Genomic DNA, 1,015,980 nt, shown 5'->3' with positions numbered 1-1,015,980 from the left:
TGAGTGTGTGTATTACTGTATTATCATGACCTTCCTGTTTCATTGTAAGAAGATACTTGGATGAATAAAAATAAATAAAAGTGGCTTCCCACCCCCGATGGGTACCAAAAAAAGTGTGCACACAACATTAGCCAACAGCCAATTAAAGGGGAATGACAGGCTGACGGTTGAAAAAACTCAATTTTTTTTAAAAATTACAGAATTCTAAAGTATATACATTGAAGAATTATTCCCCAAAATATTAAGCGCGAATCCCAAGAAGTAACAATTCTGCGAGCGTTTGAAGCTGAGTGTGCACAGCATGCCTTGGCATTTTAAGAACCAGTTCCGCACTCACATTCCCTTCGTTGCCTCCGTGAGATGTTTAGGGCTGATTCGAATGGGGAAACACATAGTAGACTTTCACTTTTCTCATGCTGGTCCCCTGGAAGATGCTCAGTCAGCTGTTTTGTGGCTGAGTTAGCGTCAGACAGAGGTACTCAGAGATGAGTGTTTTTATTGTTCAGTGTAAAGTGAAAATCAGTTTTTTTCGTATTTTTTTTACATTTAAATTAGCAAAATTGGATCAGAAAGGCTCTCCAAGAACAGCAAAATCTAGGAGTGATGGTTTAAAAAACGTAAAGTAATGAATCATTACCAAATAGAAAATAACAACAGTGTTGTACATGCAGTGGAAAGGAATATTTGTGCATAGAGATTGGGACACACATCAAGATGTGTGACAACTGGTTACAGACTTTTCAATTTTATCACAGTTTTTGTCTATTTCAAATTATATCATATGCAAAGATAATAAAAGTGTAGTTAATTTTGAAGAGAGAAGCTGCTGGGGACAGGTTTCAAACTTGTGTTAATACACATGGCAAATGCCCTTTAAATCAAAATCGGCGATGAAATGCGCCAATTCTGTGAAGACAGACACCAGCAGCACTGTGCTCAGTGATGAAAAGGGCTTTGAAGATGAAAATGAGGGCTTATCAGGACAAAGTAGCAGAAAATGATCATCCACTAGCTGGGGCGATAATTATTATGAAGCAGGCATGATAATATCCTGTGAGTTTCAAGCTTTGTCCTTTTTTCATATAATAAATACTTGTCAAACATTAAACACATTTTTCTTAAAATCAAGTTTTTCGGTATGGTTTTTGTTGTCTGTGCTACAATTTTCATCCAAATTTAATGATTTTTTTTGTGTCTCTTGAAGCAAATTGAATTCTCTTCATTTCATTATAGCTGACCTTTTTTTGTTGATATTTGGTATTTTTTCAAATATCTAAAATCCATACAATGAACTAAAATTACGTCTGCAGGGATCAAGATAACATGTTAATTTCATGTTTCAGATAACTACAACCAGAGTTACAGTGACAAACATTGATGTACCTCCTTTCAGAGCTGCCTCGGGAAAATCCCAATTACATAGTGAAGATATTTATATTTTTCAATAAAAAATACCAATTAAAACTTCAATGCATGCTTTATTCATTGCAGTAAACCCCATTTGTCTACTAAATTCCATTAAGGAGGAAAAAGTCCTGAATTTGAGAAATATTTTTCTCTACCACACTGTCGTTCCCCCTTAAAAGTATAAGCAAATCAGGAGCTTAACACATTTTTCAAGAAAAATATTCTATGAGAAAGCAATATGGTTGGCAAATTTGTGAAATGTTAGCACAAGAAAACACAACAATGAATAGGGTTTAACATTCCGAAGACAATGAGATCAATAGACACTGAGCACAAGTGAGGATTGAAGAATCATGGGAAAAAGAACTGGGTATCATCTTTCAAAGAAGCAATCCTAGCATTTGCTTTAAGTGATCCAGAGAAATCCCAAAAACCGAAATCTAGACAGTTCAATGGGAATTTGAACTGCCATCCCCCAGAATTTGTAGTTGAGCTTACAGCCAAAAGCGTCAGTCTTAATGTTGTCTCTGTTACAACATTTTTTTCTAGTGTTCTATCTCCTATTCCTCACGTCATGTATCCCTTTTGATGCAAACAATTATGATGATGCAAGTTCCGCCAGAGTGTGACCAATGTACAGCCATTAACTTCGAGCGTGGCTTGCTATTGTCAATAGTGAGTGGCCATACATTGTCACTCTTTAGCCCAAAAACACAACTAATAATGTTAATAGGAGTGAGACATTAGAGAATAATTTAGTAAAAAATATATTGAGGTTGCATATGTTGGTTGAAACCCCATAGGATAACAACACTGCTCAAATAGATTGATTTTAGCTTTGATGTAAGTCTCTCTCTCTCTCTCTCTCTCTCTCTCTCTCTCTCTCCCACACACAAAATTTGAAACTGCTTTGTGCAGACAGAACATTTACACCCTGCAGAGTGCACTAAATAATAATGCGTAAGTCCCAGTACATGAAAACAACATTTGCAGCGTACATGCCGCCCATAACTTTTTCCAACTCCAGTCGAATCTATGACAAAAATACCTCACGAAAACTCCAGATGCAAGACAACAGGTGAAAGACCATGAGCTCTGCCCTGCACCCTTATTTAAAGATTCGGTCAGATGATCACTCCTTGACTCAGTGCAGGTACATTCATCCTGACCGCCATTTGTGATTTTCACAATAATCTCAGATAAATCCATAAGACAAAGTACGTAGAAATTTTTGCATTCATTTTGTAACCTCTTAATAAACTCATTTATATATTATTTCCTTAATTTTAAACAGATCTCAAACACATTAATCACCATATACGCACTTCAGTCAAAATTCTAATGCACTATTTTATACATCAAAATTATAATTAATACACATCGAAATTATTAGAAGAAGATCATTTGTGTCTCTGAGGAGGATAACAGTTATGGCACTATTTGTGCAATTAACTAAGTTGTTTATAACTTTTTTTATTTGCTTAGTTAAAAAAATAATCTGTTCATTATATTGCAGCCATTATCCTCTTCCATGTGGCATATCACAAGAGTGACTTTTGTGATGGGTTCAGCTGTTACAATTCATTACAAAGAATAGTGATAATAATGTTAATAACTATTTAACTATTGAAGCTCCATACATTCAATGAGTTCATCTCATTGTCGCAGTTTCAAAACTGTTATTGGTTTTTCTTTAGCAGATTTTTAATGAATTTTACATATTGTTCCTCAAAATTATGTTAGTCATGACAATCTAAGTCACAGGTCCCTCATCTTAGCTTGTCCTGCAACCATGTCGCCAAAACACACCCTTCTTTCTGCCCAGGAAAACCCTGATAACCTCTGGGCTTCGTGACTTGCTAGCTACCTTTACTTGCATTTAGATAAACTGTCAGCGTCCATCTGACAGCTAGCTGCTCCGACAAACATTCATGCTATCCCATAGCTGACCTGTCAGATTCAGTCCGTACTGTGGCAGTCAAACCAGCTACTTTTAACATTACACTGTCTGTGCCTCAACATTCGTCTATATGGTGGTTAGCAATCTATCCTTTTCATGACATCATTATTGTTCCATGAACAACTTGAACGTGCCTCACCTGCATATGGTTGCTTAATCACTGTCCATGTTTCACCAAGGGTCCCGAACTTAAAGTTCACTCCGCTTACAATCAACACCCATTATGTTACTGTAACTAATAAGCCTAAAACAGTATGTTGCTAAGCAAAGCACTGACACACATAGTGATTGTGTGGAAACATGGCCAAGGTCATTTCAAGGACACACACATACCACGTAACATAAAAACATTTGTTCCTTTTTTATTGCAAACTCAGAAATAAAAAATTTTTCCTGGAACTTTTCTGACAAAGGGAGTATAATGAACTACTGTCTGGAAAAAAGAGGTACTCCACAAGTATTACGTCAGATCTTGATTGGATTTCAAACTGGTACACAGATTGGCAATGCTCTTTGAATGTCCATAAATGTAAAATTGTGCTCTTCACAAAATACAAAAATGTAGCATCCTTTGACTACAACATAAGTGAACCATATTTGCACACAGACTGCCATAGATAAAACTAGTGGCAGACTTCAGTTCATTGGTAGGGTACTGGGAAAATTCAATGAATCAGCAAGGGCGACTGCTTACGAGCATTCTGGCTCCTTATCCCAGTACACTGCGGTACTGCTGAAGTGTGTAGGACCCATATCAAATAGGACTAATAGAGGATATTGAATGTGTACAGTGAAACACAAATGGTCACAGGTTTGTCTGACCCATAGGAGAGCAACACTGAGATGCTGGAAAACCTGAACTGGCACACATTTGAAGATAAGATGCCAACTATCACATGAAAGCCTACTTACAATGCAAAAAAACGATGATTAGTGAGGAATCTACACTATAGTACAACCCCCATCAACATACAGCTCCCACAATGACCACAGAGACAAGATTAGAATAACTGCAGCACAAAGTGCCATTTAAGCAATCATTCTTGTTGTGCTACATACATGAGTGGAACAGAAAAAAAAAGAAATTACTGTGAGAAGTAACCTCTGCCATGATTTTCACAGTTGTTTCCAGAGTACAGATAAAGCTGTACATTCTAACAATAGGTTGCATAATTTGCACTGTCAGAAATGTAGTGACAAAATGAGATTCCAATTTTAAGTTAATCCCATTGACAAAATCTGACATGACCTTTTTAAAGCTACTATAAGTTTTTGTAAAATGGAAACTTCAATTGAAATGATTGTTAAGGAGGAAGTGAAACAGAGACAAAGCAAGGTGAGTGACCCTGTCCCCTCCCTCCCTCCCCCCTTTTCATTTCCCCTCACTTTCCCATATTCTTTGTTAAGAAGGAACATATAATTTTGAAAGGTAAGAGTTTTAAGTACACCTATTGGAATACATTGTACACAAATAGTTAATAGTTAAAACGAAAAATGCTATTTTTTCCATTGACTTCAATTTAATCATTTGAAGCAAAATTTTTTAAGTTTCTCTCTTATTGTGTAATATCTGACGCGATCTAGTCCTAGATATCCATGAACTTTTAAAATACTCCCAGCTTGAAAAACCTAAGTGTGCTGTTATGATTTGCTTAGCTGAAAGGAAGTCATTTTGAAGACCCGTACTTCTCCATCTATCAGGGTGTACATACGGACAAGGAAAATAAATTCCCGGATTTTTCCCAGTTAAAAACACACCTTCTTCCAGGTGAAAACACACTTTTCCCATGTTAAGTGACAGTATATTTTCCCTCGGAACTTGTCAATCCTTTGAATGGTTATGGTTTTATACGCGGGCGTAGAATTTCCCGGCTGCCAGCAGCAAGTCGTATACTGTTAGCTCACTTACTTGTTACATAGTTTAATTCTTAATTTCTTTGCGTGTTTTTAGGTACTTGATTTGTTTAATTCATAAATTTCGGGTGTATTTTAGTATCTGAGAGTTTTAGCATTGCAATTTAGTGCCTGAATAGTGTAAAATCGTGTAGTCTCCTCCTGCCGCTGAGCAGTGTGTCAGCAGTGCGCAAGTAGCAGCATTACTGCATTTACTAGGCAATATTGTATTTTAATAACCGTTTAAATTTTGTGTCTAATTGTTTGTGCTCTCTGTAGATTAGTTCAGACATTCTTTGCACAACATAATTTAGCATGGATACGGACTGCAACTGCTGTGTTCGGATGCAGGCTGAGTTGGCATCCCTTCGCTCCCAGCTTCAGGCAGTGTTTGCTTCAGTCATACAGCTTGAGACTGTTGCCAATGGGCATCACTGTGGGGGTTCGGACAAGGGTTTGTCGGGGACGGCCAGCTCATCCCATGCATCCCCCGATCGGACTACGGCTGTGGCTGCCCGGGATACTGTCCACATTGAGGCTGACCCCTCACCTGTGGTAGAGTGGGAGGTCGTCTCGAGCTGTGGCAGGGGGCGAAAAACATTCTGGAGGGCTGAACAGAAGGCCTCTCCAGTTTGTCTGACGAACCGGTTTCAGGCTCTGTCTCCGGCTGATACTGATCTTCGGCCGGATATGGCTGCTTGCCCTGTTCCAGAGGTTGCCCCCCAGTCTGCAAGATTCAGGTGGTCGCAGAGGGTGGGCTTACTGGTAGTTGGGAGCTCCAATGTCAGGCGCGTAATGGGGCCCCTTAGGGATATGGCAGCAAGAGAGGGGAAGAAAACCAATGTGCACTCTGTGTGCATACTGGGGAGAGTCATTCCAGATGTGGAAAGCGTCCTTCCAGATGCCACGAAGGGTACAGGGTGCACCCATCTGCAGGTGATCGCTCATGTCGGCACCAATGATGTGCGTCACTATGGATAGGAGGAAATCCTCTCTGGCTTCCGGCAACTTTCTGATTTGGTGAAGACTGCCATCCAGATGCCACGGAGGGTACAGGGTGCACCCATCTGCAGGTGATCGCTCATGTCGGCACCAATGATGTGCGTCACTATGGATAGGAGGAAATCCTCTCTGGCTTCCGGCAACTTTCTGATTTGGTGAAGACTGCCAGTCTCGCTAGTGGGATGAAAGCAGAGCTCATCATCTGCAGCATCGTCGACACGACTGACTGCGGGCCTTTGGTACAGAGCCGAGTGGAGGGTCTGAATCAGAGGCTGAGACGGTTCTGCGACCGTGTGAGCTGCAGATTCCTCGACTTGCGCCATAGGGTGATGGGGTTTCGGGTTCCGCTGGATAGGTCAGGAGTCCACTACACGGAGCAGTTGGCTACATGGGTAGCAGGGGCTGTGTGGCGTGGACTGGACTTTTTTTTAGGTTAGATGGCCTCGGGCAAGAACAGAAAGGGCAACAGCCTCAAAGGGTGCGGGGCAAAGTTAGGACATGCGGGGACCAAGCAGCAATTGGTATTGTAATTGTAAACTGTCGAAGCTGCGTTGTTAAAGTACCGGAATTTCAAGGGCTGATAGGAAGCACCAAAGCTGAAATCGTTATAGGTACAGAAAGTTGGCTGAAGCTAGAGATAAATTCTGCCGAAATTTTTACAAAGGCACAGACGGTGTTTAGAAAGGATAGATTGCATGCAACCGGTGGTGGCGTGTTTCTTGCTGTTAGTAGTAGTTTATCTTTTAGTGAAATAGAAGTGGATACTGCCTGTGAATTATTATGGGTGGAGGTTATACTTGACAACCGAGCTAGATTAATAATTGGCTCGTTTTACCGACCTCCCTGCTCGGCAGCATTAGTGGCAGAACAACTGAGAGAAAATTTGAAATACATTTCACATAAATTTCCTCAGCATGTTATAGTATTAGGTAGAGATTTCAATTTACTAGATATAGACTGGGACACTCAGATGTTTAGGACGGGTGGTAGGGACAGAGCATCGAGTGACATTATACAGAGTGCACTACCCGAAAATTACCTCGAGCAATTAAACAGAGAACCGACTCGTGGAGATAACATCTTGGACCTACTGATAACAAACAGACCCGAACTTTTTGACTCTGTAAGCGCAGAACATGGGATCAGTGATCATAAGGCTGTTGCAGCATCTCTGAATATGGAAACAAACAGGAATATAAAAGAAGGGAGGAAGGTTTATCTGTTTAGCAAGAGTAATAGGAGGCAGATTTGACTACCTAACAGATCAAAACGAAAATTTCTGTTCCGACACTGACAATGTTGAGTGTTTATGGAAAAAGTTCAAGGCAATCGTAAAATGCATTTTAGACAGGTACGTGCCGAGTAAAACTGAGGGATGGGAAAAACCCACCGTGGTTCAACAACAAAGTTAGGAGACTACTGCGAAAGCAAAGAGAGCTTCACTGCAAGTTTAAATGCAGCCAAAACCTCTCAGACAAACAGAAGCTAAACGATGTCAAAGTTAGCGTAAGGAGGGCTATGTGTGAAGCGTTCAGTGAATTCGAAAGTAAAATTCTATGTACCAACTTGACAGAAAATCTTAGGAAGTTCTGGTCTTACGTTAAATCAGTAAGTGGCTCTAAACAGCATATCCAGACACTCTGGGATGATGATGGCATTGAAACAGAGGATGACACGCGTAAAGCTGAAATACTTAACACCTTTTTCCAAAGCTGTTTCACAGAGGAAGACCGCACTGCAGTTCCTTCTCTAAATCCTCGCACAAACGAAAAAATGGCTGACATCGAAATAAGTGTCCAAGGAATAGAAAAGCAACTGAAATCACTTAACAGAGGAAAGTCCACTGGACCTGACAGGATACCAATTCGATTCTACACAGAGTACACGAAAGAACTTGCCCCCCTTCTAACAGCCGTGCACCGCAAGTCTCTAGAGGAACAGAAGGTTCCAAATGACTGGGAAAGAGCACAGATAGTCCCAGTCTTCAAGAAGGGTCATCGAGCAGATGCGCAAAACAATAGGCCTGTATCTCTGACATCCATCTGTTGTAGAATTTTAGAACATGATTTTTGCTCGTGTATCATGTCATTTCTGGAAACCCAGAATCTACTCTGTAGGAATCAACATGTATTCCAGAAACAGTGATCATGTGAGACCCTACTCGCTTTATTTGTTTATGAGACCCAGAAAATACTAGATACAGGCTCCCAGGTAGATGCCATTTTCCTTGACTTCCGGATGGCGTTCGATACAGTTCCGCACAGTCGCCTGATAAAGTAAGAGCCTACAGAATATCAGACCAGCTGTGTGGCTGGATTGAAGAGCTTTTAGCAAACAGAACACAGCATGTTGTTCTCAATGGAGAGACGTCTACAGACAAAGTAAACTCTGGAGTACCACAGGGGAGTGTTATGGGACCATTGCTTTTCACAATATATGTAAATGACCTAGTAGATAGTGTCGGAAGTTCCATGCGGCTTTTCGTGGACGATGCTGTAGTATACAGAGAAGTTGCAGCATGATTATATAATAGCGGAACAAACACTGGTAGCAGTTACTTCTGTAAAATATCTGGGAGTATGCATACGGAACGATTTGAAGTTGAATGACCATATAAAATTAATTGTTGGTAAGGCGGGTGCCAGGTTGAGATTCATTGGGAGAGTCCTTAGAAAATGTAGTCCATCAACAAATGAGGTGTCTTACAAAACCCTCGTTCGACCTATACTTGAGTATTGCTCATCAGTGTGGGATCCGTAAAGGTCGGGTTGACAGAGGAGATCCAAAGAAGAGCGGCGCGTTCCGTCACATGGTTATTTGTTAAACGTGATAGCGTTACGGAGATGTTTAGCAAACTCAAGTGGCAGACTCTGCAAGAGAGGCGCTCTGCATCGTGGTGTAGCTTGCTGTCCAAGTTTTGAGATGGTGCGTTTCTGGATGAGGTATGTAATATATTGCTTCCCCCTACTTATACCTCCCGAGGAGATCATGGATGTAAAATTAGAGAGATTCAAGCGTGCACAGAGGCTTTGTGGGAGTCGTTCTTCCCGCAAACCATTCGTGAGTGGAACAGGAAAGGGAGGTAATGACAGTGGCACGTAAAGTGCCCTCCGCCACACACCGTTGGGTGGCTTGCGGAGTATAAATTTAGATGTAGATGTAGCACTTTAGAAAACGAAACTTAGGGAAAAAGACACTTTTGGAAATATCTTTGATGTGCAGCAACATGTACACTGCATATTTTTGTATTATGAAAGTGTACATTGGAATTCCACCAATCACCGCATGTTACTTTCCAAATTATTGAAATCGAGATTGCGATGTGCTTTTGTAAGCCAGTCTTAGCTCATGTAACGTGATCTCGCCAGCTGATGACAGCAGATGTTCAGAGCATACGACACGTGATGTAGTCAGCTTCCAGCAACATCACTGTTAACTAGCACGAACACACAAACAAAGAAAGTTAATAGTTTAAATTAATATACATAGTGTTGCTACAAGAAAAGCAATGCTTTCACATATAATATTGGTCTATAAGGTTAATAAGCTGCAATACAAGCTAAGATTTCGCATATAATAATGACCTTTCTCCGCGTGTTACTCTTAGAATATGCCACACAAATGTGCCAGTAAAATTTTTAATAATGACATAAATGTCTGATCTTCTGGGTTCGAAATTCTTCTAAATGACTCATCAAAGAGGTGTTTTTTAAATGAGAGTCAAATGCTCTGTGAATTAAGAAATTCATGGTACGTTCTCCCACATAGTTCAACTCCTGTGAAAGGATATTTACTTTGAAAGTAACGCTTTTCAAACCACCATTCGCAATATTTTCCTGCGACCTGTTAGAAATAGGTTTGTTCCAGCAGTTGCTAGAGTGTGCCCATAACAGGTGACACCACAGTTGCACAGCTACCATGACGCAGGAAACCCATATGTACAATGTGTAAAACATTGGAAGATCATACATTATATCATAAAAGAAACAAAACATCACAGGATACTCCAAGAGCATCGGAATTTCGTGAACCATACTAAAAATTTGCACATTTAAAGTGCACATTCATATGTCCAGATTCCCAATGAAGTAGACCTCGACCTGATATTAAGCTTTTCAGTGTGGTTTTTGGAATGTAAATTTTCTTGGAGCACCAGTACTGTATTATATCATGTTTGGTTCTTTATTATGGCATAATGCCATATTCGATAAAAGATGAAAACATGCACTTGAAATGCAGCAAACAGTTGAAACTAGCCAGTACTGTAGAATTAAACCTTTCGTTTCAAATACACTGACTGCCTTTTCAGAAAAGGTTAATAAAAGTCAAATTTATTTAGCAAACAGACAAAAATAACTTCATTGTTCTGCAAGGCGATTAATGCTCGAGTGTCAGAAAGGCGGAAATAAAATAAAATCTAAAACTAATAACATATTTTAGCCTTCCATAATCATGTCAACTTATTTTAATTCACTTGATAACTCCCGGCCACATATGACGTGAGAGTAAATGAAGGGGAAACAGCAAAATCACTAAATGTAAACACGGGTCACGTGGAGACTATCTACTATAACTCAGACTACTCTGCATCAGCCCCAGATCTACAATATTTGCTACCCGAACCAATGCTTAAAAAAAAAAGAGAGAGAGAGAGAAAAAAATAATTGAATTTTCAAAAATATTTTGGCACACATCTTTCTGAAAAGTCTGAAACATATGTCTTCGAGGAAATATAAAACATGTTATTTGGTCTTAAGTGTGCCAAAGTCTCTTCATATAGCATTCTTCTATCGTACATCACTGTATTTCCCTCTGTGGAATTGGAATGTGTATATTTTGTAAAATGATGCCATCAAACTATATTCTGGCAGTGGAAATTGGAACGTCATATGGTGCCTCTCCTGCTCCCAGTCTGCCGGTATGACAGCCTGCCGCCCCCCCCCCCCTTTTTTTTTTTTTTTTAAAAGAAAAACCCTCTCGCAATTAATAGCGAATGGGATTGTTTGTAATCAGAACAAGAGCTCTTCAGAAAATTTGTACTCTTTATTGCCTATTAGCTAATAACTTGCTGTTTTGTGTGACATAAAATTAAATACAGGATACATAAAACCAATCCAGACAAGAGACAAGCAAGAAAGTACACATTTCTTCAATCCTTAGCTCCTAGCATTTTTTTTTCTCTCTTTAATCTTGCTACAGCTTTACATGGCATGCTTTCCTTTCTGTGAAAGAATCTATTACCTCATCAAAGTTCGTCAAACGTTTTGCCACGAAAAATCGAAATGTCGCTACCTAATATTGAAAAAGCTGTTGATACAAATAATACCCAAGCCTGGTGTGGTTTCTCGATCTGATTACGTCTATTTTGTCACTGTCTGCTAGATAAAATAGGCCTTTCTAATACTGCAGCAATTGTAGCACGCACCAAATAAACGAGACTTTTGGCACAAATGGTCATTTTTATAACACAACAGAATATAATTCACAAAGTATCAATATCAAATGCCTATTATGCCTACTACAAGCAAAAAGCTTTACATTAGGGAATAGTTTCACATTTCATTCATACGCTCCAGTTTCTCAAGCATGGGATCGGAAAGTAGTATTACGAAATTTTCATATAAAATTGGAAATGTCTTATTCTTCCATAATTTGTGTGATGTCCCCATTTCTTCTCCTTTCACATTCTAACAAACAATCTTGTCATCACCAATTCCGTAGCTATTCCTGCCATTGTCAAAATTTGTTCATCGATTAACTTCACTAACCCTGTCAGAACCACAGGTTTAGTTTATTCACGGTTAGGTGTCGTTACATGTCCGTACAACATGTTTTCCGCGTCACTTCCAGAATAGAACTTAAGCGACTGGTTCTTACTAGTGTCACCATCTGGCCAAAAATTTTCTGTCAAAATTTCATTTTCTTGGATACACCGAGAAGATAATACGTAATATTTCTCACCTGTCATTCCTGTTAGTCATTTACTTCCAGTCTGGTGGTCTGAATCTATGGACTTCACTAGCAATTAGAACAACACTAATCATTCGCCAACCCAATCAACCTCATAATCAGACAGCGATTAGCATTGATCCGTTTGGCTTTACTCCGTTCAGCGTGTATAGCCCCGTCCCCTTTTGTCTGCGGAAAGTTTATTTCTATATGCGACGAGGATTCTCCTGACAGTGACATCACGTACACTATGCACACATTCAAAAATCAACTTAAGATTCATTCAGAAATCAACTTACAAATGTTCAAAAACCAACAGGGATGCACTTCTAAATCTTATGAATAATCAATTTGTGAAACAAGTCCCCCCCCCCCCCCTCCCGGTAGCGTCTAGCTGCTTGCTGCGACTGCTTGCACAGCCAACAGCCACACTCCTCTAGCCAGGAGTGGGAGAATCTACTACTAAAACACGCCTCAACTGCACATGAACCCACTCTTACCTGCTAAAACGAATCTAATGTAAACAGTTCTGACTGCACACTCAGCGGAGGCAATTTGTTGTTATGAAGCATTGCATGGTCCTCCTAAGGCCTTTGACACATTTTGCTGTTGGCAGACGCTTCCATGAGCACTGAGTGTCATTGTATATGGCGCATTTTCTTTGCAATTTAAGTTATTTTCATTTTTTTCTCTCGTTTTTGAACTATTATTCTGCAGTAGTATCGGTTCTTACCAGTCAAAATTACAAAAAATTAACAGAAAACTAAAACAATAAAAAATTCCTGGAATTCTAAAAAATTCCCGGCTTTTTCCTGGTTTTCTCCCGGATGAAAAAATTTCCGGGTTTTTCCCAAATCTACCGGTTGTCCCAGGTCATATACACCCTGTCTACAGTCTTCTACACTCCAGAAGAAATGTGCTGTCTGGAGACTAAACCAAGGGAATGGGATTCGCAAACAGAGTGTAAAAGTGAGAATGTCATGCCATTCCTCAAAGTTCTAATGTCTAGGCCTATTGAGTTTCAGCAGCTTTCATAAAACCATACCAGGATTTAGTCCAGTAAAGAGTCAAAGTTGCTTGTTATGCTACAGTTTTAAAGGGAAAGAAATCAATACATGTATGGTGTTCTGATGTATACTTTTATCCCTACAATTTTGGAATATGACTACAGAGTCCAGGAAAAATAATGGACTATCAGAACTGGGTTAGGAAATACAGAAAACAAGTGTTTAAACCTACAGTTTAAATTTTAACAAGTATGTTTACATTACATTAAGAAAAAACACACAAACTTACTTCTTCCACTGGATTCTTGAGTGACAGCTTCAATAATCTTATTTCTTCAAGTGCTGCTGCTAGCTCGATTCCCAAAATCTCTCTCTGCTTCTCTAACTCTAGATTTTTGCTGTTCAACATAGAGATTTGGAAAGTGAAATCACGTTTTGAATTTTTAAATTTTTCATCAAATTTGATTTGCATATCCATCATTTTTGCCTGTTTTTCTTCTGCAATTTTCCTAAGCTTCATATTTTCTCCTTCATACTCATTCAGTTTTTCCTTGAGTGCTTCCTGTGATAACAAATCAGACTCAAGCTTACGAATTTTTTCAAGAAATTGTTCATTTGTCTTGTGAAGATACTGAAGTTCTCTCTTATATGTTTCTTCAGAAGCTGAGTGTATTGTATTAGGTTCTCCCCCAGCACCATTCTTGTTGCTAGCACCTGGTTCCAATCTGGCGTAGGCACAGCTTTTCTGAAAGATAGAAATAAAAATTATTTCTCATATTCAAATAGTAACAAAACAAATGTCCCAATCAAAAGTTATTTCCCACTACTCTCTAACATACTACGATGGTGGTGGTGATGATAACAACAACAACAACGTTATCGTTATTTATGCTACAGCAAATGATTAGCGTAGGTCCAACGGCAGCAAATTTTAGTTTATTTCTTCTGATAGAAGTACATTATATTTTAAATATTAAGACACAGTAAGAGAAAGACATCTTTCTTAAAGTTCAGTGCGACATTCATTTCTTGCAAGATGATATAGTCTACCTGAAATTACAGTATTTTTCATGGGCAAAAAATTTCTGGTAAGTAGAGTTATTTTGTTATGCTGGTGTGGACTGATGTTGCAGACTGGCTGCAATGTTGTGAACAATAGAAATTCACTTAAAACACTCATTAATTAAAGTTAAAGTACCAGTTTTTGGGAGTAAACACCATCAAAACACTTTAGGTCAAGTCCCACAAATGATTTTCACAGTCTTTTCTACAGGACCAATAACATATATTGCATTTGCATTGAGTAGCTGCTTCCCACATTTCTATCCCATAAATAATGCTTGAGGAAAATAATGAATAATATGCAGTCTTTAGTGGAACAGTGTCTTTACAGTATTTGGCTAACCTATTTAGTGCAGATATATTCTTGGGTATTTCATTTGTTGAGGAGTCTACATCATGGTCCAATTTTAGGTTGTCACAAATGGTTATTTCCAAAAACTTTACATGAAATTCTGTTTTTACAATTTTGTTACCTATTTAGCTTCTACACCAGTATCACTTTGTCTATTTCTATTAATTCCATGTTGATTTTTGCTGGTGCTTACACTGAGATGGCTTCCTTCATAATACGGTGCTATTTTATTTAAACCATTGTTACAGCACATCTCTAATTTATAGTAGGATTTGTGTTTGTAAAGAACAGATGCATCATTTGCATACAGAGCTACTTCATTAGAGAGAGAATAGCCTTTAATTCATTAGCATATACAACCAAGAGTAGCAATAAAAGTAAAGAATCTTGAGGCATATGCTAAGTAATGCTAGTGATTTAGGACCTTCATACATGACTTGCTGTTTTTATAACTATCAACTGTTTCCAATTTGTTACCTTAAGATTTCATCAAGCCATAGACAATACCTCTAATTTCAATATTTTGTGATTTATCTGATAATATTGAAACAGTGACTGTCAAATAGTTTCTCGAGATCATGGGATATACACATTCCTTGTTTTCTAGACAACTTCTCACCTCTTCAAGAAACTGATCTGTTGATTTTGATTTCAAAAATTTAATTTTATTTGTTCACACAAGTTACGATTCTGTTGTAGATCACCTTTACTATTATCTTAAGGGACGACTGGCAAAACAGAAATTGGCCTTAAATTTCTATTCTTTGTCATCTTTCTTCCCAGAAGCATTTTTTTTTTTTTTTTTTTTTTTTTTTTTTTAGACTTTCTGTAAAGTCACCTATTTCAACGATGTTTCTCAATACTGTAGAAAAAGTTTTATCAATATGTTGATTAGTTCATCATGCCCTGCAGATATAAAATATTTTAATGAAAAATGAAGTTGCTCAATTCTCTCATCAGTGGGAGCTAGAAATAAGCTGTCCTTCGAGAGATTGCCCTTGAAACTGTACTGAAGATTTTTATATTTATGAGCGAAATAACTATTAACTAATGAGAATAGTCACTGAACATATTTACAATTTTGCATGGGTCATTTAAGACTCCTATTGTGATTAGTGGTGAATTCACTGTAGCATTTGCTATTAACTGTGTCCCATATGCCAAAAATTAAATTATTTGCATTTTTGTGCTTACTGGCAATGTAACTGCTTTTGGTTTCAGTTAAACCTTCTCAATATTCACAGCAATTGCTGATTTTTTTTTATTATTTATTTTTATATTGACCAATAAGGATCCAGTAACAACTTCAACTCATCATCTTTCCACGTTTTCTGTTTTTACAGTAGTACTCCAATCTTCCCCCATATTGTCCTTTCCTTTCTTCTGCTCATCTTGTTCCCAATTTCTTATCTCTTCTGCATTGGAAGCCTAAATTTAATATTTTATTCTTGAAAAGACTTCTGCCTTATTCCTGATTCTTATGGTGTTTCTTTCTAGAGCTTTCCTTATTTCTTTAATCCATTCTATTGCCGATTTCTTCTTCTAGAAGTACAGAAATATTTGTGTTGTGTGCCTGTTCTCATTCATTTGTTAGATACGTCCAAAAAAATATTAAGCTCCTTTTAGCTATTACTTCTGATATTTTCTCAAAGTTTTTGTAGATCTCCTCACTACTTCTTACTTTCCAGCCATCTGTAGTTTGTATTGCACTCATTGTTTTCTGTCTGTCTTTCAAGTATATCTATTCTGTCTAGCTTATAGTTCACTGTTAGGCACCCACACCCATATAAACATTATGGTCATACTAGTGTGGTCTAGCGTTTGGATTTTGTTTCTCTAGATACGCATTTTCTTGTTGTTAATATTCTTTGTCAAACCATATGCTCTTTCCCATTTGTTAACACTTACATCTAATGCAAATTTTTCTAGTTCATTCTGTTGTATAGTGTTTCCAAGATATTTGGATTTACTAACTCACTCTATTTTACCTATTTGTGTTTCTATGAATTTTGGTGACAATTTATGTTTGCCATTAATTTTCTTTTTTCAGCTGAAATTTTGAGACCTGTTCTACCTGCCATTTCTTCTAGATTTATTTGAATAACTGCGTGTGTCAGAGTTTCTGAAAGTACTGAAAAATCCTAGCAGTTTACCTTAATTCCATTTGGTTTCCTTCCTAGAATTATTGGTTAAACTCTGTGACTAACTCCAAATTCCAGATCCTCATATTTTTGTCTAGAATACAGTCAAACAGTAAAGATGATAAACCATCTCCTCCTTTAACCCCAGTTTTTATTTCAAATTGCTGAGGTAGTTCCTCCATAAATGTAAATTTAGACACGATCTTTGTTAGAGTTTCATGAATTATGTTAGCTAATTTGGCTTTATACCATCTCTAATGATTTTATCTGCTGTCTCTCTGTCTATCGAATCAAATGTTATCTTGATATCAATAAATAACACTATCACAAGTTTTGCTGGTTAACTTTGTGTGGCAAATCATTGACTTGAAGTAAAAAAATCTAATCCATTTTGAAAACCTTGTTTGTCTGAAGCTTCTGCACACTGTCCAGGAGAATTTTTGATAATATTATGTATGTCACTGACAGAAGTGGCACTCGTTTATAATTACTGACATTTTGTTTGTCTTTCTTTCTATGCAGTGGGTGGATTAATGCTATTTCCCACCCTTCTCGAATCTCTTCAGTTTTTCAAATGTTCTCAAAAAGCAGTTTTAGATTATTTGTAATCTTTGGTTCTGACCATTTCAATAATTCTGCTGTAATAGATTCTTCACCACTTCTGAGTGATTTGATAGCTTTATAAATTTCTCACTCTGTTGGTGGGAAATCTTACACCCGAGTTTGTGGAATTGCTGGAAACTCCAACTTAACCATTGAAACTGGAAAGTTTAAGAGTGTCAAAAAAATGTTGATGTTATTTTGTAATTTTCTTTGTTATTTAAGCCTATTTTGCTATTTTCATCTTTGAAACACATACTTGGTGCTTGATACCCTTTAAGGGAGGTAGGACGTCAAACGGGCCGTCTTGGAGCTGGGGACACACCACAGGACATTTTAATTTCCACTGTCTATACTTTTACGAATAAATTCATACAACTGTCAGTATGACCAGGAAGGATTCAGGATTCACTATCATAGCAGTGGAAGTTAAAAAATATAACAAAATAATTTTTTTTTACATGTGAAAGTTCATCATTTTTTCACTTCTATGGGTTGCGTTTGTTGCTATAGGTACACGTTTCTTCATAAGTAAGAGAGATTCTTCAATGAATTTTGCACAGCATACAAACAATACTTACAGGTGTATGAAACTCTAGAAATTATTTAATTCATGAAAACATGAATGTGCTGTTACATTTTAATCTTTATGTTTAGAAAAAAACTCAAATATTATAGTTCATTATCTCAATTTTTACTACAGTTTTTAATATATTTGGAAAATTCTAGAGTTTCATACATCTGTAAGTATGGTTTGTATGCTGTGAAAAATTAACCGAAGAATCTCCCTTACTTATGAAGAAAAGTGTACCTATAGCAACAAATGCAGCCAACAGTAAGTGAAAAAAATGTGAAACATAGACATAAAAATATAAATTATTTTCTTATATTTTTGAACTTCCACCACTATAAGTGTAAATCCTGAATCCTTTCTGGTCATTCTGACAAAGTTTTATGAATTTATTTTTAAAAGTATAGACAGTGGAAGTTAAAAATCCCTGTGGTGTCTCTCCTGCTCCAAGTCGTCCCGTTTGACGTCCTAACCCCCCTAAGTACATGTTCAAAAGTTTGGTAAAAATTTCTGGTATTACTTTTATTAATATTTTCTTGTATTTCCATAAGCAGAGTTTTTCAAAGGTACTTTTGATTTTTTGGATTACTTTTGGCACTTCTCTTCTGTGTTATCTGAATTCTTCTAAATAGTCTTTTTTTTTTAACATTTCCATTTTTGAGCTCTTCATTCTAGTGCTTCTTCACACTTCGTTACACCATGTTCTCTTTCTATTCCTGGTGAGTCCTAAAGTTTTCTCTGCTGCTTTAGTAATTATGTACAAGGAGATGATGCCAATTACCTTGTTTTGCTGTCAATTTTTTCCCTATATTTTTCTATTGTAATATTAGCTGCAGCGGAGTTGTATCTGATTACTTTCTTGGTGGTACTCTTTGTTTTAGATGAGAGAAATCTTATTTTAATCTTAGAGAGATGATGACCTGAATCAATTCATGCAAATGCAGCTCTCTCTCTCTCTCTCTCTCTCTCTCTCCCCTCCACTCACACACACACACACACACACACACACACACACACACACATGGTGAGTAGCAATCTGTCCTTTTCATAATATTTTCATTATTCCATTCCGGGTTTTCCATTGCTTGATTCTATTAACAGCTATTTTTAATAATTATTGCAATTATTTATAATAATGTAGTTATAATTTTCAGTCATCTATAACTTCAAAGGTTTTCGAACATTCTGGAAAAATCTACTTCTAAAGATACTTGGTACTTTCTAGAAAATTCTGAATACATCTGTCCCTCACTGACACATGAAACACCACTCAAAACATTTTAAACACTATTCATAAGCACAATGTGTGACAAAACAGTTTTTGCCACCCACACTCGCCCACTTCCACCCATCATAACCAAATTCCCTTACTAACAGCAGAAGACAAAGGGTTGTCTACCACCACAATCACAAGTGGGTGGTCATGGAGAAAAGAGTGCCTTGTTGGCCAAAAGCTCACTTCCAACAGTCTTTTCGTTGCACCTGCAACTCAGCATCTATGCTATATGGTGAGTGGCAACTATCCTTTCCATATTATTGTCACATTCCATCTTGGGTTTTCCATTGCTTGATTTTACAATGTAATAGAGCATGTTGAAAAAAAGAAAAAAGTAATTCACCATTGCATGTGGTGTAAAATATTTTCAGATGACAAAAGACAGAGTTTGAGCTAATGAAGCAATACAGAAAAAATGGAAGGTGTAACTGACATTAAGAACTGATATTGGAACGTGAGTCCCACATGACCCTAATGAAGAAAGGAGAATGGGTTCTAAGATGCTCTTCTGTTCTCTGCTGCAATCACTTTTCAGATTGCATTGCAATGGTTACACATTTTCTTTTGTCAGAGTACTTACTGCTTATGAGCTAATTACCGTAATTCCTAAGTTATGGATCAGGTGGCCTATGGATGTAGTTAAGAAACTATCAACTAGTGCTCCAGGTGACCTATATACACACACCAATGAATACTAAGCATATATTTTTCCATTTTGATTTTACTATTATTACTTCAGCTACTTATGAGGGACGTTTGAAAATTCCACGCAAAGTCTGAGAGATGGCACCACCGGTGCGTATCGAGGTCATGTTTAGTTAGTAGCATCTTTGGAAAGAATGCACACCAAGTTTCAGCCATATTTGTCTATTTATTTGTTTGACATTCATGTGAATCAAGGAAGTCGAGTGATTGTCAAAAAATGGACGAAAAAGAATTTCGTGTGGTGATTAAACATTACTTTATGAAAGGTGAAACATCTCAGGAGACTAAAGAGAAGCTTGATAAACATTACGGTGCCTCTGCACCTTCGATTAGAACAGTTTATAAGTGGTTTCCAAATTTTCGGAGTGGCCACATGGGCACAAGTGATGCTGAATGTTCTGGATGCCCTGTGGAGGTTACGACTCCAGAAATCATTGATAAAATCCATGATACGGTGATGGATGACAGAAGAGTTAAGGTGTGTGAGATTGCTAGTGCTGTGGTCATCTCGAATGAACAGGTACATAATATTTTGCAAAAACATTTGGACATGAGAAAGCTATCCACAAGATGGGTTCTGTGATTGCTATGCTTGACCAAAACCAGAATTGTGTGAAGTGTTGCAAGGATGGTTTGCAGCTGTTCAGGAAGAATCCACAGGACTTAAAGTGTTGCTATGTCACTGTGGATGAAACATGGATACATTACTATACTCCTGAGACCAAATGACAATCTAAACAATGGGTTACCAAGGGAGAATCTGCACCCCAAAAAAGGCGAAGACCAGTCCTTCGGCCACGAAGGTTATCGCGACTGTCTTTTGGGATTCACAAGGGATAATCCTCATCAACTATCTGGAAAAGGGTAAAACTACTACAGGTGCATATTATTCACCATTATTGGACCATTTGGAAACCGAGCTGCAGGAAAAACGCCTGAGATTGGACCGCAAAAAAGTCCTTTTCCATCACGACAATGCACCAGCACACACCTCAGCAGTTGTGGTCGCAAAATTATTGGAAATAGGATTCCAGCTCATTTCACATCCCCCCCTATTCTTCAGAATTGGCTCCCTCAAACTACTATTTGTTCGCCAATTTGAAGAAATGGCTGGTGGGACAAAGATTTTATTCAAATGAGGAAGTGACTGCAGCAACTAATAGCTATTTTGCAGACTTGGACAATTCCTATTATTCGGAAGGGATCAACAAATTAGAATAGCGTTGGACAAAGTGTATAAGTCTAAAAGGAGACTATGTCGAAAAACAAAAAAGGTTTACCCGAAACTCTTAAGTAGTTTTTACATTTTTGCACGGACTCTTCAAATGCCCCTCGTATATCTATGACATCAATATTTACCTACAACACGTTATGACTGATCACAAAATGCATGCACCCCACAAGAGCCACATCCCTTTTTACAGAGGGAGAGGCAATGTGTAGATCTGGCGAGATGGAGGGAGAGGAATGTTGAAATGGATCATTCATAATGTCAGTGCTTTATCTTTCCTTGCCCACTCTTTGTAAATTAGATAGGTCTAGTACAACTTCCTATGCTGGAATCACAGCTCGCAATTTTACCGTTTATGATGATCCACTGCATGAAATTCATATGTTAATTCTGTTTCTGACCATATGCCAGATTCTTAATGAAACTTGTTTGATATTTTTGTTTCTTAGGGCACATAAACTTTCCAGTGTTTCCTATGTAACAAGATGCAATAATTATACAAACTGAAAATCGAGGGGAGAGAAAGGAAAGGGAATGGAATGGAAGGGAAAAAGTGTTATCAGTCTCGTTCTACATCCTCCATGCTTGCTAATTCTAGATTTCCATCAGATGTCTGCCATTGTTGTAAATCCACACTGAAGGTTGTGGATTCACAGCCCATCGAGGTGAATTAATTATACGAATGCATGGTATCTTTTTCTTTCAGACGTGTCCAAAAGAACAGACACCAACACATTCATACAAGACACAATAAGTTGCACAGAATTTCTTTTTATAATGTCCTGAATAAATCAAATTGCACGATTAAACTGAAATTCGTGGCATTATTATAAGTCTAGATTTGTACAGAGCTAATAACCAGGTGCATTCATACTCCATTAATTAATAAAGTGAGAAAATATATCTTTCTTTTTAAAATCATGATGTGAAATAACTTCTCAAGCATTCAAAATGCTACTTTTAACAAAAAATATTTACAAATAAAAATGATGGTTGCTCTATCATCTGTATAGAAAATTATTGTTTGTGTGCCTTATACATGTTACTTCAAGAGTATTGAGGTCTGACTTACCACCACTCTTGTCTACAGAAGTTAACTCTACCAATTGTGGAGAATTACACTGTTTTCCCCTTATATGCTAAAGAGGCAAAGACCACAGTCTTCTAGATGTGGGTCATTTCCCTTCAATTAGTGACACTAAATGCAGTTGCTGTTACTAAAAGTATTTTACCTTCCAGATGTTGCCACTGAGCAGCATGAAGTGCACTGAAGGAATATGTCTGCTTCATCTGTTCTGGTCCCCTAATAACTGCATGTAACACTGAATATGTTTTGCATATTGGTGCAATGGATGCAATCAGAGAAGGCATCAGTGCCATTAGGTGTGTATTACACATTAACCCATTGCTGCACTTTACAGTAAAAGCACGAAGCTAGTTTGAAACGCAATTGGAAACGTTTTCAAAATGTAGACAAAGTAAAAGATTTGTCACAATGTTAAGACAATTTAATGTCAGTCTTTACAAAAGGAAAGGGCAGTGATGGCATCAATCTCGAAATCAAAATCTTATTTGGAATATCCATACATACAATGCACTATTATGATCTCATCTGAAAGATCTTGTTAATTTTGGGCAACTGAAGATGATAAATCAAGAATTAACTGGACTAATGTTTTTATATCACACTGGAATATCAGTATCAAAATCATAATTATCTTGTTTAATGCTGTCATCATACCAGAACATCATAATACCTTTCATTAAATAATGACACAGAAGTGGTAACCAGTACTTACGTTCTGTATACAAAAAATTATTTGCAACTGCCTTAACGTAGCACTATCCGTGTGGACGAGGTGGTTTGCGTGCTCTGCATCCGGAGGGCTATGCCGGCGGTAGCATAGCTACCAGCAGGGTCACCCATGCCATGCCGGACAGGTCAAAGGGGAGGAGCCAGACGAAGTGTGTCCCACAACGACCTATATTAGCCTGTCTCCTATCCTATCCTAAACCTCTCCTTTTCCTTACCATTACAAACCCTTGCCAGGGATACGGTGAAGTCCTTAACAGCAGCTACGGTGGATAAGAACATCCTTGGTACGGCGCAGCTAGCAGAGGAGTCACCCTTTCCCTCCTAAGGGCAAATTAGGAGTGGATCCACTGCCTTGTGGTGAAAAGGGATCTTCAAGGGCTGAGGAAGTTAACCCAGAAAGAACTTCCTCAGATGCGTTAGGCTTAGCAGGCCAGTAGATGAGAAAAAGTTATCATTGCTTTCAATCAAAGAACAAGCACCAGATTAAAAATACTTAATGTAGACAGCACTTCTTGTTCCCCTGGAACGGATGACAGCTCTTCACAGCCTGAAGAATAACCGAGGAATGCAAGAAGATACACTAAACAAGAACAGAAAACTAGAACCCAACAAAAAGACAAAAACAAGTTGAGAGTGGGAACATTAAATGTAATAACCTTGACAGGGGACACTAAAGAGGTTGCAGACATGATGGAAAGGAGAAAGATTCATATCCTTGGATTATGAGAGACCAAGTGGAAGGGAAAAAAACTCTAAATTGCTGAGAGGTGGGTACAAATTATACTGGCAGGGTCGCTGAGAGGTTGGTAGAAATTATACTGGCAGGGTTACAATAAAGAGGCAAAAAATGGAGTGGGGTTTGTGTTTCACAAAGACATTGACCCAGTTGCAGATGTGAGCTTTGTAAGTGAAAGGATAATTGGAGCAAGACTGACCATGGGAAAGAATAGTTTTCCTATACTCCAAGTGTACGCACCTCAGCAAGGGTGCAGTAGGAAATAAACTAAATTCCTTGAACAACTGGAAGACCAAGTAAAATAAGATAACATTACGATAGTTGGGCATCTGAATGCTCAGTTCGGCACAGATATGGAAGATATGGAAGACGAAATGTTGAGGGCGAAGAAATTCTATATCTGTGCATAAGGAATCATCTTTTAGCGAAGAATACATTCTTCAAGAAACAAGATAGCCATAAGATTACTAGATATGGCTGGGATGGCAAATCTAAGACAGTTATAGGCAAAAAACGTCATACCAACTGAGCACTTGGATAGCAACCACAGGTTACTAGTAGCTGATCTACATTATAAGATGAAAAGTTTGAATGCTATACAAAGAATGCCAAAAATTAAGGAGTGGAAGTTGAAAGAAGAAAAAAAATAAGAAAAGTTTCCAAAATCTAGTAGCACAAAAATTGCCAAAAACTCAAAGGGTAGTGTAGAGGAAGAGTGGAACCTATTTAAAACATCAATAGTTAACAGTGCTGTGTAGATATGCAGCAAAACAAAGGGTAAAGTGAAAGACAAAGAAACCAGTTGGTGAAATGATAGAGTAAAAAATGTAATATGGCAAAGAAAAACATGGAGTTTGAAAAAAGAAAACAAAACCAGGGGCTGGTACCAAAAGATGAACACAATGTGACAACACTAGAGAAGGAATACTGACAAAAGAAACTCCAGGCAAAGAGAATTGTGACAGAAGAAAAGGAGAAGAGAGGGGAATATTCACCCAGAAACTAGAGCAGGATAGCAAAGGGAACCAAAAACTGCTGTATGGGTTATTGAAATGTAAAAGATCTGATAGAGATTGAAACAGAGGATGGGGATATTATCAGGGACATTGAAGGTATCAGAAGAGATGAATTATTTTGAAATCTTACTGAATGGGGAAGGTGCACAAGAAAGTGACACCGAAGTCATTGAATTAGAGGAAGAGCAGGATCCAATCTCTTGGTTAGAAACTAAGAATTCCCTGAAACAGATGAAAAGTGGGAAGGCGGCTGGAGTAGATGAGCTAACAGCGGATATGATTATAGCCGCAGGAATCCACGGAATACAATGGTTACACCGAGTACTGGGGGTGACATGGAAAGAAAACAAAGAGCCAGATGAATGGAAAAAAGGAATTATAATACCACTGTACAAGAAAGGTAGTAGAAAGAAATGCACCAACTACCGAGGAGTCACACTGTTATCAAACTGCCTTAAGATAACAGAAAAGCTCATTACAAAAAGATAGCGGAAAATTCTAGAACACCAATTAGAGGAACGACAGCATGGGGTCAGAAGTAATAGGGGAACAAAAGATCTCATTTTCTCCCTCCATCAGTTAATCGAGAAATATTGGGAAAAAGGAAAGGACTTTATAGTCGTATTCGTGGATTTGAAAAAAGCATATGACAGTGTACCAAGGGATAAAATATGGGAATGCTTCAGAAAACAATGTTCCTGATTCATTAATTAAAAAAGTCCAGATGCTGTACTATGGTTGAGAGCAGTGTACATGTAGGAGGTGGAAGATCAAAATCGTTTAAGACAAAGAGAGGTGTTCAGCAAGACAGTTTGCTATCCCTTTTACTCTTCATTACACTTACGGACACAGTCATGAAAAAAATTAAGGAAGAAGAAAATGAAGGTCTCAATGCTTCTGATTTTGCTGATGACATCGCCATTTCGGGAGAGACCGAAATGGAGGTTCAGAGGAGACTAGATTAATGGAACACAAAATTTAAAAAATTCAAGTTAACTGTGAGAAAGAACAAGGCAGTGGCAAATGAAGATGAACAGTGCACCCACCCCTTGTCACATCATAGTGGGAGAAGGTTGAATGTGTGAAAAGCTTCAATTATCTGGGTAGCATCATATCATGCAATGGAAGTTCAAAACTAGAAGTCTTAAACAGAACAACAAAAGGATCTAGCTTCTTCCACCAACAACGAAATCTAACCTGGGGCAAGAAAGTCCCTCAAAGAGCCAAACAGATCACGTATAAAACTTATCTCCTGCCAATCATGATGTATAGTCTAGAGGCTTGTGTCATAAGAGAGTCAAATACAAGCACATGAAATGAAGTTCCTTAGGTCAGCTCTACAAAAAACTGAGGGGGGGGGAGTCAGAAATGAATATGTAAAGAGAGACCTGCAGGTGACATTGACTCCTGGAGATGGAGGTACCAGGAAGAAGACCAATTGGGTGGCCTAGAAAGAGATGGACACGCCAGATTAAGGAAGATCTCAAGAGGAGAGGAGTCACATGATATGTAGTGGAGAGGGAAAAGTTATACCAGGACAGAAACCAATGGAGGCATATCGTTCACTAAGTTCCTACCCGCCTCACTGGAAGGAAATCCTGACGATGAACATAAACCACGCAAAAGAGTTTCTTAGTTTTACAACAACTAGTTTCTATTTTCAGCAATCATTCTTCCTCTAAAAACATTTTTATCTCTCACCTTGTCATTCTTACCCCTGCCTCCACCACCACCACCACCACCACCACCACCACCACCACCACCACCACCACCACCGGACTGAAGCTGGGACTGCGCTTACCAATGTACTATCTTTGACCTCATGTTCTATGACACATCCCTTTCTCCATCTTTGTCTCATCTCGTCTTCATAATTGGTGAAACCGTCTCATCCTGTGGTCTACATGAACTGCCCTTCCTTTGTATGCATTCCCCATCTATCTCTCTCTCATCCCAGAGGAAGGAAATAATAGTTCTGAAAGGTAGGATAGGTCCGTTGAGTGTGACACATGTCTACTGGCAGGACTAAATTTTTCACTTTCTGAATACAGAACTTGGTCAGCAATTCTGTGTCTCAACTTTATAGTTCCCTCGACAATTTTTTGATACCATTGATTTCTTTCCCTTCATGTATTTCTTCTACAAGTATGAATGTGCACTAAATACGATACGCTGTGGCATTTCAGTAACCTCAATAATGCATTTCAAGTGTGTCAGTTGAACATAATCAAGGGCAAGGTTCTGAATGTATAGAGTGTGTTCCCACATAATGAAATACAGGTTTCAACATATTTTGAGGGAACGACTGACAATATTATCATGCAATCAGTTATGCACTAATCAAACACCTCCTGGTCACAGACTGATTCGTGGGTATTATTAGTTGGTCTTCACAGATCACACTGTACCGTAGTAAGCAGTGTTGAGTCTTTTCTCGAATAATTTTTGTATGGCTATATCGCTACTCACCATATGAACGAAGTGTTGTGCAGCATAAAAGTACATTTAGTAGAAAACTGTTGGATGTATTTCTAGCTATTGGACAAAGTTGTGTGCACTTTAAAGAGACTATGCATACGTATGATTTCAGTATCTTTTACCAATAAGTCTCGAATAGGGTCGCTAGAGTACTTAAGTGGTTTTGTGCAGGAATGTTGTCCGCACTTGCCTTGAGGTACGATGGGAACAAAAGAAGGTGTGTCAGCTGTTTGTTACACGGACAATGAGAGCTGCAGGCAGACCACGTGTTTTGAAGCAATACATTCAGAAGAAAGAGTGCCGTGTTGCTGTAAATGAGGATTATAAAATTAATTGTTCTTTGTTTGAGTCACAGCTGTTTACACTGTGCTACTATCTGAAAACCAAGGACAGTGTCGAAACCCCCAATACATTCGAAAGAGCACCAAAATATTTTTCTTCTCTGTCTTGCTATGCAAACTGTCTGCGAGAGCAGACCAAGAGAGTGGATAAATGTTTGTTAATTAAATCATGGGGAGATGTAGGTGTATCACTGATTATTAACATGTTGAACATGCCACAATCATATATAAACAATGATCCACCTGCCTTCTCCAATGAGTTAAGTAAAAACCACTGATCTATGTACTTCGTGTGCTCGCGCAGACTGACTGCATATTCATTTCACCACCACATTTGATACATTTCTCTGTCTCTGCAATTAATCCAGAGACACACATAATATCAGTTCACTTTATAGCACTCACTGCCATAATCTCAGAATATTTCTCTCAAAACTAGCTAATACACCGACGAACAAAGGCAATGTTTTCAATGTTCTACACGCTACTAAAAAAAAATCAAACAATTCCCTCCAGCATTTTTCAAATTTTGACAGTAATCCTTTGTAAAGGGATTAAAAGAACAGTCGGATTACTTGGAGTTAATTCTGATGTCATTTTTGTTCACTCAAGTCAGCAACCTTTTTAGTTCAAATTTTGAAAACTTCTGATTCTGTTTGAGTTTGAAATATGTAAAATATTTCACTAATTATTTTAATTAAACTCAACCTTTGGTTTGTCATCTCAGGATCATTGCTGGACAGAAGCTTTGAATACACACATCTCAATTAACATAGCGACATGGTCAACATAATGACTATGCCATAGTGCTTGGCAATAATCTAAATCAGCATAACCAGCATGAGGATCAAATTATTCATTCATTGTCTAGGTTTCTGTGTGCTTGTTATGATGTCACAGAAACAGAAAGTGCATTCTGTGTATGATAAACTAAAAATTATTCATTATGTGAAGAATGATGAAACTTTAGCAAGCTTATAAAGTGAGTTGGTATACCTGAAGGAACAATCAGCGGATGAGTGAAAGAAGACAAACTTACAAGTTCTTTAAATACTATTGAAGTGTGGGAATGAACAGAAGATTGCCTAAGAAAAGGCAAGTGAACTTGACAAATGCCATTAAAGGAAGTTTTTAATAAAGAGAAGTGAAGGTGAGAGCCATTTTGCGAGCCCAAGCTGAAAAATTTCAGCTTTGATTTACATGGCAACAAAGCTTTTATAGCTTTTGAGTGACGGATTTTAAGATTGAAATGTTACTATAAAAATTCGCCTAACAACCGCTGAATGAGAAGGAAGGTCTTTGAACAGTTAATCTGCTTGTTTCCTGAAATTCTACATAAAGCAATGGTAGACGAACATTTAAATGATCATCAAGTGTATAATTGTGATGGAACTGTGCTTTACTATTGATTGCTTCCAACCAGAACTGTGTGTGTGTGTGTGTGTGTGTGTGTGTGTGTGTGTGTGTGTGGAGGGGGGGGGGCAGGTTAGAAAATGAGTATACATAATAACCCTCCTCCTTGCCACAAATAAATTGGGCAGCAGTAAGCTGAAAAACAGGTGAAAGTAAGAGACCAAGGTAAGCAAGTAAACATGTCATCCTTACAATTCACTTACAGGCATTCAAAGAATACTTGGATGATGTGTGACAGTTTTACCAACTGGTTTCAAGAAGAGTTTGTTCCATCAGTGAGACAGCACCTACATTTACTCAAGCTCAGAGAAGCAGCTCTACTAATCCTTCATCACTGTCCAGCTCATCTACCTGCTGATGTGTTGCAATCAGAACATGGAAAAATAAAAGCTTTGTTTTTGCCAAAAACACATGACAGAATTAATTCAGCTGCTGGATCAGTGCATAATACGAGCATTTGAGACTCGTGATCGCAGTGAATTGCTTGCTTGAATAATAAATTCAGATGAGAAAATGTCCTAGAAATCTGTAAATTCTTAGTGTTGCACATTCAGTAGGCTTGGCATGGCAAAGCATTGGTCCAACCACTATTAGGAATTGCTGGAAAAAATGTTCCATTGAAGAAAATGAACAGATGAACACTGTATTGACATAGATTTCAATAGTGGCGACATCCAGTCTGCATGTGATGTTTTACAGCGCAATATTGATCTAGAAGACTTCAACCACTTGTTAGTCATCAATAATGAAGGACTAATTTTTGAGATCATAGATGACAATGAGATTATTGATGCTGTTTGAAATGAGATTAGTGAAGCAGTCAGTGATGGCGATGAAGAAGCTAAAAAAGAAAGTATAGATGATGATCCCAGTACACACAAAATATCGGATAATATAATCAAAGTGATAATGTGGATGGAGCAACAGAGTGAACCAAATCGAACTGAGTTGTTGCACAAGACGAGCACAAAACAATAGGCACTAAAGAAACTGTGTGAAATGACCTGCCAAAGAAAGTTAACTGACTTCTTTAAAGCAGCAGAATAATGACGTACTGTAGTTTGCAGGTAGCACTGTAAATTATCATACTGTAGGTGACAGTATACTTTATAAACCGTATTGAGACTTGTGTTACTGTTTGACATCTGAGCAAAGTTCGTCTAATTTCTGTACCCTTTTTGATAAATTTCTGAAATGTTTTACTTCTAATGTTCTTTAAATGTAAATACACTATTGTATAGCATATATAATATTGCATTGTGTGTTCTTCCTAATATTCCATGCATATTTTGTCATTACACAGTTCACTCTCAATATACCATCGGTATGATATAACGTGGAAGCATGTCCCCCAACAACTGCGTTATTTCGGGCTTCTGAAGTACTTTCTTGTTGTCGTGGCGCATTCATTCTTTAGAAACCTTTATGAATTTTAATATAAAATGGGAATGTATTATACATTAAGGACATTTATGAATTTTAAAAAAGGAATGGTGTACAAGTAAAATTGAAGTTTCAAAAAAGGAATGATCAGCAGCAAACTTAGTGCCCAAAACAGAACAAATTTACTTATCTCTTAACTATACCATTGAAGGGTATTTATTTAGTGTATATGGCCCTATTTCAAGGAGACTAGTGTTCAACTTGGGTGTGGTGTTGAGGTCATTAGCAATAAAGCATTACCTTACATTTGTCTAGGATGGGAAACTTGTCCTACACTAGTTTATTCGAGTTCTTTGTGGCTTAATTTTACCACTAAAGAGTAATTCTGTAACCATATTTAGAATGTGAATTAACACCAAACAAGGGATAGGGATATGAACGCAAAAGTTTTCTAAACCTAAAATCCTACCACCAAATGAGCTTGTGTGTTTATAAGCAAATAAACTAATTTATTCATCCACATATAAGAATATTCAAATGGTATCAATTTTTTGATGCAGTTACTGGATTTGCAACTGCTGCAAGGAAAGGAACCTACTTTATACACTAATTGTTAGCAGGAACACGTGTAAATTATGACCATATATTGCTTACCCTTTCATTGATTTGAGATAAATCTGCTGCTATGGATATATTGTGCTGTGTCTGGTTCAGTCTTGTTGCTTCAAGCTCCTCCTTCAGTTCTTTTATTTTATTTTTGCAGTCATTTAGTTGAAATTTATATTCATCACGATCCTGCAAGTAAAACACGCTAAAAATTATCAAGCTTTGCTTCTACAGAAAAAGATTTTTTCTGTGAAACTTACGGGCAGATTAAAACTGTGTGCCGGACCGAGACTAACTTGGGAACTTTGCCTTTCGCGGGCAAGTGCTCTACCATCTGAGCTATCCAAGCACGACTCACACCCCGTCCACACAGCTTTACTTCTGCCAGTACCTCATTTCCTACCTTCCAACATTCACAGAAGCTCTTCTGTAGGAGACGAGGTACTGACAGAATTAAAGCTGTGAGGACAGGGCGTGAGTCGTGCTTGGGTAGCTCAGATGGTATGGCATTTGCCTGCAAAAGGCAATGGTCCAGAGTTCGGGTCTCGGTCTGGCACACAGTTTTAATCTGCCAGGAAGTTTCACATCAGCACACACTCCGCTGTAGAGTGACAATCTCAATCAAGATTTTTTATATTTTCTTTTATGTGGTTGCTAAATGCTCCGCATTCCAAAAACTTATATTTGTTTTCCCAAACACCATCAATGCACATAGCGGTAAGTCAAATGTATAAGAAAGCTAATTAATAAATTTTAAGATTATCTTAATTTTTTTTAAGTTCATATTACGAAGTGACCTTACCATTCACACTACAGATGTCTCACATAAAAAACGAATATCACAATAATAATCTCCGCCACGACGTTATTTGAAGCACATCATCATAGTTTCGATCTATTAAAATTATACTCAAACTATAAACTATTGCAACACTGAATTAATGTCACTTTGTATACTGGTAAGCATTATCAGAACGTACATCTTATAGCACAATTTACAATGTAGGCTACCGACATCAATTTCAGGTAAAACATTTTTATAAAAATGTTATCTACTTCCCTAACATCTTTTTTGTAAGATTATAACTTAACTATGCAACGGAACACCCAAATCATCATCATAAACTGAATACCTAAAAGGCCAAGAAAAAGATGATATACAGCTCAACAGGATAAAGAGGTTTTATTGGCAAACTAAGCCTCACTAGGGAATTCTTTTCCACAAACACATTCTTGGAAATGTGCATTTCTTTTAACACACGGAAAAGACTCATTCAAGAACAACAAATGTTGCAAACAATATAATTTGACTGGAGAAGAAAGGGAAACAAAACTAGCAAACCAAGTGAAAGGAAATGCCCAGGGTCAATTTTGCAGCATGCCAAGGAAATTTAGAGTATTTGTGGCACATCAACTGCTTCTAGAAGCTTGCTCAAGATTGGTTCTGAACATAAGTAATGGCTATAAGTCTGGTCTCCGCCAGTTGGCACCTGGCCCATCTTCATACAACCTAACGTTCAGTAATTCAGAAATGCTGCCATCGTACATGCCCATGACCTTCTCATCAGCACACTGTCTATGACAGTGTTAAATTATTCGTAAAAATGGATGCTGAAATAATACAACTCCCACACTCCATGCTGACATATCGCACGGTAGCTGATGAGTGTGACCATAAAGGCATTTCCTATTTATACTCACTCCCATGAGCCACAATGCTGAGTTGCAGCTTGGACTGCACAAATAACAGAAATGCCAGAATATGTAAGTAACCAATTTTTTAAAAAATCAGATGTCTGGTCAAAAAGAAAACAAAATAACTAATTATTAACTGAACAGAAATTTGGATACAGCTTCCAACTACACATACATTCACAAATCTTAAGAGGAGAAAGACGAATTACAGAGAAACAATACAAAATTATGTAAAATTTAAACAAACTGAGAAACTCATTTTTCTAAAAGCTTTCTAATATTTATGATACTTAAAAAATTCCTTATTATTACAAGTAAATAATTTATTGACTCTGTAAATGAAGCCAAGGCAGACGTAAGCACAACACTTCTGAGTCTTTGCAAAATAAATGGCACTACAAGGAGAAGGTCTGAGTCTTGAACCGCACCAGTTGAGGCAGATGGCAAAATAACAAGCGCACTAAAACAGTAAGTGGGAGAGGGCATATCTTGGTTCAATGAAGCAAAGTTGTGTAGAAAAAGCATAAGGCCAATTAAGAGATATAGCATCATTTAATCACAAAAAAATTAAAAACTGATGGTTTGTATCAGTAATATCAGGGTATAACACCATGTATGAATGCATTATCTACTACATTTCAGCCAACTTTCTGATGTGTCAGAGGTATGGGCTTATTAAGTCAACACTTGGGATTAACCAAAACACTCTACCAATTCACAACCAAACTGTTACCATTCATTCAAACAAACCTAGACTTCAGGTTACCCTACAGATCAGTATTTCACCACACCTAAAAATTCATAGGCTTCACTAACTCTCAACCAAACTGTCACTTTCCAGCCAAACCCAGACTTTAGCCCATGCTATCACCACAACCTACACCCCAAAAACTAATGTTGCTGTAAAATAAGTATTCTTTGTTCTATTCTCTTCAAGTTTGCACACTTATGTCATGCAGATCATCATCAGTAAGTTACTGGACAGGGCATGCATCTGATATATGTAGGTTCAGTAGAACCAATCCTTGTACTTTAAGTCCAAAATACAACTTCACACGATTAAGAATGTCAATCAGGTGTTTAAGTATTGGAATGACAGTAGCAGAACCTACTTTCAGAACCAGCATAACCCAAGAATGACAGCACACTGTTAGTTAAGAGGGAAGGGGCTTTTTTTATCTTTCACTGGCCTACTGAGAGAGAGCGACAGGATTCTAATTATTATCTGTTCTTCAGTGAAATGAGTTTTTCGTTATAACAATTTAATCCTATTTAAAGTTGAATTAATTAAAGTGTGTTTATTCAGCAATGTGCCATGAGATGGCAACAGGTAAAACATTTTCAATGGCAAATATCTGAGGTTACAGCAGGCTGTGCATTTTCGCAACAATAGGAATTAAGAACAATAGGAATTAAGAATCACATTTTGCAGCTGCAGCCCAGAAGATCTGCACCACCCTGTCCATAAGTGGCCGTCACTTCTCCAGGTCGAAGAGGACAAGCGCATGGCATTCCTGAGGCAACTAATGAGGAAAGTTGTCAGTCTTTTGGGTCTTTCTTCAGTTCCTACTCCCTAAATGTATTATATTCTTACACCAGAGTCATTCCACGTCAAGAGAAACAGGGGCCCCCACTCGACCATCTCCAAATCTAATGAATTTTGGTGTGAAGGTTCTATATGGTCTTTGTTGGCTACATACCAAATTTCAGTTCAGTATCTTCAGTGGTTAAATTCTTAGGGGATTTTAAAGAGAGGCTACTCACCTCCATATCATGTACAATGGTGCAAATGTGCCAAGTTTGCTAGGCTTTTTTAAAAGTTCTAGCAAACATTTGCGTTAATATACATAGACAACTTTTCATGATGAATCACACTGTGGCAAAAATTAGGGATTTAGCCTTACCTAAATATAGATACAAGCCTCTAAAGTGGCTAAAAAATTCGTTGCGCTATTCTGAGAGCCATGGTTTGACCAACCACTGCTAATTTTCATATGGACCAATCACACCAAAACTTCAGAGGGTTATTCATATCTATGATGTCTATATATCGACCAGATTTAATTAACATTGGATACCCAGATAAAAAGATATGCACCTGCAAAGTTGGCCAAAATTTTCTAATTGATAACTTTAGGGTATTTTTGGGGGACAATATCTCAACTGTGTTTTCTTCAATACTCTTTCTTGCTACAGCTGGAAAAAGAATGCTTTACACTTTGAAAGAAATATTGTTTAATTCCTGGATCTTTCAGTTTGACGAGTAAGAATACATTTCAAAAGTTGTCATCTTAGCACTTCAAGAAGATTGAAAAGTCAAATATTTTGCTCATAAAGTCCCATGATTAATTATTTTTATTGAAGTGTATAAGTCAGTTTCAAACATTAGTTTAACACATGACATAAAAACAAATATAGTCAAAACACAGCAAATTTGCAGAACAAAAATACTAAAGAGTCAGTTCCACTTTTGGTTAAGCACTTCTATAAATTTGTCAATGACAGATCGTGGATAACTGTATTGTCTTCCTGGTGATGATGATGATGGGGCTTCTAAAGTCATGAAGATATGTTGCTCGGGAATCCAGCAAGTATTTTTAGCAGTCAACTAGTGGAATGAACAGGCATGACCATGTGGGTGCATAAAGGTGATGAGGACATGTTGTTCGTGGGTCATTCCATGTCAGTTCAACCAGGGGCTCCAGCTCATAGTCTCAGATTTGACTAAAATTCAGTACACTAATTCTACCATGTGTGGAACACTCGTGTACAAAGTATTAGTTTCCCTTGCCAATTAGTTCCAGAATTATGACTTGTGAAAGAAGGTGGCATGACCTGGAAATTGCAACCCGCATCTAGCAATCTATCTTCAGACCCAACTTCAGGTCTTAATAACTTTGGAACTATTCTACACAGTCCAGTGGTATTTTTACAACCCAGTAACATCCATTTAGAGAACACACTCCATGAATCAATCCATCAACAACATATTTCTGAGGGAAAATAAAAAATTCCAAAATGTGATTAAAAAATGTAATACGTTAAAAGGTACATATTGTAGGTGCCCTCTATGCCAAATATAATTCACTCAAAAAACGGTATAAATTTTTTGTGGTAAGCTTAATGTGGCCTAAACACACACAGAACTCATCATGCCCATATCAGTCACCAAAAATGAGTTACATGCACACGAAAATACAAAATTTGAAAAATTACCTGAAAAACGTGGATTTTCGAAGTGTGGTAGCACAAAAGGGACAAGTGGTATCCAAGCCAAATTTCACACACTGCATAAGTAGACCATAATGACATATATCTCGAAATTTTAGCATGTTATTGCAAGACATTTGTGTACAATGGAAGTTGACAGATGTATTTGGTGATGTGGCCATTGTTCCACAACACAATTTTGTAAAAACATATCGTAAACTGTTCTGCCTCTTCTTATCTTCTCCCACAACTGTTTCATCACTAAGCAACAACATATAGACAGATTAACACAACCTATCATTAATGTTTACTGCACCTTAACTGCTAAAAACCAGTTAATTGTGCTTCGAACAGAAATTCTCCCACACTTTAGCTACTGTACTCTGTACATTGAGTGGCAAATTGTACTGGCTTCATGACACTGTGGTAGGAACTGGAACTGTCATAAGAATATGTTCAAAAGGAATCCAACACCTGTCTGCCAAACGTGGCCAATTAAATGATCTTGCTGGTCCTGCTGGTGCCATGAAGTTCACAAATACATCACCTTCTGCTTCAAAGCACTCTGCAACACAGCCTAAGTACAATTTGTCATAATAAACAGCAATAAAATAGCAACCTGGTTGTATGTTGCTGCTTTTGCTTCTGAATCCTGAGTCAGACACACTGTGAAGACGCATGTTGTGCATGAACCTATAGTTATAACATCTACATCTACATCCATACTCCACAAGCCACCTGATGGTGTGTGGCGGAGGGTACCCTGAGTACCTCTATCGGTTCTCCCTTTATTCTAGTCTCATATTGTTCGTGGAAAGAAGGATTGTCGGTATGCTTCTGTGTGGGCTCTAATCTCTCTGATTTTATCCTCATGGTCTCTTCGCGAGATATACGTAGGAGGGAGCAATATACTGCTTGACTCTTCGGTGAAGGTATTTTCTCGAAACTTTATCAAAAGCCCGTACCGAGCTACTGAGCGTCTCTCCTGCAGAGTTTTCCACTGGAGTTTATCTATCATCTCCGTAACGTTTTTGTGATTACTAAATGCTCCTGTAACGAAGCGCACTGCTCTCCGTTGGATCTTCTCTATCTCTTCTATCAACCCCACCTGGTACGGACCCCACACTGCTGAGCAGTATTCAAGCAATGGGCGAACAAGCGTACTGTAACCTACTTCCTTTGTTTTCGGATTGCATTTCCTTAGGATTCTTCCAATGAATCTCAGTCTGGCATCTGCTTTACCGACGATCAACTTTATATGATCAGTCCATTTTAAATCACTCCCAATGCGTACTCCCAGATAATTTATGGAATTAACTGCTTCCAGTTGCTGACCTGCTATTTTGTAGCTAAATGATAAGGGATCTATCTTTCTATGTATTCGCAGCACATTACACTTGTCTACATTGAGATTCAATTGCCATTCCCTGCACCATGCGTCAATTCGCTGCAGATCCTCCTGCATTTCAGTACAATTTTCCATTGTTACAACCTCTTGATACACCACAGCATCATCTGCAAAAAGCCTCAGTGAACTTCCGATGTTATCCACCAGGTCATTTATGTATATTGTGAATAGCAACGGTCCTACGACACTCCCCTGCGGCACACCTGATATCACTCTTACTTAGGAAGACTTCTCTCCATTGAGAATGACATGCTGCGTTCTGTTATCTAGGAACTCTTCAATCCAATTACACAATTGGTCTGATAGTCCATATGCTCTTACTTTGTTCATTAAACGACTGTGGGGAACTGTATCGAACGCCTTGCGGAAGTAAAGAAACACGGCATCTACCTGTGAACCCGTGTCTATGGTCCTCTGAGTCTTGTGGACGAATAGCGCGAGCTGGGTTTCACACGATCGTCTTTTTCGGAACCCATGCTGATTCCCACAGAGTAGATTTCTAGTTTCCAGAAAAGTCATTATACTCGAACATAATACGTGTTCCAAAATTCTACAACTGATCGATGTTATAGTTCTGCACATCTGTTCGACGTCCCTTCTTGAAAACGGGGATGACCTGTGCCCTTTTCCAATCCTTTGGAACGCTACGCTCTTCTAGAGACCTACGGTACACCGCTGCAAGAAGGGGGGCACGTTCCTTCACGTACTCTGTGTAAAATCGAACTGGTATCCCATCAGGTCCAGCGGCCTTTCCTCTTTTGAGCGATTTTAATTGTTTCTCTATCCCTCTGTCGTCTATTTCGATATCTACCATTTTGTCATCTGTGCGACACTCTAGAGAAGGAACTACAGTGCAGTTTTCCTCTGTGAAACAGCTTTGGAAAAAGACATTTAGTATTTTGGCCTTTAGTCTGTCATACTCTGTTTTAGTACCATTTTGGTCACAGAGTGTCTGAACATTTTGTTTTGATCCACCTACTGCTTTGACATAAGACCAAAATTTCTAAGGATTTTCTGCCAAGTCAGTACATAGAACTTTACTTTCGAATTCATTGAACGCCTCTCGCATAGCCCCCCTCACACTACATTTCGCTTCGCGTAATTTTTGTTAGTCTGCAAGGCTTTGGCTATGTTTATGTTTGCTGTGAAGCTCCCTTTGCTTCCGCAGCAGTTTTCTAACTCTGTGGTTGTACCACGGAGGCTATTTTCCATCTCTTAAGATCTTTCTTGGCACATACTCGTCTAACGCATATTGTACGATGGTTTTGAACTTTGTCCACTGATCCTCAACACTATCTGTACTTGGGACAAAACTTCTGTGTTGAGCCATTAGGTACTCTGTAATCTGCTTTTTGTCACTTTTGCTAAACAGAAAAATCTTCCTACCTTTTTTAATATTTCTATTTATAGCTGAACTCATTGATGCCGTAACCGCTTTATGATAGCTGATTCCCTGTTCTGCATTAACTGTTTCAAATAGTTCACCTCTGTTTGTCACCAGAAGGTTTAATATGTTATCGCCACGAGTCGGTTCTCTGTTTAACTGCTCAAGGTAGTTTTCAGATAAAGCACTTAAAAAAATTTCACTGGATTCTTTGTCCCTGCCACCCGTCATGAACGTTTCAGTCTCCCAGTCTATATCTGGCAAATTAAAATCTCCACCCAGAACTATAACATGGTGGGGAAATCTACTCGAAATATTTTCCAAATTTTCCTTCAGGTGCTCTGCCACAACAGCTGCTGAGCCAGGGGGCCTATAGAGACATCCAATTACCATGTCTGAGCCTGCTTCAACCGTGACCTTCACCCAAATCATTTCACATTTCGGATCTCTGTCAATTTCCTTCGATACTACTGCACTTCTTATTGCTATAAACACGCCTCCCCCTTCACTGTCCAGCCTGTCTCTGCGGTATACATTCCAATCTGAGTTTAGGATTTCATTACTGTTTACATCTGGTTTCAGCCAACTTTCTGTCCCTAGTACTATATGGGCGTTGTGACCGTTTATTAATGAGAGCAGTTCTGGGACCTTTCTATAGATGCTCCTGCAGTTTACTATTAGCACATTAATATCGTTATTCCCTGTTGCATTTTGCCTACTCCTACCTTGCCGCATCTCAGGAGGCATCTTGTCGGGCCTAGGGAGGGAATTCTCTAACCTAAAAAACCCCCATGTGCACTCCACACGTACTCCGCTACCCTTGTAGCCGCTTCCGGCATGTAGTGCACGCCTGACCTATTCAGGGGGACCCTACATTTCTCCACCCGATAGCAGAGGTCGAGAAATTTGCACCCCAGATCTCCAAAGAATCGTCTGAGCCTCTGGTTAAACCTTCCACTCGACTCCAAACCAGAGGACCGTGATCGGTTCTGGGAATGATACTACAAATAGTTAGCTCTGATTCCAACCCGCGAGCGAGGCTCTCCGCCTTCACCAATTCCGCCAACCGCCTGTACGAACTGAAGATGACCTCTGAACCCAGATGGCAGGAGTCATTGGTGCCGACATGAGCAACAATTTGCAGTCGGGTGCACCCAGTGCTCTCTATCGCCGCCGGTAGGGCCTCCTCCATATCTCGGACGAGACCCCCCGGCAAGCAGACAGAGTGAACACTGGCCTTCTTCCCCGACCTTTCCGCTATTTCCCTAAGGGGCTCCATCACCTGCCTAACGTTGGAGCTCCCAATAACTAATAAACCCCTCCCCCCGTGTGCCTGCTCGGACCTTGCTGAAGGAGCAGCCACATGTCCAGTCACAGGCAGAGCGGGCGATGCCACATGGCCAGCCTCCACATTTACCCTCCGCCTCATGCGCCGTGAACGCCACTGAACCCGCCACTCCCCTTGGGGAGAGGGTGGCCCAACCGCGCCCAGTACCCGCGAAGATGTCTCGACAGCAGGGACAGTGGGTGAAGCATGTAACACCTGGGGTGTACAATGTGACCAGACAGTCTGCTCATCTGCACATCGTCAGAGTTCACTGGAGAGAAGTGATGATGGCTCCTTGTGCCTGCAACAGTTTTAACGTGTTCTAGTCTGCTTTTTAGCAACTCTTCGACTGATTTCACCTCATCTTTTGAAACATAGAATGATTGTATGCCAGAGATATTTTTCTGTACCCAGGTAAATAATTGAAGAGGTGTTAGAATGTGACCTCCTGTAGGGTGCTGCAGACTAGCTCGTGATGCCATACACTTAATGGTAGCACCAATACCATCACATACATTTTTACCATGACCTGTTGCGAAAAAATTCCATTCTGCGTGAATCCGAAAATCATGGTAATGCATGCATAAATTTTTGAGATTTTTACAGTTTATGTACTGACTAGCTGCCCCATCACTGAAGTATTTCGCAAAATGTATGTGAGGCAGCTTGTTTTTCACATATGCCATGACAGTGCGAATGTGGGCATGAACTGAAATGGCATCATGAATTAAACAGTCACTAAAAATGCACAGATTCATGACAGACACATCACCTGATTCACCTCTATAGTAAATCGCAAATGGCTGGAGAGTTGCTCGACTGTTGTCCCAAAAATGTCCTTGGATGGCACCTTGAACTATAAATGCATAATTTTCAGAAAAGTCTAGTATTACTATAATTTCATCTTGTTTCAAATTATCCTTACAAAACTGGAGATAAGCCGATTGTGCTGTTGCTGTGAAGCTGTGTGTGGTCAGATTGTCCATTTTTTGACAACACATTTCAACAAAATCTTCCACTGTACTTAGCTTTGTTTCAAGACTTGTGTGATCCATGTGCGTCCATTGTTAGTAAGAAACAAGTTCATCGTCATCCATAAGGAGTTCACCATACAGTTTGTTATTCATGTGTTCTACAAGATTTGCCTTACCAGGACACTTTTCACACCTGTGTATCATGCACTGGTAGGAACTGATGTCACACACTAGCAGCTTCATTGCACCTTTGTAATCCAGACCAGAATCCTTTATAGCAGCAAACATCAGCTTAGCATTTTGATGGGTCTCACATACACAAGCATTGTGCCCCTTGCAACAAGCATTGTGCCCCTTGCACTTACAGGCACAACCCATTTTGGCCGAAGATTGAAAAAAGATGATAAAACTACTTTGGTATTGGGATACTTTTCCTTGAATTCTACATATAGTTCTGATATGTTGCATAGCAACAGTTTTTTGCATCTGTACACGTACATTTCCCATTTTCACCATTACGTAGTCTTTTTTCCAGGCATTATTTGGCTGTAGTCATTATTTTCATAAAACTCCGACACTAGCATCTTTATTTCTGAACTCAACTGCTTACCCTGAGCCTGCTGAAGTTATGGAAGCACTCATTGGGTTGCTTTTACTTTCCTAGCTTGCTTTACCATATATGCAGAAACATTGAATTCCTTTGCAGTGTAGGTAAGAATAGCTACTTTTTTCTCGGATGTGGATATGGCACATTTTTCTTTCAAATCATGCACAATTTTGTCCAAATCAGAGCATTTCTAGCACGATTTCTGTTCCTTTGGAGCAGATAGTTCTTCCTCTTCCACCATTAGTGTGTCAGCTATTTTGTGTTTTAATTGCATTTGAGCTTCTTGTAGGTTTCTTCTACCATAGCTGGGCCTGTCTCTTTTCCAAACTTTGTGTGTCTTCATGGGAGACAAACCAAGAGCAGTCACAGAAGTATTTCATTGCTCATCTGCTGTGGTTGTAGGTGGCTGACACTCTGTGTAACACACCTGGAACATAACTTTTGTCCTGGTTTCATGTTAAGTCCCATGCACTGATTCACTTTCAATACTGATTTTATATCAATTTCTCTGAGGCTACACTTCACTTCACTGTCTGAAATGGATCAAAACAACTTCTTTGTAGGAAAGAATACTTATCCAGAAACACTTTCATATGATGATAACAAACACTAAAGTTTCCTGGAACCGTAATTCTTGTGCCCACAGGGTGTATCCCGGATCTCCATAGCAACAAATCTTGGTCCAATTCGTCCAGATAATACAGTACAAAGCAAATAGCACATTTTGTTCCATATGTTGTTTTATGACATTCAGATGCTTGTGCTCTACCAATACTGCAACTTGTTTGAACAAAAGCACCACTAGTACACTCTTCTGCCTCCATACTGACTTTCCACAACAGTACTGACCAGTCTGAACTACAATCTTAAAAACATGAGTAACCTGTAATTGTTGCTTGTTTCCTTTGTTGTTCCTGCAAGAAAACTACCATTGTTTAACTTTGTTACCTAATGGTTCCCAACAATTGCTGCAGCTTTATCTGAAACAAGCTGTCTGCATCATCACTATTACTTGCTAAATCGTGTTAAAAGAAACGTAACCAAATACATCTGTCAACTTTTATTGTACATAAATGCATTGCAATAACAAGTTGAAATTTTGCCACACATTATATTATGGTCTACTTATGCAGTGTTTGAAATTTGGCTAGGATATCACTTGTCCCTTTTGTGCTACCACACTTCAAAAAGCCACGTTTTTCAGGTAATTTTTCAAATTTTAGTATTTTCGTGTGCATGTAACTTTGTGTGACTGATATGGGCATGGTGAGTTCTGTGTGTGTTTAGGCCATATTAAGCTTACCACAAAAAATTTATACCTTTTTGAGTGAATTATATTTGGCATAGAGGGCACCTACAATATGTACCTTTTAACGTATTACATTTTTTAATCACATTTTGGAATTTTTTATTTTCCCTCAGAAATATGTTGTGCTGTTTTGATTCATAGAGTGTGTTCTCTAAGTGGATGTTACTGGGTTGTAAAAATGTCACTGGACTGTGTGGAATATTAAGACCTGAAGTTGGGTCTGAAGATATATTGCCAGATGCGGGTTGCAATTTCCGGGTCACGCCACCTTTTTTCACAAGCCATAATTCTGGAACTAATTGGCAGGGGAACATGAGTGTTCCACACTTGGTAGCATTGGTGTGCTAAATTTTAGCCAAATTTGAGACTATCAGCTGGAACATTTTCTCAAACTGGTTGAATTGACATGGAATGACCCTCATGTCAAACTTCATTGTGTTTCCAATCCACCAAAAATTGCCATACATAAAAGTAGCATACTGTCCTGGTTGTAAACTTTGAATTGAGACTGCTGGAATTTCTTCATCTGCTTCGAAGGCATTAACTGTGAATATTGTAGCATCATCGGAACTCTGCTTATTCTGAGCTGATCACAATTAATTGTTTTTCTCTCATTCCAGATACTGGATGTCCCGTGGTACACCTTGTTTTTGATCTGGGTGGATTTTTTCAATTTCTTCTTTTGCTTCATAAAAAGCTTTACACCTGGCATACTATCATCACAGAATTTGAATAAATCATATGGAGTCAATATTTGGTTATCTAAGGCCCTCTGCAGACTAGCACAGGCTGCAAGTCCTTTTGCTGTTCCCCCAATGCCGTCACAAGGCAATTTACCATGGCTTGTTCAAAAAAAAAATTCTATTTGGCAGTGATGCCAAAATCCTTTCCGTGCAGGCATAAATTGATGAAATTTTTGAAATTCTTATATTGAGCAACTGAATCATCAGTAAAGTAATAAATGTTCTTAATGTATTCAGTCTGTCTTTAAACATGTTATCAACTTTATTTGAAAAGCACGGACAGCAATGGTATCTTGACAGAACAGTCGCTGACCATACAAATGCTAATACTCTGACATTCTTTGCCATTGAAATAGACAACAGATGGATGAAATGTGGCCTGACTATTTCTCCCAATGGAATCCTTGCACAGTATCCTGAACATCAAATGAATAATTCTCAACAAACTCTATCAATATAATTAATTCATTTTCTGCAAGATTTTTTTTAGCTGCTTAAGATGTAAACAAGGGCGATGTACTTGAGGACAATATTATGGAAATGGACGGGGATGTAGATGAAGATGAAATGGGAGATACAATACTGCGTGAAAAGTTTGAAAGAGCACTCAAAGACCTGAGTTGAAACAAGGCCCCGGGAGTAAACAACATTCCATTAGAACTACTGACAGCCTTGGGAGAGCCAGTCCTAACAAAACTCTACCATCTGGTGAGCAAGATATATGAGACAGGCGAAATACCCTCAGACTTCAAGAAGAATATAATAATTCCAATCCCAAAGAAAGCAGGTGTTGACAGATGTGAAAACCGAACTATCAGTTTAATAAGTCACGGCTGCAACTCTCCCCGATGTTATTCAATCTGTATATTGGGCAAGCAGTGAAGGAAACAAAAGAAAAATTTGGAGTATGTATTAAGATCCATGGAGAAGAAATAAAAACTTTCAGGTTCGACGATGACATTGTAATTCTGTCAGAGACAGCAAAGGACTTGGAAGAGCAGCTGAACGGAATGGACAGTGTCTTGAAAGGAGGATATAAGATGAACATCAACAAAAGCAAAACGAGGATAATGGAATGTAGTCGAATTAAGTCAGGTGACGCTGAGGGAATTAGATTAGGAAATGAGACACTTAAAGTAGTAAAGGAGTTTTGCTATTTGGGGAGCAAGATAACTGATGATGGTCAAAGTAGAGAGGATATAAAATGTAGACTGGCAATGGCAAGGAAATCGTTTCTGAAGAAGAGAAATTTGTTAACATCGAGTATAGATTTAAGTGTCAGGAAGTCGTTTCTGAAAGTATTTGTATGGAGTGTAGCCATGTATGGAAGTGAAGCATGGACGATAAATAGTTTGGACAAGAAGAGAATAGAAGCTTTCAAAATGTGGTGCTACAGAAGAATGCTGAAGATTAGATGGGTAGATCACATAACTAATGAGGAGGTATTGAATAGGATTGGGGAGAAAAAAAGTTTGTGGCACAACCTGACTAGAAGAAGGGATTGGTTGGTAGGACATGTTCTGGGGCATCAAGGTTGGTTGGTTGGTTGTTTTGGGGAAGGAGACCAGACAGTGAGGTCATCGGTCTCATCGTATTAGGGAAGGACGGGGAAGGAAGTCGGCCGTGCCGTTTGAAAGGAACCATCCCGGCATTTGCCTGGAGCGATTTAGGGAAATCACGGAAAACCTAAATCAGGATGGCCGGACGCGGGATTGAACCGTCGTCCTCCCGAATGCGAGTCCAGTGTCTAACCACTGCGCCACCTCGCTTGGTGGGTGTCAAGGAATAACAAATTTAGTATTGGAGGGCAGCATGGAGGGTAAAAATCATAGAGGGAGACCAAGAGATGAATACACTAAGCAGATTCAGAAGGATGTAGGTTGCAGTAGTTACTGGGAGATGATGAAGCTTGCACAGGATAGAGTAGCATGGAGACCTGCATCGAACTAGTCTCAGGACTGAAGACCACAACAACAACAACAACAACAACAAGATGTAAAATTTGGTGTTCTGACACAAAGTGATGGCTTCTTAGACCAGTAATTTTCAAAAATCAATGCCTCCATGAAATCTTTAACAGTTCTCTGGCAAGTCTCCAATGTGTGTGTGTGCCAGCATGGGCCCACTGATTGTATTCTGTTGTTTCTTCACAGTCATGGTCTTTAAAAGAGTCTTCAAGAAAAGCATCTAGTCGCATTTTTTCTGGACATTTCTCACAAAGCTGGAGCATACAATTTTTTGGTTCCAAACTGCATACATTTTTTCATCAAATCTTTGTAGTCATCTTGAATGGATGTTGCTGAAGCCAACATTAATTTGAAATTTTGATGAATTGCACATACACTTTCTGAATGTGATCCCGAAGCACCAGCTGTACTACGTTTCAGCCTGAGCTCACAAAATTGAGAAGCTTAGTTCATTTCCATATTGCTTACAAAAGCAATGAACATTTCTTTAATGTTACAAAGGAGCAGGCATTTCCCCTTGTGAATCTTTCGCCATTTATTCTTCCTGCAACACAAGCCTTTTTGCCTGGACATAGACGAGAAAACTCATCTTCAAAGAAAGTGAGGACTTTTGTTTTATTTCATCAGTGAGCTTTTTTCCCCTTTTGGATTTGCAAGTGTTGCCAAAATCCCATCTTCCATCTTTAGTTACCTAGCCTTCTTCAACATCTTAGTTGAAACAGCAAATTCTTTACCCATTTTTTCAGTAGTGCAGCTATTTGTACCAGGGTCAAAATTTTAACTTTACTGCTATTGCTTGAAGTCTAAAGTTTAATCTTAAGCTGTGCGATTAAGATGTCCATACCTTTACATTTCTGGCACTCTTCCATTTGCAGCTGAGCAATAACTACTTGGCTCACAGCAGCAGCTGTGGCAATTACCTTAGTAATACTGCCTTGGGCTTTCAGATATTTGCACTTTGTGTGTCCCATTGAATCCCTTTTGCTGGTCTATTGAATCTTTAGTAGTGATTCTCCAAGTGATGATAATGTATTGTTAGTGGTAAAGCAAGAATTTCATGTCTACATTTGGTACAAATTTGCTGACCAAGTTTAAAAACTTGGTCAGTCAGTAACTTCAACCTATCAGACATCGCCGTGTTTACTGGTGTTCAAGCCTTCTTGGTTATATGTTTTTCTTTACCAAATGGGTTGCAGAAATTGAAATTTTGTCGTCAACAGGGCATTCTGGTATGAACAAATTTTGGGCATCTGCAGTAAAACCAAGGCCAGACCTACAGTGAAGAAGCTCCTTGTCAATTGGTGACATTTCCTTAACTGATTGTAGTTCCCTATTGCCTTGATAGAATGGTGATGACTTCAGACAAAATTCTGGAATACTCAGTGTTGCTTTTATATAAAAAATACGAATTACACTATCAAAACATTGTTTTAGTGCTTCCCTTCAGCTAAAACAATTATTACTTATTATTCAGAAACTCAACACTAAGATTGTACAGCACAAAAGACTGACACTGTGAAAATTGCCAATAATGAAAGTAGCAATTGAAAGTGGTGATTCAGCAATGTATGTCACTGCTGTGAGGATAGAGCCTTAAAAAACTATTGCTGCTTTAAAATACCAATGGAAACCGAGTGACAATGCACTGAAGGGTTAAAACCTTCTAAAGCAACATAGCATTCCATTATGATCTAGATTTTATAATCTTCAGGGCACTTTCTGAGGTTTTATTATATTTATATTCTACACTGAAAAATGATGTAAAAACACTTAGTAGCATAGTTACTTTCTCTGAACCATAGGAATATCTTATACTTTGAAAGACACTACAATTACACATCTTTTGATTTACAACTTCAAATTGTATTAATGTTTGTATTCATCAGTAATACATTTTCCCACTGTTGATACGTATTCTTACTCATCAATATGCAAGAACCAGAAATTAAACAAAATAGCTTTGAACGCTTGAAGGATGCTCTATCCAACTGTGGGGGGAGAGGAAGAGGATTAAAGACACAGCTGAGACATTGCCCCCCAAAAACACCATAAAATTTGCAAGTAGAAAATTTTGGGCAACTTTATAGATGCATATCTTTTCATCTGAGCATCCAGTACTACTTAAATTTGATTGATACATACAAATTGTAGGTAGGAATAGCCATCTGAAGTTTTGGCGTGATTGGCTGATACGAAAAGTAGCAGTGGTTGGTCAAACCATGGCTCTCCGAATAGTGCGACGAATTTTTTAGCCACTTTGGAGACTTTTATCTATATTTATGTATGGCTAAATCCGTAATTTTTGCCATAGTGTCATTCAGCATAAAAAGTTGAATATGTACATTAAAGCAAATGACCAAATGTTTCCTAGAGCTTTTAGAAAAGCCTAGCAAAGTTGGCACATTTGCACCTCTTCGTACATGATGAGGAGGTGAGTAGCCTCTCTTTAAAATCCCCTAAGAATTCAACCACTGAAGATACTGGTGGGTCAGGCCATGATATTGTATGCCACAAGTACTGAAATTCAAAAACCTTTTTAATCACCATAAAACTTTGTGCTATTTTGTTCAGAAAACTATGTAGTTTCATATGCTATAGTCATTTCCCTTTTTTAAAAAAATTATTAGTGTGATTTTTTTCTCACACATTAGAAAAAATAAAATATTTTCTGTTACGGGAGGATGTTTCATTTTATATTATTTGTATCACAAACATTAATGATCCTGTGACAAAATCTATGTAGGCACTTAAGTTAGCCTAACAGGAATACATTAGTATTAAAAGAAGGAATTTGGTATGTTTAACAAAGGCATAAAATTTCCCCCAAAATTGTTGATGTCCTTCCGTAACAAATTGTTGACGTAATTTCAATATAAAATATAATGAACAGTTAATATAAAATTCTCTTTTCCGTAACTTCAGTACCATAAATCTACATGAAACACAACTATTTAATAAATATTTATTTTGTAAATCTTGTTACAGAAGGACATTTGCTATAAATGTCTATTTGAGTTTCCCTCTAAAAATGAAACCAGCCACTCACAGCATGTCTTTACCTAGCTAGCCAATGAAACAATTCTGTCAGATGTTTTCTCTCAAGTTTTCCGTTCTCTCTCTCTCTCTCTCTCCATTGTTATATAGGTTTCAAGTGGCTGTTCATGTTGGAAGTGTAAATTTGCTGGTTATAAAGGTTATAAACAATTTGAAAGTAAGTATTAGTTAATGTAAACAAAGTTTGTTTATTTGTGCATAATTCTGAAATTTTTTTTCGAATAAGCCTGATTACTCTAAAAGCCTGAGTGAAGAATGTAGGCTATAATTCGATGTGCTATGTAAGCAAGAGTATCAAATATTTAAATGCTGAGGCATCTTGTTAATATTGTTAGCATTTATCTGACAACTTCCAAATATTTTTATAATTATTAACAGTGAAGGAATATCGTAGCCTACTCTGCAAAGACTAGGCGACATTGTTATGTGCAACACTTTTAAAAACACGTAAAAAGAATTTCTCAATTCTTTGGCTTTGTAATTTTTAATTTATACTCTAATCAAACATGGCATATCTCCTTTAAGCTGAGCATATGTTCACTCTTTGAGCTTGAAAATAAAATGTAATGTACATCAATGGCTTACTATGAATTTTTTGGAAATGTAATGTAAATTCATTTGCGTCTTTCGTTCAGTTATAGACTTAACAAGTTTCTTGAATATATGTGCAGGTGTGATGGCCAAAACTGGTGCCAAGCGTGATAAGGAATGCAAAAAACAAAAAATGAATGATCCAGGAACAGCAGAAGTGTATCATCAAAAAGATCGTGAGAGAAAGAAAGCAAAATGATAAGAAGTTAATAGCTGAGGGAAAGATAGGTCATTCACGAAAATATGAAAAAGAAAAGAAAAAGATGCAAGACGCCCTTGCTCGTCAAACCAGTGCAAATCCAACATTAAAAATGTCACCTACCACATTAGGTGAACTACCGCTAGGATCAAGAGATTTCTCCCAAAATCACCTTCCAAGCATCCCAAAGTTTTTTGAAAACTCATCAAATCCTTTTCACCTCAAAAACTTAATAATTTTTTTGAAGTTTCTGGCTTTACTGCTAGGAATGTAAAACCAAAACAATCAATATTTGAAAGAAAAAAAGAAGGGATTCTGTGCCAAATCAAACAATACAGAAGGTGATACAATTTTACGAAAGAGGTGATGCCTTGGTAGAATTTTATGAACTTTTCTGCAACGAGTATGGGGAGTTACCCATTGGACTGTCAAAATTTAAACAATTACGACCAAAGCATGTTGTACCTACAACACTAAGAGGGCAAGAAGTTTGTGTCTGCACTTACGAAAATGCTGCTATTTTATTAAGGTCTTTGAACAAGTCTGTGCTAAGCATACCAAAAAGTTTAGATGAAGTACTTGAGAAAACAGTTTGTGATTCCACCAGTATCAGCTGTATAGACAGGAGTTGTGAAGAGTGTGGCACTTGAATTCTTGACAGTTATTTTGAAGGGTTAGATTTAAACGTAAGAATAACTTTTTATAAATGGTGTCTAGAAGGAGGTCATGCAAAGAAACAATAAATGCAAACAAAGTTGTCAGAAGCAAAGGTACAACTTTATTTACAGTTACAGACTTTGATGGGCATGTTTACAATGCACGTAGGCAGCACTCCAAGTTGCTCAAGTTAAAACGTGTCCTTCCCGAAACAGACATTGTTGTACTAGAGGATTTCTCAGAAAACGTTTTGATAAAACATCAATCTTAGATCATGCAGGCTCACTGGTGTTCACCCAATGTGTGTAGTTTTACAGCCATTGTGTATTACAAGTGTCCTGAACTGAAGCATATAAACTACTGTGTTGTATCTGATTCTTTAGAACATAGTAAGGACAGTGTCCATGCTTTCAATCAGGCAATTTTAGCACATCTGAAAACAAAAGTTAGGTTTCCAATTTCACATGTCCATTACTTTAGTGATGGAGCTGCAAATCATTTCAAAAGCTGGTTCTCTGTTTGTGATGATCTTTTTCATGAAGATTTTGGTGAAACAGCTGATCGAAGTTACTTCGAAACAGCTCATGGAAAGAGTCCACATGATGGCATCGGAGGAGAATTTAAGAGAGCCATTTTTCGTTCCATACTCTAGAAAAAAAATAGTAGTTAATAATGCAGAAGAATTTGCAACAACTGCAAAAGATCTTGCCAAAAGTATTATTGTGATTTACATTCCAGAGTCAAGAACTGAAGCAGTAAAGAAAATGTTGGAAAGCTGATGAATTAACTGTTTGCCTATAAGTGGCTTTAGAAAATATCATTTTGCACAACCCTCTTCTGATTTAAAAAAAGTGTCACACTTTTGGAAAATTCTGTTTTTTCTGGGCAGCATAGTACTGGAAGGACCTACAAACTTATTCAGAGTGCAAATGTTTTCAAGCAGCAGCAGAACCAAGTAGTTCAAAGCAAGTTAACAAATGATTCAGTCTTGTCTAATGGGTCATTTTTACTTTGCAAAGTGTTTAGTGATATAGCTGTTGTATACAGGTATGCTACATGCATTATTCAGAAGTTTCATGCTGATACAGACATTTACAAAGTGATGGGAATGAAGTCAACAGACAATACTAAAAACAATTAAAATTTTCCAGAATGATGTCTTTAATGTTTCTCCTGCTGACATTTTTGTTAAGTGAACCACATATTAATGGTAGTTCTGAAAGACTTACTTATAAATCTTCAGATCCTGTTGATGTTTATGAACAATAACTAAATGAAAGTTTTTTTCCCTGGTACTTTCTTAAAAAACCAAAAAAGAAATATCTCAGAAACATTACTCATACTTTTTTTAAACAAGTAGTTATGCCTAAGTATATAATTTTTCAATTATTTTGAAGTTTATAAACCATTTTCCAGTGTTACTTTATTAAATGTAAAGGGTACTTTCTCAAAACAGTGTTTTAATTATGCATGTACAAAGTCTATATTTTACTAACGATAATTTCACTTTCCTATGCTACATAATTTTCATTTCAGTAATGAGCCATTCCGTGCCGAGTGGTCTAATATCGAGAATTGTTCCCACACGACCATCATGGATTTTGATGAAATTTTGTATGAACATTCACACATTCTCAATAAACACTGGTAAAACTTCAGTTTCAGAAATTCAATACTTGCAGCGATACAGTCACTTGTTTGAAACCATAGCACAGCTTTCTATAGTGCATCCTTGAATTTTCAGCAACTTTGAGATGAGATATCTCTAAGTATTTGCATGAAAGAAACAAAACTTGGCCATCTTGTACAACTTTTAGAGCTCTTTAAAGTAAAATATTAAGAAAAGGATTTCTGAGCAATTTTCATATAGATAATTTGAAGCAAAGTTGGGCGAAAAAATAGCTGTTAAAAAAAATCGAACTTTAGTTTTTTATATCTACAAAAGTAATTGTGGGATGTACATGAAACTTTGCACACCATAACTCACCAACACAAGGTCTTAGAATATAAAATATCATTCTCCTATTGCTTTCCATTAGTTCACAAATCTAGGGTGAAGTTGACGATTTTTCAAAATGTGCGCAAAATGGGTATTTTTAGTCAAATTTTTCAAAAAAGTGTTTTCTCCAAACTCTTCTAAACTATGGTCATTAGAAAGAGCATATTCTAAACCATCTAGAAAAGTGGATTTAGTTTTGCAATGCACGCATATAAGGCCCTAAAAAGTAGCATCATCAGAGGTGCACTGGAAGTTTGAACACACTTTTCTGGCACTCAAATTATACCCGAAACCTTTTATTATGCCTAATAAATGTGTATTAGTGCCTTGAATAAATAAAAAGATCTGGTAAATAGGCAATGAGACTGTCAGTAAAACTTGAAAACTATGAGAAGCAGCCCTTCTGCTTTTATCGTTCGTTTGTAAAAAAAAAAAAAAAAAAAAAAAAGGAAGAAGAAGAAGAAGAAGAAGAAGAAGAAGAAGAAGAAGGAGGAGGAGGAGGAGGAGGAGGGGGGGGGAGGAGAGAGAGAGCGAGAGAGAGAGAGAGGAGAGAGAGAGAGAGAGAGAGAGGAGAGAGAGAGGAGAGATCATAAATAATTCAATGAATAATAGCTTCATATTTTTTGTACTTCTCAAAATTGTGAATATTTACAAGTGGAATATGAAGACCTAATTTTTGGATTCAATTGTATAAAACATTTTTCCAAAAAAGAATCGGTTTGCTTCAATCATGTGTAAAGTGATGTAAATTTTCCAATCAATATTGCAGAGATTTTGATACCTAGGTGTTGTAACCTGTGAATTTTTGTCTTAAAGTTATTAGGGAAATATGTGAAATTGGTTGGTTAAACATCTAAAGAGTTTTAATTTTGTATTTAATCACACTTAAATGTAGCCTACTACCTTGGTAAATACATAATCACTAGTTTTACAGAAAAAATTCACAAGATTCACTGTTTATAGAAAATATAATGGCAACAATTACTTTAACAATCAGATTGTTTCATTATTGTGAGCCTTGTTTGAACAATCAGTATTTCAGTGGTGTGTTTGCAGCATAGTGAGTGGGTTCTCTTGACTGAATGTGGCTTGTTAAGTGATTCGAAAGACCATCAAAGTTTGTAATCTAATTTACAAAAAATTGTTTTGATTGTGTCTTTTATAGCATATATCTCTTATTAGATTTTTTCATTGGTATTATACATTGTGTATAATTCCATTCAGCAGCAATTTGTCTGAAATTTAAGCAGATTATAATTTGCACTTAGAGGCCAAATACATTATTTAGTTACTGATTAGAGATGGATGCAGAAGGAAACAGCATACCTTCCTGCTCAATTGGGCAAGGAGATAGTGGAACAAAGTGTCATGTCACTTTCTTTGCCAAAAAAACTGCTTCAAAATGGTTTGTGGATTTTAGTGATGAGGAAAAGAGTTGTTGGTCCGACGTTCTGAAGCAAAGCTGGACAATACCTCTCAAGTTTGCCTACACCATGAAGCCCTGTTATTGACACAATATGAGAGGTTTTTTTTTTTTTTTTTTTTTTTTTTTTTTAAAAGCTTCAATCCCTTTGGGAAGGTGAATCATAATGTTAAGGCAGGAATTCGCACTCTTGATACTGAAACAGCTAATAAGGCTTCTGATATGTTGAAGCAGCAGCTTGTTATTAACAAAGCCAGGTCAGAAAATTTGTCCGCCTTGCAGGACTACCTTAAATAAACACTTGCACGAAGCTTTATCAGCCTCATCATCACATTCTGATGAGGACTTTACACCAAATGAAGAATTAAATAGTAGCTTATTGTCTATCGGTATTTCCCCCCTGAAGAGAACAGTAAGCTACAGAGATAAGCCCCAATATGTGAAGAAGATAATTCAAAAGGCTAAAAATGTGATTAAAAACAGAATTGTAAATGCAATGGGAGTAAACTGACAATTTGAAGATGCTAGTGAAATTAAGGAATGTGGAAACTTTGCCAACTATGCACATTTGCTGACTGAACTGAAAGCCAAGATGCAGAATGCAATTCATAAAGAACAGATGCAACGTTTAACCTTGGCACCTGTAAGTTGGGCAGTCAGACAAACAGCAGCTCAGTTCGGCGTGTCCGAAAGAATGGTGAAGAATGCTTGGAAACTTAAGACGGAGAAGGGCATTCTGGCACTTCCTGAAAATAGGCAAAACAGGAAATTACCAGCAGAAGTTGCTAGTAGAGTGCGAAATTTTTTTGAAGATGAGTATAGTAGGGTGTGCCCTGGAAAAAAAAGATAGTATTTCAGTTTAGATAGAAAGACATACATGCAGAAAAGATGGTTACTTTGCAATTTACGAGAAATGTATGTTATCTATAAGAATATAAATGGTCCAGAAATAGGGTTCTCAAAGTTTTGTGAACTTAGACCCAAATGGTGTGTAACAGTAGGATCAGCTGGAATGCATGCTGTTTGCATCTGTGCAATTCACCAAAATGTTAAGCTTATGCTTAGCGCAGCTGGTATACGTGAAAATTGTAAAGAGATTCTCAGCAAGGCAGTTTGAACTCTAAACAGTGCATGCTACATCACTGTGAAAGGTGTCCTGGGCCCGAAGCTACAGCATCTGAAATTGGCAGCTGTTTCCTAGATCATGAGCCACAGGAAGTTACTGTGTTTAAGCAATGGATACATACTGATCGGGCCACGCTGGACACGAAGCAAATGGTAGTGGATGACTTTACTGAAGATGTAAAAAATAAAATATGGAGTCTGTCATGCCATCATTACATTGCCAAGCATCAAAGCTTGCATCTTAAAGGTCTTAAATGTCATCTGAAAGACGAAGAGCTTGTTGTCCTAATGGATTTTGCAGAAAAGTACTCTTCTATCATTCAGGATGCTGTGCAAGGCTTACACTGGGACAATAGTCAAGCAACAATTCATCCATTTGTTACCTACTTTCGTCAAAATGAGAAAGTAGAATCTTTAAGTTTTTACATTATCAGTGATTGTTTGCAGCATGACACTATTACAGTTCACGTTTTTATCAAGGAACTCATCAAATATATAAAAGCACGGTTTGCACAGATATCCCACATTCATTATTTCAGTGATGGCTCCAGTGCTCAATATAAAAATTTCAAGAATTTCCTAAATTTGTGCTATCATAAGAGTGATTTTGGGATGACAGCCGAATGGAATTTTTTTGCTACTAGTCACAGGAAATCACCTTGTGATGGGATTGGAGGTACAACAAAGCAGTTAGCAGCAAGAGCAAGCTTGCAACGGCCACTTAATGGACAAATTCTTACTCCCCTAGATCTGTTTCACTTCTGCTCTGAAAACATTAATGGAATTAAATTTGTTTTTGTCAGTAAAGATGTAATTGAAAAAAAAAATGTCACAAGAAGAGAGGTTTAAACTTGGACAAACTGTAGCAGGCACTAGAGAAAATCATCACTTTTTACCTATTGATGAAACAACAATTCAGGTCAGCAGAGTTGCAAATGATTGTTTATCTTTTCTAGCTAAAATGGGTCACAGTAATGAAGGAGGCATATTAATGTCTGCTCTCCAACCAGGACAATATGTTGCATGCATATATGAAAACGTGTGGTGGATTGGGAATATCTGAGAGACCTCCACAGAGCAAAGGGATGCATTAATAAACTTTATGCACCCACAAGGTCCAGCAAATTCATTTTATTGGCCACCAAGAAGTGACAAGTGCTGGGTTCCGGAACACCACATTATTACAGATATTCCAGCTCCATCACATTATTGCAGATATTCCAGCTCCATCAGTAAATTTGTCTGGCCGGCAATACACCATTCCTCTTGATATTCATCAGAAAATTAATGTAGGACATATCAAAAATTGAAATAGGTTAGAGGAAACAATCTAAGGAATCCAAGAGTGCCTTCTAATTTTACACAGGGCACTTAAATTATTTTACTATCAGGCTTGGGAACCTGAGTAAAGAAACCCTTTGCTTGGGTTCCTGTGGTAGAGAATCCCACCCGAGGCTGTTGTTGCTATCGGGTGTGACCCCTATGGCAATGGGAATGCTGGTTTTCTCAGGTTAAATGAAACTAGCAGTGGTTAAGCCACGATGTACCATAGCAACTCATTTATACAGAGAGAGAGGGAGGGTGAGGGAGAGAGGGAGGGTGAGGGAGAGAGGGAGGGTGAGGGAGAGAGGGAGGGTGAGGGAGAGAGGGGGAGAGAGGGGGGGAGAAAGGGGGAGAGAGGGGGGGAGAAAGGGGGAGAGAGGGGGGGAGAGGGGGAGAGGGAGGGGGAGAGGGATGGAGAGAGGGAGGGAGACAGAGGGGGGGAGGTGACAATTAAGAAATAACATTGTTTCTATTTGTATTCTTTTGCTATTCGGATTTAAGCTAGGTCCTATTCGTCAGGACTTCGTATTTCACTTATCCCAGACATTAATAAACATGTATAAGACAAAATAAAAGATTTCAGGTATAATTTGAGTGCCAGAAAAATGTGTTCAAACTTCCCGTGCGCATCTTTAATGATGCTACTTTTTAGGGCCTTATATGCTTGACAAACTGCCTATTGGCTTCTGTCTCGGGTTCTTCGGCCGACGTTCATCTAATGATTTTTCTGACGTTTCGCCAGCACGAGTGGCTGGCATTGTCACAGCTTCACCCTCCATTGCCGGTGGTGAACTGGAGCCGAGCTCGCGGGCGCAGACTATATGTACCTGGCGCGCCAACGTCCGAGGGCTTCTCCGCGGTCATTTCCGGTGAGGAGAACCGCACCGGAAATGACCGCGGAGAAGCCCTCGGACGTTGGCGCGCCAGGTACATATAGTCTGCGCCCGCGAGCTCGGCTCCAGTTCACCACCGGCAATGGAGGGTGAAGCTTTGACAATGCCAGCCACTCGTGCTGGCGAAACGTCAGAAAAATCATTAGATGAACGTCGGCCGAAGAACCCGAGACAGAAGCCAATAGGCAGTTTGTCAACAAGTGGCCACGAAAGCCTCAACAATTTTGTCTTATATGCTTGCATTGCAAAACCAAATCCACTTTTCTAGATAGTTTAGAATATGCTCTTTCTAATGACCATAGTTTAGAAGAGTTTGGAGAAAACACTTTTTTGAAAAATTTGACTAAAAATACCCATTTTTAGTACTTTTTGAAAAATCATCAAATTTACCCTAGATTTGTGAAATAATGGAAAGCAATAGGAGAATGAAATTTTATATTCTAAGACCTTGTGTTGGTGAGTTATGGTGTGCAAAGTTTCATGTACACCCACAATTACTTTTGGAGATATAAAAACTAAAGTTCGCATTTTTTTTAAACAGCTATTTTTTCGCCCAACTTGCTTCAAATTATCTATATGAAAATTGCTCAGAAATCCTTTTCTTAATATTTTACTTTAAAGAGCTCTAAAAGTTGTACAAGATGGCCAAGTTTTGTTTCTTTCATGCAAATACTTAGAGATATCTCATCTCAAAGTTGCTGAAAATTCAAGGATGCACTATAGAAAGCTGTGCTATGGTTTCAAACAAGTGACTATATCTATGCAAGTATTGAATTTCTGAAACTGAAGTTTCACCAGTGTTCATTGAGAACATGTGTGAATGTTCATACAAAATTTCATCAAAATCCATGAGGGTCATGTTAGAGCCTCTAGACTAGGCTACTTAGCATGGAATGACACTAATAAATTAGTAAGTAACCTGTAAGATGGCATTTATTGTTATACAATTCCTTAAATAACAATATATTTTATGTTAAAAATCAAATTTGTATGGCTGCGAAAAAATGTCCTTCCGTAACACTGCAGCTACTCACTTTCTTGGATACAGCATTTAATCTAAGAGCTAAAAAATCTATTATGCCCTCATTTGTATACTAAAAATATGCAGTTGATCAATTAAAAACTTTGCTAAGTGAAACAAACATCAGAGCAGGAATTAATCTTTATATTCAAGTCCTTAACGCTCAGTAACATAATTAATATTGAAAATATAGAAACATTATATTACTATTTAAATGCATAAAAAACTCCTGTTGCTTGTAATAGTTTGCAGAATATATGTTGTGCCCAAGTTTTCCATTTCTAATTAAAGTTTTTTACTACCCAGATTTCACAGAAAACAAAAAAAAAAAAAAAAAAAAAAAAAAAAAAATAGCACGGACTGACCATGGACTGAATTTGGTATACAACCACCAAAGCCATTTTACAACCTTCACACCAAATTTCATTAGATTTGGAGATGGTCGAGTGGGGGTACTTTTTAATATTGGTCCCTTTGACGTGGAATGACCCGCCAGTCAAAGATGTATACCTGAGAACCAGTGGCAGCAGCGTACACACATACTGAATTTATTAAAAGGTAAAAGTCACTGTTGGTTGGTTGATTTGGGGGAGGGTACCAAACAGCGAGGTCATGGGGAAGGAAGTAGGCCGTGCCCTTTCAAAGGAACCATCCCGGCATTTACCTGGAAGTCATTGTTGCCCTGGATATACCGAAGCAAGAGAAGTGAGCCATCATTATTTCTAGACATTACACTACTTCGCATTTTAAATAAACAGAAGAATAAATATATTTGAAAAATATTTCCTCGTAGAGATCAAAGCCTACAGCAAGCGTTTGTAGTCAATGCCACTTTGCCAGCCGGCATATCAAGTGACTAACATAATATTTTCATTGATGTTCTATCACTACCTGAAATTCAAATGGCCCTGAGCACTATGGGACTTAACTTCTGAGGTCATCAGTCCCCTAGAGCTTAGAACTACGTAACCGTAACTAACCTAAGGACATCACACACATCCATGCCCGTGACATGATTCGAACATGGGACCGTAGCGGTCGCGCGGTTCCAAACTAACGCTTAGAACCGCTCGGCCACACAAACCGGCCTACCTGAAATTAATTATATCATTATATACTTACCTCTCGAGCCTTTTGATAAGCATTCAGGATCTCCTCTTTATCTGGCCACCCTGTATTTCGAACATAATTCAGAGAATTTAGTCTGTCAATAACCCCTTTCACCACAACCTCATCGTCCTTCAACTCCTGTCGTCTCTTGATACACAAAACAGAAAAAAGATTAACAATTAATGCACTTTCATCGAGACTACATAATAATCGCACAAATTTGTTGTATTACAAACTGTAAAATTCGTTTACCTTACATAATATTCTTTCCGTGTGGTCACTTAATGCTGCTATTATCTCGCGTATATTATTTTTCTCTTCCATTCCGTAATTCGTTACAATATCACCCCATTCGAATACAACTTTGACAACCGCACAATTCAGTACAGCCAATGGAAAACTCTGGCACTTCAAAGATGCTCCTGCACAAAATGGAGCCACAAACTAGTGCATCTGCAAGTTTTCGATGCTTGTGTAAACTGAGCTTTAACAAACATTCAACTGCAGTAACATCACTTCAGTGGCGTCATCGAAAATGCATTGGGAAATAGGCACACTTCGGTCCCACCATTCGTTTAACGCCACCTCTGTTTAATTTTGTGCCTCCACTACCTTGCCCTACCATAGATTATGGTGTTTCGACTTCTGCTTCTGGGTGGATTCACGTGCATCTCGTGGACCCCGAGGTATCGCTTCAAGACGTCATCAGAAAGGCCGAAGACTTGACAGTGACAGAGCTGCCTCGTGACTAGACCTGTAAGCAGCTCTGCTGACATAAGTGAAGTCACCTGTTGGACAGCCTTTATACAGACTTGTCTTAAGCTGTCATTTTGGAACGTCAAGTCAATCCAGATTCTTTGGACGAATTTCCGTTAAAAAAATTAAATGTAAAAACATTTTCTTATGTGAGTAATGTCGATTATGGTGACATACTAATCCGCAGCGTAGTCAGAGTTATGATAAGAGTCTTACGTGATTGATTGAAGACAACTGATCACGGATTATTAGTAGAATGGCAGAGTGATTTATAGCGTAACACATATTAGGCATTCAGGACAATGACTCTAAATGTTTTTTAATGTATTAAGTGCAGCATACTAATGTAACTACCAATGAGACGTTTGCAGTACGAATTTGTCTTTGCCTCCATACCAGCAGTAAAAAATGCGGAAAATTGAATCAAATGTGGTTAAAGATACGTAGTGGAACGCCCCTTGAATTTTTCCAGTTTGTGTACGATATCTGTACGTAATATGCATCAAAAAATATGTTGGATGTTTGTACGTGGCCTAGTAATTTTAGTTTTTTCTTATGGAAAATGTATTAAGTATGGGAAAATACATTAAAAATATGTCGCAAACAAAATACTAGGCAAAGCCACATGTCTGTCTGTTACCACAACCTTTATTTCTCATGCGCTGAATTCCACAACTCTCAACAAAATTATCGCTTTTCGACTGGATGTGGACCTCAGATTATACCACAAATAAAGTTGCTACTCCAGCGAAAGTTTCTAGAGAACAGTGTGTGCGTGTGTGTGTGTGGGGGGGGGGGGGGGGGGTTACAGATATGCTTAAGGGGCTCCGGAAAGGCTCAAAATCATGAAAAGTTCAATTTTTACTTTTTTGCGTTTTCTGAATCTGCAGACTATTACCTTTTAATAGATATATAATTTACTCAATTCCGAAGACTACAACTATTTTTAATTTTTTTTTTTTTGAAATGTGTTCTACATGGGCGTGACCCACTGTGGCGCTGTTAACACGTTCACTGCCATCGGCGCACCAGCGCGTCCGGCCGATACTAGTGCATATGCCGTCGACGCGCCTGCGCGGCGAGACACTCAGCTGTTTCTCAGCGCCACAGTTTAGTCGGGCACAGCCATTCGGTGTGGTTCATTGCGCAGGCACTCTAAGAACGTATTGTTTTCAATTTTTGCGGGTGCGGTTCGTGTGTTTTCCCTACAGTTTTTCTCTGTTGTGGGACTGAAAATGGAAGACAATCGTGACACGGCGGGCCCTTCAGAACCTAAGAAACGTAAAACACAGGACACAAGAAACGTACAAAAACTAACGGATGCGGAATTATTACGAATATTAGAAGAAAGCGATTCGGAAACGGAACTGGCCAGTGAGGAGGACGGCGTGGAATCCAGTGAAGAGTCTGACGGAGCCGAGTTTGTTTTAGATGAGACTGTAGAAATGGCTGTGAATCCTAGCGACAGGGAAATGGCAGAAGGAGTGGTAACAAGAGATAACGCAGCTGATACAACTGTTGCGTGGGAAAGAGAGCCAGTTGGAATGATAAATTGCCCATTTATAAAAAATGAGGGACTGCTTATTCAACCGACGGAAAACACTCCCTTAGATTATTTTCGTCTTTTGCTGACGGACGAATTTCTATTGACAGTTGTAGAAGAAACAAATCGAAACGCGATTGAATTATTCCTTTCTGCGGGAACCAAAGGACAATCACGAATAAACTGTTGGAAAGATGTGACTGTTGGCGAATTGTTAGTGTTCTTGGGAGTTTTCCTGCACATGGGAAATGTAAAGATGAGGAATTTGCAGGACTATTGGAAAAAGGACGCTTTATTCAACGTGAAAGGAATTGCCGATAGTATTTCACGAAATCGTTTTCTGCTAATACTACGTGCATTACACTTTTCTGAAAATCCAAAACAGGGCAAACCAACACCATCCGACAGGTTGTATAAAATACGTCCCGTTATCAATTTTTTCAATGAAAGGATGTGCCAAGTTTACTACCCTGGACGGGAACTGTCTCTGGACGAATCAATGATCCTTTGGCGTGGACGATTACTTTTCCGCCAATACATCAAAAACAAAAAGCACAAATATGGCATAAAGCTATATATTTTGACAACTCCCACTGGAATGGTCCTAAAATTCGCGGTATACACTGGCATGCTGGACGATTTAGGAGGAAGAGGCCATGCGCAAAAAATTGTTCTTCATTTACTAGATGAAAAGTTGAATGCTGGTCACCATGTGTACATGGACAATTACTATAACAGCTTCGCATTGGCAAAGCTGCTCCTGGATAAGAAGACCCACTGCACGGGAACTCTGAGGGCGAATAGGAAGGATACACCCAAGGAAATACAGGAAGCAAAACTACGAAAAGGTGAAGCCGTTGCCAGATTTGCGGAAGGAGTTATGATAGGTAAGTGGCGTGATAAGAGGGAGGTTTGCTACATTTCTAATGCATTTACAAATGAAATGGTTGAGGTTGAAACCAAAAGAAAGGAGAAGAAATCTAAGCCCTTGGCCATTGTAAACTACAATAAATTTATGGCGGGAGTTGATCGGCACGATCAGATGTTATCATATTACCTCTCGGAACGCAAAACCATACGCTGGTACAAGAAACTTTTTATCCACGTTGTGGAAATGATACTGACAAACGCACATGCCCTACACAATAAATATTGTGGCACAAAAATGCCCCTCCAAGAATTTAGACTCAGTATTATAAGAGCACTATTGCCACGAAAGCAGGTAGAACGGCCAGTCAGAAATCCCCAACATGTTGTGGTAAAACGAGAATCAAATGGAAAATCAAAAACACCGCGAAAAAAGTGCAGATCATGCGCCAGCCGTGGACAACGAACAGACACGATTTACGAGTGCCTAGATTGCCCAAATAAAGCAGGATATTGTTTGAATTGTTGTGTTATTCACCACCTCTAAAGGCAGATAGCACTTTCGTTGCTCATTTATTTTTCGACAGTTATGTGTCGGTACTATTCTTAAACTTTGTATTTATTTTATTTGTTTGAGAGTAATGGATAAAGCTCTAGATTGTATTTTTCTTAGATTTGACATACATTTTATTTCAGAAGTTTCTTCGAGATCTTGTGTTTGTATTTGAATGTTTCTACTATATTTTTTGTCCAATAAATATGTCGTTTGTCAGTAGGATGTTTCGTTTCATTTATGAATATAAAATGAAATTGTAGTAACCTAAACTGTCACACTAACCAGGAACAATACACTAGACGCATTGGCGCGTCCACGGCCACCCGCTACAGAATATGGCCTGATATGCCACTGACGCCTTAGTGCGCCCCAAAACAACTTTGATTCACGAGAGTAAATTTGATTGTGTACTTATAAAATAAATACATGTTATATTACTTTTAGCAATATATTTTCAGATTCTATTAAGAAAAATATTGGTTACGTGGCAAAGCAAGGCCAATTACAGTGGCAGTGAACGTGTTAAACTGCTGTCAAATGGTGTTATTATTAACGTCAGTGTTCATCATGTACATTTTAGTGATGTGAGATAAAGTATGTGTTGTGGCTAACCTGTGATGGTTCAATATATATCTTTGGTGTCATTGTCGATTGTTTCATGTTTATTTACTCTGTCGTTATCTCGTAAATATTCGTAATTAATTCTGTTTCTTGAGTTTCTGTTTTGTTGAAGTATAATAATGAGTAAAAGTAAAGCTATTAGAAATCCTCTGAAGGCTTTTAAGAAAAGGAGAAATGTTGGAAAGCCAAAGGTATTTAGAAATATGGGAATGAAGATAGGTTCTAACATGGTACGAGCGATGCTTGCTTTAGACAAGGAACGCCTTCGGGCTGCAGACAGGGCTGTAAAGAGTCTAGAAATACAAGCAAGAGTAAACAGGAGGAGGAACAAGAGGAAGCTGGAGGAGGAGTTTGCAGAGGATGAAGATAATCCATCCTATGGACCTGGAATGCACTAAAAAGTTAATCCAATCTTTGTCGCTCGATTCCCAAAACTTTTATTTTCTCATACTAATTACATGTTTTCTAAGGATCTTCCAAACATATTTGTTTCAAACTTTCAGTAAATGTTACACAGTACCTTCTGCATAATTTAACACAGCCTTTTTCCAAAAAACTGTATATTTTTGAATATATAAATAAAAAATTGAAAAAAAATGTTGTGAATTTTCATTACAATTGAAAAAAAATCATCTTTAATAACTGATCTAAAATTTTGTAAAATCCCTGTGTTAAGTTGTAGCCCATATTCCAATAAATAATCTGTAAAAAGTTCAACTTCCTACCTCAAATACTTTGTGAGGAAAGATGTAACTTATAAGCGTTATTTTAACATTGCAAGTATAGGGCGTTCCGGAGCCCCTTAAATATTGATCATTGTTGTTCTCTAAACAAACAGCTAAATGCCAATCACATCTTCCTGTATGTAGTTTCTCAAAAATCCGATCTACTTTTATGTGATCTTTAGATAAAAAGAGCAGAATGAGGGATTATTAATAGAACTAAGCAATACTGAGAACTGCTAATTGTAAGACTGTTATAGACGAAAGTCACTGATTGTCTGTGTATCAGGTAGGGAAGAAGTAGGACAGTTTTATGCAGCCGTACAGACAAGGGATTTAGAGTGTAATAAAACTCCGTTTAGTTCAGGAAACTAGTTTAATACGTGTATTAGTGTGTTTTGCAAGCTTACTATTAAAGGTTTCATTTCTCTTTGCGTATTATTCTAGAAAAAGCGGAAGGAACATAAAGCAGGTTTATGATGGTATTCTTGCATACATTTTAGCCCAGTAAAACTTAAAGAATCTCATTTAATTGTACTGTTCCGTTCCAGCAAGTTAAGAAAAGCGTATCCCTTTGTTATTTAGCTCTTATTTTGCGAAACACAGCGTAAATTTTAAATTCAGGTATCTGGAAACATTGTACATACGGTAGTAGCTTTGTTTACATACAGTTGCGACTAGGCCTAATTTTTGTAAACGTGTTTTTCTTCGTCTTTTCGGTAATCTAACTTATTGCCACTAAAGTAAGTTTGTTTACATACGATTGAGACTAGACCTAATCTATCGTAAACGTATTTTCTTGTTTTTCTGTAATTTAATTTGACTTATTCTCACTAAAATAAGGTTTTTACCATGAGTGAAAAGTGCCTGATATGCTGTAGAATTGTTAGCTCCAGGGTTTGGTGTGATGGGTGCAGTATTTTTTTCCATTGGGGTGACTGTAGCGGCGTGGCAAATGGGGAAGTGGATCAGACTCATCAGTGTTTCTGTAGGATATGCAATAGAGATAGGAAAATAGTGGAACAGGAGGGGAAAATTGCTGCCCTTCAGGCACAGTTAGAGCAGGCTAGGGAAGATCTGAACAGGTTAAGGAGGGAGAAGGGTAAAGAGAGGTGGGAAGTGGCAACAGGTAACAGGGGTAACAGACCTAGAACTTTATCAGACAGCTTTGTGGTGAATGTGGAGAATAAGTTTGACCCGTTGCTTCAGTTGGAAGCTGATGAGCCTCAGACAGAGGTAGGTGTAGAGAGGGCACAACAAACTTTCTGTAGAAAATTGAATAAGAATTTAGGGAAGTCAGCAAAGAGAAAGAAAGTTTTGTTGTTAGGTAGTTCACATGCCAGAGGTGTAGGCCAACTTTTGCAGGACCAGTTAGGATCAGAATACCAGGTCACAATTTTTTTTTAAACAAAGTGGGTCAGGTAACAGAGGATTTAGATTCACTCTGTAAAGATTTCACCAAGGAAGACACTGTGATTATTTTGGGTGGGCCAGGCAATAGTATTGACAGAGATTCTGGGTACAATATAGAGTGTGACCTGGCAAAGATTGCATAAGCAACGAGAAATACCAGTGTCGAGTTTGTGTCTGTTCTGAGATGCCATGACCGACCACATTTACTCTTCTGTCGGGAGAGTTAATTTGGAGTTAAACGGCTGCTTGGGTTGGGTGCAGGGCCACATATGGGTTTGGTTCCTGTTGATTCTCTCAGTAGGTGGGATTATACGAGACATGACCTACACCTCAACAGGAAAGGGAAGGGTAAACTGGCTGGGCTAATAGCAGTAAATGTAAGGGGGGGGGGGTAATAAACCAGTGGTCATAGGAGTTGGAGCAGCATCTTTCTTAGGATAGGTAGGACAGAACGAAGTCAAGTTCTGAGAAAAGTAAAGATTGAAACAAACCTTCAGTTTGAGAAAGAAATCAAACAGCATAATCCTGGCACATTATATCAGCGAACACAGCTGTTGGTTACAAATTTACAGCAATCACCAGAAATTTTATTTCCACTCGATTTCATCTCAGTTAATGTGAAATGCCAACTATCTTTAGTGCATCAAAATATTCGATGGCTTAGAAGTAAAATTAACGAACTACTTATGTGCATTGATGAATTAGTCATCGAACCCAGTTGATATAATCTGTCTCTCTGAACATCATGTGACCACTGGTATAGATATGTTAAACCTTACAGAATTTAAGTTAGCCTCCTACTTCTGTAGACAAAAGATGGAGAAAGGAGGAGTTGCCACATTTGTTAAAAACAGTTTTAAATTAAAGAATACTGACAATAAAAAATTTTGCTTAGAGCAGCACTAAGAAGCATGTGCAACAGAGATATAATTTCATAACAGGTCCTTTATAATACTAGCCATATACAGAGAACCTTCAGGAAATTTCAACCTGTTTACAAACAGTCTTGAAGATTTATCTCATCTAAAATTAAAAAAAAAACAAAGAACTAGTGGTTGCTGGTGATTTTAATATAGATGTCCTGAAAAACACTGTCAGTGAACAGTTACTGAAATCAGTTACATTGTCATTCAATTTAATTTCTGCTGTAAATTTCCCAACTGGGGTATACAAATGTTCTAAGACTGCCATTGATAATATATTTATAGACAATTCTAGGCAATTAAGCCACATTACAAAACCAGTAGTAAATGGGCTATCTGACCATTACATGCAACACCTAACATTAAAGTTTGAAAATTGTCAGGGTAAAACATCTATCAGAACTGAGTACAGAAGGCCAATAAAACAGTCAAAAACTGAGATTTTTAGGAGAGTGCTCAAAGAAATTAATTGGATTGATGTTTGCAGCATCCAAGACACAAATGGAAAATACAAAACATTCATTAATAAAGTTAGCAACTTATTTGAAAATTGTTTTCCCCTGAAGGTAACTCAAATTAAGCAGAAGTCTAATAAGAAACCATGGATCACACAAGGGATAAAGATATCATGTGAGGCAAAAAGGAATCTCTATCTGATACATAGGGACACCTTTGATACTAGCATTACAGCTCATTACAAAAATTACTGCAAAATATTGAAGAATGTTATCCAGAAATCTAAACACCTGCATTATGAGAAGAAGATAAATACATCCAGCAATAAAATAAAAACAATATGGGATATAGTTAAGTCAGAGACAGGTAGGACCAGAAATAAGGAGGACCAAATAGCTCTAAAAAATAAATGAAACCCTGGTAACAAATGCATGTTGTGTTGCAAACCATTTAAACAAGTATTTTGTCTCTGTTACTGATGGCATGGGGTTTTCAGGTTCATTAAATAATGCAACGCAATATCTGAGACCCGTGCACACAAACAATCTCAGTAAAATGAAATTGACACTTACTTTGACCGAGCGAGGTAGCGCAGTGGTTAGACACTGGACTCGCATTCGGGAGGACGACGGTTCAATCCCGTGTCCGGCCATCCTGATGTAGGTTTTCCGTGATTTCCCTAAATCGCTCCAGGCAAATGCCGGGATGGTTCCATTCAAAGGGCACGGCCGACTTCCTGCCCTAATCCGATGAGACCGATGACCTCGCTGTCTGGTCTCCTTCCCCAAACCAACCAACCAACACTTACTTCACCCAAAGAAATAGAATCCATCATAAAGTCCTTGAAATCAAAGCATTCTAGTGGTTATGATAACATATCAACAAAGTATATAAAAGAGTGTTCATGTGAGCTTAGTCATATCTTAATTTATTTGTGTAATCAATCACTTGTCACAGGAACATTCCTGGACTGGTTTAAATATGCTGAAGTTATACCTCTCCACAAGAAAGGGGACAAAGAAATGCCATCAAATTACAGACTGATCTCACTTTTGCCAGTTTTTTCAAAAATCTTTGAAGAGGTTATGTTCAAGCGTCTACTTAAGCATCTTAGTGAAAATAACATACTATCAAAGTCAGAGTTTGGATTTCTTAAGGGTTCTGATATTGAGAAAGCTATTTACACTTACAGCGAAAATGTCCTTAATTGATTGGACAACAAATTAGAGGCAACTGGCATACTCTGTGACTTGGCAAAGGCTGTGAATCACAGAATTCTTTTAAGTAAATTAAAATATTATGGCGTCACTGGTAGTGTTGCAGAGTGGTTTCAGTCATATCTTACTAATAGAAAACAAAGGGTGTCATTACATAACACTTCAGCAGTAGGCAATCAGACATCATTTGACTGGGAAGAAATTACACGTGGTGTTCCCCAAGGTTCCATACTAGGTCCACAACTGTTTCTTGCATATAGTAATGACCTGTCATCTGTTACATTACCAGATGCCACGTTTGTCTTATTTGCAGATTATACAAACATTGTAATAAATAGTAATCAAATATAAATTTTTACTGACATTAATAAGTGGCTCATAGCCAATTCACTGTCATTAAACTTTGAAAAGACCCACTATATGCAGTTCAGAACTTCCAAGAGATTTCCTGCTGGTGTGTGTATAACATATGATGACATGGGAATAGGAGAAGTTGAGAGTGTAAAATTCTTGTGATTACAACTTGATAATAAATTCAGTTGGGAGCAACATACTAACGAACTGCTAAAGCGCCTAAACAAGTCTGTGTTTGCAATGCAAACGATGTCAGACATAGGAGATATAAATATAAAGAAACTGGCATATTTTGTTTATTTTCACTCCATTATGTCATATGGTATTATTTTTGGGGTAACTCCACAAACAGAGAAAAAAATTTTAGAGTATAGAAGCGTACAATAAGAGTAATGAGTAGTGTAAATCCAAGAACATCATGTCGAAACCTATTCAAAGAATTGGGCATATTAACTGCAACTTCTCAGTATATTTATTCCTTAATGAAGTATGTTGTAAATAATACATCTCTTTTTCCAACTAACTGCTTAGTACACAGTATCAATACTAGGAATAAGAACAATATACATAAAGATTTAAAATCACTTACTCTTGCCCTGGAAGGAGTCCAGTATTCAGCAAAGCATATTTTCAATAAGTTACCAGCAACCATGAAGAGTTTAGTTTCAGACTAGGGCACAATTTAAACATCATTTAAAAGAATTTTTGGTGGCCAACTCCTATTCCATCCACGAGTTTCTCAACAAGTGCAGTTGACCATTTTCATGATCATTTATTATACTTTAATTTTTGACAGTTCTTGGTTGTAACAGCCAAGTAACTACTTACTGTGTGAATGATGGATGTATGGAAAGCAGATATAAGTCTTAAGTCTGTAAATAGTGGAAGTTTAATTTTAAATCTTGTACATAATCTGACTGCTCTTAAGTGAGGATCACTGAAATGAATAATTTACTTTTGTATTTGACAATACTTGGTTGTGATAGTCAAGAAACTAGCAAATGTCTGAATGATGGATTTAATGAAAGCAGATGTAAGTATTAAACCTGTATATATTAGAAGTTTAAATTAAATTCATGTACATAATTTTACTGTTTATTGAATGAGGATCATTAAAATTAATGAAACTCAAGTTTTTATAATTACATTTTTGTAATGTGTTTATTGTACATGTTCCACACCCAGGAGGATTCCCTCTTTTGTGGGTCTATGGAATGAATAACTAATCTAATCTAAGTGGGAGGAATGGGACGGTTCAAATTTCCCGCCTATTTCGTTTGAATTGTTAGTTCAGTACGTCCTCAACAGATGGTGTTGGTCTGATGTAGTTCCTGTTCCATCTTGTTCAATGAATCTCATGTTGTTAGGTGAGGAGAGAACATTATCGATTTTCGCTCTTATAAGCTAAGAATTCGTCACAGAAAACAACTCAACTGTTTCTTAAATATTCATTATTTAGAGTGACTTGAATATGTGAATTCGAATGTCGGGTCATTCGTTATGTTCCAGAATCAGCAAATAAAATTTTGTAGTTTTTTAGGTTATGTTTTTGACTCTTACTTGTTAAAGTGCTCATAAGGGAAGACTGCGATATCGAGTCTAGGGAGGAGTGGAACAGTGTCCCATTCCTCCTACTATAATCATTGTGAGAGTTACTGTTCTTATACATTGTCTGTTTGATCTTACAGGACATAATGCCCCATAAGTGGATCAAGATGTTCCCTGACAGGATGGCTGCAGCTAGGAGTCTCATTTTGGAAGCTATAATGGAAGTCAACAAGGGTCATAGCTTAATACAAGTGGAAAAATCATTTGGGCTCTCCAGATCTGCACTTCAGCATCATCTTCAGAAATATTCCCAAGAGGACGGTAAGGAGAGCATTGTCTTTCAATGTTATTTGGTATGTGGCTTGGTATTTTCCAAAGATCGGGAGTCAGCACTAGTGGAGTATGTTTTGACTGCCAGTAGAATGCATTGTGGCTTGTCTCCAATTCAGGTGAGAATTCTTGGTTACCAGTATGCTTGTGCTTTACACTGCTAAATCCCTAAATCTTGGGCAGCAACAAAAATGGCAGGACATGATTGGTTCAAAGGCTTCATGGGACAACACAAGGAACTATCGTTGTGGACCCCAGAAGCAAAAAGTTTAGAGTGAGCAACCAGCTTTAACATACCAAATGTTGATCTCTTTTTAAATAATCTCAAGTCTGTTTATGAGAAATATGAACTTACACCAGATCGCATATTCAATTGTGATGAAACAGGAATATCTACAGTCAATACACCACCTAAGGTTGCTGCAAAGTGTGGGGAAAAACAAGTAAGTCAGGTAACATCTGCAGAAAGAGGGGAGCAAATTATGGCATTATTCACTGTAAATACTTTGCCTCCAGTTTTTATTTTTCCAAGAATTATGTATAAAATTTCTTTTTAAAGGGTGCTGCTCCAGGAAGTCTTGCACTAACTAGCAGGACAGGTTGGATGTCCAGTGTACTTTTCAAGCAGTGTTTAGAGCACATAACTGACCATACCGAGTGCAGCAAGGGTCAACCTATACTGCAAATTCTGGATAATCATGAGAGCCATGTAGCTGTATATATTGTCATTACAGCAAAGGAAAATGGAGTTGCTTTGTTAACTTTTCCACCACATTGTAGCCATCGACTCCAGCATCTTGAAGTGTCAGTGTTTACTCCATTTAAAAGTCATTACAACAGAATTCGTAATGAATGGTTACTAAATCACCCAGGAAAAGCTATTTCCATATATTGCATATCCTTTGCCTGTCACACAGAATACTATTCTTTCTGGCTTTAGAAAACCTGGCATATATCCCTATAACAGTGAGCCCTTCACTGAGGCAGAATTTTTGATATTTGATGTCTTCTGTAACTGATAGCCCTCTTCCATCTCTGCAAGTTTCCCTTGAATCAGATGGACAAGAACCTATTACATCTAAACAATCCATTCAGTCAAGTGTTTCTTCACAAGTTTCTTCTGTTGTAGTTGAAAAATAATGCACAGTGGGCAGTCCTTCAGTGATGCAAGCAACAAACCCTGAACAGGTTCATCGTGTTCCGAAATCAGAGCCACGAAAAGAAGCTAAAAGAGGAAGGAAGAGAACTAAAAGTTGGATTTTAACTAGCACTCCAAAAAAGGCAGAGGCAGAAAGATAAGCATGTGAACGGAAAACCAAGCAATCAGAAAAATCAAGTAGGCTTAGACCTAAAGTGGCTAAAGTTGTAAGAAATCTTTCAAAAAGTAAAGCACTTGATGACGATTCTGACTCATCAGAAGATGTCATATAGGAAGACACTGATGATGATCTTGACCTGTTCCTGAGCTCTGAGGAAGCTGAAATGGAAGAAATAGACTGGGAAGGCAATCTGATGAAGATTAAGGAAGAAGACTTTATTCATGTAAAGTTTTCTACAAAAAAGAATCTGGTTTATTACGCAGGGAGAATAATTAAGTGTGACCCAAATGAAGTAGTCGAAATTACATTTACGTGGAAAAAAGTAGAGTTTCCAAATTCTGTTTTCCAGTTGAAAAAGATGTGAGTGTTGTGGAAAAAACAGACATTTTAATGAAGTTACCAGACCCATTATGTTCTGGAAGCACTGAACATGTTTGTATACATTCTGGAAACACTGAACATCTTTGTATACATTTTCTGTAAATCTTTCAATGTATAATGTACAGTAGTGCTGTAGACCAATGAAGTTATGTCTTCAACAGAATCTTGACAAACTAGCTATGATATCGTCCCATACCTCCATAGTTCTGTCCCCTTCCTCCCTCAGGTATGGGACCTTTGTACTAACTTACAGCACACTTCATAAATCGTTGTTGAGGTGAACTATGCTGTACATTTTCGTGCATTTATGTTCATCAAAGATGGATGTAACATTATCTGTCATTAACTTTGTTGTAGAGTCTATTGGAAATGAATAAGAATGAATTATTTAAATAATCTCCCATTCCTCCCACTCTTCCCCTACAGATAAATGTGCAACAAAACATTTGAAATAAATCACAAAGTTTTAGGTTAGTTTCAACTAAGATTTTTTAATGAAGTAGGCAGTCACAATTTTCTTCCGTATTTTAATATGTAAACATGCTACACAAGCAACCAAATGATGCATGGTGGAGAGTACCTTGTATCACTACAAATCATTTTCTGTCCTGTTCCACTCGCAAATAGAGTGAGGGAGGAAAGGATATCTGTATGCCTCCATATGAGCCCTGATTTTTCATATCTTCTAAATTTTCTCAATAATGTTCTAAAAAAATAACAATTTCTTCCCCCCAGGGACTCCCATGTGAGTTTGCCAAGCATCTTGATAATACTCACACATTGTTTGAACCTACTGGTAACATGTCTAGCAGCCCATCTCTGAGTCGCTCCAATGTGTTGGTTTAATCTGACCTGGTCGGGATCTCAAACACTGGAGCAGTACTAATGAATGGGTCACACAAGTGTTCTACACAGGTGGTCTACGTGATCTTCCCCTCATTGTCAATCTTGAAAAACATATCCATCTTCCAGGAGGAAGGAACTAATAGTGCTGAAAGCTAGAAATAATTCTTTACTCGAGTGCTGTTTTACTCTCATACTTCATACAAAGCATTTCATAATTTTACAAAGAGTACTGTCAGCCTTACATATAATGCTAACATTGAGATTCTGTTTAATATGAACCTTAGTGTTAACCAGCATATGCATCCTTGAAACGAAACATTATGCGTAATTATAATTAATTATAAAAGGAGAGGCTAACCAAAATAATTTTTTATTTTATATTTTTTAATATATTAAGATTTCCAGTTTTCTTACTGATGCCTAGCAGCAACCTGTTAAAGACTTTCGAATCAGAATGTAAAATTCCATTCTGAATCATAGGCAGGGATACATAGTTTACATGGACATTATTTTTACTTCCACTATTTTGCAAGTTAATCTCACTGAACATAGTAAACTTACCCCTGCTATGAACAACAAATACTACAAGGGCCATTCAGAAAGTAACCTCCGGTTGATTTAAAAAAATACACCAAGTTAAATAAAAATATTTTAATATATACATCTTACAACTATATCTTTGCACTATTTTTCTACATAGTCTCCATAGCGATTGAGGCACTTATCGTATCTCTTCACAAGCTTTGAAATTTCTTCTGCATAAAAATCACCCGCTTGTGCCTGGAGCCAGCCTGTGACCGCATCTTTGAGCTCTTCGTCGTCATCAAACCGCTGTGACCCGAGCCATTTCTTCAAATGCATGAAGAGGTGATAATCACTTGGCGCCAGGTCTGGGCTGTAAGGTGGATGGTTGATAACGTCCCACTTGAAGGACTCAAGAAGGGCCGTTGTTCTGCGAGCAGAGTGAGGATGGGCGTTATCGTGCAAAAAAACGATACCGGAAGTCAGCATACCACGGCGTTTGTTCTGTATAGCCTGTCGTAACTTTTTTATTGTTTCACAGTACACGTCTTGATTAATGGTCGTACCACGTTCCATGAATTCAACCAACAACACCCCTTTGGCATCCCAAAACACCGTTGCCATCAGTTTTCTGGCAGAAAAATCTTGCGAGGCTTTTCTTGGTTTGGTAGGCGAATTTGAATGTGCCCACATCTTTGATTGTTCTTTTGTCTCAGGGTTCACGTACTTAATCCAGGTTTCGTCACCGGTCACGATTCTGTTTAACAATGGTTCTCCTTCGTCCTCATAACGTGACAGAAAGTCTAATGCAGAGGCCATTCTTTGAGTTTTGTGGTGGTCGGTAAGAATTTTGGGCACCCATCGTGCACAGAACTTACGGTAACCCAATCTTGCTGTCACTATCTCGTACAAGAGAGTCTTAGAAATCTGTGGAAAACCAGTAGACAACTCCGACATTGAGAAACGTCGATTTTCACGAACTTTTGCATCAACTGTCTGAACGAGTTCGTCAGTCACCAATGATGGTCTACCACTCCTCTCTTCATCATGAACGTTTTCTCGTCCACTTTTAAATAAACGTACCCATTCACGGACAACTCCTTCACTCATAACTCTGGGTCCGTACACGGCACAAAGCTCACGATGAATAGCTGCTGCAGAATATCCTTTGGCTGTAAAAAACCTTATGACAGCACGCAATTCACATTTGGCGGGGTTTTCTATTGCAGCACACATTTCAAACTGCCACAAAAACTAAACTAGCGCAGGTACGACGTTCACTCGACCACGGCTTGATGCCGACTGACCTGTTGAGTGCGTGAACGCACAGATGGCGTCGCTACTCCCCCCACAACCCGCACTGTGACCAATCGGAGGTTACTTTCTGAACCGCCCTCGTATTATGAAGTAAATATATTGACATGTAACAGTAAGACTCCCAAGGACCCTGAAGAGATTCTTGTTAGTTCCTTAGCAATCGGTTTTACACAATAATTTTACTCACATGGCTAAAAAGTTCTGTTAGCTTGCCACATCAAATTTGTATAAAATCTCAAGCTTTTCATAACAGCCTCCATCACCATCAGCAGGGACTAAGTCTGATTGTCATAAAACTGGTGAGGCTCACACTTTTATGCCCAGTGGACGGCACCTGATTGGCTAAACTACATCATGATGGCATCATGGAGATGGCATATGCTAAGGTGACATTCTCTGCGTTCATAGGTTATATTTGTGTTGCTGTCCAGCATGGTTTGCAGCACCATCACTCATATCGGATAATAAAAATGTAAATGTCGTGTGATTAGGGCCTCCCATCAGGTGGACTGTTCGCCAGGTGCGAGGCTTTGGATCTGACGCCACTTCGGCGACTTGTGCATCGATGGCAATGAAATGACGATGATTAGGACAACGCAACACCCAGTTCCTGAGCGGAGAAAATCTCCAACCCAGCCGGAAATCGAATCTGGGCCCTTAGCATTGACATTCTGTCACGCTGAGTACTCAGCTACTGGGGGCGGACTATCGTATAATGAATATCATACAGAATAAGTACCCAGATATATGAGTAGTTCAAAGACTTCTTAAGTAATAGAACCCAGTACATTTTCAACGATGGCAAGTATTCATCAGAGACAGGGGTATCATCAGGAGTGCCCAGATAAATGCGATAGGACTGCAGTTATTCTCTGTATATGTAAATGATCTGGCAGATAGGATGAGCAGCAAACTGCAGCTCTTTGTTGACGATGGCGTGGTGTATGGGAAGGTGTCCTTGTTGAGTGACCTTAGGAGGATACAAGTTGACTTGGACAAAGTTTCTAGTTTGTGTGATGAACGGCAGCTAGCTCTAATATAGAAAAATGTATGTAATGCGGAGGAGTAGGAAAAACGGTTGTGTAATGTTCGAAATACAGCATTACAGTTATGTTGTTTAAGGGGAGTCGTACCACCCTATCTTGACAATGTTAAATTGGCTGTATAAATGCCCCGTTTTCTCAGGAAGTGTTGAGTGTATAACTGTGGTGTTTTTATCACATGTTCTCCCATGTTTTGTGACTGTATTGCTCTTCAATAACTTTAAAATAACAACTGGAAAAAAAGATATGATTTTTTTCCTAAACATATAAATGTTTGGGTGTAAATTTTCACAATTTTAATTTCTTGAATTTTAACTATTACAGTAAATCTTACTAAAGTAGAGCTTCAACATCATGTTGTGTGGCAAATAATTCATTAATGTAGATCCAGAAGTTTCTAAGAAAAAGGGGCTTTTATACTGAAAAATGTCATTTTGACAAAATTGGGTTTAAAGAAAAAATTTTAGTACACTGGCAATTGATACATAAGAAATATGTTAGAATCCTCCTGGATGGTAGTCCTCATATCCTCCTTCATCTTCATCACCCATGCTGCCCTCCTTCTCTTGGATCTGGCTTCTTTTGACATATTGTTTGTTGCAATCTCTGCCTTCATGATTCGCAGTTGGTCCAAGTCCACCACAATTTTAGTGGTGTTGTAACCTTTATGAATACCAATATATTCCAAAACCTGTAGTCTTCCAGAACAGCTATCATTAAAAGAAAGCCGGCCACTGTGGCCGAGCAGTTCTAGGTGCTTCAGTCCGGAACCGCACTGCTGCTTCGGTCGCAGGTTCGAATCCCACCTTGGGCATGGACGTGTGTGATGTCCTTAGGTTAGTTAGGTCTAAGTAGTTATAAGTTCTATGGGACTGATGACCTCAGATGTTAAGTCTCATAGTGCTCAGAGCCATTTGAACCATTAAAAGTAAGGACAGCATCCAAAACACCAAGTCCAAAGACTGACCTTCCAACAAACTCATTGTTTGGTATCCTTGACCATAGAACATTGTTAAATGATTCATTTGCATATTGAGTTTTGTCCTTGAGACATTTCTTCAACAGCTCTGGTTGGGCAGATCCTGAAACACAGGTTTCATGGCAAGCATAACAGCATTTGGTATAGTAATTTTGTGTGAGAAAGTGTCTACTTTACCCTCCTCCTTTGCCTTCAAGTATTTACACCATTCAGTGGAACACAGGTTGTGTATTGGTTCAGCATCTGTAGACAGCTTGTGAAAATAAATTGCCCAAACAGTTCTCTTCATACCATCTAAATTATCTGTGTTACTTCTAATAGCCATACCATAATATTGTGTAATCTGATTAATTTGTTGATCAGTCAGTCGACATCTTATGCTTAGACCATCAGATAACTTGGTACTTCCCAACTGCTGTTTGAGTCTACGTAGTCTTGTGCCCATCCTCTTTTGCACATGATTAATGCACTCTAGTTTTGTAATTGATAAATCACCATAGGGTTTACTCACCACCAATGCCTTATACGATCGTCAGTCTCCATCCCCAAGAAAACTCATGTAGCGACCAGCACGGTCATGTTGAGAACGTTGGAATATTTTCACTGCAGAAGCAACCTGCATCCCTCCACTTGTTTCTTCATAGTTTCTCTGACAATTCATTTCATAATTAGTTTGCTTTTCAGTACCCTTGCCTGCTTGCCTACAACTCTGACAGTACATGGTCAACACATCAACATCCAACACTTTCCCATTGTGGATGCTGATAATAGATGCACATGAATTCTTTGACTGGAAACCTCTTTTTTGCCTTGATCCGTTGAATGATATTGCTATGTCAGAACTACCATTTTCTGCTACAGCCTGCTCTGCTGCTGTAGTCATTGACTCTGTAGCACACACCTTGACACTACTTCCTACTATGGAGTTGTATTTGATAGATTTTGTAGGGGGACTAGGGAGGTTCAGAAAGCCACAAAGAACCTTACCAGCGTAATGGCCTTTTCCTATGCATCTAAGTCCATACAAGTATCTTAGATTAGTGTCAAAAAGTCCATTCTTTACACTTACTTTTGAAGTCTTGAAAGTCTTTTCGCTTTTACAGTTCAAACACATTATTTATAAAGTGCACACCAGACCATTGTATTGAGATACCTTTTCAGAAATTTCAGTTTCCCCACCACATATACCACAACACACTGTTTCAAACAAAGCTGAAATAAGTATATGGAGATTAATAATGATATTGTAGTTTGTTTCACTGTCTGAAGCTGTGTTGTATTGTACATCATTACCCAGCAGTTTTTTCTTGGAAGCACTTGGGGGAGTAGAAGGACTGTCACCATTTACAACCAAATTATTACGCCCTTCGGCGCTAACCACTCTTTTTACTGCTGCTATATTTGTTCTGTAATATCTGTTTCCTTTGTTTCGTATTTTTTAAACACTCCTTTTCGTTTAGTCATGACGAAAACTATCACAGGAAACATAGAAACTAAAATGCGGCTAGTGGATAACTGTTGTTGTCAGACACAAACAAATGTACATTTCAAAGAGTTTACTGCGAAGTACCGCCAGTGTGGGCAACTTATGAAACAGACAGTTCTCTAGAAAACAAAAGAACCACAGCCTTCTAGACTATATAGTTCCAGAGAAAAATGCCAATATGCGAAATGATGGCAAACAAAATTCTCGGAAATGTCATTGCATGATTATTTTCATATGTTTATTTAAAATAGTAAATAATAGAATATTTCAATAAAACCAACACCAAATTAAGCATAAACAACCATATTTTCATAATTTGCATGAAAGTAAAAATTTCAAATTTTGTGATTTTGGGCAGTACAACTCCCCTTAAATATCCCAGCATAATGTAGCAAAGCGATATGAAATAGAACGGGCATGTAAGGCTAGTAATACATAAGGTATTAATGGTTGATTTTGGTTTATTGGGAGAGTTTTGGAAAAGTGTAGTTCATCTGTAAAGGACTCTGCACATAGGGCAGATTGTTTGGGATCCCCATCAGGATTAAAATAAGACTTCAAAAGAATTCAGAGATGGGCTGCTAGATTTATTACTGGTAGCTTCGAACAATGTGCAGCTATTATGGAGATGCTTTGAGAACTAAAATAGGAATTCCTGGTGGGAAAGCGATGCTATTTTGGAGGAACACTATTGAGAGAATTTGGAGAACCAGCATTTGAAGCTGACTGCAGAACGATTTTACTGCCACTAATGTACATTTCACATAAGGACCACAAAGATCATATGAGAAAAATTAGGTCTCATACGGATGCATATAGACAGTCATTTTCCTCTCTGTTTGTGAGTGGAACAGGAAAGGAAATGAATAAAATCGTTTCGGTTTTCAAGCTATGTCAATTCGAAAACTCCAAGGAAAGAAAATGACTTGTGGTGGTAGAAGATACCCTCAGCCCCACTCTACATGGTGGCTTGCAGAATATGTGTGTAGGTGAAAAATTATTTAAAGTTTTCCTCCGCATTTTTCTTTCTCAAGTGCTTGTTTCCATGCATTGATTTAGTTGTATTACGTAATTTGAAATTGTTTTAAAATATTGTGTTTTATGTTCATATGTATTAACTCATGTGCGACATTTGATCTGTTCTTGTATCTAGCTAAGACTAAAAACAATAGCAAATAAATAAGTAAACTGCTAAGTGCGTTACCAGTGTCTCTTGAAGTTGTGACCATACAGTTCTAATTCTATTGCTTCCCTCATCACTGACAGTTAGCACTGTGGGTCTGAATCCTTGTCAGTACAAACAAACTTGTGTTTATTCATTAGACTGTTCTTGGAAACTGCCGTTTTTAGTATTTCTGTAGTTAAGGTGGCAATGTTCAACACAACAATTGGCAACAGTCTGTAAAGAGTACCCTTCATAACAGATGCTGCTCTTACAACGAATATTATACATCCCCGGTACTCTGAGGCTGTGAGTATTTTTGACAGATCACATTTCTTTAATTCTCCTGGTTGGCCAGAAGAGTGCTCTGATTCTGTGGCCAGTTTAGGCTCTACTTACATTACTCATTGTTGCACCACAGAATGGGAAATGTTTTATTTGTTGGACACATGGCTCAGTAGAATGGTATCATGTCTTGGTTTCCTTGACAGATTTGACTTAAGAACACAGGCAGAATCTGCATTGGGGTGTAGGTGGAGGTAGGTTAGATTTTGCTTGAGTAATGTAAAATGGTTCAAATGGCTCTGAGCACTATGGGACTTAACATCTCAGGTCATCAGTCCCCTAGAACTTAGAACTACTTAAACCTAACTAACCTAAGGACATCACACACATCCATGCCTGAGGCAGGATTCGAACCTGTGACTGTAGCTGTCGCGCGGTTCCAGACTGAAGCGCCTAGAACCGCTTGGCCACAAGCGGCCGGCAGTGATGGAAAGATGAGCAGGCATGGGCAAGGGACGAACTATGCTAAATAGGAAATAAATGGGTGATTGTGAGGGCTTGAGGTGATGAGGTGTTCAAAGTTATAGGAGATTATATCATAACATTAAGATAAGACTGTGGGCCACACGTCCTACTACATAACTACAATTTTTATAGCATTGTACTACACGAATTAATAGCAACCCCAGTTTCATCTGGTAATTTGTTGGATAGCCAACACCTATATTACATAATATCTCAAAGAATGCAAACATTATATACAAGCAATTTCGTGCTTGGAAGAAAATGCAGACACACAGAACATTTCAGTAATATGCCATAAAGATAAAAAACAACGTGGGCAGAAGAAAGAAATCCTTCACCTGACTGCAAAAGTACAGGCCACACCAGACTGTATTATTGCACCCAGCACCTAATGGCTGTCAATACCAGTCATTATAATATTACATCTATATTTGTCTGTTAGTGTTAGCATTTGCAGTCACCAGTACCAGGAACAGTAAAATGGTGTCTGTCTGGCCTGTGGTTCCACAATCAAACGAAGGCACCATTGCATTCTACCCTTGTCTAATTTGCCTCATTGTTCCAACTCCCCCCCCCCCACCCTCTTTAATTTATTTTCTGTTTATGTGTTCCTTTGATCATACATGGTCACTTTCCATTTAATCAGGCACAATCAACTCCACCTTTTTTTTCTTGCTCCCCTTCCCTCACTTGTGCACCCCACAGGTAATTTTTTTTAATCAGTGATTTGTGTTTAACTGATAGAATAGATGTTTTCTTATTAGATATGAAAAACAGTACCGTAATTTTAATGCTATTCATGGTGTATTCAAATGCATGTCATGTTCTTCATGTTGGAATATATGATCGCCTCTAAGGTCTGGTGAACATTGTTGCTGCTCTTCATTGCATTTTTGGTGTTTGTAACTTTTAAGATACTTTATTGTCTTGTGATTTTGTTAGTGCAGTGGCATTATAAGTCAATAAAGCTAAATTTGCGAAATGCCCTATGCTCCCTCATCATGCTTCTGCCCATTCTAGTGCATATTCATCAATGCTTTTTACTATCCTGATTTACACATCGATTGTAAATAATATGATGGGGAATACATATGTGTATACAGTTGCAATAATTTAGTAACATGTTTATGCACTATGAAGAAATTTCACTTTTGCCTTATTATATGCTTTTGCAACACCTGATAGATCTACAGTAGGTCTCCCTTCCATATTTTAAATTTGCCAATGCTAGAGATTGCTGGCTGTCATTTATATAAGCTGAGATTATTTTGACCTCCTCCCACTGTGTCCCTCTTGTCGTCCTTCCCTTCCCATCCTATCATCCCTTGCTCATACCTCATGTATTAATGATGAACTTTTGTTTGAATGTGATGTTTGGCAGCTTTATGATTCTTAGTTTTCACAAAGGAAAAAACCCTTTACCATGGTTTACAGTTATGTTTGGGATTTATGGTTGATTTTGTTAACAACTGTCAATATAAATGTAACACTAGATCCCAATGCCCCAACAATCATGCTACTTAGTTGTATGTTACGATAACGAATAGCACTGTCAATTGAGCACCAGCATTACAATAGATAATGCTTGATATGATATTCAGAAATAAGGTTCTTTTATGGTATGAAAACTTGTTTGTTGATGAACCCACATGACAGCTCTTCATAATGTCATACATAATCCGTGCATGTATGACAGCTGCAATGCTTTTTGCTTAAAATGCATTACTAAGAAAATTTCAACTAAAAGTGGTCTCTTGTTAATAGCGATTTAAAATGGTAATAGGAACATGCTCAGGTACTCATATAATCATTGTGGGCCTCATGCGTGACTTCAGTTTGAAAATTTAACCAAACAGGGCCTAGAAACTTCAGTAACTTAACAATGTAATTAAATATCTTGTATATAAAAAGAGCTGCTGTGTTTCAGTTACAATATTTAGTTGTTATTTACATGTTATTGTTTGTTTAACATTTAGTCATATATCTGCAGTAGCGTTCTCACTTCCGAGCATGGGGTTCCGGGTTCAATTCCTGGTGGGGTCAGGGAATTTTTCCCTGCCTCGAGATGACTGGGTGTTGTGTCATCTTCATCATCATCATTCATCCCCATTATGGTCGGAGGAAGGCAATGGCAAACCACCTCCACTAGGATCTTGCCTTGTATGGGAGTGCGGGTCTCCTGTATCATTCCCTTATGCTCTGTCAAGGAGTATGGGACTTCATCATCATCATCATCATCATCATCATCTACACTAACGCTGGTGATTAAAATTTTACATTCCAACCCATTTCCTTATGAGTTTATTAAAAAAAGAAACAATTAAAAATACTCACAACTCAGAAATAATAGTACTTTTTTGTTGGAAAACCTGTCTTTATTTGATCTGTTTCATGACCCTGCCATTGTTTCAGTTTTTACCTTTTCTTTAACTGAATCATTTTACAATTTTTTGCTATCTTTAGTGTATTAAAAAAGGTATAGCAGATGATTCATGCAAGCCAATGACATAACAGAGGAGTTTAGTCACAGCTTTCCCAGAAATTCTATGGAACAAGTTAATATTGTGGTTAAGATCACTTTACAGAGAACTCTCAACACAATCATTTAAACTCTCATGTTGCAGTTTATCACTGTATTTGGTGAGATCAAGGACTTCTATAGGATTATGGCATCTAGAACATTTTTATTGAAAATGTATGTACAATATTATGCCAGTGTTTATTTAGGCAAATATGTTATTGACTTAACCTGAATGTTTAGCGGTTTCTAGAATACATGAGATTTGAAAATATATGCCAATTATTAGACAAAATTTATTTCCTGTATTTGGTTTTCAAGTGCATCTTTACTTCAATTATATTTAGTCTTTACTTTCGCTTGGTTTTTTATTTCACTGCCCCAATTCACTTCCATGTATTTTCTTGTTTTGACAAAAGCTTGCCAAGTCATCAGATCTAACCAATTTAACCTGTAACTAGAGTTAATGTCATGTAAGAAGGTGGCCCAATTTTCAGCCATTCTGTACATCTCCCTCCACTAGGCACTGGCAGCCAGTAATATTCATTCTCTTTCCAGGCGACTAGCAGAGAGTTGCAGCTAGAGAGCGAGAATCTCGCTGCTACATGCTTCACTGTTGCCATACTTAGCGACAACCGAATTATTCATTCAACTGTCAGTTTTTTTGTTTTCTTTTTTTTCTTGTAGCAGTATAGGTGTGATGTGTATCTGTAAACGTTTAAGTACGATTTTTAAAAAAGCCAGGTGACAGCAATAAATGTGAAAAGCTTCACAAGCAGGAGAATTGCAAACAAGAGTGTCAGAGCGGCAGGAACCACAGAAAGAATTGGTTTCGTGTTGCCTGGAAAGCATCGAAACCGCAAGGAACCTGTAACTCAAAGGGATGGTTTTAACAACGATATTTTGAAGTGCTTCATGTGAATGATAAATTCCCAACATCACAAAAACGTGTTACAGTTATGCAGCTTCGTCAGTGTAAACAATGTTGAAAGCCATTGGTTCCAGCTACCTTAAGAAGAGAGTTTTTAGTTCACAGAAGTGACACAGGTGCAGCATTAACTATTTCCCATATAAAGGTTCACGATACGAGTGAAGGAGGTAGTTCACCAATGTATTACCCCGATGAAACGTGAGTATTGGTACCAGGCCAGTTCTGGCGCAAAGTACAGTTTTCCAAGATGGCGGCGCTGACGTCATCCATGATGGCAGCAATGACGTCAACCAAAATAGCGGCCATGAAGTCAGCTGATGACACAAGTACCCTTATCCGAGATGGCGGCTGTTGGCGGGAAAGTGCCACACCCCTTCCCCTCCCCTCCCTCAGAAAAATGGCGGGAAGTTCAAATTCCAACAGGATAATGCATCACACCAACGTTATCTGTACTAACCTAAGAAAATCGTGAGAAGATAGGTCACTTTGGCTACCTCCACTAACCTAAGCCATCCGACCGCCACCTCTTCCTAGGAAATGGCAACAAGTTTGAATTTTGGCGGTAAAGAGAGGTCAATTCGTGTATCTCTATTAAGCTAAGAAAATGGCGCGAAAGAGAGATTACCTCCACTAACCTAAGTAACTCGGCCACCACCTCCTCCTAGGGATTCGCGGGAAAAGGACTCGACCAGCGTTGGACATAAGTCTTTATTTTGCATGCACCAGTCTTTATTCAAACAATTTCATTCAGTACAGCCATCCAGGTCCAGATTCCACCTGACCAAGTACACACCACCACCACCAGAGGTCGCTGTCGTCCAAGATGACAGACATGACGTCAGCTGATTATGCAAGTACCATTATCCAAGATGGTGGAAAAAAGTGTGTTCACCATGAAATCTGGACCTACTACACAGTACCACCACCAGAGAGCACTGTCGTCTGTTCTGTGATGTTCAAGAGGGTGGGGGGAAATGGTGGGAACCAATAGGAATCCTTAATCCAGTCACGTGCTCAACTTCAACCAATAGGACGGTAGTATCTGGTGACGTCACTGCAGGAGATACAGGCGAGGCTCAGCAGCTGTGGGGCCTCAGTCTTGTCCAGTCAGTCAGCAGCAGCAGCAGAAGAAGAATAAGAACAAAGAAGCACCAACAGCAGTCGCACTCCTGCACAGACATACAGAACAGGATTAAACAGAAAAGTAAGTATCCCTTATCACATCTTTCACTCTCTTGTTAGCATTAGTATTATTATTACTATTATTATACAAAGTTTTCACGTCTAGGTCCATGTCTAATGCTTCCTCTTCTTTGTTCAACAGGGTAAGAGCCAACATGCCAAGCTCTGCTGCCATGTCCAGACCTGTATGAACCTCGACTGCCAACTTGTCGAGACCTGCAGCAACAGCCTCCAGCACGTCTGAACCAGTAGTGGCCATATTGGATCCAGTAGTGTTCGTAGCCCACTTGATAAAGCAGGACAAGGAGTTGCTGTTACCCGTCCCAGTCATCGATTTGTGTGATGAGGACACGCGATCTGCCCCTGACACATCGAATGCTTTTTCTGGAGGTGTTAAACAAGAAGATGGAGGTCAGTACTGGTCACCAATATATGACCCATCCCACCCCTGTGATAGTGCAACCACAGAGTGCAGATACTGTGGATAAGAAGGCGTCGAGTGCACCTACGCTTTTCACCTCCACATACAATTTAACTCCCAGTGGATCGAAGCATGTGAACATTGCTATAAAAGCACATCATGTCTGGGGGTTGCATACGAGATTGGAGATTGAAAATGTATCCAAGTGTGTTAAAGTGCCAATTTCCGAATTCGACAAGGATGAAATATGCCATGCAGAGCGCTATATCAATCAGCAAATGACTAGAGTATAATCCAACTTGTTCTCCCCCAGACATTTGCCTTACTAGTGTGACACTTTCTATTACAACAGTGTATTATGACTGTGAATTATGTGTGAAATCGGGTGACAACTGTGTTTATCTTGAGAGGCACCCACATGCCTTGCTCATACTGTGGCATCAAGCAGTCAGGCGTGCAAGATGAGTGGTCTGCCAAGCGAGTGGATTCATTCTTATTTATCGAGTAACATGAACTCTAGTACTCACAATTAGGTTACAAGTTATCCTCCTATATGATTAATACGCAACGGAAACACGCTTCTGACCATCAGTAATTTACAGAACTCTGACTGTTCACTACGCACTGGCAATACCACATTTTCTTTTTGTCTTTTATTTAACGGCTTTTATCAACACGTGGCCACCGCACTGGATATGAATGGCGCACACATTATAAATTCGGGACATCATGACAACATACAATTCGAAGGAAAAGGCCACCAATATTTTTCTTTTCACTATCTTATTTATTCCGATAAATTCTATAACCTAAACACACAAATTCTATAACCTACAACAATAACACATGATAAATTCCGCCCAGTGGGCATGGCTTTACATTGGTGATTCTCTACCTTATGGTCTCGTAATTATTTAACGCTACAGTGCACTTTCTGGATAGGATGGTGGATCTTTTATTATATCTCACACTTCGACTCTCACAATCATCATCACGAACTTTCCTCCAGATCGAGCGGTACAGAAGGAACAAGCATAACCCACTAATCTTTTGAAACTATCTTGCTACTCTCCCATGCAAACCACACATACCCAAATTACATGACATACACCACACTACAACATGGAATACAATACAATAAATAGTCATAACACTATCACTTTCAGCTTTCCCACTTCAATTAGTATTTATCCCAGTTTCACACGACACTGCCCCACTTTGTAATTCTACTTTCCTACTATGAATTCTGGAGATATATGCACGTCTTCCTGTGCAATGCAAGCCAAGTGGCGTTGCTGGATAGACGGCCGACTCACCTTGCTTCTCTCTCAGAGTTTGAATTTAGCGTCACACGGAATCATATCACGCAAAGTAATATTAAGAACATATTCATCACACACGCGAGTCCTCAACTGATACCATGGACGAGTACTTCTCTTTATCCTTTGTCTCATACACAGATTGAGACTCACACAGTACTCACCACGTGGAAGTACTCGTCTCTAATTGCAAGTCCTGCACACGCCATTTCTTAAATACACTCCTGGAAATGGAAAAAAGAACACATTGACACCGGTGTGTCAGACCCACCATACTTGCTCCGGACACTGCGAGAGGGCTGTACAAGCAATGATCACACGCACGGCACAGCGGACACACCAGGAACCGCGGTGTTGGCCGTCGAATGGCGCTAGCTGCGCAGCATTTGTGCACCGCCGCCGCCAGTGTCAGCCAGTTTGCCGTGTCATACGGAGCTCCATCGCAGTCTTTAACACTGGGAGCATGCCGCGACAGCGTGGACGTGAACCGTATGTGCAGTTGACGGACTTTGAGCGAGGGCGTATAGTGGGCATGCGGGAGGCTGGGTGGACGTACCGCCGAATTGCTCAACACGTGGGGCGTGAGGTCTCCACAGTACATCGATGTTGTCGCCAGTGGTCGGCGGAAGGTGCACGTGCCCGTCGACCTGGGACCGGACCGCAGCGACGCACGGATGCACGCCAAGACCGTAGGATCCTACGCAGTGCCGTAGGGGACCGCACCGCCACTTCCCAGCAAATTAGGGACACTGTTGCTCCTGGGGTATCGGCGAGGACCATTCGCAACCGTCTCCATGAAGCTGGGCTACGGTCCCGCACACCGTTAGGCCGTCTTCTGCTCACGCCCCGACATCGTGCAGCCCGCCTCCAGTGGTGTCGCGACAGGCGTGAATGGAGGGACGAATGGAGACGTGTCGTCTTCAGCGATGAGAGTCGCTTCTGCCTTGGTGCCAATGATGGTCGTATGCGTGTTTGGCGCCGTGCAGGTGAGCGCCACAATCAGGACTGCATACAACCGAGGCACACAGGGCCAACACCCGGCATCATGGTGTGGGGAGCGATCTCCTACACTGGCCGTACACCACTGGTGATCGTCGAGGGGACACTGAATAGTGCACGGTACATCCAAACCGTCATCGAACCCATTGTTCTACCATTCCTAGACCGGCAAGGGAACTTGCTGTTCCAACAGGACAATGCACGTCCGCATGTATCCCGTGCCACCCAACGTGCTCTAGAAGGTGTAAGTCAACTACCCTGGCCAGCAAGATCTCCGGATCTGTCCCCCATTGAGCATGTTTGGGACTGGATGAAGCGTCGTCTCACGCGGTCTGCACGTCCAGCACGAACGCTGGTCCAACTGAGGCGCCAGGTGGAAATGGCATGGCAAGCCGTTCCACAGGACTACATCCAGCATCTCTACGATCGTCTCCATGGGAGAATAGCAGCCTGCATTGCTGCGAAAGGTGGATATACACTGTACTAGTGCCGACATTGTGCATGCTCTGTTGCCTGTGTCTATGTGCCTGTGGTTCTGTCAGTGTGATCATGTGATGTATCTGACCCCAGGAATGTGTCAATAAAGTTTCCCCTTCCTGGGACAATGAATTCACGGTGTTCTTATTTCAATTTCCAGGAGTGTATTTCAACTTATGGTACGCACGCTAGTTCTTAAATATTTCAACTTATTGTACACACGCTAGTAATTCAGCTTAACTTAAGCACACGGAAGTATTTCAACTTATTGCTACACGTGGTTTCATAGTGACCATTGGTCACTTCCGAAGATTACTACAATCCCATTAATATTACCTGCCTGACATTTTATTCTCCCCACAAAAGTTCCTGAAATAGAGAAATTATTATTTCAAACTACTCTTAAATATTCCACATGCATACCATATCTCCACTCTTTTGTCTTTACGGAGCACAACTAAGACAGGTCTTAACAACACAAGATCCAGCGGCAGAGTCCTGAAAACATAGCCGTTCTTCAGGTCCTCTTGCACCTCTGCTGAAGTGGGGGAGCACCTTGCTACCGTATTGGTCAGCCACATTTCAGGCGCTCAAAGCTCAGGTAAATTTAATCTCTTTGGTCCCACCAAATGTGGCCAAATGATCGTCTCAAAGATGATCATATATTCACATTCACTATCTGCGGTTAGCAGACGACCATACATTCATCCATTTCACAGATCTCACCAAACTGGATGTAGGGATTTACTTTCCCACACTGGTATCCGGCTTCGCTGTATTAATTGAAATTGAGTTATTTTACAAAAAAAGTGTGTTGTTCTGACAAAGATAATAGTATGTTGTACCTATTTTCAATGTCGGGCGGTACTGTACCCTTTCAATCTAAGAGATGCCTCAGTTATGAAGTTATCTGATCTGGAAATTGTCATACGTCTTGCATTGGACAGACTGAACCACTGGTTGCCTAGCATAGAATCTGCATTCAGTGATATTGTAAACTCCCTACGTGTGCATAGTGTACATGTTGACTATCTTAAGCAGCACCTTTGTTCGCACATGAACGCTAAACCTAAAGAGAAACAGACTAAATGTGTGTGTGAAAAACCTGAGTACTGTGAGGCACCTATTGGCTTGAGGGAGATATGCACAGAATTTATTGCATGTCAAAAAGCTCTATTTGGTAAATACTGTACAGGTGCGAAAAAGAAGAAGATACATACAGATTGTAACGATATTCCTGAAATACTACATCCCGTGTACGATATTTAAATAAATAATTTATGGATATGTAATCTCAAACTGTGTTTGTGTTTTGTTTCATACTTCTCTCATTACAGTCAAAGTATTACAATTATTAATTTTTTCAGTGCTATATGAGTTATTGAGATGATCATTGACCAAGCTACTCTTCATGGGTAAAATAGATAGCTGTTTCCTCTGTGTAGTCAATATGGCTCAGTCAGTTAAGTGATGGAACTATAGTGGTTACACATACAGTTATTGTCCTTTCAAGTGTATTTTCTGTATATGTCAACTACTTGTCTGTATCTGGCGTAGTTAGTACCATGGGAGGCTGGGTGAAGCACCCTCACCACAAGGACTTGGTTGTCGGTGACTGGTCCTGTGAAGATGCAAATGAAGACCTGAAGAAGAAGAACAAGAACAGAATGATCCTTCCTGATAGTATACAAGAAATTATTGCAGGTCCATCCTATTGTGGGAACACTAATGTCCTCATTAACCTTCCAACACATGTAGATGGGGGTCCGATTTGAACATGTTTGTGTATTCTCAAAATCACTGTTTCAACCCAAGTATCAGCTATTGCAGTGATATTGCATGGTATAGATGGCGTTACATACACAACATTCAGTGAAAGTGGTGATATCCCTCCACCTGAAAAGGCAAAGCCAAACACTGTCTTCATATCTGATGATGTTGCTGTGGAGAACCGAGACCAAATTCGAAAATACTTCTGTTTCGGTCGTCATATGGGTGCTGATGAATTTTATCTAAGTCAAACATATTCCAGAATCTCCAAACAGCTGGTTAGGGATAACGGAAACATCATTATAGCATTCAAACAAGACAACCTGAATTTAAAACACATTTACCAGGCACTTGTAGGAACAGACATATCGTTCAATGATTTTGTAAAGATATGTGCAGATGGGTTTCTCGTTATTGATAAAACAAGAAAACTGAGTGAGTGATGGTTGGTACAGGTGAAACTTTCAAACGTTTTTGCATATATAGCACGGTAAGAGAGATTGGTACATCAGTGTACACTACACCGTGGGCAAGTTGGTGCATATGTCTACCTCTCAACCCAAGAGGATGGGTGTACACAGACAGAACATTCGCTTGAACAAGGATGCGAAAATTCAGGCTAGTGCGCTAAGAGTTGCAGGTATGCGCAGGGAACTAGAGATGTATTACCAGACTGTTCTGAGAATGGTGAATATGTTAAATGAGCTAGTTAATCAAGTCATTAAGAAAGTAAAGGACTTAACTGAAAAGGTCGATGCTATTCAAGGGGAAATAGATGTAGACTTTCTTGTTGTTGAGAAGAGAGATCAGGATCATAGTAAGAGGAGGAAGAAAATGACCGGATATATAAAGCCGCATGCTGCAGAGATGTCTGATTAGTATACACCGAGATGTCAACAAAGCAGAAAGTGATTCAGGCACATGAAGCAGTTTGTGAGAAATTGCGGCTGCTTAGGTTAGTGCATATGGATTAACAGCAAACACTAAAACAGACCTTTAAGCCGGATACTGAATCTTTCTGGCAGCTCTCAGCAAAAACAAAAACACACGATAATGAGGGTGATTCCAGTGATGAATTCATTATTCGTCACACCGCCAGTCAGACAGATAGAACATGTGGTATTAGCAGGGGGAGACCGTACATGTTGGGTACGCATCCTATAACTGTAGCTGATGACACAATACAGATTGGTGATAGGTGGTTTAAGAGAACACCTGGCTTAATGAATCTTATTTTCTTAAGACCTACCAAAAACCTATAAATTATTCAGTTAATGGTTGGGGAACAACTGTGAAATACTGCACATTACTGGTGTACACAATATCATGAAAATCCTGAGAAACAAGAAATATAAAACCATTATAAAACCAACATTTGAAGGCGAAAACAATAGCAGCAGCAGCGGTGATGGTATTGATATTGAGCATAAAGCAGTGAACAATCGAATTCCAGAGTATATATATTATGACGACCCCAATGAGCTCATGGATCGACTACGGTTGCTCATGGCATCAGCTGCTACAGGTAATACAGCTCATTCGAAAAAGGTTGTTTCAATAATCTTAGAGAGAGGTAGCATCGAATAACTATGGAGACAGTAGTTTAAGAACTGCACAAACCAGCATGTAAAACATACCCTCGCAAGCATGTTATGATTAAAGGGTTGGATGACTTGTGGAAAGCTGATCTTGTAGGTATGAGGGAATATTCACATGAGAATAATGGTTTCAAATACATATTAATGGTTATTGATACATACTCCAAATTTGACTGGGCATTACCTGTCGAAACAAAACTGTGTCGAAATGTCACTGACGTTTTTGAGCGTTTGCTACAGACAGGAACGAATCGATGCCCAAACAACCTAAAAACCGATCATGGTGGGGAGTTCTACAACAGGTATTTCAAGATCGTGATGCTGCGGTATGGAATACATCACTACTCAACATTCACTCACCTGAAGGCAAGTATCGTGCAGCACCTGAATAGAACAATAAAAGGTCGAATGTGGATGCGTTTTAATCTACGTGGCTCATACAAATGAACAGATATCCTCCCAGAAATAGTTGCTCAGTATAATCAAACCAAACATAGCACAATAAAAATGAGACCAATCGATCTTCGTAATAATGGACTCATGGATATGGTGTACTATCACATGAAGATGCTGGATCTACACAAACAGAAATATAATGTAGGTAATTTGGTGTGTATCTAAAAACACAAGATGTTATTTGAGTAATCATACCTACCGAACTGGACAACTGAGATATTTACAAATTCAAAGGTGCAAAAAACGAATCTTTGAACTTACATATTGAAGGATAGTAAAGCTGAAGAAACTGCAGGCTTCTTCTACACTAAGGAGTTGCAGGAAGGCTCAGAACCGGATGTTTTTCTTGTGGAGAGAGTCATAAGACGCCAGGGAAATAAAGCACTAGTCAAATGGCTTAGTTTTCCTGCTACACAAAACAGCTGGATCGATGCTGACGATTTGCTATATAATGAGCGTGCATAGTCTAAAACCACCACAGTAGCATAACATGCATGCTAGGAGATGCATTAGAGGAGGTGGAATTACACATCCCTGGGTATAACTACTATGGACCTGGGACAAAGCTTCAGAAAGGCTTGGCGCGAGGTGATAAGGGAGTTAATCTGCTCGATGAAGCTTGTATGGAACACGACATTGCATATGCTGCAAATAAAGACCTATCAAGTCGCCACATTGCAGATAGGATTTTAGCTGATAAGGCTAAGGTGATACAGAGAAGAAAGGACACTGGTGTAGGTCAACGCATCACAGCATTTGCAGTTGATAAAACCATGCATGGAAAAATTAAGTTGGGTTTAGGAGTGATGAATTTCAAGCGAGTTATGAATGCTGCACATTGTGCACTAAACAAGAAGGAGAACAAGAAGGGCGGGAAGCAGGGCTGTTTGAAAAACTGTATCCTGACAGCGATGTATGCAGCAAAAAACGCACTGAAGCAGAAAGATGTGGGAAGAAGAAGAAGAAGAAAATCAGTTAAAGCACCTAGAGTTGTACAATTACCCAAGACATCTAGCGGTTTTATTCCATTTCTCATCCCGGCCCTCTCCATGCTCTCGGTGGTAGGTTCCCTCGCTGGTGGTGCTGCAGCTATTACTCGAACGGTCAAGAACTCGCAAAACTTCTAAGCACAGTTAAAAGAGGCAAGAAGACGTAACCACATGATGGAAGCCACAGCCATCGGAAGGGACTATACTTGAGACCATACAGGAAAGAGCTTGGTCTATTCATAAATAAAAAAAAGCCCATTGGCGGTCCTACCAGATCGACACCTCACAAATACTGATCTTTTTAAGATTGTTAGAAAAAAAATCAACATTCCAAGATTCCGTGGTGTGTTTATGCGTGATACATCACGGAAGACTATGTGTAAAACTGGTGAGTGTGGTATTGTGAATTTAGATGTTGCTGGAGGTTCCAGCACCCACTGGGTGTCATATGTTATGAAAAATGCAGGTACCGTCTACTATTTCGACTCATTTACTGACCTGCAATCACCAGAAGAATTACAACGAAACTTCACTCGCAGAAGACGTGTGTACTACAATTCTTGGCGCTATCAGGACTTTAATACACACCTCTTCGGACATCTACACATCATGTTTCTCTTGACTTTTATAAAGAAGAAGAAGAAGCAAAATATATAAGGAGGAGCTTTAAATATACCTTCATCAGTTGAAGTTCAGATGCAATGTAGTACACTTTGACTTTAAAAGAACGATCATCCGTATTATGTGCAAATTACTTCCTGCCAATTGATTTGGGCATTAATTAATGGAGTATTGCATTGATTGGACTAGAGACGTACAACAGCATCCCAAATATTACCAAGACTAACAACAAACTGCATCTGGATATTAACGTTGACATTATAGAAATAGAACCCGGTGCGTACGATATTGACGATTTAAACGAAGTCTTAAGACAGCACGAAAAAGGTAGTGAGCTTCGTGTAAACATCAATACACTTAAATCTGAAATGGACTGTAAATGCAACGATTGACTTTAACCAGAAAGTTTCAATAGGACGTCTGCTGGGTTTCACAAAAGGACAGATTTTGAAAAAGGATCCAAGTAAATTTTACAAGTCAGATCAGACAGTGGACATACTCCCCGTCAGCACAATCCATGTCGAGTGTAACACTGCTACGAACTCCTATCTCAACGATAGTCTGATTCACAGTATTTACTGATTCTTCCCCTCAGTTGCAACGGGGTATAAGATTGTTGAGACCCCTGCCAATGCAATATACCTTCCAGTGACAGCTCGGACATTGGACTATTCAGAGCTGCGTATTGTGGGCCAGAATAATGAACTTGTTGACTTTTGTGGTGAGGAAATCATTGCACGATTACATCTAAGGCAGGATGAGGGTACGGTATAAAACAAGTGCACACAATTCGAAAGTTTTTACATGTGCGAATTATGAGTTTCTTAAATTAGTTGGGCTGAAGCCGTACAATGACGTCCTCACTCAATATAACCAGTCCGGTAGAGTATGATGAGATAATTATATGGCAGGAATACTTCTCTCATAAACCTTACGCATCAACCATGTTCAAGAAGAATGATGAAATCTGGATTGTCATCCAGCACCAAGACGCATTCATGCTTCCTTGCAAGAGTTTCATATATCTAGAGAGGTCATTCAAGAAAACTGATGACAGCGCTACAGCGGGATCCAAGCTGACATGTAATGCTTTAGCATTCCTGTTCCAAGAGATACGCTATGAACTCAATGGATCTGAGACCGACCGTACATGCAGTGTTGGCATAACATCAACCCTCAAAACATACATCTCGGCATCACCAGCAGATCTGCATAATTTAGAAAATGCAGGATGGTTAATAGACGATCCAGACGATAGAACAGTTGCAGAGTACAACGATTTACAGCCTGCATACCTCTAAAAAGGCTTATGGGGTACTTTGAGGACATGAGACAGATTATTATGAACGCTAAACAGGAACTCATTCTAGTGCAGAGTGCGACAGACAATAACTTATACTTTCAAGGAACTCAAGAGGAGAATATGATCACAATCAGCAAGATAATATGGAAAATGCCTCACATCAGTGTATCAGACAAGGAGCGTTTGAAGCTTTTAAAAGTCCTGAATTCAGGTACATTTCTGTCACTGACATTTCATTAGTGGGAGATTTTCGAGTACCCATTGGTACAGACTGCAAGCAGACAAACATGGGCTCTTAAAACCTCCAGCCATCTAGAGACACCTAGATTCATCAACCTTGCGTTTCAGACAGATAGAAGAGGTAATGTAGCAAATGATTCCACCATGTTCAATAACTGCAATTTAACTAATGTCAAAGTCTACCTCAACTCAGAATTCTACCTATATGACAATCTGCATCTGCAGTGGAATCAAAATGTATACAGTCTAGCGTATGACATGTATGCAAGGTTTCGCGCTTCTTACTATGAAATTGCTGAAGGAGAAGAAGGTGGGTGTTTATTTGGGCTGCGTAAGTTCAAAGAGCTTTCACTGATAGGCTGTTCGAAACAGAATGATATAATTAAGTCTGGACCTATAGATGTGCGAATTGAATTTGAAACATCGACAAATTTCCCAGATCTCACTGCCGCATATGCTCTAGTTCTATATGACCGTGTGATCAACTACTGCCCGCTCACAGGTTTTTTGCAGTGAGCTGTATAAATGAATAGGTACTGCACCATACCTAGGGCATTTCACGATGACGTGTCATGGTATGAAGATCATTGCGGACACTCAGGGTTTCTATGACAGTGCCATGGAATTCACTGGGATGATCATGACATACCCTATAAAGATATGGTGACTGCACTTAAATTATTTGATCACATTGACACCATCGTCTACATGAAGGGGAAGGACAAGATCTCATGAATTTAAATTTGCCTCTATTCAAGACCTGGAATTCTACAGCTGTCCTTCTATCAATTGACTCTAGAACATTTATCAAAAAAGTGCTACTGTATCTGCTTATGAAAATGTAAAATTACTTTTAAGTTGGATGAGAAATAAATAATTTTTCTTCCCTAACAATCCGTGTATACTTTTTCTTTTTGACACCTGCGTCCCTAGCTTCTAAGTTTTAACCATGATACTATACCTGCATTCCACTGGAACTGTCTGACTCACTTACCACAGCCTTTGCACGCTGTCACCAGGGGAGTAGCGCTACCTGTGCTATTAAAAGGTGTGCTTTCACATTCCTCACTCCTCGCCTGCAGGGAAGTCTCTGAAAATGTGTGTGTTAAAGGCGTTACATCATGTAGCCATGTGTGCAATGCAGATGTAACTGCAGAATGTTCATAGACATATTTTAGCAAAAACATAATGATTAGCGTTTTTTAAAATAAGAACAATAATGTAAGGTAAAGATTTTTTTCCTTTATTGATTTCAATTTAGTTCTTGAGTTTACAATTTAGTTAGTGATGTGCAATATATATATATATATATATATATATATATATATATAGTTCTTGAGAAGCATTTCAGTTCAGTGCAGTGATACTCTTAACATATTGTTATTAGTAGAATCCAACACATGTTGGAGATTCATCGAAGGGAATGTCAGTTATAGAGCCATGCTTAAAACTAAAGCAGAGGTATTGATTAACTTACTTACACACTAAATACTATTACTAATGAAATTCCACCCAAACAGGCGGTATATATATATATATATATATATATATATATATATATATATATATATATATATATATATATATATATATATATATATATTTACACATTCACACATATTTTTACACCCCCACATATGCACACACACTCACCCCACACATCACACACACAACCAATAATTACACTATGATAAAAGAGCCATACTATTTGATGCATAAACCCCCTCACCCCATTCACATACTCATTCTCTCTCTACCTCTCAATCAGAGTCCCTGACCCCTACTTTTTCTTCAAGTAAATAGTGTGAGTATGGGAGGGTTTCCACCCCATCCTCACAAATGACTCTTTTATCATCATGAGGAGACAATCCGACTTTAGATAGCAGTACAATGTACACGTCATGCCTCACGATCGAATACTAGTTCGCCGAACAAAGTGTGGAGGAGCGCCTTGAACCTTGCAACCATACAGGCACTGCAAATAGTCTTCAACCGTGAGAGCTTGAGATGCTGCACATCTAACAGCCTTTGCCCACCTCTGGGTGCCCCTGTCTATTGTACGATATGCATAAATTTTGGACCTCAATCTCACAATCTCTACAATTGGTAAACCATTCGCCTCGTCTTTCATGAGACCAATAAGCTTCTTGTTCTTAGGAACAATACCGTGAGATTTATCGACCTCATAAGAAGACGTGTCGAATTCTTTACTGTGGCCCTTAATTACTTCGTATGGATCACAGTTCTTGATGCAGTACATAAAGCTGTCTGTATCTGTATAAAGCAACTTTGGTTCTACGAAATTAGGTCTCACAAACTTGTAGTGGAAATTGTACATGTAGAATTTGGAGATATCCAGTATGCACATCCCCAAATAAATAGGCTTCATAAACTCTACAGTAATCTTCGACATCTCCACAGCAACAAATTTTTCATTGAAGATGTTGGCACGCTTAAAATTTGGCCTGGCGATACACTTTCTCAAGCCATAACGCCCTTTCCATACGGCTCCAATCAAAATATCGCGTTCATTTCTTACATTCTGCGTAGTTTTCCCGAAAATGGAATTGTTCATTAATTTATAAAAATCTTTTTCAAAATAATTACTCACAACCACCCTATTTTCGGTATTTTCTTCAATATACTCCTTCAACCAGGGGATTACTTGAAGGAGATAGCGTGGGTGATTCTAACAAGCTTCATCCCTAAGCTGAGTCACTGCTGGAAGTTACGATAATGAATAATATACCTCGGCTTATCTCCAACAGTAACCAGCAGTTTAGGGATGGTGCTTCCTAGCAAAATTTGATGCTCTGGACATACTGGCAAGTCGCTTGTCTCTCCATGCAAATTATTAGGATATGTGATGTCTGCCTCAAGCACATACCCTACATCAGAATCGGCAGCAAGACCCATTATTTTTCCACCTAATCCCTTCAATTCGTTTTCGGGCACCTAATGAAACCCACCAACTGGCAGTGGCTGCATCATGGCATGCCCCTATAGGTCGTTCACATCTAAGTACATACTGTAACTCGAATCAAGGGACGCATTAAACCTGACACCCATCCATGGGTTATTTTCCTTGGCATGCCTGTGAACGCATTGAGAAAGTCCCCCACAGATCCCAACCTCAAAAAATAGAAGCATTGCAGCATCAGTCAAAGGTTCGATGCTGCTCCCTGGTTTTTTGAGCATAGCGTCCCAGGACAACCCAGGTGCCGTGTAATAAAAGGCGGGCTCCAGAGAGTACATGGCCATACATACACTCTGGAACATTTCGAAAACATCTGCAAGCAAATGCACGTCTGTGTCCATGTAGAGTCTTACCTATTCTCCCAAATTGGGGATGTTGAATTCCCGCCAGACATTCACGGCATGCTCATAATCTGCTGTAGTTACAGCACTGCCTGTGAGAGTACTGGTAAATGCAGATATGTCGTGAAGCCCGGTTTCATTGAGTTTTGCCATACAATCAACATACTCGTATGGGAAAACTCCTTTCCTAGTCGGAAGTTGGAACTTTTCCTCGTCAGCAAATACAGATCGAGTGATATGCATATCATTCAGAGGTTAATTTTCAACGAGTTTCTGGAGTGAAGTCTGCATAAAGCGTATAGAGTCAAGGAAAAAAAAACAGGTATGTGCCGTGTAACTTATACTTCAAATTGCATGCGTTATGAGCTGCACTGTGAAACTTCCCCATAAGATGGCAATGATCTCTACAGGGAGTTTCTGCTTTTCTGTCTAACGGTAGCCCACAAATGTGACAATTAACCGCCTTTTCATTCAAATCATTATCTTCCTTTGATCTGGTCATGGAAATGTTGGGCCTGTAGAGCTTATCAACTTCCCATGAAAGTTTTTCAAGCTCAGTGAGGAGCCAAACTGCAGGATTGTCCGCGACATAAGACTTGTAGTGGTTAAGTTTAGAATCATATCCACATACAACTTGGAAAGCTGACGCATAAGGTACTTACTTTTGTGTGAAGGTTCTATGTGAGGCTAAGGGGTTCCCTTCCCAGCGAGTAATAGGAGCCAGCAGGCATTCAAGATATTTTCCTCTGTGGGCATAACAACATGTACCAGGTCCTTGGAAGCACAGTCTAATAGATGTATCGCTAATAACTCTTCTGATGAAAAATAATTCAGACACCTTAAGCAAATATGTTGCTTATGATCATGTTTATTTAGTTGAGTGGAAAGGAGTCGGGACATGTCTTTGATCCAAACCATAGTGATAATTATCACATTCAGAGAAGAGCAGCATGTTTACATGCAGCTCTCGCTTACCCGCAAATTTTGAGAAATGGAAGGGGCCGACAATGGTGTGCTTGTCTTACTTATCTGACTTGTCGTTATTCTTCTCCAGACCATAAACATGAACCGATATGCCACTATTATGCGCCTCAAACTTAGGTATGTCCTGGATCTTGACAGGGAAGTCTATACCATCAAAGTTATAAGATGTCTTAATAGCACAGACTTTGTAACTGTTTGGACACTGAGGATCTTTCTTGTAATTTTTCTCACAAGCCAGGTTTGACCATGCAAAACAAGCATTATCATACTGATTTTCAACATTAATGCATGCCTTCTTGTTTGCTATATCTTTATGGAGCTTAATATAACTGAATCCTCCATTTACCGTATCACAGATATGTATATGGATGTCAAGGTATGGTATATGGCTGAGCACTTTAGCGGACTTGTGTACTTCCAACTCGGAAAATCAGGCCGTAATAGCGCTCAAGGTGGATTCATGATACCACTCAGCAATGGAAGTGCTCTGGGAAATAACGCCATTATCGACCCATAAATAGTGCAGAATTGTAGCCTCTGCATCACCCGGATGTTTAGGTGGGTTATTCAACTCGCAGCATAGTACTGCGTTGCATTTAATGGCGTTAAATCTCGGATCGTCTAGGACTTTGAGGAGCTCGGTCTCCAATACAGGGAGGCACACTTTCAAAAACCTGGCAGGATCGTGGTATCTCCCTCCCAGATTCTGTCTTTGTGAACGAGATGTGCTCCTCAAAAGCCCTGTAAACTGCTGAGTATTCTAGAGGGGTCATTATACCGTTTTTCTGATGTCCTTCACTATCAATATAACGGGGGAGAGCACTACCGCTAGCCATAGGATAATCGCTATTACTAGTACTACTACTACAACTAAGAGTCCATCCCGTCGATGACGGGGCTGGTGAGGGTGCGTCAGCTGTAGGGAGGGGTATGCGCATTGGTACACACACCTTTTGCTGACGGCGGGTGCGACCTGTCTGAGGAGCCGGAGGCAGTGATGCTTGGTGGGAACAACCAGGCTGTGGCGATGGCTCCCAGGGTTTGATGTCCCCGTTACCATCCGGTGAGGTGGGATACAGATGCCGTTGTTCGTCTTCTTCTGCTGGTTGAGTTGCCCATTGTCACCAAAGGGTTTGTGGCAGTGCGGGGACAGGTGCTGCCGCCGCCTCTTGCGCTGCTATGACTGGCGCTACACATGGCGCTGTGTGTCTGTGATGTGTGGATAATTCCCGCCCCTGCAACCACCACTCTAGATACATGATATACATAACATGATATGCCTGTAACATAAATAAGAAAAAATAAAATTAATAATCTAGATTTAAAACAATAAATAATAAGACTAAATGATGGTAATTGTTTGCTGTAATGATAAAGTTCAAAAAATATTCATCTTCTCCACTCTGGCTCCATGGCTTGAGCAACTCATCAGCACATTCAGTGAGGTCTCCCACCCACTCAGGTATATCCATCGTCTCATCTAAAAGGGCCATAAGCTTGCGCCTTTTAGATTTTTCTTCTTCATCCGCAGTGGCCACCATCTCATGAACCCAATCAGGGATTTCACCCCCGCCTTGCACGACACCCTTGACAACCCCCTCCCTATGCATAGAATCATCTAGAGAGAAAAGAAAAGAATATGTCTCAGACAGCTCAATCTAGGCAGTTGGGAAACCAATATATTCTACAGGAAAATATTTTATTTAAGAACTACATTTTACAAATGTACCTACATTTGTGCTGTGCTCCAACCCTCTTGACCACTAGCTGATGGGCTAGCTCAGCTAACATGCGAGGGATGAATTCTAGAAAGATGGAAAAGACTGAGTATAATATCCAGTATGGAAAAAAATTTCTGCAGCGCACAAGCACACACACACACACACACACACACACACACACACACACACACACACACACACACAAAATCTGTTAAAGGGCACAGCAGTCTGTGGACTGTGGCCCAAACTGATATTTGACAAACAGACACATAACACAGGCATAGAATATATTAAAGGACGCAGCAGTCTGTGTAGGCTGTGGTCCAAAACAGATGTAACACACACAATCTGTTAAAGGGCGCAGCAGTCTGTGTAGACTGCGCTCCAAAACAGATATAACACACACAATCCGTTAAAGGGCGTAGCAGTATTTGAACTGTGGCCATAACAGATATTTGATAAACACAGAAAATGCGTTACACAGACACAGAGTCCAGTAAAGGGCGAAGCAGTCTGTGGACTGTGACTCAGATGGATATTTGAACACCAAAAAAGTACTTACCAGGTAATTGATCTTCATCTCCTCAGTGGCACTTGCCGCTGCTCATGCTGCTGTCGCTGCTGGTATGCTTCATGATGATGATGAAATTACGATTGATCGCTGAGAAACTCGTGGAAGTACAGAAGCAGACTTAGGGCGAGTTTGGTTGTGGTTTGGTTTATATAGCTTCTATGATGTCGAATCATGTCACTGATGCAGTAGCCAATAGGAGCGCAGCATTCTAAGGGGGGGGGGGGTGCTATGTCATGAATGAATGATAACTGCACTCCTAGTGGGAAAACCTCAGACTTCTCATTTGATCATTGAATCTCCAAGTGATACATTCAGTTATAGAATATCATTAAAATTGGAATTAAGTACTTAGGTAATTCATATGTTAGATGCGGTGGTCTCGCGGTTCTAGGCGCGCAGTCCGGAACCGTGCGACTGCTACGGTCGCAGGTTCGAATCCTGCCTCGGGCATGGATGTGTGTGATGTCCTTAGGTTAGTTAGGTTTAAGTAGTTCTAAGTTCTAGGGGACTGATGACCACAGCAGTTGAGTCCCATAGTGCTCAGAGCCATTTGAACCATTTTTTTGTTAGATGCGCTTTGTGCCACATGTGTTTCGTTACAATCGTTAACATATTTCTAGAAGATTATCTGTGGCATCAGTATAAGCGTGCGGGCTAGAGGCCATGATGTCAGCATTAGCGTATTCGCAGGCTATACGCGTGGAGCATGCCCCGTCAGAAACTTATGAGAAGAAAGCATTGCAACATCTCTCTCTCAGCACTTGACTGCAGGTAGGGAGGGAGGGACAGGACTTTCACATACTGCAAATGACAATCTTGGATTATGCTACTTGAATCATCAGCTGGTGTCTTGTCCATCATCTTGGACGACAGTGCTCTCTGGCAGTGGTACTGTGTACTACACCACTCAGGCCTCGTGATGAACACACTGTTTGCTGCCATCTTGGATAACGATACTTGCGTCATCACCTGACGTCATGGCCGCCATCTTGGTTTACGTAACGGGATGGACGACAGCGCCCTCTGGTGCTGGTACTGTGTACTAGGTCAGTTTGAGTCCGGCCCTTGTTGTGAACACACTGGATGTCTGTACTGCATGAAACCGTTTAAATAAAGACTGGTGCGTGCAAAATAAAGACTTATGTCCAACACTGGTCGAGTCTTTTTCCTGTGAATCCCTAGGAGGAGGTGGCGGTTGAATGACTTAAGTTAGTGGAGGTAACCTTTCTTTCACACCATTTCCTTAGCTTAGTAGAGATATGTGAATTGACCTTTCTTTACCACCAAAATTCAAACTTGGCGCCAGTTCCTAGGAAGAGGGGTGGTCGAATGACTTAGGTTAATGGAGGTAGCCTAAGTGACCTATCTTCCTGCGATTGTCTTAGGTTATTAGAGATAACCTTGGTGTGATGCATTATCTGGTTGGAATTTGAACTTCCCGCCATTTTTCTGGGGGAGGGGAGGGGGGCGTTGCTCTTCCCCGCCAAAAGCCACCATCTTAGATAGCGGTACTTGCATCATCAGATGACATCATGACTCCTATCTTGGATGACGTCATCGCCGCCATCTTGGATAACGGTACCTTGCGCCACAACTGGCTTGGTAACAATACTAACGTGGGTCGATTACAATCATTCAAAGAAGATCTGCTGAAAAATGATTGATGGTACCGGCAGTTTCAAAGTTCTCATAGGAATAGGTCCTCAGATAATTATTCTGCATGCTGCCTCTTCTTGTGGTTTTGTTTCTGGGAATAAACTTGTTTTTACGTGCAAGAAAAACGGCAGTGATTACCATTCAGATATGAACACTGTCATTTTTGTGACGTGGTTCACAATTCTTGTCATACCTTGCTTCGAAGTCGGCCATTGCCACTTATAATTCAACTGTTATAGAGAAAACATCAAGTACAAACACCAGAAAAGCGGATATTTTTCCCAGCTTAAAAATAAAACCATATAAACCAGACTCGTGCAGATCTCCTGCAGCTCGTTAATTTATACGTCATGTGACAGAACGTACAAACTTGACTTCCATGCACGTGAATGGGGTCACACAGTTTTGCGTTTCCCCTGTGTCACTGTCAGTGCAGCCCCATAGAATTAATCTGGGAAAAGGGTTTTAAGGCTATGTGGGAAAAAAAAAAACATTTAAGACAACGTACAGTGAATCGCTTGTGCATGAGACAATAGACAGTGAGGCAAAGGCAACATTCCACCTGCAGCATGCTCACTGTCCATGCGGCATGCTGAAAAGCTTCAGAAAGAATAATTTGACAGGGAAGTGATGATGGATATAAGCCTTGAACCTATCATTGCAAATTTATAATCTGATTGTTCAGAAACAGACTCAAATAGAGGTAACGATGGTATTATGATATAGAGTTTGGAACAAAGTAATAATATTTCTTGGTTTTAAATAGTCGTTGTTTAAAAAATGTGTTTGTTAACATATCAATTGCATACATAATAATGAGAACTTCCTAGCCTTTTTGATTAGGACTTTGTATCCTTTTAGTTACGCAGACTATAATGTTCAAAACATTTCCCAAGGAGAAGTTAAGCTTCCCCCAACATGTTGTATGCTTTAATAACACGCGAGAAAGCAGCCGGAAAAATTCGTCAAAAGTCCGAAAAAATGGTTCAAATGGCTCTGAGCACTATGGAACTTAACTGCTAAGGTCATCAGTCCCATAGAACTTAGAACGACTCAAACCTAACTAACCTAAGGACTGCACACACATCCCTGCCCGAGGCAGATTCGAACCTGCGACTGTAGCGGTCGCGCGGTTCCAGACTGTAGCGCCTACAACCGCTCGGCCACCCCGGCCGGCAAAAATGCCGATATTTCCACGTGTAAACCTCTGTAATTTTTAAGGCATGAACTGTATAAGGCAATAAAATGACAGTAACAGGTACTTGACGAAATATCGGTGATTTTCGATGTTATCGGTCAGCAGTCCCTGGAGTTATTCACAGATGATGGTTACTTTTTTCCTTTTTCAATGGATTATAAATTATTATTATAATGACAAGAACTTTGTTCATCACCATATGAAACAAGGATCATTTTCATCAGGTTGCCCTCCATGGGGCATCATTTTGCTGCATTTGTCAGTTTATAACAAATGGCTACACATATGTACATTTTTTACAACAAACTGTGATAAAATAAGGAACTGGTCTACAGGTAATTTACTTGTAGGTGAGACTTGGTTTGAAGGAAGACAGCATTTCACCTTAGCAGCTAAGATCTGTATCAACAATGTAAAGAAAAGACAGGTTATTAGTCACTATAAATATGACACATTGAGTTACAAACAGGCCAGGCATAACGAAAAGACACTTTAAACCAAAGCCCTCTTTTAAAAAGACCTGCCCCCCCCCCCCCCCCACACACACACACATTGTGAGTTTTTTCATTTTCTGAATAAGGCTTTGGCAGAAAAGTAACTTTTAGTGTCTTTTTGTTGTGCCTGTCTGCAACACAATGTATCACCTTTATGGTGAGCAGCAATCTATCTTTTCCTTACATTGCTGATAATCCAACCTGGAGTTTCCATTGTTTAATTTCAACTAAGATCTATTCCAGGTTATTTAAGAAATAAGTTACAACTAAAACTGGGTGATAAATCGTTTGTATTAAATTATGCTAAATGTACATAACGAAGCCTACACAAAACTGCCGGTATTCTGTGCAAAACAGAGATACTCATTTAGTGGCTATTGTGGCTAATGCTACGAGCTGCAACGACGTAAGGTTTTTCAAGTAAGTTTTCGTCCGTCTAACTTTTTAAAACGAAATCCTCTACTTTTTAATACCATCTTAAGTGACGTTTTGCCGCCTGAGAAAAGTTCACTTTCTTTTAAAGAAATTAGCAACTTCGCTATTGCGGGGTATTCTTTCTTTCTATAACGTCTGTATATGTGCCGACGAATTGCATCGGATCAATACCTGTAACTGGACGGGGCTCCTATTTTTTCTTTCCCGGATTACTTAAAAACACACTCTTTTTCACACAGGGGCTTTGTTCCGCACTGTTTACTTCAGTATCTTGTAAGTCTTGAAGTAGCATACCATTCCTTATAATTGTGCTCTGACTGAGTCCTAGAGTTTTCGAGGTATTCTCTAAAACTTCATCGGCAGGAATCGAAGCATGCCCATGAACAGAAACAAATTCTTTTTCTTGCTCGTAAAACTCACGCGTCCTCAGAAGCAACTCCAAAGCCTGACTATTTAATGGCACTCCACGGCGCAACGGATTGTCGCTTGGTGAACGACGTCGCTCTAGTGACATTGTTTCATAAACAGAAACTATAGTCGAAGCGGTAACACAACACAACACAATACCAACACACGCGGTCGCGCACTAACATGTTTACACGGAAGCCGGCAACGTGGGAGCGTCGACACCGGAAGCGGCTTTTGTTGGGATGCTGTTATTGGTTCAGAAGACGCAGCTCCTCACGTTCCTCACTTGTTTGTCAGTTAAATTGACAGTTTTACGGAGCTTGGGGAGTGAACTTGAAGTAACAGGTTCCAGTGGCCCGGGTATAGGTGCTACTAAATACTGTTCATTCTACGGGGAATCCCCACATGCAGTTATAGAGTATGACGGTTCGTTTGATGTCACCGACTCTGATATCGCTCGCGCTCCGCCACCTACTGCTGAAACAGTAGAACAAGCGCTAAAAGACCTAACAGGCACCATCTTGCAGGCAGCGGAAGAAGCCACCCCTCCACAAAGGGATGGCCCACCGCCGCAAATACAGCTCCCGGAACACTTGCTAGCTCAAATTCGACATAAGAACAGAGTGGCAAAAGAGTGGAAGATCACCAGAAATCAGGCCACCAGGAGGCTGCTCAATCGTCTACAGAGAGAACTGAAGGTAGCGCTCAATGAGCACAGAAACCAGCAATGGCAAAACCGCCTCACAGCTCTCAAAGTAGACGATCATACACTATGGCAAGCGACCAAACAGTTTACAAAACGACGCGCTAGGATGCCGCCACTGCATGGTGAGCGGGGACTGGTCTACAGCCATGCTGGAAAGGCCAACGCCCTCGCCGACTCCTTCGAGAAGCAGTTCCAAGCGGCAGAACCCCAGGATGATGAGCATGAAAGAGTGGTCCGTCGTCAACTGGCCGTCTTCCTCAATGCTGAGGAGGACCCAGAAGACGAACCCACAGTTTTTTCCCCCGAGGACGTGGCAAGAGTAATCAGGTCCCTCCCTACAAAAAAGGCACCAGGGCACGACAGTGTCACTAATCAGTTAGTCAAAAAACTCCCACCCACAGCGATCACACACCTCGCGAACGTCCTCAACGAGATTACTCGTTCCCGTATTTTCCCAGCTTGCTGGAAACATGCGGAAGTGGTCGCGATACACAAACCAGGGAAAGACCCTCTATTCCCGCAGCACTACAGGCCGATTAGCCTCTTGCCAACTCTCAGCAAGATCTATGAGCGCCTCCTGCTAAGACCCATACAAGAACATATTACCAGAGAGCAAATTCTGCCGGATTTCCAATTCGGATTCCGGCAGAACCACTCTGCCCCACAACAGGTCATGAGAGTGGTTGAAGCAGCCACGGAGGGCTTCAACCACAGAGGCTACTGCGGGATAGTGCTACTAGACGTAGCCAAAGCCTTTGATTCAGTATGGCATAGAGGGCTACTCTACAAGTTGTGCACACAAGGGTTTCCCGGGAGTATAGTTCAGCTGATCAAGAGCTATCTCACCAATAGGACTTTCTCCGTCAAAGTAGAAACTGCCACCTCCACCAGAAGGCGTATTCGTGCTGGGGTGCCACAGGGATCGGTCCTGGGGCCCGTATTGTACAGTTTGTACACTGCGGACACTCCAACGGCCTCCCTGGTGCACACTGCACAGTACGCTGACGGTACAGGCTTCTACACGAGAAAAGCGAACAAGGATCTGGTCATCCGTAGGCTACAAAGGGTTTTAGATGACACAGAAACCTGGGCCCGTCGCTGGCGCATCACCATCAACTCGGAGAAGACACAGGCAATGCTGATTACCCGCAGGCTCGGAAGGCGCGAACCTCCTCAACGTCCGCCCCTCCACCTTCACCTAAATGGAACCCAACTCCCCTGGCGCAGAACCGCCAAGTACCTTGGTGTAACCTTGGACTCTCGTCTTACGTGGAAACCCCACATAGACGAGGTCCACAGGAAGGTCTGCGCCAGAATGTCCATCCTATACCCTATCCTGAACACAACCAGCTCCCTTCCTTGCCCAGTAGCAGTAAATGTATACCAGGCCCTGATCCGGCCGGTAATGGAGTATGCGTGCCCTGTCTGGGGATACGCGGCGAAGCAGCACCTGGACAAACTCCAGTGGCTGCAGAACCGCGCCCTCAGAAGGGCACTGCGTCTACCTTATGGATTCCCCACAGACGACCTGCACGCCGCAGCCGAAATCCCACTCCGGAGGGAGCGTTTTCAGGATCTGGCAAGGGCCTTCTATGAGGGTTCTTCCAGATCCGGAAATGCCCTCATCCACTCCCTAGGTCGGTATGACATGTCCCGCGATAAGCATAAGCGCCCTATGACGATCTTCGACGACTAAGTCGAAGAGAAAAATCCCAATATGCATTCCCAAATCCTGCTCCTACCCAAACTACTTCAATTATCTCGCCAAACCTCAGGCAAGTACTAGACTCACACAGAACAAACATCACATTTCACAGACACCAAAAAATACAGAAATAATCATACACACAAGTACACAGGGGAGTAAAAGCCGAAAGGCTACAAACTCCCCCTCACACTTCTCCAAAGAGGAGAAAGTATTAGATGTAAGCAGCAGCAAAAGTTGATGTCACATTGTAATGCATCAGTTTTTTCTCTGCAGTAAAAGTTAAATCCTCCTGAAACCAAATAAAGTAGAAATAACATATTTCGAAACATATAAATAGCTTGGTGATTGAGAGATAGCATTTTCGGTAACTAAGACTGGGAGACTCAAACGTTCAAAACGGGTGGCAGGGACAAAGAATCCAGTGAAATTTTTTAAAGTGCTTTATCTGAAAACTACCTTCAGCAGTTAAACAGAGAACCGACTCGTGGCGATAACATATTAGACCTTCTGGTGACAAACAGAGGTGAACTATTTGAAACAGTTTACGCAGAACAGGGAATCAGCGATCATAAAGCGGTTACTGCATCGATGATTTCAGCCGTAAATAGAAATATTGAAAAAGGTAGGAAGATTTTTCTGTTTAGCAAAAGTGACAAAAAGCAGATTTCAGAGTACCTGACGGCTCAACACAAAAGTTTTGTTTTAAGTACGGATAGTGTTGAGGATCAGTGAACAAAGTTCAAAACCATCGTACAATATGCGTTAGATGAGTATGTGCCAAGCAAGATCGTAAGAGATGGAAAAGAGCCACCGTGGTACAACAACCGCGTTAGAAAACTGCTGCGGAAGCAAAGGGAACTTCACAGCAAACATAAACATAGCCAACGCCTTGCAGACAAACAAAAATTACGCGAAGCGAAATGTGATGTGAGGAGGGCCATGCGAGAGGCGTTCAATGAATTCGAAAGTAAATTTCTATGTACTGACTTGGCAGAGAATCCTAAGAAATTTTGGTCTTATGTCAAAGCGGTAGGTGGCTTAAAACAAAATGTCCAGACACTCTGTGACCAAAATGGTACTGAAACAGAGGATGACAGACTAAAGGCCGAAATACTAAATGTCTATTTCCAAAGCTGTTTCACAGAGGAAGACTGCTCTGTAGTTCCTTCTATAGATTGTCGCACAGATGACAAAATGGTAGATATTGAAATAGACGACAGAGGGATAGAGAAACAATTAAAATCGCTCAAAAGAGGAAAGGCCGCTGGACCTGAAGGGATACCAGTTCGATTTTACACAGAGTACGCGAAGGAACTTGCCCCCCTTCTTGCAACGGTTTACCGTAGGTCTCTAGAAGAGCGTAGCGTTCCAAATGATTGGAAAAGGACACAGGTCATCCCCGTTTTCAAGAAGGGACGTCGAACAGATGTGCAGAAGTATAGACCTATATCTCTAACGTCGATCAGTTGTAGAATTTTGGAACACGTATTATGTTCGAGTATAATGACTTTTCTGGAAACTAGAAATCTACTCTGTGGGAATCAGCATGGGTTCCGAAAAAGACGATCGTGTGAAACCCAGCTCGCGCTATTCGTCCACAAGACTCAGAGGACCATAGACACGGGTTCACAGGTAGATGCCGTGTTTCTTTACTTCCGCAAGGCGTTCGATACAGTTCCCCACAGTCGTTTAATGAACAAAGTAAGAGCATATGGACTATCAGACCAATTGTGTAATTGGATTGAAGAGTTCCTAGATAACAGAACGCAGCATGTCATTCTCAATGGAGAGAAGTCTTCCTAAGTAAGAGTGATATCAGGTGTGCCGCAGGGGAGTGTCGTAGGACCGTTGCTATTCACAATATACATAAATGACCTTGTGGATGACATAGGAAGTTCACTGAGGCGTTTTGCGGATGATGCTGTGGTATATCGAGAGGTTTTAACAATGGAAAATTGTTCTGAAATGCAGGAGGATCTGCAGCGAATTGACGCATGGTGCAGGGAATGTCAATTGAATCTCAATATAGACAAGTGTAATGTGCTGCGAATACTAGAAAGAAAGATCCCATATGATTTAGCTACAATATAGCAGGTCAGCAATTGGAAGCAGTTAATTCCATAAATTGTATGGGAGAACGCATTAGGAGTGATTTAAAATGGAATGATCATATAAAGTTGATCGTCGGTAAAGCAGATGCCAGACTAGATTTCATTGGAAGAATCCTAAGGAAATGCAATCCGAAAACAAAGGAAGTAGGTTACAGTACGCTTGTTCGCCCACTGCTTGAATACTGCTCAGCAGTGTGGGGTCCGTACCAGGTGGGGTTGATAGAAGAGATAGAGAAGATCCAACGGACAGCAGTGCGCTTCGTTACAGGATCATTTAGTAATCGCGAAAGCGTTACGGAGATGATAGATAAACTCCAGTGGAAGACTCTGCAGGGAGACGGTCAGTAGCTCGGTACGAGCTTTTGTTGAAGTTTCGAGAACATGCCTTCACCGAGGAGTCAAGCAGTATATTGCTCCCTCCTACGTATATCTCGCGAAGAGACCATGTGGATAAAATCAGAGATATTAGAGCCCACACAGAGGCATACCGACAATCCTTCTTTCCACGAACAATACGAGACTGGAATAGAAGGGAGAACCGATAGAAGTACTCAAGGTACCCTCCGCCACACACCGTCAGGTGGCTTGCGGAGTATGGATGTAGATGTAGATCCTACTAAATCACTATAAAATCCACCAGCCACTAGAAGCAATATTTTGCCACCAAAGGGAGGGTAGAAACCACCAGTTTTAGTGGAAAATTCACTAAGTTGGCAACACTAATCACAACAAACAAGCCTGAGATAGTAGAGTACTGTGATACTAACTAAGAAGAAATTGATGCACTAGATGTGAAGTGCACAATTTACTCTACCCAGCTGTTGTTCCACAAGATGGCGTCGCACTGTTCTATACCATCACGAATATTTCTGTGGTAAATACATGAGTGACATATTCATCACTACAGAAAATTGAAGAATCGCATTTTTGCTTCAAGTTCCTAAAATGTCAGTTGATGAGACCGTATCTGAAGGGACAGCTATCAACCCACACTTTCCACAGGAGGTAGAACTACCAATTTCCAGAATTCTGAAATGTGTATCTTGTAAACCTAGTATTGATCTAGCAAAACAAGTAAGATGTGACATGTGTCCCAGGTTAAAGACGAGGAAACAAAAGATTGCTATATTAGTTATAGCATATAAATATGCAGTGACTAAAAAGTGTGTAATGACTGTTTTCAAAGCTCTGTACATTTGTTTAATTCCTGGTTTAAGTAAATTACATTATTTGATTGCTGTGGTGCCTACTGTTATCCATTAATATTACAATGTCAACAACTACTTTGTTACTTTGAAATTTTCAACATGTTTGCTGCGGCTGACACTTATAAGTGTCAACACGAGCCACTAACCCTGTGCTTTTAAGTGCCAGCCGCAGTAAATGTGCAAAACAAGAAAATTTTTGCAATTTATTTGAAAGTCCTAATTCAGCTTTTTTTTTCAGGTGTGTTTATTTTGAAATATTAAAACTGACGTAAAATTCATTTCTAGGCCCCTAATTTTGAAATCTGGATGACATCATCCCAGCACTGCAACAAAAAGTGCGCCATACACGGCAGGTTCAATGCAATCTCTCCTCTCCACAAATTTGCACTTCAGACGTGTTGGAATCACAGGAAACTGTACCCAATATGCCATTATAATACTACACTTCATTTTCCATATATCTGAGCAAAACCAGTTCTAGCCTGCCCAAGTTTATCTCATCTAAGCACTGAACCTTTCCGTTTAACTTTCGTGTGCTTTACAATAAAATTTGTATGGAAATTTTTCTGCGTAAATTACCTATTCTATACCTACAGCGAATGCTTGTATAAACCAATTATCAGGTTTGGTTCTAGAGTGTTTCTTGAAATACACACCCACATCAATTTTTAAGTGTCTATTCTCAGTTGGAAAATATATTATGCACTGCCAGCGCCATTTCAATGCAAACATTTTCAATCATGCTGGGGAATATACCAATAATGCTATATGCCTGGCCTGGCAGTGAAAAATCGGTCACTAGCCATGTCAGTAAACTTGTTAAATATAATCCAAATTACGGCGAAGAAAAGCAGCAAGATAAACTGTAATCTAAAAACGTAAAATTATAACTAAAAAGTCAGTTGCCAGTTATGTCTACCAAGCAAATTATTCTTTGATTCAGTGATTTCTTTTGCCACAACTGACTAGTAAACATGCATACCGAAGGACTGGTGAGTATTCATACTTTACCTGTGAAAAGCAGCAAAGCCATTAGAGATAGCTATGCACATAGTACAATAGTACAACTCTGTATTTCAATTAAATTTTGTCAACTATAGGCAATACGATAAAGGAATCAAAGAAGCAAATAATGAATTAACTTCTTTATTAACAACAATCGGATTTCTACATCGCCTTAGAGGTACCAAGCTTGAAGCGTTTTATTGGCGAGTTTCCCGAGTAGATCTATAAACCATGAAACACACAAAAGCTACTTCTCGCTGTCTTCTCTTCTTTGGACTTCCTCTTCCACTTCAGAAACTCTGAAACATCAGTTACAAAAACAGATTACACAACTCACCAATCTGTCACTGCAATTGATAGCTTTTTTACTGTAAAAAATACTGACTATGGTCACTGATGTAATTTTGAGCATTCAGAAGCTTTCAAATGTGCAGGAACCTGTTACTGAAATCAAATATTTGAGTGGGTGGCCTACTGAAGGATGAATACAGTTACTATACAGTTTCTGACCAACAAAAAGTTACGATGATTGCTACTTAAATACCGAAGCCATTTCTTATGAGAACACGTCGTTAATCCACATAGACGCACTGAAAGAAGCTTTACAGTGTAATATAGTGCATCAGAATACTGTAGGCACAAAGAACGAAGTTCTGTAAATTTACCAGACTCTTTACATTCCATGCGCATCATCGAATTATTATACGAAGTTACTTCCCGTACATTGTTTGGAATATAAACTTTCCTTTCTCCTCTGCAAACATGTGCTTTTGCAGCATGTGTTCTCATATATGCCAAGACGTTGAACGAAGAACTGTAGCCGTACTGCGGACACTTCACCTTACTACCTTCCGTATTTGGCTTTACATGCACACACCAGGAAAAGTGCATGATACAAACTTTTCCGAATTGAAATGCTTTATCGCACAAAAAACACAAAATACGCCATTATACATGCACCTACAAGGTATCAGCAAAGAATGGCTTGGTTCAAAGCATATCCGCGGTTCGAAAGCTATCAGCGATATTGGCTAGCGTGAGAGACGACGTCATGTCATGATTCCTTGGGGTCCGCGAGCCGCTTCTGGTGTGTGTGTGCGTGTGTGTGTTTCCGAAGGGTGACAAGAAAATTTCGTGAAAAGTGATTAGCCCAAAACAGGATAAAACTCAATCTGAAGCGGTCTGCTTAGTACAGTTATAAGAAGAACGGAATGTAGTTTTAGGAATGTTATTGTTGCTTTCTTTCTTTTGTGTGTACGATACTAAAAATTTATTAAAATACACGTGGCGTAGTTTGGCTGTATTACAGTTATACAAAACAATAGTTACATAGTAGTATCAACATTTAATATTGTTGGATAACATTCTATTATCTATGACAACAAAGTAGGATGTACGTCAACGACTGCATGGCACTTGAATTTTACTTTGATTCACAATTTTTCTGATGGTTACGAGTTTTTTCATTCCTATGATGAGCAAATAATAACTTTAGTTCGTGTTATTGGTTCATGAAAGTCTAAACGCCACATATATGTACTGCTGGGTACTTACAAGTAATCACGAAAGTGACGATTAAAGTTCTGTTTCTGTAACTTGCATAAATGTGACCGTTCAAAATTTGGCACAGGATAACTAGTAAGTCTCCGCCTTAACTAATGTGATCCCACGTGTTATTTTCGTGGTTGCTCTAATATGGACGGAATAGTTATGTTTCCTCAAATCAGTTCAGTTTCTTTAGCATCCTTGTATCTCACCACGTGCAAAGATAAAGGATTTGTCATGGATGAAATTACATCGATAATTGTACATGAAACAGTTTTACAATTATATGTTGCATAATAAAATATTCTTATGCACAAATGAAACTACACACCTAACAACAGTCAAAATACGCTAAATTAGAATAATAAACGGATTTTTATTATATCTGTGTGAATAAAATTAATTTTTCAAATAAGCACTTCGATTCACCATGATGAAGGAATACTTATTTTACTTTTCCGTGTCCGAAAACGAAATCATAGTATTTTGGCCTGGTATTGGGCCGCATCCAGAGCTTCCTTCTCGTCTAGCCACAAACGGTCGAGGTTGCATCTGAAGGGTCAGTCTGGACTGGACGCAAGGTGTTTCCTGTCTTGCACAGCACCACAGTAAGACTTTTCGTCACCCAAGTTACCATAACCTAACCTGATGGAGCCTGCACTGGTGTATAGTCATGTGGCGGTTCTTCAATGGCTGTGTTCAAGAACGTATCTCAGACATCCAGGCTCGGGTTCAGTGCTCAAGAGAGGATGTCGATCATTGTTAGTTTGTCTACACTGGTAAGATGTTCTTCAGGTATTGGGACTCACAAGCCCAGCAGCTGTGCAAAGTTTTGTTAGGAGAGTGGGTTTCATACACCCCATCATTATTTGATATGTTTCATTAAGGCTTATGTCCACTTTCTTCGTGAAGATTGATCTGGTCCATATTGGTCATATTTACGAGCTTCTGCATAATATTAATTCTATAGACCATCTTCTGATGGATCTTTACGCAGTAGTGGTTATGTGTCAGAGATCTATCCAACGTTACACCCAGATAGGTTCGGTTATCTGTGTGTTCTAATGTGATATTATCCCAGGAAACATTAAGCTTTCGCTTTGCCAAAGGAGATCGAATGTGGAAAGTGCTTATCTGGGTCTTCAAAGGATTTGGTTCAAGAGAGTTATTTTGCTAATATTCTGGCAAGTATTTGAATGTTTTCTCCAGCTGCTGCTCTACGTCTTCAGAAGTCCTCCCTTGAGCAATGATCGCCAGGTCATCTGCAAACAGGAAATATTTAGTATGGTTAGGTTTGGGCTGGCCATTAGTGTATAGGTTATAGAGGGAGGGGACCAGGACGTTTCCCTGGGCCAGTTGATTTCTTTGGTTTCTCCATAGACTCTTTTTTCCATCGAAAATGACGTGAAATCGTCTATTTTATAAGCTGAGGTCGACCAATGACAGCCCTAAGCTAATTTTTTTTATTTTCGTAGCCTTTTTCTGTATGTTATGCGAGTTACAGAATTTGTCTGATGTACAATTTGCCAGGTTTAAGACCAGCTTGTTGAGGAATAAATTTCAGATCGATAGGGTCTGCCATGTAGTTGAAAATTAAGTCTCTCATAGAGTTTGTGCAAGTGATAAAGAAGTGATATAGGTCAGTAAGTCTTTGGAGCGTTTGGTTCTTTTCCAGTCCTCAGCCGCGCCACTATCCTTGCCTTTATGTACGTCCCGGGGAGCTTATAAGTTTTGTAACAAGGGCTGAAGAGCTACAGTATCCACATTTCGATGCCCAGACCAAAATGTTTACGCTACTCCACGCACATATCATCAACCACAGCTGCTTTATCGTTTCTCATAGTACTGAGACCCTGATCGAGCACTTTTAATAGGAAAGGCGCTAGGAGTGTATAGGTTTCCGATCTTAGGACCCCATTGATTTTTACTTTTTGCTGTTTTCTATTTAACTTCCCATTGAAGAGGAGATGATGGGCCACTTGATTGGGTATTACTTCAGCAGGCTGTCTAGAGCCTTTTGGATCACTGTTATCCGACGCGCAAGTCACCCAATGTGGCGTCGAATGCAATAAGTACTTGGCCTAGGCGGCCGAACTTCCCCCGAATGGGGGACTCTCGTACCACAATGCCGTCCGCTCATTTCATTTTTGGATCACTGTTAAGATTTTTGATAAGATTCCAAGCTAATTTGATGCTGCATATCAAATCCATCCACTGCAAGCACTCAAACCCTTTATTTCGCCTCGCTTCGCTTAGCATTTCCATCATTGCTGTACTGCATGTTATGCCATAGTTTCTTGATTAAAAGGGTCTTTGTGACGTAGTTTCTCATATTTAGTGAAGAGTTCCTTAGATCTGTATGAGAGACATGGGATGAACTGCTATCTTCAGCCTCTTAGTACGTTTGATCTCGAGATTATTTGTAATATTTTTACAAATTTCTGGTAATTTTCAGGTATAGGGACGAGGTCCACAATGGCTTTGTAACAAGTTCCTTCTGAGAAGATGTCCATTTGGACTTCCTGAAGTTAAATATTCTGCAGAACGGCACCATAGTGGCCTTAACTGCAGCATACACCTGTGTCTCAATTGATCTGTGCAGGGTTCGAGGAATTGGCTGCTATACATTTTTAACACAGCAGTCTTGTATCTTAGATCCGATGATACAGTTATCGGGGCTATAGCCACATTTTCCTCATGACGGAGTAGGGAAGTTCTGGGTCATGAAGGACACAGGAACAACATGTGTCTGCCCACTCGCACATCAGGTGTCTGTTATCATTTGTTTCGTTGCATGAAACGATTTTATGGCGTTGATGACTAGGAGTCCCCGCCTGGATAAGTTTTGTCACTGAGTTGCAAGTGTTTTCAGTTGATGCCACATTGGTCGACTTGCATGTCAATGATGAAGTGATGATGAGAACGACACAAAACCCACTCCTCGAGCAGAGAAAATCTCTGGACTGGCTGTGAATCAAATCCAGGTCCATTACATGGCAGTCAGAATGCTGACCCCCCCCCCCCTAGGGGGCGGACATTTCGTTTTAAGCCCCAGTTGGTGCTGTGGCAATTGAAATTTCCTACTATGAATTTGATATTTTAGTGCTAAAATATTTTGACGGTGAAAAAAGGAAATTTTCTCCTGGACATTTCTACACAGAAGTGACTATGAAGTTTTCAGTTTTGATTGTTGATATTCAAATGCCATTATTTGTGTTTTTATCGACGGAGGTCTAGCGAATATGGCACTGCTGTATTTAGAGTACTGTGCTTCCACAGCTAGATACATTCCTTGTATTCTGACTGTTTTTCCTTCTACAGCTGTGTGTGTTCCTGAATGCATAATATGTCATTTATGTGTTTTTCATGTCACGTCCCATCAAAACATTCTACAATGGGTTTCAAATAGTGGCATCCACAAAGGCCACCCTGTCATGTTATACCATGTCACAGCACCATGAAGGGTTCTTGGGAAGAAAGTTTTAATGGCTGATGTAATCCATCCTTTGTGGGTCATGCGATCACCAAGCTCATTTCCTCCTGATACGTGGCCATGTGCACATCTCAATAATTTGTTTTGATTAGTTTTCATGGTTGATATCAGTGATTTGTTGTTGTTTTTTATTTTTGTTGAAATTGTTTTGTTATTTTATTTACTTAGATAAAATTTATAATTTTAGAATAAATGATGAGAGATTAGTTGAAGCAGTGAGGCATCAACCTGAATTGTACAAAATAAGTGTATAAGTGTACTAAATAACTTGGCTTCTAATACGTTGATAAAGTGGATTTTTATATATACCGGAACCACATTTAATACTTTACAATGAAATGGATTGCGACATGACTGCAACTTGGAAGTGCAAAAAATACTCTTAGCAGAATAAGATAGATCAGTAAGTGGACTTTATTTGTAAGCTGTCAGGAATTTGTAATGTTTCGTAAGAAAAGGACTGAAACCTTCAGTCGCTGCAACAGTAGCAAAATGCTTTCTTTGTGAAGTATGCATCAAGTAAGGTATTAGAGATGTTTATTTAAATATGGGTTTGTGGAAGCCTTGTATATTGTTAATTAGCTCTCTGGATTGTGTGCGAAATAGTTTTGCAAGCATCACCGATTAAGATTTATGTGGTTTCACTAACTACAAATAAAGCACTCAGAACTGTTAAAAGCCAAATGCAAGATCTGAAGAAAATCTATAAATCTTGGAGGGAGAGATATTGACGGAAATATGACTATTGCATAAAAATTTGCACACGACTGGTGACTAAATTTAGTATTAAACACACCAACGTTTCATGGGATGTGAAGGCAGCTCGTACCTTTGTTCCTTTTAGTAATTCTGGCTGCATTTTGGCATAACAGATGATAAAAACTGGTGCTTTGACTTTCTAAAATACTTATAAAATTCTTCGAGGTCATTGTAGAGTGTGACTTTTCAGACCCACACCTTTTTTTGCGTTATTTGCACTTCTGTCTTCCTTCTCTAATATACAAGCCGTTTCTGCAACCTGCAAACCATTTGATGCACAATAAATAAATGTGGCCTTCGACATCCACGCATATAAGCTGCCACAATGTGTATGTGCAAATCGCGCATAAAAACACTTGAAAATCATCTTGTGAAAATCTCAATTCCCGCAAAAAAAAAAAAAAAAAAAAAAAAAAAAGCTGAGGGAAATCTTGTGAGTTGAGATAATGTGACTTGAGTTGAAGTGTCATGAATTATGGACAGTGTGAATACATTTTTAATGACAGTCCAGTGAGGTAACAGTGCCGTGATGGCAAATGTAAATTGGCCTTAAATCTTCTCTCTCCGTATTCACCTCTGACCGCTGGATTTAATGTAACGTGTTATAAAGCTACTGTTTTTCGAGTTTAGTGTTAAAGTTTTTCCTGTTTTTTTTTCTGTTGATATTTACTGTTCATTTGCATTACCACCACAGTGTCAAAGATGCAATGTGTGCGTGTGCGTGTGCGTGTCCGCGTGTGCGTGTGTGCGCGCGTCAGTCTCACTGCTCTCCATCTAAAGGGACCTGCATAAATTCAATATTTCTTGGCAACACTAGTTGTCAAGACTTCAATAGATTGCAGCTACTCCACACTATCAATAACAGTGACAAAAATTGTCGGATGACAACGCGATTTTACAAGGTTAAGATGTCGAACACCCAAAGGAAAGTATGTGCTGCAATTACACTACTGGCCATTAAAATTGCTACACCACGAAGATGACGTGCTACAGACACGAAATTTAACCGGCAGGAAGAATATTCTGTGATATTCAAATTATTAGCTTTTCAGAGCATTCACACAAGGTTGGCGCCGGTAGCGACATCTACAACGTGCTGACGTGAAGAAAGTTTCCAACCGATTTCTCATACACAAACAGCAGTTGACCACCGTTGCCTAGTGAAACGTTGTTGATGCCTCATGTAAGGAGGAGAAATGCGTACCATCACGTTTCCGACTTTGATAAAGGTCGGATTGTAGCCTATCGCGATTGCGGTCTATTGTATCACGACATTGCTGCTCGCGCTGGTCGAGATCCCATGACTGTTAGCAGAATATGCAATCGGTGGGTTCAGGAGGGTAATAATACGGAACGCCGTGCTGGATCCCAACGGCCTCGTATCACTAGCAGTCGAAATTACAGGCATCTTATCCGCATGGCTGTAACGGATCGTGCAGCCACGTCTCGATCCCTGAGTCGACAGAGGGGGCCGTTTGCAAGACAACAGCCATCTGCACGAACAGTTCGACGACGTTTGCAGCAGCATGGACTATCAGCACGGAGACCATGGCTGCGGTTACCCTTGACGCTGCATCACAGACAGGAGCGCCTGCGATGGTATACTCAACGACGAACCTGGGTGCACAAATGGCAAAACATCATTTTTTCAGATGAATCCAGGTTCTGTTTACAGCATCATGATGGTCACATCCGTGTTTGGCGACATAGCGGCGAACGAACATAGGAAGCGTGTATTCGTCATCGCCATACTGGCGTATCACCCGGCGTGATGGTATGGGGTGCCATTGGTTACACGTATCGGGCACCTCTTGTTCGCATTGCCGGCACTTTGAACAGTGGACGTTACATTTCAGATGTGTTACGACCCGTGGCTCTACCCTTCATTCGATCCCTGCGAAACCCTACGTTTCAGCAGAATAATGGACGACCGCATGTTGCAGGTCCTGTACGGGCCTTTCTGGATACAGAAAAAGTTCGACTGCTGCCGTGGCCAGCATATTCTCCAGATCTCTCATCAATTGAAAACGGCTGGTCAATGGTGGCCGAGCAACTGGCTTATCACAATACGCCAGTCACTACTCTCGATGAAGTGTGGTGCCGTGTTGAAGCTGCATGGGCAGCTGTACCCGTACACGTCATCCAAGCTCTGTTTGACTCAATGCCCAGGCGCATCACGGCTGTTATTACGGCCAGAGGTGGTTGTTCTGGGTACTGATTTCTCAGGATCTATGCACCAAAATTGCGTGAAAACGTAATCACATGTCAGTTCTAGTATAATATATTTGTCCAATGAATACCCGTTTATCATTTGCATTTCATCTTGGTGTAGCAATTTTAATGGCCAGTAGTGTATGTTGACTACAACTTGCAAGCAACAGAAAACGACAAAAGAGGAAATGAGTCTGAGATTGGTTGGAAAAAGGGAGCGACAGGTCACATGTTAATATACTGACTGAAATCATAATCATGGAGCTGAAAGATTTCATAAATTATCTTCGAATGAGTTCTGCATGGTATGTCTCCCCAATTCTTTCAGTACCTACTCATTGGCCGTGTGATCGACCCATCTAATCTTCAGCATTCTTCTGTAGCACCATATTTTGAAAGCTTCTATTCGCTCTGGTCGCAGGTTCGAATCCTGCCTCGGGCATGGATGTGTGTGATGTCCTTAGGTTAGTTAGGTTTAAGTAGTTCTAAGTTCTAGGAACTGATGACCTCAGATGTTAAGTCCCATAGTGCTCAGAGCCATTTGAACCATTTGAACCAAAGCTTCTATTCTCTTTTTGATTAGTTGTTTATGGTCCATGCTTCACTTCCACACATGGCTACACTCCTGACAATTACCCTCATACTTAAATCTAGATTCGATGTTAGCAAATTTCTCTTCTTCAGAAATGCTTTTCTTGTCATTGCCAGTATACATTTTATAGTTTCTCTACTTCAGCCATCATCAGTTATTTTATTGGCCAAATAACAAAACTCATCTGCTACTTTAAGTGTCTCGTTTCCTAATCTAATTCCCTTAGCATCACTTAATTTAATTTGATTACATTCCACTATCCTTGTTTTGCTTTTGTTGATGTTCATCTTATATCATCCTTTCAAGACACTGTCCATACTGTTCACCTGCTCTCCCAAGCCCTTTTCTGTCTCCAACGGAATTACAATGTCATCTGCAAACCTCAAAGTTTTTATTTCTTCTTCTTGAACTTTAATTACTATACCAAATTTTTCTTTGGCCTCCTTTACTGCTTGTTCAGTGTGTGTATTGAATAACAAGGTGTGAGGCTACGACTCTATCTCTCCTTTTCAACCAATACTTCCCTTTCACGCCCCTTGACCCATAACTGCCGCCTGGTTTCTTTCCAAGTTGTAAGTAGCGTTTTGGTCCCTGTATTCTATCCCTGCTGCCTTCAGAATTTCAAAGAGGGTGTTCCAGACAACAGTGTCAAAAGCTTTCTCTACGTCCACAAATACGACGGGGAGTTGGAAAATAAGTTTCCCCTGTCGACTGTGGTCAGAGTTGTGTGTGGAAGGAAAAAAAAGAGAATGAGACATCAAAGATGAGACATATTTTTATTTTTCTACATAATTTCCAGGTACATTGAGGCATTTGTCATACCGCTTTATAAGATCTTGTGAGCTCGCTCAAGTCCGATTCCAAGTTCTGCCGCTACTCCATCGATGGTGATACGCCGGTTCGCTTTAATCATGTCATCCACCTTCCTGACATTTGCACCTGTAGTGGCCGTGCGCGTCTGTCCAGGTCTTGGTATGTCCTGCACTTGCTGACGTCCATCACTGAGTTGCTGGCACCATCTCTGCACCATTTGCCTTGACATCACACCTGACCCATACACCTCAACAAGGCCGTTATGAATTTCTGTGCCTGATGCTCCACATGCCCATTCATAGCGGATAACAGCTCTCACTTCCGCCTTTGACCACGACTCCAAAACGCACCTTCTCTCCATAGCTCTGGGAAAAGACTGAGCGACTGGCCTCCGCTTTGTGCAGGCAATGCAACAGCGCCATCTGCTTGATCGCGGTCGCCCTCTACCCAATGGTGTATCGGTGTCTTGCACGTGAGTGTTCACCTGGCGTGTCGTCTTTCACCCATATCACACAACTCTGCCCACAGTCGACAGGGGAAACGTATTTTCCAACTCCTCCTCGTACTATAAACGTAGGTTTGTCTTCCCTTAACCTATCTTCTAAGATGACTCGTACAGTCAGTATTGCCTTGCATGCTCCTACATTTCCCCAGAATCCAAACTGATCTTCGCCTATGTCTGCTTCTACCAGTTTTTCCATTCTTCTGAAAGAATTCGTGTTAGTATCTTGCAACCATGACTCATTAAACTGATTATTCGGCAATTTTTACACCTGTCAGTAACTGCTTTCTTTAGAATTGGAATTACTACATTCTTCTTGAGCCTGAGGTTATTTCGCTTGTCTCACACATCTTACACACCAGATAGAAGAATTTTGTGATGACTGGCTCTCCCAAGGCTACCAGTAGTTCTGACGGAATATCGTCTACCCTCGAGGCCTTGTTTCGACTTAAATCTTTCATAGCTCATCAAATTCTTCTCATACTATCATATCTTCCATCTCATCTTCATCTATGCCAATTCCCTCTCTATAACATTCATCTCCCTTGAATATAACCGCTTTACAGTCCTTCCACCTTTCAACTTTAACCTTCTTTGCCTAGGACTTGTTTACCATCTGAGCTCTTGATATTCACACAGCTGCTTCTCTTTTCCCCAACGCAATCTTCAATTTTCCTGTAGGCGGTATTTGTCTTTTCCCTAGTGAAATATGCTTCTGAATCCTTACATATGTCTTCTAGCCATTCCTACTTAGTAATTTTCTACTTCCTGTCAATCTCATTTTTTACACATTTATATTCCGTTTCGTCTGCTTCATTTGCTGCATTTTTAAATTTTCTCCTTTCAGCAATTTAAGTAAATATCTCTCATATTATCCAAGGACTCATACTTGGCCCTGTCTTTTTATCTATTTGATCCTCTGCTGCCATCACTATTTCATCTCTCAAAGCGAAGTGTGTGTGTGAAACTGTGAAACAGCTACTGCATCGGCCTTATATCCTACATCACGATATGTGACCGGAAATTAATTATTTATTAACTTTAGCACAATAACATGGAAGGTAAATGAGGAAGAAGAGGTTTGGAAAGCCACACATTGGACGAATATTGGGACAGAGACGACTACAATGGTTTGGCCACGTCTTACGAGCATACAGATCCCTTCTTGAGAGAGTCCTCCACTCTCAACCCAAGGGAAAACGCCCGAGAGGACGCCCAAGAACGTAATGGAAGGGTCGAGTGAAGGATGATGCAGTATTTCTGGGTCGATTCCCTGACAGGAATTTGTTTTGAATTGAAGATGTCTTTCGTGTGTGCTGGTATCTGACAGCATGGTTCATGCATACACACTACTTGAGAATGGTAGTTGTTGGCAGCAGGAAGTTTGTTTTTGTTATGGAAGGGTTTAGCCTGCTGCTACTTGTAGCAGCTGGCACAGACACCAATGGTTCCAAGGGCCTGGTGCATAAGCACCAGCGCGCTGCTACTTTTCAGTTTCTCGCCCTTGTGGTATGGACAAGCAGCCAATGCAGGCCCTGGGGTATGCAGCTGGGTCAGCCTGCATGGGTGGCAAGACGTGAGAAAGTTTTTCAGATAAGTTTAAGCGACCTGTGATGATTTAATTACGTGTGTTCTTACGCGATCGCAATGAAAAAAGTGCTGCAGTTTTTAAATATTCCACATATTGCAATCGATTTTCTCTTTTTAAATAAACTGTATTCCACACACCATCTTGTATCCCATAAATTTCTTAAATGAACAATATTCTACACATTAAACAATATTCCATAAATACAGTCGATCAATAAATATTTCCAAAAGGGGAAGGGAGGTAAGGAAAACTGAGGGATATTGATGTAATTAATAAGCCAATCAAACTAATACAGTGGGGGGGGGGGCTACTTGAATAACCTGAAGCAGCTCGTGAATACTGAAAGTGACACAATTGAGCTATTTCTCGCCAAGTTTTTCAATCAATTTAATTAAGTAGTCAATTAATTTGGTATTAGAAGTGGTGCTGGGTCTCTGAGAGGGTGTCAGGGTGACATGAAAAACCACTCAACCAAACAATGTATTAAGAATGGATTATCCCCAGGGGCTCACAATCTTCTTAGCAGAGCAATAGCTTAAGGACCTGTCAATCAAAAGAGAACAATAAATTTGCCCCTAAATGTTTTCTTGCCCCTGATAAAGACAACCTGCGCTAAGAAGTTGTGATCGTTCTCTCCTTGCCCCACTACTAAGCCAACTGGTGCCATGTTTGTACAGTACTGTTACTGACAGGAAGCACGTAAACTGACATAACAATTACCCATTGAAAGCAGCGATGTGTCCATCTACCCATACAAGCTGTATAAAGTAAACATGGTGTCATTAGCACCACATGTGACATAGCTCATTTGTCCCTGTACAACGGAAAACCGATGGAAAGCGTAGTGCACTTCGCTAGGCTGATTTCTGAAGAGAAACAGAAGAAAAGGAAACTTAAGACTATGGTATTAAGCTCATACACAAAATTATTCAGAGGGTTAAAAGGTAATTGCTCCTTTCTGCAGAATGAGAATGATTGCCACTTAACAACTAAGTGCAACTATCCTTCGCTAAAAAAATCATACAACCTATGCCATTCCATTCCAACATACCAAGAAAATGTAATCATATTACAATTGTCATCCTACAGGAAATCAAAATCTAATTAGTTATGTTTCAGCAGTCACTAACATTAACTCATCTTTCACTACCCAGTCTTGATTAATTCAGAGACTAAGGTCAAGGAAATATTACCGATGAACGTATGGGAAGAGGTTACATGTAGACTTCACAAAATACTACAGAAGGAGTTTATAAAGAAAAAAGAAAAACAAGATAAAAAACTTCGTAAATTAAATAATAACACGCGCGAAGACGAAAAAGATCAACAACAAAGCCTTTCGTCTTTAGACTTTTACCCACGGGTGGTTAACAAAACGGATATTGTATTTGATAATACAGAAGTAGAAATGTTAAATAAGGCATTAAAGTTTAATATTAAGCCGTCATTTAACAAGAAGGTCACGAAAGAAGTAATTGCCCTCACTAAAATGACAACAGAAATTATATTGTATTTGATAATACAGAAGTAGAAATGTTAAATAAGGCATTAAAGTTTAATATTAAGCCGTCATTTAACAAGAAGGTCACGAAAGAAGTAATTGCCCTCACTAAAATGACAACAGAAATTGCTAAATTAAATAATAATGAAACAGGCCATGTCGGTCATAAGCTACATAAAATAGTAAAAAATGAACTAAATAAGAGAAATAGTGTTAATCATAAGACTAGAGCAGACCGACTAACTGTCGATTCTATAAATAAAAAGCTTAATGAAGTGAAAGCTATTGCCACGAAAGCGGATAAGGGGAATACGGTCGTAATATTAAAAGAGGAGGAGTACGTTTAGAAGACCTTAGCGTTTTTTGTCGAAAATAGCATTACGGAAATTCCGAAAGACATAACAGCCAATTTCCAAATTAAACTAAAAAATGTTCTTAAACTCACGCACTTCCTGCTGACAGAAGCCGAAAAAAGGAGATGTGTTATCATGAATCCAACGGCCCCCAAATTAAGATCACAGGTGAAGATACATAAAGATCTGCATCCGGTTCGTCCGATTGTTAACGGTCGAAATAGTCCAGCATATAAAATAACGAAAATGTTGGACCAAATTCTGAAAAAGACTTACGTGTATAATAATAATCATTCGGCGCGTGGTAGGATGACCATGATAGGTGAAATTAAAGATACGCCAGTCACTGACACTTCCCGTTTGGTTTCGTTGGATGTTAAGAACTTATACTCCAGTGTTCCGGTTAACGAAACTATAGAAATCATTAAGAGAAATTTCCTGAAATACGGTAAAATTTCAACGCAAGAGACAATTGAATTTATTGAACTCCTACAGCTCATTACAAGTTTTAATTATTTTACGTTTAATAACAAATTTTATATTCAGGACGATGGGTTAGCCATGGGGTCCAGTATTTCAGGAACTATGGCGGACATTTTTATCAATGACCTTGAAGATAAAGTTCTAAATTCTGACGATAACATTATGGATAAAATTGTTTATTACAAACGTTATGTAGACGACACTCTGTTACTTGTCGATGGTTCCCGTGAGGACATTGAGGAAATAGTAAAAAAGTTCAACGACGCACATAATAAAATAAAATTCACCGTGGAGTATGAAACTGACAATTGTTTACAGTTCCTGGACCTGAATATAAAAAAGCAGGGCAACAAACATGCGTTCTCCGTTTATAGAAAACAAACTACGACTGATGCCGTGATCCCGAATGATTCATGCCATCCGCAGGCTTATAAAGAAGCTGCTTTCCGTAGTCTCGTGCATAGGGCAGTTAATATACCTATGAGTGAAAAAGATAGGGAGACTGAAATTAACACCGTTAAGAGAATAGCCATGAATAACGGTTACAGAATAGATATGGTTAAAAAACTGTTACGGAAAAGTAATAAGCGCAAAAAGAATAAACCTGATGGAGAGAAAGTGAAAATTATCACGATGCCATACTACGGAAAAGTCTCACAAAAGGTAGCAAATATTTTTAAGCCATACGATGTCAAAATAGCTTTTCAGACTAATAACCTAGTGAGGTATAGCCTTAAGCACGATATTGGCGAGAAGAGAAATAAGTTTGAAAGATCGGGAGTTTATAAGATTCAGTGCAGAACGTGTGATGCAAAATATATAGGGTAGACAGGAAGATCATTAGCGATCCGGTATAAAGAACATAAAGATGCGTTCAGGTTAGGAAATTATGACAAATCAGCTGTTGCGAACCATATATATGAAACAGGCCATCCCCTTAATAGCATAGAAGACAACGTAGAAATATTGCATGTAGAAAAGAAAGGGAGGAAACTTGATTTACTAGAGGAATTCGAGATAGCTATCCATGAAAAGAAACAAAGCAATATCCTAAATGTACAAGATAACTTTAAAGAAATGAGATTTTTTAGCGGGTTTTTAGAATTATTTCAGGGCAGGCATGCGACTTTAAACTTGTAGCATGTCAATGACGAAGTTGCGAGAGGCTAACGATGGCAGACCAATGCAATAAGGAAATGAGGCGCCCAATAGCATAGCGTTACCGTCAAGCACACGGCTGTAACCACGCCACAACACCTAGGCACGTCAGTCCACAACAGCTCCCGAGCCGGCGCAGTCGACAGCATATTTGGTAGCTATGGGACGGCCATTGACTTGTGTCAACAACTTCAATGTAAGACGAGGACCCACAGTCCAATATACTTTTAATTCTGTTTTACTCTATGGACTTCCCAACTATTGGTGATGGTATTTTGTCTTTTTAGTCCGTTTAATTTCATGACATAGATTTTACAACCTGATGATGAGAGCATTGTCTCTTGAAACGCGTTGTTAAAATATGTATAAGAATCGCGGTTGAATGCTAACAGTGATAACCAGTACCTCCTTGTTATATTACATGTACTAAAGTTATTTCAACCAGTATTTTCGCTGCAAATATGCAACAGCAAAAAATTATGTCGTTTAACTAAATTCTCTGTAAAACTCCATTGCACGCCAGTACCTGATATAGTAGGTATCACAGCAGAGTGGGGGAAGCAGCAAGACTTTGTTGTAAGTGACTGGAGCTGTGATGACATGCAGGAAGACCAGAAGAAGAATGGTGTACTCCTTCATGACAACATACAGGGTGTTTCAAAAATGACCGGTATATTTGAAACGGCAATAAAAACTAAACGAGCAGCGATAGAAATACACCGTTTGTTGCAATATGCTTGGGACAACAGTACATTTTCAGGCGGACAAATTTTCGAAATTACAGTAGTTACAATTTTGAACAACAGATGGCGCTGCAAGTGATGTGAAAGATATAGAAGACAACGCAGTCTGTGGGTGCGCCATTCTGTACGTCGTCTTTCTGCTGTAAGCGTGTGCTGTTCACAACGTGCAAGTGTGCTGTAGACAACATGGTTTATTCCTTAGAACAGAGGATTTTTCTGGTGTTGGAATTCCACCGCCTAGAACACAGTGTTGTTGCAACAAGACGAAGTTTTCAACGGAGGTTTAATGTAACCAAAGGACCGAAAAGCGATACAATAAAGGATCTGTTTGAAAAATTTCAACAGACTGGGAACGTGACGGATGAACGTGCTGGAAAGGTAGGGCGACCGCGTACGGCAACCACAGAGGGCAACGCGCAGCTAGTGCAGCAGGTGATCCAACAGCGGCCTCGGGTTTCCGTTCGCCGTGTTGCAGCTGCGGTCCAAATGACGCCAACGTCCACGTATCGTCTCATGTGCCAGAGTTTACACCTCCATCCATACAAAATTCAAACGCGGCAACCCCTCAGCGCCGCTACCATTGCTGCACGAGAGACATTCGCTAACGATATAGTGCACAGGATTGATGACGGCGATATGCATGTGGGCAGCATTTGGTTTACTGACGAAGCTTATTTTTACCTGGACAGCTTCGTCAATAAACAGAACTGGCGCATATGGGGAACCGAAAAGCCCCATGTTGCAGTCCCATCGTCCCTGCATCCTCAAAAAGTACTGGTCTGGGCCGCCATTTCTTCCAAAGGAATCATTGGCCCATTTTTCAGATCCGAAACGATTACTGCATCACGCTATCTGGACATTCTTCGTGAATTTGTGGCGGTACAAACTGTCTTAGACGACACTGCGAACACCTCGTGGTTTATGCAAGATGGTGCCCGGCCACATCGCACGGCCGACGTCTTTAATTTCCTGAATGAATATTTCGATGATCGTGTGATTGCTTTGGGCTATCCGAAACATACAGGAGGCGGCGTGGATTGGCCTCCCTATTCGCCAGACATGAACCCCTGTGACTTCCTTCTGTGGGGACACTTGAAAGACCAGGTGTACCGCCAGAATCCAGAAACAATTGAACAGCTGAAGCAGTACATCTCATCTGCATGTGAAGCCATTCCGCCAGACACGTTGTCAAATGTTTCAGGTAATTTCATTCAGAGACTACGCCATATTATTGCTACGCATGGTGGATATGTGGAAAATATCGTACTATAGAGTTTCCCAGACCGCAGCGCCATCTGTTGTTGAAAATTGTAACCACTGTAATTTCGAAAGTTTGTCTGCCTGAAAATGTACTGTTGTCCCAAGCATATTGCAACAAACGGTGTATTTCTATCGCTGCTCGTTTAGTTTTTATTGCCGTTTCAAATATACCGGTCATTTTTGAAACACCCTGTACATGCAGTAACTGTAGGTCTATCCAATTGCAGCACAACAAATATTCTCACGTCACTGCTAACACATCTGCATAAAGTCCGTTTTGAGCATGTATGTGTATTTTCAAAGTCACTGTTTCAGCCCAAATACCAGCTATTACAGGAGATATTGCAGAGTGTAGATGATGTGACGTACACGACATTGAGTGAGACCAGTGATGTCCCTCCATCGTAAAAAGCAAAGCCAAACACAGTGTTCATATTTGACAATGTTGCCGTGGAAAACCAAGTTAGAATTCGGCGATATTTCTGTTTTGTTCGCCATATGACTGTTGATGTATTTTATCGGAGCCAGATATATTCTAGAATCCCAAGATAGCTGGTGATTGATAATGCAAACCTAATTATAGCATTCAAACAGGACAATCTGAATTAAAAACATATTTACAAGGCTCATGTAGGAAGCGATACATTGCGACAGATGGGGGTGCAGTGCCCACTGGCATTATCGCTCACTGTTTGACATATTCACAGCTACGTTCCCGTACTAGGTACTGGCGTGTGGTGTGGGCTATCATGTTCCTTACGACGACTTTCCCTTTCTAAAGCGGAAGTGCGTTGCTGCATCCCACTTAGTTCAGGGTTTCAGTGCATGTTCGAGTCGTGGCTCTCACACTTAACACTTATATTTAATCTCTGCAACGCATTCGTTACTTCTTGTTCTATTTTTGTTTCTACACTGTCAGCTACGTGATCTAGATTTTTAGCTAGCGACATAAAAATTTTCTGGGTATGATAACACGTCATAACGTGCTGGACAAAAACCAACGTTTCGGACACGGCTGCAGCGGCTTTCTTCTGTGTCTAATGTGTCCAGCAGCAGTAGTTTTATTTATTATGACGCGGTACCATACCCAGAAAACTATTATCTCGGCTGACTCTGGCCGCGGAAGCCTATGCAATTATATTTTGGCTAGCGATTTCATCTGAGCCTCCAGTGCTCGTTCCACTCTGTCGAGTTCGGCTAACTCTCGTCAAATTTCTGGACTTTCCTTGGAATACCTTTGCTTTGTACTACCAACCTGAGACTTGTTCCCGCAGACCATCTGTTTCTCCCTTAAGATGTGAGACTATGACTTTATCTCATTCATCTAAGATCTGATTTAGTCGACCGACTAAACGTTCATCACGTTACACTTCTTTCCTTTCCCTTCCCAACCGTTATGCTTTTTCTCTTTCCTTCCTCTCTGTGTTCTGCTTTTTCTCTTTCCTCTCTTTCTAAGCGATCTGTGGTTACTATAATTTTAACCAATGTTCTCTCCACTTGAGCTATTAGAGACTTTTCTCTTTCGAGACGCTCCTCTTTTTCGCATTTCTCTCTTTCCCTTTCTCTCAACTCGAGATTTGCCAGCTAGGAATTCATTCGCCGATGCTGGCTGTGGTAGCACATCAGCTGTGTCTACAACTGATGTTGTTTTATTTGAGTCGTCACTTGAGCTGACGCCTGTCTGCTGTTCCAGCTGTCGACCACTAGCAGCAGGCACTATTTCCTCTACATTGCTCTGTTCAGTTTCCAAATTGTGGATTGCTGAAACAGATTCGTCATCGATGCCTGTTGAGTCGTTCATGCCTAATTTTCCCTCTTGCTGGTCTTAACTGTACTTGTAGTAACACTATTACCCCCAAAAGACACAAAAAATACAAAAATACGCCACTTAGTCTAACACAAACAAATACACTGTACACACAATAATACACTATATCCTAATCAACTCACACCGAAAAACTCAGTCGTAGCACCTTGGTAAGAAAAATTAAAATTACTCTTGAATGGAACCCTTGAACGACCTGTAGCCACACAGCTGATTGTGTAGCTTATCACACAAAATATCTACATCAATTGAAAGAATATGCCTATGCTTGAACTTTAGCACTATAATCAAACAAACACATTTTTTTATAATTATGTGGCCAGTTGCACTAATTAAAGTACTGAATATCAAACTTTATTTAACCAGTAAGCACTCTGCACGACCCCACAGTTACCTAATGATTCTGATACTGAACCTGGGAGCTTATGCAATCGCTTCCTTACCTTGGTAAGCAATCTCTGTTGCTCGTCGCCCCACATCAATGATGTGAAGTCTATTTTGTACAATAATAATATGGCAGATACAGTGTATCCCAATCCAGCAGCTTGGGTTGTTTATTTTCTGTACTCAGTAATGGATTGTAGTGGAACAGAACATTTACAGAATAACACACTGTAAAAATTGTTATTATACAAACATAAGCATAATCTGGTATTATTAATTTTTCAACAAACTGACCTGTAAGCTGCATACCGAACAGCAATATTTGTTTAGTTCGGGCCCCACAAGTTGGGCGCCATTTGTACCGCTAATGCCCAGGTCTGGACACCGTCTCAAGTATACTTATGGTGTCCTCAACGAAAGTTCCGAAAAGAGTGTAAGGAAATCTTAACGGCTAATTTTATTGATATTTACGCCCAGCAAGAGCATGAATAGAGTACTTATATGGCGGAGCAGACACAAGAAAGAATGATGGTAATATGGGGGACCGGAATCTATACTTTCATGAAATAGTTCTCTGAGCTCTGATCATTTAACAGCATGCGACTCACCGCCTTGTTAATATAGGATTCCATGAGGCACTTTTGGAATCTGTCTGCATGAAGCGTTTATAGGGACAAAAACTTAGACATAACCTCAGTGATTACATTTCGTGTTATCAAATCAAAAACTTGCTGCAGGATATCTTTACTGTAGCGCGAAATTAATTAAAAGAAACCCTTGAATTAAAGAAAGCATTTCCTTTTCAAACGAAATAATCTTTGTTTTGCCGGGAAGCAGCCAATGTCTAACCTGAACTGAAAGTTTTTAGTTTCTACTTTAATATGAAATAAATTAATTTATGCACTTTCTTTTCTTTACTAACTATGATTGAAATTCTTTTAAAGCGTCCGTTCATGACGGAACGCAATGAAATTATTCCTATGCAAGATGTCTGCCAAGAATGGTCGATTGTTCGGCCATTCTTGTTGTTTATGCAGCGAATGGAAACCTTGAAAAATAAACCTTATTTTTACTTCTGGATGAAGGTCACTATATACATGAAAGAAAAATGCGCAGTTAGCATAAATTACAATATATTATTTAAAATTCACAACTTACAATGCGAAATGGCCGCTGTAGAGGCTTCAAGGCTAGAACAGAGAGTGTGTGTAATAACGTTGATCTTTTTTGTTTCTTGCACCAGCGAGTAAAAGAACAATTACATTGCTACATACAATCTGCACAATTATTTTATAGAGTCTTTTGCTTCATTATTATTTCGTTTAATTACAAATTACCGTTCTGACAGTTAATTACACGCGCATTTTCAGAGTCCCGGGGTGATATTTTCAATAATTTGAAGTTTTACTATTTTCATTTTACTTCATTTTGTGTCCGACTTGTTGTTTAATATTTTGTCCCGCTTATCGGTACAATGTCGTTCAATGATTTTGTAAAGATATGTGCAGATTGCTGGAATCACTCACAATATTGGTTTCTCGTTATTGATAAAACAAGAAAACTGAATGATGGTATGTTTAGACGGAACTTACAGGAGTTCCTACATCAGTATACGCATCACTATGCTGATGTCACAACCCTTCTAGGAATTGGCGGGAAACTCAAAATGGGAGGTGCCCTTTCCAGGACTCCAACGCTGGACCTAATGGGCAAAGCCCAAGTACACTCTCCTACATAGGAAAACGGTCAAGTTGCAGGAGAGGAAGGTTAGGTTAGTGTACTTTATTTACATTGGGTGGAAAATTACAGTCCAAATCGGTTCTAATTACATAATAATAATAATAATAATAATTTGTTTTCATTACACCCCTATATGCATAGCGCTACACAACAAGTGCCTAAAATCGCAATACAGTTCAAAATTCACGACGTCATACAATTGGTGTTATCCTGCTGAATAAAAATTCACAATACCGCTTGAAACTAGTAGCTGTTGTACTCAAAATTAACACTGACTCTGTATAGGATGATCCTTTTACTTACAAGTCAAAATAAATCTATCTGCTCGTATTGTGAATGGGTGAGAAAAAGGCTGGAGTGAAAGGTACTATCTTTATTTTTGGCGAGAAATCTATTCAGCTGATGTGATGTTGGTGATGGACAGAGAGCAATTTAATAAGTAGATTACCTGTAAGCATACAGCTAAAGACTGTGTCTGTAGCCTACTGCACAAGCAATCGAAAGAGGTGGTAATGGATGAGTGTAGGGGGAATACTTTTCAGCAAGTAATGGTGATGCAGTAGGATGGACTAAACCTGCATTTTACAACTATAGAAACTATAGCCTGTGCTGGAGCTGTTCATGTTTCCACCGTGGCTGGTCATCCACACTGCAGGAGATGACTTCACATGCTCACCACCATCCCCCTTTACCAACTTCTTGTGTGCCTAGCTGTTTGAAATCAGAGTTCGCTACAGACACGTCCCACTGTGTTGCTGTATGCTGTACTTGACAAACACTCTGCAGCCCTGATTCTCAAAACTCAAATAAATGGTACTCTCTCTATTTCTCGACAACTTAATCCTATTCTACTTCCCCTGAGAGGTCACCATGGTATAGTTGCTTAGTAACTTGTATACTGATACATAGTAAGAAAGGATAGGGCAGCAATCCATCACTGAAGTGTAGGAAGGCCAATACCCGCTACGACAACTGATGGAAAATGCTTCACTGTTCTAATTACACATCAACAATGTCGTGAAAAGAAAACAGCATTCGTAAACAATGGGTCATAATGCAACACACATACTGAGAATTGAGAAGTATCATTATAATAGCACAACTACAGCAAAAGCCAAACCCCAAAGATTGCATTGGGGCAGCAGCTGTACATGTATTCATCTTGATTTGTGGTCAAGGACTAATCAGCTGAGAACTAGCCTTACCTTCCCTCCCACCACCCCGTATCCCTCCCTCTCCTCACAATAGGTAGGGATACAGACCTGTTCTATATTGTCACCGATGGCACACAGAGAGATCCATCTCACGGTAGTGATATACTGTCTCTGGGATGTGGAAATCAGTCACAGATCGACATAAGACTCGAGAAAAGTACGTTTCCTGCAAGCAATTAACCATTCTTCTCGGAAAGCCTGGCTCCCTCTTGAATAACAACAAAATTCCAGAAAACTCTACAGAATGCTTTTTCTAACCCTGGCTGGTTGGGAAACGGGTCGCTGGCGCCACCAGGCCGTCACCACACTGCCATATCTGCGAGCAGAATCTTTGGCCAGCCGCAGTCGAAGGCAGCTTCACTAGCTGAGCACGCAGCTTGGGAGGCCTATGCTATCGATGCAGGCAGAAGCTACTCATGCACAATAGGCCGTAATTCCAGTGGGCCACAGAAAAAAAGCGAGATAAAAATCTGCTTTCCTCCACAAAGATGACCGTGTGTTGTTTGTCTAAAAGTGCAGCTGAGGCCGCCTAGGAGAACCACACTCTATTAGCACTCGCCTTTACAAGGCCCCACCATTCTGAGAGAGAAAACATTTCAATGTAACAAGTGTATTTAACGTCTATGGTACTCTCATAAGCGAGCATCTATTAAAAAAAAACACAAGTGCAACGATAAAAAACAATCCTGTTTCCACAACAATAGACATAGTCCATTTTCTGTTAGTTTTATGAACAAGATTGGAATAATTTGAGAGCATTCCTCGTACATGAGGACATTACACTCATTTCAGATGATTGAATTATCAATACAGAATGGCACCTATTAGTGATTTTTATGTTCGACTGGAGGATATAATTCAAATCTCTCTCTTTCTCCACCTCCCATTATTCTGTCACATCCAATAACATTAAAAAAAATTTACAGCACTGCCGCCGATTACAGATGAGCAAATTATAGAGGTCAGAGGTCTATAGTGATACAGCTGATAAGTGATTTAACTGATCTCACATCCCCCATATATGTCCACCATGTGTAAAATCGAAAAAAAATTCCACTATTTTGCTGCAAAAACTACCGATCACTGCAGAATGTCCTTGTTATTTCGAAATTTTCAATGGATTAAAGAAAAAATGAGAGTTTAAACTCCGAAGAAAAAAAGACTTATAGTGTAACGAAACATCTACATTAACCAGTTTATTTCAGTTTGATGCACAAAATTACATGGTTTCAGAGTGTTCCTGGCATTAAAATGAGTGTCTGTAAACAAATGATCATGCGTATGTTTATTTCAGACATGTGAAATAACATTACAGAATACAGCCTTTCATGCTCTCTGTTCACACGTCGGAACATTGGTAAAACGTACAAGCCGTAGAATTCGAGACTTCGAGATTGATAATAAGCATGCAGAGTCTCTATGTGTATGTGTGTAGAGCTGTCAGTGATGGGTGGTTGTGCCGTCCGCGGTGGTCTAGCGGTTCTAGGCGCGCAGTCCGGAACCGCGCGACTGCTACGGTCGCAGGTTCGAATCCTGCCTCGGGCATGGATGTGTGTGATGTCCTTAGGTTGGTTAGGTTTAAGTAGTTCCAAGTTCTAGGGGACTGATGACCACAGATGTTAAGTCCCATAGTGCTCAGAACCATTTGAACCATTTTTGATGGGTGGTTGCAGTTTGGACCCCTAACGAGCTAACTGTTAATCTACATAGGACGCTGCCAGTGAGAATGACAGTGCCGGAAGATGCACTCTGTAGGTAGGGAGAAGGGAAACTGTTACAGCCCAGGACGCTAATTGCAGTCTACACACTGTCAACTAACAGATAACTAGGGTAATATATATATTATGCACCAGAAATCTACGAATTGTAGATGTTCTCACAGGATTATAGGTATGAATCAGAGTTGGATAGTATAATCACGAGACGTGAAGCTCATCTGGTAAGCAATAAGAGCATATGCTTCTGGGAAAAATATCTGAGCAGCAATAGAAGTCAGCTCTGTACACAAGTCAACTCCTTGTTCAAGATTCCTACACAATGGCGTGGAAGTGAAATGAACATGTAGAACTGTTTCGAGACTTTAAATTTTCAGTGGGTGCTCTCTACACAAGTCTGTAGACAAGTTCCCTGATGTGTCGTAGCAGTACACGGAATTGTTTCCAGACTTCGAGTTTCCAATGTATCCATAATCTGCGTCATTCATTAAACATCACCTAGGTACGAAGCGAGTGTTACTATACTTTTTATGAGTGTTATATCCGAAATGCAAGCATGTAGATCATCAGGATGGGCAGATGTCTTAAGATTTTTTAGCTGGCTAGTGTATAAGACACGCAAATATACTCATATAAAATCAAGCAACGCATGGGTACGTCAGTAATAAGACCAGATACATATGGAAAATTATCGACAAGTATGAAAATGATATGAAATCGATAAAATTCGATGAAAACCTGGTATAATTACAACAAATTGATGGGAAATACGTATAATTGAGGGAAATACGACGAAACAATTTAAAATCACGAAACTCTATCAAAATTACGTAAACTGACTGAAAATACATAAAATTAGGGAAAAAACCATGAAAGGCAGAGAAGTGAAGCAGGCTGGTAGTAACAAACGTTCAAGACCAAGAAAGGTTCAAAATTAGGCTCTGTCTGCATTCAGTTTTAATCCCCCCCCCCTCCCCTATAAACTACATGGGTGTTCGTAGCACATACTTCAACAAAGGCGAAACAAGTATTACAGAGAAGCGCAGTATTAAAGCAGGTAAAACAAGTGAAACCCAATACAGGGAAGTGTTTTCACACATGCAGTCGAGTATAGATATTACGGAAACAGTGTTGGTTCTCATAAGCAATGTTATTCCATAAGTATTAAGGAGAAGAATCGATTTGTTTAACACATTGACTGCCTCGTGAGCCAGTGTTGGCTCACAGTTACACCGGTTGTGACGCCACATGAGCCATATTTGGTTCACATATACATTGTACTGGGGGCCGCATGAGGCATAAATGGCTCACATGCAGAGTTGTGTTTAGAGGCCTTGTGAGCCTGTGAGCCTGTGAGCTTCAACTATGGGTTTAAAAGTGGTGGCTCCACTGAACTCTCTCATGTTCGTAGCACTCAATATTTTTGCAGTTGGTGGCCATGGTGATTCCTAACTGCAACCATCAGACATACATATAAACATAACGATGATATGGTGCCTGCAAAAAGTAAAAATGGCAAGGAAGTTTTGACACCCAAAGCAGTCATGGGCTACAATGCCCCCAAATCATTTATTGATGTACCCAGTCATATGAGCTCTTACTCAAAGACACTTTGGCGTACAGTTAAATGATACAGAAAGATCGTTTTTAAAATTGTTTTTGGAACATCAGTTGTAAATGCCCAAGTGCTGTACAACTTGGCAAACAAAGGATCCAAGTCTCGCATACAAATAATTTCTTTCAGTGAGCGCTTGACTCTACTGCTATTGAATGCCAAAGATCCATAACCATGAGCAACACTACAACAGTTCCACGAAGATAATAGCCATCACCTTGTGACGGTAGAGGGACCAAAGCAGAGCAGTCAAAGAAGATGTTTGGGCTGTTATAAGCGCCTGCGAAGAACAGAAGAAAGAAAGGATACTGTTAAGAAAGTGAAGAGGGTGTGCAATAAATGAGGCAGTTTTATGTGCAACGAGTGTTTTAGTGATATTCACAATGCTGTATTGAAGAAGTAGAATATTCTAAGATCTTTATTCATGAACATTATTGTCAGAACAAGTAAAAAAAAATGTAAATAATACAGTATTATATGTAGCTAATATTGTCAAATAAACTAAGTGTTTGAATCATTTCTTGAAAAAAGATGTTTTTTATACCTATTGTGGTTTTAAATAATGTGAACAACATGTGGCTCATGTGGCCACAGATTATAATTGTGTTAAAATGTTGTTGTTGGGCCACGTGAGCCATATATGACTGACGTCTGTTTATCTGTCTAGATCAGTCATAAATTGACATTTTATCAAGTAACTTGATTATACATGTTCAAAAGAAGATATCTGATGCACGAAATCAATTTGGCTTCAGAAGTAATATTTGTGATTTCAGTGTGGCATAGCAATGCATGGTCCAAATTTCATCATGGCAGTCAATGTGTTAACAGACTGAAGCCATTCCCTAGCGAGTTCTGTAGGAGGGTAGACTGAAGCCAAATATATCTGCCTTAACAGTGCGAGGGGGGAGTACTTTGGAGACACGATGTTAGGATGAAATTGCTATATTATCCTACATGTGAGAAAAAATAGCTAACAGCAGACCAGGAATTCTGCATGTAAGAGGAAGGCTACTAGGTCCGTGGTGATGCTACTGTAAACAGCAATAAGACTGTTACATCTTATTTGGCTACAGATCAAGGTTGTGTACTCCCTAATAAGAAGTCGCTGTTTCTTCAAGCGCATTTTGATGTTGCTGGGCGTGGGTGGTAGCTGAATGTATCAACTAACGAAAATATTTACGTCGTTTTTTATTGCTCAATTTCGTAGTGAGGCGTAGCCTCATCTGTCAAAAACGCTACTACTACCAACAAGCACGACTGGATACTTATGTATCGAGGATACGTATGTTTCTGACTTAAAAAATACGTGTAAAATCCGTCAATTTCTTAAGAGACAGACAGCAGTCTCCCGACTTTGTTCTAGTTGGTTTATAAGCAGTTCAAGCGACGCATATACACCGACGATACGTTTGTAGTGATGAACAGCTCGGCCACCAGAATAGTGTAGAAGGAAGTAGTTCTATCTTTAAGTTTGTCACTGTAGTGATTGGGGTAGAAAACTTGTAGGGTGGTTGTAAGTCAGTTGTTGGACGTATATGTCCTGCATTAGAGCATTAACAGTGCTGCATTCCGCACAACTAATACTTTGGAAACTATATGGCTTTGACATTACAGCGTTTTTAAGTGTACAACCGTGTTGTCTTAGGAGTGCACAAGTTTATGTTCTACGATCGTTTCTCTCTTGCCAGCACCTTCTTAGAACCGACTTCAGGCACTGGAATAATACTCCAGAATTTATAGCACAGTTGATTTACATAAAATGTTTCAAACCCCATATCTCTGGAGCTCCATCATGCATGTTTATTCTTAAATGTCTATTATATCACCACAACACTCTCATGTCTACTATACAACGACAAGGGGTGGTTACCTCCTCGACATGCATGCTTCTGGAGAGATCTTGTTCACTTGGACGGGTGCCGTGAATAAGATAGGTGTGGAAGGGTATTTGCTGAACAGCAACCATGAATTCAGCTCACTCTGTTCCTTCATGAGACATGGAACGCAGCATGTATAGTGCCCTTCTACTTCAGGTCAGTTGCAAATTAAATTGTCGACAGAGTCGCAGGGAGCGCTAGTCAAGGACAATGTGGGGAGATCTTTCAACCTCCGACTTTATCCTATGAATGCGAAAATACTCTGTGACTCTCACCCACGTAAGGGAAGATGGCCAGTCATAATCGAAAATTCCGCACTGTGATCGATGTGCTAGAAATATGTAGATAACCTAACTGCATCGCTATAGGACATTGTCTGGTATAGTTTGGTATATATGACTGAATGGACATACTGTTCAGTCATCTACATACATTTGCGGTCTAGTATATGATACTCGCAAAGCAGTGGAGGGGCGGTTTAACGATGTTACAGAAATTGAGAAGCATTCTGCTTGTAATGCATCTGTGCATTCCCTTCACGTGTTTATGCTAAGTATTACGCACATTTATGCGGTCGTGAATTCTCAGTAGCAGCCTGGCTACATGTACATCCGACAATTATGCGTCAGCAAGGAGCATTAACGATAATATCATAGGAGGCAATGTCGTGCAACCTTAGTAGGGACAATTCGGGAGTAGGATCTTACAATCTGAGACAGTGTTCTGAGACAAACTTCCGTCGCAATGTCCGCAAACGTGAAGACAAATCCGCCTGGCAACAGCGATCTAAACGCCCATTGGCTGAAAGTTTTGAGGTATATATGAGTAGGAGACGAGTGAGGTGACCCTACTGGCTGAGGGAGAAGGGTGGGGTCTCTCTTGTACGTTGGGAAGACAGGGCGAATTAGTAGCGAAGCGCCACTCAAAACGCACGGTCGAGTAACTGGGGACGGCTCCAAGATAACGGTTTCGAGTAGATATAAAGTTAAAGTGAAGGTATTAGTTATCAGTGAACGCCTCGTGTCGTGGGCAGTATCTATCACGAGTATGGAAAGTGATAAATGTGTTGAAAAGGGTTGAATATAATGGCGTAGCTAAGAGCCGCCATATTGGAAATTCTGTGACATGTGTTTCAAAGTCGCCTTCATGAAAACGAGTATATTACAAAACGTTGTTAACATTTAACAACTGTCATCCTGACACACCCCACTTCATCAGGACCACAAACCTACATTGAACCTGGCGCCTGAGCGCTACTACTATGCGATGAGGGAGTGCCGAAGCAGCAAGACACCAGGTTAGTAATACAGAAACCAGAGAAGTAAGGCAGAGTCGTCTCCTTCTCGCTACAATGCCACAGAGTGCATTGTATGCTGTGTCAGTGACTGGCGTTGAAATTAAGGAACAACTGGTAAAATTGCTAAAACTGACCACACTATCGACTTCGGTGCTTATTATAGCACATCATACCATATCAATGGTGTCTTTTCTGTCCCATCCATCTACTGGTAAGCTGTTGATTAACGCATAGTAACTGACTGACACCGCTTGTTTGAGATGCGGATAGCCTTTGTGGAACACTGGATGTCTGCTGCTTATCACTGAAAGCTGTTTGGAGATGTTCCTCAACGCTGCAGACTCGGTCCTGTTTCTGTATGCTGTGATGCCTCGATGCCTGGCACATCTTTTTTTTTATTTTTTTTTTTTTACCAGTAAGTAACGGTACTTCTCTTTTATTACCACTGCCCTCGTGTGTTGTGAGCAGCATCTTCTGTGGATGGCCAATACCGGAGTAGTGATCACATACATGTCTATAGTATGAGGAGGCAGTGTTGTTAGCCTCTTTAAAATGGAACACCTGAATATCTGTTACCTGTCACTGTAACACAAGAATCATCTACTACGAGTGATAGCCTGCATTATATGGTCTTCTTTCCTGCACAGGTGATAAAACTTTACACGCACATGTAGGCCCATGAAAGCATTTTGTGGAGCAAATACGGTCGATGTCAACATGCTGGCGGTATTTGGTTTTTGATATATCTGAAGAGAGATGCAGTAAATTGTTATAGGGTGACATTAGGAGGTTCATTGCAGAAATTGGAATGGCAGGTTATAGTTTCGATGCAGATCGTTCATAGTTTGTTATGTACTCCAGATGTTGCAAAATAGTGAAGAGGAATGTTCTTGAACATAATAAATGACTGCCTAGATACTAACCTGCATCGGTATTTCATATGCCTGAAATGAATGAAATGCCCACATGCATGATAATTTCAACAGGCACCGCAAATAGTCTTCGATAGAGAGGGCTGTCGATGCCATACGATGCACACCCTTACTGGCCTCTGGGTGACACCTTCCAATGTGTGATAGGCATATATTTTTGATCGCAGTCATACAAACTCCACAATCGGTAATTCATTACCCTCGTCCTTCATAAGACTGATAACCTTCTTGTTCTGTGGAACAATACCATAAGTATTGGCAGTGTACCAGGATGTGTTGAACACATTACCTTGGTATCTCATTACTTCATATGGATTGCAGTTCTTCACCCAATAGAGGAAGCTATGTGTATCCATATAATGTAATTTAGAATTTGCAAAATGAACTTTCGCAAATTCATAATGAAAGCGGTAGATGCTGAGTTTGATTAGGTATAGGATGCACAACCCCACATAAATAGGTTTCGTAAACTCTAGTGCAGTCTTCGTCATCTCCACAGCAACAAAGTTCTTATTGAACATGGTGACTCACTTAAAATTTGGTCTGTCAATGCATTTTCTTACGCCATAGTGCCCATCCCATTCGGTACTAACCAATATTTTACATCATCCGGTCAAATTCTCCATTGCTTTACCGAAAAATGAACTATTCATTAACTTGTAAAAATCTTTCTTGAAGTCACACATCATGGAAGCTCTCTGTCTCGTATTCAAATCAATATTCTCCATCAGCCAGGTGGACTGCTTGAAGGAGATAGCCCAGGTGATTCTAACCAACTCCATCCCCAAGCTGGAGATTATTATAATGAATAACTTATTTCCGCTTATTCCCCAGCGTTGTCAACAGTTTTGGGATGAAGCCTCCTCGCTGAACTAGTTGCTCTGGACACAGTGGCATATTGGCATGCGAGTCACGCAAACTAATAGGGTACCTGAGATATGTGCCCACCACCTGCCCTACATCAGAATCAGCTGCCATACCCCCCCCCCCCCTCTCCCTCATGATTTTTCCACCTAATCCTTTGCATTCGTCACCCATCGAAATTCATTAATTGGCTGTGATTGCTGCATGGCTTGCCCTTATAAGTTATTTACATCCAGGTACATTATGTAACTCGAATCAAGGGATGTGTTGAATCAGTAACCCACCGGTGGGCTATTTGCCTTCAAATGCCCATGGACACATTAGAAAAGTCCCCCATGGGACCCCCGCTCAAAGAAAAGAAGCATGTCAGCATCAGTCAATAATTCGATACTGCATTTCGTTTTTTTGAGCGTTGTGACCTAAGGCAAACCAGATGCCGCGTAATAAAAGGCGGGATCCAGAGAATATGTGGTCATACATAGACTACAGAATTTCTCGAAAATGTCTGTAAACAAGCACATGTCTGTGTCCATGTAAAGCTGTGCATACTCTACTAAAGTGGAGATGTTGAATTCCCGCCAGAAATTCATGGCATGCTCATAGTCTGCATCCATTACGGCATGGCCAGTATGGTTGCTGGAGAATACAGTTATGTTTGGTAGCCTGATTTCGTTGAGTTTTTATCATACTACTCACATACTTGTATAGGGAACCACCCCTTCCTAGCCACAAGTTTGATACTTTTCCTCATCAGGAAACGCAGCTTGAGTGATATGCATATCCCCGAGGTAGAGTTTCAACGAGTTTCTGGAGTGGCGCCTGCATAAAGCATTGTGTTTCAAGGAAGTGGAGCGTAATTCTTGGCATCATTCATTTGGAGAATGAAATGTGTTTGGACGCTCTCATGTAGGACAGGGACCTGATTTTTCCCCAAACAGAAATCAGCCAAGTGCTCACCTTGAAAGTGAGCATCATACCCAATTAAATTATGGAAGAAAACGGGTATGTGTCTTGGTAGCTAGCACTTCAAATAGCAGCTACGCGACTGAACTTCCCCATATAATGACATGAGTTCCACTTTTCTATCTAACGGCACCCCAAAAATATGGCAGTCAACCGAGTTAGTATACTAACCTACATTCTCCTTCGATTTGGTCATAGGAACGTTGCTGCTGTAAAGCTTATCAACCTCCTATCAAAGTTTTCTGAGCTCAGTGAGCAGCCAAACCGCAGGATTATCCCTGTCATACGATTTGTAGCTGTTAAGACTGTGACCATAGGATGATACAATTTGATGCGAGCATTGGGCCAAGGGGGGTTCTGGCCCAAAGTACCATTATCCAAGATGGCGACGATGACGTCATCAAAGATGGCAACAGTGCATGACGTCTTCCAATATTGTGGCCATGACATCATTCAAGATGGCGGCTTTTGACAGGAAGCTTGAATTTTGGTGGTAAGAAGGTCAGTTGGGTTACCTACACTAACCTAACCACCCCTTACCCTCCACTCCCCCAGAAAAGTGGTGGGAAGTTCTAATTCCAACAGGACAATGCAACATGCCTCTACTAACCTAAGAAAAACGAAGGAAGATAAGTCACTTGAGCTACCTCCACTAACCTAAGTCACCTGACCGCCACCTCGTCCTAGGAACTTGCGCCAAGTTTGAAGTTTGGCGGTAAAGAAAGATCACGTAGGGTTTCTCTACCAACCTAAGAAAATCGCAGGAAGATAGATCACTTGGAATACCTCCACTATCCTAAGTCACCCGACCGCCACCTCTTCCTAGGGATTGGTAGGAAAAGTACTCAGCTTGCACTGGGCTGGTGGAGAGAGGCATTTATTTTGAAGCATTTATTTAGGGATGGAATATATTTATCACAGTGATACATAACACACGCTCTGACATGCCACACAGCATACAGACCTGTAAACTACTCCTAAATAAATAAAGTACATTCCTTCCTTACTCTGTATAATGCTCTGCCCACGCTCATGCTAATTGTAAACTGTCAAAATAACGCATTGCACAGCCTACAGACTTGCAAACCACTCGTAAATAATGCAATACCTTTATGTCCAGAGAGCCAAACAATCCACAATTTGTCAAAATAATAATCCATCTAAAAGACTCTGCAAACATGCTTGCTAATCATCAACTGTCGAAATCATGCACCAGTCTTTATTTAAACAATTAGAGGCAGCACCACCATCCAGTGTGTTCGCCACGAGGTTCGGACTCCAACTGACCTAGTACACAGTACCAGCATCAGAGGGTGCTGTCGCCCATTCCGTGACATAACCAAGATGGTGGGGGGAAATGGCGAGAAAACGACAGTGCCTGTGCTGGACACTGTCATCCCTCCTGTGATGTAATCCAAGATTATGGTCTGGATGGGGAAAATGGCGCGAAAATGATTTAGCCTGCGCTGGGCTGCTGGAGAGAGTAAGGAAGGAATGTACTTTATTTATTTTGGAACAAGTTATTTATGGATGGAGTATATTTATCACACCGATACAAAACACATGCTTAGGGTCACGTCACCACTGACTAACTAGAAACTTGTCACGCCTGCGAAGACATTTACTCGGCAAATCGAAACACGTAGAGGAAACTGATATTTCCACTTACGAACACCGATGTCGTTTATATAGTAGATTCCAAATCGTCCCTATAATTTACAAGGTAAACTAAAGTGTTTCTCATGTCTGGAGAACTGGCAAACGTGTCATCCACCCACTAGAGGCCTTGGATCAGAGCGTCTTAATGTCAGTTTAGGACCTGACATAGACATCGAAGTTGTGGCAGGAAAACAAAATGTATGACAGTGTACAAATTTTGTTAGGGAACAATGTTTCAAACAACGACACAGGGTCACAGGGAGCGTCTCTTGCGACTTACAGTATAATCTCTGGAATACGGCCAACCTCCTATAGTACGGGTGATGAAACATTAAACTGCCCTCTGCAATGGATCAAATGCTGTACATTTAATAGGATCGTTCTGCATCGGCAACAGAAGCAGTTTGACAGGTAAATTCGATGATGGATAGGGTGTCCTGTTAGGAATGTTATTCTGGGAAGCTTTGCAACAACTCTCTCTCTGCGCTGGGCCCATATCACAGCTATGCGTCATCGCACTAGCAACGGCATCTAGGTGAGTTCTATATCGCGTGAAGTTAGTGGAACTTTTATAGTTCGTAATTTTTCTCTGTTGGATGGTACAGTATAACGATGATAGCATGTTGGGGAGATAGATGTGAATGGAAACGGATCTCCTTCAGACTGTAGTATCTGTATCTAGTTTGGAGGCACACCACAAAGCCCACATTTCCACCGAATGGTCAAAGAAAGCTCCTGTTGCACTAACTCAGGTCGTTCTGTTTCTACACGGGTTGCAGATGGTGGTGGATATGTCTTTCTCCGACTTCTTCTCAGTTCCGACTTACATTGGAACGATTACATGCGCAAAGCTGTAGAAATGGGAGCAGTTGCAAGATGCGTAGGGGGCTGACTAAAACAACATTGAAATTTTATTGTAGCAGACAGGTTCAAGAAAGGTGGCTCGTTTAGAGATATGAGAGTACCAGAAATATGATTCACTTTTGGGTGTGATCCAACATAGGTATGTGGTTGAATGGACAGACTTGATTCCAAATAATGGGCATCATTTCTAGCAGATAGTGTAACACTAGAGATCTGAAAAGCTAGTGTACATTTTCTTACGACCTCCATCAGCGATCATCTACACTGCTGGCCACCGTAAATGCAACACCAAGAAAGACAAGAGGTAGCACAACAAGATTTATTTTGTAGATAACATGTTGACCAAGTATCAAATGATTACGTTTACAGACGTCTGTGACATGTGGTTCCTGCCAGAATCAGTAGCCAGAGTAGCCGCCATTGTTGGAGATCACCGCTGCCACACGTCTCGGCATTGAGTCAAAGAGACGTTGGATGTGTTCCTGGGGTACAGCAGCCCAAGCAGCTTCCACACGTTGCCAAAGATCATCTGGTGTGGCAGCTGGGGATGTAATCTGGTCACTCGTTGAGCAACCATGAACCACATGTTTTCTATCGGCGAAAGATCCGGAGAGCGAGCCGGCCAGGGAAGAAATTCAATCTGGTTATTGACGAAGAACCTTTGGACAATGCGTGCCACGTGTGGTCGCGCATTATCCTGTTGAAATATGGCTGTGGCCGAGCCCTGAAGGTAAGGAAGGACAACTGGCTCCAGCACCTCGGGTATGTAGCGCCTGCTATTTAAAGTACTGGCAATGCGTACTAGAGGCGTGCGAGAGTAATATCCAATACCGCCCCATACCATAATACCCGGTGCAAGACCAGTGTGGCGGTGCATAATGCAGCTGTCCAGCATCCTCTTTCCTCGGTGTCTCGACACTCGAATCCGACCATCATGGTGCTGCAGACAGAAGCTTGCCTCGTCAGTAAAGACAACGTCATTCCATTCTGCCGTCCACATCCGTCTGTCATCACACCATTGGCGACGGAGACGTCTGTGGTTCTGCGTCAATGGTAGACGAAGCAATGGACGTCTTTCGGACAGACCACTCTGCTGTAAACGGCGTCGAATGGTACGCGCAGACACTGGATGATGCGTTACAGACGCAATGTGCTGTGCTGTGGTTCGGGATGTCACTGAGCGATCCGCCACTGCCATGCGCACAATTTGCCTATCAGCACGTGCAGTGGTGCACCGAGGTGAATGCGATCGACCACGTCGGTCCGTCGTACCCTCCTGCATCCAACGGTCACATATCCGCATTACAGTTGTTTGGTTTCGTTCAACACGACTAGCGATTTCTCTGTATGATAATCCACAATCTCGGTAAACCACTATCCTTCCTCTGTCGAACTCGGATACTTGATCAAACGATGTTCGCTGTTGTCTACGAGGCATAACTGATCGTCTTGTGAAACAACCACAAGGTAAACACACGTGCCGAACGTACACTCGTCGAAATCGCCAAGCCTTAAATGGCGCTATGAGGTGGCGCCACAGGCGCGCGTGATGTGCGTCTGCGCTGAAATTCTAATCAGTTGCATATCTCATCGCTGCAAACCCATGGTGTAAATTTCACTTGATTCGGATGCTTCCTTCAGGGTGTTGCATTTACGGTGGCCAGCAGTGTACTACTACTGTTTGTGTTCCTTCTCAATCAGTCATCGCCTATAACTCAGTGGATATATCGTAGAACCTCTGATATGGTATCAAGTCAGAATACGTTACATGTGCTGGGGCAGTGTGAGGGAGCCGCAAATACCGCTTACATACCACGTCCCTTATCCAAATCAATTTCAAAATTCAGCGATTTTTTAACGAGGTTTCATCATGGGCTACGTGTAACTGGAGTGCTGGTCTGATAATATACACTCCAGCGATCACCGTCTCGTTATTTGTCCAGATAGAAAAACCACCTCATTCAGAGGTAATGTCATGCCTCGATTTATAAAGCCAGTATAGCTTTTAACATGGATACATGTGTGCACCTGTAGAACCATGACCGCTTGTGACAGTAGCATACAGTAGTCACTGGCATCGAGTTTTTTTAATATCTGGCCAATTACGTCACTCTTTCTAGGACACAGTGGTAGCACTCGCAAGAAAAACTTATGAGGCATGTCCACCCATGGTAGATTTTCTCTCAGTATTATTTCGTATCACCAGCGATCAGTTATTCACGAAGAATTATACTTAGTAGTAGGGAGTGCGCGATATGTTCGCATTTGAGCATCATGTGTTTGTGTTCCGACAAAATGGTTCAAATGGCTCTGAGCACTATGGGACTCAACTGCTGTGGTCATCAGTCCCCTAGAACTTAGAACTACTTAAACCTAACTAACCTAAGGACATCACACACATCCATGCCCGAGGCAGGATTCGAACCTGCGACCGTAGCAGTCGCACGGTTCCGGACTGCGCGCCTAGAACCGCGAGACCACCGCGGCCGGCTGTGTTCCGACATGTGCAAAGGAAATGACTATGTCCAGTCATAAGGAAGGTATGGATTTGACGTGGAGTACTGTGATAGCATGGGAAGAGTATGTAACGTCATAAGAATGGTACTGATATTTCTATGTCCAGAGCCACAGCTGTCAAGAGAGTGTATTTCCGATACTTCACTCATTGTCGAACGTCGTTCAACTAAGACTGTGATCGTAACATTTAGTTGTATGTACAGGGATAAAACATACATGTGACCGATTTCTTAGGATAAACATTCTACCTGTGCATGCCCGACCTGCAGCGCCGGTGACCTGTGTGAGGAGGGATTCACGTTTCCCACCAGCAGTAGGAGCTGTCAGGCTGGAGATGGCTGTTGGAGTGTAGGAATGTAGATGAATTAACCTGTTGTCCTCTAGATGACCGAATAGCAAACTAGTATTTAGTATGTGTTGGATAGCTTTCGTGATTGCTTGGAGATTTGAGAAGATTGAATTTGGAGGTGCGTTTGCGCTGAATCGTTATTCCCTCCCATGTAATTTGTTCGGTTGACTTCTTCTGCACATTTCGCTCCTTTATTTAGTTGAGAGAAGATTGATTGTGGAGTGAGCATCTAGTGTTTGGATGACACGTTTGCCAGATCTCTAGACATGAGAAACACTTTAGTTGACCTTATAAATTATAGGGATGATTTGGAATCTACTACATCACCACCGTCGGTATTCGCGAGTGGAAATATCAGTTTCCTCTATTTGTTTAGAGTTGCCAAGTAAATGTCTTTGCAGACGTGACAAGTTTCTAGTTAGTGGTTTACAACATGCCACACCTAGCTTAAGTTTTGGGTTTGTAGAGAAATAATTTCCAGTTTGTATCTTGGGAATTATGTTGTGCTAGCGATCGGTAGGGTGCCGCCTAGTGCTTGATATCGAGAAGTACCGCGAAAATGGTGTAATATTATGGTGAACAATGCGAAAATACATGTGTTATTGTAATCCCTGAGTCTGGAGATGTTTGTAGAGAGGCGAGCAAGGAAGCAGGTTCGGAGCAGAAACAGTAACGTGTTTGTGCCAAGGGGAAACAAGCCCGAATTTGTAGAACATTTCTGAGAGCGACTTCAGTCCGCTGAGGGTGCTCTGGTCGCGCATTGTGGGTGGATGACTTGTGATCGTCGGTTGCGGGAAAATATCTAGTGCTGTGAGAAGTCTATGCGGTACTGTCTGTCTTCGCGGTATATGTACAAATGATGTAAAGGGGACGATTTTGTTTGGTGAAGGATACGAATTGTATGTTTACTACATCGACACGGTATGTGGTGATATATTGCTGGGTCAGATATCGGTTTCGCACACTAATATTCAAGCTCCTGTCCTTGATGGGAGAGCAGTGTAATTGAGTAGGAGTCTTCCCATATTTGACGTTATGTAGGGTACGTGGTGATATATTGATGGGTCACAGGTCAGTTTCAGGTTCTAATATTCAAACTCCTGTCCTCGGTGGGAGAGTAGTGTAAATGAGTAAGAGTCTTTCAGTATTTGACGATATGTATGGTAGTTTGTAAGATTTAATTGCCAGTGCAATATGGCGATCTGTGGAAAATAACCAATCAAAGTCTCATCTGTAGAAGGAAAAAAGGCCGATGGTGGCTCAATACCAGTGGCATCAGTAATTCGGGTGGGTAAATTCGAAAAGACCCAATCATAAAGCTCGATTCATTCACATTCCTTTTTGCTGGCGTATAAAAGCCTCTACATAGTGGAGGGGACATTTCTGTGTGTTGAAAGCAGGAAGGGTAACACGAGATGGATGGGGTACCACGCTAGGACCGCGAGGAAGACTGCATTTGACGTTATTCTGTGCTATTTTCGTAAACAGGTTCTGTTAGGGTAAGAATTTCCGTGCATACAAGCTGAGACATCAAGAAATTCTGGGACACTTTACAATTTCTGCGAAGTTAACTCGGTTCTTATTTTTTACATAGTCATGTGACATCAATACATGATTGAGAACCTTGTTAGATGCTATTGCGAAGATTTGTAGCTATGGGTGCACACTTCTCGGCATTGCATCAGTCACTCTGGGCAGTTAAGCACAGTTAGGCGCGTCTTTCATGTCATGCTAGGAACAATGCGCCCTGTGCTACTCTGTCATCAAAGGTAAAGACACGTGCTGCCTGGAGGTGTCTCGTATACGGGAGCTGCGTGAGCGCGCCTTGGAGTTCTGAGGCGTCAGTATAACACTGACTGTATACTCGAAAATAGAAACAACTTTCACCTACAGCGCTGGTGGCTCGTGTATGTGAGGGCACGTGGCTGTGATGGTGCAAGCGCCCCAGGACCGTCTGTGCTCCCACCCGGTCGCGTTGGCAATGGTGCCTAGGTGAACAAGTGTTTCGAGAGGAATTTCTCAGGTACCAAGTATGAAAGGGATGTTGCCGCCTCATGCTTGAGGGCATATGTGTGTGGTTTGACAGCTGATGGCTGAGTCACTTTTCAGCGCTGCAGGTAGCCTCCTGTGCGGTCTACTGGACAGGGGGTGGTGGACAGTGCTTTTGCGTGTTGATGGCATGTCTGTGGCATTATTTTGCGAGGAGGTCTGTAGGCTGTGCTATGCATTATTTGGACATTTTACGAGTACTGAGCATATCTACATATCAGTATACTGCATTATTTAGGAGGAGTCTGAGTGTCTGTACTGAAATTATTTCAGTAAATTAGGAATTGTTTGCAATTCTGCACAGCGTTATTTAGGAGTAGTTTACAGGTCTGTGGGCTGTGTGGCGTGACCCCATGCATGTGTTTGATATCAGTGTGATAAATATACTCCATCACTAAATAAATAGCTCCAAAATAAATAAAGTACACTCCTTCCTTACTCTCTCCAGCAGCCTAGAACAGGCTGAGTTATTTTCATGCCATTTTCCCCCTCCAGACCATCATCTTGGATTACATCATAGGAGGGATGACAGCATCCTCTGGTAGCACTCTTGTGTACTATGTCAGTTGCAGTCTAGATCTCATGGTGGTGACACTGTGCAACTGAACTTGGGCTCGTACACTACCTATTTCTCACGCGGCTCATCTGCAAAGGGGGTTGGTAGTGACTGGTTGCATTTGCGCCCCTATTATTGAGTCATATATTGGCTAGCTTTTGAACAGCAGTAAATTGAACTATACACGTTCAGATTGAAACTTATTTATTCAAAAGAAACAATTTAACTTTGTGGCTATGCATTTTTAAGTTCACAAATAAATTAGATCTGTACAAATTATAATCGGTGCAATTTGTACACTGTCTGTCTCACACCCACACACTTTCACATTGGCGTCCATGCTTGCAATCGCGGCACTTTGCCGCTCCCAACTTGCCACCACAACGGACAACGACCAAAGACCCGATTTTCCCACTCATATCCACAGTCCTGAGTTGGGTCACATGACACCACATTAGTCAAAATAATCCCTAAACATGGGCACAATTCGTTTACAATATTTTATAATACTGAAATACTTAAATCTAAATACATTATATAATTTTACACATTTATCACCACACTTTTATAATTCGTTCCAATTAACAGAAAATCAAAACACTATGCAACGGAAATACAATGCCCATCAAACACAAAACAAGTATTTTCCGGTCTGTTTTGCCCAGCATACTATCTCTGCTGCTGTGCTTTAAATTTAAATTATGAACTACTTGAAAGCTCCATATTATCCCCTGTTACCTTAAACTGCCTTCAAAATAAAAACTTATGTCCAGTCGTTTTCCTGCCATTCCCCCCCCCCCCCCCTCCCCGCACCATCTTGGATTACGTCAGGGAATAGACTACAGCACTCTCTGGTGGTGGTACTGTGTTCTAGGTCCAGACCTCATGGTGAACACACTGTTTGTCGCCATCTTGGATAACGGTATTTGCGTCATTAGCTGATGTCATGTGTGCCATCTTGGATTATGTCACGGAACAGACAACAGTACCCTCTGGTGGTGGTACTGTGTGATAGGTTAGTTGGAATCCGGACCTTGTTGTGGACACACTGGATGGTGGTACTGCCTCTAACTGTTTAAATAAAGACAGGTGCATGATTTGGACGATTAGCAAGCATGTTTGAAGAGTCTTTTAGATGGATTATTATTTTGACAATTTGTGGATTGTTTGGCTCTCTGGACATAAAGGTATTACATTATTAATGAGTGGTTTGCAGGTCTATAGGCTGTGCAATGCATTATTTTGACAGTTTACAATTAGCAAGAGCATCTGCAGAGCACTATACATGAGTTATTTAGGAGTAGTTTGCAGGTCTGTATGCTGTGTGGCATGTCAGACCGTGTGTTCTGTATCACTGTGATAAATATACTTCATCCCTAAATAAATTGTTTCAAAATAAATAAAGTACACTCCTTTCTTTCGCCACCAGCCCAGTGCAGGCTGACTACTTCCCCCACCAATACCTAGGAAGAGGTGACGGTCGGGTGACTTAGGTTAGTGGAAGTATTTCAAGTGACCTATCTTCCCACGATTTTCTTAGGTTGGTAGGTAAGCCCCAAGTGACCTTTCTTTACCGCCAAAATTCAAACTTGGTGCCAGTTCCTAGGATGAGGTGACAGTCAGGTGACTTAGGTTAGTGGAGGTAGCCCAAGTAAATTATCTTCACGCAGTTTTCTTAGGTTAGTAGAGGTGTGTTGCATTGTCCTGTTGGAATTTGAACTTCCTGCCATTTTTCGGGGGGGGAGGAGGGGGGATTAGGTTAGTGTAGGTAACCCAATTGATCTTCTTCCCGCCAAAATTCCAACTTCTCGGCAAAAGCTGCCATCTCGAAAGATGGCATGGACACCATCTTGTATGATGTCATGTGCTGTTGCCAAGTCTACACCCCACCAATTTGGTTGACGTCATCGCCGCCATCTTGGATAATGGTACTTTGTGCTAGAACTGCCTTGCCCCAATACTGGTATGCTGTTGCATATGGTATGTGCTCTTCGGTAAAGGTGGTGTGTGAGGTTGTGGGTCACCTTCACAGTGGGTCACAGGAGCGAGGAGGCATTCGAAGTCGGTGTAAACTAATAATGAGCATCACTTCTGGTGGTGAGCATTTTAAAACTTTATGAATTTGTTTTCATCAGTCAGCCATAATAACATGAACTGGCTCCTTGGAAGCACAATCTAGTAGATGTGCAGCTAATAACTTGTCTGAGGAAAAATAATTCCGGCACCTTAAAGAAATATTCTTTACACAATGATCAGCTGATAGTTGGGATGAAAGGAGTTGGGACATGTTTGATCTAAACATAGTGATAATTATAACCTTCAGAGAAGGGGAGCATGTTTACATGCAACTCACCTTACTGGCAAATTTTGGGAAATGGATGTAGCCGATGACAATATGCTTGTCCTGCTCATATGACTTGCTTTTCTTCTCTGGACCATAAATATCAACTGGTATTCTTGTATTCTGCACCTCAAATTTAGGTATGTCTTCGATCTTGACAGGGAACTCTATACCATAAAAACTATAATACGAATATTATCATCTACATGGTATGTACTGGGACACTCAGGGCGATCCCTACGATTGTAATTTCTCTTGCAAGCCTGGATTGACCATGCAAAACAAGCCTGATCCTTTCTATTTTCGACATTAATGCATGCATGCTTGTTAGTTACAGTTTATCCTTAGGGAGCTGAGCTTGATATAGCTAGAACTTCCATTTACCGGATCATTGACATGTGTATGGATGTCCAGTTGTAGTATTCGGCTGAGTGCTTTAGCTGACCGTGTCACCTCCATCCCGGAAAACCGGGCCAGTATAGCACTCAAGGTCGATTTACGAAATCACTCGGCGATTGGCGTGCTCCGTGTCATCTCGCCATGTTCCTCCCACAGACAATGAAGATGTATATCTTGGATGCGGGAAACAACTTTGCTGGGATGTGGCAATTCAATGCAGAGTACCGCACTGCATTTAATGGCGAGATACCGCGGATCATTGACTGCCTTCATTGACTACCTTGAGGAGCTCCTTTTCCATGACCGGAAGGCATGCCCTTAGAAAACCAACAGGGTTGCGGTATCCTCCTGTCAGATTCTCGATCCACATGAACGGGATTTGCTTCTCAAAGGCGACTGCAATCACTGAGTATTCTAACTGCGTTATGGTATCATTGAACTGATGTCCTTCACTAAAAGGACGGGAGACGGAACTGCCGCTACAGCGTACTCAGTATTATTCGACAGGTGTGCGGTAGTACGAGTTAACGGGCTGCAGTTGTCCATGTCGAATATGACGTTATTATTCGCGTGGTTTGGACATGCGGGGCTGTTGGATTTTTTGTGGTTATATGTTCCTTGCCAAAGTTGGCCACACCATTTCCCACCACTATCGGACACACTACTTTCTGTTTGTACAAGATTGTGCTGCACCAAATTTGGTCCGGTTCCTATCGTTCTCGCTGTTCTTACTCTAGCATCACCCTGGGTTTCCGTATTTTCTGAAATTTTGTATTGATACTTTATCTCTTGAACAAGTTGTTTCATTTCCCTTTTCATGCTTATTCGGAGTTGCTCTAATTCCTCATTAGGTACTTCATCCTGTTGTGAATTCCCGTCATGTTCTTTTTAATTTCGGTTTTCATACTAGTTTGGATTTTTGTCATGTTATTTTGCATTTTGTTTTTCATATTTTCCATTGCCTCATCTATCGCTTTTCTATCTTCTTTGAGAAACGCGAGTATATTTGCCCTTCCTGCCGCGGCAGCACCTTACACGTTATTTGACACAATTGGATCTGAACAAGCGCGGACATACCGGTATTGTGTTCTATCGATCTCTTCGTGTCTACTATAACTACTATAACCTGATGCGTTACTGCGTGCTGACGCATTCGATTGTGGTCGGTTGTAGTAATTACTGGAGCTTTTGTGCCCACGTGGCTAACTACACCGTTCTTTCTGATGTTTACTACTGCATCCACGTGTTCCCGAGTTTCTTCCTATCTATCAGATTCTCCTCTCCTGGCTTGCCTGATCTACCTTCCTCCAGAAATTCCCTGTGATCCGCGTTTATCTCTTCGCTTCCCTGCGCACCTAGCATTTTCAATTCTGTCTCGTCCTACAGATTTTCGTTATTTCTATGTGCTTCCGCCATTTCAGCATTAGTCCAGTCTACAGTATTTGTTCGTTTCTCTAAACGGGCTTTAGCTCTCGTTAGCATGAGAAGTAGGCTTACTCCATATTATCCCTCATGTGCAAATTTCCCTCACACCAATAATTACTAAGTTGTCACTAGCACACATAAAAGAAAATAATTTAATAATCACTTAATTTTCCTAAGACAGCGTCGTGATTGGAGTGATCTGTACAAACACATATATAAAACCCTCCTTAACGACTATAGCCAGCGAACAGACGCTCAAGCGCGGCAGTAACTCTTAGCAGATTGGTCTAAGACACTGAAGCCAGCGAGCAGACGTTCAGGCGCGGCAGCAGATGTAATCATTAATAAATTATCTATAATAAAACGCGTGACTCTACGCACGTGTGCATAAATTATTCAACCAAGCTGAAATCACAATTAATCTGCAAATATTTTATTCGCACTGAGATTTCAAATTGCTAAATCTACAAATTTTGCCGACTGTTTCTCAGTATTCACAGAAACTCACCCTTCCAGGGTCGGCCATATCTAACGTAACTCCACTTGTTCTACTGGCTATTGATGGCGGAGACTTGCCGTGAGTACGTACAAGTGATAATTTGCGCAATGGATATTTTAACGCTACTGAAGTGGCCCTGACACTTATATGTCCCCCAGTAGGAGCACGTTTTCTCATTAATTATGTAAATTGTCATGTGATAACCTACCCGTGTCCTAATCTTATCCTGTGGACACGATAGAATCTCAGGATAAGCCGACAAAATCCAACGAATAATTTATAAAATGTACACAAGAGCCAAGATTAAGTGGTACACGAAAATACTATGTAGTAAAGAATAAATGCCGTGATTTTAATACATTTACTCATCATAAAAGCAATTTAAAGAAACTAAGTAAGGATTACCAATCTCAGGTTCTCCCTGTATTAATACTGGACCTTAAACTGTCTGGCTCTGCCCTATAATGTAGTTCGATCTGTGATTAGGCGCAGAGAAACTGACATCCCCCGTGTACTAAATAGCAAGAAGGAACTACTATCTCAATGAGCAGTGTCAAAGCTCAGTGCAGAGCGCAGTACAACACGTGATTTACCAATGTAAATTCACTTTCCCGCCGCGAGGGATTAACCGAGCGGTCTGAGGCGCTGCAGCCATGTACTGTGCGGCTGGTCCCGGCGGAGGTTCGAGTCCTCCCTCCCTCGGGCATGGGTGTGTGTGTTTGTCCTTAGGATAATTTAGATTAAGTAGGGTGTAAGCTTAGGGACGATGACCTTAGCAGTTAAGTCCCATAAGATTTCACACACATTTTTCACTTTCCCACACGCTGGTGCATAAGCAAGACCACCATAATGATTGGAAGATATAACCACAGAACTTCACGCCTCAGCGAGATAATAGCAAAATTGTACTTCACCAAAATTACAGCCGAAGACGTCCGTCGACTGCCATGGACCTCCACGACGACTCTCCTGCTCCACGACCCCGCAATGACTCTCTCTTTCCTACTCTCCTCTTTTCGCTGCTCAAAATCTTTTCTCCCCTTTAAATTTGGGTGGCGCATCATCTTTCCAGAAGGCGCTCGTTTCTGAACGCCGACCAATCGCAGTTTAGAATCCAGATCGAAGTTTCTGGAAGTTATTTCTATGTTCGTAGAAAAGTACGCGAATATTTGCTGCCATGTGTTTTTGGCCGACCAGGCCGCCTTCTCACGCCTGCCTGCCGGACATCACGTGTTCCCGTTTCGCAGGTGGTCCAGCTCACAGGCTGGGCCCGGGATTAACGCCGGAAGCGGTTGTGCCGTCCTATTGTCCGAAGGAATGTGTGAGCTTCCTGTGTCCTTCCGTTCTACCACAAAATTCACAGCTCTGCTTGTTCCCCACTTCCCCAACATGCAGACATTATACAATAAATTAAGTGTACTAGACGATGTCAGACACGCACATGTTTTTAATGAACGAGCACAAACCTGTCTTTTCTATCATTGAAGGGGCTTACTTATGTCGTATTGGATGTAAACGCGGTTTGTGAGTTGTAAAATAACGGCACCTTACAAATGTATGCTTTTAATTGCACTGCACAGCCCAGTAAATGTTCGAAAACAATAGCCGCTATAAATTCCAAACTGAACTGAAGAAAAAGTTTGGTGACAATCAACAACAAGTCCTTTTAGTGGAAGAACAATTGAAGAATTGGCTCATCCTCATGGGAAATGATACCGTACTACATAAAGAATATTTTGGCCCTGTGACAGTGTGATCGCCGGCCGGATTGGCCGAGCGGTTAAAGGCGCTACAGTCTGGAACCGCACGACCGCTACGGTCGCAGGTTCGAATCCTGCCTCGGGCATGGATGTGTGTGATGTCCTTAGGTTAGTTAGGTTTAAGTAGTTCTAAGTTCTAGGGGACTTATGACCACAGCAGTTAAGTCCCATAGTGCTCAGAGCCATTTGAACCATTTGAACAGTGTGATCCGAATATGACAGAAGCTGACAAAATCTCACACTTGATAAAAGGATTTGTAGAAGACATTTAGCAAGCTCTTCTGGTAATGGATGTCACAACAACCGAGGAATTCATCAAGCGTTGCCAGTACATCGAAGGCATGCAACAGAAAAGATCGGACGAAAGAAGTGTGACCGACTCCTCAAGTCGATGCCTATGGCAGTTATGCAAGATCTCCACGACCTGGCCTCCGCAGCCATGAATCTCTATCCCATACGTCAGGAGGTACACAAAATGTTGAAGGAGAGGTGAATCAATATTTAGCACGTCTCAATCACCAGCCGAACTCGATCAACTCTTGCTTATGCTACAGCCATCGAACGACAACTCAACATTTGACCGGCGCTGATACAACCAACTCCTACGCCAAGTTTGACGCTCGGTGAAGGACAGAGGACAAAAAGTCGGACTACGACTGTGGCTGCCCGGGACACTGCCCACATTGAGGTTGATCCCTCACCTGTGGTAGAGTGGGAGGTCGTCTCGAGGTGTGGCAGGGGGCGAAAGACATTCCGGAGGGCTGAACGGAAGGCCTCTCCAGTTTGTCTGACGAACCGGTTTCAGGCTCTGTCTCGGGCTGATACTGATCTTCGGCCGGACATGGCTGCTTGTCCTGTTCCAGAGATTGCCCTCAGTCTGCAAGATCCGGGCGGTCGCAGAGGGTGGGCTTACTGGTAGTTGGGAGCTCCAACGTCAGGCGCGTAATGGGGCCCCTTAGGGATATGGCAGCAAGAGAGGGGAAGAAAACCAATGTGCACTCCGTGTGCATACCGGGGGGAGTCATTCCAGATGTGGAAAGGGTCGTTCCGGATGCCATGAAGGGTACAGGGTGCACCCATCTGCAGGTGGTCGCTCATGTCGGCAACAATGATGTGTGTCGCTATGGATCGGAGGAAATCCTCTCTGGCTTCCGGCGGCTACCTGATTTGGTGAAGACTGCCAGTCTCGCTAGCGGGATGAAAGCAGAGCTCACCATCTGCAGCGTCTTCGACAGGACTGACTGCGGACCTTTGGTACAGAGCCGAGTGGAGGGTCTGAATCAGAGGCTGAGACGGTTCTGCGGCCGTGTGGGCTGCAGATTCCTCGACTTGCGCCATAGGGTGGTGGGGTTTCGGGTTCCGCTGGATAGGTCAGGAGTCCACTACACGCAGAAAGCGGCTACACGGGTAGCAGGGGCTGTGTGGCGTGGACTGGGCGGTTTTTTAGGTTAGATGGCCTCGGGCAAGTACAGAAAGGGCAACAGCCTCAAAGGGTGCGGGACAAAGTCAGGACACGCGGGGTTCAAGCAGCAATCGGTATTGTAATTGTAAACTGTCGAAGCTGCATTGGTAAAGTACCGGAACTTCAAACGCTGATAACAAGCACCGAAGCTAAAATCGTTATAGGTACAGAAAGCTGGCTGAAGCCAGAGATAAATTCTGCCGAAATTTTTACAGAGGCACAGATGGTGTTTAGAAAGGATAGATTGCATGCAACCGGTGGTGGCGTGTTTGTCGCTGTTAGTAGTAGTTTATCCTGTAGTGAAGTAGAAGTGGATAGTTCCTGTGAATTATTATGGGTGGAGGTTACACTTAACAACCGAGCTAGGTTAATAGTTGGCTCCTTTTACCGACCTCCCGACTCAGCAGCATTAGTGGCAGAACAACTGAGAGAAAATTTGGAATACATTTCACATAAATTTTCTCAGCATGTTATAGTCTTAGGTGGAGATTTCAATTTACCAGATATAGACTGGGACACTCAGATCAAAACGAAAATTTCTGTTCTGACACTGACAATGTTGAGTGTTTATGGAAAAAGTTCAAGGCAATCGTAAAATGCGTTTTAGACAGGTACGTGCCGAGTAAAACTATGAGGGACGGGAAAAACCCACCGTGGTCCAACAACAAAGTTAGGAAACTACTGCGAAAGCAAAGAGAGCTTCACTCCAAGTGTAAACGCAGCCGAAACCTCTCAGACAAACAGAAGCTAAACGATGTCAAAGTTAGCGTAAGGAGGGCTATGTGTGAAGCGTTCAGTGAATTCGAAAGTAAAATTCTATGTACCGACTTGACAGAAAATCCTAGGAAGTTCTGGTCTTACGTTAAATCAGTAAGTGGCTCGAAACAGCGTATCCAGACACTCCGGGATGATGATGGCATTGAAACAGAGGATGACACGCGTAAAGCTGAAATACTAAACACTTTTCCAAAGCTGTTTCACAGAGGAAGACCGCACTGCAGTTCCTTCTCTAAATGCTCGCACAAACGAAAAAATGTCTGACATCGAAATAAGTGTCCAAGGAATAGAAAAGCAACTGGAATCACTCAACAGAGGAAAGTCCACTGGACCTGACGGGATACCAATTCGATTCTACACAGAGTACTCGAAAGAACTTGCCCCCCTTCTAACAGCCGTGTACCGCAAGTCTCTAGAGGAACGGAAGGTTCCAAATGATTGGAAAAGAGCACAGGTAGTCCCAGTCTTCAAGAAGGGTCGTCGAGCAGATGCGCAAAACTATGGACCTATATCTCTGACGTCGATCTGTTGTCGAATTTTAGAACATGTTTTTTGCTCGCGTATCATGTCTTTTTTGGAAACCCAGAATCTACTGTGTAGGAATCAACATGGATTCCGGAAACAGCGATCGTGTAGGACCCAACTCACTTTATTTGTTCATGAGACCCAGAAAATATTAGATACAGGCTCCCAGGTAGATGCCATTTTCCTTGACTTCCGGAAGGCGTTCGATACAGTTCCGCACAGTCGCCTGATAAAGTAAGAGCCTACGGAATATCAGACCAGCTGTGTGGCTGGATTGAAGAGTTTTTAGCAAACAGAACACAGCATGTTATTATCAATGGAGAGACGTCTACAGACGTTAAGGTAACCTCTGGCGTGCCACAGGGGAGTGTTATGGGACCATTGCTTTTCACAATATGTATAAATGATCTAGTAGATAGTGTCGGAAGTTCCATGCGGCTTTTCGCGGATGATGCTGTGGTATACAGAGAAGTTGGAGCATTAGAAAATTGTAGCGAAATGCAGGAAGATCTGCAGCGGATAGGCACTTGGTGCAAGGAGTGGTAACTGACCCTTAACATAGACGAATGTAATGTATTGCGAATACATAGAAAGAAGGATCCTTTATTGTATGATTATACGATAGCGGAACAAACACTGGTAGCAGTTACTTCTGTAAAATATTTGGGAATATGCGTGAGGAACGATTTGAAGTGGAATGATCATATAAAATTAATTGTTGGTAAGGCGGGTACCAGGTTGGGATTCACTGGGAGAGTCCTTAGAAAATGTAGTCCGTCAACAAAGGAGGTGGCTTACAAAACACTCGTTCGACCTATACTTGAGTATTGCTCATCAGTGTGGGATCCGTACCAGATCGGGTTGACGAAGGAGATAGAGAAGATCCAGAGAAGAGCGGCGCGTTTCGTCACAGGGTTATTTGGTAACCGTGATAGCGTTACGGAGATGTTTAGCAAACTCAAGTGGCAGACTCTGCAAGAGAGGCGCTCTGCATCGCGGTGTAGCTTGCTGTCCAGGTTTCGAGAGGGTGCGTTTCTGGATGAGGTATCGACTATATTGCTTCCCCTTACTTATACCTCCCGAGGAGATCACGAATATAAAATTAGAGAGATTCGAGCGCGCACGGAGGCTTTCAGACAGTCGTTCTTCCCGCGAACCATACGCGACTGGAACAGAAAAGGGAGTTAATGACAGTGGCACGTAAAGTGCCCTCCGCCACACACCATTGGGTGGCTTGCGGTGTATAAATGTAGATGTAAATGTAGATGTAGATGTCTGCTCCACTGTGGACGCCGTGGACATGTATGCAACTGCAGTGAAACAAGACGAGCTTTCGGCCACTGCTAAGGCGCCAGACGTAGCCATCACAACTGTTCTTTTTACACCAGTCAACTGCAGGCGATTGTAGTCGACCTGTGGAACGAAGACCGTCGCCGTGCGGGATCACTCTCAAACATGCCATAACTGTTCCCCGTCTCTGTACTGATTTGCCTATTGCTCTTCTAGCGGCCTAACTGAGGAAAACTAAGAGAGGCGTCCATTTACAGAGGTCAGGCTACCACAGGGGCAAATCCTCCATGGCCAATAGTCTTTAAGATGTCAGGAAATCTCATTGTCATCACCGAACGCCAATCTTTCTGGGCGCTAATCGACTCAGAGGATTCCTTCTCTCCAACGTCAGGTGCTTAGCGTCGTAACTAAAGAAACTATGTTTCGTGACGTGAAAGCTATCATGCTGAAACTCGGAAATGGGAAACACGGACAGCTAACAGGAACATCTATTGTAAGACTACGTATCAATGAACACAGCCATTCGAATTTTTCGTTTTAATGGAATGTAATCATAACGTTATTCTCGGATGGGGCTTCTTGCACGCAACACAAGACGCCGTAGACTGTGGAAGATCAGATCTCCAAATTGACGAAGTTATTCCAACAAGTACACATAACAACGATGGCTCTAAGTGTTTGTTTGTCGATGAAGACATTTTTATCCCACCGTCACTCATCGTCAACCGAGATGCAGTTAATGCAAAGCTTCTGTCCACTGCAAAAACTACTCAGACTCACGAAAATAATGTACATGCTAGCGACAATTATAAGTTGTTAAGGAGAAGTTTGGATCACTAACAATCATGGGTAGCAACACTTCGTTTGTGTGTAGGCATAACCGAATCAGCCCAAAAGGGCAACTTAATGAAATCGACGAAGAAACGAGCTCTGTTTCCAATGAAGACAATGCCGGGTAGAATGCTGCTGTCGAATTGTCAATAGGATCAGACTTGACCGAGGATCAACATTGGCGGGTGATAGCCATTTGCGTCAGTTTCTCGATGTTTTAAAATCCAGGGTGGAGAAAAGACAGATTAAGTGGTCCATAATAAAACACCGTATCAACACTGGGAATCATTTACCAATTAGCTAGCGCTCATGTAGAGAGTCGCTGGCTGAACGACGTATAATCCGAAAGGAAGTGGAGAAGATCTACAAAATGACATCACTGGACCTTCAGAGAGAGTTTGGTCCTGTCCTGTGATCCCAGTGAAGAAGAAAAATTGCTCGTAGTTTTCTACGTGGACTAACAACGAGAAAAACACTGATGACTCCTAAATTCCTTGAAAGGACCAAAGTATTTCTCAAATGTGGACATGCAGACCAGACAGGCTACCGACAAATCGATGTTGACGAAGATGACCAGGAGAAGACTCTCTTCATAACTCATGACGACCTCTATAAGTTTAAAGTTATGTGTTTTGGACTGTGTAATCCTCCAACAACTTCGAACGTATGATGGACAACCTGCTTCGTCACCTGAAATGGACGTCCTGTCTTTGCTGCCTGGATGACGTTGTCGTTTCTTTGAAGACGAATGAACAACATCTAAGCCACCTGACAACCGGGTTGAAATGAGTTCAGACTGGAGACCTTCACTGGACTCCGAAAAGGTGTGTCTTTGCTGTCTAATAAATTAAAGTCTTGGGTCATCTAGTGAAAGGCGATAGTCAGTCCCGGTCCAAAGAAAATAAGAGCAGTCACAATTTTTCAAGTTGTCGGGGCATTCATGATGTGAGAATTTTTTGCGGAATGTGCTCGTACAGCTAGTGATTCATAAAGGACTTCTGGACCAAGGCGCGTCTCTTGCAAGAACTACAGTAGGAGGATGCCAAATTTTCCCGTGGTGAGGAGCGAGACAGATCTTTTATTGTCCTTAAGGAGGCGCTAACATCTTCTCCAGTACTAGCATTGTGTGATGAGAATTCCGAGACAGAAATTCACACTGACGCTACCGGTTTTGAATACAAGCTGTTCTCTGTATGCCCATCTTTTCAGAGATAGTTGCGGGACTTGGCTGTTCGCTACAAGATGTCATATCAAACACCCTTCATCCGTTTAATTTCCAAACTTATTTTTTCTGTCGGCAGATGATGGTTGAATTGATCGCTATAGCAAGTAGAAATCTACAGATACCAGTATTTGAATGCTGGCCCCTATTTTGACCGGAAACGGGATAGAATCTTCCTATACGCCGGTCAGGTGCCGGAAGAAGGCGTAACAAATTACCGAAAGTGGTAGGCAAATGAAATAAGTTTGGAAATTAAATGGCTGAAATGTGTTTCATTTGACATCATGTGCAGTTCTAGTGAAAAACTAGAAAAGTGCTGAAAAGGTGATAGTTCATGCTTATGACAGTTTATGCTTCCAGACACTCTCCAAGTCCGAGACAAACTACTCTACAACTGAGAAAGAGTGTCTTGCAGTTTTTGGAAAACCATTCACTGTTGTGACAGAGCACCATCCGCTATGCTGGCTGAATAGCCTGAAGCATCCATCAGGTCAACATGTGAGATGGTCACTGAGGCTTCAGGAGCGCAACGTCGAAGAGATACACAAAAGTGAACTCAAATACAAGGATGCCGACTGCCTTTCAAGAATCCTTCGGCGGAACTCAGCAGTGCGGATGAAATCATAATCATTGCTTCATTAAATGACATTGCTGCTGAACAGAGAGAAGATCCACCAGTGCTGTAAACCACAGAAGTCTTGAAGAAGGAAAACCGACCACATGAGAATTCCAATTAATAAACGGAATATTGTATAAGAGGAACTATGATCCATTGGGGTGGAAATGATTTCTCGTCGTCCCACTTCATCGTGAAGTATTTCCATGCTCCAGCATCTGGTCACCTGAGAATCGAGAAGACCGTAGACAGAATAGAACGCAAGTATCACTGGCCAGGTCTCTACCGATCAATACTGATCCATTAGATAATATGTGAGCCTCTGTAAGAAATGCCAAGTACGGAAATACAAGACAAAGTTACCTCTACGCAACTGGAACCAATCCTGCCCGCAGCGGTGCCATTTCACCGAATTGGAATCGGCCCCTTGGATTGGTTCCCGAAATCGAAAAGCGCAAATAGACGAATATTCTGCACTGACTACATATCATCAACGCTGTGTCAACTGCTGAAGCTCCGGAAATGTTAAAGTTTCTTGTAGAAGTCACCATTTTGAATCACAGAGCTCCCCTTGTGATGATCTCTGATTGTGGAAAAAATGTTCAGTCGAGACCAGTATCAGAGATAATTTCACCTTGCGACATCACCCACAGGATGACAAGAGCCTACCATCTATGGACGAACGGCGTAACAGAGCACGAGACGATGACAGATACTCTCTCGATGTAAGTTGATGCCGAACAGAGAGATTGGTTTACGGTACTGCCTGTCGTGACATTCTCATACTACACAGCAAAGTAAGACACTACATTCACCACACCGTGCTTTCTTCTCCACAGTCGTGAGGCCGAAACGATAACGGGTACACTGTTCCTGTTTCATGCGAACAATACTCAGGATGACTACGTGAAAGACCTAATCACTAAAACCGAGGAAGCAAGGCAACTAGCTCGCATATGGACCCTGGACGCCCAGGAGAAAGACTGAGAGTTCTGTATCGACAAGAAGCGGTCTGTGAGATACAGCCCGGGACACTTGGTAAAGTAGGACTATCGGAAAAGTTACTAAAGCAGTACTTTGGGCCACTCGTATTCTTCGTCACTTGTCGGACATCTAAAATGAAGTCTAAGATTGTGACCATCAAAAAGACCAAAGCCCAGAGACGTCCGTGTACTCTGTGTGAAGACTTACTACAATCCAGAGGCACAGATCGACGATGAGATTTCAAGGAAACAGGACCCACTCGACAGTCGCGAAGGTTCGACGGGAGAGGATGCCTTCGATGATCATAGTAGTGAAGAGGTTAACAACATGAACAGGACGCGATGATCTGCCAGCGCCGCCATTCAGAGGACAAGATCGATATCCAGGGCGCTGTGGTCGGCCCCAATGAGAACTTCTGAAACAGCGTGTAGCTGTTTCTCCAGGAGAGTGAGCAGTGCCGCGAGCTGTGGTGTAAGCAGCTTTGCTTAGTGGGTAGCGCCAATGGGTGGTGTGCTGTGGGTCGCTGGTTGAAACCCGACCACCAGCAGTTATTTGGTTTCTTGTTTAGGCGCTGGTCAACAGCACGTACGAATTTTACAAAATGCATAACACTATGCTGTCTGTGATAGTGTTATTTATTCTGCTCCCAATTTCGGTCTTAAACCATCATCAACGGCAGCTGCACAACATACAAAAGTGCACAATGTGACAATGCGATACGAAATAAGATCAAAGTAGAAAAATCGTTAAATCGATCGAAATTCCCACAAAAATTATCGCAGATGTATCACATGTCATACATGCTTTGACATACGTTGCCACTGAAAACGTAACTGCCAATGAAAATGAAAAATTGTAGCAAGATTAAAATATGATGGCCCATTGACAAAAGAACATGTGATGTATAGAAATACAAGTCAAAAAACTTCATAGTCAAAGATTAGCCTTGACCAAATCCAAAGAAGTTGCCTTTAAACACTTCTGCGGTAATCAGATTAGAAAACTGAAGTATTAACAATGCTATACTTGATTGATATTACATAAAATCATTTATAAAATAAACAAAAAGTAAAAGAATAACAGAACTGATGACTGTAATAAAATACAATATTTTACAATCCATTCAAAAATGTAGGCATGTAAAATACAATTTACAGAGCAGTGGATGAAATTACAACTAGTAAAGCCATATCTGACGAAAATACACTTTAAAGTAAATATATATATTGTAAGAAAATACAATTTTTAGGAGTGAAGGAAAAAACAAAAGGAATGTAGAATATTTAACTGTAAAACATCTAAAACTTTATGCGTAGGCCACAATCCAACGAACTTATTTTTGTGATACACAGTAGTTAACTGACACACATTAGTTAGAAGACTATGTCATCTAACGTCTACACAATCAGAAAATGTAATTGAAATTCCATTTTTTATAATATCTTTATTAATTTTTATCTGCATGACAAATGGAATTACGATTACATTTTAATCTTGCTACAATTTTTATTTTTATTGGCAATTATGGTTTTCAGTGGTAATGTATGTCAAAGCATATACGACATGTGAGACATCTGCGATAATTTTTGTGAGAATTTCGATTGATTTAAAGATTTTTCCTATTTAGATCTTATTTCGTTTCGCATCGTCACATTGTCCACTTTTGTATGTTGTGCAGCTGGCGTTGATGATGGTTTAAGACCGAAACTGGCGCCCGCATCTCGTGGTCGTGCGGTAGCGTTCTCGCTTCCCACGCCCGGGTTCCCGGGTTCGATTCCCGGCGGGGTCAGGGATTTTCTCTGCCTCGTGATGGCTGGGTGTTGTGTGCTGTCCTTCGGTTAGTTAGGTTTAAGTAGTTCTAAGTTCTAGGGGACTTATGACCACAGCAGTTGAGTCCCATAGTGCTCAGAGCCATTTGAACCATTTGAACCCGAAACTGGCACCAGAATAAATAACATTATCACAGACAGCACAGTGTTACGCATTTTGTAAAATTATTTGTTACTTAGTATTTATAATTTCTGGAAGTTTCTAGAAATATCTTTTGTTTGTAATGTTTGTACGTTCTGGAATATTCGATGTATACATGATTAACAGCATTCTGTAATATTTAATGTTTATATAAATAATTGCACTCTCCGCCCAGGAGGTCAGTTCTGTTCTGACTGTACGTTGTTGTTCGTGACGTGCTTTCACTGCTAAGTATTGTACTTCATTGACGACACTGCTTTCGGATTTGGACCTGATTGTGGGGACTTCGTCCATGGTGCTACTATTTTCATGTTGTGCCACTGAAGTCGGATACAATCATACGAGTCATGACGCAGTCATCAAACAATACTGCATGATATATACACAGGGGCGTTACTGAATGAATGAATATTTGCAAGCGACAGCTGTAGCGGCACGCAAGGCTTGTATGCTTTACAGTCCTTTGATATAAAGAGTCTTTCGTGAGACGCTGTCTCAGAGAAGTCATTTATAATGGATCAGTTCTTGTTAGAAAAGGTACGTTTCGCTCTTAAACAAATTAATTAGCCACTCAATGTAAGTATATTACTTTGTTAGGCAGCGAGAAGATTTGTGACTGCATCCGATTACGGAAACCTCTACTATCGAGAACTTGCATAAATTCTCGAATTGTACCCGTCAATAACGTTTTAAAATGACTTACAATCCTTTATTACAGAGCAGTACACGCTATCAGTCACAGAAGCACGACTGACATTGCTTTAGAATGATACTGCGCGGTACTATTTGCAGTTGAGACTTCCCGCTAGTAGCCAGTTAACAGAGTTAGATTTGTATGTCATTTGCATCTAGAGTGTAATTTTTTGGTGGTAAATATAAAAAGCTAGATACTCATTAGTCCTAGATCACTTATAAGATTTTTTACCAAAATTCTGCCTAAGATTAGATTAATAAAAGAGGGGACAGAAAAGAAACCTAGTTTAGGAAGACGGTATAGCAGGATGGACTATTGGTAAGTTGTAAGTGGGATTATAAAAACAAAGTTTTGGATCTGTTTCCATGAGGTCTGTGTGGATAGTATTAAACAACACATTTATATCAATTCGTTAAGCAAGTGAGGACACAGTTTCAGTTAGTGAACATTTTCTTTCAGAACTAAAGTTCAGTAACTGATATTTCGAAAATGACGAAAAGATTTCGACAGTATATATATATGGAGTACAGAAAACATTTCTCGCTTCGTAGGACATTTATCTGGTAAGTGATGGCATTTTTCCCAAGCACTCCGGATTGACGACTGTTGGTGCGGCACACCACCCAGCCTAGGTGCAGTTTTTAAGCAGTTTCATACACCTATTTAAATACCGGTTTGATTCACCATCTCGGTGACAGTAATAAAACAACAAAATACAACACAAGAAGCTATATTAGAAACATGGAAACGAACAGGACAGAAATTACGCGATTTGCAGACGTAAACCGTTACTTACACATTTTGCTCATTAAATCAGAGAGACGTAGTTAGACCTGATTAGACAAGGTGCACGATTTCGTGAACAATACCTAGCAGATCCTTAAAAATGTGGAGTATGTCAGAAAACACAAACACGTAATACACTTTTACACAAGAGCTGATTTGGTAAGTTCCTTCCACAGATCCCAAGAGAAACGATCCACAATGTTACATGGATAAGTAAGTGAACCACCCAGAAGACATGGTAAATGTACACACCAGTAGTGGGTATGTAAATGGTTAAAGCTACAATTCTGTGTGACAAGTAGAACGACCACCAGAGTATATTAGTACTGTTCGTGTTCAGTATTGTTACCAAGCCTGGTGGGGATACAAGGGCGAGGACAGTGTCAGACCTTGAGTGGTCACTGTACAGGATATGGAGATGCCGCGTTCACGTGTGAGACAGCATATCAGTGTCTGATAGAAGTTGTACTGGACACCATTATGGATCTCCATTTGGCCATCTGGTTGAATAATTCAAAACCAGATTTTTGGCGCATTCAGACGTGTCAGTAACACCTGTTGGATTGCACGAGAACGTAAGGGCAGGTATACTTCTCAAGGTTCCCGTCGACCACGTCTGACCAAACACATTTTAATGCCTTCACGTCTGTGCCTGTCAACCGGTAATAGACGCCTTACAACTTTCTACGCTATGCCTCTCATTGGTCGGAGACTTGCAGCAAACAGACTAGAGAATTACCGTCTCATGCATAGGCTGCCATCAACACCACAACACAAACTTATGCATCTGGAGTGGTATTGTGACTGAGAAGCACGGACTGGTGATGAGAGGCGTCTCCCTGTGTTCAGCGATCAATCGCTGTTCTGCACTTCTCCAGATAACCGATGTGGGCGAGTATGGCAGCGACCTGTGGAGAGATCCCCATGCTTGCAATGTTTTGGAGAGGCACAGCAGTATCACTCTTGGCACCATGGTGCAGGGAGCCATCGGGTATGACTTCAGACCTTGAGATCACAACCGTAGGTCATGGACATCTTGCGTCCTCATGTATTAACTCTCATGATACAGTATCATGATGACAGTTTTCGACAAGACATTGGTCATTCACCCATGGCATATGACTCTATGAACTGTGTAGTTGATGTTGATGTATTACTGTACCCAGCAGTACCGCCAAATCTGCCTCTGGCAGAACATATGTGGAAATGTCGACTCATTCCCAGTGCCAATGTCCAGGTTAGTAAGGACCAGTTGCAGAAGCTGTGCACCAACTTGCCTCGTGATAAGATAAGGGGATTCAATGACTTTGAGATACCCTTCGTAACTGACTCAGTGCTTGCATCCCACAGAGGAGGTACAGCGTCATACTGATAAACGAAAAATTATTGAAGCACAGCAGGTTATGTGCACCAAAGTGAATAAGTCACTCATACCAATACAGGAAAGACATGATAACAAAATTAAATCTTTGTAGTTAGTAAATAATTGCACACATGACACACAGCAGGAAGATAAATATAAGTTTGAAGATAGAGTAACTTTTACTGAAGAAGAGTTGAAGCTACTTAATAAAGGTTTACAATATAATTTCCCAAAAAATTAGACAAAAACAGTATTAAAGGGATAATTGCAGAGCTAGAAATAGCAACAGAAATGACTAAAATGAATAATCCTAAAACAGCTATTATTGCTGCAAAGGTAGCTACAGCAATTAATACTGAAAGTAAAAATTTCCAGAATAGAAATACAGAAAAAAAGGTTTTAAAAACTATTAATAAATAGCTTCATGAAAATAAAATTTTTAGCAACCAAAGCAGACAAAAGCAACATGATTGTTTTGATTAGTGATGATGATTAAGTTAAAAATCAGAAGGATTCTTTTCAAGAAATAACATTGTAGAAATTTACAAAGATCGATCTATTAAGTTTTATACAATGCTTAAAAAGAAAACTGATAGCACATCTTTCCTTTTAACTGACAGGGAGAAAAGATACATGAAGGTAATTGAAGTGTTACTCCCTAAGTTAAGATCACAGGTTACAAAACACAAATTAAACAAAACGACCAGGCTGATTGTGAACAATATGACACCACCAAACTGTGAGTTAAATAAAGTACTGAATAAAAAATGAAAAGTGCAATGTCCTGCTAATGTGAAAAATAATTTCGAATTAATGCAAGTTTTGAACAGTATTAAAATTCATCATCAGTCATCTCATGCCTTTCTGGATGTTGCCAATTTATATACTAATCTTTGAATTGCAGAGACAGTTGAAATTATTAAGGAAAATCTTGTTAAGTGTAAGAAAGCGGCACCCAGGGAGATTATTTAATTAACTGAACTTCTACAAACGTCATTACAGTACTATTATTTTCAATTTAATAAGAAAATTTATCATCAAAAAGAAGGGTTATCTATGGATAACTGTCTAGCTGGAACACTTGCAGATATTTTTGTGAACCATGTTGAAAATGCCTTCTTTGAGCAACATAAAGAAATAGCATAGAAAATAGTGTACTGTAAAAGATTTGTAGATGATATTATAATTATGATAAATGGTACAGAATAAGACATGGTAAGTGTTAATGAGAGTATTAATAAAATGTACAAAAATATGCAGTTTACTTTAGTCAGAAAAAGGTAATTCTTTGAATTTTCTCGACATAACTATTAATAAAGTAGATGATTTCCATTCATACAGTATCTACAGGAAACTGGTGCAATTGTGAATGGAACATACTGTCACATTGAAAATGACAGAAGAAGCTTTTTTAACTCTATGACATACAGTTTATTAAGACCACCACCTCCAGAAGTAGAGATTAAAAAAGAATTGCAAGTATTGAGGCAGATTGCCAGTGATAATAGTTATGAAAGAGATTTTGTAGATAAAATATATAATAAAAATGAAGGGTTACTTGAAAGTAAAAAGAAAGAGGGGAATAAACAGAATAAAAAAAGAAAGTTCTTATGTTTCATTGACTTATAGAGGCAAGGCTTCTGAGAAAACTGATAGGCAGTTTAGAAAGCATAATATCAAAATAGCTTTTAAGACTGATAATTATTGAAACACAAGTTAAGACATAATACTAGGTCAGGAGTATTGGAATGTTCAGATTGCAATTCAGTGTCTATAGGTCAGACAGGTAGAGCAATCAAAACTAGATTTAGAGAGCATATGTATGGGCAAAACACCATTGCCTTTGGGTTGCATTTAAAAAGTACTAAACACACAGTGAGTGACATCAGGCACAATATGAGCATACTACACAGGGGAAAAAAGGGACATAGACTGGACTTTCTAGAGAATATTAATACATGCAGTTTCTAGAAAAACAGCCTGATAAAATTTTAAATGAACAGGTTGATTTCAAATATAAGAATCTTTTTTCCTTTTTTATGAACTTATATAGCAATATGTATTAACCACTAATTTGCTATAACTTAGGAAATGATTAATGAAATGTCCTTCAATTAGGGTAAATTAAAGAGGGTAAATAGTCTGAATTAAACAGTGTTTGTTACTGGACTAGTATTGAACACACATACACACACACACACACACACACACACACACACACACACATATATATATATATATATATATATATATATATATATATATATATATATATATATATGAGCCACCAATATATTTGAGGGCAGTAACAGTGGACAGCAACAGCATCTTAGTTACAGCAAAACTGAAACTACATTCTACACACTACAGTCCAGCAATCTTAATGATAAAAAACAACCTATGATAATAGGTACAGAGGGTGTACAAGATATTAACTAATACAACAGATACATGTAAAAGTAATTTATCGCATTGCTATCGACATACAATAGTCAATTGCTGCATCTAACATGGTAGGCTATACTATCTGCAATACATATATTGCAGATAGTGTATCCTACCATGTTAGATGCAGCGATATATATATATATATATATATATATATATATATATATATATATATATATATATATATATATATATATATATTGCAGATAGTATAGCCTACCATGTTAGATGCAGCGATTGACTATTGTATGTCGATAGCAATGCGATAAATTACTTTTACATGTATCTGTTGTATTAGTTAATATCTTGTACACACTCTGTACCTATTATCATAGGTTGTTTTTTATCATTAAGATTGCTGAACTGTAGTGTGTAGAATGTAGTTTCAGTTTTGCTGTAACTAAGATGCTGTTGCTGTCCACTGTTACTGCCCTCAAATATATTGGTGGCTCATATATATATATATATATATATATATATATATATATATAATTCTCTCCCCACCCCATTCTTACCTCCCCCCTTCAAATACACAACACATCCAGCCCTTTATGCTTGTGATGTATAGTGTTTTGACATGATACACAGTTATTACATCTAGTAAATAGGATTTTCATTTGTTTGTACAACAATATTTTTGTTATTATAAAACTATATTCAGACGCAACTTTGTTTCTTTGTTATCATACCTTATCGACTATGCTGTGCTATATAATTTTAAAGCTGCAAAGAATGTGTAGCGATGTTTTGGTTTGTATACCACTGTTCGGTTTTTGTTTATATGTCAACAGAGACTAGTTTCGTTAAGACTTGACAGTGGCGCCATGTAGCATCTGTAATTGTACATTATGTAGGTCCTGTTTTCTTTCTTGTGTTTCTGTACTTTGTCCTAGCTCTCTGATGACACAATGTGTTACCAGGCAAATGGAACAATGTTAGCAGTGTGTCAGTTCTACATGAGAGTACAGTGTGTTCTGAGATTCTTTTTGCGGAACATAGCAAAATTATGGAAGCTTGCTGTACTTGATACACTTACAGTCAGGTTATTATATGTGTTTATCTCATGGGAGTTTCAAATGGTTCAAATGGCTCTGAGCACTATGGGACTCAACTGCTGAGGTCATTAGTCCCCTAGAACTTAGAACTAGTTAAACCTAACTAACCTAAGGACATCACAAACATCCATGCCCGAGGCAGGATTCGAACCTGCGACCGTAGCGGTCTTGCGGTTCCAGACTGCAGCGCCTTTAACCGCACGGCCACTTCGGCCGGCTCATGGGAGTTTGATGATGATTAAATATACATATATGTGTTTAATTTTCAGACTTGTGAATTTATATCAGCCATACGATCATTGTGTCACAGCAGGACACATTGCAAGAGTTCTTGGCAATTTTTACCCTGACGTAGTTTTTAGCTATACTACATTACAGTACGTGAACGAACATTTGGGCAAGCATGGACATAACTTGTAGTGACTGTTGTGACACTATTGCCTCAGTTGCTTGGTCTCATTATTTCTCGTAATTGTTGTCAGATGTATGGTTGTAATTCCCATTATATATTCTCCAACTGATGTTTTACATTTGAAAGTGAGGACGTAGTTCATTGGAACCGGTAATGTAACCCCCCCCCCTTTTTTTAAGAAATAGTTTTATGTACTTTGACTATGGCTTCACTATTGTAGTGTGAAATAAACATTTAAGTTACAGTATGGTCACCCTCCTTACGACAAATATACATAAGAAGTGAGGTGCAATTCACTTTCTTATGTTATCTTCAAAATTACAACTCAATACATGATAAATGAATACAGCTACCAACTCGTATACAGCTTCTCTGTACTACGTGCATAATAGAACTGATATTCAATTTGATAATTAACAATTGCAATACATTTATTATCTTTGATATTTTGCGTTCTTAGATTTGATGGAGCTCTTTCCTCCGCACCGCTCGCTCTGTGGAACTCCTATCTGCAACTCGCCAGGTAGGGTCGTCTGACTGCTATCCACTTCTGTACAGTCACTGGATTGTTAGCTTTGGTATCAGCACCTACGATTTAAAACACCTCCCAGGACTAGGGTACTCGCTGCTTATCGACTACTCTGTCACGAACATCTTTTCTCTGACATACGTATTTCAGGACATGATACCTCTCATTCAAGGGACAGGATGTATCACTGCATGTTCCTCCATTAAAAGAAAAGATGTCGTGACTACACATTCAGCTTTTATTTTATACAAGTGTTACATGCAGGCTGATAATTGTTGAACTATACGAAATAAAATCGTCATAACTTCTGAACGGTTTGCGTTAGGACGTTCAAACTGCAAGGTTGGCCGCGGGGCATGACGGGAATTAGTATGCATCTGTATGGTTTGGTTTAGCGACGAAGCCCACTTTCATTTGGATGGGTTCGTCAATAAGCAAAATGGAGCATTTGGGGGACTGAAACCGCATTTCGCGACCGAGAAGTCTCTTCACCCTCAACGAGTGACTGTTTGGCGTGCAATGTCCAGTCACAGAATAATCGATCCTTGATGGCAAGCTGAGCACCGGACAGTACGTGAAGCTTTTGGAAGCTGATTTCAACTCCATCAGCCAAAGTGACCCTGATTTCGATAGGATGTGGTTCGTGCAAGACAGAGCTCGAGCCATCGAAGTAGGAGAGTGATGTCCTGGAGGAGCACTTCGGGGACTGCATTCTGTCTCTGGGGTACACAGAGGCCACTGACATAGGCCTCGATTGGCTGCCATATTCTCCGGATCTGAACACAGGCGACTGCTTTTTGTGGGGCTATATTAAAGACAAGGTGTACCGCAATAATCCCACAACCGTTGTTCAGGTGAAAACAACCATTCAGAAGGTTATCGACAGCATCGATGTTCCGACACTTCGGCGGGTCATGCAGAATTTTTCTATTCGTCTGCGCCTCATCATCGCCAATGATGGCAGGCATATTGAACATGTCAGAACCTAAATCCGGATATCTGTTGTGACGTTTACATCTATATCTACATGGTTACTCTGCAATTCACACTCAAGTGCCTGGCAGAGGGTTCATCGAACCATTTTCATACTACTTCTGTATCATTCCACTCTCGAATGGTGCATGGGAAAAAGGAACACCTAAATCCTTCCGTTAGAGATCTGATTTATTTTATTATGATGATCATTTCTCCCTACGTAGGAGGTGTCAACAAAATATTTTTGCATTCGGAAGAGAAAATTTGTGATTGAAATTTCGTAAATAGATCTCGCCGCAAAGAAAACCGTCTTTGTTTCAGTGACTGCCACCCCAACTCGCGTATCATATCAGTGACGCTGTCACCCGTATTGGCGATAACACGAAACGAGCTGTCCTTCTTTGCACTTTTTCGATATCCTCCGTCAATCCTACCTGGTAAGGATCCCACACCACGCAGCAGTATTCCAGCAGAGGACGGACAAGTGTAATGTAGGCTGTCTCTTTAGTGGGTTTGTCGCACCTTCTAAGTGTTCTCCCAACAAAGCGCAGTTTTTGTTTCACCTTCCCCACAATATTATCTGTGTGCTCTTTCCAATTTAAGTTGCTCGTAATTGTAATTCCTAGGTATTTAGTCGAATTGACAGCTCTTAGATTTGTGCGATTTATCGTATACCCAAAATTTATCGTATTTCTTTTAGTACCCATGTGGATGACCTCGCACTTTTCTTTGTTTAGTGCCAATTGACACTTTTCGCACCATACAGAAATTCTCTCTAGATCATTTTGTAATTGGAATTGATCGTCTGATGATTTTACTAGACGGTAAATTACAGCGTCATCTGCAAACAATCTAAGGGGGCTGCTCAGATTATCACCTAGATCATTTATGTAAATCAGGAACAGCAGAGGTCCTATGACACTACCTTGCGGAACGCCAGGTATCACTTCTGTTCTACTCGATGACTTACCATCTATCACTACTAACTGTGACCTCTCTGACAGGAAATCACGAATCCAATCACACAACTGAGACCATACTCCATATGCACGCAATTTCATTAACAGTCTCTTGTGAGGAACGGTATCAAAAGCCTTCTGGAAATCTAGGAATATGGAATCGATCTGAGATCCCTTGTCGACAACACTCAATACTTCATGGGAATAAAGATTGGGTTGGGTTGTGTGGGGAAGGAGACCAGACAGCGAGGTCACCGGTCTCGTCGGATTAGGGAAGGATGGGGAAGGAAGTCGGCCGTGCCCTTTCAAAGGAACCATCCCGGCATTTTCCTGGAGCGATTTAGGGAAATCACGGAAAACCTAAATCAGGATGGCCGGACGCGGGATTGAACCGTCGTCCTCCCGAATGCGAGTCCAGTATCGAACCACTGCGCCACGTCGCTCGGTGTTGCACAAGACCGATATTTTCTGAATCCGCGTTGGTTATGTATCAATAAGTCATTTTCTTCAAGGTGATTCCTAATATTCGAGTACGGTATATGCTCCAAAATCCTACTGCAAATTTGGGTCAGTGATATGGGTCTATAATTCAATGGGTTACTCCTATTTCCTTTCGTGAATATTGGTGTGACCTGTGATACTTTCCAGTCTTTAGGAACAGACCTTTCATCAAGTGAGCGGTTGTATATGATTTCTAAGAAAGGTGCTATTGTGTCTGCATACTCTGAAAGGAACCTGATTGGTATACCATCTGGACCGGAAGACTTGACTTTCTTCAGTGATTTGAGTTGTTTCGCAACACCTAAGATATTTACTTTTATGTCACTCATGCTAACAGCTGTTCTGGTTTCGAATTCTGGAATATTTAATTCGTCTTCTTCCGTGAAGTAATTACGGAAAACGGTATTTAGTAACTCCGCTTTAGTGGCACCATCATCGTATCATTTCCATCACTATCGCGCAGTGACGGTATTGACTGTTTTTTGCCACTGGCGTACTTTACATACTACCAGCATCTCTTTGGGTTTTCTACCATATTTTGAGACAATGTTTCATTGTGGAAACTATTACAAGCATCTCCCTTTGACGTCCGCACTAAATTTCGAGCTTCCGTGAAACTTAGCCAGTCTTGGGGATTTTCCGTTCTTCTGAATTTGGCATGTTTTTTCGTTGCTTCTGCAACAGTTTCTGACGTGTTTTGTGTACCATGGTGGATCAGTCCCGTCTCTTATTAACATATGCCTTTTGTATCTATCGCTATCGATACTGTATCTTTGAATTTGAGCCATATCTGGTCTACACTTAAATAATTAGCCTGGAAGGAATGGAGACTCTCTCTTAGGATGGCATCAAGCGAATTTTTATCTGCTGTTTGAAATAGATATATTTTGCGTTTATTTTTAGTGGTTTTGGTTGATATGGTTTTGAGCCTCGCTACAATGACCTTGTGTTCACTAATCCCTGTATCCATCATGACGTTGCTGTTTGAAATAGATATGTTTTGCGTTGATTTTTAGTGGTTTTGGTTGATATGGTTTTGAGCCTCGCTACAGTGACCTTGTGTTCACTAATCCCTGTATCCATCATGACGTTCGCTATTAGATCAGGATTATTTGTGGCTAAGAGGTCAAGTGCGTTTTCACAACTATTTATAATTCGTGTGGGATCATGAACTAATTGTTCAAAGTAATTCTCAGAGGAAGCATTTAGTACAATTTCGGAAGATGTTTACTGTCTACCACCGGCTTTGAACACGTATTTTCCCCAACAAATTGAGGGTAGATTGAAGTCTCCACTAATTATAACTGTATGAGTGGGTTCTACTTGTTTGTAATGAGGTTGAAGTTTTCTTTGCACCGTTCAGCTATTATATCATCTGAGTCGGGGTGTCGACAGAAGGAGCCAATTATTATTTTGGTACGGCTGTAGAGTATAACCTGTATCCATAGTAATTCGCAGGAACTATCTATTTCAACCCCAGTACAAGATGAACTACCAGCAACAGACATAAACACACCACCACCTACTTTATTTAATCTATCTTTTCTGAACACGATTTGCGCCTTTGTAAAACTTTCGGCAGAATTTATCTCCGGCTTTAGCCAGCTTTCTGCCTATAACGATTTCAGCTTCATTACTTTCTATCAGCGCTTGAAGCTCTGGTACTTTTCCAACACAGCTACGACAATTTACAACTGCAATACCGACTGTTGCTTCGTCGATTCTCGTCGTTTCTTTGCCCTGTACCCTTTGAGACTGGAGCCCTTTTTGATCTTTCCCGAGATTGTCAAACCTAAAAAACCACCCAGTCCACGCCACACAGCCCCTGCTACCCGTGTAGCTGTCTCTTGTGTGTAGTGGACACCTGACCTATTTAGCGGAACCCGAAACCCCACCACCCTATGGCGTAAGTCGAGGAATCTGCAGTCTACACGGTCCCAGAACCGTATGAGCCTCTGATTCAGACCCTCTACTCAGCTCTGTACCAAAGGTCCGCAATCGGTCCTGTCGACGATGCTGCAGATGGTGAACTCTGCCTTCATCTCGCTAGCAAGACCGGCAGTCTTCACCAACTCAGATAGCCGCCAGAGAGAATCTCTTCCGGTCCATAGCGACACACGTCATCAGTTACATGTTGACTAAAGTGTGTGCAAGTCGAAATGTATAACTAATTTACGTTTTTTTTCATGTAGTTCAATAATTGCGATACTGTAAACAGACACGATAGCTTCGCTATCAATTTCAGTTTTTCTTTAAGTTTATCATTGCAGTAAGTATATCTTTGTGTTTGTTTTCACCATTAACACATATTACATTATACTTTATCACGAAAATCTTTCTTTCTTTAAGAAGATAAATATCGTCTATAATTCTAGGATCAAACGTCAGAGCACCCTGGGATTACATTGTGTCCTCGGAAACAAGTAAATTACGTAGCTTTAATAATTTTCTTCAATTAGTCTCTAGGGAATGCTCCATGATCCACGGTTTCTACCTTTGTGCAAATAATATTACTCGTAAACATTTCTCATCACTGCCCTTCCATGGATTAATTACTCTTTCCTCTAACTTCGTACCCTAGCTAAAGTGATGTGCCTCCCTACCCATAAGCTGGCTGTGGTCCTCCCTTCCTTGGGTCCACTTGAACCTGGTATAAGGTCTCTTCTCTGGGGTAACTTATCCGTAAGCTACCATCAAGCGCATAACATAGCTTCTTCACTATTACATGACATAGCTTCTTCACTATTATTTTGAGTACTCCAGTACTTCGCCCTGCTGTTTTTCTTTCCCCGATGTCTCTATCTCCTACCAGACTCCTAATTTTCTACGGATATGATAACAAATTCAGACCAATTGGAACATACACTCACAGTAAAGGGTGCCCAAAGAGTCGCATCAATACGCAGTGTTCTCCCCTTTGGCGGCAACACAGGCGTATATTCTCTCATGCAGACGATCACAGAGGTACCGAATGGCATCCTACGATAGACTGTCCCAAAGATCTTGCGCCTTTACTTGCAAATCGGCTACGGTTCTTGCATGCCCTGGAGAACGTATAAATATCCGCTTCATCGTGTCCCAAACATGTTCAGCTACCGAAAGATGTGGTGACTTTATGACCGCACATATAACCTTCCTATCGAAGAAATGGCAGTAGCACGATAGTAACAGCCTGTGCAATATAGCGAGACTGGTTACTTTACCCTATACAAACACCGAAGTCAACTGCGAGCTGTAACTGATGCCCCCACCCCCATCCCACTCAATGAAGCCTCGGATGGGACCTACACACATCAAAAAAAGTTTGGCATCACCCGGTTACCAGAGCTCCTGAAGAGAGACGTTGACTGTGAATATTGTCTCACAGACACAGTCCCTTTCACTGTTCAGAGATGTCACTAAACCCGCCAGAAGTTGTAAACAACCAGGCATGAGTAGCTCCTATTAGACGGAGGGGGCCCGACAGCCGATCAGTTCCAGTCATTCCACCAGGATGGAGGTACACTGCTCGTGTTGTCAGTAGTTCAACCATGACTAGAAGGCCAATACCGCGGTTCGATCGCATCCGCATTGTTACTTTGTGCCAGGAAGGGCTCTCAACTAGGGAAGTGCCCAGCCGTCTCGCAGTGAACCAAAGCGATGTTGTTCAGACATGGAGGAGATAGAGACAGCAAATGTCGCTGACATGCCTCGCTCAGGCCGCCCAAGGGCTACTACTGCAATTGATGACCGCTACCTACAGATTATGGCTCGGAGGAAACCTGACAGCTATGCCACCATATTGAATAATGCTTTTCGGGCAGCCACAGGACGTCGTGTTACGACTCAAACTGTGAGCAATAGGTTGAATGATGCGCAACTTCACTCCCGACGTCTATGGCGAGGTCCATCTTTGCAACTACGACACCATGCAGCGCAGTACAGATGGGCCCAACAACATGCCGAATGGACCGCTCAGGATTGGCAACATGTTCTCTTCACCGATGAGTATTGCCTATGCCTTCAGCCAGAGAATCGTCGGAGACGTGCTTGGGGCCAACCCGGTCAGGCTGAACAGCTTAGACCCACTGTCCAGCGAGTGCGGGTAGGTAAAGGTTTCCTGATGTTTTGGGTGGCATTATGTGGGGCCGACTTACGATCATCATTCGCATACAGACAAAACTTTTCTAAAATGTCGAATCAAAACACCTTCAGCCGTCTAAATTTCCAAATGTTATTTTATCTGAGCAACCAGCTTCGGCATTATATTGCGTCATCTTCAGACCTTTGCGTAAGCAACAATGGTAACAGTGTGAAATACATAATATAAAGGGCGGTGTACGTATTATGTACAGCGGTGTATAACAATGCCAAACTGTACAGGGAGTAAGATCTAAGTTAAAGATAAATTAAGTAATTAAATAAGAGAATAGTAGCGTACTGTATTAATATACAGGGTGTTTCAAAAATTACCGGTATATTTGAAACGGTAATAAAAACTAAACGGGCAGCGATAGAAATACACCGTTTGTTGCAATATGCTTGGGACAACAGTACATTTTCAGGCAGACAAACTTTCGAAATTATAGTAGTTACAATTGTCAACAACAGATGGCGCTGCGGTCTGGGAAACTCTATAGTACGATATTTTCCACATATCCACCATGCGTAGCAATAATATGGCGTAGTCTCTGAATGAAATTACCCGAAACCTTTGACAACGTGTCTTGCGGAATGGCTTCACATGCAGATGAGATGTACTGCTTCAGCTGTTCAATTGTTTCTGGATTCTGGCGGTACACCTGGTCTTTCAAGTGTCCCCACAGAAAGAAGTCACAGGGGTTCATGTCTGGCGAATAGGGAGGCCAATCCACGCCGCCTCCTGTATGTTTCGGATAGCCCAAAGCAATCACACGATCATCGAAATATTCATTCAGGAAATTAAAGACGTCGGCCGTGCGATGTGGCCGGGCACCATCTTGCATAAACCACAAGGTGTTCGCAGTGTCGTCTAAGACAGTTTGTACCGCCACAAATTCACGAAGAATGTCCAGATAGCGTGATGCAGTAATCGTTTCGGATCTGAAAAATGGGCCAATGATTCCTTTGGAGGAAATGGCGGCCCAGACCAGTACTTTTTGAGGATGCAGGGACGATGGGACTGCAACATGGGGCTTTTCGGTTCCCCATATGCGCCAGTTCTGTTTATTGACGAAGCCGTCCAGGTAAAAATAAGCTTCGTCAGTAAACCAAATGCTGCCCACATGCATATCGCCGTCATCAATCCTGTGCACTATATCGGTAGCGAATGTCTCTCGTGCAGCAATGGTAGCCGCGCTGAGGGGTTGCCGCGTTTGAATTTTGTGTGGATAGCGGTGTAAACTCTGGCGCATGAGACGATACGTGGACGTTGGCGTCATTTGGACCGCAGCTGCAACACGGCGAACGGAAACCCGAGGCCGCTGTTGGATCACCTGCTGCACTAGCTGCGCGTTGCCCTCTGTGGTTGCCGTACGCGGTCGCCCTACCTTTCCAGCACGTTCATCCGTCACGTTCCCAGTCCGTTGAAATTTTTCAAACAGATCCTTTATTGTATCGCTTTTCGGTCCTTTGGTTATATTAAACCTCCGTTGAAAACTTCGTCTTGTTGCAACAACACTGTGTTCTAGGCGGTGGAATTCCAACACCAGAAAAATCCTCTGTTCTAAGGAATAAACCATGTTGTCCACAGCACACTTGCACGTTGTGAACAGCACACGCTTACAGCAAAAAGACGACGTACAGAATGGCGCACCCACAGACTGCGTTGTCTTCTATATCTTTCACATCACTTTCAGCGCCATCTGTTGTTGAAAATTGTAACTACTGTAATTTCGAAAGTTTGTCCGCCTGAAAATGTACTGTTGTCCCAAGCATATTGCAACAAACGGTGTATTTCTATCGCTGCTCGTTTAGTTTTTATTGCCGTTTCAAATATACCGGTCATTTTTGAAACACCCTGTAAATTAGGGAACAAAATATATATCCCATATAATAGTAAAAAAACCCTATTAAATGGAGGTCAAATGATTCAAATGGCTCCAAGCACTATGGGACTTAACATCTGAGGTCATCAGTCCCCTAGACTTAGAATTACTTAAACCTAACTAACCTAAGGACATCACACACATCCATGCCTGAGGCAAGATTGTAACCTGCGACTGAAGCGCTTAGAACCGCTCGGCCACAGCCGCCGATAAATGGAGGTCAATATTACATCTTTGGCGTAGATAATTACGGTGTAGTGCTAATATCAATGCCCGTGAAACATCTGGAGCAAAACAAAAATATTCTGATGAGTTCGAAGTGAAGGTAAAATATTTACTATATTCTGTCATATACAAGAAGAAACATAAACCACAACTAGGACAGCCCCTCAACTATATGTATCATGATGTTCCATACACTAATGATAACTGAAAAAAGATACACTGAAGCGCCAAAGAAACTAGTATCGGCATGCGTATTCAAATAACATAGATATGTAAACAGGCATAATACGGCGTTGCAGTCGGCAACGCCTATATTAGACAACAAGTGTCTGGTGCAGTTGTTAGATCGGTTACTGCTGTTACAATAGCAGGTTATCAAGATTTAAGTGAGTCTGAACGTGATGTTATAGTCAGCGCACTAGCGATGGGACGTAGGATCTCCGAGGTAGCGATGAAGTGGGGATTTTCCCGTACGACCAATTCACGAGTGTACCGTGAATATCAGGAGTCCGGTAAAACATCAAATCACCGACATCGCTGCGGCCGGAAAGAGATCCTGCAAGAATGGGACCAACGACGACTGAAGAGAATCGTTAAACGCGACAGAAGTGCAACCCTTCCGCAAATTACTGCAGATTTCAATGCTGGGCCATCAATAAGTGTTAGCGTGCGAACCATTCAACGAAACATCGATATGGGCTTTCGGAGCCGAACGTCCACTCGTGTACCCTTGATGAGCGCACGACACAAAGATTTACATCTCGCCTGACTCCGTCAACACCGATATTGGACTGTTAATAACTATAAACATTGCTACAGAGTGGCTCCAGAAATACTTTTCTGAGTTTAAACAATTCCGCTGGCCACCAAACTCCCCAAACATGGACATTATTGAGGATATCTGGAATGCCTTGCAACTTGCTGTTCAGAAGAGATCTCTAACCCCTCGTACTCTTACGAATTTATGGACAGCCTTGCAGGATTCATGGTATTAGTTTCCTGTAGCACTACTTCAGACATTAGTGGAGTCCATGCCACGTTTTGTCGGGCACTTCTGCGTGCGTGCTGGGCCCTACACGATATTAGGCAGGTGTACCAGTTTGTTTGGCTCTTCAGTGTATAAAGTTATATGAATGCAACCCTTTCAATCACAGATTCATAAAGTGCCACTTACTAAATAAAATATTTTTAAGGAACCAAACTGTGGATCTAATGTAATATACGGTAACGAATTCCCACTAAGCAGTAACTACCGAAATCTATGGAAAAGGTCATAACCAACGTTATCATGAAAGTGAAAAATCTGCTGGTAAGCAGGCGTGTGGCTGGGTGATATGGCAAACCATAAATTACGAAGTAAGTCTAAAGAAGAGTACAGCAATACAAATGCAATATGTTGGAAAGACATTTATTTCAATTACAACAACGAAACACACGAACGTCTATATGTCACGTTGCCTTCAAGCAGGGGAAGACAAAGGAAAGTTGACTACTACGGAAAAATAACAGAAAATATGTGTCAGGGTATATTATACAATGTGTAATATGTTAATTGGTACCTTCATGAGTAAGTGTTTCATTGTGAATATGGATGCCAACGAATATAATAAAACACTATGTCGGGTATTATTAACGCATTAGAGCTACAGGTGTGCAATCTGAACAACATACCCATGTCAACAAATAAAAGTTGTAGGCGCGTGAAAACGAACCCCAGCCATGTAACATCAACACAATGCATTGAGGGGAGAACTCACAACATTAGTACCATAATGTCAACAAATGTAGTGCAGCAGCCAACGTGAAGATAAGCAAGTGAGTAGGTCAAAGGCAACGTTAACTAGCGCCATATAGGACTTGTGAAAAAATTAGCAAGGTACTAAAACCTAAAAACATCAATGCTATCACACGAACAGAAATTGCACAATTGTAGTGCAGCCTAGAAAAATGACGTTACAAACCAAGTAAGAAATATCTGTAAAGAAATGTTCCTGTACATAGTGAAGACGAGTAAAACAACATCATGTGTAGTTACGCGACTAGTGCACGAAACTGCAAGCGAGAAGTACAACAATTACAATCTACAATTATGTATCCCTCGTAAAGTGATGTCCCGTATATGCAGTACACATGAAACCTTTTCAGCCAGCACTGAGTCATGACCGGAAAATTGTGTTAATGTATTCTAATATAAAGGCAATACAAATGTGGAATAGAACCCTATTGCATTATCAATGAATTAAGAGGTCAGATCTATAAAACTTCCAATCTGTCGTACATTGATCTACAACCATATTTGGGAAACCAAACATATGTGTTTCAACTAGATCAATCTTAAAAGAAAGAAGCATGTTCCACAAGTCATCAGCAGCGGTCGTAGTATAGAAACATCTTACGTGAATGAATGCTTAACAGACTGGCAAAAACTAAAGATGTGTGGAGGGGAGGGGGCGGAGGAGGGAGGAAGAACCAGAAAAAGAAAGTGCATCTCTATCAGATTGAGAACAGCACGTATAAGCATATAAACAGGATACCCGTATTAGAAACCACTAATAATAAATAAACCGTAGCAGTGTGAAAAGGTTAAAACAAAGTCGTTGAGCCTCATGTCATCAACACCTTAAGTGTTATAGATATCGCAGTGTTGTGTAGGCGAAAAATTCTAACTCAATGGCCGGGGGGTGGGGGGACACACACGAAATAAAACCTGACCTTATATTTGGGGTTACACAACAAAACTGAGGAACATCCAACGCAAGAAAACGAATCAAAATGCCGCTTGTCTTTATGGATTTTCCCTTGTCCAGCCCATATCTTCGCTAAGGTGATCCCCCGTCCGTGTCTGCTCCGCCTACATACATTGGTAATGCGTCACGCACAACGTCGCTCATCACAATGGATTTCCTCATTTGCAGTCCATATCTTCGCTAGGGTGATCCCCGTCCGTGCCTGCTCACCTTACATACTTTTGTTTCCGCGTCACGTGCCCGCAACGCCACAAGCCGCCATCGAACGTTGCGGTGGACAGTCGTCATAACGTTTTGGCTTGTCAGTGTATATGACAACATATAAAAAATGTTTTATCTCCAGTTTGCACACATCAGTATAAGATTGACTGTTTTGCTCCAGCTGTTTTACGGGCATTGACATTTGCATTACGCCGTGATGATAAATGCTTAACATTAGAGATGGGTTGTTCGCGAACGAGCGAGTGCAAAGGAACGGTTCACCAAGATGAACGAAAGGACCGAGGAACGAATTCCAAGGAACGATCGGTTCATAGTTCACTTCGGTCGCGGCGGTCTACTTATAGTTCCCGGGAACGAGAAACGATCGGTTCAAAGTTCACTTCGGTCGCGACGGTCTACTTATAGTTCCCAGGAACGAGGAACGATCGGTTCATAGTTCACTAGTTCACTTCGGTCGCGGCGGTCACTTCGGAAATTCTCGTTCCAGCCTCGATCGCGTGCTCGTCTCAGTCTCGGTCTCCCTCGGCCGCACTCGTCGTTCTTCGCATGACCACCTGTCTCAGTTCCACTTCCGACTGCTCCTAGGTAGTTCAGTATCCAGTTGTTCGTTTCGTTCACTGCGCTCGCCCATTTAACATGTGTTCCAAACTCTTCTTGCACTTGGCTCTGGCTATTCAGCGTCCACGACCGGTAATCAAAAATTATTTTTTAGTTACGTAAATTACATAAAATTACGTTGTATGTAATAGGTACGTCTTTTCAGGTAACAAAAGGACATATCATCTCACTTCATTATATCGATGAACAGCAGAAGTCATACTTATAACAAGGCCAGTTTTTTTGTTATTCATGTATTTTTTGGTTTCATCGACTTGATTTAGCAACTAACTTTCAATAATTTGCCTAATTTTTAGTGTAAGGAAATTCATATAAAACGATTTTCGTGTATCTTTCATACACAGAACATTACATTTAGGAAGGTTCTCATTATTTTTAAGTTTGGTTGTTTCCAATTTGCATTACCTGCTAGTTTGGTTTCTTTGAAAAAAAAAAGTGGATTGTGGGTCATTTTGGCTCAGTAGGAAAAGCGGTGCCTCTCCATTTGAAAAGACATAGATTGCCATAAAATCGTATTTACTTATTATCTCAAAAACATTTGTTCGGAAGGAGCTTTCAAACCAAAAACTTTATTACTGCTAACTTAATAATTATTATTACTGCTGCATTAACTAATTTTTACTAAGCGTGTGACGCAAGTATGATGAGAAAACCACATTTTATTTTATGCATCCATGAAGTCTTTACTTCGCCTACGAACTCAGAGACAACGTGAAGTATATATAGGGTGTAAACGATTGTTGTTTACAACGTAGCATAGCTATGTAGTGGAAGTCGAAACGAAGAATTTTATACAAGACACTTGTGGTCTATTAAGTTGGGAAACAGCCACCAACAGGTTTACAAGACTACATGAGCTATAGCCCATGCGCGTCGTGTGAGATTTTCATGTTCTCTTCTCCAGCTCTCTACACATCGCCATCGATTGTTTCGCAATTGTTGCTTGCATTAGCTTGTTATTTCTTCACTGCCTAATTATTACATGTTTGTCTGTTTATTGTATCTACTCGTAACAGGCAACACATCGTCCGTAACTGGCGAGCAGTCTGTACTCGGGGCCGGTTTTCCGTGCTCCACACTATATTATTTCCCTGCGATCAGCCACACAACGCTACAGTTGGCTAAACGAGAGGTTCTGCAGAATCACAGAAATTACTTCTAAAAGTGTGTAAGAATTCTGTAATGAATAAAAACTCTCTACTCCAGGGGGGAGGCAAGTGCCCCCTCTTGGTGCCCTCCATCCTTCAGTCGCGTACACTACTAGTTTTCAGTTTTTCATAAGAACCATATACCAAGCACAAATGAACGGTGAACGAGTAAAAATGAACGGTTCCCAAAAAAGAACGATCAGCAGTGAACTAGTTCCCAAGGATGAACGAGTTAACCCACCTCTACTTAACATGCAATATTGACCTCCGTTTAGTATGTTATTGTTTGCAGTTATAAGGTACATATATTTTGTTTCGTAGTTTATATTAATAGTGTGCAGCTGTTCTCTTATTTTATTCCTTAATTTATCATTAACTTTGATGTTACCCCGTACAGTTCGGTATTGTTAAATATTACTACATATTACCACTTAAATAATACTTACACCGACCTTTTTGTTATGTACACCACTTGGTTACCATTGTTGTCTGTACACAGGGGCCTGAAGATGCCGTAATGAGCGTCGCAACTGGCTGCTCAGAATAATAACTGGAAATCTAGATGGCTGTAGGTGGCTTGATTCGACATTTTGATTTGAACAACCGAGACCCCGCAACTGTCTGTATGAAGACGAGCTTACAGAGAACATACTTTGTAAACCTACTCCCTGGGCCGGCCGCGGTGGCCGTGCGGTTCTAGGCGCTCCAGTCCGGAGCCGCGCTGCTGCTACGGTCGCAGGTTCGAATCCTGCCTCGGGCATGGGTGTGTGTGATGTCCTTAGGTTAGTTAGGTTTAAGTAGTTCTAAGTTCTAGGGGACTGATGACCACAGCAGTTGAGTCCCATAGTGCTCAGAGCCATTTGAACCATTTTGAACCTACTCCCTGCACTGCAGGCAACAGAGCGCCATTCTACTTCCCTGTTAACCCTTTCACGACGCCAGAGTAATCGTGCTGGGCAGTGCCATTTTCAGCGGCAGCCTGGCCAGAGGCACACGTGATCTTAACCCTGCTGCAAAAGTCCATGATGGCAAACAGGTGCGACATGTGCCCGGATTTTGCCCCTGGATGTTGTCTGGTCGGCTACCGCTGTTCGCTCTTGACGTGCGCCTGTACTTCGCGGACGTCCAGAAACTGGTCTGCAAGTGTGGAAATTTTCAAATAACTTCCGGAATTCAGCCAGGTAACACTTTCAGCGACCACCGATATTTCGGCGGGAGAACACCCCGCCATTTTCAAGGCATACTGCAACGGACAGGCGGCGTACATGAAAATTTAAAACCTCGGTTCTCGGACTGAAGCAGGAAAGATAACACACACACTGAACACTAGTGCCACCAAAGATGACCAAAGTCAGAGCTATCTATAGTGAGACTATGAATTCGCAGGTGAGGTAGCATTGACTCAGTCCCTCTGTTTTTTGACAAGGGAGAGAGCCGGATTCCAAACAGAGTTTAAACAAACCTCCATCCCTGTTAACGAGGTTGCTCGCTAATTTAATCTCAGCTGCCTCTCTAATTACACTGTCCCAATAGCTGGACATGCATGCCAATATCTCGGTGTTATTATATAACATGGAGTGACCAGTATTCAAGCAATGTTCGGCAATAGCAGATCTATTTGGCTGCTGTAATCGTGTATGCCATTTATGCTCAGTACATCGGTCCTCCACGATCCTGATAGTTTGACCAATATATGCCAAGCCGCAGCTACAAGGAAGGTGGGTGTATATCGTATTCCTTGTAGCTGCGGCATGGCATATATTGGTCAAACTATCAGGACCGTGGAAGTCCGATGTACTGAGAATAAACGGCACACACGATTACAGCAGCCAAATAGATCTGCTATTGCCGAACATTGCTTGGATACTGGTCACCCCATGTTATATAATAAGATAGAGATATTGGCATGCACGTCCAGCTATTGGGACAGTGTTATTAAGGAGCCATTGAGATTAAATTAGCGAGCAACCTCGTTAACAGGGATGGAGGTTTGTTTAAACTCTGTTTAGAATCCGGCTCTCTCCCTTGTCAAAAAACAGAGGGACAGAGTCAATGCTACCTCACCTGCGAATTCATAGTCTCACTATCGATAGCTCTGACTTTGGTCATCTTTGGTGGCACTAGTGTTCAGTGTGTGTGTTATCTTTCCTGCTTCAGTCCGAGAACCGAGGTTTTAAATTTGCATATACGCCGCGTATCCGTGGCAGTTTGCCTTGAAAATGGCGGGGTGTTCCCCCGCCTAAATGTCGGCGGTCGCTGAAAGTGTTACTTGGCTGAATTCCCGGAAGTTATTTGAAAGTTGTATACGCCAGGAAAAACTCAGGTCTCACAAGTGTGGAAAATTTTCGACATATCATGTTGTAAGCAGCGACACGTCATCCATACATTATGCGCAACATATTCAGCAATCCATCAAAACGTCCAACCAGCTTCCCACAGACCCTCAGTGTGATCGCGTTCAAATGGCCGAAGCCGTGCAACAGGAGTATCTACTCGAAAGTGGGGCGTGGTTGTACTCTAGTATGGTTGTTACAAACACTGTTCACCTCTAAATTCAGCGCACGTACTGCCTGCAGAGTAGAAACTCTGGTTCACCGACAGACCTTCTGAGCGTCATCTCATGACCAATGACCGTGACAGATGAACCACTAACACTACAACACCTCAGTATGCACATGTAATACCTTGGCGCCACCACACACAATCCTTGAGGGTGTTTCAGAGTGTAACAGAGCTTTGAAAGCCTCTTGTTTAAACAAGGCGGAAGACGTAGATAACATTCCTTCGGAGTTCCTCAAGTCGTTGTAGAAAGTGTTAACAAAACGTACGTTCAAGTTAGTGCGTAGAATCCATGACACTGGAAGCACATCATCAGAGTTACAGAAACATATCCACTCAATCCCGAAGGTAGCAATGGCAGATAAGAGCGAAAACTAGCGCACAACCAGCTGAACCATTATCCATCAAAGTTACTAACGATAACAATATGCAGAAGAACTTAAAAGAAAAGTGTAGATTGTCGTATAAGATCAATTTGCCTTTAGGAAAAGGCTCTAGAAAGCTATTTCTGACGTCGAGCTTGAAAACAGAAACTATACTTAAGAATAATTAGGACATCTTCATAGGATTTGTAGACCTGGAAAACGCCTACGGCAATGTAAAATGGATGCAAAATGTTCGAAATTTCTGGAAAAACAGGTATACACTGTAAGGAAAGACGGGTAACGTGCAACATCTACAATAGCGAGAGGAAACTATACGAATGGAAGGCCAACAACAAAGAAGCAATTGCATAAGTAAAAGAAATGTTCAAGTGTGAGGTTAAAATTCATGTTGAAATGATATCACTGATAACTTTCGGTCATAACTTTTTGGCCCTCAGGGAAAGTGAAGAAGAATTACTGAACCAGTTAAATGGAGTGACTAGTCTTATGAGTACAGAATATGGATTGGGGGAAAACCAAAAGAAGACTTCAGTAACAAAGAGCAGCAGAAACGAGGATAGCGATAAACTTATCACACTTGAGGTCCAAGAAGTGAAAGAAGCAAAGTAACATATGATGGACAAAGCAATAAGGACACAAAACGTAGACTAGCACAGACCAAGATTGCTTTGCTGTCCAAAGGAATTCTACGAGTATCAAGTATCACCATGATTTGAGGAAGAAATTTTCGATGATGTATTTCTGGGGCACCGGAGAAAAGACTACACTGTTTAAAATTTGTTACTAAAGAAGGGTGTTGAAACGTAGTTGGACTTGAAAAGAAATGAGGCAGTTCTCCGCTGAATCGGTGTGGTTAGAGACATATGGAAAAAATTATGGGCAATAGGACATGTATTAAGACACTTGGGAATAACTTTGTTGTTACTAGAGGGAACTTGTTCAGGGTAAAAATTGAGAGAGGTGCCAGAGATTGGAAAACGTCCAACAGCTTATTGAGGATGTTGAGTGCAATTGCTGCTCTGAGTTGGAGAGGCTGGCACAGTAGCCAGACCAACAAGAGTTAATAATGATACGACATATAATTAATAACAAGTACATGGGGTAGTTCTGCAAAGAAATTCATCGATGGAATAGGAGTTGCCACCAATAAATCCTGTAGGCAACTCTTACTCGGTATATCAGTAGCTGGCAAGCTATTGAAAATAAGTGTTTTTAAACAATGGACACCTTTCTGGCAGAAGTGGTTTACCCACATACTTGTAGCACATGCTAAGGACCGTACAGTGTGCACTTAGCAGTATTTTCTAGAAAAATTAACCATTAGTAATTTTGATCTGAAAATAAAAGTATTGTTCAGATTAAATGCACATGATTGTGCAGCTTTCGAAATAATAGATCTCTTCGTGCATATGAGTATTCTCGAACATTTGAAAAATAAATTCAACTTAATTTTACTTGATTAAACCACATTTTACGTAATTCAGACTGACACAGTAGTGTTATTTCCATATTTTGTTCCACTCTGGTCTACTGTGCTGTAACCCACGCCTCTCATAGATTCGCAGCTTCGCAGCAATATAGCTAAGAATGGCTGGTTCCCGGACCACATGCGTCCACCAGAGGCACCAACACACCGGTCAGGGAACACTTCTGCGAACACTTCGCCCGACATAGCCGACCACAACATTAATGCGCCCGGTACTTCTCTATTGTATCGTCACGGCTACTTTTCATAACGGCAACGGGAGGCCAAGTGCAGTATTATCAGGGTCAGGCAGCACACACACCAGCATGGTGACAAGCTAGCCTACTGATGGATCCACTGAAACTAACAGCGTGTGCACCGCTGCAGTTGGCGCTGCAGTCGCAGAGCTACACCGAAGAGCTAAAGAAACTGGTATACCTGCCTAATATCGTGTAGGACCCCCACGAGCACGCACAAGTGCCGCAACAGGACGTGGCATGGACTCGACTAATGTTTGAAGTAGTACCGGAGGGAATTGACAGCCCTAATCCCGCAGGACTGTCCAGAAATCTGTAAGAGTACGAAGGGGTGGAGATCTCTTTTGAAAAGCACGTTGCAAAGCATCCCAGATATGCGCAGTAATGTTCATGTCTGGGGAGTTTGGTGGCAAGCGGAAGTGTTTAAACTCAGAAAAGTGTTCCTGGAGTCACTCTGTGGCAATTCTGAACGTGTGGGGTGTCACATTGTCCTGCTGGAATTGCTCAAGTCCGTCGGAATGCACAACGGACATGAATGGATGCAGGTGATCAGACAGTACGCTTAAGCGCGTGTCACCTGTCAAGAGTCGTATCTACACGTATCAAGGAACCCATATCGCACCGACTGCACACGACCCACACCATTACGGAGACTCCACCAGCTTGAACAGTCCCCTGCTGACATACAGGGTCCATGGATTCGTGAGGTTGTCTCCTTACCCACACACGTCCATCCGCTCGATACAATTTGAAACGAGAATCGCCTGACCAGGTAAGATGTTTCCAGTCATCGACAGTCCAATGTCGGTGTTGTCATGCCCAGGCGAAGCGTAAGGCTTTGTGTCATGCAGTCATCAAGGGTACACGAATGGGTCTTTGCACTGAAACGTGAAGCAATTTTTGAAAGGGTTGCACTTACGTTGAGCGAATCTCTTCAGTCGTCGTTGGTCCCGTTCTTGCAGTATCTTTTTCCGGCCGCAGCGATGTCGGAGATTTGATGTTTCACCGGATTCCTGATATTCACGGCAAACTCATGAAATGGTCGTACGGGAAAATCCCCACTTCATCGCTACCTCGGAGATAATGTGTCCCATCGCTCGTGCACTGACTATAACATCACGTTCAAACTCATTCAAATCTTGATAAGCTGTCATTGTAGCTGCTGTATCCGATCTAGCAACTGTACCAGACACTTGTTGTCTAATATAGACGTTGCCGACCGCAACACCGTATTATGCCTGTTTACGTATCTCTGTATTTGAATACGCATGCCGATACCAGTTTCTTTGGCGCTTCAGTGTATCTGCTTAATGTTCACCTGAGCGCGGAGGAAGTAACCATGCGCCCGGCCTGTTCAGAAGCGGACGCCGGTGGTTAGTGGGTCAGTTCCGTACACATAACCACACCTGGGACTACAATTCATAGTCTTCGAGCTACCAAGCCGCCGCCGTGTGCAGCCACCACTCACCACCGGTCAATGTCTTCTGAGACTCGTCGTTCATAAGAACATTTCAGAAGCGAATAAACAAAGGACAGGCAAACCCCGGCAATTCGAAGGAAACTGAGCCGCAAATACGTCTAGTAATACATCCCCTCGAATATGTATATATTTCAGAACACAGTAAATACAGGGAATTTGAATGAAGCTACATGCTAGTTATTCATATTTCATATCCACACTGAGGAACCTAAACATAGACCAGTCTTACGCTTTAAATTTTGTTGGTGTTAAGAAACGCAGTCCGTACAGTTCTTTATCAAGCAGCTTTTTCATCTGTTTAACCCTTTTACGCCCTTTTTTTATGTTGAGGATTCTTTGTATACGAGCTTATGAGTAAGACGTCAGGAAGACTAGCGAGAAACCCAATTCTATTTTTTTAAAATTATTCTTTATTATCAATGCTTAGCTGGTTCTTTTTTATCTACGGAAAAATACTTTTAGTACATCTCTACTAGTGTTCCAATTTTATTGATGATGTAAGAAAATACACATCTAATGCTTGAAAATTTACGTCCTTTTTGTGTTCCGAGTTTTATTTATTATGCATGTAAAAGCATAATAAAGAGAAAAATGAAAAACTGTGTTTTGCTATTTGCAGATGGGAAGTTGTAGATTGTGTAGCAGAATAGCTACCAAAATAAATATCCATTAGCATCATGTAAGGTAGGTAAACTATTGCATACATCGACTCTTTTGGCCAATTAAGCTATAAATAGAACTTCGACATAATGTTATATGGCTCTGAGCACTATGAGACTTAACATCTCTGGTCATCAGTCCCCTAGAACTTAGAACTACTTAAACCTAACTAACCTAAGGACACCACACTCATCCATGCCCGAGGCAGGATTCGAACCTGCGACCGTAGCAGCAGCGCGGTTCCGGACTGAAGCGCCTAGAACCGTTCGGCCTCCGCGGCCGGCCATAGTGTTATAAACAGCACACAGTCTACCAGGTCGTTAATACATATCTCAACCGTGAACTATGAAAAAAATTATGTATAATATTTTACAACAATTATTCATTCACAATTGTAAATATTATCTACCAAAAGTTTCGCTAAATGTTAATACGTAACAACAATTTTACAGTTAGAAAACAAAAAATGTCCCACTGAAGGTAGTACGAAAAATGTCTAGGTGAAACAAAACAGAAATGGTGTCTTGCATAAGACGGAATTCCTCGTCCTATTTTCGTAGCAAGCACGGACATAACAAGAGCTACAACACCACAAGACGATTATTAAAATAGTTTATTTATAAACTCTCTCATAAAACGACGAACGCCGCTAAATTAAACAGTCGGCAGTCATAATATTCCCAAAAACCGACAGCTGTTCGTATCAGTAAAGGTTAGTGATACTGTAGCCACTCTGTGATGTTTCTGCGATCCGGCTTTATTTTCCTCCCACTGATTTTAAATTCAGTCACGGTATGCTTTTACAGTGTGTTTGTCTATCATGTTTCGACTACTTTTCGTAAAATTACCTGCATTCTTTAATGCTCAACGCATTCAGAGACGTCAGTGTGTTCACCGCCTTTCGTCACATGTTGCAGTGTCCGGTTTCCAACATCCACAACGTACATCAGGCTTCGCCTATTGCTGTGTTGCGATGTGTTACTCTGTAGTACAGTCCGGCGCTGTGTTTCGCAAAATTTTGCTTTATCGTAGCTCTAAACTTAGTAAGCTATAACAATATGCATTTTGATTCTTAACTGGGGCCGTGATAATTTATTATCTGTTTCTGGACAGTCTTTACAACGGTGGAAAACTGTTAGTTGTAGTAATTCGAGTTATTTAAAAAACCTGCAACGGTGATTTCCTTATTCTTCCCAGTCAGTCAGGAACACCGTGGTCACTTGTTCATTTTCAGTGTATACACGACATGAGTAGGTACTAGTTGAAAAATTTTATTTCAGTTTCATGGAGGAGGGACTTATCACTCATAAATGAAGCTGAATAAACATTTAGTAGTTTTGAAAGTGCTACACGAGCTACAGACTATGAGCAGAAGCTGCGGTTCCTCTAAATATAAAGAAAAAAAAAAATGCTGTATGTCATAAATACAATGATCAGTGCTTTGTGTCGGATTTCTCTGTTTGCCGCGTGCTAGATTGTGAATCAGTGAAGTGAGTGCACTGAGACGAGCATTTGCAACCTAAGCCGTGAAGATCCACTAACCAGCCATTACATAAGTGATATGCCTTTTATCGTGACTGATGAAAACGCAGCCTATCGCTACGATACGCGTTTGGTTTCGGTAGTATACCGTTGGCAATCCACACGTTTCTTCAAACGGCAGCTGATCAGGATCTGCTGCTGCGGCTATCATACACAGTAACTGACAATACGAGTATATCCGGAGCGTTTCAAGAGAGAAAGAATGATCTTCCGCTTTCCACTTCGTTTACCTTAAATGCTGCGGAGAACTGTTTTAGTCGTTTGATAGAGGATTCCCTGTTCTGTTTATTTTTATTTAACGCTGGGAATGCAGATGGCAAAACTGCAGGATGTGCCTTAATGCTGGTAGCTTTCCTTAGTGGCAGAGGGTGCTTTCTTTGTAAAATGAAGTTCTACGACTTCTTGTGCTGCACTTCTGTTTCTTCTACAGGCAGCTGCTGTTACTCAAGCTGGTGTTGCCAGATCCAATTTGCAGAAAATCGCTGCTTAGGGACCGACGATTTAAAAAAAATCGGCGTGACAAGGACCTAAAACTCGGAACGCAAAAAAGGACGTAAATTTTCAAGCATTAGATGTGTATTTTCTTACATCATGAATAAAATTGGAACACTGGTAGAGATGTACTAAGAGTATTGTTCCGTAGATAAAAAAGAATCAGTTAAGCATTGATAATAAAAAATAATTTTCAAAAAATGCAATTGGGTTTCTCGCTAGTCTTCAAAATGGTTCAAATGGCTCTGAGCACTATGCGACTTAACTTCTGAGCTCATCAGTCGCCTAGAACTCAGAACTAATTAAACTTAACTAACCCAAAGACATCACACACATCCATGCCCTAGGCAGGATTCGAACCTGCGACCGTAGCGGTCACGCGGTTCCAAACTGAAGCGCCTAGAACCGCACGGCAACACCGGCCGGCGAGCTAGTCTTCCTGACATCTTACTCATAAGCTCGTTTAAAAAGAATCCTCAACACAAAAAAGGGCGTTAAAGGGTTAAACAGATGTGAAAGGCTGCTTGATAAAGAACTGTGCGACCTGCGTTTCTTAACACCAACAAAATTTAAGGCGTAAGGCTGGTCGATGTTTAGGCTTCTCAGTATGGATATGAAATATAAATAACTATCATGTACCTTCATTCAAATTCACTGCATTTACTGTGTTTCGAAATATATACATATTCCAGGGGCTATGTTACTAGTCGTATTTGCACTCGGTGAATGAAATGACGGGAATTGTGTGAACACCAAAAAGTCACCTGTCTCCTACGTTTTGTTTCTCACTGCAAACTGAGCGATGCGGCTCAGCTTCCTTCGAATTGCCGGGGTTCGTTTGTCCTTTGTTTGTTCGCTTCTGAGATGTTCTTGTTCTTTTTTTTATTGGTTTCTAGCATACAAACTTTTTAGCCATCACAAATATGTTCTTGTTCTGGTGGAGACGCTGGGCTCGCGGTGGCAGCTCGATTTCAGTGATGGTGGCCGCGAGAGGGTGACCGGCTGAACGGGCGGACGGAGTGATCGATGCAGGGCAGTCGTGTGGAGCGACTCTGGCCGGACGCAAGTGGCAGCGTCAGTTAGGAAGCGATCGCCAGAACGGACAGCTGGAGGTTGCATCGTTTTCCAGTACGAGAGGCCCACAGGTGTTGCGTTGGGTTGAAGGGGATCTTCGTTCGCTATGATCGTTTTCCCACTCTTTATTGACCTTCTTTAACTTCTGTTATTTGGTGAGATACCGTACACGAAAACTGATACTAGTTACAAACTCTGACTGATGACTTTGCTGTTTGCTTAAGTGTGTTCTTGAAAGAATGAGCCTGGACGGTGTGCCTAGGTGGGAGTTGTTTCATATTTCTTAAAATAATCTGAAAGTCCACACTGTGTTCTATTCTAGATATTTCATGACATCTTCGTAGTAATGGGTGTGTATCATCAAACCCCCCCATGAACTATGCAAGTTGCTGTCTTCTCCGGAGTTGACCTAAGTTGGGAGGCTGTTTCATTTAACCTTTGTGTCTGACGGACACCTCTTGAGCTGTTCTGGGCCTCCGTCACGTCTCTCTTGTGTTTTGGTTCGATACATCAGCGTGGGGTTGCGGGCCTCGGTTTCTGCCTATTCCCTTTTGAGCCCCTAGTAGTTCGTTGCTTTTACCGGGTGATCAAAAAGTCAGTATAAATTTGAAAACTAAGTAAATCGCGGAATAATGTATATACAGAGGTACAAATTGACACACATGCTTGGAATGACATGAGGGCTTATTAGAACCAAAAAAATACAAAAGTTCAAAAAATGTCCGACAGATGGCGCTTCATCTGATCAGAATAGCAATAATTAGCATAACAAAATAAGACAAAGTAAAGATAATGTTCTTTACAGGAAATGCTCAATATGTCCACCATCATTCCTCAACAATAGCTGTAGTCTAGGAATAATGTTGTGAACAGTACTGTAAAGCATGTCCGGAGTTATGGTGAGGCATTGGCGTCGGATGTTGTCTTTCAGCATCCCTAGAGATGTCGGTCGATCACGATACACTTGCGACTTCAGGTAACCTCAAAGCCAATAATCTCACGGACTGAAGTCTGGGGACCTGGGAGGCCAAGCATGACGAAAGTGGCGGCTGAGCACACGATCATCACCAAACGACGCACGCAAGAGATCTTTCACGCGTCTAGCAAAATGGGGTGGAGCGCCATCCTGCATAAACATCGTACGTTCCAGCAGGTGTTTATCAGCCAGGCTGGGGATGATGCGACTCTGTAACATATCGGCGTACCTCTGACCCGTCCGGTAGCAGTTTTGCTGTCCAGCGCCATCCGTCGGACATTTTTGAACTTTTTTTTGTTCTAATAAAACCCCATGTCCTTCCAAGCATGTGTGTCAATTTTTACCTATCTACATTATTCCGTGGTTTATTAAGTTTTCAAATTTATACTGACTTTTTGATCACCCGGTATATTGACTGCGGCTTCACAAAGACACTGTGCTATTTCGCACCGGACATATATTCACCTCTTGTGTGTGTTTATTGCGACTACTTATCGCCAAGTGGTATGGAACCGGACGTTAACGCAAGCCTTAGTGTGTTCTAGTTTTCCCAGCGCGAGAGCTACGCCTTGCAGAAGACGGCGGCGGTCTGACGGGATGGAAGGACGCCCGGACCAGCGACAATCGAGGGACGACGGCTCTGCAAACGACTGATCGAATCAAGAGTTATGAAAAGCAACTGATTTTTTTTTGGTCATCAGTCTTCTGACTGGTTTGATGCGGCCCGCCACGAATTTCTGCCAACCTCTTCATCCCAGAGTAGCACTTGCAACCTAAGTCCTCAAATATTTGCTGGATGTATTCCACTCTCTGTCTTCCTCTACAGTTACTGCCCACTGCAGCTCCCTATACTACCATGGAAGTCATTCCCTGATGTCTTAACAAATGTCCTATCATCCCTTCCCTTCTCTTTGTCACTGTTTTCCACATATTCCTTTCCTCTCCGATTCTGCGCTGAACCTTATCACATCCTTACCCTATCAGTCCACCTCATTTTCAAGGTTCTTCTGTAGTACCATATCTCAAACGCTTCGATTCTCTTCTGTTCCGGTTTTCCCACTGTTCATGACGTCCATTCTCACGAATTTTTTCCTGGACTAGTTGACTTCTCTTGGCCAGGAATGCCATTTTATTTTTGTCTTGGCCAGTGCTAGTCTGCTTTTGATGTCCTCCTCGCTCCGTCCGTCACTGGTTATTTCTCTGCCTAGGTAGGTAACTCGATCTACTTTGTGGTCATCAGTCTCGATATTTAGATTCTCGCTGTTCTCATTTGTGCTACTTCTCATTACTTTCGTCTTTCCTCGATTTACTGTCAATCCATATTCTGTACTCATTAGACTGTTCATTCCATTCTGCAGATCATGTAGTTCTTCTTCACTTTCACTCAGTATAGCAATGTCATCAGCGAATCGTATCACTGGCATCCTTTGACCTTGAATATTAATCCCACTCTTGAACCTTTCTTTTATTTCCAACATTGCTTCTTTGATGTACAGATTGAACAGTAGGGGCAAAAGACTACATCCCTGCCTTACGCCTTTTTTAATCCGAGCACTTCGTTCTTGGTCGTCCATTCTTATTACTCCCTGTCGGCTCTAGTACATATTGTGCATCACCCGTCTCTCCCAATAGATTGGCCCTATTTTTCTCAGAATTTCGAACACCTTACACCATTTTACATTGTCGAACGCTTTTTCCAGATCGACAAACCCTATGAACGCGTCTTGGGTTTCGTTAGTATTGCTTTCATTGATCATACAATGTAGGCTTTCACGGTCGGTATTGTCTTCATTTAAAACTTCCTGGCTGATAGGCCGTGGTCGAAGTACAAAACTCTCCCCAGACGTATCGTCTCCGACTGCGGGAGACATCCTCCGATGATTACCTCGGAGGATGTCTCCCGCAGTCGGAGACGATACGTCTGGAGAGAGTTTTGTACTTCGACCACGGTCTATCAGCCCGGAAGTTTTAAGTGAAGATTGCTGTTGTCATCAACCGCAACGTCAGAATTGCCCCTCTGGTGCCTTTACACTTTAAGCCAAACTGATCGTCATCTAACACATTCTCAATTTTATTTTCCAGTCTTCTGTATATTATTCTTGTAACCAACTTGGATGCATGAGTTGTTAAGCTAATTCTCGCACTTTTCAGCTCTTGCAGTCTTCGGAATACTGTGGATGATATTTTTCTGAAAGACAGATGGTATGTCGCCAGACTCATACATTCTACATCCCAAATTGAATAGTCGTTTTGTTGCCAGTTCCCCCAATGATTTTAGAAATTCTGACGGAATGTTATTTATCCCTTCTGCCTTATTCGAACGTAAGTCTTCAAAAGCTTCTTTTAGTTCTGATTTTACTACTGGATCCACTGTCTCATCTATACCGACTTCTGTTTCTTCACTCAAACCATTAGACTCCTGGAGGCCCTCAAGTACTTCTTTCACCTATCCGCTCTCTCCTCTGAATTTAGCAGCGGAATTCCCGTTGCAGTATTAGTGTTACAACCCCTGGTTTTAATTTCACCGAAGGTTGTTTTGACTTCCCTATATGCTGAGTCACTCCTTCCGACAGTCATTTCTTCTTCGATTTCTTCACATTTTTCATGCAGCCATTTCGTTTTAGCTTCCCTGCACTTTCTATTTATTTCATCCCTCAGCGACTTGTATTACTCTATTCTTGAATTTCCCTGAACATTTTTGATATTTCCTTCTTTTATCGATGAACTGAAGTATTTTTTTGTTATCCATGGTTTCTTCGCAGCTATCTTCTTTGCGGCTATGTTTTTCTTTCCAACTTCTGTGATAGTCCTATTTAGAGGCGTCCATCCCTCTTCAGCTGTACTGCCTACTGAGATATTCCTTATTGCATTAGAGAACTTCAAGAGTATCTCGTTCCTTAGTAGTCATTCCTCCCTCTTTGCATATTGATTCTTCCTGACTAATCTCTTAAACTTCAGCCTACTTCTCATTACTACTAATTTTTTAATGTTTCTGTATCTTCTCCTGGGTATGTCTTACAATCCAGTGTCTGATTTCGGGATCTTTGTCTGACCATGATGTAATTTAACCAAATTCTTCCCGAACCACCCGGCCTTTTCCAAGTATACCACTTCCTCTTGTGATTCTTCAAGAGAGTATTCGCTAATACTATTAGCCGAAATGTATTACAGAACTCAACTAGTTTTTCTCCCCTCTCATTCCATGTCCCAAGCCCAAATTCTCCTGTAACCCATTCTTCCCTACAACCGCATTCCAGTCCCCCATGACTATTAGATTTTCATCTCTGTTTTCGTACTGTATTACCATTCCAACATCCTCATATACTTTCTCTATCTGTTCATCTTCAAATTATGGTTCAAATGGCTCTGAGCACTATGGGACTTAACTACTGAGGTCATCAGTCCCCTAGAACTTAGAACTACTTAAACCTAACTAACCTAAGGACATCACACACATCCATGCCCGAGGCAGGATTCGAACCTGCGACCGTAGCGGTCACGCGGTTCCAAACTGAAGCGCTTAGAACCGCACGGCCACAGCGGCCGGCATCTTCAACTTGCTTCGTCGGTATGACGAACTATAGTTGTCGGTGTTGGTTTGCTGTCGATTCTGATAAGAACAACCCTATCACTGAGCTGTTCACAGTAACACACTCTCTGCCCATCTTCTTATTCATAACGAATTCTACTCCCGTTATACCATTTACTGCTGCTGTTGATATTATCCTATACTCATCTGACCAGAAATCCTTGTCTTCTTTCCACTTCACTTCGCTAACCTCCTCTGTGTCTAGACTGAGCCTTCGCATTTTTCTTTTCAGATTTTCTAGCTTCCCTACCACGTTCAAGCTTCTGACTTTCCACACCCGACTCGTAGAAAGTTATGCTTTCGTTGGTTATTCAATATTTTTCTCACGGTCACCTCGCCCTTGGCAGTCCCCTCCCGGAGATCAGAATTGGGGACTATTCCGGAATCAAGATGTCAAACGAAATGTCATGAGATGATGGTTGAAGTGATCGCTATAGCAAGCAGACATCTACTAATACCAGTATCGCTGGCCCCTGGTTTGACCAGAACCGAGGTGGAATCTTATTACACGTCGGTTAGGGGCCTGAAGATGGCGTAGTAAATCGCCGAAACTGGTAAATAAAATAAGTTTGGAAACTAGGCGGCTGAAAGGTGTTTCATTTGACGTCTTGTATCAAACAGCTAAGTCCCGCAGCCATCACTGAAAAGATGGGCATACAGAGACTATTCCAGAATATTTTTCAGTTACAGGTCATATGTCTTGTGGGTACACTTTATACGTGTTTAATGCAGTGGTTTCCATTGCCTTCTGCATCCTCATGCCGCTGATCATTGCTGATTCTTCTGACTTTAGGCTCAGTTCCGACCCCAAGGAGTAGAGAGTGCCCTGAACCTCTGTCCACTACTCCGCCTTCTTTGACGAGGCCGTTGGCAGAATGAGGGTGACTTCTTATGCCGGAAGTCTTCGGCCGCCAATGCTGATTATTAAAAAAAATTTAAGCGGTGGTGGGTTTTCGAGGCTGGAACGGAGGACTTTTTGATTACTAATCAAAGACGCTGCCCCTAGACTACGGGTGAAATTTACGCACGTTTGCAAAATAGTTTCTCAAATAGTCAATTTGCTTCTTAAGCGGTTTTTACCATAAGAATTTTCCTGTTTGTTCAATTTAAAGAGATTGTAAGATTCTATTAAGTGTGGTGGAATCGCAGACACTTTAATATTTTAAAGCAGTTATACATAATTGGATACCTGGTGGTGACCTTATGTGGTTGTTTATCTTAAATGGTTGACATCTTTCTTTAAAAAAAAAATCCTGTTGCTTGTTTATCGCTAAACAGTCTGGACTCATTGGGAATTTTATAGGATTTGAAATCACATTTTTGCGGAGTCTCTTAAATTGTTTTTTTTTCTCTTAAGTGGTTAACACTTCCTTTAAGAACTGTGCAATTGTAAACCTTTCTGAACCGCTTGAGTAGCCCTGTAATTTTCTCTACATGTTTTTTATTTAAATTTTTAAACTCTGTTACTATATTTATAAAAACGCTAGAAATGTTCCTTATAAAAAATGTTTGTGTCTTGTTTAAATACAGCGTGTAAACAAGGGTGAAAAATGTTTTCTCTGAACCTTGCCTAGCCATTCCACGTTCCCTGGGCCTTGTTTATAAAACTGGTTTTACGTTTTGATTGGCTGTCGAAAGTAGCATAGGGACCATCCGTACCAGAGACCATCGTTGCCACCATTGCCTGCAATGGAGGAACAGCTTCGCTGCTTAGACTCCTGCCCCATCGGACTCGATGTTCAGTCCGTGCTATAAGTGAGTGAGTGAGTGATTGGCAGTGTCACAATCGAAATCACAAAACGAGCAAATGAACGGACCCGAGGGGCGGTCACGAAATGGGAGGACTGAATGGCGCGCCAAGAGAAGACAATGGGCGAGAGGGGGAACAGCGGCATTGGCGGCAATAATGCACAGTCCAGTCACCTATCAAAAACATGAATAACCACGTTATGCAGCGTGGACCGCTGGAAGAGAGTCAGTGAAATTGTGGATGTTACCGACAGGGACAGGGCCAACTGCGCTGGGTTTCTCTCTTTAGGATCCATGGTGCAAACAGCCCCATCGACGTGGTCCCAACGATCCGGGAAGTTTGCTGGCTAGGGGAGTACGGGAAACTCATCCTGGTGTTCCTCGAACTTGACACGACACTACTATACGACAAGTTGCATCGTACTGCTCGAAGATGCTATCATGCCGAGGAACAACAAACTACATGTCGGGGTGGACATGGTCCCTATGGATAGAAGCATAACTGTGTTGTGCCTTCCAGAATCTACATCTAGATCTACATCTACACCTATACTCCGCAAGCCAGCTGACGGTGTGTGGCGGAGGGTACTTTGAGTACCTCTATCGGTTCTCCCTTCTATTCCAGTCTCGTATTGTTCGTGGAAAGAAGGATTGTCGGTATGCCTCTGTGTGGGCTCTAATCTCTCTGATTTTATCCTCATTGTCTCTTCGCGAGATATACGTTGGAGGGAGCAATATACTGCTTGACTCCTCGGTGAAGATATGTTCTCGAAACTTCAACAAAAGCCCGTACCGAGCTACTGAGCGTCTCTCCTGCAGAGTCTTCCACTGGAGTTTATCTATCATCTTCGTAATGCTTTCGCGATTACTAAATGATCCGTAACGAAGTGCGCTGCTCTCCGTTGGATCTTCTCTATCTCTTCTATCAACCCTATTTGGTACGGATCCCACACTGCTGACCAGTATTCAAACAGCGGGCGAACAAGCGTACTGTAACCTACTTCCTTTGTTTTCGGATTGCATTTCCTTAGGATTCTTCCAATGAATCTCAGTCTGGCATCTGCTTTACCAACGATCAACTTTATATGATCATTCCATTTTAAATCACTCCTAATGCGTACTCCCAGATAATTTATGGAATTAACTGCTTCCAGTTGCTGACCTGCTATATTGTAGCTAAATGATAAGGTATCCTTCATTCTATGTATTCGCAGCACATTACACTTGTCTACATTGAGATTGAATTGCCATTCCCTGCACCATGCGTCAATTCGCTGCAGATCCTCCTGCATTTCAGTACAATTTTCCATTGTTACAACCTCTCAATACACCACAGCATCATCTGCAAAAAGCCTCAGTGAACTTCCGATGTCATCCACAAGGTCATTTATGTATATTGTGAATAGCAACGGTCACTCTTGCTTCGGAAGACTTCTCTCCATTGAGAATGACATGCTGCATTCTGTTATCTAGGAACTCTTCAATCCAATCACACAATTGGTCTGATAGTCCAAATGCTCTTACTTTGTTCATTAAACGACTGTGGGGAACTGTATTGAACGCCTTGCGGAAGTCAAGAAACACGGCATCTACCTGTGAACCCGTGTCTATGGCCCTCTGAGTCTCGTGGGCGAATAGCGCGAGCTGGGTTTCACACGACCGTCTTTTTCGAAACCCATCCTGATTCCTACAAAGTAGATTTCTAGTCTCCAGAAAAGTCATTATACTCGAACATAATACGTGTTCCAAAATTCTACAACTGATCGATGTTGTAGTTCTGCACATCTGTTCGACGTCCCTTCTTGAAAACGGGGATGACCAGTGCCCTTTCCCAATTCTTTGGAACGCTACGCTCTTCTAGAGACCTACGGTACACCGCTGCAAGAAGGGGGGCAAGTTCCTTGGCGTACTCTGTGTAAAATCGAACTGGTATCCCATCAGTTCCAGCGGCCTTTCCTCTTTTGAGCGATTTTAATTGTTTCTCTATCCCTCTGTCGTCTATTTCGAATGATGGGATTAGCGATGGAATACCACGAAAACATTCCCCACGCCATAACGCTCCCTCCTGGTTGCAGTGTGTTTGCTTTCAGACGTTTCACGCCGTAGTTGCTAGCAGCCATGTGTCCGATGGAGCATAGAACATGATTAATCCGAAAAGCCACATGTCACCGCTCAGGAGACGTCCAGTTGTGGTAATGGCGTACGAATTCCAGCCTTCGTCGCCGATGAATAACAGTCAGCGTGGATGCTTGAAACAGGCGCCTGCAACGTTCGCTGAACCATTGTTGAAGACACACAGTTGGTAGCCCCTTGGTTCATTTGGGCGATCAGTTGCTCAGTAGTTACACACCAGTTCTCCAGTACACATGTCAGCATCAGTCCTTCACCCCTCGTGCATCAGTCCTTGGCCCCTCGTGCACCCACAGTTGCCTCAGCGTCAGTTCTGGTCGGCACCATTTTGCCATGCACCGCACACATGGGGCACGCGAGCATTTTACAAAGTTAGCCATTTCGGAAGTGCTTCCACCTTTCGTCCGAAAGCCAATGATCGTGCTCGTTTCGACTTCAGATAAATCGCTCCGTTTCCGCATTCCGAGAACGACTGCACTATCTAAAGAGAAATGCAACCATGATCACACTAATTATGTAACAGATTTTAAAAATGTTGAAAGTTTGCTAAAAATATGCACTGGTTTCTTGTGAATTTCTTTATTGTTTCTTGTCTTGACGCGTGTCGGGATCCTCTCATTACCTGATGACCTCATAAATAAATGTGATTTGTTTTTACATACGATAGGTTTTTGTTTCTTTATAGTTGTTTCATCCCCATCACCCCATAGTCGTAACCAGGAAAAGTGTTGTGTTTTTTTGTAGAGTACTTGTTTTATGTCGCTTGCTGTAGTTGATGTATCTAATTCTGTTTGTGGACGTTGTCCAAGAACTGTACGCTGGGAACCTAGGCTAAGAAAGCGGTATTTGGTCATCAAATGGAGACGATGTCAGATAGATATGATGCAAAATAATTAGCTTTATTCGGGTTGTCAGGTAAGAGGGATGTTATCGTGGAGAAACGGGTTGTGAGGTATGAGATTATTCCCAGTGAGCATATGGAATGCCATCCAGCACTTAGAAGAGTTAATGGAAATGTAGCGTTGAGTCTAGTGCATGTCTGGCGCCAGTCCCGGCGTTCTTCTTAATTTTTGCATTTAAGAAATTCCTGCTTTGTTTCTGTATTTGCCGGTGGCGTGTGAGTGTATCCCAGTCACGAGTCTACAAGAAGGAGTGGCACCTGCAACAGGATTCACGGAAAAGTAGTTAGGTTTGGATGTATGGTCTTCATATGAATGTGGATGGATATGGAGTCTGACAAGGTCTGCTGCAGGAAGAGTGTGGCATTCAGGATATCGTCAGGTTATTGGAAGAACAGGAGGTGGCGTCCAGGCTGGCTTTCTATGGATACCCGATAGGCGTTCTAGTTGGCGCGGGAGTAGTCTTTGATAACTCTTGGATGGAGATGTGGTGGACGTTAAGGAATCTCATAATGGTCCTTACAACAAAACACCAGTCAAGAGTGATGAAATGTAAACCTCCGACACATGCCACAGAATACATATGTACAACACTACTTCGACTTACCAGTCGTCTATTGTTATTTGAAATTTAAGCTTTCTCAGGTAAAAACTGAATACCAACGAGAAACCTAACCTGCACAAGACTAGAAATGTAACGTCAAGCCGAACTGTCGGCGCTGCAGACGAAGACAAGGTGCCCGCCAGAGGGCATTGGGACACAGATATGCGAGTCGAGCGCCATGATTTTGCGTGGCTTACATGGAATGTATTGATCAAATAAATAAACTAGAATACACTCATACAAGTACCTGAAATTACGCCATGGTTCACAATCCAGATAACTAGCACTTTTTGCAAGAAATTTAATGAGTTACAGAATCAAGTTCTGTACATTAAGGAAGGACGTTGATGAAATTGACCAAAAATGCCACTTTTAGATTTATTTTTTATTTGTTAGTGCAACTCATGGGCAATAAGTTCGCAAAGTTTCAATGTTGAAATCGCATCCGAAGTGCCTGAAAATTAATTAAAAAGTGTGACGCGGCCTCCCTGCAACGCCCACGTTTTGAAGCAGCACTTCAATACCAGCTCAGTGAACAACGATTCTGTGTATTACTTTCAACCAAACATGTGCGGGATGCATCTAGAACGCCGTGATACACACTCTTTGGTTTTATAGATCATCTTTGGCCGATCCTGCACTTCTCAAAAAGTGTATTCATGGCAAAACCAAAAATCCAAATGAGTCTCTAAATTCACTCATATGGAAATGATGCACTAAAAATACATTTGCATCTGCTACAGTTGTCAGCATTGTAACTTATGATGCAATTATTGTATTTAATGATGAGAACGTCGGGAAGATGAAGGTATTAGAAAGAATGGGCTTCACGATAGGAAATTTTACTCAAGACATCCTGAGAAAAATAGATTTACAGCGCGTCTCTGCAGCTGAAAAGTCAGTTGAAGACCTAGTAAAGAAAAGAAGACAGACAACAAGAAACCAGAAGAGAAGCCTTGAAGGGAAAGACGACCCAGAGTACAAATGTGGTGCGTTCTGAAGAAGTGACATAAGGAAAAAAGTTAGGTTGAACTTTAAATTCTAATCGCGTTTCCTGAAAAGTTTGTTTTTTAAAGTTTATGTAACTTTTCCTCAGATTCTATGAATGCTAGAATTATGAAATTTTGGACACATATTTCTGTAAACCTAATAAACGTTGCCTCAAGAGCAAATTTTGAAATTCTGATTGCAAGCTGAGATAGGGGGCAATTTTGCATGAATTTAAAATTGTAATTGTGGAATTATAATTGAAAAATTATGAAAATTCTCCTATTTGACCTATTACAAAAATTCATGAGAGAAGCTTACAACATACAATGAGATGAAACAGAGAAATTTTTGTAGAGATCTCTTGAATACTTTCTGAGAAAAAGGAACATACTTTATTTTTTGAAAATAAAACTTCAAATTTCATTTAAAAAAGTTGAATGTATATAATCAAAGGATTTTATATGTAAATGTGTTACTTTCATGTACAGCGTGGTACAAAATTTCATTGCCATACCTCCAAAACTGTGGATTTGGTGCATTTTTGAAATTGTTTTTCATCAACTTCCCCCCTTAATTATAAACGATTATAAAAGTAAAAGTTGTGAAAATCCTTTATGAAAATGCTTACAAATCAGGCGATAAGCTGTTTGTCTAACTTACAGATATGTATTGTAATATAAGACCAAAGAACGTATCAGTTCACACATAAAATTCCGTGGATTGGTTACTTTACGAAGTGAAGTACATTGCTCACGTCGGGTCGCTGTAGTTAATTATTCCCTGAAGTCTTCGTGGACTTCTGCTGGTTTCATTCGTCCCTCCAGCGATTCCTCTCCTGTGCCAACTTCTTCATCTCAGAGCAGCACTTTACAAACTATGTCCTCAATTATTTGCTGGATGTATTCCAATCGCTGTCTTCCTCTCCACAGTTCTCTGTAGTAGCGTGAAAGTAATTCCCTGATGTTTTAAAAGATTGTCTATCGTCCTGTCCCTTCTTCTTGTCACTGTTTTTCATATATTTCTTTCCTCGGCGAATCTGTGGAGAACAATGTCATTTCTTACCTTATCACTCCACCTAAGTTCCAACGTTCTTCTGTAGCACGACATGTCAAATTCTTAGATTCTCTTCTGCTCCGATTTCCCTCAGTCCACGTTTCACTATCACACGATGCTCTGCTCCAAAAGTACACTCTCAGAAATTTCTTCCTGTAATTTGATACTAGTAAACTTCTCTTGGCCAGGAATACCCTTTTTCCAGTGCTAGTCTGCTTGTTATGTCCTCCTTGCTTCGTTCGTCGTGGGTTACTTTGGGTCGAATCTAGCGGAATTCCTTAACTTCGTCTGTGTCGTCGTCTCCAACTTTAACTTTAGACCTATCATAAATCTCATTTATGATATTCCTCTTTACTTTCACATTACTTCGGTTTATTCTCAGTCCATATTCTGTATTCCTTAGACTATTCATACCATTCAACACATTCTGTAATTCTTCTTCAGTTTCGCCAAGGAGAGAAATGTCATCAGCGAATCTTGAATTTAAATCCCACCCTTGAACCCTTTTTTTCCGTCATTGCTTCTTCGATGTACAGGCTGAACAGTAGGGACCAAATACTACACCCCTGTCTCACACCCTTTTCCATCTGAGCACTCCGTTCTTGGTCTTCAAGCCTTATTGTTACCTCTTGGATATGTTAAATACTGTACATTACCCGTCTTTCCCTACAGCTGGCCCCTATTTCTCTCACAATTTCGAACATTGTCGAACGCTGTGTCTTGATTTTTCCTCAGTCGTGCTCCCATTATCAACCGAAACGTCAGAACTGCCTCTCTGCTGCCTTTACCTTTCCTGATCGGCATCCAACAGGTCATCAATTTTGTTTTCCGTTCTTCTGCATATTATTCTTATCAGCAACTTGTATGCATGAGCTGTTAAGCTGACTGTGCGGTAATTCCCGGGCTTGTCGGCACTTGCTATCTTCGGAATTGTGTGGATGATGTTTTTCTGAGAGTCAGATGGATATTCGCCAGACTTACTTTCTTCAAACCGACGCGAATAGTCGTTTTATTGCCACTTCTCCCAATGATTTTAGAAATCCTGACCTGTGCGATATTCATTTTAACTGGCTGTCCACGGCGCGTGTCTTTCCGCCTCTTCAGTGTAGGGGCAACCACGCCCTCTGTATGGCCCAGGTGGCGTCGCTAAACACAACCACAGGCAAATTAAAACTCACCAGCATCCGTCGGCTCCACTGGGACAGTGTCGTGTCCATTACGGCACACCATATCTGACGGACACCCACGTATCTCTGCACTGAATGGACGTAGTGCTCGTAGTGGACGTACTGTAGCATATCAAGCTAGATTGTCAAACTAATCCCCTTGATTTCGTTTTATGATGCCTCCAGAAATCTCCACTTTATGGCTAGGAGATTGGGAATATTATCAATTTGCTACGAATAGTACAACAAGTCTATAACAATATGTAAAGGGACGCAGGTATAATGAATCACATTCAACAATAATTTCAGTGAAGTTTGCACTACGCACCACGACAGTCATTTTGAACAAAGCCATTGTAAGAGGTCCATGACTAAGGAATTTATTGCTAGCGCACTTGAGTAGATGTAATTTCGATGGATTGCTCACGCGCTGCCTGCGATACGTAAGCTATAAGAGAATCTCAGGCCAAAGAGCAGTGTTGGCTGCAGTAGGAACTGTGTGGCAGTAGAAGTAAGTAGTAGCAAGCAGTCTGGTGTATCGAGTTCGCTGGGCCGGTCGTGGGGAGCGATGGCGGTGCCTGAGCTATGTAGGATAAGGTAAAAGCAACCTCGCGCGTATGTACTATTGTTATATCAAGTCCCATGTAAATGTTTTTAAAAAAATCTCTTAATAATAATCTTTCTTATAAAAATTAACTTTTGACAATCATTCATCTCAATTTAAAGAATTTACTAATTTCTCCAATCCATGGTCATCCCTATTATTGTAAAGAAAAATCAGTTGTTTCTTTTTATACATCACAAATCTATCGGCCAACGTTGCACTGGGTTGTGCCAGAAAAATTTCTGACAGGAGCAGATATACGCGCGCTATCCGGCGACCTTATTGAGGTAAGAAATTTGAATTTATTCAGTATGATCTTTCAGAGCCATGACGCAGCACTGCTGACTTCCAAATTTGCCAGTTTAGATCCACAGACAGTTAATTACTGAAAGGTTATATATGAGCCACAATTTTATTGAGAGGTTAGTCACGTTATTATTGTGAGGTTACGGAATAATAAACTGTTGCTAGATTACACTAAATGTCTATGCTATAATTATTTTTTACTGTTGGGAGGTTACACTGAATGTGAATTATATAATTATATTTTTTACTGTTGGGAGGTTACACTAGAATGTGAATGATTTTATATATATATATATATATATATATATATATATATATATATATATATATATATATATATATTTTACTGTCGGGAGGTTACACCATGCACTCGTATTTCTGAGCTACCTTCAGTTTCTTTCTTCTTTGGCTTAACTGAGACGTTAATCGGTACTAGCACTTTGCATTGTAAGTCTTTCTACGATTTCTTTGAAACACCAACGAAAATAAATACACTCAATACAGTGCCGGGTCTTCTGAATTTTCTTTGGCGTATCAACTACCATAGACACTGAAAGGGTCCTGTAGCCACCTTTCATTGCCAACTCTCGTAGTGGTCAGGTCGGCAAAGAGGTTTCCGCTACTTGTGAGAAATCCACCTGCGTTAGGTTGGTGGCGGAAATGGCATCCTGGGGTTTTCCGGTCCACGCGGAGCGTGGAAGAGGCTGGAGAAGCGGGAGGCAGTCTGCCGCCGGTACGGGAAGCGTACACAGCTGTGCTCCAGTCGAAGAAGGGTGAGTTGGACTGACCGCGTGGCGCGTTGTCACATAGAGAGGGGAGCTTTTAGCTTTTGGTCTCGAATTTCGTCTTATAAAGATTTATTTGCTGGGTTGCAGCAGGGAATGCAAGGCTTTTGTAGACTTTCAGTTTGATTCCCAATGCAGTCTTGACTTTGATCCGTGAGAGGAACGCAGCACAAAGGAGTTGCATATGTTAAAGTGCCCTCGGTTCAGTATGAATGTTTATGTACCTACAACTGTGTGTGTATGCTTCTAATCTTTTCCGGATCTTGGTAATTTTTGTGTATTTGTGAATTTTCTTTGTCTCATGTGATTAAAATTTGGCCATGGTCCATAGAAATTGTCTCCGCGGATCGAGTGGGCACGCGACTCTGTTATGAAACGTATAGTATTTCACAAGCAATTGTACATAGTTAGCATGCAACAGCAGTCTATAGATGCACTACATTAATGTTTTAAGGAATAAATAATTTTGCCTTCAATCTTATCTTGTGTACCGATGTTACGTCGCCGTTACCTTCGCCATTTTACCTTGTAGTTTTCCTTGTTGGCCCACCCTTAGCGTTTCCATGTGCACAGGTGTAGTGATTAGTGTCCCTTTTTTTATCTGAAATAAATGCTCTGGAATAGATCGTGTTTTCACGAATCTTGCTGCAGGCTGCACTTACGCATGGTGTTCACGCCCTATTTACTTTACTCAATATTTGATTCACGGGAAGAATGCCTGGATCATATTAATAACTACATCCCATTCTTTATCAATGACTTTACAATGAATGTTCTTTTGTGAGTTTTTCTTATTAATAAATTAAGTAATTTTCCGACTCAGTGCTACCTCTTCTTTGTCGTGTGGCTAGAGTTGGTGGCGACCCTATCTTTTATATTGATTTCAGTGTCAAATAGCATTTTCTCATTCAAAGTGCGCGTGGCTTGTTTAGCTATCAGGATACATTCAAAGGGCGCTTCATGCTTCTTGCACATAGCGTCCTTTTATTCACGCTACTTACACATGGCGACCCTGCCAGGTTTCGGTAAACCAGAGATCTTCTGATGCGCAGTGAGGATTAGTTATTATCGGTTGGATGTGCTAATTGGTATATTGTCTTTCTGTGATACAGAATTTACGTGAATTTATGATATAGGTGTGCATTTTCTTACATGTTTTATCTTGTATATGTATTACTGTATAGATATTGTGATTTAGTATTCAGTTGTGTTACAAGTGTGGGTCGACTCTTGTCCTGTGGCGTGTATCGGTGTCATATAGTAAATCTTGGGTGCTTTGTGGGGACTGTGAGTCCATTAGGAGACTTTGGCATTATTCTTGTTGTATTTTGGAGCACGGAGTAACTATCCTTATGATGGAGACGCGTAGCTGTTCAGGGAGCCGCGATCGGAAAAACCTGCCAGACAATAACCCTGAACAAGGACTAGGTCAAAACGTCGAGTCTGACCAGGAACGAAACGCGGAAAACGCAAGTACAAGTGTTGTCCATCCTGAGCCCGCCGTAGTGATTTCGAATCATTCGATAGATGCAAATTCATTACAGGCTATGCTACGACAATTACTAGACAGTAATAGGAGACATATCGAGGAAGTGAATAAAAAACAAGCTGAAGAAAATAGGAGGCATATCGAGGAAGCGAATAAAAGATTGACTAGTGAAATAGTACAGGGTGTTGGGGAGAAACTGGCGATCATTGACCAACGCATCTCCGCCTTAGAAGAGGGGCACCAAGTCATTAGCAAGCAGGTGATGGAGCAAGAAGAAAGGTTCGCTGGGAATATGCGTATACTAGCAGAACAATGCCAGAGTGAACAAGCGGCTCTTGAGTCAACGAGTAGGACGAAATTCCGCCAGGGATCTCTGCGCGTTAGCAGAACAATGCCAGAGTGACCACGCGGCTCTTGTGTCCCGAATAGAGGACACTGCGGCTAAGTGCCCGGTCCACCTTAGCGCGCAGGTAGAAACCCTCAGCCAGGCGATAATAGCTCTCGAGCGAGAGCAAGGGCTTACGCAAACAAAACAAGACATGGCCCACCGAGAGATGCGAGAAGAAATAGCCAGGATCTCAGACGCAGTGGCACGTAAGTCTGAAAATAACAGGGAAACGATTACCTCGTCATCAGCGGATGCAGACGAAATACGGTCGATAACGAAATGTCCGCGTGGACAGCGTGAAACAAAAATACAACAATGAGGGGTTACCGAGGGAATATGTGAGCGCATGGCCCATTTAGAACTTCACCTAAAAGGGTTAAAGGCCCATGAAGTTGAAAGAAATGAACGAAAGGGCCATTATTCCGACGATGATTCCGGGAACGATGGCGAATTTGATCATCGTCATGATCACGGATCTCGTACCAGGTGGGAACGGCGCGGATCTCCTCAGGAACGTTCGCCAAGGGAAACTCACGAATTTGACTTTAAACATTTTCTGACCGTGAGGAAGTTTGAAGTCTTCCGTAACTCGGCTACGGGGATTCACTCGCGGGCCTGGTTACAGCAGTTCGAGTTCTCCCTCCCTCCTACGTGGCCCAGTGCGCACAAAATAGAGTATATGTGCGGCTACTTCGAAGGTGAGCCAGCGGCGCGGATGAGGTCAATTGCACGCAATTGCTACACTGTTGGGGAGTTTCGTCAACACTTCCTGTCGATATATTGGTCAGTGGCAGCGCAAAGTCGTGTAAAACACGGACTCATTATGCTACCAGAGTTAAACAGGTCAAAATTCTCCAGCCCTGTGCAGATGTTCGAGCACATGCTGCAGGCGAATGAACATCTTGACGATCCTTGTGGACCTGCAGAAATTATTCGTATTTGCCTGGGAAAGTTTCCAATGCAGTTGCGGCACGTTATCCTTGCAGGACGGTGTAAGGATGACGTAGAGGGGTTTCGCAATTTCCTTTTAGAGCTTGAGTGCGATGCGAATGGCACCACGCAGAATTACGGTCAGAGCGCCTACGAGCAGCGGCCGCGCGAGCGAAGCCGCAGCCGTAGAGACAGGTGGCACTCCAGACGTAACAGGTCGCCTCAGAGTTACAGGGCGCGCGAGCGTTGGCAGCGTCGCGATTCCTCACGGAACGCGGGCAGAACGAACGATGCCAATCATCATCATTCGCCGAGAGTAAATCAAAGACACCCCCGGGAGTTTAGAAGATATGGTAATGAGCAGAGATATTGGAGTAATTATAGCGGACCTAGGAACGGTAGTCGTGACCGACCACAGAATAATTATCGAACAAGCAACAACAGGGGTGCTGTAAACAGTACGGGTGGTCCGCCATTGGGTGTTGAAATTCGTCCCGCAAACCCGCGTCACAATCCGCCACATGACACTAATCAAAGGGATCAATGACTAGCGGCTGACTCGGTTGGCGACAACTTAATGAGGACCAGTGATATTGATGTGCATTTGATAGAGGAAGACGATATTAGGGAAGATTTGTTGAGGGAGGACCACAGTATTGGTGTGCCCGCGGTAAACCCAGTCGTGTCTGTTTACATTCGGGGAGTCAGTCTTAGATGTGTACTCGATACAGGCAGCCCCTTTTCGCTGATTAGTGAGGCGGCGTTTCGGAAGTCTGAGGAAACGGGGAGTTGGCCAACTTTCCAGGTGAGACGAACTACAGTCAGGGGCGCGATATATGGAAAAAGTGTTAAAATTAAAGTTCAGACTCGAGTAAACTTCGTCTGTCAAGGACATGAGTTTGAATTCAATTTTTTTGTGATGCCGCTGATGAGCGTGGCGATGATATTGGGGACTGACTTCATGAATGCCCACCGCGCCGTAATCGACGTGGCTGGCGGTGTTATGACTATCATTGCCGGGAGCAGCCCTGTCAGTCTAATTTTCGAGGAATGTGTTTTGCGCAAGGAGTCTGAGGTGAGCTGTCTGAAATTTCACGTTAGGACTGAGTCGCGACCTGGGCAGGAGGTTTTGGTCAATCTGATTAGTGACCTAGATTCACAACCTAATGAGTATGGTAGGAACGATGTTTTCACGAGCGCGGTGAAAAGGTGTATTGCTGGTGCGGGAGCCTCGGAAGCGAATCGTATGGAACTGTGTCGCGTTCTGAGAAGCCATTCCCGAGTATTTTCGGATTCACCGGGGGCAATTGATGGATTTCTGTACCGCTTTACGGTGCGCGAGCATCTTCCTTTCTTTGTTAAGCCCTACCCCATCCCACTGGTGCACAAGAGCAGTGTGGAAGCCGAAATAAGTAGGATGCTGGAGCAGGGTATAATAGAGCGAGCTAGGAGTTCATACAACTCGCCATTACTCGTTGTGCCAAAGCGGGACAAGTCCGTGCGTTTGGTGTTGGACTCGCGGCAAATAAATACGGTAATCATGTCTGAGACAGATAGGCCAGAAGGATTGGAGGAACTGCTGCAAAGGTTTCATGGCGTGAAAGTTTTGTCTTCCGTTGACCTCCGAAACAGCTATTGGCAAATTATGCTCGATTCGTCTTGCAGGCAATACACTGCCTTCCTCTGCTATGGGAGCTGCTACCAGTTTAAACGTCTCCCTTTCGGGTTGAATGTTTCTTCAGCCGCCTTCATAAGAGGCCTGAATAGCATACTACCTGACGACCTAAGAGCGCGCGTAACTGTGTATGTGGACGACATTCTAATTGCAGAGAAATCATGGGAGGAACACAACCGGATTCTAAATCGATTGCCCGAAGTATTCGAGAAAGCGGGGGTGACCGTGAATCTGGACAAATGCCAGTTCGGGCGTGAAAGCATAAAGTTTCTGGGTCATATTGTGTCGGCGGATGGAATTCATCCGGATCCCGAAAAAATTTCAGCAATTGCGGAGTGCGCAACGCCCACGTCAAAGCGTCAGCTTGAAAGGGTACAGTACCGCCCAACATTGAAAATAGGTACGAAATACTTCATTATTTTTGTCAGAACAACACATTTTTTTTGTAAAGTAACTCAATTTCAATTAATACAGCGAAGCCGGATACCAGTGTGGGAAAGAATGACAATTTATTTATTTAATTGATCAGATGTGCACTCCCTCAAAATAAATCCCTACATCCAGTTTGGTGAGATCTGTGAAATGAATGAATGTATGGTCGTCTGCTAACCACAGATAGTGAATGGGAATATATGATCATCTTTGAGTCGATCCTTTGGCTACCTTTGGTGAGACCAAAGAGATGAAAATTTTACCAGAGCTTTGAGCGCCTGAAATGTAGCTGACCAATAAGGTAGCAAGGTGCTTCTCCCACTTCGACAGAGGTGCGAGAGAACCGGAATACGGCCAAGTTTCAGCACTCTGCCGCTGGACCTTCTGCTGTAAAGACCTGTTTTTGTTGTGCTCCGTAATGAAAGAGTGGAGGCATGGTATGGATGTGGAATATTTAAGAGTAGCTTGAATTAATAATTTCTCTATCTCAGGAACTTTTGTGGGGAGAATTAAATGTCAGGCAGGTAATTTTAAGGGGATTGTAGCGAACCAACGGTCACAATGAAACCAGGTGTAGTTATAAGTTGAGATACTTCCATGTGCTTAAGTTAAGCTGAATTACTAGCGTGTGTACAATAAGCTGAAATATTTAAGAAATAGCGTGTGTATCATAAGTTGAAATATTTAAGAAATATCATTCCGTGTGACGCTAGATTTAAACTCTGAGAGAGAATCAAGGTGAGTCGGCCGTCTATCCAGCAACGCCACTTGGCTTGCATTGCACAGGAAGACGTGCATTTATCTCCAGAGTTCACAGTAGGAAAGTAGAATTACAAAGTGGGGCAGTGTCGTGTGAAACTGGGATAAATATTGATTGAAGTGGGAAAGCAGAAAGTGATAATGTTGTAACCATTCTTTGTGTAGTATTTCATATTGTTGTGTGGTGTATGTCATGTAATTTGGGTATGTGTGGTTTGCATGGGGGAGTAGCAAGGTAGTTTCAAAAGATTTGTGGGTTATGCTTGTTCCTTCTGCATCGCTCGATCTGGAGGAAAGTTACGTGATGATTGTGAGAGTCGAAGTGTGAGGTATAATAAAAGATCCACCATCCTATCCAGAAAGTGCACTGTAGCGTTAAATAAATTACGAGACCATAATATAGAGATTCACTAGTGTAAAGCCATGCCCACTGGGCGGAATTTCTCATGTGATATTGTTGTAGGTTATAGGATTTGTGTGTTTAGGAATAAATAAGATAGTGAAAAGAAAGAGATTGGTGGCCTTTTTCATTAAATGGTATGTTGTCATAATGTTCCGAATTTATATAAAAGCCGTTAAATAAAAGACAAAAAGTAAATGTGGTATTGCCAGTGCGTAGTGTACAGTCAGAGTTCTATAAATCACTGATAGTCAGATGCGTGTTTCCGTTGCGTATTATTCATACAGGAGAGTAATTTGTAACTAAATAGTAAGATACGAGAATTCATGTTACTCGATAAATTAAGGAAGAATCCACTCGCTTGGCAAACCACTCACCTTGCAGGCCTGACTGCTTGATGCCACAGTATGAGAAAGGCAAGTAGGTGCCTCTCATAATTTCGACCCTGCCAGGATCTCTTTGTTAGGATATTTTGTTGTTAGGGTTTGCTGTTAAGATTTTTTTTTGATGGAATATATTGTGATAGCGCTAAGAAGTAAAATTTTTTCTGTTTGCAATATCTTTCTGGATTGGTGAGGATCTTTTATTTATTTTTTTTATGTAATTAATTGCTATATCGTCCAAGGCTGGAAGATCGTGGTATAATTTTTTTTGCGTAATGTCCGTAGTAACTAGGTCGCAGTCGAAAAACGTAGCCACAATGGAGAATAGCGATTCTGGCGTGAACGTAGCAGTGCAGCAGGAAGTAGCTGTTGACCATGGGTTAATGAGCAGGGACGGCAGACACTGAGAAGGGGCTGTATTGTTCAGTGGACCGCTGCAAGGGGATCCTTTATCCGGCGGGCTTTGTCCACAAACGCGGGCTTTTCCCGACGACGCGGGCGAGCCGGGACTAGGTCAGGTATGCAGTGAAAGTGCAGCTACCCTTAGCGAAGCTACGGTTTCTCAGGCGCACGAGGTGAGCGCGTCGACAGTAGGAAATAACGATGTGATACTGCAGTTTTTACAAGCGATGAATAGGGAGACTAACGAAAGATTACAAGCGATGAGTAGAGATATTAAAGCGATGAATAGGGAGACTAAGAAAGGATTGGAAGCAAATAACGAAAGATTAGAAGCGATGAATAGGGAGACTAAGAAAGGATTGGAAGGAAATAACGAAAGATTAGAAGCAATCAATAGAGAGAATAAGGAGAGAGATAGGGACAATAAGGAACGATTTGAAGCAACTAAGGAAAAATTGGAAGCAAATACGGAAAAATTGGAGGCAATGGATAAGGGAAATAAAGAGGCAATGAGGAAGCTACACGCAGTTATCGATGAGCGTCTGCCCGCAATTAATAATCGGTTAGATGAGGGGGAGAAGAATCTGGGTACGTTGAAGGAAGTATGTGACGCCGTGAAAGAAAAAGCTAATAATTTGGAGGTACAAGTATTTGCAATAGAGAGTGATACTACTGAGCGAAGGGACTTGTTGCCAGATGAGCGAATAAAAGAGGTAGTGGTCATAATGAATACGATTAGTGCAGATGCAGAAAAGATCAGTACAAGAGGCGAGACAGGTTCTGACAGTACGCAGCGAGAGGTTTATGCTGACCAGGAGGAGATACAATCACCATTACAGTTTAAAGAGGCACAATTAGAAATAAGTAGGAAACATAGTGAAGAACTAGCGCAGTTGCAATTAGCGTGCAGAAGTGAAGGTGAAACACCACCAGGTAGATTGCAGAGGGAGAGTGAGATAAATTCAGAAAACGAAAATAGGCAGAAAGAGGAAGACGAACTCGGAGAGTTGGAAGAACGGCTGTGTCGGATAAAACAGGTGGCAAACCCAACTGGGTATAGTCCAAGGCTGTCTCAATTTCAAAATTCATTACCTTCATCGAGGGGACTGCTCCTCAAAACGAAGTTTGTGTATAACTATTTGAGGGACGAGGCTAGAGCGAAAATGCAGGAAGACATTAAAGACTGTAGTAGCTATTTAAATGAATTCTGGTCGAAAAGTAAGCAGGACCAGGTTAAGCAAAGCATATTGATGATGCGAAATTGTAGCGAAGGTGGTATGAGAGATCCAGTGTCGTGCTATCAGGAAATGCTGAGACGAAATAGGTATTTGGACGTGCCATACGAACCTGGGGAGCTCTTTAGGATCCGTATAACGAAGTTGCCAGTGAAATTGCGCAGAGATATAGCGATAGCAGGCAGAGGCGTAGACGATTCTGCGTCATTTCAGCACTTGTTACAAGGATTGGGTAATGAGAGCAATATTGTGAACGGCGACACGACACATAGGTCAGATAGTGTCGAGGGTAGACACTATCAGAATGACAGGAGAGCGTGGAATCCTGGTATTTCTTTCTTGTCGTAATAGATTGAAGAATAGGAGAAACTAATCCAACATATCAGCCCTTAGCATCTTGCCTTAAAACACATGCAGCTGGCACTGAAAATTGTCTATGTAGCAGACAAACTCAACTAATATGTAGGAATGCAAATACCATACTTCTGATCAGAGAATAAAACGGCAGTAATGGAATCTGTTAGGCTGGTATCTCAGTAAAATTTGCAACTTTTTATTTCGAACAGTAAAGTAAAAGAGCGGTTTCTTCAAAGAATCCAGTTGCTAAAACGTTATGTAATAATGCCAATGAGTCCAGTTTAATTAGTGCGATTTGACTATGGCAGGTGCTAAACACGTAATGTAGGAGGTAAACATTGTGATCGAAGTTTTTAAATTAGATGCCATCTGATCTATAGTATGTCATTGTCGTGGTGACTGTTATAATGAAGTGCTGTGTATGGTTGTTCGGAATCTGGTGTTAGTGAAAGCACCTAAGTTTCTAACACTTGGGCTGCCCAATTCTCCCAGCTTGTATATTCTCTGCACACATTTAATTTTCAAGTAAGCACATATTCCTAACTAGGAAATTCTTTACTGTGTATAGTGGACCATTCAAAGTGAGGCGGATTGTCCGTGAAAATGCTGTACTGATTGAGACGATCAGGGGAAAACAATCTCGTGGGCTTCATCACATTTCTAACATCAAATTATGGAAAAGTTAAGGATAGATCTAAAGTAGGCAATTTATGGTAGATAGTCAGTGTATTTATTTGTGGTGTGTAACGTTGTGCAGGGTCAAATCGAACATAAGAATTTTCAGGCGGGATGTCAGGAAGTGTGACGGAATAGACTGGTCGAATGAGTCATGAACAGGAGTCGACAGAGTGGTGTATGTACGTATTTTTTGTCATATGAATAAGGATCAAACAGAAACGACGTGATGATTAATGAGTTGTTAAAGATGGTAGATAGAGAAGCGACGTGATAAATAGTAGTGGATAAAGGTGGTATATGAGGAGAAAAGCGACGTGAAGCAGTGTGATTAATAAAGAGAGATTCGACGTGATGAAACAGTGGTAAATAAAGGTGAGTAGAATTGAATAATGTGGAGATGTCTTAGATGTATGTTACAGAGAGGCCTGTGTATGCTGCAATAGAGATTGATGCCAATGGCGAAGGAAGACCAGGAAATGATGGAGTAATGGACGGACGGAGAGCCGAAATACGAATGAAGAGATGAGGACAACTGCACAATGTGAAAGGACATAAAGGGAGTATGAGATCCAGATGGTGAACGTTGTGGAATACTGACGTAAGATGTAATATAAGTGTAGATCTAATTCTTAGCATAACAATTGCGATTTGGCAAAAATAATATTTTTTGTTGTTGAAGCCTGGTACCAGTATAACTAATCAAAACGGTACCAAGAATGTGTACAGTTATTTTGGAGGTTGAATAATTTGTGTATTTTTTGTTCTTAGATGAAATGTCGCAATTCTAAGTTGGTGTTTAGCAGAATGATTAATGGGTAAAGCGAATGCGGAGATAAGCCGATGGAGAGAGGTGCCAGAGTGAAAGGACGAATTCGGAGACTGGAAAGCTATCTCCGAAGCAGCTTCATGTGTTATGTGGTTGAGTATAAGGGAGCAAAGGTATGGTATGTTGTCGTGAGTGTGGTGGTTTTAAGGTTATCTGACTTCTATACCTATTCTGTTAGTGTATTAATGGATTGAATGAGAAAGAAAATGTGATGTCTGGTGAGTGAGAGTCATAGAGTAGTGTGATCAATGCGCACACTCCTGTAAAGGGGATGCTACCGATCTGTAACTAAAACATTATTATGTATTGTTTGATTTGGATGAACCTCGATGGCAGGTCAGGATCTGACATCATGTGGATGGTTCATACGTGTCCTAGAAATGTTGTTATATATAATAAAATGTAAAATATGTAAAGAGATACTAATTTCAGTCTGTCACAAGCACAAAGGTGCATTGTATGATGCAGATTTAGAGTCATCAGTTTCTAAAATGTTTGTTGTGTTAGGATGTTAAAGTAGTTTACTATTTAATAACATGTGGTAGGTAATTGTGAGCTGTGTAGATTATTTTTTTTGTTAGATCACTTTCAAGGGGTATTAATTTTCAGTCTGTCACAAGCACAAAGGTTCACTGTATATTGTAGTTTAGAATAAACTGTTTCTAATATTTTCGCTGTGATAGAATGTTAGAGTAGCCTACTATTTGATATTGTAATTATGAGCTGTATAGATTGTTTATTATTCCTTTTGTTTTTTTTACACTTTCATGTTTTGTATGAGGGACAACAGGTACAATGAATAGCATGAGTGTGGGCTGTCTATAGAAAAGGGATGGATAAGTGTTGATGTTGTATGGGTAAAAAACTAGGGTGTATAATTTTATGTTTTTTAGAACAAAGATTCTTTTATTACCAATGTATCTAATAGATCATACATGTAATCAATGAGTATTTAAATAATGTGAGAATATCCTTTTGTCTGTAATGTTGCGAGATGCACGGAAGGCTCTGACTGATTGGGTGTCGTAACGCCCATACCGCTAGCGGGCCGAGCTGACGTTGCCATGGCGACGGGGGACAGAGCCGCGGCACTCCCCACCCCACTGTCGGTTGAGGTACACTCCACGCGCCCGCTACAGCAGGTCAACGGCCTGGGGCGACACGCACGTACCACTGGCCATTCATAAGTTCCGCCACCCTTACGACTGGGGAAAGTATCCCGTGGAGGCAACAGCGGGTGGTTTCCTCTGCTCAACAGGGCACGCAGCGGCGCCACGGCAGAATGGACGACGCGTGGCAGAGCCCGGCGGGCATTTTTTACCAGCAGCTATTAACTAGTACTGGACTGTGGAGCTGTGAAACAAGATGACTGCTCGTTACATCTCCGTAAGGTGGAAAGTGAAGGACTGGTGTTTCCACGTTGTGAGTGGTGGAAAAGATTTTGTCTTTAGCAGGCAGGACGATTGTTTTGTTTTGTCTTGACCACTGAATGGTGGGATCCATAAACTTTTGGCAGTGACTTGTTAAGTGTGCTTTGTGAACTGCATGTGGGACGCTTGGTATTCTTGAAGAGGACAGTTGTCGTTTGGTGACTAATTATTGTATGAACGCAAGAAACTAGAGTGGGACATTGACATTTGCACTTGTAATAGGAGACATTTCTTTAATTGGTGCGGGAATAAGTGCTGTTTGTTGGACCTTACGACTTTTAATTACACCATGAACTGAAAGGACAGAACCGTGGGCAATAGTAGTTGTAGGGCCATTTTTTTTGGACGAACAGATTCGTGTGGATGGTACTCTGAGAGTGACTATGACATTTGTGTTTAATGTGAGATACAGTTTACTGTTCAGTGCGTGTTCAAAATGCCGATTTGAGTGACTCAAAGACTTTCGTCCGGGTAACCATGGGAGAGCTTTGACACCGAGACAGTGTTTCTAGGAAAACTATCAGCAATTTTTTTGACCCCAAGAAAATCACAGAATGAAATGTTTCCGTGTGACTCGCAAGGTAGGGAATAATGTATTTGTAATTGTGTAAATGTTTTTTTTATATGTTTCATTCCTGAAGGGACAGCAAGTGTAATTGTATTTCATTAACATTTGTGTTTAGAATAGTTAGTGTTTGTTTTTTGGTTTGTTCTGGGTTATCAAGTTCACGTAGCATGTTTATTAGAAATGCTTTAATTATTAGCCAGTGGCGTAATACTAACGTAGCGGCTCTTGTAGCATTGATCAGTAAGGTTGTCACAGGGGAGAAGAGTTTGCATTGCACAACAAATATCGGAATTAATTGATGCATTTTGATGTCGTGCATAGTAATAATCTTGTTGGTGTTTTGACTGAAGCCACTTATTTTATTATCACAGTGGTGATATTTCACATTAAATTGTAACGAAGGCTAGTAAAAAAATGCAAGTTCTTGTCGTCTAAATGTGTGACAACAGAGAAATAAGCAGTAGAGTAAGATAAGAGAGCTACTGGTGGATTCAAGCACTTATTGCTAAACCATTTACTGCGTGTATTGATCAAAGTTGATCGACTGACTGGCTCAGCAGCAGGTATTTGTACTGGTGGATGAGGATAAGGTTAAACTCACTCTCGAGTAGTTGTGGCAATTGCTTAGGTGATGATAGTTAATAAGGTATGACATGATGTCTTAGACGAACTATAATACGTAACCAGTATGTAAGTTGTATATTTCATTGTTTTTCTTCTCAGTTTTATTTCTCCGTAGGTTTGAGGTATATTTTAGAGTAATGGTATGGAGCTTGACATTCTACGTGTAACTAGTGTACGAATTTTTTTCTTTTGTTGATTTTGTTTTGTAATTAGACATTGCCGTATAAAGATTATTACAACGCAATTTATGAATGTCAGATTACTTGTTCTGTGTTTGGACGGTCAGCTATTTAAAATTTCATGAGTACAATTAGTATTTTTTTATTTGTTTTAGAATTATTGAAATTTGGATTACTCATAAAAATAACGAAGATCCCAGTAACTAAAGCAAATTTTTATCTCAACATTATTTTTTTTATTTGTATGATATAATGTTTTATTTGTCATGTGGATTGTTGTAAATTTGTATGTGTACGTTACTCCGGATTGTGGAGAGTACAATAATGCAATAACTGTCAATAGTTTGGTCAAGTAACAACATTTGGTCGTCAATTTGAGGTCACCAGGGGCTAAGGTCTCCTCCTGGGTATTTTGATGAATTGCTACGTTTGTTTTAATACAGTTTTCTTAAAAAAATGTTCGGAACTACCCTCGCATTGCAAGGATAGTACCGTGCCATTTTTTTCTGCATGGGTAGCCGGTGGTGAAAGGGTACAGTACCGCCCAACATTGAAAATAGGTACGAAATACTTCATTATTTTTGTCAGAACAACACATTTTTTTTGTAAAGTAACTCAATTTCAATTAATACAGCGAAGCCGGATACCAGTGTGGGAAAGAATGACAATTTATTTATTTAATTGATCAGATGTGCACTCCCTCAAAATAAATCCCTACATCCAGTTTGGTGAGATCTGTGAAATGAATGAATGTATGGTCGTCTGCTAACCACAGATAGTGAATGGGAATATATGATCATCTTTGAGTCGATCCTTTGGCTACCTTTGGTGAGACCAAAGAGATGAAAATTTTACCAGAGCTTTGAGCGCCTGAAATGTAGCTGACCAATAAGGTAGCAAGGTGCTTCTCCCACTTCGACAGAGGTGCGAGAGAACCGGAATACGGCCAAGTTTCAGCACTCTGCCGCTGGACCTTCTGCTGTAAAGACCTGTTTTTGTTGTGCTCCGTAATGAAAGAGTGGAGGCATGGTATGGATGTGGAATATTTAAGAGTAGCTTGAATTAATAATTTCTCTATCTCAGGAACTTTTGTGGGGAGAATTAAATGTCAGGCAGGTAATTTTAAGGGGATTGTAGCGAACCAACGGTCACAATGAAACCAGGTGTAGTTATAAGTTGAGATACTTCCATGTGCTTAAGTTAAGCTGAATTACTAGCGTGTGTACAATAAGCTGAAATATTTAAGAAATAGCGTGTGTATCATAAGTTGAAATATTTAAGAAATATCATTCCGTGTGACGCTAGATTTAAACTCTGAGAGAGAATCAAGGTGAGTCGGCCGTCTATCCAGCAACGCCACTTGGCTTGCATTGCACAGGAAGACGTGCATTTATCTCCAGAGTTCACAGTAGGAAAGTAGAATTACAAAGTGGGGCAGTGTCGTGTGAAACTGGGATAAATATTGATTGAAGTGGGAAAGCAGAAAGTGATAATGTTGTAACCATTCTTTGTGTAGTATTTCATATTGTTGTGTGGTGTATGTCATGTAATTTGGGTATGTGTGGTTTGCATGGGGGAGTAGCAAGGTAGTTTCAAAAGATTTGTGGGTTATGCTTGTTCCTTCTGCATCGCTCGATCTGGAGGAAAGTTACGTGATGATTGTGAGAGTCGAAGTGTGAGGTATAATAAAAGATCCACCATCCTATCCAGAAAGTGCACTGTAGCGTTAAATAAATTACGAGACCATAATATAGAGATTCACTAGTGTAAAGCCATGCCCACTGGGCGGAATTTCTCATGTGATATTGTTGTAGGTTATAGGATTTGTGTGTTTAGGAATAAATAAGATAGTGAAAAGAAAGAGATTGGTGGCCTTTTTCATTAAATGGTATGTTGTCATAATGTTCCGAATTTATATAAAAGCCGTTAAATAAAAGACAAAAAGTAAATGTGGTATTGCCAGTGCGTAGTGTACAGTCAGAGTTCTATAAATCACTGATAGTCAGATGCGTGTTTCCGTTGCGTATTATTCATACAGGAGAGTAATTTGTAACTAAATAGTAAGATACGAGAATTCATGTTACTCGATAAATTAAGGAAGAATCCACTCGCTTGGCAAACCACTCACCTTGCAGGCCTGACTGCTTGATGCCACAGTATGAGAAAGGCAAGTAGGTGCCTCTCAAGCTCAGGGGTTATTTGGGGCTTTGCAATTTCTACAAGAGATTTATAAATCTCAATGTTTTGTCCACCCCTCGTTTATGTGCACTGACGGGTAAGAACACCGTTTGGATGTGGGACGAACAAGCACAGAGCGAATTTGACGAATTAAAGAATGCACTCGTTAACGCTCCATTGCTCGCCCATCCGGATTTGAATCAGGAGTTTTGCCTGATGACAGATAGTTCACTGACGGGGCTGGGAGCGGTGTTGTTCCAGACGGATGGTGGAAAGGACCCGTCCACCTGGAAAACTATCTCGTTCGCCAGCCGTGTGCTCTAGCGGAGTGAACGGAACTACTCTGTCACGGAGCTTGAAGCCCTGGCGATTGTCTGGGCATTCAAGAAATTCCGTTACTATTTGTTCGGGCACACGACCAGGGTGTACAGTGACCACCGAGCACTACAATTCCTAATGAGTGCCAAAATCAATCACGGTAGACTCGGACGGTGGACGGTGTTCCTCCAGGAATACCACTTCACGATAGAGTACATTCCGGGGCACAAGAACATCATTGCTGATGCTCTATCTCGGATGCCTATGGGGCTCACCCATGCTGAGGATAACGCTATTGATGAAAACAATTTCAGTGTGTTATACCTTCAAAATGTGGCATTCGAGAATTATGTCACTACGTCACTAGGCAATATCGGGGCGGAACAAGACAAGGACGAAGTCTTGCGTGACATCAAAGAGAAATGGCATGATAAATCCCACGCGGCCATCAGGCAGTATTATATTATCCGGAATGGCATCCTATTTAAGAGGCGAGCTCTGGATGACTCCAGGTGGCTGTTAGCGATTCCGGAGGAACTGGTGAACAAGCTCGTGTGGTACGTGCATTTGAGCTACGGTCACTTTGGTGCGAGGAAATGCTTGGAGAAGCTGCGGGAAACCTGTTACTTTAATAATATGCTTCGGCGTATACGTAAAGTAATTTGGGTATGCAAGCCCTGTCAGCAAGCCAAGCCGCCCACTGTGTCGTTTGCCGCACCAATACACCCGATCGTTCCCAATAAACTCAGGGATCTCGCAGCAGTAGATCTATTCGGTCCGCTAGTGCGTTCTAGGAACGGATTTGCGTACATTTTTGTGGCAGTAGAGCTGACGTCAAAATTCGTCTGCCTCACCCCGCTGCGTAGGGCCACCGGGAAGGCAGTAGCTGCCGCGTTCGCAAATCACTTCTTACGGGAGGTTGGCACTGTGAAGCGTGTGATTTCGGACAACGGGCCACAATTCAGGTCACGTCACTGGGAGCATATGCTTCGGAGAAAGCGAGTGAAACCGATCTTTATCTCCCTTTTCTGCCCTTCAGCAAATCCTTGTGAAAGGTGGATGAAGGAGATTGGAAAATTGTGTAGGTTATACTGCCACCGTGACCACCGGACGTGGGACACGAAACTAGCCGGTTTCCAGAACATACTAAATGAGTTGCCAAATTCCTCGACGACGTTGCCACCGATTCTGGTCCTGAAAAACAAGGAGCCTCCGAGTAAAATAAAAGAGGTGGTTCCCTGGCCAGTAGAACCCAGGTTACGAAGATCTGCAATTGTGGAGCTTGCCCTGAAAAATATAATGAGTGCCGCCGAGGCTCGGATAAGAACATACAAAAAGAAGGTGCGGAATATAACTTTTCATGTGGGCCAGAAAGTACTTGTACGCTCGCACAAGCTCTCTAATAAACGGGCTGGGTTGTCAAAGAAGTTCTTCTTCTTATTCAACGGGCCGTACAGAATCAAGCGGATTCCACATCCGAATGCGCTTGAAGTAGAAACACTCCGCTCTCGAAAGTCGAAGGGCATGCACCACATCTCCAACGTAAAACCTTACATTGAATAAGAAGCAGAAGATCTTGCCCCTCGGAGGTCGGAATGACGTATTGCCCATATGCTTTTTCGCACTCATTCTTTTGTGAGTAAAATTACAGTGCATATTTTCCAATGTTTTGATTCACACTGGTGTGATTAAAATTAAAGTGTATATTTTCTGTGTATTGTAAAGGGTCCCCCAATATGTGTGTAGTTATTTCTTCTTGTCAGCAGAAAGGAGTAGTGTTGTGCATTCTTCACGTAAAACTTCCGGGCTGATAGGCCGTGGTCGAAGTATAAAACTGTCTCCTAACGTTTCGTCTCCGACTGTGGGAGACATCTTCGGAGGTAAAGCGGCGAACTGCGAAGAGGACTCGAGGAGGCGCTGATTATATAGGCAGTACTGAGGGCGCCACTGTCGATCACGTGGCGTCGGCTATGAGATTGTCTCTGGTAATGCCAACATCCTCGATTGAAAGTAATCGATCGTCACGCTTGCGGTGCAACGCTGACATCCAAATTTTATCCAGTTTAACACCTTCGTCTTTCCTGTTAAAATTATTACGATGTTTATCAATCTCGATAGCCTCTCTATACAAGCGTGCATAATAATGCGAGGTTTTTGATATGACGCTCGTCTCGCTGAATTTTATTTCATGATCACCTTCCTGGTAAACATGTTCCGCTACGGCCGATTTATCCGTGTGACCTAGGCGGCAATTCCTCTTATGTTCGACAAGACGGGTGTTCACACTTCTCTTTGTAGTACCGATGTAAACCTGTCCACAACTACAAGGAATTTTATATACCCCCGGTGTAGCCAATGGGTGCCGTGCATCTTTTGCCGACCTTAAAAATTCTTTTATTTTCCTAGTAGGTCTGAAAATAGTTTCCACCCCATACTTGCCTAAAACTTTTCCAATGCGATCTGTGACCTTGCTAATGAACGGAAGAAAAACTTTGCCCATGGACGACTGTTGTTCGTCGTTACTCCTGATTCTCTGCCTAGAGCGAAGTGCTCGATCTATATCCTTGCTAGAAAAGCCATTCTTCACGAAAGCTGACCGTAGATGTTCAATCTCATCTTTTAAATAAACAGGTTCACAAAGTTTGTGCGTCCTGTCTACCAATGTTTTCATTACACCTCTTTTTTGTCTCGGGTGGTGGTTTGAATCTTTGTGTAGATAACGATGAGTATGTGTGTGCTTTCTATACACCATAAGGTGTCATATCAAAAACCTCGCATTATTATGCACGCTTGTATAGAGAGGCTATCGAGATTGATAAACATCGTAATAATTTTAACAGGAAAGACGAAGGTGTTAAAGGTGTTAAATTTGGATGTCAGCGTTGCACCGCAAGCGTGACGATCGATTACTTTCAATCGAGAATGTTGGCATTACCAGAGACAATCTCATAGCCGACGCCACGTGATCGACAGTGGCGCCCTCAGTACTGCCTATATAATCAGCGCCTCCTCGAGTCCTCTTCGCAGTTCGCCGCTTTACCTCCGAAGATGTCTCCCGCAGTCGGAGACGAAACGTTGGGAGACAGTTTTATACTTCGACCACGGCCTATCAGCCCGGAAGTTTTACGTGAAGACAATACTGGCCGTGAAAGTTTACAGTGTTGTGCAGTTTCAAAACATCTGAATGTGAATGATTATGAGGCTCATATGAAGCGTTTCCTATTACAGTAAGATGGCTTTCGTTCTTTGATGACTAAAAAGGTATTGGGTGTGTTGGCGTGGCGAGTCAATGGTCGTAAGGTAATTCTTGATGATAAATTACAGTTTTAGTGTTCTTATTCCCCTTAGGTGAGCATGATTCAGTGAGATTTTTCAAATGTACTGCGATGTTAATGAAGCAACTTGGTGACTTGTAGGTGAAGGACTTGTGTATGAAGGGAGATTAATAGTGTTTGATTTTCAGAGTTGCCATCTTATAAGATATTTGGAAAGTGTAACTTGCCGTCACATACTACTAGGTACGGTTGAGGACACCAGGGTGTGAAACCCCAGAAGATGTATATGGAAACAGCTTATAAACTCAAGCAGCTTGATATTTAATAGAGAATCAATGCGACTACCTCCAAGCTAAAATAACATGACGGTAGGTGAGGACCCCTGGGGACATGTGGTGAGTAAGTGTGTAATCATTAGGAGTATCTTATGATAGCAGTAAGTTGGGTACTCATGGCCCTGGACAATGGATTTCTTTTGACAGTATTTTTTATGTACTTATAGGACGAAGTGTTTATGTGTTTGCTAATAGGATAGGATGATTTTTATTTTCATTTTTATGCCCACTGACCTTTTGCATTAGTCTGATGAATAGATGTTGAAACATTTACCATTCCAGATGTGACTTGAATGAACCTTCTGTGTCTCATTAATCATAACTTTTATTATGCAATGTCCATAGAAAAGAAGTCTCGGAAATTTTTCACAGATCAGCAAACATGTTCTGCAAACCTTGGAGGAGCAGTCAATGAACAACGATATGGGTATTGGTGTTGAAAGGAATATTTTGTTTATATGTGGGAATTGTAGTCGGGCTATATGGTGATGGTGACTAGTACGAGCTGTGTAGATTGTGTGTGAGAGCGTAGTTAGGAGCAGGTAGAGTTTTGTGTCTGTAGCTAGCAGCGGCGCCAAATCCTATCCAAATCCTGACCAAACCTTGTACAAGATCTACCCTGAATGATTGACAGCAGATGTAATGCTGGAACTATATTTTATAAAAATGATTTTTTGTTTGTTTGAATATTGGTTATTTAATTTTCTTCATTTTTTTATTAGTAATGTTAAGAAGGCCCTTTTTGTCAAGTTAATTTTGGGCACTATTCCATGTATTGATCAGGAGTGAGAAACTCCGCAGATTTTGTGGTAATCTGTACACATGATATTTTGTAACGATCCCTGTGAGCGCAGTTCTTAAGTGGGTGCAAGGCCGCCTAGGGAGCCTCCGCATCAGAAAGCACAGGGCTTGGTCCACCGGCAGGCGTTGCCGAACCCTGGTATCAACGGCGAAGCAGTGATGCGGCGAGCGGTCACAGCTGTTTCCCCGTCAGAAGGGAGGGGATGCTGGTCTTCCCCCAGGCGCAGGCTCACACCGGAGCCCGCAGGCGTGTCACCACGGCAGCGCCAGCTGATGGCCGGCGTTCCACCCCATGCGCTAGTCATCTGACAAGCGAAAGGGAAAGTATGACGCACACCAGGCGAGGCCGCCGATCCCTGAGCGCCGCTAGTCCAGACGGCTGCTGCGGTGAGGTAACGCCCACTGCCCGGAGAGACGCGGGTCCCACCACTGACGCTTCAGCTGAGACGGTGCAAAGAGGTGATAAGCGGGTCTCAAGCCCGACACCCGCACGAGTTTATGTCGACCTCGATGCGACGCAGAAGAGCGCGTGTCTCCCCATCGACACGACAGGAGACGGGGGCGTGTGTCGGTAAAACACATTCCTCCACAACACACGGACGACGACCGCCAAACCGCCTTCTCGATGATGAGGCAGGGCCCACAAGTGGCGATGTCCTGCAAATCTGCAACGCCGAACCATCCCACAGTATGGACGCAGAGGGTGGAAACGGGCACGAGGCAACGTCGCGGGGTGCTGTCTAGGGTGAACAACCTGGGTTACAAAGGACGTTACAATCAACGCCGCTGCGAACTCCCCAGTTCAGTGTTGTGGTCCCCTAGTAGCTTATCCTCCAAGTCGCCTTTAGAAGAGACGCCCACCCCAGCACCTAAAGAGAATACCCAGTGAAACAACCATGTGGCGAAACTGAAAAATGACAGCGTGTCAACGAGTTGATTTCTGGATGTGTTTTTGTACTCATGTCTTATTTTCCATAGGTGATTATTTACCAGCTGTCATACCATTGGGTTCATTAATGATTTTGTATCACTGTATTTGTTGTGAATATTGTATTTTGCACTTTCACTTGCATGTTTTTATATATGTCAGCACCAGATGATACTGCTTTGGTTCGTGATAATGATTTTGCATCATTGTATTTGTTTATATATTTATATATATTATGTACCTGTTCACCTATGTCTCTATGTTAACTTTTGATAGTTGGTTAAAGCAATTTTAAAATAATATCTCATGGTTGTGGTCGTAGTAGGTCAGATGACATGTTGTTAGCGTAGTATATCACGCTTAATTTAATTTGTTCTGTTTGCTTTGCGGACCGCATGAGGTCACAATTATTGACTAAGGTCAGATAAAGCTCACTTGGATATAAGAGATTAATCAACTCCTTTGTGCTGCTGTTTACTGTTGCAGTTGTTACTCGTTAGGGTATGTTTGTTTCGAAGACTGTTGGCGAATCTCCTAGCATGGCGAGAAAATTCGCGGCACAGTCTTCTCCGGGACGTTTGGGGTGATGAAAGGGTCCTGTAGCCACCTTTCATTGCCAACTCTCGTAGTGGTCAGGTCGGCAAAGAGGTTTCCGCTACTTGTGAGAAATCCACCTGCGTTAGGTTGGTGGCGGAAATGGCATCCTGGGGTTTTCCGGTCCACGCGGAGCGTGGAAGAGGCTGGAGAAGCGGGAGGCAGTCTGCCGCCGGTACGGGAAGCGTACACAGCTGTGCTCCAGTCGAAGAAGGGTGAGTTGGACTGACCGCGTGGCGTGTTGTCACATAGAGAGGGGAGCTTTTAGCTTTTGGTCTCGAATTTCGTCTTATAAAGATTTATTTGCTGGGTTGCAGCAGGGAATGCAAGGCTTTTGTAGACTTTCAGTTTGATTCCCAATGCAGTCTTGACTTTGATCCGTGAGAGGAACGCAGCACAAAGGAGTTGCATATGTTGAAGTGCCCTCGGTTCAGTGTGAATGTTTATGTGCCTACAACTGTGTGTGTATGCTTCTAATCTTTTCCGGATCTTGGTAATTTTTGTGTATTTGTGAATTTTCTTTGTCTCATGTGATTAAAATTTGGCCATGGTCCATAGAAATTGTCTCCGCGGATCGAGTGGGCACGCGACTCTGTTATGAAACGTATAGTATTTCACAAGCAATTGTACATAGTTAGCATGCAACAGCAGTCTATAGATGCACTACATCAATGTTTTAAGGAATAAATAATTTTGCCTTCAATCTTATCTTGTGTACCGATGTTACGTCGCCGTTACCTTCGCCATTTTACCTTGTAGTTTTCCTTGTTGGCCCACCCTTAGCGTTTCCATGTGCACAGGTGTAGTGATTAGTGTCCCTTTTTTTATCTGAAATAAATGCTCTGGAATAGATCGTGTTTTCACGAATCTTGCTGCAGGCTGCACTTACGCATGGTGTTCACGCCCTATTTACTTTACTCAATATTTGATTCACGGGAAGAATGCCTGGATCATATTAATAACTACATCCCATTCTTTATCAATGACTTTACAATGAATGTTCTTTTGTGAGTTTTTCTTATTAATAAATTAAGTAATTTTCCGACTCAGTGCTACCTCTTCTTTGTCGTGTGGCTAGAGTTGGTGGCGACCCTATCTTTTATATTGATTTCAGTGTCAAATAGCATTGTCTTATTCAAAGTGCGCGTGGCTTTTTTAGCTATCAGGATACATTCAAAGGGCGCTTCATGCTTCTTGCACATAGCGTCCTTTTATTCACGCTACTTACAACACGTATTACCAACTGAAGAAAGAAAGAAAGAGAGACAGATGATGTAACTAGCATATAATCTCACGTAACATCGTATCGCCTGCACAACAGCCTGCAGTGTAGGCTACATACAATACACACAGGTTGTACAGGTTTGCCGCTCAAGACTTTTGTGGCGCACACGAATACTTGCTCGCAAAAACTCCTTCCTCATACAAATCTTTTAGCTCCCTTTATATTTCTCGATTTTATGAAATTCGTTTCTGCTGTTATTCACTTGATGCAGAGATACAAGGAAAATAAATTTCTGTCCGTAGGTCAATGTTTAAGACCATGTATAACCCACCTATGTATTCAAATGCTCGACTATACATTCTAACGACAACATAATTTCAAAATATGTATATTCTTGAGCGTTTTACAGATCTCTTCTTGCTAACAAAGGAATTCTCGTAGAGAAACAAAACAGTCGGTGAATATACTTTGGTTAATTCCCGACCACTAATGTTCTGCGATAACTCATCAAGAAGAAGAAGGAAGCGCGAAAGCCTACCGTAACAAAATAATTTACAATCACTCACAATGCTCTCATACACCAACTGTCGAAGGAGTCAGGTATTTTAAATATACTATCGTAGCACTTACTTCATCTCTCGAAGTTTGTTATGAATAATCCACTGCAGTTCTGATGGCGGAGCAATGTCCACAATTAACATTCTAAAAGAAAGAATAACCTTCATTACTTTAGTTCGAAATGATATGAAAAATAAAAAATCTTTGATCATTTATCTAATAATATACAATGCCTAACAGGTGGATGTTTAAATCTGGAAGCAAATCGAAGCAGTTTTTTATTTCAGAATTACTTCTATTTAGCAGAAAGATTTATGTTGAGAAACTTGTATTTTATGTAGCGTAGAGGGTTATGTTCTAGCTTTTGTTAGAAAACTATTTTTTTTGGTACATAGACTCATCAGTATATGTTCAGCATGCAGTACAAATTTAGTCAAATAGTGTGCAAATCAGCTAGTTTTACATCATAATGATGTGCAACATGTACCCGACTTACTAATTAGTTATCAACTAATTATAGTCAATGCCATAAAGTTATCCGATGTGCAAATACCTAATCATTACACGACATTTAATATAAATGCCTTAACAAGATAAGGCACACACTTCAACAACATTCGTCATCATTCGCAAAATAAGATGCTTCTGACCAGAAGTGAAGATCAATTTAAAAAAACGCCCTGAAGAGCCTATACAGCACAAAAAACTCGTTAACAATAAAAAAAGGCAGGACGACAATGGTAATGAGCAGTCGGAAGGAGAACAGGACTGCAGTTTAGCATATATAAATATTAGCTATCATGTGCGATGTTGAAGAAGTGAAAGACGTCTTGTTTCTCGTTAGCAAATCAGACGTGGTATACGATACAAGGACGAAGTTATAAATAGACTGGTGGAGCTGAAAGAAAGTTCTTCATGAAAAGATATTGTTTACCATTCAACACTGAGGCAAATGTTAAGGAATTATGAGGGGCAGTAAAATGAAAACCGAACACTCGTCGCAACCGGACCCTGGAATGGTTTCAGTCAAAAGTAATCAGCACACGCCTTAAGACATTTATCCCACTGGGAGACGAGATGATCAATTCTTGTTTCACAGAACGCTATCGGCCGCTGACGGATCCAAAACTTCACCAACTATTGCACTTCCTAACCGACGTCCAGTCACGTCTTTCTTCAGGTCGTACTTTGAAAAATCCGATCCGTAAAGAGGACGTTGCAGTGTTTCACAAATCGCTGAAGCGTAACCTTGGTCCGGTTGTGGTTCCACGCCCGGGGGAACTTGTTTCCTTGTGATCGCCGGACTCCGTGCAGCGAGCGGGCGGGGAATGCAGACTACGTCTGTTACGCAGCTGTCTGAAAGGTAGTCATGTCGTAGGTGTTAGCCGTACGATACTGTGACAGCTGGACGACCGCACTAGAGCAGTGCGCCAACAATGAAGGTAATAATCTAACAATTGCGTTCACCTGTAAAGTCGCGCTACACCTTATCACAGCGTAGACAGTATCGAAAAGTTACAGCAACGGGGCCACCTGCCATGCGGAAAGAGTGTTACGGCAGCTGTTCGGGTTGCATTTGGCGCCCCTTATAGTTCCTGAAATCGTACGTCTGCGTCACTGCATTATAATATGAAAGTGTAACATGCACGGTGAGAATACTGAGAAGAAACTGGGAACACGTGCGTGCAGTCTGGTGCTACAGGATGATGTGTGAGAAAAATAACTCGACAGATAACTTACGAAATAAAGACATAAAGGACCAGCTCCTTAAATAAGCAATGATAGGTTAGTTGGACATTCAGTATTAATTAGCTTGCAGCATTCTCGCAGGCGAAATTACTTTGACTGTTGTTACGACCATATTTACTCAGTAGAATTGTTACGAATGTGTTCAGAAAAAAAGCTGATATCATTGTTCTTAGCTGTACGTTAATGATTGACATTTTCTTGCCGGTAAGAAAGTCAAATGGCTCTGAGCACTATGGGACTCAACTCCTGTGGTCATAATTCCCCTAGAACTTAGAACTACTTAAACCTAACTAACCTAAGGATATCACACACATCCATGCCCGAGGCAGGATTCGAACCTGCGACCGTAGCGGTCGTGCGGTTCCAGACTGTAGCGCCTTTAACCGCTCGACCACTCCGGCCGGCTGGTAAGAAAGTCATTTACTCTATTGACAGCCAAATGAGGAGCTGCTTGAATAAAGGAGCAGCGGCATCATCAACATTCATCTACTGTCAATAACGGCTGGAGGAATTGACGACATGCCTATCACATCTCCTACGATCATAGATCGCTGCTCGTATAGCCTTGTAGGCACCAGTCGGTCAGTGGAAATTGGCCTAAGACCTAATCCCTGAATGGTGTTTACTTTTATGTTTAATCTACCGAAGTAAAGTAGCGCGAAAACATTAGTAAGAAAGTGAAATAATCGGTATATTTATACCTGTACTTTGTTCCACTATCTAATTTTAGTCGAACTGTGCGCAAGGACAACCACTGTGTGTGACAGTGCCGCATCAAAACAGACACAAACTTCGCACGATCTACACCATAAAGAGACAGACATGCATTAATTACGGAACCATCTACTGCGAGGAAAACTATATCAGTTTGCTTGGTAAAACGACTTATCGTGGTAGAAACATTTGTACAGCCATTTCCAGTTCGTTCAACAGAACTTCTGTATTACGTGATGAGAAAAGTGCTCCAGTCTGATACCACGGAAATATTGGCCTATCGATATCAACCATATGGTTTCACACATGATGTCATCAAAATGGTGACATACACCGCTCATCGAAATCCAGGCTGCTCATCGCTTCCGCCTCATCACCCGCCGGAATTCTGTTGTCTTTACCGTTCATGTCGCTAGGGGATGTCTCACATGTATTAGCGTGATGTGCTATGCTTGTATTTCAGGTCCAACCGAGTGATTTTCGTTAAGATTCTGTTCTGAGATCACTTTCCTCGATGTCTGCATTTCGACGTCCGTGCGACTATTGAAGAAGAAAGCGTATTGCGATATTCCGCATTGAAACTGTATAGGCAAACGGAATTCATTGTTTCGCCCTTCTTTCCATTATCTTAACTTTGTGTTACTATGGTCACGAGTGGCTAAACAGATGATTTGGATCCGTAAACCGACTTTGTTAAAGATTATAATTCCTTAGGATTTATTTCCAAATCAGGTAAATGTAACGATGCATTAATTTGAAAATTTAAAACAGTATTTGGATTAATAAACAGAAAATATAAAAAAACGAAATATTTTAAAGCTGTAGCCATACTTTTACTGAAGAAAGACGAATAAATATAAATAATGATGGTTCTTAAATACCAACATCAGAGAGAAGATTATTGAGCAGGGTGAAGACCTGTAGAAGGAAAGATGTATGAGGGGCAGTCAAATGAAAATCGACCACCCGCCACAACGGGAGCGTGCAGTGGTTCCATTTAAAAGTAATCACCACACGCGTCAAGGCATTTATCCCAATGGGAGACGAGACTATCAGTTTCTGTTTTGTAGAACGCGGTAGGCCGCTGACGTATCCACAAGCACAACCACTCTTGCACTTCCTCGTCCCACTGGAACCGACGTCTACGCGTGTCTTTCTTCAGGCACCTAGAGAAGTGAAAAATCACTCGGCGAAAGACCCGGGCTGTACGGAGGGTGTTGCAGCGTTTCCCAGCCACACCTCTGAAGTGCGGCCTTCATACGATTGGCGGTGTGGGCGCTGAGTGCTTTCGTGGGACAGTATGATTCTGTCCGACAGCACTCCTGGGCGCTTGGACTTTATGACGCGTCTCAGTTTCTGGAAAGTATCTATATAGCGTTTCGCACTGATTGTAATTACTAAGTCCAGGAACTCGGCCAGCACAAGACCCTGCAGTCGTAGAAGCGACCATGACCTTACGTGGCGTCAACAGTAGAAACTTCCACAGTTCCCCGCCAAAGAAATCCTAAGCTGTGTACACAAGTTGTTCGTCTTCAAAAGCAGGGGCCATCGTCGAATTCCTCGAGTGTGGAACCGCAATCATTGCGCACCACTAAGAATACACTTCTCAGCAACTCTAATGCGCCATAATGTCAAAACGCTTACGAATTCTGTCATACAGAATAATCTTGTTGCACGATTGCCAATTGAACGAAGGCTATGTTTCATCGTTTTGATTGGGAAACACTGCAACATCCGCCATACGGCCCGGATCTATCATCGTGAGATTTTCACTTCTTTGATGACCTGAAGAAAGTCATGCCTGGACGTAGGCTTCAGTCGGACGAAGAAGTGGATGTGGTTGTGGATCCGTCAGCGGTCGGCAGCGTTCTACGAAACAAGAATTGATCGTCTCGCCTCCCAGTAGTATAAATATCTTAAGGTGTATTGTGATTACCTTGGAATGGATACATTACGTGGTCCCGTTTTGGGGTGTTCGAGTTTTCATTTACTGCCGGCCGCAGTGGCCGAGCGGTTCTAGGCGCTACAGTCTGGAACCGCGCGACCGCTACGGTCGCAGGCTCGAATCCTGCCTCGGGCATGGATGTATGTGATGTCCTTAGGTTAGTTAGGTTTAAGTAGTTCTAAGTTCTAGGGGGCTGATGACCTCTGCAGTTAAGTTCCATAGTGCTCAGAGCCATTTGAACCATTTCATTTTACTGCTTCTTATAACATAATGAGAACATCACTAACGAGTCGAATACAAGAAAAACCAAAATAATACAAAGTTATCTGGAAACAAAGCTTGAACAGAATTAGAATGAATACTAAAAAAGAATGGAAATGAGCGTATGAAATTGTTGGTCGGGAGGTCCCATACGGGGAAGTTCTGCCGCCAAGTGAAAGTCTTATTTCAGTCGACGCCACATTGGACGACTTGCGCGCCGGTGATGATGAAATGATGATGAGGACGACAGAACACGCAGTCCTCGAGCGGAGAAAATCTCCAACCTGGCCGGGAATCGGACCCGGGCCCGCTTGCATGGGAGGCGAGCACGTTACCACCCAGCTAAGCAGGCGGAAAAAAAAGTATGCTAGCATACAAAAGGAAGGAAGACGTACCAGCAGTGGACATAATAAAGTCGGAACAGGCGGATGAGTAATCTCTGTCTACTAAAACTAAACTCCGTCTAAAAAGGCCTCGGAAGGCCCAACGTTACCAGCTGGCCGCCGTGTCGTCCTGAGCCGATAGGTGTCACTGGATGAGGCTATGGAGTGGCTCGTGGTCAGCTCACCGCTCTCCTGGCCGTTGTCACTTTTCAACACCGCAGCCCCTGCTTCTCCTTAAGTAACCCGTGGTCTATGAGTAGCGTCTTTGAATGGTAATCGAAACATACTCGTGCTTGGAATGTGTTTTATAACCAGCAATGGCGGCCGAAGACTTCCAACATTAGAAGTCACCCTCATTCAGTGTGGTGTGCGTACTGTTAGACCTTCGGTACACACACCATCAGATTATTTGACTTGTCGCTCTAACGAAGTAGGCGAGTGTCAGCAATATGTCTCGTGGTCTTATCGTGGTGTGTTTATCTTCTGCCGTTTGATCAGACGATAGAAATGCCACTTGCACGCTTAGAGTAGCAGATTGACGGTGACCAACTTTAAACAGAACTTGATTAATTTTCACACACATTTATTCAAATAATAAAAATCATAAACCTTACTTAACTTGATTCTGGATGCTATTTACAATTGACAATCTGAAGTTCCTTTGATCTTGGTACGTTAATCTTATTCTCACATATCTCTGATACATGACAAAGTGTCTATACATTTCTCTTCATGGCTATGTACAGGAATATGATAATCTTATTAGGCGCAGACTGAAACTTGACTATAGACTGGTACAGACAATTGCAGACTAATGCAGACTGACTAATCGGAGGTCTGTACACTCGTTATAATACCTCGAGCGTTCAGGTATCACTGCGCGAGTGTGATCCGCGAGGAGAAAAGGTTCTACGTTAGCAACAATCTCACTGGCTGCGTTACATATTAATACATGGATCGGCGGAAGCAGAATTTGGTCCGTCTCTAAGACAGCGCCATCTCGTAGTGCGGAGACGGACGAGTGCTGCGCCTGCGCTGTTGTGCTTAGCGGGGCGCGCTCTATTGGGAAAGTTGTGTACGCGCTGACTACACGGAACTGTGTACACAACATTCAGCCAACGGCCATGTCAAAGAGGGCGGGGGAGCGGAGAGATGTTGAGGCCACTCTCTGAAGGCAGAAGACTCAGCAACGATCAACGGCATGAGGATGCCGAAGGCAATGGCAACCATTGCATTAAACACACATAAAGTGATCCATAAGACAGATGGCCTGTAATGGAAAAGGTGTCGTGATGATCATTCACAAAAGACTACAGAGTAGCCCCCATTCGGATCTCCAGGAGAGGACTGCCAGGGGGGGGGGGGGAGGTGACCATGAGAGAAAGCATGAATACACAACGAAAGGATAACTTTCTATGAGTCGGGGCGTGGAATGCCAGAAGCTTGAATGAGGAAGGGAAACTAGAAAATCTGAAAAGAGAGCTACTAAGGCTTAATCTAGATACAGAGGAAGTTAGTGAAGTGAAATGGAAGGAAGAGAAGAAATTCTGGTCAGATGAATATAGGAAAATATCAACAGCAGCAGCAAATGGTATACGGGGAGAAGGAGTCTTTACGAATAGGAAGATAGGGCAGAGAGTGTGTTACTGTGAACAGTTCAGTGATAGGGCAGTGATAGGGCTGTTCAGAATCGACAGCAAACTAGCACCGACAACAATAATTCAGGTATACATGCCGACGTTGTAAGTTGAAGATGAAGAGATAGAGAAAGTAAACGAGTATGTTGAAATGTTAATATAGTACGTAAAGGGAGATGAAAATCTAATAGCCATTGGGGACAGGAATCCAGCTCTAGGGGAATGAGTAGAAGAAAAGATTACGGAAGAATATGGGTCTGCGACAAGGAGTGAGAGAGGAAAAAGACTAGTTGTGTTGTGTAATAAATTTCAGCTAGTAATAGCGAATACTCTGTTCAAGAATCACAATAGGAGAAAGTATACTTGGAAAAGGCCGGGTGATAAGGGAAGACTTCTATTAGATTACATAATGGTCAGGCAGAGATCCCGAAATCAGATACTGGATTGTAAGGCGTACCCAGGAGCAGAAACTGACTCGGATCACAACTTAATAGTGATGAAGAGTAGGCTGAAGTTTAAGGGATTAGTCAGGAAGAATCAATACGCAAAGAAGTGGGATACGGAAGTACTAAAGAAAGACAACATACGCTTGAAGCTCTCTAAGGCTATAATACAGAAATAAGGTACAGCTCAGTAGGCAGTACAGTTGACGAGGAATGGACATCTCAAAAAGGGCTATCACAGAAGTTGGAAAGAAAAACATTGGTACAAAGAAGGTAACGGTGAAGAAACCATGGGTAACAGAAGAAATACTTTTGTTGATCGATGAAAGAAGAAATACAAAAATGTTCAGGGAAATTCAGGAATAGAGAAATACAAGTCGCTGAGGCATGAAATAAATAGGAAGAGCAAGGAAGCTAAGACAAAATGGCTGCATGAAAAATGTGAAGAAATTGAAAAAGAATTGATAGTCGGGAGGACTGACTCAGCATATAGGAAAATCAAAACAACCTTTGGTGAAATTAAAAACAATAGTGGTAGCATTATTATTGCAATGGGAATTATACTGTTAAATTCAGAGGAGAGAGCGAACATGTGGAAATAACACATTGAAGGCCTCTATGAGGGGGAAGATTTGCCTGATGTGATAGAAGAAGAAACAAAATACGATTTAGAAGAGACAGGAGATCCACTATTAGAATCAGAATTTAAGAGAACTTTGGAGGAGTTAACATCAAATAAGACAAAAAAGATAGATAAAATACCATAAAAGTTTCTAACTCAATGGGGAAAGTGGCAACAAATCGACTATTCACGTTGGTGTTTAGAATGCGTAAGTCCGGCGACATAGCATCTGACTTCCGGAAAAATTTGATCCATATAATGCCGAAGGCTACAAGAGCTGATAACTGCGAGAATTATCGCGTGCCCGCATCTCGTGGTCGTGCGGTAGCGTTCTCGCTTCCCACGCCCGGGTTCCCGGGTTCGATTCCCGGCGGGGTCAGGGATTTTCTCTGCCTCGTGATGGCTGGGTGTTGTGTGCTGTCCTTAGGTTAGTTAGGTTTAAGTAGTTCTCAGTTCTAGGGGACTGATGACCATAGCTGTTAAGTCCCATAGTGCTCAGATCCATTTGAAATATCGCGTAATCAGCTTAACAGCTCATGAATCCAAGTTGCTGACAATAAGAAATACAGAAGAATGGAAAAGAAAATTGAGGATGTTGTAGATGACGATCAGTTTGGCTTTGTCAAATGTAAAGGCACCAGAGAGGCAATTCTGACGTTGCTCTTGATAACAGAAGCAAGACTAAAAAAGAATCAAGACACGTTCATAGGATTTGTCGACCTGGAAAAAGCGTTCGACAATGTAAAATGATGCAAGATGTTCGAAATTCTGAGAAAAATAGCGGTAAGCTATAGGGAGAGATCGGTAATATACAATATGTACAGAAGTCAAGAGGGAATAATAAGCGTGGGCGACCAAGAATGAAGTGCTCGGATTAAAAAGGGTGTAAGACAGGGATGTAGTCTTTTCCGCTACTGTTCAATCTGTACATCGAAGAAGCAAAGATGGAAATAAAAGAAAGGTTCAGGAGTGGAATTAAAATACAAGGTGAAAGGATATCAATGATACGATTCGCTGATGACATTGCTGTCCTGAGTGAAAGTGAAGGAGAATTAAATGATCTGCTGAATGGAATTAACAGTCTAATGAGTACACAGTATGGTTTGAGAGTAAATCGGAGAAAGACGAAGGTAATGAGAAGTAGTAGAAATGAGAACAGCGAGAAACTTAACATCAGGATTGATGGTCACGATGTAGATGAAAGGAATTCTGCTACCTAGGCAGCAAAATAACTAGTGACAGACGGAGCAAGGAAGACGTCACAAAGAGTACCGCTGGCAAAAATGGCAATCCTGACCAAGTCTACTAGTGTCAAACATAGACCTTAATTTGAGGAAGAAATTTTTGAGAACGTATGTTTGGAGCACAGCATTGTATGGTAGTGAAACACTGACTATGGAAAAACCGGAACACAAGAGAATCGAAGCATTTGAGATGTGGTGCTATGTTAAGACATCAGGGAATAACTTCCATGGGACTAGAGAGAGCTGTAGAGGGCAAAAACTGCAGAGGCAGCCAGAGATTGGAATACACCCAGCAAATAATTGAGGACGTAGGTTACAAGCGATACTCTGAGTGGAAGAGGTTGGCACAGGAGAAGAATTTGTGGAGTGTCGCATGAACCAGTCAGAAGACTGATGACTCAGAAAAAAAAGGGCTGAGTGCACCCCGCTTGCCAATAGCGCTCGATAGATCCGGACGGCCACCTGGCCAAGCCCGACAGAGCTTAACTTCGCTGATGTTGAAAGGGTACAGTACCGCCCGACATTGAAAATAGGTACAACATACTTCATTATTTTTGTCAGAACAACACATTTTTTTTTTGTAAAATAACTCAATTTCAATTAATACAGCGAAGCCGGATACCAGTGTGGGAAAGAATGACAATTTATTTATTTAATTGATCACATGTGCACTCCCACAAAGTAAATCCCTACATCCAGTTTGCTGAGATCTGTGAAATGAATGAATGTATGGTCGTCTGCTAACTGCAGATAGTGAATGTGAATATATGATCATCTTTGAGACGATCATTTGGCCACATTTGGTGGGACCAAAGAGATTAAATTTACCTGAGCTTTGAGCGCCTGAAATGTGGCTGACCAATACGGTAGCAAGGTGCTCCCCCACTTCAGCAGAGGTGCGAGAGGACCTGAAGAAAGGCCATGTTTTCAGCACTCTGCCGCTGGATCTTGTGCTGTTAAGACCTGTCTTAGTTGTGCTCCGTAAAGACAAAAGAGTGGAGACATGGTATGCATGTGGAATATTTAAGAGTAGTTTGAAATAATAATTTCTCTATTTCAGGAACTTTTGTGGGGAGAATTAAATGTCAGGCAGGTAATATTAATGGGATCGTAGTAATCTTCGGAAGTGACCAACGGTCACAATGAAACCACGTGTAGCAATAAGTTGAAATACTTCCGTGTGCTTAAGTTAAGCTGAATTACTAACGTGTGTACAATAAGTTGAAATATTTAAGAAATAGCGTGTGTACCATAAGTTGAAATGTTTAAGAAATGGCGTGTGCAGGACTTGAAATTAGAGACGAGTACCTCCACGTGGTGAGTACTGTGTGAGTCTCAATCTGTGTATGAGACAAAGGATAAAGAGAAGTACTCGTCCATGGTATCAGTTGAGGACTCGCGTGTGTGATGAATATGTTCTTAATATTACTTTGCGTGATATGATTCCGTGTGACGCTAGATTCAAACTCTGAGAGAGAAGCAAGGTGAGTCGGCCGCCTATCCAGCAACGCCACTTGGCTTGCATTGCACAGGAAGACGTGCATATATCTCCAGAGTTCATAGTAGGAAAGTAGAATTACAAAGTGGGGCAGTGTCGTGTGAAACTGGGATAAATACTAATTGAAGTGGGAAAGCTGAAAGTGATAGTGTTGTGACTATTTATTGTATTGTATTCCATGTTGTAGTGTGGTGTATGTCATGTAATTTGGGTATGTGTGGTTTGCAGGGGAGAGTAGCAAGGTAGTTTCAAAAGATTAGTGGGTTATGCTTGTTCCTTCTGTACCGCTCGATCTGGAGGAAAGTTTCGTGATGATGATTGTGAGAGTCGAAGTGTGAGATATAATAAAAGATCCACCATCCTATCCAGAAAGTGCACTGTAGCGTTAAATAATTACGAGACCATAAGGTAGAGAATCACCAATGTAAAGCCATGCCCACTGGGCGGAATTTCTCATGTGTTGTTGTTGTAGGTTATAGAATTTGTGTGTTTAGGTTATAGAATTTATCGGAATAAATAAAATAGTGAAAAGAAAAAGATTGGTGGACTTTTCCTTCGAATTGTATGTTGTCATGATGTCCCGAATTTATAATGTGTGCGCCATTCATATTTAGTGCGGTGGCCACGTGTTGATAAAAGCCGTTAAATAAAAGACAAAAAGAAAATGTGGTATTGCCAGTGCGTAGTGAACAGAGTTCTGTAAATCACTGATAGTCAGATGTGCCTTTCCGTTGCGCATTATTCATACGGGAGGATAATTTGTAACTTAATTGTGAGTACGAGAGTTCATGTTACTCGATAAATAAGAATGAATCCACTCGCTTGGGAGACCACTCATCTTGCAGGCCTGACTGCTTGATGCCACAGTATGAGCAAGGCATGTGGGTGCCTCTCAATGTTATCACTGCGGCAAGGCCATTGCCGGATCTCGGTCTGTATGATGGCTATTACGACCTGACTCTTTTCTGTTAGATATCCTCAAAACTTGATTAAAAGGAAGAAACTGTCTTGAGGCAAAGTTGTTAACTGTGCAGTAAACCACTGTTATGAAATATGAAATCATAAAGTAGTCATAGCACCAGCAATTTTTTTTATTACAGTTGATCGAACAGTGCAGTGTTCTCGTTTAGCCTACTGCTTTCAAACTGTTTTCGTGCCAGTTTTACGCATGGCTACTTATTATTTTTATGTTTGCCCGCCGTATGCTGGTGGCTGTGCACCTTGGTGGCATGTCGTTATGCACGACAGTAACCAGTTGACATTGGCAACATAGCAGAAATTGACCAACAGAGGAAAGTAAACAATAGTCACAGTCGATGGTGGAAATGTCATGATCATCTACATTTGTGGATTAGGTTCGAGAAAGCTGTTCCGGCTTCAGCTTCTTAGCTCCATCGTTTCCTGTATCGATATACCCCTCTGAGTCTATATTGCGATGTTTTTTTTTAAGGATATCTGCCTTGCATTCTCTTTCCATGTTGCTTCCATTTCTGCTTATATGTATAACTTCTTCTGGTATTTCAAATATTTTAGGGTCAGCTCTAGTACATTTGTTTCTTAATCCACCTTCTAGTTTACATCCTTTAACTGATCTAAAGAATTTCATTTTCGACGTCACTATTCGATTTCTGTCTTCCTTGTTTGCTGTCGAGACCTCAGATCTGTAAACTAACAGTGAAACAGCTAGTGTTTTATAGAATTTCAGTTGCGTTTCTTCACTTGTCTTTTGTTTTTTGGTGGCTTTATTGTGCCACAGACACCCTGAAATTTTTCTGTATTACTCTTTGCTCGTATCTTTATCATAATGAAAAAAAAGGTCGCAGCCCACATATTTAAAATTGCAATTTGCTCGATTATTTTGCTTTTTATCGCCATTTTTGATCGCACCTGTTATTTTCCTCGAAATACAATTAATTTTGAAATACTTATGGCCAGTTTGGTTTAATCTGAAAATATTTAGTTGTAATCATTCTTCTGAATTGACTACTGCAGTCTGGTCGTTAGCATACATTAATATTTCTATATAACGGTCCTTATCTAGTTTTATTCCTTTGTTTTTTGTTTTCTCTTTAGAAATAACGTTTCAGAAATTTTGTACTAATGAGGTACTTGTCTGAAGGCAGGTAGTAGCTATTAAGAATTTATTTATTTTAAGAAGCAGCTTTTAAGTATATGGTGGGTTTTACAACACTGAGAGGGAGGCCGATTTTTTCGGTATTTCGTAATCCTTATGGATTAGTCATTTGAAGAGTAGGTGCCCGATGTTGAGAACTGGATGGTTCGACGCTGTGACGGTGATGGAAGATGAAGAATCTGTCTGTGATACGGTTGTCGATTATGCTAGGAGATCAGATTCCTCCAAGGTGTCCTTTTGATCGCAACAGGCAGTATCGGGGGGAGGCAGGAAGGCGGTGCTTATTTAGAACAGGATTACATAAGAAGGACAACGGAATATTTCGAGTCAAAGGCGACAACAGGTTTTCTGGAGCGACCGGTTTGATTAAGACAGAATATTTACTGGAGATTTATGTACATTAAGGACAGAAGGTAGTTCTTAATTTTAATGATAGAGTTCTAGATTTCGCCCAGTAGCGATAAAATGATGGACTGTCCATAGTGGACTGGATCTGATGAGCGACCATGTGCTCTACGTAATTTTTTTTATTTAATTGTCTTGATAGCAAGGTTTAGGCTATACAATACCCACCTTCACAGTCTTCCATCTGCTACACTGCTACAAGCCGTGACCATGTAAAAATAATATGGTTAAAAACTGCTAATTTTGTTGCTTTTTGGAGTCCGTCTGAGCTGGGGGAGCAACGGTGCTTAGGCGTGCAATTATTCTTTTCTGACAAAATAGTGTGGTGGCGACTGTAGGACAGCGGGTGCTGAAGCTGATTGCTTCAATGCTGGTGGCGTCCGTGATGTCAATGGTGCTAAAGAACGTCCTTAAGCAGATGATCCGATCGGCACGGTTGCAGCGGTGGCGGCGATGTGGAGATGCTGGATATGGGATCTAAAAGCCCTAGAATCAACTCTTGGACGTGAGGAGAGGCCATAAAGGCAGCTTAGTGACAGGGGTGTCCACGACGATACGACAGTGGATAGATTGAAGCAGAGTACGATCTAACTGACGGAGGTAGAACGGACAGCGAGTGGCTGGTGAGCAGCAGGCTAAGATGAATTAAGGTCCGCGAAGAAAATAAAATCCCGACGGCATGAATCTAGGGTGTTAAAGAAAATAAAATCCTGTGGAGATATGAAGCAGCAGAGCTGAGCACCTCGGGAAGCGACGTACAGCGAAACGGCGAGAACGTCAGACGGCAAGGGGCGCAACAGAACTGTTGTAGTGCTGTGTGAATACGGCTCTTGCCATCTTGGGAGTGTTCATAGCCTGTCGTCGTCGTCGTTGTTGTTGTTTTTATGGTCTCCAGTCCGAAGAATGGTTTGATGCATCTCTACATGCTACTCGATCCTGTGGAAACCTCTCCATCTGCGAATAACTACTGCAACCTACATTCTTCTGGATCTGTTTACTGTATTTATCTCTAAGCCTCCTTCAATTTTTACCCCCACACTTCCCTTCTATATTAAACTAGTTATACCATGTCTCAGAACGTGTCCTATCAAGCGATCTCTTCTTCTAGTTAGGTTGTGCCACAAATCTCTGTTCACCCCAATTCTCTTCAATCCTTCCTCACTACTTACGTGATCTACCCACCCAGTCTTCAGCATTCTTCTGTAACACCAGATTTCAAATAACTCTATTCTCTTCTTGTCTAAATCGTTTGTCGTCCATAATTCACATCCATACATGGCTACATTTCACAGAAATACTTTCAGAAAAGTCTTACTATTTCTTAAATCTGCATTCGACGTTAGTAAAGTTTTCTTCAGAAGCGCTTTTCTTGACATTTCCAGTCTACATTTTATACTCCTGCAATTATCAGTTATTTTGCTCCCCAAATAGCAAAGCTCATCTATTACTTTAAGTGCCTCGTTTCCTAATCTATTTTCCTCAGCATCACCTGATTTAATTCGACCACATTCCATTATCCTTGTTTTGCTTTTGTTTATGTTCATCTTATATCCTCCTTTCAAGACACTGTCCATTCCGTTCAACTCCTCTTCTAAGTCCTTTGTTGTCTCTGACAGAATAACAATGTCATCGGCAAATTTCAAAGTTTTTGTTTCTTCTTCCTGGACTTTATAATTCCTTCTTCAATTTATTTATTTATTTATTTTTTTGCTTTTCTTTACTGCTTGTTCGTTGTACAGATTGAATAAAATTAGTGATAAGCTACAACCTCTTCTCACTCCCTTCTCAACCACTGTTTCTCTTTCATGCTCCTCGACTCTTATAACTGTCGTCTGGCTTGTAGATACTACGTAGGTTTTCCATTCCTTAACCTATTTTCTAAGATAAGTCGTAGGATCAGTGTTGCAGCGGTTCTAGGCGCTCAGTCCGGAACCGCGCGACTGCTACGGTCGCAGGTTCGAATCCTGCCTCGGGCATGGATGTGTGTGATGTCCTTAGGTTAGTCGGGTTTGACTAGTTCTAAGTTCTAGGGGACTGATGACCACAGATGTTAAGTCCCATAGTGCTCAGAGCCATTTCAGTGTTGCCCCACGTGTTCATACATTTCTCCGGAATCGTAACAGATTTTTCCCGAGGTCGGTTCTGCCAGTTTTTCCACCCTTCTGTAAAGAATTCGTGTTAGGCTTTTGCATCCACGACTTGTTAAACTGATAGTTCATAATATTCACACCTATGAGAACCTGCTTTCTTTGGAACTGTAATTATTATATTTTTCTTCAAGTCTGCGTGCATTTTGTCTGCCTCATAAATCTTGCTCACCAGATGTAATAGTTCTGTCATGGCTGCCTCTCCTATCAGCATTTCTGACGGAATACTCCTGGGGTCTTGTTTCAACTTAGGTCTTTCAGTGCTCTATCAAATTCTTCTCGGAGTATCATTTCGCCCACCTGATCTTCATCAATGCCCTCTTCCATTTCTATAATATTGCCTTCGAATATATCTGCCTTGTATAGACCTTCTATATATTCCATCTCTCAGCTTTCGTTTCTTTGCTTAGGACTGGTTTTCGAACTGAGCTCTTGATATTCATACAGCAGCTTTACTTTTCTCCAATGGCCTCCTTAATGTTACTGTACGCGGTGATAATATGCTTCTAAATGTCTACATTTGTCCTCTAGTAGTTTCTCCTTAGCCATATCGCTGTTCCTGTCATTTTCACGGTAGCCTGAATGAGTGAACAAAAGTCGTGATACGAACAAGACGCATAAACGTCACAGAAACACCTCCGGCCTGAGCTGCACCTTCCACACACAGTGGTTAAACGCGTCACGTCGCTGCTGTCGACGCCTTGCATCATTTGAAAAGAGCCAACATCAACAATCATCGGTCCAAAGTACATGTCTCCAGTCAGCTCCCGTCCAATTTCCATGTTGTACTGAAAAGGTGTGCCACTGTGAACAATAGCCTTTGCGAGATACTTAGCTCCTACTTGTAGTTGACTGACGTTTTTACACTTCCTTCCACGGATTCTGTTCTGATGGTTTATGGCAGTAATGCCTCTCTGATTGAATTATTCATATTGTGTAGTACTGGCAGCCTTGCTATGCGACTTTCGTTGGTTATTAGCCATCATGGTTATTTTTCCAATACTTAATTTGTCATGTTATTTCTAACACGTTTAGCGTTTCTTACAGTTTTATATTAAATATCTGGCGCTATTCTTAATATATATTCTACGTAGTAAAAAGAAAAAGAGAAAGAAAATAGAAGAAAATAGATCCTTGTCACTTATACCCTCACATATTTGTAGACAGTGAATGTATGGTACTAATGTTTGCATTACACTGACACTAATATTTTATTGTTATTTCTGTTAGGTGACTGATGTGCTTATTTTAATGATGCATACTGTGTTGTACGTTCATAGTGTCGTTTATTATAACCTGCATATTTTACTTCATAACTGGTTTCTTTCACATATATACATTAATATGTATCACTTGTTTCGTCTATGTTACACTATGTGTTACATCCTACGATGTGTTTATCTGTTGTCTTGAAGATGACGTGACTGGAACGTCGCACCTGGTTTCTTAATAAAACAATCCAAAATACAAGCTGATAGTAAGGTATTATTACATTTCATCGACCAGTAGCTGTACCACGTTCCTGAACCCAGGATGGAGTTACGTTTACTAGTTCCAAATGCAATTCTCTTCGCAATGTTTGCCGGGAAACTGGTTGAGATAGACCTGTATTGTCATTGACAAGGAGTGACTCATCTGGTCCCCGTCGGTGAGGACCTGTTTACCACCACTGCTCTCCTGGTTTGTTCCATGGTTGCCAGTATATACGTTGGACAGTCTACGAAGATACACCAAATCGGACCGTTATTCATGGTGCAGTCCTGTGCGTGGCCAAGACTATAGCTGCTTGCTGGCATTTTGTCACTTTTTCACGTCGACTCATCTTGCTGTCCGGATTACATACAATCGGCTGGCAGATACACACCGCTTTAGGGCAAAAACTTATGCCAGTAGTGTAGTGTCGCACCAATTCCGGACCATCAGCGGCGCACCAAAGCGCCCAGTATGCGCTTTTACGGAGGCGATCAGTATTTCGTCTGGTGAGCTTAAGTTATGTCACAGGCAAAGATATGCTACTCAGTGATTACGAGAAGGAACTCGCTGCCCTTCTAGCACCAGCTTATCGTAGATCACTGACACCCTGACTTCCAGATGTTAGGCACTCATATCGGTACCAAAAGTTGTATGTCGGTAGAGTATCAACCAAAGTACTTATTTAATTCGTGCTGCGTGCTCTCGTCCAGTAGAAGATGCGTAAAAGGTAATTAAAGTAACACCAGAACCACGGAGTTCAGGAAAAGCTTATCTGTGAGTAACTGTTTGAAGATATTCGCTGGTAAGTTTGTAGAGCGTGAGGTCATCGTACCAAAGATTCCACATTCAAACCTCACTGATGACAAAGTTTCTTTAACTGTTCACGTTTGAAACGGTTATATGGGAGTACATTTGCCTGCCACGTAATTTGTATAGATAGGTGCGGTGTTCTCTCACAGATAAGCTTTTCCTGCGCTCTGTAGTTCTGGTGTTACTTTTAATTTCAATTCACGTGTATTGTACTGGACGACAGCACATAGCACGAACTAAATCGGTGTGTTTGTTGATGCTCTATCCACATACAACGTTTGGTACCGATCTGAGTATCTGACATCTGGAGGTGCCAGTCAATCCAGTTTTCGAGAGGGATTGTTGACAGATATATGTATTTGTAGCACAATGTCGCACACGTCGTTTTGTTATGTTGCGGAAGACGTTTTATGCTCACACACGTACACTTTTATGTCGGAAAAAAATGTCCTCTATAGGAAAAATCTTGGAACCCGCAAATACAAATGTTGTGAAACTTAGTTTGCTCTGTTCGCCCATGAGATCCGCAACAGCGTCCAGGTAGAGGCTGCTTTCCTTGACTTCCGGATAGGGTACCGTACTGCCGGTTACTGAATAAAACATGAGCTTTCCGAGTACCGGATCAGCTTTGCGCCTTGATTTAGAACTTACTCGTGCATAGAACTCAGAAGTACTCGAGAAAGTGTGATAGGACCGTTATTATTATTCAGCTTCCTTTTCTTCCCAAGACCTCTTCACTGTATTTTTTCTTTCTTTCGTCTCTCCACTTTTCCCTGCTGTTTCTTGCGTCGAGACTTGTTCAAGTTTCTTGTTTTTGACTGTGCTTCTGAACTGTTTTCTGTCCTCCGTTTTTTCTGAATTTTTCGTTTATTTTAGGTCTTCTTGTGTTTCTTTTATCCAAGGGTCTTTAATATATTTGCATTAACGACGTCATAAATTTTCTTTGTGAGTCTGTTTTCAACCATTCTACATCGGTGTCACTAGAACTGTAGATGTCGTTTCCTAAATTTATCTATGATGTTGTCCGTGTGGTCATCGTGTTCCTTTGTAGGTCGTCTGACCCACGTCCTGTCTCGGAGCACAGCGCCTTAGATTTTTCTAAGAATTTTCGTTCTTGTTTCTCTATGTCGTGAATTTTTTATCATCCCTCTAATAACTGTGATTTCCACCGCATACAAGATGGAGCTCATGAGAGTGTAAGACTTACTGATATTCTTCACGGTTATGCAACCGGATCATGTCGTCGTCCAGACACAATATTTCCGTCGAACCAGCTGGCCGCCATCTTCAGGTGAGTTAATGCTCGTGCACTGCCTCGCCGGAACTGAATTCCAGCCACAACGACGGAAACCTTTATACACCAACGGACAGAGCACCGCACGGTCGCGAGATGATGGGCAGCGCCTCCTGGCGGCAAGTAGACACGCTGTGCGCTAATGGGCGAAGACGGCAGAAACGATAAATCGCAACAGCACTAGTTGGAAGAATCCAATGATCGCAAAGAAGACCGTTGTTGTTTAATGTGGGACAAAATCGGATTCCATATCTTACTTAGTGGAAAACCTTTGGCCCTGTTAATAATATTAGTTGATAATCCAATTTCAATGGATTCTTTAAGAACACATTCCCAATAGTGAGAAGCAGGAGAGATCAATTGTGTCTTGTCATACATCATCCTGTGTCCTTCGTTAAGGCAATGTTCCGCCACTGCCGACTTCTCAGGCTGGAACAACCGAGTGTGTCGATGTTCCACACACTGGTCCTGAATAGTTAGAATAGTTTGACCAATATACTTCTTTCCACAGTGACTCGGAATTTCATAAACCCCGGGCTTCCTCAAGCCCCAATTATCTTTAACTGAGTCAAGAAGGGCTCTAATCTTGGCCACCGGCGTAAAAAACATTTTTAATATCATATTTTCTTAAAATTCTTGAAATTTTGGATGATATGCTTCCCGCAAAGGGTAAATAAGCAACAGCTTCAAAAGTATCCTGTATTGGCTCGCGTGACCGACCAAACTGAAGAGCACAGCATATTTGTTGTTCCGTATATCCATTCTGTTTAAAAACAATCTTCAAAGGATCAAGTTCTTCTTTCAAATGTTCCTCGTCAGAAATGGCATAAGCTCTTATCACCAGAGTCCGAAAAACTCCACTACGTTGGTGTAATGTATGACAGCTGGTCGCATGAAAATAGCGGTCAGTGTGAGTAGGTTTCCGATATACACTGTGTCCAAAAGTCCCATCGTCCTTTCTTTGAACTAAAACATCAAGAAATGGAAGTTTACCATCACTTTCAATTTCCATAGTAATAAATCAGTGTAAGACTTAGTTGTTGAGATCAAGCCCTATGGCTAACTGCCGGCTCAACTAGGAGAACAAACGCTGACTAATACCCGCTGGATACCAAATCAGACGCTGATGGGTTTTATGACATAATCGGTGCGCCATTGGTATTTCATTCCCCCCCCCCCCCGCCCCCCCGTACCTCCCCTATCCGCCACTCGGGGAGGCGCCCGTTGGGGGATCTAACAACTCCACATTAATGGTCCAGTGGATAACATCGAAAGATCCATATAGTTGTTCGGTGACGTATACGTGGCTCTTGTATACGTATAATAAAGCTGCAACGCCTGAAGTGGAGTGGAACAAGTATCTAATATTCACCTGGCTAACGTTTCTGTAAGCAACATATCCATTTCTATTGCAATTTTTGAAAAATTTTCCCTTCTTCCACGAAGCTGGTATTTCACACTTTTGGCAGCACATGTTCATACAGATATCTGAGATGGTAGAAGGTAACTGCCTACTTGATTACCTCTATCTTTATTCCATCTATTCCTGCAGCTTAAAAAAATCTGCTAAATACTTTTCTTGACCGATAGACTTTCCTGGAATCCTTCTTATCGCATGTGACCCATGGAAAATCAGACTACGGAAAATATTCTCCAGTTCCACTGCAGAAAGGTGTGTCTGAAGTCCCAGTGGGCTCTCATACTTGAGAACATTCCAGCACAATATCAATTTTTCGTCAGAGATATTATATATTGGCAAGTGGCTTCTGTGAAGGGTTCTCCTCTTCACAAACGCGGGTGTTTCTGTTGGCGAATCGTCTTCTTCGCAGGCAGCAGATGAATTTTTCCCCTGCAAGTGACACAGAAAACGTAATTAGTCATTTGTAAAACTATAAAAGAACTTTTTAAATATGCTTTAAACATGGGAGTCTCACAATACCTGAAACAGAGTTTGGAATATGTCTGTAAACCATCAACTTTGTTCGACACAGCTAATTATGATTGGAATAGAGCGTTCAACGAGCCGTAATGACATACGGTAGACACAACGTGGCCCATTTTTCTTCTGTGCCCGTGAATGTCAGGATCTGACATAACGCAATAATGCTCTGAACCTGTCCTGCCTGCTGATGGCGACTTCCATCGTTCACATCAGTATTTTTACGCAGTTCTAACAAATACATAGTGCGCTCTTGTGTGTCAATAAGTTGACACATTTACTCCTGCGATAATTGGGCAAAAAATCTTAAGATACAAACACTGAGTTAACAAAAATCATGGAATAGCTATATGTACATAGACAGATAGCGGTAATGTCGCGTACACCAGGTACAAAAGTGTCGTGCACTGGCGGAGCTGTGATTTGTGCTCGTGTGATTCCTGTGAAAAGGCTTCCGTCGTGATTATGGCCGCACGACGGGAATTTACATTCTTTGAATGCGGAATGGTAGCTGGAGCTAGATGTATGGGACATTTCACTTCGGAAATCGTTAGGGAATTCAATATTCCGGGATCCACAGTGTCAAGAGTGTGCCGAGAAAACCAAATTTCAGCCATTACCTCTCACCATGGACAACGCAGCGAACGACTGCCATCGCTTAACGATCGAGAGCGGCTGCATTTGCGTAGAGTTGCCAGTGCTAACAGACAAGCAAAACAGCCTGAAATGACAGCAGAAATCAATGGGGAAATTACGACGAAAGTATCCGTTGGGACAGTGCATCGAAATTTTGCTTTAATGGGCTGCGGGAGCAGACGACAGAAGCGAGAGTCTTTTATTAGCAGTACGACCCCAACTGCAGCGCCTCTCTTGGGCTAGTGACAACATCGGTTGGACCCTAGACGACTGGAAAACTGTGGCCTGATCAGGTGAGTTCCAATTTCAGTTGGTAGGAGCTGATGGTAGGGTTCGAGTGTGGCGCAGACCCTACGAAGCCACTGACCCAAGTTGTCAACAAGGCTCTGTGCAAGCTGGTGGTGACTATATAATGGTGTGGGTCCTCTGGATGTTCGGCTACTTGGAGACTATTTGCAGCCATTCATGGGTTTCATGTTCTCAAATAACGAAGAAATTTTTATGGATGACAATATGCCATGCCACTGGGCGACAGCTGTCCGTGGTTGGTTTGAAGAACATTCTGGACAATTCGAGCGAACGGTTTGCTCACCCAGATCTCCCGACATGAATCCCATCGAACATTTATGGGACGTAATCGAGAGGTCAGTTTGTGCACAAAATACTGTACTGGCAACACTTTGGCAATTATGGACCGCTGTAGAGGCAGCATGGCTCAATATTTCTACAGAGGACTTCGAACGACTTGCTGAGTCAATGCCATGTCGAGTTGCTGCACTACACCAGACAAAAGGAGGTCCGACACGATATTAAGTGGCACCCCATGACTTTTGTCACCTCAGTGTATAGCAAGAAACGCAGTTAGCATGTAGAGAATGTTCATGACTGTTATGAGGAAAATGTATCGACTCCTCTACATGTCGATAGTGTTACAGTGTATCTCAGGTGATGTGTGCCTGAATGATTCATGATAAGTTCACGTTAAAGTTACGCGGCATTTCATTCTGCATAGGTGAACGCACGATCGGTATGACAGTACTGTCTTTTTGTGAAGTATTTGTTAACCACTAGCGTTTCAATTGTCCTAAATACCACTGTATCATTGAAGAGACAAAATTCACGTATCATATATGTTGTGCACAGGAGGAGTTCATAGACCACCGCAGTTGGGGGACAAGACCATCTTCGCACACATTGCGGGTTGCTTACATGAGGGGCGCGTATATATTCAGGGGCAAACCTATTGTTCTCTTTTAACTGACAGCTCCTTAACCTATTGTTCCCTCACCCCTCCACCTCCTCCTCCTCCTCCTCCTCCTCCACCTCCTCCTCCCCTATCCCTATGGGTCCCCCCCTCCCTGATACAAGCACACTTTTGATGCCATTTTGGTTGACTGATTAATTAAATCGATCAATTAACTAACCCCTCCCCTCTGGGAAACCCCCAGCTCACACCCTCACCTCCCCCACCTGGAAATTTGCGGGGGAAAACGCTCAGCTGATTGGCCATTTGACGGGAAAAAGATTCAATTGATTAGCCATTTGGCGGGAAATCGATTGCAGTATGTAGAACATTGTATAAACAATTTAGATAAAGTGTGGAATATTATATTTTTAAAAATTTATGGGATGTAAAACTGTGTATGAAAAGAGTTCATTTCTTTAAAGAATTGGGTAGGAAATCGATTGTATTGTATGGAATGTTGTTTAAACAATCAGAAAATGTGTGGCATATTGCTTATTTGAACAATTAACGGGATATAACGTGGTGTCTGGAATATAATTCATTTATTTAGTTAAAGAATTTGTCGGGAAAGTAACTGCAGTGTATTGAATACCGTTTACTTAAACAATTTACTGGATACAAGGTGGTGCATGGACATAGTTTATTTAAATAATTTGTCAGGAAATCGACTGCAGTATAAAATATTTAAGCAATTGCGCCGCTTTTTTATTCTGATTGCGGATGGAAACGCCGAGTTAGCTTATATTTTCTGCTGGAGTCAGGTATGTTAAGGCTCTTATTTTTTACTATCCTCACTTTTCGAATCACACTGGTGTTTAAGCACAAACGGGAAAATCGGAACAAGTACATATCTAAAAGGTCATGACATATTTCGAAACCCACGGCCACTTTCTGCAGACGAACGAATTACTAGAATCTTTTTTTGTACAGATCGAGGAATATACAGCAGTCATATTGGTTCAAATGGTTCAAATGGCTCTGAGCACTATGGGACTCAACTGCTGAGGTCATTAGTCCCCTAGAACTTAGAACTAGTTAAACCTAACTAACCTAAGGACATCACAAACATCCATGCCCGAGGCAGGATTCGAACCTGCGACCGTAGCGGTCTTGCGGTTCCAGACTGCAGCGCCTTTAACCGCACAGTCATATTGTACTGACAGTTAAACCCTCAATAGTGATCTACAGATCATGAATGGAATGAAGTGCGGTATAATAGCCACCGTTTGGGGTCTCCCGCAAAGGTGTCTATCGTAAGGGCGCTTCCACGAAGGTCAAAATCAACGAATGTACTAATTACAGATAACGCTACTAAATATCATCGACCACGGACCGCATATCGATCTCCTTTGATCTCGTGGACCCCAACCAAAGCATCAAGTGACGGCATTCTGTTGATCAGGAAATTCCAGACTCGCTTCTTGTCTCTGTCTTTTTCAGGAAGCCACTCCCTATTTGTCTGTGTGAATCAATGTCTCGAAATATCCGTATGGAGTTTTTTCATCCCTCCTAAGAATACAGTGTTCCTGGAGACGAAGGGAGAGCTGCCGCTATTTCAATATAAAAATAGAGTGAATGAATCCGTTTGCAATACCCTATAAAATTTATTTTTTAAAAAGATACAGGACTCAAATATATCGCTTGAAACACTCACCTCCACCTTACGATGATCCTTCTTCGTAATAAAACATATTTTCAACGTTTGAGTATCACACACAAACATTATGCAAATCATGTATTCAAATTTCCACCATAAATAGATCGTAGCACTAAATATATCCCAGGTCTTGTATGCATCAATGTTTGAGAGCACAAGCACCCTTCTCCACCACAGGCCATGCCAGCCTGTACTGAATGCATGCTGCACGCAATACAACTATAGGAAAAAATAAATTAATGTTAGAAATTTGACGTTGCGATTGTGTTTTTAAAGCACTATAGAATTCCTAAATTGGTTCTTTCCGCTATATTGGTTAGGAGGGAGGAGGGTTACACTGCCTGAGACAACAGCAAATACCACTGCAAGACAGAGTCCGCTGCCATATATAAGAAACACTAAACATGGTGCACTTAAACCATGATCCAGTCCGTAGCAACAAGTTGTCATGGCCAGATGTCGAAGATCGCCATCAATCGGTAATCTGATGTCGTGTTTGGATTTTTCAAGCGCTATAGATTACCTAAATTGCTTCTCTCTGCTACATTCGGAAACCACGATCCTATCTGTTGTTGTAGTTGTCATTACTAGATGTTGAAGATAGCCGAAAACACTCGCACATCCTGCACGCTCATGACCCGAGGTCCACACACAGTGCACCAGACCCGTCGTACACCATCAGTGCCGCCGCGGTCGCAGCCGCACTCGTGGAATCGCGTGTGTGCCAGACTGTACCACCCCCGGCCGTGGAGGTCATCCGGGGACGATTGGAGCGTAGGAATTCGTATGTTATCTATATATACAGTACAAACGTCCATCATTTTGAGTCTTCTCTCATGCAGCACACACTCGTCCACTTCTGTCGTGCTCATCCAGCACACTGGTCACTTCGCCGGCCGTTGTGACAGAGCGGTTCTAGGAGCTTCAGTCCGGAACCGCGCTGCTGCTGCGGTCGCAGGTTCGCATCCTGCCTCGGGCATGGATGTGTGTGATGTCCTTAGATTAGTTAGGTTTAAGTAGTTCTATGACTAGGGGACTGATGACCTCAGATGTTAAGTCCCCAAGTGCTAGAGCCATTTGAACCATTTGATCACTGATCACTTCGCCAGCCCTCGCTGCCGTCGGCAAGAGAAGACAGGCTGAGCTAATCCATTACTTCCATTTGCCGACTCCTCGTGACCGCCCTTGCAGACAGACGCCGTATTGCGAAACAAGCAGCTGCAGCTTCGACGTACACAGTACTTCTGGCATAGACTCACCTGTTTCATAAATCTACTTTACCCAATCCTTTGCAGCGTTGTTGTTGACCATAAAACTCGATTTTTTTACGCGAAATGTTGATTCCTTCAGTTTATCACCACCACATGTAGACTAATACATTTATATATGTCGGATCACAAGTCCAGGTGTGACCCTAAACTTATCGTCAAACACCATATATATTTTTATAAAGTGTCCTTAGCTAAAGAGCGCTGTATTACTGTCTTGGATGACTGCGACATGCAACTGCAGAATGGATCGCGTGTTTGATCCTGTGCAGGGCTGTTTAGATGTTTTAAACCCTAACAAACAATATTTAAAATTTTCTTCTCTGTACTCTCCGTCAATCACAACCTTGCGACGTCAGCTAACAGACAGTTGCTGTATGGAAACATTCTACTGTATGTCTATTGAGGTAATAATGATACATGCAAGATGACTGCCGTCTTTGTTGCGTTCCTGCACGAGAAAGCCATCTGCCTCTAAACCTACAATGATCTGTGTTAAAGGACGATAGGAAATAGATGAAGCGATCAGTTGAGAGGGAGAGAGGGAGATGTCGCTGCGGGTCATTTATCATGCATACTACCATTTTTTCCGATGTTCTCCCGGGGTACATCGGTTGTGTGGTATAATCTGTGATCGACTCGTATGCCACTGCGTGTTTTGTGTGCGACTTAGAACACTATCTACATGTAATCGTTAACAGCAAACCTTTCCAACCACTGTCATCAGAGGACTTCCAACTCATGTGTGATGAAACATGTTCATCGATGGAAAACCTGTTTTGGTACAAAGGTACAAAGGTGTAGGCGAAGAAGGTCATTTCTCTGCCACATCTTGGGTGTAAAAAGTGTCTTCAGTTTCACATAGGTACGAAACGACCGTTACCATACTTTTCTTATTCGTCCTATCCTAAATGCATGGGGAGAGGACAAGTCTTAGAACTTTTTAGTAGGTTGGTGTATAAAAAGCGCAAATGTTCTCGTAGAAAATCGAAGAGCACATTGATCATGTCTGCAACATGACCACTTATACATATGGAAAACAGTGGAAAACATATGGAAGATGACAGAACACCGGTAAAATTCGAGTAGAACCTGGCATAATCACAAAAAATTGATGTGAGATACGTAAAAATTGAGGGAAATACCATGAAATATGTAAAAGTATGAGGTTGATTGTATAGACTAGATTCCAAATCGCAGACAGAATTTCTACCAAAAAGCGTAGAGCTATCAGCGACTCTTGTGTGTTCCTGTAGAACCAAGACCACTTTTTAGGCAAGATGACTGTAACATAGTCGTTGCGATCGTATTTTTAACAGCGCGGTGCTCACGTGAAACGTATGTTGCCGGCGGTAGGGTCCTTCTGTGGTCAACTTCAAATGTCGGTTCTCAATAGTGTTCCTCGAAAAGAACATCGTCTTCTCTCCAGGGATTCCCATTTGAATTATCTGTTGAGTGTAATCCGACAACTCAGAAAGAAAAATTACTCGCCATGTAAAGTTGTAAGGTAGCAGATTTTGCACCTTACATGATGCTAAATCAGTACTAATACACCGAATAATAATTGATAATCGGCCCACCGGTAGGAGAGAATGGACACAGAAAAGGAAGTTGTGTGTGTCACGTCAGACTAACGAGATGGGCTCAGAGGCTGGAACACGGCCGGAACCCCTAAGGAAGGTGTTTATGTCATGTCAAACTAACGGGATGGCCGCGTCCCCTTTGTCGGCTGGCACTTCAGACCACCAAAGACGTTCGGAGAGGCTGGGCCATCACAACAAGAAGCGAGAAGGAGCTATATGCGAAAGAGAGAAAGACGATTTCGCACTTTGCCGAAGACCGTGACGGGATTGGCGCAGAGCGCGTAGAGATACGTGTTAAAAAGTTTGGCGGCAACAGTAACCGCGGGAGAAATCTGTGTCGTGGTTGGGTACAAACGCGCACGGATACATGGAAGTCTGTGTCGTGATTGGCTACCAACGCGCACGGATCCATGCGGCGAAGAACGGCCAGGTTTGCAAAAACTCTGGGGTCGGCAGTGGACTAGAGCAGTCTCGGTGTCTGGCTGCCCTGCTTGGAGAGCGTGGAGAGAAGTAGGTTGGAGAAATTACCGGCATTGAGTCCAGTGGTTACTCTCCAAGTCTGAATAATGTAGAGCATACGACTCCACACACGTAGCATTATCTGTTCCTCTAAGAAGAGAAACGGATTTGTGTTAACGTGTGGTGTTCATATGCAATCTGAAGTGTACCTTTGCTGTCGCGCACTTGAGTCGACCAACTACTGTTGGCATATGTGCAAGTAGCTTGAGCATTGACTAGTGACGGACTCCGCAATTGAACACCTGCGTACAGGAGTTTACGGACGCAAACCACGTCCACGTTGGAAATTAAAGCCAAGCTCGCTCACGGGAAAGACGGCATCACGACGTTGGCTGGGGCCGTCCGTCGTAATCATCACGGAGAATTACGGTGATATTAGCAATCATCAGCCAAAGTAGGGCACTGTAATTCTGAATGAGTTCGTGTTCCGCTAGCTTTTTGACTGGCGCTCTCTGAGTCTGTGTCCGTTCAGGCAGAATTTCAATAGAGTCACTTGTGGGTTCAGTGTTAACTAGTTAGGAAAAGAGGATGCATTGTGCCAATGATAGGCTAGTTAGGTTAGCGAGTGTATTGGATTGTCATGTTAGGCTAGAAATATTGCTGATCCTGTTTTCTGAATAAATCTTAATTTGGTATCATATGCTAATCACCGCATTATTGATTTCGTAGCTAGCATTCACCATATTTTTGTTTAATAATTAGAGTGTAATGGTAATTTCAATGCAAATTATACTGGGGGGGGGGCATAACCGCGCGTTTAAACAGAGCCAGATAGCAACTCATGGTGGACTAAGGCTACCAATAGATATTTTTCAATATTTCGATAATTTTACAATAAACCCTCCGTACGTTGCAAAGTGACTCTAATGATCAATTTAATTAATTAGCCTATCAATTTGAAATTAGCGACATGCCGCCTGGCGGGTGGTTCAAATGGTTCAAAAGGCTCTGAGCACTATGGGACTCAACTGCTGTGGTCATAAGTCCCCTAGAACTTAGAGCTACTTAAACCTAACTAACCTAAGGACATCACACACATCCATGCCCGAGGCAGGATTCGAACCTGCGACCGTAGCAGTCGCACGGTTCCTTACTGAGCGCCTAGAACCGCTAGACCACCGCGGCCGGCCCTGGCGGGTGGAATCGATGACTAGGGCACCACTCATATATTCTTGATATCGCGAGTTTTCGTTGCGACCATATTTTTTAACGACATTTTAATCTCTCACCTACACAGGGAGAGACGACCATCGTAATAAAATCAGATGTATTAACGAATTTATAAAGTGATACGTAGAATTAAACTTATAATTACAAATTCTCTGTGCTGTTGCCTTAAGAGAGGGTCTGAAAGTAAGAAGGCGTCCTGTGATTGTGGTAGATCTTTGCACTGCATCATGAGCCAAAAATGAGCTTTAAATTTTAGTGCTGTAATGCAGGACGTGACAGATAAGAAAAAATATTTTTCTGCCTTATGAAAGAATACTTAGAGGGAAGATAGCCTATGCCATAGCCCTGTACAGGATTTTCACAAGTAACGATACTTTAGAGACACAAAACCGTGTATTGTCCTACGTGAGCCGGCCGCGGTGGTCTCGCGGTTCTAGGCGCACAGTCCGGAACCGTGCGACTGCTACGGTCGCAGGTTCGAATCCTGCCTCGGGCATGGATGTGTGTGATGTCCTTAGGTTAGTTAGGTTTAAGTAGTTCTAAGTTCTAGGGGATTGATGACCATAGATGTTAAGTCCCATAGTGCTCAGAGCCATTTGAACCATTTTTTGTCCTACGTGACAGAAGCAGAATTGTGTGTGTGTGTGTCACATGAGAGAAGATTCAAAATGACGGACGTTTGCACTGGCCGTATTGATAACATCCAAATTCCTACACTCCAATCATCCCCGGATGCCCTCCACGGCCGAGGGTAGTGCTCCCTGGCATACACACACGTCCACGAGTGCTTCTGCGACCGCGGCGGTAATTTTCACCGTGCTCTTACGACAGCGCTAGTGATGTCCTCGGGGACAGGCGCGCGACGTATGGACCTCGGACATCAGCGCGCGGGATCTGCAAGTGTTTTCAGCTATCTCCGACATCTAGTCATGACAACTACTGCTACAGAATGGATCGTGGTTTAAATGTGTCGTGTTTAGTGCTTCTCAATACATTGCAGTGGACTCTGTCTTGCAGTGGTATTTGCTGTTGTCTCTATCCTAACATGTAGTAGGTCTTCCTCCTTCGAATTTAGCAGGGAGAACCAATTTAGAAAGACTATAGTGCTTGAAAAATCCAAAAATCCAATCGCGACGTGAAATTCCCGACTGATAGCGATCTCCGACCTATACCCATGACAATACTACTACTACTACTACTACTACAGCCTGGACTATGGTTTAAATGTGTTGTGTTCAGTGCTTCTCACTATATCGCAGTGGACTCTATCTTGCTGTGGCGTTTGCTGTTGTCTCTGTTCTATCCTTTAGTAGGCCTTCCTCCTGACGAATGCAGCAGAGAGTACCAATTTAGGAATCCTATAGTGCTTGAAAAACCCAATCGCGACATCACATTCCCGATTAATGGCGATCTTCGACATCTAGCCATGACAACTAGTTGCTACGGACTGGATCCTGCTTTAAGTGTGTCGTGTTTAGTGCTTCTTATACATCACAGTGAACATCGTCTTGCAGTGGTATTTGCTTTGTACCTTGCAGTTGAACCTTCTCCCTCCTTCCGAATAAGCGGAGAGAACCAACTTCGTAATTGTATAGTGCTTTAAAAACCCAATCGCAACGTCAAATTTCTGATTGATCAATTTATTGTTTCCGATAGTTGTATTGCGTGCAGCATGCGTTCGGTATGGGCGGGTATGGCCTGCACGGGTGTGAGTCTCTTTCCCGGCCGGTGCGGACGGGAGCTACAATGTAGACTGAGAACGGCGCGCGCCTCATGATCACTAGTTTGTGTGATCGGTAGGATATTTTTCCACCAGATATGTCTAGTGGAACATTGTGGTGGAGGAGGGTGCTTGTGCTCTCAAACATTGTTGCATACAAGACCTAGGATATATTTAGTGCTACGATCTATTTATGGTGGAAATTTGAATACATGATTAGCATAATGTTTGTGTGTGATACTCAGACGTTGAAAATATGTTTTATTACGATTTTAAGCGATATATTTGAGTACTGTAAATTGTTAAACAATTAATTTGTTAGGATATTGCAAACAGATTAATTCACTCTATTTTTATATCATCGAAATTGCGACAGCTCTCCCTTCGTCTCCAATAATACTGTATTCTCAGGAGGGATGAAATAACTCCGTCTGCATGTTTCGAGACGTTGAGTCACACAGACGAATAGGGAATGGCCTCTTGAGAAAGACAGGGATAGGATGCAACTGTAGAATTTCCCGATCAACAGAAAGCCATCACTTGATGCTTTGTTTGGGCGCCGTGAGATTAAAAGAGGTCCATAAGCTGTCCGTTGTCGTCGATGTTTAGTAACGTGATCTGTAGTTAGTACACTGGGCGGTTTTGACCTTCGTGGAAGCGCCCTAACGATAGACACAAGCGTAGGAGACCTCAAACGGTGGCTTTTGATCCTCACTTCATTCCATTCATGATCTGTATACCACAAGTGCAGGGTTTAACTGTCCGTGAAATATGAATGCTGTATGTTCCTCGATCTGTACAAAACAGAGATTCTAGTATTTTGTCCGTCTTGCACCACGTTCTGTCCTGTAAACAGTTTAATGAAACAGTATTCCATAGACTGCAGTCAGTTTCCCGACAAATTCTGTAACAAAATAAATAAACTATATTGCAAACACCGCCTTGTATACTGTAATTTGTTTAAATAAAAAATATTCCACACTTTGACTCAATTGTTTAAGCAATATTCCGTACACTGCAATCGATTTCCCACCAAATTCTTTAAATAAATAAATAAACTCTTCTCTTACAAAGTCTTGTATCCCATAAATTGTTTAAATAAACAGCATTCCACGCATTGTATAAATAGTTTAAACAATATTCCATATACCGCAATCGATTTCGTGCCAAATGACCAACAAACTGAAACTTTTTCCCGCCAATTTCGAAGTGAGGAGAGGTGAGAGGAAGGGCTGGGAGGTTTCCCAGAGGGGATGGCTTCATTAATCGATCAGTTTAATTAATTAGTCAATCAAATTGATATCAAAATGTGCTTATATTGGTGGGATGGGGGTTCCAGAAGGAGGGATGGAGGAGGAGGATATGGAGGGGGAGGAAGAGGGAAAGGGGTGGGTGAACAATAGACTAAGGTCCTATCAGTCAAAAGAAAGGAATATCCTCAGGGGGCCATAACCCTCTTAGCAGAACAATGGGTTAAGGACCTGTGAATCAAAAGAGAACAATAGATTTGCTCCTGAATGTATACTTGCAACTGATGCAGGCAACCTATAATGTGTTCTGAAATCGGCCTTGTCCCCCTACATAGGGCAGGTACTTAGAATTTTTGCTCGGCACCTGAATTCGTCAGATCTCTAAACGATTGAAGATTATTAGCGAAAACAGTCTTGCAGCAGCAACAACGTAAAAAACAGCAGAACATAATGAGTGTCTCAGTGGCGATATGCAGCTGACATTAATATACGAATGTTTTTTATGAATCCCTTTAGGCGGATCCTGTCAACGCAGCTGACATGGTATGTAGATAATATCGTCTGTGAGGACAGTCCCATATTTCACGGTGTTATGTATACGTGAATTGAATCTGGACGCATACTTTTTGTGATTTAGTACTTATATTGTACATGTCAGGAAACAGAATTTCCGCCCATTTTTCCGGAACTTCATGCCTCTTCAGCCTAGCACCGAGGCAGGTGGTGCAGTGGTAAGGCACTGGACTCTCATCCAGGTGAGTTTAGTCCCTATCTGGCATTAAAATGTACATTTTCTGTGCTTTCCCCAAATCGCTTGAGGTAAATGCCAGGACGGCTCAAAAATGGTTCAAATGGCTCTGAGCACTATGGGACTTAACTTCTGAGGTCATCAGTCCCCTAGAACTTAGAACTACTTAAACCTAACTAACCTAAGGACATCACACACGTCCATGTCCGAGGCAGGATTCAAACCTGCGACCGTTGCGGTCGCGCGGTTCCAGACTGTAGCGCCTAGAACCGCTCGGTCACTACGGCCGGCCAGGACGGTTCATTTGGAAAGGACTTGACAGCCGGCCACTAATCTCATCGGGCTCGCTTGATACTCGTCACATCGGTAGCTGCTCGGAAGTGGAGTACCGAGGAACTCGGGGCTCCGGTACACGTCTCACAAGCGAGGCAACTCGATCAAACCCGCAGCGGAAGGGGAATCGGTATAATGTGATACTGAATGGCCTACAATGAAAATTGACGCACAGTATGTACACGTTTAATGAATGCTTCCGAAGAGGCCTCGAAGGCCTAACGGTACGAACCAGCCGCCGTGTCATCCTCCGCTGTTAGGCGTCACCGGATTCGGATACGGAGGGGCATGTGGTCAGCATACCGCTCTCCCCGTCTTTGTCAGTTTTCGTGACCGGTGCCGCTACTTCTCAGTCAAGTAGCTCCTCAATTGGCCTCACAAGGGCTGAGTGCACCCCGCTTGCCCGCAGCACACGGTAGACCCGGACGGTGACCCATCTAAGTGACAGCCAGGCCCGACAGCGCTTAACTTGGTGATCTGACCGGAACCGGTGCGAATACTACGGCAAGCCGCTGGCTCGTTTAATGAACACGTTATTTCGTTATTATACCATTTTCATCTTCGCATTTCGTTCCCCTCTCCCTTACAAATATCTCAGTATTAGAAAATAGCCGCAGTTTTCGTTCGTAGAGCGTGTATCTTGCCTGCTATGATCTTCCGTGACTGTTAAGTAGAAGAAATTATATTCTTTAAGATCTGATATATTAGTGACGCTTCTCTTTGGCACTGAACGCAACCAATAGGATTACAAGTAATGCTTTCAGTCCGTACTTCCTGAAAGTAAAAAAAAAAAGTGTTAATAAACACTCCCTGTCTCATTCTCTTCCACCATCGAACTAATGAAGCAAATTTTTCGAAACAAGAAGGCAAGAATAGTGCAAAGACGAAAATGTTATACTGATTAACCATCAACAACCCAAGCTGAAACTTGGTGGACAGTTCTGATTTTCCGATGAAATGAAGGGAAAGTTTCTTATAAATGCATAAAAACTTATTTTACACCTGCTCGTGCAACGTTAACGCGCAGCACGCCTGCCTGCGAGACGGGATCGTGAGCCAGACACGGATCGGACCCGTGTGGCAGATAACGGCCGTGGCTGGTGCACCGGCCAGCCTGAGTGTGCTATTAGGCGGCTTCTCTGCTCGTACAGGCGAACAATGGGCTGGTCCCAAATTTGCGCTTCAGAAAATATGATACACAAACATTTAAAATACGAACACACACAGAAAAAAATTACACAATTGTCAGACAGATGCCGCAGAATACTACCTTCCTTTAGGTAACTGGCAACTACTTTCATATAGCGTACCCCACTCCAGACGGAATTAACGCTAAGTAAAATAAGAATATCAAATTATTTTTTAATTTTTGTTTAAGGCGGAGCTTGCCGATATTCTTGAACCTTCTGGAACCGAATGATCTTAAATGGAACGATGGCCGAAAGAAATGAAACAGCTTCTATAACTTCACTACGTTACTGCTCAGAAACCACGAGAAGTGTGAAGGTTAACTTACAGTTTGTTTTAAGCGTGAATAAGGCAAACTTCAGGAAAATCCAATGACATCTTACGCTAAATGACATAAATTCCTAACAACGTTAAAAAGAACTAGTAAGCGTAACTTGCAATTGCTTCAGCTGCAACTAAACCGGTTTATTCTGGGTCTGCAGTAGCAGCTGTCATCTCTGCGTTTAGTCGTAAAGTGATGTCAAGATGGCACCGTTTATCCTTGGTGCGGCATCTTTGATGAGAACGACAGACGTCTCTCAGTTAAGATCTGTAATTATTTTACAGCACTCTGAAACCAATTCTAAGTTAGAAAAGCGGCACGTCTGTGACCCAATTGTTCCAGTTGGTCGCAGAACCCAGAGACTGCCTGCACTGCAATGTCGCGTAGGGCCACGTCAGGCACTGGTTTGCATGGTATTGTGGTGCTCAGACAAGCCTGGTTAGAAAAAAAAAAAAAGTGTGTGAAATCTTATGGGAGTTAACTGCTAAGGTCATCAGTCCCTAAGCTTACTCACTACTTAACCTAAATTATCCTAAGGACAAACACACACAACCATGCCCGAGGGAGGACTCGAACCTTCGCCGGAACCAGCCGCACAGTCCATGACTGTAGCGCCCCAGACCGCTCGGCTAATACCGCGCGGCGAAGCCTGGTTAGAGTGTCTTCGAAGAGAGGTTTGATGCAACCACTGCCACCTGCATCCAATGGAATGTGATTACTATAGTCAAGCTGTAACGTTTCTATTATATTTTGAGATTAATTTTTTTTTTCAAAGTTATCTGATATTATTCATTACTGTTGAAGGGTACAAATATTGGCGTTTTCGAGTCTTTCACGCAGCGCACAAAGAAATAGTAGGGCGATGATCACTTAGGAAATTCAAACAAAGACATTTTATATATTATGTCTGTGTTAAATCTTATCGGTAGTAAACAAGAAAATAGGTTTAGCCTAAATACACTCCTGGAAATGGAAAAAAGAACACATTGACACCGGTGTGTCAGACCCACCATACTTGCTCCGGACACTGCGAGAGGGCTGTACAAGCAATGATCACACGCACGGCACAGCGGACACACCAGGAACCGCGGTGTTGGCCGTCGAATGGCGCTAGCTGCGCAGCATTTGTACACCGCCGCCGTCGGTGTCAGCCAGTTTGCCGTGGCATACGGAGCTCCATCGCAGTCTTTAACACTGGTAGCATGCCGCGACAGCGTGGACGTGAACCGTATGTGCAGTTGACGGACTTTGAGCGAGGGCGTATAGTGGGCATGCGGGAGGCCGGGTGGACGTACCGCCGAATTGCTCAACACGTGGGGCGTGAGGTCTCCACAGTACATCGATGTTGTCGCCAGTGGTCGGCGGAAGGTGCACGTGCCCGTCGACCTGGGACCGGACCGCAGCGACGCACGGATGCACGCCAAGACCGTAGGATCCTACGCAGTGCCGTAGGGGACCGCACCGCCACTTCCCAGCAAATTAGGGACACTGTTGCTCCTGGGGTATCGGCGAGGACCATTCGCAACCGTCTCCATGAAGCTGGGCTACGGTCCCGCACACCGTTAGGCCGTCTTCCGCTCACGCCCCAACATCGTGCAGCCCGCCTCCAGTGGTGTCGCGACAGGCGTGAATGGAGGGACGAATGGAGACGTGTCGTCTTCAGCGATGAGAGTCGCTTCTGCCTTGGTGCCAATGATGGTCGTATGCGTGTTTGGCGCCGTGCAGGTGAGCGCCACAATCAGGACTGCATACGACCGAGGCACACAGGGCCAACACCCGGCATCATGGTGTGGGGAGCGATCTCCTACACTGGCCGTACACCACTGGTGATCGTCGAGGGGACACTGAATAGTGCACGGTACATCCAAACCGTCATCGAACCCATCGTTCTACCATTCCTAGACCGGCAAGGGAACTTGCTGTTCCAACAGGACAATGCACGTCCGCATGTATCCCGTGCCACCCAACGTGCTCTAGAAGGTGTAAGTCAACTACCCTGGCCAGCAAGATCTCCGGATCTGTCCCCCATTGAGCATGTTTGGGACTGGATGAAGCGTCGTCTCACGCGGTCTGCACGTCCAGCACGAACGCTGGTCCAACTGAGGCGCCAGGTGGAAATGGCATGGCAAGCCGTTCCACAGGACTACATCCAGCATCTCTACGATCGTCTCCATGGGAGAATAGCAGCCTGCATTGCTGCGAAAGGTGGACATACACTGTACTAGTGCCGACATTGTGCATGCTCTGTTGCCTGTGTCTATGTGCCTGTGGTTCTGTCAGTGTGATCATGTGATGTATCTGACCCCAGGAATGTGTCAATAAAGTTTCCCCTTCCTGGGACAATGAATTCACGGTGTTCTTATTTCAATTTCCAGGAGTGTAGAATGGTCTCAATAATATTACTATTAATATTTACTATAAAATTATAAATTGGGCATAGGTTTAGTCTCTCTTTTACCATTTACTTTTCTATCTGACATGGAAAAAATATTTCACTAGCAAACTATTTCTCACTGTCCTCTGAATAACAGAAGTTACTCAAAATATCCATGGGTATACTGCCGGTCTACAGTGCCCGCATTTTGAAGAAACACCGGGTCGGAACTGTGTTTTGTCCTCCGAATAAAACTCGTGCACTGGTGGGGAGCGCCAAAGATGATCTCGGTTTGAGGAAGGCCGGCGTGTACCAGATTCCGTGTCAATGTGTCAGTCGTATATTGGTCAGACGATGCGTACCGTCGAGGATCGATGCCGTGAACACCAGAGGCACACTCGACTGATGTATCCGAGCAAGTCGGCGGTCGCTGAACATTGTTTGTCGGAAATTGAACGCACGAGGATTCTGGTACAGACGTCGAGATACTGGGACAGCGTTGTTAGAGAGGCCATCGAATTTCGCACTAATGACGACCTCATAAACCGAGACTGTGGCTATAATCTTAGCAAGGCTTGGGAACCAGCGATTGGGTTAATCAAGAGTAAATCGAGCAAACGTATAGTTGTGACGACCACGGCGGACAGAGCCATCACACCGACGTCATCTCAGACGCCGTCGCAATCTGTTCCACCGCGCGACCGTGGCGCGGGGTGCGGACGGCGGAGGGAGTGCGCCGCGGGCGGAGGGTATTTAAATCGGCCGCCGCCGCGACCGAACCCAGTTCCCCCTGAGCATCCATAGCGTACGGATCTCCGTACCGGCACGTTCACAGGAGCTCAGTCCGTCAGTTCACCTGATGATGGCGACATGTATGATCGCCGAAATATTGTGCTCGTTGGACACTGTAGACCGGCAGTACACCCGTGGATATTTTGATTATCAAATACGCCGGGAGAAACTCAAGAATCACAACAGAAGTTACTGTTTTCATAGATAGTGATCTTTCTGTTACTTGTTACCTAGCATAAGCACAACAGACAAACGGTGGATACTGTTACATTATTAATATGCACTTTCAATACACAAGAGACAAGCATTTAGCAAACATGAGTATATAACTTTCCACAAATGCAGTTCACGACTTTTACTACAGAGGGACACAATATTGACATATTTGTAAGGAACTGACTCACCTTTTACAATTTACAACAGGCAACACTATGATCATTAACCGAGCAAAACTTTATAAGCCTCAGTTTTAAGAACTTTTAATTTTTAAAAGTAACAGCAAATTGTTTACCAAGAAAAACACTTCAAGCCAAACTTTAGTAATATTTACTTTTGAAACTAACCTCAAGATGGTTTATTGCCAGTTTTTATTACCAAAGTCTTCAACTTTCAAGTCAATGATTAAATAGGTAACTTTGAAAGTCCACAAAACTTTAAATTTGGACCTTGTCAATCACTGAGAGGCTTTCACAAAGCTACATTTACTACCTCCCGCAATTTTATCAAATCCACAGTAAATCTGAATATTCAGTTCTTACCAAATATCAAACAACATTATTTAATTAACTGTTTGGCTTTGAGGCTTTCATTTTTTTTTTCACATCATCGTACAAACGGAGAGGAACCTGAGAGGTGTTGTGATAAGGAAAAAATCAAGGTAGGTACATACATTCAGTTATAAGTTACCTTATATTTGAGCACAATAAACATCCAATGAGCTGATCCTTCACTTTACATGTTTACAATTTCTTGGTTCCTTTTCAATGATTGCGCAACGTGGTGGCGAGTGCATGTCGGTGGGTGGATTTGCAGGCGGAAATACTGGACTGTCATTTCTTGGTGGCGATGATAGATATCAATTCCAACATAATTCCAGCTCTTTATCCATCCATCCGAGGCATTGGAAAGCGGCACGAAAAGCCTCTCTCGGCACCAGCACAATACACAACTTTTATATGAGCAGTTAACAGTTTGGTAGCTTGTCCCCGACTGACTCTTTGTTCCACCTTTCTATCCATGCCCACCACATTTTGCGCGCACTATACAGTTCCGTTCCCGAAGGGAACAACACCACCTTTTACATACAAAATAACTCAGAACGCTAAGTGAAGGTCAGCAGTTTACATAACAGCAACCAAACATATTAAATAAAACAAAACCTTTGCACCTATTGACATTTCTACAAAAAAAATTATTTAAACAAAATTATTCAACCTCAAAGATAACCAAAGAGATTATGTGAGAAAGAAAAAACATATCATTTGCTCATATTGTGCATATTACAGAGATTACACTTCATTACAGTATCGAATTAATCATACACTAATTACAGAAGTTCAACGATTGGATGTTGAACAGAACAGAAAGCTAAATGAATCAACAAAAGGTATGTAGTGTGTAAGCTATGGTGTTACAAGCAGTGTATCACCTATAACACACCAAACGTAAACTGGCCATATTACGTGAATTGAAGGTGGACAAGGCAGAAAGGAAAGGAATTATTGATGTCAGCTACATCGGTATTTTATGCGGAATCACAATCGATGTGTGAAAATGTGTGATAGACCGGGTTTAGGACCTGGGCTGTCTTGCTTGCTAGGTGATTGCAGTAATCACTGCGCTATCCGGACACAGTATTTGTCGCGACTGCACACACTGTATCGGCACGCCTTTAGACCGAGCCACAGTCCCAAGTAGCACCACCTGTCCGCAGTCCCCCGTACATGTTCTCTGTGATCGCTAATTTGAGATTGCCGCAGGAGATGGAACGTAATCGTGCATCCGCAATGAAGGTGATGGATTCATTGCCCGTCGAGGCGAATCAACTATATGAATGTGGGGTTTCAAAATGTGCCCGTGGATAATGTCAAGCTGCGATGTGGCACTATAAGATATGAAACAATCAATATGTTTTTTTACCGAATCGAATCACATAACCTGTTTAGCAGAGGACACGTGTGAATCAAAAAATAATTAGGTTTTAATTTTCATGCAAAAATGTAACAGCTTTACTGAGGCACTAAGTAGAGAGATGGGTGTAGCTAGGCCTCATTTACGTAAAACAATTGTTTTCGAGGCAAATTTGATGATCTGAAATTTAAATGATATGGTGCAGCTGCGTGGAGCAATCAGTAATCGCCGTTACACTGGGCAATGCAGTGGGGTCACGTGTTGGTGGTGTATCGCTGTCGTCCTAGTGTAAAACAGTTAAATCGCTTCAGTTACCTTTCTGTGGTTTCCACCAGTCTGGGTTGCTTCTGCATCGTATCTCAGGTTGCACTGTATATCGCACCACTTCACTGAGAAGCACTTCTTACTGAAAAGACGTTTTTATTAATGATTTCAATACCGAAGCGGTGGTTCCCAATTTCATTTACATAAGCTACTTTGTTTGGTAAGAATATATAACTGATAAAAGAAAGTTAAACCTGTGAATTATTATCTTTGCAGTTATTATAAATTACTGACTGTGTCCGCATTGTTAACTTCCTTCTGCGAAATTTAACAGGAAACGGTGTCAGAACAGGCAGGGAGATTGCTGGCGTCTTGTCGCTGAACTCAATGATACAAAGACATCACACGTAGGCGGTCTTTCCGACTACACAGAACTGCGACCAGCTCAATTTCATATACTAGATTAAGCTGCCTCAGTTACTTTTTGCTTGATAAGCCGCACGGGGTAGCCGTGCGGTTGAGGGCGCCTTGCCACGGTTCGCGGGGCTCTCCCCCGTCGGAGATTCGAGTCCTCCCGTCGGCATGGGTGTGTGTGTTGTCCTTAGCGTAGGTTAGTTTAAGTTAGATTAAATAGTGTGTAAGCCTAGGGACCGATGACTTCAGCAGTTTAGTCCCATAGAACTTTCCACAAATTTCCAATTTTTTGCTTGATTAACTCTTTCGAGTTTGGAAAACAGATAATTATTAACTGCTTCATTCATATCCGCCTAGAAAAAATAAAAACTGTTTTTATCATTTTTTCATTCTGTTCTATGGACAGATGTGGCGTGTAGGAAAATGAGAGTAAGAGCGAAGCAATATGGTTATTGGCCTGTGGGTGGCGACTGGGCTGCTGTTGAAGCAGAAATTTTGTTGACCTATGAGATGTCTGGTTTTTCGAAGAGGAACAAGCAGATGACGGGTAATGAAATGAGAAAATTCCAACACGCTACTCAATTAAACTTCGTGTCTGTGGAATCATAACAGTATTGAATTGTTGCGACCTGAATAAAAAGGTAAATATTCGAAGCATTAATGAATGTTGCAAAGCCCTGGTGTCACTCTAAAATTCCTACTTCCTCCCCCCCCCCCCCCAACACACACACACTTTTCTCAAAATCACGTTAACTATCAACCAATTCCTTCCTTCAGTCAAGATACGCCTGGAATTCCTTTTGCCCGTGTTCGATTCCGTATCTCTTCATCAGTCTAATCTAATCTTTATCATTCTGCTGCAGCTTCTATTCTGTTTAAATTTATATTAGACTAACCCAGGAGCCCGGCGTTGTCTGGGTATTTATTCATAGCTATCTCCGAGACTTCATATGCGAGTCATTTATTTTTGACTTATAAAGCTTCTTTGTGTACAATGTTGGAAGTACTACGATTGGGGAAATCAACAAAGAGCTTGTTTGCTTCACTAACGCGAGAGAGAACCATGTACAGCTGGCCGTGTGCAAGGTTAACTGAAACGTCTGGCCTTGTGCTTTGTTTATGGTCGTGGTATAACAAACTCACAGGGAATCGTACACGTCTAAAGCAAAGTGGTAAATTGTGAGCAGTACTCGGGATTCAGGGTATAAAAACTCGCTTGCCTGTGCCACTTCCCGTAAAAATTCCTGCTTCTATAATGTTTCATTGGAGAGAAGTAACTTTAAGGCTCTGTTAGTGAAGGGCTCTGAGCAGCCAGATAACGTATGATGCCCTCGATCAGAGGTACGCCGCAACTCATTTTTAGAAGGAGTTCCCAAAGAGCGAGTTAAAGCCTGATGTTTCGTGTCGTAGCAAGTTTCGCCTCACGATCTTCGTTGAATTCTTGACACTGCATAGTCCTCACTCCTTTAATGATTCTGGTGTGTTCAGAAAGACTTGACCGTTTTTTAGACGTTTTTATTCGTTAACTAATAGAAATCAAAATGTAATGGATAGGCCCGTAAATCGCTAAGCGACTTTAAGAAATTTATCTTTCTTAGCAAAGAAAATAAATAAAACTGTAATGTACCCAGATACCTTGGTTACTTTTTAAACACAGATTGAGTGATGATGGGTGGACAGCGTTACACAGAAAGTACAGTTTGAAACTTAGACAGATTCCTTTTTAGAACAAGTAAAGATCTTGGTCACAACGAATAGATAAGGCCTGCAACACACGTTTATGTTTAAAATTTACTTAAGCACATTTAAAGCTGAATTTGAATCAAATGGTTCAAATGGCTCTGAGCACTATGGGACTTAACTTCTACGGTCATCATTCCCCTAGAACTTAGAACTAATTAAACCTAACTAACCTAAGGACATCATACACATCCATGCCCGAGGCAGGATTCGAACCTGCGACCGTAGCGATCACGCGGTTCCAGACTGTAGCGCCTAGAACCGCTCGACCATCCCGGCCGGCCGAATTTGAATCACTGGCTGCAATAGTGGGAATTTGTACACACCAACAAACAATAAATAGCAACCGTCCGAATCATTAGTTCGCTGAGAACAACTATTATTCACATAACAATGCCCCATCGATTGCTCACACTAAAAAATGTCAGTACATCAAAGCGTAGGTATTCAACAGAAAGATGGCGTATTAGTACACTGACCAAATCTGCGGTTTGCACAGAACGGCGGTTATTCTGATATCGTGATCCACAGACTAGCAACACAAAAACTATATTCGAGGTATCACTGTCGCATGCAAGAGGCGACAGAGCACATATTAAAACAGCAAGAACCAAAATTTATACTCGTAGAAATTCCCCGGGCACAAGTACCTGCGAAATTACAGAGGAGAACATTAACTGAACAAGGAAACAGAGCCGGCCGGTGTGGCCGAGCGGTTCTAGGCGCTTCAGTCTGGAACCGCGCGACCACTACGGTCGCAGGTTCGAATCCTGCCTCGGGCATGGATGTGTGTGATGTCCTTAGGTTAGTTAGGTTTAAGTAGTTCTAAGTTCTAGGGGACTGATGACCTAAGATGTTAAGTCCCATGGTGCTCAGAGCCATTTGAATCATTTTGAAGAAAACAGATGGAACCAGAATCCGTTGGGTGACTCCCATATGAAACCAGTTCTTCGCTTGACACATTGGGTTTCACCGTTAGAAGAATAGCAATATCAGGCAGTTCAAATGGTTCAAATGGCTCTGAGCAATATGGGACTTAACATCTATGGTCATCAGTCCGCTAGAACTCAGAACTACTTAAACCCAACTAACCTAAGGACATCACACAACACCCAGTCATCACGAGGCAGAGAAAATCCCTGACCCCGCCGGGAATCGAACCCGGGAACCCGGGCGCGGGAAGCGAGAACGCTACCGCACGACCACGAGCTGCGGACGGGCAGTTCAACCGATCTTCCTTCCGTCGATGGTCTGATGTAATTATCACAGAGCTACCCCGAAAGCCAGCCGTTCAACATTCTTCAGAGCGCGGCCGCCGCGTTCGCAACAATGGTTGGCCCAACTCAGTGCTGACACATCACTCGAACCTTTCTGCAGCTCACCTTATGAATCATGTAAGGTGACCGCATTTCCGGAAACAGTCACACAATGTATGCAAATCCATACTGAAAGACCCATTTGATCGGAACATGACGATCGAGGTTTATGATAAACAGCAATATTAATGATTTTCCGTAACTGAGAAACGCAACCTTGCTCTTCTATTACTCTTGATTCGATTTTGCAAGCCTTGAAAAGTGAGAGAATGTTGAAAGAATTGTGAGCGGTGGAAAAAGCACATGGATCCCCAGCAACAGTAGAGTGAGTCGCCAACCCTAGAGTCGCTTTGCAAAAGGGCTGCCGGCTTTGTGGTGCCGGGACGAGACGTCCAGCTTTGTTCTGAATGAACGCAGAGGGATCTCCTGTGGTGCTAACTCCCGGCGAAAACAGTGGAGTGGGGGAGAGAGTTTCACATTTTAACAGAAGACACTACCGTGCCCAAATGTAGAAAGTTGAGTGTTTCTCCAGAAAACATCAGACACCAGAGATAACCATCTCGAACATCGACTTGTGTCCCACAGTGTAAGCCCTCTGAAAACGGGAGAAACCATTGAATGTACTGACTCTGCAAAAACAAAATGTTCATTCGTTTCTGTGTCTCGTCAGCATTTCCAAAAAATAGCAGCTGCGATATATTTGTCATTCCCTTCATAAACATCTTGTATTGTGCACGGGCTGTCCAGAAGGGGGCATACAAGTAGGTGGCTTGGATCTTCCTCTGCCCCGCAGTCGCAAGAGGTGTCTGCGCTCGCTGGAAGTATTCCCCTATTTCTTCAGCGTGGTCATGCACCGGGGACGCCCACTCTAAGGCGGTTGAAGGACCTCCATACATTTTATTGTAGGTTTGTGCCAGGAGCTAGTTCTTCTTTTGGTGAGACGTCTACGGGCAGTGAGCTGTTCCATGTTGCCAGACGAATTGCCTCTGGTGCTCCCTCCAGTGGCACAGTCCTCACAAAGAAACTCTTGCGGGATTTAAGGCGGGATCTTGCTGTCTGATGACCATGCGAAGGATGTTGGCGGTCATCTCTAGCAGTGTTCTCTCATTGTCTACAGCAGTGGTCCCCAGAATGTTGGGTGGGGCTATTCCAACAATCGGATACAATTTCTGCACTGGTGTTGGCTTCAAGCATCCTGAGATGATCCTTGCAGTATCGGGTTGGCTCCCCTGCTGTTGCCAGTCAGCTTCTTAAGTATGCCATTGCGAGAAATGACTTCCTGTTTCTCGTTTGGACTTTGCTGCATGTACGTTAGAGTCCTATCCAGTGTGATACCTAGGCAGACTGGTGTTGGGCAGTGTTTCAGTTGCTCTCCTCGTCATGTGATGTCCAGCTTTTGCTGCACTTCCCTTTTTCGTAAGTGGAAGGCGCTCACTTGAGTTTTATTGGAATTGGGCTGCAGGTGGTTGGCACCATAGTACCTGCAGAGTTCATCCATTGCTAGAGACAGTTTTCCCTCTACTTCTTTAAAGGTTGGCCCCTGAATGGCTACTGCTGAATCTTCGGCATAGATGACGACCCTAGTACTAGCTGGCATTGACTGATCATTTGTGTAGATATTGTACAGTGCTGGAGCAAGCACACTGCCTTGTGACAGACCGTTCTTCTGCGTTCGCCATCTACTCCTCTTACCCTGTGATGAAACTTGGAATCTTCTGTTCTGAAGGAAGAGGCTAATAAGGGATGTTAGTTGGTAGTCCTTAGTAAGGTCATATACTTTCTTTAACAGTTTCCTATGATCCACAGTGTCGTATGCAGCTGTTAGATCAACAAAAACGACTGCAGTAATCTCACCACGCCCAAAACCGTCCGCGATGTGCTGGGTTAGATTCAAGATCTGATTACAGCATGATCTGCCAATACGGAAATCTGCTTGTTATGAGATAAACTTCACTTCGAGGATGGCATTGATTCGGTTAAGTAACAGCCGTTCTAATATCTTGAGGTGAGGCATAATAAGGGAGATAGGTCGAAATTTTTTTGGATCTTTCTTAAAAGACATCATAGTCAACGTTGACTGTATGAAATGTTTATTACTACGATTGCAATTTCGGCCTTAGAGCAATTTTCAAGTAACACTGCAAAATTTACACTCTGTCAGAATATAAGACTATCTTTTTTTTTAACTTTTTGGATCGTTTGGTTCCTTCCCAGGATTGAGTATTGCAATGACTCGAGACTTCCGCCACATTTTGGGGATGTGTAGCTTGGTGACACATGTGTTCATTAGGCTTAGTTGCCACTCCAACGGTTTACAAATGGTTCAAATGGCTCTGAGCACTATGGGACTTAACAACTATGGTCATCAGTCCCCTAGAACTTAGAACTACTTAAACCTAACTAACCTAAGGACAGCACACAACACCCAGCCATCACGAGGCAGAGAAAATCCCTGACCCCGCCGGGAATCGAACCCGGGAACCCGGGCGTGGGAAGCGAGAACGCTACCGCACGACCACGAGATGCGGGCCCAACGGTTTACAGCCGAAGTTCTTTATCTGTTCAACTCTAAGGTCATCGACACGTGCAGCCTTATGCATCTTCAAACTGGAGAAGGGATCCCTAAGAAAATAATGTTCTGTTTCTGGGTCGCGCTGAAGAGCTTCTTTGGGCGTACTTCCTTTTATTTTGCCGTTCTGCAGGAGCTAGGTTGCCACTTTGTCAGGAGTCGCAGTCCGTAGCTCGTGGTCGTGCGGTAGCGTTCTCGCTTCCCCCGCCCGGGTTCCCGGGTTCGATTCCCGGCGGAGTCAGGGATTTTCTCTGCCTCGTGATGACTGGGTGTTGTGTGATGTCCTTAGGTTAGTTAGGTTTAAGTAGTTCTAAGTTCTAGGGGACTGATGACCATAGATGTTAAGTCCCATAGTGCTCAGAGCCATTTGAACCATCAGGAGTCGCACTCGTAAAATTGTCTTGTGATTTTTCAGGGTCACCACTCAGGTTTATAAGCAGTTTCCAGGCTTGTCTACTGCTCAGCTTCATGTCGAGGTTACTCCACTTGGTCTTGCGAGTTGCTGAAATGGCTTGCAGCAATATTTCACCAGCTTGAATCGTTTCTTCTGCAAATGGATCATCTTCATAGAGAGTTTGGTATCTTCCTAACAACAGTTTGTCGTCACTGGACATGCCTGGAACATACTGAGTTCTGCATCATCTCGGAATAGTTTTCCTCGAAACTTGTTGGGCGCATTTGATGAAGGTTTCGTACATTTCAGATTGGGGCGGGATGTTTATCACTTTTGAGTCAAGCTCATCACTGAACTTCTGCCAGTCAGCCTTCTTGAAGTTAAATATCCTCTTGAATGGTACCTCTTCAGGCGCTACTACAGGATTCACAGCGCATATGACAGGTCCATGTTGGGTACGGCGAATGAGATCTCCTACAGTCTTCATACATTGTACAGCTACCTTTGAAGAAACAAAGATGTTGTCTGGGTTGGACCCTCTTTTCCACCTGCCGCTGTTAACAGAAGGAGGGAGCTTCGGATCATGCGCCTCAGTCCATGTTTCTAGACTCGTTCCGTATGTGTCGGAATCTGCGTATCCCCATGATGTGCTTCTGCAATTGAAATCGCCTATGAAAAGTTCACGTCCTGATCGTTGAAGTTGGTTGGTGTTTTAATGCTGAAACTGACGTCGGGTGGTTTGTAGACCGATGTTACACAGAAGAATGGAGTTCGCACTGTGAAGAACTCGATGTTGTTGTCTGCAGTCAGTGAGGCTGATGTATATTCACGCTAGGTCTGGCAAAGATGGCACTTCCGTATTTGTCATGAGGCCTTTCCAGTATTAATTTCATACCAGAAATTCTTGGACGGTTTTTAGTACTTCCCCTGTGTGTTTCCTGTATTAACAGAATGTCACATGCATATTTTTCACATAAATTTGCTACTAAAACTTCTTTCTCTCGGTAAAATCCCTCGATGTTTATGGAAATAAAAAAAATGGTCTTGAGAAAGACCGGTCGGAATGCAGTGAAAGCATCTGCCGTCAACGCGCTTCGTAGCGTCTTCTGACGTTGCCCAGGGTACACCCGATTGCCACTCATTTCTTGTTCTTCTATTATTGCGAACTTCGTTGAGGTTCCTTTCATGTACCCCAAAAACAAAATGTTGACACGATGTAAGAAACGTCAGCATTGGCTAACGTAAATAAACTGCACGTTGGAGAGAGAAACACGATGGTGAAGATGAAGACCACCTCGTCGGTCATAGAAAGAAATAGAGAGAGGGTGAAGGATCTTTGTTCTGTGGAAGATGGAAGGACGAACACTACTGGTTAACAAGCTAGAGGAAGGCGACCAGTGTTTTCGAAGGAGCATTTTTATCGATCACCCCTGTTAAAATCTGGAGCCCAGCCAATCTGAATTTAATAAGGGACGCAAAACGCGGCAGCGTAAGGTTTCGTTTTGATTAACATTCGATCAGAAATCATTCGATCTTTTGGAGCCTCCGCCGCGAAAATTCTACGCTGAGAGCCGCCACCAACGCCGTCGGTCTGCTGCACCGCCTGAGGCGATGTGTTCGGGACTTTGAAACATTTCGGGTTGATTTACACTTAGCCGTTGGTGAGGGTCCTTGGTAACACCAATGATTCATTCTGCAGCCACTTCCGCCTTACCCTGCAATGCTACAGTGAGATCGAGCCGCAGCCGCGAAACAGTGTGTAAGGACATTAAAGTCATTGTACAGTCATTCAGCTACTTCAAGCTTCACTCTGAAGACCTGCATTTTAACATCAGTGAACAGTCAGTATTTAACTCCGAGCACAGATGTGACGTATTCTCTTCTGTAGTAATGTTTTCAACTAAAATCACATCAGTCTCTGGGCACTTCATGATTACAGCAGTTAATTCATTTTTGCAATTATTAGCACCCCCCCCCCCCCATGACACATGCGTTCATTAGCCTTAGTTGCCACTCCAACGGTTTACAGCCGAAGTTCAAAAGGGACGTTCATTAGAAACTCTTTGGATAAAGGTCAAGGCCTTATTATACTTATGTTGCCCTTGTTCGTCATTTGTTTGTCGCCAGTTTTATCGGAATAAATCAAAGTAATTGTGATTCATGTATCATTTCGCAGTCATATGTTTCCCCAGTTATTATTTTGGATGGCATCCTGATATTATTGCGAGACCTACTAGGCTTACCTTGCAGTTTAAGAAAACCAGGCCTCCTTGCATCCACTCACGATGCAGTATGCAGAGGTGCAATTTATCCAGCCCCTGCAATGCGGAAACTATTATTTCTAGATTTAAAAAATGAATAGGGTCGTTTTTTAGGAAATTTAATGTAGTTCAATTTTCTAGTGGGAAACATTTTCGTTAGAAGCCGCGGTTTTAGGAGATCGTCAAGAAAAAATAAAAAAGTGGTTTATGGATGCCTCCCAAACCCACGCTCACATCGCAACAATCGGAAGTTTTAGTATGTTGTTCATTACACTCCCCGCTATCACTATACAAAATTTGACACTACACAAATTTTCCCCAGGCGAATTTCTTGATAATTTGTTAACTGGGCTGTTGTTGTAGATAACCTTTCACTGCCTGCCAGAGGTTGAGACAACCGCTTCAGTTGTAAATTTCTTTTATTATCATACGACCGGTTTCGGGCTGCTATAAGCTCATCTTCAGGTGTCGTAACTGTGCTGTGGCCCCCGAACGCCGCGGTGTACGTGTACAAGGCGCGGTGTGCGCGTCTAGTACATGTCCACCCCGCTAAAGACTCCCAGAGACCAGAGAAAGCCAGAAGCTAAGGACTCACAGACGATAAAGACGTTAACAATATGTTCAATGTGTTTATATAGTAGTTATGGAACAAAAGGGACGTTCATTAGAAACTCTTTGGATAAAGGTCCTTGTTACTTCGCATATAATAGTCTATTCCAGTGGCTCTTATTATTATTTTATTTAATTTTCTCTGTTTTAAAACGGGAATTCGTGATTTTATATGAAATACTGAAATTGTTCATGGTCAACAATATGTTCAATGTGTTTATATAGTAGTTATGGAACAAAAGGGACGTTCATTAGAAACTCTTTGGATAAAGGTCCTTGTTACTTCGCATATAATAGTCTATTCCAGTGGCTCTTATTATTATTTTATTTAATTTTCTCTGTTTTAAAACGGGAATTCGTGATTTTATATGAAATACTGAAATTGTTCATGGTCAATTCGAATAGATTTTAGTTTCAAAAAAGACCAGATATATAACGGGGATTACACAGCCCCTCAACAATGACCACTTTATTTTAATCAAATTGTCATCGTTTAAAGTAATCGCGAGGTATGCTAAAAGTACGCCTATTCAAAATTTTTCCTTAGTTGTGTTCTTCATTAATTATGTTTGATTTTTGCTTACGATTCAAGTTTCTATTTTATGGACCAGGGTTTTGAATTTTTGCTTGGGGCCCTAGTTTTTCTTTTTCCTTCTTTCCTTTCTATGATCGAGCGACAATATGTTACACAAATATATGAGTGGTGATATGATATGGTTACAAAAATTGTGCTATAGATTGTTTACGTATTCCTTATATACTAGATTCTTCATTACGGCCTAACTTAGGTATTTCAAAGTATTATCTAAATCTCAAATATTTCCATTTTTCCTAACATTAATTTATTAGCTCATTTATTTAACAACTTAAATAGTCACTTTATGTCTGTTCATCAGTAGGTGATTTTTATTCTAATTACAGATTCCAATCTATGTATAGTCTTAAATATTTCAGTAACAATCTTGGGACTTCATTGTAGTCTTGTCTGTTGTGTTGCCCTGCGAGGTCTGGCCGTCCCTGTGCGGCTGCACAGAGTGAGCGTTTGGATTCTGCAGGCCATCTGTGCGGTTGTAACAGTGGAAGATACGGAATATGGGTAATCTACGCCATCTTTTGTCGTGCTGCCTCTTCGATGGCTAAGCAACACGACTTTTTTATTGTTTGACTCATGTTGTCTCTTCTTGTAGCTTGCAACATGGTTATATATATTGTCATCTCTTCAATGGCTGAACAGCACAACGTTTTCGTCATATGACCCATGTTCCCACTTCTTATAGTTCGCAACATGCCCATCATAACAATGGATCTTCTTCCACCCCCCCCCCCCCCACATTACCTAGTTTCTTGGATGATTACGTTATACGATGTTATTTCCATTCGCCGATTCTTCTTCTCTATTGTTAATCTTCTTAATGCGTTCTTTGGCCTTTCTGCAGCTGCCGATCTTCTTCGGTATGGTCTTCTTTTTCTTCAAATTCTTCATCTCATTTATACTGCTGCTGCTTATAGTCCTCCGTGATGTTCTTGACTAAACTGAAGATCGAATTTCCAATTGATATCAACGGACAGCTCGCTCCTTGTATAACGTCTTAGAGTATGAACTCCAGGCGAATCGTTCTTGTTTGCTCGATCTTGCCCCTCCTCTAGGAACGGGTGAGCTCCCGACGTCGACGACCTCCGCCTACGCCACGGAACGTCTCGTAGCTCGTAGTTAGCGTTTCTAGAGCAGTGCAGCCAAAAGATGACTCGCCCCATCAGATAACAGCAGCAGTCCCTCAGGTTGTTTGGGCTGCGGCCTCGGCGAAAGATAAGATGCCTCCACACATACTCCAGAATGACGAATATAGAACATAACACATGTAGACATGACGTATAAACATAATGTCCATTAATGTCACTCATTAAATGTTATCCCCAACAATCATTGTTCTTGTTCACTAAAGTATGAAGTCTTTTAGCCTTTCTAATAGTTCATAGCATTCATTTTCGGACTAGGGTCAGACACTAACTGTTCACATATGCGATATTTCATCGTTTCACAACTATCCTTAATGCTCAAATCACTTTCATTCCCGCAGGTTACGCCGAGATTCTGTCCTGTTGAGTTCCAGGTACAATCCTACCGAATTAATAATGACTCTGTTACATCAGATACAGTAGGTTAAGCGGAGAATCTGTCGTATTCAGTTCCGGGCACAACTCTATTGAAATAATTGACACTTAACTGGACAATTTAATATGCAAATATATTCGGTAAGTTATTGTGCTTGCTCTTAATCTAAGGCCTCTATTCACTAACAGTTGCACGTGAGGCAAAATTACAGAACCGAGTATTAACAAATTGTATTGCCGTTAACTACTACCCTATTAAAAAAAGAATGCATTTATATCCACTAAGATCAGAACATTATTAAAACGATAAATTGTAATAATACGAAACTACAAAAACTACTTAGGTGAAGCTTCTTATTCAGTGTTCCGTAAACTGTCATTAAAGGTTTCATCCATAAAATTTCTTGATTGAAGCAAATACCTTCCATAATTCGGAATGCGAATAATCCCGTAAGGTCCGCCGGCCGATGTGGCCGAGCGGTTCTAGGGCGCTACGGTCTGGAACTGTGCGACCGCTTCGGTCGCAGGTTCGAATCCTGCCTCGGACATGGATGTCTGTGATGTCCTTAGGTTAGTTAGGTTTAAGTAGTTCTACGATCTAGGAGACTGATAACCTCAACAGTTAAGTCCCATAGTGCTCAGAGCCATTTTAACGAGTCGTAAGGTCCGGCGTAAACATGTTACCATTTCTTGTTTAACCGCTTAGGAGCAAATGACTTAGGGTGTTTTCTTAATAAGGCTTTACCAACGATGGTATATGTTACATTTCTACCCAATTTACGATCGAATTTGGCCTTGCTCAGTCGCGCAGCTTGCCTTAGCGATTCACGCGCGTCGTTCAACAAAGACTTCCTATCTTTGTTTGGCTCAAACTTCGATCCACATATTAGATTCGGGCGTGAGCAGAATAGGCATCGATATGAGACAAAACCCTCAACATTTTGCGCAAAATATGACGCCTCCCTGAAACGAAATCTTTTTGGCCAAACGATGGTGAATACTTTTTGGCGGCTACTTTAATGTTGGCGACTTTATGGCGGCCGTCTAAACGGTAACTTTTGGCGACTTTTTGGCAAGCACGTTTTAACCGCCACTTTTTGCGCAAAAGATGAAGCCTTCCGGAAACCGCAACATTTTGCGTAAAAGATGACGACTCCCTGAAACCGCAACATTTTGGCCAAAAGATGGTGGTCCTTTTTCGCGGGCACTTTTTAGTGAAAAAGTAGCTGTCACCTAAACGGTAACTTTTAGGCAAAATGTTGGCGAATTGATGGCAGGGGCTTTTTTGCGGGCACATTTTGAGCAGTAGATGACGCCTACCTGAAACCGCATCTTTTTGGCCAAAAGATGGCGGTAACTTTGTGGCGGCCACTTTTTGGCAAAATGTTGGCGATTTTATGTCGGCAGCCTGAACGGTAACTTTTTTACAAAATGATGGCGGCTTTTTGGCGAGCACGTTTTGGCGGACACTTTTTTGGCGAAAAGGTGGCGGCCGCCTAAACGGCAACTTTTTGGCGGCCGCTTTTTTGCGGGCACATTTTTGCAAAATTTCGGCGACTTTTAGGCGGTCACTTTTAGGCCAAATGTTGGCGACTTTTTGACGGTCGTTTTTCCTTCAACGTCTTTTCGGCGGCTGCTTTTTCGTGAGCACTTTTTTGGCAGCCGGTTTTTCGATGCCATTTATACCCGCCACCGATCGGCAGCAGCAGGCCTTGACATATAGCAGTACTTATATATCACGTTTATTATTTTCTCGTTGATGAATGTTGTATTAATTATTTGTATATTGTCATCGAGTATGAGCTCTTACCAACGAGCAGGACCATCGATGTATTCTGTAATCACTGTTTCCATTTATATATACAAATGTTTTTCTTTAATAATCCTACGTAAGTCTATCAGTTATCCGTCTTTTTTCCTCCAGAATCATACGCTTTTCGTGGTTAAATTTAAAATCTTTTGCTATAAATTTATTCACCAGATTTTTCGTCTTCTTATCTCTCGTAATCATGTTACTGTTTGTGATAACTTATCTTCAGAGGTCCATATTAATTCGGTCATCGCCTACTTGCTGAGTTTTACGGAATTTTCGTAGTTTAGAGTAAAGCCTTTAATTCTGGTAGTCTGGTTGCATTTATATGTTTGATGAGCATTGCTTTTTGGCTCAGTGCTTCAATGCCAAAATCATCTTTGTCAAATTCATCTATCCATTCACGAAGCATGCAGCCTCTTTGCACTGTGTTTGTGCCACCACCAATGTAAACAATAGAGTCTGTGTTGCAGTATACAATTTTATCACCTAATTTATCGAGCATATCATACAACATTTTCGTTGGCCCTGTTGACCTCTATCGTTGTCCAAGTTCTTACAAATTCTCGCTCATTGTCACTATGGTTGCAACAACTATGAGGCTTTTCTTCTACACATAGAGAAAACAAAAACTTTTCCAGTTTATCTCGAAACACAGGATGATACAAGCCTCGAGGCGCAAGCACTTTGTATTTGACAAAACCAAACCATTCTTCGTCGTATTTTTCTTGTCTCAGTATCTGGACGGGACGACCAACAGGATAATCGCCGTAAAATATCACTGTTGGATATAGACTGCAGATGTCTATGTATCGTAGCTTCTTGCCTGAAACCTTCAATTAAGCAGCATTTGTTCTTCCAACGGAAAACGCGTCTCTAGGATTCAGTGGTTCTACGATATTTACTGCTTTATTTGCGTAATTAGAATTTTTCCACTTCCAACTCCACATATCGACAATGTTATAACCAGCATTCCTCAACGCTTGTGTTCGCTCTGCTGTCATTGAAAAAAGATCATTCATTGATTCATTGTTCACATTGTCGACAGTATCTGACGAATAACATTTAGGACAACCATGCCAAAAGCAACTTTTGCACAACATATTATATATTCCTCATCGTTTAATGCATGTTGTACATTAAGGAACGATTTTAAGCACGCTGTTGACTCTTTGCTGAACGTATCCTTCTTTTGATCTTTGACTGCAGCAGTCGTGTTATGCTCAAGGAATTTTGACCCGTAAATAGCCAAACATACAGCAGCGATTGTTGTCCACTGGAATGGATCAATATTGGCTATTTCCAGGAAATGTCGCCTAAATTCAAGATATCCACGGCGCAATGTGTCGACATCAGAATGGCAATATTCAGCGCGTTCCTTCTGGAAGTCAAGCACGTAGTTTTCCTTCACCTTCTGAGCGCGCCATTCTAATAACGCTTTTCTAGCTTCAGGTTTCGTAGTGTCAACACCGTAGTACTTGGTCGCTGGAATTTGCCTTACGTAATTTTGATTTAAGCTGTCAGTAACTCTGAGGTTTAGGGTAGGTATTTTTAACTCCATAAGCTTCGTCCCTTGGTAAATGATTTTGATCTTAATGGCGTTAATGACACAATACTGTAAAATGAAGTGTGCACTATAAGCTATGCCTTGTGTGTTATACAAGTATTCTCCCTATTAGAGTGATATCAACCATTCACAAAATTCATTGTCATTCTAAAGTCGTATCTGTTTCCTTTGAGGTTATGCATAGCGACAAAGTTTGGTATGTTTACTCCTGTATCTTGTTCTGCTTCGAAATCGAAAAAGTAGTACCTTTCTGTGTAAGTGCATTTTTTAAATCGTTTAGCGCCTCTTCCGTTACATATACAGTAATTCTCGCAGTAATCACCACGACTTTTTCTCCTTTGCATGTAGCATTCGTGCTCATCTATCTTTACAATTTCGGCATTCAGAGAAACCACAGTTGTGTCCGCTGATGCTGCTTTTGCATATATTTTAACAATTTTTGCACTTGTAAACTGCTTCACAAACTTGTTTGGTTATCCAAGCATTCCTTATCAAAACTAAATCACTTTTTACAATAAATCCTTGATCGCTTTCCTTCTGTATTATCATGCTTTGGCCTTAAGCACAAATTGCACGCATTTCCTTTATCATTTTGCAAGCCTGTTTGTCTTTGTGATCGAAGGGAACGTCACATTTCTTGCAGTAGTATATGCTACCACTAAAACCCTTCGTGTTCTTGATCGCATTATAGTGGTTGCTATTTAAGTACAAGTAAATCGTTTTCTCTCTTTCCGCGCCTGAAGAACGAATTACATTGTTAAATGCACCAGCAGAAACAACCTTAATCTGAACATTCAGAAATTCTGCTGCATCTTTGATATCGGACAGGGTGAACAATTCTTCATAATTTTTTCCCAGTTTATCGCACAACTCCTTTGCTAATTCTTCCAGAAGAGCTCTCCCTTTCCAAATATAGAGAACTTCATTATCCGTCAATTCCTTGCCCATTATGTGTCTAGTTTCGTAGGTTAGTGCTGTGATTATTGATCGGGGACCACACTGGTTGTCAGTGTTGGTTATTCTGTTTATGCTTCTCTTACTAATGATATCATTAGCAATATTCACTATTTTCTTACGATTTGCACCTTTTCCTCTAGGCATTTAGTAGACCTCAAAGTAAAAACTGGTATTGTTTATGTCTACATTTTCATTAGATGTCAATATTCTGTACAAGTAGCCGTGAAGCACTGACTTTTAAATTTCTTTTCGACGAAATTGCGTGATTAAAATGATTATTTTCACTAACTACCTTCATTTGATCGTCTTGCTTGTAATCAGTTAACGTTCTTATCTCTTTGATAGCTGCGTGTACAGCTTTCCTGATTGCTTTCATCTGTTCTATGGTTTTACCTTCAAAATCTTTGATTTTAGTAATATAAGCTAAACGTTATATTTTTTTAACTGTTCTCTACGATCACCAGGACGAATCTCGAACGGTAACTTCTTCTCTTTCAGTGACTTGAACAGTTTTTTCTTGAAGAGAAAAATATCGCCTTGTCTTTCTGTTTTTTTTCTTGACTTTATGCTTTGGCACTGCCTCGAATAAGTCTGGAGCAAATTGAAAGTGCCGAATTCTCTCCAAACGCTCCTTCTCTAAATTTATCACATTCAGTAGCTATTCCTTTGAACGTATCACAGAATATCCTTTGACCCTAGTTTCCCTTGCTATTTCTCTCAATCCACGAAAAGGTTTTTTTGGAAGAGTCGTCATAGTTTAACAATCTACTAACATTTGCTGAAGAATAAGCTCTTTCTACAGCTTCACCAAGTTCTGCTTTCTTCATTTTGTAAAAACCTTTGATCCTGAGCTCTTTTGCGAGAGCTTCTAATTCAGTAATCGTTGCGCCGTTGGGGCGCTTATTATTATTTTATTTCGTAGCCATTTATTTATTATACAAAATATTTTTTTTATATTTAAATTACGCAATTCAATTTTTTAAGGTACAGTCAGTGTTTAGCAGGGCAGCTTTTTATATTCGCCGTAGCTTGCATCTACCAAAAAAAGCATAAAAATTTCATGCAAAAATAATGTACCAACCACCCGTCGTACTTTCAATTTTTTTACCATTATTAGTATCTGCCCTTGATGAAGCAGCAATAACGTACTTGGACAACTTTGACTTCTTAGCTGCCCAAGAAGAAGATCAGCTTTCTAAATTGAGTGGAGAAGGGTTCAAAGAGGTTCTTACGTTATTCCAGCAGAAATATAATCTAGTAGCTAAAGGTGAACCGACTAACAGAAGTTTGCAATTAATGTAGAAACCAAGATGTGGCATGGAAGATAACGTTTTGAGCTTTACTACACACATCTACAAGTGGAACAAGAAGAATATAAATAGGTATGAACAATGTTCCAGACAGCTGTAGCAGCTTTTAAAATGTGGCAAGATCACACATATCTTACTTTTCAGAACAGCAACCAAAATCCTGATATTATCATTTCGAACAAGAGAGGAGCTCACAGGAGGCAAAATTCAGTCCTGGAATTCTGTCTACGAAGTTTTGATGGAAGAGGTCGCGTATTGTCACTTGCAGATTATCCTAATTTGTACAACGATCCTATTGAAATCCACGTTGATCAGGATGAATACTGGTAGATGGAAATGAACAATAACACGCCTTCTTCGCAAACAAACTTGTTCGCTGTCTTAGTTCACGAAACTGGCCACACGCTAGGTTTGGCGCAGTCAGATGTCACACAGTCAATGATGTACACATTTTACAACTACACTATCGTGCAGCTATCTGAAGACGATATAAGCGGTATTCAAAGTTTATAAGGGGAAACGTGCTGCGCTGCTTCAGCGCTTCTGAGCCTGCTCAACCACCAACGCCAGCAGTGCCTGAAAAAGAACGTGAATTGTGCGATGTCAAACAGTTTGGAAGTTCTGTTATTGTGGACGAATTATTGTACATTTTCCACGGAAGATGGATTTGGATGAATGCTCTTAATAATGACGAGCACGCTACTACTACTAAACCTCTGCTAATCACAGACTGTTTAAGGTTTGTACCTCAGAATTTCAAAAATATATCTGCTGTTTATCAGAATCCATCAGTTCAAGTCGTGTTGATTGTTAATAACATGATATATATGGTTCAAGTGCCGAGTTTAGCGCTAGAAGCTGGCCACCCGGCCGCCGGAAAAACTCTGTCATCCACGGAGCGTCAAACAATTACTCAGGCAGAACGTTTATTTTTTATGATGATGTATACTTTGCAGAAATAGACGAATGCAGCTTTAGGGCAAAGGCCTATGGCGTTATCAGTAAAAGTTTTCCTGGCGTGCCGTCGGCCTTAGACTCTGTGGTGGTGGTTAGTGTTTAACGTCCCGTCGACAACGAGGTCATTAGAGACGGAGCGCAGGCTCGGGGTAGGGAAGGATTGGGAAGGAAATCGGCCGTGCCCTTTCAAAGGAACCATCCCGGCATTTGCCTGAAACGATTTAGGGAAATCACGGAAAACCTAAATCAGGATGGCCGGAGACGGGATTGAACCGTCGTCCTCCCGAATGCGAGGCCAGTGTGCTAACCACTGCGCCACCTCGCTCGGTTTAGACTCTGTATTTAGATACATAAACGGCATGTTGTACTTCTTCAAGGACGGCATATTCTACGAATACAATGAATTCTCGAACGTTCTACTGAGAGCAGGTAAATCTGAACTGTCATTATTCGGCATAAATTGCCCAAAGAAATCTTCTTCATTCAAGGCAATAATGAAGACTTTAAAGAATACTGTGGCGCAACTAGAAGCGATAAATCCCTAAAAATATATATATTCCGCGTAATAAAATGGAACGAGATTAGTTGAAGACGAAACTCAATAACCTGAATACGCCAATGTGTTATAAAATGCTTAGAGACTTAGGAGAACGAATGGAACGAGATTAGTTGAAGACGAAACTCAATAACCTGAATACGCCAATGTGTTATAAAAGGCTTAGAGACTTAGGAGAAGGACGTTTATACAAAATTACAAACGCCAGCGGCGCAAATACAAGATATGGATATAAAATACCTCTGGAGTTCGATTGCGAGTGTAAGATTCTTTTACCAGATAGATGAAATGCCTGGGCTATCAGGACAGGGACCAATATGAGTTCCTGTCAGTTTCACTCAACATACAAACTTTATTTATCAACACACAGTATTACAACAAGGATTCAAACACTCAAAACTTTAATCGACCTCCTTTGATTAACTTTAGATCGGCTGAAGGCCACATTCCAAATCCAAGACACAAGGCTTAAGCAGAATTGAAGTACAAGGTTCTTCTGGAGGTTTCATCCGAGAATATTTTCTAAATCTTCAATCTAATCGGCTGACGGCCTTAGCAATTTAATTTTAATGGAACTAGGCTGGAGGTCACATATTAAGCAACAAGAGGAGTTTCAATCAAAAGGCAGAAGGCCTTATCTTCAAACATTTCATGCAAATTGGGCTGAAGGCCCCATTCAAAAACATAACGATCTTATGCCTTAAGGGGAAGAGAAGAAGATTAATTTAAGAGATATTAAAACTCGGTTGAAGGCCGCTCACCACCAAATAATTTAACAGCTTAAGCCCTGAAGAAGAGTTTCAATTTTAAAGGGCGGAAGACCGTATCTTAAAACATTTCATATAAAATAAGGAGTAACAATCTCATGCCCTAAGGGCAAGACAAGGACATTAATTTAAGAGATAGTAATACTCGGCTGAAGGCCACACATCAACCAAATAACTAAAATCCAAACAGGGAAATTACTACATAACACACAAGCAACGGCGCTGAGAAGTTTCCGAGGATCGTCCTGGGATTGTTAACACTAACTTCCATTTAGGTGTCCAACGACTTCTTAATCTGGAGTCAACCCAACTGACAGACAGCCGACCGACCAATCAACCAAATCAGTTCCGCACCACGCAACCAGCAAAACGAGCACCAGATTTCAATACACAACACACAGAATATTGGCGCCCACAACAACCAACAACACCTCAGCTGTCGAGCTACACGCCGTGCTGGACAGCAACAACATAACGAGGAAAATACACTGCCTAAAATTCGCTATGGTCGCAGGTTCGAATCCTGCCTCGGGCATGGATGTGTGTGATGTCCTTAGGTTAGTTAGGTTTAAGTACTTCTAAGATCTAGGGGCTGATGACCTCAGATGTTAAGTCCCATAGTGCTCAGAGCCATTTTTGAACTGCCTAAAATTACGTCAACGACCAGGGCAGGTACGCGGAACGTCAACGGCCACAAGGCAGAAGATACCGCTGGTGTACTTCCATAACAGGGAATAAATTAAGTTAGCTTAAATTTCACAGGAAGATGACCAGAATCTTAGCCGACTTAAATACACACATGTTGTTGCTTGAAGGAATGTCTCAAAAGCGACAACCAGGATCAAACGAAGAAATGTAAACAGTTGAGGCTCGATAGTAAGTTAAGTGAGGACTCAACTTTTATGTCCAAGATCGGTGGGCGACGAACTTCGAAGCACTCGCAAGCAGCACCTCACACTCCAGCTGCTCGTGCACGCCGCCAGTGGCTCCAGCCCGACGCTGCGCAACGGTGGTTTGTTTGCTGCTCCACGCAAACCGACCGACTGGACTCCTGGTCCGTCCGCCACTGCTGCTCCGTCGCGACTGCACTGCCAGTGCGTCTCCCACTCACTGACTACCCGACACATAATGACCTGGAAATACTGTCGGTCGCTCCAGAGATGGTACGACAGTGCGGTTATCGATACGCACTGCTGCTGCCGCTCACGGGCAAGTAAGGCAGGAAGTTAGTGACGCCAGCAAATGGAATAAGAAAACGAGGCGGCAGTACCGTAATAGAAGATGAAAAACCATAAATGGCATGAACACAAGCCGTGCACGGCTCAATAGATATAACAAAGAGCTGAATTACGAGGACTATGCAACGCTGACAGGCATCTTTATGGTATCATATTTTTAAATAAACTTATTTGTTGATGACGAACCGATCACGCCAAAGACGCGTAACAGACTTGAGCCTATGTTGCAGAAAATTGAGGAAGCAGAACAGGAGAAGATGAAGGGTGTTGCAGACTACTCAACAACAATTTATCTTGGACCGGAAGTATCAAAATACTTGAGTGTTCTCGGTGATACAGTATTTGGCTTAAAGTTTGACCATGGAAAGCACTACATAAGCATTTCGAAGTAACGTTTCACAATGGCACTGTTTTTGTTAAAGGTAATGCTTTCAGTGCCGACGATGGATTGATGAAACTGCTAACCCAAAAAAAACGTACCATTCGAAGACTACATGCCTGATGACTTTGAAGCATATACAACTATGCTGAAGGAAACGAATGCAATATTTCTCCACAATGATACAAATACGAATAAACCCAAGTGAAGCACCGGCGAAAAGTACAACAGCATCATTAAGGTGATATGGCAGTCATTAAGGAAAGTACAGAGTAATTCGATGTGAAAGTCACCAGGCAGCAAAGGAGGAATGGGTTTTGTAAAAAGATATACAGCAAAACCCGTAGAGTATGATTGGGTGAATGACGTCAGAGTTTTAATTGACAGGTTGATGGTGATTCACGGTGAAGAGAATGCAGGAAATAATAGTTATCATAACGAAAAAGTAAGCATAACGAAAATGCTTACGAGTAAATTGAACGACTTTATAGTGAAAAATACAAAGGGAATTCCGTACTAAATTCGCTTTCAGAATAATTTCCCTCACACGTTCTGGAAGTCAGGAAAGCATGGTAGAGACCTAGTCAATACACTTATTAATAAGTTTCCGTTCGAAATGCATCTTCCGGCTTTCGCTTTTGTAGGTGAAAGATTAGAGCGTGGGGATATAGGAATTAATCCTTTAGATGAAGCTGGCAAAAGACATGACATTGCATACAGAGACCATAAAGATCTGGAAAATAGGCATCAAGTAGATAAAGAATTGCAGAAGCCAACAAAAGAGAAAATTTTCAGCAAAGATGCATCGCTAGGCGAAATATTAGCTTCTACTGCTTTTGCGGGGATAATGTATGGAAAGAGAAAATTAGGCATGGATTTAGTAGATGATAAGGGCTGGACATTATAATTGTTTCTCATGTTAATAAATGAAAGGATTTAGTATTGATTTTAATACATCATCTAGCGGCAAGCCAAAAGCCAAAGCTATTAAGCTAAAATTCTCAACGACGAACTGAAAAGTCACGGCTTTCTTGATAATTTTATTATTGAAACACAGCTGAAACAGAAAGCCGGTAAAGTTAAAAAAGGTGGTAGTTTACTCTTAACGTTATCTATTCCTGTTGTGAAAAAATTACTTGAATATATTACAGCAATAAAAAAAGAAGGTAAACACGAAGGTGGATTCTTGCCGCTGATTCTAGCTGCACTGGGCGCAATTCGATCATTCGCCGGTGGTACTGCAGCAATTACGAGCGCTGTCCATAAAAAACAGAAGGAAGATGCTGAGCTGACAGAACAGAAGAGACATAACCTAGAAATGGAGAAAAGAAAAGCAGGGTAAAGTTAAAAATTAGTAAAGCAACTGAAAATCGTAAATTTTAGAGGCGCCTTTATGAGAAGCAGCAAAAGCTTAAGCAGGAATTGCTAACCTAGACACATCTGATCACGTAGGCGCTCACTGGATATGTTATTTCAAAAATGGCAGTGAAAAATTTGTGTTTGACTCGTTCGGTGGCGATATTCCACAAGCGTTAGTGAACTATCTAGGCCGAGATAAATTGCTTTACAACTCAGAGAAGATTCAAAATTTTGGTCAGTTTATATGTGGCCACCCATGTTTACTGGTCTTGAAGCTGTTTACAGATGGATGGTCGTTTGATAAAATTCTTGATGTAATAAATGGATATATTTGGGAACAAGATAAGGCAAAGAGAATTAGCTAAGCAGCTAGAATCGACTGCTAGTAAAGCTGACTTGGGAGAATTAGCTAAGCAACTAGATTCAACTGCTAGTAAAGCTGACTTGGAAGGTGAGAAAATACAATTTCGAAAGGAATTAAATAACGTTTTTAAAATAACGAAAGGTTATATTGACTTCAAGGGTAAGCGATTAGTAAACGGAAAAGAGGCTATAGATGGCCACAATGTTGTTACCGAAAAATATCTAGAAAAGAAATTAAAATGGACTTTGATTTTATCAGAAGGGATGATTTTTGGCAGCTGTGCTGCAACAGCGTTTACTGCGAACTCCACTGTTTGATTCTCCGTAAAATCCAGCAACCGCACAATACTGTGCTCTTGGAGTGTGCTCTGAATTTCGACTCTGTTGATCGTACTATTTGGCTTAATACTTAAATTATTAGCATTGAATGGCTGCTGACTATGTATATATTTCTCTAAATTATCTAGACTGTACTGGCCTGTGGGAATAGTCAACGTCTTAATGACAACGTCTTTCTCAAAGTGCAGTATGTTGTTTTCACTTGTAACGTTTGGAGTTAAAAATGTCGAGTAAAAAACAACCAGTTCCACTTTTGTAAACGCACTTCGTATAGGCACATTCCGTCTTTTTTCTAAAGTCTGCATTCAGAAATTCTGTTCAGTTATTATTATATTAAATGACGACTGATTGGAAGCCAAAAATCAGAATTTGTGAAAAGAAACAGAAAGGGAAACATGGTGAACTTTTCCTAATTCTATTCGATGTGCAATAATAGGCCCAAGTGGCTGTGGGAAAACAACGTTAATGAGTGACAATTATATCTTAGCGCCAATGGTTGAACTGGATTAAAATTAATCACCTCTATGTTTACCCTGGAAGTTTAGATTAGCCGAAATATCAAGAATTTATAAAAGCATGCGAAGAAATGGAAGATAAACATAAAAAAATTACTACTTTTATCAACAACACTGATGAAATTATTCCGCTAGATGAATGTGAAGATAACTCCGTTGTTGTTTTTCACGACTTCATTCTTGAAAATCAAGATATACTCTAAGAATACTTTACCAGAGAACGACATAAGAATATTGACTGCTTTTATTTAGCACAAACGTACTCAAAAATTCCCAAGCAATTAGTGAGAGATAACCTTAATTTTCTGAGCACTTTTAGGCAAGGTGAGACATATTTAAAGCACATCCACGTCGAATTTGTGGGTGAAGATTTAAAGTGGAACCACTTTAGAGAAATTTGGAGTAAATCTTGGAACGAGGATTTTGGCTTTATAACTATAGATATGACTTGGAAAGCGAATTCAGGCAAATACAGAGATAAAATTAAAACCTTGATCAAATTTTAATGGGTGCAAACATTTCGCCACTATTTTGCGGGTCCCACGTACCTGTCGATTCGATGGGTGGTAGGGACAACATTTTGTTTTCACAGAAAAAGCATAAACATTTAATGAAAAAAGAAAAACCTTCCCTTCAGATGTGAAGGGCAGCTTTTTGTATTCCCCATAGGTTGCATCTACCAAAAAAGCATGATGTAAAACATAATGTACGAACCACTCGTCGATTCGACGGGTAGATAGCACCCCTTCAAATATGCAACCACACACTGTTTTCGATGAAAAGGCATAATTTTAATGGATCAAGGTCCATTAAAAATCGCACTGCTTTTATTCACCCAATTATTGTGTGAACTATCAAAGCCCAGCCACTTCACATAAACTTTATCACCTTTCTTTTTCAGTTCTTTTTCCACGAGATAAACATCTCGGTATTTCGTCTTCTGTAATTCCTGTTCATAGAAGCTTCCTTTAATTTCGTTGCCACTCATATCCTTCAGCTTATAAGCGGACGGATTTGTGTTACTGAAATCAACGACTTCAAATAATTCAGTTGATCAATTTGTATAACCGTTCTCGAACAAACCCTTCATTTTGCTGATTCTCACTTTGTCACCTGGCGCGTATTTGGGTGATTCACCTCTGAGTTCCACTGCTTCTTGCCGTACCGAATCAGTTACATCTACAGGGCTCATACCTATTGAACTATGCACACTGTTATAATTGTGGATGAACTTTGGCAGTAGGTCGACCCACCTGTAATTACCTTGAAGTGCAAACTGTTTCCACATTTTTTTTCTTGAGTATTCTGTTAAACTGCTCGACGACTGACGCCTTAATCTCTGAAAAAGTAGAGTAGTGATTTATGTTTTCAAGCTTCATCAGCTCCCTAAAGTGTTTGTTGTAGAATTCTTTAGCGTAATATGTCCGCAAATTTTTATGCTTCCTTTCTGTCAATATATGTTTGAAAGCGCTAGTCACATTTTCACCTGATTTATCTTTAACAGGAATCGCCCAAGCAAATTTTGAAAACACGTCTATCACAATCAACAAATACCGCATTCTAAATACCGCATATTTTTATTGATTTTAAATATATTCTTTAGGTTACCAGAATCCATTTCAACCAAGTCAGCTTGCCACAAATCGTGTATACCAAATGCTGTGACTGTTTTCCTTGGGAAGTTCTTTCTCGCTGGTTGGTGCAGCTCGTTCACAATTTCTTCACGAATATTCACAGTCGACCACTTCACCTTCTTTCTTTCTTTCTTTCTTTCTTTTCTTTTTTCTTTTCTTTTCTTTTTTTTATGTACATACTTGTTCTTCTCACTCTACAAATATGCTTCTCGTCATTCGTTTACAATTAACGTTGCATCTTCCTCTCTAGCGCATCAATCCTAACAAGTGATTAACCATTGTTTTCATATAATTCATCTCTTTACTCGCATAATCATCGAAAAATTTCTCTAAGTAATTTTTGTTGTAGTATTCGTTAAAGTCAGCATTGCACACATAGTTACTCAATAGTGTTAGAATACTTGTGTATTCAGGCTTGGTAACACTCTTTGCGCAAAAGATGACACCTCCTGAAACTGCAACATTTTGCCCGAGGGATGACGCCTCCCTGAAACCGCAACATTTTAACCTAAAGTTGGCGGTAACTTTTTGCCGGGCACTTTTAGCACAAAAGATGACGCCTCCCTGAAACCGCAACATTTTGGCCAAAAGATGGTGGTCGCTTTTTTGTGAGCACTTTTTGGCAAAAACGTGGCGGTCACCTAAACGGCAACTTTTTGGCAAAATGTTGGCAGGGACATGGGAGGCACTTTTTTGGGGCACATTTTGCACAAAAGATGACGCCGCCCCGAAACCGCATCTTATTGGACAAAAGATGGCAGTAACTTTATGGCGCTCACTTTTTGGCAACATGTTGGCGACTTTACGTCGGCCGCCTAATCGGTAACTATATTGCAGAATGATGGCGGCTTTTTGGGGAGCACTTTTTGGCGGACACGTTTTTGGTGAAAAAGTGCGGCCGCCTAAACGGAAACGTTTAGGCGACTTTTTGTTCAAATGTGTGTGAAATCTTACGGGACTTAACTGCTAAGGTCATCAGTCCCTAAGCTTACACACTAGTTAACCTAAATTATCCTAAGGACAAACACACACACACCCATGACCGAGGGAGGACTCGAACCTCGGCCGGGACCAGCTGCACAGTCCATGACTAGCGCCCAAGACCGCTCGGCTAATCCCGCGCGGCGGCTCTGATGGAACTATTGGGTGTAGTGCTAAGTTAGTGTTGCAATTAGTAGGTTTTACGTTTTGATATATGGTGCACATCTTAACAATATTTTGTATTTTCCGATTCACATTACAAAAATCCACCATTGTTTGATTTAGCCTAATAACTTTAAAATGTCTCCAGGAGTAATGTGTATGCCATGCGAATTCGGAGATTACTTTTCAGGTATGCACACTTTCCAAATACCATTACTGATATTCGCTCGATGAAACAGGACTCCTGAATGTAATTTATAATTTAATAGTCGGTGATCCTTTGCACCTGTTTTCAAATCATTTATTATACGATTCCAGCTCTCCTCTTGTTCTTGTAAAACCGATAAATTTTTAAACATGTATTCGTAGTTCTTTCGGAATGGCACATTTTTCAATAGCATATCACTATAATTCTGGTTATTTTCAATTATATTGTCATCATCGGTTAGTCTTTGTGGTAATTGAGATAGTGCTTAGACTACTACATTATCCTTCCCTTTAATGTATCTAATATCGATATAACATTCCTGTAACAGCAGTGCCCACCTCATTAGCCTTGCAAGTAATTGTTTACCGGTCATTAAAAATATGACAGCCTTACGGTCACAACGTAAATGGTTCGTTTCCCATATACAAGATACCTGAATTTACGCAGCGTCCACAGAACTGTTAAGATTTCCCATTCCGTGGTCGTATGAGCACTCTTGCAGACGGATAAGGTGCAGCTAGAGAAAGAAATGATATTACTATTTTCGAGATTGTCAGGTTCTTTTGTTTGAAAAATCATCGCTCCAATCCCTGCAACCAACAAGTCGTTTACGATATAAAAGTCTTTTCCCACGTCCGAATGACTCAACAAGTCGGAATCGAGTAACATTTCTTTGATTTTATCGAAAACTGCGCTGTGCACAGCAGTCCAGTGCCAGGTTACATTCTTTCTTACCAAATTTACTGAACCATCGTTGTTTAATATTCCAATTTCCTCACCAGGTTCAAAACCATAATTCGCCCACCATTGGTTAGGATGCATATCCCTTTCAAGCGGTCAATTACTGCAGTTTTGTCCCTCAGAAAATCCCAACCGCAAATGCACATATACGAGAGAACCAGAGCCCCAAGCCCTAATAGAAAGCACAGAAGCTCAAATAGTTATAGGTACGGAAAACTGGCTAAAGCTGGAAATAAGTTCAGCCGAATTTTTTTCAAAAATTCATCAGAAGGATAGATTAAATACAGTTGGTGGTGAAGTATTTATTACTGTCAGAAGTAGTTTACCTTGTAGTGAAATTGAATTAGATAGTTCCTGTGAAATAGTATGGGTAGAGGTTATACTTAACAATCGGACTAAACTATTAATTGGATCGTCTTACCGACCCCCCGACTCAGAAGATACAGTTGCTGAAGAGTTCAAAGGAAGTTTGAGTCTCATTTCAAATAGGTACCCCACTCATACAATTACAGTCGGTGGCGACTTCAATCTACCCTCGACATGCTGGAAAATTTATACGTTTAAAGCCGGTGGCAGGCATAAAATGTCATCCGAAATTGTACTGACTGCTTTCTCAGAAAATTATTTTGAAGAGTTAGTTCATTAGCCCACTCGAAGAGTAAATGGTTGCGAAAGCATACTTAACCTCTTAGCAACAAATAATCCTGGACAAGTGGGGAATATCGTGACAAATACAGGGATTAGCGACCGCAAGGCAGTTGCTGCAAGGCTGAATACCATAACACCCGCAATCATAAAACAGAAACGCAAAGTATATCTATTTGAAAAAGCTGATAAAAGTGCTCTTAACGCATTTTTAAGAGACAGTCTCCCCTTCTTCCGATCTGATTGCGTAAGCGTAGAAAAGATGTGGAATGATTTCAAAGAGATAGTATCGACGGCAGTTGAGAGATATATATATCACATAAATTAATAAGTGATGGTACTAATCCCCCATGGTACACAAAACGGGTCAGATCGCTGTTGCGAAAAAAGCATGCCAAATTTAAAAGAATGCAAAATCCCCAAGATTGGTAAAGTTTTGCAGAAGTTCGAAATATGTATAGCGCGTACTTCAATGCGAGATACTTTTAATAATTGCCACAATGAAACTCTGTCTCGGAATCTGGCAGAAAACTCAAAGAGATTCTGGTCATATATAAAGCACACCAGTGGCAAGACGCAACCAATACCTCCTTCACCGCGCGATAACAACGGTGAAGTCCCTGATGACAGTGCCACTAAAGCAGAGTTATTAAGTACGGTTTTCCGAAATTCCTTCATCAAAGAAGACGAAGTACATATTCCTGAATTCCAATCAAGAACAACTGCCAAGATAACATGGAAGTAGATATCCTCGGTGTAGCAAAGAAGCTTAAATCACTTAATGAAGGCAAGGTTTCCGGTCCAGATAGTCAACCACTCAGGTTCCTCTCAGAGTATGCTGATACCATAGCTCCATATTTAGCAGTTATATACAAACGCTGGCTCACAGAAAGTTCCGTACCTAAAGACTGGAAAATTGCTCAAGTCACACCAATATCCAAAAAGGGATGTAGGAGTATTCAGTTGAATTACAGGCCCATATCACTAACGTCGATTTGCCGTAGGGTTTTGGAACATTTACTGTGTTCTAACATTATGAAGTACCTCGAAGAAAACGATTTATTGACATATAGCACGGATTCAGAAAATATCGTTCTTGCGAAACACAACTAGCTCTTTATACTCATGAAGCAATGAGTGCTATCGATAGGGGATATCAATTTCCTGAGGCTTTCGGCACCGTTCCTCACAGGCGTCTTATAAACAAAATGCGTGGCCATATAATATCGTCTCAGTTGTGCTACTGGATTCATGATTTTCTGCTAGAAAGGTCACAGTTCGTTGTAACAGACGGAAAGTCATCGAGTAAAACTGAAGTAATATCCGGCGCTCCACAAGGAAGTGTTATAGGCCCTCTATTGTTCCTGATTTATATTAACGACATAGGAGACAATCTGAGTAGCCGTTTTAGATTGTTTGCAGATGATGCTGTCATTTACCGTCTTATAAAGTTATCAGATGACTAAACGAATTGCAAAATGATTTAGGTAAGATATCGGTATGGTGTGAAAAGTGGAAATTGACCCTGAATAAAGAAAAGTGTGATGTTATTCACATGAGTACTAAAAGAAATCCGGTAAATTTCGATTACGCGATACGTCACATGCATCTGAAGGCTGTAAATTCAACTAAATACTTAGGGATTACAATTACAAATAACCCAAATTGGAACGATCACATAGGTAATGTTGTGGGTAGAGCAAACCAAAGACTGCGATTCAATGGCAGAACACTTAGAAGGTGCAACAGGTCTACTAAAGAGACGGCTGACACCACGCTTGTCCGCCCTATTCTAGAGTATTGCTGTGCGGTGTGAGGTCCGCATCAAGTGGGACTGACGGATGACATCGAAAAAGTTCAAAGAAGGGCAGCCTGTTTTGTATTATCACGAAATAGGGGAGATAATGCCACAGACATGATACGTGAATTGGCGTGGCAATCATTAAAACAAAGGCGTTTTTCGTTGCGACGGGATCTTCCCACGAAATTTCAATCACCAGTTTTCTCTTCCGATTGCGAAAACATTCTGTTGCCACACACCTACATAGGGAGAAATGATCATCACGATAAAATAAGAGAAATCAGGGCCCGCACAGAAAAATTTAAGTGCTCGTTTTTCCCGCGTGCCGTTGTAGAGTGGAAGGTCGGTAAAACGATCCAGACGATAGTTTAGTCCCATTTTCAAGTATATCCTCTACCCATACTATTTCGCAGGAACTATCTGCTTCAATTTCACTACAAGTTAAACTACTTCTGACAGTAATAAGTACTGCACCACCAACTGCCTTTAATCTATCCTTTTTGAACACTGCTAGATCGTTTGAAAAAATTCGACTGAATTTATTTCCGGCTTTAACCAGCTTTCTGTGCCTATAATTAGTTGAGCTTCAGTGCTTTCTATTCGGGCTTGGAGCTCTGGTTCTTTTCCAGCACAGCTATGACAACTTAGAACTACAATACCGATCGTTTCTACAACTACCTTACTGTGTTTTACCTGCTCGCTTTTAGACGGACGCCATTTCTGTGGTTTCCTGGGACCCTCTACCCTAAAATACTGTACAGTCCCTTCCGCACAGCCCCCGCTACCCGTGTACCCGCTTCCGGCGTGTAGTGGTATTACGGAAAGCAAAACATCAAAATATATCAGAACAAAAATTTAGTCTAAGCAAAGACATAAACAAATTGGTTGTATAGTATATAGAGTGAATAAAGAGAACAATAATATGAAAAATATCACAACATTATTTGAGTTCAAATGTTATCGTGATGATTATAAAAATATGAATAAGAAAGAAAACTCTTCATGGCGCCATTGTGCACTGTTACACAGTTCAACGTAGCACATTGTACATAAGAAATAATAGTAATGTAAAATATCACTTGAGAAAAATGTTTACATTGCAAATGTAATATATTATTGAAATGTTTCTCCATTGTCACGTTTTGTTAAATATGTTTGTGAGGCATTTCTTACTTGATGGTGCATAATAACAATAAAAAAAAAAACAGATTGAAAGCAAGTTTTAAGATATCTCTTGGCCATACACAAAATGTCAATAGATCAACAAACAAGGAAAACAGACATGTGCTTCGATGAGTCATTAAATTTGATGTCTATGTCTTCATCAATTTATCGAAAATTTGCACATAGGTTTTGTTTACGTCGCACAGAAATTAGCAACACTTACTTACGGATTGTTTTCACACTCAGTCGTCGCACTGTACTGAAGTCCGAAGCAAGAGGATCATGTCGTGCTGGCAGTTCATGACGTGTACACTCAGTTGCTACGTGCGATCTTGCTGATTCCGTCGCCTCCGTCATCAGTCATGCATCTCGTGGTCGCGTGGTGCACCGTCTCCTTGCGTCGTCAGTGGCATCGAAATGTAATCCGTCCTCGATCGTCTGTGGTATCTCTGTGCGAGGGAGACATGAACTGGCTCTCTGTTGCAGAGACGCCGATTGACATAAGCCACCGTTACCGGCACGCCTCCTTGGGCAGCCATTGGGACCAGCACAAACCTCCATGCGTCATCGGTGACGTCGAGTTGTGATGCGCGGTCGGTCGCCTATGATATCTCAGCAAAAGGGAGACACGAATTGGCTCTTCTGTGTGTCGCCCTCGGTAGCAGAGACATCGATCGAGGTGCAGTCACCCTATGACGTAAGCTGCCGTTGAGGAGCACACCCCCTTGGCACAGAGCGCGCCGAGTTGGATGGGAGTGTCTTCCAGTTGACATTTCCTCGTGCGGACACGGGCTCGGCCGTAGGTCTTGGCTCGGCAGGTTGCCGCCCCCTCTTGCTGGTCTGCTTTCCTGGCCACTGGACAGACCCGGCTTGCTGTTAGCGTACCTGGGAAATCCGTCGGTAGCTGAATTGCCGTGCTCTTAACTGCGGAACCTCCGGCAGATGCTGCTGGCTCGCGGAGCTCATTTCAAACTGCACTGACAAGGGAACCTCTCCATCGCACCCCCCTTAGATTTAGTTATAAGTTGGCACAGTGGATAGGCCTTGATAAACTGAACACGGATCAACTGAGAAAACAGGAAGAAGTTGTGTGAAACTGTGAAAAAATAAGCAAAATATACAAACTGAGTAGTCCATGGGTCACATAAGCAACATATTGGACAAAGTGACCGTAGGAGCGCCGTGGTCCCGTGGTAGCGCGAGCAGCTGCTGAATGAGAAGTTATTGGTTCAAGTCTCCCCTTGACTGAAAATTTTACTTTCTTTATTTTTGCATAGTTATTATCTGTCCGTTCGTTCATTGACATCTCTGTTCACTGTAATAAGTTTAGTGTCTGTGTTTTGCGACCGCATCGCAAAACCGTGCGATTAGTAGACGTAAGGACGTGCCTCTCCAATGGGAACAGAAAACATTTGATCGCAATGTCATAGATCAACCGATTCCTCCACAGGAAAACACATCTGATATATTCTATACGACACTGGTAACGGCATGTGCGTCACATGACGGGAATATGTTGTCGACCCACCTAACTTGTACACTTGGCGAATGGGTAAAAAGATTCTTCTACCTTGCCCGATTTAGGTTTTCTTGTGGATGTGATAATCACTCCAAAAAAAGTGATGAAAACATAAGAGTTTGTCACATAAACTGAAAATAAAAAATTAAACTTTTCACTCGATGGAAGATTTGAACCAAGGACCTTTCGTTCCGTAGCTGCTCACGTTACCACGAGACCACGGCGCTCCTGCGTTCCTATTGTCATTAATGTTACCTATCTTCCCTTGAACTACTCAGTTTGTATATTTTGCTTATTTTTTCACAGTTCCACACAACTTCTTCCTGTTTTCTCAATTGATCTGTGTTCAGTTTTTCAAGGCCTATCCACTGTGCCAACTTATAACTAAATCTGAGGAGGGTGCGATGGGGAGGTTCCCTTGTGAGGAACATCTCACGATAACATTATATAGGCATTACAGAATTTAGAAAGGAAATATCTGCTACGGAGTTAACACTAATACAAGAGGAACTGAACCAAAAATTGCTTCACAAAGTGAGCCTTCTTAATAAAATGAAGAGAAAGAAATAATAAAACTTAATCACTAAATTATCAAGCTTTAGAAAATATTTCAACGATAAAAAGAAATGAATTTACTTCTGAGAAGATTACTTGTATGATTAAAATGTTTACGAAATTCATATGCAATGTGAATTTTCCACCGTGTACGAACTCTAGGGATTGATCAGTGAGAGGATACAGAACAAAAAAGTTCTAATGAACTTATGTCCGAAAATGCATGGTTTCCGTGATAGAAACCATTTATTCAGTCGTACTTTGTTACAGGGACTGTGGTCTAATATATGCGCTGTACCATGCAGCCACAGTTATAACATGCACGCCTTCCTCCTAGAGGGTGGTACTGTTCCTCATACGTCATGCCCTAGCGCCCTCTCCGGCCATAGTAATCGGTAATGTTGTGTCCGATTCGCTGCTCTTACTGTAGTGGATGTGATACAGCGTTGAACACAACGGTTACATATTTGAATCGAGAGCTTAGCGACATAGTGTTTACTTACGGAAAGGCAAGCGGCAATGGGCGGCGGGCAGCACGGTAATATCAGGAGACCTATCCCCGCCGACAAGAACCACATCATTCAATGTTTGCAACAGTGTTTTGCCATTTGCCTGAGACAGGGTCGTTTCAGAAAGCAGGAAATCATTAAGGGCGTACCCGAAATGTTCGGACAGCAGACTTGAAGGAAAATGTGATTACCACTGTCGAAGGCGACCACCGTGTCAGGACCAAGCAGTTGGCCCACCAGTACAGGATAAGCCAGATGCCCGTGTGGAACGTTCTCCATGACAATGGTTACTACCCTTATCACTTACAGCGTGTGCAGGCCGTATTAGTGACAGATTTTCCACATCGGGAGCAATTTTGTCACTGGTTTCTTCACCAGGCAATCCCGATTCCGGGATTTGTGTCATCTATCCTATTCACTGATGAGGCCACCTTTACACGGAGTGGTATGTTCAACTTTCATAACAGTCATCTAGGGGATACTATGCAGAACACTCATGGTATGGTGACAGCGAATTATCGGCATCGGTGCAGCCGGAATGTGTGGGCCCCGATAATGGCGACCGTATTTTGGGTCCAGTCTTCCTTCTACGTCACCTAACAGGCCGGAACTATGGGCGTTTCTTGTGGGTGACTTTGCCTCCCCTGCTGGAAGAAGTGCCATTCATGATTTGAAGCGTTATGTGGCTGCTACATGATGGTGCTCCAGCCCAGATCGCCGTTAACGTCCGGACGAATCTCAGTCGTGTCTTCCCTCTTCGATGGATTGGACGAGAGAGTCCAGTTGCATGGCCTGCTCGTACATCGGACCTCAACCCGTGCGATTTTTCGTTATGGGGTCTTCTCAAAAGTATCGGGATAATTGCAGACTGGCCGATGTGAACGTGTGAGTCATACATGCTATGGCGCATACACGCACGCGTTGAGGCACATGGAAACCATTTTCAACACATAATGTAACTGCGGCTGCATGGTATATAGCACCTATTAGATCACAGTCCCTTTAACAATGTATGACTGAATAAATGACCTATAGGACCGAAACCACGCATTCCGGAGATAAGTTCATGAGATCTTTTTTGTTTCTCTCATCGATCAATCCCTGTAGTTCGTACACGGTGGAAAAAACCACCCTGTACAAGCTCTTTTAATATTCTTGAAGTGAGACTCAACATGTAGGCAATAAAGTGAATTCTTTCATAGTATAGATAAAACGTCTTATTTACATGGAGAAATTGGTTAGGATATATCTTGTACAAGATTTGGTAAGGACATTCAGTGGATTTGTTGTCGCTGCTATCTAAAAACACAGGGAGTTATTTACCACTACCTACATTCACATATACAACGATCTACAGAATTAGGACAATTTACTACAAAGAGATGTAACCACTATGATACGCACAAATAAACACACCGATGCTACTACGGTTTCTTTGACAATTCCTATGTTCAGATGGTTCAAATGGCTCTGAGCACTATGGGACTTAACATCTGAGGTCATCAGTCCCCTAGAACTTAGAATTAAACCTAACTAACCTAAGGACATCACACACATCCATGCCCGAGGCAGTATTCGAACCTGCGAACATAGCAGTCGCGCGGTTCCGTACTGAAGTGCCTAGAACCGCTCGGTCAACGCGGCCGGCAGTTCCTATGTTGTTTACACGTTTGCTGCTCTGCGGAAAAGAGTGCAGAAACCTTCCCTTGAAAAGTACTTCAACAAGTAAACGCTGATTATTCAGACAACAAAACAAACATAAAATTTTTTGCTCAGTATACCTAGAATAAAATAAGACTATTTAAAACGTCGCTCTTAGAGTAAATCGCAAAATATTAATGACGCTTCACTTCTAAAATTAATTCACAAGAACTGGCGAAGAAAAGAAAACTACCGGATACTGCGGACAAAATCCTAGTGTCACCCTGACATGCTCTGCGTCCATCGGCGCACTGCTCATTCAGTTAATAGTTACACATTCGAAATGTGATGCAGGCTTTTCGACCTTCGCATCCAGAGCGTGTAGAATGCGTTTCACGCGATACGGACCAATTCTTTCCGTACTCTCACGGCTTCTCTTCTATTCAGGCTCATTTTCTTCACATCTCCCACAAAATCAAGGAATAATTGATATCCAAATATCAAAAGAACATGCTCCCCATATTCTGGGCTCCGTAATAAATAGCTCGTGGTGTCAAACTTTCAATACTGTCAGCTTCAAATCGTTTCATATGTAGCGGAACTGAAAATCAAGTATTATTAGCCTTCTTTCACTCATAAGTGTATAAAATAAAATTATTCTTATAGTCTAAATAGAACAGACAGTTACTTCATCAAGGAGAGGTCACACATTTCCGACCCTGTTTTCCTAACGCTTCTCCAATGCATCTTGGATTAGTAATGTGAACAGGATACAACCTCATGAATACTGGACACGAACCTCATTTTTTTAGGTCGGCGACCAAAACCACCTAGACACTAACATAATTCATATAGGCACATTTTTCTCATTAATCACTGGCAAAAATTAATCGACTCAACTACAGTAACATCCGAGAGAAGCACCAGTCTTGTGTAATCCTTCATGTTAAATGAAACAAGTTTACTGCTACCAGTCATTGTTTATTTATCCCCTGCACGACGTTTCAAAGGTTTAAACCTCGATCATCAGGAGGATACACATTTGTTAGTATGTCATGTGTGTGTGTGTTTGTGTGTGTGTGTGTGTGTGAGTGTGTGTGTGTGGGTGGGTGTGTGTGTGTGGGTGGGTGTGTTTGTGTGTTGTGTTACGATTTTTTGGAGGAACTTGTGGCACAGTCCAGTGGAGAAGCAAAACACTATTTCAGAACATGGCTTTGGGTTTCTTTTGACCAAAAACTAAACGTATATCTAATAATAAAAATAAAATAAGTAAAATAGAGTATCTCCAGTGGTCACAGATTCCCTTCACCTCTGACCACTGGAGGTACTCTATTTTACTTATTTTGTTTTTACTACTAACGATACAACACATTTATTTGTCTTTATAGGGAAGTCATCAATCCACAATGCTTCAGGCCATCTCTTAAATAACGCAACAGATTCACGAAACTCATAATATCATCCTCACCTGGAGGGAATATACATACCACTTATCAGATTCACCTTAAACAGCCGAATTACGAATATTCCTTCGCTGTACTACTGTGACGACAGCAAAAACTCCTTTGCTGGAAAACACCACCACATCTGACATTCATAATCATTCCTTCCCTGTATAGAGTGCATGTCCGTTCGCTCTTGCCACGGACTCCTCCACTGTCTCGCCCTCAATATATGGTAATTACTGCTCAGTCCGAAGACTAGTGCTCGCCTGATTGTGTCTAGGATTTGGTGGCCTGATGTCCACTCCGAGAGGAAGATCTGGTACACCATCGTTCGTACGCCTTTCGTCCCGACATCAGCTACGGCTCTCGTGGCTACAACGTTCATTCCGGTTTCCGTGACTGTCATGGTTGCCGTAGTTTTCTCGGATCCCGTAATGCTGCCTGTTACATTTCTTTTGTCTGTTTAGCGTAATTTTGTTGATACCGTAACGATACCTATGTTCCCTGTTGTTATTACGCCAGCTCTGGTATGGCTGATGTGTTTCATTCTCGTATCGGTCTCGCTTCCGCGTGCTGCCGCCCTCATGTTTATAGCTGGCTCAATCTCCAAGTACCGACACATGTATTGAATCTTGTGCGCGTCCGGCTAGGCAGGAGGACGGGAATATTGGAACTGTTATAACCGAGCTCTGGGATGTATCCCGTTTGGAGCGTTCCGAATGGCTCTGTGCACTATGGGACTTAACATGTGAGGTCATCAGTCCCCTAGAACTTAGAACTACTTAAACCTAACTAACCCAAGGACATCACACACATCAATGCCAAAGGCAGGATTCGAACCTGCGACCGTAGCGGTCGCGCGGTTCCAGACTGAAGCGCCTAGAACCGCTCGGCTACACCGGCCGGCGGGAGCATTCCGAAACAAATAGAATTTTCTCACCGAGAGGAAATGTTTAAAATCAAATCAGTGCATTTCCTCCCGTGGAGATAACTCGCGAGCACTCCCATTTCGCTTACTTCTGCCCCAGTCCTCGTCCGAATCAGCACCGTGTCCAGAGTCCCGATCTGTACTCCTCCGTTTGTGTTTACAGACACGTTCGGCAGCCTCTGCACTATACCTAAGGTTCTCTAAGGGCGCTACCCGCTCTCACTGACCCCGTTGAGTTTTTAGTGGTGATCCCTTCCCTACCGTCTGAGCTACCCTGATCGGTGCATTCTTGTCGCAATTTTTGCCAATGAATAAGTCCCCAAACTTAATGGCCACTGTTGCGACCTCGACTTCCAATACCTGGGTCGTTTCGCTATTAGCGTCCACCCAGCCGCTGATGCGCTGTCGTTCCCGTGCCGCCGGACTTTCCGCAAGCGTCCGCAGCTCCGCGTGTTCGTGCCTGCACGACTCAGATAGCGCTCGGAAATCCCCGTAAGACACTCTTCCTGCAACTTAAGTTGTTCGCTAGGATACAGCTGTCCCTCTTCCAAAGTGAAAACACAGAAATTTGGACCTACTCCTTCAATTCCGCAACTCTATCGTTTTTCATCTTTACTGCGAAACCTCCAACTTGTGATCCATGTTCTCAGACTTTCCTCATATAAAATTTTATTACTGTCTTCTAACGCCTTACGATTCTCCTCAGACAATATCCTTACTAGCCCTCTCATATCAAATTGATAGTTTACTACACAGTTGACTGGGGACCCAGCTATACTTTCAATACTATTGTGTGTGTATTGAACCGGGGACCTACAAACGACGGAGAGGCTTCGTCCCCGTCGTAGCCCTCAGTGGTTCACAACCCCACAACAGGCTACAGCAGTCCACTCACCCCACCGTCGCCTCACACCGAACCCAGGGTTATTGTGCGGTTCGGTCTCCAGTATCATACCAGACGAGTGTAATCCAAAGTGGTAGAGTAATTACGGTGTATGCGTACGTGGAGACAGTGTTTGCGCAGCAATCGCCGACATAGTGTAGGTAACTGAGGCGGAATAAGGGGAACCAGCCCACATTCGCGGAGGCAGATGGAAAACCGTCTTAAAACCATCCACAGGCTGACTGGCACACAGGACCTCGACACTAATCCGCCGGGAGGATTCGTGCCGGGGACCAGCACGTCTTCCCCCTCCGGAAGCTATCCGGGCGGGCTTCAGTACTATTATTTTAAATCTTTCCTGCACTTTTCAATACGAAAGCGGATGCCTGGAATTGCTGCCACCGTTTCCAGTTGAAAATTATTTATTAACCTGCACTACATCAGAGGAGTATCCCACCTGTTGTATTTCCCCTTTGCTCGACCTCTGCAACTGAACCATTACTCTTTTCTATCGTGTCAACTTTTCCGGGCCTATTACTGCTTATGGTTCAGGTACGAGTCATCATATATGAAGCCTACTTCCGCAAAATATTACTATCGAAAACATACAGCCACAGAAAACTTAAAAATAATATAAGTCTGCTTTCCAATACAAGCAGTCAGAATATAAGTTTCACACGCTATCTAAATGCAAGTATGATACATAAACTGACACTTAGAATCGACATAAGTGATATATACCCACACACAATAAAACAGAAGAACTCCCAAACTTACAAAATCAGTACATACATGAAACAGAACACTGTAGCTCAAAAGTCAAGAACACCTCTCTATGTAACCATAAGCAGAAATCGTCTCCGAACGACGTGGAAGTTATTCGAGCGCTAAAGGAAAAAAAAATAGCAATTAATGCATCCTACCTACAGACTGTTTCTCTTAAGCTCCATTATATTCGCATGCAGGATCGCCATGTAAATGGTTATTAGTGGGTGAATGATGATTTGTAAAATGATTTGCAACCAGAAACTGGGGGAAGTTATGTGGAACTCTGCCGTCTTCTGTAAGTTTCAAGTGCCACAAAATTTTTCTGGGTCGCCACCTACTTCAATTAAAATTGGGAAAATTTAATACAAGACCTGAATTAATCTCTGAATTGCTAAGCATAACTAAGATGTTAATATCTATGAAAATGCCCAATTGAATATATGGAATGAGTATATGGGAACAAGTACAAACGTTAAATGAAATAATTCAGTGCAAGCAGGACCTTAAGCCTGAGCAAATAGAGAAATATAACCAGGCAAAAGTCTACAAATATAAGTCATGTCCTTGGCGCTTAAGAAACGCCAGGTGGGATTTATTAAAAATAATCTTACAAACGGGGAGGGGTTTGTCTGAGAAACAGTCATCACATTTTAACATAGTTTATTAGAATAAAACATCGTATTAAAATTCACACTATGTTCGGTCCTTGCCTGTTATTTAATTAATTAATTCAAAAAATGGTTTAAATGGCTCTGAGCACTATGGGACTTAACATCTGAGGTCATCAGTCCCCTAGAACTTAGAACTACTTAAACCTAACTAACCTAAGAACATCACACACATCCATGCCCGAGGCAGGATTCGAACCTGCGACAGTAGCGGTCGCGCGGTTTCGGACTGAAGTGCCTAGAATCGCTCGGCCAAACCGGCCGGCTAATTAATTCACTTACGTTATTGTTATATTGAGTCCTGAGGTACACTGCGGTGATAAATGAAAAGAAATCTTAGGCGCGCATGGGAAAAGTTCACACAAACATGGTCGATATACACACTCAGGAATAGAGATAAAAAGAATTTTACCATCACAATAAGTCAAAGGCTCAGAGGTTCATCCCTATCGCTAAGATTGAATTATTATGAATAAGAATACTGTAGAACTCTTTTCGACAAAGATATATATCTGCATCACCTTGCACATGAAACTAAGGTAAGCTGACGTGAAACACCGGAAAATGCAGTTGAATATTCAGGAACAAAGCAAATGTACTAAGACCTGTGAAAAGTGCAAAAACACAAATCTAAACCGTATGGACACAAACATCAATGAAATATCATGTGGAATTAAGAATAAAATATTTTCAAGATGTTACTGAAATTAAACTCTGTGAAATCATCACCACGTGGTATGAAAAAAGCTAAACAATATTAAAACTGAAACGAAATGAAAAGTAGAAGAAATAAAACATATACAGGGTGATTATAATTAAAGTTAAACTTTCAAACCGCTATAGAAATAACACGGCTGGTCAGAATGAGGTCAATTTGCAGCGCAATATCATCGGAGAAAGGGGAAAACGTATGGCAGAAGAAAAATAAATAGTTACAAAATGTAGCATTAGATGCCGCTGTATGCAACATAATTTAATAGTGATAGACTACAAGTGACAAGTAAATCATACAACAGTGCGTAAGGTGTACGTTTGACGTTAAACAAACTGTACTACTCAGCGTGCATGGGTATACAGGTGTGATACTGTTAGTTACATAAGCCCATCAATCATGGCAATGACATATCACATCGGATGGGAAAAATCGGTTTTTAATTGTCCTGTAGCCAAAACCGCATAAAAAGCATCAATCCCATCGGTTTTCAGTTGTCCTGAGGCCAAAAACCGCATAAAAAGCATGAATCAAAGTCATATCGGATTATTAATTTCTGTGTGACTGGCCCAAAACATGTTCAATATGCTGTCCACCATTTTCTGCAACAAGTTGAAATCGAGAAACAGCATGTTTCACAACTGATCGAAGTGTTTCCGGTGTCACGTTCAGAATGTGTTGCGCAATGCTTGCCTTCAGTGCAGCTAAGTTTGCAATCGGAACGCTGAACACATCTTTCAAATAGCCCGACAGCCAGAAGTCACACGGATTAAGGTCAGGTTATCGGGACGGCCAGGCTGTAGGGAAACGGTGGATGATAATTCTAGCATTTCCGAAATGTCGCTTCAGCAGCTGCTTAACTGGATTTGCAATGTGCGGAGGTGCGCCATCTTGCATAAAAATGATCCCATCCACAGATCCACGCTGCTGGAGAGCTGGAATGACGTGGTTGCGCAGAAGACACGCATATCGCTTACCAGTGACAGTATCCGTAACAGGATCGGAAGCACTTGTCTCTTCGAAAAAAATGTGGCCCTATGATAAATGATTAAACCCACAGCAGACAGCGACCTTTTCAGGATGAATTGGTATTGGTTGAATTGCGTGTGGATTTTCCATTGCCCATATTCGACAATTCTGTGTATTGACATATCCTGTCAAATGGAAGTGGGCTTCGTCTATTCACAAAATCTTCTACGGCCAACCATTGTCCACTTCCATGCGAGCAAGAAATTCTAAAGTAGGTAGCTGGAAGCAACCTTTCACATGGGTAATTTTGAATGGATAGCAAAGAAGGATGTTTCGTAGGATTTTACGCACCGTGCTCACGGGTATGTCCAATGTTCGGAGAATTCTCCGTGCACTACAAGTTTGCACACCACCACTCATCTCCGCCTGCATTGCTGTGGCCACTGCTTCCACTGACGTCGAATCAACTCGTTTCCTCACTCTACCAGGTTGCACACCAAAAGAACCCGTCTTTTCGAATTTCCGAGTCATTTTCTCCAGATCCACCGCAGTCATCAGAACAACGCCTTTTTTCAAACCCTTCAGTATCTGGAACTTCTGCAGAGCTACGTGTGCACAATCGTTATTCTTGTAATAAAGCTTTACAAGCAGGGCGCGATGCTGCATTGAGACAGTCACGGCGAATGTCGCAGTCGCGAAAGGAGGAAAAGCCGTGTAACTGGCGTGATTATACCAGCTGTAATGGGTCGCGCGCATTACAGGTGTTTTCATTTACGTATTCTGACACATCTAGCGCCATCTATTGATCAGTTTTCACACTATTTTTCTCTTCTGCCATAAGTTTCCCCCTTCTCCGATAATATTCCGTTGCAATTTGACGTCATTCTGACCAGTGGTGTTACTTCTGCAGCGTTTTGAAAGTTTATCTTTAATTACAATCACCCTATGTAGTCTTAGATATAAAAAATGTCCGCCGACCGGCCGCCACAGAGACAAAGTCCGAGTCGTTCACTTAAGTTGGCCGACAAAACCGACCGCCCCTGACTACGCTAAGTCCGACCATCTGCACAATCTGGCAACACTGTAAGATACGGAAGTGTCAGGAGGAAGTGTTGTCTACTTCTGAGATCTTTTCGTATACCGTGAGCCGGTGGTGTTGTGGTAGTCGTCGTGCATTCTAAACTTAAAGTCGCATGTTCGCGTCCAACCGTATTTTTCTTTTTTTACCTCATTTCGGCCCTTGACTTTGTTTCACATTCTACCCACCAGTAATAACAAATACTTTCAGAAACAACTACGCAGGACAGCTCGTGAGTGCGTCGCGATCAGAACGGCTTATGCTCGAGCGTTTCCTCGCGCTGCAGGGACTACCGGCCACCGGCCAGACGCCACACGCCGCCTGAAATCCGACGCCGCCCAGGTGAACGCGGCGCGACGCTGTCAGTGTATGTATCAACTGTCATTTTCGAATTTGAAATCCTAGTTATATCTTGCAGTTAAGCATTGGATTTTGCTTACTTGAAAATCATGAGCTGCGGTTAAGCGTTGTAAAATTGGATCGCAAGTGGAAATATTTACTTTTGGTATAATAAGGGGGTGATTGCAGAGGGGAGAACTCGAAAGATTTGAAATGTGTATTTAGCGAGCCCTTTTGGGAAAAATATGCCAGAAAAAGATATTCTTGTTTCAACAAAGATTGTTCTGACATGAATAGTTTTCCACATTATGGAAGTCTCGACTGCTGATATATGAGTGATGGATTATCATTTAACCATCGTGCGACATTTGAGTTCAACAGGCAAGGTTCAGAAGTCTGATGTAGGAGTACTGCATGCTCTAATTCGAAACAACAAAAATCAACGGAATGACTATTATGACAGTTTTGATTGAACGTCATCAGGTCGCCCATTGAGCAATCCTATGCAATACTGTTACTGGTGACGAGTGATGATGCTTATATCCTTAACTTCCTAAGAATAACTGAAAGGCTGAGCCCTACAAAAAGACGTAAACTCGAGCAAAGAGTAGCGTCAACATAGTATTTTCCATCTGATAGCTCCAAAAGTGTGTTTTGCACCACGAATTCTTCCCCAACAGTGTGTCCATCACAACTGGAATTTGTTGCCAACAGCTGAGACGCCTTTCGGTAACAGTGTAAGAAAATAGACTGGCAAAACTACATCACGTGTGTACTGCATGAGAAAGCACCCTGTTGATTTGCGAAACAAAACTATCCAGGAGATTGACAGGTAAGTCATCTCTCGGGCACCTGACCGTCTGGTCGTATTCTCGTAAACTTTTACCTTTCCCGCACTTGACGATCAACCGTGAAGGCAATTTACTTCTAGACGAAAATGGTCTTCAAATTACACTCGTTTAATGACATCGTTAGAACCAGTAGGTTTCTACAGGCGTAGAATTTGTAAACTACTTTAGCATTGTCAGATTGTTTTAGATATTGTGAAAGAATGTACTGTTGCTGATAAATTTCTCTTTGTTGATTACTGTTGTGTTCAATAAACTAATGGAAAACGCAAGTAAAATATTCACTGTTCTAATACAAATTGAATTCAACTTACTAAAGAAACATCAAGACGGCAGTCTTTCTTAATAAACCATCAAGTGTCTGTAAGACGATTGTGCCTATTTTAACACGAATTAGTACGATATTACCGACTTGTGACTTCTAAAAGATCTCTATTTACTTCATGTCCGGTATCATACTCAAGTATTATGAAAATGTGGCGGTTCATAGATAAAATTATGTATTCACGACAATAATAAAGATGTCGGCAGAAAAAGTGGCATTATGAATTTTGCACTACCATAAGGTTCTCGCTCTGGCACTAAGGGGTACTGAAAGTGGCAAGACGAATTTTGTTCGAGTATTGTCTTACGACTCCCTTACTGAGTTTCTATCTGCCTGCTTGTAGCTCTGCTACAAAAGAATCAAAAACATGCCTTTCAGCGAATCTCGAAAGGCGAACGGAAGCAGCTCGCACCTTATAGGCAAGCACGGTGCCTCGGAGCTAGCGGAGAGATGCGGCATATGTATCTTACTTATTGGTTCAGTAGGCAGATAAATCGCAGCATAAGAGACGAAAGTAGTTGTATTTCCCATGTGGAACGACTTACTTGGGCTCAAAAGCATTAACTGATATCCTTATATCACGTCTCGAGAGACAATGACTGACATTATTCAATTGAAAAGACACGATAATATCTAGTGAATTTAGCAGGACAGTTCTGTGCCATCAAGGAAGTAACTCGTCGGTCACAGAGTTGCCAAACATATTGTGCGTTGTTGCCAAGTTTCAGTTATACTACCAGGAAGGACACCACCTGATATGCTCTGTGAGTGACCTCGGAAGGGACTATGGCTTTGTCTCAAAGTTATGGTTGGTAAGGGCCGGAATATCCTCTTTATATGTCAATGAGTCTTATTTGCATTTCTGTAACTGGGTTTAGGGGGTAGAGTGTAATTATTTGTAATACATCGGTGCACTGATTGCAAACTAAACGTCATAAATTAATAACTGCGACAATTATTTGTGTTTTACTGTCTTAATGGGACCGAAACCTTGAAAGCGTATTTAGCAGATGCGATTCACAATTTTGGAGGTTCTCCAGTGGTTGAGTTGGCAACGTATCTTTGCTATACAATATTATTATTGAGATCACTGTCGTTGGCGCACCCGCCAGAAGACAGACATGACCTGGCTTCTTGTTGTCAGCTTTTCCGGCGGATATTATTCCGTTGCTCGAAACGTGAAGACTTAAGATTAATTCGAACATTCCATACGGCGAAAATCTGATGTTTCTATCCTTCCAGCTCTAACATTCAAAAAATAGTTACAATAAGCTGCAGAAAAGTGCATGCGAAAGAACAATTAATAATGCACTCATAATTAGTGGTATCTGACAAACTCCGTCTGTCATCTGATAGTTGTGATAAACTCTTTCATCTGCACAGCACCGCAGTATGAACTCAAGGGTTTCATAGGATTACTATACTTAATTACGTTCTGATCGTTTTCCATGACAGTAGAGGAGGAGCAAAACCATCTATCTTGAAATATACTTTTCCACTGGGATTTGAATCTTTGCCTACAGTTGGAGTAGCACATCCAATGACGTATCAAGAATGTGAGCATTCACTCATTGCTGTAGTATAGTCTAGGGCAGAAAGAAGCAGGTTTCCCACAAAGTAAACGATGAGAGACACTGTAATTAACGCATAAAGTAACCATACAGCAAACGTAAATTGTGTGTGTGTGTGTGTGTGTGTCTGTGTCTGTGTGTGTGGTATCGAAACAGACAACCTTGTTAATCAATTAAATATCTAAGGACAGATGCCCAGGCTGTCACAGGGCGTTAAAATACAGCTACGGCGGCAGATGAAAATTTGTGCCTGACCAGATTCGAAGCCGTATTCGTGGTGTCTTTTCTTTCACACCTATATGCATATAAAGGATGTTTCAGGAGGAATAGTAGATATTTTAGCAGGTGGCAGTATAGACGAACTGCTAAAAAAATTCCATATAAATGTGTCCACATTTTTTTAAATACAGAGGTGCGGCTGTTAAGTCCCATAGTGCTCAGAGCCATTTGAACCAGTTACGTACTACGTAACTGGTTCAAATGGCTCTGAGCACTATGGGAATTAACATCTGAGGTCATCAGTCCCCTAAAACTTAGAACTACTTAAACCTAACTAACCTAAGGACATCACATACGTCCATGCCCGAGGCAGGATTCGAACCTGCGACCTTAGCGGTCGCGCGGTTCCAGACTAAAGCGCCTAGAACCGTTCGGCCACAAAGTCTGGCAGTGCGTAACTCTAACAAACTCAAAGCAAAGGCAGATGAGGACGTTCAAAGTTGATTTTCAAGAATTTCCCCACCAAATTCAATGCACTTTGGACTTCTCTTGATAACACCACGTGTAGCTCTTCTGAGGTCGTCTTTGCGTTCTTTTATGAGCGCTGCGCTATTCATAAACCGAAAAATCCAATCGGTTCTTCGGCTTACCTTTTCTTTGTAGACTTCGCCTCTCAGCCATCCCCACAGGCAAAAGTCCAAAGGGATAAGGTCCGGGGCCTTGGTGGCCAAAAAAAGTGCCCACATCTACTTTTCCATCTCCGGGAAATGTTAGGTTTGGATGATGTGTCACCTGACGACTAGAACGTGTAGGAGCCCCGTCATGCTGGAGGAACGTACACATTCTTGTAGCCGTAGGAAACGCTTCCAATAATGCTGGAAGCTCATTTTCAAGGAAGTGTGGGGTCCTCTAAGGACCAACAAAAGAAACGAAAATGCATTGAACCCAGCTGTATGTACTCAATACAATTTAGACAGATGTTATATGACCTTATACTACCACCTCCTACAATATTTACTATTCCTCCTGAAACATCCTGTATAATTATTCAGGTCTCGACTGACCACCGAAAGTTTTCAGTGCTACACGCACGTCATCGCCCGAATCGTCGCGGGAATACAGTGTGGCTGCGAGCGAATGCATGGAAGGGGGAAGGGGGGGGGCTACCGCGTATGTGGGGCGCAAAGACGAGGGGCGTATGTAGACAGATCCTGCAGACAGGTTGACCTTTGTATCTCGATAATAGTGCAATGATCAAGTCGGCCTTTGGCTGTGGTGAGGCGCTCACGCCTTGCTTGCGTCTCGCCCGTTGCGCTGCTTGCGAGCGAGCACGCGTTTGTTTACGTCCGCATAGCGGCTTGTTTCAAGAGTTCGACTGCATTAACCATCAGGGCGTTGTCTTACCGCCACGCCACAATTAAATCAACTTTTTCATTAGATCATGAACGACCGAAGACGTATGAAGTTGTATATTTTATGAGGGATGAAATAGTCTCCCGCCACAAGACGTTCTCGGAATACATTTTTCAATCCTTAGTACTACTGTGTACATATAGCTCGCGAATGACGAGCTGTGCGCTGACGTTGTGCGGCGCCGCGCTAACAGTCTCAAATTTCGATACTCTGAGGGACGTATAGGGACTATAGTGGTTGATCACGTCGCTTTTGGCCTCCGAACTTTGCGGGTTTTCGAACTCCCGTTTGAAGTACCGTAGGACGCAGTGGTGGCCGCTTTTAAGCTTTACGACAATGTCGTCAGTCACGTGGCTGAAGCGCAGAATATGTTCGAAACGTACCGTGTCCGTCAGATAAAAACTGAACTACGGAATGAGCCATGCGTCGGCTCTCAACATATATCGCGCTGTAAAGATTGTTCTGAGTCCTTCCATTCCACAGTTAATTGATTCTTTCATATTTATCGTTATGCTGCGTACGATTCTTTTGAGATTCCCCTCTGCCGGCGTGTCTGATCTTATCGATCTTCGAGTCGTTTCTTCCTGTTAGCCTTGTGTAAGGGAATAAGATCTTTGGGGGGATGGCCGGTTGGTTGCCTAGCGGTGATGAGTCGGTCGGTCGGTTTTTAAAATCGGGAATGGGAGAATGTCGTACGATGAGACCGCGGCGTGGCGTGGCGGTGGAGAGTTGGCTGTTGTTCCGAGAAGCCGCGTGGTCTATCCTGGCGGTGCGATACGAGTGGGACGAGTTGACGGGAGAAGGCTGTAAGCTCTTGCTGTGAGCACCCGGGGGCCACGGCTGTGGTTCCGAGTCCCTACTTGGTGGGAGCGGCAACGGATGTCTTTAAATTTTCCGTCTGGAGGCGGGAATAATGGACTAGTGACTCGCCTAACCTGAGGAGTGGTATTTCGCCGCCGTGGGTGCGGAGAAGACGAGGGCTCCGATGACAGAGCGCGTGGCTGCGTCACTGTGCCCAGTTGGGTTCGCTGGCGACGTGGACGTGGTCGGGTGTGAGGAACCTTTGCATCGGAGTTCACCTGTTGTTTCTCTGATAAACTACAAGTTAAGTTGGCTAAAGGTTTAGATGTTAATTGAAGAATTTCGGTTTGTGCAACCAGCGTCTTTTCTGCCTTGTGGCCTCTTGCGTTCGGGTTTGCTGTCCCTGTCGTCGGTGTAATTATAGATAGTGATCTTTTGGCTTCTTATTAGTACTGCCTGGGAGGCAGTGTATTTTTGGGCAGGGATTATGGTTCCTGATTTGATTCGTCCTCCTCCCCTGGCCTCGCGTGAGGTCGATATGATTGCTGAATGTGAGGCGTTGTGGGTCTGTTAGCCCGCTTCTAGCCTGAGCATCCTTCGCAAACAATTGTGGCCGCCCTTCCAACCGGTCGGTTAATTATTTCTATCCCAGGACATTTTGGTGGCAGGACATTGTATTAAAGTTGTTAGTTATTGTAAAATGTTAATGGTTGTATTTTACTTTCATTGTTTTTGGCCACTGTTTAAAAAGGTTAAGTTTGCCTTTCATTGGTGGGTTTTTAAAATTACGTGGCTTTAAAATTGTTAGTTATTGTAAAAGGTGAATGACTGTATCTTTACTTTGATTGTTTTAATCTACTTGGCATCCTTTGAAAATGCTAGTTCTGCCTCCCTGTTAGCGAGGCCTTGTAATTTAATATCTTGTTGTACCAAAGTTTAAAAGAAGTTGGCTCCCTACATGTTCGGTAGCGAAATTGTATCCAAATTTGTGTTTTTTTTGTTTCATTACTTGGAAAGTTTTAATTTTGTTATTAAAGGCTTTATCAACGTCTGTTTTAAGTAAAATGGATTGGCTATTAACGGTGAAGTTTTTAATTTCCTTACTTGGAAAAATTTGATTTGTTGTCATGTGTTTTATCAAGGCCATGTTAAGTAAAATGGCTTGGCCGTTAACTGTAAAGTAAATTGTTTTGAAAAGGCACTCATGCCTACTAGCTTTTTTGGATCGGTTCCTGGTCAAGTGATAAAGAAATGACTTTTAATGGTTGAAGTAATCAATAAAGAAATTGTAAATTGCAACTCGACTGTAACCAACTAATTTTGGCCCCGTTTCCCAACTGGGGGTTTTCCTTGATTAATCGTAACACCCGTGTCAGGAAACACGCGCCTTCCTACTTGGTTATTGCCGGCTGCAGGGTATTGTCATGTACGATGTCCAGCCGTGCATTTGTTCAGGTTGTGACAAGGAAGGCCATGTCCGTTCTGAATGCCTGCGACGTAGACTGGCTGGTTCAGACGCCGATCGGAGACGTCGCTCCTCCTGCAGCGCCCACTGGGCTGCCTTTGTCGTACGCGTTTTCGGCGGTGCTGCCTGCTACACTCCCCTCTGAATCAGTCGGTACCCGTGTCGGCTTCTCTCGACGACGCGATGGACATTTCGCCTATCTCTCCTACACCCCTACCGGAGGCAGTACAAACGAACGACGACCGTCAGCAGGCACACACTGTCTATCCTGATCCCATGGTTAGGAAGAAACGGTCGCTGAGGAAACGGAAGAGACAACGCCGTACCCCTTCTCATGACTGCGCCCATCGGATGTCTGCACAGGACGACGACCCTGCAACTGATGGTGCGCTGTCCTCTGACGCCCTGCCGCCTTACGACGCTTCCATCTCGTCAGCGTCCACCTCCGGACACCGATCTTCCCCCTCCTGCGTCTGATGCGGTTGCCTCCCTTTCTGTGTCTGACGCTAACCGTGGGCGCACCTCTGATGATGTTCCACTGAACGGGCCCGGTGACACGTCTGTCTCCTGAGCGGACGACGTCGATGCTGAGGATGGAAATTCTGGAGGTGTACAGAACGATGACACCTGTTGGCAGCGTCGGCTCTCTCTCCGTCACAGTGATGTGCCCTTCCGTTGGGGCCTTACTGGGAGTTCCCTTTGCTTACCTCGTGTCTGAATCTCCTGTCCTCCTGGAGATGGCAGCTTTCCAGACTTATCGCATAGCCACAGTCAGTGTCAACACTATTCGCGTACGCCACAAACTGACTTTACTCCATGACATGCTGTACGCCGCGAACGTTGACGTAGCTCTGCTTCAGGAGGTTCATGTTGCAACTTTCTGTGCGCCCCATGGTTTTACAGCACATATCTCTCACGCTTCCCCTACTGGTAGCGATGTTTCGATACTCTTACGTGACAGTATCCTCACTGATGCAGTTACCTATCTCCCTGATGACAGAGGTATGGCTCTCATGTTTAGTGGCGTAAGGTCATCATTGTCTACGCGCCATCTGGTTCGGGTCGCCGCCGTGAGCATTCCACCTTCTTCTCAGAGACAGTCACGCCTCTCTGCCTGGGTTGACAGGATGCATAGATCATGAAAGGCGATCTCAACTGCACCCAGACACCCAAAGACCAACTACCAAGTCACTCTCCGTGCGCTGCGCTAGCGACAATTCTCCAGAACTTCAGACTAGTGGATTCTTGGGAACATGTTCATGGCGATCATCCGGGGTTTACACGTTTCCCTAGCCATTCTTCCAGCCGACTCGATCGTGTTTACATCCCCCGCGATATTGTCAGTGGGGTGCAGGCCGCTGAAGTATGGCGCACAGCGTTCTCTGACCATGACGCATATATCTGCGCCATCAATCTGTGGCGCCATATGGTGTGGCGCGGCCATAGACCATGGAAACTGAACACGGTCCACCATACTTCACCCGACCGCCGGCAACTCATCGAGACCACGTTGGCAGCTTGTCGTCGACGCCGTGATGCCTATCAGTCTGCCCTGTTATGGTGGGTGCTCTGTGCTCTCCGCAAGGCCTTGATTGGTTATGGAAGGCAGGTTGCAGCGCAGCGGCGACGGACTCAGGAATTATATTTCACCATTCTCTGGGAATGTACTATGATGCCATATTCGCTGTAGCGCCAAGCGCTCAGCTCACTCCCTCTCTCGCCGCCACCTTGAAGGAGCTATGGTCAGGGCGTGCACACACGACGGGTAAGTGCAAGAGCGTCCATCTATGTATTATGTCGTAGCGGAACGACGCCACCGTCGGAGGAATTTGATTAATGGTCTTACTACTGATGACGGGCAGCATTTTGATAACTAACGGAATATCCGGGCTGCCCTTCATGCACATTATGTTACCCTGTACTCTGAACAATGTCACCGTCCTGCCAACATTAAGGCGGTCTCCAGACTCTCCTTTGTCGCGGTTCCCTTGGATGCGACTATGGAACTGATTGCTAACGACGAAGTCCATGACGCTATCCAGACGTGTTCTACGAACAGGTCGCCAGGCCCTGACGGCCTTCCACTGGAGTTTTCAAAAATGGCTCTGAGCACTATGGGACTCAACTGCTGTGGTCATAAGTCCCCTAGAACTTAGAACTAATTAAACCTAACTAACCTAAGGACATCACACACATCCATGCCCGAGGCAGGATTCGAACCTGCGACCGTAGCAGTCGCACGGTTCCGGACTGCGCGCCTAGAACCGCGAGACCACCGCGGCCGGCCACTGGAGTTTTATCGGACATTTCGTCCCCTTTCTGGCGCCAGTGTGGACAGAAATTTGTCAGCCTTATGTCACCTATCGTACCTAATCCAGACGGTTTCCTCGATGGTTGCCTCATTCCCATCCAAAAGCCTCGGGGTACCTCGCAGATATGCAATTACCGCCCCTTGACGTACTCAACAGCGGTACAAAGATCTTCCGGCTGTTGGCTGCGCGGCTTAAGCGGACAGCTCGGTACTTGGTCTCCCCCGGTCAAACTTGTTTGGGACGTACCAATAACATTCGCATTGCCCTCTGCCGCTATCGGGACATAATCGCTCTTGCTCACGCACGTCGTACGCTTGGACTTTTGGCAGGCGTTCAATCGCGTCATCACGACTTTCTGGAAGGGATGCTCCGCATTATGGGCTACCCTGATGCTACTGTCGACGTCGTAATGCGTGTCCTTCTTGGAGCTACATCTCGTATACTCTACAATGGCCGTCTTACTCCTCTCATCTCGATCCGTCGATCAGTGCGTCAAGGCTGCCCGCTCCGTGCACTGTTGTGTGCATTCACCATGGAGCCACTGCTATGCGGCCTCCGTCTACGCCTTTCTGGGATGCTCTCAGCGACCATGTGTTCAGCTGCACTCCATATGCAGACGATCTCGTCATCGTTCTTCGTGGCGGTGCTGAGGTCAGGGACTCACTGGCATGGGTAGCTAGCTGCCTTAACGTCCACAAATCGAGCGCCATGGCTGTAGGTGCGGGACTTCCTGCAGACAGTGCTGCTTCTTTGCGTGTAACTGATACTCTCCGATGCTTAGGACTCAATTTCGCAAGTGATCTGCGGTGGACAATTTCTCTCAACTGCAGACGTCTACTTTCCCAACTACGAGCTGGGCTCTTAGATCACCGTTTACGAGCAATCGATCTTTTGCAACGCACACAATAAGTAAAGTATAAGTCCCCCACGTGCCACAGACACTCCATATTCCGCCATCCATGGCCCGCCGCATGCTACCAGCATTGCGTTCGTTTGTTTGCCACGGCTTGCTATTCAAGATAAGATACGAAACCCTCACCCTCTCGCGGTGCAGCGGCCGTTTAGGTCTGACAGAGCCACATGTCTAACAGAGCGGTAGCCCTTTTCATTGGCTCTCACACAAGGTTGTGGCGCCGTAGTCCTACGTGCCTTACCAGCCTATTGTAGGAGGCCCTTGCACCACACTCTCTCGCAGCACCTATCCAACTTTTGGAAGTTCCGCCGCCTTTCTTTTACTTCCGCCACTTTTTCCTTGAACTGTGAGCTACGTCCGTACTGTGGTACTGGCGGCGCAATTGACATCGACGGAGGCGATCTACGGCTTTCTTCAGCAGCACAGGCCACCGAATGTGGTTGAGGGAAGCTTCCCCACGTCGACTGGCGTGCCGTTTGGCGATCGGTGTGCGCTCCTTATCTTGACACTGACATCCAGGCTGCATGGTACCCTACTGTCAATGGGAAGCAAGTTTTCCGGTCACGCCTTCACAAGATTCACCTCGCAGACACCCTGCTGTGTATCGACTGTGATGTTATGGACACAGACGAGCGCCACTGTGCAGTTGTTCGCAAAACAATCCATAAAACAGGCAATTTTTCTCCAATTTCCTCTGCAGTGTCTTCCATAACTCACCCAAGAGCTGGGGTGTTCCTATCATGAAGAGTCAATCCCCGCCTTTTCCACACTTAGAACCGATGTATTCACTGGTAATCGGCATGTTCTTCTTAGTCTGACGTCTTGCTACGTCGTCCTCCTCGCGTGATGCTGCTTTCCTGATATTCTCGGTGGTATTAATGCCAAAACTAAATAAATAAAATTATATATATATATATATATATATATATATATATATATATATATATATATTGGAAAATAACGGTAAGAAAAATAAATAAATAAAGGATGTTCATTGTACCTCTGCTCCACGTTCCCTACGCTTTCGTTGGTTTCTGGAGGGAGGGACATCGTGGCCAGGCCTCGGGTTGCCCACTTTGGCCCCCACCTCCCGTTGGGGGCCGGGAAGGTTCCTTTCAAAAAAATTTAAAAAAAGCGGTCAGGCACAAATTTTACTTTGCCACCGTTGCTTCATTTCAGCGCCCTGTGACAGTGTCGACGTCTGTCCTTCGATATTTAAGATGCAATTATTTTTAGAGGCTATACAGGTGATTTGCGAACATTTGTCCTGCCATCGATGTAACTGGACTTCAACGGCATCCATTACTTAGTCATTGCTTCGTGATGGAGCTAACCCAGGTCATACACATGCGAATCAGAGTGTAGCGCATATTTAGTCAAATTACGAATGGTCAGTATAGAAGTATTTACGAACAGTAGAAGCAAGATTGCAGCGAGCTGATCACTCAACCAAGTGCAACATACAGTACGTATGTAGTGAGTCATTTCAGCTGTATAGAAATTCACTGCAGAATTAGGGCCTACGATAAGAATCTGGTGTCATTATGCTTCAGAACCCTAAACTGTTTATTTTTTCACTTCATACTAAAACAAAAGCTATGATATGAGAAGATACAATGACTTATATGCTGCTCAGAAACGTTAGTTTTTATTTTCTCACGTCATACTAAAACAAGAGCGTTGATATGAGAGGAGGAAATGAAGTATACGCTTCCAAGACATAATATTTCCTTGCGTGCCACTAGTGCGTGCATGAAAGCTCTGCATTTAATTTTTGTGTGTTGGATAAATTTTGATATCACCTCACATTACTTTGTGAGAAGGTTCCTATTTTCTTGGGATTCAAACAGAGTGGCCATTTCATCACTGTTTAATATAGAGACTCACGTTGGTTACTATAAGAACCTGCAGGAAGTGATGTAACCTAAGGACATCACACACATCCATGCCAGGGGCAGGATTCGAACCTGCGACCGTAGTAGTCGCGTGGTTCCGGACTGAGCGCCTAGAACCGCTAGACCACCGCGGCCGGCAGGCGGTGGGGCGAATGGACTGCTGTAGCCTGTTGTGGGATTGTGTACCACTACGGGCTACATCGGGGACGAGGCATCTCCGCCGCTTTTTAGGTCCCCAGTTCCATATATTACAATACAATACAACTGAATTCAAAGCAGATGGTTTAACTAAGCTAATCCATTACGGAACTTAAGAACCCGTGACTGTTTATCTAATGTAAATTCACAAAACTGTAACCATTCACTTTTCTGAAATAGTTACTTATTCATTACACAAACCGGTTTTCGAACCTTTTCAGGCTTATCTTCAGATGGTGTAAAGGACGTTATGTAGCTATTTCAGTCATAATGATTGGTGCAGGAACTGTGTAAGAAGATGGAACATGGTTTAGTGCATCACCATGAGTATTGTTTATCTGCCAAATTCGCTCCAAAGTTTAGCTTTGTACTTACTGCCGCGGTATTGGCGGCTTTTGTTGGTAGCAACTGGTCGTTACAATGGAAGCCAAAATTAAATGGCTCCGAACACTATGGGACTTAACATCTGAGGTCATCGGTCACCTAGAACTTAGAACTACTTAAGCCTAACTAACCTAAGGACATCACACACAGCCATGCCCGAGGCAGGATTCGAACCTGCGACCGTAGCAGTCGCGCGGTTCCGGACGGAAGCGCCTAGAACTGCTCGGCCACCGCGGCCGGCACAATGGAAGCCGGCAGACGGATATTAATTACGAAAGCAGCCTATACCGTCGCAGTAAGTACAAAACTAAATTTTGGAAGCAAAGTGGCACATAGACAATACTCATGAAGATTCACTAAAGCATGTTCCATCTTCCTGCGACAGAACTAGTACCCAGCACTATGACTCAAAAAGCTGTGTAACGTCCTGTATACTATCCGAATGTGAGTCTGTAAAGGTTCGAAAACCGGTTCATGGAATGAGTAAATATATCGTAAAAGTGACTGGTTGCAGTTTTTCGTGTTTACTAATGGTTTAGTAGCCCTAATGCTTTTATAATGCTTTACATTTCATGTGTACCACATCAAAAGGGCTGAAGAAGCTTTCGTACAGTGGGTAGGTCTTATATGCAATATTAAAGTATTTTATACTTTTCTGTTAATCTAAAATATTTTATTATGGAACTGACTGACTTAACCCTGAGCTGTCTGCGGCTCGCGTTGATGCCGTTCACAGCTTGGCCTCTTGTAATAGCGATAGTGGCGTCTCGTTTGCTTAGTGTGTTCACAGCCGCGACTACACTTGCTCACCTTGTCTGTCCGTGAGTAGCAGCACTAGCGCTTATCGATAACGCGTAGTGTGGTACCATCTTTGGAGCGGCCTCTAATATTTCTGGGTCGTCGTGTGTCGAGTGAGTGGAGTTGGGACGGAGCAGCAGTGGGGGCCGGACAGCCAGTATTCGCCCAACCGCTGGCGACACGCATGTACTGTCCGACGGAAGGATGTGGTCGCGAGAGTGCACGACCATGTCAAGGACCGGATTCAGCGAGTTTTGGTTGAATGGGCCGTGATATTTGAGTAGTGCAACTTTCACCTGTGTGTGGGTCTGCCCGTCGAAGTGCCCTCATGGCAATAAGTTTTCAGTCCCCGATTTATATTGGGATCTTTTCCGTGCCTGACTTGAGGGGGAACGAGCGTTGGTTGGTCGTTCGGTCGGTCGTCGCAACGGACGACGTGCGTTTGGTTTTCCGACCGCTTCTCTGTGTTTTTGCCGACTTATAATTCGTCCGTGTTGTTTCTCAGTGACTGGTTTTAGTATTGTTTGAGACATTGTGGAATTGTCTTCGCGGTTCCGTGTGTATCTTGTGTGGTTTTTAACATCCAGTTACTTAAATGCTGCGTACGTTCTGGTGTCGGTAGTCCGGCTTCGGATGGAGCAGCGAGGAGGCCCACAGCGCGAGGGCAGGCACTGTCGGACCAAGCGGCGTTTGAAGTTGAGTGAACCGTGTCCAGTACTGAAACCTCCACTGTTTGAGATCTCGCTGTTGTTTGAGTGTTGCTGCTCCCAGGGTCGGAGAGACCAACCGCAACAAGTGGAGTCTGTGAGGTTGGCGGAAGGTATTAGCCGCCTTCTACTTCTTGATGTTAGTTTGGATTTAGTATTATTCTTATTAGTGAAGTGCAACCAGCGGTATTTTCTGCCTTGTGGCCGCTAACGCCCCAGTTACCTGCCCTGGAGGTTAGCGTACTTTTCCGGCAGTGTACGTTTCCTCGTCGTGTTGATGCTGTCCGACACGGCGTGTAGTTAGACAGCCTCTTGAATTGTACTGTGCATATGTTTTTCGGAGGTCTACCTCGGTTCTAGTGTTTTCTTCGACCTTGGGTGTGTCTCTGAAGACGTGGAGCTGTCAGTCTCTTCGCCCTTGCCTAAAAATATACCATCGTTGTACCGCTGATCGAACGTTAAGCGGATTGGTTAGTCGGTCGGTCGGCGCTTAAGCTACCCCTAGTGTGAGTTGCCATCCTGTTACGTTAGTACAACTCTCGGCTGCCTGTCTCACCGATTACACAGCTGTAGTCACCTTCCTCAGGTCGATCCAGGGAGCACTGTCTGTGAATCACTCCGTCTTATTTGGGCAAGTTGTCATAACTGTTTAAATTTTACCCTCATGTTTTAACATGTTATTGTCTTCCTCACTTGTAATTCCGGCATTCAGCCGTTATTTGTTTGTAACATTGCCTGTGGCCTTCAGCCAACAATAACCTGCAATTTCTCTAATAAGGCTTTCAGCCGCCAGTGTAGTGAAGTCTTTTTAAAAATAGTTGTTGAGAGTTTTTTTTAAAAAAAATAAAGTGTGTGTGTTTTCTGTGCAATCAACGGTAACTGATTAGGCCCCTTCCACACCTTTCCTGCCTCCCCTAAGTCCCACGTTTCAAACCCTTACTCGGAATTCGTCGAGGAGGATCCACCTGCTTTACATGTGACATAAATTTGAAATCAGGAACCACAGAAGGTAAAGACAGTCTCAGAGTGCTTTCGCTGTGAAGTTGGTTCCTGGATTTATTTTTTACATACGTGTGACAAGGAAAAGCCTTTTCGCACATATATGTGGACAAGACAGGTAATAAACTTGTCACCGCTTTATGTTGTTGAATTGGGAACTGCATGTTATGGTTAACCAGAGACAGGACAAAGATTTATTTGTTGAGAGTAGCTGCTCGTTTCAATTCACACTTCATGTGAATGCCAAAATTATTGTCTTTTCCGAGCAATTGCGAATCCAGTTATTGTTACTAGATAGAGCAGAAAAGTCATGGTTGAAATTTTTTCCAAATCCCTTCAAATGTTCCTTAATTTTAGTCTTGACATTTTCGTCCGAAGTAAGAAGAATTTCTACTAAGAAATTGTGAAGGGTATCGAAGCACTCAGTTTGACAGGAATTTAGACAGATTTCCCAAACTGCAAGGCTTTTAAAGAAAGATTCGTGTGGTCTTGCACGTTATACGGGTTTGAGTTTGGTCCGTGAAGCAATAAATTTAAACAGTCGTTTTTTTAACAAAATTTCCGTCAAATATGCTACAGTCGGAAGCCAGACTTTGCCTAAGGAGAGGGTTACCTGGTGAGAAAAAGATAAACGTCATACAGTATGAGAACATTTTCGCTGTGATATAACCATCTTATATGTGTGCCAGTCAATAAAAACTTTAAAAAATACCTAGGTTATTACTGCAAATATTCGCTGATTAATAGGTTAACCATTAATACAATTAACTATTTTCACTGCATCGTAAGGTACAGGCGTTTTTCACATGTACCTAATCAATAAGTTGATTTAACCCTTTGGCTGCTGGGGGCGCACCATCTGCTTGGCGCGCTGCGGCCTGCGGCGTAATCCGGTCCCTCCGCCGAGTGCCGGTTCCTCGAGTCGCTGCCCCACCCACCCTGTGCTGAACGTTTCTGGAGTGACTGCGACTCCAGGCGCAGCACTGTGCCCTCTCACGGCTGATACAGAATAAATGCTCTCACTACATAGTTTCTCTGTAGATGAATTACGGCAGAATCAAACTGAATCATTAAAAATATTTTCCACCACGAAGAATTATATCTTGCTTGTAGCTTTTTTACACTATTTTTGTGGCTTATGCCGAAAGCGACTTGATTCGTTAGATTTACATCAATAGTTAACTGTTCTTTCTTGCATACCCGTTTATAACACCTGAATTTCTCTGTGGGTTCCTTACAGTACTAACTCAAGAACAAATGAAATAAGGAATAGATTAAAGATTAATGTACGTTGTTTTTGTTGTTCAGGACGTCGTATTACGTCGTTTAACGGAGAAAGCGACATACAGGTCATCTTTCATATAGCGCTACAATATCGGAATTTACTGTGAGCAACGGTAAGAACAATTTTTCTTCACTTCGTTAAACTTGTTTTGTGACATGTTTGGAAATTTCACATGTCCTACTCTGTGTTGCTCAGAATACAGCAAACTGAGTGCTTAGTCATCCGCAGTCAGATTCTTTACCTGTAATACATAGGCTACACTGTGTAAATTGTTCCGTCGAGACACAGATGCAGCCGTCCTTTGCACATGGTAATCAGTGCTGTTACAATTTGGAATCGCCGGAAATGATTGTCTGCTACAGATTTTTTTTCTTGTGCTGTGCTTTTCATTGTTGCACATAAATACTCAACAGATTTTCCAATATTTGAAAGCTGTGCAGTCTCTGACTTTTTGTTAGCACAGTAAATTCACTTATAGAGAAGATTCAAAGCCATAAACTGTAAATTCAGGAGTTCCTTTCACATTTTATGAATATACACTGAAGCGCCAAAGAAACTGGTATAGGTATGCGTATTCAAATACAGAGATATGTAAACAGGCAGAATACGGTGCTGCAGTCACCAACGCATATATAAGACAACAAGCGTCTGATGCAATTGTTAGATCAGTTATTGCTGCTACAATGGCAGGTCATCAAGACTTACGTGAGTTTGAAAGTGATGTTATATTCAGCGCACGAGCGATGGGAGACAGCATATCCGAGGCAGCTATGAAGTGGGGATTTTCCCGCACGACCATTTCACGAGTGTATTGTGAATATCAGGAATTCGGTAAAACATCAAATCTCCGACATCTGCGGCCGGAAAAAGATCCTGCAAGATCGAGACCAGCGATGACTGAAGAGAATCGTCTAACGTGACAGAAGTGCAATCCTTCCGCAAACTACTGCAGATTTCAATGCTGGGCTATCGACAATCGTCAGCGTGAGAACCATTCAACGAAACATCTATATCGGCCCTCAGGACACAAAGCTTTATGACTCGCCTGGGCCCGTCACCACCGACATTGGACTGTCGATGGCTGGAAACAAGTTGCCTGGTCGGGCGAGTCTCGTGTCAAATCATATCGAGCAGATGGACGTGTACGGATATGGAGGCAGCCTCGTGAATTCCTGGATGCTCCATGTCAGCAGGGGACTGTTCAAGCTGGTGGAGGCTCTGTGATGGTGTTAGGCGTGTGCAGTTGGTGTGATATGGGGGACCCCTGAAACTTCTAGGTACGACTCTGACAGCTGACCCGTGCGGAACGATCCCGTCTGATCACCTGCATCCATTCACGTCCGTTGTGCATTCCGACGGATTTGGCAATTCTAGCAAGACAATTCGACACCCCACACGTCTAAAATTGCTCCAACAATACTCTTTTGAGTTTAAACACTTCCGCTAGCCACCAACTCCCCAGACATGAACATTATTGAACATATCTGGGATGCCCTGCAACATGCTGTTGAGAGGAGATCTCCATCCCCTACTACTCTTACGGATTTATGGACGGCCCTGCAGGATTCATGGTCTCAGTTCCTTCCAGCATTACTTCAGGCATTAGTCCATACCACGTCGTGTTGCGGCGCTTCTGCCTGCTCGCGGGGGCCCAACACGATATTTGGCAGCTGTACCATTTTCTTATGCTCTTCAGTGTATTTTCCATCTTAATTTTTGATCCGAGGTTTGGACCGGTGCGACGTACGGGGGGTTTATTGTAAAATTATCGATATATTGAAAAATATCTATTGGTAGCGTTAGTCGACCTTAAGTTGCTATCTGACTTAAGTTGGCTCTGTTTAAACGCGCGTTTATGCCCCCAGTATCATTTGCATCGAAATTATCATTTCACTCTAATTATTAAACAAAAATATGGTGATTGCTAGCTACGAAATCAATAATGCGGTGATTAGCATATGATACCAAATTAAGATTTATTCAGAACAGGATGAGCAATATTTCTAGCCTAACATGACAATACAATACACTCGCTAACCTAACTAGCCTATCATTGGCACAATGCATCCTCTTTTCCTAACTACTGAAGTCAACACTGAACCCGCAAGTGACTCTATTGAAGTTCTGCCTGAACGGACACAGACTCAGAGAGCGCCAGTCAAAGAGCTAGCGGAACACGAACTCGTTTAGAATTACAGTGCCCTACTTTGGCTCATGATTGCTAATATCACCGTAAATCTCCGTGATGATTACGACGGACGGCTCCAGCCAACGTCGTGATGCCGTCTTTCCCGTGAGCGAGCTTGGCTTTAATCTCCAACGTGGACGTGGTTTGCGTCCGTAAACTCCTGTACGCAAGTGTTCAATTGCGGAGTCCGTCACTAGTCAATACTCAAGCTACTTGCACATATGCCAAGAATAGCTGGTCGACTCAAGTGCGCGGCAGCAAAGGTACACTTCAAATTGCATATGAACACCACAAGTTAGTACAAATCTGTTTCTCTCCTCAGAGGAGCAGATAATGCTACGTGTGTGGAGTCGTATGCTCCAAACTATTCAGTAACCACTGAACTCAATGCCGGTAACTCCCAACCTACTTCTCTCCATGCTCTCCAAGCAGGGCAGCCAGACACCGAGACTGCTCTAGTTTTTGCAAACCTGGCCGTTCTTCGCCGCATGGATCCGTGCGCGTTGGTAGCGAATCACGACACAGACTTCCATGTATCCGTGCGCGTTTGTACCCAACCACGACACAGAATTCTCCCGCGGTTAGTGTTGCCGCCAAACTTTTAACACGTATCTCTACGCACTCTGCTCCAATCCCGTCACAGTCTTCCACAGATTTTCCACTATGGCGCGAAATCGTCTTTCTCTCTTTCGCATATAGCTCCTTCTCGCTTCTTGTTGTGATGGCCCAGCCTCTCCGAACGTCTTTGGTGGTCTGAAGCGCCAGCTGACAAAGAGGTCCGGTCGCGGCCATCCCGTTAGTTTGACATGACATAAACACCTTCCTTAGGGGTTCCGGGCGTGTTCCAGCCTCTGAGCCCATCTCGTTAGTCTGACATGACACACACAACTCCCTTTTGTGTCCATTCTCTCCTACCGGTGGACCAATTATCAATTATTATTCGGTCTATTACTACTGATTTAGCATCATGTAAAGTGCAAAATCTGCTACCTTACACCGGCACTGGTGAAGTTAAAAGTATTTTTTTAATTTTGTTTTCTTACTTTTTGATAATTTCTTTTTAGTTTTCGAAGATTTTTTTCTTATAACATTGTTGTATTCATTCTGTGCTGCGATTAGTAATTCCCTTTTTTTAGTTAATTTTCAAGTACCTTGCATGTTTTATATTTGTACCTGTTTTCTCGACCCACTTTCTGTTTCCAGCAGACAATGCGTCTACGCGTTAGCGTACTATTCTTGAAATGCTCTCTTGTTATAATGTTTGGAAAATGCCTTCACACAAACCTTAGAGGATTATCATCAGAACACCTTTTCCTGATAGCTTTTTTGCTCTCTGATGCATTTTTTTCCGTATGTTCCCTTACCAGCGACAGATGAAACTCTGCTCGACATTTTACAACGTGTTGGTGACCTGTGTAGGACATGAGCGTTTAAAACACACAGATCGAGAGCTTGAAGAAAGAACTTCTCACACAACTTCATTGTTTTCCGTATACGTCCGACGGAGCTATGTAGCACATCAGAGCGGCCAACTGCTTCCATATACAAGTTATAGTCTACAATACTTTGCGGTTTGTTAATTTTCTCTCAAGTATTCCTGTCAGTCTTTCCTGTGTAAACTATTTTCGTGGAGCTACAAGTGCTCGACATCCACACTTCCATGTTGTCACACTACTTTACAGCAAGCATTATATTAGTAAACATAAACTGAATATCCCCTCGTTTCAGTTTCTTCTGAAGTTTCGCCATGTTGCATCTGCTTTTACGGACAGTACCACTTGCGTTCATCGCTTGAATGTGAATCCAGGAAAATAAGTCTGGGCTTGAGTACCAGTTATCGAGGTAGAGGTTATGTCCACGATCTAAACAGAGCTTTATACATGTAGTCACTACATTACTACTTTTCCCCAAATTGCTGAGCTCAGCTTCTTTTGATGTCCCTGTATAAACAATGAAGTCTAAGACTTAGCCAGTCTTAAAAACACGTAACACACATGTTTTTATTCCGAATCTACTCCGTTTCGATGGAATAAATTGTCTGAAAGATAAGCGTCCTTAGCAAAGTTTCACAAGTGCACAGTTTCTGATCTGGATTAAATGCTCAAAGAAAATCTGTACGACAATGTTCCTAATTTCGAAGAATCTGTCTCCTCCACTATTGGCAGAGTTGTCACTGGAATGTGACATTCTCGTAAGCAACAAAAAACGGTCTCTTGACATGAATTCACTAAACGTTGGAGAACATTTGTGGTCCAGCAGCCGCTAATTTTCAATTTCTTCACGCGAGGTATCAGAAGACAAAAAGCTATGAAACAATACATTTCTTCAAACCCAATATTTTTTCACTTTGGTATTCGAGAATGCTCTCATTCCGGAGTATTTTCCTTGGTGAATAAATAAAACCGATTCGTTTAGTCATCTACATAATTCATCAAGTCTTCCGAAAAGAATAATACGAAAACTGACAGGATACTTGGCTCATTCCCTATTTGAAACACATATCCCGATAGCGTATCATCAAATGCGTGATTAAATGGCCGAAAATCATTTTCTTTCCAGCCAGTTTTATCGCTAAGACGTGATTTCCTCGTAGGCGTTTCACTATCACTTTCTGATTCTTCAGATTCAGAACTACTTACATCTCTTGTAGAAACATTAGACAGTATTGACAGCCCTGATGACCTGGAATGTATATGACTACAGCTTTCCGATTCTGTCCAAGAGCTATCACTTTCGTCAAAATCAAATAATTCATTGTCGCTCCTCGTAAGAATCTTTGATTTCTCCCCCAGTGCACCTACGAAATCTTGCCATTTTCTTTGTAAAATACAGGACGCGAAGAACACTGCTGTAGATTCCGCGGAACAGTGAACTGTAGTGCGAAGCCTACGCTCACAACACACAAAGAATCGGACGACTTAGAGGCCAGAACTGCGAAAAGCTTCTGAGACATGTGGCGGGAGTCCGCCGTGCAACGTATGTCGTATTCAGCACTAAGGTAGCTGCGCGTCTATACTCATCAGCTGCATTCGGGAGGACGACGGTTCAATCCCATCTCCAGCCATCCTGATTTAGGTTTTCCGTGATTTCCCTAAATCCTTTCAGGCAAATGCCGGGATGGTTCCTTTGAAAGGGCACGGCCGATTTCCTTCCCCGTCGTTCCCTAACCCGAGCTTGCGCTCCGTCTCTAATGACCTCGTTATCGACGGGACGTTAAACACTAATCTCCTCCTCCTCCCTCCTCGTCATCAGCGCTCAGAGACCGGCAAACGGGTGCCACTTAGCTCGTCAACAGCGCTCAGGGTAAAACCGACGGACGCGACTAAACTCGTCATTAGCGCCCAGGAAGAGGCAGGCAGCATGACGAATAAACTCGTCAACAGCAATCAAAGGGTTAATAATTACAAGCAACAGTGGAGATTTAATAAACCATCTTGTTGTTGATGTTACAGTCTCAGTTACTTTAATATAAGACCGGAGGTGAAGTACTGCCTCGTTAATTACTGTGCGAGGTAAAAAGCTGCTTGCAAACGGGCCACAGAGCTTCCGTTTCACTCCCGAGACAGCGAGATGCCTGGCAGTTGGATGGGCGGACTCGGGTTCTGGCGGTCCAAAGCACTGCCCGGCGGGCCCCGCTGCGGCTCGACCAGCTGACCGGGCAGCGCGAGTCGAGGCTCGCCCGGCAGCCGAGGCTGCGGGCTCGGTGCACGCCTCTGTTCGTGACCACACTCTACAACATATAAGAATTCGACTACCGAACTAGCAGACCAAAGGTGTAGAATAGCTACACACCATCGCACTTTAACACACTCACCAGCGCCAAGTCGCTCGAAAGATATCTTCACTGACAAAAGATCCAGTCCCAAGTGCCGAAAGCGCGCTCTCCCTGCAATGAACTTCCCCCAGGTAGCCGGAAGAGACCAGGGGACCTTTCCGCCACCAACTTAACTACTGTCGGATGACTACCAAAAGGGTACAAATCTCTCTGCCTTGGCTGAGAGAGCCGGCCGCTGGTGGCCGAGCGGTTCTGGCGCTACAGTCTGGAACCGCGCGACCGCTACGGTCGCAGGTTCGAATCCTGCCTCGGGCATGGATGTGTGTGTTGTCCTTAGGTTAGTTAGGTTTAAGTAGTTCTAAGTTCTAGGGGACTTATGACCTCAGCAGTTGAGTCCCATAGTGCTCAGAGCCATTTGAACCATTTTGGCTGAGAGAGCTACGAAGGCTACACAGTTGTAGCAACTGCAGACACCCAGATGCTGTACTGTAACAATATAGAAGATGAATTGAACGTACACAATCACTCACTCATTCGTACAGATGGTAAAGAGGGAAAGGAAATTTGGAAGCACAAATTGTAGGTAATATACATAGGATAAGGTGCATCTTGGAAAAACTGATATTTTAATGTAGCTATGTACCACTTAATGGTGATAAACACCAAGTACAGAACTAAATTACAGCTGACTCAGCATGACAGCAAGAAACAGAAGTTAAATAGTATGAAACGAATTTAACAGAGACGTTTCAATATAACCATCTTGGGGTTGAAGCTCTTTTTTCCGTGTTTGCTTCAACAGTACATATGTTTTTGGATAGGGCCCACCTATAGCAAATCACAATTTTGTTTTTTAACTCAAACATGTTTCACTGTAGTTGCAGCATCTTCAGTGGGTTTTTATTTTATGTCTGTTAAAGATGAAGAATCTTCTTTACTGTTTGTATACATGTAACTATTAGTTTTTAAATTGTAATTACAGATGTTTGAAAAAACACATAAAATTATGAATTCATACCTTTTTACCACATGGAGTGGTTTTTCAGAGAAAGGCGGACCCTATCCAAAAACATATGTACGTTTCAATATGCTTGTCTTCAGCTGCTGTCATCACCACCCCTTGCAAGCACTGCATACTTGTAATCCAGGTTCACAATTTAATAAACCAAATATGGGACTTAACATCTGAGGTCATCAGTCGCCTAGACTTAGAACTACTTAAACCTAACTAACCTAAGGACATCACACACATCCATGCCCGAGGCAGGATTCGAACCTGCGATCGTAGCAGCCGCGTGGTTCCGGACTGAAGCGCCTAGAACCGCTCGGCCACAGCGGTCGGCTTTCGGTAATATACATTGCTATTCTCAGATCATAAGGAATCGAAGTATTAGAATGTTCTGAAAATGGCAATACATATTGTCGAAACTAGGAATCCAGTACTTGTGTTGGCAAAGCGATCTAGGTAAATGAATTGGTTCTCTGAAGAAGACTACAGTACAAAATTATAGATCGCCTCCTGCACTAAATAATCACATCACCTATGTATTTTACTATCTGATATTTCTCTTGCAGTTAATGAAAAACATGTCTTTAAGTAGGAGTAATAGAAAGTTAACTGAGACCCACTCGGGGTTCAGTACTCATAGCCCCATAGCTGACCGCTTTTTATCAAATTCCGTTGCATAACTTAGTTATGCAGCACTGGCTCCGAAGGAGTTATCTGTTTCCGCAGCTCTATCGGCCAGATCAGGCAGGTGTAAAACCAGATCGCTCATAGATGCTTGAATTTTTAATTACTGTTATCAGAAATTTGTACATATCAATATCTTTGTATTTATGTGACGTCTAACGCTCGTTTACGGTATTACTACAGGTGACGTTGCTTTTTCGATCACAAATAATTCTGGTATCGTACAAAAATTGTTTACCTGTTCAATGTGATACCGTAAGTGGGCGAATAGTCAAGCTTATGAAAACCAAAATTTATAAATCTAAATAAGATGAAATATTTAGAATTACGTTAGCGCCTTTTAGTGCGCAAAGAGTCTTCGTTTTGAGTAAGAAAGACAGCGAGTTGCCACTCGCTTTACACTATTCATCGCGAAACACATTTGGTGTGTAGTTGACAACTGTGTCAGAAGAGAAGGAAAGTTTACTCACTTTTGACAGAGAATTAGCTAGGTGCAAGTCTTATGCGCCGAACTAGCCCATATCTGAAGGGCTTATTTCAATATTGGTACAAGTCCATTATCTCCACTTTTCTGTCTATAATGAGCCAAACAAACAGATAGAAAGGTTCATCTCTAGCAAGAAGTCATATGCTTGAATATTTCTGGTATCTCAACTGCAGAATTTTCAGTGATCATTTAACTTTAGGACTCTGTATCTCAATATGAACAAAAATGGACTTGTACCACTATTGAAATAAGCCCTTCATTTGTTCATATGTTACTCGACACCTCACTGCCATTACACGCAGTCTTGGCAGTTAAATACTACACCTCTTAAGAACTGCAATTGTGAAAAATCAATAACGGAAAATCTTTCGAATTAGTGTACTGCAAGTTTTGCAGAAAAGCACATGAAGAAATGGGTCTTTTAAATAGTGAATTATTAACAGTTTATAGAACAGTTTTAGCTTTAACTGACGTTTGGGGTGCAATAGCCCTGAAGCTGCTCTTCCTTCCAATGAACAGAATTTCTGGTTGATACGAATAGGAAAATATGGGGACTGACGAAGAGAATGTTTCGCCAAATGGAATTCGAATGCAACTAACTTTGAGTTGTACCACGCCACTATAAAATCTCTTCAATACGGGATATACGTTTTCTGGTAATGAATTTATTTTATAGAGAGAAACTGTGAAAGTTTTGTTGGCCGGGAGACACTGTCCAGCCACATTAATGTGACGACCTTTCTAGAGCCTGAATGAGCACACTTTCCAGTACGGACCGCTGCGCGACTTGCAGCAAGAGTGTCAGTGAGATTCTGAAGGTACGAACAGCATGTGGAGCCATGCCGACTGCAGTGCCGTGGCCAGCTGCGCTACGTTTCTCAGTTGAGGATCCATGGCGCAAACAGCCCGATCGAGGTGGTCCTATAGATTCTCGATCGGGTTTAAATCAGGGGAGTTTGGTGGCCAAGGGGGTACTGTTAACTCAAATGGTTCAAATGGCTCTGAGCACTATGGGACTCAACTGCTGTGGTCATCAGTCCCCTAGAACTTAGAACTACTTAAACCTAACTAACCTAAGGACATCACACACATCCATGCCCGAGGCAGGATTCGAACCTGCGACCGTAGCGGTCGCCCGGTTCCAGACTGCAGCGCCTTGAACCGCACAGCCACTCCGGCCGGCGATCATTTGTGGAACATGCTGTTTCTCAATTTCAACTTGTTGCAGAAAACGGTGGACAGCATATTGAACTCGTTTTGCGCCAGTCACACGGAAATTAATAATCTGGTTTGATTTTGGTTTATTCTTTTTCTGCGGTTCTTGACACCAGGACAATTTAAAACCGATGTTATTGATGCTTTTTGTGCCGTTTTTTGGCCTCAGGACAATTAAAAACCGATTTTTTCCATTCGATGGATATGACCTTGCCGTGGTGGATGGGCTTACGTTAAATAACAGTATCACACCTGAACGCACATGCACACTGAGTAGTACAGTTTGTTTAGCGTCAAACGTACACCTTAGGCATTGTAGTATGATTCATTTGTCATTTGTAATCGACCACTATTAAATTATGATGCTTACAGTGCCATGTATTTCTACATTTTGTAACTACCTTATTTTTCTTCTGCGATACGTTTTCCCCCTTCTCCGATAATATTCCTTTGCATTTCACTTCATTGTGAGGAGTGGTGTTATTTCTACAGCGGTTTGAAAGTTTAATTACAATCACCATGTACATACTCTCTCGTGCTAGAGTCTGTGAGTGGTTATTGGACGTTGACGTCGAACACAGGCGATGGTCACATTAACTTGATTGGATCGTGTGTATTCTTCCCAATGAGGTTCAGCACTTCTGAACAACCTTTGCTGATGTCATTTCATTTCATTGACCTCATTCTCACAGTTTGCACTCATTTATTTTCAGTGGATTTAACCCTTTAACGCCAGTGATAGCCGGTGTGGCCTGACGTGCTGCGGAATCGCCCGCGCAAGATAGCTCCGCTGTAAGGCGTCAGTGGACGGTCACGCGACACAAGACTAGTCTGAGCAGCCGCCGTTCTAGGCAAGGTCGTGGTGGAAGTGGTTTGCCGTTGCCTTCCTTCTTCCTTCCCGACATTGTCAGTCGTGTATCTGTGCCGTAAGGATGATTGTGATTAGTGCTTGCAGTTGAAGGGAAGGGAGAAGTTGAAACCCGGTGCTGGCTCATAGCACCAACGCGGCAGCTGAACATAACATCTGACGAACGGAAAACCTCACTTCGTGACACAGTGGGGAGAGGTTTGGTATTTAATCTGTGACATTGGCGCAGATACAGGTGATCAGGAACTTCACACCACCAGTTCCCCTCCCCTAATGCTGGCAGTGAAAATCTTTCTCCATATGGATTGGAACAGGCGTACCTCCGCATTAAGCGCGTGTGTTAGCGATTCAGCTAAGGTGACGGGTACGCGACACCAAGTGCGATCAACTAAAGTACATCTTTATTTTGGATCGGTTCTTTGGACTGGCACTGGCTAAGTTAGAAGTTCCTATTTCTGTTTAGTGTTAAAATATAAATTATAACTTATAAATTATTGCATATTTTTACTTTTCACGTGGAATAGACAATTAATTTTACGTAACAGGGGCGTGTGTGTGTTACTGCATCTCTGTCTTGGCAAGAAACATCCGCCTATGCTCAGCTACAAAAAATGCTTTTCCCTTTTATCTACTATTTGGCTGAGTCATCATTTTCTCTGCACTGCTGTCCGTATGCATGTATGTGGTGTGTGTTATTTCGGACATGTCCGAAGCAACAGACACCAGTTTGATCCTGCAGTCACTATGAATCAAGACGCAAAGGACTTATTTACATTAGGTGCCAGTGGGCATTGATTTAAATTAATGGGGAAAGCTGATAATTTAAACTGGACCGGGATTCGAGTCCTCGTCTCCTGCTTGCTGGGCAGATGCACTGACCACTGCGCCACATGGACGTGTGTGCACACCACCCTCGAACTTTTACGGGATGCCACTAGTAATGACGATAATGGAAAGGGGCATTACACGAGTAGTGTGTGGAAAAGTCGAGATTTTGGGTCTGACAGGAAGCGTGCTAGGGTAGTCCGTGCAGTTGCAATGAGCCTTGTGTCTGGATGGTGCAGTCAGCGCATATGCCTCATAATCGGGAGACCTGGTTCATATCCAAGTGCAACTCAAGTTTTCGACTTTTCCCATTGATTTAAATGAGTGCCTACTAGCATCTAACGTTATTAATTCCTATGTGTCTATCTGTATACAGTTTCAGTATTTCACTGCTCTGTTGTGTGGTCCATTGCATCTATGACTTTATGATTTCGTTTCATTTAACAGTCGACAAGAAAAGAAAAAAGTAGTAGATATATAACCAGAATTGCTCATTTCAGTAACGGTATGTTTATATAATATTTCATTCAAACCATTCATAGGAAGAAGAATAACTGATGATGGAAGGTAGAAAGTGATCTTTAAAAGACCGCAGCTCGTGGTCGTGCGGTAGCGTTCTCGCTTCCCGCGGCCGGGTTCCCGGGTTTGATTCCCGGCGAGGTCAGGGATTTTCTCTGCCTCGTGATGACTGGGTGTTGTGTGATGTCCTTAGGTTGGTTAGGTTTAAGTAGTTCTAAGTTCTAGGGGACTGATGACCATAGATGTTAAGTCCCATAGTGCTCAGAGCCATTTGAACCATTTTGGGTTACAGTTTGTAAACTCAAGTTTTTGTTCCTCTCATAGTGAGGTCATACTTTCATTGGCCCGGTATTTGATGGGCCTCGATGCGAGGGCACGCTGTCATTGGTCCATCACATGTCGGATGTCGGTTTTGAAGGGTTAATTCAAGTGAGCATCTCATGTCTTTCTTTATTCTTATGTAAATCTTCATTACGTTACCAGCAGATCTTTCTGAATTATGAATTTTTCACTTTTTATGTGCATCTGAGCACTCACTCCCCCTCCCCCCCCCCAAAAAAAATTCTGCATTTGCATAGGTTTAATGGCCTTGTGCAAATTGAAACTTCTGCCAAAAATGTTTTCCCTTAGTGCGTGCAAACAACCAAGTATGTGTGCTACTGTGTTCTCTAAATGGGAAGAAATTAAATTTCCTTTACAAAGAAACCGATAAATAACGGGAACTGACTTTACATTTTCCCGGTGGGGAAAGATATGATGCGTGTCATTGCTACCAACCACTATCAGCACCTCGCCATGAAAAGAAAGTATCGTGTTTTCTTGATAACCGCAATCACACGATAAGCTTAAGGTGTCCATATCCGCAGCAATTAGGCAGGAATAAAACAGAACGAGATCGCAGCTTACTATTTATACGCCGTATCCCCTCATTTCTGTGGACAACCATCCGTACGGCGTTTGGCGCGGCAGTGCCGTGTGCCTCTGTAACGTTGGCAGCCGTGGCGGCTCGCGGCGGCCAAGTCGAGTGCTGGCGGGACGTGGCCAGTGTGTTCGCGTTCCCCAGTGAGTGCGCTTCACAGAGGTGCGCAGTGTGATTTGCCACTGTTTTATGTTTACGTCGCGTCCGCGCCAAGCGGGGGACTACTCCATCTCGTAGGTAAGTGCATAATATCGCTTGCTAGTATTCTGTCCAGCGATCCATTCATAATAAGTCGTTTGCAACTAAATTTGAGCTATTTTGAGCGAAGTTGAGTAGAGCACATCAATCTGGTATAAGCGATTTACGGGTTACAATCACGATAAAAACTGCTTTGCATTTGTGATGTGATGTTAAATTTTTTACTTATCAGTACAGACTATTCTCTTCACAAATAGTTTGAGATATTGTTCGGCAGTGCAAAATTTCGTTTCCAGACACCAAACGAATGTTACTGCTGTATTTGTCTTGATATGTGTACTTAAACATTGCGTAACAACTGTTTTCTCATCGTCTTGCCGATGCGCTATGTCATTTCGTTAGCAGACCTATGATATTGAGATTCGATAGTGATATAATATATTTTCGTTTCCTTATCCGCTTTTAACTGCAGAAAATCACGTCTTATTTATTACGTACTGTTTTTGGGTGCCTACACTGCTTAACACCGAAGAATAATTTTATGATCATTAATATTCTTCCAAATTCGCTTTTCTTTTTTTTTGTTTTTCAAATTACTCATCCGAGGCATCCTCACATGCTCAGGAACATTGATGTTATCAGAGCCCCGAGAATTGTGTTCCAATCATAACTGCGTTTCGCTGACACGATATTTCTCATTATTAGGTGGATGAAGAGAGGCATAGCCAGAAAAAGTAAAGCCCTCCCCAACCCGACACCGTAGTGATGTGGTATGTCCTCATCGTCCTTCAACCTTTGAATTGTCTTAACCATTTGGATATAGTTTGACGTGGACCTTAAACAACTAAGCATCCTACAAACCATCAAAGAAAGCTACTATAGATGTATAAAATTATACTTGTTGTTAATAGTAAGATAACCTGCTACGCAGCACGCAGGCAATTGTGTTTTTTGTCCGTGGAAATTTGGTTGGTGTTTCTTCTTTCTCGAGAGCTTGCACTTCGCTGATCGGTATTTTTATTTTTTCGGGTCTAATTCTTCTTTCTTCATCAAGTACGTTTAACGACTTCCATCGCTGAAGATTTGTGTTAAAGAAGATGGGAAGAACTTGTTATCGAAGTGTCACATCATGGAGACAGATGGTGAAGAACATTTGAAACAAAACGTTCTTTTCAGCAAATTCTATATCTTCGTGCAAGTGAATCTGACTCAATCAGATCTTACTTGAAAGTGAGACAGAAACACTCAGAACTGTGTGATTCTTGGACAGGGAAACATAGTGTCTTCTTTATGACGTGTGGGGACGGCGTTTACATTTGAAACATGTTAATGAGGAGAGAAAAAACAGCGAAAAATGTCCTTATAAAGCGTTCGTGGTCTTGGGACCGGCCAGCATCTGGCAATGAAAGGGCAGTAAATACCTTCTAGCGTAATTATATACTCTGAAGATGCTGGTTGCGAGCGGTATTCAGTACGAGCCAGTTGGTTTACTCTTGTCCCCAAATTCTTTTCTTACATCTTAATTACTGAAATAGTGTATTATTTGTGAACTGAAGCAGTTTTTTCTTTTTTTTTTTTTTCTTTGCTTCGAATTTGATAAGCAACCAGCAGATGGAAGAAGACACAAGATGTATGATGACCTTTTTATACCGGTCTACATGTTACAAATTAAAATATTTTACACAGATGTCTAAAGATGATAATAGACACGAAAGTGACTTTCGGAGAGTTAAGTATGGGTGACGAGACCGTTGCCGTCAGTATCAGGTCTTAACGATCTGTCAGACAGTATTAGTTGATTTTTAACGTATGGAATTCATCAGTTGTGAAGAAATCTTAAAGCTAAAGTGTCATCTACCTGAAGATTGGTGTTTGAACACCACATCGCTTTACTAGGTGTGCCACAACCTTCCTCCGATCTTTGAACTGACAACCAGCCAGTTGTAGGGGAAGAAACAGTTTAATGTGGCTCCTAATGATGGAGAAATTCGGCATTTTACTCGTTAATCAACATTTTCATGAATGAAAGAAGCGATAAATGACACATAAATATCCTAAATCTCGTCGGGAATCGACCGCAATATCTTTAATCCGTCGTATAGTACTGAGCCACTGTTCAACCGGGGCCAACCTTATGTGGATAAAATAGTCTAATGTACAATCGTATCTACATCATAACCGCAAGAGAATTAGTAGCTTGACGTGATAATTATAGCAAGCAACTAACTGTCATTTCCTCACAAACATAACGCTTAGAAAATCATGTTAAAGGCCAGAGCAGTTTCAGAAAGCTAGCAGGAAGTAGGAACAATATCTTTGGCTTTTTAATGTGGAGAACAGCGCCACTGCGACAAACGTATCGAATGAGTAGAGGAAAATCGGTCTCATAGTGAGCAAGTTCTTCTTCATAGGGTGTTACGTGACGAAATAACAGAAACAGCTACACAGTAGATATAACAAAGGTGTCGGATTTAGCGACTGCATGTTCCCAAATTTTGTAATAATGCAGCACGTAACACAGTTTCGACGGTTACTAAAAAGTATTGTGGTTTTACAGGGAGCCGCACAGTAGCTTGTGTAATATTTTGGCATTGATACGGCACAAATTAATGAAAGAAACCAGTACGCTTCCGCTGTCAACTCTCAGCTCACTCCATTTTTATAAGAGATACGACAATACAGTAATATGTACCACTTATAAATTCAATGAAAAAATCTGAATCGCCTCCATTGACATACAAGGACAGAATTGGAGCCAAAGCAGCTCAGTTTAACTGCACTAGAATTGTTTTCTCTCGGTGCTGTTGTTGCGAACCTCGACTGTCGATCTGCAAATCAAAGTAGAATTGTTACTATAGTTCACATACACAAATGTTGCAGTATTACAAATTAACCGTCCGCAGCTCGCGGTCGTGCGGTAGCGTTCTCGCTTCCCGCGCCCGGGTTCCCGGGTTCGATTCCCGGCGGGGTCAGGGATTTTCTCTGCCTCGTGATGACTGGGTGTTGTGTGATGTCCTTAGGTTAGTTAGGTTTAAGTGGTTCTAAGTTCTAGGGGACTGATGACCATAGATGTCAAGTCCCATAGTGCTCAAAGCCATTTGAACCATTTTTGAACAAATTAACCACAGGAGTCCGCACAGGAGGGCAATATTCTAAAACTGCTACTTTTTATATTATAACTCATACTGTTTGACAATGCATATTTCCCGAAGAACTAAATTTGACAAGAAATACATAATTTGTTGTATCTTAAACGATTAATAGATACCCATTCAATGTCTTTTAGGTGGAATACTTTGACAGCAAAAAAGGTAAACATATTTATTTGTATACGCAAGGTATATATCTCTATATATTAATGTGAATATAAAAGCCACCATTTTGTTTTAACGATCAGAAATTACTTATTTTTTATGATTAATTCCAGGGTTTTCAAGAAATATTTTCATTAATACATGAATAACGTTTTCACTGAAAATTAAAAATCTGAAATAGGTAAAACCCAGAAAGATGGAGAAAATAACGCGACACAGAAACAGGAATAATTGCCAAATTAATAAACTTTACAACAACTATGGTCTTTCCTATATGGAAAGTAGGCACGCAGAAAATCATCGCTAAAATTGCACGAGAATAAATATTTCATTGCTTACCATCGGTATGTAACATTTGGAGGTGGTGGATGACGTCTTAGGGAAAAAAAATTGTTAGACACAAAATTTTCGCTGACGCTTTCCAACGACGCTAGTCGTGCTTTAGTATTTGGAGGCTCTGATACGAGATTTAACCGAATTAGCGAGGTCTACAAACTAAATGTGCTGCATACTACCAATACCCACAAATTCATAGTGATTTTGAAGAAGAAAACCTTAAGAATTAATGTCTCTCAGTGGAGAAATATCTTTTAGAAGCAGTCAGGAACTTTAATTCTCCATTTCACATGGAGCAGATGACTGGATTATAGACAACACATAAGGCATATACACGCTGCAGAATGCCTATGTTCTGCTGTGTCCAGGGGACATGACCAGTACAAAAGGCTGCCTACCGTCGCAGGGGTGCGTCAGTTTACATTTTGTCTGTCAGAAGCATTGTTTCCCAGACGTGATCTATCGCCCCTAGACATCTGATACAAAAACTTTGAAACATCTTGCATACGTACCGGGTGTCCGTCATAAAAGTGGACAGGCACACGTTCACCGATGCTTCAGCAGATATTGATAATTTCATTCTTGCGATATGTAGCTGGAGTTAGCCCAAACTACTGCTCATCACGCCTTTGATGGACGGCAAGACGGAATGCGTCGGTTTACTTTCCACTGCAAGCAAAATGATTCTGAAAACGGAATTTTACGTGCCGATTCGATGAAGTGGTCCTGAATTTGTCTAGTGCGATACCTGTTTTACCGATATGTATTAAGAACGTTAGTAGAACAGGAAGAATAACCTGTACTCTAGCAGCGATTGAGCAACGCTGAGGAAAGGCGGTAGCGTTCAGCGCGGGCCAGGACCTGCTGTCGCTGCCGGAGAAATAGTTTTCCTTCGTGTTTTACTGACCCTGTTAACACATATCGATAAATCGAATGCAGCACTAAACTAATTCGGGACCGCTCTATCTAATAGCCAGTTAAAATTCCGCCTTAAAAATTATTTTGTTTGTAATGGGACACAAACCGACGCTTATCGACAATGGGTGTCGCTTGAAAGACGTGATGGGCAGTATTTATCAGGGTTGGCTTGGCTCACACTGCAAAAACGAAATTTCATATTAGTTCCGAAACATTAGAAAAAATGCACCTGACGACTCTTAGGAAGCCTCACAATTTTAGCAATGATTCCAGGAGGGTACAAGTGCAGCGCCTGTTGCTGAAGCCTATGAAATTAGCTGTACTGCATGCAGTAATTATCCTGTCATTATCATCTATCAGAAATTACCCAATGCGGTGAGAGATAAACTCATACATGCATAAATTACTGTGTGACGCTTAGTCGTTACGTGTGAATAAAAATAACGGTGGTAGTTAGTAAATTTTAAACTTGTTTTCCTTTTTTTTGCGACACGTTTCGGAGGCTTTATTCCATCATCAGGTACATTGCTAAACACCAGAACTGCCATATGATAGTGCAGCAAAGCCTTCGAAACTTAACATGAATAAAAGAAACCTAAAATATAGCAACTGGCTACGTCGTGCTTTTATTTATTTTATGTTATTTATTTATGTTTAAAATATAGTCACGGAAAATAGCTATCAGAAACGTGTAATGCTTAACAAATCTGAACTGATGTCATTTATTGACCACATCAAGTTTTGGAATTTATTGCGTACATTTTGGAATTCCTATCATTTGTTGGCTGTGCGCTGGGCGCGCGTGCGGAATATGGTGATATGAATTCGACCAACAGCAAAATTTTGCTAATGTAACTGGACAGTTAAACGTGTGATTCTTCGCTATTCTCCGAGAAAATCTTTTAATTTACATGGTCACACAGGGAGGGTTTTTTATGTTCTGGCATTGAGTTCTACTTTCCATTAACTTCAGTACGGTCAGGCCTGTTGAGTGGCACAAGCTATTCATCGACTTCTCGAATGTGCTGCGTATTCTGCGCAATTAGGGGGTATTCGTGAGCTCTGAATTGACTTACGTTGCAGTGCAGAGGCGCTAAAAGTGTACATTTACGTTCGTAGCTCCTTTGACTGCAGGAAGGATGTTTGGTCTGCCTTCAGTTTCCGCCCAAATTCGCTCCGACGTCTGTGGACTGATGGTAGTGATTGTCCAGCAAGCCACACTCTGAGGCGCTGGCGATTACGCATTACTGTGATATAAATGCGGACTTATTGTTCTCCTACAAGAAAAATTCGAGGGTCGCAATGTCTGGGACCGTGGTGGGCGCGTTGTCGTTGAAATGTTTCGTCAAAAGCGCTCCCCACTTCCAGACACACGATGCTCTATTGCACCGCTCTGTTAGGACCACAAGTGCTACTGCAGATGTGCGAGCAGTGACAAGCCATGTTCAATCGATACGCCCATTGTGATGATCTTCGCCTATTATCATCTCATGATTCTCTGCACACTTGGAGGTATTCCGCACGAGTTTCCGAACATTATATGGATACTTCGGTGTCTGCACTCGAACGATATACCTACTAAGTGTTCCCGAAATTTGAAATGTAGCATCTTAGAAATATTTCCCAGAATGATATTTTCATCAGTGGGATTCAACGCCGCATGCGAGATTGATCAGTTGGTAGCAGCTTCTGCTGGATTCATGGGCGTCCACAGAAATTTTTCCGGAGAGGGACTCTTTAAAAACTGTAACTTTTATGGAGATCTAAATAAATCGGTCAGTTTCGAGATACAGCATGCCATAAGAACTAAATTATATTAGTGACAGTGCATGGATCTTTTGCTATATCGAATTGGCATGTAAGAATTCCGCTTTAAAAATCATTTTGCTTGCTGTGCAAACAAACCGACGCATGATGCATTCCGTCCTGCCGTCCATCAAAGAGGTGCTGAGCAGTATTTGGGCTGACTCCAGCTACATATGACATTTACTTTATACAAATGTATGAATAATATGTTAACTCCGTACTCCAGATTCCAGTAGAGGGATGATGAGGAGGTGGGGGGGGGGGGGGAGCCCCACCTTGTCTTCCATCGTGGACGCCATGCCGGGATCTGGGGGGGGGGGGGGGGGGGGCAAACCGGGGTATCTGTCCCGGGCGGCAATTTCAGGGGGCGCCAAATTAATATTCTTGAAGAAAAAAACCTTGTTCCATAAATCACCTAGTATCCAGTGCGCGTTGGTCTGTCGATTATTCATGTGACTTTGAAACGCATCCCATTTAGTTTTTGAACATTTTTGAACACATTCGAAGTTGGTTTCTGAAGAATCATAAGTTGATTTTTGAATGCGTGCTTAGTGTACGGGATGTCTTTGCTCCGTCGCATCTAGAACTAAAAAAAATTCCCACAGGCAGCAGGGGACGAGGCTATCCGAGCTGAGCCGAATAAACCCGAACAGGTGACCGTCAGTCGCTGTTTATGTGGTTGACTGGGTGTGCGAATTATCAGCGTTGCTATAATTATTAATGAAATCCATAGATTCAGACTACCAGAGTGGAAATAAACGATTGACAGGAATAACAAGTAAGAGAGCTTACAGATTGTCTTCTCGGTGTATCCAGGAAAACGACATTTCACGGGAAATTTTTACCAGTTCGTTACACTACCTTTTGTATAGTACCCAGTTAGCAGCCGCATTAAGTTCTATTCTCGGAATAGCGCGGAAAACGTGTTGAACGAACACGTAATAGCGGCTAACCGGAGAATATACGCGCGATAACTGAACCTGTGATTCTGGCAGGGTCATTGAAGTTAACGGGAGATTAAATTTTGGCAGTGACAGGAATAGTTACAGAATTAGTGACGACAAGATTACTAGAAAGCGGAAGGAGAAGAAACTGGGACATCATACAAATTATGTGGAAATTTATGTTTCGTACTAGTTCTTTCGGATCTCATGCTTGAGAACCTGGAGCCTATGAATGAAATGTGAAACTATTTTCTAACATAAAACTTTTTGCTTGTAATAGGCCTAATAGGCATTTGATATTGGTACTTCGTGAATTATGTTCTGTCGTGTTAATTTTATAAATGAGGTGCATTAAAATGACCGTTTGTGCCAAAGCAGTCTAGCTTATTTGGGGTGTGTTACTCGTACAACTGCTGCAATATTAGAGAGCCCTATTTTGTTTTATCTAGCAGACAGTGGTAAATTAGACATAATCAAATCAAGAAACCACACGTCTTGGATACTATTCGTGTTAAGAGCTTTTTCAGAATTAGATAACGATATTTTGATTTTTTATGTAGCAAAACGTCTGACGAACTTTCGCAGAAAGGAAAGCACGCCCTGTAAAGCTGTAGCAAGATTAGAGAGAAAAAAATGTGCTGAGACCTAAGGGTTGAAGAAATGTGTACTGTCTTGCTTGTTCTTACCTTTTCTGGTTTTATGTTTCCTATATTTAATTTTTGTGTCACACAAAAGAGAAAGTTATTAGTTAATGAGCAATAAAGAGTGCGAATTTTATGAAGACTTCTTATTCTCCTGCTCACAAATAATCCCATCCAGTATTAATGGTGAGTCTTTTTAAGGGGATAGGATGTCAAACTGGCCGCCTAGGAGCAGGAGAGGCACCGCAGGACATTTTAACTTCCATTGTTCTGAATACAGGTTCCTTGATGTCTTCCAATAAAAATATACATGTTTGAATTCCACAGAGCGAAATATAGTGACGTGCGGAAGAAGAATGCTGTGTGAAGAGGCGTGGCACTGCACTTTGGCACACTTAAGACCAAATAACATTCTTACATTTCCTCGAACATATATGTTTTACATATCAAAAGATGTGTGTTACAAAATGAACGTATTTTTGAAAAATCGCGTATTTTTTAAATTTTTGACGCCGTTCCTCAAACGCTCGAGGGGTGCGGAGACACTATCAGGTTTTTGCCCCGATTCGGAAATATTGTAGATGCTGCGCTGACGGGCTCATATGGCTGGATCTGTACATTGTATGTATATTGCCTCGGCGCTTTTTGAGGACATACGCTGTTGTCCAGGGCACATAAATTCCCTGTGGAACATGTTGAATTGATTTTGCTGGGCGGCGCAAGTACTTTTAAGCCGCCTATCTCTGCCTGATTATGGATCTATCCTCCACCATAAATGTCATACTCGTTCCAGTCCCCAGAAAAAGGGCGCTCCGTCTTACAGGTCTCTGGTGCACACCTTTATTTCCTTCCGTTTATATGGATGGACGTTCGGCGAGAACAAAATGCCACATTCCGCCTGTGAAGAAGAAGTTGTTAGTACAGTCGGAAGCCTGACTGGACATAAGGCGCGGATTCAGAGTTCGATTCTGGGGTTGGGGGCGGGTCGCCAGTTTTAAAGCGTCTCCCTCCTCTCCCCCATAAATAAATTACCATCACTCCCACTTTTAACTTTCTACCTATGTGTGCAAATATTTAAATACAATAATAATAAATTTAATTAACATAAATTATTTAACTAAATAATAATAATTCTTTACACCAGTGCCTAGAACGCACTTCATCATTTTCCAAGAAATTTTAATTCAGGAAAATACTGTATTTGAGAACGTGAATAGATAAAACTGCAACCAGTTACTTTTTCCATGAACCAGTTTTCGAACCTTTTCAGGTTTGTCTTCAGATGGTTTTCCGGAAGTTAGATATCTATTTGCAGCATAATGCTGGGTGCTGGCTTGCGACAGTATGGGCGGCTCTCTGTTAATGTCCACCTGTCTGTTTCGATTGTGGTAGCCAATCGTCATCACTTCTCACACTTTTACACAATATGTATGCATTTACACTGTGATAGCGAAACTTTGCAAGCATCTAGCATGAACTATACATAGATAACCCAAGCGAATGAATTTCTGGAGGAAATCTAAAAAAGTACCTTTTGCAGATGACCTAGCTATATTCTGAGATAACGAAGCAACAGCACATTTCAGACATCTAGATGAAATATCTGAACCTACAGGTGGAGAGATTTACTCACAGAAGGCTCGACTACCAAAAATGAAGAGAGCTTACGGAAGACGCAGGACACAACCAATAAGAAATACGTGTCCATTCACACAAAGATCAAGCACTGCAAGACAGTAAAATCGCCGGCCGGAGTGGCCGAGCAGTTCTAGGCGCTACAGTCTGGATCCGCGCGACCGCTACGGTCGCAGGTTCGAATGCTGCCTCGGGCATGGATGTGTGCTGTTCTTAGGTTAGTTAGGTTTAAGTAGTTCTAAGTCTAGGGGACTTGTGACTTCAGATGCGGATGACTGCAAGTAATAACGCGGGGGGGGGGGGGATAGCAACAAACTTTACCACCTTTCCTGAACCAAATGCTGGATCTGCGGCATGTGTGTATTAGGTTTCGCATTGATTGGCGTTCTCGGAAGCCACTTGGAAGTTGGTACTGTGAAAGTGTTCTGCCAGTGGCGAAGTTTCGAGACCGGCAGAGACAGCGCCGGGACTCGAGCGCGACCCGGGTGAAAGCAGAGCCACCTGAAAATAACGCCGCTAACATGGCCGCGCTGCGCGGCGTTCCGGGTAAACACTGGCTGCCCGTGAACCGCGCGCCGCGAAGTAGGTCGCCCCACGTGGCTGGCCACTCGCTTCCGGACGCGGGACCACGTGCGCGCCCGCCACACGTACGCCCGGGACCTCGCCGCCCGCCGGCTCAGTCTTCAGGCACCGATACCGACGCCACACTTGGGCTCCGACATCGGAAGCTAGTAAATTCGTATTGAAATTTCAACTCTGGCTGCGGTGATTCTGAAACTGAGGTTTTACCGAACGTAAAGTTCAGACTTTAAAAACAAAACGTCAGACTGTAGCAACAACACTGGCTGCGGCATACCCCTGACGGGCGAAGGGGGTGTTGTCTACCGAGTTGCCTCGGCCCGCAACAAAGAAATGCTACTCATAACAAATCGTCTTAGAAATTAGTCTACCAAAATATTATTGTACTCGGGCGTGAGGGCTCTTCTGTCGGCTTATCGTGATATTTCACGAGGACACCCTGAATAAGCGCCGGCCGAAGTGGCCGTGCGGTTAAAGGCGCTGCAGTCTGGAACCGCAAGACCGCTGCGGTCGCAGGTTCGAATCCTGCCTCGGGCATGGATGTTTGTGATGTCCTTAGGTTAGTTAGGTTTAACTAGTTCTAAGTTCTAGGGGACTAATGACCTCAGCAGTTGAGTCCCATAGTGCTCAGAGCCATTTGAACCCTGAATAAGCAAACTGTGCTGAAGGCATTCACACTGCGAAGCGTTTTCCTTAATTCCCACTGCACTTGGGGAGTCAAGTGAAATAGTGGTTCAGAAGCATATCCACTGTGAGGAAGAGTAATGCAATTTCCTGAAGACGTGTGTCCACTAGCGAGTAAACTTCCGCAAGTCGCATGTACAAATTACTTCTGCAAGTCATTTGACGTGTAATCATCCCCAACAAATTAACTTCAGAAAATTTCGAGTTTCAGAAGTAGCGTCCGCAAGTGCAAACATCCCCAGCAAGTTAGCTTCAGCAAATTTCGACTTTCAGAAGTAGCTTCCGCAAGTTAATATTAACAGTTCTTTGCATCTTACCGCAATTACTTACCGAACTTGCCAGTTGCCGGAAGTTTTCTGTGTTCAATACCGATACGAGAATGTCAGTGTCAAAAAGATAAATACTTGTGGTCCAGTGAAAGAACGCAATCGTTAATTCAGAAAGTTGAGTGCTCTCCTCTTTTGCAGGGCACGAAACACACCGATTTTCAGAATAGGGTTATAAAGCAGGACGCAATAGAAAATATTGCGCTATATTTTGAGATAAGATACGCCGACATACACTAAAAAATTCACAAACTGCCCGCTCACTGAAGACAAGAAATTAATAAAGTATTTCTTGAAAAGTCATATTTGTTCGCCTCTATATCCATTTCTTCATCCGGATATTTTTTGTTTTTCTTAACCTTTTGTCTTCACGATTTTTGTTTAGTAATAATAATAATCATCATCATAATATTGCAATGATTGGGGCAGCTGCTATGGTTATTAAGTCCAATACTTAAAGCTTCTACTTGCCTATCTCAAGATGCACCACTATAGCGGAAACATCTCTCAAAGTACTTGCAGCACCTTCCTGAAATCAGTACGCCCAAGCCACACGAAGAAGTAAACTCGGGCAAGGTTTTGTTATAATGTAAACTCTTCGACAAATACTTGCAGATGTCACTTGCTAAGTTACTTGCGAATGGACACACTCCTAAGGATGCTTCTGCAACAGATAATTCGGGACAAGGAAAAGGAAACGTCTCAGAAACGGCTTTCATGTAAAGGCTGTCTGTAAAATTGGTGTTTAATTGTAGTCTTTCGTGTTCATTTCATTTACTCCAGTCTCCGTTTATGAGTGGGTCTTCAGCCTGAAAGTGATTTTACACAAGCCTAAGAGAAGTGTGATTTGGAATTACTTCGAGCTTGTCGATTCTTCAAAATGCACTCTGAGACACACTTATAAAAAAACGGCGCACCACGAAGAAATAACCGAATGGGACTTAAATCGATGGATGTGATACACATGTACAGACAAACAAATGATGTACAGACAAACAAATGACAACAAGTTAAAAATGGATGATTTATTCAAGGGAAAGAGCTTCACAAATTGAAGACAGTAAGGCGTTGGTCCACCTCTGGTCCTTATGCAAGCAATTATTCGGATTGGCATTGATTGATGGCGTTTTCGGATGTCTTCCTGAGAGATATTCCGTCCAATTGGCGCGTTAGATCATCAAATGCCGAGATGGTTGGAAGTCCCTGTCCATAATGCTCGAAATGTTCTCAGCTGGGGAAAGATACAGCTACCTCGCGGGCCAAGATACTGTATGGCAAGTACGAGGACAAGCAGTTGAAACTCGCCGTGTGTGAATGGTCATTATTATCTTGCTGAAATGTAAGCCCAGGGTGGCCTCCCAAGAACGACAACATAGCAGGGTGTAGAATATCGTCGACGTATCGCTGTGCTGTAAGGGCGTCATGGATGACAACCAAAGGGGTACTGCTATGGAAAGAGATCATACCCCAGAACATCACTCCTGGTTGGCGGGCGACAATCGGGTTGGCATCCCGTCGCTGTCCGGAGCATCTCCACGCACGTCTTCGCTGATTATCGGTGATCAGTTCGAAGCGGTAGGTACTCGTCACTGAAGATTGTTGCACCCCAATCAATGATATTCCAGATCGAAGACGTGTCTATAGACATATGTGGAGGATTCTACACTTCGGACCTATCCTTTGGACCTATTTTACAATGTTACACGGGGCTACTGCGGAAACTAATACTGAGCATTCGGAACGAGGTGGCGCAGTGGCTAGCACACTGGACTCGTATTCGGTAGGACGACGGTTCAATCCCGCGTCCGGCCATTGTGATTTCGGTTTTCCGTGATTTCCCTAAATCGCCCCAGGCAAATGCCGGGATGCTTCCTTTGAAAGGACACGGCCGACTTCCTTCCCCGTCCTTCCCTAATCCGCCAGTCCAATCCAATACTGAGCAGATTCTTGATGAGGATTGGACGCTTGTCACAGTTTGCTAAATAATCTTACCAGTATTCTTTCACTGTTTTGTTCCCCCCGTGAATTGGAGTGATTCGTTATGATACGGAGTATGCTTAACGAAAGCAAAGAAAACTAACCGTTGTGTCTACGTGCTGTAGTTGCTAGATGTAACCTTTGGAAATAGCCTTAATTGGCACCAAGCTGCATACGTTCTACAAAACTTAGGCTTCTCTCCTGTTTCTTGCCACAAAGATTATTGCACCGAAAGTGATTTGCAGTTTCTGGACTTTCGTAGCTATTAGTCGTGCGATTATTGGATAGAATTAAAACAATTGGGAAGTTAATGACGATCTTATACATCTTATTTTCACTGTAATATTTGTTCTGAAACTCGTCAGTTGATACTAAAAAATGGCTCTGAGCACTATGGGACTCAACATCTTAGGTCATAAGTCCCCTAGAACTTAGAACTACTTAAACCTAACTAACCTAAGGACATCACACACACCCATGCCCGAGGCAGGATTCGAACCTGCGACCGTAGCGTCAGTTGATACTTTCTTCTGTAATTTCCAGTACACAAACTAAATAACTCGTAGAATTAAAGATTAGTATAGGTAATGCGATTATAGAACTTGTGTGTCAGATAACTGAATCAGGCACCTGGTATTACTTGGTCGTACCTGGAACGCTAGCAAACATAGCCGAAGTCGGCGCCACGGTCTTATCCTGAAATAACGCGGCCTTCGATTCAGATCTATAAACAGTTTCCATTTCAAAGCATTCCACATTAAATCTGAATTTTCAAGTACATGCGTAAAACAAGGCTGTATTATACAGTAGGCAGCTCCCTAGCGTTCCATTCGATGTGTTCCTGGGCATTATCTCTGTTCAAGCACTGCACCTAGTTTCTTGGTGTAGAACGTAGCAGCGTAAAAATAAAATGTAAACAGAGTAGGCAGACAGCAGCTACAGACTGGTTCTGTGAAATATTTATTTTGGCAGCCATTTACGAAAGTGAGCGGTTGTGGGTATTGCAGCTTTTTTCGAGAAACCATTTTTTTTTCCTCCTGTTTATTTCTTAACTGAAGATCCACTTGTTGTTTACAGCTGTCCTAAGTATAAAAATTCGTCAGCTGTTTCTATATCTTCATTACTACTCTTTGATATTTATTTATGACCATGGTGACTGTACAGTTTCGAAGTCTGATTATAATTAACCTTCAGTCATACTGCCGTACATTCTGTGTTCAATTCCTCCATCCTTTGCTGAAGTTCTTCTGGATACGAAACTTTGAAAATACCATGTTCAAACTGAATGGGTTTGGGATAAGAGCTGTTTATGCGTATTCCTCCTTCATATCAGCTTAAAGAATTCGTGGACTCTTCCAGGATTGCAGGAAATAGTTTGGGGGAAATGGTATCGCGTTACCCACATGTTTTCTCAGTTTTGAACTTTTCGCTCTGTAGACGTAGTCTATGTATCCCTCAACAAACTGATGCAGTTAGTTATCTTGAGGTTGTGTCCACATTTTTTTTTTTTTAACTCTGACATGTTTCGCTGAAGTCACAGCTTCGTCAGGGGTTTGTATTTGCTTTCTTGTTAAACGTGTTGTTGTCTCTGTAATATTCTGTACTTTGCATACCACTATTCTTTTACTGTATATCATTTTTATAAGTTTCCATTGTATACTCACTGTGAAACTGCACTTGCACGTCGCTTTCTCTTTTTGTGAGTAGATTCATTTCCTCGGTTGTCAGCCGGCTGGAGTGGCCGTGCGGTTCTAGGCGCTACAGTCTGGAGCCGAGCGACCGCTACGGTCGCAGGTTCGAATCCTGCCTCGGGCATGGATGTGTGTGATGTCCTTAGGTTAGTTAGGTTTAATTAGGTCTAAGTTCTAGGCGACTGATGACCTCAGATGTTAAGTCGCATAGCGCTCAGAGCCTTGGTTGTCAGCTGTTGCCAGCTCAAATTTTATTGTGAGAAAATCGAACGCTAACTTAAAGTTCACAAACACTGTACAAAGTGCCGACTGATTTTCAGTTCTTCTTTCTATAGCTAGGTTGACAACCTGTAGATGCTCCGTTACGCCCTTTTCCGAAGTCAGCTTATTCTTTTTCCCTCGCTTCAGACGGGCAATAAAAAATCGGTTTTACAAAAAGTAATTGCAGATCTTCTCCGAGGATATTACGTTAGTTTTTGTCTCGTTAAAACCGTTTGTAGCACTGACAAAACACTAATGGGCCTGTAGTTCTTCACATTCTGTCAGCTCCCTTTCATGCGGATTACAATTTCAGCACTGTTGCTGATATAAACGTGTAATGTGTGATTATTATTAAAGTGCAGCTATTCACAGAGGTTCAGTGTGATCTGTAATTATTGTACGGAAGCGAAACGTTGGAAATATTCTAATGCATTAATGCGGGACCGATTCACGCTTAAAAAAGTAGTTCCAATTTTGGCCATCACATGCAAATCTGGCGCTGTGACTGCTAGAAAGACGTATAGAAATGTTTCCATATGTAATAGATTTGGAACGGAACGTAAGCGGGAAAGGCAAAACAAGTGAGAAAGGCATAATGTTGATTTTATTATTAGCCGCCACTTTCACAATTTGTTCATTTGCTGCTGTACAGCACCACATTTGCACCTGGTGGGCAGAATTTGAGTTAATTTTTTCTAGCGTGAATCGGTTCCACAGTGACGCATTACAATATCTGCCATGCTTCGCTACCTTATGATAGTTACAAGCCACGCTGGAGCGCTGTGACTAGCTATAATTATAGCCACACGGTATTAACGTGCGGACGATGATACTCACCTGCTACCCGATAGACGTGGATCTGGAGATGAGGGTGGCCCAAGTATGGAGACAGGAGTGTGGCGGCGGCTGGATGTGTGGGTCACCGGCACTGAGCAGGGAGCACTGCACGGTGGAGCAATATGGCACCCACCACCTGCAGGCCAACGGCTGGCCGACTGCAGCTGGCGCGGCAGCATCTGCTGGCTGGCAGCGCAGGTTCCTTACCTGCCGGCCGCCCCGCTGATTGTCTCCTGCATCCTGTGCTGTGCTTTCCGGAGGTCCCAGGAAGTTCATTAATATGCACCGCTCCCTTCGTCTACCCGCTCACACCCAGTCTGCGGTTGCGACCTCTGTGAAGATCCGAGGTGCGCGGACAGTTCGGGCAGATCGAGCCAATTATCCGACTCTCTCGCTTACTTTTCATTGAATGCTCCACCGCCAACGACAATACTACTGAAAACTTGAGACCACTTTGCTTGTACTCAGAACCTCTGTGACGTAGTGTATCCATTATTGAACACTTGCGTTTGAAAAACATCCAGTGTTCAGATATGAAGTATGACGCTACGAATAAAAAGAGTGCTCATATCACTTTCATTGGATATCAGAAATAAGCCAGAAAACTTACGCATTTACGAGATGAACTACGATGAAGGACCGTAGACATATGTTGTTGTTGTTGTTGTTGTGGTGGTCTTCAGTCCTGAGACTGGTTTGATGAAGCTCTCCATGCTACTCTATCCTGTGCAAGCTTCTTCATCACCTAGTACCTACAGCAGCCTACATCCTTCTGAATCTGCTTGGTGTATTCATCTCTTGGTCTCCCTCTACGATTTTTACCCTCCACGCTGCCCTCCAATACTAAATTGGTGATCCCTCGATGTCTCAGAACATGTCCTACCAACCGATCCCTTCTTCTCGTCAAATTGTGCCACAAGCTCCTCTTCTCCCCAATTCTATTCAATACCTCCTCATTAGTTAAGTGATCTACCCATCCAATCTTCAGCATTCTTCTGTAGCATCACATTTCGAAAGCTTCTATTCTCTTCTTGTCTAAACTATTTATCGTCCATGTTTCACTTCCAGACATATGTAGGCAGGGTAAATTCAGATGTTGTCAGGAGTATAATTTTCGTGCTTTGTCATCAAATGGACTGCTGTAACAATTTCTAAGCATAAGTTCTGCCTGCGGGAGGTTCACCCAGCATCTGTGAACAGTTGCGGTTTGCGCTTACGACATATTTTATATTTCTGAGGAACACTTTTCTGTTAATCCTTTGTCTATAATACATGACACAGCCACGATGTTCTTTTATCCAGTCCCGAGCGAAGAATGTCTCATGACCCTGGCCGAGAATCAAAGCCGGCGCCCTGCGACCTAGAACTGCCAACTTGTATGCCCGTTTACGCCTCAGCGGTCGACACGTGGATGACCTTTCGTCAGTAATCTCTCCAAAGTGCACGTTGGTCTACCCAAGACTTGAAGACAGCCTTTGTCACGCTTGAATCCGTATGTAGCGCTTAAAGTAATATCAGACATGTTTTGACACGAGGAGAAGACGACACCCATTGTCGTCCATCAGTGAGCTATGAAAATTGAACGAAGCAGTGGTCCTGCATTCCTCCATGTTTACATTTATATCTTCTCACGTAAAAGGTATATGCCCTACGCTTATGGACCACTTTACGTCGAAATAGTTGACGAACATTTCACGGTGCAAAAAAATATCGCTCGACAAAACTGGCTAGTTGATGACTACGTTCAATAGCAACCACTCCAATAAAACAAGTCGAGAGTAGTATGTTCGATCTTGTAACCTAAAGCTCGTAGACACTTGCCTGTCTACAAACAGTTTTGCAGTGGGAATGACATTCATGTCGTATGACTTATTGCGATTTTAGGCACCATAATTCGGCATCATATATAGGCATTAACATTACTAATGCTGTACCACTTCGACACATCTATTATGTAGAGCAAACAGCTTCGAAGTTGCCTGAAACTATGCATTGATGTTATTATACTGTGCTGGGTGATTTATTCTTTTGGTTAGTTTCATTCCTGTTGTCTGGTAACATTTTGAGGTATTACTGTTTTATTTTATTTTTAAACCAGTGGAAATAGGAATGGGTATCGAAGTTTGACTCATTCCTAACTTCAGTTTGGCTATATCGTTAAGCTGCGGTCGTAGAGGGAATGTGATCGGGGAATTAACGTGTGATCTTGTAAGCTTTGCTCCAGGTACTGTAGATTCTTGCTTTCGAAAAGGACAAATGCGCCTAGTATTCTTACGTTGAGTGTCTGAAACATCTGGCCGGTTAGGGTAGCTGCTAATCGGCCTACAGTCCCTCGTAAGCTGTGTGAAAGCCCTCCTCTTCTGGCAGCCAAAACATGTGCAGTCCGTCCACTAATCCGGGCACTTGGCATTTATCAGCACTGTGCATCCCGACTGGTTATTCTCCACAAGAAAATTGTGTCTTTGTTATTCGTGGAAAAGAGATTAGGAAACGGTAAGGAGTAATGGAAAGAGCGCAGTTGCAGTTTTGGGCAATATTTTTCTCCATGATCACATCTCGCAAATTCCTAGCGAGTAAGCACACTGACGAAGTTACGCTATACGCATTCTTGTTATTCCACCGCAAATTCCACTCCTCGGGTTGATAAATTGTAAACCACTTGACAAACGCGCAAGTGTTTCCTCGAATGTTTATCTGCGCGCCGAGCCACGTTTATCTGTGACACTCGGAGCGTAAAGTAAACAATCGACGGTCTCGCAATATTATCTTGGTTTTCTCAGCCGAACTTTGAATATGTGAGGAAATAAACTAATAGAATTGCAGCGTTGTTTGTCATTAACTTATTTCAGTCACTACCATCACCAGTTCTAACATTAAAATGTACAATATTATTCAAAAGTAAAAATTATTTTTCTGGGGGACGATAGTGATACCTTCTGGCAATTACATAAAAGACTGAGAATACTATCGCGAAGCATTAGGTCTCAGTAGGGGTTAATCCAGGCGACTCCACGATTCTAGTCGCTGCTTCACAATAGTGAGTGTTTCCTCGACAAGCGGCGGCTGCGGCGGCGACACGGGCCTGTAAACCATTGTTCTAGCGTTCTCACGGCATATATCACGGTCTACGGGGCACGTGATTTACTAGTGATCACAAATGCAATAAGAGCTGCCTTTACGTAAACGAGCTAGGTGTGTACCTTCTGAAAACGTGACAAGGGAATATCTAATAAGCATTCATCTACGCTGCATGCAAACTGATTGGTTTACTAAGAAATCACTGTCACTTAATTATCGCAATACATTTGTGATTATCCCTGGGAATAACTCGTAACTGTCGAGATTATTTTGACTGAAAAGGGGCGTATGGAGTAAATTTTGACGGAGACCAAGCCTTGAGTGCAAAAGGCAGGTAAAAATGGATATAGGTTCCAGTAGTAACGGAGAGATGAAGAGGCTTGCACAGGATAGACTGGCGTGGAAGATTGCATCAAACCAGTCTTCGGACTGAAGACCGTAACAATAATGAACGTAATTACTAGCCTTGGGACCTACCTGAATGCAATAAAAATATTCGACTGTGGTCCACACATCGCCAATAATCAGTTTTTAGCTGTTATCAGTCCACGAGACGTTACTGGTACACACAATCCAACATCGAAATAAGTTGACCCGGGCTCTGCTGAATATCTAATACTACGACGGAAAATAAATCGCAACAATGAAATTTTGGGAACACATTTGTCTAGATAACATATTTAACCATTTCAGACCTGAATTTTTTCTGGAGGAAGGAAAATTTTTTCTTTCTGCTCTAATACTCTTGGGTGACTTTTTAATGATTTTAGATGCAAGGTTTATTCACATACGTAATCGTCTTCAAAATATACTTTGCACACTTGTCTTCTTTTTTGGACTAAAATAATTAATTTTTAAATATTCACTGTTATAATAAATAAACTGATCATGCAGTAATTCCCATGCAAAATAACAATAATAATAATAATATTCATCTATGCAGTGGAATATAACTAACCAACCAGTTCCGTGTATTCTGACGTCTACAAGCTACTGCTGCATTCACTTGTTGATATCTTTATAGTTATGCCCAACAGGCGGCACCACTTGAGCATAGTGAAAAGACTGAACATTCACGAATGTGTATGCGAGTTTTCCATTTAGGAAAACTATTTCTGTTGCAGCTAATACACAGCAAATCCTTAATGTACACAATTGTAGCCAGAGGGTCTGGTACGGTTAAGTGATTGACATTGCAAGATTAAAGGTTAATGTAAGCGCGGGATAAGACGTTGAAAATCTGAAACGCTGGTACATTACCAACTGGCGTAGTCTCTAGAATGTTGAATGCAAGCATCCAAATGTGCATGCATTGTGTTGTACCGGTGCCGGATGTCGGTTTGTAGGATGATGTTCCGTGCCTGTTGCACTTGGTCGGTCAATGCAGGAGCGGTTAATGTGGCTGGCGCTCGAGTTGTTGTCCGATGATGTCCCATATTTGCTCGATTGAAGACAGATCTTGTGATCGAGAGGCCTAGGCAACATGTCGACACGCTCTAGAGCATGTTGCGTTAAAACAACGTTATGTGAGCGAGCTTTATCCTGTTGGAAAACATCACCCTGGAGTGCTGTTAATGAATGGCGACATGACAGGTCGAAACACGAGACTGTCGCATAGATTTGCAGTCAGGGTGCGTGGGATAAGCAAGAGAGTGTTCCTGCTGTCATTCGAAATACATTCCACACCGTAACTCCAGGTGTAGGTCCAGTGTGTCTAGCACGCAGACAGGTTGGTTGCAGGTCCTCAACTCGCCTCCTTTCAACCAAGACACGAGCATCACCAGCGTTCATCATAAAGCACAACAGACCTCCATCCTCTCCTCCAATGAGCTCTCGCTTGACGCAGCTGAAATCGCAAACGGTGGTGGTTTGTGGTCAGTGAAATGCACGCTTCAAGCCGTCTGGCTCGGAGCTGTCCTTGAAGTAAGCGATTTGTAACAGTTTGTTGTGTAACTGTGGGGTCATCTGCTACTCATATTACTTCTGCAGATGCAATACGATAAGCCAGATCGATACACCGAACACGATGGTCTTCCCTCTCTATTGTTCCAGAGCCAGGTCTTCTTGCAACCGTTCATTCTCGTCACCACCGCTGTAAGCAGTCATGTACAGTGGCTACATTCCTGCCAAGAGTGTCTGCAGTATCACAGAAGAAAGGAACAGCTTCTTGTAGCCCTAATACACGATATCTTTCAAACTCAGTGAGGTACTGATAATGGCGTCTTTGTCACCTTAAGGGCATTCTTGACTAACATCAACTCACCACGTCCAATCTCAAACATAACTGAAGCTCACGACCGTTACAGCGTGTATTTAAAGCAAACCACTTTCGCACCCCCATAGTGTAGCTACTAGCGCCACTCCTATGCGACAGGCGTGAAATTTAAACAGACATCACCTTTCAGGCGTAGGATCACGCCTACCAACTTTCGCTTATGTCACACAGCTCCTTCTTAGTGTTGAGATTTTTTTTTCCTCGGTGTATATAGCAAAATGGACTAATGGCATCAGAAATTTCTTCTATGAACAGTGGTTTTAATTTCTAACTCGCCGGCCAGTGTGGCCGAGCGGTTCTAGGCACTTCAGTCTGGAGCCGCGCGACCGCTACGGTCGCAGGTTCGAATGCTGCCTCGGGCATGGATGTGTGTGATGTCCTTAGGTTAGTTACGTTTAAGTAGTTCTAAGTTCTAGGGGACTGATGACCTCAGATGTTAAGTCCCATAGTGCTCAGAGCCATTTGAACCATTTTTTTTCTAACTCGTCTAGAAAGATGTTTTTAAGTCGAGCTACAGAAGAGAGAAGAGGAATGCTGGCGAACTATGAAGTAATCAAGCGGAACATTGTGTCGCTGCAAGCAGGGCAGTCCACAGATAAAACGGCTCGCAGTGCGTCGAACTGATGGCGCCAGATGATGCAGAATCAGGCGGAAGCCTACGACGCGGCAAGACTGCACGTGCAGTATTATAAGCGGGCAGCAATAAATAATAAGTTGAAGCGGTACTACACTTATACTACATTTAGTTTTGCGCCCTAAAACCATAACAAAAAAAACTTATACTACAATGCGAGCAACATGTTCGAACTGACGACGTGCCACGCATCTGCAAGACGAGAATTGGGTGCACCAGGCTAAGCGTCTTCAGGACGATAATGGGATTCATAATTCAGACGGAAAGCCCTTGACAAGACTATAGAAAATACTGATCAGCCTCTTCATGGCTGAACATGCACAGGAATTTTTTAAACGTAAAAAAAGTTTGCGTACCCTTAATTTATTCAGCGAACCAACTCGCAGAAAAGACAATAATATCATACACTCAGGTGAACTTTGATAATTATCTGAAAATAAAAAATTAAAATTTTCACCCGAGAGAAGATTTGAACCAAAGACCTGTCGTTCCAGAGCTGCTCACGCTAACCACGGGACCACGGCGCTCGTAAGCCAACGCTCTCCTAGATGTTGCCTACCTTGCGCATGGACTACTCAGTTTGTATATTTTGCTTATTTTTTTCATAGTTCCACACAACTTCTTCCTGTTTTCTCGATTGATCTGTGTTCAGTTTTTCAAGGCCTATCCCTGTGCCAACTTATAACTAAATCTGAGGGGGGTGCGATGGGGAGGTTCCCTTGTTAGTGATACGACGTGGGAGTTACGGAATCCCGAATTTTTTATTACAAATACTATTTCAGTTATCTGTAATTTGTGATAGAAAGGAGCGCTACTGTTTTTGCGAATTACAATTTATTATATCGACCGAATATATTGACAGAGAACAGTGTCTAACAGTAACTCACTCTTAGAATAATACCATGTTGGATTTGCATACTCGGCCACGAGAAACCTTCAGCCCACATAATTACAATACCGGGAGTTGTAGAAAAGTCACAAGACACGATATATCGATGTTGTCTCACCTGATCCTGCGTTTTTATATTCGAATTCATAAGTTGTTTAAACGTTTCTGTTCACAACTGTCTCGTCGTTCTACTATGTACTGTCTGATCAGCGTGAAACAAGAGTACTGCAGGAATTTATATCATTACGAAACCGCACTCCTTCCAAGAACAATTACTTGTTCTGTCCTTGATTATGCCATCATCATAAAACGTTAGCATTAGCTATCATATACCACAATTTCTGTTAAAAGTGTGACACCCACAGTATAACAGTTTTTGGGATTATACGTTCTTGGGAAAGTAATGCGCTGTTAAGAGCAGTAAAAACAAATAGAAGAAATAAGAGGAACTTTTTCGGAAGCTCAAGCTTAAAGCAAGTTGAGGGCTATTGAAGACCAGTTGCCCCGAGAGTACTTAACAACTTAGGTAAGTCTTATAGGAATAGTACTCGTGAGTACGGAGAGGGTATGAATCTGGATTAATGGTAGACCTACAATGTATGCACAAATGGCTGTGCAGATGTCACCCTAATGACAGCGTGTTGAAGAAATGCTGAATACGTAAATTTGCACGTACACGAAGGAAAACGCCTGTGATTTGAAAAATTCTGCTACCTGAAGTTCGGTACTCGGTGTTTAGTGAGTACTTAATGAATACCCTGTAGTTCAAAATGGCTCTGAGCACTATGGGACTCAACTGCTGAGGTCATTAGTCCCCTAGAACTTAGAACTAGTTAAACCTAACTAACCTAAGGACATCACAAACATCCATGCCCGAGGCAGGATTCGAACCTGCGACCGTAGCGGTCTTGCAGTTCCAGACTGCAGCGCCTTTAACCGCACGGCCAATACCCTGTAGTCACCTACATATCAGTCACATAGAGACTAAATTAATTTACGTATCTTCATGTACCTACTGGCTGGTCACATGGAGATTAGATTAATTGTAGCACGTATCTTAACAAGGTGTTTATTGTTGTCTAATGCCAGCAGTTCGTGTTGAGTAATGTGTAGAAACAAAAATAGAATTATCGTCTCTTTCGTGACTAGGCATGCGTATGGCTAATGGTCGACGCGGCATTTTGTTTGCTGTACACAGCGAGCAAATGTGCGAGCGTTGGCTACCGAGACCGTTGTTCAAATGGTTCTGAGCGCTATGGAACTTAACATCTATAGTCATCAGTCCCCTAGAACTTAGAACTACTTAAACCTAACTAACCTAAGGACATCACACAACACCCAGTCATCACGAGGCAGAGAAAATCCCTGACCCCGCCGGGAATCGAACCCGGGAACCCGAGCGTGGGAAGCGACAACGCTACCGCACGACCACGAGATGCGGACAGGCCGTTGTCATCTTCGATAAAAAATTTCCGGGTATGTGAGCGCGTGGTCGCGTTGTTATCGAGACTAAACTAACTTTCCGGCTACTTGGAACCGTGTAAATACTCCACCGTCATGAAAGCCACTTGCGATAGTCGCCTAAACGTTGCTCAATAAAACAACATGGCGTCGTGTTCGCATTTCTGGTAAATTCTTATCGACACGTTCTTCCAAATGTTGACCGGATACGTATGGCTCTGCGCAATTTGTAGGCGACAGTATTTTACTGTGAATCATGACCGGCTATGCAACTCTCATCTGCATGCGACTGCAACATTATTTGATTTGTTTCTTCTCTTGTTTACCCAGACTATGTTAGGACCGGAGGCCTCCCTTCCTTCTCCAGATGAAACAGCTTACAGTTCACGGTGTAAACTTTCTCACTTTTATCGACAAACTGCAGACAATATTTGACAGTATATAAATGGTTGACTTTATAATAGCTGTCTTACTTTTAATATAGAGACTGTAATATCATCAAACTTTTCAAAGAGAGGAAAACATAGAAAGAAAGAAGGAAGAAAAGGAGAGGTAAGGAACTAGCAAGTTTAAGAGACTGAGTAACAACTCCAAGAATGCAGATTTTATTGTGTATAGATTCAGTAAATAATAATAGGAGAGCTACCGTTGCTTCAGAATATACAAGCAATTGGTTTAGTTTTGGGATCGGAGTAATTTGTAACTTCGTTGATGATACAGATCAAGGTATTTCATAGTACGTACTTTGCAACATAGGAGTAGCTGCCATCTTTCATGGTTTCACGGGAAGAGAGCAAAATAAATACACTTAGTATTCGATGTTAGTGAAAGCAATATAGAATATATTGGTGTTGTAATTCTATAGCACTATTTTCGAATGTTATTATAAAAAGAGTCCGTTTAGTAAACTAAGCGTGCTTCAACTATACGTAGTATCAATGTGTAAGGATCTTTTGAAGAATAAGAATAAGGAATTTAAATTGCTTCAGAAATAAAGTACCTCAGTGCGAGAATTAGTTTCAGTGGTTCGATGTCTTCAAGTAGGAGCGTACAACATTACTGAAGATCCAACGTGGTTTTCTTACGTGGACTTGGCGTAACAGCAGCAGCAGAACATACAGAGGTGTCGCACAAATGGAGAAAAGACTGAAATATTAACAAAAAAAGTCATCTGTGTTGTGGACTTCATGAGGCAGCAAACATCAGTAACATCTGAGCCGATACTTCGTACATCACACCTTTTTTCTGTTACCATTCAACCAAAAGCTCGCACCCAGTAACCAACGCCTCTTCGTAATCCTCTTTAAGTGTTCATATCTACAGTTTTAAGTTAGCCATAATAGTAGATCAAATATTATAAAGAGAGATTAAAAGAACAGTCAGAATGTGGGGAAAAAAGCCTAAATTGTATACGTATGGATCTCAGAATAAATTTTGAAAATGGCATCTTTTGTGATAGCTTGTATCCAATCGGTCCTTTGTGTTGGCAAGGGCCTTGTAGTAAGTTTGAAAGAGTGGCAGTCTTTCTCAATGTGCAAATACATGTCCGTACATTCCTGTTGTTCCGCTGCGCGGGTTAGCCGCGTTGTCTGAGCCCCCCCTCCCCGCCCCTGCTCCCGCCCTCCCGTCGGAGGTCCGAGTCCTCCCTCGAGCATGGGTGTGTGTGTTGTCCTTAGCGTAAAATAGTTTAAGTTAGATTAAGTAGAGTGTAAGGCTAGGGACCGATGACCGTAGCAGTTTGGTCCCACACGAACTTCCCACAAATTTCCAAATTTCATGTTGTTCCGTGTCAAGTCTTCCTCTATGGACGTTAGCGAGATGTTATTGGTGAGCAGAAGGCTGTTAGAGTACACGGATATAAAAGAGTGAGTCATTGAGAAAGGAGTGAGACAGGGTTATAAAATATTTCTCGCTATATTCGGTCTGCGCGTGTAACCTAAGGATGAATCTGGAAAACGCAGATGAGCTTTGTCGAGGACGTTGTAAACTAATGGAAATAAGTTGAAACTGGTCATTGTGAATTATTTAGTTATATGCGATCAATGCGAACATTTATGAATAAACTGCCAATCATGATCGTGGATTCGTTTACAGGTTTCATGTCTTCAGTTGACAGAACAGCCTCGTACAGGACAGACAGTGGTGGAGAACAGTTTCAAACCAGTGTCCTTTCTGTAGATAAACATACTAGTCTGAAAAACACCTTACGTTGCATAGCGGTGGGTACGTTGCACCGTTGCTAGTCTCCTTTCCCGTTCCACTCGCAAATGGTGCGAAGTAAAAGCGTCCGTCTCTATTCCTCTGTTTTATTTTATTTATTTTTTTATGAGTCATCAGTCTTCTGACTGGTTTTGATGTGGCCCGCAACGAATTCCACTCCTGTTCCAACCTTTGCATTCTAAGTAGGAATTCCAACCTCGGCCTCCATTATAGTCTGAATGTACAGCCTCTGTCTTCCTGCACAGTTTTTACGTTCTATAGCCGCCTCTAGTACCATGATTTCTTAACAGGTGTCCTATCAACTGTCCCTTCCTCTTGTCAGTGTCTTCCATATATTCCTTTCCTCGCCGATTCTGTGGGGAAGCTCTTCATTTCTTACTTTATCAATCCACCTAATTTTCGACACTCTTCTGTAGCGCCACATTTTAAAAGCTAAGATTGCTTTCTGTTCCAGTATTTCTATAGTCCATGTTTCACTGTCATACAACGCTGTGCTGCGTATGAACCCTGATTTCTCTTGTTTTCGCGGCCCTTACATGACCGTTACGTTGGTGGTTGCAGAATCGTTCCGCAGGTCTGTCGCAAATGCCGGTACTCTAAATCATCTCAATAGGGTTTCTCGAAAAAAAAAAAAAAAAGGTTTTTTCTCATCAGGAATCCTCACTCCAGTTTAGGGAGCAATTCTGTAGTGCTTGTTGATCGGACCTACCGGCAACAAATCTGACAGTACGCCTCTGGTCGCTTCGACGTCTTCCCGTAATCCGATCTGGTGGGGTTCCCAAAACACTCGAGCAATACTCAATAGTGGGCGGCACAAGGGCAGCGTAGTAGGTTCTATCACTTAAGAACGAACTACCCACATAGTTGAGAATCTACTCCGTAGACTCGGACTTTCGATAACAATCTGCAGTGTCGCACTGTTCCAAACTTTCCGAAAATCTAGGAGGGAATCTACGTACTGAAGACTAGGAGAAAAAAAAAACGGTTTGCGTCAGTATCCGGACTGTAACGTCTTTTGACTTTTGAGCTCACAGAGTGTAAGACATTAAAGTGCGTGGAGTGAGTCGCTCGGCAGCCGCGGCTATCAGTGGAGTAGCCTTCTGTCGAAACTATAGTTCGGTAGTTTTGGTACAGTAGATTAATGACGTAGTAACTAGTGGGACTACCGGTGGTAGTATTGGTAGGGAAAGCTACATAAATAAATGTGTAGTACAGGAACAGGGAAACGACGACTCCTATTTTTTTGTTGTTGTTTTTGTTTGTTTTGGGAATAATTAGAACCGCGTTCGTCTATTGTGTATTTTATATCCTTCCAGAATATAAAGTGCATTTTATAAGTAACAAAAATTAGTTGATCGCGTAACTTCAGCGCTTTTATGTAAGCAAAACATTAACTTTTGATGTCAGTACAGTTTACATGCACAAACATAAGAAATCTATATATTTATTGTTATTATTTTGTACTCAACATAACATTTTTCATCATGATCAAAGTCGACAGTTTCCTGTTTCTGTCGATAAATTTGCAAATTGCTTATGAATAACAGAAACATGATTTATATAAGCTCGACGAAGTATTGAAGCGATGTTTCATATATTTTTGTTTTGCGGTTTTATCGTTTATCTTTTTTTTAGGAAATAGCATTTTCTAATTCTATGTGATAAATCTTCATTATTTTTTCAAATTTTTACTACAACATCCCTTTGTTTCACGTTGCAAATCAACAATTTTCATATAAAGCTTTGATTGAACAGTGAAAATTTCAGTTTCGCAATAAATACTGTTTATTTTTAAGTAACAGAGAGGAGAATAACTATGTAGGAAAATAAATGCTCCGTAGGTTTCGCGGCCCTTTACATACATCCTCTGTCAGTTTCTAGAGAGTTCTCCGCTTCCGGTTTCTCGGGAACTCTAGTAAGACACTGCTCGCATACGTCGAGAAAGCGATCGATAGGCGGTAAAGCTTGATTGGTATGCAACACACTTAACGTACAGATAATGTGGCTACTATGTTAACTGACTACTAGGAAAACTACCGTAGTCGATGCTCACCAATAACAGTCTACGGTAGCCCACGGTAGTTGAACAACTTTCGGTATCGGTGACTGAGGCGGCGCCGTCTCGTGGAAGAGGGGCATGTAGGACGCGGCGCGCCCCCTCGTTCTTTCCTCCCCTCCGGCTCGCGGCAGCTGCCCCGCACGGCGTGCCCGTGCGCACGTCAGCACGCGTGACGTCACGGCAACCGCGTGCTCAGAGCGAGGCCCGCCTTGTACTGGCTCCCTCCGCTCCGTCTGCGTCGCCGTCGCCGTCTTTTATCGGGCCCCACATCTGCGGCGTGATACGCACCGTGTAAACACAACGCCGCCGGAAGTGAGTCTGGCGCCTCTCGTACTCCAGCCTCCGAAAGACGGTATGCTGCGATAGCAAGCGGACAGGTACTATCTCCGGCAGTCGACTTTTTTATAAGCGCACACTCAAATGCTACCTTGCTCTCAACTGTCTCGCCGGGTCTGACTGGGACGATGTTTGTATACAGATAAAGAGCAGATAAGTGCGAAAACTATCACACAAGCAGCCGCTGACACAAATAATATACAGCCGGCCGGGGTGGCCGAGCGGCTCTAGGCGCTACAGTCTGGAACCGCGCGACCGCTACGGTCGCAGGTTCGAATCCTGCCTCGGGCATGGGTATGTGTGATGTTCTTAGGTAAGTTAGGTTTAAGTAGTTCTAAGTTCTAGGAGACTGATGACCTCACATGCTAAGTCCCATAGCGCTCAGAGCCATTTCAACCATTTGAATAATATGCATAAGAAAGGTAACGAAAATTGAGGATGTATTGGAGACAATGAGTTTGGCTTCAGGAAAGGTAAAGATACCCGAAAGGCAGTTCCGACGCTGCGGTTGGTAGCTGAAGCAAGACTGAAGAAAAAACACGTTCATAGGATTTCTCGATCTGGAAAAGCATTCGCGAGTGTAAAATGGTGCAAGATGTTCGAAATTCTGAGAAAATTAGGGGTAAGCAATAGGGAAAGGTGGATAATTTACTAGAGCTATTCGGAAAGTAAGGAAGGATTGCGCGAAATGGAAACCACAGTGATAGTCAAAACTGTTTTACTTGCAACAGTTAGCTACGCCTTTCAGCTATTTCTCTGCATAGTCGCCGCTCCTATTTAGACTTCTGTCGTAGCGTTGTACCAACTTCCAACAGCCTCATAATACACTACTGGCCATTAAAATTGCTGCACCAAGAAGAAATGCAGGTGATAAACGGGTATTCATTGGACAAATATATTATACTAGAACTGACATGTGATTACATTTTCACGCAATTTGGGTGCATAGATCCTGAGAAATCAATACCCACAACAACCACCTCTGGCCGTAATAACGGCCTTGATACGCCTGGGCATTGAGTCAAACGGAGCTTGGATGCCTTGTACAGGTAGAGCTGCACCACAGTTCATCAAGAGTAGTGCCTGGCGTATTGTGACGAGCCAGTTGCTCGGCCACTATTGACCAGACGTTTTCAATTGGTGAGAGGTCCGGAGAATGTGCTGGCCAGGGCAGCAGTCGAACATTTTCTGTATCCAGAAAGGCCCGTACAGGACCTGCAACACGCGGTCGTGCATTATACTGCTGAAATGTAGGGTTTCGCAGTGATCGAATGAAGGGTAGAGCCACAGGTCGTAACACATCTGAAATGTAACGTCCACTGTTCAAAGTGCCGTCAATGCGAAAAAGAGGTGACCGAGACGTGTGACCAATGGCACCCCATACCATCACTCCGGGTGATACGCCAGTATGACGATGACGAATACACGCTTCCAATGTGCGTTCACCGCGATGTCGCCAAACACGGATGCGACCATCACGATGCTGTAAACAGAACCTGAATTCATCGGAAAAAAATGACGTTTTGCCATTCGTGCACCCAGGTTCGTCGTTGAATACACCATCGCAGGCGCTCCTGTCTGTGATGCAGCGTCAAGGGTAACTGCAGCCATGGTCTCCGAGCTGACAGTCCATGCTGCTGCAAACGTCGTCGAACTGTTCGTGCAGATGATTGTTGTCCTGCAAACGTCCCCATCTGTCGACTCAGGGATCGAGACGTGGCTGCACGATCCGTTACAGCCATGCGGATAAGATGCCTGTCATCTCGACTGCTAGTGATACCAGGCAGTTGGGATCCAGCACGGCGTTCCGTATTACCCTCCTGAACCCACCGATTCCATATTCCGCTAACAGTCATTGGATCTCGCCAACTCGAGCAGCAATGTCGCGGTACGATAAATCGCAATCGCGATAGGCTACAATCCGACCTTTATCAAAGTCGGAAACGTGATGGTACGCATTTCTCCTCCTTACACGAGGCATCACAACAACGTTTCACCAGGCAACAGCTGTCAACAGCTGTATGTGTGTGAGAATCGGTTGGAAACTTTCCTAATGTCAGCACGTTGTAGGTGTCGTCACCGGCGCCAACCTTGTGTGAATGCTCTGAAAAGCTAATCATTTGCATATCAGAGCATCTTTTGCCTGTCGGTTAAATTTCGTGTCTGTAGCACGTCATCTTCGTGGTGTAGCAATTTTAGTGGCCAGCAGTGTAGAAGGCAGCCTCATGTGCTTTCCGACAATTTTCTACCCCGGACCACAGCTCACTGTCTGTGCCAAAATGTTGTTTTCATATCCAGCTGTTCATGTGATAAGAGATGAAGGTCAGAGGGATTCAAGTCCGGGCTGTATGCTGGGTGATCAAACATTTCCAATTGGAAAACGCTGTAGGGACGTCCTCATCGCCCGTGCAGTGTGCGGCCGAAATCTGTCATGAAGAAGGAACTGCATGACAGGAACGTCAGGTTGCATGAAATTGGGCAAAATGTCTCGGTAGAGGCCCATACTTGGCGGGAGACACTATTTTCTACTCAGTGTGCGCTGAGAACTAAGAAGAGTGACGGGACCCTATGTATGGCTTGGCTCTGAGCACTATGGGACTTAACATCTGAGGTCATCAGTCCCCTAGAACATAGAACTACTTAAACCTAACTAACCCAAGGATATCACACACATCCATGCCCGAGGCAGGATTCGTACCTGCGACCGTAGCGGACACGCGGTTCCAGACTGAAGCGCCTAGAACCGCACGGCCACAACGGCCGACCCCTATGTATGGGGGTAATAGAGACACTGCCCAATACGTCTGTACAAAGCTTCGTTGGATCTTCACTGTGGTTTCCGTTTAGTTACCGTTCGTTCCATACTTTCCGAATAACCCTCGTACAATAAGAAACCAAGAATGCAGTGTTCGGATTAAAAAGGGTGTAAGATAGGTATTTAGTCCTCCGCCCCACACTGTTCACTCTATACATCGATTGATAGAAATAAAACAAAGGTTTAACAGTGGAATTAATATTGGGAGTGACAGGATATCAATGATTAGATTTGTTAATGACATTGCTACCCTTAGTGAAAGTGAAGTATTACAGGATCTTTTGAAATGAATGAGTAAATCTAAGGAAGACGGAAGTAATGAGAAGTAGCAGAAAAGAGATCAGTGAGAAACTTAACATCATAATTTGAGATCATGAAGTAGACGAAATTAAGGAATTGTGCTACCTAGGCAGCAAAGTAACCAATGACAGACGGAGCAAGAAGGGCGTTAAAAACAGACTAGCGCTGGCAAAAATGATAGTATATATTTACTAAGATGGCATCTGTTCTTTCGGACATGTCCGAAAGAACAGATGCCATCTTAGTAAATATATAGTTAAGGCTCACCGGCCACTTGACCATCTTCTTCTTCCGTGCGAATGAACAAATAGTGCCCGAACTCTTACGGGAATCGGCAACGCGCCGCGAGTAATGAGTGTAATGGGCGGGGGCACTACGAATGTAGTGCGGGACAATACGTTGAGAATGTGGGTTTCGCGGGAGGCGTGCCAGAGATAAATCCCTGCAGTCGCGCTATCCTCTGTATCCTCGGTGGCTCAGATGGATAGAGCGTCTGCCATGTAAGCAGGAGATCCCGGGTTCGAGTCCCGGTCGGGGCACACATTTTCATCTGTCCCCGTTGACGTATGTTAACGCCTGTAAGCAGCTAAGGGTGTTCATTTCATTGTAAAAATGGTATTCGTGGCCAACAGACGCCTACTACTATCATACACAGGCCTTAACTTTAAGAAATTTGTGGGAATGCACGTTTGGAGCACGGCATTGGGTGGCAGTAAAAGATCAACTGTGGGAAAACGGGAGGAAGAGGCTACGGTCGCAGGTTCGAACCCTGCCTCGGGCATGGATGTGAGTGATGTCCTCAGATTAGTTAGGTTTAAGTAGTTCTAAGTTCTAGGCGACTGATGACGTAAGATGTTAAGTACCATAGAGCTCAGAACCATTTTTTTTTGGGAGGAAGAGAATCGAAGCATTTGAGATGTGGTACTACAAGGAATGTTGAAAATTAGACGAGCTGATAAGGTAAGGAATGAGGAGATTCTGCGCAGAATTAACGAGAAAAACAATATATAGAAAATACTAACAAGAAGAAGGGACAGGATGGTAGGGCATCTGTTACGACGTCAGGGAATAACTTCCATGGTACTAGAAGGAGCCGTAGAGGGTAAAAACTGTAGAGGAAGAGACTGCAATACATCGAGAAAATAACTGAGGACGTAGGCTGCAGTTGCTACTCTGGGATGAAAAGGCTGGCACAGGAGTGGAATTCCTTGCGGGACGCATAAAACCAGTCAGAGAACTGATAAAAAGAGGTTTTTCGTTACGGACCATCCAAAATAATTTTTTTGCCTGAAAGGAAAATAAAACAAATTCCTGCATGCGCAGGAACTTGACAAAATTTCTCAAGTCATTAGTATTGGAATCACCTTATAGCGTTTTGGCTCTTGCAATGGATCTCTCAGGTGGCAGTCCTGGGAGAACGATCATTCAATACATACTGAGATGACAAAAGTCACGGGATAGCGATATCCACATATACAGGTGGCGGTAGTATCGCGTAATCGAGGCAGCGCTTTGGCAGAGCTGTGGTTTGCTGTCGGCTGATTCTTGTATTCGTGTGAAAATGTGCCCGAAGTGATTATGGCGGCACGACGGAAATTATCAGACTTTGAATGCGGAATGTTAATTGGAATTAGTCACATGGGACATTCCTTTACGGAAATGGTAAGCAAATTCAACATTCCGAGATCCACAGTGTTAACAGTGTGCCGAGACTACCAAGTTTCAGACAGCGCCTCTCACCACGGACACAGCTGTGGCCGATGTGCTTCACTTAACGACGGAGAGCAGCAGCGTTTTGGTAGAGTTGTCAGTGCTAACACTATCCGTTAGCGAGCAGACTACTGACGGGAGTGTCTTTGTTAACAGAATGATATAGTCTGGAGCGCCTCTCCTGGGCTCGTGACAATATCGGTTGGAACCTAGACGACTGGAAAATCGTGGGCCTGGTGAGATGAGTCCCGATGTCAGTTCGTAAGAGCTGATGGTTCTGTTCAAGTGAGGCGCAGACACTGGGAAGCCATGGACCAAAGTTGTCCACAAGGGATATGCAAGCTGGTGGTGGTTTCATAGTGATGGGATGTGTTTACATGGAATGGGCTGAGTCCTCTGGTCCAGTTGATTCAATCACTGACTGGAAACAGTTATGTTCGTCTGCTCGGAGATCATTTGCAGCCTTTCGTGTTCCCAAACAACGGTGGAATTTTTTAATGGATGACAATGCGCCCCTTCACAGGGCCACAAACGTTTGCGATTGTTTTGAAGAATATTCTGTAGAGTTCGAGCGAATGACTTGGCCACCTAGATCGCCCGACATGAACCCCATCGAACATTTGTGTGACATAGTCTAGAGGTCGGTTCGAGGACGAGATCCTGGACCGGCAACACTTTCACAATTATGGACGGCTATAGAGGCAGTATTGCTCAATATTTCTGCAGAGGACTTCCAACGACTTGTTGAGTCCATGCTACAAAGAGTTACAATGCTACTCCGAGCAAAAGGAAGCCCGACACGATATCAGGAGGTATCCCACGACGTTTGTCACCTCAGTGCATCGTACCATGAAATAGTAATTTCTATAAAACTGTGCGATGCTTACTGTTTCAACGCTGTTGGAATAATGAGTGCAGAGCTGATACTTTCTTTTAATGCCAAACCCGCATTAGCAACGATACATTTTGGCGTTGAACATTAGTGGGATGCAATATTGTGCTCGACAATGATGGTGTTAACTTCTGGGTAATGGAATTTCAAACACTCCAAACCAGTATCCAGGGTGAACTACTAACGACTTCACTTAAGTACTTTTACGAAAAGTTTCGACGGAAGCATTTTCAAGCGTCACATCACAGTATCGTCTACACGCCCTTAAAAAACATATGATGATGATGATGATGATGTCCCATACTCAGAGGAGCGTAGGGGACGACGCGGGAAACCCGCCCCGCTGTACTAGGCAAGGTCCTAGTGGAGGTGGTTTGCCATTGCCTTCCTCCGACCGTAATGGGGATGAATGATGATGATGAAGACGACACAACAACACCCAGTCATCTCGAGGCAGGAAAAATTCCTGACCGCGCCGGGAATCGAACCCGGGACCCCGTGCGCAGGAAGCGAGAACGCTACCGCAAGACCACGAGGTGGGAACAAAAAAACAAATACTTTTCCATTTAAAAAAGGTAGTTACTTGATTATCTCGATTGTTGTAAGAGTTAAGAGTATTATCAAAATAACAGAATTACGTGCCACTGCCCTACTATCACTTGCCGAAAACCTCGTTCCGATGTCTTGTGCCGTTCAAAAAATAAAATGGGCATTTGTTGTAGATGAATCGCCCTGTACTGTATTGGATACTTGGAGTTTGAAAGGACTGATTGTAATTATCAAAGAAACGGAAACGGTTTGAGGTTGACTGAAGGAAATTTTTGACAGTCGGGTGTATGTTACTGAGCAGGAACGAGAGTCCACTGCCTATGGAAGTTCTCCTCCCACCCATGCCCGACATTCCGCCATCCTCCCCCCTCTCCCTCCACCCAAAATCTGCCTCCCAGGCTGGCACTCATTGTGGAAACCAGTGGACATGACGATGTTGAAGTCGTGGGGGGGGGGGGGAGAGGGGGTTCGTTGGGAAGTATTCTGAACAAAGCCGGGTCCCACCAGGTATATACACACAAGGAGAGCCGTCTTTTGTACACGGCGGCAGCGTGGGTGGATCGGAGACCTGTCTGCCGAAAGAAAGCCCCGCACAATGTATTCGTCAAGGCTGCACCGACGGAAATTTTTCACGCATCGTCTCCTGGCAAACAATTTTGCGATAACGAAGACCTTGCAAGAATAGCGTTTCTCACATCTTTAGCTCGAAAACAGCAGGGAGACTTTACTGGGAAACGATGGTGGGAACTGCACAGTAGTTCGCCGATTTCTTCAACCTACTTCATGAAAAACTCTGCCGCTGTTGCTGCTGAAATAAAGTACTTTCTACTCCGGAATGCGTAGGATCTCACTGCAGTTAGGCGTAGTGGCGGTTTCGCACTGTGTTATCAGCTCGTCTGTCTCTTTATGACGAATAAAACTGACGCAGTAGCGACAGTTCCCCTGCCTAAGTTGCCCATACCCATAATCTCTAATCATGTACGTATTGTTTGGTGTGACAATTTACGTTGGTCTTACAAGCCGCTTGTAGATACGAAAAAGGCTGACGAAAGACTGTCTGTAGGCATTTGTCACTCACTGTATCCGATAAGCGATGGATGAATGGACATAGCATTAACCACTCTTTTTTTTTAAAAAAAGAAAATCCGCTCTCTTCATTTTTAATGCAACCACAGAAAGAAATGCGACATTCTAGTGTCGAAACACTTCGTAGTAAGCGGCAGCAGCCTTCTGTAAAATGTTTGTCATAGGACGTTTCCTACGTTTTCATTAAATCATTTCCAAGAACACAGAGGGATCCTTCACATATCTTCAGAGAAAGAGTGCCCTTTGCTAAAGTACATACGTACATAAAAACGGACAATAAACCCCTCAAGGTACAGCTTGTGAAAGACGTAGATCCTCTTCCGGCAAACAGCAGTCAACTGCAAACCGTTTCTGGCTCAAAATGGTTCAAATGGCTCTGAGCACTATGGGACTCAACTGCTGAGGTCATTAGTCCCCTAGAACTTAGAACTAGTTAAACCTAACTAACCTAAGGACATCACAAACAGCCATGCCCGAGGCAGGATTCGAACCTGCGACCGTAGCGGTCTTGCGGTTCCAGACTGCAGCGCCTTTAACCGCACGGCCACTTCGGCCGGCAACCGTTTCTGTTTCTTTTTTGGGGTAATTACAGTCATCCTTTCCAAACTCCATGCATCCAAAAGAGGGCGACTCGAAAAGTGCCCCTTTTATTTTGTGAACGACGCAAGACATCGGTTTTCGGCAAGGGATAGTAGGGACAGTGGCACGTAATTCTGTTACTTTAGCAGTACTTTTAACACTTGTATGAACCGAGATCTGAAGCAAGTACGTTTTCTTAAATGGAACGTTGTATGTTTTTTAACGGTGTGTAGACGAGACTGTGATATGACTCTTATCAATGTTGCCGTCGAAACTTGATAAAAGTATTAGAGAACAGTCCTAAAGTTGAAAGGCAAGGCAGTGCAAATTAACTGTTCCATTGTAAAGTGGTGTTCTCCTGCCAGTGTCGGTGATGTGTAGCAAGAAGATAGTCCTCTAATACCAAGAAAAAAACATATTTCCTCTTGGTCCTGCTTTACACGAAATACCTCGTCAGTCCAAAAAGTTTCGAGACTGGAGTATAAAAAAACAGAGAAACGTTAAGATGGTGGCTTTATTTCTTTAGTTATTACGTCAGGGAACCTTGGCTGCGTGGAATAATTAATTATTGGTATTTTTTGCTACCAGTCGCTTTTGTTTGTTTTTATGTTTAATTTAATATACTGTAACGCGTTTCGAGCATGTTCTGCTTATCACCAGGCATTTATACATACAGGAGACTTTTTGTTTATTGTTCGCTGCTGGTGTAGCTATGGGGATATTTGGAGGGAGGGAGAGGGGGTGGGCAGTGGCAGGCCATTTGAGACGTCAAAATCGCTGTCGTGTCAGTCATAATAAACAACGAGACACAGTAGCACACCAGGACAAGGCATCACTGGACATCAATTTCTGGCCAACCACTGCCCTTCCAAATACCAGAACAGCGACACCAGTAGCGAACAATAAACAAAAAGCCTTATGTTAATTTAGTTTAAAATATTTTATTTCCAAGCAACAATTTTTCTACATGTATAAAAGCCTAAAGTTGAGTGGAACTTGCTCGAAAAGTTTTGCGTTATGTTAATTAATGCGTAAGGTTTTTTTCATAGTTTGCCCCCCTTCCAGCCCAATCGAGTATAACGCACAGAATGTTCATACAAGCTTATGGAACTGCCAGAAATATCCTTCTTCTAAATTTTCAACTCGCGCGCCACTTCGGCTTTAAAGCCGATTATGTCGTCAAAGGGTTGACAGAATGAATTTCTGCATTTTATCATTTTGTGGTACGTTCGTATTGACAACACTGTCTCCTCACCCGTGATGATTTTTTATACAAAAGAATTGTGCGCGATTTGCATTTCAATGAAGTCGTGAGAGGTGTCCACGAATCATTATTTTTTCCGGAGGTCAGCTGTGCGACCTTTCCTAGTTCTCAGAAACATTTTGCAGAATGTCTGACTTCGAGATGTTGCTCCCTTGCAATTTGTGCCGCAACAGCACTGACACTATACAGTCAGTTGTTCACAACAACTGTCGAATTCTCATATGTTGTTTACAATTTTTAGTTCAAGCTGCCATCGTATTTACTACACCGACGTCGCTTGTATTCCAGGAATAAAATGAATCTCGGAACGATTTGAATGGACTGTGTACACACGAGCTCAGCTACGATTGCACAGAACTATATGCTAAATTATAGCTTTCAGAATAATACTTCTAAACATCTTTTGTGTTCCGTAATATGACACAGTTCAGTGAAATGTTAAGCGCTGTTGGTCTTGGTTAAAGCTTGGATGGTTACCGTCCGGGTCTGCCGAGTGCTGTTGGCAAGCGGGGTGCACTCAGCCGACATGAGGCCAATTGAGGAGCTACTCGACTGAGATGTATCGACACCGGTCACGAGGAATAACAACGGCCGGGAGGGCACTGTGCTGACCACATGCCGCTCCGTATTCATCTGGTGATGCTTAAGGGCTGAGGATGACACTGCGGCCAGTCGGTGCTGTTGGACGTTAAAGGCCTGTTCGGACGGTGTTTGTTTTCAGAATGAGATTTTCACTCGGCAGCGGAATGTGCGCTGACATGAAACTTCCTGGCAGATTAAAACTGTGTGCCGGACCGAGACTCGAACTCTGGGCCTTTGCCTTTCGCGGGCAAGTGCTCTACCAACTGAGCTACCCAAGCACGACTCACGCCCCGTCCTCATAGCACTTGCCCGCGAAAGGCAAAGGTCCCGAGTTCGAGTCTCGGTCCGGCACAAAGTTTTAATCTGCCAGGAAGTTTCGGTGTTTGTTTTATCCCCGTAATAATACGCAGTTAACTGTCGTCTTTAGTTCCAGCAGCCAGAGTGCAGATCTGTTGACATTCTAAGCGCTTCTCCAGGTGTGTTCAGTCGATGATTTACTGTGTAACAGATTCAAGAACGTATAAGTAATTTATAAAAGTTTTCTGTGTTTGTAATTTTGTTTTCTAGTTTCCTACTGTCTTATGATTTTTTTCAACAATCATTAGAAAAAGTTATTAAGGCAGCGAAACTGGTCTCGATACTATTTGTGTGACCCCTAGGCTGAGAACACAAAAATATTATTTCTTTAGAAGACGGTCGCATCATTCCACTTTGGCAGTATGCCTAGCCTGTGATCAGTTATAGCTTTTTCTCAGTGTAACAATGGAAATCAGGGAAGCTTTTAGGAGGGGAAACGCAAAGTGGAACTCTGGGCATTGAGTGGGGTACGGCTCCGATGCCCGTCGTGTATAAAAGCATTTCCGAGCTGATTACAGTGTGCCACAAATGCGTAGGAGCGATTGCACAACATTACTGTAGCAGGAGGGTGGCACGACGCTCGCCCTACGATGACAGCTCAGGGGCCGTATTGACCCTCAAGTTTTTCTTTTCACGCCGGGCGGTCCACCGTCTTGGAGGCTGCGTCGAGGTCACCGGATTGGTGCGTACCTCGTAAGCCGCGGACCTACTTAGATAACTTTCGTAGTAAAGTAAGCAGGCTCCGCTTAAGCGCCTTCTTCCACTTGCCATCTTGCATTGAAAAGGATGTTATCTGTGTCACCATTGCTTGCAGAAATTAATGCTATGTTTTCTGTGCACGTTGCAGGTAGAAGAGGACTGCTGTGACGGCTAATTTCTTCTTTTACGAGACTGGGCTTCTTCACACCTGTACTTGCTTTCGACGAAGACAGTAACAGTAAGCATTTTGCGCTTGATATTCTAGAATACTTAAATTGTCTATTTCTTGTTGTTGTCAATCTACATTTTGTACCCTCTCCAAACATTCTAAATTATTTTTCCGCCCAAGTAGCGAATTTCGCCTAATAATTTAAAAGTATTATTCTGTAACACACGCGTTATATGCTGAACACGTGGGAGTTGCTGCACGGTGATGTCATGTACAAGGAGGTTATAAATAAACTTTGGCTAGTTGACCCAGTGTAGACGAAAACCTATTTACCTTATGGCTACCCAGTGTTATTGGAATGATGTTCAGACTGTGCGCTGCAGGATTTGTGTTAGTGGCATGCTTGCCGCTAGGCACCGGTACTGGTACTGCGACGCTGGGTTGAAACATAAGCAGCAGTGGGCTTCACAGCTGCAGACAGTCAACGTGGATCTGGACAAGATGGGCAGGGCCTTAATCGTATAACTGTCTAAAAATAAAAAAATAAAAAAAATAAACGGCAATGGTGCTGCTGCTCTTCGCGAATGTCGACGCATTAAAGGAGTACGGGGAGCTCCTCTTTGTTGAAAGCGTTCTTCAAGCAGTGGAGGAGCTGCGTCACGACACAACCTGTGATGTTTCGCCCAGCAGTTGAGAATCTCCTGTCGTGGCTGCAGATGGTCGTCACTGGAACGGTAACATGGTACGCAATTAACAAACGTTTCTTTCAGTGGTTATCCTTTGTCTCTTCCGCATCTCCTTGTAAATGTTTCGACCAAGTTTCATTGTCCTACGATCACTCGTTTTTCGTGGGGGCCCTCGCAGGTAGCGAACGTTTAATTATAAGCACGCTGTACGCAAGAAATTACAGCGTGCTAACAACGCAGTGAAGTCCTTACCGAAAAGGAAAAGCCCTGATGACGAAGCTGTGACTTCGAAATACATACTGGCGTAGTACGAACGAAAGTAAAGTCAGTTAACGGAATTTGTTATTAACTTGTCCATTTATTTCTTGTCCCTGAATTTTTAATTCCAAGTTTCCCCGTGGATTCATTAAGTGTTTGCTAATTGTGTGACCGAGAGAAAATACTGACACTTGTTGTCCCTCCTGTGGACCAGTGCTGTTGTGACCCTGTCTTAAGATATCCCATAACAGCAGCCATATTTCAGAGGGGAAAAACAAAGCTAGCTTTTTGAGAATATACCGACATTTATTGACGGGTCCATACGGTGAAAAACAGGTGCCTACGGATTACGAAAGACTTTAATGAAGTTCGTACTTCGTAAAATTATAATGTGTTCGGTATAGAATGTTCAATGTTTATTTCATTTCATTTCATTTTCACGTAGCAACAATGCACCATTATACGACACACTGCTTACAGTAAGTGGCGCAAGTGGTTTCCATTGCGGTGATATAATTTTGAATGATGAAGAACCAAGTGATTTTGTAGATGACCGGTAGGAGATGACAACCTATCCTACTTTTATCCGGAATATACGGTTTTAGTGGCCAATCCAAACCTTTTTCACACTAAGTCGGAGCAGTCTGCCCCCCTGGCTACCGGACGTACAATGCTGTTTCACCCGTGTGGTACCCCTGGCGGAAATAAAATCGCAACACCAAAAAATGATTAATTTAGAGTAAGGAAGTTTCGGGAATATATTTGTCAAGGTAACATATTTAAGTGATTAACTTTGCAAGCTCACAGATTAATGTAAGCGCGAGACAAGCCATCGCAAATGTGAAATGCTGGTACACTGATAACGGTGTAACCGCCGTATTGTTGAACACAACCATGCAAACATACATTTATTTTATTGTACAGGTGCCGGATGTAAGTTTGTGGGATGAAGTTCCACGTAGTTTGCACTTGGTCGGTCAATACAGGGACGGTTAATGCTGTTTGTGGATGATGGTGCAGTTTTCGTCCGATGATGTCCCATATGTGCTCTAGTGGAGACAGATCTCATAATCATGCAGATCAAGGAAACATGTCGACACTCTGTAGAGCACTTCGTGTTACAACAGCGGTATGTGGGCGAGTGTTATCCAGTTAGAAAACACCCCGTGGAAGCGGCCGGAGTGGCCGAGCGGTTCTAGGCGCTTCAGTCTGGAACCGCGCGACCGCTACGGTCGCAGGTTCGAATCCTGTCTCGGGCATGGATGTGTGTGATGTCCTTAGGTTGGTTAGGTTTAAGTAGTTCTAAGTTCTAGGGGACTGATGACCTCAGATGTTAAGTCCCATAGTGCTCAGAGCCATTTTTGAACCCCGTGGAATGCTGTGCATGAATGGCAGCACGATAGGTCGAATCACCAGATTGACGAACAGTTTTGCAGTCAGGGTGCTTGGGATAACCACGAGAATGCTCCTGCTGTCGTACGAAATCGCATCTCAGACTATAACTCCAGGTGTAGGTCCAGAGTGTCTAGCATGCAGACCGGTTGGTTGCAGACACTCAACTGACATCCTCCTAACCATCACGCGGCCATCACTGGCACCGAAGCAGATCCAGATTTCATCAGAAAACACAACAGACGTCCACTGTGCCCTCCAATGAGCTCTCGTTTGACACCACTGAAGGCGCAAATGGCGGTGGTTCGGGGTCAGTGGAATGAACGGTACAGGGCATCTGGCTTGGAGATGTCCTTGAAGTAGTCTATTTGTAACAGTTCGTCGTTTCCCCGTGGCGTCAACTGCTGCTCAGATTCCTGCTGCAGGTGCAGTTCAATGTGCCAAAGATGTACGCCGAACACGATGGTCTTCCGTCACGATAGCGCCACATGGCCGTCCGGAGCCCGGTGTTCTTGCGTCGTGAACACCGCTGCCAGCAATCATGTACGGTGGCTACATTCTTGCTAAGCCTTTCTGCAATACCGCAGAAGGAACATCCGGCTTCCCGTAGCCCTATTACACGACCTTCTTGAAATTCAGTGCGGTATTGATAATGGCATCTTTGCCGCCTTAAATACGTTCTTACTAACATCAACTCACCACGTCCAGTCTCAACTGTAATTAACGCTCACGACTGTTACAGCGTGTATACGATGCAAACTCATAGTAGCGCCACTCTTAAGCCGTCGGCACACGGACCGCGCATCCGAACGTTGAGCGTTGAGCGTGCCGAGTTTCTGACGTCATAGCGTGGAATAGCACGTTCGGGAGACTTTCCGAACGTGCAGAGCAATATCTGGCGATGTCAGATATTCTCAGCGTGCGTCTGAGCGTTGACCAATGAGATGGCACAACGGCACCTACGTCACACGCACGCCGTCTCCCTTCAGTACAGGATTGTGAGGCGCCATATTGGCATTCATTTCAAGCTTAAATGTATATATGCCGTTTCTGAGCACCAGCAAATTCAGAATCACTGGAAAACGCGTTGTTAACTGTGTGATTCGTTCCAATAAAATAAAGAGAAACATCATATTCATGGCAAAAGAATTATTGTAACTTGCGTATTATGAGAGTAGGCTATTTGAAGGCAGCGACACACGGAAGACCCGCCCCAAACGCATTGTTCGTGGTACAATTTGTTATAATTAAATATATAAGTATATAATATTTGATGTTATGTAAATAAAAGTTCACCTTTTTTTGAGGGGTGACTTTGTTCGATTGGCTTAATCTACAGGACAGCTTGCGCTACTTGTAGGATATTTTGCTCCTTTTTCTTTTACGCTTCGTAATTCCCAAGTTGCAAAGATTCTGCCACTGGGTAGGAACAGTGATTAAATACGACAGACCTTGGGGTTTACTAAAATGCGGGAATGATGAAATACTGTTTATCTTATGCGGAGAAGTATTCCAAATTTGTACCGCACTGTTTGTAATGGAACTTTTATATATCTCTGTCCTTATTGATTGCATATGGTGCTTTCCTTTTCGTGGACGATGGAGGAAATGTACGTTTTAATAGAGGCAACGTGGGAATTTTACGCGCGCCCGATGAGTAAACAGTGTGATTTACGAACTAGAAACATCCCTCCACTGCCGCTGGAGTGCGTTGCGATCGCATATATCACGTTGGGGCCCACGTACCGTATACACAAGTGGAATCATTCCTGAGCGTTCAGCAGCACTTTGAACTTGGCACGCTCAACGTTAACGTTCGACAGCCGACGGCTTTAGGCGACTGGCGCGAAATTGAAATAGACATCATCTGTCAGATATTGAAAACCGCGTACCATCTTTCGTTCATGTCGCACAATTCCTTCTTGGTGTTGAATTTTGTTTTCCTGTCAGTGTGGTTTGCGGATTGGCCAGGTACGGCGCGGCGCGTGCTGACGTAGCGCCCCGCCAGGCGTGCCTTGTAATCAGGAGCGACGCTCTGCTGTGTGGTGATGAGCTGCGCTACGCTGCGGACTCTATTAGGCGCATCCGGCCGTGGCCGGCTTCTAATTTTAGCGCCGCCTGCCGGGCACCTCTTAATTGTACGACGAGGTTTTAATCCTCGGCTCGCTGCAGAGGCAGGGAGCGAATGTCAAGGGAACGCGTGACCCGCGCCAAGGTTGCTAGAATCACCCCTCCCCCCTCCACTCACTCCGTCTCTCGCATTCCAGCAACCTGCACCACCTATTCACATAATGCGAGCGTTCCCCACCGTCAGTAATACGTGCCAGCTGAATAATTTACAGTATGCGTGGTTTCACAGTATTTGCCAGCCTTGTTTTGAACTGAAAATGTTTGCTGGATAATACATGCAGCAAAAGGAAAGAGCACCGCAGTATCCCAATTATTATTTATATTTTCCGTCTTAAGCGTAAGCCAAAGTTATTGCCCGTCGGATAACCTATGTTAAGCACCGTGGGGCTTGACCAGCACTTGGATGGGCCACCGTCCGGACCTGTCGAGCGCTTTTGGCAAACGGGGTGCACTCAGCCCTCGGGATCCGTGAATCTGGGGGAAGAGATACAGAAGGATCACCGTGTACATGACAGTGGCCAATTTGATTGTCAGCATTGCAATCCGTCTGGGCCTGAAATGAGATACTGCCAAGTGAGTCCCAATGTTGTGCAGGGACGTAGCGGCTCCAGCCACGAAAACTGACAACATCCAGGATACATCAGATCCGCATCCAGTGACGCCTGTCGGCTGAGGAGGAAACGACAGTCGGTCGGTACCATTGGGCTTCCAAGCCCTGTTCCGGCGGAGTTTTAGTTGTAATCTTAGGCGTACAGTAGGCTAAGAGTTTTCCACCAGAAACGTTTCGCTGTCAGCTACAAAGCATCACTGATCGTTCTGCAAGTATATGAGGCGTGTTTTTTAAGTAAATAATGTTTTGAAATAAAAGTCAAACGTGTAGACTTTTCATAGAAACTTTATTTTTACATGAAAACCGTACGTTGATCCACTTTTCTACGTAATTCCTACCAATACCAATACACTTATCGCATCGTACAACCATCCTCGTATAAATCTGCCACCTCAGCATAACTTTCGATACTGAAAACGTTCTGTAACAATTGCGTCAAGCACAGTTCTTGACACATATGAGTGATTCGACGGTATGGAAATGGGTAAGAACTTTTAAACATGGACTGCCGGGGTGGCCGCGTGGTTCTAGGCGCTACAGTCTGGAACCACGCGACCGCTACGGTCGCAGATTCGAATCCTGCCTTGGGCATGGGTGTGTGTGATGTCCTTAGGTTAGTTAGGTTTAAGTAGTTCTAAGTTCTAGGGGACTGATGACCTCAGAAGTTAAGTCCCATAGTGCTCAGAGCCATTTTTTGAACATGCCCATACGAATGTGGGCTCATGAGGAACGAAGTTGGCGACTTTCAGTCATTTGTGACGATTTCGTGCAGATACTTGATGGAAATGCCGTGTGGCTAGGGCCTCCTGTCTGGTAGACCATGCGCCTGGGGCAAATCTTTCGAGTTGACGCCACTTCGGCGACTTGCGTGTCGATGGGGATGAAATGATTATGATAAGGACAACACCCAGTCCCTGAGCGGGGAAAATCTCCGACCCAGCCGGGAATCGAACCCGAGGCATTAGGCATGACATTCAGTTGATGGAAACGTGAGAGAGAACAGAGCAGACGCTTTACGATTTCGACCTTATGTGATGAGCTTCCCCAAGCGTCAAGTGGAAATTCTCCGTAGAATCAATGAGCAAAAGAACACTGACGAGAAGAAGGAACAGAATGATAGGATGTGTGTTAAAACATCAGCGAATAACTTCCATAATGCTTAAGGGAGCTGTTAATGGTAAAAGTCGTATGAAAGGACTGGGACTGGAATATGGCCCGACTTGAGGCGTCGTGCTTGTGTGGTATGGAACGGCATGTGGTCAGAATACCACTCTAACGGGTGTTTTGCAGGCTTTCTAGACAGTGGGCCCTCAGTTGGCAGTACGAACCTGAGTACATCCCTTTACAGTTCCCCCGCAAAATCCTTGGCAGTACCGGGAATCGAAGCCAGGTCCTCCACACGGCAGCCATCTACGCTGACCAATCATTTAGGGGGACAGACCGGATTGGAATGCACTGAGAACGCTGGGTGCAAGTACTAGCGTGAGCTGAGCCGGTTCCACAGGAGAGGAATTCGTGGCGGGCAGCATCTAACCACAAAGAAGACAGATGATCCGAAAAGATACCCCGTTGGATATCAGATACAAATTCAGTTCCTCCGCTCCTCATCAGACCCTTATGTGGGGGATCCGGGTTCGATTCCTGGTACCGCCAGGCATTTTTCCTTAGAGGGAGCACCGGGCCAGGGTGCACTCAGCCTCGTGGTGCCAGTAGAGGAGCTACGTGATTGAGAGGTAGCGGCTTGAATGTCGAAAAGTCGACAGCGGCCGATAGTGCGGTGTACTAACACCATGCACCTCCACACCGCGTCCGACGATGAATAACTGTGGATGACACGGCGGTCGGTTGACTGTTGCATGATCTTCAGGCCCTGATAAGGATCACCTGACAAAAAATTAGTCAACCCAGAGTGCACGCACAGATGAAAAGGGGAGCCTTTACAGATGGTGCAGCGATTGAATCTCGTGCTCAACCGCGCGCGCACTGCCTCAGCGTGAGCATAAGGCAGCAGCGGTCAGTGAGACATTTATGTTTCAACTGGTCATTGTACGTAAACGTGGATAAATGTGAGGACGGGGCGTAAACATGGGTAAATGTGAGGACGTGACAAAGTGGCAATCGTGTTTTGCCGTGCCCATGGCCGTACGATGTGTGAAGTAGCTGGATTTGTTGGCGTTTCGTGGCGCACTGTTCAGCCTGTCAACAAGCACCGCCACGAAGCGCGGCATCAGAAGTTCGGGTGAGAAAAGATCCTGACAGGGATGTGCTTCAAGGCCTGTGCATTAAAATCGCTTCCAAACCCGGCAGGGATTGCTGCAGACAGTGAATGAAGGTCAGTCCATCCCAGTTTGTTAGCGAGAGAACATTGCTACGGGAAACGCATCCAATGAACATTTGGAGTCGGTTACATCGCAAGAGGCGATTGCTCACACAGGCACATAAAAATAATAGGAGAAAAGTTTATGGGGCAGGAAAAGTATGTCACCGGTTTATCGCCAGTGAGAACTTTTAAACATGGCCGGCCGCGGTGGTCTCGCGGTTCTAGGCGTGCAGTCCGGAACCGTGCGACTGCTACGGTCGCAGGTTCGAATCCTGCCTCGGGCATGGATGTGTGTGATGTCCTTAGGTTAGTTAGGTTTAAGTAGTTCTAAGTTCTAGGGGACTGATGACCACAGCAGTTGAGTCCAATAGTGCTCAGAGACATTTTTGGTTCCCGGGTTCGATTCCCGGCGGGGTCAGGGATTTTCTCTGCCTCGTGATGGCTGGGTGTTGTGTGCTGTCCTTAGGTTAGTTACGTTTAAGTAGTTCTAAGTTCTAGGGGACTGATGACCATAGGTGTTAAGTCCCATAGTGCTCAGAGCCATTTGAACCATTTTTTTGGTTACATCGCAAGAGGCGATTGCTCACACAGGCACATAAAAACAATAGGAGAAAAGTTTATGGGGCAGGAAAAGTATGTCACCGGTTTATCGCCAGTGAGAACTTTTAAACATGGCCGGCCGGGGTGGCCGAGCGGTTCTAGGCGCTACAGTCTGGAACCGCGCGACCACTACGGTCGCAGGTTCGAATCCTGCCTCGGGCATGGATGTGTGTGAGCATGGATGTGTGTGATGTCCTTAGGTTAGTTAGGTTTAAGTAGTTCTAAGTTCTAGGGGCTGATGACCTCAGATGTTAAGTCCCATAGTGCTCAGAGCCATTTGAACCATTTTTTGAACCGGTTTATCAGGACCCTATGACATCTCGATTGGCTTGTAAATTCATCTGAATTATACCCCACAGAAAATCTCTGGGACATGGAACAGCGTGTAAAACATAAAAAAAACACAATTTGGTGGAACTGCGCGATCAGATCCTCAGCGAGTGGCCTAACCTGGATGCGACGTGCCTGCACAACCTTGTGGACTCACTTCCTAACCGAATCCAGGCGATTATCGAGTGCATGGATGGAATCACGTGGCATTAAATGATGCTTGTTATGATTTCTGTAGTAGTGACTAAATTTTTGTCTGGGATGCTTATATGTGCAATAAGTAAAATTTCGTTAATTGCTATCGTTTTAATGGCTAGAACAGACGTACACCGACGTACCATGGGATAGGAGGCCACAGATGGCGCAGGCGTGCTGTAAGCGCACCACACTCCCCCCTCCTAGCTACATTTGTATAGGAGACGTTCTGAGAAGCGTTTGTGTAAGTGATTTGTGTAACATGCAACGTCATCGTAAGCTGATGACGTCGGAACGGGATATGGCGGTCGGTGCTCGACGGAAGGGAATTTCTATTTCGGCAGTGGTGCAGGAAATCGGCTTCAGTCGTTCAACCATGTCCAGGGTGTACTGTGAGCGGTTGAGTGAGGGTGTCGCAACAGACGAACTACCAGCCGCCTAGCCATCCTCGATGACCGTGGCCGGCGACATCTCAGACGGATCGTCAATAGTGATAGAAGGGCAACAGTGCAACAAATCACGGCTCAGTTCAACAGGGACGTGCCAGAGACGTCTCCCAGTGGCCAATCCATAGGAATATGGATTCCATGAGATGTGGGAGGCGGCGCCGCACGCCGATGCCACTGTTAACCCAACGTCTTGCATTTGTAGCCAATCACCAGGGATTGACTCAGGAACAATGTCGTTACGTGATGTGGTTGGGTGAAACACGGTTTCACTCCTCCATGCCTATGCCGTGTGTGGCGCAGACCACATGAACCAAGGTGTGGTCAAATGCGGTTGTGTCTCTGTTATGGACCGGGCTGCATTTTCCTGGTATGGAAAGGGCTACCTAGTTATTCTGGAAGCGACTTTAAACGATCTGCGGTATGTTGAGCTGCTCGGGAACCATCTACACCCATTTTTGATCTTCCAACACCGTGACGGTTTATCGGTGTTTCAAGATGATAATACGCCTCAACATCGCTCTCACGTCACCCGTGAGTGGTTCCAACAACATGCAGAGTAGGTCCAAAGACTGAGATGGTCGCCCTGGAACCCAGATTTGAATCCCGTCGAGCATATCGGCGACGTCATGGAACGCAAGTTCCGTGCGAGGAATCCTGCACCCGCGAACAGACCAGAATTGGCTGCTGACCTGCAAACGATTTGGTGTCAGCTGCTTCCAGAGTAGTACCAGGAACTTGTAGACTCACTTCCACGGCCTCGCACTGCAGTCCCCAGGACCAGAGGGGGCCCCACGAGGTATTAGGTAGCTATCCCAAGACATTTGCTAAGTCAGTAGTCATTATGGCGATGTAAGGGTGTTCGCCTAATTTAGTGCTCTCGTTCCTTGAAAATGTCAAGCGTTTTCACGGAGAGGAGCTCACCACCACAATAGCGACGATACTGGGATCCGCAGCGCTGTCACAGGGGTTCCTCGCAGACCGCTGCAGGATGCGCATGTTGTGACTGTAGCAGGCCCGGCGATTTGCTAGGCGGCCTGGTGTGCTGGGGAGCCGGAGCGGCCCGGCATCCTTGAACCCGGCGATAACGCGGTCAGCGCCGCCGCTGCCGGCACGCTCCAGACTTGTCGCCTAGCACAACCTCCCGCCTGGCTCTCGCGTTGTGGTGCCCTGCGCGACTACTACCAACGCTTGCTTCTTGTCATCAGTCTAGCACAGTTCTCGCAGTCTCGAGTCAAAAGGACTGACAAAGAAGAGTAACGGTACTGCTTCTTTACCCAATCTTGAACGAACTTGCGTGGTTGAAGCATGCTTGTGTTATAAGTGTCCCCGAAGTTATACCGTTTCTATGAGGAGGCGTTCAATAAGTAATGCAGGTTGGTTTTACTCAAGGTTCCATTATTCCATACTATTCTCCACTCTTTTGGCTACAAAATCCCTTTTTTCAACGTAATCTCCGTTCAGTGCTACGACCTTACACCCCCTTACTGGGAAGAACTGATGCTCGCATGGTACTAATCTAGTGATCGACGACAAAGCGGCGTCTTGCTGCATCAAATTCTCCATCCCGCAGAGTGCATCCTTCAGTAGGCTAAACAAATGGAAGTCGGAAGGTAGTGTACGGTGTATGAGGAAGAACAGTACAATGGAGTTCTGCGAACTCCTCTCGGGTGCGCAGACTTGTTTCAGGCCTTGCTTTGTCATGGAGAAGGAATTCATTTGCATTTCTTGGGCGACGAACACGCGAAAGTCGTTTCTTCAATTTCCTGAGCATAGCACAATACACTTGAGAGGTGATCATTGCACCATGAGGAATACCAATCGAACAGAAAAACCCCTTCAGAGTTCCAGGAGATCATAGCCACCACTTTAACGGCTAAGGAAATGGCTTGGAATAGTTCAAAAATGGTGCAAATGGCTCTGAGAACTATGGGACTTAACTTCTGAGGTCATCAGTCCCCTTGAACTTAGAACTACTTAAACCTAACTAACCTAAGGACATCACACACATCCATGCCCGAGGCAGGATTCGAACCTGCGACCGTAGCGGTCTCGCGGTTCCAGACTGCAGCGCCAGAACCGCTCGGCCACTCCGGCCGGCCTGGAATAGTTCTTCGGAGGATAAGTGGTGTAGCGGCACTCCCGGGATTGCCGTTTTGTTTCCGGTCCGAAGTGATGAACCCATGTCTCATCGCCTGTGACGATGTTTGACAAAAAATTGGTGCGATGAACCTCGTACCGCGCAATTGCGTTCGGCACAGGTGATCCTTTGTTGCTCTTTGTGATCTGTTAGGCGGCTAGGAACCCAGTTGGAACACACCTTTGAGTACCCCAACTGGTGGACGAGTATTTCTGCACTAACAACAAGAACGTGGAGTTGTGTAACGAGTTATTTCATTGTGATGCGCCAGTCACCTCGAATGAAAGTGTCCGCTCGTTCCAATAACGCAGGAGTCACAGATGTGTAAAGCTGGCCGGCACGCGGAGGTCGGAGAGGTTTGCGCGGCCTGGTTGCGATGATGACAGACGCCTCGTCCAACAACTCTCTGTGCTCTTATTCACTACCAGGTCTCCACAGACATTCTGCAATTGCCTGTCAATATCTGCGATACTCTGGTTTTCCTCCAAAAGAAGATTCAACGACAGCTCTCAGCTTGGAACGCGCCTCCGTCACAGACGCCATTTTGAAGGCTACGTATAGCACCGTCACCTATCGGAACTTGATGGAACTGTATGGGCTGAAGCAGGGATGTTCCAGGATGTACCGCAATGAATTCCGCATTTTTTCAACGGAAACTCACAGATAAAAGAAGTGTTACATTATTTATTCAATGCCCCTTGTAATTCTTATACAGGGGTAGAATACCCTCATAAACAACCAACACACTGTGCCGACAGGGGGCGACAATCTAGAATGGTGTGCCGTACGGGTACTCGGACCTATAGCGCTCAGGAAACTAGACTTGCACCCGGAACCTTTTATTTAAGTAATGTTGTCATCGACACGAAGGTGTGTTTGAATACCACAATGTTTGCTATGCATGGTCATGCTGAAGGTGGTATGTCATTGCTCTTTTACGTCCTGTGAATAGACGTACCTAGTCAGTTATAGGGCCAAAAGCCTTGCCGCAGTGGTAACACCAGTTCCCGTCAGATCACCGAAGTTAAAGCGCTGTCGGGCTGAGCTAGCACTTGCATGGGTGACCATCTGGTATACCGAGCGCTGTTGGCAAACGGGGTGCACTCAGCCCTTGTGAGGCAAACTGAGGAGCTGCTTGATTGAGAAGTAGCGGCTCCGCTCTCGTAAACTGACATACGGCCGGGAGAGCGGTGTGATGACCACATGCCCCTCCAAATCCACATCCAGTGACGCGCATGGGCTGAGGATAACACGGCGGCCGGTCGGTACCGTGGGCCATCCAAGGTCTGTTCGGACGGAGTTTAGTTTAGTTTAGTCAGTTGTAGGGGAAATGTACAGTTATGACGTGGATTCCGAACGACGGCGCAACTTGGCATTTTTCACATTAATAAACATTGCCGAAGGTGGACGAAGCGACATCGATTTTTTTTATCAGTCCTCTGGCTAGTTTGAGGCGGTCCGCCACCAATACACTCAACGTCCTCAATTATTTGTTGGGTATACTTCAGTGTTTCTTTCGGCAGTTTTTATCCTCTATAGCACGGGCAGGCAACCGCAGTTGGTTTCAGTCCGGTCCGTAGAAGAAATTCTCAAGGGGAGAGAGGGCTGCGGAATTTTGCAACAGAAGTTTTTAAGCAGCTATTTGAAAGTGTCGTAAGTATAGACACAATGCTTACGATGCGTAAATAAATGTAAACATCTGTAGAAGGGGTGAATGTAAAATAAACGTACTCTCAAAAACGCGTGTTTTGGTGCATTAATTGTTGGCGTGACGTGTTGGCAAAGGGGAGCAATTCATATCGGTTCAAAATTCAAATGGCTCTGAGCACTATGGGACTCAACTGCTGAGGTCATTAGTCCCCTAGAACTTAGAACTAGTTAAACCTAACTAACCTAAGGACATCACACACATCCATGCCCGAGGCAGGATTCGAACATGCGACCGTAGCGGTCTCGCGGTTCCAGACTGCAGCGCCAGAACCGCGCGGCCACTTCGGCCGGCTCATATCGGTTCGTTACCCCATAACATTAACGCCACGGACGCTGTCTGTGCAAAATGCTACCAAGGGAAAATTTTGGAAGTGATTCCACATTTTGTGGCGAAATTGTTTTATACTGTGTAACGATGAAAAATGTGGTTGTAAACGAAACAAATTGCATCGTGTACCACGTACCCAGCACCGCCAAGCGGTTTACTCCGGTTGGCTTCGGTTTAATGCAGTTGGCTTCCAAAAATTTTCGCTTGGTTCCAGTTTGCACTTGTCTCGTGACTGAGAATGTTGACGTGATACAGTGTATCTAATGAACAACTTTATATGACTGACATAACATTGGTAAGCTAGGACGCCATATTCGAGTGGTTGTACGTTGTCTCTTATCAATTGTGAAATGCATCATATTTTCATATCTTCTGACACGAGTTTTGTGTTGCCTTTTGTAGCCTTGGTCAGGACTAAGAAAAGTTATTAAAATGCATCCAAATAGCCGCTTCGTCTCACAGCATTTTCATGCAAATTGCAACCAGTCTCATTTCTCGAACTCCTCATTACTTTCATCGGGTTTCTCTCAACCCACGTTCTGTGCTCAGTAGACCGCTCACGCCATTCAATATGTACTCTGATTCTTCCTCCTTTCCACTGAGAATAGCATTGTCATCAGCCATTATTCTCGTCATTGATATCCTCACAACGTGAACTGAAATAATGAATCTGTTTTTTTTCTGACACTGCTTCTTCGATCTACAGATTGAATGTTAGCGGAAGAGAGTGCATCCCTGTAGTACAACCTTTCTAGTCCTTGCACTCCTTTCTTGGTCATCCATTCTTCTTATTCCTTCCTTGATCTTGTGCATAGTAGATATTACACGTCTTTTCCTAGAGCTTACACCATTTCTCTGAGAATTTCGTCCATCTTGCATTATTTTACTGATTATATTGTCGATCGCTTATTCCATGTCAAGAAATCCTATATGTATGCCTTGATTTTCGTTAAGTCTTGCTGCCATTATAAACAACAAATATCAGAACTGTCACTCTCATGTCTTTACCTTTCGTAAAGTCAAACTATCTTTACCAAAGAGGTCCTCAATTTAATTCTCCCTTATTCTGTTTATTTTCTTGCCAGCAGCAACTGTGACGCATAAACTGACTGTGCGATGATTCTCGCACTTATTACCTCCAGGATTGTGTGGATGACACTTTTCCGAAAGTCTGTCGACATGCTTTAGATTCTAAACCACAGATAAAAATCCTTACCGTCTGGGGGTACAACACTTCTGAGTTACTGACCCCCGCCACACAAATTTTGGTTTTCCGTGGTTCACTTGATACGACCAGTGGACTGATTCACCTCAAAAGGTCGCAACCGATCGCCTGACGAGCTTGTGCCCGGTGTTCCAACTCAACGTTGACGGAAAGTTAAACTAATCTCCCTCCCCTCTTAAGAGCCGAACGTACGCCTATCGAGGACAGCAAACTGCCAATGGCGCTAGCCCTAAACGCTCCACGAACTAAATTATAGATTCCGTCCCCGGCTTCTTTCCGTTTCCCTGTCACACTCGATGAAAATACGCTGCAGTCAGCAGGAAAGCGGAAAATTCCCACAGAAACAAAACCAAGGTCGCCAGGAAGCCAGATTCCCCCGCAGGTGCTGCTCGTTACATCTTTATGATAGCACTCCAGCGGAGTTTGGAAGGAACGGACAAAATCCTGTGGCAGGTTGTAGCTTCAATCCGTTCGTGAGACACGATCGTGCGACGTACAATTGATTGAGCGTTGTGCAGAAAAGGCAGGTATCCGGGTATGAGTCCTGGTCCAACACAGATTTAGCTTGCCACGTATTGTGAAAACGGTTTGATTGTGGTAACAGTATCCACTGTATGCGTCTTCCGTGGTGACTTCGCAAATGTGGGTAGTACATCGCAAGAGTGCTCATTTTTTTAAAATTTTTCACTTCATTAATATTAAAATAGTTCTGATCGCAACAGAACATTTGTAATAAACTTTCTATTGCGATCAAGACGGTTTTAATTTTAAAATATTCCACTGACATCGACGATTTATCTCCATAAAACTGATTTCAAACATTTCGTCGTCAGTACCAGCGAATTTCACAACCGATCCACCCCAAGACATTTTACAAAAAGGAGAAAATCTTTCATCTTACTCATAACTTCGTGCAATTTTCACCTCAGAAATCCGCATTTACAACGCCCCAGACGAATAAACGTGTGGAACAGCAGTGATAGACTAAAACACAAAAAATCTCCGAAGTTTCCATGAATTACGTAAGACAATGCTTAAGGCGAATTTAGACTGAATCTCTCACTGTGCTTCGTCCTTTCTGAACAGTCTGTATCTGATGACCTTGTTGTGAACGCTCGAAAAAGTTGGCAACATTCCCATGCTTCTCTGTTATTCTGCGAACAACATGCTGTACTTAGGAGAAAGCGTAAATAGCCACTACGAAAATAGATTTTAAAAGAACACGATTTGTCTTTTCTTGACGTATGGCTGCGTTAATATCTCAGTACGTTTATGTGTTCCGTTATACAATAGCAAGAAAATTTGGCCACATTCCGCGTCATAGCGCCGCACCTTCTTAGCCGTACCAAAACTAATTTTCAGGTAAACTGAGGTACATGCGTTGCGGAAAAATGCTGTAGAAATTTCTTAGAGTTTAATTCCATTGACCATCATCACTTTCATTTAGTCGTCAGTTTGAAAGTGAAACATGGTGTAAAATTTATCAAACTCATTCACTTACATTCACATAGGCTCGTACGTTCTTGTGAAAAGGAATTACTCAAAGAAAAAAGAGAATAGCGATTATAGCATCGGCTTCACTGCTCTAAGGTTCACACACATACATACAGAAATTGTTTTTATACCTTAATGACACCTCTGGAATTTTTTGTCGTTTCTTGTGTCGTATCGCGTGTAGGAAATACGGTTTTCAATATATTTGATATTGGTTTAATTCTCCTTTGCTTTTATGTTACAATGCTTGTTACTGTAGTAATTTTATTTATTAGTGCTCAAAATATGTCAGCGTGAATTCACAGCGTTGCAAAGCTGTACCACTACTATTGCATATAGCTTCAAGATGAGTCACAGATGTTCAACTTTTTGCCTCGCAGTTGATGACGGTGAGGCACGACATTGAAATGTTGTCGGCTTCTGCTGTTTCTCCGCAGCTCGATCCCTGAATATACATACAGTTTTCTCAAAGCTGAAAATGCATGTCTGCAAGTGTATTTGTGGAGCTAATGACAATAGGCTGCTGTCTGTGCTTCAATTAGCTGCATGTTACGGAACTGTCTGTGCCTTAGAGAAAGACAACGACATTTATTTTTAGTGGAGAGTTGACGCTGTGACCACTGGAACACAAATGTTATAGCAGCAGAGTGCGAGTAATAGGTTACACTGCCGCGGGGCTTCGTTTGAGTAGTAGTCGCTTAACCGCCTTGTCGGGGCGAATGTCATTAGGGTTCTTTCAAGTGAAACCGGCAAGCGCGAAGTATTAACTACGGGATCACATAAATCGTTCGGATACGTAAAGGTCTGTCGCCGACCTGTTCTCCGCTTGTTGGATGACGACGTTTCGTGCTTCAGGAAAATGTCACTTGCAGTTGACCTCTTGGATTTTGAACACGCTTTCTATCGTCTTGACAGCTAAATGAATAGCGCGCTCGGAACGTTAATCGAAACGCTTCTGTATAAAGTACGATATTATCAAAAAGTAATTAGGGCTGAACTGAGGAGAAACTTCCTGGACTTTTTCTTCGTGCATTGAATGTCAAAATGCATTAAAACTGACGTATAAAACGATAATGCGCCTAAACAGAGGAAATTGGATAACCACATTAGTTTCATCTCATCATGAATTGGAATGTCTGATGGATGAAATGAGCTCTTCTGGCTAACGGAGTGCTTAACAATGATTCTATAAATTTTTGAGTATTATTGTAATAAGTGATTTGCAACACGTTGTGAACCTAGAGAAATGACGTTGCTGGAATCATGATTCACTCGTCCTTCACACGAGAAGCTGAAAATGTTTCAAATGCGGCATCTTTAGGAGGCCAGAGTGGCGAAGCTAATCCCGGACGAGAATGTGTGGGAACTGTGCTTCCAACTCGCCTGTCTTCGGTGGGCTTCATTGGAAGCTCCACTGCGTTTTTTGAAGATAAATAGTTTTTTAATTCCATTAAGATGAATTGGGAGCAGGTTTTCCGTGGCGGTAATTTAGTCTTTCATGGCGTATATTCTGGAATAAAAGTTCTCTGTCGAACAACCTACACTCGTGGCAGACATGCACGAGAGGACGTATTCATACATTATTCTTATGTTATACGTGGTTGTTAGACACGCAGTCCTAGAAGGCAGTTCATGCCTATAGACAGCTTTCAAAGGCACATGTTCTAGCAAGCAGTGACCTTGCTAACCACCGATTCTTTCGACAGCAGTTTAACATCTGCGTAAGGTAACTGAAGAAAACATCGCAAACCAAGGTCACTAAAAAAAAAAAAAGCATTTGATTGATTACCGGTTTCGACAGAGTTATGCTGTCATCACCGGATCTAATGCTTTAAAATTTTTGCAACATATTGTCCAACAGTGCTGTAAAAATTTTAAAGTTTTGTTCAGTTATCATACATTGCAGATCGGCCTCAGACTGACCATACCAGGAATATAAGGTCGTAAGGGAGTAGGTAGAAGCTTTTAACTTTGCAGAAGAATGCTGCAGATCCAATAGTTGCAGCGGAGAGCTAGTGAAGAGTTTCTGTATCGAATCAGGGAGGAAGCAGCAGAATGCCACAAGTTGACTAACAGAAGGGCCGGTCAGACAGCGCATTCTGATGCATAGAAAAATAGATGATTTGGTAACGGAAGGAAGTGTGGGGAGTGTAGAGGGGAAATCAAAGCTTGACTACAATAAGCACCAACAGAGGGATGTACGTTGCAGCCGAGACGATGAGTCTTGCAGTGGTTATATTAGCGTGGTGAATTGCATCAAATTTGTTTTCAGAGTTAGCTGGTTGTGTATTCAGAAGCAGCTTGAACTGTCGTTGTCCTTGAAACGTCGTTGTCCGTAACCTAGTTGGTGTGATGGCACCTCGTAGTTTGCTGTGGTGTAGGCAACACATCACTCGTAGAAGTAAGTTCTCTTGGAGTTGGCAATCAGTAATTTGCTTGCTCGCCCAAGTTCCTCCCATCAGGTCTCCGGTGATTTTTTTTCTTTATTCTACTTGGAAAAGTAGCGTATATGCAACGTGACCCTACAATAGCGACTCTGGCAGCGTCACCCCCACTTGAAATTTTGCCAACACGGCTGTACAGGAAGAACTCAATGTACATATCAAACACGGATTAGGGACGGCGGTTATCCCTGAAACAACTGGTTTTCGGTTATATCTTTTTTTTCCCGAGTCAGTTTTGCCTGACTATTAATACCGCTCAAAATAGCTGGTTTCTGAAATAACCGTTTTCCATTTTTTTATTCATATTATTTCCTGTGATAAACGCGGAAATCGAAGAAATACTGAATAATTTTTATTCTCTCAGTTTCCAGATAGAATCAAAATATTAAATAAACAGGCAAATAAAAGAAACTTAGTCCGACTAACGTTCACTGTTTTTCTTTAAAAGTGATAAGTAGTTGGGTGCAAAAAAAAAAAGAAAAAAACTATCGCCAATATTCTCCTACTGATTCTAATTTTTCGAAAGTCTGCTTAAAAATCATGTTGTAATCGGTGATCATACCACTCTTCGGACATTACGAGTAGTCAGCACTGAAGGGTGAAACCTGAGGTTGAAGAACTATGATTTTCGTGCTAATTTGTCCGTCTTCAATGGCTAAAAGCAAATAGAGACACAAGCAGCAGATCAGTTACTTTTTGTTTTTATTGTGTACTATCAGTGAATTATTGTTAAGTTTTTAATTTATTACTTTTACCGTAATTTCATTCCTCTTTTATTATTTCGTAGAAATGGCAGACAAATCTTTACTGTTTTAAAGCAAATGAAGTGTTGCACTTCATTGCTGCGTAACTTCTTAAAAATATTTTCAGACTAGGGGTGGAGCCATTCTCAAGTACTACACGTGCAAGTATACCTTAAGCAATGATACATGGAGATAGGAACATTGTCTCAGCAGTGCTGTACCAGTCCTTATGCCACGGGTTTTTAGCTCGTTTCTGCCGGCACTGATATTACAATAGCACTGATCACTTTTCCAGTTTTCTACTTTAACGCAATATTTCAAACCAACGCAAATTAAGGAATAAAATTTGCTTCTTTTATAAGGAAAGGTTTATTTAAAAACGAAAACTTTTAGCATTGTTTCTATGGCTAATTAACGTTTCGGTTTTTTCACTCGTTTATTAGTAAAAGATAAGGAAACACCTGTTGCAACTGAGACCAAAAAACACCTTAAACTACCGATCATTCAGAACTAGAGTATCGGTATCGGTTTTAATCGGTCGGTTTACCATCCCCAGCAATGATACAGGATTGGGTACCATCGGGGTTGTAGACAGCGCAACCTAAACGTTTAGGTGGTGTTGTTGTTGGTGGGGGGGGGGGGGGGGGGGGGGAGCGGACAGTGAGTCATAGTTTCTTACTTCCCTCTCACCCAAAACGTGATTTGCTGTCAGTTTCACTTTTAGCGTACCGGGCATGGATGTGTGTGATGTCCTTAGGTTAGTTAGGTTTAAGTAGTTCTAAGTTCTAGGGGACTAATGACCACAGCAGTTGAGTCCCATAGTGCTCAGAGCCATTTGAACCATTTTTTTTAGCGTACCAAAAAGGCACAGGATTTAACAATAATAAGAGTAGCATCTATAAAATGTTTTAATGTAATAATAATAACTTGCGTACATTAACGCTTAGTGCGTCGCTTTAGCATAACAAGCATAATAATTTACACGAGATAAAATCGAAGTGCGCGCCCAACAGTATCAGCACTTACTTAGCGCTGCATGTCGTGGCTATCCCAGCGTGTAAATGGGAGGAATGCTGTTTTTTTTCAGCCACCTGAGCCCACGGCAGGAAATTCTGTGTTTCCGTTACTTTTTCCTTAGTGGAAAGCCTAATCCTTTCTGACTTGCCACATTCAACTTACAGTGGACTGCCAGTTCTCACGCAACGTGTCGGATTTGTTTTTGACAGCGGGCGGGGCCAGCCCGAGAGTGTGCACCGTTTCCTGGCTAGAACGTTCTCTACAGCCGATCACTCGGGCAAGCTGATCCGATCAACTAGAAAGTGGCCCGCAATAAACACAGCTTGTAATTTTCTAGAACTCCTTGCCATTTTTGTTGTTTTCGTACTACCTTGTTTTCCTTAAATTATCTGAGAAACTTGGAAATTGATATACATAAAAATAAAATGTTTTTTGGGGGAGAGACACCTCTCTCTGCCTCCCCCTCCCCTTTTCAGTCGACGCCTGGTACACACATTTTTCCCAGGGCGAAACAAATTTTCGTGCATGGCGGACAGCGCCCAGAAGCCCGCTATTCGTACGAAATCAGCACGACAGTGTAGCTCTGTATGAATACAACTATACTACGAGATAAAGTGGTGATAATCAGACAATGAGGTTGTCGCTCCTGAGCGCGATGTTTTTTTCGGGCGGACGTTTGTGGGAAACCTGGCGACGCGTCCGTTCCCTCTCAATGGCTGCGGACACCTCTGCTTCAGGCAAGCAGGCGGTGCTGGAGGTGAGCCCGCGCGGTCCTCCGTGACCGCCGCCAGCTACTGGGAATTCCCACCTTTTCAAGACACGATCCTTTGCGTTTCTCTCCGTCTTCTGCAAGATCGAGCTCGACAGCTGCCAACGGTTGGGTCTAAAGTAATTCCTGTGGGGCACCCGTCTATAAATTTCGTGTCGACCGTTCGCCGCGAGAAGTGATGTATTCAGATGATACATGCCGTTATCTCATTCGTAAGACGTTGATGTCTGTCCCATTTACTTATTTTTTTTTCTTGGAGGTACAGCTGCACCTTTTCTGTAACTCATTTTAGCTGAACATAAAATTGCTTATGCCTGCCGGCCGGTGTGGCCGAGCGGTTCTAGGCGCATCAGTCTTGAACCTCGCGACCGCTACGGTCGCAGGTTGGCATCCTGCCTCGGGCAGGGATGTGTGTGATGTCTTTAGGATAGTTAGGTTTAAGTAGTTCTAAGTTCTAGGGGACCGATGACCTCATATGTTAAGTCCCATAGAGCTCAGAACCATTTTTTTGCTTATGCCTTTTGAAATATGCAGCAGCAGAAACTCAAGATCGAAACTGCATTGCTTGTTTGGTCCGGAAACTAAGTATTACACTGCAGAAAAAGAAATATTACACCCTTTTAGAGGTTTCCAATTTACTCAAGATTCATTGTTGCAACTGTGGATATGTAGTTCATAAAATGATTACATATCAATAGCATAAGCGATTCTGAGATGCCAGGTATCGACCCATGCTCAAACACCCGTATTAGTACGCGCAGTAGCATAAGCGATACTGAGATGCAAGGTATCGACCCATGCTGAAACACCCGTATTAGTACGCGGCGTAGCCGTCACGGGCGATACTGCAGGCGCTGACTCGGGCATCCAGTCGATTGTACAGATGGCGAATATCCCTCTTGGATACCTTATGCCTCGCCTGTTCGACCTGTTCACGTAGTTCTATAAGAGTTGTAGTTGACGAATCGCACCAATCACTTCTCTTGCCACCATATCCCACACGTGCTCGATTGCACACAAAGGAGATCGTGCTGGCCAGGTAAGTTGCTACAGGTCTTGCAGAGCACGTTGAGTTTCACGGCAGTGTGTGGGTGAGCATTAGCCTGTCGGAACAACGTATCACCTTCCTGATGTAAGAACGGCATACGAAGGGGTCTAACAATGTTCTCCACATACTGAGTGCTGGTTAGTGTCTCCTCCAGAAACACCAAAGGTGAACGAGGGTTGTACCTTATCGCACCCCATACTAAATGGCCTGGGTTGGGGCCGGAGTATCTTGGACGAATGCACTCTACGGGACAGCGCTCATCAGGTCTGCGTCGTACGCGAAAACGACAATCACTTGCGAGTAGCCAGATTGTGCTCTCATAGCTGTACGCAACGCGCGTCATTCCATCTTCCAAGTGATCCTCTGACGGCACCAGTCGACCCGTGCATGTGGATGCTGTGGCGCGAGTGGAAGTTATTTATGTTAGACAAGTTGTTGTTGTACAAGCTCTTCCGTAACAGTCTACGTTAGCCTCACGTCTGGTGAAGTACAAGTCCGCTATGTACATTAGTCTGGTCGCTATGTGCTGCCTGAATCTGAGACCCTGATCCCGACTGCAGCTGTCTGCGACTGCAAGTGACTCGACTCGGTGACTCACTGGGTGACTGACTCGGCCCTCCGGTCCGGCGCGGCGTTCTAAATACTGACGCTCGAGAGGGCGTTGGCAGCGTGTTGCTTTCGAGTCTTTGCCCTCTCTCCTGATAGGCGCGTTGAATGCGCCTACTGTCGACCTTCTCGCAACCACTTTGCCTCCTGGTGTGCTGGCGACAGCTTACGCCAGCACATTCCCCCCCCCCCTCCTCCCCCCCCCCGAAAAGACGCACCGTTGTCGCGAAGTGTCGTGGGTCACCACCGGCATTGGAGGGTGAAGCTTTGACAATGCCAGCCACTCGTGCTGGTGAAACGTCAGTAAATAGATGAACGTGTGCCGAAGAACCCGATACACAAGCCAATAGGCAGTTTGTCAAACTGGCCACGAAAGCTTGAACAATTTTGTAGTAATTGTTGTACGGTCGTTAGTAGGGCAGCAAATTGTTGGTTCTGAAACTGAAAAGCTTGCTTTAAATTCATCACATCGGCCGTCTGCGGCGGAGGCGCGGGTGCAGGAGGTGGAGGGGACGTGGTAGCCATGGTTTACACAAATACGTTATAGCAAAAAGCAAGCAAAGCCTCTAAAAAGAGATATTTGATTAGTTCTGCGGCTCCCCTCCTTGTATACATGCAAGAACACAACAACAAATTAGCAAGGAGAAATGGTATCCTATTTCTATACCACAACTGCACGCATGTATTAACAGGGTTCTTTATTAATAAAAACAAGAGGTTACTTATTTTAGGTAAGTTGTTGTGGTACAAGTTCTTCAATAATAGTCCACGTTAGCCTCACTGCTGGTGAAGTACAGGTCCGCTATATACACTAATCTGGTCGCTATGTGCTGTCTGAGACTGAGACTCTGCATGCGACTGTCTGCGACTGCAAGTGACTCATCTCGGTGACTCACTGGATGACTGACTGGGCTCTCCAATCCGCGGCAGCGATTTAAACACTGGCGGTCGAGAGGGCGTTGGCGGTGCATTGCTTGCTGGTGTGTATTTGTCCTATAGGCGTTGCACGCCCCTTATGTCGGCAGTAACTGACTTTGAACCTCTTGGTGCTCGTATAGTGGCTGCTTCTGTAACCAAGGGAACCGAAGTGTTTGATGTTTCGAGAGGTCAGTACCAAACATTTATACCGGATACATGGAAAAAGCCAAAGCATCATCCACTGTCTCAACACTGGGGAAACGCTGACAGACGGTCATTGAAGAGGATTGCGACGAAAAATAAGAGATCGACAGCTGCAAAAGTCGCTGCAGAACGGAATGTCACATTTGCGAACACAGGCTGCACCAAAATAACATGGAGAGAGCTCCGTAAATAGGGAATTACAGGGCGGGCTAGAATTTGAAAACACTCATCAGTGATGCAAATGTCCGCAACAGGAAGACGTGGTACTGAAGCCGTAGCACTTGTACTTAGGAGCAATGGCAGAAACTCATTTGGCTGGATGAGTCTTGTTTCACATTGTCTCCAACTTCTGACTGAGTTTACGTCCTATGAGTGAAACATGGCGGGGATTCCGTCAAGATGATGATGATGATAATATTTGGTTTGTGGGGCGCTCAACTGCGTGGTCATCAGCGCCAATACAAACTCCGAATTTTTACACAGTCCAATTTTTTTACACAGTCGAATCTAGCCACTGTCACGGATAATGATGACGATGATGATGATGATGATGATGGTGGTGATGGTGATGAAATGATTAGGACAACACAAACACCCAGTCCCCTGGCAGAGAAAATCCCCAACCCGGCTGGGAATCGAACCTGGGACCCCATGATCCACAGGCAGCAACGATGGCCACGAGCTGCGAACTGGATTCGGTCAAGAGTTGGACAATCACGGCGTCGTATTTCATGGCCCCATGTTTGTTCTACAAAGTCGAATTAGAGACAAGAATTATCTAACCATTCCGGCTGATTAAGTCCATCCCATGGTTCAGTGTCTGTTCTCCACCGGCGATGCTGTGTTCCAAGTCGACAGCGCCCCTGTCCTCGCATCTCACATCGTCCAGAGCTGGTTTTGTGAGTGGAAATCTGAACTGTTGCATGTGCTCTGGCCACTAAAGTCACTAGATCTTTTTATTGTCCAGCCTTTGTGATCTACTTTGGAGAGAAGGGTGCGTGATCGCCATCCCGTCTTACCTAAACTTGCGACTATTTTGCAGAAAAATGGTATCAGATCCCTTTGGAAAACCGTACAGGACCATCCATTCTGAGACGACTGGAAGCTCATTTGAATGCCAGTGGGCTTCCTGCACCTTGTTAGGCTCGGTGATGTGTTGTGTTTTTGATTTTTCCGTAATTTTATGCACGCCTGTATGTATGACGTCCTGAGAAAACACAAGGCCCCATATCTGTCACTAAAAGAATAGAAAAACCTTGTATTATCTGAAACGGAATATGAAGGTTACAATTCCCTCGCAAGAAGTTGCTTGTGCCTTAGTTACACCTGCCTGTCTGTGATTGGAAGCAGAACAGGGAGCGGCTGGATTTTTCCGGTGCGCTGTGGGCCAGTCAGCGCCACGAAGCGGCGCACACGCTGCATGAATAAGGAAGCAGCTCCATCCTGATTCACAGTCCGGCTACAGCAGCTGATGCTGATCGCACTCTGCCTTCGACGGCGTCGGAACTTCTGCATCTGTGATGTTCTAAATAACACACCTTTAACGACTCCAGCACTGTTATCCAGCGAGGTGGCGCAGTGTTTAGCTCATTGGACTCTGGTTCGGGACTACGACGTTTCCAACTCGCGTCCAGCCATCCTAATTCACGTTTTCCGTGATTTCTCTAAATCACTTTAAGCAAATGCTGGGATGGTTCCTTTGAGAGGGTACTCCGATTTCCCTCCCCTAATCCGAGCTTGTGCTCCCTCTCTAATGACCTCGTTGTCGACGGACGTTAATCACCTCCTACTCCTCCTCCACTGTAACCCAAAGGAATTCCGGATTTTTTTTCCGTCGTGTTAAGATATCCTCGGAAAGTACAGGGTCGGTAAGGTACTGCAAGGTTGTCTTAACTTCCTGGGTGCCGTTTCTTGCATGGAGATCTCTAGCCTTAGTGAGTTGACACATGCTTTGACTCGGGTAATATATTCCGAAAAGATTGCCAATCCATCTTTTTTAAGTGAGGCTTTTGAGTGTGTGTTCGCCCTCGCACAGGGGAATGCTCATCTTCTCTGCGAATGCTGATCTTCTCTGCCCACAGACATACAACGTGTGTCTTTCAATACCTTCACAAAAAGATCAGGTTATTTCTCTCCCTTTTCTAATCTTTTTGTTCGTGCGTCCGAATTGTTCATTTTTCATTTCAAGTCGTTCGATACTCACTGATATACAACACTTAATTACTGTAACCCTCCAACCTCCCCGTTTCCAAAAAATAAGTCCTTTGAAAATATCATAAGTTAGTTTTCGAGATTATGGAGATACATGACCTCACAGAATTAGAAATTCCGTAGGTTAACACATATACAGAACGCGTGCAGAAAAGCAATGCAAACATGCGTTAAAATGCTTGGAAGCTCGTGGGCTTGAAGAGATTTTTCCAAAATAACCACGTTGCGGCCAACTTAGTATCCTGCAACAATTAATTATGTCTGATGCATCCAGCCGAATCCTAAGAGTGTAAGGACGTTTGTCATACTACAACAAAGCATCGCACAACATCGGTTATGTTCATGCTCCATAGCTGCATAGCAGCCGCTTATTGTGAAAACAAATTCATATTTCGATCTAGCTGCGCTCTGTCATAATTTATTCTTCTTTCACTCCACGGCTTTCTTTATTTGAATTTATTGCTCTTTAGCTTACACCACACAGCCAGCTCGCACTTACATAAAATACACTGGTATTGATAGAGAATTAATGCTAAAATGTTTGTTTGTTCGCCCGCACACACACGTTGTGCGCAGAACACACATAGTTACAGATAGGTCTACTCCGTACAATCAGTGTAAAATCAGATTTTATGGAGTACTTTTCCGCAGTCCACCGTCAGTTATACACTCCTGGAAATTGAAATAAGAACACCGTGAATTCATTGTCCCAGGAAGGGGAAACTTTATTGACACATTCCTGGGGTCAGATACATCACATGATCACACTGACAGAACCACAGGCACATAGGCACAGGCAACAGAGCATGCACAATGTCGGCACTAGTACAGTGTATATCCACCTTTCGCAGCAATGCAGGCTGCTATTCTCCCATGGAGACGATCGTAGAGATGCTGGATGTAGTCCTGTGGAACGGCTTGCCATGCCATTTCCACCTGGCGCCTCAGTTGGACCAGCGTTCGTGCTGGACGTGAAGACCGCGTGAGACGACGCTTCATCCAGTCCCAAACATGCTCAATGGGGGACAGATCCGGAGATCTTGCTGGCCAGGGTAGTTGACTTACACCTTCTAGAGCACGTTGGGTGGCACGGGATACATGCGGACGTGCATTGTCCTGTTGGAACAGCAAGTTCCCTTGCCGGTCTAGGAATGGTAGAACGATGAGTTCGATGACGGTTTGGATGTACCGTGCACTATTCAGTGTCCCCTCGACGATCACCAGTGGTGTACGGCCAGTGTAGGAGATCGCTCCCCACACCATGATGCGGGGTGTTGGCCCTGTGTGCCTCGGTCGTATGCAGTCCTGATTGTGGCGCTCACCTGCACGGCGCCAAACACGCATACGACCATCATTGGCACCAAGGCAGAAGCGACTCTCATCGCTGAAGACGACACGTCTCCATTCGTCCCTCCATTCACGCCCGTCGCGACACCACTGGAGGCGGGCTGCACGATGTTGGGGCGTGAGCGGAAGACGGCCTAACGGTGTGCGGGACCGTAGCCCAGCTTCATGGAGACGGTTGCGAATGGTCCTCGCCGATACCCCAGGAGCAACAGTGTCCCTAATTTGCTGGGAAATGGCGGTGCGGTCCCCTACGGCACTGCGTAGGATCCTACGGTCTTGGCGTGCATCCGTGCGTCGCTGCGGTCCGGTCCCAGGTCGACGGGCACGTGCACCTTCCGCCGACCACTGGCGACAACATCGATGTACTGTGGAGACCTCACGCCCCACGTGTTGAGCAATTCGGCGGTACGTCCACCCGGCCTCCCGCATGCCCACTATAAGCCCTCGCTCAAAGTCCGTCAACTGCACATACGGTTCACGTCCACGCTGTCGCGGCATGCTACCAGTGTTAAAGACTGCGATGGAGCTCCGTATGACACGGCAAACTGGCTGACACTGACGGCGGCGGTGCACAAATGCTGCGCAGCTAGCGCCATTCGACGGCCAACACCGCGGTTCCTGGTGTGTCCGCTGTGCCGTGCGTGTGATCATTGCTTGTACAGTCCTCTCACAGTGTCCGGAGCAAGTATGGTGGGTCTGACACACCGGTGTCAATGTGTTCTTTTTTCCATTTCCAGGAGTGTATGTTGGTCTTAGATGCGGAAACCTGCGGCAACGGTGAATCTGTACATCACGTGAAAAAGTCTATGAACCTATGTTGCTAAGAGAGCCGTAACGCAGGTTGGCAACGGATGATTAATCTTCAGAAGTTCTTGTAGAAGTATCATTGAAGCGATAGGAAGCTGGTTTCGAAGTGCAAGAACAATGTATTAAAAACTGTCATAATATTTACGATAGAAAAATACAACAACAATGGAATGACAAGAAACGAAAAATGTTTAAGTTAAAAAAATATGTTGTGGTACATCCTTGTCATCAAAGCGAAAGTCAAGAATAATAAAAAGAAAACAGCTTAATGTCAAATTACAAGTGTTTCCACGGTTGAGTACAAATGAGTTATAAATTAAGCCCAATTAAACCACAGTTACTCAATAGTGACTGTTAAATAGTTTGACAAATGTGGCAACTGCTAAATTGTCTTAAGCTCAAATTAAAGGTACGTTTCATTGACAAGACTATAAACTTTAAGTTATACGTAGGCGAAGTACAAGACAGTTAAGAAAGTAACAGTGCAAGGCAAAATCAAAATTTTTCTTAGCAAGTGCACCAACGGTTTATCACAATGAAGTAAGTGATGAAAGTGAGAATACTGAGAACAATTACAAATTAAAAAAGTAAATACAAAACTAAAATTACAGCCAGAATCAAATCTTAAAATTTCTCTTACAAGGAACTTTAACAGTGTCTTAAAAGAAAGACACGTATTGAATTAACGACAAGCGGCCTCTAAGCACGTTTACAATTTGCGAAGGCACCTCAAGGTTTGCCTGAAATTCCCCTAAAATCCAAGGAGTCCATTAGTGACCGAAATGAGATTAGCGCACAGTGCTCAAGCAAACAATAGGCGGAACTTATATTACCAGTGGCCGTTAAGCGGGATTTCTTTACTTATACATTTAAAAAAATACATAATCACATACAATGTAGATAATAGAAAAATTCAAGGGAGGTTAGCTGTTGCAATGTGGAAGCCAAGGATGATTGCAGATTAGGAACTTAATTATTGAAACTAAAATTATAGCCACAGCCAAATCTTAAGTTTTTTACCAGGAACTTGAACAATATTTTAAAAGAAAGATATGGACACAATTAACGGTCGGCTGCAATTTTATAATTGGCGAAGATGCCTTAGGATTTCCCCTCAAATGTGGTGAAAATACGAGATGTCTATAAGTAAGTGTATGACAGCTTCCTGCCGCCCAGTGGCCAAGCAGAACAGTAGCCTGAACTTACATTAAAGGGCGATGTTACTTAGATTTACCCAAAGGGTTAAGGACACTCGTTAAAACAAACTAGCTGCTCAAATATACAGGCAGGATAGGTATGAACCAATGGACAGCATGACAGAATAAACAGACAGAGGACTAGTTCAAAAAACGGCAAATGGGAAGTGATGTGGATTTTAATTTTATGAAAATAGTTCTATTCTGACAGACGTATTACAAAATCTGTTTGCTGACTGTACAGTGAGGATCGTGATAAATAAAGCGTTAAGTATACTCACAGACAGAATTAGACACTATTCAGTCTTACAACCAATGCGTAAAATAAGTTTAACAAGCACTGAAAGCACTAGTAAAATAAATTTAATTTTATAAAATGCAAGGCGCTAGGCAATATGTGAGGCAAGCAAATTACAGCTAATCTAAATAGTAAATGACTAACAAAATACCAAACGCCTTAAAAACAGTGACACAGAAGACAAAAGAACAGGGTACGTAATCTACAAAATAATTTAACGGAAAGCGCATCTTAACGCTCATCGCAAGACAGCCACGCTGCTCAATAATAAGGGGGATGGATTATAAATCTTTAAGTCAATGCACATTCGCCACAGTCAGTATCGAAACACCAAAGAGCGCCTTTAGCTCACAATACCCGACCGGGGTAAAGACACTAATACCAAGCAGGCGCAGAGGAAATCAGGATGCCGCAACACAGCACAAATTTAACGTCTGTTACAAAAGGTCTTGCCAGTCCACGATATGGGCAGGCAACAGTTCCATAAGCAGGCTCCCTTCCTTCAGTGGTCCGGTAGACGACACTGAAGTCTCCAACAGGCGTGGTGGCGCCGATAACACTCCTCAATCAACACGGATCTCCAACTGCCAGTGCTGCGAACTAGTCACCTACAGATTTTATTTTTTTATTTTAAAGGGTGGAGCCTCTCCACGCGCACATCACAAAAGATCTACTTCCGTTAGTTACTGTCGAGGACTACACAGATGTGGAGCTGTAATGTTATCTGTACGTCTGGGTAGAATTACCCATTAATACTCTCGCTTCGAGGAGACTTAGGAAGTCGGGATGAGGGGTACACTTAGCATGGAAAGTCAAGGTCCCCACTATGTCACTCCTTAACACAACAACTAGCAAATCAATAATTGACAATTTATTCAAAACACGCTTTTATAAAACAGATAAGAGGCAAACAACACGTGGCCGTGTTTAAGACAATATCAACATATACAGTCACATGACTTAAAAGATGAGCCACGGAGATTTCAATACTTAAGAAACACAAACTTCAATCTGAAGGTGATTTTAAATGGTGACACAGACAATTTTTTAATTTTTTGGCATTAATCTGCAGTATGAAAGTGTTTTAAGGGCACTCCAGTTCGTTACGAACCCAAATAACACAAGGAACACAACAAGTTAATTAATGCAATTGATTCACAAGCGAATTAAAAAAAAAACCTTTTTTATATACATGACACAGGTTAAACGGGCAGTGACGCCAGGCCGCCCTGGGCAGAAGGTGACTTAACTTAAAATGCCAGAAGCAGCAGACCAGCCGTCCAAAACAACACCTAAACGCTGGGGCCCAACGACACGTCACAGCTTCTGTGCACCGAAGTAGAACGTGACGCCGCTCCCACACACCCGAACTCGCAGAGAACTGGAACACAAACAGACCGCAGAAAACACGGTATACACCAAGCAAACATCAATTAATATAAGTTAAGAGATCAATAAACAATACAAATGAAGAACCAATAAATGTTTTTAATAAAAGTGACAAGTTTTACAGCAATATCAATGCTTCACAAGGACACTAGGTTTTGTGCACTTTAATTTGGTTGCATAGATCTGCAATGTAGCTGCCAATTGTGTAAGCTTGGAATGCAGAAAATTACAACTAGACTATGACCTAATATCTTCAATACCTTACAGTTACTACCTCATTTGGGAACACTGATTTTTAAAGGAAATAGTGACTGCTGTTCTCCATGCAGTCACACACATTGCCGGCTGCTCTTACTTCAGCAACACGCATGTTAGGGTAAGCAACCAACAAGTACCCTCGCTGCAGTGCAAATCGTTCAACGAAACTAAGGCACCAAAATCACTTACACCTTCGATGGAGAGCGTTGTTCGAGATGGTCTCGAGGGATGGGTCTCTCCGGGAAAACAGGCACCAAGGCAATGCGACGAGCAGCGCCCGGAGTTGACATCAGACAGGTCCACCACAAACTCGCGACCGCATACAAGGTAGACCGACCGCGCTGCTGCTGGCCGAGCCCGCGTGTTTTCCTCCTCCGTCCCCGCAAGCACGTCCTTCTGCCTCGTAGCGAGTACGACCCCAACTGCCACGACCGCAAAACAGCGCCCAGATCACAACAGGGGCAAAGATACAGCCGGGTAATCGATAGTGACGTGCCAAAGAGCTGGTGTGCCAGAAAAGGCGCACCACGGCTCAGAAAGTGGACGAAAAGCGAACGGAGAGTATCGGGTTTAAGGGTATGTGGGAGGGAGAGGGTGGGGGGGGGGGGGGGGGTGCCAAGGCAAACGCAATGGAGAAAAATCTCGGCGGTAGTCTGGACGGTTAATAAGAGCTGTAGCGGATTTGTTGCTGCCTGCGACAGATCACGAATGGGTAGGCTGTGTTAGTAGTAGGTATCATGCTTCGACACTGAATCAGAGCCGAAGGTCGTTCTAGTGAGAGAAATTCAAAAATGGCTCTGAGCACTATGGGACTTAACATCTGTGGTCATCAGTCCCCTATAACTTAGGACTACTTAAACCTAACTAACCTAAGGACATCACACACATCCATGCCCGAGGCAGGATTCGAACCTGCGACCGTAGCGGTCGCGCGGTTCCAGATTGAAGCGCCTACAACCGCACGGCCACTCCGGCCGGCTGAGAGAAATTCAGTGCAGCAGCGCAGTGCGCTGTTGTGAGCCTTCTGCTGCGCCGTGTCGGTGGTGACTGCCCCGGCATCAGGCCGAAGCTGAACGGCGGCAGCTCGCTGTTGTGCGACGACTCCTGTTTACGGCATGGCGCAGTTTGGTTGCAGCTGATCCTCGAGCAGGTCTGCTTGCTCCACAAACTGTGCTGTTGGTTCTTGGGAGAGCTGCAGGCCTTCCTCTAGCGCGTTGGCGATGAATGCTGCTTTCTTTTATTCTGCCTTGCCGCTAGTAACCCCCCATGGCTTTCGGCGACGCCGCCGTTGCCGTTGGGGCGACGGATGTCTTCGTCGCTGCTGGGGTGGTTGCAGGCTCAGGCACCCTTACAATCTTCTGGTTGTCGGCGAAGCTCCTCTGTGTGCGTGCAGGAGCGGTCGCCGGGATTTGCCCCCCTGCTGCTGATCGTAGGAAAAATTGGGTGAGGACTTCACTCACTTGCCTCAGGGCCACCTCCTCTCCGCAGCCAGGGCGGTTGCGAAGGCGGTCTTCTCTGCCGCCATGACGGCTTTAAGGGCCGTTGTCGCTTTCTTCACGACGTCGCGAAGGTCGCCACCGCTGCTCCCGTCGCAGACGAGTGCTGCGCCCCGACTGTCTGCCTTTGGACGATCGTCCCCACTGTTGACGGAGGGATGCCTACGTGCCGTCACTCTGCTGTGCCGGAACGGTCTTAGATCATCGTTGTCGGCGCCGTCTTATCCTCCAGTGCATCGGTGTGGCCGCGACCACCACGCAGCCTTTTGCCCGGCTTTGGTTTGCAAAAGCCGAACAGCCGCTCCGGCTGGCGACGTGTGGCCCGCCGCACCGAGCGCCGGTCGGCAGAGGTTCTGTGCCGCGGTCGCAGGTGCGGGTGTCGTGCTCGCCATCTCACTTGACACACCGCGCTGCGTTGCGGCAGTACTTCGATACGTGGCCCACACCCTGGCACTTGAAGTACTGGGGGTGAGGGCCTATGCCGGACGGGGGAGTTTCTGCCGTCACAGGGAAGCCCAGCAACTTCCTCAGTGCCAAGGCGTTGCTAGCGCCGTCGGTCTTTCGTCCTGGGTCGACAAACAGCGGTGGTCTCCTCTTGTTGGTTCGGGCAGGCAGCCCTACAGACCCATTACCGAACCCTGAGTGCAACAGCCCTTCTCGTTCTGCTGCCTCATCACAACATCGAGACAGACCTCATCACAACCTCATCACCAAATCGAAATTTACGGAATGGCCTTCTTCACACATCGATTCAAAACACTTCTATAAACCTGCATTGAGTGCCGTTTTCATTCGAACAGGTGCTAAAATTTTTGAGTACTGTCAGAGCAGATCAAGAGTCACTGAGTAGGAAGTATACAGGTGTCATCCGCGAGCAGAAACAAACGGCGTTTAGTATCGCAACAGGTTTCGTGGTCATCTTCGTTGCCTCTGCTGGTAATATCTGAATAGCCCACACTTTTGCAAACACGGTATGCAACACGCGCTTCCGACAGTCACTGGTTTCGGAGCCGTCAGTACAGACAAAATCTGGGTACTGTCTTAAAAAACTGCGCCGAAGTTTTATTCTTAATGTGAGCCTCATGGTCAAAAGCTACCTCAGTTTCAATTTTAATGGACTCTTAAAACTATTTACTCTGGGTGTCCTAATGATCTTCCTTGAAATCTCCATGGATCTGGACTTGGGGAGGAAGAGTTCTAGTGATCCAGAGCGTCCATCTCATTTAGAAATCTCACGAAAACAATGTTTCTGCTTCAGATTTGTTATGAGCTGCGAAAAGTACAGTGACGCAGATTCGTGTGGTACTGATGCGTGTATCCGGAACAGAAGCCGTGAGCAGAGAACGTGTTTACGACCTTCGCCGCGGAAAGAAAATTCTTAATGGTATCTCACGGCCGGACCGACTATCAACAACTGTAATAACACAGAATCAGTGAGACGAATTCCGGCACAGAATCATTGAGGATCTACGGAGTTGAGCATGGAGACACGAGGGATTAACAAGGGCAGTTGTCAGTCTGTCATTGTCTAGCGCAAGCGGGAGATTTTTCCGAGATTTGTGCCATAGAGATTATCTTAGGAGCAGAAGGAACATTGTTCCCAACTGGTGGAGATTCGAGTATCACGTGTGACAACAATCTTTTCTACAGACCATTATAAGGGATGATGAGACCTGTAGCTTCCATTTCGATTTGGTGTTGTTTAAATAATCATCAGTGTAGAACTGGCTCCATTACTGGCAATGACGTGTGAGATCAATGCTTTTTTCGGTTCTTATTAGCTCTGAAAACGATACGATTTTTTAAAAAATTGTGGTTAATGGAGATTACTATGAAAGCGAACAATATTATTTTGTTTGTAACTTCCGTTTCATTTGGTTCAGGATGCCATTCATTCAGATTCTTAAACGCTGCTTGTATCTATCGTAGGGGTGTGAGGGGAATGTATGTTTTTATTTACGAAAAAATGATACAAGTAAAAAAAAATCACCAAGCAGCTGATAATGGTTACATGCACACAATAAATCTACATGTACACAAACGAGTTCTGTATAGAAAATAATAGAAATTATTGTATTCATTTCTTCAAATCCACTTTCACCGTGGATGTCGACAAATCGTTATGCTTTAAGACTGTCTTTATTCTTTTCGAACTCTTGAAGGAGATTAGAACGGACATCTACCCTCCTCTGTGGATATAGTCTCAGTTGGCGGCTTTCCGATGAGCTGTGTGTGTGTGTGTGTGTGTGTGTGTGTGTGTGTGTGTCAAGCCCTGGCTTCCCCTCGGTAAGCTTCATCATCCACCTGGGTATATTATTGGTTTTGTCTACAACTCAGTGGCAGCATGTAGCATTTACTTGGAAACCATTATCACTCAAAAAAAAAAAAAAAAAATCTGAAACGGAGAATTGTCACATAAATTAAATGAGTAGTCTGAACGAGATAATCGAGATAATTTTGATCATCTCCAACGTTATGTGAGACTCTTAGATTTATTGAGTCGTGATTTTGGCAAAATAATTTTACGTATCGAAGAATGCTGGCAGTGTCACCTGATGACGCTCATTGAACGATACCGATTGTGACATAATAAATATACCTTAATGCAGCTGTGGTGGCCCTTTATTAATATTATTAAGTTGAAAGTGCTGTATTATGTGTTGGGCCAACAGTGAAATCCGGAGGAGATGGATTTGCGGTATGAATGTGTTTTTAGTGCTTATGGTGCGGTCCTCTTATTGCGCTTAAGAAAACGCAAAATGCGGAAGGATATGAACACATTGTACAGCTGTAGTTACATGACGGAAGCTATTATTTCACTTAATGTTGATTTTTTATTTTTTAAATTTTTTATTTGTGAAGATCGCAATAGAAAATTTGAAACTTCAGATTGAAGTATACACAGTAGTATATAAGAGAACACTTTGTCACTTGAGTTGCGTTGGTAACAACCAAGCTTAGGCGCTGCTGTGGATATTTTGACCTACAGATGACCGGTAACTGTCCGTACTAGTTACCAAATTTCCTGTATGCGATATTAACTAACAAAAATTTTACAAAAAAAATCAACATTAATTAACAGCATTGTGTTCTACGTACAGTAGAGGAACTGTTCGTAGACGATGATTGTATCAGCATGACCATTCACCCTGTTATAAAACAGAATCTGGGAGGAAATGGTTTATGGAAAATAACGTTACTCAAATGGACTTGAGCTGATCCCAATGGAGCACCTATGAGCCTAGTTGAAAGGTTGATTTCACTCCGGACGCCAGCGTCCAACATCAGTACTTTCTCTGGTTTCGGCTGTTGAGGAAAAATGGGCTGCCATTCCTCCACAGACATTCAGACACCTTCCCAGCAGAGTTCATGCCGTCATAAAGGCGGCGGAGACACAACATATCAATATTTGCTAATAGGTGTCCCGATACATCTGATCAGATAGTGTATGTGTTATAAATGGTAACGGTCCCGTCATATTTCATTGGGGTAATACTGAAATTTCCTTCAGATCTGCCGATTATGTACCATTGCCAGCGAAGTGTTGAGTCCTGTCTGCGAAGAAGTCCCGTATCAAGTCGCAAATGTAGTCCAATATCCGGTATGCTGACAACCGAGTAACAAAATCCAGTGCAAAAGTTCGCGTCGAACGAGTTATGGGGAAGTGGGACGCGAAAATTTTGCAAGTAAACAAATGCCGAGGAACCACCCTGTGAAGGCCGAGGACGGCTGCAGAGCACGTAAGACGAGAATGACATTTTGCACTCGAGTCGATATGGGGGACCCAGCACCTGCGTCCCTGTGCCAAACAGAATGTGTGCGCGCTGCGGCACGCGGGCACAAAAACACGGTCACGCTCTAGTAAGGGCCGGTCGCAGGTAATTTTAGAGTCGCGTGTCTGCCGAGGTGCGGCGAGGTGGTCCCGGCCGCTGGCGCGACGTACGCCTTGGCAACGCCGAAGTGAGCCGGTGGTTTCGCAGACAGGCGGTCGCTGCCACGGTTCACGGCCACCGTCGCCGTCCCAGGTGCGCCACCTCAGCATTCACAACGCCCTCCGCGATGGAAATGACCGTGGGCGGCATTTGCTCACCCGTCATTGAATGCATAACGCGAAAGAGCAGATGACTAGCTCCGCTGTTTGCCCTTATTGTGAAACGCGTAATTCTTGTTACATCACGGCAACCCATGTCGTCACAGCAGACCAGTTATAGACTCAGCACAGTTCATGAGACCATCTTACAAAAGAGCTCCCGAAACAGGAATATTTGTTCTTAACCTCTTCTGAAGTAATGCATAGCTACAGATATTTGGTCAGTTATACGAGTCGCATTAGGCGTAACAGCCGTTTATTTCGTGAACGGTTGAAGATATCGATGTTTTCAACATATGATGGGCACGTAACTTTGTTGTATCAACCGAGCTGCTGAAATTATTTATCCTATTTTAGTGGAACAATACAAAAAAAATGGCTCTGGGCACTACGGGACTTAACATCTGAGGTCATCGGTCCCCTAGAACTCAGAACTACTTAAACCTAACTAACGTAAGGACATCACACACATCCATGCCCGAGGCAGGATTCCAACCTGCGACCGTAACGGCTTCGCGGTTCCAGACTGAAGTGCGTAGAACCGCTCGGCCACACTGGCCGGCTGGAACGTTACACTTGTTTAATGGAGTTTGAAAGTTGTTGAAAAGACTAGTACAGCGACACAACGCTTTTGAATTATAATTAAAATCTTTCGCAAAAGTAGCCGAGATACGTCGTGAATTTGAAACTCCATTCCTTTCAACTGCTCTTCCAAATCTTTTGCTGTCTGTATTAAAATCTACTGTTGACCGATGCATCGTGTCTAATAGACTGTATTCTTAGAAGATAGTCAAAACTCAGTGGACTGCAGTGGGTATGCCTGGTATTAAAATGTATGCTTCACTTTTTGTTAGTACTATTATGATTTATAGATTCCTACAGAAACCGAAGCAAAAAGAATATGACTAAACGCCACAACGGCAACAGGTATTGCATATTTTATCTCAAAACCTCAGTATTAAATGGTTCAAATGGCTCTGAGCACTACGGGACTTAACTTCTGAGGTCATCAGTCCCCTAGAACTTAGAACTACTTAAACCTAACTAACCTAAGGACATCACACACATACATGCCCGAGGCAGGATTCGAAACTGCGACCGTCAGTATTAAAATGTATGCTTAACTTTTTTAGTGCTATCATAATTAATAGATTCCTACAGAAACCGAAGTAAATACATTATGACTAAATAACACAACGGCAACTGGTATTGCATATCTTATCTCAAAACGTCAGCCCGCCTGATTAGCTGGGTGCTAGCTTGCTTGCCTTCTATGCAAGCGGGCCGGGTTCGATTCCCGGCCCGGTTGGAGATTTTCCCCGCTCGTGGTTTGGGTGTTGTGTTGTCCTCGTCATCATTTCATCCTCATCACCGGCGCGCAAGTCGCCCAATGTGGCGTCGAATGAAATAAGACCTGCACTTGGCGGCCGAACTTCCCCGAATGGGGCCTGCCGGCCAACGATGCCATACACTCGTTTCATTTTTTTTTTTTCTCAAAACGTTGCCTCCACACAATAAGAGGTTAACAATTCACAGTTACCTGTTTTACTTCTGGGTTATGGTACAACCATATCCCTTGGTAGTTGTATCACCGTTGGTGCTACCTTATTACAAAGAAGCCTTTTCTTTTCCCCTCAGTTTTCTGACTGGCTTGATGCGGCTCCTACGAACATACGAATTACTTTGTAATGCCAACCTCCTCATACCAGAGTATCACATGGCAGCCTATGTCCTCAGTTACTTGTTGTCTGCGTTCCGGTCTCCGTCTTAAAGTCAAAATACGAAAGAAGGGGACCAGAGGATGACCATCGCGCAACAAACAGAGGGACGCGCCTGACGAGACGGCGGCGCCCAGCGGACCCCCCCCCCCCCCCAAAAGGAGAGAGGCGTGGCGACGAGTGGACGCCTCAGCGATCCCGTGCAGCGATAGCCTACTTGCAGGAATCGCCGGCATCGCGGCAGATCCGCTTCCAGCATGGGGCACAGGTAGGGCCGCCTCGTACCCTACCTGATTTTTTTTCTGACCACCTCCTTTCACCCGACGTTTTTTGCCTTTAAAAAAAGTGCAGGGTGTTTCACAGCGCGGATCCCAGTGTAGGAAGATAGAAAAAGAAAAATAAACTGCTACTTATCTCCTTTCCCTACCTGCTATTTATTAATAACTGCAGTACTGAAACGGCCATAAAGTGCAATCTTCCACACTGATCCACGTTTTAATGATAGCAGTGGCGACTGAGGTTAGCAATACCGTAGCAATTTTTTTGTCGTTGTCGAAACGTGGGGTCTCTTCTGTGCTCTAGGAAGTGAATTATTCCAGGTTTTTTTCTGTCCGTCCGTGGAAAGTATCTAAATTCTATGGAGGAAATCCTTTTGAAGAAACGATAGAGACTGACTCAGAACACACGTAGTGCTAAGTGTTATCAGCTACAACTCCAACCAACAGAAGGCAAAAAAGGACGTCTGCATTAAAAAGGGGTTTTCCTTATTGAATGAAAATGATTAAAGATACTGTTGTATACGAGGCGTGTTCAAAAAGTATGGAACATTTGGTTTGTTGATTTGGAGGCATAGCACACTAACCGCCACTATTGAAGCTTCTGGAACGCGTCATTTGGAACGATGATCAACGGTGTCAGGGTGTAAGGAGGCTGACTAACCTCAGGAATGTTGGGTTCGGCGAGCAATGTCTGATCCAGATGCACAGAATGAGCGAGATCGTTGTCATTATGGAGCTGCCAAATTTTTGCTGCCCACAGATCCGATCATTTGCGCCCAAAGCTTCAGGAGAGTGACGAAATACCTGGTAGCATTCCTTTGTGATGGTTTTTCCTTGCAGATTTTTCATGGAAGGTCTTTCGCCCTATCTTGTTTTATCCGACAAAGAAGAAGATTAAATATTTTTTGAACCACCTGATACTGTACAGCTGTATGTCCTCTGCTTTTGCAGAACACAAATACATCTTAACCTTAGTGCCCCAACATGTTGCAACACATAGGGCTATGTCTCACCACCAGTACGTCCTTATTTTTATATAATATCTTGATACCTTGTTTTTTTTTCTTTTTTTGATTTATAGGACACTCATCCATTTCGAATGGGTAGCCTTCGTTGAGAAGTATGGGAGCATGTTTAGGACCATTCTGTTCAGCACACATCGTTACATGGTTGAACATGACTCCGCAGCAGACGAATTCTCATAGTGACCAAATGACATCTTCATTTACGTTTTAGATTGGACCGTCGATCGATGAGACGCGTCCCTGGTCGGATGAATCAGGTTCCTTGTTACACCAGGTCGATGGTCGTCTCCGGATACGCCCTCATATAGGCGAAAGGCTGCTCTAAACATGAACCGTGCCAGGGCGCAGGGCGGTGGGGGCAATATTATGCTATGAGGGACACTTATCTGGGCTTTCGTGAGATCTGTGGTAGCACCGTGACAGCTATGGATTACGTGAATATTATTACGGTCCGCATACATACCTTCATGCTTTACGTCCTTTCTAACAGCAACGGCATCATTCAGCAGGATAAGTTCGTGTTAGACGGTCAGAATGGTATTAATGTGGCCCAGAGAGCATTACAGCGAATTCGCGTTGATGACTTCCACCAGATTGGCCTGACCTGAATCCGACTGAACACATATGAGACGCTGTAACCGACAGCGCCGCGGTCACAAACCACTGTGCATAAATACGTGGTGGCAAGGACTTGTGCAATCCACGCTACACAGAATCGAATGTGGTTGGAACACCACAGTGTTTTATAGCACATGAGCTGTTGCAAGTAGGCGTCGCTTTCGTCTGTTAAAAGACTTAACGCCACGCGGTCTAAGGCGTCTTGTCACGGTCCGTACAGCTCCCCCCGTCGGAGGTTCGGGCATGGGTGTGTGTGTTGTGCATAGCGTAAGTTGGTTAAAGTTAGATTAAGTAGTGTGTAGGCTTAGTGACCGATGACCTCTGCAGTTTGGTCCCGTAAGACCTTGCCACAAATTTCCAATTTTCCAAAAAAGACTTACCCAGTGCCTTTTGAGAGGGTCCACTGGTTACCGGCCTGATTCAAGCGTATGTACTTTACGCTTCTTCGGTGTCATGCATGTCAGCTTTGCTTCTTGTTTTAACAAGTGGCTACTCGTTTGGCCTCATTTGATTGAGCCGCATTTCAGACCTTTCTAGGATACAAATCGCTGAAGTAGCCACTGGGAATTGAATCCGTGCAAACCACTAGAACACCGAGGTGCCCTTTAGGCTAACATACGAACAGGAGACTCGAACCCACAGTGCAAACTGGTGTTACCCACATACTGGATTCGTGATTTCCTGTCAGGAAGGTCGCAGTTCGTAGTAATAGACGGCAAATCATCGAGTAAAATTGAAGTGATATCAGGTGTTCCCCAGGGAAGCGTCCTGGGACCTCTGCTGTTCCTGATCTATATAAATGACCTGGGTGACAATCTGAGCAGTTCTCTTATGTTGTTCGCAGATGATGCTGTAATTTACCGTCTAATAAGGTCATCCGAAGACCAGTATCAGTTGCAAAGCGATTTAGAAAAGATTGCTGTATGGTGTGGCAGGTGGCAGTTGACGCTAAATAACGAAAAGTGTGAGGTGATCCACATGAGTTCCAAAAGAAATCCGTTGGAATTCGATTACTCGATAAATAGTACAATTCTCGAGGCTGTCAATTCAACTAAGTACCTGGGTGTTAAAATTACGAACAACTTCAGTTGGAGAGACCACAGAGATAATATTGTGGGGAAGGTGAGCCAAAGGTTGCGTTTCATTGGCAGGACACTTAGAAGATGCATCAAGTCGACTAAACAGACAGCTTACACTATACTCGTTCGTCCTCTAAAAAAAAATGTGTGTGAAATCTTATGGGACTTAACTGCTAAGGTCATCAGTCCGTAAGCTTACACGCTACTTAACCTAAATTATCCTAAGGACAAACACACACATTCATGCCCGAGGGAGGACCCGAACCTCCGCCGGGACCATCGTTCGTCCTCTGTTAGAATATTGCTGCGCGGTGTGGGATCCTTACCAGGTGGGATTGACGGAGGACATCGAAAGGGTGCAAAAAAGGGCAGCTCGTTTTGTATTATCACGTAATAGGGGAGAGAGTGTGGCAGATATGATACGCGAGTTGGGATGGAAGTCATTAAAGCAAAGGCGTTTTTCGTCGCGGCGAGATCTATTTACGAAATTTCAGTCACCAACTTTCTCTTCCGAATGCGAAAATATTTTGTTGAGCCCAACCTACATAGGTAGGAATGATAATCAAAATAAAATAAGAGAAATCAGAGCTCGAACAGAAAGGTTTAGGTGTTCGTTTTTCCCGTGCGCTGTTCGGTAGTGGAATGGTAGAGAGATAGTATGATTGTGGTTCGATGAACCCTCTGCCAAGCACTTAAATGTGAATTGCGGGGTAATGATGTAGATGTAGATGTAGACACACAGTATTTTTCAAATCAATTCTAGAAGTGAAAGAAGCTATGCTAATGCCCCCAGAACAGGGCCAGCCACGGCATGCCAAACTCCACGCGCGCAGCGTGTGAAGGCCGTGGGCGGGGGAAGACCCGGCCTGACACTCGGCTTAGCTCGGTCCCAGTCGTAGGCGCCCGGCACTGCGCGACATTGCGTTTAGCATTGCGGTGCGGCATTTTTTTGGTTGGCACAACTCTGAGTTCGACAGAATCGTGGTGTCAGTGCTGTTCACCTTTCGCTATTTGTTCGTGTTATGAGGCACTTCACAGATAAAGTGGCTGTTGGCAGAACAAGAGGCTGTCTAGCGATCTATCGTCACAATGTTTTAAAATGGATCGCAGTGACAGAAGAGAGGGATGACAACTCTCAAGCCGCATAAGCGGCGAGTACTGCATATTTGCTATGAAATGACATTACGATACCGCGCAGAAGAACTGAAAGATTTAGTTCACAATGAATGACCAAAACGACCAATAGACGGGATTCATTGTTCAGTACACCAAGAAGCACTTTGTGCTAAGTTTGCAAGCATGGAGCACGTGATGAAACTGGTGGTACAGAAACAAAAAATTTTTGAAGTCATATGTATCATTTCACTGTCAGTTGCAACAGTTTTCAATGGAACTGAAATAAAGAGTATGGAGACTTCATATATTTGACCCGCCAGGGTAGCCGGGAGCGCTAATGCGCTGTTTCCTGGACACGTGTAGGCGCACCGGCACCGGATCGAACCCACCCGACGGATTAACTACGAGGGCCGGTATGCCGGCTAGCCTGGATGTGGTTTTCAGGCGGTTTTCCACATCCCGCGAGGTGAATGCCGGGCTAGTCCCCACATTCCGCCTCAGTTACACGACTCACAGACACGTTCGCACTATTTCATGGCTTACACTAGACACAGACAGTTGGGGTACACTGATTCCATTCCGGGGGGGTTCGGATTGGCGACAGAAAGGGCATCCGGTCATCCTCTGCAACTACCACCGCCAACTCCATAGTAACACGGCCGACCCCGCTTCGCAGTCGGACAAAGGCCCACAGAAAATGATGATGATGATACTTCATATATATTACTACAAAGTGCATTGGTTGAGTCAATGAGCATACCTGGAAGGATTTTTCGATTTAAAACTTGCTATTATTAAATCTATGAAGGAAAAAGAGTGCAGGAACGAAAAATAGGACATCCAGTACAGATTTCAGACTTTACATTTTAGGTGGACTTGACTGCACACCTGCTCACAGTAAGAAATTTCAAGGTAACTTTCTGATTTGATGGGGATGCATTTAAAAACAAAATCGATTTATGGATGGGACTCATTCCGGCATTGGTGTTGAAGAAAACGCAAGATTTGAAGAATTCATTGTGGCCTTGAAAAAATTACAAGGATAGTTTTACATAGGTTTTGAGGACACTGTCAACCTTACATCTGTTTTCGAGACCGTTTGCTGTTGCAACTGAAAGCGCTCCTGTCCATGTACAGATGTAACTGATTGATCTGCAAGGCAATACCAGTTTCACTGACAAATCTTTTTATTTTAAAACTGTCCAGAACATTTACATAGCTTTCCTCAGTTGAGGTTGCAAAAGCGCTACAATATTTCGATCGACATATTTGTGTGAAAAACCTTTTTTTAGATTATGAAACTAGATAAGTCACGATTTCATGGTGACTTGAATGCAGAATTCTGTGAAATTGTCTGCGTCTGTGCTAGGCAGTCAGTTTGTACCGAATAAATATTGTGTTCTGTCTGCAGTACGCCAAAAATAATTAAATAGTACTGAAAATTTGCTTTGCTTATGACCTATGTCGTTGGGAAATGTGATAAAACCAAGTCATAAGCAGTGCGATTGAAATACGGCACATTCCCAGTTATTCACTCTTCCCCCTCCTCACACAGCGTGGGATGGTGGTAGGGGAAATGTGCAGCAAGTCTGAGCACTTGCGCACTCGTGCCAGGACGTGGCCCGCGAGCCGAACTCTTGGCCATGCCTTTCCAAGAACATTTTTCTTTTTGGTTCCCAGTCTCCTTATAAGTTTGATGCGACCTGTCACGACTTCCTCTCCTACGCCAAATCCTTCATCTCATAGTTACACCAACGTCTTCAGTTATTTGTCGGATATATTCCAATGTCCATCTCCCCCTACAGCTATGTCTCTCTAGTGCCATGGGAGTTATTGGCTGATATAACACCTGTCCTGAAATCCTTTCACGCTCCTACTCACTGTTTTTCACATATTCTTCTCCTCATCAATTCTGCAGGGAACTTCCTCAGTTATTAGACCTTTCGTTTCTCTTTCTACCAGTTTTCTGCATTGTACGATTCACTTATTTTCAATGCTCTGCTCCAAACACAATTTTCAGAAATTTCTTTATCAAATTAAGGATTACACTTGGTACTACTAGCTGTATGATAGCAAGAAGTGCTCTCTTAGCCCTCGATATTCAGCTTCTTACACATTCCTTACTGCTTCCATCATGCGTAATCTTGCTTCCAAGGTAGGAGAATTCCTGCACTTTGTACACTCGGTGGTCAATATCAGTGTTACGGTGATCTTTAAGCACATTAGTACTGTTCCTCATTACTAGATCCTACCGATTTTTCAACAACGACGAGAAATTTTTTCGGGAACGCATAAGGATGGAATAACGATGCCGTGCAATCTCCACAGTGCTTTCTGCAGACACATGTTAAGCAAAATGAGACCTAGGAGTGTACAGCGGTTGAACAGTAACGAGTGTTGCAAGAGGTACCGTGGACAAGATGATTATGCAAGCGCGGTGGTCAGTAGTAGCCATCCTGCAGTCGGTGCATCTATCTGAGCAGTCATGAGGAGCAGCCGCGGGCGGAGAGTAGCGTGCAGCCGGGACCCGCGGCAAGGCCGACCGGTGGTTTGTTTACAGCGAGCGGCGGCGGCTGGGAGACCGCCAGCACACACACACACACACACAGAGGCGCGCGCGCTCGCCACAACTGGAGCACGCCGTCTGCTGCTCTCTGTCGCTGTGAAACGATACACTGCTGCCAGTTTCCAGTTTAGAACCTGCAATTCGATTACTTCATTCGAATAGGATCCATTGTTCGTGTAGAGGCTGTGACGTGCTGGCCTGTATATTCCAGTGAAATAAAAATGTTTCACTGTGTCAGTCCCTCGTTTCATTTATTTCACTGTGTCAGCCCCTCTTTACATTTCATGTCTTGCTTTTCGAGAACGATGCAGGTGGCTCGTAATAATGTTGATGTAGTCCCCAGCTCTCGATTATTACCACAGACCCCATGAGTGCCCTGATGAATGTTCCCCACAACATAATGCTATCCCACAGGCCTGCGTCAAAGGCGCGGTGCACACACTCGGCAGCATGGCAATTTCTCCGAATACGACCAATGATATGGTGTATGAAAATGTGATAAATCCAAACGGACGAGACGTTTCCATTTATCCATAGGCCAATATCGACGACCCCCGAAGCTACTGCAATCTTAACTGACGTCGTCATTTGGCCGATGAGGAAAGTCGTAAGGCGTCTGTTTCGAAAAGTGCTTGAAACAGCATTGTACTCTGTCGTCAGATCTGCTACAGGTCACCGTCTATCCTGTCGCACTAAGCGATTTTCCACATTTGATACACAACTGGCCATTAAAATTGCTACACCACGAAGATGACGTGCTACGGACGCGAAATTTAACCGACAGGAAGAAGATGCTGTGATATGCAAATGATTAGCTTTTCAGAGCATTCACACAAGGTTGGCGCCGGTGGCGACACCTACAACTTGCTGACGTGAAGAAAGTTTCCAACCGATTTCTCATACACAAACAGCAGTTGACCAGCGTTGCCTGGTGAAACGTTGTTGTGATGCCTCGTGTAAGGAGGAGAAATGCGTACTATCACGCTTCCGACTATGATAAAGGTCGGATTGCAGCCTGTCACGATTGCGGTTTATCGTATCGCGACATTGCTGCTCGCGTTGGTAGACATCCAATGACTGTTAGCAGAATATGGAATCGGTGGGGTCAGGAGGGTAATACGGAACGCCGTGCTGGATCCCCACGGCCTCGTATCACTAGCAGTCGAGATGACAGGAGTCTTATCCGCATGGGTGTAACGGATCGTGCAGCCACGTCTCGATCCCTGAGTTTGCAAGACAACAACCATCTGGACGAACAGTTCGACAACGTTTGCAGCAGCATGGACTATCAGCTCGGAGACCATGGCTGCGGTTACCCTTGACGTTTGCATCACAGACAGGAGCGCCTGCGATTTTTTCTGATGAATCCAGGTTCTGTTTACAGTATCCGTGTTTGGCGACATCGTGGTGAACGCACAATGGAAGCGTGTATTCGTCATCGCCATACTGCCGTATCACCCGACGTGATGCTATAACGTGCCATTGGTTGCACGTCTCGGTCACCTCTTGTTCGCATTGACGGCACTTTGAACAGTGGGCGTTGCATTTCAGATGTGTTACGACCCGTGGCTCTACCCTTCATTCGATCCCTGCGAAACCCTACATTTCAGGAGGATAATGCACGACCGCATGTGTCAGGTCCTGTACGGGCCATTCTGGTTACAGAAAATGTTCGACTGCTGCCCTGGCCAGCACATTCTCCAGATCTCTCACCAATTGTAAACGTCTGGTCAATGGTGGCAGAGCAACTGGCTCGTCACAATATGCCAGTCACTACTCTTGAGGAACTGTGGTATCGTGTTGAAGTTGCATGGGCGGCTGTACCTGTACACGCCATCCAAGCTCTGTTTGACTCAATGCCCAGGCGTATCAAGGCCGTTATTACGGCCAGAGGTGGTTGTTCTGGGTACTGATTTCTCAGGATCTATGCACCCAAATTGCGTGAAAATGTAATCACTTGTCAGTTCTAGAGAGGCAATTCTGACGTAGTGGTCGATAATTTCCAGGCCCATTGAAATCAAGTCTTCGAAGAAGCACTTGGGATGTGGTTTAGAATTCACGACTCCAGGAACACATACAAGGTCCAGTATGCCAATATCGTATATTTTTGAGAAATGCATATGGGGCCTGAAGATGGAATGCCGAAACTGGCAGTAAAAATAAAGTAAAATAACATCGCAACTGCACTGCTCTTGACGAATTTCATTGTTAAATATTACAGCTGTCTCCTAGCAATTCCTGCCTCTCAGTTCGACATCTCTTACTCTTCCAACCAATCAAATCGCTGCGACTGGCAGGCCAGTCTCCTCCAGAAGCAGGCAAGCGTTCCCCTCAGAAAGAGCCTGCAGCGGCACTGCGTTGCTCGCACGCTAGGAAAACGGCCTGCATGTTTACGTTGTCCGAGTGGGGAGCGCTGTCTCGCACGCACATTGCGGGACGTTCCCGCAGCTAGGAAAACGCAGCTTTGCAGGCATTCAAGTGTCCGACCTCCACGTTCTTCGACGAGGCGTACCCGTGACTCTCTCTCCCCTATTTCTCTATAATACGAGGGCCGTTCAGAAAGTAACCTCCGGTTGATTTAAAAAATTACACCAAGTTAAATAAAAATATTTTAATATATACATCTTACAACTACATCTTTGCACTATTTTTCTACATAGTCTCCATAGCGATTGAGGCACTTATCGTATCTCTTCACAAGCTTTGAAATTCCTTCTGCATAAAAATCACCCGCTTGTGCCTGGAGCCAGCCTGTGACCGCATCTTTGAGCTCTTCGTCGTCATCAAACCGCTGTGACCCGAGCCATTTCTTCAAATGCATGAAGAGGTGATAATCACTTGGCGCCAGGTCTGGGCTGTAAGGTGGATGGTTGATAACGTCCCACTTGAAGGACTCAAGAAGGGCCGTTGTTCTGCGAGCAGAGTGAGGACGGGCGTTATCGTGCAAAGAAACGATACCGGAAGTCAGCATACCTTACAGCCCCGACCTGGCGCCAAGTGATTATCACCTCTTCATGCATTTGAAGAAATGGCTCGGGTCACAGCGGTTTGATGACGACGAAGAGCTCAAAGATGCGGTCACAGGCTGGCTCCAGGCACAAGCGGGTGATTTTTATGCAGAAGGAATTTCAAAGCTTGTGAAGAGATACGATAAGTGCCTCAATCGCTATGGAGACTATGTAGAAAAATAGTGCAAAGATGTAGTTGTAAGATGTATTTATTAAAATATTTTTATTTAACTTGGTGTATTTTTTTAAATCAACCGGAGGTTACTTTCTGAACGGCCCTCGTACAAAACGTTGCTGCTCATCTTTGAACGTTCTCGATGTACTCCGTTAATCCTATATGGTAAGGATCCCTGACCGCGCAGCAGTACTCCAAAAGAGGTCGGACAAGGGCGGAGAGGAAGATCACCCCACTTCCCTGAGTCATGCATTAACATGTGTACTGATTAAGCTGTTTGGTTTTTATAGAAATTCTCTGTGAACGTTGTACCCTTTTTAAATAATTGTTCACTTTGTTACGCATAGTACTGTTCAGATCAATGTTATGTGTGAAGATCACGCGAAGTTTTACTCTGTCTTTCTGAATACATACTTCATTCTAAAATCGTTGGCTCTGAATATCATTTCATAGGAATAGTTACTCTCCCCATCTCACTGTTTAAAGAAGGTTTATCATTACGCATTACACATTGCAATGCGTGGTATGCAACAGTTTCAATATTGTTGAGAAATGAAATGTAAAAATACTATGAGTAATCTAGCGTAGCCACTACCTGCCTGCTGTTTGCTGTTGTGTTATCGAGAAATCTGCAACAAGATTGTCAAGTCGCGACGTAAGTGGAAATGTTGATTAGGACCAGATAATCCCCTTACTTTAGTTGTATTCAGGCAACGGCCTTGCCGCAGTGGATACACAGGTTCCCGTCAGATCACCGAAGTTAAGCCCTGTCGGGAGTGGCCGGCATTTGGATGGGTGACCCTCCGGGCTGCCATGCGCTGTTGCACTCAGCCTCTTGATGCCAATTGAGGAGCTACTCGACCGAATAGTAGCGGCCACAGTCAAAGAAACCCATCAAAACGACCGGGAGGGTGGTGTGTTGACCACACGCCCCTCCTATCCGCATCCTCAGCTGAGGATGACACGGCGGTCGTGGGCCCGATGGGCCAGTTGTGGCTTGAAGACGGCGTGTAAGTTGTATTCAGACCCGTTACAGTTCATTTGAAATTAGGTTCTGTTTAGTCAAAGGTTAGCATACGAGTTTAAAGTGGATAACAGTTCGTGGATACATAGTTTGGGTAATACGTAGACTTTTTATAGAGTGGGGGGTAAACATGGGCTAAATTTCATACAGAAACACATAGTGGGTAACATACAAATTGCGGGTATGTAGCGACCGTTTTTTATAACCATCTGTCACATTCACTGCCGCAAACTCGTTCCGAGCTGTTCAAAGACAGAACGAGAGAAAGTTGTTGCTAGGGAGTCCCCTGGAGGGTTGTTGAGTTCCCTTTGTAGGAAGGCTTTCGTCTCTTGCGTGCATTGAGACCTTAGTTTCACAAAGTGTGGGTGTTGTTGTGTAATGTATGTATTGAAATGTATGTGTATTGTACGTCGTGTAGAGTTTTAATGTCGATGAAATAAAATGAGGAGATGATGAAATCCGTGGCTGGTACATAGCCTACCCCAAGTGGGTAGCTGAGCTGCATGTTCCCGTACAGCAGAAAAATTGCCATCAACAATATCACATGCCTTCACTCCTTGAGACACTGCAGAGACATCAGTAGCGTCGAGAGGATGCCAACGCACATGCCCATGAACGCATTTTCTGTTATCGTTTACTTTGCTTAAGCGCACACTGCTTGCCAATGTGACTTCACTTTTCCACCTGACCAAGCTTAGTTCCTGGATCCCGTACTTGGCTCTAACGAGTAATTCATGTCTGTTTACATCCGTACAGCATAAGCAACGTTTCTTTGTGTGGTAGAGGGTACTTTGGATATATCTATACTTCTTCCCTTTCCTGTTACATTAGCGGAAGGTGCGCTGAAAGCCTGACTGCTGGTAAGCTTACGTATGACCTACAGTTTCTCAGCTTTCCTCATCGAAGCCATTTGCGAGAAGCTTGTGACAGGAAGTAGTTATGAATCATCTTGAAATTTACGCTCTCGAAACTGTAAAACTGGCTGTCTCTTGTACCTTCTAGTACTGGAGACGGACGAACGTTTTCGTGTTGGTATCGCCGTAATTAAGCGGACACATGTCGACCCCTTTGGAACTTCTCTATTTCCTGACCCGACAAGGACTATAAAAGAACCGAAAATTTTATAACACACATCTGTTGAGGCGGGTTACAATGAAATCCTGAATTTAACTAGTTTCATGTGGTTATTCCACTTCTGGTCGTTCCGGACGATTTGTTGCATCTCTTTCCACTGGTTGATCCCCATTTGTGTATATTTTATGCTTAAAGTATTACATTTATTTATGCCGAGGGCGAACGGCCACCCCACCAATGATCGATCTCCTGCTGCTCTTTATATCTTTTTGACGTTATAGGCCGGCCGAGGTGGCCGAGCGGTTCTAGGCGCTTCAGCCTGGAACCGCGCGACCTCTATGGTCGCAGGTACGAGTTCTGCCTCGGGCATGGATGTGTTTGATGTCCTTAGGTTAGTTAGGTTTAAGTAGTTCTAAGTTCTAGAGGACTGATGACCTCAGAAGTTAAGTCCCATAGTGCTCAGAGCCATTTTAACTTTTTTTTATGGTATAGCTTTCCAGGAGCACCGTTCGCTAACGGCCTCAAGCAGCTGTCGCCGTTATCCTGGCGATCCTTCTATCTTAAACAGTTCTTTATTTGCAGCATATTTACTTCGTCTTGCGCATAGAAGGGGAATGTCTGGTCTGCCAACGTCCTGTAAGAAAGTTGTGACATTTCTTTGCTTAGGAATTAAATAAGACGCGCATATGAACAATCCATAACGGTATTATGCTGCTGAACACGAACAAACATAGCTATAGCAACCGTGAGATTGTGGTTTAATGCAAAGGTATGTGATGCTCTTGGAGTGCACTCTAAAGTAGTAATCCCACCAAAAAAGAGGAAACAAGTATAGTGGCTGTCAAAGTAAAATATTTTCACTCGAATATATTGATTTCTCACTTCATGTTTCGCCACGTAGAGATCATTAGAAACGAACTTGTCTTAGAGATCGGACGCTAGGGAAAGGGACCAAGCTCTTTCAGCTGACTTCGTCTTCACACATTAGTTAGCTCCAATTTTATTTTTCTAAAAGGACAGATGTAGATATTGACATGAGCTTCCTTTTGTTTGTCACTATTTACCGAAATAACTATACTGATATCTTGAATTGAGTATGAAATGCCTGGGGTCCTTTGACTAACATAAGATGACTCTTTGCTGTGTATGTGACCGAGTACCTTAGCAAATGTTCCAGCGTTTCGCCTAGTATATCTTACCTGATCGTTAAATCGTAGTGCGATGTGTAGTCATGTGCAGATGAAGATAAGGGTTTATAAAACCAGTCTCATCTTCGACGTAGAGAAGCTGATGAATCGTAAATTACTTGGCTCCAGCAGCGATTGTATCATCGCATTCTCCTGAACTGCTTAGTTGTTGGAGCATTGCGCTTCCAGTTCTTCACGGAAGTGACGAAAGCCAACTCAAGGACGCCTGCAAACCAGACTCGTAAAGAAATCCTCACCCAAGCCGAGACGCCGAACAACAACTACGTCACTTATCTCGCCTCAGAAACAAGCTGTGTCATTGTCGTCTCGCTTCACGCAGCCGAATGCCGATCTGAAACCTGAGCAATGAGATATCGTGACTCTCAAGATTTTGACCACAGTTTCGGAACTTAGAAGCTTAGATTATCATTATTATCATCAGCTACAATATCTGAGCTTCTTACTAAGACAAAGAATCCATTCCCAAACAACGGCTCTTCTGGAACAAGATGTGAGAAATTAAAAGCCACCAGGCTGAATTCTTTATTTTATTTTAAGCCACAACCGATTTCGAACAATAACCAAATTACATTTAGCGTTTGCTTGTGTTTACCTTTATTTCACACTGCAGCAGTATCTCTTTCGTTAATTTCTTATGGCTGGCTGTGCGTTTGAAAGCACATCATTTGAAGAACGTATTAACTTTGCCAGAAAAGGATTGCCTGTGACACAACAGTCAGGATACAGGTGACCGCCCGTATTAATTTACGTTTTCCTAAATCACTTCACCTGCAGATCAGGACGGTTCCCTTAAAAAAAAAAACAGCGGTTCTCTACACGTTCAGCATTCTTTTGCATGTCCGGTCCAGTCGCTAAACGCTAATGGAAACAGCAAGTTGAAATGTAATTAAAAGAAACCAATCTTGCGGATTTGTAGCGTTAGATTATCTGGGAATTGTTATTCCTGACAGATTCGTTCTCCTTATTCACTTAATTTCTACACATTCAAATTTATAGCGCCTCGAACAAATAAAATTCTTTGAGTACTTGTATCTTCTGTCACGTTGCAAAATTAAAATCCTGCTATTTAAAAAAAAATGGTTCAAATGGCTCTGAGCACTATGCGACTTAACTTCTGAGGTCATCAGTCGCCTAGAACTTAGAACTACTTAAACCTAACTAACCTAAGGACATCATACACATCCATGACCGACTCAGGATTCGAACCTGCGACCGTAGCGGTCGCTCGGCTCCAGACTGAAGCGCCTAGAACCGTACGGCCACTCTGGCCGGCAGGCTATTTCCAGGAAAATACTATTGTAGTTTCGCTAAACTGTGGACTGATCTTCGATACTGCTGGAATTTGACATAATTAAACACCTTTCGAATTTTCAAAGCGAGATTCATTTGTACAGAAATATCCTTTTTCTCAATAAATGGGATGGAGTTGGTTCTATACAAATTTATACAAATCTTTGTTAAGAATGAGGACATGTTGACTTATAGCAGACAAACGTTTTGTGCTGGTAGTTCCTCAACAAGTGTCCCATTACAACCTGTCACAAGATACGCAGCGCTCACCTACACCCACGCTGGGAAAAGAGGACCACTTTTCTACCCAAGTACAGATAGTATGTGCTCCCTGTAAGCTAATTTACTGGAAGAGGAGCTTTGTCTTTCCAGAATAGTCACAATTAATTAGGTTCGGGCGAATTATTTAAAGGATGTTACTGACTGTAACAACTTATCACCTTTGCCTTATGCGTGTTAGCTTATATATGAAGAGAGCTCGTAGATGGAATGGTGATGGTGGTAAGTTCCTGTAGGACCAAGCTGCTGGGGGTCATCGTTAGACATATACACTACTTAATCTAACTTAGACCGCGTGGCTACCCCGCGCGGTTCCGTAGCCGGAGAGTCAGTCACTGATCACGAGAAGTCTGTCGGGAGGTCTACTTTGTTTTACGGGACAGCAACGTCCGCGTGCAATGTTAGAGAATTGGTGGCATCATCGAATGGGGAATGTACGCAGGGTACCAGAACAGGTATCAACAATAATTCTGTTCACCAGCTTATTCACTACACTCTACACAGGGCGGTACTGTTGTGTTACATTGTAACACTGATTATTATGGCAGAGCTTCCTTGTTAAACACATAGATCAGTAAGATATCTCGGCATCAGGGCAGATGTTATTTATGGGAATAATCGTGCGGAAATGTAACTCATCCACGAAATAACTGGTTTACAAAACACTCGTTCCACCACTTCTCGTTATTGCTCTTCAGTCTGGTTCTATTGCATAGGTTAAGATAGAGAAGATACAACGAACAGCGCGTTTCGTCACGGATACTTTTAGGAAGCCCTAGAGCATTACAGAGATGACCAGCGAAACTGGCCAAAATTATAATTTCAAAATCTCTGTAGAAAAGACAAAAGTAACTGCATTCCGAGGAAAATAAAAGGTGCAATCAAAAATAGTGATACAGAACAAAATCATCGAACAAGTAGGCCATTTTTACTCTCCGGGCTGAGACATTTCTTTTGATTACGATAAAGGTATAAAGAATAACAGCAAAATTTCAGCGTATCTGTGGAGCAATAAAGTGAACGTCAAACTAAACGACAATTAAAGAAGCGCAAGTGAAATTTTATAAATCCGTATTTCTTCAACTGCTACGTTGCGGATATGAGACGTGGATAGGAAACAAGGAAGACATAAATCGAATAGCGACATCAGAAATTAAATTCTTCAGATCAGTTAAAGGATATAAACTAGAAGATACAATAAGAAATGAAGATATTAGAAATGAGCTTAACTGTATGCTATAACAGAAAAAATCGACATTTATAAGCAGACATGGAAGCAACATGTAGACAGAATACGACAAGGCACATACCCTAAAAATACTTTTGCAATATATACCCAAGGATTAAGGAATGTAGTTCGACCCAGGAAACGATGGAGCTAAGACGTTGAATAGGGAACAGTTAACTCGAACGTAATTCGTGAACGTAGATGATGATTAACGATCTCTAGTGGAAGACGCTACAGTAGAGGCATTGTAGTTTTAAATGCGACCATGTTGGATTAGAATTTTACCGTGACTGTTATGGCATCAGCTGGAACAACGAATATGTTGCTACCAATCACAATTTATTTTAATTCGACTACACATTTCAGAATTCTAAACACTCATCGTCAGGTGGATTTATGTGGATTAAAATGACGTGTCTGTGTAACGTGTACGACTATGGGGTAACATGTGTCATTGCCACCAGCGGTCACAGGCCCCTTCCAGTCGTCTTACATCAGATGTATTTTGTACACACTGAAATTGGCACTCACTTAAGTGTACACATGTTGTGTGGAACGACAGAGAAAGAAGCCAACGACCACTCGAGATAACGCCACAGATTACCCCCAAGTCGTATACACGACACGGACATTAATCTGCCTGACGATGAAGGTTTAAATCTCTGAAACGCGTAGAAGAAATAAAATAACTTGTGACCGGTAACTGTGAACTCGTTGTTTCAATCGAGAGGCATTGTGTCAACATGAAGGAGTTTGAGGCCAAAATTCCGAGAGCATACGTTCGGGGACGAGTTGATCAACCGTTATTTCCTCGTACATATGTCTCGCGAAGCGACCACGACAATAAAATCAGAAAAAAATGAAATGATCGTGTGGCATTGATGGCCGAGAGGTCCCAACCGGGAAAGCTCGGCCGCCGAGTTGCAGGTCTTATTTCAGGTGACGCCACATTGGGTGACTTGTTTGTCGGTGCTGATGAAATGATAATGAGGACAACACAACACGCAATCCACGAGCGGAGGAAATCTCAAACCCGGCCAGGAATCGAAGCCGGGTCCGCTGCGTCTTAGGCAGACACTTACCACTCAACTAAGCAGGTGGACGCAAAAATCTGAGAAAATTATAGACAACCGTTCCTTCCAGGCACCATTTATATATGGGCCAAGGAAGGAGGAAAATGACAGCGATATCAGAGGCACCACAATGCACCTGACACACTCCCAGAATCACCAATAGAGTAATCACAACGCCAGCACAGGTACGAAAAGTGATCAGAAGCCTTGGTATAAATTCAGACCCAGGTCCTGACGGAATATCTAACGAGCAGTTCCAACACTTATCGAGGAAAACCGTCGTATTATTGACGAGAATATTCAACAGATGCTTCCTGAATGAGTATTGCCCTAATGCGTGGAAGAGATCAAGGGTGATACAGATTCCCAAACCGGAGAAAGACCCAAGACAGCCACTGAACCACAGACCTATCAGCCTCCTGCCAAAATACTATACAGATTAAGGAAGCCACTTGCGGAAAATAACATTGTAAGACCCGAACAGTTCGCATTCGAGACGCTCTAGCGTTCGGGGCTACAGCTACTGAGAGTGACAAAATACATATCCTATAGTATGAACCGTGCCTACTACACTGCATGAGTATTCCTTGATATGGAGAAGGCATATGGGAAAGTGTAGAAGGCCAAATTAAAATAAAAAATGGCAGTCCTTGGCGCAGTCCCAGATTACTTAATCAAACTGACAGACAGTTAACTTCCTGACGAAAGTTTATTTCGTGAAGATCGATACCGAAAGGTCAAGTATGAAATACCTTTATCAAAGAAATCGACAAGGCTCTGTCCTGTCGCCTAACCAGTTCATTTTATGTGTCGCTGAAGTGCCCACTCTGCCACGGTCGCACAGTTTGTGGACGACATTGCGCTGCGGACTGCGCGGCCCCTCCCACCGGAGGTTCGAGTCCTCCCTCGGGCATGGATGTGTGTGTGTTGTTCTTAGCATAAGTTAGTTTAAGTAGTGTGTAAGTGTAGGGACCGATGACCTCAGGAGTTTGGTCCCTTAGGAATTCACACACATTTGAGCATTTTTGGCACTGCGCTGCTCACCAGCAACTGCCGAGTAAACGCCGCTTTCAGAGGCAACTAACAGTCACAGAAAAGTGGGCAAAGTGTAACATGATACGGCCAAACACAAGCAAGACAAGCGCAGCCATGTTCACCAGAAAAGATCAGGTGTGTGAAGTGTCTAACTAGACAATAAACTTACATTCAAGTCACACAGACAAGCAAGGAAAGAGAAGATGCTCAGACTAATTCATGCCTTGTACCCCCTTACTATCAAGCGACACTATGAACGTCAACACAAAAGTAAGACGTTATAAAGCACTCATGATTCCAGCCATGATGTACGGAAGTTATTCCTTGGGCACAGCGTGCCAGACAAATATAAAAGTTCTTCAAGTGACTGAAAACACATGCTTGAAACTCATTTTAAACGCACGCCGATGGACTAGAACCAGAGACCTGCATAAGGAACATACTCATGATAGACGAGTCGATTAAACAACGTACCAAAGAAATTGCTTCAGAAAGTTGAAAATCTTACACCAAGTTCATAACGTCTGAAATATACGCGAACAGCCAATCCCAAACGAAGGCGCCGCATAAGAGTTCCACGAGAAACAAGAAAGAAGAGAAATAAGAAACAGCGAAAACAAAAAAAAAAGGTTCAAATGGCTCTGAGCACTATGGGACTTAACATCTATGGTCGTCAGTCCCCTAGAACTTAGAACTACTTAAACCTAACTAACCTAAGGACATCACAAACATCCATGCCCGAGGCAGGATTCGAACCTGCGACCGTAGCGGTCGCGCGGTTCCAGACTGAAAAGCCTAGAACCGCTCGGCCACTACGGCCGGCAGGGTGAAAACCACAACACGGTAACAGGGCTGGAGCCCAACATCCTGTTAACGTCCGACAAATGCTGAAATGATTATGAGACCTGAGAATGAGAAGTCCAGCCTTCAAAGGAGGCAGCACTTACGAGTAAAATAAGAGAAACCGGAGACACCTTCCGCGATACATTTTAAGGTGGTTTGCGTAGTATAGATAATGCCAATGCACACTTTTGTCGCATTGTACTAGTTAACAAAAGTTCATTGAAACTACCGGTCCAGTCTTGCAAAAAAAAAAAAAAAAAAAACGGTGTTTCTGAACTTACAAAGTAGGACGTCGGCGTTGATTTTCGCCCGTAGCGCCCGCGACCTTGGGAGAGAGGCGGCCTGACTCGCGTTGACAGCGGTCAGCGAGCTGGTGGGGGCGGTCCGCCGCTGACGTCGGACAGCCACTACACGCATCGCCGGGCCACGTGTCCGCCACGCCGGTCGTGTTTAGTGTTCGCGGTGACCTCCGCGAGAAGCCGCCAATTCTCTTGATTGCGAGCACAGAAAACCCACGGCCCTGGCCGGCTACTACTTTCTCTTATTGCAGGGGACCGACGCAATCGTACTGAAAACACCCGCGTGCTATCTTACGTCTGTCGCTGCGAAATTGCGTTTCGCCGTCACGGTAGAAATGACCTAGATAATTATTTGCTAGCAATGCGTCAGTTGGACCCGTTTTGGGTGGGTTTCGAACAACAATTAGAGTAAGTGACTAGTGTTCTTTAAATAGTCCCTAATGTTTGGCTCCTTGCTTTTGGACCTTGTTTGGCCTGTTAACAGGAAGAATTTGCTTTGAATATAGGCTCCAAAGTTTGATTTGTGTTTCATTGACTTTATAATAATGCCAGGTGAACCCCAAAATGACACAAGGCTGTACAATCCTTGTACACATTGCGCAGTTTCTCCCATTGTATTGTTTCGTTGTTTCTTGGAAAAAAAACCACACTGGTCTAATATTCTACAATATCTATTATTTTAGATACCTGTTTTCGGTCTATAATATTTATTATTTTACGATCCAGTTTTCGGGCTTCAATTTTTACTATTTTACAAACAGGTTTTCGGTCTACAACATTTGTTATTTTACTTTACATAATTGCAGTTTTTTTCACTTACCTATTTGTTGGATATATAAACGATATGACTGTCTTGTTCAGTGACCCCTATGGACATATCACCAATTTATACTATATGTTGTTTGAATTTTCTTCTCAGAAAAATTGTCGTAATTTGTGATATAGTTCGTTATTTAATGTCACGTATTTAACGAAGCTAAAAAGCTTTACATCGCATTTTACTAAAGTAATTTCTCTCGTTTTACTCCTAAATCAAACATTGTCATCTCTGAAAACCATCTGAGATGCTCTGTTAACGCATCTAGTGTAAAATGTTTGATCGCCCAAATATTTCGCAGCCACACATATTTATCTTTATATCTGACGATGGCGTAACAGTAGAAAACCGGTTGGTAAAGTATTGTAGAATACTTCTGTGTTTTTCGTTTTTCTATCATTGTATTACTAATGCAATTATTGAAAAGATAAGCTTTAAAAAAAGTCTATGATTTAACAAGCATTGTCTTACTCACATTTAACCGAGAGAGATTCTTTCACAATCAGAACGAAAGACCTAATAGTAGCATAGTAGCAGTGCCACCTACTGACAGCGCTGTTTTGAATCTGATAATAGTGGGAGGATTTTAAAGGGAGTGGCGCCTGTCCATCTTGGTAGGTGCACGGTCAGAACAGCAGAATCCTAACCGAGGGGTCCGGGTTCGATTCCCGACCGAGTCTGAGATTTTCTCCGCTCGAGGACTGGTTGTGGTGTGCCTATCTCATGAAGGCATAGTGTGATGTGGACGCAGATTCCCCTGTGATGTACGTGAGAGAGAGAGAGAGAGAGAGAGAGAGAGAGAGAGAGCGAGAGAAAATGGGAGGGACGGGAGGGGGGGGGGGGACCTTGTAGACGACGGCCGATGTCTGGTTCACTGCGATCTGCGATACTATAGTGGAGACATCCACCTGCAGCGAGGCAAACGCATGGCGTCTGTGTGAAATGAGACGTCAGCGAGACAACAGCTGCGGTTGCGGCAGAGTGAATACACCTGTGTGTATGAAACCTGGCACTGAGTGGATGTTGACAGGGAACAGGGACCCACGATTGCTACGCAGTACAGCATTGCGTGCTACCTTTCGCGTATTACGCAAAATGGTAATGGATTTGGGAAACGAAGTTGGCTCAAATGGCTCTGACAAGGGAACCTCCCCATCGCACCCCCCTCTGATTTAGTTATAAGTTGGCAAAGTGGATAGGCCTTAAAAAACTGAATACAGATCAATCGAGAAAACAGGAAGAAGTTATGTGGAACTATGAAAAAAATAAGCAAAATATACAAACTGAGTAGTCCATGTGCAGTATATGCAACATCACGGATAACATAAGCTAAAGAGCGCCGTGGTCCCGTGGTTAACGTGAGCAGCTGGGGAGTAAGAGGCCCGTGGTTCAAGTCTTCCCTTGGGAGAAAATTTTAATTTTTTTATTTTCAGACAATTATTATCTGTCCGTCCGTCCGCTATATTTGTTGTATTCATATTGCCCATGGAATACATCTCACGTATTTAATGCACTCTCGTCCAAAGTAGCGAACAGTCAACTGCCAGCCAGGGAGCCTCGTTAGGAGGAATACTCTCTCTTCCGTGCGTTGTAGTCGACTGACGTCGTGTGTTTCGAAGTTTGTTTAGGTGTAGCGGCCCCATACTACGGCGCAGTTACCTCACATAGGACGGACAGATAATAATTGTCTGAAAATAAAAAATTAAAATTTTCACTCGAGGGAGACTTGAACCAAAGACCTCTCATTCCGCAGCTGCTCAAGCTAACCACGGGACCACGGCACTCGTGAGATCACTTCCTCCTTGAAATTGCCTATGTTATGCATGAACTACTCAGTTCGTATATTTTGTTTATTTTTTTCATAGTTCCACACAACTTCTTCCTGTTTTCTCGATTGATCTGTGTTCAGTTTTTCAAGGCCTATCAGCTGTACCAACTTATAACTACATCTGAGGGGGGTGCGATGGGGAGGTTCCCTTGTGAGCACTATGGGACTTAATTTCTGAGGTCATCAGTCCCCCAGAACTTAGAACTACTTAAACCTAACTAACCTAAGGACTTCACACACATCCATGCCCGAGGCAGGATTCGAACCTGCGACCGCAGCAGTCGCGCGGTTCCAAACTGTAGCGCCTAGAACCGCTCGGCCACTCCGGCCGGCTGGATGGTACAAGACGGCCGAAACGAGTATGGCAGTAGGTACGTCGCAGAAGAAGAAAGAGAGACAGACCAGTAGGAACATGGAAAAACAAGAACTTGATGAAACTGCACTAAGCAGAGATCTACAGTATGGAGACTGGATGGGCAAGAAGCAACATTTACAGGCTGACTGAGCTGCCTCTACCCATGGGTTTTATGCAACGTGCAACACGTTCAAATAACATGCGCACGACTTTCATATTCTCCCGTTTGTTGGCAAAAACTATTAATCCTACGAAAAAACAATGAACTGGGATTTCTGTGGTTCAAATGGCTCTGAGCACTAACATCTGAAGTCATCAGTCCCCTAGAACTTAGAACTACTTAAACCTAACTAACCTAAGGACATCACACACATCCATGCCCGAGGAAGGATTCGAACTTGCGACCGTAGCGGTCGCGCGGTTCCAGACTGAGGCGCCTAGAATCGCTCGACCACACCGGCCGGCTGGATTTTTGTGGCTAATTTAAGTTAGTAATGGGATACATTTTCGCTAGAGGCCGTAGTTTTCGAATTAGCATTTTTCTTGAATCCCTCGAAAACTGGCTTCAGCAACAAGATATCTCAGTACAAAATGTAACTATATTACATTTCCTACAGAAAGGTCCTCTTCACTTTTTGTGTAGGAATAATAGTTTGCGCATAGCAAGCGAGAGAATATGAAAATCTTGCTCGTGGTTTTTGAAGGCATTGTGGGATGCATAATAGCTTTTGGTAGGGGCAGCTCAGTCACCCTGTATATTTGTTCTTTTCAGAGACAGCACAACCTCAGCTTGGTCTAGGATTGGGAAGGAAATCTGGCGTGTCCGATTCGACGGAACTATTGTGGTAAATACCTCAATTGATTTAGGGAAACCGTGGAAAACCTGCAAGGCGGAGTCGAGTAAGGTCGTCTTGAATAGTATTGTAGTGGTGTTATCTCTACGCAAATGCGCGTCGTAGGCATGCATTTCTTTTGTATAGATTTAGTGTAGTAGCAAAGTACTCAGTTCGTGTCACTCGACGTTGTTTTCACCCAACTGGGTTTTGTTACTTTTCGCTCTTTTCTGGAAAAGTGTCATGAGCTGTAGTACGATCAGTGTGGTACAAAGACTAGCGTGCTGCAGATACTCGGTTTCAACTCGACCATTAGCCATTATTCGTCACTTCACATTTATCAGTTATGGAAGGTTCATGAAACATCTTACGTTTGTAACGTTTGTATATCTCAAATACTCGATGGTTGTATAAAAATGAAATGAAATGTCGTGTGACGAGGGCCTCCCGTCGGGTAGACCGTTCGCCTGGTGCAAGTTTTCCGATTTGACGCCACTTCGGCGACTTGCGCGTCGATGGGGATGAAATGATGATGATTAGGACAACGGAACACCCAGTCCCTGAGCGGAGAAAATCTCCGACCCAGCCGGGAATCGAACCCGGGCCCTTTGGATTGACAGTCTGTCGCGCTGACCACTGAGCTACCGGGGGCGGACGGTGGTTGTGTAAGTACTTGGTTTCTGAAATATTCATTGTTGGTATTAATAACTTCACTCTCCACGTAGATCAGTCCTCGCTATACCACGGTGTCAGTGGTAAACCTGCTTCCAGTTGTATGTTTTGTACTTCATCGACAACCCTGCCTTCGGAATTAGACTGCAGTTTGGTTTCGACATGGCAATTCATTTTTTATTTTATTGGCTTTTGGGGCGTGTCCATACAGCCATCGCAATAGTGGAAAGTCAGTTACGACATTCGAACGTGAGGACAGCACAAACCCCAGTCCCCGAGCGGACAAAATCTCAGACACCGCCGGGAATCGAGTCCGGGCCCGGGCCCCTTCGGTTAACGGTCGGGGTGAGGGAGGGGGTAGAGGGGGAAGGAGAGTGGGAGGGAAGGCAACATTTATATCCATATTTGTGACAGACGTCGAACCCCACTACCTTTTGGCTATCGGTAATTTACCTCAAAAGCGCGGCTAACATAGCAAGCTATGGAAAGAAATCACTGCTTGCAATGTAGCAAGTAGTTACTGTCTGTTGCGAGATCCGGTGACCTAGTGCGGCTATCTGTACTGAGAACTGAACGAGCAGTGGCGCGGCGTGTGACTCGGGTGCCGTGGGCGGCAGCGGCCGAGGAATTCCGCGGCCATTGAGCTTCCGCACGCAGCCGCGACCGGCGAAAGCGCGGCATGCATACGGATGGTTGCTGGCCGCAGGCGAGGCGCCTCGCGTCATCACGGCCCGTGTTGTCGTCCCACGCCGCTGTTTACCTTACACACCGTATTCAGGCCGGTCGGCGCACACTTCCTGCCACGCCGTTGCGTGACTCGCACCTTCACTCTTCCTACCGGGGTAGTTTGTTTGCAGTGTTCTAGTTGGAGATCCTCTATTAGGCGTTCGTAATGTACAAACCATCGTCATGTGGATTTATATGACACTTACATGCCCTGTGTTACTTTAGAACAACCAGTGGAATTGATTTTTCTCTCCTTCTCCCCTCCCCCCCTTCCGCCTTCTCTCTCTCCCTCTCTCTCTTGTTTTGTCGCTGGTTTTCTGATCGGTTGGATGCGGTACGCCACTAATTCCTTTCTTGTACCAATCTCTTCAACTCAGAGTAGCACTTGTACCCTACGTCATCACTTATTTCTTGGATGTACTCCGAAAAGAGCGTTTCTGTAAAGGAAAAGACATCTAATAAAAATTCAAAGGTTAGAAAGTATTTTCTGGGTATTTGTCTGGAGTGTAGCCATGCATGTAAGAGACACATGGATGATAAGCAGTTTCAACAAGAAGAGAAGCTTCAGAAATGTGGTACTGTACAAGAATACTGAAGATTAGATGAGTAGATCGGGTAACGAAAGAGGAGGTACTGAATTAGGGAGAAAAGAAATTTTCGGCAAAAGTTGACTAAGAGGATTGATCGGTTGGTAGGACACATTCTGAAACATCAAGAGATCACCAATTTATTGTTGGAGGGAAGTGTGGGGAGTAAAAATTGTAGAGGAAGACCAAGAGATGAATACAGGAAGCATATTCCGAATGATGTAAGTTGCAGTAGTTATTGGGAGATAAAGCAGCTTGCGCGTGATAAAGTTGCAATTTCCGTCTTCCCCTTCAGTTTTTACATTCTACAGCCCCCTCTAGTACCATGGAAGCTATCCCCCGATCTTCTTAACACATGTCCTATAACCTTGCACCACTCAGTCTTTTCCAAATATTTCTGTCTTCGACGATTCTACGAAAAATCTCTTCATTCCTTACCTCGCTCGTCAGTCCACCTTAACTTCCCCATCCTTTCATAGCACCACGTCTCAACCGCTTCCTCTTTTTTTACAGTTTTCCCACAGTCCAAGATTCACAACCATACACGCCCGTATTCTAATTGTAAATTCTCACAGATTTGTCCCCCAAATTAGGCCGATGTTTGATCATAGTCTTAACCAGGAATGATCTCTTTGGCTGTGCTGATTTGCTTTTCATGTTTTCCTTGTTTCGTCGGTCATGTATTCTTATGATTCGAAAGAATCTACCTCTTGTTCTCCAATATTGGTGTTAAGTTTATCGCTGACTCATTTCTGCTGCTTTTCATTACTTTCATCTTTCTTTGGTTTACTGTCAGTCCATATTCTGTATCCATTAGACTGTCCGTTCCATTCGACAATTCCTGCAATCCTTTACTTTCACTGAGGACACCTAAGTCCTCAGCAGATATAATCATTCATATTCTTTCGAACTGAGTTTTAATTCCACTCGTAAATCTTTCTTCAATTTTCTTCATTCCTTCTTCGATGTATAGACAGAGCAGTAGGGGTGAAAGATGCAGCCTATTTGACGCTCTTTCTAATCCGAGCACTTCGCCCTTGGTCTTCCGTTCTTATTGTTCACAGTTTGTGTCTGAACGTATTGTATAGTATTGTGTTGTTAAATGAAATCATACCACTACCTGCTCTAAAAAACAAATATGCGTCGTGACTATTAATAAAACTGTGATTGACGCAAATTACTTACCTCACATCATTAAGAGTCACGGATTTCCAAACAGTCCTACTCAAATGGCTCTGAGCACTATGGGACTTAACTTCTCAGGTCATCAGTCCCCTAGAACATAGAACTACTTAAACCTAACTAACCTAAGGAGATCACACACATCCATGCCCAAGGCAGGATTCGAACCTGCGACTGTAGTGATCGCGCGGTTCCAGACTGTAGCGCCTAGAACAGTCCTACTCAGACGAAATAAGTTTAACTCAGCTACATTTCAAGTCATGTATGAATATAGTTCTACAGGGCAAAAGCTGGAATGTGATGGGTGACTTCGGGAGGTCATTTAGCTCTTTTCCTGACTGTTTCTGCGAAATGTGACCACTGACGTGCGTTATCGGCGGCACTGTCCACGAAGTCTCCTACACCGGTAATTCTTCGTTTTATTATAAATGTATTTTACCTGCTATGATATATAGACAGAAAAATCTACAAGCAATCGCTACATAGCTAAATACTTACCCATTTGCATATTGTCCCTGACGGATATTTCGATCCGTTTACAAAATAACAGGGTATACACTTGATGGTGGGGACGCCTTATGCCGGATGTCTGCCTAAGAGTCGTCAGGCGCACTTTCTCTCGTGTTTCGGCAAATGGTTGCAGTTGAGTTTTTGCGTTGTGTCACTGGAGAGAGCCGAAACAATTCCTGCTCGTCACGTTTTTCATGCGACGCCCATGGTCAACAGAAAGCGTCGGTTTGTTTCCCATTACAAACAAAATGATTTTTAAATCGTGACTTTGCACGTCTATTCGATAGAGCACTCCCAAATTAGTCTGGTCCGATATTCGTTTTATCGGTACGTATTAACAGGGACTGCACAACACGAACAATATACAGCAATCATGCAGCGACAGGGCAGCGGTGCTACTGCGTGGCGGCAGCAATCAGCGAGGGCTGGGCCAGTGCTGGCGCTGTTAGAGTGCTGATTATTCTCCGTGTTTTACTGTCCCTGTCAATACGGAGCGATAAACCGAATATTGTACTAGACTAATAGGAGACCGCGGTATCGAATGGACACGTAAAGCCGGGCGGAATGGCCGCGTGGTTTGAGGGGCCATGCCACGGATTGCGCGGTCCCTCATCCGGAGGTTGGAATCCTCCCTCGGGCTAAGTAGTGTGTAAGTCTAGGGATTGATGACCTCAGCAGTTTGGTCCCTTAGAAATTCACACACATTGGAACATTTTTTGGACACGTAAAATTCCATTTTAAAAATCGTTTTGTTTCTAACGGGAAACTAATGGGTGCTTTCTACGACACTGGCCGTCGATTGAAAGACTTGATGAGCACTATTTGTTTGGGCTGACTCCCGTTACACAATTCAAAAAACAAATGGCAAATATCTGCCGAAACCCTAGAGCAAATGCTCCTAGCGACTCTTAGGAGCCGGCCGGGGTGGCCGAGCGGTTCTAGGCGCTACAGTCTGGAACCACGCGACCGATACGGTCGCAGGTTCGAATCCTGCCTCGGGCATCGATGTTTGTGATGTCCGTAGGTTATTTAGGTTTAAGTAGTTCTAAGTTCTAGGGGACTGATGACCTCAGAAGTTAAGTCCCATAGTGCTCAGAGACATTTGAACCATTTTTGACTCTTAGGAGAGATAGCTTGATAACCATTCACGCAGGTGTACTTTATTCACACAATGTGAGGAGAAATAGTGTATATAAAGTTTATACTTAACCTTTTCCTCTAGGTAGATGGTTCAAATGGCTCTGAGCACTATGGGACTCAACTGCTGTGGTCATCAGTCCCCTAGAACTTAGACCTACTTAAACCAAACTAACCTAAGGACATCACACACATCCATGCCCGAGGCAGGATTCGAACCTGCGACCGTAGCGGTCGCACGGTTCCGGACTGCGCGCCTAGAACCGCGAGACCACCGCGGCCGGCACCTCTAGTTAGAGGTTGGCTTGTTTTTGTCCTCTCTTCACTCGGAATTCTCGCCGAATGAAAAGGTCCAATGTTAAGGTAATGTTATGCGCCGCCAAGGTGATAAGTTAACATCGAAAAGAGGTTTACAGCTTTGGTTATAATTCAAAATAGATTTCTTACGATGTGTGAGGTCGTCTGTGCGTTGTATATGAAGATCTTCACTGAGTTCTTGTGGCAGCCACCAGATGCGTGGCTTCCGATAAAATTTGGATTATTGTCGTCCTCGTTTCCCCGGTGCTTGTAACAAAGTCTTCATGATTTGGCATTCCACCAGATACTGAGCCGTTTACATCGCTAAACGGCGCTGTTTCTTGGCGAATTGGGGGCCTTTTCCCCGCCGGAGAACTGTACGCGGCGACGTTCCGGGTGTCGTGGCGGCCCGTTACGTCACGCAGTGTTCGGCCCGCCGCGCCGTTGTGAAACGCAGCCGTGGCTGCAGCAACAGGTTGACGTAAACACCGGGCACGGCGCCTCACCCCGGCCTCTTTCTCCTGCCTGCAATTCCGCTGCCCAATTTATTTCTTCTCAGCTAATTTACTTCCACTCTCCATGGCTAAGACGCGGGTCCAAAATACATCTTCGCAAAACCTGTGCTTCCTAAAATGTTTTCGCCTAATATTCGGCAGTGTTGATACCGTAGCTTTCAGTTGCGGGCGACGTTCTCGAACAGTCGTTCTCAAACTTGCTGTTTGTAAGCTTCCAAAGCACCATCATCAACATTAGTGCCTAACTAAGTTTCAGAATGAAAAAGAATTTTCCTTAAATAATTTTACTTTTAAGATGACGTAAGAGTAATGACATTTAGTTTTTGTCGGTGTTTTATTAGTCCACGAACTAATGCAGCCGTCACCAATCACAATGGAAGGTGATTTAATTTAACACACGATCTGTTTCGGCCTTGTGCCCACCTTCAGGTGGTTTACATTCATGTACATGTTTCCATACTCAGTGTTGGAGACCACTGTTTAAATTAAAAACAAATAATGTGATGATGACTAAATAGACACAAATGAAATTTTTGGAAATGGCTAAGCCAATGTGTATAAAATATTATAGTACTTACATCTAGCTGCTGTATACACATCATTTTCACACCACATCTATTACATTTTTTTTTTTTTTACAAAGATATTTCGTTTCTTATATGTTGACTTTATATTAGTCACCACGCTAATTATTGCTGCTTCCGTATTAAGTTTTTGATAAAGCAGTGCTACTTTAGGTGTTAGTAACTTCAAAAGCACATGTAATCACAACATACAACGTGTTTACATTCTATTGTGACTGGTAGCGGCTATTATTCTACACCATCGAGACAACTCGTACTGTTTATAACAACATTTTTTTTTATAGAATGCTGAAGCAATTCTCATGCATCGCGACTGTTACCTGCAACTACTTCTCATAAGAGATAGTGACACCTGTTACAAAATATGCTTCCCCTGCGCCATACCTCTCCACAGTGATCCTTGCTTTACCCACATCCTTATTTATCCACTTAAAATCAACCAAGTTAAAATGTGTGCACTACACTTACTATTTGCAAGCCACTTGATTACTAAATGCATTATTTCTGAAATGACAGAAATTGGAAGACTTCAGGGTGTCAATGATCTGTGTCTGGAGACTGTCACTAATAAAATAATAATAATAATAAAATACATAGGCCTCATAGTAATGTAGTAGCCATTACATAGTTATAGTAACTATTCCGTTAAATACTAGTACTTGGAGGGGACTGATGACCTCAGAAGTTAAGTCCCATAGTGCTCAGAGCCATTTGGAACTAGTACTTGGCAAAAATTTGTATAATTATTAGTATCTTGTGCAATCAGTATTACAGTCTTACGAAGTTGTGATAATAGTAACTATCTTTTAAAAATCATTTAGTTTTCTGACCGATACACAATAGAAATTTTTTTTACCTCTCAGAAAAATTCATTTTAGCCCTCAAGAAGTACCGTTGTAGAACTATCCTCTGCGTCGGTTATCGGCTACAGTTAGCAGGGAAGTTAGGTTACTGCTAAGTGAGTAGCAGAGTTTGTAGTTGCCTCTGGCGGAACAGGAGTATATGTCGCTGGATGCGGTCACAGAATGGGCAACAAACTACCCGTAGGATCCACGGAGGCTCGCTGACTGCGATTCGTCGAGCTTTGTGACTCGCTGCACCTCCCCCTCTCATTAACCTATTGGCTGCCTCGCTAACGACAAACTATTACGCAAACAACCAGCTACAGTACCCTCCACTCGGACTACGAAGTGAGATTGCTTCCTTTAGACCTGCTCCTAGCTCTTTTTACGTGATAGGTTGTGTACTCAACATTTTTTGATTAATTACAAAGTTGTGTCTCGGTATAATAATAATAATAATAGTAATAATAAAGTAATGACAGGTAGACATTCGTAAATACATTACGTATCAGTAACAATATTATTTGAGAGACTATATGCATATGTACTGGCTAAAAGTAGAGAAATGTAAACTTTAAAAGAAGAATGAAAACTACACTAACAGTCTCTACTCATCTTCTTCTATATATATAATCTAATAACAAAACTATAAAACCGTAATGTCTCTCCACGCTAGTCTCCAAAGATACTAGACGAATTTTCATGGAGTTTTTACAGGCAACTTGAGCTTAACTTGGGGCAACGAATAAGCTTCATTTTATCAAAATCGGAACACTGAAAGAAAGATATCTTAATTTAAAGTTTTATCCAAAATCTTCTGCTTAGCTTAGTGGGGTTGGGTTGTTTGGGGAAGGAGACCAGACAGCGAGGTCATCGGCCTCGTAGGATTAGGGAAGATTGGGTAAGGAAGTCGGCCGTGCCCTTTCAAATGAACCATCCCGGCATTTGCCTGGAGCGATTTAGGGAAATCACGGAAAACCTAAATCAGGATGGCCGGATGCGGGATTGAACCGTCGTTCTCCCGAATGGCTTAGCTTAGTGGTTCGGCTGCTTAATCCAAAGTTTTATCTGAAATCGTCTGCTCAGCTTAGTAGATCATGTGTTTAATCATCACTACGTGTCCGCCCCTGGTAGCTGCGTGGTCAGCGCGACGGGACGTCATACCTAACGGCCTGGGTTTGATTCCCGGTTGGGTCGGAGATTTTCTCCGCCCAGGGACTGGGTGTTGTGTTGTCCTTCTCATCACATTTCATCCCCATCAACACGCAAGTCGTCGAAGTGGCGTCAACTCGAAAGACTTGCACCAGGCGATCAGGTCTACCCGACGGGAGGCCTTAGCCACGCGGCATTTCCATCACTACGTAATATACCAAAGAACCAATAGATAGAGCCATTAGTTTCGTAGTACATCAGAGACCCAATAGAAGACGCAGATAGTGTTTTTTAACTCAGTGACAGCGGTGTGCTGACCACATGCTCCTCCATATCCACATCCAGTGACGCCTGTGGGCAGGGATGACACGGCGGCTGGTCGGTACCGTTGGGCCTTCCAAGGCCTGTTCGGGCGGAGTTTTAGTTTTAGACAAATGTATTTTCGGAAGTTTACATCAGTGACAGAATTAAGCGCCACAAACTCATCTTTATGAATATAAACTAAACCTGAATTTAAATAATATGACTCTGTATTAAAAATTTAACGACTTTGCTTTGCTTCTTCCGATGGGTTTTATTTACATTATTTGCTAAGATAAACGGATTTCTTAAGTTTGCTTTCTGATTTTGGTGCCTACTCATTACATTTTGATTTCGTTTTGTTTACGATTAAAAATGTCTCGAAAGCAGTCAAGTCTTTCTGAGTATACCAGAACGGCTAAAAGACTGAGGACTATGTGGTCTCAAGCACCCAATGAAGTTCGTGAGGTGAGACTTCCTGCGATGTGTGAACATCAGTCTTTAATTTGCTCTTTGGAAATTCCTTTCGAAAGCGAGCCGATATGTAACTCTGACCGAGAGTGTCATCCATTATCTCCCTGCTCAGATCTCTTCATTCACAGTGCATTAAAGTTACTACCCTCCTACATAACACCATAGAAGTGGAAATTTTGATGGGAAGCGGTGCAGGCAAACGAAGTTTTGTACCTCAAAACACGATCATTCCTATGAACATATCATTTCTCTTTAAACATGTACAAATTCTGGTGAGGTTAAGTTATGCCATGACCATCAACAAAGCACAAGGCCAGGTGCTGAGTGTTGCACGCCAACTGCTTTTCGCACGAAAGCTCTACGCGTATTTCTATCGTGTTAGTGAAGCAAACAAGCTCTTCGCTCATTTATCAAATCACACTACTCCAAACGTTGTATACAAAGAAGCTTCATAAGTAAAAATTAAGTTCCGCGCGTACGAAGAATAGGGCACAGCTGTAAATAAATACCCGGGCAGTGCCAGGTTTCTCAGCTTCTAACAAGGGAACCTCCTCATCGCACCCCCCTCAGATTTAGTTATAAGTTGGCACAGTGGACAGGCCTTGAAAAACTAAATACAGATCAATCGAGAAAACAGGAAGAAGTTGTGTGGAACTATGAAAAGAAAAGCAAAATATAGAAACTGAGTAGTCCATGCACTGGACAGGCAATACCAAGGCCAGCCTGAGCTCATGAGCGCGGTGGTCCCGTGGGTAGCCTGAGCAGCTGCCAAACGAGAGGTCCTTGGTTCAAGTCTTCCCTCGAGTGAAAAAATTTATTTTTTATTTTCGGACAATCATTATCTGTCCGTCCGATGCGATCACTTTTTTTGGGATTGATTATAACGTCCAAAAGAAAACCTAAATCGGGCAAGGTAGAAGAATCTTTTTACCCATTTGCCAAGTGTACAAGTTAGGTGGGTCGACAACATATTCCTGTCATGTGACGCACATGCCGTCACCAGTGTCGAATAGAATACATCAGACGTGTTTTCCTGTGGAGGAATCGGTTGACCTATGCCCTTGCGATAAAATGTTTTCGGTTCCCATTGGAGAGGCACGTCCTTTCGTCTACTAACCGTACGGTTTTGCGGTGCGGTCGCAAAAACCAGACACTAAACTTATTACAGTGAACAGAGACGTCAATGAACGAACGGACAGATCATAACTTTGCGAAAATAAAAAAAGTAAACTTTAACTCGAGAGAAGACTTGAACCAAGTACCTCTCGTTCCGCAGTTGCTCACGCTAACCACGAGACCACGGCACTCCTAAGCTCACATTAGGCTTGATGTTGTCTATCTTGCGCATGGACTACTCAGTTTGTATATTTTGCTTATTTTTTTCATAGTTTCACACAACTTCTTCCTGTTTTCTCGATTGATCTGTGTTCAGTTTTTTAAGATATATCCACTGTGCCAGCTTATAACTAAATCTGAGGGGGGTGCGATGGGGAGGTTCCCTTGTAAGACCAATTCCGCACTAACTATGAATAGGAGGGGTGCGGGCAGAGAGAAACTGAATATCATCACCTTACAATATTATGATTGCATTTATATATAAATGTGTATATGCTCTGTGGAAAATTGTCGGTCAGGTGCCTGAAACATTCCCCGCTCCCCAGCCCCCGTTATATGAAAATGTTTCTCACTAATGACTCTGCCAATAGCAGGCTTAGTGTTTTCTATCTTATTAATCGGTTCAGTCAATGATCTATACAACCAAATACAAAATTAAGGAAACATTTGAGATGATTAAATTGAAGCTAGCTACTATATAGGACATAATCACGCCAAAAAATATCAAATTTAGTATCTTTATACTTTCTTATCATGAATAAAAACAAAACGAATCTCGTGTGATTCAGAATTAATGAAATGAACGAGCGAGTCAGATAATAATTAAAATTAATATAGAAGTTACATGTACAGAGTCTAATGAATGGAGAACTGCATTTACAAGATTGATTGTTCAGCGAACTTAAAACTAACCAGCGAAAGAAATACTACATTGCTCCTTTCTAGGCTTGCACAGTGGATAATAAGCAGTCTCACTTAGCCCTCTACACCTTCTACCTGTTCATAACTACACATTTCATGGCACTGGCTATATTCTGACGAATACAGACCATCATCACCCTGTACTGGAAACTAGATTGTGTGAAGGCGAGAGAAAGGCGACTCGAGAAGTCACCTACAGAATCATTTGGGCCCCCTTGGGAACATGTCGTGTCTTCGGCAGGTGGCCGCTCTGACAATTCGTAGCCGAATTACTTTGTGTCACGATACCCGTAATGTGCTGCGTGCACTTGAGAAGGCACAGCCAAGCTTTCTGGGCACTTGCCAGCGGGTAGTAGAAACTCCCACAAAGAGTTGATAATTTATCAGCGCTTCTGCTGCGCAAATTTTCCTGTCCTACATTAGTCGAGAGGCAGAAATAACACAGTCCATTGTACTGCTACCACGGAAGACACAAAGTACCAACGAAGCAGTTATGTTTGTCTCACCGTCACGTAGGAAAATTATTTCACGCATTCTGGGAGTTAGCGCATAAAAGGAAACATACATCTTCATGGTATGTTAGGTATTAGTAGAGACTACGAAGCTTGTCAACATTTAGAGAATGTTTTACCCAAAACCTTCCTGGACAACGGAACCTTTCATTTGAATTCGAATGTACCTAGATCAGAAATGATTATACTCACAAAGCCTTACGGCAATAGGCCAGGGCGACGCTTTATTTTGGAAACGATATTCATGATTTTTTTAACAAAATAACAAAAAATTACAAGCTGACTTTAGACCTCTATTGTACACATTTAAGTTTGTTTTGTGTATCTATTTAAGTAAAAAACTTTCACACAGAGGACACTACACGCGGAGTGCGAGGGCGGTTAGCGGGAGCCCTGATCGCCAAAATTTTCAACCTAGAAGAAAATTTCAAAAACTGATTTGAAACTGCTGATATTGTCTAACGTAGTACGTAGGAATATTTTTTAAAAATGGTTTTGTAACAAAATGGTGGTACTCGGAAATAATTCGTTTTATCGACAAAAACATTGACATAAAAACTTGCATCCCAAATCGAAATTAAAATATGTCGCAAAAATCCTCCGTACTACGATTGAAAAAACACCGACTCACAATTTACAAAAAGGTATAATGTAGTTTATAGTTCATGAGTTATAGCTCCCCCCAACTTGAAAAATGATATTTTGAAAAAAACAAGCATTCGGAGTGTCAGATTGTCTTTTTCCATGCAAACCTTTAATCGGAAATGCAGCACCATACATTTGGCCTTTTCTCGTCGAAGTCGAAACATACTCATTTTGACGAAATTATATCGATTAACTGGCTCCAGTTTAGCAATCGAAGCGTTTTTGGACGATTGGTATTACTTTCCGAAAATTTTACGTCCATATAAATACGTTTGTTTGTCATTTTCAAGCACTCAAGCTTTACTCCGCATGAAAAACAAGCTGAACGGCAAATTAAGCAGAAGCGAGACGAGCACGTGCTTTCAGGTTGTTTACCATAATCGAATCATGTTATGCACAAATCTCGTTGAGAATAGCATTGTAGTTGATACTAATGCCCTCTGTGATACTATCCGAAACCATTCCGTCGGTAACTGTTATATTATTACGTCGGTTGCATTCGAGCGCTCGGATCCACCAGACCCCTCATACGGTAAATTACGTTTTTAACACATTTCAACATTTATGGCACACTTTATTTGACTGAATCTTAAGAACAGGCTCTGTTAAGACGATAAAAAATTATGCTAAAAAAATTTATACCCGCTTAATGCGTCGTCAGTCTTACCACACATCAGACCCTTGGAGAAACGTAAATGAACTCACCGCACCGCAAAGTACAATAGACACAAACATCACTTCTAATTTTTGTCCTTAAGAAATAAACCACAGCTATTCTATCTCTATCGTTCGCACTATTATCTAAACCAAGTGATTTGCCTCCACAAAATAGACATTCGTACAAACTCTGTAAGTTGGAATAATTCTTTTAGTTTGACGATACATTACCTCCATAGCAACAAAGTTCACATTTACTAGTATCTAAACACAATTATTTACGATTTAATTTAATTTTTAGCCATCTGTGCTATGTTCATCTACATCTACGTGATTACTCTGCTATTCACAATAAAGTGCCTGGCAGAGGGTTCAGTGAAACACCTTCAATCTGTCTCTGCGCCGTTTCACTATCAAACGGCGCGCGGGCAAAACGAGTACTTAAATTTTCCTTTACGAGCCCTGATTTCTGTTATTTTAGCCTGATGATCATTTCTCCCTACGTAGGTGGGTGCCAACAGAATTTTTTCGCAATCGGAGGAGAAAACTGGTTATTGAAATTTAGTGAGAAGATCCCGTCGCAATGAACAACGCCTTTGTTTTAATGATTGCCACTACAATTCACGTGTCATGTTTGCGGCACTATCTCCCCTATTTCGCGATAATACAAAACGAGCTGCCCTTCTTTGAACTTTTTCGATGTCATCCATCATTCCCACCTCATGCGGATCGCACACCGCACAGCAATACTCCAGAATATGGCGGACAAGCGCTACGTTAAATGTGTATCCTGCAAACGAGGTGTGGCTAGAAAAAAACCGGACTAGTACTGGTGAAACAATAAAACGAATGCAATAAGGCTGAAAGTCGCGTGGCCTGTCACGTGACTCGCTCCGCCTACTGCTCGAGTTTCATCTGCCTCCTGCACTCAGTCTGCCCGTGGCGTCTGTTTTAAGTAGTTGACGTTTTGTCTGTGTGTCGGAAAATGTTGAGTGTACAGAAAGAACAGCGTGTTAACATCAAATTTTGTTTCAAACTAGGAAAATCTGCAAGTGAAACGTTTGTAATGTTACAACAAGTGTACGGCGATGGTTCAAATGGCTCTGAGCACTATGGGACTCAACTGCTGAGGTCATTAGTCCCCTAGAACTTAGAACTAGTTAAACCTAACTAACCTAAGGACATCACAAACATCCATGCCCGAGGCAGGATTCGAACCTGCGACCGTAGCGGTCTTGCGGTTCCATACTGCAGCGGTACGGCGATGATTGTTTATCGCGAACACAAGTGTTTGAGTGGTTTAAACGATTTAAAGATGGCCGCGAAGACACCAGTGATGACACTCGCACTGGCAGACCATTGTCAGCAAAAACTGATGCAAACATTGAAAAAATCGGTAAACTTATTCGACAAGATCGCCGTTTAACAATCAGGGCAGTGTCTGAGTTAACAGGAGTTGACAAGGAAAGTGTCGAACAAGTTTACCGATTTTTTCAATGTTTGCATCAGTTTTTGCTGACAATGGTCTGCCAGTGCGAGTGTCATCACTGGTGTCTTCGCGGCCATCTTTAAATCGTTTAAACCACTCAAACACTTGTGTTCGCGATAAACAATCATTGAAAATTATGTTTCTTTCAAATCTCACTTTCCCCATCTGCGAAATGGTTTGACTCAGTGTACTTCAGCTGCCTGAATAACTGAAGGAAAGAGGTGACGGCTAGAACTTTAATTTTAATTTCAGTATGAGTGCTGTAGATAATTATATTAACTCATCTTGCTCGACGATGTCCGTTGTATTTTCCAGTGTCGTTGCAGCATTTTGAAGTAAATTACTCCTGAATAGTGCAAAACGGTGTTGAATTCATTATCGCCGAGGTGTTACTTGGAATGAAAAGTAGCAGATGTTTGTATAGATCTTTCAACAGTTTTATTTCCCAATTCCCAATGACAAAGTTCAAGAAAATTTCCTTAGTAAAAAAGCAAGACATGTAAACTGAAGAGCCAAAGAAGCTGGTACACCTAGCTAACTAACATCGTGTAGTGCCCCCGCGAGCACGGAGAAGTGCCTCAACACGACGTGGCATGAACTCAACTAATGTGTGAAGTAGCGCTGGAGTGAACTGACACCATGAATCCTGCAGGATTGTCCATAAATCCGAGGGGTTGGAGATCTTTTCTGAATAGCACGTTGCAAGGCATCCCAGATGTGCTCAATAATGTACATGTCTGGGGAGTTTGGTGATCAGCGGAAGTGTTAAACTCCGAAGAGTGTTCCTGGAGACACTCTGTTGCAATTCTGAAACTGTGGGGTGTCGCATTGTCCTGCTGGAATTGCCCAAGTCCGTCGGAATGCACAATGGACATGAATGGATGCAGGTGATCAGACAGGATGCTTACATACGTGATACATGACAGTCGTATCTAGATGTATCAGTGATCCCACATCACTCCAACTGCACACGACCCACACCATTACAGAACCTCCACCAGCCTGAATAGTCTCCTGCTGACATGCATGGTTCATGGATTCATGAGGTTCTCTCCATACCCACACACGTCTATCCGCTAGATACAATTTTAAACGAGACTCGTCCGACCAGGCAACATGTTTCCAATCATCAACAGTCCAATGTCGGTGTTGACGGACGCAGGCGAGGCGTAAAGCTTTGTGTCGTGCAGTCATCAAGGGTACACGAGTGGGCCTTCAGCTCCGAAAGCCCATATGGATGATGTTTCGTTGAATCGTTCGCACGCTGACACTTGTTGGAGGCCCAGCACTGAAATCTGCAGCAATTTGCGGAAGGGTTCCACTTCTGTCACTTTGAACGATTCTCTTCAGTCGTCGTTGATCTCGTTCTTGCAGGATCTTTTCCCGGCCGCAGCGATGTCGGAGATTTAATGTTTTCCCGGATTCCTTATATTCACGGTACACGCGTGAAATGGTCGCACGGGAAAATCCCCACTTCATCGCTACCTCGGAGCTGGTGTGTATCATCGCTCGTGCGCCGAGTGTAACCCCAACGTTCAGACTCACTTAAGTCTTGATGCGCTGTCATTGTAGCAGCAGTAACCGATCTAACAACTGCGCCAGACACATGATATCTTACATAGGCGTTGCCAACCGCAGCGCCGTATTCTGCCTGTTTACAGGCTGGGTCGGAGATTTTCTCCGCTCAGGGGACTGGGTATTGTGTTGTTCTAATCATCATCATTTCATCCTTATCGACGCGCAAGTCGCCGAAGTGGCGTCAAATCGAAAGACTTGCACCCAGCGAACGGTCTACCCGTCGGGAGGCCCCAGTCAGACGACATTTATTTACATATCTCTGTATTTGAATAGCCATGCGTGTACTAGTTTCTTTGGCACTTCAGTGCAATTTTCAATACACTACAAAAAGGAATGGCTTCCATAGCTCTCTTCCGCCAACTTGCGAGTAGATAAAACAGACATAGATAAAGCATATGTCAAAGAAAGTCTTTGATACAAGAAGCTAGTTTCTTACTTTCTGCTCATAATTAATAATTTCAGTGCCAATAAATTCTAGTGTAATTACGGCAGATAACATTTTTTCCATAACTTTCATACATCATCCAGATTTTTGAAAAAATAATAAATATTAGACTCCTGTATAGGTGGATGTCCTGTATATAAACACACGCAGCTATTTTATTTATGTCATTCAGACTGTAAGAAATGTGAAATCGCCAGTTTAGTTTTACTGGATCGTGTCTTGAAATTACGCTTGAATTGAGTTGTTCATTAAATATTGAAAGTTAATCATTGACCAGTTCCGATAGAAGTTACAGCGACTGCTGTGTGTTTATTGTAAAAGATAGTCTCAACCGGGTTTATTTAATAATGTTGATAGCACTTTCACTCAGTAGACGAACACTAGACAACATTTAGAGCCAGCTTTGCATGTGACTGATACCATTCGGTTTTATACCGAAACCCACATGGTCGCTGCCTTAAAAGTTGTATGATGATTGTCTACTCACCGATGGTGCCAACAACATTATTTTAAATAGAAGAGGCAATCAAATGAAAAAGAGACAGATGGAAAAATTAAATGTTTATTATTTGATAAGTAATCGCCATAACTATTAATATAGTCATTCCACCGTGAGAGAAGACGGTGAGCGACTTCATGAAATAAGTTTGCTGTTGCTTATAGAACCATGATTTTACCCAGTCGTGTACTTCTTCGTCCGAAGTAAATTCAAACAATTGAAACAACATTAGCAACACGTAGCCGGACATTGTCTTGCAACAGTATTATGTCGTTCGGCAACATTTCTAGGGGTTTGGATTTGATGCTGCGCTTAAATTTTTGCGTGTTATCCACTCCTCCATAGATTCCCAATCTCTCCCCTACGTGATTTCCATATTTTTGGAGTCCTGAAGGGAGAAATTTTTGGCCTTCGATTTGCTTCAGACAAAAATGTACACCCCTGGGAACAATATGGTTCCGTAGATAATCACAAACATTACGCTGTAGGAAATACTGCAAGCACCCCTAAGTTTTTTGAAATGATTTTATTGTACCATTACTAGTTTCGGATATGAGCCCATCCTCAGATGGTAGCATTGACTTCTTTGCAAGTTCTACACTTGTGTCTTCCTGAAAAGCCCTCCTTTATAAGACAGAGGTTTTATTTTCTTTTAAAGTTCATGCTGATCAATGAACTGAACTGAAAACAAGACGCCAGATACATTCGATTTAAATATTTGATGTAAGCAAATATATCCCCCATTTTGTTTTTAGTTCAGTTCATTCATCAGTATGGATTGTAAAAGAAAATCAAACCTCTGCCTTATAAAGGAAGGCTTTTCAGGAAGACACAAATGTAAATCTTGCAAAGAAGTCAACGCTGCCGTCTGAGGATGGTCAGGCCCGAAACTAGTAACAGTACAAGCAAATCATTTCAAAAAACTTGTGGCTGGTTGCAGTATTTCCTAGAGTGCACCTAATTTACGAAAACAGCAAACATTTTTCCATGAAGAAATTGACCCTCTTGTCTCACCGTGAGATGAATGTTTTAACAGTTATAGTGATTACATTTGAAATTATGAGTAGTTTACTTACTTTTTTCCATCTGTCCCGTTTTCCTTTGATTTCCCCATATAAAAGATATAAGCGACTGATTTGTACAATAACAATAATTCCACGTCGCTTCTCCTTGAGAAAAACTGTTACAATAGGCTCGCAAGTCAGCGGTTATAGCGCTAGTAAAATTTACCTTTAATTTCTATATTTTAACAGAAACAATTTTGGTACGCTTGAGAGTGGTGGCCTCTGTAGCCCTGGCGGAAAAGATATCCTCGTTGTAGCGTGTGCCATTCTGCAGACCTTGGGGTCGATGCGGGATCCCGCAGAAAAGCACGTGCATGAGTAACGGCATGTCTTTATCCAGGTCAGGTGCAGCAGTGCAAAATGCAACTAGGGCAGGTGGCCGAGATTCGATTCGCAGTTCTGTATTTCATCTGGGAGGTTCTCCATCTACTCCCGTCAAAATCTTGGAAAGGTGGGGGATATTGCTTGAAATGTCATTTTCAGGTTCCCTTATTAATGAATAATTAGTATAAGGTGGTGATATTGCGAGCGAGGTATTGATTCAACTGTTGGTTCGCTGACGTTATACGTGATGATAGATGACGATATGCAGACATCTCTCAAAATGAATAAGCTACGCTGACCTGATTCAATAAAATACGTACATGAAATTAAAACACACACACACACACACACACACACACACACATATATATATATATATATATATATATATATATATATATATATATATATAGATTGAAACAAAATTTCCTCTGTTTAATCTCTTGCATATAGTAAGTTTCTCTCGTGCTGTTTCTTGAACATATCGAATTGGAGAATTTTAATAATCTTTTAATTATAATGATGTAAGTACAATGTAAAATTCGTTCAGTATTCCAAGCACTTTACCACTTATCTCAGCTTACACTCAGAATTTCGTAATTTTCTCGTGGGACAACATTTATGTCGGTGTATAGAAATAAGTGTCCAAAATTTCTTATTTATAGCCTTCATAGATTCTGAGAAAAAGGCAGGCCTACGTAAACTCTCAGAAACATAATTTTCAGAGAATGCAATTTAAAGTTCAAAGTAATGTTTTTCTTATGTCACCTCTTCAGAGGGTCCCAGATTTGTATTCAGGGCCATCTTTCCCTTCAAGGCTTGTCTTCTGGTTTTTTGTTTTCTGTCTTCTTTCCGTTACCAGGTCTTCAACTGACTTCTCAGCTGCAGAGAGGCGCACAGAAATGTATTTTTCTCAAAACGTCTTGAGAGAAATTTCTGACAACTGTAGCAGATTGCAATGTGGTTTTAGGGCATCGTTTCCATACGCGTGAATTTATAGGCTCATTTGGATCCTAGGTTTTGCCTTGAATACACTTCTTTAGAAATTCAGGATCGGCCAGACACCTGTAAGTGGGCTTGATAACATCCAGGATACTTGTGAATGGAATCCAAGGAATCGGTGTTCACCGAACTAGTATTTAAGGATTGCTTCAAAAAGTGGGCATGGCAGGAAGGTCGCATCACACTTTTAATTATTTTTCAGGTACTTTGAATGTGATTGGATCATTGAAACTTTGGGAACTTGTCTTGTCCAAGAGTTCTACTAATATATAAAAAAATAAATTGAAAATTAACATTTTCAGTCAATTTCATAAACTTACCCCTCAAACGGCCGCTAAGCGGTCAAAAATATTGCGCAATACTTTGGTCGTGTAGGAGTGGGACTGAGAGGCTGCGCAATAATATTGAGAACCTCAAAAACTTTGGAAATACATTTCGTTCCCTGGAAATACTGTGCTGTCTGTCGGAGGTACAGAAAATATTCTTGACAGTCTCGCGTGTTACGCAGACCAAGGAGGTTACATATTGGTTTTTTTTGTGGAAAACCAATTCAAAACAAGACGAAAGGGCATTATTATTAGCGTGCATCAAAATGTGTAAATCATTTCCGGGATTGGGGGATGTTACAGCAGATACTACAAAAACAGAAGTGATAAGAATGACGAATCGTATCATTTGTTGCTCTGAAAATATAGGGAACGGTCAGGAAGGAAGAGGTTTAAAAAAATTAATTAATGAGAAGTTGTAAATAAAGGTATATATAGATATTTATCTCATTGTACACATTACGTAACTGAATATAATACTGTAGTGCACGTATTATTGCATGACATGTTTCCATAGGTATGCCCCTAATACTGAAGACGAAACTGCACTTATAAATTTCAAGTCTTGGAAAGAGTTGCCAGTAGTGAGGTAGCATATCGATTATTAAAGGCGGGCACGGAAATTTATCCGTGGAGGGGGAGGGGGGGGGAGGGCAGGTGCCTCGTATCCGCTAGTGTATGGGAAGAATCATTTCCAGTAATTACATCAACAACACACAAAAAGATATGATACTCTTTTTTCTTGTTCAACTTTAGTCCTCTTAACAAGTTTTCGTAAGTCATATTTGACACTCCTGGAATTAATTTTCATCCACCATTTCTTGCAACAAAATAGATCAATTATGAAAGCAGCAGCGTCTTTTTCATCCAGTATTCCGAACCACGGTATTACTCCAAAATATTATTGACAATATTGTTGGGCAGTCTTGAAACAACGTCAATAATGTTGCATAATATTATTGACCTTCCAGGGGCCGCATAACGTTAATGAATGTGTCATCAAACGGTTATCTTTTAAAAAGCAGTACGATAGTCTTATTCTCGTTGAAGACCGTGTCGGTAGTTTTTTATAGAGTTGATGGCGATAAAGGTAAAATGTAGACGTGAGTTTGTCAGGAAATGAAAGGTGTTTGATCAAGTTCGATAAACACTGATGCCTCCACACGATAATTATGTCGTACTTCGTAAAGACTTGAACTATGTCAGCAGCTTTCTCCTAGTCGCACTCCTCGCTCTACAGCGGGCCGACACTCGGTTCTAGTTGAGAAATTTCTATGTGATATTATTTGATCCAGACGTGCTACTCCCACATGTTAAGCTAAAGCCAGTCTGTGAAGTTTGGAAATTAGCGTTGGCACCTCTTTTAGAACTGTTAAATAATTTAGGGAAGATATTCATTTTTCAAGCCATTTTACGTATACTTAAAGAAAATAAATGTAGCTTCGAGTGTTAATTTGCGTAAAGTGTCATATTCGTCTAAGAATAAGCATACGGTGTGGTTTGATTCCTGTTTCACTAAATACTGTATGCTATTACACGACAATGATTCGTCCATTATCAATGCATTATCTTATTTGATCTGATCTTATACTAGTCTGTACAATTGCCGCCTTTGTTCTGACGAATGTAAGTGTAACTTTTGATTGAAATAATGTGATTCTTGAAGTTTTTCCGGCGTACTGAATATTCTATGATGTTTTCTAGATTGCAGCCGGATCATGTTGACTTCTTGCTACAATATTTCGGGGGACACTCACCTGAAGATGACTGGACAGTTGCCAGCCGAAATATTGTGGCAAGAAGTCAACATGAACCGGCCGCAATCCCGAAATCTCATTGAAATCATAATTATTGTAAAGATTCAGCAAACCTTCTTTATATCAGTTCCTGTCCTTTACTATCTGGCAATACCTGAAGTTAAATATATCCACTGTAATCGCACTAGCGGAAGTTGATTGGGTTGTTTTGGGGGAAGAGACCATACTACGAGATCATCGGTCTCATTGGATTAGGGAAGGAAGTCGGCCGTGCCCTTTCAATGGACCCATCACGGCATTTGCCTGGAGCGATTTAGGGAAATCACGGAAAACCTAAATCAGGATGGCCGGACGCGGGATTGAACCGTCGTCCTCCAGAATGCGAGTCCAGTGTGCTAACCACTGCGCCACCTCGCTCTGTGCACTAGCGGTATGAAGTTTTTCCCCGTTTTAATAGTCATTATTTGCATTTAATGGAACATGCACAGCGTTTACTAGTTTACGAAGTCAGATGTTTTATTAGGTTATGTGGTGTTGATCACTTTCAGTAAATATACACTGAAGGGGAAAAAAATCTAAACACCAACAAGGACATATAGGATAGTTGGGAGGAGTGTTCCTACATCTCAAAGATGATTTTCTGTTTAAACTTCGCGCCAGTCGCTAGTAGCAGCACTATGAGGATGTGAATCAGGTTTGCTTTAAATACAAGCTGTAACAGCCGTGAGCGTTAATTATCTTTGAGATTGTACATTCTGAGTTGATGTTAGTAAAAAATGCCTCGAAGGTGACAATGAAGCCATTATCAACACTGACTATGAACGAGGACGCGAAATAGGGCTACAGGAAGGGGGATGTTCCTTTTGGACATAACAGAAAGACTTGGCACGAAGCAGTGATTGTACATGACTGCTGGCAGTGGTGGTCACGAGAATGTACGGTCCCAAGAAAAGCGGGCTCAGAACGGCCACTACCAAAAGACCATCGTGTTCGCCGTATGGCTCTGGCGCATCGCATTGCATCTGCAGCAGCAATACGATCAGCAGTTGGCACCATAGTGAACAACGAACAGTTACAAAGTGATTGCAGCAAGGACAGCTCCGGCCCAGATACCATGTAAGGGTGCTTCCACTGATTCCAAACCACCGCCGTTTGTGAATTCAGTAGTGTCAACCGAGAGCTAATTGGAGGGCAGGGCGGAGGTCTGTTGTGTTTTATGATGATGGACGTACACCTGGAGTTATGGTCTGGAGTGCAGTTTTGAATGATAGCAGGAGTACTATCGTGGTTATCCCATGCTCCCTAACTGCAAATCTGTACGTCGGTCTGGTGATTCGATCTGCTGCTCTGCCATTCACGAACAGCATTTCAGGAAGTGTTTTCCAACAGACTCTACAGAGTGTCGAGATATTGCCTTGGCCTGCTCGATCACCAGATCTGCCTCCAGTCGAGCACTTACGCGACATCATTGGACAACTCCAGCGTCATCCACAACCAGCATTAACCGCTCCTGTACTGACCGACCAAGTGCAACAAGCATGGAACTCCATCCCAGAAACTGGCATCCGACACCTCTACGACACAATGCATGCAAGTTCGCATGCTTGCATTTAACTTCTTGGCCTTTACACCAGTTATTAATGTACCACATTTTACTTTTGCAATATCATATCTCGTGCTTATATCCTGCAATGTTGATACCAAAATGTGTTTCCTAGACAACTGCATTCTCAAAATTTCATTAATCCATATTAATTTTTTTGGTGTTGAGATTTTTTCCCCGTCGGTGCATGTTAAACACAACAACACTAGCCGAAGCCACTCAGAAACTTTGGCTTGAGCAGAAATTGATCTTTTTTTCTAAAAAGAGAAATCAATTAGGCCTAATATCAGTGAGGAACAGATTATTACGTGCCGTCTTCGCCCGTAATCCAAAGAAACGCGGAGATATTAACTGACTCACGTATCTCTCTGTTGCTGATGCTCAAGAAATATTAGTACAACCCAGAAGAGAAGGTTACATAATATCCTTGCTTCGAAAAAAATTTAAAGCATATTAGAAGTCAGTTATATTTGGAGCGGATACTGGCATGTTTGACGCTGTGAGGGTGAGCCGTGAACCCTGAACTATATTCACATATATAAGTACAAACATCATGACGTCCCGAGAGGAAAACAAGCTCGGTTTCAAGAAAAATCATTTTTGTGAAGCACAGCCTGCTTTATTCATACACAACATCTTGCAAACAGTAGATGCAGGTAAAACAGGTAGACTTCGTCTTCCCAGATTTGCCTAAGACATTCCACACTTCAAACATATCATCGACTACTAACCAAGATACGATCACAACAAAAAGAAAGTGAGAGATGTAGTTGCTTGTTTTGCGGGTATAAAACTGAATTTTCACATCGGGCACAATATAAGGGGCGTTCAAAAGAAAACGAGCCGGAGGCATAATTACAGAAACCAGTACCTGTATGTTAGAAGTATTGACCCTGGCTGTTGAGACACCTGCCCCACTGTGACACAAGGCGATGAATGGCTGTCTCATAAAATTCCCGCGGCTGCGATTTTAATCAGTTCCTCACGCACAGCTGGACGTCGTCGTCCGAGGTGGATCGTTTGCTCCTCAGAATCTTATAAGGGGACCGAGATAGCCCCCTTCTGACTCACTTCCTGCAGCGCGGGTCAACAGCGAATGCCCAGCGTTACTCGCAATCTCACTCGTGGGGTCATTCTCCACGACAATGCAAAGCCTCATACGGCCAACACAGTCGCGGCGCTCCTGCAGAAACTCAAATAGGAGGTTCTCGGCCACCCTCCATACAGTCCGGACCTCTCTCCCTGTGATGACACCAATTTTGCTCCCCCTTGAAAAGGCTCTGAGAGGTGAACGATTCACCTCGTACGACGACATCCAGCTGTAAGTGCGGAACTGGTTAACATCGCAGCCCCTGGAATTTTATGAGACAGCCATTCACCGCCTTGTGTCACAGTGGGGCAGGTGTCTCAACAGCCAGGGTCAATACTTCTAACATACAGGTTCTAGTTTCTGTAATTAGCACTCCAGCTCGTTTTTATACTTTAATATGCAGCGATGCAGATCAGACTCTTGCGGATATGGCGCTTGCGGGTACGGAACAGACGCTTATGGCATTCCTCTTATCCGCGCAGTCCTCTAGATGTAGGTAACTGTAGCCTTATAGGGGATCAGTTAACATTTAACTTACTGTTTTTCAGCTGAATGAGGAGTAACCAGAAGTGAAATCCACATTAACAATCAGAAAGAAAAGAGTGAGCGAATCGTAGTATACAGAGGTGGACAAAAGTTTGGAAATACCGCAGAAATGCCTGCCTGAGCATAAATGCAGATTCTAGTCAAGCCTGCATGATGATTTATACCGCACGCAGTGAAAGCTGAAAAACATCATCTGATAAGTCACAATGCGGACGAAAGTACTCGTTGAATGATCGTGGCAGATAGTCATTGAAGAAGATTGTGACAATGAGTAGGAGGACAACAACTGCAAAAGTCAATGCAGAGCTGAGTGTCGCACTCGCGAACCCTGTCAGCAACAAAACAACAAGAAGGGGGCTCCGTAAGCAGGCAAGTGCAGTGCCTGCTGGAATTCTAGAACCTCTCATCTGTTACGGTAAAGTCCGTAACGGGGAAACGTTGTGCCGAAGCAATAAAACCTGGACTGTCAAGCAATGGAAGACCGACGTTTGGTTGGATGAGTCTTGCTGCACATTGTTTCCTGCTTCTGAGCGGTACTACGTCTCAAGAGTAAAAGATGGCGGACATTCGCAAATGATTCTTGCAGGCATGTCGTGGTATTCCGTGGGTCCAATTGGTCGCATTACTGACAACAATGATGTGCTCATCACGTCGGCTGATAAGGTTCAAATGGCTCTAAGCACTATGGGACTTAACAGCTGAGGTCATCAGTCCCCTATACTTAGAACTACTTAAACCTAACTAACTTAAGGACATCACACACATCCACGCCCGAGGCAGGATTCGAACCTGCGACCGTAGCAGTCGCGCGGCTCCGGACTGAGCGCCTAGAACCGCTAGACCACCGCGGCCGGCGGCTGATAAGGTCCACTCCATGGTACAATGTTTGTTCCAAAATGGTGATGCTGTGTTGGAAGATGACAGCGACCCTGTTCACACAGTTTGCATCGTCCATGACTGGTTTCGTGAGCTTGCGCGTGAATTATCTCTCCTGGTCACCATATCTCAATATTAGTGAATCTTTATGCTCTACTTTCGAGAGGAAGTCACGGGACCGCTATCCACCAGCGTCGCCCTTACCTGAACTTGTTGCTATTTTGTAGGAAGAATGCTACAAGATTCCCTTGAAACCTATACGGGACCTGTATTTATCCATTTCGAGACGACTGGAAGCTGTTTTGAATGCCAACGGTTTTCCTACATCGTTGGCATGGTAGTGAGTTGTATTTTTCTTGTTTCCTATTTTTGTTCACCCCCCTGGACTTTGTACTAGACTGTGAATGTTCCACAAAAACCAGAGTAACATAGTATCTGCCCCAAGGAAATACCGGGTGATCAAAAGGTCAGTATAAATTTTGTAAACTGAATCAATCACAGAATAATGTAGATAGAGAGGTAAAAATTGACACACATGCTTGGAATGACATGGGGTTTTATTAGAACCAAAAAAATACAAAAGTTCAAAAAATGTCCGACAGATAGCGCTTCATCTGATCAGAAAAGCAATAATTAGCATAACAAAGTAAGACAAAGCAAAGATGATGTTCTTTACAGGAAATGCTCAATATATCCACCATCATTCCTCAACAATAGCTGTAGTCGAGGAATAATGTTATGAACAGCACTGTGAAGCATGCCCGGAGTTATGGTGAGGCATTGGTGTCGGATGTTGTCTTTCAGCATCCCTAGAGATGTCGGTCGATCACGATACACTTGCGACTTCAGGTAACCCCAAAGCCAATAATCGCACGGACTGAGGTATGGGGACCTGGGAGGCCAAGCATGACAAAAGTGGCGGCTGAGCACACGATCGCCGGCCGCGGTGGTCTCGCGGTTCTAGGCGCGCAGTCCGGAACCGTGCGACTGCTACGGTCGCAGGTTCGAATCCTGCTTCGGGCATGGATGTGTGTGATGTCCTTAGGTTAGTTCGGTTTAAGTAGTTCTAAGTTCTAGGGGACTGATAACCACAGCAGTTGAGTCCCATAGTGCTCAGAGCCATTTGAACCATTTTGAGCACACGATCATCACCAAACGACGCGCGCAAGAGATCTTTCACGCTTCTAGCAATATGGGGTGGAGCGCCATCCTGCAGAAACATCGTACGTCCCAGCAGGTGTTTATCAGCCAGGCTGGGGATGATGCGATTCTGTAACATATCGGCGTACCTCTCACCCGTCACGGTAGCAGTCACTGACGTTTTGCTGTCCAGCGCCATCTGTCGGACATTTTGTGAACTTTTTTTTGGTTCTAACACCAAAACCCCATGTCATTCCAAGCATGTGTGTCAATTTTTACCTCTCTATCTACATTATTCCGTGGTTTATTACGTTTTCAAATTTATACTGACTTTTTGATCACCCGGTATAATAGGACTTATTATGTTTTCAATATACGTAAACGCTTTATCATACCGGCTCAGAAGCACCGTAACATTATTCGTTGACGATGCTGTTGTAAGCGGGGAAATATCAGAGTGTACAGGGTGAATCATAATTAGTGGCGTAAACTCTTACAGTTGAAAGAAATAGCTCTGAGCACTATAGGACTTAACATCTGTGGTTATCAGTCCCCTAGAACTTAGAACTACTTAAACCGAACTAACCTAAGGATATCACACACATCCATGTCCGAGGCAGGATTCGAACCTGCGTCCGTAGCGGTCACGCGGTTCCACACTGAAGCGTCTAGAACCGCACGGCCACACCGGCCGGCTACAGTTGAAAGTACATTATACTAGAAGCAAGAATGTCTTAGTACACACGGAGTCTAAAGTGCATAACTGAAGATCTGCGGGCATCTCTTCGATACTGTGAAACAAAATTCTTCAACGGTAAGCTCATTTCCTTTCATATTTTGAGAGGTAGTGGTATGGACGAAAACAGGGGATAAAGTTCCATTAAATATGGACTCAAAAGTGCATACCTTAAGTGCCAGGAGCGTTTTTTCACTTGTGTTATTGTGAAAGACTTCCCTTCTACTGAACAACTGATCATAGTTTGAAGGTACGCACTTTGGAGCCCATGTTAAGCAGACTTTTTTTTATTGTTTTGATCCATTGTACCTCCTCCCAAAATGTAGAAAGCAAAGAGCTTGCAGTAGAAGAGATTTGTTTCATAGTATCGAAGGTGAAGAAGTGTTCGTAGTTCTTATGGTACGCCTTTTAGAGCCCTTGTTTACTGAGACTTTTTTTACCTCTAGTATCGCGTACTTTCAGCTGTATGCGTTTACGCCTTTAATTATAATACGTCCTGTATATGTAGATGTAAATATATCAGAATGGCTCAGTAAGAATACTGCCCGAGATATCCAAGGTTCCTCGTTAGTGTTCTTGTCCAGCACACAGCTTCAATCTGCCGAAAGTTTCAAAACAACGAACTCACCGTGCAAAGTAAAAGTTTCATTCTGGATATAGTCCAGTTGTTACTTGTAAAACATCTTGGCGCTGTATCCCGCACGGCATCGATGGCTATGTGTTGTCATTATACACCACGCAATCCACAGATAGTCTCTAATTCCTACCGTTTTGTCGTGTATAAAATAATTTCTCTTTCGCGCGTTTGCATATTGGCAACCAGCCCGTCACCTTTAGCATGGAAAATTCCCGGAAAACCGCACCCGCGCTGTCCAGTATATCAGATCAACTGTTGGCGCACGGTTTCGATCCGGTTCTGCCCACCGTCCTGGCTTGCGAGCTAGCGTTCCATGTGTGGCGCCGTGCTCTCTGGTCAGTTTGATACGTACTTTGCACTGCAACCGTGGACAGAGAACTGCTTTATTTGAGAGTACTATTTTCTGCTTTGTTGCAAATCATCTTGTGAGGTCACTGTAAACAGTCTGTTGTTAGTAACAAAACGAGATGTGTGTCGTTGCAGATTTAATTTTGTATTGCCCAAATATATTTGTGGAAGTTTCATAGTGACTTCGTGGTTTTAGTCTTTGTGGTGGAGTGTATTGTGTCATCCTATAATGGGAGTATTGTATATAGTTCCACCTCAGCTCAGCTGATTGGCAGTGGAAGCCTTGGCAGACGCTCATACTTTTTGTATTATGTTTAGTTTGGGTGAATCCTCTTAACCCTCAGGAAACTTTAGCGCCTTAACGAGCTTGTTACGAACATCAAATTGAAAGAAAGATAATTTAGAAATGCTGAAATTGTGACACATGATATGGAGTATTCAAACGTTCGTTCTGTGAAGCTAGAGAGCTTTTTCGTGCAGCAGTATAACAATTTATGTTCCAGATGCGTTCTGCCTTTTGTATTAAAGGCATCATCAGTTGATTTTTTTCTGGAATATTACAGTTTTGTTTTCACATGTAATACTTATAGATGTGAAACAGTTCAAATGGTTCAAATGGCTCTGAGCACTATGGGACTTAACATCTGAGGTCATCAGTCCCCCTAGACGTAGAACTACTTAAACCTAACTAACCTAAGGACATCACACACATCCATGCTCGAGGCAGGATTCGAACCTGCGACCGTAGCGGTCGTGCGGTTCCAGACTGAAGCGCCTAGAACCGCACGGACACAAGGGCCGGCTAAGAAGGACATGCAACAACTCTATCAGTCAATGCCACGCCGAATAACTGCTTGCAGAAGGGCCAGAGGTGGACCAACGCGTTATTGTCTTGCTCAATTTGTGAAGCTCTCTTTAATAAAACACATAATTTTTCTGAGACTGTAACTATTTGTTTGTCTATAAATGTGATGCACCGATTTCCGCACAATCGTTTGATTCCTTCGTGGTGCCAATTTCTTTTTTTTTGCTTACAGTGTATTTTTCGTAGGGTAACATTCTCCAATAGTGCTGGTAATTCATCGCACTGAAATCGCTGATGTACAGCACCTGTTAATGTCTTTGGTTAATTGTATAGGCCTATCAGTCTGTCATCGATAATGCCTGACCATATACTGAAACTGAAGAGTTCCAGTCACCTCATCTCCACGATTGCTGCAGGATTTGGATGTGGCCACTCGTGTGTATTGCGGTAATTTACTATGACATCTTTTGGAATCCTCCCTCATCACCCACAGGTAAACCGGCCCACATATCAACCGCTATTGGCTTCCTCACATGTAGTTATAGGAACTTTTCTTTCAATTAGTGCGGGTGCAAAGATATAAATGGTTTTAATAAAATATTGTTGGAGAACCGTCACGATCCACATGCAGGTCGCTCTCTTGGACCCTCGCCTGTTACATTTTTTTTTTTTTTTGGGGGGGGGGGAGGGTGCAACTGTTTTCGCTATGATTTAGTAATTTCGTTCCCAGAATGAGATTTTCTTTCTGCAGCGGAGTGTGCGCTGATATGAAACTTCCTGGCAGATTAAAACCGTGTGCCGGCCCGAGACTCGAACGCGGGACCTTTGCCTTTCGCGGGCAAGTGCTCTATCAACTGAGCTACCCACGCACGACTCACGTCCCGTCCTCACAGCTTTACTTCTGCCAGTACCTCGTCTCCTACCTTCCAAACTTTACAGAAGCTCTCCTGCGAACCTTGCAGAACTAGCACTCCTGAAAGAAAGAATATTGCGGAGACATGGCTTAGCCACAGCCTGGGGGATGCTTCCAGAATGAGATTTTCACTCTGCAGCGGAGTGTGCGCTGGTATGAAACTTACTGGCGGATTAAAACTGTGTGCCGGACCGGAGTTCGAGTCTCGGTCCGGCACACAGTTTTAATCTGCCAGGAAATTTCAGTGATTTCGTTGATTCGATTTGCATGGTACTACACTGGCCGTCGACTGTACTATTTATTCCAATTTCCACGATTGGAATTTCGACCTTAGGTCGTTTGCAAATGGTTAAAGGTGTTGACAACTGCTGTGTTTTCACGAAAAATGAAATGAAATGGCAACTTAGGCCTAGAGAGCCCTTCTGTGGGGTCCGGCCGCCTGGAGCATGCCGTTTTACCTGACGCCTCGGTGACTTGCGCGTCAGTGATGATAAAGACAACACACATACCCAGTCCCGAGCACAGAAAATCCCCATTTCGATTGGAGATCGAACATTTTTTTTTAAAAAAAAGCTTATATACACTTTTATCTAGATATTAACAATTACAATGGTAAAAACACTTTGTATAATTGACGTTTGAGAAAAATATTATTATTTTAGGTGTAATATCCACAGCTTTCGTTATCAGAGTCTGTTTCTTTTGCGGCTGTCCTCTAACTGAGTTTGTTGGTGCTTGCTCTTGAGATCTACTACATTACTTTAAATTCTTAGGAGAGAGGAACGTTACATTCTGACATGCAAAAGCATGGAGGAAGGACACACTGAAATGCAAGGAAAAGAGCAAAATTTTTTAAAAAATTGTTAGTCATGATTACGTTGAATAAGCGACATTTTATGGCGCGTATGTTTTATTTTTGCAGCATGCATACATGGAAGTAAACGCAATTTTTTTCTCTGATGTGGTATGGACGAATTTCTCTTCTTAGCATTGTTGTGATAAGGTTTGCTAGCGCTCGGATTCACTACATTTCCTGTTTGATATTAATGTTACTGTCAGTATGAGAATTTAAAATGGTCTGCTACAGGGTGGCGCAAGGGAACGGGAAATTTTGAACGTTACAGTTGGCAGCACTGTAGCGCCGGCAGATGTTCGAAACTTTGCACAATTGATGTGAACGCATTGCCCTTTAGTAATCATGGAGAATTGGACTGGTGCGGAACGAGCAGTAGCTGTGAGAGCGTTTTACAAAAATGGTGATAGTGCGACTGCCGCGCAGAGAACATTTCGACAGCATTACCAGCTTGGCCGTCATGGACGTGTCCCATCTGCGCATGCGATTACAACGTGGGTGCGTAATTTTGAAGAAACAGGATCTGCCTTGAAAAAGAAACCTCCAGGTGGCATTCCAATGGTACGTACCCCAGAGAACATTGCAGCTGCTAGAGCTGCAATCGAGAGAAGTCCTCGCCGCTCCGTTCTACAGCATGCATCTTCGCTAGGGATTAAGCGACGAAGCTTAGGAAGAATACTGCACGAATTAGACTTCCATCCCTATAAGTTGCAGATTGTGCAACACTTACATGAACGAGACCCAGCGTCACGTACGGAGTTTAGTAGCCAGATATTGGCTAAAATCAACGAGGACGCGAATTTCCTTGGTAACTTATGGATATCAGACGAAGCCCATTTCCACCTGAACGGATTCGTGAACAAACAGAATTTTCGTTATTGGGCACAGGACAATCCTTGTGAGTTTCACCAGCGACCACTACTTAGCGCCAAGGTCACAATATGGTGTGCTGTATCATGTCATGGTGTTATCGGCCCTTATTTTTTTGAACGTGAGGATGGTAGTGCAGTGACAGTAACATCCGCTCGATATGTTGAAATGCTTCTAACATTCTTTACACCGAGACTGTACGAGCTTAATCTTAACGTCGAAAACATGTGGTTTCAGCAGGACGGAGCCACGTCACACACTGCTCGATAGACTTGGCCACTGTTTCTATGTTTCGATACGGCGTATCAATACGTGCAACTGTTTCTGTGTTTCGAAACAGCTATGTTTCACTGTTTCGAAACAGTGGTGTCTCGTATACCGGGACCAGATTCGATCTCTTGCGAGACACAGAAACTGTATCGCTGTTTCAAAATAACAGTTTCAGTCCAGTTATGCTTGGAACGGACTAATTGTATCGAAACAGTGACTTTTCATTCGGCTCTGTTTCGGACGAGATTCGAGCACAGTACAGATACTAAAACACATATAACATCTCACTTCATGAAGCACTTTCAAATGTGTCCAAATCTTTTTGACCCACAACAGCACGAAGCTTAAGGTTTCCGAAAATAAAGATTCGTTTCTAATCGTCTGCCGTATTCCGAAATAGCGTAATATCTGCTTTATAAACACCAACAAACAATAAAATAACGCACACTATTCGCGTTCAAAGTAATAAAAGTGCGAAAAACATTCAATCAAATTACGCATCTCTTATAACATACACGTGCTGCAACTATAGTCGAGCTTGATAAATATATGAAGATACCACAGATACACAGATCACAAGGTCCATTGCCATGGTGGAAAGAAAATCATGTGTTGTTTCCTACGCTGTTTGAAATAAGGAAACGATGTCTCTGTGTTATGGCCACCTCTCTTCCATGTGGTCGCAAATTTTCCAAGCAGGGGCAAATATTAACAGACGATCACGTCTTTCAATCTAAAAAGTATCAGAAATCATATTTCTAAGCTACAACTTAGAATACGTATAGTAGATCTACTCAGAAATGAAACAGTGAAATTTCAGACGATTTTGTTCTTCTCTGGCCGATGTGCACTGAATTAGTATTTGACTGTATTTTGTTTAGTCCACTAAATCTTACATGTAGCTACCTTACAAGAACATCTTTCTCAGATTTGTTGCACACAGAAGATACGTTTTTGCTCACCATTCAGTGAGTTTAATTTTTTTGAGTATGTTTATTTATTTATGTGTTCGACAATAATTATCTGATTTACGTATGTATATGTGTGTGTGTTGTAAATGTGCTGTGTTTGGTTATTACACACTTGTGTATCATAGATAATTCTCAGGCAAATTAATAACGGTACTTTGATACTTTTGTTTTTGGCTTTCAGATACTATGATAAAAATTGCATTTCAGTAGCAATTTAACTTTATCTCTGATTTTCTGGGGAAGTTTCTAATAAAATGATAATATTATCTGCTTGCTGTGGGTACTTGAGGGAACTCCACATACCTGTACATCAGACAAACTTTCTTAACAAGAACTGTAAGTGGTGTAGAGCCAGATCTGCCATGATATAGGTATCACAAAGGCATTACACTGTATGAATTGCTTTAAATTTTAGTCTGTATTTTATACTTCAAGGAAACACACCGAAAACAATGGAAAATTTAACTGTGAGTAAGAAAAGTGAGAGTGGCACATTCATAAATGTTAATTCAGTGCTTCGCTTCCCAGAATGCTATATCAATAAATTATATCCCATGATATGCCTTTCAAGAGCACGTACAGATCACCGTTCATAAAACCTGTTAAAATTAGGCACTAGAATACAGGGAAACGTGTTTGGCAAAGTCAGTTATATCAAACATACAAACTCTGACATCAGCCAATTAGAAAATATGAAAGTCACCTGATATGAAAGCAGCACATTTGCTGCAGGAAATACGAAACTGCCAAGACACCTAAGTGAAATTTTCATACTTTCTGTCATGTGATTGTCGCTCTCGCACCTTATTTGTGTTTCTTGTTGTTGTGGTCTTCAGTCCCGAGACTGGTTTGATGCAGCTCTCCATGCTACTCTATCATGTGCAAGCTTCTTCATCTCCCAGTACCTACTGCAAACTACATCCTTCTGAATCAGCTTAGTGTATTCATCTCTTGGTCTCCCTCTACGATTTTTACCCTCCACACTGCCCTCCAATGCAAAATTTGTGATCCCTTGATGCCTCAAAACATGTCCTACCAACCGATCCCTTCTTCTAGTCAAGTTGTGCCACAAACTTCTCTTCTCCCCAATCCTATTCAATACCTCCTCATTAGTTACGTGATCTACCCACCTTATCTTCAGCATTCTTCTGTAGCACCACATTTCGAAAGCTTCTATTCTCTTCTTGTCCAAACTATTTATCGTCCATGTTTCACTTCCATACATGGCTACACTCCATACAAATACTTTCAGAAATGACTTCCTGTCACTTAAATCTATACTCGATGTTAACAAATTTCTCTTCTTCAGAAACGATTTCCTTGCCATTGCCAGTCTACATTTTATATCCTCTCTACTTCGACCATCATCAGTTATTTTACTCCCTAAATAGCAAAACTCCTTAAGTACTTTAAGTGTCTCATTTCCTAATCTAATTCCCTCAGCATCACCCGATTTAATTTGACTACATTCCATTATCCTCGTTTTGCTTTTGTTGATGTTCGTCTTATATCCTCCTTTCAAGACACTGTCCATTCCGTTCAACTGCTCTTCCAAGTCCTTTGCTGTCTCTGACAGAATTACAATGTCATCGGCGAACCTCAAAGTCTTTACTTCTTCTCCATGAATTTTAATACCTACTCCGAATTTTTCTTTTGTTTCCTTTACTGCTTGCTCAATATACAGATTGAATAACATCGGGGAGAGGCTACATCCCTGTCTCACTCCTTTCCCAACCACTGCTTCCCTTTCATGCCCCTCGACTCTTATAACTGCCATCTGGTTTCTGTACAAATTGTAAATAGCCTTTCGCTCCCTGTATTTTACCCCTGCCACCTTCAGAATTTGAAAGAGAGTATTCCAGTTAACGTTGTCAAAAGCTTTCTCTAAGTCTACAAATGCTAGAAACGTAGGTTTGCCTTTTCTTAATCTTTCTTCTAAGATAAGTCGTAAGGTTAATATTGCCTCACGTGTTCCAACATTTCTACGGAATCCAAACTGATCTTCTCCGAGGTCCGCTTCTACCAGTTTTTCCATTCGTCTGTAAAGAATTCGCGTTAGTATTTTGCAGCTGTGACTTATTAAACTGATAGTTCGGTAATTTTCACATCTGTCAACACCTGCTTTCTTTGGGATTGGAATTATTATATTCTTCTTGAAGTCTGAGGGTATTTCGCCTGTTTCATACATCTTGCTCACCAGATGGTAGAGTTTTGTCATGACTGGCTCTCCCAAGGCCATCAGTAGTTCTAATGGAATGTTGTCTACTCCCGGGGCCTTGTTTCGACTCAGGTCTTTCAGTGCTCTGTCAAACTCTTCACGCAGTATCTTATCTCCCATTTCATCTTCATCTACATTCTCTTCCATTTCCATAATACTGTCCTCAAGTACATCGCCCTTGTATAAACCCTCTATATACTCCTTCCACCTTTCTGCCTTCCCTTCTTTGCTTAGAAATGGGTTTCCATCTGAGCTCTTGATATTCATACAAGTGATTCTCTTCTCTCCAAAGGTCTCTTTAATTTTCCTGTAGGCAGTATCTATCTTACCTCAAGTGAGACAAGCCTCTACATCCTTACATTTGTCCTCTAGCCATCCCTGCTTAGCCATTTTGCACTTCCTGTCGATGTCATTTTTGAGACGTTTGTATTCCTTTTTGCCTGCTTCATTTACTGCATTTTTATATTTTCACCTTTCATCAATTAAATTCAATATTTCTTCTGTTACCCAAGGATTTCTATTAGCCCTCGTCTTTTTACCTACTTGATCGTCTGCTGCCTTCACTACTTCATCCCTCAGAGCTACCCATTCTTCTTCTACTGTATTTCTTTCCCCCATTCCTGTCAATTGTTCCCTTATGCTCTCCCTGAAACTCTCTACAACCTCTGGTTCTTTCAGTTTACCCAGTTCCCATCTCCTTAAATTCCTACCTTTTTGCAGTTTCTTCAGTATTAATCTGCAGTTCATAACCAATAGATTGTGGTCAGAATCCACATCTGCCCCAGGAAAATCGTTGTGGTTGCACCTACGGTACGGCCATCTGTATCGCTGAGGCACGCAAGCCTCCCCACCAACGGCAAGGTCCACGGTTCATGGGGGGGGGGGGGGGTGTATTTGTGTTTATATGACAATATTTATACAGTAGACACTCTATATAATATAATGTGTAGGCCTATACAGTTAAGGAACAAACTGTTTCACTGTTTCGAAACAGCGTTTCGAAACATTGTATTGTACTGTCTCATTTGTTTCGAAACAGTTATGTGTTTCAGTTTGCCCATGTCTACTGCTCGACAATCGATGGCAGCAGTTCGTCAATTGTTTGGAAGACGCATTATTTCACGTAACGGTGACATTGCATGGCCTGCGAGATCCCCTGATCTTAGTGTGTGCGACTTCTTCCTGTGGGGATATCTTAAAGGCAAGGTGTACCGTACACGTCCTGCAACAATCCATGAACAGAAGGAGAACATTGAAAACGAAATCACTGCCATTCCCCAAGATTTGCCACACCGCGCATTCCAGAGTTTTCATAACAGGCTGTTAGAGTGTGAACGCCGAATGGGAGCACATCTTTCCGATGTCATCTTTAAAAAGTAAAGAGACACTTTTGGACATTTTGATTGTAAAGACATACTGAATAATGGCATACTGAATACATTCACTTTCGTTAATAAATCACTAGTTTTATGAATTTATTCATGGAAATGACGTTATTTCGAAATTTCCCGTTTCCCTGCGCCACCCTGTATTTTACTTACTTACATATTATATCCATACAAAAAAAGAACACATTATATTCTGACATACAAAAACGAAAAGCACACGCCGAAAACCAACGACGAGAGAAGTTCTAAATAAAATTTTTGCTGTCACTCACGATTAGGTTGAGCACAGCAACCTTTCACGACCTACAAGAAAGCGAAAGAAAAAAAAATTGGTAACATAGAGACGAATTACTGGCATTTGATATTTAATAGCACGGAAAGCAAAAAGTGTTTCCGCTTTGTCACTATATGGTACATAATATAAATTTCACAATTTAAAAGTGGTATACTGGTTTACTTATTACACATTACATCTGTACAAAACCGAGCAAAAAAGGAAACGCATTAATTTAAACATTTAAAACGAACAGATATCGCGACCGGCCGAAGTGGCCGCGCGGTTCTGGCGCTGCGGTCTGGAGCCGCGAGACCGCTACGGTCGCAGGTTCGAATCCAGCCTCGGGCATGGATGTGTGTGATGTCCTTAGGTTAGTTAGGTTTAACTAGTTCTAAGTTCTAGGGGACTAATGACCTCAGCAGTTGAGTCCCATAGTGCTCAGAGCCATTTGAACCATTTTTTTGAAGAGATATCGCACCGAAATGCGAAAGATAAAAAAATGTTAATTTAGTAAAGGTAGGGAGGAAGAGTGGAAGTAATACAGCAAGAGAGGGACACAGTAATGGTAATGGTACAGTTTTTTTATATTTATTTATTTATTTTTGAAGTTTATGATGAACCACACGTTTCTAGCATTTGTAGACTTAGAGAAAGCTTTTGACAGTGTTGACTGGAATACTTTCTTTCAAATTCTGAAGGTGACAGGGGTAAAATACAGTGAGCGAAAGGCTATTTACAATTTGTACAGAAACCAGATGGCAGTTATAAGAGTCGAGGGACGTGAAACGGAAGCAGTGGTTGGGAAGGGTGTGAGACAGGGTTGTAGCCTCGCCACGTTGTTATTCAATCTGTATATTGAGCAAGCAATAAAGGAAACAAAAGAAAAATTCGGGGTAGGTATTAAAATCCATGGAAAAGAAATAAAAATTTTGAGGTTCGCCGATGACATTGTAATTCTGTCAGAGACAGCAAAGGACTTGGAAGAGCAGTTTAACGGAATGGAGAGTGTCTTGAAAGGAGGGTATAAGATGAACATCAACAAAAGCAAAACAAGGATAATGGAATGTAGCCGAGTTAACTCGGGTGATGCTTAGGGAATTAGATTAGGGAATGAGACACTTAAAGTAGTAAAGGAGTATTGCTATTTAGGGAGCAAAATAACTGATGATGGTCGAAGTAGAGAGGATATAAAATGTAGACTGGCAATGGCAAGGAAAGCGTTTCTGAAGAATAAAAATTTGTTAACATTGAGTTGTTGTTGTGGTCTTCAGTCCTGAGACTGGTTTGATGCAGCTCTCCATGCTACTCTATCCTGTGCAAGCTTCTTCATCTCCCAGTACCTACTGCAACCTACATCCTTCTGAATCTGCTTAGTGTATTCATCTCTTGGTCTCCCTCTACGGTTTTTACCCTCCACACTGCCCTCCAATGCTAAATTTGTGATCCCTTGATGCCTCAAAACATGTCCTACCAACCGATCCCTTCTTCTAGTCAAGTTGTGCCACAAACTTCTCTTCTCCCCAATCCTATTCAATACCTCCTCATTAGTTACGTGATCTACCCGCCAAATCTTCAACATTCTTCTGTAGCACCACATTTCAAAGGCTTCTATTCTCTTCTTGTCCAAACTGGTTATCGTCCATGCTTCACTTCCATACATGGCTACACTCCATACAAATACTTTCAGAAACGACTTCCTGACACTTAAATCTATACTCCATGTTAACAAATTTCTCTTCTTCAGAAACGATTTCCTTGCCATTGCCAGTCTACATTTTATATCCTCTCTACTTCGACCATCATCAGTTATTTTGCTCCCTAAATAGCAAAACTCCTTTACTACTTTAAGTGACTCATTTCCTAATCTAATCCCCTCAGCATCACCCGATTTAATTTGACTACATTCCATTATCCTCGTTTTGCTTTTGTTGATGTTCATCTTATATCCTCCTTTCAAGACACTGTCCATTCCGTTCAACTGCTCTTCCAAGTCCTTTGCTGTCTCTGACAGAATTACAATGTCATCGGCGAACCTCAAAGTTTTTACTTCTTCTCCATGAATTTTAATACCTACTCCGAATTTTTCTTTTGTTTCCTTTACTGCTTGCGAGTATAGATTTAAATGTCAGGAAGTCGTTTCTGAAAGTATTTGTATGGAGCGTAGTTTAGACAAGAAGAGAATAGAAGCTTCCGAAATGTGGTGCTACGGAACAATGCTGAAGATTAGATGGGTAGATCACATAACTAATGAGGAGGTATTGAATAGAATTAGGGAGGAGTTTGTGGCACAACTTGACTAGAAGAAGGGATCGGTTGGTAGGACATGTTCTGAGGCAGCAAGGTATCACCAATTTATATTGGAGGGTAACGTGGAGGGTAAAAATCGTAGAGGGTGACCAAGAGATGAACACACTAAGCAGATTCAGAAGGATGTAGGTTGCAGTAGGTACTGGGAGATGAAGCTTGCACAGGATAGAGTAGCATGGAGAGCTGCATCAAACCAGTCTCAGGACTGAAGACAACAACAACAACAACAACAACATAACGAACCACTGTGTCCAGGTGGTTAAACTGGGAATGTGTCTACTCTTAAGAGCACCCCTCCAACGGAGAAGAAATTTGCTGGATCTGTGCCGAGCGCATACCACGAATGTCACGGCCGCCGGCGGCCGCTCGGGACTCTGGAAAGGAGCCGAGAGGTGAGGCAGTTGCAGGGCCTCTGCACGGGGCATGCGGCGCTGCGCCGAACCTCGTCTCGCAGAGCGGCCGGCCGTCCGAGGCAGCCTGTGCGCTCGGCGCTGTCGTGTGAATGGGGAGCGGCGGGCAGGGCCGCATTCCGGGCGCTTTTTGTGGCGCCGCCTCCGGAAGGAGCCGCCCAAACACGTGACGCGCCGGTGCGAGGCTGCCGTAGCGACACCCCGGCAGCGCGCACTCGCTGCCAGCCGGCGCGCCTCTTTTTGCGTCATTCGTCACCGCCTCGTAGTCATCACTGTCACCGCACCGTTCATTCACCACTGGCTACCTCCGCCACGTCTTCCGCTGCCTCTCTTACCTCACCTAGCGTGTCTACTTTAGTTTTTTCTTCAGCCTGGCACGGCTCACCAATGACGGCAGTCAACCACCTACTACACAATTCCATTAATTTTTGTCTGCCTTCGGAACGAAATGGATCACTGATTCTGCGTATTGATATGTACATCTGCATCTACATACATACTGCGCAATCCACCATACGGTGCCTGGCGGAGGGTACCACAACTAGCATCTTCTCTCCCTGTTGTACTCCCAAACATAACGAGGGAAAAATGACTGCCTATATGCCTCTGTACGAACCCTAATCTCTCTTATCTTATCTTTGTGGTCTCTCCGCGAAATATAAGTTGGCGGCAGTGATAACTGTACTGCAGTCAGCCTCAAATGTGGGTTCTCTAAATTTCCTCAGTAGCGATTCACGAAAAGAACGCCTTCTTTCCTCTAGAGACTCCCACCCGAGTTCCTGAAGCATTTCCGTAACACTCGCGTGATGATCAAACCTACTAGTAACAAATCTGTCAGCCCGCCTCTGAATTGCTTCTATGTCCTCCCTCAATCCGACCTGATAGGGATCCCAAACGCTCGAGCAGCACTCAAGAATAGGTCGCACCAGCGTTCTACAGGGTGTTACAAAAAGGTACGGCCAAACTTTCAGGAAACATTCCTCACACACAAAGAAAGAAAATATGTTATGTGCACATGTGTCCGGAACGCTTACTTTACATGTTAGAGCTCATTTTATTACTTCTCTTCAAATCACATTAATCATGGAATGGAAACACACAGCAACAGAACGTACCAGCGTGACTTCAAACACTTTGTTACAGGAAATGTTGAAAATGTCCTCCGTTAGCGAGGATACATGCATCCACCCTCCGTCGCATGGAATCCCTGGTGCGCTGATGCAGCCCTGGAGAATGGCGTATTGTATCGCAGCCGTCCACAATACGAGCACGAAGAGTCTCTACATTTGGTACCGGGGTTACGTAGACAAGAGCTTTCAAATGCCCCCATAAATGAAAGTCAAGAGGGTTGAGGTCAGGAAAGCGTGGAGGCCATGGAATTGGTCCGCCTCTACCAATCCATCGGTCACCGAATCTGTTGTTGAGAAGCGTACGAACACTTCGACTGAAATGTGCAGGAGATCCATCGTGCATGAACCACATATTGTGTCGTACTTGTAAAGGCACATGTTCTAGCAGCACAGGTGGAGTATCCCGTATGAAATCATGATAACGTGGTGGTGAATCGAGGAAGTACAGTACATACTGACGAAACTAAAATGAGCTCTAACATGGAAATTAAGCGTTTCCGGACACATTCACGTAATATCTTTCCTTTATTTGTGTGTGAGGAATGTTTCCTGAAAGTTTGGCCGTATCTTTTTGTAACACCCTGTATAAGCGGTCTCCGTTACAGATGAACCACATCTTCCCAAAATTCTACCAATGAACCGACCATCCGGCTTCCCCACAGCTGCCATTACATGCTTGTCCCACTTCATATCGCTCTGCAATGTTACGCCCAAATATTTAATCGACGTGACTGTGTCAAGCGCTACACTACTAATGGAGTATTCAAACATTACAGGATTCTTTTTCCTATTCATCTGGATTAATTTACATTGGTTCAAATGGCTCTGAGCACTATGCGACTTAACTTCTGAGGTCATCAGTCGCCTAGAAAATGGTTCAAAAATTCAAATGGCTCTGAGCACTATGGGACTCAACTGCTGAGGTCATTAGTCCCCTAGAACTTAGAACTAGTTAAACCTAACTAACCTAAGGACATCACAAACATCCATGCCCGAGGCAGGATTCGAACCTGCGACCGTTGCGGTCGCTCGGCTACAGACTGTAGCGCCTAGAACGGCACGGCCACTCCGGCCGGCTAATTTACATTTATCTATATTTAGACTTAGCTACCATTCTTTACACCAATCACAAATTCTGTCCAAGTTATCTTGTATCCTCCTACAGTCACTCAACGACGACACCTTCCCGTACACCACAGTATCATCGGCAAACAGCCGCACATTGCTATCCATCCTATCCAAAAGATCATTTATGTAGATAGAAAACAACAGCGGACCTACCACACTTCCCTGGGGCACTCCAGATGATACCCTCACCTCCGATGAACACTCACCTCGGACTTAGGTTCTAAAAATATTACATTACATACCTAAAATAGGTTCTATAACTTACAAGAATAGGAGACCAAAATCTGACATTTTGCTGTCTCGAAAGATAAATAGATTGACAAAAATCCACATTATATTATTGTCCATGTCCATTATTACAGTCACAGTAAATAACTAATTTTTCTCCAGATTTTCCGTTGAGAAACTGCACGCACCTCGTGTCTGTTAAGATCATCTTATATGCTGAGAGTGAGCCTTCCACATCAACAGATGTCACCGGTGCTTACTTAAATGACGGTATTAGGCGCAACGGACTAACTTTCATACGAATAGAACTGAGACGGAGTTGATATCGACGCGCTGAGTGGCTGCTCAGTTTGAGGCGCCATGTCACGGATTGCGCGGCCCCTCCCGCCGGAGGTTCGAGTCCTCCCTCGGGCGTGGGTGTGTGTGTTGTTCTTAGCATAAGTTAGTTCAACTAGTGTACAAGTCTAGGGACCGATAACCTCAGCTGTTTGGTCCCTTAGGAATTCACACGCATTTTAACAATTTTGAACAAGTTCACTTTTTCTGTCACCTCTTCTGTCAATCGAGGTTGCGTGTAGATTGGTTTCCCTGAACACTCTAGAACTTTAGTAATAGGGACCAAAAATGTATAATGAGATTTTATGCATGCAATGAAGCTGGAAATTGTTGGGTACTTTAGATGATCTTTAGCTGAAGTAATGCTCACTGCCTCCTCTTCCTGCAATTTAAGAACAATATTCTTAATGTCTTCCAAATGCTCGCTGTAATATTCCACTGCCTCCAGCCACGTTCCCCAGCGGGTAAGTATGGGTTCTGGTGGAAGTGGTACGTTGGGAAGTTCCTCTCGAAATAACTGTATTCTTGCAGGTGCTTTAATAGAAACAATATAGATGGTTGAAACTAGCTTATTTCTATGCGGAAATTCGAGGCGGTTCGTCTCAACTACACGATTCATGGCATGGGCAAGGCTTATGATATGGAGCTAGGCTGGGTAAAATACTTTCAACAATCTAAAAGCAGCAATCAAGTATGTGGCTGCATCAGTGTAGATTACAAGTACTTTATTTTCATTTAGACTGTAGGGGAAAAGAAATTAGAGGGCTTTATTAAAAAAGCGAGCAATTGTTTCCTGGCTAGTCTTTTTTATCTCCTTGCTGCAGATGAGATGACATACAGGGCGAGTGTCAGGATCTAACTTTCCAACAATCGAATTAGCCGCATACCGACCTTGTTTGTCAGTTGTCTCATCGACAGGGATCCACATGTATGAATCACCTATATCTTCCCCTGTCCTGCTCAATTTATATTCATATAAAGCATCTAAACAGTTCTTGCTCAGTGTGGATTCTGATGAAATGCTGTTGTTGTTGTGGTCTTCAGTCCTGAGACTGGTTTGATGCAGCTCTCCATGCTACTCTATCCTGTGCAAGCTTCTTCATCTCCCAGTACCTACTGCAACCTACATCCTTCTGAATCTGCTTAGTGTATTCATCTCTTGGTCTCCCCCTACGATTTTTACCCTCCACGCTGCCCTCCAATACTAAATTGGTGATCCCTTGATGCCTCAAAACATGTCCTACCAACCGATCCCTTCTTCTAGTCAAGTTGTGCCACAAACTCCTCTTCTCCCCAATCCTATTCAGTACCTCCTCATTAGTTATGTGATCTACCCATCTAATCTTCAGCATTCTTCTGTAGCACCACATTTCGAAAGCTTCTATTCTCTTCTTGTCTAAACTATTTACCGTCCATGTTTCACTTCCATACATGGCTACACTCCATACAAATACTTTCAGAAATTACTTCCTGACACTTAAATCTATACTCGATGTTAACAAATTTCTCTTCTTCAGAAACGCTTTCCTTGCCATTGCCAGTCTACATTTTATATCCTCTCTACTTCGACCATCATCAGTTATTTTGCTCCCCAAATAGCAAAACTCCTTTACTACTTTAAGTGTCTCATTTCCTAATCTAATACCCTCAACATCACCCGACTTAATTCGACTAGATTCCATTATCCTCGTTTTGCTTTTGTTGATGTTCATCTTATATCCTTCCTTCAAGACACCATCCATTCCGTTCAACTGCTCTTCCAAGTCCTTTGCTGTCTCTGACAGAATTACAATGTCATCGGCGAACCTCAAAGTTTTTACTTCTTCTCCATGGATTTTAATACCTACTCCGAATTTTTCATTTGTTTCCTTTACTGCTTGCTCAATATACAGATTGAATAACATCGGGGAGAGGCTACAACCCTGTCTTACTCCCTTCCCAACCACTGCTTCCCTTTCATGTCCCTCGACTCTTATAACTGCCATCTGGTTTCTGTACAAATTGTAAATAGCCTTTCGCTCACTGTATTTTACCCCTGTCACCTTCGTATCTATCTTGGCCACAATAATGCGTTCACTAAGCTGTTTGTAGTAGCTTACCCGTGTTCCTATTTTCCTATTCATTATTAAACCTACTCCTGCATTACCCCTATTTGACTTTGTGTTTATAACCCTGTAGTCACCTGACCAGAAGTCTAGTTCCTCCTGCCACCGAACTTCACTAATTCCCACTACATCTAACTTTAACCTATCCATTTCCCTTTTCAAATTTTCTAACCTACCTGCCTGATTAAGGGACCTGACATTCCACGCACCGATCCGTAGTACGCCAGTTTTCTTTCTCCTGATAACGACATCCTCTTGAGTAGTCCCCGCCCAGAGATCCGAATGGGGGACTATTTTACCTCCGGAATATTTTACCCAAGAGGACGCCATCATCATTTAATCATACAGTAAAGCTGCATGCCCTCGGGAAAAATTACGGCCGTAGTTTCCCCTTGCTTTCAGCCGTTCGCAGTACCAGCACAGCAAGGCCGTTTTGGTTATTGTTACAAGGCCAGATCAGTCAATCATCCAGACTGTTGCCCTTGCAACTACTGAAAAGGCTGCTGCCCCTCTTCAGGAACCACACGTTTGTCTGGTCTCTCAACAGATACCCCTCCGTTGTGGTTGTACCTACGGTACGGCTATCTGTATCGCTGAGGCACGCAAGCCTCCCCACCAACGGCAAGGTCCATGGTTCATGGGGGGGGGGGGGGGGATGAAATGCTGCAGTGACAGTATTTCTCTACAAAACTTTTGAACTGGCTATTTTCAACTGCTTGGTATGTTTGCTGCAACAATGGCTTGATACACACGTCAAGATGAAATTCGTTTTTGTTTGTTGCATTTGATTTAGTTACAAACGTTTGTGTCAAGTTTGATTAAATTTTTTAAATTTCCCTAATGTTTAATGCCTGCAACATGCTGACTTAAATGCGACGTCTGTTCATAACGTACCTAAAAACAAGAAGAAATCATAAGTACTTTGTGGGAGAATTTACGTACGAGATCTACTTAGCAAAATTAACCTACATTAAGGGTTTAGAAACAATATTTTTGCATTTGCATGTGTCTGGTCCAAGTTAACTCTGGAAAAACAGTGGCATCACTGTTCTCTGAGTGGGCATAGCAGATAAAAGGTTAACATTTTACTTGCGTCTTCGTTGCACACATTGCAGTGAATAACTCTTCCGTCTGTAGAGAAATCAGAAAATTCTTGTAAGCACTGACGAATCAGAGATGAGTTGGAGCTGGCTACTTCCGGCATGCTTGACTTTCCACAAACACACTGTCGCTGCGAATCATTTCACCACATCCAAGCAGCACACAGGACAGATGTTCCGCTAAGAAAAAAATAACAGAACGAGTGACTTCCCCTTACGTAGGTGTAAACTACAGAATGATACAGCAATTCCGCCAGTTATATGCTCGCATAACTGTAGACCTTTGTTCATCATACTAGAGCTAAGTGAAATCCTAGTAGTAGCGTGTCCACACTTCGATTTTCCGTATAAATTCTGACTTTGTCAGAGCCTGAAAGCTTGTTTGATGTTACAATCCTTAAAACAACTGCACAACACAGGCACTTCTCAAATTAATGGCCAAGCGCTTTTTGGATAAGTATTTATGTGAACTGCAATTTATTGGAAGACGTGAAGAAGCGGTGTACAAGCACAGACGTAAACAAATTATATAAAATGCTATAATACATTAATTATGACGTATTGTTATTATTTTTAAAACCTTAGGCATAGATAAGGGAGGAGGGGGGGGGGGATAGGGAGAGGGAGAAACTGTGACTTCCTTCAGAAACGTGGCACAACCGCTAGCTCTCCCATTACTTACATGGTTTTTATTTAAAAAAAAAATGTTTCGGAAACTTCTACATGGGATAGGAAACCCTTATAGAGGTTGGCGATCATTCTTCGCACTTTCACACAAAATGTGTCTAGATCGCAATGTATTTCTTATTTCTTATGAGGCGTTATGGTCATAGCGTTCCTCGGATGTAGAAAGGATAGATACAATGTATATCGTCAACAAATTTAATCAACAGTACAGTGATAAGTGATAATCTGGCACCTATCATTGTAATGAGGGGGGTAATGAACCACGTCAACCCGTCACACTACGAATAGATAAATATATTTATCCCTCTTCTTATTTTGATCTGATGAAAGCTACGACCAATACGCATCATAAGAAATCATAAAAACATCTAGATAAATTATGTTGCCGAAAGGAAACATTTTTCTCAACACTCTTTCGATTGCAGAAAAACTCGGTGGGCCCCCACGTGCATTCTCAGTGTGGTTGCGTGCATTATTCCCTGATATGAACGCGACTGATGGACGGGTCATAATTTGGAGAGCGTCGTGGAAGGAAGTCTCCATCACATAGCTGGCGAACTCAGAAGTGCCGTCGAAGAGTGAGAGATGAATGAGTGGCAGCATCAGGACCAACTTGTCAAGGAGGACCAAGCGTATTACAGTCTATGAAATGGAGCTGGTTTTGATTTCAAATACGCAGAAAGATGTGCACTTTTTTATGTTCGATGTTTTGCTTCTATTTCACCTCACACTTCCGGATATACAAATATCAGGCAGAACATGTTGACCACCAACCTAGTAGCCGGTATGTCCACCTTTGGCACGGACAACAGCGGCGACGCAGCGTGGCGTGGAAGCAATGAAGCCTTGGCAGTTCACTGGAGGAAGTTGGCACCACATCCGCTCACACAAGTCATTTAATTCCCGTAAATTCCGGAGAGGGGGAGCGTTGAACTCTGGCGCCACGTTCAATCACATCCCAGATCTGGTGAGTTGGGGGGCTAGAACATCAATTAGAACTCGCCACTGTGTTCCTCGAACCACTCCCATCATACTCGTGGCCTTGTGACATGTCGCATTATCTTGTTGAAAAATGCCACTGCCGTCGGAAAACATGATCGTCATAAAGGGGTGTGCGCAGCCTGCATCCAGTGTACGATATTTCTTGGGCTTCATGGTGCCTTGCACGAACTCCACTGGACCTATGGATGCGGACGTGAATTTTCTCGAGAGCATAGTGCAGCCACCACCAGCTTGTCTTCGTCCTACAGTACATGTGTCAAGGAGCTGTTCCCCTGGAAGACGATGGATTCGCTTCGACCCATCGGCATGATGAAGAAGGTACCGGATTCATCAAATGGTTCAAATGGCTCTGAGCACTATGGGACTCAACTGCTGAGGTCATTAGTCCCCTAGAACGTAGAACTAGTTAAACCTAACTAACCTAAGGACATCACAAACATCCATGCCCGAGGCAGGATTCGAACCTGCGACCGTAGCGGTCTTGCGGTTCCAGACTGCAGCGCCTTTAACCGCACGGCCACTTCGGCCGGCCCGGATTCATCAGATCATGCAACTCTCTGCCACTGCGCCAACGTCCAGTGCCGATGTGCTCTTTCAGCCGTAGCTGCCGATGTTACCTTTGGTACATGCATGGATCGTCGGCTGTGGAGGTCTATCGTTACGAGAAGTATTCCGTGCACTGAGTGTTCAGGCATAGTTGTATTCTGCCCAGTCTGTTGTTAACTCCGCCGCAGTTCGCCACCTGTCCTGTTTAACCAGTCTGCTCAGCCTACAACGTCCGTCTGAGCCTACGATGTCTGGACGTAGTTTCACGTTGGTTTCGCCCGTGCTGAAGACACTCGCCACAGCGCTCCTCGAACAACCTACAAGTCATGCAGTTTCTGAAATGCTCATGCCCTGTGTGAAACTGAGATAGGTCGCGAGCCGTTCTCGTTCTACACGCGGACAGCAGGATCACTGATACTATATGCACTGTGCGTGTGACTGACTAGTAGTCACTCCTCGCCAGATGACGCTGCTGCCACCTGAATGGTTCAAATGTTTCAAATGGCTCTAAGCACTATGGGACATAACAAACGGCTCTGAGCACTATGGGACTTAACATCAGAGGTCATCAGTCCCCTAGAGCTTGGAAGTACTTAAACCTAACTAACCTAAGGACAGCACACACATCCATGCCCGAGGCAGGATTCGAACCTGCGACCGTAGCAGTCGCGCGGTTCCGGACTGAAGCGCCTAGAACCGCTCGGCGGCGCGGCCGGCGGGACATAACACCTGAAGCCATCAGTCCCCTAGATTTAGAACTACTTAAACCTAACGAACCTAAGGACGTCACACACATCCATGCTCGAGGCTGGACTGGGGGACTGATGACCTCAATTGTTGTCCCATAGTGCTCAGAGCCATTTCAACCATTTTTTGATTCCCTTTGCCGCTAGGGACTTTGAAATCAGGAGAGGATGGAATGGAGTGCAAAGAGCTGCGTGAGGTTGTATGACGATACGTTGGAAAGCTGCCAACTACTAGCAGAGCGATGAGCTGACCACACAGGCTAGCCCTTATGCAGAGCATACAATGACTTCGTTCACGAAGTATGACACGGGGTCATTCAACATAGACTGTTCTTCACGGAGTCCCTTCATAAACGTAATTCCGCAGCTTCCAGGAGCCGAAACGGCGATCACCACATTTTCGTCGAGGATTTTTTCCCAACTCATGTAAGATATGCAGCGAAATGTGCCTCTTCTACGGGACAGATTCTCGTGACTGTGAACGGATGTGACCCTGGCTTGGAGTCCGTGAATCGGAGACGGCGACGCTTTCTTCCGACTCAGCACCTGCTGTCAGGTGGCTCAGTGACGCATTTGCTGAGCTGTCTCCTGCTTTCTCACTGTCTGGTAGCAACGTGGCTGAATGACGGTGTTCCGTACCGGCGTGACACCAGAACTCTGGGAACGTGAGATGCATTTCATGCGTACTGCTGCGGAACACTAGACAGGTCAGAAACGAAGGGAGGAATATTTTTGCAGAAGAGCTCCGTTATGAGGAGGTACGGGTGCTAAGACACGAGAGCTTATTAACTCGCAAAATAGGGGACGTAATAACTTTAGGTGTCGGAGATACAGAGAGTTAAGAAGTTGTCGTGGTAGATTTTCATAGGGCAGCAGGTTGTCACAAGTGGTAGACTAAATAATATCTCTGACATTGGTACGTCTATGTTCTTTAAACGGCTCCCCGTTTGACCGGAAGTAAATAATGAGGACGTGATGATCATGAAGGAAAATGGGTCGATTCAGTACAAGTTCTAAAAGGTAAACAATTATTTAGGTTGCTGATTTGTCTACACAACACATGAACCCGTTGCTTGGAAATCTGTAACATTTCGCAGAATATTTTTGTTTGGGAATATCTCGATGCTAAAAAATACAAAACTGAACCGAAATCTACCATTGCACTACAAATGCAATATGATGACCATCACTGGCAAATACTGTAAAAACTGTGTAGGCATTCGAATTTTTTGTCTAAGTGTTGCTTGTACGCAAGTGAGGCGAATCGCGGATATTAGAACAAACACTTCCTCTGGGTTGGTGTGTCACATAGACCTAACAGCTCTCGCGGGCAGGAAGAAGAAATGGGTGTATTATGTTTCGCTGCAACTACAGAACCACAAGGAAGATGACCCAAAGAGAAACGTTAATGACCACGATTTTTTAAAAAAATTTCAGTTTATTGGCTTTCCTGTTGGGCTCATTCAGCCATTTGAGTAATAGGAGGACGATACGGTAACGTAATGGAGACGATTTACTTGTCAGTTACTACGATCCGAACATAAGGACCACATCCAATCCCTTAGCGGAGCTGACCAAGATTGGCTTCGGTGTGTATCAAGAAATATACAAATATGTGACCAATTTGAATTAAAACTTACAGTTATAAGACTTCTATCGTAGATGTCTAATTTTAAATGAAGGGTGTCATTTTGTGCAGATGGTGTCAAGTTCAGAGAGGTGTGTGTGTGTGTGTGTGTGTGTGTGTGTGAGAGAGAGAGAGAGAGAGAGAGAGAGAGAGAGCAGCAGTGGTGGACCTGATGATTGCAACGTGCAGTCGAATCACTTCTTACATATTTGATTCATACTTATCGACAGAACTGTGTCTCATTTACAGTCAGGAACCACGATCATCACATACTTCGCAGAAATTTCACATCCTGCTTTTTTGTACGTTGTAACTAACAACCATGATGTTTGCTAATGCGAACATAATTCAATATCACTTCCTTGCAGCACATCTAGGAATATTTGTCCGACGTGCTTGACCGTTTTTGTGTGTCGAAATATAAAAGCCTTCATTAAAACTAAGATGGAACACTACAGCTAGTAAAGGTGGCGCGAACGTACTCCTGCGCTACAGACTCGAGGTTATTGCTTGGTAATCTGACCTGAGAGCTACTACAGCTGTCTGCTTCGTTTCCTGTCTGTAAATTAAAAGCAAACGCTGCTAAAACTTCTGAACTGTTAGTGATGAATAGTCGATAAAGCAGCAGTTTTTTTCTCACCACGAAATGATCTCATTGCTTTTGTACGTTTTGTGTCAACCATAAATAAGACATTTGTTATACCTCGGATCTTTCCGGCGTGACTGATAAATGGTACGCTTTTGGGTGTACAGATGAGCTGTTGGTTCCATTTTTTATGCGAAATATTTCGACGACCAACCCACTTGACAGCTCATTCCAATGCTGCAAACTTTGTTATGTCTAATTCCTTCCTGGTCTCCAAGCAGACTGTGAAATATTAACAGTATCGCGTTGTTATTTATACCCGAATTCAACTTTCGGCGCCCGCTACGCCCTTTGGTGGTCTTTTGTTATTCAGAGACTGCGCTGTGAAACGCAGAGCCAATGAAACGCACATTCTTTTAGCTGTGGTGGATGAGACGACCGGCGAGATATTAATAAACTGACTGCTCGATCCCAAGCCTTCTTCGAACTCAAGCTTCTGTCCATGTGTACTGAGTTTTCCGACACCTTAATTACACTGTTACAGGAACCTTGCACCACACTCTCATCCGGAACAATGACAACCGTGATAAATAAGGGAAGACAAAGCCCTCACGGAAGAGTTAGGTGTTCCATTCTCCCATGTCTGTTCGAGAGTGGGACTGTAGAGAAGCAATCAAAAGAAAGCAGTTCTATGCCCCCTCTGCAAAACACGATGTGAATTACAGTCGTGTACAATGATTTTATCTTGGAACTCGTCCATTTGGTCCGTGTTTGCATAGAAAAAACAATAATATCAAAAATTGAGTCAACCTTGATGCAAAACACCTTGTTATTCGTTTATTTCTTTATTATCCCAAACTATTTTGTTTACTAACAGCCGCTCACATGGTTGCAGATGACGTGATGTTCGCTAAGTAAAAAACGACAACAGAAAAAAAGAGCACAGAAAATATGTCGCAAACAGCACCAATAATTGCTTGAAAGATGCTGTAACATACAATAAATAAGGTAGTATGAAGGTATCCATAGAAAACTATATTTAAAAAGACGAATAGTAAAAATGTAATAACGTTTTACTGTGTGTGTATAACCATGCTATTTTCTGCATGTTTTTAGATTAAAAAACCCCGCTGATGATGGTGATATTTGTCGCCGAAACTAGTTTGGGATAGTAAAGAAATAAACGAATAACGAGGTGTTTTGCATCAAGGCGGACTCAATTTGTGATATTACTGTTGTTACAGTCGTGTAGATGTGGTTGTATATCTCAATTTGCAAATAAATTTATTCATCAGTGGCAGGTATTTCACTGTGTAATGGCGCGTATGATTATATATTAAAACTCTGTTCCCGTTCGTCACTTGAATCCGGACCCTTGATTTAACGGGCAGTGCTCAACAGATGGGCTATCGAAACGCGACACGCACTGCTTCTATTTATTATATAAGTTTCGTGTTCGCCTTTTGGTTCAAAATGGTTCAAATGGCTCTAAGCGCTATGGGACTTATCATCTAAGGTCATCAGTCCCCTAGACTTAGAACTACTTACACCTAACTAACCTAAGGACGTCACGCACATCTATGCCCGAGGCAGGATTCGAACCTGCGACCGTAGCAGCAGAGCGGTTCCGGACGGAAGCGCCTAGAACCGCTCGGACACCGCGGCCGGCTCGCGTTTTGGTCTAGCACATAATTTCAGTCGTCAGAAAGTATCGAAATACCGCACGCTTAGCTATACAGTGAAAGATTCATTCTGGAAACAAACCACAGACTGTGGCTACATCACTTACCGCCATATCTTTTATCCCAGGGGTGATAGTCGGTCCAAGTAAGCTCGAGAGTCTGTGGAGTTTGGATAGTGGGCGCAATGGCGGCGAAAGACTTGTCGACAGTCGTGCCTAAGTAATTTATCTATAATTTTTTTATTTGTAATACTCTACTTTCATGACGATTACTGTGTTCCTTTACATATAAAATAACATACATGTGAATTTTCATGCTAATCTATTCTACATTTCTTTAATTTTTTTTTCTGTTCTGAACATCGAGTTAAGTTTACAATGTGTATAATACTACTTGTTTCTTATCTTTATTTATTTCTATTACTGTGGCTGTAACTTTTAGATGGCTTCCTATATGTTACTCTATATGTAATTTTTGTTTGCATCTTTTTTCACCTTCAGTCAGGGCTTCCTTTGAGCCGTTGGACTGAATCTCTCAGAAAGAGCAATGGCAATGACCTTGCAGCAATTGTTATCTTTATTAATATTGCGTTATTCAGCGCGAAACTAAGGATGCAGTAGATGTTTTGTATATACACTCCAACATAATGAAATATTTGTTTGCTGGCTAATATTCTAAAGTGACATTAACTGAGAAACTTTTTCCTGATGCGCTGCAAAATATTATTTATTTCGTAACGAAATCCCTCTAGGATTCTTAGGTCATCGTCAAGTGACAAGTGAATGTCGCATACACAGGTAAAATGACGTGCGACTTGCATAGATTTTACTTATACGGACGATACACAGAAAACAAAACAAAAAAAATGATACATGGAGTATTTACAAAGGAAAAACATACATTTTTACATCATGCACGAACAGATATATTACCGTACAATAAAAATAAAAAAACAGACCTTTTTAAGTGGATATCGTTACATTTAACAACAGATGATAAACGAAGTTGAATTTGCAATTGCAATTTAGCATCTGTATAACTGAAACGTAATTTAACAGAGAGGGGAAAAGGAAATTGAGTTGGGTATTTAAAACTAAGCTGACATTTTTTACCATGTGTTTATTGGTTCCAAGAATTTCCAGGAGGGTAATCTTTCTTCTTTTCTTTACGGTAAAAGTTCACGATCTACGTGTACATCGTGTGGGTGGTTTTTTGTTAAAAACTATTCCGTAAAGGTGATATAAAAACATAATACTTTCCTTTGTAAACTTTCTATGAGTCATCACTTTTGTATTTCCTGGATAAGTAATATCTGCGTAATTGGCACTCCATTTTATCTGTGTTTGTGACATGCAGTTGTCACCTGACGACGGCCTATGAAGCCGAACGCCGATTCGTGATGAAATAAGTAATATTTTGTAGAACATAAGGAAAGTGTTCCCAGTGAAATGTTGTTCCCATGTTTTGCCAAGCACCGATGGAAAATCCAGTCAATTCTTGAGTGACTTAACTGTCAGTGCACGGAAATGTTAACAGTAGGACAAATTTTCGTATGCTGTTGAATGTGACAATAGCGACAACTCAGTGTACACTAGTTGCTACTCTGGAAATATATGTGTACACGCATACCTCACACAATTTTATTTCTCTATTTTCAGTTCGCTGTTCCTGCCCATAGTGCCGGTGTGACATCCAACAGGCAGAGGGGACGCTCGCTTGGTAGGTAAGATGTCAGATAGATTTCTGTTCTTGTCCAACTGCCTTTTCTTTTCACGTGGTTCTGATTTCTTTAATGCTCGATGTGGTCAGAGGATCTGTTGTAATCATGTCTGCTGTTACCCAAGCCTGGCTGCACCTGGTCAGACAGACTGAGTCAGCTATTTGATGAGATCGTGTTGTTCCGCTTCGTCGGCGCAGCGTTGAGGAAAGAAGCGACACGAGTCTCACAGGCAAACAAAGAAAACGAGAAACTGGTTGTCGCTTTTTTCCTAAAAGCATTGTCACTAAACAGCTCCACGTTGTCGCCGTGAGTGTGCTGAAGTTTCGTGCCGCGGAATAACGCACGTGGTGTGCTGGTGTGGTATGCTGACAAAGGTCGGGGACAAAATTTATGTCTAATTATTGAGAGCAAAGAGCAAGCCACTGTCTTGTGACCTCATGTTTTCCGAATTTGTCTTATTTTCTTTTGCCTTAGACGATAAAGTTGGCAAGAAAATTAATGTTTTCGTTATGTATACTTTGTATCACTAAGTATTTAAGTCAGTTTGCTGGGTAGTATAGAGATTTGCTAGTAAAGTCACAATGACTAATATTTTAAAGAGAGTACTGTGCTAGTAAACTACGCATGAAAACAGTCTTTGTCTTTTTTTTTATGTAGACGATATAGTGGGCTGGTTGTGACGCAAGGGATAATCTTGACATAAACCAATTTTTAATTTTTTTCCCCCTCAGAATTGTTGTTTCAGTGTATCGCTAAATACAAAAATAAACGTGCAGCAAAATAACTTGCCCTTTCCATCCTTTACTTGTTTCAGTACGTCAAGTAGATTGTTTAACATTATACACGCACTCCAAGAAGACTGTCGGGCCGATGGGATTAGCTGAATCGTTAAGAACGGAGAAAATGGAGTGGCATCGATCGGTATTAATCCTTCCGGTCACCGCCAACGGTTAACTGACCCCGAAATAAACGAATATAGAAGCGACTTGTTACGTTTAATTACGTTTTGAATACTTATTGACATTTTAAATAGGTTAAGCAGTGAGTTACCTGGTAACCAATGTTGGTAACAACTGGAAAGAATTACCTACCGAGTCAGCTACTCTCAACACGTACCTCGTCTAGTCTTCATAGAGTGGGCGTAGTATTTGGAGCGCCCACATTAGGTAGAACACACTGCGTCATCAATAACATAGAACACAAACCCGTGTTCCTATTTTGACCCTATGGCCCATTTTTGTTACAAACATTGAGTTTATATAACTGTAAAGCTCTAGTGCTGCGAGAAAAAAAAAAAAAACACTGTATCGGGCGTAAAGAGGATGTGAGCAAACAGGTTATTAGATAAATAGTATATTCTTTATAATGTTCAGCTGGTGAATGGCGATATGATTTACAGCGGAGTTTTGACTCGTATTTCTAGAACGCTTCGTTGGTCGCCGCGGTAGAAGCGTCAGGGTGTTTCGTCGGCTGATGGCAGCCCTGCTTCGCCTGTGCGCATGCGCAGCAGAGTGCATGCCGGTTCCCGTCGGCGTCGCTGGCCGGCCTTGCTTATGAATGGCCTGCCTGGGAGGCGGCGTGTACGCAAGGCGGAGAGGTAGTGGGGGCGTTGTAGCGTGCCCGGGCGCCGAGGACGCTCGCGTGTTTGGAGTACGCCGTACGACCGCTGGAGCTAAAAACAGCAAACGTACGGTCGCGACGGATTCTGAAGCATGGCGCACCTGTTGCTAGTGCCCGCATTATCACGCAATGCTATTTTAGTAAGGCAGAGTACCAAACAACTGTGACCAGTTATATGGGGGAGGGGGCGGGAAGACGGGATAGAGGTGGGCGTGCCTGTAGTCCCATTGCTAATAACCAGTTCAGGGCAGTTCGTGTTGACACATCTGGGTTCACAGCCCGTCTAACCTATGCTGCAGTAGCTGTACGTTCTGCCACTGCTGCCCCTACAATACGACGATCCTGGCGGGTGTCTGTGCTGTTTGGAAGTCCAGAACGTCCTCTACGGGTCTGAGAACGTTCACGTGACCACAGATACCAGCATTGTTGCACATCTGATGCAGCGCCTCAACTTGTTTGGAAATTCTCCGAAAGGACCACAATTTGACACCTTTCAAACTCGCTCAGTTGGCTGTAGGAAGCTTGACTGCGGCTCCGTGGTATAAGTGGCTGCTTGCTTCATACGTTTGCGCGACACTAAACCTTCTGGCTATCAGCATTCCCTATTAAGAGGTAGACACAGATGCTACTCTGATAGCTATGCCACTACGCTATCTGTTGGCGGACGACTTTGAAACCATTATCAGTACATGTATTATGCCCCGGGTGGCATATGCCGCCATCGGATCAAATTCGACTTCATCTTTCCATGTGTACTAATTTTTTTCCGGTAATATATATCTTCTCGGAAAGAATTATATATTGTAGCTCAAAAACCGTCAAACACTACGAACCCTGCCGGTGTCAGTCTGTCTTGGAACTTCACACTGTTTGCCACACTGTTGATGGAAAGGTGCCACTGATTACACTAAGTGATGTAATTTTTGAGATAAAGTTGTGTGGAACACTGGGATGAAGTGGCGGTAGGCTGGTCGGCACGAAAGGACGTATCCTTAGTGTTCTGTAGTAGCTACACGGGAATAGGTAGCTTTGGTACCAGAAGAAAGGCGTTGTGACAGGACAGAGCCTTGGAGCAAGGCTGTAATTAGGTGGAAAATGAGGTAGTGGTTGTAGAAAGCAATTAGGAAGGATGTAATTGATTGGAAGAGCATGCCAGTGTAGGTTGGAGGCCGAATACCATTACGGTCGAAGACTTTTAAAGAGTCTATAAATGGGAAGACGAGAGATTAGTGCTTGCTGCTTGTTGAGTTGTCTGTACAAGACGTCTTTTACAAATATGCGCAGACGTTGATAGCCTGCTCAAAAGTTGGGACGGAAGTTCACTGAGTGGTGGGAAGGGGTGCCACTAGGAGATTTATTGGGTTCAAAAAGAAGAATTTTCATGCTCTTCCTTGGTTCAGGATAGGCAGTGTTACAGATGACTGCAAGGATTTCTGTAATGGTGGGAGGCATTCCTGAAGAAGTTGTTATAGTTTGTTATGTTTGTTGTAGCTGGTATGTCACTGTGCTCGTTAACATATGTGTTCATGGTGTGGTCAGCGTTGGAGTTATCAGAAATGGTGGCTGTACCTTGTAGGTAAGAGACAGAAAATGGAAAGCTTTCCATTTCTTACTCGTAGCGTTGTATTGCGTTTCGAGCATGTTTTTTGCCTGTCCGACTGTGTTTTTACATTGAGTAAGTTACAGAGTTGTGTAAGTGTCGGAGGCTTGATAATGTGTCTTCCCACCAAACGATGAGGAATCATTTTCCTTGGGCGTGGAGTCAGTGTTTTGCATTTGATAGGGCATACAGAACGTAGACGCTCGGGTTAATGTAAACATTGTATACAGCCTGAGGAATATTTCCGTATTCACGGGCAGCAGGAGCAACCTTTTCCGATTACATGTAGCAGAGCTTTGAGGGCGTGGTCGCTACGGAGTACAGCTTTTACAGTCATCTTGGACGATCAAGACGATTAAGTGAATCATACCAATTTCCATACGATTGTGGTAGAATCTTTACTCTTGAATCGCTTTCTGTTATGCTCTGGTACTTGACCTTTTAATGTCACTGTTTTGATGGTATTAAAGAGAGTTTTTTGTCTGGGATTGGAAATTTTATCCACTGTAGTAAATGCAGCCTAAGTTTGTAAATAAATGTCTCACTAGAGGGCACTGCCATACAGTGACAGGAACGTTCAATTTATTGGCTTTCGGGCCGTGCCCATTCAACCATCTCAATAGTAATGTCAATTATGACGATACGAGAGTAAGGACAACACAATACCCGGTCCCCATGCCGAGAAAAAAAATCTCCGATCCGGCTAGGAAGCGAACCCGGCCCCCTCCGCTTACCCGTCTTCCGCGCTGACCGCTCAGCTACGTGGCAGTCTATCTACCGAAAGTTTCACGGAATTTAATGAAACAAGGGCTCGAAACTGGAATCTTTTCTTTTAACTGGTAATAAATAAATGCTTGCTAACAGATTCAAGTTTCTTCTTGTTTCGTGAGACGTATTTTGGCGATTTCTGCGAAGCGTGCGTTAGATGGAAATGCCAGAAACAAGTATATATGACGGTAGTATCTGTTCCCGAAAGAACAGTTACCGTGGATGACCAGGCAGCTTTGCTAGAAATGAAATGATAATTAAATAGACACCCTACCTGCATACAGGCGTTGATGTACTTCATTGGGGAGCGTGCAAGGGATAAGTCCCTGCAGACGCACTGTCCTCTGTGCCCGCGGTGGCTCAGATGGATCAGTATTGCCGTGGTCCCGTGGTTAGCGTGGGTAGCTGCGGAACAAAAGGTTCTTGGTTCAAGCCTTCCGTCGAGTGAAAGTTTTGCCGGCACGGTAACTCAGCGTGTTTGGTCAGAGGGCTAGCTGCCCTCTGTAATAAAAAAACTGAGTTAATGGAACAACAACGAACTGAAATGGGTGTCTTTCGACGTCCGCCCCGAGCAGATTAAACGAACTAAAGCGAACAAAATGAATTTAAAAAAAAAAAAAAAAAAAAAAAAAGATGGATAGAGCGTCTGCTATGTAAGCAGGAGATCCCGGGTTCGAGTCCCGGTCGGGGCACACATTTTCAACATGTCCCCAATGAAGTGCATCAACGCCTGTATGCAGCTAGGGTGTCTATTTAATTATCATTTCATTTCCAGAAACAAGTATTTTGATAGCAGAAAGGGACAAACAACTCTCGGGCATTCGAGAGTTTGACTACATTGACAATAGATTCGCAGCCTTCCCACTACGGAAAACACGAGCCGCGACTGGAAGGCAGTGGTCTCGTTACATTTTGAAAGAAGACCGACGCCAGCCGCAATCGGGCATCGAAATAATTCCACGGTGAATGCTGAAAATTTGTGCCAGAGCGGGACTCGAACCCGGATCTGTCGCTTAACGCGAGCCGTTGCCTTAACCGCGTCGACCATCTGCACACGCAACCCATTTGACCCAAATTCTCGACTCGACATACCCTAAGAGCGTCCTCTGTCCATTCACCTACTTGCTCGGCGAGCCCTGTGCGCCCACAACAGGCTCGGGCCCTGCTGTGTACCCACGCTGAGGTTATCAACAGGACCGTTCCTACCATTAGGCGAGACTAGACGGGCTCCTACGGCGACAAAATTTTGGGGGCGGAAAAATATTTGGAAATTTGTGGTGAGGTCTTATGGGACCAAACTGCTGAGCTTACACAATACTTAATCTACCTTACACTAACTTACGCTAAGGACTACACACACACCCATGGCCGAGGGAGGACTCGAACCTCCGACGGGATTTGGGGGCGGCAAAGGGCGGAAAAAATTAATTTCACATCATAGAGACATAACAATTTAGCAAATGAGGAGAAAAAAATGGAAAAGAGGATAAATTAAAACAGAATTGTTTTCAAAAACATGCGGAGCAGCTACTAATGAAGTCCTTATTTAGTTTAACGACAGTAAACACATTGTCTCTACCTACCTCAAAAATGATTCAAATGGCTCTGAGCGCTATGAGACTTAACTTCTGAGGCAGTCCCCTGGAACTTAGAACTACTTAACCCTAACTAACCTAAGGACATCACACACATCCATGCCCGAGGCAGGATTCGAACCTGCCACCGTAGCGGTCGCTCGGTTCCAGACTGTAGCGCCTAGAACCGCTTGGCCACTCCTGCCGGCTACCTACCTCAGAACTGCAGCACCTGTTACAGAGTACGAAACGGAAGTCGACTAGACTATTGCGCCATCGGGGCGGCTAGTAAAAATTGTATAACTCTTGACAGAAAATCAAACAAGGCGTCATTTAATTTTTTAATCGCAAGAAAGTGGATGCTGAAAACGATGTGATTTATTCCTTATTCTAAAAATATTTCAGTTAAAACAGTAACGAAATAACAGGAGGATTATCCAAATGACATAATTTGATGCTTCGATATGTCTCCCATCACCACAGAATAATTTCTAAATTCAAGGAAAAAGTCATTCGCACACCTTTTTTAGCCCATTTCCTTGAAATAAAATAAAATTTATGATTGGTGCCAAATTTGGCTGCACCGGCATGTTCAGTTGAGTTTTAATGTTCGGCGCATTCTTCCTATTTCAATTACTTTTGGAAATTTCAAAAATTGAGGATATTTGTTACCTTCAGTCAGTTTTGAAGGAACCAAAGGGGGCGAAACATGAAAACTGACGACTGTCCCTAGAAAATGAGCAAATATGGACGCCGTAGTTTAATTAATGAGGAGGTATTGAATAGGATTGGGGAGAAGGGAAGTTTGTGGCACAACTTGACTAGAAGAAGGGATCGGTTGGTAGGACATGTTTTGAGGCATCAAGGGATCACAAATTTAGCATTGGAGGGCAGCGTGGAGGGTAAAAATCGTAGAGGGAGACCAAGAGATGAATACACTAAGCAGATTCAGAAGGATGTAGGTTGCAGTAGGTACTGGGAGATGAAGAAGCTTGCACAGGATAGAGTAGCATGGAGAGCTGCATCAAACCAGTCTCAGGACTGAAGACCACAACAACCACAGTTTAATTATTAAAAGTATGATAGGAGATTTTCATTGTTGTGCTGTTGGGTGTTGGTTGTGGTGGAAAATGGGGCAGGGTGTCGGGGAGACCGATGGTGGTAATAAAAAGGAACGACGTTTTTCAGTTCTCGCTTCGGGCAGCAAAATACCTGGCCACGGCCCTGGTTATCAGGGCAGTCGCGCTTATATATATATGGTGTTACAAAAAGGTACGGCCAAACTTGCAGGAAACATTACTCACACACAAAGAAAGAAAATATGTTATGTGCACATGTGTCCGGAAACGCTTACTTTCCATGTTAGAGCTCATTTTATTACTTCTCTTCAAATCACATTAATCATGGAATGGAAACACACAGCAACAGAACGTACCAGCGTGACTTCAAACACTTTATTACAGGAAATGTTGAAAATGTCCTCCGTTAGCGAGGATACATGCATCCATCCTCCGTCGCATGGAATCCCTGATGTGCTGATGCAGCCCTGGAGAATGGCGTATTGTATCACAGCCGTCCACAATACGAGCACGAAGAGTCTCTACATTTGGTACCGTGGTTGCGTAGACAAGAGCTTCCAAATGCCCCCATAAATGAAAGTCAAGAGTGTTGAGGTCAGGAGAGCGTGGAGGCCATGAAATTGGTCCGCCTCTACCAATCCATCGGTCACCGAATCTGTTGCTGAGAAGCGTACGAACACTTCGACTGAAATGTGCAGGAGCTCCATCGTGCATGAACCACATGTTGTGTCGTATTTGTAAAGGCACATGTTCTAGCAGCACAGATAGAGTATCCCACATGAAATCATTATAACGTGCTCCATTGAGCGTAGCTGGAAGAACATGGGGCCCAATCAAGACATCACTAACAATGCCTGCCCAAACGCTCACAGAAAATCTGTGTTGATGACGTGATTGCACAATTGCGTGCGGATTCTCGTCAGCCCACACATGTTGATTGTGAAAATTTACAATTTGATCACGTTGGAATGAAGCCTCATCCGTAAAGAGAACATTTGCACTGAAATGAGGATTGACACATTGTTGGATGAACCATTCGCAGAAGTGTACCCGTGGAGGCCAATCAGCTGCTGATACTGCCTGCACACGCTGTACATGGTACGGAAACAACTGGTTCTCCCGTAGCACTCTCCGTACAGTGACGTGGTCAACGTTACCTTGTACAGCAGCAACTTCTCTGACGCTGACATTAGGGTTATCGTCAACTGCACGAAGAATTGCCTCGTCCATTGCAGGTGTCCTCTTCGTTCTAGGTCTTCCCCAGTCGCGAGTCATAGGCTGGAATGTTCCGTGCTCCCTAAGACGCCGATCAATTTCTTCGAACGTTTTCCTGTCGGGACACCTTCGCTCTGGAAATCTGTCACGATACAAACGTACCGCGCCACGGTTATTGTCCCGTGCTAATCCATACATCAAATGGGCATCTGCCAACTCCGCATTTGTAAACATTGCACTGACTGCAAAACCACGTTCGTGATGAACACTAACCTGTTGATGCTTCGTACTGATGTGCTTGATGCTAGTACTGTAGAGCAATGAGTCGCATGTCAACACAATCACCGAAGTCAACATTACCTTCCTTCAATTGGGCCAACTGGCGGTGAATCGAGGAAGTACAGTACTTACTGACGAAACTAAAATGAGCTCTAACATGGAAATTAAGCGTTTCCGGACACATGTTCAGATAACATCTTTTCTTTATTTGTGTGTGACGAATGTTTCCTGAAAGTTTGGCCGTACCTTTTTGCAACACCCTCTATATGTGGGTGGGTGGTGTCTAGTTAGTGAACGGCGCGACCACTGCAGCGATGTAGGAGCCGCCAGTCCATCGGCAGCATATGGCGCAGGCGGAAAACCCAGAGGGCCTGGCGAGCGCCCGGTCGATGGTGAAAGCAGCCACGTGGTGCATTTGCGTCACTGTATATTTTCTGCTGCGGGTACCGGCTGTGCTAATTCAGTGAGTGCGAAATGGGGAATGCCTGCTTTCGCGCTTCCGAGAACGCCGCCACCGGGTTGAGAGGCCTCTCGGCAGCTGGCTACTGGATGTGGGTGGTGCGTGCGGAGGGGCGGCGGGTCTCCGCACAGCTGTCAGCTTGTGGCCGCTCGGGAAATGTAGGCCAAGCCGGCAGGCGGCGCAGCGCGAGCGCCGGCTTCAGGCTTCTCCGACCTAGCCTGCTCTGTCCTCGCCGCCAGACACGGGGACCCGCTGCCTTGACCCACATTCGAATTCGCGCAAGTTGCAGTAGCGGTTGCGAGGGAACTGCGGTTCAGGATATCGGTTCCGTGTACAGAATTCTCTTAAGTAGAAGAGCAAGAGCTGCGCGGTCAGCGCTTATAACTGCCACTCGGTAGAGCTAGGTACCTCTCTCTGCATCCATATCCGACAAGCCACGCTATGGTTTCTGGCGGAGGATTGTGTGTGTGTGACTGTCACTTTCGCTCTTTCCTGCTCCAGCCTCAAAGTGCGCTGGAAGAACGAATGTTGGTCACCGTCCGTTTGAGCACAGATCTATCCAACTTTACCATCATGGTCTTACAGCGAGATACTGGCTTAAGAGGATACAATAACAGTGGAAAAATGGGTAATTTCCAAGAATGATTGCGTATCGAAGTCGAGGGATCCAAACGATATATATCGTGCGTGCGATCGTAAATCGATTATGCGACTCTGCTGGCGGGCGTTAAGAGTATGTTTACGTTGGGCAATACACGACAAAACAAAAGCCTTTCAAAGATACTTGTCACTGCAAAGGAGACGACGTATCTTACTCATCGTCGGTGTTTTCGTCATGTGAAAGTCCATTACGTTGGTCTGGATGTATAATTTGGATGAGTCCAACCATGTAATCTTCCTGAAACTCGTTCGTTTGCCGCACTGTCCGCGATGAAAGTGTAACGGTATTTCAGCATCGAAACTGTTCTTACGAAGTTTTACACACTTCGCACCACAGTCTACACAGTCCCTTCTTTCCTTCTCTGGTAGTACTCCATATTTGCGACAAAAAGTCGAACAATTTTCTACGCTGGATAAACATGGAATTTGATTCTTCCATGTGAGAGAATCCGCCGAAGAAACGTCAAGTACACCAGACATCCAACTCACTAGCGACATAAATCGTCTGGATGTCCCTAGAAACTCACGAATAATTCGCGGAGGTATGTAATTTAGAGCAACTAAGGGAACGATGCAAAACAGATAAAAATGACAATCACAAATAATTGATCAGAATGCCCGCCAGCGGAGTTGCATGATCGATTTACGATCGCACCCACGATATGTATCATTTGGATCCCTCGACCTCGATAGGCAATCATTCTTGGAAATTACCGAAAAATGCTCCTATTGGTGCACAAAACTGGGATTATATTTCTGCTCTGATTGGAAAACAGGGTGCCGGCTGCATGCGAACATACTCGCGCTCTTTTCAACATGCAACTCACCTCTCACTCAAGCTCTCCTAACTGTTATTTATTCACATCCACGAGTCCATCGCTGTATGCCTCTCATGCCCATCCACTCCCAATTGTCCATCCACTCCAAACTGCCCGTTCTCACTCACTCATTCGGCTCATTCATTGTCGTCTCTTATGTGCGTCTCCAGCCGCCACTGTCTCTTGTCACACGTTCTGTCTTACTACTACTGTCTCCTCTATCACTGTCTCCTTCTTGCTCTCTCTTACTGCTACCATCGCATTCATTCATTCCCACTGCTACTACCTGTCTCTTCCTCGTTGTCATTGTCATAGACTGTTTCGCACTGTCACTGGCTCTCGATCACATCTTCTCTCTCTCTTTCTTCCTATACCACTGGTATGCCTCCTTCACTCTCTTCCTAGCACTGTTCTTTTACTATCAACTATGTTGCACTGCGACAGTGTCACTCTCTTTCTCACACTGCCTTATCCCCTTCGTTCTTCCTATACCACAACCACTATTTATTATTCTTCCGTCCCATTCTCACTACCAAAAAATGGTTCAAATGGCTCTGAGCACTATGGGACTTAACATCTGAGGTCATCAGTCCCCTAGAACTTAGAACTACTTAAACCTAACTAACCTAAGGACATCACACACATCCATGCCCGAGGCAGGATTCGAATCTGCGACCGTAGCGGTCACGCGGTACCCGACTGAAGCGCCTAGAGCCTCACGGCCACACCGGCCGGCTTCCCACTTCCACTGTCTCCTTTTCTCTCAGCATAGAAAAGAAGGAATATATTCGTTTGCCAAAATTTTTGAGAAAATTTTTAAAGGTGCTAGGAAGGAAGAATGAGGCAAGTGCTGCGCCATTTTTCAGTTACATTCTTTTAAGTAAACAGGAACATATTCGCATTTTTTGTGCTTCGATAGGAGCTTTTTCCCTCTGGTTCCCCTTTTTTCCTTGCTGCAGCCGAGCGTGTCACTCGTATGAAAAGAAATCTATTGGTCGGCAAAATTTTGGTAATTTACTTATGTGAAACTGAAATAATTGAAAACTAATTTTACACCTCACCAGATTATATGAGCAAAAATATTTTGCGTATGCTTCAGTGCTATGACAAGCGGTTCCCAGAAACTGATAACAGAGAGACTATAGAGCATTTTTCACCGTGCTATGTCACTTTGTAAACTACGTTTTCGCCTCACGCCATATTTCAGGTGCATATTTTCCGTGTACATGTAGGGTAAGTTTGAACCTCTGTATTTTTAAAATGATAAAGGTAGAAAGAAAATTTGCAAGTACTGCCTTCGTTGGTAGAATACTCTTTTCAAAGATTTTTCCAATGAATCTCAGCGTGGTATCCGCCTTTCCTATGATTAATGGTTGTTCCACTTTCTGTCGCTCTGTATCCATACTCCATAGATATAATGGATATAAGTGCTTCTGGTTATTGTACGGGCATCGTGTAGTCATTCAATGACGGGGATTTTCGTCTATTTATCCTCTGGGTGTTACATTTGTGTATATTTTCTCTGCGGCCGGGCCCGCAGAGCACAATACGTCATAATATGACATTGCACAATGAATAGTTGCAAGTAAGTCACAGATAATTTACTTAGTACTGCAAACTAATTTCGGCTACAGCGCCATTCTTATGTAAACATCTAGTTGGAACAGACGGCCATAGTGCATCTGTGAGTAAACTGTCGACTGTCTATACGTAGCTTGATTGTTGTAAGTCACGTATGTCTTATTTGTATAGAATATTTTCGTTAAATACTTTTGGCAGCTATAATGACAGTTTATTCTATTCTATCTATCAAAGGTGTTTCACGAAAAAGATTCTATAGTACTGAACAAGCTGGCAACATGTAGACAGTCGACAGTTTATTCACTGATACAATATGGACGTCTATTCCATTCAGATGTTTACTTGAGAATGGCGCTATATCCGAAAGTAGCTTGTAGTAAAGCAGATACAGTACTAATTAAACCTGGCATAATCCACTATGAAACACTTGTTTATGGTGAGGATCAACTGCAGATCCCTGCAACAAGCGTCGATCATCTGCAGATCTTCCTGCATTTCGCTGGAATTTTCTGGTAGTTCATCCTTCCTATACACAACAATACCACCTGCGACAATCCTCAGATAACTTCCTGTGTTATCCACTCTGTGATTTTTTGGTGAACAGTAATAATTCCTTTATGGTACGTCCGAAGTTGCTTTCACGCAAGAAGATTTCTCCCCGTCAAGAATGACATGCTGTGTTCAGTATGCTGGGAGCTTTTCACCACAGTCGCGATATTCGTCTGAAAACCGCCTTCTGAGCCTCAGGGACGAACAGAGCGACCGGGGTTTCACGAGATCGTTGTTTGCGGAATCCATGTTGATCCCTACCGAAAAGTATACACGAGCATAAAAAGTGTTCCTGTTCGATAAACCTTCTTATAAATGGAAACTATCTGCACATTTTTCCAGTCACTAGGAACTCGTCGCTACGAAGAACGTTTCGTTGAGATGATGGCAGGAACGAGATCTAATCATAATCAGAGGCTTCAGTTCCGAAGTCAGAACTAGTGATCATAGGTTGGTATGCTAACCACATGCGCCCTCCATAATGTAGTCCAGTGTCAGATTGATGTACTAGTGGCGGTCGGTCGACATTAAGTGGTGCGGCAGCGGTGTACTGAACTGCAATATCGAATGAAACGGTGGAAACGCGATCGACGTTTGCTCCCGTGTGCAAGGAACCCCGTAGTGGGATATGGGCAGAGTATTTTCAGGGAGGGCCCAGAGGCGGTAAAAAATAACTTCCAATAGTCTAAGTAAACTAATTGGCATCTAGAAATTGTGGAATATTAGTGGTTGCAGTAATAGCGATGCTAGCAGTAATAGTGGAGTATTCTGCAGTAGTCGCTTGTAGCGAACAGTAATAAACTTTACACGGTGTCCCAACCCCTTACAGGGAAAATTATACACTTGGCCGAGGATTCTCAACTGAGTACCTGCCAGACAAGGAACTAACGATCAAAAATGAAATTGTTATTGCCATCAACAGCTTTCATCTCCTAGCAACAACTTACTCTCACAGCAACTGGTTAAAGTGCCGACAACCAATCTTACTGGATGCGTTGCAACATAATCCATCGGTGAACAAACCACAAGAAGTTCTGTACTGCAGTAATGCGCTGGGCAGTCTGTTGAAAGAGCTGAACTCTGGGTTCAAAGCCATGCAGCACCGTTGTGACCACACACGCGTTTCGACGGGGGTGCAATCACTGCTGTAAAAGCTGAACGCTGCAGTAACTGAAGAGATTATTTCATGAACAAGTTGACAGCTGTTTATATAGTGTGTCAATAGTTCTTTGTCGAGAACCTAATCCAACTATCTGTGGCTTCTACGACCAAGTATGTTGTAAGTTTTCGTGCCCAACGAAAATTTTTTTGCAGTTTGGAGAGCCTCTGTTGCTAAACAATCTGTGTACTTTCTTGACACAACAGTCTGCTGCACTGTACGTTCTGTAAGTTCACCTCGGGCAATGCTTCATCCCCCACGATCAGAGATGTAAACAGAGATTAACTCTGCCGTGGACACAAGAGGCGATTTTGTATTGTTCTTCAACATCGTACCACCAATGTCTGATGAAACATAAGTTTACAAAACACGTTTCTTACGCTTATTGCTCACTGAACACCTCGTATCGTATGAAATACTCGTTTCCGACCATTTGATTCTTAAATTAAAACATTCAATTTAGGATCCTCCAACGTCTCTGTAATGTTTCATTGTAAAGACAAGCATGCCAAATTTAAAAGAATGCAAAATCCCCAAGATTGGCAGAGTTTTGCAGAAGTTAGAAATATAGCTCGTACTTCAATGCGAGATGCTTTCAATAATTTCCACAACGAAACTCTGTCTCGGAATCTGCCAGAACACCCAAAGAGATTCTGATCGTACATAAAGCACACTAGTGGCAAGACGCAGTCAATACATTCACTGTGCGATAACAACGGTGAAGTCACTAAAACAGAGTTATTAAACACGGTTTTCCGAAACTCCTTTACCAAAGAAGACGAAGTAAATATTCCTGAATTCCAATCAAGAACAACTGCCAAGATGAGAAACACAGAAGTAGATGCCCTCGGTGTAGCAAAGCAGCTTAAATCACTTAATAAAGGCAAGGCCTCCGGTCCAGATTGTATACCAGTCAAGTTCCTTTCAGGGTATGCTGACACAATAGCTCCATATTTAGCAATTATATACAACAGCTCGCTTACAGAATGATCCGCACCTACAGACTAAAAAATTGCTCAAGTCACACCAATATCCAAAAAGAGATGAAGGAGTAATCCGCTGAATTACAGACCCATATCACTAACGTCGATTTGCAGCAGGGTTTTGGAAAACATATTGTGTTCGAACATTATGAAGTACCTCGAAGAAAACTATTTGTTGACACATAGCACGAATTCAGAAAATATCGTTCTTGTAAAACACAACTAGCTCATTATGCTCGTGAAATAATGAGTGCTACCGACAGGGGATGTCAAATTGATTCCGTACTTGTAGATTTCCAGAAGGCTTTCGACACCGTTCCTCACAAGCGTCTTCTAACCAAATTGTGTGCCTATGGAATATCGCCTCAGTTGTGTGACTGGATTCGTGGTTTCCTGTCAGAAAGGTCACAGTTCGTAGTAATAGACGGAAAGGCATCGAGTAAAACAGAAGTAATATTCGGCGTTCCCCAAGGAAGTGTTAAAGGCCCTCGATTGTTCCTGATCTATACTAACGACATAGGAGACAATCTGAATAGCCGTCTTAGATTGTTTGCAGATGATGCTATCATTTACCGTCTTATAAAGTCATCAGATGACCAAAACGAATTGCATAATGATTTAGATAAGAAATCGGTATGGTGCGAAAAGTGGCAATTGACCCTGAATAAAGAAAAGTGTATAGTTATTCACACGAGTACTAAAAGAGATCCGCTAAATTTCGATTACACGATGAGTCACACAAATCTAAAGGCTGTAATTCAAGTAAATACTTAGGGGTTGCAATTACAGATAACCTAAATTGGAACGATCTCACAGATAAAGTTGTGGGTAGAGCAAACCAAAGACTGCGATTCATTGACAGAACACTTAGAAGGTGCAACAGGTCTACTAAAGAGACTGCTTTCACCACGCTTGTCCACCCTATTTCGGGTATTGCTGTGCGGTGTGCGATCCGCATCAGGTGGGACTGACGGATGACATCGAAAAAGTACAATGAAGGTCAGCTCGTTTTGTATTACCGCGAAATACGGGAGATGGTGACACAGATATGATTCGTGAATTGGAGTGGCAATCATTAAAAGAAAGGCGATTTTCGTTGCGACGGGATCTTCTCATGAACTTCAATCACCAGTTTTCTCCTCCGATTACGAAAACATTTTGTTGGGACCCACCTACATAGGGAGAATGATCATCACGATAAAATAAGAGAAATCAGGGCTCGCAAAGAAAAATTGAAGTGCTCGTTTTGCCCGCGCGCCGTTCGAGAGTGGAACGGCAGAAGGGAGAGCTTGAAGGTGAACCCTCTGCCAGGCACTTTATTGTGAATAGCAGAGTAATCACGTAGATATAGATGCTGTAGATGTAGATGTATTAATATCGCGTATGTGACTAAATAAGTGGCTCACTTTACTTACCAAAGAGCAAAGATATAATTCTGAAAGCATAAATGAGATAAATAATAAAAAATTGTTTCCTTTTCCACAGTATATGACAGAAGTACATCATATATTTTTGAAACTGCACTTGATTTTTTATGTGAAGCGTGTGTCTTCAAAGTAGCTCCAGTCTAAGTGTTTTGTTCATTGGGAAAATCTACTAATGCGTACCTATTTGACTGTGAATATTGTGTAAGATTAATATTGTGGGTAATGTTGTGGTGTTGTTTTGAAAACATCGGTTCCCTTCAAGATATTTTGGGAACCAAAGGTAATCTTGTAACAGGAGCCAGAAGACAAAAATTTGAAAGAAAATGTTGTTCCGTCGTTACCGAAGTCTTTAGAAACTGACATGAGTCCACAGCATTCTCTGTTTCGATGTGGGTGTTTAGGGTAGGAAATTGGGCAGCAAACATTCCTCTGTAAGCGTATGTGGCCCATCTACAAATCAAACCCTGGACAGCACTTCGTCGTTTCATCTTGTTTCTGGTTAGGGGATACGAACTGCAAATGCTGCACGTCTTCCGCTTCAGAAGGGAGCGTTTACGTCAGCATCCATGGCAGTATGGTCGACAATCTTGCAAAACGGCCCAGATCACGTCGTTACTAGAATCGTCGATTTTATGAGGCTGTTTGCTACGCATACTAAGACGAACCACAGCCTCAACTGGCGCAGACGAATGAATTAAATTCTTTCGTTTTTATCTTCAAATTAATGTTTACCAAATGAGGTAATCATCCACGGTAAATTTTTCCGTACCTCACGTTATGTGGTTTAATTTCAAGAGAACATTATGGTGCTAGCTCATGTACCAATAAATTCATTCGATTCTAGGATTACGCTTTAGAGAGGATAAATAGAAAAGGGAGGATGGGAGGGGAGGTTGGGGAGGGGGGGAGACGTGATAAAGTATTGCCCATAGCTGCCGATGGTTCTGTCATATCAAACTGCAAATGTATTATCTGCTTTCACAAGTTTTCTCATTTGATCTTCAGCTTCCCTCAAAACTATACCAAATTCTGTGGTTTACATTGTACAATGTCACGCATTATAAGTCAGCGAATATCATACGTCGTCAGAGGTCCCAGTTTTAGTAACTGCTCGATTGCACATCATTTGTCGTCGATAAAAACTGATGCAGCAGTAGCGTATTGAAATCATCGTGGAAAATATCGACTTCACTTACTTGACCAACATACTCTTAACTCGAAGACTGAGTATCTTCATCTGTTGTCAGTTGATCACATGGAAGCTGCATTTGCATAGTAATAAAGTATGTATTTTCACGACCAGTTTTCACGACCGATATACTGAAAGGAAAATTTTCGTATTGCTTGTAATACAATATGGACAGCTGTTAGACAATCACTGAGGAAGCTTCAGTGGTGATTCACAATGAATCATTGTCAGATATGATAGGTGCGAAATCCTCATACTGGACGGTGAAGCACCAAGCTAATTTTCCTCTGACGCAGTTTGAGTTCTTATCGTTCCTCTGTATTGCAGTTACCATATATCCATATATCCGCATGTCAACGTGCTTCGTTTATTTAAGCAACACGACCTTTCCTCTGTCTCGTTTTACTAATCGCACAGGCCCTGCCTTTAGCGGTAATCGCTAAACTTGTCCTTCCTAACTGGAGTCGTCTGTACAGGTTATTGCGACATCAACCGAGATAGTTATTCCAGTGTGTTACGTAACTGGGAAAATAAAGCAAGGCTGTCGACAGAGGTTTTTGCAAATGCTTATTATGTGTAATTTTAACAATATTTTTGTGTTTTGCTCTTTTCGTCAAGCGGCACTGTACAAGGCAACACGACAGCTGACCGTCTTGTCGGAGAACTCAGAATATTGGAGGCCCTTGTTTACTTTTGAATACGCTGTATCAAATGCACTTCCGAACGTTGAATGAACAGTATTGTAATTGCGCATGATTGTGCTTCATCAGTGAGGTTACTACGTGTATACAGAGAGAGTAATACACACCTGCTTTCCACGGAGATATGCTGCGTCTAGTGTCTCACTGAGGCGTTTAATATAGGTTTCTGACGCGCGACAAAATGCCGAGTCTACGTCACGGTGTCTGTAATCTGAAACGTCATATTTTCAAAGCTAGTCTGGTTATCACAATGAATCAGGTCCTCACGTGATATGTAAAGGTGATAATCATGGATCACAGTAATGAGTTTTGCCGGTTGTGCGAACGTGGTTAGTCGCCAGGGTTGATGAGATGCGACGCAGTTGCTTTATATTGCAAAGAAATAAAAAAAAGAGAAGAAAATAGTACTGAACTATGAGAGCAAAGAGGAAATTATTCGCCTGGCTCAGAAGTAGTGCTACTATAATTAAATTATTATTTTTTTGTTATGTTGCACAATAAGTCAAGAGTCGGCTTGATCTGTAGAATTCCCTTATTTATACAGTTTTTTAAAGTAAAGGATGTGTTTCGTTCAAATGGGTAAGCTTCAGTACAATGCTGTCACAAATTTCCTAGTTTTAGTCGATTTATAGCCAATGGTCTGGATCACCAATAAACTTCCTTGACATTAGGAAAAATTAAGGGCTGCCAAGTATAAATTGTTAGTATATCCACCCCACTAACGATATTTCTCGATTTCTTAACTTCCGCACATTCCATCTAAAGAAATTTCTAACTCGGAAATGTTTAGAAGTTGTAGCAGCCGCAGAAAGAAATTTGCAGACTTTCACGGATAGTGTGTTAGAGATTTGATCTACTCGTTGGGAAAACGCTGGACAAAATCTGTGGGACTGCTTTCGAAAGATGAGAGTGAATTTTTTACATGTTAAACATGGATTTCGCTGCTAGTATGAAAAATCTGCACTTTCTCTCGTAATGCTGAAAAAAAGATACATAAAGGACATACACAAAAGAATAGTGCTGTTTAAAACTACAATTTCTTTCCTCTCTTTTAAAGATTATTCCTTTATTTATTTGACAGACAATTGTTTCTGCGATACATCAGCGTCATCAGGGCACAACGTTACCTTAAAGCAGTCTGTTTTACGTGTGTTTAAGTTTTATTTGTACATGTGTTGTTTTTTTCAGACAGAGATGAACCATTCCGTAATTCATCTAAGACGAGATGGAGCTTTGATTAAGACAATGGGTCCCCTCTGGTTTCAAATCCCCGCTCAGTAACATAGGTTTTCACCGGTTTCCTAAGACAATTATGGCGAATGTCGGTATAGTTTCTTGGAATAGCACACGAGCGGTTTCCTCCCCCTCCTTGTCAAAATCCGAGGCTATGTTCTACCTATAACGATATTATCCTAGACGGGAGGGTAAAAGATAATTTTTCTTTATCTATGTGGGTGTGGGAAACCGCTTTTAAATCATGCCAGGCCACCGGATCAACGTTCGTCAATCCGGCAGTTGGATTCGCTGCAGGGTCCTTCGCACCTCCCTGTCTCCCAAGCTAGTCCAACGTTTGTAGTCTAACATCGCTGTAGTATACACTGTCATTACGGCAAATGTCGAACTTTCTGAGAAGCTATCAGTAACTTGCCTCTCACGTTTACTCTGCTGTTACAGGTCTAATTACCAAGATAGCGACCGGATACATTTCTTTCTTTTGTGTATTCCCGTTTCGATGCCTGTGACTACAATTATGTGTGAGTTTCGCGAACGGTTGAACAAACCACCTCGGAAAAAATAACACAATAGGTGGTATCGACTATTTGTGGAAAGCTGCCGTTGTGTAAGAGGAAAAGTCCTGGTTGACCTCGTGTACCTGCTGTAATCATGGTAAGAGTGCTTGAGGAGTTCCACTGAAATCCCCGGCACGTCAATGACTAAAGAGATTAGTGAATGAGAAACACTGGTGTGACGGGAGTTGCGTTTGTTGTTGTGCCTTCAACGGTACTAGCTGCTGTTGGTGCAGTCACTTTGAGGGAAAGATAAACGAAAAATGGAACTTCAACCCACAGTGCCGTTCAACATGGAGGAAACCTATTTCAAGAACAGACTTATCTTCCTCCACGAAGCTACATCTTTCATAAAAAGATCAATATCAATATCTGAAAAATCATGTAAGCGCGTACATCTACATCTACATCTACATGATTACTCTGCAATTCACATTTAAGTGATTGGCAGAGGGTTCTTCGAACCACAATCATACCATCTCTCTACCATTCCACTCCCGAACAGCGCGCGGGAAAAACGAACACCTAAACCTTTCTGTTCGAACTCTGATTTCTCTTATTTTATTTTAATGATCATTCCCACCTATGTAGGTTGGGCTCAACAAAATATTTTCGCATTCGGAAGAGAAAGTTGGTGACTGAAATTTCGTAAATAGATCTCGCCGCGACGAAAAACGTCTTTGCTTTAATGACTTCCATCCCAACTCGCGTATCATATCTGCCACACTCTCTCCCCTATTACGTGATAATACAAAACGAGCTGCCCTTTTTTGCACCCTTTCGATGTCCTCCGTCGATCCCACCTGGTAAGGATCCCACACCGCGCAGCAATATTCTAACAGAGGACGAACGAGTGTAGTGTAAGCTGTCTCTTTAGTGGTTCAAAATGGTTCAAATGGCTCTGAGCACTATGGGACTTAACTTCTGTGGTCATCAGTCCCCTAGAACTTAGAACTACTTAAACCTAACTAACCTAAGGACATCACACACATCCATGCCCGAGGCAGGATTCGAACCTGCGACCGTAGCAGTCGCGCGGTTCCGGACTGAGCGCCTTAACCGCGAGACCACCGCGGCCGGCTCTCTTTAGTGGACTTGTTGCATCTTCTAAGAGTCCTGCCAATGAAACGCAACCTTTGGCCCGCCTTCCCCACAATATTATCTATGCGGTCTTTCCAATTCGTAATTTTTACACCCAGGTACTTAGTTGAATTGACAGCGTTGAGAATTGTACTATTTATCGAGTAATCGAATTCCAGCGGATTTCTTTTGGAACTCATGTGGATCACCTCACACTTTTCGTTATTTAGCGTCAACTGCCACCTGCCACACCATACAACAATCTTTTCTAAATCGCTTTTCAACTGATACTGGTCTTCGGATGGCCTTACTAGACGGTAAATTACAGCATCATCTGCGAACAACCTAAGAGAACTGCTCAGATTGTCACCCAGGTCATTTATATAGATCAGGAACAGCAGAGGTCCCAGGACGCTTCCCTGGGGAACACCTGATATCACTTCAGGTTTACTCGATGATTTGCCGTCTATTACTACGAACTACGACCTTCCTGGCAGGAAATCACGAATCCAGTCGCACAACTGAGACGATACCCCATAGGCCCGCAGATTGATTAGAAGTCGCTTGTGAGGAACGGTGTCAAAAGCTTTCCGGAAATCTAGAAATACGGAATCAACTTGAGATCCCCTGTCGATAGCGGCCATTACTTCGTGCGAATAAAGAGCTAGCTGCGTTGCACAAGAACGATGTTTTCTGAAACCATGCTGATTACGTATCAATAGATCGTTCCCTTCGAGGTGATTCATAATGTTTGAATACAATATATGCTCCAAAACCCTACTGCAAACCGACGTCAATGATATAGGTCTGTAGTTCGATGGGTTACTCCTACTACCCTTCTTAAACACTGGTGCGACCTGCGCAATTTTCCAATCTGTAGGGATAGATCTATCGGTGAGCGAGTGGTTGTATGTGATTGCTAAGTATGGAGCTATTGTATCAGCGTAATCTGAAATGAACCTAATCGGTATACAATCTGGACCTGAAGACTTGCCCGTATCAAGCGATTTGAGTTGCTTCGCAACCCCTAAGGTATCTACTTCTAAGAGACTCATGCTAGCAGCTGTTCGTGTTTCAAATTCTGGAATATTCCATTCGCCTTCCCTGGTGAAGGAATTTCGGAAAACTGCGTTCAATAACTCCGCTTTAGCGGCACAGTCGTCGGTAACAGTACCATCGGCACTGCGCCGCGAAGGTATTGACTGCGTCTTGCCGCTTGTGTACTTTACATACGACCAGAATTTCTTCGGATTTTCTACCAAATTTCGAGACAATGTTTCGTTGTGGAACCTATTAAAGGCATCTCGCATTGAAGTCCGTGCCGAATTTCGCGCGTCTGTAAATTTTAGCCAATCTTCGGGATTTCGCGTTCTTATGAACTTCGCATGCTTTTTCCGTTGCCTCTGCAACAGCGTTCTGACTTGTTTTGTGTACCATGAAGGATAAGTTCCATCTCTTACCATTTTATGAGGTATGAATCTCTCAATTGCTGTTGCTACTATATCTTTGAATTTGAGCCACATCTCGTCTACATTTGCACAGTTCGGAAGGAATGAAGATTGTCTCTTAGGAAGGCTTCTAGTGACACTTTATCCGCTTTTTTAAATAAAATTATTTTGCGTTTGTTTCTGGTGGATTTGGAAGAAACGGTATTGAGCCTAGCTACAACGACCGACCTTGTGATCACTAATCCCTGTATCAGTCATGACGCTCTCTATTAGCTCTGGATTGTTTGTGGCTAAGGGGTCAAGTGTGTTTTCGCAATCATTTACAATTCGCGTGGGTTCGTAGACTAACTGCTCGAAATAATTTTCGGAGAAAGCATTTAGGACAATCTCGGAAGAGGACAATCTCGGAAGATGTTTTCTGCCTACCACCGGTTTTGAACAAGTATTTTTGCCAACATATCGAGGGAAGGTTGAAGTCCCCACCAACTATAACCGTATGAGTGGGGTATTTATTTGTTACGAGACTCAAATTTTCTCTGAACTGTTCAGCAACTATATCATCGGAGTCTGGGGGTCGGTCATGTACAATGACATGATATAGCAGTAACATGGAAAAAGTCAACATTTATTGAGCATTATCCGAGTTCATGTTCATTCCTCTTTGTTGAGAGAAGTGTGACAGGTGATTCATTTCTGAAAGTGTTAGAAAACTGTTGGTTATTGTAAATAACAATTACGGTCATCGACGGGGCGGATGTATAACAATGTACGCTGACTGTTGTAGTTGTAGATTGCTTTGTCAGGCTAGAAAGTAAGTAGAGGATGACGCGATATCTCATTGCATGCGTCTGACTTGTACTTCACACTCCAAACGCCAACTTCGAAATAAATTTCAGCTGTTCCCCTATTCCCATTTTTTTTGTATTTTTAATGATATATGCGATTATAAGTGAGATACTTTGCGTAGTGGTGTGAACAAGAAATATTAGTAGGTGAGTCAAAAAGGTGTTGAACAAGAGATAGTTCGCCAGGGAACTTTTTTCTGACTATATGGATAAATGTGAGATGTAAATTCAATCAGAGCCAGAGAAAACACAGGAAAGAAATCGGGCTGTTCAGGAATGTGTTAGTATAGTCTTCCTTCTGAATAACATACCCTCGAATTTTAATGAAGGTATAATCCTATTTGATTGTAGACGTTACAGTTATTAAACTGTTGTACGAATCTGAGCTTAAAGCTAATTTTTGAAAAGCTTTTCAAAAAATGAGGATCATTACAAGGGAAACGTGTCTGTATTTTCGTTCCTTCTGCTTACAGTCATTTGGATATAGAGTCAATGGGATATGTTGTACAAATTTACTGTCTAGATAAAACTATACATATAGCGTTACTCTACGTCGCTTTATTCTATACACCAGTTTACCGAGTATTTAATTGAATGGTTATTTAAGTGTAGGTGCATATTAACCATTTAACAGTGAGTTCACGTTACATTAAAATAATGTGTACGATGATAGAAATAAATCTATAATTTGCTCACTTCTGAGAAAAAAAAAGAAAAAAAGTTTATGACTTTTGTCGGTTGTAGTTTTTTTAATGAAATAATTCCTATCATGCTGACTAGACACATCCGGCTATGCCAATTTCGGTGTCAGTGGGTAGCTGAACTAACATTCTTTTTACTTCCACCCTCTGTTGTTAGTCTCCGTCACGTAGTCCGCTTAGAGTCATTACATTCCAAATGTCTTCTAACGAACTTTTAGATGAATATCTTTGATTACTTTCCCTGGAATCCTTTTCCACGCCTATTCGGCAATCTACTTTCACATATCCTCTGCAGGTGTAGGCATCGAAAGAAAAGTTTGTTTGATTTGGCAGTACCATTTCCGACCCTTTCCCCCGTTCCCTTACGTGCTCTATGATATTATTTCGCGCATTACCCGTCCTATATATATTCTTCTCCCTCGGAAATTGTCGTCCAAAGCAAATAATCTTTGGAATTTCTCCTAACTGGGCTTCCAAGTATCTGTCCCTATCAGTACCAGTTAATAACGTCAGTGGTTGTTTTGTGGAGCTGCAACACAGTTAATGAATTGCGACGATTGTGAGCGTAGATTTTTTTTTCACTTTCTCCGCCGTGCTAACAGAAATGCTGTGATGCGGTTACGCTTCACTAGTGGCGGTTGGTCACTGGCTGAATATCGGCGATGATGTGAAGGGAAACGTCAATTACAGCTCCTGATCACCAGACGGAGCATCGATGTCCTGAATGAGAACTGTAATCTCTCCACAGTGCTCTATAGGTGAATGCATCAGACATTATTGGTAAGAATCCACCTGTCGGACAAGGACTCTTAAACCTGCTTTACACTTACTCATCACAGAGACACGAAGTAGATCATATATCAAAATAGTCAAAATCTGCTCATAAAGTAATATGATTCATACACATTGTTGGGCGATCTATCTTTGTAATTTATGATATTAGAAGCTAAATTTCTTGAGTCTTCCTGAATTGTCGTCGACGCATCACCTTTACTGATGTACCTGTTTTTGCTCCTGTACTCGTTGTTTGTGCTGTGGATATTTTATTTATATGTATTTAACAAACTAGTGTATAATTCGAGGATATTCTTAGTGTATCGACGAAGCTGATATGTAATTATATTTCTGGGAGATCTGAGAATCTGAGGATAACAGCTAGTTACTGTCCAAACTGGTCATGCAATAAACTACCTCACATCAAACTATCTTGACTTCTAACATCATAAATGGTAAAGTAATTCCTACGCGCCTTCACACGAGAAGGTGGAATCTGGTTTACAATATATGGAGATTGATTAGATTTGTTAGTACATTTGACTACTCATCTACGTATACATGACTACTTTGCATTTCCCAATTAAGTGCTCGGAAGAGGGTTCATGGAATCACTTTTACACTACTTCTCTACCGTTCCTCTCTCGCATACCGCGCAGGAGAAACGAATAGTTAAATCTTTCCGTGCGAACACTGTATTATCTTATGTTATTGTCATGATCATTACTCCGTATAAAGATGGGCGCCAAAAAAATATTTTCGCATGCGGTGGGAAAGTTAAGAGTTTGAAATTTCGTGAAAATATCTCGCCGCAACGAAGAACGCCTTTGTGTTAATGATTGCTTTCCCAAGTAGCTTATCATTATCCTTGACACACTGTCTCCCATTTCGCGAAAATATAAAACGAGTTACCTTTCTTTGAATTTTTCAGTGTCCTCCGTCAATTCTACGTAGTGCGGATCCCATACCACGCAGCAATACTCAAGAAGAGGACGGACAAGCGTAGTTCAGGCAGTCTCTTAGCAGACCTGTTGCATCTTCGAATTGTTCTGTCAATAAAACGCAGTCTTTGGTTCGCGTTCTCCACAATATTACGACGTTACAGTTCCAGTTTAAATTGTTCGTAATTTATTGTTATCCCCAGGTATTTAATCGAATTTACAGCCTTTAGATTTGTGTGACTTATTATGTAACCGAAATTTAATTTTAACGGATTCCTTTCAGTACTCATGTGTATGACCTCACACTTTTCATGCTTTAGGGTCATTTGCCACTTTTCGCATCGTACGGATATTTTGTCTAAATCATTTTGCAATTGTTTGATATGTTCTCATGAGTTTACTAGATGGTATGACGGTCTAAGATGGCTGTTCAGATTATCTCCTAAATCATTTATACTGAAGCGCCAAAGAAACTTTTGAGGAATGGTATCAAAAGGCTTCTGAAAATCTAAGCTATGGAAGCAATATGACGTTTACTGTCGATAGTACTTGTCACCTCGTGAGAATAAAGGACTAGATGTGTTTCAGAAGAGCAATATTTTCTGTATCCTTGTTGGGTATTTGTCAATAAGTCGTCTTCTTCGAGGTGATTCATAATGTTCGAGCACAGTATATGTTCCAAAATTCAACAGCAAATCGACGTTAGTAATTTGGGTCTGTAATTCATTTCCTTTCTTGAATATTGGTGTGGCCGGTGCAACTTTCTAGTCATTTGGTTCGTATCTTCCGTCGAGCGAGCGGTTGTATGTCATTTATTGTGAAGCTGTTACTTTAGCATACTCTGAAAGGAACCTAATTAGTATGCAGTCTCGAGCGGAAGACTTGGCTTTATTAAGTGATTTGAGTTGCTTCGTTGCTTCGCTACACGAAGATATCTGCTTGTAAGTAACTCTTCTTTGCTGCAGATCTTGATTCATTTTTTGGAATATTTACTGCAATACTGACTGCACAAAGTATCTTACCGTTGGCCCAGTGACGCAGGACTTTTCCTTTGTCACCTTAAAAACGTTGCAACGTAGGCTGTTGTGAACAATTTTATGATACCTGATAATGACCACAAAGTCGAAGCCCATTGTAAATAAAGAATTACTTTATTAGAAGCTCTTGATGGGTTTGAGAAATGATATTTTCCAAATACTTACCGGCTGTGGTGCACCACCAGCATAAAATAACCGACAGACATTATTTGATACCGCGCGGGCACTCCTCGGCTCACCATTTTGTGGTCTTTACGAAAGTGAATGAACGCTGATGTGCGCCGCGTGAGGAATTCGCTGCGAGAGCAGCTGGCGTGCTTCCTCGCACGGTCAACGATCTCTCCGCGGAAGAAACAGTGCTGCGTGGAAAGGCCACGAGTTTGCCGCAGTTGCTGTAACACTCTGCTGCCCGCGCTGAGCTGCAAGACGCGGACCAATCTTGCCATCATGTAGCAATGCCAGTCAGTGTTACGCCCATCTCATAATTGTCTGTCAGTTTGGTTGGCGTTCGTTCACTTTGTCTCCTATCACTACCTTCTACACTGAGAGTAGGTACTGCATTCGGCGTGATTTTCTGACTTTAAATGTTTCACCAGAACTACTCGTTAGAATGACGTTCCACCGAGTTCTGAAAAATAAGGTCGAGATACCTTGGCAGAATATACAGCGTGGACAAAACCAGCATAAGGTGTTCACGAGACGAGTGACGGCAAATTGCAGAGGCAGGCGAGTGGCCACATCTGCAGAAAATAAGTGAAATACGGAAGTGGAAAGTAGGAGGCAATCGTGTTAAGAAATGTGTTAGTATTGCAACTCCTTAATTTATCTATTTTACTGGCTGCACTGCTCCTTGGTTGTAGATTATATTACGTTAAGGAATATAGCCACTAACACCGTCTTATTTATTTGTATTGATCCCAGTATGTGTTACCTGCTTTCGCTCTTTATCAATTAACGTAATACGTTTTAAGTATTCGTTAGCACAGGCTAACAAACGTCTGCGTTTCGGGTGCCGCAGCGGTTTTTTTGCAAAATAACATTAGCTACTACACTTCGTGAGCGGTGTATTTACAACTGATTATTTGTTAAATGTACTTACGCGCTTCCGTAGCGAGGTCGCTAACGGACGACTGTATGGTAGCGCTCAACCGAGGAAAACGAAGGAAGGAAGATTAAGGTATAACGCCCCTTCGACATCGAGGTCTAGATTGTGAGGTAATCCGGTTCGAATTTTGGTTGTGGAAATATTTCACTCTCAGAACTTGACTGGCAAGAGGAGAAGAGGTGGTGGCGTAAAGATCCTGATCACCAGTCTTTGCGGCGATGTCCAGTATTAAATTCCAAACCTCGCCGCAGTGTGTCTTCAAGTGAGTGCATGTAACGCCGTTGATGAACGGTCAGGCAAAAGTAGAGCGACTCGGTAACAGAGTGAAGAATTCTTTTGTTTAGCAAGCAAAATTGCAGAGGACAGCCGAAGGAAAAAAATAAATCAGTTGACTGATGGTGGCAAAGAAAATGTTTACGAAAGAACGCACTGGATCCAAATACAGACCTGCAAGTGAAGAAGAAGCTGTTGAATTAGTACGTCCGAAGTGCAGTGTACAAATGGGAGTGAGATGTGTACCGTGAGAAATCTGGTGGAGAATAAACTGACAGGCTGCTTCGCTCTGTACGAAAATTAAAATTGAGGGGACTGACTTAGTTCGTAATGAAGAGGCAGTAAAAAGAACACATGATGAAATCTTTGGGAAACACTTACGAGGAAAAGGGACAGGTTAGTGGGCTATCTGCTACGGCCTTTAGGGTCAGTAAAGCTGCTCCTGGAAGGCACAGTAGAGGAGAAAACTCTAGGATCAAAAACTAACTAAATATGTAAAACGGATTACAAATAGTGCTGGGTATGTAGCTGAGTAGTAGTGAAGACATTTGCGATAGAAACGAATAAATGGAGAACGGCATCAAAACAAACAACAGACTGACGTCTTAAAAAATAAAAAAAAAAAACAACTGGCACACACATATGAGTTTTAACTTTTGTACCAGAAGATTCTCATCTATGACGAAACAGCTAGTGAAGTTGTTTAACCAGCAGATAAATGTGTTTGCTACGATTTTATTTCTTATAGAAGATGTTTGCCTGTATTCATTGACATTGAGAAATGGGGTTAAGTAAAGCCCTCTGAAGAGCACAGTTTCCAGATTTCGTTACAGTTATGCGAAGAGTACGGAAGTAATACACTGTGTTTTCCATACTATGAAGTCTCAGTTTCTATTTTTTGTGAATTGTTATCAGTATGCACTGTGAATGTACATTACACATTTTGTTGACACCTTCGGAAATGCCATTTTCGATTTTGTTATGTTGATTTGAAAACGGGTCTCGGACCGAAACTAGCCACCGAATAAACAATAAAATATTTGCAACTTGGACTGGTTTTTCGTTCTGTTGGTCTCTTCTTTGTGTCTTGTTTTCCAAGAAGACACTTTGCTATGCTGCGATGCTCTGAAACCCTTAGAGAAAGAATACTCGAATTAAGTATGCACGCGCTCCGTTATAGCAGCCACGTCGCGGTATCACATTTTGGCGGCCGACTTATTTGTGTGCTTGTGTTTTGTACGCACGCTTCGAACTGGCTGGGCTCCGAATTCTACTACGCAGCGCGCTGCCATTGGTCGCGTGGTTGTGGGCGACAGCGTCCGACTGCCAAGTCCGCCAAGTAAAGTTATCAGCTGATGCTTCTAGAGCGACAAACATTCTCACAACATACGAATATACAGTAGCTGGTGTTCATCAGAGCTTCCCCAAATTACTGGTAGAGCCCAAACGTGAGGGGTAGCGCAGCGAAGATACTTACAGGCATGACATCGCTCTTTCTGCTTCCAAATATTACCTTTCTCCTTCAGAAAGAAAAACTGCACACCAAGACAGATCGTGCATACCATGTTCCACTTTCCGCTGTCGTCACACACGATATCGGTCACGTCATAGGAGTTGGCGAGTGCCACTGGTGTTCCTTCAGCGAGATATCGCCAATTACTCGGCAAAATTAGGTATTGATAGCCTATATCGCTACAACGTGTTCCACGATAACAGAGAAGAGGCGATAAAATGTGATAAAACAATTTTGGGGGCCTCAAGATACTTTTTCTTTCTTTTCCAAAAGTGTAATTAGTAGCATCAGTTCGCAACCTTACATACTTACAGGCAGGTACATGTAAAACAGTATTTCAGGAAAAAACTAGAGAAAAAATATAAATTACTTATGAATACAAGATGTAATACCGCACACTCAGTATCAGAGAGTGCAGAAAAAAGTTAAAGATTACAGCTTCTGAGCAATAGGCTAGCTTTCAAACTAGCTAGCTGGCTAACGGCACATGACGTTACTCTAATATTAATGAGAACTTCGCCACTGAACCGCTTTCGTGGTAAGTTCACGGGCGTTCCGGAGAAAATAAATAACGACACAGTATGTGGTTCGAAGCTTTTCAATATCGCCGCATAAGCAGGTTGTGTGGCTCCAACATGATTTCCACCCTCACGTATGAGAATCTGGATTTCGTTGATTCATCCTCAAACGTGCCATCTTTACCAGCTTCTTTTATCAATATTGGTAATGTTGGTTCTTCTCCGTTAGTTAGTTTTCCCCGCGGTGTGACCTAAGGACAAAATTGGGCCTACTTGCCTGCATCAAGATGATACAGCATTATAGCGATCAAGGAAAACAATGCTGGTAGCATTTCGGAGGTTGCAAACTGATGCTACTAATTCCACTTTTGGAAAAGAAAGAAAAAGTATCTTGAGGCCCCTAAAATTGTTTTATCAAATTTTATCACCTCTTCTCTTCGCCCGACTATGTACCACGTTTACTCAATTCAGCCCCTTTGAAGCATCTTTCTCCAACTTGGTATTCCATCATCCCGTTATGAGATCACAGTATAACCAATGAATCAAAGCATGGTAGGAACCCCTTACCGAGCATGATACCCCTGATTCCAGGACAAGTGTGTGGTCCTCGCTGAAATAATGACCTGCTGTTTCGGGCCCCGTACTTGTTTAGTGAACACTGTTGCAGGATTGCATCATTGGTCTGTGGGAGACTGGAGTATCTTTACGATGATCTGTAAAATGCATAGCACGGAAGATGTCGTCTGTGCATGATTGTTGGTGTCTGTGATCCGTGGAATGTGCACACCTTGTTCGTCCTGATAAGTGGCGTACAAACGCACGTTGTGGCGCCCAGCAGATGAGAGGCCATTGATGGTCACACTTAAATTCCTGTTCGAGTTAAGACCAACTGTACAACGAAAATATTTGCCGTTTGCAGTATGATGGGTTACAGAAAAATGTAGCCCTACCGGGGCTGCGCGTCATACGTCACCGTACATCCCGTTTCTGATGGCGTGGCGAAAGGCATCACTGAAGTAATGAGAATTTATGATGAAGCCAGACTCTGCTTCGACGTCAGTGATGAGCAACAACGACGCGCGGTGCCGTCCGGGACTGTATAAGCTCAATACAGGGCCTACTCCCAGCATCATCCTGTGGAGGGAAATGGCCTCCAATGACCAGCCACTTTTCGTGTTTGCTAATGGAGCACCGCAAGATACATTCTGAGTAGGGGACCCATACGTCCGGGTTTTCCCGTATTTGTCGTAGTTTTGACTGTATCGTGGGCTCCTGGTATTTCTTTTTATACAATCGCCCGGGATAATCCCAGAAATTTTACGTTTCTCGAGAAATACGATTAACTGGAATCAATTCACTAAATGAGGACTGGCGAGGTAGTTTCGTTCGTTTCACATTAAAAAAAGCCAGCGGCAGGCACACTTAGGTGCTTTCCTACACTGAGATTTTCAGTACTTCTTTACTTAGGAGAACAATGAAAAGCCGCCGACTATCAACACGAACGTCTTTTTTCTTGAGTCATCAGTCTTCTGACTGGTTTGATGCGTCCCGCCATGATTTTCTCTCCAATGTCAACCTCTTCATCTCGGAGTAGCACTTGCAACCTACGTCCTCAATTACGTATTCCAATCTCTGTCTTCTTCTACAGTTTTTTCCCTGTACAGCTCCCTCTAGTACCATGGAAGTCGTACCCTGATGTCTTAGCAAATGTCCTATCATCCTGTCCCTTCTCCTGGGTGTTTTCTATAAATTCCTTTCTTCTCTGATTCTGCGCAGAAACTCCTCATTCCTTACCTTATCACTCCACCTAATCTTCAACGTTCGTCTGTAGCAACACATCTCTAATGCTTCAATTCTCTTCTGTTTTGGTTTCCCCACAATCCACGTTTCACTACTGTACAATGCTGTTCTCCAAACGTACATTCTCAGAACTTTCTTCCTCCAGTTAAGGCATACGTTTGATACTAGTAGACTTCTCTTGGTCAGGAATGCCCTTTTTGCCAATGCTAATCTCCTTTTGGTGTCCTCCTTGCTCCGTCTGTCGTTGGATATTTTGCTGCCTGGGTACCAGAATTCTTTAACTTCATCTATTTGACGACGATCAATCCTGATGGTAAGTTTCTCGCTGTTATCTTTTCTACTACTTCTCATTACTTTCGTCTTTCCTCGATTTACTCTTAATCCATAGTCTGTACTCATTAGACTGTTGATTCCATTCGGCAGATCATGTAATTGTTCTTCACTTTCACGCAGGATAGCAATGTCATCAGAGAATCTTATCTTTGACATCCCTTCACCTTTAATTTTAATTCCACTCCTAAACCTTTCTTTTATTTCAATCATTGCTTCTACGCTGTACAGATTGAACAGTAGGGGCGAAAAACTACATCTCTGTCTTATACCCTTTTTAACCAGAGCACTTCGTTCTTGGTAGTCCACTCTTATTTTTCCCTCTTGCCTCCTGTACATATTGTATATTACCTGTCTCTCCCTATAACTTACCCCTGTTTTTCTCAGACTTTCGAACATCTTGCATCATTTTACATTGTCGAACGCTTTTTCCAGATCGTCAGAACCTATGAACGTGTCTTGATTATTCTTTATTCTTGCTTCCATTATCAACCGCAACGTCAGAATTGCCTCTTAAGGCCTTTAACTTTCCTAAACCCAAACTGATCGTCATCTAACACATCCTAAATTTTCTTTTCCATTCTTCTGTATATTATTATTGTGAGCCAGCAACTTGGATGCATGAGTTGTTAAGCTGATCGCGCGATAATTCTCACACTTGTCAGCTCTTGCATTGTGTGGATGATGTTTTTCCGAAAGTCAGACGGTATATTATCGAACTCATACATTCTACATCCCAGCGTGAATAGGTATTGTGTTGCCACTTCGCCTAACGATTTTAGAAATTCTCATGGAATCCCTTCTGCCTTATTCGATCTTAAGACCTCCAAAGCTGTCTTAAATTCTAATACTGGATTCCCTGTGTCTTCTGAATCGACTCCTGTTTCTTCTTCTATCGCATAAGGCCATCAATGTACTCTTTCCACTTATCAGCTCTCTACTTTGCGTTTAACAGTGGAATTCCCGTTGCATTCTTAATGTTACCGTCCTTGCTTTTAGTTTTACCGAAGGTCGTGTTGACTTTCCTATAAGCTGAGTCAGTCCTTCCAACAATAATTTCTTTTTCGATTTGTTCTCATTTTTCGTCCAGCCATTTCGTCTTAGCTTCCATGCACTTCATGTTTATTTCATTCCTCAACGATTTGTGTTTCTGCACTCCTGAATTTCCCCGAACATTTTGTACTTACTTCTTTCATCGACCAACGGAAGTATTTGTTCTGTTACCCACGGTTTCTTCGCAGTTACCTTCTTTACCTATGTTTTTCTTCACAACTTCTGTGAGTGCCCTTTTTAGAGATGGCCATACCTCTTCAACTGTACTGACTACTGAGCTATTCCTTATTGCTGTATCTGTAGCCTTAGAGAACTTCAAGCGTATCTTGTCATTCCTTAGTGCTTCCGTAACCCACTTCTTTGTGTATTGATTCTTCCACATTAATCCTTTAAAATTCAGCCTACTCTTCATCACTGCTAAATTGTAATCTGATTCTACACCTGCCCCTGGGTACGCCTTACAATCCAGTATCTGACTTGGGAATCTCTGTCTGACAGTGATGTATCTAACTGAAATCTTCCCGTATCACCCGGCTTTTTCCAAGTATACCTCTTCCTCTTGTGGTTCTTGAACAGAGTATTCGCTATTACTAGCTGAACTTTATTACAGAACTCAATTAGTCTTTCTCCTCTGTCATTCCTTGTCCCAAGCCCATATTCTCCAGTAACCTTTTCTTCTATTCCTTTCCCTACAGCTGCATTCCAGTCAGCCATGACTGTTATTTATTCATCTCCCTTTACGTATTGTATTACCCTTTCAATACCCGAGTATACTTCTCAAACTCTTCATCTTCAGCTTGCGACATTGTCATGTATACCTGAACTATCGTTGTCGGTGTTGGCTTGCTGTCGGTTCTGACAACCCTGTCACTGAACTGTTCACAGTAACACACTCTCTGTCCTACCTTCCTATTCATAACGAATCCTGCACCCGTTATACCATTTTCTTCTGCTGTTGACATTACCCTATACTCAACTGACCATAAATCCTTGTCTTCTTTTCATTTCACTTCACTGACCCCTACTATATCCAGATTGAGCCATTGCATTTCCCTTTTCAGCTTTTCTAACTTCCCTACCACCTTCAAGGTTCTGACATCCACGCCCCGATTCGTAGAACGTTATGCTTTCGTTGATTATTAAGTCTTTTTCTCATGATCACCTCACCCATGGTAGTTCTCTCTCTGAGATGCAGATGGGGGACTATTCTGGAATCTTCTGCCAATGGAGAGATCATCATGACACTTTTTCAACTACGGGCCACATGTCCTGTGGACACACGTTATGTGTCGATAAAGCAGTGGTTTCCATTGCCTTCTGCATCCTCGTGCTGTTGATGATTGCTGATTCTTCCGCCTTTAGCGGCAGTTTCTCACACCAAGGACAAGAGAGTGCCTGGAATCTTTGTCATCTCCTCCGCCCTCTTCGACGAGCCCGTTGTTAAAATGTGGGAAAGTTCTTACGCTGAAGTCGTCGGCTTGTTACTTAAGTGTATTGTAAAAATCACAGCTACCGGTTGGTACGAGGCACGCACACGCAGGCGTCGTAGACCAACTTACCGTCGACAAACTGCGTTTGCACGGAAACATAATCAAGTTTGACCCAAATGTGCGGGGTTTCCGAAGGTCGGTGATTTAAGTGACAGCAGGCCTAATCCAGAGCATCTACTGTCCATTTTGTTGTTGTGCCACCAAATTCAAGTAGGTGCGTTCTTGCTGCAGTACGTTTCTCGCTTTTCCCAACGAGATCCCTGGATTTCTATCCCCTGGTCAGCACGATCACTGATCGGTATGATTTTCAGATCCATCCGACACCTGCATCGTATTCTCTGTGCTCGATTCAAGCCTGCATTGTTACTAAAGGAGCTATCCAGTATACTGAAATCGCTTTCCAAGACAGTCTGCATACCGATCTATGACCACATACAGTGCATACCATGAGTTCTGTGTGGGTTTTTAAGACTTCAGGCACGTTGACCGTTGCTTCAGAGCGTTCAGTTTTCCATTCCACTAGTGTAGAGCGAGATAGAAATCTTCGATATTTTCTAGTTTGGAGCTGGAATCTTTTGCGTTGTTAATCTACATTCCGTTAGCTCGTATTTCATTTAAATTTGTCATCTTATTTTTTGTGGTATACTAACGCTGTGTTGGGCCTAGTCATGTCGTGTGGTTTTTAGCTATCGTGGATATTTCCAGCTATCTTTGTGTGGGCACACTAGACACTTTTCGTGCTATTTAGTCCACCACCAAGTAAAACTAAAGAATTTTGATGTATTTCTTCAATGTATTTGTATTCCTAATGTCGATTAGAAACTTGAGATATTGCCCGGATCATAAACAATGAGTGAGTTTTTCTTAATGCTCACAACGTCAATAGTCAACGTCATTAGAAATTCAGCCGTAGACTCATTTTAGCATTAATGCCTCACATAAATTTTCGTGTCTCCGCTGGAGTGATTATCCCAGAATTCTTCTGGGGTAACCCACAAGAGCGATAGGAACAGTAAAGATTCAAAACGGGTTAGTTATTTCTGGGTAAACCCACGAGAACATCACACAGCTAGGCAGAGAATGAACGCCCTGAACTGGCAGTTACAGCGTAATGAAGAAGGCTGTGGGCGACACTGAAGGTTGGCTGACGAGTCGTGGAGTGCTAACTGGCCGCATTCCATTGCCAGAGACAATCTTGAACGAGACACAGAGGCGTTAATGGCCAGAGGTTATGACGCCACTCGGTGCTTTTTTATAGACGCATTAATTAAACTGTTAAAAGAGCGGCGTTCTTTTGGTCGTATTCTGAATGTACTCGCTATGAAACTGAAGACAGAGCTGCGAATTGTATTTCTGCGGCTGGAGCTAGCAGTATCGTACGTCGAAACCAGTTCTTAACACGACTTTAAAATACAATATATTCTACCTACTGGAGCTGAATGTACCTGACATATCTAGCTACAGCATTCTCTGGTCGTTATTTGCAGTCTCTTTAAGCCATAAACGCAGTAAACAGTACCAGTATACAAATATACGATATTGTGGATGCTCAACGCATGATGGATGGAAAGGATTGAAAGTTATAAAGTGAGGCTCCTAACTGATCGTTACATACCATTCCTTCGCTGATTAGCTTGTTATCATCTGAGGTATTGCTGGTTGGATTCTCCTTTGATGAACACGATGTACATTGATTTATGGCCCACATTATACAGATGACAGTGCAGCGGAGAGGCATTTCCGAAGTGGGGTTTGGTAATAGAAACAAGTCGCAAGAAAAATAAAGACGCATTCAGAGGATTCATCGACCATAGAAAATACGGTAGACAATGTAAAAAGGTACAAAATGGTCCATTCAGCAAAATAGGTGCATGCTTTGTGGAAGTCCGTTTAATATACGGTATATAAGAAAAAACAAAAGGAAAAATTAAGAATGGATAACGAAAAATTAAGAGCTCGGATTAGAAACGGTAAAATGCTGGGATGTAGTCTTTCGCTACAACGCTTCAGTCTATACATCTAAGAAATAATGATGGAAATGCTCACTCTGGGATTAAAATCCAGGATAAAATTTCAGTGATAGGATCCGGTGATAACATTCCTATCTTCAGTTGAAGTGACGAAGAATGGCAGGACCTGTCGAATAGAATGACCAGTCTAATGAGTATAGAAGGAAGACGAGAATGGTGAGGAGTAGCAGATTAGCCATAAACCTATAAAAATTGGGAAACACGAATAGGTGAAGGAACTGTGTTACCCTGGAAGCAAAATAACACATAGCGGACGAAGCAAGGAAGACATAAATAGCAGTCTAGCAGAAGCAAAGAAAACACTTGTGGCCAAAAGAAGTCTACTAGTATCAAGCATAGGCATTAATTTGAGAAAGAAATTTCTGAAAATCTTCATTTTGGACTCAGTATTGTACGGAAATGAATCATTAACGGTGAGAGAACCGTAACAGATTTAGTGTTATGGAAGGATGTTGAACACTGAGTGGACTGATAAATGAGGAGGATCTCCACAGAACTGGCGCGGAAAGGAGTATCTGGTTAACATTTACAAGAAGGGACATGTGTTCCCACATCAAGGAATGACGTCCATGGTGTCTAACACCTTACACATTGTATTCACAGCATCAACTTAAGTTCGTAGCAAACTTTTCAAAGTAATTAATGCAAGTTTATGCAGGCATTATAGCGTTATATAAAATTTTACCGCGTTCTCTCATATATTCCTGTCAGTGAACAGGACAGGTGGCCAAAATCCCACCATCGGGTTTCTCTTCAGTTTGTACTGCGTTTTCGTACACGAACACTTCAAGTGACACAACGGGAAAAATTCTAAAGGACTGAGATACGGCGATCGCACTTTCCATGGATCTATATTTCCCTTGCTATCTAATGAAGAGTGTATGGCACTACTGCCAACATACCTGGCGGCGAAAGAGCCGCAAGTAGCGTTTGCTATTAAAATTATTCTGTATCATCTACCCTCTCAAGTGCAAAATTTTTATGGTGATAACTACAGAGTCCAGTGACATTAATGTGACCACCCCTCAAAAGCCTGAATGACCCTTTGTAGCACAGACCAGTGCGAGACGTGTAGGAAGAGAGTCGATGAGACGGAGGTACCGACAGGGATGTGGAGCCATACCGATTCCAATGCCGCGACCAGCTGCACTAGGTTTCTCAGTTGAGGATCCATGGCGCGAACGGCCTGATCAAGATGTTCCCACATGCCCTCGATTTGGTTTATAATCCGGGGAGTTTGGTGGTCATGGTAGTACGATAAAGTCATCCTGGTACTCTTCGAACCACGCACGTACAGAGCGAGCTGTGTGGCACGTTGCATTGTCGTGCTGGTAGATGCCATAATGCCGAAGAAAAACAATCCGTATGTAGGAATGGACATGCTCCCCAAGGATAGGTGCATACTTCCGTTGATTCATTGTGCCTTCCAGAAGGATGTTATCACCCATGGAGTGACAGGAAAACATTCCCCAGACCGTAATGCTCACCGCTCCGTCCTGGAGCCTTCCGACGATTGTTGCAGAGTGTTTGCTTTCAGACCTTTCACACAGTACACGCCAACAGTCATCTGTCTGATGGAGCACTAAAAGTGATTCGTCTGATAAGGGCACCTGTCGACACTCAGCAGGCATCCACTAGCAGTATCGGCGTGCACATTCCAGCCTTCGTCGTCTGTGAAGAGCAGTCAGCGTGGGTGCATGAATCAGGCACGTGGTGTGGAGACATACACGCAGCAACGTTCGCTGAACGGTCGTTGAGGAGACGCGGTTGGTAGCCCCAGGGTTCTCTGAGCAGCCAGTTGCTCGACAGTTGCAAGTCTATTCGCCCGCACACGTCTCCGCAGTCGTCGTTCTCCACTGTACCTGTGGCCTCGGCGCCGGTTTTGGACAGCGTTATTCTGCGAAGCACGATGAACTTCAACCACGGCGGCACGTGAACAGTTTACAAACTTAGCCGTTTCGGAAATGGTTCCACGCTGGGGCCATTTGGTTTCCACATAACGACGACGACGACTGCTCTGCTGCCGGCGATCCGCGCACGCTTTATATATCCGCCAGTGCTAGTGCTGTCACCTGCCGTCAGTGAGTGGTTATTGCACGTTGACGTCGAACGTATGAGGCGCGTTTGAAAATTCCGTGCAAAGTCCGAGAGATGGCACCACCAGCGCATATTGAGGTCATGTTTAGTTAGTAGCATCTTTGGAAAGAACGCACACCAAGTTTCAGCCATATTGGTTTATTTTTTTGTGTTTGGCATTCGTGTGAATGAAGGTAGTCAAGTGATTGACAAAAAATGAACGAAAAAGAATTTCGTGTGCCGATTAAACATTATTTTAGAAAAGGCAAAACGCCTCAGAAGACTAAAATGGGTCAAATGGCTATGGGACTTAACACCTGAGGTCATCAGCCCCCTAGAACTTAGAACTACTTATACCTAACTAACCTAAGGACATCACACACATCCATGCCCAAGGCAGGATTCGAACCTGCGACCGTAGCGGTCGCACGGTTCCAGACTGAAGCGCCTAGAACCCCTCGGCCACACCGGCAGGCCAGGAGACTAAAGAGAAGCTTGATAAAGATTGGACTCTGCACCTTCCATTAGTACAGTTTATAAGTGGTTTCAAAATTTTCGTAGTGGCCATATGGGCAAGTGATGGTGACGTTCTGGATGCCCTGTGGAGGTTACGACTCCAGAAATCATTGATAAAATCCATGATATGGTCATGGATGACAGAAGAGTTAAGGTGCGTGAGATTGCTAGTGCTGTGGGCATCTCCAATGAATGGGTACATAATATTTTGCATAAACATTTGGACATGAGAAAGCTATCAACAAGATGGGTTCCGCGATTGTTCACGCTTGACCAAAAACGGAATCGTGTGAAGTGTTGCGAGGATGGTTTGCAGCTGTTCAGGAAGAATCCGCAGGACTTTAAGCGTCGTTTCGTCACTGTGGATGAAATATGGATACATTACTATACTCCTGAGACCAAACAACAATCTAAAAAATGGGTTACCAAGGGAGAATCTGCACCAAAAAAGGCGAAGATCATTCCTTCGGCCGGAAACGTTGTGACGACTGTCTTTTGAGATTCGCAAGGGATAATCCTTATAGACCATCTGGAAAAGGGTAAAACTATTACAGGTGAATATTATTCATCGTTATTGGACCGTTTGAAAACCGAGATGCAAGAGAAACTCGGGTAATTGGAGAGCAAAAAAGTCCTTTTCCATCACGAAAATGCACCAGCACACACCTCAGCAGTTGTGGTCGCAAAATTAACGGAAATAGGATTCCAATTCGTTTCAAATTCTCCAGACTTGGCTCCCTCGGACTACTATTTGTTTACCAATTTGAAGAAATGGCTGGCGGGACAAAGATTTTATTCAAACGAGAAGGTGATTGCAGCAACTAATAGCTATTTTGCAGACTTGGACAATTCCTATCGTTCGGAAGGGATCAACAAATTAGAACACAGTTGGACGAAGTGTATAAGTCTAAAAGGAGACTATATCGAGAAATAAAAACGGTTCACCCCAAACGCGTATGTAGTTTTTATTTTTGCACGGGCTTTTCAAACGCCCCTCGTAGTTGGTGGTCACATTAGTGACCGGTTACCGCGTATTTGCGACATCCGAGTGGTTCTTGAGCGGAGGTTAAAGAGCTATCGGTAGTAGCCGTGTGACGTCGCACATCCTGTGATACCGAAAACTGGGAGTCGGGTTTCGCGGGCCTCGATAAGAGCCTTCGGCGCGGAACGCGCGGCCGTCACAGGCCGGCACCGACGGGACGGGGCGGTTGCGGCGACGCCTCCTGCCCTGCCCGTCGTGTCCCACTGGCCAAACTGCGCGCCGTCCTCGACGATAAACCTATGTGAAAGAGGACATTGGCCGCTTAGGAGTGTTGTACGTGGTGTAGAACTGACGTGACCCTCTACTGCCGTCGTAAGTCATGACTAAGGAGCGTGCCTGTTGATTTATGGAATCAGCTCAGAAAGATGGGTCGATATGGCTACATCACAGAGTTTCTGAACGGGGCTGTTGTTTGGAAACGACACTGGAAATTATGTGACCTAATTTGTTGTTGTATCGACAGTCCAGTGCGGTGTACCTCTCGCAAGCCGTGTACCAGGTGTTTATAGTTAAAGTGCAGCTGCCCACAGGTGTTTCGTGTTGGCTGTTGTATGGCCGCGAAACTTAGTTGGTACGCTAGTGCGTTAATGTGGAACCGATTTACTTTGGAAAAAAAAAATAATTCCAGTTTTGGCCACCAAGAACAAAATTGGCGCTGTGTAGCACCTCGTCGACGTCTCCGTTGCTGGTATTGAACAAATTCTGTATGCGGACGCTAATAATAAAATCAACATTATGTCTTTCTCACTTGTTTGACCTTTTCTGTCCACGTCCTATTCCTAATCAATTATGTATGGAAAAATTTCTGTACGTCTTCCTCGCATTCACAGAGCCTGATTTGAATCTGGTGACCAAAATTGGAACAAATTTTGTTCCTCTGTAAACTGTTACGGATTAAAGCATTAGATTATCGACCAAGTTTCACTTTCAAACGATAATTGCAGCCCACACTGGACCTTTGTGAGTAGCTGCACTTCAGTTGAACCACCCTATACCATGACGTAGGAACGGTAGTCGTAAAAAGTTCCTAATGGACAGGCACTGGAGGTGAGTGTCACGCCTTATCAATCACAAAAGATTTCAAACCCGACAGGAATTGCTGCTCTGGATGAATTCAGGTCCATTTCAGACAAGTACCGATCGAACCTTGCCAAGGGAACGAGGTACATTTGAACGTTTGAGTCTAGTATCTAATAAAAGACCATTGTTCACAGCAGCACATAAACGCACACATGAATAGGTCAAACAACACAGAAACTTGACAGTAGTGGATCGAGGCGTATAATCCGAAGAGTCAAGATGTTGCATTTTTCAACCGATGTGAGGCTTCGAGTGTACCGATAGCCCAATGACACGTTTAACCCGCAGTCTGTGGAGGACGTAGTTCATGTCAGAGTTGGTTCTGAAATATTTTGGGGGTATTTTACTCATAGGTACCGTTACTTGGGTCCACTCATTCAGGTTATCTTGAAAATGAACCAGGATGAATAAAAAAATTGTGAGTGCTAGGCCTCATCATTACAGACCACTAATAAAACTACACCACCAACGACGTTCTTCGCAGTGATCCTATTGGGGGTGACTACATAATTTTAATTTTAGTTCGAAAGCGAGAACGAAATTATTATTGTTATTATCATTTTATTTAGTCATTTTTTTCAGGGCACGCTATTATCACGTTTAATGACTTCGACGTCGACTGCGTATTAACTTCCATCTTTATAAAACTGAAACTGTAAATTACTGGTAGCCAATGTCTTATTTTTTCTTTTCGCTAACAGGAAAGGATTCACGTGTCACTGAGCGTCCTTCTGCCCCTGGAAGTCGTGGTAACTTCAATCGTTTCTGATTTCAGTATGAACATTCGTACTCTGTTTCACCTATGTTTCATTGTAAATTATTAAGAGTACAATGCATATTCAAAAACATATTACATAATAGACGAGGTCCTTGGTCTAAATTACGTACATATACCGTACATCAGCAACAAAAAATTGGAAGGGAGCGGTGCTAACTAACTGTTATGCAACACTGTGGTAGTAGCTGTGGTAGTTTTATTCATCTGTGAACCACTCTTACAGTGGTATTAGATATCTCATGGTACCACCGTTTAATAAGGAGAAAAAACATAAATCTCACATTATACAGGGCGATCCAGATGCCCCTACCGATTCGTTTTATGCAACCCACACTATGTCTTTGTTAGAAATGGTATCCATACAGGCGACAGCCACGTAATTGACATAATTTCTTCTTAGAGCTTTCGGCGACTGTTAGCAAATGGTATTATTGCTAACAATCTCCCAAAGTTCTGAGAGGGAACTTATATCGGTTACGTGGCTGTCGCCTGTATGGATACCGTTCCTGACACAGACGTAATGTGGGTTGCATAATATGAACCGGTAGGTTCAGCTGAATCACCCTATTTAGGCTTTTACATATTTACACGTCCACGTTGACAAAGATGGAACAAGCAGTAGGACGGACTTAGCCTGAAGTAATTTAGGAAAACACAGAAATCTAAATCAGCATGGCCAAATGGAGACCGGAGGCTTCATCCGCACGAATACAAGGTCAGTCTGTTTAAAATAGCACCACCTCAATCGGTTTATCCCTATTGTACAACAGAGTTTTAAAAAGAAATTACCTAATAATGTAAAAAGCTAGAGCTACTCCGTCCATTCTTTCCTCACTACCAGTCACTGGACATACTGTATTTCACAGTGCGACTCTAGACACACTGTCAGCTGATATCAGGACCAAAGCGACGATATCTAGTTTCAGTTTTGTGTGCCGCCACTTCCCATTTGCTTGCCTGAGAAATTGAGCCAGCGTCTCTCCATAATGAATGAGATGTTGAGCTCGGGAAGGGGCTGTTGTTAATATTACACATTGAAAACTTTTGGGAGGAAGGTTTTACAGAAACAGATAAGAAGCGAAAGTGTAGTGTGAAAGTGTTGTGTGAACTGGCAGAGGTATTTTATTATTATTTACTTGTGCTAAATTTTTTATCAGTCTCATTCTACGTGTTATCTAATCCTTCACTGTATATATCACGATGATCATAATCGTGATGGATTAGGTTCGAGGAATCTGTTCCGGACTCAGCTTCGTAGCTGGATCGACCTACGTCTTTCCGTCCTTTTGGTATGTACTGCAAAACTTTATTGGGATATCTGTCTTGATGATTCTGTCTACATGTTACTTCCATTTCTACTTAATTCATCGAGTTTTCCTGTTGTTGCCAATATCTTAAGCTCATTTCTGATATCTTCTTTTCTTAATCTATCTTATACCTTACGTCCTTCAAATGATCAGAGGAATTTCATTTCTGAAATCACTACTCGATTTAGGTCTTTGTTGTGCGCTATCCAAGCCGCAGATCCGTAAAGTATCAATCGAATAGCCAGTCTCTTATGGAATTTCAGTTGCGTTCCCTTAGGTGTCGTTTTATTTAATGTTCTATTTATTGTTCGTGGAGACTCTGAAATATTACTGTCCTTCACGGTATATGTTAACAAACAAAATTAGGTAACGTGATGCAAACCGAAGCAGGCGCAACTTAATGCGCAGTTCAGAAGTAGAAAGAAAATGTTCAGTCTAAATAGTTCAGCACAACGTTTACATGGGACTGAAATTAAACACAAGCGTTGCAAGTTATTTACAGTGGTTAAGTGCGCGTCAGACAGTGCTGCCCCTGCTCGCTTTGCAGCGCTGAGGGGGCTCTTTACCCTATCGCCTGCTCCCCCGTTGCTGTAGGTGCCCCGGTGGAGGCCGCCTTGAGGATGACGAATTTGCTGCGGCGCAAACACAACGAGCCTACCTGCATAAACAATCAGATATGGGACCGAGCCGGCCTTGGTTGTGCCTCTGACGTCACACGCCTCTTGCGTCAATGCCAGACGCCATTCTTACCTGGCGAGGGTCCGGAATAGGAACCGCCATCAGGATAAGAAGTCGCTTCCTCTCCGTTCCTTCAGCACTGCAGGAAGGTAAGCTATCGAGCAGCCCTCACAGCTCGACACATTTTGTTTTATTGCTGTTGACACGGCGTGTGGCGTCATGCAAGTTCTAGTTGCTTGTTTGTTGGGAGGACGCTGGGCGAAATCCGAAGTCAGCGAGAATTCTGGGAAGTGTTTTTCATGCGTAGCAGAGCTGCTCTTTGTGTTCCTTAAAACAAGTGACGTAACCCTGAGTCAAACCAAAATGCTCTTCGGAACTGCTATGAGCGTCAGTTCCTCGAAAGGAGCTGCCTCGGTAACAGATTCCGTTCAGCCACAAAGAAAACAAAGGAAAGAAGATTAAGGCTTAACGCACCATCGACGACGAGGTCATTAGAGAATGCGCGCGACCTGGGATTGGAGAAACATAGGAAATGGAATCGGCTGTTACCTTTCAAACGAATCATCCCGGCATTTACCTAAGCGATTTACAGGAAACAAAAATGCAAATCACGATGGATGGACGGGAATTTGAGCCGCAATCCACCCAAATAAGCTTCTAGTGCTTTACAACTGCGCCACCTCGCTCCGTGTGGAACCACTAAAATGCGTTCCCGCTTTTCATACTACCAGGTGTAAAAGTATGAAACCGAAATTTCCCTATAGATGGTGCCAGCCGTCAGTGTAGGGCCCGTGAGACCGCGTCTGCAGCACCGTCTGCTTCCCGTAACGGCTGACGACGAATGTCAACACAGAGTAACACAAGTTCCGTACATTGGTATTTGTTTCAAACCCGTAAATATGTCGAGTTTTGTGCCTACTAATTACAATTTGCGGACAGCATTGGTTTTCTGCTGTCATTTGAAGAAAACTACTGCAGAATCGCATCGAATGCTTGTCGAAGCTTGCGGAGAACTGATCTTGGAAAAAAACAGTGTTTCGAGTGGTTTAAAAAATTCAGAAGTGGTGATTTTGCCGTGAGAAACGACGAGCGCGGGAAACCACCGAAAAAGTTCGAAGACAACGAGTTCCAGGCAATAATGGATGAAGATGATACTCAGACTCAACATCAAATCGGGGAACAGTTGAATGCGACGCAGAAGGCCGTTTCTCTTCCGTTGAAAGCTATGGTAAAGGTGCAGAAAGTGGGAAAATGGTTTCCGAATGAACTGAATGAAAGACAGCAAGCAAATCGAAAGATGACTTGTGAAATGCTGCTCGCCAGGTACAAAAGAAAGTCGTTTCTCCATCGAATAGTGACAGGTGATCAAAAATTGATATATTTTGAGAATCCTTAGCGTAGTAAATCATGGGTGAATCCAGGCACACCATCGACACCCCTGCAAGACCAAATGGATTTGGAAAGAAGACAATGCTCTGTGGTTGGTGGGAACAGAAGGGTGTCATCTGTTATGAGGTGCTGAAACTTGGTGAAACCGTTAACACTAATCGCTTCCAACAGCAAATGATCGATTTAAATCGAGCATTACGTGAAAAACGACGGGAATATGGAAAAAGGGCAACACAAAGTCATATTGCTTCATGATAACGCTTCATCACACACAGTGAAACGGGTCGGCGAAACGATCGAGGTGTTCAGTTGGGAAATACTGGGACAGGCGGCTTATTCTCCAGACTTGGCTCCTTTCGATTATCATCTACGTATTTGCATCGCTGCCGGCCGAAGAGGCCGTGCGGTTAAAGGCGCTGCAGTCTGGAACCGCAAGACCGCTACGGTCGCAGGTTCGAATCCTGCCTCGGGCATGGATGTTTGTGATGTCCTTAGGTTAGTTAGGTTTAACTAGTTCTAAGTTCTAGGGGACTAATGACCTCAGCAGTTGAGTCCCATAGTGCTCAGAGCCATTTGAACCAACCATTTGCATCACTGGGACACGCTCTCGCTGAACAACGCTTCAATTCGTATGAAAATGTACGAAAATGGCTCGGTGACTGGTTCGCTTCAAAAGAACTGTGGCGTGACATTCGTAGCCTGCCGGAGAGGTGGGAGAAATGTGTATATAGTAATGGAGATTATTTTGAATAAAATATTGTTTATCAACTTCAAATAACGACTAATTATTGCAATCAAATTCCGGTTTCATACTTATACACCTGGTTAAGTTTCATGTCGTCTCATTCATTGATTAATCATATAAATAAGGCGACAATTGCAACTTTTCGAAACTTTTCGCACATGAAGCCTTCCGACATTTTACAAAGTGGGGGTTCCATTTATTGTTCTGTTCGCCTTTTATTCGTCGCGGCCACTCTACGGGAGACCTAACGCTAGTACTTGACTCTGACTAAAGTTGCGCTTTACCAAACCTGTGTTTCGGTAGTTTTGGTACACTACATAAATAGTGCAGTAAACGGTAGGATTACAGGTAGTGCCAGTAGTGACAGAAACGTACAATGAAGTGACAAATGTCATGGGATACATCTCAATATCGTGCCGCACATTTTTTGCCCGGCGTAGCGCAGTAACTCGACGTGGCGTGGACTGAACAAGCCGTTGGAAGTCCCCTGCAGCCATGCTACTTCTGCAGCCGTCCATAATTGCGAAAGTGTTGCCAGTACAGTATTTTGTGCACGAACTGACCTCTCGATTACGTCCCATAAATGTTCGATGGGATTCATGACAGGGGTTCTGGGCGGCCAAATCATTCGCACGAATTGTCCAGCACGTTCCTCAAACCAATTGGAAACAACGTTGGCCTGGTGACATTGCGCATTGTCATCCATAAAAATCTCATCGTTGTTTGGGAAAATGAAATCCTTGAATGGCTGGAAATGGTTTCCAAGTAGCCCAGCCGAGGACCCAGTCCATTCCAAGTAAATGCAGTCCATATCATTGCGAAGACGCCACCAGTTTGCACAGTGCCTTGTTGACATCCAGGGTCCGTGGCTTCGTGGGGTCTGGACCACATTCTAACCCTACCATCCGCCCTTACCAACTGAAATCTGGACTCATCTGAACAGGGCATGGTTGACGAGTCGTCTAGGATTCAACCTATTGTGGTCACAAGCCAGTGAGAGGCGCTGCAGGCTGTTAGCAAAGGCACTCGCGTCGTTAGTCTGCTGCCATAGCCCATTAATGCCAAATTTCGCCGCACGGATACGTTCGTCATACGTCCAACATGGCTTTCTGTGGTTATTTCACTCACGCAGTGTTGCTTCCCTGTTAACACTGACAACTACACGAAAGGCGCTGTTCTCGATCGTTAAGTGAAGGCCTTCGGTCACTCCGTTGTCTGTAGTGAGAGGTAATGCGTGAGATCTGGTATTCTCGGCACACTCTTGACACTGTGGATCTCGGAATATTGAATTCCCTAACGACTTCCGAAACGGAATGTCCCATGCATGTAGCTCAAACTACCATTCCGCATTCAAAGTTAGTCTATTCCCTTCGTGTGGCCATAATCAATACCTGTGCCCATGAACCACCTGAGTACAAAAGACAGCTCCGCCAATACACTTTTATGCCTTACGTACCGTCATGTGTATATTTGCGTATTATATCTTCAGAGAATATAAATTGCATTTTAAAAGATATAAAAAAATTGTTGACCACACAACTTCGGCGCTTTTACATAACCAAATCAATTACTTTTGATACAAGTACAGTTTGCATGCACAGACATAAAAAATGTGTAATTTTGTTGTCATTTTGTACTCAATAGACCGTTCATCATGATCAAAGGCAAGAATTTACTGTTATTATTGATAAACGTGAAAGGTGGTTATAAATAACAGAAATATCTTTTTATATGAGTTCGACGAAGTATTGAAACGATGTTTGAAGTATTTGTGATTTTTGTTATTATTCTATCTTTTGGATGAGGAAGTTGCGGTATCAAGCACTATATGATAAATCGTTATTGTTTTCTTTATTTGTACTACAACACACCAGTGTTTCACGTTAAAAGTCGACAATTTACATGGTTCACCGTTCCCAGTTTTTAGGAGAACCTAGTAAGACACTGATTGCATACGTAAAGAGAACAATCATTATGAGGTAACGCCCAATGTGTATGCAACATGCCCAACGTGTAGGTAAGGTTCTTCACTGACCAAAGCTACTAGGAAAAGTACCGTAGCCTACGGTCGCCTACGGTAATTTTCCAACTATGTGGGATGCGAATCTGTTATACATGATATTTCCACTTCAGCTTGTAGATGTCGAGAGAGTCAAATGTATCATCGTTTACCTTTCTGTCTAAATAGTTTCGTCAACAACCGACTGAATTTCCAACGCCCGGAGTCTACTTGTTTCGTTGCCCTTACGGACACGAGATATCAGCACCCTGAGTGGACCGGTACAGCGACAATCTATAAAAATATCGGAATCATTTTTATTTTACCTTAAAACTGAAAATATTTTACTCCGAGTGTGCCCTTTTGGAATAATGGCTAGGAATTAGGTGGCAAATGGAAAGGTCCTGTGTTCAATCCACAGTTTATCCCAGTTTTTTTTTTTTTTTTTTTTTTGTACTTATAGCTTCTTTCACTCCTGTAACTGATTTGTTGGTATGATAAACGCAGAGTTGCACCGTAGTACTGAGTTCCAATTGTTATACGTTTCCCTGTATCTAACTCGGTTTGTCAGTTCAGAAGCTGGAGGAAAGCAAAAGTATACCACCACCAGTAGGGCCACACCTACTGTGTTCAAACCAACCATCTGGTTTAGGACAGCTTGTTATTTGTTGTACTGCGTATTCTGTTAAACCTACCGATTTTATGTTCAAGTATCATCTTCCTCATAGTGTATTAGTGTCGAAACAAGATAGGCAAACTTCTCGACTAGTTTAATAGTTTTCTGTTAAAAATCAACTTGCAGCGGATTAACGATGCCTTGCAAACAGCCCCTGGGCTATGCTTCAGTTAGGGATATTTCGAAGTTATATACTTCCATTAACTTCTGCACATGTGAATTCTGTTTTTATATAATAAAGCAGGTACAAGCACGTAGAGATGATTATTTATTCACTGGGGACTCGTTTAGACCACTGATCTCGTCAAGAGACCGCTTACTCCATGGGAGGCTGCTGAAGCTGGGGAGGAACAGGCGGAGGCGGCACTCTTGAAGGCATATAACCACTGCGGTGAATTTCTACCTTATTTATAGACGCATAAGGTGCTTTAGTTTCACGCCAAGAACTGTCTGTATTGTCTTATGAAATGGATACAACAGTAATCGCCGAGCTTCCAGACACCGTGGTACCGTAATCTTTTTTGAAGTTGACATGCCAGTTTAATATGCACTCTCATAGAACAGAGTTAATGAGCGTGTTGGTGGCCGGGAGACTCCTCGCGGGGCATACAGCAGAGGTATTACTGCAAAACACCTTGTAGTGGACATTTATCCCAATGTGATACATTTCTGCCTTTCGTATTTTGTATGTTTCATGTATTAAATAATTATTAACGGTGAATGGTTATCTGGAACGTGATCCGCGAATAGAAACGAGGGGAAGTTATCCGATGTGTAACTCTGTAGCCTACTACAAGTTTCGTGTGCCACAAAAATTTGCTGGGTCGCCACAATTGAATTAAAATTGGAAAAAAGTTAATGTAAGAACTGAATTAAACGCTAAAATGGTGGACATTACTAACGTGTTAACGTTAACGAAAAAATCCACGTGAATAGATGGAATGAGCATATAGGAACATTTTAATACACATGTTAAATAATACAGAGCAAGCGGGAGCTCAAGCCTCAGCAAAGAGAATAAGATAGTCAAACAAAAATCTAGAAATAAAAGGCCTGCCTTTCGCGCTATTGAAACGTCAGCTTGGATGTACTAAAAATAATCTTAAAAAAGGGGAGGATTTTGTTTTGAGAAGCAGTCATCACAGTTTAACATAGTTTATTAAAATAAAACATCATATTAAAAGTTCAAGAAGTAATTCTAAACTATGATCTGTCGTTTGCCTGTTATTTAATTAATTAACTCACTCACATTATTATTATTATTATTATACTGAGTGCTGAGACTGATTGCGTAAATAAATGAAAAGGAAATCTTACGCGCGCATGGGAAAAGTTCACACAAACATACACGATCCACACTCACAAGAATGGAGATAAAAAGAATTTTGCCTATCATAATAAGTCGAAGGCTCAGAACTTCATTGCTGTCGCTATGATTGAATTATTGTTAATACGACTACTAAGGAACACTTCCCAACAAAGAAATTTATCTGCATCATCTTCCACATCAAACTAAGATACGTTGTCGTGAAACGCCCACAAATGTCATGAATGTTCAACAACAAAGCAAAATTGCTAATACTCGTGGACTTCAAGAACACAGATGTAAACCATATAGACACAAAGAGAAATAAAATATCACGCGGAATTAAGAATATAGCTTAGTCAAGGTGGTACTGAAATTACACACGGTGAAATTACCACCACGTGGTATGAGCAAAGCTACACAGTCCTAAAACTGAAAAGGAATGAAAAACAGACGAAATGAAACACATACATATGAGAAAAGTTCACACATACATTACAGTTAAAAGAAAAATCAGACAATTGAATTTTAAACCTGTGCTGGAGTAATGAACCTCCTACACCACGTATTTTGGTTACGCAATACAAGGACCGGAACAACTTACTAAATACAAAAATATACTGGTGACTACACTCTGAATAAAATAAGTATTCGACTACCGACCTTAAAAATGAAGTAGCAAATCAAATGTTTACATCAGTTAGAACAGCTCCACACCAAAACACATTAACACTCTCACCAGCGCCAAGTCGCTCTTATGACTACTGCCTTCACTTACCCAAGGTCCGGTCCCGAGTGCTGAGAGCACATCCTCTTTGCAACGAACTTCCCCCAGACCAGAGCGGTCCTTTCCGCCATCAAAGTGAATACTGTCGAATGACTACCGAGAGGGTACAAATCTGTATTATCTGAGAAAACTACGTTGGCCACACTGTTGCTAGCACAGTAGACAGCCGTAAGCTGCACTGTCACCATATAAAAGACAAATTCAACATACACACTCTCTCCCTCATTCATAGAGAGGATGAAGAGAAAAAAATGGCTCTGAGCACTATGTGACTTAACTTCTAAGGTCATCAGTCCCCTAGAGCTTAGAACTACTTAAACCTAACCAACCTAAGGACATCACACACATCCATGCCCGAGGCAGGATTCGAACCTGCGACCGAAGCGGTCGCGCGGTTCCAGACTGTACTGCCTAGAACCGCTCGGTCACCCCGGCCGGCAGAGGATGAAGAGAGAAAGGAAATTTGGAACCACAACTTTATACAAATGATTAGGTGATTACTTGAAAAAATTGATACTTTAATGTAATTCTATGCCCCTGAATTGGTACAAACACGAAGTACAAAACTAAATAACAAACGATTGAGCGTGACAACACGCAATACAAGTTAAATAATATGAAACGAATCAGTGTGCGTGCCTATGTGTCAGCGTATTCAAGCATAGCACTGGAACGTATAAAGAAATTTCAAGCAAATTAGATACACATGTCACTTAGTACCCGGAGACAATTACTATGAGGTGAGATATCCTAGCATTCCCACTTGTGCGGATGAGAGAATTTGACCCGTGAGAATAACTCTGGAACGACTATACCAGTTTCTTTCGAACTTGATACGTGTAAGACTGCTCATCAGGGCTTAATTCGCTGCGGGATTCATCAGTGAAGTCAATTCTACTCAAGTCAGTGAGATTCTTGGCCAAAGACGTGTCTGGAAACGCCCATGACAGCGGTGGGTTAACAACGTGACTGTCGCCCGCCGTACGGCCCAACAACCAGGAGTGATGGTATGGGTTGCTACACACATCAAAAAAAGTTTTGCATCGCCTCGGTTCCGAGAGTTCCGGAACCTGTACAGAAAACTGGAATAGAGAACAACATAAACATCATTTCTTCCCTTTGTATTGCTCATAAAAACAACACATTGCATGTTGTACCACCATACAGCGAGACCTTCAGAGGTGGTGGTCTAGATTACTGTACACACCGGTACCTCTAATACCCAGTAGCACATCCTCTTGCATTGGTGCATGCATGTATTCGCCGTGGCATACTATCCACAAGTTCATCAAGGCACTGTTGGTCCAGATTGTCCCATTCCTCAACGGCGATTCGGCGTAGATCCCTCAGACTGGTTGCTGGGTCACGTCGTCCATAAACAGCCCTATTCAATCTATCCCAGACATGTTCGATAGGGTTCATGTCTGGAGAACATGCTGTCCACTGTATTCGAGCGATGACGTTATCCTGAAGGAAGTCATTCGCAAGATGTGCACGATGGGGGCGGGAATTGTCGTCCATGAAGTCGAATTCCTCACCAATATACTGCCGATATGCTTGCAGTATCGGTCGGAGAATGGCATTCACATATCGTACAGACGTTACGTCGCCTTCCATGACCACCAGCGGCGTACGTCGGCCCTACATAATGCCACCCCAAAACAGCAGGGAACCTCCACCTTGCTGCACTCGCTGGACAGTGTGTGTAAGACGTTGAGCCTGACCGGGTTGCCTCCAAACACGTCTCCAACGATTGTCTGGTTGAAGGCATATGCGACACTCACTGGTGAAGAGAACGTGATGCCAATCCTGAGCGGTCCATTCGGCATGTTGTTGGGCCCATCTGTACCGCGCTGCCTTGTGTCGTGGTTGCAAACATGGACGTCGAGAGTAAAGCTGCGCATCATGCAGCCTACTGCGCACAGTCTGGGTCGTAACACGACGTCCTGTGGCTGCGCGAAAAGCATTATTCAACATGGTGGCGTTGCTGTCAGGGTTCCTCCGAGCAATAATCCATAGGTAGCGGTCATCCACTGCAGTAGTAGCCCTTGGGCGGCCTGAGCGAGGCATGTCATCGACAGTTCCTGTCTCTCTCTGTATCTCTTCCATGTCCGAACAACATCGCTTTGGTTCACTCCGAGGCTCCTGGACACTTCCCTCGTTGAGAGCCCTTCTGGCACGAAGTAACAATGCGGACGCGATCGAACCGCGGTATTGACCCTCTAGGTATTGTTGAACTACAGACGACACGAGCCGTGTACCTCCTTCCTGGTGGAATGACTGGAACTGATCAGCTATCGGTCCTCTTCCGTCCAATAGGCGCTGCTGATGCATGGTTGTTCACATCTTTAGGCGGGTTTAGTGACATCTCTGAACACTCAAAGGGACTGTGTCTGTGATACAACATCCACAGTCAACGTCTATCTTCACGAGTTCTGGGAACTGGGGTGATGCGAAACTTTTTTAATGTGTGTATTTGTTTCCACAGCAGGACCCCTTTGCCTGTCATTCGCGGCACGCTTACAGCACAACGATAGGTCGACGATATTCTACTCTCCGTTTTATAGTCTTTCTTGGAAAGCCATCCTGGGCTTACATGGCAACAAGGTAATGCCTACACGCACATGGCGAGAGTTTCTGCTGCTTGTCTTCGTGCTTTCCAGAACCTGCCTTGACCAGCAACGTCGCCAAATCTCTCCCCAGCTGAGAACGCTTGGAGCGTTATGGGCAGGGGCCTCCATCCAGCTCGGGCTTTGGCGATATAATGAGCCATTTGAGCAGAACTCGGCACGATATCCCTCAGGAGGACAGCCAGCAACTCTGTCAGCCAATGCAAAGCTGAATAACTGCTTGCATAAGGGCCAGAGGTGGACCAACGTGTTAATGACTTGCTTAATTTATGATGCTCCTTCTCTTGAACAAATCATCCAGTTTTTCTGATACTGAAATCATTTGTTTGTCAGTACATGAACATCACATCTACAACTTCCGTGTCGTTCGGATAATTCTTTCGTGCTGCGACATTTTGTTTTTGTCTTAGAGTGTGTGTATACTGTACATTTATAAGCATTTGAATGATGTTTACTATTAAACTATAGCCGTTTACTCTTTCACCTATCTTACAAATTAGGATAAAAATGTGACAGTGCCAGACAGCATAATCAGCTGGTTCCTTTATAGTGGCCGACGCTGTTAATGTCCGCAACTTTATATAATTCAAAGTATTTTCCGTATTATTTTACCTTTCCCATTTATATTTGTAAGATACACTGTATACTTCAATATATTTTTCCATTTGTATGAAAACCTAATAGTATTCTGTATCTAAATGCAAACAGCTGTGAAGTCAGAGAGATCACGATTTGGCAAAGTCGACTGGAGCAATGAACTCAGGAGCCAGATTTAAAATCGTCAGAAAATTCTTTATGCGCATAAAGTCACCTCGATACTTAATATACTTTCATTTATTATGGCTTTTCAGCTACTGTTATCGTCATATCAATACTCATTACTCTTAAAACAAAAGTTCAGTTTTAGCCCCTAAGAGGCGCCTAGTTTCTGTTGGAGCTGACACTGAACTTTGTTGTTTGAGAAGTTATAAGTTTTGATATGTTGGCAGTAGCCGAAATACCGTCATAAATGAATATATTTTAAGTGATCTAAACAATTTTGTTCCCTAAAATTCATAATGATCGCAGATTCATTTAGGGAATTTATTTCGTTTGTTAACAACCCTCTACGGTTGAAACCAAGGGGAAACTACAGCCGTAATTTTTCCCGAGGACATGCAGATTTACTGTATGATTAAATGATGATGGCGTCCTCTTGGGTAAAATATTCCGGAGGTAAAATAGTCCCCCATTCGGATCTCCGGGCGGGGACTACTCAGGAGGACGTCGTTATCAGGAGAAATAAAACTGGCGTTCTACGGATCGGAGCGTGGAATGTCAGATCCCTTAATCGGGCAGGTAGGTTAGAAAATTTAAAAAGGGAAATGGATAGGTTAAAGTTAGATATAGTGGGAATTAGTGAAGTTCGGTGGCAGGAGGAACAAGACTTTTGGTCAGGTGATTACAGGGTTATAAATACAAAATCAAATAGGGGTAATGCAGGAGTAGGTTTAATAATGAATAAAAAAATAGGAGTGCGGGTTAGCTACTACAAACAGCATAGTGAACGCATTATTGTGGCCAAGATAGACACAAAGCCCATGCCTACTACAGTAGTCCAAGTTTATATGCCAACTAGCTCTGCAGATGATGAAGAAATAGATGAAATGTATGACGAGATAAAAGAAATTATTCAGTAGGAAAACGGAGAGAAGGAAACATAGTAGGTGAATATGGATTGGGGGGAAGGAATGAAAGAGGAAGCCGCCTTGTAGAATTTTGCACAGAGCATAACTTAATCATAGCTAACACTTGGTTCAAGAATCATAAAAGAAGGTTGTATACCTGGAAGAATCCTGGAGATACTAAAAGGTATCAGATAGATTATATAATGGTAAGACAGAGATTTAGGGACCAGGTTTTAAATTGTAAGACATTTCATGGGGCAGATGTGGATTCTGACCACAATGTCTTGGTTATGAACTGCAGATTGAAACTGAAGAAACTGCAAAAAGGTGGGAATTTAAGGAGATGGGACCTGGATAAACTGAAAGAACCAGAGGTTGTAGAGAGTTTCAGGGAGAGCATAAGGGAACAATTGACAGGAATGGGGGAAAGAAATACAGTAGAAGAAGAATGGGTAGCTCTGAGGGATGAAGTAGTGAAGGCAGCAGACGATCAAGTAGGTAAAAAGACGAGGGCTAATAGAAATCCTTGGGTAACAGAAGAAATATTGAATTTAATTGATGAAAGGAGAAAATATAAAAATCCAGTAAATGAAGTAGGCAATAAGGAATACAAACGTCTCAAAAATGATATCGACAGGAAGTGCAAAATGGCTAAGCAGGGATGGCTAGAGGACAAATGTAAGGATGTAGAGGCTTGTCTCACTAGGGGTAAGATAGATACTGCCTACAGGAAAACTAAAGAGACCTTTGGAGAGAAGAGAACCACTTGTACGAATATCAAGAGCTCAGATGGAAACCCAGATCTAAGCAAAGAAGGGAAGGCAGAAAGGTGGAAGGAGTATATAGAGGGTTTATACAAGGGCGATGTACTTGAGGACAATATTATGAAAATGGAAGAGGATGTAGATGAAGACGAAATGGGGGATATGATACTGCGTGAAGAGTTTGACAGAGCACTGAAAGACCTGAGTCGAAACAAGGCCCCGGGAGTAGACAACATTCCATTAGAACTACTGATGGCCTTGGGAGAGCCAGTCATGACAAAACTCTCCCATCTGGTTAGCACGATGTATGAGACAGGCGAAATACCCTCAGACTTCAAGAAGAATATAATAATTCCAATCCCAAAGAAAGCAGGTGTTGACAGATGTGAAAATTACCGAACTGTCAGTTTAATAAGTCACAGCTGGTAGAAGCGGACCTCGGGGAAGATCAGTTTGGATTCCGTAGAAATGTTGGAACACGTGATGCAATACTGACCTTACGAAAGATTTAAGAAAGGCAAACCGACGTTTCTAGCATTTGTAGACTTAGAGAAAGCTTTTGACAATGTTGACTGGAATACTCTCTTTCAAATTCTGAATGTGGCAGGGGTAAAATACAGAGAGCGAAAGACTATTTACAATTTGTACAGAAAGCAGATGGCAGTTATAAGAGTCGAGGGACATGAAAAGGAAGCAGTGGTTGGGAAGGGAGTGAGACAGTGTTGTAACCATTCCCCGATGTTATTCAATCTGTATATTGAGCAAGCAGTGCAGGAAACAAAAGAAAAATTTGGAGTAGGTATTAAAATCCATGGAGAAGAAATAAAAACTTTGAGGTTCGCCGATGACATTGTAATTCTGTCAGAGACAGCAAAGGACTTGGAAGAGCAGTTGGACGGAATGGAGGATATAAGATGAACATCAACAAAAGCAAAACGAAGATAATGGAATGTAGTCGAATTAGGTCGGGTGATGCCGAGGGAATTAGATTAGGAAATGAGACACTTAAAGTACTAAATGAGTTTTGCTATTTAGGGAGAAAATAACTGATGATGGTCGAAGTAGAGAGGATATAAAATGTAGACTGGCAATGGCAAGGAAAGCGTTTCTGAAGAAGAGAAATTTGTTAACATCGAGTATAGATTGAAGTGTCAGGAAGTCGTTTCTGAAAGTATTTGTATGGAGTGTAGCCATGTATGGAAGTGAAACATGAACGATAACTAGTTTGGACAAGAAGACAATAGAAGCTTTCGAAATGTGGTGCTACAGAAGAATTCTGAAGATAAGGTGGGTAGATCACGTAACTAATGAGGAGGTATTGAATAGGATTGGGGAGAAGAGAAGTTTGTGGCACAACTTGACTAGAAGAAGGGATCTGTTGGTAGGACATGTTTTGAGGCATCAAGGGATCACAAATTTAGCATTGGAGGGCAGCGTGGAGGGTAAAAATCGTAGAGGGAGACCAAGAGATGAATACTCTAAGCAGATTCAGAAGGATGTAGGTTGCAGTAGGTACTGGGAGATGAAGAAGCTTGCACAGGATAGAGTAGCATGGAGAGCTGCATCAAACCAGTCTCAGGACTGAAGACTACAACAACAACAACATCGTGACAGATTCACCATTTATTGCTACCCGTGTGAAATAATGCATAATACATTTATAATCTAATTTTTAATAAGACTATTTTGTGCTTTGATGGATGTTATTTAACTAAGGCCGTTTCCCAGGAGCCTCGTCGCGCACTTAGCCATAACGGCAACGTGTTGCGAGGAGCTTGGGTCGTAAAACGTTCCTCCTACTCACCCTGTTCAAGTTCAGTTATTAGAATTCCTCTACAAACCAGTTCTTTTCTGTAGACTGCAGTTGGTGACACCACAGGTTTTAGCGCTATAAATGTCCTGTGTAGTCGTACAGCTTACGGCAACTGTTACACGTCGCAGCTGTTAGCTGCCACCGTTCACTATCCATTGGAAATGGAGAAACTCGAGCGTGTTCCGGGGTGACTCCTTCCTCCGACCTCAGTGTCATTTCCATAAATCATTGTTACACAAAGTTGCACTTTTGCATAAGCAGTTATTCAAAACAAGAGGACGCTCTTGTTGCGACGATAAACCTACGTCCGTCGACTCTCACTTGGGTTAGCTTATCACGAGTTAAGAACAGCTTCTCACGTATCACCTGTACAATTTACAAAAATTATTCTAGGAATGACATTCTGGCATCTACTTTTCCTAGTATTTGTTTTATGTAGTCATTCCATTTATGGTCGCTCTGGATATTTTGCGGTAGATACTGTTTCCAGCAGTTTGTCGTCAGTGGTGTAAATCTGCAGTTGTTTCTTTTTTCCTTTATATGGGCAATGTGTTACATTTATCTACGTTCAGGGTCACTTTCCAGTGTCTGCACCATTCATCAATCCTCTTCAGGTCATTCTACAAATCGAAACCGTCTTCTGGCGTTCGCAACTTTATTAGAGACAACCGCCTCATCTGCAAATAGTCTTAAAGTGTTTCCGTCTTGATCGTTTATACACAGTGTAAACAGTAACTGTTGTATCACACTTCCGTGGGGTACTCCGGAAATCATATTTACATCTGTCAGTTTTATTCCGTTAAGAGCGATGTGTTGAGTTGTGTTTGCAAGGAAATCTTGAATCCAGTAGCAAGGAGGCGTGAACTTGGCGGCTTTTAGCGGAATTGCCTGCTAGAGTATCTTAGCAAGATGTGGTATGAGTTTGTTCCGACTTATCATTAATCTGATTACTCATACAGTTTAGGAATAATAATGCACTGGCTGGTCTGAGTGGGGTAATGCTGAATTCGAACTTGGAGACTACGTGGCACTCCATGAGGCTAGACTCAATGTTTAATCCAAGCGCCCTACGCCCAAGCAATTCTTACCCTGTCAATAAATCAGTCTCCTCTATGTCTCCTCTCAGGGCAGCTAGAACAGTAAGACGTGCACGAACATCCCTGTATGTGTAAAATTGCCGGCACGGTAGCTCAGTGTGTTTGGCCAGAGGGTTAGCTGTTGTCTGTAATAAAAAAAATGAGTTAATGGATCGACGATGAACTTGAACAAGCGTCATGGGACATCCGCCCTGCACAAATAGAACGAAGAGTAATGATCAAAATGAGAGTTTTTAAAGGAAAAAAGCTGATTGGTGACGTGTCTGTCTACTATGCAGCAGGCCCGGGTTCGATTCCCGGCTGGGTTGAGATTTTCTCCGCTCGCGGGTTGCTTGTTCTGTAGTGCTTATCGTCATTTCATCATAACCGACACGCAAGTCGCCCATTGTGGTGTCACCTGAAATAAGACTTGCAACTCGGCGGCCGAACTTCCACGGATGGGGCCTCCCGGCCATCCATTACACACGATTATTTCATTTCCGCCACTAAGTTTCTTAGTAAATTTATTTTCAATGGGTGCTCCGCGATATACGTTGCAGGCAGACGTGGCTAGCCACTAAGAATCCTTGGCCGTTGGGATCGCTTTCATGTGATTTATTGATAACCCGAATACTATTGAATGTAGGATTTCTTTCATTGCTACTCAACAGAAATGCCGGGCAACTGAACTGCTTTCAAACACAGTGATATGGAGTTTGTAAAAAGATCTGTGCATCACAGAGCGACGAAACCAGTGAAACCGATCACTGGATCAGTAGTATACTAAGAATACAATGTGGCTAGGAGAATTACATCAATCACGTGAGGAACCGCAGACAGACAGATGAGCATCTTTCGTCCATAAACGATAGCCATATTCTAATGGATATTTAACACATCTGTAAGAAAAACCGAAATTTTCTAAACATCAAACATCTTACCCTCCAGGTCTCGCTGGTAAGAAACACCTATCACATATAACCTACAGTAGGTTATTCTCGAAAAAAATGGTTCAAATGGCTCTGAACACTATGGGACTTAACATCTGAGGTCATCAGTCCCCTAGAACTTAGAACTACTGAAACCTAACTAACCTAAGGACATCACACACAGCCAAGCCCGAGGCAGGATTCGAACCTGCGACCTGCGACCGTCGCGCGGTTACAGACTAAAGCGCCTACAGCCGCTCGGCCACCACGACCGGCTAGGTTATTCTCGTTCACAACATGTAAACTTTTTTGGGTATATGTAAACATAATGCAAAACAAAACGCTACCACACACACTAACGGCAACAGTGCCAGCTCGTACAATCACCATTCGTTGCGGTGAGATGCATCCGTCACTTGCTGTGTTCAGCCTCATTCGGCAAAGTTGGTCGTGTGCGGTGGAAACGTGCCGTCGCCTTTACCTGTATTTGGAACAGTCCGCCGTCTTCAGACGACCTATCAGTCGCACAAAGATAGATTCCTTAAACGACTGACCTATGAGCCTCTTGAATTGTTGTCATAACAGCATTAAGCACAAAAGCTACATCATTCCACCTTTACAAATGCTTTCATACGTTCCGTATCACGTGAACTATTTTGGTACGCTCTCTGTAAACACAATGGGCATGAACATCTCGTCAAAGCCTTACTACTGTTTTACGCAACCTCTTTCTACTGTATCAGATGTAGTAATTATTTGAGAAAACGATCAAAAGTTGTGTATAATGTGCGCAGAAATGTATAGGGCGTATCAAAAAGAATCATCCGCCTTGAAACGTCTATATTTCTGAAACTAATAAACATATACAATGAATTCTGTTTTTTGATGAACGGGAAAGTCAAAAAAATTTTTTTTCGTAAATTTTCGTAAGTATATATGAAGACAGTAACTTGTTCTCGAAAGAACAGTTACTGTTGATGACCGTGCAGCTTTTCCCTGGAATAAATGATGACTAACTGACAACCTCAGCTGCCGACAGGTGTTGTTGTTATACCTCGATGTGGACAGCTGAAAGTGTGTGCCCCGACCGGGACTCGAACCCGGGATCTCCCGGTCGGGGCACACACTTTCAGCTGTCCACATCGATGTATAACAACAACACCTGTCGGCAGCTGAGGTTGTCATTTAGTCATCATTTTCGTAAGTATTCAATATGCCCCCTTGTGATGCACGGCATATATTAGTGCAGAATTCAAATTGTTCCCACTGAAGCGAGCATGTCTTGAGATGCAGCTTCCACAGCTGCTGTTACGTGATGTCTCAGTTCATTCATTGTTGTTGCTAACGGAGGCACATTAACGAAGGCTTTTATAAACCCCCACAAGAAATAATCAGGTCCGGTGACCTCGGAGCCAGTAATGTAAGGCTGAATCATTTGGTCCAGTGCGACCGATCCATTGTTCAGTAATGCTTTGATTTAAAAAGTTCCACACTTCCCGATGCCAGTGTAGCAGTGAGGCATTCTGTTGGGAAATGAAGTCGTTCGAATCAGTGTCCACCTGTGGGAAAAGAAAATTGACAAGCATATCGAGATATATGCTTCCTGTAACAGTGTTCTCGGCAAAGATAAATGGACCATGCACCTTTTCCTATGAAACTGCACAAAACACATTAAATTTTGGAGAGCCCCTTGTACAACTGCATGTGGTTGTTCCGTACCCCGTATTCTCACATTATGACGGTTCACCTTTCCATTTAAATGGAATGTTGCCTCGTCACTAAACACTAAGCGTGGAAGGAAACTGTCATCCTCCATCTTGCCAAGAACGAAATTACAGAACTCCACACGTTGTTATTTGTTACCTTCACGAAGAGCTTGCAGTAGCTGAATTTTGTGTGGTTTCGTGTGTAAAAGTCGACGCAGTACACGCCAGATGGACATCGGAAACATATTGAGCTGTCGATCTGCATGGCGGACGGATTTCTGCAGACGCCTTGTGAAACTATGGCGGGTGCGTCCGACGTCTGTGTTAGACACTCGGCGACGGCCTGGTAATTTGCCTTTACACAAAGAATCTGTTTCTCGGAACTATTGCATGCCATAGTCTAATGATCCGTGCTGTCTGAGGATCCACAGCATATCTAATACGAAAGTCACGCTGAACAGTTATTACTGACCCGCACTGCGCAAAACGTAGAACACAAAATGCGTTCTGTTGCCCCGACACCATTTTTACTAGAACTGAAGTGGGAGCACACTGCTGCTACCTAGCAGGAACCATGTAAAACTCGTGACTTTGCTCTTTCCAACAGTACGTTGTTCATGCACTTGTCTCAAATGACATAATGGTTATGATTCTTTTTAAATCGGATGATTCTTTTTGATACACCCTGTATATGCAAATTATGCAACATATGTTATTCCAGTCGTTACCACTAAACTAATGCACTTCCCTTGCGTGTTGTGTACAAAACAAACTTCCCTCCCTCACGCCGAAAAAGAATTTTACAAAAATTACAAACTATTTAGTGCTCTGAACTGTATTTCTATTTTTTAAGCAAGATAGTGAGTATTGAAATGTATTTGTTTGCCCATGGTGACCTTAAGTGCTTTTTCAATAGTGTTTTGTGAATAAATGGTAAACAATGTTACTGTGAACTGTATAACATCTGTCTTCATCAATAATATTTTTTTTTTTTTATATATTTGAAGTGACTTAGGCACACAGCACTTCGCAGAAATCCCGTGAAGTCAGCATCAACCACACTCTCATAATACGTCGGTACTACCTGGGAGCAAAGCCCTCGGAACCTATCGTGTAATAAGTAAATGAAGTATGTCAAAAAAGTAACTCCGCCATCAGGCCCTGAAGACCAGAGGTGCCGGCGGGTCGCCATGTCATCCTCTGGCTAACGCGTCAATGCGTGCGATATGGAGGAGCACATCATCAGCCAACCGCTTCCCAGTAACTGACAGATTTCTGAAACTTTGATGATGATGATGTTTGGTTTGTGGGGCGCTCAACTGCGCGGTTATCAGCGCCCGTTCAAATTTCGAACCTTTGTTCAGGCCAATCTCGCCACTTTCATGAATGATGATGAAATGATGAGGACAACACAAACACCCAGTCATCTCGAGGCAGATGAAAATCCCTGACCCCGTCGGGAATCGAACCCGGGACCCCGTGCTTGGGATGCGAGAACGCGACCGCGAGACCACGAGCTGCGGACCCGAACCTTTGAGTCCCTACTTTTCATGCTAGTAGCTCCTCAGTTGGATTCAGGCACATTGTGGGTACGAAAGCGTGTTAAAATGTATGAAAGCAATCTGGAATGGCATAAACCTAACCATTCCAGTCCTCCCATGAAGGAAAAACCCAGGGCAGTAGCGGGAATGAAACAGGGATGCTCCGCTTGGCAGCCAAACGCCCCCACCTCTTTAAGATAAAGAGGCGGACACTAGAATGTGAAATGCCTTTCATTCCTCATTCAAGCATTAGTACTGAGGAAGGAACTACGTTGTTGCAAACAGCATGGATGCTATGTTAGAAGCTTACCCATGTGCGCTGTGAGTCCTGCAAGTCTACAGGCCTTCCGTGACCGTTATTATTGAAGGCAATATCTTCTCGCTGATTACGCTGCGTCACATTCCTGTCAGCTTCTTTCCCAAACTCGACGCGTATATCCTTCTGGTGGGATCTAGCGCATGAGTCCTCTGGCGCCTTCAGTCGGCTGAAGAGGCAACAGCAGATACCTGCGGAAGATACCCCCAGTCGGGTCGAAGCACCAAGTCTGGAGAAGAAACTGAAGAGGAATATGACGCAATCTAATCACACAAGAATTTATTTTCAAATAATAACATACCTTAAAATCTAGATATACATGACAACCGTTCGCCCTTTGCAGCACTGATCTGAGTCTCTTCGATTTTCTTCGTACTTAAATGATTTGAAGGCAGTGCCCGGACATCAGTTTCCTAACACAATGCGAAGCAAATCTCAGTAAATAAATAAATAAATAATAAAGGCCTGACAAATTATTTACAAGCCAAGTCAAATACGAAACACTCCAATGGCATGGAAGTAAATAAAAATTTGATCAGGCATACAAAGTACCTCATCATTAAATGCAGTACAGTCTCCAGGAATAAAAAGTATTGTATTTTCTATTTGACGTTCCACAAATTTTTATCAAATTTTAATTTACTGTGAATACCTACTTGCACATTCATGTGACTGCTAATTGAATGTAACAAATCTTATTTTATTTAAAAATTTGAATCGATCGTTGTTAATTAACATTTCACCTGGATGCATTTCCGTAAGCTGTTTGAACTCTATTGTGTTTCTCCTTAATTTTACTCCTAGCACTTCCATTTCAATAAATTCGGTGAAGAATATGGCATGCGATGAGCACGTGCAATTAGCCTCAACTGTGTTTTGTTCTTGTTTATCGTTACCCTTGCTGCTGCTTTGCAGTTGCCCATTATTTCTGACAGAGGGCTCTATAATTACAACGCTAACTAACATTCGTCGTAGTCTTTTACGGTGAATCGTTTTGCACCAACGTGTTATCCTGAGATTGAGGTTCTGATTGTACAGATTGATGGTTCTAAATAGACGACGAGCGGTGCATTGATAAGGGATAACCCTCTCTGCCAACCGAGCGAGGTGGCGCAGTGGTTAGCACACTGGACTCGCATTCGGGAGGACGACGGTTCAATCCCGTCTCCGGCCATCCTGATTTAGGTTTTCCGTGATTTCCCTAAATCGCTTCAGGCAAATGCCGGGATGGTTCCTTTGAAAGGGCACGGCCGATTTCCTTCCCCATCCTTCCCTCACCCGAGCTTGCGCTCCGTCTCTAATGACCTCGTTGTCGACGGGACGTTAAACACTAATCTCCTCCTCCTCCTCCTCCTCTCTGCCAGAATGTTGGGTTAGCGCCTCTGTTTCATATATCTTGGTGAAAGTTTCACCTAGTATATTTACTTCGTTTTCTTAAGTTGTGTGCGCAACTTTGGTGTTTTCTAGTTCCTTCTCTGTTTATTTGATATGCTTCATTAACTAGATAATCCTCCTCATGCTCTGGTACGGGGTTTTATCATTGTTTTCTTGGAACGGCGTACCGCAGGATACGAGGGGCCCTCTTGTGGTCACGCTCCTATAACCATTTTTCACCTATGCGGCATTATGGCGTCAGCGCTAGCAGACAGCGCTGATTACGTGTGGCAGTCTGTTTTCATTCATTGGGCTTCTTTAGCTATTTGTTTTGTAATTTTTATATTATTCTGTGTACTCGAAAAGCTATTAATTACTTGTGTCATCTCAAATATCGCCACTTGAGCGAGTGGCAGCTACTGTCTACTTAATTTTTTTCCTTTTTAACAATCTAACTTTTGTCGTGTTTCGTTTCATTGCTGTTTGTTACTGTAATGCCTTTTGCACCTTATAAGCCCATTACAGACTTTACCGATTGTATCCCCCTTTATTTTACATCGCACCATTATTATTGAAAAAGATGTGTACGCCTACAGCAGCGACATCTGGCGAAGTTGCGACACAAACATTCTGTGGCTACTGTACGGCAGTTCGTCTTGAACAGTAGTGCTGCTGTCAATAGGACTCTTTTACGTGTACTATTATTTATATATGTTTGACGATACTGGCGCTTATTTTGTGTTTAGCATTTGACTATGCCACTTGGTTCCAGTAAATAACATGCTTTTATAAAACAGGTACGCCTCGTCATATTTAAAGCGCATTAAAGCACATGTATACCAGTAATACTTCGCATCATGGTCTATTTTATTGTTTTAAGCTGTAGACAATCTGCTAGTTGTATTTGTGTTTTTCTCATATTTTGCTGCAGATCTGAAGATGGCCATTATACACTGAAACCGATAATCTGAGAACATAAAAATTTGTGACCATAGACGTGAAGTAAAGGAAACTCAGACACCACTTGTACAAATATATGCCCTTGACGGCAAATAATGATATACCTTCAGTGCGGATGCACTCTCCATTCGACCTCTTACGGGAATCAGGCGAGACTACGAGCAATGAGTGATTAATAGATGGCTCTGAGCACTATGGGGCTCAACTGCTGTGGTCATCAGTCCCCTAGAACTTAGAACTAGTTAAACCTAACTAACCTAAGGACATCACACACATCCATGCCCGAGGCAGGATTCGAACCTGCGACCGTAAGTGATTAATAGACAGGGGACACTACGTATGTACTGTGCGACTTAGGGAATTTGAGTCGAATGCGAAGCGTGGTCGGATAGCCGAAGTTGTTATGGCCACGGCTCGCGATAAGCGGGAAATCCGGGTTTGAGTCCCGCTGCTAGACAAATTTTTACTTATCGCCATTGGATTTGTTTCAGCGCCTGATTACAGCTGATGTAGGAAATTCTCTTTCGTCAAATAAATCTATTGTTGCATGTGGAAACCTGAAATTAAGCGAATTTTATCCATGAGGGACGCAGTTGAATCCCTGACTGTTCCTGTATAATAATTATAACCACTACCAGTCACAATAGAAGGTGATTTTATTTAATGCACGACCGGTTTAAGGGTTGTGCCCGATTCAGATAGATGTTCATTCAGTTAATGTTTCAATGCTCTGTGTTGGAGATAAATACAGCCGGAGTATCTACCAGTATATCTTTCCCGCGCTACATCCTTCACGATTTTTACAAAAATATTTCGATTTTTTACACTTTGACACATATTATACATCATGTTAAATATTGGTGCTTCTGTATAATACCTTTGATAAAGTAGATGTTAATAACTTTAGAAGCACATAAACTTACATCTAACGTGGTTACGTAAGAAAACAGAGGTTATAGTCAAAAGTGTACTAGCACACTCCTTATCTACTGATACCTGATTTTATCGAAGGCTTTCTCTAAATCTGTGTGCAGTATATCTAGTGTCTGTTCTCCATACATCCGTGAGAAGAAGATCCTATCTATTATGGAGTAAATTTCGACTATAATATTTTTGTTGCGTACTTTATACTGCGAATGTCTGGAAGGGTTTGCTTTAATCTTGCAATTATCACAATGTTGATTTTGTTGAAATTTTTGGAACGTTAGCACTTAACATAGTTCGGAAATAATAACCATTTTGAACGGTAGCTTTTTAATTTTTTTTCAAGAAAATTGCATCCAGCATCAGCAAGCAGTGGCCGGAACTGCATCCGCACTTAAAATAGTGACTGACGAACACGTGGGTGGCCTACGCCGAGGTGGCAGGGTGTCATAATCAAAAATTTGAGGATCGTTGACCCGTGCCCAGTGGACGCGATACGTCGAGAGAAGTGGCGTTCTGGCATCCGGAAAAACGGACCTTGCTAAAGTGAGACGTCGATCGCACGAAGAAGATTTAGCCAAAAAGCACGCCGGCTGTCGCGGATGTCGGGAGGAGCAGCCAGATTTTGATTTTCTTTTTTTACCACTCGCCTCTCTTGAGACGAATATAGGCAGCTTAGGTCGGTCGGTGCGTACGCCGTGCAGCCGTTTGGCTCGTGCGTCGTAGCCCCGCCGGGGCCTCTGGGCACAGCGGTGGAATGCGCGTGCTGGCCGCAACATTGTAAACAAGTCGGCCCTCTGTGAGAAAGCGCCGCCCCGCGCCGCCAAACCAGTTCTTTCTCCGCATAAACACCGCTAACGGGTTCCGCTCGCGCTTATCCCGCGAATTGCTGCTCACTTTACGTGTTGCCGTTCCAGCGAGGCTCTGCGATTTGCAAACGCGGGTCCTTCCGCGCGGCCTCTGTGTAACCAGAAACAGCTTTCGTTAATGTACTCCTCCACAGTCTCTTTCAAACGCGACTTTATTGACACCACGCCGCTTAGCAAGCTAAACGGGAATAGCTAAGGTGGTTAACGTCGTAATAGGCTGGATGTTTCCACAGGAATGTTCCTGTGTCAAGGGGTCGGGAATTCGATAGCACGAACCAAAAAGGCAGTATAAAATTAAAGTGTAGTTGAACACTTGTCGTCGAGAGACGAATCAACCCCACATAGCGGTTCTAGTGAAGGTTGGTTGCCGATGCTAAGATACAGCGCATCTGTTTAACTACATCGCGGAAGTGACAACAACACGTGTAACTTTACTGCAGCGTATGTTGTTATAACAGAATATGGCAGACAAACAAACGGAGAAGCCGTAAATGATGCCAGTGCGAAGACTGTCGTTCTTGGAAAACCACAATAATTTTTTCTTTTTCTTATTTTTACTAGCCTCTAGGTGCACCAATACAACCACTCCAAATGCGAGGGGCATTCAGTAATAATGCAATACGTTTTTTCCGTGAAAACAGGTTGGTTTTATTCAGGAATCCGATACACCATATCATTCCCCAGTCTTTTGCCTAACCTCTGTTCAGTGCGACGGCCTTACGCCACCTTACTGGGAGGCCTGTACCTCTGTGCCCTCAGGGCACCCCTCTACTGGTCGACGTCGGAACCAACGTCTTGCTGCATCAATAACCTCCCCATCATCCACGTACTGATGCCTACGCAGTGCATTCTTCATTCGGCCAAACAGATGGAATTCGGAAGGTGCGAGATCCGGGATGTAGGGTGGATGAGGAAGAACAGTCCAATGAAATTTTGTGAACTCATCTCGGGTGCGCAGACTTTTCTGAGGCCTTGCGTTGTCAAGGAGAAGCTCGTCTGCATTTTTGTGGCGACGAAGACGCTCAAGTCCTTTCTTCATTTTCTTAAGGGTATCACAGTACACTGATGGTTGCACCATGAGGGAGGACGTCAAACAGTATAACCCCATCAGAAGACCATCGCCATGGCTATCGACTGACTGCGGCTTTGAACGTTTTCTTCGGAGAAGAGGTGGTGTGGCGCCATTCCATGGATTGCCGTTTAATTTACGGTTCGATGTAATGAAGCCATGTCTCATCGCTGTGACGATGTTTGACAGTAAATTGTTGCGATCACCCTCATAACACACAAGCAATTCCGCACAGATGGTGCTTCGTTGTCTTTATGAACTTCTGTTAGACGGCGAGGAACTCAGCGGTATCCCAACTGGTGGACAAGTGTGTCAGCACCACCAAAGAGACGTCCAGTTGTGTAGCGAGGTGTTTGGTTGTGTTCTGTTCATCACTTTGAATGAGAACGTCCTCACGTTCCAATACTGCGAGAGACTCACCTGTGTGCGGTCGGCTGGCACGTGGGAGATGGGACATGTTTCTTTGTTGCAATGATGGCACACGGCTCGCCTAACGACTCACCGTGGTTTTGTTCGAGGCCTGGATTCCTAGACATTCTGCAAGTGTTTACCGTTGTAGACACCATTTTGAAGGCGTCATATTGCGCCGCCGCATATCGCAAGTTCATGAAACTATAGGGACTGAAGCGGATATATTCCATAATGTCCCACAGCAAATTCCTCATTTTCTCAACCAAAATGCCCGACAAAAAAAAAAAAAAAAGCCTTTTAAGGCACGCATATACCTTTTCCACAGTTTCTGAGGAATTTAGAACACATATTTAAGTGAGATCGTTAATCATCATAGTAAACACTCGTAGTAACGGACTTATTGTTTTCCGATCATCTGTGAGTCTGCAGGTGATTGTATAGTCCAATGCGAGAGGTACACCGTCTGACTCTGTGATGACAGCTGGTCCCGGGTGGAACAGGTTCTATCCTTCCATTCCGTCTCATCATTTCTTTTTTTTACGCTGACCCTTACCAATCGATGTTTCTCGCCTGCTTTGTTCAAAATGAAGTGCCCCGTGGTGGGCAAGTGCACGATCAAGAGCTGAGGTCTTCCAGTCGTTAAGATCAATGTGACAAGTAATAGGTTAGCCTCAATTACAGCTTTATATTGTTTCCTCTGATCATCCACACAGCTGTTAACTCAGAGCAAAACACGTATTTGCGAATGCGATTATTGTGCATGAGAACTACATGCTTGCCCCATAGTAACTGCGATCGTAAAACAATCGTTTCTATACTGGGTGTATGTGGGAGAATGACAAATAAAATTGAGGATTAATTGGATGACAATGTCGCTCATGGCGCTGCCATAGGCAGCAAAATTGATGAAGGATAACACGACACGTTAACAGATTCAAAATATAATGAGTATATAAGCCACATCAAAAAAGTTTTGCATCACCCCGGATTCCAGAACTCCTGCAGATAGCCGTTGACTGTGGATAGTGTAACACAGACACAGTCCCTTTGACTGTTCAGAGATGTCACTAAAAACGCCAAAAGATATAAACAACCATGCATGAGCATCGCCTATTAGACAGAGCTGTCCGACAGCCGATCATTTCGTCATTCCACCATGAAGGAGGTATACGGCTCGTGTTGTCTGTAGTTCAACCATGCCTAGACGGTCAATACCGCGGATCGATCACGTCCGCATTGTTACTTTGCTCCAGGAAGGGCTCTCAACAAGGAAAGTGTCCAGGCGTCTCGGGGTGAACCAAAGCGATGTTGTTCGCACATGGAGGAGATACAGAGAGCTAGGATCTGTCGATGACATACCTCGCCCGCATCTCGTGGTCGTGCGGTAGCGTTCTCGCTTCCCACGCCCGGGTTCCCGGGTTCGATTCCCGGCGGGGTCAGGGATTTTCTCTGCCTCGTGATGGCTGGGTGTTGTGTGATGTCCTTAGGTTAGTTAGGTTTAAGTAGTTCTAAGTTCTAGGGGACTGATGACCATAGATGTTAAGTCCCATAGTGCTCAGAGCCATTTGAACATACCTCGCTCAGGCCGCCCAAGGGCTACTACTGCAGTGGATGACCGCTACCTACGGGTTATGGCTCGGAGGAACCCTGACAGCAACGCCGCCATGTTGAATAGTGCTTTTCGTGCAGCCACAGGACGTGGTGTTAAGACTAAAACTGTGCCCAATAGGTTGCATGATGCGCAACTTCACTCCCGACATCCATGGCGAAGCCCATCTTTGCAATCACGACACCATGCAGCGCGGTTTAGATGGCCCAACAACATGCCGAAGGACCGCTCAGGATTGGCATCATGTTCTCCTCACCGATGAGTGTCGCATATGCATTCAACCAGACAATCGTCGGAGACGTGTTTCGAGGCAACCCGGACATGCTCAACACCTTAGACACATTGTCCAACGAGTGCAGCAAGGTGGAGGTCCCTTGCTGTTTTGGGGCGGCAGTATGTGGGGCCGACTTACGCCGCTGGCGGTCATGGAAGGCGCCGTAATGGCTGCAGGATACGTGAATGCCATTCTCCGGCCGATAGTGCAACCATATCGGCAGCATATTGGCGAGGAATTCGTCTTCATGGACGACAATTCGCACCCCCATCTTGTGAATGATTTCCTTCAGGATAACGACATCGCTCGACTAGAGTGGACAGCATGTTCTCCGGACATGAACCCTATCGAACATGCCTGCGATGGATTGGAAAATGCTGTTTTAGGACGACGTGACCACCAATCACTCCGAGGGATCTACGCCGAATCGCCGTTGAGGCGTGGGACAATCGGGACCAACAGTGCCTTAATGAACTTGTGGATAGTATGCCAGGACGAATATAGGCATACATCAATTCAAGAGTAGTCCGCAGCTCGTGGTCTTGCGGTAGCGTTCTCGCTTCCTGCGCACGGGGTCCCGGGTTCGATTCCCGGCGGGGTCAGAAATTTTCTCTACCTCGTGATGACTGGGTGTTGTGTGTTCATCGTCATCATTTCATCATCATTGACGTGCAAGTCGCCGAAGTGGCGTCAACTAAAAAGGACTTGCGATACGGCGGCCGAACTTGCCCGCAAGGGGCCTCCCGGCCAACAATGCCATACGATCATTTCATTTCATTTCAATGCAAGAGTATATGCTACTAGGTATTAGAGGTATCGGTGTGTACAGTAATCTGGACCACCACCTCTGAAGGTCTCGATGTATGGTGTTGCAACATGCAATGTGTGGTTTTCATGACCAATAAAAAGGGTAGAAATGATGTTTATGTTGATCTCTATTCCAATTTTCTGTACAGATTCTCAGAACCGAGATGATGCAAAACCTTTTTTGATGTGTGTAATATGGCTTGAGAGTAAACTGAAGAAAGACCAAAATAATGAGGAGAACCAGAAATAATGTTAAACTTAACACCAAAATCGGTTACTATGAAGTAGATGAAGTTAAGGAACTCTGCTACCTTGGAAGCAAAATAACCAATGGCGGACGATCCAAAGAGGACATAAAGAGCAGATTAGCACAGGCAAAGAAAGCATTCCTAGCCAAGAGAAGAAAACTGCTAGTGTCAAATGTATGCCGTAATCTGAGAAGGAAATGCCTGAGAATGTACTTTTGGTGGACATCATTGTATGGCTGGTGATTTACGAACAACGAGAACACTAGAAAAGAAGAGACTCGAAGCGTTTGAGACGAGGTGCTACAGAAATGTGTTGAAAATTAGGTGGACTCATAAGCAATGAGGAAGTTCGCCTCGGAGTAGGCGAGGAGGGTCACATAGGGAGGAAACTGACATAAGGTGGGTCAGGATGATACGGCATGTGTAACGACATCAGGTAAGGGAGCTGTAAAAGGTACAATTGTAGGGAAAGGCAGAGATTGGAATCCACCCAACAAATAATTGAATACAAAATTGTTGAGGCAAGTGCTACGCTTAGATGAAGAGATTGGCAAACAGAGGAATTCGTGGCGGGCCAAAATTGATCCATTCAGAATATTGATGATTCAGAGAATAATAATATAAAATAATAATGTGTCTTTTCAAGGATGCATTTGTCTTCACATATTATATGCAGAATCCCCCTGAGGCATAGCTGGTAATGGTGTTCAGCTTTTTAAGATGTCTTCTGTAACACGTCCAGGATTTAGGTCCATAATGCAGGGCGGGAATTATAACTGAACTGTATACAAATACATTTGAAGTAGCATCTAAATTAAGCCTGACAAATACACTTGGCCTTAGTCTGACGATGGATGCTCCAGCACTGTTAATTCTGTACTGAATTTCTCAATCAGTATTTGCACTTGATGAGAAGAATTTGCTAAGGTACGGAAAACTCTTAACTACTTGAAACTCACTGTGTCGATGGTAACACCGATATTTCGTTATTGTTACTGATATGAAAGATCTGTATTTTACTGGTCAAAGCTTCTTGATCAGTACAGTGCTTTTGGAGGAGAGCCAATATATTGTTGGAAGACTGCTGTGCTTGATCTTTTAGGGCGAGAGTGTTGCAGCACTTCGACAAACGCACTTTTCTCGATGACCTGGGAACTATGTTCAACGGGAAGCAGATGCAAGACAATTGAAGAACTCCTAGTCACTGGAGCCCTCTCGCCGTTGGAAAGTTTCTATGCCGTTGAATGTAAGTGGATAATCCACCTTTATGGAAAGTTTCGCGCCCCAGAAACAAAAATGTTCCTTAGCTGATAAGTGGTAGCAGCTCTCCAGCACTTCCTACAGAGCCTTTGGCATGGTAGAGTGGGGTCTCCATTTCCCTGGAGTTATTCTGTCGCCACAGCCTTGTCAGGCTAGAGCAAGGTATATCACGCGCAGATGAGGTTGAAATTTAGGTAGACCAGTTAACTCTTACAATCCACATTGTATTTAATGTGGTAAATAACACGTAATTAAGTTTCTAGTATAACGGAATAAACACCTACACACACACACACACACAGTGTGGACGATTACTGTCGAAACAGTATTACGTATCACTTCACTGTCATAGCACGTGACAATCCGCCTCAGTGTGTAAACACAACTTCGCCGGCAAAACTACTGAGAAAATAGTTATTTCTGCGAATGAGAATCGAGTGCAGACAGTTAGTGTAGTTTCTTCACCAGGTGTCAGGATTAGAGTCTACGTTACACCGATATTAATGCGTGTGAGTGAAGCAGATTGCTACTACGCGCTAATGAAACACCTTTCCTTGAAGAAATAACGTGGTTTCGATTCCTCTGTTGGGAAATGTGATCCAAAATTACCATGGACTATTTCAAATATAGTCGTCTAGATTTATGAAACTTCAGCTACACCCTCTCTTACGAATATGACTTTTGATTGCCAATTTTTGCATAGTACTAACTATGCAGCCGCCTGTTCAACCTTGATCGGCCATATTAGTACACCCGACTAACACCCCGGCTATTACACTGTATCGTAATAACTGGAACCTGGCGACCTCGGTCTTGCAAACGTACGCACCGATTAATGTCCTCGGTGTACTGGTATGTTCAAGACTACTATCTGTGGAAAATTCGTAAACTGTCGAAGGAGATATTTAGTTCGAACGTTCCTACTCTGCTCCGAATTCATACGAGACAATAATATTCCTTACATCGATTCTGAACAAATACTAAAAAAAATGTGTGTAAGGACTGCTACACATTTCTGTTGTATTGTTGACGATTTTTTTAAATTACCGTATCAAAACTTTATCATATTTGTAATGTCTTCTTGCGACACAAAAGCAGTCATATACTTCGACATTTAAATATAAGGAGTACCGGATAAACCCCTTTCATTAGTTAGGCTAGAATATTACGTGCAATGGACATTAAGGTTGGTCTATAATGGCCGAAAAAGTCGACTGAGGTCTTGGACTGAAGGAACTGTTCGGGAATTTGCGTTGAATACTAAATTTTCTCGTAAAGAAAGCTTATTCTAAGTCAGCTAAGCTCATTTTACTCATTATCTGAGGACACTGACTTACTGCTCAATAAGCAGGAAAGATTTCAGCTTTTCCCATCAAGTTCTCCTTTCACTTGCAAGAGAGCTTTTTGTTTCTCGGGATTGCTCAAGAGTGAAGTAAATTGTATTTTGTGTAACGTGTTCGGCGGTGTATCTTGCGCATTAATACAGGTTGCTTTTGCAGAAGCAAGCTTCATGGGGCAAAAACAGACACTGCTTGAGATGTATCGGGTGCTTTCATGAAAAAGCTAAGAGCTTTTACTGCCGTTCATGATCCCAGTAGAAATAATGTCCTCAATGAAGACATGTCTTCTTCAGTCAGAGTAACTGCCGCGCATGCTCGGAACTGCGATCGTAGCGCTGTCGCGGATAGATATAGAAACAGAACTTACTTTGTGGACGACCCTCGTATAAAGGGCCACTTACACTGAGGAGGAACATTTTTTTTTTCCCACACAGTTACCCTCCTGTCTGTTACTTAAAAATAAACAGTATTTGTAGCGAAATTGAAACTGTCGAAGTTAATTCAAGTTCTTTTTCGAAAATTGTTGATTTGTAAAGTGAAAAAAGGGATGCTGTAATAAAAATTCAAAAAACTTAACAGGTTTATCATATAGCGCTATAAAACGCAATTTGCTCCAAAAAAATCCCATCAATACTTTTCGAGCTTATGTAACACTAAACAACTGTCGCGTTTATCGATAATAACAGCTTTTGATCATGATGGAGAACGTTAGGTTGAGTACAAAATAACAACAAAAATTGAATAGATTTTTTTGTGGTTCTGCATGTAAACTGTCTTGCATCAAAAGTAATTACTTTGTTTACATAAAAGCGCAGAAGTTACGCGATCAGCTAGTTTTTGTTACGTGCTGTTTTTGTGGTCTTCAGTCCAGAGACTGGTTTGATGCAGCTCTACATGCTGCTCCATCCTGTGCAAGCCTCTACATCTCCCAGTACTGACTGCGACCTACATCCTTCTGAATCTGTTTACTGTATTCATCTCTTGTCTCCCTCCACGGTTTTTACCCTCCACGCTTCCCTCCAGTACTAAACTGGAGACCCCTTGGTGCCTGAGAACGTGTTCTACAAACCGATCCATTCTTCTAGTTAAGTTGCAAATTCCTCTTCTCTCCAATTTTGTTCAGTACGTCGTCATGATCTACCCATGTAATCTTCAGCATTCATCTGTAGCACCACGTTTCGAAAGCTTCTGTTCTCATCTTGTCTAAACTATTTATCTTCTATGTTTCACTTCTAAAGATGACTACAAACCATACAAATACTTTCAGGACTTCCTGACACTTAAATCTATTCTCGATGTAAACAAATTTCTCTTGTACAAAAACCAAGCGAGGTGGCGCAGTGGTTAGACACTGGACTCGCATTCGGGAGGACGACGGTTCAATCCCGCGTCTGGCCATCCTGATTTAGGTTTTCCGTGATTTCCCTAAATCAATCCAGGCAAATGCCGGGATGGTTCCTCTGAAAGGGCACGGCAGACTTCCTTCCCCATCCTTCCCTAATCCGATGAGACCGATGACCACGCTGTCTGGTCTCCTTCCCCAAACAACCAACCAACCAATCTTCTACAAAAACGCTTTCCTTGCCATAGACAATCTATATTTTATATCCTCTCTGCTTCGACCATTATCAGTTACTTTCCTTCCCAGACAGAAAAACTCATTTACTACTTCCAGTGTCTCATTTCGCTTGCCGGCCGAAGTGGCCGTGCGGTTAAAGGCGCTGCAGTCTGGAACCGCAAGACCGCTACGGTCGCAGGTTCGAATCCTGCCTCGGGCATGGATGTTTGTGATGTCCTTAGGTTAGTTAGGTTTAACTAGTTCTAAGTTCTAGGGGACTAATGACCTCAGCAGTTGAGTCCCATAGTGCTCAGAGCCATTTGAACCATTTTTTTCTCATTTCGCAATATAATTACCTCAGCATCACCTAATTTAAATCGACTACAATCCATCATCTTCGTTTTGCTTTTGTTGATGTTCGTCTCATATCATCCTTTCAAGACACTGTCCATTTCGTTCAACTGCTCTTCCAGGTCCTTTGCCGTCTCTGACAGAATTACAATGTCGTCGGCAAACCTCAACGTTTTTATTTCTTCTCCATGTGTTTTAATTCCTACTCCAAATTTTTCTTTTGTTTCCTGTACTGCTTGCTCAACATACAGAGTGAAAAACATCAGGGACAGGCACCCTTCTCAGTCACTGCTTCCCTTTCATGCCCCTCGACTCTTATAACTGCCCTCTGGTTTCTGTACAAATTGTAAATAGCCTTTCGCTCCCTGCATTTTACCCATGTCACCTTCGGAATTTGAAAGAGAATATTCCACTTGGCTTTGTGAAAAGCTTTCTCTACGCCCACAAATGCTAGAAACGTGGGTTTGCGTTTCCTTAACCTATCTTCTAAGAAAAGCCATAGGGTCAGTCTTGCCATGTGTGTTCCAACATTTCTACGGAATCCAAACTGATCTTCCCCGAGGTCGGTTTCTACCAGTTTCGTATTCGTGTTAGTATTTTGCTTCTGTGACTTATTAAACTGATAGTTTGGTTATTTTCACACCTGTCAACATCTGCTTTCTTTGGGATTGGAATTATGATACTTTTCTTGAAGTCTGAGGGTATTTCGTATGTCTCACACATCTTGTTCACCAGATGGTAGAGTTTTGTCATGGTTGGCTCTCCAAAAGCTGTCAGTAGTTGTAACGGAATGTTGACTACTCCTGGGGCCTTGTTTCGACTTAGGTCTTTCAGTGCTCTGTCAAATTCTTCACGCAGTATCATATCTCTCATTTCATCTTCTTCTACGTCCTCTTCCATTTCCATTATATTGCTCTCAACTGCATCGTTCTTTTATAAACCCTCTACATACTCCTTCCACCTTTTTGCTTTCCCTTCTTTGCTTAGGACTTGTTTTCCATGTGAGCTCTTGATATTAATACAGGTGGTTCTATTTTCTCCAAAGGTCTCTAATTTTCCTGTACGCAGTATCTATCTTACGCCTAGTGACACAAGGTTCTAGATTCTTACATTGGTTCTCCAGCCATTCCTGCTTAGCCATTTTGCATTTCCTGTCGATCTCATTTCTGAAACGTTTGTATTGCTTTTCCGCTGCTTCATTTACTGCATTTTTATATTTTCTGCTTTCATCAATTAAATTCAATATCTCTTCTGATACCCATAGATTTCTGGAACCCTCGTGTTTTTACCTACTTGATTCTCTGCTGCCTTCAAAATTTCGTCTCTCAAGGCTACCCATTCTTCTTATACTGTATTTCTTTCCCCTGTTCTTCTCAATCGCTCCCTAATGCTCTCTCTGAAACTCTCTACACCCTCTGTTACTTTCAGTTTAACCAGGTTGTATCTTCTAAAATTTCTACTTTCTCAGTTTCTTCAGTTTTAATATACAGCCCATAACCAATAAATTATTGTCGGAGTCCACATCTGCCCCTGGAAATGTTTTACAATTTAGATCCTGGTTCCCAAATCTCTGTCTTTCCATTATATAATCTGTCTGAAACCTTCCAGTGCCTCCAGGCCTCTTTCACGTATACAACCTTGTTTCATGATTCTTAAACCAATTGTTAGCTGTGATTAAGTTATGCTCTGTACAAAATTCTACTAGGCGGCTCCCCTTTCATTCCTTACCTCCAGTCAATATTCACCTGCTACTTTTCCTTCTCTACTTTTTCCTACTATCGAATTCCAGTTCCCCATGACTGTTATTAAATTTTCGTCTCCCTTAACTATCTTAATAATTTCCATTATCTAATGATACATCTCTTCATCATTTGCGGAATAGTCGGCATATAAACTTGTACTACTGAGGCAGGCGTGGGCTTCATGTCTATCTTGGTTACAATAATCCGTTCACTACGCTGTTCGTAGTAGGTTATCTGTGTTCCTATTTTTTATTCATTATTAAACCTACTCCTGCGTTACCCATATTTGATTTTGTATCTATAGCCCTGCATTCACTTGACCTGATGTCTAGTTCCTCCTGCCACTGCACTTCACTTATTCCCGCTATATTTAACTTTATCCATTTCCCTTTTTAAATTTTCTAGACTACCTGCCCAATTAAGGGATCTGACATTCCACGCTCCGATCCGTAGAACGACACTTTTGTTTCTCCTGATAACGACGTCCTCCTAAGTAGTCCCCGCCCGGAAATCCGAATGGGGAACTATTTTACCTCCGGAATATTTTACTCAACAGAGCGCCATCATCGTTTAACCGTATAGTAAAGCTGCATACCCTCGGGAAAAATTACGGCTGTAGTTTCCCCTTGCTTTCAGCCATTGTGGCCGTTTTGGTTAATATTACATGGCCAGATCAATCATCCAGACTCTTTCCCTTGCAACTCCTGAAAAGGCTGCTGCCCCTCTTCAGGAACCACGCGTTTGTCTGGCCTTTCAACAGACACCCCTCCCTTGTGGTTGCACCTACGGTACGGTTATCTGTATCGCTGAAGCACTCAAGCGTCCCCACCAACGGCAAGGTGCGTGGTTCACGTATAAAATGTAACACTGAATGAAGTGCGGTTCTAAATATGTGTAAAAAACATAGTCGGTTCACTGCTCCTCTTACACATTTATTTATGTTTCTTCCTCTACCAATGCTACCAATATCACCGGTAAGTCCACCCTTTACTACGCTTTTTGTGTACTTCACTATAGCAACCGAACCATAATTTTGGCAGAGCGCATCTCTAGGTGCACACATTCCGTCATGGGGTGGGAGTGAAGAGACTGAGATATAAGGTCCACCTGTTACGGAAAACACTGTTTTTTCATGTGACCGAAACATGTTACAGCCACATCGTGCCGACATCAGCGGGATTTCTTTATTCAAGTCAGTGTAATGTGCACATGTGTTAGGTGATAACTAATCTACGAAAATTTAGGCCTAAAGACAGTTTCTATTTGTTTTGTCATTACCTTAATTTTACGTAATAATGTTATGCAGGACCATTTGCACATTATCCTACGATGGTAACTTGGCACCTGCAACCAAACGACGTTAACGTGAACTGTGTTGGCGAGTTACCACATCACTTTATATTTAAACGTAATTTTGTTATATCAAGATACCTCGCGCATGTATGTGCTGTTACTGGCGTTCTGCTTTGGCATATCGTTTTCCTTTTGCGTTCTCATAAGTTATCGAGAACCACACACACACACACAATACACATATTTTGCAGAATTTTGTATATAACGTACACTTTTTACGTCGCCAAAACGCAAAGTAAATGTTGCTATTGTGTTTCCCAACCTACTTGGCGTTCATTTATTCTCAAGTGAGTTTGGTGCCGAATTTGGATTTTATTTACTTTCTGACTTTCTCTTTCTGTGAAATTTGTGTGTGTGTGTGTGTGTGTGTGTGTGTGTGTGTGTGTGTGTGTGTGTTTGTGTTTGCGCGCGCGCTTTTTAGCTGTTCTTGTTGTATTTTGTGTAAAGTTTCTTTAATGTGTTAAATAGCGTGCCTTTCCAGAGTGTAGTGTAGTGTATTCGCCTATAGCCTGTCTGCCTTTTGTTCAAATGTTTCAAATGTCTCTAAGCACTATGGGACTTAACATCTGAGGTCATAAATCCCCTAGACTTAGAACTACTTAAACCTAAGTAACCTAAGGACATCACACACGTCCATGCCCAAGGCAGCACTCGAACCTGCGACCGTAGCAGCAGCGCGGTTCCGGACTAAAGCGCCTAGAACCGCTCGGCCACAGCGGCCGGCTTGCCTTTTGTATTTTCCCTGTATCTATGGAACTTTTCTCCTATTTTTACTTTACAGTAAAGGCTGTGGTTCGAGTTTAATATTTCTATTGTGTATAGCTGGTGATTATGGGCTGGTAAGTGACCAACAAAAGTACAATGGGAGCTGTCACTTTTTTGACGACTGATGTGTTCTGAATATCTTATTTTCAAGTTCCTGCATGTTTGTACTAGGTATACTGATTGACGAATGCTGCATGTGATTTCTTATATGCTTCATCTGTTGAATTTATATGTACTGATGACTACAGATGTTCAGTATATTTAAACTCATACTCATCATCAGCCCGCAAGTCCATCTACGTGAGCCAGCCTTCATGTAAAGAAATTGAAAAACCGAATTTCACGTCACAACACGTCCAGCCATCTAAATTTCCAATTTTGTTGTATTTTTGCAACAGTTTCAACGTTACACTAAGACATCTTCAAGTCCCCAGGCCGAAGTGTGGGAAGAATCCCACCTTTAGTACTTCCAGACTTGTCAGTTATTCTAATGCGTTAATGCGGAACCGATTTACGCTAAAAAAAATTTAGTTCCCATTTTCGCCACCATGTGCAAATGTAGCGCTGTGAATGCAAGAAAGACGTATAGAAAGGTTTCCGTATGTAATGGATTAGGAACGGGACGTGGGCAGAGGAGATCAAAAAAGTCATGATCGAAGGAGTCGCTATGTTGAGAAGAAGTCTGCGGATACCAGTGACTGTAAGCTGGCCCCTATTTCATTGTACAAGAGGTGGGATTTTTCCTACACATCCCAGGGGGCCCGAAGATGGAGTAGTGTAGCGCTGAAACTGGTGACAAAAATAAAACTGGAAGCTTAGACGGCTGAAGGAGTTTTGATTAGAAATTTTATTTTGAACAGCCGAGGTCCCGCAAGTGCTCTGTTTAAAGATGGACTTACAGAGAATAGAAAAGCGTTCTGTGTTAAACGTAGCTTGTGTTGTGGAGAATTCCTCGTCATTTTCGAGTTTCTTATTAGTTTTTGTGCTACTTTAGTCTCTGAAAATTAGCTGTGAAATTAAAAATTGATCCTACGATCCCCACCCGCCCTTTCCCCCTTGAGTCCCCACCTGAGTAAATAGATATTTCTAGTTCCTTCAACAATCAAGATTATTCCCCGTCCACTCCATGTAAAAGGTATCGAGGTTCTCATCTGTGTTCCTTCCTGTACGTCCATTGATATTTAATACTTGATTAACAATGTAAAACAAATTAAAACCGACAGTAAGCGTGTAGAATATAGACAGCAGTTGTAGAGAAGGCTTCGGAATCGCGCCAATCCTTGCATTCCACCAGGCAGTTGCTTGTAATATAACTAGTGCAGAAAGAGATTCTCGAACTGGACGCACCGCACACGCTGCTGAATTTTGGCGAATGCGCGCAGTACGAATCGCCCGCATGCGTCCCACGCGAGCAACGGCCGCAGAACCGGAAGCGGGGGCAGATTCCGAAAACCTTGGGGGCCACAATGGGAGGTCGGCCGCGCCAAGTAACGCGCCCTTCCCAGATGTTCCGGCTACGCAGACATTTTGATTTTTCCTTTATAATTGGGGGCCTATTTAGCCTCGACAAATACACCTGGGGATGAAATGGATACCAAACGACAGGATTCAGGTTCTTATCCTCAACTCAGACGCACATAAATCGTTAAGTATTGGAAGTTAACGAACGTTAGCCACTAAAGCATAAGAATAAACAGTATCCGTTTTACATTAAAATCGGTCCTCTTCATGTCCCTCGGGCTCTGTCGAAACTACCAACCTGTTCTCTTCACATACAGTATCATCTCCCATGAACCAGCACAAGTGTTTTCCTTCACATTGTCGTCGAATCTGTAACGAAATCTTGCACCATAAGCAGGAAAACGTATTCAGTATAGGGAACACAGACTTTTTGTAGGATCTTTGAGGTGTAACAGTGTAATGACGATTATCCAATATTCACCTGGTCATCTGTTATCATATAGGGGGCTGATTATGGTATATCCAGCTCGTGGTCTCGCGGTAGCGTTCTTGCTTCCCGAGCACGGGGATTTTTCCTGTCTCGAGATGACTGGGTGTTGTTGTGTCATCATCGTCATTCATCACCATTACGGTCGAAGGAAGGCAATGGCAAACCACCTTCACTAGTAAGGCGGCGCGGGTCTCTCGCGTCGTTCCCCTACGCTCTGTAAAGAAGTATGGGACTTCATCAACATGAAAATAGACCGAAACTAAAATGAGACCTATAAAGATATATCAAAAGTTGTCATCTCATAATCTCTCGGAAGATGGACGTTGGGAGATTACTTTCTATTTGTCCATCAAGTCGCTGCCTACCTTTTGTATTCCTATACAACATCCAAAATGTTTAAATGTTTTGGTAAATTGTATAACATATGATTGTCTATTCCACTCCCGTACTTGTTAATTTGATGATATTAAAACCAGTGGATTGTGTGTTAGTGTGTGGCACCTCCGCAGTAAACAAAAAGAATGTAAAATAACTTTTTCTTGCATTACACCGTCCTTTAACGGGTGTTTACACATTTCACTACACTATCCGTTCTGTCGCACTTTACGTATTCACGCGATATAAGACACGAGTCACAGCACTACATTATGTTACCGGAACAGCTAAAAGCGTATCTGCCAGCTACAGTTGCGTCAGTTCACCTCTAATGATTTTACAGCTGACGGGTCATTAGGCCTCACAAAGAATTCACGTCATTTCCTGAGTTGCCCCACGCTAAGTCTTATCTCCCAGATAACAGAAATCGGAAGAATGGTAGCAGGCGAGGTTGAAGGCGAAAAGTAACTGTGACCCGTGTTGCAAGAACGGTTCAATAATGTGGTCGCATCCAAGAAGCAACTCTGCTGTATCTAGCTCTGATAATAATTCATCAACATAAAAGTTCGGCCACTAGATCCTACAGCAATGTACCACAACCGAACTTCGGCCCACAGAGACGCTAGATTTCTGTCTGTCGGCGTCGTGATACGCAAAATAAGAAGAGGGAGACGCCGATAATACGTTGTCTCAGGAGACACAGTAACGCACCAGAAGCACTCTGGGAAGCAACGAAGAGATAAGAATTGACCTCTCGAAGAAATAACAGATCCATTGCTACCAATGACGATTTTTTATGTACGGTGACAAATTGACTCAGTTGTCTTCGAAAGCACAGAGTTTTACTCATTTATGATTGCTTTCTGAGACAAAATACTGCTCTAACTGTTCTTGTTAATAATTAAACACTACAACAAGCGAAATATGTTAATTACCTAGATCTTGCAACGATTACGGTTGAGAGATGCAAAAGATAGTGAACATATCTAACATGATATGTTTGGGAGGCATATATAAAAACGATACAAGAAAACAAACAAGTTTAAAATTTTATAATAATCTTGCCGTTCGTTAAATGGTCGACGTCAGCAGTTCGTGTACTGCAGAGTCATGGTTTTAAGTAGAAAACCAGAAAGTGATATTCTAAGTTGGTATTAAAATTTCTCAGGGTTACGAAAGAATTAATAAAAGTTGCAGAAGCAAGGAAAAGGTAGAGAAGCTGGTATGAATTGTAACGATAAGGTGCATGAGCTGAGTCTAAGAAGATTGCCTAGCAACCTGAAGTGTTTCTAATCAAAAAATAAATCTACTCTGTAGGAATCAGCATGGGTTTCGAAAAAGACGGTCGTGTGAAACCCATCGCGCGCTATTCGTCCACGAGACTCAGAGGGCCATAGACACGGGTTCACAGGTAGATGCCGTGTTTCTTGACTTCCGCAAGGCGTTCGATACAGTTCCCCACAGTCGTTTAATGAACAAAGTAAGAGCATATGTACTATCAGACCAATTGTGTGATTGGATTGAGGAGTTCCTAGATAACAGAACGCAGCATGTCATTCTCAATGGAGAGAAGTCTTCCGAAGTAAGAGTGATTTCAGGTGTGCCGCAGGGGAGTGTCATAGGACCATTGCTATTCACAACACACATAAATGACCTGGTGGATGACATCGGAAGTTCACTGAGGCTTTTTGCAGATGATGCTATGGTGTATCGAGAGGTTTTAACAATGGAAAATTTTACTGAAATGCAAGAGGATCTGCAGCGAATTGACGCATGGTGCAGGGAATGGCAATTGAATCTCAATGTAGACAAGTGTAATGTGCTGCGAATACATAGAAAGATAGATCCCTTATCATTTAGCTACAAAATAGCAGGTCAGCAACTGGAAGCAGTTAATTCCGAATGCAAGAGGATCTGCAGCGAATTGACGCATGGTGCAGGGAATGGCAATTGAATCTCAATGTAGACAAGTGTAATGTGCTGCGAATACATAGAAAGATAGATCCCTTATCATTTAGCTACAAAATAGCAGGTCAGCAACTGGAAGCAGTTAATTCCATAAATTATCTGGGAGTACGCATTAGGAGTGATTTAAAATGGAATGATCATATAAAGTCGATCGTCGGTAAAGCAGATGCCAGACTGAAATTCATTGGAAGAATCCTAAGGAAATGCAATCCGAAAACAAAGGAAGTAGGTTACAGTACGCTTGTTCGCCCACTGCTTGAATACTGCTCAGCAGTGTGGGGTCCGTACCAGGTGGGGTTGATAGAAGAGATAGAGAAGATCCAACGGAGAGCAGCGCGCTTCGTTACAGGATCATTTAGTAATCGCGAAAGCGTGACGGAGATGATAGATAAACTCCAGTGGAAGACTCTGCAGGAGAGACGCTCAGTAGGTCGGTACGGGCTTTTGTTAAAGTTTCGAGAACATACCTTCACCGAAGAGTCAAGCAGTATATTGCTCCCTCCTACGTATATCTCGCGAAGAGACCACGAGGATAAAGTCAGAGAGATTAGAGCCCACACAGAAGTGTACCGATAATCCTTCTTTCCACTAACAATACGAGACTGGAATAGAAGGGAGAACCGATAGAGGTACTCAGGGTACCCTCCGCCACACGCCGTCGGGTGGCTTGCTGATATGGATATAGATGTAGATGTATTTCATCAATCAGTGCTCGCACTTGGCCCTCTTTAGGCCAATAGAATTTGCTCTTAACTATACAATCAAATATTTATTATATAAAACATGCACAAAAAAGCAATGAAATAGCTACTTTGACTTTTTCATCTTGCGGGACATCAGTGGTGTGTTAGGCTTTCACATATTCCAGCGACCTCAGACTTGTTTCCTGAGCGCCTCACGAAGTCGTATGCAGAACCAAAGTTGTGAAAACACACTTGTATCACTATACCGACATCTCTTAGCAACTACCTGGCACCACAAAGTAGTGTAAGCTTGTCCGTTACGGATGTTTAGGTACCCGCGATTGTTTCTTCAATATAAATACAGAAAAGCCCAACCCGTCACTTTTCTGAAGTAGTTGTTTATCCCATAACCCGGGTTTCGAACCTTTTCAAGCTCACCATCAGATGGTGCTCAAGTGATTACATGATTATTCAAAGCGTAATGCTGGTGCTGGCTTGCGACAGTACGGGCGACTTTGTTTTTTATATCCATCTAACGGCTTCCATTGTGACGGACAGTTGGTAATAATGTTCAACAAATTTCAGGTTGCTGCCGGTAGTCGTTTATTTCATCAACGCTATTTCGACTGGGCACCTGGCAGTGATCTTCAAGTGAGCCTTCGAAAACTGACGAAGAGCTGGTCTGTTCCGCAAAATATAGCGCTCTGCGAGTATTCCGCGAATACTTCAGAATCAAGTTGACAAAAGGTCCACACTTCCCGGAAGCAGCACCCTTGCTGATGGAACAGCAGAGCTCAGTTTCCTCTACATTACCATTTGCCGTGGCCCTTGGCGCACTCTGTCGTCTTCAATTACAACAAATCGTGAAGATGATGGCGTTCTATGGACTGTCCAACTGGTAGCCACTGTCACGTTTCATCAGATTTTTTTGCCTGTATATTTCCACGGATTCTTTAATAATGGAGTCCCAAAAAGATGTCTCTGTGGTCAGAATCATAGTTCTGTCGTACTACGTTGAATGTCCAGTGGAAATACCGTGTTCGGCAATAGCGGACTTCCGTGGATATAATAGACAAGTTTAACACTGATGTTCAGTGCAACTTTCTTTCACATTGCGTGAGGTCTGTCATGTTCAGCGCAACGTTCTTTCACAGTGCGTATGGTCTGCCCTACGTAAGCCATGCCGCCTCGACAAGGTATTAACAAGTTGTCTTTCACTGATCCCAAAAGGTCTACAATTTTAGATGTTGGACGGAAAATTACTTTCACCTGAAATTTACAGAGTATTGTTGCTATTTTAATCGAAATGTTACCCACGAAAGAAAGAAAAGCTAAAGATTTTGCAGACGTGTTCTCCTAGTTGTCTAAATCCTGATTCTTGTTTTTAACTGAAATTACTCTGATAATGTGCTGGGCAGAATATCCATTTCTTCTGAACACTGTCTTTAGGTTGTTTTGGTAAACTGTCTAAATCTGGGACAGCGTGAGCTTTGTGTACGAGTGTTTTAAGCACACTCATAGTTTGCGCCGGCTGGTGTGGCCGACCGGTTCTAGGCGCTTTAGTCTGGAACCGCGCTACCGCTGCGGTCGCAGGTTCGAATCCTGCCTCGGGCATGGATGTGTGTGATATCGTTAGGTTTAAGTAGTTCTAAGTTCTAGGGGACTGATGACCTCAGATGTTAAGTCCCACAGTGCTCAGAGCCATTTGAACAATTTTTTTCCTAGTTTGCAACGGGCTATGACAACTTGGAACTTGTAAATACAAATCAGTGGGATTGGGCTTAGGATGAACTGAATGCTGCAGAGATGCATCATTCTTTCGTTTAAGCGAAACATCCAAGAAAGGTAGGCAACCATCTTTCTCAACTTCCATAGTGAACCGAGTGTTGTTATGGGTGGAGCTGAGGTAGTGAAATTTTAAAACTCACAATTGGTAACACATCACTCAGTTTTCACAGGACGTGTATGTTCATATCCTAACTTCGGAATTTATCCAGCATATTCTGTGCAACAGTTGTTGAATGCTGGCAAAGTTTCATAACTACATAGTATATTCATACATATCCTGTGAAAAGTGAGGGATTTGCTACCAACTATGCATCACAATGAGAACCGACAGATGGATACTTAAATCAAAGCCGTTCATACTGTCGCAAGCCAGCACCCAGTATTACTTGCGCTTTGAAATAGTCATGTAACCTCATGTGCATGAGCCTGTACGGAATAAACAACTATTAAAAATGTGACTCTTGCAGCTTTCTGTATTCTCAAAGTAGTGTGAGATGCGATCCATCAGTTAATTATAGAAATTGGTCATAAGTGGTATACCGCACCCCTACACACTACTACATCGTGTGACTAGGGCCTCCCGTCGGGTAGACCGTTCGCCGGGTGCAAGTCTTTCGACTTGAAGCCACTTCGGTGACTTGCGCGTCGATGGGGATGAAATGATGATGATGAGGAGGAAAACACAACACCCAGTCCGTGAGGGGAGAAAATCTCCGACCCAGCCGGGAATCGAAACCGGGCCCTTAGGATTGACATTCTGTCGCGCTGACCACTCAGCTACCTGGGGCGGACACACCACTACGTGATTGATAGTACCAAGTTCGACAGGTGCTTGTCCGTTGCCGCTTGAGGATGCCCTAATTTAGAGGTGGACTTAATGGCTGGATTTCGCCTGCTGCTCCGAGTCCGGACTAATAGCACAGTTGAGCGCCGGTGGGTCAATCGGCGGAGTCGTCTATTAATACTGGGCGCGACCGGCGCTGCCCGTTTATAACTCGGCTGGCGGGCGTCGGCGGCAGTAGCGCACTATTTATACGAAGGTGAAGGAGCGCCCAGTGGGAGGGGTAGCACGGTCCCCGGGTGCGGGCTCCGCGCCGTTCCGTTGTCTCCAGCACCAACACATTTGCATCGCAGATTTATCCTCCACTGAGAGCCACGTCTCCTGGCGACGGGCGTGCATTACGCTCCTGTGTGTTTCTCTTGCGAACCTCGTAAACAAACTGTAAGGCTCTTGGCTCAGTTTATCAGCGTCCCACGGCCTCAGGCTCGAGCGAGCCGTTAAAATATCTGAACGATAAAAGACAAGGCAGTAGAATGTCACATATTTCTACGATTCGCTTGCGCAGTTAGCATTTGTCTTTACCAGCAGGTTCCACGAAATACAGGGTGTATTGATACAAAGTACTAAAAAGCTGGGATAAATTGCAAGATACAAAATAGTAAAGTTTCAGCTATGCTATTACAAATGTTTTCTGTGTCCACCAACAGCACCACGAACAACATCTAGACAATGGCTAAATTCATCATAAACTTTACACAATGTATCTGCTTTTAAAGAAGTTTTGGCGGGTGTTCTCCGCCTCTATGTCATGAGGTAAAGAGGAGATGAACATACTTTCCTTCAAATATCCTCACAAGAAAAAATCGTATGGGGTTATGTCTGACGATCTTGGAGGCCAAGAATACAGGGCGGTGTCTCAGGGTCCCATGTGTATCCAGCGTTGAGGCAGAGTGTCATTGAGAAACAGGCGAACGTTGTTGTGCCAGTGTGGTGGTCCTCCTGAAGTTGTGGAAAACGCCAGTTCTGCAGCATTTGAAGTCTGTTCATTCCAATCGTTGCGTTTTCCTGTGCGAGGTTGACCTGCACTCTTAACTCCGCTGAAGCATGCTCTCTCTTCAAATTGGCGATATCAACGACGAATGTTTTTGCGTTCTGTTGAATGCCAAAACGCCGACGAAAACCACGCTGGAGCGAAATCACTGACTCACTCTTTTCAAACCCTAGTACACAAAACGCCTTCAGTTGAGCGGGCGCCATTTTACTTCTGACTGACTGCAAACTGAGAAGACGCATTGACTGACATCTAACGGCGATTTTTCTGAAACTGTAGGCCACGTCCATTCAAACGACACACGTTTCCTTGCCGCCACATCCCATGTTTCGTAATTATTACCGTCCAGAATCATTCTTTTTGAAACACCCTGTAAATACCCCGGTAGAAGAAATTATGACCTTGCTATTAATTAAAGAATAAGAAAGAAGAACGCAGATACTTTCATGGTACCTGCCGGCCTAGAGATACCTATTCACCTGCTGATGATGATTATTTAGCTGTCGAAAAGCATCGTGTAGATAGTTAAAAAAATGAATACACAAGTAGGACAATGGCTTCTTATAAGAAAAACGAAAGCATCGAAATAAGAGCAGCCTCGAGTTTTCCTTTGCAGAGAAATCGTAAGCAACATGTCTAAAATACTCAAAATCGCTAGAGAAGGGTTAATAGCGCTATGGATACACACAACACCCGGCCGCGGATTGATTCCAGCCTGCCACATTTGTTCTCTTCTTCTTTGGTCCTACATCCCTTGATGGGCCTTGGCCTACTCAATAATGTTCCTCCATACGTCTCTGTTCTTTGCTTTTCTCTTCCAGCCTGAGATCTCGATCTTGCTAACGTCAGCCAACACATTGCCCACCCATCTAGTTCTTGGTCGACCCCTCCTTCTAGTGAAATACAATCTGCCTTTCATTATTCGTTTGGGTATCCCGTCATCTTTCATCCTCTCCATATACCCTAGCCAGTCTGCTCTTTGAGATTTAACAAACTTCACTATATTTTTACCTTGCGTAAGCCCGTGTATTTCATGGCTCTACCTTACTATTTCCCTTGTATGAGTTCGTATATTTCATGGCTCTATCTTACTCTCCAACCCTTTGCCTCTCTCACGGGCCCATTAATTTTTCGCAGGATTTTTATTTCAAATGTTCCTACGTTGCAGTTTTCAGTAACGCATCTCACCAGTGCTGATTAAACTCTGCAAAAACAACCAGGCAACCACTAGCCGAAGATGCAGAGAAGATCACCAACGGGCAGCACATACGTACAAAACTCCGAACAGCCTTGTGGAAAGGGCTACATACAATATACGGTCGTTTCTGTTCCTTAGCAACTGTCAAGCAGCATATGTTTTCAGTAAGCAAATGAAATCGCAAACAGCATACGCCGGATGACATACTTGCCCAACAGAACGACTCTCTCCTTGAAGCTTTCCTCTCAAATGTTAAATGCAAAAATCAATAACAATACATCGATACTGTTAGTAATGTAGAAACAAGTCTAAGTATAAATTCTCCAGTTTTGAACTTTTCTCACAATTTATTTTATTTTAATCCAGTCATCTGGAGTTGGTGTTACTGTTATAGCTGTTCCCGTGCATCTGTAAAGGAGATTGAGTCATTATTTACAATACTGCGTTTCCCAGAAGTCTTTGTATGATCACAAAAATGCATAAGGCAGAAAACGTGACACACAGACACAAACCTTTTATCTTGAAGTGCGGATAACATATTCAAGTTTTTGTGTACACACACACACACTTAATAAAATTCGACGTGTGGTCCTTTAGGTATCCTGGCGATATTCCAATTACACACATGTGTTGGTCAACATTTCGTGAGGGATGGATGCTATGACGTCAATAATGCGCCGTAATGCTGCGATGTCGTTCACTGGTTTTCTGTAAACATGATCTTTGAATAACTACAAATGAATAAATCCAGTGGTGTTATGTCCGGTGATCGCGGAGGCCAGTTGACGGGACGACCACTCTCGGTCCATCTCCTCGGAAATGTTGTACCGAAATAGGCACGAACATCTAACCTGCAATGAGGTGGCGCATCATCTTGTTGAAAAGTTAAGTCCGGGATGTCCTAAATCTATGGTACAACAAGGAACTGCAACATATCAAGGTAGATATTGACTATGATTGTTGTTTCATTGAAGAAGAAAAGGTCCTATGATTTTATTGTGCTTGAGACCGCGCCACATGTTTAATTTAGGGCTGTTTCTGACGGTCTCACGCTGGGTAGTCGCGCGGTCTCAGGCGTCATGTCACGGTCCGGGTTGTTGCCCCCGGTGGAGGTTAGAGGCCTCCCTCGGGTATGGGTGTGTGTTGTCCTTAGCGTTAGTTAGTTTAAGTTAGATTAAGTAGTGCGTAAGCTTAGGGACCGATGACCTCAGCAGTTTGGTCCCATAAGACCTCAACAAAAATTTCCAATTTTGATTGTCTCGAACACAGCGCGGGGGTTCTCAGACCCCCATATCTTAGCCTTGTGTCAGTTAAAATCATAGCTCAAGTGAAATGTTGCCTCATATAAAAAAAGGACGGCTATCAGATAGTCATTATCTCCTCAGTCTCAGCCAGAACGGCAACAACCAAGTCATAAAGAACACTGTAATCCGTTGGTTGGAGGGACTCCATGATCTGGACATTGTTCACACGGAAAGGAATTCATTTATGTATGTTGTGGTGCACTGATGTCTTCGGAACCTCCAGCTCACCCGAGGCTCTACCGAATGACTTCTTGGGATGTCTCTCACTGATTTGCTCTAGGTCCAGGCCTGTCTGTTGTACCGGAGATCATAGACGTCCCTGTTTCCATGAACTTCACATACCACGTCTTGATGCTTTTAACACCTGTCGGCTGGCTGTGTTATGCTGTCTGGAATTTTCTTTGGACTGTTTTTGGTGGCTGCATCTCGTGACACCAGAGTACACATTGGGCTTTCTTCTGCTTTGAGTACATGTTGTTCACAAATGGTGTCCGATTCCGCTGTTGTTACATCACTGGGCCATGTAGCAAACAGATCACCAGTAACTATATATATACACAGAAACTTGAATATGTCACAAGAAATTCAAGATAAAAAAAAATTGTCTACTGGTCATATTTTATGCCTTATGAATGTTTGTATCAGGGAAAGACTTCTGGGACACCGGTATAGTTTTCAAACCACTGCAACGCCTACTGTAGCACTGCCAGTTCGCGCATTGTTCGTTTGCAGCATTGGATGATGTAATAGGCTCATTACAGACTTGTAATTGACAAGCAGGCGGTTATAGCATCCATTATTACGTACTTAAGCTTTTGGCAATATTCAGTTTTCGGACGTGAGGTAGCAATTGTGGTCTTACAAACGTTTTCTGGAATAAAATTTCAGAGCGCTCTATGATGATGGCGCATTTGAATCGAAATAGTTGTTAATTAATGTGAAGATAAACCACCACAGGTGGCATATAATTTGCTTTTCGATTACTAGTTGCCCTCTGCCAACAAGAGTTGTTAGGATATTCATCGCTTGATGTCAACACATGTGGCGGCTGTCCTTATGTTACATCCTAAAGGTCACTGTGTCAGTGTTGGCGATTCCCGTGTACGGCAAATAATTGTGTCTGGCAAAGGCAAACCTGACCAATATATTTTCATCCAGCAAATAAGTAATTGGTGCTAATGTGCTTCTTCATCCCATTAAATCAACGAAATGATCAGTACACATATTCACTCCGAACACTGGTTTGATGCAGCATTACATGCTGTGCAAACTTCTTCATATCCAAATAGCTATTTCAGTCTACATCTGTTTGGTCCTGCTATTATATTCACACAATGGTCTGCCTCTACAATGTTTGCCCCCTCCATTACCACAGTGACTATTCCTTGATGCCTCCGGATTTTTCCTGTCAACTGACCCATCCTTGTAGTCAAATTCTGCCACAAATTTCTTTTTTTCCCAGTTTTGAATCTGTATGTCCTCATAAGCTCCTCGATGTATCCATCTGACCAATATCACTATACTTCAAAAGCTCCTATTCTTTTCTTGTGTAAACTACGTCTCACTTCCGTATAAGGCTAACTCCATTAAAAAAGATTCAGAAAAGTCTTCGAAACACTTAAATTTTTATTAGATATTAACAAATTCTCTTTTTCAAATATGGTTTTCTGTCTAATGGCAGTCTGCATTTCGTATCCTCTTTACTTCGGCCATCATTTGTTACTTTGCTGCCCAAATAGCAAATGTCATCTACTACTGATCACACAATGTAGGCTTTCATGGTCAGTACTGACTTTACTTGAAACTTCTGGGCTGATAGGTCGTGGTCGATGCATAAAACTTTCTCCTAATTTTTCATCTCCCATCTGCGGGAGCGATCTTCAGAGATAAAGTGGCGAACTGCATGCATAAAACTTCCTCCTAGTGTTTCATCTCCGGCACCGGAGACATCTTCAGAGATAACGTGACGAACTGCAACCAGAACTCGAGAGAGCGCCGAATATGTAGGCGGTGTAGAGGGCTCCACAGTCCATCATATGACGTCGGCTACGAGATTATCTGTGGTAATTCAACGTTCTCGATTGAAAGTAATCGATCGTCATTCTTACGGCGCAACTGTAATCACGAAAAGAAATGTTAACACTCGTCTTGCTGAACACAACAAGAATTGCCTCCTGAGACGTACGGGCAAATCGGCCGTAGTGAAACATGTTTACCAAGAGGGTAATCATGTTCACTGCGTCGTCATATCGAAAACATAGTCTCTTTTCAAGACATAATCCATTCCGTACAGCTACTCGTCTAAGTCCTTAGCGGTATCTGACAGAAATGCTTTATCGTCGATAAATCGGTAAGTTTTTATTTATTCTCCGTGTACTTTAATCAGCTTCTCAAGTTCCCTCTTGATTTCCATTGCTGCTTGCTCAATGTACGATTAATATAGGGGCAAAGGCTACAACCCTGCCTCACTCACTTCTCAAGTGTTGCTTCCCTTTCATGTCCTTCGACTCTCTATATCTGCTGTCTGGTTGCTGTACAAGTTGTAAATAGCCTTTCACTCCCTCTTTTTTATCCTGCTGCCTTCAGAAGTTCAAAGAACGTATTCCAATCAACATTGTCAACAGTTGTTTCAATGAGTTCCTTATGCCAACGCAATGTTGGAAATACACGATGTCAGAATTTTCTCTGAATCTACAAATTTGCCTTTCTTCAGTCTAGGTTCTAAGATAAGGCGTAGGGTTAGTGCTCCCTCGCATTTTCTTTCATTTATCCGAAACCCAGACTCATCTTCCCCGAAGTCGGCATCTACCACTTTATTCCATTCTTCTGGAAATAATTCCTGTCGTTAATTTGCAACCATCACTTATTATACTGATCGGCCATATTCACACCTAACAGCAGTAAAAATGCTTTGCGTAGGATGACTGACAAGAGACGTAGCTAATCAAATCTCAGTGTTGTCACGGCCTCCCTGTTATCTAACGTTGCAAAAGTTTGAAACTACCCAAGACAGTAATAGCAGACCGCGGTTCGGACCCGGGCTTGAGCCTCTCGCAGGCAACAGATTTAGGTACTCAACTTCGTCCGCGAAATCATACGGTCAAGCGCCAGGCTCGAGTTGCATCCGGCAGACAATATTAACCTATCGGGCAAACTTCAATACAGTTTACATTCTGCTGCACATGGAAGTTTGTTCTGGAATACAACATGTTTTTCTGTCCATATAAATGGATTTAAATGTTGGGGGCCTGAACGAGAGAGACTAACCGGTCGCAGTGGGCTCAAAATTTCGTGTTAGAAGCCACAGCTGCGGAGCGTGCGTGCTTGCGTAACTAGCCGACGTGCGTGCTAGGGAACGTGCGTCGTAGACACGAGGGGGGGGCTCGTGCCCTCGTATCCACAGCAAGACCCTTCCTCCGCACGGCTGTTGCGCAACACTCACCTCTGCGCGTTAGGCTGGCGGAAGCATAACGTCGTTTGTAGGTGTCGGCAAGCTCTCCGAAAGACTAATAACCTTGGAAAGCCTGTCACGAAGCTACTCGGTTTTACGGCGTTTCCATTAGTGATCAGATGTGAAGACATTTATGACAAAAACATTATCTTAATGTGATAAGTGCAGCAAAAATTCTAGTTTTTTCAACCCCACCTTCATCGAATGTATATATGTGAACTAGTTAGATAACATTATTTTACTATCCAAGAAAAGAAATTCATTTCCGCTTCAGCGTAACACTTGTTAAAAAAAATTCCCTTGCTCGACAGCTGAGCGTTGGGGGCGGATGTACTATTTGAGCATTGCCATCATAGATAAGACCATCATAGGTAAGACCAATTCGCCATGACCTTCCTCTAACTGATACGAGGTGCAAGTTGCCGTGTGATTTGTGATGAAAGCAAAGCAGTGTGGTGCAGCGTTGCTTTTGTGTCATAATTGTTGAGGGGAGGAAGAATGTGAACGCTGGTGCCAGCAGATAGGCCAGCAGATAGCCACTTCCCTCGAATAGCGCCAAGGGGAACACCGATCTCCACGTTGCCATCTGAGCGGCGGATCGCCATCAAAAGTTTCGCATGTCCTCAATCCATGGAAGACTGCAGGGTGATTTGGCCTTTAATCAAGGACACTGGCACCAAATCTGGTGATCGAGAGCAGTATACCATCTCTCTTACCCTTGTCAATCAAGTACTGATGGTGACAGTTGTTTCTGCCTACGTTCAAGAAATCAGGTTTTCTTTTCCTTTCCCTTAGTGGTGGGCATTCTGCTCCTGCCCCCCTCCCCCCCCCCCTGTTTCTCGTTGCTCTAATTGCTGTGGTATGCCGGATTTACCTGTGGATTAATGAACTGCGTTAGATTTCTTCTTGGCAGTCGGTTTGTGGATGTGCGCCTGTGCCTGACTGTAATGTTATCCATCGAGTCGCAACACTATCCGCAAGAGCAAAGTATCCTGTGTTAAACGTAGCTTCGTCCTAGCACTCCTTGCCATTCCCGAGACTCTTGGGTTTCATGCAATGGCTTTTTTTTGTTTAATTTAGTCAGCTGTGAAATCTCGAAAACTATTTTATGTAAAAATATAAACGATTCCACTACAATAATTTGGAGAAGGGGGTGTCATGAACCTCACCCCTCACCCCTCCCCTCACCCGGGACCTCCCCCAACATCTGCCGTGACCCTGTCCCGACTCGCCTCCTCATAAATCCACTCTCGATGTAGAAGGGCACAAACAAAGATTTTAGTAACCCTCGAGCTGGATACCGCAGTATTTACGTTGGTATCTCAAGATTTGGCATCGACCATCTGTTTGCGCACGCGTAACTTCTTCCCTTTCCCCTTCCGTTCATTGCGCCGTACCCGCCTCACAATCAGTTACGAACGTGAAGGCACCATGGACAAAGGTTACACCAATCAAAAATACGCTTACATGCACTTCATGTACGGCAAAGCGAATGGCAGTGCCCTTGAGGCTGCACAAGTGTATGAAGAAGCTTTCCCTCTCCTCAGGCAGCCCGGCAGGCGTTTCCTTAGCCAGTTATACCAGCGCCTTAGAGAAACCGGGAGTTTCTAACGCCATGCACGAGAAGGACGACCCAGATCCATAATACCCCATGCTGAGGAAAGCGTGTTACGCATTGTAAACGAACATCCGAGTACTTCAACAAGAAGGATTGTTACCCAAGAGCTTGTTTCGAGTCATAGCAGTGTGTGGAAGATTTTACATCGGCAAGTACTGTATCCATATCATCTCCAGCGAATGCAAGCTCTCAACAATGCAGACTTCCCTGCAAGAGAGAATTTCTGCCAATGTGTGCAACAACAGTGAACCCTGAATCCCCTGTCTGTAAGCATTATTCTGTTCACGGATGACACTGGATTTAGCCATGACGGTATTTTTAACTACCATAACTGTCACATTTGGGCTGATGTCAGTCGTAATGCAACATACGTATCACGACCTCAGCAGCCTTACTCGTTGAACGTCTGGGCAGGACAGTCCGGAGACCGCATAATTGAACCATACTTACTGCCATAGAGACTAACTGCACAGCAGTACATGCTGTTTGTACATGCTGTTTCTGCGGACCGTTCTGTCAGATATACGTGATGATGTTCCACTGAACCAATGCCTGAGCATATGGTTCATGCATGATGGTACTCCAACACATTTTCATTTACGAGTGCGCCTTCTTCTAACTCGGACGTATGATCAACATTGGACAGGTAGAGGAGGGACTGTGTCATGCCCTCCAACGTCTCCACATGTAAATCCCATGTGTGGGGTCATGTCAAAAGCCTGGTCTACCCTACCGAGGCCAACTCTCTTGAGGAATTATGCTTGAGGATTCAAGCAGCCTTTCAGCATTTACAGAATTCCCCAGGACTGCCTGAGAGGATTCGCAACTCATTTCAGAGACGAGTTCAACGTTGCATTCGGACGCATGGACAACATTTCGAATACTTACTTTACATTTGGCGGTGCCATGTGTTTCTAGACACTGATAAACCGTAAAACAAAAAATATTGTATCTCGACAACGGTTGATTTGTGGACTGATATTTATTGGAGCTTTTCAGCTACTTTTATTGCCCACCACTTCTGAAACACTCTGTATATACATAAAGAAAGTGGAGATCGCAAAGGTATATTTATTACAAAATCATCTTTTTCCATCGTCACATGATCATCTTTAGACCTTCAAAACTATTGTATGATATATATGACATAGCATATAAATTAGAGAGGTACATGAAAAGAACTTAAAATTAGCAATACAATTACAAAATATAGAGATACTCAAATTGATGAACAATGGTTGTACATGGATTAAGAACTGCTGAATGATGATGAGTAACTGCTGGAAAAAGCAGTGCAGCTATTTCTTAAAAATTGGAGGCTGACAGCATGATACCAGTGTTGGACAATCAGGTATAAGTCAATAAGTCAAAAGAATTATGTACAAAAAGAGGTACTTACGAGTAAATAGAAAGGCACATTTTCGTAGAATAATTTTATAATAAAAGAGAAACTGCTTGTTAATGCGGCTGTTGAGAAGTAAATATACTAAATACTGTAAAAAGGAAATAAATAAACATCACATTCCTTGTGTATAGGTTACCCTCTTAGCGCATGCGGGGAAAGTAATTACGATGTTGTTGGTTTCTATGGAAATGGTGGACGCCATTCCAAAGATGTTGGAGCAGGGCGATTTGCAAAGAGATGGCTGTGGGTGTCGATAGGATGGTAGACGCTAATCTCCGGCGGTTTCCAGTGAAGCGGCCACAAACGTCGATAAACGGAACTTAGAAGAGAAAATAATACGCTACTCAACCATTGTACCTCATTCTTTTAAAGTCTTCACGCACAGTCATAGCTCTAGCTGGACTGGTTATGGCAGTTTGGAACTCATGAGTGATTCTTTTCGCTGATTTCGTGTGATTTTATAGAACTATCTTCCACAATGCTCGATGATCGGTGTCCACCTGTCTGTGAGATCTGCCTGGTCTTGGTCCACTTCAGTCACATCTCCAACAGTCGGTCTGAGGAGCGTTAGAAGAGTTGCAATATCCCTGATGCGTTTGCTGATCAGGTAACATCCAATGACTAGTCCACGTCCGAAGTCACTGAACTGTCTTGACTGACCCATTCTGGTGTTACTGCTCCTCTACTCACTACAAAATACTACTCGCTTCCTGTTACACTGATGGGTCCGCCGGTCATAACATCTAGCGGTCAATTCCGCATTACATAGCAGTGTGTGACTGAGTAGAATCTTAGGAGCCCATTACGTTATTCATCTGTGTAATGGGTCTATTTAAATGTTTCGTACCATACTCTTACAACTATGTCTTCGCTTACTGAGCTGCCAAATATTTTTCTTCTTTTTCTTGTGCCTTTGTCCCGCGTCATCGCAGGTTCGGCATGGTTGTTAACGGAATGCGTGTTTAGTTTAAGGGGTGGCCTGATGCCCCTCGCTGTCGCCACCCCTTACCCTCCGGGAGGGAATACATGTACCGCAACTGTCTGCTAGTAGTGTTATTCATCTGAAAGTTAATGAAATGTTTGCGAATCGTGTAACGGAGGTGGGACATGGGAACCAGCCCGATATTCACCTAATGGAATGTGGAAAAGCACCTAAAAACTACATCCAGGCTGGCCGGCATGCAACTCTCCTCATTAATCAACTTGCATTTCGATCTGGGGCCAGCGGTCGCTCCCCCTCCCCCCTCCCCCCTTCCCAGGAGCGGCACTTCAATACGAACGGCTATTCGGGAAGGTGAACTGCAAAATTTTTGTCACAACTAAAAACTGTGTATTTTCCGTTTATTTTATTTTTTTAAATAAATCTTTCCCATCCGCCTCGCTTCATACGTCGGCTTTTCCACCTCGTGGTTTGCCGTTACTTTGGAGACGTTCCCATCACAGCAAAGTTTCTAAACCGGGTACGTCAAATTCAGAGGACCAGTATTCCAGCTAGACTGTGCTTCATATTTCACTTGCCCTGATCTAATGTGTGTGAATTCCTAAGGGACCAAAATGCTGAGGTCATCGATCCCTAGACTTACGCACTACTTAAACTACACTCCTGGAAATTGAAATAAGAACACCGTGAATTCATTGTCCCAGGAAGGGGAAACTTTATTGACACATTCCTGGGGTCAGATACATCACATGATCACACTGACAGAACCACAGGCACATAGACACAGGCAACAGAGCATGCACAATGTCGGCACTAGTACAGTGTATATCCACCTTTCGCAGCAATGCAGGCTGCTATTCTCCCATGGAGACGATCGTAGAGATGCTGGATGTAGTCCTGTGGAACGGCTTGCCATGCCATTTCCACCTGGCGCCTCAGTTGGACCAGCGTTCGTGCTGGACGTGCAGACCGCGTGAGACGACGCTTCATCCAGTCCCAAACATGCTCAATGGGGGACAGATCCGGAGATCTTGCTGGCCAGGGTAGTTGACTTACACCTTCTAGAGCACGTTGGGTGGCACGGGATACATGCGGACGTGCATTGTCCTGTTGGAACAGCAAGTTCCCTTGCCGGTCTAGTAATGGTAGAACGATGGGTTCGATGACGGTTTGGATGTACCGTGCACTATTCAGTGTCCCCTCGACGATCACCAGTGGTGTACGGCCAGTGTAGGAGATCGCTCCCCACACCATGATGCCGGGTGTTGGCCCTGTGTGCCTCGGTCGTATGCAGTCCTGATTGTGGCGCTCACCTGCACGGCGCCAAACACGCATACGACCATCATTGGCACCAAGGCAGAAGCGACTCTCATCGCTGAAGACGACACGTCTCCATTCGTCCCTCCATTCACGCCTGTCGCGACACCACTGGAGGCGGGCTGCACGATGTTGGGGCGTGAGCGGAAGACGGCCTAACGGTGTGCGGGACCGTAGCCCAGCTTCGTGGAGACGGTTGCGAATGGTCCTCGCCGATACCCCAGGAGCAACAGTGTCCCTAATTTGCTGGGAAGTGGCGGTGCGGTCCCCTACGGCACTGCGTAGGATCCTACGGTCTTGGCGTGCATCCGTGCGTCGCTGCGGTCCGGTCCCAGGTCGACGGGCACGTGCACCTTCCGCCGACCACTGGCGACAACATCGATGTACTGTGGAGACCTCACGCCCCACGTGTTGAGCAATTCGGCGGTACGTCCACCCGGCCTCCCGCATGCCCACTATACGCCCTCGCTCAAAGTCCGTCAACTGCACATACGGTTCACGTCCACGCTGTCGCGGCATGCTACCAGTGTTAAAGACTGCGATGGAGCTCCGTATGCCACGGCAAACTGGCTGACACTGACGGCGGCGGTGCACAAATGCTGCGCAGCTAGCGCCATTCGACGGCCAACACCGCGGTTCCTGGTGTGTCCGCTGTGCCGTGCGTGTGATCATTGCTTGTACAGCCCTCTCGCAGTGTCCGGAGCAAGTATGGTGGGTCTGACACACCGGTGTCAATGTGTTCTTTTTTCCATTTCCAGGAGTGTATCTTATGCTAAGAACAACACACACACACACCCATGCCCGAGGGCGGACTCGAGCCTTCGGCGGGAGGCGCCGCAAAATTCGTGACATGGCGCCTCAAACCACGCGGTCACTCTGCGCGGCGCCCTGATCTACACTGTAAAATCATACAATATTTATCAACGCGAACATATAGTTCTGGATTTCTTGACCGTCTAACTACAACTGAATGAAACACAATTTTCGTGCCATATGTGTTTCACCATTATTCTCTGCAAGGCATCTTCAGGGCCCTGGAATATGTACATATTTTTACTATTTGGTTTACATTTCGGGACAATGTGTATATAGGTTATAAACGAAAGATGCCTTGCAGAGAATAAAGGTGGCAAGCGTATGGCACGAAAATTGTTTCATTCAGTTGTAGTTAGATGGTCAATAAATAAAAATTAACAATATACTGTAATATTACACGCAACTGAAGAAGACAGGACTACAAAAGTTGAAGGTATAATTCTAGAATATACTAATGTTTACGGTCTTGCGGCCAAGAGATTTGAGACAGTAGTGTATGTGTTCTAGGAGACTACATTCTGCCTCTTGGAAAATTTTACGCTGGCAGTCGATCGTCCAGCTCCAGTGTGGAGCTGATTAAGTCGTGAGGAAAGCGGTAATGCGAGCTGCGTGCCGGTGACCCCACCTGGGGTCGCTGCCTGGCTTCCATTTCTGCCACCTGCCGCTCGCTAATGCAAGAAGCTGCCGTTTACTGAGCAGTCAATCTTAATTTTCCCTGGAAACAGCGCTGCGGTGACTGGAAAGCCGCTTTCGTGTTCGGTGATTCAACCGACGCGCAGTCACTACATGTACACATACTGTCAGGCTGCAAGGCGAGGATTCCCGCACTGATGTGCTGAAACTCGGCGAATCTTTACTCCAATAAGTCAATTTCCTTACAGCTGTATTTTTTATTTATTTTGATGTTTATCTCATATACATACAACCGATTTCAAGACAGTAGGCTCTCATTTGCAGGTACCCGTTGGGATTGCTTCATGAAAGAAATGCCGTAAGTACTGTAATTGTCAGCATCAGATTCTTGCAGTACGCATAATAGTTATCGATGCATATATCCTAGATAGTAATCGCAAATTTTTGAGTGAAATTATGAAATTAACAACGGCCCTTCCCAGCCCACTGCTGAATGCGTTGCAGTGACCAACGAATGCTTTTTTCTCCTGGAGAGTGAAAATATTTTCTATCGAGAAAAAATGCCACCAGCGGAATAAACAAAAATTTCCATAAACGGCTACTGTTTACAGAGTTGGTTAAAAGTAAGACAGAGAACCCTAGACGGATGCTACTAGTAGCTGCAATATTTACCGAAAAATAGCAAATGGCTATGGCTGTACCAGGAAAAGAAATAATTTGTTGCTAGCTCTATTTGTCCTTTCCACCTGATTTAATAGACTAATGCCATTGCTATTTTCAAGCTCAGTCACCGAACGGATTTCAGTATATGGTTTACATTACTTGTTTGTTGCGTGGAGATACACGAGAATCTCCGGCGAACTGATTTTTGATTGGTAGTATGATTCCATAAAGCCGTTTCGAAACTCGTTGAGGGGGTGGACCAGGGTAGAAATTTTCTAGGCCGATTTTTTTACTGGCTCAAAATGTTCCCTCAGAGAGCCTATTCATTCGTATATATTAAAACGATGATTTACTGCATCGGGGTCTGAAGCATCCGAGCGCTCGAATGTAATGTAATGTATAATACACACATCAAAAAAAGTTTTCCATGACCCCGGTTCCCAGAACTCCTGAAGATAGACGTTGACTGTGGATATTGTATCACAGACACACCCGCCCAAAGATGTAAACAACCATGCATGAACAGCGCCTATTAGACGGAGGGGGTCCGACAGCCGATCAGTTCGTCATTCCACTAGAAAGAACGTACATGGCTCGTGTTGTCTGTAGTTCAACCATGTCTAGAGGGTCAATACCGCGGTTCGATTGCGTTCGCATTGTTGCTTTGTGACGGGAAGTGCTCTCAACAAGGGAAGTATCCGGATGTCTCGGAGTGAACCAAAGCGATGTTGTTCGGACATGGAGGAGATACAGAGAGACAGGAAGTACCGATGACGTACCTCGCTCAGACCGCCCAAGGCCTGCTACTGCAGTGGGTGACCGCTACCTATGGATTATTGCTCGGAGGAACCCTGACATCACGCCGCCATATTGAATAACGATTTTCGTGCAGGTTCAGGACGTCGTGTTGCGACTGATACTATGCGCAATAGGCTGCATGATGCGCAACTTCATTCCCGACGTCCATCTTTGCAACCACGACACCATGCAGCGAGGAACAGATGGGCCCAACAACATGCCGAAGGACCGCTCAGGATTGACATCACTATCTCTTCAACGAAGAGTGTCGCATATGCCTTCAACCAGACAATCGTCGGAGACGTGTTTCGAGGCAATCCGGTCTGGCTGAACGCCTTAGACGCACTGTCCAGCGAGTGCAGCAAGGTGGAGGTTCCCTGCTGCTTCGTGGTGGCATTATGTGAGGCCGACTTACGTCGCTGGTGGTCATGGAAGGCGACGTAACGGTTGTACGATAGGTGAAAGCCATCCTCCGACCGATAGTGCAATCATATCGGCAGCATATTGGCGAGACATTCGCCTTATCATGGGCGACAATTCGTGCCGCTATCGTGCAGATCTCGTGAATGACTTCCTTCTGGATAACGACGTCGCTCGATTTGAGTGGCCAGCATATTCTCCAGACATTAACCCTATCGAACATGGTTGGGATAAATTGAAAATGGCTATTTAAGGACGACGTGACCCACCAACCACTCTGAGGGATCTACGCCGAATCACCGTTGAGAAGTGGAACAATCTGGACCAACAGTGCCTTGATGAACATGTGAATAGTATGGCACGACGAATACAGGTATGCATCAACGCAAGAGGATGTGCTACTGGGTATTAAATGTATCTGTGTACAGCAATCTGGACCGCCACCTCTGAAGGTACAAAATACAATGTGTGGTTTTCATGAGCAATAAAAAGGGCGGAAATGATATTTATGTTGATCTCTATTGCAATTTTCTGTACAGGTTCAGGAACTCTCGGAACCGAGGTGATGCAAAACCTGTTTTTGACGAGTGTAGTTACTCACGGAATAGGATCCTGTTAGTTTCGGATAGCATCACAGATGGGATTAGTATTAACTAAAATACTATTCTCACCGAGATTTGTCTTCGTAAGCCGGCCGCGGTGGTCTCGTGGTTCTAGGCGCGCAGTCCGGAACCGCGCGACTGCTACGGTCGCAGGTTCGAATCCTGCCTCGGGCATGGATGTGTGTGATGTCCTTAGGTTAGTTAGGTTTAAGTAGTTCTAAGTTCTAGGGGACTGATGACCAAAGATGTTAAGTCCCATAGTGCTCAGAGCCATTTGAACCATTTTTTTTTTGTCTTCGTAACATGATTCGTTTATGGTGAACAGTCTGAAAACACGTGCTTGTCTCGCGTCTGGTTGTCATATCACTTGTTCATATAACTTAAACGTTTGAAAATGACAAACGTTTTTATAACGGTAGAATAGTTTCGAAAAATAATCTCAATCGTGGAAAAATGGCTTCGACGGTAAGCGGAAGCCAGTTGATCGATATCATATTCATCAAAATGAGAATGTTTCGACACCGGCGAAAAAAAGGCCAACTGTACGTTACTGGCATTGCAGGTTAAAGGCTTTTCCAGTTTAAATACTAAAAAAACACCAAAGTTTAAACTTGAACCGCTTGTTTTTTCAAAATAACATTTTACAAATTGGCGGTAGCTATAAGTCTTTAAATATACATACAGTTACGTTACATCTTTTTGTGGCGTGTGATACAGCGTGTTTTCTACTGCAATACGAAGGATTGTTTCGATATATCTTAATTTCGATTTTTGGTGCACGCTTTTGTAACGACTTTACTGTCGAAAAAATTGGCTTTTATTTCAGAGTGTCGCCATTTTGTTGGAAAGCATTTTTTAAGAATATCCCTACGTACTACGATCGACAACATCATCATTTCAAAGCAGTTTTTGAAATTTTGTTCTAGGATGAAAATTATGGCGTTCAGAGCTCCCACCAACCGCCCTCACACTCCGCGAAGATCTCTCGTCGATATCATGTAGTGTCGTCTGGGTCCAGGTTTTTTACTTGAAAAGTACAAATACAGTCTGAAGGGTGTAATATAAACGTCTAAAGTGAAATTTTTAAATTTATTTGTTTGTTATTTTTTTTTAATTATGAATATCGGTTCCAAAATGGAGCGTCACCCTCGTCTACACCGTTAATTCAAAATTTAAGTACTGAAAGGCGTGTTGTATTGACATACTTATATAAAATCCATAAGTATTGATTCGTGACTGTGTTTCCTTCACAGGCAAGAAATCACGCATATAAACAAACTTTACACTCATATTCCGTAAGAACATTTCTCGTCATCTTGGAACGTTAGCATTCCACTAACCTAAATAAAACATGAGTTCAAATTGCATTAGTCGGGATAATTTTGTTTTTGTTTGTTAATGTTTAATGTGTTCTCGACTGATACTCTTTTTTTATATTTGCAGAACAATAAGTATGTGCCCACTGAGGTTTCCACAACGGCCAAGTTTCGCTAGAAGGCAGGCTCAGTTAATCACATTATTTTATGCAAGCACTGAACAAAGATTCAACAAAGTCCAATAGCAGTCCGATCTACATCTACACTCCAAAGGTACCCTATGACGTGCGACTGAAGATACCTAGTGTACCAATGACACTTATCCACTTTTCTGTTCCAGTTGCGAACGGTTCGCGGCAAGAACGATTGGTGGTAAGCCTCCGTGTGAGCTCGCTTCTCAGTAATTTCACGTTCGTGGGCGTTAGCTAAATGTACGTAGGAGGGGGCAATATACAGGGTGCTCAGAATCAGTCTGGAAACCTCGTAAGTGTGTTGCACGGGAAGTTGTGCTGAGAAATAACAGTTAAGAAAAAAATGAATACGTTGCGCCGATTCCGAGTTAATTATCATTGAAGTTAGCCAATCAGGCCGTTGCGCGTGCAAATTCAAGCGTCTCGCCAAAGACGGTGTCGCCAAATGTGTTCTTCGTTTTGTTTCCTAAAGCCGAACAAGACAGTGATGCAGAAACTGGACATTGGACAATAATAAGGATCGAACCCGAGCCAAAGGCTGAGCAGCCTCGTGCGCTATCATGTACGCTGTCACTAATTGCATATGGTAGGTCGTGCGAGACAACCTGATTGGCTAACTTGAATGCTAAATCACTCGGAAACAGTGCAACGTATCGAATATTTTTTTCAGCAAGTAGTTCTCTCTCCCCTGCGACGCCCTTGCAACCTTTTCACACTGTCTGGTGACCAACGTGTATTACTGGGCTGTTCTACGAATGTGCGGTCTCGGAATTTCAACAGTAAACCACACTTGCAATGCACAACACCTCTCTTTTACCGTCTGCGACTGGACTTGGGTGAGCATTTCCATGACGCTGCTTTCGCGCTCACTGAACGAACCTGTAACGAAACGTTTTCTTCTCTTCTTTGGATCTTCTCTATTTCTCCTGTCAGTCTTAACTGATACGGATCCCAGACTGACGATCAATATTCAAGTGTTGTTCAAACGAGGGTTTTATTCTTACAAAAAATCAGTCTGGTATCTGCTTTGCCTCCCATTATTTTTATGTGGTCGCTCTACTTTAAATCGTTTCGTACCCGCATTCCAAGATGTTTAATGCATGTGAGAACTTCCTGTGACTTGAGCTCTTTAATTACGAGACCAGGGTGGACTGGGCTTCGAGAGCCAGCTGTTACCTGGACACTTTAATTAGTATAGCCTAAATTGTATGATTTCCTCACATATATTTCTGCAGGGATATGAAACAATGCCTCTTCCGATAACTTTTGTTTTGCTTCTGTAACTTCCCCGAAAGTCCGAATCCGATGAAGTCGATGCTCATGTGACATAAAATTTGTAGCATCCTGCTGGTGGATACGAAACGTTTTGTGACAGGCTGTGGCACGGCCACAGTGCACTCTCCTGCATTCAGTCAATAGTTAGTAGGTCGTGCGCTGAGTTAAGGATCGCAGCTGCCCCATTTTGGTACCGTCAAGTACTCGGCTTTTGCCGCTGCCTTCCCGCACCTTCGGCACGAGTGTTCAGTGCTCGCACTTGACCAGGAATACTCCAGAAAACCGGAGCGCACGGCTTTATCTCATCTGGCGCAACCAGTTATTCTTGGCCTACTCCATATTAACGTCGTCTTACACGTATACACACTAGAGGCTCGTTGGTGTATAATGACAGCAGTAGTGATATTCACTGGACTGCAAGTCTGAGTTCTGCTCTTCTGTCTGAATCCGGTATTCGTCACTTGCAGTGTATTAACTCTGTTAAGAAACGCATATAGAACATGATTAGATGCGCATAATAACAAAAAAAAAAAAAAAAAAAAAAAAAATCAGACGTCGTAAAAATTCCATATTAGTAACTCATACGCTTTTTAAAACTATTACACAGATTACGCATATTATACAAATGAGGCCCAAACTCACTTTCATCGGTACACAATAATTTTTAGTGAAGCAAATGACTCTAGCTGTTTTCTGCACGGCACATCATAGGGTGGAGAAGATACTGGATTAATTGAGAGCCAACATTTTTTAGATGGAGACAGGTAGTAGAGCTTGGCGAACAAATTCTCCACGTATTCACCTGGCGACATCCGATATTTGCGGAGTGTGTTTGCTAAAATCTGAACGACATTAAAGCGCAGTCTCTCGCAGACGGTTTTCAGTAGTGTTTCATGAAATGAACGTCTTCCTCAATCCAGGGATCCCAATTTGACTTAACGTCGTCTTACACGTATACACACTAGAGGCTCGTTGGTGTATAATGACAGCAGTAGTGATATTCACTGGACTGCAAGTCTGAGTTCTGCTCTTCTGTCTGAATCCGGTATTCGTCACTTGCAGTGTATTAACTCTGTTAAGAAACGCATATAGAACATGATTAGATGCGCATAATAACAAAAAAAAAAAAAAAAAAAAAAAAAAAAATCAGACGTCGTAAAAATTCCATATTAGTAACTCATACGCTTTTTAAAACTATTACACAGATTACGCATATTATACAAATGAGGCCCAAACTCACTTTCATCGGTACACAATAATTTTTAGTGAAGCAAATGACTCTAGCTGTTTTCTGCACGGCACATCATAGGGTGGAGAAGATACTGGATTAATTGAGAGCCAACATTTTTTAGATGGAGACAGGTAGTAGAGCTTGGCGAACAAATTCTCCACGTATTCACCTGGCGACATCCGATATTTGCGGAGTGTGTTTGCTAAAATCTGAACGACATTAAAGCGCAGTCTCTCGCAGACGGTTTTCAGTAGTGTTTCATGAAATGAACGTCTTCCTCAATCCAGGGATCCCAATTTGACTTCACGAATCGTTTTCGTAATTCTCGTGCGTTGATAAAAAAACAAACCTAGTACTCTAGTAGCAGCCCTCGGCTGCCTTCCTCCGACTTGAGATCCCAAACACTGGAGCAGTATTTTAAAATCGGTTGCACAAGTATTCTGTGCGGGAACTCATATATAGGTATGCTATAGTTTCCTAGAATTCTCCCAATAAATCGAACTGTTTGCGTTGCTTGCTACCGACCCTAAGTGCTCCTTCCATTTCGCTTTGCAGCATTACGCCTAGTACACTGAAGAGCCAAAGAAACTGGTACACCTGCGTAATATCGTATAAGGCCCCCGCGAGCACGTAGAAGTGCCGCAACGCGACATGGCATGGACTCGACTAATGTCTGAAGTAGTACAGGAGGGAACTGGCGCCATCAATTCTGCGGGGCTGTCTGTTAAGTCCGTAAGAGTACGAGGCGGTGGAGATCTCTTGTGAACAGCACGTTGCAAGGCATCCAAGACAATCGCAATATGCTCGTGTCTGGGGAGTTTGAGGCCAGCGGAAGTGTTTAAACTCAGAAGAGTGTTCCTCGAGCCATTCTGGACGTGTGGCGTATCGCATTGTCCTGCTGGAATTGCCCAAGTCCGTCGGAATGCACAATGGACCTGAATGGATGCAAGTGAACAAGCAGGATGCCTACGTACGTGTCACGTGTCAGAGTCCTATCTAGACGTATCAGGGGTCCCTTATCACTCCAACTGAACGCGCCCCACACCATTACACAGCTTCCAACAGGTTGAACAGTCCCCTGCTGACATGCAGGGTCCATGGATTCATGGGGAAGTCTCCATACCCGTACACGTTCCTCTGCTCGATACAATTTGAAATGAGGCTCGTCCGACCACGTAACATGTTTCCAGTCATCAACAGTTTAATTTCGTGCAGTCATCAAGGGTACATGAGTGGGCCTTCGGCTCCGAAAGCCCAAACCAATGGCGTTTCGCTGAATGGCTCGCACGCTGACACTTGTTTATGACCCAGCATTGAAATCTGCAGCAACTTGCGGAAGGCTTGCACTTCCGTCAGATTGAACGATTCTCTTCGTTGGTCCCGTTCTTGTAGGAGCTTTTTCCGATCGCAGCGATGTCGGAGATTTGATGTTTTACCGGATTCCTGATATTCACTGTACACTCGTGTAAAGGTCGTACGGGAAAATCTCCACTTCATCGCTACCTCGGAGATGCTGTGTCCCATCAGCCGTGCGCCAACTATAACAGCAAGTTCAAACTCACTTATATCTTGATAACTTGCCGTTGTAGCAGCAGTAACCGATCTAAGAACTGCACCGGACACTTGTCTTATATAGGCGTTACCGACGCAGCGCCGTATTCTGCCTGTTTTCATATCTCTGTATTTGAATACGTATGCCTGTACCAATTTCTTTGGCGTATTTATTCGGCGTGAATGCTTCAAGTAGCACACCACTGATACTGCTGATACTGTATTTCAACGTTACAGGACTACTTTTCCTACTCATCTGTATTAACCTACAGTCGGCGACGACTCTTTCTTGTGCACTACAGCGTCATTGCTGCTCACCCTATCCGACACATCCTTTGTGTACATAGAGAATAAGAGGAGTGCTGTTACCTTTCCCCCGAAGACTTCAAATGCTATTCTGTGATGAACACTCGCCGTCTAGGACAACGTACTGGATTGTATTACTTAAAAAATTGTCAAACCACTAACATATCTACTGGATTGTATTACTTAAAAAATTGTCAAACCACTAACATATCTGGGAACTTTTTCCGTACGCTCGGACCGTCGTTAACAGTTTGCAGTGTGGCGTTGTGTCGAGCGCTCTCCGGAAATATGTGAACACATAATTTGACAGTAGCCTTATTCATGGTTCGCAGTATATCGTCCGAAAAATGGCAAGCTGATTTTCGCATGCTGATGCTTTCTAAATCCGTGCTTATATGTGAACAGAAACTTTTATCTCTCAATTTAATTTACCGTGTTCGAACTTAAAGCATGCTTCAGTATGCCCTGTTAGTCCTATTTGTTATGTATGTCATGCACTTGAGGAATATTCTAGGTGGATCGCACGAATGTAGACTAACAGCATTTTTCCCGCATCTTACCACCTGCTTTACCTATGACTGATCCTAGGCGATCGTGCCATTTGAGATCCATACAAGTTGTTACATCCTGGTATTTACATGAGATAAGTGATTAGAGTTGCGACTCAGTGATACTGTAATCAAAGTATACTATGTTTGTCAAGTCTGCAATTTTGCATGTATGGTTATGTAAAGCAAATTGTCACTCTTTGCTCCATTTTGAAATCTTATCGAGATGGGTGGCTTTTTTCAGACGGGTAGCTTTCTTCAGACGATACTTCATTGTAGAAAACAACATCATCTGCAAAAAGTGTGTGGGTTACTATTGTCTGCTACATCATTAGTATACAAGGTGACTCCCTGGTTATATAAGTTTTCAAGGATGCCGGAGACAGGTGAATGCATCAGTTTGAGCAAAAGGTCCCTGGTGCGGAAACGAGCGACTCGGAAGTTTAAGCGAAAATCGTTCTGATACCTCTGACAGTGGAATACATGAACCATTTTCCTGGGGCACGCCTGAAGTTACTTCTACGTCTGTTGGCGTCTCTCCATCCGAAGTTAACATGGTTCACCCTCTATGTCAAGAGATCACCAATACAGTAGAAATATTAGGGTTTAATTTGCCGTCGACGACGACGTCACTGGAAACAGAGCTCGGGCACGGAGGAAATCGGCCGTGTCTTATCGAGGGAACTTCTGGCGGTTTATGAAAATCACTTCAAACGTAATTCTGGACGTCCGAACAGGAGTTTGAACCGCAGATCTCCCGAATACGAGTCCAGTGTCTAAATAGTGCCCTACCTCGCTCTATTCGTCAATACAGATTTCATTTGATATCCAATCTGGTCGAACCTATGAAGTTTGTATGCTACTTAGTGAATCACATGCTCTTCGACGGTCTCTCTCTTCCGGAGAGCGTGGGCGGCATCCAGTGTGAATGAGAGGGCCGGCGGGCACGTGGCCGCGTCTTGTTCCAGTTGTGGCCGCAAGTAGGCCATCGCGGGCCACAATCGGCGCGTGCCGCCGTCTCTGTAAACACGCGTCACACACTCCAGGAGCGCCCGCCGCTCCTCACAAAATAAAAAACAACAACACGTTAAACAAGCCGAGCGCGGGTTCGCCTAGCGAGCGGCGCGCCGCCCGGGCAGCCGACGTCGAGTGCTGATACTGCCTGCCACCGGTAAACACGCACCCACGCTCTGCCCGCTGTGCGCGTTCCGCACTTGCAGCCCAACCCTCCCGGCAAACACTTCACAGCACGCAGAATGCACGCAGACGTTGCCTTGTGGTTCACAAGGTACAAATAAACCACCGACCTCTGATTCTACAATGAATCGAACGGCCAGGTACAGGGTGTTTCGAAATTCCCGTTACAAACTTCTAGGACTTGTAGAGGGGAGTGAGTGCATAATATTTTGAATAGGAACCCATGTCCAGAAACGTACCGTTTCCGTTCTACGACGGTTTCAATACAGAACTTTAATTCATCCACTTTTGCTCGGGGAATTGGATTGTGTGTGACGCAGTACAATTAGCAGGCAACCAGGTAACGAAGCATCCATTTATTACTTAAGCACATTTGTTCATAGCAGCACATAAACATTACTTGTTTACATTATACGAGACAATGAAAAGAACCCTGCATACTGTACGTACGGAACAGTATTAAGGCATTACAACAGTGGCTCGATGTGGCAATAACCAACGTTAAAAAGCTCTCATAGTTAGTTCGGCGGATTTTACAACTTTCCAAATCCCGGTTGGCTGTTTAGCCTTATATTGAAATCTTTCCAAATTCTCACTCTGTTCACAGAGGTATTAACACGATAACGCTGAACAATGCCTGACACATCAGCATTATTGAAGGCGCATTTAGTATCTAGAACTTGGTCATGAAGGAATATGTTGAACATTTCGGACATTGTGGTTGCAAAATCACATTAGTTCATTGGCCTGCGAGATACTTTGCCAATGTGGTATTGACGACAGCGAGTCACTGGGGGCACTGAGCTTGTCCATTTCAGTCCCGACCTTGCAGTGTACTCGGCACTTTCATCGGAAACCCTATCAGAACTTTCACTGGCAACTTCATTTCTTCGGAATTCACTTTAGGATCATCTTTTGATTCTGACGTATCTTGGTCTGGAATAAAGTCCTCGCCAGATTCGCTCAATACCTCTTCCAGATCACTGAGATCACATTCATCCAGCAACCGAAGAATGTCATCATCTGAGATTTGCTTGCAGGCCATTTTTGAAAATTTGTAACGGTCACATTCAGTGAAAAGAACTATATAAACCCATCGAAATTCTTAACGTAGCTTACTAAGTGGGCTCCTGCCAGGACCCTAAGTATGTTTATATTTTTGTATATTTTTTAAGGAACACGTCATAGCTCTAATTACGTGATATGTATCTTAAACGGACACAGGACACAGACAATAATCAAGAATAAATCAGTTCTTATAGCTGCAGCGGTATTTCCAAAAATCACTCTCTCTGTGGTACCAAGAGGACCCCACTTGCTGTGTTCTGGATTAAGCGTGTAAGCGAGAGAAGTCCAGAAAATTGTGTTTAAAGTTTGTTGGAAGTCACGAAGTGCTATCATTATGAAACACTAGGTGAGTATAGCTTGCGTATTTAGCACTCTGTTTTAAACAAAAGTTAGTGTTTCGCGCATCTCAATGTTTGTGACATCATATCTCCAGAATTAAGTGTCGTGCGATGATATAATTTTGCAGCTACATTCAATGGTATGTGTCCATCCTGTATGCAAAACGTGTTGCCAACAGATGTAGCAGCAAAGAAGTAATAAATTGAAACGTCATTCCTAATGCTGAACTTCTGTTGCTTGATCAGCAACATGTAGTAAGCGATAAACATTTTTCCCTTTCCTCATTTTATGTAGGGTTTTCCCTTTCCTCATTTTATGTCGGGTGTCAGCGAGAGAAAGTTTCGTAAATGTTTGAAACAAAGTGTAAAGTTTGTTGGAGGTCGTTAAGTTCTCCCATTCTAAAATACTGGATGAATAATTATAGTTTGGCTACTGGTGCTTCGTCAGTTGCGCTGTCTCACGACGTACAGGGTTGTCAGAGCCAGTCTGAAAAGCTTGTAAGTGTGTTGCAGAGGAGTTTGTGCTGAGAAATAATTGTTACGAAAAAAAAATTCGTTACGTTGCGCCGTTTCCGAGTTATTTAGCATTAAAATTAGCCAATGAGGTCGTTGACCGCGCTAATTCAAGCACTTCCACGCCCTAAAATGTGGTAATGCAGAGAAATTTGTAGGTGAGTTGCCACTTGTTCAAATGCTCATTGCCAGTTAAATGTGCCTTCTTCTGAAGTGATAAATTTAAGTTATGTGAGCTAACGTTACGTTTCTTTCGGCTTGAGTAAACCAAACGAAGAACACTTCTGGCGACACCGCCCCTGGCAGGGTGCTTGAACTTGGCGTGCGATGACGTGATTGCCTGACTTCATCGCTAAATAATTCGGAAACTGCACAACGTATCGAATTTTTTTCGAAACAATTATTTATCAGCAAACACTCTCCTGGAACATTCTTACAAACTTTTCAGATTGTTTCTGATCATGCTGTAAGTAGACACAGTCTCTAACTGAAATTCTTGTCTTACTGCGTTAAACCTTCGACATCAGAAGCCTGGAAGCCCTTAGATAGGCAACCTGCAACTGGGATTGGGTGATCATGTCATTAATCGTTTGGTGATGTAGAGTCCCTCCGGTATTCATAGAAAACGTATAATCCAGGATGATGATTCCATTTTCTGCCAAGCATTGTAACTGACCTCGTGGTCTTGTATTTAATTTTTTTATTTCATCATAAAGTGATTTATGTATTACAATATTTCGTTAAATAAAAAAGTAATTTTACTTTAAGTTGTTGGACTGTATTACTTAAACAAATATATCCCGTTTCTGCTGTCTTACTATTGCCGTATTGTGCACAATAGAAGGAAAATGACCCACAGGGAAACAGGGATAAGAGATTTTTAAATGATGATACTGGGTAACGTAACAGTATATGTCTTTATACATAAACCACATGTCTCCCCAAAAAATGTGACAGCTAATCATACAAAAGTGTTACCTTTATCATTGTACACAGCGGACACACTTTTACGTCCTGTACTGTATTAATGCTAGCAAACACAGGGCAGCGGTATTCACAGGACCTAAAAGAGCGTCTGCTGCGTACGATGTTAAATATAGCCCCTGTGCATGATATCTGCATTTTATGACGAGATGTCTGGTTTATACAACACAGATATGAATTACAATATGTTCTGGTATCTTTTCCAGTTGCACTTGGATGTGTCTAAAAAGCCAAAATCGCGATAGAGGAATTAACAAAAAAACAAACAGTCAAATGTTAAGCAGTGTTATCATTTATTTATCTCGATCGCAATGTATAAAAAACAGTCTGAAAACCGGTTTCAGTTGCTAAGAATCATCCTCGGCTCCTAATGCAAATGATGTCACAAAGCACATTGTGAGACGTAAGCAGTAGAGTTCGTTCAAAATGGTTCAAATGGCTCTGAGCACTATGTGACGTAACATCTATGGCCATGAATCCCCTAGAACTTAGAACTACTTAAACCTAACTAACCTAAGGACATCACACAACACTCAGTCATCACGAGGCAGAGAAAGTAGAGTCCATTGCAAACAGCAAGTTGTACTGGCTCTCAAAATATTGCTCATTCATTATACACAGCCACCACAAGACTCAGTTTTGAAAGGAATGCTTGTTTGATATCATCAGCTGATGATCAGAACATTCAAAATAAGTGCAATCAATAACGTGAATTCATGCATGCGACTAGTAAATAAAATTTGGTTAAGTTGAGCTTTCTAAACGGTGTTATTGATCGCTTGTTTCCTTGCAGTTAATTAAACCAGAGTTTTCAGAGAACAGCTGTTTATACCTAAGCCTAACTTTTTCTTACAGTTTTAGATTTATTTCGTGTCATATCGCACCCTTCAGTGAATCGTTGTTAGTTTCACTAGTGGTGGCGCAAAGTCACGTGTTTGCACGCACTCTCTTGCGGCCATGTCTTCTTCATCGTGACTGCGATCGACAGTCTTTGTACAGTCTGTAGCAGAAAAATATATTCTGACTGGGAACCAGAACGTATGTCGAGGGTGAGTCAAATGAAAACCTTAAATATTTTTTAAAATATTATTTATTGTGCAAAAGTGGTACAAAGCTGTATCACTTTTCAACATAATCTCCCTCACGCCCAATGCAAGTCCTCCACCGCTTACAAAGTGCATAAATTCCTTCAGAAAAAAATTCTTTTGGTAGTCCGCTCAACCATTCATGCACCACGTGGCGCACCTCTTCATCGGAACGGAATTTCTTTCCTCCCATTGCGTCTTTGAGTGGTGCAAACATATGGAAATCACTTGGGGCAAGGTCTGGTGAGTATGGTGGATGAGGAAGACACTCAAAATGCAGGTCTGTGATTGTTGCAACTGTTGTACGGGCAGTGTGGGGCCTTGCATTGTCATGTTGCAAAAGGACACCTGCTGACAGCAATCCACGTCCCTTTGATTTGATTGCAGGCTGCAGATGGTTTTTTTAGGAGATCTGTGTATGATGCACTGGTGACAGTGGTTCCTCTAGACATGTAATGCTCCAAAATGACGCCTTTTTCGTCCCAAAAGAGAGTCAGCATAACCTTCCCTGCTGATGGTTCTGTTCGAAACTTCTTTGGTTTTGGTGATGAGGAATGGCGCCATTCCTTGCTCACTCTCTTCGTTTCCGGTTGGTGGAAGTGAACCCAGGTTTCGTCTCCAGTAATGATTCTTGCAAGGAAGTCATCACCTTCTCCTTCAAAGCGCCGAAGAAGTTCTTCACAAGCATCAACACGTCGTTCTCTCATTTCAGGAGTCAACTGCCGTGGCACCCATCTTGCAGACACTTTGTGGAACTGGAGCACATCATGCACAATGTGGTGTGCTGACCCATGACTAATCTGTAAACATACTGCAATGTCATTCACTGTCACTCGGCGGTTTTCCTTCACTACGACTTCAACTGTTGCAATGTTCTGTGGAGTCATAACTCGTTATGTCTGACCTAGACGAGTAGCATCTTCCACTGAAGTCACACCATTTGCGAACTTCTACTCCATTCGTAGACTTGCTGCTGTGACAAACATGCGTCATCGTACTGATTCTTGATTTGTAGATGAATTTAAATAGGTTTCACACCTTCACTACGAAAAAACCGAATAACAGAACGCTGTTCTTCCCTGGTGCAAGTCGCAAGTGGGGCGGCCATCTTTATACTGATACTGCGACGGTATGTGTGCATCTGCACTATGCTGCCACCTACATGCCATTCTGCACGCTGTTTGTATCACGCTTACCAACTTACAGGATAACGGCGCGATATTTCGATTTGTTATTACAAATTTAAGGTTTTCATTTGACTCACCCTCGTACCTATGAATCCACCGATCTCAGAATTCGGCTGAAATATAGTGTAGACAAATGGTATCCTCAAACGGCCTGGACACTTGGCAAGAGTTACAGTAGCCTACACTAGAAGTGATACTGAATCAGCGTCTCCTAACAGTTTGAAGGGGAAAAACGGGGTGACATTCAAAGTTTTGTAGCCATTCCTATGTTAAGCATTTCCAGCTGAAGTTGAAAACAATTATTAATAGCCTGGAAATTTTTACTGTTCTTATATCGCAAGGGGAGAATATCTGTGGATCAATTACAGGTATACTCGAGACAGAAGAGTGAAATGGCAGCTGATGCAGATGTCTTCGCAAACTCCCCTGCGGTTTTTTCTGGATCACTGTGTGCTCCAAGTCGTCACATATTTGCTCCCAATGACCGCGGCTGTGAGATACACTAGTCGCTGGTAGGGCACACCGCAGAACGGGTCTGTAGGTGACCAACCGTGCGCTTTCTCCCGGTGATTCATCCCAGCCTGGGCTGGGCCTCTGCGGGCGGTCCACCGGTCTTCCGGCCCCAGATATTTAGTCCATTATCGACCGCTCTTTGAAGGGTAATTGAATCTCACATGAAACGTGTCTTGAGAGACTCGATTAATCGTCCTCTGTGCGCGGTACGAGCGCTGCGCGAGGTAAGAACTGCGGAGGGTCTTCCGCCTCTTAGACATTGGGCCCAGCCTCTCTCGATACCAGCCGCAGCAGGGTTTGTTGCCCTCCTGATGAGCCCCACGTCGCCTCGTAGACCATTGCAGTAACTCTGGCGTAACTGTGACAAGAGACCCTAACTAGGTACTACTAGCTTGACCACATGCTCCAAAGTTTTCTAAATATGAATTAAAACTGAAGTGGTGGCAATTCAAGGATTAGAGCCAATAAGTGCACTAACTGTAATGAGTGGACAAATAATCGAACCAATAATCAAATTCAAACATTTTTTAATGAGTCTTTTGGCTGGTTTGATGGGGCCCGCTACGAATTCCTCTCTTGAGCCAATCTCTTCATATCGACCTACGTACTCAATTATTCGCTGGATATATTCCAATCGCCGGCCGAAGTGGCCGAGCGGTTCTAAGCGCTTCAGTTTGGAACCGCGCGACCGCTACGGTCGCAGGTTCGAATCCTACCCCGGGCATGGATGTGTGTAATGTCCTTAGGTTAGTTAGGTTTAAGTAGTTCTAAGTTCTGAGGGACTGATGACCTCAGCTGTTAAGTCCCCTAGTGCTCAGAACCATTTGAACAATTTATATTACAGTCTTTGATTTCCTGTACAGTTTTTACCATCTACAACTCCATCTACAACCAAGGAGGTTATTCCCTAATGTCTTACCACTTACTGGCATCTCATCCTGTCCCCTCTTATTATCAGTGTTTCCGCTTGTTCTGCAGAGAACCTCCCCATTCCTTACTATATCAATCCATCTAATTTTCAACTCTTTTCTGTAGCATCACTTATCAAATGCTTAGATTCTCTTCCGTTTTGTTTTTCTCACAGTCCATGTTTCGCTGCCATTCAAAGCAGCTTCAAACGTACATTCCCAGAAATTTCTTCCTCAAATTAATGTTTAGTACTAGTAGACGTCTCTGGGCCAGGAATGCCCCTTTGCTCCTCCTAGTCTGCTTTGTATATCCTCCTTGCTCCGTCAATCATGGGTCAATTTGCTGCAGAGGTAGCAGAATTCCTTAACTTCATCTACTTCGTCAAGAGCCATTTTGATTTTAAGTTTCTCACTCTTCCCACTTCTTCTGCCTCACTTTACTCTTAATCTTTATTGCGTACTCATTAGGGTTGTTGATATTTTTAAAAAATATCGGGTATCTGGTACATCGATGTTTAAGCATACATCATTGTCGCCCCTCGATATGTAAGATACACAATCGGCATATCGATATTTCGATGTATGACCGATAAAGTATCGACGTACCGGACTTTAAAAATGTCGGCTGTACCTTGTAAATATACTGCCAGTTTTAGAGTAAATATACTGCCAGCTTTAGAGGTATATATTTAAGTACAGATTTATTATTAGACATTCTGTACATTAACAAGCTAGCAGCTTGTCTATCCCCCTTACATCAAGAACTGGAGGGGAAACGATGCACGTTCACGCTCGGCGATAACCAATTTGTCAAAATGGTGACATTGGCACAATAAAAGGTGTCCGATGGGTCCGTCATATCGATTTGTCTGAAACACTTCATGTCGGTCTCCCTGTTTTTTTTCATTTCTACCAACGCCAGCAACCTAGCAATTGAAGTGTCAGAATTGAGTAGTGAAGTTAAATGTTATAGTTTCTGTTAGTAGCGTCGAACGCCGATTACGTCAGCATTTCCCCTCACATGTCTCCGTTTACCGCAAAGACCAAGCCTGTCATTTAGATTTTTGTTCATTATTTTCAACAATTGTTCTTGAAGAATGTCGATGTGAAGAAATAGCACCCCCTAGCACCCCCCACCCTCCCTCTCAATATAATCAAACTTCTTCTTTGCGTCATCTATACTTGCTTCACACAGTCAAAGAAAAATACTGGACGTGATAAAATTACGTTATACAACAATTTCAAAACAACAAATATTTACCAAAAACTTCGAAGAAAATGTAATATAAAATAAAGACATCAGCGTTCGAAACTGCCATTTCGATATCGATGTATCGAAAATAGGGATGTCGACGACATATATCAGTATTTTAACACAGGCCTTGAGCTCATTATACTGTTCGTTCATTTAACACATCTTGTAATTCTTCTACATTTGCACTGAGGGTAGCAATGTCATCAACAAATCTTATCATTGATATCCTTTCACCTTAAATTTTAATCTCACTCTTCTTTTATTTCCGTCATTGCTTCTTAGATATATAGATTGAACAGTGCGGGCGAAAGGCTACATCCCTGTCTTACAATCTTTTTCATCCGAGCACTTCGTTATTGAGTCTCCACTCTTGTTGTTCCCGTACATATTATATACCACCTGTCTTTCCCTACAGCTTACCACTAATTTTCTCGGAATTTCGAACGTGTTGCACCACTTGACGCTTTATCCAGGTCAACAAATCCTGTGACAGTGTCTTGATTTTCTTCAGTCTTGCTTCCATTGATCAACTGCAGCGTGAGAACTTCATCTCCGTTGCCTTTACCTTTCCTAAAACCAAACTGATCGTCGTCTTACACATACTGTTTTCTTTTCCGTTCTTCTACATATAATTGTGTCAGCAACATGGATGTATGAAATATTAAGCTGATTGTTCAATAATTCTCGAGCTTGTTGGCTCTTCCATACTTCGAAACTGTGTGGATTATGTTTTTCCGGAAGTCTGACGGTATACCGACAGTCTCTTCATCAAGTATATGAAATGAAGTGATGTTGAAGCTTCAAAGATTTAGGCACTTCCGTGGCATAATGTGACCTTCGAATGGACTCTCCACTCAAACTATTCAAGTTCGTAGCTCTTCCATTGTTGTATGGCTGTGAAAGATCTTCTCACCACATAAGACAATTTCAATCGTCTGAAATGATTTTACTTCCGCTATATAGCTGGATACTCACTCCTAGATCATAAGAATGATATTATTAGACAGGAATTAGTTGTGGTGTCATAGGTCTTACATGGAACAAAGTAGAGGGATTGTCTTTAGCGAGGAGAATAGAATTACTAAGATTGTTTTCCAATATAATTTCAGAAGAAAACGAAATTTGGGCGCCCTTTAGAAAAATGGCGTTGATGTGCTCGTCAGTGTGCTTGTAATATTACATTGCCTTCATTTAGATGAAATTTTCCCTCTGTGGTGGCAAGACTACATACTGAAGTAACCAAGACTAAATAAATGTGGCTAACGCGAAAATTAGTTTCATTTAAGATTCATTTTCGACATAAGTAGCTCATCATTTTTCACAAAAAGTTCACGACTATAGATACAAAAACAGATTCAATGTTTTATTCAAAGAAGTTCAGGAAAGACATACGAGATGAGAAAAGGTGGAAATAATAAACGCTCATGAAGTTGACATCACCAGCAGACAGTACGCAAATGACAACACACAACGTCAACAACAATGCAAAAGACGATAACAGTTCCGAAAGAAAGAACAGTGTTAAGTTTACAGTGTGAAAGGTCCAGCGCTATTGCAGCCAGAGCATTCGGTCAAATTTGCACAGGAAAACCGAAGAGGCTCACGAATTGCAAGATAACAAATTATCACGAGATGAAAACTCGATTTCTAATTCCGCTGGTGCGACAACAAATGTAAAAGGACAACAGTAGAGGCTACTGGAAGAAAAACCAGTGTAAGTACTTCTTTCAACTATAATTCCTTTTCACTTTTACGTCAGAAATTTCCTGCGGTGACAGTGTACACTAATGGTCGGAAATAGCCCAGTGATACTGTATTGATTCTTTCTTTTTTCTTTTTAGTCGGTATTAGGATATCTTCAGTTACACCGAGCATCTTGTAAGACTTGTTCAGTGTGCAATCGTATTAAAAATATTTGGGTATTGTGTTTTCAAGCTTGAGATGGAGAAAGAACTCAGTATTTACCTATAAATGTCCGGTAACCCGCACTTGTGCTGATCAGACAACGGACATCCGCACACGGCCTGGATGCAGACCCGTCTAACGCCTACTGTGCTTCTGTATGAATAGGTTCATTCCAATACAAGTATAATTAAAACATAAGGAACGTTAATGTATACAAAGTCTACTGCAGTAGCTCACAGTTCACAAAACGAAAAGTCTATTGCGTTACAGCACATATAAGAAAATTTATTCTGCAGATAATTTCAGCAGCTACTGCGACAGAATTACCATTCAAACGAACGTGCCACCTCGTATATTTTCTCAAACTTACCGACCGACATTGCTACGAAGAAAAAAAGAACAGACTGCAGCCGTTATGTTTTAAAACTGAGGCGCATAACAGTCGCTCCTACATCCTGTTTTTGCTGTCTACAGAAAGGCAACTTTATAGATAATTGACTTGCATGTGAAGTCAAGACGGCGATGGATTTCTATGTCGCAGGTTTCGAAACATCGCTTTAAGGTTATTTCCTCGATATTAAATGACAGACTAGTAAAGCCCCACGAATAGTTAAATTTTATAGTGTGGTAGGTGCCACCGCTAGAATTGCTTTGAATGAGTATTTTCGTTGTTTTGTCGAAAATTGACATTTTAATAACCGTGGCTGTAATGCTATACGATTTATAATCGAAAGAGCAACCAGTATAGTTCAGCAAGGATTATGTGGATCAAACCACGACCAGTTTCAAATTTTTCACAATTCTAACTTCAGATGGTAGTAAACGTTTCGTTGTTATCTAGCTTGGTCCTCGTTTTGTATCCGTTATTGGTTTACTGCAGTAGGATAGATAGAAAGTTTTCTGTTCACTATTTGGTAAAGTTTACGATAGGTTTAGTGCTTATGACTTCTATCAAAGCATCTATAAAAAGGTTTTGAAGTTACTAAAACGTGAAATGTCGCACAGAATGATACAGCATGTAAGATTTCACGACAGTCAACGTTTCAGTAACTTTCCAAGCTTTCCAAACGTTTTGATAGAGGTAGTAAGAACTAAACCTACCGTAAACTTGACCAAACAGTGAACAAAAAAATTTTTGTCTGTCCTGGTGCAGAAAACTAATAACGGATATAAAACGAGGCCAAAGCTAGCTAATAACGAACCATCTGAAGATGGATTTGTAAAAAATCCGAAATTGGTCATAAATTTGATATAAATAAACCTTGTTAAACGATGCTTGTGCCTGGTTGCTGTTTCAGTCATAAACCTCTGAGGTTTTATCCAGATGTCATGTTGCATTCGCACACGGCTAGTTCATTGCAGAGAAAACTTGCTGTACGTGATCGCGTTCAGTACGTGACTGTGAGACGTATCGATGTTCACTGGAGACCGGTCCGGAGAGCGGCACCCACAGTGGGTAGTTGTTTACGGACGCGCCCGAGGGCACTCGTCCTTGTTACATGCATTCGCTGCGTCGTTATTCCGGGCTGGCATTGTTCTTGGAACTCATGCATAAGTGGATTGCACGGCTAAAGTTCGCGAGAGGCAGCACAGGAGAAGACGGTGTAGGTGCCCGGGGCTCGCCTCCCTGCAGTTAATTCTGCGGCTACTACTTCACAAGCAGTTCTCGCGACAAGAACTGCCTCTGGCTTTATTCTAAAGCTCCTTTGCTCACGGATTTCCACCATCTGACTAACGCCTCCATATCGTGGTGTTCACGAGTTTCATACGATATGTTGGTAGTAGGCAGTATAGAAACTCTTCCATGCTCTTGATAAACGAGTAATATACTTGGATTAAATATTTTTAAAATGTCAGCTTGTATCATTGACTAAATTTTCCGTTGGTGCTTGCCAGAACATGACAACAATATTAAATAAGAAACACACTGCTAATGTTCTGAAAAGTATTCTTTGCGTGGTCTCGAGCCGACTTCGGCTTCTTAGGCCAACTATGTGTCGCAAACACAGATAAAATGTCAACAGTTCCTGCTTCATATGGCTCAGTTGTGGGTTGTAGAAAAGCTGTAGTAGCGAATGATATTTAGCGCGTGAACATCAAAGTGATTACAAGTTGTACATTGTGACAATGTAAACATTGTTCTCCTACCAGCGAGGGCGCACCGCAACTACAAAATGGCTCTGACCACTATGGGACTCAACATCTGAAGTCATCAAACCCCTAGAACTTAGAACTACTTAAACCTAACTAACCTAAGGAGATCACACACACCCATGCCCGAGGCAGGATTCGAACCTGCGACCGTAGCTGTCGCGCGGTTCCAGACTGAAACGCCTAGAACCGCTCGGCCACACCGGCCGGCGCACCGCAACTACATACTGGACTTGTATTCGGATCGAATGGCATTCAAATTGGCCATATAGATTTAGTTTTTTCAATGGTTTCCCTAAATCGACTAACAACTAAATGCCAAAATAGTTATCTTAAAAAGAACATGGCCAATACCTTCCGTGATCTTGTCCAGTCGAAGGTCGTGCTCTGTCTCCAGTGAACTCGTCGTCGAAGTAGCAGTTACTTCCTATTTTTGAGTGATAAAAATTACGTGACATGTGTTTTCGATTAACTATCTGCTCCCTAGACAAATATGATGTGATTAATTTCCTAATCTATTTATTACTTGTTAGATTATACTCTGCATTTTTATTCCGTAGGCCACCGTACATGGTAAAATGAGGGATACAGTTGTGACACAAAAATAGTATGATCTGTCGCTATGCTGGCGGTTTCAGACACGGTAGTAGGAAACCGACGGGACATCGGATGCTTTTAGAAGAGAAAGGAAACGATAACACAAGAAAGAAGGAAGTTTTGAAATAAACGTTTTGCTCATTCTACGCTGATGAGAGCAATAACGCAGTAAATGGCGTATACTGCGGCTATCATTTTGCAGAAAAAATAGTGTCAATCAATACTACATTAATGTGCAGACTGCTGCTAAACGTAGACATAAAAGAAAATCACTGCCCAGTTTCGAGCGTGAATCGATGGTGAACTGTGAAATAGCGTGTTGGTCCATCTCTGAAACGCAATACAACAGCGATTCTGCGTGACAAGGATTCGACTCGTCCGTGGTAGGTTCCGGAGGTATGTACAGTCAGATGTTTACGCAACGGTCAGGGCCGACAATTTGTGGGCGCGGAACTGGTGCTCGATAGCATCCCCCTTGTATTTCACTTAGATCAGATCAGGCGACTTTGGTGGCTAAGACAACTTGAGTTCACTATTGTACCCCTCAGATCACTGCAACACGATTCTGGCAACGTGACACGGACAATTGTCCTGCTGGAAAATGGCATGGCCGTCGGGGAAGATATCAAGCTTATAGGGAACCAGGTGGTCCGCAATAATGTTCACGTAGTCCACATCTGTCATGGTGCTTTCGATTGCCGACTCAGATCTCACGGAATCTCAGGTGAATGACTCCCACAGAGTGACACTGCCGCCATAGGTCTGCATCTGTGGCACGGTGCGTATTGCGAATAGCCCTTCGCCTGCGTGACGGCTTATCCGGACATGACCCATGTCCCGAGTGTAACAAGAAACGTGATTGACCCGAACAGGCAACACGTTTCAATTGATTCGCGGTACCTTCTCGATGTCCCGTGCCCACCGCAATCGTAAATGACGATGTCGTTGGGTCAGCAATGGAACACGTACAGGTCGTTTCCTGCAGAGCCCAATTTTCAGCAGTACGCACTGCAACGTGTGCACCGAAACCTGTATGCACCATCACTTCACTCTGTCACGAGATCTGCCACAGACCGCCGCCCATCATGCTTTACAGAACGAGAAAGTCTTTGACCTCTGGCTTGGACGCCCAACATCTTGATTCCTGTTCCTGGTTTTGCCACCTTTCAATCCCGTTCTACAGTTGCACACGACAGTAGCAGGCGAGATGCTTGCTTCCTGCCGCCGAGTCGTAACAGTCTTATCCATTGCTCTATTTGCATAAGTCAGTGGATTTCCCCATTTTTGGTCCGTCTCGTCGAAATGGTTCAAATGGCTCTGAGCACTATGGGACTTAACATCTAAGGTCATCAGTCCCCTAGAACTTAGAACTACTTAAACCTAACTAACCTAAAGACATCACACATCCATGCCCGAAGCAGGATTCGAACCTGCGACCGTAGCGGTCGCGCGGTTCCAGACTGAAGCGCCTAGAACCGCTCGGCCACCACGGCCGGCTCCGTCTCGTCGCTAGAGTGATTGTCCGTTCGTCTCTGCTCCGCTTATACTGAGGTGGAAGTCGTGGAATAGCGATACGCACGTACACTGTACACTGAGGTGACAAAAGTCAAGGGATTTCTCCCAGTATCGTGTCGGAGCTCCTCCTGCCCGGCCTAGTGCAGCAACTGGACGTGGCGTGGACTCGACAAGGCGTTGGAAATCCCCTGCAGAGATGCCGAGCCATGCTGCTTCTGCAGCCGTCCATTATCCGGAAAATGTTTGCGCTGCAGAATTTTGTACACGAACTGACCCATCGATTGTGTCCCATAAATGTGCCATGGGATCAATATCAGGCGACCTGGGTGGCCGGACCATTCGCTCCAATTGTCCAGAATGTTCTTCAAATCAATCACGCCGGTGACATGGCGCATTGTCGTCCGTAAAAATTCCACCGTTGTTTGGGAGCATGGAGACCGTAAACGGCTGCGAATGGTCTCCTTGCAGCCGTCCATAACCATTTCGAGTCAACGATCCGTTCAGTTGCATCAGAGGACCCAATCTAAGCCACGTAAACACAGCTCATACCGTTATGGAGCCACCACAAGCTTGCCCAGTGCCTTTTTGACAACTTGGATCCATGGCTTCGTGGAATCTGCGCCACACTCGAACCCTACCATCAGCTCTTACCAACTGAAATTGGGTGTCATCTGACCAGGCTATGGTTTCCTATCGTCTAGGGTCCAACCGATATGGTCACGAGCCCAGGAGGGGGCTGGAGGCCATGTGCTGTTAGGAAAGGCACTCGCGTATGTCATCTGCTGCCATGGCCATTAACGCCAAATTTCACTGCACTGTCCCAACTGATACGTTCGTCGTACGTCCCACATTGATTTCCGTTGTTATTTCACACAGTGTTGCTCGCCTGTTAGCACTGACAACTCTAACGCCGCCGTTCTCGGTCGTTAAGTGAAAGCCTTCGGCCACTGCGTGATTTTTTACTCTCGGCACACTCTTGACACTGTGGATCTCGGAATATTTAATTTCCTAACGATTTTCGAAAAGAAATTCCCACGCATGTAACTTCAACTACCATACCGCGTCCAAGCTCTGTTAATTCCCGCCCGCATCTCGTGGTCGTGCGGTAGCGTTCTCGCTTCCCACGCCCGGGTTCCCGGGTTCGATTCCCGGCGGGGTTAGGGATTTTCTCTGCCTCGTGATGGCTGGGTGTTGTGTGATGTCCTTAGGTTAGTTAGGTTTAAGTAGTTCTAAGTTCCAGGGGACTAATGACCATAGATGTTAAGTCCCATAGTGCTCAGAGCCATTTTTTTTTTTTTTTTTTTTTTGTTAATTCCCGTCGTGCGTTCATAGTCCTATTGGAAGCCTTTCCACGTAAGTTACCTGAGTACAACCGTGAGTTCCGCCAATGCACTGCCCTTTTATATCTGGTGTACGCGAATTACCGCCATCTGTATATATGTCACCTCAATGCATACTTTCCTTAGCGCGTGCAGTGTCCGCAGCGCCACCAGGCAGCATTCAGTCATGCGGTGGGCAGTGGGCAGTCTTTTGCCTCACCAGTGTATTTTCAGTTTCATTTCACACGGTAGCGTAGGAATTTAGTAATAGCTGAAATGACGTGGACGATGACGAGGTGATCGACATTTGGCAAGATGGTGTCACACGCGTGAGCACTAGCGGGAGCGCCATCTAAGCAGTGATACCGCGCGCCAGCTGTGCCTTGTTATCACCAGCCGTGGCGAAACGTGGCCGTGATACAAACTGTATTTCACAGTAGCGTCTCACAGAGATAACCGGTGTCAGCCCGCCGTTGCAGCTCGTGGCAGACTTGTGCCAAGGGCCACGGATGTTCTTACCCGCCACTAAAAGTAGATTGAAGTTTAACTGGACCGTCTGAAAGAAACAGAATGGAAAGACACGGGGTACTGAGGGCGATGTGCGTTTGAATTTCTCTAAGGCTCTATATACTACGATAATAAATACCACACTGGGCAGTTCAGCTGAAGAGGAATGGACATCTTTAAAGAGGCAAGTGCTGTAGTTAAACAAAGTTTGGCTATCAGGAAGGTAAGTACGAAAAAAGGGTAACAGTATAAATACTTCAACTAATAGACGAAAGAAGGAAGTACAAAAATATTCAGGATAACAGGAACACAGCAGCATACACCACTTAGGAATGACATAAATACACTCCTGGAAATGGAAAAAAGAACACATTGACACCGGTGTGTCAGACCCACCATACTTGCTCCGGACACTGCGAGAGGGCTGTACAAGCAATGATCACACGCACGGCACAGCGGACACACCAGGAACCGCGGTGTTGGCCGTCGAATGGCGCTAGCTGCGCAGCATTTGTGCACCGCCGCCGTCAGTGTCAGCCAGTTTGCCGTGACATACGGAGAGCTCCATCGCAGTCTTTAACACTGGTAGCATGCCGCGACAGCGTGGACGTGAACCGTATGTGCAGTTGACGGACTTTGAGCGAGGGCGTATAGTGGGCATGCGGGAGGCCGGGTGGACGTACCGCCGAATTGCTCAACACGTGGGGCGTGAGGTCTCCACAGTACATCGATGTTGTCGCCAGTGGTCGGCGGAAGGTGCACGTGCCCGTCGACCTGGGACCGGACCGCAGCGACGCACGGATGCACGCCAAGACCGTAGGATCCTACGCAGTGCCGTAGGGGACCGCACCGCCACTTCCCAGCAAATTAGGGACACTGTTGCTCCTGGGGTATCGGCGAGGACCATTCGCAACCGTCTCCATGAAGCTGGGCTACGGTCCCGCACACCGTTAGGCCGTCTTCCGCTCACGCCCCAACATCGTGCAGCCCGCCTCCAGTGGTGTCGCGACAGGCGTGAATGGAGGGACGAATGGAGACGTGTCGTCTTCAGCGATGAGAGTCGCTTCTGCCTTGGTGCCAATGATGGTCGTATACGTGTTTGGCGCCGTGCAGGTGAGCGCCACAATCAGGACTGCATACGGCCGAGGCACACAGGGCCAACACCCGGCATCATGGTGTGGGGAGCGATCTCCTACACTGGCCGTACACCACTGGTGATCGTCGAGGGGACACTGAATAGTGCACGGTACATCCAAACCGTCATTGAACCCATCGTTCTACCATTCCTAGACCGGCAAGGGAACTTGCTGTTCCAACAGGACAATGCACGTCCGCATGTATCGCGTGCCACCCAACGTGCTCTAGAAGGTGTAAGTCAACTACCCTGGCCAGCAAGATCTCCGGATCTGTCCCCCATTGAGCATGTTTGGGACTGGATGAAGCGTCGTCTCACGCGGTCCGCACGTCCAGCACGAACGCTGGTTCAACTGAGGCGCCAGGTGTAAATGACATGGCAAGCCGTTCCACAGGACTACATCCAGCATCTCTACGATCGTCTCCATGGGAGAACAGCAGCCTGCATTGCTGCGAAAGGTGGATATACACTGTACTAGTGCCGACATTGTGCATGCTCTGTTGCCTGTGTCTATGTGCCTGTGGTTCTGTCAGTGTGATCATGTGATGTATCTGACCCCAGGAATGTGTCAATAAAGTTTCCCCTTCCTGGGACAATGAATTCACGGTGTTCTTATTTCAATTTCCAGGAGTGTAGGAACTGCAGGGGAGCCAAGATTAAATGACTGCAGGAAAATGTGAAGAGATCGAAAAATAAATGCTCTTCGGAAGCATGTTTCATCATACAAGAACGTCAAAATAAGCGTGGAAGAAATTAAAAGCAAAGGCGTCAATATTAATAGCGCAAGAGGAATTCCTCTGTTAAACACAGAGAAGAGACCAGTTAGGTGGAAGGCTTCTCCGAGCGGGAGATACTGGGAAGACGTGGGGGATCCAGTGCTGGAGTAAGAGCGTTGGAAGGTTTGCGATCAAATAAGGAACGAAGATTGAGATTAACGTCCCGTCGGCATCGAGGTCGAGACTGAGCACAAGCTCGGATTGTGTCAAGGATGGGGAAGGAAATCGGCAGTGCCGTTTCAAATGAACCGTCTCGGCATTTTCCTGGAACTATTTAGAGAAATTACGGAAAACATAAATCTGGATAGCTGGACGTGGGTTTGAATCGTCGTCCTCCAGAATGCGAGTCCAGTGTGTTAACCACTGCGCCGCCTCGCTCTGTTCGCGATCAAATAAGGTGAAAAGCATAGATAACATCTCTTTTGAATTTCTAAAATATTTGGGGAAGTGTTAACCGAACGATTGTTCAAGTTCGACTGTAGAATCCATAGTCGGAATATATACCATCAGACTTCCGGAAGAATATCATTCACAAAATCCTGAAGAGAGCAAGGGCAGATGAGTTTCACTATTAGCTTAACGTCTCATGCAACCAAGTTGCTACGCGTAAGATTAAAAACAAAATTTTTGGAATGTACAGTACACAGTAAACATGCTTCAGTTACATGGCCCACTGGATTTTTCGCTCTGAGAGTGAGCTCGCGGTGTCGTACACTTTCCGACCGTGGCATATGCGACCCGTGAGTGGTTCAAGTGGCTCTGAGCACTATGGGACTTAACATCTGTGGTCATCAGTCCCCTAGAACTTAGAACTGCTTACACCTAACTAACCTAAGGACATCACACACATCCATTCCCAAGGCAGGATTCGAACCTGCGACCGTAGTGGCCACGCGGTTCCAGACTGAAGCGCTTAGAACCTCACAGCCACACCGGCCGGCATGCGACCCGTGAAATCGACGTGGTATTTCAGACCACAATTATGGTAGCACTGGATTTTCCGACCGTTCTGGTAGTAAGAACATCCATTTACACTTTATCCAGGATTAGGACTGGCTACGCACATAGTAATTTCAAAATGCTTTTGCTCAGTTGAATCTCCGAACTAGAACCATGGTTTTGAGTCGAGATCCTCTTCTTACTCTACACAATGTAATCTTGGGAGTTCTCAGAATATGGCACATTTGCAACGAAGCTAAACCGTTATCTTTGGAGTCTTGGTATTTGGGAAACAGTCGATGTCTTTTCTTCACGGGCAGTCTTCCTACAGTTAACCGTTCCCTGTTTTAATACGCTCATCTGTTTCGTCAGGTGTGCAAGAATGCTGCTGTCCAACCACGATTGCGCCACTTGTAATTTTTAAACGGCCTGTGCGCTTACTCTGTTCGGAACTAACGCACAATCGGTTCGCATACTTATCACATTTTCTGAGCACCCGCTAGCGATGACCAACTCTCAGAAAACACTGCGTCCCTATCTTTGTAATTATTTCCATTACTCACAGTGTACAGCAGCGGACGAAACTACACGGCAACGAAGGCTGCCGTCGAGGGCACACCATAACTGGCGGCGAACGCTGCTGAACGACTGGCATAAATCAGTAGTGGGGGAGACTGTGGTCGAAGATACCACGGCGCAAAACTGGATGGTGGCTATGGGACCTATTCAGCTTTTAGCAGACTACATTTATCTACAACAGAGTCGGAAAAGCGCGGTCGGAAAGTTCTCGTAGCCGAGGACACCAGGTAGAGCGTTTGGGATCGTTAAATCACGGCCCGACGGGCGTAATCTGCAGCAGCACCAAATGATATTCAAAGGACTGCCCAAGAAGTATGTGAGCGCAAAATGGAGCAAAAAAAAATATTGCAACCCACTTAAATGTCGACTTAGTTCCGTATAACTGAACAGGCTGTCGTTCAGCAGTGCTTCGGCATTAAAAGTTTATCATCTCTAAACTGGTACAGCCGCGAGCCGCTGGACTTTGCCCCATAGGTCAGAACTCTGAGTCACCGACTGCTCCTGCAGCGCATGAATGGCGTGATGTGTGACTGCTTCACCGCGTCTCAAATGGGTGATACCGCAGAAAGGCTTCTCTCCCGTTCCTGTGCGTAACACAATAATCAGGCTTTGATCCCGTGTTTCAATGTCGGTTCAGAATTAATTACTTCCATTTCGTATATAAAATGGAGTCTAATAAGCAGACTAATTCAGTCAGAGTTCAAAATTCTAGGAATGGCAGGTATTCCGTGGCTGTCGACATTACACGCTACGAGTTGCTTCTGTTCTCTTATGGCTAAATCGTTGACGTGTATATGTTCTCACACAACGTTCACAAGTGTTTCCTTCGAAAAAATGCGCTTCTGTGCATGAACCATAGAATGAGGAAACCTCAGTTCGCATAAAAACTGACATATAGAAAGATAGGTACTTTCTGCTGAAACTAACACACCTCAGAGACCAAAAAGCAAGAGAAACTTGTCACTTCTACACCTACATCTACATATATACTCCGCTAGCCACCAAGCGGTGTGTGGCGGAGGGCACAATTCGGGCCAAAGTCACATTCCCTCCTCCTCTGTTCCACTCGCGGATCGCGCTGGGAAAAAACGACTGTCTGAACGCCTCAGGACGAGCTCTAATTTCCCTTTTCTTTGAATGGTGATCATTGCGCGATTTGAAAGTTGGTGGTAATAATATATGCTCTACATCCTCGGTGAAGATCGGATTTCGGAATTTAGTCAGCAGCCCCTACCGTTTAGCGCGCCGTTTATCTGCAAGTGTGTCCTACTTAAAACTTTCTATGAGATTTGTAACGCTCTCGCGATGGTTAAATGTACCAGTCACATATATAAGCTGAATGGAAACACCTCCCGCGAGCGTGAAGTAATTATTTCTATAATTTAGCAGCTGGGGTAATGAAGGAATTTAACAGACGCTTTTCGAACTCGACTGTTGCCTTAACGTGTTGCCTTGTAACATTTCATTTCATAGACATATTAATCGTCAGCTTCAACTGCGTAGTGACCTATAACGGAAGTCATCGCTATCAGCTCCTCATCAGTTTGTGAAGCACGCGCTATGCCACAGTGCTAGTGTTCAAGAAGAGTACGGAGGTGAAAAGCTGTTGATAATAAAAAAAAAAGACAGTAGAGAAGAAACTTTTAACTGTACACTCTTGTTCGCAATCTGATTACAGTCTTTGGTGAGACTGCCACGTAACGGAAAAAACATTCGCGATTCTCATAAAGAATACCATTATTTGCGTAGCAGAAAAAATGCTGATTGACAGATTTCGATTAGAAAAAATACAAATGTAAAGATAGAAAAAACACAGAACTACGGTCATGAAACTGCATGTAGCTGGAAACAAAAAGATGAAATCAGATTGTGAAAAACTTGCGGGAAGGGGAAAGAAAGACGTCATGCTGTGGTCACCAATAAGTGCGGAGTAAAGTGATAACATTTGATACAAATTTAAAAATAGTGCAAAAGTAACAAGTTTAATGGAAGTTAAAAAACAGCAACCCGCAATGCAGAGAGAAGCATCAATGTTGACTTTCAGACCGAGCGTCGGAAGGGAAAACATTCAGTTGGTCGATGCTGTTCACTATAGCAAAAAGAGCAAGCGAGGTGGCAATGTTGGTAAGAAAATGGACTCACATTCTAGTCGATAGGAGTTATAAGCCACTTCCGGCCATCCAGATTTACGTTTTGCGTGGTTTCCCTAAACTGCTAAAGGCGAAGCCGGTATTTTTCCTTAAAAAGGGCATGATAGATTTCTTTTTCTGTGGTTCTTTGAGCTCCCTCACCATCGATACGACGTCAAACCGTGAACTGTTTTTTTGTTCATCGGCCTTCTGACTAGTTTGATGCGACTTGGCACAAATTCCTCCCATGTGCCAACCTTTTCGTTTCAGAGTAGCACTTGCGCCCACCCTTAGTTATTTGTTTGCTATATTCCAATCTCTTTCTTGGCCTACAGATTTTACCGTTTGCATCACCCTCTACTTGCATGGAAGATACCCCTTGATGCCTTAATACGTTTCCTATTACCCCGCCCATTCTTCTTGTCGATGTTTTGCATATATTGCTCCCCTTATCCATTCTGAGAAAAACCTCCTCATTCCTTTCCTTATCAGTCAACCTTATTTTCAAAGTCTCTCTATAGCACCACGTCCAAAACGCCTCTTCTTTTCCGGCCTTGGCACCGTCCACGATCCACTTACATTCTGCGCTGTGCTCCAGACTTACATTTTCAGAAATGATTTCCTCTAATTAAAGCCGATGTCTTATACTAGTTGATTTCTATTGACCATAAGTGCAATCTTTGTCTATGTTATAGTCTGGTTTTTATCCTCATTGATTCATCAGTCATGTCTTATTTTGCTTCCAAGGTGGTAGAATCCCTTCACTTCATCTACTTGAAATGGTTCAAATGGCTCTGAGCACTATGGGACTTAACACCTGGGGGTCATCAATCCCCTAGAACTTAGAACTACTTAAACCTAACTAACCTAAGGACATCACACACATCCATGCCCGAGGCAGGATTCTAACCTGCGACCGTAGCGGTCGCGTGGTTCCAGACTGAAGCGCCTACACCGCTGGGCCACAACGGCCGGCTCATCTACTTCGTTGTCCCTAATTTTGACAAGTTAATCGCTATCTCATTTCTACTAGAGGAAAGACATCATTCCACCTAGCTGTATTTTGAAATAATACTTTATTCAGCAGCGTCATTTTCGGTGGTGCCGCTTTGTCAAGAGCATTTAAAAACGTAAAACGATGCCTTTGAAAATGGGCCGTTCCCGAAACCACACAGGAGTGCAAAACTTAAGGTTGAAAGTAACGTTTGCATCATGTGTTACTGTCAAGTAACACAGCTCGATGAAACTTGGACTACACACAGAAAGGAGTGCTACAGTATACTACGGAAGGTAACCGAAAGAAATACGCAACGAGACGAACAGAAATGACTTATTCAAAGACAATAATTACAGTGAAGTCACCGCGATTCATGTTGGTGCCCTGAACATTACAAAAGGTGGGACTTGTTTCGTAATAGGGTGTATGATAACCACGGACAGTAATGCATGTTCTGCAACGCGCTCCCATACTGGACACGGGGTTGGTAAGGAGTTGCTGTGGTAGGGCATTCCGTTCCTCCACCTGCGTGATTGACAGTTGTTGAGTGATTGTTGATGCATTTGGACGTTCTGTAGTACATCTCCCCACCGCATTCCACAAGTGCTCGATGGGATTTAAATCAGGGGAGCGCGAAGGCCACTCCATTCGCCGGGCATTCTCTCGTAGAAAGAGCTCCCCCACGTGTACTGTCACTTATTGTCATCCGTAAAAACAAAGTCAGGGTCAAATGTTGCACATGGCGTAACAATACAGCGTCGTAATAATATTGACCGGTAAGTGTACCGTGTTAAAAGATCTAAAGTCAAAACGCCCACGCATCATTATGCCTGCACACACCGTAACAGTAGGACCACCAAAACGATCTTATCGGATAATGCTGGACGTACCATCACGTGGCGAGAGACGGGAACATGTAATGCACCCAGTATCAAGTTTCATCGAGCTATATTACTTGGCAGTGGTACATCACGAGACAGTTACTTTCCTCCTTACGTGTCGGACACCAGTGTGATAGTGCTGAACAAAGTATTATTTTAAAATAATGCCCGGTGGATTGATACCTCTCCTCAAATTTATCAAACCTGTGGTGCCCACTCATAAGAAAAAAAATTGTTTCTGGTGCTATTCATTACTTTTTACTTTATTCGGTCTACTCCCAGTCCTTATCGCGTGCTCATTACACGGTTGATTCCATTCGCAGGTCGTGCAATTCTTCCTCACTTTCACAGAGGATAACAAAGCAGTCACCGAATCTTATCATTGAAGCCCCACCGTGACTTTTAATCCCACTTCTTTTCTTCATTTCCGTCATTGCTTCTTCGGTGTGTAGTTGATCACTATGGGCGAAAGACTACATCCCTGTCTTGTATACTGCGCAATCGGAGAACTTTTCGCTGCAACATACTCTTGGCTCTTGTGCATATTATATATTACTCGTTTTTTCCCTATAGCTTACAGCTATTTTCCTAAGAATTTCGAACATCTTGCAATATTTTACGTCGCTGATCTTTCTGCTTGGCAAACAAATTCGGTGAACGTGTCTTCCATTATCAAGCGAAGTGTACATAAAAGCGGCACTTGACCAGTTACTTTGAAATAGCATGACGAGAACTGTGAAGTTCTCATCTGCTTCAATGTCTACATCTGCATCTGCAACCGTACTCTGCCAGTCACGGTATAAGTCGGAGGGTACTTCTGGTACGACTGTCTTTTCCCTCCTTTCCCGTTCGCGAATAACTATTGGGAATAAAGTTGGCGTTAAACCTAATTATGAGTTCCACATTTTCTGATTTCCTCGTTGTGGCCATTACGTAAGACTGTGTGGGACGAAGTTATATGATATCCTGCTGCACAACGCTTCTCTTTGTAATGTGTTTGATCTTCTCTACCTCTTCTATTCAACCTGGTGAAGGTGTCACACTAACACCGGTTATGAGTCGATAAAACTACCTCCCCTCACCTTAGATCTGAGCACTATGGTTCGGAGCAGCTACTTCTTGTTTGTAACTTCACACTACACCTGAATACGTTACTGATTTCGACTGCGGAGGTCTTCAAGTTCCATCGCCAGCAATCTATCTGCTACCGTCGTCAAATCAGTGGTGTTAGGACCATCCGCCGATACGGCAAGACGCGTAAAGCTAGGAACGAGAGCCGAGTGCGCAGACGGAGATTTGCCTGCTGCTGTGGGCAGTGCACGGAGGCGACGCAGCGCGCCCGGTACCAAACGGAGCCGATGTCAGAGGTTAATCAGAGCAAGTGCAAGGGTCGGCGCCCGTGGGAATGTCGGCGGTCCCCTACGTGCGCCGCCCACCGCAGCGTGAATGGCGGCTGCGGCGGCCGCTGCGACAGACTCCGGCAGCGGCGGCGGCCCAGGGGCATCGCCGACGACCAAAGGTTTGTTTTCGGGCGGGCGCGCGACCCCGCGACCCGCCGCGTGTGGAAACCGCGCCGCTCGGAAAGTTCCACGCTGCTATCGCCGCTGGCGCCAGCTATGTACGCCGCTGTGCACATCGCAGCCGTAGGCCGGCTGGCGTGAGGTTCATAACGGGACGTGTTCGCTATGTTTGCGTAAATGTACTGGAGAGGCTGTGGGTCTCTTTGTAGCTGGGAGAAAGGGTGTGTGTGTATGTGTGTGTGTGTGGGGGGGGGGGGACTTTATTGCAGAAGATACCTCTGGTCTCGGTGTTAGGTCCACTTATTTATTTATTTTACTTAGCGTATGGCTACATCACAAAAAATAATATTACAGTTATGTCAGACTACAAACTAATATCAAGGCCACCATTATAGCTTATAGATCTCACCGTCATCACTAGGGGAACTCTATGAGATCTCCAGGAAAAGCTCACAGAAGACATTCTTGAATTACATGACGAACACTCCGCTTTTCAGCGCCGTAGTTACAGCTTGGAGAAATGATTTTCTTCCACTTGTGCCAAGAGTCGGCAAATCTTCAAGTGCTGATTCGTCTTCTTTTAGGAACCGACCAGATGGGGTGTGGCAGTTCAAAGCCAGGTGTTCAGGTAACTTACGGGAATAGCTGGGTGACGTAGTCGACAAGCGTGGCGTGCCGCAGGGGAGTGCTATGGGACCATTGCTTTTCACAATATATATAAATGACCTAGTAGATAGTGTCGGAAGTTCCATGCGGCTTTTCGCGGATGATGCTGTAGTATACAGAAAAGTTGCAGCATTAGAAAAATGCAGCGAAATGTAGGAAGATCTGCAGCGGGTAGGCACTTGGTGCAGTGAGTGGCAACTGACCCTTAACATAGACAAATGTAATGTATTGCGAATACATAGAAAGAAGGATCCTTTATTGTATGATTATATGATAGCGGAACAAACACTGGTAGCAGTTACTTCTGTAAAATATTTGGGAGTATGCGTACGGAACGATTTGAAGTGGAATGATCATATAAATTTAATTGTTGGTAAGGCGGGTGCCAGGTTGAGATTCATTGGTAGAGTCTTTAGAAAATGTAGTCCATCAACAAAGCAGGTGGCTTACAAAACACTCGTTGGACCTGTGGGATCCGTATCAGGTCGGGTTGACAGAGGAGATAGAGAAGATCCAAAGAAGAGCGGCGTGTTTCGCCACAGGGTTATTTGGTAAGCGTGATAGCATTACGGAGATGTTTAGCAAACTCAAGTGGCAGACTCTGCAAGAGAGGCGCTCTGTATCGCGGTGTAGCTTGCTGGCCAGGTTTCGAGAGGGTGCGTTTCTGGATGAGGTATCGAATATATTGCTTCCCCCTACTTATACCTCCCGAGGAGATCACGAATGTAAAATTAAAGAGATTCGAGCGCGCAAGGTGGCTTTCCGGCAGTCGTTCTTCTCGCAAACCATACGCGACTGGAACAGGAAAGGGAGGCAATGACAGTGGCACGTAAAGTGCCCTCCGCCACATACCGTTGGGTGGCTTGCGGAGTATAAATGTAGATGTAGACCACCCTGTCATTTTCAAGACAAAACTGTAGCAATTAAGCACTGTGGAAGTGAGCATAAAAATATTTGCAGAGCAATTCAGGAAATACAAAAATGGTTCAAATGGCTCTGAGCACTATGGGACTCAACTGCTGAGGTCATTAGTCCCCTAGAACTTAGAACTAGTTAAACCTAACTAACCTAAGGACATCACAAACATCCATGCCCGAGGCAGGATTCGAACCTGCGACCGTAGCGGTCTCGCGGTTCCAGACTGCAGCGCCTTTAACCGCACGGCCACATCGGCCGGCAGGAAATACAACAAACACAAACACACACATATATATTGTAAACAGTAGCGCTACCACACGACCAAAGATGACCGATATACTTACATGGACATGTCCGAAAGAACAGACACCATATCCATATAAGTATATATTTCTGGCAATACCGGCCATGACCTTCTCTTCTGTGCGGATGCACACATACTCCCCGAACTCTTACGGGACTTGGTAAGAATGACTTCCACGAGTAATGAGTATGTTGGGGTGGGACATACAAGGTGAGGATGTGTGTCTCGCGGGAAGCGTGCACTAGATAGTCCCTGCAGTCGCACTATCCTCTGTGCTCTCGGTCGGGACACACATTGTCATCTGTCCCCGTTGATATATATCAACGCCCAGCAGCAGCTGAAGGTATTAACATAATTCTAAGGATGACCGACGCCAGAAACTGCGGAAAGTGAAAATTACTAACCAACGGGTGAGGTAGCATTAACTCTGTCCCTCTGTTTTTTCACAAGGGAGAGTGCAGGATTCTACACAGAGTTCAAGCAAAAACCTCTGTCTCTATTTACAACTCGGCTTGGTCGATATGCATGGCATCTTTAAGTTGTTCCGTCGTAGCATTAATCTGCCATGTGCGTCTCCAACAGTCATCTGTGCTAAAGCCGTTTCCAATTGATTTTTATAATACACGACAGATCTGTCCTGAAACACGTCAAAAGTTTCAAAAATTTCTGCTTGGAAGAGATACAAGGGTAGTTGTGAAGCTGTGAAACAAAATAAATCGTATAGCAAACGAGGAGAGAAATTACTCAAATATAGAATAAATTTTTGGTTGTAGCTAACAAGAAAAGCTTTACAAACACCTTGAAAATATAAGATGCATTAGGACGTCCGAAGTTTTTGGTAGGGTTGGGAAAACGTATAAATTTACAACATGTAGGTGGAATTCTAAAGAGTAGAATGACATTACATCTACATCTGTACTCTGCAAACTTCTGTAAAGTGCGTGGCACAGGGTGCGTATCATTGTATCTGTTATGAGGTATTTTTCACGTTCCATTCACGCACGGAGCGCGATACGAATGATTGCTTAGAAGCCTCTGACGAGCTATAATTAGTCTAACCTTGTCCTCACGATCCCCATGAGAGCGACAACTAGTTTATTCCTAGGTTCAACACTTAAGGCTAGTTCTTGAGCCTTTATAAATACGCTTTATCAGGATAGTTTGCTTGTACCTTAAAAGCAATTGCCAGTTAGTTGTTTCTTTAGTATCCCCAAGACTTTCTCCCATGGGTCAAATGAAACTGCGAGCATTCGTACTTTCCTCCTGTGTGTACATTCAGATTCCCCTGCTACTCCTACTTCGTACGGGTCCCACACACTTAAGCAGTATGCTAGGATGGTTCTCCTTTGTAGAGTGACTGCGTTTCATCAATATTTTGCCAGTGAACCGGTGTGCTACTACTTTACCTCACTTAATCTATGTCATCATCTCATTTCATATCCCTAAAAGCTATTATAGCCAGGTACTTGCATGAAATGACCGATTCTCGTGTTAGGGAGACTACAGACAGGCCATCAATAAGACTAAACGGAAGGGAAGAAAATGATGGAACAGGTATGAAAATGAAAGGTGAACAGTACTTTTTGAAAATGCTCGCAGGCGACATAACTGTTCTCACTGAAAATGAAAGGCTGTCCTCTGCTGAACGTGTATCCCTAAAAGAAAGTGCTCCCGATATGGCCATCATTTTGTTCTGTCCATATGATTTATATCGCTGAATACAGCACTCCAGAAACTTTCGTTCTGAAATGACACTACATGATTTCCAGGTGCATTTAACTATGTTGCCTCTAGGCTAAGAGAGTTAGAAGAGATCTAGAGGACAGGGAGCATTGAAGAAGCGTATTTGGCGAATGTGTGATGTCATATAGAGAGTATTTCATTCCAGCGTGAGCAGCGCCTGTTTATTTGTGCATATCTTGCCAAATGTAAACGCTTTCCTCTTCTTATGAAGCGGTCGGCGTAAACCCATGTCCAAGAAGGCGCTGGTTTGGAAACTCAATGAAAGACAACTTTCCATATGCCTGTAAGTCGTTAAAATCGCATTACCTGACTGCAAATGGACGACAGGAGAGGTAACCTGCATTCCTCTGACGTAACAGGTAATGAAGGGAGCGATTTTCCTGTAGACCAGCGCTGCGAATTGTCGTGTCTCGTTCTGTACTGCCAAACTCAAATTTTAGGAGTCGCTCGAATTTATCTTGTTATATTTAAATACAGGACTTCCGATTTAACGATAGAGAGACGTAATCTTGAAGTAGTAGCAGAGGCGTGCCTAGGTAGTCCAAGTCTGCAAAACCTTCAAATTTGGGATAACTTGCTCACGATGCCAGTAAGTAGCAAAACAACGTATAGTACTGTAGAGCCGTAATATACGTGTGCAGTAGAGTTGGGCAGAGTCGTTCGTTTTACCGAATCATTCTTTTTGAGATACTTATTCAAGTCATCAATGAACACGTTCAAATGAACGTGAACAACATAGCTTATTTTTATAGTTAAAATACCAATAAATAAGCACTTAGAAACACCTTTAAATTAATAAATAAGAGGCGAGATTTTATTGCGTACAAAAATTGAATCACCTTTAGGAACAAATTTAGTGCGCATATTTCTAAGAACCTTTTGTAGATGCAATGTTTTAGTTATAATACGCTGAACGCACTGAATTTTAACGCATGACTTTTCTTTGGATGCTGTGTAAAGGCTAAACAACACGAGTAAATTATTCTCATTATCACCAAGAGCGTTTATCTGCTTTTTTCTGATAAGGCCTGTAAAAACGAAAAAACTCATCCTTATTTATGGTTCACAAATATTTAGATATGAGATAAATTAGGTGCAAAAACAATAAAACTATATAATAAATATAAACAAGGGAACTCAAGAAACGGATTCGGTCTTGGCCATAACAGTTAGGAATATCGACTGAAAATACCAGTTATTTAATTCCTTTCCCACTCTCAGAAAGAAGGCGTGCTGGCAGAAATATTAAATCACGAGTCTCGGTCCTGCTGGTAAGAACACGAGGGTGGTCTGAAAAGCTTCCTATCTAGACATTTTTTCTTCACGTATATTTTTATTTTTCAACATAATCTCCCTGTAGATCTATGCAATTCTCCCAGCGATGCTAGCATTTCTTTTTCCCTGGGAAATAGTCGTTTTCGAAGGCGAAGTCCTTTTCATTTGACGAATGTTTCTGTCCTTGTAGCTCAGTTTTAAGCCTAAAGGGAAAAAAAAAATGAAACATCGCTTGAGGCAAGATCTGGTGAGTAAGAAGGGCAGTCAAGCAGCTGAAACCGCAGTTCGTGGGTTCTCGCCATGGCCACCGCTGAAGTGTGAGACGGCGCGGAATGAGCAGTTGTGGCACACAGCGTGTGGTCAGCTTTCTCATCCCAAAATTTTCAGTCAGTATGTGACAAACACGCTCTTTAGATATGCTAATAGCCTGTGCTATCTCTCTCACCTTAATTCGACGTTTCTCTAGCATTGTTTGATGAACTTGAGCGATGTTACTGTCAGTGAAAGGAGTTTTTGGTCGTCCCGAACGTTCATCGTCACCAAAGCTTGTATGGCTACATTTAAATTCAGCGCCATAAATTTCGCTGTGTGCAAATGATGGCAGAGTTCCCATGAACAGGGTCAAATTCGTGTTTAATTTGGATAGGCATAATATCTTTCAATAACAAAAATCCAATGACAGCTCGATGCTAGATTTTGGTCGCTTTCGTAGAAAGTCGCGCATCAGCTCACTAAAAAGGCTATGAACAACAACTGCGCATCCTAAATGGCAGAAATTTCGATGTGTGTCTTACTACGCATGTGCAAACAAATTCTCCAACTTTTGTCGACGAGTGCTGTTATGTTCACGACGAGGCCGGAAACTTTTCACAGTACTCTCGCACTCTACGTCGTAGATCGCGCTTCGTTTATTACATTTTGAGGAAAGATGTCATCGTGTAGGCTAGGACGCCTACTGAATGAGATGGGGAAAGCACAGGAGTCACTGTTGAGAAGAATTCGCATACTATCGCTGATTACCTGAGTGCACAGATGACGCTGCAAGCTTGCTGGGGATGTCCCTGCGATTTCCAGCTGTATCACTCTGCAAACACTTCACAGCATTCTGCACTTACTCTTCAATGGTGTACACATGTGGGCGTAGGCAGCTCTTTCTTTTCTGATTTGCAGTTTTGCTCAACTTTGTTCTTAACGTAACTTTTGCATCTAATATGGAATGAAATCCTTCAGTAGAAATAAACTGATTGTTAATTTCTCTTCGGAATAACTCGTCAGTAACAAGATCATCACAATTATACTTCAAAAAATGCACCATGCTCGCCACGCCACGCATTCGATTAGTTTTTTGTTATTTTCCGAGATCGAGTAAGCTAATCTTCCTTGCATATCATCTCAAATTAAAAGTTACTAAGAAATCCGATGTATTATTTTTTGTATTCGTATTGAAAACACCATATTCCAAAAAAAGGAAGAAATTTGCCGTCAAGGACTAGGTAATTAGACGTAGAAGTCAATCTGGGTCTGAGAAAGATAGGGAATAAGTGAAATACAAAAAAAGCACCTGTGATGGACTATTATTACAAAATTATGCGTTTCGTACTATTGTAGCATTTGCCGGAAACAGTTCAGGGAAACCACGGGAAATGTAAATCTGTATGGGCTGGACGAGTCTTTGAAACACCATATGCCCGGATCCTCGTCCAGTGTCTTGCCATCTCACCACCTCGCCTGATGTCTTGCTTGCACAGTCCTCGTACTAAAGTTCTGCGGGCCGCTGGTGGCCGAGCGGTTCTAGGCGCTTCAGTCTGGAACCGCACGATCGCTACGGTCGCAGGTTCGAATCCTGCCTCGGGCATGGATGTGTGTGATGTCCTTACGTTAGTTAGGTTTAAGTAGTTCTAGGGGACTGATGACCTCAGATGTTAAGTTCCATAGTGCTCAGAGCCATTTGAACCATTTGAACACCAGTTCTCTGTCACGCCGTCAGCTTCTCATCTTCATATCGTTGTGTTCCCGCTGTTTCGTCACTGATCGAGAACGCTGTTCTTGCGTGAATGGAAGTCTTTTGTGTGATACTTAGCGTAAATGTATTATTTAGTTGTGATGTAGGCCGGAATTGTATAAACTATTCTTACTATCCTTGTTGCGTTAATTCACTATGAAATTCCGAGCTTCCGATAGAAACCACCATTGCCTCCCACAGAAAAGCGGCTGAATTTCAGAGGTAACGGAATCACATAGATGTGATAGTGACCACTGCGAGTAGAGATTGCATTGGCGCCAACGGTGGAATGGCACTGGCATCGACTTTGTTTCTTAATATGGGACATACTCTTATGTAGCATCTTTCCATTACAACACGCCCTGTCGAATTCACTTTCTGAGTCCAGAAACAGGGCACTTGAGCATTTAGCAATGCCAAGCTCTTTTGTGACACTAGAGACTGTTAGGAACGGAACAGTCAACCTGATCCTAAGAGTCTGTAGTGGTATCTTGAAATCGCTTCCTATTGCAGAATACTCAGGTGCCCTACTTTTGGCCATAGAAAGGGCATTCGACAGGTGTGTGTATTATAAACTAATCAAAAGATGTGTTACACAAAAATTTTGTAGTCTAAATGTAAATATCTTATACATTAGACGTTCCTGTGCACATGTAAACGATGCGTCGTCTTACATGTCCCCCTCCCCCCTCCAAAAAACGGGAGTTCCGCAAGGGGTGAATCTCTCCCCTCCTGTATGTCTATAGCAGACATTCGGCAATCAACGGGATGTAACGAAAGGCACTGTATTGGTGGCACTCGCCGACCACCAATGCAAGACTGCAGTTGTTTCAACAAAATGCAAATATGGTTACAAAAATTAAAGATGGAAAATTTTCCCAAATCGTAACGACCCCTAAAAAGCACAACTAATATTTTTTAACCATCGACATAAAGGGCGTGACAGTGAACAAAATTCTGACGCCGCAGAAATCACACTCTGGGGTCAAAAAAGGCGAGAGACCAAGCGAAATATTTGAATTACCTTGGACAAATCGATGGCTAGGAATGCACACACCTTAGGATGCAACACATTAAAATTAATATGTAAGCGCCTGAATGGCGCCAGTAATGAAACGAATGCCACGGGCACAGCCATCCGATTCGGCTTATACCCGTATTTGGCAGGTCACCTGCGTACAACCTAAAATGAAAGACTCTAAAATATTTTGGCTCAACACCCCTCCGATTTTTAGAAACCCACTCCTAAAGTCCATGACTTGCAATCGAATCAAGATTGATCGGATCGATGGGCTATTGAAAAGTGAGCATTTTTCATCACCGTTTATGCTTGTATGGGGTCCACATACGCATATTTTTCGACTACCGCTTTTCTACCCCTAATGTAGTTAGCCGCTGTTCAACGAAAGCGCCGTGCGCATAGTGATCAAATCATCTGGCTGGGGAGCAGATAAAATGTGTCTGCAGTGTTTTTTATTTGCGTTTTTTCCTGTATCGAAATTGGTAGGAATTGGATGGTTAATGAGGTAATCAGCTAGGTATAGTAACAAGGTAGGCAAATAAATTACTATATCGGTTTGGATTAGAAAAGAATGAAAATTTTAAGCCTCGTTGCATGAAAACATTCCAGGGTTCCATGGCTGCGAAGTCGTCACGGGGGACGGAAGACAGCCGATCGCGCGATGCTTGATGCAGCTAGGCGTGGTACAGAAGTTTATTTGAATCTTTAAGAACTGCAGTGTGCTTCTAGAAAGCCAGCGAGAATTGCACAGCCGCGCAGATGCAACAACAGTTCATCGCATAATTCGCGATCAGCTTTAAGCACGGTTCTTTTTTTCCGGGTGACGTTATCGTCCGCGTAGTATGCAATTCCCGAATAAAAAATACTTTTAAATGTGAAGCAAGTCTGTTTTCCGCCATGTAATTGCACGAACATTACATTCATTAGATGTTCTTCGTGGCGCGAGTATATGTGTTTCGTATGATTATATGACACGTGCCATTCATGTAGCTGTTCGAAGGAAAGTGAGGACATGCAACAGAGTGTAAGACCGTTGTAAGGCAATCACGACTAACATTTTAAATCTTAATTAATCCAAGTCGCTTGAAAAATTTATTTGCCCACCTTGATATTATTCCTTATTGGTCACCTTATTAACACTCTATTTCGATAGGGTAGAAAATACATTTGAGACACAACTGTAGAATACATTCGCAAATCGAAAACGTGTCCTCTTCTCCCCAGCCCCATTTCTTGATCGCTACTCCAGCTGCGCTTTCGTTGGACAGCGTTTATCTTATAGGTACATAGGTGGGAGTCGTAACAGTTTCTGTCTTCGATTTCCAAGAAAATACGCGGTTCAGGCCCCCACATATGATGATAAAAAATGCTCAATCATTTATTGATCTCATTAATTTTGAGTCGATTATGTTACCGGCCAAATACGAGCCGAATCGGATGGTTCTGTCTACAGTCTCCCTTGTTAGTATCCCCTCCATACAGGTATTACCGAGTTATTCAGCTTCCACCCACGACAAGGCCTCACAATTTCAGTACTGTCAACACCTCTGCCCCAACCTCCCCCTCCTTCTCACACCTTTCTAAATTGTGGAACCATTCTTGAAAGGAAGAAAATCCCGGAGAAATGGCGTAGCCAAAGCCTAGAGGTTCTTTCTAGGCAATATTCATATGCGCAGTGCATACTCCACTACAAAGTACGAGGGGCCTTCAATAAGTAGTGCGATGCTTTTTTTCTAAAAGTAAGTCGGTTTTAATCAGGATTCCAGTACACCACATTATCTCCACCGTTTTTGGCACAAAACTCTAATTTTCAACATAATCTCCGTTCAATGCGACGGCCTTACGCCACCTGATTGGGAGTCCTGTATCTGTATGGCACATGGCTCCAATCTACAATTCGATGTCGGAGCCAAAGTCTTTCTGCATCAAGAACTCCATCATCCACGTCCTGCTTCCCGCGGAGTGCATCCTTCACTGAGCCAAACAAACGGAAGTCGGAAGGTGCGAGGTCCGGGCTGTAGGGTGAATGAGGAAGAACTGTCCAGTGAAGTTTTGTGGCCGGCCGCGGTGGTCTCGCGGTTCTAGGCGCGCAGTCCGGAACCGTGGGACTGCTACGGTCGCAGGTTCGAATCCTGCCTCGGGCATGGATGTGTGTGATGTCCTTAGGTTAGTTAGGTTTAAGTATTTCTAAGTTCTAGGGAACTGATAACCACAGCAGTTGAGTCCCATAGTGCTCAGAGCCATTTGAACCATTTTGAAGTTTTGTGAGCTTCTCTCGAGTGTGCAGACGTGTGTCAGGCCTTGCATTGTCATGAAGTATGACAAGTCTGTTTGCATTTTTGTGTCGACGAACACTCTGAAGTTGTTTCTCCAATTTCCTGAGGGTGGCACAATACATTTACGAGTTGATCGTTGCATCCTGAGAGAGGACGTCAAACAGAATAACCCTTTCAGAGTCCCAGAAGATATCCGGCATGACTTTGGCTGCTTGAGGTGCGGCTTTGAACTTTTTCTTCGGAGGAGAGGTGGTGTGGCGCCACTCCATTGACTGCTGCCGTTTTGTTTCCCGTTAGAAGTGATGTACTCATATTTCATCGCCTGTGACGATGTTCAATTATTATGGTCAGCCTCGTAACGTGCAGGCAATTCCGCATAGATGGTCCTTCGCTGCTCCTTGTGATCTTCTGTTAGGCACCTATGTAACGCGCCCGGGGGTACAAATGGGTGGGGTACCTTATACTGTTTTCTCCACTTCTTGACCGTGCCCCCTGTCCACACCACGTACCTGATAATCCCGCGGCGCTCTTATTGTTCTGCTTCACATTGCTGCTGGCTTGCCTGAAATTATCTATCGAAATACGCAAGCGCGTTTAGGGGAGCGACTCAACGTTAAAACACAACACTGTTCTACATGTGGTATGAACAGCTATATTCTGAGACGATAAAAGAGAATCGTTGGTTGCACTGTTTACATTCTGATTCGTAAATGTTTATCCCAATTAACAATCTTGACGATTATCTGTCCACAATATCACTTGCACGAGCGTACGCGTAACCGAACACGGCGCGGATGATTGTTGATGATGCGAAAGCCGAATAATCGAACGAAAGTTCTTACGCTCGCCACGCATACACAAATTTCTTTTGGTTCCAGTCCTCCTTGACACTAGTAATGATATAACACTGTCCGTGAAGTTAATTTTTCAGTTCTCAGTTCTCACTTGTACGAGCGTGCGCGTAACCTTCGCGGTGCGGCTGATTGTTGATAATGCGGAAACGTGATGATCGAACGACCGTTCTCACGCTCGCTACAAGACACTGGCACATGACTGCACTCTTCTATGGTAACTAATTTCTACTGATTCGCATCAGTTCATTCTGGGAGACCGAACACGGCGCGGTTGATTAATACTGTACGGTGCGACACGCAACGAGAGGATACACAAATACGTTATCGGCGGTAGTGCTCATTTTGAATTACTTCTTGACGCACTTCCCTCTGAGTCATTTCCATACTTCATCACTTTGCTGTAATAGCAATTGTAGCAACACTTCAACTTCCATACTAACAATGCTTCTTACGTGCAGAGTTATACACAACATAACAGTTCGGTGTCCCGCGCTCGACTCGACAGACGCGGCTGCCCGCAAAGATACTCCACAACTAAACCTGCGATATGACAATACACTTACACCTAGGAACACAGAGGGCACACACCTTTTAGTACCCCAACTGACGCACGAGTGTGTCAGCACTACCAACAGACGCATCCAGTTGAGCAGCATCGTTTTTTATTGAGATCCGTTGATCACATCGCACGAGAATGTCCGCTCGCTCCGACATTGCAAGACTCACAATGTGTGCGGCCGGCCGGCTCGCGGAAGTTGGACAGGTTTGCGCGACCTCGTTGCGATGATGACAGATGCCTCGCCCAAAAACTTACCGTCTTTTGTCCACTGCCAGGTCTCCGAAATTCTGCAGGCGCCTATGAATATCTGTGATGCTCTGGTTTTTCGCCAAAAGAAACTCAGCTCTGTGCTTGGAACGCACCTCTCTTACAGGCGCCAATTTGAAGGTTACGTTTAGCGTCGTGGAACAGTCCCGCTTCAGTCCGTATAGTTTTATAAAATCTGTAGGAGCTGAATCGAGAATATTCCGTGATGTCCCACAAAAAATTCCTCATTTTTTCAACCGAAATCGGCCGAGAAAAATGTGTTGCTTTACTAATTGAGCACCACTCGTATAAGATGTATTCACGTTCCAGTTATATTACTTCGTCAGACTACACGGCGATAGCGGCAGTTCGCAGTCTGACCACTAAGAGGTAGCAGCCGCCCTCTTATCACAAACACCACGCAACGGAAACAACATAAACAGCTTGCGCCATCGTAAGGAATGAAAATGACTGGAAAAGTTGCTCGGAACATCCCGCCGTTGGGTTCAACACGTAAGCTCTGGCAGGTAACAAGTGTAAGCTTTATTGTGCATTCGTAGACGCTTTCTTTGAAGAGATTGTTTGTCTTGTCGATAGTAAACAGTGTCGACGGCAGTAATTTTCACAGAATTATTTCTCCGAGCAGTTTCGTCTCGAGCAATGATACGTTGCTAGAGAAAGAGCCACCTTGTAAACATCTTTTAATGTCTGTAAACTCAAGAATGAGCAGGCACGTCCTCATTATCTCTACCCGTTACGTCACAACGAGACCCAACAGGCTGTTTTACAAGGCTATACCGATCCTTCCGCAGTGCGTCTTTTAAATCAGTGGCGCCGCAATGCACATCCGTGCCTGAAATCTGTTTATTTTTCTCTAAATGCGTGAATACTACAGGAAAAATAGATATTAGTAACTAAAGCACAACTAACGCATGAGACGATCAAGGACAGGCTTTACACAAGAGACTGGAAACTTATTCTTGGTGGAACTGTATGGTAGTTGTGGCGTTCTTCCAGGAAAAGCCAGTTCCTCCACCACAAGCGCAGCTTGCTTTTTACTTTACAGAATATAAAGACTTCTGCTTTTAAGGCCATTTGCTGTTTACGACAAACCTCTGTGGTCGTCGTGGTCAACGTGTTAACCACCACGTGGTGTGTATGAAATACTGTCTAAAATGCCTTACCATGCCGCATATGAAGGAAGTAAAAATGAAGTAATAATTCACATAGTGGAACACTTTCATTTTTCATTCTGTCGTCGGTATTTACCTGTAATTTAGATCGGCTTAGGGAGTGATCTCGGTGACACGAAAATGCAGTTATGAGGGGTGTAGCGAACTACAGTTGTGGAATTTAGGATGACTTCAGGGACGACTTAGTAAGCTACACCAGCTTCAGTACCTTCGTAGCAGCCGGCCGAGGTGGCCAAGCGGTTCTAGGTGCTACAGTTTGGATCCGCGAGACCGCTACGGTCGCAGGTTCGAATCCTGCCTCGGGCATGGGTGTGTGTGATGTCTTTAGGTTAGTTAGGTTTAAGTAGTTCTAAGTTATAGGGGACTGATGACCTCCGCAGTTTAGTCCCCTAGTGCTCAGAGCAATTTGAACCTTCGCAGCAATTTCTTGTTTTATTACATGTATTGGATATATTTCAAACTTTACGTTCGTTTTCTTACGTAAAAATGAACGATACGGTAATTTAAATAGTAATTAGATATAAATTTTAAAAGCAAAGCAATTGAGTCATGCAGATTCTCATGTGGGTAAAAACAAGAGGGCAAATCTGACTAGAATCATACCTGGCTGTAGATATTCCTGACTGCAAATATTGTACTTGAATAAATGGAAAACAGTTCTATACAAACCTGTCTGTGTTGACACATATTCTGAGTATCGTTAAATCTGGTACTTCTCCTTTACTTACGTCGCAGGTGGCTCTAACACATGTTTATATGCAGGGTGATTAAGCTGGGTTTTATGCAACCCGCAGTGCCTTCGAGAACCACGTGTGAGATTTTCGTATTCTTTCGCTCGCTATACACAAGCTGTTGGTCATACAGAAAAAATGAACAGAATGTTTCTGTAAAAAATTTAGTGTATTTAAATTTTGTGCTGTGATACATTTTCGAATTATTCGAGGAAAACGTACAAAAGTGACCTATGAATGCGTTTTTCTTGAATAACTCGGAAACCGTGGTCTCCAGCGGAAATGTATCCCAGTATAAAATTTAACTTCATTAAATTTCCTACAAAAAGGTCCTGTTCATTTTTTTCTGTAGGACTATTAGTTTACATATAGCGAGCGAGAGAATGTGATAAGTTTGTGCTTGGTTTTGGAAACCGTTGCGGGTTGCACAAAACCCAGCAAAAAAGTAGCTGAATCTTTCTGAGGTACAGACACAACACATAATACAATGCACGTTAGAGTGCATACATTCCTTACAATGAAAAGAAAACTCCGCAGGTCATATTACACACATGAAGGACCACAACTTTCGAAGCTACAGACCGGTCGACCGCTGATAAATTACACTGCTATGCAGTACAGATAACTAATCAGCACCTATGCCAATAGTGGCAACTTGCAGTATGTCATATCCTCAGAAATACCACACACAAAATCCAAACACATTGTCGGCCTCCCTTGCATAATCTGGAAATCCAACAACATTAAGAGGCAAACTATGTTTATACTTTATTCATCGCAAAATATAATATAGAATAATTCCTTTACACGTTATGCTCATGGTTGAACCCATAATGCTACGGTAAGAACCTGTATGGTATACCTAACGTCAATGGCCCGCGGCTGAAAATGTGATTCCGTTTATTAATACAAACTCATACAAACTTAAAGTAATGGACTATTACGCAAAAATTATTATTGGTATGAACACTATATGTATATAACTTGTCGCATGTGACAATTAACTGCTCTTTGTCTCCTAACGAGAATATGGGGCTTTACCTAAGTTAGGAGTCCAATGGGTGGGTACTATTATCCTCAGTGGATTACGAAACTGGTAAGTAAATATACCTTACACTCATTACGCTTACTGCCCTATACCATCTATTACGACAACCAGCGTGTATGGCTACAAAATGAAGCCCATTAGTCATCCGATAAATACTGTCTGGAAAGCCTCACAATACTAAGGTAAAGATGACTCATATCCAAAGGTTGAACTGAACACCGTATTGTTTTTATTAGGCAGAATTTTGCTTTTTGATTTCACTTCTCTCAGAACTTGTAACTGACTTATCGTGTCAGTTATATGGGGACCGCGGTGAAACTTGGCATTTCATAGTAACAATTCATTGCCAGATGCTAAAGAATAGATGTGGCAAAGAAATTTCGCCGACTGACCACTGAACTCCAAACCTTTCGACTGGTAGCTGACAGTGATCCACAGAGACACATCCATAAAGGAAAACGAAGAGAGCAGAGTTTCAATACTGCACTGCTAGTGCCTGTTAGTCGACAAAGCGAACCATAGATCCAGTCGACACGTTAAGCACAGCCAAATGTTCCAGTTCAAAATAGTGCACGTTGTTACTTGGCAGTGCAAATAAGAAAGGCGATCGCGGAAGGCTTTCACGGTCAGTCACGCACGCTCGCTGGCAACGTCATGACTTTTATTGACGATGAGAAAGTGAAGGGGTGACACTGCTGGAGATGGTTCAAATGGCTCTGAGCACTATGGGACTTAACATCTGAGATCATCAGTCCATTAAAACTACTTAAACCTAACTATCCTAAGGACAGCACTTACATCCATGCTCGAGGCAGCATTCGAACCTGCGACCGTAGCAGCAGCGCGGTTCCAGACTGAAGCGCCTAGAACCGCTCGGCCACAGCTGCCGGCACTGCATAAGAAATAGCAGACGAATATGCAAGCAAAATATTAAAACTGACGTTGGGGGAGCCGGCCAGAGTGGCCGAGCGCTTCTAGGCGCTACAGTCTGGAACCGCGCGACCGCTACGGTCGCAGGTTCGAATCCTGCCTCGGGCATGGGTGTGTGTGATGTCCTTAGGTTAGTTAGGTTTAAGTAGTTCTAAGTTCTAGGGGACTAATGACCTCAGAAGTTAAGTCCCATAGTGCTCAGAGCCATTTGAACCATTTGACGTTGGGCGATGGCATACAAATTACGGAGGGAGGGCACGATATAGAGCGGAATGGGATTCAAGTATCAGGAACCAAAGCAAAAACAAAGCGAACGTAAGAAACATCCCAAGAAAATATGGATAAATGTATTGTCATGCAGCAAGTTCCGTTTATTCTAAGCGATACAGAGAAACATCAGCTTTGTGCAGACTTCACACCTTTTGTTGAATACAACTGAAAGTTAAGATTAGTGAGGAAATTATGCGAAAAATTGTTGTGTGTATGGGAATTCATTTTAAAAGGTGCCAGAATAAACAAGTCATCATGTGCAAAGGAGATGGCCTAATTTATAAAGTGGAAAAGTACTAGCAGGACTCGCGCTCTGAGGGTACCGTAGAAACTCAGTTATGTATAATTATAGATATTTCATCTATAAGTTTTGGTTTGTGAGTTGCCGATTATCAGAATAAGTGACATAAATGGCCTTGTCTTTTGATTGCATCAGCTTGGAAGCTTAAAGTTTTTACACCGCCAAGGGACCATAGATCTTATTATTTGAGATAAATTTCAACTTGATACTCTATCCGTTACTGAGAAAAAGGGGTCTTATTGAAGGGGAAATGTAACATTGTTGCTAAACCATCCCGATGTTTACTACACCACATTTTGTTCAAACGAAGTCATAATTTATAAGCTATGCATTAGTTAATTACAATCATTAGATCTCCAACGGAATGTTACATACCAAATTAGGTACAAAATGCCCTGTTTTATACCCTACTGCAAATGTAAATTTTACGAAGGTACGGTAAGAGAGTGGTTTGATTACTTCTCGACATGGTCACCTTTGAGGGGTATACACTTGGTCGTGTGATATTCCAGCTTTTTTCATTCCATCGGAAAAACAGGTTCTGTCAAACTCTGCAAAATATACGTTGACTACAACTATCGCTTCCTCATTTGAAATTTGGAAATTTCTTGTAAGTTGCTATGGGAGCAAACTGCTGAGGTCATCGGCCCCTAGGCTTACACACTACTTAATTTAACTTAAACTAATTTACACTAAGAACAACACACACACCCCATGCCCGAGGGAGGACTCGGAACTTCCGGTGGGGAGAGCCGCGCGAACCATGGCAAGGTGCCCTAGACCACGTAGCTACCTAGCGCGGCTTCCTGATTTGATGAAAATTTTTCCCAGCAATCCAGAGTTTCAATTTCTGGAATAGGAAGAAGTCATTAGGGGATAAGTATAATGAGTAGCATAACTCCAGCGTGCTAGATATATTGAGTCAGCAACTCGTTTTAGATTCTGATGCAAAAAGAGACATCCCGAGCTGCAACTAAAATGGATGTTCATTTAGTCAGTGACTGGTTTCGGGCTACGCCCATTCTCAAACCAAGCAATGTTTGCCAAGTAAAATGGCCGTCTAACAAAATAGCAATAAATAAAATGAGACCAAAAATATACATACCTACTGTGTTTGCTATTTTGTTGGACAGATATTTTACTTGGCAAACATTGGTTGGTTAGAGAATGTTGTTGTTGTTGTTGTTGTGGTCTTCAGTCCTCAGACTGGTTTGATGCAGCTCTCCATGCTACTCTATCCTGTGCAAGCTTCTTCATCTCCCAGCACCTACTGCAACCTACCTCCTTCTGAATCTGCTTAGTGTATTCATCTCTTGGTCTCCCTCTACGATTTTTACCCTCCACGCTGCCCTCTAATACTAAATTGGTGATCCCTTGATGCCTCAGAACATGTCCTACCAACCGATCCCTTCTTCTGGTCAAGTTGTGCCACAAACTTCTCTTCTCCCCAATCCTATTCAATACTTCCTCATTAGTTATGTGATCTACCCATCTAATCTTCAGCATTCTTCTGTAGCACCACATTTCGAAAGCTTCTATTCTCTTCTTGTCCAAACTATTTATCGTCCATGTTTCACTTCCATACATGGCTACACTCCATACAAATACTTTCAGAAATGACTTCCTGTCACTTAAATCTATACTCGATGTTAACAAATTTCTCTTCTTCAGAAACGCTTTCCTTGCCATTGCCGGTCTACATTTTATTCCTCTCTACTTCGACCATCATCAGTTAATTTGCTCCCCAAATAGCAAAACTCCTTTACTACTTTAAGTGTCTCATTTCCTAATCTAATTCCCTCAGCATCACCCGACTTAATTCGACTACATTCCATTATCCTCGTTTTGCTTTTGTTGATGTTCATCTTATATCCTCCTTTCAAGACACTGTCCATTCCATTCAACTGCTCTTCCAAGTCCTTTGCTGTCTCTGACAGAATTACAATGTCATCGGCGAACCTCAAAGTTTTTATTTCTTCTCCATGGATTTTAATGCCTACTCCTAATTTTTCTTTTGTTTCCTTTACTGCTTGCTCAATATACAGATTGAATAACATCGGGGAGAGGCTACAACCCTGTCTTACTCCCTTCCCAACCACTGCTTCCCTTTCATGTCCCTCGACTCTTATAACTGCCATCTGGTTTCTGTACAAATTGTAAATAGCATTTCGCTCCTTTGTATTTTACCCTTGCCACCTTTAGAATTTGAAAGAGAGTATTCCAGTCAACATTGTCAAAAGCTTTCTCTAAGTCTACAAATGCTAGAAACGTAGGTTTGCCTTTCCTTAATCTTTCTTCTAAGATAAGTCGTAAGGTCAGTATTGCCTCACGTGTTCCAGTGTTTCTACGGAATCCAAACTGATCTTCGCCGAGGTCGGCTTCTACTAGTTTTTCCATTCGTCTGTAAAGAATTCGTGTTAGTATTTTGCAGCTGTGGCTTATTAAACTGATTGTTCGGTAATTTTCACATCTGTCAACACCTGCTTTCTTTGGGATTGGAATTATTATATTCTTCTTGAAGTCTGAGGGTATTTCGCCTGTTTCATACATCTTGCTCACCAGATGGTAGAGTTTTGTCAGGACTGGCTCTCCCTAGGCCGTCAGTAGTTCCAATGGAATGGTGTCTACTCCGAGGACCTTGTTTCGACTCAGGTCTTTCAGTGCTCTGTCAAACTCTACACGCAGTATCTTATCTCCCATTTCATCTTCATCTACATCCTCTTCCATTTCCATAAGAGAATAGACAGCCCGAAACCGGTAACCGACTAAATTAACATCCATCATAGTTGCAGCTCGGGATGTCTCTTTTTGCATCAGAATCTGACGAAGAGGGTGGATGAGGAATCATCTCAAAGCCCATTTCCTGCACTTTCTTCAGTGTTATCGCTGATCTGTGAGACGGTCCATTATCCCGATGAAAGAGCACTTTTCGAGTGCCAACGTTAGTCTTTTTTTCACCCACCGTATGTTTCCAGCGATCCTACAATGAAGTATAATAGGGTCTAGTTATGGTTCTGCCGTTTTCCAAGTAACCTGAGAGCATTATTCCTTGCGAATTCCATCACCTTACCAGCTGGCAAAATGGTTTTTGCCTTCTTCACTGCGCTTTTACCATTTGTCCATTGTGTTGTCTGCCGGTTTTGACTCTGTTATGTGATCATGGATCTAGTTTTCATCAAAAGAGACAAGTAAGCGCAAACAGTGTTGCGGATTGCGATTAAATATCGCCAGACATTGTGCTGGAATGTTGTGCCGAATTTGCCTTTTGGTGACACAGCAATCGCGGCACCCATCTCGCACACAGCTTCTTTGTAGGCAATTCTCCGTGTGGGATATTATTCACTCGGTCCATTGAGATGCTTACGGTCTCAGCAAAATCTTGCATTACCGCATCACGGAATCTGTCAATGATTTCCTTTGTGGTGACCTGAATTGGACGGCCGCAGCATGCTTCGCCTTCGACACTTGTCCGACCGCGTTTAAATTGCTTAATCCAAAAGCAAATAGTCTTGAAAAATATTGCAGAGTCCGCGTGAACTTAATTCAATTGTGTTTCGATTTGTGCGGCAGACCAACCCTTCAAATAAAAACGTTTAGTAACGGCAGTCGACACATTGACCAATTCAGACAGCTGTCAAAAAATAACTAACCCTGTACAGTGTTGAAATTCCTTATATGATCTTTGGAATAATGAAGCTTACCAACCATGAAGGCGCATTCTTCATGGAAATTTGCGACTTATGGAACCACCTGGTAATCTGCAGCTGAGAGTGGCTGCGTTGCTAAATAAGTTAATGATTGTGGACAGACATGGACGGTAGGAGACGGGTGCCTCGATCTGTTGACGCGAGGCCCGCCACGCAGGACGCACTGTACCAGGAGCGAGCGGGACCACCGCAGATCCCGGGCAGCCGTAGCTGCCTGCCTGCAGAGCGGCCGCGTGGGCGGAGGCGGCGCCGCGGCCCCCGGGCTGCCAAAACGCGGCCCGCCACCAGGGCCAGACGGCGGCACCGCCGCTACTGCGCAGCCCGGCCTCAAGGACGTCTCCACCAGCGCGCGCCGTTGCCAGGGGCACTGCGTCTTCACCTACGTTCCAGCCGCATTTCCACTCACCAATCTGTTTCTCCCCTTCTCCATTGCGTTTCTCCGTGTGAGAGATCCATCTGCTACTTGTGACTACTGCACAGGCTACCACACTGAGGCTCAAATTGTTCAAATGGCTCTGAGCACTATCGGACTTAACATCTGAGGTCATCAGTCCCCTAGAACTTAGAACTACTTAAACCTAACTAACCTAAGGACATCACACACATCCATGCCCGAGGCAGGATTCGAACCTGCGACCGCAGCGGTCGCGCGGTTCCAGACTGAAGCGCCTAGATCCGCTCGGCCACATCGGCCGGCCACACTGAGGCGCCAGAAGTCTCGCCACGGATCTTCAGTGGGGGTGGACTTCAACCCGTGTGTTTATGGAGTGTCCAGCCTTGCGGCTTCTCCTCCCGAGTCTAAGTTGGTGAGAGATAAGGACGGCGTGGTAGGTTTGTCTTCTGGGCGATCCGTCAGTGGAGGTCGTCACTGGCTAACCGATCCTGTCGACTAGCAGGTCTGGCAATCGGGTGGATGCTCGAAAGTAAATTTTCCTTCCAAGCGCCCGTATTTTCGGATTGTGCGAAACTTGCGTATTCTGATAGAAGAGTTGCCCTGTGTCGCGGAAACGTTCGCGCAGTCGTTGTACTCCGGCCATCTGGTGCGCAACCGCCGAAGGGAAGTTGCGATCCACGTGGAGTGCAAGCCGGAGGGCTCGATTTTGCAGGGTCTGCAGCTTCTGGACGTGATCGTCAGCAGCATTCCCCCATAGTGCCAGAAGTCACTGGTTAGCGATATATAAATATGCAGATGGCGATAGTATTGCTACACATGGTATGGAAGAGCAGGAAACTGGTGAGCTGTTCTTTCGTACTCGGGTGATTCGTGTGGAAAGGTTTCAGACGTCATTGTTGCCGCACGACGGCAATTAACGGACTTTGAACGCGAAATGGTAGCTGGAGCTAGACGCATCGTACTCGAGATCTTGGTGTGCTAGTATCTAAACGTCGAGCTACATGATTTGTATAAAGCCAGTAAAGTAATATCGTTGTATGGTTACTGTACTTATAATGACGTGTGTGTGGAACACTGGATGTTCTCTTTTGTAGTTCCTTCAAGTGTGCTCAAAACTTCACCGAGATACCGAACAACAGTGTATGACTGTCGAGGCTTTATGCTGCCTGAACATTATGACATGTATATTATTATTCCATTTCTTTTTATAATACGAACGTGCCACTTGACTGGCTTCACTACTTGTGTATTATTGTGTATATATATTGAAGGTGCAGTTATTTCTATTATGTTTTCTAAGATGGTTTCAACTTTTATATAGTATTAATTATAATTACGAGGGTCACTCCAAAAGAAATGCACACTATTTTTGTAAAAATACAGTTTTCATTCACTCTGCATGTGTGAAAGTTTTACTGTGTGTAGATACATCCTTCCCGCTTCTTTTCAAACTTAGTTCAACCTGTTCCCGTGAGTGGCGCCGTCACAGCATGTCTTCAAGGTAGCTGCTACACTTGACGTTCGTCAGAAGCAACGTGCTGTCATAGAATTCCTGTGCTGTGGAAACGAGACAGTGGGAAACATCCACAAGAGGTTGAAAAAGGTGTATGGAGATGCTGCTGTCGATCGCAGTACAGTTAGTCGGTGGGCAAGCAGGTTACGTGATGAAAGCGGGCACGGCAATATGGAGGATTGTCCTCGCAGCGGAAGGCCTCGTACTGCACACACTCCAGACAATGTGCAGAGCGTTAACGAATTGGTGACTGCTGACAGACGCATCACAGTGAACGAATTGTCATCCTACGTTGGGATGGCGGAAGGAAGTGTTTGAAGAATACTGAAAGTGTTGGCGCTAAAAAAGGTTTGTGCCACGTGGGTTCCCAGGATGTTGACAGTGGCTCACAAAGAAACAAGAAAAACGGTATGCAGCGAACTTTTGGAACAGTACGAGAATGATGGAGGTGAATTTCTTGGAAGAATTGTGACAGGTGATGAAACATGGCTCCATCATTTTTTACCAGAGACGAAGAGGCAATCAATGGACCACACCTTCTGCTGGAAAAGTTATGGCTACGGTGTTTTTCGATTCCGAAGGACTCTTGCTTGTGGACATCATGCCAAGTGGAACCACCATAAATTGTGATGCATATGCGACGACACTGAAGAAACTTCAAGCTCGACTGAGTCGTGTTCAACCACATCGGCAAAAGCAGGATGTTTTGCTGTTGCACGATGATGCACGGCCACATGTCAGTCAAAAAACCATGGAAGCGATCACAAAACTCGGATGGACAACACTGAAACACCCGCCTTACAGTCCTGACCTGGCTCCATATGACTGTCATCTCTTCGGGTAACTGGAAGACTCTCTTCGTGGAACAAGGTTTGAAGATGATGACTCCCTTGTGCATGCTGCCAAACAGTGGCTCCAACAGGTTGATCCAGAATTTTACCGTGCGGGTATACAGGCGCTGGTTCCAAGATGGCGTAAGGCAGTTGAGAGGGATGGAAATTATGTGGAGAAATGAAAATATTGTTCCTAGAGGATGTATCTACACACTGTAAAACTTTGAAACATGTAGAATAAAACATGGATTAAAAAAATAGTGTGCATTTCTTTTGGAGTGACCCTCGTATTATAACAAAATACGTGTAACGTACTTTGAATTGGATTATTTATTTATTGTACGTCAGCAGTGTAATCTTCTTCGATGGCTCGCTTGCCTTTATATGACACGACGTAATCTTGTTTGTAATTACTACCACAGTGCCAACTGATTTCTGGTTGTAACGTCTATGATATTTACCTAACAGTCTCAGTCTTCACTCTGTTTTATGTAATAATTTTATGCTTGATTTGCTGGTATAATATTCTTCTCATATTTAAGAAGTATCGGTCTGTGTTATGAGATGTTATAATATGCATTTGATCATGATTCAGTGAAATGTACTGGAGAAGGGATGTTATATTCCATGTTTATCTAAAATTGCATTACGCCCCTGTACATCTGATCCCAGGGTGTTTGAAGATGTTGATCTATGCTTTACGGATCTGATGGTGGCAACGTAGTTTGCTGACACGGGTCATCACAATAAATGCTGTACAACAGTGATCTTGATTCTTTGAAGATGTACTTCTGTTTCTACATCAATCGAGATCGTCCCTTAACTTGATAATCTCAGGCATATACGAATACACATTTACTAAGATCTAAAGTATAAGAAAAGAACATATATTTACTTTTACAAGAAAACTGTAAAACAGTGACAACGTTCCAAACACGGACGTAAAGAGAGGTAGTATTTACGAGTGTAGTAGATTTACAATGCATTGAACACTTTCCGTATTAAATTTCAGTAACCTGCATCTCATCTTTATCAGATTTATCCCCGGAAAGTTCCCTTGCTATTTCGTGATCACTTGGAATAGAATTTTCGATTGTAATATTGCTCCCGGAATCGCCATTTTGATCTCAACAGTGAGCATCACATTCATCTGTCTGTCTTACTAAAAGTTTCTCGAAGTTAGGATCTGTAGTGTTAACTTTTTTTGGGTTCGGAGATATAATCACGAATCTGATAACATTACATTGTGTAGCGGAGTCCCGTGACTGTGAGTTTGTTTTTTACAATGCTTGTCTTGATGAAAGACTGCAGTCGCCTGAGTACGCGACGTGTACCCGCACTGTAGCAAGGTACGGAACAGGGCATCCTCCCTGATCAACAAATACGGAAGTTACTACAGCTTCATACTTTCCTGCTGTCCCAGAGAGTCCGCAACGCCGGTTAAGGGTTAAAAACGCAAAACAAAACTGACTCTGACTCTCCAGTACTAACACACATCGCAGGTAGCGTAACTAGTCTGTTTGCTGAAGTTGACAGTAAACACAACTGCAATATTATAACACTTGGGCTTTATCGGAAGCACGCGGCGACGTTACGGTAAACAGATACAGTGCTGACTAAGGAAAACTCATGGAACTGTTAGTGCAGTCAGGTCAATTGTGGTTGTACGAGTAGTGTCAACCCCGATTACGCGGCGACTCACGATCAGCGGACCGCATCCCTCTCATTCCCAGGTGCAGTAATATTGTGTTCGACAAATATTCGTAAAATGTACACCGGTCATTCACTCAACGGTCTTCAAATGAAGTTTTAAATGAGTGCAATGCACAGCAACGAAGGAAAGGTAAAAATGCTACTATCTGTGGACAATGTAAGTTTCAATTTTCCTTGTGTTTCTTTTCCGCTGTCAACTCCAGCAAGAAATCGAGTTATGTTACTTGAAACATCTGCACTGTGTGTTTTATGTTACTTGAAACATCTGCACTGTGTGTTTTATTACAGGAAAGAGAAATTCAGTTTTGTATTATGTCTTTAACCTTCCTACTGCCACGATTTTTTTTTTTTTTTTTTTTTTTTTTTTGTCTCACAGAGTACCACTGGGGTCACACAGACCCCCAAATAACTTACGCTTCATATATTGGTAATATTGTAATGAACTAATATGTTCAGTGCAACAGTAATGATTCTATGTTCATAAATATATCGTTCAAGAAACAAAGAGAAATTTCGATTGTGTCATATTGGGCCCAGTAATAATTAGCGAAAAAAAACGAATAAATTTTAATGTGTTGTAAATATGAAAATGAACGAAATATCAATGGATACAATTGACTCACCGAGTGAGGTGGCGCAGTGGTTAGCACACTGGACTCGCATTCGGGAGGACGACGGTTCAATCCCGCGTCCGGCCATCCTGATTTAGGTTTTCCGTGATTTCCCTAAATCGCTCCAGGCAAATGCCGGGATGGTTCCTTTGAAAGGGCACGGCCGACTTCCTTCCCCGTCCTACCCTAATCCGATGAGACCGATGACCTCGCCGTTTGGTCTCTTCCCCCAAACAACCCAACAATTGACTCAGAGGGATAGTCATATATTTTGAAAATAATAGTTTTGAAAACAAGGCAGATACATATAATATTGAATAACAAGTACACTGGTTTGTTCTGCTTGTTATTCAACCTTAAGTATGGAATCGCTCTACCGAATCAAATGGTTCAAATGGCTCTGAGCACTATGGTACTTAACATCTTAGGTCATCAGTCCCCTAGAACTTAGAACTACTTAAACCTAACTAACCTAAGGACAACACACACATCCATGCCCGAGGCAGGATTCGAACCTGCGACCGTAGCAGCCCCGCGGTTCCGGACTGCAGCGCTAGAACCGCACGGCCACCGCGGCCGGCTGAATCGCTCTACCAAGAAGTAACGGAATAACCCATAAATAAGGTAGATATATATTTCCAACGTGCTTAAGGGGTCATATTGACCCCAGTGGTACTGGAGGGTAAAACTTTATGTTTACAAATATGATACTATGTGACCCATATTTTTGAACAGGTCTTGAGGAGAGGAAGTGGATTAGAAAGTAAAAAATATAGGCTGCTGTTTAAAAGTGATTTACAAGAAAGGCAGTCTTGCTGCTTAATGTCCCTCTGGTCGCCAAGCAACATTTACTTGATATATATATTTTGGTTCGGGGAAAAATTATTTGGGATTGTCAAGATAAATGGGACATTCTGTGCAACAGGTGCAACAGACCAATGTGGCAACAACCGCCATCACACATTTTGACGATCGTACAGTCAACGTTCCGCACGTTTTACAAAGGAAAGTACCCTCTTCCAGGCACTTGACAGAGGGTTTGCAAAGTATGGATATAAAAGTATTTGAATTAGCGAGACAGTTCATCTACAACGCTCTAAAAATTTACGTCACCGTGAAAGATGTATCACGAGCTTTCATCAATACTTAATTACACATTACGGAAAATATCAAATTCGTTGCTTTTTTTTCATCTTATAATGGCTCTATATCCTCTCGAGAGCCAGATCAAATGGTAAACTAAGATACGAGAAGAATGGAAGAACGGCAATGTAAAAGAAAATATATGCATATTTTTTTTTAGAATGATCACAGTAAATCGTAGAAAGCTCGAAATAGGCTCGCTGGATTAGCTTCCTCTCTATTACGAGAAACCAGGGCTTTTGTCTTCTAAATTGACGTATCTTCAGAAGGAATGTCACAAGAGAGCAGAATATCTGTCGCCAAAATAGGTTTTTCTGAAATGTATGAACGATTTACGAAGATGAAATTCGAAAACCGTTAAAGAGCATTGCTGTTTGACTAGCGTATAGCTAAGGAAATCTCTCAGATCTGAAGGGTCGAACGTTAACATTAAAGCTATAAGAGATGGCTACGCGACGATGTGATTTCTCGCAGCGCGGCAGACCCTGGGAGAGTTACTGCCTGAGTTGTCAGACCACTTGGACGTCTTATTTCTGTTTGCGTTTCAGAGGCGTGTCGGCCCGACACCATCAACGCATTTTGATGTCACTTTTACGACGTTCCCTCGCTTGGGGGAACTGTAATTGAAACTTGTAAACAGTGGCTATCAACTACGTTCAACTACTTACAGACTTCCGTCACGGTGATTAATTAGTCCGATTGCACTGAGTTAGTGGTCTATAGCATGAAGTGTGGGTAATAAACGTCTGTGTGAATAGTTCATCAGTTACTACGACGACGTAATTAAAGGACAGAATAGTTGTCATTTATAGCCGGGTCCCGCTGGGAAGAGGAATGGGAAACACCAAACGTAACTAGAGAAAACTATTATGGTTGCATTCAACCTCACCTTGGTTTCGTAACGTGTAATTACATCGTAGAGCTATCGCTACAGTCACTGGGATGGGATTTCAGTCTTATTCGTATCGCTTACAATTAAGAAATTCAGGCACACGTGTTGTCAGACCATTTATGGTCATACTGCAGCATCGTTTGTTGGAGATTCAAGTAACATGCAGAATAATTCCTTGCACAATTGAGAAAGCCTGGGGTAGCGCTCCTTGCAAACAATACTGGTCTTTTATTAAAGAATCAGAATGCTGTTATTAGCTGTCTGATAAGATTTATTTTAGTTAGGAGTTTTAAAATTTCACCACAGACCTATACGGAAGATGTAGCCCCATTTTTAGTGATTGATTAAATATTGTCTTTATCTCAAAGAGTAGTGGCTTCAAAACTTTTGTAAACATTTCTTGTAGAGTAAAATTTAATTGCTACTTCTTCGTTTAGAAATTTTCATTCTTTTACTGGTGAAGAAATATTTTGTAGTTATTTTAAAGTAACATAGTAATATGTTCACTTATATATTTCAAAAATTAAGTTTTTTTGTAACTGTTGAAATCTAAGTAGTGTAATTGTTGGTGGCTAAATAGCGCACTCGAGCTGAAAGACAAAAATAAATAGTTGTCATTTACAGTAGGTTTTGTTTTTCATATCGAACAAAGACACACACACACACACACACACACACACACACACAAAAGAGCGCTTAATGATTTAATCGTAATTGAATTTATGTTGTACCAACAATAGTTTGTTACATTTATAGATAGTGGTTACCGAATGTAATAGTTTACGCTGCTGAGCGACTACAAAATGCGTTTACTTTCTGTTCCAGTTCAGCAGAGGAGGCGGACGTCAGCCGTGTGTGAAAAATACCTGAACTCGACGTCTGTGGAATTTCAATTACCTTCCACCGTGACACTGTACTAAAGTTACGCTACTCATCGATACAGAAGTGAGTTGTTACTTTTACAATTTGAATTACAAATTGATTTTTGTTTACGATTTTCTTGCAGTTGCTTATATTTTTAAGATGAGGTTACAGGTATTTTCGAATGCTTAATAATAATTTGTGGATTCTGTAACGTCTTTTGCTTCTTTTCATCTGCAGTAGAATTTAATAGTACACAACACGCATGAACTATTATACCAGCTATCGTGAAACCTGTTCTACGCTTTCAGCTCGGTGAGATAATTTTAAAATCGGTCGTCCGCCCTTGACAGTACATCTGCACTAATAAATTCTTATGGATGAATACCACGTCATGGAAACTAAACTATCGTAATCTCATAAAGACTAGCAGGAAATGTGTCCTCTTCTCTTGGGTTTTAAGTGTATTTCCTATTCCACATTCCTTACGCTCACTACGCATAGTGACAGAGACAACGTGTATGAACGACATGCGTGGCGGAGAGATATCTTCTTCCCTCATCTTGTCCACAGTTACAGCCAGTCTCGTTGCAGAAGCACAACCAAAATTCTACAAAGATTAGAAACAAAGCCTAACAAAATACTGTAACGTTATTCAGTATATGAGAAAACAGATCCTGAGATTACACAGATTACTGTCTACATAATATCCCTGATACTTGCACCTCTGTACCCTTTTCACAAATACGAGCGACAAAAACCATGCAGAAATCGTTATTGTCCATACACGAGTTCCGCCAGATTCTTTCAGCATACCGTAACACGGAATAAATGAAAGCAGGAGTTATTATTCGACAGTTTTTCTTTATATTAGTGAGCGCATGATTTTAGAAAGGATTAAAGCTCCGTTTTCGTCGATTTCATTAGAAGCGTAGTGCTGCCTCGCCATGGACAGTGATGAAAAAAAATTGCCGTGGTTTTGTCGTAGGGACTATCGTCGCTTTCGCCTCAGATGATTTATGAAAACATCGGGAAACCTAAGTCGGGGTTTGAAATCTGCTTCTTGTTAATCACGAGCACATTATCCCGCTAACTTGCTCCGCCTGCTGCGTGATCCTTCAGTGAAGTGAGGAAACGAGCCTTAACGTAGTTTCTCGCACATTTCTGGTTGTTGACGGCAGCCCAGTGTCGTGGTTGATGCAGCAGTTATTTTAGTGATAGTGAACGTCTTCTGTGCTCAGATTCAGCTCGTGTTTAGCCGTCGTCCTCTCTGAACAGAGAAATCTCTTTCTGGCACCGAAGTACAGCAATGGTTCCATAAGAAATTTCAGGAACTATTTATGAGCGCGCTCTAAAATTGACATGATTGATAAGGAAATTTCTAAGGAAATCGAAGAACAAAGTAAGGAAAACGAAATAAAATAAACTATTTTGCCAGTAGGTGACATGCTCAGAGTGACTACAGTTCCGGAGTTTGATATCCGGAACAATTACTAATAACTAAATACTGAAACGATTTATTGTTATTTGTCAACATCGGTTTAGACTTCTTATAGATCATATTCGGATGGTTGCAGCTCATTTATAACCATGCAACGACATTCCTGACCGTTTCTTGTACGTGATTTTGTGTCATAGTAACCTGCAAAATAAAATAAATTCAAAGAAAAGGTTGTGCTCCACAGGTTTTATAAGGTTTCAGATTATGACATAAATTGTCGAAATTAGTTGAAACATAATAATACATTTGGCGTCTTTTGAGTGGTGTACATAAAAATGTTAAATAATGAAATCAAAAAATGAAAATAATGGTTGGGGCAATGAACAACGGACCTGAAAGACGTTTTAAACTGAGGTAATTGTACAGATAAAGTCTCAGTGTAATATAGAAACTGCAAGATTGTAACGCTTAAATGAAAGGACGAAAAACCTCTCGTAGTAGTGTCCCACTTGTGCACATAGTTACAAACGTTTCATCTGAAACACCGAATGGAGCACCATATGCTCATATACGCTTATGAGTGAGCTGGGGGATTCCGAAGGAGGTCTCTGAATGTTCGAAACGTGTCGTGGCAATGAACAATGAAAGCATTTGAATGTCATGTCAGTGTAGTGTAGTGGATGGTGACTGGCTGACTGGAATACACTCTTTGAAAATCGGGAGTAATGAATAAAAAAGGTAAAAAAAACGGACGCGAATTATGAGACGAAGGGCATGAAAAAAACAGAATAGGGTATGAAGTACGATACAGTGGGCCTGGAAATGAATAGTGTCTCGTAAAGAGTATAATGAACATCAACAAACAATGGTAATGGAGTATCGAATAAAATCAGATGATTGGAAGTGAATTAAATTGGGAAACGAGACTCAGGAAGTAACAGACTAGTTTTACTGTTTGGGCAGCAAAGTTACTGGCTGAAATACAGAGGATGTAAAATGCGGTATGCCAGTAACAAGAAAAGCTCTTCAGCAAAAGAGAAATTTACTAACATCGAATATAAATTTAAGTGACAGAAAGACTTTGCCTGGAGTGTGATCTTGTATGGAAGTGGAATATCGACAATAAACAATGTAAACAAAAGAATAATAGAAGATTTTGAGATTTTGAAATGTGATGTTACGGAATAGTACTGAAGATTAGATAGGTAGCTCGAATAACTGAGAACGTAATTTTTCGCGGAGACAGTCTTGAATAAATGCTTCATGGAGTTGACAGTGTCGAGATTTCGACGACTTCTGCCGTCATCGTCAGGAGATACCTCGATAGACCGTTAGGTACTTTAGTTGGGCAAATTCTGAAATGGAGACGTCATAGAAGCAGGGAACATCCGTATGCTACCAGAGATTATGTTGGTGTCTGTGACTGAAGAACATTGGTAGGGATTCTGATCTCGGTAGATGGTGGATGATTCAGCTGATTTCCTGTTGCTTCTCGGCATCAAGTGTCCGCTTCCACGCGCTACTCAAGGTGTAGGTATTGTTACATGTTATGATTTCAAAAGCTTCTTTAATGACAGAATCTCAGTACGTGGATGCATGGGATAGTATTCTCTTTCGTTAAACGTGTGTGTTTGTTCACCAGGCTGGGTTCGGCAGCTGTAGATTTGCGGAAATCACGGTATTTAACATGGCATCGGTACTCCGTGAAGCTTTCTGAAATCTTTCTTACTGATTGATCGCGTTGGTACCTGCTAGAACGGTCAATCGACAACAATGACTTCAAAAAACTGCACGGGGCACAGACGCCACATTAAATATCGCTATTTCGACAATTCTACTGCTGCCAAATACAGGCTCATAAACAAACATACAGTTATGTTTGCTGAAACGTGTACAGAAAAATAAACGATTCCAGTTTCATAAAAAGTTGATGAGTTGTTCAAGAGAACGAGCTTCACAAATTGAGCAAATTAAAACGCTTTTGTCCACCTCTGGCCTCTAAGCAAACAGTTATTTGGCTTCGCATTGATTGATAGAATTGTTGTACGTCCTCCTGAGGGATATCGTGGCAAATTATGTCCAGTTGGCGTGTTATATTGTCAAAACCACCAGTTGGATGGAGTGCCCTGCTCAAAATGCTCCAAACGTTCTCAGTTGGGATGAGACTCGGCGACGTTGCTGCTGAAGGTGGGGTTTGGCTAGCACGAAGACAACCAGTGCGGGCATTTTCTTGATGAGATGTAAGTCCAGGACGCCTTGCCATGAAGGGCAATAAAGCGGAGCGTAGAATATCGTCGACGTACCGCTGTGCTGCTAGGATGCCGCGGATGACAACAAAGGAGTCGTGCTAGGAAAACGCATTCCAGACCATCGCAGTGGTTGTCGGGCAATATGGCGGGCGACAGTCAGGTTGGTATGTCAGCCACGCCCGGGGCGTCTACAGAAATGGCAATCTGTATCTCTAGAAACGGCGACAGTTCTCGTTTTAGCTCATGAAGCTTGCCAAGAAGGTGTTCAGCTGGAGATTGTGTAACAATAACTTTAACCGAGGCAGTGACTACATCTTGAGTGGTGCATGGAACGGGCACTTAATGCTGAAAGGCAGCAGAGAAATCAGGTGAAATCATCTACCATCTATCGAAATCAGCATCGCTACCAGTGTTCTTCAATCACAGGCATCGGCATAATCTGTTGTACCATATGGAAGTTCCATGAGTCCGTGACGCCTCCACGACATAATTCGGCTAACTAAAATATCTACGGAAATATCTCCGAGGATCAGGACGGAGGAAGCCGTCGAAAGCTCGAGGCTGACAAATCTGACACAGCAAGAACTCTGTGAAGCATTTGTTCAAGACTGAATAATTAATGAAGAGGTACTGCATCAAACTGGAGCTTTATGGGGCCATCTGATTAAAACAAAAGTTAGGTTAAAAGGAAACAAACAGAGGCAACAAGGAACGGTTAAATTTGTAGCTGTGGGAAACGTCGGTGATGGGGATAGAGGGCTGGGGCGGTGGGAGGGGGCGGGGCTGATTGAAGATCCAGCCCAGGAAGGTTCAAGCTGTTATACACACATCAAACAAAGTTTTGCGTCACCCCCATTCCCAGAACTCCTGAAGATAGACGTTGACCGTGGATATTGTATCACAGACACAGTCCCTTTGACTGTACAGAGATGTCACTAAACCCGCCCAAATACGTAAACAACCAATCATGATCAGCGCCTGTTAGTCGGAGGGGGTCCGACGGCCGATCAGTTCCAGTCATTCCACCAGGAAGAAGGTACACGGCTCGTGTTGTCTGTAGTTCAACAGTCCCTAGACGGTCAATACCGCGTTTCGATCGCGTCCGCATTGTTGTTTTGTCCCAGGAAGGTCTCTCAACAAGGGAAGTGTCCAGACCGGCCGGGGTGGCCAAGCGGTTCTTGGCGCTACAGTCTGGAACCGCGCGACCGCTACGGCTGCAGGTTCGAATCCTGCCTCGGGCATGGATGTGTATGATGTCCTTAGGTTAGTTAGGTTTAAGTAGTTCTAAGTTCTAGGGGACTGACGACCTTAGAAGTTGAGTCCCATAGTGCTCAGAGCCATTTGAACCATTTGAAGTGTCCAGGCATCTCGAAGTGAACCAACGCGATGTTGTTCACACAGAGAGACAGGAACCGTCGACGGTATGCCTCTCTCAGGCCGTCCTTGGGCTACTACTGCAGTGGATGACCACTACCTACGGATTATGGCTCGGAGGAACCCTGACAGCAACGCTACCTTGTTGAATAATGCATTTCGTGCAGCCACAGGACGTCATGTTACGACTAATACTATACGCAATAGGCTGCATGATGCGCAACTTCACTCCCGACGTCCATGACGAGGTCCATCTTCGCAAAAAAATGGCTCTGAGCACTATGGGACTTAACAGCTATGGTCATCAGTCCCCTAGAACTTAGAACTACTTAAACCTAACTAACCTAAGGACATCACACAACACCCAGCCATCACGAGGCAGAGAAAATCCCTGACCCCGCCGGGAATCGAACCCGGGAACCCGGGCGTGGGAAGCGAGAACGCTACCGCACGACCACGAGATGCGGGCCCATCTTCGCAACCACGATACCATGCAGCGCAGTGCAGATGGGCCCAACAACATCCAATGGGTGTCGCATAGGTCTTCAACAGACAATCGTCGGAGATGTGTTTGGAGGCAACGCCTGAGACACACTTTACAGCGAGTGCAGGAAGGTGGAAATTCACTGCTGTTTTGGGGTGGCATTATGTGGGGCAGACGTAGGCCGCTGGTGGTCATGGAAGGCGCCGTAACGATTGTAAGAGACGTGAATGCCATCCGCCGACCGATAGTGCAATCGTATCGGCAGCATATCGGCGAGGCATTAGTCTTCATGGACGACAATTCCGCCCCCATCATACACATCTAGTGAATGACTTCCTTGAGTATAACAACATCGCTCGACTAGAGTGGCCAGCATGTTCTTCAGACATGAACCGTATCGAACATGTCTGGCATAGACTGAAGAGGGCTGTTTATAGACGACGTGACCCACCAACCACCAGGGATCTACGCCGAATCGCCATTGAGGGATGGGACAATATGGACCAACAGTCTTGATGAACTTGTGGATAGTAAGCCACGACGAATACAGGCATGCATTAATGCAAGAGGACGTGCTGCAGGGTTTTGGAGGTACCAGTGTGTACAGCAATCTGGACCGCCACCTCTGAAGGTACAAAATCCAATGCGTGGTTTTCATGAGCAATAAAAAGGGCGGAAATGATATTTATGTTGATCTCTATTCCAATTTTCTGTACAGGTTCCGGAACTCTCGGAGAGGAGGTGATGCAAATTTTTTTTGATGTGTTTAGTCTGCAAAATGTTAAAATGTGTGTGAATTTCTAAGGGACCAAAATGCTGAGGTCATCGGTCTCTAGACTTGCACACTACCTAAACTAACTTACGCTAAGGACAACATACACACCCATGCTCGAGGGAGGACTCGAACCTCCGGCGGGAGGGGCCGAGCAATTAGTGACATGGCGCCTCTGGCCACTCCGCGCGGCTTATGGTTTGCGGTACTGCTACTGGCACAGGAGAGCCTAGCGTGAAGCAGTGGCGGCCGGTTATTATGTGCTAATGTGCTGCACTACACCATAAATATCGCAATAAAGTTGTGGCATTTCTCTTCGAGTGTGAGCCGAAAATCGGACAAAAATTACACTGTTTCTCTTCGAATGGGAGCCGATTTGCAAATAAAACGGACGAAAACATGCTTCGTAACGCTGTCTCCGCGATAAGCAGAAACCGATGCGAAGCGCTGAAACGGTCAGCCCTCTGCGATCAACTCAGAGAAGCGACGCGGATGTCTGTTTTCCACTGCACATGCTCTGATTTAACATCATCCCTTTCTGCACCACGAGTGCTACATTGCCCGTAGCAGCAAGTCAGTAATTTTCTTTCAGATAGCGTAGAACATGTTGTACAAATATAAGGTATACGAGAGCTATGAGGAGGGGTTGACGTGTTGGCTCCGTGGCTGTGTTTAGCAGTGGTGATTGATATTCGTGAGCACTGGTCCGATTCCTGCTGCTACTAAATTTTCTCATTCCTAGCAATGTTAAACAATTAATTATAAAATTTAGATATATTTCAATAGTTCAATTTTCATACGTAAAATTTAGTTACCATTACTACGTTTGTAAGTCAAAAGGCTATATATGGTTGTAAAACATGTGACTATATGAGCAAATCTGGTATGAAAGTTCATTCTTTACATAGCAGATGCCACAGCAATGAATTTATTAAAAGAATGTGGCATTTTCCATTTTCGCTATACCAGTATTAATTTTGTTTGTTCATGGCTAGTTTCAGCCTTCTAGGCCATCCTCAAGTGATTTTGTGATTCTGTAATAGAAAAGCATGCCATAGAAGTTGAAATGCCTTTGTAAACGTCAAGCGGTCAAACCAACAAGACAGTATCTCTAAATCAAAACAAATAGAAAGCAAATTTAAATAATGTAACATTTCAATATGTAAGGCGTAGTTTCCTCTCGCAGAACTGGAAAATCACTGGAGAATGGCCTAGAAGGCTGAAACTAGCCATGAACAAATAATATTAATACCGGTACAGCAAAAGCACCTTCCTTTATTAAGAAAGTGTTTTCTGTAGATGTTCTGGTAAGGAGGTCCTTTTCCAGTACATCATAGGAGGAGAAAATGAGATATAAAGAATTAGATACATCTTTTCCAAACGTGATCTAAGAACAGGAGCGCGTGAGATGAGGCTCACTGATTTGACTCAAATTAAGTTAACTGAAGAGGTAAATGCCACTTTCACGATTCAATATTTCACCTGATTGAGACATAGCAAAAGGTAAAATGCTAAAGATTTGGTAGCTTGTGTCGCTCTTTTCAGCTCACATACGGCCTCACACTGCCTTCCATCCCTATAAACACGCCTTGCAAGTATCTCCAAAAGTTTTTCCGCGGGGTTTCAGATCCTGGCTACGTGCAGGCCAGCGCAAGACGTCGATATCTTTACCTTCTAACTACTTTTTGGTTATAGCAGAAACATGCGCAATTGCATTATCTTGTTGAAACATTAAGACTTTCGTCCCCTAGGTCCTCATACAGTCCAACCAATTCTGTCTCTAGCATTTAGTGCAGCAGGCTAGTCGTAACACTTTCACCACCAACATTTATGCTCATTCTTAACTGCTGGACTGTTCTCATATCACGCTAATAAGATTGAAATCCATTAGTCTCAACCAATTAAACTTTTTGTCGTTACTGGAGAACACTTTGTCCCATTCTGAATTTGATGACATGTGCTTTTCCGCAAACTTCTATATAGTCTGTTCATGTCTGAGTGTTAAATCAGGATTCTGCAGTCTTTTCTTAAATACAAGGTGACTGTCATTTGATAAAATTTGTCGCACAAGCCTGAGAGTTACTGGCAACAAGTTAAGGAGAGTAACCGTTAGTGGACTTTGCTTTGCGCGAAAGTGACCGTTTCGGTGCCTCAGATTATTTTCTACTTTGAGCATATTCTCCGTTCTGTCTACATCGTGCGCCCAATATAGCGAAATTATCGATCACTGTACTCAAACGGTTTAAGCTCTCGGCGATCTGACTGTCATACAGACCCATTTTCTTGTATGCACCGATTTTTTACTTTTTCGTCACGTGATAATAGTTTTCCGTGTGGCCCTGTCACAATCGTCGTTTATGTACACAACACACACTGTCACTAATGGTGTCTGTTTTCTATCTACACGCACACACTAACACGGCACAGAGCCGACTGTCTTTAATCCGAGTTCCATCCACTACCACCCGAATCGTAAATGTCTCGTTATATACTGTACTACTGACCTCAAATGCGATACCATCTGACTGCATTTGTCTGCATACTGGGTCTCATACTATTGCGTATATGCTATTCACAGCTATTCCAGTCGACAATGTTGTTTTTCCTTCACATACCCATGCCATTATACTAATTTCCACTACTGTAGTTGCGGTTACTACCCTTGTAAGTAAGATATATATATAGGCTAATAAATTGTAGCACGTGGGTAAAATTTTGCACTGGCGTGAAGAGATGCACCAAAACAGTCTTCGGACTGAAGGCCACGACAACAACGGGTTCGCAAATACAGGTACTTTATCGCTGACAGGAACTTTCGATGAATGCAAAGCCTTGGCAACATGCTTGTAGATGCAGCCCAAGGCAGACGTACATATTTTGTAAGAATTTTTTTAAACCCTGAGGAAGTAAGTAAAAGCCGCATGTCATTACAACATTCGATTAACTTCCTTTGCCTTCGTTGGAGGCGTTGGTTCGTAACGTCGCCGTTGTGTCCAAGCTGTAGCGGAAACTATTCGCATTGTGAAATAAGCGTTGCAATTTCAACAGGAAGGCAGAAGATCCACTTCGTCAGCAGTGCGCGGGAGGCAAACGATTCACCCCGCTAGTAGCGCGTGCAAGCACTGCGCGAGCAGATCGGCTGCCTCGTTCCCACTGCGGTCGCTTCTATCGGTGACGCGGTGCGGCCACTTTGCATTCTGGCGGGCGCGCGACGCCGCGCTGGCAGCACATCCATCAGCGCACGTCTCGGACGAGATAAGCGGCTCGTGGGCGGAGGTCCATTGTCTGACAGATGAATGGAATCGGCAGCGGTTACGCGCTGCAACCCGCGTGATCGTAGCGTAACGCCGACTCAATGGAGGTACATGTGCGTACTCCATTTACTCGCTGAATGAGTTGCGACATTAATGCCTCTGCGGTGACTTGGAGCTGCATTTGTCGTGCACGTGGAGAACCGCAGTCGCAACAAAAGCGCCAGTTACCGCAGGGCAGCAGCAGTCTGTTAGGCGGATGGTGAGGGGGGGGGGGGGGGGGAGCGATCTGTCTCCTACGCTGCAACATCCGCCACTAATCTCTGCGGGCGAGGCTATGGCAGTGATGTTGCGAGAACTGAACGGTGGCAGCCTGATATTAGAAGCACTACGTATTCGTAAAGCGTTGGGTAGGTTGGGGTAAAGCCCCGCGTGGGGTAAAAACCCGCACCGAGATTTCGAATATACTGCCATCCATTCAGGTGTTGAGCACCAGGTGACAGGTTAATTTTGTTGTAACTTATTATTCACTGAAAAAATTCGTCCCAACAAGTCGCTCCAAAAGGGAGAAAATGAGGCAAGTCTTTTACGTAAAACTTACTGCACCGCGGCCTGCTGCTTAATTGTCTTGGGGATGGAAGGACTTGGGAAACAGGGCCTGAACACCGTTCGTGAGACATAAAGATCTGTGAAACCGATGTTGTGGACTTTCTTCTCCATGTCGCACCTAATATAATACAGACATTGTAGTTTACACATGAATCCATAATCAGCCATCTTCTTCATGTAATCGTATATTCAGATTTTCGACTAATTGTGAATGAGAAACCTATTTTACGATGCCTGTATAAACATGTCAAGTTTTCATCTATAGATTCGAGTCAATGCATAAATTATATGTCCTTTTTTGCGCTAATCGAGAATCTTCTATGTTTGTTTCTTATGCAAATATCATAGACAATAAGGCGTAAATTTCTGAAGGGCTTCTGAAACACTGCTGGTAAATATTCATTAAGTAGAACAGGCCGAAGGTGGGTTACTGGGGCACCCATTCGTCTCCATGGTCGGGTGTTGTTATATAAGGCTACATCCATTCCTTCTGCACCTCGCCTGAAACTTCACTCGTCTCAGCTTTGCACCACGCGGCAGCTTTGGATTTCTTGCGTGTAATGCGGTCCCTGTTGTGATAAAAGTACAATATAGGTGAAAGTTATTTCTCACTGATAAAAATTCGCCACTGGTAAACATATCAGCGCAGATAACATAGTGACGCCCCTTGAACGCAGTTCGGTGACCCTGCTGGAGCGACCGCCATCTTTCATCGTTCGTCGGACAGTGTTTCGCGTTTTGCTATTTGATAATGCTGTGACGAGACGAAATAATTTTACAAATGCAATAAGTTGTTGCTTGTACCTCACGATGGAATACTAGTGCACTTGTTTTATTCTGTGCAATATATAATCGAAGGCCAAAAATAGGTCCCGTGAGGTTCGGGGTACAATACACATCCATTCACTATTGTGATCGAAAGAAGGTATTTGTTGATTGACACGTCCTAAGGAATTGAGGAAGTGTGGAGTGTAAAAATTATTGTATACGAAGATGAAGATTTGAATACAGTAAGCAGGTTCAAATGAAAGCAGGCTGCAGTAGCAATGTGGATATAAAGAGCCTTGCACGGGATATACTAGCGTGGAGAGCTGCATCAAACCGCTCTTCCGACTGAAGACATTTTACGTCCTCTACTGGTCACTCGCCGAAATATTTGGCACAGCTGTTAAGACACTCAGTACGTAGTTGGGAGAACCAATGTTCAATATTTCATCCGCGGACTGTTGCCAAGGTTGTTTCGAGTACGCTGCAGAAGTTCGCTGGAAAGCCCTTAACCTCCTCCATATTGTCCCCAAATCTCCCCGTGCGATTACCATATTTTTGGAGCCCTAAAGAAAGACGTTCGTAACCGTTGATTTGCCTCGGACGAAGAGGCGCAGACCTACGCAAAATCATGGTTCTGCTTGGACGAAAAGGTGCACTGCTGACTACAATCACGGTTCCATAGGCAATCGAAAAACATTCCATTAACCCTGCGTTGCTACTGTGCTCGTTTGTACCACCGTTGCTACGAGGGGTCTCACAGACTCGACCTGCATATCAGTCTGATTTGTTAAGGATAGGGAGCACAAAAGGGCTTCACATTCACATATGTTGCCTAGATGAAGTTAAAAGAAAAAAAAAACACGTTTTGATCTAGGTTTGAGGAAATTGTTGTCCTGTATTACTACGTAAGCAAATTAGACAGCGATTCTAACATTTACATACCGTACAGGACAAAAATGGTTACACAATGTAACTGTCGTGTGTCATAGCACACAAAGTAGAGCAATGAAAGCTAAGAAAACCAAAGGTATGAACAGATGAGTAGAAAACATGTACGAAAACGTTGTAAGTAAGCGGAGAGTCTTCACAATGTCCTTTTAACGTACTGTTTCCACATGTCGTTTTACCACACCAGGCCACTACATGCGGTCTTTACAAATTAAACTTAAGTGTTTTTTGAGACACACAAACTTAGAACATTTGTAACAAATACATTGCGTTTTGCTATCTTCACACCCACAGCACCGTCCTCTCTTAGGCACCGTACCCTGGTTCACACTCCCATCGTCTTGCTGTTCGACCCCCGCCAGTCTGTTGACAGATCTTTTGAGAGGTCGGTTGATATGCTTACTGCCAGCCCTGTGTAGTAATTGGCCTCTGACAAGAGCCTTCCCAAGTGATTTTAGAATGTCTCTCCTCGGGATCTCCTCCCGGTTTTTATCTCTGAAGATGACGAGGCTATTTATGCCTGCTACATTCAGTAAGCAAAAGAAGAAGGCCAACGGCAACCTTCTAGTTGTTCTTACTACATCATAGGTGGTACACATCTGATCTACTAAATCTACCGCACCCTTAGTAGCCTTGTACAGAGTTATCATCTCCGGCTTCATTTCTTCCCCAGTTGTTGCATTTATTTTGTTGTCATGCTGCATAGTACTCCTTAGAGGTAGGCACCTGTTTTTCTTTGGTGCATAACTTACTAATGTGCACGTCTTCAGAAAGCCAAAGATATTTGTAAAAGCATTACTACCTCTTGTGTTCACGAATTCTTACTGTTCCAAAAAGTGTTAATTTATGGCCTTTCAGAAGTGACAGGGCCAGTTCATAGCTCGTAAACCAGTAATGCATCGTTATGTTCGTTGACGTTTTGGAAATATGATTACACAACCTTTTGACGATATCAGCTGCGCGATTATTCAACTTATACGGACCATCTGACCGCTCACCTAAATAAATTTCAAATTTGACGTGTACGCCGTTCTTGCATCGGCTATATTGAACACTTTTATTCCATATTTGCCAGGTTTGGAAGGAATGTACACTCGAAAACTACATTGTCCTCGAAATTTAACAAGCATATCGTCTACAATGACATATTCTCTGAGAGAATAGTGTGCTATGCAGTTCTTGGTGAACAAATCAAATATGTTTAATATAGGAGCTATTTTATCCTCTTTTCGCCTGTCGGACCTCGTTGACGTATCGTCAAATCTCATACACTGTGCCAGAAACCTGAATCTCTGTCGGGTCATTGTAGAGTAGAATAATTCCAATCCTGTTCCATCTCTGTCTCAGAGTTCTTCTAAATTAACCCTACCAACCTTGTAGGTTCCACCCAAATACAAGAGACCAAGAAATGCTTCAATTTCACCTTTATCTGTCTCATGAATGAAGGTCTGTTACGAAGAGTATCTCGACTTAGCGGATTGGATACATTGGTTAGTACAGGGTGTTTCAAAAATGACCGGTATATTTGAAACGGCAATAAAAACTAAACGAGCAGCGATAGAAATACACCGTTTGTTGCAATATGCTTGGGACAACAGCACATTTTCAGGCAGACAAACTTTCGAAATTACAGTAGTTACAATTTTCAACAACAGATGGCGCTGCGGTCTGGAAAACTCTATAGTACGATATTTTCCACATATCCACCATGCGTAGCAATAATATGGCGTAGTATCTGAATGAAATTACCCGAAACCTTTGACAACGTGTCTGGCGGAATGGCTTCACATGCAGATGAGATGTACTGCTTCAGCTGTTCAATTGTTTCTGGATTCTGGCGGTACACCTGGTCTTTCAAGTGTCCCCACAGAAAGAAGTCACAGGGGTTCATGTCTGGCGAGTAGGGAGGCCAATCCACGCCGCCTCCTGTATGTTTCGGATAGCCCAAAGCAATCACACGATCATCGAAATATTCATTCAGGAAATTAAAGACGTCGGCCGTGCGATGTGGCCGGGCACCATCTTGCATAAACCACGAGGTGTTCGCAGTGTCGTCTAAGGCAGTTTGTACCGCCACAAATTCACGAAGAATGTCCAGATAGCGTGATGCAGTAATCGTTTCGGATCTGAAAAATGGGCCAATGATTCCTTTGGAAGAAATGGCAGCCCAGACCAGTACTTTTTGAGGATGCAGGGACGATGGGACTGCAACATGTGGCTTTTCGGTTCCCCATATGCGCCAGTTCTGTTTATTGACGAAGCCGTCCAGGTAAAAATAAGCTTCGTCAGTAAACCAAATGCTGCCCACATGCATATCGCCGTCATCAATCCTGTGCACTATATCGTTAGCGAATGTGTCTCGTGCAGCAATGGTAGCGGCGCTGAGGGGTTGCCGCGTTTGAATTTTGTATGGATAGAGGTGTAAACTCTGGCGCATGAGACGATACGTGGACGTTGGCGTCATTTGGACCGCAGCTGCAACACGGCGAACGGAAACCCGAGGCCGCTGTTGGATCACCTGCTGCACTAGCTGCGCGTTGCCCTCTGTGGTTGCCGTACGCGGTCGCCCTACCTTTCCAGCACGTTCATCCGTCACGTTCCCAGTCCGTTGAAATTTTTCAAACAGATCCTTTATTGTATCGCTTTTCGGTCCTTTGGTTACATTAAACCTCCGTTGAAAACTTCGTCTTGTTGCAACAACACTGTATTCTAGGCGGTGGAATTCCAACACCAGAAAAATCCTCTGTTCTAAGGAATAAACCATGTTGTCTACAGCACACTTGCACGTTGTGAACAGCACACGCTTACAGCAGAAAGACGACGTACAGAATGGTGCACCCACAGACTGCGTTGTCTTCTATATCTTTCACATCACTTGCAGCGCCATCTGTTGTTGAAAATTGTAACTACTGTAATTTCGAAAGTTTGTCCGCCTGAAAATGTACTGTTGTCCCAAGCATATTGCAACAAACGGTGTATTTCTATCGCTGCTCGTTTAGCTTTTATTGCCGTTTCAAATATACCGGTCACTTTTGAAACACCCTGTATGTATCACTGCTTCATCCATTATTTCATCCCTGAAAAACAGCCGCCGTATTTCTACATCTTTCCTTTTATTCTTCGCCATTACCCTCACACCAGGAATATGTGACACACTATTGTGTGACCTCGTTCGGATACGAGGAGTAGGCATGTGTTTCATTCTTTTAGTACTTTTGTCCTTACCAATAAAATATTTCTTATTGTTCTGATATCTGTCATCCCCACTTTCGTCGCTTTCCGTATCGTATTCTATATATAGTTCGACGTCTATGTCTCCAACTCCGTCACCTGATTCGTCTCTAACGATTTCATTTCGCAGTGTATCGTTGCACACATCTGAAAGAAATAGTCTGATTGAGCAATCTGAATGTGTGCTACAAACGTATTTGTGCTGGGACAAACGATACAATCATTGCTAGTCTGAGTACTATAGCCCCAACAAGTACTTACCTACTTGCTATGGTCGGTCTGGCAGACCCAAACACGCTACGAGCACTCCTAGACAGTGGACTTCCGCCGTCACTTGACGAGCAAATGGCACAGCTGTGTACGGTAGGAAGCTACAAGGAACGCTGCTCGTGTGCAGTGTTGTGAATCTTACGAAAACGAATCGCTCACCCAAGTCAGGGTCCGGGAGACTCACCAGTAGTAATGTAGGGTTAAAGCACTGACTATCTTGTCTAACATTGGAATAAATGTATTAACAGTGATGACGGTTACTTTTGAAGTAATAAACTGTTTACTTACTTTCTTCCATTTGTGTCCTTTTCATTTCGTTTCACTGCACGTTATAGTAAACCAATAACGACCTATAGGTACCGGTCTTGTATTTCCGAATGTACGAACAGCTTGTAGGATGGCCAGAAGTTCACGTTGCCATGTGTCACTACATGACATCATAGTTTTAATCTCGGTGAACACGAGGGTGACACCGCGCTGCTTGACATTTCAGCTGGCGAGATAGGGCACGGCGACCAGGGAAACATAGGCAGCCTTTGTGCTACCGGCCACCTGACGCACACTGATGTCACCCGTGAGGCATCAGCCCCACGTGTCGCCGGAGTCTGCGCTTCCTGACCGGTCATGTCTTACAGGCATACCGTAACTCGATGTCTTCTTAACCCTCTCGAGTTTTGACACTTCAACAAATGCCAGCTGCTTTTCGTTCGCCTTGTATATTTCGCATAGCTCCACCATCTAAAAAGCAGTGGACAAATAGCGACATCATGGCGTAAAGAAATGCAACACAATGTGGACAACGAATAAATCTTAAAAACTCGCTTTAGCGGACCGAGATACAACACCTTCATTCGATGTATAAGTGAAATTGGTGCCAGCGTGTCGTCTGCCCTGCAGTAACACTACAAAAGACCGTATGAAAGAAGTTCTTACGCAACTCAAAAGCTGCAACGAATCTCGACACCATCTGACCGACTTCAACAGGTGATGACAGTCATGTCGAAACTAGTTGAAAAATAATTATTTAATAGTAGCTTTCTGGTGATATAAGAAGGGTTTTACACGATTTCTCGAGGTTGTGGAACACAGATTAAAGATTTTGTACGCTTTAAACGATTCATTACCTTGCGACATAGCCACATTGCAAGTAAGACCAAGACAAGGTCAATCATCGCCGAAATGACAACAAGTGAAAGATACGAAACTTCATCGTACGACTATATAACACATCATTCGGCAGCTTCCAGAAACACTATCTGTAACTTTTTAATTTCTCTCCATAAATACCTGTACCTACACTCTGCAATATCCTTCAGCTTTTCTCTAAGAGACAGAGACAGACGAAATACTTACAAAGAATAAGAGAATTCATTAAAACTGAACTGTAATAAGTAAACTTCGTAACCGACAATCAAAGCAAACAACGCCTTTAGGCTACGTCCATTACGGTTTTTTCTGATGGCGTAGCGAGTAGGAGTGAAAGTGTGCTGACTCCCCTCTCATTAGCGCAGATGTTACAGAGCAGGTGGCGTGCCCGCGAGCTATGGGCAGAACAGTCGCTTGGCGTGTTTCTATATACGACTGTGTATTTTGTGGGTTTATTTTGTTGGTTTGGTTACGGTGTTGTGTGGGAGACGTTGAAGAGATGCAGTATGCAGTTATAAAGCGGTGTTAGTAGCTGTTTACTCGTATTTAAATGAAGTTAAAAAAAAAAGGAAAGCCCACATGACAGTCCCAGCGTACAGACCTGGTTACGGAAGAAGTAAAGGCAAATATATTTCAGATATCCAAAAAAGGGAGAAGAATTTTTAAAATTACTGAGAACAGTTCCTCCAAAATACAGAGATCTGACTCAAAATTGACTAGTGTACGGCTCTAGCTTAATCGAGGACCTTATTACAAAAACGGACAAGTTAATCGTCGGCGGTAAAGAAGTTGAAATTCCAGGACACGAGGACTGCCTCTAAAAGCCGGAGTTGTTCACCGATTATTTCCTTATTTACCGTAATATACATTTAAAATACTACGAAAAAGAAAATTATCAGTAAAAAACCCACAAAAGAGAAGTTGTAGCACAGAATATTGTAAACCAGAAAAAGTTGTGAAGGGTGCTAGTATTTCTTCCGTTGAGGAAAATGCACATAACGAATCAGTGCCGGACGCAGCAGTAATTTCAGTAAAAAGAACACTTACGCGTAAGAAACTGGAAATTGTGTGATTATGTAATAAAATGAGAACACAGAATGCTGAAATAAAACTACTGCCAACAGCAGCTCGCAGATTAAAAGCGCAAGACGACTCAGTGAAACCTTCTACAATCTGTGTCATTCTAAACACAGTAAGAAATATAGTTGACACAATAGGAAGGAAATGGTAAGTGATAAATGATAGCAGAATGCAGTATGATATAGTTTCTTTTTGACATCCAGCTTTTAAAAACTAAGTCGCCCAAAGGATACAAGTATTGTTTGTTGCGTGAAGTGTATCCACTCCATCACCAGGTGGATTTATGTGAACTAATGCGACATGTATGTGTTGTGTGAACGACTCTGGGGTGATCTGTGGCACTTTCTAGTAACAGAGGACAAAACAGAACAGTATTTTAGTACACTGCTGAAAGTTTTATGGAGGTTTTTGACTGCAAACATGAAGAAAAATATAAAAAAAGATCATTAGCCCTTCCTTTTTATGCTGTGTTGCGTCACAAACAGTGTCACTTGTGGTTTGTAAAAATTGAAGTACGCAAAGATGGAGTCTGGAACGCAATACGTGCAAAATGCATACAAAACAATAATGTTGCCAACAATGGCAAAAGCGAAACTCTAATTTCTAATAAGTTTCAAACCGCTGTAAAAGTCTTTGATAGAAAAGATAAATAGAGATTAAATGTTTTCAGTGATAACAGATTACTTATCTGTCGTGCTTAAACATCGCGTACTTTGTATTTAAGCAAGCAAACATGGCGTATTAGGAAGTAATTATGTTGCCGACAGTGGTCATAAGAATTTTAATTTGTTGTTATGTAAGACAGATTATGTGTATGCAGGAGGAAGGGTCTGGGCGAGGGTTACGAGAAAAAGGGTGAAAGGAAACAAGGCAGGGGGGGGGGGATAAAAATGCTCAGTTTTGGGTTTGACAGAGCTTTAGTTATTAAGCTTGCGTCTATTACATGCTAACAACGGCCTTGCCGCAGTGGATACAACGGTTCCCGTGAGGTCACCGTGGTTAAGCGATGTCGGGCGTGGTCGGCGCTTGGATGGGTGACCATCCAGGCTACCATGCGCTGTTGCCATTTTTTGGGGTGCACTCAGCCTCGTGATGCCAATTGAGGAGTTACTCGATCGAATAGTAGCGGCTTCGATCAAGAATACCATCATAACGACCGCGAGAGCGGTGTGCTGACCCCACGCCCCTCCTATCCGCATCCTCCTTGAGGATGACACGGCTGTTAAATGGTCCCGGTAGGCCACTCGTGGCCTGAAGACGGAGTTCTGTTACATGTTATATCTAAGAAATGGTTGACGTAACACATACACACACATCATCACACATAATCATCAATGTAACATAGTAATAATACGTAAAATTAATATACAAATTTGCCATTGTTGGCAACATAATTGTGTTATATATTCTTTAAGCTTGAAGCCTCTAATACGCCATCCGTGCTTACATAAATGCATAAAAAACATAAAAATTACGTTTTTGACACTGAAGGTAACTTTACTGTGTTACATGTCCTTTGCATGTATTGGATTCAAACTGCCAAGTTTTACTTCAGTGTTTAAAACGTGTATGTGAGTTTTATATGATGTAATACGACAAAAAAGAAGCCTGTTACCAATGGAGATATTTTTACTTTGTTTATCTTTGCTATTAAAGACCTGCCACAGAACTTTGAGCTAAGTACTGAAGTAGTGTTTTGTTTTGTCTTTTCCTACTTGGCTCTGAGCAAAAAAATGGTTCAAATGTCTCTGAGCAGTACGGGACTAAACATCTGAGGTCATCAGAACTACTTAAACCTAACTAACCTAAAGACATCACACACATCCATCCCCGAGGCAGGATTCGAACCTGCGACCGTAGCGGTCGCGCGGTTCCAGACTAAAGTACCTAGAACCGCTCGTCCACTGCGGCCGGCTGTCTTTTCCTACTATACAGCGCCAAGGGCTATCCCAAAGTCGTAGACGTAACACATACAAGTCGTATTAATAGACATAAATCTACCTGATGGTGGAGATTTAAACCTCTGAAACGAGTAGTGGAAATAAAACACACTGTGACTTATAACAGTAAACTTGTTGCCGCAGAAGATTAAATTTGATACTGTTAGGATGACTGTAGCCACTGCTAAGTTTCGCCAAATGCATGTCAAATAAGTAGGCTGACTTGTCAGGTTTGGTTAACGTCTGTGCCGCGTGTGCCAGTGGTACGCTGAGCTCCCGCGATCGGGCAGCGACGCTGGGCTGCCGCTGCACGCAGCAGGGCAGTGGTGCGTGGAGGCGACAGGCGGGCGCCGAAGGCAGGCCGCTGACCGCCCAGGCGCGCTCTGCCCTGCAATCGATACCTCTGTCTCTGACTGGGCTCTGGTGCGTTACGTTTCAGACCACGCTACGCACTTTTCTTTAGTGCGACAGCAAGCGCAAACAAATAAAACATCCAGAGAACGAGATGGCAAGCTCTACCATTAAGCAGAACACGCTGCGATGAACAGCTGTTACAAGCCTAAGTTGTGCCTCAGGCCTACGAGTTGTTTGAGGAAAGTAATGAGACTTAGCTTTTTTACGTATCAAAGCTTTTTTTCCAAACAGCAATATTGTCCCCTTCGGCAGCTACACACTGGCGGAGTCGTTATTCACAGACTTGGCAGCTCTCGAAAATCACATGATGACGGGACGGAACTGAAACCCTTACTGATCATTCCGAAAGGATATGCACCCCTGTCTTCACAAGTAGAACAAAACGACATTGCCAGATCATTCGCACTGTTGTCTGTCTCATTCTTTTCTCACACACCTTCTACATCTCGTAATATGCATTGTTTTGAAGTGTGTTTAATCGAAGGGCATATTCACATACTAGGTTATAAAGATTTTACTTAGCTGACTCTCTTGATGCTGGCTTCGTTGTCTTCTTTAGAGGCGTGGTAATGTCAACAGGTTGGTCTAGTACGTAGAAAATTGACGAAAGAAATGTGAAAATATACTTACTTTACTTTACATGTGGCAAGGGCCTTACCGACCATACGCCTGCTCTATGAGCCTCTTCCACTTCTGCCTGTCCAATGCGCTGTTTCTCCAGTTTCTGTTTTCACCCTAATTGTGTCCTCCCGAATGTTACCCCGCCATCTGATTCCGGGTCTCCCTCTCCCCCTCGTTCCATCTATCGTTCTGCTGAATGCCATTCTAGGTAGTCTATTCTCTGCCAGTTCAACCTTCTCCTCTTGAGCACTTCGACGATATTACGATGTTTGTACAGCCCTCTTAATTCTTCATTTCTTCTTATTCTCCATTCCATGTTATTTTCGTCGTATACAGGTCCAAAAATTTTCCTTAGTACTTTTCTTTCGAATATTAATAGTTTTTCCTCGTCTTTCTTTCTAAATATTAATGTTTCACATCCATACAACATCACACGTACAATGGTCGATTGATATAAGCGGATTTTGAAGCTACTGCTAAGTGATCTTTCTCTTAGAATTTTGATGAAACTAAAAAGTGTCTTGCTTGCTGTTGATAAACGGGCATCTATTTCTATATCTGTTCTGTTGTTACTACTAAAAAGACTTCCTAGGTACTTGAAGTGGTCAACGGTCTTGAAATTGAATCCATCTACAGTCAGAGGTGCATCTTTTCTAGTTTTTTTTACTTATGGGCAGGTATTTTGTCTTTTCTTCATTAACATGTAATCCTGTTTTCTCAGCAATTTTGTAGTAATTTTGTATCATTCTGATTAATTCTCTTTTGGAACTACTTGTCAGTGCTACATCATCTGCATAGGCAAGTATTGTAATGTTCACATCCTCTAGCTGGATCCCTTGTGGACTGGTTGCAGAAAATTCTCTATCAATCTTCTCTATGACAAGGTATCTGAAATCTGAAACATTTGTGTTCTGAAACTTCTCACGCAAGGAACTAACAAATCGAGCAATAAGTCTGCTTTCTGCACTCCACACACAAAGACTTGACAGCATTCACCACCACTTCCCGCCAAGTCTGAACACGATGGAGAAGAATAAAGAGTTTACAACTTTTTCTGGGTCAAGCGCAGATACATGTTTAGCAAAATTTAATATAAATGAATTGACAAAATTTTATGAAATAAATATTTTTTATTGTCACAATTTTAATGTGAACTTCTCATTGTGTAAATGAAGATATCAATACCTGTCGGTATGCTAGGAATCATAATGTTTCATGGTATTGATTACATTACATTCTGTATTCTACATCTACACGTATAGTCAGCAAGCCATTGTACCTGCATGTTGCAGGATCCGTCGTACCAATATTGTCAGTGTTCTTTCCTATTACATTCGCACACCGAGTGAGGGAAAAATGACTTTTTTTACACTACTCGAGAACTACATTGGTGGCAGCATAATGGTCACACAGTCAGCTTCCAGTATACGCTTTCTAAATTTACCCAAAATGTTTGCGCGAGAATTACGTTGTCTTTATTTCAAGGACTCCCTTGTAAGTTTCCCGAGCATTTCTGTTGTCATTTACGTATGGGTTATACCGATGTTTCACGGTCCTAGCAACGCGTCTCTGAGTTCGTTCGATGTCCGTTATCATGTCTATTTTATGTGTCCAAACCCTGGAAAAATATGCTAGAACTAGTCGCACTGCAGCCTTGTATGAGATTTTGTTTACAGATGCCCAACAAATCTATGTGTTTGGATCGTCTTGAAAAATATTGATTTTACGTGATCGTTCCATTTTATATCGCTTCTTCGTAGTATCCCCAAAATTATATAGTATGAGTGCTTCTCTTGCAGTGAGATACTGTACCGTACTTTCTCTTTCCTCTAGGCATAATGTTACATCTAACATATTTTGGATCATTGTTATAGGACAAACAGCTATCTTTATAAACTGCAACTTATTCCAGTACACACAGACGTAATCACATTGTTTATTTTTATCTTCAGACGACCGGTTTCGATCTTCTAAAAGATCATCGTCAGATCTTACATTCTTTGATGACCGCAGGAACCGTTGGCGTGTAGCAGGTCCATCTGTGCAGGCCTGGAGAACGCTGCACAACATGTTCACGTAATCCACATGTCCCATGTTACTTTCGAGTACAACCACAAATCTCATCTTTATGTCTCCCATGGCACAATATTCCACCACCCGTCTACGTCGAGGCTCTCAGCATGTTTCGAGTAGTCCTTCGTCCGGACGACGGCGTATCCAGGCACTACCAACGACATGATACAGCTAGAAACGTGATACATCGGACTAGGCAACACATTTCAGTTGATCGACGGTCCAATCTCGATGATCTGGTACCCAGTGCAATCGTTAACTGACTACGTCGTTGTGTCAACATAGCAACACGTAGATGTCATCTGTCGCGGAGACCTCTGTTCAACAATGTACACTAAACGGTATGCTCCGAAACACCTTTCCTCGCACCAGCATTGTACTGTGTCTGCCACAGATCGCCGGCTGTCCTGCTTTACAGAGCCGGCAAGCCTCCGAATTCCACGTTGTGAGATGAGGCGTGGACGTCCAACACCATTGGATACAGTGCAGAGTTCAGAGTTCGACTTCACCACATGTGCTTTGCTGTTACTGAACTGGGGGAAATGCAGTGAAAAAATAATTGTGACAAATTTCGACCGAGATCCAAAACCAGGGCTCCACATTTATCTTACATGGACGCGTTGTAAATATATTTGAAGCATGTGCGCATTCAAAACGAGCGGTTCAACAAAGCTGAAGCCTGTTTTCTTTCTCATCTTTGTCCAACTGATTTTCCCATCCTTGTTAAACAGTGTCTGAGCTCAGCCTGTAAGGACCTCACTGTCTACGAAGCTTTAAAACCAAGCCTTGCTTCCTCGTACTACGTTACTTGAATGTGTTACTTGTCTAAGCAATTCAGCTGGCTTCTTTCAACCTCAGCACCGACCCTCTGCTCTGCAGTGGGTGTCTGTCGTACGGAATTGGAAGCTACTGGAGCGAAAAATGGAATGTGTAGTTGCAGAGGGCACCACGCTGCGGTCGGCACAAGGCGCCTCGGAGAAGAGCAGTGCCACTTGAAGCCGCGTCCAGAAGTCACTGCAGCCCAGCTCAACGTCGCCTAAACAACTTGTTCCTGACCTAAGTGCATTACCACTGACTACGAAACAATTACCATCTCCTTGCCTCAAACTGCGGTTCTTGTAGCGTTTCCTCTCCTGTCCAATAAAAGAACGAGAAGAAATGTTCTGCGGTGACTCAGTATGTTGGCGAACACACTAAAATCGGATTTTCCTCCAAGCAGAAATTTTGTGCCGCGTAGTACGTAATGCGCCCGGTGTAGTGCGTCGTCCGTTCGACAATGACAAAATAGAGTAGGTGGTTTCCGACAGTGCACAGTGCGTAGTGCGCCAGCGCATTACGTCAGGCTTGACAGGCCAACTGCTTCAGGACGAGTTTAATGCGTTGTACGCTGCTTGCGTTCCAAAGAAACAGCTGCTGCAGTTCAGGTAAAGTTCGTGTGCAAAACTGCTACGAAGTGTGCTAAAATGCTACAAGTGCGATTCAGTGCCGAGGAAAGTTGACTGTTAATTGATGCACTGTCAAAAACGTATTTCTCGCAGTTTTTCTGCGCTTCGAATAAGTGTGGAGCAAGTAATCCTCCTCTTTGTCGTCCATTATGTTTTGCTATCAGGAAGCACAAAAGTTCCATTTTCTTTTCTCCTATGCCATCCATCAGCGCTGTACAGTACATTAAAAGCACGTTTACAATAACAACACTTTGTTCGAACCCTCTGACAGCACGGTACATTGAGTAGTTAATGCGCTTGCGGCATCGTGTTCTGGGAAAACACAAATGCGCAACGTATTTAAGTTTTTCGTCGCTGCCGACAAACAACGCCCAGCCCTGTTCGCGCGGCACAAAATACCTGCTCCTAGGAAAACCTGGCTTAGCCGCGCAGGTTGTAGTTTGCGAAACATTGCGTGTGGAAGGCTACGTTAAATGAACTGCGAAGGTAAATTCTAGCAAATTTCACTAGATTCTTCCCTGGATCATCGTGGGGAAGCTTTCTTAGATCTTCTCTTCTAAAGTTGTCTCGATGTCCCCATTGAATTTAATATTTGTAGGTTCCGGCTTGCAATGCCATCTAAGGACGGTGAATTTTGGAGTGGCTTTCAGGAATGCTGCTAAGACGCAACAATAAAGTGTGAATACATGAGATGTCACCTCATTTATTAATTCAAACAAAAATGAGGAGCCGGCCGCTGTAGCCGAGCGGTTCTAGGCGCTTCAGTCTGGAACCGAGCGACCGCTACGGTCGCAGGTTAGAATCCTGGATGAGTGTGAAGTCCTTAGGTTAGTTAGGTTTAAGTAATTCTATGTTCTAGGGGACTGATGACCTCAGATGTTAAGTCCCATAGTGCTCAAAGCCATCTGAACCATTTTTGAAAAATGAGGAAAATGCGTTTTCTCAGTCAACCCTCTCTGAGATCCAGTCTGAAATCATTAATCGCTGTAATGATAAGACTGTCTAAACATAACCTTTCGAGCACCACAGTGTTCACAAAACAATACACCCTATCTGTATCCATGTATCTTCAGTTCTAATCGTCACACTAGTCAGCACAAAACCTCAAGTTAGCTACTTCCTTAAGTGAGTATAAACGTTCGCGACCTATACGAAAACACAATCTCGATAGCAGTACTAGACTGAGTACGAACATTTTCCGGGGCAAAGTTAAACTTAAACTCACTTTTAATTAGTGCACACATATTGCCTGCGTGAAGGCTGGTCTTAGATTCGGTACCGAGCTATTCTTTTTCTGCCCGCTCGCGCTGGGCTCTTTCGTGATTGCTAGGTTAAGTCCGCCAGTCATTCGCAGCATTAAATTCTCTTATTAATCTTGCAAGGTCAATGTTGAGTTATTTAAACTGTAATTATAAACAAACCAGTGTGGACAAAGTCTTCAGTATTTTCGAAATGAAATGTTAATACTAGAAGTTATTCGCCTTGACGCCAAATCGAATAGGGGACTCTTTGTCGACGCCGAAGGAGAACTCGCCGTTCTCACACAGCTCTCCCATCCCACACTCCCTGCCCATATGGCATGACCGTCTGTCACTTGTGGAGTGAGTAACCTCTCGTTACTACCGGCTCAAATAGCTACAGTTGCGTAAGCAGTTTGATGGGATAAAATAAATCATTTCCGCAATGTGTCGTAAACGTGCTTGTTCAGGTAGTGTTAGCTCGGCACAGCAGGATGAATGTCTATATCGATGACATACTACAGTAAAGAAGCCATGGTTTCAAGTTCTTTGTTTTATTTACTGTCATCGGTGCGGTTGTCTGTGTTTCTGCACGGAACACCTCAGAGAAACAGTGTAAAATCAAGTCTGCAGGCTCTGTAGACTCACATCAAAGCAGTGCAGTATGCTTTGATCAATATGTCGCTGCCTACGGCACTATAGCGGTGACGGCTTTCTCGAATCATCTCGAACACACTGTAAACCAGTGCTACGGCAGCGAGTGCAAAGCCCGGCGCCTGTGATGTGGGCGGCCACATCGTCTCGCACTCGATGTGCACAGCCGTACCGCGTTCAGCGCCGAGCTAATGTATTAATCTGTGCTAACGGCCCGCCTGCGGCGCACGGGTGCCGAGCGTCGCGTTGCCGCAGCGGGACACTTTGAGGCAGGTCGGGTCGGAGCGCCGTGACGCTGCACAAAAGCCGCGGTGCAAAACGAGTAGCACAACTCTCCAGCTGCTCTCGTAACAAGTGGGCACTACGCAGTCAATGAAACCACAAGCGTTGCCAGCAGCGCCTCTAAGAAATGCGATAAAAAAAAAAAAAAACAGAGGATCTGAGCACTATGGACTTAACATCTGAGGTCATCAGAACCCTAGAACTTAGAACTACATAAACCTAACTAACTTAAGCACATCACACACATCCATGCCCGAGGCAGGATTCGAACCTGCTACCGTGGCGGTCTTCCCCCATGAACCATGGACCTTGCCGTTGGTGGGGAGGCTTGCGTGCCTCAGCGATACAGATGGCCGTGCCGTAGGTGCAACCACAACGGAGGGGTATCTGTTGAGAGGCCAGACAAACATGTGGTTCCTGAAGAGGGGCAGCAGCCTTTTCAGTACTTGCAGGGGCAACAGTGTGGATGATTGACTGATGTGGCCTTGTAACATTAACCAAAACGGCCTTGCTGTGCTGGTACTGCGAACGGCTGAAAGCAAGGGGAAACTACAGCCGTAATTTTTCCCGAGGACATGCAGCTTTACTGTATGATTAAATTATGATGGCGTCCTCTTGGGTAAAATATTCCGGAGGTAAAATAGTCCCCCATTCGGATCTCCGGGCGGGGACTACTCAAGAGGATGTCGTTATCAGGAGAAAGAAAACTGGCGTTCTACGGATCGGAGCGTGAAATGTCAGGTCCCTTAATCGGGCAGGTAGGTTAGAAAATTTGAAAAGGGAAATGGATAGGTTAATGTTAGATATAGTGGGAATTAGTGAAGTTCGGTGACAGGAGGAACAAGACTTCTGGTCAGGTGACTACAGGGTTATAAACACAAAGTCAAATAGGGGTAATGCAGGAGTAGGTTTAATAATGAATAGGAAAATAGGAACGCGGGTAAGCTACTACAAACAGCTTAGTGAACGCATTATTGTGGCCAAGATAGATACGAAGCCCACACCTACTACAGTAGTACAAGTCTATATGCCAACTAGCTCTGCAGATGACGAAGAAATTGAAGAAATGTATGATGAAATAAAAGAAATTATTCAGATAGTGAAGGGAGACGAAAATTTAATAGTCATGGGTGACTGGAATTCGAGTGTAGGAAAAGGGAGAGAAGGAAACGTAGTAGGTGAATATGGATTGGGGCTAAGAAATGAAAGAGGAAGCCGCCTGGTAGAATTTTGCACAGAGCACAACTTAATCATAGCTAACACTTGGTTTAAGAATCATGATAGAAGGTTGTATACATGGAAGAACCCTGGAGATACTAAAAGGTATCAGACAGATTATATACTGGTAAGACAGAGATTTAGGAACCAGGTTTTAAATTGTAAGACATTTCCAGGGGCAGATGTGGACTCTGACCACAATCTATTGGTTATGACCTGTAGATTAAAACTGAAGAAACTGCAAAAAGGTGGGAATTTAAGGAGATGGGACCTGGATAAACTGAAAGAACCAGAGGTTGTACAGAGTTTCAGGGAGAGCATAAGGGAACAATTGACAGGAATGGGGGAAAGAAATAAAGTAGAAGAAGAATGGGTAGCTTTGAGGGATGAAGTAGTGAAGGCAGCAGAGGATCAAGTAGGTAAAAAGACGAGGGCTAGTAGAAATCCTTGGGTAACAGAAGAAATATTGAATTTAATTGATGAAAGGAGAAAATATAAAAATGCAGTAAATGAAGCAGGCAAAAAGGAATACAAACGTCTCAAAAATAAGATCGACAGGAAGTGTAAAATGGCTAAGCAGGGATGGCTAGAGGACAAATGTAAGGATGTAGAGGCTTATCTCACTAGGGGTAAGATAGATACTGCCTACAGGAAAATTAAAGAGACCTTTGGAGATAAGAGAACCACTTGTATGAACATCAAGAGCTCAGATGGAAACCCAGTTCTAAGCAAAGAAGGGAAAGCAGAAAGTTGGAAGGAGTATATAGAGGGTCTATACAAGGGCGATGTACTTGAAGACAATATTATGGAAATGGAAGAGGATGTAGATGAAGATGAAATGGGAGATACGATACTGCGTGAAGAGTTTGACAGAGCACTGAAAGACCTGAGTCGAAACAAGGCCCCCGGAGTAGACAACATTCCATTGGAACTACTGACTGCCTTGGGAGAGCCAGTCCTGACAAAACTCTACCATCTGGTGAGCAAGATGTATGAAACAGGCGAAATACCCACAGACTTCAAGAAGAATATAATAATTCCAATCCCAAAGAAAGCAGGTGTTGACAGATGTGAGAATTACCGAACAATCAGTTTAATAAGCCACAGCTGCAAAATACTAACACGAATTCTTTACAGACGAATGGAAAAACTGGTAGAAGCCGACCTCGGGGAAGATCAGTTTGGATTCCGTAGAAATACTGGAACACGTGAGGCAATACTGACCTTACGACTTATCTTAGAAGAAAGATTAAGGAAAGGCAAACCTACGTTTCTAGCATTTGTAGACTTAGAGAAAGCTTTTGACAATGTTGACTGGAATACTCTCTTTCAAATTCTAAAGGTGGCAGGGGTAAAATACAGGGAGCGAAAGGCTATTTACAACTTGTACAGAAACCAGATGGCAGTTATAAGAGTCGAGGGACATGAAAGGGAAGCAGTGGTTGGGAAGGGAGTAAGACAGGGTTGTAGCCTCTCCCCGATGTTATTCAATCTGTATATTGAGCAAGCAGTAAAGGAAACAAAAGAAAAATTCGGAGTAGGTATTAAAATCCATGGAGAAGAAATAAAAACTTTGAGGTTCGCCGATGTCATTGTAATTCTGTCAGAGACAGCAAAGGACTTGGAAGAGCAGTTGACGGAATGGATGGTGTCTTGAAGGGAGGATATAAGATGAACATCAACAAAAGCAAAACGAGGATAATGGAATGTAGTCGAATTAAGTCGGGTGATGTTGAGGGTATTAGATTAGGAAATGAGACACTTAAAGTAGTAAAGGAGTTTTGCTATTTGGGGAGCAAAATAACTGATGATGGCCGAAGTAGAGAGGATATAAAATGTAGACTGGCAATGGCAAGGAAAGCGTTTCTGAAGAAGAGAAATTTGTTAACATCGAGTATAGATTTAAGTGTCAGGAAGTCATTTCTGAAAGTATTTGTATGGAGTGTAGCCATGTATGGAAGTGAAACATGGACGATAAATAGTTTGGACAAGAAGAGAATAGAAGCTTTCGAAATGTGGTGCTACAGAAGAATGCTGAAGATTAGATGGGTAGATCACATAACTAATGAGGAGGTACTGAATAGGATTGGGGAGAAGAGGAGTTTGTGGCACAACTTGACCAGTAGAAGGGATCGGTTGGTAGGACATGTTCTGAGGCATCAAGGGATCACCAATTTAGTATTGGAGGGCAGCGTGGAGGGTAAAAATCGTAGAGGGAGACCAAGAGATCAATACACTAGGCAGATTCAGAAGGATGTAGGTTGCAGTAGGTACTGGGAGATGAAGCAGCTTGCACAGGATAGAGTAGCATGGAGAGCTGCATCAAACCAGTCTCAGGACTGAAGACCACAACAACAACAACAGCCGTAGCGGTCGCGCGGTTCCAGAATGAAGCGGCTAGACGGTGGTCTAGCGGTTCTGGCGCTGCGGTCCGGAACCGCGGGACTGCTACGGTCGCAGGTTCGAATCCTGCCTCGGGCATGGGTGTGTGTGATGTCCTTAGGTTAGTTAGGTTTAAGTAGTTCTAAGTTCTAGGGGACTTATGACCTAAGATGTTGAGTCCCATAGTGCTCAGAGCCATTTGAACCATTTGAAGCGGCTAGAACTGCTCGGCCACAGCGGCCGGAGTGGTCATAGCAGGCACCTTTGATAATTTCTGGAGCCGTGCAATGTTCGCCCGCTTAAGAGATCTCCAAACTGCAAAACGCGACTACAGTAGTCTGGTGGAGTACTGTAGAGGACGTAATGTTAAATGGCATGCTGAACAGCTAAAGGTCATCAAATGGATTACCAAATACTACCATCAAGGCTACATCCGTCGCCCTCTTTTTGAGTTTTTCTTTTTTTAAACCTAAGCAGTGAGCCCTTGGCTGGGCCTGCTATATTGGGAGGACGATGTCGACGGTGTGTCGTACGCGGACGACTATTGGGTATCTGTCTCACTAGACTCGAGGGCAAAGCTGGAGGGAAAGAGAAAAGTGTATTCCGTCACTGATGCAGCAATTGTGTATTAATAACAAATTTACAATAGCAATATACAAGACAAGATTGGAAGTCATGAGCTGTCTCATGTTACAGTTGACCATATCCTCTCCACGACAACGTCAATTGGATGTCCACCTCGAACACCAAAAGCGGCTCGTCTTATAGGCACGCGGAGTGCAGAATTTCGACCAATCACGACGGGGAAAAGACCAACAAGGAAGTGTTGAGTTCGCTCGAAAAGTGGCCCTCTTATTGGTGTGCGGAGTACGAAGAAACTCTCTGTGCGGAATCATGTTTTAGGATATTTCTCACACAAAACTACCTGTAATTATATGAAAATAAAATTAGATTCTCTTCGTTAATACAAGGGGCGTTCAATACGTTATGCAATACATTTTTCTCTGAAAGCAGGTTAGTTTTATGCAGGAGTCCAATACACCATATTATTCCCCAGTCTGTATTTTTCTACATTATCTCCGTTCAGTGCGACGGCCTTACGCACCTTACTGGAAGGACCTGTCTGCCCGCATGATATCACTCTAGAAGTCCACCTCGGAGCAGAAGTCGTGCTGCATCAGTAACCTCCCAATCATCAACGTACTGCTTTCTGCGGAGTGCATCCTTCACTAGGCTAAACAGAGGGAAAATGCGAGATCCGGTCTATAGGGTGGATGAGTGAGAACAATCCAGTGAAGTTTTGTGAGCACCTTTTGCGTGCACAGACTTGTCTGACGCCTTGGTTGTCATTAAGAAGGAGAAGTTCGGTTGCATTTTTGTGGCGACGAATACGCTGAAGTCGACTCTTTGATTTCCTGAATGTAACACAATATTCAGAATTGATGGTCGCACCATGAGGGAGGACATCACTCGGAACAACCCCTTCAGAGTGCGACGGGCCGGTAAATAATTAAAGAAGTGCAGTTGCAGATTTCACACGAATGTGCATATACAGATGTTGGTTAAAAAATGTTATTGCAAATTTTGGCTCTCACGTAAGTCTCAGGGGATGAGTTCTACACTTGGTGCATTAGTACACATTTCCACACCCGCCCATTTGTTTTTGAAATAATTATTCACTCAGACATAAGTACAGTTCATGCTAGGGAACAAAAATTAGGCGATTATTATACCAAAATTAGTTTTTTCACGACACAGTTCAATCACTATTTATTGGCGTTGTCCTTTTCTTTCACACAATGAAATTAGCACTGGTGAGACGGTTTACAGGTTTACTTAAATAATAATTTGACTCCGAGCCTCCAATAGCAGTAATGTAGGCTGCTATAAACGAAAATTATTCAAATAATTCGAACCACAAGTCCCGCTGTCCTCTTTGTTCTAACAGTTTTGACGAGAAATCACAGTTGGCCACATGTTCACTTACGACGATGTATACCTCGTAAATCGTACTCACACAAATAGTCGTAGCACTTCCATTTCACCAAATATATGCTTGCACCATTGCACTATTAAAGAATACTGTTTGTCGAAATAAATCGGTGCGAGAAGAAATTCTCAAACGAGCACATGCGCCAGCCTCAAGTGGGGCTCGCTCGCCACCCACCCTCCAAAACGACTGACCAACGACTGACCGCTGGCCAAGATGGCCGCAATATCTATAGGCTCGGACGTCAACCCGCTGGTTATGCAAGTACCAATCTCACCAGTTACGGTTACAAATTTTGTTACATACATCCCTCGACAGAAATAAGTACACCATCGGAACCGCGCTAAAAAGTACATCTCATTTACTATATTACGTTAATTTCTAGGATTATTCTATCGCCCGTAAATCAAGTTTTCAGACGTAATCTATAGCGATCTACACATTGCGCTGCTCAAAATCTTCATATCTCTAATAATTAATTAATTATGGGCGATAAATGTTAATAATAATTTGCAAACAATGAAAACTATTGCAAGTTAAGTGTATAGTATAACTTAACTAGTTTAAATTACGTGTGATGCCACCCAAAATATTATGTAGTGCCGTTCTTTACGTCATGAATTTCTATTGAATTTTATAAACAATTTTCCCTCAAACTTTGTTTATTGCTCTTTACGGGCTTAATTATTTATGAACCTTAATATATGACTGTGGCACTCGATCCGCTATGACGAAACGTTTTTAATGAGTGCTCGCTCATCCCTGTAAGTCGATATTTACTGTTTTTATTAATCTTTCAGTATTCGTGATATTAACCGATTTTTGTAGTTTTGCGTCTCGTGACTTGAAATAACGATCGATCTTTCAGAAGGTGCATATTGCTGACCACAATGCACTGCCGCATCGCTCTTCACCGTAAGTTACATAGATTTCGTATAATGCGCGAAAACCCAAACAATGCCCCAAGCTGCGGGCCACGTGTTCGCCGGGCGCGGAGACCGACCGTTCTCGCGAGGGCGCACCACGCGCTTCCGCGAATGCGCGCCGTGCAGCGCGCTCACACTCCACAAAGCAATCCTTGCATATTAGAAACATCCATCTAGTAACGGGGTATTGTACCGTCACAAGAGCCGCAAAACACCGTCGCCATGACTTTGCCGGTTGAGAGCGCGGCATCGAACATTTTCTTCAGAGGAGAGGTGGTGTGGTGCTACTCTATGAATTTCTGTTTTGTTGCCGGTTCGATGTCATTAACTCATGTTTCATCGCCTGTGACGATGTTCGACGGAAAATTATCACGATCGCCCCCGTATCCCGTAAGCAACTCCACACAGACATTTCTTCGTTGCTGTCTATGGACTTTCGTTAGGCGGCGAAGAACCCAGCGGCTACACTCCATTGGGTACCCCAACTGGTAGAGGAGTGAGCCGACATTACCAGCTGAGGCGTCCACTTGAGCAACGAGGTTTCTGTCGATCATCTCGAATGAAAGTGGTCCCACATTTCCACACTTCGGGGATCACAGCTGTGTGAGGCCGGTCGCACAGCTTTGCGCGACCTTGTTCCGATAATGACGGGCGCTTCGCCCAACTACTGAACATGGTTTTGTTCGCTGCCAGATCTCCGTACAGGTAGACATTCTGCAAACCTGTGTGAATATCTGAGATGCTCTGGTTTTCCCCCAAAAGAAACTTAATGACAGTTCTTTGTTTGGAACGCGCCTCCGTTACAGACGCCGTTTCGAAGGCTACGTATAGCGCCGCTACATATCGGAGCTTCGTGAAACTCTAGGGGCTGAAACGGAAATATTTCGCGATGTCCCACAAAAATTCCGCATTTCTTCAACCAAAATTGAACCACAAAAAAATATGTGTTGCTTTACTTCGTGAACGACGCTCGTACATTCTCTTCGATCCTAATCCTGTTTATTTTTGCTCCATAAACTGAAATCAACAAAGAAAACTTCAATAAGTGAGCAAAGCACATGGAGCCACTGAGCCAGCCTACGCTAGCATAAGTTACCCACTAAAGCTAGTTTACACGACGACACTAGGTTGCAGGCAACTGCAATACCGGCCACTGCGCGTTGGTGAAACGAAACACTTTCCGCGTGTTCCAACTTCGGCGACACTTAGTTGCATGAGTTTTGAGGTTATGTGTGTTCGTAGAGAGTAGACAAACTGAAATATGAAGTGGGGAACGGAGAATAATGTTCGCTTTTTGGATATCTATGCTTTGCATAGATGTTTGTGGGATCTCACTGATACTGATTACAAAAATAAGCAACATATTGTTGCATATTGTTGCCGCTGACCGTCATGTGCGATTTATTGAGTTAGGAGCACATATACAACTGAATTAAGAAAACTACAAGCAAGTGTAATTCTAGCTGTGGCAATGCTCTCGTCTACAGGACTAAAATCCCATCGTTTGAGTTGGCCAACTCTTTGTTAAGGAATATTGTTGACAGAAGGGAAGGCTATACTAATTCAAGAAGCTGCATTCTTTATTCAATATTCATCTATTTAAAACGTCGCTACAGCGCTCTCCATTCACATATGTTAGAAGTTTGAAGTATTGTACAGGTCTATCTTCAAGAGAGTAGTTTGCAAACAATTCTCTTCTTAATGCGGCCTGCTTCGAATAATTATTGTTGCTAATGTTAATAAATAATTATTACCGTTAATGTTAATAATTATTGGTATTAATGAAACAGCGTCATCACCAAAACTTAAACCGTATCTTATAGCATGCCGAGTGTTCTCGATTGTAATGCACGCAATATGATATGTAATTTCTGTTCTGGCGAAAGTGCTTCATGCATTACAGTACCTTTATTCCTTATCGCCTAATTAACTCTCTTTAGAAGAAACGGGAGCAGTTCTGCTGACATTCTAAGATAATTAAAAGAACTTCTTGGATCTTCCGTTATAAATTATTTCAGCAAGGATGCTGAGCAACCGAACTGACGTCTTTTCTTCATCCAGTCACGAATCGAAACACGTTTCTTATTTTTTTCTTATGCAGCGATTCCACGCAACAAGCTTTAACTCCATCACAACTCGTGCGACTTCCAGCTGCCAAAGGTTTAATTTCAGACACGATTCACTGAAGAGTATACTGGTGTCGCCGTTTTTACAGTCATATACGAAACCACTTGCTTCCAACTCATTCCACGCAGCGAGTGGCACAACCCAATGTCGTCATGTAAACTGGACTTAAAAGGGAGCGGGCAGGATACCCGTTAACTGGTGCGCGGCGTCAGAAAGACGGTCGTTGCTATGTTTATTAGCGTAGGTCCGAACGACTCTCGATATGACAGTTACGCACACACACACACACACACACACACACACACACACACACACCGGCCGAGGGAGATAAAGCTCCCCTCCTTCGCATATGAGTGCCATTTCACAGAGCTCACGGAAAAACAATGTATGACAGGAAACACTCCATCTTCACATTCAAGGGGTAGCGTTAACTATCACTTCGAAAAAATAGGATTACGTAATTAATTGTTTGTTTAAGGAGTTTTGCTATTTGGGGAGCAAAATAACTGATGATGGTCGAAGTAGACAGGATATAAAATGCAGACTGGCAATATCAAGGAAAGCGTTTCTGAAGAAGAGAAATTTGTTAACATCAAGCATAGATTTAAGTGTCAGGAAGTCGTTTCTGGAAGTAGTTGTATGGAGTGTAGCCATGTATGGAAGTGAAACATGGACGATAAATAGTTTGGAAAAGAAGAGAATAGAAGCATTCGAAATGTTGTGCTACAGAAGAATGCTGAAGATTAGATGGGTAGATCACATAACTAATGAGGAAGTATTGAATAGAATTGGGGAGAAGAGGAGTTTGTGGACAACTTGACAAGAAGAAGGGACCGGTTGGTAGGACATGTTCTGAGGCATTAAGGGATCACCAATTTAGTATTGGAGGGCAGCGTGGAGGGTAAAAATCGTAGAGGGAGACCAAGAGATGAATACACTATGCAGATTCAGAATGATATAGGCTGCAGTATGTACTGGGAGATGAAGCAGCTTGCACAGGATAGAGTAGCATGGAGAGCTGCATCAAACCAGTCTCAGGACGGAAGACCACAACAACAACAACAACAACAACAACAACAACATATTTGCAGATGAATGTCTGCAGTCCTTGTGAACAAGTTTTTCAGTCATTGCTAGCAGAGATTGTAATTGAAAATGGCTATTAGGAACCTGTTTTCCTTTTGCTGCATATGTATACACTTCACATTACTTTTGTCAAAATTCGTGCAAGATGTCTTCAAAGGAATTTTACTGTGACCTTACATGTATTGCATTTAGTACTTTGTTTTTGAGTCAGATGAATACAAAATATATGAAGTCATAGTAATATTTCTTTGAAGACTACTTATGTGAAGTTTTACAATAGTGAAGTGCAAACAGGAAAAGCAGTTTCCTAAAAGATGAAAAATAGCGAAGGCCGATAGTAAAACCAAGCTCTTTCAACTACAACCTCTGCTAGCAACGGGGGAATAACCTGTCGATTTGAAAATCTATTAAAAGGAGTAATAAAAGCTAACCATTCCTGAGATACTTTCGCCGGCCGTGGTGGCCGAGCGGTTCTAGGCGCTTCAGTCCGGAACCGCGCGATTGCTACGGTCGCAAGCTCGAATCCTCCCTCGGGAATGGATGTGTGTGATGTCTTTAGGTTGGTTAGGTTTCAGTAGTTCTAAGTTCCAGGGGACTGATGACCTCAGATGTTAAGTTCCATAGTGCTGAGAGCCATTTGAACCATTTTTTGATGATACTTTCGCAGTGCAACCGAAACTCGTATGTCGTAATACTCTCCAAAATTGCTGTACGCTTAAGATAGAACAATAATAACAATAATAATAATAATAATAATGAATACATAACAGCTACTACGGAAGATGGCCGGGTGCTTACGAAATATGACGCCACTTTTTTTAAAAAAATTACACCCAACGTTCAATTATTTGATGAGTCGGGTGTAGTAAAAATAGCGCAATGAGAAACGACGACAATGCTGGGATTCGATATTTCTCCTGCAAGGAAGGTAGCCGCTTCTCTGACATAAAAAGTAATTCACAGTCTTTTTATAACAAAGCACTAAATAAAATACATCGTTTTGCTTCCGCCACTACATTTTCCAACAATCATCTACATTTGCAGTGATCAGACTCGAATAAATCTACATTGTTTTTATGTTAAAGTTTAATATGTCATAACTTATGATAAACTGCATGCTAATTAATGATTATTTTTAAGATACGGTATAAGCACGAGTGATTACTACGGAGTCGTTAAAAGTAAATCTGCGTAACATTACCGAAATTAAGCAACTATATTGCATATGGACCCAATTGATAACGACACGGATTCCTATGAGAGAGGAGGAGGGACCTTAATTAGTTTAAAACCCGATTTAGCCTTCCTGATAATAATTTTCCAATCTCCATTAACCTCTTAGGCCAATGCTTGGACGGTTCGTGGCGTCCCCGGTGAGCTAGCGGTCCCTACGTCTTCAGACTTGAACATTTACTGCACTTTATCACGAGGAGAAAATTGCCAACATATTGATAAGCGTTATATCTGAGAAAGAAAGAAACGGAAGTATTTGATTGGGGGCTGACATTCATTGTATTTATAGATTTTCACTCTCTCTCTTTAAGCATAAGTGTCGTTTCTGTCCCAGTTCGTTTCAGTACCAACGATTTGTATGTAATCCTACAGTGTACATTTCAATTCACGTTTCACTGCCCATCATCCAGTAGGTATATACAAGGTGTCTCATCTATCTTAACCACCCAAAATAATTCCTTGCCATGAAGCAAAATAAAAAATATAAGCAGTTAATGTTTTAGCTATCCCGGGGGGGGGGGGGGGGGGGAGGCATTAAGTATTGTGATTGCCCCTTCTATAACTTTATTCGTTAAGAAGATATGATAAGCAGTACGTCTTTTTTAAACAGCAATCCACTTTCTCCTCAAGGTGTGTTGAAAAGGTATCACAGTGTACTATTCACATAAACATGACATTATTAAAAACTTAACACAAAACTGATTATCCCTACATTATTACAAACCTAACGCAAAAGTGATTCTCCCGTATTAGCAAGAGTACAGTAATTCATTCGCTTGCCGTAGTTGACAGTAAACACATTGAAAACAAATAAAAATGCCCGCCAATCATTCATTCAACCATTTTAACTTAAAGATGCGAGTGAATACAATCCACACGATCGAAAAGAAGGTAGAAATGCTACTCATTTATGGAAAACGTAAATTAGCAGAACAGTAATTGCAATAATGTTTTCTTGTTCACAACGCGGGTGCATGTAGTATAGTATTCTAGTACTTTTAAATGACATGTTGTATACAGTAATGCCACTCAGTCTTTTATTTAAAAACTGCCGTATCATTACTTTTCCTTTATTGTAGTTGAAAGTAGGCCTAATGCTACTCTACAGAGAGCGAAATACTGACAAGAACCCAACTTCCCGACGTAAGTTGTCTGGTCCTGTTGTGACGCTTCAGAAAACAGGAAATTCCATCCCGAGACTCGCGCGGAGGTCGGGAAGATGGGTTCTTATCCCACTGGCAGCTAAACAGCATTTGCTTGATATACAGGGTGAGTCAATAAGGGCTTTACAGCTAGGGAATGATCTATAAATTTATTGAGATAACTTACAGAATCGGTTGACGTTCTGTAGCAGATAACCTCGTTACACTCCGCCACCAGGATCACCAGCGTGGTGCACTGTTAAACTGGCTACTTACACTGGCGCGGAGCGTACTCGCTGTGTGTGGGGTTTCAGCAACTGTTTTGTGTAAATATGGGGCAGCCACAATCCACATGCAACCCAGGAACACAGTCGTGACAGCTTCAGAGTTAATTTGTTCTGTGCCCTCAGCAAATTGAAAGTGTACGACCTTTTCCCCTTCATGGAGAAAACTGTCACTGGTACTGTGTATCTGGATAAGTTTGAAAAGTTTTTAATTCCACAAATCGATGAAAATGACCGAGATGGGATGGTTTACTACCAGCACGACGGTTCGTCACTTCATTTCCGCAATGAAGTTGGTTTCCTCGACAATCTCTTCCCAGGTCGATGAACTGGCCACGAAGGGTCTACCAAATGGCCACTTCGCTCCCCAACTTTCTTTCTGTGGGATTTCATTAAAGACAATGTGAATATTCCTCTCCTACCAAACAGTTTAGCCGACCTGAAAAATCGAATCTACGCTGCCATTTCACAATTTACGCCCGATTTGCTGCGACGAGTGTGCGAAGAAATTTATTACCGGTGGGATGTTTGCCGCATCATGGAACCAAAATGACGTTTGACAGTTTTGTTTGTTACAAAATGATACATCTGCCGATTCTGTAAGTTATGTGGTCAAAATAAATAGGATGCCGTGTGTTACGTACGGATCGCTCAAAACTACACATGTTCATCGATCTTGTGAATATATTTAACTTCTCCATCGCACTGAGCGATTTAATGTAGTGATTTTTACCTTCTGTTGCCCAAGCCTGTTGACGTGATCAGGAAAGTTTCTTGTTGTCACTGGGAAGGCCACAAATTGATTCTTCAGTATAAATTTGGGGTTGTGGCTCAGATAACTGTAAATGAACCTCCTAGTGAATCAAGCGCAGACGTGTAGCATAAACGTGCAAGCAGGCGGCAGTTTACGATAGGTGTGTGCTTCGTTGCGCGGGTTGCGGCCTTGCCTTCCGCAGGGGCGTTGCCCGCCCCTCGAACAGCGGCCGTCGTCTGTCGGCGTGACTGTTTACGCGCTCCGTCTGCTGCTAGGCTTGGGTAGTTTCTGTGTACACACGGTATCCACTACATCGCCTTAACGGCAAAGGCCTGCTGACACATCAGCAACCAGCAGTCCTGCAGACATCCACAGGCACACTGCCGGCCTGCCTCACCTGACAGGGTAGTAGCTGTGCTTGATACGACGCTCGCGTTGACTGCAAACTCCTTAACCCATATTATGCTCGAGACTGTGTACTGTTAACACGTGAAACGACTAACACCAGTTACATCTTGTTCCAGGAGTGCCAACGCCGCAGAAGGACGCCACCCAGGTGGATGGACCAGAAATGTAAGTACTTTTGCGAATTTTTAAATCAAAATTGCAACTATATTTAACTTTACCGACATTAATGTTTAAAATTTATTGGCCTGACATAAGAAACAAACATTAACCTGCTGTTTTCTTGCTCTCCCTGGTTTTTATGCTTTCGAAGCGTGCGTCATCTAAGTAATAAGTGCTGCAAGGTTTACATATTGGCATCCGAACAGATATAAACGGATTGAGTGCCAAATAGGAGGAACAAAGTTAGAACAGGTGGACTGTTTCAAGTACTTAGGATGCATATTCTCACAGGATGGCAACATAGTGAAAGAAATGGAAGCGAGGTGTAGCAAAGCTAATGCAGTGAGCGCTCAGCTACGGTCTACTCTGTTCTGCAAGAAGGAAGTCAGTACCAAGACTAAGTCATCTGTGCACCGTTCAATCTTTCGACCAACTTTGTTGTATGGGAGCGAAAGCTGGGTGGATTCAGGTTACCTTATCAATAAGGTTGAGGTTACGGATATGAAAGTAACTAGGATGATTGCAGGTACTAGTAGATGGGAACAATGGCAGGAGGGGCTGCACAATGAGGAAATCAAAAGAGAAACTGGGAATGAACTCTATAGACGTAGCAGTCAGGGCGAACAGGTTTAGATGGTGGGGTCATGTTAACACGCATGGAAGAAGCAAGGTTACCCAAGAGACTCGTGGGTTCAGCAGTAGGGAGTAGTAAGAGTCGGGGTAGACCAAGGAGAAGGTACTTGGATTCGGTTAAGAATGATTTTGAAGTAATAGGCTTAACATCAGAAGAGGCACCAATGTTAGCACTGAATAGGGGATCAAGGAGGAATTTTATAAGGGGGACTATGCTCCAGACTGAACGCTGAAAGGCACAATCAGTCTTAAATGATGATGATGATCCGAACAGATTTTTGTCTGCCTTCAACATTTATGCATGGCGTAGCGCATCGAAGAAAGCTGTAGACCCAAGAATAAAAAACACTGTTTTGACGATAAGACTCTTGTACCACAGTTGATTTTCGGTTGTGCTCTATCGAATCCTTCAAAACCGTGTTGTTTTATCTTTTCTTGTGAAGAACAGCACTGTCATCATCAGGGTATTCTGCGTTTTGCACCTGTAATCGCTAGTAGCAGTAATTGCAATAGCTGTTGACATATCAGCAGAAAACAAACATTGTGGTACACTGGAAAGTACCGCGTTCGGGACGCCGGGAGTTCATATACCTGCCATACCACCCAGATTTACGTGTTTTGTGGTTTCTATCAATCGCTCGAAGCGAATATTACAACAATTTCCGGAGAATCCTGTTTCCTTCACCCTTCTTTTAGAACTAGAATAATATGGCAAATGGAATGTCTAGTAGTATATCTGTTAACAACGATATTGTAGATGCGCCCGGTAATGGTCAAATGACAATAAAAAATGCACGGAATCCATCTTGAGGAATGCACTTTACATTGTCACAGAGCCGTTGTTGTATGTGATAAACGTTACCGTTTAGCTAACACAGTCACAATACCGTTTATTGACTACACTACTGTTTATCATTAGATATTATCCAGGGGAAATTAATGTAAAATTCACAATACTCACCGTATTGACTATCAGTTCGTTTCTTATTATACTGCTGCTCATTAGAATTACAACACCACGTTAGTGCGTATGGACGTGCCACAGTACGTCTCCCCAATGAATCCCACACGTGATCGGTAGGATTTAAATGGAGGGAATGGGCAGGCCACTCCTTTTACCGAATATTCTTGTGTTTCAAGACTTCGACATAAGAATGGAGTCCGAACTTAATGCTCCTGTAAAGGCATACATGGGGAAGGAGTACAGGGTAAATATAACGTTGAAACGTGAGTGTCACGTTCAGAGCTAGCGTCGGCGCATATCATTAGCTCTGAGTGTGACATATTGATATTCTGTAGGATCTGATGCCACGTTGTTACTATGTTACATGATATGAAAGTTACCTTCAACCTTAACGTTTTGCACACCACGCTTGCTGGACGGACTTTTGCAGAATCAGTACAAAGAAAAACCAACGAAAGTTACAAATTTTCCCTTTTTTATTCACTCGATGACTAGTTTCGGGCCGAGATTTCTGGCAGACACATTTTCAAATCATCCTACAGGGCAGAAAACCAAATTTGCACTCATGTATAATATAGGTATTTCCAAATTTTTAATCATATGATGATGATGATGATGATGATGATGATGATATTTGGTTTGTGGGGAGCTCAACTGCGCGGTCATCAGCGCCCGTACACATTCCCAATCTGTACACAGTCAAATCTAGCCACTTTCATGAATGATGATGGAATGATGAGGACAACACAAACACCCAGTCTCCGGGCAGAGAAAATACCCAACGCGGCCGGGAATCGAACCCGAGAGCCACTAGACCACGAGGTGCGTACTTTTAAATCATGTGCCAAAAATACAGAACATACCGTTTCAAGAGTTAAGTAACATAGTGATTTTAAGTATTTGACTGTTTGGAAAGATTTTAAAAACTATTAATTTTACTGTTGACGTGTATGGTTTTGTATTAATTGTTATATTCTTGGCGGTTGGGGAACGTTTGAAAAAATAAAAAAGCTTCCCTCTGTCCTGGTTGGGCGCCCCTTCCCCAGGTTTCCTTACGGCAGCAGAAGGAATAAACTGCCAGTTATCTGTATGCGCTGTAGCCATTCGATGCACATTTTTGGCATGGTTTTCACATAGTTTCCACATCTTCGGAAATACCATTTTTTACTATGTTCCGTAAGTCTTGAAACTTTATGTTTTTTATTTTTCGCATATGATTAAAAATTTGGAAATATCTGTATTACACATGAGTGCAAATTTGGTTTTCTGCCCTGCAGGATGATTGGAAAATAGGTCTCGGCCTGAAACTAGACATCGAGCGAATAAAAAAAGAAAAATTTGCAACTTTGGACTGGTTTTGCACTGCACTGATTAACAGAAATTGTTGAACCACAGTTGCTCCAGCATACTGGAAGTTCTTGTTACTGAATCACCGTACATGGTGGAGCGGGTATAAAGGCACTAGAATTGTTTTCAGGTCAGGTGAGGTGGTTGTTTTGATGTTTCATTCCATTCGGTGACGTCCAGCGTGGACGTATGCCGGCCCTCTTCCGTGGAGTCCGTCCGCGACCAGAGGCAGAGGACGGGTGACGTTCGCCGCCGAGAACGAGCCGCGGTATTTCCTACACACGCCGTCCCGCTGGTTAGCGGCTGGCAGACGTACGGCGTGGCTCTACTGGGCAACGGACGGGCTATACTTAGAGCGCCAAACTGCCGCCGCGGCCCACAATAGCGGGCGGCTTCGCCTGCCCGAGCCGCCGCCGCCGTCACCTTACGTCACGGTCGCGGCACATGGCTGCCGTGTTTATGTGCTGCGCCTGCCGCGCTGGGCTGCTTTCCCTGACTGCCACAACCAATGGGCTGCTTACTCAGCCCTGGCAAATCAACAGTAAACAACGTCACTCGAGGGTCACTTTTATGAGGGTACTGCCGTGAAAAGACTTGTGTCTGGATTCAAGACTTCCTGGAAGATAGTACTCAATACGTCGCTCCTAACGGAATAAAATCGACAAATGTAAACGTAATTTTACGAGTACCGTTATTGTTTACCATGAATGTAAATGATATAATAGAAAGCGTCGGCAGCTCTTTAAGGCTGTTCGCAGATGATGCGTTTGTCTATAAGAAGACGGTAACGATTTGCGAAAAATCCTGCCGAGGATTAACGAATGTTTACAGGAACTGGCAGTTGAACCTGTAAGTACATAAATGTAACTCCCAGAAGAATAAATCCACTGCTACACAACTACGTTATTGATGACAAATCGCTGGGAACAACGTCTACAGTAAAATATCCAGGAGAATCTATCCGAAGCAACTTGAAGGGGAATCACAACGTAAAATAAATAATAGGAGAAGCAGATGTTAGGCTACCAGCCAGGTTTGCCGAGAGCGCTAATGCGCTACTTCCAGGACTCGGGTAGGCGCGCCGGCACCGGATCGAATCCGCCCGGCGGCTTAACGACGGAGGCCGCTGTGCCGGCCAGCCTGGATGTGGTTTTCAGGCGGTTTCCCACATCCCACTAGGTGAATACCGGGCTGTTCCCTACGTCCCGCCTCAGTTACACGGCTCGCAGACATCTGAACGCATTCACACTTTTCCACAGACAGTTGGGGTACACTCATTCCGTCCCGGGGAGTATGGGGTGGCGGCAGGAAGTCCATCCAGCCACCCCTTAAATTAACCTTGCCAAATCCGATTAACCATGCCGACCCTGCGTCATTGCGGGAAAGCGGCACAAGCAAAATAAAGAAAGAAAGAAAGAAAGAAGCAGATGTTAGGCTACGATCCATTGGAGGAATCTCAAGGAAATGTAGCTCATACACGAAAGAAGATGCTTAGCGTTTCGTGACAGGGTTGTTTAGTCGCAGAAAGAGTGTTTTAGAAATGTTCAACAAACACCGGTGGCCGAAGCTACAAGAGAGGCGTTGCGCATCGTGCACTAGTTTCATACTGAAATTTCGAGAGAGCGTTTTTCGGGAAGAGTCGCGCAACATATTGCTTCCCCCTCACTGAATTTCTCGAGAAATTAGAGCTAATACAGAGGTTTACCGATAATCATTCTTCCCACGCGCCATTCGCGAAAGGCACAGGGAGGGGAGGATAACATAGGGGCGTCGAAAATACTCTCCGATGCTCACCCTCGGGCGGCTTGCGGGTTACTATTGCAAATGCAAATAAGCTATCGGCATCCGCAAAATAAAATCCGGTAGAGAATAGAACTTTTTGTCTCACGTTAAAACTGTAAACGGATCGAAGCTATCTGTCAGGCATGGAAATACTACTTTTTTAAAAAATAAACTACTTTTCTCCAGTTTGTTTCACTGAGAAAGACGCTGTTCCCGTTCCTTAAATCATCGCACGAATGTCAAAATGACAGTTAGAGAAATAAGTGACGACAGGATAGTAAAGCACCTACAATCGTAGTCAGAGGAAAGGCCGCTGGATCTGATGGGATACTAGTACGATTCTATACAGAGTAACCAAAAGAACTTGCTCCTGTTCTAGCAGCCGTGTACCGCAGGGTGCTAGAGGAGCAAAGCGTTCCTGGTGATCAATGAAAACCAAAAGTCAGCGCATTTTTCAAGAAGGGCCGTCGACAAGCCGCACAGAACTGTAGACCTGCATCTTCGGTGTATGTATGTTGCAGAATTCTGCACCACGGTTTATAGTGGCGCGTTATAAACTTTCTGGACATCGAAAATCTGCGTTGTATGAATCAACGTGGATTCCACAAACAATGACCGCACGAAAAGATAAAGCCTGTGGCACACAGCCCGCGAACAGATAGTGGCGTGACTGTATACTGGCCGTCATTCACCGCGGCACTAGAAGGGGTAGCGTAGCGAACCCATCGCACCGGCCGCCTCTTACCGTTTGGAGACGTCTCCGGTACTCATTTGACAGTAGTCTGAATGGGCCTGGGCCCTTCCAGCAGGGACTAGAACGAGGAAAATCCTCGCCGAACGAGGAAAATCAAGCTGCGACCTCCATAGCACGAATCATGTGCTATACACGCCAGATCACCTCGGCCACCTACAGATTGTGTGATAAATATGAAGCAATAAAATTTTCTGGGGTGATCAGCTGAGTGATGGCGTCGTCTTGTCGCAACGTTTCGTTGACTTTCGTACCCATCATCTTCAGGCGAAGTGTCGGGATGCTGTGCTCTGCATATTTATACAGCCGCTGGACCACTGACCTCTTTTGTTTGCGCGCGCTACGGAAGAGGGTGGACTGATAAGGTAAGGAATGAGGAGATTCTGCGCAGAATGGGAGAGGAAAGGAACATGTGGAAAACACTGATAAGTAGAAGGGACAGGATGATAGGACATCTGTTAAGACAAGAGGGAATGACGTTCATGGTACTAGAGGGATCTGTAGAGGGCAAAAACTGTAGAGGAAGACAGATTGGAATACATCCAGCAAATAATTGAGGACGTAGGTTGCAAGTGCTACTCTGAGATGAAGAGGTTAGCACAGGAGAGGAATTCGTGGCGGGCCGCATCAAACGAGTCAGAAGACTGATAAAAAAAAAGAAAAAACGTACCGTTCGTTTCTCCAGCGACCTACGATAAACTGCTGCTAGTAGGGAAGCTTGTTCTTTTGCGTAATCCCTGTAAAATCTTATAGCTATCTGATCCCTATATGTTACCCAGGCAGGCTTGTATTGATAGGCAATCGCCGGCAGGCTGTGGCCAGAGCGGCTGCTTAGCGGTGGGCTAACGGCAGCCGCAGCCGGAGCAGCGGTAGTGTGGCGACATGTGGCGCGGCGCGGCCCCACGCGCCGTCCGTCCCTGAACCCGCGGCGCGCAGATAGGTCGACCTTGCCACATTCGCGCCTTGCACAAGCCGCCAGGCCGCCAACGGTGAACGACGCGCTGCCCTCCAACCGGAAAAGGAACACCCTCTCGTCCGCCCGTCTGCCTTGCTTCGTTGCGTCGTGGCGCAGTCTCTTCTGCTGGGGTGCTCACAGTAACTGACCATCTGGAAGAGATGTATACCAGCATGTAATGCTTTTAGTCGCAACAAAAGCACGAAGAAATTTCCTGTCGAATATGTACATAGTTGCGACTAAAAACATTACATGCTTGTTCACGGTCGATGCTGTTGCAGAAAATGTTAAAATGAATATAAATGTAATAAAATAATTATTGAAATAAAAATAAATGTTTCACTTAACACGGTTTTAAATCAAACTAAAAGGGATAAAGTAATTTCTTCTTGCCCTATACAGATGCTTAAATGTAGGCAGATAGTCCTGAAAGTTCGTGCTTCTGAATTTTTAATAGCTATCACAACACTTGTGAGATTTATAACGGAAAACGTGGGGCACATGCAATGCATAACTGATTCATGAGTAAGTTCACCTCTTGACTATTGTCTGTTGTATTGGCCCAAAGCTTTTCCTCATAAATCTTGCAATCCTTATCGTGGTTATTAAAAATCCAGAAACACAAATTTCCCGACTATATGTATGGGATTGGGATTCTGTATAGAGCTAGGAGAAATTATTTTATACTTTTCAGTCCAATTTAAAATCATGATGCATTTAAATCACCTATTTCAACTGAAATAATTATTTTCTACTTTTTAGTCTTGTGTATGTGAGATTTAAATCTTAAACATTTAGAGGGGATTATATTTTTTATTTAAATAATTATTTATATATACTACCTGTTTACCCACGTATATTGCACATATGTCCTCGTGTCCCTCTCTCTGCTCAGCTGTGCCTGTCCACTCGCTTACCTCCTGAAACGCATTGCAGTGCTACCCACAGGAGACGCCGGTCCTGCAGGGCAGTCGAGATGTCAGTCGTTACCAGCCTTTTTCACTCCTCACCCCCACCCCTACCGAACAGACCGACAAGAAAGGTAGTCAGTACTGCACTGACGTCCGGTTCTGAGTTGCGTTTAATTTTTCAAGTCACTAGTTCATCGGGAAGCTAGTTTAAAATCAACTGAAAAATGCGTACCTGGCAGAAAGACGAACTGTTGCGGATTTCTCACCATAGCCTGTGCCTTTATAATCATTGCAAGCGTCGCTCATTAGCGACTCCACACTGGTGCGCCAGATTATGCCAAGGAGCACTCTAAGTGCCAAAAAAAAAAAAAAAAAAGTCCAAATGTGTGTGGAATCTTAACTGCTAAGGTCATCAGTCCCTAAGCTTACACACTACTTAACCTAAATTATCCTAAGGGCAAACACACACACCCATGCCCGAGGGAGGACTCGAAACTCCGCCGGGACCAGCCGCAAAGTCCTGACTGCAGCGCTAAGTGCCTCGTACGGTATAGTTTCCGAAGCCGACGAGACTAGAAGCTGGCGCCGTTCGGCATGGCTGTGGGTGGGGGGGGGGGGGGGGGGGCGTGGGCGCGCCGGTGGCGGAGCACGACGTCACGGCTTGCGGTAGGCGGCGCAGTCGTAAAGTACTGGCAAGACACGCCGCTGTGACGTCGACTCCACGTCCGACGGCGCGCGCTCGTAAACGGCACGTGCGGCCGCGTACACGCGCCGAGCCAACCGGCGACCTCGCAGAAGGACTGCCGCCGCTGCCGGCAACACCCTGCTGCTCCGGGAGGTAAGTCCCTCTCCGCTTGCGCCTACTGACCACCCGCTTCTCGTGTTACCGACGTCTACGTTCGGAAAGTGTCTCACAAAGAATATCACTTGTTGAGCCGTGTGTTTCTACTCCCTCACGTGCACCACTGCAATGGTGTTATCCTCTGAGGTTGTCGACTCGAATGCCGGCTGTATTTGGCGGTCGAGAGCAGCTTATGACTGTACACTATGTGACCAAAAGTATCTAGATGCCCTATGTAATGTGGCATTACCACTAGATATTACGAAAGGCGAGCCCACCAGCATAAAAGGATGCGTTTGGTATTTGGTTATCAATAGAGAAGCTGTAACAGTAGAATGCGTCTTTTTCAGGAGCTCGCCGACCTCGAATGTGGACATTGGATGTCAAAAAGAGTAGTAAATCCGCCAGGGAATTTCACCCCTGAACGAACAGAGACCTTCGAGCATTGCAGATGGTAGTTGGAAAGAATCGCATGAAGTCAACGAAAGGAATCACTCACGAGTTCCAAAGTTCTACCAGCAGTCCAGCGAACACGATGACTGTACTTAGGAGGTTAAAAACAATTAGGCACGTCGATCCGCTCATCGTAAGCCGCACATCTGTATAGTCAGTGTTAAGCGACGATTGAGGTGGCGTAAGGAGCAACGTCAGTGGACAGTGGAAACGTGTGATTTATTATGCTGTACCTGTGGCAGACCGATGGAAGAGTGCTAACGTTACTTGCTATCATGTGTTGTGAAGTACGGTGGAGGTGGTGTTTTCCGTGGTTAGGCTGTGGTCTCTTTTATCACACTTAAGAAAACGCTAAATGTGGAAGCATATGAACACAATTTATAGTACCGTGTACTACGTACAGTAGAGGAACAATCCAGAGACAACGAGTCTATCAGCAGGACAATGCAACTTTTTCGTAAAGCAGCATTTGTGAGGCAATGTTTTGTGGGCAATAAGAGTCCTGAAACTGACTGACCTGGACAGTCTTTCGACCTGTAGCTCGTGAAAAACCTTTGGAATGAGCTAGAACGTCGACTTCACTCCAGATCTCAGCGTCCAACATCAGGTCGGCCGGAGTGGCCGAGCGGTTAAAGGCGCTACAGTCTGGAACCGCAAGACCGCTACGGTCGCAGGTTCGAATCCTGCCTCTGGCATGGATGTATGTGATGTCGGGTTAGTTAGGTTTAAGTAGTTCTAAGTTCTAGGGGACTGATGACCACAGCAGTTAAGTCCCATAGTGCTCAGAGCCATTTGAACCATTTTTTCCAACATCAGAACCTTTTCTTGTTTTGACTCGTGAGGAAGAACAGCTGCTATTCCTCCACAGACGTTCAGACATCTCACTGGAAGTGTACCACCAATCAAGCCGTCATAAAGGCGAAGGGTGGACACATCCCATTGTAATGTCCTCTAACGGGTATCCGGTACTTTGATCAGTTAGTGTATATGCATGTGACGCCATTGGTACACCAGACCACATCTCACAAGAGTGTTCTGCATCTGAAGGTCTGCGGACCCAGATAAAAATCACTTTTAGAGAAAAGACAAATAGCACCTGGTGAACGAAGTAGCAAATAAGATATCTGACAGAGAAATGAGAAAATATTTAAAAAATATAGCCACTTTAAGTGAAATCCGATTGTACGTGACTGCGTTGAAGTGAATACTGTCAGTGCTATGAGTGTCACCGAAGATTCACCGACGCCGGAATTAACTACTACTCGAGGACGACCAGAAGCAGTGCATATGTGGTCAACAACGTGGCACCTAATGCTGAGCCTACAGAATTAATGACAGCTTGTGACATGTAGGTCTCCCAGCAAGAGCATGCAATGGCGGGGGAGGAGGGGGGGGGGGCGACGTTCCGTTAATCCCGCTCCCCTTGGTTAACCCCACTGGGACTGCACTAGCTCAGTCGCAGTCAAGGCTGACGCGCGGTGGGTTCGGGATTGTTTGGGATCGATTTGTGTTTCCTGGAATTCTGGTTCTAGTGGCTAGTATCTTGTTCCCAACAATCGGGTACTTTCGCACAGGCGGAAATAATGTTAGCATAGGTCATAGACGTAGAATTCCGCAAAAGAAGCTTCCTGAGCAATATTACTTCCGTAACTCCGAGGTGCGACTGCAATGTAGATGATTAATAAATGTAGTACTGTGATTTAAGGATTCTGAGTGATTTGCTAAAACTCCGTCCGAATAGATCTCGGAAGATCCTAACGGTACTGACCGACCGCCTTGTCATCCTTAGCCTATAGGCGTCACCAGGTGCGGAAACGGAAGGGTCGTGTGGTCAGCACACGCTCTCCCGGCCGTTGTTAGTTTTCGTGACCGGAACCGCTACTTCTCAAGCAAGTAGCTCCTCAATTTGCCTCACAAGGGCTGAGTGCAACCTGCTTGCCAACAACGCTCGGCAGACCGGACGGTCACTTTACTTCGTTGATCTGACGGGAACCGGTGTTACCACTGCGGCAAGGCCGTTGGTTATTACAGATCAATAAGCGAATGTTTAAACACAGATGTGCGCTGCTTGGAAATACGATGCGCATTACGTTCTAGGTGGCGGGTCTCGAGTTTGTAGGCAATAATAAATACCAATATCTCGTGCAGTGCGAAGGGTGGTGTTGGTGGTGACCCGTGTGTCGAGCGAGGCTTCAAATTAGGCGACCCATTCTTAACTATCCAGAGGAGAGGAGGGTAAGTGTTGGTATCGGGTTTCCCCATTTTTTATGCTCTCATCCAGAGCACCACATAGACGGACTACCGAACCACTAATCCATTCGATAGAATACACTATTTACACTTCATAACGCGACAACAGAACTCATCAGGGAACCATATTATTTAGCACCCTGTCCAGCACAACAATCCAGCGTCGCCGTTCTTGTCTCCCGCGACGAGTATGGGAACGCCACTGTATTTTTTTTTGGTATCATAAAACTCTTTCCCATTACATTCACTAGTGGAGCGTGAAGACTAGTTGCTTTTATACGTCACTGTGTGAACATTGCCTTATTTTTCGTTTATCATTCCTAGGATTGACGTCATTGTTCCAGTATACTGTAGATGAAATATGGAGAAATCCATAGAGTTCAGTAATCCAGCCTACTTGAGATTCTCTGATAATATATATATATATATATATATATATATATATATATATATATATATATATAAAGAGAAAAAAAGACCTTATTGACGAGAGAGTACCAGTGGCTTTAGTGAAAATCATAGAAGATGTACACCGAAGAGCCAAAGAAACTAGTACACCTGCCTAATATCGTGTAGAACCTCCGGGAGCACGCAGAAATGCCGCAACACGACGTGGCATGGACTCGACAAATGTCTGAAGTAGTGATGCAGAGAATTGATGCCATGAATCCTGCAGGGCTGTCCATAAACCCGTAAGAGTACGAGGGAGGTTAAAATATTTTCTGAACAGCACGTTGCATGGCATCCCAGATACGTTCAATAATGCTCATGACTAGGAGGTTTGGTGCCAGCGGAAGTGTTTGAACTTAAAAAAAGTGTTCCTGGAGCCACTCTGTAGCAATTATGGACGTGCGTGGTGTCTCATTGTTCTACTGGAATTGACAAAGTTCATCGGAATGCACACTGGACATGAGTGGATGCAGGTGATCAGACAGGATGTTTACGTACGTGTCGCTTGTCAGAGTCGTATCTAGACGTATCAGGGGTCCCATATCACTCCAACTGCACACGCGCCACACCATTACAGATGGCAAATGGTTCAAATGGCTCTGAGCACTATGGGACTTAACATCTATGGTCATCAGTCCCCTAGAACTTAGAACTACTTAAACCTAACTAACCTAAGGACATCACACAACACCCAGTCATCACGAGGCAGAGAAAATCCCTACCCCGACGGGAATCGAACCCGGGCGCGGGAAACGAGAACGCTACCGCACGACCACGAGCTGCGGACACCATTACAGAGGCTCCACCAGCTTGAACAGTCCCCTGCTGACATGGAGGGTCTATGGAGTCATGAGGTTCTCTCCATACCCGTATACGTCCATCCGCTCGATACAATTTGAAACGAGACTCGTTCGACCAGGCAACATGTTTCCAGTCATCAACAGCCCAATATCGGTGCTGACGGACCCAGGCGAGGCGTAAAGTTTTGTGTCGTGCAGTCATCAAGGGTACACGAGTGGGCCTTCGGTTCCAAAAGCCCATATCGATGATGTTTCGTTGAATAGTTCGCACGCTGATATTTGTTGATGGCCCAGCATTGAAATCAGCAGCAATTTGCGGAAGGGTTGCACTAATGAACGATTCTCTTCAGTCGTCATTGGTCCCGTTCTTGCAGGAGCTTTTTCCTGTCGCAGCGATGTCAGAGATTTGATGTTTTAACGGATTCCTGATATTCACGTTACATTCGTGAAATGGTCGTACGGGAAAATCCCCACTTCGTCGCTACCTCGGAGATGCTGTTCCCTTCACTCGTGCGCTGTGAATAACACCACGTTCAAACTCACTTAAATCTTGATAACCTGCCATTGTACCAACAGTAACCGAACTAACGACTGCGCCAGACACTTGTTATATAGGAGTTTCCGATCGCAGCGCCGTATTTTGCCTATTTGCATATCTCTGTATCTGAATACGCGTGCCTATACGAGTTTCCTTGGCGGTTCAGTGTATATACAGGTAATAAAAGTAGAATTAAAACACACGAAGGATTCTCAGATGAAATTAAACTAGATAAAGGAATGAGACAAGGAGACTCATTAAGCCCACTCCTATTCGACTTAACGATGGACCACATCATTATTGTCATAAGAAATAAACTAGGCCAAAAATGAGAAATAAAGAAGTAAATATGTTATGCTGTTGATGCTGCACTGATAGCAAATGATAAGGATAATTTACAAAGGATATTTCTGCAATTTAAAAAATGGTTCAAATGGCTCTGAGCACTATGGGACTCAACATCTTAGGTCATAAGTCCCCTAGAACTTAGAACTACTTAAACCTAACTAACCTAGGGACATCACACACACCCATGCCCGAGGCAGGATTCGAACCTGCGACCGTAGCAGTCCCGCGGTTCCGGACTGCAGCGCCAGAACCGCTAGACCACCGCGGCCGGCCTGCAATTTAATAAAACAGGTAATCGATATACCATGGAAATCTCATCTAAAAGAATTAAGGGTATGGTAGTACCACAAGCATGTGTACGATGTAAACCAGAAGTAGATGATGAGTCAGTTGAACAGGTGATGTGCTTTAATTATCTAGGAATTATCACCAGCTACAAAGAAGTAACCATGGAAGTGAAAGATCAAGTGACAAAGATGGTAAGGGTAGCCGAATGCATGAAAAATATTGTATGGAGAAACAAATGTGTGACAACTGAGGGGAAAATAAAAATATATAAAAGAATGGCGCGTGTGTTTTGATATATGCAGGAGAAACTAGAGCAGAAACTGAAACGTCCCCTTAGAAAAATTTATGAATTACGGTGCTGGTAAACCTCTTACGTTATTTGATTTATTTGATTTTCAAACAACTGAGCAAAAGTCAACGTACTCAGACATTTCTCTCTTTACTTATTCTGATCATCACTAAACTGACACACAATACTTTTAGCGCAACGCAATCTGACTTTCAATAATCCCTACAAAAGAATGGCCGTGACTAACAATAACCTATGCCTTTCATGAATCACTTACCTCACAAAAATCTTCGTTACTCGAACTACTGCAATATAGCGAGCGCCAATACTGCCAGCTAAATAAAAGATTCTAACTACGGAAAGCACTATCTACTGATAGGCATAGTCAGCAAATGAAAGATTTTGATAGAGAACAAACAATGTATTTACGTTAATAGTGTTCAAGAGTCATATATGTGTTCATGACAACCAGTCTTACAAATTTCCTTTTTCTGGCGGACACACGTCCAGATTGTCCGCTCTCAAAATTGTGCCATCTCTCTCCCTACATCAAAATGGTTCAAATGGCTCTGAGCACTATGCGACTTAACTTCGGAGGTCATCAGTCGCCTAGAACTTAGAACTAATTAAACCTAACTAACCTAAGCACATCACACACATCCATGCCCGAGGCAGGATTCGAACCTGCGACCGTAGCGGTCGCTCGGCTCCAGACTGTAGCGCCTAGAACCACACGGCCACTCCGGCCGGCTCTCTCCCTACATCCACCACTGCTAGCGGCTCATCTCCAACTGCGCAACGCTTCGCGCTGTTCACATCCAGCTGCCCAACACTACAATAGCAAATATTACAACAATGCAAATCAGCCACAGACTGCACACAGCACAGTCAGTGATTTTCGTACAGAGCACTACATGGCGTTACCAACATAAAAACCTAAACAGCCTACTTACAAAACGAAACAGATAAAACATACGTTAACGGCAGTGGAAATGAAGGCACTAAGACAGATGCAAGGAGTAACCACGTGAGGAAAAAGGAACAAATGCGTCGATAAGGGAACAGTGTGGAATACAAAACTTAAATAAATGGATAAAAAAAGGAAAAGGAAGTGGAAAGATCATGTAGAAAGAATGGACCTTTCAAGACTAGCGAAATTTTGTAAACATGGACGAGGACAAGGGGAACTAGCACCCGGGCGACAACCCAAGAGATAGGATAGCAGTTGGTCCAGTACATCCACAAAATGAGGTGGAAAAATAGGGGCAACCCTAGTCAGAAGAAGAAGAAGAAGAAGAAGAAGAGATTCGACTTTCACGATATTGTGTGTTTACTAGCCTTCTTTCGACCGGATCCAGCAAGAAACAGGTTTACGAAATCAGAGACGTATTACTTCCGCCGTTCATCCCCTCCCCAAGGTCTGTTTCGAAAAGCGAACTGTGCCGAGCTACAAAGAGGAGAGAGACCGTAGACGACGGACAGCAGCTGTCGCCGTGCGAGACCCGCTGGCCGCCGCTGTGTTCTGGGAGGCAACCCGGGAACATGTTTACGCGCCGCCCACTCGCGCCGTTACGCCGCTGAGTGGCGCCCGCTTGTTTGTACAAATGCGCGCGCCTCTTTGTAAGCAGCAGTACGTACAATGTTGCAGCCCCAGAGCCAGCGTCGTCCTCAGGGGCTGTCTTGTCGTCTGTTCCGACACGTGCCGACTGTAGACAAGCGGCTAGCACCTTATACACCATTGTCACCGCCCAATTACGACACTGTCACTAAAGACGTTTGTATAACCCAGTAAGAGTAATACAGGATGAGGTACCTAACGTTTGCAGCTCGGGTAACATTTTGCTCACTGAGAGTGTTTAATTTCTTTTCGTCCAGATCAGTGGTCGTCAAACTGCGATCCGACTCACGTATTCGTCCGGCCCGCGGTTCTCAGCTACAAGTTGTAACAACAAGCGTCTAGCAACTAAAAGAAGGACTAACGTTAAGAATGTAGTTTTCTCGCTCGTAAATACTTACAGAGACGCAAAGACAGTAGTATTGTAATATGTGCTTAATATTAATTCACATTGGTGATTTCGGCCATGACCTAAGAAGGGAAACTCCCCATCGCAACCCCGTAGATTTAGTGGTAAAATGGCCCAGTGAATAGTCCGTCAAAACCTGGACACAGATTAACCATGAACGTATGTAGAAGGTGTGCTGAGCTGTGAAAAAAGAAACAAAATAGGAACAGTGAACTGTCCGAGCGTAAGACATGCAATATCGAGCGTATTATAAGAACCATCGCATCATGGTCGTGTGTAGTGTTGGATTGCCAAGCGTGACTTCCGTGTTCAAATCTCCTTCCTGCCCCAGTTCCTTTTTCACAAACTTATGAAATGTCCATTCGGTCACTGACGTGTCTGTTCTCCTTCTGTAGTTTTGGCAGTTATACTACACACTGGTTGTAGAATGTGAAACATAAATATATTACCATTGCAAGTACATGTATTCAATAGTGCGGGCAGACGAGATGCCGTATAGATCTCTCACAGAAATGAAAACAACAAATAAACGGGTGTGAACTGAGTTGCAACAAAGGAATTCAAGAGCCAAAGTTCCAGAACGGTACGCAAGAGTCATAACATGTGGTACTTCTGTACAACAAATAGGAGGTTTCTTTGTTACACCTCACTGATGAAAACGGACGTTACACCACAACACAGACACGAATTTGAATACAGCGAACAAACTCGTCAATGACTGAACGGACAGTTCATAATTTTGTGGAGAAAGGAAGGTTCGAGGGAGGTTTGAACAAGGATCTCCTCTTCGCACTCCAACATTGTAACCACACATCCACGCCGCCATGGCTAATCACTTTTATTTGGCTACCAGTTTCAGCGTTTTACTACACCAGCTTCAGTCCCCTGACCGACGTGTAGGAAGATTCTACCTCGCTTCTGATGAAAACAGGGGCCAGCAATACTGGTTTACTGTATTTATTGAACGTCTGCCTGTTCCCTTTTAATTAAATTAAGAGCTATTTCATAATTTGGGTTGGCTGAAAGTCTTATTAATCAAGGCCTACCTCTCTTTATTGCCTGTTATTGAAGATCTGATATCTTACTCAATCTGTGTTGTAATTTACTGGAATCGTGATTGCCAAAGGCTTACCTGCTTCAGAGGTAACAGGTGGTAACAGGAAATAACGCATGATGGTACATGGGCCCTAACCTTTCGCCTTACGTCCCTTTATCCACAGTTGTAGGTTCCAATAACTAGCAGAGAGTGGTTTCGATCCAAGGACCTCTGGGTTATGGGCCCAGCACGCTTCCACCTCGCTGGGCGGACCTCTCATCGACCTCCTCGCTCCGTTACCACTTCTCACCTCTCACGAAACAACCTAAAGCAAAGTTGTTAGTGGGCTCAAACCAGAGGGACATCACACGACAGATGAGCTAATGGCGCCAGGAATTCGAAAGGCGACGCCGGCAACTCCGCCACGGCTCAGGAACGTTAAATTAAGTACGGATGTTCTAATACAAAGCCGTGAGTAAAAGAAAACAGGCATTTAAATCTTTTATCAAACTTTTGTGATTGTTTCACACTCGGTAGTGCTTTCATATATTAGTAGAAACACTACTGTTATGTCATTCGTACACTTAGTAAAATCAGCAACATTTCGCCAACAACATTTCACAATTGTTAGATCGCTGAGGTTTGCAGTAATCTGAAACACAGAGGAGTCGGGACGAAGTGTTCCGAATGGTGCAAACTTTTAATGATAAGTACTTGGGAGCCGGTGGCCAACTTACCATGCCTGGCCTACTGGGGGCTCATTACATACTGATTTATATAGGTTACCTATTATTAATAAGATCAGTACATATGCGTCCCGAGGTGCCTCCCCATAATGCCTCTTGAGCAAAAAAAGGGTGACGACCACTTGTGTAGACGAATAATGAAAAGAGTCTCGTGAAACAAAGACCAACGCGTTTACGCGAGTTTCTTGATCACGGAGATCCAGGCCCTACCTTCTTTTTAAGTGAATTTCTTTTGCTGTTCTGAGATAACAACTTTGGCTACTAATCAAAACCTCCTGGACCCCAGGCCACTGCTTTTGATTAAAAATAGTCAGTCGTAGTGGCCGAAGAGTACCGGTGTGAGGAATTATTTTCATTCTATCAAAGGGCATTGTCACAGAGGGCGGAGGAGCGAGTAGAGTTTCAGTGCACCCTCTTGCTCTTGCGCTGGGCAACTGCCTCGAAGTCCAGGAAAACCCCTGTATTAAAGGCGCATATTGTGCATTCAATGGAAGTGTGGCTTGTAACTGAAAAGGTATCGTGATGATCTCTCTAGCGCCAAATCGTCACAAACTAGTCCCCTATTCAGATCTCCCGTACGGGACTGCTTACAGAAAGGGAATTTTGAGAAAAATATTGAGAAATTGGTGAAAAGGAAAGCGAAACGCCTGGAGACACGGGATCATATCATATGGATTACATCATGGTGAGACAGAGATTCCGAAGTCAGATATTGAACTATAGGACGTACCCAGATCCCAGTTTAGTGATTAAGAGTAGGCTGAAGTTAAAGAGAATCATCAGGAAGACCTCAGTCACGCAAATTCAGTGATGTCTAACAAGAAACAAGGGAATAAAAATACATTAGTACGGAAGTCTATGTGCTGGTGCTGCGGGTGTTCGAGTGGTGCGCCGTCTGGAAGAAAACTCTATCTCTCTTATTCCGTCGAGGTCGGCGTAAACATCAAGTACGGCTTGCTCCATTGGCAGTAGTTCCCCTAGAGAGTACGACGAACCGCTCAAATGACCACAACAGTACAAAAATACCCCTAGGCACCACATTTTCACTCCCTAATTTCTTTTCAGGCCTACAATGGAGTTATATTACTGAATTTGTTCCATATATATATATACACTCCTGGAAATTGAAATAAGAACACCGTGAATTCATTGTCCCAGGAAGGGGAAACTTTATTGACACATTCCTGGGGTCAGATACATCACATGATCACACTGACAGAACCACAGGCACATAGACACAGGCAACAGATCATGCACAATGTCGGCACTAGTACAGTGTATATCCACCTTTCGCAGCAATGCAGGCTGCTATTCTCCCATGGAGACGATCGTAGAGATGCTGGATGTAGTCCTGTGGGACGGCTTGCCATGCCATTTCCACCTGGCGCCTCAGTTGGACCAGCGTTCGTGCCGGACGTGCAGACCGCGTGAGACGACGCTTCATCCAGTCCCAAACATGCTCAATGGGGGACAGATCCGGAGATCTTGCTGGCCAGGGTAGTTGACTTACACCTTCTAGAGCACGTTGGGTGGCACGGGATACATGCGGACGTGCATTGTCCTGTTGGAACAGCAAGTTCCCTTGCCGGTCTAGGAATGGTAGAACGATGGGTTCGATGACGGTTTGGATGTACCGTGCAGTATTCAGTGTCCCCTCGACGATCACCAGTGGTGTACGGCCAGTGTAGGAGATCGCTCCCCACACCATGATGCCGGGTGTTGGCCCTGTGTGCCTCGGTCGTATGCAGTCCTGATTGTGGCGCTCACCTGCAGGGCGCCAAACACGCATACGACCATCATTGGCACCAAGGCAGAAGCGACTCTCATCGCTGAAGACGACACGTCTCCATTCGTCCCTCCATTCACGCCTGTCGCGACACCACTGCAGACGGGCTGCACGATGTTGGGGCATGAGCGGAAGACGGCCTAACGGTGTGCGGGACCGTAGCCCAGCTTCATGGAGACGGTTGCGAATGGTCCTCGCCGATACCCCAGGAGCAACAGTGTCCCTAATTTGCTGGGAAGTGGCGGTGCGGTCCCCTACGGCACTGCGTAGGATCCTACGGTCTTGGCGTGCATCCGTGCGTCGCTGCGGTCCGGTCCCAGGTCGACGGGCACGTGCACCTTCCGCCGACCACTGGCGACAACATCGATGTACTGTGGAGACCTCACGCCCCACGTGTTGAGCAATTCGGCGGTACGTCCACCCGGCCTCCCGCATGCCCACTATACGCCCTCGCTCAAAGTCCATCAACTGCACATACGGTTCACGTCCACGCTGTCGCGGCATGCTACCAGTGTTAAAGACTGCGATGGAGCTCCGTATGCCACGGCAAACTGGCTGACACTGACGGCGGCGGTGCACAAATGCTGCGCAGCTAGCGCCATTCGATGGCCAACACCGCGGTTCCTGGTGTGTCCGCTGTGCCGTGCGTGTGATCATTGCTTGTACAGCCCTCTCGCAGTGTCCGGAGCAAGTATGGTGGGTCTGACACACCGGTGTCAATGTGTTCTTTTTTCCATTTCCAGGAGTGTATTATGGTGCAAAAAATACCACATCCTCAAAAAATATTAATACCTGCATCTCAGTGATTAAGGAACTTCTGTGTTTTATAGGTTGGTTGATTCAAGGGAGTGGAACAAACAGTGAGGTCATCGGTTCCATCGAATTAGCGAAGGGTGGGGAAGTAAGTCGGCTGTGACCATTCAAAGGACCCACCCTGAAGCGATTTGGGGAAATCACGGAAAACCTAAATCTGGATGGCTAGACGCGGGTTTGAACCGTCGTCCTCCAGAATGCGAGCCCAGTGTGCCAACCATTGCGCCACCTCTTCATAATCATCTAGATGAAAAAAGACCCTCATACACTTAAGAGGCAAATCATTATGACCACTTGTTTGAATACCTGTTGGTCCACCTTTAAGTACGTAAAACAGTTTCTTGTGGTATGAATCCGGCAAGTCTTCGGTAGGTTTCCAGAGGTGTGTAGCATTACAAGTGTACGCATTACATGTGTACGCAAATTATGGGTGGTTTGTGGGCACGGATGTCCCAGATGTGCACGATCCGGTTCAGATCTGACGAAATTGGTGGCCAACATATCAACGGGAGTTAACTGTAGTGCTCCTCAAGCCACTGTGGCACGATTTCTGGCCTTGTGAGATAGACAGTTATCCTGCTGGAAGATGCCATAGCCGTCGGGGAAGACATCGAGCATGAAGAGATGCCTGGAAGGCAAATCCCCACATAGAACGGTAGATCCGTCAACGATTTGCGTCCATGGCGCGGTGCATGTTTCGAGCAGCCGTTCGTCTCCACAGGACCATCGACCTGGTGTAACAAAATACGCCATTCATCCGACCAGGTGACAAGTTTCCACTGACTCACGGTCAAATCTCGATGATCCCACTGTAATCATAATTGACGATGTGGTTGGGTGAAAATGGGATCTCGTAGGTGTCGTCTGTAGGGTCCTATGTTCAAGAATGTTCGTTGGACATTGAGTTTTGAAATACTTGGGCCTGATCCGTCATTGTACTCTGTTCTTGGATCGACGCCTACCTTGCAAGTCTGCGACCTCCACGTTCTGAGACGTGGACGACCAACACATCGCTTACTCGTGTTTTACCGCCCTTCAACCACTTCTATAGATTCTCACAACAATAGAAAGCGAACAGCCGACAAACTTCGCCGCTGAGGAAATGCTCGTTCCCAAGCTCCTGACCATAACAATCTGCCTTTTGTCTAAGTCGCTTATGTCAAAGGATTTCCCTAGAGTGATTCCCCATTCGTCTCTTTTTTTCTCTGAGCCAATTTCGGCAGAAATAAATGCGGAATTTGTTGTGGGATATCGTGGAATATTCCCGCTTCTGCGCCTATAGCTTCATGACGTTTCAATCGGTAGCGGCGCTAAACATACCCTTCAGCGTGGCGTCTGTAACAGAAGTGCGTTCCAAGCAGAGAGTTGTAATTGCGTTTCTTTTGGCGGAAAGCCAGAGCATCGCAGATATTCATTGAGCCGGCAGAATGTCTACGGAGACCTGGCAGTGAACAAAAGCACGGCGAGTCGTTGGACGATGTATCTGTCATCAATGCAACTAGGTCGCGTAAACTTGTCCGATCTCTCGCGTGCCAGACGGCCGCACACAGCTGTCACTCCTGCAGTGTAGGAACGTGTGAACGCTCTCATTCGAGATGATCGACAAATCACAAACACCTCGCTGCACAACTGGACTTCTGTTGGTAGTGCTGACAGATTCGTCCACCAGTTGGGGTACTGAAAAGGTTTGTGTCCGCTGAGTTCCTCGTCACCTAGCAAAAGACCATTTGCGGAATTGCTTGCGCGTTACGAGGCTTGTCGTCCGTTTGCACCACAACGCAAGGCCACACACAAGTTTGCCCACCAGACAGGAGCTCGCAAACTTCACTGAACTTTGCTTCGTCATCCAGCCCACAGGCTGGATCTCGCACATTCTTCCCTGTCCCATCTGTTTGGCTCCGCGGGGAGCAGTACTAGGATGATAGGGGAGGCTGTTGATGCGGCAAGATGTTGGCTATGTAATAAAATGGAGCACCTACAGCCGTCCTTAAGATGGTATTTATTATACGGCTACCAGTTTCGGTGCTTTCAGCACACCATCTTCAGGCCTTAACTGACACTGAAGGGGTTAATTTCAATCGTATACACGATTCCTTAATCGCTAACATCTATGAACTAGTCTTCGCAGACTCCCTGTAACAACGATGTTGTGTCATCAACCATCAACTCTGTCCGAAAGAACAGACATCATTCTTTTTTTTTTTTTTTTCATCAGTCTACCGACTGGTTTGGTGCGGCCCGCCACGAATTCCTTTCCTGTGCTAACCTCTTCATCTCAGAGTAGCACTTGCAACCTACGTCCTCAATTATTTGCTTGACGTATTCCAATCTCTGTCTTCCTCTACAGTTTTAGCCCTCTACAGCTCCCTCTAGTACCATGGAAGTCATTCCCTCATGTCTTAGCAGATGTCCTATCATCCTGTCCCTTCTCCTTATCAGTGTTTTCCACATATTCCTTTTCTCTCCGATTCTGCGTAGAACCTCCTCATTCCTTACCTTATCAGTCCACCTAATTTTCAACATTCGTCTATAGCACCACATCTCAAATGCTTCGATGCTCTTCTGTTCCGGTTTTCCCACAGTCCATGTTTCACTACCATACAATGCTGTACTCCAGACGTACATCCTCAGAAATTTCTTCCTCAAATTAAGTTCGAATGTGTGTGATGTCTTATGGGACTTAACTGCTAAGGTCATCAGTCCCTAAGCTTACACAAAACTTAACCTAAATTAGCCTAAGAACAAACACACACACCCATGCCCGAGGGAGGACTCGAACCTCCGCCGGGATCAGCCGCACAGTCCAAGACTGTAGCGCCTAGACCGCTCGGCTAATCCCGCGCGGCTCAAATTAAGTCCGGTATTTGATATTAGTAGACTTCTCTTGGCCAGAAATGCCTTTTTTGCCATAGCGAGTCTGCTTTTGATGTCCTCATTGCTCCGTCCGTCATTGGTTATTTTACTGCCTAGGTAGCAGAATTCCTTAACTTCATTGACTTCGTGATCATCAATCCTGATGTTAAGTTTCTCGCTGTTCTCATTTCTACTACTTCTCATTACCTTCGTCTTACTCCGATTTACTCTCAAACCATACTGTGTACTCATTAGACTGTTCATTCCGTTCAGCAGATCATTTAATTCTTCTTCACTTTCACTCAGGATAGCAATGTCATCAGCGAATCGTATCATTGATATCCTTTCACTTTGTATTTTAATTCAACTCCTGAACCTTTCTTTTATTTCCATCATTGCTTCCTCGATGTACAGATTGAAGAGTATGGGCGAAAGGCTACAGCCTTGTCTTACACCCTTCTTAATACGAGCACTTCGTTCTTGATCGTCCACTCTTATTATTCCCTCTTGGTTGTTGTACATATTGTATATGATCCGTCTCTCCCTATAGCTTACCCCTAATTTTTTTCAGAATCTCGAACAGCTTGCACCATTTTATATTGTCGAACGCTTTTTCCAGGTCGACAAATCCTATGAAAGTGTCTTGATTTTTCTTTAGCCTTGCTTCCATTATTAGCCGTAACGTCAGAATTGCCTCTCTCGTCCCTTTACTTTTCCCAAAGCCAAACTGATCGTCATCTAATGCATTCTCAATTTTCTTTTCCATTCTTCTGTATATTATTCTTGTAAGCAGCTTCGATGCATGAGCTGTTAAGCTGATTGTACGATAATTCTCGCACTTGTCAGCTCTTGCCGTCTTCGGAATTGTGTGGATGATGCTTTTCCGAAAGTCAGATGGTATGTCGCCAGACTCATATATTCTACACACCAAAGTGAATAGTCGTTTTGTTGCCACTTCCCCCAATGATTTTAGAAATTCTGATGGAATATTATCTATCCCTTCTGCCTTATTTGACCGTAAGTCCTCCAAAGCTCTTTTAAATTCCGATTCTAATACTGGATCCCCTATCTCTTCTAAATCGACTCCTGTTTCTTCTTCTATCACATCAGACAAATCTTCACCCTCATAGAGGGCTTGTCCCAAGCCCATATTCTCCTGTAGCCTTTTCTTCTACTCCTTCCCCTACAACTGCATTCCAGTCGCCCATGACTATTAGATTTTCGTCCCCCTTTACATTCTGCATTACCCTTTCAATATCCTCATACACTTTCTCTATCTGTTCATCTTCAGCTTGCGACGTCGGCATGTATACCTGAACTATCGTTGTCGGTGTTGGTCTGCTGTCGATTCTGATTAGAACAACCCGGTCACTGAACTGTTCACAGTAACACACCCTCTGCCCTACCTTCCTATTCGTAACGAATCCTACACCTGTTATACCATTTTCTGCTGCTGTTGATATTACCCGATACTCATCTGACCAGACACCATATACTGTATATATATGGCTGCTTACTGCCAATGTCTATAATTCCTTTGTGTACCACGTATAAGTTCTGTCAAGTGAATTAAGGCCGAGGAAGCATGTACATGAGTCACAGCGCACTCAACCTGGGCAGACAACTTTGTAGTACAAGGCCTGCGTTCGTCTGGACGGAAAGACACTAGCTAGCGCAACCCGATAAGAATGCTTTACGAGTACATAAATGTCGACCGGCTGAAGGTTCTACCTGCGTAAACGTAATGTCTGCACTATGATATTTGTCCCTGAGAATCTCGGACATGTGTACGATCTCTTCGTAATATGTTACAAACGTTTTCGTTTGTTGTCATACGGTTACGCCAGTCTTCTATTAAATCTTCAGTTTTTATGTGAGGAAGTTTACCCTTCTTAATATCCATTTCTTGAAACTTGGTGTGCTTGCCTGTATGCGTGCATGTGTGAATGTGTGTGTGTGTGTGTGTGTGTGTGTGTGTCTACCTTTTGTTCTTAGCTATTATCATTCCGGATAGTGTCTTCCTCAGCCATCTGATCAAGTGAGAATATTTAACAACAATCGTCCAAACAATCAAAATGCCGAAATGTCCTTTACCGAAAACTTTCTTTAAGAAATGTAATGCCAATGTCGCCAGTTTTGCGGTTGAAAAGTTGTAACTATTGCATCTGTAGCTGGAAGAAGCCGGAGAATAATTTACGATGAATGGAAATTGTATTGAATTATTTAGTAATATCGTGAAAATAGAGAATGGGTGTCGGGGGATGGATTTGGACGTGTTCCGAATTTTAGGGAAGCGTATTTTGCTACTTGTACATCAATAATTGACTTGATTACTTTGCTGTTCGCACTCGCTTTTAATACCAAATACTAGACAGTTGTTACTCGCCTAAACACTTTTTCATTTGTTATCATATCTTTCGAAAGACCGCATGTTAGTCCATCCCCACATTTGCATTACTGCTTAAGCAATAGCTGTCAGATGCAGTAAGAAAGAATCACTGTCTCACTTAATATTCATACTGGCATGATTTATCTTGAGCAGGAGAATATTACTGAGCCACTCAGAACGTTTTTCTTTTTATTATTTCTCCATAAAGTAAAGTAACACCTTCGTCGAAGTATGCAATATTTCATAGGAAACTAAGAAGTCAAAGCATTTCAATAGATGCTGCTTAAACAAAATGCGGAACAATATTTGGTCTACGTGAGAATGATGGGTGTTGCTTCTAATGAAAATGTCGGCCAATTTGCTGCTGCCTTCTGTAAGGTTGTTTTTCGTTCTCTTAATCCGTAGAAACGCTCAGTTAACAACGATAACTGTGCGTTTTTTTGTATCTGGCTTTAATTTATTTTCGTTTCGCAGCTGCGTGCGTATTTATGCTTATGTTCTCACACGGGGGTATTCACCAAATACAAAAGGTAGCACATATTGTTTTCTGGATGTCTGTATCTGAACTCTCACCTATTCCTTGAACCTCCGCTCAGCCGATGTTTTCCGCTGGAATGAATGCGTCGTAATGTTCCAATTTCGCCTTCCTGTAGGCTATCCATTCCTTGTGGAGGAAGAACGTGAATGCAGTGACTGCGATGGTAATGGACATTTGCCATTGCTCCCAATCGGCTTAGAGCAGTCCACGGGTTTCCTCGGAGTACGGCTGTTTCCTTCGTAAACAACAGCGGCCGTGCTCGCTGGCTTATCTGTGGGTCAGTGCCTCCTGGCTGTACCGCTGATGCAAGCTCCCGGGTGCAAACACGCGTGCTTGCCTTCTGCTGCGCGCCGAATTTACCAAATACTGACGAAGCTGTGGTGTGATCCCACATGGGCAGTTACCCTTACGCAAGGCAAGACTGCGAACTTATCTCATCAGCTAAAAAACTCACGCGTTGCCTTTTTTGTCTTTTTGACGTACTGTACTGACTGCTTCTTCGCAACATGCGGAGAGGATGGGATGATGAATGAAAGCAGTGTTAATGTGTTGCAATGAATCTCGAACTCTCATGCACTACATAAAATATGTTATTTACGTAGTGTACACCTACTATAGTTTCAAAGAGGACAGATTGCTATTCCGTCATTGCCTGGAACATTTATCTTATTCTCCACTGGGGAGCCATAAAAAACTGTAACTCACAAAATCATCAAGCACTTGACACAAAAATTGTTATCGCAGCAACGCCTGTAACAGTTTCGCATGCAAATACAACATACGTCTATCTTTTGATTTCATAATGACTGCAGATGGCGCTTTCGTTGTTAACAAAAATTCTGTGATATAGGTAATCAATAATGTGAACTGAATCAGGATATGGATAATGATTAGTAAAGTTTTGCATTTGAATGGTGAACACTACTTAAGCTTAACTATTAACCATGTCAATTTATTAAAACGATGTTAAGTTCACTATGACCAAAAAAAGAAAGAGAGAGAGAAATAATAGTGTGTGACACTACTTTCCCTGACTAATATACGCTACCGGTATGATGTTTACAGATTAAATAGGCTAATATCGAAAATCCTTCCAAATCCGCAAAAGTAATCTTAACCGTATGAAGACTAAGACGGCAACGCCTTTCTGGCATGTGCAGCCGACACTGTTACTTAAAAATGCATGATAGTGTTAGCAGCGGTTACTGGTTTAGCTGGCACGCTGTTCTTCTGGAATATTGTGCTTGCGCAACCTTAACAGGTATGGAGAAATAATAAAACAAATAAATAAAAATTAAATTAATGAAATAGTGAGCATAGATACGTAGGTTTTTACCACAGTAGGGCTCATAAAACCAGCAATGGCAAACCAAACTCATTGCAATTCGGTCAGAAATAAGCATCGACCTACATCAACACTAGAAACAGACAAGGTGAACAAACGGTCGAGGTACCCGTACGTGTTGCCACTAAAATATTTCAGAACAGCTTTATAAACTGAACGACAGAGCAGTGGTGTACTGTCCATACAAGGAGACGATATATGGAGCGTAAAGTACAGATCGCTGATAACTTAGACGTCTTTACAATTATGTCCAAAAGTACTCTGGGTGAAAAATGTAAACCAGTTACACAGGTATTTCAGAAGATGTTAATGTAGACTAATTTGAATAAAATATTCCATGTAACATGTGTCCAGTTCTCACTGGTTTCAGAGATACAGCTGTTAGTATGTAACCCAAACAAATACTGGTTCAAAATGTCTCTGAGCACTATGGGACTTAACATCTATGGTCATTAGTCCCCTAGAACTTAGAACTACTTAAACCTAACTAACCTAAGGGCATCACACAACACCCAGTCATCACGAGGCAGAGAAAATCCCTGACCCCGCCGGGAATCGAACCCGGGCGCGGGAAGCGAGAACGCTACCGCACGACCACGAGCTGCGGACCCAAACAAATACTCAAAGGAGTTGTTAAGTAAAGGCAAATTATTCAGTTCCAAGTAGATTTTCATGAATTTCACCCCAACCACTTCAGTCCATTTTCGAATTCTAATGACAATACTAAACGTAGCTCTTCTGAGGTTGTCTTGGCGTTGTTTCATGAGTGCGTCATCATTCATAATGCGAACTATTAATTCATATCTTGTGTTTATTTACTCTTTGTACACCTCGTATTTCAACCATCTCTACAGGCAAAAATCTGGTCCATCTTCCATAGAATATTAAGATTAGATAAAGCGTCAAACGACGACTAGAATTTGCACGCGTCCCGTAATGCTGGAAGAACACGCTCATCCAGTGATACTGGAAGATTGTTTTCAAGAAAGTCTAGAATTTTTTTAGTCATCAGCCTTCTGTCTGATTTTATGAGGCCCACCACCAACCTTTCCAAGTCAGAGTAGCACGTGCGTCCTGCGCCCTCAGCTATTTGTCGGATATATTGGGTCAAATGGCTCTGAGCACTACGGGACTTAACTTCTGAGGTCATGAACCTGCGACCGTAGCGGCCGCGCGGTTCCAGACTGTAGCGCCTAGAACCGCTCGGCCACTTCGGCCGGCGTCGGATGTATTCCAGCCTCTATCTTCCACTACACACTACAATGTTTGCCCTTTGCAGCTCCCTCTAGTGCCACGGAAGTTATTCCCTTATGTTCTAACATCATTTCCGTTCTTATCAGTGTTTTCCGTAAGTCGCTTTCTTTGCTGATTCTGCGGAAAACCTCCTCATTCCTTACTTTTTCAGTCCACCTATCAACACCCTTCTATAGCACCACATTTAAAAAATGCGATTCCTTTTTTTTCTGTTTTTTTTTTTTCACATACAGTGATTCACTACCATACAATGCTGTGCTCCAAACGTACATTCTCAGAAATTTCTTCCTCAGATATTTGATATTAGCAGACTTCTCGTGGCCGGAAATGTCCATTTTGCTGTGCTAGTCTGCTTTTTATGTCGTCCTTGCTTCGTCCCTCATGTGCTGTTTTGCTTCCAAGGGACCAGAATTCTTTAAAAAAAATGATTCAAATGGCTCTGAGCACTATGGGACTCAACTGCTGTGGTCGTAAGTCCCCTAGAACTTAGAACTACTTAAACCTAAGGACATCACACACATCCATGCCCGAGGCAGGATTCGAACCTGCGACCGTAGCGGTCGTGCGGTTCCAGACTGTAGCGCCTTTAACCGCTCGGCCACTCCGGCCGGCAGAATTCTTTAACGTCGTTTACTTTGTGGTCACCGACCTCGATGTTAAATTTGTAGCTAATTTCTGCTGCTATTCATTACTTCCGTCTTTCTACTTTACGCTCTGTCCATCTTCTCTACTCTTAGACTATTCATTCCGTTCTATATATCCCGTAAATCTTCTTCACTTTTACTCAGCAATGTCATTAGCGAATCGTATCATTGATATCCTTTCACCCAGAATTTTAAGGGGAGCCGGAGGTGCCTATGCTGCCCATGTTAAAATCACTAAGTTTGAGGAACATTTATGAGTAAACTACCAAATAGAAAAATTTGAATTTTTTTTACATATAGAGTGGTTTAGTATTGCAGTTATGACAGAGGGATTTTGGAGTATCTTTTCTAGTTTCCTTCCAATTATTTTTTTTATTAATGACCCAAATTTTTTTACAATTAATTGCTTTATAATTAAACTGAAATGAAACTACTCAACATATTGCCAGATGGCTGTGTTACAATGTAAGTTTGATCACTAGGAGTGCTGTATAAAAATTTCATCTTTCTAGCTTGAGTGGATTTTGAGAAAATGTTCCTTATATTCGAAAAATTCTAATTTACGGGAAATGGCTATCAAAGTTTCTCAATACATTCCTGCACTATAGGACGGATTATCAGGGTCTTCTTCTTCATCCTCCAAAAGCTTCCTCTTCTGTCTTCTTTTCTGGCCTGTTGTTCCATCATACTTCATACGTCTTTCTCTTCTTTCTGCTCCTCTTATCCTTTCTCTGTCAATATTTCTTAGTGCTCGTACAGTGTTCACCCCAGCTGTAAATCCTAATGCCTTCAGAACTTCACACTGTTCCCTTGGTTGTAGGTTGCTATTGCATCATAAATGCCAAAGTGCAGTGTTTTTATGCTTACAAACACCCTTTTAGGAATCACTTTCCAAATCAAATTGTTTACGCTCTCATTAGGATTCTGCGTCTTTCAATGTAGACATTTGTGTAACAATTCTGGCTGTGCTAAGTCATGAAAAATTGGTTTTATTGTTCCCTCCTGATTCTTGTACATACTGCATATTACCCGCTTTACACAAGAAGTATAATACTACCAACAACAGGCGCAACACTGAACTAATTTGAAACGGTAAACAGCAAAGAGACGATGTTCCGCGCTCTTATTCATTGTAGTATCGCAACTTGGTATTAGTGTTAATTTTCTTTTCCCTTCGTTCTTCCTCTTCTTATATACACGGTTACTAAAACGTGGCATCGTAACCAGAACAAAAGTGTACGACAATATTAAATGGAGCAAGATATTCGAAATTCTGAGGAAAATAGGAGTAAGCTGTAAGGAAATACGGGTAATATTTGTCACAGAAACCAATGTAGCCAACCCTTGCACACTCGCTGTATGCATAACATCAGGCGCTATATGCGTAACAGGCCGAGAAAATCCCAAGCAGTTCGCCAGGAAGTCACGAGAGGGAGTTAGATGCATTCAGCGGCCGCCCATTTCCTCTGCAGGCTTGGGGGAAAATGGTAATAACTCCACTTCTAGGGCGAGTAGAACAATAATTCAAAGTTTACATTAAAGAGGAATGTTCCAATTAATTTTCGGTGGCAAAAAAAAAATCGTAACTTTTTGGATTTGACCACCTCCGGCTCCCCTTAACCGTATTTTTGAAGCTTTCTTTTATTTCTGTCATTGTTTCTTCGACATACAGATTGAATAAGATTGAATAGCAGGGGCGAAAGACTACATTTATGTCTCCCCCCCCCCACCCCTTTTAATCCGAACACTTCGTTCTTGGCCTTCCATTCTTATTGTGCCTTCTTGGTTCTTGTACATACTGCATACTGCCAGTCTTCTTTCCCTTTGATTACTCCTATTTCTCAGAATTTGGAATACCTTACACCACTTTTACATAGTCCAACACTTTTTCTTCGTCGACAGATCCTCCTATGAACTTATCTTGATTTTTCTTCAGATTTGCTTCCGTTATCAAGCGCAACGTGAGAATTGCCTCTACGGCTCCTTTACCTTTCCTGAAGCCAAACTGATCGTCATGTAACAGATGCTCAGTTTTATTTTCCTTTCTTTTGAATATTATTCTTGTCAGCAGATTGGATGCATAAGTTATTAAGCTGATGTATGATTATTCTAAATTGTGTAAATGATGTTTTTCCGAAAGTCTGACGGCACGTCGCCAGTCTCATGGATTCTACATGCCAACCTGAACAGTCGAATGACTGCCAGTTCCCACAGTGATTTAAGAAATTCTGAAGGAATGTTATCTATTAAGTCTAGATAAACGGGGTCGTGTTAGGTGATGCGCTATCACAGAAAGTCCAATCAACTGACTATGTGTCATACCATACCAGACTATTACAGAGAAGAGTTCTCGAAAATTTGTCTCCTCACTGCAGGTTTTCGTTGACTACTTCCTCTATCCTCCCCCCTTGAACTATGGACCTTGCCGTTGGTGGGGAGGCTTGCGTGCCTCAGCGATACAGATGGCCGTACCGTACGTGCAACCACTACGGAGGGGTATCTGTTGAGAGGCCAGACAAACATGTGGTTCCTGAGGAGGGGCAGCAGCCTTTTCAGTAGTCTGGATGATTGACTGATCTGGACTAACCAAAACGGTCTTGCTGTGCTGGTACTGCGAACGGCTGAAAGCAAGGGGAAACTGCAGCCGTAATTTTTCCCGAGGGCATGCAGCTTTACTGTATAGATGATAGAGCAGCATGGAGAGCTGCATCAAACCAGTCTCAGGACTGAAGACAACAACAACAACAACTTCCTCTATATTTGTTTCTGTATGAAATTTGGTCCAACTTTGCCTCCCACTCTGTAAAAGTCCACGTATTACCAAAACTCGGTACCCACAAACTGTTATCCAACTTAAAATCGTATGCAAACGTTTAACTAAGCAGAACCTAATTTAAACTGAACGCTAACTGACCTTAATGCAGCCTGTCTTTATATTAAATGCGCAACGGAAGTAAAACAATTGTCTGGCCCTAATCCAAATTTCCGCTTACCTCGTTTCTTGACAAAATTGTTGCAGATTTCTCGAAAACACCAGAGTAAACAGCAAGTAGGCAGCGGCTAAGCTAGATTTCTGTTTCTAAATACGCATTCAAGCTGTTGCATATGGTAATGTGTAATGATAAATGGTAGGGTGGGGAGGGTGACTATTCCTATGAAATGGTACCAAGACAACGGCTCTGAGCACTATGGGACTTAACATCTATGGTCATCAGTCCCCTAGAACTTAGAACTACTTAAACCTAACTAACCTAAGGATATCACACAACACCCAGTCATCCACGAGGCAGAGAAAATCCCTGACCCCACCGGGAACCCAAGACAACGATTTTAGAATGAAGTATCTATTAAAAAATCAAAGAGTAAAACTTCGAGTGATCTTCAAACATAACATTGGTCTGAACAATACTATGCTTAACAAAGTGAACAATGATTTAAAGAGGGTACAATGTTAACAGGGAATTTCTATAAAAAACAAACAGCGTAATCAGTTAGTATGTTAACACATGACGACGTTAACTAGCTGACAGTCATTCCGGTAAACTGGCTGCGTAGTGCTCCAGTCTTACCTCAAGTTTCTTCTCTTCAAAAAAAAGTAATAACATTATTCAAAATTTCTATCTCTTCGCTTTCTAATTTATACATCTTATTCATTCTTGCTGTCCTTGCAACAAATCTTTCTTCATCTAACAGATACCATCACAAGTGTACGCAGCACTACTGAATACGTCCATCTACATCTACATCTACATTTATACTCTGCAAGCCACCCAACGGTGTGTGGCGGAGGGCACTTTACGTGCCACTGTCATTACCTCCCTTTCCTGTTCCAGTCGCGTATGGTTCGCGGGAAGAACGACTGTCTGAAAGCCTCCGTGCGCGCATCAACTAAGAATGTATCAGATAGTGCAGAGGCAAAGACTGTGCCACGACAACATTGTTTAACAGTAACGTAACTTGCTCTCTCTAGACAACACACAAAAACCAAAATGAAATGAACTCTTTACAGTGTGAGTTATGAGTATTACTGATATAGTCACAAGTGAAAAATGGCTTCATCACTAAACAACGTTAATGGAATTACTCTGTGATTTGCAATTACCAAACGACAAAATTCCAATCGTCTACCTCGATCTCCTTCTCGAAGTCGTTGGATCCGCTGTAAATGTTAACGATAGAAACCGTGCATGTGCAATGTCCCTCGTATTCTTGTATGTGAAACACCGATACGTGTAAAAATTCTGTGTGTGCTTGTTGAATTGCTTCGTTCTATTGTCTGAATAATGACTTCTACTTCAGCCACACTCTATTCATTTGCACGTTCACATGAAATTTCACTGCTCTACACCAGTCTCATGCAATTTAATGGAAACACATTTGAATCTGATACTCTGTTCTTTGAAAATCGTCCATCGTGTACTTTACAAGCAGCAGCATAAAAAATAAGTAACACTTACCAGTAAAATGCATGAGTGTGACAAACACTTTATGCGGAATTATTTCAGTAATTGCAAGCACATCTAGTTTTAGCCACAACAGATTGAGCACATCGACTGTGTATTGTAATGTATAATGTCTGCCCTCAGTAACTGAGTAGCGCCGGCACGGTAGCTCAGCGTGTTCGGTCAGAGAGCTGGTTGGCCTCTGTAGTAAAAAACTGAGTGAAAGGATCAAAAACGAACTTGAACGGATGCCATGTGACGACCACAACGACCAAACACAACGATCAACAATGAACAAAATGCAAAAAACAAAAAAAAAAAAAACAAAAAATTGGTCAGCGCGACAGAATGTCAATCCTAAGGGCCCGGGTTCGATTCCCGGCGGGGGCGGAGATTTTCTCCGCTCAGGGACTGGGTGTTGTGTTGTCCTTATCATCATTTCATCCCCACCGACACGCAAGTCGCCGAAGTGGCGTCAAATCGAAAGACTTGCACCCGGCGAACGGTCGATCCGACACGACATTTACATTTATGTAATGTACAATTCTCATTTCATAGAGACTGGATACGGTAGTGCAATTGTGAATTTGATGAATGACTGCTGCTGTCAAATGCTGTAGCATGTTTAAACTATCAAAGAAGTAAACCACAAAGACAGATGGCGCAAGCGTTAACTAAGGACAGTTCGCATCGACGAGTAAATATACTAAATCACTTCTTCTGCAAAAGACGTAAGAACTTTTATGAAAGAAGATATTCTTAATGCCGTCGTTGGATAGAAGTTAAATGACAATAAAATGAGCGTCGAAATATAACAATGACACAGATAAGAATGACAATAAAATGTACATCTTAATATAACAGTAACAGCGTAGGTAAAACTATTTAACTTCATGGGATTCATATAAATACATAGGATGTCAGTTATAACATATATTATATTAATTATTAGTGCAGCAATGCGTAACATTTAATAAAAAATTGTGCGGTCAAGACTTTTCCGTAATTGCACTTCGTGTAAAAGATATACAGTGCTTTTTTATGAATAAAAATCCGTCGACTGTCTGTATTTAGGTATTTATATTCGATACGAACTTCGGGGCAAAAGCGCCATTATCAGGATTTCCAAGATACACGTGAGGCTTGACCTGGGGAAGCAGTCAAACGTGAAGGATGTTACGTTGTTATATCAACGGGAAAATATATAAAGGCTAGCAAAAACAAACTACAACGCTGTATAAATACCTGTATATTGCGACAAACTACCTCACGCGGTGGGCGATGGACCGTGAGATTGTCACAAGATACGAGGGGTATTCGGAAAGTAAGTTCTGATCCGTCGCGAAATGAAAACCACTGTGAAAATCTGATGAGGTTTTGCACAGATGTGTTGGATATTGTGTCTAGTATGCCCGTCTATCGCGTCACGTCGCTCTATTCAGTTCTGAGCTCACAGTGAGCACGTAAGATGCACGTAAAATAGTGTCTCCCGCCAAATGAGGACCTGGTGAGAGATTTCGCCTCATGTAGTGCAACCCACATAACGTACATGTCATGTACTTCCTTCTTCATGAGAGTTCTCGGCCGCCTCTGAAAGGGCAATGGAGATGCTTGTGCACCGTCTTCGATGAGACGTGTTTGATCACCCACAAAAGAGACCGTAATTGGCTCGTCCCAAGTTTGATAACCGCTCACATGAACCGCTGGCTATGAAGACAACGTTTTGTTACAGACAACGAGCTGTAGACGAGGGTAGAGAATCGGTGGAAAGCCCAGACGGTTGCCGTCTACGACGAATGTACTAAAAAGTTGGTTCAGTTTTACGACAAATGTCAAAGTCGGAGCTGCGGCAATGAAGTGTACTACCTGTATGGTGTAGCTAACTATTGCAAATAAAACATTTCTGATTTTCACAGCGGTTTCCATTTGGCGACAGGTCGGAACTTACTTTCCGAATGGCTCTCGTGTATAAATTTGGTAGAGACGTGTTGGCGCTATTTCCACCCTTGCATCGCGGGTTGCCGACAATTCGGTTTGGCCTTAAGACTCTGCGAACACTGGTGACCCTTAAGGCTGCGATCACAGTGGCTTCGATATCGGTGGATTCCGCCGACGACCGACATCGGTCGGAGACTGCTTATTTTTTCAAACTAGAATCTATGGATTGAAATCGCAAGTTTACTCGAAACTCATATAGGCAAAAACTTTATTGGAAACTTTGGGCATAGGTTATAACCTCAATAATTAATTTATTCAAATAAAGCAGGTGGCTTATCTTATATGCTTATAGCTACTGTACTGGATCTTTTTGGTAGTACGTTGTCATTAATTGTGTACAAATTATTATTAATGCTTACTGGCGGGTTTTATGCCAGTAGGGTAGTGATTCTGTTAATATGAAGTGGTTTGCAAATGAAGATTGTATTTCCACTTAATGCTTTTGATTTTCAGAATACGCTATGCTACACTTTATGCTTGTCTTTCACTCGTGTGCTAAATGTCAGTCACTGAAGGTTGACTGACGTACGTCGGTACAACTTTAAATAAATACAGCTTTTTAAGGTCACCAAGAAGTATCTCGAATATGTAACAGAACGTTTCTCCCATCAACTCATATATTCGTAAAACTTGTCTCGTTATTCTGATAACTGAGGACAGAGTGTACTCGCCACGTTCTTTACGAGACGGGAAAGCTCATTCAGACGGATTCAGCGTCTCTTTAGTAGCAGAAGCCGCTATGCAGCACTCGTATCCAGACACAGAAGCGTCGGGGTATCCACCTCACCCTAACAGGTTAAAATCTAACCTACTTCATACTTAAAATAGATTCTTACGCAACGTAACTTCCTTGACCCTACCAAAAACTGACGAAGGAGATCGGACGCGCTATGATCATGCTCTCGGCCAATGTTATCGGGCGACTTCTGGCGACGGTGTCTGATAAACGGTGTCGGTGCCACTGTGAACGCAGCCTTAGTTAGTCCCAGCAGGATCAAATGTAGAATTCCAAGCTGTCGCCGAGCAATTGTTCACAACTACAGTTGTAGAGTTCCAGGGTGTCGCCCAGCAAGTGTTCACAAGTACAATCCGACTTGATTAGCAGAGACGCTGGGACAATAGCCAGCTGTCTTATTCGTTATTTTTTAGATGCAATTTCATTGAAGAGGCTGCGTTCAGATGGAAAATGGGGAAAATACCCCCTGCCACGATACTGGACAATCAGGTCGATATTCATCTCAATGTCATTCAGATAAACACTCCCCAACATGGGCCAAGTAACTCGTCGATGCTCTACAGGTATGTCGATATTGAGATTGGCTTAGTTGGAGAAATTTCTCATAATACTACATTAATTGTTCAACGATCATGAGTCCGAATGAAGTGACATTAGGGCACCAGTTTCACAGCTGATGCTGTTCCACGGCGCTGCGTCGTTTCGTTTGGCGTTCCTTTGTGGCGGCCGGTGAAATGCGAGCTCTGGCATAATAGCCTGAGTGGTTAGGGTAGGCCCCAGCAAAGGGACAGCGATACATGCGGGCTCCCTCCCTTCCCACGCTCCCACCCGCCCTTCTTGACAACTGCTATCCCAGCTGCGGATAATCCACATTCTGCCTCGCGACTTCAGGTATTCAAAATCTTACTGGTGTATCGTTTTGGGAGTTTTATCCATTGCGTATGTAGGATAAATGAGTGCTTTCCAACAACGCCGGAGATTGTGGGAAAATAACTCAGTGTACTATTATGTTCTCAAGTTACTTCCATATTTATAGATTTCCGGAAGGTTTCTGACACTCTTACTGAGAACCAGTTCCAGAAAATTGCATGCCTATGCGTTGCGCGAGTGCAATTGAGATTTCCTGTCAGAAAGGTCAGAGGTCGAAGTAATTAACGGGAAGTCGTCTAGTGAACCCAAAGAAGTACTGTAGGCCCTTTACTGTTCTTAATCTATATAAACGATTTAGGAGAAAATAGTGTTGTTTACTGTGTAGTAAAGTCATCAGAAGATAAAAACCAGTTGCACAATAATTTAGACAACAGATCTGCATATTGCAAAAAGTGGCAGTTCACCCAAAACAATAAAAGCGAGAGGCCCTCCGCATTGAGTACTTAAAAAATTTCATTAAATTTCAGTGAGACTATAAATCAGATTTAAAGGTTGTCGATTTAACTAATTACCTTGGAATTACAATTACAAACAACTTCAGTTGGAACCATCACACAGAAAATAACGTGGGGAATGCGAACCGAAGACAGCGTTTTGTTGGCAGAACACTGAGAAGATGTAACAAATGTATGAGGTTCATTCAAATAAAACCTTGTCAGTGCGTCTACCTTTACCTTATACTTAAGGTGGCACCATGTAACTGCGGGTATGGTGGCGTCATCTATTGGTAGAGAGACTGACGGGTACGCACCGTTTGATGCTGCATAGCGCCGGTGTGGTTTCACGTCGAAGAGAAGGTAGTCACACAAGTGATCGCCCACTAAAAAAAATGCAGGTGAATAAGGAGGAACAATGAGGAGTGATTCGATTTTTGGCGGCGGAGGGAGTTAAGAGGCCGTGAAATGTATTGAAGGGTGAAGGCTGTGTACGGTGAGTACAGTCTGAGTCGTTCAAGTGTTGTGGGATGGCGCAGACGGTTTCTTAAGGGGCGCGAGTCACTGGAAGACCGGAAATGGTTGCGGAAGTGAATGCTTTAGTCTTGGACAACCGCAGAATCACCGTGGACGAGATCCATCGGTTACTGGGTATTACCGCTCACACCATAATGCATCAACACTTGAACTTTCGAAAAATCCGTGCGCAGTGAGTTCTCCACTAACTGACCGCCGAACAGCGCAATACTCCAGTGCCTCTGTCTTTCAGTCATCTGCATGTGAAGGAATACGGCTTTCTGTCGCGTGTTATCACAGGTGACGAAACATGGTGTCACCATTTTGACCGGAAAGCAAGCGTCAGAGCAAACAGTGGAAACTTACGACTTCACCCCCTCCAAATGAATAAAAGGCCATACACACCAGTCCTGGTAAGGTCACGATGTCCTTTTTTTTTATCATAAGGGCCCACAGCTTGTCGAATTCCTGGAACCACCGTCAATGCCCAGCGTTATTAACCCACTTCACAAAATGTTAGACGAGCCATCGTCGAAACGCCGAGGCATGTTGTCCAATGGCGTTATCCTCCTGCATGATAATGCCCGCCCACACACGGCCAATGCGGTGAAGACGACATTGCAGTAGTTTCGGTGGTAAAAGCTGGAACATCCACCGTACACTCCCAACTGCGAGCAAGATCCTCCCCTACTTCCAGTGAATAATGCCTACAGCTCTTTTTACGAATGCACTTCTAATATAAAGGTTAAGTAATTACATATTAGAGTTGCGGAGTGTGAAAAAAGAAGAGGGGAAGTCAAATTAGTAATAATTAATCATCATAAATTTCTTTTAAGATAAAAGTGCAGATCAACTCGTATTGATGGAACGGTCATCTAGCATTGAAGGGTGAGTAAGAAAATATGTGATAAGACCAAGCTTCATGGTTGCAGCTTCATTTTTTCGATGTGGTAAAGAGTTTATGACTACGCCTCATAAGTTATTTTCTTCTGCGTGTGCCCCACAGCCTCAATACATTTCAAGGACAACATTTTTCTACCACACTGTGACGGAATTGTTTCTTTTTCACACTACCAGTTTCAAGCATTGCCCATTCTCAAGTTTGTCTGAAAACATAGCAATACACTGTAGCAATAACAGCTGAACACAAATCAAGTAACTGGACGTACTATTACACAGTGATAATATTTACCTCTAGTAACATACTTGGCTACATCGTCGTCAGTAATTTAAAAATCCCGTGCCGTGCGTAACTGTGCAAAACGCAGTTGTCAAACCTCCTCATCTAAAACACAAAAGTGCGTGACATGAAAGTGCTCATGAGTACAAAACTATTACCTCGCTATTTAAGCGTACATCCGGGCAGAAGCACTAAGTAAACAAGCCTTGCAATATTTCGTACGAAACACTCTGTATACATTCATTCAGCCAACTTTCACATGTGCAGTTTGCTTGGGAAATTTTTAACTGCCCGTCAGAGAATAAAAATACAAAGATCTTTCAACTACCAATATGTTTTCAAAAATATTTCTGTTCCGTAGTATCGGTTATATGAAAACGTATTATATAATAAATCGGTGTAGAACTTAAGCACCATTACAGGATCTTTAGTACGGATGTTGAGACGTACTTCATGGTCAGAAGGAAGACTATACATTGTATATATTCAGTATTGTATTGTTAAGCGATGTAATACAACGTCGAATCTCAAATGTAGTGTCTTACTACGTTAAGCAGAAAAATATGTGAAAATGTATCCACAACAAACTACTAATCGGCTTAACAGGGGGATTGCACCCTTCCATAATCCTCCACACCTATTAATCTGACCCATCCTCTGTTATGCCAATGTGGCATGGGCTTCCCCTCTACCCTCCTTTTATCACGCACTGCAGATCCTCGAACGCCATGCACCCCGCCTAGCTTTTCGGATCGGCGTACCCTCCCCCCATCCGCACCCTCTACCAACTTACCAAACTCCCCAGCCTACTCTTTCGTCTTAAACACTTTTAGAGTATCCTACGTTACCTGTAATCTCGACAGTACCCATCCCCTAGCTTCCCCACCTCGCTGATCCTGGTACTCTGCCGCGCCTCTACCACTACATTGCCCCAACACTGCACCTCCATATCCTCCACACCCTCTCCTAACGAAACTTTAATCGCTTTCCCTTTCTTGACTATGAAATCCGCCCCGATATGTATCCGTACTACCAGATCTAGGACATCCCTACCACCCAACCCTCGTCAGGTCTCCCTTTCCTTCAATCCTCTCCACTCAACTAAGTCTTGGTTCGGAACCGCATCCCTCTCCACTCTTCCCTTATCCATTCTTCAAACATCCACCTACACCCCCCCCCCCCCCACCTTACACACACCTTTAAATGCTACGTTTTCCTGGTACCCTTGTCCCTGACAGTCTACTTCCACTCATGTCTTCACTCATCCATGTAAGTCTTTTAATAAGTTTCGCATTAGCCTTTCCGTTTTAGTTTATGCAACTGTCTGTCTCTTTTTATATCTTCGTGTGCGACACTGATTTTCTATTTAATTAATCACCAAATCAACCTTATGTGTTTGAACTCACGCAACTGCCGACCTGTGTTTTTATTGTTCAGTTTTTTTTTCGAACACCATGCCCCGTTCTTATATTAAGGCTTTTTTTAAAATTTTCCTCTCATGTGGCTGAAGAGCGGCAGATTGTATCCGCTGACAGCCCATCCCTGCAATAAAGGGAAAAAAGTCCACATATTTAGTGCAAAATAAAGTGTTCACAATTACAGCATGTGACAAACAAGGAAGACGTTAGCAATTAATTGTGGGCAAAACAAACTAGTTAGGTGTCATAAATAACCGTGCCCATACAATGTATAATTAAGATAAATTAGTGACAGTAGATGTAAGGTGAAAACAAATAACATTAATATGTAAGTATGCATGCGGTGTTGTTCATAAAATATATCTTCTACTGCACAGCGTGTGTCTATGGGCTTGTGTGTAACTGTTCATGGGCGTTGATAGCGGGGAACAACCGTCTGTTACAGTATAACCATTATTTGAAAAATTGTGTAATTGAGATGATTGAAAGAGATAATCCTTACCACAGCATGAACATAAATTTTGTAAGAAATCTGCCCACTTGGCGAATACAATTAATTTGTAACAAATGAAATTTGTGTCTTCCAGTATTACAAAATTGTACGGGTGCAAAAATTAAAGTATAAAACAACATACTGTACCAGAGTTATAATAAAGTACTAGTATAATAAGTTAAATAGAGTGGTAATACCTCTGTTCTCGCGAGCAGTTTCACGTTATGCACCTGCATATTTTTTGATCAGGACGTTTGACGCTGTGCTTTGCACAGTTATGCATGGAACACGATTTTTAAATTAATGACGACGATGTTGCCATACATGTTACTACAGGTAAATATTATCTTTGTATAATGGTACAGCCAGTTAATTACATGATTTGTGTTCAGCTGCTTTTTGCTACGGCGTGTTCCTATGTTTTCAGACACACTTGAGAATGGGCAGTGCTCGAAACCAGTAGTGGGGAAAATAAAAAAAATTATACACAGTCTGGTGGAAAAAAGTCGTTCTTCAAAACCGCTCATAAGTTGTTCTAGGCGCTACAGTCTGGAACCGCGCGACCGCTACGGTCGCAGGTTCGAATCCTGCCTCGAGCATGGATGTGTGTGATGTCCTTAGGTTAGTTAGGTATAAGTAGTTCTCAGTTCTAGGGGACTGATGACCTGAAAAGTTAAGTCCCATAGTGCTCAGAGCCATTTGAACCATTTTTGAAGACGCGAAAGACCGAAGATTATATGTAAGAGGCTACCACGTAACGTGAGGTGTGGAGAACGAGAAAAAAATCTGTGAGACTCACGTGTTGGTAGTCCTGATGCAGGAGGCGGGGAACCCCCGCCAGTGGCCAGCAGTATAACGGTGCGGCACCAGTAGCGCAGGCGGAGGCGGACACGGAGGCCGGGCACTGCCGCGAGCTGGCAAGGCCGGCGCGGGGGCAGCAGCCAGGGCGTGGCCTAGCGGCCCCGCGCCGTCCCGCCGGAATTTTCCGCCGATTCGCACGTAACCGAACGGGACGTCAAAATATTCCTCAAAATATTTCAAATCGCAGCACACAGACTGTCAATGGGCAGGAACAGGACCGTCAGCGAAGAAAGTTGTAACGTTGAGGGTGTGGGAGATGAACACTGTCATCGTTTGCTAAAATAAGTTGTTAACCTATTCTCGCAAGACTCATTCATACTAAAGTAGTGGATTTTACCCTTTTGCGTTTTCTTCATCTTTATTTTATTAATTTTGTTTTGCTTTCGTGAGGCAATGCAAATATTCCATGACGAGTTGGATGTATTTTTGCACTGAGTTCTCTTCTCAAAGAGAAGCCAGATGTCTGAAACGGAAAACTGATTTAGTTTTTCCGATACCGATAAAGTGTGTAAATAAGAACACAAAATGTTTTAAACAGAATGGCCTTTTGTTCGGGAGGGTGGAGGCTCCAGTCTTCATTCAGCCATACTCGGTTACATTTTCTGACGTCCCCCTAAATTACTTCAGGCGAATGCTGGGATGATTCCTACTTTAACGCCACGGCCAGCTATCTTTCCGATCCTTGTCAGACTAGACCTGTAAGTATGTAAATGACTGTATATACGAACTTGTTACCCTTACTGTTCTTACACTGTAATGCGCTATACTAAAATGTAGACTTTCACGGCCGGAAATATCATGTCCATTATAATTATCCGGGCTGTTATGCCGTGGTCGGTTGATGCATTCCGTGTAGATTCCCAACGTTTCGTCTCCGACTGCGGGAGAAATCTTCAAGGGGGTCCGTAGCTCGATGGAAGGTCCAACACACCCACTGGCTCGCTACTGACTGCCGCTAAATTCCGTGTCCGCGCGCTCCCACGCCGCGGCGTGACATCATGTGTTTTGAAAACGTCAGTGCAATTGGCCGCTGTCCGTCGCCGTCAATCGCCGTTGCCATCACCCTGTAGTGGACGGGTGGTACACATCTTCTTTAACACCGGCATCCATATACCGTTTAATTTCACGCCCTCCTCCTTTCGGTTGAAATTATTTGGGTGTTTAGCGATTTCGATTGCCTCCCTGTAGAGCCTTTCGTAATATCCGCTTGTGGCCGCTAGTACTTACGTCTCCTCGAAACGAATATTGTGGATCCGTGGCTGGAAAGCATGCTCCACAACAGCTGATCGTTCCGTTTCTCCTCTTCTACAATTTCCCTTGTGCTGTTTCAAACGTTTAGAAACCGTTCTTTTAGTGGTACCCACATAAACATCACCACATCTGCATGGGATCCTATACACTCCAGCTTTTTCCAATGGTTTGCGAGACCCCATTTTGAAGTCTACGTATAGCGCTGCAACATATCGGAACTTCACGAACCTACAAGGGCTGAAGCGGAAATATTCCACGGTGTCCCACAGCAAATTCCGCATTTTTTCAACGAAATTCGGCGAGAAAAAAATATGTCGCGAAACTTATTGAAGCCCTTTGTATGTAGCCAACTTACTGGAATCACGCCCTCTGGTTTAGAACAAGAAGCGGCCGCAAATAGAGAAAAGCAAGGCTAAACAATAGTCAGAGGTACTCAACGCATAATCGTCAACCGCATGGAAAGAGAACAAGACGCAAGGAAAGCTTTTACAATTAATAAACCTAGCAGGCTTGCACTATGTATAGCTGTATTTAATAAACCAGCAAAAGGGAATTAATCCGACAGGAGTGCTACCACATAGCAACAATCTAGAGTGGATGTCCGTGAGTGGGACAGGAAAATCAAAAGTTACCATAACAGGATGGAGCCTGCTGCAGCTGCTTTCAGACTCAAGTAACTCTGTGCAACTGTGGAGGATGACAAACAAATCACCACGTCAGTATTATATCCAACTGTCTTTAGCGTGCGAAATCTGCTATTTAGAAAAAGGCTGTCCAATGTCCTCAAAACATTTAATGCAGTAAAGGCCTGAATTAATTCTCTGAATTATTATTTCTGGTTATAATTTTAATATTATTTTTATGATGCAAATGCGAATTTCTAAATTGTTTGCATTGCTCTTTAAGCGAAGTAACCGAACCTTTCTATCTGTCAGAGATACGCGACAAATTAGAAATGCGTACAGAATGCTTGGACATTCACTAAGGCTGTCGTGGTCTGACAGATAAATTATAGATGTGTCTCGCTCTTCAGCAATTAGCGTATGTGCACGAAACCTAGTCCAGCAACAACCGCGTAATTATTTCCTTGCCGGTCGGAGGGGCCGTGCGGTTCTAGGCGCTACAGTCTGCAACCGAGCGACCGCTACGGTCGCAGGTTCGAATCCTGCCTCGGGCATGGATGTGTGTGATATCCGTAGGTTATTTAGGTTTAATTAGTTCTAAGTTCTAGGCGACTGATGACCTCAGAAGTTAAGTCGCATAGTGCTCAGAGCCATTTGAACCATTTTGAATTATTTCCTTAGCAAGTGGGAGAACAGCTGAATAGACAGACCTGTCTCTACTAGGAACGTCACTTGTGCAGCTTTCATGAGCCATTTACGGATTCCATAAAAATAGTGCGCAGTTCACCCAGAGCTGCTATTTTCGCTGCTAACTTCATTGAGGTATTTCTTACACCGCTGCACAGTAAAAGAGCAGAGTTAATGGGGCATTTTATTCCTGGTGTGCGCTTTATGGAGCCATTCTTCGTATACACAGCTGCTCGAATCCAGAAATGGATATAGTTCATAGAGCACAGCTATTCCCGCAGGTACTCGGTCGAGCTACGCTTCTTAGCTGAAACTCCTCGAGACCTAGTGTAACGCACACCGATAGATCATGCGGGCATTTTTCATAGTAGCCATGTATCGTTTGGAACAAGGGCTAAAAATGTAAAACAGCAATCATCCTCAAGGTTGTTTCCCAGCAACACACCTCGCTTCATTGCGCGTGGTTATGATGAAAAGACTGTATCATTAAACTTCTCCGGCCTGTCAACCGAAACTGGCCCAATCGGCATACAAATTGCATTTCCCAGGCACGGCGCGGCTACGTCAGTTTCACACACGCAACACTTTGTCACAGGTAGAACTGACGCTTAGTGTCAGCTAAAAAAAGGAAAAAAGAAACTATCCTTTTCAATTGTAGCAGAGTCTTTTTACGTCAAATGATCTCATTTCTTCGTGAATGATTAGCATTAGAGTGCCTGTGCTGACCTCTATGAGTGACAAGAGGCAATATTTCCTCGCTGTGGTATCATAAACAAAAATGCTTACGGCAAGCGTCCTTTCTCATACTGAAACAATGTCGCGTTTTTTCTTCACGCTTTACGTAATTGTTTACGAGCCGCCTCAAGAATCAAACTGTACACAGTGTAACGTTTGATCTTGCTGGTTTCCCAGTCCACGTTCTGGGGAACAATGAAAAGTGCTAAATACACTCCTGGAAATTGAAATAAGAACACCGTGAATTCATTGTCCCAGGAAGGGGAAACTTTATTGACACATTCCTGGGGTCAGATACATCACATGATCACACTGACAGAACCACAGGCACATAGACACAGGCAACAGAGCATGCACAATGTCGGCACTAGTACAGTGTATATCCACCTTTCGCAGCAATGCAGGCTGCTATTCTCCCATGGAGACGATCGTAGAGATGCTGGATGTAGTCCTGTGGAACGGCTTGCCATGCCATTTCCACCTGGCGCCTCAGTTGGACCAGCGTTCGTGCTGGACGTGCAGACCGCGTGAGACGACGCTTCATCCAGTCCCAAACATGCTCAATGGGGGACAGATCCGGAGATCTTGCTGGCCAGGGTAGTTGACTTACACCTTCTAGAGCACGTTGGGTGGCACGGGATACATGCGGACGTGCATTGTCCTGTTGGAACAGCAAGTTCCCTTGCCGGTCTAGGAATGGTAGAACGATGGGTTCGATGACGGTTTGGATGTACCGTGCAGTATTCAGTGTCCCCTCGACGATCACCAGTGGTGTACGGCCAGTGTAGGAGATCGCTCCCCACACCATGATGCCGGGTGTTGGCCCTGTGTGCCTCGGTCGTATGCAGTCCTGATTGTGGCGCTCACCTGCAGGGCGCCAAACACGCATACGACCATCATTGGCACCAAGGCAGAAGCGACTCTCATCGCTGAAGACGACACGTCTCCATTCGTCCCTCCATTCACGCCTGTCGCGACACCACTGGAGGCGGGCTGCACGATGTTGGGGCGTGAGCGGAAGACGGCCTAACGGTGTGCGGGACCGTAGCCCAGCTTCATGGAGACGGTTGCGAATGGTCCTCGCCGATACCCCAGGAGCAACAGTGTCCCTAATTTGCTGGGAAGTGGCGGTGCGGTCCCCTACGGCACTGCGTAGGATCCTACGGTCTTGGCGTGCATCCGTGCGTCGCTGCGGTCCGGTCCCAGGTCGACGGGCACGTGCACCTTCCGCCGACCACTGGCGACAACATCGATGTACTGTGGAGACCTCACGCCCCACGTGTTGAGCAATTCGGCGGTACGTCCACCCGGCCTCCCGCATGCCCACTATACGCCCTCGCTCAAAGTCCGTCAACTGCACATACGGTTCACGTCCACGCTGTCGCGGCATGCTACCAGTGTTAAAGACTGCGATGGAGCTCCGTATGCCACGGCAAACTGGCTGACGCTGACGGCGGCGGTGCACAAATGCTGCGCAGCTAGCGCCATTCGACGGCCAACACCGCGGTTCCTGGTGTGTCCGCTGTGCCGTGCGTGTGATCATTGCTTGTACAGCCCTCTCGCAGTGTCCGGAGCAAGTATGGTGGGTCTGACACACCGGTGTCAATGTGTTCTTTTTTCCATTTCCAGGAGTGTAGCTCAGAACACGCTTTTGCTAATGTGTGATTAACAGACCGCGGAATTTTCTCGTTAATTTCATCGGAAGTTCTTCGAGATTCTACATTTCACGCACACATCGGATATTAAACGAGAAGGGGCAACTGCAGTGACATATCCAAGGGGGAGGGTGAACTGCTGGGCTGCAGACCACCCCATGCCTCCTCCCCGCCCCTCCCGACAGAGACGTGATCTCCCACCCCCACCCCTAAAAAAAAAAGTAACTTGGTGACATGGCTTTCTTACTTGACAAGTTCTTATGATCGCTGATCATCTGCCGAGTGTGTATTTGCTTAAGGCTAAGTAAGTATCAAGGCAATATACTCTGTCCGCGGTCTCCTCTAATATAGGCGGCCGTGCTCTGCCCCTTATTGTTTCTCAGCTCCATATCGGTGGAAGTCGATAGTTCTCGAGTTTTAGACTGCTGTCAACCACAGCACTATAATGTTAATTGCATTACACTAATTTAATTTCATGTGTTATACCCAGTTACTATCTTTCCTAACCACAGTGTTAAATGCTTCAACCATGTATTATTTATTTCAAATATCTCTGAGCATTTTCGTATATAAGTCCGCAGACCTCGGAGTAGTTACTGCTATTGAAAATATCAGCAATCAAATGAGTTGTTATCAGAGTCACAACAGGCTTAATTTAACAACGTTATTGTATTTTTAAAAAAAATGAGTCCAATTCAAGCTCAAGTAGAGGCAGTAGACGATAAAATTCACGAGCTGTTGTAAAATTTAATAGTAGAGCATCTTAATGAAAGCGGCAGCAGCAGTAGTTCGGGAAGTTAAAATTATGTTCTTGCTGATATTTTTAATGATTCAAGGTATTCTTAAGCACAAATGTTATGTATCACGGAAGTGCATACTCGGGACGGTTTGTAATGTACTCCCCAGATACTGTGTTTATTATGTCTCTAAAAAGGAACAATAATTACATTTTTCCTTGTGTCATTTTACTCAGAAGTTTACGTAAATGTTATGGACATTAGTGATTCTTCTTGAAAAGAAGTGTAGTATTAAGAAGAGGGAAAAGAAATTAAATCTATATTTTCTAAGAAATACTTTTCAGTTGGTGTGTCATAACAATTTAAAGTGAAGAACTATAAATATGTGTGTATACCATAATTATCTACTTTTTTTGTGGGTAAGTTGTACTTTTTCAGATTTGTAAGATGAAAAGGCATGATATTTGGCAATTTAAAGAGAATTCTGGGTGGTAGTACAAAAATATATGACTGTTTTAGCTCGCACCACTATAAAATAACAGACAGCAATAGAGTTAAGAAAGTACCGTCTCCATGATACAATATTTTTATATCTTCAGCACCCTCCGCCCCCCCCCCCCCCCGTCCCCCCCGCCCAATGACCAAAATTGTCCATTTTTAACATTAATGGCGCTTCTGGAAGCCCTTATCTACGGGTAAGAGAGTCCAAGAGGAAAATTACCTGTCAGACCCTTTTATTATTATTATTATTGTTGTTGTTGTTTGGATCTGCTCAAAGCGTTGCGAGCTTGCACTCCTCATCAGATGCAATAAACAATATATTGCGTTTACAGGTTACCAACAAGAGTATCTATTTGGTGTTAGGTTATTGCAAGCACATCGATCAAGAAATTAGTCACGTCCCGGAGACACGACGCTAATGCCGTGTAAAAGGCCTTGCTAACCGCCTAAATTCACCAAAGCAGAGTGTCCACAAGTTTCTTCAGGTATACCATATCCAATTAAAGCTACTAGTTGATGAATAGAAATCCTTACAGCTACCAAACTGCGGCGGTGATTGCTACGTTTCACCCGCTATTCTAAATAGTCCCAGACATTTTCTGTGGATAAAAACTGTTGTTCCACTATAACTTGCTGGAAACGCAAGTCCAAACGGTGGAGAAAGGTGAGAGTATAACACCTAAAACAGGACCTCGCCTAGTAACGTACTGCAATGTGCAATCCAATCGCTTACCAAAGGACAGCTTTTGCTTTTTACCTATCACAGTGGAATAAGTAACTAACTACACAAATCATAAGAAATTCTTAATTCGAAAAACTGTTTCCAGGATTGAAATATTACATTGTGTTAAGGGGCATAATCACGGAGAGAATATCAAAAATGTCCAAATGTGTGTGAAATGTTATGGGACTTAACTGCTAAGGTCATCGATCCCTAAGCTTACACACTACTTAACCTAAATTATCCTACGGACAAACACATACACCCATGCCCGAAGGAGGACTCGAACCTCAGCCGGGACCAGCTGCACAGTCCAGGACTGGAACGCCTTGACCGCTCGGCTAATCCCGCGCGGCGGAGAGAATATAAAAATCTGTTCTCTGTACTACAGAGGAATACTGGGACCGATACTTAGAAGGTTCATGGCAGACGCTTCTCCCAATCTCCACCAACAGAGCTAATGCTCCATCTCTAATGACGTCAAATCGAGAGGTCGTTAACCCTTAACCTTGGCTCTTATCAAAGAGCTATCAACAAGTTGTGTAAACTGGCCGTAAACGTGCGGTACTAGGCTCACTACGTAAGATGATGAATGAAATCTTTTTCGTACGTGAGAAGAGCATCCTGCTTGTGTCCCGCTGGCGGCTCTCACTGCCACATTCAGTTGTTGACAATACGCTGCCCGCACACTCTGCGTCTAGTGTGGACCGATAAGCGGAAGCTGGCAGTAAAGACGTCCGCCGACGGTTGGCAGCAGACCGAAAGAAAGGTCAAACGCCGCCATGCGCCACGCGGCGGCGATACCGCTGAATGGAACTGCTGTGGGCCAGCCAGCCGCTGCGCAAACGACCGCCCGTCTGCCCTAATGGTAAGGTCCGCATTACTCTTTTAAAATACCTTCGTCACACATCTTTTACAAAAGACGTCCTGAAATATTTTGATTGTGAACTGTGGTACTTTTACTGTACCCCTTATAAAAGTTAGAGCGTGGTCCTAGCTTCTATAAACGATTTGTCAAAGAACTCTGACAGTATAATACGGGCGTAAGGAGACCCTTGCTTCAAAATTCGTTCGTTTCATTTATTAGCACTGGAGATCGTGCGTATTTATTTCATACGCCTTTGGCATTCATTTGCGAAAAAAGATGAAATATGCGCTGGATTTCCCGTCGACAAGGATAGTAGAGACGGAGGACGAGCTCATATTGGGAAAGGATGCAGTTGTTGAAACGTCCGGGAAGATAAAAATTTTGTGCCGGATTGGTATTCGAACTGGGACTTTTACCTTGCACGAGCAAGTGCGCTACTCAGCTATCCAAGAACGATCATAGCTATACTTACACCAGTACGTCATGTCACCAGGATTCTGTATTATTGTTGTAGGGGTTTTCAGTCCGAATGCAAGTTCGGTACCGATCTTTGCGATGGTCTACCCTGTGCAAACCTCTTCATCTCTGCATTCCTGCTGCACACTACATCCATTTCAAACTCCTTGCTGGGATCAAGCGTTGATTCCCGCTACAGTCTTAATCCTATCTACACTTCCCTACGTTACAAAATTGACTATTTCTTGATGCCTCAATGAACTGGTAAACAAGTGTACGTGAGCAGACATGTGTTTCGAGAGGCAGTTTCTTTATTTTCAGTCTAAAACTTATCTATCGTATGCTTTATGAACTAGCTGACGCAACAGTAATGTAAAAGACAGCGAAGTGAAACTCAACGTGTAGGAAATGATGGAATGAATTCGTTGACATCTTTTTCATAGTTACAGCCGACCACTTTTCAAAGAGATATACGAAAACCTGTAATTAGTGGCAACTCCCGAAATACTTCTACTTTCGGCATTATTGTACTCGACTGTTTCGTCACGAACCGTCGCGTATGGCGATGTAGGAAAAAATGGTTCAAATGGCTCTGAGCACTATGGGACTTAACTTCTGAGGTCATCAGTCCCCTAGAACTTAGAACTACTTAAACCTAACTAACCTAAGGACATCACACACATCCATGCCCGAGGCAGGATTCGAACCTGCGACCGTAGCGGTCGCGCGATTCCAGACTGTAGCGCCCAGAACCGCTCGGCGTGATGTAGGAACCTGGACTCTTATTCGAAAGTACAATTCAGGACCCCAACTGATCAGACTTCGGTTTTCCTTGATTTCCGTAAATCAAATACCGGGATCGGTCCTTTGGAAGGGTACGGTCGATTTCCCTTCCCCGTCCTTGCCAAATCTGAGTTTATGCGCCGTATCGTCGTCGATGAGACGTTAAACTTTTCTCCGATATTCGCATCCTTGACTGAGGCACGTACACTGAAGTACCGACCAGCGATTTTGTTATCACTCGTCCACTTTCGGTAGACGGCAGCATGTGACATCCTACGAGCCAGGTACTGTGATTTAAGTGTAGTCTTTGTAGCTCTTATGTACTCTCCGTGTCGCAGCCCGTTCCCTCCGCGACTTTGCTCTAGTCCATGACAGACGTGTTCCGATCCTGATGTGTTTGAAACGCGTAGGTCCGAGCGCGGGCAGTGTGGCAGCGGTGCGGCCGCTAGAGGCGCTGCTCTCTATTGAGTCGGCCATTAATGTTATTCGCAACAGCCGAATCAATTGCCTTTATTGTCCTTGACACGGACATTTGCTTGCGCGTCATTGGCCGCTTAGTGGCTCACGCATCCAAACAGCGACAGACGGACCAGCGGACGCGCGCGGCCCAGCCAACTGCGTAGTAAGTCCCAAATACAGCATCGCCCGATCTTGCTATGTTATTCCTCGAATTACTCGTTACTAGAGGCAAATTGTGTAGGCTGCATGTTACCAACAGCAGAAACTGGTCACCGAAAGGCGCCAGTGTAGCTCAAATAGAAAACCAACTTTACCCCTTTCATTCATCATCCGACGGAGAGAAATTTGATATTGGAGGTTTACGGCCATTTTACACAATCGCTTGATAGCTCTTGATAAGAGCCAGTGTTAAAGTTTAACGGCACGCCAACATCGACATCATTAGAGGCAGAGCATTAGCTTAGTTGATGGATATTGGGAGACCATGACAACCAAGTTTTTGGCGAAGACACTTGCCGCGTAAATTCAATTCTTTCGATGATTTCCCCCATCGTCTTCGACAGGAGCACGTGACCGTCAAAACTGTTTCAAATGGTTCAAATGGCTCTGAGCACTTCTGAGGTCATCAGTCCCCTACAACGTAGAACTACTTAAACCTAACTAACCTAAGGACATCATACACATCCATGCACGAGGCAGGATTCGAACCTGCGACCGCAGCGGTCGCGCGGCTCCAGACTGTAGCGCATAGAACCGCTCGGCCTCAAAACTGTTTCGGTGGTGGCCTTACATAGCCCGTAAACGTTTTCTGATTCGTCGGTAACTACATAATGCTGTCGCAGATGGTGTCGACGTCTGCGCTTGTACCGCCACCGCTCGCGTAGTAACGTAAACATTGCGAAGAATATCTCTGTCTCTTCTACACGTCGAGAGCTCGCTTCCATGCAATACTGAGATTATATCCGCTGTTACGGTTGAAGTCCTCTCTCATTCTTATTTCTACAGCCGCCTTAATTACAGAATCACAGCATGTAGGAGCCTGGGACCAAACTTTTGTTTCTTCAAACAGTATTTTGTGTTTGTTCGCGGGTTGTCCTCAGCGACTGCAGATTTCTCGAGTACTAGATGTTTAATATACCGTTGATGTTCTGCACAGCGGCCAGGAACGGTAAGGATGGACTGTCCGATATAATTCCTTCCGCACTCGCAAAGGCTATTATAAATTCCGGGATCCTCAGGCCTAGACTGTCCTTAACAAGGAGTAGTATCTGCTTTATCTTTTTAGGAGGTCGGAAAATAGGTCTTATACCTCGTCTTCATAGGACTCTGCCTATTTTTCTGGATGTAACGCCGCACAAAGGAAAGAATACAACCGGTGGTCATCAAGTGAATGTTAAACATTATCACGTCTCATTTTTTTGGAGAAGACAGACTTCATATCACTTGAACAGTAGCCGTTCTTTCGGAGCATGCACTTCAGATTACTAATTTTGGAATCCAAGTGGTCCTCAGTAGAGGCAGTTTTTGCTCTGTGTCCAATTATTTAAAACAGCTCTCTTCTGGACTGGGTGATAAATACTCTAGCCCCTCAAATACAAATCAGTATGCGCCGGATTGCTATACACTGAGTATAAGTCAGAGGGAACATTAGTTAACAAGGCAAATTTCAATGTTGGCACAATATGGTTACTATCAACAAACAACATTCTCTGAATGTAGCAACAGGAAAACGAAGGCTAAACTGCCCTAACTTGCAAAACACGTCAGTCACGTAAAATGTTCATATAAAAATAATGTTTTGTAAGAGCCATATAATAGTGTAATAATGGCGTTGCATGAACGACACTTGTAAATAGTAATTACGGTAACCGAGCTTATTATTCACTGAAGAGATGTCTGGGTTACAAACATATTTGTTTTCATCTTAGACATCGAGTGCACAAAAATACTGAAGTCAAACTATTGTATCAATAGTACAAGAAATTACTATACAATTGTAAAAACAGGGCAGGCAGAAAAATATATATTTAATAAGACACATACATTACAAATCAATAAGACATGAACGTAGCCAACATAGACATAGGGCTACAACTGACATGAAAATAAGACCTCGGGCTACCAATAACATAAAAGCTAGATCACAGGCTACAGCTGGTAACACACAGTGAGTGTAACTGATCATAAATTACAACATCAGTATCCACATAACATTAATGATGACAACAGGAGTATCTAAGTGATAATAGATGCAGAAATATCATTTCTACATCATTGTGTCAATTATATAAACAACTGACACCTACAGAATAAAATGGAAAGACGAGCTGGTCAATAACAAAGACTTATACTGAAGCGTCACAGAGCACTCTTTACCAGCGATTGTGCTATAGGTCTTCTTCTGTTTTTACTCTGGGATATTGGACTCTTTGGTCTTCTGAGGTTACATAGACCTGAGATGGCAGTCGCCTATTAACTGCCGGCCGCGGTGGTCTCGCGGTTCTAGGCGCGCAGTCCGGAACCGTGCGACTGCTACGGTCGCAGGTTCGAATCCTGCCTCGGGCATGGATGTGTGTGCTGTTCTTAGGTTAGTTAGGTTTAAGTAGTTCTAAGTTCTAGGGGACTGATGACCACAGCAGTTGAGTCCCATAGTGCTCAGAGCCATTGGAACCATTTTTTTGCCTATTAACTGTGAGGAGGCTATCTGCAACTTACAGAAATATTTCAAGATATTGAAAAAAATCTGGTTATGTCGCATTCCACGTCTTGTCATTGTTACACTGGGTATGCGAAAGTGTCTTCTATGAGAAATATAAATTTTTAAACGAACATATGGTACAATTTTACTTCCATCTTGAAGAATCAAGTAGCCAAGACCGATAGCAATTCATTCCATTCCTATGACCGGTTTCGACAGATTTAAACTGTCATCATTGGAGCTTGAAACATGGTTAATTGTACATGCTTGTTTCAATACTGAAAGTCACACAGTGATGTTGCGTCAAATAAAACGTGACCGGGACCACCTGCTTGACACAAATAAAACACGTCGTGCTGATGCCCCATCATGCACCACAACAGCCAGTTCTCGCTACTTTGGTGTCAGCTTGTCACAAATAAAATAACACACAATTACAAAACCCAACATGTTGTGCTGAGGTCCCAGCACACACCACAATAACGAGTTCTCGCTGTTGTGGTGTATGCTGGGACATAAGCACAACATGTTGTATGTTTTAATTGTGTGTTATTTTATTAGTGTCAAGCAGGTATTCCCTGCCACGTTTTATTTGACGCAACATCACTGTGTGACTTTCAGTATTGTAACAAGCATGTACAACTAACAATCTTTCAAGCTCCGATGATGACAGTTTAGATCTGTCGAAACCGGCCATGATAAAAAAAAAAAAAAAGTGATAGCGATTTGTCTAACTTGATTCTTCAAGAATAATATAATTTTCAGATCACCCCCAAGTTGACGCAATGTCAAACGTCTATGTTACAATTTTATAAGTACTGCATACGATGTCGATGTTCAGAAGTACAAATTTTGTATTTTGACTTTCTGGTCTGCGTATATTACATAAAGATTTTTATGTTTGTTCAGTCTTCCAGCTGATGATTATTGAAGTAACCGAAACTTGTCAAGAATAGATACAATACGTACAGCTGATGGAAAATAAAAACCCTTTTCTGTGAATACCTCACAGCTGTAGCTGTCATTATACGGAGATATCTTTAACAACTAATTACTACATATTTGTTTTTCCCTGTAGTGACACTGTTAAATGCGTAAGCGTGCTTTACACAAAAGGAGAATTCCGAGAAGACGCTGTTTTCTTTTAACTGACACGTACCCAGTTACATGATGAGATTACACAGTAAGGACGCACTGGGAAACCATGCCAAGGAACGTTCTGAACGATCCCGGTATACCGCGACCTTGCCGACGGTGTTCTCCTACCTGACCTACTGACAAAGAATATATTGGAACTTGGCTTACGCAAACGGTTATATGTGGTGCTAGTATTTTACTTTATCAGATTCTCATTTATGCGCTCTCCAGCAAGCGTCAAGCGTGTAATGACGTATACATCCTCAAAGTGCAAGGCTTCTGCATCAAGCTTATTAGAAGCACAACGTTAAAAAATTAAATGCTTTATTGTCATACATAAAAATTGCCTCGTTGTATAGAGAACAGGAATATTACCTGTTGTACTAAAATGTAGGTAGCAAAACAAGAAGGGCATACCTTGAGTTAAAATCAGAGTGGTCATCCGCTACCTTTTCTTAGAAACACTGTAACTACTGTTACTTAAATGGCTTAATTGGAAGGCAGCTATAGGCGTGTCTCAACGCTAAAGGTAGGTGGATACTGCGACTTTCTTGCTGAGGACCAGTGCGGTGGTAATGACGTCTTCTCTGGAAGCGGTAGTTTCACTCAGACAGGTAGCCTCCGAGTTAATTACTCCATTTACGAGATTCCGTATTTGTCCTGATACTTCTTTCTCGTGGTAAGCATGCCCGTTCGTAAAGACGTAAACATTGCCCCCGTCCTCCCTAACCTCATGCTTGTGTCTGTTCTAGAGATGCAAGAGAATTTCCGCATGCGTAAATAGTGAAATAAGCAGGCTTGTTGCATCAGATTGTTGTACAATGACACGAAAATAATTTTTCACGAGAGTCGCCTGTTTATTTGCCTTGTGGTTGCTACATCATAGCGCGAAATTAGCTATATGGTCTACTGCTTCATTACTGATGGAATTTTCTGGGTACCGGAAATCGATGTTCTGTCTTAGGAGCGGAGGAGGAAAATGCCAATTGGCGTTAACAGAAACGCAAGAGGAAATCGCAGTATGTTCGATTCGTGGAGCTGATTCCCAAAGAGATCTGTTTAGGTTCTTACAGCTACTACCGTAAGAGGACAATCTAGTGACAACATTAGTGCGCTTTCCCACAAAGTAGTCGGTATCCCCGCTTCTTGGTCCGCAGCTCGTGGTCGTGCGGTAGCGTTCTCGCTTCCCGCGCCCGGGTTCGATTCCCGGCGGGGTCAGGGATTTACTCTGCCTCGTGGTGACTGGGTGTAGTGTGCTGTCCTTAGGTTAGTTAGGTTTAAGTAGTTCTAAGTTCTAGGGGACTGATGACCATATATGTTAAGTCCCATAGTGCTCAGAGCCATTTGAACCATTTGAACCCGCTTCTTGGCCATTGACGGTGCCTATTGGAAATAGAGACGTTTGACTTTTAGTACAAACAGTGTTTCGTTTCTACTATCGTGGGACACTATTTATCTTATGTTCACGTGGCTTTCATTTCGCGTGCTGTATGTGGGAGGAACCAATAAGTTGATCATAAGTAAGGAGAGTAAGGAAATGTGTTTCATCCGAAACACTTGTTCGACCGATTCTTGAGTATTGCTCATCAGTCTGCGACGCTTACCAGATTGAATTAATAGAAGGCATAGAGAAGATCCAACGAAGAGCGGCGTGTTTCGTTAACGGAATCACTTAGTCGGCGGGAGAACCTAACGGAGATGGTCAACAAACGCCAGTGGCAGATGCTACAAGGGATTTATTGTTTAAATTTTGGAAAAAACTAGAAAAAATTGATTTTTTCACCCGTGACTCACAATTCGTTTGCAAAAAAATCCGGAATACAAAAAAATCTCGCTTTAAAGGGTAAATGGAAATGGCGTGTGGCTATGTCCTCACGTCGGGTAGAGCGTTCACTCGGTGCAAGTCTTTGGAGTTGACGCCACTTCGGCGACTTGCGTGTCGATGGGGATGAAGTGATGATGATAAGGACAACACAACACCCAGTCCCTGAGCGGAGAAAATCTCCGACCCAGCCGGGAATCGAACCCGGGCCGTTAGGTATGAGATTCCATCTCGCTGACCACTCAGCTACCAGGGGCGGACGCTTTAAAGGGTTAAGTATGTCGAAATACGCACACGAAAATAATTGTGCTACACACACGAAAAGAACTGTATGATTCAAGTTTCTTTAACCTTGATATACGTAATTTAGATGTGGTTTCATTAAAAATGTATTTACTGAAAATACGAATAATAAATAGATACATATTTTACACATTACTTACCAACTGCGTTTCCACTGACTGAATGAACTGCGAAGACTGACAGGCGCTGTGCACACAACTAAAACTCACCCGCCTATTACAAACGGAAGCACGAAACGAACAAGTGGGGGGACAGGAAGGGCAGTCACTGGCATTGGATGAAACATTAATTGGTGCTCCAAGGCATATCCTGACCAATCAATTGTAGGGGGAAGGGGGGCGAAAAGGCGGTGGGGGACATGCAGAAGCATACTGTTTAGATGGTAGCGAAGTGACGGACATGGAAGCCACGTGGCTGAGTGTTTTCGGGCTTGCATTAAGGCGTGTCTTTAGTTCAACGGTTGATCACGACCTCCTGGCCCGCCGTCGACGTTTTAAGAAACATATTTCCTAACTTTCTAATTGTTACCAATGGGTAAAAGTCGGGACATTTAGCATTTCACGTAAAGTTTGTGCGACGTGTCCAGCCGCGGATTCAAGGATCAGTTCTGGTGAGGGTCACATTTTGTTCGTCATTCAGTGCTATTTTCTGAATGTTTTATCTTTGGTGTCTCTTTTTTTGGGGAGGGGGGAGGGGATGATAGCGATGCCTAAACCTCCTCCAGACTATTTTTGCCTCTGTTCAGGGTGTAAGTTACTACCATTATCCACGTTCATAACGTATGTCTCTCATCATCTCCACCCCTTCCCCAATCCTTCAGTCCTTCCCTTCAAATGTAACTTGCCGTTGTCCCAAGTTCTAAGATGCCATAACTGCCTACAATGTTTATTATGATAAGAATAACAGTAAATTATATAAATTGGTGTTATATAATAAGTTATTGGCTTCAGAACATCGCTGTAGCATAACTTTAGAGAAATACAGCATTCCACAAGCCCTCGTCACAACATTTGATGCACTCATGTCTTGTGCAATTGATCCAAGAACCATAATAGCAGCAAACTTTCATAACTTTGGTAACATCATAATTTACACGATATAAAATCGAAGTGTACAATCAGAATTGTCGGCACTTTAAGCATCGCAACGATTAAAAAATTAAATCTGATGCGATATTGTTAGCTGAGAAATCCCACAGGATGAGATCAGCCTCCTACCTGGAAATTTGTTCTTGCTGGCAGCTTTCCTGCCGGATATGTGCAGTGTAGGTAAGCGTAATGAATGAGCGTTTAGTGCACTGTTATGTTCGTGTTATATGTAGATGATAGGAGTAGGAAGACGGGGAAACTGGTTGACTCCTCTCGAATAACACCAAGCGTTCCGCTGAGCTTAACGTCGTCATCTGATATAGACTATTCACCATCAACATTATCACATGCCCTCACTTCATCAGACACTGGAGAGAGCTATAAAATTTCATCCACGACAATGAAGCAAAGACTGGTGATAACTTGACGCTACCACCCCTTCAAATTGCCGGCCGAAGTGGCCGTGCGGTTAAAGGCGCTGCAGTCTGGAACCGCAAGACCGCTACGGTCGCAGGTTCGAATCCTGCCTCGGGCATGGATGTTTGTGATGTCCTTAGGTTAGTTAGGTTTAACTAGTTCTAAGTTCTAGGGGACTAATGACCTCAGCAATTGAGTCCCATAGTGCTCAGAGCCATTTGAACCATTTGAACCCCTTCAAATTGTCAAATGTGTGTGAAATCTTATGGGACTTAACTGCTAAGGTCATCAGTCCCTAAGCTTACACACTACTTAACCTAAATTATCCTAAGGACAAACACACACACCCATGCCCGAGGGAGGACTCGAACCTCCGCCGGGATCAGCCGCACAGTCCATGACTACCACCCCTTCACTCCTTGAAGGCCAAACACTGAAAGTTTCGTCCACCACCAGGATCCGAACGGGCATACTTCCGAGTCGAACGCCACTGCTACCTCGGCTATGGAGGCGATTAGCGCTACCATTTACAGATCTGCAGGCTGTATATATACTAGCCTGTAAATGTGGTGAATGCTGACTCTTTCAGGCTTCTCCGTGTACATTTAGGAAAAGTCTGCCTTTCTGTTCTTATTTTCTTAGTGGGTGTGTTCCCCAGTCTTTCCTTATTCCACTTACTGGTCTCGGGAACATGCAGAATTTATTGTTAGCAATGGCCGTCATTAGCTGGCTAGGTTGTGTTCTGTAGCCACTCGAGCTGTGAGTTCATTCTCGTTTGCTAGCCCTCACATAAGCAACTAAAAAGTGGAATTCCGTGTCATTGTCAAGCCCCCTCTCTTTTCATCCAACTACGTTCTTCAAAAATTGACTAAAAGGTTTAGAAACAGAAATAATAAGTTAATAAATTGTACTTTGGAGAAGGTGAAGACCCCAGTGTCCCTCCCCATGGATCTGCGCTTAGACTTGTCATAAAAACCCCTAAAAATCGGTACATCCTCAGCGTGTATGTACGATGCGGGACTCCATTCTTTTCTTCTGACGATCTTCTCTGGTGTCGATATGAAATAAGTGAAAAAAGTTAGGGTAGTATGCTGCACGGAATAATACTCATATTATCCCACCAACATGTGTGACGCTACTTCCAGGAGTCCAGGTTGCGGATGTGTCAATTCTCGTCGAAGTCACCGGCTGAGTCATCATGTTGTCGGCTCGATGAATTCACTAACAGTGTGCTCGGCAGGTGGCAGCATCGCAGCGGATCATGTAGCCGCCAATCGCGCAGTTCCGGCCGCGGAACTCCAGGACGTTGGTGCGTCGATGGTCGTGTCCAGTCGGCCGTGAACCGTGCGGCTAGGCGGGACAGCCGGCGAGCGATTCCGTTGCCCAAGGTCGTCGGTGCACATCCTGCCGGGCTCTGTGCAGAATAGCACCGACCGCCGCCGTCGGAAGACTGGTTTCCATTCCCGGTCCCGTTTCGCCCTCCTGCGTTTCTGTGCGCAGCGTTGTCAACTTTCTTGCAGTTGCACCGCTCCGCCCTGCCCAACACAGTATCGCGGAACGAATCCCACTTTGTTCGCAGCTTCAGGTAAACGAGACGTGTGGACGAGAAGGGACTAGCAATCCTTCGTAGAACAAGGATTACGAAAGTAAGGCCAAGAGCCACATGATACCGATAATGAATTTTACTAAAAACTGAACCAACTAGAACTCTTCGTGCTACGTGGAAGCGACAAGAGTTAATAATATAGTTCATTTTATGCATACGCAGCCGTTATTGCTATAGGTCGATTTCCGTTTTTTAAAAACCATAAAACTATGTTCCAAATCCTCGCTAGCAAACCTAGTTCTACGTGAGGTGTTATTCGTTATAACTGTACAAACTATCGCTAAATAATCAAGTGCGGTAGTACCTGGTGAGTAAACCACGGACCACGGACGCTAATGCGTAATGAATGTCATCCTGCACACTGAGTGTGCACCTATACCTGTCACAACGAGTGTTGGAGAGATAGTCCTCGTTTCTGCTGCACGTAAGTAGTGACTACGATTTCCAACCGTGATCATTCTGCTTGTTTAAATAGTAGATTCCATCTCAATGTATCTGTTGCTTCAAGATTGACTTTCACGACACTGCCTACATTTTCTGCTCTGGACCCTATTGTGATTGAAGATATCTGGCCCTAAAACAGTCGAGCAGTATCATATTATATTGAACCCTCATAGTAATACTCTCTTATTATAGATATCAAGGAACAAGGAGACAAATGAAAAACAGCGAAATACAAAAACAGAGTCTACATAGAGAATTGAATCATTTCACTTGCAAGCACAATGTACGTGACAGTTAAAGTTATAAAACGGGCACACTACAAAATGTGAGTAATGTGTCGTTTTATAATGTAACACCCATGAACATTGCAGTTGCACTTATGATTCCATACTGTATGTACATCCTAATTTTAGATTTCTCTATATTCCAGTTGAAAATGGCTAAAAGGTCGTGACTGATATAGTAGATTTTATAAATCGATAGTGTTAGAAGTCAGTGAAAGAGATTAATTTATGTTAGTGTGCACCAAGTAAAAAATCAGATACTATTAATGAAACAAATACTGAAAACCACACTGCAAGTTATGTCATAATGTAAATATGCTTATACAAAAAGAAAATCTGTACCCATAGCAAAAAATGGCTCTGAGCACTATGAGACATAACTTCTGAGGTCATCAGTCCCATAGAACTTAGAACTACTTAAACCTTACTAACCTAAGGACATCACACACATCCATCCCCGAGGCAGGATTCGAACCTGCGACCGTAGCGGTCGCGCGGTTCCAGACTGAAGCTCCTAGAACCGGTCAGCCACTCCGGCCGGCTGTACCCATGGCATTTGTAAAAGTATTACCTTAACAGTGGAAGAATCTTTCGCATGTTCTGGTCACTCCAGAGTAAAGATCCGCGAGGGTTACTTAAAGTTTTAATTGTCACCGCGAAAAAGGCAAAGTCAGTAAATATGTTATTAATTGCTTGCATTCCTTGGCACATATTGAAATCCGCACGCTACGTTTCTGTAGTACGTCTCTATAGGAGCGAAAAAAGAGCAGCCCATTGACAAAGTGAAGTATGTACGAGGGGTAGACATTACAGTTCACACGCCGCTGTAGAACCTGGAACAACACGCGCAGCCCATTGGTAAAGTGCGGATGTGCTGCGCTAGTTTGTTTTGGGTCTGCTACTATACTGCGTCGCGTGTGGATTGTAATGTGTTCCGGTACTGCTCAGTTGTACCTGCAAACAAACAGAACATTAATAACACAACTTCATTTTTTCGATATGTTAATTAAAACCTTACGACAACATCTCATATATATATAAGGAGCGATCAAAAAGTTTCAGTTCGATGACCGAACAGTCCAGAATCGGTATACTATTCGGGCAAAATCGTGTCAGTGTTGAGGCAATCATTCCACCGACGCACCAGGTTAATGATAACAGTTTCGTAAAACACCCTATCGTGCTGTGTCAAGTAGCCTGTAACTACCTGCTGCATATCCTCGTTCGAAAGGAATCGTCGACACTTCGAGGCCTTTTTTAACAGAGCGAATGACATTTGCGATATGAGGACGTGCGTTGCCATGAACCAGCAGCACACTTTGACGCATCATTCCACACCGGTGGGTTTCGATAGACATGCTGCCCCATACATATGCTTCATTCTTACGATGGATGTTGCAGGTGTTTATCCTTCGCCAGCCAAGAAAAGAATAACAGCCGGCTGGTCCTGTTTGGACACATTTGGTAATAAGGTCGCCACAGGTCACCTTTCCGAATTTACGGTACGCACGTCGGAAAGATACGAACACCACGCCACACTGATTCATTGCCTACGTGTAGGTGCTTATACAGGCTCTTTGGAAATGCCCATTCCAAATATTTAGAACTTCTATGGAAGTGAATAGATAATATTTTGGATTGGAAACTGTGCCCGGCCATTTGACAACATGTTGGTATTGCAGCCACTTTTGGAAGTAACTGATTAGGCGTGACCGAATACATCATTGTTTTACAACTCCGCTTAATAATAGCCAAAGAAATTGCTCGTGCACTCCTTGACGTGATGCAGTAAGGCCTCCTCCAAAACGGGTGTGCGGCGTCTCCGTGGAGCACCACAGTTACGCCTGCTGTCTATGAAGGTACCCTTTCTGGAAGCCGTTGCGTAATTGTGGCGAAAAAGGAATGCAACGGAGTCGGAAACTGTGGAGAACTATCTTGGTACAGGCGACGAGCAGTTCTTTCATTACTGTGAGTTTCGCGATTCAGAAAGATCATGTCGGTTTATTCTGAAACGTTTTTCTCAGACATGTTGTTCTAATACAGACACGTCAGTGAGGCTCGAACCAGGTCAGAGAGGTAGGATAGGCGTCAAATAAGAACAGCCGATACGACGTAACGACCCCGCACCATGCTTAACCTCTTGTGTACCTACTAACAAACATGTTTTCAAACGGCTGTTGCACGTAAACGGTACGTTTCCGGACAAGGGTTCCTGTTCAAAATATTTTGTACCGACTTCCCTCTACAAGTCCTACAAGCTTTCCGAACACCCTGTATGCCTGTATCGGAGTCGCGCTACGTTGCACATACGCTGCAGCAATGACAACGAAAACTTTCTGATCACTCCTTATAATAACAATAAAATAAAATAAAAAATAAGTGAACTGATGGCGGTATGTCGGTTCATCTTCAAAAATTTATTTCGCGCTTCACAGGAATGTGTAGCGTAATAGCTTTTACATAAATAACGGACACCTGATGATGGCAGCATGCTGCCGAAAGGTGTCATGCCAGCAAATATTCTAATAAAAGCGTGTTGTTATAACAAATGAAACTAAAACGTTATTATCGTATCTTACAAAAGTGTACCTGCAATATCACTAAAAAAAATCTCGACTGGTTATTTCATCTGGCACAATCTTTCGATTGAGATGCACGATGTTGATAATGTCTTGCTGTTTCTACAGGCAGCCACGGGTCCACGGTTTGGTTCTGGAGACTCTTTGTTTCCATATTATTTCATCCTCTCAATGATAGCTCAAAAAATGGTTCAAATGGCTCTGAGCGCTATGGGACTTAACTTCTGAGGTCATCAGTCCCCTAGAACTTAGGACTACTTAAACCTAACCAACCTAAGGACATCACACACAACCATGCCCGAGGCAGGATTCGAACCTGCGACCGTAGCGGTCGCGCGGTTCCAGACTGTAGCGCCTAGAACCGCTCGGCCACTCCAGCCGGTCAAAGATAGCTGAGAAATTTGAAAGTTCGTAAGTGGAAATGAAAACAATTCATGCTGTTACATGTTTGGGTCACTCTGGAGCATCTTCAGTCTAAGCAAGTTCATCTACAACCCGTCTTGTCCACTCCTAGCAACGTATCAGCCTACTACCCACTGATACGTTACGACGGTATTCTAAAATGTTGTTCTCACACTCTCTTAATGCGTTTACATGTTTCGGTCACTCTGGATCATCTTCAGTTTAAGTAAGTGCATCTGCAACGCGTCTTGTCTGCTCGTGACGACGTATCAGAGTACTATCCCCTGTTATGTTACGACTGCACTCAGATATGTTGTTCTGTGTGGACAAGAGGGATTTCAGATGCTGCTATTTTGATCTGAAGATGATCCAGAGAGATCGAAACGTGTAATCAAATTAAAAAAGTGTGCAACAAGAGACGGAATCGTAGACTGTCGACGGCGGGGGGGGGGGGGGACAGGAGGCCTAGGGTCGTGACCCCCTCCCCACTGGCAGCCTACCGGATACGGGCCCGGTGCGTCCTTTGTGTCTCGGCTGGGTCTGCAAGCGGACAATGAGCCGGCCGCCGGTGCGCCAGCCGCGGCGGCCGCCAGGGTCCAGGGTCGCCGCCAAGGCCGGCCAGCGACGCCAGACCCCGGCCCCCACTCCACCCTTCGGCAAACTTGCTGCCGCGCCGCGCCGCGCCGCGCAAACACTTGCAAGGCGGAACCACCCATGGCGGCATTCACCGCTAGGGGGCACGACTCGTCGCTTTCTGTGCTCGCTACGGCCCTGCCCATTTCGGGCGCATTTTTCCCCCCTGAAATTTTGCAACAGTGTCGCTGGTGATTCGTAGGCTGTCTGCGGTAGAAGCTTTCACATTTTGGCTATTATGGAAGTGAAGGCGTCTCTGAAGTCTGCTATTACTACCATACGCGACAACATTTACACCGAAGCGCCAAAGAAAGTGGTATAGGCTTGCGTATTGAAATACAGAGATATGTAAACAGGCAGAATACATGCTGCATTCAGCAACGCCCGTATAAGATGGCTCAAATGGCTCTGAGCACTATGGGACTTAACATCTGTGGTCATCAGTCCCCTAGAACTTAGAAATACGTACTTAAACCTAACTAATCTAAGGACATCACACACATCCATGCCCGAGGCAGGCTTCGAACCTGCGACCGTATCGGTCACGCGGTTCCAGACTGAAGCGCCTAGAACCGCACGGCCACACCGCCAGTAGAAGACAACAAGTGCAGTTTTGTCATATGATGACATGATGGAGACCGTGGCTGTTATTTGAAGACAAATGTTGATGGTGTTGGGACAGCAACCAACCACAAATTTACTTTCAGTTCCTTTATTCAAAAAGTATCGTTACCGGTTTCGAATCGTTGTGATTCATCTTCAGACGGTTTACACGCCTTCCTAAATCTAAAGTGTTCAGTGAGAAAAATTTACGTGTGCAACAATAAGAATGCAGTGGGAATGTATTCACATCTGTTGGACGAATGTTATGAAAACAAACACTCCAAACCGACATTGCAGACAATCTGTAAAAAAAACACACCACATGTCATAAGGAAAGAGTGTAAACCGTGTAAAGATGAATCGCGATTCCAAACCGGTAATGGTACCCTTTGAATAAAAGAACTGAAAATAAATTTGTGGCTGCTTGCTGTCCCAACACCATCAAGACAACAAGTGTCTGGCGCAGTTTTTAGATCGGTTACTGCTGCTACAGTGGCAGGCTATCAAGATTTAAGCAAATTGAACGTGATGTTATAATCGGCGCTCGAGCTATGGGACACAGAATCTCCGAGGTAGTGATGCAGTGGGGATTTTCCCGTACGACCATTTCACGAGTGTACCGTGAATATCAGGAAACCGGTAAAAGATCAAATATCCGACATCGCTGCGGCCGGAAAAAGATCCTGCAAGAGCGGGACTGACGACGACTGAAGAGAATCGTTCAACGTAACAGAAGTCAACCTTTTCGCAAATTGCTGCTGATTTCACTGCTGGGCCATCAACAAATATCAGCGTTCAAACCATTCAACGAAACATCATCGATACGGGCTTTTGGATCCGAAGGGTCGTGTACCTTCGATGACTGCACGACACAAAGCTTTACGCCTCGCCTGGGCCCTTCAAACACCGACATTGGACTGCAGATGACTGAAAACATGTTGCGTGGTCGGACGAGTCTCGTTTCAAATTGTATCGAGCGGATGGACGTGCATGGGTATGGAGACAACCTCATGAATCTCATCGACCCTGCTTGTCGGCATGGGACTGTTCAAGCTGGTGAAGACCATGTAAGAATGATATGGACCCGTGACACGTCTAGATATGACTTTGATAGGTGACATGTATGTAAGCATCCTGCCTGATCACCTGCATCCATTCATGCCCATTGTGCATTCCAGCAGGACGATGCGACACCCCACACATCAGAACTGCTACAGAGTGGCTCCAGGAACACGCTTTTCAGTTTTAGCACTTCCGCTGGCCACCAAACTCCCCATACATGAACACTATTGAGCATATCTGGGATGCCTTGCAACATGCTGTTCAGAAGAGATCTCCAACTCCTCGTACCCTTATAGATTTATCGACAGCCCTGCCTGATTCATGGTGTCAGTTCCCTCCATCACTACTTCAGACATTAGTCAAGTCCATTCCACGTCGTGTTGCGGCACTTCTGTGTGCTTGCGGGGGTCCTACACGATATTAGGCAGGTGTACCAGTTGCTTTGGTATATTTATTTATTCCAGTAACGCTTTTGGAGGGTACGATAAATCAGCTTTGTCTATGCTTCTTTGTATTTTCGTTACTCCCAGACTTCCTTCATTCTTCGAGAGTGTCGTTCCTTTTCTCCCCGTGTCCACTTTCTGCCTTTTGCAGACCACTTTCTTTCCTGAAATTCTGCCTTTCGTGTTGCTTCTCTCAAAAGTATTCTATTATCTATTATGTCCATTCTAATTCCTGTCTCTTTCGTATTTTTGTCAATTTCGGTGAACCATGTGGAATTGGATTTATAGCTGTTTAGTAAATTGAAGATCTACTTAATTAATCTGTTAGTATCGGTTCAGTATATGTGCTCATAAAACTGTAGTCTTTGTTTCCTCATTACATCAGTTAGCTTTTCCATTTTCAAATAGAACTTTCTGTTGCTTTTAGGTCCCAGTATTTTCTTTAGAATTCTTCTTTCAATTTTTTTCAATTTTCAAGATCCCCAAATCTTGTTAGTTTAAGTGTTTCTGTTGCATATAGTGTTTCTGGCCTTATCATTGGTTGATACTGCCTTAGTTTTGTGTTCCAGGACAAAGTTCTTTTGTTACGTACGTTTTTTTTTTACTCAGATCGCCCTTTTCAATTTATTTACTCTATTTTCTGTGTCTATCTTTTCTTTCGTACTGCTTGTTATCCATTCTCCTAGGTATTTAAAACAGTTTGTTTTAGGTATTGTGCTTGAGATTTGGAGGGCCATCGTTGATATTTGATTAAATATGTTTTTTCAAACGATATTTTTAGTCCTATTTTGTCTGCCTGTTTCTGTAGTTCTGTTATTTGTTCTTTGGCACTATCCAGTGAGTTCGTAATTAATGCCATAACATCTGCAAAAACTAGACTATGGTGATTTTACTTTGATTTTTTCCTAATTGAACGCCCTTAGCATTGCTGGAGTTCCTCCATTCTCTCAGTACATTCTCTAGTGCGCAGTTACAAGTGATTTTATTTCACAAGGTTCTGACAGTTCTCCCATATATATTACTTTTGATGTTGTGTTTCTTAAAGTGCCTTTACACAATAATGTATGATACACTTACACCGGCTTTTTCACTATACCGATGTACGAGGGTTGCCCAGAAAATAATGCACCGCATTTTTTGTCCGACAATTCTTTATTGAACATAATGAGAATTACACACACGAAAGAATGGTGTTTTTTCTACACATTCTATTTTTCCACGTAATCTCTATCCTGTTCTATGGCCTTCCTCCAGCGCAAAACAAGGGCGTATATGCTCCGTCGGTATCAATCATTGTCCTGGTGGCGAAGCCAGTGCTTCACTGTGTGAATCATCTCCTCCTCGCCCTCAAAATGGCTTCCACGAATGGAATCCTTTAATGAATGACAACATCAGCTCGCTGCAACATGTAGGTGTGATAGCCGTGGATGCTCTCCCCGACCACTGCAAATCGCGGAAATCCGACGAACCGTCTGATGACCTCATCCTCCGTGCCCAGCGACTAACTGTACTTCTGTCGGCAGCAGATGCTCCATAAAACTCTGTAAAAGCGTGTGTGAATATCCCTCACAGTTTCTTTCTCTGCAGTGAGAGATTCAATGACGGCGCATTGCTTGTAACGTACATCACCTACAGGCGCCATTTTTTGACTGTCCTGCAGCTACGCTATCTGTCAGAAGTGACGGAAACTTGGCGCGCTCACTCAGGAGACTTCAAATAATACATACGTAACGTTTCGCGTTCGTAGCATTGTTTTCGACTGAGAAGAAAAATGGGATTCATTACTTCCTGAGCAACCCTCGTATTAGGTTCAAAACTTTGCTTCCGCCGTTTTGCAATAGATGGCAGTAGTGGCAAATGCTGGTGCAGGTGGTAGGACGTAAGTGTTATACAATAAGCTTCTGCATTTGTAAACACAATGCGATCAATATATTAGTTAATTTGTGAATGCTTCGTAAAGCTATTTTCGGCTGAAGACGTCAAGTTACGAGCCCTGTTCTCGTCATTTGCGGAACACTTTAATTTCTGCAATAACACGAAGAAATCTGCTCCGAGGCTCATAAAATACTGGGTAAGATATACGTCGAGGCACTTATTAGTGAAAGAACGTTCAGACAATGGTTTCAAAGCTTCAATAACGGTGATTTTGACATCGAAGACCGTCATAGCGGTGGAAGAGAGAACCCATGGGAACAATCACAAGAGATCGTTGTCGAAAGCAACTGAAGCGTTTGAGCCGATCACTGAAAGGCAGACGGCGACAATACAGCGATAGATACGAAAAGGTGATTTTGCAGCATGACAATGCTGGGCCCTGTGTTGCAAAACTACTGAAAACATACTTGGAACCGTTGAAATCGGAAGTCCTTCCCCTCCAGACATTGCTCTCCCAGCCTACAACCTTTGTCGACCAATGGCATACGATCTAGCTGACAATCTCCAGCACGACTGATAAATTGGATCGATTCATCGATCTCCTGAAAAGAAGCCCAGTTCTGCCGTCGCGGGATTCGCATGCTGTCCATAAGATTGGAGAAAGCAGTGGGCAGCGACAATTCGCGACTGCACTTTTAAATCCATGCAAGCTCCTGATAGCATACGAAAAAAGTTGAACCCTTAATGCCTGATTAAGTTTCTAGATGAAAGATAAACATAAAAAATAGGCGCGCTTTAGAGGTATCCGAAATACCCAGGAGAATGCAGCGCTTGTCAGATGCGCGTTGGTAGTTTCATGCAGAATCACCACCTACGGCGTTGTCAAAGAGGTTGGAGGAGAAGCACATACCCTGGGGATGGAAAACTGTCCCTAAAGACGGAAGAATCAGCAATGATCAATGGCACGAGGATGCACAAGGCAATCTAAACCATTGCATTAAAGACACATAAAGTGTATCCACAGGACATGTGGCCTGTAATTTAAAAGTGTCGTGATGACCTCTCCATTGGTAAAAGATTCCGGAATAGTACACCATTCGGATCTCCGGGAGGGGACTGCCAAGAGGGAGGTGACAATTACAAAAAGACTGAGTAACCGACGAGAGGATAACATTCTACGAGTCGGGGAGAGGAAAGTCAGAAGTCTGAAGTGGTAGGGAAGCTAGAAAATCTGAAAATGGAAGTGCAATGGCTCAATCTAGATATAGTAGGGGTGGGTGAAGTTAAATGGAAAGAAAACAAGGATTTCTGGTCAGACGAGTATTACATATTGTCAACAGCAGCAGAAAATGGTATAAGTGGAATAGGAAGGTAGGACAGAGAATGAGTTACTGTTCAGTGATAGGATTGTCCTCATCAGACTCGACAGTAAACCAACATCGACAACGATAGTTCGGGCGCACATGCCGACATCGCAAGACGAAGATGAAGATAGAGAAAGTATATGAGAATATTGAACGGGTAATTCAGTACCGGTACGTCACGGGAGATGAAAATTTAATAGTCATGGGGACTGGAAGGCTGTTGTAGGGGAAGGAGTAAAAGAAAGGGTTAAGGGAGAATATGGGCTTGGTAGCATGAATGAGAGAGGAGAAAGACTAATTGAATTCCGCAATAAATTTTAGCTAGAAATAGCGAATACTCCGTTCAAGAATCACAAGAGGAGTAGATATACTCGTAAAAGGCCGGTAGATGTGGGAAGATGTCAATTAGATTACATCATGGTCACAGAGATTCCGAAATCAGACACTGAATTTTAAGGCTTAACTAGAAGCAGATATACGAATAGATTCATACCGCAATTTAGTAGTGATGAAGAGCAGATTGAAGTTTAAAAACTAGTAGGAAGATCAATCCGCAAAAAAGTAGGATACGAAAGTGCTAAGGTATGAAGAGACACGCTTGAAGGCTATAGAGACTGCGATAAGAAATACCTCATTAGCAGAAGGAATGGACATTTCTAAAAAGAAATCTTAGGCATAAAGAAGGTAACTGCGGAGAAACCATGGGTAACAGAAGAAATACATCCACGTCTACATCTACACAAATACTCTGCAAATCACACTTAAGTGCCTGGCAAAGAGTTCATCGAACCACCTACATAATAATTCTCTATTACTCCCTACTAGGTCGGCGGCAACAAAATGTTTTCGCATTCCGCGGAGAAAGTTGGTGATTGAAATTTTGTAAGAAGATTCCGCCGCAACGAAAAACGTCTTTGTTTTAATGATGTCCACCCCATATCCTGTATCATGTCAGTGACACTCTGTCCCCTATTTCGCAATAATACAAAACTTGCTGCCCTTCAATGAGGTTTCTCCATGTACTCTATATAATCCTATCTGGTAAGTATCCCACACCGTGCAGCAGTATTCCAAAAGAGGATGAACAAGCGTAGTGTAAACAGTCTCTTTAGTAGATCTGTTACATTTTCTAAGTGTCCTGCCAATAAAACACAGTCTTTGGTTTGCCTTCACCACATTTTATATGTGTTCTTTCCAATTTACGTTGTTCGTAATTGTAATTCCTAGGTATTTAGTTGAATTTACGGCCTTTAGATTTGACTCATTTATCGTGTAAACGAAGTTCAACGTATTCCTTTTCGCACTCATGTGGATGACTTCACACTTTTCGTTATTTAGGGTCAATTGCCAATTTTTTTACCATATACATATCTTTTCTAAATAACTTTGCAATTTATTTTGATCTTCTGATGATTTTACTAGACGATAAACGACAGTATCATCTGAAAACAACCCAAATCGTTTCTATAGATAAGGAACAGCAGAGGGCCTATAACACTACCTTGGGGAACGCCAGGAATCACTTGGTGTTTTACTCGAAGACTTCCCATCAATTATTACGAACTTGGGCGCCTCTGTCGGGAAATCACGAATCCAGTTACGTAACTGAGACGATATTCCATAAGCACGCAATTTCAAGCCGCTTGTATAGTATAGTGTCAAAAGGCTTCCGGAAATCTAGAAATACGGAATCAGTCTGAAATACCTTGTCAAGGACACTCAGCACTTCAATGTGTAAAGAGCTAGTTGTGTTTCGCGAGAACGATGCTTTCTAAATCAGTGTTGACTGTGTGTCAATAGACAGTTCTCTTCGAGGTAATTCATGATGTACGAGCACAATATATGTTCCAAAATCCTGCTGCTCATCGACGTTAATGGTATGGGCCTGTAATGTAGTGGATCACTCCTACCGTTCTTGAATATTGGTGTGACCTGCGTAACTTTTCAGTTTTTAGGTAATGATCTTTCGTAGAGCGCGTGATTGTATATGATAGTTAAGTATTGAGCTATCGCATCACCGTACTCTGAAAGCAACATAATTGATATACAGTCTGAACCAGAACACTTACTTTTATTGAGTGATTTAAGTTGCTTCACTATTACGAGGATACCTACTTCAATGTTACTCACGTTGGCAGCTGTCCTTGAATCAAATTCTGGAATATTTCCTTCGTCTTCTTTGGTGAAGGAATTTCGGAAGGCTGTGTTTAGTAGCTCTGCTTTCGCAGTACTGTCGTTGATAATATTTCCATTGCTATCACGCAGAAAAGGCATTGATTGTGTCATGCCGCTAACATACCTCACACACGAACAGAATACTTCAGATGATAGATGAAAGAAGGAAGTACAATGATATTCCGAGAAAATCTGGAATCCAGGTCGCTTTGGAACGAAATAAACAGGAAGTGCAGGGAAGTTAAGGCGAAATGGCTGCATGAAAAACAGATAGCTCCTCAAACTGGTGGCACTAATGTGCATTTCGTGCAACTGTTTCAGTGTCATGATCGTCCTCATCTTTATGCGGCTGTTAGGCGCGTTATCATTTGGCTTGGGAGGGTGCTGATGGCAGTGGTGCTACAGTGGGTCTATCAATAGATCAGTTTTCACTAGGTATGGCCTGCACCTCAATCAGATATGGGAAGGGGAGGCTGTCAAAGCTTATAGGTGACAGTGCAGTGGGTGGTGGTGGGATCACCCATGGAAAAATTCCTGTAGTAGCTGGTGTTAGAGGTGCACCTCTTTTAGATTGAAGACAGCTGATAGGTATACCTGCTTAAAGGAAGTCCCGCTAACTAAGGACTCACCTTCAGAGGATGTCATGTTTCCAAGTAGAGAAGGAATTAGCATATTTCATCAAAATGTAAGAGGTATTAGAGATAAAGTTAGTGAACTACTTATAGATGTTTACTCTGAAATTATTGGTATGTCGAAGCACCACTTAAATAATTTGAGATTTCAGAGGCTTCCTTTACTGGGATACAAATTAGCTGGCTGTTTTTCAAGGAGTAGAGGTTTGGGGGGGTGGCTATGTACGTAAAAAAACAGTATCCCATTTGAGACCATAGACCTATCACGGCACTGCATTGAACAGATATTTGAATGTTGTGCAGGAGTAGTTGAATTTAGTGAAACCAAACTTCTAATTATTCTTGTTTATAGGACCCCTAACTCTGACTTCAGAGCATTTTTCCTCAAGCTAGTGGGGGTTCTTGATTCACTTTGTAGGAAGTACCAAAAATTAATTATATGTGGTAACTTCAATATAAATTTTGTGTATGATTGTGCAGAAAAAGGATGTTGGTAGAACTCCTAAATTCATATGATCTGATGCAGACTGTGTTTTTGCAACAAGGATGCAGGCAAACAGTAGCACAGCCATAGACAATATTTTTATTCATTCTTCATTACTAGATAGGCATCCTGTTAGTAAAAGCGTGAATGGCCTTTCAGACCATGATGCACAAATTTTAACACTAAAAGGCTTTTGTACTCAAACAAATGTCAAGCTATGTAGCAAAGTTAATCCAACAGCAATAGAGAGATTTTTAAACCTTGTCAAGGAATAAGAGTGGCAGGATGTTTATAGTGCCAATAACATAGATGATAATGCTTTCCTTAACACATCTGTCATGCTCTTTGAGAGTTGCTTTCCATTAGAACGCTCTAAACGGGGCACTAGCAGTAAAAGGCAGCCCGGGTGGCTTACTAGTGGGATAAAGATATCATGTAGAACAAAGCGGGAATTATATCAAAATGTTAGAAGTAATCACAATCAAGCTGCAGTAGCCCATTACAAACAATATTGTAAGGTGCTTAAAAATGTTATTAGTAAGGTAAAGAGTATATGGTATGCAAATACAATAGGTAATTCACAGGATAAATTTAAAACCATATGGTGAGTTGTGAAGGAAGTGCCTGGTCAGCAGCACAAGGTCAGCTATATAAAGTCAGTTCTTAGTAAAAATATTTCTGTTACTGGTAAATCAGATATATGTACAGTATTTAACAATCATTTTCTCAGCATTGCTGGTGAATTAGATAAAAAATTAGTTTCTACAGGGAATCATATAACTTTTTTGGCAAATGCCTTTCCAAGATTGATGTCTGAAATACTCCTCTTTGATACAGACAAGGGGTAGATTGAGTCAATAATTAAATTACTGATGACTAAGGACTCTAATGGTTATGGTGGAGTGCCTAGCAGAATATTAAAGTACTGTGCTGCATATGTTAGCCCTGTATTTAGCCATATTTCCTTCAGGAATGGTGAGTTTCCTGAACGATTGAAGTACTCAGTAATTAAGCCCCTTTATAAAAAAGGAGAAAGGGATAATGTAGACAATTTTAGACCTTTTTCTATGCCATTAGTGTTTCCTGAAGTTACTGAAAAGGCTGTGTAACTAAAGATAATTGATCGTTTTATATCACACGATTTGCTATCAAATGTACAGTTCGGCTTTAGAAGTCGTCTAACAACTGAAAATGCTATATTCTCTTACCTCTGTGAGGTACTGGATGGGTTAAACAAAAGGTCTCGAACACTAAGCATATTTTTTGATTTAACTAAAGCGTTTGATTGTGTTGATCACAAAATATTGCTCCAGGAGTTGGACCATTACGGAATATGGGGAGTAGCTCACAATTCGTTCACCTCTTACTTCAGCAACAGACAGCAAAAGGTCATTATTCACGATGTTGAGAATGGCTGCGATGTGGGGTCTGAGTGGGGTACAGTCAAGTGGGAGGTGCCCCAGGGGTCAGTGTTGGGGTCACTCCTGTTCCTTATTTATATAAATGATATGCCCTCTAGTATTACGAGTAACTCTAAAATATCTCTGTTTGCTGACGACACTAGCTTGGTATTAATCAAAACGGCCTTGCTGTTCTGATACTGCGAACGGCTGAAAGCAAGGGGAAACTACAGCCGTAATTTTTCCCGAGGGCATGCAGCTTTACTGTATGATTAAATGATGATGGCGTCCTCTTGGGTAAAATATTCCGGAGGTAAAATAGTCACCCATCCGGATCTCCGGACGGGGACTACTCAAGAGGATGTCGTTATCAGGAGAAAGAAAACTGGCGTTCTACGGATCGGAGCGTGGAATGTCAGGTCCCTTAATCGGGCAGGTAGGTTAGAAAATTTGAAAAGGGAAATGGATAGGTTAATGTTAGATATAGTGGGAATTAGTGAAGTTCGGTGGCAGGAGGAACAAGACTTCTGGTCAGGTGACTACAGGGTTATAAACACAAAGTCAAATAGGGGTAATGCAGGAGTAGGTTTAATAATGAATAGGAAAATAGGAACGCGGGTAAGCTACTACAAACAGCTTAGTGAACGCATTATTGTGGCCAAGATAGATACGAAGCCCACACCTACTACAGTAGTACAAGTTTATATGCCAACTAGCTCTGCAGATGACGAAGAAATTGAAGAAATGTATGATGAAATAAAAGAAATTTTTCAGATAGTGAAGGGAGACGAAAATTTAATAGTCATGGGTGACTGGAATTCGAGTGTAGGAAAAGGGAGAGAAGGAAACGTAGTAGGTGAATATGGATTGGGGCTAAGAAATGAAAGAGGAAGCCGCCTGGTAGAATTTTGCACAGAGCATAGCTTAATCATAGCTAACACTTGGTTTAAGAATCATGATAGAAGGTTGTATACATGGAAGAACCCTGGAGATACTAAAAGGTATCAGATAGATTATATACTGGTAAGACAGAGATTTAGGAACCAGGTTTTAAATTGTAAGACATTTCCAGGGGCAGATGTGGACTCTGACCACAATCTATTGGTTATGACCTGTAGATTAAAACTGAAGAAACTGCAAAAAGGTGGGAATTTAAGGAGATGGGACCTGGATAAACTGAAAGAACCAGAGGTTGTACAGAGTTTCAGGGAGAGCATAAGGGAACAGTTGACAGGAATGGGGGAAAGAAATGCAGTAGAAGAACAATGGGTAGCTTTGAGGGATGAAATAATGAAGGCAGCAGAGGATCAAATAGGTAAAAAGACGAGGGCTAGTAGAAACCCTTGGGTAACAGAAGAAATATTGAATTTAATTGATGAAAGGAGAAAATATAAAAATGCAGTAACTGAAGCAGGAAAAAAAGAATACAAACGTCTCAAAAATGATATCGACAGGAAGTGCAAAATGGCTAAGCAGGGATGGCTAGAGGACAAATGTAAGGATGTAGAGGCTTATCTCGCGAGGGGTAAGATAGATACTGCCTACAGGAAAATTAAAGAGACCTTTGGAGATAAGAGAACCACTTGCATGAATATCAAGAGCTCAGATGGAAACCCAGTTCTAAGCAAAGAAGGGAAAGCAGAAAGGTGGAAGGAGTGTATAGAGGGTCTATACAAGGGCGATGTACTTGAGGACAATATTATGGAAATGGAAGAGGATGTAGATGAACATGAAACGGGAGATATGATATTGCGTGAAGAGTTTGACAGAGCACTGAAAGACCTGAGTCGAAACAAGGCCCCCGGTGTAGACAACATTCCATTAGAACTACTGATAACCTTGGGAGAGCCAGTCCTGACAAAACTCTACCATCTGGTGAGCAAGATGTATGAGACAGGCGAAATACCCTCAGACTTCAAGAAGAATATAATAATCCCAATCCCAAAGAAAGCAGGTGTTGACAGATGTGAAAATTACCGAACTATCAGTTTAATAAGTCACAGCTGCAAAATACTAACGCGAATTCTTTACAGACGAATGGAAAAACTGGTAGAAGCGGACCTCGGGGAAGAACAGTTTGGATTCCGTAGAAATGTTGGAACACGTGAGGCAATACTGACCCTATGACTTATCGTAGAAGAAAGATTAAGGAAAGGCAAACCTACGTTTCTACCATTTGTAGACTTAGAGAAAGCTTTTGAAAATGTTGATTGGAATACTCTCTTTCAAATTCTGAAGGTGGCAGGGGTAAAATACAGAGAGCGAAAGGCTATTTACAATTTGTACAGAAAGCAGATTGCAGTTATAAGAGTCGAGGGACATGAAAGGGAAGCAGTGGTTGTGAAGGGAGTGAGACAGTGTTGTAGACTATCCCCGATGTCATTCAATCTGTATATTGAGCAAGCAGTAAAGGAAACAAAAGAAAATTTCGGAGTAGGTATTAAAATCTATGGAGAAGAAATAAAACTTTGAGGTTCACCGATGACATTGTAATTCTGTCAGAGGCAGCAAAGGACTTGGAAGAGCAGTTGAACGGAATGGACAGTGTCTTGAAATGAGGTTATAAGGTGAACATCAACAAAAGCAAAACGAGGATAATGGAATGTAGTCGAATTAAGTCGGGTGATGCTGAGGGAATTAGATTAGGAAATGAGACACTTAAAGTAGTAAAGGATTTTTTCTATTCGGGGAGCAAAATAACTGATGATGGTCGAAGTAGAGAAGATATAAAATGTAGACTGGCAATGGCAAGGAAAGCGTTTCTTAAGAAGAGAAGTTTGTTAACATCGAGTATTGATTTAAGTGTCAGGAAGTCGTTTCTGAAAGTATTTGTTTGGAGTGTAGCCATGTATGGAAGTGAAACGTGGACGGTAAATAGCTTAGACAAGAAGAGAATAGAAGCTTTCGAAATGTGGTGCTACAGGAGAATGCTGAAGATTAAATGGGTAGATCACATAACTGAAATGAAATGTCGTGTGGCAAGGGCCTCCCGTCGGTTAGACCGTTCGCCTGGTGCAGGTCTTTCAAGTTGACGCCACTTCGGCGACCTGCGCGTCGATGGGGATGAAATGATGATGATTAGGACAACACCCAGTCCCTGAGCGGAGAAAATCTCCGACCCAGCCGGGAATCGAACCCGGGACCTTAGGATTGACATTCCGTCACGCTGACCACTCAGCTACCGGGGCCGGACATCACATAACAAATGAGGAGGTATTGAATAGAATTGGGGAGAAGAGGAGCTTGTGGCACAACTTGACTAGAAGAAGGGATTGGTTTGTAGGACATGTTCTGAGACATCGAGGGATCACCAATTTAGTACTGGACGGCAGCGTGGAGGGTAAAAATCGTAGAGGGAGATCAAGAGATGAATACACTAAACAGATTCAGAAGGATGTAGGTTGCAGTAGGTACTGGGAGATGAAGAAGCTTGCACAGGATAGAGTAGCATGGAGAGCTGCATCAAACCAGTCTCAGGACTGAAGACCACAACATATATATATATATATATATATTCCTTACTGCCATTTCTTGTTAACAATATTAGCTTATTCCCAAGAATAAGCAGCTTTCACTCAGTTAATACTCTGCAGAAATCGAACCTGCGTTTGGATGGGACTTCCTTAACTCTTGTGCAGAAAGGTGTGCAGTATACAACTGCATGCAGTTTCAATAAGCTACCACCCGAATTAAAAAACCATAGCAATAATCCACGCGCTTTCAAATCGAAACTGAAGAGTTTCCTCATGGGTCACTGCTTGTGTTCTGTCGAGGAGTTTCTTGCAAAATTAAGTTGATTCTTGTTGTATTGATGATTGTGGTTACTGAAACTTATGGACTGACTTCTTTCGGGTTACTCTGTTATTACTTTTATGTTGTAATTTCATGTATTGACACGTTCCATGACGTTATAGATTTGTTCCTCAGTTTGGTCCTATTGAACGTGATGTGTAAATAAATAAATAAATAAACAAAATGTGAAGAAATCGGAAAGGAAATGATTGTCGGAAGGACTGACTCAGCTTACAAGGAAGTATAAACAACCTTCGGTGAAATTAAATGGTTCAAATGGCTCTGAGCACTATGGGACTTAACATGTGAGGTCATCAGTCCCCTAGACTTAGAACTACTTAAACCTAACTAACCTAAGGACACCACAGACATCCATGCCCGAGGCAGGATTCGAACCTGCGACCGTAGCAGCAGCGCGGTTCCGGACTGAAGCGCCTAGAACCGCTCGGCCACAACGGACGGCAGTGAAATTAAAAGCAAGGATGGGAACATGAGTACTGCAATGGAAACTCCAAGGTTACTTGCAGAAGAGAGAGCGGATAGGTGGAAAGAGCACGTTGAAGGCCTCTATAAAAGGGAAGGAGGATGTGATAGAAGGAGAAACCAGAGTCGATACAGAAGAGATAGGGCATCCAGTATTAGAATCAGAATTTAAAAGAGTTTTGGAAGACATAAGCTCAAATAAGGCAGCAGGGATTGATAACATTTCATCAGAATTCCTAAATCGTTGGGGAAAGTGGCAGCCAAACGACTATTTATGTTGGCGTGTAGAATGTATGAGTCTGGTGACATACCATCCGATCTTCGGAAAAATATCATCCACACAATTCGGAAGACTCCAAGAGCTGACAACTGCGAGAATTATCGCTCAATGAGCTTAACAGCTCATGCATCCAAGTTACTGACAAGAATAATACACATAAGAATGAAAAATAAAATTGAGGACGTGTTAGACGACTATCAGTTTGGCTTTAGGAAAGATAAAGGCACCAGAGAGGCAGCTCTGACGTTGCGGCTGATAGTGGAAGCAAGACTAAGGGAAGTCTTGAAACGTTCATAGGACTTTTCTACAAGGAAAAAAATGGTGCAAGATGTGCGAAATTCTGAGGAAAGTAGAGGTAACGTATAGCGAGAGACGGGTAATAAATGGTTCAAATGGTTCTGAGCACTATGGGACTCAACTGCTGAGGTCATAAGTCCCCTAGAACTTAGAACTACTTAAACCTAACTAACCTAAGGACAACACAAACATCCATGCCCGAGGCAGGATTCGAACCTGCGACCGTAGCGGTCGCGCGGTTCCAGACTGTAGCGCCAGAACCGCTCGGCCACCGGCGGCCGGCAGACGGGTAATATACAACATGTAGAAGAGTCAAGAGGGAACAAGAAGAGTGGAAGACAAAGAACGTAGTGCTCGGATTAAAAAGGGTGTAAGATAGGGATGTCTTTTTCACCCCTACTGTTCTTATATCGAAGAAGCAGTGATGGAAATAAAAAAAGGTCGAGATTGGAATTAAAATTGAAGGTGAGAGGGTATCAATAATAAGATTCGCTGATGATATTGCTGTTGTTGTGGTCTTCAGTCCTGAGACTGGTTTGATGCAGCTCTCCATGCTACCCTATCATGTGCAAGGTTCTTCAACACCCAGTACCTACTGCAACCTACATCCTTCTGAATCTGCTTAGTGTATTCATCTCTTGGTCTCCCTCTACGATTTTTACCCTCCACGCTGCCCTCCAATGCTAAATTTGTGATCATTTGATGCCTCAGAACATGTCCTACTAACCGGTCCCATCTTTTTGTCAAGTTGTGCCACAAACTCCTCCCCAATTCTATTCAATACTTCGTCATTAGTTATGTGATCTACCCATCTAATTTTCAGCATTCTTCTGTAGCACCACATTTCGAAAGCTTCTATTCTCTTCTTGTCCAAACTAGCTATCGTCCATGTTTCACTTCCATACATGGATACACTCCATACAAATACTTCCAGAAACGACTTCCTGACACTTAAATCTATACTCGATGTTAACAAATTTCTCTTCTTCAGAAACGCTTTCCTTGCCATTGTCAGTCTACATTTTATATGTTCTCTACTTCGACCATCGTCAGTTATTTTTCTCCCCAAATAGCAAAACTCCTTTACTACTTTAAGTGTGTCATTTCCTAATCTAATTCCCTCAGCATCACCCGACTTAATTCGACTACATTCCATTATCCTCGTTTTGCTTTTGTTGATGTTCATCTTATATCCTCCTTTCAAGACACTGTCCATTCCATTCAACTGCTCTTCCAAGTCCTTTGCTGTCTCTGATAGAATTACAATGTCATCGGCGAACCTCAAAGTTTTTATTTCTTCTCCATCGATATACCTACTCCGAATTTTTCTTTTGCTTCCTTTACTGCTTGCTCGATATACAGATTGAATAACATTGGGGAGAGGCTACAACCCTGTCTCACTCCCTTCCCATCCATTGCTTCTCTTTCATGCCCCTCGACTCTTATAACTGCCATCTGGTTTGTGTACAAATTGTAAATAGCCTTTTGCTCCCTGTATTTTACCCCTGCCAGCTTTAGAATTTGAAAGAGAATATTCCAGACAACATTATCAAAAGCTTTCTCTAAGTCTACAAATACTAGAAAGTGATGAATTACAAGATTCGGTGAATGCAATGAACAGTCTGTTGAGTACAGAATATGGATTGAAAGAAGTAAGTAATGAAAAGTAACAGAAATGAGAACAGCGAGAGACTTAACATCAGGATTGATAGTCAGGAAGTAGGTGAAGTTAAGGAATTCTATACAGGCAGCAAAGTAATCCATGATGGACGGAGGAAGGAGGATCTAAAAAGGGCATTCCTTGCAAGACAAGTCTACTAGTATCAAACGTAAACTTTAATTTGAGGAAGGAATTTCTAGGAATTTACCCTTGGAGCACTGCATTGTATGGTAGTGCAACAGGGACTGTGATAAAATAATAACAGGGGAGAATCGATGCACTAGAGATGTGGTGCTATAGAAGACTCTTGAAAATTAGATGGACTGATGAGGTAAGAGATAAGGTAAGGAATGAGGAAGTTCTGCACAGAATCGAAAAGGAAAGGTATGTACACGGGAAACACTGACACGAAGAAGGAACAGAATGATAGGATATCTGTTAAGACATCAGGGAATAAGTTTCAAGGTACTAGAGGGAGCCGTAGAGGGTAAAAACTCTAGAGGAAGACAGAGATTGGAATAAAAAGGTTCAAATGGCTCTGAGCACTACGGGACTTAACATCTGAGGTCATCAGTCCCATAGAACTTAGAACTACTTAAACCTAACTAACCTAAGGACATCACACACATCCATGCCCGAGGCAGGATTCGAACCTGCGACCGTAGCAGTCGCGCGGTTCCGGACTGAAGCGCCTAGAACTCCTCGGCCACTGCGGCCGGCAGAGAGATTGGAATACATCCAGCAACGAACTGAGGACGTAGGTTGCAAGTGCTACCCTGAAATGAAGAGGTTGGCGGAAGAGAAGGCTAATTACTGAAAAAAAAAAGATTGTTTTTCGTTGGGCCTTGCACGTAAGGCGAGCGTTCGCGAAGTGCGGCGGACAAGCCGGCTAGTATGGCGTTAAAAGTTCATTGTAGGGGGAGGGGGGGAGGGCGTACTTTTCTTGGGCACCAAGCCGGACATGTACACGTCATTCTGACGTTACTTCCGAGTGAGCCAAGAGTCTGAACCGCTTCTCCCTCCCAGCCTACCCCACTCAACCTTCTGTAGCCGCGCAGGCTTTGAGCTACTGAGAGAAGGGAACAGGTAGTGGCGCGCCTAAATCTCGTCTGTTTGGTGGACTCGGGCGGCTCAGTTGGAAGAGCGCGAAATCGGATTGGGGTGCATGTTTTGGCCTACCATGAGTGCTCATTTGAGAGTACGGGCAGCGGCAAAGTGAGCTGAGTGGCTGCTGGAACCGGGCCAGGACTTGTTTACGAAGGCGGGCACGTGGGCGGCAGCTTGTGTGCAGCGGCGGCGGCGGCGGCCGGTGCGTGTGTCGGCTCACGCAGTCCCGGCTAGGAGCGCGCCGTTAATGAGCTTGGCACGCGGCTCGGGGCCCGCTGGCGCAAGTGCACATTATTTTCGGAGCCCTCTGAATCACACCCAGCATTCTGCCGGCCTCCTCTGTGTACCCGATCCGCGGCCCCTCCGCCGTGCATCGTTGTGCGTCGAAACGGCGACCGAGGCACGCCGTTATGTAAGGCTTCTCCTAGGCGCCGGCTGACGATAAAATATCGCCCGTCAGCGCAACTGGTAGGCCACGCTAGAGCCAGATCGCGGGGAGCATCTCAAAACACAGCTGCTCAAAGGACCAACTGAGCAGGAGAAAGGTTGCACTGCGTGGAAGCAAGCCGGGTCCCGTTGCGTTTATGGCTATGGATCCATATTTAGAACAGCGGTTCAAATTCCCATCCGGCTATCCAGATTTTCCGTAAATGAATTCAGGTGTATGCTCGAGTGATTCCTTCGTTTGTCGTTGTTTCACAATGACCTCAAAGTGTAACGTTGAGTGAAATTTAACCGTATTTGATAGACATATTCAAATCATGCTGAAAAAGCAATGGGTATTGGGATGTGAGCAAATGTCTGCCAAACAATTATAGTTTCTCATGACGTCAGGGAAAATTTAGATTTTTGTTGTTTTCGTTTCATTTATTTGCATTTCTTTCTTTGCGACTGGTTTCGCGGTCACAGATCCATTTAGAAACGTTCCTGTATAAAAATAATACGAAAAGAATGAATATGTGCCTAATGGACTGCTAGTTAAAGGTCGCAACTGTTCTAATACAATCAAATTATTGGTATACTGCTTCAGTCACTTTCTATTTTTACACAGCTAAGTGTTTCGACGAAGGTGTATTACCATACTATCGCACTGTTAGAATAAAGAGACTTGTAACATTACTGTATCTACAGCTCATAAATTGGAAGGCAATGAAATAACCTAATAATGCTGCAAAACTCACAGAAAGGTCATAAGATAGACTTGCACAAAGAATATATAGGCCACCTCAATTCGTAATGCACACTAAATAAAGTTATAAGTAGATTAACTTCATGATGCACATAACGTGAATTTGTCAAAGTCAGTGGATCAAAATTGCAGATTTCCAAGATTTTTCAATTTTTTAAATTAAAATAGCTAACTTTACATTAGAGTACTATTGCGTAGAATTAAGCTTACGTAACGTTAATATACACATATCTCCATATTCTTTTAAGCAAATCTTGCCTTATGACAAGACTATTTGTGAAAGCAAACTTCTTTGAACTGTAGACTTGTAAATATTGTAGCACTCTGAAGTATAAAATGCAAACACATGGTGAGTATGCTGGAAATATATTCGCCCGGATATTAAGTACAGCAGCCACATACATTCAGAAAAGTGCATAAATCCACTCAGTGTTGTCCGCAGTTTCAACGGCAGTGCAAGACGATGCATAACGTCCCCGCCACAGCGCTGTCTACGAAATAGATAACACTTATATGTCACAAACAAATTCAACAACGTAAAAGCAACAATAATCCTCCTGACGGTGATGGTATGTCCGTCAAAATGCATGGTGGTGTTAAAATAAAAATAAAACTGACTTAAGCAGTGTACCAGTAGCTTTCCATATAAAATGAGCAGTATAGATATACAAGTTTTGGTTAATTACATTACAGCAACACTACTGCTAGTAACTTATGTAATACCCAATAGGACCTTAAACCCTACCGGCATTATATACAGCTTAGGTTACAGATAGCTACATTACTACGTATTACATATATTGATGCCAATGTAATGCTCTTATGAAGTAATTTACCGAAATTTGTATCGTTACCCTGGGACTCATTCTTTAAGCCCTCAAGGACGAGTCGCAAAGATACAAATTTAAATGAGATAAAAACAATGATGCGTAGTCGTGGAACTGTTCTTCCCGGAAAATGACTTAGTCAGGTAGGTATCAACGTAAAAAATTCTTCTTCTAAAATAATAGACATCATGAAGAAATCAGGTATTACAAGATCCTTTCCTGTTCTTTAGTTATTTCAGAGCAGATTACTATATCAAGTGTGGACAAAGTCAATGACTGACTGTACAGGAACAGCGGTCGTAAATAAAAGGGTGGCTCTTTGCAATAGAAACCTTTTTTAAGTATGGCACGAGTGGAGGTCGTGCGCCCATTTCTTATTGCTACCTGTAAACGTATGTAAGCAGCCAATTATAGCTTCTAGACACAGACTTTTAATGCGAAAACCATTCAGAAAGCAATGGAGAGCTGCATGTTCGGAATTACTAGGGGAGATGGGAACGCAAACAAATGCAGCAGAGAGCAGACCAGCACGGTAGAGGTAATAATGACGTTAATGAATATAAAGCGGACGAGGGTGGGATGTGTAATCAGACAACTGAATGGTAGATGGACCAATGAAGTTTTTGGGTGGATACAAAATAGATAACAAAATGTACCGATCTAATGGAAGGCGGCTGAATGGCATTGGAACACGTGCGTGGGCGACATGGATGCGCTTAACTGAAAACTGCGATAGAGTGCATGAAAAATCTTTACCTACCGGAGAATGTCAAGTGGCTGTTGATGAACCAATTGTTGAGATACCTACGGTTTATCGTTGCGTCCAAAAACTTTTTCCAATCATAGTTCCGACTGGTTCACTGTGACCCGCCTCGACTTGATCTTCCGTCCCAGTTTGTGTCCTATCTGTCGGAAATGGAAGCCGCAGTAAAAAATCATAAATGTTTTATGTGCAACAGATTCTTCTCCACATAGTTCGAGTGATACATCCATCGTAGCGTTGTACCAACTTTCCAATAGCCTTGTCGTAGAAGGCAGCCGCCTGTGCTTTCTGCCTATCCTTTACACTGGTCTGCACTTCGTTGTCTTGCCGAAATGTTGTCTTCGTAGTCAGCGGTTCTCTGAGCAGAGATTGTCACCAGAGGGAACTACGACCAGGCTGCATGGTGGGTGATCAAACACTTACCACCGAAAACGCTGCAGGAGCGTCCTCATTACCCCTACAGTGTGCGGCCGAGAACTGTCGCGAAGAAGTAAACACAGGTACATGACAGGTACATTATGTGGGGTTGCATGAAATCAGATGGAACCTCTCATTGAGCGACCTTACTTGGCAGGAGACGCCATTGTTCTAGGCATCTTTACGTGATCACTGTGTGCTCAGAACTGAAAAGAGCGATGTGACGCGATCGACAGGCGTACTACAGACACTGCTTAATACATATGTCAAAGCTTCATCGGATTTTCACTGTCCTCTCCATTCCGCACCTATCGGATCCTACTTTCCGAATGGCTCTCACGCTTTCTGTCGTTAAACACGTAATTGTCACCCTTTTTGTAATGATGTCACACGGGTGTTCCGTACACTAGTTAAGAGCTAGTGTTCCTAACAGTGTGTTTCTAGGCCATACATCCAACACGCATAATGCAGATGAACAATGGGCGCCATAAATTACAGAACAAAGGGAGAAAGTTGTGGAGAGCGGAAAGGAATTGGAGAGCATACTGATGCACAACTTAATGTAAAACAGTGAATGTTACACAACCTCATTAGCAGCTTGTTTCACGTCTAATTATATTCTTTATTACTACTGAACTGCAGCCCTACTGTAATAACATCTTTTAAGGCCATGTTATTTTATTTCACACATAAGAACGCAGGCGTTCTCAGTTGTCATCATTAAACATAGAAATCATTGTGCTTAATTACCATGTTGTGTTCTTAGAAATGTACCTGTTCTGATGTTTTCTGCATATCAGTTCAGACTACTGCTATGGAGGTTCCCTTCAAAAACAGGTCACGATCGTTAATCTAGTCCCTTGCTTGTTTAATCAGAGCCTATTCACATCTCGACATTACTATATAAAAGAAAATTAGGTTTTAAGTTATACCACTCAGTTTACTCTCAATGCACGGAAATTTGTTGTGGAGAAGTGGCATAACAATGACTCCCACTGGAGCCACTTGAGAGCTCCAAATGCATCCTTCCTCTCACGCCAGCGGCTAGGCCAAGCGGCTAGGCTACGTGGTCGATTTGTCCTGTGATGTTTTGCGTTTTTATTTAAGCTCTAAAATCTAAAAGTTATTGAAACAGTGCTAGTAAATATTAGGACTTTTCTTTCATTAAAAATCCAGGTGTTATTAAAGCAGAAATTGTCTTTTTAAGGGAAGTTTGCACTCCAGACTGGGTTAAAGCCTACACGAGTCAGGAAGTGATGTCTTACATTAAACGCATAAACCATAAAAATCATCCCTTTCAACAATAGTGTGCGAGCTGTCACTGAGGGAAAAAGGAAAGACGTGATGACACTACTCCCATACATCCCTCCGGTGCACCAAGCTTTCTTCAACCAACTGACAACTGCAAGTTCAGCTCAGAAATCCAGACCTGGACATGTTGAGACAGGAAGATGACGTTGATGGTGAAATCGAATAAACAGACACGCTCCATTATAAAATCTCTTGAAATATCAGCATGACAATAACTGCATTTTAAGAAATTTTGAGATTTAGAAACAACTATTTATTTATAATCCGTAGACGAACGCACTGCTGAACTATTAGACCAACCCAGTAGTTAGCATTCTAGTAATTAAAAACAATAATGCAATTATTTTAACTCGATTTGTGAGAGAAAAGTGCACAATGGGAGCAATAAGTACAGACTATTTAATGTATCATACTGTGTTTATGTTTTACAAATAAACTGCAGTTATGGAGATTAAAAGACAGGGTATTCCTTCACAGGTATTCAGCATCATCAAAACGTTTGTAATAGGAGTGGTACAACTCGTGTTTTATGCTACTTTACCTTTCACTATAAGTAAATTTCTGAGAGGAAAAGGGGTACTCCAACTTTTAGGTGCTATATAAAGGAATTTAAGGTACAAGTAACTAAAATGTCCCTAGTAAACGTAATTATAATATTTCATTTGTACATTTTATTAAATGAATCACGAATTATTGTTAAGCATGATTTTACATAAAACGAAACGCAAAACTTTTCATTTCTCAGAAGTGGGAAAACTTGAGCTACACCACTGTGGCTCCCAGCGGCTCATATCTCGACGAATTTCTGATGTGTCCCTTCCACGAAAAACGCATGGTTAACAAACTCAGTACACAGTGTCCTGAACTTTCGCTTGTATTTTGATATAACGCACTTCTTCGCATAATGACGGTTCCGCTGTCATGGTCGGAGGCTTAGGTCGTCGTATCGGTTGCTGTAATGAAGAGACGTCGCTGTTTCGCGTTTGGAGGTTTTCTGATAGGCTGTATCATAACATTAATGGCAGACGAAACGATGTATATGAGCGGAGGGACAGAGATGAATCTCTGAAATGTTGTAAGCCTTTGACTATCCTTTTTTTCAGAATGAACGACATTAATATATTATTATTTTATTTAATGTCGTAGCCAGAAGTAACAATATGAGGAACAATCTCGCCGTTTCGTTTTCCAACGCGCTGAGGGGTGGCACATACAGGATTATTTATTGGTACCTCTTAGACTTCAAACGGTAACTGAGCAAAAAGTGCAGACTTATTCAAGACGTACATACACCAGCGGATTCAGCACCTCTTCAGGTTTGTTACTCAAATTACAGGTGTGCAATACGGGCACGTTTTGTGACGCGGCAAACATCAATACGTGCGCTCAATTCATCGACACAAATTGTCCGGAAACATGCAGTAGCAGCCCGCTTTGCAAGTCTGTTCCTGGGGTTATCTATATGTATGTGCAAACTATTTCGATGCGACATTACGGTGCAGAGGATTAACAATGAAACTTGAAGATAGCATAAGTTACAGGTGCAAGCTGTAATTGTAAAAATTCTGCGAACTCTTAGCAGACTTCCTTTACCAGTGGGGCATTGATACATGGCAATAATATACAGCATGTATTGTGGTACACACACTTCCCAATGGTAGTCAAAGGGTTAAGTTGTTTTTACCCAGGACGTCTTTAGTCCTTCCTCTTTTGCAGTGCTTAAGCAGAAATTGGATCAATATAGAGTGCTTAATATGGAAGCTTTTAGATGTAGCCACTGCTGTTTCAAAGAATGGAATGAAGGAACTGGTAGCTTGCGAAAGATCCCGTTAGATAAGAATGTTAAAAGTCGAATGGTGTGCTAAAGCTCGGAAGAAGTTAATTTAGACAAAATAAACGGAAAAGAATATGTAAAAAAATTACTACCAGAAGGACCGATAATATGGCGTGACAAACGCTTAGGCTTAGGTTTATTGCAGTTGACACCGAACTTTGTTTCACAAGTTCTAAGTTTTGATCTTGTGACGTAGTAATAAATGAAAATATATTAATCGAATTAAATTGCTTTATTCGCAAAAAATCAATTGTGGTAGCAAACTCATTTGATGGACCTTATTTATTCATATATAATCTTTTAATTTTAGACACAGTATGAGCACAATCATATCTGTTTTCGGCCGTACACTATCTGATCACAAGTATCCGGACATGTTTTTCCTTTAAGACGGCTGGAACTCTGCTGGGGACACTTTCAATGCAGCATCTAAATGTCTATGAAGGAATGGCACTCCATTCACCCTCAAGTGCCCAAACCGGAGAAAATAGTGATGGGCTTGAATAATAAAAGAAAAACCAGCGGCTGTATTTGAATCGAAAGTCATTTATTCTTTTTTAAACATACCAGCAGTTTCGACGTCGAATGGTGTCATCTTCAGGAACCAAGCGTAACCTGCCATCCACAACCATTTTCATGTGCAATGAACAGAACCGTATGCAGAGGGCCAAAATAAACTGGATTCCGTACTTTCCGCGGCAATAATAAGGCCAGCATGGTCAGACGACGACTGGAACTCCAGCCACATGGAGGCAAATACATCCGCTGGTTTTATTATCATTATTGAAGTACTTTGTGTCCGGCTGCAGTCCCACTTTTCTTGGTGGATTGCCAGAGATAGCGATATGGGACGCAGGGGTCTGGCAGTCCATTCACCCTCAGGTGCCGCAACCGGAGAAGTCTGGGAGCGAAGTCGACGTTATAACTCATCCCAAAGCTGTTCCACTGGGTTTAGTTTGTGATTCTGGGCAAGCCAATCCAATTGAGGAATATTATTGGCCACAGACGATTGCGTCACAGATACTGCTTTATGACAGGCTGCGTCGTAATGCTGATGCAATGAATCATCGATTCCGAATTGCTTCTTTACATAATAGTACAGAATGGTGTAAAATGTGTTCATATCCTTCTACATTTAGCGTCTTTTTAAGCGCAATAAGTGCACCACACCTTAACCGCGAAAAACATATCCATACCATAACACCAGTTCCCTGTACTTCACTGTTGACACTAGACGTGAGGACACATTCTCCAAACCCAAACTCTTCTCTTGTCACGGGCTACAGCGTGATTCATGCCTCCAAATCACTCGTTTCCAGTCATCCACTGTCCACTGGTGTCGCTGTTTACACCACCTCAGGCGTCACTTAACACTGAATTCCGTGCAGATTACGAGGGGCTTCTCGATGTTCAACAATTGTACCTGTTTGTTTTAAGTCCCTACGCACAGCCATTGTGTTAGCTGTACTGCTGGTAGCAGATAGGAATCACGAGTGATTCCTATCGATGATTTTCATGGTGATTTTTTACAACGACCCCAGGGATTGCTCGAAGGTCCCTGTCCGCCACTACACGAGGTTTGCCTGGTATTCTTTAGCTTTGATTGTTCGCTCGCGTTTCCATTTGAGACTCACATAACCAACAGTCGAGTTGGGCAGTTTCAGAAGGATTGGAATGTCCCTGATGGATTAGTTACTCAGGTGACATCCAATGACGGATGCACGTTCGAAGTCACTGTGCTCTCCTAACCGACTCATTCTGGTGTCACAGTACTCCTCACATCTTTTTTGCCTGCGCATTGGCCTGTCGTGACATCTTATTATTCAAATCCGCATTACATAAGTATGTCCGGATGCTTTTAATCGGGTAGTGTACGTTGAACATATTCACATTTCTAGGTCATAGGCACCATTTGGGTAATAAAGTGGTCACGACATGGCTTGTTTGTCAAGTGACATATATAATCTAAAGTGGGTCGATCTATGGCCGACATCGGTTACGACTGCGATCATATTCTATGAATGTGACTGAAAAAGAAGTGCCAGCGTACGAATCCAGCGGTTGCTCGCCGGGCAGATGGTGTTGGGCGTCGTTCTACCGCACTGTCTTGTTCGTACGACGTGCCGCAGAATGTGGGCCGCCCGTGAGGTGCAACGACTGCCGCTGCCGCCTGTCCGCTCCCATCCACTCTCCTTCGCGTCAACAGCCTTAACTCGCGCCGTTTCTGTGCCACACGCTGCGCAGCCGATATACGCTCTCGCGGCTGACGAAATACGCTTCTGGATTACGGTGGACCTACAAACACGCACGCACGCACGCACACACACACACACACACACACACACACACACACACACACACACAGTCCCTGACGGGAGCCGTCGCCTACTTGGTCTACTCTGGGCGTTTGCACTTAGAGCAGTACATGGATCGCTCATTTCCACGTGTCTGCTTTAACACGTGGACCACATCGAGACTGAAGTGGTTCACCAGGCAGCGCAGTCGCCTCGTATTTGCGCACTTGCCAGTATCTCTGCCAGTGTTTGGCCGATAAATTTGTGGCTACGGCACATGTTTGTCTGATATAGCTCCCAGGAGGAATGTCACGCAGTGGTGTTTTTTTTTTTAATGGTCGGCTGCTCTTCTGGAGACGAAGTTAATGCCTGTGAAAATTACGAAAATCAATGAAACAATGATATTGAGTGCGTGATACATGGTTCGTATTTGAGGCACAGTGACGGAATGAAAAGAATAAATTTTGAAAATAATAAAACAGATCAGGAATGGGTTAAACTTCGGGGTGAAAAATTATCAGTGATAAGTTTCGATGATGACATCGTTACACTCAGTGAAAGTGAGGAAGAAATGCAGGGCCTGTTGAATGGAATGAACAGTCTGAGGAGCACATACTATTCACTGCGAGTAAACCGAAGAAGACGATACTCTAGGGGAAGCGCAAGTGAGATTAGTGATAAAGTTTGCACCAAAATTGGGACACTACGAAGCAGAAAAAGTGAAGGAAGTCTGCTGTCTTGGGAGCAAAGTAACACGTGACGGACGAAGTGAGGATGACATAACAAGCAGACTAGGCAGGCAAAGACGGCATCGCTGGCCAAAATGAAGTCTACTAGGATGAAACATATGCTTTTTTTTTTTGTGCGTTTGGCGCACAGCATTGTATGGTAGTGAAGCATGGATTGTGGGAAAACCGGAACAGAAGGGAAACGAAGCGTTTGAGACGTGGTGCTACAGAAGGTTGTTGAAAATTAATTGGACTGGAAAGAAATGAGGATCTCCGCGGAATCGGCGAGAAGAGAAACGTGTGGTAAACTTGAGAAGAAGAAGAGACAGGATGACAGCATACGTGTTGGGACATGAGGGAGTAACTACAGTAGTACTTCAAGGAGCTGCAGGGTGTACTACTTGAGAAAACTGCAGAGTAAAATCTGTAAGGGAAATATACAACAAATAACTGATAATGTAGTGTGCAAATGTTACTCGGAAACGAAGAACGTAGCGCAACAGGAATTCGTGGCGGGCTACATTAAACCAGTCAGAAGCAGATTTTAAAAAAAATATACAAAAAGCTATTTGATGAAACTGCACGTACTGCGATAAATCGGCTTAGAATGAGCTGTGATTATTTTTTTCCGTCCGTCACATGTCTGATTTTATACGGCTGACCGCAATTATGAGTCCTCAGACAATCTGTTTATCTAGGAGTAGATCTACATTCGACGTTCTCAGTTATTTGTTGTTTATATTTCAACCTATGTCCTCACTAATAGTTTTTGCTTGTGCGCCTCCATACAGAGCCGTAGAAGTAACCTACCATCCTCTTTCTATCTCTCGTTATTTTTTACCTCCTATTCCTTTCCTCGCTGAGTCTGAGAAGAAACCCCTCGTTTATTACTTCAACGATCAATTTTCAGCATCCATCGGTAACCACACATGTCAGTTTTTCCGTGGCCCTTGATTCACTTTCATACAACAACGTACTTTATTTCTCAAATTAAGCCCTATGTTTGATACCAGTAGACTTCTTGTTACTAGGAATGCTCTCGTTGACTGTGCTTCATTTTCATATCATCCTTGGCTCGTGCGCCACACGTTATTTTGCGTGCAGCGAAGCAGTATTCTTTCATTTTGTACAATAAAGCTGTCCGTGTCTTATATAATTTTAGGAGAATGAAAGGATAATTTCAACGTCGACCTCATGCATGCTCTTATTATGGATCATACACTCTTGTTCTTAATATTTCACCCCTAAATCATGCACTTCATTGATATTTTCATGTTGCGTTGCTTAGTACTGTAATACAAAATCGTAAAGTAGACGCAGTAGTAGTAGATGAATTAGAAGAAGAATAAGAAGTAGAATAATATAACATTACTGTTTCTTGTTTCCTTCGGGAAATATCCGCCGTTTTAGAATAATTCCGATTCAGTAGCTACGACCTTTTAGCAACAGAACTTCATAAAGTTAATTGACACCTAAAACTGAGCATTAAATCCTTTCATAATCCTCATCCTTTACCATTTAAAGGTTATGAAAACAGAGCCTGTTAGTGCCAGCTTGTTCCAAAAATAAGGCATACAAATAACAAAATATATGCTACAAATTTTTGCCCTTAGAAGTAGTTAACATGCCTTCTCATCCTTTTTCAGCTTGTCTGTTACTCCTATGTCCTCCAATCTTCTTTCGTACCACTGACAAAGGCTGTTGTTTCAGGTTGACAGAGCTCCAGGAGCAAGGCATCATCATCTGTCTCTTTTCGCTGAGAAGGTAAGTCTCTCGCTTGGTTTTACTATTTCGGTGTTCACAATTTTATGTTCCAAGCACGTCCACGCATTAGCCAAGTCTTTTTTTATATATATGAGTCGCGTTGCTATTGGTATGATACAGATTATTGACTGTCAAACACAAATTGTGCGGAATATCTTTGAAAAGACTTTCTTTGGTTGAATTAATTCACAAAGTAGCGTCATGGTCTAAGACATAACTGGACACGATTAAAGATTTCGAGCAATAAGCGTTAATGGATTTCACGCCACTCAGCTAGTCGTCGAGGTCACCGTTTGTGACAAAATGCTGTTGCTTTCCTTGCAGAACTTTTCTGTTACTAGGATGCATGTGCGCCATTTTCTGCCTTATCGTCTATGAACTACCCGTACCGCTTCTTCAGTTCTCCCGGACAATCTAAAGGTCTATCAACGGACGATACTGCTCCTTCCGCCACTACGTTAACGTAGAATCTACCACTTGGACACTCTAGTTAATGTTCCAGTAAAAGTAGCCTTCCAGACTCGGTGGAAGTTGGAGGCCCGAGGAATAGTGCTGACTGAACACTTGAAAGACATACCAAATAGGACTAACGAGGGCCATTCAGGTTATGCAAAGAAGGGCGACACGAATGGTCACAGATTTGTTTAAATGATGGGAGAGTGTCATAAAAATATCGAAAAACATGAACTGGCAGACTCCTGAAGATAGACACACATTATCCCGCGAAAATCTGCTTGCAAAATTTAAACACTCAGTACTAAGTGAAAAATCTAGAGATATTCTTCAGATCGATGTATTACTCCCATAGGAATGGGAAAGACAAGATTACTCTGAGGTAATAAAAGTCATAGGGTAGCGAAATGCACATACACGGATGGCGGTATAACGTACACGAGATATAAAAGGGCAGTGCCTAGTAGAGCATGTGAAAAGGTTTCCAACGTGTGGCCAGACGACGGGAACTAATAGACGTTGAACGCGGAATGGCAGTTGGAGATGCACGCATGGAAAATTCCATTTCGGAAATTGTTATGGAATTCAATATTTCGAGATCCACAGTGTCAAGAGTATCCCGAAAATATCAGATTTTTAGGTATTCCTCTCGCCATGGAAAAAGCAGTAGCCGATGGCCTTAACGACCGAGAGCGGCGGCGTAGCGACACTGCATGAAATGACCGCAGAAATGAATGTCTGATATACGACGAATGTATCCGTTAGGACGGTGCGGCGATATTTGCCGTTAGTGGGCTACGGCAGCAGACGGTCGACGTGAGTTCCTTTGCTAACAGCACGACATCGTGGTGTCGTGACCACGTTAGTTGGACCCTAGACGATTGGAAAACCGATGCCTGGTCAGATGAGTCGAGATTTCAGTTGGTAAGACCTGATGGTGGGATACGAGTGTGGCGCACACACAACGAAGCCGTGGACTCAAGTTGTCAATATGACGCTGCGTAAACTGGCGGCTCCATAATTATGTTGGCTGCGTAAACATGAAATGTACTGTGTCGCCTGGACCAAGTGAACCGTTCATTGACTGAAATAGGTTTGTTCGGCTACTTGGAGACCATTTGCAACCATTCATGTCCTTCATGTTAGCAAATAACGAAGGCCTTCTTACGGGTGAAAATGCGTCATGTCACTAGGCCACAACTGTTCACGGTCGGTCTGGAGAACATTTTGGACAATTCGAACGAATGATCTGGTCCCCCAGATCGCCCGATACGAATCCCGTTGAACATTCAAGGCACATTTATGGGTCAGTTCGTGTACAGCCTCATGCACCTGCAACACACTTGCAAATGTGGACGGCTATAGAGGCAGCATGGTCCAGTATTTCTGCGGAGGCTTCGAACGGCTTGTTGAGGCCATGCCACGTCGAGCTGCTGCAATACGCCGGGCTAAAAGAGATCCGACACGATATTAGGAGGTCTCCGATAACTTCTGCCATCTCAGTGTAGACTTCTTACAGCACGCATCGGCATTTCAACACTCATTCTTTCCGCGCTCCGTAGACGATTGAAAGTGGAGAGCATCCTAACATGTGGTATTGTGCGATGCACTTCACAGTGGTTTCTAGAGTATGTACAGGGGAAGGACAAAAACACGGAAACACCATAAACAGGTTACCATGCGTAATACGGTATGGTAAACCCGTTGGCAATCAAAACAACTTCCAGTCGTCCCGGAATGGATGAGTACAGGTCCGTATGGTTTACAAGGGCATCTAAAACCGTTCTTCCTGCAAGATAGCGGTCACGCACCGTTCTCTCCGAAGTAGACAACAAAGGTTCAGTTATATGGAGATCAGGTGGCTAGTGGACAGCGAAGATGCGGCACTTCATTCTCGTGCTCACAAAACCAATCGTGAACGAAGCGAGCTGTGTGAAAGGGGGTCCTGTCATCTTGGAACACAGCATCAGCATTATACCACGGGATCAACGTGATCAGCCTAAATGGTCACATAATCTTTGGCAGTACCCATAGGGCCGATGGAATACCATAATATGGCTGAGCAATCATCAATGAACTCCCTCCGCGATTCAAACTCGATCAGAAGTTGGAAACAGTGTGAAACAAGACTCATCCGACCACAACTGCATACCTGATGAGTGATTTCTGGAATTCCACCTCACCGTGCAATTCCCTGCTTCCGGAACACCCTTCGTGTTGTTTTGGTGCTGACAGGGTTCAGGAGTGCGACGTTCAGTTCTTCAGTGACTGACGGCTGTCGTTCTTTTACTTTTCGTTACAATCCTCTTCATTGAGCGTACGTCATGCTCATTCAACACACGCAGTTGTAGTGAGGATGTCTTTTGCTTGTATGTGGAAACTAAAATAACTACAGCATTATCTGGTGTCTTGCTTATTCTGAAATAATTTATCTCAGCCACATGCTTTCAAACCACTACTCCAGATATGAACATAAAATGTAAGTTGTCTGAGCATCTCTTCGTCTTCCATCGTATCAAATACCCACATTTCAGCACAAAGAGAGCTAATTTATTTGACTTGTTTCAAAAAGATAGAAACTTGGCACCGTAAATAAATATATAGAGATTACTACATTAGCTACAAACTCCTGACTGTTGATGTTACTGGAATGCATTTTCATGCAGACATACTGGGCGGAGTAGCCGCGCGGTTCGAGGCGCCATGTCACGGATTGCGCGGCCCCTTCTGCCGGAGGTTCGAGTCCTCCCTCGGGCATGGGTGTGTATGTTGTTCATAGTATGAGTTAGTTTAAGTAGTGTCTAAGTCTAGGGACCGATGACCTCAGCAGTTTGGTCCTTAAGGAATTCACACACATATGAACATTTTTGAACATGCAGACATCTGCAAAATATTACTCAGAGCATTATTTGAGATGATACGACACAGTTTTCTCGTGGTGTGGCCGTAAATTTCTCGGAGACACTGTGCCCCATCTTTGCCATCAGAAGACAAACAGCGCTATGAAGTCCTAACTGCCTAATAACCCAGTAGTGTAAGTTTCCTTTAATTTACGTCTAGTGTCACAAACTTTTTGTTAACAGATTACCGGCTTCGGTCTATAATGACCATCATCAAACTTTTTGTTAACAGATTACCGGTTTTGGTCTATAATGACCATCAGGTCTGTTTATAAAAACAAAGTTTTTTATAAACAGATCTGATGATGGTCATTGTAGACCGAAACCGGTAATCTGTTAACAAAAAGTTTGTGACCATAGACGTAAATTAAAGGAAACTTATTGTATATACATGTCACTGTTTTATTCGCGACAGTCTCGCAGCTTGTGAACCCAGTAGTGATTGGCCTCGATAGGAGAAAGATTCCCGGATAACTTGCCTACGAAAACCGTCACTCTCTGAGATAGAACTCTTTAGGATTTAATTTCAGACTTTTCATCACTTCACACGAGTACAGTATATATCAACGAGGGTAACAGCACATGAATTCACAAAGAACAGGTATATTAAAACAGAATATTTTGTTTGTATACTTTCCTAACGAAGAACTGTAACAACGTAACCAGTTTTATGAGCAAATGAATTTTTCATGTTACCACATCGACGTACGGCGTCATTTCTGCGGGAGACGTGGATAGCACAGAACACTTCATTCCCCTTTGTAAAAAGTCACTTATATCATTCGAGACTATCACCTCTGCTTTAACAAAAAAGTTTTACAATCAGGTTTTGCCATAGGATACCATCATCTTAGGAAACTATCATCACATCTAGAAACCAACGTCACATCGCCAACGTCACACCAATGTGTAAATGATGTAAATGTGAACAGACATCTCGATTCTAGGCGTTTCAGTCTGGAACCGCGCGACCGCTACGGTCGCACTTTCGAATCCTGCCTCGGGCATGGATGTGTGTAATGTCCCTAGGTTAGTTAGGTTTAAGTAGTTCTAAGTTCTAGCGGACTGATGAGGTCAGATGTTAAGTCCCATTGTGCTCGGAGCCATTTGAACCATTTGAACAGACGTCTCAAGGTAAAACTTCCACTGTTTTCAATAAACCACATAATTAATGCACCTAGTTGTCATTATTTTCAGTTTGAAAAGAGATGGCCTCATTATGTCAATTTTCGACGAAATAACATGGTGCTAAGCTACTGGACTGGTAGACTGATATAGAAGTAAGGAGGTTCAGCGCAGAATCGAAGAAGAAAGAAAAATATAGAAAACACTGACAAGAAGGGGAGACATCGAAACACTTCAGAGGCGAGCTACATTCATTAGCAGTAAGGTCAATCAGCACGCAAGTATTACGGAGATGCTTCGTGAACTCTAATGGGAACACCTCAAGGGAAGGCGATGTTCTTTCCGCGGAATACTATCGAGAAAATTGAGAGAACCTATATTTGAAGTCGACCGCAGAACGATTCTACTGCCACCAACGCACAATTCGCGTAAGGACCACGAAGATAAGAGAAATTAGGGCTCGTACGGAATAATTTAAAAGAGATGGGGAACCCAGTATTAGGAGCAGAATTTAAGAGAGCTTTGGAGGACCTAAGATCAAATGTGGCAGAGGAGATAGATAACTTTCCATCAGAGTTACTAAAATCATTGGTGAAACAGAAACCAAACGACCATTCACGTTGGTGTGTAGAATACATGAGTCTCGCGACATACCTTCTGACTTGCGGCAAAATATCATCCGCACAAGACTGCAAGAGCTGACAAATGCGAGAATTTCAGCTTAACAGTTCATGCATCCAAGTTTCTGACAGGAATAATATACAGAAGAATGGAAAAGAAAATTGAGGATGTGTTAGATGACGATCAGTTTGGCTTTAGGAAAGATAAAGGCATCAGAGGGGCAGTTGTGACGTCGCGGCTGATTGTGGAAGCAAGACCAAAGAAAAGTCAAGACACATTCTTAGGATTCGTCGACAAGTAACAAGCGTTCGGTAATGTAAAATGGTGCAAGATGTTGGAAATTATGAGGAAAATAGGGGTAACCTATAACGAGAGACGGGTAATGGACAACATTTAGAAGCGTAAAGAAGGAATAATAAGAGTGGAAGACCAAGAAAGGAGTTTTCGGATTAAAAAGGCTGTAAGGCAGAAATGTAGTTTTTCACCTCTACTGTTCATGCATCGAAGAAGAAATGTTGGAAATAAAAGAAAGATCGAGAGTGGAATTAAAATCAAAGGTGAAAGGATATCAGTGATAAGATTCACCGATGACATTACTATACTCAGTGAAAGTGATGAATTACAAGATCTGCTGAATGCATTGAACGGTCTGTTGAGTCCGCAATGAACAGTCTGAGGCCTTGAGAAAGAATTTTCTGAGAATGTACGTTTGGAACACTGCATTGTATAGTAGTGAAACATGGAATGTGGGAAAACCAGAACGGAAGAGAATCGAAGCATTTGAGATGGCGTGCTACAGACGAATGTTGAAAATTACGTGGACTGATAAGGTACGGAATGAGGAGGTTCTGCGCAGAATCGGAGAGGAAAGGAATATGTGGAAAACACTCGAAGAAGAAGGAATAAGATGACAGGATATCTGTTAAGATGTCAGAGAATAAGTTCCACTGTACTAGATAAAGCTCTAGAGAGCAAAACCTATAGAGGAAGACAGAGACTGGAATATATGCAGCAAATAATTGAGGACTTAGGTTGCAAGTGCTACTCTGAGATGAAGAGTTTGGCACAGGAGAGGAATTCGTGGCGGGCCTCATCAAACCAGTCAGAAGACTGATGACTCAGAAAAACATCGTAGCCAACCGTGGACTGGACGTATTTTTAGAGAGTAATCGCCTGGCACTTAACAAATATCAGCGGTGCTTTGGAATTATACTTGACAGAATGCTGTTATTTAAGCAGCGTCTAACAAAGACTGTAGCTGAATTGAGGCCTAGAAGTAATATTCGGCAAAAAATATGTGGTACAACATAGGCTGCTGCAGGTTCGACCTTACAATCATCTGCCCTTGGAAGACGGAATGTTGCAGCCCTGTTTGGATAAACAGTAACTACACGGAGCTGATAGACGCACAACTAAATCAAACACTACGGATTTGTTACTGTAAAATTAAGTCTACTCCAGTATTCTGGCTACCTGCCGTGGGCCGCATTCCAGCGCCTAACCTGAAAAGAAGGAATATCCTTCTGAGGGAATATAGAAAATCTGCAGCAAAGAATAAACAATAGACTACGCTCCAGACATCCCCCACTCAGAACAGCTAGCAACCTGGTGAACCGTAAATTTAATCTCCACGAAGCCTGGATCCGAGAATGGTATAAGAGCGTTCCACCAATACTCCACAGCTTTCTCTCAGTGTTTACAAAGTGCAAGCTATGACGTAAGTGATTCAAAACGACAGGAAAGGAAACATGTGACGACTGGAGACAGAGAGCCGGCCGGTGTGGCCGAGCGGTTCCAGGCGCAGCAGTCCGGAACCGCGGGACTGGTACGGTCGCAGGTTCGAATCCTGCCTCGGGCATGGATGTGTGTGATGTCCTTAGGTTAGTTAGGTTTAAGTAGTTCTAAGTTCTAGGGGACTGATGACTTAAGATGTTAAGTCCCAGAGCCATTTGAACTTTTTTTTTTTTTTTTTTTTTTTTTTTTTTTTTGAGACAGAGCCATAGCTTACCCCATTGTGGTACACGCAATATACACTGTCGTATTAGTATGCATAAATCTACCTGATGATGTATGTTTAAAGCTCAGAAACGCGTAGTGGAAATAAAACAAATTACGACTGTAACAGTGAACTTGTTTCAATCGATAGCAACGAATTAAATAGTAATGAAACGTACTGTCGACCCCATTTAATCCTTGTTGGATGAAGCCAATGATGCGACGTAACATACGCCCTTCCGTGTTAAAAGCGACTTCTCGTGCGGCGAGAGTTGTCAGTCTTACCACTGCTGCATCGAAGGCGCCCTGTCCTGCCAGATCTTGCCCGATTCAGGCAGGCTGTCTCCGGATGTAAATAACGGAAGAAGACACAGAAGGCAAGGGCGCTTAATTTGTCCCGTCGACGAGCCGCTCCGCCGTTACGCAGCGCTCGTCCATCCGTCGCGCCGTATCTAAATCTGCCCTTCTGGCGTGATAATGGACGCGGGTTGATACAAAGGAGCTTGAGCGAGCCGTTGTTTACACCATTATCACTGTGTCACTGTCTCCGAGCGCTCGATATTTATCGCTGTCGCAGGTCGACCCATACGGACCTCCCGGGGAGGAATTTTCCACGCTTGCATCACCGACCCGCCGCTGGGGAGACGCGAGCCAAAGTTTTACATACCCTGCAACGCCGGCTCAGGCTGCAAAACTACTACCAGAAAACGAATTCTCGTTTGAAACAGATTTCTAAGTGTACTCTCATGATCCACAGCCTGCAACTTCGCTGCAAACCCGATCCCTAACCTTTCTATATAGTTCTTGGAAATTAATAGTTGTCTTTCTCGTACTTTTTACGAGTATGTGTTCATATTTGCAGTATTTTATTATCTCTTGAATCCAACTGAACTACTGTTCAGTCCTCCTCTGTATATCTGGACACGCCCAACTGTACATAGCTGTTATCTGATCTTGTGCACTGTCGTATGAATCAAGCTAAAGCCAAAATTGACCTGCCCCTCGTCCATGAAGTCCCATGTCTTCACGTTATCTTTATATGAATCTCCAGGAGGTACGGAACTAAACTCCCCAAAGACTGTGACGAAATGTAGAACCAGGTATCGGCTGTACAACAATTGTACTTCGGATAATTTTTTAACTGGAGTAACGGTGCCGTGTCGCTGACGACATTGGGAGTGGATCTAGTTTCGCCAGATGGAAATACAAAAAGAGTATTGTGTTTGCTCGTAGGGCATCGGTCACGATAAGTAGTTGTGCCGGAAGTCTCAATATGTCAGCAACATCTAGACCCGGTTTGCTGTCACGTTTCAGCCGGTACCCATTTCGCTGTAAGGGGATGTAGTCTAAGTAGAGGTATCATCGTAGAATTTAGTTATAGGCATAGTCTGACTATCACTTGTTTTAAGATCTCCCAAAACTGTTGGAACTTGTAATTGCGGCAATTTAATTAGTTATGAATCTGATTTGTTGCTTTCTCCATTTAGTCAGGTCTTGTAAGCTTACATTTACCGTTGATCTCTCGCTGTGTGCAATGTCCCAAGCGACTGGAAACAACCGCAGATGGATCCTATAGTCCGCAGCTCGTGGTCGTGCGGTAGCGTTCTCGCTTCCCGAAAAATGGTTCAAATGGCTCTGAGCACTATGGGACTCAACATCTTAGGTCATAAGTCCCCTAGAACTTAGAACTACTTAAACCTAACTAACCTAAGGACATCACACACACCCATGCCCGAGGCAGGATTCGAACCTGCGACCGTAGCAGTCCCGCGGTTCCGGACTGCAGCGCCAGAACCGCTAGACCACCGCGGCCGGCCCTCTCGCTTCCCGCGCCCGGGTTCGATTCCCGGCGGGGTCAGGGATTTTCTCTGCCTCGTGATGACTGGGTGTTGTGTGATGTCCTTAGGTTAGTTAGGTTTAAGTAGTTCTAAGTTCTAGGGGGACTGATGACCATAGATGTTAAGTCCCATAGTGCTCAGAGCCATTTGAACCCATTTGGATCCTATATGTAATAACATATAATGGGACAGCCCCACAAAATTACAGATCAGTTTCCTTAACATCAGTTTGCTGCAGAATCCTTGAAAATATTCGTATTCTGATTTCTAAGATAATAAATTTCCTTTAGAAAGCATCGCTCGTGCGTAACTCAGTCCGTCCATTTTTCGCACGGTATCCTCCGAACCATGGATGAAGGGCAAGAGGCAGACTCCGTAGTTGTATTTTACCGTTAGAGTTCGACGCAGTGCCCTACTGCAAACTGTTGACGAAGGTCCGAGCATACCGTTTATGTTCCAAGGTATCTGACTGGCTCGAAGACTTCTTAAAGTATCGGTACCCAGTATTTGTCCTGGACACGCAGTGTCAATCAGAGACAAGGGTATCGTCAGGTGTTCTTCACGGAATTGTGGTAGGACCACACTTGTTCTCTATATACAAGAAGCATCCGACGGATAGGACTAAGAGCAATCTGCGGCTGTTTGCTGATGGCGCTGTAGCGTACGGGAAAATGTTGAGTGATTATAGAAGGATACAGGATGACTTTGCAGAATATCTATGTGGTACGATGAATGGCAACTTGCTGCAAATGTAGAAAAATGTAAGTTAATGCGGATGAGTAGGAATAACAATCCTGTAATGTTGGAATACAGTATTAGTCGTGTGCTGTTTGATGCAGTTGCAAAGTGATATTAAATGGAACGACCGCCTTAAGTCGGTAGTTGGGAAGGCGAATGGTCGACTTCGGTTTATTGGGAGAATTCTAGGAAAGTGTAACACGTTTATAAAGGAGACAGCGTATTGAACAATTGTGCGGCCCATTCTTGCGTACTGTTCGAATGTTTGGGATCCTCACCGGGTCAGATGAAAGGTAGGTACAGCACAGGAGCAGGGAAAGTACTTTATAATCATGCAGGTACTATTATATGTAATGCTGTTTCATTTTTGGATGAGGCAAACGAGAAAACAAATATCTCATCAAAAATTAGCTATTCCAATCGCACAATAAAGAGAAAAAAGCAGTACGAGAAGAACAGTGCTTCAAGTACTTTCCAAGGCTTCACTACTTCGGAAGCACGCGGAAGAAGAAGAAAAGTTTATTTTTAGCTTGTATTGCTGAATAGGTTTTCAGGTGACTGACACAATTTCCACGTGGCACATTTTCTTTATTTTACATTCTCAGTATCGTAATAAGCGACGTTGTCCACTACGCTACATTTTAACCCTTCCTTCTCTTAAGAGATTTCCTTCTGGCAGCCCGTGATTGGACTTGTTTTGTTTTGATTGTCCTTTCTTTATGCGGCTATTTCTGTTCTGGTGCTCTATTGAGAAACTATTTACTTTTTGTCGAATTTTTAGTCGCACCTCCTGATACGATCTTTTGCAGACTTGTTAGTTGTAACTTACAAGTTGCGCGAGGTAAGCGTTTGTGCGTAGGCTTTAACTGTGCCGGCACGGTAACTCAGCGTGTTCGGTCAGAGGGTTAGCTGCCCTCTGCAATAAGAAAAGCTGAGTGAATGGATCAGTGATGAACTTGAACAAGCGTCATGGGACATCCACCCCGAGCAAATACGACGACCAATAACGAACAAAATGAGATTAAAAAAAACGTGGTAGTCGTTCACCACGGAGCCGTCTGCACAGTTACGGCCCAAGTTATTTTGTGCGTACAGATCAGAGCCGTAGATTCTAAATTTTGTCGTTAGTAGTTATCCCTGCCTTCGCCTTTTCAAATTATTTCAGTGTCGTATACACGAAAAATAACAGTTGGTTTACAGGTCAAAGCAAGGCAATATCCGTCACCAGGCACCTTCCACTCCCTCCAATAGGACTACACACAGTGAAGCACTGTCAGCGCGGATCCGGGGGGGGGGGGGGGGGGGACACTTTAAGAAATATAACGATGATCTTTCACAACGTCATCAACTTTATAACACACAGGGTGACTCAAAATACCTATTACTAGCTTCTAGGGGTTGTAGAGGGGACGTAACAGGTGAAGTTTTGATAAGGAAGTCATGTCCGGGAGCGTGCCGTTTGGATGTGAAATCAGTTTGAGGGTCGGATCACTTTCAAATCTTCCGCTTCGCGGTACGCACACAGCGGAGACAATGAGCTCTGACCTATGTGCTGCAAAAGCACGTGGCGTGGGCAATGTCTAGTACTTGTCCTCGGGTTCTCTTCTACCTGGCGAAGGATTTCCTCTTCACATCGAGAGTGCAGTGCCACAGCCAACGCCCTAGTTTAGGACGTAATAATTTCTCGCAGCTGCTGTCGCAGTCGGACAAAGGCGTTATGTGATGTTATGTTCAACAGGGACTGACGTCGGCACCCTCTTTTCAGCTTGTGTGCGTACCATGAAGCGGGAGATTTGTAACTGATCCAATCTTCAAACTGATTTCACATCCAAACGGCACATTTCCGTACATTTGTCCCGTATCAAAACGTCACCTGCTACTTTCCCTCTTCAACACCTAGAAGCTAGTAGTAGGAATTCCCCTCTACCACTCTTAGAAACCTGTAATAGCAATTTCGAATTACCCTGTATGAGGCATAAAATCGAAATCTGCCCTCAACGTTATCAGTAATTCACGTTGTGGGCACAATCTGCAGCCTGTGGCAGCAATAAATGGGAGGGTTGCTGAATATTTCTATGGTTTCCACTCACGTACAGCAAAGTCAGTATTCACATATATTGAACCGTCTCAGATTTGTTGTTGGCAGCAAGAGCAGTCATTGAGTGAATGGGCGCCCTTATGTGATTGCAATGTTTTCGGCATCTTGTCAGGCCCTGAAACAATCAAAGTGGTCGAGCCCTCGGGAAAGCAACCATGAAGTATCCTCCTTAGACGAGGCTTGTAATTTTTAGAATTTCTTAGTAGTTTGGAAACACTGTTTACATGCTACTATAGTATATTCGCCGGCCTGTGTGGCCGAGCGGTTCTAGGCGCTTCAGTCTGGAACCATGCGACCGCTACGGTCGCAGGTTCGAATCCTGCTTCGGGCATGGATGTGTGTGATGTCCTTAGTTAGGTTTAAGTAGTTCTAAGTTCTAGGGGACTGATGACCTCAGATGTTAAGTGCCATAGTGCTCAGAGCCGTAGTATATTCTGTGAAAGCTAGTTCAAAAACTTGGTAATTAATGTAAATAAAAATATCAATGGTTTTAACAAAATGTTCGGGGGAGGGGGCCAGGTCATAATCCCTATGATACGTCCCATCCCTTGCATCGACGCCTGAACATTGTCCAAACTTTGGGTTGGTGACCGTTTTACACGCGCAGCTCCGTAAAGCCACTCTAACGTTAGTACATACTACCAGAGCGGGAGAGCCGTGATCCATCGTGTTCACGCAGTGGGATTGCGAACCGCGGGTACCTGCGGAGGTGGTGGGGGTACGCCTGCCTGGTGGGCGGAGCCTGCAGCCCAGACAGCGGGCGCCCCTGCAGCTAGGCCGCACACGACGCTGCCAGCCTACGGTAGTCTGGCGTTAAAATTAGTGCACACTCCTCCTGTGCGGCTTCCTCTTGCGTCGGTTTCTTGCAATCAATAAATGAACGTGTCCGTCGACAATACGAGCAGGTAATTGTTTGTCGCCTCGCTTCTTACCTAATTCACTGAAGCTGATGATTTTACTTCTCACTTGACCCCTTTTTCTATTTAATTTTAATGTTTCCGTTGTTTATTGTTAGTTAATTTTTGCTATTGTTTGGCTCTGTTTCTTTTTCCAACTTAAACGCGAACATCTACTATAACGTTTCTGTTTTGACTCACTTTTAAAGTAAATTGCGATGTTTCAGGGAGAAGAAAAAAATAGGCATAGGCCCAAGGCCAATATGAAGCAGTTCGCGGCCTGGTGCAAAGATATCTTTTATATCAATAAAATTTAGTTCTTCAGTGTTGGTAAATACTGAGCTATATCTGTGAGATAGTTTGGACTTTATAAAGTTGCTGTGTTATGTGTCTCATTCAAATGGATACGCTGGAATGTCACCCCGCCATGAAAGCTTTTATTTGGATGTTTTCTCACAATCGAAAATTCCTCCAAAGTTTATGATCTCTTACAAATAATCTTCATTTCCATTTTCTACAGCTCAGAATGGATTCAAATGCGTCATATTTCTCATAAATATGCGCCTCGTGAAGTATGCCCCAAAACTGTAACCACAAATGGTGTTGGATGATCGGCAATGGAAGGTGTATGAAATAACTGGCCTAATAGAAATATAAGACGAGAATACGGCCCATTATCAGTAAGAATTAAGTACGATAAAGCTTGACCAAGATATCTTCCGATCTGTGATTGAATGCAAGTGAAGAAACGAATTTTCTTGCAATGTTTGTGCTGTTTCCAAAGAATCCGACCGAGTTTGAACGCCGATTTGGTACTGAGTTTGCGACTTGGACCCCACAAGCCCAAGGGGAAACAAGAATCAATGCAGTAGGTGTAATCCGTTTTATCCCTCATCACATAAGGCGAAATAGATATCATATGTCCGAAAAGTTATGGTCAGCGTTTTTTTGGGTGGAAAACGTAAAAAAATGTCATGGCCATGCACCTTCTTTGAAATTTGCCATTTTAATGGGAGAACTAAGGGATGTTTAGGTCGAAAATGCTTTGATTCTTTTGAAGAGGTTATGACAGCAATAGATGGATGCACTGAGGATCCACTACACTCTGCATTTACAGCTGTACTCCGAAAGGTAGCTTGCAGTGTGCGGTGGAAGGTACACAGTCTGTGTCGTTATGCCCCTGTCTCTTCCTTATGAGACAGAATTTCTCTGAATTTCACGTCGTGTTCATGAAACGATTATATTTTTTCGTCGTGGGTCTTGTGACTGGCTTAATGCAGCCCACCGCTAATTCCTCTCCTGTACCAACCGCTTCATTTCAGAATTTTGGGGGCCTTATTATATTTATGACTGATATTGGAACATAGGCTCTTGGAATCCTGTAAGTAAGGTTGCATGCGATGCACAACGCCGTTCTTGTAAAGAGTTTTCGATGGTGTTGAGGCGCAGTTATGCAATACTTTTTAAAAGAGTAAATCGCCATTTGACTGCGTATTACTATATTTATCTTCTTTACTATCTAAATTTCGGCTTCATGCCTTTATCAAGAACAATTCTAAAAGTTGTTAGACCATTGTTATTTCACATCTGTTGAGTCAGTACCTGCTTTGAGCTGTCTTAACAGATATCAGATAATAATGGTCTAACAACTTTTAGCACTGTACCTGACAATGGCATAAAAGTCCTTACTATTTTTAAAAACTCTCGTAAAGCCTCCTTCTGTACTTCTTTTGGGATTTCTGCGATGTCCTCACGCTGAATTTGTACTTGAGGATTGTAACCAACTCTATAGATGAATATTGGACAACATTATGTGGACTTTAATGCAGGATATATTGTGAAATAAGTGCACCTGTTACAAAAAAATAAATACAGTCTTTCATTTCAGGGTTCACAGCTTGTCCTTTTCTTGAAATGAAAGGTGTTCACCTTACTACAAAACACTCTCGAGTCTTGTCGCTTGCCGAAAATCTTGTCTCTGTCTTGAAACATTTATGCAATTTTCCGGGCACAACATGTATACACCGAGTAGATCAACAGCTTACTGCGAGTCGTATACAGAAACCAGAAACTTATTGCAGTATGAGTGAGATAAATTGGAAAATAATTTCAGATTCAGATGTGCGACAAATGTGAATGAGTTGAAGAGTCTACAAAGTGTCCTACGCACAGAGTGAAAAACCGAACAATTGTCTCTCAGGTCAAGACAGGTATAAATGATTTGTCCGTTTTTACTTTCTTTCAAGCGGTTAAGGTCTTCGGTATATATTAGCAATGACAACAGATAACATAAATTATTGCACCCAATATGTTAGACCTTTATGCAATGTGTTCTTACTGTACGGCAACCCTAATTTTTGTACGAGTCTCAGCTTACCACAGACTGACCGAAGTGGCGCAGTCTTGAGATATAAAATTCGTATTGGTGCGGAGTGAAGGATAGAAATTCCGTCTATCTATCCTTATTTCGATTTCATGTATTTTTCTTGAATTGCTCAATGCGAATACCCAAACATTTTCTTAAACAAGCGACAGCAGATGTTCTTCTCCAGACCCAATCAAATGAACGCTATAATACAAGAGGCGATCAAAAAGTTTCCGGTTGAGGGCGTTGCTGAAGCGTGTATGCTACATAGCGTGACTCCGGTGAGGGTATGTATGTAAGCAAGGTTGGTTCTGAGCACTATGGGACTCAACATCTTAGGTCGTAAGTCCCCTAGAACTTAGAACTACTTAAACCTAACTAACCTAAGGACATCACACACACCCATGCCCGAGGCAGGATTCGAACCTGCGACCGTAGCAGTCCCGCGGTTCCGGACTGCAGCGCCAGAACCGCTAGACCACCGCGGCCGGCTGTAAGCAAGGGATTAGTACAGTATTCGTCTCCTTCCGACGTGCGTGCGGTAAATGTGGAAACGTGAACCATGGCGACGTTATTACGAAATGCGTGCACACAGGACCAACGTGATGTTGATCTTTCTTGGCTGCCGAAGATCAAACATCGGTAGACATCCATCGGAGAATGAAGAATGTGTACGGGGCAGCATGTCTGTCGAAAACCACCGTTGTGGTCAAGGGGTGGTGCTGCTTCGTGGCCCCACATCGCAAATGTAACGCAGAAGTTACGCCAACTCAAGTGGGTGACAGTCGAGAACCCGCCCTACAGTCCTGATCTCTCCTCATGCGATTATCACGCATTCGGTCCCTTAAAAAAAAAGGCCTTGAGGGATCAACGATTCCTGTCGGACGGAAACGTACAGCAGGCAGTTACAGAATTCCTCACACAACAGGACACAGTGTTTTACCAACCGGGTTTCTTCAACCTGGTGCGTCTGCGGATGATTGCCTGATGGGCATGACTATTCTGGACAGTACTCCCTTCGAATGGAAACTTTTTGATTGCTCCTTAAATATCAAGAGTATAAGATTACCAGTAATATCGCTTCGAAAAGTTTACTACAAAGCTTCTATACTCTGCGGTTATCACAAACGTAGGCGTAATAATATCAGTCGATATGAAATGAAACAAACACATGAAATTAGTATTATGAAAGGCAAAGGGGAGACATGGATTTGTTGTTCCGCTTCTGAGCAAGTGCTGAGCATATCTCAAAGAAATTCGCTAGTGGGATCTATGGTAGACTACTACTCCTGCGTTTGGAGCCCGTATCATGTTAACAAAGTACATCGAATTCTGAGAAGCGCTGGTAGAATCGTAACAGATCATATAGCCTACAGCAGTGTGATCTCCTCAGCATCGCAAATGCATCTCGTGGTCGTGCGGTAGCGTTCTCGCTTCCCACGCCCGGGTTCCCGGGTTCGATTCCCGGCGGTGTCAGGGATTTTCTCTGCCTCGTGATGGCTGGGTGTTGTGTGATGTCCTTAGGTTAGTTAGGTTTAAGTAGTTCTAAGTTCTAGGGGACTGATGACCATAGATGTTAAGTCCCATAGTGCTCAGAGCCATTTTGTCCTCAGGGACCTCAAATGTCTGAATGAACCGTGATCTAATTCTCCCACCGACCTATTGGGTAAATATAGAAAACCGGCATTCGAGATACATTGCACGTTAGCTGTATATCTCACACATGGTTCATGTAAATAATAGGAAGAAATATTAGGTCTTTAAGGTGTGCTCCACAGTTCTGACAAAAGAATTTGTATAACAGCTGCTACGCAACGTCATTAGAGACCTTCAAAATGTCACCTACAAAGTGTTCAGTTTCAAAAGTGAACATATCACGTGTCCACACACTTTGCAATTAAGGACATATGGTATACCACTTTGAGCTTTAAAGTCTACTCGTCGAAAGCGTCAAAACTAGCAAAATGAAGTTTCACAGCAGCCTTTTGATAGTATATTTTTAAATTTCAAGAAGTACTAGAGCTCATCTTTTTCCTTCGTCCCATTCGCAGGTTAAGACAAAGGATTTCTAACGTTCAAAGGAACTACGCATCGCCATGAACTTGGCCTCCCGGCTAATGACGCCAAACGCTCATTTCCATTTGCGATGGCTTTGGGAGTGTAAATGTAGATGAAGACAAATCTGCACATGTACTCTGCTTCTGACGTATACAACGTGAACATAGCATTAAATTACAATCATGCTTTATTGCGCTCACTGAAAATTTCGAGAACTGAATTAAACGATCTACACATAACCACCTTAACTTTGAATTAAGCAAAATCACAAAAATAGCAGATAACTTAAATATACAGGATGATTTATCATTTATGCAAACCCACTATATTAAAGCTGGCTTTAAAAAACAACGCAGAAAATTTTCATGTTATCATGCTCGTTGCGTGCAAATATTAGTCCCATAGAGGGAAATTTTGTACTGCGGTACTTTTTCGATAGAGAGCGTAGTTTTCGAGTTGTTCAAGAAAAACGTACAAAATTGGCCGTCAAATGCACCCTCACTCCCACAGTCAGCCCCTAACGGTCAGGATTTCTAGTATGTTGTTCATGACACTTCCTCCTACCACTGTACAAAAATTTACGACTGAACGAATTATTTTCCCACAGCCGACCTTTCTTGGTCTTCATTGACCAGCCTTTTTACGCCACCTATTTAGTCGAGCACTTACAAATTGTAAGACTGGGTGTGTGTATATTTTACCTAACAATTTTTTGAATTTTAACAGCTTAAAATAAGCAGTTACATCGTTGTATTCGACAGAGCTTCTGACTACGAAACTACTGCGCTTGTAAGGGTTACGTTTGGATCGAATTGCCACCGTAATTAGTTTCGGCGTAACGTTTACAAAAGTCGTTTTTCTTTCATTACCCTCACAGGCAGGTTTAAATTAATGATGTTAATGATGTAGCCTGCTATACCGGTAGTTTTATAGTCCAACAAAGATCGCACGTTGGGAATAGTTCGTGCAGTGGGAAATCTTCGGGCAGTGGTAGGAGGGAATACTTCGAACAACATATTAGCAATCCTGACTGATGAGGGATGACTCTGAGGGTGATTCGAAGATCACTTTTGAACGTTTCTCTTGAATAACTCGAAAGCCGTGGCCACCAGCTAAAACGTATCCCAGAACAAAATATAAGTGCTTTAAATTTCCTACAAACAGGTCTTTTTCATTTGTTCTGTACGACTAATAGTTTGCTCGTAGCGGGCGAGAAAATATGAAAATCTCGCGTTTGGTTTTGGCTTTCACTTACAACTATCACATTAAAATAATTGCAAACATGTGCTTGTACATTTTTCATTATCAATCCTTCGATTACTTGGTAGCTCTCCACTTGGACCTGTTAGAAGCTAATTTCTTCATTTCTGCAAAATTAGCGACTTCTACATTTGTATAACTTGTTTCAAAAGTTCCAGTCGCTATCTTCCACGGGTTATCTTTCCTTTGTAATGTTCCTTCTAGGACGTGTAGAAGAAATCGATTGTGTCATATTATGTAAACAGTCCACTCGTGTCCTCTTCGTTGTGCTGTTCTCTTAAAATACCTGTCTTCCCCAATTCTTTACAGGGCTACCTTGGGTTGGTGGTTTTATCCGTCCACTGAAACAGGCCCCTCCAGCACCGTGCCTCGAAAGCCTCAAGACATCTCATTTCATTTTCACCTATCGTCCTCGTTTCGTAGCCATACAATGCTACGCTCCAAATGCAGCCGTAATCACCTTTCCCTCACTTCAGTATTTATGTTGTTATTCATGAACAATTCATTTGCTTCTGTAATTTTATGTTTTAAACCTGCTTTGCTTTTTCGTCTTCTGATGTTTTACGCTATTGTTGTTTATTTTAATTTATTTTCTATAATTTCGGTGTTTTTTTCTCTTTGCGAAGAGCACACGAATATTTGTCTTTTTTTTTAGTTAATTTCCATTCTATACTCATTCGTTCTACATCCATTACTTATTTCTTCGGAAATCTTTCGTCTGGAGTTATCACAGATAGTCATCCGCAAACCTGAGCTTGCCTATTGTTTCTCCATTTATTTTGATTTCCGCACAGTTTACTTCTCTGTTCATTGCTCGTTAACGAGACGTAAATACTGATTCGAGATGATATTCGTTGAAACTAGTCGAACTATACTGAGCGAGTCGGTCGCCTGTTTTTCTCCGCGATGGTAGTTCAAGGACGGGGCGACCTTAATGCTAACGGTCACAGGCCGAGCAGAACAGGTAAATAGTCGTACGTCAGCGGCCTAAGCGCGGCCGCCACATTTGCATGCGGACATCGCTCAGGCCGGCAACGTAAAAGATACCGGCCAACATGTTTATGGCGCCACTAACTGTTCTAACAGTGGACGGGTTACCTCCTAACGACGGCGTACCGATGCCACCATCTCTTTTCCGTTGGCACGAAGGAGTGCAATCAGTTGATAAAAGGCAACAGTTTCTTTCTTTATGAACCGTTACAAAGTGGAGCAGACAACTATAATAAATATCCAGTCAAAGAATATTCTTTATACAGCGGTAAATCTTGCGAATGGATTCATGTGGTCCACAGCTACTTACTATTCTTTGCCAATTTCTTTATCAGCTCACAAAATAATCATTGTTACATATTCCAACCTTCGCCATCCTCTACAGTCTTTCCCTTTCGTTACGTCGACATCTTTAGATTAACCATCCATGAATGCATCTGCATAATTTTCAACACACTGTTTATTTTTCTGCCAAGAATTCTTCACATTCTTCTTCTCCCTTAGTCTAATACCTGATCGCTTCACATTATATATGTTCATATCCTTCAATACTAATACGGTTAATGGAAATGGAAAATACACTTCGTACGCTGAGATCGCAGTGTAGACATTTTTATTTGTTCGAAGATGACCGGTTTCAACCGTCTTATGCTGCCATCGTTTGATCTTGTGGAACTTGTTATAAAACTGCCACCTTATATTACATGATATCAGAGCGTAAAAGGCGTACAATCATCCATGCACATTGGCACCGGACATTGCTCTCCCAGGTTTGCCGAACATACTGATCGCCCCCACAGCACAGCATATGTACCTTACAAAAAAATGTTTGTATTTGTAGGCAATTTTCTTCAGTTGCTGCTTCCGTTATGGTACATCATATAGATAAGAAAAAATTTCGTCTTTTGCAATTGAATGTTGTATTTGTGTCTGCCAAATATGTTTCGCCTATTCGTTGTAGGCGTCTTTGGTGGTATTCATTTTTATGTTCTTTTCATTTACCAATGTAGACTCCTGTAAACACCAAACGCACTTAGTACAAGTTTCCACTTGATAGGTCACATTTATACATTTTCCAACACGTCACGTTGCAATTGGGCTTGCTCACATGCGTGGCGGAGGGTAAACCCTAACAGCAAAAGAAGGGAATTAGCACTCTGCCGGAAGAATATTTTATACAGAAACCCATAAATAAAATCGAAAATATGCTAAATGACAAAGAAGGCCATAGCAGGAGGATAATATTCTCATTAATTCACAATTCACCATAAAACACACACACACACACACACACACACACACACACACACACACACACACACACATGGGATGGGAGTGAAGAGCGGATGGAATTCACCACTACCCACCCTCTCTTCATTCGTATTATACATAATTCAGCACTACCTACCCTCCCTTCATTTCCATCCCAACATCCTAGTGCATTCTCACCATGTACAGGTCCCATGATTCCTCACGCTGTTCTACAGCAGTGAACAAGACCCCATGTACAGTGAAATGTACACATAAATGTGACCTATCAAGAGAAAACCTATAGTATGTGCATCTGGTACATACAGAAGAACATATGGGTAGATGAAAAGGACATAAAAATGAATACCACTCAGAATGCATAGCATAAATAGGCGAAGTATGTTTGGTAGACGTAAAAAACGCATTCAGTTGCAAAAGACGTAATTTTTTTACTTATTTATATGATAAACACAGTTCCTTCGGTACTGTTGGCTTCTACTTTCCTTGCCGGCTGCTGTGGCCGAGCGGTTTTACGTGCTTCAGTCCGGAACCGTTCGACTGCTACGGTCGCAGGTTCGAATCCTGCCTCGGGCATGGATGTGTGTGATGTCCCTAGGTTAGTTAAGTTTAAATAGTTCTAAGTTCTAGGGGACTGATGACCTCAGATGTTAAATCACATAGTGCTCAGAGCCATTTGAACCAGCTTCTACTTTCCTTCTTTCCGCACTCTCCACGTTTCACTTACAGAGAGATCTGTACTCCATATTTGCAGTTTCGTGGAATTCTTATTAATTTCAAAGCCATCTATCACACGACGAACCTGGGTGCAGGGATGGAATGAAGGGTAGAGTCACGGGTCGTAACACATCTGAAATGTCCACTGTTCAAAATGCCGTCAATGCGAACAAGAGGTGACCGAGACGTGTAACCAATGGCACCCCATAGCATCACGCCGGGTGATTCGCCAGTATGGCGATGACGAATACACGCTTCCAATGTGCGTTCACCTCGATGTCGCCAAACACGGATGCGACCATCATGATGCTGTAAACAGAACCTGGGTTCACCATCGCAGGCGCTCCTGTCTGTGATGCAGTGTCAGGGGTAATCGCAGCCAAGGTCCCCGAGCTGATAGTCCATGCTGCTGCAAACGTCGTCGAACTGTTCGTGCAGATGGTTGTTGTCTTGCAAACGTCCCCATCTGTTGACTCAAGGATCGAGACGTGGCTGCACGATCCGTTACAGCCATGCGGATAAGATGCCTGTCATCTCGGCTGATAGTGATACGAGGCCGTTGGGATCTAGCACGGCGTTCCGTATTACCCTCCTGAACGCTCCGATTCCATATTCTGCTAACAGTCATTGGATCTCGACCAGCGCGAGCGGCAATGTCGCGATACGATAAACCGCAATCGCGATAGGCCACAATCCGACCTTTATCAAAGTCGGAAACAAGATGGTACGTACTTCTCCTCCTTACACGAGGCATCACAACAACGTTTCACCTGGCAACGCCGGTCAACTGCTGTTTGTGTATGAGAAATCGGCTGGAGACTTTCCTCAAGTCAGCACGTTGTAGGTGTTGCCACCGGCGTCAACCTTGTGTGAATGCTCTGAAAAGCTAATCACTTGCATATCACAGCATCTTCTTCCTGTCGGTTAAATTTCGCGTCTGTAGCACGTCATCTACGTGGTGTAGCAATTTTAATGGCCAGTAGTATATTTTGATACATACATGTCGCAGTTTTGCACTAAAAAGGAAAGATCTGTCTTGATTGGCAGTCCATAATTCTTCACCGCACTCAGGAAAGGTTACGGGTCAACATCCCATCGACGATGCGGTCTTTCTCGACTCTTTGAAATCTTGAGGCAATAACAGAATAACTATCGAACCTACTAAAACCAAGTTTACGTTCGATATTCATGGCGTCAGATCTCTCGCGACCGTCGTTACACAATACTCTGTTCATCAAATCTTGTTCGCTTAAATGTTTCGGTCTGCTGCTGGAATCAGCTTCGGAAATACTCTTCTTCAGCGACTGAACACTGTTGAAATGACAGTGAGACACAAACAGAATTTTTTATGTGTAAAATTCTGTCACTGCCTTAGTCATTATATGTGCAATAAATCACTGTTAGACTGTCCGGCAATGAGTCCTGAAGACCATATATTCGTTGCTTCGAAACACCCGTAGGCAGTCTCTGAAAGTGTGTTGACAGTGTCCATAACCACCCTAAACAACACAAAATTTCGCTTTAGTAGCGTCTGACGCAGCTGTAATTATACATTATAGCGGAGCACCGGTAACTTCTGTACTCCGTACACCGCAGTTTTGTCGCACCACTTCTGTTCTTAGAGGTCTGCGATCAGGAATATTCGTAGAGGTCTGCGATCAGGAATAAACTTCCAGGGCCACGCGCAAGGTGTTGAGCTGCGAATACAGCAGGATTCAGTGCTACGGTGCAAGTAAGACGCGTAACGAAGACACGCGGAGCCTGTTTATCGCGAGTTTTGCAGTGACCTTCAAAAACTATGCGCAGGCCAGCGCTGGTAAACAACAGATAAATGTCAGCCGGCCCGTGCTTTCACCCGCTACATCGCCGCCGCGAATACTCGGCTCTCTTGAGTGGGCAGCACCGCTACTAAATGGACCACCAGTTCACGCGCCGGCCCTATTCCTCCAGTGTTTAGGGCGTGTCTTCCTGAATTTTCGCTTTCGAGGATTGCTCCGCGAACGCATCTGTCGTGTACGTCCTTCTGGGGGCAGTGTAAGTAAACCTCGCCGGCCGCGGTGGTCTCGCGGTTAAGGCGCTCAGTCCGGAACCGCGCGACTGCTACGGTCGCAGGTTCGAATCCTGCCTTGGGCATGGATGTATGTGATGACCTTAGGTTAGTTAGGTTTAAGTAGTTCTAAGTTCTAGGGGACTGATGACCACAGATGTTAAGTCCCATAGTGCTCAGAGCCATTTGAACCATTTTTAAGTAAACCTCTCATCAGCCCGAAGATTGGTTTGAACACGACAGTGGTTTATAAGGCATGGCGCTATTAGCGGTGGTTATGCCGTTTCCTTCCGCCGACCTATGAACTGACAGACCGAGCCAGTTGTAGGGGAACCTACAGTTTGACGTGGTCTCACAATCATGGTGAAACCATCTTTCACATTTTATCAATTGTGGACGATGAGCTGCAACTATGATTTAAATCGGCGTTTTGTGCAGGTATGATAATCAACCAGTTGCTTTTTGAGTTTGGTGTGATTTATTGTACTACTGAGCAGTTCTCGAGCCACTGCAGGGGGGTGCTACAGGAACATCATTTTCTGGACCCTGTGCAGAGGGGCTCCCGAAAATAATCGAAATTTAGGCATACACTAAATTAACTAAATGTTTACGGAACGAAAAGATCGTTACGTTTTAGAATACTTACACTGCACTGTCTCGTGGTATCGCAACAAAGTCGTTCCGATAATTGTACATCTGATTAGATTTTGCCATGGATACCACGAGACACTACAGTGTAACTACCTTAAAACATAACGATTTCTTAGTTTCGTAAAATTTCGTTAACTCATGCCTGAAGTTCGTCATCTGCGCCAGCAACACTAGCGTCTAGCTGCACGTGATCGGGAAAGTAATGGTCCTATAACACCGCCACCTGATGAACCAGCAGCGGCTCTGCAACTAGTCAGTAGGACACCAAATTAAAAAAAAAAAATCGACTGGTTGCATATCAGATCAACATAAAGTTTATTATACATGGTATTAATTCGAGCCCCCACTAGTAATGGAGATCCCCAAATTGAGAACTCCCTTTTGTCGTCAAGGGCTGCATGTTCAGGAGTCCACTTCTACATTTTCATTGAAATGTGTTTATAATGACAAAAAAACTAACCTCACGCTGGAAAAAAAGACAGTACAGCGTCATCTTGAACTTGTATAGGTGTCGATAGGATGCCAGTACTCTCACCAAAACAACCAACCCTTAATCTGAGGCTTCTGCTTATAATCTAGTGGCCAGTGTCGTCATTCTCATGGTGTCAGACAAGCGCTGCGTCAGAATTACGGCGTGTCTCACTACTCAGATTAAGCGTAAATGTAACTTTAAGCTATTCTGCCAACAATTGTGCAGATATTTTAGTTCTGATCATATACAAATCGTGTTTACAATGTATTGACTGAACATGGTTGAAATAAGGTGAACGGGTTAGGAACATACCTGAACAAATAATAAATGACAAGCATAATGTTATGCACTTTCTACAGGATTTATTTATTTAGTTAACTTGTTCTCAGCTTCAAGACCATCATCGGGCTTTAACCGATCATCGTCGTCAAAGAATTTACAATATTTGTAAACAACATTTGAAAATCAGTAGAAACAGAAACCAGTCTAAATTGCAAATTTTTACTTTTTATTCATTCCATGACACAGATAACTCTGTATGCACTGTAAATGTCCATTGCACATTTTTGACATCTTCAGAAATGCTTCTTTCGACTATGTTATAACGATTTGAAAATGGGCCTCAGCCCGAAACCAGTCATCGAATGAGTAAAAAGTAAAAATTTGCAACTTGGACTGGTTTTTCGTTCTACTGATTAACAGAAGTTCCTGACCCAAATTACTCCAGCATGCTGGAAATTCGTAAACATTTGAAAAGGTGATACTCATCTAAACTGAGGCACATACACACGGTAAAGATTGTCTTTGACAGTGCGGTGGTAATGCAATTAAAATGGAAGAAAGTTGAACACTAAATGAATGTAAGGGGAACAAACGAGGAAAAACATTGCCACCAAACTCGAAAAAAGAGTATATATGTAATAATAGGCATTGCAGTTTTGTTCTTGTGGGGGTTCACATCCTCACCATGTTTTAAGAAAGAAAACGTTGTCTAAATAGTCCCTAATTTGTTGTTCGTGCTATTAGCCAGTTCCGACTGTTAGTCATTTCCAGCACTTACCACAAGTGCTTGAAAATGCTAACAGTCCAAATTACCTAATAGCATGGTCAATAAATATTTTACAGCCTATGTGGATCATGTTTTCTTTCTTAAAATTTACATTGAGTTAAGAATCACAGTAAAATAAATTAGTATATGACAAGTCTACTGAGGACACACTGATACCTCCTTGCTCACAACAGCCAGTCACACAGAAACATGCAGCTTTCCAGTCAGCAGCACACCTCTCATACCTGTTTCCATGTCAGAAGATTTCAAAGCAGATGCCCCCTCTGCTGTTCCTTGCCCTGCCTGCAGGAAGTGGTGTACATACCATAGAACAGTTAGCACAGAGTGTAGAAACTTCACTGAAATCCTGCAGCTATAGAATTTCCTGCTACGTGAAGAACACCACAGCCGTTTCCGTAGAAAATGTAGACCTAATAACTAGCCAACAGTGGGGTATACAAAATTACTTATCCTGATTGTGATCTTTTATATCGGCCAATCAGGGAGAGACATAGCAACTAGGTTGCAGAACGCAGTTGCAGAATTATGATTCCACATTTGCTCAGAATGTACCGAGTGAGGCTTACTACTAGCAGTCACATTCCCACGTCCTTCAATTAGCAAACAAAGGCCAAAAACGTAGCCTATTGCAAGCCATGGAAATCAGTAAACGTCTGGCCCACCGTCCTGATTTAATACTAAATGACCAAACAGAGCTCAGTATTTCCCTCCTTCAAAGCTTCTCTTAATCGTGCCAGTTTTCCATTACTTCCCAAGCTGTCGGTTCCTTTCTGTTTCTCCCTTTTCCAATACTTATTAATTTTTTATTGCGATTGCCTATGTACTCTACATGTATCCTTGTTACAAAAAAATTCTGTCTTTCACTCTGTTTCTGTATCAGTTTCCATATGTAATACGTCTTCAAGCCGTTCTTTAGCTGTCTCGGCAAGTACAAATTTATTTCACTGGAATTGTTAATTTACTGCAATTTGTTATGTAGGCAGTTTTTTCGAGTGTAAGCCAGAAAGAGAGTGACACCCCTTTTGGAACTACAAGAAATGGCGAGAATAGAAACCCATTATTTGTCAACTCTTCGCAACCCCCGATGGCCAGCCGTTATTTCCGTAGCAGTACAAAAAAATATTTTGTTCGCTCCAGTAACTAACCTCTCTGGATATACCACAGAGTTCTAAGACCTTTAACTGGAGTCAGGAATGAAGTTATCAACTTCCAGGTTACCTATAATGGCAGCCCGTTAACTGCCAGAGGAAAAGAACTCTGAGCGAATACGATAACTGTCAGAAAAAACAGAGCGGTTCAAAAATGGCTCTGAGCACTATGGGACTTAACATCTGTGGTGATCAGTCCCCTAGAACTTAGAACTACTTAAACCTAACTAACCTAAGGACATCACACACATCCACGCCCGAGGCAGGATTCGAACCTGCGACCGTAGCGGTCACGCGGTTCCAGACTGAAGCGCCTAGAACCGCACGGCCACATCGGCCGGCCACAAAGCGGTGACTCCAGGGAACGACCGTACAAGTGCAATGTCTTTACGGTCGCTCCTATCAGCCACCGCTCTGACGTTAATTTTATTTAATTGTTTGTGCTGAAAGTAGTAAGAGCTACGAAATAGTACACAGTTCCATCAACAGATGGCGCGCTGTCTCACATTTTCATGGCGTATACAAACCTTACAGATGATCTATCCCTCTCCATCGTAGCCAGATCTCAGATGAGTTGACGCGAAAGCGTAATAAGATCATCTGCAAACAGATGGCACGAGGCACTGTTGGCAGTTATTGAAATTTCTACTCCCCAGTGACCGGTTATTTCTATCAGTTGCGTTATATTTTTCCATCTCTGTCGACCAGTCTCTTGTTCCGCTCTGACGCGGCAGCATCCCCGGCCCTGCTCTCTGGAGCGCCCTCGCAACGCCACGTGGCCCGCGTCGTCGTCCGCCACATTTTGCCGGGATATGCGCGAACCGCAGAACTCTTATTCCACGCTCATCGCCGTTGGAGTGCTACCGCGTTTTTTCCATGCCACCTTGCTGCATCTTTTCGAGGCGGTTCTACTGACTACAGGAGTACAAAGCCTGATGCCAGACGCAATGGGAATACTGCATTCAGCGTAGTGAAAATAATGCATTAAAGTGCAGTGCGCGCCAGAACTACTAGGCCGATTCATTACTATCCTGTCCCGGACGTTTTGGCGCTCCTTTGCCTCAAAGCGCGCCATTGAAGCTGTCTTTCCCATCGAACAAAGGTTGCAAGCCACCCACGGTCCGTCCGGTCCAGACCTTCCTCGGTTAAGAGGTATTAGCCCGTTTCGAATGTCACTGTAGTTATTAGCGTTTGCTAGAACCATCCCGCGCGGCTCTTCCAGCGTGCCACTTCTTGTACTGCCATTTTCTTAACTAGCGCACCGCGTCGGCATGGGCGCCCATTAGGTGTCAACAACCGAGACGTTTTGCAGACGCAGCCCAAGAACAACGACCTAAAAGTCTCCGAGAAGTTATGCTACTCCACGATGTCGCACGCTCGCATTCTGCTAGACTGACAAAAAACACTGCACAGGAGTTGGGTTGAGTAGTCATTTCTCACCCACCTTATTCTCCTGACGTTGCGCCCTGAGATTTTCACCTTTTCCCACTCTCTATCGAACAACTTTCAAGGAACTTCCGTTCTGGATGGAAATGGTCTCCGAACGATGAGTTCTTCGCCTTAAAAGCACTCGATTTCTACAGTCGCGGAATCGAAAAGTTGACCAGCCTTGGCCGTCTGTTGTACACTATGTGATCAAAAGTATCCGAATACCTGGCTGAAAATGACTTAAAAGTTCGTGGCACACTCCATCGATATTGCTGGAATTAAATATGGTATTGGCCTACCCTTAGCCTTGATGACAGCCTACACTCTCGCAGGCATACGTTCAATCGGATGCTGGAAGGTTTCTTGGGGAATGGCAGCCCATTCTTCACGGAATGCTGCACAGACGAGAGATATCAATGTAGGTCGGTGAGGACTGGCTCGAAGTCGGTGTTCTAAAACGTCCCAGAGGTGTTCTATAGGATTCATGTCAGGACTGTGCGTAGGCCAGTCCATTACAGGGATGTTATTGTCGTGTAACCACTCTGCCATAGGCCGTCCATTATGAACAGGTGCTCGATCGTGTTGAAAGGTGTAATCGCCATCCCCGAATTGCTCTTCAACAGGGGGAAGCAATAAGGTGCTTAAAACACCAATGTGCTGTGATAGTGCCACGCAAAACAACAAGGTGTGCAAGACCCTTCCATGAAAAACACGACCACACCATAACACCACCGCCTCCGAATTTTACTGTTGGCACTACACACGCTGGCAGATGACGTTCACCGGGAATTCGTCATACCCACACCCTGCCATCGGATCGCCACGTGTGTACCGTGATTCGTCATTCCACACAACGTTTTTCTACTGTTCAACCGTCCAATGTTTACGCTCCTTACACCAAGCGAGGCGTCGTTTGGAATTTACCGGCGTGATGTTTTGGCTTATGAGCTGCCGGTCGACCATGAAATCCAAGTTTTCTCACCTTCCATCTAACTGTCATAGTACTTGCGATGGATCCTGATGCAGTTTGGAATTCCTGTGTGATGGTCTGGATAGATGTCTGCCTATTACACATTATGACCCTCTTCAAATGTCGACGGTCTCTGTCAGTCGACAGACGAGGTCGGCTTGTACGCTTTTGCGCTGTACGTGTCCCTTCACGTTTCCAATTCACTATCACACCAGAAACTGTGGACCTAGGCATGTTGAGGAGTGTGGAAATCTCGCGTACAGAGAATGACACAAGTGACACCCAATCACATGACCACGTTCGAAGTACGTGAGTTCCACGGAGCGCCCCACTCTACTCTCTCACGATGTCTAATGACTACTGAGCTCGTTGATATGGAGTACCTGGCAGTTGTTGGCAGCTCGATGCACCTAACATGAAAAACGTGTGTTTTCGGGCGTGTCCGGATACTTTTGATCACTTAGTGTACATAAGGAAAGAGAATATATTTTTGGCGACTGAAGTCTCTGTTATCTGCACCTGCTGTTTTATTAAACTAATGGACAAACGCTACGAAATTATGCACCAACCTAATACCTTCGGAAAATACTTTGTAACGCCTGTCGACGCTTTTTTTTTGCGGTAACGCTTTTTTTGCTAATGCCAGTCGGCATTTTGCATCTTCCAATTTATTTTTCTGCTCCTAATAACGAAACTTATCAACTGGTTTTTCTGTCAGCATCACCTGGTTTCGTCCGACTACTTTGTCGTACCATTATTTTACTGTTTTATGTTCGCCTTAGGACCTCTTTTCAAGAGGCTACTCACTCCATTCAGTTGATCTTCCTAGTCCTTTCCCTTGTCTGACAGTATTATAATGTCATCGGCAAACGTCTTTTATGTTGTTTTTTCTTCCTCCTACACTTTAATCCCCTTATTTTACTTTTGCTCAATATACAGACTCTGTAACATCGGGGTAGGGTAAAAACGTGTTTCACTCCACTTCAATTACAGCTTCCCTTTGACTCTTGTAACTGCGGTCTGTCGTCTGTACATTCTGTAACTATCATTTCGCTCCCAGTATTTTAACCCTTCTATCATCAGAATTTCAAAGAGTGAAGCCTTCTCTAAAATTAAAGGTTTAAAAATGCAGGTTTGGCTTTCCTCAATCTATCTTGCAAGATCAGTCGTTGTGTCAGTGTAGCTTTTCGTGGTTTTACATTTCTCTGGAACCCAGACCGATCGTCCCCAGAGATATACGTGCAGGTCACTAACATTTACGTACAGCATTCGTCTATAAAATGTATTATGTTTGTTAACAACGTATGTGTTCCACTTGATAGCGAGATATCGCAAATATGTCGTATAGAACATAAAAAATACTAATTTTACGATGTCAGCACGACAAGGTTTTTATTATGTTATTTTTATCGTTACTGGTACGTCGAAAGGTACGTATTTTAAGGACGACTTTTTTTCTGTACGAGCTCCTGATTTCTTCCCGAAACGCTCGTTACGTACTCTGACGAGTTGCCGGGATTAAAAAGCAGCGACGTAGTTGTGACGTGCGACGTTTTGCTAGGCGCGCAGGAACGGAAATAACAAACAGCGCCGCCTATCGTCGCAGAGTATCGTCCGCCTTACGTAAGCATCGCGCACAGAGTGGCGAATAATATGGACTTGCGTAACCGGCGAGGCCAATTCTGTCTTCCACTCGGTCAACACTTGCAAGACTACACTATACTGTTTGCTCAGAATTAACGCGCCTTAACTGCGTAGGGCTTGTTATCGTCGTTTTTACCGTTAGAGGCAGCGATGACGTTAAAATTTCCAACAAATTGGTGGTATTTTTGGAGATTATGATTCATGATAATTTTTTTATACCTCGAATATTTTCTAGAAATTAAATTACTTTCGAAGATTTTTCGGTTGTAGCCTGTTTTGCGAAAACGTGCAGTGCTACAGGTGACGGTATGTTTCCGAACACGTATCGCAGTGGCCATAGATACCTCGTCGCAGACAGCTGATGCTGAGGACAAACGAAAACTCCTTTTTGAGTGAATTTCTGCCTGAACTGTAATTTTTTTTTATTATGGCTAGTCAGCATTGAAACTGCTATCGTTAACACTTGAAACTGTAGTAATGACTTTCATATCGACTGCGAATTTATTAAATTCAGGCGAAATGCTGTCAGAGTGTCGTCGATGAATCAGTAACACGTAAGAGATTCTAAGGATTTCCGATTACTTTTTTACGCGATTGGTATTTTCCATCCTGTTACGTATTCCCGTCCGTGAAGGCAGTATTATTTTGCAAAGCAGTAGTTTATGGATGGAAGTTTCTGTTAAATATATACGTGCACTGCACTGGAGCACTGTAGCTGTGTACCAATTTTTTCCTGCGCTTATGGAATGTGAGGGATATAAAAAGAGACAGTTGTTTTCTGGTTAATAGTCAACCTGTAGATTTATACAACCAGCAGACCGCACAGCTTTTTGTAGTGTCATACGGGTGAAAATTGAAGATACGTTTCACCTTCTCCTCAACGTCTGGCGGCATAGTGATGTTGAATTTGACCAATAAGGCATTTGAACGATCAGTCTTCTTCCTTTAGGTCTCAACTGAGTCAGTTGCCGGCAGCTCGATAATATTTTTTGCGCTGGTAGAGTAACGCAACATTTGCATGCACAAGGCAAAGCAAAAATCTTCAATTCGTTACGGTGAAATGATTCCATATGAACTCCGTATGCGCCTGGGTGTCTGGTCCCCTGCAGTGCAGCCTGATGCAACCCGCGTTACATGGCTGGCGCCCAAAGGGCCCCAGTCGCATTCCTTGACACGTTGGGGCTAGGGATAGCATCTGCAGAGTTTACCTTCCACATTGCAAAACGTCTTCAGGGGCAGTTTCAACCAACAGCTACGGCCGTAAGTTGTTGTATGATGAAACTACGAAACAAGCGAGGACAACCGTGGGAAAAGTAACTGTCTTTTTATGAGATAGAATGAACACCGCACTTACAACATATTTGAATCCGCATGGAAGCTAAATGAGTTATGGTGTTGTTATTAGAAATTCTTATTATCACTGTAGTTTGTACCTCTGACATGTGAGATCCTCATTTGACCTCAAGTCGTAAAAAAAATCCGGAAACCATCTATCGTCAAACAATGCAGCAGGACTAAAATTCGTTACTGTTGTTCTGCTGGTCACCGTACTTCAGTGTCAGCAACGTCTATTGTACTGTTTGCAGTAGCAAGGAAAAGGAAATGCCATTCACATAAAATATGCACAGCGGGTTTTTGATAACTGATAGGTAATTAATACGCTCCCAGTGTGGCATCAGTTTTCTGTGATCGCGAAAAACACACGAAGATATCTGGGTTCAAAGTTCAGTTAATTAACTTTTTGCATATCGACTTCAGTTTTATGTAGGACCATTCTTCGTAAGATCTTGTATTCAACTATATTTATTTTTTATTTGCACTTCATTATAGGCAAACAAGCTCTCGGTAAGAAGCGTGCAACATGAGACAAATTTATTGTGGTTCATTGAGCAAAGGAGGCAGATGTCTCGCTCTTATGATTGAAAGTCTGGGTTACACATAAAATAATGAAACATTTTACTGGCGGGTTAGTAAAGCTTCATCGGAGTTAAAATGACAAGTAATCGATGTCAAGAGAAGAAAAAGTGCTGCAAAATAATCCGAAAAGAATCCTACTGAAATTTAATAAATCAGAGGTGACACAAATTTTTTGTATGGAAGTGAGACGGGAATGCTAGCAAAATCAAATTTTTCACTTATATAAAGCTCTGAAATTCATTTTCTGGGACAATATACACGGCAACATAAAAGAAACACGTTGGCGGAGGTGGAAAGTGTTACACCATGAAACAGCTGTCCGATATGTATCAGACTTTGGGATATGTTCATCCCGTAACGGGTATTAAATAGTAAAAGTTTCATTCCATCCGGAACTAATCTTCGTAATGAACATCAGTATGAGATGCCTCCCCTCCCCCCACCTCCACCCCTCCGGCGGCACGAATACACTCTTGCATTCATTGTGAGATGGAAGCAAACGGCAGTCATCTTGGGGCAAAGCCCGAAAGATGTCGGTAAGCTGTAAATGGACGTTCTCTGACCATGCTAAGTTACTATCTCCACCCGACTGTTTATCCGTAGGAATGACGTTTTATGTACTGAAAATAATCTCGCGCCTGGAAATAGTGGTGTATTAGTTTGTCAGCGTTCAGTTGGTCAGTGTTCATGGTGTACCACACCATTTCCGTCACTGTAATGATGGAATTAAGAATGTATGTGAAAAATTGTCAATCCTTGACATAATGGAAATAATAGGTAATCAAGAAGTATTACGACAGATAAGAAATATGGGATGATCGAAGCAGCATGAAAATTTCATGGAGGGCCTTACTCGTGGACATAGCAAGGAATAGTAGAAGACGTGTATAAAGTACATTATTTGCATTTTCTGAATTACTGTCTCTTCTCATATTGCATTCCTACTTGTTTTCGTATCGACACCGAGACACTGCTCAATATGTAACGCACTCGCGAGCAACTGATGTTAAACTTCGAAAGAGAGATATCAGCTATGGGCACTTCTGCACAATTATCTAAGTTTAATTTGATTACCCGTTGACTAAACGCATTCCTAGGTCCGTTTCTAATCAAAGTCTGGCCTGTTCAACTGCACCCGTGGCTTTTATCACTAAGGTAACCGCGTAAGCATGTATCTTTTACCGTATTAATCATTTTTAACATCTGCTTCACGATTTGGGAAGATCACTGTCGAGAACTTTTCTTCGGTACACCAGCAACACCTGTTTAAGAACTGTGGTCTTGAGAATGATGTGAACGTGTATGCGCGTCAAGTTTGTCCTGAGAAACGGGATGAAACAGAGGCCTCCGGAGTGAGGTCTTTTGTATGAGCTGAAAGACAAACCATCCTAAAAAGATATGAATGTTACATGAATCTGTTTCGTAACATACTACCTCGGTGAGTTATTTTAGCCCTCTGCTGCATAAGCGAGCAGCTCGCTGCTTATACAAATGTAACAGGGCGCGCCTGGCAGTACACGGGTGCCTGCTTAACCTCCATCTTGGCCACCGATGCCAGATGTAATACACTAATGAATGACGGCTTGCCGCGAAACCTCCACAGGCGGCTCTTTTAGGACAATCTTTTGTTTCTGGAGTAGTTTCTGTAGACTCCTAGCGAAGAAACATTGCAAAGTAAGTACCCTACTACACACAAGGCAGCCAAGTGACAGTCATAACCGATACTAGTCCATGATAAAATATCCTGCAATAGCACTCAGTGGCCACTTTTACGGCAAAATGTCATTCGTTACGTACGTAAAGGAGGTGGAACACACATCAAAGAAAGTCTTATGAAAAACGCTTTTCTGCAGCCACAACCTAATGCATTTGCTTGTTTCCCCTCACATGAATCCTAAAAGATGCCGTTTTGTCTGGGTCTTCTACATCCTACACTCCGCTAGCATCCGTACGGTGTGTGGCAGACGTATTTTATCATAATAATCTAGGTGGCTCACCCATAACTTGTTACCGAGCGAGGTGGCGCAGCGGTTAGCACACTGGACTCGCATTCGGGAGGACGACGGTTCAATCCCGTCTCCGGCCATCCTGATTTACGTTTTCCGTGATTTCCCTAAATCGTTTCAGGCAAATGCTGGGATGGTTCCTTTGAAAGGGCACGGCCGATTTCCTTCCCCATCCTTCCCTAACCCGAGCTTGCGCTCCGTCTCTAATGACTTCGTTGTCGACGGGACGTTAAACACTAACCACCACCACCACCACCACCACCACCACCATAACTTGTTGAATTAGTCCGTTCGAGGATCGGTGGAAGGCTAGGCCGTAATTCCTCCATAGCAACATGCCTAAGAAATGACTGCGATCTTCAGGATGAACTTCGGGTTTTTAGATTCTATAGCAGCGGTGAATGATAACGGACATAGTATACGACAGAGAAAATGGTATAGAAGCAAAAGCGTCCTTATCATCTGATAAGTTCAAGGCGGAGCTGCGGAAACAGGGCGCACAGGTAGCGGACCTGTTTTGTCGGTTCCTTATGTTGCCGGTAAACTAGACACTTACGTAATCGACTAGCGGACTAGCACACCCTACCAGGCCCCCGTGCAAAAATGCCAGCGTTGCCTGTCCTGTCACCTGACCGCGTTTCGCAACTGCTCTGTCACTTTGCAGCCCTCTCTTCTCTCGTGTTACTGATCCAGTGAAAATATATCTACCCTTCCCCAGCGAGAGTGTCCGGTACCGTCTACCAGTATTGCTTACAGTGGTGTTTTGAGACAGCTGTCCTCAGTACGGAAAATACACCCCGTTCACCGTTACTGTAATTTCACTAACAAAAGTAACACGCAAAAGAAATTCTTGAGCATTCGAATTTTCTTTTTGGAGGAAACTAATGGTGACGTCTATGTTAATACAAATGTGATTTGCAGACGTAAAGTGTCTGTACGTAGAACTTCTTTGCCCAATGATGTGTCGCTGTGACTTAACAGATCCGACTCGCATTTCGAAGGAGAGGGGTTTAAACCTTGTCACCCAGTTCTCTGTGGTGTACCTAAATCACGCCTGGCGGATAGATTGTTCCTCTGAATAGGATACGGGCTTTTCCTTCCCCATTTTTCAGATGAGATAGTGAGATTAATGAAATGTATAGTAGATAATGGTATGTGAGGTACATGACGTAGGTTTCACACAGTCCATGATTCGCTTCCATGCAATGCTGTCTCCTTTTCATGTTCTCCTTCCTTAATCCGTCGTGTATAATTTTGCTTCCAAGGTAGCAGAATTCATTATCTTAATCTATTTCATTGTCACCGATATTGATAACTTTATCGCTAATAACTTAATGTTGCTCCCCCTTAATTTCATGATTCTTCGGTTTACCCTTAATCCTCACGAATTTGGCAAATGGTCAGAAACGCAACCATTTTATTGCTAGAGATCTGCGCAGATGCGGTTATATCGGCAGTAATATCGACTTTGCGGATGAATACCTACGTCCACGTGGATACCTTCGGGTACATATGCAGATGCCTGCAATTATAATACCTTTATGGTCAAAAGTTAAACAAAACGTCAATACCACAATTTTCGTCTATTTTTGCATTTCAAGCTGTCGATAGTAATTATGATTCTTTAAGTCACTACTATTGCCCGTTTGGGAAAAAATGCAGTTATATTGACGATAAGCGCAGTATCACGGGACGGTAGATACGTTATCGGCATATGCGAGGCTTCCTGTTTCTTCGTGGATTTATATGCACATCCTGCTCCAGTCAGGCCAGTAGCTACCTTATGCCTGAGTCATTCCTGTTTCGTTTACATTAGCAGAGGTCTCTTACGTAATTACGGTAAGATGCTGCGAAGTGAACTGAAGGCTGTTCTAGGGCAGTCCATCCAGTAGAAGCTTCGCTTCATCGTCTGACCCCTATTTGTGTTAATATTCGAAATAAATAATTTACAGAGTAAAATCAGTAATGGCATCGACGTTTCCCTTAAAAAAGTTTACTAGAACGTATTCAAGACCTGCTACATTGAGAAATGTAGCACGTTACCATAATTTAGCATTACAGTGGACTAAAGGACAATTGATACACGAACTGCATGGCAAACTTTTAACAGCATGGATGTTGTGGTGACATAAAAGCGTTTGACGCCGCAGTGTTAGGAAATAATCTAAATAAAATTTCACAAAATCCGTTTCAGTTCTTACGGCAGAATTTTTAAGAAACTTATCAGTAGTACTACAGACTGTGATGTATTAAACTGTGGTTATGACCGACCTGCAGATTATTAATTAATGGAACGTGAACATGAAGTCCCACTTCAGCAGACCAAAATTGAGGCAAGGTGCAAGCCTACCCCCAGAACTGCAGCATACCGAATGGGTTAAAGTAGTTTGGAACATTTTTTTCCCTAGGATACGGATAAAATATTTGTCGTTCCGCTTGCGTATGGGTATAGCATATTTCTTATCCGCATAAACTTCTACAGGATGTATTTAAAAAAAAAAGTATTCAGTATTCTGAGAGGTACGGACCAAAACAAGACAAAAACTTCCAGTAAACATGCGCTCTAAAATGCATACCCTAACGGCTATAAGCATTAAGTTTATCTTCGCTACTGTGAAACACATCTCTTCTACTGCAAACCCTTTGCTATTACGAACGGCTTATATAACACAGTAAACAAGTGAAGACGTACCCCTCTTCTTATTGTCCGCGTGTACAGCACGCAGTAATCATCTGATGCAAATCCACACGCAGTTCACCGTGCGAGGTGCCGCAGTGGCTAGCACACTGGACTCGCATTCGGGAGGACGACGGTTCAATCTCGTCTCCGGCCGTCCTGATTTAGGTTTTCCGTGATTTCCCTAAAATCGTTTCAGGCAAATGCCGGGATGGTTCCTTTGAAAGGGCACGGCCGATTTCCTTCCACATCCTTCCGTAACCCGAGCTTGCGCTCCGTCTCTAATGACCTCATTGTCGACGGGACGTTAAACACTAATCACCACCACCACCACACGCAGTTGAAGAAGCGCCGATTTTTAATTAACGTATGGATACGAATTATTGGCGATAACGAATGTAACCTATTATTGGCGATAACGAATGTAACCTTACGCACTACCAAACAGGTTGGCTGCTGCAAGGTATGTTCAGTTCCTCTGAAACGACTTGCCTGACCTGCTAGACGAAATACCCTACCAGCAACGGCTGGAGATTTAGTTAATGCGTGATAGAGCACTAACCCATTTTCTCCGAAATGTACAAGAACACCTCACACATGATCGATCGATTGGCCGAGGATGTCCAATACGTTGACTATCTCGTTCCCCCGAATATCGTCCCTTGAATTTTTGGCTGTGGGGGCACTTGTACAAATGGTTCAAATGGCTCTGAGCACTATGGGATTCGGGCATGGATGTGTGTGATGTCCTTAGGTTAGTTAGGTTTAAGTAGTTCTAAGTTCTAGGGGACTGATGACCACAGCAGTTAAGTCCCATAGTGCTCAGAGCCATTTGAGCCACAATGGGACTCAACATCTGTGGTCATCAGTCCCCTAGAACGTAGAACTACTTAAACCTAACAAACCTAAGGACATCACACACATCCATGCCCGAGGCAGAATTCGAACCTGCGACCGTAGCGGTCACGCGGTTCCAGACTGACGCGCCTAGAACCGCACGGCCACACCGGCCGGCGGCACTTGTACACTGTGGTGTATGCAAGCCGCATTAACGATTTACAAACACTACAGGAGCCTGTTATCGGTTCCTGTCACCACATTCGTGGCCAGCATGGAACTTTTGAGAGCGTGTGAGATTCCTTACCACATCGGACGAAAGCATTCTTTATTATGAATGGACACTGTGCGAAGCATTTCCTGTAGCGATGACTCACAAGTGCGGGTCGTATGTAATAGCGAGCAGGTTACATTAGAAGTTCTGCTGTTTGACGGTAAAAGAATGAAGTTATTTCATTTGTATACTCATTTGTTTACTGCATTCTATAGGTAATAGCATTTGGAAATTTGTGGTGAGTTCCCGTGGGACCAAACTGCCCAGTCATCGGTCCCTAGGCTTACACACTATTTAACCTAACTTACGCTAAGAAGGACAAAACACACACCCATGCCCGAGGGAGGACTCGAACCTCCGACGGAGGGACCTGTGCGAACCGTGACAAGGCGCCCCAGACCGCACGGCTGTTAATAGCAAAGAGCTTGCACTAGAAGAGACATGTTGCACAGTAGCAAAGAAGGGCAGATACTCATACCCCTTCAAGAGCCCACCCATGTTTACCCGACTGTTTTGTCTTCGTTTGATTCACGTTACTGTCTCTCAAAATACGGAGTGCTTTTTCAAACACCCTTTACTTATAGCGAAGATTGGTGCCAGGGCACCTTATTTTCTGTTACGTGAACCATTCTACAGAATGGGCACCAGCGTTTCGATACTGGGCCCCGCAGATTCGCAATTGTTTCCGGCGGCAGAGGGTGACGTCACGCCGTCCAAAGTCCAGATATTGCACACGAGGCGACGGCCACTCCTGCGCGGGGTCGTTGTCCCAGTGGCAACTGCGCAGTAACTTCCCAGCACAGCTTTCCCCACGTAGTCACCACCACCAAGGCCGTTTACAGATCCGGCGCGACCTTCTGGCAGCCCGAGCAGACGGAGGCGTGCTGGGACGCGTCACTCACTGGTGGAGTAGCGCCTCCCTTGCTGCACCTCTACAAATCTCAAGCATTCTGTACACCAGGCAAGGATCCAGGGTTCAGTTCTGGTGGAGAGCATAGTTTGTTATTGTCCCTCCCTCGTCACCAAATAGAATTTTCTTACTCCTACTTTTGTGCCACAAGTGTCTAGGATTTTAGTTCTCCTCCTTCAAGGTTTTTGCGTCTGTTCCGTCTTCACTTTTCACTGCCACCTCGTTCTGGCTATTCGTGCGCCCCTTCTTCCTCTTGGCTGGTACAGCATGGCCTGACGTGGGATTCTCTCTACACTTAATCTCTCTAGTTGATGTTTCCACAGTGGTTCATTTTCTCCAATGTTTTCATTAATACTATAAAGATCTAGTTGGGTTCTACTATTTTAATTTCTTTTATCGTGTTCCCTCGCAATACCTCTCACTTTCCTGAGACAGTTTACATCTGTCACGTTTTTTACGGATCCGTGAGTCACTTCCATGTAGAAATACAGGTGCATCTATGGTTTTATAAATTTTTAACTTTGTTTCCTTACATATTTTGTTCTGGAATGTTTTTTTATACGTTCTGCGTATTGATTGATATTTGTTAATCTTATTCTCTATGTCTTTGACAATATCATAGCGTACATCGCATCGTAGTAAATTAATTTATAAAATTAGAAGCGAAGCTCGCTTGACGTGAAATTGTTTATTTCATGACCGTCTTCGAAAGTAACTGTCATCCTCAGATTCTCATGTCTCCCGGAAATATAATTGCATCTCAGTCTAGTCGACATAGTGGTAACATGCTCCAATTATAACATACAGCGCGACACTAGTTTGTCAGATATGTAAAACTTGCTAAATAAACTATCCATAGCTCCAAGAAGGATTACAGGAGCAAAAACAGGTACATTCATGATTGATGTACTGTTTTGTTACGTTAAATCAAGGCATAAATACAATGTACAGTATAAACCGCTTACGTCTGTAATTGCCCCTCTATTTATTTTTATATTTACACTTCACTGTGTTTTGTTTGAAACACTACCTACGTTATATGAATGCGTGGTGTCTTTTCTTTTGGACATGCCGGAAACAACAGACAACACGCAGAATCCGCAGCTGTGATAGAATAGGTGGCGCTCGGTGCGGAGTGTGAATCGGCCGTGAGGCGTGCCGGGGTAGTCTGTGCAGTTACGATAACGCTGTGTCCCGGGTGGCGCAGTGGTTAACGCAGCTGCCTAGGAAGTAGGAAATGCCGGGTTCGAATCCCGGTCCAGTACACATTTTCACTCGTCGCCGCTGATTCCGCGTAATGTCTCGATGCAGCTGACAGCAGCGATCCGCTCACTCCCCTTTCCTTTCTTCCCGTCTCCATCTTCAATTTACATATACTACACACATTGTTTTAGACTGTTATATAAAATAGTATTTTGTTTGAGATACGTATTTGCATTTCAAATTCCTCCTTCGTCTCAGCTGTACAGATAATTGTTGTGTCATCGACATAACTTGTAAGTTTCTGATTTGTATAATCTGGGAAATCATTTACACAGAGAATAAATGGAGATGGTCCGGGAATAGAAGCTTATGGCACACCATGTCTGACAGTTTGTAACTCAGATCTATTATTAAATTTCTACCACTGGTATGGTTGATTTCTGTGGGCTGTCTCCTATTTGTAATGTACGATTAATTATGTCATAGCATTTTCTTCGAATCCCGTACCGATAAAGTTTTTCCGTTAGCTTAGAATGGTTCACGCAGTTAAATGCTTTAGAAAAGTCCAAGAAGAGCCTGCAAGTTTTCTGTTTCCTGTCAAGTGGACTCAGAATATGTTGAACTAAATCTGTTGTTGTAACAACAATAAAATATATAAAAATTTTAATATAATAATAATTTGTTTACAGCAGTATCTGTGGTCTGGTGAATAGCGTCGTTACCTCTAGGTTGCGAGCTCCCGGATTCGATCCTTAATCAAGATTTTCTTCATCGGGACTGGGTGTCTTTGTTGTCCTATCTTCACCATGCGCAAGTCATCGAACTGTCGTCAAATGGAATGACTTCCCATCAGGCGGCGGAACAAACCCAGACAAAGTCTCCTGACCAGTGAGGCCATGCCATCATTTCATTTCAGTGCATTGCTTTAGCACAACTTGCAAGAAATTGCAGTTCAGAGGCTTACAGAATTTGAAAAGTAGTTGTCCGAAAATCTGAGCTGTATATGTGACATACAATTGATTTAAAAAGTATAGTGCCAGTAGTAACAATAGAAACTTTGATGTGCAGTAATCCACACGATATAAAATCAAAGTGTGCACTCACCATTACCATTATTTGCATTAGCACTACCATTTGAAGATAGGTTTGCAGATTACGACTGTGTGAGCTTGTAAATGGGGAAAATGCAGTTTAGTTTTTTTTCTGCCTACATTCATGAAATTTAGTCCTTCTGCTGTTATTTTTCCCGTAGTAGGAGCATTCTATCCGTGCCATGCCAGCTCCACCTGTGGACTCGCGAATCTTGTCAGATTTGATGTTGGCGGCGGGTATGTCGAGCCTGTGAATCAGCGCTGTACCAGGCCGAAATGATATCTTTTACCAATCAGCCCATCCACTTAGGCAAGCCCTGAAGCAAGCAACCGAAGTCTCCTGTGATAAACATAGCTTGCAATTTTCTATAAATTCTTGCCATTTTCATGGTCTCTGAAGGTCAGCTGGGAAATTTGGAAATTGATAAGAAAAGTCAATAGAAGTGCCGCTGGTAACAATCTGGGGAATCTTGTATCAAGTGGCTGTATCGTATTCTAGGTGATTAGGAACTTAGTCCACCAAGGGCGTACATGAATCGGAGAAGGTGTCACTCTAGAGGGACCTGGGCTCAATCCCCTAGTAACAGATAACTACACTGAGGTGACAAGTCATGGGATGGCGACATGCACGTTTACAGATGGCAGTAGTACTGTATATACAAGAATCAGGTGATTCTTGTGATAAGGAGTCAGACGTGATTTTGGCCTCACGACGGGAATTAACATACGTTAGACGCATGTGAAATTCCATTTCGGAAATCTTCAGGGAACTCAATATTCCGAGACCCACAATGTCAAGAGTGTGCCGGGAATACCAAATTTCAGACGTTGCCTCCCACCATGGACAACGCAGTGGCCGACGGCTTTCAATCAACGACCGAGAGCAGCGGCGTTTGCGTAGACCTGTCAGTGCTAACAGACAAGCAACACCGCGTGTAATAACCGCAGAAATCAATGTGAGACGTACGAAGAACGTATCCGTTAGGTCAGAGAGGCGAAATTTGGCGTTAATGGGCTGTGGCAGCAGACGACCGACTCGAGTACCTGTGCTAACAGCACGACGTCGCTCGCAGCGCCTCTCCTTGGCGCGTTACCATATCGTTTGGACTGTAGACGACAGGAAAAGCGTGGTCTGGTCAGATGAGTCCGGATTCCAGTTGGTAAGAACTGATGGAAGGGTTAGAGAGGCGCAGACCCACGAAGCTGTGGACCCCGGTTGTCAACAAAGCACTGTGCAAGCCTATGGGGGCGCCAAAATGGCGTAGTCTGTGATTATATGGAATGGATTGAGTCCTCTATGTACGGCTACTTGGAGACAATTTGCAGCCGTTCATGGACTTCATGTTCCCAAACAACGATGGAATTTTATGGGCGACAGTTTGCTGTGTCACCGGGCCACAATTGATTTAAAGGACATTCTGGACATTTCGAGCGATTGCTTTGGCAACGCAGATCTCCCGACGTGAATCCCATGTAACATTTATGGGAGAATCTAGAGATCAGTTCGTGCAGAATATTCTGCACTGGCAACACTTTCGCAATTACGAACTCTATAAAGGCAGCATGGCTGCATTTCTGCAGGGGACGTTCAACGACTTGTTGAGTCCGAGCCACGTCGAGTTGCAGCACTACGCTGCGCGAAAGGAGGTCCGACACGATATTAGGATATATTCCATAAGTTTTGCCACCTCGGTGTATATTGGTTAACAAAGCTCTGAAATATTTGAATTATCTGACTCCGCATCTCAGGGTCGGGAGAAAGCACGATTGCCGCGATTGCTAAAAATTCCAACTTCACAGAACCAGTACTTCATTCTAAGAGTATGCAACTGTCACTCTAACATAGATATTTTCTCACATACAATAGAGAATTTTCCTTCTCAGTGTAAAACTTCAGTCAACCCGCCAGGTTGGCCGAGAGCGCTAATGCGCTGCTTCCTGGACTGGGGTAGGCGCGCCGACCCAGGATCGAATCCGCCCGGCGGATCAGCGACGTGAGCCGGTGTGTCGGCCAGCCTGGATGTGGTTTTTAGGCGGTTTTACACATCCCGCTAGGTGAATACCGGGCTGGTCCCCACATCCCGCTTCAGTTACACGACACGCAGACATTTGTAACACTTCTGCACTATTTCATGGTTTACACTAGACGCAGACACCTGGGGTACACTGATTTCGTCCTGGGGGAGTATGGGATGGCGGCAGGAAGGGCATCCGGCCACCCCTTTAAATTAACCTTGCCACATCCGTTGTAACCACGCCGACCCTGCGAACATTGCGGGACAAAGGCGCAAGTGAAAGTAAGAAAGAGGAAAGAAAGTGTAAAACTTCAGTCAAGCAAGCTCTCTCTCTAATGAAACCACTTCAATAAAGTCAAAGGATCAATCACAATTCGATAAATGCTGTACATCGGTAGCAGTATATTCCTCTCATACAAATGTTGCACCGTTGTTGTCCTGGTTATCATAAATCAGAATTAAATCCATGTCAATACGTATCAAACAATTCTGCCCTAGCGCGCGAATGTCTTACAGTGCAAGACCCCGTGCAAATCAATGTTATATTTAAGTATCCAGCGATAGCAAACTGGGACTCCTTCGTTGCCGCCCCATTGTCACGTCGCAGCCGTGGAGTCCGCTGCTAATGGCAGGATACTTAATCCGTTGTCATAGTAGGGGCGGAGTAGCTCTCGTAATTACAAAGTTCCGAAACAGTTTTTAATCCACATAACACACAGGAAATCCCTCACACCGGTAGTTCGTTGGCCTCTTTGTAATACTGGAAACTCGACTTGAGGGTGAGCTTAAGGCGTTGACTTCACCAGCAGATCGAAAATAACGTAAGAAATTATAACTCGGAGATCTTTCTGTGATGCATGACACTCGTCGAGAACCCTCAGCATTTTTGCAGTTGGTTCCATACAAAGAAAGAGAGTTTCACTGTGGGATAATCGCACCAAAGGTTAATATTGTATACTTAATGACAATTCCAGTTATCATGGGCCTATCGCATGGTCAATTGACTTAATCGGAAAATTAATACAACAATATCAATTTTCCTCAGACATCTGCACTCTCTGTCGCGTTGCTTGTGTAAAGGACCGTTAGATGATGGGAAAGGATCACTTTTGATATCCTTCAGTCAGGAAGCCAAGAGATGGTGTAAACCAGGAACATGCGGATCCACTGCGTTCAAATTTCGGATGCAGACACGCCGTCGCGTATATGGATGAGTTCCTTCCGTGGTCGCTGTCCTGGCGCCAAGACAGGTTTCTCAACCTTAGTGCCAGGTGATCTCGCAGCCTCGTTGGTCCCAAGCCGCAGGAACCGTCTTCACTGCCAACGCTGGTCAAGGTGGCTTTGGGAACTGTAAGAAGCAGCGAAATGGAAATGAGGTGGATGCATAAAACGTAGGTAAACTGTTTATTATTTCAAAATTAATCGACACAAGTGTTAACACATTCACACCACTGTGAGGCAATACGGTCAATGCCTTCATAGAAAAATATTTGTAGTTGCCTACGGAACCATGATTGTACCCAAGCGTGCTCCTCTTCCTCCGAAGACAGCCATGAATGTATTACTTCAGGCCTCCAAAAATAGGAAATCCGCAAGTAGAGAGATATTAGGGATTGTATGGAGGATGTAAAAGGGATTATCAGCGAAACTTCTGCAGCATAATCGAAACAATCTTAGCAACATGTGAGCCCACCCTTATGTTTCAATTAAGCTGCAGAATTTTTGCTGGAAATCCCTTACACATGCTCCAAACAGCCACTGACCTTAACATATCAAAAACGGAACATTTGAAGTCCAGATTACCGGTAAGCAAGGGAGATCTAAGTTTAACGTCCCGCCGATAGCATGGTCATTAGAGCCGGAGCACAAGCTCGGATTAGTAAGGGATGGGGAAGGAAATCGACCGTGCGCTTTTCAATGGAACCATCCCGGCATTTGCCATATGCGATTTAGGGAAATCACGAAAACCTACATTTCGATGGCCGGATGGGGACTTCCCGGGATTTGGACTGTTGTCTCACTGAACGCGAGTCCCATGTGCTAACCACTGCGCCATCTCGCTTGGTCTACATTATTGGCTGTGCGAACCAGAGGTGACGATGTTTATCCAACAGCAGCCCGTACCATGTGCTGGGCCCTTCTCTGACAACCGTAATTCTCCTCCGATCCCCCACTGTGATGCTGTCTGCAGAAATGAGCCTCGTCTACAAAGAGGACGTGCTGCCACTCTCGTGTCCAATGTTTCATCAGGTGCACTACTGTCTACGCACCTCTCTCTGTTGCCGAGTTAAGGGCAGGAACAGTGGAAGCCGTTCTGACAGCTTTGGTGTTCCATACATAGTCCCACTGTCCATGTGGATGTTTGTAATGCTGCAGACAAGCCTATTTCCTGGATCACAGCAAACAATGTCAGTTCTTTCAGGTATTAGTCGAGTATGACCATTGAGATCCTGTGTGGTGGTGCATTAGGTGAACTGCTGTTGGCGCGCCTCTCACTGTAAAAAGGTAACTGTTAATTGAGTTTATTTTTCAGGTAACATATTTCCACTTAGGTACGTACTTTAGACATAATTTGCTGCTTGCGATTACGTGACTCATACTTTGTGCTAATTTCATGTTCTATGAATTTACTTGTGAAGCGACGTGCATGGGAGCTTAATTAAAATAAAATGCAAATAATTTTAATTTTTTGATTTAGTACCTGTCTGTCCGATTACGAAGTCTCGTAAACGGTTGACCCTGACTAGTATTATTACGCTATCTGACTGCATAGAACAACAACAAAGAATGAAATGGAAATTTTCATTAACACAATTAATTAATTAAGTCCCCAGCAACTATAAAACCTACGAAACCAAAGCACAAGTATAACTGTTCTGTGTGTGGAAGTGTGGCTCAACGTACGCATCTGGCACGGTTCTTCTTCAATAACACAAGAAATTTTAAATAACATTTATACTGAATTAATTAAAGAAAATAGAAATACCATAATTACTCAAGAAAACCAGAATTACATTCTAATACAAGAACACAAGCCAGATGCTTTGTTGACTGAACCTGTAATGACGCATTATTTAAGACACTGAAATAATGAAAAACAAAAAAAACACGGAATATTTTACCTTCATATATATTGACGAAAAGCACTCTGATCACTACAATATTTCCATTCGAATAACATCTGCTGTCTAGCCCATCAAACAACTGCATAAAACATGGAACAAGCACTCCTTACTACAACATCTCGACAAGCACACTCCACCACGACCTCTCAACAGGAACTGACTACTACGAGTTCTCGACACGCACTGCCCACTACATCTCAATAATCACTGCCAGTGGAGGCGGCGGAACAATACTCTCTAGCGCGATCTCTGGCGCTGTGGCTCAGTGTAGCCACCTTTCACTGTTGCCAAATTAAGGGAAGGAATAGGGGTCATCCTGCCGGCTGTTTTTGGTGCTCCAGAAGTCATCACACTACCCTTAAGGACACCTGTACTGCAGCAGTCAAGCTCATTTCATGGTTGAAAGTATGTGACGTTGGTGAAAGATCTTGCATGGCAGAACGAGGAATGGCAGTCCCGTCGGGCGCTAGTCGCTTGGGACCGTTCGGATCTTGCGTGGCGCTGCGTGTGGCCCTCTTGAACCCATCGATTCCATATTCGCATGACATACAGGGTGTTTCAAAAATGACCGGTATATTTGAAACGGCAATAAAAACTAAACGATCAGCGATAGAAATACACCGTTTGTTGCAATATGCTTGGGACAACAGTACATTTTCAGGCAGACAAACTTTCGAAATTACAGTAGTTATAATTTTCAACAACAGATGGCGCTGCGGTCTGGGAAACTCTATAGTACGATATTTTCCACATATCCACCATGCGTAGCAATAATATGGCGTAGTCTCTGAATGAAATTACCCGAAACCTTTGACAACGTGTCTGGCGGAATGGCTTCACATGCAGATGAGATGTACTGCTTCAGCTGTTCAATTGTTTCTGGATTCTGGCGGTACACCTGGTCTTTCAAGTGTCCCCACAGAAAGAAGTCACAGGGGGTCATGTCTGGCGAATAGGGAGGCCAATCCACGCCGCCTCCTGTATGTTTCGGATAGCCCAAAGCAATCACACGATCATCGAAATATTCATGCAGGAAATTAAAGACGTCGGCCGTGCGATGTGGCCGGGCACCATCTTGCATAAACCACGAGGTGTTCGCAGTGTCGTCTAAGGCAGTTTGTACCGCCACAAATTCACGAAGAATGTCCAGATAGCGTGATGCAGTAATCGTTTCGGATCTGAAAAATGGGCCAATGATTCCTTTGGAAGAAATGGCGGCCCAGACCAGTACTTTTTGAGGATGCAGGGACGATGGGATTGCAACATGGGGCTTTTCGGTTCCCCATATGCGCCAGTTCTGTTTACTGACGAAGCCGTCCAGGCAAAAATAAGCTTCGTCAGTAAACCAAATGCTGCCCACATGCATATCGCTGTCATCAATCCTGTGCAGTATATCGTTAGCGAATGTCTCTCGTGCAGCAATGGTAGCGGCGCTGAGGGGTTGCCGCGTTTGAATTTTGTATGGATAGAGGTGTAAACTCTGGCGCATGAGACGATACGTGGACGTTGGCGTCATTTGGACCGCAGCTGCAACACGGCGAACGGAAACCCGAGGCCGCTGTTGGATCACCTGCTGCACTAGCTGCGCGTTGCCCTCTGTGGTTGCCGTACGCGGTCGCCCTACCTTTCCAGCACGTTCATCCGTCACGTTCCCAGTCCGTTGAAATTTTTCAAACAGATCCTTTATTGTATCGCTTTTCGGTCCTTTGGTTACATTAAACCTCCGTTGAAAACTTCGTCTTGGTGCAACAACACTGTGTTCTAGGCGGTGGAATTCCAACACCAGAAAAATCCTCTGTTCTAAGGAATAAACCATGTTGTCTACAGCACACTTGCACGTTGTGAACAGCACACGCTTACAGCAGAAAGACGACGTACAGAATGGCGCACCCACAGACTGCGTTGTCTTCTATATCTTTCACATCACTTGCAGCGCCATCTGTTGTTGAAAATTGTAAGTACTGTAATTTCGAAAGTTTGTGCGCCTGAAAATGTACTGTTGTCCCAAGCATATTGCAACAAACGGTGTATTTCTATCGCTGCTCGTTTAGTTTTTATTGCCGTTTCAAATATACCGGTCATTTTTGAAACACCCTGTACCAACACGAGAGGCAACAGCGTGAAACGATAAACCGCAGTTTATACATCACAATCGCGGGCAGTCGAGAACAACATGCACGTATCTACGTTTCTCCTTGTTACACGAGACACAACTCAAGTATACCACGAACAACTAATATTCAAATGCAGTTCGTGAATGATAAACTCGCTAGGTAATAATGTATTCAGAATCTAGATGTCATTACCCCTGTCTAATTCGTGCGGTCTCGCTAAAATACTAGTAGCCAGCAGCTGTAATGGTACTTGAATTACGTAACCATTACGACACCTCATCTGAACCTCTCGATACCAGTAATATTCTACTGTTTTTCTGTTAACTACTTAACACATTTCTGAGGCAACATTCAGATTTGATTTCATTTGTGATACATCGATATATTTATATTGCAATGATATTATTCTTATGTGTATTCTTTCTTTTATCACTATGATATTTGACGTACTTGTAACTCTGATTTTTGGGCGCGTAAGCGATTATTAGTTACTTGTTAAAACGTTAGTTGTTAGAGAGTTGTTAGAGAGTTGGACCTAGAGAAAGTCAAGTCGTGGACGTCATGTTGGAAAGACGAATATTGTCGTCAGCTTAAAAAATGTGAACTTTAACAGTGACTGTGAGGAAGATGTTTTCAAGTATGTTTTGTATTGTGAAGTGATGTTTTGTGTGTTACGTGATATTGCAATAAAAGCAATTAAAAGGAAGTGTAACTCAAATTCGGAGTGCTGATTATTTTTTTTTTACCTTCTTATTGAGCTAACTTTGAAAGGTTTAATCTCCAAGAATGGTTCGAGAAGCGCATCTACAAAACTTTTGAATATAGCAGGATAAAACCTATGCCTCTTTGCATCCGAGCTTGGAATCATAATCACCTAGATTCTCAACGATTGAGCCATGATAATACAACGAGACCAGCGTGGGAAACACAAAAAGATGAGTACCTAGTTTTTTCATTATTACATGAAATGACTATTTTAACTGTGCTCTAATGACACCTGCCACATAATAACTTAGTTGTTGCCCGAAAATGCAGTGTTTAGCAACGTGAGCAACACCACAATCATTAAACTTTGACCTATGTTGTGGTAGGGTTGTTAGAAAGTGTTATTCGAAATGGCGCTAGTTTCGCCCCTTATTGGCTGACCTCGCACTTGAGACGACGTCCCGTGGCAAATGGCACGCAGCTCTACCAAAATAGCGCGCATTCCTCGCCGGCGGCGACCGTTCTCCTGCACCAGCTGACGATCGCCACTCGCAGCGCGATGCCTCTACACCTCCGGTGTAAATAACCTGCAAAGCGATTTACGCCCCTCGGGCCAGCATGAGAGGTCGGCCGCCGCTGAATAATGCATCTGCCGGCCGTGTTGGGACGTTTACGGGAGGGCGCCGAGCCACTGCACTCGTGCTGCTCTCGTCACGTCTTCCGGAAATTATGGCCTTGTTGTGCCGGGAGTGCACCCGTGTCTATTTCTGTTGACCGAGGACAGATCGGAGCTGAAACAAATGGGCACTTACGAAGAATGGAACGTATGTAAATGCTTAGAGTACTACACTTCGTAACAGCCTCTGGATGTCCAAAAAGAAATGTATCTATTGCTCTAAGATAAAATAACCATCTCTGCATAATGCTTTCGTCGAAAATGTACGCTGTAATATCGGTGTAACGAAACACTGTCACGCAGAGTTCGGGATCAAGTACCACCTACGATAGCAGGGTACTCAACAAAAACTAATATTTAAAGCATGTTTATTCACATATGAACGTAGAGACGCAGCTGGAATGTATACCTGCCAACTCTCCCGGCATAGGAGGCGAACTTCTGATTTTCAGTTTTTTCTCCCGCCTCCCGATTATTCCATTATTCCATTATTTCTCTGGGTTTTTAACTAATTATCGTCAAACATAATTCGTTTATTTCGGAAACCCGCGATTTCAGGGTTTTTTGGCCACTGGTCGAAAGTTATTTGCTGGTTAGTCGTTTTTAATCGATGTACATATCGAAGTTTATAGAAACCAAGGAGTTCAGCGCGACCTGTACATCGATAGTTATTTTTGCTAATTTCAGCGCATTTTGTTGAATGTACACTCGTATTGCTTAGTGTTGCGTCCTGTTTGGACTCGTGTTTGTGTCTTGTCGTCGTGCTTAAGTGAAGTCGCTTTTTAATCAACTTTTTTTATAATCATGATAGATCTTTGGAGTTAAAGATAAGAATGTTACTTTGCACCGGAATCCCTAAAAGGCTTTATTTTTTTGTAAGCGGTTATTGGACATGTAGCTTACTCGTCATATCTATAGTGTTTTGATTCGATGTTTTGTTTCTCATTATAATAAAAAAAATGTAACGCTCTTTTGTTGAAGTAATATTCGGAACAATTTCCGTGCATTATCGAATCGAAGAAAACATCCGCGATCGTGCAGTGCGGTTGTAAATAAATATGGGTGATCGCCTAACAGTCAAGCTGGGCAGCACAAGTTACTGGAATTGAATGTTCGATATGGGGCACCCCCCTCTCCCCTCCACTCATCCTCACTCTAGCCAGAGAACATCGAGCTTTAGTAAGGCACTTATTAGAGTGGGGGGGCCATTTCAAGAAGTTAAAGTTGAAATGACCGTCTTGAAGTATTATAAATGAGGTAAAACGTAGGTTCAATGTTTTCTATTACGTGTAACTGTGCACCACGCGCCAACCCACGATATGTAAATGGTTGTCTCTACCTTAGTTTACGAATCAACGTTTCGGATAGTTCGAGTGTTTTCATTTGCTTTTTTTATAATTATTATATAGCTTTGCGTCACTTGGAAACACTCAAATCAGTTGTTTCGAGATTATACTGAAAAAGAGCTACGGATTCTAGTCATCGGTACCTCCAGATTTTTAAAAGGGAAACTCCCGATTTTTTTTTAAGTTGGCAGGTATGGGAATGCGTGTAATTCTATTTATATTCTATTAAATAATGTATAAATAAATGTTTTGTGTTTGTGTGTTTATTAAAACTGTTCACTTCATATCTAAAACGAGCTCAATCGAGACAATGTCTTTAAAACGTTACGCTATACAAGTTGGTTCACTTTTCTAATTTATAGCTAAAAGCACGCAAAAAAAGAAAAAACCATATTACACCAATTATTACGAAACATAATCAGAAAACAAAAGTTAATAATCAAATGTGGTAAAAAAACTACCACAAAAATAAGTTAATCCACACATTCCCGCCACCAGCACACTGGTTATTAGGGTCAGTCAGCCCCAGGAATTTACAAATTTATGATAAATAATTGGAAAAGGCGGGAATCGGAATATTAAACCTGCAGCTCGCCAGCCAACCAGGTACTATAGCCCCTAATCATCAGCGGCCGACGTACACACACGCGGCAATATTAATATTAAACTATTGTGGAAATTAGTTAGCAAGTCATTGCTGTGGCTAACGGTTTTCATACATCTATGTTTGGATCGGTTTGGCTATGGCCTGGAGCAACCGATAACATTTACAGAATGAATGAACGTAAGAACAACACAACAGCCAGTTACCGAATGGAGAAAATCTTCGACCCGGCCGGAATCGAACCCGGGCTCTTTCAGTGAGCGATCCGTTGCGCTAACGGCACAGCTACCAAGACAGAGGATGAATCCTTCGGCTGCGGCTAAGCCATTTCTCCAGTTTCTTCAAGGTGTGATTGGCCAGAAACGTATGCAGGTTCGGTAGTTTTGATACACTGCGTAATTGAGGCACAAAATGGTAGACTTACCGGTAGTATTGGTAGCCTCCTTACACAACATAAATTGCGTTTTATGAATGATAAAAATTATTTGATGCGAAGCTTCCGCTCTTTTGTGTAATGAAAGCATCTACTTCTGATTCATGTACAGTATACATGCACAAACAAAAAAAATATGTATAATTATTATTGTTATTTTGTGCTCAATGGAATGTTCTTCTTCATGATCAAAAGCAAGAACTTCGTGTTACTATTGATAAATGCGGAAGTTGTTTATGAATAGCAGAAACATGTTTTATATAAGTTCGACGAAGCACTGAAGCGTTGTTTAAGATATTTTCTTTTTTTTATTATTTTACCATTTTTTTGAGGTAATAACGTTTTCGGGACTATATGGTACATCTGTATTGCTTTCTTTATTTTTACTACACCATCCCTCTGCTTCACGTTACAAATCAACGATTTTCAATTTAAACCTGAGTTGAAAGTTGATAGTTTCAATTTTGCTATAAGTATCGTTTACTTTTAAGTAAACTGTACTAGAACAAAAATGTCGTACAGGTTACCTGACACTATTTATCCCCACTCAGTTTCTGGATGGTTCACTGCTTCTGATTCTTAGGGGAATCTAGTAAGGCATTGATCGCACACATAAAGAAAGCAGTCGTTATGAGGTAACGTCCTAACGTTACGGGTAACGCGGGTATGACTTTAACAGAACAAAGCTACTGTGAAAACTAACGTAGTGTACGGTTACTTACGACAGTCTACAGTAGCTGACGGTAGTTTCACAACTCTACTTATGATGTTTTACGGTAGCCTACGGTAGTTTTGCAACTCTAGATTCTGGCTGTCAGACGATGGACAACTGCTGCGTCACCGGCGCACCTGAGCGTGGTTCAGTGACACTGAGGCGTGGTCGCTGACTGTCTAGGGTCGCCGCCGCGTGCCGCCGCGACTGTCGCGGCTATTAATAGAGCCGTGTTCACCACACCCGAGGCCCAATTACCGAGTTTTTCTGACCGTAGCGAGTAAACAGGATGTCGCCGCAGCCGCGCTCAACGGATGCCTCTGCCCCTGTGCCGTAAGAACTCTCCAACACTTTCTGCAACGGTCGCCGTTAATGGCACTCTCGAGAATATCATTTCCTTTCTGCACTGAATCTCCAGGTGCCGTCCTCGTTCAGAATATCAGCATTCGTTGCCCTGTCTCTGATGAGGCATCATAATAACACTGTCGATTCACACTACTCCCAGACGTATTGTCTATAACAGGTAGCTTACGTCGTATGCCTCGTGATGTCCACTGGAAAAAATTCAGGAGTTGGACAAAAATATGGAATCACTGCGATAAATGCATGCTTGAACATAAGTACAGACGCTAGTCAAGGCTGCAGGGTACGCTGTTGGATTTGGACACGAACCACTCGTGATTAGAACAGTGTTGTGTGTAGCTAAGAGTCCATTGTGTCGGAGTTAGTGAATTCTAACGCAGACAAATTGTTGATGTTCGTACGATCAGCGCTTCCGCAACCAAGGCAGCCAGAGTGTTTGGTGTGTCAAGACGCTCTGTAGCGAAGATTTATACCACACACAGGAAAAGCGGAAAACATCATCCGCTAAGTCACAAAACGGGCCAGAGTGCGTGTCGAATGATCGTGACAAATGGTAATTGAAGAGGATTGTAGCGAAAAATAAGAGGACGACAGCTGCAAAAGTCACTGCAGAGCTGAATATCGCACTCGCAAACCCTGTCAGCATGAAAATAACACGAATGGAGCTTCATAAGCAGGGAACTGCAGGGCTAGCTGGAATTCCGGAGCCACTTATCAGTAATGCAAATGCCCCTAACTGGAAAAATGTGCTGCCAAAGCTACACAACTGGCCATTAAAATTACTACACCAAGAAGAAATGCAAATGATAAACGGATATTGATTGGACAAATATATTATACTAGAACTGACATGTGATTACATTTTCACGCCATTTGGGTGCATAGATCCTGAGAAATCAGTACCCAGAACAACCACTTCTGGCCGTAATAACGGCCTTGATACGCCTGGGCGTTGAGTCAAACAGAGCTTGGTTGGCGTGTACAGGTAAAGCTGCTGATGCAGCTTCAACGCAGTACCATAGTTCATCAAGAGTAGTGACTGGCGTATTGTGACGAGCCAGTTGCTCGGCCACCATTGACCAGACGTTTTCAATTGGTGAGAGATGTGGAGAATGTGCTGGCCAGGGCAGCAGTCCAACATTTTCTCTATCCAGAAAGGCCCGTACAGGACCTGCAACATGCGGTCGTGCATTATCCTGCTGAAATGTAGTGTTTCGCAGGGATCGAATGAAGGGCAGAGCCACGGGTCGTAACACATCTGAAATGTAACGTCCACTATTCAAAGTGCCGTCAATGCGAACAAGAGGTGACCTAGACGTGTAACCAATGGCACCCGATACCATCACGCCGGGTGATACGCCAGTATGGCGATGACGAATACACGCTTCCAATATGCGTTCAGAGCGATGTCGCCAAACACGGATGCGACCATCATGATGCTGTAAACGGAACCTGAATTCATCCGAAAAAATGACGTTTTGCCATTCGTGCACCCAGGTTCGTCGTTGAGTACACCATCGCAGGCGCACCTGTCTGTGATGCAGCGTCAAGGGTAACCGCAGCCATGGTCTCCGAGCTGATAGTCCATGCTGCTGCAAACGTCGTCGAACTATTCGTGCAGATGGTTGTTGTCTTGCAAAGGTCCCCATCTGTTGACTCAGGGATCTAGACATGGCTGCACGATCCGTTACAGCCATGCGGATAAGATGCCTGTCATCTCGGCTGATAGTGATACGAGGCCGTTGGGATCCAGCACGGCGTTCCGTATTACCCTCCTGAACGCACCGATTCCATATTCTGCTAACAGTCATTGTATCTCGACCAACGCGAGCAGCAATGTCGCTGTACGATAAACCGCAATCGCGATAGGCTGCGGTCCGAATTTAATCAAAGTCGGAAACGTGATGGTACGCATTTCTCCTCGTTACACGAGGCATCACAACAACGTTTCACCAGGCAACGCCGGTCAACTGGTGTTTGTGTATGAGAAATCGGTTGGAAACTTTCCTCGTGTCAGCATGTTGTAGGTGTTGCCACCGGCGCCAACCTTGTGTGAATGCTCTGAAAAGCTAATCATTTGTATATCACAGCATCTTCTTCCTGTCGGTTAAATTTAGCGTCTGCAGCACGTCATCTTCGTGGTGTAGAAATTTTAATGGCCAGTAGTGTATAAAACATGCGCTGTTGAATAGTGGAAGAAACTATTTTGGTCGGATGATTATTGTTTCGTTTTGTTTCCAGCTTCTGGCAGAGTTCGCATCCCAAGAGTGAGGCATGGTGAGGATTCGGCGATGGCTTGGGCAGCCATGTCATGGTGTCCCGTGGGCCCAATGGTTACTCTGCAAGGTCACATTTTTGCCAAGCGTTATGTGATTATTTTGACTGAACAGGTCCATCAAATGGTACAACATTTGTTCTTCTGTTGCTGTATTCTAATGCGACAGAACCCCTTTTCACACAGCTCGCGTCGTCCAGGACTGGTTTTGTGAGAGAGAGGCCGCCGCAATCACCAGATCTCAATATTATTGAGTCTTTGAGAGAGGGTGCGTGACCTCTGTCCACCTCCATCGTCGTTATCTGAACTTGCCACTGTTTTGCAGGAGGAATTGTATAATTCCCCTTGAAAACCTCACTGGACAAGTATATGTCCATTCCGCAATGACTGGAAGATGTTTTGAATGGCAACGCGTTTTACGCACCGTTTTAGGCCCAGTAATGTTTTGTGTTTGTAGTATTTTCGTATACCACCCCCCCCCCCCCCCCCCTGTGGATGCTACAAGTGAAATGACAGCATGCGATTCGTTTACAAGAAAGAGAAGTGATCTAGCCTCTTTCGCGAGTGCACTAATGACGCTACTGCGAGCAACCAGAACTCCGTGTGTCACTGATGTCAGATTTGAACACCACCAGTTCTCGGGCTAGAAGGCCAATGGAATTGCTGCAGTCACATAGCTCGCCGTCCAATAAACACGAATAGTTTACCTTCCTGCGTGTGGAAGCCTCTATTAGGATAGTACCTGTACCCATTTTAACGACAGTTAATGGGCGGAGAAGTTTTGACTATGGTCTACAGTATTTAGAGTGGACGGCTGCTGTTTGATGGTGGGTAGCATTCTGCCTTGGATCAAGTTTTCGGCTTCATAGCAAGGGTATACAGGGTGAAGCGAAATTTGCGCACTCGGGCTTCGCAGCGCGACTGCTCACATGCCAGCGGTACAAAAATGTCTGTCGCAAAATTTCGTCCGGCGACTGCATCCAGCAGAAAATGGACGTTAAAGAGTGGCAATCTGGCAACACTGTAACCAAATGTATGGTAACTATCTTTGTGAGCACATGTTAGTTGTTCTGCACAGCTGCTGCAGTGGATAGAGTTTTGAGTTAGCATGCAGGAGGTCGTGGGTTCGATCTTGGGATGGGGCGCATTTTATTTTATTTGGTAATTTCATTCTGACATTTCATACTGTAATATACGCTGTTCCTTGCGTCACATGTATCCTAAATTTACAACATTTTGTAACTCTGAACGTAACAAATCCGTGGTCAGACAAATAAGAAATAGACAGTTGAAGCAAATGACTTCTCATAGCACAGAATAAGTACAAAAACAATATCAATTTCGAGATGCCAAAGATGCACCTGCTCCATGTAATGCTCATTACCCTTCTGACAGATATGGTTCTGCATGATTCATACCAACATCGCTAATTGTGAAATGTTCTCTTTCGAATCACACTGTGTCCCTAACGGTAATAGACGTGATGTTTCCACAATCCCATCGATAGACTAATAATAATAGTAATAATAATAATGCATTGAAATACGTACTAAACAGCTTGCGTTTACCAGACTCAGTGTTCAAAGGCATGGAACCATGGTGCTAACACATACAAATAGTAACCGAGTTTGAACATTATTCGCAAAGCACATTGATAGTCCTATTGGTAACGTAAGGCCCTAACGAAATGCATGGACCTAGACGAGGCAAGAATAACAGTTGCTACTAATCTCTGGGACCATTGAGGGAGGATACAAAGAAAACAGGTTTCCCATCTCGTGGACTGAGATAACTGTGAAATTCCATGACATGAAAAGGGCTTCTTTCAAAGCTGACCAATCTTCCATTTGTACGATTGTAGAATGTAAGTGCAAGTGTTTTCTAGAGGAGCCGCTGCAATTTCTATTGATAATTAAGATGCCAGATACCCTGCACTACATTTACCAAATAAAAAACATAGGGGTCAACCGACGATCGAACTATCGACCTGCTGCATGGTAACCCAAAACTATTCACTGCACCAACTGTACAGCACAAGGACTGTCCGCTGACAGAAGTAGTTACCTTAAATGTAGTTACAGTGTTACCAGATAACCACTGCTTAACGTCTATTTTCTGCCGGATGTACTCACCGGACGAAATTGTGAGAGAGACATTTTTTCATCACTAGCACGTGAGGAGTTGAGCTGCGAAGCCCGAGTGCGCGAATTTCGCTTCACTTTGTGTATCGGTATGTACGGCGAGAAACGTCTCCCACATTCCCGTGATGAGGCGTCGTCGTCCAACTCTTTTCCACCTTGTCGCGGTTTCGTCTTTCTTCAATAACTTTCCACAGATGCTCCCTTCAGTAGCGTGCGAATAGCCGAGCAGCTTCGCGTGTCCGAGATGCTTGCTACCCGGCTCCAGAGAATAACAATCTGTGTTTTACCAGAATCGTTTACGTCTGTTCATGTTTCGAACATGCTGCTCGTATTATTCTTTGTTCCTCTTATTCAGAGTGTTTATCATAGGTACAAACGTAAGGGCGAGTGAAGAATATGAAACAAGAAAATAAACCTAATAAACCTAGGTGCGGAAACCAATCGTTTGCCCGATACCACGCTTTACGACTGAGTACATGAACAACTCGTAACAAAGTCCCCGAGGGTACAAACTGCAGATGTGCACCTGAGGATAAACACATTACAAGTGTTCCACCCGGTCACCGTTCATGTAAAAGGCTGGCTTAAGCAAGTCTCCTCACTGATTCCCATATAAAAAAATAAAAAAAATAAAAAGTCAATAAAAAAAGAACTGTCCGTCCGAACAGCCCTCGAAAGACCCAACAACACCAACCGACTGCCGTGTCATCCTCAGCCGATATGCGTCACTGAATGCGGACATGGAGGGGCATGTGGTCAGCACATCGTTTTCTCGGCCATTGTCAGTTTTCGTGACAGGAGATGAGGTCACCTGGCGTACTGCCTCCCTCCCGACTGCCACGATTGCGACTTCTCCGTGAAAAAGAGGAATCATACGACCTGACTCACCTACAAGAGTAGAAACCATCACAAAGGCCGAGATTAGCATAGAAGGCGCTGCTATTTGTATCAACTCTAGAGAAATCTACGCCAAGCTGAGACTGCCATCCGAATTCTGCGCATTAAAGCGAAATAAGCAGAAACACCACCAACGTAAGACAGGCAGCGGTTAAGGTTGGCAGTTGGGAAAAGGACACCCGAAACGGCCGGAAAAACTCTCGCGTCTGAGAACAACGTCTTTCTTCCTCAAGTAGCCAGCTCGTCCAGAAATTATAGTTTTCTTCAAAACGTAATATGTTGTTTAAACTTTCCGCTTATGCGCCCAATGGAAGCAGGAGCTACTTATAGAAATATCTGATGCTACATACAGTCTGATAGTCACAAAAGAAGGAAGACAAAACGAAAGGTTACGAACAGTGCAGATATTTTAACCTGCAAAGTGTGGAGGCGAGTACACTGTTGCCTTTCTTGAATCGAGTTGGGCAAGATGCGACAGGATAACCTGTTGAGTGGCAACTGAATAAGCCGCGAGAGACGTCTGAGACAGGATGCACGAGGAGAAGGGCACCGTATGTCGTAATTATAAATCTTAAGTCGCGCGTTTACTGAAAATAGAAGGTCTCTACTTTTAACGAGAAGAAAATGCTGAACAGTTACTGACTTTGAAGAACCTGTCGACATACTATTGGGAGTGTTCAGGAGAAGCTGGACGTGTACAGGAAGTCGCAGGCGTGACGTTCCTTAAACTATGGACAATTAATTGCTACTAACGAAAAACATTAAAAGGACGTACCATTTTGTTTGAAGGAAATTTATCAGCAGAAAGGCAAGGAGTGAACAGTCACTTGGAAGTTCTGGATCCATTTGTTTATTTTTCTGTCGCTGCTGCCCAAAATGCGGACTGTCACCGACTGGACACTCCCTTCTTACCTTATACTGTATGTTGCCACGTAACATTGTTTCCATATTTTGTGACAGCGGGAGACTAATTTATCAGGTGAATACATAATAGCTGTGATAGTCTTCGAACATAGATTCTTGCACGGGGGCAGGGTTATTTTATGTGTCCAAAGTGACTCTCATTAGCCGCCAAACAGTGTCGATACTGCTGAACTGTTGACCGCACCATGGCTGTCAGTGTTGCCAGTGTTACAGCCGCACAGGACATTCGGATGGTTTCTCGTAGCTTGTTCACTGTAGCTGGTTTCCGTCGATAAACTTCATTTTTCAGTGTCCCCCAAAGGTAGAAGTCAAGACATGTAAGATCTGGAGATCGTGGTGGGTGGTCAACAGCTCCTCTTCGACCTATTAATCGTTCAGGTAGATTTTCATCCAAGTAGGCTCTGATATCTCTGTGGTAGTGAGGCGGAGCGCCACACCTCTCGGATGGCAGGTAAAATCGATGTTTGAAGCAGATGAAGACACACCTCACCAGTTACGGTACCTTCAAAGAAGAATGGGCCAATCAAACCGCACGATGGTAGGCCATACTACACATGAACACCAGGCAGATTAACATCTTTGTCCACGTGAACGTAAGGATTTTCAGGAGCACAGTACAAGCAGTTGTGGCGGTATACAGTACCGTTCAGTCTGAACTGCGCCTCGTCCGACCACATGATCATCCCGAATACGATAGATTGTTATATGAATTGGTAGCCGAGTTCCGTACACATTACGTCACTGCTGTTGTACCTCCATCATGTTTTCGTGCTTCCAATACTTTACGTTGTTCAGACGATGATCTTGCTTCATTCATTGCTGCACTGTCATTTGCTTGAAAACGCGCCAAGATCTGTTGAGGGAACAGTGGACTACGCTACCGCGCAAAATCGCAACGATATGTCATTTTATTTGGAAGATATTAACTATGCTAGTGTCTACATTTTTCTGGACCCCTCTGTATTTAGATATTTGCTCAAAAGTTGCATGATTATTTCTAAACAAACATGCTCGAATCAGTATTAATAACGTTAATATTTAATAGAAAAGTTTAATTTAATTTGGAAATGTTTCTGTAGAATCCTTGAAAATTTTCTAAATTGCTGTGGTTATCAAAAAAGTTCTCAGTCTATAGCGCTCACTGGTGGTACTTTTTTCATAATGTGCTTCATCCGCCAGAATCATCCGTATAAAACGGCGAGCTACTCTCTGATACAGTTATGCTATGGCGAAAATATGATTTATTTTCGAATTAAAACAAAAATAATATACAGAAGAATCTAAAAGAAAACTGAGGATCTGTTATATGACGATCATTTTGGCTTTCGGAAAGGTGAGGGCAACAGAGAGACAATTCTGACGATGCGATTGATAATGGAAGAAAGACCTAAGAAAAATCAAGAAAAGTTCATAGGATTTGTTGGCCCGCAAAAAATGTACAACAATCTAAATTAGTACAAGATATCCGAAATTATGAGAAAAAATAGGAGTAAAGGAAAGACGGGTAATACACAATATGTACAAGAAGCAAGAGGGAAAAATAAGAATAGAATCCCAAGAACGAAGTTCTCAGATTAAAAAGGGTGTTAAGCCAGCGATGTAGTATTTCTGCCCTCTTCGCCCCTACTCTTCAAACCATACATCGAATAAACAGTGACGAAAATAAAAGAAAGGTTCAGAAGTGGAATTAAATTCAGGGTGAAAGGTTATCAGCGAGAAGATTCGCTAATGACATTGCTGTCCTCAGTGAAAGTGAAGAAGAATAGCAGGGCGTATTGAATGCAATGTTCCGTGTAATGAGTACAGAATATGAAAGCAATGATTAGATTAGATTAGATTAATATTTGTTCCATAGATCATGAATACGACACTTCATAATGATGTGGAACGTGTCAGGTTAATAAAAGATGTCCTTTCTAGATATTACATTACACAAAATATTGCATGACAGTAATGTTTCAGGTTTTTTTCCCCTTAATTTATATCTAAAAATTCAGCCAGTGAGGAGTGTCTGAAATGAGATTAGCAATAAACTTAATATCGAAGTTGGAGTCCACGACGTAGGAGAAGTTAAGTAATTCTGCAAGATTGGAACCGTAACAACACATGACGGACGATGGAAGGAGGACATAAAAAGCAGATTAGCAAAGACGAAGGCTGCATTCCTTGCCAGAGGAAGTCAGTTAGTATGAAACATCTGGCTTAACCTGAAGAAGAAATTTCTGAGAATGTACTTTTGGAGCACAGCATTGCATGGTAGCAGCTCATGGACTGTGAGGAACCCTTTACGGAACAGAACGGTAGCGTCTGAGCTGTGGTGCTATAGAAGGCTGTTGAAAATTAGGTGAAACAAAAATATAAAGAATGGGGAGGTCTACCGGAGAATCAGCGAAGAAACGAACATGTGGAAAACACTGACAACAAGCAGGAACAGTATGGTAAAATGTAATACATTAGGGATAACCCATAATACTAGATGGTAAACGGTAGTGAAAGACAGGGATCGGAATACATCCAGCAAATAATTGGAGATTTGTGATGCACGTGTTGTTCGAAAGTTGCCGATTTTCAACATGAAACAGAGGGTTGTTGTAGTAAAAATTAAAAAAAAATAATACGGATCTATCATACAGCGCTAGAAAACGCAATTTCCTCAAAAAATGTAAATTTTTTTTAAAGAAAACGCGTAAGAAACATATCATACATCGCTTCAGTACTTCGCCGAGGTTATATAAAAAATGTTTGTGTTATTGCTAAACAACTATCACTCTTATCAATAATAATAGCAAATACTTGCCTTTGATCATGATGAAGAACATGCTATTGCCGGCCGGAGTGGCCGAGCGGTTCTAGGCGCTACAGTCTGGAACCGCGCGACCGCTACGTTCGCAGGTTCGAATCCTGCATCGGGCATGAATGTGTGTGTTGTCTTTAGGTTAGTTAGGTTTAAGTAGTTCAAGGGGACTGATGACCTCCGAAGTTAAGTCCCATAGTGCTCAGAGCCATTTGAACCATTTTTGAAGAACGTGCTATTGTGATAAAATGACGACAATAATTATATATATTCTTTACGTTTGTGCAAGTAAACTGTCTTTGCATCAGAAACAATTTCTCTGGTTACATGAAAGCGCAGAAGATGCGCGAGCAGCTAATTTTTTATTACTTACAAAATGTAATTTATATTTTCTAAGGATTTAAAATACATAATGGACCAACACTTAACGATGTACGGTTCTAATTGCGTACAAAAGAAACCAAGAAATAAACAAAGAGAAGTTGTTGGCTCTCAGTTCCTCTTCCACACATTAATTTATGTTTCTTTCCCTACTAATGTTCCCAATACTACCGGTAGTACTACCATTTACTAAGTCATTTACGTACTGTAGCAAAACCACCGAGCCGTAGTTTTGGTAGAGCCTAAGCCGTACCGTGCCGGTTGTCAACATACACACGTCTGGCAGCAGTGGATGCGCTCTGTCTGATGTATTTGACACCCCTGTGCCTTGCTGATACAGTTATGGCTTTTATTTTAATGTACTTAGTGTTGCATGGGATTGTCTTTACTGTGACTTTACCTGCATGTTTTAATGGCCAGATGGCAATCTGCCACACATAGTAGCTTTATAATTCAGATAGATGATGATCTGAAGATTGCAATATATTTTTGCCGAAACCTGTAATTAGGATATGTATCAACTGCGATCTGGACAATAAAACTTCTATTTTGGAAGCTTTTTTACAAAACAAGTTTTATTTGAAATTTTTTGGCTGTTCTTACACATCTGTCCACACGAGGAGGATGAACTGCGTACAAGCTATGGTCACGTTTCGGGTATACCAAGGTCTCCATCCACTACTGTGCTCGTCGTTCTGTTAGCAGTTTGCTGTATTTATGAACTTGAGGGTTAGGAAGATTGCATCCAGCGGCTATTAGTGTATCTATTCCAGTGAAACCTAGAAGGGCGGTGGAGGGGGGTGTTCGTGAGTCCGCCTGGTTCCAGTTCGTGCGTGTGATAGGCAGAAGAGCGTGGTGGGTAGGTTGTGGTGTGCCTGGCTTGGGCAACCACCCTCCGGCACACGTGTATGCAATAGATAGCAGGGGTGACCGCTCACAAATAGCCTTATCGTCGCTCCCTTGGGGACCAGCCCCACAAGCCTCGCCCACAACGCTGCTCCCTGGCCTCTTCGATGGTGTGTTGCATAGTAGGAGATTCCTGTAAGTCAATGCTCACCACACATTTTTATTTATTTATACATTTTCATCTTTGTCAGTCATCTGAGTGATTTTATGCGGCCCGCCACGACTTCTTCCGTGCCCATCTCTTAGAGAAAAAGTTTCTGGTTTAACTCACCACTTAGAACTAAGTATTGATTGCACAGAAGCGAGAAATAAGAATAGTATGTGATGTTCACCAACTGACGTCATGTGGGTACGTCTTCAAGGATTTACCGAGCGAAGTGGCGTAGTGGTTAGTACAATGAAGTCGCATTCGGGACGACGACGGTTCAGATCCTCGTCTGGCCATCCAGACTTAAATTTTCCGTAATTTCCTTAAATCGCTCCAGACAAATGACAGGATGACTCCCATCAAAGGGCATGGCCGATTTCCTTCCCCCTCCTTGAAACAATCCGAGCTCTAATGACCTCGATCTCGACCGGATGTTAAACTCTAATAGTCCTTCCTTCAAGAAATCAGGCATTGTAACTGCACCGTCACAATACATATATTCTCAAATGAAATTCTTCATAAATAATCCATCACAATTTGAGAAGAACAATGACGTTCTTCTCTACAATTCTGGAGGAAAAAACTATATTACCCGTTATTATTGGTTGGTGCATAAGTTCGTAGCGTTTTTGTTCTGCATGTTGGTATTCCGATTGCTAGTGGTTTATTTATCAATTGCCACTTTTTTGTAATTCAGTATTTCTTTTTGAGTTTACATATTGTTATTTTGTCATTTGGAGATAGTGAGTGGAGCTGTGGATGCTAAAAACTGGAGTGCCGAGTGGAGAAATGAGAACATATCTGATATATTATTTTGTTTGAGTTCAGTAGAGCTGTGACAGCAAAAACATTTGCCCCGTGTCTAGAGTAATGCCATTGGACACGGCACGGCAAGAAAATAGTTTTCTCGTTTTAAGAAGGATTGTTTTGCCATCAGCGACTCTCCACGTTCCGGGAGACCTTCAGGGTTTGATAAGGGTAATTTAAACGCATTAACTCACAGTGAGTCAGGTCAGTGTAGTCGAGAAATGGCAAACGTGATGGAACTGTGATCATTCCACCATCTTGCGACATTCGCATGCAATGACCAAGTTTCAAAGATTGTGTGTGTAGTACCGCGTGCTCTAAGGCAAAATCACAAAATCAGTGAGTGGCCATACTTGTATCTGCATCTCTACTTGCTCCTCATTAGTGGTTCGTTAACAGCACCGACCATTCGTATCCTTTATCTTTACTGGTAACGAGAAAAGGTGTGTTTTTGGTAACATAAGGAGAAGAAAGGAATGGTTGAGCCCAAACAAAGTAGCAGCTCGCCGTACAAAGACCTGCGCACGTCCACAAAAGATAATCTTATGCATCCGGTAGAACAGCGACCGTGTAGTGTGCTATGAACTGCTTTCTCGGGGTGTAACTATCGCTGCTGACATTTATTGTCAACAACTGAGACGTCTTGCAGATGCAGTGCGAGAATAACGACCAGGAAGACTGTGTGGAAAGATGCTATTCCACGATAATGCCCGCCGGCATTCTGCTAGACTGACAAAAAGTTGGGTTGGGAAGTCATTCAAATGGTTCATATGGCTTTAAGTACTATGGTACTTAACATCTGAGGTCATCGGTCCCCTAGAACTTAGTACTACTTAGACCTAACTAACTTAAGGACAACGCACACATCCATGCCCAAGGCACGATTCGAGCCTTAGACCGTAGCAGCAGCGCGGTTCCAGACTGAAGCGCCTAGAACCGCTCGGCCACAGCGGGGAAGTCATTCCTCGCCCACCTTATTCACCTTATCTTGCGCCCTCAGATTTTCACCTTTCCTATTCTCTATGGAATAACCTTCATAGAATTTACTTTCCGGGTGAAAATGCGCTCAAATATGCCTCGACGAGTTCTTCGTCTCAAAACCATGTGATTTCTGCAGTCGTGGAATCGAAAAGTTGCCCCAGCGTTGGCAGTAAAGGAGAATGTATTATTGATGACTGAAGTCTCTGTTATGTTTATCTGATATGTTTATTAAACGTACGGAAAAACGCTACGAACTTCTGCACCAACCAAATAAAACTGTCAGTTCCTCTAGTCTAGCACATGCCTATTAAACCTGTCAAATGGCCGGCCACGGTGGGCGAGCGGTTCTAGGCGCTACAGTCTGGAACCGCGCGACCGCTACGGTTGCAGGTTCGAATCCAGCCTCGGACATGAATGTGTGTGATGTCCTTAGGTTAGATAGGTTCAAGTAGTTATAAGTTCTAGGGGACTGATGACCTTGGAAGTTAAGTCCCATAGTGCTCAAAGCCATTTGAACCATTTGAACCATTTGAATCTGTCAAATGTAAACACACATTGTGTCTGTATTGAAATTGGTATTGCAGAGTCCCCCCATACACACAAAGCGAAGTGCTTTTGCATTCAGAGGAACGTCGTGAGGATTCTTTTGCTTCCAGACAGTCGTTACACTAAACCATCACGGCATCAAAATCCGACCCTATAATTAAAAAAAACTGTCCTTATACCTCTTCTTTGGTGTTGCCGGGCTGTTGGCCGCAATTCGGGCGCTTGACTGTGGTGGCCCATCACAGTACCATCGCGTCGGCTTCCAGATGCGTTTTTATCGGTTTAGAGTTCCGAGTAAAGAACGTTGCTGTCAATGCAGAACGCAGCACATCGCGTGCGCTTTGCCACCCTGTGGTTCCTCTAACTCACCAGAGTATGAGAATCACTCTCGTTCACAACAACTTTTATCTCTTGAATAATTACAGTTAACCGCAGATAACCTCTCTGGCGTATGGCCTGTGCGTCTGACATCGGGCAGTTAAACAAAAAGAAAACAAAGCAAGATAACTCAGGCGTAATCTGTAAATAAATGGGTGTCGTGGAGGATGCCTTACGTAATTAGCATACTTGCCGGCCCCTTGCTGTGCAATAAGTCTCACAACTAGTTAAACCAAAGTAACACGTTTACCAATATTCCAACCGTCGTGCTGTCAACGGTCCTTTTCTCTGCATAAAACAATATTTAAGAATAAGAATTCTTTTCTAATTGTACTTAAGTCTCGCACGAGAAGTCAGAGGAACCTAAGCAAACTCTTGAAGTGTCATTTTATTTCAGAGTTCTCTCATTATTTTGTTTGTTTACAGGTACGGAGGAGTCAAGGACAACAGTTGCAGATGACGCTCATTAACGGTAGGTGTTTTCAAACATTTTTTATAGTTTATAGATGACAGGTTAGCCAAATTTAAACATAATGTTAGTGGGTGATCCTTAACTTCAGATAACCATGAAATTCGGTTTCATAAGCATGAACGGTATAGCTGCTGTGAGTCACATGTAAAGATTTCACAGCAAAAAACATCGCTCTTAATTAGACTCTTACAGTTCTCCGATATAAGCTAATGAGACACATTCAGTAAGAATATTTCTCATGTGGAAGTTCGTCTGCTGGTAATGTTTTAAGGTTTCCTGATTGATTTAAAAATTAGGATATATTGACTTAGTCTTCGGATAATTGCAAACTACGAGGTGCATTCAAGTTCTAAGGCCTCCGATTTTTTTTCTAATTAACTACTCACCTGAAATCGATAAAACTGGCGTTACTTCTCGACGTAATCGCCCTGCAGACGTACACATTTTTCACAACGCTGAGGCCATGATTCCATGGCAGCGGCGAAGGCTTCTTTAGGAGTTTGTTTTGACCACTGTAAAATCGCTGAGGCAATAGCAGCACGGCTGGTGAATGTGCGGCCACGGAGAGTGTCTTTCATTGTTGGAAAAAGCCAAAAGTCACTAGCAGCCAGGTCAGGTGAGTAGGGAGCATGAGAAATCACTTCAAAGTTGTTATCACGAAGAAACTGTTACATAACGTTAGCTCGATGTGTGGGTGCGTTGTCTTGGTGAAACAGCACACGTGCAGCCCTTCCCGGACGTTTTTGTTGCAGTGCAGGAAGGAATTTGTTCTTCAAAATATTTTCGTAGAATGCACCTGTTACCGTAGTGCCCTTTGGAACGCAATGGGTAAGGATTACGCCCTCGCTGTCCCAGAACATGGACACCATCATTTTTTCAGCACTGGCTGTTACCCGAAATTTTTTTGGTGGCGGTGAATCTGTGTGCTTCCATTGAGCTGACTGGCGCTTTGTTTCTGGATTGAAAAATGGCATCCACGTCTCATCCATTGTCACAACTGACGAAAAGAAAGTCCCATTCATGCTGTCGTTGCACGTCAACATTTCTTGGCAACATGCCACACGGGCAGCCATGTGGTCGTCCGTCAGCATTCGTGGCACCCACCTGGATGACACTTTTCGCATTTTCAGGTCGTCATGCAGGATTGTGTGCACAGAACCCACAGAAATGCCAGCTCTGGAGGCGATTTGTTCAACAATCATTCGGCGATTCCCCAAAACAATTCTCTCCACTTTCTCGATCATGTCATCAGACCGGCTTGTGCGCGCCCGAGGTTGTTTTGGTTTGTTGTCACACGATGTTCTGCCTTCATTAAACTGTCGCACCCACGAAAGCGCTTTCGACACATCCATAACTCCATCACCACATGTATCCTTCAACTGTCGATGAATTTCAATTGGTTTCACTCCACTCAAATTCAGAAAACGAATGATTGCACGCTGTTCAAGTAAGGAAAACGTCGCCATTTTAAGTATTTAAAACAGTTCTCATTCTCGCCGCTGGCAGTAAAATTCCATCTGCCGTAGGGTGCTGCCATCTCTGGGACATATTGACAATGAACGCGGCCTCATTTTAAAATAATGCGCATGTTTCTATCTCTTTCCAGTCCGGAGAAAAAAAAATCGGAGGCCTTAGAACTTGAATGCACCTCGTATTAGATTAGGGCCGTATGTAGTGGCTGTTCTTAACAGATCAAGTTAAAACTGGTTTTGAAAAATAAATTACAAATTCGGACTGCAAATTTTAGTTTTCTGAAGTGCCACTAACGAAAGCGTTGTTTTCTTTACTGCACTTTCATTCGTTCTAGCCCAGCATTGCTTTCATGGATTGGCCATCCTGTAGCTCACAATGTTAGTGTACGTACTGGAAACCCTCTTCTGTGTTTATAGGGAACAAACACCAACTGTCAAGACGAAGATTTCTTACATAAAGTAGGACACAGCATACTATAAAATGGTCATTCTTTCAGTGACCTACAACGTTTTCTACAAGGCGTCAGTCACGAGGATAGGGTGTCAACTAGAATCCGGCATATAAAAGTGCCAAGTCGGATTTAGGAAGTAAGATCATGTGCAGAAGAGATACTGCCTTTCTCAGACACCAACCAAACTGGGCCTGGGCAAGCCTTGTATCTTTAAAAGCGCTGCTTACCCATCCGACGTCCAAAGTGAATGCAGAGGAGAACTGTCAGAGAACATGTTAGAACTGCTGTTAGATGTGGAGACAGCCTATTCCAAATTCCCTACGACTGTCTGTGGGGTGAAAGCTATTCGTGAACGGACGAAGACACAGATGACTCTGGACTGATAATTGGTCAAATGGCTTAAATGGCTCTCTGCACTATGGGACTTAACTTCTGAGGTCATCTCTCCCCTAGAACTTAGAACTACTTAAACCTAAGTAACCTAAGGTCATCACACACATCCATGTCCGAGGCAGGTTTCGAACCTGGGACCGTAGCGGTCGCGCAGTTCCTGACTGTAGCGCCTAGAACCGCTCGGCCACCCCGGCCTGCCGATAATTGGTCATTAAAAGAACAAATTGATAGTCAGTCATCTAGTCCTCGCAGATGACCTCACACTCTTAGCGTCGATCATAGAAGACATTATTTACCACTTCTCCTCTCATAACAATATACACTCCTGGAAATTGAAATAAGAACACCGTGAATTCATTGTCCCAGGAAGGGGAAACTTTATTGACACATTCCTGGGGTCAGATACATCACATGATCACACTGACAGAACCACAGGCACATAGACACAGGCAACAGAGCATGCACAATGTCGGCACTAGTACAGTGTATATCCACCTTTCGCAGCAATGCAGGCTGCTATTCTCCCATGGAGACGATCGTAGAGATGCTGGATGTAGTCCTGTGGAACGGCTTGCCATGCCATTTCCACCTGGCGCCTCAGTTGGACCAGCGTTCGTGCTGGACGTGCAGACCGCGTGAGACGACGCTTCATCCAGTCCCAAACATGCTCAATGGGGCACAGATCCGGAGATCTTGCTGGCCAGGGTAGTTGACTTACACCTTCTAGAGCACGTTGGGTGGCACGGGATACATGCGGACGTGCATTGTCCTGTTGGAACAGCAAGTTCCCTTGCCGGTCTAGGAATGGTAGAACGATGGGTTCGATGACGGTTTGGATGTACCGTGCACTATTCAGTGTCCCCTCGACGATCACCAGTGGTGTACGGCCAGTGTAGGAGATCGCTCCCCACACCATGATGCCGGGTGTTGGCCCTGTGTGCCTCGGTCGTATGCAGTCCTGATTGTGGCGCTCACCTGCACGGCGCCAAACACGCATACGACCATCATTGGCACCAAGGCAGAAGCGACTCTCATCGCTGAAGACGACACGTCTCCATTCGTCCCTCCATTCACGCCTGTCGCGACACCACTGGAGGCGGGCTGCACGATGTTGGGGCGTGAGCGGAAGACGGCCTAACGGTGTGCGGGACCGTAGCCCAGCTTCATGGAGACGGTTGCGAATGGTCCTCGCCGATACCCCAGGAGCAACAGTGTCCCTAATTTGCTGGGAAGTGGCGGTGCGGTCCCCTACGGCACTGCGTAGGATCCTACGGTCTTGGCGTGCATCCGTGCGTCGCTGCGGTCCGGTCCCAGGTCGACGGGCACGTGCACCTTCCGCCGACCACTGGCGACAACATCGATGTACTGTGGAGACCTCACGCCCCACGTGTTGAGCAATTCGGCGGTACGTCCACCCGGCCTCCCGCATGCCCACTATACGCCCTCGCTCAACTGCACATACGGTTCACGTCCACGCTGTCGCGGCATGCTACCAGTGTTAAAGACTGCGATGGAGCTCCGTATGCCACGGCAAACTGGCTGACACTGACGGCGGCGGTGCACAAATGCTGCGCAGCTAGCGCCATTCGACGGCCAACACCGCGGTTCCTGGTGTGTCCGCTGTGCCGTGCGTGTGATCATTGCTTGTACAGCCCTCTCGCAGTGTCCGGAGCAGGTATGGTGGGTCTGACACACCGGTGTCAATGTGTTCTTTTTTCCATTTCCAGGAGTGTAAGAATTAAAGCAGACTGAAGAGATCGCCACAACAAGACAGCGTTAGTCACAGAGTTGCTCCAGACACAATCCATTAGCTAACACAATAATATGGAAAATAAGCTGTTTCACTTTCCTTGGAGATTCGATAAATACGGAAATCAAGGAAGATATGACCACGAATTATAGTTGCACCAACCTTGAGTGAGCCTAACATCTCTTTATGGACGTTTCGCTCAACTTAAAACTCCGGAAGAACTGAGGAAACTAGAACTAAAGGATAGAGAGATTCTGAGCAAAAATCATTGGCCCCATCAAAGTAGGTGTCAAATACAACAAGGATTCTATCAACATTTATAAGAGAGCATTAGAACAGCTGTGAGGAACAGGAGGTTAATCTTCTACAGTTGTGGTCATGGTGGACAACTGGAGACTTACGGCAAGGATCTCCAGCAGTGTGTCTTGAGGAAAGTGACCATGGTCAAGTGGATAAGACTACGTAATTTGCAAACACCTTGAGCAGCTTTAAATTGACCTTAACGAAGTACACGATGGAGGTCAGTACAGAATGCTCACCAGAATTTTTGATTCTTTCCGGTCACTAACAGCAGTAAGCGTGGGTCTGGGAATTGGAGGGAAATGGGTTAAGGAACAGAAAATCCCCCATAGCTCCAGGATGAGAGAGTATTGGGCTAAGAGAAAAGCTTGGTTGAATTACGAACTACAAGGTCCGGTATAGGCTTAAATAGGAGAGAATAAAAACTGGTCCCCATTTTCCCACGTATCTGAATGTTGAGGAAACTTGATCACGTTGGCCAAATTTTTTTCATTTTTTTTTTCCTAGCTTGTATTTTAACTGTCTCCATTGATCTCTTTATGTAGAAACGTTGCTATATTGTTTCAGCACATTTGCAACTAAGTAATTTAGGTTTACCACTGTTTGTCTATTTATAAAAAAAATATTTAGGGCAGTAATATCACCTGGACCAATCTGCCCTACCCACGGGGCAGTTGGGGAAAGCTGACGCATATGATTTTATCATTTAATTTACTTACGATATAGGTTATTTAACTGAAAATATATCGATTTTAATAATCACAAGTTTATTTTTAAAAAAATTCCTGCAGCTTTATCATAGAAACTACAATAATAAACTGTGTTATCAATGAAACTTCCTGGCAGATTAAAACTGTGTGCCGGACAGAGACACGAACTCGGGACCTGGAAGGTAGGAGACGAGGTGCTGGCAGAAGTAAAGCTGTGAGAACGGGGCGTGAGTCATGCTTGGGTAGCTCAGTTGGTAGAGCACTTGCCCGCGAAAGGCAAAGGTCCCGAGTTCGAGTCTCGGTCCGGCACACAGTTTTAATCTGCCAGGAAGTTTCATATCAGCGCACACTCCGCTGCAGAGTGAAAATCTCATTGTGTTATCAATGTTATAATAAGAGTTTGACAGACAAGTATGTCCAAAATTTTTATCAGTCTTCGTCTGAATGCCTGGTAGGACCGTCACAGTTCAGACAACCATAAAAAAGTCAGTTCACATAATTTTTAACACGTAAGAGATGTGCCCATCGCTTACAACTTGTGCATTGAATCCATTCATTACCTTGATTGCTGTGAGGAAATGGTTTAAGAAACGTAAGACACAGGGCATCCTCATCCTCATCTTGATGAATCGTCTTAGTAAGCCTACTTTCTTTCTGCGCTTATTTGAGGAGTTTTATCATGTCATTTAGTGTGACCACTGCCATTCTGCAGACAAAAGATTTTGAAGCAGAGCATCCATTTTTCTCTTGAAGTGTTTTCTTTTCTGTCTACGGTGTCTTGTTATTCACATCCTGTCATTGCTAATCTCATAGTTGCTTCAAAAACATTGCCTTTCTCAGTTTTCTTTTTATAATTCCGAACTATCCTAAAATGAGTAAAAGCTATAATCTAAGATACATGTAGATTTGAAACTTGAAAATATATGTCATTCAGTTTTACATAAGTAATATTTTCACAATTTATATTACGCTCGTTTTAGTTTAATACTTGAACACAGTTCTAGTGTTTGGGAAGAAAAAAAGAAAACTCCAGATTGATGTTACCGGTTCAAAATCAATGCAGTACGCAATTAAAAAATAACGTTGCGCATGATCTAGACGTTGACTACGTTGTGCCTGTTACAGTTAATAAGATTATATACTTACAAAACGACAGCGGGACACGTTGGCTTCTATCGGCCCTATCGCCATATTGGAATTAGTTCATTTACGAAAACGTTTTAAACATTTATTGCGTATACAGTGTCAAAATAATCCTTAATATATGGGCTTTAGTCGCTGTAGTTCCTTCTTTAGTAAAAGCATTGTCTTGGAGTACACAACGAAATATCTCGAGCAAGCAAAATTTACATTCACTAACAAGAAACATAAAATACGTGCCCATCTTCGCTCGACAGTTTAAATTAGCGCATGTGCCCGAATCAAGTATTCGTGTGGCCCGTGGTTATCAGTCGTAGGTTATAATAATATGCACACAGTATATGACAGTCGAATCGCAAAACGCCAACTAACGTTAAGAGCTTGTTAGGAGTGCAGCTTCCTGTTCAGTAAGAAACAAAAGAGACAATAATACCATGTTGGGTCACATTAATGTAACCACCTGTTCGAAGTCTGAATAGTCATCACCTTTTGCGATGCGAGGCGTGCAGGAGGAGAGTAAGTCAGGTACTGGAAGAGACCGTCGGGGATGTGGAGCCATGCCGACTCCAGTGCCGTGGTCTCTCGGTTGAGGATTCAAGGCGCTAACAACCCGATCGAGGTGGTTCCACATATTGTCGATTACGTTTTAATCCGGGGACTCTGGTGGCGCTCTTCGAATCACGCACGAACACTGCGAGCTATTTGCAACATACTGTACGTAAATGCTGTCGTGCCGAGGAAAAACGAATAGCATGTAGGGGTGGACATGGTCCCCAAGGGTAGGTGCGTACTTGTGTTGATCTATTGTGCTTTTCAGAATGACGAAATCAACCAGGGTATTCAAGAACAATATAATAATTCCAATCCCAAAGAAAGCAGGTGTTGACAGATGTGAAAAATACCGGTTTAATAAGTCACAGCTGCAAAATACTAACGCGAATTCTTTACAGACGAATGGAAAAACTGATAGAAGCCGACCTCGGGGAAGATCAGTTTGGATTCCGTAGAAATGTTGGAACACGTGAGGCAACACTGACCCTACGACTTATCTTAGAAGAAAGATTAAGGAAAAGCAAACGTACGTTTTTAGTATTTGTAGACTTAGAGAAAGCTTTTGAAAATGTTGATTGGAATACTCTCTTTCAAATTCTGAAGGTGGCAGGGGTAAAATACAGGGAGCGAAAGGCTATTTACAGTTTGTACAGAAACCAGATGGCAGTTATAAGAGTCGAGGGGCATGAAAGGGAAGCAGTGGTTGGTAAGAGAGTGAGACAGGGTTGTAGCCTATCCCCCATGTTATTCAATCTGTATATTTAGGAAGCAGTAAAGGAAACAAAAGAAGAGTTCGGAGTAGGTATTAAAATGCATGGAGAAGAAATAAAAACTTTGAGGTTTGCTGATGACATTGTGATTCTGTCAGGGACAGCAAAGGACTTGGAAGAGCAGTTGAACGGAGTGGACAGTGTCTTGAAAGTAGGGTATAAGATGAACATCAACAAAAGCAAAACGAGGATAATGGAATGTAGTCGAATTAAGTCGGGTGATACTGAGGGAATTAGATTAGGAAATGAGACACTTAAAGTAGTAAAGGAGTTTTGCTATTTGGGGAGCAAAATAACTGATGATGGTCGAAGTAGAGAGGATATAAAATGTAGACTGGCAATGGCAAGGAAAGCGTTTCTGAAGAAGAAAAATTTGTTAACATCGAGTATAGTTTTAAGTGTCAGGAAGTCGTTTCTGAAAGTATTTGTATGGAGTGTAGCCATGTATTGAAGTGAAACGTGGACGATAAATAGTTTAGACAAGAAGAGAATAGAAGCTTTCGAAATGTGGTGGTACAGAAGAATGCTGAAGATTAGATGGGTAGATCACATAACTAATGAGGAGGTATTGAATAGAATTGGGGAGAAGAGGAGCTTGTGGCACAACTTGACTAGAAGAAGGGATCGGTTGATAGGACATATTCTGAGACATCGAGGGATCACCAATTTAGTATTGGAGGGCAGCGTGGAGGGTAAAAATCGTAGAGGTAGACCAAGAGATGAATACACTAAACAGATTCAGAAGGATGTAGTCTGCAGTAGGTACTGGGAGATGAAGAGGCCTGCACAGGATAGAGTAGCATGGAGAGCTGCATCAAACCAGTCTCAGGACTGAAGACCACAACAACAACATGCCACGAAAACATTCCCCAGATCTCAACGGTCCCTCCTTTGGCTTGGACCCCTTCAGACGACTGTTACAGGGTCTTTGTTTACAGACGATTCGGAGCATAAAACATGATTCACATGAAAAGGCTAGTTGTTGCTATTCAGTGGACGTCGAATTGCAGTACTGGCATCAGGTTCCAGCCTTCGTCGCCGATGAGCCAGGCGCCTGCTGCCGGGCCCAAACGCAGCAATATTTGCTAAACGGTCGTTGAGGAGATACTGTCGGTAGCCCCTTAGTTCATTTGGGCGGGCAGTTGCTCAACAGTTGCACGTCTATTTGCCCGTACTCATCTCCGCAGCCATCATTCAGTCATGTCACCTATAGCCCGTGAGTACAACAGTTGCGTCGGCGCTGTGGTCGATTCACACTGGCTCAATTTTTTTTTCTTTTTATTATTTCTCTTAATGTTAAATGATTAATTGTTGTTGTTGTGGTCTTCAGTCCTGAGACTGGTTTGATGCAGCTCTCCATGCTACTCTATCCTGTGCAAGCTTCTTCATCTCCCAGTACCTACTGCAACCTACATCCTTCTGAATCTGCTTAGTGTATTCATCTCTTGGTCTCCCTCTACGATTTTTACCCTCCACGCTGCCCTCCAATGCTAAATTTGTGATCCCTTGATGCCTCAAAACATGTCCTACCAACCGATCCCTTCTTCTAGTCAAGTTGTGCCACAAACTTCTCTTCTCCCCAATCCTATTCAATACCTCCTCATTAGTTACGTGATCTACCCACCTTATCTTCAGCATTCTTCTGTAGCACCACATTTCGAAAGATTCTATTCTCTTCTTGTCCAAACTGGTTATCGTCCATGTTTCACTTCCATACATAGCTACACTCCATACAAATACTTTCAGAAACGACTTCCTGACACTTAAATCTATACTCCATGTTAACAAATTTCTCTTCTTCAGAAACGCTTTCCTTGCCATTGCCAGTCTACATTTTATATCCTCTCTACTTCGACCATCATCAGTTATTTTACTCCCTAAATAGCAAAACTCCTTTACTACATTAAGTGTCTCATTTCCTAATCTAATTCCCTCAGCATCACCCGACTTAGTTTGACTACATTCCATTATCCTCGTTTTGCTTTCGTTGATGTTCATCTTATATCCTCCTTTCAAGACACTGTCCATTCCGTTCAACTGCTCTTCCAAGTCCTTTGCTGTCTCTGACAGAATTACAATGTCATCGGTGAACCTCAAAGTTTTTACTTCTTCTCCATGAATTTTAATACCTACTCCGAATTTTTCTTTTGTTTCCTTCACTGCTTGCTCAATATACAGATTGAATAACATCGGGGAGAGGCTACAACCCTGTCTCACTCCTTTCCCAACCACTGCTTCCCTTTCATGCCCCTCGACTCTTATAACTGCCATCTGGTTTCTGTACAAATTGTAAATAGCCTTTCGCTCCCTGTATTTTAACCCTGCCACCTTCAGAATTTGAAAGAGAGTATTCCAGTTAACATTGTCAAAAGCTTTCTCTAAGTCTACAAATGCTAGAAACGTAGGTTTGCCTTTTCTTAATCTTTCTTCTAAGATAAGTCGTAAGGTTAGTATTGCCTCACGTGTTCCAACATTTCTACGGAATCCAAACTGATCTTCCCCGAGGTCGGCTTCTATCAGTTTTTCCATTCGTCTGTAAAGAATTCGCGTTAGTATTTTGCAGCTGTGACTTATTAAACTGATAGTTCGGTAATTTTCACATCTGTCAACACCTGCTTTCTTTGGGATTGGAATTATTATATTCTTCTTGAAGTCTGAGGGTATTTCGCCTGTCTCATACATCTTGCTCACCAGATGGTAAAGTTTTGTCATGACTGGCTCTCCCAAGGCCATCAGTAGTTCTAATGGAATGTTGTCTACTCCCGGGGCCTTGTTTCGACTCAGGTCTTTCAGTGCTCTGTCAAACTCTTCACGCAGTATAATATCTCCCATTTCGTCTTCATCTACATCCTCTTCCATTTCCATAGTATTGTCCTCAAGTACATCGCCCTTGTATAAACCCTCTATATACTCCTTCCACCTTTCTGCCTTCCCTTCTTTGCTTAGAACTGGGTTGCCATCTGAGCTCTTGATATTCATACAAGTGGTTCTCTTCTCTCCAAAGGTCTCTTTAATTTTCCTGTAGGCAGTATCTATCTTACCCCTAGTGAGACAAGCCTCTACATCCTTACATTTGTCCTCTAGCCATCCCTGCTTAGCCATTTTGCACTTCCTGTCGATATCATTTTTGAGACGTTTGTATTCCTTTTTGCCTGCTTCATTTACTGTATTTTTATATTTTCTCCTTTCATCAATTAAATTCAATATTTCTTCTGTTACCCAAGGATTTCTATTAGCCCTCGTCTTTTTACCTACTTGATCGTCTGCTGCCTTCACTACTTCATCCCTCAGAGCTACCCATTCTTCTTCTACTGTATTTCTTTCCCCCATTCCTGTCAATTGTTCCCTTATGCTCTCCCTGAAAGTCTCTACAACCTCTGGTTCTTTCAGTTTATCCAGGTCCCATCTCCTTAAATTCCCACCTTTTTGCAGTTTCTTCAGTTTCAATCTGCAGTTCATAACCAATAGATTGTGGTCAGAATCCACATCTGCCCCTGGAAATGTCTTACAATTTAAATCCTGGTTCCTAAATCTCTGTCTTACCATTATATAATCTATCTGATACCTTTTAGTAACTCCAGGATTCTTCCAGGTATACAACCTTCTTTTATGTTCTTGAACCAAGTGTTAACTATGATTAAGTTATGCTCTGTGCAAAATTATACAAGGCGGCTTCCTCTTTCATTTCTTCCCCCCAATCCATATTCACCTACTATGTTTCCTTCTCTCCCTTGTCCTACTGACGAATTCCAGTCATCCATGACTATTAAATTTTCGTCTCCCTTCACTACCTGAATAATTTATTTTATCTCGTCATACATTTCATCTATTTCTTCATCATCTGCAGAGCTAGTTGGCATATAAACTTGTACTACTGTAGTGGGCATGGGCTTTGTGTCTATCTTGGCCACAATAATGCGTTCGCTATGCTGTTTGTAGTAGCTAACCCGCACTCCTATTTTTTTATTCATTGACGGACATAATTTGGTAACAGGTAGGTTTTTTAAATTAAAATACAGAGCATAGTTTTGTTTGAACATTTTATTTCGGTTTTTACAATGTGATACATGTACCTTTGTGAACTTATCATTTCTGAGAACGCATGCTGTTACAGCGTGATTACCTGTAAATACCACATTAATGCAATAATTGCTCAAATTATGTCCGTCAACCTCAGTGCATTTGGCAATACGTGTAACGACATTCCTCTCAAAAGCGAATAGTTCGCCTTCCGCAATGTTCGCAGATGCATTGACAATGCGCTGACGCATGTTGTCAGGCGTTGTCGGTGGATCACGATAGCAAATATCCTTCAACTTTCCCCACAGAAAGAAATCCGGGTACGTCAGATCCGGTGAACGTGCGGGCCATGGTATGGTGCTTCGACGACCAATCCACCTGTCATGCAATATGCTATTTAATACCGCTTCAACCACATGCGAGCTATGTGCCGGACGTCCATCATGTTGAAAGTACATCGCCATTCTGTCATGCAGTGAAACGTCTTGTAGTAATATCGGTAGAACATTACGTAGGAAATCAGCATACATTGCACCATTTAGATTGCTATCGATAAAATAGGGACCAATTATCCTTCCTCCCATAATGCCACACCATACATTAACCCGCCAAGGTCGCTGATGTTCCACTTGTCGCAGCCATCGTGGACTTTCCGTTGCCCAATAGTGCATATTATACCGGTTTACGTTACCGCTGTTGGTGAATGACGCTTCGTCACTAAATAGAACGCGTGCAAAAAATCTGTCATCATCCCGTAATTTCTCTTGTGCCCAGTGGCAGAACTGTACACGACGTTCAAAGTCGTCGCCACGCAATTCCTGGTGCATAGAAATATGGTACGGGTGCAATCGATGTAGTTGTAGCATCCTCAACACCGACGTTTTTGAGATTTCCGATTCTCGCGCAATTTGTCTACATCTACATCTACACTCCGCAAGCCACCCAACGGTGTGTGGCGGAGGGCACTTCACGTGCCACTGTCATTACCTCCCTTTTCTGTTCCAGTCGCGTATGGTTCGCGGGAAGAACGACTGTCTGAAAGCCTCCGTGCGCGCTCGAATCTCTCTAATTTTACATTCGTGATCTCCTCGGGAGGTATAAGTAGGGGGAAGCAATATATTTGATACCTCATCCAGAAACGCACCCTCTCGAAACCTGACGAGCAAGCTACACCGCGATGCAGAGCGCCTCTCTTGCAGAGTCTGCCACTTGAGTTTGCTAAACATCTCCGTAACGCTATCACGGTTACCAAATAACCCTGTGACGAAACGCGCCGATCTTCTTTGGATCTTCTCTATCTCCTCCGTCAACCCGATCTGGTACAGATCCCACACTGATGAGCAATACTCAAGTATAGGTCGAACGAGTGTTTTGTAAGCCACCTCCTTTGTTGATGGACTACATTTTCTATGTACTCTCCCAATGAATCACAACCTGGTACCCGCCTTACCAACAATTAATTTTATGTGATCATTCCACTTCAAATCGTTCCGCACGCATACTCCCAGATATTTTACAGAAGTAACTGCTACCAGTGTTTGTTCCGCTATCATATAATCATACAATAAAGGATCCTTCTTTCTATGTATTCGCAATACATTACATTTATCTATGTTAAGGGTCAGTTGCCACTCCCTGTACCAAGTGCCTATCCGCTGCAGATCTTCCTGCATTTCGTTACAATTTTCTAATGCTGCAACTTCTCTGTATACTACAGCATCATCCGCGAAAAGCCGCATGGAACTTCCGACACTATCAACTAGGTCATTTATATATATTGCGAAAAGCAATGGTCCCATAACACTCCCCTGTGGCACGCCAGAGGTTACCTTAACGTCTGTAGACGTCTCTCCGTTGATAATAACATGCTGTGTTCTGTTTGCTAAAAACTCTTCAATCCAGCCACACAGCTGGTCTGATATTCCGTAGGCTGTTACTTTGTTTATCAGGCGACAGTGCGGAACTGTATCGAATACCTTCTGGAAGTCAAGGAAAATAGCATGTACCTGGGAGCCTGTATCTAATATTTTCTGGGTCTCATGAACAAATAAAGCGAGTTGGGTCTCACGCGATCGCTGTTTCCGGAATCCATGTTGATTCCTACAGAGTACATTCTGGGTTTCCAAAAACGACATGATACGCGAGCAAAATGTTCTAAAATTCTACAACAGATCGACGTCAGAGATATAGGTCTATAGTTTTGCACATCTGCTCGACGACCCTTCTTGAAGACTGGGACTACCTGTGCTCTTTTCCAATCATTTGGAACCTTCCGTTCCTTTAGAGACTAGCGGTACACGGCTATTAGAAGGGGGGCAAGTTCTTTCGTGTACTCTGTGTAGAATCGAATTGGTATCCCATTAGGTCCAGTGGACTTTCCTCTGTTTTGCGATTCCAGTTGCTTTTCTATTCCTTGGACACTTATTTCGATGTGAGCCATTTTTTGGTTTGTGCGAGGATTTAGAGAAGGAACTGCCGTGCGGTCTTCCTCTGTGAAACAGCTTTGGAAAAAGGTGTTTAGTATTTCAGCTTTACGCGTGTCATCCTCTGTTTCAATGCCATCATCATCCCAGAGTGTCTGGATATGCTGTTTCGAGCCACTTACTGATTTAACGTAAGACCAGAACTTCCTAGGATTTTCTGTCAAGTCGGTACATAGAATTTTACTTTCGAATTCACTGAACGCTTCACGCATAGCCCTCCTTACGCTAACTTTGACATCGTTTAGCTTCTGTTTGTCTGAGAGGTTTTGGCTGCGTTTAAACTTGCAGTGAAGCTCTCTTTGCTTTCGCAGTTGTTTCCTAACTTTGTTGTTGAACCACGGTGGGTTTTTCCCGTCCCTCACAGTTTTACTCTGCACGTACCTGCCTAAAACGCATTTTACGATTGCTTTGAACTTTTTCCATAAACACTCAACATTGTCAGTGTCGGAACAGAAATTTTCGTTTTGATCTGTTAGGTAGTCTGAAATCTGCCATCTATTACTCTTGCTAAACAGATAAACCTTCCTCCCTCTTTTTATATTCCTATTAACTTCCATATTCAGGGATGCTGCAACGGCCTTATGATCACTGATTCCCTGTTCTGCACTTACAGAGTCGAAAAGCTCGGGTCTGTTTGTTATCAGTAGGTCCAAGCTGTTATCTCCATGAGTCGGCTCTCTGTTTAATTGCTCTAGGTAATTTTCGGATAGTGCACTCAGTATAATGTCACTCGATGCTCTGTCCCTAACACCCGTCCTAAACATCTGAGCGTCCCAGTCTATATCTGGTAAATTGAAATCTCCACCTATGACTATAACGTGCTGAGAAAATTTATGTGAAATGTATTCCAAATTTTCTCTCAGTTGTTCTGCCACTAATGCTGCTGAGTCGGGAGGTCGGTAAAAGGAGCCAACTATTAACCTAGCTCGGTTGTTGGGTGTAACCTCCACCCATAATAATTCACAGGAACTATCCACTTCTACTTCACTACAGGATAAACTACTACTAACAGCGACGAACACGCCATCACCGGTTGCTTGCAATCTATCCTTTCTAAACACCGTCTGTGCCTCTGTAAAAATTTCGGCAGAATTTATCTCTGGCTTCAGCCAGCTTTCTGTACCTATAACGATTTCAGCTTCGGTGCTTTCTATCAGCGCTTGAAGTTCCGGTACTTTACCAATGCAGCTTCGACAGTTTACAATTACAATACCGATTGCTGCTTGGTCCCCGCATGTCCTGACTTTGCCCCGCACCCTTTGAGGCTGTTGCCCTTTCTGTACTTGCCCGAGGCCATCTAACCTAAAAAACCGCCCAGTCCACGCCACACAACCCCTGCTACCCGTGTAGCCGCTTGCTGCGTGTAGTGGACTCCTGAGCTATCCAGCGGAACCCGAAACCCCATCACCCTATGGCGCAAGTCGAGGAATCTGCAGCCCACACGGTCGCAGAACCGTCTCAGCCTCTGATTCAGACCCTCCACTCGGCTCTGTACCAAAGGTCCGCAGTCAGTCCTGTCGACGATGCTGCAGATGGTGAGCTCTGCTTTCATCCCGCTAGCGAGACTGGCAGTCTTCACCAAATCAGATAGCTGCCGGAAGCCAGAGGGGATTTCCTCTGATCCATAGCGACACACATTAGTGGTGCCGACATGAGCGACCACCTGCAGATGGGTGCACCCTGTACCCTTCATGGCATCCGGAAGGACCCTTTCCACATCTGGAATGACTCCCCCCGGTATGCACACGGAGTGCACATTGGTTTTCTTCCCCTCTCTTACTGCCACATCCCTAAGGGGCCCCATTAAGCGCCTGACGTTGGAGCTCCCAACTACCAGTAAGCCCACCCTCTGCGACCGCCCGGATCTTGCAGACTGAGAGGCAACCTCTGGAACAGGACAAGCAGCCATGTCCGGTCGAAGATCAGTATCAGCCTGAGACAGAGCCTGAAACCGGTTCGTCAGACAAACTGGAGAGGCTTTCCGTTCAGCCCTCCGGAATGTCTTTCGCCCCTTGCCACACCTCGAGACGACCTCCCACTCTAACACAGGTGAGGGATCAGCCTCAAAGTGGGCAGTATCCCGGGCAGCCACAGTCGTAGTCCGATCGGGGGATGCGTGGGACGAGCTGGCCGTACCCGACAAACCCCCATCCGGAGCCCCACAGTGATGCCCATTGGCAACAGCCTCAAGCTGTATGACTGAAGCCAACACTGCCTGAAGCTGGGAGCGAAGGGATGCCAACTCAGCCTGCATCCGAACACAGCAGTTGCAGTCCCTATCCATGCTAAAAACTGTTGTGCAAAGAACGTCTGAACTAATCTACAGAGAGCACAAACAATTCGACACAAAATTTAAACGGTTATTAAAATACAAGATTGCCTAATAGATGCAGTAATGCTGCTACTTGCGCACTGCTGACACACTGCTCGGCGGCGGAAGGAGACTAAGCGATTTTACACTATTCAGGTACTAAATCGCGATGCTACACTCTCAAATTCTATAATACGCCCGAAATTTATGAATTAAACAATGCAAGTACCAAAAACACTCAAAGGAATTAAGATGTGCAGATTACCCGCGACAGCAGCTAAAACACCGACTCGGCATCAACATTTGTTGCAGGTCGTGGTTGACGTTTCACATGTGGCTGAACACTTCCTGTTTCCTTAAATAACGTAACTATTCGGCGAACGGTCAGGACACTTGGATGATGTCGTCCAGGATACCGAGCAGTATACATAGCACACGACCGTTGGGCATTTTGATCATAATTGCCATACATCAACACGATATCGACCTTTTCCGCAATTGGTAAACGGTCCATTTTAACACGGGTAATGTATCACGAAGCAAATACCGTCCGCACTGGCGGAATGTTACGTGATACCACGTACTTATACTTTTGTGACTATTACAGCGCCATCTATCACAAAGCGAAAAAGTGGTCCAACTAAAACATTCATATTTCTTTATGTACTAGACGAATATGTAATAAAAATGGGGGTTCCTATTAAAAAAACGCAGTTGATATTAGTATGACCTATGGCAGCGCCATCTAGCGGGCCAACCATAGCTCCATCTGGTTTCTCTCTTCAAGCTAGACGAGTTTCGTTCTTTGTAATTTTTTCTTTTGATGCTTATTTCGTGAGATATTTGGCCCGGTCACTATCAATGGACCACCCTGTATATTCATCTCAAATGCTGTATATATTTGTAGCAACGGATATGAAATTACATTTAGGCTGCTATAATACCGTACAACGCAAAGCGTAGAAGAAAAATGCCATTAAAACATTTAGTAAATATATGGAATCGTGTGTGTTTTCTATTCAGTTTGATCTACAAATACTGTCCTGTCGGTTTGACAGCATGACATACATAAACTTTTGGAGCAAAAACAAATAGAAAGCACAAATTGAAATAAGCTGACATTTGAGTGTGCAAGATATAGTTTCCTATAGCAGAACCACAAGATCACCTGAGATTGCCCTAGAAGGCTGAAGGAAGACGGGAACAAATGAAATTAATACGGTAAAAGAAGAAAATGCCACCTTCTTTTAATACATTAATTACTGTGGTCCCCAGTATGGGAAAAACTTTCATTCTAAATCTGCTCATATGCTTGCTTCTTTTTTACGACCATCTATAGCTTTTTTACTTACAAGGGTAGTAATCGTAACTAAATTGAATATATTATTTTTATGTACATAAATATTGAACTATTTAAATATATTTGAATTTTATAAATGTTTAACATTGCGAGGAATAAACTAAACCCCCAATCACAGCGGCGCACTTTACGTACCCTCCACCCCTTGTACTGCTACCTGCTGTCTGTGAGTGGTTATTGTAAGTGATGTGTCGGCAGCTGGGCCAACACCTTGTAGAATGAAGTGGCTGAAAGTGCACGCTAAACTAACGCAGACGGGCGTGAAGTACTGGAACATGAGACTTATTAATGAATAAGAAGAACAGTACGTAGCTGGAATAATATACTTAACTTTATTCTCTTGTTAGAATACATCTCTTGAATAGTAGTAAGCTATAAGCACTGATACAAATGGCGCCTTGCTAGGTAGTAGCTATGGAATAAGCTGAAGGCTATTCTATCAGTCTCTCGGCAAATGAGAGGAAGACTTGGTAGGTCTGGTCGCAAGCTATGTCGTCCGTACAACTGGGGCGAGGTCATGTCCGTGTCTTGTGACCTGCCATGTGGTGGCGCTAGGATTGCGATTACACAGTGGCGACACGCGGGTCCGACATGTACTACAGGACCGCGGCCGATTTAAGTTACCACCTAGCAAGTGTGGTGTCTAGCGGTGACACCACATTCCTCCCCCGCAAATCGGCGAACGGTCGTGAGATAAGGCTTCCGCCCGCCGTGGGGAGGACCCCATGGTGACGTATGCGATGAGGTGGGGAGCCTAACAACAGGCGAGGCTGTGCCACCCGCACCCGGCCATTCGGTCCGAGGGGAGCCAGGAAACGCCTGAAAACCTAGTCCAGGGTGCACGTCAACATGCGGTGCATGCGCACGTAATGACACCGGAGGGGCCGAAGGGTCGACCTCCATTGCGTCGGGGAATCCGACGCGCGATGACGACATCTGGTCCGGAGCGGGCAAGAGGTCCATGGCGGATGACGGCTGGTCACGGGAAGCGAGCGGCGGCGCGTGACCCAGGGAGGCGCCAGGCGGCTGCAGCGAAGCGTCCACTGCGGGCGGCGTCGGCGGCGGCTGCGGCGGCGGCGCGACGCCATGGGGCAAAATGGAAGGCAGCGTCGGCAACACCTGGGGATGAGGCGAGCCAGTAGATGGGTCCCCAAGGCGCTGACCTGACGGCACCGTCGCTGAAAGCAGACGGGGAGCGGCAGAACCCAGGCGACGACAGAGGCGCAGCTGATTGAGATGCCGACGCACCTCACCAGAGGCCCCCAAAACCAAATACATCGCGCGGCCGAGGCAGCGAAGAATGCGCCCTGCGAGCCAACGCTGTGAACCGCGATAGTTGCGATAATAGACAACGTCGCCAGGAGCAAAAGCAGGAGTCTGCCGCTGCACCGGAACCTGATGCGGCGGATGCAGCAAAGACATCAGGGTACGATGAGATCGACCATGGAGCAATTCAGCCGGCGAGCGACCATCGCGGGGCTGAGAGCGATACGATGACAAAAAGAGTAACAAAGCGTCCTCCCGAGAATGCGACTCTTTCAATTTCAACATCTGGGACTTGAAAGTCCGGACCAATCGTTCAGCGGCACCGTTTGACTGAGGCGAAAACGGCGCGGACGTCAGATGTTGAATACCATTGGCCTTGCAGAATGACTGAAATTCTGCGGACATGAATTGTGGGCCATTGTCGGAAACAAGAGTCTGCGGAAGACCTTCAATGCAAAAGATAGCAGACAAGGCTTGGATTGTGGCAGAAGACGTCGTGGAAGACATCCGGACAACAAAAGGAAAATTACTGAAAGCATCGACCACAACCAACCATCGAGCATTCCAGAATGGACCAGCAAAATCGATGTGCAAGCGTTGCCAAGGGGAAGTGGCGTTCGGCCATGCAAAGAATTTACGCGGCGGTGCGGATCGTTGTTCGGCACACGCCACGCAAGAGGAGCACATATTCGTAATCGCAGCATCGATTCCGAACCAAGTACAGTGCTGACGAGCAAGTTGTTTCGTACGCACTATACCCCAATGTCCTTGGTGAAGAAGCTTTAAGACAGAGGACTGTAACGAACGTGGGACCACGACACGGGATTGATCATTATCCGAACGCAACAACAAAACACCACGTCGTACAAAAAATCTCTCCTTGTGAGCAAAAAAACGGCGAACCAAAGGATCTTCGATCCGTGACTTTGACAAGGGCCATTGCGTAGCAACAAAACGCAAAACAGTAGCAAGGACAGGGTCAGCAGCTGTGGCTGTAGCTACACGACGAAAATCAATCGGAAACGATGCGACCACGTCATCGGCTTCCGAATCAATGAACATGCAAGCAAGTTCGGAAGAATCGAATGCTTTATCCTCAGCAACAGGCAAACGGGACAACGCATCAGCGTTTCCGTGCTGAGCAGTGGACCGATACAAAATATCGTAGCGGTACTGCGAGAGAAAAAGTGACCAGCGAATGAATTTCTGCGCTGTACGTGGAGGTACAGGCTTGTGCGGATGAAAAAGCGATGTCAACGGTTTGTGGTCTGTGATGATGGTAAAGTGATGACCATACAAGAAGTCATGGAACTTGGTAACACCAAACACGAGAGCTAAAGCTTCTTTCTCTATTTGTGAATAATTTCTTTGCGCAGAGGAGAGCAATTTGGACGCAAAGGCAATAGGGCGATCATGCGAGCCATCTTTGTGCGCAAGCACAGCACCGATCCCGAAATCCGATGCATCAACCATCAACAAAAGGGGTTTTCGGGGATCGAATGGCGTAAGGCAAGTATTTGAAAGTAACGCCGATTTCAACTGGCGAAAGGCGCGTTCGCATTCCGTCGTCCAGACGAACGGAACACCTTTACGGCGTAAGCGATGAAGCGGAGCTGAAATGGAAGAAGCATTGCGCACAAACTTTGAATAATAAGTAATTTTACCCAGCACACTCTGTAGCTGTTTTAAGTTCTGCGGAGCAGGTAAGTCCTGTATGGCACGGAGGTGCTCTGGACTCGGATGTATACCTTGGGCATTTATGACATGCCCCAGGTAGGGTAAGTCCCGAGCAAAGAACACACATTTGTCCTTTCTCAAGCGAAGACCATTCTGACGCAATACCTGAAATAATGTTCGGAGATTTTGCAAATGTTCTGCTTCTGTCTGTCCTGAGATCACAATATCGTCCAGATAGTTCGCAGCAGTAGGGACCGACGCACAAACAGTTTGTAAATATTGCTGAAACAAAGCAGGGGCGGATGCACACCCGAATGGCAGTCTTTTGAAGCGATACAAGCCAAGATGCGTGTTTACCACCAAGACGCGCTGGGAGTCTTCGTCCACAGGTATCTGCAAGTACGCATCTGCTAGGTCCAATTTTGAAAAATATTTTCCCGGGCACAGTTTGTCAAAAAGATCTTCCGGGCGGGGCAAAGGAAAAGTAGCAGTCACAAGTTGTGGATTCACAGTTGCCTTGAAGTCCACACAAAGTCTCAATTTTCCGGAAGGTTTTGGCAAAATTACTAAGGGTGAGGCCCAGAGAGAAGCCTGCACACGTTCAATTACACCTTGAGATTCTAACTCGGCCAATGTTCTTGCGACCTCATCACGCAATGCGTGGGGAACATTGCGCGCTCTGAAAAATTTCGGTTGCGCGTTGTCTTTCAATTCCAAATGTGCAGCATAGTTCTTAGCGCAACCAAGGCCCGGTGCAAAAATGTCTGCAAATTCTTCACAAAGACTAGAAACACTGGCGGAAGGCACAGTCTGATTCACTGATAGGACCTGATTTACTATAGACAAATTAAACAATTGAAACAAATCTAAACCAAACAAGTTCACTGCACTAGAAGAACGAAGAACGTAAAATGATACAAGTTTTGTTTGTCCCTTGTATGTTGCAAGAAGGCTGCACTGTCCTAACACAGGGATCTGCTGTCCTGAGTAACTATGTAACTTAACATTTGCGGCACGCAATGGCGGTTGGCCCAGTTGTTTGTACGTGTCGTGATTAAGCAATGAAACTGCAGCTCCGGTATCGAGCTGGAATGGTATCACTTTGCCGTCAAAGTCTAAGTCCACAAAAAGTTTATTGTCCTGCTGACGACAAGAGCGACTGTCACGTGCAATTTGAACTGATACAGGTACAGAAGCACTTGCGACTTTACGGGATTTCCTGCGACGTCGACACACACTTTGGGTGGGACGAACACAGTCACTGTTAGCTAAAGTGTCACTGGACGGGTGGGAATGAACTACATTAATGTCCATGGGCGAAGGTCCACGAGCCTGATTGTCCTGGGTTCGAATCCCATCCTCGTCGCCATGTGATGTGTCGGCAGCTGGGCCAACACCTTGTAGAATGAAGTGGCTGAAAGTGCACGCTAAACTAACGCAGACGGGCGTGAAGTACTGGAACATGAGACTTATTAATGAATAAGAAGAACAGTACGTAGCTGGAATAATATACTTAACTTTATTCTCTTGTTAGAATACATCTCTTGAATAGTAGTAAGCTATAAGCACTGATACAAATGGCGCCTTGCTAGGTAGTAGCTATGGAATAAGCTGAAGGCTATTCTATCAGTCTCTCGGCAAATGAGAGGAAGACTTGGTAGGTCTGGTCGCAAGCTATGTCGTCCGTACAACTGGGGCGAGGTCATGTCCGTGTCTTGTGACCTGCCATGTGGTGGCGCTAGGATTGCGATTACACAGTGGCGACACGCGGGTCCGACATGTACTACAGGACCGCGGCCGATTTAAGTTACCACCTAGCAAGTGTGGTGTCTAGCGGTGACACCACAGTAAGTTTACATCGAACGCAGGCGATGGTCACAGTAGTATGACTAGACCGTATATTTTAATATGTGCTTGATTTTGCTTACTTAGGGGCAAGTAGCGCCAGTGCTGAAAACACATGAACGGGCGGGACTCGTCAAACTGCATAATGCATTTAAAGATTATTACAAGTATTGTTACTAATAAGTTATTCATCCGCTCACACAGACAACAGAACAACACTTCGTCACGCAAATACAGTGCCACAACTTTAGGGTCGGTGAGGGCGGCACGAAGCTGAAACAGAGCAGTCGACACGAAGTGTTCGAATGCGGCCAAGTTCTGATGATCACTGCTTGGGGGCCTCAGGCCAACTTACCGCACCGTTACTACAGCTACTCTATTGGCGGCTCATAAGATAATAATTTATGCAGGTCACCAGTTAATAATAAGATTGATACATACGGAGCCCAAGGTGCCGCCCCCCCCCCCCCCCCCCCAATGTCAATATTGGCTCTTGAGCAAGCAAGTTTGACGACCACTGATCTAAATGCGTTTGTGGAAAGACGACGGTATTGTCTAACACCAGTTTAACGAAATAGAAGCAATTGGCAATCGTGCTGCTGTGCCAGTGTGTCCCGGTGTCTCCTACGACAGAGTCAGCAGTTTAACTGATGCAGAACAAGACAGTCGACCACTCAACTGCAAAGTTTAGAACATAACTAAGCCTTCAAGCTCTGTCAGCGCCTTTAAATTTGTGTTTTCTATCCGTTTTGATTTACAAATACTGTCTTATTGGGTTAACAGCATGGCGTTTACCAAGGTTTGGAACGATAAAAATAAATAAATAAATAGAAAACACAGATTTGAAGAAGCTGACATTTCAGTTTCCTACAGGAGAACCACAAGATCATCTGAGATAGCCCTAGAAGGCTGAAGGTAGACAGGAATAAATAAAATAATACGGTAAAAGTAGAAAATACCACCTTCTTTTAATACAATCATCACTATGGGAAAAAAGCTTTCATTCTAAATCTGCTCATATACATACTTTATCTTTTTTACGACCATCTATAGCTTTTTTACTTACAAGGGTAACAATCGTAACGAAACTGAATATATTACTTTTATGCACATAAATATTGAACTGTTTTGATATATTTCAATTTTATAATTGTTTAACATCGTGAGTAATAAAATAAAATGATGAAAAAAATATTAGTAACAGTAGTATATACGAAGACAGTAACTAGTTCTCGAAAGAACAGTTACTGTTGATGACCGTGCAGCTTTTCCCTGGAATAAATGATGACTGACAACCTCAGCTGCGGACAGGTGTTGTCGTTATACCTCGATGTCGACAGCTGAAAATGTGTGCCCCAACCGGGACTCGAACCCGGGATCTCCTGCTTACATGGCAGACGCTCTATCCATCTGAGCCACCGAGGACACAATCATTTAGTAACAGTAGGACTCAAGCTTGGTTCAACGCATTACAAGTCACCTTGGCCAACTACTTTTTTATGTAATTTCGCTTCTTATTGTTTGTTGCATTTGTTCAGTGCAGATGTCCCCTGACACCTCTGGTGTTTGTTGTTGATCCATTCACTCAGTATGTTTACGAGGGTGGTTTGAAAAGTTGTTGGAAAGAAATAGAAAAAAGTACTTACATCATGAAACTTTTTTTTATTTTTCAATGTTGTCTCCTTGTAGATTAATGCACTTGGTCCAACGATTTTCCAGTGCCTTGATCCCACCTTGAAAATGAATTTCCTCCAGGCCTGCAAAATAGTTGTAAACTCCGGCTATCAATTTTCCTTTTGAAGTGAACCTTCAGCCACCAAGAACAAATTTCAGATGGAGGTCTGACAGTGCCATGCCAGGTGAATAAGGTGGGTGTGGCAACAATTCATACCTTAGTTCGTGTAATTTTGCCAAGGCGACGGCACATGTGTGCGGTTGCGCATTGTCTTGATGGAAGATGACTTTCTTCCTTGCTAAACCTGGCCTTTTTCCATGTGTCTTTTGTTGTAATTTGTCCAGGAGGTTGGCATAGTATTGTCCAGTTTGCCCAGTGGGAAGATAATCTACAAACAGAACCCCCTTCGCATCCCAGAACATTGATGCCATGACCTTTCCCACCAAATGAATTGTCTTTGCTTTCTTTAATGGCGGAGAATCAGCATGTTTCCACTGCTTTGACAGTTTTTTTGTCCCTGGGGAATAGTGCATCCAAGTTTCATCTTTGGTCACAAACCGGCACAACAAATCTTATTTGTTTCTACTAAAACAGCCCAAACATTGTTCCTGTATGTCCATTCTCATGCGTTTTTGACCCCGCGTCAAGAGCTGCGGCACCCATCTTGCAGATAATTTTCTCATTTCCAATTCTTCAGTTACAATGTGATATACCCTTTCAGATGACGTCTGGCAACCATGAGCAATTTCACACACTTTGAATCTGTGATGCTCCATGACCATTTTGGGCACTTTTGCAATTATTTCTGGCTGACCACTGTGCAGATCATCGTCTAAGCTCTACCGACCAAATTTAAATTCATTTGTCCACTTGACAACAGCTGAATATGAAGGAGCACAGTCCCCCAGTGTATTCTGGAAATCGGCATGAATGTGCTTTGCTTTCATACCTTTCTTCATCACTTTCTTAATCACTGAGCGCATATCGATTTTTTCGTATTCGCAAATCACTACGCGGGAACAATAACAGAGCCAAATCACCGCCACAGTATCTTCCAAGAGCAGGGAAGTGGCACGTGTTAGCAGGGAAGTGGCACGTGTTAACAGGCAACAGTCCAATGAATATCACATGAACAACTCGTTGCGCTAGCGCTGACCTCTCGTGGTGATTCCGAGAACTTTTCAAACCACCTTCGTATAACAAAGGGCCGCTAACCCTCTGACCGAACACGCTGAGCTACAATGCCGGCATCTGTTAGCTCACAGAGCCTTTACTTCAGCCACTCCTAATAAACCCCTTGTACTCTAAGCTTGCACACATGCAATTCATAAGTAAAAATGATGAACTGGTACTGTGAACAACGGTGCCTAGTGCTGGTAGCGGTGATGTCACATCAGAGATGTGCAGTCGAAAATAGCTGCGGTACTTCTCTCATTTGATCGTAGTGTGGCTGACCATCATTTCAGCATTCGATACTGGTTTCTAGTTATTACGGCATAGAAAGGTGTAATTTTAGTGTGATTTCTGGCTTGCATACGAAGAGAAATGGCATAATTTTAGTGCGACGGATCAAGTATGCTGTAGCACATTAGCAAATGGTAACTGGCCGACATTGGGCAGTGATGAGCAACACTCGAGATGTTTTAAGGAGCGATGCCACTAGAAAGTGAATGATTGAAAACGACTGATTTGGAGTGCTGAATCACGCTGTAGTCTGAGGCACTCTGATGGAAGGATTTGGGTTTGGCAAATGCCTGGAGAAAGTTACCTGCCATCATGTGTAGTGCCAGCTGTGAAGTATGTAGGAGAAGTTGGTTCGGTGAAGGGCTGTTTGTTACAGTTAGGGTGTAGTCTCTTCCTTGTGCTTAAGAAAAGTAAATGCTAAAGGATATGAACAGAATTTCAAGGAGGTACCGATGTCAGCTGTATTTGGACTGAAATAATTCAATCTAAAATATAGGATGTGAACACATTTAACAGCATTGTGTACCACGTACAGTAGAGAAACAGTTTGGAGAGGACGACTGTTTTTATCAGCATGACAACGCACCGTATCTTAAAGCAGGTCTGTGAGGCAATGGTTTGTGGACAACAACATTACTGAAATGAACTGGCCTGGCCAGAGGCCCGATCAGAACCCAATGGAACACATTTGGGATGAGCTGCAACGTTAACTTTGCTCCAGACTGCAGTGCCAATACCTTCTCTAGGTTTGGCTCTTGACGAAGCGTGGGCTGCTATTCCTCCACAGTGTTAAGGCACCTCATGCAAAGTGTCCCTAGCAGACTTCAGGCTGTCATAGAGGTGAAGGGTGGTAGCACCACGTCTTAATGTCCACTAATAGGTGTCCACATACTTTTGATCACGTGGTGTGTACATCCAATATCCCCTGTTATGTCTACATGACTTGGGTCCAGTGGCGTAATAATCTTGCAGGGGTGTAATGTCAGTAACTTCGACTTCACCATATCTTGTTTAATATTTGTCACTGCTTGGACTTTTATTCATTTATTGAGGTCTACATTATTTTATAATAAAGTAAAATGTACCCACTTCAGTTATGTGAAACAGTTCAAAACATGGAAAATCACGCAGTCCACACTGTCACTACTTGCAATAATAATGCGTTTCGTTTTCCATTGTTTCACTGCATCAATGTGGACATGTAACACAAAAACTAACAAATGGAAAATATATTGTGTACACTTTAGTTGTGTTAGCCACTAGGAATGACGAGAATAGTCCCATACAGTAGCTGAAAACAAGGTAGGCGTCATGAAACTGTTGTTTTACACAGTACCCTCAGAACATCCTCAAGATTCCTTTCCATACATCTCTGCTACCTTTCCAGTTTAGTGCCCTCCAATTGATTCCCTTCTTGTTCTTGATCTTCTTCTTCTTTTTTTTTTTTTTTTTTTACCCCTCTCCCATCTCGAAACCTCACCTTTCCTCTTTCCCTTCCCTTTTGGCCTTCCTCATTTGTGTTTGTCTGTCACCAAATTACTCTTCAGCAGATATGGCACCCCAGCCGCCATATCCAAGTTAACACCAGTATATGGGACCCAATCATCGATCCATTTTTCTGTGACAAGTTGCACAAGTATTTTGCTAGCACGCTAGCACCACTTTGTACTCTACACTTTCAGAGTATCCTGACAATGAACTGAGCTTATATGATCATATCCTTAAAAACTATATTATGAGAAGGAAAGTTGCCACTCAGCATATAGTGGAGATGCTGAGTCGCAGATAGGCACAACAAAAAGATTTTCACACTTAAAGCTTTCGGCCAATGGCCTTTGTCAACAATAGATGCACACACACACACACACACACACACACACACACACACACACACTCACTCACGAAAATGCAACTCACACACACGACTGCAATCTCAGGCAACTGAAACCACACAGTTGCCCGAGACAGCAGTCATGTGTGTGAGTTGCATTTTCGTGAGTGAATATGTGTGTGTGTGTGTGTGTGTGTGTGTGTGTGTGTGGGTGCGCGCGCATATGTGTGTCTATTGTTGAAAAAGGCCATTGGCCGAAAGCTTTAGATGTGAAATTTTTTTTGCTGTGCCCAGCTGCGACTCAGCATCTCTGCTATATGGTGAGTGGCAACTTTCCTTCTCATAATATCGTTGCATTCCATCAAGGATTTTCCATTGTTTGTTTTTATCCCTAAAAACTGTAACACCCAGCTTTTTATACGTAATGGAATTACTTCTTGCAATGACTACAACTTCACATGACGGACAGCATTCACAAAGGTCAACAGTTGGGGGCTTTGATTCCGTCTTGTAACTCAAACTTTGCATCTGTTATGTGTAGTTATCTTTCAATGCAATGTTAAATGCTGGCAGAAGACAATAATACAAAATGATCATTGTTCCTTCATAACTTTTCATTCTATATGCGTTCAACATAGCCTTTAAATGGGCAACGCTCAGTGCATCCTCCCTCTCCACACCTTTGAAATTCTAATGATTTAATGTTATAATGTGATACAATGCCTCCTAAATTTCAAGTATTTTAGAACCTACCTAAATCTTATTATAATTTTTAGCAAAAGTCTTGTTCAAACTATTTTATTCACACTCTTTGATTACATTTTTTGTGAAAAGTCCTAAGTTGTTTCGTTCAGTGATGAACATGCTCAGATCTTTGTAATAACATATGGCAATCACAAATATGCAGTTAACTTCCAAGTAGGGCTGTTGTTTTATGCAAGTTTAAATTTTGAACCTGTTTTATTTGGAATATGTCAATACTGTGGTTGCACATTTGTGGTTCAGTTGTCCACTTGTTTGTAATTTCATTTCATAATTCACATCCAAGTATGTACATTAACAAAAGAAATTAATTATGGAGATCAAACACTGTAAATGAAATAGATTTAGGGCCACTGTTAACTATTAGTGACAATGTCACAATGGTAATCTCAGCTGATGCTGCTTGTCATTGTTAGCGCTATGATGCTGTTAGCACTACGATGTTAACGAGTCAGTAACTAGATGCATAGGACAGTTCTGCTTTGTAGATTTGTCATAATAAACTCTTTCTGGCACAGTTAAATCCTTGAAGTCTTTCATGTATGTGAGAGTTGCTCTTGCACATATTCTGTTTTTCAGCTAACAAATATTTTGTGCAGAAAGCTGATCTTTTATAGCATGCTGTTGATACCTACAATCTTACATCCACTGACAGATCTTTCACCTCTTGGTACAGTCTTGCAGGAGGGTGGAGTGGTTATCGAAAAAACTGTAAAGTAATTACGTTACCATACGCAAGCAATATGTTTCCTCCTTCAGTTGAGCCCAGTTCAGTAGTCCAATTACATGTCCATTGAATGTTTAAATAGGAAAACCAGATTAATAGCTTCTTCTGACAAATATGTATGCAAGTTTTCCCTGCCAAAGACAGTTTCGACAAAATTCTTTTGGTATGTGATGTAGTGGTCAGTTTCAATAATTGGCTAATTTCTACTACTGTAATTTCGAAAGTTTGTCCGCCTGAAAATGTACTGTTGTCCCAAGCATATTGCAACAAACGGTGTATTTCTATCGTTGCTCGTTTAGTTTTTATTGCCGTTTCATATATACCGGTCATTTTTGAAACACCCTGTATATTCCCATGTTCATTATATTTCATTTCCATTTAGCCGTATTGCAAAAACACATTGTCATCATACCACATGGCAGTATTCATGATATAAAGCTCTTCTAGATTTTTTAAAAAATCTTTCTGCTTTCCTTTTTCAGATTTTTCAAACAAAATGGTGTTGTTAAGGCTGTCTTTGCTGCTTGTTATGCTTCCATACATGGAAGCCAACTGGTGTCTAACAAATAGAAAAGGTAAGTAAATGATTTACTACAGTGCCCCTCAGTATTTTTGATTTTGTTGGTAATTAATGCTGTTGCTAAAATTAGATTTGAATGTCTTTTTACTTACTGCACTGAAACCTTAATGAGTGGTCAGAAAGTATCCAACTTTCTGAATTATTACCAATAAATTTGGATAAAGGCAGAAATAGACCGCATGTGTAGTGGAATTTGACCTTTTTGCACATTGACTACAATAGGCCCTATATGTCTCTCTGATGATTGAATCATTTTTGCATGTCTCAACAATCAGGTGCACTTGTTGTAAAATATGAATTATGGCAAAAATAAAGTAAATTTCAGAAACCAAACAAACTGTGCAGAGATATATTTCTAACACAGCACTTTCAGACAACTCAAGAGTGTATAATTGTTGTAAATGTTGGTTCAGAAAGTACAGAAGTGCTGAAATACATTGGAGTATGTTAGATCTTTCATCTTGTAAAACCTACATTCTTGAGATAACTCATAAGTGTATGACTGATATAAATAACATGCTGAGTTGTGGATAGGCACAACAAAAGGACTGTTAGTAAGTAAGCTTTCAGCCAAAAGGCCTCCATCAGAAGTTGACAACAAACAAACAAATACACACACACACACACACACACACATGACCACAGTCTCCATCTGTTGAGCCAGACTGTGGGCAGCAGCGCATGGAAGAAGCTTGCAGCTGTCTGTTGTGCATGGTCGAAGCAGTTGATGCAACATAGCTCATAAGTAGAGTGCGCAGTGCATCTTTGGAATGTGACAAGTGAAACACAGGAAAGAAGAGGAATAAGGACAGGCACTGAGTATAGTAATGTCTCAGAAAATAGTAACAAAGGAGAAAAACAGCACTGGGTTGCAGAATGGGAGGAAAGCTGTCAGACAGAATCAAACAGTGAAAATTCAGGATGGAGCAATGACATATTATGAAAAGGACAATTGATACTCACCACACCAGAGACTGTGGCCATATGTGTATGAGTTGCATTTGTGTGTGTATGTGTGTGTGTGTGTGTGTGTGTGTGTGTGTGTATTGTATAGTTCTGATGAAGGCCTTTCTGGCTGAAAGCTTACTTGATGACAGTCTTTCTGTTGTGCCCTGTGACTCAGCATCTCCACTATGTGGTGAGTAGCAACTATCCTTTTCATAAAATGTCATTATTCCATCCTGGATTTCTGTTGTTTGGTTGATATAAATGTTACTGGCAGGACTATGAAGGTGAATGATTGGCCTACATACTAGAGTAAGATCTCGAAAGTGATTTGTTGGAGAATATTGCAAACTCTCAAGATTTTCGTACAGCTGTTCACTTGACCATACCAATATTTGTTCTTATTTTTTATTGTATTTTCAAAAAGCTTCTGTAATCTTTTCCATCCATTCTATGAATGAAATTATTATCATCCATCATATGCTAACTATTTAGGAGGTTATAGAACACAAATTAATCACTGGAAACCATATCAGCACTACCTGCATTAGATGTATTGATAGCCTACCTGAAGCTGTATGTCTTTCTGCTACCTTACACCCATTCCATAAGATGGTAGATAAAACTGACCTAAACAGCTCTCAAGTTATTTTGCTGTAACCCTTTTCTTACAAAGTATTTTTCAAGGCCTCACTAAACAAGCACAATCAGTGAAGACGAAATATGTGGGTACCAAGGAGATTTCAGAAAAAGAAGATTTGGACGTGAGTCAGAGAGGATGATGGTTTGTCAGAACATGGAAGTTTACTCACTGCCTTCCATTCACTGGTGGTGGGTGTTACTATCAACGAAATAAGGAGCTCAGAAAATGGTGAAAAACTGCATTCTGAATGCAAGAGGGCAGGTCTCATGATCTTCAGTTTCCTAGTGTTGCAAATATGTGCAAAGTGAAATGGTATTCAAGCAGTAATTCCTCAAACTCAAACCATTTGGTACTGACAGGAAGTTGTCCAAGCTATAACTAAGACTGATTACAGGCAGTTAGAAACTACACAAAACAAGTCTGCAGAGTTTTCTTAAATTATTGAAAACTGCAACTAGACCCATGTACTTTCATTCATCATATTCTGTAGATCACATTGAGAAGGTTAACCTTTGGAGATGTGCAACAAGTCAAGGTATACATTAACAACAATCAACTCACAGAAATGTAATCTGTACACAGTATTTACAATAAATAATCATTATTCTACTTAATATTATCTGTGCCTATGTCAGCTAAATGTAAACTAGTAACATCAAAAATTGGAACACTTCCTTAATGTTCAGTAGGTGTTATCTATTTACTTCCATGAACCAAAGATATACCGGTACGCTAAGTATAGCTACTTAGAACTATCAGCCTGCTTGCACACAATCATCATTTAATATGGCCACTATTAATTTTTTAAAGTAATACATTGATTCATAACAGCTACATCTCAAGCATCTCAATACTGTTCACGCTCAAGATTTTGCAAACTAGGAGCTATAGCTTTATGTCAGTATTTTTCTGAACCTAACAGTAAGTGCACCGAACAAAAAATTAGACACCTGCCCTCTCTTCATGGACATACCATGCTAATATCATGAAATGTGGCTGTTAGCCTTGATAACCGTCTTAAGGGGCTTGTACGTGAATAACTGACAAAAAAGCGATTGTTTAATTTTTGTCTTAAGAAATTCTCCATAGTTTTTGGAACGGGAAACATTTTACTTCCAGGAAAATGGAACACAGAAAGTACCAAAATTAGAGGAATTTAAAAGTGTCTGCACACACCATGACATCCCCATGGCACACAGTCAGCTCTGTTAAAAATAAAGATTTGTTCTCATTTGTTTCATGACTTTTTAGTCATCTTAAGTTAGATAACCCGTGAAAGCTTTACAGTTGTTTATCTTTTGTTTATACAGAGTGTTGAGTCATTGTTTGCTGTTGTTTTGGTGCAAATATTGTGTTTACAGCAAAGTAATTGTGTACGTGAGTTTCTAATTGTGTGTGTTAGTTTCTTATTCCACTTGAAAACAATCAGAAGAATTAAGAAATAAATTTTATGGAAATTGGTTCACCAAATGGATTAACTCTGCTAATACTGAAATACAACATGATTCAGCACTTGAACAAGCTGCAACTACTCCAAGTGAATCGAAGCTAAAACTGAAATATTTTGACAGTTGGCTTGACAGTATTAATGCTGATAATATAGAGATGCCAACTATTGATTCATATTGTGTTATTGTTGAACTCTCTGCTCTATCTGAACTATAAATAATAAGGACTGTGGCAATAGTGGTGTGAAGGTAGTTAGGGAGAGGTTGTGCAACAAAATTAAGAATTGTTTGTAATTTTTGTGATTTAACTGATTATGGTAGTACTTGTGACATAAGTAAACAGAGAGTGTATAACACAAATATTAAACTTGCTTATGCTATGAGGTGTATAGGCAAAGGGTATAGCAGTGCACAAATTTTCTGTGCCCTTATGGACTTACCTCCCCCTACAAGATTTCACAGGTACAATAAAATTATTCTACGGACTTTAGAAGATGTAGCAGATGATATATGAAAAATGCTGTTCACGAAAGTGTAGATATGAATGACAGCAATACATGTATGTCTGCAGCTGTGGATGAATCCTGGCAGCGAAGAGGCTGTAGTTCACTAAATGGTGTAGTGACAGCTACCTCCTTGGACAATGGTAAAGTCATTGATGTGGAATGTAGTACCAAGTACTGTCATGGTTGTACTAGTGGAACTGAAAATCATAAATGTTTGATTAATTTTAGTGGTTTAGCGGAGGGATATGGAATCTGAAGGTGTTGCGATGATACTTCAAAGGTCAATGGAGAAATATGGTACGATGTATACATCTTACCTAGGAGATGGAGACTCAAAAGGATACCAAAAGGTTTGTGAATGACACAAAGATTGACAAAATGGAATGTGTTGGACTTCTCCAGAAAATGATAGGTACAATATTGAGGAATTTGAAGGGAAAGAAATTAGCTGATGGAAAGTGCATTAGTGGACGTAGTCGGCTTAAAAAGAAATAGACAGGTTGCAGTATTATTATGGACAAACCATGTTGTTGTTGTTGTTTTCAGTCCTGAGACTGGTTTGATGCAGCTCTCCATGCTATTCTATCCTGTGCAAGCTTCTTCATCTCCCAGTACCTACTGCAACATACATCCTTCTGAATCTGCTTAGTGTATTGATCTCTTGGTCTCTGTCTACGATTTTTACCCTCCACGCTGCCCTCCAATGCTAAATTTGTGATCCCTTGATGCCTCAAAACATGTCCTACCAACCGATCCCTTCTTCTAGTCAAGTTGTGCCACAAACTTCTCTTCTCCCCAATCCTATTCAATACCTCCTCATTAGTTACGTGATCTACCCACCTTATCTTCAGCATTCTTCTGTAGCACCACATTTTGAAAGCTTCTATTCTCTTCTTGTCCAAACTGGTAATCGTCCAGGTTTCACTTCCATACATGGCTACACTCCATACAAATACTTTCAGAAACGCCTTCCTGACACTTAAATCTATACTCCATGTTAACAAATTTCTCTTCTTCAGAAACGATTTCTTTGCCATTGCCAGTCTACATTTTATATCCTCTCTACTTCGACCATCATCAGTTATTTTACTCCCTAAATAGCAAAACTCCTTTACTACTTTAAGTGTCTCATTTCCTAATCTAATCCCCTCAGCATCACCCGATTTAATTTGACTACATTCCATTATCCTCGTTTTGCTTTTGTTGATGTTCATCTTATATCCTCCTTTCAAGACACTGTCCATTCCGTTCAACTGCTCTTCCAAGTCCTTTGCTGTCTCTGACAGAATTACAATGTCATCGGTGAACCTCAAAGTTTTTACTTCTTCTCCATGAATTTTAATACCTACTCCGAATTTTTCTTTTGTTTCCTTTACTGCTTGCTCAATATACAGATTGAATAACATCGGGGAGAGGCTACAACCCTGTCTCACTCCTTTTCCAACCACTGCTTCCCTTTCATGCCCCTCGACTCTTATAACTGCCATCTGGTTTCTGTACAAATCGTAAATAGTCTTTCACTCCCTGTATTTTACCGCTGCCACCTTCAGAATTTGAAAGAGAGTATTCCAGTTAACGTTGTCAAAAGCTTTCTCTAAGTCTACAAATGCTAGAAACGTAGGTTTGCCTTTCATTAATCTTTCTTCTAAGATAAGTCGTAGGGTCAGTATTGCCTCACGTGTTCCAACATTTCTACGGAATCCAAACTGAGCTTCCCCGAGGTCAGCTTCTACCAGTTTTTCCATTCGTCTGTAAAGAATTCGCGTTAGTATTTTGCAGCTGTGACTTATTAAACTGATAGTTCGGTAATTTTCACATCTGTCAACACCTGCTTTCTTTGGGATTGGAATTATTATATTCTTCTTGAAGTCTGTGGGTATTTCGCCTGTCTCATACATCTTGCTCACCAGATGGTAGAGTTTTGTCATGACTGGCTCTCCCAAGGCCATCAGTAGATCTAATGGAATGTTGTCTACTCCCGGGGCCTTGTTTCGACTCAGGTGTTTCAGTGCTCTGTCAAACTCTTCACGCAATATCTTATCTCCCATTTCATCTTCATCTACATCCTCTTCCATTTCCTTAATATTGTCCTCAAGTACATCGCCCTTGTATCAACCCTCTATATACTCCTTCCACCTTTCTGCCTTCCCTTCTTTGCTTAGAACTGGGTTGCCATCTGAGCTCTTGATATTCATACAAGTGGTTCTCTTCTCTCCAAAGGTCTCTTTAATTTTCCTATAGGCAGTATCTATCTTACCCCTAGTGAGACAAGCCTCTACATCCTTACATTTGTCCTCTAGCCATCCCTGCTTAGCCGTTTTGCACTTCCTGTCGATCTCATTTTTGAGACGTTTGTATTCCTTTTTGCCTGCATCATTTACTGCATTTTTATATTTTCTCCTTTCATCAATTAAATTCAATATTTCTTCTGTTACCCAAGGATTTCTATTAGCCCTCGTCTTTTTACCTACTTGATCGTCTGCTGCCTTCACTACTTCATCCCTCAGAGCTACCCATTCTTCTTCTATGGTATTTCTTTCCCCCATTCCTGTCAATTGTTCCCTTATGCTCTCCCTGAAACTCTCTACAACCTCTGGTTCTTTCAGTTTATCCAGGTCCCATCTCCTTAAATTCCCACCTTTTTGCAGTTTCTTCAGTTTCAATCTGCAGTTCATAACCAATAGATTGTGGTCAGAATCCACATCTGCCCCTGGAAATGTCTTACAATTTAACAAACCATAAGACAAAATAAAAATCAACTTGAGCAAATGAAAAAGGCAATTTGGGCTACCTGCTTTCATAAATCCTTCACAGATGACAACCCATGTAATGCATCTGCCCACCTGGCAGTGATTCATGATGTGGCTACCAGAGGGCTGTTACTCAAGATGAGACCTACAACCACAAACATTCTTTTCCATTTGCTATAATGGAAGTTATAAAACCTATACATAGGGATCATAGCGACTCGAGGTTATTAGAGAAATGTTTAAATGATAATCCAAATGAAAGTTTCAACAATTGTATATGGGAACGGATACCAAAAACTATTCTAGTAGGATTAAATACTTTGAAAATAGGTGTGCCAGACATCGATGACGGCACAGTGTCAAAGATTAATGTAATGGAACTGATGGGAGTGCCTGGTGCTCTAAATATGCATAGAGCTCTAATAGTCATTGACCAAATGAGACTCTTCAAAGCAGAAAAATCATTATTGGAAGCCACCAAAGAAGCAAGAATGAGAAGAAGTGAAAAGGAGAAGGGAGGAAGACCATCACATGAAACAAGATGAATATGGATGTGGGCTTCACTAGTGCCATGCAAGTTTAATAGCAAAAGCAAATTTTAACTTTAACTTGAATTTCCTGAAAGTTCAATTATTTCATTTTCTGGTACACTTTGGCTAAAAACTGTTAATGACTGAGAGCTGAAATTTTGTATACTGTCTTAAAACATGCTTAACTAAAAAGTAGAGTGCTCTTGTCCTTAACTTTGAAAATAAAATGCTTTTTTGAAGAAAAATCCTGAATTCATTTGGAAAAATTTTGATAATGATACTTAAATATTTTTTGCACTATAATTTTATGACAGCACCATGTTTTCAGTAGTATGCTTTAAAGATAATAGTGCAAAGAACTTACAGAAAAAATTAAACCTTGTACTTTGTTTGCATTTTGTGTAATGTACACCTATGATGTACATAAGTAATTAGCATGGTTTATTTCACTTGCAAGAAAAAATACAATTCAAAGAAAGTGTGAGAGCTGAAGCTGTGGTTCATACATAAAAATGTTCGTAAAAGATAGTAAGCATTATGTGGGCTTACAAATCTTATTCTTTGAGTTACACTGTTTAGAAAACTGACACGTTTTTCAAGGTTTCTCCTGGTATTCATGGGCCAGTCCCTCTTAATTGAGTGAGGCAGAGGGTCTGCAAGTGTCTTTAGCTATGCTGTATCTAGCAGAAACCATGCATCAATGCTTAAGTCCTGTAGTGGTGCCAGATTGCAAGTGATGTTGATTACACCCATTGTTCCAAATAACCCCAGACATGTTCTGTAGGATTAAAATTGCATGATTTAGTTGGCCAGACATGGTGAGGAAGGATGCCTGAGTTTTCATCCAACCAGGAACATATGCTTGCAGCTCTGGGAGCACAGCTGTTATCACCTTGGAAGAGGGGAATGTTCACAGTGTACTCAACCCCAAAACATTAGGGAATCAACTCTGGCCTGAAATGCACCCTCATTGGGCTGTCAATGCACTCACATTGAAAAGAGGCAAAATTGTGACTCATCAGACTGTTCTACATGCTTACAGTCAAATAGTGACCAGTTTTCTTGTTGTTGGACCCATAAAAGATGTGCAGTTTTATTAGCTGCTGTGAGAAATGGTTTTATGCAAGGTACCTGACTCCAAATATACATTGCATACAGTTCCCTTCACAATATTAGCTTGGAAACTGGATGATATGGATCTCTATTCACTTTCAGCAGATACTCCTGTCAGGTTTTGAAGCTGACTGTCATTGACAAGGTGTGACTTGTTTCTCCAGTCCCTTTAAGTTAGGACCTTTCCATCACCATTGTTCTTACACTGTGTTGCTAGGCCAGGTGCTACACCATTCCTTGTAGACACTTTAGGTAGTCCATGTTGATACACCAACAATTCAGGCAGCTGTTAATGGGCACATCCAAACATGGTATCTCCTTTCTGCTATTTTCTCACATCACCACACCAATCTGTCTTGTTGAGCTGATTCCATACAAATGAGTGGCACATACACACCACTTCATTGCTATAACTTCTGTTAGAGGCAGGGGCCACACAACCAACTGGCCTCAGTTCTACACTGAACAGTGCTCCAAAGTGGCCAGTGTATTTTATCCAGTGATCTCATAATCTTACTACATTAGAGACAATTTGTAGAAGTTTAATAATAGCTAATTATTAATGTAGTTTCTAAGAACTGCTTACTTTTATAATAGTTTATACTTTTACTGATTCCACACAATGAAGATTCCCTTTCATGATGGGATCTGTGAAAGATGAGAATTGAATGAATGAATATTTTTCTCTCCTGCTGTTTGGTTTTGTTTTGCAAGAATGCCTTTGACCGCATTGGAATTTTCTTACTATCTTAAAAACAAAGTGGTTTAAGATGCATTCTGTAAGAGTCAGAGATTCCATTCCTAGGACAGTTAGAGTTAAGATATAATTTACAGAAAGTTAGGAACTAGGCTGTGTGTTTAGCAGGTGGTGCTGATTAGAAAGAACAAATGTTTAGAACACAAGTGTGTGCCACACTAATGAGCTGTACCTTTATGTCCATGGCCTACTGCATGAGTGAATGCTGCCTGCTGGCATTGTGCACACATGATATGGTGAGGAAAGTATATAAGTGGAGCAGAGATGAATAAGGAATAATTGTAACAACAATGTGGGCCAAAGATGAAATCCACAGACTTTGACAAAGGACAGATTGTTATGGCCCAGTTCATGTGAAACAAGGATCTTGGAAACAGAGAAGCAAGCCTGACATTCACAGGTCACTTTCATGAGCATATACAGAAAGGGGTTTGAGGAACAGTGAAACCACAAGTAGGCAATACAGTTTTGGATGGGCACACCTCATCAAAGGCTTCACTGGTCTGCAAAGCAGAATAAGTGGTGATCTGTGGCAATTATGATGACATGAGTGAAATGCTAGTGCAGGCACCAATGTTTCAAAACATACCATTTCATATAAATTGCTGACCTTGGGGCTCTGTATCAGATAACCCCTACAGGTTCCCAACAACATTGCCAGCTATGATTACAATGGGCATGGAATCATTGAAATTGAATCAATGGAAACCTGTTTCTTGGTCAGATGAATCTGATTTCTTGTTACATCAGGTTAATGTTCATACCTGTATATGTCAAAGTCCATGGAATAGGCTGGCAGGGGCAGTGTTTTGCAGTGAGGCACATTCAGCTGCACTTCTGTAGGCCCTGTGGTAGTAATCAAACACAACAGCTGTGGACTATGTGAACATTATTGTGGGCCATTTGCATCTCTTCATGCTGGCAATGGCATGTTCCAGTAGGAAAACTGTCCATGTCACCTGACCAGCATATTGCTACATTGATTTGAGGGGCATACAGTGAACTCACATTGATGTTTTAGCCACCAGATTTGTCTGATCGGAATTCGATGGAACATGGAACACATCTGGGACTCAAATGGGGGCCAGCTCCATGTTCACAAACTACTGGTCCATAACGAACGGAAATTATGTGATGATGTCTGGTGCCACAAACCTCTGGAGACATCCCAAGGAATTGTCAGATCCATGCCATGCAGAATCACTGCTCTATTGTGTTCCAGTAGTGAACCAACAGGCTATTAAGAGAATGGTCTTAATATTTTTGCTCATCAGTGTATGATTCTGCTTTCTTACTTTTTGTAGGCTTGGAAATATTTCAGATCACTCAATTCCCTCCCCCCCCCCCTTTCCCCTCCCCTTTTAATATATAGCAAGAGAATATATTGTTCACATATACAGGTCTCATCATGCTATGGCTTTTCTGAATGCTGTTTGGCTAGATGTAGCTGTTTAACTGTATAATGTGAATTATATGAACACAGTTTATCATGAGTGTCTACATTCTGGATAAAGATGTTTCTCTGTCTTTGCAATGTGTTCTCTCAGGAGTGCTGCAATGAACTAAATTCAAGCAACAGTGATACTTTGGCAATTCTCAACCCTAACTGTATGCTTGTGAGTTTTTGGCTCATATCTGAACAAATCTGTTGCTCCAGTTTATATCTTTAATGTTAAAATACAGAAAATATTTTAAAGACTGTGATCACTTTTCTTACGCACCTATCTTTTGAAATTTATTGTTTGAAAGGTTACACTTATGTATTTATTTAATCAAAGATGCCACAGTAGCTCATGCTAAAATAGATTTATGTGGATTACTTAACCAGCTTAATATTTATTTGTCATTTGATTTTGGTACTGTGGTTCTACTCTGTGTAACTTATTCTTTACTCTTATCATATGTTATACTTTTGTATATTTTCCTTGTCCTTATTCTTGTGGAAAGGGGTGTCTCCAGTTTCAAAGTTTATAATTCTTCTATTTATTTTCTTATGATGTCCATTTACTATAACACACTATTTTACTGTATATAACCCATTTATGTGCCTTTTAATGTTGTTTTAACTTTTATTTTATGTCTTTTCTCAGAAGTGAGCCCGAAACGTTTCATGTATTATCAAGGACGAACATCAGACATACGTTTAGAAACTTCAGAAAGGATAACACACCAACTGGCCAGTCATATCTTCAAAATATTCTTAGAAGAAGTACTTGGATATGCTTATGTGTCTGTAGTAAAAGGGAAGGAATATAGCAATGAAACTGAGATATTGGGGCATCTTTCTATACCTCTGAATGGCAGCAGTCCTGCTCAGTAAGTTGATAAAATTACTTTTACTGCATTGCTAAAATTATAAAAAAACTTGTAAACTACCACAAACTTGTAAACTAAGTGATTTAAAAAATACAGCACAGAGCACTGAAGACTAAAATTATAACATTTAACTTATTGTTCTTCAGTGTGATCTGAACTCTTAATTAGATATGCAGCAATAATTCATACCAATTCTGAAATTATTTTGTGGCAAATTATAAAATCAGCCATATGCTACTATCTTCAGTATTTGATCAACTAAAAATATGTTCTCACAGGAATTTAATATTAAGATTTCTGCCATGTGCTTTTATTGACTGAAGCAAGGAGTATGGTGTTCTTTAATCTGAAAGATAGAAATCATGTTTTCATATCCATTTAAGTATTTATTCTATATACTACATCTAGTTACTCTTTAATGTAGTCTTCCACCTTTTACTTGGTTTGGATGTCCACTTTTTACACAATGTTCTCAGATTGTTATGTCACCTCTAAACTGAACATTTCTTTTCTCTTGTACTAAACAGTGGAAAACCCAGGATGGAATAACAATGTAGGAAGGATAGATTGCTATGTCACCTCTAAAGTGGACATTTCTTTTCTCTTGTATGAAACAGGGAAAACCCAGGATGGAATAACAATGTAGGAAGGATAGATTGCTACTCAAGACACTGAGTCACAGAAAGGCACAGTGAAAAAGAAAACTGGAAATATTTGAACTTTCAGACAAAGCCCTTCCTCAGAAGTAGAACTATCACACATTCATTCAACAACTCACAGACACATGGCTACTGTCTTCAGCCACTAAGGGCTGATTGCATCTGAAGTGAACAGCAATCTGCTGTGGTCAGTGATGAGAGTAAGGAGGAGGCATGCGGAGGGGATAGGATTGCAAGATAGGGGTGGAGTAAGATGCCAATGTCACCTGTGGCAGGGTGCAGGGATGTGTTGGGGACAGGGTGGGGCTGCTAGATGCATCAGCAACTATCTCTTGGGCACAGATTGGCAATGGAAATTCATGTGGACTGACAATTTGTTGGTGGTCACACCCACGCGGAATGCTTGTGTGTCTGTAATAATTGGTTGCTTTCACAGCTGCTCCTATCTTGGATGGGAAAGGGGTACCTGTGGCAGGACAGGAGTTTGTGGTAGTGGGAGGATGTATGTGGCAGGTCTTGCAACTGGATCTATTGAAGGGATGTCATACGGAAGTCAAGGAGTTGGGATTAGGGGTGGAATAGAGCAGGACTAGGATATTGCATAGGTTGGATGGGTGGCAGAATACCACTGTGGGAGTGGTGGGGAGGACATTTCTTATTTTAGGGCAGGATGGGAAATAGTCAGAAGCCTGGTGGAGAATGTGATTCAGTTGCTCCACTCCTGGCTAGTACTGAGTCACAAGAGGAGTGCTCTTTTGTGGCTGGACTATGGGTATGTGAATGATGTTACTTGACTGGTGAGGGAAGGCATGGGAGATATGTTTCTGGACAAGGTTGGAAGGCATAATTTCGCTCTGTGAAGGACTCAGTGAGACCTTTGGCATATTTGAAGAGGAACTGCTCATCACTACAGATGCGACAGCTACAGAATGGAGGCTGTCGAAATTGTATACTTGATACGTTGCTGAGGAACCTACTAATGTTATCTATAGTACAATGTGATTTACTCAGACATATTTAGATCTTTTAAAATGAATTTATGTTCCCTTGTAGTGACTCCAGATAAGTTAATCACTGCCACTTAAATGATTTTTCACTCTGGTACAAATAGAAAATAATGTGGATTGGCTGTTGAATGTCTGTGGATGTGACAGAAGTACAGGGTGACACAGAATAACAGGAATGTTTGATATGAGTAGTGGCAGCCATGGGCAGGTGGCAGCACTGTGGGTTCATGACAGTTAGTGAGTAACAGTCCGCCATTTCAGTAATCATGGATCAGTGTAATGGACAACAGAATGTGTTAGCCATAAAATTCGTTTACAAAAACAATGATAGTTTGGTAGCGGTGCAGAGGGATTCCAAGAATTTAGAACGTCATGATGCCATTCCATTGAAACACGCAATAAAATGTTGGATTAATAACTTTTAAGAGACTGGATCTGCTCTCAAGAAGAAACAAACAGGACAACCAAGAAGTATGCGTTCTCCAGCAAACGTTGATATTGTACGTGAGTCTGTCATACGGAACCCACAATGTTCAATTTGTAAGCAAGCAGCAGTGGTTGGAATGTCCTGAGAGAGTGTTTGCAGAATTCTTCATCTTGATTTAAAATTTAATCGTCTGAACTATAGAGGGTGCAACAATTGAAGGACAACGATTACTGGTTACTATTAGGATTCTGTCAACAAATGATAACAAAAATAAACAATTACAATGAATATCTAAACAAGTTGTGGATGTCAGATTAGGCACATTTTCATCTCACCGTTACTGGGCAAACACAAATCCTAATGACATTCATGAGCACACTTTACATGCTAGTAAAGTGGTATCTCATCACATGGGATTATCGGACCGTATTTTTTTGCAAATGAACAAGGAAACACAGTAACTGTCATTGCCAATTGTTATGTAGAGATGTTACGAACTTTCATTATACCTGCATTGAACAACTTTCCAAACGTTCAAGAAGCCTGGCTTCAACAGGACTGAGAGACATCACACACTGCATGGCAATCAATGGCATATGTGCAAGAATTGTTTGGCGACTGTGTGATCTCACAATTCGGTAACATTCCCTGGCCCCGTAGATCACGAGATTTATCCATTTGTGATTTTTTCTTGTGGGGCTACCTCAAGAGCAAAGTCTACATAACGTGACCGAGAACCCTGGATGAGTTAAAACAGAGAATTTGGGATGCAATTCACAGTATCCCAGCTGAGATGCTGCAGCAATCAATGCGGGATCTCAACAGCAGGTTTTACGAATGTATTCATACAGGAGGACGCCATCTAAAGGACGTAATTTCAATGAAAAATGCCATCAATGTTTCGTAAATGGCAAAATTGTAAAGTTTCAATTACTATGGATACAATTTCTTTCCTTCATCACTTCGATTTTTATTGGGTTGTGGAAATGTTCCCGTTTTTCTGTGTCACCCTGTACGTTTCTCTTAATGAAAGTGTAAATGCATAAAACTGAACTGCAGTATACACTTATCCATTTTACAGATTTAGGATATAGCTAAGGCTGAAGAAGCTTCTGTTGGTCAAATATTTTAATGTTCTGGTTGCCATATTGTTCAGAATTAGAAATAGTCCCATATATTTGTACAAATACTTTATAATTGTACTAATAATAGTACACATAATTTTTGGCAAGCTGTTGCTTTCCGTATAACTGCATTACATATCTGTCAAAAATTTTAATTAGGAACTCATCTAAACTATAAATTCTCTTGCTATACATTTATGATTTATACCAAGAGAAGTTAGCAAGAGCAGTGATATACAGTGATGTACATGATCACAACACTAGGACAAAATATAATATTTCTGGCAAAAGAACAAAATTAAAAATGACAGTTCAAAGCCCATACACCAACGCTTTTCTTTGGTTGAACAAGTTACCAAACTCTCTAAGAACATGTAAGGGGAGTGCTAAGAATATGTAATGGGAGTGATTTTAACTTAAAATTAAAATACCAATTCAGTGAATTTTAAGACATTGCTTGTGATATGAACCATTAGTGTATCAGTTATAAAGCAACAAATGCATGAAGTAGATGCAAGCTGCAACATTTGTAGTATGTAACATGTTTTGTAAGTGTAATTGTTGTCATACTGTTATTTCTGATGTTTGCAGACATCATCCATGCAAATAAATAAATAAATAAATAATTGCTGAATCATTTGCAGATATTTCACTTTTCGACAGGGCAAGGAATTTGGTTTCAACTGCCGTTTCCCTAGTATTGTTTGTATCTTTCTTCTGTTCATATGAGCAGTGTGACTCAAATTTTATGTGGATGGCTAATGTATTGTCTATTTCAACATTATGCATTTATTTGCTTGCAGACAACTGCCACCATCCATGATAAATGTTGAAGTGTGGCTACCAGCCCAATACAATGCTGCCAATTATTCTGAATATTATGGAGTGAAAGACTGTGGTCTGATTGCGCCTCCTGGAAGGTGAGTTTGTAATGTGGCTAACCTGTGTTTGCTGGACCTTGGTAGCTGCTCTTCTTGTGTCTGATATTTTGCTGTAATTTGGATTAGTGATGAGTATGATACCTTTACAAATTTATTGACACACACATTGACATGATGATCAGCTTTTATATAGTTGAAGCATTACACAGGTTATTTTTTCAACATGTACAAACTCTGGCAATTGATCAATGAGAGGGTATGGAACAAAAAAGGTCTAATGAACCTATATCTGGAAATGCATGGTTTCCATGCTAGAGACCATTTATTCAGTCATACATTGTTACAGAGACTGCAGTCTAAAACACAATGTATTAGGCAGCCACAGTAACAGTATGTGTTGAAAATGGTTTCCATGTGCCTCAATGCATGCATGTACATGCTGTAGCATGTTCTGTCTCACACATTCACATTTGCTGGGCTGCATCTGATCAGTGTCAAAGGCAGCATGAATACGCCCCTCCAGTGTCTGGAATGAGCTCTGCATACACAATACTTTTCAGATGGCCCCATAACCAGAAATTGCACTGGTTGAGATCTGATGAATGAGCAGGCCATGCAACTGGACCCCATCATCTGATCCATCGACCAGGGAAGACACAATTTAGATGCATCCAGATGTTAATGGTGAAGTGGGCTGGAGCACCATCATTTAGCAGCCACATAACCCTTCAAATCATCAATGGCACTTCTTCCAGCAGGGGAGGCAAAGTCACCCACAAGAAATGCTGATAGTTCCAGCCTGTTAGGCATCGTGCAAGGAAGGCTGGTCCCAAAATATGGTCCCTAATTATCCTGGCCCACACATTCCAATACTGATGCTGAATATTCGCTTTCAGTACCATGGGGGTTCTGCAAACTATTCCACTGGTGACTGTTATAAAAGTTGAATATACCACTTCATGTATAGGTGGCCTCATCTGTGAATGGGACAGATGACACAACTCCCAGAATCATGGCTGCCTGGTGAAGAAACCACTGACAAAACTGCTCCAGATGTGGAAAGTCTGTTACTAGTAAGCCCTGAACACCCTGTACACTTACATTGTTGTGGAGAATGTGCCACACGGTTGTCTGGCTTACCCTGTACTGACAGGTCAACTGCCTGGTACTGACACAGCAGTCACCTTCCACTATGTAATCACATTTTCCTCCAAAACTGGTGTCCAAACATTTCAAATATGTCCTTCATGATTTCCTGCTTCCTGAAATGACCCTGTCTCAGAAAAACGATGAAATACTGTTGCAAAAACTGAATGCTGTGGTTGTTGTCAGTGGGGATAGGTCTCCTGATACAACCTTGTTGCCCACCACCCATTGCCATTTGCCTTTCCACAAGTAAACACATCGTCAGCAAGCTCTCAATTCAAATACAGAAACATTGTGTACAATGCTGTATCACAACCACCATGTGGTGAGTGAGCAAGAGAAGTGAATCAGACACAACATTACCAATGACTATAGCAGAGAGGGCGCTACAGCATGACATAAGGGACAGTACCACCCTCTAGCAGGAAGCCTTGTATACTGTAACTGTCACTGCGTGGTCTTATTAGACAGCAGTCTCTGTTACAAAGTATGATTGAGTAAATGGTCTCTTAGCATGGAATTTCTGGATGTAAGTTAACCAGACCTTTTTTGTTCAACATCCTCTCATCGGTCAATCTCTAGAGTTTGTACACGGTGGAAAAAATCACCCTGCATTCATACAGTTCAGCATGTACACTGAGCTACAAGGTATGTGACAGTGGCAACATATTTTTGGTACACTTTCTGTATACAGTCCTGATGGAAACACAGTGTGAAGCTAGATTCATTTATGTGTTCACTCACATGAATGTTGTTCAATTTTCATTATTGATAGACTGAATAATGTTAAGAAAATATTTGCGATTGAAATGTTCACCATTGTAAGACTAGTCAGTTAACTGATCCATAATGACACAGAGTTGTCGTGGAAAGAAAGATTGTTGGTATGCCTCTGTGTGGGCTCTAATCTCTCTGATTTTATCCTCATAGTCTCTTCACGAGATGTACGTAAGAGGGAGCAATATACTGCTTGATTCCTCAGTGAAGGTATGTTCTTGAAACTTCAACAAAAGCCCGTAACGAGCTACAGAGCATCTCTCCTGCAAATTCTTCCACTGGCTTAAATGATATTCATAAAATAATAGCTGCTCTCCAACGGATGCAAGTAACTACATGATGTTATTGAACTGACTGGCTCATGCAGACTCAGTCAAAGGATTTTCACAAAGATACGTGTACATAGATGTTAACAAATTGGTTACCGGGTGTTGACTGCCTAACTGTTACACATAGAAGTTCAGGACAGAGATGCTGATAAAATAAATGCAAGTCATGAACTACTTGAAGCACTGCCATGCTACTTGTATGACTATATATAGAAGTGCATATGAATAATTGTTAAAATTAGTTATTATATATCAGTTTATAACAGGGAAGGTAACAAAATTAGTGGACATGAAATTATAATGAACAAAAGAGCAAATATGTTTACTTACGGATTGAGCACTGGAAAAATTGACAAATTTATAGGTATTATTTTGTGATTAATATGTATACTTCCATGGGGCTTCCTAGTACCTGACAAAATTGCCTAAAATACAAAATTTTCCATGTCATATCAACATCTTTTGTTAGCGCAAGTGGGCATATTTGTAATAAGAAAAATTGGGGCTAGAAAACTGAATTCTGAAAATAAACACTTTTCAGAAATGGAACATTCTAGAAGATAAGAATTTTGACTACAAATAACTTTTGAAATTAGAAGCTCTCAGAATATATATTTGGTACACTTTCTGTATACAGTCCTGATGGAAACAAGGTGTGAAGCTAGATTCATTTACGTGTTCACTCACATGAATGTTGTTCAATTTTCATTATTGATAGACTGAATAATGTTAAGAAAATATTTGAGATTGAAATGTTCACCATTGTAAGACTAGTCAGTTAACTGATCCATAATGACACAGAGTTGTCGTGGAAAGAAAGATTGTTGGTATGCCTCTGTGTGGGCTCTAATCTCTCTGATTTTATCCTCATGGTCTCTTCGCGAGATGTACGTAAGAGGGAGCAATATACTGCTTGATTCCTCGGTGAAGGTATGTTCTTGAAACTTCAACAAAAGCCCGTAACGAGCTACAGAGCATCTCTCCGCTAGTATTGGTAAAGGCCAAACGGGGTGTTGACGACCGCCAGCCGTTTGGAGTCCTCATCAAGTGGTATCTGATGATAAGCCTCCGAAAGATCGATTTTTGAAAAATATTGGCCTCCCGCCATGTCGGAGAACAATTCATCAGAACGAGGCAAGGGATAGGTGTCCACCACCAATTGGGAATTAATGGTGACCTTGAAATCGCCACAAAGACATAATTTTCCTGAAGGTTTCCTGACAATAACAAGGGGTGAAGCCCACTCACTAGAAGAAATGGGAAGAACGACCCCGAGGGCTGTCAGCTGGTCTAGCTCTGCTTTCACCTGAGGGCAGAGAGCCAAGGGGATCTGCCTCATGCGTAGAAAATGCGGGCGAGCCGATGCCTTCAACGTCAAGTGAGCACCAAAGTCTGAAACACACCCCAGGCCCTCCTCAAAGGTTTCCTAAAGTCAGAGATCAAAGATTCCAATGACTGATAGGGAACATCTTCAGAGACCAACTGTATGGTGTCTGCGATATAAAAACCGAAAGCTTGAAAGGCATCCAACCCAAAAAGGTTAGCGGAGCACGCATCACTGACAACAATAAAAGTAAGAGGCCAAGTGAGTGATTTTTAAGTAACATCGGTAGTGAATTGACCCAGTAGGGGAACGAACTGGTTACCATTACCACATAGACACCGGTAAACTGGTGCCAACAGGGGTGACCCAAGGTTGGAGTAAGTTTGTGCATTCAACAAGGAAACTGCTGCGCCCATATCTACTTGCAGTTGTAATCAGCGTGACCGTACCGACACCCCGATAAAGAGTTTGTGTGCCAATGTGTCGGGAGCCTGGCCCGATGAAACTTCCTGAATGTCAACGTCCATGTCCTCTTACCTGCTTCCTTTGATTCTTTTGAGGCTGAGCAGCAAACTTAAGTAATGTGTCCTTTTTTGTTACATTTGCGACAATGGCCCAATGCTGAACGCACTCTGACCGATCATGATGTATATAGCACGACGCACAGGACAGTAACAAGGGCTGGTGGCCGGAACTCTGTTTACGTGCCGTGTGGGAGCGGCCGTAACGGCTGGATTGTACCGCTCGCACGTCGTCCACCCGGGACGCAATGGACGCGGCCGCACCGCCCTGAACCGCCATGACGTCGCATCACGCTTCCAACTGTTGACCTGCGGCATGAGAGACTTCATACGATTGAGCAATGGACAGGACTTCCTCAAGGGAAGGGTCTTCCAACTGCAGGGCCCGTTGCCAGACCTCCCTATCAGGGGCTGAACGAACAATGACGTCGCGCACCATAACGTGGGCATACGACTCTCGTGACTGCTCCGTGACAAAATGACACTTGTGACTAAGACTGTGCAGGGTAGTGGTCTACGCCCGGTAAGACTGATGGGGCTGTTTCTTGCATTGATAGACCTCAACCCTAGCTGCAGCGGCGATAATATGAAGACAGCAATGAACACAATGCGTCAAAAGACAAGGACGAGGGTTCCTGCAACGGCAGTAGCTGCCGCAAAACTTGATACAGCGAGGGAGATATCCAAGACAATAAAAGTGCACGACATACCTCCACATTGGCAACATGAAACGCCAGGAAGTGCTGCCGAAGGCAATGTTCGTAGGCGTCCCAATCGTCCACCGTCTCGTCATACGGGGGAAAGGGAGGAGGGAACAGCGCTGGAGCAGACTGTGTGGAGAGCAACGCCGGAACCACTTTTTTCATGGTTGCCATGAGCTCCGTCTGCTGCTCAATCAAAATCCACACTAAATCCTCCATGCCATGGATAAGCTGCGAAACCGGAACAACGACGCAACACGCAAAAGAACGACCCCACTCGTCGCCAATTGTGAAGTAACATGATTCACGTTTCACCTAGTGAAGACCGGGTACTGTCTGCTAGACCTGCCCAATGTGAACTGACTGGGCAAGGCCTATGCTGCCTGAGTTGTCCCGCTGGCAGAGGGCATGGTCGAATTCTCGCGTGCCCTCTAGTGGATGGGACTTTACTTGCGGCAATTACTGTCTATGACACGCCGTGCCGACATGCACCTCCTACAATCTTTCTGGTGGCTACTGCATATATATATATATATATAGAGGGAAACATTCCATGTGGAAAAAATATATCTCTTTCCTGATGAGGCAACATTTTGTTGCGAAAGCTTGAATTTTGTGTGTGTGTTTGTGTTTGTTTGTGTGTCTATCGACCTGCCAGCGCTTTCGTTCGGTAAGTCACACATCTTTGTTATAGATATATTTTTCCCACGTGGAATGGTTCCCTCTATTATATTGATATCAGTAATTTGAACCCAACAATTACGTTTGTTATTGTCACTGTTGCATTTCGAAATCTTTTCTGTCATCTTATTTTCTCTTTCTGTTTATGCCAGTAGTTTAACTTTGTATTCACCTTCTCCTTTTTATCGTAATCTGCTATACTATTTTATCCCGCCTATATATACTCAATAATACGTAACCCACTTCCAAACACAAAAAAAAAAAAAAATTTTACCGCTTTCAACACTACCGCCACTATAAAATCCACCATTTCTAGTTCACAAACAGTTCCTTTCACCTTTTAAACAACCATTTCGGCCAGTTCTAATAACTTTCGCTTTATTTCCATTTCCGTTTTTCCCACATCACTGATAATCTTATCCGCGTCCCACAGGTTTTAACGTCATTATTTCTTCGTCAGACAATTGTTAGCCTCATTTTCATAATCTGCCACCGCAAAACCACTCCTTTTAATATAGTACACGCAGTTTTTTCGAAATTTTCCCGAATTTCTCCGTCCTTCAACGTGTTTTGGCGGCAACACAACCACCTAACCTTTGTGCACATCGTTGTCTACCAACCCAAGTCCAACATAGCCCAGCTGCAACCAACACCTCCCCCCCATTTTTAAAAAAAATTCCCTCTTTCCTGATGAGGCAACAGTTTGTTGCGAAAGCTTGAATTTTGTGTGTGTGTTTGTGTTTGTTTGTGTGTCTATCGACCTGCCAGCGCTTTCGTTCTATATATATATATATATATATATATATATATATATATATATATATATATATATATATATATATATATAGAAACAAAGATGATGTGACTTACCAAACGAAAATGTCTGCTTGTGTCTGTGTATGTGCGGATGGATATGTGTGTGTGTGTGTGTGCGTGTGTGTGTGTGCGAGTGTATACCTGTCCTTTTTTCCCCTTAAGGTAAGTCTTTCCGCTCCCGGGATTGGAATGACTCCTTACCCTCTCCCTTAAAACCCACATCCTTTCGTCTTTCCCTCTCCTTCCCTCTTTCCTGATGAAGCAACCGCTGGTTGCGAAAGCTTGAATTTTGTGTGTATGTTTGTGTTTGTTTGTGTGTCTATCGACCTGCCAGTGCTTTCGTTTGGTAAGTCACACATCTTTGTTTTTAGATATATTTTTCCCATGTGGAATGTTTCCCTCTATTATATTACCCCTAAGGTAAGTCTTTCTGCTCACGGGACTGGAATGACTCCTTACCCTCTCCCTTAAAACCCACATCCTTTCATCTTCCCCTCTCCTTCCCCCTTTCCTGATGAAGCAACCGCGGGTTGCGAAAGCTTGAAATTTGTGTGTGTGTTTGTGTTTGTTATTGTCTCTGTCAACATACCAACGCTTTTGTTTGGTAAGTTACAGCATCTTTGTTTTTAGATATTTTTTTCCCACATGGCAGACCAGGGTTTGTACTATCTCCATGGTTCTGATGTCTTCAAATAAGGACTCAGTAATTAATAGACAAGTTTCAGCTGGCAGCAGCAATACAGGTACCATTATGAGTCAGTAGCCAACTGGTAGATACTGTGGTGCCAGAGCACGACATGCATGCAATGGATTGACCCTCTCCTTGCTTGATGCCACTAACGTCACCTCCCTCTGCATTAATATTCCTCGCATAGGTCTACATGGCTTGCCCTTTGGTGGACATACACTTAACTGGCATCAGCTTGATAGCAGATGTGTGAACCACTTCCTTCTCAGTTTAATCATTTTTCTATATTAGTAACTATTTCCTCTTGGAAGATATATGGACAAGTCATAGTTGGAGACATGAGAAACTGAAAACAGCACTTGGAAGTAGTGGGGCTCAAGCTCCCATCCAGACATCCAATTTAAGGCTCTACATAGTTTCCCTAAATTACTTTAAGACAGAATCTGAAAGGACAAATAAATAAAAAATAAGTACCTACTTATATCTTCCCATAAATCATTTTGGTGTATCAAGAAGCTGAGTGATAATCAGTTCCTCATCTAAGTCCATTTTCACCATCTGGACCCCTGATGAAGCTGAACTATGGATTTTTGTAGGATATCTGAATTTATTTTTAAATGTTATAGTCAGCAGGTTTTTTCCAGAGCCTCATTGCCACTTCCCTAATGTTGGTCTCCATCTTGCTTATAGCAAGCTCCATATTTGATAACATGTTCATTCCACAAACAATCAGTATTATTTTTTTATTCACATTTACCATCATATGCATGTGAAGTACTCCTTTTTCCACAACCTTATACTCATGGAGATGTTTCTGTTCAAACACTGATGCAGTATAAATACACAACAATCTCTCAAATTCATTTACTTCTTTCTATTGGAAACCCATCTGATTCTCAGTGGGCCTTTGCCAACTTAGCCAGCTGATGACTATTATAATACAATAAAAGACCGTGTCTTTCATAAAATGATACTAGCATGATTTGGAATATTTCATACGATGTCTCCATAAGATTATTTATTATTTTTTATTTTTTATTTTTTTTTACATAGGCATTGAAATACAGCACATCATAGTATTCTCCAGAAACTACCAAGATCAGTGTTAGCCTCTCATTCTTAATAAAATTACTTTCAGACAATAAGTCCCTGTGCTGCACACCTGCTCAATCTATGGTTCACATCTTTCGGACAACTCTTGCAGCAATAATTTTCCTGTTACATTACCGGCTGCCATGCTATTTTATCAAAGAAAGCACCAGATGTGAGAAAACCATGTTGTACACCACATCTGGTTCTTGGCTTCTGTGACACATCTGAACTGAAATTACAAAATCCTCATGTAGTTGTCTGTCTTATTTCCATTTTCGTTTCCTCCCCATGTCTGTTCTATGATCCGTGATTGTGTTTCCCTCCTTCAGACTAATAAATTTGTTTGATTTTCCCCCTCTTTTTTATTTTAATGGATTTAACTTTCCTTTCTTTTGGCTTCTTCCTAAGTACTGCTACCTTCTTTAATATTCTGTCTTTTTCTCACCTATGCTTCTGTATCCAATCTGTTCCTTTGTTGAAGATTTCCAGCTCATCCTACTGCCGTCTCTCCCATGACCAGAGGTATGTTTCCAGTCAGGGTCATAATAGTTCTGTTTCTTTATGCCCTTTTGTCTTGTTTGCAAATAAGAAATATTTGCTTCTTACAGGAGAAGGGGAAAATTGTTGGCATAGGATAGAGGCACCACTGATCTCAAAGAAATGTGGTTTCTGTTATATTGGTGGGTGCATATTGAACAATAATATTAGTCAAGTATCAACTTGATCTGTGGAAAGTTATGTTTAGGCAACATTTTAAAGTGGTCATGTTGTCTGTTTCATTCAAATGAATCACATAGTCACAGGAAAAGTATGTGGTAGACATTCGTTCATTAATAGGATACTGGGAAAATTTAGTCTGTTTTCAGAGAAGATTTTCTGAAAACCACCCATGCAAAATATTGCTCATACCAAATAGGACTAATGGGGATATTAAACATTTACAAATAAGGACAGCAGAAATTGTTAGGTTTATTTGACCCATGGAAGGGCATTGTGAAGATGTTGTAAAACTTAAACTGGCAAACACTTCAAGATAGATGCCACCTATCCTCCAAAAGCCAACTTATGAGGTTTCAAGAACCAGCGTTAAGTGAGAAATCTAGGAATAATCAATGATAGCCCCTCCCCCAAGTATCATTACTGTAGGGAACAAAGGCAAGACTACTTACAGCAGACACAGAGGCATTTAAGCAATCGTTCTTCTATGTTTCACTTGATGAAATGAAAAGACCCTAGTAATCAGCAACCATACACTTCACACTGGTTGCAGAGTGTAGATGTAGACGAATTAAGTGGGATATGGTACAGTTACAAATTTTGTTGTTTTGGGCAGTTTATCACCAGTAAGGGTTCATCTACAGTAAGCAATGGTTTGTAGGGAGTCTGTTCATACATTTTCAACATTTAAGAAATGCGCATCTGAATTCAAAAAAGAGTGTGCTTCTCTTGGTGGGCAGCCATCTGAAGAACTTCCCAAAACTACAACCAGAAATGAAAATATCAAGAAGATGATACCATAGGAATCAGTAGAAAGACTATGGTACATTTCAACTTGAAGAATTAATAATGAGAAAACTTTTGCAAGAATAATGCTACAGTCTTTTTTTTTCTCTCCACTGACCAAACGCAAATGTGAAAACTAGATAAAGGAAAAGTCTACATCTACATCTCAGTTTCATGTGCCAAAAAGAAAGGCTTTTGTTTTCTGGGATGCACAAGGGGAAATTCTTATTGCATACCTTGCAAAGAATAAAATAGTAAATGGAAAAATACCATGTGAATCACCTAGGTCAACTATGTTGAAATATAACAACTTTTCTGACTTAGACCATAGTCTTTCACCAATGAACCGGCAATTTTATCTTGCCTCTGTTATACCCGCTGCGGCTGCCAGATAGTAGCTAGGCTATCTGTCTAGTATCTGATTAATACACATGGATTTTATTAAATTATGAGATGGAATATTTAAACATATGAGATAACTCACAGCAAATTTTAATTTCTTGTTTCTGTTTTTTCATAAGTTTATGGGACCTGTATTTCTGTAAATACATATCATACTATAATTTTGTAGATTTTTTAGTACTGTGCAAAATACAGTAAGAATAAATAAGCACATTTGTTACTAATTTAGGAAGTATCTCCCATATTCTTAAATTTACTTGGTTGCAATGTCCAAAACAAATACAATAAAATGTCTCACCTGTTTTTTACCTTCTAATTATTTTAGATTTGGTTGGTTTATTCCATCGAAGCTCTCATATATGGCACCTGGTATGGACCACTGGAAATTCTTCACAAATCCTAAAGAAGTTAGCATATTTGATGTTAAAGGTGATAAAGATATGGATTTTATCCGAAAGCATATGAAGGATAAATCAGCAAACAGGTATAATAAAATTAATCACTCCTATTCTTCCATGTAGAGGCTTTTCACATCATATCGATATAAATACTTTTCACATAATTTAATGTGTATGCCATAAGACTGTACTAATGTGATATCAAATAATTTAAAATTGTCTAGTTATCAGCTGCAGAGACAAGATCAACCACTTTGGAGTACACGTACATATAAATGTGGGTTCTAGGCCTTTCAGTTCACCACTTGGCCTTCATTGTCCTCCACATTGACTCAACTCATATGTTTACTTTCCGAATGCTCTTCTCAGTTTTGTTACACTCATTTCCCCCTACTTCTTCCTGATTGTTTTCTCTTTCACACATTCCGTTGTTTTCTGTCTGTTATTAAAATGATTTGTTATATTTTCGTGGGCTTTATTTTACATTTGTCAATACTGTTTATCCATTACACTCTTTTCATCTTTAGCATCTTCACACACACACACACACACACACACACACACATATACATATATATGCGGAAAGACTTACCTTAGGGGCAAAAAAGGACGGGTATACACTCGCACACACACACATATCCATCCACACATATACAGACACAAGCAGACATATTTAAAGACAAAGAGTTTGGGCAGAGATGTCAGTCGAGGCGGAAGTGAAGAGGCAAAGATGATGTTGATTCTGCTTGTCAGATGTCTGCTTGTGTCTGTATATGTGTGGATGGATATGTGTGTGTGTGCGAGTGTATACCCGTCCTTTTTTCCCCCTAAGGTAAGTCTTTCCGCTCCCGGGATTGGAATGACTCCTTACCCTCTCCCTTAAAACCCACATCCTTTCGTCTTTCCCTCTCCTTCCCTCTTTCCTGATGAGGCAACAGTTTGTTGCGAAAGCTTGAATTTTGTGTGTGTGTTTTTGTTTGTGTTTGTTTGTGTGTCTATCGACCTGCCAGCGCTTTCGTTCGGTAAGTCACATCATCTTTGTTTTTAGATATATTTTTCCCACGTGGAATGTTTCCCTTATATATATATATATATATATATATATATATATATATATATATATATATATATAATAGAGGGAAACATTCCACGTGGGAAAAATATATCTAAAAACAAAGATGATGTGACTTACCGAACGAAAGCACTGGCAGGTCGATAGACACACAAACAAATACGTCTGCTGGTGTCTGTATATGTGTGGATGGATATGTGTGTGTGCGAGTGTATACCCGTCCTTTTTTCCCCCTAAGGTAAGTCTTTCCGCTCCCGGGATTGGAATGACTCCTTACCCTCTCCCTTAAAACCCACATACTTTCGTCTTTCCCTCTCCTTCCCTCTTTCTTGATGAGGCAACAGTTTGTTGCGAAAGCTTGAATTTTGTTTGTGTGTCTATCGACCTGCCAGTGCTTTCGTTCGGTAAGTCACATCATCTTTGTTATATAACAGAGGGAAACATTCCACGTGGAAAAAATATACCTAAAAAGAAAGATGATGAGACTTACCAAACAAAAGCGCTGGCAGGTCGATAGACACACAAACAAACACAAATATACACACAAAATTCAAGCTTTCGCAACAAACTGTTGCCTCATCAGGAAAGAGGGAAGGAGAGGGAAAGACGAAAGGATGTGGGTTTTAAGGGAGAGGGTGAGGAGTCATTCCAATCCCGGGAGCGGAAAGACTTACCTTAGGGGGAAAAAAGGACAGGTATACACTCGCACACACACACATATCCATCCACACATACAGACACAGGCAGACATATTTAAAGACCAAATATGTCTGCCTGTGTCTGTATGTGTGGATGGATATGTGTGTGTGTGCGAGTGTATACCTGTCCTTTTTTCCCCCTAAGGTAAGTCTTTCCGCTCCCGGGATTGGAATGACTCCTCACCCTCTCCCTTAAAACCCACATCCTTTCGTCTTTCCCTCTCCTTCCCTCTTTCCTGATGAGGCAACAGTTTGTTGCGAAAGCTTGAATTTTGTGTGTATATTTGTGTTTGTTTGTGTGTCTATCGACCTGCCAGCGCTTTTGTTTGGTAAGTCTCATCATCTTTCTTTTTATATATATATATATATATATATATATATATATATATATATATATATATATATATATATATATATATAACAGAGGGAAACATTCCACGTGGAAAAAATATATCTAAAAAGAAAGATGATGAGACTTACCAAACAAAAGCGCTGGCAGGTCGATAGACACACAAACAAACACAAATATACACACAAAATTCAAGCTTTCGCAACAAACTGTTGCCTCATCAGGAAAGAGGGAAGGAGAGGGAAAGACGAAAGGATGTGGGTTTTAAGGGAGAGGGTAAGGAGTCATTCCAATCCCGGGAGCGGAAAGACTTACCTTAGGGGGAAAAAAGGACAGGTATACACTCGCACACACACACATATCCATCCACACATACAGACACAAGCAGACATATTTAAATATGTCTGCTTGTGTCTGTATGTGTGGATGGATATGTGTGTGTGTGCGAGTGTATACCTGTCCTTTTTTCCCCCTAAGGTAAGTCTTTCCGCTCCCGGGATTGGAATGACTCCTTACCCTCTCCCTTAAAACCCACATCCTTTCGTCTTTCCCTCTCCTTCCCTCTTTCCTGATGAGGCAACAGTTTGTTGCGAAAGCTTGAATTTTGTGTGTATATTTGTGTTTGTTTGTGTGTCTATCGACCTGCCAGCGCTTTTGTTTGGTAAGTCTCATCATCTTTCTTTTTATATATATATATATATATATATATATATAGAGAGAGAGAGAGAGAGAGAGAGAGAGAGAGAGAGAGAGAGGTATGGTGTGTGTGTGTGTGTGTGTGTGTGTGTCAGCTTTACTGTGATTGCCTCTGTCGTTGCAGTTGGTGGATTGGTATTATCCTTCTGTTTCACATAGTTTCAGCATGTCAATTTATCTTTGACATTTTGCATTGCTGTAAATGGTTATCTGTACTATAATGAAACATCACTGAAAATGCAATGCTGTTATTATTACTTTCCTTTTACTATAAGTTTAAGATCAGTAGGTTTTCTTTCTGTGCATAACATAAATAGTAAATATTGTTTACAGCTCTTTTTTAAATGAAAATAATTTAAGATTTCCATAATATTAACCACACCTGTTAATCTGTTGACTTGGTCACACATCCTTTTCTGTAAAGCTACTCATAATGAGAGAGGCTCAGGACCAAGCAAGGTGGCACAGTGATTAGCACATTCAACTTGCATTCGGGAGGACAGTGGTTCAAACCCGCATGTGGACATCCTGATTTAGGTTTTCTGTGATTTCCCTAAATCACTTCAGGCAAATGCTGGGATGGTTCCTTTGAAAGGAAACAGTTGATTTCCTTCCCAATTCTTCCCCAATCCAATGGGATCGATGACCTTGCTGTTTGGCCCCTCCCCCAAATCAACCAACCAGAGCCTCAGGGATGTGAAATGAATAGCATTATTGTAGATATGCAGATAAAATAATCTATTTCTGTATGTTGTTGTTGTGATCTTCAGTCTGAAGACTAGTTAGATACAGCTCTCCATGCTACTGTATTCTGTAACTGAACTGTTTATTATTTCAAAGGAAATTTCCATAACTATTAACACATTTATCCCACTATGAGACAAGATGATCAATGCCTTCACGGAAAAAATATTTCTGGTTTGTGGGCTCACATATTGCCAAGTTTGTTTTGGTGCTTACATATCCCTCATGCAGTCTCAATCTCTCCCATTGTGATTTACATATTTTTGATGCACTGAAGAAAACATTTGTGGCTGTTAATATGCTTTCAATGAAGTAGTGCTCACCTGGGTACACTCATGATTCTGTAGGCGACGGCAAACATTTTACCATGAAAGCACTGAGCATCTTGCCTCACAGTGGGATGAATGTATTAATAGTTATGACAATTACTGTTGAAATAATAAACAGTTTACCTACCTTTTTCTGTCTGTCTTGTTTTCATCTCAAAGGGAATTATGTACAAAAGGTAATGAGAAACACTGCTCCAAACCAATGACCAGATGATTACTTAAAGTTTGTTCAAATATCAAAGTCTTAGATAGCTGTTGATATTTATTAAACATTTATTTATTTAGGGGTGAGAAATCATCACACAGGGTGCTCTGTGCTTCAGATTATGTCTTCTATGAGGAATCTTGCAATTTATGAAGCTTTGGCAGTTGGCATATATTTTGTGTCAGCATGGTGGATAAGGCAGTAGTTTACAGTATTATCCATCTATTCCCATTTTTTCATTTTGTGAACCTTTCCAAGAGATAGATTCAAGTTGGGTGGAATGGTGTCTCAGCAGGCAGAATTAGTACCAAATGTCCCAGAAGTAACTGTGGTACATGCTTATATTGCTGGCTTTCCTTACTGCAACTCACTTAGTATCTAATGCTTCACTTAGGACTTGTCCCGTGAACCATTTGTCTGATTCTGTCTAGAGTCTGTGGGAATCCTAGGTGACTGGATATTGGAGTGCCTTGAAAAAACTTCAGGATAATTGGCTGTTGGTGAGATCGAATGATGAGAACCATTTCCGGCCCAGGAAACTTCAGGCTAGCTGGTCATAATGAGAAGGAATGATGAGCAACTATTTCCACCCAACCAGATCATAGTCCTTCTTATACAGTGTCTCCATTGGTCAGTTCCTTCTCCTTAAAAGTTTTTATTGTTTTCACGAATGCTGGATCTTCCTTCTGTTCAGCAGCAATGTTATTTAATTCAGCGAAGGCTGAGATTTCATCCACAGTGCTGTGTTCTCCAAAGGATTCCTTGAAAACCAGTCAGCTTTCTTATCTTTGTGTCCATTTTTGTTTACCACTGTGGTGTCATACTACTGAAGACTCAGTCCCTACCTTGTCAATCGATCTGATGATTCCTTCAGGCTCATCAATCATCCTAGAGAACGTTTTGCCAAATAAATATGACCAGAACTTGTTGATGACCCAAACAACTAGGCACTCTTTCTCAAGCAGTAAATTTGTCATCTCAACTTTGAAGAGTGCTCTGCAAGCATATGCTATTACTTTCCTGAACTTGTACTAGAACTTACCTATCCCATAACTGCTAGCATCAGTGTGAAGTTCTGTTTGGCTTTCTCATCATACAGTGCTCAAAATGTAGATATTAGTGCCTCCTAAAGGACAGGGGAAGGTCTTTCCTGCATCTCATACCAGGAAAAATTGGTGCCTGTCTCTAGTGGTTCTTGCAAGGGATGTGCCTCTGTACAGAAGTTCTTTATGAATCTCTGGTACTATGGACGCATTCCACGAAAACCTCTCACATCATGAATGTACCAAGGAGTAGGAAAAATCTGTGACTGCTCTTACCTTCTATGTATCAAGTTGGAATGAAGAGGCACATTTTTGGTTTCAGGTGGAGATATGCAGGCAGAACACACATCAGCACAATTGTCAGATGGCCTAGATATTCTTCAGGTATCATCAAAGAAACACCAATCTCATCCAAATAGGCAAGACATGTCATCCACTTAAGGTGTCACAACAGGTTGTACATCATATGTTTGAAGGGGGCTGGAGCATTAGACAGTTCAAACAGTGTAATTTTGAACTCTTAGATACCATCAGGAGCTATAAAGATTGTCTTTTCCTTGTTATCCTCATCAAATTTAATTTTCCAGTAGCTTGTTTGCATGTCCATAGTTGAGAAATACATTGCTCCTTTCAAGCAGTCTAGGGTGTCATCAGTGCTTGGAAATGGGTAGATATCTTTTTTCTGATTTTGTTCAGTTGTCAGCAGTCAATGAAGAAATGCTATTCTTCTTCACAGGGACTACAGGAGACGACTAAGGATTCTGAAAGTTCAATGCTGTCACATTGCAATCCCCACTTCCTCTGTTGTTCAGCTGATGACATTTATAATAGCACTGGTTAGTTTGTGTTGGTATGATATTTTACCATGGGCCATTTGTTCTTTTGCTTCTCCACTCCTCTTTTGAAGGCATCTGACAATGGACACAGAATGGTTAATAATTGCCAATATGGTTCCTTGGTCAGGCCAGATTCTATGTACCATTTGATAGCAGCCTCCTCCTCTTCACTGTTTGTAGTGGAAGTGACAAATGGTTCTCTATCAGTGGCACTAAGTGGTCCATCATGCATTGGTTTTGCTGTACTTACTCACATAGCTTTAGAAATGAATTGTTGTCACTTATGACAGTTAGTGACCCTAAATTCTCCCTGACCACTTGCAATGCTTATTTCAACATGGGCATGTAGATTTCTTTTGCAAGTCTGAGTAGCTTTTGTAGTCAACAGAACCTCCACAGTTCAACTGAGCATCTAGATTGATCACTGGAACTCAATTTGTTGATTACAGCAGGATAGCAATGTCTTCAGTAGGAAACAACCATGTAAAGTGTGCTTGTTGGAATAGCTTTCTCAATCTGGAGCTCTGATCTTCCACAATCACTACTTGTGATGTCTGCAAGAAGCATGAAGGCTGTGAAGACTGCCTCCTGTTGAGTGCAGCACGTGGATGGTTAGCATCAGCTGTGGGTGCAGAGGCTCTATCCGCTGCCTTATGCCACAGTGATTCAGCAAGGGGAGTGTAGTCCCCATTGGCAGTGGGTGTGGTGGCAGAGGCTTGTACAGGCTCATCGAGAGCAGTAGCAATAGTTGCGTAGCTCATTGGCCTGACTGTTGCAAAGGGGGTGTTGTCTGCCTCTGCGGTAGATGTATGTTGAAGTTCTCTGTTGTGGAAGAAGAATTTTTCTCTCCATGTGAGCAAGAAGCCAGTTCAACATGAACCTTCTCAGCGATAGCCGTGACTGTAGTTGTGGGATTTGCTGCACAGCATATGCTGTAATAATGAGTGTCCTTGATGTGAGTGCAATGATGTTTGTCTATGGATGTACCAAATCCACTGATGTGTTGTTGATGAGTGCATGCAGTGTCACACTTGCTGCATACAGAGCTGCAATGTGTTGTTGCTTGAGCAGTTTGCACAATGAATTTACCCAGTCAGAAGTGAGACATATGAGTTCAGCTAACTGTGGCAGAGAAGCAGCAGTTGTCACTCTCAAATGCATAGGCATTGTGAAGAAGGAACCTTTGATGCATTAGCTGGAGGAATGTTGTAACAGCATGACCATCAAAAGGTCTGAAGAGAGTCTTAGTGTCTTGAAAAGTCTATGCCTAACACAGGTTCATCCATATCAGCCACATTAAGTTCCAGTCAAAACAAAATGGTGGTGGAATTTAAGTTTGAGATTAGTAGAGCCATATACTGTGACTGATGAGTTGTTAGCCACTTTGCAGAGTCATGATGGAAGGTGTCGGTGGTGTAGTAGATGATACCAGGGGTATAACACTAGTATCTGCACCAGTGTCGACTGGGAAGAGCATGTCGCTGATGAGATCGTGAACGTAAATTCTGCTCGGAGGTGGCTGTTTGTTATGTGATGGCTGGTCCTGATGTAGGCACTCTGTAGAATACCCATGAGATGATGCACCTAATTCATCCTGCAGTGTAAGTTTGGTTCCTGTGAGCAGGGCGAGTACCACTTCTGAGCCACGTCCCCATAGCTGATGTGGTACCAACACATAGGATTCACAGATGTGGCTGTGAACCAGAGGGGACATCCGTCATTGCAGTGGTGGACCAATTGAGGTTGTATTGGAGGCTGGGTAAGGCAGGAGTGGTGGGGCCAGCAGGCTTGCTACTGCCACCAACAGGTAACACCATAATTGAGGTTGTCGACTGGTGTGATTTCCTATGGGCATGTGCATGATGAAGTGTTTACAGGCTTGCCAACCATCGGTGGTGTCGATGAACTTGGCACAGAGATGAGCTGGTCGTGTCTTATTAATTTTTAGGTGTAGTCTGCCAGCCTTAAATGTTTTTCTAGTGGATTGATAGCATGGGAAAGAGAGTTTAGTTAGAGGTCTTTCAGTATTTTAGTTAAAATCCAGAGTGACCACAGCATTTCATCTGATGGGAATTAAGTGTGTATTAATGCTTTAATTTTTTTGCCAAATTTGAGATGGTGTGAGCTGGCCAAGCAATACTTCATGCACTATGTGATGAATTGCCTCTTGTGGGGAATCTTGACAGTCACTCAAGAATTGAAAATTTTGGATATCTGTAGCAGTCTCTTGTTGGTGCCGCAAGTATGAGATCAGATGTCTAATTCATGTATAGATGTAAGCAATGTGATGAAAGATGGCAGAACAGATGGAGCAAACACTGATGAAGGCATTAAGACTGTAGAGGCTGGTGCCGTACCTGGGCACTTGACTGTATACTGTCCTTGAGGTACATGCATGTAAACTGGCATGGCAGGCATGGTATCAGACACAACCGGCATGTTAGAAATGTCTGTGGCTATCAAAAAATTCAGAATGCACAACTTAGTGCACTGTGGATTGTTTACAGGTTCAAGTGCACTAAAAACGCTCAATGTAGGAGCACCAGATGAAGCAGAAACAGTGAAAATCACATTGTTCATTGGTAAAAGTCCACTGTTCATGCACTACTGCTGTTGCACTGGATTGAACATGTATGGATTGTCGTTGAATTGGACAAGGTTATGTGTGTATGTCAGCAATATGGTACTGTGGTGGGAAGCTGGCGGCCTGGGTCTTGGGTTAGGCTGAGAAAATGTATCAAACAGGTCACCCGACATAACAAAATGTTAATGCACTGAAAAGCCACTCAGCGAAGCAACTTGATGTGTAAAATATCATGGGAAATGTCTCTGGGTGTAGAAAATAGTTCAGTAAAGTTCATTGTCTACACTGTTTGTTGAATGAGTTGTGCCAGCAATGAAGCAAACAGTTCATAGTTTTCAAATTTCACACAATTCAAAGCTCCATAGTGACAAATCAGAGCAGGAGAAATGGACATGAGTGATGATGTGGCGGATGAAGTCTGTTGCTGTGTCATAGCAGTCATTGTCGTTGGCCACATTGTCCTCTGTTACTTTTATGCAGCATTACCTAAAAACGTGTAACATGTGGTCACTGGTGTGGGTGTGGGTGGCCTTCATAGTGAAACAATATCCGAACACCACTTTAACTGAGTAATGCTTTATTATAAGTTACACATTTCACAAGTCAGCTGAACAGTTCAACAGTAAACAAGAGACTGCCCAACTTTACAGTATGGGCCAATGATGTCCTCTCTCTCTCTCTCTCTCTCTCTCTCTCTCTCTCTCACACACACACACACACACACACACACACACACACAAAATTGGTATTGTTATGAATATTTTACAAAAAGTAATTCCTGCTGTCAGCTTCATGTATATTTGTACAGATATGGACCATAAATTTAGATACAGTACACAAACAATGTTCAATCAAGAAAACTATCACATTCCTAGTGAACAATTCATGTATTTTTATTTTTTTCTCAGATAGTTGTAAAGTTCAGTACCTTGATTAACTGTGCATTTTTAAAGGCAGAGATGTACACTTCATTTGAACATGGAGTTTCATTTATTCATTGTACTATGAATACAGAGTTTTGCTGAATTTAGTAATATTACTTTTAACAATCTTACGTATTTCCAGTATGTAAATATTCCATAAATGAATAAACTATTAAAGGCAAAAAGATATGCTTGTTTGAACAAGGAGTTTCTACATCTACATCTACATCTATACTCCGCGAGCCACCTTACGGTGTGTGGCGAAGGGTACTTATTGTACCACTATCTGATCCCCCCTTCCCTGTTCCATTCACGAATTGTGCATGGGAAGAACGACTGCTTGTAAGTCTCCGTATTTGCTCTAATTTCTCGGATCTTTTCGTTGTGATCATTACGCGAGATATATGTGGGCGGTAGTAATATGTTGCCCATCTCTTCCCGGAATGTGCTCTCTCGTAATTTCGATAATAAACCTCTCCGTATTGCGTAATGCCTTTCTTGAAGTGTCCGCCACTGGAGCTTGTTCAGCATCTCCGTAACGCTCTCGCGCTGACTAAATGTCCCCATGACGAATCGCGCTGCTTTTCGCTGGATCATGTCTATCTCTTCTATTAATCCAACCTGGTAAGGGTCCCATACTGATGAGCAATACTCAAGAATCGGACGAACAAGCGTTTTGTAAGCTACTTCTTTCGTCGATGAGTCACATTTTCTTAGAATTCTTCCTATGAATCTCAACCTGGCGCCTGCTTTTCCCACTATTTGTTTTATGTGATCATTCCACTTCAGATCGCTCCGGATAGTAACTCCTAAGTATTTTACGGTCGTTACCGCTTCCAATGATTTACCACCTATGGCATAATCGTACTGGAATGGATTTCTGCCCCTATGTATGCGCATTATATTACATTTATCTACGTTTAGGGAAAGCTGCCAGCTGTCGCACCATTCATTAATCCTCTGCAGGTCTTCCTGGAGTACGTACGAGTCTTCTGATGTTGCTACTTTCTTGTAGACAACCGTGTCATCTGCAAATAGCCTCACGGAGCTACCGATGTTGTCAACTAAGTCATTTATGTATATTGTAAACAATAAAGGTCCTATCACGCTTCCTTGCGGTACTCCCGAAATTACCTCTACATCTGCAGATTTTGAACCGTTAAGAATGACATGTTGTGTTCTTTCTTCTAGGAAATCCTGAATCCAATCACAAACCTGGTCCGATATTCCGTAAGCTCGTATTTTTTTCACTAAACGTAAGTGCGGAACAGTATCAAATGCCTTCCTGAAGTCCAGGAATACGGCATCAATCTGCTCGCCAGTGTCTATGGCACTGTGAATTTCTTGGACAAATAGGGCGAGCTGAGTTTCACATGATCTCTGTTTGCGGAATCCATGTTGGTTATGATGAAGGAGATTTGTATTATCTAAGAACGTCATAATACGAGAACATAAAACATGTTCCATTATTCTACAACAGATTGACATAAGCGAAATAGGCCTATAATTATTCGCATCTGATTTATGACCCTTCTTGAAAATGGGAACGACCTGCGCTTTCTTCCAGTCGCTAGGTACTTTACGTTCTTCCAGAGATCTACGATAAATTGCTGATAGAAAGGGGGCAAGTTCTTTAGCATAATCACTGTAGAATCTTACGGGTATCTCGTCTGGTCCGGATGCTTTTCCGCTACTAAGTGATAGCAGTTGTTTTTCAATTCCGATATCGTTTATTTCAATATTTTCCATTTTGGCGTCCGTGCGACGGCTGAAGTCAGGGACCGTGTTACGATTTTCCGCAGTGAAACAGTTTCGGAACACTGAATTCAGTATTTCTGCCTTTCTTCGGTCGTCCTCTGTTTCGGTGCCATCGTGGTCAACGAGTGACTGAATAGGGGATTTAGATCCGCTTACCGATTTTACATATGACCAAAACTTTTTAGGGTTCTCGTTTAGATTGTTTGCCAATGTTTTATGTTCGAATTCGTTGAATGCTTCTCTCATTGCTCTCTTTACGCTCTTTTTCGCTTCGTTCAGCTTTTCCTTATCAGCTATGATTCGACTACTCTTAAACCTATGATGAAGCTTTCTTTGTTTCCGTAGTACCTTTCGTACATGATTGTTATACCACGGTGGATCTTTCCCCTCGCTTTGGACCTTAGTCGGTACGAACTTATCTAAGGCGTACTGGACGATGTTTCTGAATTTTTTCCATTTTTGTTCCACATCCTCTTCCTCAGAAATGAACGTTTGATGGTGGTCACTCAGATATTCTGCGATTTGTGCCCTATCACTCTTGTTAAGCAAATATATTTTCCTTCCTTTCTTGGCATTTCTTATTACACTTGTAGTCATTGATGCAACCACTGACTTATGATCACTGATACCCTCTTCTACATTCACGGAGTCGAAAAGTTCCGGTCTATTTGTTGCTATGAGGTCTAAAATGTTAGCTTCACGAGTTGGTTCTCTAACTATCTGCTCGAAGTAATTCTTGGACAAGGCAGTCAGGATAATGTCACAAGAGTCTCTGTCCCTGGCTCCAGTTCTGATTGTGTGACTATCCCATTCTATACCTGGTAGATTGAAGTCTCCCCCTATTACAATAGTATGATCACGAAACTTCTTCACGACGTTCTGCAGGTTCTCTCTGAGGCGCTCAACTACTACGGTTGCTGATGCAGGTGGTCTATAGAAGCATCCGACTATCATATCTGACCCACCTTTGATACTTAACTTAACCCAGATTATTTCACATTCGCATTCGCATTCGCATTTTATGTATTGTACTATGAATAGAGAAATTAACACTTTTGCTGAATTTAGCAATGTTACTTTTAACAAACTTACATATTTCCAATATGTAAATTCTTCCCAGAGGTAAAAATAAAGAGGGGTGTCTGCAGTTGTATGTAGGCTTTGCTTTGTGCATTACCCTTATGGCTCTTTTCCAAATGAGGAAAATGTGTGACCCATTTGGAGAGTTTCCCCAGAATATTATACCTTACTGCATTACAATATGAAATGTTGTATAGTGTATTGTGTGAACAGCTCTGGGTTGGTGAAGTACGCAAGAACATGTGAGGCATAGCATGCTTTCTTCAGCTTACTGTAAGTTTTGCTGATGTGTGTTTGCCATTTTAAGTTATCATGGATCTACAGGCCTAAAAATTTTGTTCCTGAGGTGGAGTATATTTTTCAGCCATGAATTTTCACATCGGATTCAGTTTTCTTGGTTCTTCAATGACAGTCTTCAAATTATGTTTTTATGTGTTAGGAGATGTGAAAGGATTAGAATACTTGTTGCAGTGAAAATGGTGCTGATTAGAATTTGAGCATTTCAGGAGATTGTGAAAGAATGTTTCCTGTTGTGAGAGATTTCTCATGTATGTTAGTCAATTAAATGATGTTGAAACATCAAAGAAACAAAAGAATAATTGAAGTGTGTTCGGAACTGTATGAGTGTTAGCATTCTTCTGCTTAATATGAAAATACTGGAAAAACAGGTTGCAATCAGTAAGCTCTTTTTGTTAATAGGCCTAATAGAAATTTTAATATTTGTTCTTCTGATTGTTTTCATAAGACATTAATAATGAATAATAATATGATTGTTAATTAGCAGAAAGGCAATTAAGATCAAGTATTCACAGGTTTGTTATCACAATTGTTTTAGTTTATTTCTTTATGCTGGAATAAAATGATAAATGTATACTTGAGTGACTTTCTAATGTTGGGTTGATACTGTTAACAGTTACTACTGCCGAACTGACTTTTGTGAGAATGGCATATATTCACCTGATTGGTGTTCTTACTCTACAAAGAATAACACCGCAAACTGTGCTCTTTTGTTGGCTGGATATCCAGGTAAATCAGGAAGGAAAAACTAGAGTACTTAATGTATGTAATGTATGTACAGTGGAAAATATGTATCACATGGTTCTCATTGTATTTCAGGTCAAACAGCATTTGTGGTGGATCATATAAGAGAACTTCGTTTATATGTTAAAGTAGCATGGTTAGGCCCAAATTTGAAAAATGTAACTGAAACTTTAACAAACAGTTATGTTAAAAGCGGTGTGAAAAAATCTCTTATTATTCTATCTTGGACACCGAGTTTGATTACTGCAGCTGATGATGATGATTTCACACTTGTAACATTTCCTGAATGCAATCCATTCTCATCCCATACTGAAATTGGCTGCAAATATGAGTTACACAGGCTCGCTAAATTTGCTTGGTCAAAAATTAAAGATGGAGCAACACCTGCTTATCAGGTAAAAGAATTTCTTTTGAAGTATGTATGAAAATCTAAAAAAATAATCCAAGCTAACTCAAAATTTATAATGTTGTACACTCAAATTAAGTTTTCCATTGACTAGATGTCCTGCCAAATATTGATGATAAACTTTAAGAATTTATATGCATTTTAATGCAGCACATTTCAGGATTTAAAATTTTGAATTTACAATTCTTGTTCATTTATGTAAATCTTTTTTCAACTATTGTTTGCTACCAAACTAAAAGGTGTTACTCATAAGCTCCTGGAATATACATGTAGTTCATGAAATCTACCTAATATGATGAATTTCCACCAGGTGGTGCTCCATATACCCTTTGTGAGTTGGTGCCTCAAGTGCCTTTATGTTAGGTGGTCATGGTCGTTTTTTATGTACATTTCTCATTGTTGCATGTTGTGTGTCATGCAAAATTGATGATGGCAGGTGTCCAGGGGCAACATGTGAGTGTATACATTTGTTTGAGACTAGGGAAAATAGTTCCAGGAATGCTTAACATGTTGAAGCAAGTATTTCAGGAAAATGCCTTAGCTCACAGTCAAACTTATGACAGATTTAAACATTTTCAAGATGGCAGAACACAGTTTGAACAATGATCCTCATTCAGGATGGCCATCAGCCATCATTTGGAATATGGCTGGAATTGTCATTTGGAATATGGTATTGTAGGATTGTAGGCCAGCCACCCAAGAGATACACAATATCATGAGCTGTCTAATGGATTGTGTCAAAGAGTTTTGTCTGACGAACTGCACATGCAACAGTTTGCTGCAGTCTGCCCTGAAAATTCTCATCAGTGTGCATGCACCAGAGAACTTCAAGAGAGGCTTAAAAGTGAACCAGACTTTCTTTTGAATGCTATTACTGGTGATGAATGCTGGATTTTTGGGCGTAATCCTGAAATGAAGTAGCAGTTGTCACAAAGAAACAATCCATCATCACCCCATCTCGAGAAATTATGGTAATTGAAGAGTAATGTAAAATCTGTTCTCATCTGTTTCTGCAAAATGGAAGCAATTTTCCATAAAGAGTTTGTCTCTCCTCTTCAGTCTCTCAGTGTGCTGTTCTGCTTTGATGTCCTGAGGTGGTCGATGGAGAACACAAGAGGAAAATGAGCAAAAAACTGCCACATGGATGATTGGTTTCTCCATCATGACAGTGTGCTGTGACTCATTGCATTGATCATCCTGGAATTTCTGGTGAAAAACAAACTGACAATTGTCCCTCATTCACCTCATTCTCTCAACCTGGTGCAGAGTGAACTTTTTCTTTATTCTCCAGAATGAAACTCAAGTTAAAAGGCAGATTATTTCTGACAGTTGAGGAAATTCAAGCAGAATGGCTAATGGTACTAAAGTATCTAATGGAAAATGCATTCTAGGGAACTTTTGGTCATTATATACAGTCTCAAAGTGACTATTCTGAAGGTGATGGTGGTGAATAAGATAAAGATAAAGTGTTATTTTAGTAATCAATGTTTTCTGGGAATTTTTGGGTAGCACCTCATTTTATTCAGAATTTTGGAAAAGTAGTCACACTTTAAAAACATGGAAAATGAATTAATAATAATTCCAACTATCTGAGGTACATATAATCAGTTCTATAAATAGCAATGGCTCTCAGCCCAGAGCTGCTGCCTTGGACACTGGTGGTGAAGGAAATTTTCATCACCAGCATTTAATCGGGAAGAGATTAGCTGATGGTGCCGTACTGCTCATCTATGTTGTAACTGGTATACCCACACCCCCTGCAATACTTCATGGAGTTAACACAGGTGGCATCGCTGGAGGTAATCTAGCTGCTTGAGAGGTAGTTCAGTTCAGTGACATACTGGTGGTATTCAAGGTAATTTATTGACATTGTGTTTCAACCTCTCCATTTCCTTAGTTTCTGTAATCATTGTGTGCTATAGCAACACAATACTTTTTGGAGAAAGGTGTCCAGTAATCTACACGACATCAGTAAACATTTGACATACTGTGCTGAGAAAACAAGAGGGATCCTATTCCAATAATCACTAAAATATATTCTTTAGTTTCAAACAATAGAAAATCCAGGATGGAATGTAACAGTATTAGAGAAGGAAAGTTGCTACTCACCATATAGCAGAGACGCTGAGTCAGAGATAGTCACAACAAAAAGATTTTTACAATTATAGCTTTTGGCCATTAAGGCCTTTGTCAATAACAGACACATGTACACACACTGACGCAAATGCAACTCGTATACATGACTGCAGTCTCAGGCAACTGAATCACACTCAATTTCTTTAGTTGCTTCAGTTTCTTATGACGTAGTTCCACTTATAGACTTCACATAATGTAAACCTCATGCTGTTTAGGACTTAATTTCAAACATCAAAACCCTATGCTTCCAATGGATGAAACACCTCTTAGAGACCACATATAGTTAAAACTCAGTGTTCCTCCTGTGGCAGCCTCACATAGAATTTCTAATTTAATCCCGATGACAAATCCTTTTTCATTTTGATTATCGTCTAATTTCTAATTTAAAGTAAAGTCTCATCTGTTAATATAACTCCTAGCAAACAAGCAGCCAAAATATAAAATACTTCTCTACAATTTGTGAAGAAAATTATATTCAGTCTATGAATAGGAATTCTTATAAATGTCAAAATGCTTATCACTAACATTAAAACCAATAATACTTTGTGAAAACAATCCTTTTGTATTACTGCTCTGTTAATGTTTCATTCTATTTTTTAACTCTTTCTTGTCTCCCCTTTAGATTATTATCATTTTTCCTTTCCAAGCCTACAATTTTACTTCAGAGCTCCTTGAAACTTCCTGATAGGTTCGAATTGTGGCCTGAGCCAGCAGTTGAACCTATAAGCTTGGTTTCCAGAGGCAGTTGTCTATGTACCGAGCTACCCATGCATGGTTCACAACCTGCTCTCACAGTTTCAATTCTGCCATTACCTCTCTCCTACTTTCCAGATTTCATAGAAACTCTCCTTAACACCATTCTGGATTAGCACACACTGTTGCAGAGTGAAAGGTTCATTCTGAACACAACCGTAAGACTGGCAAAGCAATTTCTCTGCAGTATCTTTCTTCTGTGGGTGCACATAGCTTTAATTGGCCAGAATTTTCAAAATTAGCATGATTTCTCCTCCACAGTGAAAGACTTATTCTGAGACATCTTTTTTGAAATTATTTTATCCATAATTTTAAAAAGTTAATTATGTAAATTTGTTATTAGCAATTTTTTTCCCAAAATCACTCCTGTAAAAAGCTCAGCAACTAAATTGGTGCATTTTTCTGTAGGCCTGTGGTCTCTTTTTCCAATCCCCTTTCTTCCTTTCTTTTTATTTCTCCTACTTGTTTTTCAGTGTTTCTGCCTATAGCTCCTTCTGTTACTGTTAGCAGCATCAACATCCTATGGTAGTCACTGTTCCTCTTCAATAACTTCTCTCTGTATTTTTCTCTCTCTACCTCTTCAATTTTATTTTTTGAGAAATGTGCCTCAGATAGTGTCTTTTGAAGTACAAACAAAATACATTTATAAATAAAATTGTGTGTAAGGCTACTCTTAGATCTTTTGTTTTGATAGCACTGCTTCCAGTGTAAATAAACACTTCATCAAGCTAGAGTACTCTTTAAATGTTTAGTGAGGTAATAAAACTTGTGAACGGAGTCTTTCAAAACCAGTCTCCACATGAGTTAAATCTGCATTACATTTTGGTGTCTGTTGAAAAGGACATTGTCAAGGTGGCCCTTCAAATAGAGGCTGATATGCCAATTAAATTTGATGATAGGTGTAATTCAGAATCCAGAAAAAGTTTATTCAAAATGAGATTTCATCATCAGATTGATTTAGAAGTGTTATGATTGGCTTTTGGGGAGCCATGTTGTTTAGTGAAAAATGCACTTAAGGACTCCCTTAATAGCCTGCCTATACAGTAAACAAGTTTTAAAGCAGAGTAACATATCTTCTCAGTTGTACTGCACTCTTTGTTTTAATTCATTAAATAATAAAAATTGTAATCTTCAAAGGCACTACTCAAGATGACATTTTCAAGAGAGGATTACCAGAATCTTCTTAAAATTTACAAAAAAACTAGCAACAAACATAATATAAGCAGTATTGCTTGTGCCTGGATGCATCAGAATGAAGAGGTTTGGGAATCATGGATACCTAGGCTGGAAGATAAGAATGTGCTTCACATTGGAGGAATATTTCCTATATCTTCATCATCATCTAGTTCTGCCAAAGGAATTGTCAGAGGTATGTTCAGACAACAAATTTAAAGTGTGATTCTTTATGTTTTTGTGGTGCAATGACTGGTGTATTAATTTCCAGGGAACACAGCTGCATAAATTCCCCTTCTTCTTGCAATTTTTGGCCATATACCATTCAGCCATCTTATGAGTGACCTGAATGATTGATGCTACAGCATTTGCTCTGTCCTTATAATCTTGCAGACCATGCCATTGCACATGCACCTACAGATACACACTTACTTATCTGCTGTGGACAATACTCAATGGGTTCAAAAACTCTCTTTTAGTGTAGACTGCTCTTGTCAGTAGTGATGTGTGCTCTGTGAAGTTGGAGATGTTGATGACACATTTTTAGTGTGATCCTATGGTGAACATGAATTACAAGGATGTTTAAAATATCATGAATTCCATTCATGGACAAATCCAGTTCACAGTGGAAATTGAAAAGGAGGGATGCTTCCATTTTTAGAAGCCTGGAGATTACAAGATCCCCTGTGAGTGTGGCCTTTCATAAGCAGAAAAATTACTCATACAGTCCTTGAAAGATAGGTACATGCAGCTCTTACAGCCCAATAAATTGGCTGTGAACTGTATTGATGCTGGTCACTCAATTTTCTACCAAAATGTCAAAAATCTAATGTCAGCTTCATATTTTCTGGACATGGTGGTGAAAGAAGCAATGGAAATTTATTTTGTGATGAATGTAATTTGGATAAGCCATGGAACCCAGTGCTTTCTTTAATAAACTTGCAAAGATGTCACCGCTATGCGGCTCACAGTGATATGTCAACTTCGCAGAATGGATCAACTGCATAGCCCAAGCTGTAATTCATGCATACATGTACTTCTTTGCTACCAATCAATGTCTTTGGTGCCTGTGTATTCATGGCAGCATGTGTAGTGGTGCAGTCTGCCAGTTTAAAAGGACAGAGAGTGTGCTGTAGTACCACTCATTAAGGTCACACCAAAGAGGGCTGAATGATAAACATATGAAATATTGCAATAAGAAGTAGGATTTATGTGGATGCATGCCCCAAATGTAATGGAACAACAAATTTAAAGCCAGTATTGGCTATCTGTTTAGTTGTCTTCCTTCAGTGAACATATATATGTCATGAAAGCTACAGATCGAAAACACAATTTCTGAGTTTAGTAATTTTTAGACTGTTTCTTGCCAATACCAAACAAGAAAATTATAAACAGAAATAAATAATGTAAAGTTCATTGCAATGAAATTCTAATAATATTTAGTAATAATATTTTTGTGTTACAGCTGTACAGCTGGCATTTGTTGCCATAAATCGCAATGAAAGTGTGCTAAGGGACTACGTGTTACAACCTCTTCTTAATGATGGTCAGTGTGCTGCTGACAAGGTGATGAAAATATTCATAGATTATATTTTGTATGGAAGCTACAATACACTTGCAGGAATTCTAGGTAAGTTCTCTACATCCTAATTACTCTCATTTTCCATAGGTAAGCTTATAACAAGACACGACACATTGCAGATAGGCAAGCTTAAAAGACACTCACTTATAGCTTTCGGCAACAGCCTTCATCAGTAAAGAGACACACACACACACACACACACACACACACACACACACACACACACACACAAAGCAAGCACACCTCATGCACACACGACCCCAATTACCAGCATCTTGGTCCGGAATGTAACATCATGTGGAACGCAAGCAGCAATCTAGAGGGTGTGGGGAAAGGGAGTGATAGTAGTGTGTGGGTGGCAAAAGAAGAGACGAATGCTGTCTGGTGGAGTGTGCAGGGATTAGACTGCCATCAGGTTGTGAGGCAGGGAGTTAGGGAAAAAAGGAACAAAAAAAAGAGAGGAGTGGGGAATGACTGGCAGATTCATTGGCAGAGGGCTGCAAGTGAACAAGGAAGGAGAAGGGGAGGAGAGAGTAGGACAGAGGGGATGAAAATAGTTAGTTGGAGGGTTTGGGATATTATATTACTGTAGGTTGAGATTTGGATAATTACGGGAGTGGAGAATGTGATGTAAGGATAACTCCCATTTGCACAGTTCAGAAAAGCTGGTGGTGGAGGGAAGGATCCCTATGGCTCAGGTAGAAAAGGAGCCATTGAAATCAAGTGTGTTATGCTCAGTTGCATGTTGTGTCACAGTGTGATCTGCTTTGCTCTTGGGCACAGTTTGGCAGTGGCCGTTCATTCTGGTGGACAGCTGGTTGGTAGTCATACCAATATAAAAAACTGTGCAGTGATTCCAGCAGAGCTGGCAAATGACACGGCTGCTTTCACAGGTGGCCCAGCCCATGATGGGATAGGATAAACCTGTGACAGGACTGGAATAGGAAGCTCAGGGGGAATGCAATGGGCAGATTTTGCACCTGGGTCATCCATAGGGACATGATCCTTGTGTCAAGGGCTTGGGATTTGGAGTGGCATGGGGATAGACTAGAAAGTTTTAGAGGCTGGGTGGGCAATGAAGCACCGCTTTAGCAGGGGTGGGAAGTATTGGGAAGTATCTTGGATAGGATGTCCCTCATTTCAGGGCACGATGATAGGTAACCAAACCCCTGGCAAAGGATGTGGTTCAGCTGTTCCAGTCTGGTGTGGTACTGGGTGACGAAGGGGACACTCCTTTGTGGCTGGTTTTTGGGGCAAGATATTATTACTCTGCAATCCCTACTCCATACAGCACATCTCTGAATTGAATCCCTTGCTCTCCAGCACCTGGAGGAGCATTCCAGACACCACCTCCATAAACTTGCTAACATCCTACTGCCACCGTGGGGCACCACCACCCAATCCCTATCATACCCACAGTGTTCCTCCTCATCTATCCCTGATAGCAGCTAAACACTGTTTAGCTGACCTTCTCAACTTGACTCATCCCCTAAAACTCCCTATCAACCCTCCACCAAATCCAGAGCCAAAACATTTCCATAACATTGTTGTTAACCTTTCCACCAAAACCCTCAGCTCCACAGAAGTTGCAGTTGTATCCAAAGGCCTCAACTTTAGCCCTACAGCCAAATTTAACCATACTGAACTTGTTAAAGACCTACTCTCCTTCTCCTGATACCTGAATGGAACCACTTCTTTGCCACCAATCCCTCCCGCCAAAACCACCCTAATTCCAACATTGAACCCTACTTCTTCTAGTTTGCACCATGATTCGACTGTGATCCCCCTCACCTCCCACCTAACCATCCGCTAACCACCTTCCAGGAATTCTTTGCCTCCAACTTATTCTCACCATCCTTCCCCAGATCCCTTCTTCAGAACACCAACCTTTCAGTAGAAAAAAGAACAGCCATAGACAACCTCAAAACAAATCCTGATCTAATCATCCTACGTGCACACAAATGTTCCACCACTGTTGTTATGAATTGCAGTGACTACCCTGCAGAAGGCCTCTGCCAACTGTCTGACTCCTCCACCTATAAACTTTCCCACAGTGATCCCTTCCTAGAAGTCCAACACAAACTCCAATCCCTACTTAAAGCCTTAGGCCCTTCCTGGAACATCTCCCCTGAATCCATTTCCCTTGTCACACCCTCCCTGCACACCCACCTTCTACATGCTCCCCAAAATCCACAAACCCAAAAATACTGGACATTCCATTGTGGCTGGTTATTTTGCCCCCACTGAAAGAATTTCGGTACTCTTGACCAACACCGCCAACCAATTGCCTGTAATCTAGCCTCCCACATCAAAGACCCCAACCCTTTCCTTCTCCGACTCTCCACCATACCCACCCCTGTACCTCCTGGATCCCTACTCATCATTGTTGATGCCGCCTCACTATTCACCAACTTCCCTCATGCCTGTGGTGTTGCCACTATTGAACACTACTTTTCCCAACATCCTTCAGACTCCAAGCCCACTACTTTATTCCTCAGACATCTTACTAACTTTATCCTAACCCTCAACTATTTCTCATTCGGAGGGTAGGTACAAAATAAATCAACGGCCCCCACATGGCATGCTCCTATGGCAACTTTTATTATGGACCCCTAGCTGGTTCAGGTTCATTGACGATATCTTCATGATCTGGATCCAGGGACAAGACACCTTATCTTCATTCCTTCACATCCCAAACAGCTTCTCTCCCATCCACTTCATGTGGTCTTCCTCAACTCAGTGTGCTACTTTCCTAGATTTTGACCCCCTCCTCTCTGATGGCCCCATATACACCTCTGTCCAAATTAAACCCACCAAACATCAACAGTACCAGCATTTTGACAGCTGTCATCCCTTTCACACCAAAAAGTCCCTTCCACATAGCATGGCTATCTGGGGACTGTGTATCTGCAGTGACAAAAACTCCCTTGCTCAGCTAAGCTGAAGGTCTCATCAAAGCCTTCACAGACAGGCACTATCCCCCAAACCTAGTCCGCAAACAGATCTCTTGTACCGTTTCCCCTAACAATCCCAGTCCTTCCACTACCCCTAAAAACGAGCCATCACTGGAACAGCAGAACCACATCATTTGCCAAGGCTTTGATTGCCTATCATTGTGCCTTGAAATGAGGACAATCCTACCCGAGATACTTCCCGCCCCTCCTAAAGTGGCATTCCATCATCCACCCAACCTCCACAACGTGCTAGTCCATCCCTGTGCCACTCCTAATCTCAACCCCTGTGGAAGAAGCAGGTGCAAAACCTGCCCAATCCACCCACCCTGTACTTTCTATTCCAGTCCTGTCATAGGTTTATCCTACCCCATCAGGGGCCGGGCCACTTGCGAAAGCAGCCATGTAATTTACCAGCTCTGTTGGAATCACTGCACAGGTTTTTATATTGGTATGACTACCAACCAGCTGTCTAGCAGGATGAACAGCCACCGCTAAACTGTGGCCAAGAGCAAAGTAGATCACCTTGTGGTGCAACTGGCAGCTGAACATAACACACTTGATTTCAATGGCTGCTACGCTACCTGAGCCATCTGTATCCTCCCCTCCACCACTAGCTTTCCTGCACAGCACAGATGGGAGTTATAGTTATTCTTACAAAACATTCTCCACTCCTATAATTATCTGGGCCTCAACCTATAGCAACAGACTGTCCCCACACCCGCCACCCAACAGTTTCCACCCCCTATGTCCCATTATCTCCTCCCCATTTCTCCACCTCCCTCCCCCACAACCTTCTGATGCTGCACCTGTTGGCAGTCTATTCCCTGCACATTGCACCAGACAGTATTCATGTCTCTCCCCACTCATACACTACTATCTCTTCTCCTTCCCCTTCCCCACCCCCACCCCGTCTAGATTGCTGCTTGCATCCCATGTGATATTGTGTTCTGGCCCAAGATGCTGGAGTTGACGGTCGTGTGTGCATGAGGTGTGCTTGTCTGTGTGTGTGTGTGTGTGTGTGTGTGTGTGTGTGTTCCTGCTTGCTGCTTGGAGTTTCCATTTTTTTGTATCATTAGTAATATTATTTTTAAACCAAGGCATTTCAGATATGCCAGTCTACATTTTACATCCTCTCTATTTCGTCCATCATCAGTTATTTTGCTCCCCAAATAGCAAAACTCCTTTACTACTTTAAGTGACTCATTTCCTAATCCAATTACCTCAGCATCACCCAACTTAATTAGACTACATTCCATTATCCTCATTTTGCTTTTGTTGATGTTCATCTTATATCCTCCTTTCAAGACACTGTCTATTCCGTTCAACTGCTCTTCCAAGAGACAGCAAAGTCTCTGACAGAATCACAATGTCATCAGCAAACCTCAAAGTTTTTATTTCTTCTCCATGGATTTTAATACCTACTCTGAATTTTTCTTTTGTTTCCTTTACTGCTTGCTCAATATACAGATGGAATAACATCGGTGACAGGCTACAACCCTGCCTCACTCCCTTCCCAACCACTGCTTTCCTTTCATGTCCCTCGACTCTTATAACTGCCATCTGGTTTCTGACTAAATTGTAAGTAGCCTTTTGGTCCCTTTATTTTACCCCTGACACCTTCAGAATTTGAAAGAGGGTATTCCAGTCAACATTGTCAAAAGCTTTCTCTAAGTCTACAAATGCTAGAAACGTAGGTTTGCCTTTCCTTAATCTAGCTTCTAAGACAAGTCGTAGGGTCAGTTTTGCCTCACGTGTTCCAGTATTTCTACGGAATCCAAACTGATTTTCCCCGAGGTCGGCTTCTACTAGTTTTTCCATTCGTCTGTAAGGAATTTGCGTTAGTATTTTGCAGCTGTGACTTATTAAACTGATAGTTCGGTAATTTTCACATCTGTCAATACCTGCTTTCATTGGGATTGGAATTATTATATTCTTCTTGCAGTCTGATGGTATTTCACCTGTCTCATGCATCTTGCTCACCAGATGGTAGAGTATTGTCAGGACTGGCTCTCCCAAGGCTGCCAGTAGTTCTAGTGGAATGTTGTCTACTCCCGGGGTCTTGTTTCAACTTTGGTCTTTCAGTGCTCTGTCAAACTCTTCACACAGTATCATATCTCCCATTTTACCTTCATCTACATGCTCTTCCATTTCCATAATATTGTCCTCAAGAACATTGCCCTTGTATAGACCCTCTATATACTCCTTCCACCTTTCTGCTTTCCCTTCTTTGCTTAGAACTGGGTTTCCATCTGAGCTCTTGATATTCATACAAGTGGTTCTCATTTCTCCAAAAGTCTCTTTAATTTTTCTGTAGGCAGTATCTATCTTACCCTTAGTGAGATAAGCCTCTACATCCTTACATTTGTCCTCTAGCCATCCCTGCTTAGCCATTTTGCACCTCCTGTCGATCTCATTTTTGAGACGTTTGTATTCCTTTTTCCTGCTTCAATTACTGCATTTTTATATTTTCTCCTTTCATCAATTAAATTCAATATTTCTTCTGTTACCCATGGATTTCTACTAGCCCTCGTCTTTTTACCTACTTGATCCTCTGCTGCCTTCACTATTTCATCCCTCAAAGCTACCTATTCTTCTTCTACTGTATTTCTTTCCCATATTCCTGATAATTGTTCCCTTACGCTCTCCCTGAAACTCTGTACAACCTCTGGTTTAGTCAATTTATCCAGGTCCCATCTCCTTAAATGACCACTATATTGTGGCTTTCGCCAGAATGCAACTGTGCCGTGTCGAACAGAAGCAGCAATCCATAGTGCAGTGGGGAAGGGGAAGGGATAGCAGGGTATGGGTTTGGGGATTGAAGTCATTGCTGCTGTGCGTAGCATGCAGGTTCTAGATGGTGGCAGGACAAGGCAGCCAGTTGCAGTGTCGGGAAGTTATGCGAGAGGTAGTGGAGGAGGTGGGGGAGAGTGGAAAAGGAGAGAAGTAAGATTCCATCCATGCAAGAAGGACGCCATTATTGCCATAACACTTTAGTGTGCTAAATAGAATTTTGTGATCCACACAATCAGAGGCTTTGGCAAAGTGACAGAATATACAACAGCATAACTTTTCTTGTTTTGATCTGCTAGCACTTCATTTGTGAAGGAAGGAGACATGGTTAGGGTTTAACATCCCATCAACAATGAGGTCACTAGAGACACACTTCATTTCTGAGATCTTTTATCTCATTCTGTGTAGAGAATCCTTCACAAAAGCCAAATTGAGAGTTAGTTAACAAGTTCTGCTCAGTTAAATGGGTGAGTATTCTATTACCAGCCACTTTCTCAAATGATTTTTAAAAGAAGAGGAGGACCACCATAGGCAGCATAATTAATATTTTTTAGTGACATGATTAATTCTGTAATCTCTTTAGGGGCTGTGTTTTTGAAACTGATGTCTATCACTGGTGCATACAGTGTCTGCACAAGTAAATTAACACATCTTTATTTGCTTGTTCATTACTGGGCTGCGGTGTTTGCAGTCACTGTGAGGAAATGACTGAATTTAGTGGCCAATAGTTTGAAAGGTTGCCATTTCTGCTAGAGCTGTTTTCATGAGACATTATTTCATTTTGATCACTAATTTTGTTTGTGTCTTGTTTAACAGTGTTCCAAATAGTTTTTGCACTATTCTTGGAGTGTTTCATTTTTTGAGCACAGTACATGACAGAATGGAAGATTCTGCAATACTAATGATGACAGGAGTTTCAAATCTTGATTGCTGCTGGTTCTCTGAATTATGTAGAGCTCTTTTTCCTTAGCACAAAGTGTATTTAGGTTATGTTATCCATGTGGTGCAGGAAAGGTGTGTGGAGTACATGCTTCATATGGTTAAGGAGCAACCAACGAAGCCAGCTGTCATAGAGAACTGTATCTCCAAAGAATATAGCATGAATTGTGATGTCACCAAGTTCTTAAAATAGGCCAACACATTCTGGGACTCTGTTTCAAGGGAATCTGTAGAGGTAACTACATGATGAACGGACGGTGGTCTCCAACTAGAAAGGAATAGGACCCAGCCTTGAGGAGATTGGAAGTACTGCTACAGGCTGTGGGAAGATCCAGTCACACTATGCCAACTGAAGAACTGAGATCACACCTCCCTGTCAACAGTGGTGGCACGAAGACTGAGAACCACAACTTGTGTGCCACCACACCATTGGGCCCACACCCTGGTACTGCTGGCTCTAGCTTGACAGCAGGAGGGAAAGGGGATATATAAGGCTGAACCCAGAGGAAAAGATTAGTCATCAGTACTACCAGAAGATGGCAAGTCAGCTTCCTCAAGTACGACACCATCTGAACAATGCCACTTGGCTGAGTAACAGAGAACATTTCAAAATTGTAGTTCTTGATTGGAGATGCTTTAAAAAAGTTAGCTTTTCTGCTACAAATTTCAATTAAAAGTCTTTAAGTGACCTTTTTGTTGAGCTGCCTGTCTTGGTGCTTTTACTGTGGATATCTTAAAATTTATTAGTTTTACAATTTCCTTAAACATAATTTTCAGCATATTCAAGAAAAGATAGGTGTTATTTGGTAAATTTAGAATGTTGAAAGAATATGAAATTTTTAAGCTGTAATCTGCCCAAATAAATAAGTAGTTACACATATTAATAATGTGTGTCATTACAGTGCTAAAACTATCAAAATAAACTGTAAATGACTCAAAAATGTCCTCCAATTTGTCCCTTGTGAAAACATGGTGTGGGGTTTAGTGTTGTCATAGAGAAGTATGACATCTCTGAAATGCATTCCTCATCTTTTGTTTTGGTGGGCAGCTTTTCCTATGTTAATGAGTGTCAGTAGTAAGCTGCCTCCACCATATGTTGATTGTGAAGAAAGTCAATGAGTAACACTTCTCTATAGTCAAAAGAGACAGTCACAGGAACTCTTCTAGCTGAGAGACGGGTTTTGGCTTTCTCAAGGCAGGCTTAATCCTTTCTTTGCCACTCCTTACTCACAATTTTGGATTCTGAAGTATAATGAAGGCACTTGTCTCATCAGATCATGATGTGCTTCAAAAAATCCACCCCTTCTTGCTCAAATCGATCCCTAAGTCTCTCAGAGTTATCCTTGCTGACCTATTTCTGCTGTTTCATTAAGAACTTTGGAACCAATCAAACACTAATTTTTCTAAATCCAAGCTGTAATTTGATAATGTAATGAGCACTCCCAATGCTGATGCCCACTTCTGCTGTGATTTCTTTGACATTGCACAGGCAATCACCTTCAATAAGCTCCTGAACAACACAGATGTTGTCATTTGTGAGACTTGACCTTGGGAGTCGAGCATGACCATTTTCTACACTTTCTTGGCTGCCCTAAATTTTCAGCTCAAGTAAACACTTAGTTCTGGGACACCCCTTCATGGATTAAAAGCTTCATTGTAACACATTGTGCAACAGTCGAAAGACTCTCTTGTTCAATCATGGCTGTACTGAGGCCAGGACAGAGTGCAGCAGCTAACCATAAGAATTCCGCATCCCTAACACACCAGTCTTTAATCCCCCACACCCCAACTCCACCATCAGCTTGGAACTGCTCGTGCAGTACACTGTCGAAATTACCATTTATATTTCAATCCTCCTCATATCTGATACTTGGTGTCCTCTCCCTTTCAAAAGGGCTGAAGAAGTCAATGTCTTGCTTTTGATTAGAAGTGTTACAAGCATGTTAATGAGTTGAGATGGTTATATTTTGATTAATTGTCCAGGCAGTTGTCAATATTTGCATGATATAGTCTCTTTTTTGTGCACTAACTGCCTGGACTATAAACATAACTTATTATTTATTTCATTATTTGGCCTAATTTCTAATTATTTGTTTTTGGTATTACCTATTTAGGTAGAACTACCAAGTCAATCATCCTCCTCTTTGAGAAATTTTACATAATAAAACTCCAAAGGAGGTGAGGGAAGAATTGGAATTCTGAATACAAAATTTTGAAACTTAATTTATCTTCTGTATGTCAACTTTTGACACAATGTAGTCTTGTGGATAGGATGTAAAGTTTCTGGTTTTGTATGTTAATTATCACTCCTGTTATTCATGATTACTGTTGTAGCTTAGTTGTACCTCATCCATGTAAGTTACAATCTTCTCAAAAACATAGGATTTTTATAGCATATTACTGTCCCCTGTGAGGTGCTTAACTACAGTTGTTTTGTAGAGCACATTAGGCCAAACACAGTGACTGGTATTTATCACAGTGGAACATAAGGCATTCACAATACCCCATAGAAACCAGCAGAAGACAATACATGACACGACACTGATGAAAGTCATATGGTTTAAAATCCACCATGCTCACTGTGGGAATCAAATCTATAAACCTTTGGTGACAAGTAACATCTTTACAATCATAGATAACCAGGTTATCCAGTAATATTTAAAAGAAAATTATGTTATGTATTGAGGAAAAGCAGTTTGTTAACATGATTCTTCAGTTTCTTCCAGCATATTTGTTGATCAAACACATATTTGTTGATCAAACAGTGATGTTCTCTTCTCTCTTACCTACAGGCCCAGCATGTTCTGATACTGTTGAACCACTGGCAGGAGTCACAAAGTATTATAAAACAGTTGTAATAAGCTACAGCGCAGAAGGCTCCAGCTTTTCAGACAGAGCTAAATATCCATATTTCTTCAGAACAATTGGTGACAATCAGCAGTATACGTAAGCAATTAGTTGCACATTTAGTGTAACCTTCTCTCTCTCTCTCTCTCTCTCTCTCTCTCTCTCTCTCTCTCTTTTTAAATTTGAAGTTGCTGAGTCTAATGTTCACTTTTAGATAATGGATTTCTTTTATAATTTTTGTAAACTATGGAATCACTCACCGTTTCCAATTTTTATTCATACGTGGCTGCAAAAAATTATTCAGACTGACAAATCCAGTAGTAAAATTACTCATCATTGTCATAGCAAGTCTTATTTTGCTATTTCTGGAATTTAACCTTAGGAACAAAATATGTTCGTGATTTATTTATTGTTTATTTTATTTTAGATTGTTATTGATCTGTAATGCCTTTGCAACAATGGAAAGTGAAAAGTGCTCTGATCCTGTACATCAATAACACCATTTAAAGTAAACTCTTCACACTGTTTGCCTCACTGTAAAATACTGGAATATCACATAGAAAACAGTAACAATATTATGAGAAGGAAAAGTTGCTATTCACAATACAGTAGAGATGCTGAGTCACAGGCAGTCACAACAAAAAGACTCTCACAATTATAGCTTTCGGCCATTAAGACCTATGTTAACAATAGACACACATACGCACATGCACACACACTCATGCAAATGCAACTCACATGCACAACTGCAGTTTTGGCCTGAGACTGCAGTTGTGTGAGTGAACTGTATTTGTATGAGTGTGTGTGCATGTGCATATGTGTGTGTATTGTTGATGTAGGCCTTAATGGCCGAAAGCTATAATTGTGAGAGTCTTTTTGTTGTGCCTATCTGTGACTCACCATCTCTGCTATATGGTGAGTAGCACCTTTCCTGCTCATAATATTGTTACGTTCCATCCTGGATTTTCCATTGCTTGACGTAGAAAATAGTTCATGATAAAATCATTCACTCTCATAACCTACTCAGCAGAGGACCTTAATGAAGTAAAACAAATTTACTTTATGAGTGTTTTTTAGTCTCACACTTATTCTTGATTCTTCTTCTCTGTGTTAGACCACAAACTGAAATCACAAAGATGCCAAAAACTGTTGTTTCTTCTCCTATATTTTACTTGGATATAATGCTGGATGTTTTTGTAGAACATCTCCATAACTGGCTTTTACTTATATGTATGAGTGTCTCTTGCTGCACCAAAATTGTCAGCAATACCTTGAAATACAATTCATAACCCTCTGTAATATATCTAGGATTGACTTTATCATTGTTCACAATTCATGATTGGTTGTGGATGATGGAGCTTTACTCAAACAAAAATTAGCTGATTTTCATTTAATGTATGGTGCAGCAAGTTGTAGCACCTGGAATGCCAAACAAATGTATAGGGAAAAATTGCAATATATTCACCATTCTAAGAAACTGGAAGAAATGTAATGATATGGATATAAACATGTGAGAAGTCAGGGCCTTCTGTCTACAGAGAAGTTATCATCAAAGAACTGCACACACAGTAGAATTTGAGGAGATGGTGGCAGATTGTGCCTAAGATGATTCATCATTAAGCACCAATCTGGTGGCTCATTACTTGCACACTTTGGAAAATTCAGTGTGGAGAGTACTAATTGAGCAACATCCATCTTATAAAACTGTCAATGATCCCAAATGATTATGAACCCAGAGTCAGTTCCATCAATGGATTGTGTTATAACACGTGTTATAGCAAGAACAAACACGATTTATGGAACATAGTATTTTATAGAGCAATATGTAAAATACAGGTTACACATAGCACTGAACAAATTGAATGGAAACAGTAATACAGCATAAACAATAGGCCAAACAATCATTTTCAATTGCTTAAATAATGCTGTTTCTTTAGCAATTCACTGGGGCCTGCCAGAGGGCTGACCCAGGCCTCTATAAGAAAACCTGTGAACTGTATGGACATGCACTCTCTGAAATCACATGCATCAAGAGTGAAGGTACATCACCCATCCTTCTAAGGGATGGGGAAACCACATAAATACATGCACAAAACACATGAGGCACAAAAAAATGCATGTTATAGAAAAAAGCACTGAACAAAAAAGTACTGATAGAGTCTATGCAGGATATGGTGGCCAATGCACAGTGACCAGTTTTTGTCCAAAGCATTGAGTGAGTTCATCTGTTTGTTCAGGGGGGGGGGGGGGGGCAACAGTATTTTGCTACCTTTCGTCGGACAGTGGAGGGGGGGGGGGAATTCAGTACTTATAGCTTTATTTGTCAAGTTCATGATGATGAGCCCAACATTTCATTAATGGTGATAGTTATTGTGATGTTTACATGGAAGTAACACACTGTGCAAAATTCGAAAAAGTTCACAATGAGGGGCACTATGATTTTGGATTTGATGCATATTACATATGTTTCTGTATATGAAATTTAGCTGATATATCAAATTTTTCTTTAGACTTGTGTGGAGGTCTCTCTCTGTCATCAATATTGAGAAAATAAGTTCGATGTAACACACTCATTTGCGATTGTGCCATACCAGTGATAAAGCCAGAGTGAAATATCCAAAATGTTTGTTCCTCATATTTCATAAACAGTTGGAGATATCAAAATGAGATTTAAGAAAATGATAGCATACAAAGAGGAGAGTATTTTTCCATGTGGCTATTATGGAAAACTTCAGCAGCTACCATGTTATTCCACTAACTACAGACTTTTTCAATGAAAGAATGTAATTTTTAAGGCCATCAATAGCTGGTGAAATGAGAAATGCTGTGGGGTATGGAACAACATAAGTGAAGACATGACGTGTTAATTCTGTAGTAAGGATGTGGTTTTTCATAAGCAACTGACCTTACTTTTCCTCAGGTCCTCACATAATAAACTTAAATAAACCACTGTTTCAGATTACTCTCACGAGTGCTTCTACCAACCTGCTAGTGAGGTGACACTTTGTGAACTCCACTGTGTTTTGGCAAAATAAGCAAATTTCAACATGACAACAAGAGAAATGTGTAGGTTTTACTCATAATTCACAACTCATGATGCTTCTCTGAAAGTTACAAATGGTTGACTAACTAAAGCAGAGGTGACAGATTTTTTGAATGGTCACCATGCAAATGTGGGTGTGGGGGAGCTTCGTAAAATATTCACAATAAAATGTTAGTGTAGGCTTCAGTTTAGAATGGCACTCCCCTTCCAGCACTCGGCTTTTCCCCTACAGCATCTGCCACATCCCCCACCCCTATTGCTCTCCCCATGCATGCCCTGCTAACTGTGCATCTACTGGCCACAGTATTCTGCACAGACTGTACCAAAAAAAGCATTGGTTTCACAAGTCACTGAGATTACGAGCCACAGCAAATACCAATGACAGGGCTGATGTCTGTGTCATCACCCAATGACAGCGGCTTCTGCGGCACGTAGCGGGCAGGCACCAGTGAGTAGGGGCAGAAGTGATGAGAGACCAGGTTGGTGTGCTGTCCCTCCTCTCTTGAACGGCTGTAGAGCAGGAGTGGGATAGCATCTCCATAGTAACGTCCTTGTCGAGGTCAGCGGTCAGTGCTGGAAGCATCAGCAGGGGCATCGGAGACAATGGCACACAGCACCCAGCAACAGAGATCATGCCACCTGCAGCATCAGGTGCAGTGGGGGCTGCACTGGCAACAGCAGCAGTTGAGGAGTGGGAGGTGGAGGCAGGAACCTCAGACAGCAATCTCACAGGCAGCAACTCCCTGGACCGTCTGTGACACAAGAACAGGCATCAGCTGTGGTGGGGACAGGGGAGGCAGTGGGCCCTTGAGAACACACCTCACCATGCACAGCCACAGCTGGTTGAAGTGAAGGGATGTTTGCCTGTCAGGAGTGCCACAAGCCCAGACAGACATACCCAGCCAGAACCATCATAGAGCTGGCAACATTAGCTGGTATGGTGTCAGATGCAGCAGGTGAAGGAGGGTTCATGGTTGGCATCCACATAGCAGTTCCCGGCTGGCTCTTGTCCCCACTTGAATGAAACAGTAGGAACTCAAAAAATGGTCTAACGCAGCTTTAGGGGACCTGCCACATATATACTTCTGCATCTGAGTTTTAAATGTCTGAACCATGCATTTAGCCTCATGATTAGATTGAGGATGAAATGAGGGAGCAGTGGGATGGCAAATACCACTAGCCTGACAAAAAGGTGCAAATTTTCCAGAAATAAAGTGGGTGCTGTTATCAGTAACCACAGTATATGGAAGTCCCGTAGTTGCAAAAATGTTAGACAGAGCTGAGACAGTGGCCGCCACAGACACAGATGGACAACATGCCACTACAATGAACCAATACTGCTTTAGCAAGTCCCAGCAAAATCGACAAGTAGATACTCACCCAGGTTCCGCATCATCAGCCAGGGAAAAGGTGCCTGCAGAGTGCCTGTTGCTGAACATATTAAATGCAAGTGGTGATAAGATGCTTAATATCCCCATCTACGCTCTGCCATTACATATGCTGGCAGGCCAAAGCTTTGGTGTGAGAGGTTCTCCAATGGTTGCCATGCAGAAGTTGCTGTACATTATGATGTAAAGAAGCAGGAATCAAAGCTGGGGAGGAGTGTCTTCTGTAGCTAACAGGAGAAGCCCATCAAATACAGAAAGGTGATGCTGTAGGAAGAAGTAATTACACAAGGGATCCGAGGCATGGCCAGGAGGTTTTTCCAGCCAACTGTGCTGCACAAAAGAGCAGATCCGACTAAGTACAGTATCTATGGTGATGGCCGATACTAGTGTGCCACTAGTGATGGGAAAACCATTGACTGTATTTTGGTTCTCAGTATCTAAATAGAAACAAAGCAACTCATCCTGAATGAACACCTTGTCTGGTCTGATAAGAAGGTGAGATATGTCATTGCCATTGGTGTGTTGCACAGTCGACTAGTAATGGATCTGATAATGATAACGGGAGAGGAAGAGAGCCCACCACAGCAAATAGTGCAGTGCCTTGTTTGGCATGGAAGCTAAAGGGTTAAAAAGAACAACCAATGGCTTGTGGTCCATGATTAAAAGGAATTTAGAACTATACAAGAAGACATGAAATTTATTAACAGCTAATCCAATCACTAAAGACTCCTTTTGAATCTGAGGATACTGCTACTGGGTGGGAATAAAAGTCTTAAAAGCATAAGCAATGGATTCTTCAGACCTGTACATGTATTTGCGCACCAAAATCGCACCAAGACTATGCTGGGAGGCATCTGTAGCCAACACGAGATGCTGACCCTGCTGGAAAGTGGGCCAGACATAGTACAGATTGAAGCTTAGATTTAAGCAAAGCAAATGCTGAGGACCAGAAAAGTTGCACAGTTTTACACAAAAGCCCATGCAATGGCTGAGAAACAGTGGATGCATTCAGCAAAAACTTTGGTAATATGCAACTTTACTTAGAAATACTTGCAATTCCTTAATGGAGGTCAGCTACAGCAAAGCCACAATTGCATCAACATGACAATGCAACAGCTTGACCCCTGCATGAGGAACCTGAAAATGTAGATACTCAAATGACAACTGAAAAAATTGAGATTAGGCAAGGTTGCACTTGAGACCCGCAGACTGCAAAACATAAAATTACGATCAGAGATTGCTAAGGTGGTCTTTGGTGTAAGAATCCATTCACTGGAAGAAATAGGCCAAATGACATCACATGACATCAAATGGTCTAATTCAGCTTTGACAGAGTAGCACAATGTGACAGGCACCTGTTGCACCCAAAAGAAATGAGGGTGGGCAGACTCTTTCATGGTAATGTGGGCCTGAAACCCTAGCTTAACCAAGTGCAGGGCAAAACAGAGATGAAAACTCAGAGCAGAGGGACAACAGTTGCTGACATGGAACTTAATCTGACTCTAAATTTATCTCATTGGCAATAGAGAACCCGAAAGCATTAAATTAATTTAACCCAAACAGGAATTTATCTCATCGGCAATGGAGAAACCAAAAATGTTAAATGCATCTAACCTGAACAGGTCTGTCATATGGGAATGATCCACCACACGGAAAGTGAGAGGGCAAACAGATTTGTTAGGGATGGGAGTGGAGAACTGACCTAGTATTGTATTCTGCTGTTTATTGTAGCTAACCAGCTTCCATGAAACCTGTGTTAGGTGAGGGAAGCCCAAGTCTACATACATTTGTGCGTATATTAAAGTCACTTCAGCTCCTGTGTCCACTTGTTTTTTTAGCAGTTTATTTGAAACATGCAAGTCAATAAACAATTTGTTCAGGGAAAAAGCCATTGTAGAGCTACAGTTTATGTCCATTGGTACCACTTTGCCCATCAGGTTTGAAGAGGAGAGTTCCACACTGATGTACTGTGGCCTTTCTTTCAACGCAAACCACCCAATGCTTATGGCATGCAGCATGATCATGTTGGGTGAAAGAGTACATGGCCTATTGCTGCTGTGACCATAGCTGACACTGCCCCATGTGATGCTGAGTTGAAGGCTGTACTGCTGCAACAGCTTCCCCCCTAACAGTGGTGAGCAACTTCTGATATCTCCCCCCCCCCCCCTCCTCCCCCCCTCCCACCCCCACCCGTGCAGCAATCTGTTCGCCTGCAGTCTGTGACACTTCAAAGGACTGTGTGATATTAACACATCCTTAAGGGTCACATTCTCACACTGAAGTGTTTTTTCATGGACTTTGTTATCCAGGGCCACATGAATAACGACATAACATACCATGTGTTGAGCATAGTATTTGTGATGGTTACTGGTGAAAAACTCACAATTATGGCTCAACCCATGTAATTCTGCGGTCCAGGCTTTGTAAGATTGGTTTGGGAATTTCTGACAATGGTAAAATTCTACACACATCACAGTCACATGCATTCTGTCACAATAATAGGTTGAGAGAAGCTTGCACAGTTCATCAAATGATAAGCTGGCCAGGTGCAAGTTGGCACAATAACTGATACATGCATGGCCGAAGCCAGGAAAGAAAGAAAGCCCTACACAGGTTTGCATCACCAACATGAAAAACCTGTGCTTCATAGGAGTCCCAACCTTCAGCTGATTCATCATAAGCCAGGAAGGGCGATGGTCACACTGATGGGTGCGTAACCTGCTGTGAACACACAGACACCACTTGATTGCAAACTGTGGAGAGAGACTGCTCTTGTTCCACAAAAGCTTGCTGCTGGGAATGAGATGTTAGTGTGTTTCTTCCATTGAGATGTTTATCAGGTGACTTAGCACTGCCACTGACCATGACTCACTCATCACCAAGTTTGTTATAGCAAGAACAAACACAATGTGTGGAACGTAGTACTTTATAGAGAAACACATAAGATACGGGTTGTGCATGCATAGCACTGAACACATAGAGTGGACAACAGTAATACAATGTAATGAATAGACCGAGCACACATTTGCAATTGCTTAAATAATGTTATTTCTTTGGCAGTTCACCAGAGCACACCAGGGGGCTGACCCAGGTGGCCCCTATAAGTGGGCCTGTGATTTGTATGAGCATGTGCTCTCTGAAATAGCATATGTCATGAGTGAAGGTACATTAGTATGCACTGAGACTGGCAGTTGTAACTCTGTAAAGTTGCAGTGAGCTTAAGTTGTTGCTATAATGTATAACTTGTTTATGTCAGTGAAAAAGTAAATATCCATTTCTGGCTATTGGTACTCAGTTTAGGATGTTATATCATCTTTGTCAATTTAGGATTTCAGACAGCCTACATACTATTGTTAGTAAATGAATTAGATTCAGCTACTGCTGTGGAGACAAAACACTCCTGTCACACAATGAATGGAACAGATCAGTGTATAATGTGATTAGGCTCAAAGTTCAGCCACAAATTTAGTCTTGTTTATGTGCTTGTCAACAGCACCCTACCGTGGATAATGTTATACAGAATGAAACTGGGCCCCAGATAGGTCCATCACCCTCTGTCAGTAGAGAATGGTACAGGGACCTACTAACCTAACATGTAAATCTGTTTATTCACTTAAGAGCATCTCACATGTGACCTGTGACATGTGACACTGCATCACCCCATCACCACAGATTTCTGACAAGATGGTCTCCGGAACACTTCATAAACATGAAAGTGATGGAGTACCACACAAGTTGTACACTAATGAGCACATTTTGAATGCCATCAAGCAAAATAGGCATGCCTTGGACACAGCTCTGACCAGTACCCACGAGCTGTGGATGGCAATTGAGCAGTCACAGATGTGGATGCACCTCCAGTATTATCATTGTCTTGAGGAGTCCATGACATGATGTATCATGCTATCTCCAGAGCAAAAGGGATTGCTACATGCTTCTATGTAGAATTTACTCATAACTGTGTGTGATAGTGCCCCAAATATCTTTTCTTGTATTATACCTGGCAAGCCTTTCATGTTCTTTGAGATTTTACTGAATCTTCTTCACTTTTGGATCCATTCTGCAGAAATCTCACTAGACTTAAGTGTTACATATCAAAAATAATAGTCTAGCTGACCACCATACCCAATGTGACTTGTGAGGGTCCAGAATTTTTGCTTAGCTAAATTCAGGATTTTTCCTTCAAGAGCTAGACACATGAAGTTATCTGGATTTCATAGTATGTAAATGAGTACTTTGTTGTTTATGTTGAAATTTAAGCAATTGTACAGTGCCCCCTTGCATTTTCTATTTTTATTCATTTAGTATTATGTGTTGGTGCAAGTATTTGTTTGGGTTGTGTTACTATACATTTGAGGTACTCCTTGGGATGCATGAGGCAGTTGGATGTTGCCAGAAGATGCCTTTGCATCATAGCAAGTATGACATGGCACTTCCAACTCCCCATAGACTTTATAAGGGATTCCTCATAATAAGAGATGCTTAAATCATCAATGGAGAGTATATTCTTGCAAATCATAGAAAAATTTTACTTGAGTTTAACATTAAGGCTGCTTCCACACTGACAACGTACTGAACATGTTCATGTAAAAAATGTTCAAACAAGTTGAAGATAATCTCAAAACTTTAGAAGAAGAGTTAAACAAATAATATTATAAACTAAATATACTTCAAGATTATTTTCTTATGATTTTGCCATCAAGAACACTATCATGTAATGACCATGACACCAATTAAAATCAATTTTGCAACAAGAATTTACTACATTTTTGTGTCAAGTATTTACTGAGTTTTCATTGTCATATATCCTCCCAAGTGGTGATCCTGGAGTAAGATGCAAATCTGGAAAGAAAGAAGTTTGACTTGAAATTTAAAATACAAGACAAAACTTACTAAGAAGATTTTTACTTCAAGACTTTACTTCATTTTTGGTCAGTACATATCCGGTCATGTGGTGGCCAAGGAGAGAAATACAAATCTATGGTGAAGTAGTTAGATTTGAAGACTAAGGAGGAAGAAGTTACTCCAGTTCTGCTGTGAGACTTACTGAAGAGCAATTTCATCACAAATTGGTTTATAAAGATTGAAGATTATTTTATTACTTGTGGAAGGAGTGCAAACAATGTTATTTTGTATGTGAGCAATTCAGTACAGTGAACTTGGATAGGCAATGCATGAAATAAAACGAACTAAATACTTTGTGATAACTTCAAGTGAAAAACACAATAAAATATTAGCCTTTACATCATACCGGAAGTGAATTAAAAAGACTGACATTAATACTGAAAAACTGTGATTATGTGGTGTGGTTTACATATATATAAAATTTACACCACAGAAGAGCGAATGATAGTTGAAAGTGCTATAAATGTTTACTTATTGCATCAGTAAGTTATTAAGTTTGGTGTATTTGAATTTAAAATAATTTTAAATACTTATTAATATCTGCAGAGAAGAAACAGAAGCAAAATCATGTTGATAAAATTAATCAATAAGCTGTTGTCAAGTAGATCAACAAGAAGACAAATTCACCATCACACATTATCAAACAACTTTTGGCATAAAGTAGCAGCCATAAAGAAGATTTTAAATACAATGAAGCAGTTATAATTCATTTTTAACAAGAATTTAATAAAAAATTGCACATCAAAAGCAAATACTGAAGATTCTTATGCATTACAACTTCATGGAACATTTAATCGAAAATTGCATGTGAAAAGCAAATACTGAAGTATGTTATTTTAAATTGCAGGCAACCACAGACAAACTTCCACATATTGAAAGAAATAATCTGTATTGGCTGTAGAATATTTTTTATTCAAAGCCACAACCAGTTCCATGGCACTAGAAGACGCGTTCCGTGGCACTAAAAGATGCATCCTCAGGTGATAAAGATTCTTTTTACTCGATCACCACCAAGAGATAACTGCCTTGGAGCCACTCCCCAGCATTCACAGCATGTTTTAAACAAATAGCACAACAAAAAGCAGCAGTCCTTATTTAAAATGAAGGGGGTAGCAGAACTGCGACACAAGTAGGAAGGTGGTTGAATGGCAGCAGGCAAGGCAGTTACCTTTTGACAATGACCCAGTAAAAAGAATCTTTATCATCTGAGGATGCATCTTCTAATGACACAAAACTGTTCATGACTTTCAATAAAAAGTATTGTATAGACAATGCAGTTTATTTCTTTCAAATACTGAAAATTATCTTGCACTACAATTTCCTGGAACACAAACTAAATCTGTGACAAGATTATTTGTAGAAGGCAGCAGCAGAGTATGCAGTAGACTTGCTTTACTAAATTAATGCCAGTTGGCATCCAGCATTTTACTGTCAGCAACTTCTGCATGGAGCGGTGAGTTGGTGTAGAGAGCAGTCCTCATGTAGCAAGCACATAATGAACAACAAGCCGGCGACCAGTCAGCAAACAGAAACAGCAGCCAGAGGTGAACTGGCAATGCAGAAGAGAAGCAGCATTGGGGAGAAAGACATTGGCAGATGAGTAGATGCAGTCAGCTCTTTGTATAAGACATCCCATCTGCGTACACTGTGTTAAAACTTGGTGGTTTCAGTTACTTAACATTGCTCATCAGTGTGGGATACATACCGTAAATGTGAGAGATTCGAGCCCACACAGAGGCTTACCGACAATTGTTCTTTCTGTGAATTATCCACAACTGGAACAGGAAAGAGGGGAAGTGACAATATTACACAAATTACTCTCTACCACACGCAGCAAGGTGGTTTGCGGAGTGTATTTATAGATGTAGAAGTACTTGAAAATATGATGCACTGTGAAGTGGTTTCTTAATCGCAATTGATTTTGTCAGTTGATAGATTGAAGTGGTTATCTGGATATCCAGTTACAAAGTCAGTTTGTCAAACACTGCTCAAACTTAGAAAGAAAACTAATTGATTGAATTTGGTTCATAAATGAAAGAAACAAGCAAACAAAAACTTAATAATCTATTATTAGTAACATTTTACGGCATATGTTGTGATTCTTTACATTAATATTCATTAGGAGATTAGCACAATGTCTCTTAAAGATGGGAATATTGCTGTAGGAACAATTGGACAGATGACTACACAGCAATCAACAGAATTAAGAGAGGAAATTTTAAATTAGCCAACAGACATAAAAGCAGAAATGAACTACAAAGTTGCTCAGGTAGATGAAAAAATTTTCAAAATAGATAACAGATTTTTCTCACATGGATAAAACAATAGTTGAGGTAGGTTCTCACTTCAATAGCAGAATAGAAACAGCAGAAAAACTATTTTTTGTTTTGTTTTAGCAATTCAATGATAGTTTTTATTTAGTGGAAGAAAAGACTGACAACAATGTTGAACTTTCTGATACTATTTGTTCAGTACAGGGTGTTCCAATAAATAAAAACCAAATACTAGATATTGGAAGTACTTTAGAATGTGTTACCGATAAGAATGTAGAAACTGTGACAGGAATTAGAAACAAAAGGAACCATAATTGATAGAACTACAAGCAGTTATGGTACACTCTGGTAGTGGTGAAACTGATTACAATGACAGTTCCTTCTGAGAAGTTACTGTCATTTGTTACTACTGAGAACTTTACCGAACATTTAGCAGATTCTGTTATACTGGAGTTTACTGTTACCTTTTACTACTGAGAATTTGCTATATTCAGTTACTACTAAGAAATTACAACCATCTTGTAGTGCTGAGAAGCCACTATCATCTGCAACCACTGTGATTTTACAATAATTAGTTACTACTGGGAATTTAATATCTTCTGTTATAACTAACATTTTATCTTTATCTCTTATTACTAATAACTTACTGTTTACAGTAATGACTGGGAAACCACTATGTTCTTTTATTACTAAGAAATTATTACTGAAGATATACTGTATGTTACTATTAGTGATACCTCATGTTGCTGTGGTCCTGGTTGAGGTTGAAAGTACAGTATACAGCCGCAGAGCCACTAGATCTGTTAAATACAGACCTCCCATTAATACCTAATTGTTTATATTTTGAATACATTACATATGAGTTGAATGTGCAGTTACGTGATTTGTATTTGGGGGGACACAAGAAGTGGGCAGTCCACATGAGAAAATATTATTATTTTAAGATTCTAATTAGTACTGTAAAGATGACAGTGAGAACATATAACACAGGACAAAAAGTAAAAGTAGTTACTTGAGTTGCATATAGTATTTTATATTTAATAATGCCAGAAGCCTTTAGGGATTTTATGGCTGTGATCACACTGGTCCGCTGCCTTGTTACTGGGCGAAGTGGCAGGCAGGCACTCGTCCGGGCATGTATTAGTGTGTTGCAAACACAGACAGTGACTAGAATTACAGTATTACAGGATGTGACACACCAATATTATGGACAGATATTACTGAATTTAACACAGAAATACTGACAACTTATAGAATGTGACTATAATGAAGGAATGTTTACCAAGTGACCAATGTGTTTATTTCAAAATTTAGGGTCTAAAGTAGCTCCAAGATCTTCAAACTATCATTGGTCAGTTGGGGGGATAATCATTTGTCAATGCAAGAAAATATTTCAAAATAAGTTTCCTAGATAATAGTACATTTCTCTGTTAACTTAGATCTGTTGAAGATTGAAAGTCTGCTATTACTAGGGCAGATACCTGCACTTGTGATTTGAATGTTTGATTGTCTCTAAAGCCATGTGAGCTAGAAGATAAAATAAGGTATATATGAAATGGCAGAGTGCTATTACCAAAACAGAAGAGGTACTGAGTAGCAGAGAGGCACAAAAAAGAACAAGGACATTAAATTGCTTAGCTTATAGATGAAGTCTATTATTATAGCTTAGGAACATACATGCAAGCAACCCCCTCCCCCTTATCCTTGTGCCCTCCTCTCTTTCCCTGTCCCCACCCCACACACAAACATGTATGAAATGACTGTTGGCTTTGAATAAAGGCGTAAGCAGTTGCCTAGGCAGGTTTTTGTTTCAGTCATATGTAACAGGTGTGAAGTGGAAAAAGTGAGGAACAGGTTGAGAGGGCTTTGGAAAGATCTTTTTAGGTCACTTTGTGTTAAAGTTAAGTACATTGCATAATTTCTACAGGTCTGTTTGTTGCACAGCATCCTTTCTATTTGTTGAAAATATACTTGTCATCATGCACACATATTATATTCCAGATAGATTATTACATTGATGTAATTTGTGTTGATGTATTATTATTATTATTATTTCTTTCCTTTCTCAGACCTTAGGTCTGGTTCGAAATGAAAGTGACGCGGACCTTGATCAAGCGTGACTTCCTTTTAACTGTACGGTATATGTTATATTGCGTTTAGGAACTTTCGGGTAATTGAACATGTATCAATAATTACGGATTTCTGTAGTTGTATATATGTGTTTGGATGTAGCTGTATTGCATTGATGTACTGGTGGATATTGTGTGGTATGACTCCTGTAGTTGATACTATAATTGGTATGATGTCAACTTTATCCTGATGCCACATGTCTTTGACTTCCTCAGCCAGTTGGATGTATTTTTCAATTTTTTCTCCTGTTTTCTTTTGTATATTTGTTGTATTGGGTATGGATATTTCGATTAGTTGTGTTAATTTCTTCTTTTTATTGGTGAGTATGATGTCAGGTTTGTTATGTGGCGTTGTTTTATCTGTTATAATGGTTCTGTTCCAGTATAATTTGTATTCATCATTCTCCAGTACATTTTGTGGTGCATACTTGTATGTAGGAACTTGTTGTTTTAAAAGTTTATGTTGTAATGCAAGCTGTTGATGTATTATTTTTGCAACATTGTCATGTCTTCTGGGGTATTCTGTATTTGCTAGTATTGTACATCCGCTTGTGATGTGATCTACTGTTTCTATTTGTTGTTTGCAAAGTCTGCATTTATCTGTTGTGGTATTGGGATCTTTAATAATATGCTTGCTGTAATACCTGGTGTTTATTGTTTGATCCTGTATTGCAATCATGAATCCTTCTGTCTCACTGTATATATTGCCTTTTCGCAGCCATGTGTTGGATGCGTCTTGATCGATGTGTGGCTGTGTTAGATGATACGGGTGCTTGCCATGAAGTGTTTTCTTTTTCCAATTTACTTTCTTCGTATCTGTTGATGTTATGTGGTCTAAAGGGTTGTAAAGGTGGTTATGAAATTGTAGTGGTGTAGCCGATGTATTTATATGAGTGATTGCTTTGTGTATTTTGCTAGTTTCTGCTCGTTCTATAAAGAATTTTCTTAAATTGTCTACCTGTCCATAATGTAGGTTTTTTATATCGATAAATCCCCTTCCTCCTTCCTTTCTGCTTAATGTGAATCTTTCTGTTGCTGAATGTATGTGATGTATTCTATATTTATGGCATTGTGATCGTGTAAGTGTATTGAGTGCTTCTAGGTCTGTGTTACTCCATTTCACTACTCCAAATGAGTAGGTCAATATTGGTATGGCATAAGTATTTATAGCTTTGGTCTTGTTTCTTGCTGTCAATTCTGTTTTCAGTATTTTAGTTAGTCTTTGTCTATATTTTTCTTTTAGTTCTTCTTTAATATTTGTATTATCTATTCCTATTTTTTGTCTGTATCCTAGATATTTATAGGCATCCGTTTTTTCCATCGCTTCTATGCAGTCGCTGTGGTTATCCAATATGTAATCTTCTTGTTTAGTGTGTTTTCCCTTGACTATGCTATTTTTCTTACATTTGTCTGTTCCAAAAGCCATATTTATATCATTGCTGAATACTTCTGTTATCTTTAGTAATTGGTTGAGTTGTTGATTTGTTGCTGCCAGTAGTTTTAGATCATCCATGTATAGCAAATGTGTGATTTTGTGTGGGTATGTTCCAGTAATATTGTATCCATAATTTGTATTATTTAGCATGTTGGATAGTGGGTTGAGAGCAAGGCAGAACCAGAAAGGACTTAATGAGTCTCCTTGGTATATTCCACGCTTAATCTGTGTTGGCTGTGATGTGATATTATTTGAATTTGTTTGGATATTAAGTGTCGTTTTCCAATTTCTCATTACTATGTTTAGGAACTGTATCAATTTAGGATCTACTTTGTATATTTCCAATATTTGTAGTAACCATGAGTGGGGTACACTATCAAAAGCTTTTTGGTAATCAATGTATGTGTAGTGTAGCGACCTTTGTTTAGTTTTAGCTTGATATGTCACCTCTGCATCTATTATCAGTTGCTCTTTACATCCTCGTGCTCCTTTGCAACAGCCTTTTTGTTCTTCATTTATAATTTTGTTCTGTGTTGTATGTGTCATTAATTTCTGTTTGATGATTGAAGTTAATATTTTGTATATTGTTGGTAGGCATGTTATGGGGCGATATTTAGCTGGGTTCGCTGTGTCTGCTTGATCTTTAGGTTTCAGATAAGTTATTCCATGTGTAAGTGTATCAGGGAATGTGTATGGGTCTGCAATGTAACTGTTAAATAATTTAGTTAGATGTGAATGTGTTGAGGTGAACTTCTTTAGCCAGAAATTTGCTATTTTATCATTTCCAGCGGCTTTCCAATTGTGAGTAGAATTAATTGCTTGGGTGACTTCATGTTGCAAAATTATCACTTCAGGCATTTGTGGTATCATCTTGTATGTGTCTGTTTCTGCTTGTATCCACCGTGCATGCCTGTTATGTTGTACCGGGTTAGACCATATGCCGCTCCAGAAGTGTTCCATGTCTGTTATGTTTGGTGGATTGTTTATTTTAATGTGTGTGTTATCTATTGTCTGGTAAAATTTCTTTTGGTTTGTGTTGAATGTTTGGTTTTGTTTCCTTCTATTTTCACTTTTTTTGTATCATGCACACATATTATATTCCAGATAGATTATTACATTGATGTAATTTGTGTTGATGTATTATTATTATTATTATTATTATTATTATTAATATTATTATCATTTATTTTACAGTGATGTATATCTGAGCTTATTTAAGAGACTGAATTGGACAAGGGTTGCTGCATTGACTGAGGATGGCCAAAAGTACACTGAATATATATCCCACTTACAGGATTTGTTACAATCTAATGACATTCAGTTTGTAACAAACAGAAAGTTCCCTCGTGATAGAAACAAGGATGCAATGGCAAACGTAAGTAATATTTTTGCAGTCAGATGCTGTGGAAGCTGTTACAGGTATGATTTGTTTTACCTTCATCTTCAGTGCATTGACACAAGTGTGAATGTAAAAATACATATTCACTTAGGCCATACCTGTGTCTTTTAGGTGACAAATATATGTTTACCTTTCATGAGATTTCATTGTGCTGCTTGCAGAATTGCCTTTGAATTTAAACTTGAATACCTTTAATCATGAGATTTTTGCTTTAAAATACTTTAAATCAAGAAGCAGATATGCAGAATGAAGCTTTCACTCTTCAGAAATATGTGTAGTGTAGAGAAATTTCCTGATAGATTAAAAACCATGTGCCAGACTGTGGTGTGATCTAGAACCTTTGCCATTCTTGGCCAGAATTTATCCTTTCTTTCTGGAGTGAAAGTCCTGCAAGGTATCTATGGGAGCTTTGAAGTCTAGAAAGTAGGAAAATGTCAGCAGGCTGTGTGTTGTACATTGTAACTTCACCGGCTACCACAAGCTTGGAAATAAAGTCTGTGTTGCACTTGAAGTGAAAACTACTTTTTTTATCAATAATATAGATATGTGATGGTAGGGGTGATAGAATGAAACATTTGATTCAATTACTCAGGCTTGAGTTTTTTTTTATATTTTTTATGACTGAAACACTGTTTTTTCTTTGATAACTTGACAGTTTATTATGTTAACCTTCATATAAACACTTGTAAAATTAACAATTGTTTCACAACCAAAATTTTCACAAAATACCACTCCTCATTCTCAAAAACTTTCAGCAGTTATAATTTTGACTAGTCTGTTTAAAATTTGTCCAACTTCTATTACAACTTATAATCAAGTTTAATTACATGCCATAATGAAGCATGTCCATGTCCAAAGACAATTTATACCAAAAATACATATTTGGATATTTACTTTACAACAATATGGATATTTACTTTGATTGAAATGTTCTGTGTGTTTATCAGTATTGTCAACAAAATTTTGTATTCATGTGATAATTTTGTTTCATTAGGTTATTCTTACTTTACGTGATCTAGCACTTTATCCTTGTTTACTTAAACGGATCTTAATAAATACCAGGATGACTACCTCTCTGTAGTAAACATATTCTTGTATAAAAAGCATGCTGAACATTCCCACAAATATCAAGAAGGATAAAGAAATAGTAATAACAGATACATACAATGATAAACTCTAGTTCCCCAGCAAAAACCACATATCACGCAAAAATGACCAAAAGTGGCATCAGACAATTCATATATACAGAGACTGGTGCTGATCAATTCAGTATGGAAAAGAGAGAAACAGCCCAGGACTATTACAACAAGGCTAGTAAGCTAGATGAGCACTAGTCCAAGGCACAATTTTAATCTGCCAGGAAATATCAAAAAACGATGTATTTTACAATGATGCATTTATTCATAGTCTTGTAAAGCTCCTAACAATAATTGTTAGTTATCACCTAAACAGTACCTCCAGAATCATGGCAGTAAATAGAATTCAAATTTTACAGTTTTCTCTATTTGGTGCAGGTTGTGCATTCCATTGTGTGTTCAGATAAAATGTCTTTTTCAGTTTTCCTGTTCAGTAATAAAGTAATTATTTTCTCAACTCTTTCGACCAGGACTCTATACAGTTCTGCTTTTCCATGGTCATTATTTTTCCTGGGATTTTATTTCACACTATATTTAAAACTTTTTATTGGAATAGGTAGATATATTTCTTCACCTTGACTAAAAAATATAAAAGAGGAAAAATTAAACATGTACAAAACTATGAAGTGTTCCTCCAGGGGTTTACAACTAACAATAATTCATCTGATGGCTTTTTTTAACTGTTGTGCTACAATTGCAGTTAATATCTGTGAATATTTGATCATCATTGAGGCAGCCATTGCTATGAAATTAAAGACAGGTGGGCATCAGAACGTTTCTGACATATTCTTGTGTTAGAATGCAGTGGAGGGGTGACAGCAGCAGAGGCAGCCAGAAACATTTGTGGCTTGTATGAGGTAATGCCATTGGGCACAGAACGGCAAGAAAATGGTTATCTCATTTTAAGGAGGACTGTTCTGACAGTGACTCCACATTCAGGAAGACCTTCTGGGTTTGATGAAGATCGTTGAAATGCATTGATCTGTAGTGATCCACATCGGTGTACTTAAGAACTGACAAATCTGATGAACTGTGATCTTTCTGCCATAGTGTGACATTTGCATTTAAAAACTGGGTGTGTGGGTACTGCATGCTCTAAGCCAAAATCACAAAGATCAGTGGATGGCCATATGTGAATCTCTGCTTGTTCATCGTCAATTGGGTTGTGAACAGCAACAACCATTCCTGTCCTGTATCAGTAATGATGATGAGAAATGATCTCTTTATGCTAACATAAGGAAAGGAAAGGAATGTTTGAGCCCAAACAAAGCAGTAACTTCCTGTACAGAGACCTGTGCATGACCACAAAAGATAATGTTGTGTACCTGGCAGAACAGCGATGGTGTGGTGTGTTACAACAAATTGCTTTCCCGAGGTGTAACCATCACTTCTGACATTGATTGTCAACAAATGACACATCTTACAGATGCAATCCAATAACAATGACTGGGAAGACTGCATGAAGTAATGGTACTCCATGATAACGTCCATCTGCATTCTGCTAGACTGACAAAAAACACTATACAGAAGTTGGGTTGGGAAGTCATTCCTTGCCCATCTTATTCACTTAATCTTGTGCTCTCTGATTTTCATCTTTTCCACTCTCTATCGAACAACCCTCAAGGAATTTCCTTCCTGGACAAAAATGCACTCGAAACATGGCTTGACACACTCTTTGCCTCAAAACCACATGATTTATACGGTCATGGAATCAAAAAGTTATCCCAGCATTGGTAGAGTGTTGTACATAGTGAAGGGGAAAATGGTATTGATGATTGAAGTCTCTGTTATGTGTATCTGCTGTGTTTATTAAACTTATGGAGAAACACTTTATTATATTTGTGGAAGAACATGCCAAACTTATGCACCAACCCAATATTTATTTATTTTATTTTGCTCACGGCATACGCATGAACCAACTTTTAAGTTTACAGCAATATTGAAAATATCTTACATTTTTATTATATGTATGTGTAATAAAGTCGATGAGATAGCTCTGACAAATGCTTACCATGTTAAAATATGAATTTTATTTTTCAGTACTTGCTAGAATTTAAAAGTAAGAATGTTCGCATCATAATTGGAGACGTATATGACCATGCTGCAAGATCTCTTATGTGTGAAGCTTACCGGCAAGAAATGACAGCAAAGCAGGGATATGTTTGGTTTCTTCCTCTGTGGCTAGATCCTGACTGGTATGATACAGAGAGACACCCAAAAGAGAATCTGACTTGCACTAAAGAACAAATGGTTCAGGTAAGTAGGATGTTACATCTTATTGAAATTTATTATATTGTTTAATATATATTAAATTATACTGTAGTGCATCAGGTGCAGTGATTAAGAGGAGGAAGGAAGTAGAAATGAGGAGGGAGGGGTGGAGGAAGGGTAACTGATGGATGGGAAGAGAGATATCAAGTCATGGGATAGAAATGTAGCACTAGTGAGCTCACTCTGATGAAGGCAGGAGAACTATGTGTATCATACAACAAATTTGAGGACCAGACTGGGAGGGAGGGATAGATAACAGAGGTAGAGGTGACCATGTAAAGAATGAGTGATGTGAGGGGCATGGGCTTGGTGGGGAGGGGGGGTTATGTGGCACAGAAACTAGTGGATGTTGAAGCCAGGAGGACCATGTGATCAGAGTATTTTTGTAAAGATTATTTCCATCTACTTAGTTCGAGGAAGATAGCATAGAGGGGGGGGGGGGGGGAGGGGGAATCTTGATACATGGATTGTGCAGCAGCCATTGAAGGTGAGCATATAGTGCTCAACAGTGTATTCTGCCTCTGAGTGGCAAACTCTGTTCTTGTCCACAGTTTGGCAGTAGCCATGCATTTGGGCGGACAGTTGGTGGCTATCACAACATAAAAGGCTGTAGAAAAGTTATAGCAGTGCTAGTAAATTAGACAGTTGCTTTCACAAACTAGTACTGTCTCTGACAGTGTAGTCTCTGAAGAGACTGGCAAAGTATGTGCTGGGTGGGTCCTTAGGACAGGTCTTGTGATGGGATCTTGCACAGGCATATGATCCATGTGGCAAGGAATTGAGAGCAAGTATTAGAAATGTCAAATTTGTGTGAAATCTTATGGGACTTAACTGCTAAGGTCATCAGTCTCTAAGCTTACACACTACCTAACCTAAATTATTCTAAGGACAAACACACACACCCATGCCCTATGGAGGACTCGAACCTCCGCCGGGACCAGCCGCACAGTCCATGACAAGTATTAGAAGTGAAATGTTCATTTGTCTTTGTAGATCTCTCACAAACCATAAAGTTATTTGATCCACCACAGAATTTGATTATACTTAATTTTTTTCTGCTTTGGCCTTGCAGTAAAATAGTGAGTATCTCTAAATTTTTAGGGATATCAGATAGCACTATGTTTGCAGATTTGTCACTGGTTAACTTTGTGACATATAGATTGTTTTTAGTTTTCTGTTATTTGAACTTAAAGCATGTGGAGAAACTGCATCACTGAAACAACAAAACTGATATTAACTCAATCAGTGTAATGGTTAAAGACAACCACTGACCAGTGTATATGAACCATAAACAAGTAGTTAAATTTTTTCTGATTTAGAACTTATTTTCTTCTTACGAACACACCCACACCCACCCACACACCCACACACCCACCCACCCACCCACCCACCCACCCACCCACACACACAGAGAGAGAGAGAGAGGGGGGAGGGGGGGGGGGGGGAGAGATCCTTTTTGTTCGAGGTGTGACTGGTATGAGTTGTGTTTGTTACCAGTACTGCCTCTGAGTAGACTAGATAAATGTATTATTTACCAGGGCTTTCAGTACCCTTTTATCATATGCTACAGTTAGTCACGTACCAACTTTACTGCAACATTGTGTGGGTTTTTAAATGGCTTGACCACCAGGTAGGTGTTAACCCATACAAAACCACAGCAAAATTTTCACCAAGGTAAATTTAGACCACCCAGTTGCAGAACATAATGCTTTGTACAATATGATTGATTCATTGGTCACTTGACAATCCATGTCCTCCAAATCCTATCCTTTTTTATTCAAGCTTCTCTGAACTGCATGGGTGGTGAATGTCAGTCCAACACCTTCAGTCCTGATGTCTTTGCTTCAATTTTCACCATCCCCTGGCCTGCATCAACCTCAGCCTCAGTTCCTTCCCTTTTTTCTCTGCACTTCACTTGAATTAAGTTTGTCACATTTACTCAGTAGCTTTTTTTTTCTCCCCCTCCCTTACCCCCCCCCCCCCTCTCTCCCTCCTTGTGTGCATGTGTGTGTGTGTGTGTGTGTGTGTGTGTGTGTGTGTGTGTGTGAGAGAGAGAGAGAGAGAGAGAGAGAGAGAGAGAAAGAGAGAGAGAGAAAGATGGAGGGGAGGGAGGGGGGGTGCACGTGCATGGACAACTATGTCTGCCAGTACCTGCTTGTAATGAAAATCACAAATCTGAAAGATGAGCTTCAATACCTAGTTTCTAGGTTGTAAGCCTACCCACTTTTCAATCATACAGTGAGTGGCTGTTTTCAATCATTTCATTGTTTACTTTCCACATACATTCTTTCATTAGCCTATTGATAAAATGTCAGACAATGAGAACTAAGGACAAGAGTTAAAGTACAAATTAAACTTTTATTTTGTCCCAAGTTTCAAATATTATGTTACAGCTGCTAATGATATATTAGATTTTTGACACATGAATCAAGTTAATACATCAATTCTCTTTGATTAATCTTATTGTTATCTGTCATGTTTAGGCCATCAATGGTCATTTAGCTCTTAGCCATGCATACTTTGCACCTAACGACAGTATCATGCAAGAAAATAAAACAGTTGGGCAGTGGATGGAACAGTATAAAAATGCATGCAATACAACTAATGGAGAGAGGATGTCAAACTATGGAGGCTATGCCTATGATGCAGTGTGGACCTATGCTCTTGCATTAGACAAACTGTGGAAAGAGAACCAGTCACATTTTTCTAACATTCATAATGATAGTACCACAAGGTAATCTGTGATTTGGTTACATATTTTGTTGATGTTCTTTATGTGTTTCCTGTCAGGTACATAACAAAATCTGTTTCTTTGCAGACGTTTTGTAGACCTCATTGGGGAGACTGATTTTAATGGTGTATCAGGACATATAAACTTTAAGGGAAGACCTTCTCGAATAACAAATGTTAATATTGTCCAGTGGCGTAATTATTCAACATACATTGTTGGCTCATTTAAACCTAATATCTCAGAAGACAATAAGCCACGTGGTGGAACGTAAGTAATTTTATGTGATTACTATAAACTGAGAATGAAAAGTAACTGATTTTTGTGCCATTCTGGATTTTTAAGTATTTGAATCACAAATAGACGGTAATAGTCATAATTTTCAGATTTGAAAGGTCTGACCAGTGGAGGACAAAATTTTAATTCATACTTTAGTTTTTGTCATTTGTTACACTTTAACATGTGAAGAATAAGTAATTGATCCAATGTACATAAAGATGAGCAGAATAAGGACATCTCCTATACCTCTGAATTATGAGAGGTACACTTGGTTCCAAATGATATTACTGATTTATTAAGTCAACATTAAGTTACCACAAGATAGAATTCACAAGACAAGAAATTACTCATGGTGTCAGATCATTTATAGAAGCCCACAGTTAATTGTTGGAAGAGGTATTGTAATGGGTAAGACAGCTGACAAGAAGAAAGTTCAGAAGAAAGAAAAGGAAGCAAATGCATAATGTGGAAATAGGTTATTATTGGGGCAAAAGAGAAGGGGAACAGGAAGGATGAGATAGTGAAAATGATATAGAGACTGGCCGAGGCAGTGAGATAGATTACATAAAAGAAACTAAAACAAAGGGAGATAATAAGACTATAGAGAAAGTCTAGTATTTGTGATAGAGATAACTAAGGAAGAATGTCTTAGAAAGGAAGAATGTCTGTGGATGTTGAATGTGATTTTATTCATAGATAATATGCCAGCACCTTTCGTCCAAGCAGCAGCGTTTCCGATCATAGCATTTTGCTTGTGCGCTGTAACGAGCTTCTAATAACAAGAAATGACATATAGTATTATTTACTGTGTCCCTTTCACTCTAAAAGCTTAAATTTCTTGTGTACTTGTGTTTCTAGTAGGTACAATTTCACTTTTTAATTACTATGTAGTGTATATTTCTGCCATTTGTTTTGCATCAGATGTTTGTTTTCATGTGAGTAGTCAGTTACAACTGTTAGTTGATTGGTAACTTCCCTCTAGGTAGCAGCACTTCAGAGCACAAAATTTCATTTGTGAGTTCTGCATTTTAATCACAGTTTATGCTATAGATCATCAGACTTCAGTATGGATAGGGACTGTGATTGCTATGTTCAGATACGAGCTGAGTTGGTGACCCTTTGCGTGCAGCTCCAGGTGGTACTGGCTTTGGTCACATAGCTTGAGGCTGTTGTCAGTGGTCTTAGCTGTGGGGGGGGGGGGGGGGGGGACGTGGAGATGCAAGGTACATCCAGCATGTCTGTCATGTCCGCTGATCAGTCCACTGCTGTGACCACCCAAGGTACTGCTAGCATTGAATGACTGTCACCTGTGGTCAAGGGGGAGTTTGTTTAAAAGTGTGACAGGCAGAAAAGACTTTCCAGGGGGCTGATCAAAGGGCCTCCACAGTTCATGTGATGAAGAGATTTCAGGTGTTATCCATTGCTGACAAATACCCTGAGCCAGATGCAGTCACTCACCATATTCCAGAGGAAGCCTCTTGGCCTGCAAGATCTGGACATTCACACAGGGCAGGTTTACTGGTAATTGGGAGCTCCAATGTCAGACACATAATGATGTGCCTTGGGAATATGGCAGCCAAGGAGTCTGTGCGAATACTGGGAGCAGTCATTCCAGATGTGGACCAAATGCTTCCAGATGCCATGAAGAGCACAGGGTGCAGCCAGTTGCAGGTGGTTCTTGTTAGTACTAACAATGTGTGTCGCTTTGGATCAGGAGAGAGTGACTCTGGTTTTTAAAGATTGCCAGTCCTGCTTGCAGGATGAAGGCAGGGCTCACCATCTGTAGCACCACTGACAGGACCAACTGTGGACCTTTGGTACAAGGCCAAGTGGAGGGTCTGAATCAGCAGCTCAGATGGTTTTGCCACTGTGTAGGTTGCAGTTTTCTCGACTTGTGGCATACAATGGCTGGCTTTTGGGTTCCACTTCATAGGTCAGGTGACCACTACATGCAGGGGATGGCTAAATGGTATCGGGGGTGATGTGGAATGAACTGGATGGTTTTTTAGGGTAGATGGTGCAGACAGGGTTTCAGTTTTGAAAGGTGCTAGTTGAACCCAGGAAGAGGCTAGACATGGCAGCAATCAGTTTTGTAGTTGTAAACTGTTCGGAAGAACCTGAGCTCCAAGTGCTAACAGAAAGCGTTGAAGCTTTATATAGGTACTGAAAGCTGGCTAAAGCCATAGATAAGTTCAGTCACAATTTTTACAAAGGACCTAACAGTGTTTAGAATGGATAGAGTAAATACAGTTGGTGGCAACACCTCTGTTACTGTTAGATGTATTGGCTTGGTGAATAATTCACAGCATTTGTCCATAAGTTTAATAATCTCAACAGATACACATAACAGAGACTTATAAGAAAGAAGACATGTCAGATTGCAGAGAGGCATGATTAAAAGACATTCACATGCAGCTTTCGGCCACATCCTTTGTCAGTAACACACACACACACACACACACACACACACACACACACACACACACAAGTAAGCAAGCAAATGCAGCTCCAGCATCTCGGGCCAGAATGCAACATCACATGGGATGCAAGCAGCGATCTGGAGAGGGTACAGAAGGGGAAGGGGAAGTGGAAGTGGAAGTGATGGTAGCCACCTGTGAAAATGGCCATGTCCTTTTAACAGCTCTGCTGCCCCACAGCATCCTGACACTGTACCTGCTGGAGTCTAGCCCTGCACACTTCACCAGATAGCATTCATCTCTCTCCTCACCAGTACACTACTATCCCTCCCCCTTTCCCTCCCCCCCCCCTCCCTCACCCTCTCCAGACTGCTGCTTGCATCTCATGTGATGTATTCCGGCCCAAGGTGCTGGAGTTGGCAGCCATGTGTGCATATGCTTTTGGTACCATTCCTCACAAGAGATTTCTAATCAAACTGTATGCCTATTCAATATCACTTCAGTTGTGCAACTGGATCCATGATTTCTCTCAGAACAGTCACATTGTGTAGTAATCAATGGCAGATCACTGAATAAAAGGAAGTGTTATCGGCTCTCTGCTGTTCCTAATTGACATAAAAGATTTAGAGATAATCTGAGCAACCTTCTTTGATTGTTTGCAGTAAAGTCATCAGAAGATCAAAACCAACATGAAAATGACTTACACAAAATATCTGAATGGCATGAAAAGTGCCAACTATCATTCAATAAGGAAAACTGAGAGGTCATCCACACAAGTACAAAAGGAAATCCATTAAATTTCAATTACACAATAAATCACACAAATTTAAAGGCTGTCAATTTAACTAAATACATATGAACTATAATTACAGACAAGTTAAGCTGGAATGATCACATAGATAATGTGTGAGGAAGGCAAACCAAAGACTGCTTTTCAATGGTGGAAAACTTAGAAGAGGCAACAGAACTACTACAAAGACTGCCTACACTACACCTGATCATCCTCTGCTAGAGTACTGCTATGCTGTATGAGATTGTTACCAAATATGATTGGAGGAGGACATCGAAAAGGTTCTGTGAATGGCACTTCATTTTTATCATCATGAAATAGGGGAGAGAGTGCCATGGAAATTATAAGCAAGTTGGGATGGCAGTCATTACAACAAAGGCATTTTTTGCTGTGGTGAAATGTTTTCACAAAATTTAAATCACCAAATTTCTTCTCTAAATATGAAATTGTTATATTGTCACCATCCTACACAGGGAGAAATGATGATCATAATAAAATAAGCAAAATCAGAGCTTGTACAGAAAGATTTAAGTGTTCATTTTCCCCACACACTGTTACAGAGTGGAACAGTGAAGAAATAGTCTGAAAGTATTTTGAAGAACCCTGTACCAATCACTTAAGTGTGAACTGCAGAGTAATCACATAGATGCAGATGTAGTAAGTCCATACTCTACAAACAAAACACTTGTTCTGCCTCATATCATGCACATACCACAAAACAATGCTGAATTATAGACAGTTTTGTAACAATTGACTAGAATTCTTTCCATAACCCTCTCTCTTGTAACACTCTCAGCTTTAATACTGTCTTTCACTGGCACATCACTACCTTCATTACACATAGTTCCCTTGTTTATTCACAGTCTTTGTATTACTTTCTTTGTTTTGATGCTGTGATCAATGTTTTTTAATTGTTGTACTTCATCGGATGTTTCTGTTGAAGGGCAGGACAGAAACTGCTGCTGTCCAAGCAACTGAGTGACTAACTGTGTACAGTTCATTATTAATTTTTGTGGTATTTGAAACTAATTTATATTTTAAATAAATATTCATGTTCTCCTGTGCTATTAATGCATTTCTTTGTTCTGAGATTTACAGGATTCATTTCTTTCATTTACTTACTGTGCACACTTAAAAAACAAAAAAAATTTAGCACCAGTGTGGCAGTGTTTGCTGGGTTGTTTTCCTGTGTTCATGGCTATACTTTCACTTTTGTGAGGGTAGTCATTTGGCTAACATTTTTTGTGTCCATTACTTCTGTTGTTTTAATTTAACATTAGCCATGTCTTCCCCCCCCCCCCCCCCCCCTTAAAAATTCCATACATCACTATATTTTATTTAAAATTATCTGTTATGTACATAGAAATATTTGAAACACTTACTCCCATTCAGTTGATGGTTTTCCTGTCTGGGAATCACTCAGCCTATTAAAAAGTTTCTTGAACGGCTATGAGCAACTTACCAGCATGGGAACTCTTGCATTACACTTTACCAACAAATTTACAAATTAGTAAGTTGCAAATCATGATGCAGAGTTTGAACAGAAACCTGAAGTATTTAATTTTTATGGGAATTGAAATAACCATCAATCATTATTGATCTCTGCACATTAAGAAGTAGATAATCTTCTTTGTATATTCTCTGCATCACCTAGCTCGCACTATCTGCAGGCCCCTAACCTTCCATGATGTAAATAAACTTACTGTACAACTGTTGTGATATTTTGAGCAATGCTTTCTCAGAAAATACAAGAATGACAAAATAGCCCCCCCCCCTCTATTGTTATTATTGTTATACATAAGATAGCTCCTTGTAGGTCAGCTCTCTATTTCTTATTGACCTAAGTTTACATTGCTGCGGATTTGTAGCTACCTTCTCTTTCCTTGTTGAATATGTTTTTCAGCTTCTTACTGCATACTTTTGAACATCATCAATATTAATAACATTCTAAATGTCACCAGTTTCTTTCCTTTCCATAAGAAGAAACAACACATCTCCTTGTCCAAAATTTACCATTTGTTATCCTTTTGTCTTCACTCTTTTATGCAGTGTTTCTTTCCCCACTCTTCTGTCTCATCTTTTTTCCGTGACTGCATTATTCTTCAACAATAAACTTTTGAACAAGAGCATTGTACATGCAGTTCTTTTCTTTCCCATTACTTTAAAACTATGAAACTGAAAGTGTTTGTCATTTTTCCCTATTCTGTGTGCCCATTGATTATTATTCACTTCACAGAAAATGAAAACACTTCCTGTCAAACAGTGGAAATGCCAGATGCAATAACAATAATATGAAAATGGCAGGTAATTACTCACCACATATTGTAGGTACTGAGTTGCAGACTGGCACAATGAAAAACATTGTTAAACCTTTAAGTGTTTGGATGTAGAAGTCCATCTTCTGAAACAGAAAACACACACACATATTCACACAAGGTCAATTCACTCACAAATGGCCACTGTGTCTGGATGCTGGAGCTTGACTGCAGACTGCGAGTCCATGTGATCTGAGCAGGGATCTGCTGGGATGGGTGGTGGAAGAAAGCATGTGGCACTGGATAGTAGGGTAGGTTTGGGGAAAGACACTGTTCTGCCTTTGGGTACATGCAGTGTTGTGGTGCTCACTAGATAAGGCTGTTACGTGCAGAGTTTTGTGCTGGGGCAGGGCAGGGAAGGGAGGGTGGGGGGATATAGTGGGAAGTGGAATAACATAATACAATGTGTTGGTGGTATAGAAGGCATGTGTAGTGCAGGTGTGGAAGCATGGAAGGGGGTACGTAGATGGAGGGCAGGGACTAGCAAAGGTGAGGTCAGGGGGCTTATGGGAACAAAGGATATCTTGTAGGGAGAGTTCACACCTGCACAATTCAGAAAAGCTGGTTTTGGTAGGAAAAATCCTGATGAAATGGGCTATGAAACAGTCATTAAAGTGAAGCACATTGTGTTGGGCAGTTTGTTCAGTAACTGGGTAGTCCAACGGTCTCTTGGGCACAGTTGACAGTGGCCGTTCATGCAGTCAGACAGCCTGATAGTTATCATGACCACATGAAAGCAGCACTGTGGTTGCAGCCTGATTTGTAGAGCATATGGTTGCTTTCACAGGTAGCCCTGCCCTTGATTGGATAGGAGATGCTGATGACCAGACTAGAGTAGGTGGTAGTGGGCCTATTGCATGGATATGAGCCTTGAGGCAAGGGGATTGGAACAGAAGTGGAGTAGGGGTGGACAAAGATTTGTTTGGTGGGTGTTGGAATACCACTTGGGGGTGGTGGGGAGGATGATGGTGTGAGGAGCATATTCCTCATTCAACAGTACAATGAGAGGTAGTCGAAAACCAGGCAGACAATGTGATTCTGTTGCTCCTGCCCTGGTTGGTACTGAGTCATGAGAGGAGTGCTTCACTCCTGCTCCAAACCTTATCTCATGGCGCACAACCCTGCAATGGACCTAGATGCGAGACCTGTCTCACACATCCTCTCGCCACCAACTGCTCCATTCCGGTCACAGCCATCTCCTATATCATTAAAGGCAGGGATCCCTTTGCTCTACAAACTAAGCTGCAACTACTGTGCCCCTTTATACATACATGACAACTAACAAGGTGTCTGTCCATGTGAATGGCCACCATCTAACTGTGGACAGGAGACACTTGGACCATCAGTTGCTGAACCTGCTGCTCAACATGACGTGCTTCACTTCAGTGACTGCTTCACAGCATGCAGGTTATGACACTCCCTACAAGACATCCGTTGTTTCTGTAAGCCCCCTGGTGTGAACCTTTGCCACCGCCCTGTCTTCCCCCTACCTATCCCTTTCCATGTTCACACACCTTCTATCCCACCAGTACACCTACCAATATTTTCCCTTTCTCTCCTCTTCTCTCCCCCACCCCCTCCCACCGGCCTTCAGCATAGCTTTTCAACTCCGCACCTAGCAACCCTGTTCTGTCCCCACCATGTCCCAGCATGCTCCAAAAGGCAGCACAACATCTTCTCCCACTCCTGCCCCACTATCCCTCCACCTTCCCTTCCTGTGCCTCCTCGCCTCCTCGTTACTACCACTTCCCGCACCCAGAAGGTCAGACAGTCACATTCTGCAGTTACGCCTTAGCACCTGGACTCAGTGCCCATGTGTGTCGGAGTAGTTTGTGCGAATGTGTGTGTTTTTTCAATTTTGGAAGGAATTTTTTGTCCGAAAGCTTAAATATTTAACAGCCTTTTTCATTACACCTGTCTGCAACTCAGTGCCTACTCTATGTGGTGAGCAGCAATCTAGTCTTTTCATATTGTTGTTGAAGCTCTTTCTATCCAACATTTCTCCATTCTCAGTAACTGTAATCCTTTATTTAAATACAATCATATTGCTGCTCTCCCACCATATCTTCATGTTGTTTTAGTTGCTTAACAGTTTCTTTTTACACGTAAGTTTCTCGTTATGGTATTATGTTAAAACTGCTGTTTACCGTGCATGATCTAATATAGTGTTATTTGCATAATGATGTGAAAGCTGTTTTACTCATTCACTCCATTTTTCTTTTTACATGACAGTTTACATTTCAATGAATCTGCAGTAATGTGGCTTTCATCTGATGGAAAGCTGCCCAGTGATGGTACAGAACCACCATCAGTCTGTTATGTTCAAGGTCTTGCAGATGGTCTTGGAGTTACTTGTGAGATAGCTGTTGTAGTGGCAAATGTCATAGGCTTCAGCATTCTTGGGATATTGCTGATAATTGCCTTTATTTTTGTAAAGAGAAGGTGAGTTAATAAGATTACCCTATCATGATTTTTATATATATACAGGGAGTTACAAAAAGGTACGGCCAAACTTTCAGGAAACATTCCTCACACATAAATAAAGGAAAGATGTTATGTGGACATGTGTCCGGAAACACTTAATTTCCATGTTAGAGCTCATTTTAGTTTCGTCAGTATGTACTGTACTTCCTCGATTCACCGTCAGTTGGCCCAATTGGAGGAAGGTAATGTTGACTTCGGTGCTTGTGTTGACATGCGACTCATTGCTCTACAGTACTAGCATCAAGCACATCAGTACATAGCATCAACAGGTTAGTGTTCATCACGAACGTGGTTTTGCAGTCAGTGCAATGTTTACAAATGCGGAGTTGGCAGACGCCCATTTGATGTATGGATTAGCACGGGGCAATAGCCGTAGCGCGGTATGCTTGTATCGAGACAGATTTCCAGAACGTAGGTGTCCCGACAGGAAGACATTCGAAGCAATTGATCGGCGTCTTAGGGAGCACGGAACATTCCAGCCTATGACTCGCGACTGGAGAAGACCTAGAATGCCGAGGACACCTGCAATGGATGAGGCAATTCTTTGTGCAGTTGACGATAACCCTAATGTCAGTGTCAGAGAAGTTGCTGCTATACAAGGTAACGTTGACCATGTCACTGTTTGGAGAGTGCTACGGGAGAACCAGTTGTTTCCATACCATGTACAGCATGTGCAGGCACTATCAGCAGCTGATTGGCCTCCATGGGTACACTTCGGCAAATGGTTCCTCCAACAATGTGGCAATCCTCATTTCAGTGCAAATGTTCTCTTTACGGATGAGGCTTCTTCCAACATGATCAAATTGTAAATTTTCACAATCAACATGTGTGGGCTGACGAGAATCCGCACGCAATTGTGCAATCACATCATCAATACAGATTTTCTGTGAATGTTTGGGCAGGCATTGTTGGTGATGTCTTGATTGGGCCCATGTTCTTCCACCTACGCTCAATGTAGCACATTATCATGATTTCATACGGGATACTTTACCTGTGCTGCTAGAACATGTGCCTTTACAAGTACGACACAACATGTGGTTCATGCCCGATGGAGCTCCTGCACATTTCAGTCAAAGTGTTCGTACACTTCTCAACAACAGATTCGGTGACCAATGGATTGGTAGAGGCGGACCAATTCCATGGCCTCCACGCTCTCCTGACCTCACCCTTTTGACTCTCATTTATGGGGGCATTTGAAAGCTCTTGTCTACGCAGCCCCAGTACCAAATGTAGAGACTCTTCGTGCTCGTATTGTGGACGGCTGTGATACAATACGCCATTCTCCACGGCTGCATCAGGGATTCCATACGACGGAGGGTGGATGCATGTATCCTCGCTAACGGAGGACATTGATATTTTGAACACTTCCTGTAACAAAGTGTTTGAAGTCACGCTGGTAAGTTCTGTTGCTGTGTGTTTCCATTCCATGATTAATGTGATTTGAAGGGAAGTAATAAAATGAGCTCTGACATGGAAAGTAAGCGTTTCCGGACACATGTCCACATAACATATTTTCTTTCTTTGTATGTGAGGAATGTTACCTGAAAGTTTGGCCGTACCTTTTTGTAACACCCTGTGTGTGTGTGTGTGTGTGTGTGTGTGTGTGTGTGTGTGTGTGTTTATATATACACTCCTGGAAATGGAAAAAAGAACTCATTGACACCGGTGTGTCAGACCCACCATACTTGCTCCGGACACTGCGAGAGGGCTGTACAAGCAATGATCACACGCACGGCACAGCGGACACACCAGGAACCGCGGTGTTGGCCGTCGCATGGCGCTAGCTGCGCAGCATTTCTACACCGCCGCCGTCAGTGTCAGCCAGTTTGCCGTGGCATACGGAGCTCCATCGCAGTCTTTAACACTGGTAGCATGCCGCGACAGCGTGGACGTGAACCGTATGTGCAGTTGACGGACTTTGAGCGAGGGCGTATAGTGGGCATGCGGGAGGCCGGGTGGACGTACAGCCGAATTGCTCAACATGTGGGGCGTGAGGTCTCCACAGTACATCGATGTTGTCTCCAGTGGTCGGCGGAAGGTGCACGTGCCCGTCGACCTGGGACCGGACCGCAGCGACGCACGGATGCACGCCAAGACCGTAGGATCCTACGCAGTGCCGTAGGGGACCGCACCGCCACTTCCCAGCAAATTAGGGACACTGTTGCTCCTAGGGTATCGGCAAGGACCATTCGCAACCGTCTCCATGAAGCTGGGCTACGGTCCCGCACACCGTTAGGCCGTCTTCCGCTCACGCCCCAACATCGTGCAGCCCACCTCCAGTGGTGTAACGACAGGCGTGAATGGAGGGATGAATGGAGACGTGTCGTCTTCAGCGATGAGAGTCACTTCTGCCTTGGTGCCAATGATGGTCGTATGCATGTTTGGCGCCGTGCAGGTGAGCGCCACAATCAGGACTGCATACGACCGAGGCACACAGGGCCAACACCCGGCATCATGGTGTGGGGAGCGATCTCCTACACTGGCCGTACACCACTGGTGATCGTCGAGGGGACACTGAATAGTGCACGGTACATCCAAACCGTCATCGAACCCATCGTTCTACCATTCCTAGACCGGCAAGGGAACTTGCTGTTCCAACAGGACAATGCACGTCCGCATGTATCCCGTGCCACCCAACGTGCTCTAGAAGGTGTAAGTCAACTACCCTGGCCAGCAAGATCTCTTGATCTGTCCCCCATTGAGCATGTTTGGGACTGGATGAAGCGTCGTCTCACGCGGTCTGCACGTCCAGCACGAACGCTGGTCCAACTGAGGCGCCAGGTGGAAATGGCATGGCAAGCCGTTCCACAGGACTACATCCAGCATCTCTACGATCGTCTCCATGGGAGAATAGCAGCCTGCATTGCTGTGAAAGGTGGATATACACTGTACTAGTGCCGACATTGTGCATGCTCTGTTGCCTGTGTCTATGTGCCTGTGGTTCTGTCAGTGTGATCATGTGATGTATCTGACCCCAGGAATGTGTCAATAAAGTTTCCCCTTCCTGGGACAATGAATTCACGGTGTTCTTATTTCAATTTCCGGGAGTGTACACACACACACACACACACACACACACACACACACACACACACACACACACACATGTCTGCTTGTGTCTGTATATGTGTGGATGGATATGTGTGTGTGTGCGAGTGTATACCCGTCCTTTTTTCCCCCTAAGGTAAGTCTTTCCGCTCCCGGAATTGGAATGACTCCTCACCCTCTCCCTTAAAACCCACATCCTTTCGTCTTTCCCTCTCCCCTCTTTCCTGATGAAGCAACCGTTGGTTGCGAAAGCTTGAATTTTGTGTGTATGTTTGTGTTTGTTTGTGTGTCTATCAACCTGCCAGTGCTTTCGTTTGGTAAGTCACATCTTCTTTGTTTTTAGATATATACCTTTCCTCCAAACCTCTCTCCCAATCCGAAACCTCTGTCTTATCCAAAGGCCTCACCTTCAGTCCCACTCCCAGATTCAACCAAACAGCCCTCGTCAAAGATTTACTGTCCTACACTCGTACTCTCTGCTGGAAGTATCACTTTGCCATGAAGAAAAATGATCCTAATCCTACCCCCGATCCAACTCCCCAAGACACTATCCAAATTGAACCCTGCCTGGAACAGTTCCGTCCTCCGTCACAGCGGGACCCACCTCCTCTTCCTTAAGATCACCCCTCTCCAAACCTTCCAGGAATTTCTGACTTCCAGCCTTGCCTCGCAATCCTTCTTAAAAAACCTTAATCCTACTCCCAACATCACCACTGCTGAAGCCCAGGCTATCCGTGATCTGAAGGCTGACCGGTCCATCGTCATTCTTCCGGCGGACAAGGGTTCCACGACCGGGGTACTTGATCGTCGGGAGTATGTGGCTGAGGGACTGTGTCAGCTTTCAGACAACACCACATACAAAGTTTGCCAAGGTAATCCCATTCCTGATGTCCAGGCGGAGCTTCAAGGAATCCTCAGAACCTTAGGCCCCCTACAAAACCTTTCACCTGACTCCATCAACCTCCTGATCCCACCGACACCCCGCACTCCTACCTTATACCTTCTTCCTAAAATTCACAAACCCAATCATCCCAGCCGCCCCATTGTAGCTGGTTACCAAGCCCCCACAGAACGTATCTCTGCCTACGTAGATCAACACCTTCAACCCATTACATGCAGTCTCCCATCCTTCGTCAAAGACACCAACCACTTTCTCGAACGCCTGGAATCCTTACCCAATCCGTTACCCCCAGAAACCATCCTTGTAACCATTGATGCCACTTCCTTATACACAAATATCCCACACGTCCAGGGCCTCGCTGCGATGGAGCACTTCCTTTCACGCCGATCACCTGCCACCCTACCTAGAACCTCTTTCCTCATTACCTTAGCCAACTTCATCCTGACCCACAACTTCTTCACTTTTGAAGGCCAGACATACCAACAATTAAAGGGAACAGCCATGGGTACCAGGATGGTCCCTTCATACGCCAACCTATTCATGGGTCACTTAGAGGAAGCCTTCTTGGTTACCCAGGCCTGCCAACCCAAAGTTTGGTACAGATTTATTGATGACATCTTCATGATCTGGACTCACAGTGAAGAAGAACTCCAGAATTTCCTCTCCAACCTCAACTCCTTTGGTTCCATCAGATTCACCTGGTCCTACTCCAAATCCCATGCCACTTTCCTTGATGTTGACCTCCACCTGTCCAATGGCTAGCTTCACATGTCCGTCCACATCAAACCCACCAACAAGCAACAGTACCTCCATTACGACAGCTGCCACCCATTCCACATCAAACGGTCCCTTCCCTACAGCCTAGGTCTTTGTGGCAAACGAATCTGCTCCAGTCCGGAATCCCTGAAGCATTACACCAACAACCTGACAACAGCTTTCGCATCCCACAACTACCCTCCCGACCTGGTACAGAAGCAAATAACCAGAGCCACTTCCTCATCCTCTCAAACCCAGAACCTCCCACAGAAGAACCACAAAAGTGCCCCACTTGTGACAGGATACTTTCCGGGACTGGATCAGATTCTGAATGTGGCTCTCCAGCAGTGATACGACTTCCTCAAATCCTGCCCTGAAATGAGATCCATCCTTCATGAAATCCTCCCCACTCCACCAAGAGTGTCTTTCCGCCGTCCACCTAACCTTCGTAACCTCTTAGTTCATCCCCATGAAATCCCCAAACCACCTTCCCTACCCTCTGGCTCCTACCCTTGTAACCGCCCCCGGTGTAAAACCTGTCCCATGCACCCTCCCACCACCACCTACTCCAGTCCTGTAACCCGGAAGGTGTACACGATCAAAGGCAGAGCCACATGTGAAAGCACCCACGTGATCTACCAACTGACCTGCCTACACTGTGACACATTCTATGTGGGAATGACCAGCAACAAACTGTCCATTTGCATGAATGGACACAGGCAGACAGTGTTTGTTGGTTATGAGGATCACCCTGTGGCTAAACATGCCTTGGTGCACGGCCAGCACATCTTGGCTTAGTGTTACACCGTACGGGTTATCTGGATACTTCCCACTAACACCAACCTATCCAAACTCTGGAGATGGGAACTTGCTCTTCAATATATCCTCTCTTCCCGTTATCCACCAGGCCTCAACCTCCGCTAATTTCAAGTTGCCGCCACTCATACCTCACCTGTCATTCAACAACATCTTTGCCTCTGCACTTCTGCCTCGACTGACATCTCTGCCCAAACTCTTTGTCTTTAAATATGTCTGCTTGTGTCTGTATATGTGTGGATGGATATGTGTGTATGTGTGTGTGTGCGAGTGTATACCTGTCATTTTTCCCCCTAAGGTAAGTCTTTCCGCTCCCGGGATTGGAATGACTCCTTACCCTCTCCCTTAAAACCCACATCCTTTCGTCTTTCCCTCTCCTTCCCTCTTTCCTGATGAGGCAACAGTTTGTTGCGAAAGCTTGAATTTTGTGTGTATGTTTGTGTTTGTTTGTGTGTCTGTCGACCTGCCAGCACTTTCATTTGGTAAGTCATTATATATATATATTAGAGGGAAACATTCCACATGGGAAAAATATATCTAAAAATAGATTTTTTATATATACCCACCTTTTATGCTAACTATATTTATAACACACATACCCCTCAGCCCACCTAGTCCAGATTAATGAAGTTTTATTACACTGAAATGCTTGAGAAGTTCTTAAACTTGCTGAACTTTACTCTTAACAGGTACCAAGTTACTGTAAAAATATAAACAAAGGACAGTCATAATAATGAACTTTGTAAAATACTGTCTACATGATTCTCATCAGGCAATGCCAGAAATGCATGTAATATGTAAGAACCTCATATAATCCAGATTTCCAGTTTGTCCTGATTTATTTGTTGTTTCCTTTTCCTTTTCTAACACAACAATGTGTGGTGTGTAGTTGGTACAGAACAGTGTATTTACATTTGTTAGGTTTGGAATGCAGATAGCAGGGAGATCACTTGTCCCATGCTTCCAGCTACTGTGGCTATGGTCAGTGTGATTCTGTTCTTTACAGAGTTCAGCAGCTGTGCTGATATTGTTCTTTCATTTCATGTTTTCAATGTGTGTGTGAGTGAAATGACTTCAAAGCAAAAGAAAGTGGTCATTTCAGTGCACAAAAAGTTGGAAGCACTAAACAGAATAGACAAAGGAGAACTGCTGGGAAACATAGCTACAGACAATGGTGTAGGGACATAACCTGTCAGACTGGAGAAAAAAACTGAAAAGAAACTGATGGGTGAAGACAGCCTGCAGAACAACAATACAGCACAGAAAGCCAGAAATGAAACACTGTATGAAGCATTATTCACTGAGCATTATTCACTGAGCATTGGTCAGTGAGAAAAGAGATCACATTGTTTCAATACCTGGTCCAGTCCTGCAGGAAAAGGCAAGAAACTTAAGCAGGAAGCCATCCATTTATGATCTAAATTTCACAGCCAGCCCAGGTTGGTTGGAAAGCTCCTCATGTCACATGTAAGCTTTCAATGACTTAAGTTTTTTGGGGGTTGCAGTGGCTGTAGGAAACTTCCATGAAGAATTTGAAGAAGTATCCTTCAGAAACTTAAATCCTCACCAGATTTATAGTGAAGATGAACCTGGAATTTTTTATCAGATGATGCTCACTAAGACACTGATTTCCAAATTACATGACTTGAAAGGGTTATAGGAGGTGTAAAGATCAATATATAATTATGGCATCTATAAGTGCAATTGGAAGACACAAAAATCCCTCTCATGTTGGTATGAAAATCAGAAAACCTGACAGCATTGAAACATAAATTAGTCTTCTTTGTCAGTTATCTGCAGATCAAATATTTTTTGATTATCCAGACTTTCAATTATCCAGATTACATTTGGTCCCACGTAGTCTGGATAAATGAGGTTCTTGTGTAGCCTTTTACTGCAATTTCAAGGCAGTTTTTGAGTCAGTGAGATTACCCTGTTGAAGAATACAAGAAGCCAGCTGTGAATTGCAGCAACACTGCTAAGTTGCTGTTGGTGTACTGGTTATACATCATTTTTTGAAGTTGCTGTTAATATGTATTGACAGAATGGACATCACTAGTCTAATTTGGGACAACTCTATATTAAGGGAATGTAAAATTATGCTTTAAAGATAATTTTGTTTGTAATAGGAAGCAAACCAATGTTTTCCAATGACACTGGGCATCGAGTGTGTGTGTGTGTGTGTGTGAGAGAGAGTTTTACTTGTCCTGCCACTGAATTTTAAGTTTCTTAGATCGATGGTCTAATGACAGTGATTTATCCAATCAAAGTGCAATATGTTTGGACCTTTTTTATGAATATTATATTTATGTAAACAGGTATGAGAAGAAAGTTCAGCTGACCAAAAGATACATGGAGCATCTTGGCATTGATTTGCTATCAGCATCAAATCTGGGAACTCTTGACAAATGGGAGATTCCACGTGATAGAGTAGTCATCAACCGAAAGCTTGGTGAAGGAGCATTTGGCACTGTGTATGGAGGAGAAGCCCACTTTGCTGAGAAAGGATGGGTATGTCTGATCTAGACTGTAGTAAGCTTGTTCATTAAGCACTCAATAATTCAGTGTTAAGCACCCTATGCCACACATTTCACCTTAGTTTGCAGAATATGCATGCAGCTGTAGATGCATGTAAATGTAGTACGGAACATTCGAGTTTGATGCAATTTTGTTCACATTTTAGTATTTCAAGAGGTTGTGCCATGTTTACATAAGTTGGATAGTATTCTGGATGTATGTTTACAGCTATAAATTCTTTCAAAGTGATTGTGACAGTGCTATTAAAAGTACATGTGATGTTCTAGGTTGCAGTAGCTGTCAAAACATTGAAGGTTGGTTCTTCAACAGAAGAAAAACTGGATTTCTTAAGTGAAGCTGAAGTCATGAAACGCTTTGAACACAAAAACATCGTAAAACTATTGGGTGTCTGTACAAAAAATGAACCTGTCTATACTGTGATGGAGTTTATGCTGTATGGTGAGATATATATTAGCATAATATATTACAAACTTAAGGTTGTAGTTCTAGATAATAAAATAAATTATAAAAAATTGAAACGTCATCACCTCAACTGCGTCACATTGGAACAAATTTCAGAATTTTCTACAGCCATTTTTTGAATTCATTTCAGCAATGTTTTTTTCTTGGTTCACTTCCTTCTTGACACAACATTGTGAGAGAGCCTTTCAGGTGTAAAATATATACAAAAAGTGAGTCTGTGTGTATTTGCATGTGTGTGAGTGTGTGAGTGTGTGTGTGTGTGTGTGTGTGTGTGTGAGTGAGTGTGAGTGTGTGTGTTGGTGTGTGAGTGCGGGGGGAGGAGGGGGGGGGGGGGGGGGGGGAAGTCCTAAGTTCACAAAAACGATTGTCATTTGAGTGTAAGGAACCATCATTGGGTGTGAAACATTTATGTAAAAAATTAAGAGTCTCATTATAGGGGAATTAGTAAAACTAGCAGCTGAAGCGTGAAGAAGTAGAGTAGTTCTGTCATACGAAAAGATAAGCTTTTAATTTCTGCTTTACAGAACTTTTTAGTACGTTCCTTATTCTATAGCGAAAGAGAAATGAGTAATAGGAAAACAAAGAAAATACATATAAAAGAGAGACAAGTTACAGAAAATAATCATTGGTATCAGTGGTTTAAAGCATATCAGATTCAAGTACCAGACTACTTGTTTCCAGTTTCAGGGATCCATTAAATCCCAAGTTAAAATCCAGTTTCAAATATATCATCAGGATCAATGAACATTTAAGATAAAGACAGGCAAATGGTGAAGAAAATAGTACACTGGCTTCTTCCAATTCTTGTCCACAGTATTCATCTATCTTTCCTCTCTCTTGCCCTTCACAGTTTATTAATATCCAGCAATATGCCTAAATGGTGGAAATGGTTTTCTTGTCTGCTTGCACATTTGTTCCCTTTATTTTCTAATTTTGGTATTTTAAAATCTTAGTAAACAGTAAATTAAGATAATTATAATTATTTGGGCTTCTGTATTCAGAACAATGGTGTCAAGTGACTGTCAGAATTATCTTGTTAAGAAATGTATTTTAAATTGTGCAATTAAAAAATCACATCTAACACATTTTTACAGTGGTTATAATTCACAGCATCAGATAGTCTTCATTGCCAACTCCCAATCTCAGTTTATCTGATCTACTTATTTATTAGTGTCAACCTGTCATTATATTTTCAGATATTTGCTGTGACTGTATTGGAATGGATTACTAATTGTATTTACCTTTTGCAAACACATGTAAATTCACAATTTGTTGTCTAGCATGAATGAAATAAATCTGTATTCTAGTGAAGTAGCATGTTAATAATTGTTTCCTGCATGTACAGGATTGCCACAAGTTCTGGGAATCAGGGAATATTAGGGAATTTCAAACGTGCTAGGGAAATCTGGCAATGTCAGGGAAATTGGAAAAAACCCAGAAAAGTCTTGTTTTTGTCTCAGTAGATGAAGTGGTTTGTTTATTGAGATGTCATGCATCATCACTGGCTGGGTGCAGCTGAGTACATGTGATGCTTTCCTACTCCCTCACTGTTACTGCTTCTCCCCTTTCTACCACTCCCCTCCGTTTGCAGCCAATGCTGCCACCACTTCTTGTACCTAGCCTAGCAGCTGCTGGCAAGATACAGGGAGGCATGAGGAGTGGTTTGTTTGGATCTGATACTCAGAGACTGTTGACGAAGTGGCTGGAGACGGAGGTCATGTGAGCATGAGATGTGTCTGAGTGATTGTGTGAATGTGTGTGTGCTCTGATTTTCTGATAAGAGCATGGCCGTGTGACTGCCTTTCCTATGTGGTGAGAGGTAATGCCTGAAATTTGGTATTCTCGACAGACTCTTGACACTGTGTATCTAGGAAGGCCGAATTACCTAATGATTTCCAAAATGGAATGGCCCATGTGTCTAGCTCCAACTACCACCCCGCATTCAAAGTCTGCCAATTCCCGTTGTGGGGCCATAATCATGTCGGACACCTTTTCACATGAATCACCTGAGTACAAATGACAGCTCCGCCAATGTACTACCTTTTCATATCTTGTGTAAGCTATCCTATGACTTTTGTCACCTCAGTGTGTAATCCTTACTCCGTCCGACCGCAAAGTTCCGAGACTGATTTTATTCCTGGCATACAAGACTTGACAGTGCAGTAACTACTGCGACGCCTTGAACATAATTACTGCAAGTAACAATGTGCATTCTCTCAGTTAGCTGCGACTAGTCAGTGTTAAGTAGTGGATGTGGAGTCGTAGTGTCAGAGTTGATGTGTCATCAATCCCAATGGAATTACGAGGTGCATTCAAGTTCTAAGGCCTCCGATTTTTTTTCTCCGGACTGGAAAGAGATAGAAACATGCGCATTGTTTTAAAATGAGGCCGCGTTCATTGTCAATACGTCCCAGAGATGGCAGCACCCTATGGCAGATGGAATTTTACCGCCAGCGGCGAGAATGAGAACTGTTTTAAATACTTAAAATGACGACGTTTTCATTACTTGAACAGCGTGCAATCATTCGTTTTCTGAATTTGTGTGGTGTGAAACCAATTGAAATTCATCGACAGTTGAAGGAGACATGTGGTGATGGAGTTATGGATGTGTTGAAAGTGCGTTCGTGGGTGCGACAGTTTAATGAAGGCAGAACATCGTGTGACAACAAACCGAAACAACCTCGGGCTCGCACAAGCCGGTCTGACGACATGATTGAGAAAGTGGAGAGAATGTTTTGGGGGACGTCAGCTCAATGGAAGCACACAGATTCACCGCCACCAAAAAAATTTCAGGTAACCGCCAGTGCTGAAAAAATGATGGTGTCCGTGTTCTGGGACAGCAAGGGCATAATCCTTACCCATTGCATTCCAAAGGGCACTATGGTAACAGGTGCATCCTATGAAAATGTTTTGAAGAACAAATTCCTTCCTGCACTGCAACAAAAACGTCCGGGAAGGGCTGCGCGTGTGCTGTTTCATCAAGACAACGCACCCGCACATCGAGCTAACGTTACGCAACAGTTTCTTCGTGACAACAACTTTGAAGTGATTCCTCATGCTCCCTACTCACCTGACCTGGCTCCTAGTGACTTTTTCCAACAATGAAAGACACTCTCCGTGGCCGCACATTCACCAGCCGTGCTGCTATTGCCTCAGCGATTTTCCAGTGGTCAAAACAGACTCCTAAAGAAGCCTTCGCCGCTGCCATGGAATCATGGCGTCAGCGTTGTGAAAAATGTGTATGTCTGCAGGGCGATTACGTCGAGAAGTAACGCCAGTTTCATCGATTTCGGGTGAGTAGTTAATTAGAAAAAAAATCGGAGGCCTTAGAACTTGAATGCACCTCGTATATCTGTAAATGAAGTGTACAGGACATTCTACAGACTATTTTTAAGAAGAGAAAAATGTGCGCAATGTCTTTTACCGCAGACCTCGATTCCCACACTTTAGATATCATGTATCTAAAAATTTATTTCGTTTTAGATCGAGATGTAGTTGGCTGTGCACATTTTAATATCAGTTCATCAATAATTAGGTATTTGCTTTGTTCAAATGTAATATATCGCATGTAGAAACTTGGAAATCAGCATGCAATCCATCCAGATTCAAGAGAAAAGTTTTATAGCAGAACAGATCGGGAACATTTTGAAAACATATGTATGGAAACAAGGAGCTTTCAACACTGTCACATCTTGCAGAGCATCAGAATGTATAGAGGAACATGTATACCCCACATTACCGTACCAGCCGTCGTACCTCACTGAGTAGACTGCTGGGACATCAAAGTCTCATTCACCATGGAGCTATGGTTCTTAAGATGTCCACTCCCTACTTCTCGTCGTTTATAAGCAGGACAGTGTTTTATCACATGACAATAGCCTATCACATAACAGTGGGGTTCGTTAAACTGCATGCATGTGTCAATAAACCGCGCAATGCAAATCCATGAGTGGTCCCATCACGTTCATGGAAGGCGGCTGCCCAATGGAGTACACAAATGATGAATATGTCGATATGCTTTTGGTGCTGGGTGCATGCAGTAACTAAGCCAATGACGCTGCTGCTGATGCTCATGCATTTGATGCACGGTACCCTCAAAGGCACCATCCTGATAAGAAAGTTTTTCGTCACCTGGAGCAACGCCTTCGGAAAACCGGTAACCTTCGTCCACGACTAATGGACAGAGGTCGTTCAATGACTAGACATACTCCACAGAGGACACAATTCTTAAACCGAGCGAGGTGGCGCAGTGGTTAGCACACTGGACTCGCATTCGGGAGGACGACGGTTCAATCCCGTCTCCGGCCATCCTGATTTAGGTTTTCTGTGATTTCCCTAAATCGTTTCAGGCAAATGCCGGGATGGTTCCTTTGAAAGGGCACGGCCGATTTCCTTCCCAATCCTTCCCCAACCCGAGCTTGCGCTCCGTCTCTAATGACCTCGTTGTCGACGGGACGTTAAACACTAACCACCACCACCACAATTCTTAAAATGCTCACCAATCGCCACAGCAAAGTACCCCTGATATTGCAAGGCAGTTTCAAATATCTCAAACTGGTTGTTTAAGTATTTCGCGATGGAGAACTGCATCCATATCGCTACACGGTAAATCAACACCAGTTGCCAGAAGACCGCATTCGATGAAAACTGTTTTTTGAATGGCTTTTTCACCAAGTGAAAGATAACGAATATTTTATAAATAACATGGTATGGGCTGAAGAATCTAGCTTCACTCATTGTTTTCAACCGTCACGAAAGCCATTATGGGTTGGAACACAACCCACTTGTTACCCGTAAACATTGCTTTCGGGCACACTTTAGCATAAATCTGTGGGCTGGAATTGTGAGAGGAGTGCTTTTGGGGCCTTACCTATTACCGGACAAGGCACCCCTTATTATATCACACATTTCTTTGCAATACTTTGCCTGTCGCCCATCTGCAGCTCAGCAGTCATCTTCACGTTGAGTTGATACCTGCCTCCATGAGTATTGATTATCAGAGTATTTGGGCAAGTTATCATTGCATGGATTAATCATTGGGTCTCATTTCATCAACATGGTGTCTGTGACACATGAATAGCTGGCTATGCAAGTGGACTTCCACGATGGTCCAAAACAGCAGGCAATTTCTTTCGGTATCTCTTAACGGATCAGGCCTGTCAATCTGAAGCCCATCATTTCCCACTAATGTGCAGGCCCTGCCCGTCAGATCTAGCCTCACCAATATGCCCGCAGGCTGAGTCTGTTTGTGTGTGGTGTAATGCAGTGGATTTTTGAGGTTTATCTGTGGAATGTAGTGCTCCTCGCCAGGTCACAGGCCACCGGTGATGGATTACAGGAATTGTGACTGTCTCACCACAAGTACATTTTACAGAGCAGAATGTTATAGAATTTCATTTATTCTAGTACATTTCTGACACTTTTAAAATAGTTTTAGAAAGTATGGATGGTAAAAAGAAGAAAATTGGGGTAGTTGCTGGCAGTAATAACCGACAATAACAAATATAGTAAAACCAACATTTTATTGGTGATCACCTACTGTGTTGGTTTACACATCTCTTCCGCACCTTAGACACTTCTTTCAAGAGGCCTACTTTTTTGTGGGGATATGTCTGAAATCAGCAAAGGTATTTTAAATTTGCTGTGTGACTCCAAGGAAATGTGTATTTTTGTCATCAAATATGTTTAGTTTTATTGAAATAAAATGACATCAGTGGTCTTAATGAAACATACATACCATTTGGCTTGCTTCCTCCACCTAAAAACAGTTCATTACAATAGAGGTTGATCATAGAACTTAAGATTTTTGCTCACATGGTTAGAAATACAGAAGTTCATACATTTTCTTGTCAACTAATGTCTTTACTTACCCTTGAGATCTCAAAATTTTTCAGAGAAAAATGCTAAAACTTGTCTGGAAATCAGGGAAATATCAGGGAATTTCACTTGTGGTAACTTGTGGCAACCCTGATGTAGCACATGCTTACTCTACATACTGAGTGCACTTGAGTCTTTTGTGCATTTCCAAGAAGCAGATGATGTACAGGTTTATCAACATATATTTGCATTACAGGTGATCTGAAAACATTTCTTCTGGCTCGGCGACATTTAGTAAATGACAGACTTACTGAAGAATCAGATGAAGTATCAAGCAAAAAGTTGACTTCAATGGCTCTGGATGTAGCAAGAGCACTCAGCTACCTTGCTGATTTGAAATTCGTTCATCGGTGTGTACAACCAACAACTATGTATTCAACTTTCATGTAATTTTTAAAATATTGGAATGGTTGCTTAACAAATGCATTTGTTTGTTTGTACTAGTGATGTCGCATCACGGAACTGTCTTGTCAATGCTGCTCGTGTGGTGAAACTTGGAGACTTTGGAATGACAAGGCCAATGTTTGAAAATGATTACTATAAATTCAACAGAAAAGGTAAGACTGTGTGATATATTCACACTTTTAAAATGAGAATTTAGTGTTATCTACTTTTCTTGGATGATAAGAAATGTTCAGAGCTTCCAGGAACCTGAAATTTGTTTTAGAGATTGTTTTGAGAAGTGGAAAATTGTAGCGTTGTCTGTTTTTTAGCTATACATAACATTGCTTTCTGTTTCTCATACAGTTTACTTCTGAAGAAATTAAGATTTATCTGTTTTTGTCACATGGCTATAGGTTAGGTTAGTGGTGTTTAACGTCCCGTTGACAACGAGGTCATTAGAGACGGAGCACAAGCTCGGGTTAGGGAAGGATGGGGAAGGAAATCGGCTGTACCCTTTCAAAGGAACCATCCCGGCATTTGCCTGAAACGAATTAGAGAAATCACGGAAAACCTAAATCAGGATGGCCGGAGACGGGATTGAACCGTCGCCCTCCCGAATGCGAGTCCAGTGTGCTAACCACTGCGCCACCTCGCTCGGTACATGGCTATAAATGTAAGAAATTTACAATTGAGAGCAGAGCAAAAACAAGCAGTTCTTTTACTAATCATGTATACCTTGTGTAGGAGAGAGTGCTCAAGTTCTGTATAAAGAATTTTAAGTAGATTACTGTATCATCATCATCATCATACATTATTATTATTTCTATTATTATTTATACATTTTATTACTATTTCAATTCTGGAACTACATTTAATACATTCTGTTTTTAAAGGACTTTTTGTCAATTGCTTCACCATGCTCTTGAGAGTTTTTTCAAAATTATATTTTAAAGCTTTTGATAGCAAATTTGAGTTCTGGAAAAGTTGGAACATGCATGCAACCCATTATCATCTATGAAACACTGAGAATTAGTTTCATTTAGAAAGGCCTGATAAGATTTGAACAATTAAGTAATGCTTTTGTGTTAATGGCCTGTCACAAATTTTCATTGCTATGGTTTTAATTTCTTTTCCCACTCCTAGCATGTGAGCCATCTCTAATCACTTCACTGTTCATGGGATGTTAAACACTAATCTTCCTTCCTTCTATTCCTTGCTGCATCTTTCAGCTATCAAAGAAACTTGAGTTTATATTCCCGTGCACTGCCCTTTATGTTCATAATCTAAGTAACAAGTCCTTCACAATAAAAACATTTGTACATCAACATCATCGTCTTATCTTTTAGCACACAAAATTTCAAAATAGAAAAACTGTCTTATTCTTTCATGCTAATTGTTGATAGGCACATGGGACTACTGTTAAGAAAACTCTGCATTTGAAACTTCCTGGTAGATTAAAACTGTGTGTGTCAGACCAGGACTGAAACCAGGGGGCTGCGCCTTCTGTGGGCAGTTGCTGTACTGACAGAACTATCGAAGCATGGCTCACAACCAGTCCTCACAGCTCAATTTCCACCAGCACCTCATCTCCAATGTTCTAAAGTTGAGTCCCAGTCTGGCACACAGTTTTAATCTGCCAGGAAGTTTCAAATCTATACACAGTCCACTGCAGAGTAAAAATCTAATCTGGAAACAATTTGTCCAAAACATGTTTTTGCAGTATCCGTTCTTCCTGGAGTGCTAGTCATGCAAGGTATGCAGGAGAATTACTGTGGAGTTGGGGAGAGAGTCAATAGAGAATTTGGCCGCAAAAGACAGAGGTTCCAAGTTTGAGTCCCAAACTGACCCACAGTTTTAGTCTGTTAGGATTCAGACCAGCACACACTCTGCTATGTCCACAGCTCATGGTCTAGTGGCTAGCGTTGCTGCCTCTGGGTTCAATTCCCAGCCAGGTTGGGGATTTTCTCTGCCCGGGAACTGGGTGTTTGTGTTGTCCTCATCATTTCATCATTATCATCATTCGTGATAGTGGCTAGATTGGATTGTGTAAAAAATTGGACTGTGTAAAAATTGGGACTTTGTACGGGCACTGATGACCACTCAGTTGAGCGCCCCACAAACCAAACATCATCATCATCACACTCTGCTTCAGAGTAAAAATTGATTCTGGAGCTCTATTTTTGTTTTTGATTCAACTTTGAATGTCTGTCTCAGTGCTAAGAGTTTCCAGATCATATAAAATTATACTCAAAATTATATGTACAGTATTGGAAATTCATGGGTAAGATACAAACTATAGAAAGTATAAAGATAACCATCCACTGTATAGTGTCGATCAATAGAAAGGCAATTAACTTCAACTATCTTTCAAACTATATCCAGCAAAATTCTAGCAAATAAATGCATGCGTGTGTGCTTGCGCACTTGCCCCCCCCCCCTCCCCACACACACACACACACACATACACAGCTTAGCTTAGATTAGATATACATTCATTACAATTGATCTGTATTGAGGAGTTCCTCCAGGATGTAGAACATGTCAGAAAAACAATAATACATGATAAATATTTACAACGGAAACAAATAAGCCAATGTACCTTCCACAGGTCCCAAGTGGAATGATCGTCATTTTTTTCTTTTTAATGAACACTATATGAAAGAATCATTTTACAAACATTCATTTACTAAGATCCCATTAATGCACTAAATTTAAAATAAAAAAAAAAGACTTTTTTTTATTTATAAGGTAATAAACATGTAATAGAACTACTACAATACTTATTTACAAGGTACACATTGCAGCACTGAAATGATGCAGAAGTTAGGTTTTATTCACCCTCACTCACACACATGCACACAATTCTACTTCTGTTGCACATGCTTCCGTATTATGATCTAGGCAAAATTTATGAATGTCTATATTCTTAAATTTATGACAGTTCCTAATGAATGCCTGCAACTCCTCCTTTCTCCATTTCTGCTCTACAAAAGTGAGATGCTAACCTACATCCTGTAACACTTAAAAGTTCAATACCAGTGGTCACATGATGTTCAGAGAGGCAGATTATGTCAGCTGGGTTTGAGGACTCTGATTCATCTATGCAGATAATTAATTCTTTAATTTTATTTCTCAGTCCTCTTATATTCTGATGCAATAAAGGTAGCTGACATTTCACACTGACTGAGTTAAAACTGGGTAGAGTTGAAATTTCTGCTGATTGTTGAAAATTCTTAACTAATAGCTGTTTATGCTGATGTAATAAGCTTGAATTATGTTTTTTGGTTTCTTTCTCAAACTGAAGGTTTGTCTCAATCCTAACCCCTCTTAAAACCTGGTTTCTTTCTGTCCTCCCTACCCTAAAAAAGAGTCTTTTATGAACCCTATAACCACTGGTATTTTATTACTCATGACAGTGCCTCCCCCTTTAACTTTCCTGCTATTTTCCCAGCCAGTTTACCCTTCCCTTTCCTGTTGAGGTGAAGGCCATGCCTACGTTAATTGTCTTGTTTTTGGGAGTGGGGATGGGAGTAGTATTGGATGGAGCAGATGAGAAGAACAAGGAGAGGTGATGGTTGGTGGGGAGGGGGGGGGGGAGGGGAGGGGAGGAGTGTCGGAGCCAGGGAAGGGAATGCTATAAGAATGGGGCATCACTGATGCATGCAGGGAAAGTTACATATAGAACACAATGATGGCCGAAGGAGTAGGAAGTGGTGCGTAAATAGAACAGAGGATCCTAGAGAGAGAGAGAGAGAAATCATTCTTCTATTGCCTGGTTGATAACTTTTCACTTTTCTCTTGTTGAAGAGCAACCAAAAATTTGGACATAAAGTAAATAAGATTCCTGAATAAAAGAAAGCACCCCATTCAAATGTCTTCCACAGGATTCCACTGCAATCTTGAAAATACATCTACATCTATACTTTGCATACCACCTAGCAGAGGGTATATCCCATTGTACCAGTTATTAGTGTTTCTTTCCCTTCAATTCATGTATGGAGCACAGGAATAATGATTGTTTGAATGCCTATGTGTGTTCAGTAATTATTCTAATCTGATCGTCATGATCTCAATGTGAGTGATACATAGGGGATTAAAGTGTGTTCCTAGACTCATCATTTAAAGCCAGTTCTTGAAACTTTGTTAATAGACTTTCTGGGGGTAGTTTACATCTGTCTTCAAGAGTCTTCCAGTTCAGTTCTTCAAGTATCTCTGTGACACTGTCCCACAGATCAAACAAACCTGTGACCATTCATGCTGCCCTTCTCGGTGTACATTCAATATCCCCTATTAGTCCTATTTAGTATGGGTCCCAAACACTTGTACAATATTCTAGAATGGTTACATGAGTGGTTTGTAAGCAATCTCCATTGTAGACTAATTTCATTTCCCCAGTGTTCTACCAGTAAATCAAAGTCTTCCACCTAATTTACCCACAACTGAGCCTATGTGATCATTCCATTTCATATCCCTACAAAGTGTTACACCCAGGTATTTGTATTAGTTGGCCAACATTGACTCATTGATTTTAGAGTCATAGGATACTAAGTTTTTTTCATTTTTTAATGTGCATAATTTTACTTTTCTGCACATTTAAAGCAAGTTGCCAATAATGGTGCTCTGTTGGCAAGAACAACACTTTATCTTGTGTGGTTCTCATTGTACTCATACCCTACCAACATGTAACAATCAGTCCTAGCAACCTTTTTCTGAATTTTGAGTATCCAGTGACAATATTCCAGTAGTCGTGCTTATTGGTGTGTCCTGTGATGTGTAGTGACCAGAAGTATACATGTATATCAGTGGCTTCTGTATCCCATAGTGAGGAAGTGGTTCTCAGTGGTGTATCTGTTCACTGGTTGTTATTGACAAACATTTATTTGGTGAGTGATTTGCTGCTGTATTTCTTGTCTATTGAATGTTACAGTTCATTATAGTCTGCAGTGAAGTCTTTCGTAAACATGTTCTTGCCCATAATTAACTCAGGCAGTAACATGTTCATGTGAATCCAAATTCATAGGAAAATCCATACATAAGAAGGCAACACAAACTTTGAACTTCTATAGACATTTAAATATTGAAAACCATCCTTTATTTGAAGTCATGCAGTACTGTCAGCAAGTCCGACATAAAATTAGTGTGCAAAATGCTTCTAATATCTGCACTCAGAGCTTGATATTTAGGTTCTTGAGTTTCTCTAGAAAATTTAAACAGTCTTTTGCTGTACTCAGCCTTATAATGACCTTTCTTGTGACAATACTGCTGCTCAATACAGTTCTTGTTCACAGAACTTTTGTTAAATTCTTTTGCAAACTCTGACTTTCCTCTTTTTTTGTGATTAATTTTAATAGCAGTGAATGCAGTTGCCATTTCTTGGATATGACAAACATTGTTCTTCTTTTAGTAACTTTTCTGTTAAATTGTGGAAAATCTGCCTGCTTTCATCACAGGAGACCCAGACTGTAAGAAAAAAACCTTATTTTGCCAGAAGTCTATCTAAAACTTAGACAGTCCTGTTGCATCTCCCACTGGCTCACCAACACCTGCAAGAGACAATGCTAATGCTTTGGCTTTACTAATATGTTGCACAATAGTATAATAGTGCAATGTTTTATTACTATAGAACTGTTGTTTCAATGTTACTTTATTCATTGCAGATTGCTGTTCATGAATTATCTTAAGATGATTCCACATACCATTTGCTGTAGCACACGACTGAACAGTTTGTAACTGGTCAAATTTCATACCAGTTGAAATAAGAAGCATTGATTTTGCATTAAGATAATCCCTCAAGTTCTGTGCATTTCTGCCTTCAATTGGTCCTACTTTACTTCCATCAACAGCATCCAGCAATTTCTCCATACAAAAAATAATTTCGAAAGCATGCAATTTCTCGACCGTGACTATGTATCAGGTTTCTCATAGTTTCTTTGAAAATTGTGCCATATAATGGGAGACATTTTCTGCCTTCCTTCTCCATCTTAGAACACTACTACATGAAATATATTCACAGTTGCGAATATGAACTACCACAATGTGTATAATGGAATGACGACAATGATAATTTGGGCCTTCCCCGGACTCGAACTCGGATTTCCCGCTTATCGCGAGCGGTCGCCTTACCATTTGCATACCCGAGCACGAATCATGGCCAGACCCAAACTTCCATATGTCGTGAACCATGTGCCAACATCCTGTGCTCGTACAGCCATTATGTATATTCCCGTACAGGGTAGACATTTTAATTGAAGCTGTTCCTTCGGACATACATGAAAATTGCTTGCACCAAATTTATGGATACTGAAAATCTTTGTTTGGCACACATTTTATCATTCCACTTTTGAAGTTAAAATCTTTGATGTAATTGAACTCACTTCAAAGACTCGATTGACTTGAACAAAAATAAGATGTTACCCCAGGAAACACGTTTTCTTCGAACCAAGACTGTAGTCAAGCTAAAACAGTTTATGATTTACAAATTTTGTTTCTTGACTAAAAGCAAGGCATTTACAGTTAACTATTGAAATAAGGAAAAAAATGCAATGGACTAAAAGGCCTTGTGTTAATTGGTAGGGATGTGGAGCAAATCAAGATATATATTAACATGAGACAACAGGCATCATAGAAACTTAATCTGTTTGTATTATTCATAACAAAATATCACTATGCTGATTAATGCTATTCAGACATACCCTATCTAATTCTAATCCAGTAAATTTGTAAAAATATAGCTGCTGTTGTGAAAGTGCTGGTGACCTTATCTGATGCGTTCCTCATATACACTGAGAACATATGCTTCCATATGCCACAATTAATGTTACTTTCATTTTTCTTAAACATTTACCATTCAGTATAAAATAATCAGTTCTTTTGGAGCTCTTGGAAGATTAAATCTCTCTATTTACCTGTATCTACTAATTCATTGCAAAACAGTTCTTATAACTGACACAGCATAGTTGAACCATGTACACTGGCCACACACACAGATGGCACAGCTGAGTGGCTTTAAAACACCATTGACCCATTTAGCTTTACATTTTTTGTGTTTCCCTTAAATCACTTCAGGTCATGACTGAGTTAGTGTGTGGCCTCGATGTCAGTCGTAACATTCCTTCCTACCTTCCTTCCTTCCTTCCCCCCTCTATAGGTAAAAGTGTATATTTATAATCCTTTAGTAGCTTGCTGCAAGTGAGCAACTTATGGGAGAGACATGCCATATTATGAGACTAGACGTGCACCATACAGTTGTGTAAGATAACAGATGAATGTTACCAGTACTGTGTTAAAAATAAGTAAAAGCTAGATCATTTGGGTTGCAGTAAGGCAGGAGGGACAAAGAGTTCAAAAAGTTCTCACAATTAAATAATATGACAAGAATGATGTAAATGTGAAGCTATTCATTGTTACCTTTTACATTGCAACAGAGCTGTTTGCATTGAGACAAACAGCAACAATGGTGAAGTAGGAAATCTTTAAAACAGTGAATTAAAATATAAAAGCAGAATAGAAAAAATAGATTAACTTTTAGTGTGGGTTTATTTTTTAACACAGTAGATGCTTTTTTATAAACTAATTTTTTTTTTCATTTTGTATTGTATTATGAAGGAATGCTTCCTGTCCGATGGATGGCACCTGAGAGTTTGGAACTGGGTATTTTTACACCAAGCTCTGATGTGTGGTCCTATGGAGTGCTACTGTATGAGATCATTACGTTTGGAAGTTTCCCCTTCCAAGGACTGAGCAATAATCAAGTGTTAGAGCATGTGAAAGCTGGAAACACTATTCAGATCCCAACTGGTGTGAAACCTCAGCTGTAAGTAGATAATTTTAATTTCTTGTTTTATTATTTATCTTACTAGATTTTTAACTCCATAATTATTTCATTTTGTGTGTGTGTGTGTGTGTGTGTGTGTGTGTGTGTGTGTGCGTGTGTGTGCGTGCGTGCATGTGTGTCCATATATATATATATATATATATATATATATATATATATATATATATATATAATTGCATTATTAAAACTCTAGGCAGGAAGGAAGAAGATACATCATATTTATTTGAGAGAAAAAAGCATTTAGTGTTTATGCTGGATGCATTTCAATCGCTAAAATTTCAAATTCATCCATTCAACATTATTATGTAGTCACTGTTAGTACCTTGCAGTTTCCAAAATTGCTATTATGCACATAGAGGTTAATTTGATGAAATAATTATGACTGTAATAAACATTTGCACATAAATTATTTACTGGTTCTAGTATTAATTGCAAGACCAAAAGCAAGAATAATTTGCAATGTAAAACCCAGTTTTCACCTATTACTGAGAACGTATATCTGAGGTCTTAGCCTGGTGATTAATTGTGGGTGGAGGAAATGAAACAAATTTCTTACAAAATAATACTTGAAATTATTGAGGAACTATTCCCACTCACCAAATATACTAATACAATCACTTTATAAAACATACCTATTACTTACAATGTATGTATTTGAGAACATATAGTTTACAGAAAGGCAACAGTGTGTTGCAGGATATAATTAATCATTCCTTGGTGCCCCAGGATTTGTTCTGTCCACAGCCCAATTGTTTAGTTAACTTGTGCCATCAGTTTCTTTTTTTGCCATTTTATTCAGTGCCTCCACATTCTTTAACCAATTTACCTATCTAATCTTCAGCATTCTTCTGAATCATCACATTTCAGATACTCTACTCTCTTCTTGTCTGTACCACTTATAACCCACATTTCACAAATGTAGAAGACTATTAACTGAACTAATACTTTCAACAAGACTTCCTTAGACTTAAATTTATATTCGGTATTAACAAATTTATCTCCTTCAGAAAGCTTTTCTTGCTATTACAAGTCTGTCTTTTGTATCCTGTTTACACCAGACAATATCAGTTATTTAGCTCCCCAAGTAACAAAACTCATTTCCTGTCTTGTTTCCCTCAGTATCATCTGATTTAATTTGACTATATTCCATTACACTTCTTTTAATTTGTTGATCACCATATGATAGCCTACAGGTAACAAATTTAGCTGCACACTATTGAATAACGTCAGTATCTTCCTTTAATTAAATCTGGTGGAGATCACATATACTTGAGCAGTACTTAAGAATGGGCCACACAAGTGTTCTATATGTCACCTCCATTGTGGATGAGCTACACTTTCCTAAAAATCTCCCAATAAACCAAAGTTGGTCTTTGGCTACCTTAATACTGTCCTTACATATCCGTTCCATTTCATATCACTTTGCAATGAAGCTTAGATATTTAACTGATGTGACCGTGTCAAGCAGCACACCACTAATACTATTTCAAACACGACAGTATTTTTTTCCCTATTCATCTGCAGTAACTGACATTTTTCTGCATTTAGAGCAAGCCACAATTCATTACACCAATAGAAATTCAGTCTAAGTCATCCTGTATCCTTCTCCAGTCACTCAGTGGCAGTACGTTCCCCTGTATTACAACATCATCAATAAACTGTCACAGATTGGTGCATACCTTATCTGTCACATCATTTAGGCATATGGAGAATAATAGCACTGCTATCAAACTTCCCTGGGGCACTTCTAATGATACCCTTGTCTCTGATTAACACTTGCCTTGGAGGACAATGTCCTGAGTTCTGTCGCATTGGAACTCTTCAAGCCATTCATTTCTGGGAACCTATTCTGTATGATTTGACATTTTTTAACTCTGTACAATGTGGTACCATGTCAAGTGCATTCTACAGAATATCTGTATACAAAAATATTCCATTTGTTCTGTTCTGGTTAAGATGACAGCCTACTGTACATTTCAGAGATGACTGATAATTGTTAAAAATTTCAACTTTGTTGAAAACAAAATAATTCTGTAGACATGCTGAAAGAACAATGTATGAAACATTTTATTTTAGCACCAATCCTTTAATATACTGGAAACATAAGAGTATATAATGATTTTGCAACTGAAATTATTCTATGGAAACAGTGTTCAGTATGTTGTCGTGCTCCAGACAGTGATGTAGGGGAAAGGAATGAGGAAAGATGTGGCCAAATTTCTTTGTATAATAGACGTGAAAATTGCTTTCACATAAAGGCAGATATTCCTAGCAATAGATCATTAACAAATAGTTAACAACTTCCTTTACTTATTATTAATTTGGTGTTCTCAGTGTCATAATTACAAACCTTCATTCTGTGGAATATCAGTTGTATTACTCTTGAACTATGTAATTTATTTACAGGGAAGCTCTTATTCGATCCTGCTGGAATAAAGATTATAAGCGAAGGCCAAATGCATCTGAGATTGTGGAATTTCTTGCCAACAATCCACGGCTCTTATCGCCATGCCTCGATATGCCATTAGCCTCAGTACAGATGGAAGATACAGGTCAACTAGAAATGCATCTTCCAGAAAGGTTTCGCAAATGTTCCTTAACAGCTTCATTGTTGCAGAGCAACTCAGAACTAAGTAATGGTTGTGTACGTGAACCTCTTTTAAGCTCTAAATATATCACAGCACATCAAGATGATGAAGACTTTGAAGATGAATACTGTGGCCATGACCCACCTGGTGGAATTAAGCAGGTGGACTCCATTCTTTGACAGCATACACTCACTGGACAGCCAGCCAACTGTGCCACAGAAATTGTGTTCCTGTAGCTATAGTATTTGGCACTATTGCCTACAGTAACCAGTGAAGTTAACCACAGTAGTAAATTGTGGTCTGGTTGCGTACTGTGTATACAAAATCTGCATCTGCAGTAGTGTTTAATGGTGATGGTCATGACGCCACACTATATAAGCATTAGAAAGCTGCAGGAAAATTTTAACTAGCCATCAGCTATGTGAAATACCTCTCTAATAGATGTTAATTATTATGTGGTTCCATTTCACTATATGAAATTTGTTTTTCTGGCTGATTGAAGCTACACATTTCTTTTCCTGCAGTGAGAAAGTGAAAAAGTGCTAAGCACTCTAGTGAACTGTTGATTTAATAAACAATTTAAAAAGAGTCAATATTTCTTAAATAAATATGCTGCTCAGCAGGTCAGAGATGAAAGCTGTGATGAGATCTTTCAAAATATTTATAATTACTCTTTGTTACAACTAATGAATTTAACTGGCGATTCTTTTGAGTACACAATTTTTTATTTTTAGACATTCAGTGGAGAAAATGGTTCAAAACCCTATGCATATGAGCAAGTGAGAAAGTGCCAGTTTCATTCCAACCATTGTAACCAAATTATTCCTCTAGTCTTATTTATATACTTATGTTCCCATTCATCAACAAAAGTTTCTAGATGACTTCACAGTTTTAAGTTTATGAACCCTTGCAGAGTCTATAATTAGAGGACAGAATCCAAAACCTCTGCACTTCTCATTCTATTTACCTCTTATGTAGTAAGGATTATCTGATACTGATGTAAAAGATTTAAAAAGTCTTTTGGAGAAAAAAAGGTTTCAAAAAATGAACACACACCATGATTTTCTACTGAATTTTTGGTTAAAATACATGTGTGTATCGAAGCATGACAAATTATAAACATTCCTTACATTTATTTGTCACATGTTTATGAAGATCACTTCTTTATCCAATATCCATGACAAGATTCTTGATCAAAAGAATAAAAGATGGTTATGTTACAGTTCTGTAGTAATACTGTACTTAATGTCTCTCATCTCTCTTTGTCCACACAATTGAGACATATTACTGATTATATGTACTGATCCTTTTCAAGAGTCACATAGCTCAGGAATGTGTGTTTTTTAATTCTAACACTAGGTGGTTTCAATTTACATTAGTTCATAATAAAAATTTTGAGGCCAACATCTTTTGTAGTGCTACATGCTTTTTTTATATTCAAGTGATTGTGTTGTAAAACAGCTTATGTGGGCACACAATGGATAATGTATGTCCCACTGTCTGAGCAGTAGACTATCTGTGACATTTCCCTTCTTTTATAAAGTCTCGCCACAATTCCTCATTCAAAATGTTTGCATCTTATTACAGTGAACTTTCAGTTTCACCAAATGTATTTAATCTAAATGCTTTAACAAACTTTATTAGCCATAAGAAAGGAATAACAGAGTTGTTTTACAGGTTTAAAGGTAAAACACTTATTGGTTTTTTTTTTGTGTGTTGACAGGAATTATGTTTCACATTTTTCAAATCTTTTAATATGTTTGTAATATGTGACTTGAGATGTTTATTTAAAATAACAAAGTAGTGGCAGAGGGTCATAAATGTCAAGTGCAAAGGGACTTAAAACAAACAAGTTGCATTGTATAACTGCAAACTATTATCATACATTATGTTCTTTTTATATTAGTTTACATATTACAAATTCAGGACATCAGATGTAGATACTTGCTCCAAAGTCATCTTTATTCCTTTTGACATGTTGTCTGCGTAAATTCATGTCAGATGAAATGCCATATTAAATTTTCTGTTCTTGAACATGCAACAAATATTAGAGTGCATGTCCTTCATGGACAATATGATAAAATTGCATCCTCCACTTAACTGAATCTCCAAATATTAAAAAACATTTTATATACTGGAAATAATTGACCATGTTGCTATCCACTGATATTGTTTTGTAAAGTGGTTTCTCAGTTATTTTGTCTGTAGAAACCATGTTTCCTTGTTTTATGTATTTGTTTAGTAATCACATCTCATGTATTGAGATGATATATGTTTGTATTTTATTTTATGGTACATAGAAAAATTTATTCTCTCTTTCAACAACAAAACAGCATGTTTCATCATAATTGAATGTAATCACATAAATCTCAAATTCCACAGAAGTGTCTCTAGGAGTATTTAATGCTAGTTATTTAATTGCAATGGTGGGTAATGTAGTTTTCACTGATAAGGGTTGACTAGTATGAGCTTTGGAGATCCAGATCTCATATCAAAATGAACCATCAGACCCTTTAATTTAGGAGGAATTATTTACTCCACAGGTGTCAATAACTCATAATGTTGTCAGATTACTCAGAAACTCATACAAGATTTTGTAAGAATAGTTCAAAGGACTATCCATTTAAAGCTAAGTGATAAATATATATGTGCTGCAAACAAAGTGTGCTAGAAATGAGCATCTAAAGCATTCTACTAAGAAGGTACACAGTTGGAGCGAAGAACCTGGGTATCGGTGTTAACAAGCTTGGCTTCTGCATGTGCAATGAGAGTGAGGGTCTTAAGATATTTTCTATTACAGTCAATGATGCATTAAATAAAATATTATGTAAATTGTGTGTGACAAGTTAACTCTGTGTACCAGTTCAGAATTTGTGCCCAGATATTTAACTGTCATGAAGGGATGTCACACAAATCAATTAAAAGCTTCAACAGCATCAGCCAAACTTACTGCATTTATATAAATCTTAGACTACTGATCTATTCCAATTGATAAAATCTACTTTTTCTGTTCATGCTGTTGAAATAATTAAAGTAAATCTAACTGCAGTTATCTGACTTGGGGATAAGTAGACCAATAGTTTTGCTCCCTAACGTAACTGCTGTCAGCTTTTCAATGCCCAAAGGGCAGCCTCATTTACACCTTCCTAAGTATTTGAAGTCTGTCAAGAGCTTACAGTTTAAAATCTGAGAAAAATATATTACCAGGAAACAAAATAAGTGAAAATTTTTGGAAGTATTGTTGAGATCTATACGCAGAAATCTCAGTTTAGTTTTCCTGCCATATGTTGACTTTGACATGCTGTTATGTATTCTGCTGGATAATTTCATCCAGATTTTGTGATATAACAGCAGGCTGATGAATGAATGACTCAACCATCAGCTCAGCTTATTGAAATTTTGTAACATCTGGATGCCGTTACCTGGAAGAATACTTTAGAACAGGTCAGAATCACTCTATAAGCTACCAGCAAATATATTCCATCTTCCTTTCAGGACAAGCTTGTGAAATATAAATTCTGTGCCTTATAAATGAAAAGACTGTACTAAAAAGCTTCTGTTGTCATCTAATATGTTTTGTGACAGGATCATGGTTATTTTTGTTACTCCTAAGAGGCAAACAGTTCAGGTAAAGACTCTAAATATATGCATTAGTGATAGATTAAATGTGATTTTTGTGTCCATCATGATGGAATCCTAATGTTTTTTTTTTCTTTTTTTATAAATAATAGTCAGATGTAAATCTGTGGTGCAAACATCTAGGAAACATGAGTGAAGTTGGCTCTGTACTGTAGGTTTTTCATTTAATATAAGTAATTTAGTAAAACAATGGAAAATTCAGATGAAATAATGACAGTACTATGAAAAAGATAGCCGCTACCCACCATATAGTGGAGATGCTGACTCGCAGATGGACACAACAAAAGGACTGTCAAACAAGTAATCTTTCAGCCAAAAAGCCCTTCATCAGAATTAGATAACATACACACATACATTCACACAAACACAACTCGCACACACACGGCCTTAGCAGCAAGCGATTTTGGTCACTTGTGTGTCATTTGCATCTGCATTGTGTGTGTGTGTGTGTGTGTGTGTGTATGTGTGTTTTGTCTAATTATGATTAAGGAGTTTTTGGCCAAAAGTTTATTTGTTTTCAGTCTTTTTGTTATGCCTATCTGTGACTCAACATCTCTGCTATGTGGTGAGTAGCAACTGTCCTTTTCATAACACTGAAATAATTTAGTCAAGTTTGAGATTATCAGTTATAAGTTACAATATACAGAAAGCAACACAAATCAGCACACCGAAAAACACAGTTAGCCCAACACACAAAACAGTGCTAAACAGCACATTTTAAACTTCAAGGTTCACAGATTCCAACCCTCCCAAGCATCATAGAAAGCCAGGAAGAAACAAAGCATGGTTTCTAGAACTCAAATGTGAATGTTTGTGTGCATTAGTTCTTTATGAACAGTGGCTTTCCTATTCATATTTTATAGACAGTGACTTATTCATATTTGCTATATCTTCATGTGTACATTTGAGGCATGTTAAGTTTTATTGCCCATAAGTTTCATATCTATTTGAGAGTTATTTGTTGACTCTAACATGATCTCAAATATTTCCAGTGAGTATGAACTTTTCCTTTCTTGCATATTTTGTATTTATTTTTTATGTCACATCATTTTGTGGGCAGTGTTGTTGTGGAGCTGTCATTTAAAGTTTTATTTATAGTTATGTTCCTTTTCTCTTTCCATAATACAAGGATCTGTTCCTTGTCTAACATGTATAGGTTTGTTGCCTTCACATTATCATGCACCTGAATTATTCACTGTTCATTTGGGCAGAGTTCCAGTGGCTGTTTGTTTTTTTCTAGGAAGATGAAATGTTGTAATTTTAGATGAAAGTCCATTTTTCTCTTTTTTGGTTCTTGTTCTGAAAATGTAGGCATTTTAATAGCAAAATTATTTCTCTATTAGAGTCTTATTTGTTGTTCTTGTTTCTTGTGATTTTGTTAGTAATTGTTCCTCCTCCCCTTTCCCAACACTTGGTGAGAATGGAGTAAATTATGATGCATTTGAAATGTTTGTGAGATATATTTCAGTGACTGAAATTTGTGTTATCCTTATTTGTATTCAGTCTCATCATTTGAGTGTTCACATTAATATACTATTTTAAAGCTGGTAATTATCAATGCTTCAAAGCTTACTTTATTTTGCACTTTAAGTGTAAATGGAAGTCTAAGGTACAATGAATTATTATTTCATTATAGTCTTTAACTTTATACACACTCTGCATTATTATTGCACCTTTGTTATTCAGTTCTAGCTTGTAATTTACAGTGAAGTGCCACTTCATGCATTCACTGTTCTTTTTTACCAGTCAGTACTGCAGTACAGATTTGCAATAATCGCATCATTCAGTACTTTCAATGATTCATGTCAATGATTTGTATTAAGGGGACTGGTCTGATTCTCTCTAATGAGAAAATATTGTTGGTAGCTAATTTTTTCATCAGCTTTCAGTGGCTATTACTACATTTAGCATTTAGATGAAGTAACTTAAATCTGTATCTATTACTATTTATCATGGTCTGCTGCGCAGCTAAGATAAAATTAAAAAAGATACATTTATGCTCGTTTGTATGATATGTAACTGGTTTGTGTAAAGTTTCGTATGGATGTGATTTTGATGTTGTTTACTTTTTGTCACTAATGCACCATTACTGAGTTGCAATGTGCTGAAAATGTACTGGTATGATAATTATGTTTATGCATACATTTGTATTTGTATGCCAATGAAGTACCTGATGTAGTTAATATGTCATTACTATTATTATTGTTATTATTATTATTGTTATTATTATTGTCGTCTTCATTTCCATTATCATGTCCTCATCCTGTGTGTCATCATTTTTGTACCTTATTTACACACTGATAAATTTGCTTAAAGCACTTCTACATGTGTTGCTGTAAAGCGTGAAAAGTTGATCATGAATCTCCTGTATTATTTAAGCAAAAGTAGAATTAATAGATACATTCTGTACCTCTAATCTAATATACCAGTCCTTAAGTGAAAAAAAAGGTTACATGCAGTCAAGCATATAATTCTGTAAGAAATAATGCGAAGTGGTTGTCAACATACAAAACTTGTTGCAGTGGTCAAAACAAATGTGGCTTTGCATCAAGATACAGCATTTTTATGGCAGATGAAAATTGATTTCCTTGCTTCGATACAGTTTGATGAGTGGATGACTATATGACTCATCCTTCTCATTGTTCTTGCCCACAACTGAAATTCATTATTGGTATGATACTTTTTATTTTGTTAATGATTTTTACTAATGGCATTTTTTTGTACAAATTGTAAATGATGTAATTTTTGTCATCCTTTTCTGTATAGTATCCTTAGCAAATGACCAAGAAATATTCATGTATATTCTATTTATGTCAAATATTGCATATTGTGACTGGTAACCAAAGTATTTGTTTCTTAGCTCAAATAAATGTGTAATACCTTAGTTAATGATACAGTGTGCCACACTGTCGAGTGTTCTTTTCTTGCCAACATTTCCATTTGTAGAAAATATTGATCATTACAATGAGTGAGGAAGAAACTGATCATAAGAAAAATAGCAGGGTCAGGGAGAATCTAAATAAATGAGAATGTATATTTATAAAAAGAAAAGGGAGGGTGGAGGTATGGAAAGTACTGTGAAAATTAGATGAGTTAAGAAGTAAAAGTGACAAAGTACTGAATATTAGAGGCACTGAGTCATTAAGAGGCAAAGAG

At 42.4% G+C, this 1,015,980-nt stretch overlaps 2 protein-coding genes across 4 annotated transcripts in view; one reads left to right on the top strand and one right to left on the bottom strand.

The window, feature by feature from the left end:
* LOC126259052 (centrosomal protein of 112 kDa-like) overlaps positions 1 to 59,385 on the bottom strand; it is a 166,976-nt gene extending 107,591 nt beyond the window's left edge. Inside the window, exons 1-4 of one of the 2 annotated variants that reach the window (XM_049955692.1) lie at positions 59,217 to 59,385; positions 58,977 to 59,111; positions 30,994 to 31,134; positions 13,508 to 13,963 (exon numbers count right to left, since the gene is read on the bottom strand). In XM_049955692.1, coding sequence (XP_049811649.1) covers positions 13,508 to 13,963; positions 30,994 to 31,134; positions 58,977 to 59,111; positions 59,217 to 59,288 — 804 coding nt within the window. In that variant the 5' untranslated portion in view covers positions 59,289 to 59,385. The remainder of the gene's footprint in view (positions 1 to 13,507; positions 13,964 to 30,993; positions 31,135 to 58,976; positions 59,112 to 59,216) is intronic. The other variant, XM_049955691.1, reaches the window with a different exon arrangement.
* Positions 59,386 to 347,971: 288,586 nt separating this feature from the next.
* Positions 347,972 to 1,015,708, top strand: LOC126259026 (uncharacterized). Of its 2 annotated transcripts, none has more exons than XM_049955690.1 (27): positions 347,972 to 348,073; positions 387,917 to 388,006; positions 503,544 to 503,604; positions 667,874 to 667,993; positions 707,866 to 707,914; positions 801,564 to 801,617; positions 868,982 to 869,027; positions 898,470 to 898,562; positions 909,350 to 909,575; positions 913,596 to 913,712; positions 923,979 to 924,137; positions 937,282 to 937,394; positions 937,485 to 937,804; positions 941,842 to 942,073; positions 943,343 to 943,507; positions 952,935 to 953,088; positions 969,357 to 969,537; positions 972,738 to 972,953; positions 975,452 to 975,702; positions 975,787 to 975,966; positions 983,730 to 983,939; positions 991,821 to 992,013; positions 992,307 to 992,478; positions 998,576 to 998,729; positions 998,824 to 998,936; positions 1,006,369 to 1,006,576; positions 1,009,004 to 1,015,708. In XM_049955690.1, the coding sequence occupies exons 7-27, from the start codon at positions 869,012 to 869,014 to the stop codon at positions 1,009,362 to 1,009,364; spliced, it is 3,834 nt and encodes a 1,277-aa protein (XP_049811647.1). In that variant the 5' UTR covers positions 347,972 to 348,073; positions 387,917 to 388,006; positions 503,544 to 503,604; positions 667,874 to 667,993; positions 707,866 to 707,914; positions 801,564 to 801,617; positions 868,982 to 869,011; the 3' UTR covers positions 1,009,365 to 1,015,708. The 2 variants fall into 2 exon arrangements, with proteins under 2 accessions (XP_049811647.1, XP_049811646.1); XM_049955689.1 differs by having other exon boundaries at positions 503,544 to 503,608.
* Positions 1,015,709 to 1,015,980: the final 272 nt, after the last annotated feature.

Source organism: Schistocerca nitens, chromosome 1, assembly GCF_023898315.1.
Source record: "Schistocerca nitens isolate TAMUIC-IGC-003100 chromosome 1, iqSchNite1.1, whole genome shotgun sequence".
NCBI classification, from domain to species: domain Eukaryota; kingdom Metazoa; phylum Arthropoda; class Insecta; order Orthoptera; family Acrididae; genus Schistocerca; species Schistocerca nitens.
The sequence above is the reverse complement of the archived record's forward strand: the minus strand, read 5'-3'. Positions and strand labels throughout refer to the sequence as shown.

What these genes read in the sequence shown, in the direction of transcription:
- LOC126259026 (XM_049955690.1), top strand. An exon ending in AAGGATAAATCAGCAAACAG is followed by an intron (nt 924,138 to 937,281) that starts GTATAATAAAAT and finishes TACTGTTAACAG; the next exon opens with TTACTACTGCCGAACTGACT. An exon ending in TTTGTTGGCTGGATATCCAG is followed by an intron (nt 937,395 to 937,484) that starts GTAAATCAGGAA and finishes ATTGTATTTCAG; the next exon opens with GTCAAACAGCATTTGTGGTG.